Source organism: Fusarium venenatum (assembly GCF_020744135.1).
Source record: "Fusarium venenatum strain MPI-CAGE-CH-0201 chromosome Unknown EDB82scaffold_1, whole genome shotgun sequence".
NCBI lineage: Eukaryota > Fungi > Ascomycota > Sordariomycetes > Hypocreales > Nectriaceae > Fusarium > Fusarium venenatum.
The window spans coordinates 1,538,992-2,569,037 of record NW_027072129.1 but is presented as its reverse complement, the minus strand read 5'-3'; the positions used below and the strand labels follow the sequence as shown (position 1 = coordinate 2,569,037).

General features: G+C 48.5%; 320 protein-coding genes and 5 non-coding genes across 325 annotated transcripts in view; 158 read left to right on the top strand and 167 right to left on the bottom strand.

Moving 5' to 3' along the window:
* The window catches only part of EDB82DRAFT_23482 (Oxysterol-binding protein-domain-containing protein), a 3,366-nt gene extending 2,927 nt beyond the window's left edge, over positions 1–439 (bottom strand). Inside the window, exons 1-2 of the mRNA XM_065607278.1 lie at positions 242–439; positions 76–152 (exon numbers count right to left, since the gene is read on the bottom strand). Coding sequence (XP_065465403.1) covers positions 76–152; positions 242–277 — 113 coding nt within the window. The 5' untranslated portion in view covers positions 278–439. The remainder of the gene's footprint in view (positions 1–75; positions 153–241) is intronic.
* A 2,521-nt stretch (positions 440–2,960) lies between these two features.
* Positions 2,961–5,313, top strand: EDB82DRAFT_519627 (uncharacterized protein; the record flags this gene model as incomplete). Its single annotated transcript, XM_025731585.1, has 4 exons — positions 2,961–3,075; positions 3,159–3,175; positions 3,228–3,338; positions 3,403–5,313. 4 exons carry the CDS (start codon positions 2,961–2,963, stop codon positions 5,311–5,313), a joined length of 2,154 nt encoding a protein of 717 aa, XP_025590596.1.
* Positions 5,314–7,530: 2,217 nt separating this feature from the next.
* Positions 7,531–8,826, top strand: EDB82DRAFT_531995 (ornithine decarboxylase antizyme-domain-containing protein; the record flags this gene model as incomplete). The annotated part of the gene is made up of 3 exons (XM_065609245.1): positions 7,531–7,671; positions 7,736–8,220; positions 8,277–8,826. The coding sequence occupies 3 exons, from the start codon at positions 7,531–7,533 to the stop codon at positions 8,482–8,484; spliced, it is 834 nt and encodes a 277-aa protein (XP_065465402.1). The 3' UTR covers positions 8,485–8,826.
* Positions 8,477–10,711, bottom strand: EDB82DRAFT_23215 (uncharacterized protein). The gene is made up of 3 exons (XM_025731588.2): positions 10,429–10,711; positions 8,712–10,376; positions 8,477–8,575 (listed from the first exon to the last, which is right to left on the bottom strand). The coding sequence occupies exons 1-2, from the start codon at positions 10,549–10,551 to the stop codon at positions 8,850–8,852; spliced, it is 1,650 nt and encodes a 549-aa protein (XP_025590598.1). The 5' UTR covers positions 10,552–10,711; the 3' UTR covers positions 8,477–8,575; positions 8,712–8,849.
* Positions 10,712–10,751: 40 nt separating this feature from the next.
* Positions 10,752–12,808, top strand: EDB82DRAFT_23289 (uncharacterized protein). Its single transcript, XM_025731589.2, has 3 exons — positions 10,752–10,856; positions 10,920–11,188; positions 11,246–12,808. The coding sequence occupies exons 2-3, from the start codon at positions 11,069–11,071 to the stop codon at positions 12,317–12,319; spliced, it is 1,194 nt and encodes a 397-aa protein (XP_025590599.1). The 5' UTR covers positions 10,752–10,856; positions 10,920–11,068; the 3' UTR covers positions 12,320–12,808.
* A 602-nt stretch (positions 12,809–13,410) lies between these two features.
* On the top strand, positions 13,411–15,950 carry EDB82DRAFT_550009 (uncharacterized protein; the record flags this gene model as incomplete). The annotated part of the gene is made up of 4 exons (XM_025731590.2): positions 13,411–13,426; positions 13,637–13,692; positions 13,730–13,757; positions 14,187–15,950. 4 exons carry the CDS (start codon positions 13,411–13,413, stop codon positions 15,650–15,652), a joined length of 1,566 nt encoding a protein of 521 aa, XP_025590600.2. The 3' UTR covers positions 15,653–15,950.
* A 4,638-nt stretch (positions 15,951–20,588) lies between these two features.
* On the top strand, positions 20,589–22,129 carry EDB82DRAFT_23119 (guanine nucleotide binding protein, alpha subunit). The gene is made up of 5 exons (XM_025731591.2): positions 20,589–20,800; positions 20,864–21,048; positions 21,156–21,313; positions 21,378–21,636; positions 21,691–22,129. The coding sequence occupies exons 1-5, from the start codon at positions 20,683–20,685 to the stop codon at positions 22,033–22,035; spliced, it is 1,065 nt and encodes a 354-aa protein (XP_025590601.1). The 5' UTR covers positions 20,589–20,682; the 3' UTR covers positions 22,036–22,129.
* A 1,820-nt stretch (positions 22,130–23,949) lies between these two features.
* Positions 23,950–25,626, top strand: EDB82DRAFT_484246 (metal-dependent protein hydrolase). The gene has a single exon (XM_025731592.2). The coding sequence runs from the start codon at positions 24,077–24,079 to the stop codon at positions 25,148–25,150; it is 1,074 nt and encodes a 357-aa protein (XP_025590602.2). The 5' UTR covers positions 23,950–24,076; the 3' UTR covers positions 25,151–25,626.
* Positions 25,627–25,636: 10 nt separating this feature from the next.
* On the bottom strand, positions 25,637–26,281 carry EDB82DRAFT_519620 (camp-regulated phosphoprotein/endosulfine conserved region-domain-containing protein; the record flags this gene model as incomplete). The annotated part of the gene is made up of 2 exons (XM_025731593.1): positions 25,637–26,059; positions 26,246–26,281. The coding sequence occupies 2 exons, from the start codon at positions 26,279–26,281 to the stop codon at positions 25,637–25,639; spliced, it is 459 nt and encodes a 152-aa protein (XP_025590603.1).
* A 1,982-nt stretch (positions 26,282–28,263) lies between these two features.
* On the bottom strand, positions 28,264–28,902 carry EDB82DRAFT_23087 (uncharacterized protein). The gene is made up of 3 exons (XM_065607262.1): positions 28,871–28,902; positions 28,411–28,819; positions 28,264–28,357 (listed from the first exon to the last, which is right to left on the bottom strand). The coding sequence occupies exons 2-3, from the start codon at positions 28,649–28,651 to the stop codon at positions 28,323–28,325; spliced, it is 276 nt and encodes a 91-aa protein (XP_065465401.1). The 5' UTR covers positions 28,652–28,819; positions 28,871–28,902; the 3' UTR covers positions 28,264–28,322.
* A 1,670-nt stretch (positions 28,903–30,572) lies between these two features.
* On the top strand, positions 30,573–33,532 carry EDB82DRAFT_22983 (glutamate-cysteine ligase-domain-containing protein). Its single transcript, XM_025731594.2, has 6 exons — positions 30,573–30,819; positions 30,891–30,963; positions 31,071–31,136; positions 31,189–31,349; positions 31,406–32,114; positions 32,170–33,532. The coding sequence occupies exons 1-6, from the start codon at positions 30,809–30,811 to the stop codon at positions 33,301–33,303; spliced, it is 2,154 nt and encodes a 717-aa protein (XP_025590604.1). The 5' UTR covers positions 30,573–30,808; the 3' UTR covers positions 33,304–33,532.
* A 5,980-nt stretch (positions 33,533–39,512) lies between these two features.
* Positions 39,513–41,142, bottom strand: EDB82DRAFT_470369 (uncharacterized protein; the record flags this gene model as incomplete). Its single annotated transcript, XM_025731595.1, has 4 exons — positions 39,513–39,698; positions 39,750–40,064; positions 40,117–41,029; positions 41,111–41,142. 4 exons carry the CDS (start codon positions 41,140–41,142, stop codon positions 39,513–39,515), a joined length of 1,446 nt encoding a protein of 481 aa, XP_025590605.1.
* Positions 41,143–51,977: 10,835 nt separating this feature from the next.
* Positions 51,978–52,416, top strand: EDB82DRAFT_22437 (uncharacterized protein). The gene has a single exon (XM_065607256.1). The coding sequence runs from the start codon at positions 52,064–52,066 to the stop codon at positions 52,283–52,285; it is 222 nt and encodes a 73-aa protein (XP_065465400.1). The 5' UTR covers positions 51,978–52,063; the 3' UTR covers positions 52,286–52,416.
* A 1,422-nt stretch (positions 52,417–53,838) lies between these two features.
* EDB82DRAFT_22390 (uncharacterized protein) lies at positions 53,839–54,431 on the top strand. Its single transcript, XM_065607255.1, has 2 exons — positions 53,839–54,083; positions 54,135–54,431. The coding sequence occupies exons 1-2, from the start codon at positions 53,923–53,925 to the stop codon at positions 54,268–54,270; spliced, it is 297 nt and encodes a 98-aa protein (XP_065465399.1). The 5' UTR covers positions 53,839–53,922; the 3' UTR covers positions 54,271–54,431.
* Positions 54,432–57,617: 3,186 nt separating this feature from the next.
* On the bottom strand, positions 57,618–58,303 carry EDB82DRAFT_484175 (uncharacterized protein). Its single transcript, XM_065608222.1, has 2 exons — positions 58,140–58,303; positions 57,618–58,076 (listed from the first exon to the last, which is right to left on the bottom strand). The coding sequence occupies exon 2, from the start codon at positions 58,061–58,063 to the stop codon at positions 57,815–57,817; it is 249 nt and encodes an 82-aa protein (XP_065465398.1). The 5' UTR covers positions 58,064–58,076; positions 58,140–58,303; the 3' UTR covers positions 57,618–57,814.
* A 535-nt stretch (positions 58,304–58,838) lies between these two features.
* EDB82DRAFT_422050 (uncharacterized protein) lies at positions 58,839–65,139 on the bottom strand (the record flags this gene model as incomplete). Its single annotated transcript, XM_065607608.1, has 9 exons — positions 58,839–59,069; positions 59,133–59,597; positions 59,694–59,987; positions 60,041–60,223; positions 60,277–60,443; positions 60,572–60,612; positions 61,132–61,238; positions 61,457–61,965; positions 62,019–65,139. 9 exons carry the CDS (start codon positions 65,137–65,139, stop codon positions 58,839–58,841), a joined length of 5,118 nt encoding a protein of 1,705 aa, XP_065465397.1.
* A 1,383-nt stretch (positions 65,140–66,522) lies between these two features.
* EDB82DRAFT_542983 (uncharacterized protein) lies at positions 66,523–69,206 on the bottom strand (the record flags this gene model as incomplete). Its single annotated transcript, XM_065609367.1, has 3 exons — positions 66,523–68,009; positions 68,061–69,051; positions 69,165–69,206. 3 exons carry the CDS (start codon positions 69,204–69,206, stop codon positions 66,523–66,525), a joined length of 2,520 nt encoding a protein of 839 aa, XP_065465396.1.
* Positions 69,207–72,796: 3,590 nt separating this feature from the next.
* EDB82DRAFT_22173 (CASC3/Barentsz eIF4AIII binding-domain-containing protein) lies at positions 72,797–75,267 on the bottom strand. The gene is made up of 2 exons (XM_025731603.2): positions 74,506–75,267; positions 72,797–74,455 (listed from the first exon to the last, which is right to left on the bottom strand). Exons 1-2 carry the CDS (start codon positions 75,153–75,155, stop codon positions 72,937–72,939), a joined length of 2,169 nt encoding a protein of 722 aa, XP_025590611.1. The 5' UTR covers positions 75,156–75,267; the 3' UTR covers positions 72,797–72,936.
* Positions 75,268–78,337: 3,070 nt separating this feature from the next.
* On the bottom strand, positions 78,338–78,932 carry EDB82DRAFT_22080 (uncharacterized protein). Its single transcript, XM_065607245.1, has one exon. It carries the CDS (start codon positions 78,781–78,783, stop codon positions 78,463–78,465), a length of 321 nt encoding a protein of 106 aa, XP_065465395.1. The 5' UTR covers positions 78,784–78,932; the 3' UTR covers positions 78,338–78,462.
* EDB82DRAFT_22144 (uncharacterized protein) lies at positions 78,675–79,756 on the top strand. The gene has a single exon (XM_025731605.2). It carries the CDS (start codon positions 79,083–79,085, stop codon positions 79,629–79,631), a length of 549 nt encoding a protein of 182 aa, XP_025590613.1. The 5' UTR covers positions 78,675–79,082; the 3' UTR covers positions 79,632–79,756.
* A 280-nt stretch (positions 79,757–80,036) lies between these two features.
* On the bottom strand, positions 80,037–82,973 carry EDB82DRAFT_484152 (Transketolase, thiamine diphosphate binding domain-containing protein). The gene is made up of 6 exons (XM_065608221.1): positions 82,721–82,973; positions 82,391–82,437; positions 82,236–82,331; positions 82,094–82,178; positions 80,382–82,040; positions 80,037–80,322 (listed from the first exon to the last, which is right to left on the bottom strand). Exons 1-6 carry the CDS (start codon positions 82,772–82,774, stop codon positions 80,206–80,208), a joined length of 2,058 nt encoding a protein of 685 aa, XP_065465394.1. The 5' UTR covers positions 82,775–82,973; the 3' UTR covers positions 80,037–80,205.
* A 1,856-nt stretch (positions 82,974–84,829) lies between these two features.
* EDB82DRAFT_22060 (uncharacterized protein) lies at positions 84,830–86,262 on the top strand. Its single transcript, XM_025731607.2, has one exon. It carries the CDS (start codon positions 84,993–84,995, stop codon positions 86,154–86,156), a length of 1,164 nt encoding a protein of 387 aa, XP_025590615.1. The 5' UTR covers positions 84,830–84,992; the 3' UTR covers positions 86,157–86,262.
* EDB82DRAFT_426045 (SacI homology domain-containing protein) lies at positions 86,261–89,231 on the bottom strand (the record flags this gene model as incomplete). The annotated part of the gene is made up of 3 exons (XM_025731608.1): positions 86,261–87,134; positions 87,190–88,954; positions 89,033–89,231. 3 exons carry the CDS (start codon positions 89,229–89,231, stop codon positions 86,261–86,263), a joined length of 2,838 nt encoding a protein of 945 aa, XP_025590616.1.
* Positions 89,232–89,409: 178 nt separating this feature from the next.
* EDB82DRAFT_484144 (50S ribosomal protein L30e-like protein) lies at positions 89,410–90,642 on the bottom strand. Its single transcript, XM_025731609.2, has 6 exons — positions 90,478–90,642; positions 90,346–90,400; positions 90,227–90,289; positions 90,143–90,168; positions 89,974–90,088; positions 89,410–89,918 (listed from the first exon to the last, which is right to left on the bottom strand). The coding sequence occupies exons 2-6, from the start codon at positions 90,359–90,361 to the stop codon at positions 89,764–89,766; spliced, it is 375 nt and encodes a 124-aa protein (XP_025590617.1). The 5' UTR covers positions 90,362–90,400; positions 90,478–90,642; the 3' UTR covers positions 89,410–89,763.
* A 160-nt stretch (positions 90,643–90,802) lies between these two features.
* Positions 90,803–92,316, top strand: EDB82DRAFT_484141 (vacuolar ATP synthase 16 kDa proteolipid subunit). The gene is made up of 5 exons (XM_025731611.2): positions 90,803–91,040; positions 91,195–91,207; positions 91,322–91,451; positions 91,507–91,767; positions 91,823–92,316. Exons 1-5 carry the CDS (start codon positions 91,024–91,026, stop codon positions 91,885–91,887), a joined length of 486 nt encoding a protein of 161 aa, XP_025590618.1. The 5' UTR covers positions 90,803–91,023; the 3' UTR covers positions 91,888–92,316.
* Positions 92,317–92,448: 132 nt separating this feature from the next.
* EDB82DRAFT_484140 (ergosterol biosynthesis ERG4/ERG24 family-domain-containing protein) lies at positions 92,449–95,155 on the bottom strand. Its single transcript, XM_025731612.2, has 3 exons — positions 94,638–95,155; positions 92,856–94,578; positions 92,449–92,803 (listed from the first exon to the last, which is right to left on the bottom strand). The coding sequence occupies exons 1-3, from the start codon at positions 94,670–94,672 to the stop codon at positions 92,792–92,794; spliced, it is 1,770 nt and encodes a 589-aa protein (XP_025590619.2). The 5' UTR covers positions 94,673–95,155; the 3' UTR covers positions 92,449–92,791.
* A 2,279-nt stretch (positions 95,156–97,434) lies between these two features.
* On the bottom strand, positions 97,435–98,660 carry EDB82DRAFT_519606 (pectate lyase-domain-containing protein; the record flags this gene model as incomplete). The annotated part of the gene is made up of 4 exons (XM_025731613.1): positions 97,435–97,601; positions 97,652–98,056; positions 98,147–98,483; positions 98,535–98,660. The coding sequence occupies 4 exons, from the start codon at positions 98,658–98,660 to the stop codon at positions 97,435–97,437; spliced, it is 1,035 nt and encodes a 344-aa protein (XP_025590620.1).
* A 1,788-nt stretch (positions 98,661–100,448) lies between these two features.
* Positions 100,449–102,707, top strand: EDB82DRAFT_484130 (uncharacterized protein). The gene is made up of 4 exons (XM_025731614.2): positions 100,449–101,400; positions 101,465–101,815; positions 101,865–102,207; positions 102,264–102,707. The coding sequence occupies exons 1-4, from the start codon at positions 100,934–100,936 to the stop codon at positions 102,399–102,401; spliced, it is 1,299 nt and encodes a 432-aa protein (XP_025590621.1). The 5' UTR covers positions 100,449–100,933; the 3' UTR covers positions 102,402–102,707.
* Positions 102,708–106,468: 3,761 nt separating this feature from the next.
* Positions 106,469–109,705, top strand: EDB82DRAFT_470355 (uncharacterized protein; the record flags this gene model as incomplete). The annotated part of the gene is made up of 5 exons (XM_065607944.1): positions 106,469–106,912; positions 107,047–107,141; positions 107,192–108,263; positions 108,341–108,454; positions 108,635–109,705. The coding sequence occupies 5 exons, from the start codon at positions 106,469–106,471 to the stop codon at positions 109,703–109,705; spliced, it is 2,796 nt and encodes a 931-aa protein (XP_065465393.1).
* Positions 109,706–113,033: 3,328 nt separating this feature from the next.
* On the top strand, positions 113,034–117,056 carry EDB82DRAFT_549980 (phosphatidylserine decarboxylase-domain-containing protein; the record flags this gene model as incomplete). Its single annotated transcript, XM_025731616.2, has 5 exons — positions 113,034–113,228; positions 113,405–113,449; positions 113,516–115,694; positions 115,757–116,508; positions 116,564–117,056. 5 exons carry the CDS (start codon positions 113,034–113,036, stop codon positions 116,786–116,788), a joined length of 3,396 nt encoding a protein of 1,131 aa, XP_025590623.1. The 3' UTR covers positions 116,789–117,056.
* Positions 117,057–120,003: 2,947 nt separating this feature from the next.
* Positions 120,004–122,169, bottom strand: EDB82DRAFT_470353 (uncharacterized protein; the record flags this gene model as incomplete). The annotated part of the gene is made up of 3 exons (XM_025731618.1): positions 120,004–121,114; positions 121,170–122,027; positions 122,084–122,169. 3 exons carry the CDS (start codon positions 122,167–122,169, stop codon positions 120,004–120,006), a joined length of 2,055 nt encoding a protein of 684 aa, XP_025590625.1.
* A 2,203-nt stretch (positions 122,170–124,372) lies between these two features.
* On the bottom strand, positions 124,373–128,082 carry EDB82DRAFT_470352 (uncharacterized protein; the record flags this gene model as incomplete). The annotated part of the gene is made up of 3 exons (XM_025731619.1): positions 124,373–125,759; positions 125,816–127,919; positions 128,028–128,082. The coding sequence occupies 3 exons, from the start codon at positions 128,080–128,082 to the stop codon at positions 124,373–124,375; spliced, it is 3,546 nt and encodes a 1,181-aa protein (XP_025590626.1).
* Positions 128,083–130,699: 2,617 nt separating this feature from the next.
* EDB82DRAFT_21294 (60S ribosomal protein L5) lies at positions 130,700–132,170 on the bottom strand. Its single transcript, XM_065607229.1, has 3 exons — positions 132,002–132,170; positions 131,801–131,838; positions 130,700–131,739 (listed from the first exon to the last, which is right to left on the bottom strand). The coding sequence occupies exons 1-3, from the start codon at positions 132,002–132,004 to the stop codon at positions 130,872–130,874; spliced, it is 909 nt and encodes a 302-aa protein (XP_065465392.1). The 5' UTR covers positions 132,005–132,170; the 3' UTR covers positions 130,700–130,871.
* A 1-nt stretch (position 132,171) lies between these two features.
* EDB82DRAFT_21313 (HAD-like domain-containing protein) lies at positions 132,172–133,410 on the top strand. Its single transcript, XM_025731622.2, has 2 exons — positions 132,172–132,463; positions 132,584–133,410. Exons 1-2 carry the CDS (start codon positions 132,413–132,415, stop codon positions 133,385–133,387), a joined length of 855 nt encoding a protein of 284 aa, XP_025590628.1. The 5' UTR covers positions 132,172–132,412; the 3' UTR covers positions 133,388–133,410.
* A 22-nt stretch (positions 133,411–133,432) lies between these two features.
* Positions 133,433–134,272, bottom strand: EDB82DRAFT_519598 (S-adenosyl-L-methionine-dependent methyltransferase; the record flags this gene model as incomplete). Its single annotated transcript, XM_025731623.1, has 1 exon — positions 133,433–134,272. One exon carries the CDS (start codon positions 134,270–134,272, stop codon positions 133,433–133,435), a length of 840 nt encoding a protein of 279 aa, XP_025590629.1.
* A 1,087-nt stretch (positions 134,273–135,359) lies between these two features.
* EDB82DRAFT_470348 (meiotically up-regulated gene 113-domain-containing protein) lies at positions 135,360–136,631 on the top strand (the record flags this gene model as incomplete). Its single annotated transcript, XM_025731624.1, has 1 exon — positions 135,360–136,631. One exon carries the CDS (start codon positions 135,360–135,362, stop codon positions 136,629–136,631), a length of 1,272 nt encoding a protein of 423 aa, XP_025590630.1.
* A 91-nt stretch (positions 136,632–136,722) lies between these two features.
* EDB82DRAFT_21290 (uncharacterized protein) lies at positions 136,723–138,936 on the bottom strand. The gene is made up of 6 exons (XM_065607228.1): positions 138,686–138,936; positions 138,543–138,623; positions 138,448–138,488; positions 138,022–138,400; positions 137,753–137,971; positions 136,723–137,703 (listed from the first exon to the last, which is right to left on the bottom strand). The coding sequence occupies exons 1-6, from the start codon at positions 138,799–138,801 to the stop codon at positions 136,815–136,817; spliced, it is 1,725 nt and encodes a 574-aa protein (XP_065465391.1). The 5' UTR covers positions 138,802–138,936; the 3' UTR covers positions 136,723–136,814.
* Positions 138,937–139,077: 141 nt separating this feature from the next.
* Positions 139,078–142,831, bottom strand: EDB82DRAFT_484083 (uncharacterized protein). Its single transcript, XM_065608220.1, has 2 exons — positions 141,443–142,831; positions 139,078–141,386 (listed from the first exon to the last, which is right to left on the bottom strand). The coding sequence occupies exons 1-2, from the start codon at positions 142,497–142,499 to the stop codon at positions 139,438–139,440; spliced, it is 3,006 nt and encodes a 1,001-aa protein (XP_065465390.1). The 5' UTR covers positions 142,500–142,831; the 3' UTR covers positions 139,078–139,437.
* Positions 142,832–145,434: 2,603 nt separating this feature from the next.
* Positions 145,435–148,357, top strand: EDB82DRAFT_422084 (uncharacterized protein; the record flags this gene model as incomplete). The annotated part of the gene is made up of 3 exons (XM_025731627.1): positions 145,435–145,501; positions 145,573–145,716; positions 145,773–148,357. 3 exons carry the CDS (start codon positions 145,435–145,437, stop codon positions 148,355–148,357), a joined length of 2,796 nt encoding a protein of 931 aa, XP_025590633.1.
* Positions 148,358–149,394: 1,037 nt separating this feature from the next.
* EDB82DRAFT_455660 (uncharacterized protein) lies at positions 149,395–153,722 on the bottom strand (the record flags this gene model as incomplete). Its single annotated transcript, XM_065607850.1, has 2 exons — positions 151,377–153,722; positions 149,395–151,268 (listed from the first exon to the last, which is right to left on the bottom strand). Exons 1-2 carry the CDS (start codon positions 153,472–153,474, stop codon positions 149,395–149,397), a joined length of 3,972 nt encoding a protein of 1,323 aa, XP_065465389.1. The 5' UTR covers positions 153,475–153,722.
* A 704-nt stretch (positions 153,723–154,426) lies between these two features.
* On the bottom strand, positions 154,427–156,281 carry EDB82DRAFT_20712 (uncharacterized protein). Its single transcript, XM_025731629.2, has 2 exons — positions 155,714–156,281; positions 154,427–155,652 (listed from the first exon to the last, which is right to left on the bottom strand). Exons 1-2 carry the CDS (start codon positions 155,954–155,956, stop codon positions 154,573–154,575), a joined length of 1,323 nt encoding a protein of 440 aa, XP_025590635.1. The 5' UTR covers positions 155,957–156,281; the 3' UTR covers positions 154,427–154,572.
* A 4,763-nt stretch (positions 156,282–161,044) lies between these two features.
* EDB82DRAFT_20989 (uncharacterized protein) lies at positions 161,045–161,611 on the top strand. The gene is made up of 2 exons (XM_025731630.2): positions 161,045–161,240; positions 161,297–161,611. Exons 1-2 carry the CDS (start codon positions 161,123–161,125, stop codon positions 161,371–161,373), a joined length of 195 nt encoding a protein of 64 aa, XP_025590636.2. The 5' UTR covers positions 161,045–161,122; the 3' UTR covers positions 161,374–161,611.
* A 136-nt stretch (positions 161,612–161,747) lies between these two features.
* Positions 161,748–163,457, bottom strand: EDB82DRAFT_484066 (Alpha/Beta hydrolase protein). The gene is made up of 2 exons (XM_025731631.2): positions 162,792–163,457; positions 161,748–162,730 (listed from the first exon to the last, which is right to left on the bottom strand). The coding sequence occupies exons 1-2, from the start codon at positions 162,982–162,984 to the stop codon at positions 161,919–161,921; spliced, it is 1,005 nt and encodes a 334-aa protein (XP_025590637.1). The 5' UTR covers positions 162,985–163,457; the 3' UTR covers positions 161,748–161,918.
* A 500-nt stretch (positions 163,458–163,957) lies between these two features.
* EDB82DRAFT_20541 (uncharacterized protein) lies at positions 163,958–166,077 on the bottom strand. Its single transcript, XM_025731633.2, has one exon. It carries the CDS (start codon positions 165,631–165,633, stop codon positions 163,975–163,977), a length of 1,659 nt encoding a protein of 552 aa, XP_025590638.1. The 5' UTR covers positions 165,634–166,077; the 3' UTR covers positions 163,958–163,974.
* Positions 166,078–167,994: 1,917 nt separating this feature from the next.
* EDB82DRAFT_470340 (RTA1 like protein-domain-containing protein) lies at positions 167,995–169,282 on the top strand (the record flags this gene model as incomplete). Its single annotated transcript, XM_025731634.1, has 3 exons — positions 167,995–168,453; positions 168,502–168,676; positions 168,726–169,282. 3 exons carry the CDS (start codon positions 167,995–167,997, stop codon positions 169,280–169,282), a joined length of 1,191 nt encoding a protein of 396 aa, XP_025590639.1.
* A 1,346-nt stretch (positions 169,283–170,628) lies between these two features.
* Positions 170,629–172,365, top strand: EDB82DRAFT_549952 (uncharacterized protein; the record flags this gene model as incomplete). The annotated part of the gene is made up of 6 exons (XM_025731635.2): positions 170,629–171,098; positions 171,174–171,278; positions 171,343–171,433; positions 171,487–171,583; positions 171,634–171,894; positions 171,945–172,365. Exons 1-6 carry the CDS (start codon positions 170,904–170,906, stop codon positions 172,363–172,365), a joined length of 1,170 nt encoding a protein of 389 aa, XP_025590640.1. The 5' UTR covers positions 170,629–170,903.
* Positions 172,366–172,705: 340 nt separating this feature from the next.
* Positions 172,706–175,307, top strand: EDB82DRAFT_549950 (uncharacterized protein; the record flags this gene model as incomplete). Its single annotated transcript, XM_065609562.1, has 4 exons — positions 172,706–172,804; positions 173,167–173,239; positions 173,269–174,115; positions 174,159–175,307. The coding sequence occupies 4 exons, from the start codon at positions 172,706–172,708 to the stop codon at positions 175,258–175,260; spliced, it is 2,121 nt and encodes a 706-aa protein (XP_065465388.1). The 3' UTR covers positions 175,261–175,307.
* A 1-nt stretch (position 175,308) lies between these two features.
* EDB82DRAFT_20471 (uncharacterized protein) lies at positions 175,309–176,864 on the bottom strand. The gene is made up of 3 exons (XM_025731637.2): positions 176,158–176,864; positions 175,583–176,099; positions 175,309–175,532 (listed from the first exon to the last, which is right to left on the bottom strand). The coding sequence occupies exons 1-3, from the start codon at positions 176,408–176,410 to the stop codon at positions 175,418–175,420; spliced, it is 885 nt and encodes a 294-aa protein (XP_025590642.1). The 5' UTR covers positions 176,411–176,864; the 3' UTR covers positions 175,309–175,417.
* Positions 176,865–177,269: 405 nt separating this feature from the next.
* Positions 177,270–178,505, top strand: EDB82DRAFT_20460 (uncharacterized protein). Its single transcript, XM_025731638.2, has 2 exons — positions 177,270–177,441; positions 177,504–178,505. Exons 1-2 carry the CDS (start codon positions 177,384–177,386, stop codon positions 178,355–178,357), a joined length of 912 nt encoding a protein of 303 aa, XP_025590643.1. The 5' UTR covers positions 177,270–177,383; the 3' UTR covers positions 178,358–178,505.
* A 2,123-nt stretch (positions 178,506–180,628) lies between these two features.
* Positions 180,629–183,088, top strand: EDB82DRAFT_484055 (ferric reductase NAD binding domain-containing protein). Its single transcript, XM_025731640.2, has 4 exons — positions 180,629–181,252; positions 181,305–181,466; positions 181,517–182,391; positions 182,444–183,088. The coding sequence occupies exons 1-4, from the start codon at positions 181,050–181,052 to the stop codon at positions 182,923–182,925; spliced, it is 1,722 nt and encodes a 573-aa protein (XP_025590645.1). The 5' UTR covers positions 180,629–181,049; the 3' UTR covers positions 182,926–183,088.
* A 267-nt stretch (positions 183,089–183,355) lies between these two features.
* On the bottom strand, positions 183,356–186,226 carry EDB82DRAFT_542965 (major facilitator superfamily domain-containing protein; the record flags this gene model as incomplete). Its single annotated transcript, XM_025731641.1, has 1 exon — positions 183,356–186,226. The coding sequence occupies one exon, from the start codon at positions 186,224–186,226 to the stop codon at positions 183,356–183,358; it is 2,871 nt and encodes a 956-aa protein (XP_025590646.1).
* Positions 186,227–189,269: 3,043 nt separating this feature from the next.
* EDB82DRAFT_484047 (major facilitator superfamily domain-containing protein) lies at positions 189,270–191,840 on the top strand. The gene is made up of 5 exons (XM_025731644.2): positions 189,270–189,682; positions 189,751–190,169; positions 190,226–190,375; positions 190,435–191,538; positions 191,589–191,840. The coding sequence occupies exons 1-4, from the start codon at positions 189,421–189,423 to the stop codon at positions 191,392–191,394; spliced, it is 1,791 nt and encodes a 596-aa protein (XP_025590648.1). The 5' UTR covers positions 189,270–189,420; the 3' UTR covers positions 191,395–191,538; positions 191,589–191,840.
* A 1,039-nt stretch (positions 191,841–192,879) lies between these two features.
* On the bottom strand, positions 192,880–195,859 carry EDB82DRAFT_542964 (fungal-specific transcription factor domain-containing protein; the record flags this gene model as incomplete). The annotated part of the gene is made up of 6 exons (XM_065609366.1): positions 192,880–194,732; positions 194,787–194,965; positions 195,014–195,181; positions 195,237–195,480; positions 195,577–195,654; positions 195,712–195,859. 6 exons carry the CDS (start codon positions 195,857–195,859, stop codon positions 192,880–192,882), a joined length of 2,670 nt encoding a protein of 889 aa, XP_065465387.1.
* A 7,569-nt stretch (positions 195,860–203,428) lies between these two features.
* Positions 203,429–205,708, bottom strand: EDB82DRAFT_421285 (uncharacterized protein; the record flags this gene model as incomplete). Its single annotated transcript, XM_065607594.1, has 2 exons — positions 203,429–205,191; positions 205,333–205,708. The coding sequence occupies 2 exons, from the start codon at positions 205,706–205,708 to the stop codon at positions 203,429–203,431; spliced, it is 2,139 nt and encodes a 712-aa protein (XP_065465386.1).
* A 4,851-nt stretch (positions 205,709–210,559) lies between these two features.
* EDB82DRAFT_484028 (uncharacterized protein) lies at positions 210,560–212,864 on the top strand. The gene is made up of 4 exons (XM_025731647.2): positions 210,560–211,396; positions 211,455–211,693; positions 211,750–212,098; positions 212,157–212,864. The coding sequence occupies exons 1-4, from the start codon at positions 210,755–210,757 to the stop codon at positions 212,451–212,453; spliced, it is 1,527 nt and encodes a 508-aa protein (XP_025590651.1). The 5' UTR covers positions 210,560–210,754; the 3' UTR covers positions 212,454–212,864.
* Positions 212,865–212,930: 66 nt separating this feature from the next.
* EDB82DRAFT_484027 (U3 small nucleolar ribonucleoprotein complex, subunit Mpp10) lies at positions 212,931–215,510 on the bottom strand. The gene has a single exon (XM_025731648.2). The coding sequence runs from the start codon at positions 215,384–215,386 to the stop codon at positions 213,227–213,229; it is 2,160 nt and encodes a 719-aa protein (XP_025590652.2). The 5' UTR covers positions 215,387–215,510; the 3' UTR covers positions 212,931–213,226.
* Positions 215,511–218,828: 3,318 nt separating this feature from the next.
* On the bottom strand, positions 218,829–220,217 carry EDB82DRAFT_19728 (Maf1 regulator-domain-containing protein). Its single transcript, XM_025731650.2, has one exon. It carries the CDS (start codon positions 219,979–219,981, stop codon positions 218,983–218,985), a length of 999 nt encoding a protein of 332 aa, XP_025590654.1. The 5' UTR covers positions 219,982–220,217; the 3' UTR covers positions 218,829–218,982.
* Positions 220,218–221,969: 1,752 nt separating this feature from the next.
* On the bottom strand, positions 221,970–223,182 carry EDB82DRAFT_19823 (clathrin adaptor complex small chain-domain-containing protein). Its single transcript, XM_065607188.1, has 5 exons — positions 222,884–223,182; positions 222,790–222,823; positions 222,616–222,733; positions 222,279–222,553; positions 221,970–222,155 (listed from the first exon to the last, which is right to left on the bottom strand). Exons 1-5 carry the CDS (start codon positions 222,892–222,894, stop codon positions 222,006–222,008), a joined length of 588 nt encoding a protein of 195 aa, XP_065465385.1. The 5' UTR covers positions 222,895–223,182; the 3' UTR covers positions 221,970–222,005.
* A 717-nt stretch (positions 223,183–223,899) lies between these two features.
* On the top strand, positions 223,900–224,965 carry EDB82DRAFT_484016 (uncharacterized protein). The gene has a single exon (XM_025731652.2). The coding sequence runs from the start codon at positions 223,907–223,909 to the stop codon at positions 224,810–224,812; it is 906 nt and encodes a 301-aa protein (XP_025590656.2). The 5' UTR covers positions 223,900–223,906; the 3' UTR covers positions 224,813–224,965.
* Positions 224,966–225,048: 83 nt separating this feature from the next.
* Positions 225,049–225,837, bottom strand: EDB82DRAFT_519572 (Serine/threonine-protein kinase BUD32; the record flags this gene model as incomplete). The annotated part of the gene is made up of 1 exon (XM_025731653.1): positions 225,049–225,837. One exon carries the CDS (start codon positions 225,835–225,837, stop codon positions 225,049–225,051), a length of 789 nt encoding a protein of 262 aa, XP_025590657.1.
* A 1,107-nt stretch (positions 225,838–226,944) lies between these two features.
* On the top strand, positions 226,945–228,341 carry EDB82DRAFT_19736 (uncharacterized protein). Its single transcript, XM_025731655.2, has one exon. It carries the CDS (start codon positions 227,274–227,276, stop codon positions 228,045–228,047), a length of 774 nt encoding a protein of 257 aa, XP_025590658.1. The 5' UTR covers positions 226,945–227,273; the 3' UTR covers positions 228,048–228,341.
* Positions 228,295–229,468, bottom strand: EDB82DRAFT_19684 (AhpD-like protein). The gene is made up of 3 exons (XM_025731656.2): positions 228,737–229,468; positions 228,639–228,684; positions 228,295–228,588 (listed from the first exon to the last, which is right to left on the bottom strand). Exons 1-3 carry the CDS (start codon positions 229,214–229,216, stop codon positions 228,542–228,544), a joined length of 573 nt encoding a protein of 190 aa, XP_025590659.1. The 5' UTR covers positions 229,217–229,468; the 3' UTR covers positions 228,295–228,541.
* Positions 229,469–230,249: 781 nt separating this feature from the next.
* On the top strand, positions 230,250–233,572 carry EDB82DRAFT_423695 (FACT complex subunit SPT16; the record flags this gene model as incomplete). The annotated part of the gene is made up of 5 exons (XM_025731657.1): positions 230,250–230,426; positions 230,490–230,574; positions 230,627–230,748; positions 230,801–232,409; positions 232,461–233,572. The coding sequence occupies 5 exons, from the start codon at positions 230,250–230,252 to the stop codon at positions 233,570–233,572; spliced, it is 3,105 nt and encodes a 1,034-aa protein (XP_025590660.1).
* Positions 233,573–234,382: 810 nt separating this feature from the next.
* On the bottom strand, positions 234,383–236,252 carry EDB82DRAFT_19752 (ligand-effect modulator 3 family). The gene is made up of 6 exons (XM_025731658.2): positions 235,985–236,252; positions 235,852–235,888; positions 235,690–235,786; positions 234,853–235,630; positions 234,640–234,802; positions 234,383–234,589 (listed from the first exon to the last, which is right to left on the bottom strand). Exons 1-6 carry the CDS (start codon positions 236,082–236,084, stop codon positions 234,481–234,483), a joined length of 1,284 nt encoding a protein of 427 aa, XP_025590661.1. The 5' UTR covers positions 236,085–236,252; the 3' UTR covers positions 234,383–234,480.
* A 450-nt stretch (positions 236,253–236,702) lies between these two features.
* EDB82DRAFT_t11 lies at positions 236,703–236,784 on the bottom strand. The gene has a single exon. It is a non-coding gene; the product is annotated as a tRNA-Ser (tRNA).
* Positions 236,785–237,446: 662 nt separating this feature from the next.
* On the bottom strand, positions 237,447–241,310 carry EDB82DRAFT_19654 (uncharacterized protein). Its single transcript, XM_065607182.1, has 2 exons — positions 238,398–241,310; positions 237,447–238,345 (listed from the first exon to the last, which is right to left on the bottom strand). Exons 1-2 carry the CDS (start codon positions 241,091–241,093, stop codon positions 237,598–237,600), a joined length of 3,444 nt encoding a protein of 1,147 aa, XP_065465384.1. The 5' UTR covers positions 241,094–241,310; the 3' UTR covers positions 237,447–237,597.
* A 2,294-nt stretch (positions 241,311–243,604) lies between these two features.
* On the bottom strand, positions 243,605–246,785 carry EDB82DRAFT_19632 (uncharacterized protein). Its single transcript, XM_025731661.2, has one exon. It carries the CDS (start codon positions 246,491–246,493, stop codon positions 243,905–243,907), a length of 2,589 nt encoding a protein of 862 aa, XP_025590664.1. The 5' UTR covers positions 246,494–246,785; the 3' UTR covers positions 243,605–243,904.
* Positions 246,786–247,330: 545 nt separating this feature from the next.
* EDB82DRAFT_470317 (uncharacterized protein) lies at positions 247,331–248,600 on the bottom strand (the record flags this gene model as incomplete). The annotated part of the gene is made up of 2 exons (XM_025731662.2): positions 247,331–248,378; positions 248,434–248,600. The coding sequence occupies 2 exons, from the start codon at positions 248,598–248,600 to the stop codon at positions 247,331–247,333; spliced, it is 1,215 nt and encodes a 404-aa protein (XP_025590665.1).
* Positions 248,601–249,850: 1,250 nt separating this feature from the next.
* On the top strand, positions 249,851–250,278 carry EDB82DRAFT_531936 (uncharacterized protein; the record flags this gene model as incomplete). The annotated part of the gene is made up of 2 exons (XM_025731663.2): positions 249,851–250,155; positions 250,208–250,278. Exons 1-2 carry the CDS (start codon positions 249,987–249,989, stop codon positions 250,276–250,278), a joined length of 240 nt encoding a protein of 79 aa, XP_025590666.1. The 5' UTR covers positions 249,851–249,986.
* Positions 250,279–254,333: 4,055 nt separating this feature from the next.
* Positions 254,334–258,263, top strand: EDB82DRAFT_19323 (uncharacterized protein). Its single transcript, XM_025731664.2, has 2 exons — positions 254,334–256,865; positions 256,917–258,263. The coding sequence occupies exons 1-2, from the start codon at positions 254,472–254,474 to the stop codon at positions 258,216–258,218; spliced, it is 3,696 nt and encodes a 1,231-aa protein (XP_025590667.1). The 5' UTR covers positions 254,334–254,471; the 3' UTR covers positions 258,219–258,263.
* An 867-nt stretch (positions 258,264–259,130) lies between these two features.
* Positions 259,131–261,495, bottom strand: EDB82DRAFT_19375 (uncharacterized protein). Its single transcript, XM_025731666.2, has 2 exons — positions 261,108–261,495; positions 259,131–261,043 (listed from the first exon to the last, which is right to left on the bottom strand). Exons 1-2 carry the CDS (start codon positions 261,249–261,251, stop codon positions 259,307–259,309), a joined length of 1,881 nt encoding a protein of 626 aa, XP_025590668.1. The 5' UTR covers positions 261,252–261,495; the 3' UTR covers positions 259,131–259,306.
* A 1,059-nt stretch (positions 261,496–262,554) lies between these two features.
* Positions 262,555–264,071, bottom strand: EDB82DRAFT_470314 (BAR domain-containing protein; the record flags this gene model as incomplete). The annotated part of the gene is made up of 3 exons (XM_025731667.1): positions 262,555–262,580; positions 262,632–263,874; positions 264,036–264,071. The coding sequence occupies 3 exons, from the start codon at positions 264,069–264,071 to the stop codon at positions 262,555–262,557; spliced, it is 1,305 nt and encodes a 434-aa protein (XP_025590669.1).
* Positions 264,072–265,308: 1,237 nt separating this feature from the next.
* Positions 265,309–267,080, top strand: EDB82DRAFT_470313 (pyridoxal phosphate-dependent transferase; the record flags this gene model as incomplete). The annotated part of the gene is made up of 3 exons (XM_025731668.1): positions 265,309–265,570; positions 265,641–266,464; positions 266,658–267,080. 3 exons carry the CDS (start codon positions 265,309–265,311, stop codon positions 267,078–267,080), a joined length of 1,509 nt encoding a protein of 502 aa, XP_025590670.1.
* A 1,236-nt stretch (positions 267,081–268,316) lies between these two features.
* Positions 268,317–268,912, top strand: EDB82DRAFT_519559 (uncharacterized protein; the record flags this gene model as incomplete). The annotated part of the gene is made up of 2 exons (XM_025731669.1): positions 268,317–268,613; positions 268,664–268,912. The coding sequence occupies 2 exons, from the start codon at positions 268,317–268,319 to the stop codon at positions 268,910–268,912; spliced, it is 546 nt and encodes a 181-aa protein (XP_025590671.1).
* Positions 268,913–270,055: 1,143 nt separating this feature from the next.
* On the bottom strand, positions 270,056–271,326 carry EDB82DRAFT_519558 (uncharacterized protein; the record flags this gene model as incomplete). Its single annotated transcript, XM_025731670.2, has 2 exons — positions 270,056–270,215; positions 270,275–271,326. 2 exons carry the CDS (start codon positions 271,324–271,326, stop codon positions 270,056–270,058), a joined length of 1,212 nt encoding a protein of 403 aa, XP_025590672.2.
* Positions 271,327–273,264: 1,938 nt separating this feature from the next.
* EDB82DRAFT_19177 (membrane-associating domain-containing protein) lies at positions 273,265–274,372 on the bottom strand. Its single transcript, XM_025731671.2, has 2 exons — positions 273,736–274,372; positions 273,265–273,679 (listed from the first exon to the last, which is right to left on the bottom strand). Exons 1-2 carry the CDS (start codon positions 274,006–274,008, stop codon positions 273,443–273,445), a joined length of 510 nt encoding a protein of 169 aa, XP_025590673.1. The 5' UTR covers positions 274,009–274,372; the 3' UTR covers positions 273,265–273,442.
* Positions 274,373–275,163: 791 nt separating this feature from the next.
* On the top strand, positions 275,164–276,356 carry EDB82DRAFT_19289 (autophagy protein Apg5-domain-containing protein). The gene is made up of 2 exons (XM_025731672.2): positions 275,164–275,701; positions 275,802–276,356. The coding sequence occupies exons 1-2, from the start codon at positions 275,393–275,395 to the stop codon at positions 276,255–276,257; spliced, it is 765 nt and encodes a 254-aa protein (XP_025590674.1). The 5' UTR covers positions 275,164–275,392; the 3' UTR covers positions 276,258–276,356.
* A 45-nt stretch (positions 276,357–276,401) lies between these two features.
* EDB82DRAFT_483959 (WD40-repeat-containing domain protein) lies at positions 276,402–278,011 on the bottom strand. The gene has a single exon (XM_025731673.2). It carries the CDS (start codon positions 277,895–277,897, stop codon positions 276,455–276,457), a length of 1,443 nt encoding a protein of 480 aa, XP_025590675.1. The 5' UTR covers positions 277,898–278,011; the 3' UTR covers positions 276,402–276,454.
* A 310-nt stretch (positions 278,012–278,321) lies between these two features.
* Positions 278,322–279,061, top strand: EDB82DRAFT_470307 (uncharacterized protein; the record flags this gene model as incomplete). The annotated part of the gene is made up of 2 exons (XM_025731674.1): positions 278,322–278,463; positions 278,517–279,061. 2 exons carry the CDS (start codon positions 278,322–278,324, stop codon positions 279,059–279,061), a joined length of 687 nt encoding a protein of 228 aa, XP_025590676.1.
* A 279-nt stretch (positions 279,062–279,340) lies between these two features.
* EDB82DRAFT_19000 (uncharacterized protein) lies at positions 279,341–280,558 on the top strand. Its single transcript, XM_065607177.1, has 3 exons — positions 279,341–279,364; positions 279,418–280,329; positions 280,374–280,558. Exon 2 carries the CDS (start codon positions 279,673–279,675, stop codon positions 280,300–280,302), a length of 630 nt encoding a protein of 209 aa, XP_065465383.1. The 5' UTR covers positions 279,341–279,364; positions 279,418–279,672; the 3' UTR covers positions 280,303–280,329; positions 280,374–280,558.
* Positions 280,559–289,205: 8,647 nt separating this feature from the next.
* On the top strand, positions 289,206–293,217 carry EDB82DRAFT_18883 (uncharacterized protein). The gene is made up of 5 exons (XM_065607172.1): positions 289,206–290,212; positions 290,262–290,371; positions 290,426–291,901; positions 291,955–292,686; positions 292,740–293,217. Exons 1-5 carry the CDS (start codon positions 289,421–289,423, stop codon positions 293,098–293,100), a joined length of 3,471 nt encoding a protein of 1,156 aa, XP_065465382.1. The 5' UTR covers positions 289,206–289,420; the 3' UTR covers positions 293,101–293,217.
* A 528-nt stretch (positions 293,218–293,745) lies between these two features.
* On the bottom strand, positions 293,746–294,205 carry EDB82DRAFT_18885 (uncharacterized protein). Its single transcript, XM_065607173.1, has one exon. It carries the CDS (start codon positions 294,136–294,138, stop codon positions 293,842–293,844), a length of 297 nt encoding a protein of 98 aa, XP_065465381.1. The 5' UTR covers positions 294,139–294,205; the 3' UTR covers positions 293,746–293,841.
* Positions 294,206–294,765: 560 nt separating this feature from the next.
* On the bottom strand, positions 294,766–296,064 carry EDB82DRAFT_519551 (uncharacterized protein; the record flags this gene model as incomplete). Its single annotated transcript, XM_025731680.2, has 1 exon — positions 294,766–296,064. The coding sequence occupies one exon, from the start codon at positions 296,062–296,064 to the stop codon at positions 294,766–294,768; it is 1,299 nt and encodes a 432-aa protein (XP_025590681.2).
* Positions 296,065–297,182: 1,118 nt separating this feature from the next.
* Positions 297,183–298,356, bottom strand: EDB82DRAFT_18871 (P-loop containing nucleoside triphosphate hydrolase protein). Its single transcript, XM_065607171.1, has 2 exons — positions 298,312–298,356; positions 297,183–298,261 (listed from the first exon to the last, which is right to left on the bottom strand). The coding sequence occupies exon 2, from the start codon at positions 298,014–298,016 to the stop codon at positions 297,225–297,227; it is 792 nt and encodes a 263-aa protein (XP_065465380.1). The 5' UTR covers positions 298,017–298,261; positions 298,312–298,356; the 3' UTR covers positions 297,183–297,224.
* Positions 298,357–300,200: 1,844 nt separating this feature from the next.
* EDB82DRAFT_483940 (WD40-repeat-containing domain protein) lies at positions 300,201–302,114 on the bottom strand. Its single transcript, XM_025731681.2, has one exon. The coding sequence runs from the start codon at positions 302,021–302,023 to the stop codon at positions 300,437–300,439; it is 1,587 nt and encodes a 528-aa protein (XP_025590682.1). The 5' UTR covers positions 302,024–302,114; the 3' UTR covers positions 300,201–300,436.
* A 149-nt stretch (positions 302,115–302,263) lies between these two features.
* Positions 302,264–305,833, bottom strand: EDB82DRAFT_18863 (uncharacterized protein). The gene is made up of 2 exons (XM_065607170.1): positions 305,329–305,833; positions 302,264–305,270 (listed from the first exon to the last, which is right to left on the bottom strand). Exons 1-2 carry the CDS (start codon positions 305,556–305,558, stop codon positions 302,681–302,683), a joined length of 2,820 nt encoding a protein of 939 aa, XP_065465379.1. The 5' UTR covers positions 305,559–305,833; the 3' UTR covers positions 302,264–302,680.
* Positions 305,834–307,818: 1,985 nt separating this feature from the next.
* On the bottom strand, positions 307,819–309,082 carry EDB82DRAFT_483932 (GAF domain-like protein). Its single transcript, XM_065608219.1, has 5 exons — positions 308,856–309,082; positions 308,668–308,772; positions 308,598–308,602; positions 308,467–308,546; positions 307,819–308,405 (listed from the first exon to the last, which is right to left on the bottom strand). Exons 1-5 carry the CDS (start codon positions 308,856–308,858, stop codon positions 308,053–308,055), a joined length of 546 nt encoding a protein of 181 aa, XP_065465378.1. The 5' UTR covers positions 308,859–309,082; the 3' UTR covers positions 307,819–308,052.
* Positions 309,083–309,883: 801 nt separating this feature from the next.
* On the top strand, positions 309,884–311,690 carry EDB82DRAFT_483927 (uncharacterized protein). The gene is made up of 2 exons (XM_025731684.2): positions 309,884–311,077; positions 311,137–311,690. The coding sequence occupies exons 1-2, from the start codon at positions 310,104–310,106 to the stop codon at positions 311,189–311,191; spliced, it is 1,029 nt and encodes a 342-aa protein (XP_025590685.1). The 5' UTR covers positions 309,884–310,103; the 3' UTR covers positions 311,192–311,690.
* A 91-nt stretch (positions 311,691–311,781) lies between these two features.
* EDB82DRAFT_18739 (SCP2 sterol-binding domain-containing protein) lies at positions 311,782–312,726 on the top strand. The gene is made up of 3 exons (XM_025731685.2): positions 311,782–311,833; positions 311,936–312,136; positions 312,205–312,726. Exons 1-3 carry the CDS (start codon positions 311,818–311,820, stop codon positions 312,366–312,368), a joined length of 381 nt encoding a protein of 126 aa, XP_025590686.1. The 5' UTR covers positions 311,782–311,817; the 3' UTR covers positions 312,369–312,726.
* A 114-nt stretch (positions 312,727–312,840) lies between these two features.
* On the bottom strand, positions 312,841–314,178 carry EDB82DRAFT_519543 (2-nitropropane dioxygenase; the record flags this gene model as incomplete). The annotated part of the gene is made up of 6 exons (XM_025731686.1): positions 312,841–312,949; positions 313,002–313,181; positions 313,231–313,316; positions 313,371–313,399; positions 313,454–313,990; positions 314,055–314,178. The coding sequence occupies 6 exons, from the start codon at positions 314,176–314,178 to the stop codon at positions 312,841–312,843; spliced, it is 1,065 nt and encodes a 354-aa protein (XP_025590687.1).
* Positions 314,179–320,369: 6,191 nt separating this feature from the next.
* Positions 320,370–322,312, top strand: EDB82DRAFT_542948 (kinase-like domain-containing protein; the record flags this gene model as incomplete). The annotated part of the gene is made up of 5 exons (XM_025731688.2): positions 320,370–320,498; positions 320,565–320,634; positions 320,690–321,844; positions 322,031–322,034; positions 322,192–322,312. 5 exons carry the CDS (start codon positions 320,370–320,372, stop codon positions 322,310–322,312), a joined length of 1,479 nt encoding a protein of 492 aa, XP_025590688.2.
* A 317-nt stretch (positions 322,313–322,629) lies between these two features.
* Positions 322,630–323,901, bottom strand: EDB82DRAFT_483910 (emp24/gp25L/p24 family/GOLD-domain-containing protein). Its single transcript, XM_025731690.2, has 3 exons — positions 323,463–323,901; positions 323,102–323,407; positions 322,630–323,038 (listed from the first exon to the last, which is right to left on the bottom strand). The coding sequence occupies exons 1-3, from the start codon at positions 323,664–323,666 to the stop codon at positions 322,889–322,891; spliced, it is 660 nt and encodes a 219-aa protein (XP_025590690.1). The 5' UTR covers positions 323,667–323,901; the 3' UTR covers positions 322,630–322,888.
* A 232-nt stretch (positions 323,902–324,133) lies between these two features.
* EDB82DRAFT_549924 (SWR1-complex protein 4) lies at positions 324,134–326,498 on the top strand (the record flags this gene model as incomplete). Its single annotated transcript, XM_065609561.1, has 2 exons — positions 324,134–325,692; positions 326,009–326,498. The coding sequence occupies 2 exons, from the start codon at positions 324,134–324,136 to the stop codon at positions 326,154–326,156; spliced, it is 1,707 nt and encodes a 568-aa protein (XP_065465377.1). The 3' UTR covers positions 326,157–326,498.
* A 4,065-nt stretch (positions 326,499–330,563) lies between these two features.
* Positions 330,564–331,148, bottom strand: EDB82DRAFT_18579 (uncharacterized protein). The gene is made up of 2 exons (XM_065607165.1): positions 330,831–331,148; positions 330,564–330,776 (listed from the first exon to the last, which is right to left on the bottom strand). The coding sequence occupies exons 1-2, from the start codon at positions 330,949–330,951 to the stop codon at positions 330,625–330,627; spliced, it is 273 nt and encodes a 90-aa protein (XP_065465376.1). The 5' UTR covers positions 330,952–331,148; the 3' UTR covers positions 330,564–330,624.
* A 4,439-nt stretch (positions 331,149–335,587) lies between these two features.
* Positions 335,588–336,927, top strand: EDB82DRAFT_18550 (trimeric LpxA-like protein). The gene has a single exon (XM_065607164.1). It carries the CDS (start codon positions 335,682–335,684, stop codon positions 336,747–336,749), a length of 1,068 nt encoding a protein of 355 aa, XP_065465375.1. The 5' UTR covers positions 335,588–335,681; the 3' UTR covers positions 336,750–336,927.
* Positions 336,928–337,371: 444 nt separating this feature from the next.
* EDB82DRAFT_424774 (uncharacterized protein) lies at positions 337,372–339,700 on the bottom strand (the record flags this gene model as incomplete). Its single annotated transcript, XM_065607641.1, has 3 exons — positions 337,372–337,445; positions 337,666–337,985; positions 338,034–339,700. 3 exons carry the CDS (start codon positions 339,698–339,700, stop codon positions 337,372–337,374), a joined length of 2,061 nt encoding a protein of 686 aa, XP_065465374.1.
* Positions 339,701–340,140: 440 nt separating this feature from the next.
* On the bottom strand, positions 340,141–342,989 carry EDB82DRAFT_483898 (uncharacterized protein). Its single transcript, XM_025731695.2, has one exon. It carries the CDS (start codon positions 342,825–342,827, stop codon positions 340,374–340,376), a length of 2,454 nt encoding a protein of 817 aa, XP_025590695.1. The 5' UTR covers positions 342,828–342,989; the 3' UTR covers positions 340,141–340,373.
* Positions 342,988–344,134, top strand: EDB82DRAFT_483896 (pre-mRNA splicing factor Pcg1). Its single transcript, XM_025731696.2, has one exon. It carries the CDS (start codon positions 343,259–343,261, stop codon positions 343,883–343,885), a length of 627 nt encoding a protein of 208 aa, XP_025590696.1. The 5' UTR covers positions 342,988–343,258; the 3' UTR covers positions 343,886–344,134.
* EDB82DRAFT_519535 (uncharacterized protein) lies at positions 344,003–344,968 on the bottom strand (the record flags this gene model as incomplete). The annotated part of the gene is made up of 3 exons (XM_065609060.1): positions 344,003–344,702; positions 344,751–344,889; positions 344,962–344,968. The coding sequence occupies 3 exons, from the start codon at positions 344,966–344,968 to the stop codon at positions 344,003–344,005; spliced, it is 846 nt and encodes a 281-aa protein (XP_065465373.1).
* A 1,646-nt stretch (positions 344,969–346,614) lies between these two features.
* On the top strand, positions 346,615–349,727 carry EDB82DRAFT_18448 (uncharacterized protein). The gene is made up of 6 exons (XM_025731699.2): positions 346,615–346,937; positions 347,035–347,864; positions 347,914–348,243; positions 348,296–348,375; positions 348,427–348,764; positions 348,817–349,727. Exons 1-6 carry the CDS (start codon positions 346,887–346,889, stop codon positions 349,513–349,515), a joined length of 2,328 nt encoding a protein of 775 aa, XP_025590698.1. The 5' UTR covers positions 346,615–346,886; the 3' UTR covers positions 349,516–349,727.
* Positions 349,728–349,735: 8 nt separating this feature from the next.
* EDB82DRAFT_483886 (JAB1/Mov34/MPN/PAD-1 ubiquitin protease-domain-containing protein) lies at positions 349,736–351,280 on the bottom strand. The gene is made up of 2 exons (XM_025731700.2): positions 351,024–351,280; positions 349,736–350,914 (listed from the first exon to the last, which is right to left on the bottom strand). The coding sequence occupies exons 1-2, from the start codon at positions 351,132–351,134 to the stop codon at positions 349,940–349,942; spliced, it is 1,086 nt and encodes a 361-aa protein (XP_025590699.1). The 5' UTR covers positions 351,135–351,280; the 3' UTR covers positions 349,736–349,939.
* On the top strand, positions 351,281–353,878 carry EDB82DRAFT_531905 (uncharacterized protein). Its single transcript, XM_025731701.2, has 3 exons — positions 351,281–351,642; positions 351,709–352,428; positions 352,490–353,878. Exons 1-3 carry the CDS (start codon positions 351,503–351,505, stop codon positions 353,787–353,789), a joined length of 2,160 nt encoding a protein of 719 aa, XP_025590700.1. The 5' UTR covers positions 351,281–351,502; the 3' UTR covers positions 353,790–353,878.
* EDB82DRAFT_483884 (mitochondrial 54S ribosomal protein bL17m) lies at positions 353,879–354,856 on the bottom strand. The gene is made up of 2 exons (XM_025731702.2): positions 354,484–354,856; positions 353,879–354,430 (listed from the first exon to the last, which is right to left on the bottom strand). The coding sequence occupies exons 1-2, from the start codon at positions 354,697–354,699 to the stop codon at positions 353,978–353,980; spliced, it is 669 nt and encodes a 222-aa protein (XP_025590701.1). The 5' UTR covers positions 354,700–354,856; the 3' UTR covers positions 353,879–353,977.
* Positions 354,857–354,925: 69 nt separating this feature from the next.
* On the top strand, positions 354,926–356,156 carry EDB82DRAFT_483882 (uncharacterized protein). Its single transcript, XM_025731703.2, has 2 exons — positions 354,926–355,167; positions 355,232–356,156. Exons 1-2 carry the CDS (start codon positions 355,147–355,149, stop codon positions 355,931–355,933), a joined length of 723 nt encoding a protein of 240 aa, XP_025590702.1. The 5' UTR covers positions 354,926–355,146; the 3' UTR covers positions 355,934–356,156.
* Positions 356,157–356,258: 102 nt separating this feature from the next.
* Positions 356,259–356,747, top strand: EDB82DRAFT_470286 (uncharacterized protein; the record flags this gene model as incomplete). The annotated part of the gene is made up of 1 exon (XM_025731704.1): positions 356,259–356,747. One exon carries the CDS (start codon positions 356,259–356,261, stop codon positions 356,745–356,747), a length of 489 nt encoding a protein of 162 aa, XP_025590703.1.
* A 156-nt stretch (positions 356,748–356,903) lies between these two features.
* Positions 356,904–357,815, top strand: EDB82DRAFT_18420 (uncharacterized protein). The gene is made up of 3 exons (XM_065607155.1): positions 356,904–357,217; positions 357,289–357,397; positions 357,461–357,815. The coding sequence occupies exons 1-3, from the start codon at positions 357,115–357,117 to the stop codon at positions 357,651–357,653; spliced, it is 405 nt and encodes a 134-aa protein (XP_065465372.1). The 5' UTR covers positions 356,904–357,114; the 3' UTR covers positions 357,654–357,815.
* A 1,396-nt stretch (positions 357,816–359,211) lies between these two features.
* EDB82DRAFT_470285 (uncharacterized protein) lies at positions 359,212–360,425 on the top strand (the record flags this gene model as incomplete). The annotated part of the gene is made up of 2 exons (XM_025731705.1): positions 359,212–359,463; positions 359,517–360,425. 2 exons carry the CDS (start codon positions 359,212–359,214, stop codon positions 360,423–360,425), a joined length of 1,161 nt encoding a protein of 386 aa, XP_025590704.1.
* Positions 360,426–363,324: 2,899 nt separating this feature from the next.
* On the top strand, positions 363,325–364,932 carry EDB82DRAFT_470284 (acyltransferase family-domain-containing protein; the record flags this gene model as incomplete). Its single annotated transcript, XM_025731707.1, has 2 exons — positions 363,325–364,123; positions 364,172–364,932. 2 exons carry the CDS (start codon positions 363,325–363,327, stop codon positions 364,930–364,932), a joined length of 1,560 nt encoding a protein of 519 aa, XP_025590706.1.
* Positions 364,933–365,214: 282 nt separating this feature from the next.
* Positions 365,215–367,396, bottom strand: EDB82DRAFT_483876 (amidohydrolase 3). Its single transcript, XM_025731708.2, has 3 exons — positions 366,818–367,396; positions 366,297–366,768; positions 365,215–366,249 (listed from the first exon to the last, which is right to left on the bottom strand). The coding sequence occupies exons 1-3, from the start codon at positions 367,274–367,276 to the stop codon at positions 365,393–365,395; spliced, it is 1,788 nt and encodes a 595-aa protein (XP_025590707.1). The 5' UTR covers positions 367,277–367,396; the 3' UTR covers positions 365,215–365,392.
* A 179-nt stretch (positions 367,397–367,575) lies between these two features.
* Positions 367,576–369,793, bottom strand: EDB82DRAFT_531900 (uncharacterized protein). The gene has a single exon (XM_025731711.2). The coding sequence runs from the start codon at positions 369,614–369,616 to the stop codon at positions 367,685–367,687; it is 1,932 nt and encodes a 643-aa protein (XP_025590708.2). The 5' UTR covers positions 369,617–369,793; the 3' UTR covers positions 367,576–367,684.
* Positions 369,794–369,921: 128 nt separating this feature from the next.
* Positions 369,922–382,511, bottom strand: EDB82DRAFT_549916 (uncharacterized protein). Its single transcript, XM_025731712.2, has 2 exons — positions 382,162–382,511; positions 369,922–382,100 (listed from the first exon to the last, which is right to left on the bottom strand). The coding sequence occupies exons 1-2, from the start codon at positions 382,316–382,318 to the stop codon at positions 370,264–370,266; spliced, it is 11,994 nt and encodes a 3,997-aa protein (XP_025590709.2). The 5' UTR covers positions 382,319–382,511; the 3' UTR covers positions 369,922–370,263.
* Positions 382,512–384,377: 1,866 nt separating this feature from the next.
* On the bottom strand, positions 384,378–386,215 carry EDB82DRAFT_483865 (uncharacterized protein). The gene is made up of 5 exons (XM_025731713.2): positions 385,697–386,215; positions 385,605–385,641; positions 385,109–385,553; positions 384,983–385,047; positions 384,378–384,934 (listed from the first exon to the last, which is right to left on the bottom strand). Exons 1-5 carry the CDS (start codon positions 385,865–385,867, stop codon positions 384,573–384,575), a joined length of 1,080 nt encoding a protein of 359 aa, XP_025590710.1. The 5' UTR covers positions 385,868–386,215; the 3' UTR covers positions 384,378–384,572.
* Positions 386,216–387,968: 1,753 nt separating this feature from the next.
* On the top strand, positions 387,969–388,783 carry EDB82DRAFT_549907 (Alpha/beta hydrolase fold-1; the record flags this gene model as incomplete). The annotated part of the gene is made up of 2 exons (XM_025731714.2): positions 387,969–388,379; positions 388,439–388,783. The coding sequence occupies 2 exons, from the start codon at positions 387,969–387,971 to the stop codon at positions 388,781–388,783; spliced, it is 756 nt and encodes a 251-aa protein (XP_025590711.1).
* Positions 388,784–389,455: 672 nt separating this feature from the next.
* EDB82DRAFT_483861 (ATP-dependent RNA helicase DBP5) lies at positions 389,456–391,710 on the bottom strand. The gene is made up of 4 exons (XM_025731715.2): positions 391,160–391,710; positions 390,623–391,108; positions 390,332–390,569; positions 389,456–390,281 (listed from the first exon to the last, which is right to left on the bottom strand). The coding sequence occupies exons 1-4, from the start codon at positions 391,405–391,407 to the stop codon at positions 389,784–389,786; spliced, it is 1,470 nt and encodes a 489-aa protein (XP_025590712.1). The 5' UTR covers positions 391,408–391,710; the 3' UTR covers positions 389,456–389,783.
* A 408-nt stretch (positions 391,711–392,118) lies between these two features.
* Positions 392,119–393,729, top strand: EDB82DRAFT_519521 (uncharacterized protein; the record flags this gene model as incomplete). Its single annotated transcript, XM_025731716.1, has 4 exons — positions 392,119–392,725; positions 392,774–393,444; positions 393,497–393,580; positions 393,634–393,729. 4 exons carry the CDS (start codon positions 392,119–392,121, stop codon positions 393,727–393,729), a joined length of 1,458 nt encoding a protein of 485 aa, XP_025590713.1.
* A 635-nt stretch (positions 393,730–394,364) lies between these two features.
* EDB82DRAFT_519520 (uncharacterized protein) lies at positions 394,365–395,673 on the bottom strand (the record flags this gene model as incomplete). Its single annotated transcript, XM_025731717.1, has 3 exons — positions 394,365–394,662; positions 394,718–395,558; positions 395,616–395,673. The coding sequence occupies 3 exons, from the start codon at positions 395,671–395,673 to the stop codon at positions 394,365–394,367; spliced, it is 1,197 nt and encodes a 398-aa protein (XP_025590714.1).
* A 3,422-nt stretch (positions 395,674–399,095) lies between these two features.
* EDB82DRAFT_18087 (uncharacterized protein) lies at positions 399,096–399,612 on the top strand. The gene has a single exon (XM_065607147.1). It carries the CDS (start codon positions 399,230–399,232, stop codon positions 399,488–399,490), a length of 261 nt encoding a protein of 86 aa, XP_065465371.1. The 5' UTR covers positions 399,096–399,229; the 3' UTR covers positions 399,491–399,612.
* A 159-nt stretch (positions 399,613–399,771) lies between these two features.
* EDB82DRAFT_519519 (DNA glycosylase) lies at positions 399,772–400,851 on the bottom strand (the record flags this gene model as incomplete). The annotated part of the gene is made up of 1 exon (XM_025731718.1): positions 399,772–400,851. One exon carries the CDS (start codon positions 400,849–400,851, stop codon positions 399,772–399,774), a length of 1,080 nt encoding a protein of 359 aa, XP_025590715.1.
* A 1,217-nt stretch (positions 400,852–402,068) lies between these two features.
* Positions 402,069–403,726, top strand: EDB82DRAFT_18054 (Anp1-domain-containing protein). Its single transcript, XM_025731720.2, has 5 exons — positions 402,069–402,390; positions 402,445–403,073; positions 403,124–403,171; positions 403,229–403,444; positions 403,499–403,726. Exons 1-5 carry the CDS (start codon positions 402,221–402,223, stop codon positions 403,645–403,647), a joined length of 1,212 nt encoding a protein of 403 aa, XP_025590717.1. The 5' UTR covers positions 402,069–402,220; the 3' UTR covers positions 403,648–403,726.
* Positions 403,727–404,332: 606 nt separating this feature from the next.
* EDB82DRAFT_483844 (Snf7-domain-containing protein) lies at positions 404,333–405,979 on the top strand. Its single transcript, XM_025731722.2, has 4 exons — positions 404,333–404,900; positions 404,960–405,164; positions 405,232–405,440; positions 405,491–405,979. Exons 1-4 carry the CDS (start codon positions 404,726–404,728, stop codon positions 405,571–405,573), a joined length of 672 nt encoding a protein of 223 aa, XP_025590718.1. The 5' UTR covers positions 404,333–404,725; the 3' UTR covers positions 405,574–405,979.
* A 1,351-nt stretch (positions 405,980–407,330) lies between these two features.
* EDB82DRAFT_470272 (uncharacterized protein) lies at positions 407,331–410,407 on the top strand (the record flags this gene model as incomplete). Its single annotated transcript, XM_025731723.1, has 2 exons — positions 407,331–407,625; positions 407,679–410,407. 2 exons carry the CDS (start codon positions 407,331–407,333, stop codon positions 410,405–410,407), a joined length of 3,024 nt encoding a protein of 1,007 aa, XP_025590719.1.
* A 256-nt stretch (positions 410,408–410,663) lies between these two features.
* EDB82DRAFT_455558 (uncharacterized protein) lies at positions 410,664–414,824 on the bottom strand (the record flags this gene model as incomplete). Its single annotated transcript, XM_065607849.1, has 2 exons — positions 410,664–414,133; positions 414,350–414,824. 2 exons carry the CDS (start codon positions 414,822–414,824, stop codon positions 410,664–410,666), a joined length of 3,945 nt encoding a protein of 1,314 aa, XP_065465370.1.
* Positions 414,825–417,101: 2,277 nt separating this feature from the next.
* EDB82DRAFT_17852 (uncharacterized protein) lies at positions 417,102–417,708 on the bottom strand. The gene has a single exon (XM_065607137.1). It carries the CDS (start codon positions 417,585–417,587, stop codon positions 417,198–417,200), a length of 390 nt encoding a protein of 129 aa, XP_065465369.1. The 5' UTR covers positions 417,588–417,708; the 3' UTR covers positions 417,102–417,197.
* A 6,260-nt stretch (positions 417,709–423,968) lies between these two features.
* On the bottom strand, positions 423,969–428,361 carry EDB82DRAFT_470270 (uncharacterized protein; the record flags this gene model as incomplete). The annotated part of the gene is made up of 3 exons (XM_025731726.1): positions 423,969–425,051; positions 425,104–428,158; positions 428,300–428,361. The coding sequence occupies 3 exons, from the start codon at positions 428,359–428,361 to the stop codon at positions 423,969–423,971; spliced, it is 4,200 nt and encodes a 1,399-aa protein (XP_025590722.1).
* Positions 428,362–430,817: 2,456 nt separating this feature from the next.
* On the top strand, positions 430,818–432,840 carry EDB82DRAFT_483777 (integral peroxisomal membrane peroxin-domain-containing protein). Its single transcript, XM_025731728.2, has 2 exons — positions 430,818–431,367; positions 431,423–432,840. Exons 1-2 carry the CDS (start codon positions 431,129–431,131, stop codon positions 432,687–432,689), a joined length of 1,506 nt encoding a protein of 501 aa, XP_025590724.2. The 5' UTR covers positions 430,818–431,128; the 3' UTR covers positions 432,690–432,840.
* A 262-nt stretch (positions 432,841–433,102) lies between these two features.
* On the bottom strand, positions 433,103–434,353 carry EDB82DRAFT_542933 (geranylgeranyl pyrophosphate synthetase; the record flags this gene model as incomplete). Its single annotated transcript, XM_025731729.1, has 1 exon — positions 433,103–434,353. One exon carries the CDS (start codon positions 434,351–434,353, stop codon positions 433,103–433,105), a length of 1,251 nt encoding a protein of 416 aa, XP_025590725.1.
* A 2,223-nt stretch (positions 434,354–436,576) lies between these two features.
* EDB82DRAFT_422073 (major facilitator superfamily domain-containing protein) lies at positions 436,577–438,325 on the top strand (the record flags this gene model as incomplete). The annotated part of the gene is made up of 3 exons (XM_025731730.2): positions 436,577–437,573; positions 437,627–437,795; positions 437,881–438,325. 3 exons carry the CDS (start codon positions 436,577–436,579, stop codon positions 438,323–438,325), a joined length of 1,611 nt encoding a protein of 536 aa, XP_025590726.2.
* Positions 438,326–438,450: 125 nt separating this feature from the next.
* EDB82DRAFT_483767 (HAD-like domain-containing protein) lies at positions 438,451–439,411 on the top strand. Its single transcript, XM_065608218.1, has 2 exons — positions 438,451–438,681; positions 438,731–439,411. Exons 1-2 carry the CDS (start codon positions 438,519–438,521, stop codon positions 439,300–439,302), a joined length of 735 nt encoding a protein of 244 aa, XP_065465368.1. The 5' UTR covers positions 438,451–438,518; the 3' UTR covers positions 439,303–439,411.
* A 984-nt stretch (positions 439,412–440,395) lies between these two features.
* Positions 440,396–441,621, top strand: EDB82DRAFT_17713 (cell division protein Cdc14). The gene is made up of 2 exons (XM_025731731.2): positions 440,396–440,929; positions 441,002–441,621. The coding sequence occupies exons 1-2, from the start codon at positions 440,483–440,485 to the stop codon at positions 441,464–441,466; spliced, it is 912 nt and encodes a 303-aa protein (XP_025590727.1). The 5' UTR covers positions 440,396–440,482; the 3' UTR covers positions 441,467–441,621.
* A 154-nt stretch (positions 441,622–441,775) lies between these two features.
* On the bottom strand, positions 441,776–443,041 carry EDB82DRAFT_519508 (uncharacterized protein; the record flags this gene model as incomplete). Its single annotated transcript, XM_025731733.1, has 2 exons — positions 441,776–442,815; positions 442,873–443,041. 2 exons carry the CDS (start codon positions 443,039–443,041, stop codon positions 441,776–441,778), a joined length of 1,209 nt encoding a protein of 402 aa, XP_025590728.1.
* Positions 443,042–444,333: 1,292 nt separating this feature from the next.
* Positions 444,334–445,860, top strand: EDB82DRAFT_549901 (Asparaginase/glutaminase; the record flags this gene model as incomplete). Its single annotated transcript, XM_025731734.2, has 6 exons — positions 444,334–444,467; positions 444,518–444,827; positions 444,882–445,257; positions 445,309–445,357; positions 445,410–445,559; positions 445,613–445,860. The coding sequence occupies 6 exons, from the start codon at positions 444,334–444,336 to the stop codon at positions 445,773–445,775; spliced, it is 1,182 nt and encodes a 393-aa protein (XP_025590729.2). The 3' UTR covers positions 445,776–445,860.
* EDB82DRAFT_17676 (uncharacterized protein) lies at positions 445,860–448,180 on the bottom strand. Its single transcript, XM_065607130.1, has 2 exons — positions 446,246–448,180; positions 445,860–446,194 (listed from the first exon to the last, which is right to left on the bottom strand). Exons 1-2 carry the CDS (start codon positions 447,957–447,959, stop codon positions 445,932–445,934), a joined length of 1,977 nt encoding a protein of 658 aa, XP_065465367.1. The 5' UTR covers positions 447,960–448,180; the 3' UTR covers positions 445,860–445,931.
* A 1,523-nt stretch (positions 448,181–449,703) lies between these two features.
* On the top strand, positions 449,704–450,920 carry EDB82DRAFT_16882 (INO80 complex, subunit Ies4). Its single transcript, XM_025731737.2, has 2 exons — positions 449,704–450,357; positions 450,413–450,920. The coding sequence occupies exons 1-2, from the start codon at positions 449,939–449,941 to the stop codon at positions 450,819–450,821; spliced, it is 828 nt and encodes a 275-aa protein (XP_025590732.1). The 5' UTR covers positions 449,704–449,938; the 3' UTR covers positions 450,822–450,920.
* A 1,957-nt stretch (positions 450,921–452,877) lies between these two features.
* On the top strand, positions 452,878–455,559 carry EDB82DRAFT_17609 (uncharacterized protein). Its single transcript, XM_025731738.2, has 6 exons — positions 452,878–454,012; positions 454,073–454,296; positions 454,348–454,481; positions 454,535–454,784; positions 454,836–455,315; positions 455,365–455,559. The coding sequence occupies exons 1-6, from the start codon at positions 453,219–453,221 to the stop codon at positions 455,514–455,516; spliced, it is 2,034 nt and encodes a 677-aa protein (XP_025590733.1). The 5' UTR covers positions 452,878–453,218; the 3' UTR covers positions 455,517–455,559.
* Positions 455,560–455,768: 209 nt separating this feature from the next.
* On the bottom strand, positions 455,769–457,248 carry EDB82DRAFT_17239 (uncharacterized protein). Its single transcript, XM_025731739.2, has 3 exons — positions 456,813–457,248; positions 456,516–456,752; positions 455,769–456,467 (listed from the first exon to the last, which is right to left on the bottom strand). Exons 1-3 carry the CDS (start codon positions 457,035–457,037, stop codon positions 456,060–456,062), a joined length of 870 nt encoding a protein of 289 aa, XP_025590734.1. The 5' UTR covers positions 457,038–457,248; the 3' UTR covers positions 455,769–456,059.
* A 2,713-nt stretch (positions 457,249–459,961) lies between these two features.
* On the top strand, positions 459,962–461,474 carry EDB82DRAFT_519502 (uncharacterized protein; the record flags this gene model as incomplete). The annotated part of the gene is made up of 2 exons (XM_025731740.2): positions 459,962–460,152; positions 461,417–461,474. The coding sequence occupies 2 exons, from the start codon at positions 459,962–459,964 to the stop codon at positions 461,472–461,474; spliced, it is 249 nt and encodes an 82-aa protein (XP_025590735.2).
* Positions 461,475–462,248: 774 nt separating this feature from the next.
* Positions 462,249–464,488, top strand: EDB82DRAFT_16914 (uncharacterized protein). Its single transcript, XM_025731742.2, has one exon. The coding sequence runs from the start codon at positions 462,360–462,362 to the stop codon at positions 464,199–464,201; it is 1,842 nt and encodes a 613-aa protein (XP_025590737.1). The 5' UTR covers positions 462,249–462,359; the 3' UTR covers positions 464,202–464,488.
* Positions 464,489–465,158: 670 nt separating this feature from the next.
* Positions 465,159–466,085, top strand: EDB82DRAFT_470258 (S-adenosyl-L-methionine-dependent methyltransferase; the record flags this gene model as incomplete). Its single annotated transcript, XM_025731744.1, has 2 exons — positions 465,159–465,656; positions 465,738–466,085. The coding sequence occupies 2 exons, from the start codon at positions 465,159–465,161 to the stop codon at positions 466,083–466,085; spliced, it is 846 nt and encodes a 281-aa protein (XP_025590738.1).
* Positions 465,966–467,536, bottom strand: EDB82DRAFT_16925 (uncharacterized protein). The gene has a single exon (XM_025731745.2). It carries the CDS (start codon positions 467,125–467,127, stop codon positions 466,207–466,209), a length of 921 nt encoding a protein of 306 aa, XP_025590739.1. The 5' UTR covers positions 467,128–467,536; the 3' UTR covers positions 465,966–466,206.
* Positions 467,537–467,845: 309 nt separating this feature from the next.
* EDB82DRAFT_17292 (uncharacterized protein) lies at positions 467,846–472,178 on the bottom strand. Its single transcript, XM_025731746.2, has 2 exons — positions 468,995–472,178; positions 467,846–468,947 (listed from the first exon to the last, which is right to left on the bottom strand). The coding sequence occupies exons 1-2, from the start codon at positions 472,059–472,061 to the stop codon at positions 467,947–467,949; spliced, it is 4,068 nt and encodes a 1,355-aa protein (XP_025590740.1). The 5' UTR covers positions 472,062–472,178; the 3' UTR covers positions 467,846–467,946.
* Positions 472,179–478,953: 6,775 nt separating this feature from the next.
* EDB82DRAFT_519496 (HAD-like domain-containing protein) lies at positions 478,954–479,757 on the top strand (the record flags this gene model as incomplete). The annotated part of the gene is made up of 1 exon (XM_025731748.1): positions 478,954–479,757. The coding sequence occupies one exon, from the start codon at positions 478,954–478,956 to the stop codon at positions 479,755–479,757; it is 804 nt and encodes a 267-aa protein (XP_025590742.1).
* Positions 479,758–485,668: 5,911 nt separating this feature from the next.
* On the top strand, positions 485,669–486,454 carry EDB82DRAFT_470254 (ras family-domain-containing protein; the record flags this gene model as incomplete). Its single annotated transcript, XM_025731750.1, has 2 exons — positions 485,669–485,773; positions 485,852–486,454. The coding sequence occupies 2 exons, from the start codon at positions 485,669–485,671 to the stop codon at positions 486,452–486,454; spliced, it is 708 nt and encodes a 235-aa protein (XP_025590744.1).
* Positions 486,455–490,999: 4,545 nt separating this feature from the next.
* On the bottom strand, positions 491,000–492,608 carry EDB82DRAFT_16762 (uncharacterized protein). The gene is made up of 2 exons (XM_025731751.2): positions 492,308–492,608; positions 491,000–492,249 (listed from the first exon to the last, which is right to left on the bottom strand). The coding sequence occupies exons 1-2, from the start codon at positions 492,360–492,362 to the stop codon at positions 491,012–491,014; spliced, it is 1,293 nt and encodes a 430-aa protein (XP_025590745.1). The 5' UTR covers positions 492,363–492,608; the 3' UTR covers positions 491,000–491,011.
* A 4,446-nt stretch (positions 492,609–497,054) lies between these two features.
* EDB82DRAFT_16681 (chitin synthase 1) lies at positions 497,055–500,209 on the top strand. Its single transcript, XM_025731752.2, has 3 exons — positions 497,055–497,317; positions 497,393–499,903; positions 499,956–500,209. The coding sequence occupies exons 1-3, from the start codon at positions 497,249–497,251 to the stop codon at positions 500,091–500,093; spliced, it is 2,718 nt and encodes a 905-aa protein (XP_025590746.1). The 5' UTR covers positions 497,055–497,248; the 3' UTR covers positions 500,094–500,209.
* Positions 500,210–500,565: 356 nt separating this feature from the next.
* EDB82DRAFT_16648 (ubiquitin-conjugating enzyme/RWD-like protein) lies at positions 500,566–501,750 on the top strand. The gene is made up of 4 exons (XM_025731753.2): positions 500,566–500,811; positions 500,870–500,963; positions 501,023–501,312; positions 501,416–501,750. Exons 1-4 carry the CDS (start codon positions 500,791–500,793, stop codon positions 501,566–501,568), a joined length of 558 nt encoding a protein of 185 aa, XP_025590747.1. The 5' UTR covers positions 500,566–500,790; the 3' UTR covers positions 501,569–501,750.
* A 1,099-nt stretch (positions 501,751–502,849) lies between these two features.
* Positions 502,850–504,648, top strand: EDB82DRAFT_531869 (ketol-acid reductoisomerase). The gene is made up of 3 exons (XM_025731755.2): positions 502,850–503,303; positions 503,382–503,692; positions 503,755–504,648. Exons 1-3 carry the CDS (start codon positions 503,096–503,098, stop codon positions 504,448–504,450), a joined length of 1,215 nt encoding a protein of 404 aa, XP_025590748.1. The 5' UTR covers positions 502,850–503,095; the 3' UTR covers positions 504,451–504,648.
* A 282-nt stretch (positions 504,649–504,930) lies between these two features.
* On the top strand, positions 504,931–506,384 carry EDB82DRAFT_483706 (tryptophan synthase beta subunit-like PLP-dependent enzyme). Its single transcript, XM_025731756.2, has 2 exons — positions 504,931–505,423; positions 505,475–506,384. The coding sequence occupies exons 1-2, from the start codon at positions 505,084–505,086 to the stop codon at positions 506,329–506,331; spliced, it is 1,197 nt and encodes a 398-aa protein (XP_025590749.1). The 5' UTR covers positions 504,931–505,083; the 3' UTR covers positions 506,332–506,384.
* On the bottom strand, positions 506,385–508,730 carry EDB82DRAFT_483704 (major facilitator superfamily domain-containing protein). Its single transcript, XM_025731757.2, has 3 exons — positions 507,856–508,730; positions 506,770–507,809; positions 506,385–506,718 (listed from the first exon to the last, which is right to left on the bottom strand). Exons 1-3 carry the CDS (start codon positions 508,271–508,273, stop codon positions 506,461–506,463), a joined length of 1,716 nt encoding a protein of 571 aa, XP_025590750.2. The 5' UTR covers positions 508,274–508,730; the 3' UTR covers positions 506,385–506,460.
* Positions 508,731–509,383: 653 nt separating this feature from the next.
* EDB82DRAFT_t10 lies at positions 509,384–509,455 on the bottom strand. Its single transcript has one exon. It is a non-coding gene; the product is annotated as a tRNA-Gln (tRNA).
* Positions 509,456–509,824: 369 nt separating this feature from the next.
* Positions 509,825–511,491, top strand: EDB82DRAFT_531866 (Aldehyde/histidinol dehydrogenase). The gene is made up of 3 exons (XM_025731758.2): positions 509,825–510,249; positions 510,313–510,474; positions 510,527–511,491. Exons 1-3 carry the CDS (start codon positions 509,949–509,951, stop codon positions 511,399–511,401), a joined length of 1,338 nt encoding a protein of 445 aa, XP_025590751.1. The 5' UTR covers positions 509,825–509,948; the 3' UTR covers positions 511,402–511,491.
* Positions 511,492–513,803, bottom strand: EDB82DRAFT_483699 (uncharacterized protein). The gene is made up of 4 exons (XM_025731759.2): positions 513,598–513,803; positions 513,290–513,541; positions 511,809–513,242; positions 511,492–511,757 (listed from the first exon to the last, which is right to left on the bottom strand). The coding sequence occupies exons 1-4, from the start codon at positions 513,633–513,635 to the stop codon at positions 511,658–511,660; spliced, it is 1,824 nt and encodes a 607-aa protein (XP_025590752.1). The 5' UTR covers positions 513,636–513,803; the 3' UTR covers positions 511,492–511,657.
* A 550-nt stretch (positions 513,804–514,353) lies between these two features.
* Positions 514,354–515,825, top strand: EDB82DRAFT_570561 (Alpha/Beta hydrolase protein). The gene is made up of 4 exons (XM_025731760.2): positions 514,354–514,656; positions 514,705–514,754; positions 514,813–515,482; positions 515,536–515,825. Exons 1-4 carry the CDS (start codon positions 514,521–514,523, stop codon positions 515,628–515,630), a joined length of 951 nt encoding a protein of 316 aa, XP_025590753.1. The 5' UTR covers positions 514,354–514,520; the 3' UTR covers positions 515,631–515,825.
* Positions 515,826–515,827: 2 nt separating this feature from the next.
* EDB82DRAFT_483695 (uncharacterized protein) lies at positions 515,828–517,156 on the bottom strand. The gene is made up of 3 exons (XM_065608217.1): positions 517,105–517,156; positions 516,935–517,031; positions 515,828–516,879 (listed from the first exon to the last, which is right to left on the bottom strand). The coding sequence occupies exons 2-3, from the start codon at positions 516,956–516,958 to the stop codon at positions 515,896–515,898; spliced, it is 1,008 nt and encodes a 335-aa protein (XP_065465366.1). The 5' UTR covers positions 516,959–517,031; positions 517,105–517,156; the 3' UTR covers positions 515,828–515,895.
* A 4,610-nt stretch (positions 517,157–521,766) lies between these two features.
* EDB82DRAFT_16472 (uncharacterized protein) lies at positions 521,767–522,686 on the top strand. The gene is made up of 2 exons (XM_025731762.2): positions 521,767–522,218; positions 522,273–522,686. Exons 1-2 carry the CDS (start codon positions 521,983–521,985, stop codon positions 522,523–522,525), a joined length of 489 nt encoding a protein of 162 aa, XP_025590755.1. The 5' UTR covers positions 521,767–521,982; the 3' UTR covers positions 522,526–522,686.
* A 1,884-nt stretch (positions 522,687–524,570) lies between these two features.
* On the top strand, positions 524,571–526,780 carry EDB82DRAFT_470242 (uncharacterized protein; the record flags this gene model as incomplete). Its single annotated transcript, XM_025731763.1, has 3 exons — positions 524,571–524,964; positions 525,018–526,286; positions 526,335–526,780. The coding sequence occupies 3 exons, from the start codon at positions 524,571–524,573 to the stop codon at positions 526,778–526,780; spliced, it is 2,109 nt and encodes a 702-aa protein (XP_025590756.1).
* Positions 526,781–527,244: 464 nt separating this feature from the next.
* EDB82DRAFT_519482 (uncharacterized protein) lies at positions 527,245–528,102 on the bottom strand (the record flags this gene model as incomplete). Its single annotated transcript, XM_025731764.1, has 2 exons — positions 527,245–527,380; positions 527,435–528,102. 2 exons carry the CDS (start codon positions 528,100–528,102, stop codon positions 527,245–527,247), a joined length of 804 nt encoding a protein of 267 aa, XP_025590757.1.
* Positions 528,103–534,742: 6,640 nt separating this feature from the next.
* On the bottom strand, positions 534,743–535,144 carry EDB82DRAFT_470240 (uncharacterized protein; the record flags this gene model as incomplete). The annotated part of the gene is made up of 1 exon (XM_025731768.1): positions 534,743–535,144. One exon carries the CDS (start codon positions 535,142–535,144, stop codon positions 534,743–534,745), a length of 402 nt encoding a protein of 133 aa, XP_025590760.1.
* Positions 535,145–540,863: 5,719 nt separating this feature from the next.
* On the top strand, positions 540,864–543,343 carry EDB82DRAFT_519480 (uncharacterized protein; the record flags this gene model as incomplete). Its single annotated transcript, XM_025731770.1, has 4 exons — positions 540,864–541,143; positions 541,392–541,895; positions 541,954–542,086; positions 542,137–543,343. The coding sequence occupies 4 exons, from the start codon at positions 540,864–540,866 to the stop codon at positions 543,341–543,343; spliced, it is 2,124 nt and encodes a 707-aa protein (XP_025590762.1).
* A 1,065-nt stretch (positions 543,344–544,408) lies between these two features.
* Positions 544,409–546,981, top strand: EDB82DRAFT_16198 (central kinetochore-associated-domain-containing protein). Its single transcript, XM_025731771.2, has one exon. It carries the CDS (start codon positions 544,559–544,561, stop codon positions 546,656–546,658), a length of 2,100 nt encoding a protein of 699 aa, XP_025590763.1. The 5' UTR covers positions 544,409–544,558; the 3' UTR covers positions 546,659–546,981.
* Position 546,982: 1 nt separating this feature from the next.
* Positions 546,983–548,390, bottom strand: EDB82DRAFT_16197 (uncharacterized protein). Its single transcript, XM_025731772.2, has 2 exons — positions 547,662–548,390; positions 546,983–547,606 (listed from the first exon to the last, which is right to left on the bottom strand). The coding sequence occupies exons 1-2, from the start codon at positions 548,308–548,310 to the stop codon at positions 547,215–547,217; spliced, it is 1,041 nt and encodes a 346-aa protein (XP_025590764.1). The 5' UTR covers positions 548,311–548,390; the 3' UTR covers positions 546,983–547,214.
* A 669-nt stretch (positions 548,391–549,059) lies between these two features.
* On the bottom strand, positions 549,060–550,463 carry EDB82DRAFT_16170 (uncharacterized protein). The gene is made up of 2 exons (XM_065607092.1): positions 549,974–550,463; positions 549,060–549,895 (listed from the first exon to the last, which is right to left on the bottom strand). The coding sequence occupies exons 1-2, from the start codon at positions 550,318–550,320 to the stop codon at positions 549,355–549,357; spliced, it is 888 nt and encodes a 295-aa protein (XP_065465365.1). The 5' UTR covers positions 550,321–550,463; the 3' UTR covers positions 549,060–549,354.
* Positions 550,464–553,453: 2,990 nt separating this feature from the next.
* On the top strand, positions 553,454–554,074 carry EDB82DRAFT_519476 (uncharacterized protein; the record flags this gene model as incomplete). The annotated part of the gene is made up of 1 exon (XM_025731775.1): positions 553,454–554,074. The coding sequence occupies one exon, from the start codon at positions 553,454–553,456 to the stop codon at positions 554,072–554,074; it is 621 nt and encodes a 206-aa protein (XP_025590767.1).
* A 94-nt stretch (positions 554,075–554,168) lies between these two features.
* Positions 554,169–555,250, top strand: EDB82DRAFT_483669 (uncharacterized protein). The gene has a single exon (XM_025731777.2). It carries the CDS (start codon positions 554,645–554,647, stop codon positions 555,146–555,148), a length of 504 nt encoding a protein of 167 aa, XP_025590768.1. The 5' UTR covers positions 554,169–554,644; the 3' UTR covers positions 555,149–555,250.
* A 140-nt stretch (positions 555,251–555,390) lies between these two features.
* On the bottom strand, positions 555,391–556,635 carry EDB82DRAFT_15764 (uncharacterized protein). The gene is made up of 2 exons (XM_025731778.2): positions 556,431–556,635; positions 555,391–556,371 (listed from the first exon to the last, which is right to left on the bottom strand). The coding sequence occupies exons 1-2, from the start codon at positions 556,491–556,493 to the stop codon at positions 555,634–555,636; spliced, it is 801 nt and encodes a 266-aa protein (XP_025590769.1). The 5' UTR covers positions 556,494–556,635; the 3' UTR covers positions 555,391–555,633.
* Positions 556,636–557,790: 1,155 nt separating this feature from the next.
* EDB82DRAFT_15874 (uncharacterized protein) lies at positions 557,791–558,516 on the top strand. Its single transcript, XM_065607087.1, has 2 exons — positions 557,791–558,383; positions 558,509–558,516. Exon 1 carries the CDS (start codon positions 557,915–557,917, stop codon positions 558,296–558,298), a length of 384 nt encoding a protein of 127 aa, XP_065465364.1. The 5' UTR covers positions 557,791–557,914; the 3' UTR covers positions 558,299–558,383; positions 558,509–558,516.
* A 3,894-nt stretch (positions 558,517–562,410) lies between these two features.
* On the top strand, positions 562,411–565,761 carry EDB82DRAFT_439684 (uncharacterized protein; the record flags this gene model as incomplete). Its single annotated transcript, XM_065607786.1, has 2 exons — positions 562,411–564,536; positions 564,645–565,761. 2 exons carry the CDS (start codon positions 562,411–562,413, stop codon positions 565,465–565,467), a joined length of 2,949 nt encoding a protein of 982 aa, XP_065465363.1. The 3' UTR covers positions 565,468–565,761.
* Positions 565,762–566,948, bottom strand: EDB82DRAFT_483657 (U1 zinc finger-domain-containing protein). Its single transcript, XM_065608216.1, has 6 exons — positions 566,871–566,948; positions 566,804–566,809; positions 566,641–566,742; positions 566,444–566,587; positions 566,342–566,395; positions 565,762–566,289 (listed from the first exon to the last, which is right to left on the bottom strand). Exons 1-6 carry the CDS (start codon positions 566,878–566,880, stop codon positions 566,024–566,026), a joined length of 582 nt encoding a protein of 193 aa, XP_065465362.1. The 5' UTR covers positions 566,881–566,948; the 3' UTR covers positions 565,762–566,023.
* A 141-nt stretch (positions 566,949–567,089) lies between these two features.
* On the top strand, positions 567,090–568,199 carry EDB82DRAFT_15471 (endoplasmic reticulum vesicle protein 25). The gene is made up of 3 exons (XM_025731782.2): positions 567,090–567,449; positions 567,518–567,641; positions 567,725–568,199. Exons 1-3 carry the CDS (start codon positions 567,252–567,254, stop codon positions 568,045–568,047), a joined length of 645 nt encoding a protein of 214 aa, XP_025590773.1. The 5' UTR covers positions 567,090–567,251; the 3' UTR covers positions 568,048–568,199.
* A 387-nt stretch (positions 568,200–568,586) lies between these two features.
* On the top strand, positions 568,587–570,108 carry EDB82DRAFT_426050 (uncharacterized protein; the record flags this gene model as incomplete). Its single annotated transcript, XM_025731783.2, has 4 exons — positions 568,587–568,708; positions 568,774–569,271; positions 569,319–569,643; positions 569,698–570,108. 4 exons carry the CDS (start codon positions 568,587–568,589, stop codon positions 570,106–570,108), a joined length of 1,356 nt encoding a protein of 451 aa, XP_025590774.2.
* A 162-nt stretch (positions 570,109–570,270) lies between these two features.
* Positions 570,271–571,359, top strand: EDB82DRAFT_15474 (Flavinator of succinate dehydrogenase-domain-containing protein). Its single transcript, XM_065607078.1, has 3 exons — positions 570,271–570,427; positions 570,482–570,709; positions 570,764–571,359. The coding sequence occupies exons 2-3, from the start codon at positions 570,487–570,489 to the stop codon at positions 571,201–571,203; spliced, it is 663 nt and encodes a 220-aa protein (XP_065465361.1). The 5' UTR covers positions 570,271–570,427; positions 570,482–570,486; the 3' UTR covers positions 571,204–571,359.
* A 376-nt stretch (positions 571,360–571,735) lies between these two features.
* Positions 571,736–573,480, bottom strand: EDB82DRAFT_470227 (Mis12-Mtw1 protein family-domain-containing protein; the record flags this gene model as incomplete). Its single annotated transcript, XM_025731784.1, has 3 exons — positions 571,736–572,171; positions 572,222–572,393; positions 572,451–573,480. The coding sequence occupies 3 exons, from the start codon at positions 573,478–573,480 to the stop codon at positions 571,736–571,738; spliced, it is 1,638 nt and encodes a 545-aa protein (XP_025590775.1).
* Positions 573,481–574,900: 1,420 nt separating this feature from the next.
* EDB82DRAFT_421691 (Aft1 HRA domain-containing protein) lies at positions 574,901–576,794 on the bottom strand (the record flags this gene model as incomplete). The annotated part of the gene is made up of 3 exons (XM_025731785.1): positions 574,901–575,216; positions 575,271–576,459; positions 576,719–576,794. The coding sequence occupies 3 exons, from the start codon at positions 576,792–576,794 to the stop codon at positions 574,901–574,903; spliced, it is 1,581 nt and encodes a 526-aa protein (XP_025590776.1).
* A 1,196-nt stretch (positions 576,795–577,990) lies between these two features.
* EDB82DRAFT_483642 (uncharacterized protein) lies at positions 577,991–578,567 on the top strand. Its single transcript, XM_065608215.1, has one exon. The coding sequence runs from the start codon at positions 578,216–578,218 to the stop codon at positions 578,444–578,446; it is 231 nt and encodes a 76-aa protein (XP_065465360.1). The 5' UTR covers positions 577,991–578,215; the 3' UTR covers positions 578,447–578,567.
* Positions 578,568–586,216: 7,649 nt separating this feature from the next.
* Positions 586,217–587,638, top strand: EDB82DRAFT_483632 (cytokine-induced anti-apoptosis inhibitor 1, Fe-S biogenesis-domain-containing protein). Its single transcript, XM_025731788.2, has 2 exons — positions 586,217–587,037; positions 587,093–587,638. Exons 1-2 carry the CDS (start codon positions 586,350–586,352, stop codon positions 587,398–587,400), a joined length of 996 nt encoding a protein of 331 aa, XP_025590778.1. The 5' UTR covers positions 586,217–586,349; the 3' UTR covers positions 587,401–587,638.
* Positions 587,639–590,006, bottom strand: EDB82DRAFT_483631 (Alpha/Beta hydrolase protein). Its single transcript, XM_025731789.2, has 3 exons — positions 589,568–590,006; positions 589,152–589,512; positions 587,639–589,101 (listed from the first exon to the last, which is right to left on the bottom strand). The coding sequence occupies exons 1-3, from the start codon at positions 589,750–589,752 to the stop codon at positions 587,788–587,790; spliced, it is 1,860 nt and encodes a 619-aa protein (XP_025590779.1). The 5' UTR covers positions 589,753–590,006; the 3' UTR covers positions 587,639–587,787.
* Positions 590,007–590,858: 852 nt separating this feature from the next.
* On the top strand, positions 590,859–591,722 carry EDB82DRAFT_519463 (SAM-dependent RNA methyltransferase; the record flags this gene model as incomplete). Its single annotated transcript, XM_025731790.1, has 5 exons — positions 590,859–591,177; positions 591,248–591,265; positions 591,321–591,431; positions 591,484–591,602; positions 591,666–591,722. 5 exons carry the CDS (start codon positions 590,859–590,861, stop codon positions 591,720–591,722), a joined length of 624 nt encoding a protein of 207 aa, XP_025590780.1.
* Positions 591,723–592,374: 652 nt separating this feature from the next.
* Positions 592,375–593,730, top strand: EDB82DRAFT_483624 (formyl transferase). The gene is made up of 4 exons (XM_025731791.2): positions 592,375–592,693; positions 592,748–592,818; positions 592,874–592,989; positions 593,037–593,730. Exons 1-4 carry the CDS (start codon positions 592,435–592,437, stop codon positions 593,695–593,697), a joined length of 1,107 nt encoding a protein of 368 aa, XP_025590781.2. The 5' UTR covers positions 592,375–592,434; the 3' UTR covers positions 593,698–593,730.
* On the bottom strand, positions 593,731–596,126 carry EDB82DRAFT_531842 (mediator of RNA polymerase II transcription subunit 1-domain-containing protein). The gene is made up of 2 exons (XM_025731792.2): positions 595,592–596,126; positions 593,731–595,541 (listed from the first exon to the last, which is right to left on the bottom strand). Exons 1-2 carry the CDS (start codon positions 595,964–595,966, stop codon positions 593,892–593,894), a joined length of 2,025 nt encoding a protein of 674 aa, XP_025590782.1. The 5' UTR covers positions 595,967–596,126; the 3' UTR covers positions 593,731–593,891.
* A 168-nt stretch (positions 596,127–596,294) lies between these two features.
* EDB82DRAFT_519460 (uncharacterized protein) lies at positions 596,295–597,359 on the top strand (the record flags this gene model as incomplete). The annotated part of the gene is made up of 2 exons (XM_025731793.1): positions 596,295–596,516; positions 596,580–597,359. The coding sequence occupies 2 exons, from the start codon at positions 596,295–596,297 to the stop codon at positions 597,357–597,359; spliced, it is 1,002 nt and encodes a 333-aa protein (XP_025590783.1).
* Positions 597,360–598,414: 1,055 nt separating this feature from the next.
* EDB82DRAFT_519459 (actin cortical patch SUR7/pH-response regulator pali) lies at positions 598,415–599,111 on the top strand (the record flags this gene model as incomplete). Its single annotated transcript, XM_025731794.1, has 2 exons — positions 598,415–598,599; positions 598,652–599,111. 2 exons carry the CDS (start codon positions 598,415–598,417, stop codon positions 599,109–599,111), a joined length of 645 nt encoding a protein of 214 aa, XP_025590784.1.
* Positions 599,112–599,361: 250 nt separating this feature from the next.
* EDB82DRAFT_483617 (S-adenosyl-L-methionine-dependent methyltransferase) lies at positions 599,362–600,398 on the bottom strand. Its single transcript, XM_025731795.2, has 3 exons — positions 600,054–600,398; positions 599,806–599,983; positions 599,362–599,751 (listed from the first exon to the last, which is right to left on the bottom strand). Exons 1-3 carry the CDS (start codon positions 600,262–600,264, stop codon positions 599,412–599,414), a joined length of 729 nt encoding a protein of 242 aa, XP_025590785.1. The 5' UTR covers positions 600,265–600,398; the 3' UTR covers positions 599,362–599,411.
* A 192-nt stretch (positions 600,399–600,590) lies between these two features.
* Positions 600,591–602,627, bottom strand: EDB82DRAFT_549867 (uncharacterized protein). The gene has a single exon (XM_025731796.2). It carries the CDS (start codon positions 602,242–602,244, stop codon positions 600,799–600,801), a length of 1,446 nt encoding a protein of 481 aa, XP_025590786.1. The 5' UTR covers positions 602,245–602,627; the 3' UTR covers positions 600,591–600,798.
* Positions 602,628–602,648: 21 nt separating this feature from the next.
* EDB82DRAFT_15162 (ORMDL family-domain-containing protein) lies at positions 602,649–603,899 on the bottom strand. Its single transcript, XM_065607073.1, has 2 exons — positions 603,607–603,899; positions 602,649–603,521 (listed from the first exon to the last, which is right to left on the bottom strand). The coding sequence occupies exons 1-2, from the start codon at positions 603,761–603,763 to the stop codon at positions 603,001–603,003; spliced, it is 678 nt and encodes a 225-aa protein (XP_065465359.1). The 5' UTR covers positions 603,764–603,899; the 3' UTR covers positions 602,649–603,000.
* Positions 603,900–605,966: 2,067 nt separating this feature from the next.
* Positions 605,967–607,817, top strand: EDB82DRAFT_423140 (uncharacterized protein; the record flags this gene model as incomplete). The annotated part of the gene is made up of 1 exon (XM_025731799.1): positions 605,967–607,817. One exon carries the CDS (start codon positions 605,967–605,969, stop codon positions 607,815–607,817), a length of 1,851 nt encoding a protein of 616 aa, XP_025590788.1.
* A 2,190-nt stretch (positions 607,818–610,007) lies between these two features.
* On the top strand, positions 610,008–611,981 carry EDB82DRAFT_425347 (uncharacterized protein; the record flags this gene model as incomplete). The annotated part of the gene is made up of 1 exon (XM_025731800.1): positions 610,008–611,981. One exon carries the CDS (start codon positions 610,008–610,010, stop codon positions 611,979–611,981), a length of 1,974 nt encoding a protein of 657 aa, XP_025590789.1.
* Positions 611,982–612,112: 131 nt separating this feature from the next.
* On the bottom strand, positions 612,113–613,001 carry EDB82DRAFT_483604 (thioredoxin-like protein). Its single transcript, XM_025731801.2, has 3 exons — positions 612,912–613,001; positions 612,837–612,857; positions 612,113–612,779 (listed from the first exon to the last, which is right to left on the bottom strand). Exons 1-3 carry the CDS (start codon positions 612,956–612,958, stop codon positions 612,170–612,172), a joined length of 678 nt encoding a protein of 225 aa, XP_025590790.1. The 5' UTR covers positions 612,959–613,001; the 3' UTR covers positions 612,113–612,169.
* Positions 612,981–614,886, bottom strand: EDB82DRAFT_483587 (uncharacterized protein). Its single transcript, XM_025731802.2, has one exon. It carries the CDS (start codon positions 614,488–614,490, stop codon positions 613,216–613,218), a length of 1,275 nt encoding a protein of 424 aa, XP_025590791.1. The 5' UTR covers positions 614,491–614,886; the 3' UTR covers positions 612,981–613,215.
* A 1,665-nt stretch (positions 614,887–616,551) lies between these two features.
* EDB82DRAFT_519451 (Cut8 six-helix bundle-domain-containing protein) lies at positions 616,552–617,542 on the top strand (the record flags this gene model as incomplete). The annotated part of the gene is made up of 2 exons (XM_025731803.1): positions 616,552–616,630; positions 616,719–617,542. The coding sequence occupies 2 exons, from the start codon at positions 616,552–616,554 to the stop codon at positions 617,540–617,542; spliced, it is 903 nt and encodes a 300-aa protein (XP_025590792.1).
* Positions 617,543–618,717: 1,175 nt separating this feature from the next.
* On the top strand, positions 618,718–620,367 carry EDB82DRAFT_519450 (uncharacterized protein; the record flags this gene model as incomplete). Its single annotated transcript, XM_025731804.1, has 3 exons — positions 618,718–618,725; positions 618,778–619,469; positions 619,520–620,367. 3 exons carry the CDS (start codon positions 618,718–618,720, stop codon positions 620,365–620,367), a joined length of 1,548 nt encoding a protein of 515 aa, XP_025590793.1.
* A 220-nt stretch (positions 620,368–620,587) lies between these two features.
* On the bottom strand, positions 620,588–622,503 carry EDB82DRAFT_15068 (uncharacterized protein). Its single transcript, XM_025731805.2, has one exon. It carries the CDS (start codon positions 622,370–622,372, stop codon positions 620,807–620,809), a length of 1,566 nt encoding a protein of 521 aa, XP_025590794.1. The 5' UTR covers positions 622,373–622,503; the 3' UTR covers positions 620,588–620,806.
* A 63-nt stretch (positions 622,504–622,566) lies between these two features.
* On the top strand, positions 622,567–623,621 carry EDB82DRAFT_14976 (cytochrome b5-like heme/steroid binding domain-containing protein). The gene is made up of 4 exons (XM_025731806.2): positions 622,567–622,891; positions 622,997–623,034; positions 623,125–623,182; positions 623,250–623,621. Exons 1-4 carry the CDS (start codon positions 622,801–622,803, stop codon positions 623,429–623,431), a joined length of 369 nt encoding a protein of 122 aa, XP_025590795.1. The 5' UTR covers positions 622,567–622,800; the 3' UTR covers positions 623,432–623,621.
* A 3,428-nt stretch (positions 623,622–627,049) lies between these two features.
* Positions 627,050–629,888, top strand: EDB82DRAFT_549857 (uncharacterized protein; the record flags this gene model as incomplete). The annotated part of the gene is made up of 4 exons (XM_065609560.1): positions 627,050–627,810; positions 627,866–628,138; positions 628,194–628,931; positions 628,984–629,888. 4 exons carry the CDS (start codon positions 627,050–627,052, stop codon positions 629,609–629,611), a joined length of 2,400 nt encoding a protein of 799 aa, XP_065465358.1. The 3' UTR covers positions 629,612–629,888.
* Positions 629,889–633,687: 3,799 nt separating this feature from the next.
* On the top strand, positions 633,688–635,805 carry EDB82DRAFT_14892 (uncharacterized protein). Its single transcript, XM_025731811.2, has one exon. The coding sequence runs from the start codon at positions 633,886–633,888 to the stop codon at positions 635,614–635,616; it is 1,731 nt and encodes a 576-aa protein (XP_025590799.1). The 5' UTR covers positions 633,688–633,885; the 3' UTR covers positions 635,617–635,805.
* Positions 635,806–636,593: 788 nt separating this feature from the next.
* On the bottom strand, positions 636,594–639,065 carry EDB82DRAFT_542908 (uncharacterized protein; the record flags this gene model as incomplete). The annotated part of the gene is made up of 7 exons (XM_065609365.1): positions 636,594–636,660; positions 636,710–636,752; positions 636,803–636,848; positions 637,017–638,757; positions 638,791–638,890; positions 638,924–638,948; positions 638,985–639,065. 7 exons carry the CDS (start codon positions 639,063–639,065, stop codon positions 636,594–636,596), a joined length of 2,103 nt encoding a protein of 700 aa, XP_065465357.1.
* Positions 639,066–639,922: 857 nt separating this feature from the next.
* EDB82DRAFT_483554 (tryptophan RNA-binding attenuator protein-like domain-containing protein) lies at positions 639,923–641,991 on the bottom strand. Its single transcript, XM_025731813.2, has 5 exons — positions 641,710–641,991; positions 641,620–641,649; positions 640,440–641,554; positions 640,214–640,387; positions 639,923–640,160 (listed from the first exon to the last, which is right to left on the bottom strand). Exons 1-5 carry the CDS (start codon positions 641,729–641,731, stop codon positions 640,116–640,118), a joined length of 1,386 nt encoding a protein of 461 aa, XP_025590801.1. The 5' UTR covers positions 641,732–641,991; the 3' UTR covers positions 639,923–640,115.
* Positions 641,992–648,400: 6,409 nt separating this feature from the next.
* EDB82DRAFT_14810 (uncharacterized protein) lies at positions 648,401–649,358 on the top strand. The gene has a single exon (XM_065607067.1). The coding sequence runs from the start codon at positions 648,528–648,530 to the stop codon at positions 649,347–649,349; it is 822 nt and encodes a 273-aa protein (XP_065465356.1). The 5' UTR covers positions 648,401–648,527; the 3' UTR covers positions 649,350–649,358.
* A 2,611-nt stretch (positions 649,359–651,969) lies between these two features.
* EDB82DRAFT_14788 (uncharacterized protein) lies at positions 651,970–654,243 on the top strand. The gene has a single exon (XM_025731817.2). The coding sequence runs from the start codon at positions 652,376–652,378 to the stop codon at positions 654,158–654,160; it is 1,785 nt and encodes a 594-aa protein (XP_025590805.1). The 5' UTR covers positions 651,970–652,375; the 3' UTR covers positions 654,161–654,243.
* A 1,547-nt stretch (positions 654,244–655,790) lies between these two features.
* EDB82DRAFT_470200 (uncharacterized protein) lies at positions 655,791–658,109 on the bottom strand (the record flags this gene model as incomplete). The annotated part of the gene is made up of 2 exons (XM_025731818.2): positions 655,791–655,824; positions 655,879–658,109. 2 exons carry the CDS (start codon positions 658,107–658,109, stop codon positions 655,791–655,793), a joined length of 2,265 nt encoding a protein of 754 aa, XP_025590806.2.
* A 3,480-nt stretch (positions 658,110–661,589) lies between these two features.
* On the bottom strand, positions 661,590–664,531 carry EDB82DRAFT_14779 (uncharacterized protein). Its single transcript, XM_025731819.2, has one exon. It carries the CDS (start codon positions 664,443–664,445, stop codon positions 661,803–661,805), a length of 2,643 nt encoding a protein of 880 aa, XP_025590807.1. The 5' UTR covers positions 664,446–664,531; the 3' UTR covers positions 661,590–661,802.
* A 1,801-nt stretch (positions 664,532–666,332) lies between these two features.
* On the bottom strand, positions 666,333–668,242 carry EDB82DRAFT_14737 (PLC-like phosphodiesterase). The gene has a single exon (XM_025731822.2). It carries the CDS (start codon positions 667,982–667,984, stop codon positions 666,650–666,652), a length of 1,335 nt encoding a protein of 444 aa, XP_025590808.1. The 5' UTR covers positions 667,985–668,242; the 3' UTR covers positions 666,333–666,649.
* A 1,744-nt stretch (positions 668,243–669,986) lies between these two features.
* On the top strand, positions 669,987–671,449 carry EDB82DRAFT_14744 (SUR7/PalI family-domain-containing protein). Its single transcript, XM_025731823.2, has 2 exons — positions 669,987–670,478; positions 670,531–671,449. Exons 1-2 carry the CDS (start codon positions 670,213–670,215, stop codon positions 671,099–671,101), a joined length of 837 nt encoding a protein of 278 aa, XP_025590809.1. The 5' UTR covers positions 669,987–670,212; the 3' UTR covers positions 671,102–671,449.
* EDB82DRAFT_14731 (uncharacterized protein) lies at positions 671,450–672,491 on the bottom strand. The gene has a single exon (XM_025731824.2). The coding sequence runs from the start codon at positions 672,377–672,379 to the stop codon at positions 671,798–671,800; it is 582 nt and encodes a 193-aa protein (XP_025590810.1). The 5' UTR covers positions 672,380–672,491; the 3' UTR covers positions 671,450–671,797.
* Positions 672,492–672,656: 165 nt separating this feature from the next.
* Positions 672,657–674,801, bottom strand: EDB82DRAFT_483533 (uncharacterized protein). The gene is made up of 3 exons (XM_025731825.2): positions 674,371–674,801; positions 674,111–674,320; positions 672,657–674,050 (listed from the first exon to the last, which is right to left on the bottom strand). Exons 1-3 carry the CDS (start codon positions 674,533–674,535, stop codon positions 672,953–672,955), a joined length of 1,473 nt encoding a protein of 490 aa, XP_025590811.1. The 5' UTR covers positions 674,536–674,801; the 3' UTR covers positions 672,657–672,952.
* A 761-nt stretch (positions 674,802–675,562) lies between these two features.
* On the bottom strand, positions 675,563–676,872 carry EDB82DRAFT_470194 (uncharacterized protein; the record flags this gene model as incomplete). The annotated part of the gene is made up of 4 exons (XM_065607943.1): positions 675,563–676,087; positions 676,163–676,183; positions 676,234–676,593; positions 676,633–676,872. The coding sequence occupies 4 exons, from the start codon at positions 676,870–676,872 to the stop codon at positions 675,563–675,565; spliced, it is 1,146 nt and encodes a 381-aa protein (XP_065465355.1).
* Positions 676,873–677,190: 318 nt separating this feature from the next.
* Positions 677,191–682,601, bottom strand: EDB82DRAFT_483529 (PHD/FYVE-zinc-finger like domain-containing protein). Its single transcript, XM_025731827.2, has 5 exons — positions 682,523–682,601; positions 680,158–682,200; positions 678,490–680,103; positions 678,303–678,438; positions 677,191–678,201 (listed from the first exon to the last, which is right to left on the bottom strand). The coding sequence occupies exons 2-5, from the start codon at positions 682,108–682,110 to the stop codon at positions 677,648–677,650; spliced, it is 4,257 nt and encodes a 1,418-aa protein (XP_025590813.2). The 5' UTR covers positions 682,111–682,200; positions 682,523–682,601; the 3' UTR covers positions 677,191–677,647.
* A 798-nt stretch (positions 682,602–683,399) lies between these two features.
* On the top strand, positions 683,400–685,701 carry EDB82DRAFT_483527 (uncharacterized protein). Its single transcript, XM_025731828.2, has one exon. It carries the CDS (start codon positions 683,436–683,438, stop codon positions 685,449–685,451), a length of 2,016 nt encoding a protein of 671 aa, XP_025590814.2. The 5' UTR covers positions 683,400–683,435; the 3' UTR covers positions 685,452–685,701.
* Positions 685,702–685,800: 99 nt separating this feature from the next.
* Positions 685,801–687,712, top strand: EDB82DRAFT_483524 (uncharacterized protein). Its single transcript, XM_025731829.2, has 2 exons — positions 685,801–686,800; positions 686,855–687,712. The coding sequence occupies exons 1-2, from the start codon at positions 686,227–686,229 to the stop codon at positions 687,538–687,540; spliced, it is 1,260 nt and encodes a 419-aa protein (XP_025590815.1). The 5' UTR covers positions 685,801–686,226; the 3' UTR covers positions 687,541–687,712.
* Positions 687,713–687,715: 3 nt separating this feature from the next.
* On the bottom strand, positions 687,716–688,650 carry EDB82DRAFT_14574 (Mss4-like protein). The gene is made up of 3 exons (XM_025731830.2): positions 688,321–688,650; positions 688,046–688,257; positions 687,716–687,994 (listed from the first exon to the last, which is right to left on the bottom strand). The coding sequence occupies exons 1-3, from the start codon at positions 688,436–688,438 to the stop codon at positions 687,914–687,916; spliced, it is 411 nt and encodes a 136-aa protein (XP_025590816.1). The 5' UTR covers positions 688,439–688,650; the 3' UTR covers positions 687,716–687,913.
* A 551-nt stretch (positions 688,651–689,201) lies between these two features.
* EDB82DRAFT_14556 (uncharacterized protein) lies at positions 689,202–690,880 on the bottom strand. Its single transcript, XM_025731831.2, has one exon. It carries the CDS (start codon positions 690,711–690,713, stop codon positions 689,559–689,561), a length of 1,155 nt encoding a protein of 384 aa, XP_025590817.2. The 5' UTR covers positions 690,714–690,880; the 3' UTR covers positions 689,202–689,558.
* Positions 690,881–692,172: 1,292 nt separating this feature from the next.
* EDB82DRAFT_483515 (multi protein bridging factor 1-domain-containing protein) lies at positions 692,173–693,395 on the top strand. The gene is made up of 2 exons (XM_025731833.2): positions 692,173–692,557; positions 692,610–693,395. The coding sequence occupies exons 1-2, from the start codon at positions 692,402–692,404 to the stop codon at positions 692,910–692,912; spliced, it is 459 nt and encodes a 152-aa protein (XP_025590818.1). The 5' UTR covers positions 692,173–692,401; the 3' UTR covers positions 692,913–693,395.
* On the bottom strand, positions 693,396–694,777 carry EDB82DRAFT_483512 (coatomer epsilon subunit-domain-containing protein). Its single transcript, XM_025731834.2, has 4 exons — positions 694,259–694,777; positions 694,060–694,202; positions 693,773–694,011; positions 693,396–693,725 (listed from the first exon to the last, which is right to left on the bottom strand). Exons 1-4 carry the CDS (start codon positions 694,650–694,652, stop codon positions 693,617–693,619), a joined length of 885 nt encoding a protein of 294 aa, XP_025590819.1. The 5' UTR covers positions 694,653–694,777; the 3' UTR covers positions 693,396–693,616.
* Positions 694,778–694,937: 160 nt separating this feature from the next.
* Positions 694,938–696,119, top strand: EDB82DRAFT_483511 (60S ribosomal protein L44). The gene is made up of 2 exons (XM_065608214.1): positions 694,938–695,672; positions 695,726–696,119. Exons 1-2 carry the CDS (start codon positions 695,362–695,364, stop codon positions 695,763–695,765), a joined length of 351 nt encoding a protein of 116 aa, XP_065465354.1. The 5' UTR covers positions 694,938–695,361; the 3' UTR covers positions 695,766–696,119.
* EDB82DRAFT_470185 (ureidoglycolate hydrolase-domain-containing protein) lies at positions 696,116–698,320 on the bottom strand (the record flags this gene model as incomplete). Its single annotated transcript, XM_025731836.2, has 4 exons — positions 696,116–696,723; positions 696,774–697,017; positions 697,066–697,245; positions 697,619–698,320. 4 exons carry the CDS (start codon positions 698,318–698,320, stop codon positions 696,116–696,118), a joined length of 1,734 nt encoding a protein of 577 aa, XP_025590821.2.
* A 417-nt stretch (positions 698,321–698,737) lies between these two features.
* Positions 698,738–700,579, bottom strand: EDB82DRAFT_14499 (uncharacterized protein). Its single transcript, XM_025731838.2, has 4 exons — positions 700,314–700,579; positions 699,420–700,231; positions 699,179–699,366; positions 698,738–699,127 (listed from the first exon to the last, which is right to left on the bottom strand). The coding sequence occupies exons 1-4, from the start codon at positions 700,354–700,356 to the stop codon at positions 698,773–698,775; spliced, it is 1,398 nt and encodes a 465-aa protein (XP_025590823.1). The 5' UTR covers positions 700,357–700,579; the 3' UTR covers positions 698,738–698,772.
* Positions 700,580–701,281: 702 nt separating this feature from the next.
* On the bottom strand, positions 701,282–701,378 carry EDB82DRAFT_t9. Its single transcript has one exon. It is a non-coding gene; the product is annotated as a tRNA-Gly (tRNA).
* Positions 701,379–701,680: 302 nt separating this feature from the next.
* On the bottom strand, positions 701,681–702,641 carry EDB82DRAFT_470183 (PLC-like phosphodiesterase; the record flags this gene model as incomplete). Its single annotated transcript, XM_065607942.1, has 3 exons — positions 701,681–701,740; positions 701,789–702,065; positions 702,127–702,641. 3 exons carry the CDS (start codon positions 702,639–702,641, stop codon positions 701,681–701,683), a joined length of 852 nt encoding a protein of 283 aa, XP_065465353.1.
* A 687-nt stretch (positions 702,642–703,328) lies between these two features.
* Positions 703,329–704,659, top strand: EDB82DRAFT_570502 (uncharacterized protein; the record flags this gene model as incomplete). The annotated part of the gene is made up of 2 exons (XM_025731840.2): positions 703,329–703,570; positions 703,625–704,659. The coding sequence occupies exons 1-2, from the start codon at positions 703,526–703,528 to the stop codon at positions 704,657–704,659; spliced, it is 1,080 nt and encodes a 359-aa protein (XP_025590825.1). The 5' UTR covers positions 703,329–703,525.
* EDB82DRAFT_483497 (major facilitator superfamily domain-containing protein) lies at positions 704,624–707,097 on the bottom strand. Its single transcript, XM_025731841.2, has 2 exons — positions 706,431–707,097; positions 704,624–706,378 (listed from the first exon to the last, which is right to left on the bottom strand). The coding sequence occupies exons 1-2, from the start codon at positions 706,705–706,707 to the stop codon at positions 704,907–704,909; spliced, it is 1,749 nt and encodes a 582-aa protein (XP_025590826.1). The 5' UTR covers positions 706,708–707,097; the 3' UTR covers positions 704,624–704,906.
* A 1,229-nt stretch (positions 707,098–708,326) lies between these two features.
* Positions 708,327–709,337, bottom strand: EDB82DRAFT_483493 (transcriptional Coactivator p15-domain-containing protein). Its single transcript, XM_025731842.2, has 3 exons — positions 709,084–709,337; positions 708,923–709,027; positions 708,327–708,872 (listed from the first exon to the last, which is right to left on the bottom strand). The coding sequence occupies exons 1-3, from the start codon at positions 709,216–709,218 to the stop codon at positions 708,657–708,659; spliced, it is 456 nt and encodes a 151-aa protein (XP_025590827.1). The 5' UTR covers positions 709,219–709,337; the 3' UTR covers positions 708,327–708,656.
* Positions 709,338–709,498: 161 nt separating this feature from the next.
* Positions 709,499–713,707, top strand: EDB82DRAFT_483491 (PXA domain-containing protein). Its single transcript, XM_025731844.2, has 2 exons — positions 709,499–710,189; positions 710,258–713,707. Exons 1-2 carry the CDS (start codon positions 709,833–709,835, stop codon positions 713,510–713,512), a joined length of 3,612 nt encoding a protein of 1,203 aa, XP_025590828.2. The 5' UTR covers positions 709,499–709,832; the 3' UTR covers positions 713,513–713,707.
* Positions 713,708–715,308: 1,601 nt separating this feature from the next.
* EDB82DRAFT_549839 (Up-regulated during septation-domain-containing protein) lies at positions 715,309–717,894 on the bottom strand (the record flags this gene model as incomplete). Its single annotated transcript, XM_025731845.2, has 3 exons — positions 717,440–717,894; positions 717,067–717,373; positions 715,309–717,008 (listed from the first exon to the last, which is right to left on the bottom strand). The coding sequence occupies exons 1-3, from the start codon at positions 717,518–717,520 to the stop codon at positions 715,309–715,311; spliced, it is 2,088 nt and encodes a 695-aa protein (XP_025590829.1). The 5' UTR covers positions 717,521–717,894.
* Positions 717,895–723,562: 5,668 nt separating this feature from the next.
* EDB82DRAFT_483478 (peptidase family M1-domain-containing protein) lies at positions 723,563–725,891 on the top strand. Its single transcript, XM_025731847.2, has 5 exons — positions 723,563–724,588; positions 724,639–724,774; positions 724,826–724,932; positions 724,981–725,375; positions 725,428–725,891. Exons 1-5 carry the CDS (start codon positions 723,685–723,687, stop codon positions 725,803–725,805), a joined length of 1,920 nt encoding a protein of 639 aa, XP_025590831.1. The 5' UTR covers positions 723,563–723,684; the 3' UTR covers positions 725,806–725,891.
* On the bottom strand, positions 725,886–726,660 carry EDB82DRAFT_531798 (uncharacterized protein; the record flags this gene model as incomplete). The annotated part of the gene is made up of 2 exons (XM_025731848.2): positions 726,161–726,660; positions 725,886–726,104 (listed from the first exon to the last, which is right to left on the bottom strand). The coding sequence occupies exons 1-2, from the start codon at positions 726,293–726,295 to the stop codon at positions 725,886–725,888; spliced, it is 354 nt and encodes a 117-aa protein (XP_025590832.1). The 5' UTR covers positions 726,296–726,660.
* Positions 726,661–726,969: 309 nt separating this feature from the next.
* EDB82DRAFT_14197 (CST complex subunit Ten1) lies at positions 726,970–727,772 on the top strand. The gene is made up of 2 exons (XM_065607060.1): positions 726,970–727,202; positions 727,307–727,772. The coding sequence occupies exons 1-2, from the start codon at positions 727,114–727,116 to the stop codon at positions 727,632–727,634; spliced, it is 417 nt and encodes a 138-aa protein (XP_065465352.1). The 5' UTR covers positions 726,970–727,113; the 3' UTR covers positions 727,635–727,772.
* Positions 727,773–728,255: 483 nt separating this feature from the next.
* Positions 728,256–728,701, bottom strand: EDB82DRAFT_519415 (uncharacterized protein; the record flags this gene model as incomplete). Its single annotated transcript, XM_025731849.1, has 3 exons — positions 728,256–728,420; positions 728,477–728,524; positions 728,582–728,701. 3 exons carry the CDS (start codon positions 728,699–728,701, stop codon positions 728,256–728,258), a joined length of 333 nt encoding a protein of 110 aa, XP_025590833.1.
* A 2,252-nt stretch (positions 728,702–730,953) lies between these two features.
* Positions 730,954–736,754, top strand: EDB82DRAFT_14127 (uncharacterized protein). The gene is made up of 2 exons (XM_025731850.2): positions 730,954–731,203; positions 731,262–736,754. Exons 1-2 carry the CDS (start codon positions 731,140–731,142, stop codon positions 736,538–736,540), a joined length of 5,343 nt encoding a protein of 1,780 aa, XP_025590834.1. The 5' UTR covers positions 730,954–731,139; the 3' UTR covers positions 736,541–736,754.
* Positions 736,755–740,507: 3,753 nt separating this feature from the next.
* On the top strand, positions 740,508–742,548 carry EDB82DRAFT_14105 (S-adenosyl-L-methionine-dependent methyltransferase). The gene is made up of 6 exons (XM_065607056.1): positions 740,508–741,081; positions 741,138–741,154; positions 741,216–741,295; positions 741,346–741,613; positions 741,675–742,137; positions 742,195–742,548. Exons 1-6 carry the CDS (start codon positions 740,932–740,934, stop codon positions 742,321–742,323), a joined length of 1,107 nt encoding a protein of 368 aa, XP_065465351.1. The 5' UTR covers positions 740,508–740,931; the 3' UTR covers positions 742,324–742,548.
* A 13-nt stretch (positions 742,549–742,561) lies between these two features.
* Positions 742,562–743,835, bottom strand: EDB82DRAFT_14110 (RmlC-like cupin domain-containing protein). Its single transcript, XM_025731852.2, has 2 exons — positions 743,609–743,835; positions 742,562–743,460 (listed from the first exon to the last, which is right to left on the bottom strand). The coding sequence occupies exon 2, from the start codon at positions 743,443–743,445 to the stop codon at positions 742,774–742,776; it is 672 nt and encodes a 223-aa protein (XP_025590836.1). The 5' UTR covers positions 743,446–743,460; positions 743,609–743,835; the 3' UTR covers positions 742,562–742,773.
* A 455-nt stretch (positions 743,836–744,290) lies between these two features.
* Positions 744,291–746,050, top strand: EDB82DRAFT_483455 (peptidase family M48-domain-containing protein). The gene is made up of 3 exons (XM_065608213.1): positions 744,291–745,137; positions 745,196–745,638; positions 745,690–746,050. The coding sequence occupies exons 1-3, from the start codon at positions 744,630–744,632 to the stop codon at positions 745,831–745,833; spliced, it is 1,095 nt and encodes a 364-aa protein (XP_065465350.1). The 5' UTR covers positions 744,291–744,629; the 3' UTR covers positions 745,834–746,050.
* A 133-nt stretch (positions 746,051–746,183) lies between these two features.
* EDB82DRAFT_483452 (cytochrome b5-like heme/steroid binding domain-containing protein) lies at positions 746,184–746,976 on the top strand. The gene is made up of 2 exons (XM_065608212.1): positions 746,184–746,488; positions 746,545–746,976. The coding sequence occupies exons 1-2, from the start codon at positions 746,392–746,394 to the stop codon at positions 746,700–746,702; spliced, it is 255 nt and encodes an 84-aa protein (XP_065465349.1). The 5' UTR covers positions 746,184–746,391; the 3' UTR covers positions 746,703–746,976.
* EDB82DRAFT_483449 (pyridoxal phosphate-dependent transferase) lies at positions 746,965–748,928 on the top strand. The gene is made up of 4 exons (XM_025731855.2): positions 746,965–747,187; positions 747,252–748,097; positions 748,148–748,269; positions 748,323–748,928. Exons 2-4 carry the CDS (start codon positions 747,257–747,259, stop codon positions 748,857–748,859), a joined length of 1,500 nt encoding a protein of 499 aa, XP_025590838.1. The 5' UTR covers positions 746,965–747,187; positions 747,252–747,256; the 3' UTR covers positions 748,860–748,928.
* A 1,143-nt stretch (positions 748,929–750,071) lies between these two features.
* Positions 750,072–750,646, bottom strand: EDB82DRAFT_531790 (uncharacterized protein; the record flags this gene model as incomplete). The annotated part of the gene is made up of 2 exons (XM_025731856.2): positions 750,210–750,646; positions 750,072–750,091 (listed from the first exon to the last, which is right to left on the bottom strand). The coding sequence occupies exons 1-2, from the start codon at positions 750,481–750,483 to the stop codon at positions 750,072–750,074; spliced, it is 294 nt and encodes a 97-aa protein (XP_025590839.2). The 5' UTR covers positions 750,484–750,646.
* Positions 750,647–750,723: 77 nt separating this feature from the next.
* Positions 750,724–753,725, bottom strand: EDB82DRAFT_483446 (armadillo-type protein). The gene is made up of 7 exons (XM_025731857.2): positions 753,479–753,725; positions 753,283–753,420; positions 753,118–753,228; positions 752,921–753,067; positions 752,494–752,867; positions 752,149–752,443; positions 750,724–752,102 (listed from the first exon to the last, which is right to left on the bottom strand). The coding sequence occupies exons 1-7, from the start codon at positions 753,599–753,601 to the stop codon at positions 750,987–750,989; spliced, it is 2,304 nt and encodes a 767-aa protein (XP_025590840.1). The 5' UTR covers positions 753,602–753,725; the 3' UTR covers positions 750,724–750,986.
* Positions 753,726–754,807: 1,082 nt separating this feature from the next.
* EDB82DRAFT_13989 (uncharacterized protein) lies at positions 754,808–757,085 on the top strand. The gene has a single exon (XM_025731858.2). The coding sequence runs from the start codon at positions 755,181–755,183 to the stop codon at positions 756,837–756,839; it is 1,659 nt and encodes a 552-aa protein (XP_025590841.1). The 5' UTR covers positions 754,808–755,180; the 3' UTR covers positions 756,840–757,085.
* Positions 757,086–757,582: 497 nt separating this feature from the next.
* EDB82DRAFT_542888 (aconitate hydratase) lies at positions 757,583–763,852 on the bottom strand (the record flags this gene model as incomplete). Its single annotated transcript, XM_025731860.2, has 4 exons — positions 757,583–759,110; positions 759,166–759,965; positions 760,605–761,486; positions 761,534–763,852. The coding sequence occupies 4 exons, from the start codon at positions 763,850–763,852 to the stop codon at positions 757,583–757,585; spliced, it is 5,529 nt and encodes a 1,842-aa protein (XP_025590843.2).
* Positions 763,853–765,249: 1,397 nt separating this feature from the next.
* Positions 765,250–766,697, top strand: EDB82DRAFT_542887 (chaperonin 10-like protein; the record flags this gene model as incomplete). The annotated part of the gene is made up of 5 exons (XM_025731861.1): positions 765,250–765,267; positions 765,368–765,497; positions 765,579–765,714; positions 765,771–766,408; positions 766,465–766,697. 5 exons carry the CDS (start codon positions 765,250–765,252, stop codon positions 766,695–766,697), a joined length of 1,155 nt encoding a protein of 384 aa, XP_025590844.1.
* A 529-nt stretch (positions 766,698–767,226) lies between these two features.
* EDB82DRAFT_13883 (DNA glycosylase) lies at positions 767,227–768,839 on the top strand. Its single transcript, XM_025731862.2, has 2 exons — positions 767,227–768,215; positions 768,275–768,839. Exons 1-2 carry the CDS (start codon positions 767,524–767,526, stop codon positions 768,771–768,773), a joined length of 1,191 nt encoding a protein of 396 aa, XP_025590845.1. The 5' UTR covers positions 767,227–767,523; the 3' UTR covers positions 768,774–768,839.
* Positions 768,840–769,340: 501 nt separating this feature from the next.
* On the bottom strand, positions 769,341–770,072 carry EDB82DRAFT_483433 (uncharacterized protein). The gene is made up of 2 exons (XM_065608211.1): positions 769,767–770,072; positions 769,341–769,716 (listed from the first exon to the last, which is right to left on the bottom strand). The coding sequence occupies exons 1-2, from the start codon at positions 769,908–769,910 to the stop codon at positions 769,642–769,644; spliced, it is 219 nt and encodes a 72-aa protein (XP_065465348.1). The 5' UTR covers positions 769,911–770,072; the 3' UTR covers positions 769,341–769,641.
* A 2,961-nt stretch (positions 770,073–773,033) lies between these two features.
* Positions 773,034–773,116, top strand: EDB82DRAFT_t65. Its single transcript has one exon. It is a non-coding gene; the product is annotated as a tRNA-His (tRNA).
* A 342-nt stretch (positions 773,117–773,458) lies between these two features.
* On the top strand, positions 773,459–778,054 carry EDB82DRAFT_483426 (Hydantoinase B/oxoprolinase-domain-containing protein). The gene is made up of 3 exons (XM_025731864.2): positions 773,459–774,686; positions 774,738–775,996; positions 776,047–778,054. Exons 1-3 carry the CDS (start codon positions 773,652–773,654, stop codon positions 777,833–777,835), a joined length of 4,083 nt encoding a protein of 1,360 aa, XP_025590847.1. The 5' UTR covers positions 773,459–773,651; the 3' UTR covers positions 777,836–778,054.
* Positions 778,055–779,763: 1,709 nt separating this feature from the next.
* Positions 779,764–781,528, top strand: EDB82DRAFT_549829 (uncharacterized protein). Its single transcript, XM_025731866.2, has 3 exons — positions 779,764–780,302; positions 780,345–780,957; positions 781,005–781,528. The coding sequence occupies exons 1-3, from the start codon at positions 780,198–780,200 to the stop codon at positions 781,229–781,231; spliced, it is 945 nt and encodes a 314-aa protein (XP_025590848.1). The 5' UTR covers positions 779,764–780,197; the 3' UTR covers positions 781,232–781,528.
* A 269-nt stretch (positions 781,529–781,797) lies between these two features.
* EDB82DRAFT_13797 (uncharacterized protein) lies at positions 781,798–783,807 on the bottom strand. The gene is made up of 2 exons (XM_025731867.2): positions 782,889–783,807; positions 781,798–782,842 (listed from the first exon to the last, which is right to left on the bottom strand). Exons 1-2 carry the CDS (start codon positions 783,713–783,715, stop codon positions 781,900–781,902), a joined length of 1,770 nt encoding a protein of 589 aa, XP_025590849.1. The 5' UTR covers positions 783,716–783,807; the 3' UTR covers positions 781,798–781,899.
* Positions 783,808–785,022: 1,215 nt separating this feature from the next.
* On the top strand, positions 785,023–785,511 carry EDB82DRAFT_470161 (uncharacterized protein; the record flags this gene model as incomplete). Its single annotated transcript, XM_025731868.1, has 1 exon — positions 785,023–785,511. The coding sequence occupies one exon, from the start codon at positions 785,023–785,025 to the stop codon at positions 785,509–785,511; it is 489 nt and encodes a 162-aa protein (XP_025590850.1).
* Positions 785,512–785,633: 122 nt separating this feature from the next.
* Positions 785,634–787,841, bottom strand: EDB82DRAFT_455424 (acyl-CoA dehydrogenase/oxidase). Its single transcript, XM_025731869.2, has 3 exons — positions 787,652–787,841; positions 787,382–787,598; positions 785,634–787,332 (listed from the first exon to the last, which is right to left on the bottom strand). The coding sequence occupies exons 1-3, from the start codon at positions 787,746–787,748 to the stop codon at positions 785,736–785,738; spliced, it is 1,911 nt and encodes a 636-aa protein (XP_025590851.1). The 5' UTR covers positions 787,749–787,841; the 3' UTR covers positions 785,634–785,735.
* Positions 787,842–789,895: 2,054 nt separating this feature from the next.
* EDB82DRAFT_13755 (uncharacterized protein) lies at positions 789,896–791,250 on the bottom strand. The gene is made up of 2 exons (XM_025731871.2): positions 790,850–791,250; positions 789,896–790,796 (listed from the first exon to the last, which is right to left on the bottom strand). The coding sequence occupies exons 1-2, from the start codon at positions 791,057–791,059 to the stop codon at positions 789,969–789,971; spliced, it is 1,038 nt and encodes a 345-aa protein (XP_025590853.1). The 5' UTR covers positions 791,060–791,250; the 3' UTR covers positions 789,896–789,968.
* A 514-nt stretch (positions 791,251–791,764) lies between these two features.
* Positions 791,765–791,854, bottom strand: EDB82DRAFT_t8. Its single transcript has one exon. It is a non-coding gene; the product is annotated as a tRNA-Ala (tRNA).
* EDB82DRAFT_483412 (uncharacterized protein) lies at positions 791,771–793,455 on the bottom strand. The gene is made up of 3 exons (XM_025731872.2): positions 792,558–793,455; positions 791,982–792,507; positions 791,771–791,930 (listed from the first exon to the last, which is right to left on the bottom strand). The coding sequence occupies exons 1-3, from the start codon at positions 793,007–793,009 to the stop codon at positions 791,832–791,834; spliced, it is 1,077 nt and encodes a 358-aa protein (XP_025590854.2). The 5' UTR covers positions 793,010–793,455; the 3' UTR covers positions 791,771–791,831.
* A 195-nt stretch (positions 793,456–793,650) lies between these two features.
* Positions 793,651–795,389, bottom strand: EDB82DRAFT_483409 (GHMP kinase). Its single transcript, XM_025731873.2, has 3 exons — positions 794,612–795,389; positions 794,260–794,558; positions 793,651–794,205 (listed from the first exon to the last, which is right to left on the bottom strand). The coding sequence occupies exons 1-3, from the start codon at positions 795,027–795,029 to the stop codon at positions 793,852–793,854; spliced, it is 1,071 nt and encodes a 356-aa protein (XP_025590855.1). The 5' UTR covers positions 795,030–795,389; the 3' UTR covers positions 793,651–793,851.
* Positions 795,390–797,687: 2,298 nt separating this feature from the next.
* On the top strand, positions 797,688–798,165 carry EDB82DRAFT_470155 (snodprot-FS; the record flags this gene model as incomplete). Its single annotated transcript, XM_025731874.1, has 2 exons — positions 797,688–797,748; positions 797,807–798,165. 2 exons carry the CDS (start codon positions 797,688–797,690, stop codon positions 798,163–798,165), a joined length of 420 nt encoding a protein of 139 aa, XP_025590856.1.
* A 300-nt stretch (positions 798,166–798,465) lies between these two features.
* On the bottom strand, positions 798,466–799,712 carry EDB82DRAFT_483401 (uncharacterized protein). Its single transcript, XM_065608210.1, has 2 exons — positions 799,088–799,712; positions 798,466–799,029 (listed from the first exon to the last, which is right to left on the bottom strand). Exons 1-2 carry the CDS (start codon positions 799,605–799,607, stop codon positions 798,719–798,721), a joined length of 831 nt encoding a protein of 276 aa, XP_065465347.1. The 5' UTR covers positions 799,608–799,712; the 3' UTR covers positions 798,466–798,718.
* Positions 799,713–800,487: 775 nt separating this feature from the next.
* EDB82DRAFT_483400 (uncharacterized protein) lies at positions 800,488–802,006 on the top strand. Its single transcript, XM_025731877.2, has one exon. The coding sequence runs from the start codon at positions 800,552–800,554 to the stop codon at positions 801,917–801,919; it is 1,368 nt and encodes a 455-aa protein (XP_025590858.2). The 5' UTR covers positions 800,488–800,551; the 3' UTR covers positions 801,920–802,006.
* Positions 802,007–802,794: 788 nt separating this feature from the next.
* On the bottom strand, positions 802,795–806,440 carry EDB82DRAFT_542883 (NADP-dependent oxidoreductase domain-containing protein; the record flags this gene model as incomplete). The annotated part of the gene is made up of 6 exons (XM_025731879.2): positions 802,795–804,475; positions 804,751–804,823; positions 805,036–805,068; positions 805,138–805,220; positions 805,332–806,044; positions 806,096–806,440. The coding sequence occupies 6 exons, from the start codon at positions 806,438–806,440 to the stop codon at positions 802,795–802,797; spliced, it is 2,928 nt and encodes a 975-aa protein (XP_025590860.2).
* An 864-nt stretch (positions 806,441–807,304) lies between these two features.
* Positions 807,305–809,924, top strand: EDB82DRAFT_483394 (uncharacterized protein). The gene is made up of 3 exons (XM_025731880.2): positions 807,305–807,374; positions 807,428–809,664; positions 809,718–809,924. The coding sequence occupies exons 2-3, from the start codon at positions 807,455–807,457 to the stop codon at positions 809,884–809,886; spliced, it is 2,379 nt and encodes a 792-aa protein (XP_025590861.1). The 5' UTR covers positions 807,305–807,374; positions 807,428–807,454; the 3' UTR covers positions 809,887–809,924.
* On the bottom strand, positions 809,925–810,847 carry EDB82DRAFT_483391 (ribosomal protein S18). Its single transcript, XM_025731881.2, has 2 exons — positions 810,330–810,847; positions 809,925–810,276 (listed from the first exon to the last, which is right to left on the bottom strand). Exons 1-2 carry the CDS (start codon positions 810,786–810,788, stop codon positions 810,085–810,087), a joined length of 651 nt encoding a protein of 216 aa, XP_025590862.1. The 5' UTR covers positions 810,789–810,847; the 3' UTR covers positions 809,925–810,084.
* A 123-nt stretch (positions 810,848–810,970) lies between these two features.
* Positions 810,971–812,176, top strand: EDB82DRAFT_483390 (uncharacterized protein). The gene is made up of 2 exons (XM_025731882.2): positions 810,971–811,234; positions 811,282–812,176. The coding sequence occupies exons 1-2, from the start codon at positions 811,079–811,081 to the stop codon at positions 811,675–811,677; spliced, it is 552 nt and encodes a 183-aa protein (XP_025590863.1). The 5' UTR covers positions 810,971–811,078; the 3' UTR covers positions 811,678–812,176.
* EDB82DRAFT_13563 (S-adenosyl-L-methionine-dependent methyltransferase) lies at positions 812,167–813,437 on the top strand. The gene is made up of 2 exons (XM_025731883.2): positions 812,167–813,163; positions 813,214–813,437. Exons 1-2 carry the CDS (start codon positions 812,422–812,424, stop codon positions 813,381–813,383), a joined length of 912 nt encoding a protein of 303 aa, XP_025590864.1. The 5' UTR covers positions 812,167–812,421; the 3' UTR covers positions 813,384–813,437.
* EDB82DRAFT_13390 (P-loop containing nucleoside triphosphate hydrolase protein) lies at positions 813,389–816,728 on the bottom strand. Its single transcript, XM_025731884.2, has one exon. The coding sequence runs from the start codon at positions 816,561–816,563 to the stop codon at positions 813,492–813,494; it is 3,072 nt and encodes a 1,023-aa protein (XP_025590865.1). The 5' UTR covers positions 816,564–816,728; the 3' UTR covers positions 813,389–813,491.
* Positions 816,729–817,650: 922 nt separating this feature from the next.
* On the bottom strand, positions 817,651–817,933 carry EDB82DRAFT_420991 (uncharacterized protein; the record flags this gene model as incomplete). Its single annotated transcript, XM_025731885.2, has 2 exons — positions 817,651–817,700; positions 817,816–817,933. Coding segments are annotated over 2 exons (168 nt in total), but the record flags the coding sequence as incomplete, so codon positions are not given.
* Positions 817,934–822,609: 4,676 nt separating this feature from the next.
* EDB82DRAFT_519380 (glycosylphosphatidylinositol anchor biosynthesis protein 11) lies at positions 822,610–823,412 on the bottom strand (the record flags this gene model as incomplete). Its single annotated transcript, XM_025731886.1, has 2 exons — positions 822,610–823,029; positions 823,083–823,412. The coding sequence occupies 2 exons, from the start codon at positions 823,410–823,412 to the stop codon at positions 822,610–822,612; spliced, it is 750 nt and encodes a 249-aa protein (XP_025590867.1).
* A 953-nt stretch (positions 823,413–824,365) lies between these two features.
* EDB82DRAFT_13159 (uncharacterized protein) lies at positions 824,366–825,350 on the top strand. The gene is made up of 2 exons (XM_065607039.1): positions 824,366–824,940; positions 825,003–825,350. The coding sequence occupies exons 1-2, from the start codon at positions 824,753–824,755 to the stop codon at positions 825,073–825,075; spliced, it is 261 nt and encodes an 86-aa protein (XP_065465346.1). The 5' UTR covers positions 824,366–824,752; the 3' UTR covers positions 825,076–825,350.
* Position 825,351: 1 nt separating this feature from the next.
* On the bottom strand, positions 825,352–826,622 carry EDB82DRAFT_13180 (uncharacterized protein). Its single transcript, XM_025731889.2, has 2 exons — positions 826,067–826,622; positions 825,352–826,004 (listed from the first exon to the last, which is right to left on the bottom strand). The coding sequence occupies exons 1-2, from the start codon at positions 826,413–826,415 to the stop codon at positions 825,547–825,549; spliced, it is 807 nt and encodes a 268-aa protein (XP_025590869.1). The 5' UTR covers positions 826,416–826,622; the 3' UTR covers positions 825,352–825,546.
* Positions 826,623–827,206: 584 nt separating this feature from the next.
* EDB82DRAFT_483368 (uncharacterized protein) lies at positions 827,207–829,918 on the top strand. The gene is made up of 4 exons (XM_025731890.2): positions 827,207–827,700; positions 827,748–827,871; positions 827,922–829,214; positions 829,262–829,918. The coding sequence occupies exons 1-4, from the start codon at positions 827,501–827,503 to the stop codon at positions 829,730–829,732; spliced, it is 2,088 nt and encodes a 695-aa protein (XP_025590870.1). The 5' UTR covers positions 827,207–827,500; the 3' UTR covers positions 829,733–829,918.
* Positions 829,919–830,594: 676 nt separating this feature from the next.
* On the top strand, positions 830,595–832,031 carry EDB82DRAFT_483364 (cytidine deaminase-like protein). Its single transcript, XM_065608209.1, has 3 exons — positions 830,595–830,711; positions 830,769–831,951; positions 832,009–832,031. The coding sequence occupies exons 1-2, from the start codon at positions 830,690–830,692 to the stop codon at positions 831,902–831,904; spliced, it is 1,158 nt and encodes a 385-aa protein (XP_065465345.1). The 5' UTR covers positions 830,595–830,689; the 3' UTR covers positions 831,905–831,951; positions 832,009–832,031.
* A 4,930-nt stretch (positions 832,032–836,961) lies between these two features.
* Positions 836,962–841,063, top strand: EDB82DRAFT_13010 (uncharacterized protein). The gene is made up of 3 exons (XM_025731893.2): positions 836,962–839,187; positions 839,422–840,044; positions 840,097–841,063. The coding sequence occupies exons 1-3, from the start codon at positions 837,165–837,167 to the stop codon at positions 840,811–840,813; spliced, it is 3,363 nt and encodes a 1,120-aa protein (XP_025590873.1). The 5' UTR covers positions 836,962–837,164; the 3' UTR covers positions 840,814–841,063.
* A 607-nt stretch (positions 841,064–841,670) lies between these two features.
* On the top strand, positions 841,671–843,376 carry EDB82DRAFT_13049 (FAD dependent oxidoreductase). The gene is made up of 2 exons (XM_025731894.2): positions 841,671–842,184; positions 842,241–843,376. The coding sequence occupies exons 1-2, from the start codon at positions 841,930–841,932 to the stop codon at positions 843,357–843,359; spliced, it is 1,374 nt and encodes a 457-aa protein (XP_025590874.1). The 5' UTR covers positions 841,671–841,929; the 3' UTR covers positions 843,360–843,376.
* A 142-nt stretch (positions 843,377–843,518) lies between these two features.
* On the bottom strand, positions 843,519–845,607 carry EDB82DRAFT_13023 (uncharacterized protein). Its single transcript, XM_025731895.2, has 3 exons — positions 844,902–845,607; positions 843,825–844,844; positions 843,519–843,762 (listed from the first exon to the last, which is right to left on the bottom strand). Exons 1-3 carry the CDS (start codon positions 845,502–845,504, stop codon positions 843,679–843,681), a joined length of 1,707 nt encoding a protein of 568 aa, XP_025590875.1. The 5' UTR covers positions 845,505–845,607; the 3' UTR covers positions 843,519–843,678.
* A 1,871-nt stretch (positions 845,608–847,478) lies between these two features.
* Positions 847,479–848,508, top strand: EDB82DRAFT_519372 (thioredoxin-like [2Fe-2S] ferredoxin-domain-containing protein; the record flags this gene model as incomplete). Its single annotated transcript, XM_025731896.1, has 3 exons — positions 847,479–847,601; positions 847,718–848,008; positions 848,140–848,508. 3 exons carry the CDS (start codon positions 847,479–847,481, stop codon positions 848,506–848,508), a joined length of 783 nt encoding a protein of 260 aa, XP_025590876.1.
* A 38-nt stretch (positions 848,509–848,546) lies between these two features.
* On the bottom strand, positions 848,547–850,623 carry EDB82DRAFT_12964 (uncharacterized protein). Its single transcript, XM_025731897.2, has one exon. The coding sequence runs from the start codon at positions 850,512–850,514 to the stop codon at positions 848,805–848,807; it is 1,710 nt and encodes a 569-aa protein (XP_025590877.1). The 5' UTR covers positions 850,515–850,623; the 3' UTR covers positions 848,547–848,804.
* A 1,138-nt stretch (positions 850,624–851,761) lies between these two features.
* On the top strand, positions 851,762–853,259 carry EDB82DRAFT_470136 (uncharacterized protein; the record flags this gene model as incomplete). Its single annotated transcript, XM_025731899.2, has 2 exons — positions 851,762–852,721; positions 852,774–853,259. The coding sequence occupies 2 exons, from the start codon at positions 851,762–851,764 to the stop codon at positions 853,257–853,259; spliced, it is 1,446 nt and encodes a 481-aa protein (XP_025590878.2).
* An 805-nt stretch (positions 853,260–854,064) lies between these two features.
* On the top strand, positions 854,065–856,974 carry EDB82DRAFT_12944 (uncharacterized protein). Its single transcript, XM_025731900.2, has 2 exons — positions 854,065–854,522; positions 854,574–856,974. Exons 1-2 carry the CDS (start codon positions 854,175–854,177, stop codon positions 856,563–856,565), a joined length of 2,340 nt encoding a protein of 779 aa, XP_025590879.1. The 5' UTR covers positions 854,065–854,174; the 3' UTR covers positions 856,566–856,974.
* A 440-nt stretch (positions 856,975–857,414) lies between these two features.
* On the bottom strand, positions 857,415–858,931 carry EDB82DRAFT_483349 (RlpA-like double-psi beta-barrel-protein domain-containing protein-containing protein). Its single transcript, XM_025731901.2, has one exon. The coding sequence runs from the start codon at positions 858,668–858,670 to the stop codon at positions 857,759–857,761; it is 912 nt and encodes a 303-aa protein (XP_025590880.1). The 5' UTR covers positions 858,671–858,931; the 3' UTR covers positions 857,415–857,758.
* A 1,970-nt stretch (positions 858,932–860,901) lies between these two features.
* Positions 860,902–862,388, bottom strand: EDB82DRAFT_12862 (putative methyltransferase-domain-containing protein). The gene is made up of 3 exons (XM_025731902.2): positions 861,920–862,388; positions 861,619–861,786; positions 860,902–861,522 (listed from the first exon to the last, which is right to left on the bottom strand). Exons 1-3 carry the CDS (start codon positions 862,159–862,161, stop codon positions 861,183–861,185), a joined length of 750 nt encoding a protein of 249 aa, XP_025590881.1. The 5' UTR covers positions 862,162–862,388; the 3' UTR covers positions 860,902–861,182.
* On the top strand, positions 862,265–862,859 carry EDB82DRAFT_12898 (uncharacterized protein). The gene is made up of 2 exons (XM_065607036.1): positions 862,265–862,424; positions 862,485–862,859. The coding sequence occupies exons 1-2, from the start codon at positions 862,368–862,370 to the stop codon at positions 862,779–862,781; spliced, it is 354 nt and encodes a 117-aa protein (XP_065465344.1). The 5' UTR covers positions 862,265–862,367; the 3' UTR covers positions 862,782–862,859.
* Positions 862,860–864,312: 1,453 nt separating this feature from the next.
* On the top strand, positions 864,313–866,484 carry EDB82DRAFT_483283 (uncharacterized protein). The gene has a single exon (XM_025731903.2). The coding sequence runs from the start codon at positions 864,379–864,381 to the stop codon at positions 866,362–866,364; it is 1,986 nt and encodes a 661-aa protein (XP_025590882.2). The 5' UTR covers positions 864,313–864,378; the 3' UTR covers positions 866,365–866,484.
* An 824-nt stretch (positions 866,485–867,308) lies between these two features.
* EDB82DRAFT_483281 (uncharacterized protein) lies at positions 867,309–867,726 on the bottom strand. The gene has a single exon (XM_065608208.1). It carries the CDS (start codon positions 867,652–867,654, stop codon positions 867,472–867,474), a length of 183 nt encoding a protein of 60 aa, XP_065465343.1. The 5' UTR covers positions 867,655–867,726; the 3' UTR covers positions 867,309–867,471.
* Positions 867,727–867,875: 149 nt separating this feature from the next.
* On the top strand, positions 867,876–870,755 carry EDB82DRAFT_483279 (phosphatase 2C-domain-containing protein). The gene is made up of 7 exons (XM_025731904.2): positions 867,876–868,411; positions 868,776–869,070; positions 869,174–869,247; positions 869,348–869,432; positions 869,504–869,710; positions 869,763–870,023; positions 870,095–870,755. Exons 1-7 carry the CDS (start codon positions 868,376–868,378, stop codon positions 870,436–870,438), a joined length of 1,302 nt encoding a protein of 433 aa, XP_025590883.1. The 5' UTR covers positions 867,876–868,375; the 3' UTR covers positions 870,439–870,755.
* EDB82DRAFT_12756 (uncharacterized protein) lies at positions 870,412–870,941 on the bottom strand. Its single transcript, XM_065607035.1, has 2 exons — positions 870,654–870,941; positions 870,412–870,581 (listed from the first exon to the last, which is right to left on the bottom strand). The coding sequence occupies exons 1-2, from the start codon at positions 870,787–870,789 to the stop codon at positions 870,475–870,477; spliced, it is 243 nt and encodes an 80-aa protein (XP_065465342.1). The 5' UTR covers positions 870,790–870,941; the 3' UTR covers positions 870,412–870,474.
* A 580-nt stretch (positions 870,942–871,521) lies between these two features.
* Positions 871,522–875,968, bottom strand: EDB82DRAFT_421433 (uncharacterized protein; the record flags this gene model as incomplete). Its single annotated transcript, XM_065607597.1, has 4 exons — positions 871,522–873,875; positions 874,460–875,305; positions 875,365–875,538; positions 875,590–875,968. 4 exons carry the CDS (start codon positions 875,966–875,968, stop codon positions 871,522–871,524), a joined length of 3,753 nt encoding a protein of 1,250 aa, XP_065465341.1.
* A 1,233-nt stretch (positions 875,969–877,201) lies between these two features.
* Positions 877,202–878,091, top strand: EDB82DRAFT_483264 (uncharacterized protein). Its single transcript, XM_025731907.2, has 3 exons — positions 877,202–877,453; positions 877,513–877,628; positions 877,686–878,091. Exons 1-3 carry the CDS (start codon positions 877,342–877,344, stop codon positions 877,851–877,853), a joined length of 396 nt encoding a protein of 131 aa, XP_025590886.1. The 5' UTR covers positions 877,202–877,341; the 3' UTR covers positions 877,854–878,091.
* On the bottom strand, positions 878,092–881,391 carry EDB82DRAFT_483263 (PRP1 splicing factor, N-terminal-domain-containing protein). The gene has a single exon (XM_025731908.2). The coding sequence runs from the start codon at positions 881,047–881,049 to the stop codon at positions 878,263–878,265; it is 2,787 nt and encodes a 928-aa protein (XP_025590887.1). The 5' UTR covers positions 881,050–881,391; the 3' UTR covers positions 878,092–878,262.
* Positions 881,392–882,033: 642 nt separating this feature from the next.
* On the bottom strand, positions 882,034–884,849 carry EDB82DRAFT_12553 (vacuolar segregation subunit 7-domain-containing protein). Its single transcript, XM_025731910.2, has 2 exons — positions 883,594–884,849; positions 882,034–883,541 (listed from the first exon to the last, which is right to left on the bottom strand). The coding sequence occupies exons 1-2, from the start codon at positions 884,705–884,707 to the stop codon at positions 882,142–882,144; spliced, it is 2,514 nt and encodes an 837-aa protein (XP_025590888.1). The 5' UTR covers positions 884,708–884,849; the 3' UTR covers positions 882,034–882,141.
* A 5,547-nt stretch (positions 884,850–890,396) lies between these two features.
* EDB82DRAFT_470125 (uncharacterized protein) lies at positions 890,397–892,325 on the bottom strand (the record flags this gene model as incomplete). Its single annotated transcript, XM_025731911.1, has 2 exons — positions 890,397–891,664; positions 891,722–892,325. The coding sequence occupies 2 exons, from the start codon at positions 892,323–892,325 to the stop codon at positions 890,397–890,399; spliced, it is 1,872 nt and encodes a 623-aa protein (XP_025590889.1).
* A 1,822-nt stretch (positions 892,326–894,147) lies between these two features.
* Positions 894,148–894,717, bottom strand: EDB82DRAFT_470124 (60S ribosomal protein eL30; the record flags this gene model as incomplete). Its single annotated transcript, XM_025731912.1, has 3 exons — positions 894,148–894,246; positions 894,425–894,579; positions 894,639–894,717. 3 exons carry the CDS (start codon positions 894,715–894,717, stop codon positions 894,148–894,150), a joined length of 333 nt encoding a protein of 110 aa, XP_025590890.1.
* Positions 894,718–894,993: 276 nt separating this feature from the next.
* EDB82DRAFT_549805 (60S ribosomal protein uL16) lies at positions 894,994–896,116 on the top strand (the record flags this gene model as incomplete). Its single annotated transcript, XM_025731913.2, has 3 exons — positions 894,994–895,038; positions 895,202–895,586; positions 895,644–896,116. The coding sequence occupies 3 exons, from the start codon at positions 894,994–894,996 to the stop codon at positions 895,877–895,879; spliced, it is 666 nt and encodes a 221-aa protein (XP_025590891.1). The 3' UTR covers positions 895,880–896,116.
* A 1,898-nt stretch (positions 896,117–898,014) lies between these two features.
* EDB82DRAFT_425702 (uncharacterized protein) lies at positions 898,015–899,721 on the top strand (the record flags this gene model as incomplete). Its single annotated transcript, XM_025731914.1, has 1 exon — positions 898,015–899,721. One exon carries the CDS (start codon positions 898,015–898,017, stop codon positions 899,719–899,721), a length of 1,707 nt encoding a protein of 568 aa, XP_025590892.1.
* A 1,797-nt stretch (positions 899,722–901,518) lies between these two features.
* On the top strand, positions 901,519–904,783 carry EDB82DRAFT_12032 (uncharacterized protein). Its single transcript, XM_025731915.2, has one exon. The coding sequence runs from the start codon at positions 901,736–901,738 to the stop codon at positions 904,556–904,558; it is 2,823 nt and encodes a 940-aa protein (XP_025590893.1). The 5' UTR covers positions 901,519–901,735; the 3' UTR covers positions 904,559–904,783.
* Positions 904,784–905,897: 1,114 nt separating this feature from the next.
* Positions 905,898–907,353, top strand: EDB82DRAFT_470120 (spermidine synthase; the record flags this gene model as incomplete). The annotated part of the gene is made up of 4 exons (XM_025731916.1): positions 905,898–905,934; positions 906,114–906,149; positions 906,206–906,739; positions 907,076–907,353. The coding sequence occupies 4 exons, from the start codon at positions 905,898–905,900 to the stop codon at positions 907,351–907,353; spliced, it is 885 nt and encodes a 294-aa protein (XP_025590894.1).
* Positions 907,354–907,484: 131 nt separating this feature from the next.
* Positions 907,485–908,722, bottom strand: EDB82DRAFT_483227 (carbon-nitrogen hydrolase). The gene has a single exon (XM_025731917.2). The coding sequence runs from the start codon at positions 908,640–908,642 to the stop codon at positions 907,641–907,643; it is 1,002 nt and encodes a 333-aa protein (XP_025590895.1). The 5' UTR covers positions 908,643–908,722; the 3' UTR covers positions 907,485–907,640.
* A 696-nt stretch (positions 908,723–909,418) lies between these two features.
* On the bottom strand, positions 909,419–909,750 carry EDB82DRAFT_519352 (uncharacterized protein; the record flags this gene model as incomplete). Its single annotated transcript, XM_025731918.1, has 2 exons — positions 909,419–909,611; positions 909,659–909,750. The coding sequence occupies 2 exons, from the start codon at positions 909,748–909,750 to the stop codon at positions 909,419–909,421; spliced, it is 285 nt and encodes a 94-aa protein (XP_025590896.1).
* Positions 909,751–913,044: 3,294 nt separating this feature from the next.
* Positions 913,045–914,566, top strand: EDB82DRAFT_483216 (WD40-repeat-containing domain protein). The gene is made up of 4 exons (XM_025731919.2): positions 913,045–913,191; positions 913,245–913,266; positions 913,326–913,821; positions 913,871–914,566. The coding sequence occupies exons 1-4, from the start codon at positions 913,170–913,172 to the stop codon at positions 914,282–914,284; spliced, it is 954 nt and encodes a 317-aa protein (XP_025590897.1). The 5' UTR covers positions 913,045–913,169; the 3' UTR covers positions 914,285–914,566.
* Positions 914,567–914,569: 3 nt separating this feature from the next.
* Positions 914,570–915,440, bottom strand: EDB82DRAFT_483211 (Conidiation protein 6-domain-containing protein). Its single transcript, XM_025731921.2, has 3 exons — positions 914,894–915,440; positions 914,782–914,842; positions 914,570–914,732 (listed from the first exon to the last, which is right to left on the bottom strand). The coding sequence occupies exons 1-3, from the start codon at positions 915,009–915,011 to the stop codon at positions 914,657–914,659; spliced, it is 255 nt and encodes an 84-aa protein (XP_025590898.1). The 5' UTR covers positions 915,012–915,440; the 3' UTR covers positions 914,570–914,656.
* Positions 915,441–917,188: 1,748 nt separating this feature from the next.
* Positions 917,189–918,287, top strand: EDB82DRAFT_483209 (uncharacterized protein). Its single transcript, XM_025731923.2, has 3 exons — positions 917,189–917,863; positions 917,991–918,083; positions 918,133–918,287. The coding sequence occupies exons 1-3, from the start codon at positions 917,572–917,574 to the stop codon at positions 918,195–918,197; spliced, it is 450 nt and encodes a 149-aa protein (XP_025590900.1). The 5' UTR covers positions 917,189–917,571; the 3' UTR covers positions 918,198–918,287.
* Positions 918,288–918,706: 419 nt separating this feature from the next.
* EDB82DRAFT_11854 (uncharacterized protein) lies at positions 918,707–919,726 on the bottom strand. Its single transcript, XM_025731924.2, has 4 exons — positions 919,619–919,726; positions 919,262–919,499; positions 919,040–919,205; positions 918,707–918,982 (listed from the first exon to the last, which is right to left on the bottom strand). The coding sequence occupies exons 1-4, from the start codon at positions 919,626–919,628 to the stop codon at positions 918,854–918,856; spliced, it is 543 nt and encodes a 180-aa protein (XP_025590901.2). The 5' UTR covers positions 919,629–919,726; the 3' UTR covers positions 918,707–918,853.
* Positions 919,727–922,469: 2,743 nt separating this feature from the next.
* On the bottom strand, positions 922,470–923,838 carry EDB82DRAFT_11554 (nucleophile aminohydrolase). The gene is made up of 5 exons (XM_025731925.2): positions 923,736–923,838; positions 923,613–923,672; positions 923,416–923,510; positions 923,151–923,363; positions 922,470–923,094 (listed from the first exon to the last, which is right to left on the bottom strand). The coding sequence occupies exons 1-5, from the start codon at positions 923,740–923,742 to the stop codon at positions 922,708–922,710; spliced, it is 762 nt and encodes a 253-aa protein (XP_025590902.1). The 5' UTR covers positions 923,743–923,838; the 3' UTR covers positions 922,470–922,707.
* Positions 923,839–924,392: 554 nt separating this feature from the next.
* On the top strand, positions 924,393–925,872 carry EDB82DRAFT_11552 (uncharacterized protein). The gene has a single exon (XM_025731926.2). It carries the CDS (start codon positions 924,644–924,646, stop codon positions 925,760–925,762), a length of 1,119 nt encoding a protein of 372 aa, XP_025590903.1. The 5' UTR covers positions 924,393–924,643; the 3' UTR covers positions 925,763–925,872.
* A 111-nt stretch (positions 925,873–925,983) lies between these two features.
* Positions 925,984–926,954, bottom strand: EDB82DRAFT_470113 (uncharacterized protein; the record flags this gene model as incomplete). The annotated part of the gene is made up of 2 exons (XM_025731927.1): positions 925,984–926,418; positions 926,469–926,954. 2 exons carry the CDS (start codon positions 926,952–926,954, stop codon positions 925,984–925,986), a joined length of 921 nt encoding a protein of 306 aa, XP_025590904.1.
* A 349-nt stretch (positions 926,955–927,303) lies between these two features.
* EDB82DRAFT_483196 (uncharacterized protein) lies at positions 927,304–928,568 on the bottom strand. The gene is made up of 3 exons (XM_065608207.1): positions 928,293–928,568; positions 927,835–928,199; positions 927,304–927,783 (listed from the first exon to the last, which is right to left on the bottom strand). Exons 1-3 carry the CDS (start codon positions 928,339–928,341, stop codon positions 927,601–927,603), a joined length of 597 nt encoding a protein of 198 aa, XP_065465340.1. The 5' UTR covers positions 928,342–928,568; the 3' UTR covers positions 927,304–927,600.
* Positions 928,569–929,124: 556 nt separating this feature from the next.
* Positions 929,125–930,462, bottom strand: EDB82DRAFT_470111 (interferon-related developmental regulator-domain-containing protein; the record flags this gene model as incomplete). Its single annotated transcript, XM_025731929.1, has 1 exon — positions 929,125–930,462. The coding sequence occupies one exon, from the start codon at positions 930,460–930,462 to the stop codon at positions 929,125–929,127; it is 1,338 nt and encodes a 445-aa protein (XP_025590906.1).
* Positions 930,463–932,990: 2,528 nt separating this feature from the next.
* EDB82DRAFT_11607 (uncharacterized protein) lies at positions 932,991–935,518 on the top strand. The gene is made up of 5 exons (XM_065606989.1): positions 932,991–933,143; positions 933,193–933,401; positions 933,451–933,635; positions 933,687–934,189; positions 934,238–935,518. Exons 1-5 carry the CDS (start codon positions 933,116–933,118, stop codon positions 935,338–935,340), a joined length of 2,028 nt encoding a protein of 675 aa, XP_065465339.1. The 5' UTR covers positions 932,991–933,115; the 3' UTR covers positions 935,341–935,518.
* Positions 935,519–935,570: 52 nt separating this feature from the next.
* On the bottom strand, positions 935,571–937,942 carry EDB82DRAFT_455350 (Afadin and alpha-actinin-binding-domain-containing protein). Its single transcript, XM_025731933.2, has 2 exons — positions 937,618–937,942; positions 935,571–937,571 (listed from the first exon to the last, which is right to left on the bottom strand). Exons 1-2 carry the CDS (start codon positions 937,798–937,800, stop codon positions 935,697–935,699), a joined length of 2,058 nt encoding a protein of 685 aa, XP_025590908.1. The 5' UTR covers positions 937,801–937,942; the 3' UTR covers positions 935,571–935,696.
* Positions 937,943–938,581: 639 nt separating this feature from the next.
* EDB82DRAFT_11533 (ribosomal RNA-processing protein 7-domain-containing protein) lies at positions 938,582–940,396 on the bottom strand. Its single transcript, XM_025731934.2, has 2 exons — positions 940,199–940,396; positions 938,582–940,101 (listed from the first exon to the last, which is right to left on the bottom strand). The coding sequence occupies exon 2, from the start codon at positions 940,077–940,079 to the stop codon at positions 939,066–939,068; it is 1,014 nt and encodes a 337-aa protein (XP_025590909.2). The 5' UTR covers positions 940,080–940,101; positions 940,199–940,396; the 3' UTR covers positions 938,582–939,065.
* EDB82DRAFT_519339 (uncharacterized protein) lies at positions 940,267–940,821 on the bottom strand (the record flags this gene model as incomplete). Its single annotated transcript, XM_025731935.1, has 3 exons — positions 940,267–940,431; positions 940,489–940,620; positions 940,675–940,821. 3 exons carry the CDS (start codon positions 940,819–940,821, stop codon positions 940,267–940,269), a joined length of 444 nt encoding a protein of 147 aa, XP_025590910.1.
* A 4,626-nt stretch (positions 940,822–945,447) lies between these two features.
* Positions 945,448–946,585, bottom strand: EDB82DRAFT_11498 (uncharacterized protein). The gene is made up of 4 exons (XM_025731937.2): positions 946,398–946,585; positions 946,118–946,292; positions 945,712–946,026; positions 945,448–945,657 (listed from the first exon to the last, which is right to left on the bottom strand). The coding sequence occupies exons 1-4, from the start codon at positions 946,438–946,440 to the stop codon at positions 945,522–945,524; spliced, it is 669 nt and encodes a 222-aa protein (XP_025590912.1). The 5' UTR covers positions 946,441–946,585; the 3' UTR covers positions 945,448–945,521.
* A 2,808-nt stretch (positions 946,586–949,393) lies between these two features.
* EDB82DRAFT_11451 (uncharacterized protein) lies at positions 949,394–951,674 on the top strand. The gene has a single exon (XM_025731938.2). The coding sequence runs from the start codon at positions 949,620–949,622 to the stop codon at positions 951,474–951,476; it is 1,857 nt and encodes a 618-aa protein (XP_025590913.1). The 5' UTR covers positions 949,394–949,619; the 3' UTR covers positions 951,477–951,674.
* A 180-nt stretch (positions 951,675–951,854) lies between these two features.
* On the bottom strand, positions 951,855–954,417 carry EDB82DRAFT_483173 (rab-GTPase-TBC domain-containing protein). Its single transcript, XM_065608206.1, has 7 exons — positions 954,249–954,417; positions 954,142–954,163; positions 954,064–954,073; positions 953,852–953,998; positions 953,345–953,793; positions 952,405–953,288; positions 951,855–952,351 (listed from the first exon to the last, which is right to left on the bottom strand). Exons 1-7 carry the CDS (start codon positions 954,288–954,290, stop codon positions 952,094–952,096), a joined length of 1,812 nt encoding a protein of 603 aa, XP_065465338.1. The 5' UTR covers positions 954,291–954,417; the 3' UTR covers positions 951,855–952,093.
* An 896-nt stretch (positions 954,418–955,313) lies between these two features.
* EDB82DRAFT_519334 (uncharacterized protein) lies at positions 955,314–958,240 on the top strand (the record flags this gene model as incomplete). Its single annotated transcript, XM_025731941.2, has 5 exons — positions 955,314–955,357; positions 955,428–955,736; positions 956,882–956,922; positions 956,975–957,138; positions 957,191–958,240. 5 exons carry the CDS (start codon positions 955,314–955,316, stop codon positions 958,238–958,240), a joined length of 1,608 nt encoding a protein of 535 aa, XP_025590916.2.
* A 936-nt stretch (positions 958,241–959,176) lies between these two features.
* EDB82DRAFT_425778 (uncharacterized protein) lies at positions 959,177–961,534 on the bottom strand (the record flags this gene model as incomplete). The annotated part of the gene is made up of 3 exons (XM_025731942.2): positions 959,177–959,276; positions 959,325–961,329; positions 961,396–961,534. Coding segments are annotated over 3 exons (2,244 nt in total), but the record flags the coding sequence as incomplete, so codon positions are not given.
* A 3,060-nt stretch (positions 961,535–964,594) lies between these two features.
* EDB82DRAFT_11216 (uncharacterized protein) lies at positions 964,595–965,584 on the bottom strand. Its single transcript, XM_025731944.2, has 3 exons — positions 965,348–965,584; positions 965,034–965,290; positions 964,595–964,977 (listed from the first exon to the last, which is right to left on the bottom strand). Exons 1-3 carry the CDS (start codon positions 965,465–965,467, stop codon positions 964,728–964,730), a joined length of 627 nt encoding a protein of 208 aa, XP_025590918.1. The 5' UTR covers positions 965,468–965,584; the 3' UTR covers positions 964,595–964,727.
* A 417-nt stretch (positions 965,585–966,001) lies between these two features.
* On the bottom strand, positions 966,002–967,273 carry EDB82DRAFT_11153 (uncharacterized protein). The gene has a single exon (XM_025731945.2). The coding sequence runs from the start codon at positions 967,189–967,191 to the stop codon at positions 966,460–966,462; it is 732 nt and encodes a 243-aa protein (XP_025590919.1). The 5' UTR covers positions 967,192–967,273; the 3' UTR covers positions 966,002–966,459.
* A 641-nt stretch (positions 967,274–967,914) lies between these two features.
* Positions 967,915–971,854, top strand: EDB82DRAFT_11139 (SNF2 family N-terminal domain-containing protein). Its single transcript, XM_025731946.2, has 5 exons — positions 967,915–968,134; positions 968,209–968,373; positions 968,429–969,109; positions 969,159–971,438; positions 971,493–971,854. Exons 1-5 carry the CDS (start codon positions 968,051–968,053, stop codon positions 971,625–971,627), a joined length of 3,345 nt encoding a protein of 1,114 aa, XP_025590920.1. The 5' UTR covers positions 967,915–968,050; the 3' UTR covers positions 971,628–971,854.
* Positions 971,855–972,057: 203 nt separating this feature from the next.
* EDB82DRAFT_11160 (WD40-repeat-containing domain protein) lies at positions 972,058–973,499 on the bottom strand. The gene is made up of 3 exons (XM_025731947.2): positions 973,340–973,499; positions 972,603–973,200; positions 972,058–972,552 (listed from the first exon to the last, which is right to left on the bottom strand). The coding sequence occupies exons 1-3, from the start codon at positions 973,387–973,389 to the stop codon at positions 972,187–972,189; spliced, it is 1,014 nt and encodes a 337-aa protein (XP_025590921.1). The 5' UTR covers positions 973,390–973,499; the 3' UTR covers positions 972,058–972,186.
* Positions 973,500–974,914: 1,415 nt separating this feature from the next.
* On the top strand, positions 974,915–979,426 carry EDB82DRAFT_422081 (formate--tetrahydrofolate ligase-domain-containing protein; the record flags this gene model as incomplete). The annotated part of the gene is made up of 8 exons (XM_065607609.1): positions 974,915–975,038; positions 975,176–975,213; positions 975,267–977,794; positions 977,844–977,941; positions 978,367–978,415; positions 978,918–979,005; positions 979,205–979,241; positions 979,332–979,426. 8 exons carry the CDS (start codon positions 974,915–974,917, stop codon positions 979,424–979,426), a joined length of 3,057 nt encoding a protein of 1,018 aa, XP_065465337.1.
* Positions 979,427–980,339: 913 nt separating this feature from the next.
* Positions 980,340–982,666, top strand: EDB82DRAFT_425125 (uncharacterized protein; the record flags this gene model as incomplete). Its single annotated transcript, XM_065607644.1, has 2 exons — positions 980,340–982,503; positions 982,560–982,666. The coding sequence occupies 2 exons, from the start codon at positions 980,340–980,342 to the stop codon at positions 982,664–982,666; spliced, it is 2,271 nt and encodes a 756-aa protein (XP_065465336.1).
* A 1,354-nt stretch (positions 982,667–984,020) lies between these two features.
* Positions 984,021–985,251, top strand: EDB82DRAFT_470094 (integral membrane protein DUF92-domain-containing protein; the record flags this gene model as incomplete). The annotated part of the gene is made up of 3 exons (XM_025731950.1): positions 984,021–984,206; positions 984,259–984,340; positions 984,392–985,251. 3 exons carry the CDS (start codon positions 984,021–984,023, stop codon positions 985,249–985,251), a joined length of 1,128 nt encoding a protein of 375 aa, XP_025590924.1.
* Positions 985,252–989,350: 4,099 nt separating this feature from the next.
* EDB82DRAFT_542849 (glutamine synthetase) lies at positions 989,351–990,934 on the top strand (the record flags this gene model as incomplete). The annotated part of the gene is made up of 6 exons (XM_025731951.1): positions 989,351–989,353; positions 989,412–989,534; positions 989,741–990,075; positions 990,126–990,208; positions 990,333–990,541; positions 990,623–990,934. 6 exons carry the CDS (start codon positions 989,351–989,353, stop codon positions 990,932–990,934), a joined length of 1,065 nt encoding a protein of 354 aa, XP_025590925.1.
* Positions 990,935–994,500: 3,566 nt separating this feature from the next.
* Positions 994,501–995,452, bottom strand: EDB82DRAFT_483084 (uncharacterized protein). The gene has a single exon (XM_065608205.1). The coding sequence runs from the start codon at positions 995,163–995,165 to the stop codon at positions 994,776–994,778; it is 390 nt and encodes a 129-aa protein (XP_065465335.1). The 5' UTR covers positions 995,166–995,452; the 3' UTR covers positions 994,501–994,775.
* A 1,256-nt stretch (positions 995,453–996,708) lies between these two features.
* On the bottom strand, positions 996,709–998,790 carry EDB82DRAFT_470091 (uncharacterized protein; the record flags this gene model as incomplete). The annotated part of the gene is made up of 6 exons (XM_065607941.1): positions 996,709–997,112; positions 997,276–997,322; positions 997,352–997,549; positions 997,634–997,717; positions 997,827–998,401; positions 998,527–998,790. The coding sequence occupies 6 exons, from the start codon at positions 998,788–998,790 to the stop codon at positions 996,709–996,711; spliced, it is 1,572 nt and encodes a 523-aa protein (XP_065465334.1).
* A 2,596-nt stretch (positions 998,791–1,001,386) lies between these two features.
* EDB82DRAFT_470090 (uncharacterized protein) lies at positions 1,001,387–1,002,093 on the top strand (the record flags this gene model as incomplete). The annotated part of the gene is made up of 3 exons (XM_025731957.1): positions 1,001,387–1,001,389; positions 1,001,437–1,001,646; positions 1,001,818–1,002,093. The coding sequence occupies 3 exons, from the start codon at positions 1,001,387–1,001,389 to the stop codon at positions 1,002,091–1,002,093; spliced, it is 489 nt and encodes a 162-aa protein (XP_025590930.1).
* Positions 1,002,094–1,004,056: 1,963 nt separating this feature from the next.
* EDB82DRAFT_549756 (uncharacterized protein) lies at positions 1,004,057–1,004,855 on the top strand (the record flags this gene model as incomplete). Its single annotated transcript, XM_065609558.1, has 2 exons — positions 1,004,057–1,004,324; positions 1,004,393–1,004,855. 2 exons carry the CDS (start codon positions 1,004,057–1,004,059, stop codon positions 1,004,788–1,004,790), a joined length of 666 nt encoding a protein of 221 aa, XP_065465333.1. The 3' UTR covers positions 1,004,791–1,004,855.
* Positions 1,004,856–1,007,601: 2,746 nt separating this feature from the next.
* On the top strand, positions 1,007,602–1,008,867 carry EDB82DRAFT_10705 (WD40-repeat-containing domain protein). Its single transcript, XM_025731960.2, has 3 exons — positions 1,007,602–1,007,942; positions 1,007,995–1,008,446; positions 1,008,497–1,008,867. The coding sequence occupies exons 1-3, from the start codon at positions 1,007,682–1,007,684 to the stop codon at positions 1,008,852–1,008,854; spliced, it is 1,071 nt and encodes a 356-aa protein (XP_025590933.1). The 5' UTR covers positions 1,007,602–1,007,681; the 3' UTR covers positions 1,008,855–1,008,867.
* A 364-nt stretch (positions 1,008,868–1,009,231) lies between these two features.
* On the bottom strand, positions 1,009,232–1,010,363 carry EDB82DRAFT_10698 (uncharacterized protein). Its single transcript, XM_025731961.2, has 2 exons — positions 1,010,092–1,010,363; positions 1,009,232–1,010,037 (listed from the first exon to the last, which is right to left on the bottom strand). The coding sequence occupies exons 1-2, from the start codon at positions 1,010,224–1,010,226 to the stop codon at positions 1,009,549–1,009,551; spliced, it is 624 nt and encodes a 207-aa protein (XP_025590934.1). The 5' UTR covers positions 1,010,227–1,010,363; the 3' UTR covers positions 1,009,232–1,009,548.
* A 3,861-nt stretch (positions 1,010,364–1,014,224) lies between these two features.
* On the top strand, positions 1,014,225–1,015,539 carry EDB82DRAFT_10591 (nucleotide-diphospho-sugar transferase). Its single transcript, XM_025731962.2, has 2 exons — positions 1,014,225–1,014,416; positions 1,014,470–1,015,539. The coding sequence occupies exons 1-2, from the start codon at positions 1,014,371–1,014,373 to the stop codon at positions 1,015,390–1,015,392; spliced, it is 969 nt and encodes a 322-aa protein (XP_025590935.1). The 5' UTR covers positions 1,014,225–1,014,370; the 3' UTR covers positions 1,015,393–1,015,539.
* On the bottom strand, positions 1,015,466–1,023,088 carry EDB82DRAFT_483063 (uncharacterized protein). Its single transcript, XM_025731963.2, has 3 exons — positions 1,022,432–1,023,088; positions 1,015,932–1,022,375; positions 1,015,466–1,015,884 (listed from the first exon to the last, which is right to left on the bottom strand). The coding sequence occupies exons 1-3, from the start codon at positions 1,022,603–1,022,605 to the stop codon at positions 1,015,867–1,015,869; spliced, it is 6,636 nt and encodes a 2,211-aa protein (XP_025590936.1). The 5' UTR covers positions 1,022,606–1,023,088; the 3' UTR covers positions 1,015,466–1,015,866.
* A 663-nt stretch (positions 1,023,089–1,023,751) lies between these two features.
* On the bottom strand, positions 1,023,752–1,025,270 carry EDB82DRAFT_519314 (uncharacterized protein; the record flags this gene model as incomplete). The annotated part of the gene is made up of 2 exons (XM_025731964.1): positions 1,023,752–1,024,629; positions 1,024,676–1,025,270. The coding sequence occupies 2 exons, from the start codon at positions 1,025,268–1,025,270 to the stop codon at positions 1,023,752–1,023,754; spliced, it is 1,473 nt and encodes a 490-aa protein (XP_025590937.1).
* A 1,829-nt stretch (positions 1,025,271–1,027,099) lies between these two features.
* EDB82DRAFT_483053 (acyl-CoA dehydrogenase/oxidase) lies at positions 1,027,100–1,029,103 on the top strand. Its single transcript, XM_025731966.2, has 4 exons — positions 1,027,100–1,028,103; positions 1,028,157–1,028,433; positions 1,028,490–1,028,598; positions 1,028,648–1,029,103. Exons 1-4 carry the CDS (start codon positions 1,027,282–1,027,284, stop codon positions 1,028,982–1,028,984), a joined length of 1,545 nt encoding a protein of 514 aa, XP_025590938.1. The 5' UTR covers positions 1,027,100–1,027,281; the 3' UTR covers positions 1,028,985–1,029,103.
* The last annotated feature ends 943 nt before the right edge of the window (positions 1,029,104–1,030,046 follow it).

The following is a 1,030,046-nucleotide window of genomic DNA, read 5'->3' as shown; positions in this document are numbered from 1 at the left end:
GCTGCGTTAGTACAGAGCTTCGTTTCTGCGCCTGGGTAGAGCCGATATTAGAGGCACAGGAGAGAGCTTGCGTACATGGACTTTTTGTGAGGCTGTACGCTCCATGATAACGTGTTCCCTTCGTCGACTTTCACCCAGCGAACGATATACGACTATTGAGTATTAGTTGAGAGTTCGAATCTTTTTCTTTGTCCGTCGCTTGTCATAGCGTCTGTTATACGAAGGAGGGCCGGTGACATGCCTTGCTGTGAACTTCAAGCTGCTCAATGCCTGCCATTGTGTGCGATGTTGGGACACCGTGTCTCTGGCACAGTCGTTGGAGGGTTTCGCGTTAGAAGGGTGTTGTACCAATCACTTTGAAGAGCTATGGGGGAGGTCTTGGATCAATTCGGCGACTGGATTTCGGTCTTTAGATATTGACCATGCCGGGTCTTTCGGTACTTGGTTTGGGTTTTCGGGTCTTCGGAATCTGCGGCTGGATTGTGAGATGGCTCCTGCTGTTGATAAAGACAAGTTTCGAGAGTTGAGGTGAGATTTTGTGTGTGCAGGGGGTGGCTGACAGCTCCTCTTTAGGTACTATACGTCTGACTCTGCTCACATGTGTAGAAGCCAAGAGTTTCGCCTCGAATCCAGGAGGAGCTCAGGAGTATCGGTATACGTGCGCTGTAGCTCGAGCACGAGGCAGCAGCTACCTAACTTAACGACCAAGCTAGTGCTGTAGTCGTGGTGCTGGGCTCTGTATTGGGTCCGACAGGGGTCCAGGTGGAGGGGTAGTTGACGGTAAAGCGAGGTTCGCCTTGCTGCTGACGTTGGGAACGTGGGTTTACAGCCACCACAGCCACAAAACCAGTCCTTTTTGGGGCAATTCGGCGATGTACGCGAAACTGTTGCGAGGATGTTGTCAGTTTCAAGTGGTCAATTTGAGGGTTGAGTGGTTGGGAATACCAACAAGGTGGGCGGAGGTTGGGAATAAGAGCCCTGTCAAAAAGGTGATGAAGGTGGCTGGAGGCTGGAATAATTGACGAGATTCTTTGCAAATGGATGATGATCAAATATCGATCAAAGGAATGCTGTTAGAGGTGGAATTTATCTAATACGAGAAACAAAAGCCTATTCTCGAAGTACTTTGCATCTTCGACATGTACCTCGTCAATCAATTGGTTTTTTATGCAAGTACAGCAAGCTTATTGCGGCATGATATGACGTTGCTTTCCACTTTAAGTGATGTAACCATCAACGGTACGCGCGAGTGTACAGCAATGTGTAGGCGAGCATACAACCATTGCTATCAAAAACTTTACTGTCGTCTATATGGCTTTGACTACAATCTCGAGTTACGGTAACACCAATCACGATAGTGATGAACATTTTGCTAGCAGATTGTCCACTGTCTCGGGAATTCCCATGTCAACCAAGGACGATCCTAATGAATATAAATAAAACTCCCCAACCCTACTATAGTCTGTCACCCCACAGATAATTCCCATTTCATACGTTGCCAATAGGTCTAGGTTACAGTGAGTTAGGAATTGAAATGAGTGCAGCACAAATGCAAAGTGGCCAGCTACCCTAATGCTTACTCTAAAACTCACACTGGACGTCGACGGGTAACAATACAAGCAACTGGGCGTGACTACCATGTACTTCGAGGTTAAATACTATCTAGCAACTCTGTAATTTTGAGCTTATAGGATACCGATACAAACGGTTGTGGGTTACATCCCACTTACGAGACCATCCGTAAATACCTTGTTATGCAATCAGAAGTCTTGTATGTGGTTGCAGTTGAATAGATGTATAAATGTTTAACTTCCAGGACTGGACATAGGATGAGTTATTTACGAAATATTTCTAATTTAACACGCACTTAACGATGTACCACTACAGGAACAAGTCTTGCAACGTAGAATGGAGGCAACATTTGATCTTCACTGTAATGCAAACACCTATATCCATTATAATGACCGAAAACCACTGCTACAACACAAAGCAATGGCGTACTATATGGATCTGCGACTCCCGCTAGATACCCTGGAGGTTCTGGACAATGAATCTCGGTCTTCACCTAAACCCTGTCTCACCCACGAGACTTGCCCCTGACGCCGTCGTCAAAATCCAACCAGCCAAGGCCGTCAATTCGCTTTCAACCGGTGGATGGACCAGGCGAGTCCATGTCTAGAACGAGTTGGGATAGTCAGACGGAACCTGACCTTACCTTACCTTAAGTGACTGGTGGATCTAAGCGGGCGGGCAACAAGATGGAACTCCACTGTGGCTTTAGGGGACGACAAACCTATCCCTGGGCGGGTTTCTAACTGCTAAAGGTTCAGGCCAGGGGCTTTTTTCTGAGTACGAGATCATATTTTGGCTGACTTTTAATTAATCCTTTTTCTGCAAATTTCTTTACATTTGGTTCTGGAAACTTGATAATCAATTCCAACAAGCTCTCCAATCTTACTTTTTTACCCGCACAAGGTAGTTGATTGATTGTTGGTTTCTACGCCGTGTCAGAGCCTAAGAAGCCCGCGCTCTTCCCGCACCCGCACCCACTTGGACCTGAATCGCACGGCGCAACAAGTAGCACCTCCTTCGTCAACCTTCATCCTCTTTCCTCCTTCTTTTCAGACCCATCAGCATTGCATGGTAACGTATCGCATCGCATTATATCGCATATCATTGCGTTACATATTACTTGCATCTGTTTCACATGCATTGCCGCCATAATTGCTTTTCCCGGCCATCCATTACATCAATCTCGACAACTTGCTTCTTCCCGTTGACGATCACCCCCATTCCGGCCTCCAGTCTCTGTACAGAGAGCATTCGAGTTTCCGACCGCCGAATTCGTACTACGCGAGCTCTACGAACGATCCAAGGCTGTTACATTGCAAGATATATCGCGTTATTACCGCTTTTCTTTTAGAGGTCATCGAAATCTTTGTCCATTCGACACGCCAACAATGTCTGGTCTAATGAGCAAGCGCCAGCAGGCGCGGAATGAAAAGGCTCTGCAAGATCTTGTGCAGAATGTTCCGGGAAATAATATGTGTGCAGACTGTCATGCGCGTAATCCAGGTACACCCAGACATACAATGAAGCTCATCATGGGGCCGCCTGTAGAACGTTCGGAATTTGCTAACGTGAACTGTCATCTTTAGCATGGGCATCATGGAGTGTAAGCATTTCTATGGCGTACCGAAATCGACTCTGACTAACTTCGTTATTAGCTCGGCGTTTTCTTATGTATGAGATGTGCTGCAATCCACCGAAAGCTTGGTACGCACATTTCCAAAGTCAAGTCCTTGAGTATGGACAGCTGGACCAACGAGCAAGTCGATGTGAGTAACGAGAATAATACCAGATTTGCGTACGTGAGTATCTCTCAGCTTACACAACCAACAGAACATGAGGAAGGTTGGAAATATTACATCGAACAACTTATACAACCCTGAACATGGCAAGCCGCCTGTGCCCGTTGACGTTGACGAAGCCGATTCCGCGATGGAACGATTCATTCGACAGAAGTATATGAACAATACTGTTAATGGAACGGGAAAATCCAAGTCTCCGCATATGGGCGAGGGAAAACCTCCACCGTTGCCGCCTAAGAACTCGAAGTTCGGATTCCGATCTGCCTCGTCCATCTTTCCTCTGTCTTCCAAATCGAAGAAGGATGCCAAAACAATAGCGGCTGCTCAAGCTAGTCGTACCGAATCTCCAAGGCCGCCCAACAAGCCTTCCAAGGTTTTCGGCGCAACACTGGATCTCGACCAACCTGATGAGCTGGACCAGAAAATGGCCAGGCTACAGGACATGGGCTTCCAGGATGCTAAGAGGAATGCCTTGGTGTTGAAAGGTGTTAACGGCAACCTTGAAAGGGCGATCGAAACTCTTGTGCGATTAGGCGAGGGAAGTGGCCGTCCCTCTCCTCTTCCTACACCTTCACCTCGAGAACAGACTCTGCGTACATCAAGGTCCTTGACGCCTCTTACACCAAATTCCGGAGGGCTAGGACTCGGCGCAGGTCTCAGCGTACCTTCCCGTTCAGCCACAGACCGTCCGACTACTCCATCGAGTGCTTCAACAAATCCATTTGATAACTTAGGCACAGCTCCACCACAGACAGCTCAATCGACAGGAAGTCTCCAAAACCGGAACCCATACGGCCAGACAAATCCGTTTGGCGCACCCGTTGCACAGGAGCAACAGCCGACCGATGCCTTCAGCCAGGCATTTCAAAATATGTCACTCTCCCCACAGCAGCCTTTGTTTCCTCACCATACTGGAGGACCGGTCCCGCAACCTGTCCAGCAGCTTACAGGATACCAGCAAGTGGCCCCTTCGGCACCTACGACTCCTGGTGGTTTCTCGAGCTTGGGTTTTAGTAACAACATGACATACCCCCAGCCACTCCAAGCGCAGTCGACAGGATACAACCCTTTCTTCACAAACCAGACTGTCGCGGTCCAACAGCAGCCTCAACAGTCAAATAATCCTTTCCCCCAAGTCAACACCAACCAAGCGTCCGCAGGATACAATCCATTCACCCGATCTCCAACTCGGATAGCATCGCCCAGTCTTGGCCAGATCCCAGAGCAAACACAGAGCTCTTTCCAAAACCCGGCCGTATATCAGGCCTCTGCAGCATATCAAAGCTCTGCCGTATATCAGAGCCCGGCACCTCTGAGCCCCCCTGAAACTACTACGAACCCTTTCTTCGCGAATGCTGGCCAGTCCACAGCACAAACAGGACAGCAGGTATTTGGTCAGCAGCCTGTTATGCAGCCGATGCAGAATCAGGCCCAAGCGAGCAACAATCCATTCGCCCAACAACAGACAGGGCAGCAGTTCTATGGGCAGCAGCAGATGCCACACATGCAACAACAGCAAATGCCACAGCAGCAACAGCAACCGCAGTTCTACCAGCCCCAGAGACCCGACAAAGCCTCGATTATGGCGCTCTTCAACAATTACCCGCAAGCAACTCCCCAACAACCAAGTGTCGATTCAACACAGTCTTCTTACCAGACAGCACAAGCTCATCAACCACAACAGCCAACCATACCCGAGAACCAACCAATGGCTCCCGTGCAGCAGAACCATAGTGTTCACCCGCCAATGTCATCTGGAACAAATCCGTTCATGACAAACGCACCTGCTGCCAATTCCATTGCGGGCCCAAACGCTACGGCTACTTCGGATCCTTTTGCTGTTCGGAGCCGGGAGAGTATGAACCTTGGTATGGACCTCGCATGGACAAATGGTCGACACAGCCCGGATGCATTTGCAAGCCTCAGTGCCCGTCACGGATAATAGTACCGTAATAGAAGGTGCATTTGAATACAAATTTGTCCAGCATAGTACATATATGACACAGGAGATGTGGGAACACTGTATGATAGTATAATAATGTCTCTTTTGGCTAGTTGCGTTGAGGATCTTGGTTCAGGTTGCACTAGACTCGTATTTTCGTGTAACTGAATGGGATTACAGGATGTATTGGTTAAATTGGACCTGACCGAGTAATAGAGGCCAAGAATACAGCATAGCCATAACGGTGAATGGTGATGAGCATGTCCCCGGCGTGATAAAGTCGCGGAAACACTCTTCCGATCAGGGACTTTTCTCGGTAGACTATTTGCTGATAAGAGGACACGAGACAGAGATTGGCCCCTTTGCTATGGTTTATACTGAATAAAACCTTGTTTAGCTTCCAAATTCTCTGCCATACTTTGGGTATCGCGAGGGATTAGTTGGCATCTAAAGTAATGCAATTGAGCCGGGCCGATATAGCAGGTGCGTGAAACTAGCAAGGAGGGAAGGATGTGGCTGTGGAGGCCAAGGTCGAACTGAGTGTTTAGCATGTTGGTCATGCTTCATCTCTGCTGCAGCTAGAATGGGTATTTTGATAGTCTCGGTCCGGATGCATTCCCGAAGAGAACCAAAACGCGGGGTTGGGCACGGCGCCATCATGTCGGGACCACAGCGTGCCCACCAATCAACTTACACGACGGGGGCATTTAGTCCGGAGATAGATAGACATTGCTATGAGTTGGGTCGGGTTGGGTTGGGTTGAGTTGAGTTGAGTTTAGTTGGCAGAGAATGCCGCCTTTAATTGTCACCATTGCGTGCGTTCGCTGGCATTGTAGACAGGGAAGATCATGAAAATTGCATAAAACTGTCAATTGGATCCATATCGATCATGATAAAACTGATCATGTGATTGATTACTGTGGAGGACGCCCCAGATAATTGCAGTCTTTTTACACTGTAGAGACTTGTGTATCATGCAATTCTGGACAAGACCTCTCCAGATTCCCGTCACACAATGCAGAAGTGGCACAGCACAACTCAGCGGTATAAAGGACTGAATACAGTAATTGCTGTACAATGCATCCGTAGCGTGTAACTTTGCTGTTCGCTACTAATACAGTATGTAAGCGAGGAAGAGCATCATCTTACAGAGACGCTCGCAGAGAATTCTAGACTCTTCCGGGTTGGGTGGTAGCAATTGCGTGAGACAGTCTTGGAAGTATTGAGTTGCAACGGTGATGTGCAACCAAAAAAAAAAAAAGACATACATGGACAGTCTGGACTGCCCTTAACAAGAAGCCTGCGTTCATTCGTGAAACACTTTTAGACTCTGTATGACCATCAAGTTGTTTATCGTTCGTTACTCTGTTGCCAGCTGGCGACTAATATTCTCAGCCCTTGACCAGTAGACCTTACCATGTGCTGCGGAGGCGTTCGCGTTAGTGCGAAAGCGTGCGCTAGGTTTAGAAGAATGCTTGGCTAACAAGGTAGGTATTGTGATTCATTTTGATGAGAAATAAGTTGGAATTTCACTGATAATCACTGGGAAACGAGATTGTTGCAAATTGCAAGATGCTCATCAAGTTTGTGACGAGATGACGATATCTTGGCTGTGATCAACAACAACTCATCCAAGGATTTCTTTCCATTTCGCTCGGCTCAACTCACATCAGCGTTTGCCAAGATAAGAAAGTCGCACTGTACAACGCCTGTCCATCCACTGGAACTGCTAAGCTGTTACCCCGGCTCCAATGGATGCCACCCGACGTAGGTGGGTGTGGTAAGCGTTACCTCCACTGTGGTGCACAAAATTCCAGAGCCTCAGGTGAGGGGTCCACACAAATCGCTGTTCCTCCTGCCCCGAGCGTCAGATTCATGGGCTTTTGTCGCTCCCCCTTCAAGGCCTGACACACTCAATTCTCAGTATTTATCCTCGTCTTCGCCCTTCACACCGCTGCCACAATCTTGACTTCTACTCTACCCCAAGTTGAAGACATTCTCCACACGTTTACCAAGACACGAAACTAAACGTCGCCGCACGTATCCACACTTTTGCCTCCAAATAAACAACACAAATCTTGAAAAAGGATTTCCAACCCGTTTATTTCGAGTCACCTCAATCAAACGTTACCAGTCAACCTCTCTCCGTCGATCAACAACCTCGGCCCTTTCCCAACTATCACCACTTTAGTCGACACCCAGGAAACATCAACAGCAATGGCACCAATGAATAATCAGAATTTGAATTACAGTAGTAATTACGGCGAGGCCACTGCCCAGAAGGTCAATGTCCTTGCCTCTTGCTACCTCGTCGACTCTGCCGCCAACCTCAAGGGCCTCCACTACTGCACTACCGGGGTTGCAGGTACGTTATCTCTATAAAACACCACATCTGCGTCATGATCCTAACTCTGTGCTACAGGGGCCGAGTGGTATTCCTGAGGTCCCTTCCTCAGGATTACCCTCCCCTCCAACAAGCCCCCCCCTCGCCGCATTAACCTCGTCTAACGAGCTCGCTCTCTTGCCCAAGAACAAGAAGCGAGAAATCCCAGGCCGGCGCCTGGGCCGACGAGGGGGGGCAGCACTTTCGATCAGGGAAGAATGTGAGAGATTCTTTTGCGAGTCCATGAAGGCGACGTTCCACGGTGAGAGGAATTCGTCCATGAATGGCTCCGGCCTGTCTGGTGCTTTTTTACCAACGCCGCCGTCCGATGACCGGCTTCCCGAACACTTCAAGCCTGTTTCCGATGACAAGCTATCTGCCTACGACATTACCGCTTGGCTGGAGGTTTGGGACTATGCCGGCGGTGCGAGCTTCCGTGCCTTTGTTGCTGATGATGGAGAGGAGAAATCTCTCTTTGTCTTCTTCGACGTTGAAGGCGTCCTCGGCCGAGACCTGAAAAAGGCGTATGTTTCCTCCCTTTGATCCTGATCTGTCGCATCTCGCTAACACAATATCACAGTCTCATGGCCCTTATCGAATTGGCCGACGGTCCTTTGGACTGTGCCCACATTGTTACCTGCATTGACAGGCGTATCCCCGCGGATGACGTTCACTCTCTGTCAAAGAGCCTTCAGTGGGTTGGCTTCGACATGGTTACCTTGGATCACTGGGCCCATGATCTTGATGTTACGAGCAAGAAGTGGATGTTGATGGGCATGGAGCTATAGACAATGAGTTGCTTCCTTTATGGAGTTTGGGAGTGGTTGTGTTCTTTGTCTCATGTCATTTTACTTTCGTTGGTGTTTTCCAAAATTTAGCCTGGAGGCTCGCTCGGCGACTTGCTCAGCTATGCTCGAAGAGTCTGTTAGCATTGGCGTTGAGTCGCAAGTTCAACACACCCATTTTGGCGCATCTTTCCTGTTAAAGGATTTCTCAGGTGTTGGAGCGTATTGGTGTCTCTGTGTTATACCGAAGCTCTTATGGTTATGACTCTTTATCCAGTACATGCCTTCTAGTTAAAATTATACCAAAACGATATTTACCGAATTCAAGAATTTGTCTAAACTTATTCTTTGTTCTATTTCAAAAAGCCCTAAAAGCCCTCTTCGAACTGTCTCACTTTGAGACCCTTTTGTTGTAGGTAATCCTTCACTTGCTTGACTGTGTACTCGCCGCGGTGAAACATTCCAGCACCCAAAGCGGCATCTGTTGAAGTCTTTTGGAATACATCCTCAAAGTGAGCCGGGTTGCCAGCACCACTTGAGGCGATGACGGGGATCTTGACAGCTCCCTTGACCTGGTTGATGAGCTCGAAGTCGAACCCACTGTTGGTGCCGTCCTTGTCAATGCAGTTGAGGAGAATCTCTCCGGTTCCCATCGCCTCGACGGCTTGCACAAGCTCGACTACATCCATATCCCGAGTTTCACGGCCACCCTTGATTGTGCAGGCGTACCAACAGTACTCCTCGCCCTTAGGACCGGGAAACTGCGTCTTGACAATGTTGTGTCGGGTAGCATCTGGCTTGGGAACATAGACACGCTTGGGATCGACGCTCACAACAACGGCCTGGTTACCATAGGCCCGGGAAATCTGCTCAATGGCAGTGTTGCCAAAGAGTTTACGGCCGAGAGAGTAGTACTCTTCGGCAGCAAGAACAGCGTCAGACCCGATCGAGACCTTATCGGCTCCAGACTTGAAGTACATGGTGGCAATCTCAAGCGCTGAAACCTTTGTGCCGTCAGTGTCCACGGTGTCACGGATTCCACCACCAATGGTCAGGGGCACAAAAACAGTGCGAGACGTCTGACGAACGACCTCAAGCATGGGGAGATCGGCAACTGGGCAGTCTCGGAAAGAAGTGATGTTAAGGAACGTGACCTCGTCCGCCCCAGATTCGTAGTATCGCTTAGCCATCTCGACAGGCTTGCCCAGGTTGCGCACGTTGCGATCGTCACCCTTTTCGCGGACATCGTACTGATCGCCCTTTGTAACGACAAGATCACCTTGGTCATTTGTGCGCACATCCAAGCATGCAATGACTCGTCGTGTCAGGCTGTCCTCAAACTTGACGGGAGCATTGGCGACAGCTTCGTCGACTACATTGCCGAGGGTTTTCAGACCTTCACCTGTGAGAAAGGCCCGGAGAGTCCTTAGACCAGCAGCGCCAGACTTCTCTGGGTGGAATTGGGTTGCGTAGATATTGCCCTTGGCGATGGCACCTACGAAAGTCTCGGTGCCGTAGGTGCCAGTCGCAACAGCCCACCCTTGCGACTCGAGCTCTCCTGGCTTGTACGGGCACTTGTAGGAGTGAACATAGTAATACTTTGAGTCGGGTTGAAGGTCGTACATGGCCTTACCAGCAGTGAAGGCATTGTTCCAACCAATGTGAGGCACCGATTTACTTGAGTCGTCGAATCTATCCAAAGCAGCTGGTACGACTCCGAGACCGGGGATGTCAGGATCCTCGACAGAACCCTGGAAGAGAGCCTGTAGGCCAACGCAAACACCGAAAAAGGGCTTCCCATCGGCAATGTGCTTCTTGATAGGCTCTAGGTAGCCGGCTTGAGAAAGCTGGGAAAGACAATGGCCGAAGTGGCCGACACCGGGGAGGATGAGTTTCTGAAGCGCATCAGTCATGATGGACACATAAAAGGGAAGAGTCTCGCCGAACCTCTGCATTGGGAACGTCCTCTGGAGATCGAACCCATTCGACCTCGTAGCCACACTTTTCAATGGCATTCACCAGACTCCTGATGTTGCCGGCAACATAATCTAATAGGTGCACGGTGGGCATCTTGCTCTTGAATATATGTAAAGAAGATTGGAGAATGGAGGCTTGAGATTCGTCTTAGTAGAAAGAAACTATGACTGTTAAATACAATATAAAAAGAGAAGCGTTGGATGACTCAAGGGCGTGTTTTTGAAAACGTCAAGAAAGATATGGCCAAGTTCAAAATCCAACAAGACTCATCAAATGCTGTAACCCAGCCTGATAGCGATAGCGGGGCAGGGATGGACAGAAGCTGCCCCGCCTGATCCCTGCAATTATCAACTTTTCCTCCAAAGTGCCATCTTTGACCGACTTTGAGGCCCCAATTGGTAAGTACCTTGGCTATGAGCTTTAAGTTTCGCGACCAAACCTCTGCCTTTTGTCAACAACAGCATTATAGACTTTCAAGCACCGTCACTTTCAAAGCTACATACGCGCCGATGCCAATACAAATCGTTCATACACACCTAAATCCTACCGGGCCATTTATTCTATACAATTCACCATCCTAACAGTATTTGAGCGACCCGACGCATACAGCATGGCCACACCAGACGCGGCGAGGTCGGCCGAGACGGCGGCAATCCTCAAGGTTGAAGAACAATTAGAAAAAGATGACCAAGAAGAATGGGAATACGAATATTCGACCACTGAAACAGAGGTACTACTCAATTGAGAACTACACACTCACCTTAAACAACCAGCTGACTGTTACAAGACCTACTATTTAACACTCGATCTCTCATATCCCGAATTCAAAGACAGACAACCACGAACACCGCACCATAGTCGAGGTGGATATTACAAAACTTGGCTGGACCATAATCCTAGCTGGAGAGGCCTTCGCGCTGCAGAGGATAATGAGGATGATAACGACATCGACAACGACCCTTTGCCGGAACCAGAGGCTGACGACGACGAACCCGAAATCGACCCGGCCCTGAGCAACGACAAAGGCAAAGGAGTTGATCGTGGCGACACAGTGGACGATACAAAGGAGAATGGGAACAAGACTCGTAATGAGACTGAGGATATTCAGATATTGGAACTGCATTCGCCGCACCCGATTATATCGTACAAAGGTCGAACTTTTGAGGGCTCATGGGCCGAGGTTGTTGGTACTGAAGGAATCTTTACATCACGCGATAGCGAGAACCCCCTTCCTGCTCTACGCAGTCTAGAAGGAAACGTTGACTTTCTGGGCGCTTGCGCTTCGAGGATTGCGACCAAGGAGACCATTGGTAAGCCTAATATTATTCGGGAGGATCCGCTAGCTGCCATCAGAGAGGAATGGAACATTAGAATTCCCGTCGGAAAGGACAGGTCGGGCGAGCGAGCTCAGCAGACGCGATTCTTGGAAAATCTGATGGCGCTCAAGAAGAGGAAGGGCGAGACGGATCAAGTCACCGTATGGGCAAAAGATGGCGAAGGACAAGATTTCAAGGACAATCGAGACCCTGAATACAAACCTAGGCGGAGGAGGAGACTGCTGAACGAAGACGGAGAGGAAGTCATTCCCAAACGAGAGAGGCGGCGTGCAAGTGGACGTAGGGGTGGACGGCCGAGACTTCGAGCCGGCCAGGGTCGCGGTCGCGGATCAGAGGCCGGTTCGACGACCTTGACGCCATCCACAGGAAGAGACCTAGAGGGTCCCTATCCCGAAGGCCACCTATCGACTCCCACTCCGAGCAGATGGAATGACCTGCATGGAGGGGAATACGACGAAATGGACCAGTATGATGAGAGCGAGACTACTGATGATGAAGACGAAGACATGTCAAACGCTGAATAATTATTGGCCAGGTAGTTGCGGGCCAAGACCTTTCAGGATGTCTGAGTCTGGCGCAGTTGGGTCTAAGAAGCCATAGATGGATGGAGGTATGAGTTTATGATACCCGTGGTGCATCATCGCCCACATTGAATGATATGTTTTATATTACCATGCTTCCATTCGTCACTCGATGTGATCCCGTTTCTCTCGAGGGCTATTAAGAGCGCTCTTCTGATACAAGAAAGATCATGGGCACTTTTAGCCTGACTACTGCTGGCCAACAGTTATGCGGTCAACGTTAAGCGTTAGCTGTTAGGCTCAAGTCGCTTCTTGTTCACCGACAAGAACATGCGCTCCAGCTCGCAAGTACCATATGGCGTGATAGAAGTACCAAGGTCTTGGAATCAATTTGTTCTGATTACGTTGGCTTTTTGCGATGTCCCAATTCAAATTGGAATAAGCCCTCAAGCTGGATCAGCAAGGGATTTCGGACTGTAGAATCAAGACTTTCCTGTTTACTACTGCAGCTCGTATGTGGCATTATGATAACTCGGCCAGTATGAGACGGTCGCAGCCAGTGATATGAGCTCGTGGGGAGGTCTCGTGAGCCGAGTGACTACAAGTATCCGTGTTTCTGGTGTCTTTAACCGCTCTGTAAGACTGCAGCCCAAGACCTTTTTGGTATCAGTAATTCACTTCGTTATAAAGCAGCAAAGTGTGTCGTGACTCGCAGACATAGAATGATCATGTCACTCAGCATAATTCCCCCGCCTTTCTCGTGCGTTCATCCATCCATCCTAATTCTGCTGAAGATCATTTGTTTGGAACGAAAACTGACGGTGAACAGGTAAATACACCTGATTCTCTTAGAGGAATAGAAGCATCGTACTCGGGATCGCAAGCTCAGCGTTATTAAACCCCTGCATGTCCTTTTGAATGGGGTTTAATACGGATTTGCGCGTATTTCTGGCAAGATGGTCTCCAGGTACGCTAAAACATTTTCCACAGGAAGCAAGCACATGGGCATGGGGTTCGAGGTCTTTGGTTGCATTTGAAAAGGTACTATTTTATGTACCTGTCCATGTAACGCTGCTTCTAAAACTTGGCAAATAATGTCTGAATCCGGAAGTGAGTTTGACCTGTGGCTTGCTATTGTTTGGATGTTTGAGTATACCAAACTTTGAGGAGAACCCCATCAAGTATGGATGTTTGAGGAAGTCATTCATCGGCACTTGGGGGAGCAAGGAACCTCCACATGGAACGTCCATGGATGTCATTACCCCAGATTCAATGGGCATATTTTCTACGTATTCGTACTCGACACCTGTAAAGACTTAGTCTTGGTATCTGGTGATTGGCGTCTTATGGGCAACAAAGAAACAAGAAACAGTCCTGTCAGGTACACACCCAAGACCTGTTCTGGGCTGTAAGTTTGCAGTTTCATTGCCAAAAAGGTCAGGTATCTGCATTACTCCTCTCCCTCCACTCACTGCACTTCATGGGTCACCGCCGACTCCGCCAATCTATCCATACCCTTGTCGATCAACGGCCATGACTATTGCGCACGCTTCTTTTCTTCCATCGACTTAGTCAAAGGCTTTTTCTTCTTTCTTTCATTCCTTTATTTCTCCATAACATTCAACGACATGCCGACAGTGGTACCGACTCTCTTCGCTCCCCTTCATTCGTGATGCCTGTATAGCCGGCCTATCCTGACTTAGACCCTTCTTCCTGACTGTGTGATCGATACTCCGACCGCTTCCGCCCTGTCGCTATCGCTATCGAAAACTCGATACTCTATCTTGCTCAATTCCTACAAATCCCACATCATATGAGTTTGTCGTCGCAATAACCATGATTTGGTTACGCCGCTTCTCCATATTGCTAGCTTTTGTGCTGCTTGTCTCGTTTGGCGCATGGCTGCTCCCTCGAGTACTAGACCCAACGGATAAAGGCCCAGAGAGACGAGAAAGAGACCGACGCTGGGTTAATAGCAGCCCATACTTTCTGGATCGTCAAGCCTGTCGCTGGATGAGCTTGTGCGGACTGCACCACTTGCGCAGTGACCCTGCTACTCGTGGGAGCAATGGCGACGAGGAGCCCGAATGGGGGGATTTGAAGCGCCGTTCTCTAGCTTGGGAGCCAGAGGAACTTCCACGTCAAGATCATAAGCGCAACACAAATCAGCGTCGCCGGATTCTTCGCGACATCCCCGATTATGTTACCAAGCATGCGCCTTTGGTCCATCTGTATTCTGGAGAGGAGTTTTGGCCTTCAGATATCCGTCAGCATGTCGAACACATGACCGCATATGCTGGCGATGAGCTTATCAACTCTACTGAGAAATGGACCCTTCACAATTTGCACCAACTAAACAAATACTCCGGCAACATTACTCTCCGAAGCGACAATGATGTTGAGTCTAGACCCGATTGGCTACACAGTCATTACAACATTCCCAAACCGTTCCCGGATGATCACGACGGAGAGCAGGACACCAAAATACCGATAGGAAATCCTCAAGGGCAACCGGAGTCTCGAGAACCCAGCACTTGGTATGATGTCGGCAATGACCGTCCTGTACACAAGATTTCGGATCCCAGACATCGCAAATTCCAAAATGGTCGTCGCTCAGAATCTTATGGCCACAAGCCAGACGAAAATGGCTATTCGGCCGCTCCAGCCGTACTGGTAGTTGTTGATAAAGGATCCGGTATTGTGGACGCTTTCTGGTTCTTTTTCTATTCGTACAATCTTGGCCAAACCGTCTTGGGGATTCGTTTTGGCAACCATGTGGGTGACTGGGAGCATTGCATGGTGCGCTTCGAGCACGGCATTCCCCGAGGTGTGTTCTTTTCAGAACATGAGGGTGGGCAAGCATACGCCTTTGAGGCTGTTGAGAAGCGCGGAGAACGACCCGTCATTTATTCCGCCGTTGGATCGCACGCGATGTACGCTCTACCAGGCAAGCATCCTTACATTCTTCCCTTCAAACTCCTCAAGGATGTTACAGATAAGGGGCCATTGTGGGATCCGTCTCTTCACAACTACGCATATCATTACGATTACATAAAGGAAGGCGGCCACGAACCGGACGATACGGAGGAACCTCTGAGTCTCGTTCCCGCAGCCTCAAATCCCCATGCACCGACCTCCTGGTTCCATTACCGCGGACATTGGGGTGACGAAGTATATTCCCTCGCTGACCCTCGTCAATGGCGCTTCTTTGGACAGTATCACTACGTCACTGGCCCTGACGGACCCGTGTTCAAGACGCTTGATCGTGGGAAGATGTGCCAAAAGCAGAGTTGCAAAATTCTCTACAACCTTGACCCCAAAAACACTTGGTATTAGACAAGATACTGCCAGCTCGGTTTTATGTTGCTTCATTAGCGTTGACACAAGGCTTCAGTAGAAACCTTGATGATATCATTGATTTAGACGAATGCATCGAGATAGCGGATCCAGCCATGGATCCCAAGATGCCCTCCAGAGCGGGAATTACTTTTGGGATAGAACGGCATGACTGCGGCGTTGAACTTTTGGGAATTCCATTTTTAGATAGAGTTCTGATTTGGCTTGCTTGATGCAAAGACTCAAGCCAAGGAGGTGGGTTGGTTCCTTTGATGATGGGTATTTGATACCTGGATACTACTTGATCATGCTTCAACCTTAGACACGTTGTGATTCTTACTTATGATTGCCCAGTATATAAATAAAAGAGTCACTGAATTTATGTCTGCGGCATTGAATGCTTCCAACACCGTAGACAGAATGCGCTACAGCTGTCAAACCTGTACTAGTATACAAGATTCTCATCGCTTAACCCAACGGTTGTAAGATGGACCAGCGAATTCAAGCTTTAATGCACATGCCGCAATATACGCGAAGTCACCATGGCCTGATATCAATGCATGACACCGGGTCGGATGATGCGGCTGATGATCAGGTCCCTGTCATTAGCCATAAGGCTAACAATACAATGCTTGTTTCAACCTGTTTTATGGATAGTGTCGGGCGGTCATAACGTGTACACATCATTGTCTGCAAAGAAGCTTCCTTTCGGATACGGAGCTTTTTCATGCAGTGACCCCAATCGAGGCAGTCCATGGTTTGATGAAGCGCCTCTGCATTTAACCAAGTCTGGAATTCCAATCATGTGCTAACTTATTAGCCGCTTTTGAAAAGAGACGGTGATAGTTTCAGAATTTAACTAAGTGGCACCAAACCTCTCTAAGTTTTGTACTATCCAAACGTCAAGTTTAGTGCGTTAGGAGCATTGCATACGTTCCCTGATTGTTCTAGAACAGTGGGTTAGAAGTATGATCGATCTAAGGGATATGTGCAGCAAGTATGCGGAAACCCACGTGTGACCAATACTTGAACTCTGATATACCTACATAATAGCTTTGCTGGTATGCCCATGGGTTATTCTAATTGGGCATATCCTTCGTACTCCATCCCACTCGACAAACCTCTTTGTTCAGACTGGTATGTGATGACAAGAATCGTGTTTCATCATGATCCAACAGCCAATCAGTAGTAGCTGTTATACGACGAACCCAACAGCATGCAGCAACTTGTATAGGTGTTTGCTCCCCTTACGATTTTCCAACCGTTGGTTACTTGAACTCTATCTGTACAAGAACTCGTGTGAGTTGGATACTACCAAGCCAGGAATAGTATTAGACTGTGAGAGCTGAGCTTTTGGATGCTCAATTAGCGTAGATGCATTCACTATTGACGTCTAATGGTCAGTATTGATAACCCTAGTCTAGTCAATCAGCCACCGGGAGCGGGAGATCTGTCCTTGCTATTGATAACATCGTCGAATTATGTAGATCGAGGGCGGACGCTAGAGGCAACCCTTTCTATATCCGTCCATACGTTATATCTATACTACCATAGTTCAGCTGAAGCAGAAATTCACTATGCAGGAGGTTCCAACAGTTGATTCATAAAGTATGCTTTTCGGGATGTCTTGGATCCGAGAGCAATCCTTGCTCGCGACTCCTTCCCCTATCAGAGATTAAACGACAAGTCAAATATTTACAGGGCACAAAGTGCGTGCCCCTATTTTTCTGTCGTCCACCCATATTCATCGATCAATAGAAACGTTGCTGATCTTTGTTGCGGCTAAGAACTTGTATGTAACATGGTCAGAGCTTTGGAGAAGACGGGAGCTTTTTCCCCTTCCCGCTCGACTCGTCTGCGCCAAGAGCCGGTGTTTTACGACCGATTTAAATGTCTGTTTTCCTCTTCATCACCTGAGAAAATATCCGTGCTAACAGCCAAGCTGTTCTCAGGTGTAGTGGACTCGGAAATATGCTATTCCCTCTTCGAACATTGTTTCCGAACTTCCATGTTTTAGCGCGATCAATTCATCACCTATGGGTTTGGGCACGCTAATGCAGTTTTTTGGTACTGTCGGTGGTGGTTGAGATGATGTATCGTAGGTAGTGGGTGGTTTGGGCATAATGTTGAGGACACTCTTGGAATATCTTGACAAGTCACAAGCTAAACGCCCAGTTATTGCTTATTCTATGTGCCTAGCCTAGCTGGAGGTGGTGGTTTCGCTAGTAAAGTTTGAGGTTATGAAAACAATACTCCAGGATGAACGTCGGATATGTGAATTGTTACAGAACTAGTTCCCCTATCATCGTGTGGTGTGTGGTATGATGTGATATGATGTTGAGTGGTCCCTCAGTCCCTGCAACCGTCAACGGAAATGAGTGGGTTAACCAGGGTGGAAGAGAAGAACTCCTGGAGGCTAAGCAAGGGTCATTGTCCAGGTTTCCACGTTCTGAGAAGTGGAAGCCAATGAGAAGAATAACGCTGTGAGATGAGCACGAGCAGGCTCTGCTAGGGAATGGGGATAGTTCTTTGGTGTTTTTGTTTGAGACTCAGGTGCAATGGACAAATACTGATGGTCCCGGTAATGCAATAGCGTCTCTAGGACTCACGTACCGAGTTGAGAAATAGTCAGGTTTTCCAACGTCCAATGGACAAGACGACAGACGCAGGTTAGGTGATCGAAGAACTTTATCAATGGTCTTTGTTCATTGAATAAGACCCACCGTTTGCCACAATTACCAGACACCTAATGGAGCCAAGATGTTCTGTAGTCTGTGGATGTTTCACTATAATTTTTCTTCGGGAATTTCGGAAGTAGTTTGTTGCCTTGCTTCAGGTTCTGCTTCTTGATCTTCTTTAACATCACGAGCCCGTGCGTTGTGTTGTTTGGACGAGTAAGAAATTAGGGGTCGCCAAAATGAGCACTGAGTTGAAGTTGTAAGCAAATGAGCAATGAGTTGAAGTTGTAAGCACGGCCTTGTACAGTAAGAACTGACACATGTCGATCACTGATTCTACGAGGTTTAGCCAGCTCGATTCGAGTCAGTGGACGAGCGCCGTGTAGCCAATTTCAGCCCAGCCAGGCAAGCTGCGTACATACCATCAATGTCTGAGCCTGACATCCAGTGTTCAGAGCAGCCCGACCTTAAACCACCACATGGCGATCGGAGCACGGACTGTTAGTATGGAAGTCTATTTACAATCAAAGAGATGGAAGGCAATTCACCGGCTTTGGGTGGTGACTACCACTTAGTTTATACAAACACGGTTGGAGTCATCAAGAGAGTTGTGTCGTACTACTTGTAGAGTATACTATACATCAGTTGGTTGTGAGTTGTAACTGCTGATGACAAGCCTCATCTCATGCACGGCACTTACTGTACCGCTCTTCAGGTTCACTACTACGCTACAATTACCAGCATCGGTATCCGCAGCTAGCATCCACCCACACCTCGTGGTATTAAATGGGGCCTTGTTGGCTACTGACTGTAATCGTTAGCAATGTTTCTTCCGCAATATGTAGCTGAGTGGAGATCGTTTAAGCGCGGATGACCTTCCAGAGTCGCATTGCATCGAAGGATGGAGTCGAAAAAAGAAAAATAAGAAGAAAAATAAGAAAGTAAACAGAACCCTTGTGTAAGTGCTGAGCCACTGATTGACATAATTGACCCATTGACGGTTCCGAATAGCGAGTACATTGCCTACCCGCCGTCGGCCCCCTCGAGGGTTCGTGTTTCAAGGGGCTTTTAGGTAACTTAGTCCGATGATGGAGACGGGGATGAACCTTGGAAGAAAATGCTTGAACGGCATGAAGGACGAACTATGATGGTGCATTGAATGTGAAGGTATTCAGTATATCTCCTGACACGATTTGATTCTCTTACCTTAGTAGTAGGAGGTAAGTATCTATAGTTCATTACCTCGGCGCTTACCGAGGCAGGTGCGATGGGGACGGACCCAAGATGGAAGTTTTTCTTTTTAACATCCATAGTATCGCCGGGAACGGACGTGGTTTAGGTAGGAACGCCACGGCACGCGGTACTTCAATTGGTGCAGTAGCTTCCTTCCGCCTGTCAAAAGATCCACTCTCACCTTAATGAGTTCAGTAGACATACCTAGACAGGTACGCTCTAAGGGGCGACTCCACTGCTATAAACCTTAGCTTGCAGGGCCCTGTGCAGGCCCAAGGGAAAAGAAAGAAAGCGAGGATACCTAGAGGCAAGTATACGAAGAACAAAAGGTTAGCATCGCGAGTGGCCCTGCAGTGCATCTAATCTGATACTGTGAGAGAAGAAAAAGCTGCCAGCTACGTATATCTGTTGCACTGTGCCGTTACCATGCTTGCCGTCCCTGTCTTAGACCTGATTTATGACGGGATGATGTGGAAAGTGAGGTAACTTCTCTATTCTTGCCTAGGCGGGCTAGTTTAGGATGTGATCCATGGATGCTAGATGAATGTCAATACACAATTAATAAACGACCCGTCTCTAGTTCCCTGTCTCAAACCCGCTTGTGCTCGCTTTTATCCTATCCCATCCCAACACATCCCGTCCAGTGCCGTTCTTGTCTGCCATCGTTTCTTTTGCCCCCACACCCTCTTTATATTTACTTTACTTGAACCAACACGCCTGGCAAGAGCAAGCTCCTCTTCTCCTTCTGTTCTTGTTTGCTATTCAACGGGAATAGGCCTTATCTTGCGTCACCCAACTAGCCTTGCTGGTTTTGCCGATCCGTCAAGACATTGTCTCAAACGCCATCTTAATCGAACCCTCGATCGAATACGTGACTCGACCGGGTATCCCGCTGTTTTCGCGACCTCGTCTTGCAACTCCGTCCCCTAATCGTTCGATACACAGCTTGAGGCATTGGCTTTGATCAGTCTTGATCCTCGCATCGCAGCTTCAACTCTACTACCATATATACATAACATTACGCGCTTGCGACCACGATTTGCGTTCCCGTTCAGCCGACACCATCTTTTCTGCTGTCTCGCATTCGCTGCAGCCAAACCAGTCGCTTAACAACACACAATGTGCTTCGGAAACCGAGACAAAGGCGATCGCGGTCTTGCAAGATCCCGCGAGATCGAGAAGCAACTCCGTCAGGATGAAAAGAGACTATCAAAGGAGGTCAAGCTTCTCCTACTAGGTAGGAACTATCACATCGCGCTCTGAGATGAACCGAGACTGACACGCTGCGTGCGCTTAACAGGTGCTGGAGAATCTGGAAAGTCTACTGTCCTCAAGCAGATGAAGCTCATCTACTCCCAAGGCTTCACCAAAAACGAGAAGCTGGAATGGAAGCCCGTAATTTTCAACAACATTGTTCAATCTTTCAAGGTTATTGCCGAGGCAATGGGCGAACATGACCTTCATTTCGATAGTCCCGACAATGAGGTAAGCCGATTCTGCTTGGTTTTGGTTGTGATCGCTAGAACACCACCACTTCTGCTGGCGACCAAACCGCTCCATTTGACATCTACAGCGACTGACAATTGCTACAGAAATACATGGCTCATATCCTTGTCGACCACGAGATTAGCCCACACGATCCAATGCCCGCTGATTATCTTGCGCCCGTTAAGGCGTTATGGGTCGATAGCGGTGTCCGAGCGGCCATTGGAATGGGAAATGAATATGCGCTACACGACAACCTCACCTAGTACGTATTACACCACCACAGCTGAACTTAAACTTGTGTAACAATGCGCTGACATGCTCGAAAGCTTTATTGAGGATATTGACAGACTCTGGGGAGAAGACTATGTCCCAGATGATCAAGATCTTCTCCGATCTCGATTACGTACAACTGGTATCACAGAGACCATTTTCGACCTCGGCCAGTTGACCTACCGTATGTTCGACGTTGGTGGTCAGCGATCAGAGCGAAAGAAGTGGATTCACTGTTTCGAGAACGTTAACTGCCTGCTGTTCTTGGTCGCAATTAGTGGTTACGACCAGTGCTTGGTTGAGGACAAGGATGGGGTCAGTACTTCACAAACTTGGGATATCACGGATCACATGTTAACAGCGATGCAGAACCAAATGAACGAGGCGCTCATGCTCTGGGAATCGATTGCCAATTCCCATTGGTTTGCCCGATCCGCACTTATCCTGTTTCTCAACAAGATGGACCTCTTCAAGGAAAAGCTTCCCAAGAGCCCAATCTCAAATCACGGTTTCACCGATTACCATGGCCCCAAGGACGATTACAAGGCAGCCAGCAAATACTTCCTCGACAAGTTCAAAGCCCTAAACCGAAACACCGAAAAGGAAATCTACGGCCATTTCACCAACGCTACCGATACTAATCTGCTCAAGATCACTATGGCCTCTGTCCAGGACATGATTATTCAGCGTAATCTCAAGCAACTCATCTTATAATGAATTCTGGTCTTTGAATTGCAAGTTTATATGCACAAGCATTCGACATTTCTCAAAATATATACGGATATATGGCGTTAGGATATTCCCGGGGGCGATGTCAGGTCACTTATACTTCCACAGGATAACAGCAGCACTCTGGCAAAGGTGGACCAGCATGATCGGCGCAGGCCTGTTCCACCATTATCTATTCTGGATCACATTTCAGCTCCCTCTTGAGCCCGGGCGCTCCTGCAGTTGACACGTTTGCGCATACTGCGTTTGCCCTTTCACAGCCCACTTGCGTATCTGTCCAAGTCGCTTGAACCCCTACTCGGTTGCTGCAAGACTGGAAAGTCGCCTGCAGGCGGGGCTGAAAACCTGTCGGGAAAGCTCCGCGGCCACCAGTGCACAAAAAGTAATCGTGACGAGTCATGTTCTCAAGTCACAAGGCGCATTGGAGCAGAAGTGGAACAAGATAGGACCGAGCGGCAGACTGATTTTTTTTTTTTAATGCATTGCATTGCATGATACCTAAGGCGTACCAGTGTGTTGTTTTAGTTTCTTTTTAGCTGCTTGCTAAAAAGAAGGGAAAAGAGGGAACGGCGGCTGGCCTTTCGGTTTTCTTTTCTTTTCTTTTTAGTGCTCACAATGAGACACGATGTAAAACAACGAGGGACTGGTTATGTAAATATATAGAGTAAGATACATAATATGACACTCGGGATTGAACCGTCCATGTATGCCATCATTGTATACGTAATGGTTGTTACGCATTATCAGCCAGCGGCCAAAGTGGAATAATTAGGCCCATGCTTCGGTTCGGTTCGCCTCTCTTCGCTCGCTTCCGTTGTAGAGACAGAGCTTTGACAATGAATGCAGCCCAGTGGCCACATGGCTGCTTGGGCCATGTGTTGTATGAGGACGGGATGGTAGGCATCGGGTTCGCTCGCTTGCAAGCTTAGTAGAAGTCTTGTACTCACCAGGTTAATGCATCATGAACATACAACGAAACTGCAAAAGCGTACATAGTATAAAAGAGAACGGACTATTATCTGCTATGAAGCTTTGATCTACAGAGCTTAGTTATCGGTCATCTCGGCAGTTGAACCTGTTTCAAATATAGTGTCCGTAATCCCTTCGTTCATCATAGTGGAAGATTCACATGTGCTCATGTTGAATTCCTGTTAGTTTAGCAAGACCGTGTTAATCAATGGGTACCTAATAATAGTAACGGTTAGTAAATAATAGAACAGTCGGTAACAGTTTAATCTCCTAGCTCCTGAGGAAAAGCCAAGCTTTGCTAATAGACGTACTTTCTTGGAACTTACAGGACTAGGGATTCGGTGGCTACCTCGCACTATAGGTACTACCTATATGATCATCAATAAGTAGTCATCATAAACTATACCGATAGATCAAGTATAGTTTTTGAGATCGAGCAACCAGGAATAATAGAACGTTACTAATGGCGTAAATTATATCTGTATCAGATCGGATAATATTTATACCAAATTTCTGAAGCGGGTCTGGACTGTGTAATTCATTCACAATGATTGGCTCACCTTAGATCCAGTATATCAGGGTCCTACAGTTTAATATAATACTCTTATTAGACTGCTAATACTCTGCCCAAGCAGAAATATAGGACGAGATATATCTTAAAGGCAGTATACCAAGGAATTCTTCGTAGCTTGAAAGGTGCACATCTTCTATACCAATTATCTGCATATTTACTCCCACCTATATTGAGTGTATGCGGCACAGATAAAGCTACAGCAAGAGAAGTAGGGAATCCGGGTCTTGAACAGCAATTATTTTCATTACAGATCAATCGAAAAGTGTAAAGAAAGGAATGAAATACACAAAAAAAACTCAATCGATGCCATCTGTTCTGCACATTATTCGTATTGGCTACAGGCAGTTTCGATACAGTGCCATTATGTACCGTTTATTTTGTCCCCCCGCGTTTTTACGACTTCATTAGCAACGACTTTTTTATCTGCCCCCACCTTAACTCTTACTCCCTCTCTCCCCCATACAACCACAAGACGCAGAGTACATGTACCGTCGTCTCTTTGTTACAATGGCCGAATCAGCAGCTAAGCGCGTCAAGACCTCGGGCAACGGCCCCCTCATCGGCACTCACAGCGGCCACTTCCACGCTGATGAGGCCCTCGCCGTCCACATGCTCCGTCGGCTTCCTGCCTACCGCGACGCCGACCTCGTCCGTACCCGCGACCCTGCTGTCCTAGCTACCTGTCACACCGTTGTCGACGTTGGTGGAGAGTACGATGCTGAGAAGCGCCGCTTCGATCACCACCAGCGAGGCTTTGCCACCACCTTCCCTGGCCGCCCAACAAAGCTTTCCAGTGCTGGTCTGGTCTTCCTGCACTTTGGCCGTGCCATCGTTGCTGAACGCCTTGGGCTGCCTGAGGATTCTCCCGATGTCGAGTTGATCTACAAGAAGTTGTACGAGAACTTCGTTGAGGCCCTCGATGCCCACGACAATGGTATCTCTGTCTTCGACCCCGCTGGCATTGCCGCTGCCGGCCTTGAGAAGCGTTTCAGTGAGGGCGCCTTCGGTCTCGGTGCCATGGTCGGACGTCTGAACCCCAAGTGGAACGACCCTGCCCCCTCCGACCCTGCTGAGGCTCAGGCCGCTGAAGATGCCAAGTTCAACGAGGCCAGCAACCGCATTGGTCAGGAGTTCGACCGCGATCTCGACGGCTACGCTGCTTCGTGGCTACCTGCCCGCACCATTGTCCAGGAGGCATTCAACAAGCGCACACAATACGATGAGCAAGGCCGCATTCTCGTCCTCGAAGGCCAGTCTGTCCCCTGGAAGGACCACCTGTACACTCTTGAGGATGGCACCCCCTCTGTTCTCTACGTTCTATACGCCGAGAAGCCTGAGCCTGGTGCCAAGTGGCGCATCCAGTGCGTGCCCGAGAGCAAGGACTCCTTTGTGAGCCGAAAGCCACTCCCTGAGGCTTGGAGAGGTTTCCGGGATGCTGAGCTTGATGGAATCAGTGGTGTTCCTGGCTGCGTGTTTGTCCACGCAGCTGGTTTCATTGGCGGAAACAAGACCTTTGAGGGTGCCAAGGAGATGGCAATCAAGGCCCTTGAGGGTTAAATTACGAGCTACGCAGTCGAGATAGCATTTGTGTATTTGATCACCCCCACAAAGCCATAAACGGATGACGAAGTCTGGGGATTACTGCATGTGAACATGAAGAAGAAAAGAAATAGAAAGGCTGCTTCGGAAAACGAAGCAGGTAGCTAAAATACCAAATGAACATGGTGACTCTGCGCGGGGAAGGTGATGTTTCTCTCGTCTCCCGCTATCAAACAACCTAGCCTATCTGATGGTTTCAGACTGAGATATGTCCCCTTTCTGCGTGCAAACCAGATTGTCTGCCCATTCCCAAACGCCAACTGTGCGATCCTCGTAAGTCGTCAAAACTAATATCGCAGTCCACTGTAAGCCCACGCACGAGACTTCGTACAAACCACCATTTCGTGTTGTGCATGATAAAAAAAAACAATGATAAAAAAAGATCATGTGGTTGTTCCTATTGCAGCCGCTTGTGTTTTTCCCGCATGTTATTACGACTGTTCTCTATCTTCGGATGGGGATGCCCTCGCCGCCGGCGGCAACGGGCTCAGGTGCAGCAGCAGTGTCTGTACCCTGGGGTTTGTCGACGTCGTCTCCCTGAGACTCATCGACGCTGGTCTCACTCTTGAGGAAGCTGCTCTCTTTGATAGGGCTGCCTGCCTGAATGCCGGGGACGGAGCCGTGGTGCTTGGGGGCGTTGGTTCCGGAGCCGTTCACTGGGGAGGAGAGGTGGGGAATGTTCTCCGGGACGGGGTGCTGAGAGCCGACGGCACCAGCATCAACGCCGTCGCCCTTGCCAGCCTTGGACATGGCATAGTCACCCGAGTCGAAATACTTGCGGTCCTTGAGATGCTTGGCGAAGTGGTCGGATCGGGAGGGCAGCTTGCCGTAGAGACGGAAGAGACGCTGTTCCTCGGGAGTGAGTGACTGTAACGCAAGGGAGCATGTCGTTAGCAAAAGAGTCGAAGAATGCTTATAAGTGATATCGGTGTAGAAGTTGTAGTGAGCGAGCGGCATTGACGGACGGGTCTTTGGTGTATGCTATCGCGGGCCTCGAGTCATGAATAGAGGGGAGCTTGAGTCTTCTGAGGTTGCTTTCTGGGGGCAGCTTACCTTGACGTCGACCTTGTTCTTCTGGTGAGGGTTCATGGCGAAGGTGATTTTATACTGGAACGCTGACGTTGTAGTTGAAGGACAAGGAAATGCCGTGCTTCTCTCTTTTGTCGATATGGTGCAGTGCTGTGCAAAGCGGTACGGGTACAGTCAAGCGTCGTTTTGAAGGAATCAAGTCTGAGACTGGCGGGGGGGATTTGTTGGAGGAGCCACAGGATCGCAGGCCGTGGTAGGGGATCGTGCCTGATTGGGGGGCTGAAGAGCAGTTGGGTATGATGTAGCTGAGAGCCTGAGAGGTCTATCTTGTAGTGGGGGTTACATGGATATACCTTAGCAGCTAAGGTGGTTGGCTGGCTGGCTGCTGGTCGCTGGTCGCTGGCAGATCCAGGGTTGGCGCTGGTCACTGTATGAGGATAGCGGGGTTAGGCTTAGGTGAATAACACGTCATAAGTACATTGGCTGAAACTCAGGGATGGCGTGGTATCTTCTATCTCTCTCCGTATATCGTTCTATATCCACTGAATGACAGCGAATTCTATCTGAGCAACAGTATGCTATGCAGAGCTTCGTATCCAATTGTTACTAACTGACTAATTCATCTTGCCGTTTTCACGTGTGCATTGAATATTGTGAGCTGGTCTTACTGGACCTTAACGTCACTTATTGCAACGCCCAGTATCAGCGTCTGATATGCTGCCACGGTGCATCGTACATGAACTGTATGAATGACAACAACGCTGAATCATCGGCTTTAACTATACTGTGCCAAGCATCACGCACCAGGGGAGAGCAATAGAAATGTAGACACAGTCGTTGCATAGATTATTTCTGTTACCCGAGACTTGTGCTGATCTGTGCTGTATTTTTTTTTTTGTCAAAGCACCACAGAGGCACCGAATCAACAAAAAAAATGGAAGCCGAGAAGAGTCTGACCACAAGACCCTGTATCTACTTTACTAAGATATTATCCATACAGTGTTCAACAAGATCGTCAGGGACTGGCTTTGTCCCCTGATGGGATGCATTGAAGTCAACATCCATTGCTACCCAGCGCATTGTCGTCAAGTACCAGGGTCCCTCGAGAGAGCCACAATTGGGCATCCGGACCCGACATAGCGGGACTAACAGGCCTGCCGTCCGTACACATGAAGCTATCTCTCATCCATGGATAGAGCTGATAATGCTGAGCAAGCTCGGATGACATTAAGGGCATCAGTGGAGTTTGCCGATGCTCTGGGTAAGAGGGTGTCTTGACTGTGAGCTTGATGGGATTCTGACGTTTGTCAGAGTGTAATAGCTTTACACACCTCTCTTCTCATTGCTTATCTCTTTTCTCTTCCTTGGCACTGGAGCGGCAACCAGGAGATTGTTGTAAGGGAGTGTGTGGTTGACTGGCTGGCTTGGTTCACCTCGATAAGCACATGAAATGCGGCTTGGGCTAGGGGTACATCGCTCACATGGCATCCTAGTGTCATGGACGATCCCATCAAGCTAGGAACGGAAGCCAACACACTGCAATACCACAAACATCATCGCCGGCATTCTGTCTCCGGTCATACAACACAATGTTACGCTGTGTCTCCGTGTTCTCTTTGGGGTCTATTTTCTATATCGCCCATCCATACCGTCATGCTGTATTCAATATCGTCAACTACACCTTTTCCCTGAGATACGTACCGAGATATCGTGTCATGGCGGCCAGTACCACAACGTCGATCCCTCGATCTAAGGGGGAATCAATGAGGCACGCGGCACGCCTCTTGAATCCTGAGCTCTGAAATCCGCACGGATGCCAGCTAATAATGGCCTTCTATGCAATAGAGTTCGGCTTGCTGGCTCGGCCGGAAGCTTGATGGCCCCCGCAGCCGAAGCGGCTGCTAATGCAGAGATGCGGTACAGTCCTGTAAGAGCACAGCAAGCTCGCGGTGGCTTGTGGCAGACTGTCCTAACTACGACTTGAAAGTTTGGAGGGGCAGCAATGTCAGTGCCAGTGTACTATTTCATCGGCAGTTGATAAGAGTGACCTTAGAGGACCACATACCCGCCGAACTTGAGGAGAAACCAGGCCGTCTCTGGTTCACCCTGAACACCGATAGCAGAGTATTGCGCCGACTGAGAGTGGTGTTTTGCAACACTAAACATTTAGCATGGGGGCTAACTTTTACCAGCTATGCTAGAGACAGCGCTCCATTCCTTGATGTTGGTGCAGTAAGTCTGGAAGATGAGAATTCGCATAGTTGTCAAATATGCAGAATCAGGAGACCGATGGTTTGGTAAGTCAGCCACCTCGTGGTGAGATATGAGATAAATCGATGGTGTTGGGTGATATAACACATTTGTTGCATGATGCAGAATCGTACTGTCGAGTACCATACCAATCAAACACATTACCCACGCTTTCCGCATACCAGTTACACCTTGTTGGCTACATACAGCTAGGTAGTGCCGCGTGACTCGTAAAATAGCTCTAGCTGGTTGGCTCTCTGGTAGTACCACATCTCAAAGAGGAGAGATCCAGACCTCAGTTGGAAGAAACGATCACCAATGAAATATCTTGGACTTGCATGATCCGGGGTAAAGTATTTCCCAATACCAGACCTGGTGACCCAGCTGACTTTGCATAATTAACGTTGATCTTGTGCGAGTTGAAACAAGCTCACATTGGATTTGAGTAAGGAATCGGCCAAGTGTAATGGAGTATTTCAACACAACGGACATAACTCGGATATGTTTATTCTGGAATGAATCAATGGATGGATGACGGCATGAAATTGGAGTTTGGCAAAATCCAATCAGCTACTATAAGTGGGATGTGGCGGCGGTAAGATAAGAATTCTGGGGAAACGAGATGTATGTTTCATATGATTCTTCTTCTGTTCTGGAATATACGATGGAACAACAACGGGGTTAATCCGTGCATGCATAGTGTCGGCGGCACATTGAAGCTTCCTTTGGGCTCTGTATCAGTGTCTTTGCCGTTTCTATAACCGGTTCCTTGGAGTTCCTGGATCTTTTGCTGTATGTACAACTGTCTTGGCTGTTTACAACTGCAGAATTGCCGACAGTCTAACGTCATGGCTTGTGGGTTTACGTACGATCGTCTACATGCAGGAATCGGGTGCTTAGCAATTCGGAGACGCTATTGTAAGCATAACGGCCTTCGGTTACACTGAGTTGTTTTGGTGTCGAACTAGAACGAGTGACAGGGCTGACTTGTGTCCAATACCGATATGAGACTTACAACTTGATGCTGTATAGCCAGACTACGCCTCAGCAGTGAATTAGTTTAGTTGATTGTTATAACATAATGGTGATATATTGAAAAGGTGGACAAATCCCATTACATGTCCGATGGACATTCGCCTACCCTGGACCTTTAAACCGCTCAAAATTGCCGGCTTTGGTCCGGTCCCTTGCCCCCATTGCAGGTTAGCGTGCGATGGCATCATCTAGCCCTTGTCCGATTTGATATTTTTCAGTCGATTTCTAAGCAGAAAATGCTCTCCGCTTGCGATGCGATGCGATGCAACAGCCATAACAAGTCAAGAGGAAAGAGAGGGTTTGACAATGTAGAAAGTGAAATCAGTTGATAAGAACATAAACTAAAACTAAAACTACTTGTCTAATTGTTTCCACATGAAGATCCACCATCGAGTCCAAAGATAGGACTGGAACTGTTCTTCTTCGGCGCTTTTCTTTACTTTGACAACGGACAACCCCGCGGAATTGGACTTGATCTCGACTCTGGCAAACATAAAAGAAGAAATAGTACGATAAAGTACAATACGGGGACATTATTAAGCCTTTCCTTCCTAAAGTAAGTACTAAGGTACTCTTCTTTTTTATTTTATTTTGCGGAGGCAGTCACTCTTCCATTATCTCCTTCCCTACTGATCGACACGGACCGTTACTCCTTTGCGTCTGACGTTCGACGTTCAAGGCTTTCTTTTCTTTCTTTTTTTTGTCAACACCTTCGGGTCGTCGCTCGACTTTATTACTATTGTCGACGATTGATCAACCCGCTTTTGGTCTTTGGTCTTTGGTCTTTGCCTTTTTTCTTCTTCTTCTTGTCCTGCGAGAAGAAAAACCTCAGAATACTACTAACTGATAAGAATACTCCTCTCTGGTTATCTTAAAGTTCCCAATCAAAACAAAGCAAAAAAAGTTATTGTTCTTTACAACAAACCCCGAGACTCCGACATCCATCGTGGGGAAGCATATCTCTGGTCAAGGGGAAAAAAAAAGACGACTTTTATTTATTACGCCTATTTAGCGCCCACCTCCCGATTTCGCTTTAACTAAAAGATTTGTTATATGCCTCGGAACCGAATTGTCATACATTATAATTCGTCGAGGCACCGTCTTTGACCCAGGCCAAAGACTCTCATCGCTTTACCCGAATCTCATCTCGTCTCATTAACCGGATTTCGTCATTTTGAGCAAATCTTTCCAACTACTTACCTGCCGATTAAACCAAGGTCGCCGCGTTTAAGCGACTCTCTAGGCCCTGAGCCCGAAAATTCCATCTTCATCCTCCTCGCAAACCTCACTCTTTCTCTCACTATGGGTCTCTTGTAAGTCATGATCACATGCACAGTTGCAGTGCTCATAAGAGAACATATACACTGACATGACCTGTCCTCAGAGCTTTGGGAACGGCCCTCGACTGGCCCGACGCCAAAAAGCGTGCCCCTCAAGTTAGGGAATGGGGTATCAAGGTAAGTCACTCGCTCACTCTCTTGAACTCTTATGCACTATGCGCGAATAGTTGTATGGGCAGTAATGAATCATGTCACAGATTGCTGACTTTCCCTTGTACGTTTAGCAACTGTTGGAGATATGGAACAAAGCCAAGGGTAAAGAGCGCGATGCTCTTCTCTGGGGTGATGAGGTTGGTCATGAACGTAAAGATTTTGAGCCCGCTTGACTAACAACTTCGACAGGTCGAATATCTTGTTGTGGTTTACTCCGAAGACAACAAGCGAGTGCTACTGTCCCTCCGCCAAGCACAGATTCTTGAAGCATTAGCCGCCGATAAAGATCTCAAGAAGCAAGGTGGTTGTGTCCCGGAACTTCAAGAGCCGAGCACATCTGAAAAGAAGACGTAGGTCGAGGTCCCTTTCATCCCTAGGATATTCGCGCTGAACATCTGTTATTCAGGGAAAGAACCATTCCTGTTTTCCATCCCGAATTTGGTCGCTTCATGTTGGAAGCCACTCCCGGCAAGCCCTGGGGTATCGGCTTCAAGGAACTTCTTGATGTGGAACCTGACATGAAGCTGCGGAGGAAGATTGCCAAGGAGCACATGCTCTCCACAGAATATCCCATTACACTGACTACTTACCCTCAAATCGGCGTTCCTGGACAGTTCACCGACCCCTACTTTCCACCTTCAGGATCCCGTCTCCGTTCTCAGTTTGTCCCGGATGAGATCGCCAACCCACATATCAGATTTCCAACTCTAGCAGCCAACATTCGCTCTCGGCGAGGCCGAAAGGTCCAGGTAAATGTTCCCATTTTTCACGACAAGAACACACCGAAACCCTGGAAAGATCCCACTGTCAACTTTGACAAGCATGACTGGCCCGAAGACGACGATGTGCGGAATGGAGCCGCCCCTGACGACTTCATCCATATGGACGCCATGGCTTTTGGAATGGGCAGCTGTTGTCTCCAGATCACCTTCCAGGCTAAGAACATCACCGAAGGACGAATGCTCTACGACCAACTGAGCCCTCTTGGTCCCATTATGCTGGCCTTGACTGCTGCGACACCCGTGTACAAAGGCTTTCTTGCCAACACAGATGTACGATGGAACCAGATTAGCCGCGCTGTTGATTGTAGAACACCAGAAGAGTTGGGAGAAAAGGTATGTGTTTATCCTGCACTTGCGAATTCGGGGAATGTTGCTCACACTGAAATAGCCTCTCACGGAAGGCGTTAGAAGGATACCAAAGTCGCGGTATGCATCCAATTCGACATACATCGCTATAGATCCACGATTGAGAAACGAGTACCTCGATCCTGATCTTGTATATGACTCAGATATCAAACGTCAACTCCTTGAGGGTGGCATGGACGACCGCTTGGCCACCCATTTCGCTCATCTCTTTATCCGTGACCCTATTGTCGTCTTTGAAGAGGATCTCCAAGAATTAGATCTCAACAAGACGGACCATTTCGAAAACATCCAGTCAACTAACTGGCAGCATATGCGTTTTAAGCCGCCACCCGCTGACAACAGCATCGGCTGGCGAGTCGAGTTCCGCTCTATGGAGATCCAAATTACAGACTTTGAGAATGCCGCCTTTTCGGTGTTTATGGTCCTAGTCACGCGTGCCATTCTGTCATTTGACCTGAACTTTTACATCCCCATTAAGAAGGTTGACGAGAACATGGAGCGCGCACACGAGGTGGATGCCGTCTTGAAGGAGAAGTTTTACTTCCGACGCAACCCTTTCCCTAGCCGCCCGTCTAGGGCAAACACTACGTTCGGCGACGACAGCCGACCCGGATCAGCTCATCCTAGCCGACCTCCAACCCCCGGTGGTCCTGTGGAGCACGAGTTTGAGGAGATGACCGTCAACGATATCATCAACGGCTCAGAGTCGGGCGAGTTTCCTGGCCTGATCCCCATCGTCGAGAGCTACCTCGACAGCGTGAATGTCGATGTTTCAACCAGATGCCACCTGTCCACATACCTCGACCTGATCTCCAAGCGAGCAAGCGGAGAGCTTGATACCACAGCCCGATGGATCCGCAACTTTATTGATGTACATCCCAAATACAACCATGACAGTGTCGTCAATGACGAAATCAACCACGACCTTATCGGCGCTGTAATTGCCATCGGTGAGCGAGAGACGGCCGGTCGCAACTTTGCGGGGCTCGGAATTCACGGCCTCGAACGGTTGCTCAACGGTTTCCGAGGAGGTTGCGGCGGCGGATCAAGTAACGGCTCAAACGGGAACTCACACGCGGCAGAGACAGAGGCTATCAACGGCTCCCTCAAGCGGAAGAGCGAGTGGATTGATGGCCAGGAAATGGTGGCATCATGAAACAATACAAAGCAAAACTGCACTTGGTCGGAGTTTTCGGTCCTACTTTTTGTTATATGTTTTCTCTCCTTGATCGTAATGAATGTACTTAGACAGATATGGCGAGAAGCTCGACGATAGGTCTCAGGATATGCCAATGCTGTAGTATCTTGGCCTTTTGGCGGGCTCGGTTGAGACACGGCACAGGTGTTGCTGCTCAAGGCTATCTGATAACTGGTCGAGCCTATCACTGCCCCAAAAAGAATATATTTACTTGGATCTGATTTACCGTTGTCAGTGTTGTGTCTCAATCTCAATAGCATGACTCGTATGGTTTGTTTGAGCGTAGAATCAAGTTCACTCATAGTTGAAACCCCTATTAGGCCCTGAACAGTCAACGGGCATCTCGCAGATGGAACCTCATAGTGGGTTTGGATAATCATTCTCGGATCCTGGTCTGTCAGGACTTCAACCAAATCATGCTGCACAAAACATCGAGCGTGACCTGTCAGGGGTCTCAAGGGTTAGGACTTATCTCGATAAGTGTCAGTCAACATCTGTGCGCTCGGAGCTTTTCCCAACTTCCTAGCGAGGTATTGCTACGTAAGGACCTGCGAATTCCATGCAGGAGTAAAAAGTCAAGATCAAACAAAGCCCGAGCGTTGGGGGTCTAGTAAAGTGCTCTGGTATTGAGTAGGTATGAAAGGGGAACTCAACCCAAACTCTTAGGAACTCTCAGCCGTGTTGATCGTGCCGTGCCGTAGACTAAAAATGCATCCCACGGCCCCTTCTAGAAACAAATGACATGGTTCTAGGTTTATTAGATACTCGTTTCTCTGTTTGATAGAGACAATTTTTCTTGAGTTGTGGCTTTTCCGTTTTACTTTTTTTAGGCCCCCCGCTCTTGCCCCTCGCTTTGCCTTGCTTGGCTACCCCCTTTTCAGCTGGAATTCTGGTAAAGACTAAATAAACGGACTTGGAAACCAAAATCAGGTCATGGATATTTGACATGTCCCATGAGAGTACAACAGTTGTGACGAAACAAGAGAAGGGTCCTCTGACCGGTCATGACGAAAGGGCCTAGCGTGGACCGGTGAGATTAAATGTGTTCGCCCTACATCTTGACATGATACTCGATAATGAGACTTGTCATTATCGACAGAGGCTTAGTCTCAGTTTTTGAGGCTGTTATTGTCTTTGCTTTTCCCGCTTAACGAGGCTGGGGGTGTTGATGATCTGTAACATGGTACGCACGGATAATATTAGAATTTCTTTTCCTTCTTTTCAGGTATGTAAGAATGTGTCATGCTGGGGGGGGGGGGGGAGTTCAACAACAAGGGGTTGGTCTAGGCGGCCGCAGTAGTTGAATATCTTCAGAAGCAGGGAAAACAAGATTAGCCTGTCAAAACGGCGACGTGATCATGTGAGTGGAAGCGCTAAAGCATAAGTAAGACATTGTGCTAGAGACAGACATTGGAAGAAGGACCGAGACATGGCATGATGCAGCTTAACAACGTTCGGTGGCCATCCGATGCCGATGCCGATCTGGGGCTAATCTCGGGGCCGACACGGCTTGGACATGTCAAGACTTAAGCGCCGGGTCCGGAAGTCCGGAAGCCGGAGGACTTGCTGATATTGCTATGGATATAGGCCAGGGTATTTCATTGTCACTACTGATGTTGCTGTGGTGCTCATCTCAACTGAGCTCCAGCAGTGATCAGTACTTCAAGATACATAGGGGGTAATGTGTGATTGATTAGAAGTGCTGTGCTGTGCTGATCTTGACTCAATATCCTTGGACCCTGTCTCGAAACTAACGGATGTAATCAACAACAGATGCTGACCGGAATGATATTGGTTCTTACAACATAGAAAGGATGTCTGTTTGCTTACTGCGCTTAGGCACTTTACCCTACCGCTATGGGGCGACATTCTAGACCCAAGGATGGCTAAACTAGACTTCAGGAATCGGCGATATACCCGCATATCTTGACAGATCATGTAGATACAGCCGAGGTAACATCGCTTCTTCTCTTTATCCGTAGTAAAGTGACATATATTCTGCACAAATTCACTTGGTTCCCGGGCACAAATGAAAGGGAACTCCAGGAGATATACTGCCCAATCATAGAGGCGGCTTCTGTCTCACAACTAGGACATAGTAAGCCCAGCCCAGGTTTTATAGACCAACATCTCACTTCTCTTGTTTCTCATCGCACGCCCTTGGGTCTGACTGCTGTGCAATTGCCGAGGCGAGGCACACGCCGCCATTCCAAAGTGGGCATCAAGTCTCAGACATGGCGGTTCGATCTTCAAACAGATCTTGTGGTGGCCTGATCGAAGAAACTGGGCGTCCAAACTAAAGCTGAACTAACTCAAGCCAGATTCACACAAGAAAAATAAGAAACGGCCCCGGCCCAATGCAGCAAGGCCTCTTTTTCTCCCGCTACCCGCTATCACAATGTTCATCCTTTCGGTGTTGTGGATCGTATCAGTTAGTTAGCTTGTCTTTGACTAGCAGCGCAACATATCCGTTGTTATTCTATGTCGCCAACTACTATTAGTTAGATCCTACATCAATCTCGATCAGGAACATGTTATTCCAAGTAATGAATGACATGAGAGAGTCATGTCGACATGTGCCAGTAGTCAACACGGCACATATAGTATGCTCTGCACGGCTTCAGTCTAGCTTTTTAGCTATCTTGTCTAAAATTGGCAGCTGTGTTTTGAATTTTAACAAAACGGGTTTCCGGAAAGGAAGAAGAACTCGGTATGACGTCGCAGGTGGAAAGAAGCAGCTCGGCAGTTTTGTTTATACTTGGTATCCTCGTTGACTGACATTCCACGCACTATCAAGGATTCAACAACTAATGCCGCAGTCTAAGAATGCACGTCAGACAAATCCCAATACTTGAAACAAATAAAAGAAGAAAGAAAAAAACAAAACAAATAAAACCACATGCCCTAATTTCTTCTTCCGACTATAAGACCTTGGGCTGAGTCAAACCCGCTGCCATGCAACGTCAAAATGCAGGAGGATAGTACGATTCAACCCAACCGAGTGACTTTAAACTAGACCATGAACTTCTGTAACCGAGAAACTCCAGTACGTAGCCACCACCTGAAGGGATCTCCTGTCAAGAGACCACGAAGGGAATAAATGTAGTTTGTGATAACCATGTCAACCAGTCACATTCCTCAAGTAATCTATCCCTGTCTCGAACTACCCTTAGACTTTTGGTCTCACCAAACTCTTGCCTAGTAAATCTCTCCTCAGCGGGCGTCTAATTTGTCTGCCCTTGCATTCATCTACTACCCTCTTTCTCCATGGTTCAGCACCTCGTGCTGCATACGCCTAGTGACAACCTCTGAGCCAAATATACACACACTCTCTTTCGTTGGCCAGAGTGAAGAAGGGAGGATGGCTGAGGCAAAGACAGTCTAAAAAAAAACAAGTTAGACCAAAAGACCCTTGCTCCTCGGGTGTAGAATACCACGTGGCTGTGAAGGGCCCGATCCCCTTGGCTTTTGGCTGGAATGACGACTGTTGAAGGGTCCATAGAATGAAACAAGGGTGACTGACGACGGCTGGGAAATAAACGGTTGAATTCCATACTGAGCCTGTCAAAAAATGATCCTGGTTGCAGTGCAGTAAGTCAATGAGTGAGTGGGCGAGTGCCCTGGTTGTTGTTGATTTGTAGTTGTACAATTACGACACCTCTCAAAGGCGACGATCCCCAATCCAAGCCTGAATCCTGAGAATCTAGACCTTATAGCCATTCGTTCACCTGCCATGTTTCAGTCAAAAGCAGACCTTGAACACTTTGTGGAGGGGGTTGCTTAGTTGAGGCCATCCATATACCCAACCGAATATCCAGTTATCAGAATCAAACCAGTCGATACATCACATTACAAGAAAGCCAAACGTTTTATGAGTCTCACGGTAATGCACAATACACATGGTTCGAATGCCGCCTGCCAGAGCCTCATAAAATCAAAACACACGCACACACAAAAACAGCGAGCTGTTCTGGTTCTACCAGCCTGACTCTCAAACTAGCTTAGATCCCTTATACAGACGGACCAAGCCACATGGATGGATACTTACATATAGACTCCGTACATGTAATGCCATGTAACGCAACCGAGGAGAAACCAGCCAAGCACTTGCAGACACGCGGCACAGGAGCAACTTTATCTTGTTCTTGTTCTCGCTGACCTTGCTCTGTGCTACCATTGCACAGAGTAATGGGGTGGTGTTGGGGGGTTCGTGCCATGAGGTGAGATGAAATAATATGATCTGATAGTTTATATACTCATTTTTCTGTGCTACTGTGCTACAGGAAAGAACCTCATCCATCACATCACATCACATAACATAACATAAGAGGAGGAGGACCAGGGAAGATCTTGGAAAGACGTGCAGATCGCGTGCTTGCAGCCATGTCTCTGATCAAGTGGTACAAGAAACAGCGCATACGAGCTCTCGTGCTGCTTCCCCATTGTTGATGGTGCGGGTTGGCTTTCTTTTGGGGTAGTTCAGGCATCAAGACATGTCTGTTCAGGTCTGGCGATGGCTTCACATTCACAATCGCTCGTTGATCATTTCTGCCGTGTCTCTTTTATGCATACATGCATCGCAGCTCACTCACTCACTCACTCGCTCGCTTATATAGCTGAACACATGAGTTGACAGAATACTCACATATATATCTGATGTATGTAGTGCATGATATTGGCAGTAGCAATGCTCTCAAATAGGAATGTGAAAAGCATATCCGACTAACAACAATCTATGTACACCTCTTACAGCTTAGACCTTGTACTACAGTAGTCTATCCAGAACAACTCCAACACCACAACTCAGCAATGCCTTCTGTACACATGCACATGCACGCACGTTCCCGTGTTCGATGAGCTCAAGCAGGCTACCCGTCGTTAGATCTCCCGCTCGTGCCTTGATTAGCCTCCTTTCCCGTCCTTGTCTCCCATGTGCGACCCCATTGCTTCTGTCCAACTGTCACTGTCGAACCATTGTATTCGACCTGTTCATCCTGGATTGTTTTATAGGTTGTCTCCCGTAGTCATGAGTTGGCACTCGCTACCTATTTCCGTCGTCACCTTGTTATCTGAGGAACTATTCCATGCCTCTTGCTCAGTACATATTCTACTTCAGTTTCTTCTATCTATACAGATATACTTATATGTACATTGAAATACATTGCCAATGCAACATAGATCGATACTATGTACGTACATATATATGTACACTGTGACTGTACTGTAGATCATATCAGCCTTCTTGCACGGCAAGGTTATTGATTGACCTTGCATTTCTCGAGTGGCCAATCAACACTCCCAAATCCTTTAATAGGCTCTCTGTCGATGCCCAAGTGGCAAACATCTAAATCTCAACATGTCACATCTGGGCTCGGACTCTTTGTCTCAGCAACCATCGTCTCGGCATCGGACCGCATGCCACACACTTGTCGCTAGTTCTGCAGGGACGTTCAAGGGTGCATGTATGTGCGGATGCATGTAGGCATGAGTGAGTGATTATCCAGTCTTGATATGGTCAGTCACTTTGTGATTTCTTCAGCCGTCACTAATCTCAAAAGTCGTTATTGCCGAATCTCCTGTCTGAGTTTGCATCGCTTCAAACGAAACCACTTCTTTGAACCCTTCAATTTGCTTCGCTTCGTGCCAAGACTATCCATCTTGGGGTACATGCCATAATTCTGTAGTGATTTTCTTCTCGATTGTCAATCCCGTGTAAATAGCATTTCCTTCCATTGACCATAACCAACACCTCAATTTGGTAAGTTCTACCATGATTGCTCTGCGCTACGCCCCCTATCATCCTAAAGACTTCTCCACCGTTTGTGTGGCCCATGAAAACTCTTTTGTCTAGAAATTCAAACTTCATCTCTCCCTCCGTAAAAAACTTCCCAAGACCACACCCACTAACATCGTTGGTTGGGGTGTGTATAATAAGACAAACGCCTGATATGCCGCGAATCCTTGCTGAGAAGCCTGATGTATCCGAGTTGTAAAAACGTATATACAAAGAACGACGCAAAGTCGTCGCTCCGAAATATGGGTATTATTAAACGTAAAATGTTGCGTATATGTATCCGTCGAGTGTGAGTATGTCTGCCATTGGCTAGGAGCAGCCCCATGTCGTATTCGAATTATCTCTTGTCGATATCTCCAGCATGTGACGTGGCTCATTGTCGGTGGGCCTCTTCAGGTTTGGGACGGATAGATCTTGCCTCAAGTTGCCGTTTTCTCTCAAGCTTGGCGTAATGCAGTCCACATGCGTTGCACAGTGTCCTGGCGCCGTCGGGTCCACGTCGCCATTCCGGAGTATCGATTCGGTTGCAGCTATGGCATCTTCCTGGGGGAGCAGCGCGCTGCATTTTGTCAGCTTCTGTTATATCGCGTTTTGGATCAATCTGACTTACTCCTCGTCTCTTTTTAACTTCTGTAATGCCGTATTGTGGCTTCATTCCATCGCCATACATGTTAACATCGTGTTCTTCCTCGTAAGGACCCTTCATCTTGGCTCCTTCTCGAGCTCGCTCGTTCTGAATTGAGGTTTGTACCAGGTCTCGCACTTGTTCCAAAGAGCGTTTGACAAGTTCAATGTTACTAAGCATATCGCTGACTTCGCGTTCTGTAGGTAGTCGAGCTGGAATAGGGTGAGCGCCGTGCTGCTCTTGAGCGATTCTGCTATACGCTTCGGCAAAATTGAAGATGGTACGAGATGACGAGCCAATCTAGACAAAGTCAGTAATGACCAGCATTGGTTCAAAGTGGATAAGTACTCACTCGGCTCAACGAGTCTTGATAGCTCCAGCTCTCAAAGTGCCTGTCAACTGTAGCTTCATACCTAGCTCGAGCATATTCAGACTCCTCTGCGTGTGGTGGAGGTGCTCGGGGGTCGTATGGCCCAGAGGCGGGCGGTGGCATTGCGTGTCTTGGGGAAATAGGATACGCAGGGAGAGGCATCTGCCCAGGAGGCAATTGACCAGGCTGGTATGCGACAGGGGCCGGAGGAGGCGGTGGCGGCGGAGGATGCGAATAGACGCCATTCAGAGGGTGATGAGGTTCCGGATGCTTTTGCTCGAGGTGGTGATGCTGGGGAGGCAGATCAGGCTTGATCGGAGGGCTCTGACGACGATCAGAGACGGGAGGAAGTGATGGACGACTGCTGAAGTGTGGGCGGGGTGAGTCCGAGAACGCAGGCAGGCCATCTTGTCGAGGAAAAGCTGAGGTCGGGTGAAGAGGCTGAGGAGAGGAACGTTTCTCAGTTTCGGGGAAAGATCGAGGAGCCGGGGCAAAGGGCGATGGCAGAGTCGGGGTAGACTGGAGACCAGGTGCGTGTGCGACAGGATATGGTCCAGGCTTGGTGCCCTGAATGACTTCCGAGATAGACGGAAGCGATTGACGGTTTGGCGGCTCTTGATCGTCTGCTTGTTTTCGAGGTTCAACGGAAGAAATCATGTTGGATATGCTGGCGGCACCCGAGTTCGATTGAGAATAGCTTGGGAAAGGCGGTTGAGCTGGATAATGGGCTGACGGAGCGATGAGCGTTGCCGTTGCCATGGCGGGAGGTTCTCGGTATGACGACCTGTCGAGAATATCCCGCGAGTAGGAATGATGACGACGATGATCTGAATATGGCTGATCGGGTTGAGATGGACGGTGGAGTTGATGTTCTGAATTGGTAGCAGAGTGACGGCTGTAAGAGTAAAAAAAAGGTGTTAGTTAATATGGGAGGGGCAGACAGAAATATAATATTGAAGTTGGGATTCAAACGGACCTTTGCCTGGCTCCAGAGTCAGCCGCTTCCATAGCGGATCTGGTAATTACTAACAATGACTTGGGACAGTTTTAAGGCCGTAGATGCATCTGACCTGGCTAGATCCGGCTGGGGGGTGGTTTGATGGGCGAAAGAAAACAGTAGCACTGAATAACGGGGAGGGGGTGGTAAAGAACGAGCTGCTGGTGCTAGGGGAAGTAAAAAAGCTAGGAATGGGGTCGACACGGGACTAGGATAACAGATGTGACAATGGGCTCAGGTGAGGATTGGCAATGGGGTGTCAAAACGGGGAGGGGGGACCGATGAGGCGAAATGAACAGAAGCGAAGAAGAAAAGAAACAAATAATACTAGACCAGACCAGGTCAGGGGGGGTGAGTAGATCTGGCGTGCGATGGACAAGCGACAAGGTCCCTCGTGGTGGCGCTGAGCGGGACAGTGGCAGGGGGGTTCCGCCTACTTAGGTCCTGTCCTGGTCGGGATTGGATTTGTTCTGGCGGACACACAGGGGCCGCAAGACTGGGGCTTGCTTGGGTTGGGTTATTCGAAGGCTGGCTGCTGACAGAGCGCCAAATACCAAGAACTCTCAAGATGGAAGAACCAGTTTGATTGATTGATCGATCAATTGCTGCTGTTCGTCTTTTGGGACACAAGGCAAGTGTGAAGAGTAGCGCAAACTCAACAGGCGAGCGACTGCCGCGGAATTGGTCCAATGCCCGGGGTCTGGGGACGTAGCACGTAGGTTAGCCCAAGACAGCTCAGAGCAGCCAACGAAAGAATCGGGCGGGTGGAGCTCAGAATCGCGGCACTGGATTGCACCTGTCGGCAACAAAGTCGGAGCTAGCAAATGTGACTGCTGGAAATCCTGAGGTAGATGATGCCTTTGGTGGTGGAGGGATTTGCTCGGCAAGACGTGGACAACACCTGGCGCGCGCGGCGCGAAGCTGAGGGTCGGAATGTTACAAGGTCGGTTGACCAGAACCTGTACCGACGATGACTCGAGTGCTGGCGCTATTGTTGATTGACGACGTCGGTATTTCGAATTGACTTTTGGTGATCACTTTGCTGTTTCCCTCTCCTTCTCTCTGGTCTCTCACAAGTTGCGCAGGATTCTAGTCGAGTAAAGACTAGACTGGGATGGGTTGACCAGCAAGGGATAGTGCAATTATAACGTATTGCACACAGACACGGAGCCGGGCAGCGCGGCCACTAGAATGGCGGGCAAGGACAAATCCTGCTGCTGCTGCGGACGGCGGTGTCTCTGCAGGCGCTTGAGTCAGCGCGGGGGGTCACTGAAAGGAAGGTACGGGACAAATCGACCAAGGTGGATAAATAAAAAGGTTGAAAGATGAGAGAGAGATTCGAAGATCGAGGTCAGGGGAAAGAAGTCGGTTATCTCTTTGTTGCTGCGGAAATGTGGAGGTGCGAGAAAGACAGATAGAAAGAGGGAGAGAACAGAAGAGAAGGGCAGCGGAAAGAGGAAGGAAGGAATATTGCGCAGTTACAAGCTACGAGGCAGGCCTGGTAGGTAGGCAAGGCAAAGCAAGGTGAATCAAGGTATAGTTAGAACGGAAGGACCTGCGATGTGACAGAAGCAACCCAAGCAGTACAACCACCTAAAAATCACCAACTGAGTTACAGTGCATCACGCTACGAGGAACCAGATGTGAGATCAACACCTCAATTAGTCGTCCTTTCTATTATGCCCACTAATTAATACACATACATACGTGCATGCTATCGAGATACTGTAGCAGACAGACAGACAAGCAAACAAGTCATAATAACCTACAACCAGTATCTAACTGTCTTGGTAAGTACCTACCAATGCAGTCCTCTTCAACGTCTCTTTGTTTCAACACCTATTGAAGCAAAGCATAGGCATGTTGAAAAAGCGCAACCTCCAGCGTGGACACTAACAAAAGGATCGTCCGGTACATGCTGAACCACCGACGCGGTTGTTTGTCAGTGATCCATCCAGATTAATCAGTCTAACGCGACTATAGTTCCATTTATCGAGTCAGCAATATTCCTCATGAATTGATCGATGCCCTTTTACCGTCGAACACACAAAGCCTTCTGATAAAGAACTGTTTGAAGGGTCGGATACTGGCAATCTTATCCCAAAAACGATAACCTTTACGAGACATCCAACGTCACAGACAAGTCAATCAGCAAGCGCGACTTTTAGCAAGTATTCTTGACCCCGTCCATACGGCGTTAGGTCGCGACGCCTGGGGGAAACGGTCACGGATAGAGATACCGCCCGTGCTACAAGGATTTCAAGGTTCGCTCCCACTGGCTAGGGGACACGACTGCAGGACGGTCTACGATACGGTATAAGTGGAGAAGGGGGACGGTAGGGATCCGAAGAAAATCGATCATGGATGGGTGGGCCATCTGGGAGCAAACAAGGATGAGTGGCCTTGAGGTTGACCAGGGGAAAAGACTGAGAACCCCATGTTGCTCTAGGGCTGTGGCATCTCATCTCTGGCAAGCAAGATCTTAGGGGACGCGCATCTCTATGCTATTCGTCATTAGTGTAAAAGCATGCCTTGGAACCTGATGCGTATCCGCAGTCTTTTACCCTAACATTCCTCCCTAGGTATTTTGGTGCCAGAAAAATACTAGAGGAGGAGAAGCCGGAGAAAAAGCGAGACAATGATGCACTCTTCACTACCGTTGCTTCAAACACCGACCTTGTCATGTTCTGCACCAATGGCTGGGGCATGACGATGGTCTGGCTCAGTAGCGGTTAGGCTTTGGAGATCTCCAATCTCAACTTTTGGAAAATGGTACGACTTCTGGGGGGCCCTGCTCCATGGGGTCAGCAGCGGTCTGGCTTGAGTACCTAGTCGACAAGTAGTACGTCCCGAAAGGCACCCCTGAACCACCCCCAATACTTGACTGGGAACTGACGGGTTTTTCTGATGCTGCCGCAAGAGCACGAGCCACCTTAACTCGGTTCCGTTGTTGTTGGCAAGCACATGTACATAGTGATACGCGGTGGTAAGCGCAACACAGTGGATGGGTGCTTTATGAGTGTCGAGCTAACGTTGTAGTAAGGGCCGGGCGGAACATGGGGCAGTATTCCAATATAATATCGTTGGTTTTGGATGTTGACGTTGCAGCACTTCTCACTGGTGTTGGACATGAACAATTTGGGTAGCAAAATGGTCTCTCATCGACATGTCGCATTTCGATCCGGTACAGGTCGGGTTCCCTGTCGACTGTCTCTGTAGGTATTGAACAGTGCAGTTGCATCGCTTGTCTAGCTTGTCCCCTGTAATGGAACAGAGGGCATGAGGGCCAGGAGTGCATGCTAGCTCAAGGCGAATAGGGGCAAAATGACGGGAAACATTACTTATGACGGCTCACAAGGGAGATGAATGAGATTGACGCGAAAAGAGGTGGGAACACAGGTTTCCAAGGCTGGAGCTAATAAAACTCCAGAAATCAGGATCCGGCACTTATTACGTTGAGCAAACCCACGGATCAAGATGAACATCCTGACCACAAATGGCTTGCCTATTGTGAGCCACAACAACGAACAAAGAGTTTTAGGAGAGATGGGCTGCTTTCCAGATGCAGAATACAGATTGGGTCGGTCCCGATGGATGTGCGGCACCGCAGCCAGGTACGTCAGTGGGCAAGGACCAGGCTACAAGCAGTTACAAGCCCACCTCTCTGCGAAGGTACAGACGGGCATTCAACTTGCCATAAAGTACTTAGCTTTCTGGAGCTGCCTAGCAGTTGACACTCTATTTGAGCTTCAGCACGTGTGGCCCGCAGGTCCCTGGGTAAGAAACCCAATTCGAACGGTCCCCCGCGGCTCCCTTCCCGCAGGGATGGTTCATCAGCCACCACGCGAAATCGTTGACTGGCGCCGCGCTGGCGGGTTGTCCATTCACATCGGCAGCAGTGCAGAGATGACCCGCGGACCTAATCTCTCGAGATCAGACACGCCCTTGCTTAGTGCGCCGCCATGGACGTGTGTGGTGCACAAGTTCGCCACTCTGTTCATACTGACGAGCCAAAAATGAGATGAGATGAGATGAGATGAGATGAAGATGCGTAGATAAGATACGTAGCGCTATACGGGTTCCAGTAGGTTACGTCTCGTTTGACTGGTCAATGTATGTTGGGTAAAGACAGTCAATTGTTTGGTTCCTTGGTCTAGGTTGTTTTAGCCGATGGTCAATCGTAGATGGTTTTTGACCAGCCAAGGATGTTCCATGACATGGATATCTCGCCGGCGAAACAAGCCAAGCCAAGCCAAAGCAGATGTTGATAGGTTATTGCTCGAGCTGTGGGCGAATGATCTGGTGATGGCTTCCATCGATCGACCTTCCTCCCTTGGGGTTTGACATGGCGAAAACCACCTGGCTGACAATAAGGCCTCGTCGGCCCATGCGTCGAAGGAAGCGATACACGGTATGCCAAGTACAATATCTACAGTGTTATCCCAGTGGTCCGATTGATTTGGCATCACCAGCATTATCCTGGCGTGTAATCGCCCAATTTCAGTTGTTAGAACAAGGTTTCCCATTCCCACTGGGCTTCCAGAACGATGCATGAAGGAGGCAAGGGCATGCACATCCTTGGTCACTCTATCTTTCACATTCTACTGCGATAGGCGACGATTCCATTTCGACGTGCTTCTCCTGTTCTGATACAGTTCATCTCGTAATCGGGACATTAACGATCAGCATAAGGTTGGGTGGTTCGCATAGCCAGTAAATTAATTACTACGTGCATGTCTCAGAATAACATGGATAGGGTGTCAAATAGCTCTTGCAGTTTTACGCTAGAAGCCCTGACTGGTGCACCGGCATTTTCTAGACGTGGATGGGTTTTTCGATGCAATCTTGTCCGTCAGGGTGCGTCACATGGAAGAGCAGATGATTCTCGTAGTGGCATGGGTCTCCCTGGTTGCTGGCTGGATCTCCTTCATCTGGCCTTTTGTTTGAATCTCGTTTGAAGATATTAATTACTGTTTCCAGTCGGTTGGGATGGAACATCCATCGGCTGTGCCGCCAGTGAGAGAGACATGTCAAGTCATGACATGAGCTTAGCTAACAAGGACCAGGGCTCCGTGCTTTGATGAAGGCTTCTCCCTTCCTGGACAGTTCTTTGCCTTTAACCCTAGCGAAAACGGTCATGCTGTGCAACTTGATGTTGTGTGACCATGCAGTGGCAGAGGAGTTTTGTTTGTTTTTGAACTAATTACCTGTCGATCTTGGGAAAGGTATCGTTTGGTCATGATTTTGTCTAACCATTATTGTGCCTTGGTGAGACATGGACTGGACTGGACTGAACTGGTTACTGTATCCCGTCTGTCTCCTTCGAGAAAGAAGTGACACACAACGTTACGTTGTTCAATTACGGGGACAGTACAAGTCGGAGAATTCTGCCAATGCAATCGTCCTTGTGCTTGTGCAAGTACGTAACAATCACGTTTCTACCCGATCAAATTGGACTTTTTTCAGGGATAAGAAATCTATCTAGCAACCAAATGGAGACAGAACAAAAAAGTCTGTTGTCCTGGATCGGGCGCGGGCTGACCTACGGATGGATGGAAATATTTAGCATGCTTCTAGTGCCTACAAGGTCAGGGTCTATCTAATCCAGCCCGTAGGAATAGAGCACACGGTGAGTGACCTGAGTAAGTGGGGTCTCCACTTATTTACCTTAGCACTTGCCATGCATGCTGTACAGTACCGGTGGAAGCCCAGGAAGCCCCAGTTTGCTTCCATTCCATCGTAGACGGTAGCCAGGTCCTAAAATGTCCCATCTGGCTTAGTTCCATGGCCTATCAACATTAAACACTCCGCAACTATTATTAAGAGGCGCCATGTAAGCTAGGTAAGCGAGGTTCCCTGCAGGAGGATCTAAGATTTTTCTTCTTTCTTTTCCTCCTTCTCTTCTTTCCCCTCTAGATTTACTAACTTAGTTCGTTAGTTGCTTTTGCTGCGGTATCTCTGTACCTTGATCTGGTCGGCATTTACTCTTCAGGTTCGGCAGATTCCTCCATGTGCTGATCGAGGATGCAGGTCATACGTTTTTCAGCACCACCTCTCGAAGCCAACTCGGTCTTAACCAGGATACAAAAAAGCAAATAGCAAAAGAACCTTGTCAAGTAGTGCCTGTCCTATTTCTCATCTGTCAATCGTGGTCTGCCCCCGATGTGCAAACACTGCTTGTTCACATGTGTGCTCTTCGCCTAATGTACTAAGGTATATCTGTACCCAGGTATGTATGTATGTACGTACCTACATATAGCGTATCCCCGATGCTAAACCCACACACAATGCATGTCAGCCCCAGATACAGCGAATAGAGCAAGAGAGATTTCCTCGAAATCGGATTCGGGTCAGAGATGGGCGATCTAAATGACAAGCATCGGATCTTGACATTCGTTTTGCTTGCCAGCTGCATGAGTTTGGCCTGATCTTGTGCGCAAACGAGAATTACTCGGCTTGACTGAGCTGTTGCACCGGTCCAAAGGACATGTACATGGAGCTAGATATGAAGTATCCTCTCTTCTCATCTCATCTCATCTCATCTCATGTGATGTGACAAGTGATGACTTTGTACTTCCGCTGTGCTGTGTTGTCTGTAGTGTACGAAGCTGTCATCAGTAGTCGTCTCCTCGTTTATTAAGCAGTTGCATAGCCCCACAAGTATTCCTTCAACGTTGTTTTATGTTTGCTTCTTCAATTGTCAATTTGATTTACCTTGTTGTTCGGTTCTGCACCTCGCAAGTCCACGGCTGATTCGGATTGTTTTGCTCAAGTAACAATCTAAGCCGAGGCTATCGACAACCCCTGTTTAATATCGAGTCAGGTTCGGGAATAGATGGGAGGCACAAGTGGAAACAGGGGACCCTCAGGAAAAAGAAACCCGTATGTCGTCCTGTAAAGGCAGAACGTTTGGACCTTGGATATTGTTCAATAATTAGAAACCTGTTGACACAGCCTAGTCCAGCCTGGCCCAGCTCAAACCATCCCGAATGCAGTTACATAGCCCTCCTTCGCTTCGAATCCGTGCCGTCAAAACCAACAGGAAAAAAAGTTCCAACGGTCGGGATCTAACGTTGGAGATATTAATCGTCGATTCAGTGCGCTAGGATTGGGATTGAGAATGCTACATGATGGGGTGGTCAGCCAATTACCAATGTTAAATGTCAAGCAACTGCCTGTTGTCTATTGGTGCAGGGCTTACTAGGCCCGATTACCGTACATGGACGCTGAAAGATGCTGTGACACAGACGGCAGAAACGTCCAATGTCGTCAGGGGTCAGATCTCGAACGCTGGAGGACAGAATCCCAGCGGACACGATCATGAGATCTCCACGATGCGGCGTAGCGTACGGCTGGAGCGAGAGACCAACCGGAACCATTGACAGTAAGCCCTCGCCCACCATCAGCCTCAAGTCGTGTGTCTCTTGCCAGAGCTAAGCCTTCCCCGGCAAGCTCATCACACACACTAAACAGCGACCATCGGGTTAGGCTTTAATGGCCCGGACTGGAAGATCTTAGGGTCAGGGCGTGCCAGACCAGAAGCCTAGAACATCCTTCGACTGCGACGAGGGCTTGCGAGGTGGCCTGATATCGATCGCACTATGAAACTTATTACACGGTACTTGGACTTGTCTACATGCAATGTAGTTCATACCTACCCAGACATGTAGTCAAGCTTGCTCCTTGACCACCAACAGGTAATAATAACGTAGCCACTCAGCCTCCGCGATAACGCCTCCCGGCTCGTTGCCTCTGTCTTGCAATTGCTTGCATCTGGGCTGTACCCAAACCGTACATTGCATCGTCAGCATGTATGTAATGAATGAATGAATGTGTGAGGTGCACTGAGCAAAGGAAAGGGGGTGCACGACTGATCGAGTTGAGTGCGATATTTGCATATCAGCTTTCACGGTTACACGGCCAACTCATCAGACATTCGTGGATCCCTACATATCCGTGATCCTAAGCGGTGGTGCAGTCTCCCATCAGGGATTGGGGTTTCATCAGCGTCTAACGACAAGAACGATAGCTTTGAGACTCGCAGTGTACAAGTCCGCGCTTTGCTCCAATGATGGTGGCATATGGAGTGAGAGACGGGCGGGTTTCCGCACACTGCATCAGACAGATCAGATGCGCCCGTCTCAGCTGGCTTCTTCCCTACAGCTACGTACAGATTACACACATGTCGGTCATGACCTGGGCTGCGCTGCAAGATCCAGGTACTTCGATCCACAATACCCCAAAGTACTATATCGTATCGACCGATGTTATCCTTTATCCCTACCGACCGACCAGCATTGATCTATTTCCCGTCGTTTCCAGGTCCGCCCGCAAGTCTGACACCAAGAGAAAACTAGATCGAATGGATGACTCCAACCATGTTGCATCGTTCCCTGCAGGCTACCATTTAGGTTACCTATCGTACTGGAGCCATTGTGGTCTCTGTTCGGGTTGGATTGTATTTTCCGGAGCGTTTTATCAACCACTGGTATCCAATAGCGATGTGTTTCACTTACAATGTGGATATATACTGTCGTTCAATGGGGGGCCTCAGAAGAGGACAAGCAAATTTGAGTCGAATGAGGACTGTACTAGGAATGGAACACATGGTGAGCATTGAATGCAGGGCGGACGAACTGTGTTTGAATCCTACCAACTAGCAATATCTCTTGATAAGAAAAGCATACATGATAGAGTTTCCTGCTTTTAAAAAGGAATATTCTGACGTAGTAAGGAGCGCATGGACATTCGGGATCGCCTTTCAAGTGAGATTGTTCATGTGGAGTTGGGCTAGCAAAAGACGGGGCAAGCAGAGGATTAAAAGACAATGCATGAGATGATGAAAATGGCACACAATCCTACCTACTGTCCTTTCATGTGCTGCGTAAAGTCGAGCCCTGTATGCTGATGCTTGGCCGTTGGTCAAATCAGTAAATTCCACTGTAACAAGGTTATGTGTGCTCCTCTCTTGACCCCTGGAAATACAGATCTACAAAATTTGCTCTGCTCATGCTAACTTATAAATGAGCGCATCGTTATCCTCTCAGGGCACTACGTACCTCTAATTTACTGAACACAGGGTTTATAGATGATACAGGTGCATTATAATTGATCACCTATCAAGCATTCCCCTCGGTGAACACGCCATTTAAACGTCTTGATGATTCGCACTTGATGCAAAAACAAATCCCAGACTGTTTATGTTTATGCAGCAGTTCTCTAGAGCGGCAGAGGCAGGTGGTCACCAAGGTTGCTCTTGACCCTCAAGTTCTGGTGGATCTTGTTAGAAAACTGGAGCAGTCACAGGCTGGGGTTTCCATGTCTTTTTTCGCTATTAGCACCCTGTCAGTCCCAACAGCTTCATCTGTTTCTAAGTATCCTCAATAATAAAAGTCTATGCCGCAAGAAGAAGTAAAAGGGACAAAGAGAAAGAACTCCGAATTATCACAGTGGGTCATAACCGAAGTGTTCGCGTGCCTGCCTACTGATACATTGCCTGAAAGTGATGTCAGGGAAAGAAAAAGAGGGTCAACCTGATGTCCATGGACCTCCTTCCTTCCATCGCTTCTCAATAACCCTTCTCAAACACCATTTCAAACCCCTTGGCAAATCGTGTTCGGAAAATTCCTACAAAATCAAACGCCTTTACGACGTGCAGATCATCAGATGATACATGATTTGCTAATATTAATGCCTGCCTGTTGAGATGCATCCAACAATCACCCACTGAGTGGCCTTGGACTTGGACTTGGACGTGGACTCGGACTCGGAGACAAGCAGCAGTTTCCTGCTTGGTCATAATATTCAAATAATATGACCCCCGGCTGGCCTTACTTCTGCGCCAGCTCAACAGCCGCTGATCATCGCAAATATCGGAAACGATAAAACTGGTTGCCGGCATGGCTACCTAAAATGCCATTTTGGAGATTCATCACCGATGGATCTCATGCAAGCGCTGTCACCCTGTTTGATGGTTTCAACCCCCGGCTTCACCACCTTTGCCCCAGCCTTTGCCCGACCTCCTTTGGATCTTCGCAAATCGATCTTTCATTCACCATGATTCCTCAACAAGAACAACCGTCAATGCGACAGCATCCCGGCCTGAGGAGCATTGCGTTATTATCTGTCCGCACCCTCCTACTATCTGTCCCCACAGATACAGTGCAGTGCTTCAACACAGTGATTGCTCCTCATTCAGTGGTTGCTCTGACATATCTTCAAGACAGGCTCTCGCGTAATATTCGCCGAGAGTCTACCCACATGCGCACTCCGATGCATATATTGCACAGTCTGTCACCAAGTGAGCCTAAAATGTAACGGGTGTTGGTGAGATCCAGTTGGCGGCCACCTACCCACCGTACATAATTAACGCAAACATGTCCAATAACACCCACCGGTGCTTGGTTAACGGCACATCCCGACCATGGATGTTGACCGCGCACACCCAACCCCATGGTCCAAATGCGTCCGCCCTGCAGCTTCTCGATTCAACGGTCTCGATGATGCACAACGCTCGAAAAAGCAACACATAAACAATGCTTGTCAAGACTCAGCTAGATGCAAGTTTATTATTCTCGACATCTCATTCGTCTTATTCATTTCTTCAGACGTCGACAAGCTTAGCAGCAACAACACATAGTGAGTCGTTTGGTAATCGTTTTTTCTCCTGCACCATGTTGCAAACCTCAGACTCGATCCGAGATACCACGTCAAAGGGGGTTATTGGTCACATCCTTGCTTGGATAGGCACTTCGTGTTAGGAGCGAGCATATGAGGCCTTCATGGTTCAAGCGCACGATCCCTAATGTGACAGTACATGCGAACTGGCGGACTTTTTGCTCTTCGTCCCTTCGAGGGCCATCAACTGCCGAGGTCTCATTACAGGACGTAACATCCTCACAAATTGAAGCCTCATAGTAGTTGTGGCCACACATGCTGTTACAACTGGTAAGTGGCCTGTTAATTTACACTCACGGTCGTTTTTGTCGTTCCATTACGAGCACTTTTGAGCATAAGAAGATCCAGGTAGGAAGGAATACAGTAATACGGCCCCAAAGCAAGGTCAGCATTTCAGCCAACCCCAGCCGATCGGGGTCGCGATACAATGACATGGCTATACTTCTTCGGACAACTTACGAAGTACTGTACCTTTAACAGTAGATCGATTTCTTGTTCTTGAGTCTGCTTTGTACGGGGTGGGCGATCCAATGACCAGACCATGACCCCGGGATACTGCCAACATACACACATGTCTACGGTACTGACAACTTCAACGTACAAATCCTATCGTAGACAGTCTATGCTGCTTCTCATGTCAAGGGTGGGTTGCGCCCGAAGCGATCGGTGAGGGCTTGCTCTTCCGAGTGCTAGGTCCCCGCTCGGTCAGGGCTCATCAACAACTCATCATATTGAACACTCAGTTGTCACAAAAGAATTCGCGACTAGTTTGCCACTGGTGAGGGAAGGATGTATACGTACATCGACACATCTTGCAGGCATAGACGCGTTTAGCCTGAAAAACAGCGACTGAACAGCTGACAGGAAGGCAGAAGACTAAGGAGCAGCAATTCTTATTGAACAGCTCAGGAGAAACAAGGACAAGGATCCATTTGTCCATCAACACCAGGACGGAATGGCGGGAACCCTGGGATCTGGCTAGATGTGGGGCAGGCTCGACAGCACGATCGTCTGATCCCAGGGCGCCGTGCACTAGTGAGATCCTGCCCGTCCCGCGAACACACCACACCGCTTTCAGCGTTTCCACACCCCTTTTCACCTCTTGGTCGTGATGGAGTTGATAGTAACGCCAACGCTCTTCTCACGAATACTACTACCACTTTGGGTCAACAACAACACGGACACCTCCTGCATCCATTTCCATTCACCGACTATGTTTTGTGACTTGATTTTGTTTTGGGGGGATACAGTGAGCTAGTGAGCCAAATCTTATATCGGGCCCACAGGCGGATGGATCGATCGAAGTGCTGCTGCCATTAGCTCAGCGTGCGTGTCAAACATGCAGCAAGACCCTTGGGACACATTGAGCTTCCTGTCTTGGTAAACGTCGAGCCTGCAACCAGACTGATAGTGTGTACCGACCTCGCCCACCACCGTGGCAAGCCTGTGTCCATTGCGCCTTATCCGCCGATAATATGAGGACTATAGTTGGCCATGAGAACAAACAACTGCACGCCTTTAGTGTTTGACTGTAACTGCCTTCATCTGCCTATGCGTGAGCCATAGTTGCGCTCTGTTGTGAAACTACAATGCTTGCTCAATAGGTACGTTACGGCTGTGGTGAATCGATCGGTAATAATGCTGACAGTCTTGACATGGTTCGGCCAGACAGTCCGCCTCTTCTGATTGGTGAAAATTCAAAATCCTTATGGCCACACTAGGTCAGATAACGACTCCATCAATGCTGGCGATTGTCTTTTTCAAACTTGGCACTACCGAGTCGCCTGATATCAAAGAATGTGCTATTGGCCGATATAGTATTTACAGTGACACCTTATTGTTCGTTCAGGCCCCGGGGCCAATGACAAAAGAGGACCTTAGTCGATCTGGACATCAGCCTCATGAATACTTATCCGTTCAATCGATGATTATGCTATGTCCGTGATTGATCCGAAAGCATATAAACGAGATAAATCTCGAGCAACCGCCACTTATTCAATAACTTGAGGGTTTGCCAACCGAGCTGGCAGCAACTTTCAACCGAGGTCTTAGGGTGCGCCACTGAAGACACCTGACAGTAGTCATGGCTTGGGCCTTTTGGCGGCTCTACATTTATGTTTTGGCGTCAAGGGCTTCGGACTAAATTCCGCACCAGAATTCTCAATGTTGCTGTCAGCGTATTGTTGCGATGTTCTCAAACTAAGAACTGGTCTACAAATTTAGTCGATAACCGCTTCCGCGGATGCGAGACGAGATATCCCATATCATTCTTCTGGTACCGAGTCGTCGTCTCAGCCTTGCCAGCTTTGGCTAACAAGAAGACAAGCTTAGCCAAGCGCACGAATGACTTGCCCGTTTTGGGTCAATTGAGGCTTGTTTGCCCCTTCTTTGACCCAAACTGGCGTGATTCATCATACGATGTGATGGAAAGCTTGTTCGCTTGCTACCCGATGCCCTCTTAGTGTTTTCGGAGCGGGTGATGATGGATAACCAGTCATAAAGATAACGAACAACTATCGATCTTGACTACACAAGTCTGGGCAGCCACGCACTGAAAATTCGCATGGAGCCTCGGCGGGAATTTTGAACAGGTCACTACCGGTCCAATGAAATGGCTTCAACTGTGTTTCAACTCTCCTCACATCGTATCTCATCTCGTGTTGTAGGCCGGCAGCACATCGAACCGCATCGCATCGCATCGTATCGTATCTCATCCCCCATATCGGGGCGGGGGTCCTAGAAGCTGACGATTTCCAGACCCCTGCTTCTGGACCAAAGCGCGACTCATTAAGCCACATGACAAGCCTTGGTGCCGAAAGGCTGAGATGAAGTCAATATGTCTTTGCTATTTACAGCCTTCTTACGAACTTGGTTAGCAAGACATTTGTCCTATATTGCTCACATAGGCATCCACTTCAAACCAAGTACAGTCTTGATGCATCAACAAGGCAATCGCTATAGCATGAATGAGAAAGTCAAGAGGATGACATTTTGCACGCCCATGGACAAGCATTATATAAAAGTCATGCGAACTTACCAACCAAAACTAGCATAGACAGGGCTTGAGGGGTCTATCTACATTTTAAGCATGATCATGAGTCAAGTCGAGCTACGCATTGAAGCCCCCACCAAATCAATCTTCGAGAAGGTGTCCAAGCGGCGATCTTGACGAGCTAGAAACGCCAATTTGGTGTCTCTCTTTTTATCACCACGGCAGTTGTTTCTGACCGCCGTCAAATATTTCATTCGGATGCCGGAGAGTTGAGTTCTAGTCGCGGTTTGATCAGCTCGTACGCATCCTCTCGCAGTCAAAGTTCCTTGTCCACGTACCTTGTCTAGGTGAATCGTCCCGGATATTACACAAGCGTGTGGGATTGAACGTGGTTCGTTCGTGATTCACTTCTTTCTCTTATCCACTGGAGGGATGTGATATGGCAAGTAGACCCCCCTTTTTACTTTTGCGCATACCTTCCAAATCTGCTGTAGGCCAATTCAAACGATGACTCGCCTTGCCAGTACTTCATCTTTGGCCTTTAACCAACCGTGGAGCCTCTGGTAGGGGTCAAAAAGGCCCAAGACGGGCCTCTCAAGGGTCTTCTGGGTCTTGCCTGACAACGCATTCAATATCCGAGATCGTGGGCCATGTTGGACCCTGACTTGGCCATTATTGACCGATATGAAGATGTGGGCGATGTCTATCTGGCTACGGCATGTGACACCTGTGGAGATTCCATAGTATATGCATGATCGTTCTAGAGGATGGCATTGCAACCATGTTGAATCTATATCTAGGGGGTGAAACTGAAGTTTGCGTCGTAAGAGTTCGTGCCACAATGTGGTTATGGACAGAAGACTCACTTCATGCAACTCGATCTCAGACTTTACAGCTTCTGCCCTGTGCAAGAACCCTTAATGGGGCCTATTTAATGAGACAATGCTGTGTTAAATACAAATGGCCTGGGGCTATTGACGATCCGGCTCACAAGCTGGGGTTTGGCACTGGCCATGGCGTCGATAAGATCAAACCCCCAGGACCCTGAAATCACTTTTCTCGGGTAGTTGCGTCGATCATCAGGTCTGAAATACCGCGGTTGGTTAGTTCCAGCTCAATGACGAGTTCGGCCATTGTCCAAGACTCATGCGCCATCTCACATCCCTATCAGGTGGTTTGGCGACAAGGGCTGGAGCATCTGTAGATGTTGCTCACCGCTGGCCTTACTGCCAGGAAATGGAGTAGTCACAGCGCTAGAAGGCATGTTAGCCGGACCAAGAAGAGATGATGTGGGAATATGAGACAGCGGCTCCGTGACCGATCCAGGGTCCTCTGATTTAGTTAGCAGTCATGCCAGGTGAGTTCCTGAGTTCCTGACTCTGCTCCGAAAGTTAAAGCACGCCCCTATTGCCTGTCTGCCTGTGCAGCATCGGGACCATCAAAGCGCATTGGCTTGGAGTTGATGTTAGGGCGAACGCCAGCCGCTTTATGGGGCAGCACTATACTGTATCGGTGATGGTTTGCGAGCTGAGTGCCATATCTGCCCTGCAATTAATTACGCAGATGCGTTCTTGGCTGCGAAACAAGTTGAGGCAAAGACAAACATAGGGTGAATTTTATCACAAGTTGACTGTTAGCTGCCAAGTTTGGTTGCAGAAACTAGCCATGGGGCTGTGGAATGCCTCCCCGCTGAGATTCTTTATCCTTGAACTAACTCAACTAATTACCTTGACGTGCGCCCAAGCGTTCCTGGTGCTTTACAATGCGAGTCATGGTATAGTTCGTTCTGGTGTCGCTACCAAACACTCTGCTGTGTGCTCGAGCACATCTCAAACAAAACAGCGCATGTTGGTTCTGCAAAATCTAAAAGAGCAAACTTTACAGACTTATTGGTGATACAAATAATGTCAGATCATTTCTTGTCATATCATCATATCATATCTCGCTGGCACATCTTTTCTTTCTTTCCTTTCAGTCTAGCTCCATTTATTGAATCGCGATTGTCAAATCTGTCATCTAACAATGTTACTCTGCACTGCCTACAAGATAGAGATGGGCGTGAGATTTTCACCTGTGTCTCTGATCTCCCAGGCAGCATTAAAGAAATCTTGCATGCGGCACAGCACAGGCCCCAGAAATCCTTCTCTCATCACTGGGCGTGTTGGTACATTTGGTTGTGAATATGTAATGGTTGTTGAGGTCGGCTAAATATGATTTGCTGGTCCAGACAAAGGTATCAGCGAGAGACAGTTGAATTGATATCACAAGTTGCTTGTTTGTTCAGTTGATGTTTGTTATTAATCCCCTGCATGGGTTTGATTCAATTGGTTGAGATTTGCCAGGCAATGTGATGCTACGATACAGGGTAAGTCGATAGCCACGAGTGTAGGTTCTCTAATACTACTACTACCTTTCGTACATCTGGCCAGTATACATTGTGAACTTGTTTCATCTGTATTGCATTGGGACTTGTATCAATACATGGAAGTGACTTTGATGTAACTGTAGGGTAATTTTGTATGATCCCTGGTACTAACTGGAGAGATTTCTTTGATGCGCACAACCAGATATCGTGATGGAGGTCACTGACAGGGGTAAGTATACTGTTAAAGTACTGCTTCATATATGTATCGTATATGGAGTGAATGTACTGTGTTGCAATGCAGCCAAATTAGACATTCAGAAAATGATGCATGATGTGCCCAGCGGCCAGATGATACACAAAATGCAACGTTACAACGATCCTCTCAACGGTACGAACAAGTGAATATTCAAGGCTAACAGTCAAGTATCATCCAATGGAAACAAGACTGTGCTGTTGTTATGAAATCACAGGGGTAGTTAGGCGGACTGAAAGAGACAAATCACAAAGGATGATGCATAAACATGGGATAGCGTTCAATGCTTATAGTTCGCTTCATTGATTATACGTAGGTATCATTAACCTCCTCGAATCTCGCTCTCCGTCCCTTTCCTTTTCATTTCTCTCAACATCGTACAGACAGGCACAGCACTTATTGCTGGTTCTTCTCAACACCCTCGCGGCCGACATTGCTCAAGTCGACCTCCTCGCCCTTGGTAGCGGGCTCACGGAGACCAGACTGGGCATGGGCATCAGTGCCAACTGAGCCCTCGACCTTGCCGGCGCCAACGTTGACGTTACGGGCGTCAGCGGACTGCCAGTCAGAGGCAGTGGGGGGCTGGTCGGGGAGAGGAAGGTTGGCCTGAGTCTCGGCAATCTTCTGGTCGTTGGATTGAGTCATCTTGATTGATTTGCTGGATGATTTGTTAGAACATTGTATTGTTTTAAAAGTGTGAATGTTGAGTGACTTTACTTACTGGTTTGAAGGTTGTAGTTTTGGTGGTGTAGAAGTCTTGTGATGATGTGGGTGAAGAGTTGATAATGATGATGATGAGTTACAACGCTTCTCAAAGGCCTTTTTAATATTCTCTTGTCAGCGCCCAGAGAACTAATCTTCTCCATAATTCGCATCTCTTCTCCTCCAAACAAACAATGAAAATTGACATCACGATGCGGTTTACACTTGTGACGTCAGTGACGTCACTTTAGCCTCATCCGCACGTAAAGCTCCGGGTTATTCCCCACAAGCATCATCATATTTCACGTTCCACGATGTTTCTGATAGATTCTGTACCGCATTTTCTTACTCGAATCATACTAAATCGGATCGCGGATCGACCCGTTTCTTATTAAAGAGGAGTACTGCAGGGATTTCTACCAAGGCCATCGTCAGGTACCAAGTCAGTGCCTTGGTTGAAGCTGACTCGAGGCGGGGAGCACGCGACATATCAACTTTGATCAAGGCAATCCACCACAATCATATGTAGACAAATAATATGCTGTCCACTAGGATAGATCTCATAAGGCCAGCCCCGTGCATACCTGCAAAGCCGAAACAAAACCGAGCCCGGCCCCCAAAACGCCTCTACTCTAATACGCCTACAAGCAATGTCAACAACATCCAACCCGCCGTGACGTCTCAGCCTCCACTATCTCAAACGTGGTCCCCTCCCCCCTTACGCTACTCGTCGATCTGTCTCTATAGACGTAGGCTTCTCCCCTGCGTCTGGGTTGAGGTAGTCTGCATCCTCAGCGGCTTCGTATTCGCCAATTAAGTCTGCAACCACTTGCCGTGCCTCGTCAAATTCGTTGAGATTCTCAGAGAATGGTGCTGTCTTCTTGTAACCTTCCATGAAAGCATTGCGCTTGCGCATCCCGTCGTATTGTCTTAAGATTCTCTTGAAAAGCTGTAGATGCATGTGTCAGTACGTGTGTAGCATATCGCTGTAAAAGGGAAGGGTGTTGCGTACTGTTGCGATGCTTGTATGGTTGGCGAGCATGAGACCGCTTACACGATGACTCATGGGAATATATGGACTTCTCTTCGTCAAAGCTACCTGAATACTCGCAGGTCCCCAAGGGATAAATGTAGCCAAACGACGTTCACGAATACGAAGCAGACTCTTGTGAACATCCGTTGGGTCAACCTCACCCTGAATGACATTGAGAATAGAGATGTAACAGCTCTTCTTGCCAGGAACCGTCGACACCATGCGGTTCTTTGGCTGAAGCAGCCGTCGCATCACGTCGAGCACTGTGGTCTTGCGGACCGTCTTGGCTTGCTCAACCTGATCACCAGTAAATGGTGTGTAGGCAGTCATAAGGAAATGACATCTGGGGGTTGGGATAAGAGATGCTAGAATGCTAACAAGATCGTTGTGCATGTAGCCAGGGTATCGCAGAGTTGTTGTACTGGCCGACATTACAGTAGCAACCTGACAGTTGTTAGCTCTTTTGTCTTCAACCACACAGCTACAGAGGGATTCTAGTGTTTGGATTTGTTGATAATAAAAAGTATTGCGATTACTTACCAGTTGGTTCGTTTGTTGGAAAGACGGCTCCTGGACATGCAATCTATCAGCAGCAATGTGAGACAGAGCACCGTTATCCAGCACAACGACTGAATCAGCATTTTGGACCAATCTGCGCATAGATAGGATACTGTTGTAAGGATGTACAACGACATCGCCTGCGTTCGTCGTGTCCGGAAAGACTGAGTATGTTTGTATAATCTTTTTGGGGAATCGATCGTTGAGCCTCTCAAGGAGGAATGAACCAAGACCTGATCCTGTTCCGCCAGCAATTGAGTGCAGCATCATGAACCCCTGGCACATCGAGAGTCAGTAAACGAGTACCGCCCAAATTGGAGATTACTTACCTCGAGAGAGTCACTACCATCAGCTTCCCGGTCAATCATCTCCATGATGTCCTCATACACGGCCTCACCACTCTGGTAACCATCACCCCAGTTGTTGGCAGCACCCACACCATCTTTGCCAACGTAGAAATTCTCGGGGTTGTAAATGTTTTTGTATGGCCCTGTTTGAATACCGTTGATGACCTGCAAAAGCTTCTTAGCATTCGGCTGCATTACCACTATCGAAGGAGGCGCACCCTAGGTTCCAGATCTATAAGGATAGCTCGAGGAATGTACCGCGTGTCGTCACTCTGGTAGTAGAATACATCTTTTCGATCACCACCCTCGGTCGCAAAGTCTTCGAGGTTTCCGTCTTGGCTGATGCCGTGTTCCTGGCAAAGCTGCTGCCAGAATTGACTTCCAACTGTGCACGTGAAGAGAGTCAGCCATGGCCACTAGACGCATGCATATTCGATTGTGAACGCATTGTAGAGGTTGGTAGATGTGGTCTGTAGCTGATGGGGACGGTAGCGGGGGAGGGATTGAACTGACTGCTGTTGCCGCACTGCCCGGCCTGGATCGTAATAATCTCCCTGTCGAGTACACGTGAGTATCGGAATTGAGTTTATCTCCCGCAGAGAGAGTTAAATTACCTGGGCATATTGTCAAGGGTCAATCAGGGACTGAGAAGTTGTTGTTTTAGAGCCAAATCTTTTCCGTTCATGCATCGTCTTGGGGAAACCTGACGCGACGCGTGCCGCACCTGCCCTGAGCTTCCCGGGCCTAATTGATCCCCGCCCCCGCGTTTCACAGAGGACTTCCATCGTCAGCTCAAGTGTTGCCTTTCGCTTATCGCAAATTTCCATGAACAATTTATAGGATGAATTCCATCTCATTGAAGACATGCTTCAAAATAGATCGGACTAGGTTTGCTATCTGCTTGGCTCTTGGTTGTTCGTATATAGCTAAAGAATTTAGGTGTTCTTGACTCCCTCATTTCATCTGGCAATCTTACCTAGGTACTCATAGGTTACAAAAGAACATTACCGCAACACAATTCAGATTATCGAATATATTTTCTCTCAATTACCTGTCTAGTGCTTCGATTATACACAATCACTTCATTGCACAACAACCAGCCACAAATCCTATCACTGCCAACTCCAATAATAAAAAGCACCAAAAAATATTTTCCTATAAAGCAACTTTTGTTGTATTTCTGGTAGTAGCTAGTCAAGTCAATCTTTGTCTGCTTGAGCTCCTCCCACGATGTTCTAAAAGATAAATCCACCCGGCAAAAAAAAGTATAAACTTCGAATGCTTGACAACGCCCGCAATGCTGCTCCTTGGACCTTACCTTTTCTACGTAAGCACGCTATAGTGTGCTTCTAATATACTATCCCCGAATTTCCTTCCGCATTACTTCTTATTATGGACCTTGTTCTTCTCCAATGCCTCTGCTAGTTCCTTAGCCATATCCGCAGTCTTGACCTGAATCATCCATGTCTCAAGCCCATCTCCCTTCTCATTCGATGTAGTCATCTTGACATACTTCTTGTCTGCCTTGTATGACATATCGGCGAGAACAGCTCGGTTCATGGCAATGTGCCCACGAGGCTCTGCTCGCAACAAAAGACGAACAACGTTGGTCTCCTTGTGCTTGAGCAATCGAAGAGCGCCCACACCCTGTGTGGACCATGGACTCTGCGACTTGGGCTTCTTATCGTCCGACTTCTCCCCAGCCGGCACAAACTTCAGCACCTTTGCTCGTACATCATGCATAACATCTTCGTCCTGCTCCAGGTTCTCGGCCAAGTTGACCTGCTCATGGTTCTCGCCTTCGTCATCGCCTCCGGCGGTTCCTTCGGCCTGGGTGGATGGTTCCGGGGTCCCAGCAGCTGGTGTAGTGGCCAGGCTAGAGCCTCCCCCAAGACTAAACGGTGTGTCTACACCCGTCGCTTTAGTGGGGCGATTTTCCGATGCGGAAAAGGAGACTTACTGGTCCCGGTGGTAGAACCACCAGCAGGCGGTTGAAGGTTGCCGTTGCCAAAGGCCGGAGCAGACTGGTTGGATCCAAATGTCGGTGTCGAGTTTTGTGCCGGTGAGGCTCCTGTAAAGCTGAACCCTGGTGCTCCAGACGATCCAGGCGCGCCTCCAAAAGCGGGAGCGCTGCTGTTTGCTCCAAAAGCCGCGGTGTTACTTGATCCGCCAAACTGGAAAGGTGTGGCACCACCGGAAGGCGCAGAAGGCGCAGAAGGCGCGGAAGGCGTAGAAGAAGCTCCGAAGTTGAACATGCCTCCGCCTGATGATGGGGCAGCGCCCGAGTCACCTCCGTTGTTACCAGACGCGAAAGGGTTGTTAAATGAAGAAGTAGCCGAGCCGCCTCCAAACTGGAAACCGAAGCTTCCAGAGGCAGACGAGTTGGAGCCGAAAGACGCGCCTACGTCATTAGCAGCAGGAGTCGTGGAGGCACCACCAAACAAAGGTGTAGAGGTGCCTGAAGCACCAGCGCCAAAAGAGGGAGGGGCAGCAGCAGGTGTAGTTGAGCTACCAAAGCTGAAGATGGGTGCAGACGCGCCCGACGCAGTTCCTCCGCTAAAGGCCCTCTTAGCCGGCGATGGCTCATCCTGCTTCATGGGACTACCATCAAGCCCGGCTGCTCCAGAAGACGGCTTGGGAGATTGGGGTGCACCAAACAGAGGCTTTACGGCACCGTTGAGTTTGTCGGCACCATTGGAAGCGGCACCAAAGCTGAAAATGGGGGCTGCGGCAGGTTTGTCTGCGGCAGGACTATCCTTCTTTGCCGCAGTCGCATCGCTGGAACTAGGAGTACCGAACAAAGTCGTAGCAGCAGGCGTTGAATTATTGCCGAACAGATTGCTAGCGGTAGTCGTGGACTTTGCGCCAAACAGTGAGGAAGCAGTAGTTGATTCGCCACTTGCCGCCGAGGTGCTGGGAGCGCCAAATAGCGAAGTCTTGGGAGCTTCAGTGGCAGTAGGCTTATCACCATCAGAGGACTTGGCTCCAAACAGTGTCGAAGATTGCATCACAGGTCCGCTTGATTCAGCAGGCTTGCTTACAGCACCAAAGAGGTTGGTAGTGGGCGCGGGAGCGCTTGCCTTATCATCAGGTTTAGCTCCAAACAAGTTGGTAACAGGCTTGTCAGGCTCCGAAGCCTTGGTCGCCTCAGTAGCTGGTTTGGAGAACATGGAACCGAAACTTGGCTGTGCAGTGGATGCCTTGGACTCAAACATCGACTTCTTGGGTGCTTCATCGTTCTCCTTGTCGGATTCGTCGCCTCCCGTCTTACCAGCTTGGTCTGAGGGTGTTGACGCCTTCTCGGCAGGCTTGGCAACACCAAACAGGTTGGAAGTGGTGGTGGGCTTGTTGGCAAACAAAGAGCTTGTAGGCGCCGAAGTCGCCTTTCCGAACAGAGAGGTAGCCTGGCTTGTAGAAGCAGGGGCAGACGGAGCAAATTTGATGGGGGTAGTGCTGGGGTTCCAGGTTTGGTCAGCAAGTTTCGGGAAAGGCTTCTCAGCCGGTGCCTCAGCCTTATCCTCAACACGCACGGGTTGCCCATCAGTATCTTTGGTGACTCGGTCAAACAGACTTCGGCCAGGGGTGCTCTCTCTAGTACCAGGGGCACTAGATCCAGCGGTCAGGCCACTGGAAGGAGCAGTCTTTTGTCCGAACAAACCATTGCCGGCCTGAGAAGCGGTTTCGGCACCACTAGCTGCCGCACTTGGCTCATCGCCCTGGCTATCGTCTTCTGCATCAGAATCGGCCTCGCTCTCGGCATCAGCATCAACACCGCTGTTCTTGGCTGAGCTGGCATCAGAAAGGTAACCAAAGATGTTGCCGCCAGAGGCACCGGTAGTGCTGGTGGGCTTGGGGTTTTGGAAAATACTGCGAGCAAGAGAGCTGCCAGATCCATTGGTCTTGTTGAAGGCGAAGGGATTAGGTTTGGCAGCAGCATTATCGTCGGCAGGCTTGGCAGAGGGCTTAAGGGGAGAGCTGACAGGAGTAGTAGATGACTTGTTGGCGATCTTCTCGAAAAGGGATTTGGCAGCGGATGCTTGACCCTTCTGCATCTTGGATGGCTGGCCATCAGCTTCATCACCGATAGATGACCTTCGCTTGTTCTTGCCCAGGGTAGATGCAGGGACAGGGACAGGAGTTGGCGCCGGCGCTTGTTGCTCCTGGACATCCTCCTCACGCTCGGGAGCACGTCGCTTGCCGTTGGTGGAAGAGTCCTTCATATCGGTATCCTCATCATCCGCCTTACGCTTCTTGGCTGCTGAGACCTTGGTGGGAGTGGGCTCGTCATTGTCTTCCTCTGGCTCGGGAAGACCATGTTCACGGCGCCATCTCTTGAGGACATCTTTTGAGGGCTTGACGTTCTGGAATTCGTAGAGACCGTATCGCAGAAGAATAATGCTCCTGCTTTTCTCAAACTCCTTTGCGAAGTTAATGACGTTTAGCTTCCAATCTTTGTTGGAGAAGATCTCGTTGGCTGCGTATTTAAGTCGTCGAAGATCGAGGATGCAGAAAAATTGCCGTCGCTGCTCGTCATCAAACTCAGGAGGGCATAGATGGGAGAGGAATTGGTCGGCGTAGATGGAGCCCTTGTTGTTCCAATCTTGTGGGATCTTCCTTGTAAGAACCTCTCCAGACAGCTCAGGATCGGGGTCCGCGATACGCATGTGAAAGAGATCTTTGGAAGTAGTCTTGGCTGCCATGCCCCGGGGGGTAGCCTGCGCGGTCGACTCTCGAAAGACACGGTTCGGCTCGGGGGTGGCGCCGGGAGCGAACACCTTCTTTGGAGTGTTTTGAGGAATGCTCGGAGAGAAAGGAGTTATGGAAGGACTGTCGGTTGTGGATGCCCGGAAGATATTCCGGGCGGTAGAGATTGTTGATCTGTTGAGGCTGCTTGCTGGCTGTTCATCGCGAGTCGTCAACATCCTCCGCGACGGCGCACTCTGAGGAACGCCGAGACGGCTGCTCTTTAATGGTGTTGAGACGTAGCCGCGCCTTGCAAAAGGCAGCGCAGGACGCGGTCGAGGCGTGCTCTTGCCGGCCTCGGCGAGCTCGTTGTCGCCGGGGATAGAGAAGGTGACCATTTTGCGTGACGGTGGATGAAAGGAGGTAGAGGTAAAAAATAAATAAAAAAGGTTGTAAGGGGAGGGAGTGATGATAAACCACGATCGGGGGCCAAGACCAGAAGGTCGCGTTTTTATTTTATTAAAAACTCGACTGAGTGCGCGAGGTCAGGCAGGTGACGTGACCTGAGGACAAAAAAGGGGATATAAAATAAAGGGCAGATGGAAAGAATTGATGAGAAACAATCAAGATGCAGCTACAGAAGCTGTTCTTGTCGATAAGCGATGCGGCGTTGATGACAGCGCAGTCGCATAGGTTATAAGCCCAGGGTCGCCCTGGGAAACCGTCACGAAAATATGAGAGGAGTTGTACGAATGGATGTTTTGACCGTGCGTTGAGCTGGGGGGACGACTGCTAAATGAGCTGCTGCTGACCCTCCTTCGAAAAAATAATTATGGGTCCACCCAACTCAGCTGCCTACTGGGTACCAGAAAAAATGGCCTCCCGAGCCTTAGAGTATAAAAATAAGTAGTCAAAGAACTACACTCTAAGGGACATAAAGTGACCTACTAGTTTCGTCTCTTATGTTCCTAGCAGTCAATTTTTCTGCTACCCTGAGGACTGCTCACAGCAAAAGTTACAAGGTACCTCAGCATAGTAGATTCTCGTCTCAGGCACCAAAAAAAAACCGGTTGCAACCACTTCAGCTTCCACTTTGACCAAACCAAAGACATCATGCTACGTCTTTTCAGTGGAGGTCGGCGGCAAACAGTCCCCGTGACTGGACTACATCATGGATTTCTTCAAGGTACAAAGGGACCGTGAACTTAGTTTGGCCTACATGAAGGGTGATGAATGTCTTGTATGCAAATGGACTCTTACCCACTAGATGTGATATTTTAGAATTGCTAGTCGTTATCTTTTGAACTTCCTCATTCCACTAATACTATTTCACTCATCCTAGAAGCTGATTGTGCATCAGCGTCGGGCCTCAAACCTGAGACTGCGAACGCTGTGACTGCTTATGCACGCCTCACATGTACTTTACAAAGAATCCATCACCTCACCTCACTACACCTCACACACTTCACTTCCAGCCAAAAAGAAAATTATTTAAATATCAAGTTCCATTGTTTCTTTCCTTACTGACTACTGGCTACAAAAGGAGCGTGGGTCTCTACGGACCAATTTCGAATGGCACCAGATTCGTGGATGACTGGTGACAATTCATTCCCAGCCATACTGCATGGTTTTTCGTAGATTTTGTCGTTGCTGATGACATTTGGGACAAGAAGAAATAATACAGAGTAAAGAGGGGAAATCAACAAAAAGCTTGACCGACACGAAAAAAAAAACATCAAATCCGTAACCCCATATCCGTTCCCAATAAATCAGTTTCGCGCTTATTTGGTGGCAAGTCTCTTCTTTTGCTCCTCCAGATACTCTTCGTCAGACGCATCCAGAATGTCGTACTCCTCGTCTGTCATGAAACCCTCCTCAGAGCAGTCCCACTCGTCATCGATGTTAACGGACTCCTTGGGCTCCTCGACAGGCACAGGAACAGCAGCCTCGTGGATGCTGGCCATAGGTGACTCCTTCTCCAGCTTGGGGAAGATCATTTGGCTAGAGGCTTGGCTCTCATCTTCCTGCTTGGCCTCCTCGACGGGTGTGGTATCCTCCTCCTTAACCTCGGGCTCAGGCTTGGCCTTGGGTTCCTCCTTAACAACACGGACGTTGACATCGCACCACAGTCGGTGGCCGAACTTCTCACCACTGGGGGTTGTCAGGCGCCAGTAAGAGATGACCTTACCAGGGCGAGCGGGTGTTCGGAGCAGAACAGTGAAGGGGAACTCTTGGCCGGGACCAAGAGGAGCATAGCATACAGTAGATTCCGAAGCCGACATGAGCTCGGAGATGCCAGCGGGATGGTTGGAGTCTACATGTCCCATGTAGTCACCACTGACAAACCTGACAGAGCAGCCAGCGGGCCAGTTTTCATTACCCTCATTGCGAAGGGTCCATGTCTGCTGAAAGTTGTGATTGGGAGGTAGGATAGTGCCATCGGGAATGGTCTCACGGACGAAAACACCCTTCAGTTCAGGCCCAGGGGGTGGGGTGGGAGAAGCTTCCTTCTTAATCTCCGGCTCAGGCTTCTTAACCGTCACCTTGGCAGGAGCAGGCTCGGAAGGCTTAACATCAACAATAGTGCGGACAGCGTTGATAGAGTTGCTGCGAACCGCAGGCATAGTCTCGGTAGCCTTAGAAATAGTCTGACGATCACCCATTTCAGGCATGCGCATACCCTCAGGTGTCTCGCCAGTGCTCGTGACACTGACAGCACGGACAGGAGTCTTGAACTGAATCAAGGGGTGAGTCTTGTTGTGCTTGTTATCAGGGCTAGCCTCGCAGTTGGCGCAGAAATCCAAGTCGTTGCAGATCGCGCACTTGTATCGGGTGCCACGAATGTAGGAAGGATAAGCGTTGCGTCCATTGCAAAGAGGTCCATCACAGCAGATGCCAACATGAACGGCTGCTGGAGCGCGGAAGCGAACATCCGTGAGAGACTCGTAGATGGGCGCAAATCGGTGGCCAGGGTGGCTGATCCTGACAGTCTTGATGCAGTTGGCACAGTAGTCCCAATCAGGGCAATCGAGACACTTGTGGCGAACGCCAAAGATGTTCTGGTCACAGCCATCGCAAATAGCGTGATGCATGTGGTTGCGTCCAGGGCTCATCTTGACTTCGATGTGGCCAGGCATCTTGGTTCCCTTCACAGCAGTGGCGAAACTATGCTTGGGGTGGTGGCCATGAGAGTCCTTAGCAAAGCATGACTGGCAAAGATCAAAGTCCTCACACACACAGCAATGGAGGAACTCGGCCTCGGGGTGTTCTGATACTATGTTAGCTTCGGATTGCCGATGATGTTTGTTTAGATACATACCTTGTACACAGCAGTTGCATGTTCGCATAATGCCAGGCAATGCGGAAGAAGCAGGGAGTGGCTCGGAGAGAGCTTTGGGGAGTGGCACATGTTGAGTCTTGGGCTCAATCTTGGTCTCCACGATAGTCTCGACCTTGACCTCGGGCTTGGGCTTGGGCGCGATTGTCTCAGTGGTGCTCTGAACCAGCAGTCCGTCGACAGTTGATCGCTTAATCAACCAGTGGTCTCGGCCATGGCAGGTAATACCTTGGTCTACGCAAGACTGACAGAGATCAAAGTCCCCGTCGTCGCAGGTGGAGCAATGATAATGAACATTGGGAATGTTCTTCTCGCAGCTGTTACAGCAGACAGCAAAGCTAGTGCCAGTTGTAGGGCATAGGATGGGACAAGGGAAGGCCGGCGGCGCAGGAGGCCTGGGAAGATAGCAGGTTTGTTGCTGCTCCTTGGTAAGGTTGAAGGATGAGGGCGAAGTCAGTGGCGTTGATGTCCGGTCCATCAAGCTAGCAAGTCGGCTCTCAAACTCCTTGCGGAAGTCTTGTCGTTCTCCGATATATCTTGCCGCGCCGTTGAGGTCAGCCGCGTTGTAGGTGCGGGACAAAGAGTTGATGCGGACGGGAAGAGTCGTCTCAGGCGGCGTGAAATCTGATGCTGGAGTTGGCGCAGGGGCCTCAGCGGCGGGTGTAGGAGCCGGGCTAGCCTCCTCTGCGGCCTCAACAATCTCTCGGGGAGGCTCATCTAGATTGACAGGAGCTGGAGCCGATGCGGAAGACTCGGGCTCATCCTCGACACTAACAGGTTTGGGTACTGTAGTCTTAGGCTGCTCCTTTACAGTAACGCGGATCTTGAGCTTGGACTTCGCCTTGGCAGCGCGGTAGAGCTGCTTGTAAATGGGAATGTTTCCTAGTTCTAGAAGAACAAAAGAAGCTGCAGAGTCTGAGTATCGCTCAAATGCGACCTCGGCGTCTGCAGGGATATGCAAGAAATTACGGATCTGACATTATGTTAGTCGTTATCCAGAGAAGAAAATAACCATCATCCTTCTGCTGCAAAGCAGATTATGCTAGCGTATCGCTCGAAAGCGATGCGAACAGCTTGTTGACGTACGTTAGCTTCAAGAGGTCCTGGGATCATATCTCGAAGGGGCATCTTGGTGCGGCGGGTGATGCCCTCGAACATCACCTTTACGGTGATGTTGTGGTCGAGACTTGAGGCATGCGCTGCGGACGCCATGTTCGCAATGGTCCGGTGCGGCTACTGTAGAAGAGAAATAGTCAGAGGTAAATCCTCGTCGTGTCCCAACCCGCAATAGATGGAAATGATAAAATGAAGAAATGACGATTGCGGATGGCGGATTCGGAGTCTTACAGGTAATCTACAATTGAGTCTGGGGCGGTGACGACCTGAGATACTGATGGTGTTATCAGTGGCCGAGATAAGCAATCAGCGGTGACGAAGCGACCGACGACCGTTGTAAAGTCGCCAATAATAATACTCTCTGTTAAGAAGACGATGCGGAGAATTAATGGGGAAATGATTTCAAGGTTAAAAGGAAATGACTTTTTGATGGTGGAAAGACGAGTTATGTAGATGGAGGAGAAGGAAAGAGAAGGAGGATGAGGATGAGGCGGGAGAGGAAGAAGTAGTAATACAATGGAAGCTTCCGCTGTACACAGGCCTGAGCTGCCTGTAGTCTGCCTGGGCTGGCTTGGACGCGCTGTGCTGCAAGTAACCCAGCAGTGATGCCCGGTATCTCAGGTTAGATTGGAGAGCCGAGACTGTCCTGTACTGTGAATCCGCGGCTCCGTGTCACGTCAGGGAGGGAAAGGTACCTGGGGACTACAAGCTTAAGCCACACATAGCCATACAAGTGTCCGCTTAAGCCAAGGTAGCGTGGTAGTACACGCGGCGGCTTGAATTAACACTCCAACTGTAACCTGTAGCGGCTGGAACAGAAATCTCCCTGCACCAGGTGATGGCCGGGGGGATGGTCCGGGCTGGGGACTTGGCCTGGGCTGCCTTCGATACTGAGGGGGGTTGGTCGATCAGGGCACTTTTTCGGCCTTAGCGCGGGACTAGAGTCACCTATCAAGGATGATGTGAGCTCCCGTATTGACAGACGAGCTTCGTCAATGGACGGATGGCGATAAACGCAACCATGGGGCAAAAGGTAAAAAAGATGCAGGCAATACTGATGATGACGAGTTCTGGTCCGGCTGGGTCGCACCATGGCACCTCTAACATTGAGTTTTATAGCGAGGTCGAGCTTGTTCCAGTCAATGATCAATACTGGAAACTGGATCGTTTCTCTACCTGACCATGGGGGCTCAATTTCGTCTTTTACTGTGCTACCACAAATCTGTAAGCAATTGGATAATCCGGCAAACGACAAATTAATACATAGAAAAACAGACGTAGGTAGGTAACCGTAAGTGACTTCTGCTTACAGTAAGTACCTGGTTATCCTGTGACCTGTGAACATGGTGGAGCTGGCTGATTTGATCCAGAACATAAGGTTCTCTATTGGGTAGAAGGAAAGAGAGCACAACTAATGTATCGAACAACGTCGTTCGACTACTAAACTTTGACTCCTCATAGGGTTCCGCTGAGAGGTTGACTAACGGTACAATTGACACGAGCCTCTTCAACCCGACAAAAAGTTAACTCTATGGCATTTAGTTTTACATGTGAGCTCACATGGATAAAAGAAACAGTTGAACCATCATTCACCGTCTGTAACGAATATTCCGTCAGGTCAAGTCTAATTTAGTTACTTGGCTGGGCCTTCAAAACTCCCCCGGATTGAAAATAGTGGAGAGTGGAGTTGAGTGGCTTGAAAGCGAAGAAGCGGAGAACTACATCAGCTCGACTTGACCTGCAATAGGACGAGAGCCTCTTGGATGCCCTGTCGCGACCCCAGACACTTATCTGCGGTCAGGTACCACATGACGACCAAACACCACACGCAACGCGGTGCCCGCCTTCAGCTCACCGACGCCGCCCTCCACGGAACTATTGGATGCACAAAAGGTCACAAACTCGGGGTCATGGTTATGGTCACCATGGCCCCAGAGTCCTGGACTTTGGAGAGCAAGAGCCATCTTCCCCGCTTTCAAGCCAACTCTGTCTGGGTCTGGCCGCATATAGCTTAACCTGAGGTTGTCGATCGGTCTTCTCTCGGCTTATGTACCTATTCTTGTTTTGTTTCAGCACTACGATGCGAGGACCATAAGAGAACCACAAGCCCGGGTCGGTCAATACACACTCCGACACTCGATAAGGGCTCACGTCGACTGTAGATCAGTGGCCAGATCAACTTGGTCAGCTTGTCTTGGGTTCGAGATCAAACATGTTATTAGAGTAGTAACACATTGACCCAGTCCAATTGCTGTCCTAGGCAGAGAGGGTGCATCATTGTGTCTGGCTGGTCTCAGAGTAACAGTACGCGTGCTCCCTGTCGCCTAACATATCCGTCACTCTCGTCGATGCCTGGAGAAGTAGCTGACTTAATGTCTGATATTTCTTTGTTTGAAATAGCCAACGAATGAAGCCAAACCATTACCAGAAAGACTGATGACATGAGAACGATATCATCTGAGAATACAGCAATACCCCTGACTGACATTTGCAGTTTGCATGTTTAAACACTTGTACTTGACCCACTTAAAGGCCGAGTTGTCTAGGACTTTATGTGTATCACAAACTTTGATCAAGGTTTTTTGTCCGTTTGACTCTCAGGCAGGTTCCCGTTGAGGTCCAAGATGTAGAAAGCTCCAACGTTTCCTTTCCTCTTATCCCCCCCACCTCCAGCCAGTTGTCTTACGCGGATGTCGTAACCCTGAGCCGAGTGAGCTCAAGCTTAGCCGACGGCAGCAGGTAGGCACTTTACATCGAGTCCTGTAGGCCGAGTATACTATTGCACTCTAATCCCAGTTTATACACGAGACTCGTGGACGAATCGTCTGTACAGTACTCAGGATCGGGTAGTCTTTCCGTTCGTAGCAGCTTGTCCAGGCTTGCCAAGGTATTGCTAATGTCTATCAAGATGCAACTATGCACGTATTGTTAACTCGTGACCTCGTTACTCCATCTTTGTCCCCTGGTTTTATCAAACTTATTTCCACTTCATCCCCGCACACCATGCCCCAACACCGACTCACTTCCTCGGCTGGAATCATACGAAAGCATAGGATATACAATGAAGTGACCTCGGTCATAGACTAACTCATTGTTCCTGATCGCTCAGACACACTCACAAAAGCATAAAGCGCCTCTTACTGTTAAGCAATTATATCGTTTCATCAGGACTACCCGCACATGGAAACAGGTATACTATATGCCCCGGACACCAAAGCGCCATTGCCATGAAAGCACAACACAGAAATTAAGAGGGTAGAAAAGATGGATTGCTAAGGCAGAAATGATAATCCGTAGCAATTCAACGCCCTCTCAACACTGGCTTCCCACCAACCCCCTCTCTGATATTCCTAACCAAGGAAAACACCGTCTCCCACCAATGATAACAATACCAGTCAGGATACTCCTTCCCGCTCAACTCCCATCTGTCAATCCATTCCAAGTAATGATGTCGAGTCCGTAGTTATAAAGATAAGAATGCGTCAACCTGACCAATCCAAGTGCATATTAAACCCATTCCTGAAAGGCATGAGTAGCCTAACCAAAGAATGGCTTCACATGAAACGGTAATTTTCCATCCTCCTCTTCCCTCATGTTTGCCCACGTGGGGCTTTTGTGTTAAAAGTAGCAGGCGCTTTTGTGTTTTTTTGTAGGTATGAAGTCGTAATTGTAGTTATTAAATCGAATACGAGTAGAAGGCATCGGGATAAGTGAAAGTGGGATAATCAGACATGTCCCAGTTCTACTGCGGATAGTAGACCATGCCAGGTGCCTGTTGGGGATAATAGAAGCCGTCAGGGCTAGGTGTAACCATGCCACCCATACCCATCACACTAGGCTGGTAGTTTTGAGGTGCAGAGTATGTAGAATAGTTGTTGACCGGCGGCAACTGGGACGCGTCGTAGTAGTAAACCATTCCATTGACCTCTTGTGCTACCAGATTGGACCCTGCACCAGGGGGCGGTCCATTGTTGGGCATGACAGGCTGTTCCGGCTGGTTCTGGGGGGTAAAACTGCCGGGAGGTCCTGGCTGACCGGGCGCGAAAGCAGGTGCCGCATTTGACGGTCCCATGCCAGGATTGTTATAGTTGGGCGGGTAGTAATAACCCTGCTGAGGCTGTGCCTGATAAGGCTGTTGATTATAGTATGATTGCTGGCTGTATGTATTGGGTTGAAATGGTGCAGCATGGATGGCCCTTTCCGGGATTTGAGAGAGTGGTGTACCGGTGGAGTGATGAGACGGGTAAGAAGGCTGACGGTTATGTGACTCTTGAGATAGGCCATTAGCCATTTGAATGGGCACTTGTTGGTGGAAAGCTTGCTGATAAGCCTGAGGACCTTGTGTGAAGGTTGGTGACTCTATATCCGCAACCGATATGTTCTTCTGCGGCCGGGGTTGATGCATGGGCAGCGCTGACGTGGGCCGGTTCTCCTGGAAAGTGGGCTTCTGGGGAAGGGCATGTGTCTGAGGTGGTGGTAGGTCGTTGATCGATGCATCTGGGATGGGTGGTCTTTCGGCGGTATAAGCTGGGTCGATTGAGCCGTACGCGGGTCCTTGGGGAGCCATAGGAGGAGCCATTGCATTCAAAGGCATATCCATTCGAGGGGCAGGAGGCAGTCGAACAACGGGCCGGGCATTCTCGGCCGGAATCGGTGGTCGTGAGATGACAGAACCTGTAGGAGAGAACATATAATCACGTTCCACGATAGAAGACCGCCTGCTCATAGCCACGCTGGGGGAGTAAACACTGCCGTAATAGCTGCCACCAAACACACTTGTTCGTCTCGAGAATCCACCCATGGACCCAAAGCCAGAGCGAGGTTTTCCTCGCATGCGCTGCTGGTTAGGCCGCATTGCCCTGGGGATGAAGATGAAGGATCTATCAGCGGCAGGATAGATATATCGAGGGTTATTGTTGGGGAGCGAGATGCGGACAGGCTTGTCACGACGCAGAGGTGGTCGATGGTCGGGCAGCTTGGTGTACTGCTTCACAGCAAGACGTGGGATAATGATCGGTGCTTTCATGTCCGGAAGTGATACTCGGACCTGGGCATTCCCAATGTGCTTCTCGGTGGAAAGCGTCCGATTGATAGGTGTTGGGTTCGGGTCGCAAGTTGGAATAAATCCATTTCCGTTGGCTGGGCCCTCTTCTTCTACCATGTGACGGGGACGTACTGGCGGTGGTTGCTCTACCACTGTCTCGTGCATGTCGTGTGTCCATGGAGAATTGGTAGTAGGATCTCCCGGTTGATGCAATTGACTGGCAATATCAGCACATAGAAGTAGAGAAAGTGACGAATGACGACTTACTTGATGGGAGCAAATGGCCCCCCGATACCACCACGGCCGCCTCTACCTCTGCCTCGTCCAAAGGGGCGAAAGCCGTTTGCTGCAGGTCCGGCGTGCCGGTGATCATGCATAAAAAAGGCACCTCGGTTAGGCACAAATGCCGGATCCTCGTCTCTCTTCTTCTTGTAGTCCTCATGCTCTTGTCGACGTCGGTTCGCGGGGGCGGCGGGAGGTCTGGCGGAGGCTGAGCTAACAACTATGGGAGCAGCGGGGGATCTGCTGGGCGATGGAGCAACAACCTCATCAAAGTGCATCTCTTGAACGGGAGGTGACTCATCCGTAATGGACAACCCGTGTAGCATCATGTCCGTATCCGTCACAGGCTTGCCGTTCTGGCCGGAGCCGGAGCCGGACCCCGACTTATGGCCATGGCCAGCATGCTTAATAGCGCCATTGGGCTTCCTTCTCGCATTCGGGGATGTGGGGGAGGCCTCGTCGATGTTGCTAGTGTCGCTGTCGTCGGCAGGATCATTGTCGTCGGTTAATGAGCCATCGGTGATTGAGTCGTCATCGTGATCCAAGCCCTCCAGACCACCCTCGTCTTCGCCCTCGTCCTCAACACGGCGACGTTGACCGATAAGCTTTCTACGGCGAGGAGCAGCAGAAGCCATGATTGCGTGATGGTAAAAGATATATAGGAAACGACAGACAGAGCTTCGGGGATTCGATGGCTGAGATGCGACGGGGTTTGCGGGTCATACGGCGGCGGAGGCCGGAGAATGAAAGCGTTTGGAATCGATGAGATGACGAAACGATGTGTGGACAGTTGGAGAGCCGATGGGAACCAGAACCGGCCGGCGGTAGAAGATGATAATCAACCAAAAGACAGATAATCAATGGAAATATGTCGCAAAGCCAAAAGTGCAACCAACAAACAGCCGCTAGAAGATAAATTCGATCGAAGCAAGAGTGGGAAGTGGAAAGGGAGGATATTCGTTGTCAGCTCTCAGCCCGCGAATAGATGCAGTTGGGGGAAAAAAACTGCAGCACTGGACTGGTTGAGGAGCAAGGCGAGGCGAGGCGAGATAGACGAGGTGGGCGAGGAGGAAGAGGCGGATTGTGGAGGTGAAGGAAGGAGAAGGAAGAGGGAGAGGAAGAGGAGAAGTGGGAAGAGGAAGGAGAAGCGGAAGTGGAATCTAGAAGATGGATAAGTGAGTAAGTAGTAGGTATGGATAACTTAGAGGTGGTTCGGTGGTGATGGTGTCGAGTCCTGTTCTCTTTCAAGATGGAGAAGATTTGCTACCTGCCCGTGCTAGGTAAGCTTTGCTCTACTGTTCTAACACTGCTGGACTGTAAATCGGATCGCCAGAAAACTGCTGGGTCCCCGGTCGATGAGGCCCAGCCCCATGTGCGTTGGACGCTATAGGATGTAACTGAGCTTGGAAGGACATTGAAAAGCCAAAGTACCACACAAGCAGATATGTGGTGTGTGGTGACTTGTCAGACCAAGACCCGTTCTCATCAACCCCACCAACAGCTAGCAGACGAATAATAATAAGAGAGACATTGGGAATCGTCCATCCAACGATGATGGGATGAGCTTGATTCACATCAATCAGCCCTCAGCCCAGCCCAGCCCAGCCATCAGACCTTGCTTGGGGTTATCTGAATGCAGCTTCTTCCCATTCCGACCTCCATCTCGACAGTTGCTTTAGGTTGCGCTGCGCAACACAACACACCACCACCTACACATACCTTAGTAGCATGTACCTTAGTTAACTTCACAACACACTGCACTGACTTGACTGCTTGTCCCGCTTTATTAACGCGACTCACGACACGAACCTAACCTAGGCACTGATGCACCACAACAAACCAAACACGAATAACGTATGATGACAGTAAACATGCAGACATACATTTTCTTTTAGCCTCTGATAACCCAGTTCAACGCATTACGGTTAGCTGCCTTATTTAACCTCGACTACCAATCTAGTCTTGTAGACTACATACAGGTAGGCGATTATTTACTGGCCACATTGCCTCATGAGACATACATACCTCCCTCCAATTCACCATATTGTGCCTACAGTAGTTTGAGATCATTGCCCCACGCTAGCTCTTAGGATGAGGCGGACATTCCCTAGCTTGGCTGTAGATATAAGTCCCAGCTCCTCACCTCTGTAGCCATTAGAGCAAAGCAATCACGCGAATTGTCATTACACGTGTTAAAACAAACAAGTTGACAACGTGGTTAAAACGGCTATCCGACAAACTTTAAAGTACACTTCAGATTAAAGTTGAGTCTGTGCATTTGCAACCCCATCTAACAGAACTATTCCTTCTCCTTCTCGAGTGTATGTAACATCTTGTCTTTAGTAATATGATTCCGGTGTTACGAACAGGCTGACCTGGTAAAACTACTGGTTTGCTGTTTACGACTGAGATGACATGTGAAGCAGGTGACATATTAAACCTGAACACAAGCGTAGCTGGGTGTGTGGTCATGCAAGGAGAACCTTCAACTGAGATAGTTCTACGTTAATCGATATCTCTTTTGAACTATATTGAGTTTTAACAACTTGCGTTCGGTCTGTGCTAAGCAATGATGAGAATATATCATTTTTTATTTTCATATACTATCATGCGTCCTTTGATAAGAGCATTTCAGGAGTCATCAATATATCCTATACTTAAGTTGAACATATATCTGCCTAGACAAATCTGCCTTGTTCTTGTTATTATCTTTCTCTGATTTGAATTGTAATATGGAAAGATAGGAAATAGGAAGCTACCTGTTCCATGTTAGGGTTGCGTCCTAGTCTCTGGAATGGAATTGGATTCAAGTGGTGGTCAAGCATAGTCCCCGGAGTATAGATGATAGCTTTGCCAACTTGACATTGCTTGTTGGACTGAGAAAGAGCCTCTGAACTTGATAGAAACGAGAAGTTACCCAACTACCGAAAACCGCATTATTATGTTGTTACGACTAGAAAGACTATTCTCAGGTGACTACAAACCCAAGAATATAGTTTCATCGAATCAACACTTATACGTAGAAATGCACTACTGAGTTTCTTCCATCCATGGATTTAATATTGACAATAATATGGATTGCTGAGTGTATCCATGCCTCTGGAGAATATTTGTCGTGAGTTCAGATGGTTTGATTCGCATGCAAAGCCAGACGTGTAGTATCAAGCAGTGCACTAGAGACAAGACATGTACAAACTTACTCAGTCTTCTTGCTAAGTAAATTTGCGTTAATTCAACCCTAACATATATATGTTTGTGTCTCAATGGATAACTAATCCCTGTTGTTTACCATTTTGTTGACCGCTTCAATACATGTACGTCGTTCAAGATCCGAGGTTCGTCAACCCACAACAATGTCCAGCCACACCTTATCGACATGTCTATTGTCGATAACATGTTCAAGCACGAAAAATGGCATTTCAATCACGTAAGTGAGGCATATGTTGCTTTTCCTCAACAAACAACCCACAATGGGTCGGCTCCCCTATCTCTTCGAAGGTCATCGAAAACCCATGCTAGGTATTACAGCCAAGCAAACCGTCGTCAAATATCCTGGTAATCAATCCTGTACCCCACGATATATCCAGCCCTCTTACTGCACCAATTACAACTCAACTTTTTCTGACACCAGTCCCCCTCCTACGGTACTTGGGTCTCGACCTGGGGAGAAGAGAGGAGAAAATGGAAGGTAATAAAGAAGTCCAAAATAAACCACAACTTGTTAGAATCAACATAACGAACGAAGTTGCAATCGCAATTGGAAGCCATCCACGCTATCCCCCCCCCGCAAAACTTGATATAGCTCTCCGACTTAGTTAGCTTCTTCCTATCTGGATCTGGTCTAGGTACTACGATAGCTGGTGGAAAACGGCGGCTCAATCACTAGAGCTTTCATGACCTCGGCCGTTTGAATGATTTCACTATCACTGTCAGTGGGGAAATTTAAAGGCGGGGGAATGGGAAGTTCCTATGCACTCTTAATAAGTTGCTGATACAGTATCCATTTAATGTTTTCCTTTTATTAATAGCTTGCTCTTTGCCGATAACGCTCTCAACATTGTTTGTTGGCAACGAATTACCGCAGAGCTCCGAGATTGCTAGGATTTCAAGATAACCATGAAGGACTAACCGAACAGATATGATGCGAATTCTTACCCAGCAAGCTCCCCCCTCTTTGTAGGTAGCAATTCTGGATTTATCATATGGTGGAACCCACTGCAACATAAACGCAGTAACAGCGCAAAGAGGGAGTGACAGAGCCATGCTCTCTCAGCGAGGTTCAACCTAACCAGCCAAGCCCCAAGCGAAGGCGCCAAAAAGCTACCCTGTCTGTCGGTCCAGTTTGGGCGGTTATCTGTCGCTGTCTCTCCAACACCAGATCATCCATCCATTCACCAATACCCTCGATCCATGACCTAATTATCAACCCCCCTCCTCCACTCACCTTACCTCCGCCATAATATTTTATTCTTTTCAACTGCGCCAGAAGCCCTTTAGCTACGGCATAACTCTCCAATTTTTACAGACATCATAGCCATTCTGAGGCTTTCGCCATCTTCATCATGGCCAGCCTCCCCTCGCAACACCCCACCCTCTCCCTCCACCTCTCCGACAGTACCCTCACCCCGCTCATCACCTCGGCCTCGTCGCAATCGCATCTCGAATCCCTCACAGCCCTAACCTCCAGCGCACTATCCTCACAGACTGCCGCTCAAAGACTTGGCCTTGGCCGCCCTCAGCGCCTCATGGTCGAGTACCCAGACCGCGGGCCTGTCGTACTGTATTCATATCTTGATCCTCGCGATACCGTTGACACAACCACCAACAACCCTGCGGCGGCGACCTCAAGCCGTCCTGGTTCGGCGCCTGGGTCAAGTCATGGTGTTGACCAAAGAGCACCTCGGTCTGAACCAGCGCCGGCGTCCTACAGCGACCCGCGCTCTGAAGATGCGGCCCCGCCGCTCGTGGGCGTCGTTGTGGCCGGTTCCGCAGATGAAGCAAGAGAGGCCCGCCGCGCATCCGCTAGAATGGAGCGCGTAGGAAGAGAGATTCAAAAGGAATGGGCTGCTGAAAGCAGTCAGGACCGCGCAAACGAGAATGGACCAGAGTGATCAGACAAAGGGGACATTTGACATCCGAACAATGCTTGTCGTTTTCATGACATGACGAACTACGTTTACGAAGCGATGTAATACGAAGCGATACCATAAAGGGATTACGCGAAACCGACATGAAGTACACGAGGAAACTAGGATAAAAGCTTTGGTGTATTTCGTCATTTAGGCTCGTGCACCATCTATAATGCGACAAGCTGCAAGATAAGATGCGACAAGAGAAGAAAATCGACCAGCATATGGATTCATGAGGAATTTGCGTGTCTTTAACCATGACACGTTGGAGGCGCACATACAAATTCAAGTTATTCAACCCAATCACGACTATATAGATCATAGAATCGTGTGGCAGAAAATTGCCACACCAAGACACGGCACGACACGGCACGGCACAGCATATGAATTCTTTGTTCTAAAAGATTTAATTTCATCTCGTAGTACGTCTAAGTTGCTCGAAATCCACAAAACCTTGCTCCAAAGTCCATCATCATAATCATTCTGGCCGGTTTCATTTTGTACCGGTATTTTTACTATTTTCCTTCGTTTCTTTTTACTCGTTATTATTTTAGATCTAGATGATCTGCTGGAAGGCGCGGTTGATGGGAGATCGGATGTTGGGAACATCCTTCCAGAAATCGACGGTGGCAACCGCACGCTTGGCGATACCCTCGGGGGTGAACTCGAACTTCTATTGTAGGGGTCAGCAACATGTTCGATCGGGTTTAGAATGAGAACAGAGGAACTTGCCTTGTAGACGTCCTTGTAGGCACCAGAAGCACCGAATCGGTTGATACCGAACTGCTCGTGAGTGTAGCGCTCCCAGCCCATGGTGCTCATCACCTCAATGGACAGAGAGGGGATGCCGTCGGGAAGGACAGAGAGGCGGTACTCCTTGTCCTGGAGGTCGAAAGCCTCAAAGCAGGGCATGGAGACAATGCGAGCCTTGATGTTCTTCTGCTCCTCGAGGTACTTGGCGGCGTCGACGGCGATAGAAACCTCAGAACCGGTGGAAACCAGGGTAATGTCGGCACCCTCAACCTCGCGCAGGACGTAACCACCCTTGGCAGCCTTCTCAATGGTAGAGCCCTCGAGCTGGGGAAGGTTCTGACGAGACAGAGCAATGATGCTAGGGGTGTGCTTGGCAGTCAAGCAGACGTAGTAAGCACCGCTGGTCTCGTTACCGTCAGCAGGTCGCCAGACCATGTTGTTGGGGAGAGCGCGGAAGTGAGCAAGAGTCTCAATAGGCTGGTGAGTAGGACCATCCTCGCCGAGACCGATGGAGTCGTGAGTGGCGACCCAGATGGTGCGGACGCGAGAAAGAGCAGATAGACGGACGGATCCAGCAGCGTAAGAAACGAAGTTCAGGAAGGTACCAGAGTAGGGAAGGATGGTACCGTAAGCAGCCAGACCGTTCATGATAGCACCCATACCGTGCTCGCGGACACCGTATCGGACGTATCGGCCAGAGTAGTCACCGAGACCAGTGGCCTTGGGCTGGAAGTCGACAGCCTCCTTCCAGCGGGTCAGGTTGGAGCCAGTCAAATCGGCGGAACCACCGAAGAGCTCGGGGATAACGCTCTCGACCTTGCTGAGGACGGTCTCGGACAGCTTTCGCGAGGCAATGGCGGGGTCGGAGGGGGTGTAAACGGGGAGGCTCTTCTCCCAACCCTCGGGAAGCTCGCCAGTCAATCGGCGGACGAGGTCGGCGTGCTCCTTGGGGTACTGCTCCTTGTACTTGGCGAGGAGCTGGTTCCACTCCTGCTCACGGGCGGCGCCCTCAGAGGATCGCTTGCCGTAGAAGTCGTAGACCTCCTGGGGGACGGCGAAGCTCTCGTCGGGGTTGAAACCCCACTTCTCCTTCAGCTGCTTGATGTCGTCAGCCTTGAGAGGAGAACCGTGGACACCGTGGGTGCCCTGGTTGAGGGAACCGAAACCAATGGTGGTCTTGAGCTGGATGAGAGTAGGCTTGTCAGTGACAGACTTGGCCTCCTTGATGGCAGCCTCGATGGCAGCAAGGTCGTTGTCACCATCCTCGACCTTGATGACTTGCCAGCCGTAAGCCTCGTATCGCTTGGGAACGTTCTCGGTGAAGGCAACAGCGGTGTCACCGTCAATGGTGATCTGGTTGTCATCCCAGATGGCAATGAGGTTGCCAAGCTGGAGGTGACCAGCCAGAGAGCAAGCCTCGCTGGAGACACCCTCCATCAAGCAACCATCGCCAAGGAAGGAGTAGGTGTAGTTGTTGACAAGGTCAAAACCGTCCTTGTTGAAGGTAGCGGCAGTGTGGGCCTGAGCGATGGCCAGACCGACAGCGTTGGAGATACCCTGGCCAAGAGGACCAGTGGTGACCTCGATTCCGGGAGTGTCGTGAGCCTCGGGGTGACCGGGGGTGCGGCTGTCAACGGACTGTGGGATTTGTTAGCACACATAGGTGGAAACACGAGATTCAGACCACATACTCGGAAAGCCTTCAGGTCATCGATGCTGAGGTCGTAACCGAAGAGGTGGAGGATAGCATACTGAAGCATGCAGCCGTGTCCGTTGCTAAAAGGCAAAATGGTTAGTAGATGGGCGCAGTCCAACGGCTTCAATTAAACTTACGAGAGAACGAAACGGTCACGGTTCAACCAGTCGGGGTTCTTGGGGTTGAAGTTCATGAACTTGTTGAACAGAACGTGAGCAACTGGGGCCATTCCCCTGTAACAGCAATGTCAGTGTATATTCTCATCGTGTAGAAGTATGTTGGGTGAACTCACATGGGAGCACCAGGGTGTCCCGAGTTGCTGTGAGCGGTCGCATCGGCCTGTTCAGCTCGTTAGTTTTCATGGTTCTTTCTCGCAATTGATTCTCAAGGTCCCGCGGAGCTATCGGATTCAGAGCGAAAACGTCGAATAAACCCCAAGCTACCAGAAACCCAGCTATGATGTCCTCTGCGATTGATACTCTCACCACAATGTTGCTTGTTGCCCATTCCCCATGGTAAGAAATGGCGGGGCAGCCGTGGCGGGGTAAAAACCAATTCAGTGAGCTCGAGGGGGCAGACGACAGCAGAGCAGTAGGGAGGAAGAGAGGAGAGTCGAGCTTACCGCAAGGACACGGATGGTGTTGATAGCCTTCTGATCGATTTCGCCGTAACCCATTTTGACTGATTTATGAGTATTTGGATATATGAAGAAGAAGAAAGAGAGAAGGAGGAGAAGGAGGAGAGAAAAAAGAGAGAGGAAGTAGAAGGGAGTGGAAGGTACTTGAGTGAAGGTACCTACCTCCCAGAATGACGGGGAGATAAATCGGAGCACGTCTGACGTCTACCTGCCACCTACCACGCTCCAACTACAGCTCAAAACAAGGGTGGAGGGGTACAGGACAGGTGCGGTAGTGTCATGAAATGTTAGTGGTCTCCAGTTTTCCCAGTCTGGTAGAATAATTCGGCCGGGTGATATCCCGCTGCTATACGCGTTGACATGGTGATATTTTGTATGCTATGGACGGCTCAGCATGTCTAGGGAGAGACTTGGGCTGCAACCTGGGCGATGCTTTACCCAATTCATTGTTTGGGGGCGCGTGAAGCTGTTGATGTTGGTGTTGTCTGTGGCCGCCATGCCTTTGAGTTCTAAAGTATAAGAATGATGCCCTTGGCAAGTACAATACATCCAATGCTGGGCAGGTAATTACAGTAGGAATGTACATGTACCAGCCACCTCAAAAAGGGTAGATCGACATCTTCACTCGTCAAATCGAATTCTCACTCAAACTCAGATTTCAGTATAACATGTTCCTCAACCGCCGCCGTCGCCGCCGAACGAGGTCAAATCTGGCCGGCGACACGCCGAGTGGATCTTCCGGTGGGGGGGGACAGAATCAGAATAGATGGGGGGTATCATCAGTGACGCCAAAGTTGAACAGGGTGCCCCTCCTTAACCCAAGTATGTTTATCCTTTCTCATGACAGCTGTTATCATTAAGGCTTGCTTGTTAATGCAATTCGTTCGGCTGAGTAAAAGTATCACTCTCAAGTCCAGCCACAAGCTATGGATTCAACGCGTGCTCAAATAGACCCATTGATCTGGTTAGGCTCAGGGTCTTGTCTCACCTTTCAGAGAGGTACATACATACAGGACATCGCCAGCTCGCCCAAGGATATGGACCCTCTTTAATCAGCATGAATATCCATGGATCTCCATAACGGCGGCACTTCTTGCAACAAATTCTCGCTGCTGTGACGTCGAGTGGCCACTTCGTCATTGCATTGCAATGCATTACTTGTGTCTCTATTCTGCTACTCTATCCAACATGTGAACCGTGCATAGGTAGCCATGCTTTGCTGGCGATTCTTGGCCTCGATAATGAAATTTTTCTTGGAGGTTGTGTAAAAACATCAGATATTACTAAACGCGCTTAGCTAGATGACTACTACCATACCATACTTTTATTTCCCTCAATTCTAAAGCTGCGGCTGAGTATCGCGCACTGGTTAAATTTAACCGGCAATTAATAGGCAAAAGCGTTTCAATGGGCCATATGGAAACTCCAACGAGTTTCGAATTGGTACGCCTAAAAGCATTGAAATGAGACCCCCAAACAAGGGGTTCAAAACGACACAAGAGGGGCAGCAGCCCAAGTCCGATTGCTCCTATTGAGTCGGATACAATGCCGTTTTCAAATTCTGCTCCTGCCAGAGGTGCGGCTAATGGTGTTCCAGTGTCACAGCCGCAACTGGTTGAGTAAGCTAACGACTTTATCAACCTTGAAATTTGATGGGGAGCGATACCGGTCTGTAGTCGTAAAATAAAACAAAAGTGATAAGACGAGTTGACAAGTAGAACAAGGCAGCCAAGAGATTGAGGTGTGGTAGCTACATGCAGCACTTTTCACCCCAACACGGTAAAGGATAAACTATGTCAGTGTTTATCAATGATGCCGTAACTGCTGATGAATGATATGACATTACTACCTAAGAGCTTCGACTCTTCCGGTCTCAAAGTTTCGCGGCCGCCCAGCACTCATGACAAACTTTTGACAAGAACCAAAATGTGATGTGATAATATTCACGAGATTGATTGCTAATAATACGAATCTCTCCCATAATGAATTGTTAACTCATTTACACTCACCGTTGGTTTCGCTGTCTCTCACCGAAGAACCGCCAGCTCACTTACTCGCAGCCTCCGATGGAAGTGGGGGTTTTCGATTTCATCGGTCAAACATGTCCGAGATTTCCCCCCTCCAGTATCAAATTACTAAACCAACAACCGCTGTGACGTTGCCGACGACAACCTCAAGTTTGTTTACTCGCTAATATAATCCAGCCAATGAGCTGAGAATCCCAGAAAATTCAGTATAGAGAGAGAGAAGAAGGAAAATGGTCAAGAAAACTGGTCCTTCCAAGAAGGCTGCTTCCCCATCGAAGCAGAGCAGCAACAAAAAATCAAATGCCCAGCCAGAAACCTCTCCACCAGCTCTTCAGAGCGAAGAGGAGCAGCAGCGTCTTCTAAATATCTTCTCGAGCGCTTTCAACGAGACGCTCACTTCAGATGACTTCACAACGACGCTTCAAGAGATAAAGCAGGCATTGTTCAACAGAGAATTTGCTACCGCATTCGGGAGGGAGGATTATCTTGAAGCCTATGCTGCTCGATGGAGCCCCACACGAGCCCTTTGCTATGCTACGGTGCTGCTAAGTATCAAGCGTCACCTTGAAACGATTTTGATTCCCAACGAGGAGACACCGCGCGAGGAGTCTGATGTTGGCCAGACTCAGGGAGAAACGACTAATGACGAAAACGATGGGCCGGAACAGGATGTCGCTGCCGGAATAGAATCTATCAAGCTTGACAGCACTTCTCCTTCACGGAATGCCTCTCTACATATGTTGTCCGTCGGGGGTTGTGCGGCCGAGCATATCGCTTTTGCATCCTACGTCCAAACCACTTCTACATTTGGCCATCTGACGCTTCTCGATTCAGGTCCATGGGCAAAGGTCGTGTCTCTCCTGGAATCAAGTACTATCAACCCCCCACCAATCTCAAAGTATGCTTCTGCAGCTCGTCAAGCAGCAAACCGTCCAATGCTAGGAAAAGATCAGCTTTCCCTCTCATTTGTCCAGAAAGATGTTTTGAGCCTTGACGTCGATTCTCTTTCTGTTCAGTGCGCTGGTGGCGAGACACCTATCCTCTTGACCTTACTCTTCACGCTCAATGAACTGTACACCACGGCAGGGATCGGGAAAACAACCAAGTTCCTTAAGAACCTAGGACAAGTCCTTGCTCCGGACAGCCTGGTCCTTGTGGTAGATAGTCCAGGTAGCTACTCTGAAGCAGCCCTGGGCAAAGAAAAGAAGAAGTATCCTATGCAATGGCTACTAGACCACACCCTTATGGAAACTGAAACTCCTGGGTACTCATGGGAGAAGCTGCAGTCGGACGAATCCACATGGTTTCGTCTTCCAGAAGACTTGTCGTATCCGATAGCTTTGGAGGATATGCGTTACCAGATGCACTTGTACCGCCTGCAAAAACCAATATAATCAAAAATTGCCATTTTGAGCAATACTTTGGTATTATGTCTTATATTATCTATGCCATTATTACGTATGCGTCGATCCTTTACGTCGTTTCTTGGATGGGTCAATCAAGCCCACACCATCTTCTTGAGCGAGTGCCCCAGCTGTTCTAGCAATCCCGTATTCTTCTTCGCCTCCTCAAGAGAAATGATAGGACCCGTCTCTATGAGAGCTTCATGGTCCTCGCCTGGTTGTCGTGGTTGTTTTTCCAGTGCCAGTCGTTCAATTTCACCACATATTGTGGACACCTGCTGGGTTTCTGTTTGTTTCGGGCCATCGTCACCCAAAACAGCGACGGAGGAGTCTGCATTGGTTGCTTTGAAGACAAGACGGCGAACGCTTGGCGGTGATGCTGACGAACTCTTGCTTGTAAGCAAGTTCGCCAGACTGGCCGGTAAACTCGCGTCCTTCTGCTCGACTGGGCTGTCCTTTCCTGCCATTGTACCGTGGCTTGATAGGGTTCGTGTATTGGTACGACGAATGTCACTTTTGCCGGGACTGTAAGTCACCACGAAGCCGGCGTTCTTGACCTCATCGATGTGAGACAAAGAGATTGTCGAGGTGATGTAAGTTCCATACTTGATACCTGTGACACTGTCGAGTTCAACACGCTCGAAGGATGATACTTTGTCGGACATCCAGTCAAAACGGCATGAATAAAGAGCCGCATCTGTCAGCAAGAGAACAACTTCTTCCAGGGGCCAAGACCTAATGGCGTCGGGTGTCGTTGGGCTCAGAAGTACCCACCCGCCATGGAATTCTTCCTTTTCATCGGCTATCACTCGCTTCTGACACAGTTCAACGGCCAGTTCTCTCATCTTGGTGACAGACACCGCTGGGTCCTTTGTCATCATATCGCTTTCAAACTCTTCAAAGATCTTCGCCGTTACGTTTCCAAGGAGGAAATCGATAGCTGCTTGGCTGAAGTAGTCATTGACCATGCTATTTTGGTTAGAAAGAAATTAATAAATAAAGCGCTTGTGGTTGATAAACATACCCGCTGTAATATCGAGCAAGCCCGAGGCCCAAATCGTTCAAAGCCCCACGGTAATCCCTCTTTCGCGTTCTCGTATAGTCACCCTTCATCGCTGCTGTTGACGCATACTGTTTCGACACTGCATCGCCGTTGTCTGCCCAAAGAGTATTGAACCAAGCAGTTACCTGGTCCGTCTGTGCGCTCATGTCAAATCCTTCCTCCTTGAGCTGGACTTCAAGCATATGCTTTGCGAACGAGCTTTGGCAGACGTTGGTGCGATCAAGGCAGTCCATGCAGTTGGTTCGGAAGACGCCTTGCTGCCGGGACACCTGATTACCATCCCTTTGTACGGTACTGCCAAAGCTCTCAATCTTATCTCTGAGTTGATCCAAAAGTATGCTGACGTTTTCAAATTTCATGCCTTTGCAAGCCGCGTGAAAGTCAAACCACTCGAAGGGTATCTTGTTATCTTGGCTTCCTTCCTTGTTAACTTCTTCTATTGCTTTCTCGTACGCACCACCAATAATTGACTCAACCCCGTGCTTTTCCACAAGATTGATGATTTGAAGTTGGCCATAATTCCTAGATAGACTTTCAAAATGTCTACGACACGCAACTTGGTTGGCCTTCTGAGAGTGTTGTTGTATGGGCGTGGGCTTGAAAGCATATGGGGACTGTTTGAAGAAAAGAGGGATACTGCCTCTTACTTGCAAAAAGGAGTAGACATTCGAAGACGGGTCCCAAGTAGGCGTGGAGAGTAGCTGTTCAGTCTCTACCATGTTCGCAACGAAACCGTCCTGATCAATGCCACGGCGTAGATATCGCAGACCAGCTCTTTTTGTGGAGCGTCGCGAAATCACAGTAATAACATATTTTCTCTCTGATGAACGAAGGTCAATGGACGCTCTGGAGCTTCCGAATCCCGGGAACTCTGAGTGCTCTTTCGTGGGCGAAAGGTCGGAAAGTTCGACAGAATCCTTTCCCTTGTCATCGCTTTGCGGAGGCTGGTTATCAACGATAAATGTTTTCTGTCCCACGAAACCCTGTATCAAAGGTAACGCTAGACAATCTTGCCCACTAGATGTAAATGGCTGTAGGAGATTGCGGTTCCAAAAGAATACCTCATCGACTTGGTTATGCAAGGGGGTCTCGGTATTCTGAGGCCCGAATCTTTCATCGAGGGAGCGGGTGAGGTCAAAGTCATAAGAGAAGTAGAAACTTCGAGATGAGCCAAAGAGAACGTGGGCAGTCCGCAATAGCTTGGGCAACAATTCAGGCTCACTAGGCGCAACATTGCCGGGACCCTCCTGCGCCTCGTCTGAGGAGGACTCAACTACAGTAGAAGCAGCTTCAGACACCTTTGGAGCATTGCTTAGTCCCATGTTTCTCTTCTGGTCCAGAGTCCAGCCACTCCGACTAAACCAACGTTGCGCAAATCGACCATAGCTGCCTCTTCTGCGAATTACATCTTCAGCAACGCGACTCCTGGCAGAACCTGGCCTTGCATCGTCGTCATCGATGATAGCATCTTCAACTTCGTCTGATGCTCTGGAAGGAAATTCGACATCTTCTTCTTCGCTGCTATCGCTATCGTTTCCTGAGTCTCTTGCTTGGCGTGACAGATGGTCCGAGGTTCTCTTTATGGCCTCCTCGGCGCCTGTTTTCGATACGCATGGTGTGATGGCGACTTCGGTTACGACGTATATGGGATGGCCACATATCTGTGCGACTTGCTGGCGCCGGGTAATAGTAACAAGATAGCTCAACTTGGACACAGTGATAAGACCTAGAATAGTAAAGCAATTAGCCTCGATTTTATATGACATAGGACGGGTCAGTAAGCATGGGCCATGAGATCTCGTACCAATCACTCCAAAAGCTTCAAATGACGAGTCTGGTTTTGAATCGTCTGATACATATTCGCGTTGGACACGAGAAATTGACGCGTCGCCGTATTTAATTCGCACCGGTTGGAAAGGTCGTTGACCCTTGGAAGACAGAGGCTGTATCACAAGCCCATCTATCGCTGCGCAGATGAGGAGCTTGCGAGCGATGGCTGGCATTGTGCGGGGCACGCAACTTTTTGTTGGCGATGATGTACGGGCATTCAGAGGCAACGACAGGGGAGTGATAACAGAGCGATTGACGATCAAGCAACAACAAGAGATGCAAAGTTGAGTTACAATCCAGCTGCAGGAAGAGCCAGGGAAAGCTGCAGTTCACTTAACAGAAATCAGATATGACCGCATCAACTTAATAGATTTTGGTAGTGGAGACGTCATAACTTGGCAGTGCTGTAACCACTGTATATCTATAGCGCCAAAAAGCCGCCGAAACCGCATTCGCATTAGAAAATAGTTCGACATATCCACTTTGGCTCGTTTTCGTATTGGGCTTTCGTCAAGACAGTTGATGATATTACTATTCTACCCAAGGGCCTAATTTCATACACCAATTATTGCACCATATGATTGGGACCGAATCATCAAAGTTCGGCGACAGATCTCAGCAGCAACAAACAGACTTTTGAAGCCGGCTGCCCACAGACGAAAAAGGTTTCCATCTTTTGCTTTCCTCCTCGGTTCGTTGGGTATCTTAGATGGCGAGACGCTCGACCTTGTCGCGCATGGCTCGGATCTGGCCGGCAAGCTCGCTGGCGTCGTTGCTGGTGATGCTAGCAGCAATGACAGCACGGCTGACACCACAGGCACGGCCGAGGTGCATCTTGCTGCTGACGTAAACGTAGGGAACTGGTGGGCAGAAGTTAGCAAAATGCGAACATCTTGGTTTACCGATGGTGCTTACCGTTCTTGTCCTCGCACAGAAGAGGGAGGTGGAGGAGAATGGCAAGAGGCTGAGTGTCGGCAGCGAGGATGACAAGCTCAGAAACACCACGGTTCAGGGTCTTGGTGGCCTCGTTCTACAGCATTGTTAGTAAGGATGAAGGGAAAGTTGCAAATCAGGTAACACTTACGGCACCCTTCTTCAGCTGGCGGGCATCTGTATAACAGCGCGTTAGCGACAATCTCTCAAACAGACCAGCTCAGAAAGAACTTACGCTGAGAAGACTGAACAAGATCGAGAAGCTCCTGCTCGAGCTTCTGATCGGCAAGGGGCCAGGCTATCATATAGGTTAGCACACCACATATTGTAGCTTCGAGAGAGGGCAGACTGTACCAGCGCTTTCAGACATATTGGAGATTAAAACCGAGGTTTGTGTTTAGGAAAGATTCTGGTGGGCGGTCAGTAACTGATTCTGGACGTAGCGGTCGAGATTGGTTGAGCGGTGGTAGCTGTATTAAAACATACAAGATGGTAATTCAGGGTTCCTTGCGTTGGCTCGCCCTGAGGACTAAGATTAACTTGATGAAACGTGGTTGGCGATGTATCGACAGAGTCAAGAGGGAAGGAAGAGAGGGAAAAAAAAAAAGTTAGAAGTATATGCGCCGAGGCGGAAAATTTCAGATGTGGCGGCGAGCCTTGTGTGGCTTCAGCATGCGAGGCTGTGGAAGTTAGACCCACCTAGATCCTCGATCCACCAGCCAGGGACTAGCGCGTCTGGTCTATCTTTAATCCGAAACAGTAGGAATCCCCGTGGCGTCTTAGGTAATGCTCCCCCGTGCTCCCTCCTACCACAGTACAGCAAAACTTGCCGCCAACCAGACGCCAACCTGGAATGAGACCTTAACCAGCACACCTTACCTCGACATCTTCGTCTTAAGCAACCGAACCGTTAATCAACGACTTCATCTCCCGACAATTCAGCTCGCCTGTCGTTCCCACGTACACTTCGTATCCTTCAACACGACCTTTTTCGATTGATATCTGTACCGTTTTCGCGTCACAATAGTCAAGATGGTTAGCGAACTTTGGTATGTGCTTGCGCGCCTCCTTGCCCCCATCATCATCAAGCTCCCTCTGCATCACAAGGAGCTTCAGGCATCATCATTCAACCTGAAAACCTGTCGGAATGGCCTCGCATTACATTATCATTAATAGTTGAAGCTAACATGCGCGCCTTTGCAGCCCCGTTTACTCGGTTAGTCCTCCACGTCATCCGTACCGTCGACGTCACCTCGCGACGGCCATCCATCGTGAGGCGGTCGACGATATCGGTTTACCATCAAGATGCATATAACTAATCTTCATTTAGCCCTTCTTCGGTGCTATGGGCTGCACCTGCGCCATTGTCTTCACCTGTCTCGGTGCCTCTTATGGTACCGCCAAGTCTGGTGTCGGTATCGCCGCTATGGGTGTCCTCCGCCCTGACCTGATCGTCAAGAGTACGCGGCCCTTCTGAAACAACGTTTGGTATTCGTCCAGTGCTAACTTGTACAGACATTGTTCCCGTCATTATGGCTGGTATCATTGGTATCTACGGTCTCGTCGTTTCAGTCCTTATCTCCGATGGTCTCAAGCAGGACTTGCCTCTGTTCACCAGCTTCATTCAGTTCGGTGCTGGTCTTTCCGTCGGTCTTGCTGGTCTCGCTGCCGGTTTCGCCATTGGTATTGTCGGTGATGCTGGTGTCCGAGGCACTGCCCAACAGCCTCGTCTCTTCGTCGGAATGATTCTGATTCTCATTTTCGCTGAAGTCCTCGGTATGTTTTGTCGCGTTTGTTCGGAAACCTCCAATTGCCTAACACTCTGTCCCAGGTCTTTACGGTCTTATTGTTGCTCTGCTCATGAACTCCAAGGCCACTGTCGACGCTGTCTGCTAGAGGACCAACTCGACAGAGCCTGTCCCGAAACCCAGCTTGACAACAACGTACTAAAAACACACGGGCGGTTCGGGGTCATGGTAAAAATGAATGAGATCATATATGGCGTTACAACTTTCCCTACTTCACATTCCGGACGTGGATTCGGAGTAGGGGATTGGAGACGTGGGCGCATGGTCAGGTCCGACCTTGCATCTGCCCTTTTGTGCACGGAAATGGGATAATGGATTCGAGCTCTTGTTATGCTTTTACTAGTCGGAAGAGGGGGGTGCTGTCATGCAATGAGAGAATGGTTTCTGTAAAATACTGTCAATGCGCGTGTTTTTGTCCGGGAGGCTTCTCATCATAGACGGTGAAGGGAACTCGATTAACCAGTGTATGCTATTGCTAATTGTTCCTCACACTGAATCTGATATTGTTTTCACAAACTGTGACTTGGTAGTCAACACAATGTCTTCTATGTAACGTGAGCGCTAAGGAAACACGAAATACTTCTTGTCCAAGCAGTTGTTACAAGAGTAACAATAATGTCATGGGCTGCTGTTACTTTGTTCAACCACGCAATTGAAACAATATTCTTTAAGCCGATAACCAATAGTAACTATGTGCAAACAAGTAAAATAATTACAAAGTCTAATAACATCCAAGAAGTCTAATCATTTCGACAATTATTGGAGACTCGTATTCAACCCTCCTAGAAACCTCCCCATATTACGTTTCTTCGTCTCTTCATGCGCAAATCACTCCTTTGTTTATCATGTGACATCTGGTGCATGTTGTTCTTGCACACTTGCCTCCTCGACAGAACAACTTCAATAATAACTATAACCATTGAATAGAGAAAGTTCTGTCTCTCAAAAATGAACTTCAACAGCCCTAAAAGGTTGTTTCAGATGGGGATCGTTTAGATAACGTACTGGCAAATATTAGCGACAATTCAACAGGGTCGGTTTTGTGAGCAGACTTACAGGAATAAAGAGATAAGGAACGCGTCGCTCATACTCGAGCCAGGCGTCACCGTACTTGCGACGGCAGCGGTGGATGTCACGGGCGGCTCGGTGGGCGATCATGCAGCAGAAGAAGACCGGGTAGAACCAGGGGAAGGGGCTCTCGAATCCGGTAATCAGACCCCAAGAAACAGCAAACCACACATCGGCGGTGTAGTGAATCTTGCGAGCAAGGCCGTACCAACCATCAACAAGGATGGTTCCTTGGGGAGAGACGATGGTCTTGGGGTTGTGGATGGTTTGCCAGGGAACCTGAGGGAAGGTGTTGCGCAGAACCAACTTGCCCTTCTCCATGGCACGGAAACGGTTCTTTTGGCTGTTGCAGCTGTCCCACACCCAGTACCAGAAGAGGTAGCCAACGAACATAGCGGCCAGAATACCACGGTTCCAGCGGTAAACATCAGGGTGGTGGTTGGCCAGGTAGATGGTGCAATGACAGTAAGAAAGAGGAACACCAGCCAGGTTCCAGAAGATGAGCATGAAACCCCACTTCTCGTAGTACATATCCCAAGTTGTGATGATGAGCTCCTCGCCCTTGGCACAGGCGTTGGCGTAGAGGAAGTGAGCCATGACGAGGAACCAAACCTCGCCAGAGACGTAGCCGTACTGCTCATGTTGGCGAGCGGCGGTACCAAGACTGAGGATGAGGAGAATGTACCAAGGCATGCGAACCTCGAAGAACATCTTGAAGTCAAGAATGCCAAACATACGGGGGTTCAGCTCAGCACCCATGAAGAAATCATAGATGGGGTAGCCAGTCATGCGGTGCTGCTTGCCACGCCAGAGAGCAGAGAAGTAGGCGACAATACTAACGAGGAAGCCGCTCAGAATGGCAACAGACAGAAGAGGACCAAATTCATCAATGGCAGTGTACAGAGGCCAGATGCCAGAGAAGTGCAGACCAGCAAGGCATGCAAGGGTGGTGTAGAGACTCCAGTAGGCGTTGCAGTAGTAGGGAAGCTGCTTGCCGCCCTCGTGAGGAAGAGGCTTACCGTAGCCCCAAACACCAGGAAGGAGGCAGTAGAAAGCACCCTCAACAATGAGGTAAGACCAGTACCAGACCCAGACCTGGAGACGGGGGAATGCACCGGTGTAAACAAGGTTGACGAGATGGGCGCCAAATTCGCTCCAAGACTGGCCCTCTGTTCGGTGGGGGAACTTTCCATCGTAGTAGGTAGCACCAATCCACATGTACCACATGAGGACGGGGAAGAGGGTCATCATAGCAGCAGTACCAAAGGAGCCACCAAACTCGACCTCGCCCGAGTAGTCGACCTTGGGGTCCTGGCCAGGTCTCCAGCCATCAACGACGTGCGGGTCGTGGGAAACGCCCTCAGTCTTCTCCATGACAGTCTGGGTGGGGGCAGCACCGTTGGATATGGCATGGCCATTGGTCACGTCTCCATTGCCGTTGGCGTGGCCATTGGTGCAACCATTACCATTGCCATTAACATAACCGTTGGTCTTGCCGTTGGCAGCCCTGTTAACAGCTCCCATGTTGTCAGAGTCTGTCTCCTCGTCGAGCTCCTCTTTGAATCTGGCAGTTCGTCGACGTGTAGGTTGGGGAATAACTTCAGCAGCAGGGTCGGTTTCGACGTCTGAAAGAGGTTGAGAAGTCTGGCGGCGTGCTGAACGTGAACGACGAATAGGGGTTTCTACCATGCCCTCGAAGAGTTCCTTCTTCCTTGAGGCGCAATGTTAGCATGTGCCTGATGAAAGTGATGAGAACAAAGGTAAACAAACCTGGGAGTTTGGCGTAGAGAATATCTTGACGACATGTTGAACGAAGGGTTCAAGCGAAGCCTTATATATGTGTATTGTATCCGTAGAGGCGACCAAGAAACCAGACCAAGCGGTTCGAGCCCAAGTAACAATCAGGCTTTGATGGTAGACAATACTTGTCCTTGTCTCACAGTGCATGCATAAAACAGAGACAGAGGGAGGGTCTTGTCAATGCAAAGAGAAGTAATTGGGCGCCTCAATTGCACTTTTGGTTGACGAAAGATGCAGACGTGGTACGTCGCCCGGAAACAAACAAAACCACAATAAATTAGTGGTAGTTGGGCTACAGGGGGGAGGGACCACAAAGAGGAGCGAGCGGTGACGGTGACCTCCAATCGAGGACTAGGGCATAGAGAGAAAGGTGCCTAAAGAGGTATTCAGTATCCGCTGATATACCAAGATGTTCTCTTCTGAAAGATCAGGGGAAGGATTGAATCAGTAAGAATGAAGGGGAAAAAATCAATTAGAAGTTGACAGGGTCATAGAAAGGAAAAATGTTAAGTGGAGGGGCGTGCGGCCAACACAACATGGAAGTTTGCGTGGGCATGTTAGAGGCAAAGACAAACAATTCTCGCGATGGAGAGACCAGACCAAAACAGAACCCGAATAAGAGAAAAACGTGTTGTACTATTGGCGCGCTCGTTCCCTCTACACTTCCGAGTCAATCTCCCTCAGGGGACACAGCCAATCAATGTTAGGCTTTGACAGGCAAAGCAGTCGATCCATGCAGATGGAAATTGAGGTACCTCAAACTTTGGTGAGCTCTCATAAGATTATCAGGTACTTTTTCTCATTTGCCCCAGATAATCCTACGCACCAATCATGCATCTTGACACTAATGCACGATTCGTATAGCGATTTGACAAGGATCATGTTGATGTTGACGACAAACATCCCCAGATGATGAGATCAATTTTTACTTTCATTTTTGAGCCTCATCGCTCGCTTGCATCCGCTTCCATCTCTTACACTGACAAGGGTCTGCTATACGAATCGTGCATGAAGCTAAGCCTCGACTTGGTCAACGACATTCCATCCTTCGACCTTGAAACCTCAACTTCCTCCACAAGTAGCATCTACTTTTCGACTCGGCATCGTGATGTTGCCCGTCTTTCCGACTGAAATCTTTTTATTGAGAGCTTTATCTAGTCTTAACACACTGTTCTATACCCTAGTTGTCTTGTACTGCAGTGTACGCAACCAAGTTTGAATTTCCGTGGCCAAGTTCCTACATGCTAGACGAAACGTGCATCTTGCCCGATACTAATGGTGTCTAAAATTGCCAAATATTTCTTACAAGAACAGTTTATGATTGACAAAGTGTCAATTACACTGTAACAGTGTGAGTTTCGGTCCGTATAGACGAGTGTTGCTTTGATTCTTCCTCGGCCAACTTGATATTGGCTACATGAAGTCTACCCACGAACCTGCTATGAGCCCAACCCGAGGTCTTTGGAAAGACTCAAATGCCGTTGTAAATTGCCGTCTCCTTTTCGAAACTTACAAATCATCATTTACTTGTTTGGCCAGTCTGCTTTGTTCGTCAGCTCTATGCTGTGCCCCTCTATTTGATCACCATAACCATCCTTGAGAGTGTATCTCTTGACAGACGCAACCGTGATTACATGCGACTAAAAACTTGAATCAACCAGTCCCCACCTTTTACTCAATAGCCATGCATTCAGTCACTTCGCATCAATTCCTAGAGTGAAGCCTTCGTGCAGTTGGACATGGACAGGGTCAGCGCCAGCGTCCTTGTGTCGCCGGGTTCAATGACCCATGCTAGTCTCGCAGTTCAAGGTCAAGAATATGCAGGTTGTAGCATGCCCGAGACGCTCCAACAGTTGTAATCCAGTTCCTTTCTTGTCTACTCATTAGTGAGATTAATAATTGCGAATCGGTTCATAAGCTTACAAGATGGCACTTCAGCCAACCTTGTTCCAGGAGCTAAATATCCTGCCACGTAATCTGAACATAAAGACCAATGTAAAGTTACAGTAGCAAACTCAACTTTTAGTTAACACGGGAGATTGTTCATGTTCAGGTGCAGTTGGATAACGGTGTTGTAACATTGGGGTTGTGAGCACTGGGCCTTTTTCCGACTTGTACCCTTGCAGTGTACCTAAGTAAAAGGGAGGCAATGTGGAAGGACAACAAGACTGGATATCAACTGTCAGTTCCGTTTAATTGCACTGATAAACCGCAGTGCGGTCACTGATGATGATAACAGTCTGTCACTATGCTGGAGTACCGAGGTCCTGTATAGACATGCATCCACCTTGCCATCCGAGTATGAGAGGCCGTAGCGATCGTTCAATGTCATGTAAGTGGGAGAGTGCTATACTTCAATTACAACACATACAATTCAATGATTCGCATAGACAGGTAGGCCAATCAGTTCGGCTCGATTGAAAATAATGAGGATATGTGACCGTGCTGCTGAGCAAGACTCACTTTCTCGACTGACTTCAACCTGTCAAATGTCGATCCAAAGCTGGGGAACTCCTGAACAAAAATTTTGGAGACAAGAAATGGAACAGTAAATCCGAACTCGACCCTAAGGCTGTAGGGTTTATGCTCAGATACCTCCATAGCAGCCTCTTATGGTCTGCTGCCTTTACTGAAGGCCATCTTGGACCTGCAATATGTTAAACCAATAAACTTCCCCTGTTAAAAGGTAATACAAGATCTGGGTTCTACTGTAGTCGTACGCGTTTGATTCATCTAATCTACTCTACTCGATTTTGAAGAAGCCCATTCAGCAGGTCTCGGCAAAACTGTCGGCCTTACAAGAAGTACCATCAAGACCGCTGGACAGTTTCGTTGGCTCACTACCATCAGAATTACCTTCGAAGAGATCGCAATTCTTGCCCTCGTCTTGGCAAGCATTGGAGATGGTGCACGTATCGCCATAGTTGGTGTTGACTAGGACATCTGTCAGTTGTGGGGTAACAAAAAACAAGGGCATGACTTACTGCCGCAGAGAACGCCACCGTTGACGGCAGCGATATTCTCAATAACAACGTTTCGAGGACCACCGTTGTCCTTACAGTTGCCACAGGATCGGACAGGCTTACCATAGTCCTCAACATAAAAGTCGGAAATCTCAACTGTGCCGCGGTCGTTGAACTGGATGACCTTGTCGGCAGCATGGAAAGCGCCCCCGCCACGGATGATTGAAGTACCTGACCTTTGCTTCAAGCTAATGGCATCTTCACAGACATCCTCGAACCAAACGTTCTCGAGGGTGCATGTGCCCTTGCAGTGAACACCCTCGGCCTGGCCAGAGCAAATTATGACGTTGTGAAGAGTAGCGCCGTCTTCGAGGATGAACATGGCATCGGCCTCACTAGTTTTTTCTTGACCCCTACAGACGGCAACTTGCTGCTGTTAGTAGGATAGACAGAAAACCTTCACATCAAGGAACTTACGGGATCGATCGTACTAAGTCATGCCACCATCGAGCTCACCAGAGACAGGAATAGCAGTAGCAACGGCGGTGGCACCACTGGAGGCTGGAATGGGTCGCATGATACCTCCAGATCCAGACCCAGACCCAGACCCAGACCCAAACCCAGGCCCAGAACCGGTCTCAAGGGGCGCACTGGTAGGAGCCACAGTCGGGTCAGCGATGACAGTCTCGACAGGCTCTTCGGGAGCAGGGACAGTGGGAGGGAATGGAGTTGACACATCGTCACCGCTCTGGTTGTTGTCGCCCTCGATGGAAGGAGCTTGAGGAGGTGCAGGAAATCCTGGGAACCTGAAGGCGGGAAAGTCGAAATCAGTCTTCTCAACTGAGGCAACCTTCTTGGATGAGGAGTCAGGAATACATTAGCTATACCACTTGCTGGCCTCGACACAGGTTGATCCAGAAGGGCACTCCTTGTCCCCAGAATAGGCGCTGCCACCGCACTGGTTGTACACTTGCACTGCGGCAAACGCTGTGCCGAAGTTGGCAATCGTCAAAACAGTAGAGGTTCGCATATTGAAAGGTGTAAGTTGAACGAGAGTATAAGAATAAAAACTAGTGAATTTTGGGCCTGCCCGTAACTACCAGAGGGTAATGTGAAAGAAAATGCAAATGTCAAGAGAAGTTAAATCATGATGACCTCGACCACTATATTCCTTATATAAATGTGCCCAACATGCGATGTTCCTATCCCTCAACCTCCAGGTACAAGCATATTAACCCTGGGCAAGAGGCTAATGGCAGGAACCGAAGAAGTGACCATCAAAACGATGGCATGTCTGTTGCTGAAACCTGGGCTTGGGTGCTTCTGGCCGCATATAGTGAAGCCTTGGCCCAAGTCTATTTGAAGGGTCTGATAACCGAGATGCTTGGATTGGCGGTGCTTGCGAAAACGTATAGGTGATAGATTGCTAGGGATGATTGACATCCAGTTCCCTTTGAGGCCAACTGCATAATGGGAACAAGTGACCGGGAGGTCGCTTGTAAGATGGAAGAAGGCGCAGAAGCCAAGCAACAGTGTTAGTGGTTTCATCTGAAATGGGGAAACGGAGATGAGGATCAAGTAGTAATCTCCTTTATGCGTGACTGGATCCTTGAGTGAACGTAATAGATGAAGAACTTTTGGAAATCCTGCAGACTTGGACAGTAAAGGATCAGAGTCTGTTTATGATACCTTCGATTATCTACTAAGATAAATAGGTACTACCTGAAGTATTGCTAGTAAATGATTGCCTCAGTCCCTTAGTCAGTAGACGGGTGGTTATATTCAGTGACCCACCAATCAAAGCTAAGAATTGAAGCAATGACTCGCCCTTTCTGATGAAGAGATCAGGCCAGTATGGCAGGAGTAAGGAGCCATGGCCTAAGACATGAAATGTTTTAGACCTTAGAGGTAAAGAATTCAGCCGGAAGAGGTCAGTAACGGCAAGGTGAACGAAGCAGAGCCAGTTCATCGAATCGCATTTGCATACTCAAACTTGTATTCCTGGCTGCGATCTCAAGGGTTTGCTAATCTGGGGAAGACTTGGGTCTGAGATGGATTAGTGCAACAGTAAAAGCATCGACCAAGTCGAATAGGAGTCATAAAGGCCTGTACGAGTTGGGGTATTAGAGAAAATGCTAGAGATTTGTGCGTTTTGCCAAGATGTCAACTACTCGGAATCACATCAGAGTTGGTGATAGCATCACGTATCCACTTTTTGTTCAATCATTGTGTGAAGCTTATTTGAAGATCATTCAACTTGACACAGCTTACATGGTGAAGACGCTGTGAATGTATTGGAACTTTGACGTGTAACATCATGTGACTTGCAGCTCACAATTTCGAGGTTGCTCCTTCCATGAGTTTCTCCTCCTCCTTCCCCTTTTCCTGGAATTCAAAGAGAGAGAGAGAGAGGACAGATGAAAGGGGGGGTTGCAATGATGACGCCACGGGTCTTCGAAAACTGGGGAAATCGAGCAGTTGAAGCAACGAATTCTGGCCAAAAAACCAACATTGAGATGCTCAAAATTCATGTTGAACACAATTACGAAAGAGACAAGCATATGGATTGTCACGAGAGCAATTGCCCAATATACAGAAGTCTGATGGGTTACACTACGATACGATGCGGCTGCGCTATTAACTCTTTTGAGATTGCTCTCCTTTTGGACACGAAGAGTTGGACCACTTTTTTAATTTAGATTGTGTCTGTCATTTCGAGAAAAGGTTATTCGTGGCAGGCAATAACTAAGGGGTTGTACAGTACAGATGGCTTCAAGACCAATTCCTACTTATCTTTCTGGTTGACTACATTTTGCTGCATTCCTTGTTTCTGGTCTCTTATCAATCATCATATCTCGCCTCCCGATGACGGTATCCCCAACCGTATCCCTCGTCCCGTATAAAAAAGCTACATGCTCTACTGTAAGGCGAGCCAAGTTTTAGAACCCCCCCAGATTTTTGCAGGGATCATCACCTCCCCAAGCCCAATCAGCTCTGGCATAAGGTCGAGACTCAAATCCTAGACCCGGTTTTTTTCGCGTCAACGTGGGACTGCTTCGGTAGCCGTAACCGTTTCTCCAGGTTAATAAGTTGCTGTACAAGACTCGACTGACTTCCATCCCCCGTCTTGTTTCCCAGCACGTACCTAAGGACAGACCTTACCTACCTACCTAGACACACTGGGGGCATCGCTTCTTGTTAATAAAGGCCTCTCTTCCCTCTTTCTCTCCCACAACCCGACAGTCCCACCCCCAACCAAGCCCGAAACCGCGTCATTCCCATTCATCTTCGTCAGCCGTAGCCATGTCGTCGCCCTCCGGATCATCTCAAGGCGGCAAGCGCAAGAGAAACTCTCTTCGCGTCGAATCCACAAACGACTTTGGTGAGAATGGCATTCAGACATCCTCGCGTGATGCTTCAGGCGAGGAGGGTGATACTACTGCTGCCGAGTCGGGACGTCTTCACGCCCGCGGCTCAGCTCCAATTCCTAAGAGGCAGCGCTCTAGCTCGAACCGTGATCACACCATTGACCCTGGTGAGCCTAGCGACACCACCGAAGCCAGCGTCGACATTGCTGAGCGAGTTGGTCGCAAAGGACGTCAAGCTTTGAAGGAGCTCGATGAAGAGGAGCAACGCAGAATCGAGGCTATGCCCCCTCCTCCCATTGGCAACCTACAAGATCCTGCTGGTGGCTACAAGACCAACCCTCCCCCTGTTGGACGACCTGTCCGTGTCTACGCTGATGGTGTCTTTGATCTCTTCCACTTGGGGTATGTTTTCTTTTTGAGTAGTCTGAATTGCGCAATCGAATCATGTGTGCTAACAGCTTCCTAGTCATATGCGACAACTCGAGCAGGCCAAGAAGGCTTTCCCCGACACAACGCTGGTCGTCGGCGTCACAGGCGATCATGAAACACACAAGCGCAAGGGTTTGACTGTCATGTCTGCCGCTGAGCGTGCCGAGACCCTCCGTCACTGCAAATGGGTTGATGAGGTTATCGAAGACTGCCCATGGGTCGTCACTCCCGAGTTCCTCGACGCGAACAAGCTCGATTACGTTGCCCACGACGATCTCCCCTACGGTGCTGACGAAGGCGACGATATTTACCAGCCCATCAAGGCCGCTGGCAAGTTCCTTGTTACTCAGCGTACAGAGGGCGTCAGCACGACTGGCCTCATTACAAGGTAAGCCGACATTCCACCCTCGCTCCGATGGTTGTTCTAATATTTGTAGAATCGTGCGTGACTACGAGAAGTACATTGCTAGACAGTTCAAGCGCGGTACATCCCGTCAGGAACTTAACGTCAGCTGGTTGAAGAAGAACGAACTGGACCTCAAGCGTCACGTCCAGGACCTGCGAGAGAACATCACAAACAACTGGTCCACTACTGGCCAAGAACTCGGCCGCGAGCTGAAGCAGTTCTGGCCTGTCAGCCGTCCTCAAAGCCCTGCCCGGTTTAACAGCTCGGGTACCGCCGAGGGACTTCGTTCACCTACGACCCCGGGTACTTCTGGTACACCCAAGGAGTTTATCACTGGATACGCCCTCGGCCTTGTTGGTGGTGTTCGAGGATGGGTGAGTAACAAGAAAACCATGCCATCTTTGGTTCGGGTCGACTAACAACTATATAGATGACCAAGAGCCGAGTGAATGTCGCCGATAGCAGCCGAGGTCCCAGCGACGATGAGTCTGAAGAGAGCGATGCCCACGCCAAGTCGCCAAAGGAATCATCAGACACCCCTACTGCAGCGGCTTCCTCCAAGCTATAAACGGAGCCGTGTACATTTAACTACAAATGTGAGAGATAGGATAAAAACATGTCCCGATGGCAAAGGAGGCAGGGCCACCGTAAAAGAGACGGCAGGTGTTTTGTGCAATGGGCTTTGGATCATTACTTTAATCAGTATTCGGCTATGTCTTTAATAAAGGGCCGGTATACAAGGCGTTCCGGCTTCTGTTTATGTATCGAATGCTCTTGCGGCTACGGAGACGTGTTAGCACGCTACTGAGCCAGAGTTCTCTGTCCAGTACTACGTGTACGGCAGCGGGCAAAATAATGGAAGAGATTATGTCTTATTTGAACTCGATGATGTCCACATTGCGTTTCGTGTACTGATGTACTAGGCTGGCTGCCAATGTTTTGGAAGTCAACAGCAAAAACAAAAAAAAACACTTTGGGAAAACTTGACCTCAGATTCGATTAACGTCTCATCGTACGGTAACCTAGCTGGAGGCTCTGATGAGTGCGATCCCGAGCCCGAATCAGATTTCTCCAGGGTACTCAAGTTTCCGAAGGGCGCAAGCGCAGCATGTCACGATATGGGGGCGATCGCGCTTAGTTTGCGTTTAACTGAGCGGCTATGTCACATGTATAAGCATTAAAAGTATCTGGTATGGAAGTGAATGCTTATCTGAAGTAACGTTTCGTTGAAACAGCACCCCTCATACTCTATATGATAATCATGCCCGATTTGCAATAACAAGAGGACATCTAAATTTGGCGACCAAACAGTCAACAGGAGAATGTGACGGTGCATCGACAGCAAATACAGAAATCACCGAGAAAGAGAAAGGGACAGCAGATTAGAAGGAGTAAAGATGCAAATTGCATGGGCCATTGTATTCGTGGACTCTGATGTTTGAGTTTCTGGTCATAAAACAGAATTGTCGCGACAGGCTGAGATTCGAAGACACTACATCATATTCGTATATGTGTCCGAAAGAGGACGCAAGCTCCGGTAGATCTCATTGAAAATAAACTCAAATAAAAAATGGAAATAGATGATTCGTTGCTTGAGTAAAGTTGCGGTGTATGGAGGAATTGCAATAACAAAAGGTGAGTGGTACGCAATGGTAGCCAGATTGTAAGCAACTCCCGACGTGCAGATCTGCTACCCTTCCCAGAAAAGAACACATGCGAATCAGACCAGAGGTGCATTGGTGCTGGAAAGCTAGTCGTAAAAATGCCAATGTTGGTGACGATGTAAGTTCACGCATGGGGACGGGATACTAGCGAAGAGCTTGGCATCTGGAACCAAGACAAACATTCAACCAAGATTTGCATTTGGAAAAGCCGCTTCTTGTTGATGTTGCATTGGTCAGAAAGAGCCTCCAACGACAAAAATAGTCGGATCCCAAGCGCCGGAGGCTTTCCACTCTTGCACGCGATATGTGGTTACAGTGCTTTCGCAGGTCGCGTGGAGGGCATGAAAGAAGGAATATTCTCCGTGCGGGCCGAATCTTACAACATAGATAGTATCTTGGGTCTCATGAAGGCGAGGGTGAGGAGGAGGATCATTATCATGATCTACTAGATCCAATGCGATGGACAACACACAAAGAATATGCAGGCCTAATTTAGAAAGACTTGCACACGTCTATCGTGATGGTGTTGGCCTGATGCCATGTCCATTTCCAGCCAAAAGGCGGGGAGACGGTGGAACAACCAAAGGGAACGGTCCGACCCCGCATATTTTATTTTGAACGGCTTCCGACATGAAATCTTTAGAGAAGCGAAGCACTGACCTTTGTTGATTCAGATACTCATCTTCCAAAGGATCGTTGAACATAAAACACAAGGCATTATTGGAATCGTATGACTAAGTTGTGTATCAAAGAATGCCTCGTCTGAAATAAATTAATTCAGTAAGCTGTCGATCATTCAAGACTCGCCTGCTCAATACAGACACTTCCCTGGCTCTCATCGCACTGCAAGCGAACAGAGTTATGGACAAGGGTTTGACAGGCGCAGCTCCTGTATACCATATATAAAAATAGGTCATGTCAGGTCATCATGAAATACTAACCAATAAGCCTTCACGTGGCTGAGTCCTGGTGTGTCCCCTAAGGGATTTCTACTTGGTTGCTCTAGCGCCCGACAGGGCTGGGCTAATAACACCCCTGTACAAGCAAGACAGGGATTCAAATTGGCGCTACCAGGAGAACGGATCCAGTATAGATTCCAATTAACTATGAACAAGGAAGAAGGGAGCCAATTGCCTGAGAAAGCAGCACATTCTGTAAACTGTGCCATTGCTCATAGTTGAGATGATTCTCGGGCCAAGATATTGACCCATACCCTCAGGCTTCATGGTGGGTTAGAGCTAATTGCCAGTAACCCACTGGATAAGCACTTGTAAGATTGGACAAGGGAGCCTGGGAATAAACGTGGTTCAGCAAGGAGGAAGAAAATCCAAGTCATAACCGAACAAGACAGCATTATACATACCAAGACTACTCAATAATCAATTTTATTTCAGCTTAACAATACATTGCATGGCCTGCTTATTCAGTCAGCATATTATGTCCACCTATCACTATTGATAGCAGGTACTATCATGTCAGCTTCAGGGAGGGCTAGCATGTACAACATGGCAGGTACTATGAGTTGGTACCTGTCAGCGATGCAAGTTGCAAGTGCAAGTACAAAGCAGGCAAGGGGGACAGCCCAGTCGGCCGCCGTTCCTGCCCTCTAGGTACTTGGGTACAATCCAAGTTTAACACTCAGCCTCTTTGTATTGGATCTATTCCACTTCTATATCATCAATCCCTGTCGAGTATTGTGATGGGCCGTTGTCACGATCGCTTCTAAAACAGCCACCAACAGGCGCCTTGACGCCTTACCCGCACACGCTCATACTCGTGCCCACAATGTCTCAGTGCCCCTTGCAACAAACAAACCTCCACCCGATCAAGCTCCAAAATCCTACTCTATGGTACATACAGGACGAGAAATACATAGACACCCTAGCTCCGAGGTATGTAAAGATGTTTCAGTAGCTACGCCCCTTAGTTGCTTCCCTGCTTATAAGGCTTGCTTGAGCTTTAGTTGCAACTTTGTTGCCGGCACAGCTCTCTTTCTTACTGATCGTCGCCGCCATTGTGTCTTTCTTCACAAGGCATTGGGCAGCTGTATAAGCGCGACTTGTCTGGCCGTAGAACATCGGATCGGTCGGGAATGTTTTATGTAGCTGACATTGATACTCTCGTTTGGTACCGCACTGCACCAAACCTGGGCGCTAGTCGCTTGATCAGGTACCGTTCCTTGAAGGCTTAGATGGCGCTTGCGGCCCCGTCCCGCCACTTGTCGCATCACATCTCGACGAACAGGGAGCGGCAAGCATGCGACAAGGGTCAATGTGAAAGGGTGGCACATGGGCAGATAAACCAAACCAAACTAAACAATGGACGGACTGCATGGCCATTCGGGTTTGGTCTCGAGGCCATTCCATCCATGCTTGCTACAGCATCCCCAGACCCTCGAGTGCCTTGCATCATCCATCGTTGACTTGATGACTTCACAGAACACCTAATCTTGTCCACCTATGCATCAGGGCCCTGCGCCCCATGCTCAGCTCGCAGGGTTGTCCTCAATCTTGGGTCAATCACTTGAACCCTCCCCTGCAACCCCATCTCTATCCTTTTCTCAACTAACCATGCTCAGATCCAACTAGCAATGCCTCTCTTGGTTTCTATCTTAGCATCAGAGTAAATATCTCACTTACACCAAGCCCCGTCCTCGCATCCACATACATCCCTGCTCATCACTCGAGGCTAGCATCGCCTACGCTGTGTCCCCAGCCTTAGCCGTCCATACCCTTCCTTCATCTACTGATCTTGATAAAATTCTACGTCAACTCCCCCACTAATACTCCCACCTGCTGCTCTATACCCTCATCGCCCACCTTTATTACATGAGCCTAAAGCCTTCTGTCTGCCGGGAACTGCTCATCCGCATCTTGGGGGGCTGTGTCTTACTAAGTTTGGCTTGACCTACAACAATTCTCCGGACTCATTGCCTTTTTTAATTCGTGCTTCTATTTATCAACTACATGTCATGGCCAGTCTCAAGAATATCATGAATACCGAGGACGAGCCCGTCGATCCACGATCTGAGAGCCGTTCCGCTGACCTGACTTCAAGTTCACCCTCTGTCCACAGCTATGTTACATCCTTAAATTATCAGACACACTCCTCTTCTCATAACAACCCTCATGACCCATCAGGATCATCCAAGTCGTCTTCTGTTATTGATCACTCATCACCGACAACAACAACCGATCTCAACATGAACAACCGACGCCGCCGCAGCAACATGAGCATTGACTCTAATGAAACACCTTATGCTTCAGCCCAGCATGCTTCATCGTCAAACAGCCCTATGAGGCCCTTTCCCGCTACAGCGAGCGGCGAGTCGCATGTCAGGTTGACCCCAATTACCAGAAAGATTAGCAAGGCAAAGAAAGGTGTACTGGTTCATAATTGCGACCAGTGTCCCAAGGTAAATATCCTTTCCCAGTCTACAACCACGGCTTCCTAATCCAGCCAGACGTTCTCTAGAGCAGAACACTTGAGGTTCGTTCCTCCTCCGATCTTTATGGACATTTCTAACAGTTATGACCCAGACGGCATCAGCTCAGCCATTCACCTCCCGATTTGTATTGCCCCATCCGTGGTTGTAACAAGACCTTCCACCGCAAAGACCTTCTTGACCGACATGTTCAGAGACAGTAGGTTGAGCATATTGCATTACAACTTTTTCAATACTAACAAAGAACAGTGATCAAGATACCATGGATATTGCTGAACCAGAACGCCCTTCTATACAAGGCAGTTCAAGGACACATGCACTGTCCCCTGCGGAAGCTACACGACCTAAACCTATCGAAGCTTACAACGACCATCGAACATTGGCTCCTGTTAACAACAACTCCAATGTCCCTGGAGCTTGGCCATCAATGGTTTCTCCCCCCAACTTAAACCACAACTTCAAGACAGAGCCTAGTATAAACAGACAAGGTAGTTACACAGACAACTACGTGTTAGGCCCTGATCTATCAACATCATATAATAGTTTCATGCCGAACAATCCTGAGCAACCAAGAAGCATACCGGATATGCCGATATTGCCGACTCTACCAGAGAGTGCAACTCCGGACCTACACTGGCAAGATAGTTCCGCAACAACAAGCGCCTTCTCAACTCCTCCGAATAACACGAGAACTCACCAGTATCCTGCACCGGCTACGAACGGACCTTGGATAGACCCAGTGTCGGCTTACCAGAGCACTCCGAACGGTATACCAAGTATGGACCATGCCACATATCCTGGCTCATACACGTACACTCCGCCACAGGTCTACACTCCTGTTTTTAGCATGGGTCTCCCTTTACCTGGATATTCCGAAGACACTACTTTCAGTACTGTCGATCAAATTCCTACTTCTACAGTTCGTAGCGTGTCCCCTTTATTGGCTGTTCCTCAATCTGAGACCTTGTTAGCTGTTCCATCGCTACCAACTTCAAGCGGGGCTTTCGATCTGGCCAGCTGCAGCTCTGGGACTTCAGGAGGAAACGGCTTGCTAAGCACCCAAGACCTGATGCCACTTTCCCTTTCGTCTGCTGCTAGTGAAGCAATTCCAAGGTATCTCGAGGTCTATTGGGATCAAGTTCACCCCAGAAAGCCTATCATTCATAAGCACACATTCCAAGACGTCCCTGAAGAGGAGACAGAGCATAAACATGTGCTACAATGTGCTATGGCTGCATTGGCAACACAATTTATCCCCAACGCAGATGACCGCATGAAGGGGGCGGAGCTTCATGCCTATGCCTGGCAAAAGTCCAAAGTGGTGAGTTGAGAGAACAAAGACTCGCCCAGGCAACAATTGGCCGGTGCTGATACACTTAGTTTACACACTTTGAAAAGTGGTCAATACCAGTCCAGCAAACGATTGCACTATGCGAGTACTACGCACGCTTCCGCGGTAGAAAGTCACATTCGCACCAACCCTCTGCTCGGTTCACTTCACTCTATAACAGGGTTAGTTCTTCTTAAGTTTCTCCTTCTTTAAATCTTTCTTTCTATATTCTCTTATGATACCACTTTCTCTACTTTTCTGCATGTTTTTGTCCTTCTTTTTATATATCTGTCTTCTTCATACCTTTCGCTGTCTTTCATATCAACTACCTACATGCGAATACTCAGCTCAACTTCCGATAGGTCATTAGTGATCAACTCACTTCGGCTTCTCGTCCCTCCATCAGAGATGGGCACCAAGCTTGGATAGCATGGATTGCCACAGAATCAAGACGACGGTTATTGGCAGCCTGCTTCCTGCTCGATGTACATAGCTCTTGGTATCACGAACGCCAATACAGTTCTGTCATCGGTTTGGATTACTCTTCCCCGAGCACTCTCCCAATTCCGCTTACAGCTACAACGATAAAGGCTTGGGAAGCCCAAGATCTTCAATCATGGTCAAAATTACAGACGATAAGAGCTCCCAAAACCATTTCTAGCACGAACCTGGGGGTACTATCTGCTTCTGATATAGCATCTGGCCCAGATTTTGATGCGGCAGTTTTACTTGCCGTATACTCATTGTTCCTTCCACGGCGCCAGAGCCCACCACATATTAGTCTCGTGGAAGATGCAGCAAAGTTTCAGTTAAATATGTTTCCCATTTCAAAAATATCCCCTGAGTCGGCCATTGCCAGCACCTATCTGGCATTGCACCATACACCCCTATATTATCTGCTATCAGTATCTGGCAAGAGCTGGGTGTTTAACAAAAAGGTGACTGACTCGGACTTGTTTACGGAACATCAGAAGCTTGTTGAAAAATGGAGAATTTCAGGCACGGCTTCAATAGCAACAGTATTTGCTGCGCGGGCGTTGAAGATCTTCTTTAACATGCAGTGCTCGCCCAGCCAAGCAGAATGTAACAGAGGGGAGGGTTGTCAGACAAAGACAACACCCTTGTCCGACATATCAGATTATTGGGGCATATATGTCTGCGCTTTAATCTGTTGGGCTTTCGGTACAGCAGAGGAGCAAGACAAACCTAGAAAAGGCGTGACACAAAAAGCTACGAAGGAATGGATTCTAAGGGTTGCGTCTCAAGAGCCATCTGAGGTACAAACGCAAAGTGGCCGCAACGGGGCTCGAGGAGTTGTCGGTCTTGTTAGGCAAATGCTGTCGACCGAGTGTTTAGGAGGAGGGAACATTCTTTTTGCCGATGCCATAAACGTGTTGATACGACTAGAGGAGGAAATTGCTGGGAACTGTTGAGCTGGCTTGCGAAGATGGGGTATTGTTTGCGGCCGAATTTGGCTGGGCGCATCGCATTGCATTGCAACATTGGCGTGATAGAGATCGCATAGCGACTGGAGTTTGGCGGTCAAAACAACAGTGAAAACAGAGCGGACGCACATGTCATGGAGTAAGGTGTTGATTCTAGAGGACTGTATTTTGCCTCGGTTGCAGGCATTAGTCTATTGGTAGCATAACATCGTAAAGCGTTGTATACACGAATGCGTTGGTTGTTGTTTATGTTACTTATACCCACATTTTGATAAGATCTTGCATAGATGTAAAATAAAACTGTTGAATGTCTCAGAGAAAGACAAGATGAGACATGAAATTGCTGATATCAAATTGAACTATTAACCCAGTAACAATATTTTGCCAATGTGGTTTCGGAAGTCTCGGGTGTTTAATGCGGATCCAACTGGAGACGAATGTCTATCTATTCTTGTTTCTGTTCGTTTTGGTCAGAGATCAGACCAGACCATATCAGCTCCTCTGGAAAGAAGAGCTCGGATGGGGAAATAGGGGATGGCAAGAGAGTTAAAGTTAAGTGGCTTGTGGCTTGTGGCTTGTGGCTTGTGGCTTCTGGCTTCTGGCTTGTGGCTTGTGGCTTGTGGCTTGTGGCTTCTGGCTTGTGGCTTGTGGCTTGTGGCTTCTGACTTCTGACTTCTGACTTCTGACTTCTGACTTCTGGCTTCGTCTCAGCTCGAGACAGGGCCGGAGGAAGAAGAAAAAAACAGAGACAAGGGTCCGGTCAGTCTTAAATGAATATTATTTTTGGGCGCATTCCAGTGACGTCGAAATGAGCTGTCATACTTTTGTTGATACAGCAAGCAGAATGCCGGTTAAAAGACTAATTCGACTTGGAGAATAGATATACGTGTCAATTGCGGAGGTTAAAGTAGAGTAGAGCTTCGTACAGAAGAGAGTTAGTTAGTATGTTCAAGTGAGTGAGCGTATTGCAGGGTTCATAAGGATGTAGTTTTGATCACATGCAAAAGGCATCATGATATAGCCAAAAGAAGAAGCGGTGACAGAAAAACAACAGAAAATTAGCCATCGGTCTACTAACTAATATAGACATTAACCACCATGTCATTGTTGCATGCCCGTGTTGGAACGGTGATGGAAAATCATGCTTCTTCCATCGCTGGCTTACCTAGTCTTACTTGAGAGTCAGAAGTACTGTACTTGTACAGTACATGAGCCAAAGTTCCTTTTGTTAGCTTCTCGTACTTTTTCACACTCGCTCCAATAAACCTCAGTCTGAATCGACGATTTCAACACTGGATGCCTCTCGTCAGATAGTCCTAGATAAACAGATTATATATACCAAGACTTCCGATCTGGCAGGTTCCCGGACAATCGGCACCATGGGGGCCAAAAGAACAGGGCCAAGAAGTCAAGGGTCAGGAGGAGTTGCCTGTTGTGGAGGGGACGATCCAGTAGAGGGGAACGGACTTGAGTCCAGTGTAATACGATGAACTTCAAGACGAGGCATATATGTAGCCCTAGGGCGAGGTACTGGGCAAAAAGTGACTAGACTGGAAGCCAACAAATACTTGATAGTCGGTCTAACGTGCTATGAGGCTAAACAAGAACGGAAGAAGCGAATTCAATTCCATTCCGCCAGGCTAAATAAAAGTAAAAAACACGAGAGGTATTTTCTCCTTCTTCTGAATAAGAGGACAAAGAAAGAATGAAAGGTACAGCACCTGCTGGAACGGCTTTACGGCCTGTCCAGTTAGGTAGGTATAGCTGTCTCGGTAGACGGACGGATCCATAGTCCAGAATACGTGTCCAGTGACAGTCCCCTAGTCAGTCACGGCCAAATCGGCACGGGAAGATATGCCCCAACAAGCTATTCACGGGCTCTAAGTTAGTCTGGTCTGGGTCTGGTCTCGCCTGTGTTGGGCTGAAGTATAGGCAGAGGTAGAGGAGGTCAAGGCAAAGGAAGAAGCAAGAAGGAACAAGCGCCATGTCCGGGATTGGGAGTAAGATCATTGTATCTCTCCCTACCTACCTAATAATAAATGTTGTTACTTACTACCTTGTCTTATACTCGTAAATAAAACAAGGGCGGTTTCCTTTTTGCTCTTGACGTTCCGTCTTGTTTCTTTTTTTCTCTCCCTTGACCTTACCTAGATATTATTATCATTATTATGCGAGACATAAAGACGAGATTAACCCATTTGTTTACTCCATAGCCTGTTGCTCAAATTAGTATCATGGTTACTCCTGAGTCTCTAGGCCCCCCATTTTTGTTTAATTCAACCTCTTGTCTCGTCTCGTCTCGCCTATAACCGAGTTGGATTTAATTTGAATCGCAATTCTGTTACTACATTTTTATACTCTTTATTCCTCTTGCGAACGAGCTTGATCTCACCACTATTGATACCTTCCTAGTCAATACCTCCCTCATATTTGACTACCTGAACGATCGACCATTATACTTTTAACGACGACTTGTGTCAGCTCCTTCAAGGAACTTTACGCGTTCCTCGTCCCACCCACGCGCGCTGACATCGATAACGAGGCTTGGCCGTGGCTTGGCTTTTCGTCGCTCGTCAAAGGAACAAACCAATTTGGTATACGGTTCGATACGGGCAGTGCAATCACAATATATCATCGGGAAGCAAAGGGAAACAAAAGTACGAGCGAGAGTGCATATCGCATTTCAATATTCAACCAAGGGACCACGAGTACGACACGGCCACTTATACAGCCGCATTGAAAAAGGGGCCGAAAAAGGAGTTTCATCCATGCGAACAATCTAGAGCTGGATTACGCTTTTCCCGGAACGAATAAGACGACGCGAATAATAAGCCCAGTTTGAACCAACACAAACACAAACACATGCGACAATAACTTTGGGTCTGAGTTTATTACTGAGGGAATATTCTTTTGCATACTTCCCAAGATAGAAACTTTAACTGGACTCGCAGATATTAGGTGCTTGGGTATTTATTTATAATCTGTGCCTGGCCTGGTATTGATTGCTACGTCACTTCCCACCAATCCCATCACTCGATTCTGGGTACCGCCTTGGAGGAACGATATCTTCTGCAACGCAACAGATTACAGGGCATTTGGTGAACGTCATCACCTGGAAAGGAAATCAGCCTGAGCTGAGGCCGAGCCTGAGACACCACACCCACTCACCTGCAAGCCCGACGGGGATTGCTTTCAGGGCCACCAGCGCAGTAACCCCGCTGTCGATCGATCTATTACCTGTAACCCGACGGGGGAAGCTCCAGCTGTCCATCCACTACTGTACGCTGCAGGCCCAGCCAAGGCCTTTTCTGCCGTCATGGTGCGCATCATCCCAACAAGACTCAAATCCTCTTCTCGATCTTCTTCCTCCTCCTCCGCAACAATCTCCGTCAGCAACGGAAACACGAAAAAAAATCGCAGCAAAAGTCCCCCCATGAGATCAAAGAATGACAGCACGAGCCCCTCTAGGGATGCTGGAAATGGTTTGGCTTTGAGAGTTTGGATTATAAGAGTATGTAACTGTGCTTATGCCATGTCGCCGCCGCCGCAACACGCGAAACCCAACCCAAATCTTGGTCCTTGTTTGGCTTCGTTGCCAGTCGAGGTTGCCGTCATGCATTGTCCAGGACACAAAGCTGACTTCCAGAACAAAACTCAAATCGTGAATAATTACTAACTTTCCACCAGGGAAAAGACCTTGCGGCCAAAGATCGCAGCGGCACATCCGATCCTGTGAGCTCCCCTCTTTCAATGTCGTCTTCAAAATGCTTCACAAAATGCTGACAGTAGCTTCCTTAGTATATCATTGTTTCTTCCGGCGAATCTCGAATCGTAACCAACGATGTTCCCAAAACACTCAACCCAGAATGGAACGTTTCCGAAGAAATCCCTCTTACTTCCGTCCAAAACCTTCTCCTAAGTGTTATTTGCTGGGACAAGGATCGATTCGGAAAAGACTACATGGGCGAATTCGATCTCGCTCTCGAAGAGATATTCAACAACGGCAAGGTGGAGCAAGAGCCGACCTGGTATCGCCTCAAGAGCAAGCGTCCCGGTAAAAAGACGAGTGTTGTCTCTGGAGAGGTCCAGCTGCAGTTCTCCCTCTTCGACTCGGCAAACCCATCGGCCACGCAACAGGAGATCCTTGAAAAATTTCAAGCCCTCGTGGGCACTGCTCCCGCTGGTTCTCGCAACGTTACACCCTCAATGACGCCTAACCTGGGCCCCAATGCGGCTCCCCAGTCCGCCGCCAATGCCCAAGACAGTCCCAGTGACGACGAATTTGATGAGGATGATTCTGATTCGAGCGACTCAGAATCGGGAGACGACCAAGACCAAGATCCCACCAAGCGAAAGCGCCGACTTAGAATCCGAGGGCTAAAGAAGAGGAGGCGCAACAATCCTTACGCATTTGCCAGCAACGGTTTCGACACGGTCGGCGTCATCTACCTTGAAGTAGTCAAGATTACAGACCTGCCTCCCGAATCTAATCTCACACGCACAAGCTTCGACATGGATCCATTTGTTGTTGCATCCCTCGGCAAGAAGACCTATCGCACTCGCCGCATTCGTCACAACCTCAACCCTGTCTTTAATGAGAAGATGCTGTTCCAAATTCAGAGCCATGAGCAGAAATACTCGTTCTCTTTCACCGTCATCGACCATGACAAGTACTCCGGAAACGACTTTATTGCTTCTTGCAATTTACCCCTACATGAATTGCTTGAGAGATCCCCCAAAGCCAACCCTGAAACTGGACTATACGATCTCAAGGTGCCTGCGCAGGCTGAAGCCCTTCCTTCTCGATCACGATTCAAGAAGCTCGCCATGTCGCGTTCCAACTCTTCCTCAAGCATCAGCAAGATGATCCGCCCACCACTGAGCAAGCATGCATCTAGTGGCAGCACAACAACTGCAGTTCCGGCCCCAGCGCCCACGTCCACGCCCAACCCTAACATGCTGGCGCCATCAGATGCCCTTGCCAACACAGGCGCTGATCCGGACTCGATCGGTCAGGATAGCGGGGATGGCGACTTTCACGAATACACAGTGCCCCTCAAACTGAAGGATCTTGAAAAGTGGGAGAAGAAGCACAACCCTATTCTGTACCTTCGCGCCAAGTACATGCCATACGATGCTCTGCGACAACAATTCTGGAGGGCCATGCTTCGGCAATATGATGCCGATGAAAGCGGCCGAATCAGCAGAATTGAACTCACGACAATGCTTGAGGCTTTGGGCTCCACACTTACTGAGAATACCATCGACACCTTCTTTTCGAGATTCCCCCATCGGGATGCTGACAATGAGGAGAATTGGGAGCTCACTATGGACGAAGCTGTCATTTGTTTGGAAGACCAGTTGGAGGGTCGGAGACGACCTTCAGCCACTGCGGCAGACAAATTGAAGCATCTTGTACCGGACATGAAGAACCTCCTTCATGTGTCTCGTCCAGGCAACAATAATAACAATGGCGGCTCGGAGAATCCTAGCGTTTTAGACCTAAGCACAACGTCAGGAACCCAAACACCAGCCTCCAACGTCCCCACGTTGAAGACACCTGCAGATGAAGAGGGTGATCCTCTCGACAAATCCGACAGCAGTGATGACCGTGGTGAGGAACATGTCGTCGAGATCCGGGAATGCCCCATCTGCCATCAACCACGACTCAACAAGCGCAAGGATGCTGACATCATCACTCATATCGCGACTTGCGCGAGCCAGGATTGGAGACAGGTCAACAGCGTCCTGGTAGGTGGATTCGTAACCGCCAGCCAGGCTCAGCGCAAGTGGTATTCCAAAGTCATCACCAAGATTTCTTACGGTGGATACAAGCTGGGTGCAAACTCGGCCAATATCCTTGTCCAAGACCGTCTCACAGGACAGATTAACGAGGAAAAGATGAGTGTCTATGTCAGATTAGGAATCCGTCTTCTCTACAAGGGTCTCAAATCTCGAGACATGGAGAACAAGCGAAGTAAGTGTAGAATGCTAAACGTCGAAAGGCAGCTTCGGAACGAACGCTAACATGGTCACCAGTTCGAAAGCTGCTTAAAAACCTCAGCGTTAAGCAGGGCAAGAAGTTTGATGACCCTGCGTCCAAGGATGAGATTGAGAAGTTCATTGCTTTCCATGGCCTTGATATGTCAGAGGTTCTGCTGCCACTGGAAGAGTTCAACAACTTTAATGAATTCTTCTACCGTGCTCTGAAACCCGATGCTCGTCCTTGCTCAGCACCTCACAATCCCCATATCATCGTATCACCAGCCGATTGCCGCAGTGTTGTCTTTAACTCCATCTCAATCGCTACTAAGATTTGGGTCAAGGGTCGTGAGTTCAACATGAAGAGACTCCTAGGAGACGCCTATCCCGAAGACGTATCTCGATTTGAAGGTGGAGCGCTGGGTATATTCCGACTGGCTCCACAGGACTACCATCGCTTCCATATCCCCGTTGATGGTGTCATGGGCAAGCCTAAGACGATCGAGGGTGAGTATTACACAGTTAATCCTATGGCTATTCGATCAGCTCTCGATGTGTATGGAGAGAACGTGAGAGTTCTTGTGCCCATTGACAGTGAGTGCCACGGCCGTGTCATGGTCATCTGCGTGGGTGCTATGATGGTGGGCAGCACTGTTATCACTCGCAACGAGGGCGACAGGGTTCAACGTGCAGAGGAGCTTGGATACTTCAAGTTTGGCGGCAGCACCATTTTGCTGTTGTTTGAGCCTGGAAGAATGGTCTTTGATGATGATCTTGTCGACAATGGTAACGATGCACTTGAAACTCTGGTAAGTCACGAACATAGCATAAGGTGAAGTACTCAGTGGTTAACGCATCAAACAGGTCCGAGTAGGCATGTCTGTTGGCCACACGCCTAGTGAGCCACAGTGGACTCCCGACATGCGAAAGAACGCAGAGAACATCACGGAAGCCGAGAAGAGAACTGCCAAGCGACGTATCCAAGGCAACGTGGCGCTGCAAGATTCACCAGACGGCAGCGGAGAGGAAGAGCAGGCGTCACGATTGGCCAAGCCAACCATCGACACTATGGCTGCGTCGGCGATGTAGAGATGCCGGCCCAGCAAACGGGAGCGATGCAAGCGGCATAGACGGCGTTGGAGGTGGAAACGGCGGATAGTATATTCAACATTACGGAGGGCATGTAGAAGATGGATAAATAGCCTTCGCAGACGTGTAGACATGGCCATTGAATTGGTCGTGGGGGGATTTGTATGAGGGCAAAGGGAAGCATATTCACTGTCATTGGACTAAGACAACATGAGTAAGACTGGGAGGAACCTAGGATTTTAACTTGGGCTGATGAGAAACGAATCGACGGAAACGAAAAAGCGACATCGGAAGTAACTGGACAGTAACACATAACAATGGTTTTGTTTATCTGGTAAATCTGTAGTGAGCAATTCATCATGATACTGGTTGCAACATCCGTTCTTGTGGTTCCCATGACTTTAAGACTAAGTTGGCTGGAGTTGAGATACGTCAGCGCTATTAATAGACTCTGGGCAAAGCAAGGAAGTTGAGTTGGCTGGCTGGCATGGCTAAGGTGTAGTGTAAGTTTCGATAGTTCGGTTCGGAAGAGGCTATGGTATGTACGATACGAGTTTGGAAAGCCGATCCGATCCGAGGAAAAGTAACATTTTTGCTTTCCTACTTGACGACATGCAACTCAGGGCTGAAGTCTGGGGTAAGCTTGAATGCGTCGGGGGGGGGGGGAACCATTAAGCCTTTTATTGTTGGCCATGTCCTTAGGTTCGAGTGAGTTCTACAAAGTGGTATGTGTATGTATGTATATACAGCGCTAATCCGCTGTCTCATAGAATGTCAATCATGGGCTTGACTGAGTTTTCTTTCAACTCAGTAGGACCTGAGAAGAGTTTTCAAAATGGGAATTTCGAAGGGGCTTTAAATTCTCTTGAGCTATACTGGCCTTCTCAAGAAGAGAAATAAGAACTCATGTCTTCCAAACCAGTCCTTGGTCTCGTTGAAAGATTTACAGCCACAGCTGTCTCCATGTCAACACCCCGCAAAGTAAGGCAGCTAGCGGCGGGCCCCGACTGCAGGGGACATGTGGTGTGGGCAGATGGTCATGCCACTGTTTTCCAATTTGAGTCATGCGTTGCCAGGGGTCGAAGAATGGGATTGACGGTGCTTAGCACGGTAGATTCGATAAAGTAGGATGAGGTTCAAAGTATGGATTTCATTTCGGGTATCTATGTAAGAGAAAGGAGGTTGTGTTTTTCAACCACTGAACAATGAAGATGATAAATAAAAGGAAAAATAACATTTGCTTCTGAACAAAGCCTCGCCCTTGCCCGTCTGCAGCCGGAGGCCTCGGTGCCCAAAGACCCAAAGGGAATAACAAAAACGCATACCAGGTAAGGCTTTCGTCTTTCATTGACCAAAGATCCAAGTCGTGCAGTACTACGTAAGTACTACGTACATGTGCCTACTACATTGTACCATTCTAGCACGAAATGCCGTGATTGACAATTTGTGGTCCCGGAAGGTCACGAATGGGACCCACCCTTTCTGGGCTGTTTTTGCTGCATCTCATCTGAGGACATTCTTTGGGTGGTTTGTTTGTTGGGGTTTTGCAGGGTGAGAAATTTCGGTGTCGGAAAACGTCGTCAGAAGGTAGGTGCCGGCGTCTTTCAGAAAGTCGTAGACAATGTATGTTGTAAAGGGAGAACTCCGTCAGGTGTAAACAAGTTATATGCGCCAGATGCCGTGACCGTGTCCCAAATGCAATGAGTCGACTCATCTCATAAGTCGTGAGTAAGAAAACAATTATTCGCGAGTCTTTGTTGTCTAGTGACGTCTGTTCGGGGCCCAGTCCGAGTCTGAAGCGTTCGATGGACGTCGCTCAGAGCGTTGGGCGGGAGGTGAAGGAGATCGAGAGGCAGGGCGCATCAAAGATGAGGGAGTCTGGTTTGGGAGGGCCAGTTCGGGAGAAGGCTGTCGGGTCTGGCGCCATGAAGCGTAGAGCTGCTTGCAGAGGTGGGCAGTCATTGTGTAAGTCATTTTGACGGTATTGCAAGTCTGAATGCGAAGACTTGAGTGTGAGTGTGAGTGTGGTTTGTAGGTGAGCAAGTGGTGAATGCAGGGGATAAGATGGTATTTATTGGATTGTGTAAAGTCAAAGTCGAAGACAAAGAAAAGGGAAGGAAAGGTTAGCCAAAGGAGAAGGGCTTGTGTTTAAGTACAAATGAGGTTGGTTCACTTTGAAAGGAGGTCCTTTCTGCTTTCTTATTCATTGGTACCTGGATTAAACCTGCATTGTCTGCAATGCTCTAACTCTACCGCAAGTACCCTTGTGGGGACTCTCCAACAAAAGGGAGCTCCGCAGGTACCTGCCTAAACTTGGACTTTCCTGGACATACGTGGGAGGGACACAGACGCTACTACCCGCCAACTCAAATGCTTTTCCGAACCGAAGTGAACTAGGGCAGGCAGGAGATCCCGAATGGGAAGGAAATGTGCTACCTGACCAATCATGAATCACCTAATTGTAAGAAACGCCCGACCTTTGGGCTGATGTGGTACTGAATCGTATGACCAACCCATGGGAAGAATTAGCTGTGGCTTGTATCTACGAAATTATCCCTGTCTTAGTAACCGAACCTTTTTCTTCCAGCTTCTAGACTTTGATCCAGCAAGGTCGAGAACAAAGAGTTTTTGTTTCTTGTCAAAGTTGAGATGAATCTGAAGCACTTTCTTCCTTGATGTTTCTTGGTTATAAGCAAGGATTGGTAATCTGCTACTTCAGTCAACTATTACCAATAATTCATCATTCGCAAGACTAGATTAGGCATGTGGGGGGTTGGCTCGAATCGTCTGTTGCTGACACCATCGTACACCGTTTTTCCTCATCGCTTCTAAGTCAACCTCTAGATGATTCGTTTCGTCTTCGTTGTTGATCTTGATGAGCCCATGACCCATCTTTGATTATCTAGGTCGGCGATCGTCCGTTTCCATTCTAGGGACTAATCATTTTATATCACGAGATCCCTGACTATCAACATTTCTCATTTCTGTTGGGACATTCTGGCGCTCTGCGTGGACTACGAGCCTCTTGGGCAAAGCTGCAATCAATCACACCGACACAAAAAAGGCAAGGTTACAGTAACAAAGAGTGTCAAGCATTTCAATACTTTACTACCTAAACTTTTCTCATTAAACCTTTCCCAATAAACAGACGCCAGGTATATCATCCATGTAGACATTAGCAACCGTATAATCCAACACCTCCAAATCAAATTAACTCATGCGTAAGATCTTCCGACCATGATATCTCCCACAGGACGTCCAGAAAACGTTGCGTGTCCTGCATTCATTCCCACGCCTTCTCGCACCACACCCCATCGAACCTCGAGCGTTTCAACACCGCTCTCTCTCGGCACGCGATGGCATCGTGCGCTCAAGACTGCCGAACATGTTCCGCCCACCAAGGCGAGTGGGTTACCGGCCGGCGCTCCGCTCTCTACAGTACCCCGGGGATCCACCTTTCGGAGAGATAGGGTAGCAACTCCGGATGCCAATACCAGAAGCAGCACAAGGAGTATGAGCAGTGGCAGCGAGCTAAACCCGATGCCTGTAATCGAGCCTTCACTACCGTCTACAGACACGAGCAGGACACCCTGGCTTAGAAGAAAAGCCATGGCTGTAATCAGGAAGAAGAGCATCCAAGATACAGGTCGAGGCAGGGTAAGGTATAGAGAGGTTGTCTGTGCACCCAGAGGTTCACCGGAAGATACGCGGAAAGACAAAAGGTCTGATGAGAACTGCGAGAACTCATGAGATAGGTAGAACAATGTCAGCAGCGCGTTGCTTGAGAGGTAAAGAAGACCCAAAAGAAGCTGAGGCAGTGCAGCAACTATGGCTAAGCCAGGCCGCGACATTCCTGTGGGTAGCTCATATACCACTGTCGCCTTGCCAAACGTCGAAAACGCCTTCTTTGGGTCTTCCATGGCCCCGAGGGCTAGAGCAGCCGCCGTCAAGCCTACAGGCGTGATCCATGTCAAGATCCAAACAGCCCATCGGCTGGGAGAAGGGATATTGTACCAGCAGCTAGACTGGGAATACCAGTATTTGCCCTCCCGATCACCCCATAACCCCTTCTTGACCTCCTCCTTGGTAATGAGGCATGAATCCTGGGTGCTATAGTCGGGGTCCGCAAGGAATGAGGTAAGAGCATCGCCGAGCGTGACCAGCGGGTTGAAAGATTGTCGAGTAAGAGCCAGAGCGATAGCGATAGCGTACGTGAAGATGAGAACAAGATTAACGAGTGTGATAGCAGCAAGTAGCGGCCCGTTGACATTGAGTGATGAGTTGGACTTGTCGGACTGTTCGGTTGTAATAATTATGGCATTATATCTAAAAGTTGTCAGCAATGATTTTCGGGTTGGCCTGCATATGGTTCCTTGCTTACATTACTTGAGAGACAAGGGCGAACGCCATCATGATTCCGGATAGCGTAGCCCTGGTCGACGAAATGGATGACAGGTTTCGCAATGAAGGAATTCCGATGTCGAGCCACTCAAAGTTCTGGTGGGCGTTGTCCAATTCAGCGCGGGTCGGGCTGTTGAGAATTTGAACTACGTAGTTGGCTCCAGCAATCAGGACAATGGCGAGAATGTTGACGCCTGCCATGATTCCACGAGAGATACCCTCAACTGTGGCCGAGTTGCCTTGCATCAACGTCGATTCCCAGGTCGCCATATGTCCCTTGGCAGAGGCGAGGGCGAGGCAAGTTACAGAGGCCACAAGAACGAGAAAGGCTAGAAACATGTTCATAGCAACTCCAGCTCTCCATCCTGTCATAAGAGACCTAGTCCGCACTGGTCGCTCATCAACGAGCATCTTCTCATGTTCGGCCTTTGGAGTACATGGTCTCGAGTTGTCTGGCGAGAAATCGAGCTGAGAGGGCTGGGTACGATGAAACTGGCCCGGCTCAGGGCTGTCTGGAATACGGTGCCTTTGAGCGAGACTCTCAGGTGTCTCGCCCCGCATGAAGTTTATCACATAATCGGGGATAATGTCGCTGCCGAGGAAGCTGGATACAGAACGGCTGATGCTGCCGGCAGCACGGCGAGGAAGTGACCCTGAGCTTTGCGGAATAGATCTTGAGTTGGAAGGGCGACGAGCGTAGTTGGGGATGGAAGATCGGGAATTGCTGAAACTGTGAAAGGGCCATTTGACGGTTTGCCGTCCTGAAGAAGAAGTGAAGCCTCGAGTCCGGCTAGTCGGGGGTCGTGTGTTTGTCGACGAGCCAGGCTCTTCCGAAATACTATATCGAATTAGTTCACTATCGTGAATAGACATGGCTGCCGTTGCTTAGTTTACCTTTCGAAATTCATAACCGAGCCTGGTTTGGCCCAAACCCATGGGAGAGTCGACCGAGTCGATGGAGGTCCTTCTATTGGACTCATGGCTTATGAGATGACGGAATGTGATGTATGATTTGTTCAAAGGGCTGTCACACAATGTGGCAAAGTTGATCCAGGACGCGGATCAAGGCAGATCGAATGCAACACTCGTTGGTTAATGATGGTCAAAGTGTATAAGATGCGTTGGTCACTGAGAACATTCAAGATTGAGTGAGTAATGGTCAGAAAGAGTGAAAATGGCTACAGTGATGAGCGCAGCTCGCCTCGAGAAAGTAAAAGATGAGAAGGAAACGACAGACTAAACGTTAAACGTAAACGAGCGTAAGAAGCGAATCGCCAAAGCCAGTCAACAGGCTGCACAAGGTGAAAAGAAAGACCGTGAAGAAGAGGGGGAAAATGCAAGCATGAGAAGTAAGTCGTGGACCAAAGAGATAAGAGAGGACAACCCGGATTCTCGTCACCAGATGTCGAGGGATCCTGGCTCATGGGCAAGGATCTCCCGTCTCCCCTGGGATCCCTGTACATGCTTTGCAAGCATTTGCATGAATTAAACGGACAAGCTAAGGCCAATCAACTCGGCGGGATGGCTGCGGGAAATCCGCTGATGGGGGACGTGCTTCTGTTTCGACATCAGCTTATATTACAGAAGAAAGTCCTTGCTCTTGCTAGAGCTAGACTGCCCAGAGTCGTAAATAGAATCAGGAGCGTGGGAGATGGAGTCGAGTATCAACCATGAATCCACACTTAAACGTGCACACTCTAGGTCGTTTTGTCGCTTCGACACAGACCAGGCGAGGAATTGCACGAGTATTGATCAGCACAAGGTCTTGAGAGGTACAATCAATAAATGTTCGGGGAAAGAATAGGATCGATCGGGTTCAGGTTCGGGTGGTTTGCTGTCCTCGCATTGCCAGCTCAGCAACCATCTTCGTATTGGACGGTATATAACTCCTGTATTAAGATGCAGATCAAACAGCTCAATGACGATGACAGTCCTAGGCAAAAACCCAACAGTGAGGAAAGGTGAAGTTTCTGGAATAAGCGCCGCATCTGGCGAGGCTCACATGTTGGGCCTGAGTTGAGAGCGCATCATCACCATGACTCTCAATCCTTCCTTCCTTTTCAGCCTCAGCTTCCCCGTCTCCTCGACCCAGAAAAGAAGCATTGAAATCAGACGGTGCGTCCGAGACGGGAATAAAAGGTGGATTTCATATCTCCTCTGTCGAATGAAAAGACCCAACAGACTAGCTGTGAAACGTCCAAAAAGAAAGAAACGTGCACAGAGACTAAAGATTAATTAATCAAGGTGAAGGAAGTCATGTCATAGAGAAAGAGGCTTCGCTTCCGCTTCCTGCCTTACCGAGACCCAGGCTTAGAGAGAAGTCGCCAAGCCTCCCATGTTACCCAATAAGGCATAGCTCGTGTTTCAGAGTCACATCAGTACGGGATCGCGCGTGTTGCAGGTCAGATTAAGGGCCACAAATCACGGACCAACCAAACAGCATGATTTTGGACCAAATAGACCAACTGGGAAGACCTTGTTCTTTTTCACTTTCTTCTTTTCTCAAGGCCTAATCAAGGACAAAGAAACAAACAACAGAATCCCATCTCATCTCAACTTCAGCTCATAATCGCTAAGACCACATCTCTGGAAACATCTAATGACTTGCATCATCCTATCCCCATGCTCACCTATGTCGTACTGTACTCATCCCGGCAATGCCGTATAACCCATACCCAGCTAGCACTACCCACGGAGTACTACCTTTCCTACCCACTCCTTAGGTTACATAGGTCCAAAGGAAATTCGAATGTCGATGAACAATCAAATTAACAAGCTTTGTGGTCCAGATGTACGAGATTAACACTTCGCAAGAAACCTCACTGGACAGTTATCGAGCTACCCAATCAACCAATCCCCCTTATCCAAAAAGCAACGTCCTCATGTTGTCAGAGATGCTTACTACTGTTCAAAAGTTTACCAGCCCATCGTCTCATCCACGCAAAATTGGTAACAAATATAACCAGTTCTCTCCTGGAAGAGATTGTACGTAGTATTCATAACTCCCCGCTCAAAGCAGAAAAAGAGGAAATGGGAATCAACGAGTGCGCAGGCGTCCATGCGCAAGTTATGTCCTTCTGTCCACCTCAAACATGTATGTCTGCCCTCAATGGCCAGCAAATCATTGCCATGCAACCACCAAACAAGCTTCTACTACACAACCGTCCCAACGGTGATACTACTCTAATCGGCAATTGCACTCTCGTCCGCCGCATCCCCCTGCTTTGCTGCTGGTGGAATGCTAATGTTGGCACGGGACTTGTTCTGAGCATCGACAAATCGCTCCCAATGCTCTGGGTCACTTTCGGCCATGCACTTAAGTGCAACGTCTCTGTCTTCTTTGAAGGCCCTAACAGCACCCTTCGTCTTGACGAGTTCCAACAGCTCCCCACCAATATCCTCGGCCATCTCGGTTAGCATTCCCACGTGCATAGGATCGGAACCAATGTCGTCAATCGTGCTGAGCAGATCGATCTGCTCCTGTTTGAAGAAACCAGCACGGAACCGGTGACCAGCACGAAGAATTCGACCTTCTTCCTCGACCAGAATCTTGGCCATAGAATTTGATCTTGAGAGTGGCTTGCCTGCATGGATTTCGCCCTCGTCTTCGTTGTCTGACAGAGCCATTGCAGAATCATCCAGAGGTAGGGTTGTAGGTAGTTCCTCGATGCCCTTGGTCCCAGCACGTGGACGTCTCGGAGGTGTCACATCCTCGCGTGTATCTGGATACTCATCCTCGAACCGTTTGATGATACCTTGTAGAGTGTCGTCCAAGAAAATCAGCCTACGCAGGTTGTGCTCATCGTCAGAATGGGCCCTCGCCTTGATCAGTGCTGGCTGGAGGCGTAATCGAATCTTGCGGGCGCCCATCAACAAGTGTTTCGACATGTCCTTGGCCTTTCCTCCCGTTGACAGGTTCGCTGATGGTGTCGCTGCTGGGCTCGTTGCACCGTTCTCGATGTCACGGATGAACTCGCCGGACTGTCTCCTTGACTCATCGCCTCGGTTCTTCAAACAGCAAGCAAGTGCCTTGACCACGCCGGTGCCTCCAATGACATAATCTTCATCGGGCGCCGAGCTGTTGTCGTCGTCGCTTTCGTCCTGGTCAAGCACATCGTGTCCGACAAGATGTGCGAGGACATCAGGATAGAGTGGGAGCTTACTATCACCAGCCTCAAGATTGTTCTCCGCAAGTGTCGACGCCATGACTGCGCCAGCGTCGGCATCGGGAAGTCGCTCCATGTTACGCAAGCAATAGGCAACAACTTGCTTGGCCATGGCCTTGACAATCTCACCTGAATGTTCACTGGGTACTTCGACATCCACACAGATGAGACTCTTAGACACTCGGGCTGCAGCAAGCAGAGAGGCGTAAAGGGCGCAAGCTTCCTCCTGCGCTTCTTCCGTTCTCGCATCAGCAAGCTTGACAATCTCGGCATTGTTGGTGATGTTGATGTGTGCTAGCGTTTGCACTTCGGGGAGCACTTCCACAATTGCAATCGCTTGTTCTGGCGTCATTGCAGCATCTTCCAAATGCATACGCTTCAAGACCTTCATTTTTGGTAGATATCTGGGTGTAGTCAGTATATATGCGTCAACAGTATATCAAGTAAATCGAGTGCATACCTCCTTAGCAGACCAACGGCACTGGGAGTTGACTGAAATAAGGCTGGGTTTTGCGACAGGTCAAAAAACCGCAGGTTAGGTAGCTTGACCATCACAGGTAAGATCTTGCAAAGCGCCGAAGGTGTCAAGTTGCAGCCAGCCATACCCAGACCCCACAAAGTTGTGTCGTTTTCGATTGCTGTGGCCAGAGCTTCAGTATGTTGACTGAGGTCATTGCCACCCAAGTCTAGACCCTCGCAATGGCCCTCGCTGAGAAACCTGACGACGTGTTTCATACCATCTGCATCTATTTCGTTGTGTGACAAGCCAAGTCGTTTTACACCGCATTGTATTAGACCATCGACAACCGAACCGAGTTGCTCCATTGTCAAGCCTGCTTGGCCAAGGTTAATCAACTCGAGTGTTGATCCTCCAAGACGCTCGCCCAAAGCCTTAGAAAAGATGTTCGATATACTTCGGGGTACTTGCACTCCGCTGTTGGGCGATCCATTCGGTGGAGTTTGGGGCTGACGCGGGAACTGGATTTGGGAGAGGTCAAGAAATTTGAGTGACCGGCACAAATAGATGAAAAGCGAAAGATACTTCCATCCATCGGGGCCAATCTTGTTGTTTTTCAAAACTAGACGCTCCACCACTCCTCCTTGCTCTTCTTCTTCTTCGTCATGCTTGTGTTTCCGTCGTCTTAGGGCAGGTCGCCTGGCCGCGAGGAGACCGGCCAGAATAACTCGCAAACCCTCATCGCCCAAGCCACTGTTTTCTAGCAGTACCTCCCTGACAGGAACAATTGCCAGATAGTCGCCCAATGTGACTAGATCAGGCAGTTGCAGCCAGTAATCAGTGAGATCAAGCTTGTTAACTGTGCCAGTCGAGGCTGTATAGTTGTTTGTATCAGTGAGTTGCTCGGTGATCTTCTTAAGAATCGGCGTTTCGCGCAGCTGACAACATCTGCGGTATACTCTGACAGGGTTTGTTGTAGGTGCTGTCTGAGTCTTAGCAGTCTGAGTAGCATTAGGAGCCTTGGTGGTATTGGGGGGCGATCCCGCCGTGTCAGAATCATCGCTACTGTCGTAATGAATTTCCATAGGGATAGATCCGTTTGCTTCTGCAAGTTTTCGTTTCTTCTCCTTTCTGGCCTTTCGTTCTTCCTCGCTCTTCTTCTTTTTATCTTTTTTCTTAGTATTCTCTTCCTTTTTCTCTGGGAGGGGAGTCGCGTTGCCGTTTGTCGTGTCTTCAGTCTGCTGAGGAGCCTCGGTCCCTTCCATTTGGGGTTCCTGAGGTAGCGTCTCGCCTGTCTTCTTTACTTCTCCGTTGGTTTCTTTCTGTTCTTCAACAGCCTTTGGGTTCTTGAGCGCCTCGCCCTCGCCCTTCTCGGCCAACTTCTTTTTCTGCGTCTTATCAGTCGTTTTGGGCAATTGCAAGTCGCCTTCGGCGTATCTGGGTTGTGGCGCAATCTCAACATCTACACAGAACGCAACTCTTCTTAATTTTGCACAAGAGAGCTCTTGTATAGGACATCTTTCACGATTCTGATCAACATTCAAAACCACCCTGTCGACAAGACCATGGCCGAGCTTTCCGCTTTGCGTAAGTGCACCACCGTTGGAAGACGAGAGCCGGCGGAACATGCCCAAGAAGCCGGGTTGGCCACTCTTGGGTGGGGCAGGTATATAAGGGCCATCACCCTCTGGCTTCGCGGCATGCGGTAGAACGGCATTTTTCGTATGTGTCAGTTTTGGTGGGAGGGGATCTTGCGATGGCGCTGGTGATGATTCTGGTATGGGAGCTGGTGAAGGAGGACCGGCGGCTGGCGGTGTGCCGGAGGAAGAGAATTTGGCTGATATATTGGAGAACCATGAATTGCGACGGTGAGGTGAAGTGCCAGGAAGAGTTTGTTTGTCTATAGAATTCGAGCGCGATACCCGTTTAGGGGCGGTAGAACCGTTTGAACCGTTTGTCGTCGTGGCCTGGCCGTTGTGTGAGGTGTTTGAGTCTACGGAAGCATTATCTGAAGCCGGTGGCTTCGGTCTCGAGTTTGCGCCTGGGATCTGTCGTGGAAGAGCTGCTGAGGGAGTTTTGGTCGGAGGCGAATTTCTAGTTATTTTATCTGTATGCTGTATTAGTTCTGGATCTTGGTCTACCGCATCAAAACAATGGACGCGGTGTGCATCTCATGGTGAAGCGATTGAGCACGAGTGGCGATTAGGGAACATACCTTTGGAAGCACCATGGGTCATCCAGCTGACATCAACGCCATGAACCTGCTCCATACTGGGCGGGGAGCCGCGACGGCAGATAGAGACTCGAGCGATATAATGTTGAAAACGATAATATTATTGTATACAGATTAAACAGTGTTGTAGTCGGTCAGAGGAGAAGGAGGAAGTGAGTAAAGAAAGAGGAGAGAAACAGCCAGAAAGATAATGATTAGTGAGGTGGTGTTGGGATGTGGATGGCTAGCGAATCCTGGAGACGAGCTTGGTGGGCTGGATGAGGTATAGTCGACAATAAGATAGAGAGCTAGACAAGGCTAAGGTACCTGGTAGTCAAATATGCGCAATACCGAGAACGGATTTCAAAGTACAGGTACTTGGAGTGGGCTTGATCTGGACTATGCGCGAGCGGTCTCGGCCTTGTATGGAACAATGACGATGGGAGATGAAAGAGGACGAGGTACAGTAAAGATGTGGAATTGGGAGGATGGATCACTTAGTTAGTGGATGGGGGCAATCATGACATATTTACTGCAATATCCAATAGCGGGGTAGAGGTTTGTCACAAGCGGTCGAGTAAAGGCACAGTCGACCACATCATGATACAGAAGTCCTATAGGAGGGCGTTAAGGATTTCAACTATTTGGTGCAAATGTGATTGATTAGGAGGCGGGAGTGACCGACCAACTGGAAGGCAAGTAATAAGTAATTACTGTACTATGCTGCTGACCAAGAACTAAAAAAGCCAAACCTTCCATGCCTGCTAATCAATGACAGCCCTGACAAATAAAGTCAGTGTCGAATTCAGGGTCCGACAAAGATCTTGGTTGTTACACATGCATACAATTATATAGTGCAAGCAGTACTTCGTTTCTCGAGGCGAATCTCGGGTCTAATTCGTGATGCAATAACGAGACGAGACGAGATTGTATATGTCTGTAGTACCTACCAAACGGATAAAAGAGGCTTTTGAGATCTGAGGGGAAGAAACAGCCGCCCGTCGCGTAGCCGGTCGGATATGTCCCATGCATCATGTACCTGTACTTGACCATGTACCGAACCGACTGGAGCTTGTCGAGCACCCCCGGTTTTATCGGGGCCCGCCCGCCCTGGAACCCGGGCACGGAAGTTGAGCCATCAAAATGAACGTCAGTGCAGAGACGGGATAGGACATTGTGTTAAAACAGAATACGCAAATATGCGCAAGCGAGAATGAATGAATGAATGAACCCAGTTCATGGAAAGTTTCCCCTATTCTCTTTACTCTAGAAATTGATGCATGTACAGTATCAGCAGTGATCAGGTTTAATATGCATCGCACAAACTAGAGATCAACAATAGTCGGTGCAACCTCCGATGATGCAAATCCCCTCGGCTCAGTCCATGATGAGCAAAGCACAAACAAACGACGTTACGTCACAGCACTCTTATAAACTAACAGGTACGTTACTCGACTGTAAAATGATGCGCTTTGTTCTCGAGAAAGAAGTCTAAAACTACCAAAGTCAATCACTGTAAATCTAATAAAAGAGGGCCCTGATTGATATAATTCTTGGCAGACGATGTCATCGCACAACAATTTTTTAGGGGGCAGCACAAGCACAACAGAGTATCCATCGATGCCGAGATTAACCCCTGGTCTGCGCCGAGACATACAATAAGAACCCTTATTATTTATTGTTAACAAACGTGGGTCTTTTTTTCTTCGGTTCATCAAGTCTCCAAAGCAGGGTCCATTTCGTAGGATGTATCCGATCTTCATTTTACTCGATTGCATCATTCGCTCTCGCTCAAAATACCCACCGGGTCCATCCGACTCGGAGAGACAGCTAGCTGGACGGTTCAATAACGTTACGTCGGGTCCCCTTTCTCTTTTGGCACGCGCCACCTGATTTTGTCCGAAATCATCACCAGCCGCATCATAATAACTGACTGGGTCCTCGGCCGCGGGCTCAACACATTGTCCGGTGAGGCGAGGTGACCGAACACTACTAAAATTCTAGGTTCCGCGGAATCGACTAGTTATGGGTTTTCTCGAAATACCCATTAGCCCGCTGTTGTTGTTTTTTTCTTTCCATCTTGACTCTTGTCAGACTCAGGGTCCTACTTACTCCATTATACCATATGCACAGTTCACCATTTTCCGAAGAAAGGAATGTCTGATATCCGGGCTACCGGATTTTCAAGTCCGATCATGGTGAACAGTTAAAACGGTTCCCGCGATCGAGTTCCTCCAACACTAGATGCATTAGCTGATATGCCCTGTACATTGGTAGATTGATGGGCAATCCGGAACAAACCTAATGCACCATTGTGTGTAGGTTTGCCGCCACAGAAGCCTCAGAAATCGGGTTTCAACCGTTTCCACGATTACAAGGTACGTTCTTGGTTCATTCTTTACATAACTTGCTATTGTTATTGGTAACAAAGTCTCAGTACCTGTCAACAATTCAGGGAAATTCACAGTATTGTAGTATTGTATTGCTTGTCCAGACCATGACATTTGACGTAAGAGTTTAGTTCTAGTGAACCTACCCTATACTGATCGCTAGGTAAAAGGGGAAGATGTACGAGATCACGTGACATCGCACGTGATGCCCTTCACGCTCGATGCGACCACACAGAGCTATTTTTTGTTTTCACGTACACACGCACAAATGGCAAGAAACATTGGAGTAATGAGATGCCCGTTTCACCAGAACTATGGAATTTGGCTGGAAGGTATCTTTTTGTTAATTCATTCATATGGTCCTTTTCATAGACCTTGCCTTTCCTCGGAACTCCAAACCCAATGCAAAGGTTAACAATCCTCAAATGCCCGTGACCCAATGAGATAAAGCAACTTTTTAATCCTGCTGCATGATCTCCTGGATGCGCTCCTGGACACGCTTCTCCTTCTCCTCCTTGGTGAGCTTCTTGCTCCTGTACTTCTTGGAGATCTCCTTCCACTCCTCCTTGGTCTTCTTGGGAGCGTCGCTCTCGGCCTTCTTGTAAGGGTCCTCACGGATGGCGGCATGGGCCTCGGTGTAAAGGTCCTCAAGACCCTCAGCCTCAACGTCGTCGTCGACATACTTCTGGAACTGACTGCGGAAACGCTCCTCATCGTCATCGGCGAGGGTCTCCATGTACTCAGCGACGTGGCCACCGAAGATGTAGTTTCGGAGGGTGTCGGCGTCGAGCTCCTTGGTCTCCATATCGTAGCCAGGGAAACGCTTCTCGGAGTGGGGGACGAGGATACCACCGTCAGAGGCACCCTTCATGGCACCGAAGACACGGGCACCGGTGGAGGTTCGCTTCAGACCGACATCAAGGAAGACCTTGAAGGGGCGGCGCTCACCATCGTCGGTCTCGGCGGCCTCAGTGAGCTTGTACTCACCATCAGCCTCCTCAACACCAGCAAAGTCCTCATCGAGGCCGAGCTTCTTGAGGGCACGGCGGGCGACGAGGAGACCGGTAGCGTAAGCAGCGGCCCAGTTGGTGAGACCGTGCTCGATACCGTAAGCCTTGAGCTCGTGAGCGTAGGCAGAGACGAAGACCTTGTCGCCAGTGATCTCAGAGGTGACGATCTGGCAGATGATGTCCTTGTTGGTGAAGCGGACGACCAGGCGGTACTTGGGGGCGTTGTACTTGTTCTTGGCCTGGGTGATAAGGCGCTTTCGGGCGTAGTAATCGGTCTTGCCCTGCTGGCGGCGCTTGTACTTAGTCTGGTAGCGACTGAAAAATTGTTAGCATTCCTTCTCAAGATAACCAAAGCAGGAAAACAGTAAAACCTCACCTGTAGTACGCGCTGTTCTTGACCAACTTGTGGAAAGGCTGTCAAAATCCCCGAGTCAGCAATTTGCGCTTCAGATTTGCTCTTCTTCCGAAGCATCTTGCGTTGACTCTTCCAAGAGCAATTGGCATTTCTGCCGTAGAATGGAAAACATCAAGGAAGCTCCTTTGCAAGGAAACCCCCCTTCGATAGGCCTCAACTTACCATCTTGACGGTATTGGCTCAACGACGACTTGGGTGTTGAAGTTTACGAGTTGATGCGAGAGGAATAATCCGTAAAAGTCTGGCTTTGGTGGGGGATTCATATAGCCCTAATCGCCCAAAAGGGTTTAGCATGTGTTTTCGCCTTTCGAGTATCTGCACCTGGGTTGGGGACGAGGGACAATCGAATCACGTGGTCACTGTTTATCTTATCACCCCAGAGTCAAGTCAAATGGGGATCTACCGAGGCTCATCTGATGCCCCAGGCCTCGGTGGAGTCATCTTGGATGTATATTTCGAGGACATTTTGGGAGTTGTTGAATGGTTTAGTTTATACAATATTCAGTCTCAATCCTGTAATCTGATTACTTACTTGTTTGATTTCTTCTCACTTTAAACCCGTATAAGACCATAATGTCTGAGAGCAAGCCAAAGGTTCTTTTGTTTGATATTGGTGGTGTTTGTGTAAGTGATTCAAGAGACTCGCGACGACTTCAACTCGTGCCATTCAATATTAGCTTTTGTTACTCGTTGATGTTGAAAATCGATAGAAAAATACCGTATTGATATCGCTAACATCCCTAGGTCGTGTCGCCTTTCCAAGCCATCCTAGATTATGAGTTGAGTCTGGGTATCCCTCCAGGATGGGTCAACTACTCGATATCCCGAACAGCCCCCAACGGTTTCTGGCACCGATTGGAGAAGGGTGAAATACCCATGAACGAACCTTTCTTCAAGGGGTTCAGTCAAGACCTTCATGACCCAACTAGATGGGAAGCCTTCTACAAAAGAGAGCAAAACAAGGACCCCAGTCTTCCAAAGGAAACACCACCAGTCCCCACTATCGATGCAGAATGGCTATTCAATGAGATGATGACTGTATCCAACAGCCCTGATCCCTGGATGTACCCGGCACTGAAGAAGCTCAAGGAGAACGGTCAGTTCATCCTAGCAGCTTTAAGCAACACTGTTATATTCCCACCTGGCCACAAGCTCCATTTCGATCATTTCTTCGACGAACCTGTACGACAAACATTTGATGTTTTCGTTTCATCCGCCCATGTGGGAATCCGCAAACCTGATCCGGCCATGTATCAGCTTGCCCTTGCTAGAGTAGACGAGTTCGCAAAGGCCAATGCACAGTCACTTCGTGGCAAGGATCGAAACTGGAACACTGGTGTTAAGCCAGATGAAGTTGCATTTCTTGATGATATTGGAGAGAACCTGAAAGAAGCTCGCAAACAAGGACTAAGAACGATCAAGGTGAATCTTGGGAGGGCGTTCGAGGCCGTTGATGAGCTTGAGCGCGTTACTGGACTGAAGCTTGCTGGTAATCACCCAAGGATACCTGTCGAGGCCAAAATTAGGAAAGTTAAGGCCAAGATGTGAACGACATGGCAGAATCAAGTATGTTGATATTGGATTGCAATACTATCAAGCCTTTCTGGCAATATAAACGTAGACAGTATCAGAAACCTCAACCTTGCCATCTACAGCAGCGTTGTTCCATTCTTCTTTAAAATACTCTCTGCCCTTGAATCTTAATTCGTCCGTGACAATGGAGGCAGTAAGAGGCCCGTTGACGACAAAGTCAAACTGCTCATCAGCTTGATCCACGCTGATGTACGTCGAGCCGAGGCCCACAATCTTCTCCAATTCTTGGGCTTTCTCAATTATGAAACCCCGGTTCTTGAGTATATCGCTGAATGAGTCTTTTGACTTGATCCAGCTTCGGTTTGCGGGGAACGACATGCCCAAACGTTGAGCTACTGTCTCCAGCAGAAGGCCTGCGCGGAGATTATACTCATGGGTAATGTCGATGGCGACCCTCCCACCAGGTTTGAGGTATTTATGCCAATGCCCAATAACCTTTTCGGGCTCGTCAAAGAGAACAAACGCACTTGAGCAGATAACAAGGTCGAAGCTGCCCTCAGTCACATGCGGACAGCCAGTCAGATCGGTGACATTGTACTGAACTAGCTTGACACGGCGAGCCAAACGCCCATCGTGGTTCAGTTTATTGCGTGCCATAGCAAGCATTGCATCAGTGATGTCGACGCCGACGACAATTCCATCATCACCAACTCGATCCGCTGCAATGATAGCCTCTAGACCAGTTCCGCAGGCAAGATCGAGAACAAGATCGCCTTGACGAATGGGAACAAGTTCCATGAAGCGTCTGCTATAGTCAGGATGCCATGAATCTTCATAGTTATGGGCACGCTCAGTGTACATGCGCTGAGCAGCAGCAGTTTGACTTTCAGCTGAGGACATGATGATGAGGCGATTACGGCAGCACACAAATGATAGTGAACAGCCTGTGTTTAGATGTGATGAAAGTAACGAGTTGATTGATACTTATGTAGCTAGTGAAACACGCCAATTGAACTCTATGGATTCCGTCAGTCGGCTTGTTGTTCAACCGAGGACAGTTGATCAGCTGCCTTGTCCTGCTTCATTGGCTCGTCTTCCCTCATAGCCTGGATAAGTCATCTATGGCTGTTGACACTAAAATAATGAACCTCTACCATATCCAAGAATAAAAAACATAAACGTTTTAAATTACATATTCAAGGGAAATTAAAAGAGCCCTGCTAAATATCTCAGAAAAGGCGAGACCATCAAAGCGTAGGTAAATATCCGTCCACTGCTCGCGGCGGCCCGCGAACACGGCTGTGATGATGTGACACCTCTAGCGAACCTGCTGAAGACTACGTAAGTGAATCTGCCAACGATAGTAGATAAATCTTCGAGGCTAACTCAAGACTGAATATGAGAAGCGCTTTGAGGTCTCTCATGACTCAAATGATGCGGCCAAGAGGGGCGCAGAGGTTTCGAGACCAGGGTGTACCAACACATCTTGGGATGCCACACTAACAGAAGTCCAAAGTCCCATGTCCAGACGAGTCCTGACTCAATCTCAATTGGCTATTGATCTCTGAATAGGTGGACAGGATAGGGAATCGCAAATGCTCCTGTCATGTCTGCATCAGGATCATATTTAGGAACATAAGGTAGCTGAAAGGAAGGCATTCAGCATGGATTCATCAGACTATCAGAGACGGAGGGGTATACCTATATATTCCCATGTTGGGCCATTTTATCGTCTCTGTAAATAACACATCATACCATCTCTTCCTGTACAGACTCCACCCAGCTGAAGTCCTACGACCCGGTTCATGACCATAGCCTCAAGACGGACATGTAGGAGGCCTTCCAAGACAACACTGCCTCTCCTGGCGCTTAACAATACGTTCATCTGGCTATATATCGTCCTGAACTACGTCTCTAGTATCAGGTTGGCATAGAAACCATTCATTATCTCTTCTATCTACGATATATCGATATCTTGGCTGTCAGGATGATTCCTACCGCTGTCACTACCACCTCCAAGATAGTTTGGCCAACCACTGCATCTGCTCTCCGGGAGTTGCTCAATATTGACGATGGCGACAAATTAAAATGCCATGGCCAGTCTACAAAGACTGGCGAGCGATGCAGAAGCCCCATTAGCCAACCCAACTCCAAGAAGATTGCCCGTTTACTAGATCAGATCGTTGATCATGGTAGCTTCTGCGCTTCCGAGTCTTTACTTATGGAAATGGCCCCATTGATCATGTGCCAGAGAAACCACCAAAACCAAGCATCTCAACGGATATCATTATGGGTGACAATCTTGAAGCCGCTTAAAATAGTGGCGTTCAAGAAGGAAGACGAAAATGACCCCCCTATGACTTGTAAAGAGGATGGCTCAGAGTCTCTAGATACAGATATAGTGGCAGTCAAGCATCAAGTTCTTTCCCAGAGCAAGAAACCGATGTCGAAAATCACAAATGACCACACATCTCAACCGATCCCATCTACACCAACCAAAACTTCAATCAGTTCCGCGTCCACCACCTCCAAGCAACCATCTCCCAAGGTCACCACCCTTAAACATGAGTTTGAAGACTTTGGAGATGCTTGGACAGTCATCGAGATAAACAAACGCATAAGGAGACTCCTTCTACGCTCCTTGTTAGATACCGAGAAAAAGTCAGACGGGTTCATCTATGCTTACATTCTCCCCGAGACATACCGCGATGTCAATCCCTTTATAAAGATTGGATATGCACAAAATGTTGAAAAGCGTATGAAGGATTGGAAAACCCAATGCGGATACGGCTCCAAAGTTATTTGCCAGTTCACCGCTGAGCACTACGTCAAAGTCGAGAAGCTCGTACACCACCAGCTACGAAATCAGCGAAAGCGGGAGAAAGGGTGCCCAACTTGCCATGTTTCGCATCAAGAGTGGTTCAAAATCAGATCTCCAACTGCATCCAAGAATATTATGATGTGGACAAGCTGGATGAGGCAAAAGCCATATAACGACGACGGAACCCTTCAAGAGAAGTGGCGTAAGAGGATTGAGGGCCTTGATATGACCGACCCAAGTTGCTGGGAGTTGCTTACTGAGGGAGTATTTGATGAAGATGAAGATGAGCCAGAGTTTTCTGAAGAAGGCGATAGCTTCGCCTGGTCGAATGATGACCAGTCCGAGTTTTCTGAAGATGACAGCCTTGAAGATTTAGACGACGACATACCTGAAATTTCTCTCACTGATGATGGATATAGCCGCAAAGAGTCACTGTGATAATAAGATGGTGGGGGAGAGATGATTTCTTGATGATGGGCGCGACGATGTTTGGCGTTTTCATGGGTCGTTTTTGACATATTTCTTCATTTGTTCTCGAGATTACATGACACCCTACAATTGCATTTGATTGAATCGAATTGCTTCTTTCTGTTGATTCTCTATATACTTGACATGGAACCTTCAAGACGTAAGATTCCATGGCATCTCCTCTAAGAGACCTACAAGCCATCTCGGTTTCATTTCGTGTTCGGATATATCTCTACCTTGCTCATCTGATGATACATCCTCCATTTGACGCCCTTGAGTCTTGGCCTCGAACCAGTATTTCAACCACTGCACCTCTTTCGCGGTCCTCGTGATACTGCTAACATTCTCTTCACTCCCGTCTTCGAGTACATTGTTAACAAAATTCCTTATGTCCCTCTTACGTAGTTCTTCAGCTTCTTCAAAACGTGCAATCATTCGATCCAGTACAGCACTGAAGCCCAGTGTCTGTCGAGCGAACTCGACATCCCACTCAGGAGTTTCAATGAGAAGCAGTCGTGATGCTTGCAGTATGACATAGAGAGCTTGGTCGACGGTAAGTATTGAACAGCGCAGGACCATTTCGACAGGCAATCCCAGGAAAAGTTCGAAAAAGGACTGCATAGCCTCAAGGCAATTACGCAGACATATCAAAAGGTAATAAAACTGAGCTACACCCTCGTCTGGATGACATGCCACTATAATTGCAGGCTCATATAGCCGCACAAGGAGATATAAGCGATGTAGCTCAAATATCTGGCTATGGCTTGCGAGATTGGGATATGCGACTGATTCTGACAAGCGACTTAGATCAGAGTGGAAGCGTCTTCCAGTCCCTTCGAGAAGGAAAGCGAATGGTCTGGAGAGCGTACGTTCATACGGCTCACCAAACCCTTCTGAAAGTCTCTCGCTCATTTGGATTAGACGGACCATGTGCTCTGCTATAGAATCAGATGGCGAGTCTTGGGTCTCGGTGAATGTTTTGAGGCAGCTGTTTATATAAGGTGTCTGTAGGGGATTTTTGCATGATTGTCTCATTGAGAGACTGTACTGTATTAGTTACCCACCCAGTAGTGATCGAGTCAAATACTTACGTTGATAACACACAGTAGATTCCAAGAAGAGCGCGTTTCGTCACCATTGGATGTGCATCTTGTTTTGGATCCATTGCTGCTGTACTTGAATCGTGGGTGTTGTCGTGAGAACCAGAAGACGGCGAAGCATCTTGTGTGATTCCTAGATTATGCGCATATCCTAACCCAAGGTACGCCAAGTTGACGGCTTGACTGTTATCAATATGGCATTTATGTGCCCTATACACTATTTTAGTATTGGTTTAGTAGCGATGGACGTAAAAGATCACCAAGCAACAATCACTAGTATACCTTGAAGTATATCTAGAGTCTTGTCTTCTTCGACAAGTGTTCTATAGCCCAAGTAGGCAAGCACATTGCGCTTCATCTTAATGATTTTAGATTCGGATAGTGGCGCTGCAACTAACATGATGGCTCGGAATAGGAATGGGTTTCCTTTATAAAGACGCTCCGCTGTGTCATCGCTACGGATTAGCACAAAGGGAAATTGAGAAATGTATTCTTGATGGAAGAGATTTAGAATCTGGGTTGCTTGTAACCACGAGAGCCCAAATGGAGGCCGAGGAGTATCTGGAGTTTTTAGGGTTGAGTTTTGAGCGTATTCAGCGATTCGCCTAGGTTCTAGCGTTTGTTGGTTCTCATTCGGATCTACTTAGGATCAGTAAAAGTTCATATTCTCGATACAGATGCTGCACCATCTGAAGTTGTCGCCACGCCTGGTTGTTTCGCAATAAATCTATAGTCTCAGTGTCAACCAGGTATATGGCGCGTGAAGTAACCACGGTCTTACTCTCTACTCTGATGGATCCTTCGTGATTTTCTCAGATTATTCGTTGTCTGTGGTAGACACTCTCTCTTCAAAGCCTCGCACCTTGACCAAGTTACTCTCATATCCAGTACAGGAAACAACCCTTGATTTTGGTGCTGTAATACCTATCGCAAATGTGCCTTCTCTGGTTGTCTTGTCGGAAATGACACTTGGCTTTGGCTCTGACACAAGAAGCGCAAGCTCGTAAGCGACGCGGCGGGCTGGGTTCTCTCCCTGTCATATCGGCAGCAACAGAACTTTAATCGGACGTAACGTCGAGACGACAAATTCATATCGTTCAAATGAGTACACGTGTTATTGCTTGTTGGATGTGATATCGGAGTAAGTAACCCAACATGTCTGACGCGTCTGGTTGATACTACTAATTTACCCTAACATTAACCCTCGAAGCCCTTTTGGATGGATCTTGTTACATTCATGTACACTGCATTCCCGTAATTTAACTTCTCAAAATAGGTATGATAAACATAGATATCATTTAATATGGCTGTCAGGATAAAAATTAGAACAGTTCATCATTGATGTGTTGGTAGAGCCAACACATTAGACATGTACATGTCTGTACTATAGTTTAGGTGGTTTATAAACATCCACGATCCCCCATACCCTCTTCTTTTTCCTTTTATCTTGGAACACGGAATAGAAAATCTCACGTGTTCTATGAAGCATGCCGTCCAAGTTACCTGCCCCAAAACGCCGGATCTTGTGTCATATAAGTGGTATCTAATTGTAAAACGCATTCTTGCGAAGCTCGAGTAGCACTCCGTCTCCAAAACGCCTTGCGTAACCATAAAATACTAGAAAACTTTGTCTCTCGACAGAACAACAACAATCAAGGCCTACGCCAAAAAAAGGTTTAGTCGTCATCATCATCATCCAGGATCTCAATAACAGTCGGTGCTGTTGTAACGGATGGTCTTGGCTGCTTCACAGCATTGCCGTTGACTGTATTTCTGGGTTGTGGCGCAGGCGTGTTTTCATCATCTGTGTCGTCCGCGGCCAACACCGGAGCCCATCTGCCATTAGCGGTCACACTGATACTCTTTGTCCGCATATCACCGATGCCGATTAAGGATCGACGTACTCCTGCGAAATACCCATCAATCCAGAGGCTGCTAGGACGCGCATCAAGAGAGCATATCGGACATCTCCAAACATCCACCATCGAGGGCTCGCCCCCTTGCTGTTTCGGACCGCCTCCGATCTGTTCTGGTTTCGGAGGTCGGGTCTGAAGCCATGTTTCCAAATCAAAGCATTCGAGGTGTTTGCATTGGCTACCTCTCACAGGATCCTTAAACCTTGTCGCGCTGAAAGGGTCAGCCAAGGAAATTGTCAAGGTCTCGTCCTCGATAATGATGTCGTCCGAGTCTGACGGTTGCAAGCGACGCTTGATTCGCGCCATCGTTTGGTCTGGGGAGCAGCGCCGTATTGATTTGATCATATTACAGACGGCATCATGGCTGATCGTCTCTACTATTTCGATGGCAATAAAATACTTAAAACCCGATGTGTTGTTCTGGTTGACCGGAGGATAACTGATCCTAAGATGGTTCTCACCCTTGAGCAAGAAATCAGTCAATTCCACCGGCTGATCCTTGCCGAAGTGCTGTTTGCGGCGCAGTTCTAATTGTTTATTATTCAAAACAAAGAAGATGTAGCTCGGCCAGGATGTCGCCGTTACCACCCAGTCGTGTTCCTTAGGATCTGGTTGCGCCTCGGGCAGCATACACATACGCAGTCGACAGCGGTAGGACCCTTCAGAATAGTAGCAAAACGGAAGGCCAGTCCCCTCGATTTTTCTCGTGAGTTGTCGCATATAGTCTTCTGGCACGGTGAAAGGTAAACGCCGTAGGCTTCTTGCGGGCTCTAAGTGTACAGGCTCGTACACAAGCTGTTTGACAAATTGGTAAAATCGACCTGTTCCTGGATGTGACGGGACGCGGCGAGGACTGCGTACCTCAATCTGATAAAGACCAATTTGGAGCGAACTATCCGCATGTGGACTCGGAGGGTATTCCGCCGAAGGTATTTGCTGTACTGGAAGCATTTGGTGAGAGCTATTGGCTGTGACTGGAACTTGGTATGGTACGGTTGGGGGGTTGGTTGTTTGCACCGCGTAGTTCAGGTTTTGTGACACAGATACCCTGCGCGGCGGGCTCGTTGCTGGATAGACTGGTGGATGCTGCGGAGACTGTACTGTCTGAGTATGATGAGGAGACGTCATCTGCGCCGGACCCCTGGCTTGTTGGAATCCTGGTGAATGAGGATGTACTGACGGATTATGGGTGTTTGTGTTTTGAGCGCCGGGAGGCCCTGGAGATGGAAAAGCGAAGGAATTGGCTCGTCTTTGTGGCAGCAAGCTATTTGAAGGCAGAACGGGAGTTCGCACCTGGCCATTTGATTGCAACGCCTGGTTTTGTTGCAACATCACTGGCGACCCAGCGTTTGACGACCTTGGTAGAGTGAGAGGCTGCGCGAGAGGAGACTGACTAGTATGAGCGGTAAATGGTGGAACTGCTGGGGTTTCCGTCTGAATATGGAGATGGTTTGGTCGTCGCGCGCCTTGGAGACCTCTGCTGCCTTGCGAAAAGGCCTGGTTGATAGGCATCGGGTTTGTCGCCGCAGGGCCACCTATAGAAGCTCTAGCAGCCACGGCATCGAAGTTGGGTAAAGGAACAGGTGGAGCCGCTACGTTTGTGGCATGAGATGAAACGTTTGTTGCAAGCGGTGGCCGGGCTACTGGCTGTTGCCTGTTTCGCTCTATCACGGGAGGATTTTGACCGACAACAGGGGACACTGTCGTATCTATCCACCGTAACGGTCAGTACATTATCGATATATAATGAGTTAGTTGAACATACTGGAAGAGACACTTGGCCGTGATGACATAACTCGTTTGTATTTCATTACCACAGCTTCTCGTTGAATCCTCATAACTTCAGGGTGCTCGCCACGCGCCTCAAAGGTGTTTTCATCACACCGATCCTGTCGAAAGATTTCGTTCAGCGCATTTGCCGTAAGCCCGTCGTTCACATTAAGCACCCTGCGACTCATAGTAAACAGCATAGACTGTAGCCCGTAGAACCGACATTGTAGGATACCTATCACTTCATATGCAATCAATGGGTAATTTCGAGCCTGAACATTTCGCAAGAGCGTGTGCCAATGTGTTGCCATCCGGATGAGAAAGGCAGATATTTCTTTGGCCGCAGCTGAACCTGGAAACGCCCGAGAGAAATCAGAAATGGGAGTGGGGAAATTGGCAAACCACTGAAGATGAGGAACTGACATGAGTTCGTTTCTCCTTACAATGGTTTGCATTATCTCGAAAGCACGATCTAGGGTGTCAGGATCCACCAAGCCGTTGAAGACAACATGAATAGGCTCTTTGTTCAAGGTCCAAGCGCAAAGCGCCTGGTGAAAAGCAATGAAGATGAAATCCTCACTCTGACATGCGTCCCTCAAAATGGCATACCTAGGTCCTTCAACATTGTTATTGTTGTTATTGTTGTTGTTGAAGAGCTTATCATTCTGGAGCTGCTCTATGCGACTCTGAATTACTTGTGACCAATACTGACATACTTCTTGATCTGCTATTAACTCTGAAGTCGATCCTCCTTGTACACGAGGACGCTTGGCCCTGCGCTCGCTGTCGATAGATGATGGCCTTGGATGAACTCTCGGGCTTGATGTTGATAGCTCAGTTGAACCGTACTGTATGTTGTCGACGCCGAACGACACGTTCGATCTTTGAAGGGGCTGCACAGTCGTTGTCGGGTTGGTGACTGCAGATAGAGTTGTTATCTCTGCGCCATGGGCTTGTCGAGGAAATGAGCTCTCGGCTTGCGCAAAGGTGGTGGGTGCATGGTTCAGTTGGTTGGTGTTGATCGCGACGTGTACGAAGTCGCCTCGTCTCATGTTACTATCAGAAACTGGCCGCCCAGGCCCTACAGTCTCTACGTGAGCGCTTGAATCGGGATTGATGTGGTCAACTTGATTCGAGCCATTCGGGCTCGGTGCATCGGTCAGGGCCGGAGAGGGTAGGACGGTCGGGGCTCTGTTTTGCAAAGTTAGCGACGTTGGTAAACGATGCGCAAGGTCAGTGGCAATGTTGCCTCAAGCTAGCAACCGAAGACTACGGATCACGCGGCCGACACTCTGTTGCTTGGTTCGAGGCGAATTGCGTATTAAAGAACAAGACGCTCAGAAATGACAGATATAACGTACATGGTGGTTTCTCTGGCACCCGGTGGTTGTTCAGATGATTGAACAGGTGAAACGTTGTCGCGTTCTATGTCATTGTCGTTATGGGTCGGGGGAGCCGTGTCAGACGCCTTTCTCTTTTTGTTCCGCTTCCGGGAATTACTAGACGCTACTGGAGCTGGCCTAGGGTTGGTGACTACGGCTGACCCCCCGGTCATCCATGACCAAGTGTGACCACCGAGAAAGGTATTGAGAGTTGCGTTAGATGAAGCAATCTGAAGAGAATCAGGAGGGGACACAGTCTTTGACTGATTTTGTTTTGAGCTTTTTGGCATTTCACAAGTTGATGACGTGTGTTTTGGTAAATGAGTTGGTGATCACAATACATACCTAGGACCACTTGGATCATATGTATCCTACTTATGAACCATTCTTAACGTCGTCGCTTCCTGAAGTCGAGAGCTACAAATTTGAGCATAATTCAGTGAAGCAGATAAGCAGTGCCAAAGGAGCGAGTCGTCGTATCAGTCACAGTTTATGAAAACTAATCAGTGAGTGAACGAAGGGGTTGTGTCAGAGATGGGCGACGAGAGGCAAGAATCACCGTGTTGTACAATTCAAAGAAGCAGTTTAGCCAAAAGATTGAGTTGATGAATCAACACACGATGTGTAAGTTCGTTGTTTGTTGATGCGAACGGAGAAACTCTAGAGCAGTGATCCAGTCAGGTACCAAGTCAAAACCTAAAAGTGCAGTTGCGCCTCAGCTCAAGAGACAAAGAAGCAAACAAAGAAGAGGAAGAAGCAAACTCTGGCTTGCCTGCCTGCCTGTTTGCTCTGCAGTCAGCCGATGACTTGCAAGGTACCTACCTAACTACCCAAATTGGTGGCTGGGATGGATATTGGATATCTGATCTTTAGTCTAGCTATTGCTGTGTGCTTTTGGATGTCTCAGTTGACTGGTCCAGGTTAGTTACGCACTTCGTTTACCCACTTCACAACATGTATGTTGCCCTAGTAGATCAGATATAAAGTGCAGAGGAAGAAGGGAACATACACATTAACACACACCCAGTTTCACAAAGTAGAGCGACCATGGCCAAATGCTTTGATAAACCAGACAAAGAGCTCATATGCCATGACTACTAGATATACTATATATAACCTATATGATGCGTATAGTACTTGAATATTGTATGTGAGCAACTCGCACATATAATTCAATCGAGCATACTTTTCTGATACAAGAAGGCACTAAGGTAGGCTGCATGCGCTAATAAGAGTCGGTCCGGCCAAATATTGCCAAAAGCCTGTAATTGCGAGCAAGGGTAAGATAGGATCGCAGCCTTAAAACTGACTTAGTATGTAATTGTTTACTCTGTGTACCAAGTTAATAGGTTAGGTATTATTACTGAATCACTTTGGGTGGTCGTTGTGCGACTGTAGTACAAGCGACTAAAATTTGAGAGTTTATTCGGATAACCAATGGTTTACCATATATGATAGTATCCATATCGATAAACACCCATGAATGTCCGGCATCTCGTATCCCACCTGTCTTGTAGTAGTACTCGAACATCTCTCAACGCCTTTAAACCAGCATTGTCAAACTCAACACTGATTGAGCAAGGATTGCCTTTCTTGTACGACATCATCTAGTTAGCCTTGGCCTTTGCCTTGCATTACCATAGGCTTCCTACATCACTACCACCGCTTCTTGTTCAACCTGTGATTGATCCTATTAAATGAGCCTGGTGACGTCGGTCCCGACAATAATTTTCCGTAGGTATAAAGGCATTAGGTGCTGCGTCCCAGTTATAGTATCATAGTAGGTGTCCATATGTATACCTCGTATCACATCGAATTTCTCACTCCATTAAGCCCACTCCATTAAGCCCACTGCGCTGGCATAACATCCTAAAATAGCATCAAAGATTTGACTGTTCGGCTATCCAATCCCAGACATCCCTGGACTGGAGGGGGTCAACCTGGAATGCACCACTTCTTCTGGAGGCTCATCAACAAGCCCTACCTGCAACTACAAGACGTGCTTCACACTACCAAAGACAAAAGACAGCACTGCCGTCGGACCTGCTTCGAATTAATTAAGCCTGGTACGGCCGTCGATTAAAGCCATAAATGGCCCGGGTCTTACCAATCACCAATCGCCGTCTTCCGCGCTAGGCATTTCGCTCTGTGCTGTCCAGGAACCACGCACTTCTCCCGCCTCCCCAACCGCAACCGCCGCTCCACCCCAGCAAAACATTCGTACCTTAGCGCACCACCACTGCCACGGGTCTTTCCTCAAGCTCAGACTGCACTGCAGCAGCTTTGTACCCAACTTATACATCATTTCCAGCCCTCTCGCTGCAGAGAGTTGAACCAACCGAGCCCAGCTCTGGCAACACGGCTACGGAGTATTGGTTCGGTCGACGGCAGCTGGATCTGAACCAGAACAACAGAAACATTCTGGCCTCTCTTGAGTCGACCGATTCCATTCTTCACTACCCGCTCGGTCCCGCGCCACCGTCAGGTTCCGCAGACTTTACGACTGCCCTTAAACTGCCGCTCCATTCCTCCCTCTACGAATCCCAACCGTCAACTATCAACGCAATCGCCTCAAGTCATCTCCAGCGCATCGTTTCATCACATCATGGCCTCACGAGGCCCTAGCGAAGGGGCACCGAGGCCTGACGTTGGCGACACCTTGGTCGTAATACGTGAGTCTCCTGGCTTTATTGCTCTTTGTCTATAGCATTAGCTGACCCTCATGCTCTCTTGCTCGTTGCAGATGATTTTCAGGCCCGAAGCTCCGACGAACTCAGCCTTGCAAAGGGAGATCGAGTTGAACTAATAGAACGAGATGACGAGTTTGGCGACGGATGGTTTCTCGGTCGCCATCTGGTCAACAATAACAATGGACTCTTTCCTGAAGGTCTGCTCACCCATTTTATATGCTCCGTTTCTTGAATCACAATTGACTTTTTGCAGTTTACACCAGACTGGCCCCCAGAAATGCCCCTACGAGCACTTTCAGCAGCTCCAAAACCCAGGCCCCTCATCAAGAACAAACTCATGATTCGACCCCCGACGCAAAAGAAGAACCTGCGCCGCAGCCCCAGACCCGAAGCCCTGTGACACTCCCTCTCAACAGTGTCAAATCCGAGCCCGCTTTGGTAGCCAGCGACCCTCCCGTCCTGCCCGGATTGAGCCAACTGACTACCCAGAACCAAGACAGTCACGTCTTGCACGAAACACTTACTGTCATTGATGAGCACATAACCGATTTGAGATCTCCAGCCAGCAATGGCGGGCTTCGAGCGGCAGCGAACGATTCCGGTAGCGAGTATAGCAGCATCCACCCTGGCCAACGAGCGTCGTACATTCAAGGCGAAGAGACAGACGAAGAAGAAGGGGAGTTCCATACACGAGAAGAAGTCGAGGCGTGGTCACCTGATGATGTTGCCGAATACCTCTTCACTTCAGGAGTTGAAAAGCACCACTGCGAAGTCTTCCGAGACCAAGAAATATCCGGCGAGGTTATTCTTGGTATGGATCAAAGCTCGCTGTTTATCAAAGCCTTCGACCTTGGCTCAGTTGGCCGGCGACTGAAGACTTGGCACAAGATCAAGGCCCTTCAGGATGAAGTTAACAATCAGGGATTGGAGACACGCCGGACGACGCAGACATACGGAAATGATAGCTCAGATGACATCCGGAGGCCGAGAAGTCGAGCAAACACTCTAACAAACCGGCCTACTTCTATTCAAACGAGACGGATGTCTCTATCGCAGAACACTCCTAAACCATCTCCAACGTTCGCAGGATCTCATACACAAGACAGTTCTAATCGCGCCAGTCATATCAAGAGGCCATCTGCGGCATCGATCAGGGAATTAAACCATTCACGCCGACATTCTTCATCGACAGATTTTCGCCAAGCTGGCCTAGCAGTAGCACCTGGACCTGCCCCTGTTCCCAAAATCTCAACACCGGGTACCCTCCCTGTAACCGAGGGTGTTCATAAGAAGCAGCCCTCATTTGACCGAAACTGGACCCTTGGCAGCGCTTATTCGCAACCCCCGCAACGACCCCTTTCTTCGACCGGCCTTCATGACCTACTTAGCCCGCCCGGGGCCGACGCCCAAGATTCTAATGTTGACGCTGATCGAGGCTATTTTTCCGGAACAGAAGTCGACGGAAGAAAGCGGAATCTATTGCGAAAGCGTGACAGCAATGCCGAGTCGAGAAAATCCAGTTATGCAGATGAGCAAAGGGTACGAAGCGCTACAGCCATGGCACGACAGTCAAGATTTGGAAGCGTGGGGTCGATGGCAGAGGGAGGTATTTCCTCAGCAGCTCAGAAGTACTACGGTATTCAGTCTGGCGCTCACAGGAGAACTGCGTCAGCTGCTTCAGAGTCAACGATGAACGTACCGGTATCTAACAACGACGTTCCGTCACCCACTGTCACTAAACTAGACACCACAGTCGGATCAGGCCGTTCGACAGCATCACCTGTCTCCACTCGGCACCAAGGTTTTAATTCGGATTGGCTGTCGTCAATGGTGAACAAACCGATCGCACTGGCTGGAAGCAAGGGTATGCGAGCCATATCTGATAACTTGAGCTTTGACAGGTCCAAAGCGTCGACTCCGACCGATTCGTCAAACAAGGACTTCTTAGTGGACTCACCTGCGCGGACCGGTTCGACGACACCATCGGGAGGAGCTAGTTTTGATCTTGAATCTCCTGATACCGCCAAGAGTCCCGGTACTCCTGTGAATCAAGTTAGCAAGAAAGCCGGGAAGAAGGGCAAAAAGGAAACGAGCGCCTACACCCGAGGATTACTCAAGATCTCACCCAAGGAGGCAAGCAAAGATGCCGACTACAGTGGCTGGATGAGGAAAAAGAGTTCCAATCTAATGACAACATGGAAGCCCCGTTTCTTTGTTCTTAAGGGTCGAAGATTGGCATACTACTATTCAGAAGATGATGAACAAGAAAAGGGACTTATTGATATTTCATTCCACCGAGTCCTGCCTGCAGACAATGAAAAGCTCACAGGTCTTCATGCCACAATCACGAGTCTAGGAGGTCAATCAATGCCTGGGAGCCAAGCTGACACCGAGGATCTTGAAAAAGGAGACGACTCGATATTCATTTTCAAGCTGGTTCCTCCCCGGGCCGGTCTGTCGAGAGCTGTGAACTTTACAAAGCCAACTGTCCATTACTTTGCTGTTCCGAATTTGAAGCAAGGACGATTGTGGATGGCTGCTCTCATGAAAGCGACTATTGATCGAGACGATTCCAAGCCCATTACCACAACCTATCAGCAAAAGACGATATCCCTCACCAAGGCCAAACAGATGCGTTCTCGTCCACCAGCTCTGATGAACCTCGAAGAGGGGGCCGAAGAGGAGACAGGCGCAGGCCGAAAGGAAGCCAATGGATTGGGGATCTCGTACGATGAAGCAGATAGTGGCGTTTCTGGCGTCGACAAGCTGGCCGGCCAAAAGGCCGAAGAAGCCAAGTCAAGTCTCGACTCTGAGCAAGGGGCTCCACACGCGTCTTGATAGAACGTATTCGCAACTTCACAATCCCTTCGCTATTCCAACTGGTCTGGGGCGTTTCTGGTCATTCCCTGACGTTGATTTCCTTTCTTATCTTTTTACCTTCTTCTCCAATAGAAGCTTAATCCTTTTTATTTTGATACCTAGGGCGCAGGAAAAAACCAGAAATCTTGAAGATATGTTGATGAAACAGGCGGGACGTGGATTAAAAGGTAGGAGGTGGAGGATAAGATATCAGTTGCTGCGGAGATGATGCATCAGAGGCAACCTTCGAAAGAGACGAACAAGAATGTCATGTTAAAAGAGACAATGATGATGAGGTCAGCTTTTGTTGTTGGGTCTTTTCCCAACCTTGAAGGTTGAGTGACTTGCTGAGATGGGGGAACGGCAATTTCTTCATGAAGGGGTACATATTGGCGGCTCAAATCTTCTTTCTTATGGTGATAATATCAAGAAGGCTTTGTTGCCTTGTTGACACAGACCATTTCTAAACGTTCCAGCTGGCTGTTTTCAAGTACTTCCTGTCGAGCAGAGAATACATTAGCAGACGATGCACTGAGTGAGTGAGGCCAGACTCATTAGATAGAACGGTCAAAGTTATACGGAACGAATGCAAAGAATTTTTTATGACAAATATTGAATTGGATAAGACGATCGCTTGCTCTAGAGGTATATGAGACAAGTTGAAGTAGAAAAGGGGATCATGACCCCGACGAGAAACTCCATATCCCTTTTGATCAAGCTTTGACTTGATATGTAACCCCCTATCATGATAGATGAAAAAAAGGCCCCCTGAGATAATGATTATACCTCGGAATGGCAACTCTGATAATAACAGCATACCCAGCGCCCCCTAGGTCGTATCCGTCGTTAGACCCTCCAGAACGCCTTGTAAAGCATTGTACCCTTAATCTAATCGTCCCCTGACTTTTTAACCTTGCCGCTGAAATGGACCATCACTTCGACCAAAAGACGGATAGAGCAACCTGGTAAGCTAGTGCAACCGAGGATGCAAAATCGACGTAAAATCAGCCCCCCTCCTACACCTTTTGATTCATCCCCGTCAAGAGTTGCCGTATAGACTTCATGAGATGCTGCTCAATGCCTTCAAAGTTTCCGACAGCTTCACCTTCTCCCGGCGGTGGAACAATGCTAGCATCAGCTATGCCCAGTACCCGGTCAATAGCAGATAATGTAACAGCTTCCGCTTTGGCTTCGCCGAGCTTGGGGCTGAGAGCTTTGACTGAAACATCCTTGAAGCCATTGAGTGATGCGAGGACTTTGGAATCAAGAAAGAGGGGTATCTCGGTAGCCGACGGTGAAGCAGCAGAAGAAGCTGGACCAGGCGTGGGACTCTTCGACTTGTAACCGTCAATAACTTGACGAATGCCCTTCATACAGATCGCCTCCATCTTGTCGTTCTCTGTTGCCTCCTTCTTGAGGCCAATACAGCGATTCAGTGCTGACATGACGATTCCTGCGGCTTTGGGATTCTTGGCTTTCTTGAGGTTTTCAATCAGGCCATTCTTGAGGTTGACAACTGCAGTGAGTAGCTTGGGCTCGATAGCGGGTCGCGCTGGAGCGGGAGCTGCAGGCACTGAAGGAGTTCTGTTTACAGGGGTGGCAGATTGCTGCTGTACCGACGCGGGTCCAGTTCCAGGGACGGTTTTGGCGCCCACCGTTGGCGGGGGTGGCGGAGGAAGATGATGCTGCTGTTGCTGCTGCTGGGCAACGCTTGCACTAGCAGACGTGACGGTATTGGCATGTCCTTCTTCACTCTTGACCGCAGGATTTGCTGGAGGCGGTGGTCGTGGCGCATATGGCGAGCTGTAAGTACCTTGTTGGGGCACTCCGAGTTGCGGGTGAGCAGGGGCTGGCGGTGGTCCATAACCTTGAGGTAGTTGTGCTGGCGCCGGCGGCTGCGATGCAGCAGTTGTAGCGGTTGGCTGGCCTGGTGCCGGTGCCGGTGGTGATGCAGACGCTCCATACTGCTGCACTGGCCGCCCTGGCTGGCTTTGTTGTGCTGTGTATGCTGGCATTTGATAGCCAGGAGGCGCCTGTCCAGCGGTATAACCGGGCGTACCAGCTGCCAAATGCTGGGCATTGTAGGCGTATGGGTATTGACCATAAGCTTGAGCTGCCGCACGGTCTGGAGACGAGGCCTTCCTCTTCTTACCAGCGTCGAGTTCGACGCCCGGAACACGAGACCAAAGGTTAGTCGTGTCATCTTTTCTGAATGCGTCATTACCAATAAGGTTATGGCGTACACTACTTTCCCAGCCTTTGGTCTCCGTATGAAAGTGAAACCAAGGGTATCTCAGGCAAATTCGTTTGTAAATCTGCTTGAGGGTAAGCCCGTCGGGCCCAGCTGCTGTGAGTGTCTCATCGATGAGCACGCCGTAATTTTTGTTTGGCTTCTGGAGCTGTTCTTCGGTATAGTCTGACATATTGAGTTCCAGGGGAGGAGATTTCGGCCGGGCTTTCTTCTCCTTCTTTTCTTTCGCGCGCCTCTCTGCATCTGAGCCTTCAGCACCATCTTCTCTAGGCTTGCGAGGTTTGTACTTGCGTTTCTCCGGTCGCTCTGAGGATCCTTCAGGTAGAGGATGTTTCCTGGGTCGTCCCACCTTGCGTTTGATAGGGGGCTCCACTGGAGGTGCCTGTGGCAGAGTCTTTTTGGCAATCTCTTGTTGATGTTTCTTGAGCAACCGCTGCTCTCGTTTCGACATGATGCCGTTCTTTGGTGGCCTACCAGGCCCTCGTTTTCTAGGCATCTGGAGCATTAGATGTTCCTGGTTCGGATCAAGCATACCCTCCTGCTTATATCCTGGCTCCCCACCTATCATTGACATGTCCATGTCCCCGTCCCCGTCCATATCCATGTCCATGTCCATGTCCATATCCACGTCGGCTTCAGCTTCTGCATCAGCATCACCATCACCATCACCATCACCATCACCATCACCATCACCATCACCATCACCATCACCATCACCATCACCATCACCATCACCATCACCATCACCATCACCATCACCATCACCATCACCATCACCATCACCATCACCATCAGCATCTGCTTCCGCCTCTGCTTCTGCCTCCGCCTCAGTCACTGTCTCTGCTTCCGCTTCCACCGTTTTAACGGCCGCTGGCTCCTCCATTCTAGCATCCTCATCATCGCTAAAATCAGGCGATTCGGGTGGACTTGCCACGTCGGATAACTCATCACTCGTGTCTTGTATCTCTGCATTGCCATGTGCGGATTCGAAATCGAAACTCATCTCCTTTCCGCCCTGTGCATGCCTTTTCTTGAGAGCTACCGCAGGTTCTTCTTCCACGTATTCCTCAGCTCCCGTTCGTCCCCGCTCGACGCCATTTATATGAAATCGAAAGTCGATATCTTTAATTTGCAATCGATCACCACTTCGCAACACAACCTTGTCGCTTTTGTAGTGCACATCTTCGCAAAAGAAACCGTTTTTATGCAGGGGAATGGCTTCAAATACACCCAGCTCTTGATTGTATGCAATCTTTAGGTGCTCTCTGGAAATTGCCTTGGTTTTGGATGCAATATTGGGACCTGGCGAATGGATACCGATGAAAGGAACATGGTATGGTGATGGGCGCAAGGAGGTCAAATCTACCGCGGCAGCACCCGGCGTGTGGGAAACATATTGTCGGTTAGAAATCATGTTCTCCTGCGCTTGTGCTACTGCTTCATCGTGATCGTGTTGCGAAGACCCTTGTGTACTGGTCTTGCGCCGCTTTGTTGGTCGCGGGTTCTCTCCAGTATCTGATTCAGGACCCAACATTCCTCCCTCTTCACTGACATAGGACTTGCTAAACTTGTTCCGATCGGGCTGAATGGGCGAGGGTGGTGGAATTCCCAGATGGGCATTTTCCTCAGCACGGCGGCGGTATTCTTCAAGGCGCTTCTCGTCACGGCGGGCTTGTTCCAGTGCGCGCTGATCACGTCCAATAACAATAGCGTAGGTCGTCATCTGGAAAAGACTGTCGGCAAATTCTACACGTGCGAAAGATTCGAGGGCCTTGTGGGTTTCTGATTGGCGTGCTGAGTTAGGTTGTGCAAGGGTTTGAAATGAATCATCTAGAGTGTTGGGCAAAGTAACCTGGGCTGGTGTGACCGTTGGAGGGGGTGACATGACTGAGGGAGCTCCCGACATTGTCGCCAAAGCCATCATCATGTAGGCATGCTGGTTTATGGTAGGCATTGTGGTCGAAGTATATGGAGTAGAAGGCGCAAATGACTCCCCCATATTATCAGCTGGCATCTGCAATTGCAAAGGGGTGGATTGTTGAGCCTGATCAGCGCTCGCCGGTACAACCGCGTCGCTTGTAGCAGGAGCATCAGGCATCGTATGGTCACTAGGTTCATCTTTCACCGAAGTTGAAGCCTCATTATTCGAAGGCGCTTCAGATTGCTGATGCTCTACTGACGTCTTAATATCAGCTTCGGATGAAGGACCGCTCAGGACGGTACGAGACGGCGGCGGAGTTGATGGCTGAGGCTGAGAGGCTGAAGCTGTCGTTGGAGAAACTGCAGAAGCTAAATCTGCACGAGGGTCTGAAGACTCTGGCAATGTTGCGGTCGAAGTTGCCGCCTGCGACGAGTTAGATGGCATTGTTGAAGTAGCTGCTGTCGCTGCTGCTGTTTCTGGCGCTGAATTGACAGCGACAGCAGCAGTAGCTGTGGCTGTACTTGCTGAGGCAGGTGCAGGAGGTGATGTTGATGTTTGTACTGACGAATCAGCAGATGCAGCCGCAGCCGATAGAGGAGGAGCATCAGCAGCATTTGGGTTTGAGACTGAATTTGACTCTGGAACTGATAAAAAAGATGTTGGGACCGGGGCCGAGACTGAGGCCGGAGTAGGGTCAGTAACTTTTTGGTCGCGCTTATCGTCGTTGTCTACCGGCGAATTTGGTATCGCGTTTGGTGTTTGTGTCGCCGTCGCAGTCGCAGTCGATGGCATCGCAGCTGGAGGAGATGCTGCTGCCTTTGCTGTGGTTGTGGCTGTCGGTTTTCTGTTTGCGACGACCTGATGGTCCCGGTCGGTTCCCAGGCTATCGGGCAGGCCATTGCGGCCAGCAATGGACGAAGTCATCGCTGTTCGTGCGACCAGCTCCTTCGTCACTCACCCTCACCTCACGAGGGGTTGGCACAAACGACGAGGGGTCTCGGCGGAGGGCGCGCCGGGGGCCGGGTGTATATCTGAAGGAATGGCCGTTGGCAGTAAAGACGGGGAAAATAAAAGGTTCAAGACGGACGAGGCTTTCGCCTGGGTCCTCAAAGCCGCGATGTCTGAGAGGGTCAGAGGGGAAGGCTGCGCGCCTTGATTGGTCAACTGCTCCGAGTCTCCTCTCACTTCATACTAAATTGGCCGGCGATGGTTCGCGCCGCTAGTACTCTTTAGGTAATAGGAAAGGATCGATCAACCGCAACGGATAGACAGTGGTTGTTGATCTTGCTTAATGGGATCGCTTACCCGGTAACAAAAGTTGAGTGTTAGAGAAGAGAATAATCAAGTTGGAAATAATAGGTAGCCAGCTACTAAGGTTTACAATCAAAGAGATAATCTGTGGTACAAACTCTCAGAGGTGGTACAAGAAAGGTATAAGCTCCAAGTCGCGCTTTCCCCACGCGTTGTCAGCCATTTGTTTATTTTTCTTATCGTTCAGGAACCAAACCCGCTGAGCAGCACATTACAGAGCCTCAAACATGGATGGAGCATTGCAATCAAAGGTATCATCCTCCACTGTAAACATTATTAAATTAACCCGATGTTGGGATCCAAATATGCCCCCAAACATTTTACAATATTTGCAAAATCACTCAAAATATGGATATTACAAGAGCAAAAACGAGTCCAACCCCAGCCCCGCTAAATACTCTGCCTGTCTTTCTAAGTGAGTCACAACTTCGGTGAAGAACAGACAAAACCCAGGAGTCTCGATGGGGTATGATGCAGCCCTATATCTGATCATATGAGCTCTATTAGTGTGTTGGGTATCACTGCAGACTTCGTGCTTCTCTTTAGATAGCTATCTCATGATACTAGGCCCACCAGATGTAATGTCTTGTAGGTACAACAGAACAAACACCAAAACCAACATTGCGGATGAAAGCAGTGCAATCAAAGACAAAGCGTCGCGAATAAGACAAATTCTATTAACTCAATGCACACCGATAGGACGGTGAATACCTAACGAAGCAGGGCCTCACGCTCGACTAGAGAAGTGCGATATGAGTACCTCTCTGTCAATTGTTCCGAGAGGCGATACGCTCCATGACAAAGCATACCCGCAAAGAATCCTACGGCATCGTTTCTGAAGGCAAGAATACCAGCAGTTGTCATGAGCATAACTGTCCACCTCTCCAAACGCTCGTCCTCGGAAAGATCGCGTTGGCGACGAGGCCCCTGCCCAGAAGCTGTATCCCACAAGTCAGAAGCACCTTCGTTGAGACTGTTTCCCACCTTTGCAAGTTCAAGACCAGCTGCTATAACCATGATACCAAGGAGACTCTTTGGGTAGTCCTTCAGGAGGTCCACGAGGGTCTCACCAAAGAAAAGTCCCAAAACTAGCTTAAACATGCCCAGCATGATGATGCTGGAGCCACTACGTGCCCCGAAGCGATACTGAGCAGCCAATCCTCCAGCGCCGTGGCACACGGGCATGCCCCCAAACCAGGTGCTAGTTAGGTTCATCATGGCGACACTGATCCCGATAGAGGTTACTGAAGGAGTGGGAAGCTCAGGCAGTAAATCATGGGATAGCGCAGTGACAGCGATAATAGAGTTGAGTGTTGTCAAAGGTAACTGTCCAATGGCCATCCACAGAGCAGGCGAGTCTCCATTCCCAATCCAATGCGGCATGTTGAAGCGAGGACGCCAAGCATAGAACCACGGAAGACTTTCGTGGGAAGCGGTAACGTTGACAAAGGCCAGGATCAGAGCGAGAATAAAAAAATGCAATGCGTATGGAAAGCGAGGTAGCTTCTGTGTGCCAACGAGGACAAGGAAAGCTACTAAGGCCCATATACGATTATCAAGAGCCGGGTGAGCCCAGTGCAGAGGCTGAAGCAGCGATGAGCCTGCCCCGAGAATTAACGATAGACCAGCTCCAAGCTGAATGCCCTTTACTACTGGAAGAGGCACAATTCGAACGACCCATCGCAAGAGACCTGTGACACTCATGATGAGTACAGTAGCAGCAACCCATTGGCCAGCAGCTGTAACGACGCCCATAGAAGAGTGATTCTGGATAGCTGCCGATGCAATAGCCTGCATTGAGTGTCTGAGTTAGTTCTACTGAATATTGATGATAGCATGAGACCTCACAAACCTTCATCGGCTGAACTGGCAGAGGAATCCCGTAGAATGCCCCAGTGAGAATGTTGAACACACCTGTAAAGACAAGTGTGCTCCCGAGATCGATAGACCCTTGTGCCGTGAGGGCAATCATGAGCGGCAGCAAAGTTCCCAGATCACCTAGTGACCCGGAAAGTTCAGCCCATGGTGTTGCACGCAAAGTCGCGAGGTTATTTCGGTTGATGCGACGGACATCGTTCAACCATGAGGGTGCCATGGCTTGTGCAACTGATGTGAAACCTGGCAGGCCTCACTGCTTCAAAGACCAGGCGAGTCGGTAGTAGCGCAAAGCCTCGGTTTATGCAAACAGCCGACGGGAATTCACAGAGATACTGAAAGTTGGTAGCAATCAAAGGAAGGCGGTGGAAGATAGATGTTCAGTGATTATGGTGTTTGAGAAGGCGCAACTGGCCCTTTGATGAGAAGAGAAAGTGATAGACGAAGCCCAGGTGGGGAGTTGAGATAGACGAGGGGAAAAGGCCGCAGTAAGTGATAAGATTATGTCGTTAACATCATTTCTGCAGTTACCCAGTTTGGTCGTGTTTCTATCATCAATAGTTTAAAAATTCTTACACAAAGTAATAAAGCAAAGTATTAAACGAGTTGAACCTCTTGGGTGCATTGTAGTCAGCTGCTTCGTCTCACGTTACAGTCGTACCTAGTAGCTTTTGTTATCCGCAGTCGGACCAATAACTAAGACCCATTGTAGCAGTTGAATGAATCCTTCACTTCTTTTTCTCACTCATTTATTTGAACCTTGAGTATTCGAAGAGATCACATATAATACTGCTACTGCTAACTGGAGCCGAGAAAACGCAATATCAGAGTTTCGGGACGTTAACGGTCTTGAAGAGGAACCACCCGTGTATGCGCTTGGGGTCCGATCGCGGGGCATGGACAAACCGTGGCTGTAGACTGGCATCACGGTGTGTTAGAGAATTGATCATGGCAATGTCAGCAAAAAAAAGAAAGAGAGAAGTGCAGTGTCTAGGTTACAGTCTGCTTGAAAAAGCAGAAGATGAACTGCAAAAACATACAACAGCGGGGATTCGCTGGTCGTCACCGACCCAACTACTAATCCGCCCCTTACCAGCTTATCTATGGGAGAGCGGACGGGATCCCGAGTTCTCTGATAGGTATGGTCGTATGTGAAAGACATTATTGAAGTTTGTGTATATATTCATCACCTTGAGAGTGCTTCCGACACGAGTTGTTGGTTCCAAACGGGCCAATCTGTGCCAGATCCTTACCCGGCACTAAACACATTCTTGAGGCTCTAGACAACATAATGAATTATTCTCCAGCTCCAAACATAGTGCACTCGACGCTCATACAGGCCAAAGTTGAGCTCAGCACTCTCGATTCACCCAAATGAGAAGAACCACCACGGCATGGTTCACTGGGCCTTGTGTATGTACGTACCACTGTATGTTTCAACACCAGAGGATGTTGTCGATCCTTCAGCAAGAGAGCAAACCGCCTCCAAAAGATAGCCTAGTAGCCTACCCCGGGTATCCTTAATCGCGGAGCCGTCCTTCAATTAATGAAGCGTACTCTGTACTGAGGTCCATTGGCGATGGCTTGTGCGACCAACTATCTACCCCATATTCTGTGCTTTCACAGGTAACTTGGCATTATCGGGTCTCGGTGACTGTAGATCTTGCCTTCGCGATGAGAAAACCTGGCTATTGTGAACATGAGAGATGAAATAAGCAAGTCAGTTATGTCAACCGCTTTCAGGTTATTTATTTCTACAACCACAATTCAATTGCCGACTCTTCAGTTTCTTGCTAATCTGCAAGCCTCATTATTGTGCTGTTGGGAAAATCATGGCATAATGTATATCCTTCTCCAGCAGCCGGTAGCCAAGCTTGCCAAGCATAGATCTAACTGCATGCAAGGTCACATGTTGTTGCCGTTTTTAACAATAGCGCGGGAGGTTGGTAAAATCCATTGGGGTTTTCGGTTCGAGACATAAACTTTAAGTCCCTGTTGCTAGGCAAGACTGTACTTAATCACAAGCGCCGTTCTTTTTGACGAGGCTTTTCTTAGAGCCTTGCTAGAGCTTGGACAGTAATCGTCGATGACCTCATAGTAGTAAACGGTTGTCGTGCCGGTAGCTTAACCCCCGGCGATAGCGAGGTGTCCCGGCGACAAGTCGGCAACCAGGTAAAGCGAGAAACCTTGTAAACCGTATGGCTGTTTTATCCCTCGTCTTCCGGTACTTCCAGGCGAGGTTTTCAGCGGGAACGGCCCGGAGTGTGAGCTTCTGAGTCAAACTATTGTTCAGCAGGACACAGCTCACACCTTGTACCTGTCTGTGAGATAGAGGGCATCAAAGTATGAAATACGGACAATAGTAGAGAGTTGTATTCATAAAGGAGGGCATAAAGCTCTGTATATGAATTGATGCATACAGACGCCTTCAATATCCAGCGATGAGATATCGACGCTTCACTCCACGTACCCAAGCTGGGAAGTTTTTCTTCTTTTATGGCCCCCAGTCCAGGCCTCACAAGCGTTCTCATGATAATCAGATTCGTGTCGTGTTATGGGTTAGTAGTTGATGGCCGTTTTGCACTTAGGGACAATATAGTGTGTATCAAGACAAACTCTTTCATAATATTCCTCTTCTGAGGACTTCTCCGACAACCATTCCTGTCGTGTTGTAAATATTGAGGTAGACAGTCGGCGACAACCTACAAAAGCATCGGGAACAAAGGATGCAGGCTTCTTCCCGGCATTGAACTGGGTCGATAAGGCTTGATTCTGCTCAATCCTTGTAAATGTCACGTCAAGCCTGCACAGTGCCATGCGCAACTGTGGAGATCGGGGAAAACATGTGGAGCCAAGCTGTTGAGGATTTTCCTTTCGGATGGAACCTACCAGCGAATGGGAATAAGAGTTTGACGAGAGTCGCATGTATAGTAAGCAATGATGCGAAATAGGCGGCTTCCCTGAGGCTGCTACCCATTCATCAGATTTGATGTTGTCTCATACTTCAAGTCAATGGGTAAGGTGTTGTCTTTGATCGAGCTTGATGATAACTTGAAGTCAATGGACATTCTGATATAAGTAAGCAACGGCCATGCACCTGCACCTAAGCTTTTGCGGCAGCTATCTGATTGGCGTTTCAAGGGCTGCCGAGGCACCAATGTTGATCCAGGTCAGGTTGATCCAGAGACTCATCTCCCATTACGAATGTACCGTATTTTAAAAAGATGAGAATAAACTCACGATAGAAACAACGAACGTAAGAGAGAGGGGAGAATTGGGGACCAACTGTTCAGGAACAGAACTGTACGACGATGGAGATGTCTTCATTTCGGAGCCTTTGGGCAATCTCTCTCGTGAGTTTTGATTTATGTCCGTCATCCTACCAACGAGAGGGTATCCGTTATATCAACTCCGTCATAGCCGGACCCAATAATGGTACGGAGCTGTTAACCAAGAGGGAGGGAAATTCGCGCAGCTCATCTTGTCAGTCGCGAGGGCGAGCCTCTGCTGTGTGCTGAGAAGTGAAGCCGCATGTACCGTATGGATATATCATCACACTGTAATTCTCTGTATCATGAGCTTTGCTGTTGTACGCATTTTGCTGTTGTTGGTATCCCTTGCGGGTAGTGGAACCACTGATGGAAGTGGCATAGAGCTTCAACGCCCTCCACTTGGATAATCTCACCGTACCGTTCTTCAGTTGCCGTGTTCCGAGTTACTGAACGCATTGATCAAGCAGACCCAGGCAAGAGCTCTTTTTTTCGTACCATTTTCCCACGGCACAATACCGTCCGGGCGATTGTATTCGTAGGTATCTTTCGTGTATCTCCGCTCGTTCCTTACACTGGGACTAGTGCTCATGTACAAGCGGCCCGTTCGTGGAGCGCGGAATTGACCAAGCATGTAAACAGAATCGAATGGTATGGGTCTTGAGTCTTGGTAATTTGGTAACATTGGAGTTACCTTGGGCTTCAAGTATCGCGATGTCTGTTGCATCCATCCATCCTGAAATGCGTATTCATTTTCGGTGAGCGATTATTGTGAGACCAGTCGTTTACTATCTTTGCAACTCAAAGAGTAGGATCTTGATATGGTGCATGAAATATTATCCCTCGTTCTCCAGGCATGCCATGTCAGTCAGGATGTTGCTGATCTGAATCCTCACCTACAGTACCTGCCTGCACTACCACGGAGGTACTCCCTCCTCACATCAACGAAGCTTCCCTTACTCAGTTGTCTTACCTGCTTTTATTAAGATCACACAATCTTTCATCAACCTCTCTACAGTTTCTCATAACCTCACAAATTCCTTTCCTATAACCTCTCAGACAAGTACATAACAGTCAAATTCCAATCAGCCAATTTCTGCCAGCAGTGACAATCACTGTGTTTTTGTTTTGTTTCTGTGAGTTCCACTTTGTATCCCAGGCCTGCCCAGTCTTTTCCTCCCTCGGTCCATGGACTGGAACATCATCATCACTCTGGAAATCGGAAATCCACATCGTCCGGGGCACTCGGGCGTCATGTTTTTGGCTGTACAGTGCACGAAAAAAACACCGCAGGATAGGCCTGACCTACCTTAGTAGGTAGCGCCTAGGTATCCAGCCTCTGTCACACCACACACAAAGAGAGAGACACACACTCGCTCTCTTTCTCTCTCATCAATCTCATACGTGCCCATGCCCATACCCATGCTCACACCCCCAGAAGACCCAAGCAACCACTAAAAGCGACCCCGGCTTGCTCGCCCTGGTCTCTTCTTAGCTGCTGTTACCGGGCTTAGGACCCATTTTACCCAGGGAATTCTAGGCCTCGTTTGGTTCAAGACTGTTTGTCATCGGGTCGTGACGATGTTTTCTCCACTTTTCGCAACTCTTGGGTGATTCTTGGTGTCGATAGCTGATCAACAAAACCATAGCAAAGCCCGCCTTCGCGACCATTCTTACTTGCTGCTTCTCCATCACCCTTCAAAGCTCGCAAAGGTAAGCCGTTCCCTTGCTGTTATGCTGCTCTCGTCACTCGTCTCATCCGCCTCGACGTCCATTGTTTGTCGCGATGATCACAACAATTCTTCACCCATGACCGTCGTCTCTCAGTTCAGCTCTGGTCACGCATGTTGTCACAATCCTGGTACAACTGCCGGTACCAGCGCTCGGCAGACCCTCGTCCACACCAGACCTTCTTGGGACAAATCTGTTTTATCAATTCGTCTCGACTCGACTCAATTGAGCAACGATATGGCCATGGTTGTGATATTGTTGCGACATCAGCGCTCAATGGACGCGAATGAGAACTTCTCATAACCTCGATTTTTCATGTCGCAAAGCGAAAATTGTTCAATCTTTGTTCTAACATATCATTTAGTAACCTCTCCGCTCCCAACACAATGGCCGCCATCAAGTCTCTCATGACCCGCGACTCGGTCGCCCACCAGCTCGTCAAGCGCCAGAACTGGGCTTCTAAGGAGGCTGGTGTTATCGTTGTCTTCTGCATCGTTGGTGTTGGTATGTCAATTTAAGCCCTGGAGTCACTTTGCGACGCATGCTAACATCGTCAACAGTCGCCATTGGTCTTCTCAGCCTCTTCCTTTACAAGAAGGCCGCTGCCCGCAAGGCCAACAAGGCCTCCGCCGTCTAAACCGAATGTTCGGAGAAGACCGAGGTTAGGGGAGAATGGAGGGTGACCTGAGGCATAGTCATGAGCGTCTTTGGACTATTGGCCTCAGGTAGACGCGGTGTTACGTCAAAGTGCCTCCTGCGACACTTCGGGTGACCGACAGTGACCCCGTATTCCAGTCATACATCGGCTACGTCCCTCATCAATTCCTCGCTTGCCGGTTGCCAGTCGAACCCCAACGATCAGCAGTCTTGGCTTGCATTTCATCGTACATATCAACATACCACCGGATCTCGTGGGACAAACGTGCTGGAGGACGGGTTCTCGTCGAGTGTTCGCGGCTAGGTGGCTGTGTTCTATATTCTAATGCTACTGATACCTACCTGTTTGAAGCAAACAATAATGATTCTTTACATGACTATTTACGACTCCTGAATCGCGCAAGTGACCAAAACAACTGTGTATAAACCGTGACTTTTCTCATCTAATTTTCACATCCCGTGATATGTCTACATAATCTAATGCTAGTGATACAATAATCAAACACCGTAAGAAGAAAGCGCATATTAGAAACCCTCCTTGGCTAACATGTCTGCTATGTCAAGGTAGAAGGCAATGGCATTGAAATTCTTCTTGATCCCCATCCACTCCCGAACTGTCCACCCTACACGATTAGACCAGTTGATGAGATCCAAGTGGCTCACGCCGAGCAGTGTGCCTTTATATGTACCCCAAGAACTACTCTCCACGCTCACAAGCCCGTCGTTAGGACCCTCCGCTTGAGTCATGACGGCGTGTGGATGCCGGAATGGACTCAACAGCGCCGGCCGCTCCACTGCCGCTCCGTAAGAAAAGTACCGTACATCAGGTTGGTCCGGCGTGCTCGGATTGAACTCCTCCGCCATGTACCGTCTTGTCAGCTGCGAAAAGGCCGCTGTGCCTAGACCCGCCCTCTCAAGAGTCTTGTACAACTGGGGCAAGTAATGATGTACTGGCGAGACCTCCTCGTCAAGAAGATAGTCCGCAAAGGCACTGCCTCGGTGCGGGGTGGCAACGGTGACGAGTGCTGCGACACGAACGGGGAGAGGCTCAAGGTGCGATAGCATATATCGGGCGTCAAGACCGCCCATGCTGTGTGCGACGATGGTGACAGCCTCTGGGACTGGAGCGTGCGCTTCTAGCGCGGAGCGTAAAGCGGCGGCGCGATCGGCAATGGAAGACGATGGAGGAACGGCGGGAGTCAAAACGGTGACGCCTTGCGCGGTGAGGGCATCGCGAATCCCATGCCAGTATTCTACTGATGGGAAGTAGGGAGAGAGGCTTAGTTCAGCGAAGCCAAACAGGCCATGTGCGAGGACAATGGGGTATTTTGGGGTATCTGTTTCGTGATTATCAGTGAGATGTTCCCTGGGGCGAAGATCCGGGATTGTAAAATTTACCGTATTTCTCTCGTATTAGAGCATAATCATCGGATATCGCCCTACCTACGGCTTTTATCCTTGGGTCATATTCACGGCCAACATAGCGACTATAAGTGAAGCTCCGACATTGGACTATGGGATGTTGCTTGCGGCATGCGTATCTGACCAGAGTTGAAGCGGGCGCTTTGCGCCATATTGTAGATCTGTTCATGAATTTTTGGATCGCATGGATGGAAGACACGAAGAAGTGTTGTGGTCACATGGAATTGAAGGGTCGCAATATGAGAAAGATGAGTGTTAAACAGGTGACGTCACCGTTTAGGGTGATGCGATTTTATAGCGGTTTGAAGTACTGCCGAGGTTGTAAGAAGCGACAAGGGAGTGCTATCATCATAAATGTTCCAAAGATTCTAGAGTTGCTCATGCTTTTATTATAAGATAACATGAAATTTAGAGCCAAGAGGAAGAAAGAAATGCTATGTCGAGTTGCGAGAAATACATGACCAAAATGACCATCACTTAAACAGAACGAAGGCTTCATCGATGGGGGTTAACTGCCAGCTGTTACCGAATAATATTTATTGATTCGAGAAGAATTATAGTCACAAAGTCATAGTGTATGTGAATTATGGCACTATTTGTATATATATATAAAATAAAAAATAAAGAGTTTCTACCGTATTTTGTCCTTACCAAAGTGGTTATCTGAGCTGAATATACACCTTATGCAAGTTTCTACCACTATAAGGAGCTCAGGAACAGCCTCAATGGCCATGTTTGCAGATGAGAGATCTTCCATTTTGGTGCCGGTCGAGAGAAGAGAGTGCCTTGCTTAATGTTTAATAAAGTCCAAGTAAAATGAATTTATAAGTATACTCATTTAATCCAGACCTTCTGCCCAAAGTATATGCTTATGAACCTGGAGGCGCATCGAAGTCTGGGTCTACGATGGGGTTTGCGCCAACTGTTGAGTTATATCCTTTTCGCACTACACATCGTCCTCAACCCCATCACAGTGATATCTACCCCGACCAGGAAGAAACAAGCGTATGGCACTAGTGAGTACGGTCGAATAGGGTATCTACCTGCAAACACCACTCCCTTCCCTCTCATAAAATTAACTGACTGCCATATTAAACCCTTCGTTGTCATAATCGCCGGCGCGTAAAATGAACCTGCCACAAAAAGCGATTTGTCCAATTTAGTTCTTCTCAGGAGGCAACTGGCTAGGTGCATTCTCGTTGGTAACACCGCTGTAAGCTGGTCGGGATTGCATCCCATCAAAGGGGCCAGCCAAGTTCTCGGCAACAGCCTCGTCGTAACTGGGCGGAGCATCGTCATACGGAGGTGCGTCCTGTCCTGGGGCCAATTGCGGTGGATAAAGAGGATCGTGAGGAGGCTGAGCGGGAGCTTGGTTGAACGCTTGAGAAGGCCGTTGTTGTTGCTGCTGTGGAGGTGATACATGGACGGAATTCTGCCTGGGCGGCAGACGAGGAGGAGTGTTGTTTGTAAAGGTTGCGCGCCCAGGACGTGTTGACCTTGCTGTCTCAACCAGCTCGGCCGGAGGAGTGATACCGGAATAAACCTCCACTTGCGCAAAGTGCAAAGGTAGGATAATGACTGGTGGGCTTTTGGTGGTCAGTCCCTTCTTGGGCTGACCCCACGCCAGACCAAGCTTGATTTCAAGCTCATATTTCCTCGAAAGATTACATGTGGCGAACGACGGCGCCACGGTGTTGGGTAGAGCTATGCTCTTCCACACATGATCTGGAATCACCAACTCCTTTCCAACCTCGTCATCGGGACCCGTGGTCAACGGGATATTGATAGTGGGGTTAGAAACAACGACCCATCGGTTGATCTTTTGGTTATGAAGCTCAAGTGCGCGGACATCAGTGCGCCCAATGAGCTCCATCTGGAACGAGACCAAGTATACTTGTTCTGGATTGTTGTTGAGCTTCTTGGCGATAAGTCGCAGGGGAATTGGCTTATTGCAAGTCAAGATGCTGGGGTGAGGTAGACGAGCCGATATCTCAATTGCAGGCGCCGGAGCAATATCCGCAGAAGGATCCGGATTAGAGGCAGACTTGGATTCAGAACTGCTACCAAAGTTGAAAAGGGAAGAGCGCTTCTTTTCTGGCTGAGGGGACTGCGGTCGGAACGTAAAAGGACGACGCGCAAAAGCTTCTTGAGTTGTCGGTTTTGGCCTGGGGGGCTCAATAGGCAAGAACTTCAATCCTATTTGATACCTCCAGTTTTCCTTCAGCAGTCCTGGCCGTTGTATTGTAACTTTGATATAGTAGCGGATCTCTGCCTCTCCGGGATAACCCGTCAATGAGGGGGGTAACGTCCGAGTAACATGACGAAGGTAGAGTTGCTTGCTACCGTCCATGACTCTCACACCACCAATACCAAACATGCCTCCACCCCCAAACCCTCCGACGTTGGCCATGCCGCCGATTTTGGACATGGCCATTGGGTCGCTGCATGCATTGTTGATGGGGAGTTTGAACTTGAAGGGGAACTCGTGCTCGCCGGCCTGGAGCGGATATGCGCCATATGGATTCGAGGAGCTGGCATAATAGTCGTCCGGAAAGACCTGCTGTAGCTTGTATAGGATTTTGTGGTTCTCTGTTGCTATGCTGCCAGGAGGTCGTTGAGGGCCAGCTTGAATCCTGCCCATGTTTTGGGGATCAAAGGCATGGGGGGCTTGTAAGGCAGTCCCGGACTCTCCTTCAAGCTTGACAACAATACTGCCGATCTGTTCGTTGCGATTAATGCCAAGAATGACTCGACCTTGAATAAAATCGAGGTTCGTGTAGAACTCGGGCTGGTTGTCCAGCGCTATTCGGATAGACATGATGGGCGAAGATGAAGTGTTAGCAAACAGCAATATCGGTTGTACGACGCGGCCGTTCTATCTTAGGCTTGTTTGGGCCTAACGGTCTAATGGCTGGTATCGTGGCGGATGGATGGTTGGGCTGTTTGGGCGTAAGATGACCCTAAGACTGCTGGAAGTCGAGACTCGACTCGACTCGTTTGTTGAATCAGTAGCCTACGAGTTGACGTATCCTTCAAAAGGCTCCAAAGAGCTGTCAACTTTGCATTGCGTATATAGAAAACAATTGGAAGTATTCTTCACTGATTCAAGGTGACGGATGCGCGGGAATCTAGGTCGGTTGTACGTCACCAAGGCTGCTCAGCCTGAGCCAAGCCCCGCGATAGACCAAGGCCTCACCGCACCGCACCTGACATGACATGACGGAGGGGTGATTTGTGGCGGTCATCTCTGACTGTGGCGCGCAATAATGTGGCTGTTAAGTCGGTGCTCTTTAGCGCCGGCAGACCGATCTAGGCGTTTGACAGATCTTGGAATTTGTTGATCACCGATGAAGTGGTTCTTCAACCTTGTTCCTCTGGCAGTCTGACAAAAGTCCCTCAAGCAGGGGTGGCCGCTATCGAAGAAATCTTCACACGACCACATATCTCGCTGTGCCGCTTTACGATGGTACTTGTTTGGTGGAGAAGGCTCTAGGATCCCCCGGCACGAGTTGGTTAGAAACAGAGAAAACATCACATCCAAGCTCCAAGTGCTTGACGATGCAGAAGTTGCATGAATTTTGTTGGTGACGACAAATTCAATGAACATCACCTGCTTGTTCAAGCCCTGGAGCCTGTTGCATTCTCCACTGCACCCGTAGGAGAAATCACCAACACAATAATTTCAACACATCAGTGGCTTTCATGTGGATGCGAACCTTATTACACCAATACGTGCCGGCAAATGTCCCTGCCAGGGGAGTAGAGGTGGGCGATCGACAACACCAAAAACATTCCTCGAGGTGTTTCGATGCCCACAATTCTTTGGCATGAAATGTGCTGCATCTTGGACCAACTGCATATTCAGGGTCCCTCTGTTCAGTACGACTCTTTCCAGCTGGTCCGAGGTTCACCAGGAATTGGCTGGTGGCAGGGTCTGCCTGCATTGTTCGCGCGGCCAGCGCTTCGTATGCAATCCCAGGAGCCCTCAGACTCCGGAATCACTCCGCGGCTCTGCAAATTAATTACTCAATTCCAATATCGGATCATGCCATAATCCCAAACATTCACGCCTGTCACATATCTCGAGATGCCTCTGGACATCATTCAGTGCACAGGTCAAGTCCTGATCACCGCTCGCGTTAGAGTAGCTCGCGTTAGAGTAGCTCGCGTTAGAGTAGCTCGCGTAATGGCATGATGCGGCCCGTTTGCCGCCCAAGATCATGGCAGGTTCCGTCTCGCGCTCGTCCACCAACCATGATCAAGACTGGCCGCTTGGATGGCCTTGCACCGGTCGCCCGCTGCGTCTGTGCCGTGCGGGCTGCCGCCGTTTCCCCGCTTGATCCCTTGGATGATTGGCAAGCTTAGCCCCCATCCTAAGCCAGCACAACGACAAGAGATTGTCTCTTGCAGGCAGAGATTGTCATGATCCTGGATATGCATCCCTGTCAGGCTCCGGATAAGTTACACGTCTGCTTTACTTTGTCATGTTTTTGAGTTACAAAGGCAATTGTCTGCAGCTGTCCTAGTCATGTCAACCCATCACGCATATTGTCAAACCAATTTGCGAATGTCATCCTGGTCAAACATGACAAGGATGGAATATCCAGTGACCACACGCTGTTTATGATTTGCAAAGTACCACTCTATCAACATCATGATCCCTGGTCTAGGACTACAAGGATGCAACGACCAACAGCCACATGTTTATTCTCTAATGCTTCATGGCCTTCCGTTCAAGTCCCGCACGTCACGTACAGACTGGGTGCTATGCAAGTTGGTGCCCTCGACCGTCGATCATAACTAAGATTGTTGGTGTAGTTTGCCCGTGGGCTGTCATGGTTCGAGCTTGCGGTAGTTGTTCATGCCTGTTATTGGTCCAACCGAGAGATATCGAATAAAGGCTGAATACCCGTCTTACCCGTCAAGTCCTTGTCTAGTCTGTCCCTATGTTGCACTACATTCATGATCCTCCCAACAGCTCTCCCCTCTCTGCAGTGCCTCCAGGGTACAGAGCCTCACATGCAGGGTTCCGCCCAGGCAAGTAGGCAGATGGCAGAATCTGGTCTGTCTATATGTAGGGGGCCAAGCCATCCCGTCTTATTCTCCGATTCTTTTTACTTCTGACCCAGATGTCAGCCTGCCATGACCATTAGCCAAACTTGTTGGTCGACACTCGACAATGCCAGGCGATTGTGGATCGACCTGTCCGGCCTCTGATGGCTTCTACGCTTATAGCCCGAGTGTAGGTGGTAACGCCGTGTTACTCACTGTCTTTGCTCTGCTTTCTCTTGCTGCACTATACTTTGGAATTCGATCCAAGACCTACCTCTTCTCCCTCGTACTCACAACCGGACTCTTTCTCGAAGTGCTGGGATTTATTGGCCGAATTCTGCTTCACTCAAAACGGGATGATCAGGGTCACTTTTTTCTCGTTATGTTTGGAACAGTTCTGGGCCCATCGCTAATGAGCCTCGCCATATTCATTGTCCTTCCTCACATCCTTAGCATATATGGAAGGCCAATTTGTCCCTTTAGACCGCTAGTGGCTGGTCTGATCTTCTGGGGACTCGCTGCTGTCACTATTGTATTCGAGCTTGTCGGCGTCATTTTCACAGCGTACGAGACGAAGAGCTTTAGCGTATGTCACTCCTAGTATCTGTAACCTTTACTTACTGAATTCAACCAGCGAAAGCAGGGAGCAGCCATCGCTGCCACAGGATTAGCTATACAAGCTTTATCCTTGATAGCATGCACTGGGCTGCACTTTTGGTTCACCCTCACCTTAAGTACTCGACGAGGAAGTCTCGATGCCCGCCATTCACAAATTTACTCGTCATCGCAATTCAAGAAATTCCTTATGGGTAAGATGACCTTATCATACTGTCGTCTTCCTGGCTAACACAGACTCAGCAATGGAGATGGCATCTGCTCTCCTGATTGTCTATTCCTTCTATCGACTTGTCGAGTTTGCAGATGGCGTGTCCGGAGATGTGTTCCAGAACCAAGCTGCCTTTATGGTTATTGGAGGAGTGTTGCCCTTCTTGGCCGCATCTCTCTTGACTGTTATTCATCCCGGGGATGCCTTTGCTGAGGCCTGGGATCCGACGTCACCTAAAAGTCTTAAACGCCAAAGCCGACCTGATCCTGTGCAGTCTCCTAGCGGCCACCTTGTCCACCACTTATACGATCCCGACATACGCAAACAAGTCTCACCGACCACCCCAAAACACCAACGGAATTCCGGCGGACCGCCTGAGCTGCCCGAGGGCTCCATGGGGCTACCTTCGCATCCCAAGCCTGCACCAAAACCACCAAGCCCTCGACAACCTAGGGAACCCGGTGCCCCTCGCAAAGGACCACCCCTGCCTTTAAATCTTTCGGCTGTTCGAGCATCACGAAATAGTTACAGAACCGAACAGAGGGGTATAGTACCTAAGGATATGGTACCCGATGGAGAATTGTGGTGATGAGGTTATCTAAGAATTGAAGTTTTGAGGCGAAGGACTATGATTTCTTTATCAGGAGCAGTGTTTATGGCCACAGGGAGTACTGCTGGTTGGTTACCCACTGTCATATATTATACCAAGGGGGTGTTCGTTCATTCATTGCTGTGGAAGGAAAGAAAGCGCGTGGTGCCTCTGACACTGTCTGATACACCACGAGCATGGGTTGGTTCTTATACCGATAGAGTTTTTGGACTTAGGTCGATACTAATTGGGGCGGTATTTTCGAATTGTTTAGATATGGCGTGTCTATAGGCCTTAGTTCGGATTAATGTGAATTTACCAACTAAGTATGATATGTCTTGTTCTATCTAGGCCTCGGGAAACTCCGCTTTATTGCTACGAATGTTCTCGAACAAACTTGCGACTACTCGGCCCCTATGACTCCAGTCTCTCTAGCTCACTATCACAACTTTAGTTGCTTGGCTCTTGGGATGACGAAGTCTTCGGAATGATTGATTCGTGTATTTATTGGCAACCTCCTGACACCTATGTCAATGCATCTGCCACTTAACTTTGATTGATCGAATTACAGCGAATCATGTCCCATAAAATGTTGTAAAGTTCGATTTGTCATGCCAAAATAGTCTACTCAACGGGCGGTTGCTATTGAATGGAATGCGAGGGGATCTATGTCATCCAATGCAAGGCACAAAAGCATTCGTGGACGCTAGTTTAGCGTGTCTTTGCCAGGAACGGGAAGAAAACAAGGACTGGACTAAAGACTAGATCGACCGGATATGGCCTTGTCTTAGATGATGTGTTTTGTCATTGAATGTGATAGATCACCCGTTGTTATTCCCAAGGCCGGCATCAACCTCTAGGAAGCGACTTTGTCTTGTCTCAGCGTGAGCAAACCCGTATTAATAATAATTGAGCTGAATGACTGTATCGCTACTCTGTCTGTAACGGATTTCCGCCTACTTCTTCAATTTTCTGTATTCAAACGTCTCTGACCTTGGATTGAGAGTTGGGGGCGTCGACTTTCAGCAAAGAAGATACTCCCGTTGACGATCAACTGAATAAAATCTCCTAAGCAGTCTGATCACATACTAAACATGGTTCACATTCAAATAGAATCCTGTTATAGATCAACCACGCTTAGCCAGGTCCGGCCAAATAAGGCCCCCAGTGCTTCTACCAACGTGCCTGGCTTCAAAGTTAGATCTGATCTTGGCAACCAGCTGGTTCAAAGACAATTGCCATGGCCTATTGTGTTTCTACTCGTACGTTGAATGACCTAAGAAAGTCCAGATTCGTCTTAAAACCTACGCCATGGCTTGCCGTCTCCTCTAAAGAAAGGAACAGCACCCCCGATACGAACATCCCACTTCTTGCTCCGTTGACTCGCTCCATGGATGAAAGGCCACACAATCCTCTTATGTCATAAACACCGTAACCTTCGAGACAGATCCCCAATGTCTTGTGCATTTGCACGGATCTCGGATATTATCAACCGTAAGCTCGGAAGAGGCCGGTATTCCGAGTGCGACGACGACGAGAAGCCGCGGGCTATATCCATCACCACCACTATCACTATCACGACAACTGCGACGGAATCGATAGCATAGAGAAGAGGAATAAAATGGAAGAGAGCGAGGGGATTGTGCTGTTGACGAGAGCAAAGGTCGACCCCAACGACAGCGACGGTCATGTCATTTCGGATCTCAACATCGCACTTATTGTCATCACAAGTGTCTTGGTGATTGTGCGGCTATACGTAAGAGGCATAGTTGTCAGGGGTCTTGGATGGGATGATTTATTTGCTATTCTGGCCTGGGTGAGTTGAGTTGCTTGTATTCCAACTTTCAACACTAGCAACTGGACAGCTTCAACTAACCATGGTACGTTTCAGGGTAACGTCACCGCCCTGTCATGCGTAGAAGTCATTCTAGTGACGAAAGGAGTTGGAACGCATATGGATAAAGTGCCTAAAGAGGCATTGGCTGAAATGTTTTCAGTAGGTGCTTTACTATGGTATTTCTTAACAGACTGATCAAGTTACTGACACCTCGTGTTTATAGTTAATGCCTGTTGACAAAATGCTTTTCATATCGTCGGGTTGTTTTGTCAGACTATCGATTGTGCTTTGCCTTCCTCGAATTTACAGAGCTAGTAAGAAGTTCCCTTATTTGCCACCTTGAACTACTAACGAGAAACATTAACAGGGTCTTTTATGACATTCATTTATGGTGCTTCTATGGCAACTATCATCATCTCTGCAACTTCTCTTCTCTTCCTTGTCTTCTCGTGCAGTCCTCCAGCGTGAGTGTTATACATCAGACCAATAAAGATCCCTACTGAACTTTTGGCAGTGATGTCTTTAATGCCGGAAAGACAGACAGGCAATGTGTCTCTAACTTTACTCTGGGTCGTATGAGACAGGCGCACTCTATTGTGGCAACGATTATCAATATTGTCATAATGGGCCTCACGATCAAGGCCGTATCTACGACTCAAAGAACACGCGCCAAAACCATCAAACGGATATTTATTCTTATTCTCGGTGTGTTCGTTATTGTTTCAACCTTTGTTAGAGTCGTGATGTTGTTGACAACCGACTTGAGCATCGACACGTCAGTTGTTCCACCTTTTTAAACCGTACATAATGCTGACATGACTACAGAACTTATAAAATGCTTCGCACACAAGCTTGGTTCCCTATAGAAGTCCATATCGGACTCTGGTGCAGCAGCTTGCTTGCTTTGGAGCCACTAGTTGACCCAAGCAGCAACCCCAGGAACTACAACCATTACAACATGAGAAAGCTTTCTAAAAGCAGCGCCTGGGATCCACAGGACGATGTGTGGCAGAGAGATCTGATGACGGCAAATCCCAAAGTCTTGATCCACGGTATACCAAGAGATCCGAAAGGGAAGAGAAAGGCGTCAAACGCGGAATCAGAAGCTGATATTGAGATGCTGGAAAACGAAAGGGGTATCAAATTGACTACCGAGTTCTCTGTACACGTGGAAAGCAGTGACCGTCCCAACAGGGAAGGGTTAGAGGAGAGAGTGGCCAAGACACCAGCATGGAGTAACTTTTGAAATTACATAACAAAGTAAATAGTGCTTAATACCTTGAAAACTTGGATTCTATAGTTCTTCCAAAACTGTGGGGCTTAGCTCAACTTATAATGCCATCAGTTCAGCGAAGAAAGAATGATCCCTGAGAGATAGATGCCACTTGAATATGACAATCTTTGTTATCGTAAACAAAGAAGTAGTTGGTATACCTCGATGTCGAGCACACCCACTCGGCCTTCTAAGAATAGTCTGTTTGCAAATCCAAGTTTCTTTGTTCCTTTAATTTTAATAAGGGGGATAATGTGCGACACACGGATCAGATCATGCGCTGGTTGTTCGCTTCCATGGTTACCGGTTAAGGATGGTCAACAAAGAACTTGACTTCAATCAATTCAGCCTCATAAGATCTGATCAGTTAACAATGCTAATTCGAAAAAGAGGTCTGGCTGCAACATATATGGTAAGAATTCTAGGAACTATGGTTCGGTGTATCATTCAAAAGTCGTAAGAAGAGCTTGTATAGGTAGGGAAAACAAAATTTTACTATGAAGTTATACATGATTCATTATTGTTCTTAGAGAGACTGATTGATACGTTAACTCCATTGCCCCCAGTTGAAAGAAACGACCTTGATCCACGGCCCGGTCTCAAAGAACTGCCAAGTCTGGATTTACAATGAAGGGTGGTCTGTCCTTGAACTCGGGATTCTTTGTTCACATAAGCTGAGTCGCGGGAATAGCGTAATATTCCTGGATACAAAGCCCGTTCATGCCCAGCTGTGATTCTGTTCAAGAAACTCTTAGTATTGTTTGATTTCTTTAGGTTGTGCAGAGTATCCTCGAACACTCAGCATCCAGTACACAACTGGTCTCGATTGTTTCTTCTATCTCCGTTAGTCAGTCAGCACTCGACTCGACAATTCAGAAAACAAAGTCCAGCCAGCGCAGAATCCACGAACTATGGAGGAATACGAAGCCAATCGTCAGGCTCGTCTTGAGCATGACAAAGAATGGTGGGGGGATAGGCATGCTGAACCTGAAAAAGGAGACCCAGATCGCCAACATATATACGCCCACAACCCTCCAATCTCCAACCAAGAGGTTCAAGAGGCATTAAAGGCGTACAGAGAATCGATCAAAAACCCCGAGACAGGGGTGCATGATACCCAATCAGTCCACTTGCGGCCCAGCACTCCTCCCATAGAGAAGGCCAAGAGGCAGCTACGAGTTCTGAAAGAGCAGGGCGTGAACGTCACATTAGATTTGGCCAAGGAGGTTATCAGTCATTACACGACGAACAACGGGATGGTCGCCGCCTTGACAGAGTGGTGCCAAAACGAACTACACGTCCCTGTTGAATACGCCAATGAGCTGCTGAAAGGGTCGGACCGATTGAAGCTCGAAATGGCCACGCAGCAGCGCGACCTACAATACGAGTTGGACCAAACAAAGGAATATCTCAAAGATGTCAGAGAAGACGCCCAAAAGATGACAGTATTTCACGATACAGCTTTCGGAAAGGTAAAGAAGCACAAGGTAGCGTGGTTCAGGAACAAGGGTATTTATGATGGGCTCTCAGGGGACGATGAACGGGCAAGTGCACAACTCCAAACCCTTCTCAACGAGACAACCGAGTACTGGAGGGAACTGGACCGCATGTACGATACAGATTGGCCACCTACGATGGAAGCTCTAGAGCAAGGGGGCAATACTGGTGATATGGGTCTACTGAGCGCACTCGAGCAGAGAGGAAGGGAATTGAAAGACAGTAAGTGATATCTTATCCCATGCAGGCGATGAAACTGTATTCACCAGTTCGACAGAAGGAAACGAGATCGAGGAACTAAAAAGAAAACTCGAGGAAAAAGAACAGGTTGTCGAGAAACTAAAACTCAAACTCCACGAGACCTCTTCCTTGTCTTCATCCGAAGTGTCTGGAGAAGATACCTCAGAGCATCGCCGAGTATCTTCAGTAACTTCAATGGCACCATCTTTTAATTCGATTCAGATGGAAGAAGAGATGAAGAGACTCAAACAGGAGAACTCCGACCTCCAACAAAAGTTGGCAGACACCTCCAAGCAGAATGAGAGCAAACTCCAGGAAGCCTCCGAGGAGACTAGGAATCTCCGAGCCCGAGTGCAAACGCAGAAGGAAGACATCAAACAGCTCAACAACAGGATCCGTGAGAAGGATAGAGAGTTCACAAAGAACTCCAACAATATCAGACAAGAGGGCAATCTTTACCGGAATCGCCTAAAAGTATTTGAGGTTGTCCAATTCAGGACGGCTGACAGTTTGATCGCGGCAATTGGAAAGAATGATACGCCCTCCTATATTCAGCAGAAGATCAGCCTCAAGGATCGGATCAACTACCTCCACCTGCTTTTCTTCATCCGCATCCAAAACAGCATTAAGCTTGCTCTCCTACTGAACGAAAAAAGAATGTTCGAGTCTCTCTTGAAAGATATGAAAGACTGGGCCGAGTTCTGTCACAAGGATTTTGAAACGATGGATCCAAGCGTCAACATTCAAATCGGAACCTCGATTCGCGTCGTCGACGCCATAACGATTGTATTGACTAAAAAGACAGAAGAGGAAGTAAAAGAGGCCCTAGAAATTATCCGAGATGGGCTCGATGTCTTCGAACAATACAACATTGAGTTGGCATTTTCCCAACTTTATCTTCATGCTCAAGAAATCTGGGAAAGGTCCGAAGGTGGAGAAGGCATCAATTCGTACACGAAAAGGCTACGCATCAGTATCCCTGGAAAACGTCACCTGGTGGAGATAGCAAGAACTCCCTCCAAGACTCAAATCAGGGCTACTTTGGGCAAGAATCTAGATCGGAAAAGAGGACGGGGAAAGAATTTTAAAGACAAGGACCAGGACGAAAGTCAGGATGAAGGTCAAATATGATTTGGTGCATGTATGGAGTTTTGTTTTCTTCTTTTCATTTCTCACATTATCTTAGGAACCCACTTTGGTATCATATCCTTATTTCATTGCAATAGTATAATTCGAGTCTTAATATCATCTAGGAGGTATATATGGTCTTTGGATCTCATTATTGTATTCAAGGAGCGCTGTAACCACCGTCGATAACAAAATTGGCACCAGTGGCATACGTGGAAGCGTCTGATGCCAGGAACAAATATGCGCCTTGAAGCTCATGGGGCTCGCCTTCACGACTATTTTCTTGTTAGCACTGCAGACGACACAATAGAAACAACATACGTACCCCACAGGGATCTTATCTTTCCACATGTCTTTGGTCTCTTGGTCCACAAAGTTGGAGATCTCAGTAATGATGTAGCCGGGAGAGATGGCGTTGGCACGAGCAAACCGAGCCCATTCAACAGCCAAACTCTTGATGAGGTGAATAACACCTGCTTTGGCAGCATTGTAAGCAGCTTGGAGTTGCGGGATATTCACGATACCTCCGCTCATGGAAGCGGTAGCGATGAAACTACCTGAGGTGTAGTTGTTCAGAGGATGGCTATTGATATCAGTACCCTCAAGCTTCTGACGACGCCAGTGCTTCGCAGCAGCCTTTGCACAGTAGTAGGTTCCATCCAGATTGGTCTGAACAACATCACGATAGTGGTCAATGGGGCCATCTACCATGGGACCTTTAGTCCAAGGAATACCGGCATTAGCAACGAAAATATCTAGCCGACCATTGAGATCTTTGACTGATTGGTCGACAGCCTGCTCGACGGCTTGGGCGTCTCGCATGTCAACCTGATACGCCTTGACTGAGAGATTTTCGGTCAGCAAGGAAACACTGCAACTTGATTTCGGGGGTATAGCTACCAGTGACATTGTACTTGTTGGCAAGCTCTTCAGCACGCTCCTGGGCCTTGTTGCTGGTACGGTACCAAATAGCAATATTGGCACCAGTCTCGGCATATGCTTCAGCAATAGAGAAGCCAATGCCGGCAGCGGCGCCAGTGATGATTGCGGTCTTGCCTGAGAGAGAGAACCGCTTGAGAATAGAACCGCCACCAACTACGCGGTTGTTATCATGGACGAAGTTGCCTCCGTTGAGAGGGTGAAGATCAGACATGGTGAAGATTGTTTTATTGAGCTGAAAAGAAAGGCAGGAAAACTCAGGTGAATATGAACTCGAAATGACTCAATTCATGAGTTTTATACCCAGGATGAACAGACAGATGTCTCGTCAACTTCTCCCCACTGGCTCCGCCCCTGGAGCACTTCGCTCTCAACTGCTTATCTATATGATGGTGTTAATAAGTCCATTGAGAGAGGATTCATCTTCTATTTCAGGTAGTTCCGCCAGTATCAACACAAAAGCCATGCCCGCTTGTTCCACAAGATGATCTGGCATGTCTCCATCGTGAAGTGGCCGGAATTACCCAAATGAGACAACAGAAAGAGCAGCAGAGTAGCGGTCGAAGCGTTTAACGGGAACAATGGGCAACTAAACATGTAAGTTGTATGGAATGAGAAAGGTTTAGTGGAGAAACTTGTTCAGCTGTCTGGTGAGCAGCTTGTTAGTCTCATTAGATTGAGTCTCTAATTGGTTAAGACCCTTGTCGCGGGGGATGGATATATGTAGAGGCTGGACCAAAGAGAGCCACTCTATAGCAACAAACTCTCCAGTGCTTGACATTACCCCGCATCGATTCCCCTCGGGGTAGCAAGAGCTTCCCATGATGTTCTTGTCAACAGGAAGGCTCGTCTGTCAAGATACTCACTTTGAAAAGGTGGTAGGAACTGTGGGGTTCTTGTCTGTTTATGAGCAACCTGCCGAGGAAGTTCGTGTGCTCAGGGAAGGAGCGTCTATCCATACCTACCTACTAAAGTAGCTGTAAACCCGTTCGTACCTTCTGTTGAAGCTGAGCGGTCGACGTCACCATGCCCCCACCATCATGATACGGCTCTAGGTCAGTTGGTGGGGAGCTCACCCCCAAACGTAGCTTCCTGTCGAGTCAACATATCAAACACCCTTCTTCTTTGTCAATTCCTTCTTCAAGTCGTCATTACCACAAGTCTGCAATACCTCAAGCCTTTCCATCATGGCTACTCATCGACCGTACGACTCAAAACTTGGAATAGTGACTGGAGGTTCACGAGGTTTGTAGTCGCTCTTCTTAATACAAGACCACCCATTTCATGACATTCTGACTGTGTTCAAGGTATTGGTGCAGCAGTTGCTGCAAGATTGGCCGCTAAAGGATGTAATCTCCTCCTCGTCTACACTTCCGAGTCATCCACAGAACCGACAAAGAAGCTATGCAGTGAGCTCTCGTCCTCACACAACATTCAATGCTCTTCAGTGCAGGCCGACCTAGGCAGTCCTTCTGAGGCCGAACCTAAGATTATCGACGCTGCAAAGTCGTTCCATGCTTCGTATAGCTCAAACAAACCCTTCCAAATCGATATTCTGATCAACAATGCTGGCGTCTCTTCTAATCAGCATATGAATGACACTAAGCAAGGGGCTATCGACGAACTCGAATTTCATCGCGTCTACAACGTCAACGTTTTGGCTCCTCTCCTCTTAACTCAAGCAGTTGCCCCGCATCTTCCCACCAACCGCAGCGGACGTATCGTAAACGTCTCTAGTGTTTCTTCGTCTATCGGGTACCAGGGCCAATCGGTCTATGCCGGAAGTAAAGCAGCTTTGGAAGCCATGACACGGACCTGGAGTCGTGAGCTAGCTACTCGTGCTACCGTCAACGCTGTAAATCCTGGACCGGCCTGGGGCGACATGTACGCAGCCGCCGGACAAGCTTTCTGGGATATCAACCAGCCTTATGTTGATGTAGCTCCCTTGGCTCAGTATGACGGTGAACCAGAGATATTGGCCAAGGCAGGGTCCGACGCCGAGCGATTCGATCGGATAGTACGCGAGTCAATGGGTGGGCGAAGGCCAGGATTTACGTCTGAAATCGCTGGCACAATTGACATGCTATGTTCGGAAGAGAGTGGCTGGACGACTGGTAGCGTCATCTGTGCTAATGGTGGAATGAAAATGTCAATCTCTTAGAGACTTTGTCGAGTGATGATAAAGACCCGGACAGGCAAACACATTTAAAGCGTCACTACAATTTTGATATGCGAATACTACGCTTCATCTTGGGGACCCGAGTACGAATGTCGGACATTTTTCTCATAGCAAGCAAAACAAAGTCTGGTGTCGTTCTACGGCGATTCCCACATATGAAGGAAACAGAACTCGAGGAAATATACATACAGGCATTTTGACCATTGCAGCGTGGTGGCCGTGATGATTTGTGATCGAGTCGCCACTTGTTGTAACCTGCTCGTACAGCAATCTTCACTATGCACAATGCCGACTACCCTGAAACGGGACACCCTACGATAATTAATAGCTCACGCCATATCATAGTCGAAAGGAGTTTCACGCCTCATGCTGTGAGATATCGTTTACAAATGCAACATATCTGTCAGCTTGATAAAACATATCTGTACGACCTGGTAGTGTCACATCTGGGGTAGAAGCCGATGGTACACAACAGCCATGTTACAAGATAAAAGCAAAGCATTTTCGGTGTCTTTGGCTGGTCGATAAAGCGATGGGGCAAACAGTACATCATGCGTCATCAGGGTACCAGAAAAGTTGGCTGCTAGAAGCATAAGAGATGAAATCAGTAGGCCAACTTATGCTACTTAGGACTATGTTTCTTAGACTATTTATTTATGTAGCCTAAAGCTTGAAAGTTAACTTTTCTGCTACCTACTACTAGTGTATACAAACATAAGCTGAGCGAAAAGATAACACACTCTTTTCTCGAGTCCCTCGAGGTCAACCCAAGACTCTGGAAGAAGTGCAAGCTTGTCATTAACTGCTGTTAGTTCTTCATCGACTCTGATTCGGATGGTTAATTGCGATACATGTTTATATCTAAATAACCTTTGTCTCAGGGGTTAACATTAAAATTATCATTGCTCGCATTTACCTCTCAATGCTGCTTCTATTAAGCCATACAGACAGCAGTAACTTCTTCCTCTTCCAACCTCAATCAACTAGCAAGTCCGCTATTATCTCTTAAATACTACCTATTCTTCAGTAACCATCATGTATAAGAATACCCCCTATTCCATTGAACCACTCAAAAAACATATAATCCTGTTAGAAAGTAAACCTAGTTCGTATTAGTATCAAGTTCCATATAGTAAAGGGAAAGGAATACTTACACCTCATCCATCATCTTAGCTCATTCAAAAGTTAAGTATCTCTAATTCTTCTTCCGCAAATATATAGTGTAATACCTCGCTGATTCATAGCCTCCTCATGAAACTGTATATATCACCGTTGCTTCCAGGCAGTAGCATAGGCAAAGAGTGAAGATTAGCAACCCTTCCGTGTTCTAGTATCCAAAGTATGCCAACTGAGTCAATACAGCTAAGTGTCTGAAGGCGAGGTATGGTAGTAAAGAAGCCTTCCATAAGCACCTCTAGGTTGTCTGGGACTCCGCCGTAGTCATTAAATATCACAATAAAGAATCCATGGAGCATGACAGCATTGCGGGACTCTTGGCAGATATGAGTAGAAATATGATATAGAGGGCGATTTTGAAAATTGAAGCACCATGTATCTAAATGTGCGCTTTGTCGTGAGGCGCTTCGAACAATGAAGATGCGACGATCGGGGAGGGTTGAGGTCTAGATGAGATCTTATATTTTAGGCGGGAGATGTGGAAAATCCTTATGAAAGTCCTTAGGGAAGTCTTTAGGGGAATCCTAAGGAAGAGCAGGAGAAGGTATGAGATGGACGCTGGGGAACACTTTCCTACTTTCACATCCGCTTAACGAACCCGGTGTTAGACAGTAGCTCCTACCACGATTAAAGTCTTAATCGGTATACAGCAACTTCATTTCTATCAGAGAGCTTGAGCTGTTCCAAATTGCATTCGTCAATTTTATAGTATCAGAGGACAAACATCAGAGCCAAGTGATTCCTGGGCCAGGTTTTTGGATGGAAGTACACAGTCTCAGATTCAAACACTTGAGTACCTACCTTATATGCCGACGGAAGACTGGGCCGTGATTGCCTCTCAAATAGTGACAGTTATTCCGCTCTGTGGCTGCCTACAGTGATTCACTCCAGCAGTTTTGTGTCTCTGTTCAGATGCTGTCAACCGATTTATTAGCTAGGATCCCTTTGGCACATGACCACACATGACCTTTTGCTTCCATCACGCAATCTTTGTTTCCAAATCGGAAACTCTTGGGACGTAGTGGCCGAATAGACGTATAAATAAAGCATTGCAGCCACATATAGAGTGCTCAGTCAGAAGTCTTAACGCTCCCCACCAACTTGTGCCAGAACGACTCGGAGGTTATCTGCATTTTTGTTCTCGACAACACTTATGAAGTTCTGTGCTTCTACGCCCTGAGGCATCAAAACGTCGCTTCAGAGCTTAGATTATTCAAATTAGTAAATAAAAAGACCACCGGCCTTACTCTCTTCTCAAACAACTACCACCACACTCGGTCATTACCGTACTACTCCGGAAGTTGTTTCTCTGATACATCAATACATTCACTCCTTGATATCTTTTTTCACACTCATTTCTTCTTGTGCCACTTGGTACAGGATCGAGTCAACGGCAGTTCTTTCAGCCCAGCATACCCCCCGCTTTCTTCTTTTCCATCGCCGGGGGGCTTTGACTAGGTAGTCGATTTTTGAACTTCCCGCGCATGATAATCCAGCCATGGCGAGCCACTCTTCCCATTCAGATCCGGCATTTCTCGCCAGACTTGCTCGTCGTCAGCAAATGGACTGCTATGCTTTGACTTTCTTTGCCGGGGCCATGGCCAGCTTTTATCTTGCCATCTACATATCCCTTCTTCTTAGGAGACTTTGTGTTGAAGTGGGCGCCTCGCGCAAACCAGGCATCGTCACGGCGATCTTTAGGTGAGACCCTGCTTTATATTCTCGCGGATGTTTAATATTGACAATTGGACAGGTACATGAGAGCTGCTGCTCTCGGAAACATCCCAGGATTGCCATCGGGAGGATATACTTTCGTTATTCTCGGGTACCTCGTCATCAACGCCGTCGTCACTTTTACGTACTTGGACAATGAGAACATGCCATTCCTTTCCAATATAGCTTCTCGGACTGGATGGTACGTGATCTGATTATGTGACTTTATCCTGCACTGACACTTCGGTACAGGATGGCTATCGCCAATTTGCTTATTGTCATTCTCTTTTCTCTCAAGAACACGCCGGTCGCTATTCTATTAGCCTCGTCTTATGAGCGCCTGAATGTCCTCCATCGCATTGCCGGTTATACCACCCTCGTATTTGCGACAGTACACGCGAGTACTTACACTGCCGTCTTCGGGGCCCAAAATTTTCTCCAACACTTGCTTGTAAAGGAAGAAATCTTTGGCATGGTTGCGCTCGGCTCTTTCATCACACTTTCGTTCGCGGGCGCTGTACTTCGGGTCTGGTGGTACGAGCTGTTCTACTATATCCACATCAGCTTCTGGATCCTCGCCATTATAATGACTGGCCTCCACCAGCCAGAGCCGGGTAAGAAGGTCCTATATATCGTGTGCGTTTCTGCTGGGATCTGGGCTGTTTGCCGCATTGTTCGCTTTGGCCGCCTGGCCAGCAACAGCATTAACAACACTGTCACACTCACGCCTCTTCCCAACGGCGGGACTCGTGTAACTCTTGCAAAAGCTCCTTTGGGCTCTACATCCGGAAAACACGGCTTCCTTTGGGTTCCTGCTGTGCGCGCCCTTGAGACTCATCCGTTCACTATGGTTGCAGTCGACCCCCTGGAATTTGTCGTCTCAGCATATGATGGCTTCACCCAAAAGTTGCACGACTGTGCGCTTCAAAATCCCGGCATCAAGCTAAAGGCATCAGTTGAAGGTCCTTACGGCACTTTGCCTGATATCAGGGGGTACGACAAGGTTATATTCGTAGCTGGAGGCAGCGGTGCCAGTTTCACAGTTGGTGCGGCTCTTAATATGCTCAAGAAGCTGAACAGAAACGAAGAGATCGTCATTGAGTTCATCTGGATGATTAGAAACCAAGGTGGGTTCTGTATCAAGAATTTAGAGGCTCAATGATTCTAACATGGCTACAGCATACCTCTCTTGGTTTGCCCATCATCTCGAGACCCTACACCGAGATCATCGCGTATCTACAAGAGTCTATGTAACACGCGCTTCAGCAAGCGAAAGCGCCCCCCATAGACAACCTTCCACGTCTTCCAATACGTCTTCTAGCAGCACTTTCGTCAATCCTAATCCAGATAAAGAGATCATCACACAGCCTAGTACCGCTGTAATTGCTAGGTCATCACCTGACCTCGAGAAAGATGGTATCTCATCGCCCACATCGATCACGACCCATTCATCTCAAGGTGACACCGTCGTTTTTTCCGGGAGGCCAGACGTTGCTTCTCTGGTTAAGGAAAGTACAGAAAGCACGCCTTCGTACAAACGTGTGCTGGTCATGGGCTGCGGGCCAAAGACACTCATGTCGGCCGTTCAAAATGCTGCTGCTGATGCTATCATGGACAATGGGGCGGGTGTTGAGTTGCATCTGGAGAAATTTGGGTGGTGATGGTTTTTTTGTTCCTCTTCTTTTTCGAAAAAGCCCTCCTGATGTTATTACGACTCTTTTATGACCAAATTTCATGCGTATGATGACAAGGCGGCACTACGATTCACTTGGACCATCAAAACATAGGTAGGCAGCAGATACTTCATTAAAGATATTTAAAATTTTGTGTCATTGCGCTTCTCTGAAGCATCAACTATCACAACAGGAATCGTTATACAATATACTGTTGCGAAGACTAAAACTATGTAAAAATATGTACCAATGTCCCTCCGTTATAAGGACGTGTTGGGTATATAGCATCCGAAAAACAATTCATTCGTCATTGATCCCACCCGACGCCTCCCTTTTTCGCTGTTTGAGACCAAAAGTCCCAAAACTTATCAAGTATAAAAACAAATAGGGATGAAGTTATAAAAGTCATCAACATTAATTAAAGTGGTGCGTTATCGCGACTGTCCTCGCATTGCTGTATCGACGGTTGTGAGGAGCGACGACGAGAGCTGAGGAACTTGGCACCTATGACTCTAGTGCCTTGGGACACCTTTTCCAAGAATCTTGGAGATTTGGCCCTGACTGTACTGTGTCGACGTGCTCGGTCCGCCATTGCCGTCTCCATGGGTGATGGCATCTCTTCGTCAGGCTGTCCGAGAGCATCTCGAACTGCAGGGCAAGGATCTACCATTCGCTTTACGTCGCGGACAGACTGGAGGAAGATTGAGTATGACATGGAAACGGCCTGAAGGACGATGACCACAATAAAAGCCATTTTAACAGTTCCTCCGTGCTTAATAATGCCGTACATGACAAATGGCAAGAACCCTGGGCCGGAGCTACCCATGGTGATAAAGGCAGCAGCACGCTTGGTGCGTCGACCCTGGCCGCGAAGACCAATAGCGAAAATAAGGGGGTATATAGGTCCCTCGAAGAAGTAGAAGAGGACAATCGGGATAACAAGAAGGTTGGGGTTGGGTGGACGGACAACCACGGGGAGAAGGGCGAAGAGGAAACACCCAGCGATGCAGGCGGTGAGAATAGTGCGAGGCCGGGGGAAGCGGGAGCGGTATACAGAGAGATATGTGAGGCCTGCTGCCATAAAGCGAGATACCGTAAAGGCGGTATGCGCAATAAGTAGGTAGTCGGGTATAGAGAGGCTGATGCCAGGTGGCTTGTCGGGATTAGGAATGTCGCTAGCGCCTTGTGCGGCTTTCTCGCCACTGTTAGGTTGATTGGGAAGTATGGAGATCATGAGACTGCGGAAATAAATACTGAAACACTCCTGGGAAGCTACGTAGGCGTATTGCGCAAGAACAGCCAAAATCAGGCTCCAGGTGCGTAGTTGCAGGTCGCTGCTCTTCTTTTGAGGATCCATGGGAAGATGCGTCGCGGATTGCTCCAGCTCGCGATCGCTGACTTCCGGAAGAGGCATGTAATAAAAGAAGAGACCGAGGGCAACGCAAAGCAGCGTGATTCCCAGATAGGTCCATTGAACGTTGATGAGTGTCATGCTGGTGGCGTTGTTTTGCTCAACGATGCCTTTGAAAAAGACTTTCTGCGCCAGGAGGCCACTGAGGACACTCCCAATGCCTTGAACACCCTGGGCCATGAGTACACGAGTTTCCCCATACTCAGGAGGTCCGCAGAGTATCAAAAACGCATTTGCGCCGACTTCTAGGATTGAGAGACCAAAGCCAACGACAAAGTTGCTGAGCATGAATCCTGCATACGATTGGGTGACTGCCGAGGGCCAGAAAATGACGGTTCCGATGCCGTAGAAGCAAAGTCCCACGATAAAAGTAACTTTAAAGCCACCAACACTGTCGTGGCCGTTACCCTTGTGCCGTTTCGATCGGTTGTGTTCGTCGCGCCGGAGGATCCATTCACCCACTAGCAGGGGTCCGAAAAAGTAACCACCACCAAAGTAGACGGACGTCATGCCAAGTGTTTCGGGGGTGGTCATGTTGTCAACGGTTGCAATGACGTTGTTTAACGTATTCAACAAACCATAGGATATGCCCCATAGCAAAAACAAGATAGATACAATCGTACAATACTTGAAAGACTCCTTCTTGTTACATTTAAGCATACTCTTCGGTTTCGTCATGTTTACAAAGCCAAAGTAGACGCCCTCAACAGTTCCGGTAGAAGATGTCATGGTTGTCGATGTCTGGTACGTCCCGTTGCTTTGAGCAGCACGTTGCACAGGACGAGTTGGGCCTGGGCCATCGAACGGCGTTGTTAGAAATTCCATAGCGCTCATGGGAGCATTGGCATTGAGTGGGGATTGCGCATTGGGTTGCGCGACCGGAGGCGGCTGCTGGATACTTGCGCGATGACCTGTCGAGGGTGAATCCGAGTCATTGGGTCCCTTGGGTGTACTGGCTCTGGTTCCATTGGGGTCGTAGAGCATAGCTGGAAGAAGCTTGAGGACTAGAGGCTTTAGAGTTGGTACGCACGCGCACATCATTCCAACATTGACTTCGACGGCGCTCCACATGAGCGATCTTGATGCGTTCCATGCAAAGTCAGTTTGTCCGCCAAAGCGCGATTGAGGGTCGGAGGTCGTGCTGGTGGGTGCGGTAATGGCTTGCTGCAGGTAGTAAATTCTTACTACATCGACAACCGTAACAAAAATACCAACAGTAAAGGTCAGAACCAGAATCGTCTTTTGTCGAGAAGGTAGGCGCATGCCAGTAAGGACGGGTATAGGGAGAGCGAGAATGGCCAGATCCGTAACGATATTAACGGGAGAGGAGCAAATAAACTCGGTCAGTAGAGGGATACATTTCGCACTCGGGCGATCGTCGTATTTTACATCCCAGGCGGCTTGGGTCGGGCGGCATTGAAACACATTCATAAAAGTGAGTATAACACCAGCAATATTGACAATGGCCAGAGTCAACCAAGAAGCAAATCGAAGTACTCGTTGGGTGTGCTTAGCCAATCGCAGGTAGAATATGAGCACAGAGGTCTTGGTGGCCATCAATGCGGGATTGTATAATATGGAGAAGACGTATTCGCAACGACGGAGGGCGGGTAATCGTTGAGGGTCGATATTTTCGTCGTGTCGTCCAAGGCCATTGTGAACGCCGAAGCAGATGGTGAAGGAGAGGAAGAAGGCGAATAGCCATGCAAGGATCATGACGCGGTCATCCCAGGTGACATTTCTAACAATAAAGGTGCGTGAGACAATTCGTGCGGCGACGAAGACGGTAGCGAGGACGAGGGTGGCCGTCGTGACCGCAAAGACGGCGGGACCACGATCGGGAATGCCTCCATCGTCGGTGGAGGCCGAGTCGGACATGTCGAGGTCGAAGCTTGAAGAGACATGGACTCGTCACTCGTCAGATGGAGAGTGAGGTGTTGGTTGGCTTGAGAAAGTTGGAGCCGTTGCTACCTGGACGAGCGTGCCATGTCTTCGAGGAATTGCGACTTTCGAATACCTTGGTTCGACAAGTTGGCTGTCAGTGGAGGATGAGGCAATTGGAGAGGAAGAAAATGGTCGAGTCCCGGCTGATATGGTCTGAGTAAGTTTGTTTGTTCTTGTCTCTCGTCAGATGGCGTACTGCGGTGGCGTAGTCTTGTCACTATACGAGAATTGCCGATTTGAAGATGGGATGACAGAGCAAGCGAAAAAAACAAAACCAAGAAAGGGTGAAGGGGAGATTTAGCGAGGTTCGGGGTTCCAGGATCAGCGGAACCAAAAAGCAAAATCAAGACAAGCAAAAGCTAAGCAAAAGCCTCCCGGCCCGTTAGATTCGTCTTCAGCACAAGCAAAAAGTAAAGTAACCATAACCCGCCTGGATGGTCGTCGTGGTGGTGGGAAAGGAATGCGGCGCAAAAAACGGGGAGAGGTTTTTCTTAGCGGATTTAGCGGCAGTTTCTCAGCCACCGGCCATCCATGAGTGTCCAGTCAGGCCCATCGCTACAGTTCAATGCCCCGCCAGGATTCGGGCGGGAGGCTAAATAAGAGAACGCCTAATAACTTAGTACCCCCAGTGATGTGGATGCGATGGGTACTTTACTGTCAAACGGCATTCCTCCGTGGCAGTTCAGTTCTAACGGTGAGAGAGAGCTGAGATGAAGTTTTGGTAGAGTTTTGACCATCCAAGTACAATGGTCGGTATCTTTTCGCCAGTCACATGTTCCTTTTTAGTTATGCAGTGTTACATGAACGGTTACTACGTTAGTAGTAGTAATTACCAGTTCATCGGTTGAGGGTCAGGTGATTCGAATTGAGTCAGTCAGGTACCTGCCTACTGCAAAAAATCCTGGGGTTATGAGCTTAGTTAGTACTTATTGATTCATGACCTAAACACGACTAGGAACGTGGCTAACAGAGTCCAATGATAATGAGGGGTTGAGTTTGTTATTCGTTGATTGGGTTGGGTACTGAGAAAAAAAAACTCTTCAAAATCAAAGATGATCTTTTGATAACCGCAGGGTCCTACTCTACTACCAATAGGTAGGTAAGGTTCTTTGGGCAAGCAGTTCAGCTCGGCTGAGGATTGGGTTCGGTCGCCCAAAGAGGGGAATGATGAGCTAGAGTCAATGGATTGTGCGCACTGAAATTGAGGGGAAAGATGCCACTGACGCGTGGTGAGTGGTTGATTGTCCACCTTAGACTGCGTAGCTTCATTTATTGGGTGGATTGAATCGTCATCATCACCGTCGTGGTATCTTTGTTTGTTGCAATTCAATTCATGGATATTAACCATTCTGATTCCTTCTTTACATCACCATCTCCGTTTCGGTCCTTTTGCTCTCGAGTTTTAACCCTCTTTGTTGAATGTACCACGTTACAGCCAATTCCGACTCGACTATTTAGACCAGACCATGCAATACAACACACAGTAACAACAACTTACTGCCCCAATGGCAGAGTGACAACACGTACTAATCGAATAGCCCAACGATCTTGATAATCTCGGTGCCTGTTTAGTTTCCCCATATTGATTGCCGCGGCTCCGCTGTCTTTTGATGTTCAATCACACCATTATCCCTCCAAGCCTCCAACTCATTTACATATGAGCTGCTGTCCTGACAAGTCATCAAATCTAAGCCACATGATCGATACTTGTTGTTCCGCGCCGTCGTGCCGCCGCCCCTCAGTATCTACTACGTTGTATGAGTTATTTCTCGCATTTCTTCCGCCTTTGATCCTCTCAGCTTATACTACCTACGGATAGTTTATCCTCATTTAGAACTCGTAAATGTTTGACCTCATACGTCATGTCTCACTTCTGGCCTTGACAGGGGTTGTTAAGCTTTCACCAAGCTCTGATCGCCGGTCCGCTCTCGACGGATGCCGCGTGTCAATTGGGAATGATTTACTGCATGTCAAAATTGCTTTTTTCTTCGGTTATGGTACTGCTAGTGACCAAGCCAATTCGACTTTTCACCGCAAAAAGAAAAGACAGCGAATAGTATAAATCACACATTATCTGCAGCTAATATGCATGTCTGTCACGGCCCTAACCGATAATTCCCGCGTGGCACGGCCTAGACTTGTCTTTTTTACTTTTTTCTTTATTTGCAGGGTACGCACGATATGATATGGTGTGTATTGATATTGTTCATTTGTATCTATTATACGAATAGCCACAATTGAATGAGCACGTCTTACTCTTCCACTGCAAAAAATCTGCATTAGAAGCACATGATGCCATGTTAGCGGTCAATATTGCAGCTGCCACGTCGATGATCTGCTTGATACATAAACTCTAGATGCTTCATGGTCTGTGTTTGGTCTGCAATCCAGACTCCCCGACCTACTTTTGTTCCATCTCCTGCAGTGGCACGGGGCGCTTGTAACCGAGACAAATGCAGGGTCTCTTCCGCTATAGGTTGTACCTTAGTAGCCTATCAGTGGGCACTTGGATGGCTGAATCCGATGGACATCTTAGAATACTGCGGATACTGAGCCAACGTTAAATTCTTCTCACAAAGTCTCATGCGGTGAGCGACCCTGTAGTGTAGCCTTATGCACTATAATATAATCATCCTGCTGTTAAAACTGACACTATTCCTTAACAGCACAATAACAAACATATAATGGATCTCGAATAAATAGCATTCATTATTGACCGCACTTTCAGCCCATGTTCTCAACAAAACATCCAACAATAGGAAGTCCAGACAGATTTGTCACACCGGTGTAAAATATTCTCTTCGGAGCAAACTGTGGCATTAACCTTTTGATCTCGGCGTAAAAACTGCCGAAGTCGAACGGATCCCGGTCAAGTTGTTGGCGTTTTTGCAGTTGAGCCTCCGGAGCTTCGGAGCTCCACACTCCGTGCTTCTTATCGTGATAAGCATCACAAACGTCATCGCGACTCATGGCAACAACATGGACCTCACACACGTCATTTCCACGACTCCGTCCATAGACATCCGCAGGCATCTAGATTGCTTTCCTCGTTTGACAATGAGATTAGATTGATATTTTGGCGTTACTCATTTACTCGCTCCTAGACAATACCACATCTTGATTAGGTCATGACTTCTCCAGTGCAACCTTCCGGGCCCGGCTCCGGCAGCGCCACGCCCGGTCCGTCCTCTAATGTCCGTAACGACCCGTCGACTACGACGGAAGAGACTCCTTTGCTCAGCAGGTCTAGCTCCAGCTCGTCCCTCCAATCGGGTACGCAGAAGGATAGCAATTCTTGCCATGTCGAGGATGCTCAATCCAAAGTACACATCCCGCTCGCCAGAGGAATCGCCATAGGCTTGAGCTTATGGCTTCTCATCTTCCTGACAGGTATACGGCCGCTCATCTCAGATGTTCTCTTCATAGTTCTCGTTGCCACCATACTAACACGCCCTCAGCATGCAACATGTCTGGCATGACCTTGATTCAAGGCGCTATCGCTGCTCAATTTGACACCGATTCATCCGCTATGTGGTTCACCGGCGCCTATCTCATCCCAATGTCCTCTCTGGCACCTGTAACAGGTCGTCTAGCTACCATCTTTCCGCCCAGAACTCTCATTCTCCCTATTGCGGCTCTCATAGCAACAGGCGGTTTTGTCTGTACAGTCTCGACTTCCTTCGGAGCATTTGTTGCTGGAAGAGTCATTGCAGGCACAGGTGCTGCTGGTGTCTTGTCCCTTGCTATCATAATTGCAATCGAATTGGCGAGTGAGAAATCAAGAGGTCTTGTTCTGGGCTTGATAAACGCGGGTTTCACTGCCGGGGTTTCCTTTGGGGCGATTGTGTTTGGGGGCCTGATGCCGGTCATCGGATGGGTAAGAAACAGCCTTGGATTCTTCTTCAAAGAAAACGTGTTAACAAAATTATTTAGAGACCATTGTTTTGGGGACAGATCCCCTTCGCCTTCGCCACAGGTTTGGGAGTGTTCATCAGCATACCTGCCGCCGCAGAACCACACGACAACAAGACTCCCCTCAGACAGAAACTTGCCCGAATAGACTATCTAGGGGCTACACTTTTGGTAAGCTTTTTGTCCTTCACGTACACAATATAGCAAGACTCACTAACTCGCGTGTCAAGACTACATCAATTGTCCTCTTCCTCTATGCAATTGCAGATGAGATACAGATCTTACCTCTTTGTCTTGCACCCATCATGCTTTTGCTCTTCCTCTCAGTGGAGATCTATATAGCCACAGACCCCATCATCCCTATCAAGGTACTCTCCTCGCCAGGTATCCTCTTTTCGTGTTTTGCTCAGCTAGGCCTCATGATCGCCCGCTGGAGCGTCCTCTTCTACGCGCCTATTTTCATGCTCGCAGTCCGCGGCTCGTCTCCTGCTGCTGCAGGTTCTATCTTGATACCAACAAACATTGGTTTCGGCCTGGGAGGCATCCTCGTCGGTTTGCTTCACGTTCGCCGCAATGGTGCATTCTGGCTACCATCCATCTCTGCTCTGGTCATCTTCACAATTAGCACGTATACACTGTCACTCATCAGTACTACCAGCCTTCCTCTGGCCCTGTTCGTCGTCGTCGTGTTAATCAACGGCCTCGCGACTGGCGGGGGAGTCAACTACACTCTTGCACATATTCTGCATCTGAGTTACGACGATACCCGCTATATTGCTACGAGCCTGCTTGGCACGTTCCGCGGTTCTGGGTCGAGCTTTGGAACAGCCGTGGCAGGCGGAATATTCTACCGTTTCCTTAGAGGCAGTCTAGAGGCAGGGTTCCTCCAGCTAGACGGCGGTGAACGGTTGAGCGATGATCGACGGCGTTTAGTCTCCAGCCTTGTTAATACCCCGGGACTGGTTCATGGCGGTGATTTAAGTCGCGCTGAGCAAGACATAGCGATCGAAGGCTATGCTGGTGCTACCAAGGGCGTCTGGCAGTCCATGGCTGCGCTCGGTATCGTTGTGATTCTGTTTCAAGCTTTGACAGGCAAGAAGGCGCCCGATGACAAGCGGGAGGCTGATCATGTCGATGAAGAAGCTGCAAGGGTGGTTGTGACGGAAAACGAGGGGGTCGGCGAAGCATGAGAGCTGAGGCCCAGGGTGTCTGAAGTAACATTTTAGAGTTTGACGTGGTGTTTCTAGCGGTTTGAAGAGTGGTCTATTCTTGGTATTGTAGCTCGGCTGCCTGTCTTGATCATTGACATGACTCGGCTGTGAACAAAGCATGGGCCTAGCGTCATTATAGAGTTTGCATCGGTAGCTGTTACAGGCGTAACTGACAATGATTCAAACATTGTTTTCAAACAATGTTTGCTGCACAGCACTGGCCTTTTCCATGATGATAGAATCTGTGTGTTTCTGGAAACATGTCGCGAGCGTGGTAAAACAGTATGTGCCGGAACTTCGGCCTGCACCGAACGATCCACCATCACCATGCACTGATCAGAGATATGCCATGAAACGTGAGCGTGTCAAAAGTGTCAGGATCGATTTATGCTGTTGGAAGCTTTGCATAGACAGAAACATAACTCAGGTACTAGCTATGTCTAGGCACATGAAAATACATAGTGTTTTGCATAAATACGGCACAGGAACCCAGCCGATCCAATCACAGGATCAAGAGAAAGCACTATTCCAATACAAGCTAGACAAGCTACTTGGCCGAGGTTACACTCCCTGTCAAATCTCGCTTTCTTCTCCCTTTCTAGACGAACCCTTGATTCGCGACGCAGCGGGCCGTCAGCCCCAATATGAGCCAATGTCTAAGCTTATTTGGTCTTTCACTTACCACCTTTGATATTCACACGCACCAGCATCAATGCACAATCAATCATCCTGAGTTCAAGGCCCCACACGTACATCACTCCTGGATCCTGGCAATGCAACGCCGTTAGACAGATCTCGCCTGTCCACACTAGTGAGAAAGCTTCTCTAAGATTCGTCACCTTCTGTAACACTAACTTGACTTAGACATGGCAGCACGATCTATGTTGTATTCTGCGCTACCACCTGAGATGCTAGCACTGCTACGGCACCATCATCTGTGCCTTCTCGCTGCCCAAATTAGGTGTGATCTTCAATAACAAGCGCTCCAATACTAACCCTGAAATCTTTTTTCTGAGTTTACCACGCCATCACCATCTCATCTTTGACGTCGACTGTTTCTAACAATGTTGAAGACCACGAATATGAGTTGAGGACAGGACTCGCTCGGTGTTTTGTTTCCATTTTGTTTTGTATTCGTATCCCATCATGTCGGAGCTAATATACAGTGGCTATGCTTTTCCCAAGTGTTTCATCAAGTGCTCATTGTTTTCTGCTGGGGATCCTGCCCTCATGATACAATCCTTTGTCTCGCCCATGTGCGTGCGCCTGTAAATGCTGCAAATATCCGTTGCGCCCCAATGCTGGAAAAAGCTATGCTAAATCTAAAACAACCCTCGCTGCATGAAAAGAAGGAGGGGAAAGAGAGAAGAAGAAGAAGAAGAAGAAGAAGAAGAGAAAAAGTAACTGAAACATCTTTGGCAATCGAAACACAAACGTGCTCCCATCGCTCAACCTTGTACTCAATCAAACATTCGTGCCGGAATTTCCAAGGAAAAAGTCAATATCGCCCCCATGACCGTTTTGAGCTCGGTGCTCATTCTCGGCGAGCTGTTCCAGGAGGGCCAAGAATGGATCCTTCTCTTCCCCTTGGCCCGTTCCAGTACTGCCATTGTTGCTCCGGGCTCCGGGGCTTCCTGCTACCGCTCTGGTCTGCGTAAGGTGCATCTTGCCATGGCTGTCGTCGGCTTGCCAGACAGCAGGACTGCCAAAGGCATTCGTTGGCACTGTTCCAAACATTGCATCATAACCTCCGTTGGCCTCGTTGATCATACCCGGGCCAGAATTGGTAATGCTCGATCCAGAGCCATAGCTATATGGTGGGCTAAAAGGTGCACCTCCGATCTGGTGCATGTGGTGAGACGAAACGCCGTGTGACGTAGGCGACATGTTGAAACCCGCAGCGGCGGCAGCAGCAACTGCAGCGTTGTTCGAGGATGCATCGTTCATGTGTTCATGCATAGTATACATCTCATGGTTTTCATGATGACCTGGAAGTGATGTGGGGGTTGCAAGGAGACCCGGTGATGAATGGGGCATCCCTCCGGGTGCGTATGAAAACGATCGACGGGCAGTGCCTGGAGTAGGAAGGCCCGTGGCAGAGGGTGCGAGGCTTGAGATCACCTTCACATCAGGTCGCCTGCGGTTGATAGGACCGGGCGGTGCTGTGTTCTTGCGTTTGAGGTTGGGACGCTGTGGCCTATCGATGCTTCGCAGCGTGCCCTCGGTCGCCGGTCCAGCAACCATGTCAACTCCGATGTCTGAAAGACGAAGATTGGCTGCATCAAAGCTGAAAGATGGACCACCAGGCCCCCCTATGTTTGAGTAACGATCAAAGAAGTCTTCGCTGTGGAACCCCGGCGTGTACCGCATTGAGCTGCGTGCTAGCGCCTTCACCAATTCTCCATGAGCGTGGCTGATGTCTTGCAGTGTTTCGCGCTGATGCTGTACTGTGGCCCAGGCGTATCGAAGCTCGTTAAGGAACTGCATCTCACTAGAGAGGAACTCTGCTGCAGAGCTAAAGACGTTAACCTCGCCTTGACTTCCTTGCTGGCTGTAGTGAGCGCCGTGAACATGAACTGTGCCTGCCGTACAGACACAGTATCCCACAAATGCAGGCCAGTCAACAATTGCTGACTGCTTCCCTAGTTGAATCAACTCCATAATTGCATTGGCATGAAGAAAACACATGTTGGTAGCTTCAATCTGCCATGACTGATGTTGTCCTGTTTCAGCCAGCTCTGCTAGATCGATAGGAAGGAATGGCCTGTAGATCAGGCAGTGTATGAGATGGTAAATGAGCTTGCTAAGCAATAATATGGTTCCGTCGGCCTGTCTGAACAGTGTGCCGAGGTTCGAGAATGCGTCTTCGGTTCCAGAAGCCCAAACATCGAGATCCTGGCGAATCTTGGAAATGGTTGACAACGTGTGCCAAGGAAAGTGGGAATCGGCTTTGACGCCACCAGCGGCCAAATACCGATTTGTGTTTCCGAGAACGCGTGTGATATCAATGAGCATACCCATGCTTCCTTGAGGCTTCTTGTCGCTACCTTGGAAATACTGCAGGTTCGACCCAGTCTGGAAGAATTCCCCTTCGACAGGGAGGGAAGCCGAGTTAGGGGACCAAGATGGAAGGCGTAGCATGATGGTGTTGTCGCTGATCAGGCTCGGTCGCTTGGAGCCAGTTGCTTGGAATCGGTCAAGTAGATAACAAGTCCAGAACAATCGACGTCGCATCTCTCGTTCGACTGGCGTCATGCGTGCTTGGCCGTCGGTTTCCTTATGTATTTCAAGTGCCATGGCCATACCGGTGGCACTCGCTTGAACTGGTTAGCATACATCCTTATTTACTTCGGAATAGTATCGGCTCTTACTCATGAGCATGTAAGCTTTCTTCCCTTTGCCGGTTGCCGTAAAGGCACTAACCAGCAGTAAAAGTGCCTGTAGTCCATCTATCGAAGGTTCGTCGGTATTGATTTCCCGCCTAGCCCGTGCTGCGAAGTCTTCACTCAGATTAGCAGCCGCTTGATATCCACTGGCGTCGGTGGTATGTCTAAGAAGAGTCAGTTTGGGGGGTCCGTGCTATTGAGGGGAAACGCACCTCGCCGCCACCGCCGAAATAGCAAAAGACAAGAATCTCGGGAGTTGGTTGAGCTGGTGTCTTTGTCGAATGGAAGACTCGTCGACAATGTAATATGGTTTGCCATGAAATCTTGAAAAATAAGTGTCCAGAAGAACCTCAGCTTGGGCAGGAGGTGGTGATAGATCCCTAGAGTAGTGAATTAGTTATGCGGCCAACGTGATGATAGACATGGGGAACGAACCGAGCTACTGGAGAAAGCGAGCCAGTATCTACTGAAGAGGCACGTTTTGCGGCTGACTTTACAGCCCCGATAGCTTGAGAACCAGATTCGGTAGCTTCAACATCCCCCACTTCAGGCAGATTTGAGGTCGCAAGCGACACATCGTCCTCGCCCTTTTCTCTTAATTTTGCCTCAAGTCCATCTACCCTTTTCAAAAGGGCTTCCAGGACGTCTGTCTTTGGTCCACGTTTCTTAGGCACAGCATCTGTGTCTGAATTAGCATACTTTGATGGGCTAAGAGACTGAACAGAGCAGTGGGAAGAACGCTAATCGCGACGGCATCGTTTTGGGATAATCTTACCATAAACACAGGGACATTGGAAAACCTGGCAAGCCTCGCAAGATGGCCGAAGTCGATTGCACTTGATCTGTTGCATTACTAGTTAGAATCAGGACAGTTGGGATTCGATGGGTTGTCTTGCCTTGCGCTTTCGACATGACTTGCAGTTCATAGATTCCCGCGGTTCATTGCTCATGCGTCGAGTAGGAAGGCGTTCAATCCCAACTTGGGGTCTAGAAATAGCCACAGGGTGGACTCCAGTCATATGAGGAACGTTCATTGCGTCGTACATGGAAGTGGTCATGCCTGAGCTGACGAAAACGAGTGTGGTGGTCGGGGTGGTGATTTGATGGGTCGTGTGTGCAACTTGTTACCGTTTTAATGAAAGTCGCTGTCGTAAATAGGAAAGATTGGAAGGAATAAGAGACAAAGATATGTTGAAATGATGTGCGAAGTCAAACGTCGTTGATCATTCCAAGCACCGTCACGTTCAAGCACTATTCAGAGCGTGTGCCTGCAGAGCTCAGTTCGTTGGTATAGATTGTTTGCGAGTGAACAACGATATTGAAGATGGTGTAAACAAGGCTGTGTTCTGCCAAAATTCCCAGTGACATAAACAGAAATGAAGACGGAAATGGAAGGAGGAAATCGAGCCTTGAAGTAAGGTGAGTGTCGCTGAAGCAGATGGGCGCCAGCACGGTAGTATAATAACTTCGGAGACCCAGAATTGAACGACTGACCCGACCCGACCCCAGTCGCCGGTCTCATTCTGGTCGTTGCCAATGTGGAGGTGGCTAGTGACAGGACCGGGGTGTAGGCATGAATGATGAGATGGTGGTGTCGATGTTGGGATTGAACAAGGTGGGGAAACGGAGGTCAAGATTGAATCCCTTTGTGGACGCCGTTTTCAAATGCTGGCTCTACCATAGTAGCCCGACAGACATGGTTCCGGCGAATTTGAAGCCAGGACCAGTACAACCCTCTAAAAGGCAGAAAGCACGTTTTGCTGCAGTATCGCAGCGCACCTAGAAGACAAGCCGACAGTGGTGAAGAGAACGTAGTCACCCCCAACAGAGACAGACTAGTCACCCCCAAATAACAGTAGTAACCTAATACCCCCCCAAAGCACCAAACCGGGGAACTGCATGCCCTGACGCCGTCCATCTTCAATATTTTCGCAAGTGTAGCATTGGCCGGAGGTTTCTGTCGATCCTGTCTGCTTTCTCCTGCATTTACTGTTTGATGCTGGACAGGTATGGGATACGCCGACTTGATCGAGCCATGGGCCCCGTGCTCGGTCTCATTCCAAACGTTCGCTCATCGTCGCTCCTTTTTTTCGTTTTTTCACGTAGCGGCCCTGAAAACCAGACTCCTTGTATGGATTGTACCAGATTAGACGTCTCGTTGCCACCAGATTGACAAGGACCAGTACCTACGACAAGTACGTGTGTATTCATTTGTGCCAGGGACACATGGCCATGCGGGTCCAAAGGGAGTTCCGTAACCAGAAACTCGGGCTCTCATTAGCGAAAGTAGCAGGGACAAGGTTGGCAATGATTGGAAGTAATTGGAAGCACTTCATCTCACGATTTGTGATAGCGGCTTGCCTGACTGCTGGATTCTGTAACAGCCAGAGCTCCATCTGAGATACGCCCTATCGCGGCTTTTGTCTTCGGGATTCCGACGAAAAAGCACTGTTGCTTGTAGAGCATGAGCAGCTACTCTGTTGCTCTTTGTTAACTTCACAAGCTGAGACTACCTTAACCAGGGGCTTTCATGAAAGGTTAAGACCAATGCCGGACCCAGACTGATGGGTCTCCGCGGAAGGCACGATGCATCGGTAGGGACCAAGCCTTTTGGGATAGTACGTGTGAACCATGGAAGTCAGGCGAGTCGTGAGAAAGCTTCGCTCTGTCGATGTTCCAATGTGGGCGGAGACTGGAGTTGCTGGGAGCTTAGGTAGACTAGGTGAGGGATGTCAAGCATCAGGGCGAAAAATGGAAGGGCAGGGGCGGTCCAAGCTTGTTCTTGCCTACTATCTATCAGTTACTTGTACTTGCCATTTCGTGGCTAGGTAGGTAGGTACCTACCGTCCAAGCTTTGCTTCTATCCTATCTGCACATAGCGGCTTCCAATGACACATGGCTAATCGAATGAAGGAAAGTAGGGCCTAACAGCCGGTGCAAATGGAAGTTGCAATCTAGGAAGGGGGCGTTCTAGGTTGTTCCTAGTTTAGCGGACACTTCGCTTAAGCATAGCGGGAACCATGTTGTTTGGGGCTCCCATAACTGGGGCGGCAGGGGCATCTCTAACAGCTAGGAAAGAACGGGGCCGAAGGAGCGGACGATGAGCTGGAAAGATGCGATAGGCAGGTTTAGATCTGTTCGTGCCTTTTCGGTGAGCCTGAAACTCCCGAGGCAGGATCTAAGAGAATCTGTCACAACCTAAAGTTGATATCATAGTCGAACAACTTGAGCTTCACGTCGTACAGCATTCATCGCATTGAGATTTTCTACCCACCACGCGCTCGTACCTGCATACACTGTTTCAAACATGCAAGGCAAGTAGAAATAGAACAGAACAAAACAAACACAGTAGACTATGTCGTCACTCCTCTCGCAACTAGAGAGAGGCCTTATTTAACAACTGAGATGACTCTACAGCATCCAATCCGGCTTCTTTCCCCTCGCCTCCGCTTACAATGACAGACCGCTCATCGAGATCCTGGTCATCACGTCTCATCCTGACTTTCAACATCTGATGAGTAGATCCATCACTTACGTGCATCATCCTGGGATCCCTATCAATAGTATGCTCTCCTAAGTTACAGTGCGTTTGTTCCCGTACGGGCTACTACCTCAACACTGTCAATCCTGGCATGCTACTTGGGTCATCGGTCCCTTCCACCGATAGACTGGTTTTTCTATTGAGCCTTCACACGGATATGCAAATCTCAACTACTATGTACGTATCTCATTCGCTCTGAAGTGAGTCGATGGAGACGAGATCTTCCCACATAACCACGCCCCTGACTTTGGATCACCAACTCTCCTGTGCCCCTTGAGGCTGTTCTTGTTGCGGGTCTTCAACGGGAACTACCTAGGTAGTGTACATTACTTCCGGAATTACGGACGGCTTACACGATCTAAGCTTTTAAGACTCGGTCGAAGGAATAGCGGGTCAATAACCATTCGATTGCCTATCCCAAGCGCCACGAGTTCTTCGAATACACGATAGCCACTACCGCAACGGCTTTCCTAGAATTCCTTTTTCGGATACCTTGCTACAGTAAGGATACTTCTGCGGTTCCCGGAGAACCCTTTAGCGCTGTTTACATGACATCGAGCTCCGAACGAGACGCAATAACGTGAAGACGCTCCACTTGAGGATGTGCCCACAGAGTAGAGTGGCTCACTGGAGCCGAGAAGGGTTCCCAGCAGTTTGAAAACAATCGAGCCCATTCTACAGAGTAAAAAACTATCCAATACCACATGTGCTCATCATATGCATTGGCATTGTGGCTCGGATAGCACCGTTAGACTTCCCTGTGGCTCACAGATCGGCACTGTTCATTATTATGATCTGATTAGGGCAGCAAGGCTGTACAATCAAGTCTGAACAGACAAAAGCAAAATAACGTTAACCTACACAGCGAGTAATCGGACCTGCATATGTGGAGCTGACGGGCATTTCTTGCGTACTCTGTACAGAGTAGGGGCAGCCCTGCATTACATGAACAAGTTGATGTGACCCATCAATCTCCATCTTACTCCCTATGATTAGGCTGACAATCCTTAGCGTGAACCAGATCATCATCTACTCCATTGCTATACTGGCACTTTTGAGTATGAGCTTGAAGTTATCATGAGGCTAACGACCTGGTTAGTATCGGCGCTTGGTATGTGCCTTTTTCATAGGCCTCAGCATCGGATTTGTTACCCAAATTTGGTCTCCAGTCCGTTTCACGCCCCTGGAGTTAGTCGTGAACCTGCCAGGGTCCTTGTCAATCCACGTTCAAGTGGCTTTAGCTGTCACACTAGGCCTCGCCTCGATTCTATACCCTGTCGTCTGTCGAGGTCAATACAGAGTACCACATATGATATTACGACGCCATGCAAACTGATATTCACAGTTAAGGCTGGCCAATGCATCACGGCGTTGCATATCGAATGCTGAGCCAACGTTTTACATAGTCAAGATAGAAAAATAGGCTAAGCCCAACAAGTTCCCGGCTTGCGAAGTACCCACAGCTGTCAGTTTGGCGAATGACCAAGCTTGGCGCTATTATCGTCTTCCAGAAGTGCAAGGCACAAGTCTACCAGGTCTCTCAATGCCGGCCTCTTTGCCCTTCTTCGACTCCAGTGGGCGGTCCTCCGTTTTACCCCAGGAGCCCGATTCCCACACGGTACGTATTATCGAACCATTTTCACTCAGTGGCTACTGGATCTGGCAGAACATGAACTCATCGAGCTAGCGGCTTAAACACTCAAAGAAAATGTCAAGCGATTCACCTAAACATGAAACCAGTCGTCTCTGGTTCATCGTCTGAGACTCAAACACACAGCCTATCATCTTCACAAGAATTGATGACAGGAAGCTGGTTACCAGTCGTGTTCTGACTAGTCCATACATCTTGTTGTTTGCCCTTGTTCAACCTGAAGAGCCAACTCCGATGGCAGTCTGAATTGCTGTCGGCAACAAGTTTCGGGATACAAAGGTAAGAGGCGAAAGTATGCGTGACACCAGCCAGACAGATAAAAGTGTTTGCATCACATCCTGCCTTTTTGTGTAGCGTGTATGGGTTCTCGACCAGCGGCAACTCACCTTTACTCGGCATTGTCCTTCCCTTTCTTGCCACGCTTCTACAAATCGCCTAATAACTGCCCCAGCAGCTTATCCATATGGGCCAAGACCACAAACAAAATGGGACGAAATATCCTGGCACATCGGATTCAGGATGTTCCCTGTCAACAGCCGCCTTACGCTCATAGTCCATCTTTGCTTTTATAGTCCTTCAAGACATTTGGATTAGCTTGGCACCGGCTCGGACGCATCTTCCGGATCCAGGCCAAGCTCACTACTCTTTTGTATCGACCTACATATGTAACGATGGGTATCGGTCCCAGGACGCATACGGGTCGAAAGCTCATACCGAGTGGTCTTGTTCTCCACCGACATGTGGAGGTTCTCCAGCTTACCTCTGACAAAGTTCAGGTACCTATTGTCAGGATCGTTCAACACGGCAGTTGGGATTACAGTCGCTGAATTGTAGCGAGCGTTGGATTCTGGAGAAAACGTTGAGAATGGACCCAGAAGGCGATCCTGCAACCTGCCTGATGTCCCAGAACCGTGGCCTCTCTTGTTTGTTGAGTGGCATAGCTGCCTTTCTCTGTTGTCGGGCAATGTTATGTGGCTGCATTTGGCCGGCGATGCCATCTGCGGTACTATATAACTAACTGTGATTGAGGCAGGTCAATCATGTTGCGCCCTGGAGCCTATAGGGCCAAGTGTAACTCTTGGCCTGAATTGCGTTTCTGATCCGTATCCCCCATGCGGACGCATATTACGTTCATCATGACTAGTTTGACTCGAAAGCTAAGAAAAACTGACGAGTCGAAGCCATACATACTCGTGGGGACATAAACAGCGGCGTTTGCATGCATCTTCCAAGCTCCCGATCATTATTGAGAAGGCGCTTATGCTTGTTTTGCGCCTTTATGTGTACTGTATCGCTATCATCACATCCCCACTCCCCCCTTAAATCACCTTAATTTGATCTCTTGACTTTGAGAACTTGACATGTTGATTCGCCTACAGGTTTTCGTCATGATGGCCTTTGCAGCAAAACGGGTCTTTAATCTTTGGATTCGGCCTGATACATTTCGACGGTGGGCTTGTTTTCAAACGGATCGCTTACCTAGTTTCCATAGCGGAGATATTTACTTCTGCAAGCAAGCCCACATGCGTCCGGCTTTCTTGCCATGCAGCGTTAGAACACTTCCCTGTTCCAGGAGAGCTGCAGAGTGGCTCACGTTGAGAGAGAAAGTCTTTGGCCGCTATCTGCTGTGGCAAACAATCTAGTGTTGGCCACGCGTGAGGTGTTATGGCTTGAATGGTGCCCCTGTTAAGACGCACGGGAGGGTCCTCTAGAAATCATCTGAACTTGCTAAACGTGGGGGAGCATGGTATTGTTTCGCTCATCCCATCTTCCACTACTTCTACATACCTAGGATTGCACACTTAGTCTAGTGCTTTGTACATACACTCACATAATGACATACGTGAACACTCTTCGTACTCCCATGCTTTAGCATCGAATCCTGTTCAAGTTGTTTTGCGATTACCGCAACTACATCTTTTCCCCCAACACACAGTACAAAGTGTCTCTGTATGCATAGCAATCTTGGCTTTGGTTGCTTGGCTGCTTGGCTGCTACTGTTAAGCATTCGGCCTTCGAGTGCGCTCTGCAAACCAGTCGATATATGGAAAAGCCATTTCTTGGCTTCAGCGTCGAGTTCTACTCATCTCTATGGTTTACAGGGTGTCCCGAAACGAGAAAAAGTAATTCGGTTGACCCCTGGTCACCAGCAGGTGTCCTTTTATCTCTCCAACGTCAGACATGTTGTGCGAACTTGGCAGCTCTTACCCTTTAATTCGTTATGTTGTCTCATGTAAGGCACCTTCAAACTCGGTTACTGCTCTGCCCCCTAATACAGTGATCGATACCCCGTCTCTTACCGCCAAAAGAAACAAGCTGCTCATGTCTTAGATAATCGGGGAAGTTGGATACATAAAATGTTCAGATGTTTACGAATGCCGACGGCGCCGCTGGCGGCTACAGTCATTGACCAGGGTGAAGGCATCCCAACCAAGCGCCCTGATCCTCACACAGCGACTAACCCTATCTCATCGGGGGTCTGGACAGTTCTCTGCAGAGGGGTGCCGTGGCTGTCTACAAGGGTTTGGGGGATCTTACGCAGCTGCTGCTCTGGGCCTTGTTGAGATCAAATGGTGGCAACGGAATGACACTCTTGAGTGAACCCACACGGAACTAATAAGGCATCGGCGTCACAAAAAAAGAAACAAAGCTTGAATATCATCATCAATTCAAGCTTCGGTTGAATTTACCAGAAGCGTCTAAGTAATATTCCGTTGTCATATAGGGGACTTCCAACCCACTGGTTCTCGTATACACCCGTAATGATCATATCAAAGTAATCGTACAAGGGCCTGTCTATACTTAGATGCTTATAGCCCACAGTAAGGTAGGAACCACAGATCTGGCAGGTCCATAACGGGAAAATGAAACTGCAAGCTTCTACCTATGGATGCTAGCAGGGCTAAATTGGGTGACGAGGCGTCACGCCGTAACCGTTACAATAACAAGCCCACTCTGTGTCGGCCCTGTGCCTGTCCACCAGGGTCCTTTGTGCACCAGATCGACGTACGTCTGGATGTCACTGTAACCTTCGCTCAGAATGATCGCCTTAGTTGGTTCGGTTCACTTTGAGTTCCCTCTCGCTGGAGCGCAAGTCGCGATGAGCCTGATATCGCCAAGATTCTCCGTGTTGGAAAACTGCCACAAGGGCTTCTCGAGTGGCCTCGGTGGTAGTTGGCGCTTGGCGCCAGGGTAGATTGTCGTGGGTATGCCGGGGAAGGTTCCTTGTTTCTCAGCCGGCTGGTTCAGGGTTTCGTGGATATCGTTTGCCCCTTAGACTCGGGGCGAATCGGGTATCCGGCCTATTCTCGTAGATGCTCCTATTTTGAGAATACCAACGGTAGATAGGCCAGTTTGGGGGTTGCGAGCTGTTCTCTGGGGCAGAGAAAGGGCGCAATACCTTGTCGGTGGTCTTTACGAATTGCCTAAACTGATTCAAGCTCCATATCGGTGGCTTCCACTTGCCAGTCTGACAAAACTGTAAGGCACGTTTTGCCCAACGAGTAACCGCAGACTTTCAACTGTTGTGAAAGCAGCAACATCATCAGCCCCGTAGGCGGCAAACCCATTCTTCTCAGCAATCAGTCCCGGATCCGAGCTCTTTCTTCCAGCTCCATCAGCCAGGTCGAGAAAAACTTTTTTGGTATTTGTGATTCCCTTGGGCCCAACCCCTCCGAATGCTCGCAGTAACATGCCAACTAGGTGGCTCTTATCCGAACCAAGCGCCGACACGATGACAAAGGGAGCGCTGTCGTTCTCCACGGATCGGGCACGCTGGAGACTCTCGAGACTGATGAAAGGTTCAATAGGAGGTGCGTTTCGGGCGAGGCTGATTGGTGTGCGGAACCCGACCGTATAGATCTTGGATATCTTGAGTGCTCTCATGGCGAAGAAAACAGGGGCTGCATCGTCCGATGACGAAGCCATAACAACAGCTGAGCGGCCGAAATACGCAGATGGCGCCAGATCGCGTGTGAGCGTACTAAGTATACCCTTCCAACCAGCATTGTCGAACACAAGAGAGGTTGTTGATCCCAGGCAAGACTGGCTATTGAACTCAACCGAATCGCTCTGTCGGTGACGCGGACTTGATGGCATTGAACCGGGTGAAGATGATCTGGACGATGTTCCAGACTGAACCACAATAGTATCTACAACTCCAATAACACGAGCAGCCTCAGTCAGTACTGGACCATTACCTCCGTTTAGACTAGCGAAGAACGGGCTGGTCTTGGTCAACGTATGATGTGGCAGGCCAGGATTGAGATATGCGCCTCCGAAGTGCTTCTGGTTGCACCATGCTTCGATGCTCCTCGGGTTGTTGGGATGCCTTTCAACTACTGCAAATTGATGCGGGAGGCCCAATTCGTTGATACACTTCTCATAAAACGGGGCTTGTGGCGTAGCGCTCCGAGACAATACACTCGTGATTCCATAGATACGCTTCCTTGGTAGCTGACCTAGTAGAGATAGCGCTGCATTGATCTCGGCGGCACTCAACTGTCCAGGAGCCGCGATGAGAGGAAGCAGTGGGTGAGTAATGGGCGTGAAGACAGGGTTCAGAGTCCTCGAGAACTGGCCGACCTCACCCATGTTGACAGCAGAAAAGGGCGGTGCGTTGGGATATTCAGCACGCATTTTGGAGCGAAAATACTCAAGTTCGAAGTTCTCATTGTGTTCATTGATGATAGCAATCATTTTGATGATATCAGCATAAGGTATAGACCTTTCAAATACCTCCTGAGCGTACGCCGATGGCCATCGGAAGGATCCTGAGAAGTCATGGAATGCCGACATGATGCGAGAGTTGCCTCGTTGGTCATACAGCTTCTTGCGTATTTCTTCCGGAAGCCACAGCTCTACATCGATGTACTCTACACCCCACTGAATCGCGCGATATAGGTATTCGTAGTATAGTTCGGGCCTATCCATGGGAAACCTTCCGTTCTCTCTGACACATCGGGTGGTGAAGATGATGGGAAGTTCTGTTCGCTGACGAAGCAGCATGAGTTGCTCAGCAACGTAACTAAGGCTAGGAACTTCTGAGAAACCGCCTTCGCTTAGCGGTTCTCTCAACAGGTCGACCCGAATCTCAACGGCATCAGCACCGACAGTCAGAATATCGATATTGGGCAGAGCGGCGTGGACGTCTGGGAAAGTTGTAGAAATGAAATATGTTCTTGGCTTTGCCATAAGAGCTTCATGACAGTCGATCTGGCCCAGAGTAAAGGAGATAAACCTGGCCAGGTCGCGACGCAGGTAGGACGATTCGGTGTAGAGGAATTCGTAGTCGCAATTGGCAGAGAGGTGCGTGTCGGGGGGCATCCCTAGATTCACACAGTGAGTATTTATGGCAACGACGAGGTCTTGATTCCTTGCAACGACATCTCCTTTTGCTTCGCCTGCTGCGACTCCTACGACAAAGCCAGAATCGTCGGCCGAGACTTTGTCAAAGCCATTCCGTATCCGACATGGCGTTCCAAGCACCTCTGCAAATACCGAAACAATATTGTCTTGGCCTGGTCCAAAGACGATAACCACAATCCTGCTATCTCCTCTCGTTGGAGTGCATCCAAAGGTGCTATCACTAATGGTAGCCGGGCTCGAACTGGCTTCATCGATTTGCATGGCGGTGGGATCGGTAGAGCCGTTCAAGGCAATAGTGGGTGTTGGTGCGGGAAGCGATTCCGCTATCATCGATTGGACGGCAGCCATTTTATGCGATTTCTTTTCTGTGCGACTGTCCTATTCCTTGTTGTCGGTCGGTCGCTAATTCAAATGCACTACCATTTAGAGCATGCGCCTTCGGTGCGCTAATGAAATTCGATTTCTATCGTAGCCTCTGTGTCGTTTTGCGGCATGTAGCCGAGTTCGTCGTCGTCGGCGAAGGAGATTTTATATCTGGCGCAAATAGTTCCAGCCCGTCGTTGCGTGAGATGCGAATATCAGTTGCGTAATTGTTGAAAATTAAAATAGTTCCAATTCTGTATTCAATTCTGAGGAGGAAGAGCAGCGGTGGTCTCTAAATTAATGTTAGGGTCGAAGTACACAACAAATCCGATATTAATGTTGTAGTTGGTGGTAATAAAGCGAGGTGAAGTGCGCGCATGTATTGATTGCGGATCCTGTGGGGATGTTCCGAAGTATGGGGTAAAGTCGAGGTTGGATATGGATAAGAGAAGGAGAAAGGTAGAGGTGAGGGTCTTTTTGGGGGATGTATGAGAATATCGGCCAGGTGAGGCAGATCAAGCAAGTACTACCGACCTATGAAGGGAAAGGGAAATAAGTAGGCAGGTACACACCCCGTGCCTCCCGTATTAAGGCGAGGCGCAGCACAGCGGAAGGAATGGTTCATAAAAGAAAAATCGAGGAAAGAAGAGCAAAACAAAACAGAGCAAAGAGTAGGAAACTGCCAAGTGATGAATATTTGATCAGATGGGATAACGGGTAACTATTGTCTGAGCAGGCCAGACCAGCCCCAGGTCAGAGCGAAACAAGGGACGAGATCCCTGACGATACCCGATGGGGCTGATGGAGCTGACGAACTGACCTATACCAGGAAGATCAATGAGACTAGCTATGACCGGGATGTGGAAAGAAGGAGACTCTTGTCGTTGGTGGAAGGGGGGAATCAAGGCGGACGGCGGAAGCTAGGGAGTATTTCCACCACCAGATGAACGAGTAGAATTCTGGTCTGTTAATCCTCTAACAAGACAGATAGGTTAGGGAAGAGAGCGAGCAGGTGACATATCTTATCTCGGCATGTTATATGCAGTGTTGTATTGATCAGATATAGGTCTATAGAGAGATCAGCAAACAAAGAGATTGCGTTAAAGAAACTTTTTTACGGTGTTATAGCATCTCCTATCATATTGACCGCAGCTAATACCAGGATGGTGGGTTATCTTTGGATTGGATGTTTATCGTGGGGGTTCTGGGGTCAACGTCAACCACCAACGGTCAATCACGAGCCGGTAACATAGCTGTTTTACCTTGCCTGATATCCGTACAGATACCGGATCAGGCTCTGCTAAACTCAAACTGCCTGGGTAACTACATCTCCCTTTCTTTCGTCTTTACTTACTGTTTGCATCATCATCCCAAGTAGCAACGTGTCCATCATTCTGTTACAGATTGTCTCATCTCGAGTCATTCCACGACCATCAATCATCATGATATTCAGCTCTAAAAGCGGTCGACCCACGCAAGTTGCCAAAAAGACACTACTGTAGCGAACAAATGGGTATCCACGAGTATGCATTGGACGGATGATTTGGTTTGATTTGGGGGCACAGAGGATCCTGTCTATGAACGGGCGTCCTCATTAGTCAGTTAGTGACAGTTGCACACAAACATGCTCACTCAACAGTCCCTTACTTACAAGAAAGAAGAAACGCCACGCCAAATGCAGGTTGGGTCCGGTTGAATGGGGGTGGGGGGGAAGAGGATCTCAAGGGTCCAAGTTCCGGACTTATGAAACTCCACGGTTTCTTATAGACGGAAATGAGATATTCTCAATTATCCTCCAATCAAATATTCTTATCAGTATCCCCGCATGTATGCTTTAACTCTTGTGAATTCGGGTCGCGGTTGTTTCGAGTCCATCCTAAATATTCCCTGTCCATGTTGTTCTTATGTTTCAAGGCCATGCCCGTGGAAATTCCAACATGACACCTATTGAACCATGTTTGGCTGCTTGGGAATTTATGGTTGCAGTTACAATTGCAGTTGCAGTTAGTTACAGTTGCACCCGGCGGAGCAATCTTTATCTAATCAAGCTTAGGTCTCGGGGGGGTTAAATACAAGGCGAGCATCAATATGAACCGAACCATTTGCCCACCTTACCTTTCTTTTTCCGCTCGCGTGTTACATATCACCTGGTCAAAGGTTCCCAGTATCCTGGAATCTTCATCAGGTTTATTAGCATGCAAGCATTCTTGGGAACAACAAGCAACAGTTTATGGAATATTCCTATTCGTTAGTTTGGGTCCTCTCTGTGGATAACCTCTACTTCAAATCGGTACACGACTTGCGAGGCCGCTTCGTGTCGTGATATGTTACGTATTCGTCTCATACGTAATCTCCGCAATATGTCACATCCCGCGGGTTATGTTTGATCTTCCCAGCCTTTCACAAATTATAGCAAATGTTTGTTCTATTTTACCGCTTTTCTCCCATTAGTTGAATAGGTATCACCAATGTCGCTTCGTACTACTCAATGCGGCAATTTCCGAATTTGGCCAATGTTCCGTAGTATTGGGACAGCCGCATGTAAGGTAGGTAGATACGTCGTATCACCAACAAACCAACCATTCAAACAATTGCCGATTACATCTTCCGTGGTCAGAATCTTATTCATATCAATGCCGTCATCTTAGCAGTCAGTGATTCTATGTCTCCGTGTCGTATTGTATCTGCTGCTCGGTAGGCCTCCAGCTGTAACAAGATACCTGATGTCTAAACATTCTCCAACGTTGTTGATCGATCCTCGATCTCAGTTCAGTATCGGAAGTCAAAGTACCCGGGGAAATTTGTTACAGATACATTACTTGACATATTTTCCATGCTCCATCGTGTTTCGTCGTTCGGAAAGCTCTGCGAAACCCCATATCTTAGCATGGTCCCCTTAAGCGAATTGCTTGTCAACCAGTTTGTCCACGAATGAGCTACCGCCAAAATTAAAATCCTACACGTCTGGGCAAAACTCGGTCCTCTACAAGGCAGACCTTATTACGGTTCGGTTGCTAATTGGCATCTGATACGAGCTTCCCGTCGAGTGTCAGCCCAATTCCATCCAATGATTGACTGGGCAGTGACAGGACAAGCAAGACTTGGCTTTTCTTGGCTTTTCGCTATGTGTAACATGATAATGGTCAGCGACCAACAGTTTCGCCGAAGAAGCAATTGGGTTCTTTCCTCTGTGATAAAATTTTTCCACCGTTCGGATGTCAAAAGTAATATTCCATGTCATTGTTGTTGTCAAGTCGACATTGGTTGCCAATGTAGAGAACGGAATAGCATCATGATTCCCCTCTATCGCGATGGCATCATCCTACTCAATCCAGCCACAATCATTCACTAACTGGGCCAGAGACCGATCATATTACCTTCGGTATTAACGACCCGATCGAAACACTAATACCACCTTGAACAATTCCTATCTATCTTGGGACTTGGCCTGCTGTCAGATCTTGTTCAGTTCTTGTGATTTTCTTATCTCGTGACAAGAACGACGCACACTTACATGACAATCTTACCACCAATCGCATTGGCTCTTTTCAAGGTCTCTTGGCACTTCATAACACGAGCAGATAGTTGGCAGAAGAGGCGGTGCAACTAACTGGCCGGTCAAGGTCATGGTTGATAACATGACATGCTTCGTTTTGTTCAAAAACGGCTCCGTGTATCCTCTTTCCCTGTTTGAATAGGCGCAAACTCTTGACACAATCGTCCGGGGTTTTATGAGGTTCTGGATAAGTCTCATCCAGAGAACTCGGTGCACATGGTAGAAGTTCTTGGCTCAGAGTATAATGCGGACTGGCACCACAACAAACTACATACGTATCTGACCAAGAGCTTCATTATAAAAGGTCAACTAGAGTGTTTTGCTAGTTTCGATTTTTTGATAATACCCACGTGCGTTCTCACGTTGTGCAGTTTCGTTTTCTTGGATATGTAAATACTGTGTCGCTTTCAGTGTTTTCCTATACTACAAGTTTCTCTCTTCCCTTTCACGAGCTACCAAGCCCATTCCATTTATACTTTACGCTTTATGTCACTGACATATCGAACTCTCTATTTTTTTTTTCATGACATTTAATTCGATGGTACTTCATCAAAGGCTGTTGTTACCTGACGATACCTTGGCGATAAGTCAATAATGCGAAGTCCAAAAACACATGACTTAGCGCTTAAGTCGTGCCAGAAACTCACGATGCCACGCGCCAAGTCAATTAGATGCGGGGTCTTCCTTCAATCTGAGACAGGTGCTCGAAGGTTAGGGCTGTATAGAGTATACGGCAACTCAATTAATTTTTCTCATTAACGCATTTTTTGGATTCCGTTTTAGTATCTCGCTCGTACTATATCTAATTTCGAATTGCTTCATTTCATAAGTTGACTAAGATACATTGTTCTATCACAGCGCCAATGAGAGGAGGTTGGAGATTTGGAACTTTCAAGGACTTATCGTCACAACAATACTCATGGAATTTAATCACAATACGGTAACGTATACTTTGATTATTTTTCTCAGCAGAACATACGTTAGTTAGTCTATACTTTTTCAAAAGGCTAGAGACGTTGACAAGATACAGCTTGCCAAACGGCTGGCTACAGGGTAGCTTTAGCTGACCTAACGGGTACTACTCAACGTATAGTAACCACTAATATGCGTAACGTTAGTGGTCTCTCCCCTCCTCCATAAGGTACCCCAAGCTTGGAGCTTGGGGCTTTTGCTCGCTGAAACGAACTGCCTGACGCCACTAATAACCAATCAGACGCGTCAGCATAACCCCGTCCCTCAGCACCTCAGCTTGGCGCGTCATACCTTGGCTTGATATCACCAGGTCGTCGTTGCTGGGTCGCCCATCTTGTCTTTTGACTGTCGCAAACTCTCCACCTGAGATCGCATCATTTTTCTTCGACAACCATCAATTTCATCCCATATTCATCAATCTCGTAACCTCCCATCAACTCTGTTCACCTATTCGCCCGCTCACTCACTCACTCACCCATTCAATTGACTTTAACCAAGCCGCAATGTCCGACGTTACAGAGCAGACTGCGCCTGTCGTGGATGAGGCCGCTGCTACATCCAACGAGTCGCTCGCATCCCCTGCTGACGATGTCGCAAACGTTACTGAAAAAGTAGAGTCTGCTACTATCACACCTGCTATCGGAACTCCTAGCGTCGGCACCCCCAACACCGACTTCCTCATTGCGAACGACCAAGACCCCAACAGCAAGAAGGTTACTCTTGCTGACCTGTCCGCAAAAGGCGCTGCTTTGTACGCCCACAGGAACTACGAGGAGGCCGCCGAAGTATTCTCCAGAGCCAGCATCCTCCAAGCCGAGCTCAATGGTGAGACATCACCCGACAATGCCGAGATCCTCTTCCACTACGGCCGCAGCTTGTTCAAGGTCGGTCAAAGTAAAAGCGATGTTCTCGGAGGCACTGCCGCCCCCGAGAAGAAGAAGAAGAAGAAGAAGAAGAGTGCCGAGACCAAGCACAAGAAGCCTGCCGAAGCCGAAGCCGAAGCCGAGAAGGCGACACAAGAAGGCGTTGACATTGTCGCCGAGCAAAAAGAAGGACAGAAGAATTCAGAAGACATCAAGGGAGATAAGAAGGCCCTGTTCCAGTTCACTGGCGACGAGAACTTTGATGAGTCCGACGAGGAAGAGGTACGTGCCAATCATCGAACACTGATCTTCCTTGGTTATGCTAACTGTTTCCCCCAAGGATGCTGAGGGTGAGGAGGACGAAGAAGAAGACGACGACTTGGCTACTGCTTTCGAGATTCTCGACCTTGCTCGAGTATGCTACCTCAAACGACTTGAAGCGCTCGAGAAAGAGGAGCAGGATGAGAGTGGCAAAGGCAAGGAGGTCGCAGATGGCGATTCGCCCGTTATGCGACATGTGAAGGAGCGCCTCGCTGACACCCATGATGCCCTCTCTGAGATCTCCCTTGAGAATGAACGGTATGCGCAACCTCTTGTACGAAACTGGCCTGGCTCTTACCCTAACACCACAATAGCTACCCCAATGCCATTGAAGACGGCCGAACATCACTCAAGTACAAGCTTGAACTATACCCCGAAGAGTCTGAGATTATCGCCGAAGCCCACTACAAGCTTTCCTTGGCTCTGGAGTTTGCTTCAGTAACCACACCTGGCGATGATGGTACGAACGCTAAACGCGAGGAAATGGACCAAGGCCTGCGCGACGAAGCTGTCAAGGAGATGGAACTGGCCATCAAGAGTTCCAAGCTCAAGCTCCAAAATAAGGAGGTGGAGCTTGCTACCATGGCATCTCCTGAGGACAACGAATTGGCGCGAAAGTCTATTCAGGAAATGAAGGAAGTTATTAGCGACATGGAGCAACGTGTGAGTACAACTCGGCCCCCCTTGGATCTATAAAAGTCCATCTGCTAACACTGAGCAGCTTGTCGACCTGCGCAACGACCCTGTCGATACCAAGGACATTCTTGGCGCCGATGCATCCATCGGTGGTATTCTCGGTGCTGCCATTGGCGAGTCCGCTGCTGAGACCAAGGCCCGAGTCGAGGAGGCTAAAAAGACCGCTACTGACCTCAGCGGATTGGTCCGCAAGAAGAACAAGGAGGAAACTACTACAGAAGCTGCCCCCGAGCCCGCACCCGAAGCTGATGCTAACGGTAAGCGAAAGGCCGAGGAGCCGGCTGAAGATGCTGAGGCGAAGAAGACCAAGGTGGAAGCCTAGATACAACAACGAACAGCACTACTAAGCTGTCGATTGAGAGGAAAAAATCATGAGCGGAGTTAGGGTTAACAGCATTCCCCTTGGTGAATGAGGGACAGGAAGAACATGCATGTACGATTAGTTAAAAAGGATGTATCGGTAATAATGGGTTATATGTTTTGTGAAACGAGGGACAGGTCCTCGTAACTTGACATTGGATTCTTTATGCTTTACAGTGCACTCGAGCCTTTTATACATTTACATATAAACACAGGCATAAAAAAGTCAAGCGTCAACTGCAATGGCTCGAGGTTCATATGTCCCTGTTTTGTAACTAACTGCCGCATTCGATATCAAGAAAGGCTTAGAGCAACGTAACCTGATTCTCACAGAGAACATTGTGCTGTTTAGAACAAGAAGACTTCCAGAACGAATTGCTTTTTTATTTTTTTTATTTTTTTTATTTTTATTTTTATAAATTTTTTTATTTAATTTTTTTTGCATATATAAGCAGAAAACGTCGTCAAGATTAAACACAATATTAACTGTTTGTTGGGAAGAGACCTCTCATACTATCTATCGTCACAAGATTGAGATTTGGAAAAAAGAAACATCTCTCAGTTACCACGAAGGAAAATAGTAAAGATGGATATATATCGACATGCGTCAAACATGAAAGTGCGTTTCTATTATGAATCGCTCGCAAGCCATGCAAACACCCCTTCGTTACTTTTGACACCCTACCCCTTACCCAAACAGAAAAAAGAAACAACTTCTCTCCTTCACAGTTACTACTACAGCTTGTAGTTTCCACCTGAAGCAATCTTGACGTTCTTCGCCTTGTTGCCATCCACATCGGTAATCTCTCCCTTGCGGTTGATAACCTTGACACCGCCCTTCTTGAGGTCGGCAACGGCGTCGCGTTGCATCTTGGCCCGCTTGCTGACAGCCTTGCCGCCGTCGACACCACCCGCCTTGCGCACACGCTCCTTCTCGCGACGGCGACGGCGAGCCTTGTCTTCGCGTGACATCTCTTGGCGCGCAACAGGTAGACCGGCCTTGGTGACGACTTCACCGTTGGCAGCCTTCTCGGTGGAACCAGCCTTGTAGACTTCCTGGGGAGCCATACGGCTACTCTCGCCAGTGACACCCTGTGCCGTTGTGGGCTGAGCGTCCTCCATGGCGATGGTCGCGACATCGGTGACGACTGATAGTGAGGGAGCTGTGGGCTTGGGCTTGTAGTGCCATGAGCTGAGCGAATCAAGACGAGCGCAGACATCCTTCCACATTGCCTCAACCTCCTTCTCTTCTCTCTGTAGCTTCTCGTCCGACTGACTGACGTAGCTATCGGGGTCTTGGTTCTTGACGTGCTCTTCCTCGTAAATTTCTGCCAGACCCTTTGTAGCCTTGCTATCGTCAAGCTCAATAAGACCACGGCGTGTGCCCGCAGCTGCGCCCTCAGTATCGGGTCGTCGACGGATAACCTCATCAAACTCTTGTGCTAGAATACGGCGCTTAATGAGGTCCTCGATACTCTCGCTAACTTCGGGGGTAATGACAGGGACAGGCTTGCCAACGTGCTCAAAGTCAAGATCCTCCTCGAGCAACGAGTTCACAGGACGATCAACAGCAGCGGCTTCACCAGATAGTGCCCACTCTCGCTTGGCAACAGATGCAGCCTCAAGCTTGCGAATTTCCTCAGCAAGCTTAGCTTGTCTGCGCTCGTGAGCTGAGCGTCGTGACTTGGGGTCTCCGGCGGAGACATCAGATAGCGCATCTTCAGAGTCCTCCTGTTCTGACTCGTCATCGAAGAGATCCCTTTTAACATCGGCCATGGCCCTCTCAACGTCGGCGTCGTCGGGCTTTTCATTTTGGAACTTGGCAGACTTTTTAGGCTTGCCACCCTGATACTTCCTGCGTGGTGGTGCAAAGAAGTCCTTGTAGTAGACCTCGTTGGCGTTCATATCGTTTTCCTCATCGTCCAAATCATCCACGTCCATACCCTCGTCCTCGCTGTCGCCTTCTGGAGCATTGAGATCCATATTGCCAAACGTGGGACCACCCTCGTCGTCACTGTCCTCTTCATCTTCGGCTGGCTGTGCCTTCTGAGACTTTGAGTTAGGCTTGTCGGCAGATAGAGGATCGGCATCCCAGTTGATTTCATCATCGTCGCTTGCTTGATCTGTGTAAGGGTCTCCCTTGGCGTCCTGCTCCTCGAAGTATTGTGATTGTCGGTTGAAGTCGTCGAGAGAGAAGAAGCCATCGTTGAGACCATCAGGATCCGCCTCATACTCCTCCGCTTCCTCATCGTCCTCTTGGTAGTCATCTTTTCCTTCCTCGAACTCCTCTTCTTCTTCATCTTCCCAATCGTTTTCTTGACCGTCCTCGAGCGCTTCGTCTCCTGATATTTGCTCTTCGTCCTCTTCTCCAGACACTTCTTCGTCGCTCTCATCCTCGTCATCAGAGTCCACCTCGAAGCCGTCCTCTCCAAATTCAATTGTCTTGGAGTCAGCGCCGTTAACAGCAATCTCTTTACGCTCCTCCAGCTCAGCAAGGGCCTCCTCAGAGTACTTTAGGACTCCTCCGATAATTCTCTTAGCCTGTTGCCAAACTTGGCCCGTTTCGAAGCCATCGACGTAAACCTTGCGCATCTTGAGAACATCTTCGCTTCCGACAGCGCCTCTCTTGCGCTTGCGGTTCTCTTTTAGCCTTTCCTGCTGTTCATCGCCGACTTGCGAAGCAAATCCTTCGAGGGTTTGTTTGACGAGGTTAAGAGAATCGGTCGGAATAGAAGCACTAGGCTGGAGGAATTTGTGTCGCTTGCCATCGGCCAGAGTTTCTAGAAGCGCCAGAACATGGCTGTTTGTGAGGGAATCAGGAGCGGCCATGGTGAGCGGCGCGGCAGTCAAGGTATGTGAGGTAGAAGTGAGCGATGGCGACGTCTGAGCAGCCATGCTCTGGTGTAAGCGGGTTGAGCAGAGCGGATTTGCACTGCTTCAATGTTATAAAAGCCTATGTCAAAAGGAAGGCGTCGTGCGATTTTGCTGTGATGACTTCGGTTGAGTTGAAGCTGAAGACGAGACAAGATAATTGATAGCAGGAAAAAATTTGGGAGAGTCGACCAGGCCCCGCGACGAGTAAAGTTTGGGCATTATGATTGGCCAATCATCCTTTGCCAAGATAATTGATAAGAGATAAGAGACGAATTCTTTATACTTGAGCCACTCCTTCCTCGTTTAAGAGACATGGAACAAGAAATAACAAGGGCTATTATCATCAAATTGCTATAAAACTATAGATTTAAATTGTAAGTATATTTTGTTTTTATTGACCATTTGATAACGTAAATGGGGGTTGAGCACTTGAGTACTCTTGAGCTTCTGCTTTGGAAGTAGGTGCTATCTGGTAGTATTTGCTTATAATGCCTCCATTGCGATTTCTAAACTCTGCATTCTACTTTATGCTTAAACTTGTATGTGTATTCATAACATCTCGAAGCCTTTGGCTTATAAACCCTGTAGGAAAGCTAGATCCATAAGAGCCCAGAACTAGTAGACCCAGCTTGACAACACGACTATTGCTTGAATAGCAGCCCGTTATGCCATTTCAAGGCTATTTAATTACACTATTGGTAGCCCAGCCGAGACTTTTCCAATCTCCCCTGAAGCTAGACATTTAAACTAACATCAATTTGTTCTATATGTCGACCCGAGAAAACTTATTTACCAGTACCTTATTGGTTTAGGAATGACGCAAAAATCAGCAGCAATATCTGTGCACTGCTTTATTTGTAGAAGCGAACCCCAAAGCTCGAGTAAAAAGGGACTCAGTTCCCACGTAGAAATGATGCTGTCTGCATATCCCGTAAATTTACGTTAGTATGGTGTCCTCGAAACTGTTTACTGTTGTGGTAACTGCGTCGAGCCTGTGGGCTGTTGATGCCGGGAAGTGCAGACCACACACATCGTTTTTGACCTTAACATCAGGGGTTTCAACTACCACGTCGTCTTCATCCCGCTACTTTACATCACCTGATGATGGAACAAATGTCTCATCTTCAACTGATTATTCGACTTCTACAGATTCTGTCAAGAGTATATCCTCTGGTATGAGTGATTCTTCAGCGACGACCTTGGACCGGACAACAACCTCAGGCTCAAGTCTTTCAGAGTCTATAGCTACAACCCACTCGACAGTCTCTTCTAATACTGATGTGATTGAAGTGTCGAGCGTCTCGAGCAGTTTTGCTACTGAAATTTTGGTCGAGGCCACAACATTTAGCGATCCAACTACGACAATTGACACTATCATGATCCCTACTGACGCATCTACATCGATTGACACTTCCTTATCGACCGGCATTACTGTGTTGACTGGTACTACTGATATCACTGCGTCAACTGGTAGTGATGCTCCCTACGAAACTATAGCCTCTACTAAACTTACCACGTCTATTGAACAAACGACAACCACTGATGCAGTTATATCTGCCCAATTAACTTCTGCTGAGATTGCCGATACCACTGAAACACCTGCGATAACCGAAATTACCACGACGGATGTTACCACTGCAGAGTTTATCACAGTTTCTGCACTCGAGAGTGCAAGCATAACGGAAAGCCTCTGGACTTCTACCACTGCAGTCTCATGCCCCGTCTATTCAAACGTCGTTGATGACTCCAGCTTTGAGGGAGAAAACAACGCTCCTAATAGATGGGAATCAATGGGGCAATTCGCAGGCACGGCCGTGACCTACCAGAAGCAAAGAAGCACCTCTCAAGAAGTGCCGCGGGCTCATAGTGGTGACCAGTTTGCGTAAGTTGAGCAGCTATCCACCCCGGCCCCAACGCCTAGCTAACTTCTCGCAAGGCTCCTCGGTACGGGCGTTGGAACTGACATGCGGAGAGTCGTTTCTCTGGATAACAAAAAGTATCAAATCTGGATTACGTATGCTGCCATCTCTGATCCTGACCAAGATTGGTCTTTCAATTTTGTTGTCGCCACAAGTTCCGGCCACGCGACGAGGCAAACGATCAATGTCCCGAGAGGCTCCCCTTTTGCGTATAAGCAGGAAAGCACAATATTTCAAGGCCGGAAAGACGACTTCATCAGTGTTTTGGCGAGACCCTTGGCGGATTCAAAACCTCGCTTCGTTGCTATTGACGACATTTACGTGGCTGAGTATGTGCCCTCTTGTGTTACACCTACAGTTAAAACCGAACTGTGTGGCGGCATACAAGGTAATCCCAGTAATGCTGGACAGCCGTATCGAACAGTCAATCTCAACCAAAGAAATGAAGAAATATGCGCACAGCTGTGTGCCAAGGATGAGAGCTGTGTGACATTCGGCTGGTTGGTGGAACAGTATTTCAAAGCCTGTAATCTTTTCAAAGACACCAAAGACAAACTAGGAATTTCTGTTAGAGAGGGACGCGGAACGGTATTCTACGACCGATCTTGTTGGCAATGCACCGGTCTTGATTGCTCGCCGTCCTGATATCGCTAGAACGCAAAGGCAGCTACAAACAGAGACTTCAAGGTCGAAATAGCAGGTTCGGTGTGGAAGTGGTATTAAAGATAGGTGCCCCAGCCTGACGACGTCCAGACCAAACTTGCTATCAATACCGGCCTTTATTTAGAACACAATTTACCAGAAACCTGCTTACACAGACGAATTGTGTGTTGGTTATTGGAAGACGTACACAGAGCCCAGACTAAACTCAACGATGAAATGGATCCTTAAACAGTATTAATTTTGGCGGTCAACTGGGGCCAAGATCCAAGCCGCAGGAAACTGAAATCATAAACTTGCATTATCGTGTCAAAGCAAAGACCAGCCTGCCTAGCCCACCGTACCCCCTACTTGTCATATACGTCGTCACCATAAGAGTCGTCCTATCCGAGATTCCCATGGCTTCAACGCCGTCTAGACTCTCACACCATCCCCAACCGAAATCCTAGCCCCAAAGAGCATTTATGTACCGGGGCATAGCTATATCAGGCGATAGTCCAAGCAAACAGCAGTATGGCCAAACCCGATACAAAGGATATTGATAAACAGGATACGAAAAAGAAAAACGCCCCAAAAAAGTCACTAATGCGTGCCTTCATCGCCAGGAAAAAAAAAGCAGGCCGAAATGCGATACCCGGAAACGCCTCATGTCGCGGATCTCACCCGCTCTCACTGACCAGAAGCCTACCCGGGCCCCACGCTTTCGTTATGAACAAACCAATGTGCTGAAAGAGAAAACATAATGCAAGAGCGTCCATAAAACAGAGAGTTGAAAGAAAAGTGGTGTGTTGCTTAGCCTCTTTCGTCTCGATTTGCTGCGATCGAGTAACCGATTTGAGGTGACAGTGTTGAATGTCGAAAAAGCGTAACGAAAGTAATTTCGAAGGAACGTGGTGAAAGCTGGGTTTGACAAGACCGCAACTAGTGGATAGCAGAAGACGCCCGAAGTCTTAGGGTATGAAAATAAAGAACCTCCAGTCTTGGCTAAGTCGCATAAGCTGACCTAATGATTTCGTCCCTTATGCCTCCAGTGACGCTTCAGATCTCCATACGGCCTGCGATGTCCTCACTCATGAACCTGTCGGGACTTCTGTCGAGCATATCGATATCATCTTCGAATTCGTCTTCGAATTCATCGTCCGAGTAGGCGACCAGGTCACCGTTTTCTCCGCGATTCCAGAAGAGGCCGTCGTCGTTAAGATTTTCGTCGCCTTCATTATAAGGCACCAATTCCGCATTCTCGCCAAGCCAGTAGTTGGCTCGTTTTTGTGCGCCAGCTGACTCGAGTTGCTGATTGCTGTGGTTTCTTGCAAGATTGGCGGGACGCAGGGTTGGGCTGTGTGATGAGATGACTGGTACAACACGAACATACAGGTAGGCGACTCGCTTCAATGCGCGGTTGAAAAAGAAGTAGTGCGAGGCCCAGATCGCACTCTCGTCTTCCTCGAAAGGGTCACTATCGGGGTTGTAGCTGAAAATGGTACATTCGTTAAGGTGCATTTCCTTATCGATCAACGACCAACATTGGGGTCCCCAGATTGATGAAGTCGCCTCGCTGCCTAGCGAAGACCCCAAAGACTTAGGCTCGAAATTAGGCCTTACGTTTTGTAGGATGGAATCGAGGTTGATCATAACGCGACGCAAATTCCGCTCACGTTTGAAGTCGTTGGGTCGAAGCACATGAGAAAAGTCGTAGTGTGGGTGACTTGCATTGAGTGTCGCAATAAGGTACGCAAACGTCTTGCGGCTTGAAAGCTCGGAAAGAGGACCAAAAGCGCTCGAATGCGAGAACATTTGCATGCTTGGTGATGTGGCTAGCATGTGAGCGCGTTCAGGTGGTGAGAGGCTAGCGCCAAGCTTCAGGAGAGCCTCGTGTTGCGAATTTAGGTCATTGTCGATGTTTTTGTACAGTTTCTTATCGGTGCCTGATGCTTTCGTTGTGTAAAGATCGCACCCGCCCGTAACGTTGCAGTCGGGAGTGTTGAAGTTGAGCGTGCTTGTCACCGCTTCGAAGTCTTGTACTGGTAAATACTTCATATTGAGGCCGAAAAAGGAACAGGTCTCTTAGGGTATAAAAATAAATAGCCTAAGGAGTCTGGTTTAAAGAACATAAGCTGATCGCCTAATTTCGTCTCTTATGCTTGAAGTCAAGGGAACAGATTGCGTCAGCGTGGAGTTTTGGTGGGCCGCAGTCGGAAGGTGATAGTCGTCGCGACAAGGAGAGCAATGCGACGCGACAGTCGAGTAGTTAGGCGTCCAAACGGTAGGGATGTATTGGAGTTGGTCGCGATAGGTCTTGGAATCTGATGATGAAGGGGAAAGGTTGAGGATGGGCGATAGGGTTTGGACGGATGGAAGTCGGTGATTGAAGCCGAAGCCTGCCGTTTTGGAGAGGGGCGCGATCAGTAACTTAGAACACGGCCTTGATGCAATGCAGTCGGCAGAACCCTGAGCCCTAAGATAAAAAAAGATTTTGGATGCTGATGATGATGACGACAAGTACCTAGTCTAGTAGGTATGTACGCAGGGACTGTTGATCAAGATTGGGCGGGAGATTGCCGAGTGTATGTACCTGGTCGGTGTAGGGAACTGTTGATGAAAAGGGGAAGTAATGGTTGTTGAGATAAGCAAGTGACAGGTCGAAGAAGAAGATTTCACTTGGCTAAAATCGTAAGCAAAACCAAGGCCAACAAAGAAACATAAGAGCAAGAAAAGGAAATGATGACTGATAAGGTGAGGGGCCAAAATCGAATGAATTGATTGATTGACTGATTGAGAGGATGGATGGGAGTGACCGGCTTCGGGATACGGTGGAATGGGATGGGACGGGGTGGAGGGGATGATGGTCAGCGGATGATAATGGGCTGCAACTTTGTCTTGCATTTGCGTTTGCGTGGCATCGGTAGTATGTAATAGCGCAGCGCTGCGTTGTGTTGTGTTGTGTTGCGCTGTTCTGTGTCACATCTTGTCCAACAACGACGTGGAAACCCACTCAAACCTGATGTGATTAATGTTGCGGCGGACCACGGGATCCTGATACTAAGCTCATGATGCGAGTTGAGCTGAGCTTAACCCGGTCTCGGTCTCAGCCATTGTTGGGAATTCCGGGGATCCAGATTGCGCCAGCTGGTTTCGGCACTGCCAGGGTCAGGGTCAATCTAGGCTAGAGCCTTAGTAGCCAAGGCAAATCAAGGGGTCCTCCCCTGTCATGACAGCTCATGCTTCATCCTTTGGCTCTCATGAGACAAACTTAAAATCCCTAATTGATGGGCGATTTCTTTGCTGTCAACTTACAATCCAATCGATCCGCCCATGTTCTCCATGGCAATCTCGTGGTTCTGATGAAGATCTGAATGCGTAGGTTTGTGGCACTGCAATGAGGGGGCCCCACGAGTGACCAGTGTTGGCGAATAGGACTCTGTCCCGTAACCACGCGCTTCATCGCATGGTGCATCGTCTTTCGAACAATGAAACGGATCCATTACTCAAGCCATGATCTAATGTCAGTTCAACGATGGAGATAGAAATGCAAATGGAAAACAGGAAAAAATAATGTCAATCGCTTTCTCTTGATTTTGGTTCTGGGTGGAGGTGTTTGCGACGGAGCAATGCGGCTGAAAACGGGTTCGTTGAGCACATGGAGGAAGCAAACGTGTCAGGATCGAGCATTCTCAATGGCATATAGCATCTGACGATGGCCATCGTAGCAGTTCTTCTGCTTTACGCTCAAGACTCGGTATCCTTCCAGTGTTCCGTCAATGCTCGACGCAAATGGCCTGAGCGCATCTGCACCGATTGCCGCAAGCTGCCGTAACCACCACCACCCAGAGGCCTCATCTCTTGATATGAAAGAAGGTGGTTTTCCACCGTCAAAGATCTACAAAACAAGGCCTTGTTGGCCTGAGACTCCCAAACACCACCTGCGCCGGTTCCCACGATGCAAACATGCGTGTCCTCTCTTCCCATCGAAGAGATGCTCGGTCGCCTGAGTCTTTCACATTACAAAACTCCCGTCTCCTTGAGCGACCCAATTATTTGTTCGTCGACCTGTTGATCCAAAGTCAACCCTTAGCCAGTGATAATGCTGTAGCTCGTATGAAAGCGTTTGTTATGAAATTGGACGGGTCGATCTGATGTTTCGTGAGGCGAGGTCGAACTAGTGCCGGACAGCAATTACAAGATCGTCGAGGAATTTTACATAATCTTTGTAACTTCGTCCTCGACCTTGTGGAAAAGGTTGGCGTCAGCTGGCTTGCGACGATGTTGGGTAATTTGGGTGTAGGTTGCCGGGCTATTACAAAACTTCACAGTTTATCAAGCTGGACGTCACTCACCTCCATATCTTCAAGAGAGTCTTGCTGACCGATGCAGCGAAGAATGTTCTTTTTGCTCGTCTCTTGCAGCTCGCCCGCGAGAAGGATTTCGTCGAGAATATAGTATGCTTTGGTGAAGGAGAAGATAATATCAAGCTCGCACACATTGCCATAGTATTTATCCATCTGTTCGACGTATCGGTGAATAATCTCGAGGGTGATCAGCTCGTTGTCATCGGAGGAGCAGCCGGCGATGAAGAAAAGCGATGCATATCGGCGGTAGACGATCTTGGTATCTGTTCAGAGGTTAACATGAGCCAGTCCAAACAAATAACAAAAGGGGCGGAGGGAAGTTGACCCTTGTATTCGAGGAAGTTGCACATGCGCGTTCTACGAGCGAGCACAAGCTGGGAAACATCCTTGACGATCTTGGCCTTATCCTTGGGTGAGAGGGTTGAGAACCATTTGGCAAGGCGCTGTTGTGACTAGTCAGTGATGATGTTAAGCGGTGCATGTGAGCAACTGTACGCACCACTTTGCCTTGGCGAGATAGGAGAATAAGGTAGCTGTCAAATTAACTCTTGATTAGCGGGCGGTATAAATTGATCAGCCGTGGAAAATCATACTGGATCGCCATGATGATTTATCAAGCCTGCGTCGAGGCGGCAGGTCAAAGTCAGGGACAGGTTTCGAAAGATGACGGAGGATACAATTCTGGCTTTGAGGTGGACACGGAAGCAATTCAGGCGGGTTGGCGACGAGCTGGGTAGAGGTCCAATGATGAAGTGGCCCAGCCTCCAGCCAATCCACCAAGGCCCAGACCCTCCAGTACTGATTGCCTGAACCGACAAGTCAGGCAACGAGACATGTATCTCAGTGGCTGCAGGTACAAAACTGAGTTAAGCTTCTAGAATAAACAATTTAATAGAATTCTAATATTTGGACTATTCCCAAGTCGCTGACTGATAGGTAATTTCTATGTAAAAAATATTTACCGTATCCTGCCAAAGAGCTTTAATCTCGATGCGAAAGATACCAAGGGACATATCCAGTCTGATGAGATAGGCCATCTCTGGGCGGTATCATTAAGCACGCGACTGCGCTATTGTTGATGTCAGAATTACTGTAGTTTTACCTACCTAGGTTCAGTGTCTCGGGATAGCAAAACGGGTAGCTAAATGCAAAGCCAACCATCCACCCATATATGCACATGCTTGTTCAGTCACTTCTGACCTTCGCTTATAATATATGCTGCACTCTGACGGGTGCAAACATCAAATATCGGCCGTGATTTCAAATCGTTTTACCTTTAACAAATAGACATTACTAAGCTATCCGCTTTACCCCACGTATTCGATAGCACTGGCACGCCTTTGGATAGACCAATTTGGTCCGTCTGTAGCTTGACGGTCCTTCTCCGAATTTACGCCTCGAAGACCCCGACAGGAAAAATTTCCCTCTTATTTTAGTTCAAGTCTCGACTCGAACTATTTCTCACTTCTTTCTTCCAGTCTCATATTTTGAAAGCGACCTTCCATTGTTTTGTTATAAGGTTTTCAACATGACGAGACTTATTCTATCCACGGCGTAAGTTATAGCTGACTTCTGTGCGGGTTTATGCTTACAAAACCCCTCTTGGCAGCAATGTCATGTTGGCAGGCCCCTCCGTTATTCGCAAGCCCGGTAACGCCAGATCCAACCTTGAACTTGTCAATTCTCTGCGAGATAATATCGCTGAAGCCCAGCGCGACTATGCGATCGATGCCGAAGGAACAGACGGCTTCACGAACGGCAATGCGCTCAACGGCAACCACACGGCTGTAGACCTATGGACCGAGAAGCAGGACGATGCGCTCTATGTTCCTCGCATTAATTGGAATGCCGCAGGCCTACGAGAAGAACCCAGCCAATACGAGATCACTGTCAAGTTTTTTGTCCTCCCGGGCATGTCTGACAATGCTCGGGAGCAACACGTGAAGGAAGCTCTGGATTTGGTCCGGAGAGAACTCGGCATCACCACAATCGATTTACTGATTGTGTCCTTCCCCGGAATTTCATTCGAGGGTAGCTGCGAATGGGAGGCAGACAAGACCAATGCCCACCAAGGAAACCTTGAAGAGGAACTCGCAACTTGGAATGTATTCGAGAGTCTACACAAGCAGGGCCTCGTGAAGCGTCTGGCTGTAGCCGAATTTGGTAGTGAGAAACTCAGCGCCTTTATCAAGCGTACGACTGTCCGACCCGTTATTGACCAAATCAACCTACGCAACTGCTGCGATGTCCCACCTCCGCTGAAGAAGCTCGCGGAAGATGAAGGCGTTGAACTACACGTCCACAACGATTGTACTGATATCCTTCCTCATGGCACTCTACGAGAGCTCCTCAGCCACGGTCCAAAGGGTGCAGGCCTACTTGCCGACATAAACAGCAACGGCGCTGGCTTGACGGGAGAGCTTGCTCCTGAATGGGTCGTGCGATACACAGCTTTCGTACAGGATCGAGGCGTCATAGAGAACAAGGGGTATTTTGCAGGCGCAGAGCTGGTGAGATCATAGCTGAGCATTCCTGCAACGGTCGAAAACGAAGAAGATTAAACAGCGAGGTTTCTTGGTATGTTTGGATCTGGAACCGCATATGATGAAATGTGGTGGCATCATTCGTCCATTTGTTCTTTTTTTTTTTTTTTTTTTTTTTTTTTTTTTTTTTTTGCAAAACAGCGAGCATCATATACACGGAGTTTAGACACTATGGTAGGGAAATTGGCTGCAAGACGGCTTTTCTGTTTTTTGTTTCATCCGAGCATGCTTCGTTTGCGGCCTCTCATCCGCACGTCTTCCAACTTTTTAAGTACAACCTTGGCCTGTTTAAAGGTTTGGCCGTAAGCATCAAGCACCTCTGAGAAGACACATTCCGCCCGAGGATGTGTACTGCCAAAAGCCCTTTCCAAAACATAGAGATCTACCGCACGGTCCTCATCTGATATACTTCCACTTGCAAGACCCAGGTCAATGATAACTAACTCTCCGTGTAAAGGATTGGCGTCTTGCGGGCTAGCCAGAGGCTCCAACATCATGTTGCTTGTAGTCAAGTCGCCGTGAACAATGCCAACTTTGTGCATACTACCAATAGCGGTGCCGATTCTGCGCATGAGATCCTTCAACTCTGTATCGTTCTCGATGCCCTCCGTCCTGTTTCCCAGTCTCTCGTTGATGTTCTTACGGACAGGTCCTCCAGATATCCATTCCAGCATCAGCCAGCCGGCAGCTTCATCTACAGCGTAGACCGCTGGGACGCGGACACCATCGCGGCGGCACTTTGCAAGAATGCGAGCCTCTGAGAGAATGCGGTGTTTCGTAAGGCGCTGGTCAAGAACTGGGTGTCGCCAGGGCTTAGGAGGTCGATACTTTAGAGCGCAGGGAATATCCGGCAACAGATAAGTGCTTTTGTAGAGACGACCCTCGGCACCTTGTGTGATGAGGATTGGCGGGGTTGACGCGGGGTACTCGAGGATTTTAGGGAGGGGAAACTGGTGCGCTTGCGCCGCGGGGTCGACGGTCGCCGTAGCCGTGGCTGTCGTCATGAGAGAAGTATCGACTTGATTATTGTTGAGAGAGGGAGAGAGGGGTTGATGCTGGCAAGGGGGAAATGTTTAGACGATGGCAGTGGAGCCTGCGAGATCTGATGATTCTGACAAGCTGCAAGACTGGTGCAGGTACAGGGAGGGATGGTATTGATGAAGTCAGTGGAATGCGAGGAGGGGAACAGAATTGGCACCACTCACGCCCTTCCTTCAACGGCCCGCGAGGTTTTGACTGGGCGCCAACTGACTGCGGCGTTTTTAACCTGCCTGCAGCACTTCTACAGGGCTTTAGTATCTAAACGAATCAAGTTTATTCCATGGAAGAAATCCTTGCCCGGCTTTCCACGCCAGCCGACTTCCTTTCTCTTTACTCCTCCATTTCTGTCGAGCTGCAAGGTTAAATTACACAGGTTATTTCAAAGTAATGCAGTCTGTTTCCCAACCTTGTTCTCAACAAAACCAATGTCTAAGACTCCCTTTCCAGCCCTAGAACCGACCCACTGGCAGTTCTGGTAACCCTAATTCCAGACCTTGAACCCATGCATCGACGGGCTTTGTAGCCCTGGGCTGGCACTAGTGATGGCGTCCTGCAAGAATTGGTCACATCCAACCGATGGATGGCGATACTCAACCTGCAGATAAACCCACTTGGAATTCCATGTGGAAATCCACTGCATAGCAGTACAGCATTAGTTCTTGGGAGACTACCAATCTTGAGCAGGCTTGTGGTGCATCCTCTTAAACTATGACAGCAACGACTCGTGATGGCTACCTATCTACTACATACGTAGGTGTAGGCGCCTACAAGACAGATATGTAGGTCTGTTTTTATTGTTTGACACGGGTGATGCATTTCTTGCAAACCACCATCATCAGTCAGCATCATCAGATAATTCAACCATCTTGGCCATTTCCTCCACCCGGCACTTCCGCGCTCATAGTCTATCTTACGGCGAATCCGCCGCTTACCCGATCTAAGGGACCATGCACAGTATCAGTCAGACAATTGTAACGCCGTCAAATCGTGCGTACCGACTGACCATGTGATGACTCTTCTGCCCTGTCTTGTCTCATGGACCGTCATTAGTTACGGTTCATCTGCAGCTGCAGGGGGCTTCTTTTATCCCCAGCCATCTGCATCAGGTGGCCTAGCACCATCACTTGTTGAGCACGAATCTGGAAGCCGGGCTTGTATGAGTCTAGAAACTAGGTGCTTAATTGGAGCGCACACAAACGCGGGTTGTGTTTGCAGTAATTGGCTGTTGTTTGCGCTTGCGCCTGTTCCCTCGTCATCGCTCCCGTCACCTTGCTTGCATCTTGTGCGCCTCTCTCTCCCCATCTCTCCCTTTTCCCTCTCACAAACACTTAGCCCCAAGGACCATGCGTGATAGCTTCACCCACCACCTTGACTTGCCATCTAGACGCTCTGCTCAACCATGGCCGAGTTCAATCTGCTCCAGTGGACCATTATCCTCATTCTGATCGCCGTTGTCCTGTCCCTCATTGTCCTTGTCCAGATCATCTCCAATTTTACGGCTGCATACCAAGCGGCGCCGCTCGAGATCGCAACCTTCGTTGATACAGCCAACTTTTCTGTCCAGGAGAACGAGAGCTATGATCGCGATGTAGCAAAAGTGCAGCGTCTTGATGACAAGATTCGCTTGACGCGCCTTCTAAGGGAGATCCAGAAGACGGGCGATGATTTGCGTGAGGACATCAATGGCATGGTGCTCGAGGAAGATACCACCAAGTTGAAGACTGGCGCCAGACTACTATGGGCATCGAAACGAGCGAGGCTGGAGGATCGTGTTCGTAGGCTTGACATGCTGCGCATGCGCTTTCTTGTTGTTTATATGGGCGTTGTCGCATCACATACGAACACCACAAATACCACAATACATGAGAAGCCCTCTTCAAGAGCGCCACCACCACCGCCCCTTCCTACATTACGAGATTTAGAAAAGTCACCTGTTTTCAAGACTCCTACACGGCCTGCTCTTCCCAGAGGCTTGTCGGAGAGTATCGTCAATCGTCCTCCATTGCGCAGGTTGACCACCCAGGCTCTTATTAATCACCCCGAGCCCATTCCCAAACCTAGTCGCAAGGGCTGGGCGGGAGTCGTCCACGAGCTGCAGACATCGCCTAAGATGCAACAACGCCATGCCTCAATTGAGCGCGCAATGTCGAAATCATACTCACGGTCACCATGATCAAGCTTCCATCTGGGGTTCTTTACACTTTGGGTTCCGGTTACAGCGAAAAGACACGACCATTACATATTGTATAACGCGATTATATCGGCTGGCGTTACACACTGCACGTTACATACTACACACTACACATTACACGGCGTTCTTGGTGTGGCCTGGTGGCCAGCAAAATATTAACGATAAAGCATAGTCCGGTCTGACTACGGGCATTTCACCAATCACAGGAGGCATGGTTGAATGAGTGATGATTAACGATGGGTTTATTTGGCAATGACACAGGTTGGAGGAGTTTGGTTCACTGATTTTATTTTACTTCTATAGATGGGATGATACCCTTTTCCCGTGGTCTCAAGACACGATGTTTTTGTTGTATGTTTGTTCTTAGTTTTCACCTTTATATCTATACTTGTCTATGTTGCCATGCTTGATCATAAACCAAGGATCTGATGAGCTATAGTACTGATATTGATGGGTACGGAAGTTACAGTCCTCGCTCAGTAACCAGTCACAGCTTCAGGGCCGGTACCATTCCTTTCTCCGACTACAGGATTGTCAGTTATAGAACTTATTTGATTGAGCTTGTTGACTTACCATCGAGTGCCACCAAGAAACGGCTTACACAGTTGTAACATGCCACCTGTTGCTGGTGTTAGGTGAAATTTGGAAATCACTGAAGAAGTTTGACTTACTGTCGCTGTGATCTCGACAATTTCCTGCTCGTTGAAGAACTCTCGTAGACGGTTAAACGTCTCATCCTTGACTTGAACATTCCTCGTCATCTCATCCGTGAAGAGAATTACAACCCACTGCTTCTCTGACAACTCAGCAGGTCGCTCGCCAAGGGTGTCTTGCTTAATAGCCTCAAGACCAGCCTCAGAAACACCACCCTTGACTGCCAGTGGTGCATGGTGCTTCCATTCGTACCATGCCTTGTTGCACACAGCAACTCGGGAAATGGCAAGCTCCCGCAAGTCATCACTTAGCGACGTTTTGGTGCGGACTGCGCCGAGGAACGAGTTCCAACCATCAGCAACATGAGGGGAGTGAAGGAGAGCCAAATCCAAAGATTGGAGAGGTCGGGGAGCACGGCGCTCCTCTATGCGTTTCACAATAGCAGCATGCTCCTCAGTCTTAGTCTCAGGAGGGTTAGATACGTAGGGGATTCTCATGATGGAGGTTTGTTCCGAGTATCGACTTGGTGTAAGTGATATGGTCCGAGGGTTTAGCTCGAATACTGTTAATTTGGAAGGATAAGAATGAAGGATTGGATATTGAGTAAGTGAGGTTTTAAGATCGAAAAGAAATAAGGCATACAAAAGTGATGCGGTATTCGCATTTGGTTATATATTCACCCGGCATAGCGCGGGGTCGGCTTTCAACTGCCAACTCCCGACTCCACTTCCCGAGAATCGGCGCCGAGAGACGGAGCTGGACTACGGCAATAAGCTAATAATACCCGACAAGACAATACCAGTCAAACGGTATAGTCACCATAACTACAACATTCATCTTGAGTTTTTATTCATGACTTGCACAACTCGAGCCAGCTACCTAACTAGGTAGTTGTGGCAGGTTAAAATCTCAAAAGAAAGAAGACATACCTATTAGCAGCTGATGAACAATAACTAAACCTTGGCACATATGGTTGTGTTACCTAACTTTAGGATAGCCGTTGAAAGAGTGATAGAGCCTGAGACGATAAGCGCATGCCTATACATCCGAATAATAGATTTGCATGATTCAATAGATCAGTATCGAGCGCACCCCAAAAGCTAAATCTATAAATCTATAAATGCCTGTCGACTTGGTTGCTCCACCAACTCCAACTACGGTTCTGTCCACATACACTTTTCGCCCTGGAAGTTATACACTTCTAGTTTTCTTCACACGGCGTCTTTAGAAACAAAAGAAAAGTAATCGAGACGAAGCGAAATAAAGGAACGAACAAATCATCAAACGACCGACAAGTACAAGGCCTAGATTCTCCATACCTTTCTTTCCATGAAACCTATAGCTTGACTCGAGCTTGGATCATCGCCCAAGAAACAAGAAACGCGCTGCGTAAGAATCACGTGACAGGGAGCTTCCACTTGGATCATTAACGCGACCTCACTTTTTCTCGCGTCGTCGCAACCTCCTGTCATCAGTTCCTCGTTATTTTCGCTTCTTTCGTCAGTCTAGATCGCGCATCCATCAACCAAGATGGCCGAGATCAAGATTGACAGTAAACTCTTCCAGGAGCGCATTTCGCACTTCGCCACAGCCTGGAAGAATGACCTACGCTCCAAGGATGGCCTGTTCAACGGCGCCCAGTCTCTGGTGGTGATGATGGGCAAGGTTGAGGAGGTCCCCGAATTTCACAAGAACAATGCGATTCACGTATGCGACTACGAAACAACCCCGAACTTTGGATGCGATCAATTTGCTGACACAATACTATAGTTCTGGCTTCTTGGATACGAATTTCCAACAACCCTGATGTTGTTCACGCTTGACACTCTATACATTCTCACAACAGCAAAGAAAGGTTAGACACATTGATCATTCCACTAAATCGGATTGCACTGACCGTGACTCAGCCAAACATCTCGAACAGCTTAAAGGCGGCCGATTCCCAATCGAAGTGCTCGTGCGAGGCAAGGACGCCGCGGAGAACGAGAAGCTCTTTATTAAGCTTACCGATAAGATTAAGGAGGCAGGAGTAAGTCGGTCGCCATTCAGAGTTTGAATATTTCTAACGACTGTGTTTATAGAACAAGGTTGGCACAATCGCCAAAGACACCTCCCGAGGACCCTTCGTCGACGAGTGGAAGAAGGTGCTCGCCGAACACTGCAAGGAGGTTTCCCAGGTCGACATCTCTGCGGCCCTTTCCACATACGCCTTTGCCGTCAAGGATGAGAGTGAACTCCGAGCGATGCGAACTGCCTCCAAGGCCTGTGTTGCCTTGATGACCCCCTACTTCCTCGACGAGATGTCCAACATTCTTGACGCCGAAAAGAAAGTCAAGCATTCCACGTTGGCCGACAAGGTCGACAAGAAGCTGGACGACACCCAGTTCTGGAAGACCGTGCAGCTTCCTAGCAAGGGCAAGCTTCCATCTGACCTGGATCCCGCTCAGCTAGACTGGATTCTGGGGCCAGCGATCCAGAGTGGTGGCAAGTACGATCTTAGGTTCGCGGGCGAGTCCAACGACGACAATCTCCATGCAGGCATCATCATCGCAGCTATGGGTCTCCGATATAAGTCTTACTGCTCAACTATTGCACGAACGTACCTAGTCGACCCCAACAAAGCTCAAGAGAGCAGCTACAAACTCCTCACCCTAATTCACAACACCATCATCAAGGAGATTCGTGATGGCATGACGGCAAAGGAGGTGTACGGAAGGGCTGTTGGTATCATCAAGAGCAAGAAGCCAGAAATGGAGAAGCATTTCCTCAAGAACGTTGGTTGGGGTGTCGGATTGGAGAACAAGGACCCCACCCTCGTTCTCAACGCAAAGAACCAGAGAGTTCTCAAGGACGGCATGACCCTTATCATCAACACAGGTTTCCAAGATATTGAGAACCCACACCCCCAGGACAAGAACAGCAAAGTGTACGCGCTGGTCCTGACTGATACCATCAGAGTTACTTCGTCGGAGCCTGTGGTTTTCACTGCCGAGGCGCCTACAAGTGCCGATGCCAACTCTTTCTTCTTCAAGGATGACGAGGAAGCCGAGCCTGCCCCCAAGAAAGAGAAGAAGGACTCACGTGTTGGTGCTGTTGCTACGAAGAACATTACAACCACGAGACTTCGCTCAGAGCGCACAACTCAAGTCGCTAATGACGATATCGAGAAGAAGCGACGCGAGCATCAAAAAGAACTTGCAGCCAAGAAGCAAAGGGAAGGTCTCGCTAGATTCTCCGAATCCACAAATGACCAAAACGGAGGCGAGGTCAAGAAGTTCAAGCGTTTCGAGTCTTACAAGAGAGACAATCAGTTTCCCCCAAAAATCAAGAATCTCGAGGTTGTTGTTGACAGCAAGAATAACACAGTCGTTTTGCCTATCATGGGACGACCTGTGCCTTTCCATATCAACACCATCAAGAACGCCAGTAAGAGCGACGAAGGCGAATGGTCTTTCCTGCGTATCAACTTCCTGTCCCCTGGTCAGGGCGTAGGTAGAAAGGATGACCAACCTTTTGAGGATGCTTCGGCGCACTTTGTCCGAAGTTTGACCTTCCGATCGTCCGATGGTGAGAGATACAATGAAATAGCAACTCAGATCTCCAACATGAAGCGCGATGTGGTTAAGAAGGAGCAGGAGAAGAAGGATATGGAGGACGTCGTTGAGCAGGATAAACTTGTCGAAATAAGAAGTGAGTCAGCCTTGAAATGTTTGTGATCAGACGATACTAACTAATACCTAGACCGACGTCCGGCTGTATTGGACAACGTCTATATCCGTCCTGCTATGGAGGGCAAGCGAGTTCCAGGAAAGGTTGAGATCCATCAGAACGGTATCCGATACATCTCACCCCTGAACGCTCAGCACAGAGTAGATGTGCTGTTCTCAAACGTCAAGCACCTTTTCTTCCAGCCTTGCCAGCATGAGCTGATTGTCATCATCCACATTCACCTCAAGGATCCTATTATTGTCGGTAACAAGAAGAAGACAAAGGATGTTCAATTCTACCGAGAAGCGACAGACATCCAGTTCGACGAAACGGGTAACCGTAAGCGCAAGTACCGATATGGTGACGAGGATGAGTTTGAGGCAGAGCAGGAGGAACGCCGCCGAAGAGCCGAGTTGGACCGCTTGTTCCAGGGCTTTGCGCAAAAGATTGCCGAGGCTGGCCGAAACGAAGGTATCGAGGTTGACATGCCTATCCGCGAACTTGGATTCCACGGTGTGCCATTCCGAAGCAACGTCTTTGTTCAGCCCACCACCGACTGTCTTATTCAGGTTGTTGAGCCTCCCTTCATGGTCATCACCATTGAGGAAGTTGAAATCGCCCATCTGGAACGTGTTCAGTTTGGTTTGAAGAACTTTGATATGGTCTTCGTCTTCAAGGACTTTACACGGCCCCCATACCACGTCAACACTATTCCTGTCGAGTTTCTCGACCAAGTCAAGGACTACCTTGACTCTTCAGATATCGCCTACACAGAAGGTCCTCTTAACCTCAACTGGCCAACCATCATGAAGACCGTCACAGCAGACACCCACCAGTTCTTTGCCGACGGTGGGTGGTCCTTCCTACAGGCTGATTCAGATGATGATGGCGGTGACCCGTCTGACGAGGAGTCTGCTTTCGAGATGGATGAGGACGAGTTTGATGAGGAGTCCGAATCCAGCGACGAAGGCTCCGACTTTGGCAGCAATGCCAGTGACGACGAAGATGAGGATGCTGAGCTTGACAGCGACGATGAGGGTGAAGATTGGGATGAGCTAGAGCGCAAGGCCAAGAAGCGAGACCGTGAAAGCGCCCTGGAAGAGGAAGACCGCGGTGCTAACAAGAAGAAGCAGCGCAAGCGCTAAACGGTAGACCGGCGTGAACTTGGGACTACGGGGTTCTGGTTTATTTGCTTCCCAATATTTGTACTAAAACACGCAATCTTTTTGATTTTTACTTTATGTGTGGGCTCTCGCGGTCTTTTGATGGGACAATATGGAGCAGCATGCCTAAAATAGCTATTGTTGGTGAGAGGATGGTGCTCTTTCCAGTGTATGTCGAGATGACCAGGATCGGTCAAGGACAGTTGTATCAAGCAGATTAAGATAAGGTAATTTTATGATTTTAAAGCAATCTTGGACAAAATTCTTTCACAGGTTATTTCGAGTATAATTTGAAAAGCATGTATGTCAGTGACTGCTTGAACTTCAAATGTTGTGGTTATCTTCACATCCTTTTCAAGACAGCATTCGTAAACAGTTGAATTCATTCTATCCTTGATTCCGAGTCGCAGCGCGCCAAACTCCCTACCCATATAAATACGTACGAATCATACAATCCACACTCTTTCTCCGTCCCATTTTTTCTCAAGCTTTTTTGAAAGCATGGGTAGGCAAGACGCCGCTATGCCACGAGGGAATCTTGTTGGAGTCAGGCGTTTGCTACCCTTCCAATGCCCAAAAAAGAAAACAGAAGAGTCGGAGACTGCAGCAATGACTAGTCGCACAGTAAAAGTAAAAGACAAAGGGCCACATGAGCAATGAAAACAAATGGCGATATCCAAAAAAACCAAAAACATGATTCAGAGCACCATCTCTTGGTACCCAGCAGTCAACGCCGAGTGCTTGTTTCGCGTATCCGACTACACGCCTGACCTGGACGAGGACGACATAGGTAGGAGAATCCCACCTGTTGCGTTAGGCGGGGACTTGAGAGATGCAGAGGCTGGACTTGAAGGATCTTCGAGAAGAGCGCGAGCATCGTCACGAGCTGACTAGGCCTCGCCAGGACGGAGATCGCGACCGGAAGCGACAGCCGTACTGGGACCAGACTTGGCGCCAGGGGCGTTGTTCCACGAGAGATAAGTGTGATCACCCAATTTTCTATTGCCAGGTTAGTAAGAAGAATGCTCACGGCCACGCAGAAGACAAACCTGGGTCGGATAAGATGAGTGACTGTGAAGACAGTACCGAGAAGGATGCAAACACCACCGACGACAACATAAGCGATGCCGAGGAAGGGGTTGCGTCCTCCAATAACGGTTCGGGTAGAGATAATGATGGACTTGGAACCCTTGTACTCTCGAGTCGGGAAATCTGGTCTGGGGTTAGACGAAATGTCCTAGCAACGCTAGCAACTGACTTACGGTCATCGATGATAAGATCATAGGTTCCTGGCCACATAGCCTGGGTGTTGTTACGCTGGTAAAGCTTGCTAAAGGTGGGAAGACCCGCTGTACGCATCCAGACCTGGAAAGCTTCCCATTCTTTGAGGTTAGGAGGAGGAGTATCTTTGGTGTATCCATCGGGGTAGCGCTTTTGCCAGTTGGGAGGCGGCACAATTTCATCGTAGCTATACTCGGTCTCTTTGTAAAGATCTTTGTCACTGTCCCATGAGATACCCGAGTTGTTGCTCATCTGGTAGATCCATGTCTCGTTGCCACTGACCCCTGGGGGGTTTGTAAGCTTGGGGCTAGTGAAGGTGTCGTTGAACATGGAGTTGGCGATGAGACCACAAGGGTAGTAAGGCTTGTCTCCCTCTCCATATAGGGGAGTGCAATCGGAGTTACGAATATCGCTGATGGATCGCTTTGAACCCTTGAGCTGGTCCGTGTCGAAGGAGAGAACGTATCGACGATGATTCTGGTAGAAATTGGTAAGGTGGTAGTAGAAAAGAACCGGAGGACCCATCTCTTCTGGGATGGTAAACTTGAGATGGCATCGAGGGTTGAAAGTTTTAACACCGTTGTCAAGCGTGGTGCTGACGTTGACCTCGCGCGCCCATTGAGCATTCACAGAACTGTTAGAACTCTTGAATGCAGTGCTGACGGCGCTGCCAGGTATTGCTGTAAAGTTGCTTCCACCTCTACTACGAATGGGAGCATCGACAATGCAGTTGGTATAGTCGAGTCGAATCTCTTGGACCTGGGTTTGCGCATTAGAATGAAGTGGTAAAGGTGGTTGGAGTTTCAGGGAAATTGTACCTGAGAGCTCGCGTACAACAGCAGACCTCCGATGGGAGCGAATATAATTCCAATGGCGAAGAAGAGAGGCAGGACAGTCTTTGGTGTGAGGATAGGCCTGTCGCATTGTATCAGCATCGAAGGGGCGATTGAGCAGATGGGATAAGGGTAGCAATGACATACTGCCAGGCCTTTAGACGTTGCTGTCGAAAGGCAGTATCTGAGATGCATCAATTAGCATTTATTGTTCTCCTTGTATGTATTCATTCGTGCATGGCTTGTTTATATGAAGCGCATTATTTTGAGGCGCACTCACTCGCAGGGCGGCGACTCTTCTTCTTGTCCGGCTGCTTCGGGCCATCATTTGAGTCGATGGAATCAGTGTGGTCGATGCCACGGGGTTGTTCGTCGGCCATTGTATCGTCGGCAGAATCGATCTATCGGTCTCGTTCGATGCGCGCGATGTAATATAATATCGTTGATAAAAGACTCGGAGTTGCGAGGGGAGGAAAAATATGCGACCCTCTTGTGAAGCTGACGGGGATAGAATGGAACGGTCGCGCTGTGGCTCGTGAAGCCTTACGTGTGTATTGGAGGAGTACGTACCCTTCCTTCATCCGAGCCTCCTTATGCAAATGAATGTAGCTAAAGGGCAGGTGGAGTAGGCTGTGCCCCCCATGAAAGAGTCGCAGGAATCCAGTGGTTGGCGGGGAGTAACTAACGCCCCAGTGGAAAAGTCCCCTGAAATATACCCTGCCGTTAGAGAGGTTGAACACTGTAAATTAGCTTTAACAACGGAAATCCCATGCAGAGCTTTATTTTTGTGATACGCTTAATGCTACTGATTTAATGAAAGTTACAGATCTTGACTGTTGGAGTATGTTCTCGATGGTTAATTGTTCATGTTATCAATCAAGTTACAGTAGGTATCCTTGGAACAATGCATTCATTACTCGATCAATTTCAAATCAGTAACAGTTGCACAAACCAATCAGCAAAAGACACCGAGTACAACAATCACAAAAAGAAAACACCGACGCAGGCCTGATTCGAACAGACGCCTCCGAAGAGAATAGATTTCTAGTCTATCGCATTAGACCACTCTGCCACTGCGCCTTTTGTGTGAAAAATAAATGTGTGTCACGGAAAATGAACCCTGATTTCGTGGAAGTCTGGTCAAGAATGCTGAAAACAATTCATAGCAACGTGCCTATCTAGAATCACAAGCACCGTGGTATTAACTGAGTTGGCCTAATATGTTTTAAGGAGCTTCCTATAAGTCATAAATGGATACCTAGGCTACAATCATGTATGCAATGCGTCCAAGTGACGAGTTTCTGTTCTTCCTTCATCACAATATTATGCGTATATATATAATTACATGAGTATGTATATACGCCTCTTTCTCCTTCTCTCACTCTCCTCCGATTCCTCTTCTCTCTATCTCCTCTTTGAGTGCCGTATCCAAGCCGCCCCCCTTTCCGCGCAGACTCTTTCCAGCAACAGTCAATGCCTCAATAACTGGGGGGATAAAAACTAAATAAAATAGGTCAAAACGTGTACGCTTATGTGTATGTACGGGCCTGTCGACTGTAATGCGATAGCTGAAAAATAAAAGAGAAAGCATCCATCCCAAAAGGTGAAGGGTTAACAATAGTTCTGGACGCGCATAAGAAGAACCCCAAGAACCCAGAAAGTATCAGGCCGTCATTTTCCTGACCCACCTCCTGCTGTTAAATGAACAAAGAAAAATGCTAAACTCCGGAAAAAGAGATATCCTCCCGCTAAACTTTTGCAACTTGAAACAAATAAAGGATGTATGTGGAATAAGGTAGTGTTGTGAGATGGGTATGTCGTTAGGTGTGCGATACGTCGTTTTGCTGATGTTCTCAAGATGGGTCTCGGCATAAATATCGATTAAAGGTGTCATCAGTGTTTCTCCTTAGGTGCACCATTTTCTCCCTCCCTATGTGGCTGAACAGCATGACCATTTACTCTCGCTTTTGGCTTGAGCGAAGACGAGCGCTTCTCGTTCTCTGGCTCCTCGGGGATTGTCGCAAACTTTTTGAGAACTTGCTTAAGAGCCGGTCGTCGGATAGGTTTAGCAAGAAACTCATCCATACCAGAGTCAATGCATTCCTTGACATTGCTCTCTTCGGAAAAGGCTGTCAGGGCAACAATGGGGGATTTGTAACCCATCTCTCGAATAAGTCGGGTACTTTGTAGTCCGTCAACATTCGGCATTTGGACATCCATAAAGATCACGTCAAAAGACTGGTTTTTCTCCATTGTCGCCTTGACAAGATCGTATGCTTCCTGGCCATCTTTTGCAATGGTCACATCGTAAACGTCCTCAAGTTTCAGCATGCGGCTGACAACTTCAATGTTGGTCGAGTTGTCATCTGCAACCAAAACACGTACTCTTTGACCATTCTTGTTCGCCATGGCACGGTCAATTTCAGCCATCTTTTGCTGTGTACTCTTGACAGCTGGAGGGTTTGCAGCAAAATAAGGTTGGCTCAGGCCGACTAAACGAGGTTGAGGGTTGAGAGCCCCCGCCGACTTCGTCTCGGCGGCAGGCTTGGGAGTGCTAGGGGCAGTGCGCTGCAGTTCCAAATCGCCAGCATCTACGCTTGTTGGGCGGGATTTGACACTGCTTGAAGCAGTGCTCGAAGTTCTAGATCTAAATATTAGTACAGACACACGCATCATTGGCGGTAAGAGCTTACCGGTCTTTTACATATTTCAGTGGAATATGCATAGTGAAGGTTGTGCCCACGCCCACAGTACTCCGTAACTTGATAGAACCTCCCATAAGGCCTGCAAGCTGGTGGCAGATACTCAAGCCAAGACCAGTACCACCAAACTTCTTACTCAAACCGAGATCTCCTTGGACGAAAGGCTCAAACACCTTTTGCTGCATGTGCTCTGGGATACCCGGGCCAGTATCTTGAACCTCAAACTCGAAGACGTATGATTTGGCACCTGGAGGAGGCGGCGTCGGTGATCGCTCGCGGACTTGCACATGAGGCGTCGCCTTCGGGTCCCTAGGGTTGATAGAGAGTGCGGTTCCTGTACTGCTGAATTTCTGTGTCGAGTTTCGGCCTGAGCCTCCTGAATTCGCTGAGCTGGCGCTCCCACGCTGTCGAGGGCGTCCCGTCCGCGAGTTGTTTCGTGAGTTCTTGGATATTGACGATGCTCGACTATCATTCTCGGCAAGTGCCTCTGCTTCTCCAAGACACTTGATGCGAACCGAAACACTTCCATTGTGAGGCGTAAACTTTAGACTGTTGCTCACCAAGTTGATGATGACCTGGAGTATACGGTGCTGGTCACCCCACAAGCACATATCCTTGAGTCTTCCAGTTCCGTGGGGGCCCAGTGCTGGCAATCTCGTCTCGCCATTTGTTCGATCTGGACTCGCACTGAAATCGACGTTATCGGAGCTAATGAAATCTACCGAGAAATTGATCTTTCCTTCTCGAACCTGTTTGTCAAAAATGGTCAAGATTTGTGATCGGATATCAGCCAGGCGAAACTCTCTCAACTCGAGGCTGAGTTGTTGGCCAATCTGGTTCTTGGAGAAACTCAACAAATCCTCCAAAAGATGAAGTAGTAGGTCGCCCGATTTGTAAAGTGTCTTCAACGACTGCTTGATCCTCACAATGTCATTCTCCTCCATGCACACGGCGCACATGCCAAGAATGCCATTTAAAGGGGTCTTGAGCTCATGAGAAATGTTGGCGATGAACAACGTCTTGCTTTCGTTGGCTGCCTCTGCAGCTTTCTTGCTCTCCTCCAATTCTCTGGTGCGCTCGGCAACCTTGACTTCGAGAGATAGATACTGCTTCACTAATTCGTCGCTCATGTCGTTGAAGGTCCGTGTCAATTCGGTAAGCTCATCTGTGACAAAGTGTTTTCGATCATCGACCTTGGCAGGGATCTTGAACATCCGACGGGCCACATCTCGATTCGAGCTGGGTCCATTCGATTTGCCCTGAAGTCGTCGGATAAATTTGGCTATAGGTCCCTTCTTTTTCGATCGTCGTGATTGGCCTCCAGAGCTTGGAATTTCGTCATCAAATTCAGAGTCGGAGTCGATAAACGAGTCTTCGTATCCTGGGGGGTTGATCGACTTTTCTGTGGCAGCCTTGAGTTTTCGAATAGGCAAAACACTGACGTGAGCACAGGGAATGATAATTAATGCTATCAAACCGACAGTGCCAAAGACAGTGCCAAGAAGGATATTCCGCAAAGTGTTTATCGGCTTATACGCCTCCCATTTGGCTTTCTCGACAATGACTGTCCAGTTTGCTAGGGGGGTCTGAGTTCGAGCAAAGCCAACAGCGACACGGGAGTTTTGTTCATTGTGAGTATTTATTAGAGAACTGGCGTTGCTGACTGTGTCGTAATGCTTGGTGAATGAATCGAATGCTGCTGGATAATTCTTTACCGGAAATGCCCTGTTGCCATACTCGCTGACAAACTTATGAATGTCGTGAAGATCCTTGTGCCCCTCTGGGCTCTTTGGGGGAAGGACAAATTTGACAAGGACATTGCCAAATTTATCACGGTCAGGGGTGTATGTGGCATTGCTTGCTGGCTGTGTCTTGTTGAAGCGGTTGGATCGGTCCGTTGGGCCAATAAGTAGAACTGTACCTGTCTCGCCCAGTCCTTCACGGGACTCCTGAATCGCAGTGAGGGATTGAGCAAGAGTGACAACGCTCATATAGCCCAGAATAAAAGTATCGTTATTGTCGCGAACAGGAATGGTCACGGACAAGAGAGAAGCCGATTCGTTAAGAACCAGAGGACCAAGTAATAAACCTCCATCGCGAGCAATTCGAACATCATCGAAAGCCTCGGCTGCATATGCGGTAGTGTTATTCCGCACATTGTTCGGCCGCTCGAGATCAATATATGTAAGATTAGGGAACAGGCTTGGGGGGTAACCCAGGCCAGTGTCACCAAGGAAAACATTAGATCCTGCCGAATCCTTGTAGGGGAGTTCAATCTCTGGTACCGAAAGAGATGTCACATTGAGCAAAACGCCGCCTTTGGTTTTTGTGTTGTTTCTCGAATACAGTCTTATCTGCAGCAAGCCCGATGTCGTGCTGACAGAAAGTGCGCTTTCGAGATCCGCACGGGCATCTGCCCACTCATTCCTGCCAGTGTTGTAGTAGTTGGTGAGTGCATTCTGGACGAGAATTCGAGAGGAAATGGTCATGGCGATGGTTTCAATAAGATCAAGCTCTGCCGAAATCCGGGACGCCTTGAGAGAAGCTGTAAGTTGCAGGCCATCGCGCTCGATATCGACGACAAAGCGGTTGACATAAATCCATGTTGGTATAGAGACAATTGCGAGGGAGACGAGGACGGCGAGAAGGACGAGGGCCGCAAGCTGCTCACGAATGGCGATGCGCATGATAGGCAGGCTAAAAGAAAGGATGCGAGGGTCGAGCGCGACGACGCGGCATCGTCAACTTTGTTGGAAAGTAGTCAGTTCAAGGCGCAGACGATGGGATAATGGTCGAAGAAGTCGTGCTCGAAAGGTCCGATGAAGCCAAAGGGCAGTTGCACGGGGCGAAGATTAGGCTCGTCTCGGCGCCTGCGATCTTGGATAGAATTGGGTGGATGCCAAGCTTCAACGTGGTCCCCTCTTGTCGTCGCTATCGCCGTCGTCCAGAATAACTCAAACTACTCGTCGCAAAGAGAGGTTGTGATTGTGGACCGATGATCGACAGCACAGCCAAAGGAGGCGAAAGCTTTCTGAGCGTGGGTGTGCTGACTCGGTGTTTCCGGGGATAGCAACCGTTTCAATAGCGACCGAAAGAAGCTGAAGAGTATACCAGGACTGAAAATGCGCGTATCGTCCTTGCTGCTGTTGCTGTCTGTGCCCGTAAGTGCTCGACTCAATATTGCACAGGTTTGCTCTAAAGGAGCGAGTCGTACGAAGTCGCAACTGCAGCTGACGGGACACAAAAGACTGTCCGGGATTTGGGATGTAAGAGCTGGGGAGGAAGGATGGGGATTGGGAGGAGAGTGCTGTGATCAGCGGAGGCTTTTTGGGGTGTGCCGTTTGGTTGGATGGCAGGTACTGTAGCAGTAGAGCAATAAAGCTTGGCCCTTTAGAGAAGCTACCCGACGCGTGGAGGTGCAGGCAAGGAGGTAGTCAGTGACTGGTTTCAGTAGGTATCATTCAGTTTCTGCGATTGATTGTACAGCAATTCTGTCAAGGCTGATGTTCTTTGCAGTCAAACTCTGCCAAGTCAAGATGAATATCAGGCATTCGTTTTCAAATGGAAATGGGACATATCAGAAATACCATCCCCGTCGTTACCGGACTTAGCCCAGTTACAAACAGACATGAAGCGGATTGCGCGGAGATGGGTAAAGCCAATTGAGTCTGGCGCCATGGGGCGGGGAGTTAGAATGGGTAAGCTGCAGGTGGACTATAGTGGACTGTACTGGAAGACAGGTGCATACCTCTATAGAGACCGGAGTAACCCATTGAGTAGTGGTTTGACTTTAAGTTGACATGAATTGAATAGTAGAGACTGTTTTATCATAGTATTCGTTATCCAATTCTTTCCATCAATATCTACTCTTTGAATGCAAGCAGCAATTATCGAATATCTAGTGCTTATTCATTCACTGATCAACATTGAAAGAAAACAAACTCCAAACTAGATTGACTTCGGCTACGGGTGATAAACATTGATGCAAGGATGAAAAGGGTAACGATCGTCTACAGCCTGGCCGATCGCGTGCATCGATTAACACAAACGAGAACGAGAGAGCCCTGTGAGGAGAGAAACAGAGGGAAAGAGAAGAGAATAGCGCGCAGACAGAAAAAGAAACAGATAGGCGGAATTAAGCGGATCTGGATGAATGCGACATGAGACGGTGGTCTCTTCTCCGCTACTGAGAGCCAAAGGTTAAATATTCAAGACCTAAAGAGCTGAAAGACGGATTAGGCCACTACATGAAGTTTAAATGTATACATTAGTACCCAGGAAGCAGAGTATGTATAAAATGTTTGGATTGATTTATTACCTCGAAGAAGACAGTTACTGTATCTCTCTCTCTCTCTCTTTTGTAGACTGGTTTATTATCAATAATGCGGATACTGTTGAAACGGGTTCGATCCACCTCATTTCCAGTGGCAAAGTCGTTGAACTGTCAAATGTGCCTGGACTGTTGCCCAGGAGGACCCTTATGCTTTAGACTGGTTTTTTAGTCAGGGCACTTTTCCGTAGAGGGAATTAGTTGTTTGGTTGGTAAACTCTGATATTATTGAACGGGTTATTTTGCTCTCAGACTGTTTAAACGTTGATAAAGAATAAACTCTGTGTACTTCGTATACTGGTATCCATGGAATAAATATTGATTGGTTTGCGGACATTACGCCCCGGGTAGGTGTTTTGCTCCGTTTATTTTAATTTCCCCATCCAAGCAAAAAGCCAAAAAGCAAGCACCAAACACGCCCCCGGGTAAAAGGCGACAAATTAGCGAACTTTTTTATCCCCTCGCCAAGCCTTTTCTATTTCTCGATCTGACTTTCATCAACAGATCGACAACAACTTTTCTTTCCTTTACTTGGGGAGGCTCCACATTCAAAGACACCTTTAAATAACATGATACGATCCTTGGCGGACGAGGTTCTAGACTCTCGAGTAAGAACCACCACAACCTATCAAAAAGATTATGTATTCAAAAGCCTGTATACAACAATTCTTATTCGAGATGTCTCAGTCTTGTCTTGACAGTTACCGGTGAAGTGGCTGTCTCTGAATATATACATACACATTCCAGTTATAGGCCGTATGGAATGAGGCAATGGAATCACCCGCCATTTTAACAAAGCTCAACCCTCCATCTCCAGTTCTCCCATTCCAACCAAGAAACAATCCCCTTCTCTCTTCATGCCCAACCAAACTGACCCAGCGGTCAGTATCGTCTATTTATCGCATCTTGAATTGTCATCATCCTTGCTTGCCCAGTTCTGCGGATCTCGCGAAAGCCCTGTCCATGTAAATAGGTAGTAGCTTCGCTTCGTCTGTCTCTAGTCACGAATCACCACATAAATGCTGTTCAGCTGACAGGGAACATGACATTTGGAAATTCTTGTTCAAGATGCCAAGTTTTTGTTTCGACTCTTCACACACTAATTAGTCCAACTACCGAGTACAGATCAAAGTCTCCGCTGTAGATACACGAGATCATTACTACCACCTCAGTATCGCTCCATAATCCACTGTCTTCGCTCATCGATATTCAGCTCCTCCAGGACATCCGTCTCAGACTTCTTGATCTCGATGTATCTTTGCACCGCTTCTGCCCCGAGCAACCCTACCAACTCTGTATCTTGCTGCAGAGCCTGGAGCGCCTCTTGTATACTCCGGGGTAACCTTACGCTTATCTTGAGTTCTTCTCTTTCAGACGAAGACAGTAATGCGGGATCCTTTGTGCAATCTCCCAAGACAAGCCCCTCATTGTCGGCGAGTCCCTGCACGCCTGCTAGTATGATCGCTGCCAGCGACAGGTAAGGATTGGCGATCCCGTCGATGCACTTGATTTCCCAGTGACTACCCTCGACCTTGCGCAGGGGCACCTCGCGGTTCTGAGTGCCCCAGGCAACCCAAGTACCACCGGCCCAGCAGCCATCCACGACCCTGTCATAACTAACCTTGCTGCTGTATGTAAATGCCGCGATGGCCCGAAGGTGCTTCAGAATACCGGCGTAGAACGGTTCGTAAACGTCCTTCTCTGATCCAATGGGCGTTGAGATGGAGATATGCATGTGCGCTGCTGTCCCACACTCCGTCTCATATGGCTTGGGATGGAGCGTCATGCGGAATCCTTTTGCTGTAGCACATCCACTGATAACATCTCTTGTGAAAAGAAGATTGTCCACGGCCTCCAGCGCCGGTGCTCTGGGCATGACGAATTCATATTGTCCATTGGAGCTTTCGGGGTGCATCATCTCGATGTATATACCAGCAGCATCAAGTTTCTCGACGGCATCTTCAAGGACTTCAGTCGCCGCTTCATGGTCCATAGCTCGGGTCACCGACCAAGCGTGCCCGTCCGTTTCGAGAGGTTCGTACCCGGCCGTCCCACAGCGACGGAAGAGGACGAGCTCGATCTCGAATCCAAGTGTGAACTCGAGCCCTTGCTTAGCTGCTTGGTCAAGCGTCCTCTTCAAGAGAGTGCGTGTGCAGAGAGACGCAGCAGCTCCGTTCTTCTCCTTGAAGTCACCCATGACTGTGATATATCCCTTTCGGGGGCCAAGGCGAAGAGTGCTTAGATCTGGATGCAGCCTATACTCCCCTGTCGGTGTAACGCTGGGTACTGGACAGTCTCTCTGATCAATGCCAAGGCCAGCCTTAGTTACGCCAAAAGCAAAATCCTCCCCGCTTCGCAATAAAGACCATACACGACGCATGGGAATTGCTCGCACCCTCGACATGGCGGTGTAGTCGGTCCAAGTCACCTGCAAGAACCTTGGTTCCTCCTTATTCTTGAGAAATCGTGAGAGCGTTGCAACATTATTCTGCTCCGAGCATTCAAGCCCATGACTAGAGTTTGTGAGGAGTGGCTTGAATTCCAAGCCTAGGTCGTAGAGCTTGTTTGCGTTATTGAAGAGCATGTCTCGTGTCATCTGGGCTGCTTGTGTCCAAGAAAAGTCTCCCTTGTTGACATAATCAACCAGGACAGTCTGCAATACTTCTCGGAGCTGATCCACGGCTACGATGTAAGTCTCCGGGAAGAAATGCCCATCGGTACTCCAAAGGATCTTTGATGTCGGACAAAGCTCCAGAATTTGTCGGACAACCCCTTCTTGTCCTTCACGACTGATGAAGGGGAACACTTCTCCGATATCAGCGTAAACGTTTGCGTAAACGGTGGCCAGATATCCCAGCTCACGGGTAAATGGATAACTGGCGTGGAGCAAAACAATCGGTACATCTGGGTATGTCTTGATGAACTCCTGTAGATGAGCGGGCGATGACTTGGACAAGGTAATGTCGTTGTCACCCAGACCAGTGTGGAACTGAATTGGCTTTTTATGCTCGTCTTCGCTGTTTTGAACCAGACCGGCCAGGATGTGAAGAAAGTAGTCGTTGAGAGGTTCATGGTCAAGTCTCTCAAATATCTGAGCACCATCCTCTTTTCTGGCGTCAAAGATGAGCTGGAATTTTTGCATGATAATCTCAAGGTCGGTAACTTGAGTGACGGCAAGGCCTGTTCGGTAGCAGATGACCGACTTGAAACCGACGATTTCTGGATCATCAAGAGCATCGTATATGGCATTCATAAAGTTCTCGACAGATCCAGAGAATGCCTCGGAAGGGTGCGAAAATTGTCCACAGGCCTTTTCGATACAATCTGCCGCGACTTCCTCGATACGAAGAATACGCTTGTTGGGGCTTCTCGTGTAGGCATCAAGCGTGTGATAGGGCTCGACATCAGCTGGATCACCCAAGAGATCATCGACCAATATGTTTTCGATTCCTGAGAGACATGTCTTTATCCACTCGTCATAGTTGCCCTTTTGCTTCCTTATCACAGCAGCTTCGACGGCATCCCAGGTCGGCTCAGTGCCGAGGTGACGAGAGAGGAGCGTCACAACGCGGAGATGAGCCAAACTAGTCTTTGAGTCCTCGATGGCATCTCCGCTGGCCTCAGTAGCGATTGATAGAAGAGGGTGTTTTCTTATCGCGCTGAGTTTGAGAAGAGGATGGGCGTGATGGTCAATTATGGGTGTAGTGTTAATGACTCGACGAAGAGCCTCTTCTGTATTGATCATTGGAGCAGTCATTTCTATCGAATACCTTTCAAATGTTGTCGTGAGCCACCGTCTTTGAGTGAGATGCTGTCGATGTCTCTAAATTGCTCAACACAGAGGGTGGACTGACTGGCCCCTCGTGAAATGACGTGATAATGTATTATTGCTTTTTAGAGGCTGGGTTTTGCTGATTAGAAATAAATCAAGGCAAAATAAGTATTTTTGAACGAGACAAATCGATATAAAAGAGATGCCACAGTAAACAGCTTTGTAGTTGCATCAGGTTGGGTGTTGCTGCGTACTAAGTCTCCTTGGGTAGTATTTAGGCCAAGATATTTTATTTATACCCTGGCTTCTCCTCGTTTCACTCATCTTTCGATTTCGAGAACGGCATCTTCAACTGAGACAAACGTGGCGGGATCGAATCAATTAAGCTTTGACCAAAGTTCACCGTGATGGGGTCTCACGTAAACTAAATATATATCGACGAAAAGAAGCCGAGACTTGCAGCTGTTACAGCCTTTGACTATTCTATTACTGGCCCATCTTGCATCGGCATTGCGACGATCAAGTGATGCTAATGCAGCGCGTACATAGTAAAGCTGGCCTTTAGTCTTTATTATTCACTCATAGTAAGCACAAATTTAAACCTATAATCTTTACGTGATACCATGGTTTAGTTTACCTTAGTTTGTAACAAAGGATCTGGTCATTCTGGATGGTTACCTACCTATTCACACATCAACAACCTGATCTGCAGAACAAGCATTGTGTAATCAACACCACGACATGGTTCAACCAACATTACATTTTAAAATACACCAACTATCTTAAAAAAAAACTCGTATTACGAACTGCTGCCCTAGATATTCAGCAACAGGACAAGACGCATGTGAATGTTGTGTTGTGAGACGTTCCAGGGTAACCACATGTGCAGTGTTGGGAATTCTTGTGGCTTTTGAATTTATTCTTGTACACTGATATAAGCACGATTTCACTCCACACCATGCATATTTGTGTATCACCAGCCGTCAGCAACCTCGCCGGGGCCAGTGAAGCTGTCAGAGCTATCAAGAAAGCGGCGGCTATTGCCAGACAAAACGGCAGCCCAATCCACGACCTCAAGCCAAGCCCAAACAATGCCCCCATGCTTGTCTCAAAGATGAGGAACCACAAGATCTCTCCAACTGCCAGCATTCTAAATAGAGTCCCAGTACGTCCTTTGTCTACCATTCCAACTAGCATTGCGCGGCACAGCGTAGGTAGACCAGAGCCGAGAGCCGCGATGGTCAGACCGGCAATAACAAAAGATTCATCTGTGACCATCATCATGCAGAGACAGCCGGCGAAAAACAAAAGGGAACTTGAACGAGCCAGGATGAAGTACCGGAAATGAGCTGACGAGCGAGAGAATCTGGTCCATGTGTAAGTGATGACAGGTAGTAATATGCACAGGGTGAGCAGCGTGACAAGGCTTTGTAGAGACGCAATAAGTACAGATCGATGGAGGGGCCAGTCGAACTGTATCGGCATCAAGCGGATGATGATTTCTGTTTGTGTGGTAGCCAGTGGCATCGTCATGACAGCACCTGGTAGAAGCCAGAAAAGAGGCCTGGAAAATATCGACTTGGCTGTGGCCAGTGCTGACGCTTTCTCGGGCAGCTCAAAGTTGAGGTTGTCCAACTCGATACCGTAGGTATACGGATCAATGCTTGTGATACAATCGACCCAAGGCTGTGTTTGCTTCAATGCCTCCGGTGTAAATACGATGAGAATAAAACCACCAGCAGATATCAAACTCAAGGATAAGAAGAGCGGCACCCATATAGATGAGGACTGGACAAGCTTTCCTGATAGCACAGGCCCAACAAGCTGGGCGCCGAGAACAGATGCGACAACCCACTGAAGCCACGTTGATCTGACTGAATGGTCAGCAAACCGTACTCGTAGTCCCAAAAACAAGTATGACCTACCGCTTGTCTCCGGGTACAATATCCGCGATGATGGCAAATACCATAGCTTTAGCAACACTCCTGCCTCCGCCAAATAGCAAGGGAACACCGATGCCCCAAATGGCTTCGAGTGGGATATTGCCTGATTGCCAGCACAAAAACATGGCGTAGCCTTGGGAGAGAAGCATGCTGGATATGCTTGCACCGAGTACAGGAAGACGGCCGATTCGATCTGCGAGAAGCCCCAACGGGAAAGCTACCAAAGTGGCTGTAAAAAAAGTCTGCACGAGTACCTCAAAAAGTGTCTTAAATCGATGTTTGTACCAGAAATAGTGCCAGAGATTTGCATCCCTGTAACGATAAAGTTGAGCCTGTACTGCACTGGCTCATCTCGACACGATTCTTCGGGGAGGAGCTCGGGGCTATCGATGTGATAAAACTGTCTGCATACTATATTCTACATAAGTTTGATGGATGGAAGATCGCTTATAGAGAGGCCGAGCTGTATAATAAAGAGACATGTCGATAGAAATGGGAGCAGGTAAGCCTGTGGTATGGTGAATGGACGAGACCACATCATGGCATTTGTGGTGATTTGGTAGAGAGTTTCACATGTGCATATCCAGAGAAAGGACCAAAGAGACAAGAAAAGATTTGCTACTAGAAAAAATATTATACGGGTTATATTTCCCATTGTTTGATTGAAAATATCGATTTCAATAGAAACAATAGAGGCTACCTGGGAAAAAACGTAAACGCATCAGCACATCTTGACACTGGCAGGCAACTACAAACCTGCCTCTACAATGCGCTTGAATTTCTAACCAAGACTAATCAAAACTATTTGAAAAAATAAACTACCTTGATTGATGGGTCATAAATTGAATTGGTTGATATTCAACTTGGTGAACTGTTTTCCTAGGTGACTACAATTTCTAAAGTCAAAACTATCCAACAACTCAAACGTATCTAAATCAAGTGCGCGAAGATACATATCAAGATCCCCTGAGACTAAGTTTTAGCGCTGCTTTGTTTCTAATTCTGGTGTTCGAGGCGGACGAAATGGTTGTTCTTGTGAACAAAGAAGTTTGGCGAGAGCAATACAGTAGCTCACCAACAAAACAAATACAGCTAACAACTGAAACAAGATCAAAATAGCAACTTGGGACAATGCAGGCAGAGCAAGTATTTTGATGGTGTTTCTATGGGTATATTAACTCACATGTGGTCCACAGTACTGTTGTGCCTAGAACACACAATTTGTTTCCATCTTTTCATTCTTCACAGAGCAGGCCTCAGTACGACGAACATTTCATGTATAGAACACTGGTTGTTCAAATGGTGAATTCTACAGAACAATAGTATTAGAAAAATTTCATGTTACCTTTGGAAGGGACATTCATTCAATCATTTCTTCTACTATATTAATCGTATCTTGCCTGGCTGCAAGAGTCATTCTACTTTCTATTCTATAACCGCAACAAGCCTACACTACGACCGCCTTCTACCATCCAGTAAGTCCAGCAACACTTCAAACTCCAAGAAAGATAATAACCCATTCTTCAGTAGTAGCCATGTGTCGAGGCGAGAACGTCCAGTGCAAAGGGTGCTCACGACTGAGCACTCGCATCGTCCAACTCTGCATCCGCGGCGAGTTGATGGTGAACTGTCCCGAAATCATCATCGAGGGTGTCAGCCTGGAAAAGGAACAATGCCGTCTGTGTAGATACGGAAATACGAAAGGTAAGATCATCATGCCCCCCTCAGTACTTGCAAATGCTAACAACTATGACAGGAAATCTTGGAGGGCTTTTAAAGATCAACCCATGCCAGGGTCAGGGCCAGTTCGTCGGCCTCAAGGCCTGAAGTCTCGAGACAGTTCTAGTAACTGTTTGAGTAACGATGGTCAGAGCGAAGCACCATCTTGGGCACCGCCCCCCGAAGAACCGCAACCACGCTGCAGTATTTCGATTGCACAACAACAGTCAGATCTAAACCAAGAGATGAATCCTCTGGTGGCTGCAACTCAGGCCTAGAGCTCCAGAGGTCGATTAGAATCATCCAGACAAGGTACTGTGGGATCCGAGTTTCTTTTGTTGAGAAGCCCGCAATGAGTTGCAATTGTGGTTTGGAGATAGGTGGTGCAGTATGCTAGACTGATCTTTCCCCCCTATGAGATAGACACATGCATATCTTCGGCCACACAACACAACAGCATGGTATAGCCATCAAGACTTGAGAACTAGTATGTAGCAATTAAAACCTCATTCATTTTGCGCCGTGCCAATGTGTAAGCCACTTCCAGATATATTTACTAGGACCATCACAAAATTAGCCATTTCCAATATTCTCAACACCATCAGTCACGAATATGTAATTCTTACTGCTGATCCTAATTATACATATTTTTCATGTAGACCAAGGCAGCCTGCATAAGAGGCGTCATGACCTCTTGTTGCTATCCTTATTATCCAATAAAGGGCTGATAATTCAAACAAACATTGACGCAAGGGTCTGTCCCGATGGCAGGTAGGCTATTGGCTTTACTATAAACGCCATCAGGAATGATTAAACATCGGGCCGAGCCAGATTTATATGTCTTTGGAGTCCTCGCTCAGCCATGGCTTGGGTGGCATCCTAAATGTTGTTGGCAGAAAGCGATGCATCAATATTGATCATATTTGACAGCCTCAGCCCCAGCCCGTATTTTTAAGCTGCATATGCACGCAATATCCAAGGCACACCAATTAGCAGCCTGGACGGTCATCCCCACTAACTTGACACTTGAGATGATGCAAACTACAGCCGCGTTATGCCAGAAATGGTTGGCTGAAGGGATTGAACAGAGCTGAGCTGACAGGGGATGAGACTAAAGCTAGTGCAGAGTTGATAAGGACATCTCTCTCAGTAACGACACGATATAAATATTGGGTGAGTCCCGTGGACGAGAAAAGGTGAGACTCGAAATAACGTCTCAGACAGTTCCGAGACACAGTAGCCACTAATAACCCTTTTCTTTGTCGATCCCTTTTTCTCTTTGTCCTACCTCGATCCTGATCTTGATCGTGAGCCTGATCTTGTTCCGTGGAGCTGGGAGCCATCAAATCGCCCAGTACTGGAGAGAAAATTCCCGACTGTGACAGTGGCAAAGACACTGTTTATCGCCATAGCCACAGGATTTCCGTCTCAGTATTTGTGTTTACTGTAGGATTGGAGATTGAGTAGAAAATAGGAGGCTGCCGAGGGGCGCAAAATAACCGTCAACCAACACATGTTAGTTGATATATTTTAGTTTATGAGTCGGGGCCTGTTTTTGAGTTTCCACACGCAGCCACAGAAGGCTTAGAAAGTGAGTGAGCTTCTAGTTCATTTATGTGATCTCGGGAGGGCTGCAGGTTGCCGGTCAGTACAAAGTGTTGGTGCAACGTGAGCGACGGGAATGAGCATGAAATGTCCTTGTCATTCGTGTTGCTATAGGTACTGATGATTGAGATCCGTGCCATTATCAATTATGCCATAGTTTTGTAGGACTGTTGGTAGTTTAATTATTCTCCATTGTTTGATGAACCCTGGCTATAAGTTTGGAGAGATAAACGGGAGCAAAGGCCCGAAGAGTCACTAATGCACCACCCTGATGCTACCTACTGTAATTGCAGTGCACACAACACGTGGAAAGCTCAGACTGTTGATCATTGTACCCGTTTAGCATGTATCCAGGTGTACCTATGCATGTACAAACGCGCGTATTGCCGCTATGGACACTGCTTTCTTGTTAGTGAAATCGGGATTGTGATCGTCACCATCTTGCATTTTCCAAAGATACCTACCTATCGAAACTCGGATCCTATATTCCAGGCTCCGTTGTGACACCATTTGTATGAAATACTAGGAGCAGCCAACATTCCATTGATCCACGTGGCTTGTGGAGCAATTCAGTTGAGAGGAAGGTACCTTAAGTACCATGAGTAAAGTTCAGTTCTTGGTGTCTAGCGGGCTACTGTAGCGTGAGCATTGACCTGTGGTGGCTGGCAGCACAGGGGCCGGTATCTGATACTGGACGGTGCGGAACCGTAAAGTCTAAGCTAATGAGCTTGAGCAGCATTGTGAGCCTACGATCCGTCTGTGTGAGAATCGTATTAAGCAATAGAGACAGACCTGCTGTGAATTGTGCAGCAAGGAGTTACCCAGTTGCAGTGCGAAACAGGAGAATATCTGAGACAAAGAGAATGATACGTTTCAACTCCCAAGAGAAACCACGTTTCACAAGGAGTAAGGAACAACTTAAAATTCTACTCGGCAATCAAAAGTGCACAAGACTAGAAACATCTCCGCCGCACAGGCCTACTAATGTCAGTTAGTTTATGTCAAGACCACAATATGGAATCTGCATACTACGCAATGACGTTTATCGTTAGTCATGGACGATGGGAACCGTAGGGACGGTCTTGCCGAGGAAGCCATAAGGAGGCTTGAAGACTAACTTGGTAGCGAACATGACGGAGTAACTGTCCGACTAGGCTAGATGGGACATGCTAAAAGTCAATTAATTTGCCGTGCAGTAACTACAGAATCTAGGCGAGACTGTAATAGCTACGGAGAAAAGCCATTATTACCCAAAGCATTTGGCATGCTGCATTGCATGTACCTACTGTAACAGGAACCGTGCATGCTCAAATTACAGAAGCGAGAAACCTTCTCTTCCATCCTTTGACGCAACGTTAATCAATTAGATGCACAACACCGACACCACCAAAACTCCTGAATACTGGAGTCCCCCCTTATTACTCCAATTAAGAGAAAAAGAGTCCCTGACTCAAACCCTGCGATACTGCCTGGCCCTTGTCCAGGAACGGTGGGTGCTGTGGATCTGCTTCAGATCATGAGCCCAATCATGGCATCGTCTATCATCGCATCTTATCCCCAGCTGGGTTCGTGGAAACATCGAATCCATCCACCATCATCCCATCCCTGTCCTCAGCCTAGACCTCTTCTAGGCCTCGTCGCAAATCCCATCACTTAACAACCCTTCAGTGGGCGATGCGCTGATAGTGCCCGCGTTATGGTGTCGATTCTGTCCTCCTTTGAGCCATGTACCGACCTGTACCTCATGGCTTACAGACAGGGATGGACCCCTCCCCGGACAACCAGAACAGAACACTTCCAGTCCTTACTTTACTAAGTCTTAGCGTAGTCTCGTCTGGTCCAGGGGCTTGCATACATACGATCCGCCGCCCGAACGAGACCCTTAGCAGCAGCCGAGCCCGCAAGCTTGGACAAACAAGGAGACCTGATCGACAACGCTCACGCCTCTTCCTCAAACTGTTATCCTCTTCTGCCTTTATTCGTACCTCGCTCGGCCTCTTTCTTTTCCCCTCCTCTACTTTTGTCCTTATCACAGGTTGACTGTTTGTCCTGGTTGCCTATCTATCGCCTTTGCTTTTGCGATACTGCAACAATCTATCTAGGTATTATTTGGCGTCCTTGATCGTCTCTTGTTGCCCCAAAGTACGTCTATTCCCATTACTTCCCTTCCAGCTCGTACATTTCTTTTGCTTTCCCACCAAGCAAACACGGTCAATGTATGTAGCCAAACTGCTTCTGCTGCTGACCTGCAGTCACATTGGTCCCGCCAGCTTGCAGCGTTTGGCGCTTCCGTGTCCGTCAGCTATTGTCCCGCACAATGGTTGATTTGTCGTACATCTGGACTTGTGGTTACGCAAAAGCAACTCTCCGTTCCCTGCGCTCCGCTCTACTCCTGTGCTTCAAACTACGCCTCATGCGACTTTCGACTAACAAAAATCAGCATTGACCTGTCGGCCAATATCGTTGCCGTCTACCCACGGTGAATCATACTCATTCCCCCCATCATTTCGCAAGCCGGCAGGATAAGAGTTGGGGCCCCAATTCTAATCCTGTGCCTGCCCGATCCCGATTGCGCCTCACATCGCACAAGGCAATCGAAAGCCTACAGCGACCAGACCCTGTCCCCGACTTTATTTTTTCTTCTTTCTAGTGGTGACCTTTGCAGGTCTGCCCGCCAACAGATATAGACTGCAGCCATGGCGACCTCAAATGGCGACCCGAATGTGTCGCGGCCAACCTCTGGCATCATCTCTCCTCGCGACGTGAGATCTAGGACACAAAGTTTCTCCAGCGACCGACCTTCAACCATCGCCCACAGTCTCATGTTGTCACCGTCGTCTGTATCACCTACAGCGGCCTTCATTGCCGCGTCGGCCGCTTCCCAAATAATTACAAACGACCATGATAGCCACGCCGACACTTGGTATGATCAGCATGGGATTGAGCCAGCCAGCGAGCCCGCGCTTGTTACGATAGAGGCACTTCAACTTGTCAATAACTTTCTGGATCAATTACTTTTTAACTTTCTATCCAAGTCGCACGCTACCACACTCGCCAACCTGCGACCGGCCGTTTCTGAGGTACTGAAACCCAAACTAGCGAAAGACGCTGTCAACAACGCTGATGAGGAGCTGCGTGAATACCTTGGTGAAGGCGATGAGGAGGACTACGTTGCGCCCCAAGGCGACAAGGCGCGCGACTGGGACCTGGAACTGGTTTGGAAGCGCACCCGCCTTCGATGTATGGTCTACTCTTCTCTGGGTGACATGGAAGAGGAAGATGAAGACCTTTACATGGAACAGGAAAACCTTGAGCTTGGTGCCAATGAGCAGGCTAGCGAGATTATCTCACCTGCTGTCGCAATTTTCCTCACCTCTGTTTTAGAGTATATGGGTGAGCTGACCCTCACTGTTGCGGGTCAAGCCGCATACCACAGATTGCGGACGAAATGCCAGAAGGAGATCAGCGAAGGAACCCGAAACCCTTCCGATGTCGCTGACCGCATTGTTGTGGAAGAGCAAGACATGGAGAGAGTAGCACTCGACCGAACACTGGGTCGATTGTGGAGGGGCTGGAAGAAGCGGATCCGATCGCCTGTCATTGACCTAAATGGCCGCCCCTTTTCAAGGGCGTCCGATGGACACCCGAGACAAGACAGCGTAATTAGTGACTCTCCTGCCCTCAGCGGGGCGGCCACCCGCGATGTTGAAGAACTCAAAGCTGAAGTCAAGCCATCTCAGATTGCACTTCCCATGGGAGACAAGGATGTGGATGAGATTGAGGTTCCGGGTCTGACATACTACAGTGACGAAGAGGAGGAGGAAGATGCTACAGAGGAAACCAGTGGTCGTCGACCGAAGAGTTTGTTCATTATGCCACTAGGAATCTTCCAGGGCCTTCCTACGCCAACTCTGACGCAACCCAACACACCCGACGTTACTGGTCGTAAGCGTTCGAACTCACTCCCAACGCCCGGCTCTTCTCCATATCGTGCCGTCGTCAAACGCTCAAAGGAAGCTGTTCCCATCTTGACGAGCACCGACGAAGACACGAAAAAGCTGTCTGAGGATGACAAGGCCGAGCAAAGCGGCACCGATCAGCCAAAGGAGACCGAAGAGGATAAGTCAAAAAACGAGCTGGTCCCAGAGCCCGCTGTGAAAAAGAACCAACGACTGTCGAAGATCATTACAAGCCGCATCCAGTCGCGACAGGAAACTGCTGAGGAAGACCCAAGCTACGAGAAAGCAGAGATATTGACTTCGGCTCGTGTGTCAATGGCTGGAAGCTCCTCGCCAGCACTCTCTGACACTGGCGGCCCTTTCCCGCTCAAGAGGTCCTCAAGTGTGCACTCGGCTCGCCTGATTGATGTGGCCGGTCCTAAGAGCCCCGGCGGTTCTCGTTCACCCTCAGCTGATGCGGCAGATCGCATCCGCCGTGCAAGTCTGACGATACCCTCCAGTGGCAGCCTTACCAATGTTGCCAGTGCAGCTGATGCGCAGGCGCCGAACACCCTTACGGCTGCACAGCGTCCAGTTGTCACAGTTCCTAAGAGCCGATCCCCTGTCGATGCTATGCGAGGCTCAGTACCTAGTGCTGCAACCATTTCTGAGTCGGACGAGGAGAGTGACCGAAATCGAATTCGGGAACAGAGGCCTCACAAGTATTTGGCTTACCAGCCATCTACTCCAACCGTCCCTGAAGCCGCTTCACCCACTGAGACTAAACGGCCTCAAGGTATTGTTGGAGCGCCACAATCACCAGTCCTTCCGCAGCCATCTTCTGCCCAATCAACCCGTAACGCTTCACGTAATGAAAAGGTTCCCACATCCCCTACGCACAGCATTGGTATGGTCTCGATAGAGCGCTCAAAGACAAGAGATTCGGACGAAGAAGGTGGAAGCGCGCAGACACCACGACCAACTCACACTTCCGGCTCATCAGCCTCATCCGGTATCAGTCGTCTGAAGGCTGTTAGAACCTCTGAAGACAACGGTAGCCGCTCTAATATGGCTCGCAATTTTGAGGAGTTGATACAAAGTAACCAAACCATCACATATACGTTGACACCCGAGAACATGCGCAACATGGATGTAAGTAAAGCGGCATTGTTCAAAGCATCATTGGGCTAACAAGGATGACAGCACAACCAGCCTCTTGATGCCTCGACTTTCAAGGGGTCAAGGAAAGGCGAGGATAGTCTTTCGCACCACCGATCCAAGTCTTCATCGGCGACAAATGATATAAAGCGGTCATCTCCACACACCCGGCTTGCGGATGACAGGTCAAAGCCTTTCCCTGCACCTAACACAGGAAGACCGCGCATGTCAGCTGCGCCCAGGGACGCTCGAGTCCCTAGCGAATCTACCGCAGATTTTGCAGACTTTATCAAATCTACTGGTCCTGCGGGAGACAGCCGTCCAATCCAACGAAATGTGAGCAACCCATATACCCTTGGCAAGTCCAGCCTCGATAGTCGCCGAGTTTCGTCGGCAAGCAATCGGAATCGCTATACACCGCGTGAGGCTGTGACGCAGTCTCGTAGTGGCAGTTCGGATCTAATCGACTTTATCCGACAGGGACCCCCAGGCGCAAACAGCAACCGTATTCCTCAGAACATCGCACCTTGGGACACTACCGGTGCCGCAGAACCGTCAGGCGGCAAGGCCGTTGATGCTAATATCCCCGATATTCGATACAGCCAAGCCTCAACCCATGGCACCGAGTCATCGATGCCTTCCATTCACTCATCTATCAACTCCAACACAGCTCTTTTGAAAAACAAGGGCCAATCTGCTCCCGCTAACAAGATGTTTGATGATGATGACATGATGCCAAAGCGCAAAACTCGACGTGTCAAGGACCCTTACGCCATCGACTTTAGTGATGAGGATGAGGAGGATGACGATGTCTTGCTCGCGACTCCCAAACCTCCTGTTAAGAAAGAGGAGAGTTTGGCAGAGTTTCTCATGAACTGCGAACCTCCACCGGAGCCAGTCTCAGTTCCCATCTCTGAAAAGATGCCAAAGAAGAAGGCCAGTGCACCGAGCCTCATGGGAAGGTTCACTCGCAAGGAAAGTCAATCTAATACCGCCCCTGCGTCACCTAAAGCCAACGACACCCGATCACTCAGCAGTCGCGCTGGTCTCAGGAATTACATTCCCATCCAGGTCAACATCCCATCTGGTTATGACAAATATGGAATGCCCATTGGCGAGAACCAATCTCGACCGCCGCCTGTCTCTTCAGCCTCCTCTGGACGTCGTGTGCCCATGAAGAAGTTTGAACCCCGAGATGCAACCTCCAATGTTTCTCGAACATCAGACCTCGCAGCGTTCCTTCGAACCTCGGAACCGCCGCCTGAGCCCATAGCTGCCCCTTCCCCTCCCGTCAAAGAAGAGAGCGGTAGCAGTCTGTCTAAGATGTTTGGTCGTCGAAGAAAGTAATTAGCGATTAAACCTGCTATTTTTATGCTTTGATTCGATTGACTGTCAGAGAAAAATGGGTTGAGACGAATATTTATATGCTCACGAGCTCATGTACTTTTAATTTCTATTACTGGGTGTTTACCTGTGCTTTCAGGTGTCTCAGGACTTGCATTCAAATACTGTACTGCCGACACCGCCACAGGGCGAAGTTCACTGCCTGGCTTATCTGCGTTTTCATTGAATACTGGCCTTGTTGCACTTCTGGGTATCTTGAAGAGCGGCTTTTTTTTATTATCATGTCTTGTCATGTGTGCGACATTACATAGCGTGGATTATGGAAGGGAAAGGCGGACATTTGAAATGGACATAAGCATAAAAAATAAATGTGTTCATTCTTGTACTTATGAATGGATGGTACATTATCCGCTTACAGAGTTTTGCATTTTTACTGAGAAGTACTATATATAGGTAATTTCCTTTCTTAGAAATCCTTTAGTGATTGGATACTGGGAATACTTGCGCAAGTTCGCTTACTCTGGTTTACCATCACCTGCTTGGCCCCCACCTAATAACTGAGGCACTCCCAAGACATGCATTTTTTTTTGTTGCGCTTTATGCTTTGAATCAGCTTTGGGTCTGTACGATGCGTTGCTTAACCTGGTCTGTATATGAGCGGGCGTTGCTGTTGCAACTAGCCCAATGGTAGCGGCATTTGCACATGTGACACAACATTGGGATTTGAATTTACAATGCATCCAATGCCTTGCATATAGAGATGGTAGGCTCCTCTTGCTCACGGCGCGGTCACCCCACTATGACTAGGAATATTGGCATTGATATCTTCTGATCTTTGCCCGAATTTGGTATTCAATGTTGTGTGACGCAGCCTGACTCGACACCGAGTGAGATCAAATGTGTAGAACCTCGACTATCACTTGCATGTATTAGAGATACTCGTCGGGTACTACTCGCAGCCAAGGGTACACGGTGAAAGGAACATTCAGTTGCAATATTTATTGATCATTGTCTATCTCTCCAGTATTTGCAGTTTGATGATGAGGAGTGGCACACTGCCCCTTCAATCTTACTAGTGAAGGCCTCGTTACTTAAAATCGAGGCCAGGTCACGGAATTCAAGGCCGAGGGGGTATAATATGACATATTGAACCCATGTGCATTCCCACTGCCCATATTCATCGTTCGGTAAAGCGAAGGCTGCACTTTAATGAAGTTAGAATCTGCCTTCTTATCCTCTCCACTCGCTGGTGAACACTCGTCAACTCCTTGACTTGACGGCGACAGTATTTCATTTGGTGGACCAATAGCAGTCTCTTGCATATGAGAGGGGCTATTAGGCTGGTATTCCACCTCCCCGCTGCAACATCGGTAGTTTGGAAAGTCTGGAAGAAGAAAGCCTGGGTCAAGCGAGATGAGGACAATAGGCCTCAAGTGACCAGAAGCCATGTGGGTTGGCGAATAAACCAATACCCGCTCATCCATACTCCATTCGACTCCTTTGATCGGCTGTATTGGGTTGACAACACCATGCAGCTGAGCCAATACACCATCGTGGTGGTACGGGTGCTGATCTCGTGGCCAAAGTTTGACTGGCGATCCCTGTTCCTTGGATTGTACTCTAAGTTGCATTGACGAGCCTTGGTTGCAGACTTCAGAAACAAGATCAATGAATGAGTTGCATGATGGATTGTATGAACGGACAAAGCACTCTTGAAGGGTGTATGCCTTGGTATCCTTCGGACCATCACCGACATGAAAATCCTTACATGCTCGTTCTTCGATGTGAGCATTACTGTCCCATTCCTCTTCGATAGGGCCTCCTTCCATAGAGCCCGGCGTCGTTGGAAGAAGAGGCTCTTGTAAATGATCGGCCTCTTGTGGGCCAAACTGAAGCTCTCTGTTATAGCAAGTCCTCTGACTGCCCGCATTTCCTGGACACCACTCCTTGCGTATCTCAATGATGGATACTCTGCCAGTTTTCTCGCTTTTGCTGAGTTGTAAAGATGTCCAACGCTCATCTACCATGCCCTCGGAATCATGGCGGCGCCAGAGATTGCGCATCAGAGGCTTCTCGCACCTTGCTTGCACAGCATCATGCACGGGAAATCGTACAACCTGGTAGAAATTGTTGCATGTGTCATTTTCGGTCCGTGTTTTCAACACATTCGAAACACAATAGAACTGGCCATCGATGATCTCAAAACAGATATCTGACCCTATATTTGCCCCGTGAAAGTTCCATAAGATCAGTTGTGAATCTGACCATTGACGTGTTTGGAGATTAAGGCAATGGAGGCCCCATCGGTAGGAACCTTCGAGTGTCGAATGTGATCTTGAGCCCCAGAATAGATAGTTCTTGTCGTTACGTACAAAGATGGGATGCGTCGAGCATGGTCGCTGTACAACAACCCAGCTGGGTTTCTCTCTCAGCTCAAATATGATGAGCCAGCTGCATGTGGTCAAATCTTCGAGCACCTGAGTGGCGAGGCATGACAAAACGCCCTCAGCGCAATACAGAGGCTCAATTGTATGTGGTCTGAGATGATCATAGTCACGGACTGCAAGCTTAAGAAGCAGCGGCACGTCAACCGTCAGTTCAGTCGTGGGTGTCTGTTGTAGGGTGTTTAGAACACGCAGCTGCTTGTTCTCAATGGTGTAGCACAAGTGGCCATTGGTATAGATGAAGTGATCGGCCATGGCCACTATAGCAACCGTCCAAGGCTCAGCGGCGCGAACGGACAGTCGCCGTTTAGCCAGCTTACGAAACGCCTTTGGGTAATCGTCGCTTGTCTGAACCTGCTGAGCCTCTGCCGAGTATGGGGCTTTCTAAGCTCTCGTCAGCGAACTAGCTCAGAGAGTAAGACAAGATATGGATGGTGATATGACGAACCGTGAGTGCAAGCCGGCACATCCGTCTGTCATAGAGAATGCAGCTGAGAAACCGACAGCTCAATGCCATATTGAAGACATCCTCAACTTCGAGTAGCTCGACGAGGAGGGAGACAATTTCGACAGGTATTTTCAAAAGGCTCATGGCGATACTGCAAGAGGGAAAGGGAGACGAGAACTTGTAGAACGGTATAAGGTCATATTCACCAAAGCGCTGAATACTGGCTCGCGTACAAATATGATGCTATTCCGAATGGCCAAGGGCACTCTTAAGTCTCTTCAAGAGGGGGAGCAGAGCCTCAACTCGAACAGCCTTGTTTTCTAATGGCACCCCATTTGGAGCACGCCATCAAAGGCCGCCCCATGTCTATGTCCGGTTTGAACCGGTCAAAAAAAAAAAGGACAATCAAAGTTTGATAACTAGAGTTGCTGGTTTGTTAGGCAGGCATCAGGTTTTAATGAGGCTCTTCGGTGATAAGAAAGATCACATGGAGCTTGATAGCGTATACGCTCGTGGTGTAAGACAGGCATTGAGAGTAGGATCATTATTCTTATAACTCGTTGTGCAAAATCTCTCGATCATGGATGAGTACGTCGAGTTGGTGTAGGGGTCAAACTGATCTAGGGGGTTATGCAGGTTTGCAGGCTACACATGCCTATTCGCGTCGTTGGGTCAGTTGTAGGCGCAGCCAATATGGGAAACCTTTGCGGCGATTGTATTAAACACCCTGACCGTAATCCCTGGCCCTAGCCTAGGTATCATCAACCGACTATTTGTGTTCGGCACATGTCTGCATCAGGATACGGTACCTGCTGATTCCATCTTTCAAACAAATTGATTAATTGGCCAATGCAAATTCAGAAACTTGCAGTAGGTGGTCATACAGATCCCCGCATTTTAAGCCGCAACCTATGTCCCCAAGGTTTACAACGCCTGTTCTTGGAATCAGGCTCCGAGCCTGATCGCTTCACTATCGTCACATAGCCCGATGAATGTGTGCGCGTGTTGGAAACCTTGTATTTCTCATAGCAACAATCTTCCATTACGACCGAAATTACTCACGCCTTCACCAATAGAAGTTGGTTTAAAATACAATACTAATTGTGTTATCTGCTTCTACAGACAAGCAGGAATCATATCCATAACGCCAGAAATGCCCCATCTCTTTGGCCACGTAGGCCCCTTGTATCTCCAGAATTGGAAGAATCTACGTTCTTGTTTCCAGGACCTCGAGCAAGCACAAAGACCTGTTGCTCCGTCTACTCCACTCGGACTCATGTGCTTCGCTTCACATGATGCGCCATAGCCCCCTTAAGATCCATCCCTAGTGATGTTACTATCCGAAATTATGAGCGTCTATTGCGAGCGGATTGTAATGAAACGGGTTCTCTTCATGTCATAGTATCGAGGTGGTGAAAGTGTTATCGCGATTTCAATGGTTATCCCTTCAGCCGTTGAGTTGAACATAATTGCCTATCACCCGTTAGTTCAGCGACAAAAATCTTGAGACACTTAAACACGTACCTGGGAACTGGCCCTCTTTGCCTTGCAGTCGTCCAACCCACCACTCATTGTCATTCTGCGTTCTTGTAACAATCTCAATAACATCGCCAGTTCGGAAGCTTAGATCTCCCTCGGCTTGCGCAGCGTAGTCGTAGAGGGCCGTGACGGTCTCTACCCCTGGAGCTGTCAAGCGCATAGGCTTAGGCTTAGGCTTAGGTGGCGGGGGCTTCTTCTTGCCAGCAGCAATGGCTGCTAGGCCTGCATTGGCTCCCGTTGGGGGTGTGTAAGGAGGAGGAGCCGCCGCGTCGTTGGCAGTCGAGGCCGGCCGCTGCCAGCCACCAATCTTTGGGCTGGTGACTGTACTGCTTGAAGGCTTGGAGTCTTCGCCGCCTTGTGTGAGGAGTGCGGGCTGCTTAGGACCTTCGAGGGCAGGTTTGGCTCCGTATCGTACAGGTCGTGGACGGCCGGTTGTCTTGAATCTACAGATGGACAAAGCCTCTGTTTGTTCTTGAATTTCGCCCCGCTTCTCGTGGAAAGCGTCCTCAATATCGAGTGTCAAATCGAAGTATCCAATGTCGCAGTTCTGCATCTTCTCGTGTAGGGTGTAGAAAATATTGAGCTGCATGTAGTAGAACGACTGGAACAGGGGCTGGATGAACTCGCGCTCGAGCTGGAACAGCTTTGGAAGCTCATCCTTGAGGAGATCGTTGAAATAGTTAAACTCCTGCGTAGCTAACTCAACATCTCCCTCGGCCTTCCACATTGCCTTTTCGTCCTTGGCAGTGCGCTCTTTCTTGTCCTGCAGCTTCTTGAGAGCCGTACGATGTCGGTCATAGTCAAGTCGCTTGTGTTCACGCTTCAGGGCGCTCTTGCGTATCACCTTGATTACGTCGAGCAACTCGTTGGCAGGACGGATAATCCTAGATTCTATCATTTCCAACTCGGGTGCCAACGTTTCTTGCAGGTCCTTGACAACGGCTTCGTATTCTTCGCAGGCACGGATGCCTTCGGGATTTCCTTCAAACTTGATCGAGTCAGGGTCCGACATGCGACCTGAGATTGGCTTATAGACTTCGGTCATGGCTTGGCTGAACTCAATCTGGTGGGAGAGCATGCCATTGATGGACTCGAAGTACTTTTTGGATTCATCGTGTAGTTTTTTGGTCTCGGTTTCGAGTTCCTGGAAACGTCGTTCGGCGTCGATATAAACAGCATCTTTGGTGTGCTCGCCGATGTTGAACTTTTGCTTGAATTGTTGCGGAGCCTGCAAGGGGGAAAAGGTATCAGTATCTCTGCTTCGTCTTACTCGGTGTTGATCGATAGTCCTGACGTGTCTCGGCTATTCGGTCGCGCGCAAACATGCCGTTTCGCGCGCGCCAGACGAGTTGGAAACCCGAGGACAAGCAAATGAGGGGCAAGGCTTACCCGGGTGAGGCTCTTTTGGAAGCCTTTGAAGCTCATGGTGAGAGCAAAGCAATAGTTGTGGTGCTATAGATGCAAGACTAAGAGCGGAGCTGGTGGAAGAGGAGTCTTAATCGCGAAAAACCTCAGTCGCGAGGCCACCAAAGTTGGACAAGAAGGTAACTTATCCAGCACAATTAAAGACAATGACTTGGAGTTGAGTCGTGGAACGGATGGTGACGTCCACTTGTGTGGCTGTGTTTTAGCTCCAAGGTCGTCCTTTTTTTGCTGCCCAGCCTGTACTGTAGCCTACGCCTTGTTGCCAAGCCTGCCGAATGCCGTCTTGTCTTGTGGCTATCAGGTTGGTGAACAAATAATCAAAACACCCAAGCAGAGGAAAGAAAGAGGCCTGAAGCTTAACAATGTGAGCAGGGATTAGGGTTTCTTATTAGAAATTGGGTATTTTCTTTAACCGATGTTACTACTCAAGTAAGTGAACCCAAAATGCCCATCTCACTACAGACTGGACCAATGATGATTGTTGCAATGGAAGCTTCCATTTAACTGATGCCTTGAGGTTTGGAGGTTAGGCCACCCAAGCTGCCTATTCTGCTACGGTAATAAGTATGGTAGCCAGCCACAACTGCGTCATGGTAGTCGGGTTGCGTCACTGAACAGCTTTCAGGGATCAGTCTCACTCAAGCCGTTCACTCACTGCCACCATGGACATCTGTCTATAATCCCTTCGGAAAATGCGGGCGGGCATATTGTACTCATAAAACCCGAGATACAAAGCACCGAAATTACAATTTGAAGAAAGTACGTAAGATAAAGTCAATAATCACTGCCTTTACCCATGCGAAGCAGAATTACAAGCCCTAAAAGGGTCTTTGTGAAGCTCAAGATGCAGAACATGCTTTCTGCTTACTGGGTATGCCCACAGGCTCGACAAAACAATGCAAAGACATGAATTTCCATCTCTAGACTTGAGTATTCGAAAAATTACTTGCCACGACAAATTGATGACATTTCCATCTCTTTCTCCTCACGGCTTGGTTTGCCGTCCGCTACAACCTAAGGCCTAAAAAGAGCGCTCCCCGGCTTTTTAGACCAATCACTGTGCCGGAATCCACGGAACCTTATCACCGAGTGCCCGAGCCGACCAAGCTAATGACAAATTCTCGATATGGAGCTCAACGTCTCCACTGGAATTTGCGTCTTGTCTACTTCTCCCACTGGCTTCGCTCGACGTTTTTTCTTCGTCCTTGCAACTGCCAGGAATTAAATTCCATCCATCATGTCTTCCAAAATCGCATCCTGCGCCCTGCGCTCGGCAGGCCGAGTCAGCTTGAGCTCGGGCTCTCGCGTTACTGTGGCCCCTCTCCGGGGCATGGCTCGCGCAGCTGCTGTGGCGAGGCGAACATCACGAAGAGGATACGTTACCGAGACCAAGAGGGATAATGCCCAGGTCGAGACAGCTATCAAGCTTGACAAGTCAGCTTTTGCAGACATTCCTCCCCCTGGGACTCCCTCCAATGCCAAGGTTAGCCCAATGGCTGGTATGTGCATAATCTAAGCTGTCGCAGCAGAGCGATATTTCTTAGGGTTGAGGCTAATTTTCCCATCAAGAGGTCTTGAAGTCAGCAGCAGTCATGGAAGAGGGCCAGCGTCCTATTTACCTCGATATGCAGGCTACCACACCTGTCGATCCTCGAGTCCTCGATGCTATGATGCCTTTCTACGTCGGCGTCTATGGTAACCCTCATTCGCGGACACATGCCTACGGCTGGGAAAGCGAGAAGGCCGTGGAGGATGCGCGTGAGCACGTTGCAAAGCTTATCGGAGCTGATCCTAAGGAAATCATTTTTACCAGTGGTGCTACCGAAAGTAACAACATGAGCATCAAGGGTGTTGCTCGCTTCTTTGGCCGTTCCGGCAAGAAGAAGCACATTATCACAACACAGACAGAGCACAAGTGTGTACTTGATAGCTGTCGTCACCTTCAGGATGAGGGTTTCGAGGTCACCTATCTGCCTGTTCAGAATGATGGACTCATCAAGATGGAAGATCTTGAAGCTGCCATCCGGCCCGAGACTGCTCTTGTCAGTGTCATGACTGTCAATAACGAGATTGGTGTCATCCAGCCTATTGAAGAGATCGGCAAGCTGTGTCGATCAAAGAAGATCTTCTTCCACACTGATGCTGCTCAGGCTGTGGGCAAGATCCCTCTCGACGTTAATGCCATGAACATTGACTTGATGTCGATTTCGTCACACAAGATTTACGGCCCCAAGGGTATTGGTGCCTGCTATGTCCGAAGACGTCCCCGAGTTAGATTGGATCCCCTCATCACCGGTGGTGGTCAGGAGAGAGGTCTTCGAAGCGGAACTCTTGCTCCATCACTTATTGCTGGCTTTGGTGAAGCTTGTAGAATCGCCTATGAGGAAATGCCCGTGAGTAATACCTACCCCATTTCTTTGATATCCTCCTCTGTTTTAAGTGATGAGTTGCTCTACACATGCATGGCTTTCTGAATGGCCTGTGACAAGGCCGGCCGTGTTGATCGAAGCTTCTGTCTGATTTACAATGATTCTCCATTCTTTGTTTTCATCGATATTTTGTATGCAAGACACTGACCGATGATAGTACGACACAAACCGTATCAAGTACCTCTCAGACCGCCTACTTAAGGGCCTTTTGAGCATGGAACACACAACACAGAATGGTGCCCCCGAGTCCTTCTATCCCGGCTGTGTCAACGTCTCCTTTGCTTACGTCGAGGGAGAGTCGCTCCTGATGGCTCTTAAGGATATTGCTTTGTCTTCTGGCAGTGCTTGTACTTCTGCCTCTCTGGAGCCCAGCTACGTCTTGCGCGCGCTTGGCAACAGTGACGAAAGCGCTCATAGTAGTATTCGATTTGGCATCGGTCGCTTTACCACTGAGGCAGAGATTGATTACGTCCTCAAGGCAGTCCAAGAGCGTGTTAGTTTCTTGCGCGATCTGAGTCCCCTGTGGGAGCTCGTACAGGAGGGTATCGACCTCGACACTATTCAGTGGAGCCAACATTAGGCTGTCCTGTAATGAATACGACGACTATCACACTTACCCCGACTTCTCTGACTAGTGTCAGGCACGGGATGTATATCAAGGACGTTAATGACAAAATGGCCGGCTGGAGCGAGGCTCAGCTGTGCCTGTATAGCATACTGTAATATCAGAGATACCTCTTTCTTTAAATTCTGGAGATGAAAACAGGGAGTCATTGGTTCAAGGAGCTTGCAATTATCGGGGTATCTGGTCCAAAGGCGAACAAACAGGCGCCTCTTTCAAATGTCGCAAGAGTTAGGAATAGTCTTTACCTATTGGAAACGAATGATCAGAGCAAATCAAAGGTCATAGTCGCACAAAATGAGACACGACAATTCACTATGGTACAAATTCGACCACGATTTATGTTATGAAAATGGTGCCATACTTGACGCAAGAGTTAGTGATTCTTCCACCTTTGCGGTTGGCTGCTGTTGGTGGTGTAACCATCCATGTTTGCCTGTCATAAATGTCTCACGTAGCCTACGAGGATCACATGCATGGAAACCCCTTGGAAATTGTCGATGGGATTTGCCTCCAATCTCGATCTTCCCGTCAGGTGTCCTGCAATGTTGATCCAAAGCCATTACGTTGCTCATCCACTTTTAGAACACCTCAGTATCAGTATCCAAGATCATGTAGTGAGTTATACATGGTGCGATGAAGAGACTGTCAACCAAGGACTTCTATTGTCTGTACGTTCTATCAACCGTTAGAAATCACCTCTCTGTAGCCTTGCAAGTACGTATGATAGACTAGTACGTACCTACCTGATGTTAATACCTTCTTACATCGATATTTGATTGTCTATGGAAGCTGCATAGTTAGATATTTTAATGGAAACCCTCAACACAAACGCGGCTTCCAGCGCTTGTTTCGTGGCACTGGTACAGGTCGTTTGTTTGGTATCAAGTGGCGTTGACGTCATACACAAATGTCCACTTTCAGGTGTCACTGAGAGTGCTGGAGATTATGACATCACTTACATGTATCACGACTGCCTGGCAGCCGCCTTGTAAGTGAAGCCTTCCTTCCTGTCGTGATGGACTTCCATTCAACGATTATAAAGTCTCCTCACTGCCCCCTCCTCGGCTCATTTTCATCCCTCCATCAACAACCATCCTTGAATCCAAACACCAAAGCACTATCAACACTTTGAACACATTCATTCTACACACAAACCAAACACACAAACCAAACACACAAAACACCTTCAACATGTCTGACCAGCCCCAGCCTTCCACTCTGAAGTCCGTCATCGACTCTACCACTGGTGCTGTCCAGAATGCTATTGGCAGCTTGACTGGCAACACAAGCGACCAGGCTGCTGGCGACCTCAAGAAGCAGAAGGCCGAGGCCGAGCACGATGCTTCCCACGCTACCGCTAAGCTCCCCGGTGTCACTCTCTCTGGCTCTGGTGCTGCTGCCAAGGACGACCCCAACCGCACTGAGGGTTCTTGGAATCAGACTGCTGGATCCGCCAAGGAGACCATCGGAGGTCTTATCGGCAACGAGGTGAGTCAACTACGACTATTTTACGTCTGATCATTGCTAACATTTGCCAGTCCTTGAAGCAGCAAGGTCGTGAGCAGAACCTCGAGGGACGCAACCAAGAGGCCAAGGGTCAGCTCAGTGACCTCGGGTCTGGCCTCAGCGAACGTGTTCAGGGTACTGTTGGAGGTGCCGTCTCCAACCTTACCGGTGACAAGGAGAAGGAAGCTCACTATGACGAGCTACGTGCCGAGGGCAAGACCCGTCAGCGTGGCGTAGAGCATGATGTCCAGAAGCAAGCTGAGGCTGAGCACCGCGGTTAAAGCATGATACGCCACTGCCTACCATGAACATCAGGCTAGGACGAACATGAGAGACGATGAAGCATGATACCCACAGTTGACCTGAGCGGATCAAGGAGATCCAGTTGATAATAGTCCTAATAAACACTATGAATCTTTATTTTCTGCCTCATTACTGTTGATTATTCCGACATAGAGTCCATCATACGAAAGGATAGTGTACTTTGATTCTGACAATACTGGTTGTCAGTGTGACATTACTGTACAGCAGACTAATTGTGTCTATATCGAGATATGTTGGCGCCGCCAAATGTACTCACTTTCCAGTGCAGAAGTTGTACATACCATGTTCGCCTAGCTTTCTCGGAACAGTGCTTTTGTAGAGGACATGACCTTGCCGTCATGGCCCAGAAGTTATTATGCATATTTTATACACGCCATTTTGAACTGCGTAACACACATCAGCCTAAGCGACTCGTTCTTGATACCAAATACGCTCGCAATAACTTTTTACGTCTTATAGGAGCCCGCATCGTGGAGCCAACGGGCAAGGCCGTTTAGCTTCTTTGTAAAACCGAGCATGAATACCTGCTCTTGGAATTTGACACTCCAACTCCACAAGATGATAGCAAGTGGCTTATAGCCTAAAGAGACATCGTAGCACCTGTATTATCTCGGAGTCCATGATATCTGATCTCTACAATTGCCCCAATGAACAGGGCGGTCCCCGGTATCCTTCCGCCCAAATTTGAATCATGAAGAATCTTGCTATGTCTACTACAGGCAAGCTGTCATATTTCCTCAGCAACTTATACACGCTTACGTATTTCGATAAAGGGAAGAACAATCTCTTATATTCAAGGACTCCTTTCTAGATTGAAAGTATGTTCTGGTTCAACTTACAAGATTCCTCGCCGTTCAGCTACCAAGGTACAGTGTGTACAACATACTTTTCTTTCATCGATCATACTAATAAGATATTCTCAAATCAATAGTTGTTTCCTCTTTTTAGCATTCATAATTTCGACACTTTGGGAAAGTAAATCCAGTATCAAGATGTCACATGAGGAGAAATTGTTTAAATAAAAAATAGTTCATTAATATTCATTAAAGAAATGTTGCTATACATATCCATTAACAGTCATTAGTTCCATTTCCCTCCATTTACAGGCCACGGTGGTGTTCCTTGTCAACGCTGCTGTGTCGGCGGCTGTGATCCGACTCAAGGTTGTCGTGAGCGATCTCAGTAGGGACATGCTTCTGCATGATGGAAGGGGGAACCTGAGTAGCGTCGGTAGGGTCACGGCCGGCAAAGTTGGGTTCGCTGTAAAAGTACCAATGGTGAGAAACAGTTGACGATCGAGTTTGTCGAGGGAGACTTACGAAGTCTCAAAGGTCTTCTCCTTTCCAAGAGTCTTGCTGCCGTCAAGGTTGGAGTCGACGCGAGGGTCGGCCTTGTTGAGCATGTCAGACTTGTGAGGACCAGCAGTCTTGGGGGCAGGTCCGGGGTTGGTGCTGTCATAGGCGGTGTTGCCGGTCATGTGAGAACCAGAGTGAGTACCGCTCAGGCCAGAGCTGTGAGTACCGGTAGGACCGTGAGCACCGGTACCGTGGCTGGAGAAGCCAGAAGTGCCAGTAGTGGTCTGGTCGTAGGTGTTACCACCGAGACCTCCAGAGCGGCGAGAGCTGTCAAGGTCGGAGTCAACGCGGGGGTCAGCAGCGTTGGCAGCACGGCTGCTGTGGGGGCCGACACTGCCCTCAGGAAGGCCAGAAGAGTGGCCGGTAGAGCCGAGTCCGGTGGAGTGGCCGGGCATGTTCTCGGAGTGGCGGCCAGTTCCGGTCATACCAGTTCCAGTCATACCGGTGTTGCCAGTCATGCCAGTAGTACGTCCGGGCATGTTCTCGGAGTGAGAGCCGATGCCGCCAGCGGTGTGACCAGCAGTGCCGGTGGTAGAGCCTAGTCCACCAGTGGTGTGTCCAGCTCCGGTGCGTCGGGAGCTGTCGAGGTCGGAGTCAACGCGGGGGTCAGCAGCGTTGGCAGCACGGCTGCTGTGGGGGCCGACACTGCCCTCAGGAAGGCCAGAAGAACGGCCCATGTTCTCGGAGTGAGATCCAATTCCGCCGGTAGTGTGGCCAGTAGTGCCAGTTGTAGAGCCTAGTCCACCAGTGGTGTGGCCAGCAGTGCCGGTGGTAGAGCCTAGTCCACCAGTGGTGTGTCCAGCTCCGGTGCGTCGGGAGCTGTCCAAGTCAGAGTCGACTCGGGGGTCAGCGGCGTTAGCAGCACGGCTGCTGTGGGGGCCGACACTGCCCTCAGGAAGGCCAGAAGAGGTGTTGTGAGTGTTGTGAGTGCCGTGGGTGTCGGTGGTGGTAGAGTCGTGCTTCTTATCCTTATCGGAGTGAATAGCTTCCTTAACCTTGTTGATGAGACCAGACATGATGATTGTTGTTTGTGGTGTAGTTGTTAAAAGTGTTTGAGTATCTTGTAGATGAGTTGTGATTGAGCTGAAGTTCAGATGCTTTTGGGTATCCTAAGAGTTGTTGTTGTTTATGATAATGAGGAAAAGATAATTCCGAGGAGGGATGCCCTGATTCTTATATAGTTGAGAATAGTCATCCTGGCGGCTTGCATCTCGATGGCTTCATCATCAACAAGTCACAAACTGGGCAGAGGACCTGACACACAAAGCCAAACACAAACTCTTGGGATTCTCACCTTCCTGGCTACCTCAGTTTGCGTCATAGCATTTACCCCGATCGTTGGAGAACTCCATGTCTCCCGCTTCAAGCTTCTCAGCATGGACTGCAATTGGTGGCGGAAGATGGCATATCAGCCAGGGACAATCTAGCGTCATGCCACGCGAGATATGACGTTGACGACTTGTAGGGCAGAAAGTATCAAGAGCTAGGCTCGAGCACTGGGAAGGGGAATTCTTGTTGTTCCAACAACGCCAAGAGTGCTGTTGTGGAGTAAGAGACGGGATTGTAAGAGAGATGACGAGGAGGCTCCGTGGCTGAAAGAGAGATCAACAGGTTGGTGTGATGCATGCCGTAAGCTAGCGGAGTCAAGCTGTGGCGAGTGACGGACCGTTGTGTGTTGTGGCCCAGGTGGCGTCAGCTACCCCGAAAGTGGACCAAAAATGCAAGATTCAGAAGCTCTTTAGCGCCGATTATAGTGAGACCTAGGCCCCCAAAGGTCCATGTTTTCTGCCATTACAGGGCTGCCCCCCGCTAATTTCTGGGTTTGAAACCAAGCTACCCCGCGGTTGAAGTCTTCAAAGAAGTTGGCAACAGCGTGTCGTGTCCAGGTCCACCAGCCACTTGAGAGCAAACCAAGGCAGAAGACGGGCAGGCACAGCACAGTGGAAATGACGCCAGGATAGTGGCCGTTTTTTCCGGACCCAGCCTAATCTAACCTAACTTGATGGAGAAGACAAAGACAAGACAGTACCTAGCAGCTTATGACAGCATGCCTCATTACATCCGGCGGGCCAAGACCTGCTGAGACGGTTCTAGATTCTTGTAGCACGGGTGAAAAGCAAGGTCACAAGGTATTACAGAAAAAACCGAGGCGGAGAATATCGTACTTGCCCCCTGTAAAAGATGCGCAAGCAGATAGGTACTAAGGTACTGACTGGCTTCCGTTCCTGTTTGCTAGGTGCTCTATGCCTACTAACAGTAACGCGTAAGACTGCCTGCCCCTGCGCCGGGAGACGGAACGAGGATTATTTTGGTCGTAGATCTCGATGATCATGGAAACAAGACGGAAGTCTTTGTTGGAGGCTGATCAGAACGAATCAGGCCAGGTTCGAGAAAGCTCGTGATCAAAATCCCAGGCATTTTAGTACAGTGTGTATGAATACTAGTTCATCTTCATCATTAGCACGACATGCAATTCCTGATGATCAGGTTCTGGCGAATAGTTGGTATGAAAGGATGGGGATTTGAAAAGACCGGATTAGATTTCGGTTCTATTGGTCTGCTAATTGCAGATCGTGACATTGAGCCCCCGTTGTTTCATGTTTGAAATATGCTTTGGATTCGTAAATATGACGTCGCATAGATAATAAAGCAAGACAGGATGAGATGAGAAAAGACAAGACATGAATGAAGCACAGAAAACAAGGGAGTACCCACGTTGATCGATTGGCGAGATAAATATAGTATACAGTGAGTAAGAAAAATACATTATATTGCATCGATTAGTAGGCAAAAGGCTAATAAGTCATATCCATTATTCGTAACAATCCAACCACTCCTTGGCATAGTATGTATCCGTCCGTATATCCTACCTAATCCGCGTTATACAACGCCAAGTTCCAACCCAAAAAAGACATCGACAAGAAAAACAAGGAAATCCTCCATCAAATTATGCATTAGTTCCCACATAGGCACGGTAACTCGGAATGTTTCACGTAATCCAATCACCGCCAAAGACCAACAGTCAGTTAGTCAACTTAGAATTAGATCACCGCCTAGCGCTTTTGGAAAAGTCTTCAGCGGACACGGAAAGCTTCAGGCTAATTGCTGCTGCAGACGGGCATGAGTTTAGACTCAAACTCTGCTGCGGAACCAAGGGCCTCGGCGACGGTTATGGTGGGCATCTTCGGCTCTTCGTGCAGTGCGCTCTCTCTTCCTGACCCAGAAGAAGCCGATAAGGGCAGAGACGAGCCAAAGGAGAGCTGAGAGGAAGCTGAATGCGATGACAGCCTTGGTCTTTCCGCACTGGTCTCCATGCACTGGGTGAACGTTGTCCCAGTCAAAGACACGACCGCAAGAGGTGCCGACAAGCTGTTGAATACCGTTAGTTCATGTTACCACTGCCGAGAATACTGTAAGCGACTCACATCGACGAGAAGACCGAATGCGATCCACCAGTTGATGGACATGAAAATGTCCAGAGGCCAGTGGACAAAGGTGCTCGAGAAGGGGATCAGAAGAAGTAGAGAAAAGAGTATGCCCAACGCGGCAACGACCTCGGTGTAGATAAAACGACCGAGTTGCCATGAGCTTGCACCGCGGGCATTGTGAAGGTATTCGCCGTTGACGCCAGCGACGATGGCCGCAAAGACAAGCTCTGCCGCTCGGAGGACCAAGCTGACAACACGATCGAGAGCCATAGCTAGCGATGCAGCTTATGATTTGCTGTGATAAAGTAGAGTTTCGGTGTGGTTCTTTTGGCTGAGGTTTCTGGGGATACTGCTACTCTTTTCTTAATCAATATCCCCGGGAACCACGCTGGTTATTTATTTGATCAACTCTTCAATACAACTCCTACATCTCTTGGCCACATGATAATGAATGACGACCTCCCTCAACAAACTCCTAAATTGAAGCCGGTTTGAGACAGTGTCTTGGCTCTGAAGCTCTTTGACACGTCTATCGTGGCTCATGACAGGTCATCAGTGCAACAAATTGCCAGATGAGGTCATGTGGACCAGGCCTCGGTGAGAGGTGTGGTGAGTAAAAACAACTACCATTCGGCAGATTCACTATGCATTGCCGTCCGTCCTAGAACAACAACCCTTTGTCTCTGGGCTGAAACACAAATGATGTCGCAAGCCAAGAACCATGATTCAAACGACTGGACAATCCATGCCTTCTTTTTTCTTGCACTCAGATGCCGTGATGCCGATGCCGATGCCACGCGCTTTTGCCAAGTAGGCTACCCTTGAGCCTCTTACATCGTCCAAGGCGCTTGATTTACAGCACATATCTTGGATAGAGCCAGAACTTTGACCTTTATTAGAATCACTCCAAAGTCGTAGACGGACGAAATGATCATGGTTATCAGGGAGTTTGCAGTCAATCGGTTAAAACTGCCAGCGCACAGTCGTTCATACTGCCATCAGATATAGTGAATGATGTAACAGTCTGCTAAATCACAGAAAGCCTGCTTCTTCTTACATACCAGACAAACGGTTTCCCTTTCATGACGATGTGACAACAGATGGAAAGTTCCCTTTTCCTTGTCTGATTGGATGTTGTTGTCGTAACCTTGAGTATCAAAGCAACTCTTGGATGCGACGCTGAAAGCGCAAAACATGAGTTCAAGCGCATTCAGAAGCCTGTTTTCGGCAAATACTCTGAATAAAATTTTATTAAAAAAACATCATTGTGTTTTTGTAGTACAAATTGTCCAGCCAACTAAATGGTAGTTGTTTGACTATCTCTATTGCCGTAGCAGTGAATACACTCAAACTTCACACGCTATATCACAGAAAGACAAACTTAAGATCGCAAACACATTTTAAGAAATTAAATATTATTAAAATTCATTTCTATTGATCACATCACTTAGCATAATAATATAAGCAAAGTCTATGCTATGCATACTTATAAGCATATCTGTACAATGCTTATTAATCACATGAACAAATCCTACCCTAAACACTCCAAACTCAAGATTGCAGCCTTACCAGGTATTACGCCGTGCCTCACTCAGTCGACATCTTTGACAACCCGTAACGGCCAACTCACAAACTCCACCATGCCCTCGTAATAATGTCTTCAACCATCCCGCAGGCTCTTTGGAGCGCCCAAATTCCGCTGCACATTACACATCCTGCCTCACCGACAACGCCTTTCATCACCAGTATTCCACGCTTCAGCTACCTGGCTCTTCTTATACCCAGACTATCGACTTTCTTCAACTCTCCTTGCTCGAGCTTTCACTTTGAAGATGTTCAGCTAAGGAATCTGGCAGTTGGTTTGCTGGTTGACCTATATCAACCCGGTCTGCCATGGAGATTGACTGTGAATGATGGAGTGGGCTGGGACATCGCAGATACGTTTCTCAACTGTGTAAAAGAAGTGAGTATTGGGAATATAGAAATAGGGAGCTAGGTTATGGTTTATATGGATAACCCGGTGGACGTGATATATGCTTTAGACAAGACGCTAACTCGCATAGGCGGACTTTATTCGAAATGGTAACGCAAACCAAATCATGAAGATGTCGAAAGAGAATACCACTCAACTATGGAACGCAGTCATAGACAATGATCAAACTTCTTTCAACCGCATCAACAGTCGTCTCCTCAACGCACCTACAGCACTCAAGCACGTCCCTATCCGCATTTATGTTCCCACCAGCGGACCAGACTCATCAGCAACACACCCAGAGCACGCCACATTCAAAGTCATCCAATCTCTCATGGCCGTGACAAGTTCAGACCGTCGCCCCAAACTTCTAGGACAAGCGCTAAAGGAGGTACTGCCTGGCCTTTTCCTAAGCAGTCGTGATCCCATTCTCGCAAAGGTGGTGATGCACGGCGCTGGTGTGCCGTTTAATGCACCTCTGGAAGAACTGATGCGTGAAGCTGCGTACCCGGATGGCTGGTTGTGCCTAGTCGTTGTTGTTTTGTGATGGAACCGGGATCGTTATATCACAGGGCGTGTATGGCGTTTGGGCGGAGTTCTGTCACTTCATCAACGACGTGTAGACTACTGGTGTCACGGAAGCGTCGTTGCCGCATTATACCATGAATTTGAAGCCACTTGGCGATTAACATTTTGTAATTTATTGGCTTGACAATGCTCGAGAACAAAAATCCATGCTCTATACTACGTAAAGGTGATCTTTTTGCCCATGAGACTCTTGTAGGCGTCGTCAACGGCCTTTCTCTTCCGCTGCTTCACTTCTTCATCCTCTTGTATTTCCTCCTCCTCATCCACATCTTCGGGACCTGGCATTTGAGGTGCCCAGGCCCGAATCTGCCCATCCATATGAGAACTGTACACAGCTCCAATAGAGTTCCCGCCGCCCATAACAGGCCCAGCAGGACGTCCTGACCCGCCGGATGAGCGCCAGGCTATGCCTGTTATTTTATTCCGCCCCATTTCACTACCTTGTGGCCCTACAGGGTTTGTCACGCCCGGACTTCGGAGTCGCTTTACAATATTGCCATCATGGAGATCAAGGATGAGAATCTCCTGATCATTTGGCCAAAACAGAAAGTTGTTTCCGGTCGAGAGGTGAGACGGAGTTACCAAGATACTTGCTGTCTTTGCGTGTTGGTTCTGAATCAAGGAGCCAAAGCTTGCAAGAGTGTTCGCCCCTGTAGCAGCGTCCCATACACGAATGCGACGGTCAAGGCCCGCTGATATGATATACCTCCCATCGTCTGTCCACTGTAGACCATTTACTGCATCGTCATGTGCCTGGGAAGAGGCGCGGAAATGCGGGATCTGGCTCGAGTCTACGCCTACCGCACTTAGATGCTTCATCTTATGAACAATGCCCAACGAATCCTCTTGATCCAGTAATGCGACGACGCCACCAGCACGCCTGATATCCCATATTCGAGCTTTACCGTCTGCATGTCCACTAACAAGGATGTGCTCGTGACGCGGACTCCACGCTGTTGACAGTACAGGGCCGCCGTGGGCCACAAGAGCTTGTATTGCAGACCCAGACTTCAAGTCTACCAGTCGGACTGCCGAGTTCTGCGTGGCGCATGCAACAACTAGATGGTCCGCGATGGGACTTGTTGAGTGGGAGTATATTGTTGCATTAAGATCAAATGTTGCCGATAGGGTGCAGCGTTGCGTGGCCCATAGCTTCAGCTTTTTATCATAAGAACTTGAGAGGAAAGCATCCGGGTCGAAAGGGTAAAATGCGATGTGTGTGATGCCGTGGCTATGCCCTGGAGAATTCTCTTCCCTTGTAGACCTTGCTATACTGCTCACGGGGCGAAAGTTGTGCACCTTGTGAGGGTTTCCACCAGCTTCGAGATCCCATACCTTGATACCTCCCTCGGCACCACCTGATAGAAGGATCCGGCCATCGAATTTCTCTAGAGCAATACTGTTGACGCCCGCTCCGTGAGCTTTGATGTTGTGAGCACGTTCATCTACGCCTGCGGGATCAGGTCTCGCTGTTCTCTCGCCATTAAAGCGATACTGAGGCGCTGGCGCAAACGAACGAAGTAGTTCAGAAGTTATAGAGCGGCTGAAGTCCTGAGGGGCAAAATCGCCCACTTCACGAGCAAGGAGACTGGACTGCATTCATTTGGGTTGTACGAGAAACAAAGTTGTAGATAGGATGTTATAGTACCCAAAATTACTATAGACTTAATGACTGTACCTGTTGGAGGTTGAATTGACGATGCTAGCTGATGATGTCAGCTGGAAGGAGGGTCGGGCGGAGGACTAACTAACTCACTGATGACTCCACAATTTACAACCTAAACTTTGCTTCTTCAAAAGCCTTAACTCAACAACATCAATAAAATTAGAACCATAATTGGTCATATACGTCTTCCTGCCAGGCGTTTTATCCTTTTGTGCTGGAACTATATACTCGCAACAGGATTGTCCCACAAACAATGCACATCCGTGGATACAATGAGTACCTGAAAACCACAATCTTTTCTTCACCTTGAAACAAACACTGGCCTGCGGAACAGCCTCATACTACATTGTCATCGCTATGGATATCTCCAAGGGTCGCACGCGGATAGTACCCGTACATGAAAGAGATTTGTCCTCCGAAAGAGGTAGCCTAACCGCCGAAGAACATCTTAACAGAGGAACGAAACGCAGACATGCGACTGTCTACGACGCTGTAGCAGGTAATCTTTATGTTCCTTTCCTATGCCTATAGCATTAAGCTCACATAAACCAGGTAAAGTTTCACATGATCAAGGCCCCGGTACAGAGGCGGAGGAAGCTCAGTACACACCTCGCCATCCAAAGTCCATCAGATACTCCACGAAGGACGTTCCTTTGGCCCCCGATGAAGTCCTCTTCAGACGAAAAGACGCACCCGAGCGTTATCTGGAGCACGACATATACTATTCTCATGAGCGCGATCTTCCCCGCGGTGGTCAGGGTGTTCTACCAGAAAGTGATCTTCTGAAAGCTATTCATGCATATACCAGCTCATTCTACAGCGCGAGAAACCGCGACCGTCAGGCCATAGATGACAGGAACGTCACTGACCGAAGCATGGATGAAACGGCCCTTTTGGCGTTTGGTATCCTGCTTGAGGAAGCTGGGAAAGAGGTCCTTGGGCGACGAGGTGACCTTGTCTTTACTGAGGGCGCAGATGACGCTCCTGAAAATGGACCCGAGCCAGCCCGTGACACCACCCAATTCGTTGGACACCACGACATCTCTCTGCGAGGACGACCAAAACGAAGAAAGGTGGCCAATAGCGATATGGAGTGACGCAAATCGTTGCTTCGATTGGATGGCCTTTCCAACTTCCGTCGTCTTGACTACGGACCTATCCAAACTCTCATAATGGAAGGTGGTTGAACTTCAAAAACCCTGCTTGGTCGTTGAAACAGCTGGCTACAGCCGATAATATGATATATCGCTGGGCTTTATAAGTCAGAGCTTGATGTTTGGCTCATTTTGAAACACTATGGTGCGATGCGAAGCCTTGGAAAAGCACTGACTGGACTTGTTCTTGCTTAGTGGTGGAATATCAGCTACTGGCATGAATTCACCAGCTGTTAATAACCCAAGGTACGAAACATGTGACCGGATCTGCGGCGTGACTTATGAAAGTTGTTTATCAGAATGTACCTGCCTGCTCTGTGCAACTTATTAGCCACCCAGGCCTATATCAAGACAGCAGCGTTGCAGTCAGCTTGGTTACACAAAAAGAACGTCAGCAGTCCCGTTCCGGCAGCAGATTATCAACATCGGATCGCTTGGTCGCGCCGGATTACCGTACGGTGCCACAGTAACCCGTTTGCAGAGACTTCGGCAAAGCGTTTTGAGGAATTATATGGAATATCGACCAAGTGACGATACAGGGTACCTTTGTTTACATGCTCACTCCGGGAAGGGATTGGTTAACTACCGAAATGCTAAATAATACCAAACGAATTGATTCGGTGTATCAAATGTCCCACTTTCAGAACGGACTACAAAAAACCCTGAAATTGACAATTCTGCCTACCCTGGTTTTTACGAAGAAGGATGATGGCCGTGACATCCCAGCCCGACTGAGCGTGGGTGTGCCATTTTGGACCCGACGTTTGGGTAACGCAAATATACCTTCAAGGTTTCTTCTGGCTTGCTACTTGTTCTCAGAAGCTGCCTCTTTGATGGAAGATCCTCAGGATTCTATTATCGGCCTATCCTCAGGGTGTCTAGTTCAGCCTGAAGCCGGCAGAAACAGCTCGGCATCCATCATAATGGGAAAACCGGAGTCTCGTTTCGCAAATGGAAGTCGGTCAATCTCCATCAGGGCATGCTGTCGATCGGTCTATGAAATTTCAATCTTCTTCAACCAAGTATCCTTGCCCTCGGGTCTGATGTACACACCACATAACTACCCTGAGCCTTTTCATCTCATCATATCCTTTGTCATCATTTTCTCGCGCCCAGGAACGTCGACCAGCGTGGCGAAGCATACAAAGTTTGAACAACTGTTTGTGACGTACAATGTACTTTGACTGATATCCAATGACCGTTACCTCTGGGTAAGTACAGGCATTTACGTCGGGACCAAGAAACTAAGAAACAGGCCACTTTGATCTAGGTGTTAAACCTTGTCTCATCTACGGAAGAAGCAATGAATGGGCTTTTCGTTCAATGCCAAACGGTATATGGAGCCAGTGTACAGAGTACCAATCAACGCAATATCACTTTTGCACCTCGGCAGGCTCAGCTCTTGAATATCACGACACGGACCTCTCCTCAGCTACAATGGCGTAGGATCGACCTCTGAGCATCACAAGGCTGTCGAGTTTGCAGGCACGTCTCCGAGATTTTGCGTGAGGCTGCAGCGAAACCAGCCCTTGTTGTTCTAGAGCCAACGTTGACTCGTGTACAGAAGTTGACCCGTCTCCAAAAGCCGTTACAGAGCCTGATTGCGCCTTCATACATGCATACTTACATACATACACACACATGCATCACCCTCCAGCCGTTGATTGACATAATATTTGCCATTTCTGGACATCAAATGCGGCGTTTAGCCTCAATCCCACTGTATCAGCGATGGAAACAACAATCCTGTATACCGGTGCAGCCTTACTGCTACGTTCTGCCTTCGAGAAAAATACGGAGCAAGTTATTTGCATACAAGACATAATTGGTTGTCACATCATCACGGTTGTAATAGTGATTCAGCAATTTCGGTTGATGGTACTAAAAAGATCAGCAGACTGGAGCCGTGGGTTCAGAAATGGGGAAACGTCCGCTTTAAACGCGTCGCGCGACTCAACCCCGAGATCCTAGACCATGTTATGAACACGAGAACTCAAGGAACCATGACGCTGTAGCAATCACAAATCGAGGTGTGCCCGAACGTTGTCATCATGTCCCGACCTCGTCGCATGTTGGTGACGAGACGAATGAACAAACGTAGCAAACAAAGTCAGCCAAGCAAGAGGGTGCACTACACAACAGTCATGGGATCGGTCTCTTCAGCTGCATTGCATTGCATTGCATCGTACTCGATTAGCTGCCGATTAACTTAGAGAAACTTGGACTTGTCGGCCACGTACTTGTTGCATTCGTTCGGGACTTGAACTTATCTCTTTGCCGCAGTATTAGAGCTTCCGCTTAGGCCTGGTGAGATGATGTGATATCAACAAATCATATCATGGCGTGGCGTTTCTAATGCAATATCGGTTGCACGTGTTGAACATAGTACCCAGGTCATGTGGTTGTGTTGATCAATCAGCAACTCGACAAGCACAAAGTTTGTATCGCAATCCCCGCTCGTAATAGTATTCGGTGACTGGTGCCAATAACATCTCATTATTCCCCGCATCGGTGTGCAAATTGTCTCTCGTGACTCGGATGGCACAGTGATGATAACAGCAACATGTTTGTTGTTGACCGTGAAGTTTGGAGATTGATACGATCAAGATCCGAGTTCAAATCTAAACCTGATGAGTCTCAGTCTCAGTATCAGTTGGACCGACTTCTCTCGTGCGTGTGGCTTCGGGTACCTGGGCTGGTATCGTGCCAAGTACACACACACCAGTATGCTAACGACAAGGTTTGTCTTATTAGAACTGAGACATGGTACTGTTAGTGCTGTTGCGTTGGATTTCAGGTTACGGACAGAAGCCATGACTCTGCCAAGCAGATCAATCAGAGGCACGGAATTCCTATACGTGCTATTCGGTTTAACACGGTGATTTGACAGTATGTACCGTGCGGTAGTCGCCCCTTGAATTTAGCCTGAGGGATCATCATACATCCATAATTCAACCACAATGGTAAGCGTGATGCTTGTCTTGCTGCCTTGGCTGATGCATATCTCTCTATACGTGGTGATTCTATTGCCAAGTTTGACAATCGAATCCGTAATACATCCCAGAGATTGGGGCTTCGGTCTGAGCAGGGTTATGTCAGTTGCAGTTGTGGATGGGTTTCAGGATCCATGGAGTTTTATAGATATCGCACCTATCTACAGAGAATACCCTATACCTCTCCAGTAGTTAGTTAGGTGTCATCACCACCACCTTTATCTTACAGTAGGCAATGATGCGAAATTAAAGAATTGGGTAGAACGAGCTTTGCATGGCATATGGATATCAATTGACCATACCTTATATCATTCAAACCCAACTTGATACCTTTGTGAAGCAATTTGGTTTCAGTATAAATGAAGTGATATGTAGTTCTTATGTTATCTTCTGGAATAACGTCGCAAGCATGGGTGTCATGCACGAGACAGTATTTACAACGCTTGTGTATTTTCGCGTACTCGATAGGATACGCATAGGCAGGCAGTTCCCAATACGAACATGTTTGTTTACTCGCTTAAAAGAGAGACCTGCTGTAATTTGCTGCAATTTGTCATACCCATCCCGGTGTTCGAGCAAGGGAAGGCCATGACATGCTGAAGCGACGGTTTATTATCACTAACATGGACACGGCACCTCCAATGTCTCAGCTCCCAAACGAGTGTTAATACGTGCAGATGGACAAAACGTTGTAGTGCATCGAGTATGCCAGCAAGTTGTCAGAAGAAAAATAAATAAATAAATAGTGTCTATACCTGCCAACAACTTGGCGATTTGCTACCGATTGTTGAAATAAACTTCTTTTTTTAGTCCTTCCTCAAATATTATCGACATGCTTTGGGACAAAATATGGAAATCGGTCGTAGATCGCTCTTATTCATTCACCTTGGCGGTATTCCGGCGTGCCGCTTAGTCACGGCGATTCTTTCACTCACCATTCAGCTAAAATAGCGAATGTACAATAGGTAGTGAAATGAGTTTCCGACCAAAGATCGTATCGTTCCGTACAGTAGCGTACGGAACTCAAAGAAACCGATTCCGGGTTCGCACCGGCCCGCAGGCGGCTCCCTTCTGTTGGGTCTCGAGGATCCTTTTGCGAGACAGTCAAGACTCTCACATCCATCTCTAGCCGGAACGAGAACTGACTCGTTGCTGTGGTTTTGCTTTTCCCTGCAGTCGTTTCCTCCCCCCTTGCTTCTGCTGCCATGCCTGCAAGTCGGACTCGACTCTGAGAGGTCAACTTGACCCAGTTCCACGTCGTCGGTGCCCCTCCTGTTTCTGTCGGTGTGTGGCTTGCTCATTCCAGCTACCGTTACTGTACATTGCGTCGCAGTACTGCACTGCACTGTATTGGATGTACAGCACAAGCCACCCGAGTGGAAATCATGCCTAACATTCAGCACGTCTTTCTGGCCAGAGCCCCCCCCCCCCCCTGCTTCGTGTGCGCATGACGTCGCATTTAACGACGCCAACCTCCCAGACTTCATTTTTAGCGGCGTCCCAGAGATCTGGAAAGCTCAAAAGACAGGCGCTCACCGTTCCCAGCCAGGGTCTAATACCGGACCTCCCGTTGAGGGCTTCAACAAAGTAAATGCACAGCAGCAGATTAATGACATGTATCTACGTATCTCACACCTTCGTCACGTCACAGACGTGTAAACACTCAGAATGACATTCCACAATGTCCTGGCTCATGGGCTGTGATCCCAGGATGCAGTATGCGCTAGAAGGATCATCTCGACCAATGGTTTGAACAGGACCCGATGTGCTGTTCTCTAAGAATCTGGGCTATCTTATGACAGTACCTGAGCCCTAGACGGACAATATGCCTAAGCAAGGCGAGGAGCCGGTGTGACATTTTGCAAATACTAATAGTGCCAGGGCAGACATTATACGTGCATCATCGTGTTTCTGATACTGATGGAGCTTCCTGCCTCTGATTTTATCAAGGATACGGCAATACTGCAAAGTTTACTATGAGTCCCTTCTCCCGTTTGGCAAAACGTTGAGATTGTGATTCACAACCCTGGCCAGAGGCGAAAGTTGGGCACGAATGCCAGTTCGTACCGACGGGTTGAAGAAGTACACACCTACGGATACTGTATAATGTAGTCTGATGAATGTTAGCGAGTGACCTTACGATAAGGCCCCTTGGGTACGGGATCGATCATGCCAGGTACAGGTACACTGATACTTCTAGGGGCGATTTTCTTTAACTGGGCGGCGATGTCTAGGTGTGTGCACGCTCCTCTCGGCCGATTCGACAGCCAAGCTGAGGCTATTAGCCTGGGTACCTGGGGCTGCTCGGCGAGTCAGATTGAGCGCGTCTTTGAGCCCCGCGGAGGGTTTATCTTTTTCTCTCTCACGCGGGATGTCTTGAATCAATGTGTCTATGTGCGGAGTATAATCACCAGAGATCCTAAAAGGATGTTTTGATGGATCTCCAAGCGACGATTTCATGCACTCCCCATGCAAGAAATGTATGCTGTGACAAAATGACTGCCAGTCCCAGTAAACTCAAACCGACGGCACGGTGTCTAAAATGATCTGTATCCATAAATCCAAGACACCGACCGGGCCTAAGAGTAGCAGATGAGGCCATGTCACGTTCCAGAAGCCTTTTTGAGCAAGGGCACCGTTGTTGGTGACTTGGCGAACCGATATGAGCATGGCCGGGATCCCCGCCTTCCAGACGTTTGAAGGGAACGTTAGGAACGTTGGAAAACAGGAAGCTACCCTAGCACGCATATAATTCCAAAAGAGACCTGCAGCAAATGGTGCATGAGTTGATATCATCCTCCATGCGGTGAATCAATGAGATCCACTGGCAGAGAATTGTTGGAGATTCACCGTATCTGCTTGTAAAGAGATCAAGGAGCGGTGACGGCCATTGCCTCATCGTGACTTGCTGGCAACTCAATGTAGGTGGTGGTGAGCAGTCAAGTCTTGCTAGTTGCGCATTAGCTAGCAACTTAGGTGATACCGGGCCTGCTATCTCACTTTGTCGGTCAGAGTAAGAGCATAAAGAGCTAGGAGTTGTGCTATGCCTTCCGTTCGTGGTCTGGCTTCCTCGAAGACAACATTAGTTAAGTACTTAGATTGAGAGTTGCTGTGAACTGAAAATCTCATCGGATGAACGCTGAGACAGGTCAAAGCGTTGGCTGGGACCGGGCCATTCAGATAATCACTGCCAGGGTTTTCTCTGTGATTGTGAGCAATCTCGTTGGTTTTGCACGGCACGGATATGGTTTTTCACCCAGCGACAATGTCATTGAGTAAATGAATAAGTCCTCTCTCATGACGGCCATCTCTCCCTGCAAGCACTGGGCGAGAGAGCCCGAAGATTATTGAAAGATACTACAGTTCCATCCATGGTGATCAAATTAGAGTGGAGCATGCCCCCATCTTAATGGCGTTTTTTTGTCGATGCGTCGAATATTGGAAGGATGCATGGAAGAAGAAAAGGTAGGCCGAGTCCAAGTCCGCCTAGCCCGTTCAGCTCGCTTGAATTTTGACAACTGCGGTATTGCACGATCCACAACCTGCATTGTCAAGCATATTGCCATTTTGACCATGTAGAATAAAAGAACGATGGCAGTCTGTCGGTAGCACTACGTGCAAGATGGTTTGGACAGAAAATCCGGGGAGGAGGATACCGACTAAAATCCAGTGCTGAACCGCAAGAGATCATCGCATTGTGAAACAAGAGCAAACAGAATCCATCATGATGTGCTGTTGAGTCAGGAGAGGATTCGGCAACCGAGCTTTGACCTGAATTGCTGTATGCACGTATGTACTCGTGCTCAACGCTCGAGCAACTCAAGGTGGTGGTAATATCCACTGACCCATGGGAGCAAGATGATCGACAAGGTCTTTCCAGGGGGCGGTTACTGGACAGCTGCTGTTGGCTCAGAAGTCCCGTCTGAATGGATACTCTGTGTCCTAGAAGTGAGCTAGGTATTGTCCTGCTTGTCCCCGTACATTTTTCTTATTAAAGACTCGGCAAGTGGTTTCTGCATGACACAAAGTTCAGCAGCGCTTTTGGGTGTCGGCACCCCAATAGACATTGCAACATGTTGAGATGGCGGTGCTGCTTGGGTATATCAATGTGCAACGGGCCGTAGGCAGACCGAAGCTAACGATTCAGAGCCTCATTGATCGTGTTTATTGATTGCAAATTGCGTTGTAGGCAGTCATGACGTCTTTGCCAAAATAAGAAGTGAGGTTGGGAGAGCACAGCTCGAGTAATGGTCTTTGCTTGAAATGTGAATGATTTCCATTCGGCCCCAAGTTGATTGTTGATGACGATAACCAATATGTTGGACATGTCCTTCGTACCTGCCCAGACACTAACTAAAATACTGCCAAGATAATTTGCGAGATACCTGAGGTAGGAGGGAAGGCCAAGAGCGGAACCCAGCCGCATGGGAGGAAGGAGCAATCTGGCGCAAGCTCACACCGAGGAAGAGGTTGAGGGAAAAAGAAAAGCAACTGCCTACTACCTACTTACTACGTACCTAATGATCCCCTGGTATGTATATGCTTACTTCCGCTTCAAGAGTCACCTGCAACATTTCACGTGGTTCCGTCCGTCTCGGAGAAACCGCACCGCACCGCACCGCATTGCAGAGCAGCGCTGCATTGCACTGTACAGGTGCTGGGGCCGGGCAAGGAATCGCCGAGCCAGGGAGATACAGACCTTTTGTCAATGATTGATTGTGATTGTACACCCACCGTGATGATCAGTGTCTGTGCTATCAAGTACAGGACAAATTGAGGCAGTGGAGGATGCTCCATGTCGGTACTGAACGGACTCAAGAACTAATCACAGAAGCGATCTTATGAGAGGGGGAAGAATGTAAGACCTGTCGGATCTGAATGTACCGAGAATATGGATGCACCATGCTCAAGGGTCTTTGTGAACGATACATTACCTAGACTAGCGACTTGGGCCCCTCACATATACGTATTTTACGTATTGCATGGATACGTACAGTACATTGGAGTTATTGTATGGATAAAACAGCATGGCCAAGTAACTCATGCATTCACTTACACAGCAGCGCCGGTCGACGTTGGGTATCAAGATCCGTTATCTTTCACCTCTTTTCAACGGCCCGTAATAGACCGGTAAACCTTGTTCTCCATGATCTGCAACTCCAGTGTCCGTAGTGGTGGTAAATGTATACATACATATATACAAAGCTTTTAGACTGGACATGAGAGGAGTCATTGTATGTGTCTGTCCGTCTCCTTCTCGCGCTCCGAGTTTCACCAAACTTTACTAATGAATGGATTTTAAGCTCACCCCACGAATGATAAATCCAAGCTCTCGTTTGACCTACTGTAACGTTGGATACTCTTGTTACTGTCCCCAAGTGAGTGAGGAAATACTGGGCATGGTAACGGTAGTATTACTGTGTTTATCACATGGATTATAGCGAGTAGATTACACAGAGATGAATTCGAGTTACGTACAGCATGATTTGCGCTTGCTGGTGCATCATATCGCGCGGCATAAGCTAAGTATCGGTGGTAGGTAGTAGGTAAATTTCTAACACCAAAGTTTGCCCACCAAGATATCCACTACAGTTTCAGGAAGAAAGGAAAAAAAAAACTCTGCGAGACAACTGCGCTAGGCCTGAGAGACATATCCGTTGTGCGCTACACGACGCCTTCCAGGAGTTGGGCTCCACGCCGCGACCACGAGGCCTCCACTGTAACTCAGCGCACCACCATAATCTCCCTCGTTTACCACTTTACCTTTACTGACCTCCACCCAGCCATCATCTCCGTCTGGAGCTTGTACCTTTTGGTTCGAACGGTCCGTCGCATGGCCTCTCGTGAGCATCCATCCATCCATTTCAAAGTTGCGGTGTTGACCAAGTTCCATCGCATGTCGCGCTTGATTGCATTTACATATGTAGGTATGCGCAGCACTATCTATCCAGTAGGTAGTGATTGAGTGGGCTTTCGCTTGCTTACATGCTTATCTGCTTACCTGCTCTAGTACAGTCAGTCGGTGCCCTTCTTTGTTCATGTACATACATACTTTGTATCCTACCACGACGTTTTTACCCGCTTCGTTGACCGTATGCGGCAACCATCGACCGACCTAAACCCCAATTATTCACTCAGCTACAGACTACGGCACCGTACCGTACAGTGCATACCAGCCTAAAGCAAAGGGTATAGTTTACGCAAGGGCAACAAAAGAAAACACTAGACCGCACCAGCGGGTAGCGACGTCTGTCTGTCTACCTACTACAGCGACCAGAAAAGCTGCAGGCCACTGTGTTGTACAGCTCGCGGTTCCAGGTACAGTTACTTTCATCTCCCTGCTGGAAACTCTTCCTCCACTTGGTTTGCGGTGCATGGGGTGGCAGAAAAAAACGGGCAGCAGGGGTCCGCCAAAGGAAAAAAAAAAAAAAAGAGTCTTCGCCGACATCATCCCCCAGTCACAGCCAGGCATCTAGGTTCCTTGACCCCCTGGTCTTGTTTAGCCTCCTCCGACTGTCAACTCGGCAGGGTCGGTTCGTCAACTGGCTCAAAATCTACCTGCGTCTGGCCCGCCCAAGCCCGCCCACCCCCGGCAGACCGTCTTTTGTGCCTTGGGGTTTGAGGCTGTCGGTCCCAGATTTGCGCTCGACTTGAAGTCGACATCATACTTGTCCAAGAATCGATCCGTTCGCTCACCAAATTTGCGCCTTTCTTCCCTCAATCCCCAGCTCTCCCACAGTCCCGAGCGCGTACCTTTGCATCGCTCACGCTGCCCTTGCTTCTCACTGTGCAATACAATTCGTTTCGACCAGCGTCGCGTCTGTGCTCCCCCACCGCTGTCCGTCTCCCAGGTACCGAAAGAGCTTGTCGAATCTCCATCTCGTCTCTGCCCAACTGCTGATCCTACCGCGTCACCGGGGCCCGGGCTGGCTGGAAGAGTCTACTCGACATCTCGTTTCTCTCTTCCTGTCTCTCTACCTCTCTCAAACCTCACTCACTTCTCACTGACGGGTACGGTACTTCGTACACATACATGTCATCATACCCAGTCGTTTCAGACACGCCCACCCCCATGCTTTCCTGGTCTCTCAACCTCTCTTGCTGAAGGGCCCAATTATCACCCGCCCCTCCAGCTTCCAAAGCAATTGGAAGCTTCACTTCACTCCCCGGGGCTTTCTTTTTGTTTCGCCTCTGCCATTATCCTCTCGTACCTATCCATGGCCACCGCCTCTACGTGGTCCCTGCTTTTCTCTTCGCCTTGTTCCTGATTATGTGTGCAAGTACTACAATACATATATAGTACTCAAGCATGGATCCAGCACCTCCCGATAGTAAACGTCCGCGCCTCTCTTCGTGGCCTGTCGGTACACCTCAACAAGGAGTATCACTACCACATCCTCACGCTCATCAACTTCCACCACCGCCTCCGCCTCCGCCCGGCGCTCTACATCACCCTCATCCTCCCCCGAGCCCGTATCAGCATTATCCTCCACGACCTATCGAGCATTCTTCAGCTCCACCGACGCCTTCTCACGCTGCGCCAGCGCAACCGCATCACGAATCCGATCGTCGCCATCATGAGCCAGAGCCTTATCCTCCTGTTCAAGAATACCACCGGCAGCAACACCCACATCAACATCCACCGCAACATCCACACCAGCACCCGCAGCAACATCCGCATCCGCAACAGCACCCGTCTCTGCCTCCATCGCCGGCGCATCCAGCGCATCACCCGTACCCGCCCTACGGCCCAAGAGATCCTCCGATAAAACGAGACCCTGCCAAGGATCAACGCCGACCTAATTCGACGGGCCATGCGCCCGAGGGGATGTCGTCCACACCACATCTCCCGCCGACTTCACTTCCACCACCACCGCCTCCTGGCGCATACTCGGATAACTCGCGACACATGAATTACGATAGCGCGCCTTCCATGCCCCCGACTCCGGGTGGCTATCGTGCGCCCAGCTACCCTCCACCCACCCCTGTACCTCATCAAGCATCTTACGAGCAACATGGATATTCCTCAGGCCACGAGCCATTCTATAGTGTGTATTCGTCGTCTGTACCCGCCAAGAAGAAGAACACGCGAGCTTCCCAGGTACTATTCCCTCTAGCCGTCAAACCGTTTAAATGTTAACAAGGAGCAGGCGTGTGATAGCTGTCGGCAGTTGAAGGCTAAGTGTGATGAGACAAAGCCATGCAAAACTTGTAAAGAAAAGGGCGTGGAGTGCAAATACCGTGACCCCGTTCCTAAAGCGTAGGTTTAATAACTTCATTTCTCACGGATGTCATAACTAAATACGGGAAATAGCACGGATAAGGCTCAAGCCGACATTCTAGATGGTCTCAGCACCGTCCAGACCACACTCAATTCGATCATTTCTCATTTGGGACGGGTTGATCAAAGGATGATCAAGATGGAGTCGGTTCTGCCAAAACATCTTCTGGCATCAACGCTCAAAACCGAACCAACCGTTGAAGAAGAGTTCAAACGAGCGCCAGCATCGCCTTATGTGGCCAACGGCGCTTCTGCCGACCCCTACTATGCCGATGCTCACCGCGATCACCCCTCATCGGAATCTATGCCACTTCGTATGATGGCTGAAGATGAGATGGAGGTGGAGCCCGGTCCGCCCGTACCTCCTGGAGAGCCTGCTATTCCTATTAATCACACGACATTGGCCGGACTACTTTTAGAATGGCCGTCTGTTCGTGAGCTGACAAAACATCACATCGAGCGAGAGGGTATTCGATATATCAGCGAGTATCCCATCAGCCAGGAGCAAAACCGCGGAGTCCTGATTGTTTATGGACGAGGCGAAGATTCTCACCCTTCGCGACACGTCCGGGAACCGACCGACCATGGCAACCTGGATATGGCTGACGATTCATCCGATATGGCATCTCCTTCACCGGCGGCCGATTGGGGTCAACTAGGTGGACTCAGTCCTCCCGATCAAGTGGAATACAAGGGCGGCGTCCTGGCATTTGACGGAAACCCTGACTTCTCAGAGTCGAAAGTGTGGGCGTATGTCGAGAGTTTCAAAGAAAACATCCTTAACATGCACCCTATCATACAGCCCAAGCTACTAGATTACTGGGTCAGGCACTTTCTTGATAATCTCCCAGCCTCACACCCACGATCCGCAAAGCCACAAGCATCCAAGCCTACGTTTGCTGTTGGGGGAGGTTCACAGACGCCAGAAGCTGCAGGCTCAAAAAGGAAACGATCGCCAGGGCCGGATGGTTCCGAGCCACCCACACCCGCGCCACAACGTGCTGGCCGACCAGATCGGTCCATCCACAGCGCTCTAGTCCTCACCGTTCTGGCCTTGGGTAAGGTTTGCCTTCACCGTGAGAACGTACCTGATGTCGTCCACCCTACCGAACAGCTTCCCCATGGTAGCCCGGCCATTCGCAACGGAGCCATCCCGCCTTCACCCAACCAAGGCTCTCCTCCGGGATACTCATCCCACTCGCACTCTTCAGGCCTGCCATCCCCTAAGGAGCAAGAAAGAAACGTACACAGTCGTCGATCATCCATTCATGGCGTGGGCGGCTTCCGCTCCGGCTTTAGCTTGAAAAAGAACTATGAGGTGATACCGGGTTTAGAGTATTTTGCATATGCCACTGATATTCTTGGAAACCATCTTGGCGCGTATAACAACATGAAGAATGTTTATGCCAACATCTTCGCTGGGTTATATCACGGTCAGCTGGGCAGACCGATGGAAAGTTTTGCCTTCATTCACAAAGCCAGCCACAAGCTGCAGGTCATCATGAGACCGTAAGTTTTGGGAAACCTAATTAAAAGGCTATCGACGACTAATCAGATCACAGGAGCTTAGATAAGATGAGACGAATTAAGCGGAACAGCGAATTCATCCAGGAGACTAAGTACAACCAGCTTGCTCTGACTTTCTGGACCTGTCTGCAGCTTGAGAGTGATCTCATTGCTGAAATGCAACTTCCACCATCTGGACTGCTATCTTATGAAGACGACATGCCGCACCCCAACATGAGTCTCTTGGAAGGCTTCAACCAACGCATTCTAGACAGCTACCCAGGCCAATTGTATCTGAGAACCCACTTGAACAGCATACATCGGATGTTCTATGCACCCGAAGACCCCGGAAAAGGAGGCAAGGATAAGTTCAGAAATGTGGGTGTCGTATCTGACGCTGTTTCTGGCATGCACTGGGTCGCACCAAGCTTCGCATTTCGAGAGGATGACCCACCAGCCGACGATATCTTGGCTGCAAGATTGCGGGCGAAGTACTGGGGCGCTCAGGTTATTACCTATCGCCCCTTTATCCGACAGATTCTCCAGTTCTCGCACTCGATCAAAAATCATGCTTCGAGTCCTAACTTCCCTAGCGTCAGCTCGGAATTTCGACAAGACGTCACTGCGCCTGTCATTCACCCTAAGGCCAGGACGATTGGAGACATTGATCCCCAAGTGGTTGAGCTGGCTAAGAAAGGCATTAAGGCACTTATTGAGAGTACCCGCGCCTTCCATGGCTTAGGAGACAAGAGGCCGATCATCACCAATATCTTCGGCACTGCCCATGCGTGAGTTACCCTCCTTCAAACCGTGTATGACAAACCATGCTGACCAATTCCAGTCAATGGGGCAACCTCTTGGTTCTTTCGGCTGCTTTCCGCGACCCTGTGCTTCACAGCTATGTGGACGAGGAATTGCTGCGAACTTTGTTCCATAAAACAATCCAGTTCTTGCGACAGTCGGCAACAGCAACGAGTGCACTCCGAACAGACATGCACATTCTTGAGGGCCTTCAGAGAGATCTGTTCAGCTATGATCCCAGGACTAACTCGAGCTTCTCGAGCGGCACAAGCGCGCCTGGTTATCACACCCCAAGACCCGTTGCCATGGCTGCACCTCCCCAGATGCCTCATTCGATGAGCGATCAAGGACACCCACGTTCCATGCCTCATCATCTCCAGATGACATCGCATGGGCAGTAGTCGGATCAATATAATTCTCACACTCAATCCCACACTGATGACTTTCTTATCAACTTTTCATCATGAAATGGCGTTTTGGGAACTGATTCAAACGCGCCGCAAGAGATCATGGAAGCGTGCCAAAGTATGGTAGTGCGTTTCAAGACGCCTCGCCAACCAAGATGTACTTGACGGATAACGCAACAATACCCCTTTGCGCACGGATTGCGCACATTTGGATATGACCAGGATGGATGGATGGATGGCGCATCGCACCGCACCATTATGTCGAGTACAGGTATCTTGAGGTTGGTTCTAGCCTACCCAGTGTCTTCTCGACTTGTTACAATGTACCATCAGCAGTGACGTACAGCAAAAGAATACCCCCTTGGGGTGCAAACCCCAATTCGAACACATGCGATTGTATATACATTCATGTATGTATTTTCCTTTAGGCCTTGCCAGTCATTTGCTTGATTTTGCTTATAGAGAGGCACATCTGTTATTTGTTTTGATTTATTTACAAGAATTGCATTGCATGGCTACTTGGTATGGCAAATGGTTTTCTGAACATCATGGATCTCGATTTTCCTTTTTAACGTGGAGGGATTCGGAGGAGATACCACTCATGGTTGCTGAGCATTATATACCTAGTACATACACATATTGGATTGAGGGAGAGGAGGAAAATACTTGCAAGCTCACTGTCATTTTGTTTATTTGGATATTTAGAGGCGACTCGATTTTAAAAAGAGGCCAAAATTATACATAGCCAACGAAGCAAATACTCAAATCTTGGTTAATGAACTGTGAATAAAAAAGTGAAGAAACGTACAAGCCCGTGTTTCCTGTATGTTCCATGACGCCATTGAGGCCCTCGTCCTTTAATCCTGGCACTCTTCCTGCATCCCATTCATTACATGCAGCATCTCGATAGTGGCTAGCAAACGCCAACAGCCCAGAACAGACCAGGTCAGGCAGTCCCCTGCCCCTGAAGATGCATAGCACTAGTAGTGCGTTAAATGCGTGGGGGAGGCACTGTTCCATTGCTTGTAGCATGAAGGTACGTACATATTGCCCTGCCCGCCTCTGATCTGAGCGTCCCCCACCAAAGAAAAGCTCCCCCAGAAGGGTTTGTAGCCTTCTTCGGCGTTTCCGTTGGTACTTCTAGAACTTGAGGGTTGTGAGGGCTAGAAAAAGGGGCAGAACAGTAACCTGTATAGGTACCTATGTTGCAACTTGACTCATTTGGAATGATTAATCGATTTATCTCTACACACCGACTCCTAGATTTGTTGCCTTTTACGGTCTCAAACGAGTCATACTAACAACCAGCTTTGGGTGAAAATCACAGGGATTCAGGTTTGGCGTCAACAAGGAAAAAGCAATTCGTTTTACCTGTCATAAAGATTCGCAGCAGGGGTAGCGAAACACGAGAATCAGATAAACAGGCATTGGCCACGAGCATTGCGAGAACCACTCTATACTACATAAGATAATGAATGTACTTGTATCAGTCCCTCACAGCGAGGCGCTCAATCAAATTCACGCCGAGACTGTATGTATGTGACCGTGGACTTTGCGAAATCTGTTCGGTATTGGTACTTGGTATAGGACTAGCGATGGATGAAATCTCAACGGCCATGAATCAATGTATGTGTCCTGTAACGACTGGTAATGTTGTGTCTAGGCCCCAATCTTGTAAAACTTCTTTGAGAACTCCTCCTCCAATAACTTGAAAGCCTTCAGCACCAAGATCAATCCACCCTTTCTGTTCGTGTTCGATTGTGACGTCCCAGTAGTCGATCCGGTGTTCTCAGGGTCTGACTCTTCTTCACTATCGTCATCCCAGCTCTCTTGAACTTTGGCCTTTTTGGGACGTTTGACGATCTTCTTGACAACCTCTTCTGGTTTCTGTGTCTCGGCTTCCTCAATTAGGACTTCTGATTCCTCCATGTAGGTGTCATCTTCGTCAAGATCGTCAGGATCGTAGTCTCCTTCAGCACCCATGACGCCCTTTAGACTGGTCACGATGGTCTTGAGCACGAGTGAAAAATCTTTGAGGTGAAACCAGACATCTCCCTGTTTGATGTGGTTATCACGTACGAGTACCTTCAAACTCCCGTGTTTAAAAAAGTCGTAGATATAAGCGTTGAATTCAGTGTCAGTGTCATGAGGCCAGATGGGGATGTATGGTATGGCAGACCCCTCCAAGAAAATACCACCTCTCACGTCTGAGCACAAATCATTGATGGTCGTGAAATCATCACCAAATCCAGACAGGGCTGCGAACGGTGACCGAATGACTGTTGGGTTTCCACCCATAAACGAGGACTCGCAAGGCTTCCTGGGCCCAACCAACACCTTGATTAGGGGTGGTTCGCGGTCTGGTTCATCCCCTAGGTGCTGGTTGATGTATGAATTAACATAATCTTTGAAGATTGACAACACATCCTGATTGTGGCCAATAAGGAGCTTCTCTGCAGGCTCTGGTAGCCGCCTCAAAAAGATTTCTGATGAAGACTGGGCTGCTATGGCGGCAACCTTTGGTGTTCGCTTGATGGGAATGCGGTTAAAAAGATGACTGAGTACCAGCATCAATTCACAAAGAACCCGTTCCTGAGCATCTTCAATATCTTCACACAATTTGTGAAAATAGCCTCCCCGAAGCAAAGAGTGATATGCAAAAACGGCATTCTCAGTGAAATACAAATGGCCGACTAGCCCAGCAAAGTTCACAGGTGCTCCTTTTGCCGACAAAAGATTCTGACGTCGCGAGTACTCGATCGAGAACCATAGATGATGCTTGACTGGCATTTCGGCATCTGGTCCTCCGAGGTACAATCGGGTTTGTGACAAAAGCGCATTGACTGCATTAAGTGCAAAAGGGGAGTTACCAGTGCCACCAAGAAGGATAAACAATTGAAGAATCAGAATAGCCGAAACAAGAAACTGGCCTCTCAGGGCCGGTAGGCGCGAAGACATGACTTCATGAACTCGCTCTTGGGAGATACCATTGGAAACAATATTACCCAGAAGATCAAAGCCTCTTCAGCCAGCACAACCAGAGGCTTGTCGATAGCTCTGAGGCAATAAGAAAACAGAATCGCCACTGAAAACAACAACTTTGCAGGGCATATTGATACCAAGTGCGAGCGTCCCAGTGGCGACAACTACCCTGAGGTAGCCCCGGCGAAAAAGCATTTCCACGCTGGACTCTGTTAGCTGGAATAGTACGACATAAACTGTGAGGGGGTTGTGAAAGATATCGAGCGGCTTGGGGCACGTCTTGAAAGGAGAGCACTTACATCTGACGATAGCGTCGGTTCATACCAGCGTGATGAACGCCCAACCCACGACGAAGAGCATCGATTAACCATGATTCGACCTTGTCTCTGCCCATACTGTACACCAAATCGTCGAAATCACGTTGCTGCATCTTTGTCATGTCTGCAAAACTGAATTGATCCAAAGGTGCCTCCGGTTCGAAGCTTTCCCATCTACTGATCTCCTCACCCGATTCCTCACGAACCAGGTCAAGCTTGGAAATATTATCACCTGCATCTTTAGACCGATTGGGAAAGAATCTTTCCATAATATTAGATCGATCGATATCACGGTCACTGTCCTTCTGTTTCTTCCATTGCTCGAACTTTTGGACCCTTTGTCGCCATGCCTGGCCTGTTTCCCTGAACTTCCTCTCTGCAGTTTAGAGTTCGATGAGGATATGTTGGACGCATTGTTCGTATTTTGAGCGGTCGTAGTTGAACACAAGAGCTGGTAGCGAATCTAGTCTGTGGAGATCACAGACCAAAGGGAAAGGCTTCTGAAAATGTCGCTCAAGAGGAACAACGGGTTGGTCTCTCCGGTAGGTCAGGAAATGGCGAGCTCTCCATTTTCATCACTCTCCTGAGCACAACTTTCAGGTCCTTTTCCCATCCAATAACATGTTGCTTTTCGGTCCATTCAGGTAAGACATTAACGGGATCTAGTTTAGCTGTCTCGGGCAAAAGTGTCTCAGGAAATGTTTTTCTCATGTGCTTCCACAGTGTGAGACAGTCTTGAGCCTCCAGGTTCACGTCGTCCAACACAGATCTGTTTCTATACGATGTCAGTAACGTCCATCAAATTTGGCAAAGAACAACCTACCTATCCTTCAGTGCAACCACTGGATGCACAAACCTGAAGTTGTGACTGATGCTGTCGCCTTCATCTAAACCAGGAACAGGAAGCTGCGACGAGTTTGAGAGGACCTCGAAGGCAAAATCCTTCGGCGGATCATATGTAAACTTACGGAGATCTGAATATCTCACCCCGTGAACAACTATCTTCATATCATAACCCTTTTGCGCCTGTGCAGTCGACAGCCAGTCTCTGAGCTCGTTAGGGTTGCCTACCATGACCGAAAGGGCAATGATTGGGCAAGGTGCCAGGAGAAGCAGCTGTTCCCATACAACACCATCATCCGCCTGTCCTATGTAATGGACCTCGTCGAAGATTATCCTCTTCACTCGGCAAGACCACGCATTTGTGCCGACCGCATTTGTGGGAGACAGTAACATGATTGGTAGCATATGAGGCACAGTGACCAAGATCTGGTACTGAGGCAGGTTATTGATGCGGTAGTCCCGAGTATGAACTGCCCATATCGATTTGCCTGTTTGCTTCTGGTATAACTTGGAGAATCGTGCTTCTATTTCCGCAGCAATCTGATTCACCAAAGCTTTTGTTGGCGCCACGTAGACCAAAACCCCGTCGTCACTCTCTTCAAGTACTTTCTTCATTGCGTAGAAAGAAATGAATGTTTTGCCGGCAGATGTTGGAGCTACTACCAAAACGCTTTCATTCGCATCTATACAATTGATAACATCGCGTTGCCAGGCATCGGGCTCAAACTGCACGCTGGTATCATGCCGAGAGTCGAATTGTCTGTCCATGTAGGGGCCGCCATGTTCAAGTTGCAGAAGTCGAGTATTCTTCACTAACTTGGGAGCCTTCTTCAAAACTATTGATCTGATGTAGAACGGGAGTGTTCGAGAAGTCTCGAGAGTGGCGATAGGCAACGGAGTCGCCGTTAGTGCCTTGAGGACCTCTTAAACAGCGTTGGCGATGTCTGGTGTACAATGAGCCGACTTGGATATTCTCCCAAGCCAGCTCCAGATCATCGAAACTAGATATAGCCCTAACGCACACTGTTATCAGTATCAATACCAGAACGAGACCGTCACTTACCTTCAAGTGAATCCTCACGAGTTTTCTTACGCACCTGGATCCATATCTCCATCAATATATGACATAAACACAGCTGGACCTCTGGCTTTACGGCATCATGGCTGCCGCTAGATCCTATGGATTGGAAATCCAAAGCCCTGGGGTAGCAATCGATTGGGCTATTGACCTTCTCAAATTCGTACTTGTCGCGCCAGTGGTTCAGGATGTCCATTAGTTTGACCTTTTCTTTCTCATCGTTGCGTTTTTGTGCTTCCAACAAGGCGTTATGCTTGCCTCCTTTTCCGGGTTTTTGTTTGTGATGTTTGGGCTTGGCAACCTTGCTGCCAGTAACAATGCTTTTTCTCGGTTGAGGGCCTACCACGATAGTTTCTCGATTGAACGTCTTGCCAGTTGAACTAGTAAGACTGGCCGCATAGGAAATGACTTCAGCCATTCGTCGCTGCATTTTCTTCTGTCGAGCCCTTTCAAACCAAACGGGAAGTGTCTCACGGCCCTTGAGCTGGGTGACAAGTTTGTAGGCATGTCAATGTCTGAGATCTTCGAACACAAGCTCGGCGTTAGAATCCTGAATCTCTTCTGACTCTCCAATCTCGACGTCTCTCAGAAAGCTTTCCAGTGCGAGATGACTAAAAGGCAATGCAGTCAAGTTCTTTTCAGCTTTTGGTGGGGGGCGTGAACCCTTGGATGACTTGAGTGTAGCAAAGGGCTGCTTGACTTCTCGGTCCCATCCTCTGAAAGTCTCGTTATAGAGAACACGGGCTTGCTCTAGAATTCTGGAGGGGATCTCTCCTTCGCTTCTAATCGCCCGAAGGAGATAGAAAAATACTCGCCCATCGACAATGTCAAAAAGTTCCCACCATTCCTGTTCATTCAGTCCAGATGGCATCTCTATCAAACCTTGGGTTGCTGTGCAGAACATGTGGAGAAATTCGTGGTCCTGACTTTCGATCATTTCGTCTTCATTGCAAAATTCCACACAGGATCTCTCCTGAAGAGAGCAATACTTGAGGGCTGCGACTTGGAGAAGGAAAGCTCCCACCCGATTCAGGTCAGCTTCAGTGATTTCGTTTGTATAAGCGTAATGCTCGATATAGGCACGACAGAAAGCCATAGCATTCTTTTCTCTTGCAGGATAATCCACATCCCCGAATGGATGCTGAGTTATTTGTTGAAGCACTGCTTCCGAAAGCGATAAAAGTTCCTTCGCCTCCAGCATCGGCAACTTGAGAGATGAGCCACGCATGTCTTTCTTTCCACTCAACAATTGCATAAAGACCTATGGGGGTTTAGTAGGTTCTGCATGGTGGCTTAGAAAGAGTCTGACCTTTGAACTCCTCCAAATGATAGAGTTAATGATAGCGGCGTGTCTTCCACTCGCTGTGACTTTCTATATCAGGTATCGCAGGTGATTAGCCTGGTCGGGATCTTCAGGAGGCATGATGAGAACTTTGTCGCTTGGGCTGTTTCATGAGAACGATAAGACAGTGTCAAAGGGAATCCGAGAAGAGAAGATGAGAATGACTCTGGAGTTGAAATGTTGAAAAGTTGAGGAGGGGGAAGAGAAGGAGAAGGGAGAAGGCAGGTGCTTTAACAAAATGGAAGGAGCACTTGCTTGCCAGTACCTGCAACCTGCCACTTGCCACTTCGCCAGAGTGTCACAAGCAGCAAGTTGCCAAACCAAGCATTTAGTTAGAGCGAAAAAGGTTTGTCGAAAAACAATACAGAAGTCGTTGATTGTCCGGCTGCCTGACACTGTTGGATCGTGTTCGGAGCAACAATAGCACAACTTCTCACCTAAACAACTGGCTTCCAACTTTTCGTGCATACCCGCAGATTTACACAAAACTTGATGAATCACTGTATAAGGCAATCATGCAAGAGACCCAGAATGTAAAAAGGACGTTAAATATCTAGACAATCTGCACCAAGACCTTGTATGGCACCGCCTTAGCAGTCGTACAACTACCCGCCTCACTCCTCTATTTCTCCGACTTCTAGGTGCGTACAAGCCTTATACAAAGTCCGTATTCCAATACTCCCATTTTAGTCCGCCGTAACGCCACGCGCAATGCAAATTGAGCTTAACAACATCGGGATATGTAACCACGCTTATCGTGACAATGTATTAAAGGACCCCGGCCATCAAGCTCTCTAGCATACCTCCTGTCTGGCATGCTGATTGTGCTCTTTCCACCTCGGCCTTAACTCGGCGGTATAGAGTCCTGAATCCCTCTTGTAGTTCTGCTGAGCCGCCTGCAAACTCGGCGTAAAGCTCTATAAGATGAAGGCCGACCTCGACGCATACGCTCACATAACGGGGGTCGCAAATATGGCCACAGACCCACTTCAGAATGGGCTGGACAGTGTGTTCGTCCCGGGACTCTAGGGCATCTCGAAGGGCGCTTCGGTGGCGGAGAGCAAGGAGGAGGGTGAGGACATTGAGAGGAGAGTGATCAGGAGAGTGCTTATCAAGGACCAGGTCCAAAGCACGCGCATATCGGGCGTGTCGTAGATCATTTTGCCAGGTGCGCTCCTTTTTCTTGTGCGCGCGAGGCTCGTTTGCGATGACAACATCAGCCCCTTCACCAATCATGTCCAGCTTCTTAGCAGCAGTGACACGACGCTTGCGCTTCTTTCGCTTGGCATCATGGGCGTCTATTGTGCCAGCAACAAGGGCAGCCATTTCCTTCTCACGCTCGGCTTCCCTGTTTGCTTCGGGTGCAGTAAGGCGTGTTCGCACACTGAGGACACCCGACTGCATACCAACAGCGAGGTGGCGGTCGCTTGAATCGGAATCGTCGCCAGAAGAAATGACCTTGACAGACAAGACGGGAGACTGGTACTTGGTGCTTGAGACGACGTTCCATCCAGTCGTCTCAAAGACCTTGACGTGACCCTCAAGACCACCACTAACCAGCCGTCGGCCATTGGATGCCAAGCTGAGAGATGTGACAGTCTTTTGGTGGTTGGTGATCATGTGTAGAGGGCGCGCGCCGACCAGGTCGAGAACGCTGATTGATTCACCGGCGGCAGCAAGAACGGTGGTTCCAGTTGGCATGGACAGGACGTCCTCGACAGGTGCTGCATGCTTGAAAGTCATAACGGCGCTGTTGCTTCCTGTTCGGGGATCCCAAATCTTGACGGTCGAATCGTAACTTCCAGAGACAATCATGTTGGACATGGTGCCAGGCATGAAGTTGGCGCATCGAACGTAATCGGAGTGGCCAACAAAGGTAGTGGTTGGGTCATTGCTAGGAAGATCCCAAAGTCGGACGGTCTTGTCGTCGCTTGCACTCAAAAGAGTAGTCAACTCGGTCGGCGAGAACTTGGTGGTCCAGACGGGCTGCTTGTGATGCGTCCATGTCTTGAGGATGGCCCTGGAGCTAATATCAAAGACCTGGATCTTTCCAGTGTCATCACCTGCAGTCAAGACCCTTCCATCCTTTCTGATTTCACCACTACGCGCAACATCTCCGAATCGAGTGACCGTCTTGAGAAGTTTGCGCGTTCTGTTCGAGAATATTTGTATGCGCGTGCCTGTCGTAATTGCGAAAGACTCGCTGTTGGACGAAATGTGAACGATGGGATAATTCGTAGGCGACGGAATCAGAATCTGATTCTTGAAGGTTTTCCAGTATCGCTGCTCTGCGGTGATGGGCGTAGGGCCCGAAGGCAGCTTGAGCTGCGGGAGAGGTCCCACCTGAGCTGCCATTGTGTCGATTTGCGATGACGGACTTATGTTGTGGTGGTAGAAGTTGAGCTGTTGGCCTGCCTCTTGTTGCTTCCAAACCGTGATTTTTTTTCTGCGATAAGGATAAGATATGAAATTTAGATGGCTGAGAGAACTCGGCGGGGCGTTTGCATGATCTAGCCGTTTTGGGTTAGATCATTCTTTCTCCAAAAGCTACTACTAACCTTCACAGCTTATCCGTAGTTCGCATCAACTTCCTCATGGAATTCAACATTAAAAGAGTCGACAGCACAAATGAAGGGGTAATGGAAGTGAAACATTGAAACAATTGCTTTACACACAGTTCTTGTGATACAGACAAACCTTTATCTACAAATAAGTATCCATGTGTTGCTAGAATTCAGTTTCATGTTAAGGCACTAATAACCTTTCCTAAACAGTAAATAAAACAGCATTCTCTGCACTCACAAGCAAAGCATTGGATCATATCATTTAGGTTGTTATAGTATAAGTATATATGATTGTTTTGTCCAATTCTGTCAATTGGACATCTAAAAGAAAACTTCAACATTGCCTTGCATATCCTTCCAAACCTTGCTTTACTCAACGCCAAAATCATTACTCCAGTGACTATGATAGTATACATTCCCTCTAGGTCTCGTTACCTTGTTTGCTCAACTAATATCCTCCCCTTCTTCGGGACCTGCCTGTCCCAATATCAATACGTTGCATCTCGTGCACCAGTGCCAATTCTTGGCCAGTTCCGTTTGCCCCGCTCATCGTTGGCATAGGAATCTTGGCTGGAATCGGTGGTCCTCCATAGACACCACGGTTCTCATCCTCAAAATCCCATGTGCCCGCACGAGGCAATCCGCGAAGCGAAGCGTTACCATACGGTGTCCTCTCTTGGTAATTGTCCTTAGAAATTGGTGCCAGTGGGCTTGAAGCCGCTGGAGAGTTGTCCGCTGATATTCGGTTCGTTCGCTTCTGGAGGCGAGTGCGGCCAGCTTGAGGAGGTGTGCGAGCTTCATCACCGAACGAATATGGCGTGTTCACAGCAGACATCGAGTGACGTCCACTGCGTGGGGCCCGCCGGTTGCTGGGAGGCATTGGCTTAACTCCTGACAATTGAGGTCTTGAACGTGTTTCGCTGCCAGACATTGGCTTCTTTGTCTCTGGTTCAGGTGCCCACGTCTCCATAGGAAGATGATCGGAGGGGTCGATCTCTCGCCCATCATATGTGATGATCTTCTTTGGTTCATCGTCCATAAAAACCGGCGAAGGGCTTTTTCCGCTTTTCGATGAGACAAGACTGGGGTTGAGGGCGTCATATGAATCAGGTCCAAAAGGAATATCTGACTTCCTCCTCTGGTCTTCAAGTGGAGGAGGCGCAGGACTGACTGACTTGCGCTTAATTCTGTGGTGCGGGTTCGGGCTAGTACGCGGGTCAGGAGAGACGCCCCGGTGCTTCACAATTTGTTGTTCCGGTGGGTTGTAAGTGATGGCGCGTCGGTTGTAAGGCTGGACTGCATACGCATGCTCAGGTGGTGGCTGCCCATACCCTTGGTCAGGTGGTGGCTGGTTGTATCCTTGCAAGGACTCATTCCTAGGACGTCCTCGAGGAGGTATGCTAGACATGCTCTGAGAGTGTTGCCTTCGGTCGTGCCGACGGTCCTCGTAGATAAGGTTTGTCAGTTCTTGTGACTGACTTGCGTCCAATCCTGGCACAAGAGCCGCCGGGGGTGCTGGAGCCGCATAATTGTGCGGACTCTGCATATGCGAAGAGTTCATATCAGCTGGATGGCCTGCATAATTGCCTTGCCCATTGTGTGAGTAGTAACCGTTATCAACAGGGCTCCTAGAGTAGCTTCGACCATGAGACGATGGCAAAGCAACTTGCCAGTCCTCAGGATTCTGGTACCCTCTTGGAGAATGAGTTGGTGAATAATCGTCTTGGTATTGAGCTGGGGCAGGCGACCGTCGTAAAACCAGAGGCGCAGGGCTTGGGTTTTCGTCGAAACAAAGCTCATCAGAACGTTGGAACTGTGAGCCATTCTGAGCATACTTTTGCGCTGATACACCAGAAGCATCAGGCACATCCTCAACTGTGGGCTGCATAGATCGATAGTGAGGGTCATAGCTCGCATCGTAAGAGCTGTGTCTCGGCATACCATCATAGGCGTTCGAGTTTGGAGAAGAGGCTTGGTTAGTAGCGGGGGCTGAATCATAACCCCGGAAAGCTGGACGTCCGGGGTAAGGCACCATCTGCTGTCTCTGGGCCTCGTGTCTCAGAACGTCATGTCTCATCTGTGGAAGCTTATTTGGCGACGTCTCCATGCTTCTTCTTGGCACAAGCTCTTGCCCTGAACTGTTCCCTCTGATCCGGTGTGCGGGTGGTGGCGGAGGTCGCTCATTCTCTACTGGAGAGTACTGCCTTGGGTCATCTAATAATGCAGGTGATTGCTCATAGAAGTCTTGCTGGGGGGTGTAATGGCCGCGGGGATCCATTTGCTCCTGTTGAGAAGCGTATCTGGGGCTATACTCTCGGTCATCGTACTGTCGAGGTTCCTCATAAGCGATCATTGACCTTCGAGACGGACGAGTCGCCTCTCCGCGGGTCGGGGTTGTGTATTCCTGCGGCATATGCGCATGTGGGGATGTGGAATACTGTTCTGTTTGATGACGGGAAGAGAGTGAAGGCGGAGTATTATACTCGACAACTTGTAGAGGTGATTGACTTGGGACAAAACTGCCCGAGTGGGATATCTGTTTGGCATGTGTTCGTGGAGGTGTGCGGTTGTCAGAACCGGCTGGGATTTCCATAGGTACTGCTGCTGGTACTGGCAATGGTGCAGGTACAGGTGCAGGGGCTGGTGCCGGAGCCGTCGCTGGAGCTGGGGGCGACACAGATGGAGCTTCACCAGTGACAGGATCTGATGGCAAAGGACGTCTTTTCACAGGATTTCTTTGTTTCACAGATCCTTGATCTGGTTCAGCTGCTGCAATTTGCTTTGGTTTCGCTACCGGCTTGTCGGGCTTTGGTCGAGAGTCGTAGAAGGTGATTTCAACTCTGATTTCGCCAGCGTATTTGCCTTTGCAGGTCAATGTTTGCCAAAAATCGTTCTGTCCACCGCCAGGAACAATAATCGATCTCAAATCGATCCATGACTCGCCAATCAAGTCTGTTCGTTTATCATCTGTGAAAATAGATAGCTTGAGTTGATAGTAATCTGGACAGTCATGAACCGCAAATCGTAGCTCTTGATCCCTAATGTTTGCGTTAGTCTCAGCTGATCTTGACAGTCCCCCGAGATTGAAAATCTTACCATTTTGGTGTTTGTCCACCACGAACATCGGTTGTTGTCTTCCTGGCTTCCTTTCCCAACCTGGCTGCGCAATAGGGATCTTGCTTTCCGATCGTCTTGCGATTCGGCAGATTTTTGGCTCGATCGACGATAGCGACCAGGGTTCCGATTTCTGGGCCGTCCACTGCAATATCGGCAAAGATGCCTGCAGTGTGCGCCGCACTCATAAGATTCTTGACCTTGGCTGACATTGCAGATGTGCGCGCAAAGGCCGAAGTGACAGTGCAGTGAAGAAATATGAAGTGAGTGAGGGGTTTCGATAACCAGTGCGATCGGTTTGTTTACATGAACAATGGTTGCTGTTTGACTAAAAGATAGCTCGGTTTTGGTAGATCCAAAGTCGGACTGGTGTTAGGAACGATGATGACTAGCGCGAAAGCAAAGACGACGCCTGGCAAGAAGAATTCGAATCCAGAACAATAAAATAACCGATAAATGAAAGCCCGGGGAATGAACAGTCAAGAAGGTAAAGTTTAAAACGAACCAGCTGGGCGTTGTTTGACAGAACCGGGGCTAGGAGGATTTTGGGTATAAAGTGGAATTAAGTTTTTGATAGAGCGAACGTTCCGGAGTGCTTGGATTGAAAGGACAGAAAGTGATCGGTCGGTTCGGGATAAAAAGAGAACAAGCTGAGTGAGTTGAAGAGAGGGCGATGACGGAATGACTGGCACAGCTTGCAACGAGGAAGCGAAGCGGAACGAGGCGGGCGGGCGTGATAGATAACGTTAGAGATGAGCAGGCTTCAAATTAGTAGACCAGCCGCGAAGGATAAACCAACTATACTCTCTGAGTATTGAACAAGAGAGAGTGAGTTGTCAAGTGAAGAGAGCATTCGATCAGCTCTCTGTTACAAATGAATCGATGCGATGGAGCAGGATATCGAGACGTTGTATACGGCTGGGCTTGCGTGTGGTTGGGGGCTGAAAGCGGTAATCGGGTGGGTCTCAGTGGAACACCAGCAGTGGAGCCTCTGATGGGAGGCTGGGCTTGGGCGGGCTGGCTGGCTGGAAACAAGGAGGCTGGTGCACCTACTGCAGGGGCTGAAGTAACCCCTAGAGCCGCCTATTCGTCGAGTAGTTCTGGGGGATTTACAGGGAATACTTGCCCAGATTAAACAGGGGGAAGTACCTAAAGTTTGTGCGGGCCTTGGCAGCATCGAAAATTACCTCGATAGAAATAGTCGCGTCACATTCACACGATTAGACAGATTCAATAGGGCAAAACCATGTGAAAGATCAAAAGGCCTTGTTTCTTCCGACCTCCCGCTCTCGTCCGAATCAGGGGATCATTCAGGGACTGGAAAAGGAATCCACCTCAGCCTGGTTCGGCATTTCAGGAACGAAGAAAAAGCAGACCCCCATCAGTGGATTGATGGACGGTTTCATCCAGATCATGGCTTTAATTCTGAGGCGAAAGAAGGACCTGAGAATGAGAACCAGATATGTACTTTAACTCATTGCACCAGTCATGACTCTTCATTACCCGCACTGCCATCCTCCTACATCACACCACATTCGGGAATAGAAGAGGTACTGCATGTCGACATATTGTACGCGCGTGTTTGGCGAAGTTATGCTCACAGCCACACAGCCATTGCGTATATGCTTAGATACAGATTCGGACTCACGATTGCCAAGCTACTGGCTGACGTTGACAGTTCCACCTCGAGCGATTCATTATTCTCAACTTGGAATCATGACTTGTTCTGAATTAGGACCGTGAATCGTATCAATCCATTCACGAGATCAATCGTGGTCAGTGCTGGCTGTACCATGTCAAGAGTCTCTTTACCGCCTTGGATGGCTGGAGTTATATTGAAGTTGGGCAATGGCGGGAAACGAAAAGCACCAATTTCCAAGCCTGACAACGTGATCGTGCACCCAAGGGCCCATCTAGATTGTGGAACTTACTCCAACGCAAATCGCTGAGGCGCTCTCCAAACCCAAAAGCAGAGCCGGGATAACGGGCCCTGGGCGTTGAGAGACCCCTGCTTTGAATGTCACTTATTATCAGTTGGTCCGCCTTTTGGAGAAATAACGGCTCTCAACCTTTCCGGGTCTGATTGGGAGATGTCCTGTCCTCTGTCGAGATCCCCAATTACACGACCCACTGACTGGATTGTTCCCTGGCTGGCTGAACGCCAGGAACAACCTTCTTCAAAACTTTCATCATCGTGATATTGAATCCGGTTTGATGTCACAACATGTTTGCGGCGGTAAAGGGCACTCGGTTGCCATGGGAAACAACTAAACAATGACACGCCCCTCTATTCTCTAGACTCCAGAACATGAACTCTCGAGCTATTGACTTCCCCTCTCGGCTTACGTCGATTACGGTGTAAGCCGGTTTCACACAACGGCCGTACAAACCCCATTGCTAATATGTCAGTCTATACCGCTCCAGGATCAAGGGTTTCATCATCGAAAAATCGTTTCTGATATAAGTGGGTAGAAGGAAGCGAACGGAAATCAACAAGGAACGTGCAGTATTATTCGATGTCAACAAGACTCAATGTTTTTTGCAAATCTCGACTGCATCGAGACTATGACGGCATAATTATCATGGCCAGGCCAACGCAAAATATTCAATCTCAAGCGCATTAAGGAAAGAGATGTGCAAAAGTTTGCTCGGAGGAATGCTGGCAATCCTTGTTGGTCATATTGTGTCATTGCATACGCTATCCAACTACCAGTCACAGCTCGTGGCGAGCAGAGCCGCAAGCTGCTCTAGATTTGTCTTGTCAATCTCATCGAAGCCGTTCAGCTCAGCACAATCGATGTCAATGATGGCCACCAGCTTCTTGGAACCGTCGTCCTGAGCAACGAGAATAGGCACAACGACCTCGCTCTTACTGTCTCCATCGCAGGCGATGTGTCCAGGGAACTCCTCCACATCTCGAACCAGTTGTGTCTCATGAGTTGCTGCCGCTGTACCGCAGACACCTTTGCCGAACTTGATGGTCTGGCAAGCCACCTTGCCCTGAAAGGGGCCGAGAATAAGTTGCGGGTCCTTGGATGACTTGTCGAGGACATAGAATCCTTCAGTTGGGGACAATGTCATTACCAGTTATCATGTGAGTTTGAGAGGGTTGTGACCTACCAGCCCAGTTCACGTCCTTACTTGGTGAGCCCAGAGACTTATATGCGTGCCATAGCAGAGAGGCGGCATTTGAAAGATTGCTATGGAATTATCAGTCATGTGCGCGTATGGGAAGATCTTGATTTGCTCACCAAACCTAGAAATGATAATGGGTTAAAAAGTGAGTCAAGTACATCCAATACACAAGGTAATTTGACGAACCCAGTTACGCTGGTCTGTGACTAGGCCTTCGGCCTGCCAGAGCACTTGCTCATAGGCATCCTCCTTGGTGACGCCCTCGGCAAAGTTTGACGCATCAGCATGAACCTATAGACGAGTTTAAGTAAGTCATTTCAGATGTGCAGGGTCTGGATATAAAATGGAAAGGAGTGGAGGTAGGACGGACATACCATCTTGACTTGTTTAGGGGGATATAGGATTTTTCAGTGGTTTAAAGTAGCACTGATAGGATTGACGATATGCTTCAACCCGTTCTAGAAGAAATTTCGAAGTCGGTAACGAGGAACCTGGTGGAGTTGACGTGACTTGATCGTCGGTACAATGCGTGTGAATTTGCTTCCTCCCCGCAAAAAAAAAGTGCGCCTACTGATAGACTAATTGATGTCATTTTAGTGCCAATTGGAAATGTCTGCACTGGATATTAAGTAGTTGTAACCTCAATTACAGCGGCTCATGCATCTGCTCATATTCATTATAACCATGCCCCGATATTGATCAATAATTGCTTCCTATTCTGTAGTATTTCAACACGAGCTGCATATCAATAGCGGCCCACCCTAGGGTTTGACATGAGTTGCCAAGAGAACCTCAGCTGAGACCCATGAAGGCGGCGATTGACGACCCCATGAAATTGACCACTACTGTAACTAACATGCAGATCTCGGACAGTAACCGTCTCCATTCAGAGCCTAATGGGAAGCCTAAGACTTTGTTTACTGGAGGTTGGTAAAGTATGAAGCTGGATTTGGTGACCCAATGGTAGTGGAAGAAATCCCCGAGATACTTTAATACAAGGCACTCGCCGATCTTTTCTTTCACCGAGAAACGATCCCCTGGAGCTCTACCTGGGTTATACAAGGGGCCATGCTCGCCAAGTACGGATACTTGCATTACCAGTTGTCTCTCAACACAAGGTGGCCTTTTGCATTTAGGGTAACTCAAATTCTACTGTGATAAAGGGCGTTTGTTGTATTTTATTCTACCACGTGTCAATGGAATGAACGAATGGCAATCCTTTAGGAAACAGATTCACTGGAATATTACTATATTAATGGACAATTTATGTTGTGATTTCCATCTATTGCAGCAAGCTGGGCCATTTTGACTGAGCTTATCAAATACTGAACTAAGACGTCCATTGAGCCACACGTGCCTTGATTAATCAAAAGCAAGAAAAGACTAACAAATATTCATAAATTTCCATTTCTAGAATTTCATCCAATAGCATATCATGGCTGAAACGTTCAATTGACGTTTTTGTGACGGTACCTGAAGATCAGCACCTTCAAAGTCCGCTGATGTCAACGAACGAACAGCCTGGCCAATGACGCATCGAGTTTTGGGATTTCGAACTCTTGGTCTCCAAAGCTCATCTCCAAAACTTAGAAACAACCTCACCTGGAGCTCACTTGATCACCATGAGCTTTCGAATTCCAGGGCGATTCTGCCAGAGCAGTCGGACTTTGCACCATTGGCCTCTTCTCACCGCTACTTTGTTATCACAGTCGCTAATCCCGCTGCGAGTAGCATCCCGTTCCATCCATAATGATGGCCCAAAGAGCTTGAACCCGCTCGTCAACCCTCCCGACGTCACTCGACCGCCACCACTCACACTTCCTCGACGAAGAGATTTCGAATCGGCGCCCAAATACTACTTCGAGCTGGGAAAAGGGTACCTGAAGTTCTACAAACAGGGCCTCAAGAACGTATGGACAAGTCGACGTCTCCTTCGCGAAAAGCTACAGCGGACGCCGGTCAACGACCGACCATCGATATTCAAGCCTCATTATGTGCCCAAAACATTTTCTAGGGCGGACTGGGTCCTCCTCTGGCGAGTGCGACATGATATGATACGGCTGCCTCTATTCGGGCTTATGTTGATTGTCATTGGGGAATTCACAGTTTTGGTCGTTGCCTACGTCGACAGCGTAGTACCGTATCCGTGTAGAATACCAACGCAAATATTCACAGCTCTGGAGAAGGCAGAGCAGCGTCGCAAGGCTTCCTTTGATGAGCTAGAAGCCAAATACCCCCACGGCGTCCTTAGCCCGCGCGTTACACAATCCGTCGCTCGCGCTCACGTTCTCAAGACTCTGCACCTCAGTGGTGCTATCTGGGATCGCCTAGGTTTTCTCCCGCCTGGCATGTGGCAAGCCAAGGGACGATATCGCATGGCTTATCTCGAGGGCGATGACAGAAACATCATCGAGGATGGCGGGCCTATGGGACTCCACTACGAAGAGCTACGGATTACGTGCGCCGAACGAGGTATCGATACACTTGGCAAGAGCGAGACCGAGCTGAGGGGATGGCTCGGCGACTGGCTGCGCTTGACGGCCTCTGAGGATCTTGATGAGAGGAGACGGCGCATGGCCGTTTTGTTTCTAACTAGGTATGCCACGCTTTGAGTTTGTGTTAGTTGTTTGACATTGCTAATTCCCGATGAACCAGACCGGAAAACTGGCCCCAGCAACGAGATTTTGCTGTGCCTGAATGGCAACTCTAGGATGTTGGGTATGGCATATGGGAAGCCGGATACCTACCTAGGCAGTGAAAAAAAGATAGATACATGATGATCAGCAAAGTCGGCATTCTCACGTGCAAATTGCCAGCAAGCTATGATCCATCACCAGGGAGTTGACGGAAACAAACACTACTTGGTATAGTAGTTGGTTGGATGATCTGTAAGCTGACTAGACCTTTGAACTGATGGAATGGAATTGCCGGCACTTGCCAGTAGGTCTGATGGCTTGGAAATGGCAAAAAGCACGTGGCCGCCATATTTTGTGTGCCCGAGTCAGTCTTCCTTTCCAGAGGTAGCAGTAGAAGGAATCTTCCCCCGCGTGGTCGTAGTCTTTTACCCGATTTATGATGCATTTTGTGGGGGAGAAAACATGTGGGATGAATGGATGATCTCATCCCCGTCTTCCCCAGATCCGCCGAGGTTCGCATCACATGCAATCAATAAAGACCCCAAATTGAGACACCCCAGATTCTATGAAACCCCAAAGATCAACGACCATCTGTCGCATTTAAAACCTCGGTTGCTTCTCCCCAGGTTTTCTTAACCTTTTCATTATCGTATACTCTTAATTTGATTTTACACATTAATCTCAACTCGTATCAGCAGCCATGCCTCTCAAGAACGGTATGTCGCAAGAAAGTATCCATGTCCATGATTGTTCTCTGTGACATGGAATACCGTCTCTACCTTCCCAGAACTATCTCTGAGACTGATTCCTATCAATAGACAAGTTCCCCGCCTCGGCCGCCTTCGACGCCATTCAAGAGGCTATCAACGCCAGCGATGCCGATCGCAAGGACGCCATCAAGCAGGGTAACGGTGTCTACGCCTTTACCCTCAAGAACGCGAGCGGCGACGAGGCCAGCTGGCATATTGACCTCAAGGAGACCGGAAAGGTTGCGACTGGCACCGGCGAAAAGCCCGACGGTATGTCGCGACTCTGACACGCGCACGCATGCTTGGCGCAATCCTAAACTAACATCCCTGTTTTCCAGTCACCCTCATCCTCTCCGAAGAGAACTTTGGCAAGCTCGTCGCTGGCAAGGCCAATGCCCAGCGTCTCTTTATGGGCGGCAAGCTCAAGATCAAGGGCAACGTCATGAAGGCGACCAAGCTTGACCCTGTGCTGAAGAAGGCCCAGACCAAGGCCAAGCTGTAGTTGAAGCGTGTTTTTATATAGCATTGTGCATTATTTTGTTGTTTCTTTCTGTACGATATCCACTTGCTGGTTGTCAATCACTCCATGCTTCCTGGATGCGAATACATATAGGAGTATACGCGTCAATATCAATTTTGATACCTTTTTAACATGATAGAAGAGGAAGATTGTCCATAATTATTAGTGGGTAGGTGGATTGTCGTGTCTCGACGACCACTCTGCCACTCTATGTACTGTATGTGTAACTATGTTTTGCCCAGCACAGCACAAGTTTGACCAGTCTGTCTGTATCCATTGTAGCCCATATCTATTTTTGTAATTGCTAGACGGCATGGATTCTTATTGCGTTCCTAAACACGATGCCCAAGTCCCTGAACAATGACCTGTTGTTCTTTGGTGCTTGTTAAAGAGAGAGCTATGTATTGATTTATCCAATAGAACAGCCATCAGTACTCACGATCTGTATCGCATCTTAGACTAAGCCAGCCGCTCTCTGTATCTCACGTTTAGCCTCCTCGCGAACCTCGCGAACAATTTCGCCTGCAGGTTGTACTTTGTTAATAAGCCCAACTCCAGTTCCACTATTCCTGTCAGCAGGTGTGTATATATATATCAGACAATGACAGTACTCACGCCCAAGTATTGATGATATAACGAGCTTCTTCCTCATCATAGTCTTCCTTGAGACTTCGCTGACATTCTTCTAGACTCGCTCCTGCGATAAACTTCTCATGGATAGGACCGACGATGGCACGTCCGTCATAAAGAGGTCCCCAGAGCGTGCTGTTGGTTATTCTGTCGTTAAAGGTAGATCTGTAACATGTAAGTATTAAGTCTTCGTGAAGTAGGGAGGAACATATACTTGAACGTGGATACACCTCCGTCTACAGCCTCGACGACCTTTTGCTTTCGAATCTCCGGATAGTTTGACTCGGGCGCGATAGTGAACTGGGTGCCGTTTTTTAGTAGGTTATTGTGAATCGAGTCTTGTCCGTTACTTACCTTGGTTCCCATCACGACTCCCTCGGCGCCTAGACATTGTCAGTCTCTAGTGTGTGACAAAAGTTGTTGATTTGTACACGTACCCAGAGCCAAAGCACCAGCAACACCTCTCCCATCGGCAATACCTCCTGCAGCCACAATACTTATGCCTCTACTCGGAAACTCTCTGTTCAGCATATCCCTCACTTCCGGGACCAGGCTCACGATACCCGAGCCTTGACGAAATTGATGGCCGCCAGCATCAACACCCTGTGTTACCAGTACATCTGCACCATCTTCCACTGCCTCTCGCGCTCCGGCCACGTTTCCAACCTGCACAAAAATAACAGGAGGATGCTCGAGTCTTTTGAGGCTGGGGATAATCTTGCTGTGAGGCTTGAGATCACCATCCGGAGCAAAAAGCCATACCGCTGCTGGGCGGTTCTTGGCTATAAGCGGCAGCGCCGTCTCCTCAAAGTAGCTTATAGAGCTATGGCTGGTTATGAAGCTTGCTCCAACTAGGAGTGTGCTATCAGATGAGTGATCAGCCCCAAGGAGGGCCCGCACCTCGTCAAAGTGATCCGCAAGCCTATTGACATGCTCCGAGTCGGGTTCAATGAAGGCCACACAAGGGAGAAAACCTGGTATTGAATGTTGGTTAACTCGGAAATATATTGCAAGTTAAGTTCCCAAAGTGGGTGTTACCGAGACCACCAGCCTTAGTGACTTCGGCAGCCATGCGAGGTGTGGCTATTCCGAGCATCGGTGCATTGCTAATGAGGGGACTTGTCGCCCAAGGAAACCGGCTAAGTAACTGTGAAGGACTCATTGTGGTAGAAGATAGATACGTTTATGATGCTGATCCAAGAAGAAGTTGATTTTTGCTCAATATTTAATGTTCGCCTACTTGATGGAAGTGGAAATGCGATATAAGCTGACCTTGCTGAGATTTGTCGTATCTCAAGATCGACGGGATATCTATCGTCCCGCGATCTTCAATATTCCTCCGTAATTATGTCAACCCTTCCATTATCAATTATTCTCAACGCGCCTTAAAAATACATACTACCTCAAGGTCAATTTCCTATAAACGTTGCTTCACTTCAAAACTCAAAATTGTTGTTAACCTGTGGTTGTAAATCACACACGTCTCTACCAAATTCGACATAGTCACAAATCTATTAAGAACGTGTACGCCCGCCTATATATATAGAATGGTCCTTTTTAGAGCTAGGATTTCAACTAATGGTGAGCATCTTCAGCTTGGCATTGAGTTCCTCTACAATAGATTCCAGCTTGTTGGCCTGCTCAAGACTGCAGATTCATACGTCTTCCCTATGCACCTCGAGGATATGAGCCTACTAAATATTGATATGTGGACTTTGCCGCTCTACTATACTGTACTTGCATCCAATAACGTTTCAATTTATAAGCGGAAGCACATTCAGACCCAGCTCACGATACGAGTGGGATCCTTTGTCGTTGAACTAACACGATTGGATGTGCTACGAACCGGATGTCCGATGACTGTATCCATCAGACCAGGCTTGTCAATATGTCTCCGTGGCTATGTATTCTCGCATACACCTCACATTGAGCTTCCCATATGGAACGCCTGCCGAGTCAGTCTCGAAGTTTTGAATCAGCTACAGGCTTGGGTAGCGCTTGGTCTATCCCTGAGCAGTCAGTTGAACGTATAAATATTTTTCTCCGTGAGCGGTTGACGATCAGGTCGGTAAGTGTATATGAGATCGACATAATGGAAGTCTAAACCTACCTTCGAGGGTAACGTCGATCCGCTCAACAATATGGACCCTTATTAATGTTGATCAGGCTACCGCCGGGCGCCTCTCAACAATTAGCTTCTGTTTTATACATGTTGAAACGCGATACTTGACATTGGCAAGGTAAGGGCATTGTTTCATTTCCACTATGCTCTTGAGACTTCATCCGTAGCATCTTCAGTCTAACAACGAAAAATTAGCCAGCGGAATGGAACGGAACTTCATAGCTACGTGTCGTCCGACTAAAGTTGTATGAAGCTGTATTGTTAGTTGATATAACTTGGTATCGTTGATTTGATACCAGGCATGTAATGCATAATCAAATAACTAGAAGCTATACGACTAGTAAATGTAACTTTGAAGGACTTTTGTTGTAATTCCTATTGGTATCGATTTATGTCTATCTCTAATACAATTTGATTCACATGCTGCCCTCCAATATCGCTACCCTATACGATCACATAACATGCCTGTTTGCCCGTGGCTAGAACATATACCATGATGTACTATGGTATTTATGTTTTGCAGCTACAGAGCGAGGCTAGTCTCTTCAAGCTACTTTATAATAACAAGCGGTCGAATTTAACCCCATCCACCATGGCATTGATTTCTTCCTCGCCTAATCGCGACAGGGGAACTTTCATTCGCCCATCAAGATTGTGTTAACCATCCGAAATACAATGAGATTGCCCCTTGTTCTCATTCGGATATCCGATGTTCTGGAAGGGGTTGATAAATTGTATGTTTGTTCTTGAACCAGGGAGGGATTTACAGCCAGTCGCCCGCAAGCCTCATGATATGAAACCATGCTCTTACACAACGGCTTAAGAGTTCGAGACCATACTCATTGTAGCTTAATACTCACGAGTATTAAACGGCAGGAAACGGAACGAAAGACAGCCGGTACACATCATTTACCTTTGCCATGGTTCAACTCGGCAAGGCTTGGTACCGGGCTGACCATACCATGCCATGACAACGGTAATGAAGGGTCCAAGTTCAGATGAAGCCAAACGTTGAATGACGAGTAAGCACGTAATAATATTTATACGATTATCATTGAATATTGCAGCGTCTCAGTGTCAATTAGAAACGATCGATCGCAATTGCAATTGGTCGATCCCAGGTTGAAAAGCTAAAATGAGCTTTGACATGGAGAATGTAATTGGCCTACATATTACAAGTTTATGCGATAAATGTCTGATCTGACCTACTGAGCGCTAGAAATTAGTATTTCGGAAATTTCAACAGGGAAGAAGAATGTCAAATCTCCGAGAGTGACGTGCACTTGAGTGCTTTCCTTCCCGAGGGAACAATAGCAAGTAGTACATTGCAGTATAGTATATTGTTAGAAACAGGGAAAGCAAATAAGGAATATGCGATGACGAGGACTAGCAGAGTGTGGTTGGCCATACACAAACGGGTACGTATTGCATTGCACTCAGACTTGATAAACCCGGCCCGGCAACGAATGAGGAGGAATGGCACTCAGTCTCAACCACGTAGCACAAATATATAATTTATGCGAGGCATTGCTATGATCGTAGATATGAAGAGGCTTAGTGGAATAGATTAATCTACAAGGTCATAGCATGAGAGTGGGATGAAACATGACGATAGATTGAGAGGCGCATCACTCTATTCGTAAGCTTGAACCAAAAAAAGCTGCGACTGAACAACACTGATTGGTGTGGCAAGTGTATGTGCGTGTACAAAGGCTATGTGTGTTGGCAATTGTGGCGAGTAACTGACAAGAAAGCAATTGTGTTGTACGAGTGACTGGTAGAACCAAGGGACCTGCATCTGCAGGGTCTAGGCCTACACCTGATTAACCTACCGGTCAGTACATGACCTAATAATAAGGGGACACGCGATACAGGCAAAAAAAAAAAGGGAGGTGGAAGTTGATGTGACGAGAATCGAGTTTAACAAGGGCCAGCCGAGACTGAGAGCCGCTTCAAGCGGGGGACCCCCCCTGGTCAAGATATCTCTTCTGGATCAGTTGCTGTTGTTAGGGCCGGGGTAGCTTCAGCAAAAATATCTAAAAGGCGGATTGTTTGTTGGTGAGCTAAATTGCTGGATAATTTCACGATCAAGACACAGACATATGGCGAACACGATCAGTTCACGAGGGCGGGGACACGAATCGTAAGTCATAAAGAGTAAGAGTCCTGCATATGAATATGAGAGGATTCGCAGGAATTTAGATTGTATGAACGGGCAACGGAAATGATTCCATCGTGGCCAAGACACCAAAGAGTGTGATAGGTACATATGCACTGCACTGCACTGCACTGTAGACGGGCGCTAGTAACGTCTTGTTTCTTTTGGTGTGATGCAGCGACTTTATGGATGCATCCAATACGTTGATCAAGGCACCTATTCACACTAATGTCATTGGAGTCTGGAGAAATAGAGTGAATGAATGAATCGCTAGCAGACCCAACGGCAATAGGAAGAGAAAAGAACCCGATATCCACCACGGTAGGTAGGTACGTATGTCTGTTGTTGGATCATGTTGCGGTCAAGACAGGAGGAGGATCACGACAAGAAGCGAGGCATTTTAGTGAAGCGAGGTAGATCGTTTGCACTACGAACTGCTCTGCTCTGTCATGTTGTACCCTAATTACTAACTTTATATGTCAGTATTAGGTGGTTAGACGAAATATCTAATAGTGCCAAGCGAATGCACAACAAACTCAAGCTTCAAGAAGCTCCCCCTGCACACACAGCACACAGCTCGTAGATCCATCGCTCATTCCCCTCTCCCAATGGATGGGAGGCCAGCGTCGAAATTGGTCACTCTTTGTGTGTGCGCGTGTGTGTTCTGACCGGCTGCAGGCCCAAGGGTCGGTCTCACTCTTCTGTGCCAGAGTGAAGAGCCAGAAACAGATTCTCGCCGACAAGAACCTTGAATCTCAACCATCTAACCCATGTCGATAGCATCACAGACCAGATGACAGACGGTGAATATTAAGGTATGGGGCCCAGTACCGGTACCTGACGAGAGGCTGGGAGATTGCGCGCTGGCCAAGGTAGAGTTTTGTACCCTGGCTCTGCCGTTGGGGCCATGGATTGTTCTGTATCCATACGGATACATGTACGTTACCTACGTTAGGGTACTCCACTGAATTAGCGGACAGCGCCGAGTCAAGTCAAGTCGTTCGTTGAATCCATTGGGGAAATGCTGCGAGGGCACAGACGGAGTTTGTAGGTATGCGGATCAACCAGTGACCAGTTTGACGAGAGAGATGAACATCGAGATATATCTGTCATGCGAGGATTCATCTGTTAGAGATTCTGCAATAACTACACTGATTTGGGCTCACCGATAGGTTTACATACGTCAATGGCTACTATGTGCTGCATGTGTCAAGTGTTTTTTTCTTTCACATTGTCCAGGTGATGGCACCGAGGCAATAAACTTTTTATACATCACGTCTCTTTTGACCCACGACTCGAGCGGTAACCAGGATTGGACACGATAATTGCTGTCGCTTTTTCATAAAAATTAAAGAAAGGATAAAACGTCTGGGACTCGCAGGGGCTCAAGGGGAAAAAGAGAAACCATCAGACCTAAAGTTACAAGAGAGATTCATGGGATACGGATATCCGTACATGATACTCTTTACTCAAGTAGACTTGGACTACATAAAGTCTAAACTATGCACAGTGTATCGAAGGTCTTGGCACAACTTTTATCACCTTTAAGTCTTGACAGATGACAGGTGCTTCACCAAAATGCTGTACAGTACATAACTCCAAAGGTGGCTGAACTGGTTTACGGATACTCCTATTCGAGGTACCTTGCTAGCCTCAAGTGAATGTACCTCCTACTGCATCCGGCTGGTCATCTCCCTAGAAGCGGACTGGCCTAGACCCTCTGGAAGCCCAGGTCGAATGTCGGTTGCTGGTTGGCGTACGGGCGTTGTTAGTGCTAGGCCCTGGCCCCTTGGAGCGGGCGCCCAGGGTAGGCTCGCTTGTTCCATTCTGTAGCGCTATCATCCATGCTTAGTACCTCCTTGGAGGTACCTAGGTTACCTGCCCGCCTTGTGGCCGGGGACCGGGGCTGTTCCCTAGCAGTCTAGTGGAGTTGGGACCGCTGATTTGATTTCTGAGGTGCGTCCATGGCCTGGCATGGCCTGGGCTTTTTTCTCTCCCCATTGCTGGGTATGCTAATGCTGTGCTAATAGTAATGCTATGCTGTGCTGTGCTGTACTCTACTTTGCTTTGGCTGTGCTGAGAACTGAGGTGAGGTGCAGCCAGCCCATGGAACAGTGCTGCAGGTGAAGTGGGCTCTCCATTCTCTCACCCACTCCCACTCCCGTCCTGGTCGGGTCTTCTCTTCCACTGCTTCTCTTTCCCCTTTCCAAACTTGATCTCCCCATCAACGTTACCGACATCGTCTTGCTTGCTCTCGCTCTCTCTTGGGGCGTCCCCCTTCGATCGACTCTCCCTCCGAATCGACTCGACTTTAATCGATAGCCCTATGAGCTGCCTTTTCCCTATTGCTTTTTGGCATCTCTTCTGTTAATTCTGGTGAGTGAAATTGGCTTTTTTGCGTTTACTCGACCCGGTTCCGACCACGGCACTGTGTAGTGGTGGTCTGCCTGTTCAGCTGTGTGTTGTGGTTCGGTCGTCTCTCCCCGACAAGAAGGGAGCTCCCCAAGCGTGGATATCCAGCAACCTGACCTGATCTGATCTGATCTACTTCGGAATCCTGCTCTCGATCAATACACTCAAATCTTCTTCAACTTCGCAAATCCTACCGGCGACAATACAACGTTCGACTGCTGGATTGACTCGTTGCGACGCGTGAAATCGACCTCTTTCCCTTCGCAAACAGGGGGCTGCCATACTGAAGCTGCGGCTGGCGGCTGCGTCCTCGGGTTAGAACTGTCTCTTTTGCCGCGCCTCCAATCAAGACCCCAGCACCTAGAAAAGCGACCCAACTTGGCCAATCTGTCCGTCGCCTCATCTTGTGGTCTTGTCCAACCGCGAACAGCGCCACTTCTTTTGTTTCTCATCTACCTAATTTCTTGCCTTTTATGCCTGCAGTACCAAACATTTCATCAAGTCTCGTCAATACTGACGCTTTGTGCACACTTACAGGCATCGATTTGTTTAAACCGTTTCGATTCCAAACACGACATACGCCTTCATCGCGACGACCATACTTCCCGTATTTGTCTAAATATTTTGTAACGGTGGTCCTCAGTCCGCCTACGCCGCCGAAATGGCTTCATCATCATCCAACGTCGTAGGCGTTCACTACCGAGTTGGTAAGAAGATCGGAGAGGGTTCTTTTGGTGTCATCTTTGAGGGTACCAATCTACTCAACAACCAGCAAGTTGCTATCAAATTCGTTAGTTTCCGAATTGCCCAATATTTCTCCCTAGCTATTCGACTGGCCATACTAACATCCGACCAGGAACCTCGCAAGAGTGATGCTCCTCAATTGCGCGACGAGTACCGAACATACAAGATCCTTGTCGGCTGCCGTAAGATATCCGTATTCAAACAACGTGTGCGGCTTTGTGTTAACAAGCAATTTAGCTGGTATTCCCAATGTTTACTACTTTGGCCAGGAAGGACTTCACAACATCCTGGTGATCGACCTCCTTGGCCCTTCACTGGAGGATCTTTTCGATCACTGTGGCAGAAGATTTTCCATCAAGACAGTTGTCATGGTCGCCAAGCAGATGCTCTCAAGGGTCCAGACCATCCACGAGAAGAACCTGATCTATCGCGACATCAAGCCCGATAACTTCTTGATCGGCCGTCCAGGCACCAAAGCCTCTAGTGTAATCCATGTTGTCGACTTCGGCATGGCCAAGCAGTATCGTGACCCGAAGACGAAGCAACATATTCCTTACCGCGAGCGGAAATCACTTTCTGGAACCGCCCGATATATGAGTATCAACACTCACTTGGGTCGTGAGCAGTCCCGCCGAGATGATCTCGAAGCTCTGGGTCACGTTTTCTTGTATTTCCTTCGTGGTGGTCTCCCCTGGCAAGGCTTGAAGGCTGCTACCAACAAGCAGAAGTATGAGAAGATCGGCGAGAAGAAGCAGACCACTATCATCAAGGACCTGTGCGAGGGCTTCCCCGAGGAGTTCTCCAAGTACTTGACTTACGTCCGAAACCTTGGCTTCGAGGACACTCCCGACTACGACTACCTTCGCGAGCTTTTCACACAGGCCCTCAAGAATACCGGCGAGGTCGAGGATGGCGAGTACGACTGGATGAAGATCTCCAAGGATTCGGGAAAGGGATGGGACTCGAAGAACCACAGCAACGCCTACCTCCACAACCCAAATGTTCGCCCTGGGCCTTCCCAGATGGAGCTGCACAGCGGCCACCGTCCCGGGAATACCACCTCTCACCAACAAGCACAAAACCTTACTGTCGGCCGTTTAAACGCCGCGCAACCCCCTCCTCCCTCTCCGATCAAGCAGATGGGCAAGCAGAGAGATCGGCCAAGCGCCCCCGGCGCATTGTCAGCACAGAGGGGGAGCGGGGTTGGGGGTCTCCGGGACATGGCCACGCCCACTGGCTCGACTCAGGCCCAGTTCCAGAACAGCGCCCAGAACCTGCCCCAGCAGCCGAGGACCTCCCAGCAAGGCCCGGCGACCCAGCCTACCCAAGCTAGCGGTCAACAGGCTAACCCTCAGCCTAGTGGTTTCCAGAAGCTCATGAAGACCCTGTGCTGTGGTTAAACTCATCTCGACCAATGGTTAAGACTTTTCTTTGTTTCTTCATTGCTGCGGCGTTGTGCTTCAGGATCTGTATACGACGACAGACCAATTTTTGAGGAGGGTCGCCCCCATTTGTTCAAAACGGGAGATCGATGGGGATTGATACGCCTAGCGGATGCTTGGGCTATCTCGCAAATAGATGTGTTTGCGGATGGCTGGGTATAGCCTACCTCAGCGGAGTTGTTCGGGCCACAAACCTGTTCTTGAGCTGCTCGCTTTAGCGTCTTGCTCACCGGAAAAAAAACAACCATGTTTAACCTCGATCCCCATCATCTCGGTACTTTAGACCCCTTCCGCTAGTCATCCCTTTACCAGTCGATATTTTTGCATGACCGCCCGAGAGGGGAAGCAGATTTGGTTTGGGATTACGGCAAAGGGCTTTCCTTTCTCATGTCTGACAACCATCACGAAATTATACTAAAGCCTCGTTTAATCTTCACCGCAGCGCAGCACGGCGCAAGGAGACGGTGTAGGGCAGCATTTTGGGTCTGGTTGGGTGTTTCTTTTTTCTATTTCTTATGACGCTGTCCATAATATCTGTGTAATCACTGAGCAAGACCAACGCTATTATTGGGCTACCTGAAAATGCCCAGTCTTGCCTGGTGTTGATGGAGCGAGCCGTTAGCGTGGGGATGAAGTTTGCAAGTTTGGTGATTTGTTGTGAATGAAGATAGAGCACTATAGGGAGTTCTCGTTTTGGCAATTTTTAATGGGAAAAGAAAACGGCGTTGCCATTTTTATCATAGTCGTCCTCCCCGTTCCATCTTTGCATGCATATATATATATAGGTCCATCGATATGAAATAAACATCGTCATGTATTTGTAATATTACACGGCTCCTAATCAACGACAGAGTGATTCGGTCTTAAACCTACTGCCAAACAAATCCCTTTTTACTCTTTTCTTGGTACGCAATTCCATCAACACCCGGCTCAATGGATAACTTCATGACTGTACTTGTATCGTTAAAAAACAAACGATTGATTCATGGATTATCTAGGTCAGCTTCTGCTTGATGAAGAATGATCGGAGATGCGAAAGTTGCCAAGTGCAAGTGATGCCAAGCACAATGAGCTGAATAACGATCCATCGAATAACACGGGCGTTGGTAGACTCAGACTGATCTCGGAACTCGGCCTCTCGCTCCTACATATCTTGTGGTTAGTCTAAAGTTCTTTTCAGTCATGCTGGGGTACGTATAGCACTTACACGCTGGAAAACCTGCTCTCTTCGGATATCAGCCAGGCGGGCGTTGAGGTCCTTAACACGGGAAGTAATATCCTGAATCTTGCCCTTGTCGCTGCTCTCAATCTGGTTGGTCTCGCCGATCACGAGGTCGAGTGTGAGCTTGATGCCGCCATTGGGGTTCTTGGCAGAGAGCCATGAGGTACGGCCGGAGCTAGATGATGGGGTGAAGCAGATCTTGTGGTCGCCAGCATCGGCAGCGGAGAAGGTGAAACGGCCGGAGGATAGACCGCGCTGAGAGACAACACGGTGGTCATTGTCGAAGATTTCCTACTACTTGTTAGCGAAGGGTTCACTTGTGGACAGCTGTTCAAGCCAAACTTACGTCGACGTTGATGTAGATGCTGATTCCGTCGTGCTTGACCCAGGCTGATACTCGTTCGTCCCACTCCTCGGCAGTGTAGTGTCCGACAACAAGCGTATCCTTGGGAAGCTCCTCGTAGAAACACTTGGGAGTTGTGCCGTCAATGAAGAAGTGCAGCGCATTGACAGCAGCGCTGAACGATAGAACGGGAAGGAGGAATTTCATGATGGCGATTGTTTTTGCGCAAACCAAATTGGCGCAATTGGACGATTCGGCTTATTTTCGAAGAGGAGAAACCTTTGTCGTTGTATAAAAACAAAGTCGTATATGTGTAGTCAACGGTAGCTGTCCCCCTTTGGCTCTGGCTTTGGCGTTGGCGCCGGCGAAGCTGCCACGTTCAAAGATCGGCTTGTCAGGGGGTTCAGAAGTGTCACGTGGAGATAACGATTTCTAAATCCTGGAGAAGCGGCGCATCTTTAGTTACTTCATCCAAAACCATCCTCCCAGATTTTGACGCGTCAAACGAGACCACCGGTTCGAATACGACGAGAAAGAACGATGAGCGAAATAGTGACTGTTTGAATATAAATAGAACAGCAAGTGCCCAATTTTGATGGGTTTGGTGATGAAATCTCGGATTTAAAGGTTCCTTGGACCAAACAACCTCACCTCACCAACGACACACACCAACCATGACTTCTTCCGACGTTCGCGATGTTCTCAACTTGGGGGATGGAACTGCTGGCCCCCGGCCAAGCAAGAAGCAAAAACTTGCCGCGCCTAGACCAAATTTGAAGGGTCTGGCGCGTGAAGTACAAAACCTTGGCGGCGACAACCCTATTGCCATAGTCCCTGAAGTCACACATTTCAAGAAGCGACGATTTACGAGCCGGAAACCTGCTGCGAAATGGGAAATGCGACCTTTCAAAATCTCGGCGCGCGCCGACTCGAACTTGACTTTGCGACACTGGAGGAGAAAGGATGAGAAGCTAGAGGGAAACTACGAATCACAAGAACAAACGAGTCAAGGAGACCAACCACAACCACCAAAGGAGCTTGAGGATTCCGCCTTTGCAAAATACAATGTGCAGGTTTCGGTACCACAGTACAGCGAGGGACAGTATCAACAGTCGCTACAACATGCTGACTGGACTAAGGAGGAGACGGATTATTTGCTGGAGCTAGCACAAGATTTTGACCTTCGATGGCCTTTGATATGGGATCGCTACGAATGGAACCCTCCAGCCACCAACGGGGAGGCTGATGATGACGGCGACGAGAGTAAGGCTATCGTGCCTGCAACAAGGTCGCGGACCCTGGAAGATCTCAAAGCACGGTATTATGAAGTCGCATCCAAAATGATGGCAGCGCAGAAGCCTGTGCAGTACATGACACAACCGGAGTTCTCTCTACATGAGCTCATGGCACACTTCAACCCTCAACAGGAGAAGTTGAGAAAGGAGTTTGCACTGAACGCATTGACACGATCACGCGAGGAAGCACGCGAAGAAGAGTCGCTCTTGCTCGAGATTAAGCGCATCCTAGCACGCAGCGAACGATTCAACGACGAGCGTCGTGAGTTGTACAACCGTCTTGACTATCCTCGATCGGACACGGACATCAATGCCTTCAAATCCTCTGCCGGTCTACAGAATCTCTTGCAGAACCTGATGACTGCTGACAAGACCAAGAAGCGTAAATCGCTAATGCCTGGCGATGCCAATAGTCCTGCTGGTACGGTGCCCCCGCAAACTGCAGCCGCTGCTTCTGCTGCTGCTACAGCCGCCGCCGCCCAAGAGGCTGGAAGACGTGAAAGCACAGCTGCATCTACTGGCCCCCGTGAATCTACTGGGCCTGCTCCTACTCCGGCAGCTGCAAACAATAAGAAAGGCCAACAACAGCAACAAGAGCGACGTAAGCTTACAACGCAAGAGGAGTTGTTATATGGTGTCACCCATCACGACCGACTGGGCTCTGGACCAACTTTCCGGACCGAGAAAATCAACAAGTTGTTCTCGCACAAGTCGAACCAGCAGCAGATGCGCATCACGAATGTTCTCAACGAACTGGACGTACCTAATAAACTCATTATGCCTACTGCAGCGACTACGCATCAATACGAACAGCTTCTTGCCGCAGTTAACAGTTTGCTTGATGCCCGTAAGGTCTCGGACAAGCTTGATCAGGAGATCAAGACGGAACAGGCAAAGAAGGCCGAACGACAAAAAGCTATGGTACCCCCTGAATCCGAGTCAACAGCAGAAAATGACAAGACCGACCAAGAAAAGAAGGAAGGGGATGACGCAGAAGCTCCCGCCGCCGCTGCTACTGTTGAAACAAGCAAGGAGGAAACAAACGGTGGCGCCACATCGGCGGCCGAAGATGCGAGCAAGGGTGCTTCGGAAACACCAGGCCTCACCTCTGAGGCCCTGGACGCCTCAACTGAGGAAGCCGAACAGAACACTGTCGACAAAGACGAACGCCCCGGCAGCAGCGGTGCACCACACAAGCGAAGTGCAAGTGTTCTAAGCAGTGTCAGTGACAAGAACAATAAACGACAGAAGAAGTAGGATTTTGGATGGTACCCTTCAAGTACCACAGTACATCGCTCTACGCGCCAGTGTCTTGCTGCACGTAACTAACTTTAGTAACGTTCCTGCAGGAACACAGGGATCTTTGAACCAGCATGGTGACAAGATCTGCCAGGCCCGGTAGTTGTTGGTTCGAGATCTGCTATACGCATGGACCGGGCTTTGGCGAGACAGGGTATCTCATGAGCTTGATGTGTGGTCAAGATATATATGGCTGTTGGGAGTGGGAGATCATACATATAACGTCTTCTGAAACATATCATAACGTGTTGAAGCGCCGTTAGTGGGGACCTCTGTGTGACTGTTCAAAGCTTTGCATTAGTAGCAGCTAAGACTTCCAACCCCCTGGGAAGTGGAGTAGGGTGTTGAAGGACATGGGCGTTTCGAACCCGCGGGGCAAAGAAGGAAAAGGGAATTCCCTCATCTTTGAGCGTGCAGCAGTGTTGTCATTGAGTGAGCGCCGTTGATGCAACCGGGGATGCCGGCGAACAGAGCACCCAACGAGGGATGCAGTGGGCGCTAGGAAGCGTCTTGGATACAAGGGATGACGTTGCGTTAAAGAACCTGCAGCTCATCAGCGGCTGCAGCGAGGCTATCTCTTATTATAGCAACATGTTCCTAAAATTATAAACGCATCTCCCCTGAGGACGATCCATACCCCCTAGTTCATGAAGACCCCTAGATGCCAACGTTGCTGGGAACAAGCAAGGGGTGTAGGTCATCCAACACCTCGGGCCCGTTCGACCTACATCCAACGTGCTTATTACCAACCCTCGAATTGCCTAAACCGGCCCTGGGGCGCCAATCGAGTGGTTCGGATCGGTCGAGATAGCGCTGCCACTCCTTCGGAACTTGCATCTTTGGCGCCTGAGAGCTTCAAGACGGGGCGTGGCTCTTGTAATGGAGAGTGCGCATGGTGCCCAGATCACAGGAAACTTAGAGAGAACCGGCGCTTCGGGAGGGAGATGAAGTCATATCGAAGTCTGTTCTGAGCGAGACGCCCAGTGACATAGCTGCACGATGACAAGCGAAGGGTATGGATGCATGTCGTAGTCGGCGTCTATGAGTTAACAATAGAACAAACCCACTGCTCTCCAACCTGCAAGAAAGATGATATGCATCAATATACCTGAACCCAAAATAGAGATTCACCCTTGTTAAGCGCCAAGATCATGGCCATTCTGGAATAGCTATGCGATGAGGACATGCGATGCAAGGCCGGCGCTTAGCTGGCGGCTAGATGTAAACATCGGAAGCATCATTGGACATAGGCCCTACAGATCTAGCATCAGTATCTTTGATGTATTTTTAGATGAAACAACAGTGGTATATTTAGAAACATGTTTTTCAAAATATATTATAACGTCCCCACGAGAGATATCCTTGTAGTGTTGAGGCTCTTCGATGTGACGTTTGTTGCATCTGGTAGAGCGCCTTATGATTGGCTGACCGTCGCAACTTCGCGAATCGACCATATCAATACCCATGGTGCAACATGCTTTGATGATGGGATTTCTGTTAAATAACAGGAGCCCTCCGAATACGAACTTATAGTTGCGGTATATTATAGGTCTAATATGTACGTTCACAATTGTGATTATACCCATGCATGATCGGACATGAAGTCGAGATTCGACATGTACGCCGCAAAGACACCAGTAACAGTCTAACAGCATTAGACTAACCAGTACGAAGTGGCGAGACCAGCTTCAGTATTACCCAAACTGTTGTCTCTTCTCTCCAGCCAGGTTTCACAGCGAATGGATTGATGCTTTCGGGCATAAGGCGACAACAACAGTGTGCACCCTCTCACTACGCCAGCAACCAACGCAATGCCTAAATGCATCTTATTTCACATGCGCCGCCGCGGCGTACAATATAAGGACGGCAATGGCGATGGGTATCTGATGCATGATCCTGACAGGGTGGGGGGGGGGGGGGGGGGGGGTAACAAGCAAGGAGTCAATACGAAGGAGCACAACTCGACCAACAACTGGCCACCAACAACCCATTCGAGGCTGTTTACAACCATGCCATTGCAATACTACTTGCCAGGTTCGGTTTCGATGGTTTCTTGAACCCTCAGAATATGGTACAAGCTATCGGTGGTCGCCATGCGACGTTCGATAAAGCTATATCCTTCAATGACACTTGGCGTTGTACGCTGACGGTGTTCTGGAAGTGTTTGCCCCAGAACAACGAAGCAATTTGAATTTATGGTCACGACCTGTTGGGACTAACAAGGTCAAGCTGCGTAGAAGTTGACTTGAAGGAACCTTTGGGCACGCTGGAACTTGGCGAGCCAGGATCCACCTCGACAGTCTCATGGACTTGGACAAAATTTAACAGGTAGTTATGTCAAGCACAAACTTACCGTTGCTTGTCATGTTCTGTGTCAGTGAGCATGAGGGATGCGACTGCCATGTAATGTGCAATGATCGCCAGCCATGCTATTTTTGCAGTCACAGGTTGAGTGCTTTATCCACAGGGGTAGTATTCGGACCCGCAACACGGAATAATTCTTCCAATCCAAACTTTGTTTCTAATTTATCATGTTGATCAGATACTGTTCGGGTTATTGAGAAGAAGTGTCTCGTTAGGTTTGAATCTTGCGCGTGCTTGCGACTTCGAAGAGGATTTGCACAATAAGACCTAGAACGACACCCTTGTCGAGTTTGACAAAAACCCCTAGTCAGTGGAATGAGGTGAGTGATATCCACCATTTGAATTGACTCTCCGCTTCCCCGCGCTTTTGCGTGCGTTAGAAGCTGCAGAGCCATTATCGCGAGGTTGTAGTCAATGCAGCGGTGTGCCTTTGGGTCCGAAAGTGCAGTAATATAGACCGGACTATTACCTGCGCGGCCATGGATTTGCGAATGGAGGCGCTGGAACCATATCAGTATTGTCTTAGGCTTTCAGCTATCTGATGTGATAGCTGTGAATCACGGCGAACAAAGCCCCCTGTCCCAGCAAATAGCCAATCGCGGTTGGTAACTCGACAGCCCTCATCACAACTTGACAAAGACCGCTAACAGCGGTGTCTGGAGGAAAAAAGACGGCACGAAAGTTGAGACGCCCAACAGACCAAGTGATGAAGGTACATAGTAGCAAGTCAAAGAATGTCGAGGACAGCTCAAGTCTAACTCGGAAGCGATGAGCTTGCAACAAACATAGACAAGGAATGTTTTTGATAACATTGCCCAATAATGTTCCACTAGAGGAGTCGAAGGACGAAAATAGGAACACCAGCGATAAATCAGCCAATGACTTCTATTATAACTTAGACGTCATGCCCGTTGCTGTGAAAAAGCGAAATTCTCTTAAGTGGACTGAACGAGCCCCTTATTACCAAGACCAGGCTGTTTCGTAATTGAACCTGTAGGTGTTATGTGCTTGAATGCACGTTGGGGATGATCTTCCGCACATAAATTATTTTGAGTAGGCCACTCAGCCTCGGCAGAAGCTAGGCTTGGAGGATCAAGCTGAACAACCTGAAATGGTCCTCATGATCAGTGCCTTCCTGAGTAATAGAGTGTTGAATGAGGCCGCCAATTCAGGGATGCTTCAGACCTCCCCACACGAGCGCAACACAAGAGATTCGGGCGAGACGCGCGCCAGCCTCAAGTCTTATGCCAGTGATAACCAGGGATATCGAGGCCGACAGTCAATGACTGTGTATGCTCGACTTGGTCTATTGCGTGTCTCGCTAGATTTTTTTTTTAGCTCTAGCATTTGCTCAAGCGCTACGATATTCTAAACGCCCCAAGTGGAGGGAAAGTATCTGAACTCGAGTCAAAGTCCAATATTGGGCTCTGAGTCCAGACTAGTGTCTAGACACAGCCGCGGACAACAGGCGAGTAACACGAGACAGTGGTCTTAGCGTGTTAGACGCGGCGTCAATGGATTCTGTCTCGTCTGAGGTGCCTGAACATCCACATCCTGGTGGAGGTCCTAAAGTACAGATTTTGATTGGTTGTTGGGGCGAGAAGGGCACACAGTACCACACCCGCTGACATGCGGTGGACGGTAGATGAACGGCCTGTGGTTGGCTGCTGGAGTACCGGTCGCTTTTTGGAGCCGGTGTCGTTTAGAAGTGCAGCCCTGTACCGTGTTGTGACAAGAAGTCCAACGAATTTCTCACTTGGACATGATGAGATCTGACTACTAAGTCTAAGATTTGATGTAGTATACTTGAAGTGAAAACTGCGATAAGATGGATAAGACATGGACGCGATGATGAGCTGATGATTCAAAGTTGACAAGTGGGTACAACAGCAAGAGCAAGTCTAGGCTCAATTTCAATGAGGAAAGGTGCATTGGTGCACGGGTGCAGCGCCGCGGCAAGAGCGAGTGGGGCGCCTATATTCTCCACCCAATCGTACCGCAGGGAAGGGGCCGACGAAGGCTCAAAGCTAACCTTGAAAACACTAGTGCAATTTCCAAGTTAGGTTGGCAGTTCGTCGTTGTTTGAGACGGTACTGCACAAGAAAAGCAGGTGCGAACACTCCCAGCAACTCACAATATTGTTGATTGTCAGAAGGCGAGTTGGAAGTTAGAGAAGATGCGTGGGATAAGGTTGTTGTTACTAAGCCTTATGTAATAGATCCAGGTAAACAAGAGACGCTCCTAATGGCCGGGCTGGTTTCAACCACAATGAAGAAAGAATAATGGCCATCCAGATAGCCTACGTCTTTTCTTTGCACCATCTCTATAATAATATGCGGTATAGCGATGCTGTGGAGACCTCAATCGATGTCAACTGTTTAGTTTGCAGGCTCCGAGTGAAAGAGGCACAAACAGACAATCTCATGTAGTAGCCAGATACTTGGTTGACAAAAAGACATCATTTTGAAGTAACAAATGGAGCGTGGTTCCAATAAAATTTGACAGACGGCTACCCAGACTAGGTAGGTTGTCATCAATAGAGATTGCGACCCTGAAGAAGAAACGAGATGCGCCAAGCTGATTGATTGAACGACAGCTATTGTGGCCTATGAAGGATCCAGACGAAGGATTAGTAGCCTTCGGTTAAGGTTGTTTAGAGAGTCGCGCGACTGGGCAGGCGTCAGTTACAGGTGTCTAACACGGAGACGGAGGTTCATCCTGCGCCGGTTTTTCTTTTCTGATACATAACTTGAAGACATGCAAGGATTGCTCATTGGATCCGGGATTGTTGGCTCCAAGGACGATCATGCTGCGGGTACTGTACACGTTGGAGGTTACAGGTTATTACCGCGCGAGGATGAAGATGTATGGTCATGTGTCATAAATCGTACGTATGTGAGGTCAGGTCAAGTCAAGTGCTGTCGGTGATTAACCGGCTGCAGCTGTCATTCCTTGATTCGAACAGGACAGATAAGTTTTGGTAGCATCAACGGTGGTGGTGATGAAGTAGAAGCGAAGGCTTGTGAAAGGTATATCTTCAGTTTGCGCCAAGAGGCAGAAATACATAGAGTACTCTATAACCACATTCCTCCTAGGGGTGTTGCTTTCGCGGCACAGCTTCGTAAATGTCATTGTCGCGGGTGAGATAGACGAGATGACTCAGACAGTTGAAACAACAACTACATACAGGCTGGTATGGTGCATTTAAAATACTTGGGTGGTAGTTACGTGTCGTTCAGATCTCAACGTTAAAGTCAATCGACACAATATTGAGGCAGAGTTAGTTGGTTTTGACGAGATGCTTGTGCCTTGAATCTCACACGAAGCGGCTCATGCAATCGCCATCAAAAGGTGCTGTACTGACTGATTGTTACTTGAGCTCCAGCCTGAAGACCGCGGCAGAGCAGCGGTCCGTGATCCGCACATCACTCAAAGAGGGCTGGTTAAAATGACACCCATCTTTTCAACAACCCTTCCCCTGTCAGTTCTCGACTCGAGAATCCCGCGTCGAAAGAGGTACCATTGTCAAGCTAGGGACCGCTCCTTATGGGCCGCGCGACTGGCTGCAAGCAAAGACGCCCAGTGAAGGTTGGCCGCGCCAGAGTGACCAAGAATGTGGGAGAGCGCAAGGCAGCGCCAGAGCAGAATCTTTTAATGAGGGGGAGACTCCTAAGCGAAACGCCAGCGTCAGCACCAGAGCCAGTTACAGTAAAGAACAGAGAGCATTGAGGTAGTGACGGAGGGTTTCCGTCCCTTTTTAATGCCTGGGTACCAATTTTTAGCAGTTGCTTTATGGGCCTACTCCAGTTATTAATTACAGTATGGACGTTTTATCCATCGATGGGATCCGTTATATACCATTCATCTTGACCGCACTTTACAATAGGCCCCAATCATTCACTGTCAGAGTATGTGGTTTATCTATCTGGACGTGCAATCGCAGCCGGGCAATGACGTGATATAATCGATCACAGGTAGCGGTTGTCGTCTGCCTGTGTCACCGACTTGTTATGCAGAGTCTTCAACCTGGCGTTGTAATGTTGTTGAGGTTGATGAGAGTTTGTTCAATCCCGTAAGAGCAGGGACAGGGGCATGCTCTGCAACCTTGGGTATGCACTTTACTTGAACTGTAATTCCAGCACAGGTACCTTGAGGTTGCGCAAAGGTACTTGTCGGCTCGGAGGTACCGCACCTCGTAGCCGAGTGACGCCGTGTGAAGCGCCACGCCGCCGCGAGTTTGGAGGACTGAGAGTAGATAGGCAGTAGGTCAGAAAGGCATGCAGGTTGTTAATATTTAGAGTTGGTATTATCGGAGGCATTATTGGTTCACCATCATTCCGCAAGAGCGCTATTGACCATCTAGACAGCCTGTCTACTTCTCCGTTCGTTTCCAACTACTGCATCGTCCGGAACCGAGATGCGAAAATATCTGCGTATCACGATATGGAATTGGAGCTACAACACTGGTCCACTCCGTCATCTCACGCGCATACCTAACGATGGGAAAGCTACCTAGCTTAGCTTCATCTCCAAGGCGCTGTTGGGATTGAGATCATGGCTATACGACCGCCATAGCCATGGATGGATGTCTATCATCGCAACTTGCAGGGACACACCAGAAACAGAAACGGAACCAACAACACCAACCGCGCGCCCCGTCCGCTCGCCTACACCTGCAGTACAGCACCCACCTTTCTTGGATCAGTTTCCAAGTTCAAGGGTCCCCTGGCCCCCAAGCTCTTGATTAATACATTCACCCCTAGAGAATATGCAGGCGAGGATGGATTACCTTACAGTACAACGCTGTTCTGTTTCGAAGTCTCTGAGACTCATATCGAATTGATTTGCCTACTGTACTGCATCCGTCGTCCGTACATCGCTCACATCATTCCCTTGATGAATGGATGGGTCGGACTCCCGCAGCTCTGCTTGATTGTTGAACTGATTTGGGTGGTCTACACGAGCTGAAACAACTTGAGCGCTTCTGGTGTTACTAAATCGTCTGCCTGACGGGTAGAGATAGTTGGAGGTGGACTAAGGAACTGCTTGTTAGCTTGTACTCGTCTAGTACCTTACCTTATCTGGGTGTTTCTAGCTGTTGTTCCTTCCATGTCATTCACTGCCGCCGCTGTCTCTCTCTTAGCTCTTTCTTAGCTTGTTGTTGACTTGATCTCACTTGATCCTTGGTGAGCCTCGTGGGTTCCTTCCTCGTACAGTACCTCTGGACCCTTACTGGGGCTCTCTTTCATATCCATTCTCTCCTTCCTCGGGCTCTTCTCTCCCGTTCCTTTCCTGCATTGCATATTGTTCCTTCCCGGCACACCCTCACTTCATCTTGGATCTCGCTCTAATCTCGATCCTTGGTTTTTCCTTCCTCTCCATCCTCTTCCTACCTACCCAGTCTCTACCCTCCCACCAGGAAGGACCCCCTCCCACTCTCCCTGTCCCGTCAGGCCTGACTGATCTGAGCTCCCCGCCACGAACACCCCTAGCCAATATTTTTTTCGCCCATTACAGACGCACTTTGACTTAATCGCGCGTCAAAACCTACCGACGCCCCAAGCGCGGCGACTTTCATCATTTCCAAACCACAACCACCCGACTTTTCGCTACTCGGAGGGCAATCGCGCCCCCAATTGAACTCCTTTACCTTCATCTTTTATATGCGAGCTCGCATCTCATAGAGGTTTTCGGGGTATTTGTTTAGTCGACTTGCATTCGTTTTTATCTTGGCTACAGGTGCCAGGTGGGATTTCAACCTCACTCAGTCTAATTCTCAGAGACGAATCGCGAGAGACATTGCAGTCTAGTTACTGTTTCACATTCTCACAGCGAGCATCGTATCACCTCATCTCATCTCGTTGCACCGGAGCTCACGTCCTTTGGCTTTGAATTCCATCATCATTCAATCATATCAAAACCTTCTGCCACCGACGCCTTGGATCATTGATTCAATCATAGCGATAAGCATCAACTTTCGTTGATTATCTAGCATCGTGGACGTCAATTTGGCTGGGCTCTGCTCATTTTCATTGCGTTGCTTGTTCTACTGCGCCACAGATTCTTGCTACCTGGGTAAAGCTCGATATTCCTTACGTTCTCACCCTAACGGCATCATCAACTCGAGTTCAGAGCATCTTGTTACGTGATTCATACACATCTACTCAATCGCACACCCCTAATCGTTTATCGCGACTGTTCGCGGAATACCCGGAGTGAGCTCGACTGTGCTTCGCTTGAGCGACTCTGGGAGTTGCTCTGAGCCCGCCCGGTTCAAGGCTTGACTGCGCGATTCCTTGACGTTTCTCCCGACTCACCCAACTCTCATCTTGTGTGCCATCACTCGCTATCTTAGTCGGGCCAATATGTCAAGTTTTACGGCCCTCAACGGGGGCTCACCCCGGACTTCAGATCCGCCTGCTGTGACCATCGAGAAAACTTCGGCCATAGACGAACGCGCACACAGCACAACTACGTCTCAACCTCCACCTACACCAGAAGTGCCGTCAAATCAAGTTCCAGCACAAAGTACGGAGCGTCCATCCTTTCAGTCACCTGGCTATCCTGATGCAGAGGGCTCTCATAAGAGAAAGCGGTCTGATTCCGTCGAGATACGACGGGAACAGGTCATACACGTCCATACACCGGAATCCGCTCACCCGCAACATGATTCGCGTGAGGTTTATGGAACACCCTCGAGAGATTACCGCTCATATGGCGATGAGCACCGGGACAAGGAAGCTTGGTATCCGCATCGCGAAGAACGTAGCTATGACTCCCAGCAGAATTCTGCAACTACCCCGCATGGTCAAACAGAAGAGCAGATTGGTGATGCACTTCGCAGAGCTACTGGCCAGATGGACCACGGGGACTACTCTAACGCCAGTCCTGATGGCGATGATCATTCCATTATATGTGGTGGCCAGTACTCGTCTGACCCGAGGCGCGACGCTTTTATGCAACACGATTCTAAGAAACGCAAGAGAAATTTCAGCAACCGGACCAAGACAGGATGCCTCACTTGTCGCAGGCGTAAGAAGAAGTGTGATGAACAAAAGCCTGAGTGTAAGCCACATTCAGATTATGTTAACTGTCTACGCATGTCACTAATATTTCCTCAGGTGGAAACTGTCTTCGTGGCAGTTTTATCTGCACAGGCTATCCACCTCAGCGTGGACCAGGATGGCAGAAGCCCGACAATAAAGCTGCAGCAGTTCCTCTCGAGTCCAAAGACCCGACATATGTTCCACCAGGAGCTTACGGGATGCCTCAGCAAAGCCCTTACGGTAACCAACCGGTGAAGCGCGAACCCCTGCCGCCTTATCGTGGCCAGGCCCTTCGAATTGACCCCCCACAAGGCCGCCCTTTGGTGACCGATGACGACCGGCCAACCGCATCAACAATACCCAGCGCGTCTGTTGCGAGCCCCGAGAATAAACTCTCTGCTTTACCTTACACTCCAGCAAACGTGTTTCCAACTCCTGTCAGCGCAAACCCTCAACCGCCGCCACCACCGTTTGGAGACAGAATGGCCAAGGAATACCAACGCGTGCCTCCGCTGCATGACCTTAGCAGGACAGAACCCGATTCTACTCATCTTGGGAACCAGCTCCCGCAGATCAACATTCTTCATCCTACAAGAACAAACAGTCCTGCACCTCCTCCGCCTGCACCAACATCCAATGCTCAAGTAGCCGCCCAGTTGGCTTTGTCTCATTCACAGTTCCCCCAGAGACGGACCCAAAAGGAGGAGATGCTTTCAGGGCGTCACTTCTATCCTTTCGATAAGGAACTTTGTCTGGAGCGTGAGCGTTGCTCAGCTGCTGTCTGGAGATTCAACAACCTCAACGGCATATCTCCTGAAGAACGTGCTCGTTTATTCCGTGAAATCTTACAGCCTCGTGACCCCGTTCGAGTTTCTCCTACCGAAGCCTCTCCGATCACCAATGTCGGCCGTGTGGGCAGAAGTGTCGCTGTCGAAACACCTTTTGCTTGTGATTACGGCTATAACATCACAATTGGCCACCAGGTTACTATCGGGCGCAACTGTACAATCAACGACGTGTGCGAGGTAAAGGTTGGTGACAACTGTGTGATTGGTCCAAATGTCAGCATTTTCACGGCAGGGCTACCCGTCGATCCCAAGAAACGCCAGGGTACCCAAGGTCCCCCCCAAGCAGGCAAACCTGTTATCATTGAACAAGATTGCTGGATCGGCGGAGGTGCCATCATTCTGCCTGGAAGAACAATTGGCAAAGGCAGCACTGTCGGTGCTGGATCAATTGTCACGAAGGTATTTTGCGTAAAACTTTTGCTGAAGAACCTATACTAATTCATGGCTCAGGATGTTCCTCCTTTTACGATTGTAGCAGGAAATCCTGCAAGGGTTTTGCGCGGCATCGCCTCTTAATTTTGCTACATGGCATTGCATTTTCCTCGTCTTCTGAACACGATACTTGGAAGTATTAATGTGTTTAAGTCTTCACTTTTGAGTGGCTAATCGGCCATACGAGTTCACAAAAATGCTCAACGATTATGAAAAGGATCTAAGCGTCACGAAAGCCTCAGCGATGTATCTTGTCGGTTGAATTTATTTTGATTTTGGTTTTGTTTGATTTGATTCTAAGGGTCGTTCTATACCGAGAGGGTTACTATTGGCATCTAATAAGAGGGCGGTGAAAAGCAATTCTAATGGGAGGCGCTAGAAGACTTATTGTGTGGGTTTACCGGCCGTCTTGGGAGGCAGAAAGCCTCATAGGAGACGAATTGACAGGTGAATATGACGAACTGGGATGGTGGTATTGCTTGTTGTTGTTGTTGTTGTTGTTGTTGTTGTTGTTGTTGTTGTTGTTTTCTTGTGTTGCATGCGCTACGATTTATGAGAGATAAACAAAGCCAGGTCGAGGCCTGCAGGAAGATATCCATTCATGTTATCAATTATTATTATTAGCGTGTCACATTCTGTTCAAGCCTGTGTACTTCTTAATACCCATCAGTTCGTTTTGCGGTAATTTTTGGTGGATGAGTCCTTTTTTGCTTGCGGTTGTGATGATGCGACCCCTTATTTGACCAGTCGCGTCGACAACAAATACACAACCTGCAGTCATCCTTAGCCTGGCCGCCCGGTCGCTAGAGTAATGTTAAGGATGTCCGCATCTGCGGCCTCGTATGCAGCCCTAGAGTTGACCGATTGACATCTTACTGCGTGTTAGTGGGCTGTTGAAGGAACGGGCCTACACCGATAAAACTGACCCAGTCGAAGCCCTCGGTCGGGCCAAAGATGGTATTCAGAGGAAGAAACTCCTCATAATCTCCAGAGTAATTCATATCTGGCATAGTGAAGTCTGTAATCTCATCACATATAGTCGGTTCGATGTAGGGATATGCCGTATTGACTAGCTCCTGAGCTCCCGAGTCGGACATATAGCTCAGTGACGTAGCAACTCGGTCGAGTGTTGCACGAATAACCCTCGATCCATATAGTGCGTCCTTGGAGTGAGCTCCACGCTCTTTCCAGACTTTGTGAGCACACTCTAGTATCCGGGCGTGTTGTAGATGCACCTGCGGGCTAGAGGATTTTAGTAATACACATAAGAAGCACAACCGTGAAGCCTACGTTATGTCGGTCGACCCCAACAGATCCAGGCAAAGGACCATGGCTGCAACTAAAAAGTCATGCAGTGTAAGGCTCGAGAGTAAAAAGCGATCCTCGTGCATGCGGCCACCGTCTCGGGTCTCATGTTCGAACTCGAGGTGGAGTTCAATAACTCGAAGAGCTGTGGCGCGGCAGAGTTCTCGGGATGCTCGATAGCGTTCCTGGTTCTTTTCGGAGCGAAGATAGGGGCGATGGAGCACACAAATAGTCTTAAGGTATGATATCTCTATGATGAGTCGATGCATGATGGTGTAGCCTGGGACATCCAATGGAGTGGAGGCAATGGGGCGGATACGGAAGCATTCAGGCACGGTGTTGTGGTATGATTCTAACTCAGCCTGAAGTGCCATCGTCTCTTCATATAGTGGCGACTCGATCCGGAGAACGTGCCGTAGGGCACGGCGTAGAAGACGGCAGAGGTGGGATTTGGTCTGCCAAGCCAGCATAGGAGTAGGCTCTGTGGGAGGACGAGACTCAGGTACCTCAGTGTCTTCATCGAAGTCATCGTCTGATAGATTTCTCGGATGCCCAGCGTCACAAACTTCTTGATACACCATAGGGGGCATGCCCAGTTGGAATGAGAAAAGTAAATCAGAAGTCTGAACCATAAACCACGTCCGCCGACGCATCTCAGCCTCAAACTGTGTAATTGTAGGTGACACTCTGGCTGCGTCGAGATGGTAGCCTCTGCGCTGTGCAAGACGGACGGTAAGCGAGTACAGAGACCATATTGTAGCGTCTGAATCTTTTTTGGTAACATTGCGCGAATGAGCGTACATCATGAGTGCCTCGACAGAATACGGTTTGGCCTTAAGGTACTCCCCTGTGACAAGACATTGAGCTGACCGTTGTATGTAAAACTTTGGTTCCTGAACAGATTCTAGACAAGGGCTTTGTGCTTTTGAGATCATAGCGCCAAGACCCAACACAGAGAATAAGATACTTAACCATAGGAAGTTAGGGTTGTGAGAGTCGGACCAGAGAAGCTCGTAACGTCTCCAGAAATGTCTCTCGTGAATGAAAGGAATAGCGATAAATTTGGAGTTGAAATATGTCCTGACAAGAGCATCGGCATCTTGACGAGGCGGTAAGCTGTTGCGAACTTCAGTGATCGTGATGGGTAATATTCCTCCAATTACGATGTCTGGAGTAGGAGGTAGAACCTCAGACTCGTCGCCATGATCAGACTCATCTTCAGTGTGAAGAACATTCTGAATATCGTGGATACCCTTGAAGACGGCCTCCCATGATGTCTCTCCATGATACATGGCATCTGACCCTTCTTCTATTCCTCGAGGAGAAAGCCCACTTGTGCTCATTCCTGTACTAGCGCTGGTAAAAGCACCCGAAGATTCTGACGCTGCTGCGAGGCGCATCACGATTTCTTCAAGCTTGGCCACTTTGAGTTGCATCTCTTGCTTTCCTCCAGAAGCACTCACATCGCCGTAGACACAAGTGTTCGGGTCGCCTCGCTTGTGACAGGCACTGCAAGAGGGCTTTGACCGATCACATTTCGACTTGCGTTTCTGGCATATCGTGCAAGAGACAGGCTTTCGATTGCGGGTAACTTTGTGAGTGTCGGTGGCTCGGAAGACACCAGTAAGATGCTTTATGCCAGGGCCAGGCATGATCCATTGACCGATTGGCGCAACGATTGTCCGAAGAGTAGAGTCAGAGTCCTGGACCCTGTTGGAACTGTCGGTGGTTGCTGCTGGTGACAATAATAAGTTGCTGGTCTTTATTTCGTGGGGTTTAGTTGATGAGCGATGCAAGTCTCTTCAAGCGAAATTGATTTGTTCTGAGAATGAGATGAAGGAGAAGCTAAAAAGTGAGTGAGCGTAGGTTCTCATGAGGATGTCAAATTGACCGAGTTAACCTAGACCGAACCCTCAACCTGATGTGAAGCCACAACGAGCCTCGTCGGATTCGCCTGTTCCTTGGTGCGAAATGAGAGTGAGTGTGAGCCCTTGACCAATAAAAAGATAATAATGAAAAATAGCCCCGATAAGTCCGGCGTGGGGAAGTTAACCGGACTTTTGGATCATTTGAATTGTCTCAGCTATGAAAGCTCATCTTGAACCACTTGCATACGTAAATATTCATGTACGAATCATTTAAATGCTTTATAATACATAGGCGATTCCTAACTCCTCATTCACTGTCATACATGACCCAATTTTCATGTTTATCCAAAACCCCAGACACAATATCCAATTCTATAATATGCGTTGGTGATACACGCAGCGATCGTTTCCGCTGCCAAAGCCCATACATATCTTGTCTGTTCCTACCATGCTACATTTACTGGGGCTGGTGCTCTTCCAGCCTCTTCCTGTTTTCATCAATGATCTTTTCCATCGTTTCCAATGCCCGAGTCTGATCTTTCAGCTTGGCAAATGCCTTGAATGTGTGCATGTCTGGCTTGTATCCAGCTGCCTCGAGGTCCTGTAGTGTGCCAACTGTCTGAGACAGGTCTTGCATCGCAGCGTAGCCCTTAACAAGTGTGTTCCAAGTGACGATATTGGGTTCCAGGTTGTGTTCCTGCAAAGCTTGTCGAACTTGCTCTGCCAGTATTACTTCCCTTCGCATGAGAAGCCCATGAAGAAGAATGCTGAAAGTGAATAAATTCGGTGGCGGGTGAACAGGAAAGTTTTCACCCAAGACTTCCTCTTGCGTGCCGTCTTCAGGCGTCTTGGCGATTAGCGAATCGCGAAGCATATCTCCAAATACTTGCAGCGCTGGGCGAAGAAGAACCTTTCGCTCAAGCATGACCAGAATTAGTGTATCGTGAATGATGCTTCCCTGTTCCTTGACCAGCTGTTGAGCCAAATTCCTCTCAGTCCCACGCTCCTCTAAGCGTGATTTGAACCAAGTGTAGAAAGACATCAAGTCGTAAGGTCGGTGCAGGGTCTTGATGTATCCTCGCATCATAATTGCTAGTGTCTGCATGTTGGGTTTCTGTAGAGGGCCAGCACTGCTGTCAAAGAATTCGTTCGCAACAGGAAGAATGGTGCTCCTGAATTCCCATTGTATCTGCGGGTTGAACATGAACTTTTCACTGGTGTCCATGTTTTCTTGACCGAGAAGCAGGGGTAAAGTGTCGGGCAAAAGCCATTGTAGAGGCTCTAGGTCGAATTTCTTGGCGTAGATACGAAGCAAAGGCCCAAAGATGGGGACAACATATGGTGCTGGAAACCTCTTGTCTCGGCTTTCCATCTCTGCAAAGTAGAAGATGGAATGCAGCGTGTTATTAAGCACGTCCACGTGCGGTACTTTTGCAGCTCGAGCAACATCCAGAGCTCGCCGTACATTAGACGCTTTGAGGCTGCTTTTGGCCCCCCTGAACACAGTAGTATAACATCGACTGTCAAGCTCAGCGCCGTTCTCCGCCAGCAATAATGGAAGCCGAACAGCTTCTTCAATATCACCTTGCAGGCAAAGAGACGAGATTAGAGCTGTGAAACTGACCAAGTTGGGGGAAAATCCGTGTTCTAGGAAATACTCCATAGCACGTTGAGGTGAAAAGGCACCCTGCGAGTCGGACCATGAGTGTGCTGTTGGTTGAATATGTAATAATGTAGTGATGACACTCGCGATGGACGGCGAGTTCAAGTCATGGCCTTCATCTGCGATGTTCCGTAGAATCTGGAAAGCTTGTTCTTTGTGCTCATGGCTACGCGCAAGCTTGTCGGCAAACTTCAAAAGCGTATTCCGGTGCAACCTGGTTCCCGACCGCTGTAAGATTTGAAAGATCTCTGTCGTTTGCTCAATCGGCAACTTTGCAGCAAGAAGGCCTAGGGTGCTTTGACGGAATGGCACATGACCAGATGGGATGTCCTCGATCAGTTTGGCAAAGAGTTCTAGCACCTCGTCGGCTTTTGTAACACGATCGCGCATTACTTTGATACCTTTAAGATCCAGAGCCGAGATGCAAAATTGAGCAACGCCGGCCATTGCGTAACCAGGCGGTAAAGGATCCAAGGTAGCCTCGAGAACTTGGATCGCCTTATCCGGGCGTGAGGAAAGTGTCGACAGCATTACACGAGGCCATCTCTTCTCCCGAGATTCAACGTCAAGTTCGTGCCAGGCATTCCCCATATCCGAGGGGCTTTCCAGTTCGAAAAGGAATTTCCCGTCGTCCAGCCATGATGATGATTTTGGTTTAGTCCGAGCTACAATTGAATCCAAGTTTGTATGCCAGAAGTTGAATTGCTTTTTTACAGCGACCAGTTCATCGCCGGAGTATTGATGACGCAGATATCCCCATTGATCGTATCTTTCCCTCCGTTTCTTCTCTTTTTCTTTTTCCTTTTGACGATATTCAGCAGCTTTTCGAATAGATTCTGGATCGCGAGGCGATCTATTCTGGTAGAAGCGTGCGCCTGGTGAATCATTCGAGGGGCTTGTGCTTCTTGTCTTTGTCTCTTGTTCATAATTGCGTCCATGAGAACTGCGATCGCCTTGTTCATGCCTTCGTTGCGAGCCAGACCATGTCTGAGAACCCTGCGTATCTTCGACTATAGTGGTATTGGAGGGGTTCGGAGCTGCTTTACGTAGCCGCAATTGTGATAATATCTGAGTGCCTTCTTCTGGGTATGACGAGTGTGCTTCAAGATGATATGATCGAGTGAATATGGTTCGGTTCCTCGTTGTATTCTGTCGTAATGCGAGAAATGCTGCTCTTCGTGTCCATGTCTGCGCCGTCACAGAGGACTCGAGCCTCGTGCAGGCTCGCAGCATGAGAGCCACTGGCATATCCTCCGGGTCGGCGTTAACTTGAGGTCAGCCACCTGCATAATGATCGCTAAGTGAATAGCGGTCGTTTCGCCGTCTCTCGTTGGAGTTGAAAGTTAATGAATGTAAAAATTCCAAATCTCCATTTGCCGAAGTCGCTCATGTCGACTCTATAATTTTAGCCCACCTCAATTCTTGCGCTTAACCTCAAGGCAGGCTCTAACTTCACTACAGCCCGACCCCTGCCGGCGGGTTGTTTTTAGTGGCTCTCGCATCAATTAGGTGTGCCTACCTGTACATCGGAGGTGACGCGCTAGCTTCTAGAACTCCATCTCGAATTTACATTTTACACCCCTCCAGTGTTGAAGCTTCATCATATCGCAATTGGTTCAGTCCTGTACCAACCTCGCACTCTTTACGCGCTTGTATCGTACTTTTAATATTCCCTCATCATGTCTTCATCGCACGCTAGCCTTAGCGCTGCTTCGGACGACCGAAAAGCCAGACTCGCAAAGCTCAAGAACCTCAAGCGCAAACAGCCAGCAGATGAAATCGTTGCGCCTGAATCAGAGCGAGCCGCATCCCCTCCCACAGAACCAGATGTATCACGGTTACATTTGTCTGGCCGCAACTACGATCCCGAGACAAGAGGTCCCAAACTAGGCTTCGAACAAGATCCAAGCCTCAACCTTGAAGCCCCAACCCTTGAAGAGCAGGCTGCCGAAGTCGAGGCCGAGATAAAGAAAAAGGCGGCAGAGGAAGCTCAGGACGACAAGGGTGTCGATCTATTCAAACTACAACCGAAGAAGCCAAACTGGGATCTGAAGAGGGAACTCGATAAGAAGATGGAAGTCCTCAACGTCCGAACAGACAATGCCATCGCGCGTTTGGTACGCGATCGCATTACTGGTGCGCAAAAAGCGGCCAAAAAGGACAAGGCAGTTGACGACGCCCAAGGCACTGGTGAAGCGACTGGTATGGATGGCGTGGCACTGGTGGAAGGCCTGAGGGTCAGGGAAAAGGAGGATGAGGAAGAGGAGCGTCGCGAAAGGGAGGAGGAAGCTGCACTCGGCGCATAAAACAGTCCAGCATTTTTGCTGTACGTTGGATCTTTTTTTCATCGTCCTATGTATTACGTTTTCGGGGTTTCCGGCGCCCTGGGCTGTCATGATAACTATTACAATTATACCCAACAATCATCTCCCACCCTGCTTCATAGCCTTGGTCATGGCTAATCGTTGGCTGAAAGGGCTCAAACTTCGCTCTCGGGCATTCTCGTGATGACGGCCTCCGTGGCCGTTTTTCTTTCCATCAAATCCTCCGCGTGGTGCTGGCCTCTCACGGTCATGTCGAGTATCGGACGGACCAGGCCTCTCACCATATCTTCCTCCGGGCCCCGGCGACCTTGAACCTTGGGCACGCTGGCCTTTGTATCCATCTGGACTCCGTGACCCTGACAAGTCTCTTCTCGATTGCTTCGTAGACGTAGTTTCTCGACCTGCAGGCAGAGGATCGCGAGATCGATAGTGATTACGGTGATCATAGTCTTCTGGAGAACGATCATCGCCAGACATAGATTGCCTGCGTTTAGACTCGACACGGGGGCTTCGGCTGCGATCCGAGCTAAAACTTCGACTTCGGCTTCGAATGTCACCTCGGCCTCGTGAGTTGTCAGAATGAGAACTTCTTCCTCGTGCACGAGGTGATCCAACTCTATCTCTACCAGGCGACGGAGACCTCGAAGCACTAGTAGAAATAGTAGACACAGAATGGGAAGAAACAGATCTATGCCGCTTTGCAGTTGACTTGATCAGCTCATCATCTCTCTCCTCCCGCTCGCGCTTGCGTGCGCGTTCAGCATCTACCTTAGCCAGCTCTGCATCAGCAACACCTTCCCTAGAACAACATTAGCAAAAGCAAACCATCAATCTCGATTCAACGTACTTCTTTTCCAGAGGGTTCAGGGTCTCGTTTGTAAGCTTGGGCACGAGCTTGGGATTTCGCAACTGCTGAGATCGTGATGGGCGCGACACATACGGACGCTCCTGTGCCGTTGCTTTACATTCATAAGAGTAGTGACGTTCTAAGAAAGTCAGTATTGGTGCGACTGGAAGAAAAGATGGAAAACATATCTCGTTTTAGACATTTCTGACACTGGACATTGGCAGGCGTTGACCGCGATGGACCGCCACGGCCTCTGTAATTAAACATCGAGAACTGAAGGAGCCTATCTGTTCAAGCTCAATTCTGGTTTATCCGTAACAAGGATGTGAAAATAGAGAGACTATTTGGCTCGGCCTGATGATTGAGCAGAGTTTGGTAAAGATTATCGTGAGAATCCTTTGATAATACCTGCAGGTACCTTAGTAGTCTTAACTCAAGAGTTACAGGATGATTCTTGGCTTTGGTCTGTTCACGTGACTACAGGATAACCTACAGGACCGAGTACGTACCACATCTGATATTCAACTGCTGTTTTCCATTTTGGATGAGCAATGTGTTGGGCCGCGTGTATGTCAATCTACTTAGACATAATACTACGAGAACAAATGCTGAGTTCGGGTTTGAAATATATGGTAAACACTTATGGTCGAGTTGTGCTTGGTACAACGGAGATGTATGGGTCACTGACAAGATGAAGGGAACTTTCCGTGTACAAAATCTCACAACTGTCGTTTGAAACCAACAGTACCGTTTATTAATGCATTGAATATGTTTAAAACGATTAATACAGAGCAAGGATAGGTAGTAATGATCCAATCTCGGCTGTGTTTGAATACTTAAATAAAGGTAAGGAGAAGGAGAAAACGATGTAGAGACCAGATTTGGTCCTATTCTATATGTACTCTACTACCTACTTGTATGTATATATGGCAGCAAGGTAAAGTTGAGATTGAGATTGATCCTCCAAATAAATGTCTTACCATGTTTCAACAGGTTACTGGCAGAAAACAGGGTGCTGCACAGTGCTGCGCAGCATCTGAAAGTAGCTGTGACTGGATCATTAAATCAACAATAGGTAAAGATAGAAATAGATCATCGTAAGAAATTCTTCCATGTCCTGTCACGGAATGCTTTAGCCACCTTTTGTCTTGTGCTTTTGAAATTGCCTTTTTCTGTATAAGTAAGACAATCAGCAATGATATTTCGCTAGGTACATGATACTAAAAGCATACAGATACCCGACGACTTCTTTTAGGTAGTGACCTTCAATTTGAGTCCCTATCCGTACCTTTTTCGCTTTGAGGTGACCGCCTGCCGTTTTTTCTTTATGATCTTTTTGATTTTGGGTACCTAGGCCTAGTCTCCTGCAATTTTAGTGGCTCGGGCGACCCCCCCCACTGTGTGCCCTGCCGTGCCGCTCGCTCCACAGGGCCCAAGTAAAGTACCAGACAGTAAAGTGAAGTGATAACCCAGGGCAGGCGGGTAGGCAAAGTGATGGTGCACGTCCTTGTGACAACCTCCTCCTGGTTCCCCTCCAAAACCTTGACTAACCAACTACGTCCATCCCGCCCATCAGCAACATTACATCGCATCGCCTTGTTCTCTGCTTTGCTGAGCTGAGCTGTGCGCCTTGGGGTCGTCTTTTCGTCAAGAATCAGCTGCTGTTGTTTCTTCTTGTCTTTCGCCCTCTAAACATACGCCTGACCTCCGACCTGGGCGTTACCTGAGGTTCATTCTCAACTTCCACCCCCGATTTCGACACCGTCTCACTTTGACCAAAAAAAAAAAGAGGCCGCCTCTCTGTGTTGGAGATTGGGTAGCAACAGGACCTTGGACAATTCGATCAGATTCATCTGGTGAACAATGTATCTTACGACACGACGATGAGCACCGAGACTCCGTTTTCCTTCTGCTGGTCCGCTTCCATCGAATTCGCTTCTTGATTTTGCTCGATACTGTCCTTTCTGTTCCCGCCATCACAGCTGCAGTCTCAGCCGCAGCCTCAATTCCAGCTTGAAGCTGCAGCCTCATACCGTACTGGTCAACCGCCGCCCTCACCCTCCTGTCTCAAACATCATTAAAATACCCACCACTTACGGTATTGTATTGGCTTCGTAGCCTTAATCGGAATCCATCATGGCTCCTGCCCAGGTGTCTCCTGATCTTCCTAAACCCTCGTTCGCCAAGGTAAAATTTACCCCGTATTCATCCCCTCTATAAGTGGTTCTTTGTCGAAGGAACCATGTCCATTTATCGACTGGCGCTAACTCACGCTGTTTGACAGGTCGCTGCCTCTGTTTCCAAGGATTCTGCATCATCTGCAAATCGACAGATAGCCATTCCGCCTGAAGAAGTATCCATGGGCTCGAAAACACCTATATCTACGGGTCCTGTAATTGCGAATGGGCGATCTGCCAAAGCACCGGCTATAAACACACCTTCGCCGCAACCTGGAACCACTGCCAGTCCGGCCGAGCATAGAAGCGGTGTAGACGACTTTGCAGGATCCCTGAATGATTTGAGCCTCCGAGAGAAAACACCTAGTCTTGTCGTCAATGGCAGCGGACCCTTGGCGCCCGAACGACCTGCGGTTATCGTTGGTAGAGATAGCGGGTCTGACGATTCTCAGAGGGCTGATTCAAGCTCCGAACTCGGCACCAAGCCTCCCAGTCTGGATGGAAAGAGCATCACATCAGGCACAACATTTGCGCTTGACGAGAAAGAATCGCTAAGACCTGACGATAGCGCGAGTGTTAAAGCCGCCGCAGAAGATGATGATGCTTTTTCTATTCGTGGTTCACTTGTTGCTGGCTCTCGCATCGGGTCCGAGGTAGCTGCTCGCGCCCGAGGCATTCCCCTGGGCGATATTCCAGAGCGCAGGTTACCACAACAAACTCCAGGTGTTGCAGCTCAAGGGGTCTTAACTCCACAAAGTTCTTCGTCCGAACAACCCGCTAGTGCCCCTCTAGGTGCAACTGGTTCCTCAGATGCGCTTGGTGTCATTTATAGGCAGGCACCAGATGAAAAGCTTCTTGAGGCCATGGCATCGCCCAAAGATAGGTTGTTTCTTCTCAGACTGGAGAAACAAGTGATTGATTTTGTCCAGGATTCCAAGTATGTCTGTCTGCTTCGTTTGCTATCACTTATACTGACTATCTCTTAGGGAACCGTATATGGACCTCCCGCCGTCCAACTCATTCTGTAGGATGCTCACGCACAAGCTGGCTGATTACTACCACATGACACACTCTTTTGAGCCTCATGTAGGATCTGTACGCATTTTCAGGACACCCTTTTGTCGGGTCCCTACCTCGCTGGCACTCATCAACCCGAGTCCTAGTGCACCGAGCAGCAGCACTCCTCCTCCTGCCGTTCTGCCCAAGAAGATCATGCGACGTGGTCAAGATAGTGAGGGCGGCCCAAGCGCAGGTCCCTCTAAACCAGCCTCCGAGAATGGTAGCGACGCCAAGGATAAGCCCGCAGCCAACCAGAAGTATGTCTATCTTCACAAACTGCCGTCAATTCGCTGTACTGACCATCACAAGGTTGACCAGAGAGGAGCGAGAGGAGCTTTACAAGCTAGCTCGAGAGCGCATTTTCGGCAGCTCAGAAGAGAGTATCGCAGGTATGTGATTCTAAGGCCTCAGCCTTGAAAGCTATCTGACTAGGATTGTAGAAGATGGCGATAACGGAATTTCGAGAGCCAGTTCGGTATCAGCAAAGGATAAATCAAATGCTGGAAAGAGAGGCAAACCTAGCAAGCAGCGACGTGATGATTCCGATAGCTTTGATTCGCGACACCACTACACCCCATACTGGGGACCTCAGCAGCAGACTTGGGTGCCTCAACCACAGTATATGCCACCCCCAAACCCTCAATATGGTGCTCAAGCGCCACCAGGCGCAGCATATCAGGGCCAGATGGGCCCAGTCTATACCCAACAAGGCCCTGGCTATCCCTCAATGCCCGGAATGCCTCCAAGCCAGCCATATCCTCAGTACTCTGTGCCTCCGGTATGTTTCATTCAACGGTAGTTTATTGACCATAGCTAACTTGCAATGCCAGTACCCCCCTCAAGCCAGCCAGCAACGATACCCGCCCGGTGGAAGTCCTATGACAAACTATGGTGCTCCAGTACCCCCAGCAGGATCGCAGCAACCGGTATGGCAACCAGGTTTTGCCCCTCCTGCGCAATTACAGCAGAGAGGAGGAACTCCGACTGGCCCTCAAGGGCATATGGGTATTCCTTACGCTTTTGGACAGCTCCCAGCAAACATTAATCCTCATGACCCTAAGAGTCAACACCCAATTCCTGGGAGCTACAACCGCAACCACGCCTTCAACCCTAAGACACAGTCGTTTGTGCCTGGTAGTGGTATGGCTCCCGTCCCGCCACCCCAGCCGCCATTCACCGCCCCTGGATCGCATCACGGTAGCCCTCAGGTTGGATCACCGCATCTAGCTTATCCTGGCGCGTACCAACAGCCGATACCTCAGCCTTATGGGGGTGGATACGGCATGGCGAGGCAGGGGTCCAGCAGCTCTATGCCTGCGTATCACTCTCCTCGCGTTGCTCATGTCGCGCCACCTGTGATGCCACAAAACCCCCAACACATGGCTCCTCAAGCTCACCCTCATCACCTCCCAGCTTACAATATCCCCAACCGACCTAACATCCCACAAGGGCCTAGCCAACCTTACTCGCATCTGCCAACATACGGCAACCCGGCAACTTTACCCCAGAAGCCGGATACTGGAATTTAACGTTAAAAAAGGAGGGAAGCATGATATGGTGTTCACAGATTGGGAGACCCATTAAGGCGTACACGGCATGTTTAACATCTTGGCGTTATCGGTGGATAGGATGGACGACATGAATTTGTAGGCCACGGCCCAATTTACTAGACGAGTTCAATACCACTTTGACATAATTCTTCTCGGTAGGTGTAAATTAAGCCAGGGGTTAGGAGACAAAGAAAAAAGAAAGACAGTTTATGACGATTGAATTCAATTCTATGGCCGGGAGTGCCGGAATTTTCATGCCTACCACAACGCCATGTTTTTATTGAAACAATAACCCATGCTTCATCTCACATGCATGCCAGGGGGAATATCCTATCGGGACGTGACCTTCTTGTAACCTGGACTCCAATATCTAGTTCTCAGCTCTTGTTTTCATCGTACTTCCTTACTCAGTGGGCTCGCGAGGTTCCCTTGGCTCACGAGGCTCACGGGGCTCACGCTGTTGACCACCACCTCGGCCGCCGCCTCGTCCACCACGCTTGCCTCCCCGTCCGCCACCCTTCTCCTCTGACTTGCCCTCACCCTCCTTCTCGCCACCGCCCAAGTTGGCTGTCGCCAATCGCTGAGACAGATCGATCTGAGTGCGGATAGTGTTGGCCAAGTAGCTGACCATGAGGACATCCTGGATGTGGTTGTTGAAGTCGTGCTCGATTTGTGAAGGGTCGACCTTGGGAGCCAAGGACAGAGCGTTGAGAAGGTATTGGCCGACAATGTTGTTGGGCTCCTCGTCTTCATCAAGAACACCGTTGATCCACTCACTTGCTCGGTCAAGAAGGCCAATAGTCTGCTCGACAGATCGTCCAAGGCCCTCGATATCGGAGACGAGAGGGGCTGTTCGGGACTCGGAATCCTTTGCGCTGGCGATGGCCTCGAGAGCACTTCGGTCGGCGTCGCCGTAGAGGATCTTGTGAGGGACTTGGATGAAGAGGCAGCTGTCGGCAGCACGCTCAGCGTTGACAGCAACGGGAGCGCTGATGTAGCATCGAGACTGAATATCCTCGCCAGGCTCGGTAGAGATGGTCATGTGAATGGCGGGGTGGGGGAAAGTGCCGGTGTCAGGGCTGCCGAAGAAGTTCTGGATGAGGGCGCTGAAGCTGTTAAGCTCGTGAGAGGTGGTGTACCAGCCGAGGAGGGACTCGCCGCGGTTGGCCTTGAGAGTCAAAGCAAGCATGTTCTTCTGGTACTCAACATCGACCTCGACCTGGTCCTCCTCCTCGGTGTGGGGGATGGCAAAGCATGAGCGGACCTCGACTTCGGTGCCATCTTCAGATCGGGTGCCAACAAGAGCGCCGATGACTCGGGTGGATTGGGTATCTCGGATGTCTCGTCGGACGGCGTGGTCGAGGATGGAAAGGACAGCCTATGGGGAAAAAGAGAAAAATGTTAGTCAAAAAAGTTTCTTTGACGAAGCCCTCGAAAATCAAAACACCATGACAGTCGAGGTGAGAGGGGTCTCGCAGTAACCGTACCTGAGGCTGGATGTTGACAGTGAGCGGGGCAAGGTTAGTCTGGAGGCCGACGGTATTGGGCGCCAAAGGCCTCGCCAGGTGGATGAAGCTCTCAGAAGCAGCAGCGGCCATACTGGGCAACTTGGAGCTGGATATATTAAGAGAAGATGTAGATGATGTATGCGGAGAAATGGGTGAGGCCGGGCCGGGTCTTCTGATCTTTCTCGCGAAGCCGTTCTAAATTTCGCCGATTTTGAAGAATTGCAGGTTTGGCGGGACGGCTGGGGTTGTGCGCGCTAAGATTAGAGAGATAAGACTCCATTTTGTGGCGCACTGGTGGAATACCCCACCATGCTGTGGCTTCCCTACACAAGGCTGAAGGTAGCCTTATAACTTTTTTTTTACAACTTTTTGACGGCGAGAACCATTTTGAAACAACCAATACCACAGATTCGTTGTGGACTTACTATACGCTATACTTCTCTAATCGAATCGAAGCAATGCCGCCACGTGGAAGAGGAGGAAATTTCAGAGGTCGAGGCGGTCGTGGTAGGGGAAGAGGTGGCCGAGGAGGCAAAGCGACAAGCCGATTTGGACCTAATCGACGATTTGACGGCGCTCGACTTGCAGACAACGCTGGGTAAGTTAGAATGTAGCAATAGCTAATTGTGCGATGTGAGCTGTTCACTGACTATGTATTATTCAGATCAGAAAGCTCTGGTTCAGAATCAGAATCTGCGCCCGAAGACGCAGTGATGGAGGACATCGAGTCCGAGTCCGAGGACGACGACGAACAGACAGCATCTTCAAAGCCATATATGACTCTATTACAAAGTTTCAATGAAGAAAAAAGCACCCCCAGTTCCAAGCGACGAAAGCTGGATCACAAGGAACCGACTCAATCTCAATCTGATGAAGATTCCTCTTCCGACGAGGAAGGCCAAGAAGGCCAAGACAACGAAGAAAAGGACATTGACCGTGCTGAAGATGAACCTGAGGACCAAGTTGAGGAGCAAGTCGACGACGATGACGATTCAGAGGATGAGGAAAACCCAACTGATCCTTTTGATGTGCACTTCGCGCACCCCGACGACGACATTATCGCAAAGAGAGTCAAGTCAGTACAAGAGGGAAATTGGGCAACAAAGCGAGCGATACTACAAACCTTGAGGGCGACTGCCACGTATCCAGCTTCTGATGCAGGATCTGAAGTACCGAAACCTATTGCTGGGCTCGATGGATTGCAGCTCAAGCAGAAGCTCAAGGAGATTTCTTCTCGCAAAATCGGTGAGCTCAGCGCTGTTCAGCGCAATATGAGCCCGCTTCTTTTTAACTATAACGATGTCTTATTTTGTGATCGTACAGTAAAGAACTCGGACTCGTTGCGAGAATTGACGTGCCTTCATGCGCTCAACCACGTCTTCAAGTGAGTTTCCGCACCCATACTTCGGCTATTGAGAACCACCTGCTAATAAAAAAAAAATAAGGACTCGAGACCGCGTAATCAAGAACAACTACAAGCTGGCCAAGGAAGGCCAAGACACCGATTTGGAACTTCGAGATCAAGGTTTCACTCGACCAAAGGTTCTCTTCCTTCTGCCCACACGCAACTCTTGTCTTCGCATGGTCAACATGATCCGTGATTTGTGCGAGCCAGATCAGCAGGAAAACCGAAAGCGGTTTGACGATGGGTACGTGGATAAGGAGGCCAGGTTTGGCGCAGACAGACCAGCCGACTTTAAGGACCTCTTTGAGGGAAGCGACGATGACATGTTCCGTCTTGGCATGAAGTTTACTCGCAAGACGATCAAGTACTTTTCGCAATTCTACAACTCAGATATCCTCTTCGCCAGTCCTCTAGGCCTGCGAATGGCCATTGGTTCCGAGGAGGACAAGAAGCTCGATTTTGACTTCCTAAGCTCAATCGAGATGGTTGTTGTAGATCAAGCCGACGCTCTTCTCATGCAAAATTGGGAACATGTTGAGTTTATCTTTGAGCACCTGAACATCCAGCCTAAGGACGCTCATGGCTGTGATTTCAGCCGTGTACGAAATTGGTATCTGGAAGATTGGGCAAAGTTCTTCAGGCAAACAATCATTTTGTCTGCCTTTAACACTCCCGAGCTGTCCGAGCTGCTTCGGTTACATTGTCACAACTGGGCTGGAAAGGTTCGACTGCAACCTGAGTATCCTGGCACGTTATCACAACTCGGGGTCAAGGCAAAACAGACTTTTTCACGGTTCCAGTCCAAGTCGGTTGACAAAGACCCTGAGGCTAGGTTCGAGTATTTCACTTCTGCTATCATCCCTTCGCTTGCCAAACGAGCAAAGGATGCCACAGGTACTCTTATTTTCGTCCCCTCATATCTCGACTTTGTCCGCGTGCGCAACTACTTTGCGACATCAAGTGCTGTGGAGAACGTCACCTTTGGTGCGATCTCTGAGTACACGGATGTCCCAGAGGCATCTCGGGCGCGCTCACATTTCCTCAGCGGTCGTCACCGAGTGCTACTCTACACAGAGCGAGCACACCACTTCCGACGATACCAATTCCGTGGCGTGCAGCGGGTCATCTTCTACGGCTTACCCGACAATCCCATATTTTATACTGAGATTGCAGGCGGATATTTAAGCAAGAGTGAGCAGGATCTAAGGCTCGAGCCTGGCCAGGGAACCGCCAAGGTTGTGTTCTCCAAGTACGATGTGATGAAGTTGGAGCGAATCGTGGGCTCCAAGAGAGTTGGCAAGATGATCCAGGATCGCGGCGATACCTTTGAGTTTCTTTAGATGCGTCTTACTTCAGGAGTATATCGGAAAAGTTGGTATATAGCTTGAGCAAAAGGTTCAAGATTTAATTCAAAGATCAAAAGATTAGATGAAACCCGTCATGCCATGATACAGTAATTGATACAGTTTTTGTGCAGAGCTTGGCCCTCCTCATAATATGGTACACCTCGTTTCAATGACGAGTTCTTTTATTGCGACCTCTTCTTCACTGACTCTGGGACAATCCCTGCGGCCATCTCCCTTGCCTTCTCAGAGTTCTGGTCAGCCGTCTGTTCAGCCTCAGCCTCAGCTAAACTGCTCTCGTCCTTTTGTGGCACGGTCTCATCATTAGCCTTGAGAACCATAAACCTTCGCACCATCTCTTCGAAGGGTTCTTCGCCGCGGAACTGGGTGACCTTCTTGATGTTCGTCCTTGTGACGGGTGTGTGGTTCATTCCGAGCATACGGTCACGGGCAACGGTCTTGGCTGTCATCATAAAGCGCGAGTCTTTGGGGCCGTCGACGAATTCGAGGATAGCGCTCTCGCCCTGGTCGTAGGTGTTCTTGGACTCGGTGCGGACGACACGAGTGTAGCCGCCCTCTCGATCCAAATATCGTGTTTTTAGCTCGCCTAGTAGCTTGGGTAGAAGTGTGTGCGGTGTCTGCAAGGAACTGTTAACACAGTGGTCTTTTATGAATTGTTGATTTGACATACGTATAGGATACCCTGTGCTGATCTTCGGGCAGGTTCATTGTCCCTCTTGGCCAATGTGATGAGCTTCTCCGCCATGCGCTGGGCTTCCTTGGCCTTGGCATAGGTTGTGTGTATTTGTTCGTGTTGGACGAGTTGAGTTACGAGACCGCGCAGCAGCGCCATACGGGCTGCTGAGTTACGGCTCAGATGCCGATATTTGACAGTACCACCAGCCATTATGTCGGAGTTTTAAAATCGTATCAATTGAGGGAGCGATATAGAGGTTTCGAAGGCGGCAGTCGGTTTGGGGAAGGCGGATTTGTTTGTATTTCCTGTCGTTATCGTGCACGTGGGCGCCTCCGATCCGCAAGTCTGCTGTCTTGATCCGACAATTTTTGGTGGAGGGAAATTTTTGGCTCGAGTTTTCGGAGCCGGCTTGTCTTGTCTGCCGAGAGAGCCTCTGCGCTACGTCAACCCACCACCAACAGAACCTATCCAACAGCTTCCTAAAGGGAAAACGATACGCGATACCGGGGCAATTGAGCTCGCGCACGCTATGATACGTTGTATTTGAGCTTCAATCGACCGTCACTCTCAATTTGGTCGTGTTCCCAGACGTCAAGAACCCGGCAAATTACCGCATCGATATCGGCCTACTGGACAAAGCTTTAACAGCATTAAATCATGGGCTTTGCCACCGGCTTTGTACGCAACTCTAAGAGCAAAAATAATTTCCTTGCATGAATTGACGTGCTAACTGGTTTGCCAGACCGGCGGTGTCACGCTCACCCTCTCCCTCGCCTACCTCTCAGTGCTCGCTCACCAGCGCACTCGTGAGCAACAAGGCTCAGCACTTCGCGCCCAAGCTCTCGCTCTCCAAGGCTTGATCGACCCTCTGCCACCGCTGCCGCCACCTACGCGGTCCGAAGTCGCTGCAGCTCAAAGGGCTAAGACTGTTGAGATCGCTAAAGACCGATGGAACACCGAAGTCGAGAACGCAACACGATGGGTGCAGCACACCGATTGGGTCCAAGTACGTGAAGGTCTTGAGGAGACTGCATCACAACTCTGGGCTCGAGCCGTTGGTGCCAGCCCTTCAGAAGTTGCCGACCAGGCTGGACAAAAAGCAAAGGAGGCCAAGCGACGAGCTAAGCCTTTCGTGAAGGAAGAGGCTGCCAAGCTCGGTGACGCCAGTGGAACGGTCGCGGCGGCGGCCAAGAGCGCTTACAAAAAGGCAAAGGCTGAAACCAAGGAGTTTGCCAGCGTTATTCTTGATCACAGCAAGGATAAGGAGAATGTCGATATTGCTCAAGAGGATGGAACTCTTTCCGCACTGACCCCTGTGGAGCGAGCCCTCCAGCAACGATTTAACAAGCCTGAGGACAAGGTGAACAAGACAGTGGAGGACGCACTGAACGAGAGATACAAGCCTATGGACTCTAGGGATAACACACAACTGAGGGGAGTCTAAGGGTATCTAACAAAAATGGATTGGATGATTGGCGATGCGTGAATGGAGAGATGCGAGTTATTTGCTGTACACTGCTACTGTACCACTAGTTCTTTGAGCCATTCAAATAGAAACCAAGCTTGGGAATGCTTGATATGATCAACTGAGCTGCTGTTCAAAGTGAGTTCATATGATAACGGAGCTTATAATCACTCTTAAAAATGAATATATATACGGTAGTTTGATCCTGTCTTGGAATTGTTTTTCTTCGTTATAGCTCATACTCCGAATTATAGTATACCTTGATATATCATACAAACGCCAGTATTAGATAGTCATGACCACCATGTCCGGCGAAGGCTCACAGGCGAGGAGCAGCAGGCACCACAAAAGCGAGCATAGTAAGAGCCGACATAGCAAAAGCCATCACAGCAAGAGTCATGGCAACAGAAGTAGGAGGAGCCGCCATAGTGCTAATGACAGATATCGTCCTCAGAAACCACCTTCGTTTCTTATGCTTCTATGTTGCGCTGATTCTTGGCCTCGCCATAGGAAGATGTCCAGTGGGAAGTCGAGATCGCACGGGCATAAGCACAAGCATAAGCACAAGCATAAGCATAGGAGTTCAAAAAAGCGTTCTCACGGAGTGACTGGATCACAGGTGGCACATTGGGTTGAGTCAGTGCCAACAGATGCACCACCAGTAGATGAGGCGCCGACTGAGGCGCCACCGGCCGAAGAGTCACCAGCTGAGGAACCGCCAGCTCAACCTACAGAAGAAAGGTCACCATCGCCTGTAAAGCCACCTTCAACTAAATCTCACCAAAAGGAATAAATTTATTATTCAAGCAAACAGTGTTTGCATTCAGATAGCTTAGGTAAATGAGTGAGCAATGAACCTCGCACGAGCTGAAGGTATCCACGGAGTGTAGTGATGTGAACCACACCCCTAATATGTATAACCGTGTACCAAATAGATATAAAGGAAGGCACTTTTGAATGCCTCAACAGACTAGGTAGTTGTCAATATATTGATGCACAAGTTCCACTAGGGCCTTGGAAGTGGCTGCCTGAACTATCTATATGCAGCTCACATTCCTTCCAATGAATACCAGATTTCGCTTCATTATTCATCTTGATATATTATCCGGCAAGCAAAAGAGAGCACTAGAATCTTGGCTCGACCGTTGGTGCCCTTCAAAATGGCAAAAATTCTGGTTCCGTCTATGCACTTTTCGAGCAAACTACATCTACACGCTTCGCCGCATCACCCACTGTCAGACTCCAACAACCCCCGCCACGGTGGTATGCATATCAGATACGTATAACTCATAGCTGGAGTTGCCCCCCTGGGAATGTACTCATTCATGTTGAAGATCTTAGACATTCAGGCTCACTGAAAGACCTCCAAATAACGGCTGAGCTGCTCAACTCTCAACCGCATCCGCACAAGATCGTCGTTGCAGGGAATCATGATACTGGTCGATAAGAGCTGATCGTGAGGACAAGGCAGAAAGCGAACAGGCAGAACTGAAATAGGGCAATTACCTTTGTCTCGAACGATGCCGTAACTACCACACGCGCCAATGGTCGGGGATGGAATACATGCGACAGTCCTTTGTCACCCCACCATAGAAATTGGATATTTCAGTATCTTCGGAGCCAAGACGATTGGCCCGGTGCTGCGCCGGAGGATATCGATATTCTTGTCACGGACCGACTTTTGGACATTTCGATCTGATGGGACTTGGCTGCGTCCATTTGCTGAATCAATTATGTCGCATACGCCCTTCTCTGTATGTCTTTGGGTATGTACATGAGGGATATGGCCAGGAATGGGTGGTGTTGGATAAATTACAAGCGGCATATGAACGGACTTTCTCGGAAGGTGGGGTGTTGAATTTGCAGTCTTGAAGGAGATGCTAGTCTCGTTTTGCAGGGCTGAGAGAGTGGTGGGTTTACAACTTGTCAATGCTTCAATTGGGAGGTCTACCGAATGACGAGAGAATGCGGCCTGTGATTGTACTTATATAACGTGTGATTTTTCTCATTCAGGCATGTTTTTATGGTTGATCCTATGTCTTGGGTGAGCCTGCAGTCGAATATTGACTTTAAAATATCCCGTGTCCTGATTGAGGTATCAAGTCCTCTGCCGTCCCCAGAACGTTTCACCACCAAAATATTCAAGGTTGGAACATGGCGGCCAGGAGGGTGTCTTGAATGTGCCGTCATGCGAATACGAACGATGGGAAAGTCAATCCAAGTCCAATCGCAATTGAGCAAAGGACGGGATCTGAACCAGTCCGAGGAGATGCAAAGTTTAATATGGAAGGCCTTAACTTGGTCGACCAAGTCTTCACCGTGGCTTTGGTTCTACAGCAACTTCTCCGGAGGCATTGCCCCCCACTTGGTCCCCGTCTTCGGGACTGGGGACCGGTAGTGGCTGGATAGGCGATGGAAATACTGGCAGGCGAACGAGTAATTAGCAAAGCCGGGGCCGTTATTGGCTTGCGGGGTTGATAGTCTTCCGAGGCTTCTAGTCGATGTCTTACAAACCAATAGGATATAAAAGTGAGAACGAGTTTCAGGGGTTTTTACGAAAAATGCCTCCAGTCCATTATTGTGTTCAGTACCCTGAGATTTGTTTGTTCCAAGGTTCTCTAAGGGTCGCTTAGACCTGGTTCGATGGATGCGATTGCGAGACCGGTAGTCGCCGGCGTTGGCGCAGGGCAACTCCATACTATAGCACCTACAGTCAGTAACGGATACGACTAAGACCGTTGAGGAAATTTTTCAGTGGCGAGCGAAAGCGATTGGCAGTTTCGATGGAGTCGGTTGGCGATTGGGCTTCTAGGATTGGCTGAGCCGCGGACTCTCCGAACATGACCGATTATGCCGTCTGCACATGAGCGGAAAAGAAGTCGCTGACGGGCTCGGGTAGAATATAGCGGCACTCTCATTGGCAATTGCCATTCTTACACTCGATCAAACACCAAATATTTATCATCTTTTACCCTCCCACTCTTAGTCTCCCATCTTCTCTTTCTTCATTCTCCTTCCTCCATCTCATCCGATACCCCCGTTCATTGCCTTGTTGGGTTGTGTTTTGTCTTGTTTCATCTTCCTCGTTCAAAACACTCGCCATTCATCCGACTCATCCCGCTATCGCAAGGGCCCCCCAGTTGAGTTTTTGGCCACCTTAACATTCGCCATATTCGTCGCACCTTGAAACCTTCGCTTCTCGACTTTTCAAAACAAACATTCACGCCTTCGAAACAATTGTAAACACTTCTACCATCATGTCTTTCTCCAGCCTTGTTCAAGACTTGAGCCTCCGCGACGCCAATGGTGCTCGCCGCCCTCAGATTTCCGGTCCCCGCTCGTCCGCTTCTACTCTTGACGACAGAGCTTCGCACGTCTCGAGGGCCATGTCCTATGCCAGTACCGCTGCCACCAGCGTCAGTATCTCCGGCGACATTTCGAGCCAGCTCCATGGTGGATACTTCCACCCTCTGGCCCGCTCATGGCAGGCTGAGCGTCAGCTTACCAAGGTATGCGATACAATTGAACATGAAAGTCAATGGCTCTGACAATATGGATATAGTCTATGCTTATCTACCCCCTCTTCGTCACCGACGGTGAGGGTGATATGATCCTCGTCCCTTCTCTCCCTGGTCAGCACCAGCTCAGCTGCGACAAGCTGATCCCCTTCCTCGAGCCTCTCGTCCACAAGGGTCTCCGTTCCGTCATGCTCTTTGGTGTTCCCATGCAAGCTGGCACCAAGGATGCTCTTGGCACTGCCGCCGACGACCCCGAAGGTCCCGTTATCCGAGCCATTCAGATAATCCGCCGCCGATTTCCACAACTTTTCATTTGCTGTGACGTCTGTCTTTGCGAGTACACATCGCACGGCCACTGCGGTATCCTCCGCGACGATGGCAGTCTCAACAACCAGCTGTCCGTTGACCGCATCTCCGATGTTGCAATTGCTTACGCCAAGGCCGGTGCCCAATGTGTTGCTCCCTCAGATATGAACGATGGCCGTATTCGCGCTATCAAGCTGAAGCTGATTGAAGAGGGAATTGCCCACAAGACCGTTCTCATGTCATACTCTGCCAAGTTCTCTGGCTGTCTGTACGGTCCCTTCCGAGATGCTGCTGGCTCAGCGCCTTCATTTGGTGACCGCAAGTGCTACCAGCTTCCTCCTGGTGGTCGCGGTCTTGCCCGACGTGCTATTGTTCGAGATATCAACGAGGGAGCTGATATCATTATGGTGAAGCCTGCTAGCCAGTACCTCGACATCATCAGTGACGCTAAGGATTTGGGCAAAGATTTACCAGTGGCTGCATACCAGGTCAGCGGCGAGTACGCCATGATCCACGCTGGAGCCAAGGCTGGTGTCTTTGACCTAAAGGCAATGGCCTTTGAGTCGACAGAGGGTATCCTTCGGGCTGGTGCTACCATTGTAGTCAGCTACTTCACCCCTGACTTCCTTGACTGGCTTGAGAACTAAGCATGATAAGGATTACGTATAGAAAATGGTTGATATTAGAGGCGTTTTGGGTGTTTAGGTCAAAAGGGGCGTTTCTATATAGCCGAGAAGCAAGGCACTTGATTACGTTTATTCATTTAATGGAAAACATTACACATATGGTTCATAACGCTGCTTGCCCAACATGACTGGAGTTATTTCAAGGGGAAAAGCAAACGTACGAACATACTCAACTCAATGGCAATTGCATACCGATTGATACTCATGGCGATTTTGATAAGTGCAAACGGTTATAATATATGCCAGACGCTAATAAAGCAGCATGACTCTACCTGTTATGGTAGGATGAACATGAGCCTTGAGTAGCAACTTGACGAATCATCTACAACACTGTCCAGAAGTTACCACACAAAGATTGTTGTACACTTTCGGGCAATGTGTATTCTGAAGGTGTTCTCGGACTGTCAGATCATTTCGAATCGATTCCTCTCAGTGCATGTTTCACGATCTTGGTTGATTGTAGTTGAACGTTGGACAAGCGCAAGGCCTCGGCGACGATGAGAGGAATGCATGTGTAGGCCATCGTACACAAGACACAGCACATGTGCATGTGAAGTTAACCAAGAATGAAAACACGGTGAATACGCGAGTCACACAGCACGGGGCTGGGCGGATTTATACCATACATAGTATGGCATAGTGTGCTTACTGTACTGAAGCACCCACTACCTATGTATAGAAACACTGTATGTGATTCAACCCGCCTGAAAACTTAGGGCTTTGCTAATGGCTTGTTGTCAGCCATGGACCTTTGATGCGCCGTGTTATTATGCATCTATGTGGAGATGGCCGTGCTCCCGAGGGATCTGTGAAGTTGTGGTTGAAGAAACACAGATGAAAAGATGGACTAAGCTTGCTAGTTGTTTCATGTTGATGAAGGCATCGATAGATCGGAGTTCGGATGGGAACCAACAGATACGCCAAGTCTTGTTCAACTACCGTATGCGAATATGTATTTCAAGGTTTGTTGAGGGCTTTGGATTGAGTTTCGATTCATCATGGCTCAACATACGGCTTGTATAAGCAGACATGATTTGTAGGCAGCAGAGAACGGCATTCACTCTGCTGAGTTACGCTTCACCGGGAGTTTTGTCGAGTTTGTAACACCGGGAATACTACCTTAAAAGTCTTGCCGAGTAGCCGTGTTCTACAATGCATCTAACACCCGTAGCATTGCAGATGGATGTAATCTTCAGGGTGATGCTCCCGTCGCGTGTAACTGAAGCTGTTTCCTAATGGGCGTCGTAAAGGTGATGGTAGCCGCTTAGCCGGTCTGAATGTGATCGACCGACCTGAAGCTGTGATACTGTATAGTACTGTATGGGGGTGAATAACTTACTATGTACTTGTGGAGAGTCTGAGTGCTCTGTACGCGCGTTTTCAAGTTATTATCCTAGCATTGGTACGCTTGGTTTGGGAATAATTGGGCCTGGCGGCATCGTTTCGAGGTGACTTTGACTGTGGGGTGGGTCAGTGTGTGAAAATCGACGTCAGGAGAAGATCTCTCTCTGTATGTGTATGAGAGTGTCATTGATTTTAGACAAGTATAGATGACTTCTTTCAAGATAATAGGAATTGGTTGGTAATAGAGATAAGATAATAAAGAACAACAATGATGATGCTGCTACTGCTGTTAGAAGTTCATATAAAGTAAGTAGGTAGTTGAATAGAAATAACCAAATACCAGATCTGTCGTAGACAGGGGTAAGCACCTTAGCTTCTCTTGGCCAAGGCTTGTTTCTTGTTCTCCTCCTGGTACCTGAGACCCCTGTTTTAAGTTGGTTAGAGTCTTAGGATTGGATACAGAAAACAAGGCATGTCATTGTTTTTGACGCGCCGTGACTTAGTAATATATGTAGGTATTTATAGCAGGTCAAGCAAGCTGCCTCTACTATAATTCATGCTTGGCGTTTAACTTTGATTTCTTGAACCCTTTCATGGATTACCTAGCAGAATAGATAGAGGTAATTTATTTTATTCAACGTTTGTGTGCAAAAGTCGGTTATCTGCATCATCATCATCATCATCATCATTTCAAACTTTGAAGTGACGACTACTTTTGTCTCTTTGATAACAAAAGCTGCAGATCGCTATCCATTAGATATCCTGCTATGTCTGAATTGACAAAGATCTGTAGGCGGGTGGGTAACAGTGGTGTTCGTATATGCTTGAAATGGGGCGTCTTGGAGCAAAGCAAAGCAAGCCATCGGGTGCATTGAAACGCAGCACGTCTCCAGTGATTGTCGTTTTAACTTATGAGACGGCGTGAGTTTATAGGTCGCTTACGCCATCCCCCATCCATGCTACTACAAAGATACCTGTACAGTGCAGTAGGTATCTTTGTTGAATGTATGTAATCGGAAGCCCGTCGGCACCTCTTCCATGGCAGTGGCCAACACTGACACTGTATAACCTTTACTATCATATGTATAATGGAGCTTCTCTCCACGTTTCCTCTTTTCTTTCTTTCCCTGGTTCTCAGGATCTACGTTTGTGTTTCCCAAGTATCAAAAGCAGCAGATATTCCCTGGTGGTTATCTCTCTTGGCACCTCGGCGTTTCTCTTCATTTCTGTATTCTCTCCGCAGACAATATCTCGACAACGGTCCCTTGGCTCGCCTCCAATATTCTGATTTGCACAATTCTTTGTTTTCTTTTGTTCGGTCCGCGTATTGAATACCTGACAAAATTGTGACGATTGCTGCCTTCCTTTTGTTTCCTGTTTTCATTTTGGTCTGCTCCTTCCCCAATCTCTCCCATTGAGCTCCTTCCTCTGCACCGACCTATCAGACGGACTCACTCCTACCAATCTTTTTATTCTATTTTAAACGACGCCTTCACTGGCCTCGTCTCATACAACAATGAGCCGTCGTTCTCCAAGCATATACTCCTTCTCTGAAGAAGAGAATATGGGTTTGCTCGACAACAGATCCGTCTCCGACGCTGACAGCGACAGTGGGAGAGATGACCAAGATCATCGACCTCACTATGACAAATGGGCCGGTCCCATTCTTGCCCCTGTCGACTACATTCGTTCAACTCCTTGGAGGGTTTGTCTTATTCGTTTCGCCTGGTTCTTCGTTCCCAGCTATCTTCAGGGACGACATGCCCGGGATCAAATTCGACCTGCCAAGCTCGCTCCTACTGCATACCTCGACGGCATGAGAGGCGTCGCCGCCTTGGTTGTCTTGTTCTGTCATTTCTTCTACCAGGCTTTCGTCATTGCCAAAGGCTGGGGCTGCGATGATGCCCACTACAACATTTTGAAGCTGCCAATCCTCCGACTTTGGTATCAAGGACCTCCAGCTGTCTGTCTCTTCTTCGTCATTTCTGGATACGCCCTCTCCTATAGACCCCTCAAGCTTATCCGGAGTCACAACACCCAGGACTTTTCGACCACCATGAGCTCTCTCGTTTTCCGTCGAGGTGTTCGTCTCTATCTACCAACTGCCATCTCAACCTTGATGATAGTTTCCTTCATTCGCCTAGGTATTTACGAGAAAACTCGAGAATTTGCTATGGACACCACTTATATGAGGAATGTCAGAGAGCCTCACCCACCGCGTCTTGCAACAAACTATGCTCAATTCACCGACTGGGCCAAGGACATGTTCAAGTTTGTTCATGTCTTTAGCTGGAAGACGCACGGTGGAAGTACCAGTAAGTCTAAGAGCTCATACATACGAACGTAACTAACTATTCATAAAGACTACGACCAGCACCTGTGGACCATCCCCGTCGAGTTCCGATGCTCGTTGTACCTGTTCCTCACTCTGGTGGCCACTGCTCGTCTTCGCACCCAGTACCGATTGATCACTGTCTTCAGTATCATGCTATTCACCTACCGAAACTCGCGTTGGGAGCTCCTCATGTTCCTCTGTGGCATGGTGCTCGCCGAGATTGATCTTGTTCGTGGCGCTCACGTCTCATCTCCTGCCTTGCCAATGGAAGAGAAGACCTTACCTGCTCGCCCCCATTGGTACCAGCGGATCTTCTGGGCAATTGTCAGCATTGTAGGCCTTTACCTTATGAGTCAACCCGACCAGGGAGGCGAGAGAACACCTGGGTGGGTTTACCTCACGTCGTTGATCCCTAAGTGGTGGGATGCCGAGAAGTATCGATACTGGCAATGCGCGGGTGCCGTCGTGTTCGTCCTCGCAGTGAGCCGCTCGGCTAGCTGGCAACGTGTCTTCAACTCGCCCTTCGTGCAATACCTAGGGAAGATCTCCTACGCCCTCTACCTGATGCATGGACCCGTCATCCACGCATTCGGATACCACTTCGAGAAATGGGCCTACAGCGTGACTGGAGTCGAAGGACACCGGTTCACTGCAGGCTTTATCTTGAGTTCATTCTTTGTGATCCCGACCGTCTTCTGGTGGGCTGATGTTTTTTGGCGAGCTGTTGACATTCCCACGGTTAAGTTCGCCAAGTGGTGGGAGAACAAACTCATAGCTAAGGCGGATTAGAATTCACCAAACGAAACAAACTTATCATGATATTTGGCGTTCTCGGGGTTGAGTCTTTCAGGGAGGTTGTCCATCGCAACCAAGTCCCATTGCATGGCGTCCAGGCGGTTGATTTTCATCATACAGATGGCGATACAGTTAGACGAAGTAGAGGTTCCATCTTGTTTCTGGGAGACTGAGAAGTTTTCTAATCCTATATGGCAAGAATTCTAGCTTCATACTGAGTTACAAAACAGCCAAATTATACGAATAACTGTTAAGTCATGCTGGAGTTTAATTTGTGGTTGCAGCTAGATAGCTACCCAGTCGAGCTTGACACTGGTAGACGTTCAAATTGTAGCCAATAGTGCCGAGAAAAGTACATAAATAAATCGCATCTTTTTTTGTCTAGCATCCATCCGTATACCTCTATGTGATACCATGAACTCCTTGCTGCCGTGTATACTAAAGATCACCCTGTTCAGTCTTCATCAGATCGGTTATACACTCTCTTTCCAGCTACCCAAGTCTCTTTGACTCTCAATGTCCGCAGCTCTTCTATGTCATAAGATTCTATGGGTTTATCAAGAACAACCCAGTCAGCCAAAGCGCCCTCACGAATCACGCCAGCCCGACCATCGAGAAAGGCGCCATAAGCAGGAGCTCCAGTGAACCCCCAAACGGCTTCATCCAAGCTCAACGCTTCGTCTGTGTGCCAGCCATCGGGACTGTCGTCGGTTCCACGACCGGTATGGGGACTACGACGTGCTACGGCGGCATAAATGCCCTGAAATGGATTCGGGGGTTCGACAGGGAAATCACTGCCCAGGACAGGACGGGCAGCAAGAAGAGAATGCATGCGGTAGGCGGAGGATAAGATCCGGTCTTTGCCCAGACGAGATTGCGCGTACTTCATATCCGATGTTGCATGCGTGGGTTGGATAGAGGGGATGATTCCAAGGGAGAGAATACGTTTTTGGTCATCCGGGTGGATGATCTGTGCATGCTCAATACGGAAGCGATGCCGGGACTGGCAAGCTGCACGAGCTTCAATCTGATCCTGAGAGTCATACGAAGATTGGCCAGGTGTTGAAGGAGAGGCGCCTTGGGCAGTGGCCTCATTGAGACACTGTTGAACAAGGGCTGCCTCGAGAGCGTCAACGGCATTGCGGTTTGCAAGGTCGCCGATAGCATGGATGTTGACCTGGTAGCCATCCGCAGCCCAGCGTTGAGTCACGTCGGTGAGGGCAGAGGCATTGATAAGGAGCGAACCTGACGTCCAGGGATGATCCGAGTAGGGGTCAAGAAGTGCACTTCCCCAGCTACCCAAAGCCCCGTCTTCTGAAGTTAGTTATCTTGTCGACTATGTTGTCAAAATTACGCACCTGCAAACAATTTGACGCTTTGAACAGCAAAACGGTCATCATCCCGGGCAAACTTGACAGCCTCGTCTGGGCAGTATGAGTTACGCTGGGGGCATTCCAACATGGCGTATACACGAAGAGTCCAGTCTTCACTCGACGATAGTTCGTTGTACATAGTCAGAGTTTCAGGCGTCGATCCAGCATCGTGCATACCCACGAGACCAACCTCGTTGAGCTTTTTCATAGCAGTTCTAATCGTGCGAGCTTTGAAGTCCCGATCTGGTTGGGGCCAGATTGATATCACTAAGTCCATGGCATTGTCACAGAAGACGCCAAGTCCAGGTTCTCGGATGATCTCGCCTCCTGGGATTACCTCTGGGAGGTCTGCTGGGAGGAGGTCCAGGACAAGCTGCGAGACCCAGGTGCAGTGGACATCGATGCGGTCGAGCATGATGTAGACGTTGCTCAGCTCTGGGTCTTGAGTAATATCGGCCTGCAGTAACTGTTCAGCAGGAATTCGAGATGCTTTCATTTTTACTCACAGCAGTTGGCATCCGACCAAAGAATGTTTGGTCCCATCCAACACCACGAACCCAATTATCCTTGGAACCAGCTCCTGGGTTTTCGGAGATATAGCTCCTGATCCTAGTACGCACTTCCTCCAGAGACTGGGCCCCGAACAAATCAACAGAGTGTAGAAACTCTCCGTACTGAAGCAAGTGGCCATGGCCATCCCAAAGCCCTGGAATAACATGGCCATCCACCGTTGTATGATCAGCATCACTTGGCCCGACAGCAATAAAAACTCCATTAGTGACAGTGAAGCATTGGGCCTCGGTCTTCTCGGGATCATGAGTTCGGATAGACTTGTAGCAGTATGTAACCGGATTTTCGTTTTCTGAAGCTGTGAGTGGCTGTTGAAGGCGGTATGCGACTGCAAAGGCGACGACTACGAGGGGGAGGATGAGACCCCATCGGATGAAGGAGCCTGCAGCAGTCATTATTGACAATTTTGCCCTTTAATTGACGCCAGATTGTAGCATTGATCTAATTTCGGGTAGTTACAGTATCTAGAAGCACTGAAACTTGTAAAGAAAAGAAAATTTGATGAGTGCGAGAGTGACAATTATTGGATGCAGTCAATGATAATGAGGTGCATGTTATCGATAAGACATTTGGCATATGGTGGAGGACAGTCACTCAACAAGGAGCTATACTCAATTATCACCACCAAGCCTTTACTGTATGAACATATAAAACATCTCGTACATTTCTCAAATAATTCACCTTTTTTTTTAGAGGCATTTAAGTACAAAAACGAAATCCACTCTTCATTACTGTCTTGTAGGGTTACTTCTCACTTCCAAAGAAGCCTACTTACCCCAGACATTGAGCAAACTAACTACATACTAATAATATGCCCAGAGGATAGGATCAAGATCCTTTTGCCACTTAGGAATAAGCATGTGGCGATAGTCCATGTAGAGTCTGCCCAGTCTCTCTCGCTGCTCCCTCTCGTTACCCTCCTGGTACTGGGACGCCATCTCCTTGTCCTCCTGGTACTGGGACGCCATCTCCTTGTCCTCCTGGTACTTGGAGTTATAGAGGACAGGATCGAGATCTTTCTGAATAGGTTTGACGAGCATGCCTCGGTATTGCATGTAGAGAGCTGAGATACGCTCGTACTGCTTCTCTTCGTCTCCATCAGCGAGTAAAGGACTTCCCTTGTCATCTTGTTCCTTTGCATCTTCCTTCTCCTCCACATTTTTCTCTGCGTCTTCCTTCTCTTCCTTTACACTTTTCTCCTTTTCAGACCTCTTTCTCTCAATTATCGGTGTTGTTGTTCGCTGCTGTGTCTTGAACTCCCTGATTCTATCATTGATATCCTTGATGCTGTCCTTGGCATTTTTCTCGTAGTCCTCCTTGTAGTACTCCTTGGCTTCAGGCAGCCTGTCCTTGTACCTCATCATGTCCTTGTGTTGATATTTGCCTCTGTGTTTGTCATCGCCAACCTTGTGGATATTGTAGAGTTTGCATCCAGTGGGTTTCAGACACTTGTAAACCTTGAATTTCCCGGTGATCAAGTAGACGGGTTTATACTCGTCGTCTTCCTTGTCACCGAATTCCAGTTGCTTCCCGATACCAGCATAGAGCTCGTCTTCCTGCTTCTCATGCTCGAGATCTGGATCAATCTGTTCCTGACGTTTCCCGTTCTTCTTCCCCCATCCGCAACAATTGTTCTTATCGCGTCTTTTAACTTTCTTTCCGCATCCGTGACCATCGTCCTCATCGCGTTTGTTAACTTTGTTCGTTTTGGCCTTCGTTTTCTTCTCCTTGCTCTCCGTCTCTCCGTCTTCTTCTTCTTTGTCTTCAAGTGCCTTGGTGTCTTCCTGGACCTCTTTGGCAAACTCAACAGCAGCCTTTACCCCGCGTTCGACTTCCACCTCAGCCTTTCGTAAATCCTTTCTCAGCCTATCATGTTCCTCTTGAGCTTCTCCCCACTTAAGTACAGCGATATCGAACAGCTCCTGTAGTTCGTACGCCTCCTGGAGCTTAACGATTGCCTGTCGAGTCCTTGTTTCCAGAGTTTCATCTCTATCGGTCTGTTCTTCGGTTTTATCGGTGTTTTTATCCCGGCGGTCTAGGTCTGAATCCTCTTCCGTGTCCTTGTCGGCAGAAGTACTGGCTGTTGATGTAGTATTAGAAGCTGAAGCTTTAACAAAACCCAAAGCCGTATTGGAGACCAAAGGAGCCTTGGAGACCAAAGCATTATTAGAGATCGAAGCATCGTTAGAGACTGAGGAAGTATCGGAGACCGAGGCAACACCAAAGGCCGATGTAGTATCAGAGGCTGAAGTAGTATCAGAGACTGAAGCAGTATCAGAGGCCGATGCAGTATCAGAGGCCGATGCAGTGTCAATAACTGTGGGAGTTATGGTGATGGTTGTGGTAGTCCTCGTGACTGACACATCCTCAGTCGATGAAGTACTGGAATCAGATGTGCTATCTCCAGAAGCAACAGAAGGAGGCGCTGAAGTTACAGAAGAACCCGGTGTCTCGTACGATGATATCTTGTCACTGCCAACAGTGGCTGACGAGGTCGCAGCAGACTTGTTTCCAGTGCCAGCGGTAGTGGTAGTGGCTTGGGCAGCGGCAGCGGCAGCATTAGGAGGAGCTGTTAATCCTCCAGGATACAAGGTAGGCATAGCAGCAAGAAGCTTGTCCAATCTGGTAGAAGCCGAGATCCATGAGGAGCGACTGTCAACCATCCACTTGGGTGGGCAAGGGATGGCAGCGGCATGCCCAACAAGGGCAGCCACAAGAACAAAACTATAATGCATCGTAACGATCAAGATGAATTAGGAAAACCGATTCAGAGATCGAAAAAACTAGTCTCGCAGTTGAGGAGAGCAAGGCATTATATACACCAAAGAGTGGCAAGATCCGAGTTCTCGAGTGATGCTATCTGCTCTATGCACAAAGTATATAAATACAACACACCAATAATATTATACAAGTTGACACCATCACGATGATTGTCTGGCTCGATTTGTTGAGTGGCCGAGCGAGTTCAAATAGGAACACATTTAACTAGTTAAAATTCAGCACCATCCGTGAGAGGTTGGGTAAATAATATCACATGAAGGTCAGATGGCTGTGCTAGGACCAATATATTCGCATATTATCGAGAACCCAAAAGCAAACCAGGGAGGCAAAGTATTTACACAAGCCTCGAAAACTTCACGCAGATAAAACCGAGACGGAAAGCATGTTCATCCGAGTAAATCGTCAATTGTCGTCAATTGTCGTCAATCTATATGGCAATTGTGGCGTAAAACATGTCGGTCATAATATCGGAATAAAATCATCATGCCAACAAACCCAAAGTAAACCCAAACCCCCTCCCTCATTATCGTTACAGTAGCAATTCTTATCAATACACAAAACCAATCAAGGGTAATATGTCTTCTGATTATTCCCCTCACGTTCAAGACTTGCTGAAAAGTTTCTTGAACGCACCCTTGATGCCCGATGGCTTCCTGTCGTCATCCCTTGTTTGTGCCCTGCGTCGCTCTTCGTGTCGCGCTTTGCGGCGGGTGTCCTCCGTGTCCATTCTGACATGCTTGACGGGCCGGGGCTCTTTCTCTCCATCTCTCGTTCTCTCCTTGTCTCTCGTCCTCTCTCGGTCCCTATCCTTCTCCCGCGCTGGTTCAGGGGCAGGGTCATCACGTGGACGGCGTGATGATCGAGGACGTGGCTCTTCGGCGGAAGGCTGAGTACTACGTCTATGTCGTGTCGAGGAACGTTTAGGCGAGTCCTCTGGCGGGGCATCTCTTGTGCGTTCTCTGACCGGCTCTGCAACAGGGACCTCCTCGTGAGGTGGGGGAGTAGCATCCAATACGCGTTCAGAGTTCTTGGCGGTAAATAGCTTCTTGTCAGGTGAAACTGATTCTTCGCGTGTGCGTTCCCTGTGCTCTTCGTGCCGAGGCCTACCGGAATGGCTTTGTCGACGTGACCGGTGGTGTCGTTCTCCCTCGGGCTCTGGCTGGGGCTCTAGCTCTGGGAATGGCTCACGTTCGGGTTCTGGCTCACGTGCGGGCTCTTTGCCCTTGCTTCGCCTTTCCCTCTCCCTCTCTTTATCCTTTTCTTCTTGTCGTGACTCACGGTAGCGTGGGGGCTCACGTCTTCGGCTGGTTTCCTCCCGTGTTCGTCGTTCTGACTTTTCTGCTTTGCGTCTATCGTGGGCGGCCTGCTCATCTGCGGTTCGACGTTTGTGACCAGAACTGCCAGAACTTCCAGAATTGTTATCTGCAGAGAAACCACTGTCTCGTCTGGGTGTTCTGGGAGACGTGTCGGGCAACCCTGACTCAGCCGTGTCGGCTCGATGGCGACGGTGAGCATAAGAAGATCGCTTTCTGCGCTCTCGGCCCTCGTCTTCTTGAGGGAGGCTACGTGAAGCAGGCTCTTCAACCTTGCGGGATTCGCGTGGTCGCAAGTCTTCGTCGCGACGATAGCCCTTGATTTTCGATTCTTCAGATCCACGGGAACTTCTAGACTTGGCATCGGCCTCGCCACGCGAGTCACGAGGTGGCATTTCTTCTTCGTCACGGTGACGATGATACCGAGATTCATCATCGCGATAAGAATGTCGGCGACGGCGGCTCTCATCTTCGTCTCGAGATCGATGAGCTCGCCTCTCTTCATCGGTGCGATGTCTTCGCTCTCGTTCTTCTTCACCTCGGCTGCCGTCAGAGCGTTGTGACGCATGTGAGTGCCGGCGCCTGCGGTGTCTGTCTCTGTCTCTATCGCTGCGCGACGAGTCAGATTCTCTGCTCCTGTCGTCTGCAAACAAGTCAGCATTAGACTTGTGAAACTCATCGAGTTCATCCTCAAAGCTTCCCCGTGGTGTAGAAACGACTGGGAAGTTGTAGTCATTAGGTTCTGTATTCATTTGATGTTCCAGATTAGGTACATCTCTGCCCCTGAAGTGATCGAAAGGCGATGGGCTGCCAGGAGGACTCAACGCCTCAGCGGTGGCATAAATGACTACAGCTGCAGCCAGTGTATCCTCAGCCTGCTGAATCGACTTCTTTCGGGTCCGCCTCAAGGTGCGAGATCGCTGTAGATCAATCATCTCTGCATCAGGAATCACGATGCCAGGACTGGGTGGTCTTTGGACTTCAGACTCTGCAGTTGAACCAGCTGGAATGGGCGCCCGAAATGCGGCATCTCGGAGCCCCTCATCAACAGTGACCGTCGGGTGTCTGAGGTCGTGTTTCAAAGGAGCTCTAGACGGCTCGCCGTCGGCCTGGAAAGAATGGGGCCTGGCGACGACCTCTGTCTGCGCTGCCATTCTTGAGGATTCGCCCTGTGTCTCCAAAGAAGGGCGACCGAGCGGAGGACGCACTGGAACTTTGACTGGCTCACTTTCAGTACGTGGTGGCTGAGGTCGTTGTGTATACTTTGCATCGGAAGGCCGGCTCACAGCAGGGACGAAGATGGGGTCTTTGGTGTAGACTTCTGTCACGGGACGAACTCTTAATGATCTTCGTGGTCGTTGCTGTTGGGTCAAGAATGTCCGAGGAGGCTCATTGCGGGACGAAGAACGGGTACGTGACTTAGAACCAGATCGCTTCGGGGTCTCCGGCATGGCAGCAACTGCCTTGCCTTTACCACGGGAAGGGATATCGACAACCTTGACGGCCACATTTTCAGGCCGGCTAAGCCCCACAGACTTCATCTCAGCCGCTTGAGCAGGCTTTGGCTCTGAGTGCTGAGTGTCATCTGTGTCTGGAGTCTTGACCTCATAGAGCCTGTTATCGAGCGCTTCCTGCTGGGGCAGCCATTCATCGACAACATGCGCCTCGTTCCCAATGGCTCTGGTTACCTCTGTGGGCGTGTCTGGAAGTTGAACATCCGACAGTCCTCCGCCCTTTTTTTCGTGTACTGTTTGATCTTCCTCGGTGTCCTCGGTTGACCCAGGAACTTGAGTGACTTGCCCGAGGTTACGCGATGCACCGATCCTGTCTATACCAATAGGAGAGATATCCCTAGAAACATGGGTATCGTCGTCACTATCATCATCGGTAACAGTTCCCGCTGGGGGTTCCTGGTCCATCTCGTCTTTGGTGATACTGGTGATATGTTCGCTCTCTGCATCCACCTCAGAGTCGGACACTTCTGGGTCTCGGTCTTCCAACTCATTTTGCAAAGGTTCATCATCATTCAGGGCTGCAAGGTTTTGGGCGGCACCAGGGGACATTATCAGTCTTTCAGATGAAAGTTTAGCATCAGTTGACAGGATTTCCGGCAGTACAGAAGGTGTTGGCTCGTCGTGTTCAGATTCATCATCAGCATCAGAATCCGAATCCGAATCGTTTTCTTGATTGAGGACAATTGAATGTGAAGAAGGATCTCGCGCCTGGGGTGCATTCTCCTCCTCGTCATCTTCGGACTCGGTGCCTGCCTCGGAGAGCTCTTGCAATGCATCGGGAACTGGAACCTCGTTGGTTTGTTTCTCAACTACTGACTCAGGTGATGGAGATCTTGGTATAGCAGCAGACTCATCGAGTTTCGTAGTGGCTTCATCTTGGGCAGGAGCTGAAGGTTCTAGGAGAATATTCTTGGGTGTAGATTGTAGAAGATCGGGGTTCGGGGAATGCGAGCGAGAATGGTGATCTAAAACCTCTTTCCCTATTGTGTCTGGTTCTGTGGGCACCGAGGAAGCTGAGTCAGAAAGATCTTGTTCCTCATCTTCGACTGCGGCATGATCCAATGATTCTGAGGGCTTTGTTTGATGTGCGGCCGGTGAAGCTGGTGCGAGAGGTTCAAGTGGAGCTTCATCGCCTGGTTGAGATTGATGCTCGGCGATTGTTGGATTTGAAACGAAAGTTGGTTCCGGTGTGGGCGAATTACCTCTGTCAATGATTTGACTTCCTTGGTCTGAATCGGACTCATCATCGTCGTCGTCATCATCTCCATCAAGATTTACCTCGACTGTTTCGACTTGTGAGCCATCCAAAGCCATTTCAGTGTCCCAGCGTCCAGAACTGGGTGGAGCATGTTCGGGATCTTCATCGTCATCTTCATCTGACGTAGAATCATCGTCCTCTTTGACAGCGGCCGATACAGCATCGACTGATGGATCATGATCGATGGCGAGAGCAGGTCTGTCCAGCTCCGGACCCAAGCCACGTTCTTCGGTAGGATCTCTTGTTTGCTCAAGTTCGTTGCTAACTTCAGATTTCTCGGCTTCAGAAGCTTCAGAACCATCATCAGAACCATCGTCAGAATCATCATCAGAGTCGGTATCGTTGTTCTTGAGCGCCATGGTCTCTCCAACGGTTTCATCTTGCTCCGAAGCTGGCCCACGTAGTTCATAGGAAACGTCGTTATCCTGAACCTCGAGGTCCCGCTTGATAACAGGATCAGATGACAGATCAATTGAGGAGCGTCGAAAAGTAGCACTCTGTCGGTCAACATTGCTGACGTTATCGTCTGTATCGTCATCTGAGTCGACATCTTGGTGAGAATCCTTGTAATGAACATCGACGGAACTGGCGGGTACAGGAGAGGATCGTCCATTGATAGACCTGGACGCTTCATGGTCGTCATCTTCAGACTCATCTAGTGAGCTGACATTAGATGCAACGTCACTCGCCTGTCTTTCAATGGCTGTTTCTGTTCTTGAACCAAGCCCGTCATGTTTGGGGCCATCTTGCGGGACTGTGTCGTCTTCTCGACTTTCGGCTGGCTCAGTCACCTGTGGCTGCTCCGGGATTCGGTTATGGATCGCGAGCGGCTCCTCTAATTCTGACTCGTCATCCTCAATGGATTCATTCTCCGATAGACCAGAGTCTGAGTCTTGCTCATCGGGTTCTGCAACGCTCGCCTCAGGCTCCTGGGATAGTCCTCGGGATGTCTGCAGTACATGGCCGAAGTCGGTTTCCAGAATTTTGGGTTGGTGAGTAAGATCCAGTGTATTGGTAGGCTGCAATAGCCCTGATGGTGAGTTGTTCGCGTCTGGTTCGGCATGGCCGATACTGTCTTTGCTGTCGAGAGGATGTATTTGAGACTTTTCGGCCGCTGTGCGCGAAGACGCCGAAATTTCTGAATCTTGATCAGAAACTACCGAAGCCGATACTGATGATGCGCTGCGAGCAATTGTGACTGGAAAATATGAATCCATTCTCTCAGACTTCTCATTGCCATCATGAGTATTGTAAGATGGCTCTGAGTCTGATTCCCCAGTAAGTGTCTCAGTCGTCTCGGGCTGCAGAGGCAGAGGCTGGGGAGTCGCGGTAGCAATTGAGTCGACGTTTACAGGGTCAATTTCCTTGACAGCGTCTTCCGATTGGCCTGAAATACCCTGCTCGTGTGGAGCGCCAGGTGTGGGCTCTCTAGCGTTGCTGGTGGCTGGGTGGCTCTCAACCAGATCGCCATCCTGGAGATCAAGATCCAGAGTCTTATTCAAGACTCGATCTTGTGGGTCTTCGTCCACCGCTAATTGAGTTTCTTGTAGTCCTGGCATCGTGATTCCTGTGGCAGTTTGGTTATTCTGGTCGCCCGGCGCTTCAGTCATTGATGACCGGCTCTTGAGTTTGTAGCGTTGACTTTCTGGAAGTTCCTGGGTATCATTTGAAAGCAACTCTAAAGCGCCGTGATCCATCTCTTCATTCAACTCCGTAGAATTTCCATAGTTTTGTGCAAAATCAAAAGGGGTATTTTGTAATGAACCATTTTCCTCACCTTTTTTGATCGGTCTCTTGGTCCTTGGAATTGGTCCGAGAGTGTCCTTGCTCTCTTCATCTTCTTTCGCCCTCGTATCTTCTTTGGTGGCGGCTTTCACTAGCTCGTCTTCCTTCTTTTCTGCTTCGGCAGGAGGTACATCAGCAGAGTCATCAACAGGTTTGACGATGGTATCCTCGGGCTCCGGAGCTGGTGCTTCTTCTGCAAGTTTTGCTTCACCCTCTCCTTCTGGTGGACAAGGTTCCTGTGCTGCTGCTGTCGCTATTTCGTCGGTGTTTTGGGGATCAGCGACTGCTTTGTCATCAGTAGAGACTATGTCACCGGCCGGGGGCTCTTCAGAAGCAGGCACAGGTTCTGCTATTAGAGTCTCTTCCGTAACTTCGTCAGCCGTAGCAATCTCCTTGGATTCTTCCTGGGCAGCGATGGGCAGTGGCTGATTGAGCTCGTCTTCAGCTACAGGTGCGGATGCAGGTGGTTCTTCTGCTGGCTTGGCATCGTCGCCTGCCTTGTCGTCAGAGGTTGCAGGAGCTTCGGTATGCTCCTCTTCGGCAGGTTTGTTTTCTTCCTCTAGTGTCTCGTCAGCTGGTGCGGAGCCTTCCTGTGGCTCTTCTTGAGCTGGAGCCGTCTGTTCTTCCTCGGCCAGTTTCTCTTCGGACACCGATGCATCTTTCACGGGTTCGGCCTCTGCCTCTGCTTCTGGCTCTTTGTCTCGCTCGGGAGCCTCAACAACAGGCTCAGCCTCAGCCTCAGAGACCTCAAGTTCCTTCGAACTATCACCAGCTACCGTAGGCTCCTCTGCTGGCTCGGCCTCAGGGGCACCTGATTCCTTTGGCTCATCGCTAGGGGCTGCCAGTGGCTCTGAATTATCATCAGATGCTTGAGCTGTTTCTTCTGGCCTCTCATCTATCGCTGGTGACTCTGCAGCTGGCTCTTGTTCAGCAGTCTTGTCCGCCTCCTTAGCTTCGCCATCTTCAGGTGCAGGAGCAGGGGCATCCAGTTCCTTATCAGAAAGCTCGGTCACTATTTGTTCTGTCACGCCATCGGGGTGAGTTGCGCCTTCGGGTGTGGCACCTGGTGCTTCGCTTTCTCCTAAATCAACACCCACTGCAGGCGTTTCCTCTGGTTTTTTGCTAGTCGAAGGTGTGACTTCTGGTGCTGTCGGCTTCTCACCGGAAGTTTCAGCTACATCCTGTATGTTTTCGGTATCTACAGGTGTTTCGGCAGCTGGCTTCTCCTCCGAGGTCGCATCATCTACTTCTTCTGGCTTGCTCGCTACAGAACCATCCGGTGTCTCTTGCTTGTCGTCAACTACGGGGACTTCATCTGCGGGATCCTTGTCGGAAAGTCCAGCATCTTCAGCTGTCTGCTGTGCAGACTGTGTCGCTCCCAAGTCCTTGTTGTCCGAAGTAAGTTCATCGTCAGTCGGCTTGCAATCCAAAGGCGGCAATTCAGTTTTAGGTTTCTCGTCCTGTCCTGTCGCCTCGTCAATTGGCTGCTTGGCTTCCTCCTCAGCGACAGGTTCGACTAGCTCTGTTGTTTCTTTCGTAGAAGCGAGTGGACTTTCCTCCGGTTTGCTTTCGTCTGCGCCAGAGGCTACTGGTTCTTGGGTTTCCTCAGCATCGGTGTGGGGTGTAGGTACGTCGTTGCTTTCAGGCTCCTTGGACACTTCGTTGTCGATCACGGATTTGTCTTGTACAACCTCATCGAGTGGTTCCTGTACAGCAACCTTTGCTTCAACAACTGAATCCTTGCTATTTTCGCTATCGACCTGGGTGTTTGCCGCATCTGTGTCTGAAGCATCAGGAATGTGTGAGGTCTTGTCGTTTAATGGTGAATCATCTTCCAGCTTGACAGACATTTGCGATGTTTCTGCATCGACGGCTTTGTCTGCAGTAGACACAATAGTATCGTCGTCATCACTGTCCTCAGAAGCAGAATCACCAGAAGTATCGCCCTCAGCGGGATCAATATCTGCTGCTCCTTCCTTAACAGTAGGCTCTGGCTTCGCATGAGGTGCATCAGACTTTTCTGCTGTGGACTCTGGGTCCTTCTCGTCAACAGTATCAGCTGATTCCACTACTTCGGTATCATCTACTGATTTTGTTGGCAATATCTCAGCTGTTTCTTCATTGGAAGGAGCAGCAGATGTATCGACTTTCTCTGCAGAGATCTCAGGAGGCGAAGGCTCATCCTTCTTATCATCAGTTGATTCCGTGATCAGAGACTCAGAGTCATCTTCTATCACCGGGTCTAGTGCGTCGTTCTCTGCAAGAGCTGGTTCTTGTTCTGTAATCTTGACAGGGGACGTGTCTGTGGCTTTGTCACTTTCTTCTGGTTGATGTTCAGAATCGGAATCCTCATCTTCATCATCTTCACTCTCAGATGTTGTTTCCGAATCACTCGGGTTTGCCACAGCAGCACTGTCTTTATCTTCGGTGGCTGCAGCTTTCGGTTTCGAAACCTCGACATCATCCTTCTCGGGCTCGGCGGCCGAAATGGATACTTCGGCCTCTGCCGGGGCCTTCTGAGATTCGCCCTTCTTTTCCAATGGTGGTAGCTCCTCCTCGGTTTCTTTGGGCATTTCTTCTGTAGATGGTTTGGCGGAATCCACTTCACTATCAGCACTTGTAGCAAGTTCAGTCGATTTGCCTCCGAGGCTCTCTGTGTCCGAATCGTCAACGTCTTTGTTGTTGACAACCTCCACAGGCGCGGCTTTATCTGGCTCGACACCCGACTCTGCCTCGGACGAGTCCTCATCTTCAGAAGAATCATCTTTAGGCGCATCCACTTGTTCAGGTTCCACGTCGATTTGTGACTTAGCAATAGCCTCGACAGTCTCTTTTACTGATTCAGCAGTAAATTCCGATTCTGTAGAAGACTCAGACTTAGGAGCTGGTTCGGATTTGGAGGCAGGTTCGGCCGCTGATTCAGTGGTCGGCACAGGCTCGACTGCTGATTGCTTGTCAGAGGCGGACTTGGTCTCGGAGGCGGAAGGCGGCTCGTCTAAGGCAGTGTTCTCGGCAGCTTTGGGCTCAGCAGTTGGCTTGAGTTCCGTAGAAGGCGCATCAGGTGCTAGTTCAGTAGCTTGCTTATCGGAGTCTGCCTCGGTCTCGACAGTAGGTTCAGCGGCAGGTTCAGCGGCAGGTTCAGCGGCAGGTTCAGCGGCAGGTTCAGCGGCAGGTTCAGCGGCAGGTTCAGTTACTGGCTGGTCAGATGCAGTCTCGGGAGCGGAAGGTGGTTCGTCTGAGGCGGCGTTCTCAACAACTTCAGGTTCAGAAACTGGCTCAACGGCCTTGTCGGCAACCTCAGGCTCGGTAGTAGGTTCGGTGGGAGGCTTGTCCAAAGCAGGCTCAGGGTTGACAGGGGCTTTAACCTCAGCAACGGTCTCAATCTTAGGCTCTGGAGCTGGTTCGTCTACGACTGCCTTTTCCGTAACTTCGGGCTCAGCGGTGGGTTCAGCAATGGGGTTGTCAGATTCAAACTTAGCAGCCTCTGGCTCAGAAACTGGTTTAACGGTGGCCTTCTCGACTACTTCAGGATCAGCAGCAGTCTCGGGCTTAGCAGCAGTCTCAACAATCTTCTCAACTACTTCAGGTTCAGTAGCAGGTTTGACAGTAGATTTATCGGAAGGAGCTTCAGGATCAGCAGTAGTCTCGGGCTCCGGCCCCGGAGTTGATTCGTTGGGGAGAGCCTTTTCGGCAGTTTCGGGTTTGGTAGCAGATTCAGTAGCTGGGTTATCAAACTTGATCTCGGTAGAAGTCTCAGGCTCAGAAGTTGATTCATCAGGAGGGGCCTTTTCAGAAACTACAGGTTCAACAGTAGCTTCTGGCTCGACAGTAGGCTCAGTCGTGACTTCGGCAGCTGCTTCATCAGGAGGGGCAACTGCTGGCTCAGTTGTGACTGGTATCTCAATACCACTCTTGCTGCCCTTCTTCTTCTTTTTCTTCTTGTTCTTCTTTGAAGTTGAAGCAGTTATATCTTCTGTCTGGGCGACGTCCGTGGAAGGGGCCTCTTCCTTGGGGGCCTCTTCCTTGGCAGACTCTGCCCCCGGCACCTGTTCTACGACTGTCTCGTCGCCAGCCGCCTTGCCCGCCTCCGAATGTACAACATCAGGGATTGGCGTCTCCTTCTCAACCGGCACGTTGTCTGTGTCTTCAGCATTATCCTTCTCAGATGGAGCAGCGATAGTGTCGTCGTCCTTTTCGGCTTCTTCTGCAGGAGAAGATTCTTTACTGTCGGTAGAAACAGCTGGCTTCTCGTCCTCTACGTCCTTTTTATCTTCCGTAGGCACCTGAGCGTCGTCCTTGTCGCTAGATTCTGTCTTCTCTGGATCACTAGATTGCTCAGCTTCGGTAGGTTTTTTATCGGCCTTGTCATCTGAAGAAGGGGCTTCTTCTGGCGCTGACAGTGCCTCGTCACTCTCGACTAGCTTGCCTTTGGGCTCGTCTTCTGTGTCCTTAACGGATACTTCCTCAGAGGCATTGTCGATTTCGGTCGTAGCAGGGGCTTTCTCAGGCTCTGGAGGCGCTTCAGAGGTGGTAACTTCACCTGGGTCCACTGGTTTGTCTTCCTCAGGCTTGGGATTATCTGCCGTTTCAGGCTCTTGCGCAGCTTCAAGTGTCTTAGCGTCATTCTCTGCTCCAACAGCCTCAGGAGATACCTCTTCCACGGCAGACGCAGACGAGGGCTCTTCTGCTGATTTATCTTCAGTTGGGGATTCATCTACAGGATCTGACTCTTCGGCTAGAGCTGGGGCTTTTGATGAAAGTGGCACTTCGTCTGTAGGCTTGGGCCCAGGTTCGGCTTCGTCAGACTTGTTCACTGCTGAAGCCTCACTCGCAGTCTTTGGCTCTTCTACGGCATTGTCTTCCTTTGTCGAGGGTTCCTCCACTTTTGGTTCCTCAGCAGGCGTTGGCTCGTCGACAGGTGCTGGATCCTCAGCAGGTTTTGGCTCTTTTGCAGAATCGCCTTCTTTTGTTGAGGGTCCCTCTATAGTTTTTGATTCCTCGGCCGACTCTGGTTGCTCAGCAGGCGTTGACTCTTCAGCAGGTGCTGGCTCCTCGGAAGGCTTGGGCTCTTCGGTAGGCGCTAACTCTTCCACAGTTTTTGGTTCTTCGGCAGGTTTTGATTCTTCAACTGGCTTTGCCTCTTCGGCAGGTGCTGACTCCTCAGTAGACGTTGGCTCTTTTGAAGACTCTGGTTCCTCGACAGGCGTTGGCTCTTCGGCAGGCTCTGGTTGCTCATCGGCCTTTGGCTCTTCTGAAGGCTTTGGTTCCTCAGGTGCTGATTCTTCCACAGTTTTTGGTTCCTCGACAGGCGTTGATTCCTCGACAGGCGTTGGCTCTTCAGTGGACTCTGGTTCCTCGACAGGCGCTGGTTCTTCTGAAGGGGCTTCGTCCTTCGGGGGTTCTAAAGGAGTTAATGTCTCTTCCACTGGCTGGGCCTCCGCTTCGGGCTCGAAAGTTTTAGTTTCCTCTGCCTTTGGCTCAGCCGGCGCAGTTACCTCATCTTGCTTGTCCTTAGCAGCAGGCTGTGAGTCGGAGGCTTTGTCTTTGGAAGAGCCAACCTCCTTTGACGAAGAGTGTGAGTGTTTTGACTTGTGATGATGGGATTTCTCAGACTTTGCAGCTGCTTTCTTCTTGTCTTTTTCCTCTTTCTCCTTTTTCTCCTTCTTTTCCTTCTCTTTCTTCTCCTTTTCCTTCTTCTTCTTCTTCTGGCTCTTGCTTGGGGATTTAGGTTCATCAGCCATTGAAGGTTCATCATCATCGTTGTCGCTACCCTTTTCCGGAATGTCAACTGCCTCGGGCTCAGTTGCCTTTTCTTCCTTTGGGGGAGCCTCTTCGCTGGTGGGGGCTTCAGCTGCTGGTGTCTCTGCCGTGGGAACTTCGTCTGTAGGCTTCTCGTCTTCTTTGACAGTGTTTTCCTGAGATGCATCCTCCTTGCCGACTGTGTCGTTCTGAGCTGGAGCTGGAGCTTGAGCAGCCTCCTCAGAGGCCGGTGTCTCGTCCGAAGCTGCATCTTCCTTTACGGGTGGCTCTCCAGCGGGTGCTTCCTCCTTGTGAGCTTCATCGTCTTTGGTGTCTTTGGCTGGTTCGTCCTCTTTGGACGCCGCCTCTGGTATGGGTGCCTCCTCATCAGCAGCCTCGTCCTCTGCAACTAATTCACCCTTGGTATCGGCGCTGTCCTGTGTTCCGGCCGTTTCAGGTTCGTCAGTCTTTGCCTCTGCCTCCTTCTCCTCCTCTACCTTCTCCGGCTCCTTGCTCTCCTCGGCAATCGGAGATGGGGTAATTGGTATAGGGGGAGCTTCTGGTAGCGACTTTGAGTCTTTTCTCTTACTCTTCTTGCTCTTCTTCCTACTTGATGAGGCTGCTGACGGCTCATCTTGTGCAGGAGGTTCTTGTGATGGGGGTGGAGGTGGAGGTGGAGGTGGGGTTGGCATGAAAGCTGCTTGTTCAGCGGCTGCTGCTGCTGCCTTGTCTTTCTGCTTCTTCAGTTTCTTTTTATCCTTCTTTGATAATGTTGGTGATGAGGGTGCCACTGGCACTCTTGGAAGTCCTTGTGAGTACGCATCCCCACCTACATGTATACGTCTCAGTATAAAAGACAGACGACAAACACTAAATCAAGTTCAACTCACCTTGGTATGGATTCTCGACATCATCCTCCGCGTCTGATATTTCGGGTTGTGAATACTGAATGTTTGAGAAATTGGAAAACTGTACATTGCCCCAATTAATTTGTGTCCTACCACTAGGGACAGGGTAATTATAGTTGTAGCCGTAGCCGTAACTCATACTTTCTCTTCTTTATCCGCTTCTGACATTATGAAAAAGGGATCTCAACAGGGGAAAAAACCCTGGGGAACAAGTCTATTATCTTGCTTCTTCTTGCAGCACGCCAGTTAGGCAATCGGGTGGCTGCAGTAGGGCACCGAGTGTTAGATCTTCAGGTCCTGAAGCCGCATGTATATCAAGCCTCCTACCTACCTGGGAAGTACCCGTAAAAATTGTAGCGTATACAGATAGTCTGTGTGTGTCGCAATTGGGGGTGTATAATGTCTAGATGTCGGGTTGGGGTATCATGCGGCGTACTGCAGAGGGCGATAGACAGCACAGCAAATAAAAAAAAATCAATAAAAAAGTCTATTGGACGGTAAGACAAAAGAAGAATGGTTGTAAGATCAGTAACGTTGATTTGCAAGATGCAAGGCTCGGATCATAACGGGCGAATGGGTGGGAGGTCCGGAGAGGTCATTCACGAGCGGTATTCTTGAGGCGAACGGACGTTGGATGGGTCCGGTTTCGATTTCTCTTTCGCTCTCTGCGTCTGAGGGTTGCTGGCTGGGTAAAGACAGAAAAAAAAAGCATGCAGGCCTGACAAAGCCCAGTCCCCCTGCTTGCGATGGGCCACAGGCGCCCAAAAAACCCATGGATGATAGCGACTGCTGCATCGTGCCTAATGCGCAATTGGCCCATGCAGGACCGACGTTGGCTGGCGCCACGTCGCTGGGGCGGTAGAGGTTGGGTTCCATATAGAGTACAGTAAGGCGAGCCTGACCAAATGGGGCGAGCGATCAAGAATCAACGAGGTTGAAAAATGATGCATTGAATCATCAAGACGAGCCAAGTGTCGATGAGGCCTAGTTCTAGTTATTGCGGCCCAATAAAATCTACTCTTTTTTTTTTTCTTACTTGATACTGTAACAGAATCAATACTGTACTCTAGGTATGGATGGACGGACCTGCATGAGACGGCCCGCTGCCAGCATGACAATTAAGCGATTTTGAACCAAGCACATATACGTAGTGACCATGATCATGGGTGTTACGATAAGGCGGACACAGATAGAGAGGGGAGGTTTTGACCGATAAAATCCAAATGACTTGTTCAATATGCCGGTGATTGAGCCTCAAGCCATGCTAGACATGCTAACATGGTCATTATACCGCACTTGGTCCACCGCTCTCTGCAGAGTTATCCGACTTGGACTTCAATATCGATGGCTGAGCAAGTCAACTAGTCCCGCCATCTCCACGCCAAACACCGCTCCTTGCAGGCGGATCCCGGTACGGGCCTCGCTAGGGCGTCCTGGGTGGAGGACGAGGACGACATATCTCAAAAACCTTGGACGACTTGGCAGGTCGATCGGTTGTGGATAGCTGCAACTGAGCGGTTTAGTTGCTCCAGATGTGCAACGTGGCTCGCCTCTGAAGCTTCTTCTGGCCCGACCCATTATGCATCTCGATATGTACATGTATCAGAATCAGAGGCACTCTCGGGCCTCAGATTAGGTAGGTAGGCCGTTTCCCCTCGGTGGGGGTAGGGGCATCATAATCATGACAATCAATGTCAATATACATGCATAGATAGGTACCTGCCTATGAATGGGAAGCTATGTAGTACTTGACTCTGCATAGCATGGCCAATCGCGCAATCTGGGGGAGACATGTGAGTTGCATGTCTAAAGGTACGGACGGGTGTTTGCTCTGTGATAACGTCTTGGGAGCAAGAGCTGATGGTGTAATGTTCGGGCTGTCGAGCCGACTTGCGACCCACAGCCAACACGAGACTTTATTCTGCCTCTCTGTTAGTCGAGATTTGCCTGGCAAAGCACTGAGATGGTATCCAAGTCTCTAAACTATATCTGGCACGTTGCAGGTAGAATAGGTTTGAGCTGGTGATGATTTGATTAAAGGCGCAAAAGTATCTTGGTATTATTTTTGCCCACAGAACGAGGGATCGAACTCATGGCTTTTGGGTAGACCGCGGGTGCATTCAAAAGATGGCAAGCTTAAATTCTAACCTGGGAGGCTACCCTATGCCTACCTCCTAGCGTCAACGAACTGCCCAACTCTGATGCAATTGGAGATATTGGAGATATTTTACCGCTAGATATGTTCTAAATTAATTAATTATATTTTATCATGTACTCCTAGATATCCTGATATCCAAGCAGCACTCCGTGTTATGTATCGCCAATATTCGTACAGAATATCTCCCGTAATAAACCAACATTCGCTATGCTACAGACAATGCCCCAAAAGGCTATCATATTCTCGAGCTTCCCTTCCCGTCTTTGTGCAGCGGTAGCTCGTCTCCTGATCCTCTTTCGCTCATGTTGTAATGCGGGAGGCTCCCATGGCCAGTACCAAGCTCAAGATCGCTTTCGTTGGACTGTCGATCATCCTCTATACGCTGAAACTGTCTTGTGTCTGTCTTTCCGGTTCCACCGATGGTGACGAGTTCGGTCGGCCTGTTGCTGCGAGTTGCGGCCGTCTTCTTGGAACGTGACGCACTTTCGAATTGTGATGATATCTTGAGCATGAGTGGTCTCAGAGTTGGGAGACAGAGGGCGATGGTTCCACAGGCCGCTTCGACGACACACCAGGTGCATGCTGTGGCAAGGGTCCCTGTTGAGGTCAGTCGAGGTCACTTGTACGTAGCTCGTGATATCCTACATGTAGTGTCTTCCATTGTGAACTGCATAATGGTTGTAAATCGGTATATACTGGCGAATAAAACACTGAAAGACGAATGGTCAGCTGCTTATGACGAGAAAAATTGAAAAATTGAATGAGACTTACAAACCACCGAGCAGGAAGATGATTAATAGGGAGATCTTCTGAGCAATGTTGACTTGCAACTTGACAATCTGCGTCACTGGCAAACATAAAATGGCAATATCAGTTGCAATGTTGGGAATTGCATTACCGATAAAGGAAGCTTTAAGATCAATGCATGTGCCCTCCGTAAGCCACGGCATCCAGCCCCTTCTGATCGGACGGCATTGGAAGATGCACACAGCGCAGATGGCTATCCACCAGGCAACAACTGTACCAGCGATGATGGCTGAGGCCAATTTGAAGCCGCGGGATGTAAAGATGCGCAGGTACATCTGTATCAAAGCAAGTTTGACCATCATTACTGCAGTGACGTAGATGCATTCGAAGGCGAGGAGGATCTTGAAGAAGATGGCTAGGTCTTCGGGTGACACTTTTCCAGCGTGTTTGCCAAGACCATGAGAAATCACTATGAAGAATAATTAGAGACATTTGTGAGATGAGAGCATATCTTACTTACTGCCATAGTTGAGCGCTCCAGTGATAAAGACGAAGACCTAGTTAACCTATTGTTAGTTGTATGAATCTTGGCATGAAGCGAGATGCACGAACCAACGCTACCACGGTCAACCAGTCATCAAGTCCATAGCCAATTCGAACATATCGGGCCCAGAAGCGCAAGGCGACAAAGACGGCCGATAGGACTAGTACAATAGTTGTCGTGGTATTGAGCTCGCTGCTGCGGTCGGCCAGTGAGTCGTAACGCGCATGAAGCCCATCCATCGCGCCTCAAGATAGAAAAAGAAATGGGAATGAAGATTGAAAGAAGGAGGGACTAGTTTTAGACCCCGTGGAGAGAAAGGGCTAAGTTCAAAGTAATTAATCATTTGGTTACTCGGTAGACTAATGCTAGTCGTAGGGTGACATGCCAAACCACGGATACTATCTAATAAAATAGTTGCTCTACATAATGAAGAAGAAAAACATGTTCGCAGCAGAACCACCCGCGTTGAGCAGGGCTGGCGGCGATGGGAGGCTACATAGAGGATAGGTTGTGTAGATCAGGCGTCAAGTTGGCTTGAATCTCGAATTAGTTCAAGACTAGACAAGGTTCTAGGCTTATTCTCCGTGGCCCGCGACCCTCGGTTTGGGAAAACACTGTTTCGATTTTTATGAACTTCTAGCGGCCGTTATTTCCATTCGCCCTATGAGCCTATAAGGAATCGTAACATTCCACACGATTGAAAGCCCCAATGTCTTGGCCTTACAGTCCGGGCTGAGCCGCAGCCATGTTGAAGTCAAAGCGACACCAAAATCTGACAGGTAATACTCATGATTGACATGCTGCCAGGGGATCGAGTCAGTGCATGATGTATGTACGTATAGATATATAGAGGTAGAGTCTTGCCAGCCGGCCGGTACAATGATATCTATGTTTTCATGCTAATGTATTTTATCCCTGGTTAACACGGCTAAGGCGGAATGATAGAAACGTCCTGGACATGGTAAAAAACCGGGGCATTCCCAAACGACGGTACGAACTTTGAATGATGCCAGGGCCAGATTGCGTACATACAATTGTATAAGCCTTGCTGCTAGCTCATAAGCCAGGTACATAGACATGGAGCATTGTTCCTCAGTCGAGTCACTAGGTAAGTATCTTTAAGACTACCGAGAATACATACTCAGAACCCTGCGCAATCGGTCCACTTGCGGCTCCCAAAGATTGCTAGTGACATGCATTACTCAGGAGTTAGGCACATTGGCTCACAATTGTGCTTTTTTGATCTTCATATTATCTTGGTCGACGGACGGCTGGACGCGGATCTTCATCTGCATTGAAGCCCCTATCGGATACATGAAGAAATTGGAAGAATATCTTTTGATTTCCAACAACTGATACTATCTAGGTTAGTAGTCTCATATTTGACGCCCGCGTCTGGAAAAGAAATCTCTTGCCTTCGTAACTAGTTATTTCGTATAATAATGCGGATATTACACCCTGACAATCCACCACTATTTACGTGCTAACATAGTTAAATGCAACATCGTACCGCAATCCACTCCACAAGCTCAGGTCGTTTCTCGGTCCCTTCAGATTTGACAGGCGTCTCTCGCGTCCCTTAATTTTATTACCCCCGGAATGGACCTGTGAACCAAGTGGGCGGGACACTTTGTATCGAGAAGGTTATGGCGTTCGTTACAGAAACCTAAGTCTAAAACCTTTCAGCCTCTAGGTTGCTAATTCGGAGATATATACTTGACGACAACTGCCAAAGATGATGTCAGTTTCTATATTCAGTCATCCAGGCGTCAAACGCTACCTATCGAGTTTCAACCAACATACCTAGAATCGAGATGCTCAAACTCAGAGCCTTGAGAGGCACTAGTCAATTTTGCCATAACAATCAAGAAACCGGCAAAAGTACACTATTCTATCAGTCTACTACTAATACAGTATCCAGTTAATGGCCTGTCTACCCGTTAGATCCACAGCATGATCAGCAATGAATTCTTATTCATTAAGATTTAGCGAAGCAACATGTCAGAACCTAGGGGTTGATACTACACTATCAATACGTTCGGGCCTGATCTAACGACATTTGTTGGCCCACACTAGACTAGTACGACTCCATCCAACGGCCTCATCAGCTCCTGGGCTCTGAAGAACACTCACGAGCCAAGGGTGCAAACAAAAGCAAGCCAACCCCGGAGTGACATCGTTCTTCTGCAGCGTAGTGGGACTAGGAGACGGACAAACCCCTCAAGGGACCAGGCGGTATGAGATATGCTTCTTATATCGTGTCCTTCCTCCAAACTTTGAATCTATTCTAGATAGTTAATAGTACGTTTAAGCTTAATTGAATATCTTCAGTACACGACCATGTCTACCAATCCCACTATTGTCTTCGCTCCTGGTGCCTGGCACACTGCTGACTGCTACGATGTCGTGCGAAATGATCTTCACTCCCGAGGCTGGTCTACCGAAGCTGTTGACTACCCCTCTGTTGGCGCTGAGCCACCTACCAAGGGACTGAGCGAGGACGTCAGTGCCGTTCGTGCTGCTGTAGAGAGACTGGTTGAGGAGGGCAAGAAGGTTATGGTCGTCGTCCACTCATACGGTGGACTTGTTGGCGCTGAGGCAGTCAAGGGACTGGGCTATAGGCAGCGTGCTCAGGAGGGCAAGACTGGCGGTGTGATCCAGCTTGTTTACTTGAGTGCTTTCGTTATGCCCAAGGGAAACAGTATTCTGGGACTTCTTGGTGGACAGTATCTGCCATGGATGCGAGTCGAGGTAGGTCACCAGCTACAATTTCTAACCTCAAAGCAACCGGTTATTGACATATATGATAGGACGACTACGTCTACGCTGACACGCCTGAGAACGTCTTCTACCACGATGTGGACGCTGAGACTCAGAGCAAAGCTATCGCTGCCTTGAAGCACCAGTCTCGCCGAGTGTACGTTGATACCGTTGAGTACGAGCCCTGGCACGACGTTCCCTGCTTCTTCATCTTCTGCGATGAGGACCGTGCTATTCCTTTGGCCATTCAGCAAAACTTAGCCTCAATGCTGGGCCCTAATACAGGAACCTTCCATATTGCGGCTTCTCACTCACCGTTCCTCTCGCTACCTAAGGAGACTATTGAGGGATTGGAACTCGCCGCCAAGGATGGTTTGGAGAAGTCTGCCAACTAAGTATATTATTAAAGAAATAATGCGTCTTTGAATTAGTAAATCAAATAATCCAAGGGTATCGAGTCTTGATAATTTAGGTCTCTTGATGAATAGTTGCGAGTTTCCTGTACTGCATCCACTTGAATATTAATGATATGTTGCTTCAAATTCATCTTTATCTTCCTGAAATCTACTCACAGTACTTCTTTAGCTGGTGATGAATCAAAGGTTTGCTGCATGACATGAGTTTGAGTCCTCTGTATGGGAAGGTAGGAGTTCTGATGAACGCATGGATTTTCAGCCTCATATTGGCACACTCCTTCTGTTTACTATTTTGAGCTTTTCATTCCAATCTGGAATCATAAACCTGCTACTACCAGTGGCCGGTCCTGCATAGAGACGCATCGATTTCAACACAGACCATGGGGCTGTTGCGACCAACAGCTTGAGAGATTCGGGAATAGCACGCAATGCATATCCATCCATGCAAGATACCTAGTGCTCTTAGAGTTTCGTTTGATCGACCATTCCATCAGGATCATCGCATCACCGTTGCAACGTCTAAACAAGGTTCATAGTTCGGAAATCCTTCCATTCAATCGGTGGATTTCTAGAACTACGTAGATCTCAATGCGACGACATTCGATCTATTATGTAACACGTCACATAACAAAAGGAGAACAACAAATGAATGTTTAGACAATGGGAACTTTTTTCTGTCTTTGGTATCTAACAGCCTGCAATACTACAGGGAGAGAAGGTGGCTAAATTCAGTCCGCCATCCTGCTTCATCTCAACGCTGCGTCAGCCCAACGAATAAGAGTTGGCTGGTCTAATAACAACAACATAGTAGCCTCAACTGCATCCAGCAGTAAATCCTTTCAACTCATTCTATGTGGCCTTAATAGGACATGGCGTTAGAGGTCATCCCGTTGTGATTCATGTCGCCAAAGGCCGTGCCATTAAAGTGCGGTACGTTGTTCGCGAAGCCATTATCAAGTCCATGTGTCGCAGGCGCATACTAAGCACTCGCGGCAGGCTTGGGCTCAGTCGCACTAGGGGCGTACGAAGCTTGAGCTCTGTTCTTCTTGATGACCTCCTTCACGCGCTCCTCAGCCTCATCCCAGTCTTCAGTGTCTAGTTTGACCAAGTCAATACCGTACATTTCGGCAATCTTGCTCAATGCATCGAAACTTTTCTTATCGTAAACGAAGCTGATGCTGACACCGACACGGCCAAATCTGCCAGTTCGGCCAATACGGTGAAGGTAGGTCTCGGCATCAGGTTCGGCGTCGCCTCGTCCCTTCATGGGAATATCATAGTTGATAACCATGGATACACTGGAAACGTCGATACCACGAGCCAGGACGTTGGTGGTAATGAGAACCTTGTTCTCGCCTTGACGGAACTTGGTCAAGAGGTTATCTCGCTCAGCTCCATCAAAAGCGGCGTGAAGGGCAGAGACCTTGTGGCCATCTGCAACCATTCGTCTCTCGATCTCGTTGGCACTTTCTCGGGTCTATGGCCAAATTAGCATTCCGCAGCTCGACGATTGTAACTGATACGTACCTTGACAAAGATGACAGACTGGCCGATCGTCATCAAACCGTAAAGCTTGCAAAGAATGTCATACTTGATGTTGTCGTCAGGGCAGTCAATGAACATTTGAGAGATGCCCTTGACAGTAAGTTCACTGCGCTGCAACTTGAGGCTGTGCGCGTTGGGTGCAAACTTGCCGGCATACTTCATGACGTTCTCAGGGAAGGTGGCGGAGAAAAGAAGCACTTGGATATCTTTGGGGAGCATGCTATCGAGTTCGTTAGTATCTTGTTGGTTAAGTTCATTTTTACAATTCCTTACTTCTTGACCTTCAGGCACTGGTCACCTAGACCTTGCTGGTCGAGCATGTTGTCGGCCTCATCCAGGACGAGAACACGGAGCTGAGAGATGTCCAACTGTCGGCGTCGGATGATGTCCATCACTGTACCTGGGGTACCGACAATGACACTAGCTCTGACGGGTTCTCCGCGGGGCAGAACGCCAGGGATTGCAGCAGCAACCTTCTTGTTCTCAACGAAACGTCCAATGGCGTTGATGACTCCTTCAATCTGTCGGGCAAGCTCTCGACTAGGCGCAAGAGCCAGTGCTTGGGGCTGATCAGGCTTGCTGAAGTCGACACGCGACAATATCGCGGTGACAAAGGCAGCGGTTTTGCCAGTACCAGACTGTGACTGTGCCAGCATGTTTCGTGGAGGATCGCTGAGCATCAGAGGTAGGGACTTGCCCTGGACCTTGGAGGGCTTCAGGAAGTTGAGAGAGAGGAGACCCTTCAGAAGGTCATCACGGCTGTGATATGATTGTAAGTGCGGTTCGAACAGAGCGCAGACGTGTGCTTACAGGCCCAGGTCTTGCCAGGTGGTGGCAGAATGGAATGGTGTAGCTTCATTGTTCTGGAGTTCGCTGAGGGAGACTTCAACATCCCATTCAGGTTCCTGGAGGCCGGAGCCACCCAAGTCTTCGATGTTGCCGTCGGCCTGGCCAAGCTCACCAGAAGCAGCGGGGGCGTTTTCGGCGGGAGGATCGACAGCAGGAGTGTCGGCGGCGACCTCATCGGGTTTCGTAATGCGGCTCGCAAGATCGGCCATAATGGGCAATGTGTGGTGTTGTGGAAGAATGATGAAGAAGAAAGGTCGGTATGGTGGGGGAGGCGGTGGTAAACGGTGACGATTTTCACCTTGACGTTCAAATTTAGAGTGCTTCTGTTCCCGACGCTAAGAAACAAACAAAGGCCGGCTGCTTGGTGAAGCTGCAGTGACTTAGTATGATGCAATGACGCTTGCAAAAATATTGCAAATACAAATGAAGAGTTGAAAGGACCTTAAAAGCGAGAAGTAAAGGTTTATCAGGCATAAACAAGTACCTCCTCAGTAAGGTTGAGTTGATGGGAGCTTCCTCAAAGTTTTGGCGGGGTCTGTCTGAATCATTCTATGGAGGGGCATTCACAGGTCTAGCTGGAAAGGTACCTACCTAGGCAGGTGCATGCCAGTGTCAGCTTCCCTAAATTTAGCTGCTGCCCGGGCTTAGGCGTCCAATCCATTCGCTGCAGGTATTTGTTGGCACCCGCTATTTACCCGGCGCATTTGCTCTGTCGCAAGCTCACACTTCCCTTCTCAGTCTCGAAATACTTGAACACTGAATAACATACTCACTCCGAGCTTTAATTTCCCGACATTCAACGAAGACTGCCATCATACAGAATGTTTTATTAAACTGGAGATACAAAACAGGACAGCGCGATCGAATCGAATTTTATCCAGCTCTGCACACTACTTCATAATTGCCTTTGGTCAACAGCAATGGCAGCTAATCCTCCGCCGCCGCCGCCGCCTCCCCATGGAGGGCTCTCACTCTACGAAAACCTCCTCGATCCCAACGATAAATCTTCAAATTCGGCCACAATATCTTCTGCGCCTGTTCTTTATAACCAGACGGACAATACTCTAGCAGTAACCACTGTCAAGAAGGCCATTGATCCCGCCCTTCGCTTTCAACCTATACGTCGTCCACAAGTGAAACAGACAAAACCAAAGCCAACGTTTCCCAAAGCCGCTGCCCCCAAGCAGACCCCTACTGTTGCGCCTCCAGCTCCTGCACAAGCAAAGACCACGCTTGCCGACTGGGCTGCTGCTGAGGAAGATGAGTGGATGTACAGTATGGGCGAGAAACGCCAAAGAGGCGGCCGTAAGAAGAAGAAAAAGAGGCAGAACGAAGATATGGAAACCAACTGGGACGACATATATGACCCTGCAAGGCCGACCAACGTGGAGGAGTATCTACACAGCGATGAGAAGGTTCAAGAGGTCAGAGATTGGAAAGCCTTGCTCTACGGGCATCGACGAAAACGCGTTGAAAGCGACCTTTCGGATGAGGATGAGGAAGAGAACGCTCGACCTGTACCTTCGAGTAAGTTTAATCACCACTATATATATGTTCTAGTTCTGACCTTATTAGATCAATTCGCTCCACCCCCCTCTTACTCCTTTGTGCCCCCACCGCCTCAATCACCTCCAGCAACAGTCCCAGCACCTCCGCCAGACGATGCGACTGGCGATGATGCCTTTGCTCGCCGCCAAGCTCTTTCCCATAACCAACCAGCTCCACCACCGTCACCCCCTCAAACCTCTAACTCAGCTATGATATCACGCGCTCCTGTGAGATATATCCAAACTCAAGATGAAAATGATGCAACAGGGGGTGTAGAAGATGACGGGTATTCTCCACCTCCGGCCCTCGGTGCTGGTTCCCCTTCACAACGTGGTAACGATGATTCCCAAACTCGGTCTAGCCGCCCAGGACAGTCCGGTTTCGCTCAACGACTGATGAGCAAGTACGGATGGACCAAAGGTAGCGGCTTAGGCGCTGATGAATCGGGAATTGTCAATCCTCTGCATGTACAAGTTGAGAAAAGACGGAAGAAGGCCGATGCCGATGGCGGAGGTTGGGCTGAGCCAGGCAGCAAGGGTAAAATTATGGGAGGAAAGCGCAAGAATGAGAGCACGGGCAAGTTTGGTACTATGAGTGATGTAATAGTACTCAAGAACATGCTGGAGAACATGCCCAATCTACAGGAAGAGATTGCAGGAGGTCTGGGACAAGAAATAGGAGAAGAGTGTGGAGAGAAGGTATGTTGGAGTGAGTTGTCTAGGCTCTGCTTTGAAACTAACAATGATGCAGTACGGACGCGTAGAGAGATTGTACATCGACCAAGAGAGCCGCAAGGTCTTTATCAAGTTCACAAACCAGGTTTCGGCACTCAGGGTGAGTATTTCAGAACCCTTACTGGTGTTCAATCAACTAATCACATCTTGCAGGCTGTGAATGAATTAGACGGTCGTGTTTTTAATGGCAATACGATCTTGCCAGAATTTTATGATACGGAGAAATTTGAACAAGGGGTATACAACTAGACAGTTCTCATGACCAAAAGAAAGACAATCTGTTGTCAATATCCTCAATATAAGGATACTCAGTGATCAAAGTTGGAAAAGTAACTATACTATAGACACAAAAGAAGTGAAAGGTGGGTTGACTTCCCTATGTTGATGTGTTGTAAAATTCTGATCAAACTCGAGCTTTCGTCCACGACATCAAGAGTGCTTCAGACACGGATAGCTCACGACGGGACGTATTACGAATATTCTTGTCATACCTAACCCATGCATAATGAGTTTGATTCTCACATCTTGAAAGCTACCCGAGAGTGACAAACGACGGCTCGATACAGATTTGGCAGACCTCATGCTTCGCAAGAAACAATAATTAAACTAACAAGATATTATACATTACTTGGAATATTTGTAGTTTGTCAACGTTTTAAACACATATAGGCAATTTCAAGAGACAGTTAAAAGTCCAAATACAATCGATTATTAAGCTCTAACGGGTTATCCTTTACACGCAGTTACCGCCCCCATGAAAAGCAATTTGTGCCTCATGAAGAATGACCAAGCACAAGATGTCGTAAAGAAAAGTCAGGAAACATGATGACGACAGAGAACGACGCCTTTAAAGAGAAAAGCTAGTAGTCTTGCCTCATCTATGTTTAGAAGATCTGAGCGAGGGCAGCAACACCAGCGAGGGCGAGGACAGCCATGTTGATGCTGACACTGCCGGCGGCGCTGTCGTCGTCCTCGTTACTTTGGGAAGAACCAGAGCCATCGCTCTCCTCACCGCCGTCACCACCCTCGTTGGCCTTCTTGTTGTTGAAAGTGCAGCTCTCCTTGCCGTCAATCTTGCCATCGCTCTTCAGGTCGTCAAAGTATTTGCAGAACTCCTCAATATCGGTAGTTGATGAAACGACGACACTGCCGCTGACTTGGTCGAGCTTGGGGAGTTTGACCCTGTGAGATTATTTGTTAGCAAGGGAATCGGTGTATCGATAGAATTTGTACTCACTTCTCGAAGCTACCACGGAGAGCAACACCACCGGTAACCTTCTCCAGCTTGGGGAAGTCGTCAATGGCCAGAAGCTTGGTGTTGTTCTGGATAGTGAAACCACCACCAATCTCCTCGAGTAGAGGGAAAGAGATATTGGTGAGCTTCTTCATGTCAATGAGAGAGAGGGTTTCCTCGATGATAGTCAGGTTGGGGGCGCTGAAGAACTCAAGCGAGGGGTTGGCGCTCAGCTTCAAGCTCTTGGTGACCTCCTTGAGAAGGGGAACTGAGAAGTTCTTGGCGCTAGAGATCTGAATCTCAGCAGCCAACTCAAGCTTGTCCATGATGATCTCCATAGCATCGTTGCCGTTGTCGAAGATCTTGAGCTCGGAGGTGATGTTGACGAGGTCAGATCGGAAAGCGTTCATTTTTCGGTTGTTGTCGATCTGGAAGCTCTCGACGGTGGCAACGCTAAGACCGCTCAGGTCGCTGATGAAGGTATCGGTAATTCGAATGCTCTTGATCTTAGTGACACCTTCGGTACCGAAGTTCAGCTCTCCGAGACGAGGAAGCTTGATGAAGCTGAGGCCGCTAAGGCTCTTGAGGGTGGAGAACTCGAGGTTGCTGAGAGCCTCGAGGTTCTCAAGCTGGAAGTTGCCATCGATAGACTCAATAGAAGTACTGGAGATAGAGATGATGTCGCCACCGTTCTTGGCAACGAAGTTACCCTCGATCTGCTCGGGGCCGTTGATAACAACAGCGCCGGCGACCTTCTTGTCGATGATGATGTCTCCCTTGACAACTGTGCAGTCGATTGTGGGGGTGGGCTCGGTAACCTTGACGTCGCTGGTGCAGGTAGCGGCTGAACGAGAATTGTCAGTAATGTACTATAGCTAGAGTATTTGTGAATTCAACTTACCGGAGACCGCAGAGACACCGAGTGCCGCAATGGCGGAAAGAACCTTAACGGAATGCATTATGACCTGAATAACTAGATTAGATATTGTTGACTCTGAGCGATCGAGCGAAGTAGCGGTTGCTTATATGAATGCCGTGACCCAAAAAGTAGGATAGCTTCGCAAGATGTGATGCCGACACTGCTGTGGGAGATTGCAAGGCAGGTTTGTGAAGATGTTGTTTTGAGATACCCCTTTTTGAGGAAAGGAGTGTTTGAAGGTTACTAACCTATTAGGAGGAGTGAGATGGGTGAAGAAGGAAGGAGGGAGAGGAAGCGTAGAAGTCAAGTTCAAAGGATTGAAATGACTCAAGACGCTGGAGAATATGGAGAAAGAAGGTTGAGGTTGTCTGAGGCAGGTCAAGGAAGGATGAAAGAAAACAAAAGGCAGGATGGAAGGCGAGACGGGACGGATCGGTTGAAACCAATCAAGCATAGAAGCACAAGCCAAGTAAATTCGCGTCTCGGCGCGCAGCTGGAGAAGGCAGTCGACCGAGGGATTCTGAAGATCCGATGCGTACGTACCTAGTTTGTAATTGGAAAGGATCCTGTGATTGATTTTGTGGATGGTGTTTGTTTAAGAAAAAAAAACTTGATGGTTTCTCGGCGAACGATGGAGATATGCAACAGGGAATAGTATAGATTGATATTCCTGGAATTAGGTGTAAAAAGTCTGGCGTATGGACGAAAAGTCACAATGAAGCCTGACAGGAAACGAGTGGCGTGAAGAGAAAAAGGGACGAGAATATTACCAACAATGAGAGGAAGTAAGAGTTCGACGAAGGGGAAGAAAAAGAGGAGGAAGAAGACGGGGAGGGAGGAGATGAAAGTATGGTCTGGCTCTGGTCAGGCCAGTCGACCGAGATGAGTGCACGGTGGGAATTTCGGCGTCGCCTACTTACAGGGGGTGGTTGGCTACCTACTACGGCACAAGCTAGGGTAGCTGGGTGGGTTCGAATTGGATGGCAATGGCAAAGTGACAAAAACAGGGCACCAACAGGTCAGTTTCGGCTCCATCATCCAGGGGCTCTCAGACAAGACGACCAAAAAGGAACCAGTACCGACCCAGGAAGATGCCAGGGCGAGGTCCAAGATGCGAACGGGTGTAGCGGCCCATGAGCCTGGTGTGAGAAATATTATAAATATCCCACAATTTTGAGCGGCATGCACTAATTTCCTGCTAAATGGTTGAGAGACAGTAGGCATCACCAATTTCATTTTCCATCTCCATTGACCATACTATTGAGTGATCACCGACTACTAGTAGATCCATTGAGTTTGGATCTTCCCTGTTGCCGCTCAATTAGTGACATGAACATGAAGAGGGGGGGTTAGAGTACAAGATTGATGCTTCTTTGCTGGAGCCAAGGTTTGATATACACCCGTTGGACAAGATAAAATCTTATGCTTAATGGCCGCGTCAGCATGTCGAGATGCAACAACAATGACAACACTTGCTACGTGCTTTGGCCAGTATCAATTCAGACCGAAACAATTAACAAACCCAGTCCAACATAGGAATGGCGGCGGGTGCCCTCTTTGACTTTAACTACGGGCGTTACAGCTGCATTAGCGGAGTCTATCAGGTACTGCATCTCTGGTGGCCATAGCACCCATATCGTCGGTATATACTAAGCATTGCCTTTACTCTCAAATACACCTCTAATTCCCAACCTTCCTTTATGGGACATACCAGCTTAAGCGTGTGTGTTTTACAGCTTCTCTTGTCGATACAGACCATCTCTAAGAGATATTCCCAAGTTATCCCGTCCCCTAATTTAGGTACAAGCTCAACTGATGAATTTGGGCTTCTAATTCCAGCACATCGCATGCAGGCGAGATTTGCACCCCATTCTCAGCTATGGATGCTGCCTCATGTATCCGCTTTACACATGTACTAGCAGGGATTTTCAACCCCATGTCCCCAGAAGGTAAATCGAGTCACGATAGCGAGAAACTTCCAAGACAGAAGTCTTTGCTGTTTTGTCGCATCAATGCCAACCATGGCCTCAAGTATCTACTAACAGACGGAGACGATTCACCGCATTCCCGGCCGCTCAAACTCGTCCTGTTCCATTTGCCTCTATTGTTTCGCCCGTATCCGTTTACGATCAAGCCTAGACCTAGATTCTCAAGCTTCAATTCCCCTTCTTCAACCGAAACGTCATCAATTATACAAAACAATAGCTCAGCCTGGATTCATCATCATGTTACCTGTTTGTGGCAACTGTTACACGGCGGATCTGTCAAGACCGAGCGAGTTGCACGGCATATAGTTACAGTACTGACACGAAATGCCGTCCAACCACATTGCCAACAAAGGTCGGTATATCCGGAAAGTAATATTTCAGTGATTCATTAATTGATTGATCGATCTGCCTAATCTTCATGAGGAATTGACAGCGCTAAGCATAAAAGACACTGAAATTTGATATTGCCAATACGATACGAAATATGGATGTAGCAAGGCCGGCAACAGGGCTCCCGAAAGCCCCAGGGATACGAATCAAGGAAGCCCAAAGCTTCTTCTCCCTTTCTTCCAGCTCCCATTCCACGTCTTGGTCCAATCCCACATGACTGATAGTATATTGGCTTTCATTTCCCTTGCTAGCTCTCCTATATCATGCGGCTCGAACAAAAGATATTGCCTGGTTGACTACGCCGAACCCACGTGCTTTGGGGATTCAAGATGAGTCTCAGATAATAATCCTGGCCACTCCTATGTATGTGGCTGTGGATAAGAGGCACATAATCGCCGGGGCATGCCACGGATAGATCCAGTGTTGCGATTTTAGGTAAAAAGCACTTTTATTCTCGCACCACCCTCTAGCCCAAATCCGCCCCTGATTTGTTTTGTCGCGAGGCTCCGAGAGCTTGTTATCATTTGGTTTCACCCTCAGTTAAAAGCCTTGCTTCCATTGATGATCATGATGATTATAATCATCCAAGTAATTAAACCCAGAGCAAAGCAAATCTTCTCTCGTAGAGCACTTTCTACCTCAGACAATGGCTTTCTAGGGTTCGTCGTCTCGTATCAACCCCTAAGAATGTCGTCTCGCAAGACTGTCTGAGAAAAACCATCAACCTGTTGTACCCGTACGGTACTCCATACTCTGATCGCAGACAACGCTAGATGCGTGACTTTGCTCCCGTTGGCTGTTCGATTGGATATTCCCGCTGTCCAGTCTGCCAACGACTGTACCAAGAGCCTCCAGTCTGCGCCTCCATTCCATTGTGGCGTGTAAATCCGACGACGTTCGCCTCCCTCGACGCGTTGCACTCACAACTCTCCACACGCAGCCAAGACTAACTGCGGCTTCGTGTGGGATGTGGGTAGCAAGGATTATTTCTTTCTATCTTTTGCTCCTAACCAGTCATGACAATTAGCCAAGCCAGTTCCCACATCCCGCATCCATACGCCAAGGTATCCAAGCAGCTTACAGTGAGTTCGATTTACAAAGTGATCGCAAAAGGTTGATCAAGGTTTTCTTTCCGGAAGCTAAACGCATTTTGACTTCTGGGTTGAGCCATTGAACTGGCACGATGGATGAGCTAGAGCCAACCCTGAACACGTATTCATGCGTCTGATCTGTTGCAAAACCCTTCTTTTTTTTCTTTGTCTCTCACAACCTTTACATTGGAGATGCATCGAGGCCCGCTGCAGGCCGGCAAGGGCGTCCTTGGTCCGATTCGTGGCGCAACCGTCTTCACGCCGTTGGAAGAGCCAGTCTAGCCAGTCCACAAAAGAAGGCCTCCCCTGGAGCCGATCGCCGATAACGAATCAGGTCTTGCCTCGAATTAAGCTAATGAGTGGTGACTGTCTGCTGTTGATACTTTGATACCAAAACGGCCATGCACTTTTGTAGGGGAGCTAGCGTAGGGAGACAACAATCAACCGAGTCCATGCGTTTGAACGAAGAAAATATTATCCATCATTGAATGTATCGGGTTCTTTTCGCCGGGTCTGGACCAGTCGTTGAGAGTAGCACCTCACGAACATCGAATGGAGCCTATGTCATGACATCACCACTCATTGTTGCAGCGCTTGTGGGCGCATATCCGATCAACACCATGTGAATAGCATGATAATAAACATATACGCCGACCAGGCAACGGAACCTTATTGCTCCATAATGCACATGTCTGTCTCCTCAACTCGCCACATGTACCACATGAACAGACTTCGATACGGCGAAAACTTGTTCGAAAGTTCAATCATATCTTGTTCTGACATGTACTTCCATTTGCCGCCGCCTTTGGCCTTGAGCTTGGCAACATCACGCCCAACAAATGCAGCCATTCCTCTCTGAACGCCCAGATCGCCGAGCGAAAAGACGTCCATCCTTTTGAGGGCGAAGCAGGCAAACATTTCAACGGACCATTTTCCAAGACCCCTAACCGCGATCAGCTTTTCCATGACTTCCTCGTCCGAGGCATCATGAAGCATCTGGGCGCTCAGTTCTCCACTGCCAAACCTCTCCGCGAGCCCTTTGATATACTCGGCTTTGCGTTGCGATAGTCCCGCTGTCCGAAGCTCCTCAATGGTTTTGGTAGCCACTTGAGATGGATGCGGGAATCGTGAACCAGGTTGGAGCTCAAATAGCGTGAGGAACTTGCCCTTTATTGACTTTGCCGCTGCCCCCGATACTTGCTGTCCAATAATTGAACTCGAAAGACTCTCAAATGGGTCAATATTCTCTGCTAGACCCTCTGGCGAAAACGCTCTACAGTGGTGATTCTCAATTAGGGGTTTCATGCGAGCATCAACTTTGATCAGATAATCGCATGCCTCTTTCAGCAAATTATCGGTGGTCGTTTTGATCTGAGGTGCCTTGCTGGGCGAGATGGTTTCGAGATCTCGCGAGGCGACCAGTCTCGACGTCTCTGGCGAGAGGAGTGCCGCATTTGTCAGCTTGGGGTTTGCAAGTCGTGCAACCGCCGCACTACGAGGTTTCTTGCTCGAACTTGTAGTCTCAGCAAAAGCTCTTGCAGCAGCTGGCGTTGGTGTTACTGGTGGCGGAGCTGCTGGAGTTGCAGGCTTGCCTTGTGCACGCTTTCTTGGGGGCGTTGAAGGTGCCTGGGTCTCATCCTGAGTAGCTTTGCGCTTCCGGGTATTATTATTCGATTTTGCTTTGGCCAGTGGTTCAGACTTGGTCCCAGACGTGGTGCTGATGCTTGAAGAGCTCCTTGTCACAGCCATTATGTGTGCTGAAATTGGCCTTATCTTGGTCTTGAGTGCCTGTGGTGGTAGTGTGAACAATTGTATGAGCAGAGAGTGATGATGCCGTAAAAGTGCAGTGTGCATAAGGAACTCCAGTTGGTAATTAATAACCTGCTAGATGTCCTCAACACAGTTTGGTTTGTTTGCTTAAATTTGTCGAGTATCCTTGGAGGTGAATGAGATCGTCTCTTTCTGCTTCACGTTGTTGTTGGAAGAAGCATGCCTTCTGTGGCAAGTGCGCCCTGCCGATGTCATTGGACGATCTTGTAGGCGCTTCTGTGGCATAGATAATACGTCAGCGGTCTAAGATCCTGTCAACCATGCGGATGTTTGTTTGTAGGTAAACTGTCGTACTAGTCGAGAGATAGGTAGCAACATAGACATGGCTTTCCGTGTACGTATGTGATAGTTTATCAACTTATCATTTTATGTGCAGTTGATATCTCCATTCACTTTAATGCCATGATCTTTAGCAGACATGGCCGCAACTTGTTGCCATCACACAATTGGTTCCACACTGGAATTTGATATCAAGGGGCTCATGATGAACATATCCTAGCAGGTATTTCCACAATATGAGCTGAAAGTCGATAAAATTTATTTAACACATTATATTCCATCGTGGTTGATTATCTATGTTCTATGGAAGAATACCCATCTAAAGTATAAGTTGTGAAGTCATCTCATGCTACCGGGTAAGTACATATCCGTTGACACTCTCCGGGAAGTGGGCAAGCACGCACTGGAGTATGGCTCGATGCGCCCTAGAATGCTCTAAGAATGAACCCTGTTCCAGTGCGACATACCCACCCTGTTGAGCTAACGAGAGCCAAAGTGCTTCCATGGTGCTGAGCTGTCGCAACATGGATAATGTCATCAACTGGTTTGTTTTATTTACCTGACCCGGCTCATTCACATCCTGCATCAGTTCACCTACATACATTATTTACCGCGAACCGCTACACACTCGTTTCCAGTCATACTATCGACGCTCGATCAATGCGAATGTTTGCGATTCTTCAGCGACTACTTTGGATACGCTAGACCCCTTGCGTAGACACCAACAACTTTCAAAGAGCCAGCAACAACCCCTGTACGAAGCATATCAGGGTCTCGTTTGCTCTCGACAAAACAAGGGCCGATCCGATTTGTACCTACCGGAGCTCGGTGCTGCACAAGATCGAAAGCCTATAGTGCAATTGGCGAGTTTAGACTTACCAAAACCTTTGCACTATCTGGGTGCCAACAACGTGTGAAGGGCTGCAACCACAGCTTTGATATTGAGCTTGCGACGAACGATTCGACCTGGACGATATAGTGGTCAGGACGGCCACACGACGAATTCGCCATGCTTTCCAACGGTGGAATTAGCTGGAAGGCTGCAAAGGCACACATGCCACAGAGTAGAGCATTGCGCAGCAACTTGACACGATCTCGATTGCTCCTTATACTGGGTTTAACTGGCATTGTGATGCTATTATACCGTAGTCTTCGAGCAACGCCTCCTGGGCCACAGAAGTACTTACCTTCATAGCTAGACTTCAGACGGTACATTGACTGACGACTATACAGCGTTCGATGCTGGGGCCCAAATAAGTCACCTATGGAAATGACACCGAACGAACATGCCCTATGGAACGCGCACATGCAAACGCCCGTCCTCTTCAACCACCACAAGCCTCTCAAAGTCGATTCCCCCTCGATTCAGCATATCGATCTGAACCCCATTACCTCTAGCCCCAAGGCTGTTGTTCGAAACGAGCGAATATTGATCCTTACGCCTCTGAAGGACGCTGCTCCCTTTCTGAAGAACTACTTCAAGCTCATCGCCGAGCTCACATACCCACATCGCCTGATCGATCTTGCCTTTTTGGTATCCGATTCGAGAGATGATACGCTTGCCGTACTTGCTTCTGAGTTGGATCATCTGCAAAAACGAAAGGACGAGGTTCCATTCAATAGCATCACTATTATTGAGAAGAACTTTCATTTCCACCTTAGCCAAAATGCGGAACAGAGGCATGGGTTCGAGGTACAAGCGCCGCGTCGCAAAGCTATGGCTAAAGCAAGAAACTATTTGTTGGCCACAGCCTTGAAGCCGGAGCATTCGTGGGTGTACTGGCGTGATGTTGATATCGAAGAGGCGCCCAGACGTATTTTGGAAGACTTCATTGCTCATGACCGAGACATTCTTGTGCCCAGTAAGTCGAACGAAACCAAATTTCCGAAAAATGGTACTGACATCCCCAAGACATTTGGTTCCATAGATTTGAGAAGGGGGTCGACATTGAGGGTCGATGTAAGTGAACGATTCGCTGGTAATACTATTGAAAAGGTTGCTAATACTAGGCTGCAGTCGACTACAACTCGTGGATCGAGTCAGAAAAAGGTCGAAAACTCGCCAATAGCCTGCCAAAAGACACAATCATTGTGGAGGGCTACAAGGAGTTTGACACAGGACGTGAATACATGTGCAGGATGGGCGACTGGCGTGAAAACAAGGATGTTGAACTTCAGCTTGATGGTATTGGCGGCGTCAACATCCTCGTCAAGGCAGACGTGCATCGATCAGGTGTGTGATTGAAAACGACATGGGCCATGAGCTCGCAACTGACACTATCTACAGGCATCAACTTCCCACCCTACGCTTTCGAGAACCAGGCGGAGACAGAGGGTTTTGCCAAAATGGCCAAACGAGCCGGCTACCAAGTCATTGGCCTTCCCAACTACATCGTTTGGCACTACGATACACAAGAAAAGGGCGGTAACCTATGAAGGCTGCGGGCTTAAAGCTTGGTTTCTGAGCTGGCTTATTACGAAGCAGCCTCAGCTTGTCCTGTCTTTCTGGGACTACTTCAACTATATACGCAGACCCATGACGTTACGCCTGTTGATGTTTCCAACATTCGTGGAAGTGCTTTGATGCCAGCTCTCAGTTTGAGCACTGTACACAACAAAGCAACACCATCTTCAATGCTGTTATCAAGTTGCGCTCGATTCCGTCACGATCTATTACATTTCTACTACAATCTGCGTTGACGCTATTGGGATTTAATGGGATGGGTTGGAAAAAAAGCGACGCAGATTTTACGGCAATATTTGAACACTGAGTTCTAGTTACTCGTCTGGAGATACAATGTGGCATGAGCTTAATTTGGGTATAAAGAGCGAGGGAACACTGCCTTTAAACAAAGTGGTGGAGTTTAGGACATGATGTTTGTATGCTGAAGCATTAATTGCTCATGGGAAGTGAGCAATTGATAATTGTCAATCCAATATATTCAAAAAATCTGCGAATAACCTCATGTTGAATGGATTCCTGTCATGGGTGTTGAGTCAGTACGAAGCCAACTTTCCGCTTCAGCGATTGGCCATGTGAATATTGCGTCACATGGAACCCCCATGTGCACCATGACCATGAGCGAAGGCCCTCGTTCTGACAAGATGGTGGATACCCCCCGCATTATGCAATTAAGAAGAAATAGCGGACAAGGTAGCGTGCCGTCATCACACAGGCAACGATAAGAGTTCAGCAGGCTACCTTTTAACATAATACTACCTAGGACGACAACACTGACGACGACGATTTTAAACGAAACATACCGAGTACCTAAACTTTCTCTCCTTTATCAAACCCAAAAGCCCTGGATACTGTATAGGTGACGCTGTGAACCGTAACCCTCTTTCAGCCTGACCCCACTACCCGACACTGAGTCGAGACTCGCTACGCTATTTTCCTGCTTCAACAACATCAGACGAGACCGACTCTACAAGAGGAACAGGACGGTTACTCCTCATCCTCATTTATTTTAATCTTTCCCCTCATCAACCTTAGCGATCAACAACCGTAGACATGTGGGGTTGGTTCGGTGGCGCCGCGGCCCAGAAGCGCAAGGATACTCCCAAGAATGCGATCCTCGGTCTGCGAGCGCAGCTTGATATGCTGCAGAAGCGCGAGAGGCATCTCCAGAATCAGATTGATGAGCAGGATGGCATCGCGCGCAAGAACGTGAGCACAAACAAGAATGGTATGCGTCTATCTCAGCGGGCAGATAATGCGGGGCAGGGATGCTGATCTAGATGATAGCGGCCAAGGCGGCCTTGAGGCGCAAGAAGACACACGAGCATTCGCTCGACCAAACCGTTTCGCAAATTGGTACTTTGGAGCAGCAGATCAACGCCATCGAGTCGGCCAACATCAACAAGGAGACATTGGCCGCCATGAGCGACGCCAACGCGGCAATGAAACATATCCACAAGGGTCTTACAGCGGATAAGGTGGACGCGATAATGTACGTGCTCGCTTTGCGTCTTTACACTTATTTGGAGGTTGTGCATCTTACTAATACTGCGTTACAGGGACGAGTTGCGAGAACAAAACGCCATGAGCGACGAGATTGTCAACGCTATTACCCAAACCCCAATGGGCGACGCCATCGATGACGATGAGTTGGAGAATGAGCTGGACGAGCTACAACAGGAGCAGCTTGATGAGCAAATGCTCAAGACAGGAACCGTCCCTGTGTCGGATGCCGTGCACAAGCTGCCCACGCCAGCTTCTGCAGAGCGTATGTACCCCGGTCATGTTGTATTCCTTCGAGAGACTAATATGTTTTAGCTGTACCAAGCAAGAAGCAGGCTGTGGAGGAGGATGACGAGGAAGCTGAGCTTCGGAAACTACAGGCTGAGATGGCCATGTGAGGCCACCATTAGAGGAACGTGATGATTGCATAGCATTTAGTTGGTTGAAACCAAGGGTGGAACTACACTATCGGCGGCGTCTTTTGTCCTAGACAAGAGACGGCTGCTCGGTAGTATTCTGAGTTCCCATGCCCTGTCGGATTTGTTGTTCTATTGGGTGTTATGTCGGCGTCGGCGTCTGCGGCTGTTGTTGACCCTTTGCGTTTAAGAAACCGTTTCCATCTTTTGCCTAGGAATTTGGCTTTAGCATTGCTGTTGAACTTACGGAAGACGTTATTCATGACATACGATCGAGACGTATGCATCAAGAGCTTTGTCTATGTCGTGGTTAATAAGCCTGGTTTAAGGGAGAGTTTAGATCTTCAGTGTGAATATATCCAGTAAAGTTTGAAAGCAAAGTGTCTCAAAACACCTCTTTGTCAAACGTTTTTGTGTCTTTCTCATAAACCCCATTCATCTCTTTTAAGGGAAGATAGGCCATTGACCATCTCCAACAGAGTCAATGAACGCTGCACCGACCGACCTAAAAGCAAGTCTTTAGCATCGGAAATGAGAATGATGGTTGAATTCTTTGGTCAGTAAGACCTGGAGCAGACCAAGATGGGTGGGTCGAATCACTTAGAAGCTGAATGACTGAAACAAGGGCGGATTCTTTGGTCAGCCTCAACCCTGGTCTTGATCCCTCGCAACGAACCGAGATGTACAACTATATTGAACACGAAGTGACGCTAAATAGGCGTGTGTCTCTCTTCAGCCGACCTGTATGTGATCGTTTCAAAAAGAATTCGATGAGAGAAGTTCAGAAAGACCGGCTAACTGATTCCGAAACTAGCCAAGACCGGGATTGCTGTATAAAGAGTAGAGTAATCACATCCGCCGATAACATTAACGTTAAACTGATCAATAAAGGTTGTAGATCTGCAATACATGGCCTATACTACGTACTAGACTAGGTGTGTATGTAGGTCTGGCCTTGATCGAGGCTATATTCAGATTGTAATTGGACAGATATGATCTCACGTGATCAATCACTGTGTTTCCAGTTGGCTGGTTGGCTGTCTGTTGCTGACACCCAAAAGGACCCTCCCGCGTCTATCGGCGGTTCGGGCAACATCAACCAGTCATGTCACCACCTCTAACCGCCGCAACAAACATTATGGCCGTGGGGTCGAGTTTCGTATTGACCGATATGTCTCTGCGGTCAAAAAATAGCTCCTCGTGCAGCTTCTTTCGGATCCAGCCTCTTCCCTAATGACGCAGAGAGGATTCAAGAGGCCCGCTCCGGCGGCTCCACGACATCTGAGGAGCCCCGGAGCTGAATAGAAGGCTTGATCTTGCAGAACTTACAGCGTCCCAACTTGGCTAGCAAGCGCTGGCCTTCCTTCGCTGGTCTCGCTATCTCTGTCTAGGCCATGATGAGCTCTCGTGCTGTAGCAAAAAAAGACGGCGGCTGCTGAGAATGCAGTCTTCATATGCCCCCTTGTTTCCTACCTTATCTGTTCGATGTGACTGTGTTTCGCATTTCCCTTTTCTCTTTTCCTCTGTCATCTGTGATAGTTCGTACCAATTCACGCCTAATATCTCTTTGGTCTTTTCCTTTTCTTTGTTCTATCATCACGACTGCTCATGAATACATTTCGTTGAGATGCTGGTCATCTCCTTTAATAGATACCCTTCTTTATAGGTGAGTACCTTATTCAAGTCGTGTAGTCCCGGCCCAGGACTGACATTTGAATCTTCAGATGTTTCGTTGTAGAATGGCCAGCCGGCCATTTTCCTTCGTGCCTTCATGGTTGATATTTTGTGTTACCGCTGTACTGGCGGCAACTAATATTCCAAACGAATTCTCCAGCTTCGTCCCCAGCTGTGCTGCCGACTGTTTCGCTTCTTTCTTAAACATCAACTATGTCCTCGATACCTGCATAGGGAGGCCCCTTTTGGACTGTCTATGTCCTCGAAGGGGCGCATTGGGCTTCACTTTGGGTGAAGGTGCAATGCAATGTATATCAGCTGAACGATCCATTGGATTCTGTTCGACAGTTGAAGCGAGTGGTATGTCTTCTTTATCGCTTAGAACTCTGCGAGAGTCACTTACGCAAACCCAGAACGAGTCGTTGAGCGCGCGTATGCTATCTGTAATGGGAGGCCGAATGCAGCCCACCCAACACATCTCACAATCACAGCAACGTTGGTTTTGGATCCTTCAGGAAGAGGAGTTGTAACTTTTCCCCCTGTGATCGCATCGAGTACTACATTGAGCCTGGAAACCTCGAGCACTACCCAGTCGTTACCCACAACCTTAGTAATTGATACATCGTCGCCTCCTGTCATTCCAAGACCATCGACGAGAACAAGAATAAGATCGACAACAAAGGAAGATTTCTCTACTGATTCACCAGACGAAACTACTTCTGCTTCGGAAATTATCTCGATTAGCGAACCGCCGTTCACCAGATCTACAACTTTCGAAACCACAAAGTCTACTTCCACTTTCACGTTAGAGACCGAGACCACCACAGAGGTATCTGGCGGCGCTGGCGGTACGAGCAAAGACGACGAGAATGACGATTCTGGCAAACTCTCGACAGAGCAGATCGCTGGTATATCAGTAGGAGTTCTAGCCGCTGTTGGAGTAGCAGTGGGAGCTATTGTTCTGGCAAGGTACTGTCGGCGAAGAAAGTATCCTCATATCAAGACTGGTTTTCTTCCTATGAGGGATACCTGGGGTTACAAAGCAGATCGATCTGACAATGGCGGACACAACTCTTGGATGGTTCACCAACTTCGTCCCGACTTGGATCCTGGAACTCAAGCACCACCACCTCCTGTGTACAACAGAGCGAATTCCAGACCCGAGAATATTGGTGTTGCGTTATCCCCCCCTTCTTCGAACCGAAACACGGTAAATTCTTCTCCCCTCAGAAGACTGTCGAAGCTACTCCCTGCAAAGCCAACCTTACCACACACATCGTCTGAACCCACTAGCGAAAAGCCCTTGCCTCCTATCAAGCCAGAACTGGAAGAGAATGGACAGCCAGATCGAGGCGCGAGCCCCCAACTTCCGCAGCCAACACTAACTGCTGCCACTGTTGCTGCTTCATCACCCAGATCTCGACCCATGCCACCAAAGCTGCATATTCCTCCGGTTGAGATACCTGTAGGAGGAGCGTTGGGAACAAACAACCGTGAAAGCAATGTAACTGAGTTCGAAGAAGACCGTACGTCGATGTCTCCTAACAATGTCAACACACAGGTCTGGAGACCCCCACCTACGACTCCTCTGTCAGCCACCACCTACTATGTTGCTGATCAGTACGGTAACTGGATTCTTGGCAATCCAAAACGTGCTTCTGTAATAGCTAGAGGGTCACAGGACTCCAATGGATCTCAAGGAGGCGCCCCAAAGCCACCGTCAAAAGATGACAACGGCGCTCTTGGTAACATGGGACAAGCCAATGCTCGAACACTTGCTCCCCCAGCAGAGATTGTCCCTGCAGGTGCCCAGAACAAACCCTACGGACCGCGCCCACAGTACCCTTCGCCCTTCTTCTCATCACAATCTCACCCGCGACGCAGTGCTTCTTCTCGACGCTCGCTGACCAGGCCATTGGCTCGCCCACGCGAAGACTCCAATAGTAGTAGTGCCACAACCATTACTACATCGACTGAGTCTTCCACGAGCATACCTTCTGTGACACTTGAGCAACAAGTCAGCCTTTCTCCTGTTGCCGAGTCTCCTCAATCTGTGCGAGTTCGCCAACAGCAGCAACAACAGCCGCAGATACCGCCCCGAGATCCTCGACGGGCGAGCCAGGTGGGCAACCTGTGTGATAATGTCAACGCAAGATTGGCCCCTCCTTCGCGGCAGATATTCTACAGTCCTCCTGGCCAGCCAAGTCCGACATTGGGTATGATGCAGCCTCCTTCTGCATACAACTCAGCACGACAGCAGCCAGGCCCTCAGAACACTCAAACTATCCCGAATGCAGAACTCGAGACAACTTCTCCGACAATGCGTATTGTTGAACCGTCCCCCGAACCAGAGGACACCACTGAAGAGCCACCCGCTGTCAACCCAGATCAGATTCGGGCCTCTCCCTTTTATTTTAACCCGCCGTATCCTCAACCTCTCCAAGCCCGTCAACAGCCACAATCGCAACACCGTCGCTCTGCTTCAGGGTCTCAACCTCAAACCTATCGACCTTATCAAAGGCCCCCCTCTTTTCAGCCATCTCCCCGCGAGCAACAAGTAGCTTGGCAGCCTATCCAGCGCCTGCACTCTCATCACCATTCGCAACAACGCCATCAACCTCATCAACCTCAGCAGGAGCAGCATGGGCAGCATAACGTGTGGCATCCCACACACCGAACTTCGCAATCGTACCAATCTTTTCAACATCAACCTCCTTTGCAACCCTACCAGCGTCCACCGCAATCAAACATCTACCAACAACAACCTCATATGTACCAATCATTCCAAGCACGGCAAAACCAACAGCCCCAGCCTCACAGCCAGGGAGGATACCAATCATTTCAACTATATTCTGCACCACAACAGACCCAAATCCATCCCTCACAGTATCAAAACTATCGCCCTCCCCAACCAATGACCACACCACTTGCACACTCTGGGAGTCAGGATTCACTTCTTTCCAAGCGTGTAGGTTTGGATCGTGCTGCTGATATGACTATTGGCATCGATCCCGCCAGTAAATCAAAGTGGAATCGTGATGATCAAAACAAGACACCTCCAAGTTATCCTTTGTCACCTCATTGGAAACCAACATTAACCCCTACACGACGAGGAGACGACCTGGTTCTGAATGTGCAGTAAGAAAGGAATCTTTCGCATATACCAACACATGACTTACCATTTCCTTTGTCTTATGAGACTAAAATCAATTCCCTCTTGTATAATAGTATTGAGATTTCGGAGACATAATGAGCATTAGCCATAGACTGGGAGAAAAAGGCATCAAGACTGCACACAGGTTATTAGGGCAGACATACTTGTATACACTACACTACCTTAGACGTTCATTCTAATTTTCAAGGTTATGCTCTACCAACTTCTGTGTTCTCAATTTGCCTCAGACATTCTTCCGGGAGCTGCTTGCCCCGGCTTGATTCTCGCCTTTGTCCTCCTCCTTGATTGCTTGACCCATCACGCAGTCTCTCTTAGCAAACCGTCGTGACTGCTGGGATGACTCGCCCGGTGTTCCGACAGAATCAAACGTATCCAGCTCTAGGTCATGGAAAGTTTGTTCACTGCTTCTACTTTGATTGCTGCGTCGCAGGCGGCTTCCATGTCTTCTCAAACTTCCTCGCCTGAAAAATCCCTGGGCATTCTGTCGCATATCGTCAACATGGGTCTCTAGAGCAGCATCCAAAGCCTCCAGCCCATGATTCAGTGTTTCGCGGTTGATATGTATACCTGAATCTATGAGCCTGTTTCTCCTTCGAATGTCTTCCCATCTTGTCAAGTTCCCCATTTCGAGCACATTCATTCGACGATTTTTGCCCATTGGGTTGCCCGTCATTGCAGGTCGCCAAGCGTGATCCTCCTCCATTAAAGCACGTATGTCGTTGGGCATAGTGGCCCGGCGTTTGGAAGATTGTCGTCGAGCCTGGGTCAGCTTCTCCATCTCTTCAGATTTTGATCGAGGTATAATGAGTACATTCTTGAACCTGATGAGTACGAGTAGTAATAAGACCGTCAACAAGAAGAGGATGCCCGCAACAACGGTTGTTGCGACTTGTTGCCCAAGCTTCCGGGTCACATGGCCGCCTAGAGCAGTCGAGCCTGCTGCTAGGGTATATGAGAGGGAGTGAATTACAGCAAAACCCGCAGTTATTCTTGGAAAAGACGAGTAGTTGGTCCTCCGATGGTCTTGACCCGATAGATCACGGTGGTGGCCAATCATGCCGGGAGATAGGTCTGACGTATCGAACGTTTCCATGATGAGGCCATTGCATTCAGAAATTGCAAGACACGACAAGAAGCCCATACACAGAGCAAAGAAAGCTGGTACAATAGAACTGATCGGCGGACCAGAAGAGACTGCAGCATAACAGGCAGCACCGATGGGTAAAGATATCGTGAAGATGGCTCGTCGGATGAGATGCGATGACCATGCAACCTTTTTACCTATAGTCTCTCGATTTGACTTGCCTTCTCGACGGCGAGACCGTGAGAAGATACTGGCCTTTTGAAAAGGGATCGCAAGCAGAGCGCCGACAGCCACGGCGGCGACGTGGAGACCGACGTATGGTGATCGTAGGCGGTAGAACCGAGAAACAAGTGAGCCCATCAAGATGATGACAAGGACGATCTGTGCATATATCCATGAGACGTAAATCGCTATAACGGCAAAACCAGGTTGCTCGAGCATCTCCAGGGATAAGCGAACCCCATGATATGCCTCCTGACCCCACCACTTGGGACCTGTCTTGACTCGATGCATCATGACTTCTCCTCGGGCTAAACGGCGCGAGATGCTCCCTCCGGTTCGTACTTCTGCAATAGATCGACGGAATGCAGACCTTCGTACTTCGGGACATATTACATTGAGGATCAATACCACTGCAATCAATATGATGCTGACATAGAATCCCCAGGCTGGGGGATGTCTGTCAATAATGGAGGCACCGATGAGAAATCCAAGACCGAGGGATCCGATCCAGCACCAGGTCCAGATTCCAAGCCAGATACCCATACCACCTCCATGTCTCCTTGCGTCAAACTGATCAACGACCTCTTGATGGGGGTGTCTACACATCAGGGATGCACCAAACAGGTCTGTTAGAACTGAGTGAAAGTTCATGCTGGCAAACCCTAACGAGCCACCCATCAGCGTACGACAGGTCAAAAGCATGGCCCGCCAGTAGGTAGTATTTGTCAATCTTTGATTACTGACAGCGATCGCTTGGGGGAAAATTAACGGCATTGCAATAATGAGGCTGGACATGATGTATGGTTTTCGACCGTGAAGTAGAGGCAATGGCCAAAAAACGAACGAAGGCAAAGCGAGAGCTAGGAAACAACCGGTGTTGCCATGAACGGTAACATGCGATTGATCCACGATATAGTACTGGATTGAAGGTACCATGCCCGTATAGATTCCAAGGAGTACTCCAATGAGGGCTGTACTCAAGCAAGCGACAGAAGCAACAGAACGTTTCCGAACAGGTGACCAGTCTCTCGCAATGGGTTGCCTTATGTGTGATTTCGGAAGGTTGAATCCACGCGTATCACGTAGACTGACATGTGATCTCTTTCGTAGGTTAATCCCATGCTCATAGTGTAACCTCCTATCAGAAAGGCCGTGATCTGGCAGGGCATCTTGTCCGGTTCCACTTCCAATGCCCGATGGGAGGCTGATAGATGAAGCACACTTTTGAATTTTGGCTTCAGTATCTTGCCTCTTGAAATCAGACTTGAGAGAAGTAACAGTGCTGATGAGGTCCTCCAGTGTAACAGATTTGCGTTTAGGTTCCGCCGTTGCTGCGTTACTGGGCGATCGAGACAAAACACCATGCAGTGCTTGTCTTGAGGAGCTTTCCTGGCGCGTACGGTCGATGTGGGTTCTTGTTCGAAGCTCCTGATACGTTCTCGAATAACTCTCGACAATATCAGCTAAGCGTGGATGTGTTGGCACGGTAGTGTAAGTGGCAGCACATCTATATTGTGGCTTCCCATGACGGATTTTACCGTCTTCGGCTTCTGTAACCACTTCGTCGTTTTCTTGGGTGTCAGGCGATGTGTTTGGCTTAGCAAGTAGATTAGGATCCCCTACTTCAGGAAGAGGATCTTGGTTATCGTGCATCGCAATCTCTGAACGGCCGGCTGTCTCTAACGCAAGCGAGAGGGCCTCGTCAACAAGTCTTTCGAGATCACTGAAAGTACGCTTGAACAAGAGGCCATCAACACGATGATCCGGCTCACCAGGTAAGGGCGACCAAGATGATAGCTTATTCAGAACTTGACTGCTCGGCAGTACGGGCTCTGATGGGCGTCTATCGTCAGCTCTAACCGATTTCGTTCGGAATGATATCTCTGGAAGTATGGGATCGAGCGATCCGCTTAGTTGTGACAAACGTTTTAGCCAGTGGCTTTTCCACAAATAATTCATCATTGACCCCAAAGATCGGCTTCGACCTGATAATTGCGCATATGCGATCGGCGGTTCACAGGTTTTACCTGGTGAGGATAGTTGCGTATTCGAATCGTGGAGATTATTGTGGCAGTCAGGCAGCTTGTCCAACTGGGCCTTTGGTATTCCGGCAACGCCTAATGGGGTATCAGTGCATACGCCTGTTTTAGCCTCCTGACTACTAGGGCTTATGGAGGCTAGATGAGTGTTGGAATTTAAGCAAGATGCATTTCCAGCATGGTCAGAGAAGTAATCCAACTGACTAGATTGTCTGTGGTGTCGAGTCGCATCATCCTTATGAGAATGTCGAGAAAGAACGGGTCGAAAGTTCCAAGACGGGAGCGCGTCAGTATGACTTTGAGTGTCCGTGTGAGGGACTGGTCGTTCTTGATCCTCTTGGTTCAAGTCTTCCACCTGAAGAGTGCCAGATTTCTAATCCTCGTCTGAGTTGACATTGCTCAAGTCAAGTGGTGTTTGGTTTGGCAATGGCTGGATCCATGTCTTATCCCGTAATCTTATATGCACACTATCTGTGGCAGTTTTATTTTGAGATAAAGAGGGCTTGTGGTATGTAAGACCGGATAAAGGACTGAACACCTTGATCGATGTCGTACTCGACGTACCCAAGAGAGGTTTCGAGATGGTCGAAGTTGATTGATCTTTAACAGTAAGATTGCCAATCCGGGATGGCTTGTGAAGCAGTTGTTGAGATGTGATGCCTTCTCCCTTATCCTCCTTTTTTGGAATGTCGACGGATGGACGTCCACTGGGCGGAGGGGTGTGATCGAAATCTCCGACTCTAACTACGTCTTGTCCTTGAGACTCCCTCCGGGGGAGAAGACCCCGAGTGTGGCCAATAATTGTGGAAAACATTGTAGAAGCTCGGATGTTCTTCCCGGATGAAGGAAATGACGATCGCGAGCTGTGTGTAGTAGAAGCAAGATTGCCCGTCGATGACGGATGAGACCCGCCGTTCTGGAGATCTTGTTTCAACAAGGGTTGCGGCGTAGGGGGATTATTGACAGAAACAGTTTCGGCTAAAGCTTGAATGGCCTGGGTTGATGAAGTGCTAGATCGAGACAAACGAGCATCGGACATGAGGGTGTTCCTAATAGTAGGTGCACGAGAAACAGTATGAATATTGTTTATTGTAGTAAAAAAGGGGAATGCTAGGTAGGATGTAGGCTGGGCGGGAAGAGGAGAAGGAATGGAAGCCCGACGAAGAGTATTGTGATGGCGATGAAGGGTTACGAAATACGAATGTTGCGGTAACGTCCTCAACCGTTTTGTTAATCCCAAAATGACAATTGGTAGTAGGCAAGTACTTTCCCTGATACAATTTCCATTTTCTCTGAGTCCGTGTGACATCATCACACTTGCTCCTTCAATTGTCCTCGCCTGGAAGTCACGGTCATAGTTCACTTAGCAGGAGCGAGCAGGTCTACCAACCGGGTAACATTTTAGTCTAGAGTCATGATCAACATGACAATGTGGAAACCTCGTCTATACTGGAACCTGACTCGCAAGGCAGAAGATGACATGAACTCAATAATACAACGTTGATCACTACCATGAAACCTAGATCCTGAGTTTCAATACTGAGCCGTCGGAATGTCTATTTGTCGCTTATTCACACCCTGACCTCAGGGTATCAGAAAAATCGACCGCTATAAGCATAAGAGACGAAATTAGTAGGTTGCTTTATGCTCCTTAGACTATAGTTCTTAGACTACTTATTTTTATACCCTAAGACTGAGGAGTACATCTTTTCTGCTACCCACTAGCCTGAGCCCTTACCCACAGCATAAGCGCAGCCGCGCTCGTTACTCCTGACGTAGACATCCCTGTCGGTTCGGTACAAAAACGCCTTGAGTTCTCCACTACACGTCATGCCCCTGCATACAAACTGTCCGACACAGCATCTACATGGATCGTCGAGCCTAATTCCTGGAGAGTTCGCCACTGCCCAACCTACATACCTCCATACCTGCCCACAGGATCCTGTCAGCACGGGACCCAGTGGAAACTCGGTCCATTATCTGGCATTCCGAGTGCCGCATCCCATCACTGTAACATCGAGCAAATTGCCGTTACGTAGTTAGGCCTTTCGGTATGCTCACCTCAGCTGTGCGGACGAATCAGTTTCTCAAATCGCCGGACGCAAGCTTCAGGCAACGGTTCTCTTATGTCAGCTTGATGAATTCAGAGGGGTGAGCTGATGTTAGACCGGCCAATTATAGTGATGAATTCGAGTTCCCCTTGGACACTACATATCCTGTCAAACGTCGTAAAATGTTGTTGTTTTTGGATTGTTACATCCGAGAACTTGGGTAGCGAACAACTCCCTCCCATGCTGTACAACAACATTACAAGAGTGATGTTACGAAGTTCTATTCTGATTCCGTGATTCGACTCCCGCTGTCGTTGCACACTCATACACTGCATATCATCCTACACATCTAGACTAAATTAACCCCCTCGATGTTCTTAACGGCTCGACGGATTATCTCACGCCATCGAATAGTTCCTTGTAGCGCGCCAGTGCGCCTAATCGCGCCCCGTCCACTAATCATAGCAGCTTCCAGCCATCCTTGTTAGCTGCGCCAAAAAGTTTCCTAAGTAAAACAACCGAAATCCTTTTCAGCAAGGTTTCACACCATATGATATGATTGGCCTTGCTTACGCCCAGGACACCCAACTCTTTCGCGTGGCTCGATCTGGTAATTTGCTAGGATGTAGAGCCTAATAATAGGTCATCGACGCTATCTCGCCTAGCCATTGGCTTAGACAATGCTGGAGCTGATTGTTGCTACTGCAAGGCTGTAAACCAAACTAGTTCTATCTTGTAAGTGTTTTTAGACTTGTCTGCCTTGTGGCTGCGATACTCGAATTTGGTTGTTTAACGAGGCCTCCGTGCGATTATCCCAATAATGAAAGCTATCCAAAGGTTCAACGTTTTACAGGTTTTCAAAACCGTAGTAGGAGGAAGAAATATTTCTCGAGCATATGTTAGTTTCCCCGGGCTTTTTGATACCTACCTAGGTACCCACCTGCAACCCCCTTGCATCTTGGACTGTGCGATTAGGACTATAATGATCTTGGACTTGATCAGTTCTGCTGTATATTATCACGGAAATAGAGTGAAATGGGGATAGTGTGATAACTTGAGGAGAATGAGAAGAGTGTTGATTCTATTTGCTATATCATGATGAACGCTCTGCGTTTCCAATTGTATTGTCTGCCATATGATCAGGAATCCAGTCCCCAGGTAGACACATAACAGTTGTTACTGTTACAGCTGATGTGTTGTGATAGAATAAGAGTTTGATCAGCATCGAGCTCATCCTAAAATAAGACAGAATAATGGCCAGCCATCCATTGTCTATATCAAACGCTAAGCTCGTACAGGCCCGCTATTTCAAATGCAGTCCGTCATAAAACCCCTGAGACCCTAGAGTGGACCGTCCTTTATCAAAAACGACGTCCAAGAAGAAGAGAAAGTTGACAAAGGTGGGTAGAAGAAACATAAGCAAAAAAAGAAACAAACAAGATTGCAGTCCAAGGGCAGAGGGCCATTACCTGTAATGCCACTGCTTTTCCACGCCCAAGAATAAAACCATCGCCATCTAAAAGTGCCGTGAGGCTCTCAGCAACTGCTGCTCCAGAAATGTAACCCCGTGTTGTATATCCCGACTGGTTCCCAGCCAAATGAAAATGAAGTGGTACCAAAACAAACCCCCCGCTATGAAAAAAAATACAATAATTAGACGCCATCAAAAATGTGAGATGAGGTGTGTTTTTTTCTGGTTGTCGACGAATGCCCGATCCGACGAGCAAATAGCGAACGTTTGAGATGCTCATGGAAAAGGCCGTGAGGAAGAATCATGTCTCATTCTCAAGTCTTTAGCAACGTTTTGGTATCCTCGTAATGTAATGAGTGGTCGATAAGACAGTCTAGTGAACACCGTAGATGCAGCGAAAATGCTCTGCCAACAGAGAGGAGAGCTGTGATGGGTTGAACGAGATCAGGTAGGTGACCCAATCATCGAATTTGAACAGAACCAGTTGTGGAGAGTGACAACTTATTGCTGTAGACACAATTGTTCATCGATAGCTCCTTGAGCTTGAGTAGCCACTGTGGTAGCCGCTGTCGGAGTAGCTGTGCGGTGATGCGTACTGGGCGCCATGGTTCGCGTGTGCTGAGCAGAGATAACCGACAAGTATCGTTCGCTGCTGGATAGAATGGCCGGGGCGGCCATATGATGCGCAGCGGTCGATAGCGTGTGTGTAGTAGGGGCATTTGCATCCCGAATACAGTTCGACAAGTTGATAACACATGGTTGCAGTGTTGGGCCGGAAGTTGTTGGCCAGGTGTCGATACAAGGATGTAAGAGGTTGTAATGGCTCAGTCAAAGGTCTGTCAAAGTGTTTGGGCCAACCGATTTGTAGGTTCGTCAAGATGAGCAGGCTGTTGGTCGCAACGAAAGTAGAGAGTAAGGCACAAGAAGGATGAAGTTTGTGAACGAGACAGCCGGTATCAATGAAGAAGTGCTTGCTTTATGAATTTCGTGAATAAAGAGATGGGAAGTGAGAATAAGAACATTGACTTCAAAAGAGGCATCGCAGCCTTATAGGCCTGCTTGTAGCCTGGAGGAGAGCGTCGAAGCTCATAGCGACACTCCCCGATATGAAGGGCCACCCCAAAGAAGCACTCCCTCACAAAACTCCAGCAGGATGTGCGGCAAGGCACCAGTGACGCCAGAGACGCCAGTCAGAGTGCGTGAGAGCGATAGCCGCAAGTTCAGTCAGACTGTCTTAACAGGTGACAAAGGCTGAGGCGCGTCTATTGCAGGCATGGAATAACTAGTGCAGACCCACAACCACCAAAGATGCCTTGGGCCTGGAGGGGGTAGGGGGGTTGGATGGATCTTTGAGATTGGGGGCTTTCTTGTCTCGGAGGCTATGGCTCTTTAGGACTTTGTGTGTCAGTTTCCCTGTGCCCTGGTTTATTTTGCGCCATCGGGTGTTGCTTGTCCCGAAAGATCAAGCATCGTAAACATATACTATTTTTTCCTTCTTTCTTTTAAGTGAGACTCACTGCAGGAGAACGCACGGGCTTGTTCTCAAGGCGCAGCGCAACCTGTGTAGGATCAATGAGCCTGGGTACCCGTACCGCACCGTACCGTGTCGACAGGGCAAGGGTCCAATTGAGACCGGTGGCAGGGGTAGAATAGAGTCCTGTAGGTACAGACACCATGTGTAAGAAAAAGGCGGCGACCGATTCTCAGTCCTTCCATAGGAAACTGTTCCGCTCCCGTTCAAGATGAGCGGGCTCGGCGTGAAGAGTCATCCCACCCATTGGTCTGAGACAGGGAGGTTGAATTGACCTGCAGCAGGGCTGAAGGGGAGGGTTACAGGGCCTGGAAGTGATGTGATGCAATAGCAACAGTTGAAATTCATCAGATTCCACTGTATTTCACTGTAGAGTAGGTATAGTATGGCACACTACCATCATGTCAATATGCATGTAAGAAACAATATGGGACTTGTTCTTCTTCTTTTGGTGGCAGCCCGGAGTGGCCAAGAACTTGTCCGTGCCAGTATAGAAACAAAACACCATTGATCAGCTTTGGTACGAGAAGGCAGATTTATGACGTCAATTCGATATAGTGAGAAGGAATTGAATATGCAAGCGATTGAAGTTCTAGAACTTGAGTAGTGAGGGGCGCACAAGGCGTGCTAGAGTTGTCATTGATGGTGTTGTAAGTGTACTGAGGCCGGCATCATAGAAAGAACTCAATAATAGCTACAACCTGCATCATGGAGAAAATGAAAATAGCGTCAAAAATAAATAAATAGGGACTTTGGAAAGTTAGTCATTCAAGGCAATGGTTCGCCCGGCTCCTGCCCGTTGTAAATCGAGCGCTAGTGACACCTGCCGAGTTGCAGGAACGAAACCTTGCACACGTGCCTCCACTGAGGCAGGCAGATCAGGCAGAGCTCAACTCTTTTCTCGCATTGCAGCTCTTGAATGAGTAACAATCTCCATTCTTCTCCCTTCCTTTTCTCCATCGTGCGCAATACGATGGGACTTTGAAACAGAGTGACTGACTAACTGATCAGCGACAAGCCAAGGACTGATGCCTGGATCGCCTTACCAGTACGAGAGATCAGCTGGACAGGTAGGTGTTTGCTTATTTCACCAAAGATTCTTTGAATTAAAGAGAAAAAACACCACATCGGGATATCAAAATCTCACAGTACCAACATGTTTCAACGTCACTCTCAGCGCCGTTTCTCTGCGCCGACCCTAGTCGCTCGGCACTTATGGTGGTGGTGGGTGAACCACGATGGAGGAATTGGAGATGTTTGGGTGGCCTTTCTGCGGCCAGACGTCCCGGTGCTAGGGCACTGGAGTAGCTTGAATCTACTAAGACTCTGTAGGGGTTACCTACCCCCTGGAATCTGATTCGGTTTCTTGTTTCTTGTTTCCTGTTTCACGCCCAGCCAATTCTGCAGTTAGACATGCCACGACCCGAATTTAGAGTCATGAAGCTACCGGCAAGCGAGCCTAGAATCACAGGGGTCAATCATCTCAACTCTTGCTCCCATTATCTATCAATCACACTACAGCATGGTGAATTCTGTGATATCAGAGCGGCGATCATGTATCCTTTGACCATGGCAGACAATCGAGTCGGTTCAACACTGAATTATCGACATACCGAATTCATGTTTACATACCTCTCAAAGATGAGGTATACCAGCCATTCTACACATACAACTCTTCAAGTGCTGCCTGCCAACTGCAAAATACCGGAAACAGACCAATTCGGGGACCACATTTCATAAGCGTCTCCCACAAACACCCCAGCGCCATGCTGACACTCTTAGCAACTGGATCCCCTGTCAATCGTAAGGCTGTGTCTGCATCAACCCCCAGTCTTGGCAATGCTTGCTCTTTCACCTTGCTTGCTCGCCGACTTCACTGTTCTTGCTAAACAGCGGGTGTGTTTTTATGTGTTCGTGCTTTATCCGCCATCCAGATTGGTCGCTTAATACGTCAAGGTTTAGGAAGTTTATTTGCAGTTTGCTCTCATTTGAGCCCGCGTGAAAGGACCAGCTAACAGATCTGAACAGATTCGTTCCCGGAAAGAGGGTTTGCTTTTTGTAACCTGCCACAGATGTGCCCAATTGTACCAGGTCTCTTGTAGCTTCCGTCCACGACCGGGACGGTGGAAATTGGCAGTACACCAATCAGGCTTGTCGCACGGCGTCCCGGTGCAACTGATATGCAGCACTACCTCAGCCCTGGAATATTCTCGAGCATCATACCAGGGCTATCAGTCCGTACTGGGAAATAATTCCATATCCTGGGGTGCGAAACTACGCGGTCTTGCATGCCGAATACTCTAAGGGGGGGAAACAAAACTTCGGACGTCCGACGCCCAAATTCGCCCAACCAGCGTCCGGCGTCTTATTCCCCCTTGAGGATACTCCATCCAGCATGTCTTCTTTTGTTTCACACACGGTATTCTGACATACCTAAGTGAGATTACTGGAAAGCTACCGAGACTTTTCCTACTCCTTGCATTATATCTTATTCGAGAAGACATTCCTATTGGAACGGGGCACAGAGTTATCCGCCGCTGCAAATAGGAAGTCTGACACCTGACTGCCTGAAAAGGGCGTATGCCTCACGTGAGCTTTGACAATCAATTTGCTGACAACGAGGCCTCACACGAGAAGAACAAGCCTTCTAAATTGAGATCCCAGCGATACTCAAAGCTACCAGAACTATCACATCGAGAGGAAGGGAAAACACATGTTGCAAAGTCACACAACGTTTTGCATCAGGTTGATTTCAATATACGTACACTTCTGCTGTGCATGGAAATACTTACTGCTGCAAATTGCTTGTTGCGCTTTTGAGTACTGTCAACATATGATCGAATGTCTCACTGTACCCCCACACTGACAGACAGCTGCCGTTCACATGTCTTGCCATAGGTACCACCTTCTAACGACAGATATCCAATTGGTTTACACATAGCCAATTGCCCCTGATTGGGAATCATGTCTCAGGTACGTTTCGATCCTGCTTGTCGTCTATCTGGTGTCCCTTGTCTGTTGTTAGTATCATGGGCCGATGGTTCGGTAAAGTAGCAAAAATAGCAATGTCATTCATCAGCTAAGTCGTTATGAGCTAATGCACGCAACAGTAAGAAGTTTTTATGAGATTGAAACAAAGAGTCATATCTGAACAGGCATCAAGAAACCCCCTGTTGAAGTCAGTATGCAGGTAGGGAAAGTTAGTGACTGGTTGGCCAAGGTCCAGTAAACGTCGATACCGAAGGCTCGGAGAAATCACGCGAGAGCACAAACGAACGTTGGATACCCCCATTAGTTCACAGCAATAGTCATTTGTGCCTTTTCTGCCTAAAGAATGACATTGCTGTATAGGCCATCAACTTATTGGAAAGCTTTCCGTCTCGTCTGGTGATCAAGTGTTACTACACTATTGTCGTCACATCGTACTTCCTCGCCCACCTTTACCAAATTACATTACAATTGCTCATAATAGCCCCGACAACTTACTACTGCCATGATGGAGGGTTCAATGACCTCACATATCTGTTGCACAATGATAATGACCCTTCAGCCTTGCGCAGAACCTATTGAACAACCCTGTCGTCTACGGGGAACGGGTCAGTGCCCCTGCTCATCCGGCGGCGGCGCCCAATAATCGGAGCCCGGAGAGAGGAGCCACTGCATGCCCCACTGGCTGCGCCTCCCGCCGTGGCTTGCACCCCGGAGTCGCCGGCGGACAAACTTGACTTACATGATGCTTTTCCGGCCATATCATGACAACTTCTAATCCTCATCTGTGCTATTGCAGAAGTTATCCTACACCCAAATAATTTCATCCTGTACTTGTTGCAGGCGGATGCAAGGCGTCCAGATGCTCCACCTTCGTGCTTCTCTTCCTATTCTTATTCTGGACACTCGTCCTGGGCATCAGTCTGCCTTGGATCAATAGACCAAACCATGCCAGGTACACATGCAGTCGTCTGGACGTATTACACACGGATGTAAGGTCCCATATTCGGACAGATCCCGTTGCTAATCTTGTCATTAGCAGGCTCCTACACGTCACATTTACCAATCATGATGCCTCCCGCTCTTTCTGACTGTCATATTTCCCACTTTCCGGGACTCAGAGCCCCGGGTCGAGAAACCTAGTTCCCTGCACCATCATCTGAATTGTTTGACGCCGCGGCTGTCTATCGATGCGGTCACAACCTCTCCCCACTGCCTCTGTCACCGTCTAAAGAAAGATGTTACCACTTACAGTTAGTATAGGATCAACCGTTACAGAAACTCCCTACCACAGCATTACCGCCGAGTTTCATGTCTCTCAGTCTGACTCTTGGTGCTGCCATGAGCCTCGACGCGGTCCATGATCTACCCGACATCATGGGGCGTAAGGCTGATCCATATTCACGGCGATGTTTCTCGAAATTGCACCATCCTTCGAGCATCTGGACTTCAGCTCTATGAAGATCGTATAAGCATCTGACGTCGTTCAAGTTCGCGGCTTCTAGTTCTCGTCGTCATAGGGGAGGCCTCGGCCAAGAATCAAGAGCGGATGGCGAGTCTAATCTCGAATGTTCCATTATGTGTATGTAAAGCTGTTTGGATGCCTAAACGGCTCGCTGGTGCAGAGTCGTACTTGCAATGACCGCTCGTTCTTGTCAGCCCCTATACTTCTATAACCCTCCGATTCAATACGGACAACGACATCTATCGAGTTGAGTTGAAACAATCGTCAAATCTCGTGATATACACGCTTCACTAGGTCACATCCCCAATTCCAAGCTATCTTGGCTTGCTTGCTGTTGTCTTCTGTGACACGACTTATCCCCCATGTAACCCCATCGCAAGATAACCACAAAGTGAATGTCACCAGTCACTGCGCGTGTTTGATCACGAGTTTCGAAATAAATAAATGAGATGAATCACCATGCCACAAATGAGTCTTTCTCCTTCTGCGCCCCTTCCATAACCGTAGTTGTAGTGATGCAATCATGTTGTTGAAGGAAAAGTTTTTGTCGTCACAGGTAGCGCCGCAGCGCAGTGTATGGTTTACCCAATGGCACACAAGTTTGAAAACGGAAAAAAGAAATGCTCGACACAACCTGAACTCCAATCGTCATGAAAAGGCATTCTCTGAAATAGAAACTATGATCGTCGACTCATAGCAGCCGTTGCACCAGCAGCGGCTAGATCTTGCTTTCCGCTCACGCTCCTGCCAGCAGCTCGAGGTAAGCTGCTCGCCCCTTGCGCAAGCCCAGTCGTACCGGCGCTGGTTCGTTTAGATGGCATGGAACTGACGGGCCCCATTTGTCCTGAGGCTTTGCGAACAGGGCCAGAAACAGGTTTGTGGGGGCTAGCTCCAGATCGCAAGGATCCGAGAGGCTTGGCAGCACTACCTGGGGGGTCGGGGAGAGGTCGTGGAGTAGAGATAGTGTTGTGTCGCTTCATAGGTGAAGATTCACGGGTTGGCGGCATACGAGGAAGAGGCATCTTACGCCCAGTAATAAACTCGTGCCGAATCGCGTCCTCGGGTTTGAGTCGTCGTTCTGGATCCCAGCGTAAACAGCGTTGCAAAAAGTCCAAGAAAACCTCATCGTCGCACTTGAGTACTTGTGACAAAGTCTTAGAAGAAGGACGACGTCTGCGACCCTTGGAAGATACCGTGAGGCGAGGTTTACCCATTGAATCAAAGAAAAGCTTCTTTCGGGTGCTCTTCTCGATCAGGTGCTTCTCAGGAGGTCCAAATACCTCCATGATGCATGCAAGCTGTTCTTGCTCATTTTCTCCGGGAAAGATAGGAACCCCAGTGTATAGCTCTGCCAAAATGCAGCCAACACTCCACATATCAATGGGCATGCCATACGTCATGCCGAGAATGACCTCGGGGGATCGATAGAATCGAGACTGAATATATGTATACACCTTCTCATTTTCAAAACAGCTGGAACCAAAGTCGATGACCTTGATCTCTGCATGAAGAGGATGTCGCAGGAGGATATTTTCGGGCTTGAGATCGCAATGGATGACTTTATGTTGCTTGAGAAGATTGAGTGAGCTGAGGATCTGCTTGGTAAAACGCCGAATGATCTTGATAGAGAAACCTCTGAACGCGTGTGCCTTGATAAGTTCGTAGAGGTTCATGTCCAACAGCTCGGTAGATATACAGAGATGGCCGCGAAAATAGAAACTCTGCGTGAAGTTGACCATGCTATGCTTGTTCTTTGGGTCCTAGTACGAGTTAATACGATATATCACAGGATCAGTAAAGGAGCTTGCCTACCCATTCGCGAAGCTTCTGCAAGATGTTGACCTCGACAAGAGCTTGCTGGTGAAATCTCTTCTTATTTCTGATGATCTTGATAGCGACCAGTCCGCCCGTCTTGTGATCAATACAACGGACGACTTGTCCAAAACTACCTTTTCCGAGAACATCAATGATCTCATATCGATATGCAAGGTGATCTCCGGGCACAATGGTATAATCTCCACGCTCATCATCGTAGCCAAAATTGGGCGCGTCGGATTGAAGATCACCAATCACTTTGTGTGCATTCTGTGTTCCACAGAAGAAGACGTCGGTGTAATCAACAATCTCGCCTCGCTCATAAATGTTGAGCATGGCGATACGGATGGCTTCGTGAGCACCGACTCGTTCCTTTGGTGTCGCTCGCTTTTTGAGAGCATCCAACGTTCTAGCAGCAACTTCTGTTTCCTTTCGTCGAGAACCCAGCTTGGCCATTTCATCTTCGGCTGCTTGATCATCCTTGTCAAGATCAGCAGAATATGAGTCGGGACCTTTCGCCAGACCGGAAGAATTCCTGGGGCGAAGAATCTTTTGCATGACAGAGGTGTTTCGGCCAACAGGCATTGTCGAAGGATCAGGAGCAGGCTTCTTCGCAGTCCAGGAATCACTCTTGTTCTTGTCATGCGTAATGAGTCCATTGAGACTACCACCTGAACTCTTACGTCTCCTTGTATCCAGATAACCGGCAGGGCCTTGCTTCAGATTCGGTGACGGACTGGCCTGTTTGACGTTGGATAGGTTGTTGAGAGTAGCTGAAATCGGGATCCTAGGAGGCGGCATAGGTTCCTCATGCTGTTTTGCATGTGCCTTATCAGGAACATCTCCAGGGGCGGTAACGTTACTCTTGGAATTCCCACGCTTCCAGGAGAGGCTGAGCTTTCGTCGAATAGAGCTCATAGAGGATGGAGTTTGTGGTTCTTCTGGTGTAGGCTCGGGGGGAGGGGATTTGGAGCTGGTGGATTCGGCGTCTTTCGGTGCCCGAGGGCCTGCTGGCTTATGGTGAGCTTGATCTTGGAAGATGTTCGCGTCCGATGTCGTAAAATCAGCACCCGTTTTTGATCGCTTCAGGAAACTGTGGTCTGCACCCCCCTTGGGCAGAGAGGATGATAAGAAAGGCGACATGCTTTGCTTGTGGTCAAGCTCCTTGAAAGCCAACGAGGAGTCGGTCGAACTAACATCGGGAGGCGTAGGAGTAAAGTGAGCATGATGGACAGAGCTGCTGCTCCTCAGAGATGGGAGCTCGGGAGTATCCCCACGACGAGTCTTGGCAAAGAAGGAGCTCTTGGAAGCTGTCATTGGGGTAGTTGGTGTCTTTGGTAAGTGTCGAGGCGGTGGAGGAGTTTCATGTCTGTCCACACTATTGTGATCCTGCAAGGCTGCGATTTTGTTAGTTGTTGGCGTGCTCAAGGGTCCCAGATTCATTGGAGGCAGTCGTAATGGTTGAAGGTGTCGCTTATTAGGTGGAGTGGCCTTGTTGTCTGGTTCGGCGGCCACCATTGGTACATAGCTCCGTTGACCACTTGGCTTTCTACGCAACTTTGTAGGCTCAGGAAAGACAGGCATCGATATAACGCCAGTTGGGTTCGAATTCGCACCCATGGCATCCATGTTACTGAGTGCAGTCTTCTTCTTTTCCACAAAGTAGGTATCCGCAGGCGAGTCTTTCGGGGACTCGTATGCCTTTGGTATAGCGGGGACAGGGGGCACATATTCATCGTCATCGGTTGGTATAGGGTTGTGTACTGTAGTGTGTTTCGGTGCAGGCAGGCGTGAAGTAGATGACGAGGTAGATATACGATTCAAGGAGCCAGTTGACGTCCTTGCAGAATTTATGCTCAAGCAAGAAGTGGCTGACAAGACAGAGTTGTATGATTTGCGATGCATATCCGGGGTAGTTCGTGAGGATGACGGGGTGCCAGAAGTCCTCCTCGGTATCATCGAAGGTGATTTTGATTCGGCCCTCTCAACCTGGTTGTTCATCGACACTGGTGGTGGCGGAGGAGGAGTTGACACCTGACTAAGGCTCACGGATTGTGGCATCGTGGACATACGCTTCATTCGTCTTGTATCAGTGGGACTAATTGTCCTTGCCCCGAGGCCTGTCGCGTGCGACGAGTGGTGGGCACCAGGCATCATGGAGACTCTTTTGTTGGTGGACGACGGTGTACTCAGTCGACCTCCTACACGAGGCGATCGCGGGGCAAGGGTTGAGTGTCTGTTTTGCTCCGGGGTAAGAGTATTACCGAAACCCAAGTTTGCTTGATTCGAACGCGGTGGCGGCTGTACTGATTTAGCCTTGGTGGCCCTCGAAGTGGAAAAGTTTCTTGTAGTGTTTTCCAGCCATGTCGTGTTAGCATCCATCGAAGCCCTGGCCGAGCTAGGTGCTCCTTCAGAATACAGACTGGGTCGCCTCTTTTGGGCAGGACGAGATCCATAGTCTGCATCGCCAATGATTCCAGGGCCGATTGATTTTCGAGGAGGCTTGGCCGCGGTAGTGCCAGACACGGGAGGGTATTGGCTCTGCCGACGAGAGCGTGCAGTGCCTGGACCGGTTGCAACTTCAGTTTGAACAAACCCGCCGGTGGTGTTGGTAGGCTGTCTGATAGAGTTACTGGGTCGGCGCAGGATCGAACTTGATCGGGCGGGTCGAGTGGTGGATTGGGCGACAGGGCGAGTTGCGGCACCGTTCGAAGGCGGAGCTATTTGGGAACGGGAAGACATGCTGCTGCTGTCATCTGCTCCGTGGGCATCGAGACTGTCTCCTTCACCGGTGGAGGACGGGAATTGGGTGAGCTTGAAGTCTGTTGAAGCGGTCTCGATACTGCTCTGCAGATCGTCAAAACTGACCGACGGCAAAAAGTCGAAAGAAGCAGTCGAATCGTTTAATTGATTTTGTTCCCCATCCCTACTGAAAGAAGAAAAAAGAGAATGGTTGCTGGAAGGAGTTGCGCTGAGCATTGGATCGTCAGAGGCGAAGCCGGGATTCGTCGAGGGTAGAGGTGGTCGAGGCTGAGCGTTTGTGGTTTTGCCCCTGTCACAAAGGGATCAAGGTCAGCTTGGCCATGTGCAAGGAAATGCAAGGCGACAAAGATTTGGATGATGATAGACCATAACAAGCATGGACCATCAAGTCAAATGTAGAAACACAAACAAGAAAGATGAAAATGCTCACAGTCGCGTTGGAGAAAAGTTGGCTGGTCGAGGCCCAGCAGGTGCCTTGTGCTCGCGGCTCATAGGGTCCGGTCGAGGGGTGGCTGGCAATGCGACGACGGAGGTGGATTTCACGGGGTCGGTCGCTAGCACAGACTCAGTCCGGTCAGGGAGCTGAGCGCATTCGAACGGCTACCTCATTCCGGAACGGACAAGATTGTTGAGATGCAGGAGAGCAAACAGTGCAGTGAGTGAGTGAGAGCGGTCGGTGACAAACTGGAGAAACAAAATGCAGTCGACAGGATTGAACCCAGAGTGATTGATTGATTGATTGATTGCGGTGGGCGCGCCCCAAGAAAGGGATGGTACAGTAAGATGCGAGATGGAGATGGATAAAAAAGATGGAGTCGTTAAGACAGGTTCCAATAGTGGAGGCAGGTTAGGTAAGGCAAGGTTGTTGGTCGTCTTTTTTTTTTTACCCTAGCCTAGGTCTTTGCAAGACAAGATGGAAAGATGGCGAGGATGGTCTTTCCTCACTCGTTGTCAGAGGGTGGTCACAGGCAGTTTCCGGAAGGGGGCAGCAAGCATGGGGGATAGAAGACTTCTATGAATGCTAAAGCTAGGGTGCCCTTGGTCAGTGTCCTTTAAGAGCCACCTTGGCGGGCATCTTTCAATTTAGTGTGAGAATCAAGACGCCTGAGAGGCTGATATTGGCGAACAGGATCTTATGAAGAAGGTACTTTAGTAGGTTAGCAGTAGACAGTTAAGCTGTGGACCTTGACACGGGAAAAAGATGGCATGATTGGATGTTAGAGCTGGGAGATTGGTCCCTGAATTAGTTACTGGTACGAATAGAGTGGGTGTTCCATACCTGTAGAGACGGTTTGATGTCTTTTACCGCCATTTTAGCTGCTGCGAGGTACATATCTACACGGACTTTTTCTGCGGGCATCAACAGGTATCCACAAACTAACACACGGTACCTACCTTAACAGCAATTCATTCCCCTTGCCTTATTAGCCTCCCTCGAATCCGCGATGCAGATATTAAGGAACGTCAATCATGACCATTTTTCCATTTAGAGAGATGAGGCATTCTTCCACTCGGATGTTGTGGAATGTCAGCCCGATTCCGCATTAATAAGGCCGCAATTATACTCCTAGATTGGGCTACACTCTGCCCGTCAGTGTCGTGGTTCATCGTCATCACATTTCGCTCGGTTCACAGCTACCCTGTCTCCCAAGCACGTCTAGCCGATAGCGAGTGGCGCCGTCGGTGATTCTAGGTGGAAGATTTGCACAGAACGGTGGATACGACAGTGGCATCGTGATGCTACTAACCATAGCACATGGTGCCGAATGGTGTATACGCGTGAACCGGTTGACGCATCAACGGGTACGGACAGAAACTGTTTACTGCCGCTGGCTGTCAATTTGAGTTTGGTTATATAGGCTGTATTTGGATATTGTTGACATGGGAGATATCCAACTTGAGATAAGGTCGGGTAACTGGGTGTCTCGAAACGACAGTTCTACCAATGTAACGCTGTTTCGCAACCAGGCTGCCAAGTTTTAAGACTCCCCTTTGATAAATTGACCGATGTCATCTTCATCAAGCCTCCCGCTCAGACCAGCCTCTTCCAAGTGAATACAAGGATTGAGTCGTGTCTTGGATTTGGAGGACCTAGAGGGATCCATAACCCTTTCTCGGGCATCCCCAGCCGATAGGGCCATAGCCCATACGGATGCATCGTTCTTGGACAGCACACAAAGCTGTAACTATTTCGAACAGCGCATTGTTTCTAGTCTGATGAACCTGGTCTATCCTATCGAGACCGCTATTGGTACCTTACCTTATGCATTGTTGTCCTGCCAAACACCAAGGATCTGATCGTGCATCTCAAGTCGCGTTTTGTTGTTTTCTTGTTGTCTGCAGACCCTGACCGCCCCGCAGCCGAGCGCGGCTGATTGATGCAGAAGAAAGGATAGTCTAGACTGTCTGGGTATGTAGGAAATGATATGTGAGTAAGTGACTCTCGTCACAGGATACAGTTAATAATTGAGCATGCAAGGTGCTTTACGAGATGAATTGCGCACATCAATCGGGTGATTGCTTAGTATTGTTAGACATATGAACAGGGCACTTAAATTGGGTTTCACATAAGTTAGGGAATTAATTAACCTACACTATACTGCACCCTTGATCTTCAAATCTGTCACAATGCCTGAACACGCTAATAAGCATGAATCTGAAATAACGAGGGTTCTGTCTACCGGGTTGGTGTGGGGTAAATAAACATGGGCACAGAAACGATGAAAAACTGTCGCATAGTAATTTGAATCGGAAATATCACTATCATAAAATACCATTGTTGTTTATATTTCCCGTCTTGGGTTGTGGTACAATCTCCTTAACCCAGTCAGACCAAATGACCATCGCCAGGTGCTAATAAAAGGAGACGATTAGTACTTTGTGCGTGTTCTTTCACAGGCGACTTCAAAGCGTCACGGGCCGCTCAACGCTTTACCACATTGAATACTGTCATGAACATGGAGGGTCACTAACTTAGTAAAATAGGGATTTCCTGTAAATCTAACGTGCCGTTCTCTACTTGGACTAGTTTCTGTGTACCTTTCCCTCTCTCTCAAATGTCAGCACATGACTAAAGTTTGGTGTGTTCCAGCTGTTTGGCTTAAGGTGATGTCACTTAGTGTCACATGCCCGCGATCATGCCGTGACACCTCCACGCGGGACGGGCATCACTTCCTAGGTACCTGTTACTAACCAACCAACCCTCTGAAACCTCCACAAACCGATGTTGTAGGTTCGAATTATGGTTTGAAACATCCTCATGGACGACTTCACCGCAGAGATACTCGCCGCAGGGCGGGGCCTTGACTCTACCGAGGACTCTCGTCGGCGTCGCGGCCATGGTGATGATGATGACAAGACACCTGCTGCTGGTGCCGACTCGAACTCTCCTTCGAATACACCTTCAGGGTCAGAGACGCCGTCTCAGAAAACAGGCCTACGTGGAGGCTTTGCGGCTATTCGTCAAAAAGCCAACATACAGGATCGATTGGTAGAGAAGTATTGGCATCCTGAGTTACTAAAATGCCAGAATCTCCGACTAACGGCACAATAGACTTTTACAGCAAGTTATACCTACCGATGATGATGACCAGAATGACGTCCAATTTGTGGGTGACGAGCAAACACCCACTCAAACCGAAAGACCAAACTTCAATATCACCACTATGTCCTTCAACTTTCGCCGTTTCAATGCCCGAATAGGCGTGGTCTTCAAGTTTCAGGCGCGCGTCGAGCGCATCCTGTCCTGGAAACAGGCGTCACATACCATCTCCCTCCTCGCCGTCTACAGCTTTGTCTGTTTAGATCCGTATCTCATCTTCGTGTTACCTATCGCCATACTTCTACTAGGGGTGTTCATCCCCTCCTTCATGGCAAGACACCCTGCGCCGCCGAAAGGTACGCTGTCAAGTGAGCAAAATGTTGGATATTCACCCCAAGGGCCGCCTCTGGCGCCTGCGGCAACGGTAAAGCCGGTCAAGGAGCTCAGTAAGGATTTCTTCAGAAACATGCGTGATCTACAGAATTGCATGGATGACTTCAGTCGCGGGCATGATCAAGTCGTCTCTCTACTGGTACCAGTAACAAATTTCAGTAATGAAGCACTGAGTTCTACGCTTTTTTTATTTCTCACAGTGAGCGGCATAGCCATGACTGTTTCAGCTCACCTTCTGCCTTGGCGGATCATCTTTCTTGTGGGCGGTTGGGCCATCGTTGGTATGGGTCATCCTTATGTTGCCCGCCTCCTTGCAGCTGCTCATCGCGAGCACCTACAACCGCAAGGGGCAAAAGCACAATATTGGCTGGAAAACTGGACCAACTCGGATATCATACTCGATACGAGTCCTGAAACACGCGAAGTCGAAATCTTCGAACTGCAGCGTAAAACCTCTGGCGGTGGCGAGTGGGAGCCCTGGTTGTTCTGCCCTTCTCCCTACGATCCCCTCTCGCAACCTCGCATCGCTGGTGAACGACCTCGAGGTTCCCGCTTTTTTGAGGACGTCATGCCTCCCGAGGCATGGGAGTGGAGTGAGAAGAAATGGGCTCTGGATCTCTGGAGTCGCGAGTGGGTTGAAGAGCGCATCATCACAGGTGTCGAAGTTGAAACAGAAGGTGAGCGTTGGGTGTATGATATCTGGGACGAACGAGATGAGCGCACTGGCGTCGTAGACCTTCCTGTCAACGACAAGGGAAAGCAGAAAGCGACACCTATGCCAAGCTGGGAAGAGAATGAAGATGGGAGTGGCAGGAGAGGAAACTGGAGACGGCGACGATGGGTCAGGCTGGTGAAGCGTAAAGCAATTCCGGTGCAGCCGAATTGATTTCCTGTTATCTTTTGTAATAAAAGACTATAGCGTTTGGTTATTCGTATAAGGCGTCGGTGATTGGTTTGTAATGAGATAGGCTGTATGACTGAGGCTGAGGACGAATATCATGATTTCACACGTTTCAAAACCAAAGCACGAGTTTTAAGTATTAATTAATGGATGCTCTTTCAATTGGCTGGGTCAAAGACTATATACCAAATCCAAAGCTGATTGCAAGATCATCTCTCCAGAACCCAAGTGGTATCATGCTCAACAGACCTCTGCTGTAATGGCAAAATCGGGGATCGTCAGATATTGCTGGCTCCTGCCAGATCATTCTATGTGCACTCCGCTCATAATACATCAAACCGGTATCCATAATGTGACAAAGGAAAAAAAGAGAAAAGAGTAGGCAAAATCGCATAGGTTTACATGACGGCCATCTTGTCGAGGATCTTTTGGATGCCTTTTGTGCTGCCGCGGCCCTCATCAAGCTCCTCGGCCATCTTGCGAGCTCGCTCAATGAGAACGTTGACGACTTTTCGAGTGTACTCGAAACTGCCGGTGGACTCCATGTAGGAAACGGCATATCGCTTAACCTGAATGTCGGAGGTCTTTTGTTTGAGAATATTGATGAGTTGGAGATTTGTGGGGTTGGAGCGGATGCTGTGGATAACAGGGAACGAGAACTTGCCCTCAGTCAGATCTTCGCACATTCCCTTATTATGGCTGTACTCTTTGGATGACAGGTTCATGTAGTCGTCGCGAATTTGGAAGATGAGGCCAATTAAGTTGACCAGAGGCACACAGTCGGTAGGACCGTTGGCCTCTGCTGCCATGAGCTTGATACCAAGACGGAAAAGACCGCCCGTCTTGTTACCGACCATTTCGAGGTAGTCCTCCTCAGTAGGACAGGTCAAGGTGTCTCGCCAGAATAGGTCCATTCCTTGACCCCGGTGAAGGTTGACGAGCTCATCGGAAAATATGGTAATCAGCTCTGGGTTGTTGAGCTTGTGAAGCTCTTGCAAAGCAACAAAGTAGATGTAGTTGGCCGAGTTGATAGTCTGGGCGACACCAAAGATGTTGTGTGCGACGGGAAAACCACGGCGCAGCTCGGACGAATCTTGTACATCGTCAATGAGAAGCGAAGACTCGTGTAGCATACCGACAACACGGGTAATGACTTCGAGACTCGGGGCGGGCACGTCGAGCCATGCATTGAAGGCGGCGATCAACTGGGCGCGAAAGTCTTTACCAGGATGGCTAATGACATAGTCGTAAGGACCACGGACAACGCTTTCCTTGTCGCCGTTCCAGGAGCGCTTGGCCGTGAACTCGAGATCCTCGTGAGCGTAGCGCTCGGGGTCGGGAGGTGGGTTGGGAGCTGCCATGACACCGTAGCCAGGGTTTGAGGGCTGTGTCCTTGCAGAAGCCTGCTTCTGGCTCAACCAGTCGCCTTCTGGGACGGGGCGCAGAACGGATTTTGTAGGAGTCGGGCTGAGAGGGGTTGGGACGCCGTTGCTCGAGGTGCGAGGGGGGATGGCGTTTGGAGAGACAAGTGGGTTGGAGATGGCGGACATCTTATGCATTGCCTTGGGCGACAGCGATAGCATGTGCAAAGCCGACGGGGGCAAGGTCTCAGGGTTGAGAGAGAGGATGGGGTCGGCCGTGGGGATCATATGTGTTATTTTTTTGGGGTAGTCGGAGTCGGAGGAGGGGTCTGTCCGTGTGTCGGAGAGTGAAGATATTTAGATTAGAGTTGTAGTAGAGTTAGAGTAGAGTAGAGGAAGAATTGAAGAAATGTTTGACATTAAGAATGAGGACAGCCACGTAATAATAAACAAATGCTTTCCGTTGTGCGCGCGACGCCGTGTCTCGTCCTGTCTCGTCTTGGCGCAACAATAGCGAATGGTATCTGTCGGGTAGTTCGGGTGAATGTATAAAGTGGTCGACGTCATTGAGTTTCCAAATGATAGTGTCTAAGCCTGCCGAATGAGACGATGGAGGGATCATAGAGTTGAGCCCTGCGGTTGTAATGTGGATAAAAGCTACGAGTATACCGCGCACGCGCCCAATGCGCATGCGCTGAAGAACAGGGGTCGAAAAGTCCTGCAGCTCCTTTACTTTAAAAACTGGAAGAAAAAGAGTCCTTGAAGATTGTATGTCCTGTACCTTGAGAGGTAAGAGGTACGTGTCCGTCCTACGCAAGACACATGGGTGCAGCTAGAAAATGCATATCTGTGTAGGTACCTAGGTACCTTTCACAAGCTTTTCCACGGACACTTACTTCCACAGGCTAATGCAGAAGTGAAGGGAGCTTAGGACCTGGAGCTTGGCTACCTAGAGCTGAAGCTTCTATTGCTTCGTGTCCGTTGGGTCAGTTTGTTCTGTTCCCTTTGTTGTCGAGAGGGGAACGAATGGATGGAGGGGTTATTGTAGCTCTAGCGGAGACTGTCAGGGGTGAAGAAGCCTAGATCGATGTAGGATTGTGGGGAAGCGTCCAGTTGGCAACCAAAAGCAGAGCAGACAATCCGATCATTCCATCAATTGACTGCAGGTGAGAAGCACGTTGACGTGATGTTACATTACTTCGTACATATATACGTGTGTTCGTTGATTCGTATGCATTGACTGAAGCTCGTGATGATCTGAGTTTAGTAGTTGGTTGTCTGACAATTCAACCAGTACGTATCTAAGTAAACAGGAGAAGAGCAAAGACAATAGTATTCTTTACTACATCAACACTCATATCTCAAGTTAACGAACTACTCACTCAATCTGTTGGGACAAAACATACCACATCTCGGCCCATGATAAGGTCAGAGCTTGCGACAATTGTCTGCCTATTATAAGTCGTTGAGTTGATATCCCTGGTTGTCAAGTTGTCATGGGCCACGTTTCCACCATATTTGCTAGTGAGATGTCGCCATTTACGGGCCCAGATATCAGACTTAACTTTAGATTTCACATGCAAATCTAAAGTCAGTCAAGGCAAAAGCTGATCAATGGGGCCATCTCACGTTGGACCCTGTAGTCCGAATTTGGTTATCGGTGGACATATGTCTACCCTGTACCGTCATCATTCCATCTGGTGGGAATCTGTAAAGTCAAGTGTTCTCCCTTCAAAATTTCTATTCTCATTTCCACCATGTTTTATTTCATCTTGGTCTAAGGTTTGGCTTGTGATTACCAGCCGGAAAGTCGGAGGTTATTCGTTGCGATATATCAAAAACTCCGGAGTGTTCGGCTTCAATGTAAATTATTCCTGCAAATCATGTACCGCAATCAAACCTCTGTCATCATCTGGCCGCGGACTGCAACTTGTCCACGGAGTTAAGATACACATTTAGAAGTAAAGAGCGATAATGTTAACACTATTTCTATGCCTTCACACCAACACCAACTGATCACTTCCCTACCAGGTTGCATCAAACTTACCATAGCCAACGTTAACAGTCTCTTGTTCATGTTGCTTTTAACTGCCGACCTAATAAACATTTACAACACGGCAACGAGATCCGAACCGCGAAGGGCGAACTCCCCTTTAGCTCTTAAACCGAGTCGCTAGTCAAGAGCCGTCTTTGGGATTCCAGCCTATAGTGTAATAAGAACGCCCAAGATATGACGACAACAGTGGAGCGGAAGTAATGATGCCAGACAATGATCATGGAAACGACCCTGGATCTGATTAATAACCTATTTTTTTGAGCCCGCGAGTATCGGGCTGTTAGGAGAGAGGAAGAGTGTCATCGATTTACCGAGATGTATCTTCTACGTAGTGTTGTATGTAAATCGTTGGACCCTTAATTCCGAAGGGAGATATAAGTTGAGTCTTGGCTCTCTCTCATATCTTTCTTGGCTATGCAATTGAATCCAAGCCAATAGCATTCTAAAGCGCAGCAATGGCGCCCATACATCGAATCTTCTCATCGGCCACCAGTAAGCCCTACCGAACTACAAAACTCCAGGATGAAAACCCTCCATACTTGAATGAGAATGGTTACGTTGACTTTGCGCCTGACGATATAAGAAATCCCCAAAATTGGTCTACGCCTCGAAGATGGGCCGTCACATTGTCTGCCGTGTTGCTCGTCCTTAATGCCACTTTTGCCTCGAGTTCGCCGAGTGGTTGCTTTCCATCCCTGGCAAAGCATTTTCATGTGTCTGAGCTGGTCGCAGGTCTAACCATTACCCTATTCCTTTTGGGATATTGCGCCGGACCACTCATCTTTGCGCCTCTGAGTGAAGTGTACGGACGAAGATGGATCTTTTACATCACCTTCTCGTTATACCTCATTTTCAACTTCCTATGTGCTTGGGCACCCAACTTCGGCGCACTTCTTGTTGGTCGTTTCCTCACAGGAACTTTTGTCTCTGCACCCCTTAGCAACTCACCAGGCGTCCTTGCTGATCTTTGGTCTCCTATCGAGCGCGGCAATGCCATGGCTGGATTCGCTGCTATGGTATGGGTTGGTCCGGCTCTGGGCCCCGTCATTGCAGGCTTTCTCGAGCTCAAGAAAGATTGGCGCTGGAGTTTCTATGTCTTGCTCTGGCTTGGTGGTGCGACAGCTATCGTCATGCTAACCATCCCCGAGACGCATGCTCCGACGCTTCTTCTCAAAAAGGCGCGAAGAATTCGCAAAGCCAAGATCCCTGGCTATGAGAATGTCAAGGCCCAGTCTGAAGACACTGATCGGTCATTGAAAGCGGTGTACAAGGTTGCACTGACTCGACCATTCATCATACTCTTCGATACCATCTCCTTCCTGTGTGCCATCTACATGTCCGTTGTTTACACTTTGTTGTATATGCTTTTCAGCATTTATCCTATCGTCTTTCAGCAACGACGAGGTTGGAACAGTGGTGTAGGAGAGCTACCTCTGATTGGAACCGTGATTGGTAGGTCTTTTCCGGGGGCCTTGACTTCTATGCAGGTTTTAATATGACGATAGGTGCATGCATTGGAGGGTTTATCGTGTTGATCGATTCACACATTCGAAAGAAGAAGATCGAAAAGGGCGGGAAGAAGATAGAACCAGAAGACAGATTGCCATTAGCCATGATTGGTGGTGTTGGTTTTGCTGTGACAATGTTCTGGTTTGCATGGACGGCTGAATATACGTGAGTAACCCACCTCGTGTTAATGAGTTCAGCAGTCCATGTCTCTTGTGGACTGGGTCAGGGCATACACTAACATGTTTACCAGTTCTATCCATTGGATTGTACCGACAATGGCAGGCACATTGCTTGCTACGTCCCTGATGCTCATCTTTGTTGCCTACTTGACATATCTTGTTGATGTGTACCTCATGTACGCCGCATCAGCTATTGCAGCAAACACCATCGCGCGATCAGCATGTGGCGCCGCAGCACCTCTCTTTACAAACCAAATGTTCAGCGCTCTTGGCATAGGCGGTGGCGGCAGTCTTATTGGCGGCGTTGCTACTGTTCTGGCTATTATACCGTTTTGGTTTTATAAATACGGAAAACAAATTCGTATCAAAAGTAAGTTTGCCCCTACAAGGGACAAGGAGGAAGCCAAAGAGAAGGACGAGGAACGGGGTGTTGGTAACGGTAACGGTAATAGACAGAACAGTGTCCTGTCAAACGATGGAACGGATGGCTCAGATTCGACCGTGGCAGCGAGATAGGATAGATATGATCGCTAGAACTGTGTTTTGCTGTAGTCGAAGATATATTATACAAGATCGTCATTGAGCAGATGTCGAAGTTGGGTATCCAATCAAAATATGACTCAGCTTATGCATCATTCATTCATCACTTGTCCAAACAACTCACCCCTCATCGTTCTTTGATACACTCAAATATCACACGAACAGCAAAATGGGACGAACAGTCATTGCATTTGACCTTTACGGTACCATCCTCTCCACTGAGTCAATAGCAGGAGAGTTGGCAAAACTATACGGGCAAGATAAAGCTCAATCTATCGCATCGCTCGCTAGGCGGTACCAGCTCGAGTATACATGGCGTGCCAATAGCATGGGTAAGTTAAACATGATTCAAGACATGACTGTAGCTGATAACATTCAAAGGCACTTATCGCTCGTTTAGCGATTTTACAAGATGGTCATTTCGACAGGCTACAAAGGAAATTGGCGTCGAGCTCACTTCCGAGCAGGAAGAACGCGTGATGGATGCGTACAATGGTCTTGATACCTTTCCGGATGTTGACGATGCGCTTAAGAGGCTGGCAGAGAGTCCATCTATTGACCCTTACATCTTCTCTAACGGCACCGTAGACATGCTCGCCTCATCAATCAAGACGTCACCTTCCCTATCACAGGCTAGCAACGTATTTCCTCAGGAGAAGCTTGTGAGCATCGACTCAATTCAAGTGTTCAAGCCGGATCCTCGTACGTACAAGTTCATGGCCAAGACAGCAGGGCTGGAATCGCAGCTTGAAAAGGTTTGGCTCGTGAGTTCGAATCCGTTTGATGTGACGGGTGCGACGGCGGTTGGACTCAAGAGTGTGTGGATTGATCGTAATGGAATGGGGTGGAGTGATGGTCTTGCTGGTTCTTTGGATATTAAGCCTACAGTCATCGCCGCTACTGTGGATGAAGCCGTGCAGACGATTTTGTGGCAGTCTGAGAGTGGCGAGTAGAGCGGATGATGTAATGAGTAATTAGAATGCCAAGTTATATGTCTAGGGGGCTCCATAATACGTCATATATGAGATCCATCATCAAAATACCCATGTTTCAAAATATTAATCTGCCTATGCGTTGGTGTTGAAGCACGAACCTGACAAGGGGCCTTGAAGTTGTGTCTGAGCCTGACATTTGATATCAGCCCAAATATCATAACGGGCAACACGGAAAGACAGGTCAGGCAGAATTAGACAAGCCAAGAGTTGAGCCGACACTAAAAATAACAGCTGCCATCCTTGATGTTCATTACATTCTTTCGCCAATCGGTTCTCCATCGACGATGAGATTATGCAGTTTAATGAGTATCGGCCGAGTACCCACCTTCGGCCGAAAAGATGAAGGTAATTGAAGAAGAATGAAGATGAAGATAGGATTGTATTGGTGATTGAGTCTGCATTGGGAGAACAGTGAAAGAAGCCCAGGCAAGTAATTGTATTTGTGTCGTATTGTTTGTATCTTTGCCGAGACCATCAGTTGCTAGGTAGTACACTGCGGATGTAAATAAACATACTTACGGTGCTGGGCAGCTCGCCAAGTAAACCAGCAGTCTCCGTTGGACCAAACGTCAAACTCTCATTTAAGCCGAGTCTTTGCTTTTAGTAACTAGTCTACCTATTCCATACCTCATCTTCTTTAAATCCAACTATCAACGTCTTATCTACCAGGACATTCCTTTCTCCCAACAGTCTGGATGACAGGGTGACAGGTAGTTCTCTTAGCGCTCTGGCAGTTCTAGGCGCCGCATGGCCCCTGTAACCCCGGAACGTGACACTCTTAACCTTGGAATTTCGGTCGCCCGTTGCCGTGCCGATGCTCCACCCAACCTCAATTGTTTGGTTTTAGTCCACCTTCAACGGTCGATCCTAAGCTTGAGCTCGGTCCCTCGTCACCGTCATTTTTCAATCGTCAGTCACTTTTTCCATTCTTGTGCTCGTCGTCCGGTCCGGATCGTACGTTGAACACATTCTTTCTCTTCTTTTATTCTAGAAACACAAATAACGAACGAGCTCAGAGCTTCGGTTCTGTGTTTCTATTTTTCTTTATCAATTCAACCTTATCTTCTTGGCAGACCTAATAGCTGCCCGCCACTTTTGTCTTTCCCACTTAGACAGCTGTCAACAAAACAACATCGTAATGGAGTCACTATTATCCCTCGCCTTCGACAACCTCTCGTCCTACGACGGACCCAAAGTACGAAAAGGCCTTCGCCAGGTCGAAGGTCTTCTCGCTCAAATCTGCCTCTCAAACGCAAAAGCAAAAGCAAATGCAACCTCTCGAAACGACCGCTCCCATCGAAGAGGTGATTCAGACAACGATGGAAGCGACACCTCGTCAACACCACCTCAGAAGGAACTCTCTCAGCTATCCCGAGACCCGGCTTTCAGAGAATTCTTCAAGTTGCAGGAGGGTTTCGAATGGAACGTTGCTATGCGCCTGATCAGCACCCTCGATAGGCTTATGGCCAAGGGCGGTGATGGTGGAAACGACTTATTGATCTTGAGCTCCCTCGATCTCATCCAGGGACTTTTGCTGCTTCATCCTCCCAGCAAATCTCTATTCGCTCGAGAACAAAACATGAACGTATGTAGCGCATTGGCCTGCTCCGCCACCGCCTTTTTCTTTAAAAAAGCACAGACTAACAAAAAGACATAGCTTCTTCTCGACCTTCTTGAGCCTTACAACTGCCCCGCCATCCAATCCGCAACTCTACTCACCCTGGTAACCGCTCTTATTGACACTCCCATCAACACACGCACTTTTGAAAGCCTTGATGGCCTTCTTACAGTCACGTCACTCTTCAAGTCTCGATCCACAGCTCGTGAGGTCAAGCTCAAGCTTGTCGAGTTCCTTTACTTCTATCTCATGCCCGAGATACCATCTATTCCCCGAGCAGACCAGCGCGATAGCGTCCCCGTCATGTTCCAGCGTAGCCCCAGCAAGCTCGCCGGCGCCTTTAATGCCGATTCCCGACGCAAGCGCTCTGGGTCGGATCCTGAAGGGGACATCTACCTTACCACAGAGGAGAAGCAAGAGCTGCTCAGCCAACACCTGAGCAGTGTAGAGGAACTTGTCAAGGACCTACGAACCTGCGCACCATTTGGTGGCGTTGTCTGTTGAATACAGACGGAATGAGAAAAATTGTTACGGACAATGATTGCCTTTTGTGTTTTCTTTTATTTACACTTCATTCAACAGTGGCGTTGATGGGACTCATAGGCGGCGCCCTTGACGTCCCCCCTTATTGGCATGGAGTTCTGAGCATCAACTTCGATACACATAATTGTTTATTTCTTTTCTCTCCATTCGGATATGCAATGCACTCAAGAATTGGATGGCTCTCTTCGTATTTACGAACTGGTTGGGCGTTTCTAAGTAACCAAAAATAAATAAATGAATAGACCGAAATGAATCTCTCTCCTTACACTATTAATCCTGCCTTGGGCGTTTGTCCCCCATTATACTCTGTGGTGGTGTTGGAACGATGGACAGCGGACGGTCAGGGGCTATCGATGAATCGTTACCGTATAACTCGAATCGACCGTCTATTGTTTCGGAAAGAGGTGTCTGGTACAGACTCGGACTGGACATGGGCGATAATAGATCACTGCCTTCTCTTCTCGTTGAATCGATCTCGACTGGCGCCGCAATATCACCAGGACTTTGTGCATGCATGGGTACTGCAGCGTCTCTGCCAGGTGAAGTAACTCGTGAGCTGGCCGGCTCTGTGTATGGACCAGCTGCAGGATCTGGTCCAAAGTAATCTTGGGTCGGACCTGACCGGACATGACTCCCTGATATATCTGTCATGCCGTCACGAGCAGGGTCGTTGACGTGCCCGGGTGCAGATGGCCCTGACGCACTTCGCTGGCGTCTTCGTTTCCGCAGACACATCCAAGTAAGGCCGCCGATGATGAGGCTCCCTCCTACAACAACACCAACGCCTATGCCCGCCTTTGCGCCATCCGACAATTTGCTATCGCTATCATCGTCGTCAACGACTGTGGCGTCGCTTTCTGTAGGTACAGCCTGGGCACAGTATCCCTCACCACTGACTTGAGTGCACACTTGGTCGTTGTCGCAACATCCTTCTCCGATGGTGCAACTATGTTGGGATGTCGTACAGCCTGAAGGTATAGGTGAAAGTAGACCTGTTCTTGAAGCAGGTCTCGTCGAGGCACAAGCACCACCAACACGGCATTCAGAGTTGTAACCGCAGCAGTTCCCGCCGAGACTGCTGGGACAGAGATAAAGACTCGTCGTAGGACATTTGCGATCACAGCAACCCCGTTGCTCAGTGGTAGTCCCGCTGATAATAGCGGTGCGGGTGCAGTAGTAAGCAGTTGAGTTGCACGGCGAGTCGGACGAGCAGTTTGAGCCTATAGGACAACATTTCGGATCACCTTGTCGGTTGACGTAGCAATAAGAGTCATTGTCGCAACAGTCATCAGGGAAGCCGATTTCGAGGCCTATAACAAATAAGTTTGAGTTGAGAGATGATAGAGTTTGAGGGATGCAAGACTTACAGTTGTGTTTGTCTGAACCACAGTCTCCAGCACGCTTGGCTAGAGGAAAAGATCGATCGATAAAGAACCGTGGCATAAGATCGCCTGGTGCAGCCTGGAGTGCTTCATAGCGTCGCGTGTGAGCGATGGTGAGGGGCACAAAGGCGATATATATGGTGAAGAACCTCATGGTGTGTGGCATGAGAGAGGGAGTTATTAATTGAGTCTTCCAGGGCTCATCTTAGCATCTCGTCGTTTATTTTTCGATATCCCCTCTCACGATTTAAAAAATGATTGACCGAACGTGTTGAAGGAGCGCAAAATCGAACAAAGAAAAAAAAAAACAGAATGAGATGAGATGACGAGCCAAGACTCGAGAGAGGTCTATGCAGGTAAGACTGAGAACCAACGCAGCCGAGGCGCAAGACCCTGCGCCTGCAATCCATTGTCAGGTGCATTGTCCATCATTTTGGACAGATGCTATTGGCTAGTAAATGAATGTCAGCATTTATTTCCCATCATTTAGGGATCAATTTCTCATTCAATGTTTGCTTAAAGTGGTCGAACAACGTGGCAGAGAGAACGATGGTTCCATTTTGATGGGGCCTTTTGAGGATGCAACAACAAGTGCTTACATGTCACCACCTAACTCGGTATAAAGCCCGCAAAATTAGTAGCCAGCGTTGATCACGGACATGTACAAAATATGATAGCCTATATCCAATGTGGCTGTTGGTTAACAAGAATCACTTGTAGCCTACTCTGAGTCAGGGTGGAAGAATAAGATTGACCTGCATTTATAGTGGAAAATGCCAGTCAAAAAGACAAGATATCTCAGACTGTAACAATTGGCTACAATACCCAATATGACCTCTTCCTATCATATAACAATTCTTATGCACAACTCGGTTAATTCTCCGATATCAACATCTACAGATCGATTTAACCCAAGGTTATTTTCACTCAATCTGGCTTCCCCACAGATAACATTATCTCCAGAATTTCAATGACCTGCATGAAATCCTTGGATTTCTGTCCTTCTTGATTGGATCCTGTCTTTATGATAAGAACCTACCAGCCCAAGCTCCTGTTTAAGTTGTTTATAGCCTGTTAGGTGATGATCGTTAGGAGAATTCATCCTGGCCGCCTTGGCTTTATCAACCGTAATGGGCAAACCAGACCGATCTCTGATCCTTCAACCACTGGATCTCATGTTCGTACGGCGGATTGCCTTTAACGCTTGGGTTTGTACGTAATGAGAATCTTTTATACCAACTTATCTTGTTATCATGTTCTAGAGATCGTCGAGATATGTTTTAGTATCTTGAGAGTTTTCATCCTGATGTAGTCTCAACAAGCTACTATGCAGTAGAGCTTATAGCTAGGTAGGTTTCAACACGAGTATATAGCAAAAGGTCTCTCTCTCATGGTGAACATCAATATTATTTCTCGCCCTCTGTACCTTTTTTGATACTTGAAAATATGCTTCAATCCCTTACGGCATTGTCTCTTTTAGTTTCTGCCTCGATAGCTTCGCCAACGAGGATCCATAAACGCGATGACCACAACACAGGCTTGACCTGGATCTCCAAAGATTCTGGTCTACCCAAGATCATGTCACATTCCCTCCACTGATTCCATTACCTGGTTACTGACTTATGGGTAGGCTTTATAATACTGGTGATGGAACAATCCTCTCTGGTTCAACCAACGGTAGACTGGACACCAACAACTACGGTGGTCCCATCGGCCGTCTAACTCCCGAGACACTTATCGAGACCGTCGGCGAAGTTCTAGATATCGCTCAGATCGCTGTCGTCAACTTTACGGGGGGAAGAAATGGCGCAGGAAGTGCGAATGCTGATTCAGATCGCTTCTTGAATATCTCCATAGACGCTCACAAGCGTCTTTGTAGTCCCGATTCGGACATTGTTGGAGCTGTCATGATCCATGGCACCAATACCTTGGCTGACACAGTAAGATGCATAGCCGGAAGTGCTTCTGGGAAGAAATCACTTATAATTTGCTAGGTCTTTGGCGTTGACCTTACTCTCAACTGCTCCAAACCTTTCGTCGCCACAGGATCGATGCGCCCCAACTCTGCGCTCTCAGCTGATGGACCGTCCAACTTTTACGACGCTGTTCGAACTGCCATACACCCTGAGACTCGAGATCGTGGAGCACTCATTGCAATGAACGATCATCTTGTCTCGGCGTTTTATGCTACAAAGACCAATGGTAACACTGTATCAACTCTCTTGGCACCTGATCAGGGGTACATCGCACAGTTCATGTCTGGACAGCCGTACTTCTTCTACTCTCCATCTTTACCCAAGGCCAGGAACTATTTTAATCCATTTGAGCTGAGCTCACCTTTACCAAAGGTTGATGTTCTTTATGGTCATCGTCAGTGATGATACGCCCTTGATAATGGTAATTGGACTAATATCGTCACAGAGGGCTTCGACGCTGATCTTCTCTATTCCGCGGCCAAAAACGGCGCCAAGTGAGTGCACTATTATGGTTCGGTTCTCTTCCGCCTGATTAACATATTCAAGGGGTATTGTAATTATGGGTGTTGGCCCTGGTGCCCTCAGTACTGCTGCTTCACTTGCAGCCGAGGACCTCTACAGTCAAGGTGTTATCACTGTGGCTTCATTCCGTCCTTATTTTGGACTCTCAGTTCCCAGCCCTGAGACGGAAAAGATGTAAGCTGAACTTTGATTCTCTAGACTAAGGCTGCAAATTAACATGCTAGCAGTATCAGCTCTGGAGTTCTACGCGGAGAGAATGCTCGCATTCAACTTCAGCTTGCTCTCGGTGCAGGTTACGACTTCGAGGGCATCCAGAAACTTTTTGAGGGCGAAGTTAGAAATGCCGTGTACAATGATGCCACTGCTTTCTTCAATGGCACAATTTTGTGAACAAGTTAAATAAAGCATATTGATATCGTGTACGCTCTACGAGTATCACCACATGACAAGTTGTTGCAACCATCCAAAAAAATTCATTAGTCATACTAAACATCCCATATCCAAACACCATCGAATCATAAATCCCAAAAAATAAGTCATGTGCGTCTAAATCAGTGCCCTCTCTGCCATACTGGCTGTCGACCTGATGGTCTTGAACCCGCTGGTAGGTGTCGTATCGTATGTCCCATTACCACGTATGATAGCGGATGGTACCAAAGCAGGCATAAGGTTCTGAGTGGCCTCTGGAGTCGGCATGGTGCTTCGATAACTCAAACTAATTGTCGTTGTCATAGCCATTGTCGTGGTACTGAGGGATGTGATCTCTGGCGCGATTTCGGTATTGAGGGAAGTTCCTTGAAGGGGTGCTTCTGCAAAATGATCAGCATTCGTTCTTCTTGTACTATCTATTGTGTTAATACCTGGCGTATCTTCGTCGTCACTGTCCTCCGCAGCAAGCTTTCCATCTTTGTTGAAAGCTGCACCTGCATCTTCGTCCTCCTTGAAAACATGGCCAGGGGCCTTGAAAGACCGAGTGGGCTCGTTTGCGTCGACGAACTCCGTGCGAGTGGTAGTTATTTTGATAGTTGAGGATCTTGTAATCACGGAAGTAAACACCAAAGTTCTCAGGCTCGGAGATGTCTGCTCTACTGAAAGCTGCGCCGCGGTCGACGGCTCAGGGTTGGAAGCGGTAGGGGGGCTAGCTATCAAGGTAGGTGCAGCAAGTTGTTCCAAGTCTACAGCATTGATAGTTGGCGTCGATGTGGCTTCCGTTTCCAGTGCCGGGGCTGGCCCTTTGGCTTTGGTAGCCACGGGGGAGTCTCCTTTTGTCGGTTCTAGAGTCGCAAGTTCAGAGGCTGCAACAGCTACCTGAGCCAGGCTTGTCTCTGCGGTAGCGACTAGAGTCGGGTTTGCTGAAGCGTCTTGCGTAGGGTCGTTCGCGGATGGCCTATTACCTGGTGTGCAGTTAGGGTTTCTAATTGTGCCGGGGAGACCACTTACTTCTTCATCTTCAACACACTCGTCATCTGGCGGCGACGATTCCTGGTTTTCCTCATATGCTAGATCACCAGTCTGTTCCGCAGATGCAACATCGCTGGAAAGTGTCTGAAGTATACCATCAGGACTCTCAACGAATGCGCCTCCGGGCAAAGCACTGGGCTCTTCTGTATCGGCGTCGCTAGAATCAGAACTGGAGTCTTCATCTTGGGGCTCTTCGGTAGGTCTGACGTCTTGTGCCGTGTTGGTTTGTATCCCAGTCGGATTCTGAGCATTGCCTGTGGGTTGGGCTACAGCATTGTTGGGCAGGTTGTCAGACTGAAGAGTACCCCCGTTTCCAGAGGCATCTACAGACTCTGTCAAAGCCACAGCTTCACCGTCACCAGGCGACTCTTCGGGTTCGGCCTCGCTAGGGGGATTGGTAAGTTTGTCGTTCGCTGCCTGAGTAGGATTTACAGCTGTTGGGGCCAGTGCCGAGCCAGCCTGTCTATCAAGCCCCTTTGTCTGTGACTGGCCAGGTACGCTTGGTTGATCCGGTGCACCTGGAGGTGGCTCGCGAACAGTACCACCTTCATCTGTTGGTTCAGGCAACTCCGGTCGCAGAGAGGGCTCAGAGACTACAGGAACTTCAGACGGACCAGGAACATCCGCGGCGTCAGGAACTTCAGCTTTAGGTGACTGCTCAGGTAGCTGTTCGGGCTGACCATCACTGGAAGATCCATCAGAAGAACCCGCAGGTAACTGGCCCGGCTGACCGTTTGATGAGGCACCTGTTTCACGAGAAGACTGGCTATCCGGCGCACCTGAAGGCATCATGCCGTTGACTTGGTCATGAAGCCTGTTGATCTGTTCCAGCAGCTCCTCCAGAGCTTCCTCAGTAACTTCAACCATATCGCCCTGGTCTTCGACCAGTCGCTTCACCAGACTGAGAGTATGATGAAGTCGATGGCCATGATGAGATTTCCCAGGAAGCTCTTTGAACGGGACTACTTTGAGAGATCTGGTTTCAGGCTCAGTAAAGATGGCACCTGGTAGCTTGAATGAAGTTTTGAGGCGGGGCAAGAGGGCAGCATGAGCAAACGGAGCGGTTAGGAGGAGGCATGGTAAGAGGCAAAGAAGTATGTATAAGCGTATCATTTTGTCGACTTGGATTTGTTAAAAAGTTGAGTAAACAATGTAATGTGTGTGTGTTCTAATTCTGAATGAGGCTCGATGGGTTGCCATGATATACCTTTGCCATGGACTTCGGGTTGCAGAGGAGCAACGCATTCCAACTATTGTGATGGCAACATTCATATCACGATGTCTCAGTCTCGGGCGGGCATACAATGAATTGACCAACACTCGTTGTTTCACGTCGGACAAAGGACGCGTTCTTCATTCCTTCTGCTGAATGAAGAATGAGGGAAGACTCACTCGAGTTTTCCTGTCAGGACCCTTTATGACTCAGATAAATGGTTTTGCGGCATGGTGATATGCCTAAGCTGGTATTCCGACGTGGTTGCCTTGGGCAGCTCATTCGTCATACTGATCTTTTCTCGGGGTTGAAATAGAATGCCCAGCTGTCGAATGGCGTACAATGATGACGGTATTAAGACCCGGTAGTCACCGTGTTGGACAACATCACCTAAGATTTGGCGGAGCCATGACGAAAGTTAAGATCCGCTTGATGAATGAGATGGTCCTTGGTGGTTGTTTGGCAAGGACATTGTTCGTTTTTCTATGTATTTTGTTAGAATGAAAGCTTTGGTATTGGGTTTGTATCATGATGGTTGATGAGTTATTTGCACTCAACCCATAGATAACCTCTGCCAAGAGCTGTGATGCTAGGCTTGAGAGTTCTGAATTAACGCCAAGTTATTCTGCGGGCAGTGGATTGTCTTGAACTGTAGAGTTCCGCCACCCTGATTATTGTAGTGGCTTGGCTCGCTGAGTGACATTGAGTGCCCCCATCTTGCTGTTTTTACCCCGTCATCGTCAGCTTGACTAAGGGAGGGGAGAGAGAGCTAAAAATGAGAACAAGGTAACGGAATGAGGTAGACAAAAGGGAGATAATTATGTTTGTTTCTTTGTCTCGATTTGATTTTTCTTTGTTGCGTAGGTTTGTTATGTGTGATAATTTTCATGCGTGTCATGGTGGCCATTTTGAAGCATCACGAAATGAAGCTGAAAATAGAATTGTATATATTTTGTATCTAAATGACTGTTTGAAGTGTCGGGCATTGTAAAATGTACTTTTTGAGGGGTTAAACTGTGCTTGCATCATGAAAGATACATCGTAGGGACATTTCGGGGGCTGAAGGGTGATCGAGGGCCCGTGGGAGCTTGAATTGAAAAGGCTTTTGCTGGCTGAATCGCTCACTCGGCTGGGAGGAGTGGAATAACAATGGATAGAATTCATTCGAGGCATTGCTTTTTGGAGAGATTAAGAACATGCAAGGGTTATTATTGGCTGGAAGTAAGCGTACCCTTACGCTGCGGAAGAGAGTGGCACTAAACCGATTACAGTAAGAACTCAAGTCAGACCTGGACCTGGACCCGGACCTGACTGAACCTGGACCTGAAATCCCCAAGTTTGTGAGAGAGCGAGAGTGCGAGAGTGCAAAGAAACACGGGAAACCAAACCAAACCCAACCAATTTTTTAACACTCCTTGTGCACCGCCTTCGGCCCCAAGCACCAGAATCAAAAATGTCAACAGAACCAAGACTTAAAATGCTACTATTCAAGACAAGGCTTTTGCCCTTGAATCTTTTACTTTCTCCTTCATATTTAACCACCAACCCATCTCCATCGCCATTATCACCACTCTAGCTGACATCCTCCCTCTTAATAAAAACCACCACTACTAATCGCTCCACGCAAGCCCCAAAAGCCCACCACCCCTGACCACCACGGGATCACCACCGCACCGGGTCTTTGGTTTGGTTATTTGCCGCCTCTCCCGTAGCAAGCCTATTCCGCAAAACCTGCTCCTTTCCCATTCTTCTTTCATCATCACCTATTGCTGTTTCTACCATCGCAACACACCACAACATCTCGACTTGTCATCAACAAACCATTCCTAGATCATCACCAACAACTTTTTCTCTCCCTCACCTCGATCATCAACCTATAATGGCTCCTCCAGCCAAATCCGCCGACGCGCGACGCAAGTCAAGCACCAAAGCCACTTTAATCGTCACTCGCAAAGTCTCCCCCGACAGGCTGCGTGCCCTGATCGCGCCCGACTCCATCAAAGAGGAATCTCCCGTCAAAGACATCACATCCAAGGCCGGCTCACCTGCCGCGTCCGTTTCTGGCTCTCAACCAGCAGCCAGCGTCACAAATGGCGACAATGCTTCAGATTCAAACGCTGCTACTCCTGTCCCTGATGCAACTACTGCCGATGGAACACCCGCCCCTTCAGCCATGGGGCCGCCTACCGAAGGTCCAAAGAAGAAGGGTGTCAAGCGATCAGCCGCCACTGCCAACGGAACAAATGATGGTATTCCCAAGCCTCGAGGGAAGCCTGGCCCCAAGAAGAAGCCTCGCCTGTAAGTTCTAACAATATGCGTTCCAATTTTATGCTTTGTATTAATTATATTCTAGGGAGGACGGTACGATCGATCATTCCGGCACCAAGCCCGCTGGAGGCCACAAGCTAGGACCCAAGGCAAACCAAGGAGCCATCAATGCTGGCCTTCGCGCTCTCGATCGCTCTGGCAAGCCTTGTCGCCGATGGGCCAAGGGAGGCTTCCAGCTCAAGAGCTTTACAGGCGTCGCATGGGAGATTCCTCGCTGGGTTGCTCCCCAGAAGAAGGCTCCAGAATCTGGTGCTGAAGATTCGACCGCTGCCTCCGCCGCGTCCGCCGAGGGCAGTACCAAGGAAAATAAGGAGAGCGGCCAAGAGGCCAATAGTGCCAGCAACAGCAACAGTGGCAACGACGTCGAGATGCAGAGTGCTCCCAGCAACCACGCTTCATCACCCGTACCTTTGGCTATCACAGCCGCCTCATAGTAATCAGTGGCTGCATAGCTCTACTTTCCCTATGTATTCTGCTCTGCTATCAGAGTTTGTTTTCACTATCCTACGACATTTGCCGGCGTTTTGGGTTTACATACAACTGACGCTCGTTGGTCTGTCAGTCACTCAGGTAACATGTTTTGAGATTGAGCGAGGTCATGGATCCAGACTCGACCACGGATTTTTCTTATATCAAGAATGCGACGCTGGTGTCGCTGGCGTTACGGAACAGCGAGGAGGAAGCGCTGTGGAAAAGGAATTGGTATTGAACTTTTGGCGATGCTCAAGGCAATGTACAATTACAAGCAAGACGAGGAAAATGTTAGGCAGGTTTGGAGGGCCGTCCAGACCAAACTCTGCATTATTTAATCCAAAATGAAGCATATTCTTTTTGTTGTGTGATTTTGACATGAATTCATTCTTCCGTCGGTAAACTACGAGGTGGGCGCTGATCTGACTGACAGTATTTGACACGTCGTTTTGTCGCAGCCTGGGTATTATCGCTGATTTCAGTTTTTCCTGCTTGGCAGTCTGAAATTACGCAGTCGGCAGGTCTTAAGATAGCTGACGCAATTTGCATCCCTCAAGAAACCTAAATATATGGTGGTTGGGTGTTGCTCGTCTTGGTCACGCCGTAAAGTCGCTCAGCGTCAAGATGCGAAGAGTGGCATGCAAAGCGCCAAATTTAGTTTCATTCACATTTTGGCTTCTTGTGGTGAGAAAACATCTCGAATGTGAGGGAATTCTTTGACTTGAGCGGTTGGCGAAGAGTTTTCGGGTGACGAGATGCCCCAATGGCCAGACAGTGGATACATTTTGCGTTTGTCTTTCTCATCGGGGTCATGTCTTGATGTCGTGGTGTGGTTGCAGGGAGCACCGAGGCTTAGTCATCACGACGAAACTGAGTTTAGACAGTTTGAGCTTTAATACAGCAGATGAGCGTGTATAATGCTACATTGCAATCTCGTTTTTTCTTTTGTTACTTTGGCTCAAGCAACATTATTCAAAGCTTATAATGCGCAACAAGTCTCGTCTGGAGATGAGCGATGGTGGCTGGATAATGCTGCGAGGGGGCTAATAAACAGCAACCAGATTTGAAACCATAAAACCAATATTGGAAATCGGGGCGCTCATTGGAGGTTTGGGAATAAGTCAGCAAATAACCTCGCCTGACCTACGTACCTAACTAGATAGGTAGCAGCGAATAAAACTCATATTTCTTTCGCGTTCATGTATTATTCTAGGCACATTGACCACGTTTCCGTCTGACTTGCATTCATATTCGACTTGGTACCCAAAGAAAGGCTATTCCTCCCCAAAGAGCGTAATAATACCGTGTTATCACGTCTCAGTTTGATGGACTGTCCTTGAGGTTACAAAAAACTGGGCTAGTAAGAGCGGGTAAGACAAAATTACCAAGTCAGACTGTGCCACATCAGATCAACCTCTTAGGTCATTTATTTTATGCAGCCCAAAACTCCCAATCGGCTTTTCTGTTGCCCCCTAGACTGTGTCGTGTTGGGGCGTGTTGCATAGCGGATCATGGAGCAATGCAGGTTAGAGAGGGTCCGGCTTGGTTAGCGGGGAAGCTGATTGCCTCCACTGTTAAGTTGATGCTGCTTTTTGTTAAGCGCTGGCTTAACAGACAAGGTAGAGAAAGTACTGAAAGACTAAACCCGCTGGGGGAGCAAAGTGACCCTCGTGATTGATAGCGATAGTGATAGCGCAAGTTGCGTTGCCATGATACGTACCTCTCATGTGTTGATGAGGAGAGAACGGAGAACGTTGGATGATGATCCAACCATGACTCGGTTTCTAGCTTTGTCAACAGACAGTCATTTAACAACGGATGTTTCCTTCTTTGATAATCAAGAAATAGATCCTTTACATTGATACTCTGTTGGTTTTGTATTGTCAATCTTCTGGGCCATCAACTGGTGACGGTGACGCTTCTTACGGGAGCCACCTCCACTCTATCCGTCTCGTCCACTGCTCTCCGCCATCCACCATCCGCCCGCCTTCTCCTCCAACTTAGCACCATTCACTGCTGTACTGTACTGTACTTATTGGCTGCAAGCCACTTTTCAATAGATTGGCATCACTGGGACTTGTTATTGTGTTTCCTCTTTCACTTTTTCTTCTTTAACGACTTTGCTTCTCGCCTTATCGGTTAACTCTCGACCTATCCGAAGCTCGTGCTCACGTCCACCCTCGTGGCGCCTGCGTACCTTAGCTAGACAACTGATCCGACTTCAACGCTACACCCCACTACAAACAAACATATTAGTACTGCACTGGGACTCGACCTTCCCAGCAATTCTCCTCTTGCCTCTGCTGTTGGGTGGTTGATTGGGTGACGACTGCACTGTATTTGCTTCTGTCTTCGTGGACATGGCAAGTCCCCTATATCAAGCTTCAAGCTCCTCTGCTCTTCCCGAATCGACATCGCCATCCATCGCGCCTTCACCATCCACTCGAAACGCCCGCTTCTCTTCCCCGAACAACCCGTCCATCGCTAATATCCCCAACTTTTATACCCATCCCGCCCGTACCTCGATATTCAACGCATCCGGCGAACTCAACTTCCCCGGCTCCGAACCGGCCAACACTATCGATATGGACACTTCTGGGCTCGAGACTGGTGTGAGCACCAGAAGGACTGGTCTCCCATCTTTCTCTCGAGCTTTCAGCATGCTCGTGGCCTCGGAGGCGGCGGCTTCTACCGACAGTAGCTTAAACAACGACGATGACAACTTCTTTATTCCATCATACCTCGAGAACTCAACATATGTTCAGAAGCTCCAAGAAGCTCACAAATCCAAGATCCAGACACGCGAAGCAACACGTGCTTCCGCCAATGGCATTTCACATGGTTTGACTACATCATACAATCAGCATCCTTTGCCTCCTGGTGCACACCGAGGCATGTCGCATACTGTGATAGAGCGTCCCCCAGTCGTGGAAGAGAGTGATGAACTGGCACCTCTACCAACCAGATGGAACAAGGAAGATCAGATGACAGGCATAGAGATCCAACAAGACGGCCTCAGCGTGAAACACGTTGGGCCTAAGAACCAGCACGATAGGGATCATGAGGCTTGTGCAGTCCGTGCTGACCATTACATGCCCCCTCAATGCGGAATCTACTATTTCGAGGTGCAGATACTTTCAGCCAAACGAGACGAGTAAGTGACAAAGCTGCCTGGGGTCTTTGTACTTAGATACACTACTGACAAATGAAATAGCGCCACAGTGAGTATCGGATTTAGCGCAAAGACAGCTGCGTTGTCACGACCAGTTGGCTGGGAACCCGAGTCTTGGGGGTATCATGGTGATGATGGCAGATGTTTTACGGGACAGAACATTGGCAGGCATTTTGGCCCCGGTTACAATGTCAACGACGTGGTTGGGTGTGGCGTCAACTTTAAAGAAAGCAGCGCCTTCTTCACTAAGAACGGCGTGAAATTAGGTAAGTTTGTGCTCATCATTGTTCTCTCCAATGCAATTAACCAGATCGCAGGATGGGCTTTCCATGACATTTCTGCTGCTAGGGGCAAGCTTTACCCAACAGTCGGCCTCAAGAAGCCTGGCGAGTTCGTCCGTGTCAACTTTGGACAGACTCCTTTTGTCTACAATATCGACGACATGATGCGAGTAAGCTTGTGTAACCCATCTCTCTGCACAATGCATAATTAATGCAGTCATAGGAAGAGCGTGATAAAGTGCGCAAAGCCATCCAAGCTACTGATGGATCAGCGATTCTACCAGAGCAGTCCGAAACCGAGCTCATCCAGCACTTGGTTCTTCAATTCCTCCAGCACGATGGCTATGTGGAAACAGCTCGAGCTTTTGCAGAAGATATGAGAATCCAAAAAGAAGCTCTGAATGTTAATCCAAACGTTTCAGGAGCCGAGTATCAGAGCGAAAGGGAAGACGAAGATGCTAACAACCGCCAACGTAAGTTGACTGCAGATTTTTTATATGGGTTGCTCGCTGACAACAACACAGGTATAAGGAGAGCAATACTTGAAGGAGACATCGACAGGGCGCTTAAATACACCAATGCGTATTACCCTCATGTGCTAGAAGACAATGAACATGTCTATTTTAAGCTACGGTGTCGCAAATTCATCGAGCTAGTGCGTAAGGCGGCGCAGCTCAATATGCGAAACGAGGCAAAGGGAATTAAGCACGCCAGCAACCAAATCATGGATATTGACCTTAACGGAAGTGAGAATGCTTCGTGGGAAACCGACGGAGGCGAAAACGCGACCGAACTTGCTGAGCTTGAACGCAGCATGTTGGAATATGGCCAAAAGCTGCAAGAAGAATATGCCAACGACCAACGGGCAGAAGTGAACAAAGCTCTAAATGAGATCTGGGCTTTGCCAGCATATCAGAACCCCCTGAAAGAGCCTCAAGTGAGCCATCTCTTGGATAGAAATGGACGAGTTACCGTGGCGGAAGAACTCAACTCAGCCATTTTGCGTAAGTGTATTGATTTGCCTCAAGCTACCATGCTCTAACTTTTAAGCAGTTTCTCTTGGGAAATCGTCCCGGGCAGCTTTAGAGTTGATTTATGCTCAGAACAGTGTGCTACTTGAGGAACTTCGTCAAGATGGTGGTGAAGGAGCCTTTGCTTCAGTCAGCGATGTTTTGGAGGGCATCCCTCAACCACACCAGAACTAGACGCCATCAGGCAATTTCTATTTTTACGTCATGAATTCCTTGCATCGTTGGGGTTCAGGTTCTATTCGGCGTTCTGAAGGTATTACTATCGCATGGGATTTTCTCGCGTCGCGTTTCTTATTCCTAGTCGCACTTGTCGAACTAGAAGCTCACATAAGGCCGAGCTTATTTGGGAGTGTCGCCAAGTTGTAAATAACCAACATGTGGTATGAAGGTTACGGGTTTTCTGGAGCGCTGTTATAGACGGGTTAGGGGACTTGGGGCGAGATGATGGCAGGGGATTAGACATGTCAACTCCCCTCTTGCAGGTAAAGAAACATGGATTTCAAGGTGCCCATCACATCGCTGAGATCTGCTGATGATCAGCGAACAAATCGAAACTCATTCTAATCATGCTGTGAATCTGTGCCATCCACGCCCATTCTTATCTTAATTTCCGGAACTCCTCATGATACATATGATACATTGATGTTTACAGTCATGTTCGAACTTGTAGTACATTACAAGACGGGTCAATCGTCTAAAGGTGATGTCCGGTTCTTCTTAGGACTTTTCTACTCCCCAACACCGCTTGTAGAGGCGTTCTCTGTGCCTCCTCAAGTTTTGTAAACCCTCCAAGCACTCGCTCAGTGAGTTGTCCTCCCAGGCAAGCGCATCACCATCTATCAAATATGTGTATGCGAATACATCCGCATCGAACAAGCCTGGCCCCTCGGCACCGAAGAACCATTTATCGTCGCCTAGTAGAGCGGAAAGAGCCTTCAGCGCATTGGTCGCATCGGTGAAAAGCTGAGAGGGTGTGATAGTTGCGCGACGTGTCGTCTTGAGAATCTCAGCAGTTGCGGCGGCGTGGAGGGTTTGGTGGAGAGGTGCCCGGAGGAGGATCGAGGATGGGAGGTAGAGACTCTTGAGGAGGGAGGCATTGGCCGGAAGGAGGTAAATGGCGTATAACTATCGTGATATTAGCAGGTGTTGTTTAACATGGCGTGATTTACTTACCCAGGCTGGTCGGATGTTTTGTGTTAGAAGAGCTTGGTAGGCTTCGAGGCGGGGCGACGGGATGTTGGGGAACGTATAAGCGGCATGTTCACGAGCATATTTGTGGATCTTCTGGCCAGTGAGAGGTTTCGATGATTGCGACGAAGATGGTAACAGAAAAGGTAATGCGCCTGAGGGTGAAGCGTGGTTATTTGAGGGTACGATGTCAAACTCGATACCCGCGATCTTCAACACAGTCTATCAAAACAGACATTAGGAATTGGAAATTCTCTATTATTGGAAAGAAGAAAAACACACCTGCCATTTCAAACATGAAGGGTTGTAGCTCGGTTTTCCCAACAAGGCATCTTGGTCTGCCACGAAGACGTATAGTGTAGGTCGTTGGCGCACGGTAGCGGGGGATCGCACGGGAAGCTCTTCAGGGCCGTAGACGTGGAGGGGGAAATGGTTGAAGAGATTTCTAATAGGGCGAGGGACGGCGAACCAGCGATTGGACTGGGCAGGTTCGACTGCGGACGTCATCGCGTTCGTGGGTCGAGGATCTTGCTTTGCTTTGTTGTCCTTCGAGTCGATCGTGGGAGGATTTGTTGTTGGACGTCGTCGTCAAAGCTGGAGCTAGAGCTGGAGGAGGGGCGGCCGGAGGACGGATCGGCGCGGGGGGCAAAACCCCGGATCGGGGGTACGTATCTTATTTTTCGGAGGACGGCATCATGAGAGCCGGGAGTTCGGGGAGCTTATGATAGAACATTGAGATTTCCATATTGGGAACAGACGTCTTTAATTTCTATAGTAAGATGGGGAATCTATTAGGGGAGCAATATTGAATGGGAATTCCATACCAGCAGCATGGTTTACAGTGTATCCGAGTATGTTATGTCATAGGGGTCATTTCTTGGCAAGGTGGAAGGAAAATTACTAAACTACAGTAGAGATGACCGCACGATTCATGACTCGGCATATATTTTAAAATGAAGGTCTTTCGGTTCGAATATCCCTTTGCCGACCCGAGTAGGCTCACAGAAGCGCCCCAACCTCAAGTCTCCGCAACAAAAGAGACATGGGAATTTTGAGGAACCCACTTCATCTCCAACGGCTTCCGATTCTGGGCTGACGTTCCTGGGGGTGGCGAATAATTTATGCAAACAAGAAAGACATGTTTGACGGATCAGAGGCCCGAAAAGCAAGGCAGAGAGACAAACATGCATAATCGGTGACCAATGTCCAAAAGAGCCGCACGAACAATAACAAAGAGAATGGGCAGATTCTCTCTAATCTCCATGTCGTGATGTTTTTATTTGCTTTTTTCTAACAAGGGGGATAGCTCGGGATCCCCACTGGAGGAAAAGTAAAGCGCACCAACTCGGTTGCTTGGAAAAAGGAATTCCGAAAGAACCCGGGCATGAACTAGTTTCATGACGAGGGTCATTTTTTTGTTGCTGGGATGAGTAAGGGACCCTTATCTTTTAGTAAAGTGAGGCTCACTAATAAAGTACTGTAGGCATGCATGGTGGTGAGTAAACAAAAGATAGGGAAAACGGACCGGCTAAGTTTGAGTTAAGAATAAAGACGATTGATGGATATTGTGGTGATCATGCTGTTTATTCGTGATCTAGAACGTTATGATCTGTTGATTTGGATATATCTATGTAGGGACACATACATATATGCACGGCCAAATACCTGCATCTCAATCTGCAACAGGCACCAATTAAGACTGCCGATCACTCCTTTCCCCTCGACACAATATACGGGGTTCTCGTACTATAAAAGTCTTTTTTTCTCATAACATGACTTTTTATTCATGACGATCCTGCTCATCACTGGGGAAGGTTGCTTGGGGTCAGAGAAGAAATAACCCCGCAGGGTCCAATGATTGGGGGGCGCTTCTACGAATAATCTAAAACCCCCAATAACATTAAAAATACGCGACGGATAAAGGGAAAGGATAAGAAAGAATCTGTCACTAGTGAATATCCGTAAATGATGAGACGAGCGGTGAAGAAAAGAGAAGAGATAGAATGAAACATCTTGCGTATAGTCGAGCGGAGTAAAGTGCCCGAAGTCCCGGTAGGGCTCATCTGTACAGCAATAGTCTTTAACTCTAGACTTAGTTCTCGGTCTTTTTCAGGGTCTTTTTTTTCTCTTCATTGTTCCCATAATTCTCTTTTGAACAAGTCAGAGGCCAGAAAAAAGAAAAAGAACGGGAAAAACCTAGAAGAGCTAAAGAGATGTGATGGGCCAACGCTTCCAAGATCGGTTTCCACCCCAGATCCACAGCTTTAAGTAACCCCAGTTGTTAGGCATAAGGCCGAGTGATGATTTAGAAGGGGAAAAAAGGATGTTCTATTTGTTTTCGTTGGCGCTTCTTTTTTATGCTTGGACCCGCCCGAGGGATTATTGTCGTGTAATAAGCTACTCATGGATACTTCATGCTACAGTACAGTAGAGTGCAACATGAGTCTGTAACAGTAAAGAAGCAGACATCTAGAAGTGGTAATGAATATGTAGGAACATTTGTTCTGCATGCAACATCGGGGGTTTACTTTGTCTGCGGATAAAAGTAATATGATAGATGGATCAATGGTGGCATGATATCTCGGCCTCATTCTTCAAACCAAAACTCGGCATCCTCCACTTTTATAAATTAACGTCAGTTCAACTTGACTCTTGTCCTCCTCCTCCACACTCTCGGCGTTTCCGTCTTACTCCATCCGTCTACTACTACTACTACTACTACTACTACTACTACTACTACTACTACTACTACTACTACTACTACTACTACTACCCGTGATCAACTGAGACCGCTGTCTTGTAACCCGTCCCCAGGCACTCGGCCCTTTATCTATAGCGCAGATGCAAAAGACGGGGAAAAAACAAAAAGTCTAGCCTATGTATATATCGCCTTGGTTGCGGCATCAGCCTAAAGCCGAATTCGTCCACACCAACAACAACACCAACAAGGAAATAGAAGGATTCTAGATGGTTTGATCGTCAAACAACGTCACCATCTTTATGCCAACTTATACCTAGAAACGTCACTCTGCAGACTTCACTTCAGCTTTGTGTGTGTGGCAGATTATTCTTCCTGGACCAAACCAAAAGAAAGGAAACCAAAAAGAGTGACATCCCCCGTCATTTTACCCCACGCGCTCAGACTAATTATAAGCCTACCATCATACACATAATACCTTGCACCAAAGTTGCATGCGCATATCCATCCATACCTTACACACATACAACACTGTGCTTTGCTTTGCTGTGCTGTCACTGTTTCTTGGCTGCCTAATAACCTAGCCTCTCCCGAATACATATTCCCTCCCACTCCCACAACTTTCCTCCCACTTCTTTTTTCTTTTCTCTATTCTACTCTACTCTCAAATCTATCACTCGCTTTCATATACGTCCGTCACTATCTATCCATCACTACCAACAAACTCTTAACAATGGATGCCCCTTCAACCTCCAACTCTTCGGCTCAGCAGTCTCCTTCTGTTCAGATGGTCCCTCAGCCAGCTCCCACCCAAGGCAGCAACCCATCAACCGCTCCTTTCCTCCAGGACTTTACACTCATTGCCGAGGCTGCCAAGCGAGCCCAGATGGCCATCATGATTCGCGATTTTGAAGACTGTGGCCTGTAAATTCACAACAGGCTATGCAATCCAACAAGAGAAAGAAAGGGAAAAGATGATCAAACCCATACCTATCTCGACCAAAAGTCAACTCGACGAATCACTTGAGAGACCTTGATTGGGGGGGGGGAGATGTGCAGCAGTGGCATGTTTGGCTTATCCCACCTCACCAATCACGACGTCCATGGGCCATATTCACATTCTTTGTCTCTCTCATATCACTCACCTCCAACCACCACTTTCTTATGCATCATCATCATTGCTATCATGGTTATGGTAGGAAAGTGGCCCCATCAAGAAAAAAAAGACATGGATATGGGCATCTTTTCTCGGCTCTATTCCGACTACGACTACGACTACTGCACAACCACGCACGCATCTCATGTGGGCCATGCCTTTCTATCCCCATTCGGCTCTTCATCCGACCGATAAAAGGCTCGGTTCGTTTCTTTCTTGAGCTTCTCTTTAATCTTGTCGGGCCGGGAATGTTTGGATATCGACATTATATTCCCGGAATGAACCGCCGCCATCTTGGCCCGATTCTCGGCTTTTTCTCCGCAAGCAACCAAACCAACAACGACGCATCCGGACGTTGTCGTCATACCAAGACATTTTGGTTCATCTTCTATCTTGATATCCTGCTTTTTTTGACATTCTTCGGGTCTTGCTTTCTTCTTTTCCTTCTCATTTCGGTATCAATAGCGGATATCCGGTGTTTCGGCGTTTTGGCACAAAAATGGAAGGCACATGAATGATCCCCATACATTAGTTTAGTTCGTTTCTTGTTTTCTCTCCCTCCCCCATTACACACTCCACTTTCTGCAACGACATGAGATATGCATGTGTGTCCATGTATTCATACTGCTAGTACATATATGAATGACTGGATGGGCAAACGTTTTTTATACCACGGGGGTGGATCATGTTTTATTAGTTATGAGGCCGAAAATGCCACGGCCAGGATGAGCTGAGCTGCTTAGATAGATACTTTGCAGTACTATAATGAGATAAACAGTCACACACAAACATGAATTCCTTGATTGTGATGAGTCGTGCTTCCGAGGTAAATGATACTACTTTCGGCACTTGAAGTAGATTCCAGGTGCCTCATGCACGTGGCCATTCCCAGCATCTTGGGTACTTAAGAACAATACACTCCACTGTTTAAACGCATTCAGCTGTCAGCCAACTGCCGCGGTTGAAACAGTTTGATAACCGATAAATATTTCGATAAAATAACAACGACTACCAAATCACTAACTGTTACAGTACAAGCACTACTTCGTATGCAGTCCTCCGGGTATCAAAAAAGTTGGCCGCAGGATAAAGAACACATTAGCAAGTCGGTTCATTCGTATATAGGATGTAGCTAGCTGCTTACTTTTTTGCCCTAAAGCTGAGAAGTCAACATTTCTGTTTCCGACGTCTGCTACAACCAAATAGCATAAAAGTCCAAGTCTCCCCTCCATCACAACTCTTCAAAGTCATGAGATAACAAACTAAACGAGAAAACATCGAGATCTATCACAAAAGTTCCTTATCGGATTCCCCCCAAATCAAGCCTAAGCCTAACCCTGCTCGACATGAGGCCCCCCGCACGCACTCCCAAAAGCTCATCGACGGCACAGCAAAACCATTCAGCAAGGCTCAGTGCTACGTATCGGTCAACTCCGTGTCTATCTGGATCTTGCAACTCACTGTAACCCTACTTCTGACAACAAGGTGGTGTTGAGAAACGTGGGTTGTCACACACACTATCTTACATAAACTGAAACCTTTGACCACAAGAACCATCCTCAAGGAAAACGATAGCCCTGTGAGACGTAGACTTTGACGTGAGTTCAGACTCAAGACTCGGCCGTAAATATACTTGGCACTGGCCCCCTGGCGTTTCAACGCTCTTCAGCTCTCGACAGTTTATTTCCTCTTTTGATCCGGGGAAATCCTTCCGTCTGCAAAGCACAACCAACTGCATATCATCCATCACCATACCCTTGCTGCGAATACTCAAATTGTCGAACCAACACCACGTTCCTCTGGGTATCCTCGAGGCTGAGTTTCGAGTCCCATGCGATCCTTTCTCAACACCCCTGAGAGATGGAATTATCAGCCACCCGATTTACAATGATTAATAGACCGTAGAGACAGGCTCGTCTTCTCGTCAAGTCGAGTTGGCTGTATCAATCTTGTTTTCACTGTTGTCTCTTTCAATATGGCCACTCCTCAAGCCTCTGAGCATTTTCTTTTCACATGGCTGAGAGAGCTCATCGTCTTCTTTCCGAAATCCGAAGAAAATTCTGATTTCGAGAAATGTCGATGGCGAACAAAAAGCAATAACCGCTGTCGTCGTGAGCGGACGGGCGTGGTAGACGAAGCCATAGCCCTTTGGTTGGATATTGAGAAGACGAAGACATGCCCAGATATTGCCATTTTCTACCCAAAGGTTGAGCAATTGCTTCAACTCGTTTATTGTGGTCAGCACTTCAAATTCGCTCTGCCCTTATTTCAAGAGTGGAAAGAGAAGCACGGCATGGATGCCAACTTGACCCAGGCTCCATCTGGGGCCCAAGAGCCCAACAGGGTTTTGATAGAGGATTCAGACGATACATCACAGCCGGGGACACCAGAGCCAGAGGTATTCGATCTTTCTTGCCTCAGCGACACCTCACCCTTTCCTACTCCTCTTACTGAAGCCGATTCAGTCAGAACTCCAATCGAGGGTCCGGCTCGCATCCTTGACAGTTCTATACCAGACACTTCATCCGGGGCGGTTAGCAAGACCCCCTCGTCTGTGGCAAACAACAACTCCAACATCAATACCATCACGAAAGATATTTCGACCTTGTCTCTTGGCCATACCTACTCAACCTCAGACAGGTCACCCGTTAATGACAAGCAAGCCTATGCAGAAAGCATCTCAAAGGACGATGAGCTTTCTTTTCAGGGAATATCAGAGAGGCTCTCCGTCATCCCTGATAGAAAGCCTGTTGCCGAACAGACGGCTTCTGATGTTATAGCACGCCAAGAAAATACCCTCGAGGTTGAAGATGACCCTCTCGATCATCCAATCAATCTTGAGGGTATCGGCATAGGTCGACTGTATCGACAGGGGACTTTGAAGAGAGGCTCGCCCATCCTAAAAGCTCTCACCACTCCCCCTACTCTGAGGCTGCGGAAACATGGCGTTGTATATGTCTTGCAGCACACCAAAAACGAAAAAGTCTTCAAAATCGGATACACTGGACATAATGCCGTCAATAGACAAAATCAGCCCGGAAATTGCTATGGAAAAAACACCAAGGTCATCTATGAATCCGAGACTGACTTTGTTGGCGCTGAGAAAGCCGAACATCTAGCGCATATATTCCTTGGAAATCACAACCTCAAAGTTCCCGAATGCGCATCTTGTGGCGGAGGTCATAAAGAATGGTATTATGATCAAACAGGTGATGTTCTCATTGCCACGCTCAAAGTGATGGAAGATTTTGTTCAGCTGCCTGCTTATGAGTTGAAGGCTGGTCAGAAAGAGGACGGAGAAATGGTGGTGTCGCAAGAGGCAGAAAAGAGAATCAAAAGCATGTTCGACATTTCTATCCAAGGGCTCCAAGGCTCTGTGGGTACACAAAACGGGCCCGCCAGCATTCAAATGGATTCGACTATCGCACAGACTGCTGTCCCTCAAGCAATGGATGATGTCCCTATCAAGTCGACAGAGGCAGAGCCTTTGAAGACCTCGGAATCATCTGCTGGCGCAACTGTGGGTCGGTTCATGGGAAGTGCGAAGGAAAAAGTTGGAAAATGGAGGAATATTCGAGATTCATTTTCCAGAGAGGGTACGCCTGAGTCAAGCGATTCTCGAGAGCCGCCAGGCGAGGGTGAGAAGTTCTTTGCCACATTTCTCTGGACACTTGGAGGTGGCAGGCATGGTGGTGCTTCAAAGGGAGGTGAAAGTCCTCGAGGATGGAGCGCGCTCATCCAAGCTATGACACTCAGAAAGAACAAGTTCAAGGAGGGTTTTGCTACGGGTAAACGAGAGGCTGAAATGGCGAGCTGATGGTAGGACGCATGTTGGTTCGTGTATTTGAGTATGTGTATGCGTATGTATCTGTATCTGTTAGTTGTATGTTTATTTTAGTGTTCCAACTGCTTCTGCACAGTTTCGATGAGCTATGCTGGTGTTTAGTTGGTGTCGTGAGCAGATCTTGCTGTACAAGGTGCGTTGTGTTGTGGCACAGCATGTGCATATGATGCAGGTCAGACCTGACTCTTTGCGTCTCTCTCGATCTGTACTTTATTGAATCATGTAGTGATCTGATTATGTGATCATGATTTTGGTCATCGGCATGTCAAGCCAGCAGAGTTAAGACTGACACATTAGGTACGACCGTTTGCAAGCCCCACCATCTACTTCACATGTCAAACCGGCAACCGTTTTATCAGTTTCAACAGCGTATTACAGAGCATAGTTCCTTCCTTATAAACGTTTGATAGTAAACGGAAGTCGCTCTCGAATATCAACCCCCGTTTATGCCTGCCAATTTATCTTAGCGTATACGCTAGATAAGCACTCCGGATGCTCGTACGAAGGAGAGCGTGTCACTCTTTCCGAAGGCTGAACAAAAAAAGCACGCGACCAGAACAAATTTATTTCTTTTCTTCTCCTTCGTCTTTTCTAACATTTCGACTCCAGTACATGTAGACTACTTCTTGATCTCTCTTCAGATTGATTATATCAAGTCTAACAAAATATCAAACAATATCTACGGTATATACGGTATATACCGACTTATAACCCCCACAAACATCTTTATTTCGTCATTACAACCCCACCATTGGATCAGAACTGATCGATCCATCCGTAGGTCCATCGCCCGACCCGGAGAGACCCTCCCCCTCACCTCCATAACGTGCGCTATCTCAACATTCGAATTCGTGTCCCGGGTCGAGCAATTTTAATTCCTACACCTTTTCACCGCCCTACAATCCCGGCATACCGTTCACCCAGACACCAATGGCTACCGAAAACCCCTTGGAGGATCGCATCTCCTCTGTTCCCTTCGCGGAACAAGGTCCCAAATGGGATAGCTGTTGGCAAGATGCCTTGACACCTTGGGATCGCGGTACCGCCTCCATCGCCCTTCACGACCTCCTCGCCCAAAGACCGGACCTTGTGCCGCCCTCTCAGCACCAAGACCATCGCGGACATCCTCTCCGGGACTCTGCGGGTGCTATCCAGAAGAAAACCGCTCTAGTGCCCGGCTGCGGCCGTGGTCATGACGTTCTGCTCTTGAGCTCGTGGGGCTACGACGTTTGGGGTCTCGACTATAGCGCTGCTGCGAAAGAGGAAGCCATCAAGAACCAAAAACAAGCCGAATCAGAAGGTCTTTACAAGCCTGTCGACGGCTTGGATAAGGGCAAGATTCACTGGATCACCGGCGATTTCTTCAAGCAAGATTGGTCCAAGAGTGTCGGTGATGACGGCAAGTTTGATCTCATCTACGATTATACGGTAATTCTGCATCCTTTGACCCCGGAACTTCTAGATTCTGGGCGCTGCCGCTCTTCTCTGGTAAGCTAACTAACTCTATAGTTCCTGTGCGCGCTGCCCCCAGACGCAAGACCAAAATGGGCCAAGCGCATGACAGAGCTGCTTTCCCATGATGGCCGTCTCATCTGCCTCGAGTTCCCTTCGACGAAACCCATGTCCGCCAACGGTCCCCCTTGGGGCGTCTCTCCGGAGCTCTACGAAGCCCTTTTGGCAGCTCCGGGCGAAGAAATTGCATACAACGACGACGGTACCGTCCACGAGGATCCCTGCTCAAAACCTTGGGCCGACGCCCTACATCGACTGAGTCTTCTCAAACCAACAAGGACGCACAAGGCCGGCACAAATCCAGAAGGCGTAGTGATGGACTTCCTCTCTGTGTGGAGCCGATAGCCAAACTGAGTGCTCTCGGTGACCGAAGCTTCTTTTACGTCTCGATACCAAACAGCCGTCGCATATGATTTGTCGCCGTTGTACACAAAAGAAAAAAAGCGATCTTCTGTTTTCCTTCCCATCATGATGCTTTTCGAAGAGAGTTATAATGCTCTCCCAATCCGTAGCCGTGCCTGTAGTATGCCAGCCATAGTGTCTTTCCCGACTTGGTCCCTTCTTCCTCGCCAATGCGTTCCATGCGTCCATCTTGCACCACTCGAATCTCTGCCTTGTACTGTCGTGCCAGTGCCATGAGCTCGAGCTGTCCTCCCCATTCAGCAGTATCCTTCATCTTGCGAGCATAGCCTTCGAGATCTTCTTCAAGGAACGGAGCAAAATCGTCTCCGTGCTCCAGCATGTAATTCGAAGCAACCCGTCGTACTGTCTTATAAGCCGGCTCTTGTGTAGTTCCATCACTAAGCGGAATTTCGTTTTGTCCCAATTGATCAGCAACCGCGGAAAACAGACAATGTCCATCCGGTGCAATGTCCTGCTCTACCAGGCCGTGCTTTTCAAACATCGTCTTCATATATTCGCTCTCTTTTGCCCGGTAATTCGTCATGCTGGATGCTTCATCCTCTGCGCGCTGTGCCTCGGCTTCTTGCTCAGCAGCCCGTCGAGCCATTCTCTCCTTCTGGCGATTGCGTTTCTTCCCAGGTTGCTGTTGATGTTCTACTGGTTGCGAAAGGCTAGGTTTTTGAGCCTCTTTGACAAGCCTATCCTCCTCTGGCTTGTCCTCCACCTGGGGAACGGCATCGTCTTCCTTGTTGTCGTTGTCGTTGTCATTGTTCGTGCTCTCGCTCGGGTTCAAGGCAGCGATCTCAGCGGCTTGCTTGTCTCTCAGCTGACGTTCCATCTCTGCACACTCATCATTGACGCCCTTCCGAGTCTTTTTGGTAGCGTTCTTCTTCTTTCCTGTTATGCGACCCTGCAGATCCTTTAGCTCACGGCGGTGCCGCGTCTGGATCTGCTCAAGGGTTTCTATGGGTGCGGGGTTGTCCATGATGGGCTCGTGATATCGTCAGAGGTAGTACAAGCCTCGGTGAAATTTAAGACTTTAATAGGGTAAATCGTGGAGACCTGGAAAGAATTGGCCCGGTCGTCAGGAAGCCAAAGAGGAAGAACTTTGTTCAGAAAGCATTGAAGCTTGGAGAGCTGTGCAGCAAACCGCGGGGTAGTGGGAAAACTCATCAGTGGGGCATTTATTAAATTAAAGATGACGTTGATTCTACTGACAGCTTTACTTCATACAATACACCATATGTGGTGGGACTCAGCCATGTACATATCAGAGAAATCCAACTTACATACAAGGTACAGGATACTTTGACATCAAGTCCTATGGCTCAGTCTGTGAGCGGCGTCTACAGCAATGGACAGGAGTGTTTGTATTGAAACAGGCCATGCCTGGTCTTCATTTATATTTTTACTATCTAATTCTTCAAGTCCAACTGTACCTGGCCTTCGGGGCAGGATCGAACTTATGTGTGGCCTTGCAGCAACTTTCGCTGTAGGCAAAAATCTTCTTCGCCAGGGTTGTGACAAACCTCTGACCAGAGCAATGACGGAAGGGCCTATGTATCCTTCCAACTTTTTGATGACTGTAACATCATTTCAGTAAAAGAAAGAAACCTAAACTCCATAGCGAGTGCCGGCCAGCTCTGAGGCCGCCCTCAACCCATCCCAAAATTGTTATATAGAAAAGGGTATAATATCCGCCTGTGACTCTTCCTTATCCAAGGTGATTGAGAAAGAAAACAAAGAAAAATAATGAAAGTAATGATTGCCGTCGTGGCTACTGTGAAATCATGTAATGTATATACTAGAATCCCTTGAAAGGGTCATCGCGGAAGAAGTCTTCCTCTCCAGCTGTTCTACTTCCGTAATAGTAGTCGTCGTTTGTTGTACGGGTGCTGCGAGAATTGTAGCTATCTCGGTGTCGGCTTCGACTTCTTCGTCTTCGTTGTTCCTTGCTTCGCCTTCGAAGTGAGTGCCGGAATTGGTCTTGTTCGTTAGGATAGTTGTTGATTTGAGAGAATGCCAATGGGCTAATGAAAGCCTCCATTCGCACGGTACCGATAGCATCAAAGAAGTTGCCTGCATGAGATGAAGCTTCTGATGCTTGGTGTGAGCCCGTTTGGCTCATTGCCCATGCTCCGTTACTTGATGTGTGTGACTGGTAGATATCAGAATCTGCCGTCCCAATACTCTGATCGGTGGTGCTGTTGGTCGACTGGTGACCCGTGATAGGACCAGAGAACCCTCGGAAAGAAAGTGGTGGTGGTACATGGCCACCTGTGTTGCTCCGCTTGCGACCATGAGCCGCGGCTTGGTTGCGATCATGGAAGCGTGGTATCAATGGGGGTTGTGCTGCATCTATCGAATCATCTCGACTTGTGAATCCTCCAGCAGGTTCAATCGTTGGGAAGTTCGTCATGTCCCCCACCTGTGAAGATGGCACACTTGGAATGCTGGGGATACTGGGAACACTGGGTGGTACAGCACGACCAACCGTGCGTCCCTTGGCAAGGCGGATTGAGTCTCTTATACCACCACGCTTCAACTTTGGTTGGGGTGCTTCAAACTCAGGCATCGGTGTATTTTGGACTGCTGGCGGCGCTAAGATGTTTTCAGGAACGGCTTGAGACGAGTGTGCGAGGAAAGATAAGGCTGTTAACCAGATGTAATGTCGTTCAGCAGAGTCGGCTGTGAACTTCAAAGCCCTTTGCGGTGTCAAAATTAAAATGGATCGGTTGAAAATTGATGCCACCCCCTTTGGTGGAGGGTTGTCATCCTTAACATCGAGTACGGATTGGATTGTCACTGTATTCGTTAGCGGTATTCTCATGAACAGAACTAAAGTCACTTACATTTTCGACCAGCCTTGCCCATGAGGGCGCTTCCGGAGGCTGGCTGCTTGCTGCTCCACAGAATAGCTCGCTCATAAGGGGCGAGCCAAACCCATCTTTTGTGGCGATCGTTGCCAGTATCATCCTTGCCGTTGTTTTCGGGCATACCAAAAGACTTTCTTCTGCGAACATACTTGAACATCCACTCGCCAACCATGGTCTGAGCAATAGCGTCCACTACACTCGTGTTTTGGGCAGCGCTCTGCGTGGAAGGTGGGTCGGTACTGGATGTATTGAGTGTGTTTCCAGTATTGTAGGTATTGAAGGTGTTGTCCGTATTAGTGGAGAGCTTGTGCTGGTGCCTGTACTGACCACTATGGTGAGCACGAGCGCGAGGAGTTGTAATGTCGTTCTTAGGCAGGGGAGGAAGGCCCGGACTCTCAGGGGCTTCGGTGGAAGGGGACAATGGAGCAGTTGACCGGCTATCTTGCTTGCGATGTCGTTGATGGCGGGGTAATGCAGCGGCAGAACGGACTTTTCGAACACTGCCAGCCCGATGGATGCGGCCTGATCCACGACGCTGGAAGAAATCGCCCCGCGTTGGACTTCTCTGGCCATCACTAGGAGCACTCGTGCTTGTTGGAACGTTTCTAGAGCTAGCTCTGGTAGGAATAGGGAATGGGGGAGGAGTTTTGGTGTCGGTCAGGCTGGGGCTCCTTGGCCGGCCCTGGTGACTAGCAATACCACTTTGTATCATGGCTGCTTTGCGCATGACGCTGGCTCGATTGGGTGGCATGGCAACAGGGCTCTTCTCCAAACCTTTTCCAGATTTGACCGTGAAGGGTTGGTGAAACTCTGTGGTAACTCGAGGTCCTTGACGCACCATAATCTGCTCAGGAGATGTTGGGATGGTACCGATGGTGGTTGTGGTTCCAGTTGAGCTACGCTTGCCAAAACGACTCGAAATGGACTTGGGTCGAGGCGCAGATAATGCCGTTCGATACTCCAAATCACTCAAATCGGCATCGCCAAACTCATCCGCTTCGTCAGAGCTTCCACCATCAAACCCAGCGAAAAGACTACTAAAACGAGGTGGTCGTCTCATTGGAGCTCTTTGGCTAGAAAGGGGGCCATCATCGTTGCCTCCTGGATATATATCATGAAACGAGTCCTCCTCAGGTAAGGATATCGGGGATGAGGGTTGGTCGCTGAAGCTCTGCCTACCCAATCGACGCGGGTTTCGTGGCGGCACGTTGCCGGGGACCGGTGTAAAGTTCTTTGTTACGTCAATGCCAGACGGGTTGGGCGAAGAAGGCCGCGAGGAAATAGCAGATGGCTGAAGATGAGCGGGAAGTAAAGCCATTCGCTTGTCTGTCTGAATGCCTTCTGTTTGTACGGCTACTTCAGCTGTTGATTTTGATGTTGGCTCAGATAACTTGACTTGGCAGCCAAAGTCTTTATGAAGAACAGGTAACCGAGGTTCTCTGGGTGTGCTGGGGCGACTGCTTGGGGGGTGAACGCTAATACTTGGAATTGCAAGTGGGGGAGGGGATGGCAAGCGACTGGGTGCTGCAGGAGATGGGTGAGTAGGTGGACTATCAGTCTGCGTAAAGGACGCAACCATAAGAGGCTTTTCTACCACGGGAGGCTGTACTGGAGGTGGTGGAGGTGGGCGAGTAGGCGATTTGGGCGTCATGGGGGGTATTAATGGCTCTTCGCTCGTTTGAACAGCAGTTGAGACCATAACCTCACGAGTCGCTAAAGGTTCGAAACTGAATGGGCGAACACGCTTGCGGCGCTGGTTGGCTTCAATCTCGCCATCTCTAGGTGAACACTCAACTTCTGAGGGTTTGGTACGATTCAGACGCTCGGGTGTCGCAGGTTTCACAGGAGACAGCTTAGGCGAAGGTGGTGGCGAGTATTGAATCCCACTGTCGACGTACGAAACTTTGGGCGCTGTGACAACAGAAAGAGTCGCATTCTCATTCTCCTCATCCTCCAAAGCTTCTGGTACGGGATCGTTCATAAAAAGTCGGCCGCGAGTTACGCTTCCTGTCCTCTTGATACTCTCCAAGCTCTGATTTCGAGCATGGAATCGCTTTACTGGGCTGTCTCGGCTGAGATTTCGTGCATGGAAAGACGGTGCGTAGTTTGACATGGCGCTTTCCCGGCCATTGTCGAAGTCACTTTGCTCGTCCTCATCGTCAAAGTTCAGTTCATCAGCCAAGGTGTTCCCATTCATTCTCAACACTCCAATGCCACTTGTCACGGAAAACCGAACACTATTGGTCATGCTCATAGTTCTGATGCTTGCACCATCGTTCTCGCGACCACTTTCCTCAGCTTCGCTATCATGACCAGGAATCGCCCCAGCATGTGTGTTCTTCGACTGGGTTTGTTGGTATGCGGCGACTTCGTTGAGAACAATTTGTAGGCGATTTTCCGCGACGTGAAGCCGATGTTCGAACTTCCGTCGTTCGTTCTCCCAACCTTCCTTCTCTTGAGCCCATAGATTGTGGACTCTGACCGAATCCTCTTCTTGGACTCGAAGCTTCTTTTGAAGAGTTTCCAGTCGCTTTCTTGTATCAGCGACAGATTCAACAGCATCTTCCTTCTCGCGGGCCAACTCTCTTAGTGCTGAGGAAGATCCACCTTCCAGGAGAGAAAGTTGTCGCTTGAGAGATCTGCTTTCCTTGCCTGTTTCGGTGAGGTTCTGTTTCAGCGAGTCCTTCTCCTCTTTTATCGCGTGCAGAGATGCTTCGAGTGCTTCAATCTGTCGAGTTTTCTCGTCCTGATCTCGACGAAGGTTCAAAATCTCGGATACTAAGTTGGCATGCAAGGTGGGAGTAAATCGTCGAGGGTCCAGTATGCTGATCGTTTCATCGGTTGTGACATTCCTGGATGATCTTTTGGAGCCCATATCATTCGGTAGTTGAGGAGGAGAAGAATCTGGTCCTGGTGGTGTGACAGAGCGCCGTGACTTTTTTGATGTCCTTGAAGGTGTTCGGTAGGGAGTATCCAAAGGGGTCGGCAGCGAAGTAGCAGCCGGCCCGCTCAGATACTCATCATCTGTCTCCCAAACGCCCATGGTGAAGATCTAAGATACTGCCGTGGAAGAAAAAAATTGCTGTTCACTTGCGTAACTCGACGCAGGTCCAGTGCTGTGCCCTGCTCAAGATAACCCGTGTCGGCGCAGTATTGTGTTCTAGAGTATGTGATCAGTTATTGCAAATGTTTCCAGGGATGTAGAATGAGAACAAACCTATAGATAGAACTATACTGGATAGAATATCAAAGATCTCAAAAGTTCACAAAAGTTGGTGGCTCGAAGAGAATAGTCTCAATGCCACTAAGCTTGCCGTTTTGTTCATGGATCGTATCATGGCTACGCATAAATTTATTAGCTCTCTAACTTTGCAGAAACAACAATGCGATTGGGCCAGGCGCAATGCATATTCAACTCATGGTAGAATGTAGTATATGTGTCAACGGGAGTGATTTGAAACCGGCATTGACTTACAACTTGAGGGAACGCAGACAACTGGCGTTTTGAATTAACCTCACTGCTCACATGTAGAGCTAACGAAATGCCATGACACCTACTACAGTGAGGACTGACTGTCAAAAAGGTTGGAGACAAAGTAAAAGTGCAATGAGTGACCCGATACAAAGAAGAGAATGCCGATATGAAAGCCAGTACCAGCACTAGCAGTGGCAAGGCAGAAACAATGGAAGACAAAGACCAACACAAAAGTGAGGAGCTTGATGGCGAGAAAGGAGAGATAAGGAATGATGAAGGTATGCTCAAGAATCTCGAGGGTTCAAGAGGTAGGTAGTAGTGACGCGGGCTGTTCCTAGGACCAAGTGTGATTAGAGCCCACGCGGCGCAGACGACCATGTCCCTGTTGAGTTATATCCACTTATGAGGCGTTCAGTTGAACAGTCCAATTGCTAATGACAATAGAGCAGAGCCTTGTCGACACCAACGGATGAGGGATGTCTCTCTAGCGAAAACAACCTAGCACATGCCTGGAGCGATGACATGGGCCCTCGCAAACTTTGAGCAAAAAGGGAATGGTGATCTTGTTAGACGGCGGGAGGTGGAGCCAGGCCAGGGACCTGGTTGTCTTTGATTAAGGGTTGACGAGGCTTACTCACTCGACTGGTGAGCTAAATGAGGGACAACAGCGTCGGTACCGAAGATGTCCATCATTTCCAAAATTGTTGGTGCTCATGAGTGTTCTATCAGAGGAGAGCTAACATTGGGCATACTTACAAGATGTCTTCATTGGGCTTGGAGCAATGTCAACCAACAGTTCTTGTTGTCGTTTTCTTTCAGCTTTGAACTAACTTGAATAGCTTTATTATCGCCTGTAGCCGGCTTTGCGCCATTCCGTGCGGTCCTCTCTGTAGAATAGTGACCGTCGACGCCTCTTTCGATTCGACCCGTCCCTACCAAGGATATCCAATCGAGTTTAGCCGCTCTGTGGGAGTTCCACCCTGGTAATCTGGCCAGGCACGTCGCATTCAATCAATTGTGGAAGTGACGAGTGATTAGGATTAGGTAGACCGGGGCCTGTAATTGACGGCACATAGTAATTCCATTTGGCCATCCTGGTCGATGAAATGGGTCCTTGGAAAAACAACAAGAAGAAAAGGCAAATGATTTGTCAAAGGATGTGCTTAAAGTGTGGTAGATGCAGATGATGTTGATGTTGATGGGGTCATTGAGGGGTTTGATGACTGAGGCCTTCCATGAGTTCACATTTTGACAGGTCCTCCTGCCTGACCTGACTGCTAACTCAATTTGTACCGAGACGAGGGCAGGAGTGATGGTTCAACATGTTCCGTTCAATGGAGCGTTGGTGCCTGAGGCCAAAGTCGATCAAGGTAATCGAACAAAAACCAGGAAATCTCTGCAGTCGCCTGATGATAATCTTTATCGATGCCTCTCAAAGAGTCTAGAGACAACAACGTCTGTCCCCCTTTTGGAATGCGCTAAAGAACGCTCCCCGGGAAGGCTAATGCATAAGCCAGGGGCCCTTGTGGTTCCGCAATATCGGTCCTGCATATTCCCAAGGATTGGTTAATGAGCCGTCGAATAGGAAGTTCCAGGCTTCTCGTGTTGGTCTCGCCGGAGGCGCAATTTCCTCTCCTCTCATTCATCATGACAATAATGATGATGCTGATGCTGATGCTGATGAACTTATGGTTTGAGATGCAATCCCCGACAATCACACCCAGATTATCTCAAAGCCCAGAACGGCACAATGGAGCCGTTAATCATCGGTAGCATAACAACATGGGGCTCCTCTCCGGATTGATCATTCTTCTTGACCTTCCACATTTCTGGATAAAGTTGATTTTCCCAACAGCTTCCTACATGCCAGTATGTCGATACACAAGTGTATGGATAATGCTTCGTCTATTGCCATGCGACAGCTGGATCTGCTTACACAAAGACATGGGCGCTGCTCTGTACAAAATCTGCTCCGAAGCTAGCTCTATTTTTGTTATTAGCGAATCTAACGCCTGGTCCAGCGTTCTGGTACCGGTACTTCAGCCTCCAGGACAAGCAGTGCACGAACCACTTTTCTAGAGGCAAACTGGCAAGCAAGGCTACGATCTCGGGGATGCAACTCCATGCGTATGCCACAATTAGCCTAGGCCCTGTCACAGTCAGGGTTACTCTCTCAGCTGTCAAAGACGTGCGCATGCAAACGAGGCAAGCGATCATTTTGCCCCTGAACACAACCAACCAACCCCATGCAATGATAACATTGCCGAGATGTAAGAAAGAAAAGACAATCTTGCTGTTCGATGGCTGTCACGAAAGCAAGGGCTCCTCAATCAGCTCCATTGAAACACGGTGAGAAGACTTCCGGTATCGCGATTAGCAGTTTCACTCCCCGCATACATCCCTTTAACACAAAACAAGACGCATCTCGACCTGCGTTTTGTTGCGTTTACCTGCACCTCGGTCATCCCATTATGCATGCACAGCATTCGACTATTCACATGCATGTGCACCAATCTCTTACCGAGCTGTACCCCAGACGCTGTTCAGGGCCCTACCTCGCTCCCGCTCCACTTCGTATGCACTCAATTTGATTATCACCGCTCCTAAGTCAAGTTTGTTTCTTACTAAATTACCGTCGGCCATCCTAAGGACACCGACCACGAAACAATCGATACCAACAGGTTCATAAGCAGGATTCGCATGCATTTATCCCAGTCGCCCGTTCATTTCTACCGGTCTAGTGCCTTCCTTGGATCGGTCTCCCTCTCAATTCGTTGGGCATCGACGCTACGTTGCCAACGTTGAGGCTAGCTGTGAGAAACATGCAGTTCCTATGAAAGCAAAGATCGTCCAGTAATCCAAACTACCGAGCTCCCCGGTCGTCATTCGGCCGCCGGTGTTCCAAACAAGGCGCTTGTTCCCTCATAAGAATGGTTCAAATGCAAGGACCGAACCGGAAGCACAATCCACGTTTATAGGACGATCTGATCTTCTCTCAATGCCCAAACACTGGCGTCTGATGCTAACAGCAAACAAGCATGACTAGCTTACAGCGCGATCGATGGGCTATGAGTTATGGAAACAACCGGTACGGTGGTTCGAACAAATTTCCACTCTCGGGAGTCGGGAAGCACCACATTCATCAAACATGCCCCATTCGCCGTTTACTAGTTGAGGCGCGGCCCGTTTGGGCCTCAATGAATAATCCTTAGTTGACGAGCCACCAGCACTGTTCCCGCGAAGAGTTCTGTCATCTCCGTTATTAGCTCCACGCGGTTTATAGCCAACAAAGGTGTATGTCCTGTCAAAGGAGCGGCAGTGACACCTGAATGTCAAGACATGAATCCTCCAAGATTTCCTATGGGGTTGGTTCATGACGCCGATAGGATGGTTCGTGCATGTAAATCCCCCTCGTGGCCCATGCACTACTAAGGTGCCACATGAAACACTCGGCTTTATCATCGCCTCATGGAGAGTTTGACTAACAGCATCGGCCAAAAACGCTATACATTCTGTCGCTCTATATCCGTAGTTTGTCTCTTTTACTCTTCTACTCTCTTCGTTGTCTTCAGTAAGGATGAGAGGAAGTGGTTTCTTCGTGCCTGCAGCTAATAGTTGCGCACAGGTACATAAGCAAGATATTGTCTCTTGGCTGGATCGGAAGAACAGAAAAGCAACATTGCGCTACTTGTTGAACACTACGTGTTGGTTTAACCTTCTTTCTATTCGTACTTTCATATAACTTGACTTGGCTTGTGCAAGTCAACAAGCCACGTCGCAAAAAAAGCAAAGTGCATGCAGGGCCGTTAGATGTTGACACGAATACCGTGCTGGACAGTACCGAAGATCTCAATTGTAACGCACGTCGCGGAGCAAACGATCATGAAGAAATGCCAAAAATACGGTCAGATTGGATCCGTCTCTCTTGATATGTGACAATCTATACGGCCTCATTACTACTGAACATCACCGTCCCCAACACCAAAAACGAACAGCATGCAGACACTATAACAAAATAGGAGACTAATCTAAGACTTCGAACTTCTTAGGAAGATTAGTCCTCTCGCAATCCCCTTGTTTCTTTCATTGTGACTTTGGCCGAGAGTGTAGCAACTGACTGGCAAACGGTATTGCATTTGCAGCGCATAGGTGTTGGAATAAAAAGCAGCTTGCAGGAAGATGACACGAGGATGACTTTTCGAATCTTTCGGATATATGATACAGACGGCTTTCCAAAGTCATAGCCTACATTTTCTTGGTCAAGCTGCTTTTGCTGACTCTAAAGGCCAAGGAGTTCTCATATATCGAAACTCATAAAGCTAATGTGGTAGTTCAGTATATATGAAACGACGCACGGCCGCCGTTGCCCAAACTACATGGCTAACGCATGGGCATGCTCGAATTTAAGTTTGTTGACTGCACTCATATAAGTCAAAGCACTCTGACAACCCACTCTGATCTGATTGATATGGGCCAGTATTGCATGATGCCTCGATAGTTGAAATCACAGTGGATGCGCTGGTTCCTCATATTGCGCGTAGGTGACTCCAAAACTGTTTCGAATTGAAAGTAGTTATAACTCAATATCTCGATTAACTTCTTAGCAATCAGGTCATAATAGGGAGAGCGAGCATGCATGAGTGCCTGGCCTCTCAATATTGTCACTAAATTGAGCTTGGCCTTGAGAACTACATGGGGTTTGTTGTCTCCCAGAAGTGATTCTTTCGTGGGGCTCGGTCAAGCGGGATATTGTTTTTTCTTCTTCTCAAACTATCGGACAACCGTGTCACTTATTGATAATTGTGCAAAATCACAGACCTCTTTTCCCGCCTCGTCCTCCAGATCAAGTTGCATGAGTCTTGCAGGGTCCTCATACGAGATGGACGTATTAGTAGAGGCACTGGGTCAATTGGGTGTGTAAACATAGCTACAGCCGAATACAGTGCCATCCGGAACATTCCCCGATGGCTGCATATGCAGGCGGGAAACGACGAGTCGTGGTCTGCAAACTATTTATATGGTACTTTAAACATTTCCATTTCGAGGCCATTCAAATGGCGGTTGTATCCATACTCATTTCCGGAGCTCTTTTGGGGCTGTTAGATCTTCAGTTGCAGGACAGGGACTGTTCATATCACACGACGTTGTACAAACTATCTAAGAAAAATTGAACAGACTGAGGCTTGCCAACTTCGAAGTGATGGCTGCCTTGGAGCCCCTTTCTCTGTTCTTATGGGCTGATGCTCGTCGACAAGGCATTGAATGTCAACGACTCATACTGAGACCTCGTAGACACAATGTCTAGGATTCTCTTCGGTAACAGCCACAAGTTACGTTGATCATATGGCGCAGGCATGATGCTTGAAAGACATCAACATCGTGTTTTTAATGGCTCGTGCTGCGTAGCGCCTGAGTATGCAGCTCGGAGTTGTCATGGGGCTGAGTACCATTGCGTTGTGATAGTGTTATGAAACCTATCCTGCACGATACTGTGATACTACGTATAGATACATAGCAGTCACATACAGAGTATGATCTCAATCATAATTGATTATCTAGTTTTAATAGACTGGTCATGTGGCGTTTCCGGACTGCCTGTTTCTTAGATTCGGTCACATAGCGAAAGTAGCCCTGGCTCTTATTGATGTTTGTCCGATTCACCGAGAAAACCAGGCAGAAGTCTTGTCTTTTAGCGTTCAACGAGTTTGTCTTTTTCACGTAATTCCAAGGTACTTGCGGTGGAAACATGTATTTCTAAGACGGTGGTCACTGAATACATATTCAAAACTAAATGCAGGTTATGGTAAAGTTGTACTATAGAGAGCTTTCCAAGTTGAGATCCTACATCATTCTTGGGCATACATAAATACAATGCATTTTTCTACTAAGTCGACATAGTACAATCTCCTTTATCTTCTGTTTCTTATCATGTCCGTTGTAGATATCTCGTTGTGTGGCGTTTGCTTGATCTACCTATGTTGGAACAAATTGGGTTGCTTTTGGTACGATGTAATAACTTGGTCTTTTCTCTAACATGACCGTCTCATTTCTTGTCATCTTTTAGAGGAATTGTGTGTTAAATCCATCACTTAAAGACTAACTTTGAGTAACAATCGAACAGATGGCATTGGTCGTCAGAACTTGAGCGGAAATACCCTACACTTTCTTGCAATAACCTCGGTCACTCATCGCCAACTTGATCGAACAAGTGAATCGCGCATCATTGTTTGTCAGTATTAAATCACTGTTATACGATGCTTTTCAAATGTAGTTATTTTCCGCAAACTCCTCTTATTCTCTTGTCACCCCAAGGGCGGACGGTATCATGTGACACTGAATAGGTAGTGTTCAATCAATACCGAGGATACAGTCATCGTTCACACAACTCAATGTTGATCGGCACAACGAAAAAAAGACAACGAACTTTCTCAACGATATTCATTACCAATAAAAGTCCAGTATGTCTCCAGGAGAAATTTCGCCGCTGGTCAAGGTCAAAGGCCTCACTTGTGACGTTTTCGGCACTACCGTCAACTGGCGCTCAACCGTAACCGAGGAACTCACACTGCGAGCGTTCCGCAAAACCTCTTCCGATCTCGACCAAGATCTCAAGACCAGAATCCAGAACCTCACTGAAGAAGACTGGGGTCGCTTCGCTCAAGAGTGGAGAAAATCATATGGCAAGTTTACTCATGGCTTTGATCCTGAGAAGCATACATGGAAGACCATCGACCAACACCACCATGACAGCCTGATCGAGCTCCTAGAAGCCTGGGATCTGTCCGAGCTTTACAGCCCTTCTGAGATTAAGTCGCTGAGTCTAGTCTGGCATCGCTTGACCCCGTGGGATGACTCCTCGGATGGCCTTGAGAAGCTCGGCAAGACGTACAAGACTAGCACGCTCTCCAACGGCAACATCGCACTACTCAGAGATCTGAACGACTTTGGAAACTTGGGCTTCCAGTACCTCCTCTCAGCTGAGAAGTTTGGAGCTTACAAGCCAAACCCAAGAGTGTACACTGGCGCTGCGCGGGAGTTGGGATTGGAGCCTGATCAAGTGGCTATGGTTGCCGCACATCTGAGCGATCTTGCTGCTGCGAGATCATGTGGTCTGAGGACAATATATATCGAGCGGCCACGGGAAGAGGATTGGGAAGCAGACGACGAAAGATACCAGCAAGCCAAGGAATGGGTCGATCTCTGGATCACAGCGGATGATGAAGGATTTTTGACTCTAGCTCAGAAGCTCAAAGAGCTGGCGTAGTGCGGCCATGAACCAAGCGTCTGCTTACATATAGATTAAATACTAATGTTAAGCTTGCACCTCCTTCGGGATTGTCGGCAAGTCATCATTCATAGACTAAATACATGCACGAATCTGCGAGGTGCTTATTGCCATAGGTTTAGAGTTAGCATAACGATGCGTTCTCGGCCAACAGTTGATTTGACATGTGCTCGACTCTTAGTCTTTAGAGAAACTACTGTAACTATCTTCCAAGGCAGAGACTTATGATAGCACTTACTATTTGTGCTCTCACAATACCATCCCGTGAGTTCAGACTGAAAGCAACAAAGGAAGCAAACCATGAGCCCTACAAGGGTCTCTCCGATCATCGAAAGTGTCCTCATAAGCACTCGAGTCTCACTGTCATTCTCGGTTGTACGACTGGTAAGCGATAAGTGCTTGACTCTTTGGTCCTTACTCTCCAAAAAGAGTGCGAGAAGCGAAGATCATGTGATTGGCAACATACTGTCGAAGCGAAATGACAGAAAAGGATGGTTTGCGGCTCTGACAGACGCATGTGTCAGCAGTCAGTTACACAAATTTACATCCTTCAACGGCCTCAACCCTGTCAATATGCTATTATATCCGCAAATCTGGCAACCCTCTATTTGGCCGTTGGTCTGGGGATGATAAATATTCTTCACCCCGCATATTGAACGAGCTTGGGACAAGATAATCACAAAGCCCTGACTGGCTGGCCTGCCGGGTCATGCATCCGTCAGCCCAGGATCTCATTCCACGATATTAAAGAAGACAGAAAGAAGGGAAGAGTCCGGCGGCAAAGCATAGAACGGGCCGACAGGTAAGTGACAGTCGGGTTTTGTCCAATAAAGATGCTAGGTTGGCAGCGAACTCACCTAACAAGCATTTAACCATGTGTTGAGAATTGGGAAGGCCAAGCTATACAAAGTCCGGGGAAGTGACTACACTACCCCATGGGATAGACAATGTGTCCCTGCAGTCCGAAAAACATACGACAAGGTCTTTCTTACCAAGTCTAGATAGACCATTAAACTAATCAAGTGACTGCCAGGACTATTTCCTGGCGTTGCTAGATCTCGATAGACACTGGCCAGCCACAAATCGATCCATACCACCGGATAATAATACCCATGCCCCGAATGTGCAATCGGTCCTATACGATTAGGGCGTATCGGGTCCACGATAGCTTTTCAAAATACTCTGGGTACTAACTGAGGCTAGGGTAGAGGCGAGAGCCAAAGAAGCTAACAAAGCGAGAGACGACAATACTGACTGTGCATTGTCGAGCCGCGCCGTCGTTCCGTAGCCGAAGTACGATATCTGACTTGTTATATGTATAACATCCATGTTAGAGCACTGTTCTTGAGGGACTAGGTCAGCTTGTGACAATCAGCTGTCGAGACGTTGGCAGAAGGTTTTTGACTTGGACGTTTTTAGGTGTGGGGTAATCTAAGCTGGCAGTGAACAGTAGCAGTTCTCTAGTACTGGAAGATGGAGCTTATTAGCGGAGCCAAGTCAATAAACAGGTGATAAACAACAAGTCATGCCACTTTCTCAACGTGAATTGATAGCCAAGCCATCAAGATACTTACTTACCCACTTGCCGCATTATATGTCTGTGCAACATTGGCAACTCTCCCCAAAGCGATATCTTACCTGACCGGTCAGATTGACGATTGATGTTATGCGGCGAGTGCAGATATCACTTCGTACAAGCAGGCGGATTCAACCCGAGCCAACGAGAACAGCCATCAGGCACGCAGTCTATGTGTCCCAGGGTCATCTTTGAGGCTCGTCGTCCGTACTCAATTCTGAGTGTCTTTAACTCAGTTACCATTGGACATGATGAAGGGAGAATGTAGGACAGGTTTAAGTTATTACATCACTGACATGACGACGTGAAGCAATGGCCGTTCCTTGATGCCAGCTCAGCTTTCCAAGTCGATGTTGCTTGCCCAGATTTTCTAATTCTGATACATTCAGCATCTGTCGCCAACCTGCTCTTTTCGGCTAGGAATGATCCTGATGCTTACTGGCCACACTCCACTTGGATTATTTTGCATTACTACATCCGATTTCCCCTGGCTGGTATCCCCAGTCCGAAGCTTGTCTTTGACCGTCTCAAGCATCTGGTAAAAAAGAGCAGGGCCTCTATGGAGTGCCGAGGCTGACGAAATTATGTATAGCTAACCGTGTCGTAGCTCAGAGCGGGCAGTTGTGCTTCGGAAGATTACCAAGGTCACTGGTGGTGGACTGGCCAAGAATGCCAAGATAACGTATCGGGACTACCTTATTTGTACGTACAGCAGCGTCGAGCCTGTACCAGGGAAGTGGAAGAGAGCTTAACGGAACCGAAAGCGAATTCAATGGCTCTTACATACCGTGTCTTGAAAAATCTTGATTGTTCCAGGAACGGAATCAAATCATCAACAAGACGGATGTCATCCTTGGCCTACCTACTCACCAGCCTCCCCACGCGGCAGAGAATCTTTTCCAGGATTTGGTGCCATTTAAAGTTGTCATTAGACCAGTCTCTGTTGACTGACCCAATCCTGATGGTCAAGAGACCATCCTTAGGAGCAAAAGAAGAAGAGAAGAGAAGGAGAAAAGTAAAATAAAAATAAAAATAAAAATAAAAACCAAACGTTATGAAGGAATTCATAGACTCTTCACTGATCCGCCAGCAACAAATCTTTCCCGTGTGCCCCTCCCGTCTTCCCGTCTTCTGCCTCCAACGTTGAATTTTTGGTGGAGAACCAAGCTCGCCCATGAGTAAGATCAACGACAGACAGGGGTCGAGATTCTCCCAGTAGCTAGACTTGCTAGAGCATCTCTAGCACCGCCTGTAGGCAATTTCGAAATAGCAGAGTTGCTGTGCCATGGAGGAGCAGAAGAGCTTCTCTAAACAGGTAAGGCCGAGTCCCTTAACTAAAAGTTACCCGAAAGGAAAGGATTCAAGACGATCCATCAGTGCCGGTCAATGGAGCTCGACAAACGCGGCTCCGATGTTAACTGCTGGGGTCATACCGTTGACAAGCAGAAGCTATTGCATCCATTTGTTGTGTATGTAATTATTCCGATTGCGTGATCCCCTGTGGTTTGAGGGTATCACGCATAGGCCCTAAGTCGAGGTATTTTGTGCCATGATAGACTATCGCACTAAAGAAAAGCACTTGCCAGTTGTTGGTGATGGTGTCCATGAGTCGAAGTAAAGACGGCTCCTAGGTACAGTTCTTCCAACGTTAGAGAGCTACCTAGAGAGCTCTCCTGCTGGTGTTAGCTTTTCTCAAAGGCTGGAGAGTGAGGCTATTCCCTTTTAGGTTGGACTTCCCGGGGAGGCTTTTTAGTGTGTGTACCGACGACCCCAAAGCGCAAAGCCACACACACACAATTAGTGACCAGGCACACCACTTGCTCATCCTGCGACCGCTTGGCCTGTGTGTTGGGCTGCAGAATGCAGACTGCAGAAGTGCGGCATCACAAGGATTCTGATCAAACTTGGGATGAGACTGAGAAAAATGCAGATTGATAAGAAGAATAATGAGGTGAGTTAAATCGGGATGTTGAAGAAAGAAAGAACTGAGACGCCACAATTGAAAAAGATAGAAGGTGGTCCAGGAAAACAATCCTTCCTTCTTTGCATTGCATGCACTCTCTAATTCTCTCTCGAAGTAAGAGGTACTTAGTTAGGTGGTAGCTACCCGTACCTTTTGATCAATCATAATACGATGATGCTTCAGACCTCAGACCTCATCACTATGGGCATCAAAAAAGAAATTGATCAATCGATTTACATCACCACCACCAACAAGACACACAATACAATATCGTCCGCCCAACCCGCTAAAATAAAAAAAAAACACCTGTTTTCGACTTGGTCGAGTTGGTTCTTCAGCTGTTATCACAACCGACCAACCCCACTAAATAGCAACACCAAAGCATGGGAAGGTCTTCGAGTTCACTCCATTTATATAGCATGACCTATGGATCAAAGCTAATGTTTGTGGAAACTAGACCTAGGACCGGTCGAGTCGCCCGCCTGCCGCGACACAACCGAGCCGTGACCCGGGCTCCCGGGTGCTCGCCGATGAGCAACCACAAGAGACAAAATGTGGCATTCGGATCCTGTCCCTGTCAGAAGCTCCTGTCCAGTGTGGCAGAGATGAGCATGCTCCTCATACAACCTAAAACGGCCTGGATTGATCCTGAAGCAATCCGACAATGCCCAACTGGGTTTGGATTCCGATACAGAACATGGTCAAGGAAACATAACACAACACAACAGCGACGGTAAATGATATCACGCACAAGTATCCGTACAAGCACAAGCTGGGAATCTACGGCCCTATCTACTGTACACACACAGACACGCAATGTACGGGTACGCTGGGGTATAAACAAAGGTGAAGAGAAATGGAGTCGCTCAACCGCTACTTTTGTGACCAGGGAGTACCCCTCGTCCACCGCTTCACCATTCCGGCTTCATTCCTCGCCTATCAGAAGCCTAACACCCTCGCTCTCCCATTTCTCGGGGCACCAACTGAGCCGATGTCCTATCCCATGGATGAACGACCAGGGCAGCACCGTTCCTTGGGTACATACGACTCTACTCTACCTCGTTTATTCGCTAAGTTGCTTGTCCTTCCTTGCCTGCGAGTGAATTCCCTGTTGGTTCCCCTTCTCAATTCATAGACATCCCCTTTTTTCATTTTTTTTTTTTTTTTTTTTTAACTGTCGAAGCGCATTTTGCCCTCAGCAGGTATGAACATTATTGCAGGTCAAGATATGTGATCCAGGTGTCTTGGGTGTGCTTCTGCATTCCCTCCACTTTATGCCCAACCTAAAGGGTACCTCTTGCAGAGGTAAATCATACACGCAAGGTACGAAGCAGTCTGCATGGTGAAGTGGCTCGTATGGCTGTTGGTGCCCCCTAAAGAACCCCTCCAAGGGCCTCTAGCCTCCCCTCTGGGTCCGAGGAAGAGAGTACCGCTGCCGCGTCTCCATTACATGGATACCTCTCACCCAGGTATTTGGTAGAACCTGGCGCCCCGCTCCAATGGCAACCTGGGAGCCCAGGGCGCCCACCTCAGAGGCCTGCTAGCACTGGGGTGAAAGTACCGCTACGGTGCAAACCTCAACCTCCTTCAAGCATTTAGGTAAGGTTGGGAAAAAGAGAAGAAAAGAGAAGAGAGAAAAAAAAGGGTTCTCCACCTAAGCTGGACTGGCCTGGGCTGCTCGTCTTTTCCATCTTTCTCAAAGCTCAAATCAAACTCAAAACCAAACCCAACCTACTACTAACTTTGCCTCCCGTCCGGTAACAGCTCTGTAGCTCCACGTCGACGCCTACTACTACGCCTGGACTTGGACCTGGACCTAGACCTGGACCTGGACCTAGACCAGCATTCTCCTGTCCCCAACTCTTTTTTCTCGGACATTCAATCACAACAACTGTCTATTATTGCCAGCCCTTCCTTTTTTGCCACTGGCGCTTGTTCGCCGACGTCTATTGCTGCCTTGCCGCGCCCTGCCTCGTGTGCTTTTGAGCCTTGCATCCGTCGCTTTGCATTGATTTGCCTTGCACTGCCCTGCCTCGCTTTGCTTGACGCCTTGACGCCCACAGTACAGGTCACAGCTCGAGTTGCTCATCAAGCCACCCCCTCCTCCGTTCCTCACCTTCGCCTCTCCTCTGCCCGTGACGACAACCTCTGCCTCACAACCTCCAACCACCTTTGGATATATCGACACTCGCATCTCGTGAGCCTCAACACCGACCACCCCCTCTTTTCTCCACCCTCCCCTCTCCGGTCCGTTGGTTGCTTGGGTCATTTTCTCTCCTACGAGACCCCATCTTTCTCCTCCTTATTGACTCCTTAACCTTTTTGTCGATTTCCTCGCCGTTGCCATCATCATGGCCGGCCGAATGGTACTATACAAGCTGGTGGTGTTGGGAGACGGTGGTGTGGGAAAGACAGCTCTTACCATCCAGCTATGTTTGCAACACTTTGTTGAAACTGTAAGTTTGACTGGTGGCATGCAACGCATGCATTTGCTTCCACTCTCATAACAATGATGAATTAACACTTTGCAACAGTACGACCCTACGATTGAAGACTCATACCGAAAGCAAGTCGTTATCGATGGCCAGCCCTGCATGCTCGAAGTACTGGACACCGCTGGACAGGAAGAGTACACGGCACTGCGAGATCAATGGATTCGTGATGGCGAGGGGTTCGTTCTAGTCTACAGCATCTCGTCACGATCTTCCTTTACTCGCATTAAACGATTTCATCATCAAATCCAACGAGTTAAGGAGTCGTGCGCGTCGTCCCCATCGTATCCTGGCTCTCCTATCTCTTCGGCAAACCCGCAGTTGCCTGTACCTATTATGCTAGTTGGCAACAAGAGCGATCGAGTCACCGAGAGAGAGGTTTCTACACAAGAAGGTCACGCCCTCGCCCGCGAACTCGGCTGCGAGTTTGTGGAAGCTTCAGCGAAGAACTGCATCAACGTCGAAAAGGCGTTCTACGACGTCGTTAGGATTCTACGCCGGCAGCGACAACAAGCCTCTCGTCCTTCGGAAAGATCAAGTGGACGGACACGAACAGGCAATGGCGATGCACGGGGCGGCGATCGAGACGAAAGACACAGAAATAGGAACAAGGACCGAAACAAGTCCAAATGCGTGGTATTATGAGTGGATACATACCATCATGGATTAAAGGGATCCATATGTTAAGAGGAGGAAAAATAAGGCGGACGAGCAAATCGAGACGCCAACAACGACAACAGGCCAGCGTCAAGGACCACATATAAGGTGATGCCTTTGGCGAACAGGATATGCCCAATGATTTTAAAAATGATTGGCAAGATACCGTGGGAAGTACAGAGAGATGGGATGAGATAAGAAGGGCTTTATTACTTTTCTGCAATTTCTAGATGGCCAACTGCCCAACGAACAGGGCGACATGACGACGCAGCATCGAATAACGAACGAAAGCAGAAGCAGTTCCGCACCGGCGCAAGGCGTACGAACAAAAAGAGGCATATTCTTGGGGCGCTAGGTTATCTGTTGACATTTATAATTATCGTTTTGCAACATTTACGACAAAAATTTGAATGGCATTCATAATTCAAGCGGCCAATTTCTTACTTGTTTCGTCCGTCCTACTTATGCGGGAATATCTCGACTTTTAGATTGAGACTTCCTTTTGTGTGATTGCAGATTTACCAATGTCTAACTCATAAAACATTTCGCAGGTCAATGTCAGCATTGCTTTGTACTGATTATATCCAGATTGATCATCGCATATACCGTCCTCGCCTGTTGGTCGGCCACTTATCTTACTATTGTTCCTCGAAACGCTACGCTCGGCAGATCTCGAGTCATACCCATGCCAATGCGTCAAACAAGCAGGTTGTCATTTGTTGTTAGTGACTTGCTTAGAGGTGCCCGGACAAAGGACTACTTGGACCAGCAACATTGCTATCTATCTTGAAGGCAGGTGTTCGGGTCGAGGTCCACATGTGATAAAGAATGGGATGTTATTTATTTTTTATTTATTTTTTTGCTTTTCTTTTGACTAAGATAGCCACTGAGCGAGGACCTCAGGGACAGAAGCCCTCCCATCTATTTGGTGCTTTGTGTCCTTGAGGGCATAAACATGATGTTGGCCCCGTTCATATGGGCGGACCTTGGCATACATATGTCGGGCAGGACTCTGAACCATGTTCCCTGTTAGTGGACTCAGGACATGAGCCGTTGAACTGCTTACTATCCTGATCTTAAAAGTGCAAAACTGAAAAAAGATGATATGTGAGCATCAAGGTTACAGTGATGATGGTATGTACATGGTCAAATATTCCAAGCTTCACCATGCTCCGGTAGATAAGAAGAAGAAGCATATGACTTAGCCTTGTGGGAACTTGGGCACACAGAAGCTCAACAGAGAAGGGGTCAAGAGGTTTTGGCGGGGTTTGCTAAGCTAGTGTACCGATGTGGGTGTTGATGAAGATGGAGGAGTTCGCGCTACACTGCAAGCAGATGCTCGAGCACAAATGTTCCCCATAGGATATGGAGACGTGGCAGAGTACCTGTGTCTACTCTGTGCAATGCCATACCATTCTATCAACCAGCCTACGCACCGTGTCACCAGATTGACGCTGAATGCGTGCTCCCACGCTTTGCGTATATGCAAAGAGGTGCAACCCCCACGTAGTAGTAACAAGGCATTACTCTCAACACGGCATGGGAAAAGGGGAATGAATGGGAGGAAACAAGGCCTTTTGCATGCAGCTAACTACCTAGCTAGATACATACATGTTAATTTTAGATAAGCAATGTCAGAGCAATTGAAACATTGACTTGATACCACACTAGGTTATTTAACCGCGATTAATTTTGATGGCATCCACATTTTAATTCTCGATGCCTCCAGTATGGAAATGTAATAGATCTCTGCTCATGACATCAAAATGGCATCAAGCTTTTTTAAGATTAATAAACATCGACTGCACCTTTATTTCCATTGTGGCATTTAACTAAGTTTATCATTCCGCTATGACTTGAGAAAGCCAATCTCAGTCAGGAGACTGGGCTGGCTACAACACACACCACTCGGGGTTTTCTAATTGCGATGGTGACAGCACAAGTGCCGAACAAAGTTTCTATGCGGCTTTAAACCTATGCCGATACTACCGGTCTGCTCCTTGTCTCGTTTTCTCGAACGTTGCGTCGGATTGATTACGCAGGGCAGGGGCTTGTTGGGTTGGGTTGGGATTGAGATCCATAACCAGAACCAGAACGGTACGTAACATTCGGCCTACTCTGACTCTTGTACTCTGTATGTACTCTGCACCTACAGGAAGGAGCTAGGAGAAGCCATGAACATCCCTCATCTTGTTTCCTGTGTTTAGTGTAGTCGATAGGTAAGTAGCTAACTATCTACAGTAAACACATCGGGACGGAACACTTTTATATCCGAGGCATTTTGAATTGTGTCCTTTGTTGACAACCTACGTTGCTTGCTGCTGACTACGTTATTACTTATAACCGCTGCCCACACTTCGGGTCTTGAGACAGAGATTGAGACGGCGTTGAGACGGACGAGAACCGGACGATGGACGGCGTGATTAACGAGGACTAGCAGCGGGCGTTTAACAAGATGGTTGACCCTGAAAGAGGAATCAGCGACCACTGCATTCAAAAATGCGTAGGTCTAGGTATAAGCTACTAATTACCTTGGTTTCGTCGCCCCGATAACCTTGCCGAATCAGTTTACCTGCTGAGTCGCATTTACACGAATCGAGACTTGTTGATAACAAAATGATAGGTTTCTTTTTTTCTTTAAACAAAAAAAAATGAACAAAATAGTCAGTTTATCGTACGGAATAAGTTAAACCGCACAATGGAGATATGCACAGAAGGGGAAGGTCAATGATATCTACCACCTACCTAAGAGTCGAAGGAATTGACCTAGTAGCAGAGGAGGAAGGAAGAAAGGAAAGAATTGTATCAATGGCTACCACATACTACCTAACGCTTTGCTTGCTATTCCAACATGAGGTTGTACTGTACTGTACTGTAAACACTCGGGGAACAGGGGACTGGAAATCCCGGTGCTAGCTGGGGTCTTGGTCAAAGAGAGGAGGGGAGAAAAGGCTCTAGAAAAGTAAGTGGCGGTCTCTCGATTGAATTACGCATTCAAAATAAAGAGAGAGCTACAGTGTAAGCTGATGAGCGTCTATTTTCTTTGGTTAGTCGGTTATCCAAGTCATGTTTTTGCATTGTCGGGTCTAGATTTACCCGCAGTCTTCGGCCAACTTTACCAGCTAACTTGCCACTATCCTCGGGCAAAAGAGAATCCATCACTCATCATCAACTTCGTATAGAAACTATATTGGAACATGTTCTAGTGTTGCTTATAAGGCCTCCCAGATGTGTGGGTATCACGGATGAGCCCGCTGCGTCTATCTCACTCAACCTATTCTGGGTAGGGCACAGCCTTAGGATAATTAATAGACTCTACTCAGACTTGGTCAGAACTTGATAATCAACAATTCAATGCCTTGTCTGCTTTTAAACGCATTACGTATCGTGGACTCGATGAAAATACGTAATGACTCTCAGACCCCATCGCATTGTCTGGCCTTATATCCACCAAGTGACACTTAACAGGCATGCATGGAAGAACATTGGATCACAATGGAACAACGGCGTCGAAGATCACCCCAGACTAAAATGTTAGTTAGCATCTTGTCATCTTTCTCCAGATAAACCGTATTCAAGCCCTGCCCTGCCCTGCTTCCCTGATGAGCTTGTCAGCATCATCGAGTTATATTCGAAACAGGCTATGGGATACTGAGTTCCGTCGTTATTAACATGAAACCCCTCCCTTTCTTCTAGCACGTTTCAGCACCTTCCAACCGTTTCCCTTGAATGACATGACCAGACCCTGATACCCCAAGCACCCTGAGAATGTCAACGTGTCATGGTGTTCTCCTGAGCTACAATGCATTATCCAAGGAACCAGGAGTGGACAGCCACAAACTGTCACGTAGCAGACGAATGGGGTCACGCCTGCCTATATCGGCCGAGTCGTGGTGATAACCTCACAGGATCGACAATCTAGACCCCGACGATCGTTCATGCTAACAGCCGCTACGTAAATGAGGGGTAGTGGTGGAATACATACGCACACATGCTGTAGCACAGTCGATAATTCCCTCGGGTATTCCCAACACGAGATAAAGGGTCTGCTGTCGATATCAAGATATCAGGAGCACTTGAACTTACATCATGCCCTACAGCCAAGTTGACACATGTGGCCTCTTTGATGACAACCGCAGTGTAGGGACGTCTCCTTAACCACAAATAGGTTCAGCATATTGCATTTATATATCACATAACGACACAAAACTTATTGGATCATCTCTATTCAATATTCACATAGAGACCGCCATGACTTCCTGGCATCCATGAGCCCTTGCCGAGGCTCCTTATCCAAGACGCCGTAGTTGATATCTCAAGTCCCTCCCCGCTATCCTGAATGTAAACATAAAAAATGGGTGCCATATCCCGTGACAATTCGGTGTTTGTCTGTCCAAATAATTTGACGTGGAGTGAATATAAGATAAGGAAAATAAAAAAGACAGATTCTGGAGCGTGTCCCTTGACTAACATTTGGCTAGATTTCGTGACATCTCTTCATAAAGAAAATCGCAGTATATAAAACGGAGTGGCGATATCATATCATTACTCTTTTGTGGCGTGCTTGTCCCCGAAAGGACAGCTGTCACGCCTTAGGAGGGTAGGAGAATGTTTGTCATTCTCGCTTGCTGGGTCCTCCATAACGGCACCAAGACTGGTCTTGTTTGCGCGCAGAGGACTCCTGTCCGGAGGATCAGAGAATGGACCTTGGTCCGCAGAGGGTGACTCTTCGATAACGGTGATACTCGAGTCTCGAGTAACGTTGCCGCTAGGTGTTCTAGGCGGCGATGGTGCCATCGTTGATGATGATGACATTGTGTCCGACTCAGCCTTGCTTCCCATATCGACCTTCTTCAACGTTCCAACCTTGACCACCTGTGCACGAGCCTGCGTTGCAGTGTTGGCGCTGTTGAGGAACGTTGAGCCGACACTGAAAGCACTCGCAGTGCTCTTAGGTCGACTGTTACCGAACTTCTGAAAGTCGATTGACGGGACTGGTGGTGCCATCAACTCATTACCGTTGGTACCGATAGACTTGACGCTGACCATGGTAGGTTTGGCACGCATTCCAGTTTGCGCGGGTGTGAGAACCTGAGCCTGCTTGCCATAGATTGTTGAAGCAACACTGGATCGAGGAGCGTAAGATGTGCGAGCGTATGATGTTCGATCCGAGTATCCTGACAGGCCGGAATAGGTAGAATCTCTCAGGTCGCCAGGAACAAAGAAGTGCTGATCGTCGTTTCCTAGGCTCCTGTTGGCCTCGGCGTGGTGCATGGGAATTGGAGGTACGGGAGGAACAAGAACATTTGGCGATGTCGGGGTCGCTCGGTTTGTAACACCGGGGATGTATGCGATCTGGATGATGTTGGATGCGCGTGTGAGGACGGTTGAGGCGATTGAGTGAACGGTATGTGTGGAAGGTGGGCGGATTCCCCTAGGGCCAGCATCCTTCTCGTGGATGGCGTCTGTGTCTTCAACGTAGATGGATGCAGGGACGTGTGATCGTTTCGGCTTGATGCAGAATCTCCATACGACATATGTGACGATAGCAATGGCAGCAATACCGCCCAGAACACCACCAACAATGGCACCGACGTTTGGCCCCTTGCTGCCGCTGTCACTGGATGAACTAGAGTCCTTCTCACAGATCGATGTAGCGCACATGGTGCAATCTAGTGGAACGGTAAACTGACAGACTTCATCGTCTGCACACTTTGGACACTCGAGCTGGGTGGCATCATCACACTTGACACAACTCTTGCTTCGGGGGACAAGTTGGAAAGCTGAAGGAAGTGTTAGTATCCATGGTTATGAGAAGACGCGGCTGTCTCGTCGACTTACCATGGCTCAACTCATCCAGATCCCTAGCGATGAGGTATCCAGCTCTTTCCTTCATTGTGATGGCTTGACAATAAGACAATGTTAAAAGGTTGTGATAATTTTTGATGGTTGACCGTTGAGAAGTGTCGATCGCTTTAGTTTAAGGTGTGGATTATCGGCAAATGCTTGGCAATAATACAAGTCGGATAGCGATCTACGAAAAGAAAGAACGATATGATGTAGTTGTCGAACTTCTTTGGTGCAGAAAATATAAGAGAAAAATGTTGGTTTGTTGAATAGAATATCCAAAAAGTTGAAGTCGTAGGAAGCGATGTTATTGAGAAACGAGTGTGGGTTCAGAGGCTAGCTCGGAGGAAAAAGAAGGTTGGTTAGGAGGCGCAACGAGACATAATCGACCAGGCGATTGAATCGAATGGAACAAGCAAATACGAGAAAAGCAAAGTCGTTGATATGCTGTACTCGTGTCGTGTCGTTTCGGTTCAAGTCGAGGGAGGGCGTTAAATGGCGAAAAGTATTGATGCGATCAATCGTTTGAAGGTTGAAGAACGATGAATGAAATGAAAGAACGAGCGGGAAAGCGGCGGGAGGTGGGAGGTCAAAGAATGACTGGACCTGGGCTAAATCTGGGCGCTCACACACACTCTTTCAGGCTCTCTCGACTTTGTTGGTGGGAGCAGGAAGGCGATTGGAGCACGGAGAGATGGTGCAACAGGGGTATTAATGCTTGACTCTACCTCTTTCAGTGATAGCGAAACCGTAGATACACTCGCACTGTACATTCTCCCCTGATAATGTGGTTCTGCTTTGGAGAGCTGGCTTATGAGAAGGCTTGATTCATCCCTGCTTGATATCCACTCAGCAGTGTCTAAAGCCCCTGCTGATCCTGGCTAGACACTGTCTTGGCCACTGGTACCTGCTGTTTTGAGACCATCACACTTTGGTTGCAGGTACCAAGCCATTCACTTCTTAATTCATAGCTCAGGTATCGCAAACCATCAGCCTGCTTCAGGTGAACACGAGCAAGCGGCTACGTGTAGATTCAACTACTAACAGACTGCTCTGATTAAACAGATCAAATGATTAACTCTAGACCCTGGATCTGCACCATTCCGATAATATCTCATATAACACAGCAACTATACCACCAGGTACTTACGGATAAGTACCTACTCTAGAATAAGAAGCGACCCTACCTAAACCTGATTCTAGAGTTGCAGCAGGCCCCTTCAAATCTAGCCACTCACGACACAGTCCTGACAGTGGCACGAGTTTACTTACATACCAAACCTGGGCCGGCGGGCTGCTTTTGTGAGAACGCTTTGTCGACATCAGACGCGCGTCCCTAAATCCGAAACAACAAACTCCCGATGCAAAGAGTGAGAAGAAGAAAAGAAAGTAAAAAACTTTTACCGACACACGACGCCCTGCGGATGGAATTTACGAACCCAGCTAGGTAGTCTAATTAACCATCCATCAACGGTTCTCGGCAACGCCAACAAGACCGTTGTATCGCTGCTATCGTCCAGGGCTTCAAAGTGGCTAATATCAAATATCACACCCAATGAATTATAACTCATGCATGCTATGCAGGTATCGGCCTGCTTCTTTTCTTGGCTGAGGTTTGTTACCATACTTTGTCCTAATTGGCATGGAGACTTATAGGAGCAGACATATTACTCCATTGGACCGTTATGGTACGATCATATCATATCAACTGTCAATGCTCTCGACTGCTACGGAAACATTGTGTTTCTCGCTTATCATTTTTCTCTACAAGCGATGCTTCAGTTGCTGGTTTCAATTAATAATACGGCTCGCCAGTGTTGCGTCTCCAGGTGATGTCCTCATGGTGATTTACCAAGCGACAAGGTTATCCGTTTTCAACCTTTGACGCTGGCTATAGCAATCTTCTCCACGACCTGGGGTTGCTTTCGGAAATCCGGACTTGGAACATCAAGATTGGCAACCCATGTCTTTTTTATGCGTTTGATATGTCGATCGTTGGTGTTTAGTGATTTGTGGACTCAAAGTACGACTTTTTGGAATTGAAAACATGAATATAATTGTGATGAACAGAACAAACGAAAGACCACCTGTATCGTGTTTTAACTACCATCATATGTAAAATCACATGTTCGCTTATCCAATGACAGTAACACCACCCGAGTATTTGAACTCAGACATTTTATGACCCCTTGCATCAAATGTGGTAGGCCTCTTTAGGGTAGCACCCGTCCTGATCTTAAAATCTGGGACATGATTTTTACAGCTCCTCACATCAACAATCCAGAGCGGCCGGTGTCTCGGAAAAGCAACCGAGGACGGGGATCACGGAAAGTTCAATGCCAAGGGATTGTGCTAGGCCAACGAGTCTGTGGATGTGTGACTCTTGCTCGATGTTCATACAATTGCTGAATAACTACTCACTATCAGCAAAAGTTGACAAGCTATTCTACAACAGTGAGATTCTATGACAACCTTGCATATTGCCAAAATGAACTTGAGAAAGTCGAGGCACGATAAAATTAGCAGTGGCTATTGAGATCATATATCAATAGCCCACAGCCCTCTTGCTTAGATAACTGCACCAAGCAACTGCATGTCTAGCTCAAGAATGATAGGGCTGGAAGCCAAGAGTTATCGCAAGCTGACGTGAGGACGAACAAAGGATTCAAATTCCAGGGCCTCGGCTGATATGCAAACTCGATTGTAAAGCCCGCCTCTTTTAGTGGCCTCATTCGTGCAGTTCACACACAGCAAGATGCAGTAGATAGTGAGGCTACAGAATCTCACGCTTGGTTTGGGGTTGGATCAAGAGTGGAGGGATTCCGAACAAAAATGAGAGAGGCGGCCTGCCTGCGCCCCATTGTCACTGTCGTAATTCAGTGGCTAACCGGCACCCCCAGCTGTCAGTTCGTCCCAGCTAATTTAACTTGCCAAGACAGGATCATCTATTTTTGGATCAGAGTCTTTTTGTGGCAGATTTCTTGATGTTTCGGACAAAGAACTAACTGATCCTGTTGGCTGGTTGCTTCAGCCAATTGCTTGTCAACAAAGGGAGAAATACTAGATGATCCTCATAGTAACCGCTTAATTGAATTCTTGTCGCTGTCACTTCTGGGGTTAGTTGGAGGGGAACAAGGTTGGTAACACGAGCACATGCTTCTTTCTGTACCCGATGGGTTGTGTTGGCGGTCAGCACCAAGCACAAAAGTTGGCAGTTCACGACATGGTTAAATCTGACTGCTGACTGAACATGAACTACCGTACATATTACTACGGCCCAACTCGTGCAAGTGAGCGGGCTTGCACAAGGCGTCCCAGCGGCTGAGATCAAAGGAAAGGATCGTAAGCCAACAGGGCTGGCGTTGGGTGCAGGCGGGTACTCCCAAAGCAAAGGAGATGGCTGACTGGCTTTCCTGACATGACGAACGGGACTAAATTCTGTGAAGCCCGGGCCTGGTGAGGGGAAATTAGGGACCATTATCTGTGCCGTAGTCTACCGGACTGGCTGGTCTGGTCTGAACTGTACAACGCATAGGCGCTGGACTTTGGGAGAAAGGGGAATGTCGATCTTTTGGCAACTCGGCGTTTGAAATAGGGGAGCGAGTCGCTGTTATTTAACTTCGCTTCTGGAAGTTCGCGCTTGTTCCCCCACAGAAGTCGTCAAGCGGCAGACTGAAACCGTCAAGTACTGTGCAGCACAGTTAGCAGGCAAAGTGAGTTGGCGGTAAGTCCGAGGAGGGATGAATCCAACTCGCTGAGCGCAGAGCTTAGGCACCGCCCAGTGCCATTGTATGGAGATTTGAGAGCAATTCAATGCAAGTTGTCAGGGGCCCCTTAACAGCGTCTCCATCTTCTCTGGCACTCTGATTGACTCCGTTCGTATCTAGACCCAGTGTCAGTGTAAGACGGAGTGGAAGAATGAGAGGCCGCGTTGACGGTGAGCAATTGAATGTGTTATTTGCGGTGGCTGAAGCCCTTAATTGGGAGAGGATGGCTATGGATCAAGCCTTCTTCAGCCCTGACACTGGGCCTAATGCTGACAAGCAGATCCAACGGTACTGTATTGAATTATTGTACTTACTGTACGTACAGTAGAGGTACATGGAGAGTTTGATGGTTGACAAGCTGCAAGCCGCTTTCTTTTTGACTCTATCTGCGGCGGACACGCTCTTAACGTGCAGAAAGCTAAAGTTTGGCGGCATGACCGTCTCAACGTTCAGCTAACATAACGGATATCTGCGACGGCATCATAGAAAATCGTCACCAACAAGTTTGTGCTGCAGAAATGCAGTGCAGTCAGATTCTCGCTTTTGTTTTAGCGGACAGGGATAGCAGCTGGAGATGGGATGGATCCTCACCCCCAAAGTACCCAAGTTATGGCGGAGTGGAGTGGCTCAGCAGGCTTAGCGCGACACCAGTCCCCTATCTTTTCTTACCTCTCTTTCTCACGGGAAGCTCTGAGCCCAGTGCGTGGAGCAAAACGAGATTCGCTCCCAGGGCCCTTCATCAAAACATTTCCTCAGGGCAAGACGACGAAAAAAAATAGACCAAACCCCTGCCACTGGCCTTTCTTCTTTGCATTCATTAACTTATCCTTCTTTCCCTCTAACCTCAACTTCATCTTCTTTACCCCTTCCCCCCCGCTCCCCAACTATCACCATTCTTTTGAGGCTGGCGCCTCAAGTTCCTCTACTTACCGTACCTGTTTGTTGCTGGGGCCAAGTCAAGGTACACACACTACTAAGCAGCTACTGCATACAATAGGCGGCTGCCCGTGACCACCATTCGCATTTCCTCCTCCTGTTTCAGCTCGCTCGCTCGTCGTAAAAACTCAAAACACCAATCTTCACTTCGCATCGTTATCAACATTCACCCACCGAGTCTTGATTAAGATCCCGACAGTGCTGAGCACCTACGGGAGCATAATTATTCATCATGGCGTACAATGGCCGTGATCAGGAGTATGGAGGCCATGCTCTCCAGGACCTTCCTGCTGGCAGTAGCGTAAGTACCTATTCACACATGCTTTGCTTTGTTCGCTGCACCAACACCAATGACAAAATCTAACTCCTTCTTCAGCAGTACCATCTTCCCCCTCAAGAGAACGAAGAGGAGCAGGGCCGTGGCCTCTTGAACTCGGGCTACGAACAAGATCGACTCGGCGCCCGAACTCCCCCCGACCGCCCTGTCTCTGCTTACAGTCTTACTGAGTCCTATGCCCCTGGTGCTTCGTCCACCATGCCCGGCCAGGGACCTGCTGGATATGGCGATTCTGGTGGCAGCTTTGGTCAGTTTGGCAACCTCGATGCCGCTGCTCCTTTCCCTCGCCCCGACTCTGCCTTTGATCCCGAGGACAGCTGGGTTGAGCGTCAGCAGCAACCCCAGATGGGTGGCGGTGGTGGCCTTGGCCGTTCAAAGACCCGAAAGATCAAGCTGGTTCAGGGTTCAGTTCTGAGCATTGATTACCCCGTTCCCAGTGCCATCAAGAACGCTGTTCAGCCTCAATACCGCGATGCCGAGAGTGGCACTGAGGAGTTCCATCAGATGCGATACACCGCTGCCACATGTGATCCCAACGACTTCACCCTCAAGAACGGTTACGATTTGCGACCTCGCATGTACAACCGACACACTGAGTTGCTTATTGCCATTACATACTATAACGAAGACAAGGTTCTGCTTGCCCGAACCCTGCATCACACTATGCAGAACATCCGCGATATCGTCAACCTGAAGAAGTCGACTTTCTGGAACAAGGGTGGCCCCGCTTGGCAGAAGATCGTTGTCTGCTTGGTTTTCGACGGTATCGACAAGGCGGACAAGAACACCCTCGATGTTCTTGCCACTGTAGGTGTTTACCAGGATGGTGTTATCAAGAAGGATGTCGACGGCAAGGAGACCGTCGCACACATCTTCGAATATACCACCCAGCTTTCCGTCACCCCCAACCAGCAGCTCATCCGACCTACAAACGAGGGTTCCCAGAACCTGCCACCAGTTCAGATGATGTTCTGTTTGAAGCAGAAGAACACCAAGAAGATCAACTCTCATCGATGGCTCTTCAACGCCTTCGGTCGTATCCTGAACCCCGAGGTGTGTATTCTGCTTGATGCGGGTACCAAGCCCAGTCCCCGATCTCTCCTCGCTCTTTGGGAGGGTTTCTACAACGACAAGGATCTTGGTGGTGCTTGTGGTGAAATTCACGCCATGTTGGGTAAGGGCGGCAAGAAGCTGTTCAACCCCCTCGTTGCTGTCCAGAACTTCGAGTACAAGATCTCCAACATTCTCGACAAGCCTCTCGAGTCATCTTTCGGTTACGTTAGTGTGTTGCCCGGTGCTTTCTCTGCGTATCGATTTCGTGCCATCATGGGCCGTCCTTTGGAACAGTATTTCCATGGTGATCATACCTTGTCTAAGATGCTTGGTAAGAAGGGTATCGACGGTATGAACATTTTCAAGAAGAACATGTTCTTGGCCGAGGATCGTATTCTGTGTTTCGAGCTGGTCGCCAAGGCTGGCCAGAAGTGGCATTTGTCTTATATCAAGGCTGCCAAGGGTGAAACTGATGTACCCGAAGGTGCTGCTGAATTCATCAGTCAGCGTCGTCGTTGGCTCAACGGTTCATTCGCTGCTACTCTGTACTCGCTGATGCACTTCGGTCGAATGTACAAGTCGGGTCATAACATCATCCGCATGTTCTTCCTCCACATTCAGCTCATCTACACGACTCTCAACACTATGTTCGCTTGGTTCTCTCTCGGCTCTTACTGGCTTACAACATCCGTCATCATGGACCTTGTGGGTACTCCCAATGCTACCTCTGGAGTCCACGCCTGGCCATTTGGTGACACCGGTACTCCTGTTGTCAACGCTCTGCTTCAATACCTCTATCTGGCCTTTGTTATGCTTCAGTTCATTCTGGCTCTGGGTAACAGACCCAAGGGTTCCAAGTTTACTTACATTGCTTCGTTCATGGTCTTTGCTCTTATTCAGGGTTACATCCTGGTTCTGTCCGGTTACCTGGTTGTTCGCGCCTTTGACACACCTATTGGAGACCAGATCTCGTTTGCTTCGACTGACGCTTTCTTGGACAGTTTCTTCGGCGGTTCAAGCGCTGGTGGTGTTATTTTGGTCGCTCTTATTACCATTTACGGACTGAACTTTATTGCTTCGTTCATGTACCTCGACCCTTGGCACATGTTCCACTCCTTCCCTTACTACCTGGTTCTCATGTCAACTTACATCAACATTCTTATGGTTTACGCATTCAACAACTGGCACGATGTTTCCTGGGGTACCAAGGGTTCGGACAAGGCTGAGGCTCTTCCCTCTGCCCACGTTACCAAGGGTGAGAAGAACGAGGTTGTTGTTGAAGAAGTTGAGAAGGAGCAGGAGGATATTGACAGTCAGTTTGAGCAAACTGTCCGCCGTGCTCTCGCTCCTTTCAAGGAGGAGGAGGAGGTCGAGGCGGCCGATGTTGAGGATGGATACAAGTCTTTCCGAACCGGTCTCGTCGTCTGCTGGTTGTTTGGAAACATTCTTCTCATTGTTTGCATTACCAGCACCAACTTTGACAACCTCGGATGGGGTGTAAGTTTTCCATTCTTATCGAGTTATTCACCGAATACTAACAACGTTACAGGAACCTGCCACAGAACGAAAGGCGCATTACTTCCAGTTCCTTCTGTACGCTACTGCCGTGCTCTCGCTTGTTCGTTTTGCCGGTTTCTTGTGGTTCCTCGGCAGGACTGGTATCATGTGCTGTTTCTCAAGAAATTAAGCGGCGTCCGTATCTGCGCATGTTGCATTCGACACTGTCTCCTATTCTGGAGAGGCCAACTACGAAAAAGTATTGGCACTTGTCACATTAGACAAGCTGGATTTTTGTATCAGATACCTTTGTTATGTAACGTACGCTGGGTTTTGAGTATTTAATGGAGGCACATCAACAAAAGAGCACATTTGGAGTGAAGGTATTCGGGGGCGGTCCTAGATATGCGCAGGTGTATTCTCTATTTAGTCTTTTTCAGATTGGCATCTGCCCCTGAGGGTTTATGACGCATTTGAATGATATGATTTTTTGTAAACATCAAGAAATGAACTTTATCCTGAAAGAAGTTTGGCTTTGTCCTCCCATGATTGAACTGCTCATAGAGGCTGATGCGTTATTCAATTGGTACCGCCTAAACCTCGGTGGGGTTCGAGAATCTTTAGGCACTCTGGCTGCCTTACGCTGTGCTATCTTATCAAGCATCATCACCTTTTCTACTAAGCACGTCTAGACCCTTCTTTGAACTCCGACCAACGCTCTCACGACCAACCTTTTAGACTTCCGCCGCGCAACCTTTTTCGAGTTAACCTTTCTTTCGACTTGCTAAATATATAAGAAGGACTACAGCTTGCCTTCTGTTGTCTTGTCCAAGATCTCCTCTTAGCAGCGCATACGACACAGCCCACCTTGGGCCCCCACGTTCATAATGTTGAAGATATGGTCGATGGTAAGCAGCCAGCCGGTAGTAATTCCTATCACGGTTGGGCACTGACACTTGTGTATAGAAAAAGGAGCAGAAAGATGCAGAGAACGCTGAAGGTCAAGCTTCTGGCGGTAAGAAGAAGAAGGTGACCGCAGCCCAGTTGCGCGTGCAAAAGGGTATGGCTCAATGTTTCCTGACCCTGAGACCGAGAAACAGCTGACACAGACTATTGCAGATCTTTCAGAACTTTCCCTCGGCTCGACGATGAAGACAGAGTTCCCTGATCCTGACGATATTCTCAACTTTGTCCTTACCATCGACCCTGATGAGGGCATGTACCGAAACGGTCGGTTCACATTCGACTTTACCATTAACCAGAACTTCCCACACGAGCCTCCCAAAGTTCGATGCCGAGAAAAGATTTACCATCCCAACATCGATCTTGAGGGCAAGGTGTGCCTGAATATTCTGCGAGAGGACTGGAAGCCTGTGTTGAACTTGAACGCAGTGATTGTTGGCCTACAGGTATAGGAACCCCTAGAAACAAAAGCCCCGCACGCCATACGTCGGCAAGGGGAAAAGGCCAAGTACATACAAAGTCTGGGGTAGCATGACTAACAGGTCGCAGTTCCTTTTCCTCGAACCCAACGCATCGGACCCGCTGAATAAGGAGGCCGCTGAGGATCTACGAAACAACCGGGAAGGCTTCAAGCGCAATGTGAGGACTGCTATGGGAGGTGGAGTGGTTAAAGGCACGAATTACGACAGGGTCCTCAAATAGAGAGCGTGCCGAAGAACGAATACCAACACGATTTTGGGATGAACAACTACGGAGGCAAAGAGCCCAATCGGGGATCTTGAGATGATAGAACGACTTCAATGAGCGTTTTGATACGACGAACGACAATCATCGGAGACGAAAGAGCATCACGTGGCGTCCTATGGGTCTATAATCCGGAGCAGGCTTTGCTTATTATCCCCAAGGCGTTCTATGTATGGCTTGATGAGGGGTGTGTCTGCTGAGAATCGGACGGAGGCGGGGTAGAATTGGAGATATATATACACATAAATCTGACGGTCTCAAGCTACGGAGATTATACGGTTCTACACGTGCTGGCGAGTTTGTCAAGGTTGAGGGTTGCTTCTACATCTCTCTATTGGTTACTGGGATGAATAATTGCCGCGGTTCAATAATGGGAAGGGACCTGAATGGCTTGTCATGGCATCTCGCCAAGGGACGTGGAGTAGAACGTAGTTGAGCCTCAACCATTGATGTGACAGAAAGTTTAATGACTGATGACATGGGAGACGATATTATTCAACCGTTCTACGGGATTCTTGGCAAGCCGCTTGCTTGTTTATTTTCTTTGCTTGTAACTTGGAGTCCCAAGCTTTCTGGCATACCCTCGATCATCGAGGTGCTAAGAGTCCGTAACCCGGAGTAAGTGGAGTTTCAAAGAGTCAAACTTGAGGCAGATCTAGACTCTGTCTGACGTGCTATCCTAACCGGAGTACGAGATGAGGCCCCGATATGCAGTTTGATCAAGGGGCAGGACCCCGACTACGGTGCTCTGCCGTTGCCTCCCGTGGGTATGGTTGAATTCTAAAGTCTCTCATTGGATAAGGCGCCTGTATCGGCCGTGAGGTTTTGCCTGTCGGACGATGTGCGGCTTATTCGGGGACGCTAGAGGTTCTCCGGGAAGATGAAGGGGTCCGCTTTTATGTTACCCCGTCTACTGCAGCTGGGATAGCTTGAGATAGTGCGGGCAAGAGTCGTGCTTCATTTTGCCACGCAATTACTTCTGATTTAGGGTTTGTGCGTATTGTGAGGAATTGTTGATATGCAGACTTGTGTGAGACGAGCCAATTGAGTCAATTGAGACTCTACTCATCTCTGGCGGTCAAACAGAATGAAAACGGCCGCTGACGAGAGAAAAGTCAGCTTTGTGTGGTTGAACAGATATTATGTCACTGCTAATTGGCCGAAACCAACCTCTCATCACTAAATCAATGTGAAATCGTTCATTTCTCCAAGTTCTAGGTATCAAAGGTACCCACAAACCCCCCAGACCAAGACACCAAATCCCCGCTGTTCAGCGTACGAAGCCCCACTTGACTTCACCTACGTACAAGCCGAAATCGGTCATAGCCCTTTCCCCTCCAAAAATTACCTACAGCTTGACCAACCTATTCACTACTTAACCTTTGGTCTCGCCATTGCAATTGAGTCTTTTCTCCTTCTCTTCATCCTTCTTCTCAGACACTCTCCCCTCAATCTCAGAGCCCTCCCTCCCTCCACATCATCACAATGGCTTCTCGCAATATCTCAAAGGCCCTCCGTGGCCCTGCCCGCCAGCTTGCTTCCGCTCCCCGTGTTCAGCAGCGAACTTTCGTCTCTGCTGCTCGCGCTGCTGTCCGTGCTGGTGCTGTTGCCCGACCTGTTGCTGCTCCTATCCAGCAGCAGGTTCGTGGTGTCAAGACCATGGACTTTGCCGGCCACAAGGAGGACGTCTATGGTAAGTTCCAACTTTAATTCCAACCTAACCCCTCAGTTTATGGGGTATTGGATGCACATACTGACTCGTGCACAACAGAGCGTGCCGACTGGCCCCAAGAGAAGCTCCTTGAGTACTTCAAGAACGACACTCTGGCCCTCATTGGTTACGGATCTCAGGGTCACGGCCAGGGTCTTAACCTCCGTGACAACGGCCTTAACGTCATTGTTGGTGTCCGAAAGAACGGAAAGTCCTGGAAGGACGCTGAGCAGGATGGCTGGGTTGCCGGCAAGAACCTGTTCGATGTCGACGAGGCCATCTCCCGTGGTACCATTGTCATGAACCTTCTCTCTGATGCCGCCCAGTCTGAGACTTGGCCCGCCATCAAGCCCCAGCTCGTTGAGGGCAAGGTACGTACAACCCCTCACTTTTTGATCAACGAAGACATCTCTCTAACAGATCTTCCTCACAGACCCTTTACTTCTCCCACGGTTTCTCCCCCGTCTTCAAGGACCTTACCAAGGTCGAGGTCCCCACCAACATCGACGTCATCCTCTGTGCCCCCAAGGGCTCTGGCCGAACCGTCCGATCCCTCTTCCGTGAGGGCCGTGGTATCAACTCCTCTTTCGCTGTCTTCCAGGACGTCACTGGCAAGGCCCAGGAGAAGGCTATCGCTCTCGGTGTCGCCATCGGCTCCGGTTACCTCTACCAGACCACCTTTGAGAAGGAGGTCTACTCTGACCTCTACGGTGAGCGTGGCTGTCTCATGGGCGGTATCCACGGTATGTTCCTTGCTCAGTACGAGGTCCTCCGTGAGCGTGGCCACTCCCCCAGCGAGGCCTTCAACGAGACCGTTGAGGAGGCTACCCAGTCTCTCTACCCTCTCATCGGTGCCAACGGTATGGACTGGATGTACGAGGCTTGCTCCACCACCGCCCGCCGTGGTGCCATCGACTGGAGCCCCAAGTTCAAGGATGCTCTGAAGCCCGTCTTCAACTCCCTCTACGACGCCGTCAAGGATGGTTCCGAGACCAAGCGATCTCTCGAGTACAACAGCCAGCCTGACTACCGTGAGAAGTACGAGGCCGAGATGAAGGAGATTCGCGAGCTCGAGATCTGGCGCGCCGGCAAGGCTGTCCGCAGCCTCCGACCCGAGAACCAGAAGTAAACCAGTTAATGATGTTGATATGATGAATTTGTGAGCGGGAAAGGATATGTCTGGGAAACGGCTTTTTTCTTATTATGAACCATGAGCTTTTTGTACTTTTTAAAAAATTCCTGGGCTCTGGAGGGGGATCTGGATTGATCCAAAAGTTGATATGAGGCTGGCAGCCAAACGAATACCATTTTTATTTGAAAGTTAAATATTGTTTCTCTGAATTAAAAGTGAACTGAATAAACAATAAACAGTACGAAAGAAGGAAAACGCCTGCCAATATATTGCACAATGTATTACACTATATCTTCCTAGCATTCTGGCATTCTGGCATTCTGGGCGTTAAAGACACTTGTTTGATGAAATGCCTAATCGATTCTTCACTGTTCCATTGGTACCGATTGAGTCTTTTGATGCTGTCTTGTCGCGCCTTTAACATGACAAGCACCACAAATTATTCTCGGCGGCAAGACTTGCATACCGAAATAGGAAGTCTGGACTACAATTGCCGACAGCGGGCCGGAGATCGCTGATTATAAGAACATTGGAGATTCTTCATATCGTCTCATACTCTTTCTTTAGTGTAAGAAAACACGCATTCATCACTTATACCTATCATCATTGCATTGCGAAATCTACTGCATCATGACCGACATCTCTACAACTCCTCCTCTGACTCGTGACTCAGTCATTGAAGCTCACAAACTCATCGGCCAATACGTCCACTATACGCCAGTTCTCACCAACCGGACCATCACTAAACTTGCCTCAACCCCTCGCACAGCGGAGGAACTTGAGGGAACTCGCTATGCTGGAAGGACACCGGCCCGCCCGGTGTTGAGACTCTGGTTTAAATGTGAGAATATGCAGCGCATAGGAGCTTTCAAAGCTAGAGGCGCCTTTCATGCGGTTGAGAGATTAAAGCAAGAGCCTGGATGGTTGGAGGGAGGGGGTAAAGAGAAGGGAGTTGTCACGCATAGTTCCGGTAAGATATCTCATTTATTTGACGGTCAAGTATACTGATTGACTATTGTAGGAAATCATGCTCAGGCGCTGGCCCTTGCTGCTCGTGAGAGTGGTATCAAGGCCCATATTGTTATGCCCGAGATCTCTAACCCCAAGAAGATTGCCGGTACAAAAGGCTATGGTGCTCGCGTTATTTTTAGCGGGAGCACATCAACTGAGCGTGAAGCCATGGCTGCAAAGGTCATTGCCGAAACAGGTGCTCGCCTCATCCCACCTTATGACCACCCAGATATCATGCTCGGCCAGGGAACCATGGGATTGGAGTTTCAGCAGCAAGTCGCTGAGTTGATGACAACTGACGCTGTGGTTGACGGTCAAAGAAAACTGTTTCGGGCGCCTTCGACTGGAAGGGATAACGAGGCACCACGTACAAAGAAGGAGGAGCCAGGTCTGGATGCTATCATGACACCGCTAGGTGGTGGCGGTATGCTCTCAGGCGTAGCTCTCAGCTGCGAAGGCACTGGAATCCGCGTCTTTGGCTCAGAGCCATCCTTTGAAGGAGCCGACGATGGCAAGCGTGGATATGAGTCAGGCTCTCGCATCGAAGCCGTCAAGACTCTCACCGTTGCCGACGGACTGCGCACTCCTGTTGGAGTGCATCCTTGGTCGGTAATCTACGAACGCCGCCTAGTGTCAGGCATATATAGTGTCACTGAGGATGAGATTTTGTCAGCCATGAAGCTGGTATTTGAGCGATTCAAGCTCGTCGTTGAGCCCAGTGCTTGCGTTCCGCTGGCCGTGGCGCTGTACGATGAAGACTTTAGATCAACGGTTGAGAAGGAGGCTGGAGAAGAGGGATGGGATCTCGGATTGGTGTTTAGTGGTGGTAATGTTGGCCTTGATACAGTCGGCAAGCTATTTGCGTAGATTTAGAAGAGCAACGATTTGTGACAAATAGGTTTTGAATGTATTATGATCATGTGTTATTTATGAGTTTATAAAAAATCATCTTCTGTAAAATATTGCCAATATGAGTTTCTCCTCTGATATTGTGCTTTACTGATCCAGTGCCTTATCCATGGTCTTCCTCCACTTGGTGGCATTCTTTCTTAGCAGAATGATACTGATATAACTAATAATCAGACAACATATGCAAAGAATCGTGAATACCCACCCAGTACCAATGGAATTGATCCATGGAGCAGCAACAATGGCTCCGATACAACTGAGTGTATTGCGAACAAAGTTGTTAACTGCGACACCTGAAGAACTTCGTTTGCGGATAAGCTCTGTAAGCATAGTTGTAGCAACAGACTAGAAATGTATGTTAGTAAGAGTAGTAGAATAAAGAAAGGGGAAACTTACAAAAACAAGCATAGAGGAAATTCCGAATAGGAAAAGGGCAACACTTGGCACCACAGGATGTAAACCGTATCGAAGAACCCAACCAAACATCAGCAGCGCGAGTGGGTACATGGTTGTCATAACCCAAGCGTTCTCCCTCATGCGATCTTCAGGAAGATATATCAGCTTCCCGTTCTCATCGTAGCGACCAGCTTTCCGAGCCTCTCTAGCCATAATCTTGTCAATCCAACGCCCCCCAGACAAGGAGCCAACGATGTAGCCCATTCCTCCAGGGATATACATGAGACCGATAGAAAGCTGACCAAAGTTGTACGGTTCGCGGGAGAATTTCTGCTGGATGGCGATGTTGACAACGTAGAGGGATCCGAAAGCAATGGCGGCAAGGAGCACTGTGATGAGAACAGGTGGAAAGCGAAGATAGAGAAGAACTCCAAGAGGATCGACGAGGAATCTTTGCGCAGACTTGGCAAGATGTTTGGTCTTGACTTTTGCAGAATCCATGGTACGCATCCGACTAAGCTCTTGAGTGCCTGCAGTCGGCAAGACAGCCTCAGGCTTGCGCTTCAACGTCTCTGGTAGAAAGAAGAGAATCATGAGAAGCACGACAAGTCCGTAGATGGCAAGGAACCACATGGTCGCCTGCCACCCGATCTCCTGTGTCAGTGCACCACCAATGACTGGAGCTATCATGGGTCCCAGAAGAGGACCAAGGTAGAAGATACTCATGGCTCTTCCGCGCTCATGTACCTCGAACAGGTCGGCTATGGAACCTGCACCTGTGGTGTGGGCGCTTGCAGAGGCGCCACCGGCGCACATGCGGAAGATGATGAGCATGGTGATGTTCTTGCTGATGGCTGAGAGGATGGAAAAGATGACGAAGAGACTGAAAGAGATGAGGTAGATAGACCTACGGCCAAATTCTTCAGAGAAGGAGGACCACCATAGTGGAAATATGGCCATGGAGATCATGTAGAGGGCGACTGAAAGATTGGTGATTGTCTCGGTAGTGTTGAACTCGTCAACTAGGACAGGAAGAGCAGCTTTCTCGTTAGTCTTTTGTGTATTTGGGGGCAAGGTAAGACTTACGATATACAACAGTAGATCCTAGAGGTGCAGCAGCAGTAGCCAATGCAACAATGGCAGTCAAACACCATTTTGTCGAATTTTTGTAATTAGGAGGATACTCAATCTCTGGAACGAAGGTAAATCTTGCAAGTAGACCACGTCTTTGTGATCTGGGAACAACAGAACGAGCTTTTGATCGTGCAGACGAGGCTCTGGATTGGGCACGCTTAACAGACGGTCGAGTATCTATATGACCCAGGGGTTCGCCTAGCATAATAGGTTCGATGGTGTCTTGTTGAACATGGTGCTCTGATTTACTAGAGGTTGATCCAGAGGTAGGAGGGCGTTGAGATTCTTCATCTCTTCCGAGGCTAATCTTTTCATCTTGATTATCAACCTCTTCCTCCCGCTTTTTCTCTTGTTCGGATTCAGACTTCATGATTTCGGATGCAGGGTATCGGCCGACTCCGAAGATGTAGAGACACTTCGGAGGCCGTTTTCGGGATGGAAAGAAAACGATTACAAGTTTATGGATTTCTTTATATTTTAAAAGAGAAGAAAACAAAGAGAAACCCGATTTGTAATTAATGTTTTCTGACCCTTGACAGAATGGAGGCCAAGAGTCAATCCCTTAAACGAGACTGGACCGGGGTGTTTGTTATATGCGGAAGAATGAACCCGCTGCAGGACAAACTGCAACATATTTCGGTCTTAAAAGTGCCTTTGGAAGATGCCGACTTTTGCGAAAAAAGATGGGACTAAACTAGACTCAGATTCCCCCGCCCTGGAGATGACCAATAACTAGTAATTGTTCTCGGTTGTAGGAGGGTGCCGAAGAAGATAAGTATGGGGTTTACGACAGGACTTAGCACGGAGATAGCGCCATAGTCTTGACATGACATGACTGTTTTAAGACTGATCTGCTAATGAAAGTCAACTACCAAGATTCTCAACTGTTAATGAAAAGACTAGCTGAAAGATTCAATTATATAGGTTTGCTGATGCTGGAGTTGAAGTGTTGCTCCTTGATTTGTGTATTGGAGTCATGACAACACTAACTTGTCTTCCTCAATTGATTCCACATGTGAACCTAGTTAACCACGGCAACTTTTATCATCAATTCACAGAGCAAGGATTCTGACTCGAGCAAGTACTTGGTATAGTTATTCGTATAATCTTTGTAGTATTAAAGGTTCAACTAACCAGTTACACAACTACAACCTCATGATTATACGACTGTTCTAGTCACACCGATATCGCAACTCCAATACCAAATCAAACAAGATGACAATAAGAGAACCGTATCAATTCATGGAATTCGGTAGCGCCTATGGAGTCAAATCACCTGGCAAATCAGCTTGTGATTGGCTCAGTAGGATATGATGCGGCGATAGAGAGGTGTGTTGCTGACTTAGCATGCGACCCGCTTTTCCACACTCTTGCATCAACCTTTTAAGTGGACCCCAGATACCCACAACGCTACCGAATTTCGCGAGTATTTATACTCAAAGCAAAAGGAAAAAGAAGTCGTCAACTCCATCAAAAGTAAAGGTCTCGGAGGGAGTCGAACCCTCGCTGGCGGAATCAGAATCCGCAGTCATAACCGTTAGACCACGAAACCTGCCTAATTGGGATATTTCAGTGATAACCGTGATCTTTAGCCTGAGTCATATTGGTTATAACTATTTAGTAGAATGCTATAGTCATGTCACGTGCCAACAACAGCCGATAGGACAGCCACCAGTTATAACCGTAAGTTTTAATTTGCTGTACACGCTTCAATTCAGGAGTAAAAGCCTACCGGGTGTAATGCGAGCCATAGCCGTGAATTTGAGTATCGACAAATCTTGCTGTGCTGCGACAATTGTAAAGTGATTGTAGAGAGAGCAAGCTGTTTCTATATCTTTCAATTAGTAGAAATATAGGGATTGCAGTTACCCAATGGCTCATAATGGCGGGGTGCATAATCTCCAAGACATGTCAGGCGGGGCAAACAGAACCACCACCAAAAGCTACAGACTTATTAGCCAAGCCCAAGTTAAACCTCATCTGAGTCACTTTCATATTACGACCACCAAAGAATCCCTCTCCATATCTTATTCAATTGACATAAAATGTCTCTTACAAATGCCTCCCCAGAGGCTGCTGCCAGCGCCGCAAAGACAGCATCCTTCACTCTCGCCACTCTCCCGGCATCGGAGCGTAACAATGCCCTCGAAGCTATCCATGCTGCTCTGACTGCCTCAAAAGATGACATTCTTGCTGCCAACGCAAAGGATCTTGAGCTTGCAAAAAAAGCTGCTGCCGAGGGTGGTCTTAGCCAAGCTCTTGTATCACGATTGGATTTGGGGAAGAAGGGAAAATGGGAGGATATGCTCAAGGGAATCTTGGATGTGAGGGATCTAGATGACCCTGGTATGTTGAACCCTGAATGGGATTTTACAACAATTGTAAAGCTAACAGCAATTCCTTTTTCAGTTGGTCAAATTCAGATGAGGACAAAGCTTGATGATGATCTCATGATGGAGCGTGTCTCATGCCCCATCGGTGTTCTTCTCATCATCTTTGAGGCTCGTCCCGAGGTCATCGCCAACATTGCTTCTCTTGCTATCAAGTCTGGCAACGCTGCCATTCTCAAGGGTAGAACCAGCCCTCTCACTCATATTATGCATCAGACACTGACTTCCATCAGGTGGAAAGGAATCCACAGAATCCTTTGTCGCCATCTCAAAGGTCATCTCATCAGCTCTTGAGACCACAAAGGTCCCCAACTCAGCTATCCAGCTTGTCACAACCCGCGATGCCATCGCCGAGCTTCTCGCCCAGGACCGCTATATTGACCTCGTCATTCCTCGTGGCTCAAACGAGCTGGTCCGCTACATTAAAGACTCCACCAAGATTCCTGTTCTCGGCCACGCTGATGGTCTCTGCCACATTTACCTGACTGCTTCGGCCGACAAGGACAAGGCTATCACTGCCATCGTTGACTCCAAGACTAGTTACCCCGCCGCCTGTAACGCGGTCGAGACTCTTCTTGTGCAGGAGTCCGCCCTGAACTCAGTTTTCCCTGGCGTGGCTTCTGCTCTTACTGCCAAGGGCGTCTCTCTCCGCGTTGATGAAGCCAGCAAGGCTGCCATCGCCTCTCTATCATTAGAGGGTGTCCAGGATTCCACTCCCCAAGACTATGATACCGAGCATCTCTCTCTTACCATCGGTGTTAAGACTGTCTCCTCTATTGACGAGGCCATCACTCACATCAACACCCACGGCTCACACCATACCGATGCCATCATGACCTCAGACTCTGCCGAGGCTGAGCGTTTCATGAACGAGGTTGATTCTGCTGGCGTTTACTGGAACGCTGCTACCCGTCTTGCCGATGGTATGCGGTATGGCTTTGGTACTGAGGTCGGTATTAGCACAAACAAGATTCACTCTCGTGGCCCTGTCGGTCTTGATGGTCTTACCATCTACAAGTACAAGATCAGGGGCGATTACCAGGCGACCGCTGACTATGGTGACGGCGAGGGAAAGAAGCCTTGGAAGCATGAGAAGCTGTCCCTCTAAACAAGCATTTGCAAAAGGATGGACAATACAAGTCAAGGCGTTGGTATAAAAGTTTAGCAGATGTCTCAATAGTAGGCCGCCGAGGTCAGAGTTCCAATATATTTCTACCGTAGGAAGGTCCGTTTTGTTCCACTATTTGTTTCATTATTCTATGTCATACCAACGGCCCAATAACTCTTGATCCGGTCTCGCAAGAGTATAAAGATGCACTGTTTTAGCCGACACGCCCCATCACTCCATGTCGCGCTTTTCAACATTACAGCGAGCTATTCTCGTACTGCTTGATCAGCTCGTCAAGCTTAGTGCCTTCAGTCTTGAAGTCCAATGGCGCCACCGACATCACAGAGTATCGTATCCTAGAAACCAATGTTAGTTTATGTCAATAAAACAAATCTTGTGCTGTGTACCTTTGAGCATCGCCAAAGTTATCCATCTTTGCCCTGCATCGGAAGGTGAACTTCTTGCAGTTGGCTTCCTCAAAAGCTGCCGTGAACTTGGTGTCGTCGTTTTCCTTGAGCTCCATCATCTCGTCAGCTGATCGGCCCATAACTTGTCGGCCAACATCATCGAAGCAGCTGAGCCATTGATGGCTGGTGTGGTCGGCAACGTTCAATGACAGAATGTATCGGTACTCAGGCTTCTCGTGAGAAACGTTGCACTTTTCGCATTGCCATGTGCCATCAGGCATCTGTGTGACCTTCTTGTTGCAACCCTGAGACAGGCAAGCAGGATAGCAAAAGCTCTCCTGCTTAACAAAGACAATGGTGGCCTTGATTGTGTAGTAAGCCTGGTCGTCCATGCCAAGATTCTCATCCTTGACTTGTGTAATGGTCTTCAAGTCTTCCTTTCGTCCAGTAGCATTACCCAGAGATGCCATGTTCTGGTGAGTAGCAAACGTGTCTGTTCGGCCAGCAGAGTCGTACCAGCCCTTCAGTCTGTGAGCATCGGGAATATCAGGATCAACACTCATTGTGCCGGAAGAAAGAAGACTGAGACTCTTGCCACCAAAATCAGATACCTTGGTACCCTTAAAAGCCACCACAGACTCGGGAGCGGCATCGAAAGAGTTGGCGTTCTTGCCCCAGATGGTGACGCGGACTGAAAAGCCGGTGTCATCCACAAGGGTCAGTTCTCGCTTTTGGAATGGTCGTCCGTCCTTCTTGGATATGATATCTCCAACCTCGCCGACCTCCTTCAGTACACCAATAACATCGACAGTGTTGTCCTTCTCCACGCTTTGCAGTTCTTGAATCGAACAGAAATTGAACCTTACTTGAGGAACATTGGCCTGATCCTCTGCCTTTTCAACGACGGTATCGCGTTCGAATGTGAGCTCGTAATCGTTGGGGAGGTTGGAAAATTGCTTCTTGGCTAATTGTACTCGGCAAGGAGTAGAGATGTAATACACAGAGCCCTCCTGTAGGCGGTCGTAGAGAGCATCGCACTGATCGTTGAAACCGGTCGCTTTGATCTCACCGCTCTCATCGAGCAGGTTGACACTGAAAAGTTTACCCTCTCCAGTGGACTTGTGCCATGTCTTGATGTCGGATTTAGCGGTGACCCGGGCCTTGATGGTCCATTTGTGTGCAAAAGGCGACAGACCCTCGATCGGGTAGATGTTGCTGCCAGCGTGCATGGCGGGTCTCGAGGGCATTGATTGCTGCTGTTGTTGGAATTGCTGAGGTTGTGTCTTTGATTCCTCCTTCTTGACACCGTAGAAATCGCCACCAGCAATGGTGCCTTCCTGGCCAGCTGGCTTTGCGTCAAAGGCAGACGGCTCACCAATCTTCTCTTGGATACCTAGAGATTCGATGACTTCGATGTCAAGGATGACGAGAATGCTAATTGTGGTTAGAAACGATCGAGAACAGGTCAGATAGATACATACTTCTTGCCCTTCAGGTTGTTGGGTGTATATTGCTTGATTCGGGCAAAGCAGCCACGGACCAGTTTGTTATCGTGAACGACGTGGTTGGCCTGGGTAGCAAGCATAGTCTGAACGTAGTGCTGTCCATCGCTCATGACAAGTCGATATCTATCTCCTCCTTGGGCCGAAGGAGCCATCTGCTTGACTTGAAGACATTGCAGGACTGGTACGGGGAAGAGCTTGGTGGCTTTGTCGGGATCGTTGAAGATCACGCTGTACAAGAATTAGCAAGTGACGCGACAAGACGGAACAAAAGGATGAGGACATACTCAAGGGCGCCTTGTGATAGCGCTTCTGCTGCGGACATTTTTGCTGTAGTTTTGCTTCGTTCTTGTGAGATGGTGAGTGTGATTGAAGCGGATACTTTCTTTAGGCAGTTCTGTTGGAGAGGTGATGAGAGAGTGAACTAGACGCGTTCAGCGCGTTGAGTGGAACGCGCTTGTGGCAAGAAATCGCGGGGTCACTTACGTAAAGGTGTGGGCAGTGGATGGAAGGTCTCCCAGTAGGGTCCTTCCAGGCAGAAATGGACTATGAATTTAAAATCACGGTCGTCGTAAGATCATGCTTTGAATTATGCGGCACCCTCAAGATAATGAATGTTTTTTGTTCAATTAACACGGCTACTACTACAGCATAGCAAAGGTTCTTGTATCCTACAGAGCAAATTTTGTACCAAAACTGTTAATAGATATTATTTACTCGTAATTACTTTAACCTGAATATATACTGCTTTAATTGATTTTCATGAGTATGCCCCCAAAGTGCTATGAGACAGCTATCTCTTGTAGGTATGGTATGTAAAGGTACTTGCCCCAACAGAACTCGCTACGGATTGCTGGGAGAAGATTGAGAACTGAAGATAACCCAAGGGTTCATTCAGATGAGAGACAAATCATCCTAATTAAATACGTTGGTTTGTTGGCATTTCCTGTCTTGTCCTATCGTGTCAAAATTACAACAATATAGAAGCCTAGCTGCTGTTCCTGGGCTGAGAGTTACCCCTCCAACATGACATGACGTCGAGTGTTGAATTCCAGCTTACCTACGGCCAAGTTCCAACCAACTGCGTTACCTGCGCACTTCAAGCTGCCCCTCCACGTGCAACAGCAACTTCATCCTCCATTGTCTCCCAACTCACCAACATCTCCGCACCAGACAAGAAACGTAACAAATCATCCACAAGCTTCGCGAAATGGCTGACGCTGAAAATGCTACCCGCGCGCCTGAGAGCGACGCCCAGGAAACTCTTGCGGCCAGCGACAATATCCAAGCTCCAGCTCCAGCTCCAGCTGTTGTAGGCGAGCATTGTGTATCTGACAGACCAACTCGTACGCAACTTCTTTGGCAATAAAGATTCCTTCCACTAACGGTCGTAGCTTCTGGTCAGTCATCTACTGGAGAAATCATCAAGCTCAACGATGTTGATGTATGTATACGGACAAGCTCGAAACTCCCAAGCTCCAAGCTGATCCTCCCTTGCTTAGGTCTACATCTCAAAACCAACCGACTACCCCCATGCGCCATCACGACTCCTACTCCTCCTGACAGGCGGCACTGGTATCAAGTCTATAAACAACCAAATCCAAGCCGATAGATTCGCCTCAGAGGGCTACCTTGTCCTCATGCCCGACCTCTTTGGTGGTGACACGGCTCCTGGCTCTCAGGCTATCGCAGACGACTCTACATCCATCCTCGAGCAATTCAAGCTAAAGGCCGTCGAGGTTACAAAGTCATTCCTTATCGACATGTGGCTCGCTCGTGTGACGGACGAAAAGGTCATGCCCATCCTGCACAAGGTCATTGATGTTGCCAAGGAGCAATACGCCGACGCGATCAAGCAGGGCGATGGTATTTACGCAGCTGGATACTGCGTTGGTGCTCGATTCGTGCTCCTGCTTGCAAAAAAGACAACCGCTACTACGGGCGATGCCGAGAGTGGCGACGTCAAGAACGGGCCATACATCAAGGCCGGCGCTTTGGCGCATGCTGCTTCAGTTGTCCCAGATGACTTTAAGGACATCAGCGCTCCCATCAGTCTAGTTTGCGTAGAGAACGACCCTCTCTTCCCTGAAGAGGTGCGGATAGGCGGAGAAGACAGTTTGTCCGATGCCAACGTCGAGCACGAAGTTCAAGTTTATCCTGGAGTTCCTCATGGTGAGTTAATCCATGTTATGCATACCATTACAACAAACTAATAATTGTTACAGGATTCGCTGTTGTCGGCGAGTACCAAGATCAGTCCATCAAGGATGCGCAAGCCACTGCCTACGACCAGATGCTCAACTGGCTCAAGGCTCACTAAACATTTCATGATACCTTAACTTTGGAAATATGCAAGCGTTCAGATCGCTTAGGTGCGGTTTCTTTTTGCCTCTTTTAGTGCAGCTCCAGTGATGGAATATGTAGTCGGTATGATCCATTCGTCGTTCAGTCTTCAACTTGGCATCAAATAGTGAATGGTCACTTTCATTCTTTGTTCACATGCTTCACAACAGTGAAGTTGATTTAAATTTCATCATTGCCATTCATCAAATTTAGAATTTGCGACTTGGTCTCAGAAGTCATATCTAGGGAATAGTGCAAATGATTTTACCCAAGTTCTTGGCGTCTTCCATATGCTTATGAGCTTCCTGGATCTGCTCCCAAGGGAAGACCTCGTCCACAAAGATCTTGAGTTGGCCGTTCTCAAAGTCTGGGATGTACTTCTCCAATCGATCTCGCAGCTCGCCCTGATACTCCTCATCACGACTCCTGAGAGTGCTACCTTCGATACGGAGTCGCTTGAACAGGATCTGGGAGATATCTGCATCAGGAACCTTGGCACCGCTAAGCGTTCCTAGGAGAACCATGCGTCCATCACGCGCGGCAACGTCCAGGTTCTTCTGGAAGTAGTCTCCACCAACAAAATCGACAATGTAGTCAACACCCTTGCCTCCCGTAGCCTTCTTGATCTCCTCAACCCAATCCTGAGTCTTGTAGTTGAAAGCAGCTGTTGCTCCGAGTTTGGAAGTGATAAAGTCGAGCTTGTCCTGAGATCCAGCTGTGGCATAAACCGCAGAGGCTCCGGCAACGCGCGACAGCTGGATACCAGCAACCGACACCCCAGAAGCACCAGCATGCCACAGAATAGATTTGCCCTTGGTGAAGGCGAGGACAAGATGCAAAGCCTGGGTTGCTGTGATCCAAGCCTCTGGCACGCCAGCACAAGTGGTAAAGTCGATGGAGGAAGGCTTGTGGAGCAACATACGGGTGCTGACCGCAATGTACTCGGCATAGGCGCCACCGTAGGCTAGACCAAAGACCTCATCACCCTCTCTAAAAGCTCCATGATCACCAGGTCCAAAGGACTCGATGATGCCGCTGAATTCGACACCCAGTGTCTTAGGTGCTTGAGGAGGAAGCGGGTAGAAACCTCGACGCTGGATTATGTCCATGCGGTTAATTCCAAAGGCTTTGATCTTGACAATAGCTTGCCCTTCGGCAGCAGTAGGCTTGGGCGTCTTGTCATTGATGAAGAGGGCATCACGCTCACCAGTGCCGCCTCGGATATCTGTAAGGTGGGGTATGGTTAGATATAGCGACGGATGGATGTGGTATCTTCATACCAACTGCTTTGATGTAATCAGTCATTTTTGCTTTGGATATGGATTTAAACTGTTCGAAATACAGGTATTGTCGTTAATGAAAATGAGCGTATATTGAGGTCAGAAATTCCTTTTTAAGAGTTGCATTGCTATGAGGCAATGACGTACATTACTAATACAGCAGCCTCACAGACGTCAATGGAAGCACTAGAGACAGACGTCGCAAGATATCTATTCTCAACCGAGGTTCCGTCGAAGATATCCCCATAAAAAGAGACGGGTCGATCTCTCATGAGCAAGGCATGACCAATATTCATACAATATTCATAGCCAGATATGAGCGATACAGTTATTGTAGTTGAATCAAGTCAACAATGTAATTCGAGGTGAGATGAACGGGTACAGCTGCATACAAAACCGGATTGATACTTATCCAGAAAACCAAAGATTGTGAGAAGGAATCGGTTTTCGACTAGAGTCCAATAGAATAAATATTCTAGTTGTGTCAAGTGGTAATCACTTGGGCAAACTCGAATGAGACATGTTGATGCCGACCACCAGGCAGCAGAAAGACTGGAATATTCGCATGCTCAGCACATCAGACCTAAAGGATATTTAGGAGCAAACAAAATATAGATGATGAATATCAAATTCGGGACTTCACGTCACGAGCGAGGATCTGGCGGCGGCGAGGCATAGCTTGTACTAAACAACCAAGAAGAGTGATGCCAGGTTTGAGAGTCATCGAGGATGACAAACAACGAAATCGACTTGAATTGATAACTAAGATGAACGAATATGAAGTCGACGTCTAGCATGATAACTGTAGGTAATATTCAACAACGCCTTTCAAATCAACTCTTTTCTTATCAGCCGACTGTCGAATCAGACTATCCGGAGAACTAGCAATGATCAGCAACCACTACACTCCAGTACCTCAAGGATTGGAGATTAACTATGGCGTTGGCTCAAGATCTAGTTCCATGCTGGTAAATTGAGTAGCCCAAATATAGATCGGTGATCGAATTGGAGTTAGAATCACTAGACTCTAGTAAAAGCACCGGCTCGAGATAATGAGTGGGCCTAGTAAATGAGACTTCTTGGTGGTTGTCTGGTCGCTGAATAAACAGTTCAAACAAAACAACCTCGCGTCAATACAGGTAAACAACTCAACCTCGAGAAATTGTTCACTTGCAGAACCAGTCAGAATGTTTGACATGCAAGGGTGTTAATGCAGCCAAGGTAGGTGTGAAACGGTCAGAACGATGTGTATGCACTTGCATGGATGATCTAGCAACCATCACCATGGTGGAAATGAAGTCCGGGGACGGTGCCGTAGTCAGACCTTTGCGAAGAACCATAAACCGCGCACAATCGAGTGGCTAAAAGGTTTATCGCAAACCTTCGGGGATAAATTAACAATTTTGAGTTGACCCTATTGTCTTGAACAGACTTGATAAGCTTCAACGCCTAGCAAGTGAGCGGAACGGGAACTTTGCATATTGAAATGATGCACGAAGAATCAGGCTAGAAGATAAACAGTAGACCATTGGGTTAAATTTGCAGCGGGTAAAAGTGCCTGTCGACGTCGGTTTGGGATAAAGCACTTCATATATGAATATATTCAGAACGCCACCGTTTGCCAAGCATTCGCTACCTCCACGATAATCCCCTCGGATCGCATCGATCAAAACCCTTGGCATGGTCGGACAGGCAGGAAGGAAGCGGCCAAAAGCTTGTCAGCGACCATTTAAAGAACTAATACGCTATTCGAAGACCCCCGGCAATTGTAGTAATCACTTTGTGTGGACTTTGAAACTGGAGATGGATCAATTCTGCTAGAACCGTGGGTCAACAATAGCGCCGGATGATGAGAGCTAAAACGGGACAAGAAGTTAAAAAAAAAAAAAAAAATTGAGAGAGCCCCGCGCCCCATAGTGAAGAATCAACAATATGGGGAAGATACGAGGTGTGATAACGTCTGTCACTGGTCGATTGTAGATATGGCCTGGTTCGAGGTCGAAGTGCTGGGTTTGAACGTAGATGCGCACACGCCAAGAACTGACCATGAATCAGCACATTGGAGAGATAAGGCTGTGGTAGTCGTAGATCCTTCAATTGCCTTATAGGTAAAGTACTTGTGTCCAAGCGGCCGTGGAGGAAATTATGGAGGGTAGCATCCAGCGACCCAAACTGTCGAGTTGCGTTATCAACGAGTTTGTAAATAAACTTTTCAAAGAGTAATGGGCCTGGCCTCTTCATTGAAACAGTATTTGACAAGGGAACCGGCCCGGGTAAGCATTAGAACCATGAGTCTTAGCCGTAAGTCAGATGCGACCGTTCTGAAGCATTTGAACTCGATACCACCACGGAAGACCCTGGAAAAGGAAAGTCAACAGACATTCATCTCCATCTGCCAACTCAGAAACTGCTCCACCTTGAAACAGCGTTGAGAAGAAGCAAAGTTGCTGCTGGTAGCCGATATGACCCTTTGCTCGCCTTATTTTTCTATCAAGCCCTGCGTGACTCAAATGAAGTGCTTTGTCGGGCTGTCGGTGTGGCGTTGGCCCACGCCATGTGTTGCATGTTGGATTGCATCCATGTTTGTGTTGATACAGTGACTGACGGCTCTGTTTAGTAGCGAACTGTTCCGCTTTTTCAGTTTAGCAGACCGCCTCTAGCTCGCTCCCCTATCCCCTGCTTCCTATGCATGCCGCGATGGATCGATTCGGGGCATTGAGTACCGTAGACAAAGGCCCGCCAATCACCGGTCAAGGCTGCACGGTTCCTTTCGGATTATATCCAATGACTGCCGGGAGAGCAATCAAAGAGTCAGCTATTTGTTGCCTGCCCAGTGAGGTTGCTATGATACTGAGCATAGTGGTTTTCAGACTCGCTAGGTAGTTCGGGCCTGGTCAGATCATGGTTAGCATGACTGTTTGCTTAACCAGAAAAAGGCAGACAGCTGGTTGATTGTCCGTGGTAATCAGCACCAGGGTTAGTGATCATCCATGCTTATCCTGTCACCAACGGACATCAAGAGTAAGAGTTATAGCTGTTGATGGGCACAAGATAAAAGACATAAAGACTGCGATTGGCGGGAGAAGCAGGTTGTCTGGAACCACCAAAAAATAAGGGATTGGCGGGCAGACAGCGGGAAGAGATTTGTTCCTGCATTAGCGTTACATTCTGCCAGGGCAGCGCCTGCCACCCACCAGTCAACGGGACCCAGAAAAGGAAGCTGCGACACCACCTAAATTTTTGGGTGGTTTGGTCGTACCTTCCATTTCATTCATTGGATAATGCCCGCTGTAGAGGAACCGGGTGGCTGCCTCGCATCCACGCGACAAGCCGTCGTTCTTAGTCTTTCATTTGGTCTCGTCTCTGTAGAACGACATTAGCCTTAGCTTCGAGATCGTCCAAAGACGCGCAATCATACTCGAAGGATTATCGATCGATCACCAAAGTCCTTTGAAAGATCTTGGCTTTGGCTGGTATCAGTTCTGTTGCCAATCGCTTTGGTCGCATCGCTGTACCGTCGTATTATAGGCAATTAATATGGCCCAGAATTTGGAAACATGTCTTTGCTGAATGGACTCACTAATGCGAGTGCTACTCTAGATTTTTCTCTTATAATCTTCCTGGGTAGACTATCATATTCATATCCCGTTACTTCGGTATCTGTCTCCCTGGTTATGGGACCAAGTCCCAGCTCTGAATCAGATCCCACATGGAACGTCGGTCCGCCTCGGTTCGTCCGATAGATACCAATTTTAGTATCATCAAATCTCTCTCCTTGGATGTTCATCCAACAGCATTTGCCTTCTCACTCGCAATATCGCCCGTTATTATGCATTTATCTTCCGCGTAATACAGGTGAGAGCAATCTCGGCCCTGGAGATTGAAAGGCAAATATGTACCAGCGGCTAGATAGCTGTGCATGTAACACACAATACGGCACGGTACCTGTATCAGCTATTCCATTCGAATCAACTGATGTTACATTCAAGTCATTCTAGTTCCTCTTTTTTTTTTTTTAGTCCTATCTCGGTTTTAACACCGTTCAGAGTCTAAGATTCTTCTTCCACCCCACCACAGGACGAAGCAAAGTGGAAGGGTTTCCTCCCCACACACACGCTGAGGCTAGCACTAGCATCCCCTTTTCCCATTTCGCTCATCCAATATCAGCATCTGGTCTACTTACAACACAGGGGTTGTGACCACTGCTAATTCGGGATTGATGCAATGTTGATAAGCAGTTTGCACTGACTGAACTGGCTGCTGTACATGTCTTAAGAAGCATGACGTGAAGACATGTTCAGTAGAGATGTCTATACTTCGAGCTTAACATTAACCATGGCCTTCCATGATGCCGATTATCTTTGGTAGATGCAATTTCTAAACTATTGAATTTAATAATAGAGTGAACAACAGCTTCTTGAAAATCATATCAGTGATTTAACCCTGTAAAAGTCGCCGCTCATTTGCCCCCGTCCTAGCAGAATGAATGGTAAGTGGACGACAAGAGAAAGCGAATCGTCCAATTAGAGACTCTACTCAGTTAAATTGAACCCTGTCAATCTCATTCTGGGAGAACGCCACCGGGCCATGAAGCCTATCTCTGTTTCTGCCTCTCACAAGACTGACTCTAGAATTGTCTACTCTATTATGTTGTGCTTGTACCTTTTTAATTAACACCCATCTGTTGTCAACTTCAAGGCTCGAGCACTCCACAATCCCTGTCTTTATCCCTGTCCTCCCATCTCCATGGAAGTCTCCACACCTCCATGAGGCCCTGTGGGGCCTGTCAACCCCTGGCTCATAATGCTCCCATCCACAATCTCCAGTAGAGCAGTCGACCTCAAGGTCTCTCATCTCAGTATAAAGCTCCAGTCCTCCAGACACTCAAGATTCCTTTCTTTCTTTCTTTCCTCCTCACCCACACACTCACTTTCGTTACTACTATACCTTGACTTTTAGTCAATTTCATTCTTTAAAGTACATCATCAACCACTAAACTTTCGAGTTACCAATAATCTAATACCCAACCCCCAAAACCCAACCATCAAAATGAAGTTCGCTACTGCTCTCGCTTTCGCTGCCGGCGTTGCTGCCCACGCCAAGAACGTTACCTACACCACTGAGGTCGTTACTGCTTACACCACCTACTGCCCCGGTCCCACTGAGATCGTCCACGGCGACAAGACCTACACCATCACTGAGGCCACCACCCTGACCATCACTGACTGCCCTTGCACCGTCACCAAGCCCGTCATCATGACCTCCGCCGTTGTCTGCCACGACTGGTAAGTTGTTTTGATATCTAAACCACATGAGCATTATGCTAACTGAATCTCTAGCCCCACTGGTGAGAAGCCTAGCAAGCCCAGCCAGCCCGGCCACCCTGGCCACCCCGGCCAGGGTCACAACTCTACCATGGTCCCCGTCTACCCTACTGGCAAGCCCAGCAACGGTGGTGACCACCCCGCCGGCCCCGGTGCTACTCCTACCGCTGGTGTCCCCGAGGAGGTCCCCACTGCCGGTGCCGGCAAGGTCGCCGCTCTCTCCGGTGCCGGTCTCGCCGCCGTCGTCGGTCTCGCTGCTTTCCTGTAAATCAGCTGCTAGCAAACAATGCCTGCGATGTCTTACGCCCGGTAGATACCCAATTCATGCTGGGGGTGCGAAGTGGGAAAGTTAGCGATGGTTTCGATTCGATTTGGGATACGCAAGCGATCTTTCAGGGAACTGTATAGGAACTTCTTTTTTATATCTTTTTTGGGTTTACGAACATACGATACGGGAGAACCGGTATACCACTGCACCGCTCTATGGAGTCTTGTCTAATGATGGCCACGCTTTGCAGGGGTTTTGGAGACAAATTCTTGTACATATATAAGTTTTGTCTCGGTGTTCGGAAGGAGCTCGCATATTCCCTGTGTGTGAGATATCTTCTTTCGAGGATGGGAATATAATGTGTTTATCTTGCCTTTATGGCTACAAAAATAGGACGATCTTGTCTTACCTTGGCTCGCGAGTTTTGTTCCTGTTTCTGCTCATCAATTTCCCAACCTCGAATCCCGTTTCCTATTCTTGATACATACTTTTTCTTTGGTAAATTACCTCCAGCATCTTTAATGTTTTCCTTTTGTGGACGCTGGAGCATATATATCCTTAGAGCTGGGCGTGTTTATGGTCTCTTGTCAATTATCAATGTTGCTGCGAGCTTGAGGGAATTATGTATCATAGTCAAAAGCAAAGCAAACATTGCTGGGAGGCCAGTTTTGGCCTGGCACACTTCAGAGTTCTTTTTATGTTCGTGTGACTTAGTTGTGAAGATGACTTGCCTTGACTATGTTTCAGGCGTTTTATCCCGAGACAAAGACTAAATCCCCACGTGTAGTTACTTAGCTGTTTCCTGGTATTGTGCGGAATCAAACGCCATGGCGGTCAGCCCCATAGGACGAGCGCTGGGAGAGGCGTTGGAGGCGTTCAGAGAGCGCTTGCCAACAGTCAATTGAGATTGCGTAGCTGTTAAACTAATATTGAACTCTGAGCCATTATTTTGAATTCGTGACGTTTGTATTGTATGGCTTGCCTTGTACAAAAGAACAGCAGTAGACGAGTTTAGTTGTAACGATCGGCTGGGACTAGTCTACCGCCTAGCCAAAAAGTCAATCAATGCTAGGGTTGGCTGAGTGATGTTCGTTCCCCTTTTCAAGTGTTGCTCTCACTTCCTAAAAGTTCGGTGAGTCCCCGGGCACGGCTGCAGTACCGTGGCAGGGATAGATTCCTTCAAGTGCTCACCGACAAGACATTATTACCCAGGTCACAATGAACCGTCAAAACGTGGAGTTCACTACAGCAACTACCGGCAGTAAATAAGAGCTAATTAGTCCAATGCTTCAGCTCAACTCCGAATGCCCGGGGTATCACCGCCAGGATGATCCACCAAATAAGCCTCATGTTCTCACTAACACATCCATTGTTACGGTTCGGAACGGTACCGGCCCGTCGGTTACCGGAAGAGTCTACCGGGCAAAGGGACAAACGGTAAAGCTGGGTGTGAGGTAGGCACCATCCTGTATCTTACTTGGCATAAGGCAGGTAGGAATGCGGGGGAGCTCTGATATGGAAAGAAGGAAGGAAGCGAACCAGTCACACTTGCTCTGACAGCCAAGAAAATGGAGGCTGATGATGAAATTGAGGAGAGATGCAGGTTGAGGAAAGAGCTCCTCCCAACAGTTCTTGCGTCAGTCCAAGCATTGTTAGATTCAGTATTCATGCCACAGACTCAAATTATCTCGCCTGGACTCTTCTCCTCGGAACCACAGCTGAAGGGTTTAATGGTACTCGAGGAGATCATCGTCTAGGTATAACCATTTATGCATCGCCAAATATGTCTCGGAGCTGTTCGGTGTCGCAGCCCGATGCCGTTGAAACTAATTCAAACTATCCGCTATATCATACACGCTCGCCCCCATAACATCTCGGTCTCTGTTCCGACATGTCCCTATCATACTACTCGTTGTTATTCCTTGTCGTCAATACCACTAGTATCAAAACCGGGTGTTCCTCCAAAGCCACTAAGATATTCTTCGCTCTCTCAACAGAAACCAAACAAACAAATCGGTGTGCCAATTGGGAAAACACTGCCAAGTATGCCTGACAACATAGAAGATTACCATGTTCAAGATGAAGTGCTACGACATAGTCTGGAAGAACCTGAAGAGTTCTGGAGACACCAGGCTGAGCAACTTCACTGGCACAAACCATTCTCTTCCACTATCCAGTTGACACAAAAGACATTGAAGAATGGTGTCACACATGACAGCTGGGAGTGGTTTCCAGACGGCGAGATATCTACTTGCTACAACTGCGTCGATCGACACGTGCTCGATGGTCATGGTGACTCTGTCGCCATCTACTTTGATAGCCCTGTGACAAATACCAAGGAGAGATACACCTACCGCCAGCTACTTCATGAAGTCGAAACACTCGCTGGCACTTTAAGGGAGCAAGGGATAAATAAGGGAGATGTGGTAATGTTGTATAGTAAGTGAACCCGGATTCCTCTGTTGACAGGTACATACTAACGTATACAACAGTGCCAACAATTCCTGCTGCAGTTATAGGCATTCTTGCTGCCAACCGTCTTGGTGCTATTCACTCTATTGTCTTTGGAGGCTTTGCCCCTTTTGCACTTGCCCAGCGCATCGATTCATGCCATCCAGTTGCCATCCTGACAGCTTCTTGTGGCATTGACGGCAACAAGCCCCCGATTGCATACAAGCCTTTGGTGGAAGAAGCTATCCGACTGGCTACTCATAAACCAAAAGACATTATTGTTTGGCAAAGGGATCAGCTCAAATGGGATATCGACACCAGTGCTAGTCAGTTGGACTGGAAGGCATTAACTGAAAAGGCCCGGTCTCGAGGAATCAAGGCAGACTGTGTCCCTGTTAAGAGTACCGATCCTGTCTACATCATTCACACTTCAGGCACAACTGGAACTCCCAAAGGCGTGCTACGCGATGCAGGCGGCCATGCAGTCGGTCTACATCTTTCCATCAGTTACCTGTTCCATATCACTGGACCTGGTTGTGTTTCTTTTACTGCCTCCGATATTGGTTGGATTGTCGGTCATTCGTACATTATCTATGGCCCTCTTCTCACCGGTGCTGCAACCGTCTTATATGAGGGGAAACCTGTCGGTACTCCCGATGCGTCTGCGTTCTGGAGGATAGTCGATGAGTACAAGGTCAATACTATGTTCACTGCACCGACAGCTCTTCGTGCCATCAGACGCGATGACCCATATAGCCAGATGTTTATTGACTATGGTAAACGAGGGGCTCTCAAGAGTCTAAGAGGTCTTTTCCTCGCTGGAGAACGTTCTGAACCTACTCTTATCGAGAGTTACCAGAAGCTTATGACGCAGTATTGTGCTCAAAATGCTCAAGTAGTCGATAATTGGTGGTCGACTGAAGTCGGTTCCCCTATCACAGGGCGAGCACTCGTCCCCCACGCTGGAAAGGATCGAAGAACAGATGTCCGAGGACACCAACCTCCTTGTTTGAGAGCTGGTAGTGCTGGGAAAGCGATGCCGGGCTTTGACGTTCGCATTGTTGACGATGAAGGTGTCGAAGTAGAAAGGGAATCGATGGGGAATATCGTTCTAGCGATGCCGCTTGCTCCAACAGGTTTTCGTACTTTATGGCAAGATGAAGAGCGCTTTTGGAAAGGTTATCTGAAGAGATTCGAGGGTAAATGGCTTGATACTGGCGATTCAGGCTGGATCGATCGACAAGGCTATATCCATGTGATGGCGCGCAATGACGATGTGTTAAATGTCAGCGCACATCGTCTTTCCAGCGGTATGTTTATGCCTTGCCTTAAATTATACATGAGCTAATCATTTCTAGGGTCCATTGAGCAAGCCATTGCCACGCATCCACGCGTTGTGGAGGTTTGCATTATCGGTATACCCGACTCACTCAAAGGACAACTGCCCTTCGCCTTTGTGACGCTCTCGGGGCAGGCCGCCTCAGATCCAGCAGTTCCAGACCAGGAGATCATCAAAGAAATTCAGCAGTTAGTACGTGGCCAAGTCGGTGCCATAGCTTCCTTAGGTGGCATCATTCAAGGCAAGTGTATGATTCCGAAAACACGTTCCGGCAAAATGCTCCGGCGTGTGCTTAAGGAGATAGCGGAAAACGCAATTCGTGGCGAGTTTGATAAAGAGGTGATGGTACCCAGCACAATAGAGGACTTGGCCACCTTGGATGTTGCTCGTGCCAAGATCAGTGAGTACTTTGGACAGGCGGAAGCTAATGATGCTGGGGATTCCATGGTCAAGGCTCGTTTATAGGATGGAGCGGTCTGAAAGGTTATCCTAGCTAGGGCGAACATCACGGACTTCGCGGTGGCTTCATATGAAAAAAGACGTTAATGGCCTTTCTATTACAGAGAGTTGGGTCTGTAACCCATGACTTGTCACAATGAGTCGCTTGGTGCTGAGAAGGCACACAATAATACAACGATATAATGAACCAACAAGACTCATTTCCGGCCGTTAAAAACGTGATTCATACAAAACAAGCCTATGTTTTACGCAAGGATATACCATATAATGCAAAGCCTATGCTTGACCATGCCTAGTCATGCAGCTCGTGTTCCATGCAGCCTACCGCGTACCCAAAAGCAGAATACCCCCTATGCCCGTTCATTTGCCAACCTGAATGCAGTGCCGTGAAATGCTTTTCATCCGGTGAGTTATCCACCCAAACTCCAGTATATTATACCAATAACGTGTCTTGTTTGGAGGTTCGAGGTTCACTCCTTGGACGACTGTCCACTCGATTGCTTCGAGAAGAGGCTATAGACACTCCCTTGTGCCTTGGGCGCTATCTTGGTATTCAAAAATCGTGCCTCAGGAAGCCTCTTTCCAGCTTTAAGGCTTTCCAAGATCCTGCAGAGCTGGTATTAGTCATGATCATCAACATATAAGGGGTTGGGGAATTACCATTCAGCGCCAACAAATTTAACTGCGCACCCAGCAGTTCGGCGTATCTCCTTTTCCAGTTTTCCTCCAGCGAGACCTCCTCCAGCGCCTACATGTGCTCCGGCTGGCTTCCCAAGGATAACGTGTGTGACTTTCCGACATCCCAGGTGCAGTGACACTTGGCCTCCGTGCTCGGTGACGATCTGCTTCAGCTTGAGATCTGATATGAGAGGAAATGTACTCCCGTTGGCATAGATGACAGCTCCGTCAAATATGCCCTTCTTCGAAAGCGCTGCCTCCCGCGCTTCGTCTTCCTTCCGTCTTGCTTCCATGAGTGCCTCCTCACCTCGTCCCTGAATAACATCCTTCAAGCCCAAACTCTCCCGCATGTTGCCCGGCGGGACAAGCATATCCCTCACGCTCCGCTGCGCTCTCTCTTTTTCTACCTTTGGGACAAGCACCTTGCGCTCCTCACCATAGTCCTCCGACCCAGCGCCATATGTGTCACTGAGACGTTCGCCGCCTGATGAACCGCTGCGAAACTGGCTGTTGAGCTTCCGGTTGCGGGACTCACGCCAGCCAGTGCCAGGACGTGACTCGGACCGTTGATGGCCGGTTGAAGATGAGTTCCACGGGTCAGAGGTTGCAGCGTGCTGGGGCTGAGCGGCTTTTTTGGTGGGAGAAGTCATTATGTTATTTGTGCTTCAGACTTGAGAGTGTATCATGATCGTTTAGCATCATCCAGCCCATGAATTTCTTCGTTTGAGACTGAGGCCCTTATTTACCTCTCGCCAGGTGGATTAGTTGACTTTGAGTTTATCCTTTGTCATTGTGTGTCCGCTTTTGGCGATGGCGCGTGCGTTTATCTTGACAAACACGTCTCATCATTGACTCGTGCAAAAGCTAGGCGCGTGGTCACATGAGTCTGTCTTGGTTTTGAGGCTACCCTAGACCATACATATTGAAGCTGTTGTCTACATATCTCGAGATGGTGTACTGAATTCTACGAAAACATATATATCACTGTGTTTTACTCATTCATTAGTGTGTGACTAAGTGTTAATTCAGTTCAATACTTCCATGTTAATGTTATATAATTACTTTTGATATATCATTGGATATCCTCAATTAATACTCCGGTATGGCTTCACTAATGCCATGCGAAATACATCAACCCAAGAGTTATTACGAGACTTGGGATAAATCTGAATTAAGATATAATTAAATGGTCTGTGACACCGATGTCGAACTGCCCCAGCGAGCACAACAGGAGATCTCCCTTTACTTGCTTCCCCGTCGCAAACCCTTTCAATGAACTATTGCTTCAGTGGAGCCAGCTATTAAGCAAGTGTGGAATTCAATGCAAAGCAAAGCAAAGCGGCTGCAAACATGATGTGCATTGGATCTGGTAACAACCGATGGCTGAGAGCCGAGCTGAGCTGAGCTTGGCTGGGGGCAGTGCAGTTGCGGTATCCGAATTCTTGGGGTACATATACATACATGATGTAACTAATTACTTGGTAAACTAGTGATGGGTATATACATGAAACGGTCAATAACCTGCTGCAACGTATCGATTATACATGCGTCGACTGATTAACGAATGTCATATACATAGCTTACCTTGGCTAGTACACAGGGACGTTAGAATACACTGTATCTTACAGCCCAGTCCCAAATAGAGTGCATCACATCTATTCAATCCTATCCTACAGCGGCTTGCAACCTGTCTCACTGCAGCGGGCGGGTAGAGCCGCGCGCCCACCTCAAACCGACGCTCACATCATGCAAGGCTCAGGCTGAAGCCTGTAAGTTGAGAGATGCTTTTCTCATCCATATTGAGAACATGCTCCCAACATAATCTCTGATACCCTGTTACCCGAGCTGACCGGTTGGTAGAATGTCAATCACAGCTCAGCTCAGGTATCCCTGTCGGTATCATATGCCATAGGGAACCCTGGTCCAAAGAGGCACGTCGTTCCTCGCAACTTCGGCTTCAAACATGTCCCCGGTGAACGGCCCGTCTCGCTCCTCATTCATCTTCCTTTGCAGGCATCACGAGCAACCCAACCAGGTAGCTCGATTCCTCTTTTCTCCCCCTTCACAACTTGTCATTTGATTATCCAGCCCCTCCTTCACCCACCCACTACCCTTGAGCCTTGGCCTCTGAGCCTCGACCCTTATCCTCCGTGTCAAAGACGGTAAGTACTTACTTTGTTGTCCCCTGCTTGACTCGAATACAAACCAAGGAGAGGCGAGGCGCGGCGAGTCGAGACGTTCGTGGAATCCTTTTCTGAGTATGGCTAGACAAAAGTATTTGCCACCAATAAACCAACTAACCTTCCTCAGCACATCAAGCACCACCTCCAATCACTTGCACGCACATTACAGTGTAATATGCAGGACATACCTGCAGCACCCTCCTCTGGGCACAAAGAGAAATGTCATAATCTGCCGCATCGCACAAAGGTGTCCTGTAAGCTTGAGCTGTCACTATGACGGATAACAGCATCTTTGACCAGGGCTCTGAGGATCATTGTGAAGCCATCTTCTGCGATGCCACTTGCTCAAACGTCACTTTCGTTCATTTTCTTCTTGACTGGTATGGTATGGTTGCTCCGGTGAATGTACACACAGATCAAGATGCGGTCCGCTGCTTCATCGAGCCCTCTTTCGTCTGCTCATCGCAAGCCACCTCCGCCATGGCCAACTGTCCACCAGGGATATACTTCTTGGATTTGTTGTTGGCAATGGTTGCCATTGTTGGGAGATGAAGTCCTACCAACCTAATATTCTTTAGTAGGTAAGCCTTTATTGTATGACGGGTCAAGGGCCTTTCTTGTGTTCCGTCAACACACATGTTCGTACATATGGAATAAAGAATAGTCATCCTGTCTGCATGCATGTACGCGTGCATGCATGAAGGCTTCCCGTACCGTACATTAGCTGCCAGGTGGGTAAACATCATGTCTCCATCCCCTCCAACACCCCGCTGCGTGACGAGCGGGAAGGCTAATGTAGTGGGCAGTAAATCAACGGTTACCCTCATTGCAGCACATCCATACTTTCAGGTACAATGCAATCAATGCCTTCGCATAACTAGGATCCAAGTCATTCTTTGGACATTTTGATCTGGTCCACTGAGGCTGAGACCTTTCCCCTAATCCGCGACACCCCTTCTCACCTCGCCATGATCATGATGCGATCCTGCAATATCTCAATGAGAACAGCCTGGGTGACACAAACGTTTTTGGCCCGTTTCTTCACTGAGGCCCTTGTGGACTACCACTACATATGCGGAGTACATGCTGTCCCGTCCACCTCCAACCAGCATGATGCTGACAAGGAACGACGCACTCGCCGATGAGCTATGTATCATGGCTTGGCTCCTCTCAAGATCTGTTTGGTTATGTGTCCGGGTGGGGCTTTCGAGTGAGTTGGCAATCAAGTCGTGCCGTTAACAGGCCACCCCTGTCGAAGACTGAGAATACCCATCACAAAAGGGCGTTGCTTTATGATCGGTACATCTCACACACTGGAAAGTACAATTGGGTCAGAGAATAGCGGTGAGGGTTGCACTAGGCTCTAACAAGCCATTATCGGGGCGCGAAAACCCGTGGGCATCTTATCATTTTGGCAGCTCAGCTCAGGTGTCATTCATGGTAGAACTCATAGATCATGTAAGTTCTGTTGCCATAAACTCAGTTGATATGCTGGAGAACAGGCGTAGCATGAAATTTGATGCGTATGCAAGCACAAGTCAGATCTCCCAGCAGGGTCCGCTACAAGGCAGAGCACAGGAGCGCACTAGGTGCTGCGAGATCGCATCTGGGGATTTAAGAGCGCAGCGGCAGCATGTGGACAAAGCCCCGAGCCCCGGAGGCCGGGATTAACATCCATGGTCTTGGGCGAAACATGCCAGCGCGACACCGTGCCGTGGCTGTTGAAGGTCGTTTCTCTCCAAACCACGTAGCCTCGATTCGGCCGATGCATTCTTCAGTGTGGTTATTCCCGGAGGTGGCTAGCAATCGATAATCGCCTCTTGCATACAGGCGCATTGCCGTCAAGGTACAGTACCCTCTATCCTCATCAGACTGGAAAGAGACAACAACAGACAAAGGGCGACTTAGTTATCTCAGGAACTCATCTGATGACCCTGGAGGCTATCAGGGTTGCGTGCTTGTCGTTGGGGTTGCTGGTGGCGGCGGTGGTGGTGTGTTAGAGACGTGGTGAACGTTCATTGGATTGAGATATAGCGACAGGCCCAGACCCGAATACTATCATAACTCTCAGTCCGGAGGCTACGAGAGAAGGCCGCAGATCGGCTTCGGTCGTACATGGCTTTTGGTCCTGCAATTATCTACTCTCCTTGTCGTCAGTCCGAAATTGGGATTTGCTTACAGCATCTACTACCAAGACCATGACCTTCAACCCTGTCTTGGAGAAGAAAGAGTCAACCGAAAATCGCTTCACTTCTTTCTGTACTGCCAGCCTCAGTGGGGCACTTTTGTCAGCACTCTTCGGCTCCAGCGACGTTGTTCTTGGCTACTGACTAGGGACTTTTCCTACTCTGCCATCTGCATCTGACAGCGAGACGAACGGGTAGACTAAGGCAAGCACACCCCCACCAAGAGCTGGCTAACGGGCACCGGTGTGCCAGGTAGTCGATGCCCTAAGGCCCTAGAAGGTAAACGTGGCGACTCAACGCGCTCTTCAAGTCTTGGCAACTGGGCTCCCCCACGATGTTCGCTAATCCGTAAAAGGTTGGTATGCAGGCCTAAGGACGGCTGGTGTTTTTCGAAACGCCCCAACAGGGACCCATGCTCGTTCTTCCCGATGATACTGCAGCGGTTATTGGTCAAGTTTTAGACATGCACCTACATAGCCGCTGTGCAGAACATGCGAGTGCTCAAGCCAGCATGTCTACCTTGCCATCCTTGTCAGCCGGGAGCAAGGGCAGCTGCAGGGACTGAAGCTTTTGGGCAGGCGGGCAAGTTGAATCGATGCAAAGCAAAGCAAGCCAAGCCCTTCTGCGTCTTGTCGAAGCATGGGTGTAATATGTAATGATTGCGGATAATGACGGAGAGCATTACCAACGATCACACCACGATGCCACCTGGACTCACGCAAGCTGATGCTAGCAACCCGACAAAGTATTTGCGAGAATTGCTTCGTGCCGACAACCAGACAACAAGATTAAGGCCGCATAATCGTTGTTGTTATAGACGTACGCACGCCAGTACATGTGTACTATACGTTGGTCGATGAAGTCTCGAACCAATCATATCACGTGCTGGATAGGAGAGACAGAACTGATAAAATGCTGTCGAAACATGGGTTGTCACGCCGCGATTGGTTCCGCAGTGTTGAGATTCGAATCTCGACATGTTCGACGACTCAACTTCTCAATCCGTCTTCAGTCAACCCCGCTCTACTCTCTGACCGATATGCAATATGGCCTGATTCAACCGATAACTCACCAATGAACTGGCTTGTGTTCCTTAGACCGATTGATTTAGCAGACAGCTCCTCTTAGAGTCAAAGACAAACGTAGAATTGCGCCGTGTAATCTAGTGGATGCTGGTGTGGTTAAGAATAGAAACCATGCAGTTGAAATGACATGGACAACCGTGGAAGGAGTGCGTTGGACGGCAGAATGTCTCAGGGTTCATATCGCTAGTGCTTAGAGAGGCCGATCAACAGATCGTCCAGGCAAATAAGCACTCGGTATAATGTTCGAATGCATAGTGAATGGAGCTTGTTATCTCCAGTCCGTCTAACGGGCATGCGAGGCATGGTTGAGGATCGTCAACAAGTATCGCCACTTCCGAGCTCTCAAGTATTCGACTTATTTATGTGAACATCAATCTCTAGTTCAAAACAGAAGATACATAGAGCCGCAATGGTACGATAAATCTCAGAAAAAGCAAAAATGGACTCTCACCATGTTGGATTTGAGAGATTGCAATAAGATAGCTGGGTGGGCATATCCGACCTCTAAGAGTCAAGGAATTGGGGAAGAGACCGAAAAGGCCTCAAACTGGCCATGCGGGGTGATTGATGTCTATCGATTGATCATGAAATTAAGAAACTGGCAAGACGGTTGGGCTGCCTTGTTGAATGCTGTGTTGTTGCGGTTGCTTCTGATGGCCTGTCTTGAACCAACAGACGCCCCATCCAAAGCGTGCTCTGTAGATGCGGGCTTGTGCCTTCAAGTAAGACACGGTTGAGGGCTTCTTGATAAATCCGGGCCATGCATGGCTGGACATGTGTCTTCCATTGAAACGTGCTGGACGACGTGGGGTAGCCAGTTGGGCGAAGCCAGCTGTCATGGTCTCCAGACACGCAAACATGGCCGCTCCATCTGGTCAACAAGACGACTGTTTCGGTGTTTGATGGCAACGATTATCCTAAACTGGTGGCCAGACTGAGAGAAATTGTGGTGAATCGCACGAGAATAGCGAGGATACCACAGCCAGTGGAGAGGTCAACCAATCACGTCAGTGAAAGAAAGCTCTTTGGTGTCCTTGTATAAACGCTCTTACTGAAGATCCCTGCTAGTGCAAGTAACGGATAATAGCCAACATCCATGATTAACCCAAGACTTCCCTACAGCTGGCTGCTACCTTGCGCAGGGACAACGATAGAGAAGAGAAGGGATTGGGACAATCAATTGTTCTAGATCCGACCATGTATAGAGGTCGACTCTAGGAGGAAGAAAGACATCAACCACCTGCATTATCTTACCTCTTTTTCGTTTGATAATCAGATGAGTGGGATTTGCAACTATAATAGTTGGTGTTGGTTTTGGTGGAGGTTAGAGGCGGGAAGAGATCGTGGGTTCCATTCATTTTGAGGGTAAGGGCGTCTGGCGGAAGTATCGGTACTTCCCTCCCAGATGCCTGTCACAGTGCGCCGTCTGTTCCTTCCCGTTTCAACATGTACGTACTTGGATGCTAACCCTCGGCTCCAGACTCGAGGAAGAACGGGACGAGGGCACAATTCGGGTACAGACTTGCGAGATTCGACAATTGTGATCGATTGAGAGCAGGGTCCATACTGTAGGGTGCTTGTAAATCGGAGGGAGGTCGAATTTGCTTGTTTTGACCTTCACTTGCTTTTTCTTCTTCTCCTCCTTGTCAAGGACGGAACTTGGAGACCTGGTCAACTGAGGAAGAAAAAGTATAAGATCCTAGCCCAGACAGGAGATGCCACCATAATATGCAAGTATCCAAGCCTGACAGCGCAAGGGCAAGGTCTTTAAATTGAGGTAGGATTCGTAAGTATAGCATCTGACGACACTGAACTGTACAGAGTAACTACCTCATGTCAAATGTGTTTGATGTGAAACCATATCAATAGCGGCTCAAGGGCCGAGTTTGCAATTTCGCGTGTCATGTTCGAACCGACTCCTCGGGCAATCATCGTTATGCACCTCGTGGTACCTGCATCCGCAAGGTCTGTCCATGCCTTCTGGTAGAACTTGCTTCCCGCTTGCCAATCCCTTCGGTATGGCCAGGATTGCATCTGTTCCATCATGAGTTCGTCTTGGTTGACGGCCACTGGTTTGTTGCCAGCCTCTCTTAACAAGGAACAACCCGCTAGGTGATCTGCCTCGGGCCCGCCATCGTCCGCCTGTGTCAAGTCCTCTCCTACCCCAGCCTCCTGCTTTCTTCGGCCGCAGGAACCGATGGATAACATCTCACCAGTCTCGGTTGGAAAATCTTGCATGGGGCTGCAGCCAACATGCTGGCTATCCGTAGGTACATTAGGCGCTTTCAAATGTGTTGTGCAACGGAACCGACATACGCCGTCGTTTGTAGCGTATTTCTAGAAATGCAATAGACGTTCTAAACCGTCTTTGTGCATTGGAAGATACTCCAATGAATTCTGATTCGACTTGAGCCAGAAAAACATCCATATTTTGTCGTGAATCTGACGAATTGCGTCTCCATTATGAGGGCTCTGGACTTGGGGCCGGGCAAGAAGACTCAGTTAAGACGTTGCGAAACCCTGGTGATCTATGGACACGAGTAGGTAGATTAGACTCAAGGAATCCAATTTCGCGAGCATCACACATACAAAACTTGAGAGGTCGAATGCATTGCCTTGGGCGTAGCTGAAAAAAAGGAATCCTGTGCCCCTGTGGACTGGCTGATTTGGTAGGAAGGTGCTGAGCCACTAACTACCTAGGTAGGGAGCATGAGCCGAGACTTAAGCTTCTGCGATATACCCCTTCAGGCAACTTGATAATTAAAAACTTTTAGGCTCAAGGAATAAGCAAGAGTTCCATATCAAAAAATGAGTCGGCTGAAGTTTTAGGAAATAATGGAGTCACGATGACCAGGTTTGTCCAGTACGGGCTGTAGGCAATACGGGTAGGTACATTCAACAAGTGGGGAAGGAGCCATGTCATTGACTGCAAGTGATGATTATTGTTAAGTGGGGCAGACATGAAATGGTAGTTTCCTGCTTGCTGAGAGAGAGAAGAGAGATTGAACCCCTTTGTGCGTCAGTCTTTTCAACGCTCTCAAACAATTATCGAAGAAGAGTGAGAAACAGAACTACTCAGCCTTGTGGCTCTACGATATGCGAATCATATAGCCTATGCATCGAAACATACCAACGTACATCCACTTATGCATATTTCCTGGAACCGGCTTCTTCTGTGTGTGCATCAGATATGCACCCCAGCTTAGGAGGGAGGTGATAGCCTGTCCCTGCCCTGCCCTGTCACATCACATCACATCACATCAACTTACACTGGCCTAGGTTGCACGAGCTTGTTGTGCATCTTGCATAAGACCCGATGAACGGTGCAACGCGCGAGGAGGGTATCACTCACTCTCTGCATTACCATTTGACGACGCCAGATGGGCTTGGTGGGCAGCATATGATCTACACTACAGACTCGCCAAGGCTTGCATATCTTTAAGCCATGTGCCTGCCGACCTCAGCAAGGAATTTTAACATCAGGTATCATTTTCTTGTCGTTGCTTTTCCCGTTTCCATCGTCACAACCATGGCTGTAATGGAAATACAAAATAGGCAGTTGCGTCATATCGATCGGGAATCATCAACGAAAACCCAGAGGTCAACTGTTGAGCTGTTTTCTCTAACCGCAAATCTCACTTGTCAGTAAACGAAACCCTAGTCAGCATGGCACCAAAGTTGAGAATCAGCCCCCCTCGTGAAGCCTCGGCAGGCCAAGAGCTTTGCATTATGGGTCCTGAGGGACTTTTTTGATGCGATTTCTTCTTCTTGAGTTTAAAGGTCAAATTTATATCCGTAGTAAGGCCCTTGCACTGCAATGTCTCTTGTGGGAAAGGGTGACTCCTGAGATAATAATAGCTTGATTGATAGAATATTCGAGTTGGATTCATGGTTGAGCAGGAAAGTCAATTCGTCTGCCCGGTTTCATAGTCATGCGCAAAACGGAGTTGACGTGAGAGGCGACCAATTAATAGCATGATAGATGCAGGGAATGTAAGCCTCCAAGGAAGCAAACATCAACTAACGTTCCCTGGGCGTTTGTCAAGTTGCTTCTACTGTGCAGAAAGTCACATGTCTTGGACAGGGAAACTCGGGTGGCTGTCCCGGCTCCCGACTTTTCATTGATGAGTGGACATCAGAACTAAGACTATCAGAACTTTGAATCAAGCTGAAGCAGCCGGTACATTGTCTGTTGTCTGGGACTGGACTCAACAAAAGGCGGGAAATTCTGGGTCTGTGAGGAGCTTGTTCTTATCCCCTTGTGTCTGGGCGTTGATGATCCTCGCATGGCTTGCGGGAGGCTACGGCTACCTTACCGCACTTGACCGCCGAGTCTTTTTGAAGGGAGACATGACAACAGCAGAGACAAACTGACATTATCCAGGTGAGACACAATATCTAGCGAATGGCTCATCGAGACCGCCACAGCGCAACTTACAGACCCAAGGACGAGCGGCCATAGGTTGGCCTTGGTCAGAAATAGAATTACAGTAGGAAGAGGCTCTTGAAAATACTCGGGCCACCGCATTGGCACTGTGTTGGGCCGGGCCCTTGGTGTTTTCATGTTTCCATCACTAGTGGGTCATGATGCCCAGCCACGACGAAGTTGTTATTAGATCCAAGTCTAAAAAAAAAAAAAATTAATAAAAAAAAGATGAGGAGCAACTCCACTCAACACCTAACAAAACCAGAACATACTGAGAAACATCAACGAATCAAGCAGGCCGATGTCAGCACCAGCGGCGGGTGTTGGTTGTTCTCACATCCCGGACCAAGAGGGGAAATCCGGCCTGTTCGGAGAACCGCGACCTAGCCTTGAGCCGGCAACCAAGCTTGAGCCAACTCCGCACGAGCGGGCGTGGGCTTAATACAATACAGTACGGTTACGCGATTATGTCCAATGATCCAATGACTGGGGGGTCGTAATGTGGTCATTGTTATAAGTATTTCACTCGGTCCCAAGATCGCTTAATTGCGCTTTTGCTAGGCCAGGGTTGAGAAGAGACCAGTTATCCCAACTTAGTAGTTGGAACCCAAGTTGCTCGCTGCGCCTCTGGGAGCTCAGTCCTGACCTTGACCAAGCATCCTGTACATACAGGAATAATGAGTTTGTTTGAAAGATGCCCTTTATCAGAGGCGGTTCCTGCGCAAGCGAATCCTGTAGTCAGAAGTTAGTGAGCCTAGTCTGCATGAGATCCCCATTGTTGAGTTTTGTCTCTCGGCGCTATCTCGAGATAGTGGGTGACGCACTCTTTTCGCTGGTAGTCTTTGGTTCCTCAACTTTTTTCAATACGAGTTGTCTGTAGTTGCACATGGAATTGGTGGTGCACAAGCTGTTCCGGTACTTGAGGCAACAGAGGTAACGCAAAGTAACGGTCCCATAGTAGTTTGGCGCGCCGTTGAGAACTATGAGTTAAAGATGGATCAATTGGAGTGAAGAAGCAAACGATTAGAAGCGCCGAAAAATTGGAAGCGCGAAACTCTGATGCCGTTCATTTTGCCCTTCTGTTAGTCTAGATCTATTCTAGTTGAAGTTCGGGGAGGCTCTGATTGGCGATTCGGAGCTTATCGAGAGAACTCTCTCTTTGGTATCTCGCAACTCGCTTCGTAAAGTACCCGGTACAGGAGAGTTGATTTGCACAGTGCTGTGCCGCAACTAATAGCTACAAGGAAGGAGAGCGCGAAAGAGTTGACTGACAGTCAATCAACGAATGAGGTTGAAGGGACAAGACCACACGCAATAACAAGACAGCACAACAGCGCAACACACAACTAACACACGACACGACAATGACACGACAAAAGCAATAACAATGGCGGGATAGACAAATAGGAATCCGCCCTGCTCATAACAGAACAACGCGACACAAAATCAACTTGGACCACAGGGTAGCAATGACTGCTCAACGGTGACTATTGTAAACATTCTACCGTCGTCACAAAATCTGAAGCTATTGTGGGCAAGATATCTTAAAAGCCCTATCACTTTGAAACTTCCGAATTAGCCAGATAATGCCTGCAACTAAGAGCATGGCTGGCAATAATTCCATTGTGTTGACAGACTAGGGACTCAAATGTGATTGGGATCGATTGTAATAACAAGGCCTGTTCGGTAAGAAAACGCCCGAGGTAGCCTGACATCTCAACTCTCACTTGATCCTTGTATGATCTACGTAGTCAATCTGACAACCTACAACGAGAATACGAATAGGTATCAGTATATGTACGTACTGTGAAGATAGCATTCGCAGTACTATGCCCGATGCTAAAATTGACTAGCCAATGGTGAGACTGTCCCATTTATATATCAATATGATAGCCATGATTCCATCAATCTTGGGTTGAATCTCGGAATCGACCTTGTGTGCGTTCTTTTCCCCCGTCGCATCAAGCGGATGTTGCGGTGCGTTGCCCTGTGGGTACACAACAAGAACATACTGCTGGAGCATGGCACCGAGCAATCGCTCCCGCCTGCCTAGGTGCCCTCCCCGGGATCCTTCATCCTTGCACGTAGTGTCAGTGACAGTGGTCCAGGTAGCCCTGGCAAGCGCCGTGGCTCCCTGTAATGTACAGTAATGAGAGACCGATCACTCTGTCCAGGGAGGACCCCAGGCGCAGCCCCAGTTCCAACCCAGTTCAGTCCGAGTTGCGATGCCCAAGTTGACGTACTGAAGATACATACGAGCATTCGCTCAGAACGGAGAGAGTGAAAGAAAGATCCATGATCAACCTCCTCCCTCAACGCACTTGAGGTGGTCTGGTACGACGCTGCTTTGCATACCCCTCAAGGATGTCCCCTGTGTGCCGCACCCCCTCGCACCACCCGTCACTATACTGTACTGTACAGCAACGTACAATACTGCTGTTCTTTTGGCCCTACAGAGAATCCCACATCCACCGAGTTTGCGTACTGGCTGCGAGCTTGATTGATAGCCCCCCTGGTTCTGCTGTGCGTTGATATAAAAGTGACCGGTGCTTATCCGACTGTGGAGTGCATCTGGTTATTTCGCTATTAACAAACCCTAAGCAACTCGGCTTCGCCTAATGATTCAGATATCCATGGAAAGACATCAGAGACTGAAGGGGCAAGATCCAGCCTCCAACCTCCAACCTCCAACCTCCAACCTCCGACCTCCAGCCCCTCCAGGCCTACTAGCCAAAGTACCAAGGTACTCGGTCTCAGCTTGATCCAGAGCATAGCACAGTATGGTACCGTGCACTGCCAGAATTGGTTTAGTTTATTTACTTCATGATCCACGCCGCCAGCACACACCTCCCTCAGATTCAACAGACAAGGGCGATGTCGGCTACGCTCGTACGGTGAGTGCTCGCTTTGTAAGGATTTTTTATTTGCGCGGATTTTTGTAAAGAATTTGATAATCGATATCAGATGAGAGATGGATTGCGAATCTAAAGTGTTGAATATTGTAAATGCTAGGTAAGCATGTGATTTATTCTAGCTCTGTATCCGTTCAAAGAATTAGACTGGCTCGTTGACAAACAAACTCTGCTTCTACCTACCATCCATGCATTAAGTTCGCGTGTTTTAATGTAGGTACGGATACGTAGAGAGCCCTGGTCCACTCAAGAGTGCGTAGGTGTACAGTACCTAAATATCTGCATGGTTCTACGGCCGTGCTTAAACTTTGAAGCTCTATTTTACAACGGACACAACTGCCTCTCGAAATAATCAATAACGAATATTATTGCAGAAGTCATAATTGGATAGGTAACATGGGCAAAACAAGAGAACATGACGATACTGCCTCAGTACCTAGTTGTACATACATATTTCCTACCACAGAATAGCAGTCCTTAACCCTTGTCGACTGCTGCTTGATATTTTCTCTCCTCTCGTCAACCAGACTAAGAATTTACGGACTTACCCCTCTTCACCCTCGACTAAATTCTCTACAGTACTCACTGTACATACAGCGCCTGTAAACAGTATTCATCCATGGATGGCACACCCTCCTCGGTTCCGCCCAGGGTGGAAACCCCCCACTTACTGGTACCATTACAGACACACTCCCAGCTCGTGGCTCTCACTCCCCAGTCCAAATCCCAGCAATCCCAATCCCAGTCGCAGTCGCAGTCGCAGTCCCAGTATCCATCCCTCATCAACCCCGACTCCTACTCCTCCTCTTCCTCCCCGTACCGACTTGACTGTGGGGCGGGTATTGGACAAGGTATTGAGGATGAGGGTGAGGATTATGATCAAGAAGAAAGCAATTGCGGTACGTACCTCACCTGCCTCCTCTGCTCCTTCCATCTGTTCGTTCTGCCTCTCACCACCAAGATCCTGACCTTCTTGGGTTTTTCTTCCTCTCTTTCCCTCCTCTATTTCTTTTTTTCTTCCTCTTCTTTTTCTTTTCCTTGCCGGTCTTTCCTTCCCTTTGCCGTCCACCTCTTTTCCTTCGAGTTCGCAGCCATCTTCATTTATCACGACTGCTTTCTTCCCCTCCATTAACGTAACCGGCCCTAGTCATAAATCTTGAACCTCAACCTCAGCCAGAATATCAGCATCAATATCTTCCCCAATTGCAAGACCTGGTTGCAGACGATCTCGAGCAGGCACTGATTGTCCCTCAAATCCACCACCACCCTCAATCCAGTAACAGCAATCCCCCCGAAACTTTCCACATGATGAACCAAAGTCATCACCAGCAATCAGAAATGTATTACCCTCAGTATCCGACGCAACAGTACAATCCGTATCCTTATCCTACGAATGGTGCCCATACTCCCTCTGTCTCCACTCCCATGTCCGGGCCTCAGAATGTACTGCCCGTACCTTCGGCTCTGAGCAATCAGGGAGCCATGCCCCAGGCAGCTTATAGCAACAATGCCCCCGCTGGCAACTTCGACACAACTGGACAGCACAACCCTCCAGGCATGAAGCCTAGAGTCACAGCAACCTTGTGGGAAGACGAAGGCAGCTTGTGTTTTCAGGTTGAAGCCAGAGGTATCTGTGTCGCACGGAGAGAAGGTAAGCAATTGCGTTTCTAAGCGCCAAATGTACTTGCCAAACTAACTCGATTTAAAAGACAACCATATGATCAATGGTACCAAGCTATTGAATGTCGCTGGTATGACCCGAGGTCGTCGGGATGGTATTCTGAAGAGTGAAAAGGTCCGACATGTTGTCAAGATTGGTCCTATGCACCTGAAGGGTGTTTGGTAAGTTCGGTTCATCTAAACCCTAAATTGCATGACTAACCAAGAAACAGGATCCCTTACGACCGCGCCCTGGATTTCGCGAACAAGGAGAAGATCACCGAACTTCTGTACCCTTTGTTCGTTCACAACATTGGCGCTCTTCTATACCACCCTTCAAACTCAAACAGGACAAGCCAAGTGATGGCTGCCGCTGAACGAAAGAAGAATGAAGCAATCGTCGGTAACCGATCATTACCCTCGCTTGTTCAGTCGCATCACCAAATGATGCCTGCAATGCCTACTGGATACACTTCTCAGCAGCCCCTCGCGAACGGACACCAATCTATGGCAAACACACCTCAGCCTCTTACGAATGGTTCCCAGCCTCCCATGAATGGTTCTCAGACTCCCATGAATGGCTCTCAGCCTCCCATGCAAAACGGAGGTGGAATGCTCAAGCGAGTGCGCGAAGACGATGATGACTTGCATCGTTCTGGCCCCAATGGACATGATCACATGAACAATATGCATGGAATGCCCAACGGATATCCCCACCAGTCGTCCCTCGGAAGCGTCCACCAGCCCCCCATGCAGAATGGAAATGATGGTGGACTCAAGCGAGGCCGAGAAGAGCACGACGACATCCACAGGACAGGCCCCAATGGGCATGATCCAATGAACAACATGCCTGGTGGCATGCCTAACCTCCCAACTTATGCCCCACCACCTCTCCAGAATCTTCACCAGCCTCTTTCCAACGGTGACAGCGGCATGCTTAAGCGTAGCCGAGACGACGACGACGATGTCCACCGGTCAAGTCCCAACGGTCATGACGCCAACGGCAATTTCGAGCTTAAGAGACGCAAGACCGAGACCTCTACCTCGAATGATATGCTCCCTCAATCCCCATACTACACCCTGTCCAATGGAGCATACCAGGGTCCTATGATGAACGGCATGAACCCCTATAAGCGACGGGACGATGAAGCCGAGACACCTCGACCAGGCCCAAACATGAATGATCTAAACAACTTTGACCTGAAGCAGCGACACAAGACGATGGAGTCGAGCGTCCCTGCTCCTCAGTATGACGCGATGAACCGACCCCACTCCAGTATTGGAAACTCACCTGCTTATGCTTCTGCCCCTACTGGCTACGATCATCTTACCCGACCTGCCTCCACCGTCGCGGTATCTCCCTCATATCCTGCTGCTCCTGGTTATGAACTGGCTCGACCTCCGACCAATGTCCCTAGAAGGCAACAGTCCTTTAGTTAATCTTGCCCATGATCATGAGTATCCATTTCACCCCCAGGCTGATCTTGTTTCATGATTTCAACAAAGCTATGATATCAAGATCAAGCCAAGTGCTTACTTGATAGACGGCAGTGGAGAAGAAACTACCTCCTGTAACATGGGGGCGTAACGAAACGTTCTTTCGGATTTCTTTTTTTTCTTTATCTTTTTTCCTTTTAAGACTTTTGCATGCTTTACGTCGGGTACTCGCAGAAGAAATCCCATCGAAAACCCTTGGATCAAAAGACGATGCTGACGAGTTCACGAACGACTTCCGATTCTATGTCAACCAGCATGCTCTGTCACGGATATACATGACTAATGAGTCACGTTTTGCATGGAGGCTTAATTTCCGGGAAGAATCACTGCATCAACTTTTTTCTTTCTGATTGATTTCTCCGGAATGCGATATGATCGCACGGTATGGGGACAGCACTGCCTGTAATGAGCCCAGGCGGGATGATGAGTTCGGAACAGTTTCAGGTATAACCTCTTGCTCTGGCAGACTGCCAGTGAGTTGGGACGTTGGAGTACGAGGACAAGCCTGAACCTGGATCTTGATGACGATTTACGACTTAAATTTCTCTCTTCACTTCTTTCTACTCGTGTAAGTCTCTGCGTGAGCGGAAAACGCCCGAGCGGGGTGTGTGTTTTTGGGAATGTTGCTTTACTAGGTAACGAATTATGAGGGAACAATAAAAGTATCTTTTTTCGAGATTACATACAATTAGAGTGTTTGATCTAATGGAACGATATGCATGTGGATTTGTGATCTATGGCAACGAAATTGTTTGTATGAGCGTCTGGAGTAAAAGTACTGCACAGAAGGCATGGGCAAATTATGACTGCAAGTCGGTAAATCATGCAAAAACCACAACATGTCAGCATGTACCCATTATTCGACCAGGCTATGCTTGCGAAATTGTAGATCATGCCATGCCGTTTCCCAAGGCTACAGTGGTCGTTGGTTGGATTAAGGTCGTTGTAGCATCACGTGAACGGACCCACAGTGTTGCCCAGGCGACTACTGTCAATAGAGACTGGTGTTAGTTCTTGACCATTGAGCTTTACTTTCTAAACAACTGCAACAATAAAAAGTACCTTGGTTCAGCCAGAAGATCAAGTCAGTAGCATACTCTTCCTCTTGTGCTTTGTTTCTTCGATTGCATTTCGTTCTTGCTTTCAGCGCGCATCACAATGGATACACCGTTATCATCCGTTCAAGATTCCAGTCTTAACATTCAATCGTCAGCCACCTCTGAGCAGTACGACAACTTCGACGTACAAGCAGTTTCCGTCAATACTGAAACACAAAGCGAACTCCATCGAGGGTCCTCTCCATTTGTATCAGCTATCAGCGACTCTGCCCTTTCCGACCAGGAGAACCGTTCTCCTTCAAAGTCACGACACTCTAGAATTCTTTCAGGGGCGACTCTGTCACCGCTCAGGATCCTTACCGACCAGCAAGACGGGAGGGACGGAAGAACGACCGACAGAGGTCACGGTCCTCGCAGCCCTCGAAAGGTGTCTCCCGAGAAACGTTTTCCTGTTAAGATCAGTAACTCCCTCGACACACCGCGCACCTCCCGTGAGAGCACAATGAGCTTGGAGGACGCTGTGCGACAGAACTCAGGCATCAAGCAAGCAATTGATATATTTGAAGACGAACAGAGTGTGCTGGAAGACGGTCGCGACACCATGGACGTTTCTTCTGGCAATGTCAACATGAACCCTGAAGGGGAGATGGAGGTCGACGAGTCCTTATGCCCAGATGAATCAATGGTCAGCACATTTAGCACATTCTCAGCTGTTCCAAACTTGACCATGTTCGCCAAACTGGGACAGAGCCCTACCAAGCTGTCCGACATGGGCAGTCTCACACCTCGAGCCAAAACAAAAGCTGATCCTTTACCATCAAGAACACCACAAGCCAGAACAAAACATGACTCAGGAAATACAACAAGCCTGTTGGACTTTACAGAGCAGCTCCGTTTCCCTCAAAAGACTCCCTCAAGGGGGGGTCTATCTCCATCCCGGACGGCTCCCAACGTGGCCGCGACCCCCTCTCGTGGCTTTTCCAACCTCATTGACTTTGATATCCCTCCTATGCCCACACCCCGCAGCGTCCCTAGCATTACTGCTCGGGAACTCGAGTCCCTCAAGTCAAACTTCTTGTCCGAGATCAGTTCACTCAAGGCCTCATTGAGTGGAAAAGAGGCCGAGGTGCAATCACTCAAGGCTGCGGTTGGTGATGCAGAGAAGCGTGTCGGTGAGTCTCAGGAGCAGCTTCGCGAGGAACAGACCATCAAGGAGCAGCTCACGGCTGAAAAAGAAGGATGGGAGAACCGTGGACGCGAAATGGAGAGTGTATTGCGCAAGGTCAGGGAAGAGATCGTGGAGAGTCAAAAAGAGCAAGAAGAACTAGAACAGAAGCTGGAGGAGAGCGAGAAAAGGCGTGAGGCAGCCGAGATGCTGCACCAAGAAGCGGAGAGCAAGATCGCTGGAATGCGTGCTGGAAAGGACACAGAAAAGTCTTCGCCTGAAAAGCCCAAGAACACAACGGACACCAACCATGAAGTTGAGATCGCTGTTGAGCGTGTAGCTCGTGAGCTCCATGCGCTGTACAAGAGCAAGCACGAGTCTAAGGTCACTGCTCTGAAGAAGTCATACGAGACCCGATGGGAGAAGCGTGTGCAAGGACTCCAAAGCAAGATGGAGGAGCTTACTGAGGAGAATGAGCGTCTACGGGCTAGCCAGGATGCTAACATGACCAAGGTTGACAGTGCTGAAGCCGAAGCTGAAGCTGAAGAACGCAGAGCACAAGCAGTACGGGACAGTGCGGCGATCAAGGAGCTCACCGCCGATATTCAACGGCTTGAGGCTGTTGTAAACACTGTGCAGCTCGACAACGAGTCGCTTCGCAGCATGCTTGGGCGGGAACGTGTGGAAAAGGGCGAGCTCGTTCAGCTCGCAGAGGAGATGATGAGTATGCAGAGCTTTGTTGCTCAGACGCCCAAGCCTCAGCAACAGCTACAGCGCCCTCAATCTGTGTCCCGCCACCCACACGAGAAGCAACATGAAAGAGAGCCAGAGGCTAAGACGCCCAAGCGAAGCGCGGATCACTTCAGGAGTAGTGTCAGCCGCGTTTCTGGACTTCGTGCACCTGGCTCAGCACTCCGAGCACCTCATGAGCGAACCAAGAGCACAGGTGGATTGCCTCGTCCTGGTGGTGCCCGCAGCGGCATTATGAGCTCCATCGAAAAGATGGGCAACTATCGGGGACGTGGAGGCGAGTAAATGGTTATGTGACGCAAGAGATATGACGAGCCTCAAAAGGGCAGATGAACGACACAACTCATGACACGCAAATTGTATGACGGCAAATTTGTTTTTCTGCTTTTTCTGCTTTTTCTGCTTTTTCTGCTTTTTCTGCTTTTTCTGCGAGGCATTGACTGCTCGAGGGATGCTGGGAGCTCCCTCTGTAGCTTGGCGTGGTACTTGTTACTTTTGATGTTTGTGATATAGATGTCACTGGCGTCGGGGCACTTTTAGATATATGAACGGTAATTGAATTGGGTTAATACTTATGACAAGGCTTCTCTTTTTAAATGTGACAACTCATCCATCATTAACCCGTTAAAAGCTATGTATGGTTTCAAGGGTATTTTCATTCATTATATGTATAATTGAACCTCGACTCTATTTCATCATCTCATCAAAAGAGTTTGTGCTTCAAATTTTGGGTATTGACTATCAGTTCAACCTGACATTCATTCATCTCCTCATATACTAGTCTTCTCAAGGATTGGGAACCATCTGTACGTTGCTTGTTCTCACAATACCTCTGTTTCTTCTAGAGGTTATAAGCCTTCTTGGCTGTTCCACCAAAGATCATGGCACGCTCCTCGTCACCTAGGGTCGCCATCCAGCACATGCGCTCGACAACGCTGCGCCATCTAGGCCAGCCATTTTCGTTGTCGACAGTGCATACAGGCCAGTCGCTGCCAAACATGATGCGGCTAGGACCGAATGTAGCAAGGGTGATGCCGAGCCAGCCAAGAGTGGCCTCGAAGATATGGTTGGGGTCCTGCTTTCGTAGAGAATCGGGCATCTCAGAGAAGCCGCCCGAGAGCTTCATGTAGACATGAGAATCTTTGCTAAGAGCATAGACGGCGGTGCGCCAGGCATGGAATCCTGGATCGGATGTGACGTTGATGACGCTAAAGTCTGGTTTACAGAGATGGTCTGAGAGTAGTTTGTTAGTTCATAATCAAGATAAAGGATAGTAGTGTTGACGAACTTAGCACCAACGTGACCTTTTCCTCCTCTGGGACACCGTCGTGGACACGTTCGACGAATGCGACCACCTCTTCGAGCTGCTTCTTTCCTCGGCGGTGCTGATCAACACCAACATCAAAGGTGAATCCACGACGGCCAAGCAGCTTTACACCCTCGATGAACTTGTCGTCCAACATGGTGCCATGAGGCTTGTCCTGTAGCAGATAGCGGAAACCCTTGATCTTAGGCCAAGCATCGCCAGCTTCCTCCTTGACACGGTCGAGATAACGCTTCAACACCTCAGGACCGCTGACCACAGGCGCCCAAGGAACAATACCCAAGCACAGCTTTGCATCCTCGGCCGTGTGTCCCTCGCCCTCACGCGGTTGGCCGAGGGCAATACGCTTGAGCCAAGAGACCTCAGCTAGGGGAGCCTCCCAGCCAGATCCATCTGCGGCGCCGGCTTCGACATCGTTCTTGCGGTCTGTCTCAACAAAGACAAAGCCTAGGAGAGATGGAGCTGAAGAGGTAGCTTCGCGGTATTCTTCGAGGGAGTGCTGGCCGGCGAGAGGGTTCTCAGGGGTGTACCAGGAGAGCGAGTCGAGTTCGGAGGCTGGGTAGAGGTGGATATGGGAATCGATGATGGGAAGGATGAGCTGGTCGTCGGACATGTTTGCGGTTAGGTGAAGCTGCTGTTGGATATAAAGATTGGAGCTACAAGAGCTGAGCTTTGAGAAGAAGGAAGGGTTGTGATATTCCTTCTAAGTATAATCAATTCGAATTGGGGGAAATGATTGATGACTTCTAGTCTGATTGATCATTAGCTAGAGGATCAATGTGTTGGTTGTATGTAGAAACAATGTTCCAAGTAACTACGGTGAGACAAGAGTTGACTTATGCTACAGCCATATCCAATCGATAGTAGGGAGTTACCCCGCCATGGATAAGATCCCCTCCCCTGAAGGGTCCTGTTGAGGTCCCATACAACGTTCAGACAGGACAGACAACGTTAGTGGAGATTCCCGTTCTTAACATGGAATTGATCTCGCAACGGCTACAAACTTACAAAGACACTTTTAACATTATATCACTTGAGGACCAAAAGAGAGTTTGTTTCATTTCATGAATAGATTCAATCGTCATCTATCCTAGACAGCTAAGCTATTTCATTCATTATTCATCCATTGCTCATTACTGTCCTTGATCATCCACCTCATTCATACTTCGTAATGGCTAGTCCAGACCTTCATCCATCGCCAGGTCATGAACCACATCCAGATATTAATTGTCAAGAGAGGGCTCCTCATCATCAAGGCAGATGAGATTTCTCATGATTTGACAGAATTTGTTCTGAGACGACCTCTTTCAAGGTCTCCCAGCTCACTCGAGAAAGAAACAGAGTGAGGAAGAAGAATTACGCTCGCGCAGCCACGATATGTACCCATCGTGGACTGCGTCAAACGGTCGCAGCATCGACCTAACTGACGATCAACGTACCGGCGCGGCTGATACATTCCGAGACCAGCTCGGCGTGCCATCCGCGTCAGAAATACGTGACGCAGGTCGGAACGAAAAATGATTGCTGATATTACCACAACAACATAAGTCGAGTCATCCCAGCGCTGGTGTGCTGCCATAGGATGCCCGATACAAGGAGTGAACGGCTAAGGGTTCTCTCAACCTCTTGCCAAAGTCTTCGCATTACACCAATGCATTTATGCAACGACGCCGTGGCGGCGGGAGCTGGCGGGAGAGACAGGCTCGTACTCATCCTCGTCCTCGCTGTCGCTGGAGCAGGAGTCGCTGTCATCAAAGCCACATCGAGATCCGCCGCAGTCGAGCTTGACACGGTCGCCCTTGCGAGTGATACCGTAGCGCTCGCAAGTGCAAGAGCTGACGTCGGATCCGGGTGTGCTGTAGCCAGAGAGGGACGAGTTGGGAGAAGAGCTGTCGGAGCGGTAGGACAGGGAAGAACCGCTGGAGGAGACTGGTGAGGTGCTGAAGTCGGTGATGAACTCGTCCTCAATGTTGGCGCTGCCGAGACGATCGGCAAGCTCGTCAAGTTCGCCATTGTCGTAGTAGGAAGCATCCAAAATGTGCTTGGTCGCGTGGGGAGACATGGGCTTGGGGGCCTGGATCTGGGAGATTGACAGGGGGCGGCCCTTGGGGATGTCTACGGAGAGCTTGGAGCTGTGGCGCGAGGATCGCGAGGATCGAGACTCCTTGTCCTTGGAGGAGTGAGAAGAGCTCTTGCTGCTGGAAGAAGACTTGGATGAGGATGACTTGTGCGAGGAAGAAGACTTGGACGAGGACTTTGAGGAGGAAGAAGAAGACTTGGAGGAAGACTTGGAAGAGGATGAGCGAGATGAAGACTTGTGAGAGTCGGTGGGAACGTCGAGAATGTTCAGCTCACGGCCGGTGGTGGGCTCAACAGTTGAGGTGACGCTGGGGTTGTGGGCAACGTGGTAACCGTCGATGATGTAGTAGTACCAGTATCGTTGGCCAGCCTCAAGAGTTGAGTTCTGGAATCGAAAGGTGCCCTTCCAGGAGCCGGACTTTGAAGAGGACTTGTCCTTGGAGAGAGGGAGCTGGCCGGCATAACCGTCCCAGGAGCCGAGAAGGTGGACAGTCTTGACGCCAGAGGAGACGCGGAGAGAGAAAGAAAGTTGAATAGCCGACATGCTGACTTGACTTGATTATTTTATATGAAGTTGTTTGGGTAGCAGGGTGCTGAAAAGAGTGCAAATGTTGATTTGATAGTTGGCACGAGCAAGTGAAATCCGTGAATTTCTGTAATTAGACTATTATAGCGGGCGTGATTGGATAACAAAAAACAAAAAATGTCGTTAAAAGGGATGTTGTCTCTAAGCTGACCAGCAACTTGATTGAATTGAGTTTCGAGATTGTTGATGCGGGTGATTTCTTGGGATTAGAGACAACAAAAATTAGAAGTATAAGAGACCTGCTCTATGAGGGGGACAAAGAAACACAAAGGGGGAAAAGGGTAAGAGACCCAAAAACAGAAACCGGACTTGCGATTGAAAAGGACTTGCTGAAGAAGAAAGAGAGAAAAGGAAAATAGTTGTTTGGGGTGTTGGTCCTGTTTATAAGAAGCGGCCGTGTATGGCGGCCATAGTGTGAGAGTCGGCTCCCCGTCCGGTTGCCTTGTTGAATTCGATAGACCACACAAAGCAAGGAACATAGAATAATACAATTTACAAGATGCAGCCAATGGGAGGCTGCAGACAAGGAGATGGCGAGTTCATGTCGACTATCATCACTCAGCATCACACTTGGTTGTGGGTGAAGGTAGAGGAGGGTTCCCGGGTCTAGCGTGGGCGGTTAAGCAGAGAGTGCGTGCATCAAAGAGTGGGTCAACGATGCGATATTTAGAAGCAGCCCACTGAGTCCCAGGGAGGTCCCAGGGAGCGGGGGTCCCGGCATAGAAACACTGCGCCAATCACATCCACAGCACCGCTAAACAAGCCCAAAGGTGATCCCCCGTTGAGCGTCTATATCTCCCCCGCCATTGGCCCGTGACACCGCTAAAAGCCATCTCTCGTCACGCTGCAGGCCATCCAATCATATCTTGTTATTCAACGTCGTCAACCACTCCAGCCCCATGCAGAGGCCTCAACATTGCATTTGTTCTTCACCAATACTAACAAATAACAATCTATGGATCATGCAATTCCTCCTCCTACGTACTTGTCTTCATCTCACATCGCATAGCATGGCATAGCATTGCATCGCATCACATCTAATCTGCCGTAATAATGTCCTGCCTTTGCTTTTGATATCTCCCTCCATTATTGGGCCGCTCTTCAATCGGGCGAGACGTAGTGCAACCCTCGAGTTCATGCGGCCGTACTCAAGTATGTATGTACATATGACTTACTCTGTAATTCGACAAGTCAAGAATTGGCTCACTTGACCGGCCGACTAGTTTGACTTTCTCTCAGCTTCAGCGGAATGATATGCTCCGTCATCATCGCATTGGTGGTAGTATATTCTACCACGGCATATCTTATTCACGCTAAATACTATCACAGAGTATCCATACCTGCGCTATTGAATTAAAACAGAGACATGTGGATTGGTGGTGGTCCATATACAGGCCGCTATACAAGGTACATACATATCAAGGCCTCGTTTGTATTCCCATGTCCAACCACCTCCCTTGACCATCCCTGGCAAGCTCCTCATTCCTATGCACACAGAAATCTCTGATAGAAAGCCCAGTCCAAAAGTTATGGATACCGCTGAGTACAATTCGCATCTTCAGGTACCTTATTCGATACGTACAATGGGTCTAGGCATACCATCCCCATATTCCCCTCTACGGCCCGTCCGCGAGTGCCCGGCACAAACCTCCAAAACTTTACCATTATCCTTCTAGGTCTAGCATCGGTGGCATCGGTCCTCCGTCATCCGACTACCTACATAGTACATGCATGCTATGACTTTTTAGCTCCGGCGGGTATGTGAGGTCCGTCACACAACTAAAGAGTGCACCCACCGCCCTCTTTCTACCTACAAGGTCTATGCTTGTGATAGTTGCTTGCTTTCAAGTAAGTGAGCGGGGGAATTTTTCCACTTTGTAAAAATCCAAAGGCGAGGTAAGGATCATCAACAAGGAACTTTGGCTTAGAACGTGACGCCTTCGTATGCTGCATGTCCAAGTAGGTGGAGGAGGGATAACTATTGACGAGTGAGGTTGGAGTTGTTATCGCCGGGACCTATGCGACAAGGTAATGATATACGACGTTTCCACAGATGATCCGAATCACTTGACAAAGGTTGCACGCAAAATGGTCCTCTATACTGCGAGCTTTTCTCTACGAGGACTCATATGACCTTTTTCATGCTGTAAGCCGACGCTTTTGTGTTGAGATGCATGAAGAGTTGCCGCTGGCAATCTGCCTTTGCAGAATTTGCGGCCCTGAGTGTAATCATGGTGGATTTCATGCTTTAGCTCTGGGCCGCAACTGGTTCTGGTCAAGTAGGTTGTTGAAAGGCTGAATCATGTCTTGGCCAGTTAATAAGTTTGTATTTGTTTATAGTCGGTCAACCGATCACCCATCTTATGCCAAACAAAACGTAATGCTTATAGGCTTATAACAATGTGTGAAATATATTTTGACAATTCTTCAAGAAACATTGACAATACAAGGAAACTAGTGACTACAAGCCTGTATCGTTGAATGTGTATGCATACGAGTTCAATATATGGTATGTAGCATGTCCGAATCATATAAGCCACCTGGGTAAGATCGACACAAGACAATTGTTACGACATTGATCCAAGAGAAACAAACCGACTGCTTACTCTGCCTCATGCTAGTTCATTATAAAAGCTCTGACATATTTGATTATATCTAGAGTTGCATATTGCGAGTTTGAGAGGTCACGTGGTCACCCGTCGTGATCTCACAATGGCCTCGTTTCAACGCGTTACTCGTCGCGTCTGATATCCGCTGAATCAACATCAATTGGACTTGACCTTCCTATTTGAGTTGTACGGCTGCCTAGAAATTAGACTATGCAGTTTAGTTTTTTATCGCTCTACGGAAGAGTCGCAAAGCCTTTGATTACAAACCAAACATCGTGAATGGGGCTAATTTTTTTATCCCGAGTTTCTGTACTAGTTTTCATCTTAGACTTGACTGTCACTCACTCTCAAATCATCTCTCCTTTGACAGAATTTGCTTTTTCATGCGATATCTCTTGACAAAGGCATTCGCTTCATCTTATCGACAAACTTGCCGTCCTCTCACAAAGTCATCTATACTCGGCTACCGACTTCATCACAAAATGACGGCCAACTTTTCAGTTGACGATGCCCTCGTTGGAAAAGTGACGTCCTACGTTGAGAAGTACATGTCCAACTACGACGCATCTCACGACTTCAATCACATCAAGCGTGTTCTCCGCCTCTCTCACCACATTCAATCTCACACTCCTTCGACATGCCGGTCTCTTGTCACTCTAGCCGCACTACTTCACGATGTCGGCGACAAGAAGTATCTCCGTCTCGGTGAAGATCCCTCACGAATGGTAGCATCGGTACTTGTATCCTTTGGCGCACCGCAGGATCTTGCCGACACTGTTCAAGCCATCTGTCTCGGCGTCAGCTACTCCTCCGAAGTCAAGGACCCGGCGCACACTCGGGCCCTGGTGGAGACGTATCCGGAGCTGGCGGTTGTGCAAGACGCCGACCGGCTGGACGCCATTGGTGCAGTTGGCATCGCAAGAACGTTTGCGTTTGGAGGAGCAAAGAGCCGCACGCTGGAGAACACTATGGAGCACTTTGACGATAAGCTGCTGTTACTTGAGGGAATGATGAAGACAGATGAGGGGAGGAGGATGGCCAAGGAGAGGACGGAGAGGTTACGGTTGATGAAGCAATGGTGGCAAGAGGAGACAGCCGAGTAGATGTAGCTCTCCAGAAATTTGATTCATTAAAATCCAAAACATAATCAATTACAGACTCAAACAATTTTATCTCGGTTATCCAATCTGTCTTACAACAGAGGAAGGTTGATAACTACCACCAATTGAATCTCGCTCACTGTTCGATTCTCCATAAGGCTAAAAGCACAGTCAGGGCCCCCGCAAACCTTACGAGGAGTAAGAAGAACCCTTACGGGCGACCTTACGAGAAAGGACAACACCAAAGGCTAGAAAAGTCGGGGATTCGGTCCAATTGACACCCTTTATTCTCACCTGACTCAACCAACATGGCTGATCTGCGTTGGCTTCTTGTCTTACATGAGAACCTGTATGGACTAGATTAGTCCAGGGGCTATGACAAGAAGGAAGGACAAGACATCAGCTCGGGTCATTATTCGCAACGTAACCAAATAGGGGATATGAGGTCGAATATAAGGCCCGTGATAGTAATTGCCGCTTACTTCTCTTTGTGCTTCTCACTCATCAATATACTGTCTCTCACATATCGCTTACAGTACGACCTGCTTGACTTAGACATTCACAACGCCTACAATGGATACGCTCCCCACAGAAATTGTCATCCAGATCCTGGACAACCTTCCAACCCCAGCCATCAAGCAAGCCCGTCTTACATCCCGAACATTCAACTCGATTCTCGCAAAACGCACATTTGAGGTTCTCGTCTCGTTTCTAGACCCGAAAGTGGCGCAAGACACAATCGTCGCTGTCGCACAAGATCCTGTGCGACGGCATCGACGACCCTCGATTTGGTCGCCAAGATGCAGCGTACCTCGGAATTTACCCGTCGACGACTCATTCCTCATGGCCCTCTGGATCGGTTTGCGCGGAGATTCATGGGTCGCAGGTGTTGAGGGAGACAAGTTGGACGTTGGCAAGTGGAAGAATGGGGTGGGAAAGGACATGAGTGAAGATGAGTTGAGAGGAGTCTTGTTTCGATATGCACTTTATCTGAGTTATATGAGTGAGTGCGAAAAGGAGCAGGACATACCACAGGCTTGGGTTCTCAACTTGATGTGCGGAAAAACAGGATGTTGAGATTTTGTGCATCAACATACATGGATCAACATGCCATTTTGCAGGGATATATACATGGCAACTTAATAAACGTATCACAATGGTTGAGAATGGTACATGAATATTTGCGACCGTCTATATTTTATAAGTCCAACCTTTGACAGGTGCAGCGGAAATCAAAATCTAGTCTAAATGAATGGTCGCTAGTATGAAGTATTAAATGTAAAAATTAGCATATCTATAAAGTCGTTTTGCATATCGCGTTCGGATCTCATATAATGCATTCCCCCAATCCCGTCATCGCTCGGCCCAATCACATTGGTGTCCAAAGCGGAATAAAAACAACCCCCTATATACTAACGCCGTTCGCTTTCACGAACAAAAATCAAATCATGCCCAAGTGTTATGCTTTTCATGCATCATGTAAGGATCGTAAGAAGTTTTGAAGAAAGAAGTAAGGTGTAGTTGATCAATCAGTTAATCGATCAACCAGAAGAAGGTCCAATTTAGATGAGGTAGGCAGCGGCGAAACCGACAATGGCCAAGAGACCAGTGACGGTGTTCATGCCAGCACCGGCAGTCACAGGCTCGGGAACATCAGAGGTGGAAGGCTCGTGGTCCTCGTTAGAGTCGGAGCCGGAGCCGGAGCCGGAGCCGGAGGAGCTGTCACCACCGTTGCTACCCTTGCTTCCACTGTCGCTACCCTCGCTGCCACTGTCGGTGCCGTCGTCATTGCTGGGTTGCTCGCCCTGAGGAGTCTTTCCACCCTCGGAACCGGAGTGAGGAGGAGGAGGAGCGACACCGGTAGGGTGAGCACCGCCAGAAGGAACGGGGTGGTAGGTGTGGGGAGGGTAAACAGCGGTACCGTTGTGGGCGTGATCGACAGGAACGGTGTAAGTGATGGTCTTGGTCACACTCTGGCCGTGGTTGGTGGGGTGAGGGTAGGCGTAGGTCTGAGTCTTGGTGATAACGTCCTGGCCAGGGTGAGTAGGCTCATGAGGCTTGCTAGGCTCGGTAGGGTTGTGGTGAGCAGGCTCGGTTGGGTTGTGGACCTCAGTGACAGGGCAGATAGTTGTGGAAACAGCAATAGTCTCGGTTGTGACATGACCAACAGGGCAGTTGACGACGGTGGGAGGGCACTGAGTGACGGTGTATGTCTTGGTGCTGTAAACAGTGCTGGTAGTGTACTGAGTAGGCTCAGTGACGGTGCCGTTCTTGTAGACAGTGGTGAATCCGACGTGAGTCTAGGGTCATGTAAGTCAGTATGTTTTCAAGTCCGGTAGTGCTTATGAATAACACTCACATCGTCGTAGTGAGCGTTGGCAACAGCGGCCGCAGCAGCAAGGATGATAGTGGAAGTCTTCATGATAGTGTTTGGTGCTTGGTATGTATGTTTGTGTTAACGAATGTACTTTGTCAGTGTATGTAAGTTGACAGAGTGGATCTTTGAACGAAAGACGATGGTGTATTAGATTGTATGAAGGAAGGGGCTGTAGACGAGGCAGAGCATTTCTTATATCTCATCAACATGGTGGCCCAGTTTGTTGGGTATGTAAGCGAGATAGGGCGGAGCCGACTAACTCATGGTTAATTCGATTCTATTCCAGGCGAATGGCGGCCGACTAGTTCGGCGGTGTTACTAGCAGGGCTGATGATAAGCCATGCCGAAGTAGTGGCTGTTGAAAATGCTAACGATGGATACGAGGTGTGGGTAGGGTGGACTTGTCCGGTGCCAATACCCTGGATCTTTCCGTATTGTTGTCAGATGTTAGTGACCACTCACGGCATTCCTCCCAGTCCCGAATAGGCATACATGGCCCAAAAGAGCCGTGATGTTTGTCTTGGCCCTGTTATCGACAACTTGCAGCGGGCCGTAGTAGCCATGTAGCCATGCTACCATGTCGCTCAACTGCACCTAGCAAAGTCTAGAGCAAAGCTTTGCAGACGTGCCCCACGGTGATAGCTCCCAAGCTCACCGAGCTTTACAATTTCAAATTTTCTCTCCATCGCCCCAGCAATAGTGACCCAAACCTTGGCAGGCAACATTATATGCAGTATGTCCACTCTGCTCTGCACAATTAAAACGGGAGGGTCCGGGGACTGATGGACAATCCAGATCGGAACCCTACGCGCATCGCATGGTGTGGCTATGTCAGCATGCAACGATTCGATCTTGTGAGAAAGCTTAAACCACAAGTTAATTGGGAATGGCAGACGTAACGTCAGTCTGCCATGAGTGGTGTAAGGCTGCCACCAAGAATTGAAAGGTGGCTATTCTTGGAATATGGCGTTCTTCGCCCACGGAAAGCTAGCCCAGTCCTGTCCCATGGGCTTTTGTGCCCAGCGCCGGGCCTGCCGGTCAGCCACATTTGCCATTATCCAGGGCATGCTCCGAGATGGAGCCGTCCCTCTAGGCCAGAGCCTCAACAAGGTAGATCGCCGAAGCTGGTAAAAACCAACGATGGAAATAACTGGAACGTTTCGTTTCAACGGCCTCCAGTTCAACCGATGACTTCATACGAGGCCTCGTGGCTTTAATCCCAGTTTTGGGTTCTCGATCTCCAAATAGATCGTAACTTAGAATAGAATAATGTGTAGTTGGGGACTGGAGACTGAAGACTGGAGACAAGGGTCTGGAGATCTCGGATTGTGCTATCGCGCAAAATAATAAGCCTCGAGCACCGTATCCTCTTGACCCGCTGGGTGAGTCAGTCAGTTGGCAAGTGACTTTGACCAACACCCTTCTTTGTTCATTTGCTGTGCCCTTCGCTTGCAAAGCATGGCCATATGGAACATTCCCATTCGCACAGCGACTCGTTATCTATTTTGCTCTTCGTATTGACCACACCCTTTTCATGTGGCTCGTGGTATCTTCCAAAGTGTCAACCTGTCACTGGTTCGAGAATACCTACCCTAAAAATGACAGGGTGGGGGGATCGTGGTAAAAACTTTCGTGGTAACGTTGCCAGGTTGCACGAGAAACTTTACCATCTACCACCCGTCAGTTACGTAGTTGATGTAGGCCCTGTGGCTTGTTTTAGTACCATAGCCACAGCCTCCGATTCTAGCGTCGGCGATCGTCATCCAGTAAGCTTACAAGAAGCCGTGTCAGCGGCTTTGATAAATATATCATCCAGCCGTTTCGTTCGGATTCGCAAGTTGTTGTTTTGATCGTTTCATCCAAGTTACGCCATGGAGATATCCGTGGTAAAAATTTGAGTTCAGACTCAGCTTCAGTCTTCCAACACTGCACAATGTGAGTGAGTCTTCCAGCCAGCCCTCGTCTAGGTGACATCGGTCAGTCGAACATTCTGCGGGTACAGCCAGACTTGGTTTGGACAGGGGATAAGGCGCGATACCTAACTTGAGGGAATTAACAAGGCTGCCTGCCATACGAATTCGACAGCGGGTCGTATCTCTGTTCGTCCATCCATATCACTTTCTCCCCGCATCGTCCAGTCCCAGCAGCGATGATGATTGCTTCATTCCCTTCGTTTCTCGTACGATGACCTCTTTGTTACGAAGTCCAGTGACCAGAGGCGCAAGTGACCATCAAGGGATCTTCCGAGTCTTGAGATCTGGATGGAGGCTAAACCTTTTCTTCTCTTTCCCACCACAGAAACTTGTTGCGGGGACTTGGTGATGGTCGGATAGCTTTGTATGTTCATCCTCTCTGCGCTATAAGCTTATCAAACCGCCCCTGTTCGATTTTTTGTTTAAACTGCACCAGTAGTGGGGATCATCAGCTCGAGTAACCGGCTCGGCATGGTGCCGTACGCTCGAGCCCTCAAAATAGCGGATGCCATGAGGGTCAGAAGCAAGGGGTAAGTTCAATTGGGAAAAGTCGATTTTATGAAGGAACTTTGAGTAATCGGCGTGATGTTGTTTGGACAACAGTGGAATTTATCACATCAAGGAATCATCACAGGCAAACATGATCAGTGTTTTTTCTAATGACACGTGACATATGCGCCGGGCAGTCGAGGTAGGAGCAGAATTGAAGTCGAGTTACACATACAGAACGTCGCATGATGAGTAGCATTTGTTCATAAAATACATATTTACTACCACCTACTCCAAGGGGCAATGGAAAGTTCCTCTGAGCTTTATTAGCCTTGCAGGTTAAATGGGTGAGCTAAGGGTGTACTGTAGTGTAAAATGACATAAACTGATCCACTGATTCCATCTCTGAAGTTCTCAGAAGACAAAAGCCAAGCTTTCTAATTTCCTGAGGCCTGCTTACTTACCTGTGTACCTAGCCTTGCATCTCACTGTTTTCTTATCTTCATATTGCTGATCACACCATATCAGCAAGTGTTTATGCCGCTTGTGGAAAGCCCTTATAGTTCGTTTTCCCTGTCCCACGCGATGTCACTCTACTAAGTGTGTTCTTGTTAGGTTCCTTGTTGTTCTCTTCTACTTTCATGCATCCTGTACCCCCATGTCTACTTGTCATTACTATGTTAGCGATGCTGTGTGGTTGTTGACCACGACTTGATCATGTTGGTGATACCCTCATCTGATAACGAGTTAACCCCCCCCCCCTCCCCACAATCATGGTGTAGAATAACTTGATGACATATGTGTCGATCGTCAACTCACACACTTAAACACAACGAAAAGTGGTACAGTTAGCTATAGGGTAACCGAGTAGCAGCTGGAGTTAGAGCTATGACGTAGATACTACCAATCTACCTATATGAAGCTTAGTCCTTGCTTTTGGAAATCGCTGATGATGGATGTATGGTATGCTTTGATACTGCTACATCAGTATGAGATTTCAATATGAAAAATGAGAAAATATTATCGTATACCTTCGTTGGCCGAAGCGTTCGAGTATATGACAACATGCAACTATCACGGGTTGATCAAATGTCAAATTTCAGGAACACCACCTTCATCCGAGATGCAGGGACTCAGGGACTTCCAAGTAGTCAGGAACTGAGAGTCTTCGTGATATAGCACACTAATCAGCGGGCTAAGCGTCCGTCTGCAGGGCTGAATCTGAGACGTGTGAGGCCATTGCCTTCAGCATTGTCTCAGAGCGTAGCATTCATGCTCATATTCTTGTTAAGTGTCGATTCGCGACAAATGAACAAGGTCAGGAAGGTATAACGATGTAAACCAGCATTAAATGGGACCGTTGGCGGTTCATGAGCTGCAGTCGATTGACAGCATCAGTCGATACCTGCCTATCTCAGCCCCGACGAGGACAATGTACAGAAAGAGAAAGGCTGGTCTTCGCTCCGCTCTGCAAGACCTGCAGAAAAAGGATTCTGATTCGGTTTACGAGCATGCAATGGCAGGAGAAAAGAGGGACGTGAGGGCTGTGAGCGAATTCAGTTGGAGAGGTGCTCTGGGAGGTGAGTGGCTGATCAAGACAGTACCTATGCTGGCTTGCAGAAGCTCAAGGTTGCCGTTTATTCTTTTTAGATCTAGTGGTCTTGTTCTAAAGTCGGTAGGGTTACGCCTCCGACGCAGCGGATTCGTCCCCGCGACATGGAAACTTGGTGGTGTTGCGAAGCGGGTAGCATTCAAGAGATGTGATTCATCCAAGTGCTATGGTGAGAAGGATGAATAGAAGAGTCAGGGACAAAGATATGGGCGGACGCGGGGGCTACTGTCCAAAGAAGGATGCACGAACAAAGAGAGAGGGCTTTTCAGAACTCATGCGCGTCGGTGTATGTAGAGAGGCATATTCAGCCAGCCATCAATTTGCTTGATAACTGCAACTGCTATTGGTACTACTGTCTTGCATCATCGCCGTACATCGATTAGGGGCGGGGCAGTTTGTTTCTTCTTTCTATGCTTCAAAGACAGGTTATGATCCTTGCGTTTTTTTCTACTTCAGTTCCTCTCGACAATGAAGGTTGAATAAAAGAAATAGCAATTAACCAGGATTGTCTCCCCCAACCCCAACACCCACGAGTCTGGCCTCCAATGCTGCATATCGTATCCACCAAGTTTGAAGCGATTCTCCCTCCTCTTCTCTTCGCACACACACACGCGCACGCACTGTCTCACAGTACGAGGAAACAACGTGAGTTTTAGCCTTAATTGAGACGTCTGGCTTTGCCCAATAGAATGCTCAAAGCAGCATACAGCAAACTGTCTAGACTAAGCTGCCAAGCTACTTCACCGTCAAAGAAACTTTATGTCCCTTGCGCCCATGGGAAGCGCCCTTCGGACCGTCCCAGCAATCGCTTGTTCACTTGTCGCTCACAAGACTCGCTTGGCCTCTTTGTGTCACGGCGGTTCAGCCGTGGTATTCGTCCACCATTGCATTGCATTCTAACCCCGAACGCATGTAAGTGGGCTGGCCAGTGACTCGACAGTTACTGCAAGAGTTCTAGATTTGACACCTTTATTCTCTTTGTCTTGGTCGGTTGATGAATGGCCTAGATTGACTCAGTCGTAGCTGAGTCCCCGTTGTTGTTTAATCCAAACCCCCAATCTAAACGGGGAACGGACACTGTGATGGACTCGACGAGTCGCTCCTGCACTTTGCGACTCGAGCCCGTCGGACCACTGCAGCTCGTGAAATGCACACTGGGACCACTGAAACAAGTCTCCCAAGACCACTGAGGACTGCTGGAAACTTGCCTCTCTTTAGCGCGTCCCACTACTGCCCCCTCCCTTTTGACCCTTGATGGGACTTGCTTCTTCTGGGCTTCCATGGTATGGTCGGGTCCTCCACACCCCCGTCATCCATCTATCTCCTACTCTACTCTACTGGCTGGCTCTATACCTCGCTCAAGACGCCTCTTCATCTTCTCTCTCGTCATCTTACCTCACCCGTTTTTTTCGTCTTTGTTCTATGCCAGCCTCTTCACCCGTGGTTGTTTTAACCACAGCCCGCTGGTAATCAATATAACTCATCATACATATACCAATTTTGACGCGATTATAATTCGGACTCTTTCATCCCAGCATGCGCTTTCGACTGTCGCGCTCGACCTTGGACGCAACTATTTAAGCCAGGTTTGCGATTGTGTTCGGCGTGCCGGTTCACGTCCGTAGCCGCGTTCAACTGTCGCTTTCTGATTGAGACCTGCCATTACCCTTGAGGCGCGTCGCCTACTTGCTTGCATGTCTCGGACTACCGTCTAACTTGTTCATGTTGTGTTCCGCAACTGTTCTAAAACCCTGCTTCTGTCCGATGGCTGCCAGCATGCCAATACTAAACCGTCCCAACATTGTTGTCGCGAAGCAAAAGTTTTAAAGATCTCTAATAAACCAAAGTCATGCTCTCGGGTGCACATTCCATCTCATCGCCAGTCATGATGGCACCATCCGCCGATTATCCCTCCAAAGCACCCTTCGAGGCCAGCCCAACAGGTCAGCTGCAATTCAAAAGACACAAAACCCTGCCGCGACCACGCTCCGAAAGAGCATCTGAGTTGCCTATACGAGTAGCAAGTCCTTCAACTAGATATGGTCTGGTTGTTGATACCTCTCGTTCCAGCAATGGCAAACAGCCATCAAGTCCACGAACTCTTAAACATCAGTCACGGAGGATAAGCAGCGGCCCGGATCTGCCACCAACTCCACCGAGACATTCGCGCCAGCCTTCTGACAAATCCTCCGGCAAGACTAGTAGCCCCGCTGCAACCGATATTGCGTTACGGACTCCCCAGCCATCCCATCTACGTTCGCCTTCGACGCCTCCTAACCAGAAGAGCCCGCCTACGCCTGATGTGACGCCGCCTCACCATTCCACAAGCCGCCCAAAACTATTGAGGCCTGTTGCTGGCGACCGTGCTGGTTCAAATACTACCATCGGAGAATCTCAATCTGGCTCCTTTACGACTGCCCGGGAGGACCCTATATCATCAGAGGATGAGGGCAAATCTGCAAACACCAAGAACTCGCGACCGAATGTTCGTCACGTTTCCGACACAAGTAACCGCATTCCTAGACCTGACGCACTGGCCTCGGCTTTGGCCAATTTTGCGCCTCGATCAGAGGGGAGCAGCGTATCCAGGTCACTTGGAGGGGACTGGGGCCACAACGATAGTGACTGGGGCTCCGTGAGCGAGGTAGAGCAGGAATGGGACCACAATCTGCAAAGAATGGTCACTGTCAAGAAGCGCCCTGAACCACTGGAAGTTATGCGTTCAAGTCCAGCCAGGAGGGCAAAGCTCATCGAGTCAAACACGGTCACATCAACACAAGCCGCTAAAGCTGTGCGGGGAATGCCTTTACACCAGAGAGCCGAAGTGCTTTCCACAAGAGCCCTTTCGACTCGTGATGCTCCTTCATCAGTTGCATCAAGTACCATCACAAGTTCTGACCCACGCAGAATGTCTGTCGCCTCAAACAAATCTACTGTCTCAACTGTTGTAGAGGCATATCTTTTGGATACGACCCCAAAGAGACAGAGAACTCTGCGCCATGTGCGGAAACAAACCCTTTTACGAGAACCTACCAATGCGTCATCTGTGTCAACAACAGATTCTCTCAAGTCGGAGAGATTGCAAAATGATGCACGGATGCGAACACGACCAAGTGCTCCTAAATCTGAGAGCCAGTCTTCAAACGTGACGACCAATTCTATCTCGAGTAGCAGAGCTCGACGCGAGATCCGGAAAACCGGTGCTATACCAGTGGTTGTTGTGCCTGATCGGTTGTCGTCCCACAAGACTAAATCGAGAGAACCGTCGTTGAGGTCTCGTTCTAGCCGACGGTCAAGCCAGACGACGACTGTGACCAGTGTCAGCTCCACAGTAAACGATTCTTCCTCTAGAAGGAGTGAGCCACCTATTGTTCGGCGCCCGGTTCGTGGTCGTTCGTACTCTGCATCCGAAAGCTCGGATGAGAGAACCATGGATTACCCCCCTGTTATACCTGCCCGCTCGTCCTCTCTTTCTGCTCCTACCAGCCGCAATGGCTCAAGGGCCAGTTCATTGACGGCCGAAAGCATGAAACTTCACAATGCTTTGCAGGAATATCTCAATAAGAAGAAGGATACGCAGGAAGTGCCCGACATTCGATTTTCACAGGCAGCTCAGACAACGCAGACGCTCTCAAGCCCTTCTCAAAGCCGTCGGCTGTCAAGCTCGGAACACCACGATGAGTTTTTGAACACGAAAGGATATGGCTCACGAAACACGCCATTTTCGCAGGCTTCTGTTGACACAAACGGAACAAATCCAGTGGTCTCGGAAGCTCAGGCGGTGCAGATGTATCCTCACCAGAACTCATCTCTGTTGATGGTTGACCATTCCGTAAAGCCCTCCGAGTCAACAGATCAGACACAGTCGGAGGCCGAGGAAGACTTGGACGTTCAACTATCAACAGACTCATCAGAAGAAATTCCCAACACACCTCAGCCAAATCTTTCTCTCGCAGATGTTGACTCACCACTCCGAAACCCTCGAGCGCCCCCAGAGCCACCGAGCCATCCGCCGTTCATCAATTTTATCCCCGCGACACCGTCAGGAACGACTCCTGCTCACGAGAAGATGGCGCTAATGGGCAACTACTTTGAGGCAATGAACGAGAAGCCACCCCGCAGACCTTCTGTGGTCCGTCGAGCTTTCAACCGTACACGACGCCACTCAGTTGATTATACACCACCTTCACGAAGACCCTCGAGCTTCCTTTCACGGACTCTATCGCTTTCGCGAACTGGCCGTATCAAAGGCATGCCAACCATGGAAATTGAGCCCGAATATCCTAGTCCCGACGATAGTCCTGTGGAGGAGGACAAGCTGCATCCTTTTTGGCGCCCCCAATGGTCTAGCGATGATTTGTACGAATGTGACGGAGACTGCGACGATGATTGCGATATTCATTGGCCGGCTGAACCAGCTGATGAGGTCTATCGATATCCTCCAGTGGACAACCGACCCAAGGGACCACAGAGAAGTTTCAGCTCCAGAGTGAAGCGCACATTTGCCGTCCTTCCGTCTCGAGAGGATTCCCATTATACGAGCTACGATTGGCCTACTACTGAACGCCGCACTATTGGACGAACCGCGAGCGGAAACCTACGAGTTATGAGGCACCGCTCGAGTTTTGATTCGTTGCGACGAAACTACAACGACGATGAGAGACCACACTCTGCGGACGGTGATGTTAAGAAATCGTTTTGGCGAGCCAACAGTGTTCACAGGCGAGCCGCCAAGGAAAAGAGACGGCTTTCTCTTGGAAGTAAGCTAGAGGAGCTGCAGAATCTTCCGCGTAGATTCAGCGAGAAGAGACGCGAAAAGCGTTCGCAGGAGCTCCGCAAGAAAATTAGCGGGCCGAAAGAAGTTCGTGATGGGGTCGGAGAAGTGATTCGATCGAGCACTGCCCGCGACCATTACCAATCATATGAAAGTATCGTATCCCGTTGAGCTGGTGCCTAGTTTGGCTGTGTTATCAGCAAAAGGGGTTATTCTCGGGGAAATTATGAGAGGTAGACAGCTATTGCTACTCAGAAGATATAAAGACAAAAGGTTCACGACAGAGATGATTCACGCTTTACGAATGATGGGGGATTACGAAAACGGTTATGTTTATGCTTGCCATCTGGAATTTTGTTACGAAATGGTCTATATGGAATGATATTTGGAGGACATTTGCACGTTGCTACTGGGCAGGAGTGGCTGTTCATGTAAGATAACTAATGCATATATATATATCAATCAATTTGCTTGTGTCTGAAGAGGCAGTAGATAAGAGGCGATCGACTGTTGACACCATTTACATACACTGAAAAGAGTTGTGATTGATGTAATCAAAATTGTAGCCATTTGGAAGAAGGATAAAAAAGTTCTTCGATTCTAACCCTGTAGTATCTCAGGCTGGCGATACTTTCCATTTTCCCAGATACTGCCTTAACGCCTAATTCGCCAACAATGCTATGGGCAAAACCAGCCCCAAACTCGTCCCTAGCCACTCAGTAGAAGCTTATCGCTTCTCGTGTCCAGGAGGGGGTCCTGCGCCAGGAGGGGCAAATCCAGGTGGTGGAATACCACCGGGAGGGAAACCCTGACCAGGCGGAGGCATACCGGGCATACCGGGGAACGCGGCACCGGGAGCGCCAGGAGCTCCTGGAGGAGGGAATGGGAAGCCACCAGGAGGAGGGAAAGGAAAACCGTTAGGAGGAATGCCCATGCCATTGGCCCCTGGGAATGGAGGCATAGGAGGCATACCTCGACCGCCGCCAGGAGGTGCTGTTTGGAGTTAGGTTCGTTCTCATACGCGAAGATCGTAAGGAGGACTTACGAGGAAATTGTCCAGGAGGTGCGCCGGGCATTCCGGGGAATGGAGGAGGAATACCTGAAGCATGTTAGTCTTGTGTTTCCTCATGACGATTTCAGTACTTACCACCTGGGAAGCCGAAGGGAGGCGGGGGAAAGCCGTGGCCAGGCTGATTCTGAGGAAGCATAGGGTTCGCGTGGGCTTGGCCCTCGGCAGCATAAGAAGATGTGATTGAGTCAATGACAGACTGGGCCTTCTCGTGGCCAATTTCTACCGATGTTGTTAGTTGCAAGATCGCATCGCGCGTTGGAGAAGTAGCGTACGTTCGTAGTAATCGACTACATTTCGTAGATGGTTTCGGCCGCTGTTATGAGCCTTGCGCACGCTCATGGAGTCGTGCGTGAGGTAAACATCGCAGTAGTCGCCTGGTAATAAGATGTCAGTCGGAGGGGTCTTTGTTGATTCGCGCGTATTGGAGGAGCTTACAGAAGACTGTGATAAGAGTTAGCAGGAGTTTTTAGATGTTTATTAGACGATTCGAGGTCAAACTTACATTTGGGCATCTTGAAAGCAATGCGCGATCGCTATTATGTGAATAATTGATGAGCAATGATATAGTTATACGTTCAGTTTAAAGCTCAGGCGCGAAAACATCTGGAAGTTGACGAGGCTGCCCCACACGTGATGGCGGCGACAAGGCCAATGCCAAGGCTACATATAATTGGCTAACTCAGGGGCACCCTCTTTCCGCTTGTGGGGCACAGCTTCGACTGGGACACCTTTCAGTTTAGACTCCAGTGCAAGCCCCTTGTGTAACTGTAGTAGAACTATCCTACGTAGCCTTTCCTCTCCAACCTACCATCCACGATACGATTCAACACTGGGAGAGGAAGACCGAATTCTCGATTACCTGACACAGCGTCCGACCACGACAATGGCTCTCCAAAAATCATTGCTGCAGTATTTCTGCAGCGTTCTGCTGCTCGTTAGCTCCGTTAGCGCTCTCAAGTTCGACCTTATCGCAGGATCCAAGGAGCGCTGTGTTCGCAACTTTGTCGGAAAGGACACCCTTGTTGTGGTGACAGCGACTGTCGATGGCTACAAGGGCGATGGCATGGTGGTGAACCTCTACGTACGTTGCGCCAGATTGAGGACAGATTGGTCTGAATTGGAAAATTAGTCTAACATGCATGATTGCAGATTCGTGATGCCGTTGGCAACGAGTACGGTCGTCCCAGGGACGTTGTTGGAGAGTCAAGAACTGTCTTTACTTCTCACGCCGACGCTGCTTTCGATGTTTGCTTTGAGAACATTGCCTCCGGCTGTACGTCTACTCGGATCCAAGCATGTCATGGATCACATGCCAAGCTCCTGTTCCTACCTAACAACATACTGACAATTCTTTAGCTCAACGACTTAACAGCCCTACCCGTCACATTGAACTCGATATCGATATCGGTGCCGATGCTAAGGATTGGTCCGCCATCCAGGCCACCGAGAAGCTTAAGCCTGTCGAGGCTGAGCTCCGCCGTATTGAGGAAATCACCAGCGAGCTTGTTACCGAGATGGAGTACCTCCGCTCCCGAGAGCAGAAGCTCCGGGATACCAATGAGAGCACCAACAACCGTGTCAAGTGGTTCGGTATTGCTACCACCTGGCTCCTCGTTGGCCTCTGGGCTTGGCAGATCATGTACCTCCGCGCATACTTCCGATCCAAGCATCTTATCTAAAAGAGTGTTTTTACATGCGCATTGTCTACGACGAAGCTCATTGGTATCATAAAGAGTCGGACATCATCTAAAGACCATGAATGAATCTTATTGTGCAGTCCTTGATCTGTAGATGTGGCTGTGTAAGTGGACCAAGTTCTTCAACATGTTGGCGTTGGAATTCGTGGCAGGTATATGATTGGGATTAGAAGCAGGCTTGGTACTTGCCAGACCTAGAATCTGTTTGGAAGGGTCGAGTGTAACAAAAGTCATGAAAGAGAATAATTTAACGTCTATACATATCAATGCTAAGTAGTACTGGTTGATGTTGAAAGTGCAGAGGAGAGTTCTAACTGTGGCGCGTGCTTGGCAATATCAATTGTGGCGGAAGGTCAATTTTGGTTGGTGCGCTGCCACTCATTCCGTGACTCAACTTGGGAAGGTGCTGAAGCCTGAGCTGCCCCTCCATACCCACCACCTCTTAGAAGAAAGACCCCGCGATACTTGGACAGAACAAAGAAGACCTCTACAACGTTCACCACCAAGGCCAAATCGAAATCATGGCCGATCTCAACCCTCCCGCGACTGCTGTTCAGGACCAGGATATTAACCCCTGGTCCGTTGAGGGAGCTCAAGGCGAGAATGGCGAAGTTGCTGCCATTGACTACGATGCCATTTGCTCGTGAGCGCCACACCCCAAACCAAACGTACCAGAGTTGCACATTGAAGCTGACAGTATATAACAAGGAAGTGGAAGACCTCAAAGATTGACCATGCGCTTCTCGAGCGATTCGAGCAAGTGACAGGCAAGAAGCCCCATCGCTGGCTCCGACGCGGCCTCTTTTTCAGCCATCGCGACTTCGACAAGATCCTCACCAAGTACGAGCACGGCGAGCCCTTCTTCCTCTACACTGGTCGCGGTCCCAGCACCGGTAGTCTTCATCTTGGCCACACAATCCCTCTCGAGTTCACAAAGTGGCTGCAAGATGTCTTTGATGTGCCCCTGGTTTTCATGTTGACGGATGATGAGAAGGCGCTATTCAAGGACAATTTGACATTTGAGGAGACTCTGGCATATGCCATGGAGAATGCTCGAGATATTATTGCGCTTGGTTTCGACCAGAAGAAGACTTTCCTCTACAGCGATCTCAAGTACTTGAGCAACCATTTCCTCATGAACGCCTGGGAGTTCTCCAAGCTGGTCACCTTTAACCAGGTCCGTGGAGCGTTTGGCTTCGATGGGAGGTAGGTTGATGAATTGCACGCTCGACTCCAATACTGACTTGATATAGCTCCAACATCGGCAAGATTTTCTTCCCCTCGGTGCAGTGTGTCGCTGCTTTTGCGACATCATACCCCGAGATTTGGTCTGACGAGCCCGCTACTGTCCGAACAAAGGCGCTTGGCAAGATCCAGTGCTTGATTCCCATGGGTATCGACCAGGACCCTTACTTCCGACTCGTCCGAGATAACGCCCACCGCATGAAGAACCCTTCACCAAAGCCTGCTTTGATCCACTCCAAGTTCCTCACTGCCCTCCAGGGCGCCGGTGGCAAGATGTCATCTTCGAACCCCAACTCGGCCATTTTCATGACCGATACTGCTAAGCAAATTAAGGTGCGCAGAAAATTAGTGATCCTGGAGAGCGAATACTGACAAAAGAACTTCCAGAACAAAATCAACAAGTTTGCCTTCAGCGGTGGCCGAGAGACACTCGAGGAGCACCGTGAGAAGGGAGGAAACCCTGATGTCGATGTGTCTTACATCTACCTCACCTACTTTGAGGATGATGATGAGAAGCTCCAGAAGGTTTATGACGACTACAAGAGCGGATCCCTTCTCACGGGTGAGTTGAAGAAGATGGCCATTGAGGCTCTCCAGCCTGTTGTCCAGAGCTTCCAGGAGCGACGAGCTGCTGTTACAGACGAGGTTCTCGAGTCATTCATGAAGCCCAGAAGACTACAGTGGGCCGGAAATCCCAACCCTAAGCCCAAGGAGGATAAGAAGAAAGAGAAGGCTGAAAAGAAGCCCGAGGAAAAGAAGACTGAGCTGCCTGACCGTACGGTTGAGAAGTCTGCTTAGACATGGAGACAACAGGATATGGATTCGTTCGTATGTACGAGAAGGGAGATATAAAAAATATTTACAAACAAAAATGGTGTTATTGTGTCTATGAAGTGAATCTTCTCAGCGATATGATGCTTTCTACAGTATCGATGGTGTAAGTCATCTGCCGAACCCTGAGTGATAGATAGAGATCCTTCCCCGGACCCACCCGCGCCGACATCGAAATTATTATTCGGCCTCGGTTCTTAAGTTTCGGAATCTCGACGTCAACGACCGACGCCGCATTTATTTTGTTTGCCACTATTTTCCCGATTCACTTACAAACACCATCAAAGTAACCTATCGTTTAACATACCGACGACATCACATAATTGTAACATAAACATAGCAGTCATGGCTTCTTTCATCTCGCGCTCGCTGCGCCCGGTCGCCGCCCGCCGCTTTGTCTCCATCCCCGTTCGACCCGTCCGACCCCTCTCTACAACCGTTTCACTGCGATCCGACAACGTTTCTTCTCAGGAGTTTGAGGTTGGCGAACTTCAGGGCGCAAAGTTCAGAGTCGAGCCTCTGCGTCGAGTCGGCGAAGACGATGCCACTAAGCGAGCTCGCCTCGTCTGTACGTCGCAATCCAGCATCCAAACGAAGTATTACTAACACCAGACTCAAATAGACCAGTCACGAAAGCGCGGAACCCTCGAGTCTGATCTTCTCCTCTCCACCTTTGCAGCCGCACACCTTTCTTCCCTGTCTCCCGAGCTTCTTGACCAGTACGACCGTATTCTTGACGAGAACGATTGGGACATTTACTACTGGGCCACACAGAAGGAGGAGCTTTCTTCGACGAACCCTTCATCCGCCGACTCTCCATCTACCAACAACATCGACGCCAAGCCAACAGCCGACCAGGTTACCCGCCAGCCTCCTTCGGGCGAGTGGGCGCAGACCGTGGGTAACTTCAAGGCTGCTTACAGACCTGTGCCCTCGCGCTGGAAGGACAGTGAGATCCTCGAGAAGTTGAGGGCTCACGTGCGAAGCCGTAGCGTTGACGGTGGTGAAGGCGGTGGCATGGGCTTCATGCCTCCTCTGGGACCTGCCGAGGTCAAGAATTAAACCCTTACTATTCGAATGAGGGATATGTCGACGATTGTTTTGTAGAAGATAACGAAGTCATTGTACTATACGTCAAACACCATGTATCATCACGGCCATAGGGCCTAGAATTTTAAATCTCAAGATAGAGCATGCACAGCATTGTAAGATGCGTTGGTTAATTATCAAGAAAGAACAAGAAGGATATATATAAGTATGAGTCTTTGTGCTTTCAAAACAAAACACAGCGCTTCCTCTCTCATGCTTCCAAGGTCAAGAGAACTATACCAACGTTGTAAGATGCCAACTGCCACTCTCATCCCATTCCTTTTCTAATGGCACAAAAGACACAAGAACTACACATCTAAAAGAGCCTTCCAAAACCTCAAAGAGAGTAGAACCAGAAATGAACAAGTAGGCGTTGAGTGAGAAGAAAAAGGCGCATCATCTTGTCTCGTTTCGTCATCAATATCATAGGCTGTAGGATAAATAAAGCAAAAAAGCAGAGGGTATCAAGCCGATTCGTTCCATTCCATTCCAATAATTTCATCCTTCACCCGCCCCCTTCTGGTAGAATACTCCCTAGGCTCCTCAGAACCTCAATAACTGGCATATCCCTTGTTCCTGCGCTTGCCTTCTCCCTCTCCTCACGTTGTCGAAGACGCAGAGCGCTGACACTGAGGACCTTATCCGCTTCCTTGCCTGCAATCAGAACCCGCTGCTCAAGCTTATGGACGTTATCAGCGAGTTGGTCGACCTGGAACTCAAGCTTCGATTGTATGGTCCGTAGTCGTGATTCTGTTTGTGAACGGGCTGCTTCAAACGACGCTTTATCGTCTGCTAGGAACCCTCGAATTTTCCCTTCCTCGGGATCTAAAAGATCAAAGTCGGGCAACACAATAGGTCCAGTCTCTTGTGGAGTGAAAAGGGGCGGTTGTTCAGGCAGCGGTTTTCGTATTGCTTGCCATGACTTCTTTTCCTCTTGTAGTCTACAAAAGTCAGTGTAAATTCAGATTTTTCTGTGATAACTATAGCGAACCTTTTTATGTTTATCTCAAGCTGTGCCATCTTCTCATCAAGCTCCACGTTCCTGGGGTTGGGTTTTGATACTACAGGGGCCTTGGGAGGAGCATCGTCCTCTCTAGTAAACCAGTCTGAAAACTCGGACCGGGCCGCAAAGTCTTTTAGCAGTTGGTCTTGGATGGCACGAGCTGTTCAGGTCAGTGTTTGCACTTACGACGAATAATACCCAAAAGGGGTCAACTTACCACCAAGAATAGCATTAGAATTCGGTGTGCCATGACGAGGCTTCCCTGCCAATGCGCGCTCGCCACACCAGGTCAATAGTTGTTTCATACGCCGAGGTTCCGTCAAACCCTCGGCTTCAATGTGTTTGTAAAAGTCTGATGGGTTGACTTCCCGGTGGGGTATCGCTGTTGAGCCACCCTCGATTAATGAGCTCGCTCTACGTCCTCGGTTACCCAAGCTGCTTCGTCTGTTGGAGTTACCACCCTTTTTCCGCATTTCTTTGTTTCTATTGATGATGGGTGTGTCGCTCATGGGCAGCGCAATTGTGGCGGATTGAACAGGCGCTTCTCGCTGGGGCGACTTGTCCCAGTCTGGGGGTGGTTTGGTGGAGTTGGTGACACGGTTTCCGCGTTTCTTAGACGCTCCATTGGTACGAGAAGTTGTCGCTGCTGGTTGTGGTGCTGTTTCTGGTTGAGTATCGGGTGTAGGTACAGGTACAGGTGTAGGTTCTGGTTCTGGTATTGTCTCCGGTTGAGGGGCGTCATCCTCTGGCTTTTCCGATCGTCGCGTGCTCCTCCTGGTCGGTTGCTTCTTGGCGGTCTTCGTCGGTGGTTCTTCTGACGCGTCCGCACTCGCTTTTTGTCTACTACTCTTCCTTGTTGTGGGCTTTGTAATCGCGATCGGTTCCTTCTCTGTTGGTTCCTCTTCCAATATCGTCCCATTCGTTTTTGAGCTCCTAACACCGCGTTGCTTTGTTGCAGGACGTCCCTTCGAAGATTTCTTGACTGGTTCGGGCTGCGGTTCCGGTTCTAATTCAGGTTCCTGGTCCGTCTTTCTCCTCTTGGATTTTCGCACAAATGCGAAATCGTCATCATGCTCGAAATCCGTCACCGCCGCTGGATTTCCCTCGTCAGCGCGTCGTCCTTCTCGAAAGCTTTTACCGTCGTCATCAATCCACTTACCAGCGAGACGCTTGCTTAACCGTCGCTCGCGCTCGTTGCCCATGCTAATAACTTGAAGCGGCCGCCGAGTCGTCACCAAAGTCGTCATGGGTGGCACATTCGGGACTGTTGGTGATGCGATTTGAAATTCCCAGGGTCGCGATGGTGGGAAATTGTTGGTATGGTGGAGGTACTGAAACTGTCGGCCAGGGTCGAAGAGGCGCGTCACGTCGCGATATATATGTTTCGTGTAATTAAAACTGCTGCGCAAAACGCTCAGATGCTATGTAAATGTAATTCACGATGGCTCGGTTCGGCAAGAATTTAGTCGACAGAGGATTGCAGTCCGCGACGTGGTTGTGATTGTTTAAAGCACATTGCCTTGTTTACATGAGGGATGATTTACCCATACAGCGCTAAGCCTATTTAAACCGCTTCAAGCTATCGCCCCACCTCGAAACTCCTCCCGTTCTCACCAAGAACCAGGCCCTGCAAATATCGTCAATGCCGACCCTGACAGAGTCTAAGACAAATCCTAGCAAGCCATTGAAAAACTACCTACTAAGCATTTGAATAGCAGCAGAAACAAATTTACTTTAGCGTTTTATAAACGCCTTTTGGTGGGGTTCATGCAAGATTTAAGCCGCGGTGAGGATAACTGTCAGCAAATACCGAAACTTAGGATATAGAAAATACAGCCTAATAAGACTAGGCCAAGACAGCATAAAATGGCTTAGAGAATCTTTGCAACGTCAAGATGACCATCTTCGGTTTTGATTACAGTACGTTAAGTGATACTAAGGCTGGCTTCAACGGGCTCGCTCTTGGTATCAATCTTATCCCCTCTGTTAGATAAACATTCACTCAAACAATCAAAACAAAACATCTCACGAGTGCTACCTTTCTGTAGTGTGTACTTATCGTATTTCATAGTTCAACTATCGTCCATTTAAACCAAGTAACTTCTTGTTGCCTGTAGCTACTTAACAAAAAAGCGCAAAACCAATAACACCAAAGACGTTCATCTCCTAGGATCGATCCGGATGCTCAAAACGCCCCCCAGGCACAAAAACAGTTCGCCTGGCCAAACACCTTTTTGAAGTGCGCGTTCCGTGTGCCTTGCCAGAATAAATACTTACGTACAAGTTAAAAATTGTAACGGCGCCACCTCTAGTAAGAAACGCCAACAGAAAGGCGTCCCTGCTCAAACAAGAGTGACAGGTTGGCTCCAAACGACCCAACAAGCTAAGCTCTTGGTTTCAGACATCGTCCCCGTCTGAACGCTATGTTGCCTCTGATCAAATGTTGTACAGCCCAAATGTGAAGTGAAGATAGGAGCTGGCAGGCCCCGGAACGGCAAACCCTGCAACCCTGTGTATATGCTTATAATGATAACTGCCTCGGAAAGGCTAATCGCCTTGTGATTGAGGAAAATAGGGATCATCAAGTCCCTCTATCATGCGACTTGGTGAAGACATGTCTGCTTGCTCCACCTTGATTTGTTGACTTGGCTGGGGCTTTGTCTCGTTCTATGAGAATCGCCTCTGGACACCTTGCCCAGCCATGACTTGCTGGTTGGACATGGGTGCTGCCATGCCATAAGGATTCATTTGGGGGTTGTAAGGCTCCACAACCTGTGACATAAAAGCGCCGTGTATCCCTTGTTGCTGGGTTACAGGGCAGTCCTTATGAGCAAGAAGGAGGGTTTTCAGGTTGACGACTTCCTCCCTTAGCTGGGTAATCTGTGCCGTCAGAGCATCGTTCTCAGTGCTGAACATCTCGACCTTGGTCTGGAGATTAGCCAGCCACTGCTTCTTCCTTTGGCGACATTTGAGAGCCGCAACGCTGAAATTAATTAGTAATAGTTCTCAGATGATGCAAGGGCTGAAGGATACATACCGGTTGCGCTCAAGGAAGTTCTTTCGCTTCTCCTCATCAGTCATCTTTGACTTTCCGCTACCATCTTCATACTTCATCTTAGATTCGTCATCAGACATCATATCCATGTCCATGTCCATAGAATTCGTCTTTGACTTCTTGTGGGCAGGTGTCTTTGATGGAGGTTCGTCGGCCTTCCTTCGACCATTGGTCGCGGGAGGGTTCTTCTTGCCACGACCTCGAGTGTTGGGACGAGCTTGCTCACTCTCATCCGACATCATGCTGCCCTCGCTCATACCGCGACCGGAGCCGACAGAGCCGCCGTTGATACTTGACATTTGTGGTGAAGTGTTCATGTTCTGAGGCGCAACAGGGGCAGGGTGTGCGTGACCAGAAGCACCTGACGTCACAGCGAATTGGTTTCCGTTCTGAGCACCGTTTCTACCCTGGGCCAGCATGAAGAGGCCGTTTGCAGCGTCGTTATCGTGAGGGTCGAAGGGGCCCGACGCAGGCTTCGCTTCGGTTTTGATGTTGGAAGCACCGTTTGGCATTTCCTGGGGTTGAGAAGTGACAGAAGGTTGCTGAGGAGGTTGCTGGGGTTGGGAGGCTGATTGTGCTTGGGATCGCGGAACAGCACCGTTCTGATCGCGTTTAGCGGCGGCACTGATAGCAGTTCTGTGGAAATCAAGAGTGCTAGGTGTGGCTCCTCCACTGGCAAGTTGGGCAAAAAGTGCTTGAGAATTAGGACTTGGGGCAGGGAACATAGAACCACTGCCACCTGGTGTTAACCCTGTCCTCAACGAGGACTCGTTGGGAGTAGGAAATCCGCCACGTAGATGATGTGTATCGCCAAAGTAATCGTTCGCTGGACCGGAAAGCATTGCAGGGCTTAGAGGACCAGTACGCAATGAGCCACCTCCCCAGTTGAATGGTGTCGCGTTGCTTCCGGGTAGTAGTGAAGATGGTGATGTCAATGCAGCAACTGAAGGCAGCTTTGTTCCTCCTGGTGTCTCTGGAGCGCCCCCGAAGGACTGCTCGAATGGATTGGGCTCCAGACTGAGAGATCCGCCGGCCTGGACCGCGAAGTAGTCAGGAGTGTTGCCTTGTTGTTGGCCGGGTCGAGGAGGAGGCGCAAGGGGTTTGGCTTGTTCGGCATTGGCAGCCTCTGTCTTGACGGGTGGATCGGCTGCCCTGGCGTCGGTCGTGGTATCTGCAGCGAGGCAAGATGTGAGCAAGTGTCACAACAAATTGACGTAGAAGGAGTAGGATAGACGATGACGGAGGACGAGGAACGGAGAAGGAAAGCGATGACGAAAGAGGATGAAGAAGAAGGGATATGGATAATCAAGAACGATGACGAGTATACGTCATGGCAGCGGAAGCGGATAAAGTAAAAAGCAGATATGTATGTGTGCAGTCGAAGAGAGGAATGGGAATTGGAGTACAAGAGGAATATTCAAAGAACATACCAGGTCGAGGAGAGCTGTTGGACTGCTTGGGGGACTTCGACTCACCTCCAGCAGAGGCTTCAGTTGTAGTCCCCATGATGACGATGATGTATTATATTCTGGGGCGGGCGGCAAGGTTGAGAACTGTATTGGACTGGACTGGAAGTGTGGGGTGGGTGGCAGTAAGAGCAACGAGGATAGAGGAAGACAAAAAAGTCAAATGAGGTCAGAGGCAAAGAAGAAACAGAAAAGCAGCGCGGCAGCCGTCTGCGACTCTTACTACAGGACGGGACGGTTTAAAAGATAGACCGGGGGCGAAGACTGTTTTTCGACAAGTCAACAGCGCGAACAGCTCAAAGCAATATGCTCCGAAACCTTTCCAACCAAGAGAAAAAAACGCTCCAAGCCTTGATGCTCGAGCGTGGGTGTATGAGAGAAAATTGCTTGAGACTCGACAATACTCGGTGGGCAGACGTGGTCAAGAGGCGCGCGTCTCTCAAGACAATCAAGAGACAAAACTAAGCGAAAGATGGGTTGAGAATTAGGGGATATGGAAAAACAGACGCGAAAAGCGTTTGCAGTGGAGTTGAGGCTCGTGCCTATCGAAAATAAAATGATACGATAGACTCAGATAGAGATTCGCGCTCCGTTTCGAATGTCGACAAAGCGGGCGCTGCTTTGCTTGCGGGATTGCGTCGATGGACGAGGATTGTGAAAGGATTAGATTGAGAAAAAGACGTCAGAGATGACGTTGTGGGCAGCGAGAGAAAAAGTAGGCGCAGAAAAAAAAGGCGGCGGCGGCTGGGCTCCTGAAAGTAGTCAAAGCCTAGGGGGCGAAAATAAAGGAAAGGACTGCCCGTACAGAGGGGACGCTAAACCGGCTGACAAAACCCACTGCACCTTGCCTTCACCTTCACACCCAGTCTAGTCGGTATACTGTGTGCACTGTATTCCGGATTGCATCGTTCGATCCTAACCATCCAAAAGGGTCCGGGGAACCAACCAGACGCCTCAGTTTGGTGCGAATCACTCTTGTCACTCTAGTTGACTTTCAAAAGGTAGAGGCTAAGGAGGGGAACAGTGCTTTACTGATTGAAGAACCTTGTAAGAAACAGAAGAGCCATGGAAGAGCACCAGAAGCAGAGTCGATCGTGATTCTCGGATAGCATCCTTCGAATCGGTTTCCAGTCACGCCGAACACTGACCGTATCGCACACAAGTGGATGATGCAAATCGTATACAACAGACCTCGGTTGCAATTGATATCATGTTTGGCTTGAAGTTAACAAGAAACAATCTCCGAATGAGAACCGGTCGCAATTACCTTGAACAGATCCATGGGCCCAATTATCAGGAAACTTTGAAATGAGATATCAGACGTTTGACACTGTGCGGACACAAGAGTTTTCCTTGACTCCACACCCCATTTCCAGCAGCAGCAGGAGCCATTTGGAGTGAGTGGGCCCTTCCACCGTCATTTCCACTGTTCAAAAGCCAATTGGCTTGCTTCACGTCGCGATGACGCAAGGAGGTGCCTTGTTCGACCTCATTCTGAGAACGACAACATTTCCTTCCACCCTCGCTCAGTCTTGGAAGGCATTCACAACCAGCCTGGCCTGGCCTGGCCTGGTCGTGGATCGCACCGTTTCCCTCCAGATCAGTTCCCTGATTAATCCCGACTATTCCACTGTTTCAGTCGTGATCCAGATCCAGATTGCAACACAATTAAGTACTGCTAACCTACTATAGCTATGCAGCAATCAAGCTATCAGACTTTGAGGAACACCCCCATCAACAAATAGCTATGCAGCAATAACAAGCTCTTGGCTCATGCAACCAATGCTTAAAAGCTGGTGCAAAAGCTCCGTGCTGCTGGAACTTTATGATGAGGCTGGAAGCATGCACCCCCGCTTCTTGTTTGACATCTACAATACGGTCAATTACCTGCCTTTACCTATGGCAACGAAATCAATCAGAAGTCCCATTTTTGTATCAATCTCTTTGCTTTTTGTTGGATATCCTCAATAAGACCTGTCTGTAACCCATCTACCATTCATCCGCACAAGTAGGTCGACTCACGGTCCCCCTCGGCAATGGGTTTATAATTCGAAGTGTTGTTGAGGGATCGTCGTCGGTTGCAACACCCCAGCACGTACACGCATTTCGCTTCATACTGTAGAAAGCAAAAAAACGGGCTTCATTCAACGTCGTCTCGCTGCTGCAAGCCCTTTTTGGTACAAACACAGCTTTGACCGACTCTCTTACCCATGCGACCATGCCTCCCCTGGCTGGTGCCCATACACAAGTACTGTTTTCGAAAGTCTCGATACGGGGGGCTTTTCTCTCCTGCCAGTCTTGAATCTTGATGACCGACCCGACCCCTTTGTTAGTGGCGACCTGGCAAGAAACCTCCGTCTTCTTCACTCCATCAATTTGATACTGGCTCTTGACTGGATCTATCCTCGTTTTTTTACAAATCGAGGCTTTACGCTAAAAGCCAACCCCCTGAATTGTATCCTCAATTCAATCTGGCCATTCACAAACGATTGCATGTGTTCACGCACGAGTGTGCGTTGTCTCGTGATTATATGTCTTCGGCTTTACTCAATATCGATCGCCGTCTTAATCTTTGATGGTGTCTACGGCACTCAAGATCCATCCCAGGAGAGATCTGACAAATATCTTTTGTCGCTGGCGTGGGGATGAGCTTGTATCAACTCAACCAAAGAGAAACCAGAAACAAGACAAGCTTGGTAATATCAGGGAAAACTTGGTCCGTCCGACACGGAGCAAGCACAGTGTCACCTTGGATGTACAGACACGCTTCGAGCCAGGCACTGTGTCAACACTCGATAATACAAAGAAAGCACAACATGACTTGCTTATGACGTCAGATTTACCATTCGCAGGATAGAGATAGGCAATCTTTATTGTTGAATGTCTTCCCTCTGCTCAGCAGTTGCCAGTTGTTTCAAGAGGAATGTAGGACATCAGAAACTGATATTGAGTGCGCCATGCATAGACTAGAAGAACAGGCACCGATTCCCTTGTTCAAGCATTCAACAGACGCACTCATTAGTTGCTCTCACACTGACTTCTTATCTATTCATCTGAAATGCCGGCCGTCACTGGCCGTCTATGTTACCGTTTGCTGGGGCACAGCTTACAAGGCACAAACGATTGCTACCTTGGTCTCTGTCTCGAACCTGTAGTCCAGTTACCTCTGATCCCCGGATCAGATCAGATCCAAGTCGGCAAGCTAGCCTAGCTTGGGCCACCGTTCCGTTCAAGCCGTGCCTTGTCGTGCATTTCTAAGCGTGCATTTCCATGCTTTTCCATCTTATTAAAGCACCAGGCTAAACTAACTGGTGTCGATCGATGCATGTACATTGGTACTTAGAAGGGGGGCGAACGGTGCTGTGGTAAAGTGACCATCCCGCTTGTTCCTCCGGCCAATATAACCGTCAGTAGAAGCTCAACAAAACACAGACTTGGTATCGCATTTCATGGGCAATTGGGATCCTCTTCTGGTATCCATGCTGTGAATTGCTTCCCCCCGCAAGCACCAGGAACAAGACCCGCCTAGTCTTGGATTATGACGCAAGACCAGCCAGCACAGACAACATAACTCAGACAGTCAATTAATCTAGACTAAACTGACAGCTCTAGAAACTTGGAAACTTAAACTCGAAGCCAAGTTTAATATCACGAGATGGGTCCAAGACCTTGGGCTGAGGTGCTTGTCTCCGCCCCAATTCAGATTATCTTGCTTGGTCCGAGTCGGAAACAATCTTGAAGCATCGTAGCAGAGCCGCGCTTCACCAAACTTTAATGCCCCATGTCATTTACATGACGTTTAAGTGGACTCGGCCGAGCGACATACCATTCCAGCAATTCGACAACACCACATCTTGTGTACCTCAAGCATCTGGTATCATCAATTTGGTCTACCAATTTCTAAATTCCGGTGGTAGACTCCAAAATACCCGCAAGGCAGTCTGGTCGCTGGCGCGTCGGTCCGTCTTGTCACCTAGATCCGCCCTTGTAGTTCTTCCGTCTCACAAGGAGATCGGTTGTTCAATGGTAATCGAGATCTAAATGGCATATGATCGAGATTCGGTGTACAACCCGTCTTGGACAAGAAAAGGAGGGTGGTGTGCAGTGTCTGGTCGCGCCAAGCCTTAAACGGCTTTGCATATTGGGTTGTCATCGTGGCCTCACATTGAATACGTCTATATGTAGTAATATTGCTGTGATTCTGACGCACCAAAGCATAGTGAGATAATACGAGACGTGCAATCTAATTAGCTCACGTTGTTTAATTTGACTCAGAGCTACGGGTGAGCTGTTACACCTGCCTGTGAGATTACCCTGGACCAGCCGCGGTGATAACTGTTGAGTACTATTCGTAATGACTGACTGGGAACATGTCGAAGTATAACATATTGGATCAAACTAAATAAACGAACATTACCTAGGGAACTTGAGCGTGGTTTATCACACATGGCTGTTCTACAGTTCCATTATCCGTGACTTTAGCCAATACAGTAGCCAAATCGGCCGAGAAGTCGTATTCATTGAAACAATAGGGATTAATTTCAGGGACACTCGAATACTACTACTACTACCAAACTAGAAGTATAGTAAACAATTGGATGTACGGACAAATTAAGGTCTCCTCGTGCAACATATGAACGGTTGTTCGTACGTATAATTCCTCACGATGATCGACTTGGTAGGGCTGAGAAAGCATCGTGTTTATTCTCGTCTTATTCCCTAAAACCTCACTATCCGATTCGCCACCCATCTCCATTGTCATGAAACTGTAACTCAACAACAAAGATCAAGAGCTCGCAAATGGTGCCTGTTTTAACACCACCAAGATAAATACATATCCACCATCAGACTTTCACCGCGTATGGCGAACTGGTACAGAAAATGAACCGGACTTTGATTTGACATACAGTTCGAGAGCCCAGCACGTAAAGCGACACCGATATGGGCTATGCAGGACTGTGTTGGATTCGAAGTCGGGGACATATCAACAATACCAGATCGCTAAAGACCGAGGATAACGCCCAGAATTTGTTGCGATATTCTCAGAACCATACACAATTTGCAAGGACTCTAAAACAGATACCCAACATAAAAAAAGCTGCGTAGCGAAACAGTCTAAGGAGATCAGAGTTTCATAGCTGATGTAGCCAGGAAAGGTTGATACCAGCCCAATGAATACCAAAATTGTGTAAGCCGGTTCTTTGGGGCATAATGCTAGTCATATCGCTTCTTATTCAGACGCCAAACCTCTATCAAGCAAAGCATCAGAATCGTCGCGTGAGAAAAAAGCGCCGTTCAGATAACCACCTGCCTACATACCAAACATAAGTCACTTAATATCACGCCATCTTCAGATCTCAATCTTCGACAATCGTCTGATAGATGCACGGAGAGACAAATTCTCAATGGCATTGAGATTTCACCGAGCTCAGCTTCCTATCTGGCTACCTAGGTGTTTCAATTACCCCCAACGGCTAAACCTGGACGAAATCATTTCCTATATCGATCACCGTTTTCATTACTAGCCCGTCCGTTATATGCCATTTGTCGATAACACCCGCCGGAATATCATGCAGAGATACTATTCTCCGAATAACAACATCGCACCACGATGGCATTTACCAGCCTCCATCGTCACCGCCAACGGTCTGAACAGCAGCGCTGTCATTAGCTCCCCATCCGTCGCCACCGCCATCGGCCTCTTCAGCCGGGGGAGCCTTGCACCGGACCTTGGTATGCCCGTACTCCTGGCAGTTGGAGCACTGGACCTTGCTCCCTACATGCTAGTTAGCTACGAGAATTGACAACTTGAACCAAGAATGACTTAAAATCTCTTGGCAGAGGGCACTCCTTGCTGAAGTGACCGACCTGGTCACAGTTGCGGCAGGTCACAGTTGACATGTCTCGGGGCTGGTCACATTCCTTGGAGATGTGTCCCTCTTGGCCACAGTTTCGGCAGGCACGACCACCACCCTGAGGGCAGTCCTTGGCGAAGTGTCCAACTACAACAGTTAGGAGCCGACTGATGAATGTATACAAGATGAACATACCTTCGTTGCACTTGCGGCATTCGACGTTCGCCGGGTTGGGAGGCTCCTCGCAGTCAGCGACCTTGTGGCTGGATTGACTATGGAAATCAGCTGCTGTCGGATATCAGATCAGTTGCTAGAAATACTTACCCGCAGTTCTTGCAAGCATTCTTGTCAACGCGAGGCTCGGGACCTGAGAAGTCAGCATCAAACCAGTCGGTCAGGGGACTATAGGCCCAACTTACAGTCTCGGACACGGTGACCATCAGCGCCGCAGTTGTAGCACGCGATCTTGGGTGCGTCGGTGCGTTCCATCTTCTCCTGAGTGCAATACTTTGAGATGTGACCCAGCTCCTTGCAGTTGGAGCAAAGAGGGAGACCTCGGTCCACAATCTCACCAGCGTCGTCCAGGCGCTCGAGGATTTCCTCCCGGTTCTTGGGCCACCCCTCAATCTCCCGGGGACGGTCGGCCTGTTCGGTGAAACGGTAGGAAACAGTGTACTTCTTGTCGACATTACCCTGAAGATCCATGTTGGTGAAGACCTGAACAAGGGTTCGCTCAGTGGAAATGAGCCAGAGACCAATGGCATTGTCGATGAAAGCCTCCTGAAGCTGGCGGTAGGTGATTTCGCCATGCATAGACTTGATGTATTCGTTCACAGCTTCTTTGGCGTCGTCGACATCTCGATTGGCAACTGCCGCCTTGATCTTCTGCCAAGCAGTCTCGGGGTCCACGTCGGCAATGTGATCACGGTTGATCTTGCGAGGCTTCTCGCAGTTCTTGCGGAAGTGGCCTAGATATGTGAGCTCAGAATCATAAAGGTATCAGTGAAACAAACCTTCTTCACCACAGTTCTCGCAGACCATGACTGGAGCCTCGGGGCAATCCTTGCGCATGTGACCTTCCTTCTTGCAATAGCGGCAGGTCATCTCCTGGGGGTTAGGACACTCGGCACGACGGTGACTGTAATGCATTAGATGGTTTATTTTCTGTGATGGATTGATTCCTTACTTAGTCTCGCCGCAGCTAAAACACTTGTCGTCGCCACCAGGCTGGCCGTCTCCGAGGCCTTCGGCACCATCAAACCCAGTACTGCCAAATCCAGCATCGTTGGTGAAATCGTTGCTAGTAAGGTTAACTGGGATGCTCAAGACCACCACGTCTTACAAGAGATATACATACTTGTTGTGGCCATCATCACCATAGCCGTTGGTAGAGCCACCTTGATCGTTACCCCAATCAGCCATGATGGTTTCGTTGGGATGAAAGGTACTCGTGCGAAAGGAGTCAGACTGCGCATGCGTTAGAAAGATCAAAGGAGCCGCCCAATTTGCAAAACAAAAAGTGATGAAGCGACACAGTATAGGAAAATAGAAGGAAATATAGAAAGAAAAAGAGTGTATGTGATCGAGGGATCAGGGCCTGTCTGGCCTGAAAGAAAGGTCGTGAAGTAAAGACAACCTCCACAGGCTCGAGAATGGTAGGTACCACAACCCCAAACAGCAGTACCAACTTCAAAGTGCTGGTCTTCTGAATGTGCAATAGGGAGAAAGAAGAGGAAAAAGAGTTAGTGTGCACATACGTTGAGAATTGAGGATCAGGTTGATCGAGCTGCTTGGGACCCAGATAGGTAATTGCAGCGGATGCCTGCAGTGGTTGGTGCGAAATGCGGGAACGAATGACGATAGGCAAGAAAGAAAGAATAACCTCTGCTCAAGTTTCGCTCAACAATGGCAACAAGGCACGATAAATCTGTGCTTGATGCAGAGTGTTGACGGAAAAAAGTGTGCGGTTGAGGAAGGGAAGAGAAGAAGAAGGGAAAAGGGGGAGATGAGAGGTAGGAAATATAACCTAAGGAAGGAAGGAAAAACAGTGAATCACTGTTGCCTGGAGTGATCGCGTTTGGAAAAGAGCACGCGTTTGATTTTGGGAGAAGGTGAAGCCAAGGCAGGAAGAAGTGACGGCTGCCGGGAGCTCCCAGCTGGCAGTCACTTTACCGCAGTGCAGGCACGGTATGTAAGAGCAACTGCCTGTTATTCAAAGCACAGACTTCAAGCAAATGATAAAACAAAGAAAGTTTAGTTATCGTCAAAGGAACAAGTTGAATCACAAAGGCATACTTGCATTTGGTTTACAGGAGGTTATACTGGCTTGGCCAAGCTAGTTCAATCAATCTAAGACTATGTTAATAGACATACTTAACATACTTCCTTTATAGATAAATAAATCATTAGACTAATACTATAAATATATAGTATATTAATACCAGAATTATACTTAGAGATACTTAAGCATTAAGCAATAGGCTATACAAGGAAGTCTTATTATCCCTTTATCATATATCTCATATTTCAGATGCACATATCCGGCATGTCGAACTGCGAAGAGAGGAAAGTTACTCTATCCGAGACATACATTTAATTAAAGAACCATTAAGCAAAGATGCTCCAATAGACTACCTATTGGCTGAAGCACCAAGTTGTCTTAAAGTTCTAGTGTGACACCAGAACACAGATCATCACCAGGCAAACGGTAAACCTGAGAAGTTTCAGACACAATCAACCAACCACAAAACAGCATCGGCATTCACTCCCGACCCCGGAAAGCGCATCTCCACAAACGCACATAGAAGGCAGTCCAGAATTTTAGAACCAGGATTGCGGTCCTGTCGGCGGACATTTCCGCTCACGAGACCACAAAGCCCAGAAGCCAGGAGTAACAAAGGTCAACCTATCGCAACCATGCATATTAGAGCCCAACGAGCAATCGTCCTTTGTCGGATTGGCCCGATGTCGCCCGCTGTCCGTTTTCGACCCGTACAGTACCTAGAGTACAGACCTGAGCCGTGGGTAGAGGTCGCAACCCGTTCCCCCACCGTTGGTTAGGTAGATTACCAATGATCATATGTCAGCCGAAACCAAAGTGTTGGTAGAGGACAAAAGAGAGAAAAAAAGTAGAGACGTGAAATTATAGAATGACCGGAAGGGCCGAGTCATACGGTTGACATGCAATATGGTCAATCTGAGATTATGAATTTCTTGCATCTCCGGGGAGCGTAATTACTAGCCAGGAGATAGTAATTCTTAGAGGTTGCTTTGTTATCAACTTATCAGCAACTGCACCACATCTTTGTTACCACTGCAGCATCCATGAGGAAACGCAATGCTGCGGGTGTGCTCCGCGCCTCCGCAGTCGGAATAAGGGCCCTTGAAATCCATGGACTGGAAACCCCCGCCGTGGAAAAGCAAAAGGCGACCCCGCAATACTGATATCAGATGTAATACCGTTCATCTGATAGTCATACCACACGGTACGATTGCTGGTGTATCAGCGTGGATCGTACAGTTAAAAAAGGATCTCACACGGAGCCGCTGTTTGCATTTGACTAATAGGATCCGGTACATACTACCAACGGCATCTGAGTCAAAAGTCAGGGCCTAACGTTACCATCATATCTTAAAAACGTCCAGTCCATCCTCGTACAACCTTTTTTACTTTTTTCTTCTTTTTCGCTCCCTAAGATCTCATTCATTTTATTGTCTATTGTCTGCGATACTATACCACAATGGCGCCCGCGACCATCACGATCGATAACAGCGACGACTTCGTCATGCCTGTCACAAAGTCTGCTCAGTCTACATCGCCACCCAAGCGAACACTTCTTCTGGCACCTCCCTCTCTCGCTGCCAACGCGGACGCCCTGTCAACCGTCCTCGCGGATTATGACCGCTCCATTACCGACCTCCAGATGTTAGACCGTCTATCCGTGGGATTGGTCACCCTGCCTTCCTCCACCTACGACCTTGTCCTTGTCCTCTCCGATGCGTCTTCCAAGCTGGACGAGTCCCTCACACTGATGAAACGAACCGTTCTGGGCCCGGTTGCTGAATCTTTGAAGCCCAGCGGCCGCCTACAGTCTCAAAATGGCATCAATTTGGAGGAGCCAACTTTGTCAAAGGAAGCAGTCCTGGCTGGCCTTGTGTCGTCGCATGGCGGCTTCGAGAAGCCCGATTATGGCGACAATGATGGAGCCGTCACATTGAAGTTCGGCAAGAAGAAGACTCAGCCTGCTCCTTTGGCAGATGGCTCTGTTCCGCTCAACCTCAAGAGGAAGCCTGTGGAGGCCGCTCCCAAGCCCGTGATTCCCGCTGGTGTTGGTTTCATCGATTTGGAAGACGACCTCGATGATGATGACTTGATTGATGAGGATACTCTTATGACTGAGGAGGATCTTGCCCGCCCTATTGATATCCGTGAGTTCCTCTGCAAACTTGTGCACAAGAAGACTTGATTCTAACATCTCAATAGCTGCTGAATGTCTACCAAAGGTTGGCAAGCGTCGCCGTGCATGCAAGGACTGCAGTTGCGGTCTTGCCGAGCGCCTTGCCGCTGAAGACGCCGACAAGCGTGCCACAGCCGACAAGCAGCTCGAGAGCATCAAGCTCGCAACCGACGACCTGGCCGAGATCGACTTCACAGTGCAGGGCAAGGTTGGCTCGTGTGGCAACTGCTCACTTGGCGATGCTTTCCGATGTGATGGATGTCCTTATATCGGCCTTCCACCCTTCAAGCCAGGTGAAGAGGTCCGGTTGCTCAACAACGATGTGCAACTATAAATTGGTACACTTTCTTTTTCAGGGACGAAGGCGCAGCACTGCAGGCGTATACACAAAATTTACTTGATGGATTGGTTGTTTTGGGGGCATTGGGCAGTATAACAAAGGCTTCAACATCACAAAGCCAGGAAGCAAATGGGAGGGTTTACACGGAGCGCTCTTGATCTAGACACGGAGTTGTTGGCGTAGTATTGGACCAACTTAGATGATGGCAAAGAAATGATTTTATTGAACGATAAACCAAAACAAACGCCCAACTTCCCAAGTGTGACATGGCGGAACCACCCTATGCAAAACGAACAGAAACCTAAACGCCAGTCAAGTATACATAGCTGTGGTGAAGTGTTCTAGCAGCAAGACAATGTGCATGTTATATCTCGATCGTATCTATTCGGCGTACTTGGTGACAAACTTCTCGCTACCATCTTGGTTCCTTGGGAACCTCGCGCTTGTGCTGGTGCCTGGTGTTGTCACATGCAAGTCATCAAGTTCGCTTTCATCGAAAGCGGCAGACTCGAGATCGCCGGGCTGCGACTTTGCTCGGTGTCCAGTAGAGCGCCGGGAAAGATCGTGGTCAGCGAGAACAGAGTACGCAGCACCCTTGCGACGTTCGCGCCAGATCCAGTATCCCCAGGCGATGGCGCCAATGACGACAATGACCAAAACAATCTCGCCAGACTTGTAATAAGCTGCCCACTTGGCTTCATCCAGTTGCTTCTGATGTTCTTGTTCAGCAGCGTTCTGAGTGCTGTTCTTAGCACTGCCAACAGTGGTTTTGGGCCCCTTTTCGCCATCAATGAGGCTATCAGCAGGATCACCACCAACACTGCTGATATCCACACCCATGAAGCGGTCCAACATATCCCGGCTTCGGCGCGGGAGGTCAAAAGGAACCATGTGTGAAGAGTTGTAGACCAGAACGTAGGTCAGGTTTCGGGCCTCTTGCCAGAAACCAGCCGTCTCACCCTCGAAATCCCAATCACGGCGGGGAGCCCAATTGCCGGGTGTGACCTCAAAGCCCTTTCCACCATTCCATTCCATCTTGTTAATCATGTTTTCGGTTCCAATGTGGTTGCAGATGAGATCCTCAGCTCCAGAAAAGAGCATGATAGGAACTTCCTTGAGAAGATTGGGCAGGAGCTCGACGGAGGGCTTCGAATTCTTTGCATTGAAGGCGCCTCCAACAGCACCATTGCACTCAGTCCATCCAACAGATTTCTTAATAGTATCGACGTGAAGAGCGCTAGTCACCTCGGGTTTCCTCAAGTAGGGGGTCAAGTGCACCAGATCCGGGGGCCAGTTCATGCCACAGCTGGGGTAGGAGTCCTTGAGTCGTACGTCGTACATGTTGACGCATGCGTCGTCGCCGTCACCCTTCTTGGTCAACTTGAGCATGTTGGAGAGGATGCCTTCGCACTCTCCATAATCTACATGACCAGCGTCCGAGGCCATCATCTTTTCGCAGCTGCGCAGATCGGCTTGGAGTTTCTTGTGGTCGTCGGAGTTTTTCTCGATGAGGCCCTTCTCAATGCCGTATGTGATGTAAGCGGGATACTGCTCTGCTGGAGAAATCCAGCCATTGCCGATCAACAGTCCTTTCAGGTTCCATGCGGTTTTGGGGTCCTTCTTGTTCCGGTCGAGGATAGCCCTGGCGATGTAAGGGATGTGCTGTCCAGCATAGGACTCGCCTGCGATGTAGATCTAGATTATATCAGCAAGTTGATGTTCACATGGAGTCAAGTTCTACTCACGTCATCGGTGTCGTATTGAGGAAAGAGGGCAAACCACTTCTCGAGGAAGATGACGAATTGGTCGGCCATCTCCTTAAGTTCATGAATATAACTGTTGGTATCAACGGAGCTGAAACCCGTGCCGACGGGGTTGTCGACGAAAAGAAGGTTGGCGAATTCGTTCCAGGAACCATTGTTATATACCAAGTTGTCCTGATCCTTAAGTCGATAAGGACCGATTTCCATCATGGAACCATCTTCGGAACTGCAGCCTGGCCCACCGTTGATCCAAATCACGGTTCGCTGTTTATCGGCAATGTGCTGGTTCTCGAAATGCCAGAAGAATAAATTTCCATGCGATTCAGGGGTGACTTCGATATGGCTAATGCGAACAGACGCGTCAGCAGAGAGCACAGGGAGGAAACGTAATAACTTACCCAGCATGCATGTTGACCTTGGGCCCATCAGCGGGCAGGCCGGGAAGGTTGCGAACATAATAGTCGGCGGCGGCAGCTTTTGTTGAGGTTGCTGGATTCACGGCAGCGACCAGAGTCGGTGCAAGGGTTAAGGAGAGTAGAGCGGCCCATCGTCTCGGAGACGGGATTATCGATATGAGAGCCATGATGTATAAAGTTGCGGACGAAAGACGCCGCGGGCGATGGTGGAGGAAACAGAGGAAGCAAAATATCCTGTTGCCAACCAATAAATAAATAAAAACAGGAAAGAATTTCAGGAAACGGATGCCCTGCCTGGCGACGAAGACATGAGCAAGCAGAGTTGCGACTGGAATGGACGGTCTTGAAAGATAAAGGGACAGTTGCAGGAGAGATGAGGTGGCCTTGGGACTTGGGACCTGGGACCCCGGGTTCTAGTGGGGGCCATGCTGTAGCTTCCGCTGTAGTATTAGTGGCGGTAGAGCTTTGATGCTGGTCGCAGTTGCCCACCTATCCGAGCTTGGCGGTGCGCCCTGGTTGCGGTTCGCTGCTATCCTTCCGCAAGAAGCAGTCTCAGGGGTCCGTATCCACTAACAGCAGCCTCCAATTTTGGGTTCCATGTTTCTCGGAGCTGATGAACCCGAGCATTTGAGAAGGTTTCGAACCGAGTATCACGTATACGTACCTCAAACATGGAAGTGCATATCTTGTTGTTTCGTTGTTTGTTATTCAGTACATCACTTGAGATATGATTAAATGTTTGTTTTGGTTGTATTGAAGTTAATGTGGCGCTGTGAAAGACACTATTGGGTTGTCAATAGGAGCGGCTTCTTTGCTGTGGTTACACAAAACCATGCATTACTCACGGCTACTACCGGAGAATTCAATGTTTATTTCCTCTGGTCATGTTCAATTAATCAATCTTTCCAGTGTTAACACTCATTATAGTCAATCACTTACCATAGTCTTGAATCACACATTCAGTCTACTCACATTGCATAACTGTTGAAGCGGGACACACAAGAAACTGTGCCTCCACTGACGATCACTAGATTCCTTCCATGCTTCAAGCTATCGGTTGGAATTTTCAAAACCCTCTCTTACCAGCCAATCAACGCCATCACACTCTTTTGTGAAGCCTCACATAGGTAGACAACCAAAAGAGAACTTGTTCTCTCTCAATAACTATCAAAGAAAGAAATCGATACTTTGATATTCACCACCAAAATTTGCCTAGTGCATTCACCGCATTGATACAAACTCAACGTTGCCCCTCATTGCAGAACAAAGAAAAATGGCAGCTCCCGGCAAGACTTTTATTGTCGAGCATCTCGACCCTGAACTAGGCCCTTGGTCAGAGCTTGAGTATCTCGCCATTGCTCGTGAGACTCAGGATACCAACGGCTCTTTTATCCTTTCCAGTTTGCCTCCTACTTTCAAGGTTCCAGCAGACCTCGCCAGCAACCCTGCCTTCACTGCCGAGCAGCGTGGCGTTGAGGAGCTTTATGCTGCCAACAAGTCCAAGGTTTGCCTGCTTGATCCATCTGCCGCTAAGGACCTTTCTCCTGAAGATGGTGACACCTTTGATGCCTTTTTGTTTGGTGGAATCCTCGGTATGTTCTGAAGCCGGACTCAGAAAGCAATGGAGAGAGCTGTTGCTAACATTTCATGTTCAATTGACAGGCGATGATCCCCCACGAGGTATGTGTTTCTTACAACACAGCACTTACTCATGCCAACTAACCGGAAACTCTAGACCGTACTTCAGAGCTCCGAAAGAAGGGCTTTGAGGGTCGCAGACTTGGCCCCAAGCAAATGACGACAGATACTGCTGTTCGAGTTACCCGTATCGTTGTTCAAGACAAGGGTTTGTTATACTCATGCTTACCCCTGTAACTCACAAGCTCACCATATATCAGTGCCTGTTGACCAGGTCCCTTACCTGGACTTCCCCGAGCTCAAGTTCAATGAGCACGAGAGCACCGAGATGCCCTTCCGCTATGTCAAGGGTGAAGATGGCAAGCCTATTATGCCTAAGGTTTGTGAACTCGAATGGTTGGACAACGTTGCCAATCATAAGCTAATACTCTGACTTCTGTAGGGCATGGTTGAGCTGATCCAGAAGGATTCCGATAAGGCAGTGAATGACCTTTTCTAAGTACAAAAATAGTCTGGTGAATATATTGTCAAGTCAGAAGAAACTTGGCTGTCGGTTGATACACAAACCTTGCTCAGCACATGCCAACCCCATATGGAGTGGTGAATCACGAGTGAAGCTCCAACCATGGGCAATAAATCCAGCGATTTACTTTCTGCGTGATGAAAATGCGATCATCATAAAACCGTCTAGTCAATTCACGAGTCGCTTGGACATTATCATGTATTCTCATACACACAACGCCTCATGTCTCCAAATTCTAGTTCAGCGCCATATATGTTTCAAATAAGTCTGCTATCAAATATCATAAGTCAGCAGAGCTGGAGAATACCCGAAACGTCTAACAATTGTTGTCCTTACACAATATTCTGACATTCTCAGACCTTAAAATTCACCCTACATCAAAGTAAATATCGAAAACATATACTTAGGCACTTGATGATATAAGACTAAACAAACAAGTAAATTCTCCCGTTCAAGTTTTTAAGATGAATCAAGCTATATTTTATTACTAAATTTGTATGAAATTCTCCCAAAGCATCTGACGGTTCTGAGGCATGATGAAATGCAGATAGACGGACAGAGATGCAACAAACGAGGGTTTTCTACAACAGTAGCCAATCGATTGGCCTGTACACTAACACAGCAACAAGCCAAATCGTGAACAACCCTACTTCACGTTCTCATGATAGATCGTGAGTAGAGAAATTTTATGATGCTTTCATATCTTACAAAGTCCAGGTCATTGCTTGGCCGAAAGATTTCCCAATGGCCTCGATGCTACTCCCAAGGCACATCACGCGCATTAGATCCTCTGCGCATTCTCTTCTGCGGCTCGGATGAGTTTAGCTGCGCTTCTCTGAAAGCTGTCTATGAAGAGCATAGCCAAAACAAGGGATTGATTGAATCGCTAGAGGTTATGGCTCTGCCGCCAAAACGTTCAGGAAGAGGGTTTTCGTCTCTGAAACAAGGTAAGTCAAAAGATTGACAAAGTTTAATGACATGAGACTCATGATACAATATAGTGCCTTGTAATTTACTAGCAGAAGAGTTGGGATTGAAAATACACCAGCAAGCAACGTTCAAAGGGTGGAATGTAAGCCTTAAACCCCCGTGGACTGAGTTACGAATCAGTTACTAAACCCTTCTAGCTACCTGAAGGAACAGATCTAGTGATTGCTGTGTCGTTTGGACTTTTTGTACCGCCAAGAATATTGGGATCAGCCAAGTACGGTGGTCTTAATGTGCATCCTTCTCTCCTCCCCGAGTAAGTCTTGTGTCATGCTCACCAAACCGAGAACCTAACACTGGCAGCCTCCGTGGACCTGCTCCAATCCACCATGCGATACTAAGGGGAGACAGTCATGTCGGTGTTTCATTACAAACACTGGACGACAAATCCTTTGATCACGGAACCGTGCTATCCCAAACTCCGCGCCCTGGGATACCAGTGCCATCAGACTGCACAGTTCAAGAACTCACAGATCTCCTTGCTCCAGTCGGAGCCCAGATGCTGGTACAAGGCCTACGAGACGGCGTATACGTACCGCCACACCAGAATAGAGGATGGAAAGGCGAGGAGCTTGACCAAGGGCAGCTCATTCATGCGCCAAAGATTAGCAAAGCTGATGGACATATCAGGTGGTCCAGCTGGACGGCGGATAACATCGTGCGAGCGATAAGAGTCCTAGGGTCCGTTTGGACAGAAGCCGTCAGTAAGAAGGGAGAGAAGAAGCGTCTGATTTTCCAAGACGCCGAAACCGTGTCCCCTGACAATGTTAAGATCGATGGTACTACAGTTCGTTTTATAGGTCATGGGCCAGGTTCATTCAGCGCTCTCGTGTCAGACCAGGGTGACGGTAGCTATGTTATTAGGACTTCAGACGATAAAATGATTCGGGTGAAGAAGATCAAAGTAGAGGGAAAGCCGGAGCGACCGGCTGACGTGGCACTGAAGCCCTACATCGAAGTTTAAAATAAAATATCTAGATTTATACATAAATACGTGGTTCATTTACATTTCTATTAGATTCGAGCAACATATCATGGTCTCAAAAAGAAAATGGCGGCGCGGTTCATCAAGTTCATTTTCATATATTGCAACATGAAATCACTCCTGGGGTATCATTCGAGTCCATCCTCCATCTGAGTACGTCAAGTCTCAACATCTCATGCGAGTCTTGTACGAATCCATTCTGCCCATTTGCACAGGTCCTCCATGTGTTCCAGCACCTTACCCAGGTCCGCCCGTGTAAGTTCCTTACCCTGTCTCTTTTCACTTTCGACACGAGGAAGAACGTTTTCTTCAGCAATCTCGACAACTCCATCCTCCAGGATCTTCAGAGAGATATTGGCGATCGAGTTCTTGAAGGGAAAGACAACCTGTAGGTGAGGCATTGGATGAACCCATAGAGTGACGTCGAATTTCAGCTCCGGGGAGGAGGGAGATGCATTGTTGTCAGAAACAGAGGCTGATTTCATAAAGTCTGCCAGCTCGTCCCGGGTAGTGATGTTAGACTTGGGTGGACGTACCGCGGCATTCCCTGGCTTAGGTAGCGGCCCAACCTCTTTAGTCTCCGACCCAAAGCTGTTCTCAAGCAAAGTTGAAAGGAAAGCATACTGTCGAAGAAGTGGGAGCATATAGATAAGCTGTTGGGGATGAGAGAAGGGGATCTCAGTAACCCTGTGCGAGTATACCTGCTTATAAATATACAGCGTGTTGCGATGGGGTTTGACAGCCAATTTCTGATCTTTGTCGTAGATACGGACGTCGCGTTTACGGGAGATTGCGCGGAGCTCACTAGGGTCCTGACTGCTGCCTGAAGGTATGGGAAAGAGCAGACTGTCAAAGGTTGGCAAGTATCCGTAAAGTTGCGGTGCCTTGATGTTGATAATGTTGTATAAGTGCGACCAATCGTTGTGAGACATAATGATTGGCGGGTCAAACGTAGCAGTGAACATGACTTGCGGTACCCTTGCTGTGGAGAGGTCAGGCTGAAGCACTTCCATTCCTGCATTCTTGTTCTCTTCTGTGGATGGGAGCACAACGTTGCCGGGCTGTTGCCAATCCAGATTGGGCCGCTTGGGATCCATTGAGGGTTCTGCCTTTACAATGTCCTTGGAAATCCAGTCCTCGGAGACTCGCACAGGCATCACCTCATCCACTATCGGAGCACATCCGATAAGGAGCGACCAGACTTGTTCTTGAGATGCAGTGAACAAAGCCATCTGCTCATTTGTTGGCTCGATGTGGCGAAGAACCTTCCAATATTGCAGTGCTACTCCCACTCTATCTTTTGAGTGCATGACGGGGCAGCCATGTCGTGCGCACATTGCTGCTGTGGATAAGGCGCTGTTGGACTTGTTGCTCATTCCTGGCTCTTCGCGAAGCTTAGCCACATCCCACTGATGAAGTTTTTCCAGGCTCGCATATATGCCCGTTATTGCTTCATGGCAATCGAGTCCGGGAATGATACTGAGCTTATCCAGAACAGCTAAACGCTCAAGGTTAACTGCGAACTCATCGAGGGTTTTCGTCAATGGACTCTGATTCGGGAGCAGTTGCAAGTCTTTTAGAAGAATTTCACTTGCTCGGCTGACGTGCTTCGTAACCGATGCAGCAGATTCTGGAAATGCAAGAGAAATATTTTCGACGATATTGTTGTCCAGAATGATGTCCAGCTGAATAGCCGAACCTGCTATAACGAGAGTTCTTTGTTTTCGGCCGTCAGGTGCTGTGGTGTCTTCCGAGAGGCAGTCGAGCCCTATGCGCTGGGCCAGACGTTCCAGACCAGCCTCGCTTACGAGTCCCTTCTTTTTCTTGGTCGAGTTAGTAGAGCAAAAGAGCATAAAGAATAGGACACGCATACATCCAAGGTTGCGATAATCGCTTCCAACCGCTTGAGCTTGTCGTCCTCGTTTACGAGAGATGGCAATCCACTCAGATTTCCAACATCGACATTGTTCAGGTTCACGTCAAGGCCGCCTGCAATTCCAAGAGCGCCCATAGCAGCAGCCGTGGAAGGGCTATCGAAGTTCAGGGGGACATTAGACATGTGCGCCATGAGTGATGATGCGGCAGGCGACTTCTTGAACTGCTGAGGCGAAGATTTCGGCCCTCGAGGGGAGAAAGCAGCGTGAGCGGGGTTCGAGAAAGGTGTCGACACGGGAGGAGTTGCGGCGGCGAGTTGCGAGGGGGTGCGGCCTTGTTGTGAAGCGTGCTTCACAGCTGTTGGTGTCGCCATTGTGAAGATACCAGGGCCCTCTTTGTGAGGGCTCGAATCGCGCGATGTTTGCTAGAGGAATGGCAGGAATGAATTGAAGAAGAATATGCGTTTTATATGAGTAATTTATACTGGAAACTATCAGTGAAGCACTTGCGATGAAGAAGTTGAAGGATGGAGGTTGGAAAGTCAAACATGGAGTAGCTCTACTTGCACAGCTCGGCCCCACCAAAGCCGACAGTGGAGGACCCCTGGTCCATCATCTCAGGACCTACAGGGCCTTATCGTTAGTAGAACTCAAAGATTTGGGCGGAGCCTTTCTTCAACACTGAATTTCCATCTCACAGTGATGGCTTCCTCTGGAAATCTTTCCCGCACAGTAGCTCGTGCTGCTGCTCAAGTATCAGAGTCTTCAATTCGTACTTCTGCAACAAGATCCAATAGATATGAGCTCCAAGAGCGATCTCTATATCTTTGGGTTTGGCCTGCACCCGTCAACTCTACAGAGAGGCGCTCAATCTTAAAGGCACTTCAACAACATGGGCCAGTCGAGTATTTTAAATGGCTACCAGTATGACTATTCCGAGTTGTTGTCTACATATGGGACAAAACAGCTGACCACATTGTTCTGCAGGGCCAGGGTTCTAGTAAAGTCTTGGGTTCCATCTACATATCTTTGATGAAAGAGAGCCAAGATGCTGCCAAAGCTATTTCTTCCAGTCCAATCAGCATTACGGTTCCCAAGTCTAGCACAGAGACAATATCTGTTGTCAAAATAAATGGTCGCAAAGCAGAGTTCCAGAAGCAAGACTCTTCAAAAACAGGGAGTTCCGAATTTGTCGTCGAAATTTCCGAGACTCTCACATATAGACATGAACAAAGCGCCAAAAACTCACCTTTGACCAGACCGTGGCCTGAGTTTGTTGTAAAGTCTCCAACGCTCGCATCCAAAACTCTACAGCACTCTCTTCCAGACAGCATCGCGGCCGTTGGCTTGAGGCACTGGGATGTGGACTTGGGTGTGCAAGAAGTGGCAGACAACAAACGATTTGAAAGAGAGCAAATGCGCAATTGGCTCCCAAGCAAGATAGCAGATCTTCCCCCGAAAGCGAAAGCAGAACACGGTCAAAACGAAACAACACCCATGGATGGTTCGCCAGGGGCTTCGATACAGACTTTGCCCGGGATTTCCATTGGCAGCTTGATAGAAAAGACGGCAGAGGAGTCAACGGAGGAGTCAACAGAGGTTTCTGCTAATGAGATCGCAGAGACTTCAACGGAGACATCCGCAGAGATCTCGGTAGAGGAGTCAACAGCGTCGTCGACACAGGACTCCACTGAGGTTACAACAGAAAATTCGACGCAGAGTGTGGCAGAGAAGTCACCTGAAGGTCAAAGAGACAACAATCAATAGTCTTGGGCCTTCAACAGCATCTGAACACTCAGAGAGGGAGCCACGTAATACCACTTATGAGAGCCAAGACTGAGATATCAACATCGGGCCCATGGCTTAGGCGGCACTTGCGCAACACGTTACTAGTGTTCCCACCATATTAACTCAGCCATGTTGAGACAATCACTTTTTTTTTTTTGGGAACACAACGCAGATCATGGCCGTTTTGTTACAGAACGCAGCGCAAAACGAAAATGGGAATAACCACACTTACACATCTTTCCTACTCTGAATATTATACAGTACATGGTGAAATAAGCAAGGTTTAACTAACAAAGATGGTTCGTGTTGGAATAAACTAGAGATTCCAAGCAGCTTCCGAGGAACCGTTAGTCTTGGTGTACTACTCGCTCTTCAAGTTCTCTAAATCATTCAATTCAATTGCCAAGATGGGAAGTGACGTTGGCATCGGAAAACGGGAGAGCTTCCTACATACGTACACGCAGCAAAAACGCTGGAGCAAGGATCCCAAGTCTGGTTTGGTGTGGTTTCACCTGGTCCGAAATGCAGGGTCATGATCGAGAGAGAGACAAGACCCCCCAAAACAAGAAATTTGGAGCGGCCCACAACTTGGCATGATGAGCCACGATTCGACCAAAGCCACTTGACTCTACGTCACTTAAACTAGGTTCTGGAATCGGCATCTTGCGAAGAGGAAGCTATACCGCGAATTAGCAGGGCTTGGCTCTGATCATGGCGGATTTCGGCACACACGACCGCTGGAACAAGGCTTGGTGATGACGTCTCACGTAACAGTCACTGCAACTTGCTGCAGTTATGCTGTGTTGGTTGAAGGTTCCTGGCATGGCATCATGACCCGAAACGAGGGTGTTCTCACACAACCTGTATAGCTATAATATCTCGGCCTTCCTCCTCGGTTTGTTGTTTGGAATTTTCGTATCAGAACAACCAATATACCCATTTCGCTATTGATATCAAGAGATTCTTGACTTGAGCGCAAGCCATCCCACCGCCATCACTACCACATATCACTTACACCACCACACCACTTCAAAATGGGTTTCGGAAGATTCATCCACTATATTGGCGCCTTCTTTCTTTTGGCAGCAACAGTGATGCTCGTCGTCGTGAGCATCACAGCTCCTGTGGTTGACCACATTGCTCTTCTCAAGGTCCGATATGGAGGAGATGGCGTCAATTATGGTACATTTGGTTATTGTCAAATGCGAAGCGCCGGCAGGTAAATATTTTATCATCCAAATAAACATGTTCGCCAACTAACAAACTCATAGTAATAGTTGCTCAAAGGCTCGCATCGGCTATGACCCTACCGACGCTTTCAACGGCCTCGATCTGTCCGAGATTGGCTCTGGCACTGCAAAGGCCTTGACTTATGTCATGGTTCTGCACCCCATCGGTGCTGGACTTTGCTTCATTTCTTTCCTTTTGGCTATTGGCGCTGGCATCTTTGGCTCGCTCATGTCGACTCTTATTTCCATCGCTGCCTTCCTTGTCACCATCATCGCTTTGGCTTGTGACTTTGCTGGCCTCTCCATCATCCGACGACGAATCAACCGCGACACCTCTGCCACTGCTAGCTGGTCTGTCGGTATCTGGCTTGTCCTTGCCGCCGCTATTCTCTGCCTCATTGGCACAATTGCCGTCTTCATCACCTGCTGCTCTGGCCGTCGCCGCAAGAGCCGTGAGCAGAAGAAGATGGCCGCTTACAGCACTTCTCCCACTCGTTACTAAACAACCTGTTCCCATCGGCAGCAACGCCGATTACACCACCAAATATTTCACTTTTCATCAAAAAGAGATGGACTAATTACAATGTTTGGAACACGCCAATACCCCAAAGTTTTCATTAACTGGAATATGAGATCACGAATTGTCTATTTATACGGAGTCTTTGTAGAGACGATACCAGTGTGGCGCATGTCACATTGACGATTTACTTTTGTTATTTATTTAAACTTAATACATATACCTCAAACATTACTCGACATCACCTTCATCGTGACACAAGTGACATGTCTGACATGTAACTAACTAATCAACCAGACGGGAGATATTAACACCGTCCCACAAGGGCAGAACAAACGTCTCAAGCCGAGAGCTCTTCAGCGCCATGTCGTTGAACTCTCGAATAGCCAAGATGCTTTCCACCTGGTCTCCCGGAAGCTCATCGTCACCGAGTGCCTTGTCATCGGCAACCAAGCCTCGACGCAGGACATTATCCGAGACAATGAGCGTTCCTGGGCGAAGAAGCCTGCTGGAACTACCGGGCTTCGATAGTTCGAGAAGTTGTTTCAGGTATCCAGGATAGCCAGTCTTGTCCGCGTCTATAAAGACAAGGTCATAAGGCTCAGAGGGGTTGAGCTTGGGGAGACTGGCCAAACACATTAGCATCGGTCGTATGAAACATGTTCTTGGAGCAACTTACGATTCAGAAGCGGAACCGATAATGATCTCTGCATTCTTGACGCCGTTTGCCTCAAAGACTTTCTTGGACAATTCAGCATACTCAGGCTCAAATTCCAACCCGGTAACAAGCCCATCGGGACCGACAGCATCAGCCCAGACAAGGGCGGAGAACCCAACATAGACGCCAATTTCAAGGACTGTTTACAAGCTTTAGTCGTTGTTCTCTTGTTCACTTAGACGAGTCGAGATATAATATTATTGGCTTACCCCTCTTGGCACCAGTGGACTTGACCAGAAATGTATTGTACTGAGATTGGAACACAGAGCTCATGTAGTTTGAGTCATCACGGTTAGCAGAGATGTCTGCATGATAATCGGTGATATACTTGGGCAACGCTGTTGAGTGTTGTTCCGCATAGTTTGTCACCGTCTGGCCCAATTGGGGCGAAGTGTAAAGAGGAACGCTATTGTCCTTCATTTTGAAAGTGTATATGAGTAATTATCTGGTTGATAACGAGAGAAAACATGGCAAAGAGTCTTTATATACACAAATGTGTTGTTGATCTCGCCATCTTCCCCTCTTGGGCCCACCAATAGAGCGATCCTATACGGTACGTTCGGCAACGCCCTCGGATTTAAGATACATTAGTACTTATAACAAAGGTCCGCTGAAGTCAGATCGACCTTCAAAGATCAGGTCGGCGATATTCACCGTGTATCCGATGCTTATTCCGAAGAATTTACCACTTTGTAGTGACCTTTTGTCATTATTCACATGAGTAACGAATGAGTGTACATATCAAGTAAAACTAAACGAGTGGACAATCAATTGAAGAACTGTACAGCTGTCTACATACACAATTCAAGATAGTGAGAACGGCCATCCTCCAATGATCTTATGACAAGAAAAGAACAGAAAAAAAAAGACATGACAGACCAAGATCCTTCTCTCTACCGAACCATTATGTCTTGTCTCAACATTCAACTTCCCTCACAAGTCTGAGGTTGGAGCTCAAAGGAGCATAACACCAACAATGCCGACAACAATGGTGCCGGCAATGGAGACTGTGTTGAAGTTGGCTCCGGACTTGGAGACAGTCAAGGGGACTCGGGGAGCCTCCTCAAAGCCATTGCCCTTGGGCGAAACCTGCTCAGGGTTCACAGGAACGGGAGCAGGGACGGGAACTGGCTTGATCTCCTCCAGCTTGGGCTGAGGAGCTGGGGCTGGGACAGGCTCGACCTTAGGATAGTAAGGCTGAGGAGCAGGAATAGGAACAGGCTCGACCTTGGGGTAATGAAGTTGAGGAGCGGGAGCGGGAGCAGGGCAGCCCTTGATCTTGTCGCAAATGTCCTCCTTCTTGGGCTCAACATAGTTCTTCTTGGGGTGCTCCTCCTTCTGGTACTTGACCCTGTCACAAATAGTCTCCTCATGCTTGTGCTGTCCATGACCCTTAGTGACCTTTCGGCAGATATCCTCATACTTCTCCTCCTTGGGCTCAACATAGACCTTGGGATATTCTTTCTGGTGCTTGACCCTATCACAAATGGTCTCTTCGTACTTGTGCTCTCCGTGACCCTTGGTGACCTTGCGGCAGATGTCCTCGTACTTCTCCTCCTTCTTAGGCTGCTCCTTGGGCTTCTCGATCTTGGGAGCTTCAGGAGCCTTGGTCTCCTTGGGGACGATGACAGTTACACCTTTGTGTGTGTAGGTCTTGGCACCATGATACTTATCATCAGTCTTCTCAGGAGCATACTTGGTGGTCTTGGTCTCAACCACCTCGCCCTCGTGGTTCTTACAGTGCCAGCAGCCGGGTTGAGCCCAGTCATCACCACACTTGTTGCAGGGCTTGTGGTCACACTTATCACCATAGCATCCGGGCTTGACCACGGGCTCATGGATCTTGGTGTAGGTATGATGCTTTGTGATAGGCTCGTGAACGTAATCGTACTTCTTACCATCAACAATGATGGGTTTCTTGTAGTCGTACACATCATAGTGATCGCCATGGTGCTTGTGATGTCCTGTGATAGTAGGCTTGTAGTAATCATAGGTCTTGTGTGTTTTGGGATCAGCGTTATAGTCGTGATGTTCCTTGTTGTACCCATGGTCGTAATGCTTGTTCTTGTCGTGCTCGTGCTCGTACTCCTTCTTCTTCTCCTTGACCTCGGGTTCCTCCTCCTCCTTCTCCTCCTCCTCCTCCTCCTCCTCTTCTTCTTCTTCATTCTTCAACTTTTTCTTCAAAAGCTTGAGCTTCTCGTAGTCTGCCTCGGATTGCATCTTCTCTTCCTCATTCTTATCATCATCCCAATCAAAGAGGGAACCGACGTCCTGAAAGCTTTGATCATGGTCCTGACCATGCTTGCCAACATCGGTCTCAGCCTCGCTCTGCCAGGAGAAGCGGTTGGCCTGGGCAAGACCGTTGACAATGGCCATGACGGCCAAAGCGTTGCGCATCATGATGAATGACTGAAAGATAATGTTGTGTACAAAACGATTGACTTGATGCAGATGAAGAACTATGTCTGAACTTTATTGCAAGTCAGAAGAAGCTGAAAAGAAAGTCTTAAGCACAGACAAACATCTGGTGAACGCGGTTGATTTATACTTGCGGCTTTGCATTATTGATGGCTGATGGAAGAGAATCCATTACGTTGCTCGCTCACATGCAAATGTTGCCCTCAGTTGAGGCAATAGGAGACACCGATTGCCTCAGACACATGAAGCCAACTCACCATAAATTCCTTTGCATTATGATATCGCATGATTAAACGACTTAATAATGAGACGATGGCACAGTTAGGCTTCAGAGGCGACCTCTCTCCATATTCATGAATATATCATGCGCATCACCGCCGGACAAAACGCCCAACAAGGTTTGTCAGCACCCATGACAACGGTGCGGGCAGGTCAGGTATTCGCAGGCAATAGGAGAGTGGCTCACACGAGAATGGCAGTGTTGAGGAAATGCTGGTACCTTTAATCCAATTGATGTTTCGATGCTACCGCTGAAAGACCGAGCATTACGTCCACCAGCTGCGCGACCCACAATGCTCGCTATTACCTTGCACAATCTCAACCCCTTCTTTTATTTTGCAATACCTCCCATTCTCTTTTATGCCGAAAATTGCCTTATCCGAACGCCCCTGATATCAGCCGAGCAAGTCAGGCCCGCGGTAGTTATTCCGTCTCTGCTTCTCCAACCATAGCTTATTCCTATTCCTCTGGAATGCCTGAGAATAGACCGAAACGCATTCGGTGGCTCTGCGGAAAGTCAGTACTAAGTTCCATGTGAAAACATATCGATTGCGTAATAGAGGAGAAGCGCTTTGGATTCAAGGCGGGACCCAATAGAAACACAAGGGAGTGGTAACGCACAAATGGTAGCTTAGGGATAACGACTCCCAAGACAGCCAGCAAGTTAATGGTAAAGTATGTCAAGTCGTAATGTGTGTAGTGGGTGCTAACAAGGAAAAGGCCGATCGGGACACTGAGAAGGAACTTCTTGGTTGGTGTGTATTGTGCCCCGTTATCAATCTGCTCCCACATGTTGAGGTTGTCGAAAGCGCCACTGTTGAAATCGAAAGGAACACCACGGACATGATGGAACATAATGTAGGAGCCAAACATGTAGGACATGTTGGTAAGGGTCCATGAAGTCTCCTGTGAGACACCAGGGATCGCGTCGAAGATAATTTTGGCAGCGAGAATCAAGACAATGTGGATTGTCCAGGCACCTGTATGATTGGCAGTTTGGGTCAGCATGCGACTTTTTGAGGGTTGGTTGGTGCAATTTGCACTGCGATAAGAGAAGTGATGTACCTTTGGCGTTTGTCCAGTTGGCGTTGAGATTAGGCAGGGCAGCCTGATCACTGATTTGCTCGAGAGTCTCAGGAGGCTCATGGTAGACTTGGAGGATACTGCTAGATCTCCTCCTTCGAGCTCCAGCAGCTCCTTCTCCTGTGTTTCGCTCGGGCATGTTGAGATAGATGCTACCCCGGCGCGGAGGTTTGTTCGCCGCGTCGTAGGAGACGGTGCGCTGAAGTAGAATTGGGGAAGACAGCTTGGCGGTATTGACGGGGTGAAGATGAAAAATAAGCGTCAGTCGAACGGATGGAAGGGGATGATCGACGGGTTTGAGGCTGAGGCCAACGGACGCTCAGGGTTCGAGCGTTGTTGGTGGATGATAGTATTTCTTTTTGAATTGGGACTAAAAGAAGAGTCGTAGTTGGATGTTTCCCCCTAATGATGTCACGGGATGGCGTCTGGGGGCGAATGCAAGGGCAAAGAGAGTGGCTTTGTTTGTATGTTTGATGCTGTATAATGAGAACAGAAGTTAAGTCAGTCAGACGTGGTAACGGCGCAAGCCAGTATCAGTTAATGAAGATGGGTTTGATGTGATGTAACTGGAAAAGGTATCAAGAAAGGAATCAATGTGGAAGGACTGTACGAGATGAGAGGGGATGGGAAGCCGAACCGGAATATTCAATGTCCCTCGTGAGATGGTGAAGGAGCCACTCTCATGAGAAAGGAGCCGATAGAAGGATGGAACAGCCAATCGACAGAAAGGGACACGCAATGCAACCTGGACAAGCAACGGGGATTAGGCGGAAGATGTGGAGCCTGCTGCTGAAATTAGCGACTATAGCGGGTGAGCTTGCAGCGGTAGTTTGCTGGAAGCATGGTTAGTCCGGGGATTATTCAGGGGACCTTCAAGGGATAGATTGGTAGTGTAGGGTATTTGTTCAGGGGCATTTGACTTTGGTCCGTTCCATATTATTAGGGGACCTGACCTAAGCAGGCATCAGACTTACCTGACTTTTTATGGTATTACCAACTATAGAAATCTGTGTCTCGTGATGTTTGGAAATGAAGCCAGAACTCGATCTGAGCAGGGATTCACGTGTAGTATTGAGATCCGGAGATGGTAGAAGAGGCCGAGAATTGGCCAGAACGAGGCTAGTTGTAGTCGGGGAGTTGCTTGCAATACACGACTGCAACGCCAAGGTCATCCAGAACAATCTTGACGTTTTGCTTCAGCTACACGTGATCGGCAATTTGAACGAACAGCAAACGTTGTATTGCAAGTAATGATGGTTTGCAGTTTTGTCTCGGTTTGAGTCAAACAATAACAACTGATACTAAAATAATCAATCGTGCTCTGTTGTAAAATGATTGTTGTGATTGGACAAGTAATAAGAAGCGAGATCTGTAAAAAGATTGGGCGGGGATATCGCAACGAGATTGCTATCCGATATATGTATCTCTGTCCTACCCGAAATGAGAAAGCAAAAGACCCATGACAATCTCAAGATGGCGTGGAATGACATGTCAAAGCTAGACCGACTTATCTTCAGCCACCTTTTACCATTCATTGTCCACGAGTATGAAGACGAAATAGAAAGACAAGACGTCTGATGTAGACCCACGATATCTTGACCAACGCGTGGAATCGACCTGTAAAACGACTGACATGAGATGTTGCTCCGACAGCAGCTGTTGTTTGGATTAGTCAGCAGTAAATCAATACGGGCTAATCTTCGGCTTGTCAACTGATACCTACCAACCTTTCCCCTGCAGTGAACTCTCCCTGATTGGCTAGCAGAGGAATTTTCTCCCAAGCCTGGTCTTTGAACTTATCGATATCATCACAGCTTTCATTTCGCGTCTCCTTGATACGAACGAGAAGCATCGTCGCATCTCGCTTCAGCAAGAAAGCTTGACTTTTTACTGTTGAGTACTGAATCAGTCAGAGAACCCTGAGTTGCCTTTGTAGCACTATTGAATGCTGCTTTTTTGCTTTTCAATCTCCTGCCTGAATTTTACTCAAATGACTTCATAGGTACGTTTGTTCATGTACGTATTTTTTCCCGTCCTCGAAGAGATCAAGCCAACGCAGGTGAGACCTTGACTGGATAAATGCACGTGCTCACTAGAAAACTACTTCTGGTGGACATTGTTGATTGAGATCTTTGACTAGGATACTTAATCACGGACGAGTATTATTGAGATAGCCAAGTGGTTTTGAATCGAAAAACTCCAGATCTTGCTTTGTTGATCAAGAGTACTCGGTATTCTACAAAGAAAATAAGTTACCCTGCGGCTTCATCACCTCGCGTTCCTGAAAACATAAGGAAACTACCATCGCTTCTACAAGTTTCATCCATTGCCGTTCTCCCAAGATGGCAACTGAAGACCCAGGAGACGTCATCTATTTGTCCAGCGACGATGAAGCAGAGGCTGCAGCCGTAACTACAGGGACCAAAAAGAGGTCTCTCGAGGATGCATCCGAAGCGAAGGAAGCTTCTTCAGCACCCGAGTCTAAGCGCTCGAGGAAGAATGGTCCCGTCACACGCTCCTCCGCGACCAAAAGCTCACAAGATGAAGACCAGAAATCTTCGAATGGCTCATTGAACACGAGTGAATCTTCCGCCGGAGATTCCGCACCTGGAGGTACGGATGATATTCCTGACTTTAAGCATTCGGAATGGAGCTTCAAGTTGCCCGACACTTCCGAGAGCAAAAGCGGCTCCTGGCTCAAAAGATTCAAGGTCTGGGTCAAAGCATTTGTGCAAATGAATTCAGCCATTAGCAAAGGCATCGATGTCCATGTAGCTGAGTCTGCTTACGCTTGGTACATTGATCACCTGAGGGGAATGAAGCCGAAGAAGAAAAAGAGTGCCAAGCAAGTCGCGAAAGAGTTTGAAAGTACTGGCGAACTTGGTGCTTTCCTCCAAAGTCTCCTACCCAAGGGGCCTGGACCTAATCAGTCAACCCTAGACAGTTTGGTGACAAAGCAACCCAGCAAGGAACCCGTCCACAAAGGCAAACGCTCTCGCGGTTCTAGTGTAAGCGAGGGAGAGATCGATGAAGACGAGTCTGAGAGCGAAGCTGAGTACGAACCAACACTTAGCACAAGTGAAAGAAAGGGAGGAGGGGCCAACGAAACCAATGGCGACTCGGCACCCAAAGTTTCAAATCACCAGAGTTTGCCGATAATCGAGACGCACAGAAAAGTTCCTACCGGAAACGATGCGTTGGAACAACAACAGAGATACTTCCCATCAGCCAGTAACCCTGCTCAAATGTGTCTTCTCTGCGGCTTGAACACACACTTGGCGCCGAGCTGCCCGACGCTTGTCTGCTCATCATGTGGAAGTCTGGACCACTCGATTGTATGCTGCCCTGAGAAAGAAAGGTGCAGGAAATGTCGTCAGGTTGGCCATCAAACAAGCGGCTGCACTGAGAAGCTGGCGTTGACCAAAGAGGAAGGACTTGCTTGTGTGTTCTGCAATTCAACAGATCACCTTGAGGAGGAGTGCACAGAAGTGTGGCGATCGTTTCACCCAGATGTATCTACGGTCAAAAAGGTCGCGTTCATTCCTGCATCGTGTTCTGTGTGTGGAAGTGATGGGCACTTTTCCTCGGATTGCAGAACTCAGCGTACCGAGCTGTCTAACCCTACCTGGTCTGTGAAGAACCGTGACCAGTACATCGACCCTAATTGTGGTATGGCAACGATCGAGGAGGCAACAGGAGGAAATACAACCGGCAGATCCGCAAGGGCTCCTGAGCTCAGAATCCGCGGCCACGCTGCGCGGACGACAAACGTACACTACTCTGATAGCGACTCGGAGGTCGAATTCTTAGGGAATAAACGCGTTCAGAAACCAGCCGTCGGACAAATTCGAATGGCCAGCAACATTCAGATGCCAAACACGCAAAACAACCGGCCACGAAGGAACCCCAGACAGAATGGACCAGCCCAGCCTCCCCTCCCTCCTGGGCCCCCTCCTCCTGGGCCACCACCATCTATGCGAGGGTTGGGTTCATTCTCGTCACTCCCACGAAAGCCTCCTCCGCGAGACTTTAGAAATGTCCCCCCACCATCTCCCCCTCGAGGCTCGCAGGGACAGGGGAGATCGTACGGCAATAACGCACCTCCGTCTTCTAAGCTAAGAGGGGGTGGGCGTGGCGGCCGAGGTGGACGGGGAGGAGGAGGCCGTGGACGGGGAAGGGGCAGGGGCAAATAGAGAGCTCCTGTTTGGTTAGTACATTAAGAAAGTACACAGCATTGGTTGGCGCAGGGCTAGAGTTTATGGTGCATTGATATACTCTCGGAGCTGAGTGGCTCTGGGAACTGGTTGGCGCATGAAAGCCGAGCTGTCTGCCCTGAGCGGGACTCATCCAGACTTGGCGAAAGGGATCGTAGACTTTGATACCCACCACTTGTTGCTATATTCAATTTAGTTGATATGAGCCGTTTGAAACGAAACACAGGGTGACAAGATTGAAACACTGTGGACGATGGAGTCAAGTGTCTTTGAGACATGGGTGACTCTTGTAATGAGTGACGATTTCGCCTGTACCAGGGCTCGAGGCAGCTCGAGTGGACGAACGAGTCGTAGAGAAGGTCCATATCTATTGGTCTAAGCTAGACGCACACTCCTGCACAAAGACTTGCTTGCAAGGGTCACGCGTGGATTGAGACAAACTATACAACGGTCGCTAGGCACATATGTCAGATTTGCTACGACTCTAGAGTTAGATTATGAACGAACATCTTTCCCATCACGCAATATTTACGACATAATGGAAGGCAAATCATCTTATTGGTGTCTCTTGACAGAGAAGGCGAGATTTACTAGATGAAAACGACCAGTTGACAATGAGTGACATTTACGAGTATGTAGTAGACAAGTGACAAGGGTCTTGGTGTGACAAAGTCTCGCGACAATGCAGCGTCACATCCAAGAAAGAAGCAAGATGCATTAATAACCAGTGCCCTATACTCTAGCGTGAGCACGGATGGATCCATCGCCACGAGTTTGGACGCGGCAGAAGCGTCTTGCAGCCATAGAGTCATAGATGCAAAGGGCCGGATGAGAACGAGCTAACTACCTAGGCTATGTTGCGTTGTAGGGGTGGGGAAATAAGAAGCTTAATAGGGATGCATGTTTTAGGGTTGAGGCTTTTACGTCCTCTTGATTATGACAGGACCTTTTTCAGAGCAAGGTTGTACCAACAGGGATATGATGGGTTGGATGGATGGTTGGCATTAAATGGCAGAGACTAGTATAGTTTGTGACTCTTCGCAACGTCCAGTTGGCAAGTGGAACGTGGATGAGCCTGTTGAAAGAGTCCAAGTTTCAATGAGGGTCGTTTGATAACCTATAGAGCCATTGTTTATACTGACGAAGTCGAGTACAACAATATTAGACTCTCATAGAGTGTAGTATTCTTTCCGTCCCGTCCCATCTAACTCTGACTCTTAGTTGTCGTTGACTAACACGACGGTTTAGAAGTTGGAATATAGTAAGACACAGCCTATCACAGCGCGACAAGTGCCGTTGAAACAACGCGTCTGCCGCGTTGTTGGACACAACAATGATTGGATAGAAACTATATGCATGTTTCCTGGGCGCGGGACCATGGATGGAGAAGCGCTATCGATAGACATCCGATGGAAGAGGTACTTGGATAGTACCTGAGAAGGAGATCCGGGAGGCCTGAACCGAATGGGTCAAGAAGGGTCGACACATGTGGCGAGGCTGGAAATAGAAAGCATCTGCATTGAAAGAGTTTGCAGTCGGCCTCTTGAGTGGTTGTAGATCTTGAGGCCATTCAAGTACCAGTCAAGTTCACCGCCACGATGCCCCTCGCGGCAGATCTGCATTGACAAGGATATATAAACCAAGACAACCAATCAAGATACGAGCGCAACGCGTCTTTAGTCTTTCTTCCAACGCGCACAAAAAGTCTCCACGATCTTAGTTAGACAAGACAGGGTCTTTGAAACTCTGAGTCACTGACAGCCAGTCGTTGTTAGTCGAGGGTGACCATCTCACGATAGCACCTGCAGCCGACCTACCTTAGGGTCAGGAGTTAGAAAGAGGTACAGCATGAGAAGAAATGGGGCGGGGGAAGGAAAAAAAAGCGAATTTTCACTTTTCTCGGTCTGATTTATTACTGAATTAGACAAAAGAGCGAGGCTGATCTTGGAGATTATAGTCAAAGTAGATATATCTCGACCGCCCGGGCCTGGCGCTCGTGGCCTGTCTCAAACCCTTTGTCTTTCTTGATACTACCTATAATTGAACAATCTATCTGAATACCACATTGACTTACATCAACTACTTGACTTTGTATCAGACATATCATACACATCTCAAAACAAGCATCAAACACTCAGAGGCCAAAGCCCTCCCCGACATGAGATTACAATGGCATCCTCAACAGAACAACTCTTTCTTGCCATCTTAAGAAGCGATCATATCAAAGACTCTCTCTTCCCTCACCTCTCAACCACAGACCTCTGCAACATTCGCCAGTCCTCATCAGCTTGCTGTAATCTTCTCACCAAGCGTCTATTCACTCGCATCCACGTCTCCTTCTCCGCCTCAACCTTTACCAAGTCAGCACGAGTTGCTGCTCTCGCTCGTATTGGACATCACATCGAGCATCTCACTTTCTACTTCCCTCACTCAGATGCTACTTTCCTTCCTCCTCTGGTTCACCCCGTCTCTGGTAATGAGATATGTTTTCTATACACTCCTCACACGAGCATGGGCTCTGTGCTTTCACGACCCAAGTACGCCAACGCTGAACTCGGCGATATCCTTACACAGCAGTATCCCCCTCTATTTCATGCTGCCACCAATGTCCCTAGCTTTATCAATGCCATGCGCCACTTCACTAAGATGCGTCATCTCACTATCAGATGTCCTGGACAAGACCCTAGAGAGAGATATCGTCGTGATATCGTCGACTATGCTCTGATCAGCTTGCGTATCTCTCTTGAGCGTGCTCCCTTAGACAAACTTCACAAGCTATCACTCTCCCAATTACATCCCGCTGCCTTTAACTATCTCCGTCATGTGAATGGCTTTGGAACTGTCCCCTCTGCTGGACGTCGATGGCGACAGATCAACAAGCTCTCCGTCTCAGTAGACGCTTGGGACTTTTACGGCACATCGCCTGGCCGTGATCATCTTAAAGTCATGGATGAATACATTCGCGCCTTCGCCCCCAATCTTGAAAAGTTCGCCTTTACATGGCTTGGCCGCAAGGGCCCTTGTCCAGTTGCCCTGGCTGCTGATCCCATCTTCGCACCACCCCGTGCCTCGAGGAAACTCTTCCACGAGGTCACCTCCCCCATGTCCCCCCTGCCTGAAACACCTGGAAAAGGTGCTATTTACTTCCCTAAGCTGCGATACCTTCAAGTTCGCAACGCTACTATGAACGCGCCCCAGCTCAGTAACTTGATCAACTCTCATCGCCCAACGGTCAAGGAATTTGACTTTGAGAGCGTTGCTCTCACTGATAATGGAAACTGGGACGACGTTCTTGCTCCTATCGATACTGACGATTCGTGGTCCCGGAGCAACAGCATGGCCGCCCAGTCAGAGTACAGTCTGGTCACAAGCCCCAGCTCTGAGCATCTCCCCAGTCCAAGTGCCGCCGTCACTGCCGCTAGTCGCGAGCTCTTGGATTTCGACCTTGGTGGTTTCCCCTTTGATGACATTGAGAATGAAGTCATTGACGATTTTCAACCTCACGACGTTCTCATCAACGACGATGTCTTTGCCCCTGTATATGAATCAGATGCGGGCTTTAGTACAAAACTGCGAAAGAAGCGCTCTCGCCGTCGCAGAAGAAAGCATCGCAGCAGCGATCATGATACCCCAGAAACCCCATCCCCCTCACCCAAGTCCTCTCTACGCTCTCTATCGCACCGCCATAAATCCAAACGCCAACCTTCAGTGGAAGAGGAGAGTCTCCGCCCCTGTACTCCCGTTCCCAACATCACTGCACCCCTCTTAATCAATGATCCTCAACCTGTCCTCCTCCAACCCACTACCTACGACCCAACCGCAAGGAGGAGTAATAGTCGGGATCCTAACGAGGGTATATCTCCTGTCCAGCGTAACATAGAACAAGAAGAGGCGCACCGTCTTCTCGCCGAGGACGCCGCCGCAAGAGTGAGCGCACTACAAAAAGCCAAAGCAGCTGTCCTGTCCAAGTTGAGCCGCGAATTCTGCCAAAGCAAGAAGCCTCGTGTTGGTGAGGCGAACGCGTGCCGGTTCCTGGCAGGCCGGGATCTCGGCACAGCCTTTGGACCTAATATGGTCATGGAGGACCGACGAGCGCTGGAGAGTCGGAGTGTGCTTGTTCCTCTGATGTTTAGTCGCTCATGAGAACAACGATGTATGATGGGATGAGAAATGTATGAAAATCAAGAGGCTCTTGGAGAGAGTGCTGCTACGACTTTGTAATGAGATATGATATCATGTCCTTTGTTCTTCATGTATTTACTAGCAACATTTCTTCACGGAAGTAAGAATGTAACATTATGACCCCTAACAAAGCTATTCGTTCTTGGTGATTATGTACTTTCCTTCTTGATTGTCTCCATTGCTTTGACATATTCCGATACTTCTTTCAATCCTGTGAGCGTCAAGTCTCGTCTTCGTCCTTCAATGATGACAGTAGGGACCGAGTCGATGTCCATGCCGATACTTCTAATGTCCTCTTTTGTTTTCCTCTCACCCTTTGTTTTGTCCCCGACTAAGTCATTTGCCTCCTTCTCAACTAGGCCAGCTTCGACACAAGCCTCGACCAACATATCGTCTTCACCAGGATGTCTTCCTTCAGCGAAGTACAGTCTGAACAATGCATCCACAAGCTTGTTGGTTACTTCTGCCCCATGCGTCTCCTGGACTTGCTGAATGATCCGGTGAGCTGGGAATGAATTACCGGTTGGTCCTGTGAAGGCGATTGGGATGTTCAGCGGCTTTGCAAGCGAGATCATGTGTTCCTCGAAAAGCTTCTGCGCCTCTTCGTTGTTATTATGCTTCTCATGGAGAGCATGTACGGCGCGGTCTGGGATGGTTTCAGGACGGCTGGGACTGGGCTGGTAGGATGAGAATTGGAGATCAAAAGAGATTGAGGATGATGAGGGAGAGGAGCGGAACTGAGTAAGGGCCTCATCAAGCCTGAGATGTCAGTTTAAGCATCAGTTCGTTAGAGTAGAGTTGGTCAAGGATATGTACCTCTTCTTTCCCAGGTATGTCCTAATATGAGATTAGTGACAAGTCATTCTATCAGTGCATACAAAGAGTTCATACCAAGGACATACGGTGTCCATTACCAAGGTGATCTGCGATTCGTACATGTTGATTTGCTCGTCTTGTGTATGAAAAAGAAAAGTTCTATTATTCGAAACACCACTGGCATTGATATATATATTAATGCGGGGAAGTCAAGGCTCCGCATCGGACCCCAGGAGCGATAGAGTGGCAGTTTGGCGACCGAACATTCAAAGAAGTATCATGCCAGGAATCACATCACGAGTATATACATTTTTACACCAGATGCTAAAGAGCGTTGAAACTGGGGGTATCTCGAAACGTGAATTATATCTCGCTGTACTTAATCAAACGTCATCTTGGAACCCGTGTGCTTCACCACCGCACCCGTCAATCTAGCAACAGCAATATCTTCAGACTCCTTGAGAGGCTTTGTTGTGCCCTCACCAGCGCCCTTGTTTTCGCCAGCTCTGTTGTCACCCCGGTCGTTTCTGCGTGGTGGAGGACGGCCTCGTGGGTTGCTATCATTGTCGGCTGCCTTTCTGTCCTTGCCAAATCGCTTCTTGTATCGCGCTTGGTCGTCCTCGGCCAGCTCGATCTTGAGCTCACGGCCCATCAATCGGTTCACCCACCACTTGCGCGTCTTGAACTGCTTCTGTTGGGACTTGTCCTTCTCTTCATCGTCCTTGAAATCCTCTTCTGTCTCAATCTCTTCCTTGATCTTGACAAAGCCCTTGACAGCCCACGCCGCAGCCTCGGGCTCCTTGAACTTGACCCAGCCAAAACCCTTGCACTTTCCGGTGTCCTCAAACGTGGCAACCTTGATCCATTCGATCTCGCCACATTTTTCAAAGTTTCTGGACAGGTCCTCATCGGTTGTCTTGAAACCCATGTTGCCTACAAAGATCTTGCGGCTGGCATTTTCGTCCTGCTTCTGCTCTGTGGCGGTTTTGCCGTCGGCCGCATCCTCAGTGGCCTCAGCCTCCTTCTTGGGTCGACCCTCGAAGGATGTCGCATCCTTGATGAGAAGTTTTCGGCCGCCGAGGTCACTCTCAGTGAGCGAAATAGCAGAGACCTTGGGTCCAATGTCTGAGAAATCGACGTAGGCGAATCCCTTGTTTGTAGGTTTGGCGCTCTTGTCTCGGCCGGGCTCCTTGTTGGTTGGTAGCTTGATGCGAGTGATCATCTCGTCAGTGATGACACCTCCAGAGTTATCCACGAGCCACTTGCGCATCTCGACAGGCGTGATGTAGAAAGGTAGGTTACCAATCCAGACACTGTGCTCCGACCGGGTCTTCTTGTCCTTGCCCTCCTCTTTCTTCTCGTCGTCGCTGCCTTGCTTCGCGGGCAATCCCTTGCCCTTCTTGAGCGCACGCTTTGCGCGCTTGGATGGAGGCTCGGGGGCGTCTACGTTGACTTCGATTTCCTCAAGCTCGATCTTGCGCTTGGACGAGGACGCGGGTTCAGACTCTGCCATGTCGACATCTTCTGCTTCTGCTTCTGCTTCTGTGGTTTCAGTCTCAATCTTTTCGACCTTGACGACCTTCTCAGGCTTCTCAGCCTTTGATTCTGATCGGGAAGACTTGGATTTCTTCTCCTTCTTTTCTTTTGTCGCCATTTTGTGTTGTGTCGATGGATCGTGATTTGGTGGACGATCTAGAACTCAACTCAGATCAGATGCATCCAAAGTTGCCAGAAATTTTCTGCGAATTTGGTTGCGATAAGCGATAAGAGACTCGGAGGAGTGGGTCGTCGTCGGCCGAAGCTGGACCCTGCAGATACTTCCGATAGTGGGTCTTTTGGACGCCGACTTGGTGAGCTGTCGGCCGTGTTGAGGAGCCCAGCCTCCCGGAATCTCGGAGAAGTTTAGAGATCATGATGACGGTGAAATCGTGAGTCATCAATTGAAGGTGTGTTGTGATTTTCTATGGATATTACGTGTCATCTTGTTCACATATTGTTACGAAAGATTTATACTGGAATTTCCTTGGCGCTGACATTATGCAACGAACAACAGTAAGACGTTTTATCGCTACTAGTTTTACAAACATGGAGACGGAAGTTAATTTATATTCCCATGCGTATATCCAAAGTCTAATAAGTCCTTGACGTAGTATTGAGGGCATTATGGTGTCAGTGCAGTATCGGAGAGTAATTCCCTTGTTTTCGAGTTTCACATTAATCGGTAATACCTCAATGTCCATGGCTATATCCACTCTAAGAGAAGAAAGACTCAATTCTAGTCGAATTGTTATTCCTTGCAAATATCGACACAATTAAGCTGATCTCACTTTTCACCGCCTATCTCATTTAAATCTCATTTAAATCTCAATAGACAGGGGCTTCGTTGTCTCGGCTGTGACCTAGATGTCCAATGAATGAGACATTAAAAAACAAAGCATTGAGGTCCGTGTATCCTCCGCTTCCAGAATGAAGCTTACCATGGAATAGCCCTGTAATCAGCTTCTCATCGAGCATGGTCTACCCAGTTTGCTTCATGCTATTGAATTGATCGACCATCTGGCAATCTTCCTGAGAGGAATTTAAACACCACGTAACAAACTACACCGTTCAATGCTTTGGAAACCAGCAGAACTGCACCGACACTCCACGCCGAGGCAGAACGGCGGATGAGCCGCAACGGACTACGAATTGGGGAAAGATCCCGATCCGGCCCCGTTATGACGGCCCGGGCTTAGTTAAGTAATCTCAATAATTCCGTGCCCAATTCAAGGCAATGTTACCATAACTAGAGCCGGTAATTTGACCGACCTTATGCCACGTGTGCTTGCCGAGTCGTAAAGGTTAGACTGTTTGTTGATATTGGATGAAATTTGCGTCGAAGACAAGAGTCATGACAAGCAGCTGAAAGACCAAGCCGGGCTACGGTGGAGTCTGGCTCAGTTGAAACCACCTTCGGGCATGCTTGGAATCAGCAGCCACCAATGGTAACACGCCCGTAAAGTTGCTAATAATTAACGCTGTTATGGAGGGTGAATATGCCCCTCTACGGGCCCTGTTCACGTGTGGCTTCAACACTGGCCCCGGGCGGTAGATTGGCTGTGCGGGCCTCAAGTGTGGCCCAAGCCGATGGATTATAGCGAATAAGGTACTTGTGACCCACCGACTTGCCTTGGCCTAGGCCTAGCAGGCAAAATTCACTAGCCCCAGACAACCAAAAACTGGAACCTTGGAAGGTCTCCCTCATTCATTCAAAGCCTAGTCCAACCCCAAACAAAGGCATTCCGTCCCGTCCACTTCTTCACTTCCCTCCACCTTTTCAAAACCATCTTTTCTCTCCACGCCATCATCAATCAGTCTCCCTTTTTATCGCACTTGAACAGCTCTCCTTAACGCATCGCAACTTATTGCGCGACGATTCTGCCATCTCAGGACTGCCTTCTCAGTCGTACATATTACCTATCGACCGATCATATTGCCGCTCATCATCCGTTGCCGACGCAGGCTGGACATTTAGGCTCGGGAAGACTCGATACTCGACACTAGGGAACTACCGTCGACTGTGATTGCTAAACAAAAAGCGATTTTCTTTCGACAATCCTTTTTTTATCGATTTTGATTACGCCGATATATCGTCTTTGAGTGGTTTGTTTCATTCATCGACTATAAACAAAATACCGCTGCCCACCGTTAACCACCTTAACAATCTTCAATCAACATGAACGTTTTACTCTCGCCACAACCTCCTGTCTTCCCTCACCAGCACGAAAATCCTCGTCTCTCCCCCCAACGGTCTCGTAAGTCATTGCTTCCCCCTTTGTTCGGTTCTCCGATGTTCTCTTAACCCTTTTCACCCCTTGTCGTGCTTGCCGCTAACCGACTCAGTGTCTCCATTTCACAACATGAACCCCCGTAAGCGAAAGGCTGACGAGGATGGCGACGAGACAATGTCACCCAGGAGCTCTCCTACCATCTCTGCTCGAGCTCTTGCTCGGCCCTCCAAGAAAGTCCGTGCAAATGAAATTATTGGACGACCTCTCGCACTCCCCCGACTTCTCGAGACCCTCGACACTTCGCAACTAAGAACTGTTCTCGAGCGCATCTGCGAAACACACCCTGATATTGGCCACGAAGTTGTCACTCAGGCTCCCCGCCCCTCAGTCTCGTCTGCTGTCGAAGTCTTGCAAGGGTACGAGCAGAAAATGAAGGATGCCATTCCTTATGGCGAGTCCAGCCCCGAATACACTTATTATCGGGTCAAGGAGCCGTTAATTGCTTTCATCGACGCTCTATCCGATTTCACTCCTCAATTCCTCCCACCCAATGAGACCCAGCCTACCAAGTCTCTCGAATTCTTGAACGAGGCTACCGATTTTATCCATAGGCTGCCTAACTGGGAACCTCAAGCATATCGACATCACAAGGAGACCGCATATGAAGAGATATCCAAGGCCTGGGCGCTCGTTATCAACGAGGCAGGCAAGAAAGCTGGGGGCCTCAACCTGCACTCTGGAGGATGGGACCAGATTCTGTCTCGACACAATGAACAATCTGGCGGCCGTCTCTCCACTGCTATCCACGCCATGTCCATGAGTGTTGGATGGATGGGTTCTAACGCAAATACTGGGTCTGGCAGTGCCTCAGACTCCATATTAAACCAATTGATGTCAGGTTCATATGGAGCTCCAGTTAGAGTTGGACCCTGGTAAGGCACGGGCTGTTCACTGAAGCCTTTTCGAGATTATGATTGCATACTGCGGCGCACCGGACGAGTCAACTTCGCACATATAACGACCGTATCATCATGACGACTTTCATTTGGTAGCATAGGTGGCATAGACTTGAGGCGCCCTTTTTTTCTTCTTGTGTGGCAGGGTGGTTGGCGTTTTGCGTGTCATTTGATATCCCTTTCCTTCATTTATGAACCAGTAGGGATTATTGTTATGTGGGTTGATAGCCTTTGAGTGGTATTCTTAACCTGACGGACAGGACATATTCTGTTTTCCGTAGCTAGATTTCTGATATACTTTTCTTTGTCATCTTAAAATTTACCTCGATGACATGTGAGTGATGCAAACTGTATTTGTACTTCGACAGTGGTAAGTGTAACAAGGAAGCCTTCCGGCATTACCCCCTTTCCGATATAACTCCATGTGACTGGTTCCCCGTCATCGCATTACGACCCCGTTACGTATTTCTACTAGTATCTTCAATAGACCCGAACCCGTCAAATACGTGGCACTACTGATGATGGGTCTCTTTACGTAGTGGACAATGCTTTCTGTCATGACGCAAAAGGACATCAAGGTCAAGCTGAGTTACCTCGATGTCTTAGGAGTTCATAAAAAAACTCGAATTTTTCGAATTTCTCGATGTGTGAGTTTGTATTCATATTCGACTTAGCCAAAACCCAGGCCATCTCTATATACTTGGGGCATGTCCCTCTTAAGCAATTAAAGGCTTTGAATAAAAGGATTGTTTCCCACACTCAAGTCAGGAGTCACAAGATCGATACTCGTGTGACCGATTACCCATAGCCTATATCAAGGACCGTCGAATTTAGCGTTGAGACAGCTGAGAAGATGGTGGGGCAATCGCGGGACGATCTGAAAACTTCGGTGGACCCTTCTGTCCTTCTATAGTTTCCACCAACTAGGCAGAGTCACGTGCTCTCCCGTCATGTCGAATGGGGGGCGCGACTGCCTGGACCGTTAACGCGGTCGTCCATTAATCAACACCCAGTCCGCCACCACTGAACAAATTTCCTATTCACTATAATACTCATCTCCGTCCCTCGCCCCATCGTGCTGCCTCGGGAAAATCTTAAAATTTGCTTAATCCTACATGTTTGCTCAATTCTACGTCGAGTGTTGAATCATTCATCATGCCTGCGTATGTTTCAAGATGCGTCGCGTTATAGGTCTATCACTAACTGATCTTCCAGTCCAGGTGATCAACATTCGGTGGTGACGAACCCTTACGAGGAACCACGTCCACGAATTGCTGAATGGGCTGCAAAGGACATTGCTACGATAGCGGCGAAGCTCGACAAACAACTCGGTCCCGAATACATCTCTGCACGCGCAGGCCCTGGTGGTACGAAAGTCCACTATCTGACTGCTGAGAAATGTATCACCTTGGCGAATGAAGTTTTCGGTTTCAACGGATGGTCATCTTCCATTCAGAACATTCAAGTCGACTTTGCCGATGAAAACCCCCAGACACAACGCTTCAGTGTTGGCCTGTCTGTCATTGTCCGAATTACATTAAGGGATGGAACGTACCATGAGGACGTTGGCTACGGCTCCATCGAGAACGCAAAAGGCAAGGCAATGGCTTTCGAGAAGGCCAAGAAGGAGGGCACTACTGACGGAATGAAACGTGCACTAAGAAACTTTGGCAATGTCCTGGGTAACTGCATCTACGACAAAGATTACGTGAAGCAAGTAACCAAGATCAAAGCCGAGCCTGTCAAGAAGTTTGATCAAGATAACTTACACCGACATTCCGACTTCATCAAACGTGATATTGCGAGAGCAGGACCCGCGGCCCCGGCGCCTCCCGTTGCTCCTGTAGTCAAAACCGAACCTGTACCGCCGCTCCCCGTTGCAGAGTCATTTGATGACTATCTTGGAGGTATTTTGTCCTCCGATGGATTTGAGGAGATCGAGGCTGAATATCTGTAGAGCTCGACGAAGCCGACTTTTGTGTGCCAGAAGATGGCCACCCAGACGAAATCATGCTTTCAACAACAATCCTGGGCCCATCTGCCAACGAAAAGCCCACCACCAACCCTCAAGCTCAACAAAACCAGCAACAACCTAACAGATCGAACTCTACTGGGCCCTCAAATCGAGCGCCGCAAACACCGATACAGGAGCAACAACGATTCAATTCTTCTAACGGTCCAAACGCCCTTGCAAATCGCCCACAAGGCGGAACCTCAGGACGTACAACTCCAAATCAAACTGGGAACCCACGCCCACCACCGAATGCTCCCCAAAACATACCCGAGACTGTAGGCTTCTTTTCTGCAAAGGCGGTTAGTCAGTTGCCCGAGTCCACTCTAGAAGGTTCAGGCAATGGTGCCATTGCCTTGCCACAAGGGCAGCAAGCCTTTAACCCAAAGGCAGAGAGCCCATCGATTCGAAAAACACCTGGCATTGACCACAATTCATCTAAGCCTGTTGCGAGGAATGGTCAGCATGTTGCTCCGACCAACAGTCAGGCAAATGCTGGTCCGACTACGCGATCCAATTCGAATAGCTTTACCCCGGTGCGGCCGTCCATGACCAGCTCGCAGAGCCGGGGAAATGTAATAAACCCATCACTCGACCAAACTCGTCGGATCGGTGCGCCATCTGGTCCAGGTAGTCCCCTGGCGAACAGAGGCAGTTACCGACCACCCGCGATGAAACGACCACCACCTACCGATGGACGAACCGCTCTGGCCGATCTTCCTGCCAACGGGAACGGAGGGGCAACGTCTGCTGTCGCAACTGGGTTGGATGCGAAGAGACAGAAGATGGCGTAGATTTCTTGAAATTCTGTTAGCTTTCAGGGGTGTACGGACGACATGAAACCCAGGCGTACCGGTTTTTCAGGGATTTGTGAATTGCAAGGAGCTTAGGTGTGGGATATTTCTTACGGAACAAAGCGAAGGGTTGTGATGATTGGAGTCTAGAATCAACCGAAAGAGAACCGGTATCCTATCTAGATCACGACATGTATTATATATTTTCCAACCAACCGTGTGTCAATGTTGGGTCACGATGTTGACAAATGGCGCTGTGATTGAAAGTGGTTGCTCTAGGTAACTAGACAGGCTACAAGAGAGATGGGTTATCCAAGGACTTATTTGCTTTATTTTCCCTTCCTTCTATTTGTACATGGCAGATTCTAGCCTGGTCGTTATACATGTTCTCCCGGAGTGGGAGGACTTTTCTTTTGCACATAAATACTTGCTTTTCACTTCAAGGCAGCTTTGCAAGCCCTGAATGGGCCTGCTTTACTGCATCCGGGAATCCAAGCTTGCCTGCCATCTCGATACACTGCTTGTACTTCTTGCGAGCCAGGTCATTGTTTCCGAGCATGGCGGCGACATCGCCCCAGTTACACAGGGCAACAGCACATGCCTCGTCACACTCGGCTGTGCGTTCGTCGCCAGTAACATCCTTGGCGTGCTTGTAGGCGTTCTTGGCCCAGTTTTGCGCAGCCTCCAGGCATTCCTTTCGGGTAGCAGGCATAGCAGGGTCATGCAACTCCTTGATCATGTCGGAGGGCTCGCTGTTGGCTGGGACAAAGATAGGGTGCTGAGCAAAGCTGGCGGCGAGGTTGTTCATGATAATAGGGCGGTGGCAAGGCGTTTCGCAAAGGCGAAGAGCCTGGAAGAACAGGGGGATGGCGAGGTGGAATTGGTTCTTGCGCTCATAATCGCGACCCAATGACTCCATAGCGCCGCCCATTTGTCCAGGGCTCAACCAGTCGCCCTCACCAGGCTTGACACCTTCAGCTTTGCGGCGACGAGCCTCCTTCAATGCAGTTTCAACAGCCCAGATGAGGTGTTTTTGAGAATTGTCAGGGTCGAGAACATGTTCATCAGCGTACAGCTCTCCAAGCTTGATAGCGATTCCAACAGTCTTGGCGAGAATGCGCTGCCTCTTGTGCCATAGGCTCTCAGGTACCTCATTTTCATCTGAATTTCCTTGCTCTGTTGTCGCAGCGCTGGTGGTGACTTGATTTGAAGGTGCCTCGGGAGTTTCTGACTTAGACTTAATAAGTCTGCCATCATCACTGACTTGGCCGTCTTTCACGGACTGCTCCATGACACTGATCCACCTGTTGCAATCGGCGAGGATGCCCTCCAAAACCTGGAGGCATCCGTTATAGTTCGTGATCTTCTCAAGCCAGTAAGAGGTCTGAATTCGAATACCCAGAACCTCGTCGGAGTATGGATCCAATCCATGCTCAGCGCATTGATCCATAGCACGCTTGTAGTACTTCAGAGCTAGTTCGGCATCGGGTTTGATGTTGGTGTAGTATAGAGCACGTCGCAAAGAGTTTGCGATAGGCTTGGGGTATCTTGTGAATTGGTAATGGTAGAAGTAGTTGAAGTAGAGGTAAACGGTGTATGCGCCGATGATAGATACCACGCCAAGAACAAAGATTCCTAGTGTTGTGGTACCTGGATTTTGCTTATATGCTGTCTTGATACCAGTTGGGCTCATGGCTACTGTAAGACTGCGAAGGCCGGCAGCGAGGGCTCGGCCAGCAAATTGACGAAAGGTAATCTGGGGTTGCGCCGAGGGTTGATTCTTCTGTGGTAACTGGTCCCTCTTGGCTTGTAGGTCTTTATCATGGTGTCCATTGGATGAATTGGTTGTCTTGAATCGATGTTGGTCTAATCGGAGATGGATAACGGTGCGGAAGTTGAGAGTGGTGGTTCGCGATTGGAGTTGGATGGAGAGAAGGCTGGCGTTTGTATTCTGCCAGCACCTCCCACGAAGGGGCTTCAGCGAAGCAATCGCTGAAACCGACATGGCAGGCCAACTAATGAAGTAATTGGCGAGCGATGTTAGTTGGTGATGATGACGAACATAGAAATTAAAAAGCTGCAAGTCAAATGCTTGTCGGTTAGTTCCATCATAGTTACTCGCGCACAGACCAATTCCGTTTTTGACGAATACAGGCCCGTGCGTTTCCAATCAAACGGGAATCTTCAGTGAGCTTCGGAACCTTGGAACCCGCTAAGAAGCTGACTTTGACCGAGGGTAGTGGGTAGGTTCAGGGTCTTGTTTGGCTTTGTCCTTGGCTTTGGTGGGGGAGGGGAGATTCTAGCATATGACGGAGGGGACGGACGGACATTCATAACATTTAAAGGTCCCACCACCCTCTATCAACTTAATTCAATCTTTGGTAATCTCTCATCGACCTCTACAATACTACAAATACAGATACCCTTGCAACAATGGCTGGAAAGTTTGAGCCCAAGACCGCCGTCACTCTCGACCCTCCAAAGGACGACATCATCTCCAAGGAGGAGCTCGCCAAGGCCAACGGTACGACCTCACCTCCTCAAGATGCTCAGCAAGGCATGAGGATATTGTCTCAACAACTTCGTCTGATCTCAAGCTTGGAGAAGAACGTAACTAATTGATCGACAGGCGCTACTGAAGGGGGCAAGTGCTACGTGGCTATCAAGGTAAGTCAAAGCACTCCTGCGAGTCAATATGCACCTTGACTGCGCAACTCATCTCATCCAAACAACACGACTGATCATTTTTCAACATAGGGCAAGGTTTATGATGTGACTGGCAACAAGGCTTACCTCCCTGGAGCTTCCTACAATGGTAATAACTCGTCTTAAACACTCTACTAGCAATGCCAACATACAGAATAACTAACCAACGTTTCTAGTCTTTGCCGGCAAGGACGCCTCAAGAGCCCTAGCCAAGTCCTCGACAAAACAGGAAGATGCGCTTCCAGAGTGGCAAGACTTGGATGATAAGGAAAAAAGCGTTCTTAACGACTGGATCACCTTCTTCTCCAAGAGGTACAACATCGTTGGTGTTGTGGAGGGTGCCACAAACACAGAGTGACTAGCCGCGTTGCCTCCAAGTACTCACGTCAAGTTATGAATTCACCGTTTCCAGTCTCAAATCCCGTGTGCTTGTGAAGGGTCTTGTGTATTCTGTCTCAATATTCTCCGCTGTCGTGAGTTTGTGGAAGCTCCAGCCATGATACGACGTCTTACTAAATGATGGATATGTGTTTCACATCGACAGGTACTTCCACTACATATCTACAATGTAGGCACTCAATCTCTAACAAGCTACATAACATTCTGGGATTGTGTGCCAAGAAAGGCCTGAGAACTAGCTACAGGCAGAAAATCGATCGCCACGTAGTCGTACGCCATTACAGAACCAGAACGTATTTTTTCCAGCGTAGCTCTCCCCCCATACATATTAAACAAGGTTACACAAAACGGGCCGCATCATAACCGCTCCATATGATATTCTTGCGTTCCGACTCTTTGTCTGTGGCGCCATTGAAGGTTACAGTGTACATGCTCGTAACCGCAAGGCAGCAGGGGTTCATACCCAGGCTTAACAGCTTCGTTTCACGAAGACGTTGCATATTGGTAAAATGAACTGTTAACTAGTAGCTCTGGGTGCCATTGTGTGTAACGGATGAGATCTTTGATGTCAGAATGGGGGTTCATGCATGCAGTAACTTTGCTCTATGCCACGGCTTGATTGGTACTTGTGCTACATCGCAAGACAACTTCAGTTCTGATTTTCAGCTGCCTATATATATATATATAATAAGAGATAAACCGGGATGAAGATACAGTGCATTCCATAATCTTGTAGCCAGACGAAAAGAGAAACGATTTGGAACAGTGGATCATAGCCCTTGGCCAACTCTCTTCTTATCAAGCATCGCTGCCACCCAGAACGGCAGACTTTTGCGTGTTTTGCCCTTATTGCATAGATTGGGCATCCCGGCAGTTGTGTTGAGCCTGTATTTCCGTCGCTCGCCAAGCAATTTCGCAGTTCTCACAGGGAACACATTGCCTCCAGGATTTGCGAAGCACTTTGACACCAAAACATTGATGGTTAGGGTCGTTGCGGGCAAAGTGGCAGTACGATTTGAGGCGGAGAGTTGAGTGGTTGCAAGCAAAGAGGAACTCTTCCCAGTCGCACATTTTGGAATATTGAATGGGATGTTTCAGTCTGGTCAAGTGCTGATGAGGTTGAGTTAGTCAAAGTCCTCCTTAAAGCAGGAAACAGCTGCTCACATAGACAGTGATCTTGATGGCCGCGGTGGCAAGGACTTGATATATGATGTTTGTAACAGGACTGAAGCTGAGTGAAAGCGAGTATATAATATTCAGAATCCACAGCAGAAATCGAGTCTCTTATAGTAAGAGAATACACCCCGGCGTTATAGTTTCTTCATTGACGTATCTTCTTTTCTCTTTTTCCTTACCCCTAGGCCGTATGGCTGTCTGAGGATGAGTACCGGAACCAGGATAATTCTTTAACATCCAATTGTCACTCGTTCATGCAAGAAATCTGTTTGATCTGCATAGATAATTTGATGAATCATTTTGGATCGAAAAAGAATCGATTGGCACGGATAAAGACCCAGTATACCGTTTCTGAAAGAAGACGGCTGCATATGAATCAAAGCAGATAGCCGAAGGACGCGTGGGGTCGAGAAGAAGTCTTGAGTCTTTGGTGATACAGTGGAGTTCATGGTAACTGGCGGATAGTTTCTTTTCTTTCCGTGAGGCCAAGAGCCTGTTTTGGCGATAGCTGGGATGCTGTGCAAGTAATCAAGTACATAAGGAACGAAGAGATTGAGACTACATCCTACTTGAGACACATGTCATATGATAAACTGAGGATACCAAGAGGCTCAACTACGAGCAAGCGAGGTAGTACATGAACGATCAATGCCATTCAATCCTGAGGCTTTGATGCATGTAGAAGCATGGCTAACAGCTCTCGTATACCATGCATGTACCGAGACCAGCATAGGGAAAAGAAACTAACGAAAGCCTCGTAGCAAATACTCTGGACGAATACCGTTCAGCCAGCCAGCATCAAGGTCGATGATCTATACCAAGGATAAAATGTCTTGTTCTCGGGAGGATGCAGATTACCCAAGTCAATTGAGGACCCAGTACATGCAGGCAACCGAATTGAGTTGGATCGGTTCAAGAGTAAACGATTGAGAAAAGAGAAAACGAAAAGAGAAATTGTAAGGCGCATGGATAGCTGCACGGAGTTGCAAAATCGTCAAGGAGAAGTTCCGTACAAGTTAATGAGGGATCGAAGTCCGAGGGATGATTCTAAGAACATCTAGGGTAAGCACTGGTTTTTGCCTACATGACGTCGAACCAGCGGATAACAAATCATTATATTGAGGGACTGGAATGGAAAATGAGGATATGCTGTGTCTATTCACGTTGAGAGGTAGCTGGTTTGGTAGTCGCATGTCTGTTGAGGTTGTGCTTGCGCCTCAATATCCTCGAGTGCCAAGATTGATTGCAGGTGTAAGTGCTGCAGGTCGATAAGTAAGCAGAGCATTCTTAATTTAATTCAACTGAAGAGTAACAAATAGAGAGTTTGCTTTATAAAGCGGTATGTATATGGTGAGAATGAGACAGTGACGTATTTATTAAGGCCATTAAAATGTATGATGGATTTGTTGTTTGTTGAGCCGCATCAATTGTGACTGATTAAAATGGTTCGCAAAATAACCATTCACTCCAATTTCTTCAGTAGGCGAACACTGGTTGCCTCGCCGGATGCCTAGCAGCTTGGGGGTTGAAACAAGAGCTCTGGTTGGCTGAAAACCATCGCAATGCCCCAAAGTGAGGCGGTTCGGGAGGCAGACAAGGAAAGAACGGGCGGTAGCCCCCTCAAATGATCAATCTTTCCCAGGTACACCAAAATCCAAAGTACCTTCTGTTTTATCGCGACACTACCTCTGCCGCTGCCTACGCTTCTTTTCTCTCCTCTTCTCTCCTCTATTTCCTCCCCCTTTCCCCGCTGCTCGCGACAGTTGTGCTTCCTGCTCTATTTGCCTCGTCGCCTGTCTCTTGTTCCTCCTCTTTTGGATTATCTGTGCTTGCCTTGTTTTATACTTGACTCTGTGGCTCGCCCATTCATCCATCGCATAGATCTATGATAGCCTAGCACTGAGCAAGCACAACACCGCATTCATAGCGTACCTCGATTGCAACTCGCTCAAGTCCCCCGACGTCGCGTTTGGCTTGTCTTATCGATCTTGTCAAGCTTGGGACTGCTCATAGCGCTAGCAACTGCCAGTCTGTGATCTGCCTGGGATCCCTTGTTCGGAGGGATTCGCACCAGCGAGGGACGACCCTTGCTGTTGATCTAACAATCAATGTATGCGCTTTCTCCTCTGTCTCTATCTCGTAACCTCTGTTGGGATGGCATGACAACCTCTTTTTATACTTCTTTATCTCTTGGCTTACTGCCTTGCACCACTTTGGCTGCACCAACTTTCAATATATATCCAAACTTGTCAAAGTTGTCTATCCGTCATATGTTTGAATGCCCTGTTTATCTTTACACCTTGTGTCACCAAATTTCCCATACAGTTCACAACCACTTTGTCAACAGGTTTTCTTTCTCTATTGTACTAGATCACTCATCAGCCTCTTCAATATACACAATATGATTCACAAACTATTCCTAGCCACCGAGTGTTTTACTTCAAACTCGAATACTGATCATGAAGTAGCGGCAGCTTGCAACACTTCCCGACTCCGTACTACCACTGGCATTGACGACACGGCTCGACCTTGCATATATCGTTCTTCTGACGAGAAAACTGTCATCATCACCATGAACTCGTTCAATTCTTTACAAGACCGGCGAAACAGCTCAACTATGCCCCCCCAGATAGCTCAACAAGATGCTAATCTGGCGGGCCTGGGCCAGCCAAGGTCCCAGACCACAAATTCCCTCTATCCGAACTGGTCAGGTGCAGGCGACGACCCTTGGACTCCCCTCTCCTTTGATTCCTCAAGTACTCGCTCGCAAATTTTTGGGGCTGCCAACTTTCAAACTTCATACCAAGAATACCAAAATTATAGGAGCAAACCCCTGCTGTCTGAATGTGATACCAACCCGGAAGACTCAGCTTACGGAAGTCGTCTTACTCACAGCATCGGCAATCCTTCTACATATGGCGAAGACCTTGATCCTGATATCCAAACGTTGGATTCGCAAAACGCCGATACGCAACTTGTCAATAGCGATCTCGAATCGCTTCAACTCCAATGCCAGTCTGCTACCAGTGACTCTCAACAGTATCCAGATCAATGGACTCGTCCTCGCCCGCCTGCCAGCGTGGCCACAGCGCCTGTTGGCGGAGAAAGACGATGGTACTGCAGAGAGTGCTCGAAGACGTGTCGTACTCGATCGGAGCTGAGGTGAGTTTCGAGTCATTTACCGTATTGAAATAACAATTGTACTGACTCGCCGCAGAAAACATGAATTGAAACACTCTCTTCCCTGGTGCTGCAATGTCTCAGGCTGCTCACGCAGTAAAGGATTTACTTCAAAGAATGATCTTGACAGACATAAGAAGACTGTACACAATGATCGAACAGTTTCTGGCCGTACCTTCGTATGCAACATCGGCGGTTGTGCGAAAAAGACCAAAATCTGGCCCAGAGCAGATAACTTCCGCTCCCATCTGGAGAGGATGCATCATAAAACATATTCAGCTAACGATGATCTGACGGAATATGTTTATCGGTAGGTTACTCAGCTCTGTACTTCCATCTACCTGCTTTTGACTAATATGACAAAGTCCTGTCCTGTCACAAGGTCTCGAGGGTGTTGGAGGAAGTGCTATGGCATACCTCCAAGCCCAGGAGCAATCACCTGGCTTGGCCCATCCTTCTACAATCTTATTATTCCGCGGACATGGTGGAGACAGGCGAGCTTCACAGCCTCAACTTGGCATCAGCGGCCTGTCCCGAGGCACGGCCCCTATTTCGATTGACCGAGATATACCGGGTCTTGCTCCCGTACGAGAAAGTGACGAAAATTTTATTCGACCCGATATACTTAGTGGGCCTGTTCCTATATCTCTACATCGGTGGTCAGGGCCTCCTACCTCTGAAGAGGATGCACCAGGTGATGATATTACGACTTCTGAGTCTGGACAACATGACGATGCCGCCCCAGATGACATGGACGGCGTGCAAAAAAGCGGAACCTTAGAAACGGGGACATCCAGCATCAGCGACAATTCGAGCTCCCAGCGACCCGATATTGGAATGATAGATGTCGACGAAGCTCAGCAAACCCCAAGGGCGGTTATGTTGCCAGACCAGACCAGCCTTGACTCTCCCAACATCAGTCTAGTGTCGTATGAAATTCTCGACAAAATCCCGAAAGAAGTGATTGCAAGCTATATGAAGAAACACTCGACTGAAATTAGGGATGAGACCCCGAAACCGGATATGTCTGGTGGCAAGAGCCAAGGTCACTTGCACAAGTGCCAGGACTGCGATAAGTCGTTTCCACGCCTGTGTGAGCTTAAGTAGGTCGGATCCAACTACAACACTCTGGTACATTGCTCACAATTTACTTAGGAAACATCAAAAGAGGCACTCAAAACCTTACGGGTGTACTTTCTTGAACTGCAATAAGACATTTGGGAGCAAGAACGACTGGAAGCGACATGAGAGCATACAGCACTACCAGCTCGAGGTATGGGTATGCAATTGCACCAACTCTAGCACCGGTGAGCTTTGTGGCAAAGTCTGCCACCGCCGTGAGAGCTTCAGAAACCATCTTACGAAAGAGCACAAAGTCTCTGACCAACGTGAACTGGAAGAAAAGGTCGACACATGTAGAAGAGGCCGTCATTGTGATGCCCATTTCTGGTGCGGCTTTTGCCAGGAAACTATTGAGATCAAAGAAGCAGACAACACCTGGACCAAACGCTGTGATCATATTGATGATCACTTCTCTGGTCGCGATGTACCTCAAAGGGACATCAGCGAATGGGTACACGAGAAAGATCTCAGCACTTCAATCAACACTCCCCTGAAAGATACATCTGAATCTTCATCTGTTTCATCTGTTCCTGATCCCAAAGCCTCTCAAACCTTAGGATCACAGGGTAATAGCAGCGAAGATCGTCGAGACTGGAAGGACACATACATGTGGATATGCGTAAGTGCACCGCCAAACTCCCTTCGGATCAGAACAAACTAACAGAAGACGAACAGTGCTATTGTAGTAATGAGAACAGCTTCGGTCATAACAAGGTGTGCTTTGATTGCAATCGAAGGAAGTGTGATAATTGCACTGTGCATACACTGCCTCCCTGTACTGAAGTATGTGAATAGAACCAGCTTGCAGGACATGGTTGATGTCTGGTAATGATGTATAACGATGGAACATATACCCATATAGCGGAAATGATTAGACTTTGTGATTTGGCACGTCAGAAGAAGTATTGATGGACTATGTTGGGCGTACTTAGGAGCCCTTTCTTGTAGTTATTACATATTTACGACTTTTGGAAGCATGGAGCATTAATGGCGGTGCACTCTCAATCTTTTAAGAAGAAAGAGCAATGACCACAACAGTATATGCCCAGAGCACAACAGAGAAGCATAGAGCATGACTGACTGACAGCAAATGAACTCCTGTTGTGTTCGAGTCATTCAAGTTTGAGGCGTCACGGATTACAACTCCATGTCGAAATTAACCATCAAGTTTCGGGCGAATTTACTCAGTCACAACATCCCCAAATACCAATAATTCACATAGTTGTCCATAGATTCTGCGGATACTCGGCTACACGATTGCGCAGCCCCTGGGGATCGACAAAAGTGTAAATGACAGGGGCATTAGCTTGAAGAGCCATGACCATGCTGTCCGCACAACTTGCATGTTGAATGTTTCGTTGGCATGCGTCAATTTTCCACTTTGGTCAACGACTGACAGAAAGACTATGGCGCGGGCTATTGTCTCAGTCAAAGCCACCTGGCCACGTCCTCGGCGCGTAGTAGAGCCCGTTGATAGCTGGTACTCCTTGCTCAAGTGGGACTACGACTCCCCGCTAAGCAGTTCTGTGTAACACGAGGCTTGTTCAGATTCTTAGGAAGGAATACATAGACGCGACCCAAAGAACGGGCAACGATTCCGGCCTCTGTCATTTGTCACGTTGTACGAAAAGTCACTATTGCCAAGGCATATACAAGTAGGAGCTGGAGCTGAAGAGGTTGGAGGCAAGGGCTGAGATAGGCAAACGTATGATGTGATCTTGAAACCAGGGTATGGCAGTGCTGAATAGGCTATCTCGCAGAATTTACAACACTTTCACAAGAGATGAGATCTGCGCCTTGTTGCAACGACAGCTTGGCCTAACCAGCACGGGGAAGCAGACCAGCAGCCGCCCGAACGATACATGCAACGTGATTGAGAGACACAAGGATACTAGGTATCACAGTAGACTTTTACAGGTGTATCTGTATCCAGCAATCACATCGTGTAAACGCTGCAGACAGGGACTTTTATCACACAAATGCGATCTCGGGACAAGTCCCGCCTCCACGGTACTGGATCGATGAACATGTATTTTTGAGGTTCAAGTTCTCTTGTGTTTGTATCCAAACGTTATTCTTTAGTACTTGCTTTGTTTTGAGGGAAATATACTGGCATAATTCAAGTACAGGTCGATGACCCGTGTTGGCGGGTTGGTGCGTCACTACTCTACGGATATCATGTACCTTAATCATCCCACGGGGAACGGCTAAAGACAGTGGGCCTCCTGCAGTTGCAAGGAATCAGGGGTAAGAATAGTTACTGGATTTGGAAGACATTGAGTAGGGGACGACATATTGGTAATTCACCATTGGCTCCCATCCATATGAGATGGAAACGTCAGTGTTGCGTTCGTGTCTGACAGATACAGTCTGAATTTCCGGCTTGTGAATGGCTCTGATACGGCTGCAGGGCTGAGTTTAAAGGCCATAGCCACATAGAGGTGCACACACAGATATCTACAGTACGATGGGGGCCAGTGTCACAAAAGTTATGTAAAAGAATTGCATTATTGATAGCCCCCAAACCCGGGGCCCATGTGCCGTCCCGTCTTCATGTAAGTGCTACGTAGTTAAACTTCAGCTGGGCTGGGCGTTTATGCTGGGAGTATGGTTTGATACGACTGTAAATTCGCATCAAGGATCTCGATCTCTTGATGTGGTTGGGTGAACCAAGCGCATGGATTCGTGAGTGTAAATATTTACGATGTCTTGGTGAATGCCTGTCAAAGTTAACAAGGTATCAAGGGTTATGCGATGAACCATGACCTTACCCTGGCTACTTGTTGTTAGAGTACGGTAAACGCAATAGTACGAGTATCCATTGTATGGATGGACGGTCAAGTTTCGAGTGTTGGTTATTGTAATCAATCAAACTAAAAACGGCGCTGGTGTCATTCAGCACAGCGGCAGACAAGGGTCTATAGACCAATGAAACAAAGTCATGCAAGCCAAAAGGAGAAAAGCAAACCATGCGTAATCTGCAGTTCAGAATCTAGAAAGTAGTATAATATGAGTGTGGTCTAACAAGTGAGTCAAGTGTTCATTGCCTGTACAGTCAGTCGGGTATGTATTGATGAGATTTAGACCGGGTGAACCCTGCCAGACCGGGCGAGTTGATGCTTGTAAGACTGTTGGCTCTAGCAATGTAGTTAAGCCTACTTAAGCTTAGTTCTTGGGATGCGATTGGCTGAAAGTGGGTCAATGTGCCTGCTTCAGTGATAGCTCTGGAGGACAAGGGCTGCGGGGATAAGGGATTAAGGCCTCGCTTATACCAAGGCTAGACTCGGCGCCTGTAGATCCATCATGGGCCCTTCCTCCTCCAACTCCTCCACAAAAACAAACCGGAGTTGGCTTCTTCAACAATGGATGGATACTTCTTGTACGTATTTGTACAGCTACAGCACACAGGATTGCATCACTTATTATATCTTTTATCACCAATACACATTTACGACATACCGCATCCAGAATCCCTGATTAAACCCGGATACCATGGTCCTTATCCAGTACCACCAAACTGCACGCACCTTACTCTGCACTCCATACATTGTGGGTTGTCATCGAGCAGCGGCTACTCCGTACTGTAACTCAATTACCATCTGTTAGCCGCTAATGCGGTTATTACAGGATTTAAAGACATTGTCTATACTTTACAAACCCACACCAGTCCAAATGAATGCCATGGCCTTGACTCAAGCAAGACTCACTGACAGCTGGAGTCGTCACGTATCGGCTTGTCTCAGGCTCTCTGCAATTAGCTAGTCCAGACTCCAGGGTTCTTGTTCGTCTATTACGTCTTGTTCATTCTACGCATACCCGGACACACAGACACCCGCCGTTTCCCCTACGCCTCCAACACCAACAACATCACATGGCATCCCCTCAAACCTGCGTCAATGAATAAATGGATGGATCCGGCCAAGGCTAGTTTCTCCATTGGCACTACTAGGGCGGATGGACGGGCCATACCGTGCTATTAGTGGCGTCAAGGTGTTCCGGGTGCCTTGAACTAGTGCCATGCGTGCCTATGATTCAACAACAAGATAAGGCAAACTGCTTCTATCTAACGGTACCAATCTGTTGCTGGGTCTCAAAATCTTTATCGAGGGCTGTGTGCATTCACAACTGGCTAGAGCAGGTTCCGCATGGCTTCTGCAGTGCCAGAAGACTGGACAATTCTAAGTCACAGAATTTTGAATGACAACCACAACTTGGGACGCAACCTACTTCTGCTAGCTCAGCCCATGGCCTCTCTGTTCACCATTTCGGTGCGCACACCATCTTTTCAAGGCAAAAGACAGACCTGGGATAGCAAGGGTCAGGGCCAGGTCTTGAGTTTCCAGGGTATCCTGCAGGTCTGTCCTGAAATGTAATCCAGGAGGGGATCAGCGTATGGGCCCATGATTCCCATCGCCTCCACAATCTCAATACCTCTCTAAAAAAAGATACGTATTGCGGCTCTGCTTGACAAAGTTGGGGAGGAAGCTGTGCCCTCGCTGTAGAATGCTCCCAGACAGGCCCGCGAGACCATCTGCCCATACAATTCTTGAAATCTCTATCAGCCTTTAAGATGACCCCCTTCGCCCTCCACCAAAACACTTCTTCTACATTTCTGTCAACGACTCAGATGTTATCTCATTTTGCGTCTTTCAACCCAGGTTTTGTCTTTTTTTTTTTTTTTATCCTTTGACTTTCCGTCTTGAATTGACCTGATCCCTCATACTGTTTGGTTCTCCAAACTTGCGCCACCTGACTTACACGCCTTCCGTCTTGCGTTACAAAGAATCAGACTTCGATATCTGCAACACAGGTGGTTATATTTGTTTGTTAGTTCGACATATCTTCGAGTTTGCACTAAGAGAACTCTCTTTCGAATTCGAAGTCTCGCTTTCCATAGCCAATCACTAGTAGCAACGCTGCTTGATCACCAACATTATGGACTTCCATCACTGCCACGAAGAGATCAATGGAGCTGGTTATGCTCCTAGCACTCACTACCTGTCCCAGCACGAGTCTGAATGCATCAAACACCAAGACCTCACCGATCGAATTGACCCTCTTCTCCAATATCATGCACCTTGTTCTGGTGGCATCGATGGTACCATTAGCATGCAGAGATACCTTCAAGGTCCACCGAGTAGTTTCTTTGCTACACCGCACCATCTCCCTGTACAACAAAACGCTTACTACAATGGAGTCTATCCCAATATGAGCTCTTCTCTTCATCATAACTCGCATCTCCGACATGGCTCCCCAGTATCCTACCAATATTCTTCAGCAGCCAGCGGGCCCCAAAGCCCCCCCTTGACAGACAACGATGGGTATGTTGACAGCACCCAAGGCCCATCTACTCCATCCGACACTGCTGTCCTGTCCCCTCACATTGCTTCCCTCGGCTCGGCGTCACCCAGTGTTTCGCTGTACGGAGTCTCAGGTGTATCTCAAGGATACGTAAATCCAGCAGTGATCCAGCCAACCCACCCCCAATACAATAACAACCACGTGGAAGAAGAATTGCCTGAATCCACCCTTGATTTGAACATGGACCTTGGTGTCACTTCATCTACTTCTATCTGTCCCACTAGCGGCTTGAGTAACGCATTGTCTGCACATTCGCTGGAATTTACTGAGGAGTTTGAAGGCCATGCTGGCGCCTCCTACCCTGAGATTGAAGGCATGGATATCGATACCAAAGTTGAAGACGAAACCACCGTCGATACTTCGTCCACTATGGCTGATGACGATGACGACGAGTATAAACCCGGTCGAAAAGCCAAATCATCCCGGACTTCCAGAGTCAAAACTCGCCGTGGCCGCACAACACGATCAAGCCCTGACAGAGTTTCTAGCACATCAAGTGTTACCAAGTCACAGCGCTCCCCCCGTACTTCGACAAATCGAAGCCTACTCTCAACATCTTCTAGTAGAAGTTCGAAGTGCATATCCTGCGGCCTGACCTTTTCCGATGCGGTGCTACTCCAGAAACATATCACCGCTGTGCACAACCGTCCTTTTACTTGTGTCTTCCATTTCGCGGGATGTACTCAGGTATTTGCAAACAAGAATGAATGGAAACGACATGTCTCGGCTCAACACCTCAATCTCAATTACTGGCTCTGCACCTCTGGCAGCTGTGGGAACTCTGCAAGCATCTCCAAGGGAGCCTCTGACAGTCCTACACACTGTAGGGTTTTCAGAAGAAAGGATCTCTACACTCAGCACATTCGCCGGATGCACGCACCCCCAGAAGTTGCCCAAGCAGATAAGAGGGACAAGGCCTTTTCTCTCGATTGGATGGTCCAAGAGAAGGATTTGCAGGGTAACGCGTTGAGACAACGGTGTACACTGCCGACGTTTTTGCGCTGTCCAGCTGAAGGCTGTACGACGGTCTTCGATAACGGCCCCAGGACTTGGGATAGCCGTATGGAGCATGTTGCGATTCACCTTGAGCGTGCCGCCAACAATAAAGAACCACCGGTCACCTTCGGCGGTGACAACGACGAAGCCCTTACGCAATGGGCGTCACAGCCTGACGTCCGAGTCATTGCGGCTACTGCCACAGGCTGGGCAACATGCCAACCACTCAGAGCAGCTAGAATGGAGATTTCGAAGCTTTTTGATCCCGATGAAGGCCTTGATGAAGATGCAGAAGGCGAGGAATGTTGAAAAACTCCATGTCGCCATCGGCCATCACGTTCAAACCATAATTGTCATTTTTATTATGTAGTTGGAGACTGCCACACGATGGCAAGCATGCGGTTCACTTGCGGGAAAATGGATCTACTGGGGTTTCTTACGGCGTTTCTTTTTCCATGAAGATACCACCATCGCATATACAGGTTTTCATTTGCGATAACATTTTAATGTTTGGTCGTACTTGCGGATATTTGGCATTGGATCAGGTCTAATCTGGGCTCTTCTCCCGTTTAGGATACCATGTACAAATATTTCATGAGAGAATAAACGAATACGTCAATATACATCTTTTCCTTCAATAGTCGCTGTCAATCTCCCCACAGCCACCGCCGTTACGTCCCACTACATATGCAAACACTCGTTTCCGCAGAGCCTCAACGTCAACTTCCATGTACACTCGTGCCGTCAGCTCAGCGTTGCACCATAGCCCCCATTGGCATCGCCTCGTGCACCCACATGGCTTTGTTCCCTCTAGTTCCTTTTATTTGTGGTTCACCCACCGTCCTTTACGAGAAAGGGGGTGACTCAGGGAGGTTCTATAAATACCATCATACCTGGGGACCAAAGGCGCCCTTCAACCTTTGAGCTTAGCACGTTCAGGCTGAAGAGTGACGATGGGAAGTGGTGTACATCTTTGTGGTGTAGGATACCGTCACAGCCGCAGCCGTCCATCCAAGAAACGTATAGTCAATTCCATGTTTGTAGAACACGAAAGATGGGATCAAAAGCTGACGGGGATTCAAACTTCTATTACATCATAACCTCAGCTGTTCCTTGTTTTGTTCCAGGGTCAAACGATGACAGCTCGTCACAACACGAACATGTCAGTGCAGATTCATTGCGTATTGGTGTTACACACCCTTGGATTCATTACACCTATGAGTTATTTATTCTCCAAGGTGACCCCAAACTATTGTTTGATCATAACTGTGCCTATTTGTAATCTCTCAATAAACGTGACTTCCTTCGCCAAGTATCACTGCTTGATAAACCTCGTGGAGCTTCTCTCCATTGCTTTTGATAGACTCAGTCGTTGAACTAAGCAATCAAAAGTCCGTATCACCAACCATGTTCCCGACTATGTAATAAGTACAATTGACACGAATCTGCAATCTCAAAGTCAGTCGGCATTCATCGGTAGTTGAAAGATACATACATCCTCGTCGGAACCCATTGGTTTTTGAATCCATCAATAAAGCAGCCTACAAGAACATACTGAGCCGTATTTGATGGCTAAGGTATAAATTGTCCGTATGGACGGATAAGAGAACGGTTAACGCAAAACGAAGGGACACACGATGGTGGCCTCCACAAAGACTGTTTACTCTCTTCCAAGGAAAATCACCCATATTGAGCGTCGGTACTCACACAGGTTGGACCTCGTTATGTGGCAACGTTGGATTCAGTGGGTTTGAACCACGCTGGGCCCGACGTTGTTGTCGGCTTTTGCATGCAAGCGCGTATCCTGGTTCATTAGCTTTTCGCCATTCGATGTACGCTTCATATTTCTGTTGCTGGATTGGGTCAGGAAACATCGGTTTTGAAACGGGAGGTGGACAAGCTGAATATTCACTGCTTCCCAGTGTTGGATTGTAAGGCAATTGAGGAGTTGCATTGATACCCATCAAAGGGTTAGGTGCAACCGCGCATGACTGAAAAGGAAGATTTGCTGTAGGCAGATTGAGTTGGTTTCCGAAACTGGTGATTGGCAGCCGTTTACCAATTGGTGTTACCAATCCAAGGCTAGATAGCAATCCAGGGGGAGCGGTATTCTGTATTGGGTTCTGATATGCGCCGAATGAAAAAGGGTCATTCGAAAATGGCAACATGTTTGAGGTGAGGTCAAACCCCACTGGGCCTTGCACTCCGAAAGGAATCCAACTAGCCTCTGGGCTTAGGTTTCCTTTCTGACTTGTGTCGAGGCAGTCTGGCTTCATGGGGGGCATATGATGATTCAAACTTGTCGAGACCACCTCAACAGGCTGGTTGACGAGGCATTCACTTTCCTCGCTGCTATTTTCCAAGCCTATCTGCTGGAAGAATTCCTGGCCCGATGTGCCGTACTTTTCTGAGCTCGTTGATTCCCTTGCGAAGCTTTTGAACGATAGAAACTCTCTTGCTCTAGGGTTCAACCCAGAGTTGAGAGAGTCTCTATCCATACAAACCCCAGAGTCTTGAGACCACTCTTTCTTTTTGGGATAGGTAGTGTAAGCCGAGACGATTTCGGGATCTTGACTGACATCTTTGCGCTGTTGTGGCACTTTGTACGGCTTCTCTGAGAGCTCTGGCTGAAAATGACGTTCTTCTGCGGGAGTTGCGCCTGAAGGTCGAGTTTCTAGCCCGCGATCTTGCCGAAGTTTTTTAAGAAGCCTTTTGAACTCCTCGTTTCGCCGTTCAGTTTCTTTTTTCAATCTTTTTGTGTCCAACGTTTCGTTTTTGTTGGTCGTGGTTCCATTGAGCTTCTGTAAAATCTTCTTCCAAGCCTCATGTTTACGGTTAAGCTGATATTTTGTCCCTGAGTTACCAGATACAAAATATGGAAGTGCTGTAGTCTTCTCTTGTGATTCGTCGATCCTGTTACCAACATTGGCGACTGCTGGGTCTTGAAAAACGGCCTCTCTGGCTTTCTCAATGTTATCGGCTCCAGAGCTTCTCAGCGCCTGGTACTTCGCTTCGCTTGATTCATGATGAGAATAGTTGGATTCTGTTCGGTATCCTTCATCTGTTGTCTCGTCAGATGTTTTCCATCGCGGTAGTCTTCCACGCGTGGGCTGTATGCGAGCAACAGGGTAGGCTTTCCCATCCTCCATGACGACTTGACCAGCACCAGCTTGTGAAAAATCTTCCCCGGGGACCAGTGGAGTCAATTTCAGCATCCTGATGTTTTCGGGGGCATTGAAAAGTTCAGAGTCCCTCAGCAGGATGCATAATCCATGGGCGCCGTATCCCGGGTTCTTATTCACGACCGTATGCATGTTATGTCGATCCATGCTTGGTTGATCTTTGCCGGTACGTGGCATATTTCTGCTGCCAACTTCGGAGCTGTCAAGAATGGATTGCAAGTGACTGCCACTGTCGATAAAGTTCCAAGAACTGGGTCTTCCAATTTTGCTGTGTGTGCCAGCATCATTGTCTGTATGGGACTGAAAGCCTTCACCACTGCCTGTTGTGTACCAATCCGTGCTGGTTCCTGTCGTAGCCACCGAGTCGTAGGAGCTATAATTGTCACGACGGCGACGCCAATCTGGGTTGTTCATCGCCTCAGCAAACTTCGAACCCGTATTGTGTTCCCCTGAATGCTCCTTGCGTGACAAAGGTGGTGCAGAGTGTATTTCAACGTATGATCCATCCGTGCTTGTTAGATCGGTGGAGAAGGCACTACGGGCCATTCGACTTTGGGCCCTCTTGTCGGAATTCATGGCGGGAATCTCAGCTCGTGCGAACCAATGCGAGATGTGAAATGCAGTACACGCCTGATCGGATGCCGTTGCAGATAAACGATTGGTGTATCCTTTCGATACACGGCTGTGATCTCGGATTGATCTTGTTAAGTAAAGTAGCTTGGCTTACTCTTGTATGAGCTGTGTGAATATGAAGTAAGGTCTCTTGATTGTCTGTGGTATGGCCGAGCTGCTTCGTATCGTCACTTCGATACAGCACGCCAAGGGTACGTAACTCTCAATCACGGGTAGAGAGAGCCCAAATAGATAGTCGCAATGAGATTTGCTTAAGTCACAAGTAAGTACTACGATGCAGCAAGGTAGTTAGACAGCCCACCTCGATGGTGATAGGCTGGACTATGAGCTACCCCAGGGAAGACTTACTCGAGGCGGATACCAACCATGCAGCCAAAACGTGGAAAAAGTCAAAAGGCCAAGAGGTCGTGGGCGCTTGGAAGAGAAAAGTTGGAACGACCGGAAGGAGGCCGTGCAAAGTTTGGATGATGATCGCTGACAAGTGAACTCGCTTCTATAAAGGCAGTGTTGCTCTAGACGAGATGCCTTAATGCTGCGTGTAGCGGGATAGATAGTCCAAAAAAGAAGCAATCTGTTGCTAACGAAGGCCAAGATGTGATGGTGTTGATAGAAAAGGACAGACGAGAGACAACCTCAGTTGGTGGTAGTGATCATCTGGAGTGAGCGGGAAAGTGCGCGTGGGGGCAAGGTTGGGAGTTGGGAAGGAGCTGTGCGAGTGAACCACGATGCCTAGGAGTCTCATTCCTTCCCTAGAGCACTGCATTAGGGAATAGACTCGAAGAAGGTGCAATTAATGAAGAACTGGAATCATATGATTTAGGCAGAGGAACAGAAACTGAGATCACAAATAACATAAGGCTAAACAGGTATCCAATCAATACGAATACAAAAAGACTCCAAGCCAAGGTATTAAAAAGAACATGAAAGGCGACTGCTTCAGAAATGACTGATTTCCAGATATCAACTTGTATGTCATTCTCATCAGATATGATTTTATCCCTGGTACTGCTGTCCGCCCATAAAGGCAGCAAACGCCCTCTAGTATATTGTCAGTAACGAAAAACAGAGCGAATAGGGACAGAAGTACTTACAGAGTTTCTAGTCTGTATATAAACAGTTCCAGGACCCGTGAACTTGCAGACCAAACCTTCTGCAGCGGCAATTCCCGAGATGATACCTCCCGAGGCAACACGCTCCATGACGTACTTGCAATTCCATGCGATCAAATGGCCGTTATCTACAATATATTTTTCGTTTTCGACAAGCTGTTGAGTGTCAGTATATAATACAGCAGCGCTACGGTGATAGAAACCCTACCGTCTTCTTGATGATGGCACCAAAACTCGATACCCAGAGCAGTCCTGTGCCGCTGATCTTGTAAACCCACAGGCCTTCGCCACTGAACATAGCTTTTCCAAGTCCTTGTCGCTTGAAATCCTTGACAACGCCCTGTGTCGAAGCAAGGAATGCATCTTGGCCTACTGACCAGGTCTCATTGCCTGCGAGACGCATAGTAGTGATATCGCCAAGACTGTGTGGCGCGAGAAGTATCTCGCCAGGACCAACATACGTTGAACTTGTCAAGTCGGCACCAGTGATCATCTTCTTCATGCTGAATTTCAGCTGTCCCTTCAGCGTGACGGTAGGAGACATGGCGATCAATGCGCCTGGCTTGCCGGACATTGGGCAGCCCATCGCTAACTGTATGGTGAGGATAGTGTTGGTGTCGCGATGGCTGATACGGTAGCTGCCTCCATTGAATGTTCCGATGTCATCAGACGTGGCCTCGGCACCAACAAAGTGACCCGATTGAGGTGCACCAGAAACAGTCATCGCTACCGCACCCCCAGCAGCTTGTTGCTGTGGCTGCTGCTGCTGCTCCAACTCCTGCTTTGGCTTCTCAATTGGGTACGAATCATTGTGTTGAGGAGACACTGGCGCTGGAGGTGGTGCAAAATGTTGTTGAGTAGACTGAGGTGTAGCTACCGGAGGCGTCGACACAGGGGGTGTTGGTGCGGGGGGAGTTGCTGCAGGCCTCATGGCCAAGTTGTTCTGTTGACCGGGCACAGGATACTGAGTCTGTGCAGGCGGTGGGGTTGCTTGAGGCTGGTTGAACTGGAAGTGTTGCTGGTACGCTGGTGCCGACATGGGAGGAGGAGGGTAGTTTCCTTGAGATGAACTATGAGAATGGTTCCTAATCTGAGGAGAAGGAGTCGCCTGCTGCTGGGGAGGCGCCGGATAGTGAACCGGCGTAGGCTGGTGAGGAACCTGAGGAGATGGTGTATGCTGAGGAGGAGGAGGATAGTTCATGGCCTGTCCAGCCTGTGGTGGAGATTGAGGTTGAGGCGGAGGAGGATAGAATTGTGTTTGGTTCGCTGGAGGAGAGGTCGGCGGCGGCGCATATTGGCGATGTTGCTGTTGCTGTTGAGGAGCTGCCCAGACATATGATGGTTAGAGGTCATGATAAGACGAAAGTTGTATGAGAGGTTTTGCGAACCTGGTGAGCTTTGTGCCGCGCCGGGCGGAGCTATTGAGGTGTCATGATCAGTTTGGTTGTCATGATGAACAAGCAGATGGTGGAACTTACGAGGATAATAGTGGCTCGCCATGACTTTGCAACAACTTCTGTTTAGAGATTCGACAAAAGAGGAATTTCGGTTATTCGAGACAAAGATGAAGATGAAAAAGGAGAAATAAAAAAAGATGAGACCCTGAAGGAGCTCTCTCCAGGATAGCTCCAAGCTGCTGCTACTCTACCTCTTTAGCCGCCCGTAACATGTGCCAAGCTAAGAACAGCCCCGCACAAGATGCTGCGTTTTCACTGCCACGATACTTGAACTAAGAAGTTTTATATTGGAGATTTAAAGACGAGGAAAATTGCACATAATTCGCCAAAATTACAAAGAGCTACAGTTGCCGCTGCTCATACTCTTCCGCGTCATCTCGGCATTTCCTTTGTCTCATCAAACAACAGCGAAACTGGCCGCATCACCAGAGACCAAGTTCCCGTCCTTGCCGAATAGCTGCAACACAAGCTGCAGAACAAGCATTGGATAGTTTATCCAATTCTACCTCATGCCCAATCAGTGAACACATTCAAGTCATCGAACCCTGCTCATTGAGTTCTTTGGTTGGGTTGACAGTTGTAAGCGCCCACGCGGGGCATCGTCGTGGGCGCTTAACTGCCATCTCGGCGAGCTTATTGGCCTGTTGGGATTCGAAGGAGGCAAATTAATCCACGTCTTTCTCCCCAATTAGTGAACAGAATCAATTGTTACGAATTGATAGGCACATAGTAGTCAAAGTCCTTCATGTGTCTAGCTCAAGACAAATAACCTGGAGGCCTGAGGCTCTGAGCTTTTGGATGCCACCCCGTGCAAAGATGTCCTGTCTTTCGTGGCTTGGTATGAATGGTGATCATCTGTTTACCTCTCTCAACGCCAACTCGCGTTACCCAAGGTACCTTCATTCCATTCCACCGCCAATGTCTTGGCATTACTCAAGCTATGGTCATGGTCATTCCCAATGTCAAGGATACGGCGGTTTCAGCTCCTGTACATCTTAAAGTTTATATAGATAATCAGGTATTCCCAGCTGTAAAGCCGCTCTTATTCGTACACCCTTCGCCATTACAACATGTGTAACTACGTGGCAATTTAGATTCGGCCTCGGGCTGAGAGGTGTCTATCTTGTCACCAATGATTCAAGATCCGTCCCTCAAGAACGCTGGTCCCAAGCCATGGAAGTTGTCTGGTCGTACGTGCTGCAGGCTGCAGCATAACGGGGGCCACTTACATAAGAGAGAGATTTGCTGATCATGGCACCCTCTCCATCTTGATATGTAATCTGACAAGGCTGGGAAGCTCATGAAGTCATCCTGAACTTAATCGTGGATATACTGACCCGCTTGCTAGATCTGACAAAGCACCCATGTTGAAATGCCCTCAGATCGGCGTCGTGAAAGCGCATACACCAGCGGTGCCAAGGCGATGTGCATGCTTCTGACGTTGATGTGCGGCTTCGTTATCCGGGAATACCACCAGCCGGTGGTGGTATCTTCGTTTAAGATCTATAATACGACAATACATATGGATCTAGTTATCAAGGTTTGACTTTCAACTCACCCACAACGGTCTGTCTTTGAGGGGCGATTGACTTTCACGATGGGTCGAACAAATTCACGGGTCCATATTGAGATTATCCTGCATGAATGCCACTGTAGATTTTCTGGTCGTTCCGGTCCGCGCGGCTTTGATCCCCGGGACAGCCTCCCTGTTTTTTTTTTTTTTTAAGTTGAAGAAAGCCACCGGAAGATCTATCCGTTGTGGCAGGTGATTCGGAAAACTCGAAGGGTCTTTCTTTTCCAGGCCGAGTCACAGGAGCTGGTCAGACGTTTCCCAAGAGCCAGGTTCTCATGTTGAGCAAAAGAGTTCGTCGTTTGGCCGTTAACCCTTGTACGCTTCTTGACCTTCCAACCGTTGGATTTCATAGACATGGTTGTAACATTTTCATGAAAGACGAATACGGCATTTCTTGGACTTACGAAATGCCAAATACAGATTCGAGGCGTGCTTGGCGCTTATTTAGAGTTCAACCAACTTATTACTGTGAACACAAGTATAGGGTCAGCAAGGCAAGCCCTCTGGGGAGACACTGTCCCTTGTCAGCCCAACTGGCAGTTTGATAACCGAAGACAAGACGCCACTTGTTTGAGAGCCTGATATAGAGTATGGTAGCAGCTGAATATGCAGGTTCGCCCGAGTGGCACGCGGACGCCTCGTGGGCTGAAATACCTTGTGCCAGGGTAGATATGTAATTGCTAACTTAGAATGTCAGTAGAATGTCGTAAGTAAACCAACTGGAGCAGAGCGACTAACTACAGACTAATAAGATCGCCCGACCACATTACGGATCTGTCAATGTATTTACAACTAGCCCCTAGCTTCATAGGAGCATCACACCAAGCATAATCTAAGCGCAGAAGCCATGCAACTTCTATGAGATAGGTAATGTGAGGTCTAGCAGGTATAGTGCTTTACTATATCGATTTGATATGCTTGTCTCCATAGACTAGCCATAACTCCTTTTGACAGTAGCCGTTGTCCATATTGCAGAGGGGTATGATTCAATGCTTAAGAAATTATACGTCAGAGGCAGCATTGTGCTTCAGAGCAATGGCAATCAGTCGAGCGTGACGTTGCGGTCACACTTGACTCGGCTGGACCACAAGCTCCGAATTGTCTTAATAAAGCAATGTGGCTCTCTCGCATAGCAAGCGACAATATGACATGTCACACTAGCGGGTAGCCGGTGAGGCTCACCCAGAAACACCAGTCTCTCAAGGTAGTGCGTCTGGACCAAAGAAACCTGGGGGCTTGGGGGCCTGCCCTACGAATAGAGCATCACTGTGCTAGTCCGAGGATGCTGTACAATAACCGTTGGCATCCTGGCCCGTGCTAGGTCGAGAGGCATCTGGCTTGATCGAGATGCTGTGTTGGAGCAGGCGCTTTTTGATAAAAGCCACGCTTGCCACGATCCCAGTGATGGTTTTCATTGTCTGTAATTTCAAGCTGGCCTAATAAAACCTGGCTAGTGGTTCGCCCGTTGCACCTCTCATGGCGTACTTGCGCCCGCCATAGGCTAAAGGTTGCACGCCTTGTAGCGTTTACGTCGATTGAGTGGAATACTGTTGGGACACGGTAGGGCAGACAAGACATCAAGCAGTGGTGATCAGCGGGTTAACAGTGGATCGTATCTCTACAAGGAGAGTTTTAAAAAGGAGATTAGCTCAAGCAGACAATACCAAAGCTCGATCTTAACTCTTGGCTGTCATTCCCGGCACCCTTGTTGGCCTAGTTCGAATATGTTGAGTTGTAGCTCTCAAGCTAGAGTCGGGTACGATCTGTAAGGGATTAAAAACGAAACAAGACCTCTGGATAACCAGGTAGTTGTTGATTTTGGGTTTATTTGGTGGTAGTTTGCTCATCAGAGTGGAGTCATGTTATGTTGTAAAAGATTGTACCTGATCCTTCTTCAAGGAACAAATGTTTTGTTAGCCTTCACATGCCTTTTATCCAATGGGAATGCTGAAGGCATGGCAGTGTGAGTAGCTTTTGCCAACAATAAACCTCGACCTCGAGGCACGTGTATTGACTCTGGTCAGGAACGATGTAAGCCGGGTACTTACTGTACCTGCCCTGGTTAAGCGTACCTGCACCTGCACCTGCACCTGCACCTGCACCTGCACCTGCACCTGCACCAGCACCTGGAACGAGGCCTAGGCCCTCATAATCCGGAGACATATCAGCACAAAGAAAATGGCATAAAACTAGCCTTTTGCGGATTCCCTTTAAGCATACTTTGCATCCAACACAAAGAAGGCCACGCTATGGTGCAGGATACCTTGTTGGCCAATGGCCAATTCTTCAAGTCGTTGCCATCCCGCAACCCGACACCTTGGGTCGGAAACTGACCATCTCGATCTTGGAATCGTCTACTAATAAAGGGTCATCCGAAGTGAGGCTTACGTGTTGGCTACAATAAAATGCATTGCACAACGTGCACTCCGATACCAGAATCGTGTCTCTGGGCCCTCTTTGTAGACCGTTCCAGGCGTTGAAGCCGTGGTGTTGGTTTACACAAAAGACGGGTCTCTGGGTCCAAACGATACGCTCTAGACCTTTCAGTTGCAAAAAGATAGCATGCAGGGGATTCTCCATAGAAATGAGAAATCTCTTGCTTGATCAGTAATTAATCACTATTACTGGTAGATGTTGTTCCGAGTGTCAGATATAGGAGACAAAGGGGACAGAGCAAAAGTTCTAGTCAGCATGGAGACAGTCGACATGGACTTGATTTCGAACCAAGTGGCGCAATGATATGCATCAAGGCAGCCATATTGGACTCACAATGCAATGCCATGATGTCGTTGAGAGGGCTCGCTCGCTGCAATCGTAGCTGGCTGCCAAGATCAGTACAGATCCAAACCAGTCGGAGCTCCGTCATAGAATTATGATATGTCGCCTTGTAGGGGTAGGCGAACCGGATATTATGGGATTTAGTTTCAATGATACTCTGTACTTGTCGGCGTACTGGGAAAGTCCTGGCAGGCAAAGATTACGAGCGAGGCCAAGCCTTCCACGACTCGATAACCATGGCTCAAACTTTCAAGATTTGCAAAGAAAATCCCACGAGTAGTTGTGCTGGAGCTCCTCATAAACCTCCTGACTCGTTAATCAATCGTGGAACCAATCTTTGTTACCGAGACATGGAGGTTTGGGGACTTCGGACGAGCAACTTACAAGAGTTTAGCGCTCCATGTTAGACCCGGAGACAGGCCAGGCTACCCCTAGAAGTCCGACGCCCAGTGACGCGAAGGAGTTAGAGTGGCCGTACTACAGTAGTTTCAGGTATCAAATTAACTGTAAGTGCACCGAACACAAGTAGTCAGTGATTGGGGATCTAGGTTAGCTGACCATAGGATGGGGATCCTCCAAAGTTTTGAGGCTATTTTGGCTTTAAACAAGAGGCGTGTCGAACGAAGGGCGGAAGTCTGCAGATCCGATCTTCTGTGGAGGTATAGCCGACACAGAGAAAAGATGCGATTGGACGTAAACACAAGATTTAGCACCTGTCCACGGCTCACTGCCCTACGGGGGTGATCTAGGGGATCTAGCGGGGGCTTCGTTGCTAGTGTCTGACAGGCAGTCAGAGACCTACGGAGTAGAGATGGTTTCTTTCGTTTGAATACTTTCCTGCCTTGGACTCAGTACAAGTTTTTGGTCATGGCAGGCATCGAAGCAAAGCATTCCAAAAGAGATGACTGGGGTCCATGCAAACGGGACCTTGCATCGGATCACGGGCTTGTACCTAAAGAGGATGCATTATTATTTCAAGACAAGAAACATGATTTGAACGTGTACGATTGAATTGCCAGAATCAATCAATCATCCCAACACCACAAGACAAGACAAGACAGGGGGCCTGTCTACATGTGCAGATGTGGCACTATGATTCGAATATGAGCGAAACACCGACCCTTTGAAGGTGAAGGGGTCTCATTGTCAGTGTGGCTTACGTAGATACATACATACTTTGCTTCGTCTGCTTATTCACGAAACGTAGAGTAATATTAACTAGGAACAATAAGAGACGGGATTTAAATCTCCCCCAAGGTCGTTTCCCGCGTGGTAGTGTAGACGCTGATGCCAGTCAGTGGTCTATCCTTGAGCCGAGAAATGTCGAGTCATCGGTAATTATCCAAGTTTAACTAATAACGGCCAGCTGAACTTGAGTTCAGGGGGGTTCAAATTGAAGGGGACCTCGAGGAAGCTGAAATGGTTCAACAAAGATGAGATCTGCAGTGGAAAGGCAAAGTCCACTACTACTGACTGACATCCCGACAGACTGGGCTGTGGTATTACCGAAGCGACGATTCCTCTGTGATGCAAGGGCTGTTTTGATTTGATTTGAGTCAAGAGGCGTGTGTGGAAATAAGAAAGAAATAAAAAGAGTTAGCTTAGACTAGACTCAAGTCACCCTTGCAAACCTGGGATGGAAGCGACATGGGCTGATGTGCATTGCATTCATCCATGTAACCTGCCAAGGAGCTACACATTCGTAGATGAACCAATAAACAAGCATCAACAGGACACAGTTCCACTTGCACCACAACTTTGGACCACCCTTGGACACGCTGTCGGGTTTAGAGACCCGGCTCTCGGTACAAACACTGCATCCAAAAGGCCCCAGAAGGGGGCTTGATTGCTCCGGCAGGACGGGACGCCTTCAGAGGAGAAAGCATCAGCATCAGCATCAGAGACAAGACCCAGTCTAGCCCAGCCCAGCCCAGCCCAGCCCAGCCCAGCTCAGGCCATAGTAAAACAGAAACAAAGAAATACCAGCCCTTGCTTCTTCTCTTTATGGGCGGTGTAAAAAAGCAAGGAACGGTAACACTACTCTATACTACGTTAGCAGAAAAAATAAAGGCCTACCATCCTGTCGGATTATCAAGCTCGATATGTCCTAGATAGCCTATAGCACCAAAACTACCTGTTACTATTACTACTCGGCGTTCCTCTTACCACTAAACCTAACGATGCTAGTGCCTACCACCACCAGACTCTACCTGCCTCCTACTCCACCCCAGTAATGAAGCGGCGTCAACGCCTGGTTCTTCTTCCACCTTAGTTAGCGCAACGCGGATGCCTTCATATTACTTAGGTCGACCTGTTCGCCCCTGCTCTTTCCTGATTGTTTCTATCTTTGCTTCTACCTCTATTCCCATCTCTACCAACCATTCATCATTCACCGTCTCCATTTTTCTTCAATCAATCATTCAACCACTCTATCTCTATCTCTTTCAACCTTGATGGGGCAGGTCATCTCCAGCCTTTAGCTCGAGCCATGTGCGAGCCTCACACAGCACGTCACCAGAGAGATACAGAGGCAACACCACAACAAGATATCACTGCGTCCACTTCCATCACAGACACAACCATGTCCGAAAAAGCGACATCGACCCATTCGCCATTATCACCACCAGGCTCACCCTCAACCAAGACAATCCAGCCTCAATCAATTGATGTCCTTGCATCTCAACTCGGCAGCTCATCTTTAAGTCAATACAACCACGACAATCATACTCTTTCAACAGTAAACATACCGGAATCTGCTCTCTCCCCTATCTCGTTGCCTGACGGCGATGTCGTCAACGTCTCCTCAATGCTCTCTCAGTACCCCAGGTCAATGGAGATTGATGTCGACCGTGACAGCAACATGGCGGCATTACAAAACAACTCCACCCCAGAGAAACAGACAATCCCCGCGACCTCTATAAATACGCCTTTCACTCCCCTTCCGCCTATCGCCGTCGATCCCACTGCGCTTGCCGAAGTCCCAGCAAATACCGTAACTTCAATGTACACACCCAATGCTTTTGGTGGCTTCGAAGTAGATGAAGGATACTGCGAAGATGATGACGACTTCTCGTGGCTTCCATCAGTAGCGTCGCTAAGAGCGGCTAGTACGCCAGATGGGGTTAAGAAGCGTTATGACTTGGGTTATAGGAGATCAGTTGATGCTGCAAGTCGCTGCCGCAACACCATACACAGTGTCCCACGGATGCGACGGCGTGATAAGAAGAGGAGCAAACATTCTCAATCGGCCGCAGGGTCTTTGCGGTCACGCTCCGATTCCCAAGCATCGTCAATGGTTGCGGCACAATAGAGCATTTCTGCATTGCCTTAGTCACTGGCGTTTTTGGTGCACGCTGGCGGCATGGCCGATACTCTCGACCCGCTTAGAAGGGCTGGTCTACGACACGGCGGCGTTAACATTCTATGAGCATTTACATGAGCGAGGCATCCGCCCTTTCGGGACATAACCATGGATGATCGGGCTGCGGCGTTTTTTTTTCCTTCCATATTTTCTTCAAATGTATTGAGATTTAGACTGGTTGGTTTGGTCGTTTGTTTATTACTTTTTGGGAGTTTCACAGCTTGGCGTATGGGAATCACGACAAGGAGCATATTTTGTTTTATCAAGGATCATGTACAAAGGCGTTTGAACTCGGGTATGCTTGGAAGACAGAACTAGCATGAGGGCGTCTCACGACAGGAGAATCCCTGGTCAGGGTTCAAGGGTTCAAGGGTCTCGGCTAGGAAGCCGGGATGACCACACATTACACTGCATCGATTGTGCGACCGAAGGTCAGTGTGTTAGTATTAGTATCATCTCGTATTTTAGCAGAGCATCACACAACGTTGAGTCTTGATGATGGACACTGGCGACATCTCCAGAATGGCAATGGAATGAATACAACAAAGATACGGAAAGTCACGCAAAACATCAAGCAAGTATCATGTGAAAGAGTTCAATCCCAAGTGGCGACGGCATAGAAGCAGTATATTTTTACTCTGTCAAGTCAAGAATGACGGTTGTATAGAGAAGAGAAAATAGGTGTAGACGGCTCGATTTTACTAAGTCCCTTTTTCGGGGTGACTCGTAAACTTTATCGGGACACACGGCTGGTTGATTTGAAGCCATCACGAACCGGGCCGGGCGGGTTATCCATTGACAAATCAATCAAGTGATCATGTCCAACATTCTTGAGATAAAAAGCCGGCAATGGCGCCTTGATTTCATCCAAAATCCTGTTTACTCTCGTCCTCTTTTTTTATGTCATCACACCATACCCACATATCCCGTCAGTCCATCCACCATCACATCGTACGACCCGTCCATAGATGAATAGGCTAGCTATTATGATGTGTAGTATTTATCAATTTCCAGTAAAGCCTAGTCAATAGCGAAAAGCTTCAGACTCGAAAAAGAAAGGTTTCATCGGCCAAGATGGTCTGGGCACGTAAAGAGCAAAAGAGAGAAAAAACGATGTGGATAACGGCGAATACCAAATTCAAATTCAGGTAATTTAATGAGGCCTCATGACAAAGTGAATCTGGACGGGATAACAAAGTGAAGAGATTTTCATTGTTTACTATGAGTCGTTGATGAGGCGATGAGAATAAGACATTTAAATGGTGAAGAAACAGAACAAGAACATTCTTGATATGAGACAAGTTTACTATTTCAATTGTTTTTAATTGAGTACCTAGATACAGTTTGTATGCGGGTCGATCGGAGTATACGGGATCTCAGTTAGTTACTGTCGCAATGTGACTTTCTTTTCCCAAGTGGAGAGATATGGAGATGGAGATGGGGGGCCGGGACTGTCAGATCTGGATGATCTTTCCCCCAGTCTAGGCCCCTGTATAAGCATGCAATGCAACCATTTTGGCTGCCGGCTGCAAGGTACAGGACAGGGTCCCTAAGATCCAGGGCAGGCACAGGGCATTTGAATGAGGTCAGGGCCCGATGCAACTGTAAGTAGGTACCCGTCGTCCACTCAGTAAAAACCTTGAGCTCCATCTATCATCTGTGATGGGATCATTCACGGTTGTGATGCGCAAAGTGATGCAATACCAACAACCAAGATCTTCACTTAGACGTCATCATGTCAATCATTTACTCATCAATCTCTCCTGTCAATCACTGCAAGCTCTGTGAGATCTTCAGGCAAACGCTCGCTCTTCACCAACCAGGCCCAACTCAAAGCCCCTCCCCTCCCTCCTTTCAAGCCATATCTCTCAACTCAACTCAACTCTCGGCTGCTCATCAAATCAAACGCTCCCATACAAAGTGCAAACTTCCAAGAGAAAACTACCCACCCTGGGCTAACGTAGGTACACCCGTAAACTCTACCTTAGCCCGCCCCCAGCGCCTCTGCCTCTCTACCTCTAGTCCCAAGTGGCTTCGGCCATCTAGAGCATCACCACCTGTCCGATGTCAGGGGGTGTCCAGGTCCAGGTCCAGGTCCAAGTCCAATGCCCAGTGTTGCTTGATACATAACTCTTTGTTCAAAGTTGTCAAAAATAACCACTGAAAACCCTGTCATATTCTCCATCTTCATCTTCTAGATATAGAACCATTTGCTTGTAATCAATCAGCATTTGTCGCACAAAGGGATCGTCCTTTTTTTATTCCTATCTAGAATGGACAAAGGGAGGGGGGTCAAATCATCGGTTCATGACACGAGAGCCATTCTCAATGGAATGCTCCTTCATAGCGCCGTGCATTCCTCCCGTTGTCGCACTCAAACTGCTTCGCCCAAGTCACAACGCAACGCAACGCAGGTTAGAACAGATCAGAACAGCGCAACGGTCTCGTTGCTGAGCCAGAATGAATTTGTAGTCCTCTCAACTCGCCAATCTTGCTTCATGTTGCCGTCGTGTCCGTCAAATTCGCTGTTAGTAAAGTCATCAAAGACCAGACCGTCCTTGTTTTCACCCTCGTCGTGTCTCGCCCGTTCCTCTGGTGCCCGTTACTGGCTTGTCCGTTGCTCCATTGACTTGACTTTGACCATCTCCACGCCTTGCCAGGTCTCGTTCGCTTACCGGCCGAGTCTCTTGTTGCTCGTCTTGAACTTTGTTTTGCTGCCTCTGACTGGCTCCAGCCTATCGCCTCTCTTCTCGCTATCACTCAAAGGCCCAAGGCTCCTTCATCTTGTTCCCTCCGCTGCCATTCTTTTGGCTCTCATTTCATTCATGCCATCAACTTCCACTTCAACTTCGACATCTTCGTCGCCTTCATTAACATTCTCAGCAAGCCCACGGTGACTCGCTTGGCTGACCACGCCTCCATTGCCACCTTACTCAACTTCACCCAGTGTAGCCGAACAACAGTGCAATATACCAATGGCATCCTGGACGTTGCCCTATCGGGTCGAGGCTGTCGACCGCGACCCGGGCTTCTACTGGCAGGAAATCGAAGACGGACAGCATAACGATGGATCAGCCGACTTCTTTGGCCAGTTTATCAACTTTGACAGCGAAATCTCATCCTCCATGGCCGATGGACTCATACTTGGCCACCCTTCCGAGTCTACCGCGTCTGCCTCGTCGGGCGTTTCGACAACTGAAGACGAGTTTGACTTATTTTCTTGTAGCTCTCAAGTCGACACGACAGTCCCCTCTCAGCCTGGATCATCAGTCGCACCCGGCGCAATGCATGATGTTGACCCGCGTAGTCTCGCACTCGCGAACAGCAGTGGGCTGATTGTAGAGAAGCATTCCATGGCACCCCGGGTCTCTATGTCGGACCCAGAACTGCCTCGAGTTGATGGTATCTCACTTCAGTCTTCTCCTGGCAGACGGGTACCTGTTTCGCAACCATCATCACCGACACCTCCCAACACCATGACTAGGAAATCCAACAAATTCGTCGAAGCACTCTCATCAACGATTCGAAAAGCCAGTAAACTCCGAAAGCCCAGAAAGCCCATCGCTATAGACCGTCCGGGATCTCCGACCATGGATAACCCCCCTCGTGCGTTGAGACTTCAGCATCACGAGTATAATGGAAACGACGCATTCCCTCCGTCGCCAACATGCGGACCGGATAGCACTAACTTTGTTCACGGGTTTTGCGACGATCCCTTTGATGAAATCCCTCAGCAGCATCCTAACAACAACCTCCGTTTCTTAAACACCAACGGTATTCACACACCAGCAGAGTCTCCGGGAGTTAAGGTTGAGCCTGGCATGTACCAACCTGAGATGGCAGGACAAGTCCCTCAACCAGCTTGGCAGCATCAGCAACACCCGCACGCACACCCGCATTCCCATCCTCACCACTCACAAACACATGCCCACCCTCACCCTCATCCCTATCAACAAGCAGTTGCTGGTCATCCTCACCAACAGCCTGTCGCGGTTGTGGGTTCGGCACCCGAAACTTGGCCAGGACATGAGTACATGGCTCAGAATGCTCACCAAAGTGGATGGTGGGATCTGAATCTCCTTAATCAGAATGGCGAGTATGTTGTCGTTGACCCCCAACAACAAAAGAACGCCAACCTCAACCTTGCCATGCATGCCCAGCACGCCGAGTTGCCATACGAATATCAAGTTCACGATCCCAACACGGCAGGCCTCATGATTCACATGCCACAACCGCGCAACGCTTCTGCGCCTGCTCATGACCTCGCGCTCAACGCTCAAACCTACCTTCCGCCGCCACCCATCCCACCAACCACGGAGCGACACCGCCCGCCACGAGCGCCGTCGTCTGGAGCTCGACACTTGTCGTGCTCTCCAATCCGAAAGACTCGGCAGCCATCAATTCCGCCAACGCCTACCACGGCGCACTCACGCCACAGCTCCAACGGGTCTGTTGCATCGGCCCGCAGCGCCTCGGGTCGGGGTATGGTACCTGGGACTCCCACTGCCATGCGCAAACAACGACGATCCCGGGACTCCAGCGGCGGCAGCGTAGGCGACATCGGCTTCGTCAACTTCACTCCTAGTGATGGAGGTCTCCTCATGACAGGTGTTGCGCCGAGCGGTAGTTCCAAGACCAAGGCGCGACGAGAACGTGAGGCGATGGAACGAAGGCGACGATTGAGCGAAGCAGCCATGAAAGCGGTACAAGCAGCAGGGGGCGACGTCGACAAGCTAATGGAACAGGGTTTTGCCTTTTAACCCTTCAATCTTTTCTTACTTTCGGTTCCTGGTTCCTGCATAAGAAGACGTATGTGGCTACCGGGACTTCCCGCCATGATTTTCAATCTGCGACTTCGCATTTCATATGGAAAATCAGCAACAAAGATTCAATGATGCAAGATGAAGTTCAAATGAGGGGAAAGAAATGTGCAGTACTCGAGTGGCACGTGGAAAACTCCAAAGTGGCAGGCGCAAAGGTTCAGGTGGTGGTGAAGTGAGACAATCTCCAACCGAGCTAAGAATCGACGGCGTTGAAAAGGGGACCACACTTACACCACATCTCACCTCACCACACACCACATCACGACAACAAACATATCACCAATTGGGCGACAAATTTTCTTTTTCCTCCTCTGTCAAATTCCTATTATTGCAAGACGACGACGGCGTTTACAAAAATATTCTTTTCACTCTCTTTCTCTCTTAACCTTATTTTTCGGAGCCTTTGTGCGCTACCTCTCTTCTTTCAAAACCAACCCTTCCCTCAATCTATTTATTCCCTTTGTTCCCATCTTTTTCCATTTCCCAACTACTACGGCAAACTGCCCAGAGACATCATTGGTCTCTTGACTTTCTCAATGTTCATCTCTCTATCTCTGTCTGTTCCCTATATACCATTCTTGCTGTATCATTAGTCATACCACAAGACCCATCACACGGTCTTGATTTTTTCTTCATCTTTATATCTCAAAGCCTCTCGTTTCAAAACACAAAGCCTTGTTGTTTTCCTGAGTCATGGAGTAATCGTTGTGTTTGTCAAGGAAGGATGGGAGTGGACGGCGGCTGGGTATTCGGTGTTTCCCCTCTCAAGATCCCGGCTGTTGCGAAGAGGATGTCAATAGGAATGGGTGGCGGGTATCCTATTGCTGCAAAGGCTGGTTTGGCAACGCAGCCAAGTAGGTAGATTCAGGCTTCAAAAGTGAATTATTCTCCATGGCCGACCTGGAGATCACAATCGCTTAAAGACCTTTTCCATAGACACAATAAACAAACTTACACACAAGAAACTATCCCTCGTAGCCACCAGATCTCATAAACAAACACCATCATTCAAGAAATATTTCCAATAGAGTATGCATGTAGTTATTTTAATCTTGTTTTTTATTTGGGTAACAACGGTGAGAGACAACATGTCCCATTGCCACGACTTGTTCAAGTTGTAGCATGATTCCCGGATATCGGATATAAACTGGTCGCTGAGTCACCTCAGTTCAGTAAAAAAAGAAAAAGCACATTCCTCATCCCTTCCCAATACTGTTTATATATACAAAGCAAACACTCGTAAGAGTACTAGGATTTCGATAATCGCCAACGCCAAGTCTCGTTGCAGACACCATCGTCATGCTTCCGACAAAAGAACCATCCAAGAAAAAGGGAAAACAAACAAAGAAATAAAGCACGATCTTAGCGTGGGTAATGTTAATTACTGGCTGCGAGCCCAGAGCTCACTCGCGTCATCCACAGCAGAAATCCTGAGGGCTTTGTCTGCTGGGCCAGCCTCGCATAGACCAAGCTGCGTGAAATGCAAAGTCTACCCCCTTAAGAATAGTCTAGGTATAAGCTCTCATGAGATAAAATAAAAAGGTAAATTCCTCTAGAGTTAAATCAATTAGTGCTCGTAACCAGCACCTCGCTGCCAAGGACTGAAGAAGAGTTAGTCAGAGTCATGTAGTGTAGAATGATTTGCAAAAGCTTACCTGGCATTGTTTTGTGACCTGTAACCGCCAGGGCTATTGTTGTCTGCCGACCTTTGTTGAGACAGGTTTGAGTTTGACTGCTGATAAGGATTTGGTGATGCGGTACGGAAGGGGCTTGATGGTCGCCCATCAGCGGGGAAGAGTGGCATGGCCGGGTTCACAGGAGAGCGAGGAGGTGCGTCGCCCCTTTGGAACGATGCTTGAGACTGGTTGTTAGCCTCAGCTCGTCTCGCCAAGCTCTCGGATGAAACTGAGTCCTCTTCGTCCAGGTCGAGATGCTTGTTGTAGCCAGACTTGTCACCTCGAGCAGTGGCTGCAAGAGCATCGAGCTCGGTGGTAGCGTTGACCTGAGTCTGTGACTTCATGAAAGACGCACGGTCGTCGGCCATAAACTGGTATCGAGCATCGGGGTTCTTGCGGAAGAACACCAAAGCGGTCGAGACAATAAGCATAAGAAGCAGGATAAGAGCAAATGAGGCGTTCAAAACGAACAGAACCACACCGACAACACCAACAACAATCTTAGGTAGGCCAAAGACATTAGAGAAGATAAGAAGGAAAATAGCGTTTATGAAGTTGATGGCAGCAATGGCGATGTTGAATGAGTTGGTGGGCTTGTCCATCCAAGGTCGGAGAACAGAAGCGGCGATCAAGAAACCGACTTCAATAATGATAAAGCCAACAGCCTGTGTGATATCGCTCTTCTGAGCCAAACCTACAAACATGGCCTTGACCAAAGTGTAGATAAGGACAGGAACGATGAAGTAGTAGGCAGAGGCTCGGAACTGAACGTAGAGGAAACCCCACTTGTTAAGAGCTTGAGGATCAGAGAACAGAATGTAAGCAGGGTTTCGGTGCATGGCAACAGAGCGGCGAGCGATGCGGATGACCTTGCTGGCGCCCCAGCCGAGGGTGAATGCCATTCCGAGGATGAAAAAAACAGCAAGGACAACCTCAGCAGGTGAATCCTGCTGAGTAAACTCCCACAAGCAAAGGATGGCCATCTGAGGGAAACCGATGAGGGTCAAACGGAAGAGGATACCCTTAAGGACGGTAAGCCAGCCGTTGCGGAACTCGAGGAACTTGTCCTGGGCCATCCACCTCTGACGGGCGCAGAGCTCGCAGATACCCTTGAATAAGAGAATGGCTAGGCAGGTGATAACTACAAAAATGCAGAAGAAAGTAAGGCCTGTCATGAACAAGTTGGTGGTTTCGATTCTGGACTTGAAGGCAACTCGCTGAATACCGTACACAACATAAGTTCCGTCCTCGGTCTGGATGTTGGCACGCTTGGCAAGAGCACCTGCGGCATTGCCGATAGGCTCAGTGATACCTCGGGGCATCATTGCAGCACTGCGCTTGAAGAGGTCGATGCTGGTGGAAGCAAGATCCAAGCTTCGCTTCTGTACTTGCACTGAGACCTGGCGGACATTGTAAAGAATTGACTCGGGTGTACCACCAGTTGCTCGCTGGTACCAGGTGAAAATGTCCTGCATAAAGCCAACGCGAATAATACCCATAGACCACTGGAAATCTTGTGTCCACGACGAGACAATTGGGGGAAGTCCGACACTGGTGAGTCCGAGAATAGCTTGAGCCTGGAAGTAACCAAACAGGGAGAGCGAGTTAGAAGCAACATGGGCAGCCGTGTTCGCGTGGCCAACGCCGGAAACGATGGCAGAAGAAATCAGACCAAGACCAGCAATGATGGCGGTAGCCCACTTGACACCCTTGAGATCAACTGTCTTTCCGTTGGAGAAATCGGCCTCGACACATGCAACACTCTCACCAGTATCCGACATGTTGACGTAAACACGAACAGTGGCATCAAGATCGGGAATGTTGTAGGCGATTCCAGGCACTTGAGCCAGATTATCTTTGCCTACAGGCAGATTAAATTTGAAGGGAATCTTTCCAGAAACCATAGGACATAGACCAGCAAGGTTAATTGAGCATGGATCGACAGTCTGCTGGAGGAACTGGTATCCATAAGCCGAGAGTCGAATGTCGAATTTGACTTTGCCTTGGATAGACGACGTTGCCACGGCCTTGACGTAGGCGGAACCGTTGTTTGGTGTCAAAGCGACGTTGAAAAGTGTGGCTTTGAATCCGTTGTCCTTTTGGCAACTGTTGAGGGAGTTGGAGTAGAGAATCTTCTCACCCGAGACGGGCGATGCCAGAGCAGCCACCGAGGCGATGACCGCCAATGGCTTCATGATGCAAGACCACATCGTGACGACCACTATTTCCAGGAGTTGCGATTATTATGGCCAGCGATCGAGTCGGAACGTTCGGTCGGAAGATGGTTGTCGTTGTTTGTGCGAACCAGCCAGTTCTTAAACAGTCGAAACTATGCGAATCCGAAGGCGGTTAATCAACTAACAGTCGGCGAAAGCGGTAGCCGTTGGCTTTTAGAGTGCGTGAGGTTATTCTTTGAATAGACTTTTGGTTTGATGGCAAGCGAGTGAGACCACGGAAATTGGCGAATTACGAACGGAATAAGGCGAAAGAAGAGACAAAGAAAGAAGTAAAAAATGTTTAATAGCGAAAGGTCGAGGCGAGAATCGTCTCAGCGACGAGGCGTGACTGGTATAAGCAGCTTTGGTCGTCTCGTCGTCGTCAAATGAGTTTGGCTTCTGCCGTTGTCGCGGATGATGAATGAAATGGGTTTGTTGTGTGGGGGGGAGTCGGGAGGGAAAAGGAAGACCAGCGGCTGCAGACTAAGGGAGGGAAGGAGTGGAAAGAAGTCTAAGGTAAGGGAAGGTTAGAAGGAAGGCAAGGGAAGGAGCCAAAGGGAGGGATGGGGAACCTGAACCTGGTAACAGTGGAGGAAGCAGGTACAACTTAAAATGGTGGAGGGGCCATATTAACAGTAAGTACCTAGGTGAGTAGTAAATTGATCCAATGCACGCGCGGTTCGGTGCCAGCCCAGCCCAGCCCAAGCCCACGGTGGGTTTGTCGCTGTCCACTCACTGAACTTGGAGGGAAACAAGGGGGCGGGTGGTCACTCTCACGGGTGCGAACGCGGTGAAGCGGGGACTAGAGTGACAATAATAGGTTTAGTTTAGACTTGGGTTTGCGTGTGATAGGGGAGTCATGAATTATGCGGACGTGCTTTGTCTCTTGCCTTTCAAGACATTTCTTTCTAATGTTTCTGAGAGACAGAGAAAGAGTTCTTTTTTTTTTTTTTTTGCTTCTAGTGAGTACAGAATGCTGCAACCACAAGGGTAACAATTCAAGGCAATGCGAGGCACAGTAAGCGCAAATACGGTGCTGATGGAGTTTTATCGCCTACACAATTCGCTATTTCGTATATCATGGATGTACCGTGGGTAGCCTGTGCTTCCGTAGATTAAAACCTGGAGGCTGTGCAGGTACCTGGAATGTAGCCAAGTTCTGGGCCAAGTGCAAGTCAATGACACGGATGCTTGGCCAGACATGGGGTGACGATCTCGTATCGACTCTAACAGCATGTACTTTGTGGGCACCTCAGCGGCGACAACCCCTGGACGACGATGTCCTAATTTTGCTACCCTTCCGTGTATATCGCATACAGAGTACGAAGGCCTGGAAGGATGGGACATGGGAAAGGATGTCTCGGGCTGTTCACAACACACATCATCTAGTGAGTCGAAATCCGAGGATTACGATTTACGTTGCAAGAGTCCCATTGTTTACTGTAGATCTTGGCACAAGCTTGTACAACAGTTCTGGAGTGCCGATGCAGATCAGCAAAGAGGCTGGCTGTTGGCAAGTCTGCAGAGTGACAGCGACATAGAAAAAAAAACGAAAAGAAAAAAAAAACAAGGAAGGCCGGGACTTTTCAAGGCATCATTCACACATTGATTGATCTGAGGCACAAATAGACGATTTTGGCGGTGGGAAACAACAACATTCCCGGTTTTGGTGGTTTTACCTGCAGTAGTGTTGCCAGACTTTATGTCAACGACTTAATAAAGAGGTCGCGTGGTTGGTCCATACAGTATTTGCATGATGGCGCCAATCAAGCCGGCCAAAAGCCAAGACCTGGGCAACAACAGACGGTACTTTGATTATATTGCAACAATACCAAGGGAAACAAATAACAAACTCTATTTACAACGAAAGGCAGACAAGTGTTGTGCATCACGATGCTGTCCGGATGTTACGTCCCGTTGCCATCTCGCATTGTCACGTCACAGGTCGTGACTTGTTTAATTTAATTAATCGAGGCTTGCACTGCCCCCTTCTCCTTCTCTGACCTCCTCTAGTTATCACTTAGACTCTCTGGGCTTTATTTGGCTGCTGACTCTGTAACGCTGCCGAAGTCCGAATCCAAAAGGGGTGGCCCTTGCTTAGGTCCATCCATTTCAGGTCTGTCGAGCTTATTAGACTAGACTACCGTCAGGCCACCAAAAGACGAGACGACGATGGATTCTCTCAAAGCAACAACACGTAGGAATGAATTGCGATAGGCAAAGAAAAGAGGCTGTGTTACCAAAGTACTCTCACATCGTGTCTTGGTTATTCTTGGACAATTTCTTGGACGTCCTTGGTATCTCAAAGCAAACGCAATACGAAGTCACCGGCTGTGCTACTCTCGGCATGCCCGCTAGGTTCAACAAGACGAAAAATCTTGCATGAATCTAGTAATGTGCTCACTATAACACAATGGGGAATGTTATCAATAGACACTTTGAAACAGAAAAGAGTTGTTGTACTTGGTTTGCTTTACATGAATCGCTCACTACCAAGCTCAAGATGAATCAATCAATCAACACAAGCTAAGTACAGCATTTTGAGTTGTCGATAGACTTTGAGAGATCTAATCTCCATGATGATGCCAAGACTCGCGTTCTTCTCTTCGTCCACTTCACACTCCGCTACTATGGAGTACCCAAGCTCACTTGCATCGGTGATTCGACATTGACAGCCAACATCCCTGGCGGCGAGTAACAGAGACAAAGAAATGGTTCTTCATTACAATAATTCGCTTCGGATGATATTATACTATAACTATGGCTTGATGTTTGCCGGAATATACCTCGAAAAAGTAAAGCTGCCGCGACTCCCGTTCTATTTCTAGCCCCAAAACAACAATTGAGTTTCAACTCCAACTGTCACCGCCGCACATCGACCAACTCTTATTAACTAACCCGTCGTAGGAAGTTTCACAAACAATATTCATCCTCCTCCTCCCATTGGACATCTCTCTCGATCTCTTGACATTCCTGATCTCCAACATCCCCGACCCCTCACAGCCTCGATATTCAGGGGCATGCATTCCAACAGCCAATAGCACTTCACTTTGCATCGTAAGCGCGTAAGGACACGCGCACACAGAGAGATTAAAGCACATCAAGGGGGGGCTGATCTCACCTCTAGAAGTGAAAAAAAAGGCGGATGTAGTCCACTAGAGAAAAATGTCAGAGGCATTGTGACTGGACAATTGATACACATCTCAAACATAAGCGTCAAATGCCATCGAGCGGAGTATGGACGCGTCAACTCGAAACCCACCAAGTAGAAACTTTACTGAGTATGATCGACGGGTCCCTTCTCCATCCACATTCATGGCTTTTGTTGCTAGCACGTGTCAGAGACGAGAGCAAGCGAACTGTTTGAAATCGTTGCCATTCCGGTTCATCATCTTCCGAGTCTCATTTCACGTTTCGCTCGTCGCATACCTCACAAGAGGCCGACTCCCTCACGTTTCAGAATCGTATCTCTATAACTGCAAAGAAATTCCAGAAGCATCAAAACTAAAGCATAGAATTTATTTGTCAATGTCAGACATCTAATTTACTGAACGCCAATCCTAAACCCATCTGAATGCTGTCTGATGTCAAAATCTGCCTATAAATCGTCATGCGCAGATCTGTTACCCATAGTCATTAAAAAAAAAACCATACAAGTGCCGACCGATGCATTGCGCAACGTCTGGACTACAGCACGTCCCATTGCGCGTTCCACGGATTGTTCATCGTCGTGTAATCAACGCCGTGCTTGTATGAACTCGTCAACTCCTCTTGATCCACTCCGCAATGTGTCTGTCCATCTCTTCCTGTAAACCAACCCAATCCGTATGTCTTTCCATCATCCAACTTCTTCGCCATATCCGTGTTGCTGAGCTTGGAGGTGCCCACGAAATTATACAACATCTTGCTCTGGTGAATAAAGGCCAAAATCGACGCAATCGTGTTGGGCTGTCGCGGCAGAAAAGGGTGCCGTCGTCGAAAAAAAACCATGTTTGCAACGACAAACATGTATAACAATATGAATAGCGTGGAGCCAAGGGTGATGTAAAACGAGCGCACCGTCTCTTGTCCAGAATTAAACATCTTCTTGTCTTCATCGTCTTTGTCTTTCCATCCCTTGCCAAGATGCAGGCCATATCCCACGATAAAGTCTTGTCCGTCTACTGTGGCAAGACTGGTCACGAGAATCGTAAGGAACTCGGCCATGACAGAGCCGAATCCCACCAAAAACACCACAAAGTGTCCGTTCAAAAGCGCCCGTAAAGGCATATAAGCGAAAGGCAACGCTGTGTAATCAAGGGTAAGAGTCTTCGAGTGCGCGTGTCGCTTGGAAAGGATATAGTAAGGCTCCATCATGCGCACCGATGTCTCCATGGCTCCCCAACACAGCTTGAGAATGACAGCTAACGCCGTGACAACCCAAGCAGCCTTATCTGTAATAACTTGGGCGGGCGTGAAGAGGAGGATCGGAATCAAGGCTGCGAAAAGAATCAACCCAATTATAAAAGGGATACATCCCATCGGTCGCAGCATCAGGGGATGTGGGTGCTCTGAGAGATGAGCTGCGTCATCCTGCTCTTTATCTGTTTCGACTTTCGCACTTGTGCCCTCATAGGGTGCGAGAGAAGAGTTTCTCAGCATATACCGCCGACGCTTTAGCTTCTGGTGAATGTCCTTATGTTTGGCCGTATCCATGTCTTTGAAATCCATCAAAACATGGCTTACAACGGCCATGCTTGCAAGGCCAGCGATACCTCTCACATCAGCAAGCAGACCAGACCGTCGTGTCTGCAGTACGTAAAGGAGACCACAGCCCATGAGCGCGCAAAATGATAGGACCACAGTCAAAAGTCGAGACCACATCGCTGCCACAAAGATTTCCTTCACGTCATCGGGCTTTTCCATACGCTCCTTGCGAGTCGGTGTCAGTACAATAGACGCAGCTGCACACGTAGGCACGAGCGAGACAGCCATAATCGATGCAAACGAAGACAAAGCCACCGCATAGTGGCCTAGCTTGATTGCGCGGAAAGGCCGCCAGAAGCTGAAGCTTGTAACATAGTCGGCGTTGATAGATTTTGAGGCCAATGCGCCTTGTTGCTTGGATAGTTGGTAGAAGGCCTCCAAGCGACGGACTTCAAAATCAGTAAACTGCCAGAAAACACCAAAGATGACCGCAACAACTGTTGGCAGAAACTTGACTGCAAAGTAAACAAACGCGTCTATGTTCTTGGGCTCCTTGAATGAGATAATAGGCTCCTTGTGGAATCTTTGGAACAAGTATTCCTGTACAACAGCCAGAACAACAGATATGATAATCAACAGTGTCAAGTATGGCCATCGCATTGTAGGCGGTTTCCAGTTCGGTTGAGGGTAAAATACCTCTGTCTTGCCCTCCTTGACTGGAAATGTTGATCGGCGGAAATCATTGGATGCGACGGTGCTGAGTCCTTCGATACTGCTCAAGTCTGCGCCTGGATTCTCTTCCAATATTACTTCAATCACTTCTCCTTTCCGGTTAGCTTCATCCTGGCCCCTCTGTCGAATTGTCTCGGCTCGGCCCATACGTGAGGGCTGGTTGCGCCGGGAGAAGGATCGCGAAAGACTGCGCTGGACAGTTACGGGGTTTGCTGACAGAAGCTCGTCGTCCCTCATCGTAACATCCGCATGGAAGCCTTGACCCAATCCTCCTGTTAACATCCCATTGGCCTCCTTTTCCTGTAGCTTCTTGATAAAATCCTCATCGTGGGAGGTCATTGGTCCTAGCGCAGCACTAACATCGAAACCAGGAGAAACATCGTCGTCCTCGTCCTCGTCCTCTTTTATTCGGTTGTAGCTACTGGAGTAACCCATTGAGGCTACGCCTCCGAGTAATGACAAGTCGTATGCTTCTCCATTGTCGCCTTCCTCGGGAATTGTTCGTCCAAGTGATGAACCATAGGCAGACATGCGCTTAGCCCTAGATGGGAGCCGTGAAGGTGGTGGTCCTGCTGCCGATACAGGCGCGTAAGATCCTCCAGCGCCATTGTAGCCAAACGACGCAGACCATCCAGAACCAGGAGAATATGTGTGCCCATCATTTTCGGTTTGGGGCGGACTTTGGTGACCAGCATGAGAGGCGAGCGAGACCATGGATTCGCGACCGTGGAGTGGAGGGTGTACCGCAGGATCGTATGGATTGTCGTCGGGATAAAGTGACATTGCAGAGACGCGATGGCTCAAAGGCGCCTGGCTTGTCGCGGGTCTTTGCGATACAGCGGCAGAGCCAGAGGGATGATATGGCTCATAAGGGTGGAAGGGCTCTTCAGCCCGGTCATCTCGATATGCCATGTTGTTGCGCAACTCTTGACATTTTCAAGCAGTTGTATGATATTATTCAAGGTACTAAGAATGAGCTCTGGGCCAGCGCAAGATAACCGTTTCAACTTTGCCGAGGTGGATTGCTCATAGAAGGGTAGGTAAGTGTTCGGTAGCAACGGGTAGTGGGCGCCTGGGGCACCGAATTAGGTACGCTGAAGGCGGGCCGAGGCGAGGTGTTCTAGGGATGGTCGATCGAAGGATTTGAAAAGGATTTCGGTTATCGGGCGAGAATAAAAGAGCGATATATCGATGCAAGCGAATGATGAAAAGAGACGCAAGGCAGACAGACAAGATGAAGAGAAGAGAGAAGGAATGGAAGAAGCCAAATGACCCTTGAGTGAAATGGGTTGGAAAGAAAGCTTCAGCCGTTCAGCCATGAACCAGCGAATGCTTCCGATAACAACCTACCATGGAAGGTAAGCATGAGCTAACGCTCGCTAGGCTCCAGCTCCAAGCCTCAGAGGGGCCAAATGCCTAGACTAGCATCTTCATAGGGCTGGAGGCCTGGTCTGTTCCTAGGAGACTGGGGTCTTCCCCATGCCGTGCATTGCAAGTTTAGACTTAGACTTTATTCAACTGCCGTCTTCACGCTTCTGAATACAAGATTCACACTTTCATGCAATCTGGTAGCAAATGGTCTGTCCTACAAAGAGTATTAAACTCCCACTTAAGCGCCTCAAACGCCTAGCGGCTATCTTCTTTGAGATACCATTGCGACGATGGATGTCTTTTTTTGATCCAGCTGCAGCTGCGCTCTGGTTTGCATGCGAGAGCCAAGGTTCCAGGACACTCATCCAATCAGCCTTCACAGGCGGCCTCCTTGACTCACTCTCCCCAAATAGTCAGGTAGTCAACTATTTGGTATGGGCACTGTATACGAGAGACATGTAAGGGCAGCTAGGGCTTCAGCTTCAAGCCTCGCATGTTGGGACTGAGTCTAGAGGAACGCCTTATTCTTAGCCACCGGAAAACTCCACAAGAGGTCTGTCCTTTTCAACAAAACTCAAGCACTTGTTAGTTTTTGGCTTTTCTATTGTGTCCCTTACTGAAGACGGGAACAGGCGAAAGGGGGCACGGTGCCTTTCACGGTCATGTGCAGTGAATCCTCCAGAGATGGGTTATTGCTGCAGTGCAACCCTACAACATCGTACCCCATGGGAACCAAACACTCCCACTACTGTGGTAAACTGGAACGGCACGTAACCACACTCACATCCGGTTGAGGCCTGCCCTGAATTTGTTCCGTCTTTTCCCTGCCATGAGCTGAAAATGGCAGGATTTCCAAAGTGCATGCATACAGTACTGTTGGCTGTGGGTGGTTTACAAATAAAGCTTACACTTGTTCGTGTTACTGAATTTAGATACATATAGCTTTATAGGTACTAAACTTAGGCCGTACTAGACCAATTAAATGTTTCATTGTATGCCCTGTCGATCAACCGAACATTGACAGATCAAAGTTGTGTAATATAGTGCGAGACGTTGCCGTCAATACCTCTATGGAAACAGTTTCACTATACAACGCGACATGTTTGGCTCTCCATAAGAATATAATGACATCAGTAGTAAGGTAGGTTACACACTAGTTTGACTGATCGTATCTACGTTTTCAATCATCCATATAATTGTGTTTGTGAAATCTTATTGTGTTCGCTGGTACGCTACCTACCCTGCAGATTCCTGCATCATGATATGCAGGATTCAACGCATGATAGCCCCCAATCTCAGGTCAAACATCATTCGCAATCTGAGTTTGGTGAATTTACGAACAGATTACTGAACACAGGACCTGATTTTACGTGCGATGTCTCTACAAGCTCAGGTAAACCTTGATTCCCCGTGATACATCTACTTGTAGTAATTTGCTGTGCTAGCAATCCCCCCTGCTGAGTGAAGTCACAGTCGCACACAAAACACGAAATTTCGACAGGAAAGACAGCATTGCTATAATTTTATGTATCTATGTGCAAAACTAACACATAATTCAATCCATAAACAACAACACCGTGTTCAATTGCCGGATTGAACATTTCTATGCCAAATGCTCAATCTATCCATCTAATGCATTGGATTGAACCCTCCAGTCTATGCCTGAAACTTAAAAATCAATTCGCTCGTTTTGTTTGTGAACCATGCAATTAGCAATTGCTGCCGCGTACCGAAGGGGTACATGTCTAAAACAGGAGGTATGCTGACATCAAGACAGTGAAAAGAGCTGTCATGGACGCAGCCTGATACGTTCGGGGAGCCAAGCTTGCTACCAAGCCACAGCACTTGCGATCGTACGTAACGTTGTTCATCTGCGCAGCTACTTCAAAAACAGAGCCTGGAAAGCCGCCGTAGTTATAGTAATCCACGTTGAGAATGTTGGGAGCCCGTCCCCAATCAGAGCGGCAGTTGTTGGCCGCAAGACCCAAGCTGCCGTAGCCCGTGTCATTATTAGTCTCGTTGAGCAGCGCAACAGCCGGGACCAAGATCTCAGCACCAAACACATTGAATTCAGCGTTGAGGTTGTGATTCATGAGGTACAGGCGGTTTTTGGCCGACTTTTCGCTCAGGTCCGGAGGTCGCTGCACACTGCAGGGGAAATCGCGGTCCAGAGGGTCAAAAGGAGTCTCCCACATCTGGGTGAACTCGTCCAGAAGCCATGGGTACTTCTTCTGGTCTGACACGTAGTCGATAAACATGATGACTCGCTTGCCGCGAACGATCATGCTTTCCAGAGTAGGCCAGTCTTCCAGGGACATGGGGAGGTATGGAGCTTGGTAAACGTACTTAAGAATACCGCTCTCCTGGATGTAAGGGACGTAAAGGTCGGGGTGGGAGTAGTTTCCGTTTCCAAGGAGAATGGTGACAACATCATATGGATGGCTGTCGACCCATTTTCGCACCCTGGTTAGCCAGTCGGTGATGGGACCAGCGTCGAGGAGATCGCAGGTTGAATGACAGAAGTGTGGAACAGATGAGTTGGCGGGGAATTGGATCTGAGCCTGGAGGAAACGAACACCGTCGTTAAGCTGTGTCTCAACCTCGAGCTCCTGGTTGGAGCCCGAGTTACCAGGTCTCACGAAGGGGGAGTTGTGGCAGCCAACCATAGTAATGTTGCTGTACTTGCGCTTGCACAGCTCGACATAGTTGTTGCAGGGCTGAGTGTTTGTGGGCTTCGCCTTGGTGGTGGTGGTCGAAGTGCCGTTTGTCGTTCCCGTAGCAGTAGCAGTCTCAGTGAGGTTGGTCGTGATGGTGGTGCTGTCTGTGTAGTCGGTAGGGAAGAGACCCGTGAGAGTGCTTGTAAACTCGTCCGACTCGGTATCGCTAGAGAGCGATAGTGTGATTTTGGAAGCGTAGGAGGAATAGGCGCCTGTGGGAGGACCGGTTTGGCGGGTTACTCTCTGCGTCCTTGTACCTTCAAAGAATGTGAGCTCTGATGTGGCCGATATTTCGACTGTCTGGGCTGCTACGCGACCAGACGTCAGTGCCAGAGCGGCAAAGACTGAGGTGTAGAACTTCATGACGGGTATGTGATCCCGTGCAAGTTGGTGAAAGGCGAAGTTTCTGGTAAAATAAAGTATTGGGTCAACAAAGCGATAGGAGTCGAGTCGCTTAGTATGAACAAGCTTTCACAGCTCAGGTCCGCGCACTGATTGGGTTCCACCTCGTGAAGCAGGCCCTCGTTTGGTATAAGTGGTACAGGACCAAAGCGAATGTACAAATCCAGAAGAAGACCAGGCCAGGTCAGATCAAAGACGGAGAAAAAGTAATTAGATAGAAGGCAAGCTAAAATCGAGTATGGGTGAAACACAATACAAGATCTAGTGTGATCTGCGGTGTATGGTCGCCCTGCTTGTGATCCCTGCTGCAGAAACACCAGACCAATGTTGAGGAGCCACCTTTTGTAGCTATCGACAGATCGACAAGATGGAAGTGGGTAAAGTAAAGGATGGCAATGTCAAAGTCACCGTAGAGACGTATGATGAATGGAACGGTGGGATGAAATGAATTGTGAGACAAGCAAGGAAAACCTTCCTCATGCACAGCCTGGCTTGGCTTTTTAGTCAAGAGTTTGATGGTCCCAGACGAGATTACGGCAATGAAAATAGAAGAAGTGAGGAGACAGACCGATACAAGGGATTAAGAAGAAGGAATAAAAGGGGGATAGCGATCTACCGCTTAGCTTTGATTCTGGATAATGTTCAAAAACCAACGAGGAATAAAAAAGAAACTATAGTAAAAAAAAAACTTGGCTTGCTTGTTAGCTCTGCATTTGATGATGCGGCCTCACCCGCCATGACATAATGGCATGTGGCTATCGTTAATGGCTGTTGCTAAGGAATAGGCTTTGTCAAAGCGGTAATAACGGCAAGAATTGACCGAAGCAATTGGCTGTGTGGTGTTGAGCCGCAAATAGATACAAAAAAGTCATTGATTGATTATTCCGGACAGCGCTAATAAAGTCTAGAATCGGTAATTGTAACGACCAACAACTTACGCAGGAACTGCAAACATGTAGAGACAGCAGCGCTTGTTGCTACGCTCATGTCTCTTTGCTTTGTGGTGTTGAAACGCGTCATCATATTGGGCTGCAGCCAAGACCCAGTCCGGTACTATCGGCATCCATTTTTATTTTATCTTAGCCCTTTGCTCTGTAGCTACCTGAAGCTCGGTACTCTGGGCCTGGAGGCTCTAGGGATTGATTGGACGAATAAGGAATTGAACATAAACTTGGAATACGACACGACGGGCAAGAAGCCAAGAGTCAAGCGTCAATAGTTTTTGATAGTACATGGTTTGGCGTGGCGGAGGCATTGAATGTTTTGGTTGAGATATCTCGACTCTGCTAGCCACTTTCTTAGCCGCGCATGTCCTTGGGTTTTTCTTACATGTATTTTTAAAAACTGTAATAGACCTAGATACCTTGTTCAATGGCCCAACAACAGTATCAGAATACGGGCGGTTCGCTATTCTCGCCAGCGTTAACAGCTGAGCGGAGGGAACCTAGAAAATCCATTCGTTCAGCTCATCAGATACCCCCTTAACTATTACCCACAAGCAAGCATAAGCCTTACCCTTTTACCGCTGAAGCCCAGGTTTCCTTCTAGCTTCTCCAGGGGTTTGGTGTAGAGACCCCACTGATACAATCTTCTTTCGGATTAGTCCCATCATGCTCAGCGGCTTCGGCAAGGACCCACGACCCTTTCCTTTTTCGCTTGTGCCTGCCTCGCGTCTCTGCTAGGTGGCGTGGAAAAGGAAAGCTCGATCCTTGGAATTGGGATGTTCCCTTTATCATGACGATTTGTGTTGTTGGCGTCGTTGATCTTTTAGGCTGGCCCACCCAGAACACGCAACGCAATAACACTTCTCATATGTACTTTGTCACTCGTTTTCTTGGTTCACTTCACTCCAGTCTTGTCTTGAGAGACTGAAACTTTTTGGTTTCGCCTCTGTATTTGTTTCTCTTTGTCTGTATTGATTGATTGTATTGACGACTCCTCAATCTTATCATCTACAGTAATTTTTGTTCACGCTCTTCTTCTTTGTTTGACTCTATCTGTTTGTTTCATTAATTTTCTTCCTTTCGTATTCGGTCTCCAATAAACGGCGCGCAAAGCTGAAGCCATCACCAAAAAACGAACGAGCCCCCAGGTGGCTCCTCGCCCGCCTCATCAACCCGCCGACAGACAACATAACCGACTCAAATCGCCTCTGATCCGCCGTTCGATATATCCTCTCAGTTTTAATCATGGTCAACGTTCACCGCCGTAACACGGCCATCGCTGCCAGTGTCTTCTATTTCCTTACGATTCCTTTCCTCATTCTTGTCATTATCGGAAACACACACATCAACTCAACCCTAAACGACATCTACTTCTTCCAGCTCGATGTGTCGCAAGTCATTCCTATATCGGTCGAGAATTCGAGACTCCTCAACTCCGTCGCCCGAAGTCTAGGTCTTCACGATTTCTACCAAGTTGGACTATGGAATTTCTGCGAGGGTTACAATGATGAGTACGTTTCTCTGTTCCATATACCGCGTATTGTGGCTAATTGAATCTTCCAGAGGTGTTACATACTGCTCCGACCCTAAGCAGTGGTACTGGTTTAACCCCGTCGAAATCCTCGTCAGCGAACTACTTGCGGGAGCCCAGATCGCTCTCCCTGCAGAGGCTGTCACCGTCCTTAACCTCCTCAAGATTGGTTCCAGGATCATGTATGGTTGCTTCATGGCTGGCATTGTCGTCAACTTTGTCCTCATTCCCCTGAGCTTGCTTGTCATTCGCACTCGTTGGTGGAGTCTGCTCCTTTCGCTCCTCTCGGCCATCACAGCAGTCCTCGTTACTCTTGCTGCGGTCATTGCAACAGTCATCAGCATCGCAGCAAAAGTCGCCCTTACTGCGCAGGATCAGCTTAACATCAGGGCAAACATTGGTGTCAAGATGTTTGCCTTTATGTGGATCGCTGCCATTTTTACTGATTTGGCTTTCCTCTTGCATGCTGCCATGGGCTGTTGCTGCAAGCCAGACCGTCAAGCGCAGAGTTCATCACAGCAATCCATGTCCGAAACCAAGAGCAACAGGGTGTCCTTGCCAGCATTCGTCCGCCATCGAAAGAGTCACACGTCTTCGTCATAGATTCCCAAAATCTTGTGTGATTCTACGGTGATACAAGATTGAACCTCGTAAGGGGGCTTATAGGATTGGCTTTAAGTCTTATCATATGCCAAGACTAACTGGCGCGGCAACTGGCCCAAATTAAAAGTTCAAGTTGAACCAAAAATAAGATCTGGATAAAGGAGCATTGTCGGTGGAAGTGCCAGTCCTATCTAGAGGCCTGGTAATTCTGCCAATACCGGAGTTTGGAAGAGCGATTTGATTATTGGGCATGAAACTTAATCGTTCTATAGAAGATACAAATAGAGATCCGAAATGTCATTCCATTGCCGCAAAATTTCTACAAAACCCAGTCTGAAGACATGTCTGGCGCCAACAGCATACCTAGGTAGCCAAGGGGACGAAGGTACCCAATCTATCTAACCACTTGCTTGTGATGTTGATATGCATATCATATCAATTGTTATGGATGTGAAAGAGATGCCCATGGCAACTGTCGTCATTGCATTGTTACCTATTGATACTGTAAGCTAGTATGAGAACCAACTCAAGAAAACTTGTTCTCTTCCAACAGGAACCATTATTTGTCAAGGTTATAGTCGATTGACTTTGGTATTCCATCTCTTGTTTCATATCTTTTTTCGTCCTGTCTTTGTAGTAAGCATATAAGTATCCACGTCCGACCTCCCCCCTTAATACTCCATCGACCCGTTGTGCCTAATCTTGTTTCGACCCAGCCTTCTCTGTTTGAGGTACATCTTTGTGTGTCTTGTCCTCGCGAAGAAGTGTAGGACGTTGAGTATACAGTTCCATCCTGTTATATCGAGGCTCGTTGGCAATAGTCGTCTCGTTCGTGTCTAAAATCTTGTGGTGGACAGTTTCGTATGCACCATTGGACGCTGTTTCATCCACCATAACACCGTCGTCAATACTACGCTTGGATTTATCTCCAGACTTGGTTTCGCTGTCCCTCGACTCGTCATCATCGTCCAGAAGGTGGTATTCTTCGCTGTTGAGGTCGACTCGGCCCCATGGGAAGTAGTTGAGGTTGGAAGCTATGATTGCCTCTCGAGAAACTGAAGGCTTCTCCTCCTTGTCTTTCTTCATGACATCAATGATCTGGTTGATACCATCTGTTCTGGGGATAGAAGGCTCGAGGAGATAGTCTGTGGCGGGGATGCGGGTTTCCGACTCGACTTCCTTGCTCTTGCCGATGGGGATGGCTGGTACTGCTTGGATGACGAAGGGGAGGGTGATGACCATCAAGGCTAAAGCCTTCAGCGCATGTATCGCTACCATTTTATTGGGCGCGATGCTGTTGAGATGGGTAGATGCTATGTGTTGTGCGAGTCTGGTTTGATAAGTTCGAGGAGGGGGTGATGGTGTAGAATTGAGATGAAGTACAGATAATAATCGTGTTGGGAGAAATGGGGGGCAGGGACTGTTCCACTGTGGCATCACTCTCTTATATATGGTTCTTGAGACGGCGATTCTCAGTACTGAGTTTCACCTAGAAGTATAAGTATCATCACGGCTAATAACCCTATGAGCTTCAACCAATGTGCGCACTCAACTTCAGCGTGCATGTGTCAATTTTCACATATTAAAGTTTCACCTCAGGGGCTCTATTTGAACTGAATCAAGTTTTTGATTAAAGCTGACGCTTCTACTGCAACACGACGTAACTTTTTTTTTCATTATTCATATGTGAAGTAGCACCAAGATCCCTTTCTCGATGGGAGGTCATGTATTGCAGTGCAACTACAGTGAATCTGCTTATAAGCGGATACTGTTCCTCCACTGATGCCCATAGTAAACTTCTCACATATAACGTGGAGTGTAAGGCTTGAAACGGAATGGCAACTGGGTTTTCTAGCCATGTGCCATGATGCCTGTCATGAGGTCTTCTTCTTCTATCTGGGAATCGAAGCCAACTCCAGGGTCACCAGGGTCCTTGTCGGCCCGCTTCTGCTCCTTGACAACGTGCTTAACGTATTCCTTGCTGCTGGTTAGTCGTTCATTGGCTGCCTGATATTGTTTTCCTAGGCTCTCAATGTTGTGGTAACGCTGGGCAATCTCCTGAGCAAACTCCGCCTCTGTCATCGTCTCGCTATCGTCGTGGAAATGTAGAAAGAGCTCGTTCCCGTCGTCAGACGACTCTAGGTCGCCCTTTAACAAGCCAGAATCAATCATTCCTCGTACTATGTGTATCGCTGTGTCATCTGTTGGGAGAACCTCGCCTGTCTCTGCAGAGAGGGTGGACTGGCGCAATTGTGAGATGGATACTCGCTTGTAAATGTCCCGAAGGTTGATGATTTGCCACTTTTGGTACGTTGCAATGACCTCTGCAATCAGAGACGAGGTGCCGTCCTCCTCCCAAACATGACTATTCGCATCAGCATCAGCCTTGAGCTGGCCTGCGTTTGTAGTCGCAAACTGCGTGGCAATGTTCTTGTATGGTGTTCCCAGCGTGGAGTAGGTATTCTTAGCCTGGGCGGAAGTATATGATGGCAAGTTTGGCTCCTTTCCATCCTTGAGTAGACCGACTAGTAACCATCGCTTGTACGCTTCATCCATGATCTTAGCAACCCCCTTATCCTTGGAAGGGTACGTGATCACGTTCTCGAGGGCTCGATGGGCTTTCGTCCAATCTCGTTGCGACATGTAGCAAAGCGCACTTAGATGGTAGTACTCCAAGACATGAGAGTTTTTCACTGACTCGGTGAGACCCGTTTCGACCGAGATGAAGGCGGCAGGATGCAGGCTGCTATCGCAAAGCAGCTTCGAGTCTTTTTGGCCGGCAATGCCAGGGAAGAAGGTGGCGCCGCAATCCAGAACCTTTAACGCAGGCTCGATCCAGGCGGTCTGGTAGGCGGCCTTCACCAACGCCAAGTGAGTAGATGTGAACATACTTCCAGTGGGATCGAGTCGCAATAATGCACTAGCTACGGCCTCAATAGAAACTGCCGGCTGACCCAGCAAGTTAGCTATGTGTCATGTTAAAAAATCAGGTAGATACAGGGCACATACTGTAAATAGCTTTCCTTCGGCGACATGTTCGAGAAGCTTTCGGAATACTACTCCAACATATCGAACCTGAAGAGGGTTGAAATTGAGAAGGAATCGCAAGGTCTCGTCAAGAAGCGTGCGTTGGTCGATGCCTGGTGGGGGAGTTGGGCTTGAGAGTGCGGAATGGAGGATAGCTAGAAATGCGATGGAGTCGATTGACGGATCGATGCCCTGAAGGAGTTAATTAGACCATATAATAGCTACGGAAGCACGAAATATACCTGTAGAATTTGACTTGTATTCTCATTGATGGGCTGGCGCTGGTTCGCTAATAGTGACTTGACAGCCCCGATGTAATCCTTTATGACCGAGTCGTACTTTCTGACAGATTCTGTCGCAGCCTCAGTTGGTGAGAAGGCAGCCAAAACTGCCACTACAGAGTCCATTCTGAAATAATCGTGGATCGTCAAGTTTATTCTTTGGCTGGCGATTGCGGATGTTGATAATGAGTGAGGTGAGATGATGCGATATGGAGGTAAAGGCTGATAGTGATGATGAATTTACAGTGGATATGTCCAGCTCATGCTCTATGGGATAATAAGAGCCACCGGTCGGAGTTCTTCTTCACTTTTCAAACTTTGAGATACAAAAATTAAAGCTCAGAAAGTCGAGCTTTGGTGTTACTCGTCGACCTCAAGGCAACACTCATGAGCATAGCTTCCGTGTTGGTGGGGTGGTGACGTTTGGGGAAAGAGCCGCGAATTAGCCGGAGAAACTTGGCTTATCGATAAGAACACCAGACAATTGGAAGGAGCTGCCCCACTAAAGGCAGGTCTATTCCATTTTCACGTGAGAATCAAGCTTCCATCTATCAATAGTACCAAGATACTGACTGACCAAACCTCCTGACACTCACAAAAAGAACAAACATTTCTCTTTCAAACCATCATACTCACACTTTCTTTAAGCTTGGTTTCCCCAAACTTTTAGTTTTTATCATACAAAACGACAACTGACCACACGTAGCAATGTACAACATTATCCGAGCCCATCTCAATAACAAAGCATGCAGCCATCTCGAGTTACACAAATGTCTTGCCTGTAAAATCCTGTGGTCAATTCGCTACTATTTAAAGCTCATATAACCCCAAACCTAAAGAGTGACTTTTCGCTGCCGAAATTGAAAGCCTGACAAAGCAAGTAACCCCCAAACACTCTAAACCTCGACCAATGAGTTGCATAGTCCATCGATGGGGGTTTCGTATCTAATAGGGCCTACCCAAAACAAAAACAAAAAAGAGAATGATATCTAGTTTATGCCATATAAAAGACAGTAGACAAGCGCTTTGACTAGCTACAGGACAAGATGGCCAGATGTATTGAACAGACTGCAATAGTTTGTTATGCTTGTCTCATGGCTTGACAAGTCGCCTAATTGTGATGCCCCTCTCCTATTATTCGAACATCAAGTCACTAACGACTATAACCCTGATCAAATGAGCCAGCAGAGGATTGACGCGACGATCCAGGCCAACCTTGGACCGTCGAAGGACTGACGGCCCAGTCTGTTTCCGACCCGGTTCGCGGGCGCTTTGCAACAACAATGGCCATATCCTCACGGGTTTGAGGGAAATGGCTGGCATTGAAAGGTGGCTGGAGCCTCTCCGCGCCAATAGGAGCTTGAACCATGGCGGCTTTCGCGGTATCCTCGTTACTGCCACCACGCCAATCCGCTTGGGGGACGGCTTGGTTGCGCGGAGTCGACGAGTTCTTCTTGTGCTGCTTCTTCAGCTCTTCCTGATGATCTCTCCACCACTTGGGAAACCCATGGAAGAGTCCGAGAGACTGCTGGGTAGGCGTGTCAAACGGCATCTCGTGCTTGTACTTGCACCCTTGCTGTGTAAAAGCGCATGTTCCCTCGTGAACCCATTTGTCGCAGTAGATCTTGGTTTTGCGCTGCTGTGTAGGCAAGGTCGCGACGATACGATCGATTTTATTCTAGGCAGCCAAGTCAGCACTTCCGGAGCATAAACAACAGTTAGGAGTGATATGGAACAAGAAATATCTGATTACCTGGACATCAGATGCTCGAGCCTACACACTCAGTTTTCTTGGTCTGTGTTGATTGTGCTTGACTTACGTACCTTGACAGTTACAGGTTGGTTCATTCCAAATACTCCCTGAGGCGGCCTCATGTTCAGGTCTGGCAGAAGGACCATGCCCTGAGCACTAGACTGAGTTGCCGGGAGCTCGTTGAGACTCGGAAGCATATCTGCTGGGATGAGTCTGGTGTATCGACCATTAGGTCGCTTCAAGCAATAGGCAAAGCCATTAAGGCAGTCGGAGATGCTGACTGGCCCACCGTCATTGCTGAGTGTCGGAGGAGGAGGTGGATATGCCATGATGGGGTAGGTGTTGTTTCCGGAACGATGGGGATTTATCACCTCGACAGGCGGCTGGGAGCCTCGCCAGTTGCCTGATGTTATGTTTCGTGGCGCCGGAGGCTGGTAAAGGTGATTCTGTTGCCAATCACCATAACTTACTTGAACCGGATGCCCGCTCGTGATAAGACCCTGCGGATAGTTGTTGGAGGACGTAGGTGGAAACTGAGTCTGATTTGGACGATTCATAGCGTCAAAGGATATTGGATTATTAAGTTGCTTGGTAGGAGAATGAGTCCGGCGATGAACACTTAGAGCCTTTGAGGGGTAATGAGGAACAAGGTTGCTTCTTTGCCAATGTACTGGTGAAGAGGTCTGTCTTTGGGCTTGATACTGCCTCATGCTGTCGGGCTTCCAAGTCAAGAGTAATAGCGTCAAAACGAACAAAGAAATGCAGGATATAATGAGTATAAGAATTACTGCCCCTGGGTCCGTTTCAAATCCACCATGCGGATAGTAGCTTGGACACGGGTAACGGAAGACGGGACATAGCTTCGAGACGTGCGTTGGCAAACAACAAACGAAGGACAGCATGTGCTTTTTAAACATTCTGTGAGGACTCCAGAACCTACTCGAGTGCTGATATCGGAAGGTATCTACTGGAAAGGTCAGAAGTGGCTGTACGCAAGAAAGTAATTCTGGGCCATCTGATCAATGACTATGTTCTGTACTTGGAATCACGGACATTATCACGCTCTTGGGTTTGTTTTTGCTTTGAGGCTTGCTTTTTGAAAGGCACATACAAACTATCTGCGGTTACTTGCAGCTGGTATTTGTTTCCTTACGCCACCTACACATTCAGGCATTTTACCTACGTGAATCACGAAATCAAGGTTTGGGCTCATTTTATTTGCTTATGTTTTATTTCAAAGTATCTAGCAAATAACCTGTGTTGTGGTATGATGATTATCATTTACACTCCCTATCCTCTGACAGGGAGTTGAGCTGCTCGTGATCTACCTCCACTACCATAGGTTTCATCCATGTGCATGTTGCCTTCTGGCATGCAGATGATCAGAGATCAAATTTCAGAAAAGCTAAGGATTTGTCCGGTTTTCATCCGTCGGCTGCTTGCTTGCGCAGGGCAGTCCGGGTTTCTCTATCTCTAAAATCATAATTATGTATGCTGTGGTGCATTCTCTGGGGTTAATGTCCTTAGTCGGTTCAGTAGAAGGGCCTTTTGAATTTCTTTAGTGCCCATATCAGAATTCGAATGATGAACAAAGTCAAGCGCTAGCCTGACTTCGGCCTCTGACTTAAGGCCGTCACTTCTAAAGTTGATTATTTGATGGTTAGGAGGGGGAGGATGGCTTTGCGTGACAAGCACGCGTTGCTGTGGTACAGGAGGTGCATTGTTGCCCTGATAAACGTGGTTACCCATTATGTATCTCGCCAAATCGATCGAGCCTCCGGGAATCATTTGGCCACCTGCTTTTTGGTAGGTGTTTGGCGTGGGGATGGCAATGTGGTTTTTTTGGCCGTGGCCTTGCTGGTTGGTGTTTTGGGCACCGCCGTTTTCCCACGTTTGCCAGTGCTTTTGCTGTTGTTGTTTGACTGTCGGTTTTTGGCTGGGCTGGCTGCCGTTTTCGACTTGTTGGCTGTAGAGTTGCTGCCCTTTCTTGCCGCGGGCTTTGGGGTTGTGGAGTTCGAGGATAGCGTCCGCTTCGGCGCCTGTGTTGCATTTTTGTTAATTCTGTCTTTCGAGGTTGAGTTCTTGACTGGTGTTGTAGAGGGAGTTGCCTGCTGGACAGAAGAACTCCTCTGGCGTTTACCTTTTGGCACTGATGGATCGTCCTCAGATTCGTCCCCAGAGTCACCTCCAGCAAAGTCGTCGGACGAATCTGCAGAGTCCGCTTCGGGATCACCAGGCACGGGGTTGTTTACGGCTTCGGTCTTGTAGTTGATAGCCTATCCCATGTTAGTTAATGATATCAAACAGGTTACTTTTCGACGACTTACTTGACGACGTCTACCACCGCGACCGAGGACCTCCCGATTTGCTTCGGCTTGCCGCTGTGCCTCTGCCTCTCGTTGAGCCAGAATACGATCCCATACGCTTGAGTTGATGGCCTCTGGTTCGGCCATCTCTTCTGTAGCAAGACCAGCCTCAAAGCCAGACTTATCGTTGGACCATACCTTGGCATAAGAAAACGAGGTCCCGTCATCGGCTTTGGTTTCGGGTTCGTCTGTTCGATCTAGAAGTGCATCAACAGCAGCAGAGTCATAATGAATAGACTTCTTCTCGTAATCATCATTGAAGAGAGCTTGGGCGCCGTGTTTCAGGATTGACTCGAGATCATCGCCAGCCAGATCATCGTCGTCCATGCTCTCGATCAGAGCATGATCCAAAGCCATCTTCTTCTTACCAATCTGCATGATTCTTTCTTCCACTGAATCTGTTGTCATGAACTGAAAGCAAAGAACCTTTTTCTTCTGTCCGATACGATGCGCACGGGACAAGGCCTGGATATCTTGGTGCGGGTTGAAGTCAGGATCAAGGATGATGACTGTGTCTGCAGTAGCAAGGTTAATACCGACGCCACCGGCTCTTGTAGATAGCAGGAAGGCAAAGATGGGCGACTCAGGGGCATTAAAGGCATCGATTCGTCGTTGCTTCTCCAGACTGCTAATACTACCATCAAGACGACGGTAATCATAGCCCAGCCCGCTGAGGAAATCCTCAATAATGTCCAGCTGCTGTAGGAACTGGCTGAAGATCAAAACACGACGGCCTCTTTCCTGAAGTTTCGGAAGCATGACTTGCAAGAGAAGGAGCTTGGCCGACGCCTCCACGAGGTTGCGTTGGAGCACTGTGGGATCATGGTGACGTTCCTCAATAGCCTCGGAGTACATGAAAGGATGACAAAGACACTTTCTCAATTGCATCAAGATATTATTGAGAGACCCACGCTCTTTTTTGTTCATCTTGCTGTTGGAGAACATGGCCTTGATCAGCTCTGGGTTCTTGGCCATGATACTCTTGGAGAGCTTCTCCTGGATCACAGTCATTGTGACTGGCAAGATGATTTGAGTCATGGGTGGCAAGAACTTTAGCACGCCAGCTTTGGTTCGGCGCAGAAAATAAGGTCGAATCTTGTTGTGTAGTTTGGGAAGCGTCTCCTTGTCGAGTACTTCATACTCCTCATCAAGCTCCGCAGCATTCTGCTTGTCATCGATAAACTGTAGCAAGTTGAACAGCTCTCGCTTGTTGTTCTGCAATGGTGTGCCAGTGAGAAGGAGTCTAAAGGGGATGCGCATGGAGCGCAAAGCACCATATAGTAGATTTTCGTCGTTCTTCAGGCGTTGGCCCTCATCAACCACAAGACCTGTCCAGTTTATAGACTTGAATAGGTTTTTGGTTGCGGGGTCTTGAGCCGAATCGTATGACATGATGACAACATGAGCCTTCATGTCTGTGAACCCGTTGGGAAATAGCTCATACTTGTAGGCCAGTGCCTGTGGTTCTCGTCCACCATGATAGGCAACAACTCGTAGCTCTGGTGCCCATTGCTTGAACTCTCGGCGCCAGTTGGGGCATGTGGCGTTAGGGACGACGATTAGGAAAGGCCAGCACTATCGTCATGTCAGTATATTAATCACCATGGCCTCCAGATAGCTGTGATTTACCTTTGGGCTGTCTTGGACAAGTGAAGTCACAAGACCTACCACTTGGACCGTCTTTCCAAGTCCCATTTCGTCGGCGAGGACAACGCTGCGCCCTGAGTGGTAATTACCGAGCAGCCAATTGACTCCTTTAATCTGATAGCCCATGAGATTACCCCGAGTCAGACCAGCAGGTTGGGTATTAATCTCCTTGAACGGTGCAGCCTTGTAAGTCTTAACTCGTTCTTTGATCTTGGACTGACTTTCACTCTTCAAATACTTGCTCTCGACGTATTCGTAGTATGCTTCAGCAAAAGAAGCATATATCTCGCCGTCGTCTTCTGTTGGTGGTGAGTCCCATACAACATCATCGTAACCTAGACCCTGGAACTTGACAAAGATCTTTGTGACGTGTGCCAGGTTGTTCATCTCTTGTTCTCTTGTTGATTTTGGCACAGATAGGTCCGTTTTGACGTTGAATATAATGTCGGCCATAAGAAACTCATCTGGGATGGCATCTTGTTCGTCTAGCTTCAGAAGATCCTCGGCAGCATCTCTCTTGCCGAATGATATACGCATCGTAGAAGCTGCCACGCCATATACCCAAGCACCAGGCTTCCAAACACAGTGGGCATACGATCGGCTATCCCATTTGATCAAGTACTCCTTGTCGTCCTCTCGAACCTCAGCACACGTAGGTCGAGGAACCTGTTTCGCAAGATCCTTTTGTGTGGGTCGCCATGCGACAAGCCGGTGTATCTTGTGGCGAGTAGTAGCGCATTCTTTACAATGCCAATCAACCGAATGATCTTTGAGGCGCTCAGACTTGAGATCTGTCCCAATGGTACCGCTTCTAGCGCCAGGGAGATGCTCAACATGCCACCCTCTGCGGCATGCAACACATCGAAAAAGGACGTTGCCAGCATTGTTGATAAGCTTTGGAGAGACAGGAGTGACTGGGTCAACGCCACCATTCTCCTCGCGAAGCTTCTCTTCCTGCCGGGATGTCTTCTTCTCGGAAAAGGAAGCACAGCTGCCACCAGGAGCTTTACATGTCTGGCACATGTCGTGCTTGGGAGCCTTGTCGTCCTTTTTACCGGGGACACCAATGCAAAATCTGCATTGCAAGACAAAGCTATCCTCGCCAACCTTTGTCACCATGTGTTCACGACCACTGCGGTAACCGATGCAAGACTTGTGGTAGGACAGTGTGCAGCCTTGACAGTGGATTATTTGGCCCCGTTGGCGTGAGCCACCGCACGTATAGCAAGTGTCCATGTGCATCGTAGCGAATTCTGATTCGGTGGGCAGCGGCTGAAAGATTTCTCTTACGGAAATGATTTTTGGGGCGCCAGGAGTTCTGTCATCGGCAACATAGAACGAATCCTCGTCCATCAAAGCGTCGTCTTGCATGTTCAAAGTATTTCGCGTCGCTCTAGAAGAACGCCGAGGAGCTTCGAATTCAATGTCAGAGTCATCAGACTTGTGGCGTGAGGGTCTCTGCGATAGAGCCTTCTGTCGCATACTCATTGTTTGTAGGCGTTTCATCCGTTGACGTGCCTTGTTAGGTCGCCCCTTTTTCGGATTAATGTCAGAGACGACAATCGGCATGAAATCATCATCTTCTTCCTCTGATGGGGGAACATCTCCATGTAGCTCATCCTGATCTTGACCGCCAAATCCGTTCTTAAAAGACGTGTTGGTCGACTGTCTGGGCTGACGAACTCTGAGAGATCTAGTGGGGCGTGACGGCTCTGGTTGAAGATCATCGAGCTCATCGTCGGTCATTCTAGAAGGACTGCGAGAGAGCTGCTTTGTGGCCTCCCTCGAGCGAAGGCGTGAGCTGCGCATGCGTTTTGTTTGAACGGGTTCTTCATCTTCTTCATCGTCGATATCCATGTGATCTGAGATGATAGACTCGTGTTCAGAATCCCAGTCGTCTTCGTCCTCATACTTTCGCTTCCGTGTGCTGGCCATGTTCTCGAAATCTAGCGGCCCTAGGCCTTGGTTAAACCGGGCCAGGGCAGCTCTTCCGTTTTCGAGAGTGACAAGTTGTGTGAAAGATTTCTTTGAAGGGGGGTCAGTGGTCTGTAGCTAATATCAAGTGCGTGTGCAAGGAATCAAAAGAAATGGCGATCTGTGCAGGAGAAGGCCTTGATATGAAGAGAAGCGGTGCGGGGCTGTTAAATAGAGGAGTATATATTTGCGAGCTCTGCAGTGAATAAGGTAGGCTGTGGACAATAGCTGCGGTATTCAACCCTCCGCAACGAAACCTGACACTGCAAGACAATAGCAACAAGTGACTATTAGGTAAAATGGCAATAAAGGTTCGTGAGAGCCGCCCATGAGCAAATAAAACTGCACTAAGAATAAAAGAATATCCACCTACCAGCTCTTTTCTTCCATCTGTGAACTCGACCTGGTAATCGACAGTTTTCTTATCGTGAACTTCGCCCAAAACGGATTCAACAATATCACTGTGCACAAACGAGTATTGGGCGCGCTCTTCCAAAGGGATCTCTGGAACCACAACCTGGACTCGATAGCTTGTTGATACAGTAGGCTTGGGCTTGGGCTTGGGCGTGGGTTTGACCTCATCCACTATATCTCCTTCGACCCGAAGTATATCGTCCTCTTTTTCGTCTGGTTGATCCTCCTCTCGTGCATGGTTGCCTTGATTCGGTGACGTGTGTTCCACTTCCTGATCCATGGCTGTGTCGACAGGAGGTTGTTGTTCTGATTCGAGAAGGTCTGCTCGTAATAACTCTAACGATCGCCCAATAGCGTTTTCATCCTGGTCCACGAGGCCTTCGAAGGGATCGTGGTCCATGCTCTCAATCTCCATCATGCCGGTACTCGATTCAGTCGTATAATTCGTAAAAGGCAGCGTACATATCGTCGTCGAGGAGGTTGGCGGGGTTTATTACACTCTCGAGTATGCTGTAAAATACCACCAACGAAAACTAGAGATACAAATTATTACAATTTTTAGTGAAGAAGAACATAAGCGGTTAGTTGATGCGACCAGAGCGCCATAGCGGGAGTTTTGTTGTCGAGCCTACAAGGTATAAGGTTCGCTTTTCGGGAAACGCGACCGTCGCATTCACACGCGTTAAGTTACAGCCCATTAAGCACAAGCCCACCATGATATGCGCTAAAAATGGCACATCGAGTCTCACCGCCCGCTGAACCCTTGTGAGGTACTCGGCAGAAAAAAAGATTTAGTGGGGCAATCTATTGAAGTCTTGAATCGAAATGGAGTATCTTCCTACTTCTCTATCAAACTGTAACCGCGTTATGCAATGATATATCCTACTCAATTAAGAGTTTCTGCTCTTTCTCAGCCATTGGCAAGGCTTCATATTGCTCAAAAAAGTTTTGCTCCCGTTTTTGTTCGTGGGAAAGGACTCTCAGCCATTCACCGGGGTATTCGTATGGAATTTGGTAGATCAGATTCTGATGTATCCATCTCTCCATTGCCCAGGCGTTCACTGCGGTCTCTCCAACCAGATCCCTTTGCAGACAAATTCAAGGCGAGAGCCGTCGACGATGGTGGTCAAAAGTCAGGCAGAGACTGGCGCACAAACCAAAATATGAGGAAGAAAATGAGAAAGGCAAAAGAGAAAGAGAGGGAACAGGAGGAGAGAGAAGCAGATGGTACCGCCCGTCGAACAAGGAGGAAGCGATTTGCGGATCCTGAAAACGAATTTGGGAATCAAAGTTTGGTGCATCGAATGAAGTATGGCGACCTCAAAGAGGTGGCTGATAGTCTGCAAGTGAAACAACCCGTTCAGCCACGGTCTTTCAGGCAAGCTGGGAGAGATCGTGCCCTCGATTTTGGAGCCCGGGACGAAACCTCACGAAACGAACAACGACCTGAGCGATCACAGCAGCAGTTTGATCGTCCAGGCCGTCAGTCCAATCATTCCGATCGTCAATCTGATCGTTCAGATCGTCAGTTTGACCGTTCAGATAGACGACCTGGCCGACGGTCTGACAACCCGCCCCAAAGGTTCGATAACTCGGACCGCAGCGCCCCTCGTCGGGACAATGCTCGGAACGATCGATGGAATAGCCAGGACGAAGATCCTAGCGATGTATATGCTGTTGAGCGTGCACAGAGAAATGGAATGATGGCCATGACTATCAAATACACGACCGCCGCCTCTCAGTTTCTTTATGGTCGATCGGTAGTCAAGGCAGCCTTGGAGCAGAACCGACGAAAACTATACAACCTCTACATCTATGGTGGCGAAAACAGGGCGGACAACAAGGACAACACAATTATGACCCGAATGGCAGAGAAGCATGGAGTGCCTATCACCATCGTACCCACTCACGAGCAACGAATTATGGATAAGATGAGCATGGGACGACCTCATAACGGCTTCGTTCTTGAAGCTTCCCCTCTACCTCAGTTGCCTGTCAAGTCGCTCGGCAAGTTAGAGGAGAGCACTGGACGTCTTGGGTTCCATGTCGACCTAGACTATCAAACTAGAGAGGAGGCAGCAGTCAACGGTACAGACACGTTCATCCGACGGTCCAACGACGTAGCACCTAAGCCATTCGTCCTTTTACTGAATGAGATCATGGACCCGGGTAACTTGGGAGGCATCATCCGCACTGCTAGTTATCTTGGTGTAGACGCTGTCTGCATCACCAGCCGAGGTTCATCTACACTCACCCCAGTGGTTCTCAAATCTGCTGTCGGTGCAGTAGAGGAAATTTCATTATTTACGGTTGACGACCCCGTGAAATTCGTCGAAGAATCTAGCAAAGCCGGTTGGAAGACTTATGCCGCAGTGGCACCGCCTGACCGAAAGTTGGTTCGAAGACATGGTGGCAAGTTCATCTCTTTGGATTCCATTGAATCCAGTAGTCCGCTTAACGAGCACCCTTGCTTGCTGGTTCTTGGTAATGAGGGTCACGGTCTATCAAAGCCTGTCAAGGTCGCTTCTGACTACGAACTGTCGGTTCCTCGCTTTATTCAGGGAAGCTGTGTCGACAGTTTGAACGTTAGCGTCGCAGCTGGGCTCTTATGCCATGCTTTTGTCAAAGAACCAGTAGTTGAGGTCAAGCATGAGCCAATCGTGCAAAAGACTGAAACTCAGACTGTCGAGTCTACAGAAGTAGAAAGCATAAGCGTTGCTGCAGAGACCGAGATGCAGCCCACTGAACAAGCCCAGATTGAGTCCGTTGCTATCTCAGAGCAAACTGAGACGAAAACAGAAGAGATCGAAGTTACCAATGAGGAAAAAGAGTCAGATTCCGAAGGAAAGGAGAAGAAGGTTGAGAAATCTAACGAAGCGATGTTTTAAGAAGCTTCACAGTCATGGGGCACATTCTATTGTAACAACCTATGTATACCACGATGCATTTGGCCGGCGCTTTGGGTAGAGGATGAAGCATGTAATATATGTACGATTACGATTTAAAAAAGGGTTGAGAATAAATGAGAGAAAAAGAAATACTTCCTCATTTACGTTCATTCTTTGATACTAATTATTCCGAGGTTGCGGAGTTTGGGCGTTCTAACGTTGGTACATTAGCCTCCATGTAAGAAAGACCCTGCATGACGTTGCACGCCATCCCGCCCAGCCATCATGACTTCAACTTTAATCGCGGGAGTCTTCCAGGCTTTTCATGGCTATTATTAGTTCATTACTATAACAGTATTTTTATAGTATGAGGCAAATTCCAAGGTAATTTTTCAAGGTTTGCCTCTCAATTTGACAATCATCTTTAGCTCGTCATATCTTCACTTAGCCATCTCCCAGCCACCGAATTTGTTTACAAGTTACCCAACTGGGAATAAGTCCAAGTTGTCATACCCCAGGCAAGCCTGGATAGCGGCCTCACTTCCTCTCTTCCCCTCACATTTTCAACTTGTCAACTCATTCAGCATTCATTCAACTTGACTCGTTATCTCTGTATAGGCGACATTTCGCCTAATAACGGGTCATTGGGTATTGTGTGGCGGTGTAAGAGCCTCATATTTTATATTTCACCGCTAACACTTCAGCCAAGATACAGCTGTGACAACTCACTGAGTTCTTGGATTATTCTTCAACTTCAGTCACTCAGTATACGAAGATGCGGCCCATATCAACAATGTTGTTTTCTCTCGCCGCTTTCTTGCCTCCACAAGCTGTCGCCGAATCGAGTTCGCCAACAGCTATCAAGAAGCTCGCTCCCGGTTCCAACGATAAACTCCTCCGTGAGCATCTTGCATTTGCGCCGTTGCAAATCCTTTCTCCCCGCGATGCTGCCGCCGCTGCGATATCGTTCCTAGATAACCAGGATGATGAACTCCTAACACTCAACGGCACGGAACGGTTCTATCGTCCGGCATTTGCCCCTCATAGCGAAGAATCTCGGGATAGCATGTTACGGCGTGCCGCAGAGGCATTGGCGTTGCTGCAGAGAAGAACGTCTTGTCCTAAGGGGATGAACATCTGCTCCAACATTGACCCAGAGGTCAAATGCTGTCAGGAAGGAACATACTGTGTAGATGTCGGAGACAGTGTGGCTGGAGGCGTCGCATGCTGTCCTGATGGGGCTTCATGTGATGGAGGTGTTGGGTCATGTCCATCTGAAGCCGCAAGTTGCCCGGAAGAGCTTGGCGGTGGATGCTGTATCCCAGGGTATGTATGTCAAGGGCTTGGATGTAAGTGAAGATACACTCGCACTCTGCTCCTAGGTCGGTACTGACTGCAAGCAGGTGTTCCAAGTGCTGCTGCGACCCCGACAAGCACAACCCAAGCGTCGACTACAGTCGCACAAGAGACAACTGAAGAGCCTACAGTGGAACCCACTACCGAGACAGAAGCTGAGACAACGGCAGAGGAAGAGCCTACGACAGTCTCCGAAGCTGAGTCAGAAACGGAGACGGAGACGGAAGGCACAACTGCACCTACGACAGCTACGGGCTCCGTCACTGGCATTGCGCCTTATCGTCCAACCGGCACTTCTGTAACCACCTCGTCTAAAGACGAAGATACACAAACAGGATGCCCCACTGGCTTCTATGGCTGTCTTGCAACTCACGGCGGTGGTTGCTGCCGAACCGATCGAAACTGTGATACGCACAATTGCCCGGCTCCTTCAACGACCATCGTCACCGACGGCGCGACAATCGTCGTTCTCGCCACTGATGCGCCGCCTGCTCCCGGCCCCGCATCGACATGCGCAGATGGGTGGTTTCTCTGTGGTAGAAACGCCGGTTCTGTGGCTGGATGCTGCCCTGACGGTTATGAGTGCGGTACAGCAAGTTGTTTTACAGAGGTTGCCAGCGAAACTGGTCGTTTGCAGAAGGCATTCCCTGAAGCTGCTGCCGCTGGGCATGTGAATCCCACTGTCATGATGGCTACGGCTGTCATGATGTTTGTGGGCATTGTGCTTGCGTAAGCTTAATGGCTACGGTTGGCATTGAAATGGTGTCTGGGAAAAGGAAAGGAGTATGAGTTTGATGAGATAGATTCAACGTTTTTATGATAGTAAGATACACTAGTTAGATACCCTTGTAATACAGTGGCAGAATTACATTGCCTGTATGGCTTTTCATTATTATAGCAACAAGATATGGAGATGCAAATATGATTATTTACTGTGCAATTGCTTTGCTCACACAATAATTAAGATTGTGGTTTAGTCACTTATCTCGATGGCAAGTATGGAATGTTTGTGAGATAATTTTTATCTTTTACTGTATTATTTTCAGGCACTGGGCCTCCTCTTAACGACTCATCATCATTATCATCATATCCTGACGCTTCGTTCCTTACTCGGGCATGTGCTTGAAGGGCTTGGCGAGGTGCTCCTGGCAGAAAGGCAGCTTTCCGACGGTCCAGATCTCGGTATCCTGTAGTAAATGTTAGTTATTTCCAGTTGGTCATACATCGATGGTACTCACAGGCTTGAGGTTCTTCTTGATCTCGGTATCAAGAGTACCAGCCTTCAGAGCGATGATTTCAGGGGCGGCATCGGGGTCGTGGGCAATGGGAGAACCGCACTCAGAGCAGAAGAGACGGTGGACGATGTTGCCAGAAGAGCCCTTGGTGCCGGAGTAGGTCTTGACGGGGCCGTTGATGGTGAGCTTGTCCTTCTTGACAACAGCAACGAGAGCTGAAGACGATGTTAGCTTTGTTTAATTGTTCGGGTCGTGTATCCAGAAAAAGGGAGTCTTACAGTAGGTGGAACCGCTCTGACGCTGGCAGTCGTCACAGTGGTCGTAGCCAACAACGAGAGGCTCATCGTCGACCTTGTAGGTGACGGCTTTGCAGAGGCAGTGTCCGGAGAGAGGCATTGTGAAAGATTTGGAATATAGAGTGGTAGGCTGGTGTATTGTTCAAAGTCGGCGATGAATGTCTGGACTAACACCACTTTCAAGTCTGGGAGAGGACGGGCTTTTTAAAGCTTATAAGGAGCTCTCGAAAGCTCTATGAGGGGTCGTAGCGGGGTAAAGGCAAGTCCCGAACTCCTGTTAGCAAATGTTAAGGGTGACGGTATGATGAACAGGGAAAGCCTTTGTTGGTGGGGCGGTGATTGGATGACGTTGGACAAGATCTTCAACTTAGGGGTGTGTTGTCTTTCTAAACTGGAGCTGCATATTCGAGTACGACTGTACGAGACAGTATTTGTTTACAATGCCTGGATAGGTATGTTATGCGTTGACGGGACCAGAGTAGAGCTTAACCAAAAGCCAACATAGCCTAAATTCCCTTGACGATATCATGAAGTGCTTGACAAGCCATGAAACCAAAAGCATCGATCAATTCCAGATACTCGGACGGTCGGGACATTATCGACATGTAGCGTTGTCCCATTGGCGTATCTGCGTATCATTATCTCAAATCGTCAGCCTTAGCTCGTTGGGCGCCCCTTGTAAACAAAGTACCGTGTGACGTTGACTGAGGAATTTGTAATTCTTCGGGGACCAGCCTGCAGGTTGACCAAGCGGGGCTTATGCGGACAGTATTTGGAATTAGAATAGTTCGATATTCGCGGATTGAGCTTTTCCATGAGTGTCGTGGTATCGTTCGGTTGCAGTAAGACCCATTCTGACAATTACTGGAGGAATTCCTAGTGTAGCCATTGACTTCTGTTCAGACAAAGGACACAAGCTTGACCAAGCTCTCTCAGAGCTTAGTCAAAATGATGATGAAAGTCGCGGGGCAGTGGAGAGCTCACCACTGGGGCTTCAAAGTTCGTGATGCTGATTGGCTGACGTGAAGGATCTCGAAACGCCAGTTTAGCCTGTTCCTATGGTCGTATCAAGCGTATCTCGCGTCGGTCAAAGCGCAGTTCTTTGCAGGCAAAGCATGAAAGAGTGAATACGTATCAGTGCTGATGAAGCACAGGTTTCACCTCTCTCCCATTATGAAGTGTTGAGTCCCCGGGGACTTTCACCAACAACTATACGCTCATCATGAGAAGCCATGAGTGATAAGAGACGCTAAAGCCCATGAGATGCCCGCTCTTCCTACAAGCTCCATCATGCCAAGCAGGGTCGTGCTACCAAGAGTGATACGATCGGCCACGAATACTCGAAGGACTGCCGTTCTGTACGCTTTCTTCACTCTGGCATCTTCTTGCCCAAGTACAAATGCGTCCATAGATGAGATGCGAAAGCCTCGAATGTCGATGCCGGAAGTCGGGGATGACGATTTGTCTGCAGATGTCAAAGGTCTTTCAATTTTTCGGGGTCGGCGTCTCATAGACTTGATAAGTTGAAACCAAACATATTCGACGAGGCTCAAGGCATGAAGCGATGGCGATCGCTTCTTCAAGAATATATTTGTCAATTGCTCAGGCTTGTCAGTCCAAAATGTGCAGCTCTCAGCAAGCTCACAGAAAACAGCCTCTGAATCATGCGCATAATGAACAAACCGAGAATAAAAGGTTGGTGTCAGAATCTCGATATTGATCTCTTTTGCGCATTCGCTTGAATCGGTTGCCGAAGGTGATCTCAAGATCTCTTCAGAAACTTCAGCATCTCCGCTAGGTGTGTATCGAACAACAACTGGTATACGCGATTGCTCAACAAGACTCCGGAGATATGCGCGAAACACTCTTTCAAGAACCTTCTCGACATCGCTACTTAACCGCCCTATGCTATTTTTGCGAGGCTCGGGTCGGTACCAAAAGTGAAGGTTATGTCTGAACAAGAGAACGGCAGACTCCTTGATAAATCGAGGGAAGGTAGCAACTGCTGACCAAAACCAAGTCAAAATGAAGCCGACCTTCTGGGTGACACTCATCTCGTGTGGATCAATTGCCTGGTTTTCGGAAACCAATTTTGCCACAAGCTTTTTATAGCCTTTGGACGAGAAGAGATTGATAGTGATGTCGAGTCCATGAAACCCGTACATCTCAGGTCCAAGAGGATCGCTCGCAAGTATCGAGTAGGACCCTTCGCGAGAATTGAAGGGCGAAACATGGAATTCCTTTTGCGCCGTTGCATTTACTTGGGCACGTTTAAGCTCTTGATTATCCATGTTTCCATCCTGGATATGCTCGGCCTCGGCCTCGAAGTTTCGAGCGGCGAAATAGGAATGTCTCTCCCCAAAAATATTGTGCATCTCGACGATAGTTGCCGAAAACACCTTATCTTGAGAGTACAAGAACCAAAACGATACTGGGCTGTAGCCAAAACCGAGGTGCCGCGGTGGGGTCACAAGGTAAGCATGAGGATATTGCGATGGGTCAACATGCTGTTGCTGTCAGTTCGGAGCCAGTCGCGTTGCCATATAGCCACAAACCTCGGATTGTAGATAAGAATCCAGTTTGCCACGCAGCCCCGTGTATGAAGATTGTCGTTGAAAATGATCAGCAGCATCTATGCTGAACCAAACTTTTGGTCTGAGTAAACCCGACAACCAGGTTGATATAGGCCTATCGATTGATATCATACTATCAACATTCCCCGTAGAGTCTACTGGAACGCCAATAGTAAGATATTGGTAAGAAAACGAATGCTGTTTGGGAAACAGCCGAGAGTGTGTTATTCGGCCAGGTATTAACATTGGTCGCGGATCGCCAGTTCGGCCACTGGTGGTCCCGGGTACCAGCCATTTCAGGATAAAATATCCAAAGAAGCATGTTGCCGCAGCGATTATTGTGATAAGAGATAGTTGATTCAGGCCGATATATCGCGAGATGACGGTGACCGCCGAGTGCTTCCAAGCTATGAAGCCTAGGGTAAGCCAGCCCGTCAGAGAATGGTACAGCCATATGATCGAGGCAATGGTAGAGAAATACAACCATCTTTCGACGACTCGGTCAATAAAGTCAGCGATAAGGATGACTGACAGAAGAGTCGAGTCCTCAGACAAGCCGTCCATAAACAAGGTCAAGGGTAGGGCATGTCTGTTAATGAAGTGAATGGAAAACTCCCAGCCTACAAAGACGAGAGTATACACAAGAGAGGGGAGAGGGGAATGAAGATTTGAATATCTAAAATGATTTCAGTAGAATAATTAGCTACACAGGACGTGCCGAGGTTCTGATGTTGTCCATCAAGGTAGATTGCCTGTAATGGACACTGAATCTACATGACAACCAGTGAGCGTCGCAGCTGCAATATCGAAAAGGCTGGTTAGTCATCAACCATGGAATCAATGGACAACACAAATATCTATGCATAAAATTATGGACGGAAGATGCGCATCATTGGGCATGAGCGTGTCATTTTCTGATAGTCCCGCTTTGTCGTCATTGATTAAATCTTTCTCTCTAACTAACAGTCATACCGGCCTGAGCAGATCCCAAACTCCCAACCCGGCCGGACAAGCCGTCTTTAAGATCAAACCCTGCAGAAAAATGGAAGGGGTCCCGTCCCGGCAGACGTCTAGCACCTTCCATGAACTGAAGAGGCGAGCGAATAAGCCACCAGTGGCGGTGCGAAACAAAGTTCACACCTACCTGAGTCTGCCGCTGTCGCACTGTCATTTCCAGGGCAAAACAGCCTTATCGTCGTGTCGCGATGGGCGCAGCATGTAGTAAGCCCCAGGGGGCAGCCCGAGAAGAGGCCACCGATGCACGGTGCCAATTATAACCCCCCGCCGATTGACTCAGTGCCCCCTCGAGCCCCTCCACCCATTCCATCACCTTCTCCATAAATTCTTTGTCGCCCGGAACCCAGCTCGATCGATATTACATTCTCACTCACGCAACAAACAACACTTCTTTCTCATACTCAATCCTTTCGACTTACAAACCACTTTCGGCCACATATCTACATTTTATAAACAACAACATAAACTTCAAAATGGATGACTGGGACACCGCAACCAAGATCGGCAGCCGCGCTCGTGGCCCCGGCAATGCTCAGCGAGAGACCGTCGTCCGAGGAAAGGCTGCTCTCAACGCTGCCCAACGAGCTGGTGGTCTCAGCACCGAGAAGAAGTTCTCTTCTGCCAACGCTGTATGTACAACCAATCCATCTATACTACATTCGTCACTGAAACTTTACAAAGGGTTCCGCACCAGAGGGTCAGCGTATGACCAAGGTTGACCGATCCGACGACATCATCAAGCCCAACACCATCGGCAAGACTGTTGGCGACGTCATCGCAAAGGCTCGACAGCAGATCGAGCCCAAGATGACCCAGAAGGATCTCGCTACCCGCTGCAACACCACCCAGGCTATCGTCGCTGATTTCGAGCGAGGTAGCGCCGCCCCCGACCAGAAGGTGCTCGGCGCCATGGAGCGCGTACTCAATGTCAAGCTGCGAGGCACCGACATTGGTGCTCCCAAGTTCCCTAACAAGAAGAAATGATCAATTCATGCCTGATTAGAGGGAAATATTTGTAACAAGGCTTCAGAGCCGAGTCGAGCGTTAGCGAATGATGATATCTTGGCTGGGAAATATGGGAGTTTCGTGTGGGCCGTCACGATGCGTTTATGACAATGGGTACATGAACTTCTTTTTTTATGATGGGTCTTCGGGATTCACGGCGATAGAAAGAATGGACTCCTCAGATTATGGGTGTTCTGGTTTCTTAACTCATGAGCGAGGTAAATTAGCCCGCTCAACCGAATAAAATATCCTCATGCATCATGACCTTGCGGCCTGTTTCGTTCTTATTCGCATGACCATTTCGGTGCGCGCATAGGTCTCACAACCTGTGGTCGTTTTGCTCCATACTAATGATATCATATAAAGTTGCCGTTGGCAGCTGAACAAGTGGAGGCATATATATATATAGTCAGAGCCACCAATAAGAACCAAATCACGGGATAGGTTGACAGTATCGGATTTTGAGAAGTCAGCCTGTAGTAAAAATGAATTTTTGTTCTATTTCCATCACCGTGACCCTTCCCCGACTTTTTATAAAGGTAGAGACACTACATACGCCATTTGCCAGCTGTTACGGCGCAACACATACACAAGATCTCGATACTCGTCGCTAAGGGATACAATTCTTCTATCAACCATGTGCCCATCATTAAATCTAGCAATTCATACACCCAATTTCAAAATTATGCTGAAACCTTGGGGCTGTACTTTGTAGCGGCTCTGTCAAACAGGGCACTCTTCTCTTCCAAGTCGGCCAGGAACTGGTGGTCAGGTTTGGCGCTCTGGAGTTTCCTGCGAGACGTAAGTATCAAACCACTATGTATTAGAGTAAAACTTACTGCGTAAACTCATCGGACTTGCTGCCAGTGATGACGTTGAGAACGAGCAAGTTGGCAATGGCATCGGCGTTGTTGGCGTCCTTCTCCAAAGCCTGATCCAGGGCAGCCTGTGCCTCTTCTGTTCGGCCAAGGTGCAATTCGCAGACAGCTTGCGAAACAAGGCTGCGTACTGATGAAGTTGAGGGAGCTTGGGCAAGCTCCTCATAGACGTAGAAAGCCTGCTGGTACTTCTCACCACCCTATATCGTCTTAGTAAAAGGCGTCATTAGCAGTTGTGCCATGCTTACCACTCTCAATCCAACCCAAGACTCGGCCAAGTTGACCAAAAGGCTGTCCTGAGCCCATCGTCGCGCAGCGGAGACTTCCTTCAGGGCGAGGTCGGTTCGGTTTTGTTGCAAGTGAATCTGAACGATAAGGGAGACGGCGTCGACTGGATAATAGCGGTCAGCATAATCCTGAGCATAGCTAAACTTGAGGTTTCCATACGGCTTCCCTGATGTTGGGTAAGGAGAGCAAGGGCCTCCTCAGACTTTCCAGCAGCTTGAAGAACTGTTCCTCCAATAACCTGCACCGTTGTGTTGTCGGCGGCTGAGGACGCAAGCGTCTCGATCGTCTGAACTGCGGAATCGGTCTTGCCCAAGTTTAGCTCAGCAAGAGCACCAAGAGCCTGAAGCTCGGGCTCGGATTCACCCTTCACTTCGTCGAGGACATCTTCTGCTTGGCCAAGAGCCAGTCGAGCTCGGAGAACTAGGACGCGAACGGGCACGGCGTTATCAGGGGAGAAGGACGAGGTATCGAAGTCGACAACTTCCTGGTACTGCCCCTGATGGAAGTGGCTGTGGATATTGATCAATTCGCCTTCGGTAGAGTAAGGGTCCATTTTGACGGTTATTGCTTGTATAATTCTTTACAATTGCATATAAGTGTTGTCCCTGAAAACGTCCCTTGAGAACACCTTGGTGATGCGCCTGAGATTCAATCCAAGGTGGGGCCGTTGTCTGTCCTTTCGTGGAGTGAGCTTCAAAAGTACGTACTTCCCCTTAGCCTCACGAAGATGAGGCGCTGATCATGAAAGCCTTATATATCAGGCCTCAAATGTGGCTGTTGCAAGCGAGTGCCCGCCCGAATGGGGCAGGTAGGGTCGACTGCCCACAAAGTTCGAAATAACCAAAACCCCCCAATTTTAGTCAGTCTTTGGAACTTGCATCACCAAACACACCCAACGAACGGCACCGCACATCGTCGTCAAAATGGTACGTCGCATCAGTCTAAAGCCTTTGATCAGAGTCGGCAATAGCATCAGCACTCTTATCAAAAGATGCAATGCCATTGTCTCCCGCCATGCGCCCGTCGACCGCCCGCACGATGACAGTAATATTGGAGAAAGTGGGATGAAATTTTGAAAAGCGAGGGGACACGATTTTCGAAAACACAAGCAACGCCTCATCTTCGATCGCCGACGACAACTCAGCTGTCATGCTATTGCGCCATTTCGAAACATTTACGACGATTCAACCCTTTCTTCCAAAACTGTCTCGGGCGACGGACGACGGCATGGCGAGATCTAATAGAGGTCTTGACACTCGATCATGACCAGATGGCTAACACACTGGATCCCACAGGTCAACATTCCCAAGACCCGTAACACCTACTGCAAGGGCAAGGAGTGCCGCAAGCACACCCAGCACAAGGTCACCCAGTACAAGGCTGGAAAGGCCTCCCTGTTCGCCCAGGGAAAGCGTCGATATGACCGCAAGCAGTCCGGTTATGGTGGTCAGACCAAGCCCGTCTTCCACAAGAAGGCCAAGACCACCAAGAAGGTTGTCCTTCGATTGGAGTGTGTCAAGTGCAAGACCAAGCTCCAGTTGGCGCTGAAGCGATGCAAGCACTTCGAGCTTGGGTACGTGAACTACTGGGACTTATGGATTGCGACAATGCTAACAATGACTACAGTGGTGACAAGAAGACAAAGGGTGCTGCTCTCGTTTTCTAAGTGCTTTGTGTTTGGGGTCTCAGGGTCACCATTTCTATGCTTACCTCGGCGGCATTTGGGCATCATGGATGGACACAGGCGAAAGGAGGTACACGCCCTCGGTTTGAGGCATGTTTCATAGGGAATGAATGAAAAGAAAAAATCTCTGTGTTGCACCAACACAACTTTCAAAAGCACAGCGCAAGAATATGCCTACCCGGTGATGAGCAAGATTTATTCGTTGAGTCATTACCCCTCAGCATCGCTCAGGATGGGTGAGGGGAGGGGCGGCTTATGAGTCATGGTTATGGTTCAGCAAGCTTCAAAACAGCAACGGTGTATAGGTCTATAGGTCTAATACGCGATATACTCTAAAATCCCTCTCCCAGCATGATGGTCTTGCCGCCTCCGTACCACAGTGTACCGTTTCGCGCGTCAAGTCCTCGCTCATGACCGACAAGCCATTCGCCGTTGTACTCGGAGTCCGGGTTATCCCAGACCTCCTTCTCGAGCCATGCATTGATCTCGTCGATGGCCTTGACCCAGTTCGCCCTCTTCTCCGGTGTGTTATAATCATCATGGTTCAAGTATCGTCCGAGCGTGATGTGTGCACTAGGAACTTGATACCTTGAAGCAACGACAACACCGCCCTCCTGGACCTTATCATAGACATCCCGACGAAGGTGGTGGTAAGTGTAGCTGTCTCCCTGCGTGATACCTTCTGTTTCGACAGGCTCAGTAAGAGGTGGCGAGAGCGATGGTTCACCTGAGGCAGGGAGGAATGAGAGAGCAAAAGCAGACAAATCGTAGGACACCATAGGCTTAACAAGACGAGATCTGTGTGAGTACGGGTAGTTGACGATCTCAGGAATAGATGGCCTCAGGGTGTGAACATAGGCAGCGATTTCCTGAGGAGTCTTTGAGAAGGCAACCTCAAGAGCCGTCAAGTGCATTCTATGGGAAGGCATAAGCCAGACACCTTTTGAATTGTTAGCACCATACAAGCAGTTTAAGTTAAAATACTCTTACTTGGTGCGGCCTTCTTCAACATCTCGTTCACCTTGGCAGCCAATCGAATGATATGATCCGGAGGGCGGGCCCAGAATACCAAGCAATTCCTACTATCAAGGAACCCTGGCTCTACCGTTGGGTTTTCAAGCCTGAGGAGGGTCTGATCAATGATGAGCTCTTCAAAGCCAGCAGCTAAGAACTTCTCTGCCTGTTGAGCATTTCGCTTGGTCCTGTGCACTGAGTAGAGGGTTTGAATCTCAGCCTGATCTGGTAAGTTTACGACAGTCATTCAGCAGAAAATGCCACTTACAACGTCGTCGTTGCATGCCTTGATAAGTGCATTGTATGGGTTCTCGCCTGACTTGAGCTGGATTCCGGAGAGATCCTCCAGCTTGTTGCGGGCCTCGACCAATTCGAATTGAGCTACCATCTTGGCTCTAGGTAGAAGACTGTTGATGACCTTTTGTGTTATCAATTCTGGGTTGAGTTTCTGGACCGAATCTCAAAGGGCCAACCAGCAGCTATAAGAACAGTTTCTTGTCTATCGTGGCATGTCTGGAATATACGATGACTAAGCTCATGTTTGCCTATTAATGAGAGAACTATTCTTATCCCCTTGTATCTTGTCATAGGGTCACGCCTAAATTTCAGCTCGATTATTTCGAGATTAGTGAAACAGCCTTGACAGGGCATCAATATCAGAGGCAAGTCAGTTGTTGGTAAATGTGGTCTATGTTTTAAATTACATGTCAAATATATGTACTCAGCCACCATTAAATTACGCAGTTACTAGCCCTCGAATATCGCCAGTCTTCTTTCAGCTATAGCTTCGCGACAATATTTCCGCTTCGCGGAAGGCGCACCTTAATATCAGCATCCTTGGAGTCATGCCCCTCAAAAGTGACAATTTGACAATCTTGAATATCAACTCCACTGGAGAATTGAACAACCAAGAAATCCAATGTGGTTTCTTTTCTTCCCAAAGCCACCATCGGGGCATGCCACGTGCCAGCAGCATAGGTTACAGCCTGTTTATCCGTTGCTATGAAAGCGCGCAGACCCTTGAGGTCAGGCAGTCCTCTACCAGGTAGGCCCTCACCGCTTGGCACGGGGAGACCCTCATCTTGGGGAGACGGGGGCAAAGTGGGAGCCACGATGACTAGGTAGCTCGAAGCGGTGGAAGCCAGGGGAGCAAAGGTCTGAGAAGTGAAAGGGTGGCGCTCGAGAATGTTGACGGCGAACTCGTCCTGGGTTGTGTCATCCTTTGCAGGTGCCATGCTTCGTGCTTCGCAAACGAATTGACTCATGATCAATTGACCATCTTTGCTGGGGGCTTGCGAGAGAAGATCCTGAGGCTTGCTGACATCGGCATAACGAATTGCTGTTCCTTGGTTGGCCGACGTGCCGCTGTATGGGAGATGTCCGCCTTGTGATGCGTATTGAGAAGGAAGAAGACTGGGTCGAGGATTGTAGACCACGTCTCCAAAAGGCGCGAATTCTTCTTGTGTGAGAGGAATAGTCTTGATCCTGAGGCTCAGGTTTCCAACGTTGACTTTGACTGACATGATGGTGGTTCGAGATTCCTGCTTTTGTGTAATGTAATTGATGAATGTTGTGAGAGGAGTTGCTGGTAAGGCACTTATAGTTTGAGCCAATTTTTGGTACATGTCCGACGTCGGCTATCAATTCCGAAAACAACACAATGCTGCAACTACTCGACAAAGATATCCAGATACAACTGAAAACATATAAAAACATAAACAGCAACCACAATATAATTTTAAGGGACTAGATGGATTCCTGACTGTTATACAAGTCAATGCCGGCCTTGTAAAAATTGCCTCTTGCCTACCCTGAACCATCAGACACTGGTTCTCATTTCACGTCACCAAGCAGAAGTCAAACTATGTTAGGATATCACTTGCTTTTTCTTAGGTATAACGAGTAAAAACAGCTAATTTCTTCATGTTCATGTCATACAGGGCCTGAACGCCAAAACTGCTCACAGACAAAACTCCTAAGAAAACTCCCTCGGTCTCTGCTCACGTCCCAGATTCATATCGTCCTCATCTTTGTGCGACTGCCATGGTGAAGGTGATCGCATCGCGGGTGACACATCACCAAGACCTTGGTTTGATGGTGGCTGATATCCTGGCGGAGGATCGGATGGGTAGCCAGTGTTCTGAGGAGGTTGTCTCCATGGGGGCGGGGCGTATTGCTGAGGACCTGCCAGACCGGGACCTCGAGGACCCAGACGACGCTTGTCCAGATATCGACGACCATAAATCAAGATTAGGCTGGTAATGCAGATGAAGATGATGAGGAGAGCGAGAAGCATGCCGAATCTTCGGTTCAGAGCGAATGTGAAGCCCCTAACAGTGTATTAGTGATGCGCCAAAAGAAGTGGATTGTCAAATACTCACATGAATGCGTTCAGTGTACCGAAGAACAGGATGATACGGCCTACCCAGAGATGGATCCTGCCGTACCGAGTAGGGCTCTGGGTCTTTTTGTATTGAGTGTGATGCATCACTCCCAGGCCAAATTGCCCAAGCAATAAACCAGTGACAACGAATCCAATTATTTGGTGAGGATCATCAAAGCTTCGAGACTAATTTCATATTAGTTAGAGGCACAGACAAATGTGCGGATGACACAACATACCCTTTGATAGTAGAAACTGTTTGCAACGCCAATCCCAAAGCCCGCGAAAACGCCAAGAGTCGCAATGACCTGGTTGAGAGCATGCCACTTCACCCAGCCACCAGATCTCAGCAGAACAACACCAACTGGCATGAGGAACACAATCGACAGGACCATGAAAACTCCGTGAAGCGGCGATGCCCAGTTTGGCCTCGCCTTTTTACCGTAGATGAACTTGGTCCCGACATCCTTTGTTGAATCGCTGATGTATGGCATCTCAGATTTGCCATGCGTTCTGTCGATGTTGATGGAAAAACTGCCATATCCTGCATGGTATTTAAGAGGTGCAGCTTCGTTCTTGCTGTAGAAATCTTCCTTGGGACCAAAAGCAAAGATGGCCTTGCTGTCGTCTGAGTAAACATCAAGATATCCTCTGTTTCCACCATGCGAAGGCCAGCTGCGACATCCGCTCTTGCAACGGCCTGTCACCACCATATAATCGTCGATGATTCCGGTATTATTGTTGAGGATTTCGACATCCATCCCGTCCCAGAAATATGGTTCGTAATGACCGTAGGCAAGTCGTGGGGAAAATGTAACATTGCCGCTGTCACTGCTCTTGTACACCATGAGATACAGAGCTCCAGGCATATCGTCGCTTCCGAGACCAACAGCACCCCATGATCGGCTCTTCTTGACACGAAGGCTGAAGTAGACTTCGGTGTCGCGATTCTCGCCAATGTCAATGGCAAAAGCTACATCGCCGTCTGGGGAAACGAATGTGGATTGACCGCCATCATCTTTGTCTTTGGCGAAGGCGAACGGGAGGATAGCTATGAGGAGAGTAATGATTAGTAACAGCAATGGCATCAAGAATTGCGATGCTTGTGACGAGAGTTCATCTGTTTAACTCACCTGCTGTCACTGCCAAGGCTTGCCTGAGCTTGCGAAGCAACATTTCTGGGGATCGGTCTGGAGAATGTGGGGGAATTAGATGATGGAGAAGAGATGACCCAGATTAAGAAAAGAAAAGTAGGAGAAGAAAACCAGAGCGGAAACTAGGGAAAAAGGCAACCGCAAATGAGAGAGGCTCAATTGAGGATTTTGCCCCGTGGTTTATTTACGAGGAAATCAGGGAGACAATGCCGAAAAAGGAGGCGCGCCGCTAGCCAGTTGTTTGAAGTCTGGTCGAGAAGAGATGGGACGGCAATTGGTGATGGCGGCCTCATTCTACATGTACACATATGCAACCCATTGAACCCAATTTGGATAAATGTCACAAGAGGGTCATGGTTTAATAAAAGCGGAAATGTGCGTGGCACATTACAGGCTCAATGGGGCAGTTCATACTTGTTGCAAATTGTCTAGCCAAGAGCTTGGTTGTTCAGCATCACAAGCAAAACTTCAGTGATTGACTGTACTTTCATTCCAATTAAAGAAAGGGGTTTCTTGGAGGAACTTGGCAGGTCTCAAACATACATGTACTACTATTGGCATTGATGCACGTGGATTTTCTTCAGATGATGTGTTGGTGATACAGAAATAATAGATTGCTCGTATTCTCTGTCTTTGTTGTCACCGTTAATTTGCGATTAATCCATAAGCCGTGAGTGATCAATAAGATGTCGGTATGTGAATAGAGTTTATTTAGCGTCTCCTGTTGCTGCGCAGGGGATCAGTTTAGTGGACAACCCTGCAGTAGCCAGGCACCTTCCCCCTGATCAACTTTTGGGTTTACGTCACAGCCAATCAAAGGCCAGTGTTTACATACCGCACAACATGGCATCACAACACCAACACACCACCATGACTATCAACCAACAAAAACATCACCAGTACGTAGCAAAAAGGACGTCTTATAACCTCAAAATGCAAAAGAACAATGCGTAATCTGGGAATCGAACCCAGGGCTCCCCGAACTTACTGGTTTCGTTGGAAACCGGATGGCAACGGAGAATTTTACCACTAAACCAATTACGCTGATTGAGTATTTGATGCTACTCGGATTGTTGAAAAACGGAGCACTGAATCATCTCAAGACGTTCATGTGGCAGGTAGTTAGGTAAAGCCAGTCCTAAGCTTAGGACTGTAAAGGTAAATAACCATAAAAATAGCCTAAACTTTGATGCAATGGTTCATAGTTTGGCCGTTGTGCTGCTGGCATTTACAAGCTTTCTGATGCAATGAAGGTTAGTGTATGATGTTGAATCACAACGGACGGGTAAGACGATATGGCAAGTATTTGAAACGACCACTAGCGGAACTATACTGTTCGACGTTGTTCACAATCCGTTCAACAACAGCTGAACTTCCATAGCATCTCCAACGTTGACCCAGTCCAACTGTAAAGGTTAGCCTGCAACTCAACTACACGATTGGCGAATACTCACAAGTATAACACTTGGCTTTGCACTCCACTCGCTTTTGCAAAGGTCTACCTGACTTTGAATTGACTTTGCAGAATTCGTCTGTTTTGCACGAAGCCGACTCGGAATGATGATACCAAGAACATCATCATTGAGCATGTGGTTCATGATTCCCATAAGTTTTGCAGGATCTCCGTTCTCAGGCCGATCAACTTCGCAAGTAGGGAACGAGTGGTCAAGTTCACCAAAAAGGTGTTTCCCAAAAGTAGTCGAATTGATTGACGATGTAGTCAATCTTGCTCTCGTCCATGTTATAGTCTAAAGCGATTAGCTGGATCATATATGTTCGATACCGCGCATACATACCCATGAATACAAGGAGACGTGTTCCAGCATCAATCAGTTCCTGAAGAGTTGGCCACTCATTCAAAGCCAGTTTCTTCTCTGGCCGAAAAACAAACTCTTTGAGTCCCGTACTGTTGAACGCAGCATCGAACTTCTCGATAGGCAAAGCGTCACGGTTGGTCAAAAGCAATGTCACAACCTGATCCGGATTATTCGCCATCCAACTTGATATATCTTTCAGGTAGTCTTCTATTGGACCTTCGTCCAACAACCAACAGTGAGTATGGCACATCTGTATATCGCCGTTCTTGTCTTGCGTTTGAGCTTGCAAGAACCGTACGCCGAAGTTGAGCTGCTCTGTTACTGGAAGGTATTGGTTTTGGGATGGCTGTTTACCGACAAAAGCACTGTTGTGAGCTCCGATAAAGGTGGTTTCCGAGTACTTGCGCTTGCATAACTTATCATGGCCGTTGCATGCAGCCCAGACTGCCACAGCAAAGAACGAAAAGACGATGAAGTGCAGCGGAAACATTGCAACGGGCGAGAAGATATGAGTCTGAAGAGGGGAAGATGGTGAACTATAAAGTAAAACTGTCGAGAGGAACTCAAAATTGAGATAAAGCCTACCTGTATTTAACCTTGAGTTGACTCCATGTTCTATGGTCAACGTGATAAACTCATCTGCCAGCAATATGTTTCAAGCGGTTGCAACAACGAATCATGTTTGTATATATCACCACAACTTATAGCAATAGGTCAATGATATGCCGGTGGAAGCATCCCAATTCAGCATGTCTCTCATGCAACAGGGCTTTGTAAGGGGTGGTGTTTGAATGCAACAACTGAATGGTTGGCCCATGATCCCCGTCACCTGGTTGTTACATATAACTTGTGATCTACAAAGCGACCCAAAGTCAGGGATCCGGGAATAGGTGTGAATGCGATAAGCATAATTGCCATGGTGGAGTTCTGGCATATAATTTGTTGTGCCCTGAACATGGTAGATATTCTTTTGTATTAGCGATCCAGGCTGAGTCGAGTATTGAACTAGATAGCGGAGTTGGTCATCTTTGGTGAGGGCTATGCAGAATTCTTCATTAATTCTGTATGAAATCTTGACTGATGTTGGATTTGATAGAGTCAGACATTTGATATGAGTGATGCGGAAGTCTATAAGGACATAAAAGCCGAGACCCACTCTGACGCACTGGTGCTCTAACAAAACATCAACGAACACCTGGGCTGTAACTGCCAGCGCAATCTTTAGACTTAGTACGAACTACAACCTGGCCACTTCGCACAAAGGCCAACTTGTATTACACACCCGACTCGACACACTATTCTTGGTTTATTTAACACATGTACACACACTTTTGCAAGAACATAGAGCATCAATAAGTGCTCCCGTTGCCCATCATGTCTGGCTATCTGTCCATGATAGGCTGGGCCTTTCTCCCAGGTGTATGCACTTCCTTGAACGATTCCTCTCATATCTATTTACTAACGTCTTCACAGCTCGCAACAGGCTGGCTTCAGACTATTTACTATGGCCTTACCATTCGCGCCGGCGATCCCAAGCCTGCTCCTGGATCAGCCCGTTACAACTCGCATCGACGCAACATTCACATCCTCGTCGTCGCTGCCTACCTCTGCTACACCATCTTCGAAGCCGACTACGAACAGCGTCGCATATCCTCCTACTATGCCGACCTCGGCGTGCCTCTCGATGCAGCCGACCGCGAGATCAAAACGCGCTTCCGTCGGCTGGCTGCTATGCACCATCCCGACAAGGCAGGCAAGGATGCTGGCGACTCGGCCGCCTTCTTTATGCACCTAAAGGTTGCCAGTGATACACTGCAGGATTCTGCTAGGAGATTTGCCTACGAGCGCTTTGGACCTGAAATCGCGCGCTGGCAAAAGTGTGTTACTATCAGGGATTTTGTCACTCGTGGCGTTATCTCGGGCATTCTGCCTCACTACGCTGTTGCTGCTGCATCCATCTATATTCTGGGCCTGTTTGGTTATATGGACTTTGGCAAATACTATCGATGGCTTGTACTTATCGCCCTGTGCGTATTCGAGCTCCAAGCAGTAACGCGCCCCGACTTTCCGCCGTTCGTCAACGCTGTCAACGCTGTGCTCGCTCGAGTTACATCTCTACCGCCATACCTCCCATTCCAAGTCATCTCACTTGCCCGAAGACTGACAATCACTTTCTATATTGCTTTGAACCAGATAGGCCCACTCGTGGCAGTGATGATCACTGGACCGGAAAAGTCCGAGGAGCAGGATGAAAAGGCACTTCGCCAAAGCTTGGGTCGACTTGAGATGTTGGCCAAGCAGCTTGACAGCGATGCTTTACGATTATTGGATATGGAAATGGCCCCCTTCAAAGGCGACACCGAAGCAACGTCCAACTTGCAAGGCAAGATGAGAGAGTGGCTTGTGCAAAACACCATTAGAGCGGACCCCATGGTAAGAGATGCTATGGGAACATCGCTGAGGAAGAGGAGAGTCGATGCACCAGCAGGCGCTAAAGGAAACCGATAGGCAACGCTTATCGATTCGTTATTGTACAATTTAAATAGACCTAGACTGTTCTAAACAGGCACCTATATGAATAACACCAAAGTTGAATGCACAACCAAACCCCCATTTGTAAATGACACGATAAAATGCAAGCCACACCCAAGACCACTCTTTGACTCCAGGTCGTTAGTATGCGCATGTTGATTTCATGCAGCGCCTTGGACTTTGCCAGGAGCTGCGCTTGATGATTAAATAAAATGTTGATGACCTATAGGCGCGAAGCACCTCTTGTTTCGATAGGGATGAGACAAATTCCAACAAATGCCGAAAGAATGAGAACGGCAGACATGATAATAGGAGTGGTAGCGCCATCACCGGGAACAGTGGCGGCAATGATGGGCGCCATGAGGCCAGTAATTCGGTTGAGGAAGCTGGCTACACCAGTACCAGCACCTCGAACAGGTGCTGGGAAAATCTCGGGTGTGAAAGCGTAGAGAACACCGTACATAATGTTCTGAGCAAAAGCTTCAACACAAGACATGAGGAGCTGGGCTGTTGAGGTCGTGCCATAAATGACAAAGAGGAAAAGAAATATGGCAGAAAGGAGCGTAGAGCTAGCCAGTGTTCCGCGGCGACCAAGGAAGGGTGAGGGATGATCGACCAGATAAGCGGCCAGCAGAGAACCAGGAACACCCATGACGGAGGCGATGGCGTAGTTGCGGTATGTGTCTGAAGAAATGGTGTCTGTTTCGGACTGCACGCTGTCTGAAGCCTCGTTGTGTGCACGAGCAAAGTACTGGGGAAGGAAGGCGTTGAAAAGAGGATAACCCATGCCGATGGTGGCCCAGCAGAACCAGACGAGACCTGTGGCCATGCCTAGAGTCTTGTTCTGGAAAAGAGGTCGCAGTCGTTCTCCGGAGAAGGACCTGAGCTTCTCCTGGATAACGGCAATGGTCGATAGGGCCGGGATCTTCTTTTCGGCAACATGAGCCATATCCTCGCCGTCCTCACATGCAACCAGGTCGAGCAGTTCTGAAGTAAGCCAGGTCCTTGTGCCGTTGCGGTAAGCCAGTCCGTGGATGACAGCGACTGCCTCGTGTTGGCGGCCTTTGTTGAGGAGGAATTTAGGAGACTCGAAAAGGTGGAAGATGAAGAATCGAACGACGAACATGGCAAAGGTGACGATGCCAATAGTGACGATAAAGTACCTCCAACCCTGCTCGACGGGCCAGTTGCCGATAAAGAACCATGCGATCAGAGATGAGACGAGCTGTCCGAAGGGCCACCAGACGGACAAGAGTGTGAGCAGAGCGCTGGAAGCATCAGGAAGAAACTCGAGGAACAAAGCTCCATCAACAGGAAGGTTACCGCCCACTCCGAAGCCAAGGGCAGCGAAGAAGAAACAGACGCTACCCCAGCTCTGGGCATAGGCGGACATGATGCCGAAAACACTGGTGATAAGTAGGGTCGTGTTGAAGGCGATGCGACGACCCAGGAAATCCGAGCCAATGCCCCAGAAGAAACTTCCGATTGATAGACCGATAAAAAGAGCACTGGTCGTGTATCGAACTGTTTTCTCATCAACCCCAAATTCGCCTGATAATGATGGCAGACAGAGCGATACCCCCTGCATCCAGAGGTTATCGGCAAACCATCCACAGCCACAGAGGACGAAGAGTTGCCAGTTATAACTGCCCATGCCAATATCTCCAACTGCCTTGTTCATGAGCTTTGATTTGACTATAGTTTTATCAGTTTCCGTTTCGCAGTGCTTTTCCAATTGTCGACTCACTCTCATATGTCGTCCATTGCCCTCGTCGCCCTTCTCTCATCTCTTTTCGCAGTCCTTCGACGGTGTACTCAGCCGCATCACCCCCAAGCATACCCTCACGCTCTTCCTTCATTTCCAGATCATCCAACTCGCCTTCTTCCCGTTTCTCTCCATGGCTCGCACGCTTTGCCTTTGCCGCTTGGCTGTAAAGATGAGCCTCCTCTAGAGGCACTAACACGCCGATATAGTCATCCACCGACTCGACGTAACCCGAACCCAGACGCCATGAGATGCGCATTTCCAAGGTTGATGGCAAAATGTGAAATTTGTTATGTTCTTGATAACAATAATATGAACATCAGATAAAAAGAGAAGCCAGGTGCACGTGATATTGCTGTTCAAGTTTGTGAGATGTTCCTTCAGAATGAGATCGAGATTGATGGTTGAATCAGCCTGACTGGAAAGGATTATGGGATGCTCTTGGCGAGACTGCGTCACTGAACGGAAGAGCCGATGGTGAATCCCGACACGAACGAAATAATGCAGCGAAAAAGAAACTATGCGTACAACGAATACAACAGTTAATGAGTGACGGGAGTATGAAGCGAGAATCAATAAAAAAAAGCAAGTGATTTCAATTGTAAGATGCGAGAGGTGAAACAAGGCATTGAGAGGACAAGTCAGAAGTTAAGGTGCTTGAAAGAACCAGTAATAATAATATCCATCCCAGAATAGGAGACCCCGTATCCAATTTTCTACTGGGTCCAGGGGCTTGGTAGGCGCCAACGCCGGGAATTCATCATCCCTCCATCCATCATCTCCTATAATTGGAGGCTTGGCTTCTTTTTTGTTGACTACTTTACCGCTATTACTACGAACTACAAATTGTGATAGCACTGTATTATGGGCGGCGCATATAATCTTCCTGATCATAAGGCATTTCATATAGTTGCTGCCTGTCAACGCAACTCAGCCTCCAGGGGCTGTAACTGATAATAGATCCAATCCAATGCATGCAAACGCCGAGGGAGACCAATGGCAATAGTCTTGTTCAAAAGTGGCTGGCGACTAGATCACTACCGGCAGTCCGCAGCCGATATTGCCATGCTCCAAAGTTGCTGATCAAGTTCATGATCTTTGAACCCTATCAAATCTCAGTGAAGTAGGGGGCGAAGCGAATTCCCCAAGATCGACAAACATGATGTTTCTTAACTGAATCAGATCAATGGAATTGTTCGAGACTTTAGAGTCTTGACGTCTGGAATGACAGCAGATAATAAGTTAGCAATAGTACAGTGAATAGACTATGATGGTGAGGTCTGGTCGAGCCTTAGCTTATCGGGAATAAGGCTTGCGCGTCTACCCGCCCCTTGGCGGAGATGTGAAACTCGAGTTACGACGTTGCAGATGACAGGTGTTTGATCTGCAGAAAATGATAGATTTTTGCCAAGCTTCCACAACCGCCCAGTTGGTTCTTTAACCAATAAACCTTTATCTTGCAGTTGTTCCAATTCTTTCATAACGTTTATATATCAGAGGTTCTTTCTTAATATAATATACTCTTCTAGGCCTGAGGAAAGAATATCATTGGTCTGGCAATTCGAATAACAGACAAGTAAATGATGACCAGGCGAAGCATGGATCAGGATGTCACATCGATGGAAAAGATGGTAAAAACTACGATTCCGTGCCTGCTTAGCTGCTATCATGATATAAATAGGAAGTTGACTTGTGTATCGTTGTTGTATACATTGACTATTAAGCTTTGCTGATCTACAAATGTCTTCGTATTTTCCTTCACAGGCATGTTTCAGGTCGTCAAAACAGTGCTGCAGATAAAGAGGCCCATAACTATCACCGTATCATAAAGACAACCCCATTACGCTCAGTTCCGTGCACTGGTTCCTGAAATAAAGATGTAAAGTTAAAATAGACTAAATTTGAAACCGTGCTGTTTGCTTCTTATTTCTTATTTGCTGTACTGTTTGTCACCACACTTTCTGAGCCTCTGGCCCACAACTTCGACACCTATCATTGACCCCAACAAATCTCATAAGAGATAAAAATCCATTTCGTATTTTTCATTCATTGATCCCAGAGATATTACATCTAGAATCTTGATATTCATCTCAAAGATGGTACCATTAACACAATTCAATATTTTCCAGGGGTTTTAACCCATGACTCCTGACTCCATGCTCGAATCGAAACCGTCGAGCGTGCCATGAAAGAATAACGCATGCATCTTTAGTCCTCCTCCTCGCTGGTAGTCTCAATGTTGGCCTTTGGTGACTTCTTTTGTTCCCTCTTGACCTTGGAGTCCTTGACCTTGGTGTCGACCTCCATAGCAGTGTCAAGTTCCTCATCACCTTCAACAACGAGACCCTTGGCGCGTAACGCAGCATTGATACGCGGTACGGCCTTCAGGAAAGCGTTGTACTGCTCAATGCTGAGCGAGATACCCTATTTGAAACCATCAATAAGATGTACGGCATGATTAGATATCGACGCACCTTTTTGCCGGGCAAAGCCTTGCCATCCTTCTCATAGTACTCTCGGATGTTGACAAACGTCTTGTTACTGAATTCTGACACTCCAACACGGCGCTTGTTGGATAGCTAATAAACATAACTTAGCACGTGGACCAGATGAATAGTTAATCTCAGTCGCGTACCTCCCAGAAAGGGTTTCCATCGTCATCTTTGCCATCGGATGCGACAGGCACCGCATTCTTGACTCTCTTAGTCGCGACCTCAGGCTCACTATCAGAGTCGGCGGCGCGTTTCTTGGCAGAAGCGTATCGAGCCATGGTGGTGAATCGAAAATTTAGTGATGTGAACGAATATATGTACAAATTGAATAGGAATCAAAAAGTTATCAAAACATTGGCTTATTCAGTTTAGGTTCAAGTTGACAACCATTAAACCCTGCTGTAGTGAGACGCGTGTGATAGGGAAGGTACGCGGGAACGATTGAATGTGACACCAAGGCACGTGATGCATCACGTCAGATTCGTTGAATTCGTATCCAGCCAATGGAATGACTTGGAGTCCTTTTACACGAATAGTTTCATGTTTCGTTCCTTCAATAGATCTTGTACTAGGTAATTTCTCGCTCCCTTGTTCCATCTACAGTTCACTACAGAGTACTAGTGCTAGCTGCCTCATTTGCAGATTTGTTTCACTCAGCGGGTCTACATCTTGACTTCTCAACAGACTTTATGGAGATCGAACGATCGCGTCAAGGCTACCTAGGGTATTTAAACCTGGCAGGGCTAATCAAACGAAACAAGACAACCAGCAATAAGGATTGGATGCCGTGTTTCCTGGTGGAGTTTAATCAGGGGCTAACAACGATATCGATGCCGTTTTTAGTTCATCATGGCAGACGAAGCCCACTATTTGTGACGCGGACAGCGCCAGCATGAAAAAGCCTGGGGCAGTTGGCCTTGTTGACCTCTGGGGTTTAGGGGTTGCACCCCTGAAGTTTGACAGACAAGCAATTCCAGCGGTCGCTAATTTAGAGCCAAGTCCCCACGACACACGCGACACCAAGTGTAATACCTGTACTTGCACCTGCGGCTGTTCGGCGACATCCATTTCCCACCAGCGTTCCAGACAAATTTCAAACCTTCCACGGTTTCTGCATTTAATTCTTTTTTCAGCCCGCCTCATTTCTCCTATTCATTCTCTTTGTCCCCTCTCGCCCGCAACTTTGTTCTTGTCTTTCTCCTCATTTTTACATTGCTATGCTTACAAGAAACCTCTTTGCTTTCGCTTCCTTCATTCGTTAGGGAGTCAGCTCCAGCCGTTGATTAATATTTGGTTTGCGTACCAAGGAAAACTTACCGAGAAAGCTCGCCATTCCCGATGAGTTCAACAGCATTCCAAGACCAAGATGCGCCTCAATCAGGTGCCTCCCTTACGACACCGCCCAAACCAAAGGCTATAGAGCTCAATGGCGCTCCGATACCTGCACTTTCACACCCACAAGACCAGGAGCCGCCTTCAACAGATACGCTACCGAACATAAATGGTCTTGCTGACAGCTCCACCACGGCAACAACAACAAACGACAAAATGACACTCGATAAACCCCTTACGAATTCTACAGATAATCACACAACCAAGACGAAGACGACGGTCGAAGATGAAACCCCAATCACAAAGGTCATCCATTTCTTCGCTACGGCGACCCCCGGCTCCCTTGCTGGAGTCGCCGTCGGGTTTGCTGCCTTCACATATATTACTATGGGACGTTTAGGACTCGTACTCATTGGCGCATTCGGCGGAGTGGCCGGGTTCATATCATGGGAAGCTAGGAATCCCGAACTTGCCAAGATGGTACGAGGAGAGCGAGGCATCGACGTTATAGACCGACTATTGGAGGCCAAGAACAACCAAGTTGCCGAGAAGCGAGAGGACAGCAGTGATGATGATGAGCCTACCATGAAGAACTTTGATGAATTTCGACCAGAGACCCGCGAGGCTCTCGGAGGACTCATCGATGCCATCATCAAGGATTATGTGAAATGGTGGTACAACCCGATTGTTCCTGCGGACCATTCTTTTCCTTTGGCTTGCCGTAAGACGCTCACATCTTACGTCCTGTCCGTCTCGAACCACCTCAGCCGAAAACGCCCCGCCGATACATTCCTCGATCTTCTTACCAACTCATCCTCTATTATAATCGTCTTCATGTCTGAGCTTGCGTCCGCCTTTTCCGAGCTCCCTCCGGACAGTAGCATGACCGCTGCAGATGCCATTTACAATTATCTGGCAGCGAACCCCGACTGCCACTTGGCCAATCTTGTGAACCAACGTCAACAGGCCTCGAAATTCAAAATGGTTGCCGAGGACCTTCTAGGGTTTCTGGATCGAAACTCGTATAATTGTGACCCTGCCCGTGTCTTCCTGCGGGAAATCCTCGCAAACTCAGTCCTTGAGAACACGCTGCACACTTGCAGTCAAGCTGACTGGATCAATGGATGGATTGTATATCTGCTGGAGGCCGGTGAACCCGACCTCAACCAGGCAATTGATGTTGGCATGAAACGCGCACCTGAGCCGAGTATAGCAGCAACCAATGTTTTTGCTGACCTGGATGGCAACGTGGGAAATATTGGTATTGCTAAGCCTGGACGTAGTTCACTAGAGAATGAACGGGCTCGGCGCAAAGAACCCCTTGGCCACAAGAAAAAGTTAAGTAAGGCAGAGGAAGAGATGGATGAAGCGATGCAAGAAATGAAGCGCATGAACGAGTTGATTGCTCAAGAAGAAGTCCGACAAAAGCGCGCCTCGATGGCTTCTATGCAAGAGTCAAACACACATATCACCAAAGACGAGAAGAGATTGTCAGGTGCCTCAGAAGTTGCATCGCCAGAAGGGTTCTCTTCCCAGACTCCCCTTACTCCTCGATCACCAATGGACTCTTCAAGTCCCGAGTCGTCTCCCCGCCGGTCGGATGGCACTCGCTTCACCAGTTTCGACCAAATTGTGCCTCCTGGGCAAGTGGTAGACGAAGGAGAGGAGGAGGCTCCTAGGAAAGCACCGCTGACTCTCCACAACGCGGCCCTCACCCTTCACGATGACACTCCTGGTGAAGCAACCCGCATTCGCAACAAGCCTAACTGGGACTACTGGGTACAGGTTGAGCCTTCTGTGACTGCGTACCCCGGGTGGATGATTGTCAGGCGATATGCTGATTTTGAGACACTGCATGAGATTCTTAGGCGAATTGCCACGATCTCTGGGGCAACTGCTTTCACTGAACTTCACAAGGACTTGCCCGACTGGAAGCTTCATACTCGCGAGTCTCTTCGCGGTGAGCTAGAGAGGTATCTTCGGGACGCTTGTTGGTATCAGAGCTTGGCCGAAAGCGAGGGAATGAAGCGATTCTTGGAAAAGTCAAAGGGACACACGCATAGTGAATCTAAAGCAGGCTTTGGCTGGGAGTCAATGGGTAAAGGCATGCTGGACGCGCTTACCACGGCGCCCAAGGGTGCTGTCGAGGGCGGCAAGAGTTTCGTTGGAGGCGTTACAGGAGTTTTTGGCAACACATTTTCTGGCCTCAGCAGAAAGTCTACTCAGTCAGTAGATCTGACGGCCAACTCAAGTCGTCTTTCCATCTCAACCCCTCCTACTCAGCTTAGCGGCGCGCGATCTCCCGTTCGCTCAGCTCGAGATAGCATGGACAGCCAGCGCTCGTCTATTGTATCGCTACAGCCAGGGAAGATGCCTCCTATGGAACGTCGCCCAAGCTACCAGTCACAGAGCGAGTCAGATGCAGACGGTCGAACAAGTCGCTCTGAACGTAAGGAGTCGGGCTCAGCATCGGCGAGTGCTCTTCCTAGTCGGGAACACAGTCGTGCGCCCAGCCTTGCGCAACTACGATCTCCTTCCGCATTGAGCCTCGATTTTAGTAAGCTCCCGCCTCCACCCGATCAGATCGCCGACGACTACGGTCTGCCCGAAAACCACACCGACACGCAGTGTAGTAGTGCCAAGGGTCAGCCACAGGAGCGTAAAACATCTCAAGAGATTCCCACGCCTCCTCCTTCGGTCACAAGCGGCAAGAGGGCGTCTCTAAAGCCTGCTAAGCAATTCACCGCACTTTCAGAGCCTGAAACTCGTGTGGCAGTAGAGCTTCTATTTGCTGTGATCAACGAGATGTACACGCTTTCTTCGGCGTGGAACATCCGTCGTACTTTGTTAACTGCTGCCAAATCATTTCTCCTCCGTCCAGGTAACCCGTCACTTTTGACAGTGCAGTCACTGATCCAAAAGTCCGTCATCGACGCCAATACGTCCGATTCGGGTATTGCGGGGCAACTGCGCAAGGTCCGCGAGAACATGATGCCAACAGAGCAGGAACTTGCTGCTTGGCCAGCCGAGCCAACTGCCGATGAGAAGGAACAGCTTCGCATCAAGGCTCGTCGACTCCTCATCCAGAGCGGTCTCCCAGCTGCTTTGATGGGTGTGATGGGCCAAGCCGCGACAGGTGAAGCACTTGGCAGAGTTTTTGATTGTCTTCAAATCGAGGAAGTCGCAAGAGGACTCCTCTTTGGTCTGATTCTTCAAGTTGTCCGAATCGTGACACACTAAAAGAATCGGTACGATTATACATAATGTGATGGATGGTATGAATTTGGTGTTTGGTGTATTCGCGGGGGCTGGCTTATCTCACGAAGCGCAAGGGAATTTCTGGTACGAGTATTTTTTTTTTTTTTTTTTTTGAAGGAAACGACCTATGGCAACGCCAACGGACTGGAGCAAAGGGAATTTTCAAGGTGCAGCTGTGGTTTGGTGGTATATCATGCATAGTAGATGGATACGATACGTCAAGAAGACCTCGATGGTCTCTATCATTATCATTAATTAATATTGAACACTATAACACGAACAAGCAAGCATGCCGGGCCAACTTTGGGTCACGCACGATCTGTCATTTCGTCCCATCTCAACCCCGAGCAACTACAAGGCTGGGGTAAAATCAGGCCCCTCATCAGAGCGTCGTCAATGCATTCAAAGAAAGAAAACCTGAAAATAAAAAGTAAGTTACCGCGGAGAATTCGGCTTCCAGGAATCACGTCAACTACTACCAGGGTCCACATATGTATGACTTACACGATAGACCAAAGTCCTTGTTTTTCTGGCCTCGCATACATGCATACATAGTGGTCCTTTTCTAATTTCCGAATTGCATTTCTCCACTGCAGTCCTGGACGCGAGAACGACGAGGGCACTCATGTTAGGTAATGCAGAGTACAGATGAAAAGTCACGTAGTATTGACCGATTTGGTGCATGCATACATATGATGAAAAAGGTAGGTGGCAGGATCAGCGGTGTCGTATGATTATTATTCTGAACACTTGACCACTACCTTCGGCTGCACGTGGGAAAAGAGAGGGGACTTCAACAGGGAATTAGGGTTCGGATGAACGACATGCACGGGAGAGGGGCGATGTAACAAGAATGCATCGACTGCAAAGTAGTCTTCAACGTAGTGTAACACAAGGTTGTAATGCTCTGGCGGGGACTGCGATTAGAAAACGAACTACAAGCCATTGATCCGAAATGGCAGGATCCGAGATGGTAGGAGATCTCAAAACCAGATCTCCTGTGTTCCGGTATACTTGGTGTGGTTAATTTTACTTTGTCATATTCATTGCTTTTGGAGCTTGCTTATACGAATCCCACCAGTTGGTCATGTTTGATATGTTCCTCATCACATCTCATTTCAGACGAGTATGCGATCCTGCAGGTTGAGGCCCTAAACTCGGCACTTTGTCAGCAAGGAGAGCATCAATCGACGCATGGCAGGAGAATATGAATATGCAGACATGGGCATGACCCCTCAAGTTTTGAGTCCCTGTCCGTATCTCCATCCAGTGGCATCGCCAACTTGATTACTCGCCAAGACGTTACATGCCTTGTGGTAACCTCAGCAACTTGAAACGTCACGATATGCAAGGCAAATTCATGTTGGAATAGTGCGCTTTTGAAATGGTGGCTTGGTTGACCGAAAGCATACCAAGATGAATATTATTATGAAAAGAAAGGCTCTAGGCTAAGTAACAAAAGATGACCATCATCTAGATGCCGAAGGCGAAGAAGAGTATGCAGTATGCAGTAGTGAATCCAGTCAGAAGAAAAAGAACAAATAAAAATTGACAAAAGGACCTCCCAAATGATGATACATGATATAATAAGGAAATGTTAATGCTGTGGCAGCCGTGAACTGTCATGAGTAGACGCTGAAAAGCGCAAATATGCAGATACAGATAGAAAATGCCGTGTGGGTATCAAGAGATTGTAAAGTATTGGCCGTGAATCGTTGGAAATGCGATACAGTTTTTGGCGGGCCCGTTGTAACAGTTATGAGATAAGTTAAAATTCATCAGGGGCGATAGACAACATTTGCGAGCAGAGGCAGGCCATCTGCTGGTGGTACATTCTGCTCGGCGCTGGTAGTAGTGGTAGTAGTGGTAGTCGTGTTCGTCGTTGTTACAGGCGTGGGTGAAGTTGCAAGGGGAGATACTGCTCTGCCCTCAGAGACATCCCGCCTTTTCGTCGAATGATTTTCTGTAGACAATCCGTTCAGAAGCTCGTGACTCCTTTGACGGTGGACTGCGATGCGGTTCGTTTCTTTGGCATCGGTAGGAGGGGTGGGTTCGCGCACCACTTGCTTGCTCATTTTGGTGATTTCGTCTTCAACATCAGCCAACAGAGAGTACACATCGTCGCCAGCATAGATGCGGATGCTTTCCACATCACTTCGCTTCAAAGATGTAGGACTCATAGCCCGATCGTCACTCTCCTTCATAGCCTGTTCTTCAATGACGGGCTGTTCCACAATCGTGCTAGGTACTTGAGCCATAGCGCGATGGGGGGAGGGTGAGCTACTCGTATTGTGAGGCGAGATGGGCGACTCCTTAGAAGGGCTTCGGGGAGGTGTCGAGATGTAATTGATGCCAGAAGCAGAAGTTCCAGTCATCTGAGGCTCTTGTATCAGAGTTGATCCCCAGATAGGAAGGCAAGCAGCTGCAGCAAGATGCTCGAGCAGCTTCTGCCGAACGCGAGTACGTCGGTTCTCGGCTTGTTCCAGCTTGTTCACCCAGTCGTCGATCGAAGCATCCAGTTCAGTGAGTGCCTCTTCTTGCTTCAACATTGACTCGTTGCTGAACTTGGCAACACGTGGTGAACGCAGGTACTGGCAGATACGAGAGTGGAGGTTTTTGCGGCCTGATCGAAGAGCTGTATAAGTACGGCGGAGGTATTCCGTCTTTTCATCCAGATGGCGAAGCTCCTTGGAGAGTGCCTCGACGTCCTCTGCCCTCAGGACCTCGAACCGGCTCACTTGTTCATATGCCTGCTTCTGGAGTAAAGCAAGCTCAGGCTGTCTAAGTTCCCTTGAAGCATCTGTGTGTTTTACACCAACAGGAAGCTGTTCAAAGGCCGTCTTCTCTGTGCTTTGACCCCTCTTCGACTCGGGTCTTTGGATAATCTGTCCGTTGGTAGTGCGCGGGTCACGCCTCTTACGAGGGCGGCCTCTATCCATCATGACTGATGATTCAGAGCCACCCCTTCGATGACCCCCACGAACGGATTCGTTGGAAGCGATGGGGGGTGTATAACGTCCATCAGAAAGTTGCGGGGATTCGGTTCGAGTCTCGGTAAGTGGTGCAGAGACTGGAGTGGGTGTTATGGAACCTGTGGTTGCTGACCTGGGCGTTGTAAGGTCAGGCATAGAGGAAGTTGGGGTGAAAGCGCAGCGGCTTTGAGGTGACGATCCGTTACTGCGACCCTGTCGAATAGGCTCGTTTCCTACTGGGAAGCAGTTGAGAGACTGTTGACGGCGAAGTAAAGGTGACTGTCCTCCATGTCTAGGGATGACCAGGGGAGCCAGGTGCCTTGGTGAAGTAGGGGTTGCGGTTCGTGAAATCGGCTCAGCTTTCACCTTCTTGGACAATTGGGGATCAGGGCCTTCATCATCACTTGAAGCAAAAAGAAACGTGTCTGTGAAGCTGTAGTCTCTGCAGGAGTTACCAGGCGCGCTGATTGAACGCTCGTGGAAAGGTGGGCGGCCAGGAATTGTTGCTGCAAAATTGTTAATTTGATACAGGCAATCAAGTAAATCCTAGACAATGATACTTACGAGAGTCCATGGGCATTTCCTGAACTGTCGTCATGGGTCCAACCTCAGGCACACTGATCTTGCGTCGTCGAGCCAGACTGTGTTGATTGAGTCGCTTCTTCAAGCCATTGAGTCCTGTTTGAAAGTCCGTCTTTTCGTTTGACGACGCTGCAGGTGCCATGGTAGCTTTCTCGGAGTCTATGCCTTTGTTGCTGTTGAGGACTGGCAGTCTCTTCTCCTTCGGAAAAAGCTGATACTTCTTCGAAGAATCTGATTGTTGCATTCTCCAGGTGAATGGCTTCTCGTTCTGGGGGTTTGGGGATGTTTTCTGAGAAAACAGCTTTGGTAAGTTTCTTGAAACAAGGTATTGGAATTGAAAAGAATATATACATACCAAATCACTGAATAGATGCGAGGTCTTGTTGGTTATATAGGTGGTGTCGATATCGACGAGGCACTTGGCAATATGGGCCATTGGATCGAAACAATACTGCAGCCAGGCAGCTCCAAAGGGAAATAGGTTGGTGTCAGAAATAAATTGCCACGGCTGATGATACCACTAACGTCAAAATCGAAGCGGCATAGCATGAAATTAACGAATATTGGACCGGTTTAAGTGTTTCGGATTCCTGGGATCGATGGTATATAACCATTAGTTGTGAAGGGGATCCCCGTCGTTGCTTTTTGCGCCAAGATGTGAGCTCTCCGGTTAGCTCTACCCGTTTGTACATAGTTGGACATGGCTACCGGACAGCCTCAGTCGGGGCCCTTGTCTATGACCCATGACGGAATGTCAGGCCCTGAGCCCTGGCCTCGCATCCTAGTAAAGAACAGGCCCTGACGCCCCGCTTGAACGGTATGTTGTCACGCCCCAAGACTTAAGATCATGGAGAACTTTGATATGGACCCGAGATAAGCGTGGTCACGAAGAGTTCTCAGGCACGGCACAGATGTCAAGGCGAGGTTGATGACAAGTCAAAGTACACATATGTGCGACCCGTGGTCCAAGCTCCATGCGAGGAACAGACGGTCCAAACGTCGTGCACCAGGGTCGAGGGTCGGGGTGGGATCAAAAAGGAGGATACATCACCCTGGCCAGTGCAAGCTAGTAGACGTTTTGTATAGCAAATCACAACTGGTGTGTCTGAAAACATTTTTCAGTCGACGCCTCATCGGGGGGTTTTGCTCTTGGTTGCCATCCCTCTTGGTTCCCCCTTGACGAACCCTTGGCATCGAAATTCGCGAACTTGGTGAAGCTGCCCCCTGGACCCAACCTCGGCTGCGACTTTGGTAGAGCCGGGACAGGGACAGGGGGTTGAGCTATGTACGGAAGCATCTCCACCATGACGGACACAGAGATGAGGGACCCTAGACAGACCCGCGAATAGGTGAGTCGTGGGTACTTGGCGAACCGCTTCTAGAGCATGTCGAACTTTCCCATCAATCATGGTCGTTAGGGATGTGGCTCGTGCGACGACTGATGATGTTTTCCAGAACGGCGAAAAAATTACCGACGGTGGAGGATGGAGAAGAAAAGAATTAAACAAAAAGGAGATAATAATAGGTACAGAGATAGTGGGCAGGTACCGGCCGGCCGACTTACTGCAGCAAGTGCAGGTAGTACACAGGTGATAGATGAAAAGTGGAAGGGGAAAACAATGCACCCCAGGCCTTCCAAATTGGGACGTATCGTTGACAAACAGAGCCTCTCCCTTGTGAAAGCCATGTTTCAGTTCCCAAGACGTATCAAATTTGGGAAGGAGTGAACGGGATAACGCAGGAGAGAGGCGCGCCACACCAAACACATCAGTTCCAGTGGGTTACCTCACATTACTTCAGTCAGTATCAAAAGGGAGACTGCATTGCAGGAAAGTAAAGTGATTGAGGCAGATCCTGCAGATTGAGTATTAGAGTAGTAATCTACCTATTCAACAACCTGGATAGAGTTTTTTTTTTAATCTCGCAGAATATACCGAACATTGACCAATAGTAATGCCTCCATGCTTAAGCACAACTCTAAATAACCTCAACTGCAACTCAAGCTCCATAATCTATGCCTCACGTGCAATGTGTGTTACAGAGCATCTGGTATAGATCAACAATATCTACGGGTAGATGCGTGAGATTAGAACGAATACCACGGTGAGAGTTTTGCAGTGACTCGCGTTCTCGCCAAGAACTTATGCCAAAGTACTCCATACTGCCACTCTATTAGCCACATATATGCCTCTAGTACTGTACTGCTACACTACTACTCGTATTGAAGGACCTGGTTAGTTATCTGCGCCTCTAACTAACTCGAAGTATAGGTATAGCCAAGGGACCGTTATCTGTCATATTAGACTTGACTTTGCTAGACCGGATATCACAATTCCATTGTTAGCTCGACATGAGAAATTTGTTATTTGCTTTTTTCCTCCATCGTACCGTTTTTCTCCTTACTTCTTTTTTGCTTTAACAAGGGCTGCTAACGGCGGTTTATTTTATCCCCGTCGGGAGACGTCCACTATCGCTGATCAACTTCAGGGGAAACCCGAGTGCAACGCAATGTGCCCGGCACTAACGACCAAGAAAAAGAAAAGAAAAAGAGAGAAAAGTAACTAAAAAGTTTACGCTTGATCTGCGAAACTAAGAAACGTAGATCTACAAGACTTTGTATACAAGAATAAAACTGTGCCACATGCAGTTGGGTAGAAGGGCCTCAGTGGCTTACAGTCCACTCAATGTCTAGAATTCTTCATGCTTATCACCTGTATAGGGATCTAATGTTGGAAATTTCCCCGACAAGTCTCGAAACAATGGACTCTTACAAGCTGTAGGCATGGATGTTTCTCCGACGTCATTTGAATCACAACCGTTTTTTTATTTGCTTCTACCGTCTCGTTTCCCATCCCACCTGAACTTTACATACAACCCCAGTCGATGACAATAGAATAGGCAAATAACCTTACCTATAACACATGGCTATACTTCCCTTTCCATTTGAAACATAAGCGCACCCAGTGCTAGTCGGGGGTTTCTCTCGTATCCGTTGTTTTCTCGACGGTTTTTGGATCAAACCAGACACAGTGTTGCCTGCTACGCAGCAAGTGGCTAACCATATCAGACAGTAGGACCTAACGTTACAACTAATATTTCTTGGCTGTTTGATGGCACAGCTTTCCTTCCCACTCGAGATTGATCTAGAAACAACTCATCATTTCCGAACTGCATCTTTAGCATACCTTTTTTGGCCTGATAATTACCATTATGGGCAAGCTCATCGCTCTTGGATAAGCCCTGTGATTTGAACCACGGAATTATATCCACTACTCTGTAACGTGCTGCTGCAGTAACATCGTCTCCTCACCATCACGATGAAGAACAGAATGGCGACAGCACGTCCTCTACTGGATCTGCAAGACTGTCCCTTTTTCAGTCTGTGTAGCTCAGCTCGCTTGTGTGAGAACTCGTACAGGGGGGGCCTTGCACTATCCCGTGCTTGCTGTCGGTCCGGGCTGTGCACCCGGCCAAGGATCATTTAGAATGTGTGGTTTTAGGAAGTCTCAGATCTAGACTGACATCTCCTCGACGCCAGCGTTTCCAGTGGAGGCACCTGCTGCTGTAGATGTGAAGTTTGCCCACTACACTACTACCTACCTATTATTGATACAGATTCGATGATGCTTTTCGACACGGCACACAATCAGCATTGGTCAGAGCGCAAACGCGTGCATGGGTTTCAGTTGTCGCATGCCGGCAATCACCTGCCATCACGTTATGATGGAGATAACTAGTCAAGATCTTTGATTTGTGTCTCGCTCGGATACCCAATGTTGCAGATCGAAATACTACTTGGAAATGACCAGCACAGTTCTCATATGAAGAAACAAGAGTTCATATTATCGTTGCCCAGAAAACAGCTCAACGACGTCGTCCAGGTCCTTGTTACATTCGCCCTTGGATTTAACTCACCCTTGGTAATAAAATCTACGAGATCCTGTATGTCTCACCCGGCTTGCTAGTGATATAAGCCAAGCAAAGAGGCAAATGAGAAAACAAAGAGCCGTCCAGACACTCTACATGAAACAAAGGTTCAAATGACATATGGTGCATAGTATGGGGAATGGAGGACCCAAAGGGTTGGGAATTTTGACAACCGGATGCAGGGAATATGACGTCCGGACGATATACCTTGAAGAGTTGGTTTAGAAGGACGCCACTTGCTTGTTCCCACTGGCTTAGACCTCAAATGAGAGGGAATACTCTGGGGATGTTACTCTGTGGCGTCGTCCATGTATGTGTAGGTGCCTGACTTGGTACCTTGGCGTATTGGATGCACAGTAGGTTTGGTTGGGAGCTACAAACACGTGGAACATACATGCGGTGCAGCCCTACATACCAGCCTAGATAATGCGGATCATTAACCGTATTGTAGTTAGAGACTATCTAGCCCGTAGATAGTGAGTTTCATTTTTCTGTCTAAGACCTCGGTTGCAGATATGGTGGCCAGTGCACTCTAGACGACTTAGCTAATACGGCATTTGATCTGACATGGCCGAGCGGCGCAAACATCGTGAGGAGAGAAGATGATGGCGAGATTACCGAAACACGCACCTGCAACTGTCCTGTGTGATCACGCAAATAATGCACATCACTTCCTCGAGAATAAACATGGCCAATGACAGGAAAGTGGTCCTCAAGATAGCACAGAGTGTTTCAAACGAAACATGAGGCTTTGATGCTGTGTTTTAGTCAAGATCTACCAGGATAAAACAACAACATTGACATTGCAACGCATACGGAAATGCTTGGCAGCGTGGCGACCCTACGACCCTAACCTGCCTCTCTCTCTCATACTCTTTCTAAGACCGCTTCACGAGGAGGCCGGTTTCGGGTCTGACAGAGCTGGAACGTGGAAGACGTTTCGATAACGTTGGCGTGCTAAGACCAGGGATTGTCTGCAAGCCTCCACCGGATGGCCCCTGCATTAAATCAACGGCTGGATTCCCCCTTGTACCCAAAATGTCTGTTCTACCGTTGTCACCGCAGGCCTGGTCCAGGCTCGCTTGCGCTCTGGTGGTTTCGTGGGGTGATATTTGCTCCCTCACCATCAAGCCTCCTGCAGCAACGCCAAGATCTCTTACAGGGAGCACCACGGGATGGTTTCTTCACTACCAGCAAGTGAGTGCTAATTAGTCAATGCCTCTACGGGAATACATCCGCACTTTGGTCTCGTTCATGATGGGTTGTACGCGGAATGTCCGCTATCGAGGAGAGTCTTTTTTTGCCCAGTCTTGCTGAAACAATAATGCGTTTGTGTGACTCGAAGTTCTCAAAGAAGAAATCTCAAGGGTCGATTTGGTTTCTCTAGATCTGTGTCTCAAGACAGAGGCGATACAGAAACGATACAGAATGCAACTGCTGCTAGGGTAATCACGTTCCCTCTATTTCGATTACACGGCTGTGAGAAGATCCGAAAGCCTCAGTTTTACTATGTCATGGTATTAGAAAGCGAGGAAGAAAACTAGTCAGCCCTCGGAGATGACAATATCTGAATGAACTATGACCTCGTCTACTAGATAATATTTCACGTTCCATAGCCATAGTAGTTCCTGTCAGTTCCTGTCAGTGACTGGTCTAACCCCATTGGCCATTCAAGTTGCATTGATCACTCGGTTCAGGGGAAACGAACTGACGTTCCGATCTAGTTCGTTGAGCTAGCAATAGCCCATGGGCAACAAAGACGATCCTCACTCACGCTCGGTTCTCAGTAATTGCTTCTGTGCGCATTCCCCTTGAAGCCCTGCTCCGGCCGTTAGCGCCAAGGACATCGCCGAGTCCAAATTGGACCCTTATGCCGTTGCTGAATATTTAGCCCGGGGCTGGGAAGAGCTATACTGGTACATACCCTGAAGTAAAGATAATAAACAGTGACAACATATGATCATGGAGCGGGAAGTGAACACCATCATGGGCATGCGAAATTAAACCACCGACTAAGCGACGGAACTGAAGAATGAGCCATGACCGCCCCTGAGATTTTTCTCTCTTTTTTCTCTCTCACGACATGACGTGAAAACATCGTTAATTATTGCGGATATCTCAGATACTCGATAGGACTATTTCATCCGCCTTCAACTAGTCTTGGTATGCATGCATATGCACTCCATTTAACTAACCTGCAAGTTTAATGAAAAGTGTATATATGACCGAAGAGCCATGTGCTCTGTTGTAATTGCTCCATCTACGAGCCTTAACTATCTATTTTCCGGTAATGGCAGGTCTTGATGATCTAGTGGAGTTTTCTTCGCGATGTAATGCAATACAACTTCACGAGAGCGCTTTAGCAGCAAATGCGACTGCACGTGACTAAATATGGACGCAAATGCAATGCAATTACAGCACAAACTACTGGGCAAGATTTGTTTCGATTCCATGTCATATGCCGTCGATAACAAAAGTTCCTGTTCAATATGCCGCTATTTTCATATTTAATACGGCTTTGGAAGGTGGTGAAACTACATGGACGGGTCCCCTCACGTGATGTCATTGCGAAGAATCTCAATGGATGTAGCCCAGTTACAATGCGGGCAGGTGCAGGTCGTGTCGTGTCGTGTGTGCTGTATTTTGCTGTGAGCTTTTACTGGACGACCCTCAATGTCGTGGTTTTCATCACTCAAGAAACCCTCCATTTTGCGAACCTGTCAAGTCACAATCACACACAACCTTAGACGCACATTTGCTACTGTCAACCCAATCATGACGGCCAATCGGGATCCCAGCACTCTCTCAAACTATAGCGCTTGGCGCACCCGTCATACCACCGCCAACTTCAAGATCGACTTTGACGAGAAGGCGCTCAAGGGCTCTGTTGTTCTGCAGCTTGAGTCACAGACTGACAAAGAGAGCAAGGAGATTATTCTCGATACTCGTTATGTCGACATTTCTAGCATCAGTATCAACTCCAAAGAGTCCAAGTGGGAGCTCAAGAGCTTCAATGCCCCTCTCGGTGCCCCTCTTCACATTGCTGTGCCTGATGGTGTTGCCAAAGGCGAGCTAATTGACCTTGCCATTGACCTCCAAACAACAAGCAAATGTACTGCTCTGCAGTGGCTCACTCCCGCTCAGACCTCCAACAAGAAGCACCCGTACATGTTTTCTCAATGTCAGGCCATCAACGCTCGTTCCATCTTTCCTTGCCAGGATACTCCTGATGTCAAGTCTACTTTCACCTTTAAGCTGACTTCATCTCTCCCTGTTGTTGCCAGTGGTGTTCCTGTTGGAGACCACGAAGCAACTCCCGGCAAGGAGAAGCTCTACGAGTTTGAGCAAAAGGTCCCTATTCCCTCTTATCTTTTTGCTGTGGCCTCCGGTGATATTGCAACTGCTCCTATCGGCCCTCGAAGCGTTGTTGCCACAGGCCCTAACGAGTTAGAAGGATGCAAGTGGGAACTTGAGCGTGATATGGAGAAGTTCATGGAGGTGGCAGAGAAGCTTGTCTTCCCTTACAAATGGGGAGCTTACAACGTTCTTGTCCTGCCCCCAAGCTTTCCGTACGGAGGTAGGTTGTTTTCTTGCTCACTACTCTGCAAATTGCTGATATACCTGTAGGTATGGAGAACCCCATCTACACGTTTGCTACACCCACAATCATCAGTGGTGATCGCCAAAATGTGGATGTTATCGCCCACGAACTGAGCCATAGCTGGAGTGGTAACTTGGTCTCCAACGCCAGCTGGGAGCACTTGTAAGTTCGCATCTATTGAAACATCGAGATTGTGGTATTGATGGCTTTTAGCTGGCTGAACGAAGGTTGGACAATGTACCTTGAGCGTCGCATTCAAGCCACTATCCACGGTGATGCCGAGTTTGACTTTTCTGCTATCATTGGATGGAAGGCCCTTGGTACGTAACACCACATTGCTGTCAAAACTTGAACTGACCATGTTATAGAGGATGCCGTAGAGCTCTTTGGCAAGGACCACGAATACACCAAGCTCATCATCAAGCATGACGGTGTTGATCCTGAGGACGTCTACAGCACTGTTGCTTACGAGAAGGGCTTCCACTTCCTCTACTATTTGGAGGGCGTTGTTGGCCGAGAGAACTTTGACAAGTTCATCCCATTTTACTTCACCAAGTGGTCCGGAAAGTCCCTTGATTCATTTGAATTCAAACAGACCTTCCTCGACTTCTTCAACGGCCTCGGAAATGAGGAAGTTGCCAAGAAGATCACCGAGATCGATTGGGACGAAAAATTCTACACACCCGGTCTCCCCCCCAAGCCTGAGTTTGATACTACATTGGCAAACCAGTGCTATGACCTTGCAAACAAGTGGAAGGATGCTGTAAGTTAAATTTCTTGGAATGTTTTGCTTGTGCCCACTAACGTGTAAATAGAAATTTGAGCCCAGCGCTAAGGACCTTGAGAACTTTACTGCAAACCAGAAGCTTGTCTTCCTGGCTGAAGTACAACAGTCCGGTGATCTAACTGCAGACCGAGCTCAGCTCATGGGCAAGACGTACGATTTCCTGTCATCGCAGAACGTGGAAATCCTCTCGGCGTACTACCTGATTGCTCTACAGGCAAAGGATTCTGCCATTTACCAAGATGCCGCCACTCTACTCGGAGGGGTTGGTCGTATGAAGTTTGTGCGACCTCTGTTCCGCGCCCTTAACAAAGTGGACCGACAGCTTGCCCTGGACACCTTTGAGAAGAACAAGGACTTCTATCATCCCATTTGCAAGGGTATGGTAGAGAAGGATCTAGGTCTTTAAAGCTTGAGTCGCATAAGAACGACAAATTGGCATGTAGATAGACCTATTCTAAAAACAAGAAGTAAAAGAAAAAGACACATTTACTCTAGCCAGCCTGATGTTTCCATAACTTGACCCCATGTTTGATCTTGTCCTCGAACAAACTTCTCAATAGAATCGACATTATCCGCACCAAAGTTGCCATACAAGTGGGGGAAGCCACCCTCCCATTTCATTGACTCAGCAAACTGGGCATATTCCAGCTTGATAACCCAGAGCGAAGACGTCTTGGTGAAAAACAAGTCTGCAGTCTTGGGCACCTGGTTAATTATGTTAGTGACATGGTATATCCCTCAGCCAAAGTAAATTGTTTCACCTGAGATGATGTGCTCAAATGAACGAAGCCATCATTGCGGTCCAACTCGGACAAGGGATACTCTTTTGGAAACGGATCCTCAGGCGCCGAAGGGATAATTTTGTAAATGTACTTTGGAGGAGATTCAGAAGACATTGTGAATAGCTAATTAAAATGTGAACTGTGCAAGTGAAAGACTGAACCCCACTAGAAGAAATGGTGATGTTTACAGAATTACGGGGCCGAAAAAGCTGACCTCTCAGTGTCAGGATGCAGAAAATAAGCAGCCTAATTTCTGATCTTGGCTGGAATTAGCTGGCTGACTTATTTCGTCTCTTGTGCTCTCAATCAGTACACAGTAGTTTTGTAATGTCCGAGGCTGGCGTCGTTTACCCACCCTATACCCTCTCGCGACTTGAGGCTGATATGTAATTAATTAGTGGTACTGTATTCGTATTGATCAACTGTCCCAATGCGATGTGTTAAACAGTCACTTGTTTTATGATAAGGAACTCTTTCGTAAGATAGGCGATGTCGAGAAACTCTCATGCGTTCCTGTCATCGCGAGTGTACATTTTACGCTTTTACAATAAAGTTGAAAAATATTTACTCACCACCCATGCAGGCCTCGTTTCGAGGAAGAAAGAATATTGACTTGATGGCAGAATACTGAGCATTGCGTAACGAACATCGAGTTGGGAAAGAAGTTGATGGCTTTGTGGTACCTACCCTGAGTGCGAGCTCACACTGTAGACGCGATAGATATCATAGTAAATAAGCAATCACTAACGACCGCACTGTGCTTCAGTAACTTTAACGTTTCACGTGAAGCTCATTCTTCAACCTCCATTCAACTCTTCAGCCTCTAGATATTCTATGCCACTGGCACACCTAATATTGCGGGATTTTTTCTAAAGCTGCAACATAATCACACCTTTCAGGCCTCAAAATTTCCTGACACTGACAGAGCTGACATGTCGCGGGGCCCAGTTCCCTCTCAGCTTTACTTGCTGTCTGATCTGCCCGCTGTACCTGTCGGTGACAAGGTCAGGTTTCTGGGATGGTAGGACCAGTGAGCCCCTTTACAATCCTAAATGTGTTGCGATGTGCTTGATCGCTTGATTGCACTTTCACACACGGCAGAAACTGTTGGCTAATAGCTTCCAGTGTCACCTCTTATTCAACCTCTTCGGCCCGTTTGGCTCTTGGTCACCTTTATCCGAAGGATAGTACTGTCACTGCTTCAGTGGATGTAAGCCTGCTTCTGCAATCACTCACAGATGAGAAAACACGTGTTGGCGAGTACGTCAATGCAATAGGGTACATTACAGAACAGAACACTACCCGTCATGAGAAACCACCATACCGAGAGTCGAAGCAGGTGTGTGTTCAAGCGATAGTCCTCTGGTCAACTGGTCCGATGGATCTTCAAAAATACGAAAAGCTTCTTAGTCCCCAAAAATATGTCCCTAAAGCTGCAGTCGACAGATCATAGAAGCATCAGATCAAAACCCGATTCTTCGTCATGTATTTCCAGAAGGCGGTGATAATGACTGACAGGACATGATCGAACCCGTAGACCTGCACTAGGCGATATCGACACGAAACACAATGTAAATTCCGATTGGATCACTAGTGCTGCCGGGAACCGAATTTATCAATTTGACAACTGGACTTTCGTGCAATCAGGCAACTCCGTCTGCACTGCATGCCTAAACCGAATATATTTGGGCAGTGTTGATACTCGTCTGGGCATGTTGGGTCGGGACTATGCCAGATGGCACCGTGTCTGTGGATAGACATGGCACCCATCAAAGCACTTGCTTAATTCGGAACAGCTGGGTATCTTATCCTCCACATGTCTATCTTGGGCAACATACAGCATTTGCTCCACAATTGGCCTCTTACCTTACGGCCTTTTGCTTCACCGCACCCCAGAATCCTTGTCCTCAAAACGCCTTATGGGCCTCAATACCTGGGGTGACGGCTGTTGGTCACAACGTTTGGCATGCAGACAACCCCCTACAATTGACTGCCAGAGTCTTGGCATCCACCACGAGGTAGCATGATCATGACAGCTGAGTCATATCGGAGCTCAATGATCATCATGCCGGGGTCAATCATAGTAACGTCGATGAGGTTCTCTGGACGACCCTCTCGAAACAATGACAGGCTGGTGTAACGGTCGTTTCAACAGTTTCTCGGGATTTTGTTGGACCTTGGCTGCGGCCTGTCGATCCCAAAGATCTTTCGATTTTCGGCAGATATCATCGATTTGTTCCTGTCAATTGTGTCAATCAAACTGGGAAGCTCTTTTGCAAGATTGCAGTGACCAACGTCTGTAAGGCAGGAGCCTGGAGTGCTGATGAGGAAACCATCCTCTCCCTACGTTCGAACACATGAGCACAGGATAGCCGCTGGGCTGGCTTGACAAAGAGATACCTCCAACGTATATGGTCGAACTGTTGCCTGAGGTCCCAGATAGAACTGGAGCTCCTGGGTTATAACCTTTCTGTGGATGTCTTGATGGGGAATCCAGTATTTGTTCATTGAAGAGGACATGGTCGCACAGTCGATTCTCATGGAGAATCTACGATTATTCAAGATAGACGGGAAAAATGAATAGATATTGAGTCAAGGAGAGGTATTTATTTATATAAGGTACGGTATGGTACAGCCTGCCACAAGATATGGTTACGATGTGCCTGATGGAAAGAGGGTGCATTCCATGCTAATGTATGTAAACCCAAAGTATGTTGGTCCATTGCGTGTGACTTATGCTCACCGCTTTACAGGCTGGTATCTCAACACGAATCTGGAACTGCTCAAGGGATAGCTGAATTTCATTCGCTGCATTTACTTTGACCATTCCTTGTTGACAAAATTAATATCGCAGGAAACCCCTGCCATACGCCGTGAGAGTTGAAAGTGAGGCGAATCAGGTGTGGTTGGCCATTGGTGGGCGGTGTCCAGCATCCGCCCTGCCAGCGTGGCAAATATCGAACGGGTGCATCTGATGCCAGTAATATAGCGAGAAAGGTAAATCGAGAGAAAGTTTAGCTGATTTGAGACTCAATTATTGCTCCTGCTCAAACACCTGAGCGTTTTAGCACGTAATGTGGGGGTTTCGCGCGCATATCGACAAGGCTGTCTCTCCCAACAACCCTACGGTCATTTTTTACTTGGATGAACCCAGATCTGCGCTTATCACCCGCTCAAGCTTTCATAATTGGAGAGCTTTATTGGGCGGGCTAAGCGCCATGTGCATCTCTTGACCTAGGGTCTCGGCACATAAAGTCACTCTGACGATAAGGTCTACGGGTTGCCGATCTTGCAAGCGACACAGGGATTCCTTCGCTTTCTCCACGATGCCGAAAGCCAAGCGATTCTGTTATTCTAGTTCATACTAGCATGCTCTATCTGTCGGGTGGGAATGACTTGCCCCAAGGCAAATCCAGGGCCACCAAAGCCGGCAGAAGTGCAACCAATTTTGGCCGTTGTACTTGTGATTGTAGGCTGATTTGTTCGTTTTGGGAACAGCTACAGCCATGAACCTTGGAAGCTTAAAGGATTGGCGATGATTCGCGTTACAGGAGACGCCCGTAGAGCCAACAACCCACAGTGCAGCCTCAAATCGGAGAACGATTGTCGAAGCGGGAGTACTGCTGGGGCAGGCTTTGTGAATGACACGCCCTGCTTCGGAAGAACCAGTGAAGGACAATTGTGGCTGCACTGGCCTGTATGTCTCGAGTTTATTCCCTCCAACCTCGTCATGCAGATTGCGAGTTCTTCTCGGTGAGTGTATTGAGCAAGTAGCTCACGGCAACCAGAGAGGTTTGTGGAATCTTGTAAGTGAGGCAGATTTCAACTTTCATCCACAGCCCGTGAGCTGTAGTCTCGAAAAGTTAACCAATGCGGGCAGGTTTCACAACTTGGAATATCTGGAGCCACCTGCCAGCTATTAAGACAGCTGCAAGACATAAGTTCAACCCTTTCGCTCGGGTAGATCGTTCGAATAGTACAGGGGCACGTGTAAAGGGCCCAGTTGCTAGTGCCCTGCAGGCATGACTCTGCAATTTTCAATACTCTTCTCACTTTACCAGACGTTGCACATTATTTGTAAATAAGCTGGAATTATTTAAACAAATTTGTGGTGATAGGCAGTCAGTGTAAAGCCAACGGTTCTGATTATTGAAAGCTTGAGTTTTTAATATTTCAACGACTTTGTTGAAACTGTTGCACAGGAAGCACAGGAATAGAAACGGGAAGGTAATGCCACATAATGGCGTCCTTGTTAATTTGACAGTTAGCCGTTAAACATTTGGAGTTTGTGAGAAGTTGGCTTATGCTGATACGTTGTTTTAGACATTAATTTGCGTTGAAGTTAATGGCATGAATGATCGGATTGCGGTTAATATTCGGCAAAGAGTCAATTAACGGTTATTTGCACGTGAACTCTACTCCAGGCTTCCCATCGACCCCAGATCCCCTGCTCCAGAATCACCTGCCAATCAAAGCACGGGACTCAAGCCAACTGCAGGAAGGAGGATGCGCGATCGCGCCCACCAAATTTGTTGACAAGGAACCATTTGGACAATCGTTGAGGATTCTTGTAGCTCATCTTTAATACGACGACTTCACCGTCAACTACCTACAAAGCGAACCTCTGTCGGAACCCTTGATCAACCAGCGACCTACCCGATACCGACACTGTGTCGTCATTTCTGGATACGTACCACCTTTGAGCCGTGCTCCAAGGGCCGGTCGGTCGGTCAACCCCCCCTTACAAACGATCCCAACGAGCGACGAGACAATGCGCTGAGCCTCCGGACGGAGACTACGTCGTGGATACGCATGCCGTTTCGATAAATCATACGCTTCCGATATATCTGTCTCTCCATTGAGAGTAGCTCCGATCCCCTCCGAACCCCGCGCATCTTCAACAAACAAGCTCTTGTCTAGAGGGGACCGGCTCGGGTCCCCTGGACAAATCTGCAATCATGCCGCCCGCCGGTGGAGGAAATATTAAGGTGGTAGTGAGATGTCGACCCTTTAACAGCAGAGGTAAGCGTTTTGCGCATGATTAGAAGCGACAACCAAGAGCGATACTGAAGTAGCGCAGAAATCGAGAGAAATGCACAATGTATTGTCGAAATGAAAGGGAACCAGACGGTGATTACCGCACCTGAAGGAAAAGGAGTGAAAGATTCAGGACCAAAGGCTTTTGCTTTTGATCGTTCCTACTGGTCATTCAACAAAGACGATCCAAATTATGCCGGCCAATCCAACCTGTTCGACGATCTGGGACAACCTCTTCTCGACAATGCCTTTGAGGGATACAACAACTGTATCTTTGCCTATGGTCAGACAGGTTCTGGAAAATCTTACTCTATGATGGGTTATGGAAAGGAAATTGGCATCGTCCCTATGATTTGTCAGGAAATTTTCAAGAGGATCGATGAGATTCAAAAGGATGGCAAAACCAAGTGCACAGTTGAAGTGTCCTACCTGGAGATCTATAACGAACGTGTACGCGATCTGCTTAACCCGTCAACCAAAGGTAACCTTAAGGTCCGAGAGCACCCTTCTACTGGTCCTTACGTCGAAGATCTCGCCAAGCTTGCAGTCAATGGATTCCAGGAGATCGAACATCTCATGGATGAAGGAAACAAGGCCCGAACAGTTGCCGCGACCAACATGAACCAGACCTCGAGTCGAAGTCACGCTGTCTTCACTCTAATGTTGACACAGAAGAAGATCGACACCGACACAAAAATGGCATTGGAAAAGGTCGCAAAAATCAGTCTGGTCGATTTGGCAGGCTCTGAACGAGCGAACTCTACTGGTGCGACTGGTGCGCGATTGAAGGAAGGTGCCGAAATTAACCGATCGCTGTCAACACTGGGTCGTGTTATTGCAGCATTGGCCGACCTGTCTACGCCTGGCAAGAAGAAAAAGGGCTCCGGACAAGTCCCGTACCGAGACAGTGTCTTGACGTGGTTGCTAAAGGACTCCTTGGGTGGTAACAGTCTGACGGCAATGATTGCTGCCGTTAGTCCTGCCGATATTAATTTTGACGAAACACTCAGTACTCTTCGATACGCCGATTCTGCGAAGCGAATCAAGAACCACGCTGTGGTCAACGAAGATGCCAACGCCCGTATGATCAGAGAATTGAAGGAGGAGCTGTCGTTATTACGAGGCAAACTCGGAGGAGGTGGAGGAGCTGTGGTCGCGGGGGAGACATACGCCGAAGGCACGCCTCTGGATCAACAGATGGTCAGCATCACTGGCCCCGACGGTGTTCTGAAGAAGGTCTCGAAGGCAGAGATCGCAGAACAGTTGAGCCAGAGTGAGAAGCTGTTGACAGACTTGAACCAGACATGGGAGGAGAAGCTGCTGAAGACTGAAGAAATCCACAAGGAACGTGAAGCAGCCCTCGAGGAACTCGGTGTCAGTATTGAGAAGGGTTTCGTGGGGTTGCACACTCCAAAGAAAATGCCCCATTTGGTCAACTTGTCAGACGATCCGCTTCTCGCAGAATGTTTGGTCTACAACCTCAAACCTGGTACCACAACAGTTGGTAATGTTGACACAAACGCCGATCATCAAGCGAACATCCGACTCAACGGTTCCAGAATCCTGCACGATCATTGTTCTTTTGAGAATGCACCGGATGGAACGGTGACCCTTACACCAAGCGAGGGCGCTTCAGTCATGATCAACGGAAAGCGCATCACTGAGCCATCACAACTACACTCTGGTTACCGTGTCATTCTTGGTGATTTCCATATCTTCCGATTCAACCATCCTATGGAAGCAAGGGCTGAACGGGCTGAGGGACCAGAGAGACCACAGAGCTTGCTTCGCCACTCAATCACTGCCAGCCAACTCCAAGCGCTTGATCGAGGCTCGCCTTCACCGAGTCCTCGTCCAGGCCACGAAAGATCGTTCAGCAGGGTATCCGAATTCGGCGACATCTCTAGACCAGAAACTCCTTCGATATTCCAAAGAAACAGCCGTGAGTCAGATTGGTCGCTTGCAAGGCGTGAGGCAGCTGGAGCAATCCTGGGCTCTGACCAGAACTTGACCAGCCTGAGCGATGAAGAGCTAAATGCTCTGTTCGAGGACGTGCAAAAGGCTAGAGCTGAACGAGTGAACGTCCGTGAAGACGGAGACGATTCAGACTCCTCTTATCCGATAAGGGAAAAGTATCTGTCGAACGGAACAATGGATAACTTCTCATTGGATACAGCCTTGACTATGCCCTCAACACCAAAGCAAGGTGAACCTGATGACAGGCTAAGAGAGGTCCGAGAAGAGCTTCAAAACAAGTTGGAGAAGCAGAAAGAGGAATATCAAGAACAGCTCAAGAGTGCCGAGGCTGCCAACGTTGAGATCGAAGAGATTAAACAAGAAAAGGTTAAAATGGAGGCTGCGTTGCAAGAGTTAAAGGAGGATATGCAGAAACAGCTTAACCAGCAGCGGAAGCAATTCGAAGAAAAGATGGAGAAGATGGATCCTTTGAAAATGCCCAAGAAGAGCCCAACTCTTTCTGATGAAGAAATCGAGACGGCCAAGAGGGTTATCAAGGCCTGGAGAGGTCGGCACTTTGTCAAGATGGCTGAAGCGGTGTTGCAAAACGCACCCATTCTCAAGGAAGCCCAAGTGATGAGTCACGAACTTGATGAGCATGTTGTTTTCCAGTTCGCAGCTGTAGATGTTGGCCACATCTTGTGTTCCTCTTATGATATGGTCCTCAACGGTCTTACCGGCGAGGGTGATGATGTTGCGCTGGAGGAAGCCCACAAGCCGTGTCTTGGCGTACGAGTTGTTGATTTCAAGCATAGCGTGGTTCATCTATGGAGTTTGGAAAAACTGCACGACCGCGTGCGGCAGATGCGACAAATGCACCAATATCTCGATCAACCAGAATATGCACAGCACCTTAGCCTCGACAACCCGTTCATCGAGAACTGCATGCCATCCTATACGCTTGTGGGCGAGGTCGATGTGCCGCTGAAGGCTGTCTTTGAGTGTCGGGTTCAGGATTCCACATTGGATGTCCTCTCACCCTATACATCCCATGTCGTTGGCATCATCAAGCTTTCGCTTGAGCCATCTCATGCTCGGGCACCGACCAACACCGTCAAGTTCAATGTTGTCATGCACGAACTTGTGGGTTTTGCTGAACGAGAAGGCACTGAGGTCCATGCACAACTCTTCATTCCTGGCATTTCTGAAGAGGATGGCATCACCACAACTCAAATGATCAAAGACTTTGACGAGGGGCCAATACGATTTGAGAGTGTTCATAGTATGAGCATTCCTTTGTTCGCCCCCAAAGACGTCACGTTGAGAGTCGCCATCTTCGCAAAGGTATCGACGATGCATCTCGATAAGCTGCTTAGTTGGGACGATATGAGAGATGCTGTGCCTATCAGGGAAGACAAAGCCAAAGCGTCACGGATCAATGAATCGCAGTTCTTCACCCAAGAAAAACACGATTTACTTTCTCGGATCCAGATCATGGAGCTTAATGAGAATGGCGAGTACGGTCCAGTGGAGGTTACACAGACTAGCGAGCTCGATACGGGAACCTACCAGCTTCACCAAGGCCTGCAAAGAAGGATCGGCATCAATATCTCTCACAGCTCTGGCGATGCTCTTCCGTGGGATGGCGTTACTGCCGTTCGCGTAGGCAAGGTCAGACTCGTTGACTCTGCGGGCAAAACACCTGACATGGGAGCTACCGAGCCTGATATCTCCTTGAAGCTGTCACAAAGCCCAATTTTCCGTGATAATGCTAACGGCACTAAAAGCCTGACGATATATTCCCAGTGGGACTCTAGTTTACATAACTCGCTACTCCTTGACCGAGTGACGCAGGACAAGTATCGAGTCCAAATGACTATCTCCTGGGAAATTAGTTCTGAGAAATTGGCCGAGCCGATGAAGTTCTCGCAAAAGGTTTGTGTGCAAATTTTATCAAGATCATATGTGCGCCAGACCTCGATGTTCTCGGCATTGTGGCAAAACGTCCGTTTCGTGCGGTCTTCAACTGGTATTTTCACTCTTGCCATGCGCCCTGCTCCTGTCAAGAAGGTTGGGGACTTGTGGCGACTGAACAGTCAGCACGATTATGTGAAGGGAGAAGAGAACCTGACAAGTTGGACACCACGCGGCGTGTCTTTGGTCAGTGATTTCCTGATGGCCCGCAAGAAGAAAAAGCGTGCTGCGGCCATGGAAGTCACCGAAGCTGTTCTGGCCAAACTGGGCTTGGATGCAGCCAGTACGACGTCTGAAAAGAAGGAACCTTCGCCCGAACCCTCTCCAGAGCTGAAGCCAATTATTCCCAGTGATGACGATCTGCTCAATGACACGCCAGAAAACTCGCAAACTCTGCTTGACGACGACGAACGGCCCGCAACAGACGCGCCTCAAGCTGGGCGTTCTGAAGAAACGCTACAGCTTGAGGCGGGTGGGTCTGAAACCGAAACAGAGCAACAGGAAGAAGCACAAACTGAGATCGATACTGTTGAGCGGGACGAGTCAGATGTGCCAGAGACGGAAGGGCTGGAGAAACAGCCCGAGGAAAATGGCGCAGAAGAAGTGGCACCAGAGAAATCAGATGCCACAAATGCCGAAGAGGGTGAAATTATTCAGGTCGAGGAACTGCCGTCACCACCACCAAAGCCGGAATATGACGAAGAACAAACAGATCTTTTGACAAAGTGCCTCAAACTTTGGAAGAAGTACCCTGATCCTTCGGACAAGATCCTCAGCTTGACGAACATGGCGCCGCCCGAAGATGGACTGACGACTGATGCCCCAGCGCAGCCTACACTTGTCGCAACAGTCATTAGGGTACCCAAGAACCCCAAGGTTCTGAAAGGCGGATATTTGATGATTCCCAACAGTGACTCGACCCGGTGGGTCAAGCGATTTGTCGAGTTAAGACGACCATATCTTCATCTGCATTCTGCTACAGATGGCGATGAGGTTGGACTGATAAGTTTGCGAAACTCTCGCATTGATAGCCAACCTGGGGTAATGGGCTTGCTCCAAGGGCCTGCTGACTCTGGGGCCCAGAACGGTCAAGAAGGACCCGACTTTACACCAGGACATCGACGAACTGGATCGGGTCGCGTTATATCTACCATCTGGACAGGCAGTGGGGGTAATGCCTCGTCAGGAGGTTCCGGCCTTCAGCGTCTTCCAGACCGTATGCAATCGGCAGTATTTGCCATTTACGGAACAGACAATACCTGGCTCTTCGCGGCAAGGAGCGAAAGGGATAAGATGGACTGGATCTTCCGGATCGACCAGACCTATCTCTCAGGCAATGACAGCATCCCTGGAAGCGGGATAGCCAGCCCGTATCCGGGTAGCGATTTCTAAAAGAGGATGGGCCTGTTATGAGAGTAATGACTTGCGATTTCCTCTCTTGGGGAATATGATTTTCTTTGTAACTATTTAATGGTGAATTAGATGAGATGACTTATACCCCCTGCAGGAGTAAGAGGGCACATCGACTATGTAGATTTATTTGCTTAGTTTGAAGTTTGGATATATCTTAGATAAAAGAGTCAATGAGAATCAATGGAGTATTTGTGCGCACTCTTTCCCCTCAGCATTGGTCAAACAGGGTTCTTTTCCGAGACTATATCGCTTAACAATTATCTTATAAGGTCTACGGATATGTTGTTCCTCACTCCAAAGAACAAGTATTCGGTTGGGTCACAAGCACATGCTTCTCAGCTGCAAGTCGCAGAGCTTGTGTGACACTGCAATACAGCATGATAGCACCGCGTAGCATGTAGTGAAACATGCATATCACAAAAGTTCAGAGCTGCGCAAGCGATGTTGTTTTTTGGGGACGGAGATGCCTTTTTTCAGTAGCACTGCTGCAGCTGCTAGTGTCTGTTGGTCACTCAGTCGCAGAACTGCATAAACTGGCCCAAGTGTCTCGCATGAATTGGAACAGAACATATCAGCCGAGCCCCCTGCATCCAATAAGGCTCTGCAAAGGTCTTGACTTGGCATGATGCCCAGGGATGGAAAAAGCACGGAAATGTTGGATTACTTTTTTGAAGTCTTTTGGTAGGCTCGCCCCGGAGATGGGGGGACTTTTGAGGTCAGACAATGTCAGGTTGTGTACCAGGTTTTGCAGAATGGGGTTTAGATGCTAAGACTGGGAGTAATTAAAATCACATGGAAAGAATGGATGAAGCAAATGAGGGGTTTCTGTTTGACCGGATGGATCTCATGTTTATCAGTTGACGTATGAAGCTGCAGCAATGACTGGGCTGTGACTATGGACAAAGTACGATACCAACTGCTTCGGTGCTTCATCAACATCGAGTTTTCACTTGTCTCCGAGCACTCGGATCCGTAGAATATGGAGACATGTCCTGTGATTGGAGTGCAGGTGAGAGGCACGAATACGGATATTGTAGAGCCGAAATCTTGTTCACGGTGAGAGATGAATGTGACGTGTCCCTTGGCTTCGGTGAAGTTTCAAAGACTTGCCGACTTGCCAGTTTTTGCTTTTTGATCAAGACCTCGCTAGCAGCAGCTAATAACAAGCCCAATGTGGCGGTTTGGTCATTGGCGTTGTTGAGGATAATGCAGAGTGACAGACCGAATTCCCGGAACCGATCAACGCCATGGAAGTTTAGTTGACTGTTACGATGGCACCGACTATTTAAGATCTAGCTAGACCGGTTGATACACCATACTATTCCCTTTATCGGCCTACCTTTTTTGACTTTTTACTCTGGAGTCTCGACCGGGTAAATCAAAGTTGCAAAGCGCACGAATTAACATACAGCCTGTTATTCACCGTCGTCCGTTTTCTGGTGCTGTTACAATGAGGCCCAGCACAGTGGGACATACAGACCCGGGGGACTCTGCCGGTTCGGTCAACAGAGGGCATACGGATACTGTAGAAAGCAGGCCCCGAGGGATCGGCAGAAGCGCATCTCCCGTGCTAGTCTACCTGTCAAGGACCAGGAAGGTTTGGCATGACAGGAATGAAGGGGGACTAATTTAAACTGCGGTAGGTGACCGACGGATGCGGTGAAAGCCAATTCAGTGTCTTGTGAAATTACGTCGAAACATGCATTGAGTTTGCTTTGAGGCTTATAGGCTTGACGTCGAATGCTGCAGCTAGAGTTGGTATGAAACGTGGCGATTTTGATAGTATATGTAGCTGAAGCCCTAGGAGACCGAGGTGCGTCAGTAGTTTTCTTATTATTATTTGCATTGCTAATGGATTTAATGTTAGTCTATACATATGTATGTATGCATTACTACGGCAGAAAAAGATTGAGTTTGTCTGTGTTTCAGATTTAAAGACAACTTTAATTACATGACTCGGAGTTGGGGGCGTGAGAGCAAGACAAGACTCAAGGGCTGAGGGATTGTATTGTCTGTACGTAACATTTTAGTCCAGATAGACGTGAATAACAATTACAAATGCTTTACTCTCTAGTTACGATGATAGTAAGAATTGACTTTAACTGGGCGTGTTTCAGAACATAGTAGCCTATCCGCAGACTCTATTTATTGGTGTCTCTGATCACCATCATCATTGTTACAACAAGTTGTCATCTTGACTTTTTAGTTTGACACTTTAGTATTTTTAGGAACTGAACAATCAGTCTAATGTTTAGATTTTACCGTATGTCGGATATTACACGCAAACAATGTCAAGGTGTATGCCTGTTCGACTGCCTGCCTATTTGCCTAGGTACCTGCCTCAGTTGGTGGATTCACCGTGTCGTGTTGTACCTTCCCTTCAATACAGGTTGAAAGGAGGGAAAGGCCGAAGGCTTGCATCTCCATTACTAATCTCCTCCTATTCAACATCTCTCCCTCTCCCTTACATATTCATCCCCATTGACGCGCTGTCATGTCATGCCCGGTCCTAATAACGTCACATGGTGCCTGCAAATGCAAGTCAGTTCTTCGGCGTTGACGTGGCCAAAGCCTCACGGCGCAATCTCCCGGGAGCCACCACATTAGGCGCCGGTTACCAAGGATAGTGCCTCCAAAACGCCTTTGCTTTGTTTTGTCAATTCCGCTTACCACACGGCCGAAATAACAAAACGACCAACAAAAGTTCTCTCAGGGAAGGGAGGGCAACTGCCGGGATATTCACACACTTTCCCATGAGCACGGATCATCGTTCCCAAGCCGTCGGAAAGTCGGTTGGGTTGGATTGGACTTCTACCGGTTGGTTGCACGCACTTGAACTTTGTCCGACCCAGGCCACCGGTTTTTGATCCCAGTTGTCAGGTTTGGTTCTTTAGCCCACCCACGCAACCGGGACCATTCGAAGGCCCCCCGTTGAATGAACGGGAATTATCTCCAACCCTATGCATCTCAAAAGGAACTGCCGTGTCCAATGACCTGCCAGTTTGCATAATTCGATACAGCACCAACACAAAGAAAGGTATAGTAACCGCCAGACAGACGTCGTTTTGTCCTTCGCTGCTCTGCTTTGCGTCGCATTGTATTGTTTACTCAGAATTGCTCCCTCGCTATAGTAAATCGCCAAGCGGGACAGACTATCTAGTCGGGCTCTATTCAGAGAATCGTGTATGCGTGTTTGTCTCTAGCTAGTGGAAAGCCACAGCATCTCCCTGGTGCCTCGACCTCGACATCTACTTTGACCTTGCAGCTCAACATATGCCACTGTATGTGTAGCATGTACCTACATCTGTTGACAAATGCTTTGACGTCGAGGCACAGACTCCCGGAATTCCTTTTTATGGTGGGGGTGTGAAACCCTTATTGCTAATTTGGTGCCGTCGTGCTACTCCAGGGTCCCAGCATCACAGCTATTCCCGACTGAATGGGTCGCCTCTTGTTCCGGCCGCTCTAGACTGGGGTAGTCGACACACCCAACACCCCCCCGTACCAATCTAATGCCACATCACTCACCAACAAGCGCCTGTTCCACTTACAGTTCTCTTTTGGTAGGGCTTTGTGGCTTTGCCAAGTAGCCCGAGAGCTAGATACCCGTCCCAAGCTGCTGGGTCCCTTTGCTCCTCGTCTCTTTGCTTTGGGCCAGCCAAGCTGCTGCTCTCGTCCTGTCCTTGGCCTTCAATCCTGACCGCATCCACTTCTCGAGCCTTGGTCGCACCAGGTGTCTGGGTCCCTTTCCTTTTCCTTCCTGCCGTATTCTGGGTCTTGCTCCCTTTCTGGTGGTGTTTCCAAAAGTGAGCGGGGATTCTATTCAAGCTTCTTGTCCTTCTCCATTTTCATATCTAGCTTGTATTTTCCCGTCTTCCATTCTAGCTTCTGTTTTACTCTCTACCTCGCTACTACTAAACTATCCTGGATGCCGCTTTAGGCGATCCTGCCAAAGACGTTTAAATCTCCATATTCCCCTCATTGTATTTGCATTCGCAACGACACCACCAACAACATTGCCTTCTTTTATTCCGTCTGTTCAAAACACTACACCCAAGCCCATTTCAACCTGTTATACTCGAATCTTACCATTGTATAACAAACAAATCCTTCTGATCCTAGACTCTTACTTATAATTTACAAAGCCTCTCGAGTTCCTTTCGACTCAAGTCAGTGTGTGGGTCGTTCGCCACCATCGTCGTCTCAGCATTCTCTCTCTGGTCTTAGTTCGACAGGTACCATTACTCGCTCCAGTGTGAGATTGTGTTACTTTATACAATTCCGGCGCAGAACCGCTTCCTGCGGTTGTCTGATGCTTCAGTCTTTTTTGTCGCATCGTCTCCGTTCACGTTTATAACAATCACCGTCTCATGGCTCATACCATTATGAGTAGACAAACTACCCAGTCACATAACAAAGAGAGCATGCCGGCCTCATCGCCTCCCAGCATCAACCACTTTCAATTCACTTTCAACTGTTCAGCTTCCAATTCCGGAGGAAATAGTTTCATCGAGCCAGACGTATGTTACTCTGTTTTCACTGTTTTTTAAGAGGGACTTGCTAACAGTTCACGTAGCCTGATGCACAGAACATGTAAGCTATAGACTTCTATCTGGCGATTCTCGCATCAAATCCAGCTAATAACGACAAAAAGAGACTCAGAGTCTCTGACAGACAGCGTACAGAATTTTCCCGAAGAATTCGGTCGCACCTATCACGCCTACCGGGCTGGTTGTAAGCTCAAGCAACCCATACTTCAGCATCGGTGCACTGACGCTTTACAGCATACGCATTTCCCAACGATGAACTAGAACGCGAACGTCTAGAACTGCAAAATGAGGCCCTGGTGAAGCTGTTCGGCGGACGTCTTTTCTTTGCGCCGCTGTCAGAAAGGGCCCCGCCTATGAATATACTGGATATAGCGACTGGAACCGGCGACTGGGCTATCAAGATGGGAGACTTATTTCCGCATTCAGAAGTTATTGCCACCGACCTTTCACCAATACAGCCTCGAAACGTACCACCGAATGTCAACTTTTTCGTCGAAGACTCGTACGTGCTTTCCACTCCAAACTGCCACTCCCGGTATCATTACTGACTATTCACCTTCTAGCTCCGAACCCTGGGACTACTCGCAACCTTTCGATTACATCCATACACGAGTTACCTCTGGGTGCTGGTCTAACTTTAAGGAGCAGATTGCGGACCAGGCCTTTGAAACTCTGAGACCAGGTGGCTGGTTCGAGTCTCAAGAGTATGATGCTAATGCCATGTGTGATGACGGAACTCTCATCCCAGACGGTCACTTTGCAACATGGTTTCGAGAAATCAACGAAGCTGCGGGATTGATGGGTCGACCAACAAATGTGGCTGCGACTCTTCGTGATTCATACGTCGAGGCGGGCTTTGTTGATGTCCAAGTGCGCATTTTCAAAATGCCCATGAACGGCTGGCCCAAAGATGAGCGTCTTAAAGAGCTTGGTCGAATGTGGGAAAGAAACTTCCTAATGGGGCTCAGTGGTTTCTCTTTTGCCCTCTTCAACCGTGTCTATGAGAGGACACCGGCGCAGATCGAGGTAAGTTCGTAACGGTGCACCCTAGTCCATACCCATAACTCACAGGCTATCTCGCAGGTTTCGCTGGTTGATGTCAGGCGGGAACTTATTGACACCCGAATCCACGCCTATATACCAATACACGTTGTAATCGGACGAAAGCCATTCCCCGGTGAAATATACACCCCAAGGGTGCCGTTCACATGAAGGACAAAGGAATTCGGAATCATACATACCTCCCGCTTGGATGAGATTAGCATGTCAAGGAAGCGGGACTAACCGACAACTGGGGCACATCAAGCTCATCATCGACCCGGCTGAAAGAATGAGATGCGAAGAGTTTCTCAACGGGCATTGGAGTTTGACTTGGCGATTACATACCCATGATACCCAAATAATGTGGAAACGATGCACATGACTAGAATAATATATTGTGTTCGCATTTATATACATGAAACCAGCTGGAAGCCAATCGATAGCTCTGGCTGTTGTGAACAGTTTTGTCGGACATGTTACAATGAACCTCAAGGCTTTCATGCAGCATCAGTGACCAAGACCAGCAAATGTTCACCATTCACTATGGTGTTCGAATGTCGTGCACTCCCTCAGTTTCGTAGAGAAGATGCGGTGGACATGATAGCCAGTCCACTGCTGATCTTACTCGGATCTTCTCACGAGCCACCCCAGTTCCCGGGCTTGTTCATCCTTTAACAACTCCTTGATACCTTGATGGGTCAGAAACGCGTGGTCTTCGTACTCGAAGCCAGGGACCACCGTCTCTGATATTAGAAGGCCATCGGTCTCTGGTCCATCCGTTTCATGACTCGGGTTCGATTCATTGGGTAGCAGATAGCTTGCCTTCCAGATGTCACCTTCGACAATCCATTGTAAGCGCTCCCCTCGCTCAACTGCGTTTCCAACAATAAATGACTCGATACGGCCGTCGGGATGAATGAGAACATAGCGACCCCTTCCACGATGCAGAGTGTGGATGACTCGGCTACGGTTGCGATGAAAGTTCCCCTGTGACTGGCGTGGTGTGAGAAGGTAGAAGATTGTGGTTGAGAGACGTCGTGTATTGATATTATATCCCTCACGAGTACCGCCAGTAAGAGCAACTGTCTGATCTGAAAGTGGTTTGGACGAGTAGGTCGACGGGATGGTCGTAGGGTCTGCGTCCGTCTGGCGGAAGTACCCTCCTTCGATGTGAAGCTCTAGTGAAAGTGCTTCGATAAGAGACTTGGATCGAGGATTCTCGGGCTCGGATGATGGTGAGAATGAGGGTTTTATGGTGCTCAAATCGAGCGTGCTGTCGATAAAGTCACCCATATTGACATTGATCGTCTTGCTACCGGATGAGAAGCCTTTGGAATACCAGCGAGAGAAGAGTTATCTGAGCTTGAAACAGATGAAGATGGTGTGGGATGCTTATATACCCATGGGTGGACGTGTTTAGGAGTGATTGATAAGCGCAGCACTAACATGAACTTACGTATTTGAGGGCGTGCAGTGAATAATACAATGCTCTTGCGAGAGGAGTGATTAAGTGAAGTGTTTGATAAGAATTCTCATGAAACGATACCCTTTTGGTGGTGAAGGGTCTTAGGGTGCTCAAAGAAGCTAGTATTGTGTTTGACAAGCAAGGATAGTGTAAGCTAGAGTCTGACCTCCAGCTTGGCGATAGTCGAATGAAAAGAGGATTAGATGGATGAGGAATTAGATGTGATAAATATTATCCGAGTTTGATTACGACGACTACTATTAGATGATGTAAGATATGCTCTAGGGCGAGCTATCGGCGTTGAAGGTGATCGATCCATCGCTTGGTGGTCAGGTCAGGTCCGCAGGTTCCGAGCCATACAGAATAAAAGAAGAATGAAAATATGATATCGCGTGATGAGCAAGCAGTTCATCCATAGCCAACTATTAGATCTCGTACTGGGAAAACGGCACGTGAAGGAGTCAAGTTGGTGATACTATCACGGAATCAACCGAAAGAACTAGTGGCACAACTCGACGACAAATCATTGCCGAATCGTAAGATATTTCAAAGGTAAAAGAGAAGCAAATAGCCATGTATATCGAGCTTAAGTTAATAGGCTTAATATTTGTCATTGTTGGTTTAATGATAGCTGGTTTCAATAGAGTGGAGGTTGAGTTCGTTGAAGTAGGTAGTCTGTATTGCATGAATACGGGTACGTAGGTACCTATCTATCCAGTGCTGTAGCCTGTAGCCCACTAAGCCTCAGCGGGTAAAACTGTCTCATGGTCCCCTGACAGTTCCCGATAGCGGGGGAGAGGCCCCGAGCATGACGCAAACGATGGAGCTTCAGTTCCATTCTAGCCACAACACCAAAAAGCATCACCAGACATAAGTAACTGCCCAATTGTCGAATTCCTGACCCTGTTTGCTTTTCAGCAGGCCTGCGCAGCAACTTGCTTTCCCCACCAAACATTGCGTCTCAACCGACCCTCTAAATCGACGGAAATCGTTCCGATCACCGACGCAGACAATGTCTGCCCCTCGCCTGTTCCGCCGTCCCGCCATTCTCCTCCTACCGTGCACTGTGACACTCTCTATACCTCGCCAAAGACTCTTCTCGCAATGCCGCTCTCGCCTTCAGCAGAATTCAGGAAGGGATATAGAAGAACGTCTACAAGCTGCGCGACCGCTCGTCTCTCACAATGCTGCGCGCAGGTTCACACAAGCAGGCAGTAGTCGCAATTCACGTATCACGGTCATCGCGACTGTTGTCGCAGCCATTGGCTTTTACTTTTACAACTCTCAGACGGTGCCTGTGACGGGGCGACGACGGTTTAACTTTCTTTCCGATTCTATGGTTGCTCGCGCGCATTCAAAGGCAGCTGCGCAGATCATTGAGCAAGTCAGGGCGCAGGGTGGGCATTTCTTGTCGGATTGGGATCCGAGGACGATTTTGGTCAAGAGGGTTATGAAAAGGCTGATTCCTGTGAGCGGAATGACGGATCTCAATTGGGAGATTTTCGTGATAGCCGATAGTCGTATGCTGCCCTTCATTATGACTAACTATTGACGAAATGCTGACAATTTTGGGATTAGGTACAGCTAATGCTTTTGTTCTTCCTGGTGGTAAGGTGTTTGTGCATAGTGGCATCATCAATGTCTGCCGAAGCGAAGATGCCCTTGCTGCGGTGCTTGGTCATGAGATAGCACACAACACAGCCTCGCATGCTTCAGAACGTCTTTCAGCTGCGTGGGTAGGAAACTTGACAGCGGGCAGTTTATTCTTTCTTGCTGGAGCACTTCCTGGTCTTGCGCTATTTGGACTATGGAATGTTGTAGGGGGATACTACTTGCAAGATCTGCTCTTCTACCTTCCCATGGGACGCAAGCAGGAGAGCGAGGCTGATTACATCGGATTGATGATGATGGCCGAAGCGTGTTATGATCCTAGGGCAGCTCTGGGCTTCTGGCAACGTATGGATGCTCTTCAGCACGCTAGTGGACAAGAGGCGCCAGAGATGCTGAGTACTCACCCCTCTGTAAGTATCCCTCATGATGATGGGAAGATCAATCAAACTGACGGAAGATAGAATGAGAACCGCATCACAAAGATTAGCGAGTGGTTACCACAGGCCATGGAGAAGCGGGAAGAAAGCGATTGCCGAGGAACAGCAGCATTTGCGGATCGTTTCCGTGATGCAATTCGAAGACGATCTACTACCGTCGTGGTATAATGAGATATAGTGGTCACGTATAAAGTAAACCAAACTTCCAGTGAAGATATATAGAACCTAGCTTGGCATCATAAGAACTACGCGTTTTGGGTAGAAGATGACGACGGCGTCATTCGAAAGAGTTTGATTTTGTTTGAGTAAGTATTTTACCAGACTTCATGTGCATAAATGATTTACTAGTTCATATTTTAACTTATAAAAGAATTATTGATATCAATGCCCATTCCTGATGACGCCGAGGTTCTTCTTACAATTACCTTGATTTGATAGGCTTGAGCTCCCCCGCCTAGCGGCTCTCTAGTGGATTTCCCCAGGCTCTCCCCCAGCCCCAAGTCTTCTGTAATAGATAAAAGTGCTGCTCGTGACCGTGAACCGAGGCAAAGTCCCCCCCACTTGCCGGGGAGCGTCTCCGGGAAGAACTCCTTGTTTTCTTTCCCAGCTTTCCTTGTCTCTATCTTTTCAGACTTATCAAACTCATATTTACGATACGCTTTCTTCATCTTCTCTCACAAGTTACTAAACTATATCCTCAAGACCAATCTCATCTACTTCATCATCATGGGCGAGACATACACTACCGCCGAGGTCCAAAAGCACAAGGACGAGGCCAACGGCTTCTGGCTTATTGTTGAGAATGACGTTTACGACGTTACAAGTACGACAATCCTCTAACCCATAGCTAAGAGTTATCTCATATTAATTCATCTGCAGACTTCATCGATGAACACCCCGGCGGCGCCAAGATCCTGAAGCGTTGGTCTGGAAAGAATGCCACAAAGGCTTTCTGGAAGTATCACAATGAGGGCGTCCTGAAGAAGTACGGAAAAGACCTCAAGATTGGTGCTGTTGGCGAGAGTGCCAAGCTATAAGTCCTTCTCTCTGCTGGCCTCTTGGGTTTCATTTGACATCTGAATCGGCTGCAATGCTTTGTTAATTTTGGCTGTATTTATTCTGATTTGTTTGTACGGCATGGCGTATACCATATATTGGATAGGGAAACTTGACAGGTGGATTTGCAATAGATTGGAAGAGCATCTTGACCTGGAGCCAGTGATGGGTGACTCAATACACTTTCTATAGACCGAATCTTGACAAAGAAATATTGTGTTTGTAAACTACAAACAATATGCATTTATCTAAACCTTTTGATGTTCGCATCTTCGTACCAGGTTCTTATCGCAGCGTGGACACCTTCCAAAACGGTACCCTTGGAGATGGACACGATTGTGACAAATCAGCACTATTAAATCCTTCGCTCCCGACTACATCAACTAACGTTAGGACACCGCGATTTGCGGCTTAAGCGGCAATTTCAAGCGGGGAGTTATAAAGGGAAGTCTTAGATTAAATGTCAGTCAGTATTGCCAAGAATACATATAAAAAGGAGAGTTTCAATAACATCGCAACTATCCTCCAAGCAAAAATGAGTGACTTATTCAATCTTGAAGTTCAAAAGGCTCGTCTGTCCCGTCGACAGGGCCCTGAGCCTGGTTCCGCTCCAGCTCCCACTCTACCAAAGGCTTCTGCCATTCAAACAGCTGAAGCCAAACTCCCGCGTCCAGACTCGGAAGGTTATCTTCAAGGCATCTCACAGGAAGACGTTGTGCGCCATATTACTGAGGACATTGCTCCTGCTTGCAACGGCCAAGGCAGCTCATCTCGATACTATGGCTTCGTCACAGGAGGTACTCTGCCTATTGCTGAATGGGCAGACAACGTAGTCACTCGAATGGACCAGAACGTGCAGGTTCATCTGCCAGCGCAGACTATTGCTACGACACTGGAGGATTCGGCGCTTGAGATGCTTGTTTCCCTCCTCAACCTCGGCGATTGGAAGGGTCGGACTTTCACAACCGGAGCTACCGGCAGCAATGTCCTAGGACTTGCATGCGGCCGGGAGGCCATCTTGGAAAAGCGAGGACAAAGCGTCGGCGAAGTTGGCTTGCTTGCGGCATGTCTTTCAGCTGGTGTCAAGGAGCTCCGGATCCTCACAAGTGCAGGCCACAGCTCTTTGTCCAAGGCTGCCAGTATCATCGGTTTCGGTCGGGGTTCCGTAAAGGAACTGAGACTTAGTGAGAGTGAGCCATGGAGGCTAGATCTTGAAGCTTTGGAGAAGGAGCTTCAGAAGAGCGACGTGGCTAGTGTGATTGCCCTGAGTGCTGGCGAAGTCAACACGGGTCGTTATGCCTTGACAGGCGTTGAGGAGATGCGCAAAGTGAGGGAATTGGCGGATAAGTATGGAGCTTGGATCCATGTTGATGGAGGTAAGACTCTTTCAGTTGCTTCTTGATATGGCCAATACTGATATGCTTAGCTTTTGGCATCTTTGCTCGTGTTCTTCCCGAGCATGACGATTACAAGACTCTTCACAAGCGTGTAGAGGGTATTGAGCTGGCGGATAGCATCACTGTTGATGGCCACAAGATTCTCAATGTCGTAAGTACTCCACACCCTTGAACTATCCGCCTTCGGTCTGACATGATATGCAGCCCTACGATTGTGGCATGTTCTTCACTCGATCACCCGCCATTCTCCAGTCCGTCTTCACAAACCCCAACGCAGCATACCTTTCAGGCGGCGCATCCACCATCCCCTCGCCTCTCAACATCGGCCTTGAAAACTCACGCCGATTCCGTGCTCTTCCAGCCTATGCCGTTCTTCTCAGCGAAGGCCGCCCAGGAATGGCAAAACTAATTGGCAACATGATCGCTCTGTCCCGTCAAGTTTCCGCTTTCCTCCGGGATTCAGAACACTACGAGCTACTCCCTAATGATGGAGCTGGCTTGGATGAGATTTTCATGATTGTTTTATTCCGTGCTAAGGATCCCAAATTGAACGAAATCTTGGTGCAGAAAATTAATGAGACGAGACAGATGTATGTGAGCGGCACGAGTTGGAAGGGCGAGAAGGCAGTGCGTGTGGCTATATCCAACTGGATGGTGGATGTGGACAATGACTTCAAGGTGGTGAGTTCTATTTTGACTCACGTGGCTGAGGGTAAAGAGTTCAACATCGAGGATTGTTAGGATAGGGGCGCGAGTGGAAAACGGAGCGCAACATCATTGTAGCCTTTGTAGGCCAGCAGAAATGCGATGCTGCAGAGATTCGAAGTGCTTTATTTAGGCCGACAGGGCCATATCTATGTGTTTGTATTAAGTTGACAAGTCACAGTGTTGTAACAAAGACAAGTTTCCTCTATGTGAAACTTTCAGGGGCCCTTCTCGTTGGATCCAACATGCATATCCGAATCGGATTAGCAATATCTTGCTCGGAAATCTTCGCCCAACATATGATCCTTGACTTGATGCCTTCTGCAGATACCTTCATACTACCAACACATCCAGTGCAAATGCAGTGTAAAAACCAGTGCCGTACGCGGCAGATACCCATGTTGACGGTACCCCATTCTCCTACATCTTATAAGGCGATGATAGACGAGGTCTCCATGTCTCCAGGCATCATCAGGTGGGCTGACAAGTCTGGAATCGCGGCGCAACAGTTAGCCAGACCTTCTCAGTTTATGATCGCCTGACAAATCCGAAAAGCAGTTACGATCGATTTAAAGAATCAAGAGGATCGGATTCTCAAAAATTTGGGACAGGTAGTTGGAACAAAACCCAACTTGAAGGCTGCGGATCGAGTGCGATGAAATAAAATTGGTATTTATGGCTTGGAACTGTGACTTCCAGATCGCACAGCACTGGTTTTCGAACTTGCAAAATGCAAAAACGAAGAGTGGCCGAGGGAGAGAGGTTTTTTTTAGGTTTTTTTTAGGTTTTTTTAGGAGCGGATTTTAGAGAGGTTTGTAGGTTTGTAGGTAGGTACCGCTCGGCCACTCTTCGTTAAAGGTATGACAGCAATTCCGATATATATGTGCCATGCCGGAAAGTGCACTGTCGACGTTTTGAAAAGAGAGCGCGCAACAACCATGGCAATACGTCCCCAGCAGTGCAACAGCAACTCTCTGACATGGACATAAGTTGCCTGATTACTGTTGCATTGCTGGGGCCGTACTGCATTGCACAGCCAGATATTAATGCGTTACATGGGGTTCATCGCGACTGCAAAAAGAGACGGACGATGTTGTCTGGTTCCGAACTTGAAAATGGCAAAAGACTAGGAGCGGTCGAATGGGGAGAGAGGTTTTAGGTTCGGATTGTTTGAGAGTTTTTAGGATATTGGGTAGCGGATCCCACTCGACCACTCCTTATCGAAAGTAAAGAGAGCAAATTCGGTATTTAAGCCCCAGCTGCGAGGGCTATGGTCGGCGCGTATTCGTGGTGAAGAATAAGTGAAGTGACAAAAAATCCAGCGCTCCCGGTAAAAATTCGATCGTCGTCGTCCGCTCCCTATAATCCTCCAACATCCAATTTAACCAAACTTCTTTGAACCACCCTTTGTTGTTGTCCTCTTATCCTTCTTCTTGTTTTCTTCCTTCTTCTTCTTCTGTCCGAGCAACTCGAGATGTCCCGCGCGCTCACTTAGGAGCTTTTCGGTTTGCGCTGTCATGCCGCTTGTGAACTTCCTGTGGACCTTATCGACGTTCTTCTTTGTCTGCTTGGGCTTGTGCACCTTGGATGCTTGGCGCTTAGAGTGTACGATCTTGGCGGGGGCCACCCGGCCAAGGTTTTTGACTGTGCCTTGGGCCATTTTGGCGACGAGTTGTTGATCGTGGATGTGTATGTGGTGGGTGGTGAGGAAAGATTGGAGGAGTGAAGTTTAGGATGGGAAGGGTTGGTGGGGAAAAATAAAAATCAAGGTGAGTTTAGCGGGGCTTTCGTTCACCGAGCCTCCACCACGGTAAGGACCCTGGGATCCTCAAGTGAATGTATGACTGGCCAGGCTTTTGTAGTGTAGAACAGTTAGGTTTAGTGACAAGATGCGAAATAACTTAGCTTTTCATTGCTCCATGCCAAACTAGATCTTGAAGCTGCGATTTCCCGATAAAACCGCTTATATCTCTTGATTACCTGCAAATCAAGCCAAATGGATTGTCTCGTGAATCCAACAGACAGTAAATTATATAAGTTTCTATCAACATGCTATTGAAGCCCTTGGGTGGTATCCTGGGGTTTTCTCAAATTAATTATGTGAACAACTATGGGGAAAGTATGTTTTATTATAAGCTCAAGCTTGACAACACGAGCCACGCCTTACCAGCCATCGCCCCAACCATCATCGTCATCCGCCTCCTTTGGCTTCATATCAATCTTCTTCGCTACGACTGGTTTTGCAGCAGGCTTGGTTATAGGCTTCTTGGCCGCCGAAGACTTTGATAAACCCTTCGGTAAGGGTTTGGCGTTACCTGACTTCTTTTGTGACTGTGCAGCCAACCAGCCCGCAAAATCAGGCTCTCCGTCTTCGAAAGGGGTGGCAGATGCAGTTGTGGCTGCGGGCTGCTTTGAAGACTGCTCAGGAGTACCGAAACTGTCAAAGTCATCGTTCATGTCGCCCCAAGAATCCCCGGCATCATCACCGTCATCTGCAGGCAAGAAAGAATCGGCTACCACGCTTGCTGTATGTGACGAGTTGCGCGATAGGGGTGCTGGGGGCGACTTCACGGCTTGGCGGTGCAGTGACGAGGCAGTGCCAGTCGTTGGCTTCTTGGGCTCGGAGCCAGCTGAAGTAGTTGGCCCTGGTGAAGCAGTACGGGATTCCGACTCTGCATGAATTTCACCTGCAGCCGCAGATATCTTGTTCGTAAAAGAGGAGATTGCCCACCCTGCCCAGCCACCCGCGCTGTTTTCGTTTGGCTGAGGCGTGCCCATTCGCGGGGCCGCACCATCAGCAGTCTGCGGAGGAGGCAGGACTGTGTCAGGCATGGACGAAGCCGCTTTCTTGATCTTCTGAAGATACACCTCCATAGTGCGGACCGCCGAATCACGGATAATTTTCTCCTTGTCAATCAATACAGGAGAGATCACAGGCAAAATTCTGCAAGCCGCATCCTCGTCCGTAAAGTACTCTGCAGTGGCCCCCAAAGCCATCAAGGAGGCATTCCTGGCATGTACGAAGGGATCTCTTAGTGACCTCGTGAAAGCAGCTATAAGAACCTTAGACCGTGATGAAGTACCGAGGTGCTTGGCGATCTTTCCCAAGCAGATAGTTGTGTTGGTACGAATACCAGGCTGCTCGTCATTCGCTGTTCTCGCTAGCTGTTTGAGGAGGTCGCCATTGATTGTGCGGTCAGAGAGTTTTGTGATAATAACAAGCACCGACTTAAGAGTCTGCTCCCTTACTACAGGTGTTACGTCGGTGAAACCGGTAATCTTTAGTTGTCAGCTTTGCTTCTTGAACCAACGACGAAGGACATACTAATTGTGGGAAGATCTTGTCGTTGACGATCTTTTGTGAAAGCTGATCAATCATCAAAGGAAGGCTGTCTAGCAAACACACCCGGATGGCTCGATCAGGGTTTCCAAATAGGCGGATGATGAAGGGCGTTATCTTGGAGTCAAAGTCTTCCTTAGAAAGCTTGGACGCAATCTTTAGAACTACAGAGACAGCTCTAGGACCACCACCACCAAATTCGGCCGACTTCATCAACTCTGGCATTACCTTGAGTTTGAAGAATTCTTCTGGGAAGTCATCACTGATTTCGTCTAGACCTCTATTGAGCACATTAGTAACTGGACTGAATCTTGCATGTCGAGGACGTACGCAAGAAACTCTTCTCGTTCATCTGGTGTCTTGATATCCAGGTTATCGATACCCTCGGTTAATTTGATTAGAGAACTGTCGAAGAAAGATCCGCTTCTATTTCCTTGGTCGAGAAAAGCGCCCACGCTGATTCGAGCCTTGGGGTTGGTGTTACACAGGCGCTTGTAACTGGATTGCATTGAAGGAGGAACATTCTTGGTCTGGCCAGCCTGGTCAGCTGCGATGTACTCTCCGTTGAAAACCTCGAATATCAAGGTTCCAAGGTTGAATGCGTCGACTGCTGTATGAGGATTCTTCTTGATAACGTCCCATCCACCCTTGGCCAACTCAGGGGGAGTATATCTTGCAGCATCGGGGACCAAGCTTCCGTATGTCTGGTATATCGATTAGCCCCAGTATTACACTGCAAATTGGGACAGCTTCTTACGTATATGATGGATTCGTCATCCTTGAGGCTGCTGAAAACGTCGAATCCGCCCAACTTCCACTCGCCACTCTCTGAAGTATAGATCGATCCGACCTTGATGCTTCCGTGAATAGAAGAAGCGTCGTCGTTGATGAATTTTAATGTGCGCTGCGTATAATTAGCACTTGTTTGGTGATTCGGCATATGGGTAGCCATACTGCAACGCTATGAAGACCCCATTTTATCGTCTCAGGGCTGAGACTCTTTCTTCGAACGTCCCATCGTAAGGGCACCACCCGTTCGGTCGCGATATAGATGTATGTTTCCGTCTAGCAAGTATTGTCAGCGCGATGCGCCAAGTATGGTTATGTTCGCGAGTATACCTCAACAGCGTCTAGGACTTTGATTACGCCCGGGTGTCGTAATGTTCGGAGCTTCTTTAGAGCATTCTTGGCTAGGGGGAGTTGGGATCGATTGGTAGTGATATCGAACGAAAAGATGCTGCAGTTCGACCCGTCTTCCTATTCATCAGGTGTCAGTAAGGGTATACCACGTAGTGCGATGCGCTGTTAAGCTTACTCTCTTGGTACCGTTGTACAATGTCCAAATGGACTCGTCGATATCGACCTTGTCGCCAAAATTGTAGGGGAATGGAGGACCTTGTGCGATGGCCGATGCCACAGCAGACTTGAGAAAGTTCATCCCAGGATCGCAAGTATTGAGTAAGGGTATATGGAAGTAGTTGGTTAAGCTTGTTGCAGGTTGACTTATATACAAACAAAAACGCTAGGTGTAGACGATTATATTGGGTGTGAGTCGCAACGTGGTTATTGGCGTTCGACGTCAGGGAGTTAACGTCCCCGCGCTAGCGCCCAATAAGTTTAGGAGCTGTCTGGCTATCTACAGGCGGAACAGCCCGAATGGAGGGGCATTCAGCTTTACCTAATCCTACATTTAGTACATTGAAGATACACAGTCACTCATGTCCATTATAAAGTTTAAACGGTAGTCAATTTAGTAGTAAGTTAGTCAATGCATGCCTAGGATGAAAAAATACCATGATATGGGTAGTAGTTAGTGAGTTGTCTTTTGAAGAAGGGCTCCATATCTACTCATATGCTATATCAACAATACTGGGTATCTAAAGACCCACGTTAATCGGGCTACTACAGTGGTGGCTCCGAGGCGGAATAATTAGTGTTCCAGGCGAGTTACTAAAGATAATTTGCAGTGACCGTGGGGGGGTTCATGCCACTACCAGCACTCAATCCACCATTCACGAGCTTGGACCAGCCGCCTTCAATGTCAACGCGGTTGGTCCCTTGCTTGAATCACCGTCATTTGAAGCCTACCTCTTTTTACTACTAATTTCTTTGTCTTCTATTGTTCATCTTCAAGATGCCTATTTCGACTTAGTCGGTGATAGAGGCAGAAAGAGAATCGCACATTTTTCAACACGGACCTGAAAGGACAGGAGCCTATCCGTAGTCTGAGCGCGTTTTCTAGCGCTCATTCGACTCCTAACTTTTTCGCAAACTAACTTGGCCTTTGATTACCTCTACTATTTCTCCTCCTTTAATATCGAATTATACACACCTACCAACCTACATGCTGTGCCACGACACGCGCATATTTTGTTCGCGCGCACAGCATAGCTCTTAACGCGGGTGCAATAAACTTCCTTGATCACACGGAGTAGATGCTCATAGACTTAGGTATGTCATAGCCATTCCTCATGCCCTCACCTCCTCCTACCCCATGTCGAATGATGCCCATGGTAAAAGGTCTGACTGAACGGAACCCTTCTGGTCGCACTAACTCTTCTCTGAACTCGTTCATGACACTGTTGTCTTAATCAACCTTGTCATTATATATCGCGCCCCAAGCTCAAAAGCTCTCTTGCATTCCACCCTTGTTCGTAGAGTGCTGGGGCCGTTAACATTAGAGCTTCTTCAGTCGCAACATGGAGTCCTCTTCCTCGTCTCTGCCACGGATCTTGACCAAAGGCCGCGACTGACAGCAGGTATCCTGCAATGACACGGTTCAGAGAAGAGATGGTAGCAGCCGCTGGGTGCCTAGCTTGACGGCCATTCAAAACTGAAAAGATCTGACTCGACTCTCGATTCAACATTTACTTTGCTTGCGCATCGCAATACACAAATCTAACTTGCACAACTCACAGAAAATATCAATATATGAATCTCGTGACTCAAGCGAGTCGCAAAACCTTGCGCATGGTGAAATATACCTAATACGGCTCGATCCATCAAAGTGATACTCGATGAATCCTACTCCCCGTATAGGCGGCACCTGCGCAGCTCCCGACTGTTATAATACTGTCTTATTCAGCTCAACGACATTCTGCACACAACATCAACTAGCTGCACAGGCGACTTTAACTGATAAAGGACACCATGCAGCAAGTCGATTGGAGAAATCTCGACCATCAGGCAGGGTTTTGGCCGCGAGAAGGGGCCGCCAACCCTGGAGCGCTGTTTCGCGGAACCCAGTCAGACGCCAAGAACCTCCTCGCGAATCTTCTCGTAAATCCCCCAGTACCAGAGGCGATACCCAAGCTAGACAGCCAAACGTTACGCGATCGGAGAATATAGAGACCTCTACACAGTTGTCGCCAGGGCGTTCAGATGACAAACGGGAGAAGGATCACTCAACCCGAGGGCGGAAGGTGGACAATGCAGACAATAACCGGTTGAGTGAAAAGAGTATCCTGAAAGACCGGTCCACAATCGAAAGTTCAGCAAGGACTGCGAAGAAAGCCGCCCCTACTATAATAATTTTGTCGGATCCCTCGAGTTCACCAGCACTCCCCAGCCCTACAATAGAAAAAACAGCCAACACACCACGCGAACATGCTGTCGCTGAAAAGGCAAGGCTGTCGGCAACATATATGGAACCGCGTGTTCAGTCTCCACGGAAACCAAAGCTGGATACGAAGAGTAGTGGGCATGTCCCCTTGTCACCCTATTCTGAAATTTCAATTCCAATTCCGACAGAAAAGGAGTCACTGGAGCATCTACTGAAAAAGTTGAAACCTGCAATCGCTAGTGAGCTAAAGCGTTCGCTGGAGCTCAGCTCGCCAACAAAAAAATTGTCCCAAGTCTCCACGAGGACAAGCAGGCCACGAGAAGTGACCTCAGGATCAAAACATCTGGAGAAGGCACTGCCAAAGAAGGCATCGTCTAGAAAGGCCACACCAGAAAAGGAACGCCCTTCACCAGATATGCTACTGCCTAAAATGCACGCCAAAATTGACAATGAAGTAAACATGGCTGGTACAAGTGATGTTTCGGATGGAGCAGTGGCTCAGTCGATACAAGAAGCATTGTCGTCATTGAGGACCAAACGAGGTATGGATAGGAAGAACTCGCTGGCCACTTTTGACTCAGTCGCATTTGACTCGATCATCTACCGACAATCTCGCTTGCGTCCACCTCCTGGCGTCAGCTTGTCTACTCGCATTGTCAAGGGCGGTTCAATGTCACGTAATGGTGACTACGTCTATCTCCCCGTGAACCCAGCAATCCACGGAATGCACAAGAGGTCTCAGCGTTGGTATAAGGAGAAATCCGAAGAGATCAAAAGATGTCCCAGTCGAAAGGCCTGGTTCGGTAAAGTCGAGGCAAGGCAACGTTGGTTACGTGCTGAGGAAGAAAAGTTGGAAAGAAGCCGCCAACAAGCTCAGCATGACGGAACCATGCCTCCTTTCGAACCGCCCAAACCACGATCTGTCAGGCAGATCCTTGACTTTGGAGATGTGCCCGAAGACGAGCTACCCGAGCATGTTCGTAGTAACCCCGCATGGTTAAAAACCTGCGCTTGGTTCCGAATGTGCGAGGAACAAGTGGCTCAATACCAGCGTAAAATTGATAAATCTAAAGAGGAAGCTGAGCTCTTTAAGAACAATTGCAACGCAGGTTAATGATAATGCTTGATGAGCTTATATGAAAAGGGTCCATTCCGACGAAAACTTCCAAATCTGGAAGAGTTTCTCGGGCGTACAACAGAAGCGAATGGCCATACTGTATATATACATCCCTTGTTGATAACATAGTTGATACCATAGTTGATAATATAGTGTGTGAATCTCATGAGAGGAGGCAATGAATTTGAAGGTCACATGACCGCATTCATACCGAGCCTTTGGTTTCGGGCCTCTACTTTTCTTGTGGGAGGAACATTAATGAAATATTTTTCTTCAACATTCAATATGCGCGGACAGATTAACCTGACTGTTGGGAATGTCGAGAGAATTGAAAAAGCTCGGGCTTTAACTGAGGGTTAAAAAATATATATAATACACGCAAAGAGAAATTCGTCACATATAAACGATTTACAAGTAAGTGGTTCAATCAACATAAACATATCAACTTTCGTTGCCGAGTTTCAACTAGGGAGGTCACATCGAACACAGCCGGATAAACGTATCGTTCATTTGAATCATTACGAAATAGCTGGAAAACAAGAATGACTACTGGTATTGCTTGTTGGTATATACAATCTATCGCTTGGACATTTTTCACCCATCCAATAAACGCCCCTTTTTCTCTTTGCCCTGACCTCCCTAAAGGCCATTAAATACTTCACGTGTCAAATCAGAATATGAACAGATTTTTTACAGTGACAGCATGTATACATAATCAAGTTTGGTGATCGGTGCTCAACTTAGATGCCCTTGGACAGCAAGTTAAGGGCACTGCCAGCGAGAATGAAGCCAGCCTGGTCCTTGGTGACGGCGTGCTTGGTGGGGATGAAGACCTCCTCGCCAGAAGACTTGGTGACACGGAGTTTAACATCACCCTTGCCGCCGTTTTGAAGCATCTCGTAGAGACCGACAGTGGCAACCTCGTCACCAGCGGCGATCTTGTCGTAGTCAGCCTCGTTCGCGAAAGTCAGAGGGACAACACCCTGCTTCTTGAGGTTGGTCTCGTGAATACGGGCAAAGGACTTGGTCAGAACAACACGGGCACCGAGGTAGCGAGGCTGCAGAGCAGCGTGCTCACGGGCAGAACCCTCGCCGTAGTTGTGCTCGGCGACAACCAGCCACTCCTGGCCGCGATCCTTCCAGACCTGACCAAGTTCGGGAATGGTGTGCTTGGAGCCATCAAGATCGTAAGCGGTATTGACTTCGCCAGTCTCCTTGTTGATGGCGGTGTTGAGAGTGTTGGTACTGATGTTGGGCAGATGACCCTTGTACTTAAGCCAGGGGCCGGCGGCAGAGATGGTATCAGTGGTGCACTTTCCGGTGACCTTGACGAGGACGCGGAGGCCTGAAAGGTCGGATGAGGGGAAAGGAGGGAAAGGTTCAAGGAAGGCCAGACGCTCAGAGGTAGGAGAGATGGCGATCTTGGTGTTAGGGTCAGGCTCCTGAGACAGGACGCCCAACTCAGCGTTGCCAGACTCGAAGGGGGTCTGAGGACCCTCAAGGCCGTGAGGTGGGGAGAACTTGAAGTCCTTGCCATCAGGCGTCTTGATGCTGTCGGTCACAGGGTTGAAGGTAGTAGATCCAGCGAAAGCCATGGCAGTAACGATCTCGGGGGAGGCGAGGAAGTTCATGGTATCGGGGTTACCATCGTTACGACCACGGAAGTTTCGGTTGTACGAGGTCAAGATAGCGTTGCTGGTGCCCTTCTCAACACCATCCTGTCGCTTCCACTGACCGATACAGGGGCCACAAGCGTTGGAAAGAACAATACCACCGGCCTTCTGGAAAGTCTCAAGGGTACCGTCACGCTCGAGAGTGGCGCGAATCTGCTCACTTCCAGGGGTGATATAGAAGTCAGCAGCAGGCTTGAGGCCTGCATCCTGGGCCTCCTTGAGCAAACTCTCGACTCGGGTCATATCCTCATAGGAACTGTTGGTGCAGCTACCAATGAGACCGGCAGAGAGGACTTGAGGCCACTCCTGCTCCTTAACAACCTCCTTGAACTTGGACAGGGGTGTAGCCAGATCAGGAGTGAAAGGTCCGTTGATGTGAGGCTCGAGAGTAGAGAGATCAATGACGATGTGGTCGTCGTACTCGGCACCCTCATCGGCCTTGAATTGCCATCGGGAATCAGGGTCAAGGCTGTTGCCGGCAAAGCTCTCGAGAGCCTCGATGTTCTTGTTGGCCTGCGATCGTCGAGTCGAGTCAAGGTATCTTGCTGAGGCCTTGGTGTACGGGAAGATTGAAGTAGTGGCACCGACTTCGGCTCTAAATAACAAGTTAGCATACGAAACAAGATTCAAACATTCAACGTTGAACTTACCCCATGTTACAGATGGTAGCCATACCAGTGGCGCTGAGGCTGTCAACACCCTCGCCAAAGTACTCAATGATGGAACCTGTACCACCACGGACAGTAAGATGACCAGCAAGGCGGAGAATGACATCCTTGGGAGAAGCCCAGTTGCTCAGCTTGCCAACAAGGTGCACACCGAGAACCTTGGGAGCTTTGAGTTCCCAAGGAGCACCAACAAGAGCCTCAACAGCATCAGCACCGCCGACACCGATAGTGATTGTAGAAAGACCACCGGCGTTGGGGCTGTGAGAGTCGGTTCCGAGCATCATCAATCCAGGAAGAGCGTAGTTCTCGAGGACAGTCTGATGAATGATACCAGCGCCAGGAGGCCAAAAGTCCATTCCGTACTTGCGAGCAGCAGACTCGAGGAAGTCAAACACCTCCTTGTTAGTCTGAATACCGGCAGACAAATCGTCCTCAGCACCCTTGGATCCGACAATCAAGTGGTCACAGTGAATGCTTGCGGGAATAGCAGGCTTGGCGAGGTTGCAAGACATGAACTGGAGGATAGCCATCTGAGCAGAGGCGTCCTGCATGTTCACCCGGTCGGGGTTGAGACGCAGGTTAGCCTTGCCACGAATGTCTCGTCCATTTCTGGTACCACTAAGCAGCGACTCCTCGGGGTTGTCAAGATGGCTGTAAAGGATCTTCTCAGCAAGTGTAAGGCGCTGCTTACCGAGCACACGACGAACATCAGTGTACTTGGTGTAAAGCTTCTCGTAGGTGGGAGGAAGAGACTTGGCGGTAGAGAAGTTTCTCCTTGAGTTCTTGTTGGAAGAGAGAGCAGCAGTCGATCGAATAGTGTTGGGACCAGAGCGTCGCAAGAGTTGCTGTACAAGTCAAGGGTCAGTCATGGTGGTTCCTCGTCGATGGCTATTACACAGAAGTGTCCAATTGAGGTAGAAATTGTGATTGAGATTACAACTTACTGTCATGGCACCGCCTGAGCGGCTGACAACCTCCGTTGAAACCATGATGGGCGATACACGGTGATTGAAGAATAACTGTTCGGGTTCTCCTTCCAATGTCGAGATTGTGGTTCCCTTGCAATCGGTGGAGGCGAAATCGGGGCGGAAATTTTAACAATTGTAAATTCCCGGGACCGGATTGGAGATTGATTTTGGATCCGGGGGATGTGGGGCATCCTGGTCCGAACACCGGCGGGGAAGCGTCTAAGTTATCCGCTAACTCATTTCAATAGTGAAGATAGGATATGAAATGCAGTAAAAGGCCGAGGAAAATATGAATTATCTATCATACACATATAGTGTTCATCTTTAGAGCATTAATTACAGCTTGCTCATTCTTCCATTACCAAAAGGCGCCGTCCATTCGCCTAACCAGAGTCGTCGGCCAAAGCAACCGATCATCATTCTTGTTCAAATACATGCCTTCTAGTACGAGACAACTCCATCTGCGTCTTCTAGCCAAAGCGCTGCCAGGTCCTTTGCCAATCCCAATCGCAATTTTCGTAGGACGTCCTCGCCCTTGCTTGATGCAAGCCAACCCTTCCTCCAATCCCATCCCCTGTTCACCTTTGCGCCAGCAGAGATTGACTTGTGCAGGTGGTTTACCAGCACAGAGCTTCCGGTCATCATAAAACTTCCGCCAAGACCGCCCGTCGATTTGGCCATCAAGTCTTGAGGCGTGGAACCCTTCAGCCCTTGCGCAGATGACAACACAAGGTTGAAAAAGTCATCACACGCTGAGTAAACTCTGTCACCGACTGTCTGAATATCTTCAATAGCCTTCAGTAGAATGTCGATTTGCGGGAGTGTAATAACAGCCGGCGACTGGTTGATAAAGACTGTGGCCTCGCCCAGGAGAGCCAGTAGGAAGTCTTCGCTTACTACTGAGTCCCTAGTGTCATCGTAAAGTCCGCCACGGATATTGTCGTCGGAGCTGGAGATGACAGCCACCAGCGCGGATGCAGCTTGCTTCTTCAGCTTCAAGGCTTTAGTGGGTGAAATATTATCAAAGTCTTCGGTATCTCGTAGTTCGTAAAACTTGCGTAGCGTAGCGTAACCACTAAGCATTCGACCAAGCAGTTGAGCAGCTTCCAAATCTTGCTTGGCTCGCTTTTCTAAAGTCTCGGTTCGCTTTCGCAGCAAGTCCTTCAATTCCTGGTCGAGTTCCTTCTCTGAGGGATAGACCGTAGACTGAACGAGAGAGTAAGACATGAGGAGGTTCAGCACCTCACGAACCTTGTCTGATCGATGAGACAGGGCATAGTACCAGAGAGCTTCTCCATATCGGTGAGACTGCTTGGAAAGAATCTCTGCAAAGGTCTATTTCAAGTTAGTTAGGATCGGTGCTGCGATTATATTATTCTCACCTCTGCTGTTTCCTCGGCGTAGTTGATCATGCCGAGATCGTTCAGTATCGCCCAAATCTTGTCCACAGTAGGACCGGAGTTCTCATTAAGCGTGTCAAGAAGGTCTCGAAGAAGGTCGCCGACGGTTTCCTCTGATTTCTCGGGCGAGTCCATTCGACCCAAGACTTGAATGGCCATTTCCCATCCGTCGCGCTCTGGTGACAGTTCATCTATTCCTGCCAGCTCCTTGGCGTACAGGACAAGAGTCGTGTCTTTGATGCCTTCAAGCTCATCAGGTCCTGGTTGTGTTAATCCTAATAGCGCAAGGTCATCCATATCGAGGCTATCGGTAGGGAATAGACTGGGGACCTCAGGGGCGGGTAACCATTCACCAAGTGATGCAACTTCTGCTACAGTGCATGCCAAAGGCAGTGACCATACCCTCAAGAAACCCAGCACGGCATTAACGTTGCCTTCAAAGGCAGAGGCCACCGCAACCTCGACAGAGTTCATGACATTGGGGTTGAGGTCTGATGCGGTCACCATATGGAAGGCGGTTGCCAATCGGTCAAAGTAGTCTTCGGAGCCGGCGAAGCGCGACGACGCTCGCAATTGCAATTGCGAGAATCTAAGTGCTTTGTGGCGTTGGTTTCCGTCGTCCCACCATCCAAAAAGGCCTATCGTCGCCTCGCACCAGTCTTGGGCAACTTCCATAATATCTTCATGGTTACCCAAGATGATACCATAAACGGTCTGCAGGTTCTCGTATATATCCCAGGGGATCTGGCTTGATGCCTTTCGAGCCATTGTCGATAAGGATTGTGGCTGAGGGTCATCCATCAGATCTTGCACATCCTGCTCCTTTCCTTCCGCAAACAATGTCATTCGATTCAGAGCACCACGAGCCTGAATTCGGAAAAGAGTCCAGTTGCTGTTCCAGATATCCCATTCCGATCTCGCAGCCGGGGACTGGTCCAGAACATCGGCAGTAGCAGCAGCGAATCGTCTAACATTCTCGAGTGATTTACCAATGTATGCGTAATCACCTCGGGGGCCTCGTCGAACATGTTCCCAGCCAGCCTCCCTCAACAGATGCGACGCACTTCTAACATCCCCACGGAGAAGTGAGCATCGCACAGTCTGCCAAAACAGGCTATGGCATGCAGGACTAGGGTTGTGGCGGCTGATGTCACGGACTTGATCAGGATAGAGGTTGTGGCTCTTCTGCATCCAATCGAACATGATCTCGGGCAGAGGTGGAGTCTTCTCTTCGTCGGTATCATTGTCAAATCGAGTGTGGTGCATACGAAGTATTAGTTCAGCAATGTAGGCAGCCTTCTCGAATATCTCGGCGTTCATTCCAGGGCCGACTGAAGCAAAATCCTCTCCCTCTGGTTGGGGAAGACCGTCCACGCATTTGTTCCATAGTTGAGTGAGACGGAATGTGATGTTTGATAGAGAGTTGTCCATCTTTTCAAAGTCTTCTTCCGTTCCAACTCCTTCCTCGTACAGCCGGCATACGAGTTCTTCGGTATCGAGAATCATGTCTGTAGGCTCGACAATGTGGGCGGGTTCATACTGGTTGTAAAGGTTCTTGGCGATGGATGCAAATTGGAAGCCCTCCGGACGACTGGACATTCCAAGATGAGTCGAGGTTTGCCTGAAAATGCTTTCTGCTTCTCTGCGCACTCGGGTTGTCGCTGCCGGCGTATTGAGCACCATAAGGTCGGACTCGTCTCCAATCATGGGTTGACCGTAAGCCCGGTCGTCATGTCTCATATTCAGGAACATGTCGGCTTCTTCAGAGCTTTCTCGTTCGAAAACACGCTCTTCCTCCTCGTATTCTGCATCTTCCCCATCGTCACCAGCAATATCTTGGGCGATCAATCGTTCGATCTCGGCATCGACCTCACGCGGGCGCTCTTCTGGCGCAGCGGACATACGGAAAAGACTGCCCCGATGCGGCGGGAGTTCCATCTCTTCTTCAACATCCTGGTCTTGATCTTCCTCTTCCTCTTCGGTGACGCTGAATTGGCGGCTCAATCCTGAAGGTTGTCGTCCTCTTATGGACCTTCCAAGTTGGCTGCCTGTTGTGCTGTTGCGCCCGAAAAGATTTCTCCCGGACCCAGTGTTGGTTGAAGTCCCAAAGTTGATAGAGCTTCCCATGAACGACGGTGCGCCAGCGGGTGTGGTAGAAGCAACTGAAGATGGCGGTGGTCCACCAGGGGTTGTCGTAGGCTGTTCGGGGAGGAACGAGAGATCTGTGTTGCGCCCAAACTTTGGTGTCGCCGGCATAGGACTGTTGGGAGGACTGCTGTCCACCATAAATCTATGAGCCATGATGCAAAGAAGCTGTATTACAAGAGCTCTTCAAGCTTCAGGTTTAGGTCGGCCGACTCGGCGTGTCGGAAGCAGCTAGTCTTCTCACTATCGAGGATGGATTTGCGTTATTCTCGCATACGGTGATGGTGTTCGGCGATGCAATGGATAGTATTTGGATGCGATGTTGAGTTACAGCCTCTGTTTGCTGAAGCTGAACGCGCTTGGGATATTTTTTGGAGCTATCGCGATGGGTAACACGCGCCGTGGTTTATCCGGCGCCGCAATCCCTGTCTTATGACATTGGTCTCTCTTTGTTCCTCGTAACAGTTTGAGGTCTTTCAAACAGGAGTCTTCATTCGATTTAAATCATTGTTGTTTTCACTTCCTAAGTTGACGGTGTTGAAATTCATTTCTTGTGTTTCTCTAAAGTTTGCCAACTTTTGCAATTGAAGATTGGCATACGTGAAGCCGATTCGGCTTGTTGATGATTGTCATGTAACTAATAGGAAATGGTCAACGTTCATGATAGACTGAGTAACAGTCGGTTTGATTATCCGTCCATTGGCGCATTCAATGCCGTGATCTTTCTTGGATATAGGTCGAGAGAGGCTGAGTTAGAATGTTTTGCGAAAACCTCTACAGACAGTGGAGTGGACGGTCTGTCATGGTGCAAGAGAAGTGCTTTAGGTTGTTCTTGTGACATTCTGGAAAGGTCTTGCGATAATCTCTTATCTTGTTCTCCCGAAGATTCGGCTCTAGTTCCGCTTTAACCTCAGCTCAATGATAATTAAAGTGATCTCGAACAACATCAGGCTGTGGGCACGGCATTATACGGAAGGTCTTCCGACCCCGTGAAGAAACAAAGACCTCTCATCTTGACTCACTGACCGGCGTCGTATGTACCACCGACGGCCGAGTCGGTCTCATCTGCCGAAAGAAGTGTAGGCAGACCCCGCTTTTGTCTCTCATCAGTGTCTTGTCTGTGAGGTTATTTGGCTATCTTTACCAATTACCTCGACCTAGACACCAATGGCGTATAACCTTGGCACGCCCAGACAGGCTCCCCGCGCCATATCCTCACGTAAACAAATACAAACGGAGTGTCATGCCCAATGAGCGATAATAATATGTCCGAAGCCGCCTGAGATTTCCTATCTTAATGCGTGGTGTGGATTTTGAGCTCCAATTGCGGGGTACGCAACGTAGGTACGCACCCGGAGTTGCTCGGTGATCGGGATCTTGATGCGGGCGGTTTCCTACCGATTCTATGCCTACATAAACAGTTTCCTTGAAACGGCCGACCTACCATTTAATCATCTAAGCCCCATCGTCCCCTTTAAATTGATTGTCTCTCTGTTTTCCATACTACTTCCTTTCTTCCTCGACATTCCATTTCATCACATAAAATCGAAATAATGTCTACCGTTGGCAAGGTATGTTCCATTGGCAAGCTCCCTCTTGCTACCTACCCCTCATCGTCACAGACGCCCCGCTGTTGATGATATGAGAATACAATATTGATGCCATTGCCAGCCCATTACCTGTAAGGCCGCTGTCGCCTGGGAGGCCGGCAAGCCTCTCACCATTGAGGACATTGAGGTTGCTCCTCCCAGGGCCAACGAGGTCCGAATTCAGATCTACTACACTGGTGTTTGCCACACAGGTACGCTTTTTCTGCTCGCGTCATCGTGCTCTCAGAGCTCCACAGACGCGAGAAACACAACAGACAGCTAATGTTTACCAGATGCCTACACACTCTCTGGCAAGGACCCCGAGGGTGCTTTCCCCATTGTCCTCGGACACGAGGGTGCCGGTATCGTTGAGTCCATTGGCGAGGGCGTCACCAACGTCAAGCCCGGCGACCACGTCGTCGCTCTCTAGTATGTCTTTCTCTTACCTTGTCCATTACCATACAATCTAATCGTTTCCCCAACAGCACCCCCGAATGTAAGGAGTGCAAGTTCTGCAAGTCCGGAAAGACCAACCTTTGCGGTAAGATCCGAGCCACCCAGGGCAAGGGTCTGATGCCCGATGGCACCTCTCGATTCAAGTGCAAGGGCAAGGATCTGCTTCACTTCATGGGCACTTCCACCTTCTCCCAGTACACCGTCGTCGCCGATATCTCTGTCGTTGCCATTGAGCACGATGCTCCTATGGACCGAACCTGTCTGCTCGGCTGCGGTATCACCACCGGTTACGGTGCTGCCACCATCACCGCCAACGTCCAGGCTGGCGACAACGTTGCCATCTTCGGTGCTGGCTGTGTCGGTCTCTCAGTTGTCCAGGGTGCCGCTGCTCGCAAGGCTGGCAAGATTATCGTTGTTGATGTCAACCCCTCCAAGAAGGAGTGGGGTGACAAGTTCGGTGCTACTGACTTCGTGAACCCCACCGAGCTCGGTGACCAGTCCATCCAGGACAAGCTTATCGAGATGACCGACGGTGGTTGTGACTACACTTTCGACTGCACTGGCAATGTCGGTGTCATGCGTGCTGCCCTCGAGGCCTGCCACAAGGGTTGGGGTGAGTCCATCGTTATCGGTGTTGCCGCCGCTGGCCAAGAGATTTCCACACGACGTAAGTTAAACCCCAACAACTCATACACCGCTCAGAGATACTGACTGTCTGTATAGCATTCCAGCTTGTTACTGGCCGAGTGTGGCGAGGATGTGCTTTCGGTGGTGTCAAGGGCCGTTCTCAGCTGAACGACCTCGTTGCCGACTACAAGAAGGGTGACCTCAAGGTCGACGAGTTCATCACCCACCGCAAGACTCTCGGCGAGATCAACAACGCTTTCGAGACAATGAAGCAGGGTGACTGCATCCGTGCTGTCGTCGACATGCAAAAGCTCGAGCCCAAGATTTAATGACCCAAAATGTAGTATAAACAAATGATAATCAAAATTTTATGTTGAATGACAAAACTGGGGTCCTGATTGGGATGGGTTGCTACTCTTAATATATGCCATGACTGAGTACCTTGATAGACATATCGGTACAAAATGCCCTAGACCCTTGATACAGTATTGGATATAATGCGTAGTATGACTCCACTTACCTTTATTGGAGGGTCTATGTGAGGTTACAATGTTGAGTTTATGTATAGGCCGCCTTTGCACAGAACTGTACAATGCAAGTCGAAATGAAACAGTAAACAGCGAGTTATATAAAAGACAAGGCAACGCCCATTCACTCTCTAAATTATGTTGAGATATGAATAGTTAGAGGCCAGTCGCTTAGATAGCATATGGTTATGTTGGTATTTTGTACTGCACCTTGATGGCTACGATACCTACCTATCTAGAGGTAGCCAATGATACTTCACGGAACTTGGGATCCAACCCAATGATTATCTCAACAATTTGAAACAACTTCTCACGTATTTTCAAAAAATTTCACAAGGTAAAGTAAGCTATTCTCATTTGACTACAAGGTCCTCTTATAACAAACATAAACGATGTTATGATTAACCAATCAACTTAACTAGCATATCTTAGTCTTGCATAATAGCTTGCACAGCTGCACAGTCTACTCGAAATCCGGGGTATCTCCACTACCTGTGTCCGATTCAACAGAGTGGAGCCTTTGCAATCCACTCGATGTCATTTGCCTAAGGGGTTCCATGACGAGTCGCGACTGACATACAATTTGCAATAACCCTATTCAACAACACGATATCAGATTTTCGACAAGATGCGCTCATCGAGGACATCAAAAGATGCTTCGAAACTATTCGATCGCGCGAAAGAGTCTACTTCGCCACCGAGAAGAGTGACAAGATCTGCCTTGGCCAAATTCGCCTTTATCGCGACAGAAGAAACCAAACCTGCCGTCGGCGACATCGAAGATATTGGGGAGCCTGCACGAAAACGAAAACGGGTGGCGACGATAAAGACAGAAACTTCAACATCCCCTCTAGCAGTAAAGACCGAAATCCTCGACGAAGCCCTCGATGAAATTCCATCACCACCTCCAAAGGCGAAACGCGTTCGCAAGCCCGCTCGCAAAGCTATCGATGCGACGACCGGCGTAACAAAGATAGAGCCACCATCAGATTGGGAGGCCATCTATGATACTGTGAGGAAGATGAGGGCGCCAGGTGGTCGAGCGCACGGTGCGGCCGTTGACACGATGGGGTGCGAACGTTTGGCAGATGAAAAGGCATCTCCAAAAGACCAAAGGTTTCATACATTGGTGGCGCTCATGCTTTCGAGTCAAACCAAAGATACGGTGAACGCCGTTGTCATGAGGAAACTCCAAACTGAGCTGCCACCGTTTGAGCCAGGGGCACCTCCGGGGCTAAACCTAAATAACGTCCTGGCGATCGATCCCAAGATTCTCAATGAGTTTATCTGGGCAGTTGGCTTTCACAATAACAAGACAAAGTTTGTGCTCCCGCCATCGGCATGCTCGGGTACATCGAAGTTGGCTGACTTTTATTTAGGTATATTAAGCAGACGGCCGAGATACTCCGTGATCAATGGAATGGCGACATCCCCGACACGATCGAGGGCCTCGTATCACTACCAGGCGTCGGGCCCAAGATGGGCTACCTGTGCTTGTCAGTGGCATGGGGAAAGCACGAGGGGATTGGTGTTGATGTGCATGTACACCGTATCACGAACCTCTGGGGTTGGCACAAAACCAAGAACCCAGAGGAGACTCGTACGACACTTCAATCATGGCTGCCACAGGACCGATGGCACGAAATCAATCATCTTCTTGTAGGATTGGGTCAGTCGGTATGCCTGCCTGTTGGACGCAAGTGCGGCGAATGCGATCTTGGTCTCCAAGGTCTATGCAAGGCTGCCGATCGAGCCAAGGTATCCGCAGGGCGTAAGCTCAAAGCGGAGGAAATAAAGCTGGAGGCTCAAAATGGCGCAGTAGTTAAGACGGAGGTTTCACAAAACATTGTGAAAGAAGAGGAGGGTGCCATTGTATGATGAGAGGTCCTTTCATTGACACTGACACGATTGACCCCCATTCTCGGCCCCGCCCCCGGAACCAGCCACCCCATAATAAATCCCCAGGATCGAGTTGGCTACATAAGTTGCTGGCAGGAGACGATTTGACCACGTGTATGAGGCCTTGTGAAAGTTAGTGCAGAAAGGTGACAACTGAAAAGGGCGTCTTTGGGGTGCGTTGATACCCCATTGATACCCTATTGTTCATTGTTAAAGTGATGAGTCTTTTCGAAAATCACTCTCGTGGTCTAGCCCAGATGGCGCTATCAAAGGTGCGGTCCAGACGGGTGCTCACGAGATCAACCATGCGGACTCGATACGATATCGGAGATAAGCCGGCAAAAAATAGCAGGGTCCTAGAGGCTCCTCGCTAAATGCAAAGTCGCATCCAAGTCCAGGCGCAAGTAACACGTAATCGAGCCAAGACAACTGATCGTCAGTCCATTCTGAGTCAAGCAATGTCACCGCTTCCGCACCTGTCGCTGTGTCGAGTTCATTCGATGATCTTTGTTCCAAGCACTCGCACGACTCAATCAATGACGAACACATTTGATGAATAGTAAGTAATGATTTGTGATGAATTGATTTAATGCAGACCCCGCTAGAATGGGGAATTATGCCCCCTCAAAACATATCCAGTACGCCGTCGCATCCTCAACTGTTGAAATAGAAATATACAATGGCGAATAACGCCCTGCATCTCTTCTCATGCAGATACTGTGTCGAAACCCAATCCCATCGTTACGTCGTGGCCGTCAGAGTCGCGCATCGTGTACGTGAGGAGTGACGCCAGTCTCCAGTCCGTGACACATCTGTTATGAGAGTATGTGTGATCTCTTTGGTCGGTTTACACGCCCCGGATAACCTGGGTTCGCTCCGACTCGAGTTGTACAGCGTTACGCTCGTAGGACTGCTTTTTACACTAGGAGCTTTGTTAGAGAGGGTTGACAAGATCTCAAGTGCTCAACTTACATCCTCAAGACCAGTACACTTGTGGTCTTCTAGTAGACGGTGCTTGCCACAGAAGTGACCTTGGCAAAAGGTACAGTCGCCGACGATGCGCTGGGCAGGCTCGCGGCAAGTAGCGGCGGTGCAACGGATTCGCTTAGGAGGCATGATGTCGGTTGTTTGTGGTAAAAAAAAAAAAAAAAAAGTAGTAAGAATTGATGGAAACCCAAGGGTTTATATGTTCGCAGGGAACGGTAAAAATATGAGATGACGGTGAGAGGCGAGAGAGCGGTAAGAAGTTGGCTGAACCAAGCGAGTTGTAGTAGTGGATGATGAGTTGGTTTAGTAAAGAATTGGATGCAAGTGACAGTGTCTTTCGAAAACTGCGGAAATCTAGCAGATTGAACCAAAGGATTCACGCAACGACCTGGACTAAGAAATGGATTAACTGTTCAAATCAAAGCAAGGGAGCAACTGCTGTTGGGAAAGGGGACCGAGACAGGTCTTTATACAGGAGACGAAGCAAGGCGGCTGATGAATGAATCATGCCTTGGTGGAGCCTGGTCGGTTCGCCTCCAGCTCGTTCTTACTCTCACCACATTCACAGCCATGACCATGGTCCATGGTCCATGGCCATGGGACAGGGGGGGGGGGGGGGGGCGTGTAGCGAAAATGTTTACCTTGCATTGCATTGCATTGTATCCGTGGTTTGGGGCGATAGTCACACAGTGTATTTAATTATGGGAAATGCAATGCTCAGATACAGGCAAGAAAGCAAGCTTACAACAACGTTGAGCAGCCACCCGTTTACACATGCACATGCACTGCATATGCATAAGAAGGTACGATATATCATTGTATTGGCACGTCTCAAGAACAGTTCAGAGGTATGGGCGTTGGATAGATGTTGTCTCATTAGAGACATGTTTTGAACAATTCGTATTCCCAACGAGGCGAACAGCAGGAGATACTACTAATCCATGATGAATGACAAAGACAACAACATGGCAGAAACTCGTGGAATCAGGATCTCACACCCCCTCCCCTTCCCATGTGTCTCTGTCTCTGTCCCGTCTTTTTGGCTTGGGCATGGCTGGAGCCTGGCGGTTCCAACGGGCCACTTTTACCCGTAGAGGGATTGGAATGGATGGTCCTTGAAGACCGGAATCAATAAAGAGGCGAAGGCGAACTAGAAGAAGGGTTCACCGCGAGGCTCCGAAAGCGGTGACTGAATGAATCTACGAATTGAACAGGCGGGGCGGGTCCTGTAACTCCAATTGTAGGTGCTGCTGTACAGTGCTGTTACAGGTACTACGGTGGTGGGTACTGGAAGAAGGGTCCCCGGGGGCGTGACGTAGATCAGGCGGGCGAATAAACTTGCATTTTTCTCCCACTGAACCCGAGGAAGAGAGAAATGGTTACATTTACAATTGAGGCCGACGATGACGGCAGAAGGGGGGTCCATCTCTTGTTGTCTACAATTCAGACTCATGGTCTTGCAGGCCGTTAATCAATCAACCTCTTTCAGTCTGTGCATCCTTGTAAGCATTATTCATCAATGGACTTCTATTCATTATTGTTGCCCAGCCTGGCCTGTTACATAGCTGAGACATGCTAACAAAGCGTCAATTGCTTCTTCATCACCAAAAGCATCATCAACATTACCTGTGCTCATGACTTCAGCTCATCCCATCAACCTAGCCTTGTCTAAACACTTATCACAGCGGCTAATGGGACGGACCACAACGTGACTGGTCCCCTGCCTTTCTCAAACTGAATTTCGTATCCACGAGGTCCAGGCCTACAACGGGCCTACGTAATGTACTGTCAACCTACAGCCCGTCTACAGTACCGCCTAACTGCGAGCTTCACTGTTTTGACGAATCTTGTAAAAAGGGACCCGAGAAATCCCTGGGTTCCGTGTCGTAGGACATTTTTCTTTTTTAGCGATGGACCGAGACTAGGATAAGGGTGCTACCCTGCATTCAGCAGGTGTCTCAATCGCCAATCGTTTAGAGGCGGAGGAATCAGAAAAACATGGCTCTCATGCATGGGGATCGACCACCCCCAACAAGCAGAAGCAAAGCAAAAGCACGAGCCGAGCAAGCATGGAGGTTTGCGCTGAGCCGAACTGAACTGAACCTACAGCCATGAGCCACTAGCCACAGCATCATTGGTAGCCAAAACGCTCTTCCTCTTCCCAGCTGGAACTGGGGGGGGCGGGACGGACGAGTCAGGTCTAGCCTAGGCGCATCTGGCACCATGAATCGGCTGGATACAGCAGTACAGCGCATACTGATAAAGTCGGGTTCAGGCGGTTACAAGAATAGGCGGTGGGAGGAGTTGTGGTGTTCATCAGGCTATTGCTTGTTAATCGACGAGAACCAACAACGACAACAACACATGACTATTCATCCTAGCAATTCCAATCTCGCGACATTGGGGGATGAGATGAGACCAGTAGTACGCCTCACTAATCAATAAGATTTCAAGTCTTTATGCTGATCCCGCATTGTGGAGACTACTAACCTATGTCTATGTACAGTTGAAAGGAATGACGCCAAAGTCATGGATCTATACGTCAATACTGTTCACTACGTAGATGCAGAGATTTTGAAGTGCAGCACTTAGATTGATTATTACGACGACCATGAAATTAAAGTCTCGGTCGATGTGAGCTCGGCCAACGTTGGCCAACTATCCGATTCATCAGCAGATAAAACGATCGACATCATGACACTCACTGTACATGCTCTGTGGTCAGTCTCACACTTTCTCCCCATTCCGTGACATGTTCGAGCCCATCCGGCGTCGTCCGCGTCCCTTGTCTCCGGTAATGTTGATAAAAAAGGGTAAAACAGCCCCCGTGCATATTCCGGGGACGCCGGGCCCGGATCTCCGACTAGAATCGCTCTTGCATACCGATCAGGCTATAGTAAAAGACATTCTCAACTGTCGATTATACTCACAATTTGCCATACTGTGCTGCCAGTCTCTGGAGCTTCCCGACAGCTTGGAAATCTTGGATCTTGTTAGTGTATCTCTGCTAGATATCCGCCACTCCCGATAACTGGGGTTTTAGTGTATTTCTTGACTCTTTTAAGTTCTGGTGATCCGGATATGGTTGATCTTTTGGCCAATTTCTTGGTCTGTGCAAAATTTCCATGGCTTTTTTGTGTTTCCAACTTGTTGGCATATTGGAAGATTGGGTCAGTTTTCCGATAACCTGAGGTGGACTAGTGGTATAGGTCATAGATCGAAATTGCTGCAAGGATTATCAACAAGTTAAAAGCCGTCATCGTATAGGGGTCAGTACATCAGTTTGTGGCTCATTCGAAGCACTGAAAACGCAAGTTCGAGTCTTGCTGACGGCAAAATAATTATTTTTTGCATTTTTTGCTATTCACTATCTCGCACGTAGTCTATCATGCGAACTTGTTTGTATCATGATTTCTTTTTATAAGTGACTAATTGACATTGACATCAATTGACATTCAACTTTGCTGTTGTAGTATCATACAACTCGAGGCCTGGCTTTCTTTCTCTTACTTGAACAATTTCTTTTTGAATAGTATCTAATCTCTCGATATTTATCTCATGAAAGATATGAATGTCCCTCAATTTCCTTTTCAAGTGAGGAAAGCTATCAATTACCAATCATGGAACGTGGGGTTGGCCGTGACGACATTAAAGCCGCTTCTCTCACCCTGTAGCGATATCAACTTGCATACTCTTGTGTAATTGTTCCGTGTTAGAGTCTCTTCGCTACGAAATACTTCCTCTTCATTTATTATATTGCCTGAGCAATACCACCCTCTCATTCATACCGGGTACTCAAACTTGGTGATCCCCTCAACCTTATTATAGTAACCCCTCATCACATCACCAATATCCCGAAAGATCCCCGCCATGGCAGCAACATCTCAACCACGAGGCATCAGAATTGCCATTGATAGAGGAGGCACTTTCACCGACTGTGTAGGAGAGCATAATGGAAAAGAAATCATTATCAAGCTTCTGTCCGAAGATCCGGCCAACTACAAGGATGCCCCGCTTGAAGGCATTCGGCGCATCATGAGCCACTTCCTTGGCCGAGATATCCCCCGAGGTGAAGCTCTGGATACCTCCAAGATTGACTCCATCAGAATGGGAACAACCGTCGCTACAAATGCCTTGCTTGAACGAAAGGGCGAAAAGATCGCCATGGTCGTAACCAAGGGTTTCAAGGACTGCTTGACCATTGGAAATCAGTCAAGACCAAAGATTTTCGATCTTGCCATTCGAAAGCCTGATGTGTTGTACGAAAAGGTGGTTGAGATTGATGAGCGAGTTACCCTCGAAGACTATGCCGAGGATCCTGAAAGGACGCGAACCGAGGCAGAGGCTCAAGTCGGCACCAAAGAAGCAGAAGGCAAGACTTTGGTCCGGGGATTGTCAGGCGAGACAGTGAGAATCCTCAAAAGAGCTGAAGAAGACGATATTCGATCAAAACTCAAGGACGTTTATGACCAAGGTATCCGCAGTATCGCTGTGTGTCTTATGCATGGCTATACTTACCCCGACCATGAGGCCTTGATTGGCCGCGTAGCTAAGGATGTCGGCTTTCAGCACATCTCTCTTAGCCACGAGCTTATGCCTATGATAAAGTTAGTATCTCGAGTTACTTCTGTATGTGCCGATGCATATCTCACCCCAGCTATTCGTAAATACATCGACGGCTTTCAGGCTGGATTTGAAGGTGGACTTGGAACTCGCAGCGTAAAGGAGGAAACCGGCGCAAAGGGAGCGAGGTGCGAGTTTATGCAGAGCGATGGTGGCCTAGTCGACGTGGAAAAGTTTACTGGATTAAAGGCAATCCTGTCTGGTCCTGCTGGAGGTGTGGTAGGGTACGCGATAACATCATATGATGAGGAAACCAAGACTCCTGTCATCGGTTTCGATATGGTAAGTTTGACAGGATAGAATTGCAAGGAAATTAGAATCTGACTTTCGTAGGGCGGTACCAGCACCGATGTTTCGAGGTATGGCGAGGGGCGATATGAGCATGTTTTTGAAACGACAACTGCTGGTGTGACCATCCAGTCCCCCCAACTGGACATCAACACCGTCGCAGCAGGAGGCGGATCTCGTCTCTTTTTCAGAAACGGACTGTTCGTTGTCGGACCCGAGTCTGCAGGCGCTCACCCAGGTCCTGCATGCTATCGAAAGGGAGGACCCGCTACGGTTACTGATGCCAACCTGGTCCTTGGTCGCCTGCTTCCCGAGTTTTTCCCCAAAATCTTTGGAGAAAACGAAGACGAGGGCTTGGATGTTGAAGCTAGCAGAAAGGTTCTTCAAGAACTGGCTGACCAAGTCAACCGGGAAAGCGATAAGAATCTGACAGCTGATGAAGTAGCGTATGGATTCTTGACTGTTGCCAATGAAACAATGACTCGGCCCATTCGATCTATTACCGAAGCCAAGGGTCACGATTCTTCGAAACATCGACTCGCTACCTTTGGAGGCGCAGGTGGTCAGCATGCTGTTGCAATTGCAGAGTCCTTGGGCATTCAACAGATTCTGGTCCATCGATATTCCTCCGTTCTTTCGGCATATGGTATGGCTCTTGCAGATGTTGTCGATGAGCGACAGGAGCCCGATTCGTTGGTATGGAAGAACGATGACAAGACAGTTAACGAACTGAAGAAGAAAATGGAGAAGCTCAAGGATCAGTCACGAAAATCTCTCAGCGACCAAGGATTCCAAGAAGATGAGATTGCCTTTGAGGAATATCTCAACATGAGATATCGCGGTACTGAATCAGCCCTTATGATTGTTAGACCGACAGCAGAAGAGGCCAAAGAACACTTTGACGGAAAAGAATGGGATTTTGGCCAAGCTTTCGTTAAGCAGCACAGATATGAGTTCGGCTTCACACTTGACGAACGAGACATTATCATTGACGATGTTCGTGTCCGTGGTATCGGCAAGAGTTTCCGACACCAGGATGATACAGTGGACAAGCAGCTCAAAGACTTGAAGCAACAAGAGGTTTCCGACAAGAAGAAGCTCAACAGTCAACGAGTTTACTTTGAAGGAGGTAGGAACGAAACTCCCATCTTTAAGCTCGAGGATCTTGAAGTGGGCGACTCTATTCCTGGACCTGCCATGCTTGCAGACGGTACACAGACAATTGTCGTGACGCCCAAAGCAACAGCGATTATCCTCAAGACTCATGTAGTCATCAACCTAGAGAAACAGGGAGCAAAGACCGAGTAAATCCTTCATTGTTATTGAGGTGTAGATGGAGCTAACACGTAACTAGGTCTGCCATGGCATCGGAGAATCGAGAGGTTGACCCCATCATGCTTAGCATCTTCGGTCATCGTTTCATGGCCATTGCTGAGCAGATGGGACGTGCCCTACAAAAGACCAGTGTCAGCACAAATGTCAAGGAGAGACTCGACTTCTCCTGTGCTATCTTTGACGCAACAGGCGGTCTTGTGGCCAATGCTCCCCATCTTCCCGTACATCTTGGGTCGATGTCCACATGCGTGCGGCGCCAGGCTGAGATTTGGAAAGGAAAGTTGGAAAAGGGCGACGTCATTATCTCTAACCATCCTTCATACGGTGGAACTCATCTTCCCGATGTGACCCTTTTGATGCCGGCTTTTGACGAGAAGGGGGAGAACATTCTCTTTTACGCCGCGTCGCGAGCTCATCATGCTGATATTGGTGGCATCAGCGCAGGCAGTATGCCTCCTCACTCGCGAGAGCTATACCAAGAAGGTGCTTCTATCAGAAGCGAAAAGCTTGTGAGCGGTGGCAAGTTCAACGAGAAGCGAGTGGTGGAGCTATTCTATGAAGAACCTGCCAAATATCCTGGCTGCAGCGGAACACGCTGTTTGGCTGACAACATTAATGACTTGAGAGCACAGGTATCAGCCAACCAGAAGGGAATCTCGTTGATCGAGACCCTGATTGCTGAGTATGGCGAAGAGACGGTGCAGTTTTACATGGTCCATATCCAAAACAATGCTGAGCAATGCGTGCGTCGACTACTCAAGGACGTCTACAAACGATTCGAAGGCAAGGATCTGTCCGCAGTCGACTTTATGGATGATGGTTCCCCTATACGCCTAAAAATTCGGATCGATGCTGAAAAGGGAGAGGCCGAATTCGATTTCTCTGGCACTGGCCCCGAGGTTTACGGTAACATCAACGCACCACAAGCTATCACGTTTAGTGCTATCATCTACTGCCTGCGATGTCTTATCTCAGAAGATATTCCTCTGAATCAGGGATGCCTGAAGCCAATTCACGTCAAGATCCCTCCCAAGTCTATCTTATCACCCTCACCTGGCGCGGCTGTTGTCGGAGGAAACGTCCTCACCAGTCAGCGCATCACGGACGTCATTTTCAAGGCATTCCAAGCCTGCGCTGCCAGCCAAGGCTGCTGCAATAACTTGACCTTTGGATTTGGCGGCAACCAAGATGGAGCTGAAGCGGTCAAGGGATTTGGCTATTATGAGACCATCGCTGGTGGGAGCGGTGCGGGTTCTGACTGGGAGGGTACAAGCGGTGTTCACTGCCACATGACAAACACTCGCATCACAGACTCAGAAATATTCGAAAGACGATACCCTGTTCTCCTCCGCGAATTTTCTATCCGCTCTGGATCAGGAGGACAAGGTCAGCACCGCGGCGGTGATGGTGTCATCCGCGACATCGAGTTTCGCATTCCTCTTCAAGTATCCATCCTCAGCGAGCGTCGCGTCTATCGTCCCTATGGCTTGAACGGCGGAGGTGACGGAGAATGTGGTCTCAACCTTTGGGTCCGAAAGGTTGAAAAGGCAAACTGGGAGGCATCCCTGAAGCAGTTTCACACCAGGGATGACGCGGGCGAGGTAGAGTATGAGGAGAGACATGTCAACATGGGAGCCAAGAACACGGCTGCGATGAAGGCTGGAGATCGCATCATCATCTGCACACCTGGAGGAGGTGCGTGGGGAGCCGAGGGAGCCGAGAGTGTAGCCAAAAAGAAGGTCGATCATACTGAAGCGTGGAGGAAGGGAAGTGGTAGTGCGAGGGATGAAACTGCGCTTCAGGCTTAGACAAGGTGATGGGATTATTTACAAGACTAAGTGATGAGTTTATCTAAGATTGACTTAGTATCTTTGGCTCTTCTTCAAACCCCTTACAGTAATTTGAGACTCATGAATACTGAACAAAGCCACTTTCAAAGGCCTGGTATTGGTGTTATTTTGTGGGACATGGAAGCCTAGAATGTGTCTGATTTAGCGCCAGCCCTATAAACTCAGGTCTAAACATTATCGAGACATGAGCGTGAATTTCGACTATGGTTGTGTCACTCTGAAACAATGACAGCAGGTAAAGTACATTTCTGCTGATCCTAACGTGAAGCCTTATTGTTTAGGTACTCTTTGATGCCTGTCATGATTTAGTTTGAGCTTATCCAAAACAAGCTATAGGAAGTTGCTATAGTTTAGTTACGCTTGAGGAAGTCAGACCCGTCTTGGAAGTTCCCCCCTGTTCAATGATTGAAATAAGTAAGGGAGGAAGGGTTCGGCCTAGAACATTTCGATGAGAGACAATGCCCATGTTGGGAAGGAAAGAAGAAAAACCCCGCAGAAGGGGCATCGAAACCTATCCATGAGGGTGCAAAGAGGAAGGAGTTGGCTCCCTCTATAGGGAGGTGCTTGAAAATTCTGGTCAAACGTTACTTATCAACTTACAACTTGATCTTCAACACCAACACCAATACTGATATCAACTGCTGATCACTACCTTGAATGATCCCGGCAATCTGAATAATTGGCGGCCAATTCCGATCAAACTTTCCCCTGATCGCCGCTGTTCTTTCACTGCAAAGGAAGTCATGTGCCAGTCTTCTCTGGCCGTGCTGTGCCATATGCAAGTCAATACGCCACATCGATGTCAAAAAGACGTTGGAACAAGAATCGTTTACCTCCCGAATCGATACTCAAGCAGCCAACCAATGGATATGCCCAATTGCTCGCCACTCATATAAGTCCCAGTCAGCCCTACGGAGCTCAAGCATGGGTTGCTGCATTAGCTTAACCACTGATGGGCCAGGGCTTTTGGCCCCCAACCACCATGCTGGACCCTTTGTGTAGGTGATCTACAATTCTACAATCGCCTCCCAATGATTGAGAGCCTCGTTCGAATACCTTTCCAAATTCAGGCTACAGTCTCTTCTGCCTTGCCCGGGAACAGGGGAGCCTGGAATTGTGCGTCTTGAAAAGCCAATGACGGCTTGTCCGATGCAATGCAGTTCAAGGTTGAGCTGTTGGGCTTCCTGTTCGCATCTATACACCTATGAATCTACGTCTCATTTGAGTTCACGATGCATTATGTGTATTGGTGCATGCTTAGTAGGCCCGTAATAAATGTCTCATACTTGAGTACCTTCATCTAATATGAAGCAGCTCAAGACTTAGTTCACTATATTGATGCCATGATGGATGCCTGACGCCGAGTTATGCATCACAACTGTGGCGTAAAATTCGAGAACAAGGATAACAGTCGGAATCAGAGTCAGGTGGTTGGTTCTTGAACGACACATCACTTTGTTGTTGTTGAGAATTCCATGGTTATGCATCGAGTTTCCTCACGAACTAGTCGTTCATATTCACCGGAATTAAAAGCACAGCCTTACCGCAACTACCATACGGATTTGTTCCTTTCGAGGACATCTTAAGGCGTCTCAACACACTTGCATGTGATCAGAACCAGTTCGTGATTTTGCACTGCCTTTGTGCGTCGTGAGCTTCGACCAAACAAACTTTGAGAGGTCCTAGATATCCCGTTGCTATAGCTCCAGCTAGCCAATCTGAGACGCGAGAGTTCATGTTATATCGAGTCACTGATCACACCCCTTGTCCCCTGACCTTGTTAGGCATCCCTTTTCACGGAATCCTTGGCTTCACATGGTGCTTGAACACTAAGCCGGGTCTGTTACCTGAAGAAGAAACTCCACTACATTCCACCTTTGCGATGAATAGGAGATTCGAGACAACAATGGGACCGGTCCGTAAGTATCATGTGTGAGACTACGTGCATGCATTCGCTAATCAACAACTTCACGGCAATTTATCAAGAGCCACTTACGGCTCTTAGCCTGAGATTCTCACCGGAGTTTCCTGCCTGTGACTGAGGCCTCACCGATGAGCAAAGTTTGAGGTTGGCTAGACTTGACGGCAGACTCCAAGCATACCAAACACGGGTTGTTTGTCCAAGATTTGCGGCTCTGCGCACGTTCTAGGGATACTACGTTCCAGTTGCTGAAGAGATATTAAGGAGCCGTCAAGTTCTTCGATCTAGACCTCAACTATCACTTGCTATTCACTGTCTCAAAGCATTCTCCGCACAATCATTTCGTGTACCAAAAGTATCTCCTTGTCAAATTCTATTCTTCCAGCCAAATCCAACAGTATGATGCGCATAGCTATTGCCGGAGGTACTGGTCTTGGGTACCTCCTGGCGAGCCAACTTTCCCAAGCAGCCTACGCTTATCAAGTTGTCGTTCTATCACGTTCTGTAAGTACTGTCCTTGGAGACCCAATCTTTCTAACTGAATAGGAACACCCTGAGTATGCAGGACTTGATGTTCAAGTCACAGCTGTAGACTACGATAATGAAGATGACCTCTCATTCGCACTTCAAGGAGTGAATCTTGTTATATGCACATTCTCGGGGAATGAACAACTCAACCTAATCAACGCAGCCGCCCAGAATGGCGTGCAGTTCTTTGTCCCTTCCGAATTCGAAGGCTCGATTGACAAACGTCCCGACAATGATCAACTCTACCCCTATTCCTACTCGACCGAAGCGAGACAACTTTTGAGACGCTGGGCAAGGTCATCCCAGATGAAGTGGACCGTATTCTCCTGCGGTATCTTCATGGAGAGATTTCTTCCCGGCGGACTCGGAAGTATGTTTATTGGCTACCGTTCCGAGTTGGCCATGGCTGGATCTTACCTAGTTAACACAAGCGCGTACACTGCCGAGTGCGTAGAGAAAAACGCCCGAGGACATACAGTTAGAGTATGCATGACATCTGTCTACGACGTGGCTCAGTTCGTGGTCGCAGCTATTGTCCTGGGGCCGGCGAGCTGGCCTCGAGAATTGTCCATGCGAGGAGACCGATTGTCGGTTCGCGATGTCGTTGGACAATGCTCGAGGGCTTTGAATGGTAATCCCAGCAAACTACTCATGGTATATCCTAAGCTAACTCGTCAGCCCCTTTTCAGCTTTCCCAGTGGCAGGCCGCAGATCCTGATCGACTTGCTACTTCGTCTTACCAGGAGGGCGATTATGCAAAATACCTATTCTATCGACAGCTCCAGGCGACTGTCGAAGGAAGATATGATTTTAGTCAGGCATCTCTAAACGATCTTGTCAATGCAAGTTCGCGAGTCAATGTTCAGCCCCAAAGTTTTCGCCAGTGGTTGAGTGCCAACTTTTAAGAGTAAACAGGACTTAGATAGACCTTCTTTTCATTTTCCCATTTCTTTTTCGGCCCAGAATACGCGTTAGTCTTTTTCTTTTACCGGACTTTCATTATATCTTAGATGGGCTGTGTACTTTCATTTGTATTTGTGCGGCTGTGCTGGATTCACACGAGTTGGTGCTGGCAACAACAAGGCAACAGATGCGGGTCATGTCGCGATATTTCTTTTTTGTTCATATGTATTCTTAGAAACAAAATCCACTCCATTCTTTTTAAATGCTCGGTCACACTGCATAGTGAATTTGTGTTTGGCTTTGTGGCTTTATCGATCAATGGCCATGGTTGGCGGTTACATATACAAACACTAGAGGTGTTGCTGTAGGATAAATCAACGAATCAGTCATCTTCAATAAGAAGAACTATGGTTTCTCAAATCCTTTCTAGATTTATCTTCCTTAGCACCAAAGTTCTTGTCCTTTAGGGAAAATTAAGTACAAAGTGATCTCTAATCTAGTGGCCTTATGAAACAGGCACTTTTCTAAAATCGCAAAGACAGTGAGTGGTTGAATCCTTTTAACCCGTCCGTGTTGAACATGCCTCAAATCTCAGTATGCAACGCCTTTATGCACCCCTTCACCTTTTCCGAAATCTCAGTCTATCGTCTTGTTGTAAATAATCATGTCTCTAGGCATCGTTGGCCTTTCCCTTTGACTCGGCATCTTTATTTGCCTCATCACCGAAGTCGTCTCCAAACTCCTCGACAATCCAGAGACAAAACTTCTCCCACTCAATCTGCCACTGCTGCATACGCTTGGCCTTGAGAGTGCTGCCCAGGCTGGCTTGCTTGATGCCCTCAATCCAATCGGCCTGGCTCTGATCCTCAAAGGCAGCCCATCTGACACTGTTTTCGGCGAGACTGCCGAGGCCTGCGAGACCAAGGTTCTTCCATCCTTGGACGGCCTGGAAGAAGTCGTGCGACATGCCGGCTGTGTCTTGCCCAAGCATAGCGGGATCATCGTTACACAGACTGCAAGCAACACCACGAGCCAGAAGGGCTGGCAGGGGATGGGCTGTTACAGAGCCACAGAGACGGAGGACTTCGTTGGAGATGGGGCAGGACTCAATGAGGATGCGCTTCTCCTTGACCATATCGATGAGGAGAGGGTGCTTGAAGAGACTGAATCCGTGACCTATGCGTCGAGTTCCTAGCAGGATTGCATCAAATATGTTGGAATCGGTGTCTGTGCCGTCGCCGAGGGTCTCTCCGGCGTGGAAAAAGAAAGGAATGTTAACGCCCTCCTCAGAGCACTGCTTGCGGAACCAAAACAGCTCGGGGAGAAGATCGGATAGGGGCCGACCCAAGTCTTCAGGGCCCACGAGATCGTATCCCGCAATGAGATCGGGAAAGCTCATCTTGGTGGCGATGCAAAAGTCCATGTTCTCGACAATCATACGAGTTGGCCAGCTGCGTAGAGATGTCCAGATGGTAGTGAGACCCCAGAAACCCTCTCCTTCGGGCGACTTCTTGAAGTTGTCGATTTCCTCGCGAATGACCTCAAACAGGTGGTTATAGTCCTTCTCAGGCTCTTCTTGCTGGTCGCGGCAGTAGTTAAGTGACCACGTCATGCTATTATTGTCAGAGGATGTTTGGAATCATATGGTTCGTCACTTACCGAAGCTCGGCCCAGTTCACACCATCATCTTTGAGGTTCTTCATGAGTTCACGAAGGAAGACTCGGAGCATGGGTTCGTAGTGAATGATGGTGGCGCAAACCATGAAACACTTTGCGAACTTGACCCAGATTGCATCGATGCCGTGGTGTTGCTCGTGGCTGTCAGTGACGGAGAGGGTACATCTTCCCTTGAGCCACTTGAAGAAACCTGTTCTTCCGCCATGAGGGAACTCATCGGCCGCCTTTGTCAATGGCACAAAGGTACCAGCCTTGTAGCTCTCATCCCAAATGGAGACCTCGGCGTCAGCCTGCTTTCTGTATCGAAAGTTGGGAGTAGCCTCTTCTCTGGACTCATAGGTGTTGAGGGGCAGGTCACTGCTTATGTGCATGCCTGGCATTTTGAGAAGCTGATCAAAGAGGAAATCAAAGTTGACCATAGCATCCATGTGGGCGTGCAGCAGAGCACCCTTTGGCATACGACGAACAATCTTCCAGAGATTGGTCTTTTCCATTCGGTCCTTTGCGAGCATGAACATCATTCCTGGGAAGATGCACTCATTTCCAGCCTGGGCGAGGTCCTCCTCGACTTGAGGGGTCCAGACGGTGTCTTTCTCTTGATCACGAATGCGTTCGACAATGTCACTGGCGCGCTTGGCAATAGGCGAAAGAGAAGCCTTGAAAGAAGCATCGGAGCGAGACTTTTTTTCTTGGGTTATGAGGTTTGCCCGGCCTGTGAGATACTGCTGCAGGAAAGGGTCGGAGAGAGACGGGATGTCCTGAGACACCTCCTCCCACTCCTCGTTGGACATGGTATGTTCATCAGCCATGTTTGCTTTGCTGAACTTTTAGAAGAAAATGATGGCAAAGCAGAGTCAAAACTGATGGTGAAGTGTTGGTCTTGTGAGTAGGATGTTTAAAAAACGGTGGATATACAGTAGTCTGAATAGGCAGGTCGGGGGAAAACGTAGGGGGAGCTAGAGTGAGGGCCTAGAGAATTGTTCAAGTCAGATAAGACTGCTTATGACAGCATGAAAAGTACTAACGTAGATTCTAGGCCAATATGAGTATCACACGTCAGATAATTGACATGTAGTAATATTGTCAAGAAAAAGAAGGATCAAAAAGAATACATCATATCTAGAGTGACGGAATGTAGCGGTAGAGACGGGTAGAGAGTGCCTAAGTGTGAGAGTAAGCAAAACGGTTGCGCTTCGAGGTAAACGTAACAAACGGTGACTCGAGCTGGAGGTCTTCGCCGATAACCGACGTACTCCGTCTCACGTGATCAGTTGGGTGCTGCACCAAAGTGATGGACCCTTCCTCAACCCCTCGTTGGGTACTTGAGAATCATGCACTATCATCACATTTGATTGTTGGCCAATCTCTTACCCTAAACATGCTCGCATTCTAACCAGTGGCTTTATTCAATGAAGCTATATCCTCGCCCTTTTCTGCTCCCAATTCTGCGGTGTACGACACAGAGAAAGGATACCCTGGTCTGTCACCTACATGTGACTGTGCCTTGCAGCATCAAGCCCATAGCATGAACGGCAATCACAACCAACTGCATTATTGGATGTCACTCTGCTAACTAGCTCGCGGCTGTTCCTGAGAGGCTATTCGCTCCCGCAAATCCCCCTAGAAGGGCCCTAGCTATCCTCGCCCTATAGCGCGAAACCTCGCGACTCCCAATGGCAATCGTCACGTCCATCACTTGGAATCACACTGCACGACCCATCACAGCTTTGAGAAAACTCGAGACCGACTCTTCATTTTTTCACTCATAACAAATGTTACTCTCCCCCGCTTACTTTGGGGCTTGATATCGTGACTTAATCCTTCGGGTCCAACATGCATTCACACGCTTCGGTTGGATGCCTGTGAATGGGCTTATTTGTGCTGATCGCGAGTAGTCTCACCTTGATCAGCGAGTGAATTGATGTCCTGGGCCATTATAAAAGGTAGGTTATATCCTTTGTCGCAGTCATTGATATCAATCAGATCCTCCACGACCATCTTTGAACACTTTGAGCTGGCCTCAATCGCATCACTCCAAGCCTTTTACTCTATTTAATCACTCAAGATACCCAATACCCACAGTATACATCATACTGCACTATTCAATCACTTCAAGATGAAGTCTTTCTCTGTGATCACACTCCTCTGCACTCTTGCCACCGCTGCAGTTATCCCTCGAGATACTGTCTTTGACGGCCACTGCTGCTTCACACTACATGACGTAGCCAGCGGTGCTGCAGTGCAAGAAAACAGCAATGGAAACTTGCTTCTCAACGCTGGCGCCACCAACGGCTTCTTCTGCATTGACCTGTCCAATTCGCAAAACATTCTGCGAGACCGCGCTTTCAATGCCTGTTTCCTGAACCCCAGCGGCGAGGTCAAATGCATCGACCCAACACCCGGCTTCGAGTCTTGGACATTGAAGAAGAGCGGCAGCAATACTGTCCTTCATCGTGACGGTGCAACCGCTTTCAACTCATGCTCCAAGACTTCAACAAGTTCAAAGGGAACGGTGCTCTTTGGCGATAAGCATGATGGTGCTTCGACGTGCAAGAAGACCACGCTGAAGGTGAAGAATTTGAAGGGGGCATGCAAGAACCTTTGAGTTGGCGAAAAGATGGACTAATTGACTGAGCTTTTCTGTATTTTGGTATTTCAATTCTCGACTAGCAAGTCCTACTTTAGCAGTGTATTCTTAATAGATAAATTCAAGTACAGAAGCTCGGACTGTTGTAATGCCCGTGTTTGCGATCGCCGTGAACTGCTTGTGCGCATGCATACATGTATGTACGTTCGTGGGTCTTGCTGGGATCAGCCGTGGTGAGGATGTCAAAGCTTGGGTGACATGTCACTCTCAGCACTCCCATACACAACCCCAATATCCCTCATAAGCTGCTCCTTAGCCGACACCTTTTGTCGCGTCGTAATAACGTTCTTTGCCTCTAGGAAGCGTAAAAAGATATCCAGTGCAATCTGGTCACCATCACTGCCCGCATCGACGAAAAGCAGGATAGATACCAGTATGTCTGCAACGCCCCAGAGGATTTCCCTGGCGTCGCCCATCAAATCTGTCAGGGACTCACTTTCAAGACGTTGCCTCAATGTCTTCCAAGCTTCCAATGGGCCCCAGCCTTGAGGTCGAGAAATCCTTCCTTGAAAAGCAATACCTCTCCTCACGGAATCTTCAAGAGCGTCGAGGGCCTCTTGACCGCCCTTGGGATGCTTTAATGCACGTAGAAAATCGGTGCTTAGAACATCTGTCGTGCCCTCCCAGATGGGCAGCACGGTGCAGTCGCGGTGCAGGCGGGCGATATTGAGATATTCTTGTTCTTCGTTGGCGAGGTATCCGACACCACCAAGCGATTCCATACATGAGAAGAGCAGTTGAACGGATGCTTTGCAGACATAGGCTTTGGTGAGTTGTGTGAGAACTCGTACCAGCGGTGCAGCATGCTGTTTCGACGGTGTAAGTGTCTCTAGTGCTGATGATAGACTTGAAGTCGAGGAAACGCCATGTTCAGAGACGCCAAGAACATAAGATGTGAACATGGAAAGAAGCATGAGTCCCCTGTACTCGCAAGATGTCTTTGACATAGTTCTCATGTGCAACGAGCTTTCTGTAAGCTTCATCCGAGTACCCCTTCCTGCACCCACTTCTCGCACCTGAGCATAAGCCCTCGCGATGGCCAGTCCCCTTCCTAGGTATCCAACAGCCGCGATTGAAGAATGAACTCGAGTCAGTGTCAAGACGTTTGCAATCTCTTGAATGCCACGGCCCTCCTGGCCTACAAGCCAGGCCCGCATGTCTTCAAGAACGAGTTCGGCGGTAGGAAGGGATTGCGTGCCCGATTTATTCTTGAGTCGTTGAATGCGCACACCATTTAGTTTCTCTCCATTTTCTTTTGATAGTCCTGTGACTGTAGTGGCATGGGGATCATGCTTGTACATTGGCGCGATGAAAGTTGAGAGTCCACCTTTGGATGTACGGGCCAGAAGGACAGTCATTCTTGAGTCGGTCGCTGAGGAGAACCACTTGAAGCCGCTAATACTCCAGGGTCCTAGGGGAATATCCTCAATCTTTGAGGCCAGTCCAATATCAGAGGCAGTTATTGCTGTGGTTTCGGTTAGTGATACATCACTGCCCCCTGTTCTTTCTGTCATCCACTGCCCGCTCGTCCAGGCATAGGAAGAATCTCTCGAAATTAGATGTTGGAATGCATTCTCAAAAACTCTTCTCTGTGTATCCGTTAAATACTTTGAGAGCTCGGGGCTTTTTAGGTGTGTCTGCAAAAGTCGAGCAGCACCGTCTTGCATAGCAGAAGGACAGCCAACATTAGCACATGACGGCGTCCAAAGTTGTATACGCAAGAATTGGTACGCTCGTGCGAATGGGCCGTGTTCAGTATCATATCCGGCTGCGACGAAGCTGAGATAAGTTAGTGATAATGACTTGATGTGAAGATTTCGGCTCTTACCCTCGAGACAGACCGAAGTTCTGAAGGCCACGCCATCCCTCACCAGTGACTAGGTCGCCTTTCCACTGACCGAATACATCGCGGCCTGACCCCGTGAGATATGGCTTGTTTCGCTCGGCATCTGTTATCCAAGTAAAGACCTCGTCGGAGAGGACATCATCTCCAAGAGCAGCCACTTCAGCTTCAACTTGGCGGATGATGTGTTTTGGAAGGAACACTGATCAAGTCAGCACATGATAGTTGACAAGATTGGTATTAGCGTGAACCTACGCTTGAAGCATCTCTGGAACGCCACATCGTCGTAGAACTGATTATTCAGAACGGGCGGTTTCTGGAAGAAGCCCCTGTCTGCGCCTGAAGCCTCCATGCTGGGTTATCAGAGGAGGAGAGGGGGGAACGTTCTGGATATGTTGAATTTAGGAATAGCTGGGGCATCATTGTTGGGTATATGGACTGTGTTGCATACCAGGGTATTCCTTTGACCGGGCTTAAAGGAAGCATCAATCACAAGCCATCAACTACATGCCCATGGGTAGTCTCTTGTGGGGTCACACCTCCAACTCGACCCATGTTCCGCCCATTTTAGGTAGGTATAACGGAAGTAATTCCGATGAATCGCGGAAATAAAGTGATTTGGACGGAATGTTGGACCATGTTTGTCATGCAAAGTTGGTGACACTTCCTTTCAACGACCAACCATGTCCTCTCAGCATTTTGTTCAACAAGGATCTTGGCTTGGCCCGAGGCTTTCTATCGTTTTACTCCGCAAATCAACTACTAGGCATGATCGGTCTTCCGTTGCCGGTATTTGGACGTTTTCTGTCGATCTGATCAAGGCACCTCACGCTTGTTTTATGAACAGTTCTCCGGATATTACTAAAGTTGGCTACTCGAGGCTCATCCTTCATTTTGGGTAGGATATATTGTATTCTTTACCTCTATATTCAAGCCTGTAGGTCTCCCTTATGGCCACTTCCGGTCTTCAGCTCTCGGTTATCCTGAAGGTCTCTCATCTCAGTCGCCCTGGTGAATCTGTATAAGATCAACATATGAAGAGAGACCTAGTCGAGCTAAAGTCTAGATACCTCAGCCATGTACGCTGGATCAACGGGTCAGAGTATTCTTTGAGGAAATGGACGTTGCTTTGAGTAGTATTCTCGTGTACTGCATATCTTGTTTGACGTCGCAAAGCGTCTGGTACGTCTTTTCCATCTCACTTCTCATGGCAATCGCACGCTCAAGCATCTCCATCTACTTTTGAAGCTTCTGCGAGGCTTTGCCCTCGCTTTCCAGAGATACCATCTCATCACGGAGCTTACGGATTTTGCCTGCTCCGCCATTAATAGGATCCAAAAGGCCTACCACGTTGTCGACAACGCTTGACGTGTAATCCTGCATAAAGAGTTAGGGAACACTCTGACAGATAGTGCATATTATCAGGAAGGTATACCTTGATCGTATTGGCCATTATTTGGCACTCATCAAGGTCTTTGAGAAATTTCTCCACGGCTACTTCTATCATTAGTCATATTCGAGCTGAATTGCTGAGCTTCATACCTCTGGACGAGGTGTTGTCTGCAGACATGTTCAAACCGCCGATGTCAGGGGCTTGGACTTGGGGTCCTTCTGAATGTTGTTGCTCCATTGTGGTTTGTGTTTGAGGTTGTTGTGGTCTTTTTTGGACTTGATGTCTGAGAAGATTGGTTCGAGTAAGGTCTTGACAAGATTGTTGCGGTTAAGGTATAAAGAAGGAAGAAAGATAGAAAGAAGAAACAGCTTTTGTGTATACAGTCGAGTATTATATATGCATTTTGGTCAGAAAAGTTAGTTACCTATCATAAAATAGCTTTCTGGTTGTGATTCATGCCTTGGGGTGAGTCAATGTTATAGTTAAGGATACTAAGTGGAACAAGAAGGTTTGGACCTGGCAGAAAGCAAGAAAACATATATCAAACAATAGGAGATAGTAGCTACCTACATAGGTAGGTGACAGCTATTTCTGCCTCCTTCAACGGTCAACCACAATAAGCTGGCCACTCACATTCAACAAGACACCAAGTTCCAAGTTAGACAAGTCAGTTATTGTACTATCCAGTTTTTAGTCCACGCTGATAGGTTAGTCTTGCGGTTGAATACTCGAAGTATACTAGGGGGGATTAAGTTATGCTAGAAACTAGGAACATGGTCATTCTCCTTCCCCGTGACTCTAAACGGGAACCTTGGGCGGCACTTACTTTGTAAGTACTACCTAGTTTCACGCATTCAAATTCTATTTCAGCGGCGAAGCAAGCTCAGCAGAGATGTACCGTCAAATAACTGATCTCAAATAACAGAGTGGCTCAGATAAGGCTGCGGGTTCACTACTTTTCTGCCATGTCTAAGCTGGATCGCTATAACAAACGTTCGCAAGTCTCATTATCATGTTATCTTCTTTCTTCTTAAGGCGGTTGACCTTTGTAAGCTCCTGTGACGTAAACTCACAAAGCGTTCATATGTAACTCTAACTATGGACAAATCATTAATCCAGATCATCTATAAACCTTTTTTCTAGCTTTCATCTCCCGTTTCGGCCCTAATCCGACGGCGTCTAAGGGGCAAACTTGCCCAGAGCACCTTCATTACCTCCATCAAACAGATCATGTAGCGTGTCAAGCTCTTGGAAGTGCTTTGCATACTCCACACCCCTACGTCGCTGCGCCTCGACACGTCGCCAGTCCCATTCTCCTGGTTCATCCAGGTCGATATCCGAAAGGTCGACAGACATATCACCAAGCTGCTCCGGTCCAGTAGTCCAGCCGCCGGGACGCTCGGGTAGAAGTCCAGAAGCGCCACCCAACAAAATAGCCGGGTTCACAGTGAAGCGTCCCAGCTTGAAGACATACTTGCTGATGGCGGTCGCATAGATCCTCCTATGCCATCCACTGGAAGCATCTTCAGGACCTCGGGCAGAAGCGTCTTTGAACGTAGGGTCGAGCCATGATGTGGGTTTGGCAGCTCCCTTGGGAATGTAATGCGTAACGATGTACAGCCACTTGCGATCCCAGCACAGAATGCGACTCCACATCTCAAAGTTCTTAAAGGCGGGGATCTCGCGCTTGAAACTACAAGCGACAGAGCCCAGGATGATGCTCACATTTCCCTTGATTGGCTTATCGGTCTTTGGGTCCAGAACAAGCTTGGTCTTTGCGTTATTGGCGAGGGTCATGTAAGAAGCGCGGCAGAGGTAGGTGACGAGATGCGATCGCGAGACATCGAGGTCTGCAAAGTATGTCGAATTTGATTTGTGCAAATTGTAGTCTATCTCGAGAATGGGCGCGTGCGTGGTGGAAATCATGGGCTTGAAAAGAGCGTCGGGGCCGAGGGTTGGCGATTTGCGCCAGTAGCCGTGGAGGAAGATGGTGTAAAATACGCGGTACTACAATATTGTTAGTAGAGTCGCTAAGTACCGGAGAATAGATCAAGGCTCACAGTCCAAGCAAAGGGCATGCTCTTCCAGTTAAACACGATAAAGAACAACAGCAGGATCCGCGATGTCCGGCCAGGCCCTGTAAGGAATTCCCTAATTAGAGGACCCCAGTTGACTCGGTAGGCAGCATATCCAGCCGAGCCTGCGATAAGAGGCATAACAATAGGCACTACTTGCGAGAGGCCGAACATTTTCTTCGCGGCGCCAGCCATGATGGTTGATTGTTGGTGTTTTGCGACTAAAGTGTTGGAGGACGATAAGCAGGGGTAAGGGGTGAAAAGGCGGTCTTTTGCTGCATGTGTCTATGCAACGCCCAGATCCAAAAAGACGCGCAAGATCCCGCGACAGAATATCGGTCAGCTACTCTTACAAGAGCTTCTTAGTCGCCGAAGATGCCGTTGATTCGCTCTTGGGTACGAAGTAAAAAAATTCAATATAATTTCGCATTCACTCAATCAATGCCACTAAATTGAGTGAGCTATCAAAAGGAACCGAGGCACGGAGTTTTGGTGGGGACTCGGCCGAGTGATAACAACGTTGGGGAAGTTGAATGTACTCAATTAAACAAGCATTAATTATCAAACGTCGATTTGTTCATGAGGAATAGAGTAGAGACAAACATGAAGAGACGAAATGAGAGTTGAGATGTCTATCCGTCCCATAATCCCGCAAAACGGCCCCTGTACTGGCTAAATTGCAGTCTATACCCAAACTGCTAACAAACAGTGATATTGTAAGACTTGCAATCTCACTCTCTCTAGCGATCATCACACGTAAGCGCGTCATATGCCAAAAAAAAAATATAGCTGATTGTAGTTGAACCAAAAAAAAAATTGATATCTACTTGTGATACACGCAGCTAGTAATTGTGTTATGGTGCAAAAAGAGGATTAATGGTGGAATTTAACCACCTGCAATGGACGAACAGGGAATCGAACCCTGGACCACTCCCAGATTATTCGGTCGAATTATGCTAAGGGAGTATTATACCACTAAACCATTCGCCCGGTTCTTATTGAAAGTGGTGTCACTATTGTTCATTCTGTAGCCCAACATCATCGACATAGGTGAACACTCTTCACGGTAATGATGTTCATGATTCCTTCTATATTCATCTTTCTGATATGCTTATAGAGACTTCTCAACCTCATCCACAGCTTCAATTACTTCCTTCCAGTTAGCCCATTCGGCATCACCACCTGGAATGCCTCCCACAAGCGGCAATCTCGTTCCATCACTATCTCCAAAGCCTCTAAGCCTGCTAATAGCTTCCTTGATACCTACAGTACCAAACTTGACCACCAACTCCTCCATTGAGCTCACCTTGAACTGCAGAACCCTTCGCTCTTGGATCTCGGCATCTGTGGGCTGTGTCTTTGTGGACAACTCGTATAGCCGCACCAGAGACTTGGGGAAGAAGCCAGCTGAGCCATCAATGGCACCTGCAAACCCTACCGAGACAACGGGAAGCAATTGCTGGCCGAGACCTGTGTAAGCGTGGAAGTGGCTGTGGTCGATGGATGGGTTGGAGGCAATTTGTGTGGCTACTGAGACGTCGCCATGGGACAGCTTGCATCCCACGATGTTGGGGTGCTTGGCGAGTGTAACATAGGTAGATACGGCGATCTTGACATTGTTGGATACTCCGGGGTAGTGGTAACTAAACGACAGTCAGTTTGTGGTTTTAGTGCTACTCACATGACGACTTACATCATGATAGGAATGGGACTTTGGTCAGCTACGGCAGTGAACCACTGGACGAGACCCTCCTGTGTAACCGCAGCAGCATTGTATCCAGGTACAAGAGTCAGACCCCATTGAGCACCAGACTTTTGAGCATCCTTGAGTTGCTCGACAGTCTCCTCGACACTATTCATAGCTGTGCCTGCAACAATAGGGTAGTCCTTGAAGCCCTCCTTCTCCAAACCGGCCTTGACACCACTGAGGATAGCATGGCGATCCCTGGGATGAATATGCACAGCTTCGCCTGTGGTACCGAGAATAACAACACCCTTGATACCATTCTTGGCCAGGTAAACAGCGTGAGCAACCTGTGTCTCGACATCGACAGGTGAGGCGATGGCGTTGTAGTTGGCAGCCTTTTTGGAAGCGAAGAACGTGGGGACGGGCACGTAGATGCCCTTTGGCGGAGGAGAAGACATGTTTGGTGTTGATAGTATCTTAATCACACAAATAATATGAGGAATAAAGAGAAACAACAAAAGCGTGAGGGGTTTGCTGTGCACATCATGTATTATAAACACTCTCCAACCCAAACCTCGGTCTTCGGGATAGTGCAAAGCGACACTGCATGTCGCAATTGGAGAAAGCCGACGGTTCGGTTCGTCAATGAGACTTGGAAATGGCAGCTCAACCCGAAACCAGTGGGATCTTTCCCCTCATTACCAACACAATTCCGTTTATACTCGACCAGTTATCGGTAAACTGAGGCTGTCGGATAGCCTATGAATATGTTTAAGGACAGCCGGTAGGCCTTGATGACCTCAGATAACTTTCTCGGTAAATCTACCCTACAGACGTTCGATGATTTATGCTTTCCCTTCGCCAATCCACTACCACAACGACGATATCTGTTTTAGAAAATGCTATAATCATAAAACTATTTTAAGTATTTGTTTAGAAATTCCGATCCTGATTATGGTGTATGAGGCTGTCTTGGCATGTAGCCATAACCGCTTCGTTATAATCTCTCATTCATATAAGCGACGAACTCCGACATCGGAAAGACTTGAGATAATGTTACCAAACTTCAACAGTTTCCATTCTCACAGAATATTCAATGGATGAATTGGTATTTGTATTTTATTGCGCTATTTTCGTTTCTTCGTTCTGGATGGCTTTGTTTATAGATATGACCCTCTATGCCCAGTTTTCTCCCATAAGTTATCTATACCTAGACAGGAATTTGCGATCTACAAGTAAATGTGACCATGTACAATTCTATCCCGTTTCTCCATGATATCTTTTTTTACAGCTAGGGATATTATGATCGAACAACATGAGTGCCCTCGGCAGGCTCGAGTACCAGCCACTGGCAGGGCAGATCCTTCTTCTCGTTATTTTCCCGTAGCTTGGCAATAATCTTGCCGGCGATGGCCTCGAAGTTGTGCGTCGCCAGAGCCAAGATCGTGGGACCAGCGCCAGAAAGGCATACGCCGAGGAAACCATCATCGGTCTTAGGGGACATTGTCTCGACGATCTCGGTAAGGCCGGGGATCAGGGTCTGTCGGTAAGGTTGGTGGATCTTGTCTTGCATGGCGAGGTGGATAAGCTCGGGGTCGGGAGGGGACTGGCCAAGGGCGACGGGCAAAAGGGCAATTCGTTGCAAGTTGAAGACCTATGTTCACAAATTAGCTTTGGGTTGGAAGGTTGGTTTAGATGTTGGACGTACCACATCGGGGCGAGTGTAGTTTGCGGGTAGCACTCCTCGCGCAGCATGTGTAGCAACCTGAAAATCAGGGATGATGGCAACAGCCTTGATCTCCTTGGCCCAAGGGAACTTGATATGGTGACCGATTCCGTGAGGAGGGTTCGGGGGCTTCTTTCCGGTGTCCTCTCCTCCGGCTGGCGCGGGAAGAACCTCGCTGAGAGGAATTTCTGTACGAGCAACGTCTTCGGGGGTCAAGGGCTTGAGGTAGGTTCCGACGAAGCCGCCGTAGAGGGCAGCACCGACATTGTCAGGATGTCTCTCTGGAATTGAAGTTAGTTTGTGATTGATACTCTATGGTGGGAACGGTCTTTACCAATCATGAGACAGTAGTCGAATAGCCGGTCATTATCAAGGTGCTTGAGACCTCCGACTTCCTTGCCCAGAGCAACACCAGCAACGACAGCAGCACCAGAGCTACCTAGACCACGGCCTAGAGGAATGGGGTTCTTGACGTGTACATGGGTCTCGACGGGGAACGACCTCTGGTCATTGCATCGCAAGACGTAGAGGGCGACGCGGGTAATGAGGTTGACCTGGGGGTCGAGGTCGATCTCATCCGCTCCCTCTCCCTCGTAAGTGATTTTGCAGTTGAGCGGGTGCTCGGATTTTGTCTTTGACCGGTCGATGGTGACGTGAAGCTCGAGGTAGACGGAGAGGGCCAGACCGATGACATCGAAGCCGGGTCCAATGTTTGCGCTGGAGCAGGGGGTCTTGATGATGAACGATTCCATGGCTGCGTCTGTCTGTTTTTGTTTTTATTTGCCGAAGTTCGGAACTGAATCTGTAGCTGTACGGTTCTAGAGGGAGATGAAAGTTTTGAGACAATCACCCAACATGCAAAGAGAGGGTCCAATGGCGCGATGCAAATTGGGGCTAGTTTGAACTTGAAGATTGTTTTGTTACTTTTCTGCTCTCACGAAGGAACTCAAGAATCACAAAAAGTCACATCAAGAAAGAATTGAATAATTGAAACGGCGTGGATCAGCCGATAGTGGAATTTGATTATTACTGTGACTGACTGATACTGACGAGTGAAGGCCGATGACGGAGCTCACCGTCGCAGGCGCAACAAAAAAAAAACCAAAAAAAAAAAAAACCGTTCGGCTTTGTATCGCATGTTGTGGAAAATTTGCTATGGTACGTTAATATGAGCAGCGCAGTTGGCGGGGTAAAATATCGTCTTCAACAAGTCCAGACCAGATCAGAGCAATTGCAGCGGGGTAGATAATTTATCTGTATGGGCCGATAACAGAAGAGTGAGGCTGCCATGAGTGCTTGACTGACTCTATGAACCGAGCCGGACCAGTAGAGTGAGAGCATAAGTTAAACAAGGAATTAGCCTTGTAATGATAGTCGAAAGGCTTAAAAACGGTGTTATAATCTTATCTGGGACTGTTCATGCATATCAGATATCATTATAGGTTAATACGAACCGAACCACTCTATCCTTGATTGACATTGCAGAGCTCAGCCCATGTGTGAGCTACGAGTGCAGATCAGCTCGCTTGTGTCTATGGAATTATCCTGATATTCAACCTGGTATAACAGTATCAATGTAACAATACTTGGCTGCTATTCTATTTCAAAAGATTTAGTTATGTAGAACCGGTAGTCTCTCCAACGGACGAGAAAAAACAATAGGCCGTGCTACCCCAGCCGGTTATGCCGACAGCTAACAAGAGTCTTCCAGAAGCTCCACCTCCCAAAAATAGCACCTAAAAAAAGAGCATGGGCCATGTCTCTCAACATTCTCCAATTCCATCTCACCACCATGATGTCAATGCTCATAGTGCATAACGGGTTCCCACGTAGGACTCAATTTCATTTTTAGCAAAGATAGCATTATGTCTCTTGGGATCTTGCATCTCGTATACTATCAAACATTGCCGGGCTTTCCGGCACTTGGATCCTTGCCTTTTTGGACTTCAGTGAGGTCTTTTTTGTCGACAATTCAAGACCATGACGTTGGTGAATTCTCGTATCGTTTGTTCTCCATGGGGCATTATCCATGTTGCAAAAAACTCCCATTCGCGGAGTTTTGCTGATCGCAAAGATAGGCCAAGACATTCAACAAACCTGCCATTTTTATTTTTGTATCATCCGAGGCTGCCGTTAGAGTAGCAAGGACGGGCCTTTGATCTACAAGGTAGTATATTCATGCTGTTCATGGTTCATGATCTGGATAGGACAAATACGACGTGAAAAGCTCAGACCACTGCCATGTTGCTCTCGTTGATGCCAATGATTTCCTGTTGAGGCTCCAATTTTACCACGATACATTGCAGCATATCCATTGACAACGCAAGGAGGAATACGAGAGGTCTCGCCCCAGCTAAGCTTAACGGGCAGGACCAGGACCCTTACATTGAGATCAAAAGACCGCGACCATACGGGAATAGGAAATGTCGCTGTTGAGCGGTGAGATCATCAGATCAACAGTCTGATCTCTATCACGATCGAACGACGATGTTTTTGGTTTGCAAGCGATTGCATTGACACAGCATTGAAATAATGTGTCTTCAAGTCAACGTGTAGTTGGAGCCTCACGGACACTCCGTATATCGTGAATAAATCCATAGATTTCTATAGTGCTGGAAATTCGATTTACTAGCAACATAGCGAATGCGAGAGCCAGCAAAAGGCACGTTACCTCGAATTGTTCACGGGACGACACTAGCTTGGAAGCCGAGCAGAAATACGAGATGGTTCTCCCCCAAAAGCTACCTAACGTTACCCCACAATGCCTCAAAATGGGGGCCATGACCGGCAGAAAGCCACAGGCTAACCCTGGTCCCCTGTAATGTAGGACGGGAAATAACAAGTCAGTTATTCTGGACCATAGTCTGGATCCCGTTGACTTTTGCTATCCGCTCCCCAAAATAGCATTGCGGACTATCGGCAAGCCCTAGCCTCTTTGTGCCATGTCCTGTATCAGCCAGAATACGGGCACTAAGCTGAGCTGACAGCAAACACAGAGTTGTCTAGAGAGAGTCTACTAAGCTTGCAACGGTAGCTATGACGATGTATGGAGCAGAAACTAAGCTTGTCCTGCCTCCAGCCTCCCGGTCATTTTCTCGATTTGGATGTGGAGATGGACGATCGTCCGAGGCTCGTGTCGTGATGATGGACAAGGCAGGGTAGCTTAGCTAGGTAGCTAGCCAGATGCATGATGGCATGGCATAGCATGGCATGGTCCATTTTCCTATGCGAAGCTTGGAGGATCTATGAAAGAAGTTAGGTATAAGAAGACTCTTGAATCTCCTCCAAATATCGTTTCTTCTCATCATCACTCACATCAACAATCAACCACTCTCATCTCTCAAACAACTCTCACCACCACCAACACCACTCACCTCTTCAACTTACACACAAAACCCACAACCGCCAACATGAAGTTCACTGGTATCCTCTCTGCTCTCGCTCTCACCTCCGCCGTCTCGGCCACCACTGGTAAGTTCATCCAGAACTCTCTGATGCATCCTTCACTCAACTAACACACTATCTTCAGTCTCTTACGACACTGGCTACGATGACAAGTCTCGCCCCATGACCTCCGTCGCCTGCTCTGACGGCTCCAACGGTCTCATCACCAAGTACGGCTGGAAGACCCAGGGCAACATCCCCACTCCCTACGTTGGTGGTGTCAACATCATTGCTGGCTGGAACTCCCCCAACTGTGGTGGCTGCTACCGCCTCGAGTTCAAGGGCCGCAAGATCAACGTCCTTGCCATCGACCACGCCGCCTCCGGCTTCAACATTGGCCTTGATGCCATGAACGCCCTCACCGGTGGCCAGGCCACTCAGCTCGGCCGCATCAACGCTCAGGTCTACCACGCCGACGCTTCCGCTTGTGGCCTCAAGAAGTAAACGGCGCAACTCTACGACTTTTTATGAGATGCATTACGGACGGGGGTTTTGGACAGCGGACATTTTATGATTCTTCCTCTCCTTAGAACTATGGGTTTAATACTTGGCATTGGATGGCGTTTAGACTATGATTTTACCACCACATAATCTAACTAGATACTTACACTTACATATGAATGAACATAGAGCTTAATTGCTTATACTCAATCACTACTGAATTGGAAATTGTGACATGTTGCATTTTATTGGATTGCATAATCTCAAAGAAGTTTCTTGAGGATGCCTTTTCAAACATTATACCACTAGATCGTCATTACCTATTAAGCTTTGGTTGTATAGAAAGACATGGATTTCATTCCGCTCGATTAATCAGTATATACGCCCTTATTCTGGAAGTACAATCCCATTTCGTTTTACTGCCAACCACAAGTAATATCCCTTGCCATAACACCGCCGATTGAGCCGTTCACGAAACAAAGCATTTTGGGGGTGAGTATCGGCTCTTTCGTCTCAACGAAGAGTGCCATAAGATGACATCTTCTGGCAACATGGGCTATTCATCGATATTTCTAAGCCATGGTGGTGTGTAGATGACCGCTGGTGGGTCAGATAGTTCACTCGAATCGTGCGAAGAATCTGAACCTGAATCTTCGAGAAGAGGAGGTGTAGATATAGATGATCCACAGGAAGACAAAGGACTGTCGCTGTCACTTAAGCTCCGGGTAGGCACATCTTGGTCTTCGAGACTGGCCTTGAATGCCATGAGAGCATCGGGTGACTCTGGTACATATTCAGGAGTACTGGGCGGGGGAGTTCGTGAATCTATGGCGATTTCGACAAAGCTTTTACCTCCCTTTTCTTGTTCTTCAGTGATAGTCAGTACGGGATGAACGGTCGGTTAGGGATGAGAGATATGACATACCACTTGGTGAAGTTCTAATCCACATAGCGCACTGGAGCACTTCAACACGATCGACAAACTCTTCATATTTGAGTCCATATTCCAGACCCCCAAAAGGAATGCGAATCTGATCAGGAGCCTTCAAGACAGCTGTTGTGTTGTTGATTTCAAGCTTCGCGGCAGCTGACTCGACAACGTCTAAGAAATTGTCAAGGAGTCCCGCCTCGCCTTTGAATATCACACATTTATATTCTTCACAGTAGCCCATGAAGTTGTCGTCAAGTGCATCCGACTTTCTGGTGATGGCCAAGTCGGTCGCGGCCCCTGACTTTTTGCAGCGCGACAGTTGGACCGCGATGTCGGAGGACGCAACGAGCTGCAAAAGAGATGGCGGAGGTGCATTTTCGCGAAGGTTGACAGATTTGAGGTATGAATCAAAGGCAGGTTCAAGCACTTCGGCGCGGGCTTTGGAGATCTCTGATATTTCTCCTCCTGTCAGTTTGTCCAATCGATCGAGTTGATCTTCGAAAATAATAGTCATGTTGAGAGTTGATTTTGTCGCACAGACGAAGAGATAAAGAAAGCTTTCGATAGAATATTAGTAGTAAACAAACTAATTGCTGTAAGTTTTGTTTTAGTTGATAGGTGCTCCTTGTTCAGGCGCATTCACATGATGCTCAAGGCAGCCGTGGTAACTGGACCTGCGGCGCACCTGCCAGCGGCTGGCTCTGATAATTCTTGAGGAATGGCAGAACGGAACGCACTTGATAAATGAAAAAAAGAATTAAAATAAATTGAACGTTAAAGGATGTGAGGTTTTAGAGCCGGTCACATATGTATCCAACTTTGTGGTCTTTTTCCTCCCAAACATAATAACTCCAAATAAACCACTGAACAGCAAGGATTGAAACATATTGAATGTACTACAGTCATCAACTCTACATATACTATTCAATAGAAGATTCTTTTTACTTCACATTGGTAGCTAAACCGCAGATAGATATCTGAACATCATCGTTGTAAGGAACTTGAACAGTACCTAGGCAGTGCAACAATCCTGCCAACCTGTCAACACAAGGGCAACAGTTCCTCGAAACCAGAACTAGCTAAAACCACGGGCAGATTTATCATCTGCAATTCGAAGCTGGTTTGATCGTGTACAGCTATTTCACAATCAAACTGTTTATATTCGAGAAACCTCGAGCCTGCTGCCCTGCATTCAGATGAGTGTTTACATGGCTTCTCTACAAGAACTCACAACAATCTGCCCAATAACAAGTATGTAAACATTCTGAAATAGATCAAAGAGAACATCCAATAAAACTTCCTTTCATGCATCTCATGGCCAGGATAGGAAGCGAATGCCGAGTCAGTGACGTGCCTGACGTGGGGTAGTTCTGGTTCGTCATCAACGCGTCGTCAGTCAACTCACACTTTACATCAATCTCCCACAACGTTTCTCTCTGAAACCAAAACCTGAATTCAATGGATCATGTTCACGGAAATTTGACGATGCATAACCTTCCCGTCGAGCTCGTCACTCACATTCTTACATTCATCGACCCCAAAGCCGATCTACAAAGTCGCATCTACCAAGACCCTACAAAACTCTCGAGACCCGTGCCATCTAGGTCAAATACACCCTTAAAGAATGCTTCGCTAGTCTGTCGTCTCTGGAGAACTTCTCTGTTAAAACCTCTCTTTCGACATGTCGTCTGGTCTTTTTGGCGCTTCTACAAGCCAACTACACAAGACATCGTGTCCGAAATCGAGGTCTTGAGTTTCATACGTCGCAACAACTTGTCATCCACTGTCGAAAGTTTCACTATTCTGGTTGATGTTCCTCTGAAGTCTGGTCAAATTCAAAATGCCGATGATCAGTTCTGGGGAGTTTTGCCCCCTGCACAGCTTCAACCAGAGACACGTCCCTCCATGCACTGGTTCCAGTCTGTGCCAGACAATGAGGGCGACGGCGACCACGAAGAAATCAGACATGAAGAAATCAGACACAATGAAGACAGCGTGCAGGTCCATTGGGACAACAACTGGCTTTGGCACACCATATTCAACGTTGTAGATCCTTTGCGCATCACATTAATCAGCCCAATAGAAACCCTCGCCTCTTTTCTCAGCCGATCTGTTGATCTGTCGAGCAACTGGGCTTTCGATAGCACATACCATGTTCTATCGCTATCACGACCATCTCGTAGTCCCGGGAGCAAGAGAGGATCAGATCTGCTACCGTCACAGCAACCTGGACTGCGGGATCGTATCCCTTGCGACTTATTCCACATCAGGGACTGGCCCTCACTTCTCATCAACGAAGGATCCTTCGCACCTGTCTACTCCACCTACGAATTTTTTCACTACTCAGCACCAACTATTCTCCCTGCTATCTTTAACGATTCAGACCTTTCGTTCAGCGTCATGCGCGAAAACCTCAAATCGCTATCATACATTGCTACGTTCCCCCTTTCCCACCAGATCTCAGACTTTCTCATTCCTCACTGTCCACCCGTTGAGCACCTCTTTGTGCAGCTCATGCCCAAGGACCGCGACTTTTGGGAAAGCAGTAGTCTTGCAAAGGTCAATCTTTCCGATCTGTGGCTCGAGTGTGATACATCGTACGCCCTCCTCGTGCGTCAGTTGCTGCAACCTGTTCCCCAGCAGGGTTGGGAGAATTTGAGAGTATTTGAGTCGGGCGACAAGCCAGCAGAAGGTGTCTGGAGGATGAACACGTATGATGCTCAGATCAATGGCGTAAACGGGTGGAAGGAAGAGAGCGAGGGTGTTTTCGTCAAGAATGTTGCCCAAGACGACAGCCAAGAACAAGCTGCAGAAGATGAATTTTAAGGTTCCAAATCACCGCAAGAGGAATTTTGTTAACAATGATATTAGGGGCGCATCTCTCTTTCTTTTCTTTTCTTTTCTTTTCTTTTCTTTTCTTTCTTTGCTTCAGGCTATTTTTGCTTAACGTTATGTTGAATTTAGAATGATATGAACATGGATGATTACGATGACACGACTTTCTATTTGGATTGGCTAAAATCTAAATCTGATATGTTCTAATATCTGGGAGCTCTCGTATGAAATTTGTTTTTGATGATCTATTTATTGTGCCTTGCTGCCAATCATAAAGAGATGCAAGCTGAACAACGGTGCAACAGTGAGAATAGTAGTTAGAGCAGCAATGCCATAGGGCTTACCATCGATATTAAACCTGTATTTGTTTTGTAGCAGCCGACACTCCGAAAGAGCTGCACGCTTAATAGTAGATTCTAATAACTTAAAAGTAGTGTTAAGCGTGCAGCTCTTTCGGAGTGTCGGCTGCTACAAAACAAATACAAATAATAAAGATAAATTGATCCTTTAGCTGACAATCGAGAACACACTGAGGATTTACCAAGTTCAAGTAAATCCTTAGCCTGATCTTGGCTGCCAGCTAACCCAAGGATAAATTTCTCTTTATTATCATACAGGTTTTTGTATGTGATGTCTATCACTCGACATCCATCCGTCCAATACAGACTCCTGGTGGTGCTTCAGCCATAATAAACTGGCTGTACATGAAACCTAACCCAAAAATAAACGCCTCTACATGTGCCATGTAGTCTATATATATATCTGATCCAACAGGCAGTATATGGTGGCACGACACGAATCAACTGCCGTTACCTCTGCCATAACCGTTCCTTCAAACCTAAAACGCCGTGTAAACGCACTAAAACTTAGTCATCATCGCTATCAATGTCGCCGTCCTTGTCGCTGTCGGTGAAATCGGCAACGGGCTCCCTCGCCGCATGCTCCTTCATCTCACGGTAGGTGCTCCAAGTCAAGCCTAAGAAGGCTATGATAATCATCGCGCCTCCAACAATGGCGGCAAAACTCAACGGTTCCCCTGTTATCATCCAATCAACGATGGCGACAAGGAAAATGGTAAGGAGCGCAGCCACCGATGACAGGACAGGCGATGTCAGGGAAATAAGAACGAGGAATGAACCGCTGAAAGTAGCGTTGGAAAGAACAGCAAGAAGAATGAGCCAGCAGGTCGAAGCTTCGGGTATCTCGAACTTTTCGATGTTAAAGAAATCAAGGAGTGGAAGAGGAATCCAAAGGACCGTGAGTGTGAAAAGACCAATCAAGGATCCGAATGTGTTGGCAAAAATCATGCCTCGACCAGGAGAGCAGCCCTCAGGCGGACAAGCGTATCTCTTGTACAGGACCTCATAGAGGCCATAAAGAACGGAACCGATACCAATGACAAGGTTACCAAAGAACCTGTTACTGGCTTCGACGCTCTCGGCTCCCTCCTTAGTATCACCATAAGCAACGACGAGGACACCGCCGATAGCGATAAGAACAGCAACCGATTTATCGAGACGCAGTGGCTCGTGAAGTATCGGAACAGAGAAAACGTATGCGAAGAAGGCGGAGCAGTTGTAGATCGCCGTCAGATCCGAAGGCGTCGTTAAACTAACAGCAATGTACCAACTTAGCCCAGCGACGGTCAGGGCGCAGGTAATGATAGCGGTAAAGCGAACAAAATAACGAACGGGTCGGGCGCGGTGCTGGATCGATATGTGGAATACATCGAGAGTCTGCTTCTCAATCATGATGGCAGTAGTGCGCAATTGCTGCTTGTGTCTTTTCCAGAAGACGGGCCATGGCACATCACGCTTCTGGAAGCGCAGAATAAGGAGCTGAACTGGCCATAGTACAACCCAAGAACCGTGGGTGAAATACATCATACAATATGCTTTGTCCCAACCAAGGTCATGCTGGATATATGCGCTCAGTTCTGTCTGGACGCAAAATGCGACCAAACTGACAATGAGGAAGAACCCTGCGTACGTGTACCTCTGCTTGGTCGAATCTGCGGCAGCTTCGGCAACGGTTTGAGGGCTTCGGCTGCGCATTGTGGATCGTCGGCTCATACTTGGACGTCCCATCATCTCATTTGGATGATAGGGGAGATCATCCTCGCTGGACGCCCTTGATCCCTGGCTGGGTCGTCTCCCGGTATCGCTGGTAGGCGAATAGCCAGCGCGACCGCGCTCAGGGTCATCCTCCTTGAAAAGAAGGGGTTCACCAGACTTACCATCGCCGTGGCGATGGTAGTTTGGGCGACGAACGTCATTGGGATTCATATCGTCCAACTCCAACCCTTCACTGCCAATCTTTGATTTTGTCTTGGTGTTCTTGTTGCGATTGTGGCGTTTCGTGTCAAGATCGGAAGCGTCGCTCGGATGGTCGGCGGTGCCACGGGCGCCAACAGTTCTTGGTCTGGCAGTAGAGGATGAAGCTGGTTCGCATGTGGTGTCGTCACTGGATGAGGTGGAAGAATCCGAATCCGAATCTGAATCTAGGGATACTCGATCGCGACCTTGAAGGAGACTGGCCTCTTGTTCTCTGTTATTGCGGCGAGACATCGAGGATAAAAAGGGAGGGACCAGGGAAGTACAAGTATATAAATACAATAAAAGACAAAAGAGTGAAACGGTTTAGCTGGGATCAGCGACTGGACCGGGTGTTTCTGGATATGGGTTACCTGTCGAATCGAAGCTGTCGTATTGGATCTGTGGTATGTAAAGGTGGTGTTGAAAAGCAGCCATGGCTAGTCCAGGGCGGAGACAAGCGGGTCCCAAGACCCCATTTTACAGGGGCCAAACTCGCAAGGGACCAACAGCGCGGGGAATTGGATGGCACGGGGGAGACTAGGGGTGCCGCCATAGTTCAGTTGGTCTGCATGGGGGTTATCTTGACTTTTTATAGGCATTCATGGTGGTGAATAGAAATCACTAGAGAGGTTATCGCGGTTAGGATATCCTAGAAACCATGACTCGACCGTTGGAAATATTAACTTATAAACACTCATTTTAGAGATAAAATACTTTACAGAGGCTGAGGCTTATTTTGCATCAGATACTCACTACAAAAGTACTTTACTAGGAACCCATATATGCATGCACAATAACAGGTTTTGACATGTCTCTTAGATCTAACTAAGATCTGATTGCGTGCTACACTATCACCGAGATAACAATGCCTAATGCCAAGGGCGTCACACCAACGAAATGACGCCTTAAAAGTCATGTGCCATCTTACATTCTTCCCACGCGCCCCCAATCCCAAGACATACTCATATGCAGTATCACTGTCAGATTAGATAGTACCTACGGTACATGATAATACTGGAACTCATCAAGAATAGCACGTGAGTCTCGGTCAGACGATAGATATTACTGTCTACCTGCTCGCAATTTACTTGGCCGATGCCCCAAACAGAGCCTCGTGCACATCATAAGTATACTCCAACTCCCCGTGCCAGTAATTAGTCGTGTCTGCCTTGGAGTACAGCCAGGCCTGGTCAAGTGCCTCAACCACTTCGTCAGGAAGAGGGCCCTTCTCAAGGATCTCCAGGTTCTCCTCCAGCTGCTCCACCCTGGACATGCCGAGAATAATGCCATCGTTGCCGTCCTTGATCTTCAGCTTGGAGTGGTGAACCATCCATCGCAGCGCTGTCTCAAGCATACTCAATCCGTTCTTCTCCACGGCCTGCTCGATAACGTTAAGAGCCTTGAATGTGCTCTCTCTAAAGTAACGCTGTCGGTATGTGTTGCCGATACCAGACTGGTCAGAGAAGCGACCGCTTTCAGGCTCGATGTCCATCGACTTGATCTTGCCGGACAAAAGACCGCCAGCAATGGGGTTGTAAACAACAATATCAAGACCGTACCTTCTGCAGGCCACAAAGAGTTCTGCCTCGATAGAACGAGTGAGGCAGTTGTACATGCCCTGGTAAACTGTAGGTCGGACCCAGTTATTGTACTTGCAGGTCATGACAACCTCAGCAACCTCGTACGCGGTGAAGTTACTAATACCAAAGTTTACAAACTTTCCATCCTTGTGCAGCTTGTTGATAGCCTCAAGGGTCTCAGCAAAAGGAACACCACGATCAGGACGGTGGAGGTAGAGCAGCTATTTGTATCATGTTAGTGCTTGCTAGCTTATTATGGGTTTACAACTTACATCAATGCAGTCGGTTCCAAGCTCCTTCAGACTGGTATCAACTGACTCGATGACCTTGTCGTAGGTGTTTTCGCGAGGTTCCTTGGGATACTTGACCTTGGTATCGAGAGTGAGTCCCCTCTCTTTCCATTTGGTCTCTTTACCAGTCCATCCCTCTTGGTTTCCACCGACATACACACGTGCGGTGTCAATCTCACTGTAACCCTTGCTCTGGAAGACGTCAAGCGCCTTGTTGAAGGTCTCCGAGTCAAAGATACGAGCGTCGAGCTTCTCACTACCGGGAGGTCCAAAGGTCATAAGACCAAGGATAACGCGGGGCTTTACGCTTTGAGGTAGGAGAGGCATTGTGACAGTTGATGGTATTATTGATAATAATAGTTATCGGGAACTAGAGCTTAAAGGAGGACGCCAGGTTCTTTATAGTCACTCGAGAAAGGGTGTAGCATCGGAGATGTGACTCTAAACTCCAGCTCCCCCATTCATCATCGCGCCTTTTGGTCGACCCTCAAACTCACCCCACCAACAATTGCGGTTTCGGGCGGGGTACAGCACGTTTCGGTTGAAGTCAAACGAGCGTCACTACAAAGGATGGCTGAGGCACCTAGGATGTTTGTTTACTGGCTAGCAAGGATTGGTGGATTAATGCCATTGGATCATTGGTGAACGAGTGAAGTGAGTGAAAGAGGATCGGAAACTCAAGTGAGCTATCGGATAGCTTCATGACGTAGGCATTTCTCTATCGCTAAGCTACAGATATCTCGGGATGCAAAGCCGCATGGAAATGTACCACTTGAACCGATAAGAAGATATCGCGTCTCTTAAGATATCCGAACCAAAAAATAAGAACAGCTGCTATAACGCTCAATACCTATATGTCTATTCCTTTGTCCTGGCATCTACTCTCTAGATGGGTCTCACTGAGAGCTGTGGGGATTATCCAAGCATTTATTACCAGATATTAGTAAACATGAAATTCTTCTCATTTACCATTGAATGGTAATCTCTCACTCGAATTTATCATACATAATGGTTGAAATGTATCATATGTACTAAGGTTGTTAAACCAAGATTCTAACCCAGATTTCCTTCTTCCAAGTGGGATGGAAGACGTAATTGATAGTCCCCGATAGCGGGTTAAGCACAATCGGTTAATTATCGGCCAACATCCCGCAATTCAAACTCCAAAATCACAGCTTCGCGATTGGAGATTTCAAGATTCCGAATTGCCGTGTCGACATCCCACTTCCACCTGTGAATGCGACGTTTCAAACATGCTTTTGTAAGTATGAGCCACAAATCTTTAATACTTCGAATGTCAGCTAATCCTTCCAGTTCCTTCTTCACATAGACTAATCCATCATGAGGGCGCAATTGGCCCGCCATGCTCGACGGGTCCTCATCCAGCAAGTCCGATCCCCGTCTTGCGCCATCTATTCCACTCCCCTCCGCCGAACACGATTACCTAGAACAATAAACAATGGCTACTCACGGCGATACTTCCTCGAAGCCCTGTTCTCCAAAGCACCTCGAGAGATTCGCCAACCTGAATTCGAGCCAGGATGGCAGCAAATTATGATTTGGAGGAGTCGCATGCTCGACAACTTACGTCCCCCACCACCACAAGAGCTTGTTCAGGCCTGGAGGTCTTTTTTTGAAGGAAAACTCTCCAGTCGAAGGCCATTGAACGGTACTCAGGCAATGCAATGTAGTCGACTGCTTCCTTACCTCGTGGCACAACGTCAATTTCCATTTTCAGCAAAAATTGAGATCGCCGATGTTATCAATGCCCTCAACGTCCTCTGCAGACTTCGACCTCGCGAACGAACTACCGAACATCTTAACTTGGCCAACGCTCTTTGGACTGCCGTTGAAGATCCCCGGATGCACGAAAAACCCGGCTGGACGACTCGTGGCGGACTATGGTGCACATTTATCGAAGTGCTGTGTCTCTACGGTGGATCAAAAGAGGCTCTCCAAATGATATACGATAAAAAGGACGAGGTAATGCAGTACTGCGATAAGAAAACGAAAAACCCCATATTATGGATGTGTCAGGGATTGGCTCGAGAAGGTCACGAAGAGGATCTTGTCAACTTTGTCAATTGGGCGCAAGAAAATGGTTATCCTTTCGAAAAACATATTCAGCGTGTACTTGTCAACTTCTTTGCTGAGAGGGATCGGGTCGAGGAGACGAAGTACTGGTTTGAGAAGCCCATTCCATCTAGAACTCGCTCCAACCTCGTCATACCACTCGTCGCTCACTTCGCCGCCCGCAACAACCTGGAGGATTGGGCGGTTCCGTATTTCCTTGAAATCGGCGAAATGCTCAACAAAAAGCCAGAAAAGCATTACTGGGATAGCTTACTGCAGGCAATCCTTATCATCGGAAAAGGCCTGCCCGAAGTGGAAAAGATGATGTCCAGAATGGAAAGCTCGCACGAGTCCTTCAAGTCTAATACGGCCACCATCAACAGCCTTCTTCGAGCTGGACTTGAGTTGAAAGACATGTTGTTGGTCGAAGAGATTCTTTCGATTGCTGCAGACAAGGGTATTCCAATTGATGGTGAATCTCACCTCATTCTCATGGAGATGCGACTTGAAGCAGGCTACATACCTGGAGTTCATGCGGCGTACAAGAAAGTTACACATCATGAGCCCTGGCATGTTAAGCCTGATTTATGGTGGGACTTTGGCCGACTGGTAAACAATTTCATGATGACTCTCACTACCCAGACGACACCAAATTTCAAGCTCATTGGTGAAATAGTCGAAATGTGCGAGGAGAATCAAGTGCTCCTCGAGCCTAGCACGGTGGCTTCTCTATGCATTCGACTCTTGGAGAATGAGAAACATTATGAAGTGATGGACATTCTATCTGTTCACGCCTTCCAGTTCAGTGCTGCCGAGCGAGAAACTATCCAGGAGGCATTCACCAACTTCTGTACGGATCTTAAAACAAGCACGTCAAGAGCATGGAATGGATACCAGATCTTGCGACAATTCTTTCAGGATCTTAACTTTGACCATCGTGTCCAACTCATGGAGTCATTCTTTGACCGCAAGCGTCCAGACATGGCATCTCATGTTTTCGGTCATATGCGACAACATCGAAATAACGACTACCATCCCAACCGGGAGACATACATCACTTTCTTTGAGAGATTCTCAAGGTGTCCTGATGACGAGTCCTTAGAAATCGTTCATAACATGCTGAAAATGGATACGACAGTGGTACCCAACACTAAGCTCTACACTTCTCTCATGTTAGCCTACGCATCTTGCGGTAAGTCCAGTCAGGCAATGGACTTTTGGCAGTCAATCACAGCCTCTGCCGAAGGACCATCTTATGCCAGTCTGGAAGCAGTCTTTTGGGCACTTGAGCGCACACCCAGGGGTTCAATTCATTCCCATCTCATTTGGAAGCGAATTGAAAGCATGGAGGTAGACGTTCCTGGGTCGGTATATAATGCCTATGTCGGCGCTGTTGCTGGTAGCGGAGAGCTAGAAAAGGTTCAGGACATGCTCATAAGGATGAGCGTGGTGACAGGACATGAACCAGATGCAATGACGTGAGTTATCAACTACCGTTTTCCGTGATGACGAGACAGCTAACACCAAGTAGATTGGGCATTGCATTTAATGCTCTTCCAGGACAACAGCTACAAGCGGATTTGAAGGCGTGGGCTCAGGGGCGATATTCTGAGGCGTGGGCCGCTCTCGAGTCAAAAGGCAAGCGACTTAACCAGGATTCGCTGTGCCAATACAAGCTCAATAGAATATTAAGAGCTTGAAATGTACCAAAAATATGTCACATTAAAAGAAAGAGATGTGTTGGATGTTGACAATTGTATCAATATGTTACATAGAGGTTTGAGGCTGTTATACATAAGACCACAAAAATAATGATCATGACATCATCCCATTCAACAGAACGCCAGTGCAGGAACAACTCGTTTCCCGTTTGCTTTTTTCCTGTATATACGACTGGTCTACTTTCGGTGCGTGAAGAAATCCTCACGGAGCATTTCGGGATGGGCGTGCACGCTGGGGTAGATACCCATTCCCTGAACTCGGCGGACCATCTTGGCCACCTTGCGCTGGTTGACTGGTCGAAGGCGGGTGAGGTTGGAGTGGTTGATCATTCCAGATGATGATGTGAAATATTCGATGAGAGAGAAGTTCTTAGGGTCAATTAGCATCAGTGTATCATGTGTACATGCTGATATAAACGCACCTTGTACATGTCAAGAGGGTTGATGCCGAGCGCATCGATAACGTCGTTGTTCTTTACCGACTTCTTCCTCCACTTTTGCATCTCGATAGGGCTCAGATCATGAGGCGAGTAGACATCTCCTGCCTGCCATCGTCGAGGCATTTGCCTGAGGAAGTCGCCGGACATCTTCTGGTTCTTGAGGAAATCCATCTGGGCCGTCTTCTCCATTGTGTACGAGTTGTTCCGCGTCTTGTATCGCTCTATAAGTCTAGCAGCAGCATCTCCGCCACGCGATGGCTTGTACCCGTGCCCGCCACCACGGTTATTACTGCTACCGAGACTAGCAAGTCGGTGGTTATGACCTCCTGCAGAGGGGATGGCCTCGCGGGGAGCAGCAGCAGGGGCTGTTGTGGAAAAGGGTCGAATGACAGTTCGCACAATAGCCGAAGCTGTCGAGAGGGTTGGTAGTCTAGGAGGCATCGTGGACTGTTGTAATTGAAACCTGGGGATTCAACTTGGCGGTTACGAGGCTCTAGAGGCTAATTTTGGTGATGTTCAATCGTTGGAGGTTTTTTGACGGGGCGGAATGCGGCGGGGTGAATTCCGCGTCTCCACTCAGATTTTATCGTTGCAAATCCAACCTTTGAACTTTTGATAGTGGGACAGTAACTATTTACTCTACCAACAACGGCGACGACGCAAGCAAAAAAGGGCAACCAAGCGTCTAATAATAATTCATCTATAGCGAGTAGCGTCGAGAAACCGCAATCATGGTTCGAAAACTCAAGCATCACGAGTCGAAGCTTCTGCGAAAGACAGACTTCATCACATACAAAGGCGACAATGGCCATCGCGACAAGGCCGTCATGCGACGGTACATGATCCAGAAGCCCGAGGACTACCATAAGTATAACCGTCTCTGTGGTGTATGTGTTCCCATCTCAAGCGCATCAATTCTTGCTAACAATCGCAGTCTCTGCGCCAACTCGCCCATCGTCTATCCCTCCTTCCTCCCGAGAACGCAACCCGCCGCAAGCACGAGGAGCTTCTCCTCAACAAGCTCTACGATATGGGAGTTCTTTCATCCTCTTCAAAGCTTTCCGCCGTCGAGAACAGCGTCACCGTCAGCGCCTTTGCGCGCCGCCGACTTCCCGTCCTGATGACCAGGCTGCGCATGGCCGAGACTGTGCAGGCTGCGACCAAGATGATTGAGCAGGGACATGTGCGCGTGGGAACCGAGACGGTCACTGACCCGGCCTACCTGGTTACGAGAGGCATGGAGGACTTTGTGACATGGACTGTGGGCAGCAAGATCAAGAGGAACATCATGAAATACCGAGACCAACTTGATGATTTCGAGCTGCTGTAATTGAAGTGTCTTTGGGCATTGGCTGTTGAAAGGGTGAAAAGATGGGGAGGAAAATGCATTGGACGATCGGAGTTTGGGCGTCTTTGTATTGCGATCTTCTAAGGGCAACTACTATGATGAAGCTCAGAGTTTGAAGTAATGCTTCAATATTCGACAAAAGTTTGTCAAAGCTATGCATTTTATTTGTCTGTCTATAGTCAGAGCATAGTGGATGATAATAGTAGTTCAGCTTCAAGTACTGCGTTGCGTCTAAAGCTCTACCCCTAATGTTTCTCAATGTCATGCCTCATTACCAACGGAAAATCTCACGCAAATGGCGCCATTGAGGGGACGATATAAAAAATCTCCTGAGTCATATCGAACATATTGCCTTTGAAGAAAGAACAAGGCTCATAGGAGGCCATGTGTGATAATAAATACTGTTCTTGTTATAGAAGAGTCTACATCTAGAAAACGCATGGGGAAAGATGTTTAATAGCTCAGACAATCATATCAGATCTATTCTTATCTCTCTACCCTACCAATCATCTTTATATTACTATATGAATGAGTGTTAGCAACGAGACCTGACAATGTGACTGCCGGCCCCGCTCGGCTCCGTCTCCGGAACGCGGAAACCTTACAAAACGAGCCGAGTTCCGTGTGGGTGATCATGTTCAAAAGTCCCTTATATAAAGCAGCCCTCCTTCTTTTTCACATGTACGTTCGTATCTGAGTGTCTTATCTTCAAGATCAGTACCTATCATGGCAGTCCTTTCAACCCTCAAAGAGCTCGCTGAGCAGCTCATTGACCCTTATTTGTTTATGAGCATAGCCATACGTTTCCTCCCTGACACAATTCTTGAAGTTATCAGGAATAAAGATTTCCGTACGCTGTTCTCGCCATCTCGGTTCAAGGAGGCTTGGTTTGGGAACTTCTGGGCCTTTATAGGTCCTCAGGTGAAGGCCAACGCGGAGGCCAAAGTTATTCCACTACTCGAAGGACGTGTAAAGAATGGCCGCTGGGGGGATGAGGTTGTCGAGAGGCCCATCAACGGAGTTGTTCTTGAGATTGGTGCGGGGACCGGAATGTGGGCGGATGTGTTTGCCAAAGTCAACGTCGGCGTGAACACCGAGGAGGGCGATGATGGGGAACTCAGACGGAGAAAGGGAGAAGAGAGCGGTTTGACTCGTGTATACGGCATCGAACCCAACCCCAAGTCTGCGGCTACTCTACGACGACGGGTGAAGGAGATTGGGCTTGATGGCGTCTATGAGGTTGTCCCAGTGGGCATCGAGTCCATCAATGACCCCAAAGCGTGGGATGGCAGAATCGAGCCTGAAAGTGTTGACTGCATCGTCACTATTCTGTGCCTCTGCAGTATCCCTGAGCCTGAGAAGAACATCAAGCTTCTTTACCAAAGTCTCAAGAAAGGTGGTCGATGGTATGCGTATGAGCATGTGCGCATCGATGAGAGCAGGAGCTTCTTTTTGCGTGCCTATCAATGTGAGTCAATTATTTCCATTCTCGCCCGAGCAATTGCTGACATTGATCAGGGGTCACTGGACTCGTGTGGTCGCAAGTCATGGGTTCATGCCGAATCTGCCGGTCGACCGGCAAAACGTTGAGAGAAGCTGGGCCATGGGAGAAGATCGATCTAGCGCCACCAGTGGGAGAGGCAAGATTCCGTCTTCTTCCCCATGTCCTGGGAACACTGACAAAGTAGACATGCGAGAGTTTTGAGCTTTTGGGGGCTGAGCAACATGAAAAGAAAGAAAAAAAATGAGCTATGCATTATGAATATGAAGGGTATCAAATCGAAAGCATTAATGCCTTACAACTCATCATCGTCGTCGTCGTCTGACAGGAATATCGACATTCGTATACTGGATCCTGCGCCTTCCGTCTTGACTTTCTTCTCTTCTTCAACTTTTGTGCTGAAAATTTCAGTCTTGATGCTTTCCGTCTTCCAAATGTTCTCCTTGTTGTCCTTGACATCTTCGTCTTTGAAGGCAGAGCTGATATCCATTTTCTCGTCCTTGACTTCTTCCTTTGTACCTGGATTGCGCGCCTCATCCTTGGCAACATCTTTCACGTCCTCTTCCTTGATAATCCCCTCTTTGATGAGCTTGGCTTCTCTCTTCTTGTAGAACAGATCCAGACAATTCCGCCTTGCCTCCTGCGTCCAGCTTTCCACTACGAGTGCAAATTCTGTCGCGTTTGCGAAACCAAATTCCTTGGCCATCTCGCAAAATTGTCGCAACTTCGCCTCTTCGGGTGGGTTGTATATGCCGAATAGACCTTCACCACGCTCGTTACCAGGATCAGCAAAGAGGGCACTCTGTCCCTCTTGTGTAGAATACGAAGTCATGGCTGCCCGCCGCGAGAGTTGCTCTTCGATTTTGGACGATCCAATTACCTCACTGTTGTCGTGTGTATACTCGACACCGGCAGAAGTGAGGATGGCTTGTATCGCATCGCTCTTGGGCTTTTTGGCCTTTTTAGAATCCAGCATCCGCTGCTGGTTCTCCACCGTCAGAAGCGAGGCAAGTTGACTCATGCCACCGTCTTCGGCATCCGGCGCTTCGTTCTTGATAACACCAAGGTCCTCTTCATCCTTGGCTGCCTTCTCCATATCGACGTCAACAAGATGCACGCCCGCTTTGGCCTCGGCAATATTGGTTTTATTGACGATGTCTTGGAGTAGGCCACTATCGTTGTGATATGTAAAGATGTTGGCAAGCCCAAAAATCTCACCCTTGCGGTCTGTGTCCTGCTGAACACCCTTGAAGTAACGGCGCTCGGATGATGCAGTGTAGCCAATGTTCGCTTGCTGTTGCTTGTAAATTTGCCGCGCGTAGACAATTTCTTCAACTGTGCCGAGCGAGATAAGACGAAAGACTTCGACGTCGCGAGTCTGACCAATACGGTAGGCTCGATCTTGTGCTTGAAGATCGTAAGACGGGTTCCAGTGAGGGTCGATGATAACGACCTTGTTCGCAGATGTGATATTGAGACCAACGCCTCCGGCTTTGGTCGATATGAGAAAAACAAATTGTGTTGGGTCAGAGTTGAATGTGTCAACAACCTCCTGGCGTGCTTCGTAACTCAATGAGCCATCCAAATAACTGACAGTGTAGCTCGTATTGGTGAAGAGATGCTGCAGAATACGCAGAAGCCGCACGCTGTGAGAAAATACCAACACTTTATCACCATTGGTATGCCAGAACTTGAGCAGTTTCTTCAAAACCTTCCATTTTCCACAGAATTCGGGGTTCACCAGGTTCTTGATCCGGTCCCTGTTGTCGTAAATGTATTTCCAGGTATCTGGCAAACAAGTTCGAAGTGTTTTCATATCTGTGTCGTGTTTTGCTTCTAGGTCAGTCGTCTGAGGCACGAGAAGAGTCAGATGGTTGGCAAGCTTTTGCAGAACCATCATGTTGGGAAAGACTATGTTCTGCCATCGCCTGCCGTCAGAAAGAAAGCTATTACAACACCATCCTTTCTTCTTGCCTCCACAGCATGGCTCTGAAAGAGTTCGAATGAGTTCGATATCTGCACTGTTGAGGAACTTCTCGTAAGCGTCCCGTTGAAAATCCGTCAAGGGGCAAAAGACGACTCGATCTGTCTTCTTGGGTAATTGATGTGCTATGATAGTTTTCATTCGCCGAAGGAAGTATTGAGGTAGAAGATTGTGGACCAGTTTGTCGGCTGTTGTCCTCGCCAGACTGAGTTGGGCTCCGGTTGCATCATGAGACTGTCCAACTGTCAGTGGCTTAGTTACCGTCTGCGTCCATTCAGGAAGGGTCCCAAAGTGGCCAGGGTTGGTCCAGTCTAGGAGCGTCCAGAGTTCTTCGTATCGGTTCTGGATTGCCGTGCCAGTCAAACCGATACGACAAAGTGCATTGATCTCATTCAGAGCCTTGGTAGTCTCTGAGGACCTGTCTTTCAACCTATGGCATTCGTCGGCGATCACTGCGTCCCATTGGACCAAGTTGATGGAACTCCGACTGTTCTTGTATGTGTCATAAGTGGTGATCATAATCTCGACTCGACCCGCACGAGCAGTACTCAGAGCATCCTCTTTGTTGGCTCCATGAAACAGGTCGGTATGCCACCAGCCCCACCGATCCAACTCATTCTTCCAATTCATAATCAGAGATCCAGGGCATATAATCAGTACTCTCGGGTACCATCGATCAGGGTACTGACGAATCTGCCGTAGTCGTTTGGCGTCACGTTCGTCACCAGTCTTACCAAATGCAACAGTCAAAAAAGCCGCCACTTGCACTGTTTTGCCAAGACCCATGTCATCTCCCAGTATACCACCTTCTTGGTAGACAAATTTCCTGTGAAGGAATGATGCACCAGCAACTTGGTAGTCTCGAAGGTACTGCGCGATAGATGCCGGGATGAGGCCTGCGGATTGAGGCAGTTCAATGTCCTTGTACGGTCGTGAAGGCTTGATACCACTACTCTCGGAGAATTTTGGTCGCTCTTCTAATTCTCTGAGTCGTCCTGTCTCTTCAAAATGAATATCAGAGTAGTCTGGTGGTACCATCAAAGCAGCGTCATGGTGGAGTTTCCTCTTATTGTCAAACTGCTGCCTGCGCTCGATGAGATATTCAGGTATGTCTACCAATTCAAAATTCTCCTCAGGAACTTCGCTTTTTGCATCAGCATTTTTTTCTCCTTTCTTCCGTGTAGACTTTCGTTTGGCACGGCGCTTTTTTTGCTTAGTAGGTAGATCATCCTCATCGCCTGTCCACCCAACCTTCTCTTCGATTTCGGTTTCATGTTTCCTTTTCTGTGCCGATTTTGAAGGAGTAGGGCTGTTCAAGCCGGGCTCCGAAGCCGTGTCATCATCGTCAAGTATTTCTATTACTTCTGGCTGTGTTAGAGGCATGTCGGAGGGTGAGAGTGATGGTTTAAGTGCATGGTTCGTGAAACGCGTAGTGACGCGGTCCAATGGTGATGTAGGGAGCGAAAGCACGTGATTATCTATTAAACTCTCATGAGGCTTTAACAAAGGGAATTTAGTTATGCAACAAAAGTTAATTCACGTTTAAAAATAAGTACATGAACATCTTCTTTCCATCTCGAATATTTAGTACTAATGTATTTCGTACGTACTTAATAACATGCATAAAGAAAGACTCCACATTCGCATTAATCTGAAATCAAACAACAAACTGCACCGCCACAAGATCCGCTGCAAGCAAGTGCTACGCTGGCAAATTCAAATGATCCTATCGCCAATCGAAAACTTTGAATCCTTCAGAGATGTCTCAATCATTGAAGTACCAACGAAAGATTGATTGCGATTTTGTAGCTAGAAGCCCTCAAATGCATGCACTTTGGCGTCCTAACCCTTTGCATCAGTACAAGGTTTAAGTTGACAGGACCTTAATTCCTGATAGTGATCAATGGAAAAGGTTATCCGTCTACATGAAGACACCCATGTCGCTCATCTGCCGATAGTTACGAGGCGGGTCTGCCAAGAAGCCTGGGTCACATCAGTCAGACAGAAATACAATCACCGTGTTGCAAACAACAAAAGACAATAAAATTTAGATGTCAAGGAAACGTTGGATTGACGGGTATCGAATTAATTACTAAAAAGCCCAATGCATTATGCCTTGAGAGCCAATCCAGCATGCGCCTCCATCCGCAAATAAACAAAGAAAATAAGGAACTGGTATCGCATCGCGTCCATGCCTGTCATAAAATCGGCGTCCAAACTCGTAAGCGCGGATCACCGGCGTAAGGTATCAAAGCGAAGCCAAGGTTGCGCAAACAGAAACACAAAACTTCCGGGCGAATGCGCGTACCCGGTTGACACGGCAGTCATTGGTGTCTTGGCTGTCAGACAGAATGTCGCTTGGTCCAGGACAACCGATGGCTGACCAGTTGTTGTCGGTTGTTGGGAAGCGGGGTACTCATTAAGCCATTTGGGATGCGCTGTAGCCCTGAGAAGTCAAGTGCGGTAAGGCTTAGTACTTCAGGATGATGTATAGAGCGTGGATAATACCGGGAATGTAACCTGAGGGCGAGTTAGTCAACTGCTGAGCAACACGTGTATATAGATAGTTTTGAGTGCCAGCGTGGGCCTGCGCCGGAGGGATCGGGTGCAAGGGTTGAATTGATAAGTGACTTACCCAGAATGGTGAGGAGGATGTTGATGAAGAAGTCGGCACCACAACCGCGCTCGAGGAAGACACCAACGGGAGGAAGGATGATGGCAAGGATGATCTTGCAGATGTCGCTGGAGGAGATGTTAGTATATGTTGTGATGCTTCCAGTTTCTGTGCCTGTGTTCTGAACAGCTCGAGAAGACCATCCTGCGATATCTTGCGACAGCGTTGACTGCGGATCGCTCGGGATGACGTCGTCGTTCAGTCGAGAATACTGCAAGAAGTCGGCTTACCTAGCGGTGAAAGGCATGTTGTCGGTTGTGAAGACGAGGAATTACTCGAAAATGTGTGATTTGGTAGTAGTTGGAAAGTTGTTTAGGAACTTTGTTAGGCTTTGGGTTGTTATAGGATGGGAGAAAAGGTTTGGTAAGTTGGAGGGAACCAGAGTCTTTTATACAGACTCGGTCATCGACGGACCAAGCATGGCATAACATCACATCACATCACACACCCAAACCTAAGGAAGGTACGGTAGGTACTGTACCTGCTAATCACAGTTTCCAACTTTCCTTGACCAAGCAACGGCAAGAGTGTCCGCGCAACCTCAACCGCATCTGCACTCTGGGCACTGCGTCATCGACCTAGCAAGGATGTGGCAAGCCACAGGGACAACATCTCGCTACGAGCCAGTCGTAGGCCAAGCAAACGCTGCCCTGCTTGGTCAATTTTAACCGCCTGACCTGAAGTAGGTACAGAAGCTAGAAGGTACAGCAAGCTCGAGTGAGGTCGGGCTAGCCCGGCCCCCCCAGTCATGTTGTATTAGTCGCAGATTTGACAGGGGATGTTAGGACTACGTCATGAGGCGCATGTCTTGATGTGGCTGGGGCAAACTATTCACCAACGATAACAAGGTCGAACCACCACCAAAGCATGCGATAAACGAAAGGATTCGTCAATCGATATTCGTTGATCTTTGTGGCTGGGTTTTCGGAAATTTTGGTCTTCTGACGCCAATTTAGACCTCGAGTCTTGATATTCATCTCAATTAACCATTCTCGCATTCAATTACAGTCTTTGCATGAGCCTCAGCCTCTTAGACATCGTAAGCGATGTGTCAAGTCGTTGCAGATTGTTGAGATATGCAGTGTGCCTGATAACAAGATTACCTGACACACTATTGTCGTAATGAGTACGTTACTGGGTAAACTGGCTTTGAGTACCACCACAAGATCAAAGATGCCGAGACTACCGACACCCAAGACTTAGCGGCAAGGTCAATTCAACATGCCCTGCCAAAAAAGGAAACATGATTGCTACTGGACTTCTCTCTTGCCATGCTTCTTTCAGCCTTCCTTGCTGTCGGTGCCCACTGAAAATTCTTCCTGATTTTTTTTAGGCGTGGCTTGTCAAGTCTTTCACTAATTTCAGCTTGGCTCTTGGCTCTTGGCTCGGTTAATGCTGAATTGTTCAGTCTTTTGCATGTTTCAAAAACACTTGAGGCTACGAATACGCGTCAGTGCCAAGCATCTACTCAAGTCCCAAGTCCTTGCATCGCGGCCTCACCGGCACTCAAGTGGAGGGCCAAGAGGGAACAGCTCGGCAGCCCCCTTTTAGCAAGTCTAGATTCGTCTTTGCATCTGCTAGAGGAATACACTAAGCATAGAGGCAAGTTGTTCGTTGTAAACGACGTGATAGAAATGATCCCATCTCAAAGCCTAAACTTGACGTTATGATATCAGCAGAGAGAAGGATGATATCAGCGTCAGCACATGGAATCTGGGGTCATAAAGTTTGGAACCAACCCTAGATGCAGGGCTACGGAGCGTAGGTACGGTTCGCCCAATAAAGATTAGTCCTGCTCTTGATCTTATCCAGGCAAGGATCATTCTACTGTAAAATTCTACGCTAAGCAGCCACAGCCATATTACAGCACGGGCGAATGCGAACTTCATAAAGCATCAACCACATAGTATCTAGCTGCTGCTTGAAGAATCATGCCTTTGGCATCCGCGTATAGTCTAGTTATTAAACGAAGTCACACTTTGTTACTTTTCCTTCGTCCAGTAGTGCGGTGAACCTTTCAACTAATTATAATGCTCTTTGCAACTTATACTTAAGCTACTTTCCCCTCTTAGGGCTGGATAATAACTCCAGCTTTAGTCTCTTTGCTCTTTCTTCACTTTCGGGGTCAACACCAACCCGGTCTGGGCGCCATCGCCACAAGTCTCGCAAATTCCATCTAGCTTCCCTTCTATCATCAGGACGACATACCTGTCTACGTTGACAAAATTCTCGAAAGAATGTCTGGAGCCAGCTGTGGAATTGAAAAGTGATTCGGGGCTGCCTGGATGAGGACTGATGATCCAATTATAGCCATGCACTGTAATATAAGCTTAATTCACGCGTCGTCGCGCACATTCGATTCCTATGGCCCTACCTTCAGCATCCCAGCAGAGCCTCATTAACACTGATCAGCTCTTAAATATAGCATCAACCGTTGATAGGGACTGACCTATCGGGAAGAGTGAATTTCCCCCGTGGCAAGCTCCGGAAGGATGTACCTGAGAAACTCTTATGTTGCATGATGCCCCTGGCTAGTCTGTGTGTCTGTAGGGTTATATGCTGGATCTCGTTGAATAGTTCTCGAACCCCAGCTGCCTGTTCTTCACTCCGAGGTTTTTGAGTTCATACATGAAGTGTCGGGATAGTCAGTGTCTTTCAAATGGATTGAAGGAGCTTGATATGATATCTCACTTGCATACTTTGAAAATCGGTCCTCCTTGGGCGGGAAGCTTCAACAAATATGATGTGTGGGCCTACAGGAATGGCGAATGGCACAACAGTCACTTACAGGTATACTCTTCTAGATCTAATTAACGTTTTCTTAGCTCTTTATTACTTACCACTGCGAAACGCAGTTATGTTGTACAAGTTCATCAGTAGAGCATATCAGGCGACTACTAACTAACCTGCGTATTATCTGTTTCGCAACAAACCCTCTCTCCTTGAACAGAACTCTCTAGAAAGTGTACGTCCCCAAAAGATTGTACTGCTTTGGAATATGAGGTTCAGTCGATCGTCGCAGGTTTGTTACATAACGCGCCAAACCACTGCTTCTCGCGAGGGCAATTGCTCAGTATGTCCTGATCTCATTAGAATGGGATTCAGAATATGGCCAACACCAATGCAAAAATTACCTAGGCGTATCCCTTATCTTGCTGATCTTGGATCTGGGTACACACTCCATTCTCATCAGCTTGAGCTGCCCAGTCGGATCGATAAGGCCCCTGGTGGAGGAAAGGTCCCAAGCAAAAGCAGGGACTCTCACTGCTATCTGTGTTTAGGTTTTAATATCACCAACATGACGCCGGTTGACTGCACGTCCTTTTTAAAGCGATTGTGTAAGCAGTTTGCACAGCGATCGATACCTTTGATTGACCACCGTTTTTGTCATGACGCAGAGCAAAACCTGGACCGGCCCAAGGAGTTCGGGCGAAGAGCGGGCAGCAAATTATAATCGAGGATGTAAAACCTTGTTGCACTGGAAATACCATGATGAATGCCTACCAACCGTGTATTCTCAGCGAGTGACTAATTCTGCGGCCACAAATCATAACAAACCGATGTCGCAAGGAAAGGGGGAACACACTCATGCGTACGCAGAAGGCCTCAAGACTCTATAAATTCGATAAGAAAAACATGTACTTCAATTTCTTTGCTCTCCCTCAACTCACACCATCCGTCTTACTCAGCCAACTCTTTTGTAACAAGCACTCCAACGTGTAATAACGATCATGGCCGGAAAAAAGATTCTGATCCTTGGAAGCGGTATGGTTGCAAAGCCATGCGTCGACTACCTGCTCCGGAGTCCAAACAACACCCTCACAGTTGGTTAGTATTCCTCTTGTCGCCATATTTAGTCTGCTGTGCTTACAATCTGTACACCAGCCTGCCGCACTCTTTCCTCTGCCCAGAAAGTTGTCGCAGTACATTAAGAGATATCTTGTACCGGCCAATTAGATGTTAGACTGTGATATTGCAACTCTAGGTTTCAGCTACAGTCTGTGTAAATGCCTAGCTTACTCGAAGAGTGGGCTTGCTTAGCGACGTGGTTAGTCGGCATTGTAGCAGCTTGTACTATGTAGGTAGTTGAAGGTTATATTTTTGTGAACAGCGCACTATCCGCCAAGCCATGATCATATGAAGCTCATCGTCTTCCAGAACCTATGTACAGTACCTAAGATACGAATGTCACGAAGAGGTATGACGGTCCAGCCATCGGAGAAGGACACCGAGTGTAGTTCCAGGCACGACGGGGATGAATCCCCTTGGCACACGACAACGACTTGACTTGTCATACGTAATGGGAGGGTGACCCGGGTAGATCCCGGATCGTGAATCTGCAGGGCATCTAGCATCCTTCATCTCTCGTATAGATTGAGGGTTGACGGGATCAGTGACTGGTTGCCGATGACGAGAAAAGCTCATCCCTACAGCATTCTCACACGTCGATACGACAGACTGTGATCCAATGAGTCTCGGAGAACATAATTGCAAAGATGAAGTAGGTGTCGATCTAGTTCACATATAGTAGGGCGGAATAATCTCGAACCTGACGCTCGATAGAGAAATCTCAGGCATTCATAAGGTCTAGCATTATATATTTTAATCCCTGTGATGACAGGCGATATTGTTATGTCAAGGACTTTATCTCATAATTATTCAGCACATCTGCAACCCTGAACGTGGATCCAAACCTAACCCAGCTATTATGCAGACGTAGGGTAGGCTTAGTGGCAACTCTAATGAACCAATATCTCATTCCTCCTTAAGCTCAGGAGTAACGGCCCAGCGCCTTCCATAAAAGACAGTGCCCAGAAGCTGAGAGCCAACGATGTATCCAAGGTAGGCTCCAACAACAATCGTAACGGGCCACTTCTGCCACTCACGATCCCAGTCGAGAGGGATAGGAACGGCTCCAAGCCACGCTCCAACCACTGTTCCGAGAAAGCCGCCAAATGTCTGATCGAAAGGAGCAGACACGCCAACAACAGCCTGTAGGGGAACGGGATCGGATCCGCGAACGTAGAAGACTGGGTATATCGCGAGGACGGCAATGTGAGCGCAGCACAAGAATGTGTGGGGAGCGTGAGTAAGGAACGGCGCGCCGAAAAGGACGAGTAGAATATGGAGGGCGGGCGTCAGGATGAGTGCCAGAAGCAAAGAAATAACAGCGGTCTAAGCCAATGATGTTAGTTTTGCAAATTGTATACATATATTCAATCACTCACAGGGAAAGACTTTGCTTCCCTCCCGTCAGACTTCTTCTTTTCACCGGGACGCGGCTTCTTAGATGACAATGAAGATCCCGCTGGAGGAAGACTCAGCATCAAGTAGACTGCCTGAACAGCAGCAACTACGGGAAGACCAGTCTGAAGGGTCGTGACAGGGTCGGCCACCAGGGCATCGAACCGCCAGTAGAACAAGCCAGCTAGGAGTACCGAATGGGCAATTGATGCTGGCAGAGCGATGGGAGAATTGACGAGAGGAATCGCGGGAACATCGGCCTTGGGCGCGGGCTGCTGCTGGGCGGGCCCGCTCTTGATGAGAGTCGTGGACATGGTGACAGGATCGACAAGAGGCATTGACTGATTTGTAAAGGAGTGTCTTGAGCAATTGCTCGTTCGTTCGGGCGTGCGTGGTTGCTCGTCTCGTCTTGTCGCGATCACCGATTGACTGGGGGTTTATCTCTAACAGGGTGCTTTAGCTTAGCTGGACTTGACAGCTTGAACTTGCTGGGGTCGAGACTGTCACTGTCACGTTTTGAGTCACATGATTTAGAGTCCGTCCTTCGGCCCCGAGATCCACTTTGCTCCGTGATTGTACTCCGGCTGTCTCTTGAACTGGGTCCAAGAACCGACCCCCGTGTTACCACTTTTAGACATTTAATCCTCCGATAGGGACCACAGATTCAGCACAGAATGAGAAGGAAGAATGATAGCACTATTGCTGTTTTGGTTTTTCGGCATCGGCGAGAACCACGGCAGTCATATCATGGATATCATCAACCGCATCTCATGCAACCACAAATCTGGACTGTCAATCTGGAACAACTCAGCCATGCAATGTCAGAAAGATTGGCTAGAATTTGATTAGAAGAGACAGGGCTGTTGGTCTTGGGGTACGTAGGAGAGCGCCGTGAGTGGCCAGACAGCTATCATATCATCATATCATGGTGAACGTTGGTGTTTCTCACGGCCGAGACCTGCACGGTTGACCTCTTGTGACCATTCCGGGGAGCGGCGAAGCGAAAGTCATTGCTTCATTTAGGGATCCAGAATTTCATTTAAGGCAGTCATCAACATCAGTCGATAAATTGAGGTGTTGACGGAATAAACAGGGTGGTAGCCAGCATGTCCTCATTGACCAATCGCCAGCGTCGCCGGTCCCCGCCGGCTCGATCAGAATGGCACCACAACCGCCCAAATCGTGCCATGCACCACTGGACTGTTTGAGCCTGTGCTGCTGACTCATTATAAACCACAATTCTGATTGGTTCTTTGGTTCTACGCCCTTTAATTCCCCAGGATCGGGAACCCAAGCAGTGGTATGATGATATTCAAACCAGATGAAATCTGACCACTATGGATGTGTCCGGCTACGTGGGTGCTGGGAGCTCGCCGTTTGAAGGAATCAAGCTAGCTACCAAGTTGGTACCGGTATAGAAAATTTGATCTGCATTTTTGCTTGTATAAGAAGATGGCAGTTACCGTTCCCAAAGTAGTCTTCTCCTCTCATCACAATCATCAACCATCAACAGCTTCATCAAAGCAGTAACAACTTCTCCACTCCAACCAAATCGCCACTCAATTCTTCGAGTCTATCACTTTATTAAGTCTTTGACTTAATCAACTCAACTACAACTTTCCACCAAAAAAACAAATCAACCCAATCAATCAACATGTCTTCCATCGTTGTTCGATCTGCCGCCCGCGCTGTTCAGACTCGCCAGTTTTCTCTCCTGACTGCGATGCGAAATGCCGGCCGAGCTATGGAATCTCACCCCTTCGAGCGTCTTCCCCGAACTCAGAAGCCCGCTTCTCCTGATTACGCCAAGATGTTCAAGAGAGTTGGCAGCCAAGCCCTCTTGTAAGTTGACAATTCCATACACTCACACTTCTCTATTGGCATGTAACTAACTAGTTCCTCAGCTTCTTCCCTGGCTTCGCTGTCATCCTTGGCTGGCCTTTGGCTGCCCAGTATGCCTTTGACGGTAGACTGTAAAGGATATACCAACAACATTCTGATCTTTTCGATCAACTTCGAACGAGCAAGACCTGACGGTACCGCTTCTCGATAACAGCATTTATACATGGTTACTTGAATATTGGGACCGATTTGAACAATGCACAGTTACTTGTATATAGCATTGGAAGGCGTTGGGGTGCATTTCGAATGGGATGATGCTTAGAGCATCCTACCTACGACTACATATGATAAATTTCTTAGACATACCATAATTCCATATGTTCAACAACTATTCAATTTATTCACTTTTCTTGTGTGAAAACTTCTCTATTCTTATATACTATTTCCTGAAGTTCATATATACCCCGCTTAACACACGGTGATATTGCATTAGACACATCATCGATCACTTCATTCATGCATGAACAACATGGGGTAATAACCGATCAATATCCCTGACAACTTTATCGACAGCATCGTACATATGAAACACCTTCTCGGCAATCTTCATTGACCACCAAGATACGCCGAGTTATACCCCGAATGATACGATTCAACAGACTTGTAGCCCGATATCTTCTTGACCCTCTTCCGACCCGTAAACCTACCCAAGACAAAGGCAGCAGCAAGAAGAAATGGTACACCAACACCAACACCGAGAACGACACCATTGTGCCACTTGACGTCCTCCTTTTGCTTATACATCATGCGTTGCGTTTCGAGATATGGTACCACGTCGTCGTCTATGACTATGAAATGCTGAGACTTGTCCATCCAGGGGCTACCGTGGACTCGAGCATCGTTATCATAAGGTCTATCGGGTTGTGAGACGGCCCAGACATTCATGAGGTTACTGGCGGCGGCTTTGACTTGTTCTGCGTCGATATCGTCGTGTTCTTTATTGGGAAAGTCGCTGGCCAAGTCGCTGAACTTGAAAGTATATGACTTTTCTTTATTTTTGAGCTCTACTCATGCGTTAGCCTGTCTTATTTGTAAGGAATGGTAATGTTTCGAGTCGTACTCTTACTCCATGTCAAATTACTCGAGTTGCTTGGCCGATCCGTGTCTCTCACAAAGTGCCACTCAATAAGAGTGGTATAGTTGTCATCTGTCCCCTTCCAGCTAATCGTATACTCGTGATCCCACAAAACCAGTGCTGGGTTCTTTCCAAAGTTGTTGGGAGACTCTGGCCAGGTGTTCTCAGGATATGAACAGCCTTTCGCTGTATCTTCACCAATGGTTGAGCACCATACAAACGAGGTGATGCAGATAGCATCCTTTTGTTGACAAAGCCACCGATCTTTAGCGGGATTGAAGGCATTGGCCGAGGGAATCATCGATGCCATAGTGGCAGCAATCAAAAGTTTTTTGACCATTGTAACTGAGTTGAAGAGTACCGTGGTAATTGAGACGCCTAGCTCGTTGTAAGTCTCGACTCAAATAAATAATAGTGACCAGCATCTTTGTTGACGACGATCACGGGTACGATTAACAATTTGAGCCAAACAAATAACTAAAGACGGCATAGTGTTTAAAGACGCCTTCAGTAGCAGTACTTCATAAACTCTATGGTGTTGACCCACCGTTAATCTGTTTGCGGACAGTTGCCAAGACAGCGACATGATCACCTCGTCTTTGTTTCCCCGGTAGAAGTAAATGGACTACCTATTGGGCAGCGGGAACGTTGGCTTCTTAAGTCTTAGGGCGTAAAAATAAGTAGATAGATAAAATCTCGACTTGTTTGCATACGGATAAGTCTGACTATGTATAATTCGAGATGCAGTGATTGAATGACAGTCGAGGCACGTATTGATGCTTCCAGTCTAGACATCTTCTTATGGAACAAACCTTCCACACAACGCACTCTAAAACCCCCATCAGTACTCTGTAGGTATGTAATGATTATCTTTAGTAGTCATCAGGGTACCAGAAAAGTTGGTGGCTGGAAAGCGTTTTCAGAGGTTGTTATTGATTTGAATCAGCGGCGGGTGAGAATAAGCTCTGGGAGAATCAAAGTAAATGTTCTTGCATGGCTAACACGGTGAGGCCATCACTTGATGAGCAGGTCACTCATCACAAGACACAGGCAGGTGCCGTTCCAGGCACTTGCCATGGATGGTACCCCAGCCGGTGCCCCACGGCGGGGTTCGCTTTTCAAGTCTTATCAGTTATCGCTCGTCCGTCGGGCAGGTACGTGCCCCACGACTCTTTGGTGTGACTTCATTAGGTCAGCAGTCTCAGCTGTCTCATGTTTCGTTGAGTTGAACCTTTATCTGTAAGTCTATGGCAATAATAAATACGTGCTCTTGTTGCTTGCACAAAGAAACCCTACACGATATATATATTTACCGGCCTGCTATCAGGCTGTTGGCATATTAACAAGAGTTCTCTTCTATAAAATCTCGGCTACCACCCCGCCTCAGCCTTACGTTGCGTTGCGTCTTGGTCAGCTTCATACAACATGGCGAAGCCCTTGCAGTTTGCTCCGTTCATTTCGGAGATCGAGTTGCCTTTCTATTCTGCGCTTTTCGCTTCAAAGCTTGATCATGACAAGCTCGACGACTCAGCGCGAAGTGTCCTTGGACTCTATGAACCGCGTTCTGAAGAGCCCGAGTCCAGTTGCCGTTTACAAATACTAGGAAATGCTCTCACGAGCAGCAAGTAGGTATCTTGTTTGCCTTCGCGCATTTCTTCTCTGACCACAACAGAACTAATGAGCCCAGTTCACCCCTTGCGGCAATGCGAGCCGAGGGCATCATCAGAAATGTGAACACGCTCGAGGATTTCAAAAATACAGATAAGCCCGCCATGCTGAGGACCGCTGGTCGACAGGTATTTCTTCCCCACCTCATCAAGGATATGGGTTTAACTAACACTATCAGGTATGGGATGCGATCAAAGATGGTAGTATCTACTCTGTTCCATCCCTCCTGTCCTCCTTTATTATACTCTCCTATGCCGACCTCAAAAAGTACAAGTTCACATACTGGTTTGCTTTTCCAGCCCTGCATTCCGATCCTGTATGGAAACGGTCAGGCCCAATCGAACGCTTAACCTCACAGGAAACCACAGCTCTAGTCGACAGAGTTGGGACTTGGAGATACAGTGTCGATACTCGTGAGCGTGGTTTCTTCCTGGCAAAGAAGGTCTCCGGAAGACGGGAGACCGATGATCCCGACACTCCCCAGGAGCTCCCTTTCTATTGGGAAGTTGGCTCACTGCGCGATTTTGAAACTGGTTTCTTTGACCAGGTGCCTGAAGAAGATCGCTATGTGGCATTCACCGACCCTTCTACATACCCAGAGGCGCCCGGATGGCCTTTACGAAACTTCTTGATTCTCATCCGACATCGCTTCCGCCTGACCAAGACCAAAGTTATATGTTACCGTGATACTTGGGCAAAGAGACATGAGGCGAAGAGCTTGATTCTCCCAATCGAGATGGACCCTGTCGAGAACTTGGATATTACCGAAATGCCCAAAGTTACTGGCTGGGCTCGGTCAAGCAATGGCAAGCTCCAGGCGCAACAAGTGAACCTGGGAGAGTACATGGATCCAGCACGACTAGCCGATAGTTCAGTTGATCTGAATTTGAAGCTCATGAAATGGAGAATTGCTCCTAACCTGAATCTAGAAACCATCAAGAATACAAAGTGCCTGCTCCTGGGCGCCGGCACCTTGGGAAGTTACGTATCGAGGAATCTGATGGGCTGGGGCGTTCGGAAGATTACGTTTGTGGATTACGGCCGAGTGTCATTTTCCAATCCTGTGCGCCAGCCGCTGTTTAACTTTAACGATTGTCTTGAAGGAGGAAAACCCAAGGCACTTCGAGCGGCTGAGGCGCTGAAGGAAATCTATCCTGGCGTCCACAGTGAGGGACACGCGCTATCCGTTCCCATGCTTGGACATCCTTTCACAGACGAAGGCAAGACAAAAGAAGACTACCAGAAGCTAGAGAAGCTTATCAACGAGCACGACGCCATATTCCTACTTATGGATTCTAGAGAATCACGATGGCTACCAACTGTTATGGGCAAGGCCGCAGGCAAGATTGTCATGAATGCTGCGCTAGGATTTGATTCATACGTTGTTATGCGACATGGTACCGAGAGCAGTCCTGAAGGACAGACACCTCTGGGTTGCTACTTCTGCAATGATGTTGTTGCGCCAGCAGATGTGAGTTTTGATCTGTACTTTCACTTTCACGACTGACATTCTTTTAGTCACAAAAGGATCAGACTCTGGACCAACAATGTACCGTTACCCGTCCTGGAGTTGCACCCATCGCCTCTGCTCTTCTGGTAGAACTTCTGACAAGCTTGTTGCAACACCCCCTTGGTAAAGACGCGCCTGCTCCACAGCCAACTTCAGGAGTAGTTCCAGAGAGAGACCCTCCCGATCATGCCTTGGGACTTGTTCCTCATCAGGTTAGAGGCTATACTTCGACGTTTCAGCAAATTGTCATTCGTGGCCAGTCTTACGACTGCTGTAGCGCATGTAGCCCCAAGATCCTCAATGCCTATCGCCATGACGGTTGGGGATTCGTGAAGAGGGCATTGCAAGAGAAAGAATATGTGGCAGAGCTCTCGGGCTTGGCAGAAGTCCAGCGAAAAGCAGAGGAAATGGCAGGTCGTGTTGATTGGGAAGAGGACGATGATGACCTTGTGGACGACGGCGAAGGAGAACTTATCTAGACGATTGTAAATGATTAGACTAAGGACGCATAACAGGTATTCTAAGAAGTGTGGCCTAAGTAGCATAAACTGACCCACTAATTTCATCTCTTACGTTCCCAACGGCAATATTAAACCTTGTCAACTCAAGGGTAACAAATTTAGCAATTAAACTCTTTTCAACTGTTTAAGTACTTTTATAAGAGCATATTAAGACATTAGTTAAGGGTCATATTTATAATGGCTTTAGTGGAGGTTTATAATGGTTTATATCTTTTAGTTTAGCTTTAGGCTTGTACCTTTCTTCCTACCACGATGACAAGGAACTGCAAGTCATATGAGTTGGCATACAAGTGATACCCTCACAACACAAATACTGCAGCAACGATCGAATTGTTAAAATCCCATTCTTAAAGTCAAGCATAAACAAAGACCCCTTGACGGACAATTTGCCATCACCCCGAGCTACAAGTGATGCAATCTCATTGCAACCACACTCTTAGTAGATTCACGGTTTACACCTTTTTCAGATTTATTTCCACCGTTCACCACAAGAATGTGACAATCTCTCCATCTTATTACTAAAGAGATTTGTGTCTGATATAATTTCGGCAACATCCTTTACTCGGGACAGCTGGAACGCAGATATAGTGCCTATATATATACCGTTACGCTAGATCGAGATCATGGACTGAGACAAAACGATAAAATCGTAAGATGGACTGATGCAAAGACAGACGTCTTCTGTCGGCCGCTTGCAAGGTAGAGAGATACCGTTTTCGAAGTTCGGCCGACCTTCTAGAAGAACAGAGCTGAAAACGGTTGCCACAAGCTACCCCACACTCATAGGATGAGACGCGCTTATAGAACTTGCCCACGCGTTAAATGGCCATGCAGAAATCTCAAGGTGGGAAATCGTCTATTTGTTCTTAATTTTTTAAACAACGGACATCAAATAAACTCATCAAACCTCACAAAATGCTCATCGGCGTTTGCGGAAGTAAAATTACCTCAAAGTCCATATAACAAAGCTCATAAACTTACATTACAAACCCAGGTATCTGCTCCGGCAAAAAGACGGTGGCCCAATATCTGGTTGAGCACCATGGCTTCAAACACCTCTATCTTCAGCCATCATCGCAGACAGCGCCTTCCAATTCCTCGCTTGGTCCAGAATCAGCTTCTTCTGACGGTCACGGCACTGAATCTCTGTCGCAGTCCCAATCAAACGACTCAGAAGCCTTCAAAGGCGCTCTAACTTCCGCTGCGCTCACCACCAATAATGGCTACAATTCATCCTCTGAAACCACACTGACCCTCCGGGCTGGTCCGCAGCATGTCTTTTCCACACCTGAGGAACTTCTCGACTTTGTTACCAAGCAATGGCGCAGCCGCTATGTCACCACCGACATTCCCACAGAGGCTGCTCTCGATGTTTTCCTCCGTCGTCCCTTCTTCCTGCTCCTCTCGGTTGACGCACCATTGACGGTCCGCTGGCGCCGGTTTCAAGAGCGCGCAAGACAGAGGCGCGCGGGACAGCCTGACATGAGCCTGGAAGACTTTGTCGCAGAGAGTGATACCCACTTATACGATGCTCAGAAGGGCTTGTCTCCCCTCATCTCGCGTGCTGTCGTGAGACTTCTCAACACCTCATCATCCTTAGCGCACCTCTACGCGACCCTTGGAAAGCTGGATATTCCGAACCCTGATCGTCTACGTCCGTGCTGGGATACCTACTTTATGGAATTGGCGTCCCTGGCTTCTCAGCGCTCTAACTGCATGAAGCGTAGAGTTGGATGCGTGCTCGTGGGAAAAGAGCGTAGGGTCATCAGCACTGGTTATAACGGAACTCCGAGAGGACTACAGAACTGTGCTGACGGAGGCTGCCCACGATGCAATGATGGCAACAGCTCAGGAGTGGGTTTGTCGACTTGTCTATGCATTCATGCCGAAGAAAATGCCCTTTTGGAAGCCGGCCGGGAGAGGATACGGGAGGGTTCGGTTCTTTACTGCGACACGTGTCCCTGCCTCACATGCAGTATCAAGATTTGTCAAGTGGGCATCAGTGAGGTTGTCTACGCCCACACATACAGCATGGACACTGCTACAGCTCGGGTGTTCAGGGAGGCGGGCGTGAAGCTGAGACAGTTCATACCAGTAAGTACATGGAACCCCTTTCTACAACAAGCCTGAATGATAATCACAAATTATCATGGCGTGGCGCCTGGGGAACTCTATCACTGACTTAAGTTTAGCCACCGAATGGCCTCATTCATCTCGAGAAGATGGAACTTTACTAGATCGTCGGTATCTCAGCCGTCTCACTCTTGTTCCCTGCTATGTCTTTGCCGAGAACTTCGGGCAAGATAAGCTGGTTAATGTCCGCGGATTGTGGCTTGGTGAAGTCCAACGTGATGACTGAGATGCTTCAATGGGATGCAGTGATGATGATGCGCTTGCTGAAGATCGTCAGCTGCAATGGCATGCAAAATATCGCTCATCTCGATCCTCCCTTCACGAGGAGGTGCATATGAGATGAGACTTCACCTGAAGACTACACTACAGCTGGTGTTGAAGCTACCCCTCGCCTTCTCCCTTGCGAACGTGATGTCCAATTGTCCAATCAAATACTTTGGCCTATGCTCATGCAGTGCCAGTTCTGTACCGAGTCCACTTGAAGCAATGCTACGTCGAGTTTACACGATAGTAACCAACCAAAGAGTCGAATGGGATGCGTTTGCATTGCCAGCGTGGCCCGTTATTGAGGCCAGCCGGTTTTTGTCTGAATCCCCATCCCAAGACCCCCAAATGACAGCAAATCACAGAATTTGGCATGTAGGGTAATCCAAGTCTACTTGGCCGTAGTGAAAGGCCCCGGCAAGATCAAGCCACTTTGCGTCATGGTGTTTTTTGTGCGTTTTCGGTTTCGGAAAACGGTGCGCTTGGGTGTCAGGCTGGCTCAGTTCTTGACGGTTTCTATGCACGGCCGACGGACGGTCTGGCACATAGATACACGTTATGCCCGCATCTTAGCGTCTTCTACTATATGAAATTGTGCAGGCTGTAACTAATTGTTGGTTCGTTTCATGTTGGATAACAACCGTTGTTGACTGCATCGCAACAACATGACAACGGTTACGCCCTGCAGGAATCAGCCCGTAGATAGGGGCTGAAGACATTCTGAAGATAGGACAGACGCCGTGTAAGCGGCCTCTGCTCTGGCTGCAGCGGCCCTTTGTAATATGAATTGCATAGGGGTTCCCTTTTATAGAGCCGGAGACTTGTGTGCGGTGTGCTTCAACAGCCTCCTAGTTGCAGCCGATGTCCCATAAAAATATGCAACCAAGTCAAGCGGTCAACAATCTGGCCTATTTAGTTTAGATGCTGCACAGCCTGTTAATAACCCTGCCTAGTGCAAAATATGCGAGCGCGGGGCATGTGCAGCATAGTGTTAGTATACATATATATGTACGTGCGATGCATGGTTAGTTGTGTAGATAGATGAAGGATAAGAAGTGACTTGTATCTCATGCTCAGTGTAAGTCCGATTTAGACGTTCGATCGAGAAGCACGGAGCATCTCCAAGAGTAGCCATGACAGCCGTCATGTGCTGAACGAGGGCATTGATTGGTAGACGGTTTTTCAAAGTAAATACAACAGTAGCAAACTAACTCACTTGGTTGGGTGTCCAGACTTAACTAGGGGACGCTGCTAAACATCCCAAGTTCTATATGTGACTCTGATACGATAACACACCAGAACGGTCCCAGTTCATGAGCAGGGCTTTTTTGCTGTTCTCGTCCACACGCAGGCCAACAAACTCGCAAACGCACACACGAGTGAATTGTTTAGCGTGAATTACTATGTACTTATCGCATATGGCAGGGGGCCACCCCAGACTCTCGCACAAGAAGCGAAATGACACGAGAGGGCTGGCATAAAGAGCACAATTTAAAGACCCAAATTAACACAGCTAGACTCAGCGGGTACGGTAGGAGTGCACAAGAGGGAATAGTGAAAATAGGGGGGGCCCGTGGCCGTTCATCCACCGTTTTTGTTTGTTTTGATCGAGGAGATTTGCTGCGCGTCATGGGTAGGCCCGGCGTATCGGGAGGCTGATACACTTGACCTGGAACTGGGGATCCCCATGAGATGGGATGGATAGACGGGATGCTGCTGCTGGTGTGTGTGTGTGTCTGTGTACCTGAAGAGGTGCCCTAGCTTCTGGTTAAGGCCACTGAGCGGTTATCTTTGGGACTGACTGGCATGGAAAATTTGCTGTGATCAAGACCAAGGCTTCTCATGCCCTTTCAGTAGATGCCTTATTTGGCCAGGCTGACGCTGTCTCGGGTTGTACACGCTGTGTTGTACAACACAACACATCTACACTGTACTCCATCGCTCGCCTCGTACAGTACTGCCTCGAGTACAGACATCCAGGATGGAGCATGCCCATCAACAAGTGACGGCGACGATCATGACGCTGAGTGGTCTGAAGAAGACGGGAACCAGCGAACGAGTGGACATCAGACACGGACCAGGCAAGCCCAGCCAGTCCCCTAACACTACCCAAACCCCATCCAAGCCTAACCCCATCGCATCGTATCTTGCTTGCTTCCTGCAAGCTTCCATCTGGACTTGGGGGCCGTTCCAGCGTCTTCTGTAGGTACATTCGATGCCTTAGACAGTTAGATACATGCTCTATCTGCGACCGCATGACAGACCAGCAGAAGCGCTCGATTCTTTGGCTTGAGTACAATAAATCTCATGCTATTTCATCACGATCTTGTCCTATCTCGTCGAAATCCCATACCATGCCATGCTCTACTTGTATGCGACCTTTTAAACGGGCGTCAGCCCCTGGCGGCTGGCTGGAAAGTAACAAAAAAGAGTCCCCTGGGTCTGTCAAAAGGTCGTAAAGAGTGGCTTACAATGGCTTGACAAGAGTCTGAAGGCCACCAGCCGCCTCATGGACGGGAGTACCCCTGAGCGAGCGCTGGCGCTGGGATGCGCCCAGTGGAGCACCTGGGAGAAGCGAGGACAGGGCTTTGGACGTCTCGACTTATATGTCAGTCTCTGAAAGAAGATTTTCTCACTTCAACTGTGCTGGTAGTCTGAAAGAGCCAGACGGTCAGTAATAGGTAGTTAGCACCTGTTGTCAGCCTCTCCCGGCAAGACTATGCACGGCATTGTCCATGATTAATGTTCAGCCCTTTGTTACAGACTTAGATGAGATGCTTCTTAGTTGAGATGGAATCCAGGAACCACCGACTAGCTATCGTAGAACTCACTTACAGAGAGAGTCCTAGCGCAACCCAAGCTTGTGCACGGGAATGTCTCGTCGTAGAAAAACAACGTGCTGTTCCCTGACGATCGCTGATCGTCGTTATGTATCGGAGAAGCTTTTTGACCTAACTACAGTACTGTATGTAGAGTATAGTGCTGTATAGCACCTACGTAAGACTATGACGAGGAGAAAGTGTTTGGGTTGAAGAGTTCAAGAGGACGTAATATCTACGTTGGATATGATGAACGGAATGTGATTGTCTTGACGGATGTGCCATCATCGATGAGACAGAGAGATCAGGGCTATTACACTCCTAAATTTTGGAGATACCGAGCAGAGGTGCACGTTGTAGAGTAGTTTTGTAAGTAGAAGAGGCTTGAAATGGAACATGGGCGGACGGGGATCAGCTCCCGACGCTATCCTTGTTAAGAAGCCTTGAACTGACAAGGGGTGAAGGGTGTGATAGTGTCAGTGTCTGTTATTCTCGTACCCCTTGTTTAGACAAAACGCGTCTTTTAGTGACGCGATATTTCCCATTTGGGTAACCGTGTAAACAAATGCGTCACTTGTAGCGCGCCTCTGCCCTAGTTTGTTGTTTTTCCGCATCTGAAGATGACGGAGATATCTGTTACGAGGGTACATAGTATTAAAAACTTGCCTCCCACGTAATGACGCGTGTTGACCCTTTTTATTGCGTAGATGATGATAGTTTGCTGATTATTTCGCCCTTTTGTTTGATTTATTGATATCATCAAAGGGACGTTGTTGTGTATTGACTGAAGGAGGAGTAGATATGGAGATGTTCAGCGTTTACACGGGCAAAAAACTCCCCACTGCAGAGGGCCTTACCACTAACACACACTGCGCTACTGCAGTTTTTACGGGGGCGTGCACCAAGATCCGCCAACTGCCAGCCTGCGCCAACCTTTTCTTTAACACGCGCCATCCCTAACCTAGGTCATGCCATACCCCAACAAGGACCCTCCCTCTGCACTTTCAGCCATCTGTCTCTCGCCCTTCAGGTCCCCTCTGGTCCCTCCCCCTCCTCTCTACCCGCTCTAGAGCCTATCCCACGCCCTCCTTGAGGTCTCTCACTCCTCGAGTTCAATCAATTCTGCACCAACTTTTAGACAAGTGCATACCAGCCTGACCTGTCCACAACCACTCGTTGTCATTTCGACCTTGTCATCTGAGTCACAAGACTAGACCCCCGTTGTGAATATCCACGTTCCCTGGAAAGGGTTCTTTTCTTTCTTTCTTTTGGTTTTAACGAGGGGTCTTTTCTGTACTTACACTATTACAACCCACAAAACAAAGACAGAAAAGAAAGGCAGGAGAGACAAGCGAGAAACGATTTGCTTTTTAGTCTGGTCTTTTACAGCTTCTTTAGTCTGTGTCAGGACCCATCCATACACATACCCATGCTCAAGCCCGCCAGCGCCATGGCCCCAACTGCCACCCACTCATACTAAAGGTACTTTACTTTACGTCTCTTGAACCCGCCCACCCCCAAATCAATTCAACTTGCACGAAACACGACACTGCTGCACACTACTACAACTACAACTACTATACTTCTACAACTGCATAGTAGTTCCAACTTTCTACCAACCTCTCTTCTCTATAAACCTCACCTTTTTTTTTTTGTTTTTTTTGTCGACAAACAAATCGTATTTAATTAATTCGCGATAACGCACGACACTTATACCCGGCCCGCGATTATCTTGCTGCCTTGTCGATTCATCACCGTTCGGAACCATCTCGATTGCAGCCTGCGCTTTACACGTCTGCCTATCTCATTTAGCGTCTTGATTTCACAAATCTAGTAGTCGAGTCATGATATGACCTTTGACGTCCGAGTGAGACTGGCATAGCTATTTGCGATTTGTAGGGTATCGCGTCGAGCTGCTTCTCACATCTTCGATTTCGCCGTTTGATGCAGCACCTACCGTTTCGTTTCGTCGCATCCCACTTTCACCACCAACAATCGGGGACCGTGACCTTTACTTTTTCCCTACCGCATTGTTCAACGAATATTTCTATTCACCTCGCACCGGCATTAGACAACAATAAGGCCTGATATCTTTCACTATTTACATCGCATCGGCCTTGCTCCACTTACCGGCTCGCGACAATCACGGGCGCGCATCATCTCGCAACCTCACAATGTCCTTCTCGAACAGCAGTGGTGGCACAATCGCCCTACCATCGCCAACACACGCTCACCACATCGACGTCACATCGGCAGTTCGCACATTACGACGATCTATTTCGCGATCACCTTCAAAGTTCTTGACGCGCTCCAGTCCGCAATCGCTGAGCCCCGAGAGCCCCCACCAAACATCACCTCAATCGCCCTCCCAATCGCCTTGCCGTCGATTTGGCGCGACGCCTCAAAACCAACACACTCTACCGTCACATACGCGGTCGGCACCACCTAACAACGGTATCCTTCACCCCGCCTTCACGCCTTTCCGCCCCAACGTCCGACTTTCCTTAAGGTCCGCCAAAGCCGGAAAGACCTCTCCCTTGAGACAGTTGACAAGAACCCGCACGTCGCCAAGGAGTCCTCTGAAGCGGGCTCTGAACACCGCACCCGACAGTGGCAATTCTTTACCCGCCATGCCCGCGCCCTCTGTTATCGACGTTACAGGACAAGAGAACAACGCGCTCGGAGCCACAAGCCCTCTGACTGTGAGTCCCGAGAAGCGAAGTAACCTTCACCTCGAAGCACCTGGATCTTCGCCAACGGCATTTATCAAGTCCCTTGACGGGCACTACGAATTCCAAATGGTTCCCAATAATGGATCGTTGAAGCGCAGCGATGCGACTATGAATCTGGACCAGCCGAGCCAGGAAAGCCCAGTGGCTAAGCGTCGTAGCTTGCATGGAATCTCGGTGCTGGGCCAGAACGAGGACCAGAACGTCTTTGGTTCCAACACAACATCGTCGCAGAGCTTCTTTATCCACGAGGATGCATCTACAGAGTATGAGATTGCGGGCACTACTGGGTCGCCATTCCGGGACCCGGTCCCTTCCCCAACACCTACAAACAGCAATGTACCCAAGAGGTCATCGTCTTTGCGGAAGTCGACCCTGCAACAAAGATACGGGGAGCGGGGTTCTTGGGGCAGAAGGTCTGGCGAGCGACAGCTAGCTCAGATGAGCGCCGAATACTCCCCTGTCCGAAGTCGCCCACGCCTCTCTCAGGACCAGTTTGTCCCTCCTGCTGTACCTCAAGAGAGTCCTTTTGCGTCCACAACACCAGCTTCGAAACCACCTACTTTTATCACCGATGTTGACTATGAGTCTAATCCACTATCTACTACACCCACCTCGCAACCGCCTGGCTTCGCAGGTGCTGATATGGGCTACGAGCACACACCTGTATCAACTACGCCTATTTCGAAGCCCCCTATCTTCGCGGTCGACAAGGGACATCAACCCCATCCGTTGTCCAAGACCTTGACGACATCATCTTCAGGCAATAGCCTCACTGAGGAGACGCCCATGTATGCTCCTGTTGCCAGGGTGCCAGCTAAATCTCACATCTTTTCACGCTCCCTGCCCCTCAATGCAACAAGGCCAACCCGTCCCAATGATATGGCCAGGGCTATGGCGACGCCTAGCCAGAACCATCTGTGGGTCGGTGCTTTCAACTCTACTGGTTTGATTTCCAAGGTCAACCGAAATCCCGAGGAGGATGCAGACAAGAAGATGGCACCTCCTGATACACCGTGCAAGAAGCACTCTAACCCTTTCGCCACTTTCCCTCCACCAGCCGGGAGTGCCATGAAGAAGAGGGTTAACAACCGAAATTCTTTTGGCGGAATTCCCTCAACACCGTTCAGCAATGGCGGCGTCCAGGGTACCAACTCTAACCCCTTCAGTAGGCCTGGTAAGGGCATGTCTATCTTCCAACGCAGTGCTTCTAGGGGTGCACGCCGCGGTAGCGTCCTTAGTCTCGATGGCGACGAGAACAATCTTTTTAATGACACGCTTGACTTCTCCACCCCAATGGAGGGCGACGCTCCTCCAACCCCGACCAAGAATACTCTTACTCCCAGCCTTAGCAAGGTTAGCGAGCACTCTTTCGAAAGCCCTCAGGACAACCACAGCCCAACCGCGAATCGTATCCTCCACGCCCCTACGCCCATCTTCGGTAACCCAATTCCTCGAGAAGCAACTTGTAAGTCGGACTCGGCAGCACCGAACGTTTCAGCAGGATCAATCGACAATTCAAGTCGACCGCTCCGCGCTGGGTGTTTGTATTCACCATCATCGCACCTCCCTCTGTCTTCGCTTAGCCGTTCCAGGGCTCGTCGAGGTCTACACTCTCCTTCTCCACTCAACACAGTTTCTTTGCGTCATTCCATAAGCTCTCCTACTCAAACATTTACTAAATCGAAACTTTCTGTATCAGCGAGCCCTCTTGATGGACGAAGAACACCGCAAACACCTCGTGAGAGTTTGCTTCCCCTCGATACCAGCCGACTGTCAATTTCGCAGGCTGGCGACTCCTTTTCTGACAACATGGCGCCTCCCGTAACCCCAACAGCAGGCCGAGATTTGAGGTCCTCAACTAGCCTCCTTGTTACCCCCGTGAATATCCGCACCAGCAACGTTGATCTTGACGTGAGCTTGTCATCACGGTTTGAAAAGGTTGAGCAGATTGGAAAGGGAGAATTCTCGCTTGTCTACCGAGTCACTCAAGTGGACCAACAGCAGATGACCTTCGATGACCTCATCGCAACTCCCTCAAAGAGCCCCGCAAAGGGAAAGGTATTTGCCGTGAAGAAGAGTAAGCAACCTTTCCAAGGACCCAGGGATCGGGAAACCAAGCTCCGAGAGGCGGAGATTCTCAAGGCCTTGAGCCACTCCCAGCATGTGGTACAGTATTTTGACAACTGGGAGCACAACTATCATCTGTACATCCAGACTGAGTACTGCGAGGAGGGCACCCTCGACAAGTTCTTGGGCAATGTTGGACGGGGAGGTCGATTGGATGACTTCCGCATCTATAAGATCCTTCAGGACCTTTGCCTGGTAAGTTACTTTGACTCACGTTGCATTCTGTACAAAGCTAACTGGATCATAGGGTCTCAAGGACATCCACGACGCTGGCTTCATGCACTTGGACTTGAAGCCGGCAAACATCCTTGTCACCTTTGAAGGCGTTCTCAAGATCGCTGACTTTGGTCTGGCTCAATCATGCTCATCTGCTGAGGGTGTTGACGTTGAGGGTGATCGTGAGTACATGGCTCCCGAGATGCTCAAGGGCAAATCCTGCCAATCCGCCGACGTCTTTTCTCTGGGCCTCATCATCCTCGAGACCGCAGCAAATGTAGTCCTCCCTGACAACGGACCTACTTGGATTGCTCTGCGTTCCGGTGATCTCTCCGAAGTACCCAGTCTAACCTGGAACCCTTCAATCGAGGTTCAACGAGATGCGACTGGTAACCCTACCGAGGGAATGGTCAGCGACGGGTTCGCTAGTGACAAGACCCATGACCCAAGCAACCTGTTTGGCTCCTACAAGCGATCGGAACTACAGCAACCTCCCGACTTCATGGTCAATCCCATGCACGTTAGCTCGCTTGATTCTATTGTGCGATGGATGACAGCGCAGGAGCCCAGCGAACGGCCAACTGTGCACCAAGTCCTTCAACTAGAGGGTATGCAGTGGATCAGCCACCAGCGCGCCGCACCGGCTACTGTTTACGAAGGAAACTGGGGACCAGCCGACATGTTCCCCATCTCCGAAATATCAATCGCAGAGGGCGGCGACAGCGACACAGAGATGACGGATGTCTAAGGAGGATATACCCACCGCGTGTGACTCTGGATACCACTGGAGTTCTGCAAACGAGAAACTTTTTGTTACAAAATTATGCGCTTTTGATGTTGTCCACATCAATTGTTACTATGATACGATACGAATACCATGAGGAATGGATGTCGTTAGCGGGAGTTGTTTACCTGGCGTTTTTATTGAGTCGGATATACAACATTCGAACCGGGAGCCTGTCGTTTTCTAAGCGCAACACGACACCATCCTGAACCCACACTCTTTTTATCTACCAACTTTTCATTTGTCCGCCACTTGAGAGCGAGAACACATAGTTGCTCCTCTCATCAACGTGGCTTGAATATTTTGCCGTCTCCGAAGCGAGACCGCGTGTACGAAATACCCCGGATGGAACTAGACCATGCTATGATTACAGCGCATATTGGGGGGGAGTAATAATTAAAGGTTTCGACATATCTCTGCATGGTTTTCAGTAGAGAAAGGGGAGACACAGCACAGAACAAAGCATGTGGAAGGGCCACAAGAGACGATTTGTCTCAGCGAACGCATTATACCAGGTTGCAAAGATTTGCTGCATTGGAGAGGAAGGATGGAATATTGTAAATTATAGTAATGGCTCCCGTGAGCACGCATGGGAGGGGAACGATACTTTAAGCCCAACTGCCGACGCAGGGGTTTTATGGATTGAAAGGGCTACTGGATGGAGGAAGCCGATCTGATAGTTGTTGATGATTCTAACGACGAAATGGCATGAATATCATATGATCAATTCACAACAAAACTATCAATTGCTGCTGCTGTACTTGACATGAACGCATGTATGTATCCGGACCTAAACTAGTAAGCTGATAGCGTTACAACGTCCTATCGGCCTATCTATCATGCTGTTTCTCCATCTAGCTTCTCCATCTATCTAGTCTACATATCTGATAGGAAAAGTTGGAGGGGAGATCTACGTAATCTGAACAGCGCCCTCCGATTATTAATTACCGTTCAAGGCGGGGTTATGTCCCTTTGAGTTGACTTATATCAACCAGTCTTGGAGCACAACAACAAAATAAAGTGACTGTACCTCCTCAATACATTTCTATTCTTGAAAGCAATTACCTACTCAAAACAAAAATGATGATCCCTAAGCTCCTCCAAGGTCAGGCCGAGTTACCCAGTGTCGACAGCACAAAATCGTACTGGCACAAAGAGCCATCAGAGAAGCTCTTGGGTCATCGTAGTACGGCAGACCTGCCTCCAACTGCTGAAGTCGTGGTTGTGGGAAGTGGTATCACTGGTACATTCGCGGTGAGAGAGCTTGTGAAAGAAGGGCGCAAGAATATCGTGCTTCTTGAAGCAAGAGAAGCATGTTGGGGAGCCACAGGAAGGGTGAGTTTCATCTGACAACGGGCATATACTACAAGATTACTGATTCAACTTGTTAGAACGGTGGTCATTGTCAACCTTTCATCTACGCTGCTAAACCACCAGTAGCCCAATTCGAACTGGACACGTTCAACTTTCTGAAGGACCTTGTTTCTGAGAATAACATTTCCTGTGACTGGGAAACAGTCGGAGGCGTGCACCGTATCTCTGAGGAGATCCTGGAAGTTGTGGCCAAGCACCTGGAGCGTTTGAGAACCTCCCACCCTAATTTGGTCGACAAGATTAAGATCGTGACAGACAAGGAGGAGCTAAAGAAACTACGTGTCTCGGGGGCGTATGCTGCAATGTACCAACCGAACGCAGCCAAGCTGTGGCCATACAAGCTTATCTGCTGGGTTCTTGAGCAACTTCTCGAAGCGAATGACCCTAGTGTTTTCAACCTTCAGACAAAGACGCCCGTGGACCACATCCAACGTACAGGCGACTCCTGGACTCTAAACACACCTCGTGGTCAGATAGCAACCAAGAATGTTATCCTAGCAACCAACGCCTACACTTCACACCTCCTCCCCAAGCTATCTGGCCTCATCGTCCCTGTTCGTGGACAAATTGCTGCTCTCACCCCCTCAAGCGGAAGCTCACCACTTGAACATAGCCACGTTTGGTGGACGCCGGTGGGAGGAGACAACTATCTCGTCCAGCGACCTTCGGGTGAACTTATCTGTGGCGGTGAGAGGCTAGGCTCATCTGATGGCCAAGTTGGTCTCTCTCGTGATGACGCGATCGATCCAGTCATCGCTGAACGCTTGCGTGCTTCGCTTCATGCCGCTGTCAAGCTAAAGACACCGGGAGAGGTGGAAGACGCTACTCTTGAAGCTACATATGAGTGGACTGGCATCATGGGGTATTCAAGAGATGGTTATCCTTGGGTTGGCCAACTACCCGCAGCTCTAGGCGGTGAAGATAGTGGCATTTATGTTAGCGTCGGATATACAGGCCATGGCATGCCCGTAGCGGCAAGATGTGGAATCGCAGTTGCCCAGGAGATACTGGGGATCAATAATGGTGTGGATTTGCCGGCTCAGTATCGGATTGATGAAGGAAGAGCTGACAGAGCCAAAAGCATGGAGATTCCCTCGACACTACTGGATGAGGTTATGATGATGATTGGTGACTGAACTTGGCATATGAATCTCGCTGTAGAGAAACAGGTTAACATATGATGATGGTTGTATAAAGAAATGCTACAACTTGTACAATAGGATGTCTAGTTCGAAATAAGTATGTCTCGTCGTTGACGGAAATCCATGCAAATTTGTTGTTGATGTATGTCAATTCCCTTCCAACTTCTTCATAGCAAATGACCTTGAACAAATGAGTAAAAGAGCGACCTCTGCTCTTCATCGAATTATCGGACACCGTAAAGTTCTCAGGCGTGTTGAAATTGAGAATCGTGATCGATAAAGATTAGCATGCGCACCCATCGCCGCCGCTGTCCTATAGCTTGGCGCGCACCTCAAGGCCGTTGCTAACTTCGCGCTTTGCTCGCTCACGAAGTACTTTTCTTAGAATCTTGCCTGACTATTCGTATGTGAGCTTCAAAGATGCATCGTCTGACCAAAAAGGGGATCGAAATAACTTACAGGAACTTTGGGGATGGAATCAACAAAGACTACGCCACCCATAAGTTGCTTGTACTTGACAACGCGACTCGCTAGCCAGTCTGCAATATCCTGTTTGGATGTATCCTTTCCGTGTGGCGTTTTGACGATATAGGCGCGTGGAAGCTCTTCACCATCGATAACGACCCCTATAACAGCGGCATCGGCGACATCTTCTCTTTCAAGAAGAAGGGACTCGAGTTCAGCGGGAGCAACCTGCATGCCCTTGACCTTGATCAGTTCTTTGACACGATCCACAATATGAAAAAGAGTTCCCTTTGCATATTCCTCCACATAAGCGACGTCTCCAGTGCGAAGCCATTGAGTACCATCCGAGTCGACAACAAAGGCTTCTTGTGTCGCAGCAGGATTACGCCAGTAGCCGCGGGTCACCGTGGGCCCCGTGATCCATAACTCTCCAGGAGTGTTGGCAGTGTTGATTTCGTCTCCAGTCTCGATATCGACCAGTCTAGCTTGAGAATCCGGCGTCAGTTCGCCGGCCGCAGAGCTCGGGGCCTTATTAGGGTCCCACGACAGTGCAGTACAAGTTGCTTCGGTCATTCCCCAGCCTTGCCGAACAACGGCTTCACCCAGGGGTATCATGCCGGCTATCTCACGTTGTGTATCTCTCGCCAGGGGCGCAGCACCAGATGCAATCATATCGATGCTACTGAGGTCCGCACTGCGTGCAAGTGGATGTTTTGAGATGAGAACTAGGATAGGCGGAACGGCTAACAGTTTTGTAATTCGGAATGTTTCGATGTGGGTGAGGATTTTGGGGAACTCAAAAGAAGGCATGATGTAGACAGGAACTCGCTCACAAGGGAAGCTGGTGATGAAGTAGCCCTGACTAAAGGCATGATACATCGGGAGGAAACATAGAGCAGCGGCATGATCTCGTCGAGCCTCAAATTCTGGGTGAAGCTGGTGGAAGAGTGTAACACCACGACTATTGGCGACATGGTTGTAGTGCGAGATCTCCACGCCTTTGGGTATTCCAGTCTATGGCCAGGTTAGACAGTTCTATGGCTCTGAGTTGGATGGTGAGTTACAACGTACAGTACCTGAGCTGTAATTGATACTGCATATTGAATCCTTGGAGTCTTCTGGCTCAGTCCATTCGAAACTCTCACCCCTTGACTTGGCTGCGATGAGTTCTGTCCAGTGTCTGCTTCCTTTAGAGGGTTGTATCTCGATAGAAGTATCTGGCCATGTTGAATCCAGCACAAAGACTTGAGAAGGCTTCATGTTGACTTGGGAGGATGCGTCCAATGCCACCCCTAAAGCACCATGGGCAGAAATGATAAACGTAGCCTGGCTATCCTTCAGTTGATGAACCAGTTCACGAGCGACATAACCAGGATTCGCTCCAGTGAAGATGCCTCCAGCCATCCAGATACCCATTACAATGATGGGGAAGAAGATACTGTTGTGAGCAAAGAGAAGCACACGGTCCCCTGATTTCAGGCCATTGTCAATTAGACCAACAGCAATACGCTTCGCAAGCAACCGAGCTTGGTTGTAAGTAAAGTAGCGATCTTGAGGATGATCAGCATCGATAAAGGCTTTCTTGTCCGGTAATGGACTTGATGATGAACCAAAGATCCATTGTTGCATTGAGCAGTTGGGAACTTGGACAGAGAATCGTGATTCAATTGGCATGTTGTAATCGTTTGGCAACTTGGTCAAAGACCAAATCAAATAGCGAGTATTGTAGAAGTAGGCAGCTGTTGAAGATATAGAATAAGCCTTTGGGGAATAATCGAGTGTTTTCTTTCTCTCCTTTGTTAGGAGAATGGAAGTCGAGACCAACTCAAAGGAGTCTATTAAGCCAAGCCAAGCTGAAAGAAAGCCCCATGAAGGAGGGGCGCCATCCACCTACCTCCTTCGGTAGTTCATTTAAAGATATGAGCACTTCTTCCGGTGGCTACCTTTTAAAAGGGAGCTAAGATGAATGGGCTGAGGTTGATACTAGCTCCAAGTTAACGACAAGGATCTCTTAAGATTCAATGTTTGAGATGAGTAAACCGGATGCGTTTAACTCACGAAGGAGGAAAGATGAAACCAATTCGATTTAGACCACGGCTGAATTGTCAATGAAATGGGCTTGATATTATATATACAACTGAACAGTCTGTACTCCAATTCTCAGCCTTTATAAATCCGCGCTTGACTAAATTTAGGCCCTCATTTTAGTAGATGGACAACTCAGCAATCACAACACCGGCTTCCTACCTTTTCAGCTTCGCCTCCACCATGGAACGAATAATATCAGCATCGTTGTTCGTTGTCCGTATGCGCCAGATCCCGTCAAGTATCAACCACAGGGCAACTCATTGGCCGTCCCGTGCTGTGAGCATATAGAGCCACGACATGACCGTCTGTGAAACTTGGGCGCCCAATCCATTGTCCATGTCTTAGAACAGGAGACAAGCCTCTAGCCGAATTATGCAATTGTGCCTCCCGAGATAGAAAGCGGGAAGTTCTGTTTCCATGCGCCGTCGCCGCAGGGTTACCTTGACTCGGGCTCGTATCTTGCCGCATTGAAGCTTTAATATCATGCCCTTTTAAGCTTGTATTGACTACGTACGCCGTCGTCTAGCTCTGGTACGTGAGGAAGCGAGTGTCAAGCAACACTTGGAGCAGTATCGGTATTGCGTTGTGGAGCACGATGCATTGCCTCGCTTGTCCTACGTGAAGGATCATGTACAAAGATGATTTCAGTAATAGTAAGCTTTCGCGTAGGTTTCTCGACGAGTAGATATCGAGCAGATCGACGTGTTGGATCCCGCCTGTGTTATCGAAAAGAGTGCTTCTAATTGGTTTCCTGCTACGAATGTTTGCCAATATCTCTTACATGCATACTGATCATCCAGCCGCCGGGCATCATCTTGCTGCAAGTTGGACCCGGCCAACTTGGTACGCTAGGCTATTGAAACTATATCGAGCCACAACATCGCTGATGATCAGGTGTACCAAGAGGTATGAGATGAGAGATCGCGCACAAGAACAGAGGAAGATGCGGTGGCACCAACTTCGCTTGGCTCCATAGCGTGTTATGATATTGTTGGTGTAAGAAACGAAATGTTATGTGTTAATAAAGTATACGTTCGATTGATGAGGATGACTGCAGAGCTTTCGTTACTCAAGTCTGTCGATTTTCACGGCGCTTAGCTATAATGGTAAGCATCTTGATATGTTCAAGGCTGGTAGCAATAGTGCATTCTGATGGTAGTCCAAGCCAGATCTACCATTCTTGATAAGCCTCTGAGATACAATTTAAGCATTCAGAACAGACATGACGATTGATAGTTGAAAATAGAAAATAGCAATATGAATTTAATATAATAAACATAATGAGGAACACACTCACTCCTCCACATTCAAGTTGATACGTATCTTTCCTAGCTTCACTTTGACCCCACCCCCCGATCGGCTAAACCTAGGGTCAGCTACACCAATCATCAATCTTGATTTGGCAAGCAGTTCCAAGTCGAATTGTAATGCTCGCTACGACGGCGACATTTTGACAAGATCCGGAACCGACGACCTCACGATCGCCTCACAAGCACTCCCAACCCCGCGACGACGCCCACCTCGCTCGCTCTCAAAACAACCACAAAAATAATTCACACAATGGCGAGCAAGTTCACTCCTCTCATCCGCTCCGTCATCCGGCCGGCGTGCCGGGTTGCCCGCCCTCAGTCTCGCGCCGCCTTCTCCCTCACAGCCAGCCGACGAAGCGACACTCTCATGGTGGTAAGTAGTCCTCAATTGGCGCTGCCAATTGCGCCTACTGGGAAAATATGGCTCTCGCTTCTTCCCCAGGGCGCAATTGCTTCATGTCCCCCAGTCTGACATATGGCGTGTGACAGCATCGAAACACCGAGGACAACAACCCCAACATCCCCTTCAAGTTCAGCGAAGAGAACCAGACCGTCATTGCCGAGATCCTTAAGCGATACCCTCCCCAGTACAAGAAGGCTGCTGTCATGCCTCTGCTTGACCTCGGCCAGCGCCAGCACGGCTTTACCAGCATTAGCGTTATGAACGAGGTTGCTCGTCTTCTTGAGATGCCTCCCATGCGAGTGTACGAGGTCGCTTCTTTCTACACCATGTACAACCGAACTCCTGTGGGCAAGTACTTTGTCCAGATTTGCACTACGGTATGTTTAATTTCGAACCTGGACATATCTTCTTTGGCGACAATTGCTCGAATGGATTGTGGCAATGTTGGATAGACGTCATTGAAAATTGTCAAAAATCGAAGTTACAGTTCAGACTAACAACGGTATAGACCCCTTGCCAACTTGGAGGCTGTGGCTCTGATGTTATCGTCAAGGCCATCAAGGAGGAGCTCGGCATTGAGCAGGGCCAGACCACCGCCGACGGTCTCTTCACCATCCTCGAGGTCGAATGCCTCGGCGCCTGCGTCAACGCCCCCATGATCCAGATTAACGACGACTACTACGAGGACCTTACCCCCGCCTCCGTCAAGGACCTTCTCAAGGCCCTCCGATCCAAGGCTACTGCTGCCGATCCTTCCACTATTAATGTCCCCAAGCCTGGTCCTCTCAGTGGTCGAAAAGACTGCGAGAACAGTGCTGGCCTGACAAGCCTTACCTCGGAGCCCTGGTCAACCGAGACCACAAGGAAGGATCTGTAGAATTATCACGTTATTATCTCTCTTTTTTAGTTATAAGGCAAGAAATGCTTTGGGGTGAATGAGGCAAAAAGTGCTAGGTGGGAAGAAGCCACAATTGTACATAACACCATGTCAAATGCTATATCTGGTATAGAAATGTGTGGTTCTCGTTAACGGTAATGCCCATACTACACGAGGTATCGGTTCTGCACAAGGGTCTCGTTTTCTTTTTCATTCGTCCATTTGTGGTGATCGCCAAAAACATGTTGCGCCAAAAAGTACTATATCCAACCCAGAATTCTCCTTAATTCTTTCACCTAGGTGTCGCCTACTCGCAAGATCCAACCATCGCCAAGTCTTTCGTTGTCCTCACCGAGGCCACCCCAAATCAAAATGCCACTCTCTTCAAGTTCGCCCATGGGCGCAGTGGCAAGCCAACCTCTTGGCTCAGGCATATCGTCGTCGTTATCATCATCATATGGTGCGAGATCAAGCTGAGTCCACTTGCCCTCGCCTGTCTTGCGACCGACAGCTTGCCACATGGCAGCAGTAACACTGGCAGCAGTCATGCCCAGAGGGGGCACTTGGTACACCCAAACATCACTCAGGAACTTGCCTGCAGCCTCATGGCCTTCTGGGCTCGGGTCACGCTCGCCCATGGTCAGAACGAGGTATTCATATCCAGCACCTGAGGTGATGGCCTCCAGAGATGCAACGCTTCGAGGCTCAGGCCAAACCTGGTTTGGTTCGGCGTGGATCTCGGTAGAATCTGTCTTAGGGTCGCTTTCAAGGACGATTTGCCAGCCGCCACGTGCGCGAACTGCGATCTCGCCCTTGGTGCCCTGATCGTCAAAACTCTCAACTTCCAGATGTAGGAAGTCAAGCTGGCCTCCAATCTCGTTCTGGCCATCGAAGCCACCAAAGCGATACAGCCGGGTCTTGCTTACGCAGATGGCACTGCCACCTCGAGCAGGTCCAGGAGCAGCGGGAAGCTCAGTCCAAGTTCGATCACGAACATTGAAAGCCCAAGTATCATTGGTTCGTTCACCACTGGCAAGGCATCCTGCATGGATGAAGAAGGTGCCGTAACCATCTGACTCTTCGTCTCTAGCCTCTTCAGCTACATTGCCAACGATAGGAGCCTGAGGGATGCCCGTCTTGGAGGTATCACCTAGAGCCCATTGTCCCCAAGTCGCAGCTTCTTTAGGTCGCGCAGGAGCAAAGTCTCGGGGTCGCTCGATAGAAGTGGCTGAATGGAAGCTTCGAGGGGCGGGCTGAGGTACAATGTTACCACCTGGGATAGCTGGTGCAGGGTCCAGGTATGTCCATGTATTAGAGCGGGTGTCGAAGACCCAAACGCGACCAGCCTCGTCAAGAGGCTTCATGTCAGGACCTCCTCGGCCACCAAATAAGAAGATTCGAGTACCAATGACAGCGGTAGCATGGCCGACTCGTGGGGATGGGACATTGCCCAATTCCGGGCGCTCCGGGCCAGCGGGTTCCTTGCCCTTCGACTTGCTCTCGACTGGCTCATCATCATCTTCTTCTTCTTCGTCCGAGGAATCGGAGTCTTCTTCGAGGGAAACTTCATCCAGCTTCTTTTCGATGTCCTCTTCGTCAGACTTTGCGACAGGTTCGGCTGGTTCTTTGGCTTCTGGCTGAGCGGGTGGCTGAGTCTCTCCCTTCGGCTGCTCGTCTGGTTTGACAGGAACTGCCTTGATCTTGAAGTAATCGGCGCCTGCGCTGGACCAGGGAAGGGTCACGACATGCATATCATTGTCGACGGGCTCTCGTGGCCTGATTTCTCCGCCAAAGATGTAAGCGGTACCGTGAACGATGTTGAGAGAGTGAGAAGAGCGAGGGACGCTGGGAGCATCAATGCGCTCCCATGTTCCTTTGATGGAAGCCTTTTTCTGAGGAGAAGGCGCCGAGGGGATGGAAGGTACGGTAGGCATAGCGGGGAGGTTTTGCTGCACATTTTGCAAGAGGTCGGTGGTACGACGCTTCAGAAAACCGAAGGATTCCATGATGGTGGTTCTGGGCCAAAGGGCCTGGGTAGATAGGATATGGATGGATTTGGTGTTGAAATTGTTGATCTACAATGCGACAGGGCTGAACGATTGTGATGATGCAGGAAGAGAGAATGGAAGAAGTCTGGTCAGCGGCGGGGGAGCTGACATACAAGGTGAGATGATGCTAGGTTGTGAACAACCATGACGCCTGGGGATGACGTAGACACCTAAATATGAGTCTATTTACAAGGGTCTTCTTGGATAATTATAGCTCTGAAGGATGCCGAAAGACACGGTCAACTATCTACAAGGCTCATCCTAGCATGGTCTTGACGGTTGATTTATCACAATCTTCTCATGTCAATTCGTCTGATGTACTTTATTAATTAATGCATGTGATTCTGAGCTTCATCTGCATTCGGCAGTGGAGGCTGGGCATGAGCTGGCGGTGGCACATTGAGACAAGCGCTGAAGAGGGGACCTGCGGGGTAAATTCTACCGCATAGCTCAGGCGGTTCTAGCGGCCCGGGCGGATTGAACCTGAAGCTGGAGCTTGGGGAACTCCAAACCCACAATGAAGATTTAAGGGTCTGTACCGTTAGAAATGTAGTCATTAAATGCGATTGGCTTCCACAACGTTCATTGCCTTTTACCAACACAGAGTCTTTTGATCTCATGAATCATGGTTATCAATCCTCGAAGCAGAATGCAGTGCTTTGTGACACTCCTTACTTGGGCCTAAGACAGCCAGTGGCAGTGAACACGAAGCTGACATTCAAGCTGTGTGCAGATTAGTGCTTCAACTCCGTATTACAGCGGTGCTTTTAGCTTGTACCAAAATAATCGAACTGAAAGTTGTTTTTGTCTCAGAAGCGATGAAAATGATACATAAAGTAATCCAACGAAATGCCCGTTATTATAATTGTATTGACTCATGATGTGATATCTCAGTTCCAGTCAAGCAAGGGTTCGTCTCGGGCGGTTATGGTTGGCCCAAACAGTAGGTTGGTTACCTCTCGGAAGTTGGGAATGGGCAGCTGAGGCGGCGTCAGTCAATTTGGTTCGCCATTGCAATTCCAATAAATAAATGTCTTCAGCCTCAGCTTGTCCTTCTCATGATCATGTCTTCATAGTATAACGTATTCAGGTTAAAAACCGCATTGAAACCATCTATACAGTACACATACCACCGCTGCTATCTAGCCTTACAGCTTTCTTTCAAACGCCGAGCCGCTAGCCTGCGACGCGAACGCTCTGCGCCCATGGATGAGATATACCACAAGATCGCCGAGTTCAACACTCGACGTCTTAAACACTCTCACGACATCCTATCCATTAAGTACAGTGAGCTCTGGTGCAATGATGCCACCGGAATCGTCGACTACCATGAAGGGATCGTCACTATACCTGAAGTCGCGTTATGGCTGGCCACAGAAACGAGAAAAAGAACAACGGGCCCAGAGTCACTGATTCTTCGATTTGTCTGGCCCAAATTCATTCTTGACGATAACCGCGTTGAGTTACCAGAAGATACCAAGGACCAAGTACTAGAAAAGTTTGGCCTTGGACTCGCATACAGCTACTTCTCGAGTTGTGTCGCTGGTGTGGTTGCATTTCCCGAAGTCGTCAAACCCGATATCAACCAGCAAGCCTACAGTTTCTGTTACGCGCCCAAGCTTGCGTCTATATGGTCGCATACCTACTTCAGACCACCGTCTTCACGCCCCAGTGTCACTTATGGTATGATCTTAGCTGGCGATAAAGAGCAGGAAGGCCTGAAGACGCTTCTCAAGAGCAAGAGCAAATGGCAGCTCAACACTGCAAGTCATGCACTATTCCCTGCGTTCTTGTTTGCATTTATGTTTCATGGAGAAATCGAGATAACGCAGAATAATATGAAGCCGGGCATTCAGGAGATAGAGGCACGGACAGGATACTCTGATTTCAAGACAAAGCGAAAACATATCGCAGCAGGTGAGCTGGGCCCGCTCAGTGCGAAGATGAGTGGCTTTGCAGTCCGCTTGGCGAGTACAGAAAGGAAAGACAAGACGGTGCAGAAACTGCTCGAACTTGCCCAGGAACAATTGCGTCTGGGAAGAAGTACAACGTCTGTGGCAGATGGACTTATGGGACACCATGTCGGGGTTCTCCAGAGACGGCTCGCTATGCAGGCTATGGACCGCGAATACACGCTGAAGAGAGTTCAAATCCAGATTGATGTGGTATGTTAGCCATGATAACTGGGAGACAAACAAGCTAACAAAATATGATCAGCTGAACAACTTGATATCGGAAAACTACAGTCTATCCAACTCCATCATCTCAATATCTACTCTTCGCGATGCTGCTTCCATGAAGACGTTGGCTTTTGTTACCATGTTCTTCCTGCCAGGCAGTTTCATCTCTGCGCTTTTCTCGACTGACCTGTTCGACTGGGACAACGCCGAGGGACACGGCATTGGGATTCCGGCTACACCACAGTTTAGGTTATACTGGGCTATCACGATTCCATTGACACTTGTCACATTTATTCTCTATTTTATATGGGCCGAGTTTTCGAGCTTTGATCGTAGCCAGAGGAGGGAGCGCAAGAGATGGGGGTTTCCCAGGACTGATAGCATGGAAGCTGAAGAACAAACAAGGTCACCGTTGCAAGTTTTAAAAGATCAGCGAGAGCGCATGAGCGAGGCGTATGCCATGGCCAAGAAAAGACAGTTTGTTTTTGGGCGAGGCGGAAAAGACGAATCGATGGAAAGATAATGGGTCTAGGCTGAGGATGAAGGATGAAGGATGAATTGTGTTTTTGGAGTTGGCTGATTGGTTGGTTGATCGCTTAGTTACAAATGAATCCGGGGACAGCATGGTGTTAAAAAGATGGTCTAATTCATGGGTATTGTTCTAGCACTATGGCATTGTCGAAAGAATAGGGTAAATCTGGAACATGGCATACAAGAAAACAGGGAATTCTGCACGTTGATCCCAGGTTCGAGAATTGGCGGGGCGATGTTTCTGCACAATTGAATCGAGATCAACTACAAGTGCATGCCAATCCTTGCGCTATAAACTGCCTAGACTTTTGACTCAACCAGTCGAGTTGCTGGCTTGGGTGTCCTTGTACCAAATTTTCGGATCAGCCGAATGGAAATTGAGATGGGATTTTGAATCTCGATCGTTGTGATCTCACTTTCCCTCAGCTCCAGTTCCACTTCCACACGTTGAACTTGCCCAATGGCTGTCATAGCGGGGGTTTTCCTCCGATAGTGAACAGACAACAAAACAAACAACCTACATACCTGTAGGCTATCTGCATCTATTAGAGGTCTAGGCTTAACTCTCTCCATCTCTCTCTTTACCTGTCTACGTACAAAAAGAAAAGACAACATCTCCTCTCTTCTTCCCCTCATTCCCTGAATTCTTCCCACTTCTCTCTTACATTTTACATTCTCATGTATCATTGTCCGCGCCCGTTATTTTGAGGCGCTGGGACCTTATTGGGAACTTCATTGGAGGTAGTCCGTTACGTTGCGATCGCCGATCAACGTCAGGATTATTTGACAGTGACGAAACTAGTCGTTTAAGAGCCCGGCGCAACCCAAAACTCCAACAACCCAAGGCCTCCAGGTCATCACAAACCAACGGAACGACAGTACACGAGACGTTCCAAAGCTTTCAAGAATGGCTGCTCCTTCAGCACCAGGGACAGTTGTGCCCGCTCAGCTCGGCTTTCTTGCCATCTTCAACCCCACACTGGGCAACACTGACGAGACCATCGAAGACCAAATTGTTTACTATGCCTCTGTTACCACCCAGGCTTCGCATAACAAGCGACGGCGTACTCGTGGTCAACTCACCCAGAATATTTCCCCCGAGGAACGCAATGAGCGTTTGCGACAGATTGGTCTTGCCCAGGGCATGGCCAGCTTCAGTCGCGGTTTCGCCAGCGGTTCGACGGTAGACACTATCGACACTGAAAAGTCAAGAGTTGTGCTTCATGAACTCGAACCTGGATGGTGGATTCTTGCAGTAAGAGATGCGAACCCCCTAATCCGACACTCTGCTTACCAAAATTACTAGAGCATCGACTTGACCAAGCTACCACTCCCTCCTCGGCTCGCTACGAAGAAGGGCGAGCCCGCCCAAGAACGATACGAATACTCTAGTCGCGAGATGAAATCCGCGAGTCTTTTGTTGCGCGATCTCCTACGGGCCCATAGCATTTTTCTCATGCATCATGACTCTTCGCTGAGCGCCCTCTTTGTTCGTAACAGACGAACCAAGTTTATAACAATACTGAGCCGTTACTGGGACCTATACCTTTCCACATGGAATGTCATGATGCATGGAAATCCGGCCCGCGACATTTTTGGCGGCATCCCTATCGCATCCTCTGGTGAACTGGGAGTTGGTGTAGGAGAAGAAGATCGCGGCAGTGGTGAGCGAGCAGTACTCGAGGGACTAGTCGGGAATATGGAAGGGCTCGTTGATCTTGTTGTCTCCAAATTCGGCGACTACAACCCCGAATCGCCTCCTCCCAACGACCTTTACGGTGACCCTGAGCAGTGGCTCGGAACAGGGAGAGAACCGGGCCCTGACGACGGTGCTATCTTCTTAGGAACGGGTGCTTTATCGAGAAAATCATTGAGAGATGTGACACACTGGATGGAGGACCTGTATACTTGGGGAGATCACGCTTACGGAATTATCGAGAGCCCAACATCTGTTCGGCGCGCAAAGAGAAGAAGGGCGGCTGATCGTGCATCATATCAAGCTACCCAAGATCAAACAGAAGCAACAATAGCTAGTGAACCCGCCAAGACTCCGCCAGAGCAGACGACCGCAGATGACTCTGCTAGCAAAGACCAGCCACAAGAACAAACACCTGAAGATGGCAGACTGGATAGGATGGTCAGCTATCTCAAATTGGGATATGGTACTTATTGGTCTTTGCCTGGAGGTGCTGGTGCTAGTGGTGATACTTCTCCTAATCAACCAGAGAGCACCAAGCAGGATGACAAGCCTGCTCAAGATACCTCCAAAACCACTCGGCCGAACTTGATAGAGCGCACACCCTCGTATGAGGCTGCTGGCCATTATCTTATTGGGCTCAAAGGTGAAATAGGCCAGGAGTACAGCGGATCTGATAGTGCAAGCTCCGACGATGCCGGTGACGGAGAACGCAATTCCCGGACTGTCTTGCGAACCGTCAATATTGAGCTTGAGAGTGAGGCCTTGGATAGACCAGAGGCCATAACAGTGCGTGACTTTGAGCATCCCGCCAGTGCTCTTGTTCAATCCCAGGTGGTTGGGAACATGATACCTGGCTACGATTCGCACGACCTAAACAAGTCTATGAAGCTGCGGGTCGTTGTTTATGTCAACCGGCCGTTTATGTTTACTTTTTTGTTCAACCTACGAACCGACTCCTTGGCCATGGAATCTTTATATCGCTCCCTACATCATCAACTGGCTCCTCTTCGCAAACCTCTTCTCCTCTCCACAAGATATCGTCCCGAGCGACCTGGCCTCGACAATGGCTCTAGCAGCAGTAACTTGACCAACAGTATCTATGATTTGGTCTGGGACCCCGTTTCATTGACTGTTCACACATCTATACCCAACATTCCCGACACATATGATGATTCGGATCCTTGGACTCGTGCCGATGCCCTCAGCACTCATCTCCACCTTGTAAATCTCTATGTTAATACTCGATCCCGTTCAACTGCTCTTGAGCGCACTGAAAAGTCTAGTCGTGGATGGTGGATCGTCTGGACACGCCTGCTCGATCGCTTGGAGGACGGCTCGACAAGTAACAATCTCTCAACCATCCAAGAAGGCGGTGCCGATGCAGATACGGAACACGACGCAGCTCTTGAAGAGGATGAGAGAAAGTATTCTGGTCCTGACTCACGTCACCCGGATGTTGTCAAGGAGATATTCCTCATCCGCCGTGCAAGTGACCACGTCGGCTTCCGTACTGATCCCACCGAGGGCGCAGGCAAGCTCGCTCAGGGTATCGGTGTTGATACACGCCGCTATGTAGAGGAGTTGCTGAACCTACTATAATGGCTCGAGAGCACACACTACATACCGCTAATTTCATGACTAAAGACTAGGAGTTACCGATGGGATCTGTGCTTTTGCTTGTGCTTTGATCGTCGCTCTGAAAGAGGAGATGGGGGAATACGTGAACACTGCTGTAACATAGATGCACATGCAATGCCTCAAGCATGGGTTTTGCAGGGAGTTAACGAGTTTGCCAAGGCCGTCTATTATTTGTATCCGTATTCATAGTTCGTATTCAAAACGCCGCTGTCGGGCACAGAATTATCGACTAGCCATATGCACCCTTTTCAATCACTTGATCCTTTTCAGGGACAAATCACGATTATTCGTTCGCCCTACGCTATATGTCTCTCACTTATTGATTGCGCTGTCCCTTGAATTAGCGCTTGGAATAATTAATAGTCCTAGCTGAAAGGGAGTGGCTTTGTCCAACTTCAAAGCCTAGCCTAACATCTTATTGTTATTACCCCTGGAAACTTGTCTGTGTCGCTAGGCCCTGGAACTCTAGCTAATCGGAATCCCATGTAATTGACGTCTCGCTCTCCATTAAAGGGCCCTTGCTTTATTATTGAATATGTCATTTTATTGTCCGAGGGATATTCATTAGGAGCATCAAGGTCTCCATTTTTGTTGGTTGGTCGTTAATTGGTTCAAGTTTCACCTTCTGAATAAGGCTCATTTAAAGTCGAAGCCGCAATGGGGACAACACCCACATGAGTATAGCGACAATGTGATTCAGCGCCAACAACCAGGATTCTAAATTAAACATTCGCTTCCTTCATCTGTCTCTAAGATTAGACAGTAAGCTCGGACAATGCGGCATCACGACATGTGGGGGAGCAATTTAAAACGCCAAGTAGTGTGTATCCAAAATGTGAAAGTCCCTGTTCAAGGGTTTCATAGTTGTTTGTCTATCCGAACGGCATATCAAAATTTATGTACAATATAGAAGTCAACGAATGTCAACCGTAGCTGATTCCGCCTCGAGAAACCAAAAAAACACCCCCAACCAGAATCTCCGGGACCAGGTTCCTTAAGATACCAAAGTCCCTTTTTTGATGTAGTACACCCCAGCGCCTTCTAGGAGTGGTAAGAGATTCCCGCTTCATGAAAAGAACAAGTCATAAGAAAGGGTATCTATCCTTCGTAGTGTTTTCATGATCCAAGAAATCATGGCATGCTTGTCATAGCGCTTAGTTGTTGAACCACCACTCGACCTCACTGCGGCCAGAGTCGAGGCTGCCCCAGATCTCGTTGTAGACCTTGCGGCTGACATCGATATCGTTCATGGCACAGCCCATGCACTTGTCCTTGACGGTAGCCTGAGCAGTCTTGCCGTTGGCCTTGATGGTGATGGTCTTGCCACACATGGGGTTGTCGTTGGAGGAGGGACCCATCAGAAGGTGAGAGAGAGCGACAATGTTGATGGAGTCATCCTTGCCAGAGTCGTCCTCACCGCAAGCACCTTGACCAATGTCGTAGTAGGTGAATTCTCCGGACTTGGCAGCACCGCCGCCGTTGGAAGCGGGCTTAGCAACCTTCTCCTGCTGAACGGGCTTAGCGACGGGCTCTTCCTCGACCTCAGGCTCTTCCTCGACCTCAGGCTCAGCCTCAACAGAGGGCTCAGGAGCAGCCTCAGTGGTGACCTTCTTGGGGGCCTTGACGACGGGGGCCTTGATAATGGGAGCAGGGGCCTGGGTAGTCTCGACAGGAGCAGGGACCTCAGAGGTAGGCTCGGGAGCAACCTCAGCCTCGGTGGTGGGAGGGGGAGGAGGGGGAGTGTAGACGCTGGTGACCAAGGTAGTGGTAGGAGCGGGAGCAGGCTTCTTCTCCTCCTTCTGGGGAGCAGCAGAGGTAGGCTCAGACTCGGGGGTCTCCTCTACAACGGGAGCAGAGGTGGCGACCTCAGGACGAACCCAGACGGTGGTGGTGGCATCGACCATCTTGGTAACGTACTCGATCTCAGTAACCCACTCAACCTCGGTGACGACATCACGCTTGTCGTTCTGGTGGTGACGGCGGTGGTGGTTTCCGTGGGGGCTGCCATGAGGCTGGGCAACGGCCGCAGCGGCGAGGAAGGCAGAAGCAAGAGTGAAAGACTTCATTTTGTATGTTTGTTTTTGTTTCGAGTTCTGTATATCAACCAAGGAGTGGTTGTAACTGTGGTACGTCTGTTGTGTAGACGAATGGGTATCTCAACGCGATTGGTTAAGGAAGGCTAGGAGATTCTTTCCACAGGAATGAATCTGCTCAAAAAAGAGTAGCTGGATAAATGGACGTTGAACGTCTTGTGAGGGAGTGTATGTGCGTTGAGAGAGAGTCCGGCTCAGTGCTCAGGTGGGAAGGAATGATGTTTGAACTCGAAGAGATCTTGTGTGAAAGAAACGAAACATGGGGAGGAATTGGGCCTTCTTTTAATACCTGCTACGCCTCGCCGTAAAAGGCAGGGCCGGATTCTCATGCTAGTTCATAGAAGACTTGGCTTTAGACTAGCAGCCTGTACCTTGCACTTAGCCAGGTACCCAGACTAAAGGTGTGCCAGCCTTTACCAACGATGCATGCATCCACAAGCAACCAACCACGAGTAAGTCCAGGGTACCTCAAATGTCAGCAACACCAGTGCAGACGGCGTACCGGATTCATCCCCGGTAAGGTACCGTAACAGCAGCTGAGAAAGATCCGCTTTTGGGGGGCCTGGCCACGCGTGGTTTTTTTTCTCTTCCTCTTCCAAAGTGCCAAAGAGAAACCCACCGCCCACACACTCCCGATGATTGCCCACCTAGCCACCCGCCTAATTCCAAACCAACAGGCTAGTCGACCATCCTCACAGTGCCCCTTGTCTTTCAATTTTCTCGTGCCTGGTCTTGTTCCGAAGTGGTGGGCGGATACGAAACGGGCCACCAGCACGGACGTGGCAACCTGCCAGCACTCAGACTCTTCCATTAGGATCTGCCGGAGCCAGCCATAAAACACTTCCCTGTACCATGCAAGCAGCCTGCCCTAACAGCTACGTAAGAAAAAGCCATACGCTACACGGTCAAAACCAGAGGGAGGCCTGCGGAGAGGGCAGGGGGTAGAAGCAATTGAGCTTTGTCGCTCACCAGGGATGCTGTGGCACCTTCAAGGGGCATTTTATCGTATTGTGACGAAGACTTCATTGCCAGCCTGCCGACAGACCAGCCTCTGCGGTCAAAGCCTATTTTCTAGTCGACGACTGCATCTGTGAGCATCTTAGGTGGATGACGACTCAGAACCGAGCATGTAAAACTGAGCCGCGCGTCAACTATGTACAGTGCAGTAAACATGGTGCTTGTATGTCAACTTCTACTACAGTAGAGTCATGTTGTTAAAGTAGTATCAAATGCTAACTTGATTTTATAACCCTCACAACCTCTCGTACCCGATGGTTCGACTCAAGACATGCTTCTTCGCAAGGCTATTGCGATTGGTCAACCTGCAAGGGGCCGCAATGTTCGTCAGCTTCCGAATGAGATCTTGTCAGGCTAAAATAAGAGGCAACCAATGACAGTCTTGATGTACCTGGAGCAAAGCGGGAGTCCTGCGGAGTGTGAAAACAAGGAGTAAGAATCTGACAGTGACACTTCTTTCCTGGGAGGGGGAAAATTCAATGTCTGAGTTGTCCTCTCAGTTGGCGCCCTGTGTCTGGCCGAAACGCAGAGGCTTAAGAGGCTTGAAAGCACTTAACGAGCAAACGAGTCAACATGCATCATGGAGGTGTGGAGGCAACCATACGCCAAGTTGAAACAAGACCCGTTTCTTCCCAAGTTCAGAACAACGGTAAGCTTGAGTGCCACTTCATCCACTAATAAACCACTCAACGGTTCATGGCTTGTAGCAGCGGAAGCAGTAAGAGCAGTAGGAAAAAGAAACACCAAAGAACCATGGTGTGAGGGAAAAACTCTTCTTCTCTGCCTTCTCTCGTTGGTCCTTCGGCATAATATTTGGCGCCAATGCATGCGTGACGTGAACACTTCGCGACTCAGGCGTCAATTGCTTTCTTCTCTTCGCTTCGTTGTTAATATACTTTCATTCTAATGCGATGTGATTCAAAGTATTGCGGTGTGCTTGAAATTTTCCAGCGTTCATAAATTTTTAGCCCGCCTCTACAAGCGCTCTGTTCGCTCCCACTGTTGCTTGTCGGGGCCTTGTTTGCACTTGCTTCGTCGACAAAGCAAAATCGTCGGTCAAGCCGACCACAGTGTGTTTTGTCTAACAAAGACAATAGGTAGGTAGAGGTCCCGCAAAGGCAAAGAACAAGCACGCCCCGAGTGGGCACTCTGTATCCCTCCCTGTCTTTCCAACTCTCAATCTCAACCTCGGTGGAATATAATAGTCAACACTTATGGGGAACCGATGTAGCTTTCCCACATATAGGCAACATTTGCCCCAGAAAGACAAATGGTTTGAGACGTCGAGGAACCCCAGCACCACTGTCTCGTCGTTTTTTAGTACCCTCCCAGTAGCATTGTATTCTTATGTCCAGGGAACCAACCAATCGGGTTTGCATACTAAGACTCAACATGTGCGAACAGTTTCTAAGTGCATGCCAACAAAGCGTCATGCTGTCAGAACAAAGCACTCTTTGACACACCATCATCATTCGACAGACCGAGGTTCACTTTGACTTTTGACGGCTTTAGGTTGACTTGGGCGGCTTGTGAATGAGAAAAGGAAAAGACCCTGGCGCTGAAAGACAGGTCGGTCCTCGTCGAATATCTCTTCCACCTTGAAGGCTTTCTTAGCCATCTTGACAAAGTTCATATCAGCTCGTCTCCTCTTCTTGAAACAGAAATATACGACAGCGTTAGGGTTGAGCTCCAGTAAAGCCTTGAGTGTAGACATCAGGAGCGGAAATGCTGGTTCAAAGTAGACGCATTCGCCAGCCAGGATCACATCTGGTTTTTGCTTCAGTACAGCTGCTGGCAAATCCTCTCCCCTACACAGTCAGGCCCATTGTCAGCAAATCGATCCGCCATTCCCTGTTTCCGTCGAATGGGAAGCCATGCATAACAGTATGTTGGGTAATACGCACCAGTTGAGCACCATGGCTTTTGCCTTGTCTTGTAAATTGTTTAGCTCGATGTTATGCTGCATCAGCTCGTACATCTCCAGCTGGTCTGTCACCAGCAGCGGATTTCGAAGCGAGCATTCCAGGGCAATGGCAAGACCTATGAGACCACCTCCAGCTCCAAGTTCCAATCTGCGACCGACGAGTCAGCAAGCTCGCTCTATCCTTGATGATGATCATGCGCTATCTGTGTAAACAGAGATCAAGGTATCTGTTACAAGTCACGTGTACGAGGCACTGTCGGGGAAGGAAAGTTAAAACTCACATTTGAGCATCAACAAGTCGGTCTTTGTGGTAGCGCAGCATATGCTTGCCGAGAAGCATTCCTGCTGGCCACGTTTGACCACCACAACCAGATCGGACATCTTCGTGCACCTTGAGAGGTTTAGAAAGAACACCATCGAAATCGACATCCGCAACGCCACTGGCCTTGTAAGATGGCAATGGGGCGATATCCTCGCTCATGGCGACGGGATCCATCGAGGGAGATAATGGTGGACTACTCATGATGGATGTCTTTTTGTTGCCTCCTGTTTGTGTCTTTTGGTGATGGGTAGGAAGAAAACCGACGATTATACAATATTTGGTGCTATCACGACTAGCACTTCCACAAGCTAAGTAAGGGAGGGGTGGTTCTCGAGGGGTGCAGCGGAGTGTGAGAAGCGCTGCCCTGAAAATGAGTTGAGGTGAAGTGAAGTCGGGTGGAAGTGAAAATGGAAGGAGTAACGGATAACGTTCTATGGATGGCTTCGCTCCTGCCCTCTGCCCTTATTGAAAGCACTTGCCTTACCTTTCTGCCTGCTTGCGCCTGCCTGCTAACCTAGATTGACAGGCTTTCATTAACTTTCCATCATCCTCTTTCTCTTCACTGTTTTCCTTTTCCACCTATTGTATCACTTCTTCTTTGGTCACTCCTCTTTTACTTGGGCCGATTACTCGTGTGTTTGTGTTTTTTACTTGCATGCGTGTGCGATCCAGACTCAAATGGACCCGACCCTGTTTTTTTTTTTTTTTTTTTTTTTTTACCGCCGTCGATCAAAGTGCGCCTTATCCTCCGTTTCGAAGAGTCATTGAGACATTTGAGCGATTGGCTTGTCAAATCATGTGGGACTTATAGTGACAACTAACTCGGACAGAATACTAAGCACTATATCTCGATAAGGGCCTCCACACAGTAGTTGCCTATCCTGCCCTTGCGCAAATAGGATCGACTTATTATTGGTTCACTTATACCCTTCACTCAAGTGAGTCCACTGGGCAAAAGAGTATCGAGTAGTCTTCAACTATCTCAACCCCATAGGCAATTTTTGGATCTCAACGCCCTTGCTGAATTTCACGGAATTTAAGGGGTCATCAACGATTTTATAGACAATATATGTATTTACAGCAACACTACCATTGCCGACTATTGGTTCTCCCTCTCAACTATGATACTTTGATATGTATTTCGATATATCATCCCTCAAGATGACCCTATTGAATGAATCGTGATAGGTTAGGTGGTCTCAAATGTCTCACCTACGCCTCTGTATCTGCAGGCCTTGCAAGGGAATGCGTCTACGGCTTTACCAGCCTATGACAGGAACACTCCTACTATTCTAATGACGCTCGCCACATGTCGATGTCTCGTCTTCGCGGATAGCTTCAAGCTGAGACTTCTTGCCTCTTCTTGCAATGGACAAACGGACTTATGAATAGTTCCCTAGTTTGACTAACACCACCAATTTCCTCCCGTGGCCCAGAATGGCCCAGTGGGAAAGCTATACAGGAATGAAGGGTGCAGTATTCCTTGAATTCAAGTCTTGATTCTGCCAGCCATCAAAATGTCACTACCAATATGCCTTCGCGCGACGGATCAATGTCCCGACCTTCCTAATTCCTACTCTTCTTCTCTCATCCTTCCGCCCATATCCAGCTCGTCTCTTTTCTCCTGGATGGCGTTACATACTGACTGTATTCATGATCTGGCACTGAAAGTTGCATTATCATGTCACGATGATATTCACAATTCCTATGCTTCTTCTCAGCTTTGTTTGTTTCACAAACTCCCAACCAACGATTAACTACCCGATCAATTCCCAGTTACCTCCTGCAGCTCGAGTAGACGAGCCTTTCTCTTACACTTTTTCTCAATATACATTTGGCTCAGACTCCAATATCTCATACTCACTCGGCAATGCGCCAGAATGGCTCTCTGTCGACAGTGAGCGTCGCCGGCTTTACGGTATACCAACCAACGACAGCATCCCGAGCGGCGATGTGGTGGGCCAAACGATTGAATTAATTGCTAGAGACGATTCTGGTTCGACGACTCTCAGTTCAACTCTGGTCATCTCGAGAAACAAAAGCCCGTCGATCAGAATACCACTATTAGAACAGATCGAGGGCTTTGGTGATTACTCACCCCCATCATCACTAACGTCTTATCCTTCCACCGACATCAGCTTCACTTTCGACTCCGACACGTTTGACCATCAGCCCAACATAATCAACTACTATGCAACGTCGGGTGACGGTAGTCCCCTGCCGGCCTGGATGAGGTTTGATGCCAATTCCTTGACATTCAGCGGGCAGACACCTTCTTTCGAGTCACTTATACAACCTCCTCAAACTTTTGACTTCAAACTTGTCGCGTCGGATATTGTGGGATTCTCGGCAGTATCAATTGCATTCTCTGTCGTTGTGGGTAGGCATAGACTCAGCTCAGACGACCCGATCATCACTATGAACACCACACGAGGACGGAAGCTTGTATATCGTGGACTGGCAGACAAGATAAAATTCGACGATAAACCAGTCAATACAGAAAATATTGACATTTCGACAGACGGTTTACCCAAGTGGTTATCTCTGGATAAGAATACGTGGGATATTGAGGGTACGCCAGGCAAGAGCGACCATTCAACCAATTTTACCATCACATTGCGTGACCAATACCAGGACACGCTCAACATATACGCCACTATCAATGTTTCCACCGCCTTGTTTCGCTCAACTTTCGACAGTATCGAGATTGAGGGTGGGCAAGATGTCAATATCGATTTGGAGCCTTATTTTTGGGACCCAGAAGATATCGGTCTTGATATTTCAATCACACCAAACAAAGACTGGCTCAAGCTCGATGGGTTCAATATCACTGGCAAAGCCCCTGTTTCTGCATCACAAGATTTCAGCATTTCCGTGACAGCCTCGTCGAAGACTTCTGATGATTCAGAGACCGAGATTCTGGAAGTGAACGTACTTCAATTTGAACCTACATCCTCGTCGACAACTGCATCGCGCACTTTATCAACATCCCCGAGCACGTCTACGTCTGTCGCTCCTACCGAGACTTCTTCCAGTCCTGGTACAGAGCTGGCAGATTCTGATGGGGTGCTGACGACGGGTACTCTCCTCCTCGCAATTCTTCTCCCTCTTTTGGTCGTGGTATTTCTTTCCATGCTTCTCATCTGCTGCCTTCTCCGTCGCCGCCGAAAACAACAGACGTATCTTGCCTCCAAATTCCGCACCAAAATCTCAGGGCCCGTTCTTGAAAGCCTTCGTGTGAATGGGGGCGCAGCTGGCATGCAGGAAACCAACAAGGTTTCGAGTATAGGAGGTGCAGGTCAGCAACCGCGCCGGCCATTACGTACTCCACATTCCGAGGTAGACTCGGAGACTCTTGTCATGACCTCTCTAACACTGGGATTCATGGTAACGCCGCAGGTTCCTCCAATGTTCGTTGCAGAAGACACCAGCACCAGCTTCTCCCGGTCCAACAGCACGTCGAATAGTGATGATGGTAGACGATCTTGGGTAACAGTTGAAGGGCCGGCGATGGCAGCAGGAAGACAGGGCCGTACATCATTCAGAAGTCAACGGTCAAACTCAACTTTATCAGAGTCAGCTCATCAGTTAATACCGCCACCGGTGCTTCTATCCGACGTAAGAGCAAGGTCGTTCAGGGGAAACGTCGATCCAACAGTTCCGTCTCTCAATGGCTATCCCAGCATCCACTCGCAAAGAGCAGTCTTCCAACAGGGATCCGAACACTACACAAGTGCCAATGACAGCTCTTTAGCATTTGCATCGTCCCATCAATCAAGCCCGAGGCTTTTGACTGGTGGGTTCTCAACACATACACCAGGTGCAAGACTCAATACTGTGACCACTAATGGTGAAGGTCCATCAATAGAGGCCACTCAAAGTATGCCGGTACTAAGAAGGCCGGAATTAGTGCGTCTATCGAGTCAGCAACTTCTCGGTGAAGATAGTCGACCAAATAGCAAAGCGTGGTACGACTTGGATATTCCAAGGGGACTTTTTGCGGACCCCTCGTTTGGGTCAAGGGAGAATTGGCGAGTGTATGATTCACAAGGCGACGCGGCAAACATGTCATATCATCAGCTTGTAGATGAATCACCATTCCATCCACTTCGACCAAGCACAGCAATGAGCTCAACCCGCGATGGTGCGCAGCCTGGACAGCGGGCAAGCTCAGAGCTGATATCTCCAAGTCAATGGGGTGATGGATCAAATAGCATCAGGGATTCATTAGCATCGCTACGTCAAGGTTTAGGACATTCCATGAGCAAAATGTCTCGTATGAGCGTCGACCCGCTCGTTGTACCAGGCAGTCGGGATACCAGGCCAGTTGGGGGTTCATCAACGACTTGGAAGCGAGAAGATTCAGGGAGGAAATCAGATGGAGGGAGTTACGCCTTTCTTTGAGAGGGTGGATTGAATCGTTGATTGAGGAGCGAATTAAAGCATCAGATACCCAGCCCTCAGTACTTTTTTATCGGTCGGTAGACAAGGTGGAAGGCGTTTTCTTGGACATGTTTGTTGTAAAGGAGGATTAATAATAATACCATATACAATAGAGTGCCAGTCAGTTACCCGGCCACATTAAACACTACTTTTCGCTGCATTTGTAAACAACAGAACTTGATACCTCTGTACCAGGATACATTATTTTGAATTACATCTCGGGTAGATGTCTTTCTGGAATACATGGTTCCTCCGTTGTAGAGGTTGACTTGTTTGACAGTCAGTTATCAGTGTTGTGTCTATAGGGTAAAAGTGGTTCAAGCGGAACTGTGATGCCTTGATTGCTGAGAGTATCGGGTCTACCATGTATTTATTTAATTTTAAGGATCGTCTCCTGGTAAACTATTTAGTTTTTCTGTCTTCATCCAAGAAGGTTTGTTCGAAATGTATGTTTAGTGAGATGCTTGTATGTGTGTTTCCAAGGAAGGACATGCAGAATAGCATCATGGGCCTCGGGTCAATGGATGCTGGGTAAATATTACCCAACAGCCACAACCGCAGCCACAGAATTTGTTTCTGTTTCTGTTTTATCTACCTTGGTACGGAGTAATAAGGCACGCACGGATGGGGGATTGAATATCTTGGAGACGGACCGGACCGTCATCGCAAGGGCACTCACGCGACCTGAGGCTTTTGTGTCGTATCGGGCAAATTAGATAGGTCCTTAACAGGCAAAACTCAGTACACAACCAGCAGGCAGGCAGTGTGGCACAGTAATAAAGATCAAACCTAGGTAACCTAGCACGCGGCTAGAGGTGGCAAGAACGATAAGTAAATTTTTCACGCGTGACGATGAAAAAAAAGAAAGCTTCCAGACTGGTCACTTTTTAGGCGCCAGCCGCTGACTTTTTTCTTTGTCTTGTGGGTAAAACTGAACAGATACAGCTCAATTTACCTCCAGCTGTTAAGTGTCGCTGGAGTGATGATTTAGTGCCGTCATAGCCACTGACGTGAGGTCATGGACCGTATCACCCCAAATTGAAAGGACTGCTGCAGCAAAACAATACCTTAGTACGTCGTTGCCAGTGAATTCTCATTCCTGTGGTTACAGGGGTTAGACAGTAGAAGGATGATGTATGAAAAATGGTGCCTATATTTGCCCCTGCCTTGGATTAGAACGCTGCTAGGACCAAAATAGCCGGGCTCTTTGATAAACAAGACATGATGTTCAAAACACCATGATTGGCACATACCAATTAATAACTATCGTTTGAGTTATAAAGGGTTCAGTATGATAGTTTAGTAGAGATTGATTAGTTATTGAATCCTGTCAGAAAATCGAGGTTTACGTTTTCAGTTCATAATTGGATAAATCGTCCCGATTAGCCCCGCTTTTAGGTAGTTGACTTCAGTGCTCAAAGGCTTCACTGTTAGGTTGGTAACTGCCCGGAGAGTTTGTGAGGTCGAGGACAAACATCACTAAAGCTTAGCAGGCTTACAGCTAGCTATAGCACTAGCACCCCGCCGTAAGCAGCTGAGGACTCGGAGCACATCATCTAGACTCTCGCACGCCGAAATCTCCCTCTTCTGCTATCCATCAACAGAACAGGCAAAGGCAACGTGAATCCACATTCGACCACGCTCCCCTGGTGCCGAGATCGTTTCCCCGACTCTATTTCTGTCTACCTGAACTTTACTCTACTACTGCCTGTTATTAAACTTCATCTTTACCTACTCATTCTCGATATTTGAACTTGTTAACCAAAAATCCTCTGTCGAGATCTTATCTCGTCATCTCCCCCCTCCTCTCCAGCTATCGACCCTCTTCCCCCCACCAACCCCTCGTCGGTCGATCTCTCTCCTCTCCTCTCATCTCTCTCTTCCGCTTGAACGTTCGCTCGCTCTCGTCTTGTCTCGTCCCAGCAACACTAGGCTTTTTCTCGATCGAACCGGCCACAACAAATTTACAACCATGGGTCAGACACTGTCAGAGCCCGTTGTCGAGAAGGTGCGTTTTTGTGCCTCAATTTTTCCTGCGCTTTCTCCTCGTGTCTTCTTGCTCTGCTTTTGGCCGTCGAAATTGGTACTTGGACCTGGCGCGAGAGGGGCATTGCTTGCTCAGGCATGAGCCCCTCACGCAGCGCTGGATCTGGGTTCGGATCCCACGCAAGATCGGACCCTAAGCCCACCAGCCGCGCTTCTGTCGCCAGCCTTGTCGGGCGCAGGAATCGATCACCAGATGCCTCCGTTGCGTTTCATTTCTCGTTCCCCTAACTACCATTTTACTGCGACACTGTTTCTATCCTGTTTTCCGATAATTCCGCATGACAGCCGTCAGATCTTGTTATGCTAACGCTTATTTCTTTTCACAGACTTCGGAGAAGGGTGAGGATGAGCGCCTCATCTACGGTGTATCGGCTATGCAGGGCTGGCGTATCAGCATGGAGGATGCCCACACTACAGTCCTCGACCTCGACACGGCTAAAACTCACGATAGCAAGCTGTCATTCTTTGGTGTCTTCGACGGCCACGGTGGTGACAAGGTGGCGTTGTTTACCGGACAAAACATTCACAACATCATCTTCAAGCAGGACACCTTCAAGTCGGGCGACTATGCTCAGGGCTTGAAGGATGGTTTCCTTGCGACAGACCGCGCCATTCTTAACGGTATGCGCCAGCCTCCGTCCCTACTCGGTGCTCGATTATGATCAATTTGACTTCGTGTTCCTGGAACCACAAACGCTAACGAGTTATGCTTCACTGACGTCAGACCCCAAGTACGAAGAAGAAGTTTCTGGCTGCACAGCCTGTGTTAGTTTGATTGCAGGCAACAAGCTCTATGTTGTCAGTTCGCCCTTTGACTTATTTTGCTCGCGTCGACCCCCCAACCTCATTGATGGAGGGGTATGCGATATCTCGACATAAAGCTGACTTAAGGACACAGGCCAACGCTGGTGACTCAAGAGGTGTACTTGGTATCAAGGGCCGTGCCAAGCCTTTGTCACAGGACCACAAGCCCCAACTCGAGAGTCAGTTATATCATTCACGAAAGCCGGCGCTCCGGCGCGAGCCGAACGGCAATACTGACATCTCACACCAGACGAGAAGAACCGAATCACAGCCGCTGGTGGTTTCGTCGACTTTGGCCGAGTGAACGGCAACCTTGCTCTTTCACGAGCTATTGGTGATTTTGAATTCAAGAAGAGCGCTGAACTATCTCCTGAGAACCAGATTGTCACTGCCTACCCCGATGTAGAGCAACATGATCTCACAGACGAGGACGAGTTCCTTGTCCTTGCTTGCGACGGTAAGAAAAGCCAACTCGGGTGGTAAAAGAATAACGATACTCACTAGCGTAGGTATCTGGGATTGCCAATCCTCCCAAGCCGTGGTTGAGTTCGTTCGACGGGGTATTGCTGCCAAGCAGGAACTCGAAAAGATTTGCGAGAACATGATGGACAACTGTCTGGCCTCCAACTCTGAGACCGGTGGCGTTGGTTGCGACAACATGACCATGTGCATCATTGGCTTCCTCAACGGCAAGACCAAGGAGGAGTGGTACGAGGAGATTGCCCGCCGAGTCGCCAACGGCGACGGCCCATGTGCTCCCCCTGAGTACGGTACGAACGATCCTAATCCTATAAGTTTAAATTGAAAGTTTGAGGCAAAGACTGACATAATGCCTCAACAGCCGAATTTCGAGGACCTGGTGTCCACCATAATTTCGAAGATAGCGACAGTGGCTATGAGATGGATCCTGAAAACAAGGGAAGAAGTTTTGGAGTTGGTGGGTACCGAGGCCGGATCATTTTCCTCGGCGATGGCACTGAGGTTCTTACGGATTCAGATGATACAGAAATGTTTGACAACGCCGACGAAGATAAAGACCTCGCCAGCCAGGTCTCCAAGAACCCGACGTCCGCCGAGAAGGACACTGCTCCTGTAGCCGCCCCCGGTGCGGCCGAGAACGCTTCCGCCGACACGAAATCCGCCGATACCGATAAGGACGTAAAGACCGAGGTGAAGAAGGAATAGGTGGTTATCTGGGCACAAGGGGCTACGGATCCGAATTCAACCCAGGCGTCTGTCACTCATGCACCTCCGATCGGACCTCGATATAGGGAAGTTCAAGGGCAAGAATGTGTCAATTGCGCGGGATGAAGGGTGTTGTTGGTATTCTCATGTCAGGTCGTGCATCTTAACTTGTCGGTGTATTGGTGTCAAATCTGGACCGTGCGTTCTTCGTCGACCTGACCAGGCGCATAACAAGAATTGTGAAAGTTGGGGGAGGATGCCATGGCAGAGTGGGAGGTGGATATAAGCAAGCAAGAAAGAAAGAAAGAAAGAAAGAAGAGCGAGAAATGCCCTTTTTGATGTTTTACGCATTGGGATTCCCAATTTTCTTCACGTCGTCCACCTGCTTATGAGATCATCTTTCTCATTCCGATACTCCGTTGAAATGTCAGCTTTTCTTTGTCCACAGCACAGGGAAAATATGCTCGAGTGCGGTTGGATCGTCTTAGAGGGTTTCACCAGGCAGTGAGTGTAGCATATACAGGAGACTAACTGACGGCTCATTCATTCATTAAACTAACTGATCTGGGGGATTTTTGTGAAAGGGAAAGGTGTTCGTTTTCATGTGGCACTCACGGTAAGTCTTTTTTTTTTTTTGAGCTCTTTGCTAAGGTTCTCACGTAAACATCAGGTGAGGATATACACCAACATAACTTGGCTTCGTGAATTTCGTCATTGCATGAGTTTGAGTTATAGAGTGAGGAACGAAGTCAGTGTTATACTTTGAAAATTGCATACAACCACCAAATATCAACACAACTAAGATGAGCCACGCTCCAGGTTCCATCAGTAAATACTCTCGGCTCTTTGAAATAACTTGTTTTTAAATTGTCAAGTGCTCATGCGTCATGGCCTCATGCGTCATGGCCTCTATAATGCTTATTTGCTATTGTACATGATATCCCTGCTGCTGTGAATTTTGATAGTGCCAATGTGACGAGTTATACCCTAGAGGTAGAAGTGGTATACAGATATTTGATACATGCATTGTATGTGCGAGAGCCAGATGCCCCTGTACTCTGCAATAATTGTAGTTGGTGAAATTTATGTCTTGTCCTTCTCTCTATCTTCTGCAGCTTTCGAGGGAGAATCTGCATCTTCAACCCCTGAAAGGCCCTCCTGCCCTCGCTCAAGGTCTTCTTCGTGGCCTTCCAGCAAGTTCTTTGGTGTTTCAATATCAGGCCAACTGTCAGGCTCCTCTGGGTCAATGTTTTGATCGACTTCTTGCGACGCTGCCTCAGACGCCCTCCAGTTCTCAATCATGCGCGGAGGGTCAAAACGACCCTTGAGACGCACATTGATATTGCCTGGTTGCCCATCTACCCTGCGAAGCTTGACAATGAGGTCCTGTACTTGGATCGACTGGCCTCTGGCGATCTGGGTGTGCATGGGCTGATCGTTGGAGCAATAGGCGAGTTCGAGGGAACGCTCAAGAGATTTGACTGGTACATAGCCAGCCCACTTATCTAAAATGACACGCTCAACGCGGGACATGACGGATCGGATATTGGAAATCTTCCTGTAATGAAGCTCAGGGATAGCTTGCCTGGGGAAAATACCTGGCTGGTGCTGAGGCTTTTTCCAAAAATGGTCGGGATGTGTACGAAGGAGTATTCTACTAAGCATCTGCCGCGAAGCTTTCTTGAGTTTGCGGTGGAGGACTCCGTAGAAGTAGACGGTTCCGAGGGCATGTGGTGAGCGCGTCTGAATGGAGAGAGACATGAGGCCAGCGTAGGTTTCCTGATCAGGCTCACAGCTCGCATCTTTGAATAAGCTTAGCGCCCAGAAAGCAGTATCCCAATCTCGAGTCAGAGCAGCATGTCTGATAAAGATGTTGATAGTCTTCAACTCAAGTCGTTGACCTGAGTTGATGTGCATATCTAACAAAGTCTTGCAATCTTCAATTCGAGGATCCTCCGGACGGTGAAAGCGGAGAAACTCTGTGATGATACCGTTGAGACCATCGATGGCCAGCCAGCCCTTAAGATAGCGTTCGTTCTGTTCGGCCAAGAAGGTCTTCAAGGGAGTTCCAGCTTTCAGGGCAGCGTATGCGTCCATAGGAGCCATGACATCGGCAATACCACGGCGCGTAGCCGCATGGTTGAACATCCCTAGCTGGTACATGGCTACAATAACCTGTCTCCGTTCGTCCTCTCCCTTAACAAGTTGAAGGAAGAGCAACCATGTCCGGATGTTAGGGTGATGATACCGTGCCTGCATTCTTCGAAGAAACCCGTAGAAGAAGCCAACATCACGCTTGTGAACGTAACCTTCGAGCATGATGTTGTAGATATCAGTATCCATTGGCGTACCCCATTCCTCACCCAACTGCACAAGGTGGCTGGCCGAAGCACGATGGCCGCCTCGGAAGGTCATCATTGATATAGCCATCTTTAGAACAGGGGCTGTGACGAACGGTCTAGCTGTGGGATCTTGGAAAGCATCAACAACGAGTTTGATCCTTATACCATCGGTATCAATGAACCTTCCATTTGTCCGCCGCTCGCCATAAAAGGGGATTGCTAGATGTGAAGGTATTTTACCGTAGCATAACGTGGCGATGTATTGCTCGAAATTGTCTTGTGTCCACACCGCAGGCCGTAGGATCTTTTCATATGGCACCGTAATAAAGTGCTGCTGATACTCCTTGTGCACCCAGATTTCGTTGAGATGATCTTCGGGAAGCGAGGCGCCTCCGTTGGGTGCATTCTCAATAGTTGGCCACAATTGTCTTGTCCTGTAATCCGATGTCGCAACTTCACCCAATTCGTAGATTTCAGCTTCTTTGCAATGCCGAACAATTTCATCAGCTACTTTGACCAGGATCTTGCTCTGTCCACGTAGCACAATCGCAGAAGGGTTCCTATCCACTGCTGATCGTAGCTTTCGAAGAACACCTGTCGCAGAGTCGACATATTCCAGATTCTGGTTGTTGACCTCGATGTCCCAGGATTTCGGCAGGACAATTCTTACAGCCGACATGTTGGCTCTCTCACTCCATGGAGGGGTTACACGCTTCATGAGGTTGAAGCACTCCGTCCAGTCCCGAATCTTCTTGTTGAAGTGACTCCAAACAATACTAAGACCAGCTTGGCGTCGTTTGTCTCGCAAATGCTCCTCCAAACTCGCCTTTGTCGCTAATTCGTTCGGGTACTGAAGAGGTTTTGCGATGAGAGCTTTGAAGGCTCTCATGGCATCCTTGTCTTCTGCCAATTTTGGCGCATCGATTTTAAAGGCATCTTTGAAGATTCGGTTTCGGGAATCGGGGGGATTGTCGAGGCTGGCGATAACTTGCTCAGGTTGCTGGTTCCTCACTTCCATGCTCATGTGAGGTCGATCTGACACCGAAATGAGAGCTGTCTCCGAGGACCCGGTCGAGCTCGTGCCTTCTGTTTGCGCTGTAGTCGATTCAAATCGAATTGCTGTATATGGATTCAGGACCCGGGAGGGCATAAGGGCCCTGGAAATCAGGAAAGGTCCTGTAAAGGCCGAGCATCGCGACCGAGCCCTCCATACTGATTTGATCCCCAGGGACATTGATCATAAGTCACGCATGGTCGAAGGCGCTATGAGGTTACAAAGGCCCGCAGTATGTCGTTTGTGCTGGGTCCTTGAGGGTCGAACATTTAAGTCCCAAGGTGGCATGGCGGAAAAAAGATTGGCGCGGGCGGATGTTATCGCGATAAAGAGACCCGCGATGTCGGACGGGTCACGTGTGTCCCCAAAGACTGTCATGAGTGTTTCTATATCACCGACCTTCTCAAGAGTCGTATACGTATATTATAAACGAACAGGACATACTACAAAAACCAATTATACCGCTTGTGATCAATTATAGAATTGCCCGACAAGTCCATGCCAAATAACGCCTTGTCTCTCGCTTCCGACGCCTGTATTTCCTCCCATGTTTTTATATCATCCATTAACGCAAACCCATTCCCGGCAAAACTCTTCGCTCATGTATCCGCTGTCGGTTTTGTACCGTTGACCGTGGCTTTGTCTCGTAACGGGTGGGCCCCGCCACTCTGATCCACGCCCTCCCAGCTTTCATCCCATCCCTTGTTCCCCTTGACGGCCTCTTTTGCCTCGCCGTTCTCGGCCATTTGTTTGACATCACTCCAGTAGGCCAACTTTCTAACTTCTTCATCGGCGTGATGTATGGCATCTTTCAAAGCTTGGTTCCGTTCTCGAAGTTCAGTGGTGTTAGTCTTCTTGACTTGCGCTGTGGTTTCGTCATGGATCTCCATCAATCTACTGAGCAATATTCGGCGTGATTGCTGGAAGACGAAGAGAGACATAATCTCATGCATCTCATGCTGGAGATTATGGAGGTCCTCTGCATGTTCCATATAGCTGTCGACAGCGTCAAGCTTTTCGCGGTCTATCCTTGCTTGTCGAAGGGCGTGTATAAGGTCCTCCACGTTATCGATCTCGGGAGGTTTCTCGTCTCCGTCGCCAGCGGTCATTTGGCTCATACTAGACTGGCTAAGTCGGCTGCTAGTGACGCTCGCATGTGATAACCGCGACTTGTGTGACGCAGACTGAATCGTAAAGTAGCCAGTGTTGAGCATGTGTGGATCGGCCGAAACGTCCTCATCTCTCTTTCGTATCCTCTTTCTGGTCCAGGCACGTCTCCTTACGAATGAGTTCCACCACTTTCCGCTATGCCACGAGAACTTTTTTGAGAAGTAAAATGAGTATTCCCAGCCGTGTTCATCAACACCCTCCTGGTGGTTGATGCGCCACTCTGGCCACGCCCATTCCCAGGAAGGGTCTGGTACTTGCGCATTGTGTATATTGCTTGGCGATGCTTTATGATAGCCATTGGCTAGGGACAAGAAGGTTAGCCAGTTGTCCATATGATGGGTTGTGGGTTGGACAGCTTACTCCAAGCAGGCGGGTCAAGGCCACCCAAAGCTTGTGAAGAGAACAAAGGAATGCCACAAAGAAAGCCTCCTCGTTCGTTCTCGTACAGAATATCGATAGCAGTCTCGCGCTTGACGCGAGGTTTTCTCGGTATCACCTGCGGATGGTCTCCATGGAAAGCATCAGGTGTAGGCTCTATCACTATGTTAGGAGAGTTTGTAATATGGTGGGTCTGTTCTTACTGACCTTGAATCTCAATTGACGGCCTGGCTTGTGGCGGCAAGCCTTGTTCGCCTTCGATCTGATTTGATGATGGATGGACCTCGTTGCCGTCCTCGGTGTGCGAGTCGTCATGCCCGTTGGCTGGAGCATCGTCGGGCTTCTTATTTGAGTTGTCCTGATGCTCTCCATTTTGTCCATTGCGATCTTGTTCTTGGTTCTCTTCTCTTTCTTCTTCTACGCCCAATAATCTTGATGTTGTTGAGTATCTCGCTATATCATTGGGCTCCGGTGTAACTGACCCTGTTGGAGTCGCAGCGGCATCGTGATCGACCAAGTCAATCTCATGGTCGTAATCGGTAGGCTTGAGTACCGCGGGACGGCGCGAGCTTTTGACTCTCAGCATTGTAGCTGCGTATGGCTTTTGATAGCCAAGGGCTGATTGCCCTGTGACGGAGGAACGTTCTCTTTATGAGGGTGGTCAATGATGGCGCGAAAACACGATACGTATGATGTCTGAAACAAGGGAGGGTGAGCAAGAGGCTCACTATAGAGACAAGGCACGACACTACAAGATCAACAATGTCACCTCGACTATAGGTAGGATGTTAAATCAATGGATAGAAGATAGAAAAAATGAAGGGTCAAAAAGTAGGCAATGTTTTGGAGGGCTGGCGTCGTGAGCTTGATCTTGGGGTAGGCGCTACTGTTAGGGGCTCCAACTTGATTTGGGCGATGCCTATTGTGGCGGGGCGTTCAGCTGAAGCAGGCTTATTCCGCAACAAATATTGACGGACGCTTTGATGATCACAATGATGGGAGTTTTCACATTGGAGGCTGCATGGTAGATTAATTGCGCTAAGTTGTTAGTAGGTAGATTTTGATGTTGCGAATAAGGGTAAACGGCTGCTAGTGAAGTTCATTCTAGTTCGCACTCAATCGAAGAAAAGTTTCATGATCTTCATCGATCAAATAAAGATGACAAGCTTGAACCATGCTTGCCATGGAGGGAGGCCGAGTTCAATGATGTAATGCCGCTTTTCAGCGGGTACTTGGCTTTTCCAAGTGGGGGCGTTCCCTGGAGCAAATCGTGAGCTGCAGCGCGGCTCATTCAGTGTTAGTCAAGGTACATTAGTGCTAGTAGGAGATAAATCTAGATCCAGTTCTTTTATGACAGTTTGAATCATATTACGACATTGAGGAATTGTGAGATGGTCTGTTATGATTCGATTACTTGTTGTGGTTATTCGCTTTGGACTGTATTGTATAAACCATATACTCTTGGTTACCTGGAGGTGATTATAGCACATGAGAATCATGATAACAAACATATCTCCTTACAGTGATTACCATTCGCCAATTCAAGTTCTCATAGACCTTTCTAGATTGTCGTAGTACCTTAGTAGTCTACAGCAGTAGTATCCGCATTCAGTGCCATCATGATCCAAGCTGCTGGTCTCGTCTCCCCCGCCTTGTTACGTCATGTACTTGCAACCAAAGTCGTTCGCATGAGCACATGGAATTCAATTTCTGGCCAAACAAGAGGGGCGTGACGGGATGACAACCGGGATAAAACAAGGCCAATTATGCTTTAGGGGAAGGAAACCTCCTATGAGGTAGCTCCGACCGCAGAAGCAGAAAGAGCCTGTCATAATAAATACCCCCAACCATCATCTCTCCAACTGTCATTCCATACTCAACTCTTTCCACACCTTTCTCTACCAAACACAAACACAAACACAAATACCCTACACAACAACACAACATAACACAATCAAAATGTCCAAGTCTCGCATGCCTCTCATCCTCGGTGGTGCCGCCGCTACTGGTGTTGGATACTACCTTTACGCCGCTGGAGGCAACCCCCGAGCTGCCGAGAAGAAGGCTGAGAGTAAGCGCAAACCACCACTCAATTTTGATAGTTAATCATCTTACTGACATTCACATTAGGTGACGCCCACAGCGCTGCTGCCGACATCAAGAGCCACCTCCCTGGCCGCACCGGCAACGTCGAGGGCGAGCTGAAGGGAGCTGGTGCCGCCGCCGGTCAAAAGATTGACCAGGTTGTAAGTCTCCCTACCAAGCATAACCTACTCCAACTTGATCACTAACCTGTATAATAGACCGCCGCAGCCGATCGTCAGGTTGGTGTCCTCAAGAGCAACGTCGAGGCTGTTGCCAAGGATGCAAAGGCCGAGGCCATGAGAGTCGTCGACAAGTTTGACAACCGCGTCGAGGCCGAAGCTGCCAAGGCTAAGGGTGGTGTCTCAAGCTGGTTCGGTGGCAAATAAACGATTTGCGGACAAAGAAAAAAACACATCAAAGCAACTGTATTATTTATCTAATCAAGGTCGGAGCCTACGGTACCGTTTTGGGTTTGAGCGGGCGAATAGTAATTAATGCATGGCTCAGCAGCATGAGACTGGCCGTGTGATAGCTCTGGGTCTCTCTGCATACAATGTAATTCAATAGTATAAGAGCAATGAAATCACGGTCAACAAATAATCAAACCGAGTCTCTCTACAATGATGTTCTTGTAAAAAACTAGGATATAATGATTGATGATGTTTGGTAGCTAAGCCTCCATCGTCTTAAATACCGTCTAAAGCTCATTAGTTTCATATAGCCAAGCACCCAAACTCCGGACAGTTTAACAATACATGTTCTGGATACCACCAATTGCTGCTAACCTTGGCAAGCCTATTGATCCAACTCTTCGACAACCAACTTCAGAATCTCTTCACAGCTCTTCCCAGCATTCGCAGGCTTCTTGGCGACTGCTGGCCACACGTCGCCATGTCGAGGCTCATTGAGAACGCACTTGGTCACGACATCAGCTTTCGTCTCCTCTGTGCCGTACTGGAGCAGGAACTTGTAGTACCAAGCCCATGAGTCTCCATTGTCGTTATCCAGCACAATAGCCTTCTCGAACCACTTCTGCGCCTGTTCCTTCTTACGTTCACCCCAGAAAATGCGCGCCGCGACAACGAAGATGTCAGGACTACCGTCCACCGCCTTGATAGCCTCGAGAATGCGAGCTTTGCGCTGTGTGCGTGCTTCCAAATACCAAACCTGTTCTGCCCAGAGGAGACCATTCTTGGGAACTTCTCGTTGCGCTCTGGCCATCATCGCCTTGGCCTGGACCATGTTGCCTGCTCGTCGTTCAAGTCGCACTGACTCACGCCACAATAGCGCATCATTTGGCACTGCCAGTCGAGCACGGTCAAGCACAGATCGTGCCTTGACGGTGGCACCGGCTTCCTCCTCCAGCCTGGTATATAGAAGCCACAAGGGTACGGACTTGGGTACAGCCTTGACACCGGTGCCGTAGGCCTCTCTTGCCGGGCCAATCTTACCCATATCCTGGTAGATCTGACCTTTGAGCATCCAGAGTTTTGGCGTTGCAGGAAACAATTGGAGTGCCTGCAGGACAAGGTCAAGCGCTGCCTCGGCATTGCCCAGCGCTCGTTCGAATACAACACTCTTCATCCATACACGATCTGTGGGGGCCTGTTCACGGGCAATTTCCAGAAGCTTGCGCGCCTGCTCTTCGTTGCCACTCTCTGACTCCAGCTTGACAGCCGAAAGCCAGATGTCTTCGTTATTGGGGTTTTGGTTAAAGGCTCGCTTGAGAACGAGACGAGCAGCATCCAACTCTCCGGCCCGCCACTTCTCCTTGGCCAGCATCATCCACAGATCCTCACTCTTGGGGCATGCCTCGACGGCCTTCTCCAATACCTGCCAGAGCGATTCTCGGTTGCCGTGGTTTCTCTCCAGGTCTGCTGCTGCCATCCACATCGTCCTGCTGTTGACAAAGACCCGCAGGGCGTAGGCGTAAATAGCCCTTGCTGTCTCGTATTTGCCTCGGTTGATACTAGACTTTGCGTCCTCCATCCAAATGTCCTTGCGATCGTCGTCCTCGTCCAAGCTCCAACCCAGAGTTTCGCGGATGATGTTCTGGCAAGTGATGACAGCGCCTTCATCTTCGCATCGTTCAGCTTCGGTGATCCATTCTTCACGCTTGGGCATGGCGGATTCCTTAGCCAGAACCTGGACAGCACGCTTCATAACGTTGACCTTGCTTCCTTGTCCAAGCTGCTCCTGTAGACGTGCGGCTGCGATCCAAATATCGTGAGAAGTAGGGCAAGCCTTTCGTGCCCTGTTGAGAACCTTTTGGGCGTTCTCTGGTGTCTCTAGGCGTGCCAATGCCAGCCATAAATCGATAGAAAGAGGAATAAGCTCCGTAGCCTTGGCCAAAAGAAGTCTCGCATCATCGACGTTCTCCTCCAGACTCACAGCCTCCTTCCACAAAGCTTCCGACTCCGGAATGTGATCAAGTGCCTGTCGAATAACTCGCTTCTTGTTGCTTGGGATTAGCTCTAGCTTCATGGCCTCTATCCATAGTCTGACCGAGGTGTTGTTGGCCTCAATGGCTCTTCGCGCGACGATCTTGGCATTAGCGGGTACGTCTTCGTTGAGTCGAATGTTCTCCAGCCACGCATCTTCACTTTTTGGACACTGCGCACAACCCTTTTCAATAGTCTTTCGTGCTGTCACAGACTTGCCTGCCAACTCCTCCAGTCGTGCCGCTGCGATCCAACCTAGAGCATTTGAAGGGTTTGTCTTGACAACCGACTGCAAGAGTTGGCGCACACGGTTGACATCTCCGACGCTGTCTGCTGGATTACCCGTAGCTGCTTTGTTGAGGCTCGTCAAATAGCCTTGTGGATCGATACTGGTTGAGGTGCCTGGAGCAACGGAATCGCTGCCGGCCTGTTCCAGCCTGGACTTGAGCACCTTGTCGCGAGCCGCTCCAATCTTGGCGAAGTTGGTCATTGTGCCGTCCGCTGCATCGCCGCCGGCACTCGGTGCCATATCGTCATCCACAATAGTTGTTCCCATCTGACCCGCATCGCGCGCTGCCGCAAGAGCGCTGTCAGGAACAGCATACGCTCTCTCCCGCATTGCCTTCTTGGTACGTCGGTTCTTTCCTGTCAGATCTCCGACTTCAGGCAAGTTTGCCCATTCGTCGTCCGTAACAGTGGCAAGCGCTCGCTTCAAGTCGGAAAACTGCTGTTGAATCTTGGGGTTGTTTCGTTCGTATTCGTCCTTCTCGGCCTGTTCTCGTGCTTCTCGCTGCTTTTTTCTTCGGTCCATTCTCTCATCCACCCATTCCCAAATCTTGTCGGCTTCCTCATCGTCCTTGTCGTAGACACCGCCGGCAAAAAGTCCGACTTCGTTATCGGGATCTTGGTATCGCTCTTCATCTTTTTCTTCCTCCTCCTCCTTTTCCTTGCCCTTCTTGTCTGGCGCGAGACCAAGCTGAGCAGCTCGTTTCGCGAGCGCCTCCTTGATCTGATCCTCACTGGGTCCATCTCTAGCGGGACCAAGATCGGATCTTGTCGTGAAACCTGTCGCGCCACGACCGAGACCAGCGACGTAGTTCTCGGGCGCTGCCTGGTTGAGGAAGTCGCGTCGCCCGGACATGTTGACGGCGAGCCAGTATGCGCTCTATATCGTGTTGTTGAAGTGAGTGGATGATTTCGTCTTGTCAATTCCTGTATATGCGTAAAAGAAAGATTTGTCTTGAAGGAAAAAGAAGTTGTAGCTAGCTGCTGAGGTATCGCTTTTATATTTGTGAGAATAAATGAGGTTGCGACGTGAGCTTTATCGTACTATGACTCTCAGCTACAGAGTGAGGTACGAAGTCAGTATCGGGCTTTGAGAGTCACGCCAAAACAAAATAAAAGAAAGATTAAGAGTGCACAAAGCTCTAACGAAAAGACGCCAGGCAGTCATGGAACTCTAGAGCTACGAGCAAAACATAAAAGCGGACCAAAAGCTTGAGGCTCCACACCCGCCACTTTCCGCCTGTCATTAAATCTGCTGACAAAGACTATAGAGCCATGGTCTCAAACGGCCATGTTAGAATATAGGCACCTAAAGTAGCATTCAACTTTCTCACAGAAGGCAGCACATTCCTAGTTACATCTCACAGGTTAATCTCTTTACGACAATAATAGATTTTGTGTTGAAGCTATGGTTCAACATAAATGTACCTCTCTTCTACCCGCCCTAACTATCGGAGTGTTTGATATGCTCCCAACTACATCTTCCTCTTCAAGTCGATCTGATCTGACTTGCTCCTTTTCTTCTTGGGGGTTGTCATAAGCCGTTACAATTACAACGAATAGTTGCCGCTTTTCCTTCTATAGGTTTTGAGAAACAAAATGAAAGCAATAACTCCGTCCCTAACCTTGCTCCGAACCCTCTTAACAAGCAGGCATGTACCGAGGTACAAGATGTGCGAGAATAATCAGGTTGGTGTGAAAAAATAACCCACGAAACACCTGACAGGAGCATGGGTGTTAAACCTGTCTAAAACCAATAAGCCAAACACAAAATCTTGCAGCTCCATTTCCTTATGATGATCAACCATAATGCGGATGGAGATTTACATCCAACGCCTGCTGCTCCCTAATGCGTCATGCTATGCGCGCTCAAAATACATAAGACAATCGGATAGTTGACAAAAGAAAGGCGAGAAGGACTTCTGCCTATCTTGAGGCAGTTCCTTGTCTAAGTTGAAAAATCAACATTGGTGCTGTTCGATGGATCGTTCGAAGAGTTTGGGCTGACTGCCTTCCTCCCAGATACCGTGGCGCTGCGAATGCGGGCGCTCATGGGAAGAGTGTACTTGACCACGCCCTTAACGATCAAATCAAACTCATTCTGATAAATTCGTTCCCATCGTCTTGCTCCCCCTACTGTGCTGTTAAGGGGATATTGTAATTGCATCTGCCCAGTCGAGGAAGACGTTCCCTGATGAAACAGGGACCCCTCAAACGTCAGTGGACTGTCGAATTCAAAAATACGACCCAGAAGAACGTTAGGTCGGAGGTCATCGTCGGGATCGGGATCTTCTAATGGAGGATCGTTCTCCGGGTCATCGTTTATTCGAATATCATCTGGGCCATGAGGGAACGGCCGAGCCCACCAATCTGAATCGGTCCCTGTATAATCCGATTTCGCAAATACCTCCAAGTTCGCGTGGTCAATCGTAACGACAACGATGTTTGGGTTGTGTGCTTTGACAGTCAAATCGAACATCAAGACTTGGTCACTGGTCACCACGTTGTGTATGGCAATGATTTCGATGCCCGTCATTGGCTGTGAAGTCGCAAACATGAAGCCGATCGCGCCGGTGATCACAAGCATGAACATCATGGTGAGAACCAAGCATGCTGCGAACCGATTCAGGTATGACGACCGCCTTGCGAATGTCTGTGATTCAGCCTGTCGGAGGTTGTGTGGTCCACGGCGATTTCGGCCTGAACGACCCGAGCGGACCGAGCCGATAAGAGGTGTACGCTCATCGTCGGCACCTGTTGTGTCATCCATATCGTAACTAGACGACATCTGCATAGCGGAGCGTTTATGACCGAAGTTGCGGTTGGAGTGAGCTTGACGGGGACTTGGTGGTCCTGAAGAATGGCGTGAGTTGTTGCTGGCAAGCTTCGATCTTGCGGCATTCGGGAATGGGGATTCGTTGTCAAAGAGCGAGGCGTGGCCGTTGCCAGGCTGCCGACCCCAGCGACCAATATGATGATGGTGTCTCGCAGTACCTCGTGTCGAGCCACTGCCGCCACTACGATTAGAACCCTTACCGTCCTCGGCCTCGACTGTCAAGGTTTCATTTCCGTTCGGGTTGAAGGTGTTGACGAATTTCATCGTCTTCTTAGGCCCATGTGAAGGACCACCGTTCTCCATGATACCGTATATGGATCGCAAGTTTTGGCGATCAGCCTGGCTAGCCATCGATGTGGCGCTAGGAGTTCGCGAATGGAAACGTCGTCCAGCTCGATCGTTGTTGTCAGGAGGGTTGGAATCATAAACAAAGGTCTCTTCAGAATCCGATGTATTAGCCTCATCAACAGCACTTGCGATAGTTGCCTCGAAGACATCAGCTTTGGAAGATGCTGCAGTAGTGTTAGCAGGCGTATCCAGTAAGCCACAATTTTCCTAGCTTACCATTCCCTGCGTTAACAGCAGGCTGTTTACGTGAGGTCTTTTTCTTATCCTTCTTGGGCTTGATTGTCTCGGTACTCTGTTTGGTCTTGAGGGTTCCAGTAGATGCTTCAGCCTTCTGGGTGGTAGTGAGCGCAACCTGTGGTACGCTTGGGACAGTCTCGGTCTCTACTGTCATGGTCTGTATAGAACCATCCTGCTTAGACTTCATTTGCTTATTCGACAAAGCACTAGATTGTCGAGTAATCATGGGCGGAGGGACAGATGTTGGTCTTCGCGCCTCATTCTTGTTGTTATCGCTGCCACTCTCCTGGCCTATTAAGCTGGTCCTGGCCCGCAAAGTCCTTCCATCAACAAGCGCGGTATCGGAATAATTCTCCGGGTTTGATAGCTTCTCTTTCAACTTTTCCACCAGAGCACTACCACTGGGAGGATTGGGCGAGTTTGGCAAGCTGACCTCTTGGACAGTCTCCAACGGCCCTCTGGCAGGAGTGCGCATGCCAGAGGGATATGCTTCCTCCATTTCACTCTCCGATGCTGTCTGGTTCTCCATGGGCGGCTGCGGTGACGGCGTAGGTCGCTGCACGCTGATAGAAGGGAGCTCCTGGTCGCTGTGACGAGCAGGCACTGATGGCCTAGTACTAAACTGGGGAGGTGGCGATCGCAAACGGGGCGATATAGGCCATCGCGGGCTATCCTTGAGGTCTGCGTTGAAGTTTGGCTTCAGAGGTGTCGGAGCTTGGATTTGTTGCTGTTGTTGTTCCTGGGAAAGCAGGAGTGTGGGTGTGGCTGTCGAAGACAGTGAGCGTAATGGTGTGGCAGCTGATGGGTTGGGTCGTTTCTGGCGCGAAGGACTGTTATCGGTCTGACTGTTTTTTCGAGATCGAGTACCAGTCAACCGGTTTGCCGAGACGGTTCTTCGAGGGCGCCGCGTGGGGGAAGAATCTCTCGAGGCCAAGGGCGACGGGCCTATGGAATTGTTGGCGGAAGACTGCTTCGATGCGCTTGAGGACGTTGCAGAAGGGTCGGGTGTGTTGGAACGCCGTCTGTCAGCCATGTTATGGGCAGCACGACCGACGCCGGAGGGGCCGTCTGTGACGGCAGATGACTTGTCCATGATGACGATGGCCTGTGGTATTGGTGGAGTGAATGCCGAGCGAGCATACCACCGGGACGGGCCTTAGCAGGGACAATGAATTGCAGAGCAGATTTCAATATGAATCATTGTGGTTGGCTCGTCATTGAAACAGAATGGGCGTGTGGCCGAAACCGAAGGCCTCGAGACAATAGGGACAGCTCGCGAAGCTAACCAACCTATTCCGGACGGCTACTTGCACCTGTCTGTTGAGAATGGCAGACGGGATATGGCTAGAAAGGATGTCACGTCGATGTAGGGTGACTATCAAGTAATCGGAAGCGAAATAATCGAATGGCACGGTACGTTACGGTGGGCTGGGCTAAACTGGACTGGATTGGAAAGAGTGAAAACGGTGCGATGACGAGATACAGCAAATCGGTTGTTGTTGTCGTAAAAATAAAAATAAAAAGGTGGTGTTGAGGTCAAGAGTGAGTGATGGTATGGAGGTAAGTGGGAATACCTAAAGTAAGTTACGGAGGTAGAGGTAGCAATGATGGTTGGTGGGAGTGACGGTGGGTGTATGGAAGGCCAAACCAGTGACGGGTGGATGTAGCGTTGTTGCGATTGTGCTGTAACTGTAGGCAAGTTAGTGGGAAAAGGCAGAAAAAAGGTGACGCTGATGTTGTACCCGACCGTATCTATATCCGTTGCCCGTTGAGTGACGGTCCGGTTCTTGGACTTGTAGGTGCTGTATGTAATACGCAGGTACCTACCTATGCTTGATACCGGGGAATGGAAAGAAAATGAATCAATCTAATGCAGTTTGTACATATATGAAAATATTTTCCCCCTCTTTCTCTCTTTTTTTCTCTGTCTTTTTCTCACTCACTCGTTGACTGACTGCGACGTCCGGAACAGAGATACACCCCCCAAAAAATCAGAATGACAGGGGTTGAGATGGGCCCGGACCTGGAAAAGGAACCTGAAAAAGGAATCACGTAGGGGCGGTTTTGGGCTGGGGTAACTCAATTGGATTGGTCGGTTTAACTTAGCGTAGAAGCATGACACAATCTGTCGGGTCGACTTTGACCTGGTACCTAGAGTAGGTATGGAGGCTGCTAGGTAAAGCCCTGCTCTGTTTGATGTGAGACCAGACTTCTTTCTTGTTGAGCTGGATAAGTCGAGGGTAGCGTAGGTGTCAATATTGGCACATTTATTGGTTATCGATTCAGAGGCTGAAGTTGGGCATTAAGAATCAAAATAAATATTGACAAAAAGTAAACATAATAAGCCACGAGGGGTATGTTAGAGTTGACACCAAAACAATGTCGTAATGCTCTACAGTCTATCAATGAATCCTTGACTACAAATGGATGCTTCTCCTCACTGATTGACGACAAAGTGGGTGTAGGCTGGGTTGCTGGTCAACTGTAAGTGACGGAGACAATCATACACAACAGGTTGAACTTTGTTATATGTTTTAATTGAAAAATAAACATTGACTGCCTACATGTCTACAGCATCTGTCCATCAAGATACAATCGTTGGGTCATCCCACTGCCTCAATGTGCTCCAAGCTGAGTACGTACTGAAAGACAAAGACATCAATCAAGGACGAGACAATTGTCCTTGTGACTATGAATATGTAACAGTATGCAAGCAAGGCGAGCGAGATTCGTACAGTACTGTCAGTACTGGAAGTTTCGGATAGTATACCTGGTAAGCCGAACAAGCAAGCACCAAGCCCAGGCCCAGGCCCAAGCTAGGTCTGGGCATCGAGCGATGTGATGTTGAGAAACATCCAACGGAAAATGAATGACGAAAGCAGTTTATAATTAAAAGGACTAACAGTACGTTTGTGGTCTGTGTCGTATCGTGCTATATGTGAATGAATCCTTTTGTCAGTTCATGATCGATCGAGACCTAACCAACAGTATCTGCTCCTTTACTCACTCAGCCTTCAGACTTGAGCCATTCACAACGAAATTCGTACTCGCAACTCCCCCTGCAACCGGTTCCTGGCACCGGGCGCGACATCAAGGATCCAATCGTGGGCGGAGCGGAGAGGCCCTGGTTTGGCGTTTGGCGGATGATACCCCTGTAGCCGGTACCTGATTGCTCCCACACACAGAATCATCTGGGCTCAGATCAAGCACTTGGGTTCGACTTCCATTTCGCTTCTTTGTTAAGCTAGACGAATAGCTAACTCAATGTAGCTACACTCCTCCATTATAACCACAATTCATCAGGTTTGTTACGCCGGATGAGAAGAGACAAAAATGGATGAAAAGAAGCCCTTTTTCTTTTAATGCCCCTCTTTTCAATCTCTGTCGGCAATGCTAAGTCCAAAGTCAAAGTCGCTATACTATTACAGACGAATCAATGTTGGTGGGGAGCAAAGAAGCTCACGAACCAGTCCCCGCTGCGTATCAAGACGACTGAGAAGAGAGCCCTGATGGGCCTCGCAAAGACGGTCAGAAGGGGGGAAAATTCGATCTGTAATCGACTTGGATACACACAGCCCTGCCCCTCCACCATACGGCTGAGCACATTATTGGGAGGTACATATACAATGCAGTCTTCCTACTCCGTAGTGAGGGTTATCTTGTTATTGACTGAGCCTACAGCCCACTGTAAAAAGATACTCGCAGCCACGTTGACAACGGCTCCTAGTGGCTCAAGGTCTACTTGTGCTCTACGGCTCAGCAATTAATACTCATCACACATCATGTGGACATTGAAAACCTACTTCAACATCCTCTTTTAATATTCATTCGCAACGCAGAATTACGAATCTGACAGTCACAATTTACAGGCTGCACGTCATGGAACTTGTGGGCTTCCGTGGTAGGAGTAGGAATAGGAAGAGGAACACTCTACAGGCATCAGACAGACAGGCCCCCAATAGCCGGTCCTCCCTCTTCCTTCTCTGCCCCTACTCCCCTGACAGACCTTTCTGACCAGGGCATTTCACTAGCAAGAAAATGCCCCGTTTGACAAGCAGACAGGCCAGCCGGAAACAACATCACAGTCCCGGAAACCACTCCATCAACAATTAGTCTGGGCACTTCGTTTGCTCAAAGTCCCAGGAACCACACGGCACTAGCCCTAGAGTATGATACACTGACACTACGACATCTCACCGACTCTTACATACCATAATCGTATGTATCCTTTCGGTATTCGCGTCACTGTCAGGAAAAAATGAAGAAAAAAACTTGTGACTCCCTTTGACCGCACATTCTGTTGACAATGCTTTCCTATCTCGGTGGCCGGGGACCGGAAAGGACAGTCCGGGCACATGTGAGACGTTGGAGTTGTGAATGGGAAAGATCCTGGTTGATTGACTTGATTTGTTGCTCAGCTTTTATAGCACTTAGGCAGAGCTACGGAATTAAACACCGTTATCATGTTGCGTATGCGTATGCCTGGGGCTGGTTCGACTCCCCCAGAAAGACGAATATGCAGGCAGGCTTGTTATGCTGATCATTGTCAACGCTGCTACATATCGTCACAAGGTTCATGGCTATTAGTCCTGGTTACTGGGATTTCATGACAACAATGCTGCCTCGGCTGCTGAGCTGCCATATTTCAGCAGCCGAGTTTGGCACGAAATAGCAATAGACAAATCGAAAGAAGCGACAGAGTCGCATGACTATACACAGCAAGCGAGGCCTTGTTTCTGCACTGTCAATCCCGCCCCAGGTTTCGCTCTCTGCTCCAAGCGTTGTACTTGCGCTTCAAGTTGAAACCCCAGCAGCTACCCTGAATCGATTTGATGACCCACGGTCTCGGACCAGACGGAAACATGTATGGGCATCGTTTGAACACCATTCGCATGATGCAGGCTTTCCCCTCGTCCTATGCATACTCAATAACGGAGGGGTATCAACGTCCGCTCGTCCTTCCGAGGCCTGTAACTCGAATTATGTCGGGTCCTAGATTCGGCTTCCGTTCACGACAGATGCCTGATGCAAAGTATTGAACTCTGGGGTACATCGGCTCCCTGCTTAATGCAACAGGAACGGCAGTGTCCGACCAAAGCAAGCACTCAGCTTCGTCTAGATCGAAGCCACTCTTATGTCCCCTTCAGCCTCTCACAGTTTGACACGAGTATCTGTCTCCACCACAGGTTTCGAGTGTGGCACATGTTCAAAGGCACAGACGGCGACAGAGTGAGGGATTCGAGTAAGACCCAAGCCACAATTTCAATAAATGTCTCTGTGAGATCAGGCTCAATTACGGAGGACAAGATCGATACGGCCAAGGCCGAGCGGGTGACTGACCTTTGACCTGCCATAGAGTCCCCCATTCTTGGGTTGTGTAACACCAAAGGTTCATGCAGGTGAACAAGACAAGTTTCGAGATGCAACAACAAGAACACCAGAATCTCGATTCGTCAGCCCTAACCGAGCTGTATTTACTCAATCACCGATTCTGAAAGCTCAGCCACTTGAACTGTCCTGGTCCTTTGAATCATTCAACGAAGATGGTTCTGATAATAGAGTCAGAGTCAGAGTCAGAGTCAGCTGCCAAATTCTGAACCCCTGCTATGACAGCAACAATAAACTCAATCACCACCAGTACCAACCAGTAGATCATCATCATACTTACAGTCACAGTCCTGATTGTGCCCCCTCAAATCACCATGTACCTAAATGTACACCTCATCCTTTACCAGCCTATCTAATCCTCAAAACCCACGCGCCATTTCCTGTGTTTCTTTATCTTGCTACCTCACCCTTCCGAGGCTGACATGTCATGATCCGGCCTATCGCCGTCTCGGGTTCCTGCGCAGATGATCATCCCGCGTCGTGCCGTCTGAGCTGTCAACGGGATGTTTTTTGTGCCACAGACCACTTACCTTTTGAGAGATGTGTGTTGTGTTGGCATGTCTTGATCTATGCGCGCGCTTACGAATCATCGATTTACACATCATTATGTCTGAGTGATTTATTGTACATATAGACTCATTGGTTTGGTTCCTCGGCTAAGCAGCATCACAGAGTCCTATTGATTTTGCACATGCTGCATGTAGGGTCTGGTATAGACGTCATACTCCTTGATTTGAACGGTGACATCTGTTCGTAAACTGATCAATTGACTGGGAGCAGCCTAATCTAAATCAGTAGACTCACATTGCATTTGAGGCCAGCAACGGTTGGTCAGATGGGGGAAAACGGTTTGATGAGATTGTGCAACCTGTACAGTAACGGTCATGCCAAAGAGTCAAACTGCGCCGCGACTTATTACACGTTTCATTCAAGACAAAACACTAAATTACATTTGTAGAGCAAGCCACAGTCGAGGCTCTCCCGGAACTGATAAACTTCACTATACGACACAAATTAACAAGTCAAATCATCAAATATGTCATGATTGTAAACTCGCTAAACGAGTGCTTTTCATAAATCTATATCTAGAAAACATCATGCCTCCATTCACAATTCGTCGTCAACAGTCATGTGCACCCGTAATAACCTGGCACTGCCCATAACTTATCCCAAGGATAACCAGGACAATCCCCCAAAAACCACCCATTGCTTGCGAGACGGCATCGATAAAGCCAACGATAATCCATGAACCAAACGCCGCTATATCTAATGACGTGAACCGTACATGACCAGTCATCAGTCCCTATGGATGCCCCATGAACGTATATATCCAACCATTGCGTCCCATTAACAATCTCTTGAAGCTCAGGTCCTTCCTACAGCCCTTTCCCACACTACTCTGGAATGGGGTTGCCTGAAGGCACCTGCTGCTCTTCCTTCTTGGCGCCCCAGGTGAATGGCGAGTACCAACTGGCTCTCTTGTTCTCCTTGACGGCATCAGGGTTCTCCTGGACCAGTCGAAGTGGCCGTGGCTTGCCTCCCGCGAACGACGTTGTGTGCCTATCAGAATGGGCTCGGGGTGGCGACTGCGACGGCGGTGTCGACATGGACAATTCACCAGACTCTCCGCTCAAGCTTGACGTCTCACTCCGCATCCCAGGAAAGTTGCCGCTGGTGGCCACCGATGCTCCGGAAGGCACCCGGGCGGCCGCGTTAGGGTTACCCGAGTTGTTGGGGGGCGAGAAGAAGGTTTGGGAATGCCGTGGAGTCCCAAGTGGTGGAGAGACGGGGCCGTCTGGCCCCCGATACATCTGGCTGACCAGGCTGGCAGCCCCGGTAAATTGGTCTGAGTGTGGCCGTGGACTCCGCCGCGTGCTTGTTGATCTGGATAAGCCGATGGGAATGCTAGGCGCCTTGTCGGGATCGGTGTGGTCTGAGGAGGTGGAGGGCTGCATGACGGAAATTGGCCTAGGCCTTGGTTTGGTAGGACCGGGGGCCATAGACTTGGCTCGCTGGAGAATAGTTCCAGATGGCTGCTGCTTGTCGACAGGGGCAGGCGGAAGTTCCTTATTGGTATCTGGGAGACTTTTCAAATCGCCGGACGTGTCAAGGATCGACTCAAAGTCCTGGTGCTGAAGAAGACGCTCAATAATCTTGTTAATATATAGTGTGAGCGCCTTGTTCTGCTCCTTCATAGACCTGACTTCGGATTCGAGACGGCGGTCGCCATCGGAGACCGACTCGCCCTCAGTTGCTTCGGACAACTCATCAGCAAGACTAGAGCCTCCTGCCTTGCCTTCCAGGGCAGCCAAGGCGTCCTGGTTAGAGTTGCTGCCCATATAACTGAAGTCGTTCTGTCCAAAGTCTCCCTTGAGGGTACGCTCTTGTAGAAGAAGCTGGTAGCTCTCGTTGTCCTCCATAAGTCGAGCGTTGGCCATGCGAGCTTCCATGAGGAGTCGCTCGACCTCATGTAGTCGACCGCCACCCTGGTTCTCCGTCTCCACCAACTTGATCTGAGCCTCGGCGAGTTCCAGTCGTAGCGATTCGATAAGCTTGTCTTTCTGAAGGATAAGTTTTGAGCTATTTCGGGAGTCGCTGCGCTGTATGGAGGAGGGGGGCGCGAAGCTGCCATTCTCAAGGGATGGTGATGAATTACCAGAGTCTAAACAATTGTGAGCGGGGGAAATGATGGGTAGATGGGAGTAATAAATGCACTCACGTTGTCTGGAAGGACGAGGGTCCTCAACAATGTTGTTTCGTTGGGCTAGACTTTCCTTGAGTCGCTGGATCATGGCCTGCATCTCCTCCTCTCGGTTTGACATCTCCTCTTTCTCCTTAAGAATAGAGCTGCGTTCCGACTCATAAATGGATTCCATCTCACGCATCTGACGAGTCACCTCTCTCTTCTCATTACTCAGAGTTTCGATCTGTTCTTCATATTCGTGTGCCTTCTCTTCCAACTTGGCCGACTCCTTGACCGCCTCGTCAAGCTTGGACTGGAGAACCTCCGCCTGGCGCTTGTATTGAAGCGAAGACTTCTCTTCATTTTCTAAACGCTTCTGAAGGTCCTCTACGGCAGCAGCAGCTTCGGCTCGCGCATCTGAATCAGAGGCACTGAGAGTATCTCTCCGGGCAATAGCGGCACGAGCAGACACAGGTGCGTTGGTTCGTAGCGATCGAGTTCGGGAATGGCCGTTGCTAGTAGGAGTAGTTGATCGGGAGCCAGGACGCGGTGAAGGAGAAGGGCTTGCTGAGGAAGAAGAATCGGTTTGAGATACTCGGCCAACACCACCCGCTGGGGGCTTCTTTGTAGCGGCAGACATGCTAAATATGAATTTGGGGTTGGTTGGGTTGTGTTGGGTCGTATGGTTTTAGCGACGGAGCGTAGGAACAGTTGGCGGTGTCTCAAGAATATGAGAACAACACCAGGACATTCGCCGTCGGGGTATAGATAATGTGTGGTAAAAAGTTGTTGTAACGTCTGCTTCTTGGGTTATGTTGTGTTGCACGTTCGCCCGGTGATCTGGAACGTGGATAATGCACCCAACAAGAAGGGTCGGCACTGAAATAGGAGTGTCCTGTCTCTACCGTTACCAAATACGGTACAGTAACAACAGTCCGTCTGCGCCTCAGAAGGGACGTTGCTAAGGTACGGGGTAGGGGCCTGCCTCTCTAGCGTGTGGCGTTGGCGTCCAGAAGGTCGATATTTCTGGGGCAGCCTAGCCTGGATGCTGTTGAAACAAGCTATGCCTGCCCAGGAAATACTGTATTGTACTGTATTGGCGGTGAAGTCGATATTTTGGAGGAGAGAAATTTCAGAGATGAGAGTCTGTAGAGATTAAAGAAGGAAGAAAAATTCATATTTGGGTTGCAGCCGGTAGATGAGGACAAAGAAATTAAGAATAAACTGAAGTTATGCAGGGACTCAAACTCAAACCGTTGTTAAGACTCGATCACAGCGCCCAAGCCACCTCTTGCAACTATGCTGTACAGTTAATATGGACATTTCACTCATACTGTAACAGCCAATCTAAATCCGTGACACTGCTGACGTGTAGTGTCGAACAGGTAACGAGTGGCTGTTAAAATGGAACGGTTCTCTCAGGGGGACATTCTTGTGGATTTCACGGATCTTTCCCCAGAAGCTGCTGTCACATTTGCTTTGCTTGAACCTTGTGCCCACCTAGGTTTGTCTCCCGCTGAAGACAAGACCAGTCATTGATCAATGCATACTGTGCATGACCTCGGTTTTATATGTCCCATGAGGTCTGGAAATTGCGGTTCAAGCTTTGTTATGCTGGGATGAGAATTTTAAATGGGTATCTTGTTGTTTTGATAGACTAGTAAACTGACTGGCAAATGAATCATATTGCTTTAGCAGCTTAAGAACAAAGGCCACAATAAAGAAAGGCTGCTTATATTCGATGTGTAAGTATAACCATGGAGAATCTTGATGTATTCACTGCTGATCGCCGTTGAAGTGTCTATGGGGAATTAGAGAATATGAATCCACTAATCTAAGAACGGATGGTCAAGGTTGAAACAAAACAAAGCTTGGTAGTCTCGCACTATGCCTGGAAGATTTGCTATTGCCTTTGTTGTCATGCCAGTCAACATTTTATTGTTTCTTTAATAGTGAGTGATATTGTTGGCTGTTGAAGGTAACTGATGTTTTCCTGATATGTTGCTGTTTTGTTCTAAGAAAATCAGTCATCCCAGAACACTTCAACCTGGAAAGGGAGAAGTAGCCTAACAGAATGGCAGCGCCATGACCTGTACCTATCTACAGCCTTGGCACGAAAAGCACATACGACTGCTTAGATATGAACCATGCATGTGTACTGGACTCGGAAGTATTTACATTGAATTGAACACACTCGATCACAGCGAATAGGCCAATCGTTTTCGGGGAACAATGTTCATGAGCTTTATTTCTTTCATTGACTTGAACCGGTATACAGTACCAGGCCCAATTAAGCCCAAGACACATAGGTCATGGGGAGAACTGCTATGCTTTGCATTGCACTACATGTTCTCACTAAGAGTCGTCGCTTTTCATCACCCTTGTTTGGTATATCCTCGAATGCCCTAGACCCATTTTTACCCCGAAACGCCTTAAAAAAACATTCTCTATCAACGAGACATTTAAGCCTGCTGGTCGCTGAGGATGTCGGAGTCACCAGCGTCGAGAATGGCCATGGTGGAGCATCGGAAGAGCTTACCGCAGGCGGTACCGAGCTCGATCTGTGGATTTACGAGTAAGCTTATGAACCCTCCAAAGTCGAGATGACTTCTTCTCTGGGTAGGCCGCAAGGACTAGAGAGTCCTTGAAGCCAAAGAAATGTTGTCAAGCAAGCATTTCCGAGAAGTGTCATCTTGCAGGCAGCTGCAAGATGACAGTATAAAGAAAATTGTGACTTACGTTGTTGCCGGAGAAGTGGTGGATGGGGGCCTTGGACAACATGCTGTAGTACTCGAGCTCAGACTTGCGGAGAGGAGGAGTGTTGCCAGCAATGATGATGAGCTTGGCCTTGCCGGATCGGAGGCTCTTGAGGGTAGACTTGTAACCAAGAGTGACTGAAAATACCAATTAGCCAAAAGTTCCTATCATAAATCTTGAGATTTTCCAAGCGTACCCTTTCCGGACTTCATAACAAGCGCCAACTTGGAGTTGATGCTGTTGGCATCCTTCTTGCTCTTCTTGACGGGGGCCATTTTGACTGATTGGGCGACTGGTTGGCGGCGACTTGTCGTTTGGTGATGGATTGCTGGAGTTGAATAAAAAAAAGATCCAAGTCAAAATGATTTTGAGGAAAGTGTGCACCTCGGAGGACCCACTTTCCTTGTGAGCCCTAATCGGGTGGGGCGGGTGGCGACTCCGGATTTCTAAGCGTTCACAGTTCAGAGATAGGCAGGCATTTGGGATCCCTCGCGAAACTCATCTTCCCTCCCACAACCAACTCCGCCCAGATCAATCAACAATCCGACAAAATGGCGCGCCGTCCCGCTCGTTGCTACCGATACTGCAAGAACAAGGTCCGTTTTATCGCATTCGACGTTTATGAGAAATATTGGAGGATTTGGGGTCTCTGGAAATTCCATGACGAAACTCTCCATGCTGCTCCTTTGCGGGGGCAGTTTCTCTGACTGCGACGAAATTTCCCTTTGGCGATAACTTCAATACTGACTTTATCTTTAGCCGTATCCCAAGTCTCGGTTCAACCGTGGTGTCCCCGACCCCAAGATCCGAATCTTCGATCTCGGCCGAAAGCGCGCCAACGTCGATGACTTCCCTCTCTGCATTCACCTCGTTTCCAACGAGTATGAGCAGCTGAGCTCTGAGGCTCTTGAGGCCGCCCGTATTTGCGCCAACAAGTACCTGGTCAAGAACACCGGTAAGGAGGGTTTCCACCTCCGAGTCCGTGCTCACCCTTTCCACGTCGTCCGTATCAACAAGATGTTGTCTTGTGCCGGTGCCGATAGACTGCAGACCGGTATGCGTGGTGCCTGGGGTAAGCCCAACGGCACTGTCGCCCGTGTCAACATTGGCCAGATTCTCATGAGCGTCCGCACTCGTGATGCTAGTATGTCAAAATCCGATTATAAATCAGTATTGAGTCATCTCACTAATCCACTACCAGACCGTGCCATCGCTCTCGAGGCCCTCCGCCGATCTCAGTACAAGTTCCCTGGCCGACAAAAGATCATTGTCTCCAAGAACTGGGGCTTCACTCCTCTCCGACGTGAGGAGTACCTTGACAAGAAGGCTGCCGGCCGCGTCAAGGTCGACGGTGCTTACGTCCAGTTCCTCTCCAACCACGGTTCTCTTGAGCGCAACATCCGTCGTTTCCCCGACGCTTTCAAGTCTGAGGCTTAAAGGAATGATTGATAGGATGGAATATGGGTTTTCTGGCGTCAAAATGGCTTGTCAAATAAGGACCTCTTAAAACTCGCTAGTTACAGGGCGTCGATTAGGCAAATTGAAATCTTACATTCAGAACTGGACTTTACTTTTACGCTGTACAATTTTGCTGATCAACATCATGATATTATGGGCATTTTCCTGATTGAAAAAGGCGACAGCTATCTCAGCAAGTAACCTCCGAGTGATCCGGCTTATTGGAATATTGACATAACGTTATGTGCTTCTTAACTGCGGCGCTGTAGTCTACACGACTTATGACGACTCTTGCTTAGTTCATCAGCTCCAGTCTAGCATTCCTCCGTTCTCGAAATGGTGATTGGCGGAGCATGTCGTCCGTCCATCCACTCGTGTCAATGCCGGATTATGGTGTGCTCATGCTCACCTTGTAACATGATTTAATGCAGGAGAAATACTACCGTTCCACCGTCATTCTGTGATTCCAACTTGGCACAAAATGCATACATCTACGAGACGAAAATCTGATAAACAACTATTGATAGAGCATAAAAGCGAGACATTGTCTTGTTGGGGATATTTTAGAAACAAAGCCACTCCCTCTGTCTCGGTAGGCCACATGACTTCACTGGGATGATTTGTGACGCCATTCAGGTCACAGGTAGCGCACATCTTTTACCTCCCAACGTCTGGCCAGTCATCAGGGATTGCCGTTGGCAAGACAGGATTGTCCCGCATTATTAGTGAGCATGGATCGCTGTTCTATGAAAAATGGTTTAGTAGATTACCACGTAGGGGTTCGCTTGTTTTTGCAAATTCTTCTATTTTATGTGTTAAATACCGTGAACGATAATATCACATCATATTCAGATCAGCTTGGGCATGCACACATTAGATTTGTGACATTGCCGCTTATAGAGATACTAAAACTGTATGGATAACATCTACTAACACAGTCAGATCAGATGCAGCGGGAATGAGATGAGAAGGTGGCTGGGTGGTGGACACTAAAGCAACAAGATGGAGGGCCAGAGGGCCATTGGACCACCTGCGGTTGTGTCAGGTCGCGGGAACCAGCAAGGTACAGAGAGTACTGAAGGGCAACTCATCAGCCTGCATATGCTCTTGGCTTGACCACGGACCCTTTTATTCTCGAAGGATGTAACGATATCTTAGCCGTCCGATGCCTGATAGGTAAATCAAATATCGGTCAGCACAACACAGCAAAGCAAAGCAGAGCAGAGCGCAGCATGAAGCATGTAATAAGCAGGCCCGAAATGCCATGCTGTGCCCATCCACGTCAGACGTATAATACTGTCCTGTACATAATAGCAGAAGCAGAGGGCTGCACGGTCTAGTTAATGCGGTCTATCAATCCACGCTGGCGACTCATGCGGGTGGACTCTGTTGAGTGGAACGCATAGTCTAGGACATTAGAAAGTCTTCAGACCCTTGATATGATAGTGTCCGCATACCCGGATGCTTGCGTTGAAGTACTATTGACTATGTATATATGATAAGCATCAACCCGAAACAATAACTGGAAACAAAACAACATACCCAGGTAACCAGCTGAGCTTTATTGAGCTGGTTGTTGCGGATGGATGGACAGCAACTGAACACGCGAGCGTCTCTCCCCCCCACCCGCCGATCAACCCCCGACTACAGCACAGCGTAGAGCGTCTAGATGACGCCTGGTATGAGAGTAGCATCCTATTGAGCCTTAAGGTACGGATACAGGCCTAGCTTGGGTTGCATGCTTGGGTCAATCTTGTCATCCTTCCCGCCTCTTTTTCTTCCTATCTTTCTTTAGTGAGACTACCCAACTCGGAATCCCTCTTTCTCCCCAACATCCTTGTTCTTGAATCTTCTCTTCTTTATACTACCTCTTTTGTATCTTCATCTTTCGGGTTTGACCCTGCTCGATATTTTGACTACAAGCTATCAAGCTTCTGCAACTCATTGTCCTATTCTCCATACTTACTCGCATATTGTCTCTGCAAAAAAGCCCCCGACATAGGCGGGCATATCTGGAGGGTCCACTTCCATCATCGACGCATCTTATCTTGCCCGCCACTTCCTTATCGGTATCAACCTCACGACATCGCGACGACTGAACGAGTGCGACAATCATGGCATTTCATCAACCGACTCGACAGTCGGTTCAACGCGTAGTACGGCCTCCTGCCGACGAACAGGAACTCCCAAGAAGGGAAGCGCCTATCACTCAAGAGCGTCAACCAGAAGAATCGCAGGCATGGGTGCTGTTCGCGCCAACTGATGTGACGACAACATCATATCTTACCGAAACAGACCATTCATTACAAACCCCTGGAAGGTCAAGGGTGGGCGATTTAGGAAGTTTGAAACCGGCTGCGAAATCGGAGGATGCATCACGGCAATCCGCCCCAGCATCTACTCTCGATGATGAGGACGATGCTGAGTTGGACAGTCTTGACGGCCATTTACCTGGCTTCCAGTCTATACCCGGAGTGAATTATCAACCACAACATGAGGATAACCAAGCATCTGGACCCGTATTTCCTGCCCATGATGGGCTGGGATCTTTTCATCTTGACCAACCGACGTTGGGCGCCGCGGCCCAAGACCATATTTACCAATTTGAGCGTTTCAACCCCAGAAGGCAGTTTCAACGAAAAGAAAGCTTTGACTTGAGGCAACTTGATGTGGAGCATGATCAAGTGCACGATACAGAGAAGCGCCAACGGATCGAAGAGTGGCGCTTGGAACATAGTCGAGTGTTACTTGGCGAGATTCAGCGCGAGACAAGGCGGCGGCGGTTTTCACAAGCATCGATTCCCAAGCGCCCATCATCCAATGTTCCTTCTGTACCATCAGCTCTGGCATATGATGGAGAATCAGATAACATGACATGGCACGATGAGGACGCTGTGCAGACACCTGCTGATTCAGAAGGCATGTTCTCCAAGATTACCAGGAAATTTCTACGAGATATTGTTGGAATGGACGAACACTCAATCTCAGTCATGTTGGGAGAAATCGTGCCTGAAGATAACGAAGATTTATCTTCAACACCACGCGCCTCTCAGCACCTGGCATGGGACTCACAGCAATTCACCAACAAGGAGGAGTGGCAATTGAACATGCTCGAGAAGATGTCAAAAGAACTTGGTTCAATTGTGGGCCATATCTCGCACCATCCTGGCGCATTTTCAACATTTACCCGAGTTCAGCAGATGCCACTTCCCTATGCTGGTCTCCCAATTATCCCGGAAACCAACTCCTCTCATTCCGCCACAGAAAACATCCGCCCTACCGAGCCTGAACACTCATCATTCCCTCAATTCAAACCAACCATGCAGCCTTCAAATCATATCGATATTCTTGGCAGATTAGCTGAGCCATCAACCGAGACGGAACATACCTCACAACAAGATACACCTATGAGCAATGCCTTTACGCAAGATGAGTGGGAGAAAGACCTGGACATGAAACTGGTATTCCGCTATTTACGTTCTCGGTTTATGCCACGAACCAGCAATCCGCCCCCTCCCACTCCAGCTCACCTGGCCACATCGAGCAGTCAGGACATAGCGGCCAAATTGGCTCGCGTGCGACAACACCACCCGCTGGTCTCACGCATGAGGCCTGCAGCCGAGCGTCGAACGTTCAAAGCTACGACGCCAGGCAGTCCAGTAGCGATCCGGCATCCCAGTAGTTGCGCGAGTCAGAGTACAAGACGATCAGCTCGACGAAGTAGCGTCTCATCACGGCATTACTGGGACATTGGTGGGTCTCTGGGCACAGGTTCTGTGATTGCGTCCAACGGCCCGATGGGCAGTTGGGGCGAAGTATGATGATGATGACTGTGAAGGTATGACATGTGTTGACTTATGAAGCCGAGCCACAAAGGTTACACTATAACGACAGCATAAAGGGGTGTTGTGTGCAATATCTTGTTGAGATATTTATTTTGTGAACATTTAAAAGTTGGGGATTACTGTTACAGGAAACCATCTAAAGACGAGACATGGCGTTTTTACTCATCACGATAGAGTTTCATTGTTTCTTGAATTTAAGGTGCTTGCAGGGCAAGCTGGACCAATTTCACCTCAAAGCCATACATATGGTTGCATTATTGTGATGTCTCCTTGCACTTGTGAAGACCGAAGGAAAGCCTTACCGTGAAAATTCTTAATTTTCTGATCCGCGAGACGAAGAATCATCCCTTTTCGCAGAACCAGCCATTGCTCGAGGCGGAAGACCCAACTGTCGCCTCACTGAACGAGTCGAGATCGCAACGCTTCTTAAACGGACAATCACATCGAATCTGGAAGCGAAATGCAAGAATAAGAGAAGATACTGGCCAATGGCGCATTCAGCCTCAAGTGGTGATTACACAATATTCACAAGAGATGAGCGAACCATGCAAGGGTTGAAACGATCATCATTGAGGCAGTGATGTACCTTTTTAGACATGTTATCTTGCAAGTGATGCAAGTCTTATGAGAGCATTTATTCACTCGTATGAACTGAGGTGATTATAATTGATATTCTTGATGCCAACTGTGACTGTGACTATTTAGGAATTAAGAACCTCTTATTCTAGGGTCTGCCCAATACTCAGTTGTTGAGTTAGGTTTGAGACAACTTAGATGGACTGGGACGCGAGGGAGGCGCCGTTCCCTCCCGTCAATTACCACAGATGAGCGGAGACGAAAACTGGGACTGTAGAAAGTATCTTATTGGTTGAATAATCGTTATCTCGAAGCGCTTCCTTGTTCTCTTGTATCTTTTGGTGAGCGTGCACTGGCTTAAGCACTTAAACTGGCGTGCTTTAGCATAACCAGGCGGGGTAAATGAGAGAAGCAGCTCTGAAAGTGACCTGAAGAGGAGCCAAGTTCCAAGACATCTGGTGCCGCTTTAACAAGTTTCGTGCCTCCCTACATACACTATAATTAAGCGTCGTTATGGTGGAAATTTGCGGCTTCATTGTCTAACAGTAACCGTTGAAAGGATGCCGTTAAAACGGTTGATTTATGAATTTGAACTGCTTAAATAGATGTTAGAATACCAAAACCAGAAATTCATATGAATATGTAGAATTTTATTCAATTCAAAATCACAACTCTTCTCTCTGATACCCACGTTAAAGGCAGCGTTGATGTCTTGCCATAAATGGCCATAGTGCGTCAACAAGGTGCGCGTATCGACACCGTCGAGGCGTGTCTTGTCTCTGCTGTGGGGGGGGAATGCACTTCCATTTCCACATCTACCTAACCACCACCACTTCCAACCCCATACTCATCCTAGTCCCAGTCTCAGTTCCATTCTCGCGAGCCACTCGAAAAGTCATCGCCTTGTTCGCCTTGCTTGCACATCGCATCTTTCATAGGCAGGCAAAAATTCTAGCATCCCTCCATCACGTTGCGACATTACTTTTTGTCCACTCTCTTCTGTCCGCCTGCGATTCTCTCATCTCCTGAGCTTTCCGTATAAATAGTGCTGTTCCCTCGATCCACGACTACCTACCTGCTTCTCTTTCGCGCCGTGGTTAGTCTCCTCCATTTTCCTCGGACCCATACCCGCCTTCCTCGCCAGGCCTTTCATGGATTGCGACCAGATTTTTCGACCTTGGTAGCTAGTATAGCGATTCTAATTGACCTATAGTGCGATGAACTGAAATAGGCGGCCGCTTTGCGCGACCCTCTGGGCCTGGTTGAGGAGCACCCGTGACCCATTCACCACGGCCTCCACTGCTTTCAACCATTCGCGACATTATACACGGACTTATATCCCTCTCGAAGGCGCCGAGCCTGCTTTATTTGCTTTGCGACTTTGGCCTCGCGACATGAGCGCGCGCAACTTCCAATGGCAATGACACCATTCGACCCGTCCCACTTCAACCCAAATGCCTTCGATATATATACAGACGCTGTCGCGGTCAGGACGCCGACCCCCAGCCTGCCAGGAGGATCTTGTGGTTTCGTGGATTTAAACCCAGGTGCTAATGGAGCTCGTTGTGGGTGCCGGAGGTTCTGGAGTCGATGTCCGACAGGCAATCCTACACCGGATCAATCCCAATGGTGTATGTGCAATCACCACGCCTGCTATCACGATGAGGGATCTCGTGATATTCAGCAGCCTGAAGTGAGTATACCAGGCCAAGAAAATGAGAGACCCAGGACTGCACGCGAACCTCTTAGCCCCGTTATGGACATAACCCTCAAGACACCTCCAGTGATCCCTGGAATGGATTTTTCGAATTTTAACCCAGGAGCCTTATCTTTTATCCCACGGACGTCAGACCCAAGATTACCGGACCAAAGGATGCCATTGGATATCGGACCACATCCTAGGATGACAGACACTCAAAACAATGGAACCTCTGCCTCAATACCGGATACTATGAGTTGGGGAGGATTAATACAGTCGCAGCCATGTCCTTCTTCTATACCACCAATACCATCACAATGTCTAATGGCATCTCAAACAGCATCTACGACGTCATCGATCCAAGCCAAGTATATACGGCCTTTTGCTGGAAAGGGTCTTCACACGCTCAATAGTGTTCCAGAAAACAGGCCTTCATCTCTGACCCAGCCCAGGACCCAGGATTCACAACCACCTGCTATATTTAAGGAACCGGTACCACAAGGCGGATCTTTTACATGGACCTCGCAGGATCACAGGCCAGCTGATACTCCCGGACCTGGTACGCCGACCCAGTCTGAACCTCGAGCTCCAGCTTTCAATGCGGCCGTTTCACGGCGCGCTTTCAAGAACCTATCTGACACCGTCAGTGGTCACGACCAACGGCTTGACCGACTAGAGACGGTTTCCTTTACAGTCGCAGGACACGAAGATTGCCAGGAAAAGCATGATCATGTTGATATCCGGATGACTGATTTAGAAAGTCGGGTCGAAGAGGTGGAAAAAATCGTTAATGATAACAAGAGCGTGCTTAACGACAACAACAGCAATGCATCTCGACGAGGCGACGATGCTAGCGTATTATCCGTTTCAACCAGTATTACAAGTCGTCCAAGCCACTCTCAAGAGCTTTGGAGTCAGGTCCAATCTCTTCAGGCACAAGTGGTTCAGCTACAGTCGCTAATGCCTTCTCCTACTCATCCGTTCGAGATCGAAGTAATCTTCCTGCCATTTCCCCTTAAGAAGGTATGGCAGGAGGCTCAGCAGTTCAAGAACGAGCCACAAATCTCCAACGACGATTGGACACAACTACCCATGACACACAGTGCAACCACCATGCGCTCTGAAATGTCTCTATATCCTGACTGGATAACCTCGGATCAAGAAACCAAATGGCTCTTGCCCAAAGCTTGTCCTGATAAGGGTATCGTCGATCGACGGCTGCGCAGCCGTGGTTTGATCAAGACAATATCGGTCAAGGGCTCAGATGCTCGCAGCGTTACCATGGCCATGAACGGGGCCTTTGGACACCTCTTTCGCGAGATGAACATCTTCTCCCGCCCACAGACTACTGATCCGCGCTCATCCACATACCTAGGACTTCAGTCCACTTGGGTCCCTCTGCGCAAGATTCATAAAGATTCGCGACTACGTTTCCTCAGCCCTGCTGAGATGATGACACCTGCAGTGTGGGACGTTCAGTTTCTGAGCCAGGTCATGATGCGAGCTTCTGAACCTAGGTTGTTCATCACTCACCCTGACGCCTATCTCCAAGACTTTCAAGCATACGAGATGGGCTGGACATGGCAAATGCTCAGAGAGATGAGCCCAGTCGTCCCTAACCCATCAAACTCGTTGGATGATAGCAAGGCTTTCGAAGAGTGTTGGACTTGGACCGAACAACTTGACGAGCCACCTAGCGCTGATATCTCCACGAGCATGCGCAATGAAAAGGCCCGAGTTTCAAACTCGCCGTCGCAGACATTCTATCCGGCTCTCTCAAGGATGAAATCTTCGAGCCCGTCTCTAGTGCGAGCCCAGTCGCCCCGGCTTGGTAGCCGGCGAGGTTCCCATCCACCTCACATCCGAACTTCCTCAACGCCCATGGCTGCTCCGATACAAGCTTCGCCTGCGCTTAACAGACGCCGTGTTTCGTCCTACGTACAAAGTCGTCGTCAATCTCCTGCATTGCTTGTCAACTCCCAATCGGCAATCATGAAGCGTCGTCGTACAAGGTCCCCGAGCCATCGCTTTACACCAAGATGGACTGCATCGCCGAGCCCTATGCCCATGGGCCTCGGCGATCGCCAACAAGCACGCGGAACTACACCCTTCGCATATGCCACACCGTTCAGTAACGCTCCTCTCCAAGAACGGCCTCTGCGTTCTGGAAGTGTGGCGCCCACCGCTGCTCAAGACGAATTCGATGATGACTCGGATTTCAACATCGATATTTACGAGAGTGGTTCTGACGATATGGAAGATAACGAGAGTGTGGACGGTATGGAAGTAGTCACACATGAGCAGGCTTTACCAGGTCGACGATCACAGGGTTGGCAACTCCCTGAAGATGAGCCATGGCCCGGAATTGAGGACCAACGTGCTGCTGAGGACAACGAAAACGTCGACCCTCACCATAGTGATCCTGCTAGTAACGTCAGCAGCCAACCTTCCGAGTATCCCAGTCACCAAAATGTTTGGCCCAACAACAACTCGACCGAATTTCACATTCACGAAGACGATGACAACAACAGGTCATGAAGTGTTTAAAATACGTTACACATGATCGATGCCATATGAAATGACGGCAACACCAATTTCTATTACATGTACACACACTTCTCATCTCCATCAACAGTTGGCTATCTCATTGTTTTCTCTCTTTGCATTTGCACGTTTGGCGTTTATAGGTACGGAAAGGTTCTGGTTTACAAGGCGTTCCTGCAACCAGGGTTTCTTAGGGTTGAATGAAACTGGGCAATGGTCCGGAGGCGTTTGGAACATGAGGTAGCATGGGTTGGGGTGTTATAGCTGGACTGGGCACTATCTCATTGGATGGGAAGGGATTGCCTTGATTCTGCGGGAAAAGTCTGTAAACCTAAGATGGATCTTTTGTATCTCGATATTAGCTCCTTACTTCCCTTTGTTGGAGCTTGTTTCTGCTTATACCAAGCAGACAAGCTGTAGTTTTTTATCTGAAACCATTTGTTCATGTCTCGAGTACAAGAAGTGAGGAGTAAATTGCTGGTTCAGCTTTTTACAAGGCAGCCGATCCCTACCTACTTGTTTTTATTCATTATCCGAGGCTCACTCGACAAAGGAACAACCGAGGGTTTGTATGTCTTAATGCTAATGTCTATACCTCAACGTCGTCAAGCCATTGGCTGGGTCGCTTCATTCACTTGGTGAATATTCCGATTTGGAACCAGACTAGATACACCATATACTGGGGCAAAGATAAAATTACCAGATATGGAAATATCTGGAGAGAAAGTAAATCAACCTCTTCACGTTGAACAGAGTGTTCCACCACCCCACGTTGTGCTGAGCATGAGCTCTTCTACCACTGACGTGTTGGTTGAAGATTAGACCCAAAGCGGAAGCAATTAGACAAACTTTGACAAGATTAGCTTTTGAACAAGCATGAACTGACAACGGCCAATGTACCTTTTTACTGTTATTTTACCTGATAACTTCTTGGTCTAGGGTACCTTGGCTTGTGGACCAGGTACATGACTTGATCACCGCCTGATATCGTCTGGGGCTCCAAAAGAGATCGATGCCCAAAGTGAAAATGACGGTACCATCACCAGTTTCTGTTGCTGGGGTCGTGTCAAAAATTTTACCCGCTATTTCGTCTCCACCAATTGTAATTGGAAGATGTAGCAGCTTGAATTTCAGTTGTAGGCGCGGGTACAACGCTTTAGCGGGAGGCTGCACTGCTGCTGCGCGACATGTCCAGCAGCCGCACCTTGTTGATAAAAAGTCAAGACTCCTCCAGCTCCCGCATTTTTCTTCACCTCCACGAAACTTCACCACCACAACTACATCGTCACTTGCCTTTACTTCGAGTCGTCGACTTTCTTCTATTACTCTCAAAATGTCTAACGAGGAGATCACCCACCCCACCATCGTCGGTATGTTTTTATTCCTTTTATTTTCATTGCCCCGCGCTGTGCTGCCCCTCTCTCATGATGATCATATGCATGGCTTGCTTTTTCGCTCTCGCGAATTGCTGCGAAAAACCAAAACCAGTGCATTAATCACTGAGCTCACAACAATTCAATTGATCAAAATTAACTAACATATCCTCTAGATGGCTGGTTCCGAGAGATCTCGGACATGTGGCCCGGTAAGCAAACTCAATTCACCCAAGCCCACCAACTCAATTCTTACCCAACCGTCCAGGCCATGCCATGACCCTCCGAGTTGAGAAGGTCCTCGTCCACGAGAAGAGCAAGTACCAGGACGTCCTCATCTTCAAGTCCACCGACTTTGGCAACGTTCTCGTCCTCGACAACGTCATCCAGTGCACCGAGCGCGATGAGTTCTCCTATCAGGAGATGATTGCTCACCTTGCCCTCAACTCCCACCCCAACCCCAAGAAGGTTCTTGTCATTGGTGGTGGTGACGGTGGTGTTCTCCGTGAGATTGTCAAGCACGACTGTGTCGAGGAGGCTACCCTCTGCGACATTGACGAGGCTGTCATCCGTCTCTCCAAGGAGCACCTCCCCTCCATGGCCTGTGGTTTCGATCACCCCAAATCCAAGACCCACGTTGGCGATGGCTTCAAGTTCCTCAACGACTACAAGAACGAGTTCGACGTCATCATCACCGACTCCTCTGACCCCGATGGTCCCGCCGAGGCTCTCTTCCAGAAGAGCTACTTCCAGCTCCTCCACGACGCTCTTCGTGAGGGCGGTGTCATTACTACTCAAGGTTGTATGTTCCCTATTTTCTTGAGGAAAGCAAATGGCGTCCCTAGGAACGGCAGAATCAGGGAACCCTGCATGGTCAAAGTTTGGTCGGTGCACTAGGGCTCTCCCTCGATGGGTACATCACCGTACCGCTTCCCTCCTAGGGTCTTCCAGAAGCTAGTGCTGCTTTCCCAGCTCTGCTTCCGGTAGTCCCGCGAAAGCATGTGTTATGTTTAAACGTTTATGTCAGCCGCTGCTCTGCTCGGCCACGTTGTATTCTGCTGTTCCTGAACCGCCATGGTCTTGTTATATTGCATCCATAACTTTATGAACCCTTGCTGACTCGTTAACCTGCTTACAGCCGAGAGCCCCTGGCTTCACCTCCCCCTCATCACTCGTCTCAAGAAGGACTGCGGTGCCATCTTCCCCGTCGCCGAGTACGCTTACACCACCATCCCCACCTACCCCTCCGGCCAGATCGGCTTCATGGTCTGCTCCAAGGACCCCAAGGCCGATGTCAAGAACCCCCTCCGATCCTGGACCAAGGAGGAGGAGGATGCTAAGCTCCGATACTACTCTTCTGAGATCCACAAGGCCGCCTTCGTCCTTCCCAAGTTCGCTGCCAAGGCTCTTGAGTAAAGTCGTCTACACACAAAGGATTGATGCAGATTGGTTTAGGTGGCTACGTTTATGAGTTTACGCAGAAAAGGGATCAATGGGGACAAAAAAGGCCATGGCCACATAGATTCATCCGGACGCAAAGGTATATATGCTCCGAGTTGGAAAATATATTGGTTTTACTGCCAGTTATGAAATAGAGAATTTTGGTCTCTATCATGATATTTCTCTCCCTTCCGTGATATGATTTTGATTATATATGCTCTTTTTGGGGGGCGAGATTGGCCTTGGATACTCAGTTTGGTCTCTCAAGACTCCTCAAACTGGATCTTACCCTCGCTCACGTCTGGGTACACATCAAATCTTCGCTGTGTGTTCAACGGGATGGCCTTTCTCGCCTCTGTGATCTTTTCAGGGTCAAGCTCCCAGTCAACAGTGGTCTCCTTTTCATCTGCCTCAACCTGGACCTGCGCCATGGGGTCTGCGACGAGACTGTGACCATAGGCAGGATAACCTGTCTCGGCGCGGGCGGGACTGCATAGAGCCACGTAGAGCTGGTTATCAGCAGCACGGGATCTTCCCAGCAGTTGCCAATGCAAAGGACCAGTTGTAGTGTTGAAAGCGCCAGGGTAGATAAGTGCGAAAGCACCTTTTCGAGCCGCGATGGTGGCTAGCTCGGGGAAGCGTACGTCGTAGCAAATGGCGACGCCAATCTTTCCGTATTCGGGAAGGTCGACGAGCGTCACCTTGTTTCCAGGGCTGAGAATGTCGGATTCGCGGAATGTGATCTTGCCGGGGATATCGATATCGAAAAGATGCACCTTGCGATGCGTTCCCAAAAGAGAACCATCCGGTCCGAAGATGAGGGTTGTGTTGTAGTACTTTTTCGTATCAGGGCTGTACTCAGGGATAGAACCTCCAACAAGGTAGACCTTGTTATCAGCAGCCATGGAAGAGAGAGCGTGATAAGAGGGCGCATCATCCTTGGACGGCGGGCTGGGCAGCAGAGTCTCTGCATACTGAGGGAAGTGGTCTGTTCCATAAGGCGAGTTGAAGCATTCTGGCAAAACAACAATCTTTGCACCTGATGAAGCTGCACGAGCGACGTGTGATGCCGCACTGTCAAGATTGGCTTTCTTGTCTGATCCAGAAGCAAGCTGGATGAGAGAGAGCTTGACGCGCTGCTTAAGAACGGGAGTTGTGGTGGACGACATGTTGCGTACTGTGCGCTGCAGCAATGAGAGTGGAGTTGGTGATGATGATGTGAAAGTTCGGGCTGTTAGTGCAATTCGGCGAAAGGCAGTTCGCATTGTATTAAGAGATGACAAGTGGGTGAAGATGGCGAAATGCTATGGAGATGCGATGGGAAAGTTGGTGGAGGCCGGCATCGGGATTCGGGTTTGGTGATGCAAGGTGGGGGTGGGGTTTATTACGCGATCCTCTTAATAGACGCGGGGCAATCCCAGGCCGTGTAATTCGTTGATGGTTTACATGATATATCGAACATGAGAAATGTCTGATAATAGATACCTGCAATGGCTACATCTGTATCGGATCAAGAAAACTCCTTGACTTGCAAGCTACCTGTACAGAATTCAAGTAGAAGGTATCATATGTGAATTCGAGGTGTCGAATCTTCAGTTACCTTGATAACCATCAGAAGATACTCGTGTTTACCAAGTGGCCATGCCGATGGTTCTTGTCGCTGGCGATATTGTGATCCAGATCTGTGCCCATATATATCATTGTTGGTGTTATCAATGGAACATGTTGGAACATCTTGTTCCTAATGATATCCAACTAAAAGAGAGAGATTGGCTGCTGGTTATTGCTCCCTGGCAGCGAAACATCATCCTCCCATATAACTAATTCGAATTGAGACTCAAACGAGTGGCTCTTCACAAAAGACCGCCATAATCAGAATACCTGCCCAGGTATACTGCCGTCGCTATAAATAAAAACCCAAGCTATCTCGAACTAATGATTGTGCACACTTGTAGCCATATCTGGCTGGCCCCCTCTAATACATGTACTGAGATACATTTGTAGGCAAGACTGGCTTTAGTCTCGCCAGAAGTCAAGCTCATTAGGCGCGACGAGTATAGACGCTGAAACCACCTGAGCCTCCGCGTGAGTGATCAGGTTTGTCATCCTTTGAAGAAGGAGGTGGTGGTGGAGCAGTGCCTCCTTGTACTCGAGAGGGTGTTGCTCCTGTAGCGAGATAGGTATATGATACTCTGCGGAGTTTGGTCCCATAACACCCCTGACATGTCCCATCACTGTTTAGTTAGCCAGGCTGAATAGGTAGCGAGGCATAATAACTAACGCTCCACGCTGAAAAGAGCCTGCGCATAGATCACAGGTGATCCAGGTCATGTTTTGATCGTCGAAGACGTAGGAGGAAATAGGTGAAGACATAGTGATGGAGATCAGGGATGACTTGGGTTCGTGATTTTCAAGCTTGCTGTGGCTCTGGTTTCTTGTTCGAACATTCCCGTTGCAATTCCAGGAAAGATTGATGGTGATGATGATGATGATGATGATGATGATGATACACATATATATAGCCACTTAAGGGTATCGGTCAGAACTGCCCCGACAAACGTCTAAATGGCATCATACCACCGTCTATCCTGACAATAACAACTAACACACCGCCTCTGTAAATGACATGAAGTTGCGGTTCGATACAAAGGCGTCATATTATCACGCCTGTCAGAGTCTGGAGCCACTGTCATGATGCCGGCTGCAACCGGGCCTTGTGGTGACGATCAAGTCAAGGATGTTTGGTTGCCTTAATTAGGCTCGAATCTCTAGGCAAAAGAGTCGAATTGGCTTTGTGCCCGAACTCAAAACCGTTCAAATGAGCCGAGATAGTAATTATCACATCTGCCGTCCCGAATTGGGGCCTCATTCCTGGTTGCATATCCCCACACCAAATCTGTCGGCTATGCGCTGCAGCACATGGTTGACCGAATTGCAGCGTTTTGTGGCTTCGACAGTGCATGCAGCTTCCCCCCTTCGGTCTACACCAGAAACGCCTCCTGAACCGTGTTGTCGGTGATGTATATGGGGAATAAATCCCTCTAAATCTTGACCGGTTGCTAAACCGTTCGGCAAATCAGTGTCCAGGCTGACCAAGACCAACGGCTTGCTGCATGATCGCAAGGTTGTGCCTCATACCCCAAGTTTTTGCGACAGACTAGGGCTTTGTAAAAGTAATTTTGACTCATTTCACGCAGCTTCGCGGGTAGTGATAGGATGCCAGTTCTTAAATAGAATCTCTATTGCGTGCATGCCTAATTAGGTGCAGCAGCCATAGGATGAGACTGCCTACCTAACACCCCTTCTGGAGGATATTCTGGAAATTATCGATCGGGTGGGTGGGACATGCCGTTGTTGAGAAATAGATGGGCATTTGCCGTTAAATATCAGCTCAAGCCTTGTCTGCAATGGCAATGAGGCGTCGAATGACGAAAATATCTTGCGCAGAACTGTTTCTATTAAAGCCTTGATGCGGTGATAATTGTTAGCAAAGCTCTCTTACTGATCTGTAGCTTCAAGGTGAAAGCGTCCGTAGAGAGGAACACGGTCTTGGCTGTTATGCAACGTCTGCCCCGTCTCTTACCTGGTGTAACCTTCCGATGATCGTCGGGCCTGTTCAGCCGGCGCTGTTGGCAAGTTGACCGACTTTCCTTATTCTGACCACGCCCATGGTTACTTACTGCATCAGACGGTTCTCAAAAGCCATCCCGTAATAAGACCAAATATATGAGGCCACGGCATTGTTATTCAACATACCACTCTTGTACACCCATCGATAATCTGACCGGTCAAAAAACAATTGTTGCCCTCTGGTCAAGCCAGCACCAAAAATAATGAGAGATGGACGGTAATTTTGCTGTAGTTTTTGATACGCAGAGCCATGCACCTTGTCTCTAGCTTTGCCCTTTTGTGCTACCCTCTACTTCTTCAAAACGGCCATGACAAGCAGTCTTTTGCACACCAACAGGCTGTCATAGATGAAGTCAAGGTCCAAGTAATGTTGACCAATCTCAGCCCTTTGATTGATCGATACCGAGTCTGGCCTCTGCTCGGCTTAAAATCTCGGCAATAAGAAAAGACTACTCAGTCTGACCACCACACTTGGTGATTCTGGCTATTTCAGGGTGTGATAAGGGGTACGATATCCGCTAGAAGGGCGGAGTGATCAAAGATAACAAGCTCGAGATGTAGATCCTGGGAGATGTTGCACGAATGTTGTTGCAGGCTCTTTTGCCGACGTGACATGATGTTATCTGTCTCGATGTTCGAGGCCATGCGTAGCCAACCCTCAACCCATGAGATGCAGCCGATGACGTCGAAGCTCATTAAAAGCGTGTCAGATGACCTTGACAAAAGATAGGGCGTGTCTATTACCAATTAAACGCGATATGATGTTCGTGTTGCTATCTCCGTGCAAGCCAAGTCGGCTTTAGGCAATAGAAATTGGCAATAAGAAAGCAGCGCAGATACCCTGCTCAGCTTGTGGCATAAATCGTTGGTCTCTCGAATATGTTGCGATACCTGGCTCGGTGAGCTAGGATAGACCGAGTACCAACCTATGGTAGTAGACTTGAAGAAAAGATCATTGGTGCCTTCTGTCGTCCACGGCGATAGCACAACGCCAAAGAAGGAAGAAAAGACAGCATTCTGAGTCCTCAAATATGACATGTTGAAATGTCTCAAAACTTCCGAAAGACCAGGGTCAAGATGTCGTATTGAAGTTTACAACGGCGTTGCACGACATTTGGACCTGCGTTTGTAATATCGTCATTGGATGATCTGATAATCTGGTTCGGGACAGTTTGAAATTGGCAAACTTGGCGTATGCCTTTCTTCAAAAATGATGTAGAGTGATGACTCCTGCCTGCCGACTCTCTTCACATAGCTCACCAAGAAAATGTAAGCCATAATCGATCGTGAATGTTGACCTTCTTGATGAGATGACCACGCTTGTGGCTAGATGGGACTGTGAATACCGGTCTTTTCTCTTTTGTTAATGAAGACGAAAGGGTCTCGAGTAGCTGTGAGTGAGTCGGGCACTGATAAGATCATTTATCGTCATTGCAAAGGCATATCATCAACAGTACCTAACGATAACGATAGCAGCATGCACGTTCGGGATGAACGACATACTCGGCGCGGTGTTGCTGAACTGTAGAGACGGGTGATGGCATGGACGAAACTTCGATGGGCCGTATGACTGGTTACACAACGCATGCCTTTGACACAATGACGATTTTTGTGCACGAGAATGCCTCTATTTCGTTTGATAGAACCCTGCGCATCGTTATCTATTTTCGTGTCGCATGACTGTCTGGGGTCAATTTACGGATTTTCGTTCACGACATGTTGCATTTGCACTTGCACCGAGGTGGACAAGTGCATAGAATAGCATCTGACGACGGAAAATGATGTAGCATTTGTATGTAACTTTGAAGATATTTGTTTTCTGAATCAGTACCCGAATATGTAAGAAAGAAAGAAATTTCTTGTTTTCAAAAAGGGAGCTGACGATGGTTGCAGTTCATGTCATAGCAGGAGGTAGGAGGTAGGGCAGGAACAGCTGGTCGTTGGGACCGTACCCGATAAATGCATAACCCTTTTACTGCATTCCACTCCGCGTCCTCGTGCTGCGCTTTCGCGGTGGAGAGTTGGGGAGTTAGGAATTAGGAATTGGGCAGATCAAACTGTATTTTGTTTTATTTTTTTAGCCAGCTCTTCTAATAAAAGGTCCCTTGCGGACTTGTTCTACCATGAGCTGAGCTCGAAGCGACTGATTTCCCATCTTCAAAATGTCTGTCATTCTCTGTACAGGTAAATGCGACATCTCCATCATATCTATTCATTCAAGCTAACCCATGTCGCAGCTGGATACGATCATACTATTAGGTTCGAATGCGACGCGCCTATCTGATTCAACTCACAATTGACTGACGCTTTAATTCAAGATTCTGGGAAGCTTTATCGGGTATCTGTTCACGAACAATCCAGCATCCCGACTCCCAGGTCAATCGCCTTTGTATCTCCCCCGACAAGCGGTACCTTGCCGCCGCTGGCCACCACACCGTCAAGCTCTACGATATCAAATCGACGAACCCGAACCCGCTTTTGACCTTCGAGGGACACACCGGCAACATCACAGGCGTAGCCTTTCACTGCGAGGGAAAATGGATGGTTACTAGTTCCGAAGATGGTACTGTTAAGATCTGGGAGACGAGGACTGGATCAATTCAGCGAAGCTATAACCATGGTTGCCCAGCAAACGATGTCGTAATCCACCCCAACCAGGGTGAGATTATCAGTTGCGACAGGTCGGGAAGTGTCAGAGTGTGGGATCTGGCCGAGAACAATTGTTCCCATGAGCTCATCCCAGAGGAAGACGTCTCAGTCTCTAGCGTCACCGTAGCCAGCGATGGATCTCTGCTATGCGCCGCCAATAATGCTGTAAGTGACAGCGAGGATACCCAGGCTCCAACTCTAACCATTTTGCTAGGGAAATGTTTTCGTATGGAATCTCATCCAAAGTTTCGACCGCACACAGCTTGTGCCTGTCACTCACTTCAACGCCCACAAGGAATACATCACTCGCATTTTGTTGTCCCCGGATGTTAAGAAGCTCGCGACCTGTAGCGCAGACCACACAGCCAAGATTTGGGAAGTTAAGAACATCGAGCCCACCCCGGACCAAGAGCCCAAGCCTTATCCTTTGGAGGCCACCCTCACCGGACACCAACGCTGGGTATGGGACTGCGCTTTCAGCGCCGACTCGGCGTACCTGGTAACTGCCTGCTCTGATCACTATGCGAGACTGTGGGAGTTGCATAGTCAGCAAATCATTCGACAATATAACGGACACCACAGAGGTGCCGTCTGTGTTGCTCTCAACGATTACTCGGAAACACGATAATGTGGTTACATGGGGGTGATAAAGGACTGTATTCAAGCCTATGGCTGGCGGGAGAATGGCGTTGGATCGATATTTGCATTCTAGTTCGGATGTCATTTTGAGATTTGTAAACTTCATAGACAGGCGTATGTCCTAAACCGCGAAGTGAATGAATTAGTGTACCAACTTGGCCCCGCCCTAAGTATATCACCAGAGTGACAACAAGACAGTGGATTGGGGCGTTTTCAGATGTTTCAAGTGTTTATTACACGAGGACAAACTTTAGATCAAAAGTGAGTTGACATTGTTACGCTACTTCCAGGTACTCTTGACTTTCCACCAATCCGTGTAAGTATTAAAATAATTCGCTAGACACGGAAAATGCCAAACTTCTTAAAAGTCCTTCTTGTCGAGGCGCTCCTGGGCGTTCTCCTTGGCTTCATCAGAGACATTGGGGTTGTTCAGAGTGCTAGCACGTTGTCAGTTGCCGATCAATCATAGAATACAATGCAACTCACGCCTTGAGACCACCAGCAACGTTGTTGGGGTTCTTCTCCTTATTCTCATCGGCACCAGCGACTATACATGTTAGGCAAAGTTCTCATCAATGCCATGAAGGGTGAAGCTCACCATCGCCGCCGTTGAACTCGTTCTCAAGGACCTTGCGAGAGTTCTCCTTAGCCTCCTCGGAAGCATTGGGGTTGTTGACAGTAGCCTTGTGGCCGCCGGCAATCTGAGCATCAGACATTTTGAAGGTGTTGAGTGTCAAGTTGATAAAGAGGTAGAGATGTGTTGTGGTAGCTGTTGCTTGAGAGTTGTAGATGTGTTGATGATGAGAATAGATGAGTTGAGGGACGACAAGAGGACCTTCTTATAGTCGTTTATTTACACAAGTTTACTCTCTGATCGCCGATTTCGCATCAAACTAACAACTACAAGACATCAGACGTCACCTCATTGACGCGATTGATGATCTTCTCGATGGGCCAGCCTCTCTGGTGCATTGTTGCCGTTGGCAAGCTGCTTCCCCGGAGCTAGCTTGCATGGTTGGTCAACATATCTGGTGATACAGAGTGCTTCCAGCAAACGGGTTGGACGGGTATTACTTCTCAAGTGGTGACGTGTAGGCTGTCCGTTGTAAGACTTATACGGGGGTTTGACACGGGCATCTGCTTGATCCTGGTGTTGAAGCATGATGAACAATCAGTCTCTACGATTGCAACATCTGCTACTGGCAGGGGCGAAGGCTCGGAGCAAATCTTCCAGACGATATCGGCTCGATCGATGCAGAAGGCCGATCTGGTTAGGTGCAAGTATCAGCCCTACATCAATTTCCCCTGTAGATCATTCACGATGATGCAAGATGAAGCAGATGGCTTCAATAAGTGCCATAGAGTAACGGCGAGGCCAACGAAGAAATGCATTTGCCTATATATCGGCTTTGTAAATGTCCAGTTCAGAGGTTTAGATTGTCCTTGAGATAAAAAGTCATGACGCATCAACTCTATGCTTGCCAGACAATTATTCCTAGAATACCAGCAAGCACCCGCTGAGTCTAGGCTAACAGCTTCATGTCGTAACTCTGGAATCAAAAGCAAACAAAGGGAGAGGACGGTCTGTGCTAGCTTGATGAATCATTGACGCGAATCATGACATCAAGACGTGTCAAATGATTCAAGGTCAATCGCGAAAGCAGCGCGAGGTCCCGTGAAAGAAGGGAATTGGCAGGCGTATAGCAATCGCTCCGTCAAACTACTGTATCTGACAGTGTGTTGATTTGAAGCCATGGTTGGTTCTTACTCTTTGATCTTGGGTTGCCCCCAAGATGTCAGAAAAGTCGGTCGCTGCAGGCACAAGAGACGACACTAGCAAACCAGCTTATGCTGCTTAGAATATACCTTGCGTTATTTATTTTTATATCATAAGGCTTGGAAGTAATGTTTATGTTACCCGCCAGATTGCTCTTGTCCATATAGGCAACCGGCTTGTTGAGTATGGAAAGCCAATGTCGCAGACTTTGACGAGTAACAACTGTGAAAGGCGATGGTAAGAATTTGAGTAGATCAATCGGTGTTTTGACAAACTCGGGTGCTTTCAACAATTCGGCCGACCCTCGATCTTTGTGCCAGCCTCATGGTTGGTCAAGGGTAAGTTGGTCAGCAATCGACTTGCATGATCGACACAATAGCTGACAATGTGCATTTCGGACAAATCCGTGAAAAAAAAGTAAAGAGGATCATCACGAATATCAAATTCAATCGATGCCAGCCGATTTGTTTGCAAATATGGGGTTTTGAAGCTGAGACATCGAATCGATCACCAAACAGTACTGCATTTGTGTCGTTGAACCCGCAGATGATTCTGAAACCTGCAAACCAATTAAAATGCGTACCAGCTATACGCATCGATCCGAAACTTTGACGAAACCATCGGTAGCGATACTAACTGGCCACACTCTATCTGCACTGCAGTAGCGGACCCGGTTGTCGTAGTGCAGCAAGACATTCTGTGACAATCCATCTTGAAGTATCGGCGTGTCCGCGTTAAAGTAGACGAATCATGCTACAACGACGACATTTCAGCGGCTCTTGGTATTGCGTCTATTGGGATGTTCTCCATCTTGAACTGGGTCCCTCCTTTCAGGGTTCATGATGATCAAGGGAGATAGGAGGCCAACGACAGTCGTCTATGGCTGGCCTGCAAATGACGTCGCATCAGAACCTAATTCGAGTCTCCATACCCAGCTGGACAGGGATCATCGCCAAGAAGCACCGAGTGGCCGGGTCGACATGTGGATTATCTTTTTAACTCCGTAGCGGTGACGGTCAATAATTAATGGATGGGTGATAAGAGAAGTTGAATAATAGCCCGAGTGTCGCTTGTCAGCGCGGGAGTGCGGCTAAAAGCACTGACCATGCGGGGAGGTGCACTAAGCGAAGCGACCTAAGCCACCCACCTACCTGGCCCTAGTGGAAGCCCCCCTGTAAATATAGCGTCCTCAGTGGATAGAAATCCCCTAGGGCGAGGCTGAGTTGACGAACCCCGCCAGCCACGTTGACGCCTTCGCCTCCAGTAATATTTTTAGAAAGCACTTCTTCTGCCAGATTCTGCCCTTGGTCTCAATCTAAACCTCCACATAACCATCGTATCCGACTTTTCATAGGCTTCGCAGGGCTGATCTGTGAGATCTTTTTTGTTAGACAAACGCACGAGCCTCGTGTTCACTGCTTTACATCCACTCCCTTTGTGGTCCAACAGTCCAGAGTCTAGAACGCAGGGGGAAACCTACGTGCATCACCATTGTCACCATGGAATCTGCAGATGAGAAGCCGCCAGTTTTTAATTACATCCTCAGCTTCGTTCTAGTAGGCCTCGCATGGGGTTTCACTACTCCTTTCATCCGACGCGCCGCGCAATCGCACAATCCACCTGCTCATCCGGTACTCGAGAGCCCATCTGTCCAATCTAGCTGGCTCAAGTCCAAGGTCTACGGTGCTTTCTTTGCAGTCGTTGACTTGTTAAAGAACCCCCAATATGCAATCCCGTTGGTTCTTAACCTTACGGGGAGTGTGTGGTTCTTTCTGCTCATTGGACAAGCTGGTAAGTTTAATGCTTTTTGGTCTCACTTGTCGAAGAGTGCTTGTCAGGGGGTGTCAATCCTCCGGATAGACTACCATTGACACTTCGCCACGCCGAGGACTTAAGTGCTAATGACGACAAACTCTAGAACTAAGCTTGACGGTTCCTATTGTAAATACATTGGCGTTTGTCTTTACCGTTCTTGGTGATTGGTATGTCGATGGTAAAGTTATCAGCAAAGGTATGTTTCTCGTGTTGAATCCGTGATATCAAACTAATGGCCATTCAAGATACTGCTGCTGGGATGGCTCTAATGTTGGTCGGAATTGGCTTGTGTGTTCAAAGCAAGCGTTAGTACAGTAACACTATAGATCCTACGTAACCTAATGTAGTTAAACATATATGATTCTATAGGTTCATCAAGTTGCACCATTCGGATTGGTTACCAGTAATTGTAACAATGCACAAGAGACTCCACTTCTGTAGGAACCTCCAGTCATATAGACAATTCTTGCTAGTGAACAAAGACAAATTGTAGAATTCAAGATGAGAGAAACATGTTGTAATAATAGTCAATTGTATCATCTGCTCCAGGCAGTTCAAAGGAGCACAGCCCCATCAACCTCAAATCCATAGGTCCTGTCCTAACAAGGAGGATACTCTCCCTCTACCTAAAAATTGTGCTTATGCTAGAAGCTTCATGCTGTACCGTTTATAACAGACATGTGATGTAAACCATGACTCGTAAGGTCATGAAAGTAAAAGAAACAGAATGGTTTATCCTTTACGCAAAAATCATACCCCAAGCCGTAACTCTCCCCCTTGAATAGTTCGGTCGTCAAAAAAGGTTCGTCAAGAATCGTAGAAGTAGTAAGGGAAAGAATCTCATGATTAGCGCAGTAGACGTGGGCGTTTTCGTTGGTTTTGTTTTCCGTCTCTCGTTCGTCGCAACTGTTGCTCATGGGGTATCGTAGATCGTAGTCGCTTTTTGTCGTCTCCGTTGTTCTCAGTTCACCGGCGTGCTCGGAGCCAGCGTAGCACACCCCGGAGACTGGGGTCTTCGGCCGTCCAGCGGCCCATCTGATCATCAGAGGCTTTGAGCTCATTGTAGATTACTTCGTCGACGACTGCTGCGAGCTCCTATAGTGACAGTTAGTAAGGGGTTACTATAAACACAAGTAGAAAGGGGTATCATACTGCTCGTAGCTGCTGGTCGCACGCTTGGAGTTGAGACTGGTTTCTAGAGTTGGGTGCGCCGCCCTGCAGCACCTGGTTTCTGTATTGGACCCATCTTTGTGCCGCTGCCTGTCGGAGATAGATCTTTTGGCCCTCGTGCCGTCTCGAGTACGCGTCCAGGAGTACCCTTTCAGAATGTTAGTACTTATTCACGTTGGTGTTCATGTTGTCGAGGAAACATACTGCTTAAGCTCGGCCTTCATCTGCTCTTCCTCGCCTCCAGGGGGATTAGGTACACTGGTGTCCGCACCACATTCAAGAATGTGTTGCCCATCCAGTGCACATTGTCGAAGAGCAGCCCAGCCCTCGGTGTAGTAGTCCGCCATGTCCACGGGATCGACTGGTGCAGCAGCTATGTAGTATTGAAGTGTTCGGAAATCAGAGAGAACTTCAGCAACTCGCATGGTGCGGTATTCGTTTACTGTAAAGAGACGAAGGACTCGCGTGTCAGTTTCCAAAGTTTGGTCGTGGTGACAAGTTGACGCGGAGATGCCAATTGGCATCTCTTGGTAGCTGTCAAGGTGGCCAGATTTAACTTACATCCGTCCATAATTTCCCGTGTTATTTTATTACAGGATACGTTTGTAAAGTCAAGAAGTGACCAGGCTAGCTGAGACACAGTCGGTGATGGGATCGAAAGTAGTAGAGACACTGACGTGTAGAATCGTCAAGCTTTTATGGAAAGCAAATTTGATTCGAGCCGGAATGGAATTGGTGACGGGAAAGTTTGATAGGAGAAATAGGCAATGAAATATTATAGAGAAGTTGTCATGTCGATCACTTGTAGAACAGTTGAGAGAAGCCGGCCTTTCAATGCTTGGTTGACTGAACAAACAATCAACCATCCGCTAGAACTGGGCATCCTTTTTGTATATCGTGATGGTCTTCGAAGGCCTCCCAATTTCTCCATCAAGAGACAACAGGAAGAGTTGAAAGAAGCTCTTGCTCCAGAAAAGTCTCCATCTTCCTTAGCCTACCTAACTGACACCGTACAGTAGCTCAAGCTTGCCAAATGTAATGTCGTGCTCCACCAACGGGAGCGAACGGCTACTAGATCCAAGGGGGGATACCACCCGAACGTCAAGCACCACCCCTCTCTCGTCCCAGTCAAAGGCCGCTATGGCACACATGAGAGGCTCGGCATTTAGAACCAGCCTTCTGAGACAGAAGCCGTAGGCCACCAGTGGGCGTGCCATGATGAGCCTCCACCCTATCCTTATCCCAAGCTCAACATGAACGACCCTAGGCCAGCTGGTGGCAAAGACTAGTGTCGTCGAATCGAACTCAAGTTCGAAGCTTTACCCTCAGCCCTACCCCTACAGTACCCCTGGGCGCATGTATGCAGACAGCGATGCACCATGCAGGACCAGGACCCGGAGAATGAAGAGCCCCATGTATGTGGCACGTCATGAGCATGGTACAGGAGATATGGGATGGATGATGTTGAGGGATAGAGAGGGTGGTGGCTGTCAACAGAGGGTGTGAATCTTTTCCAGCCACACCCGGTTGTATCCCCTGATATGGATGGGCATCCGATGTCAAAGAGGCTTCTGTTAGACTCGGCTGGCACCAAGATATTCTCTATCAAAGTGAACAACGTGGGTCACGCATTTTTTTCCGAAGCGTACCTTGTCAGTAATTGGTCAGCGGACTAAAACAACCTAAAAAGCATCTTGTCCGAGCGAGCAAAGTAAAAAAACATGCTGGGCTATACGCTAAGAAACTTCCCAGAAGAAGAAGGCGTAGAGACTTTTTCCTGCAGGGGGTTTAGGTTGTTGTCCAAAAAAAGAGACACCCGCAAAAAACAAGACTGGGTACACGGCGTAGCAAGTCAAGTAAAACAAAGAGACGGTCAGACTCTGTTTGGTATGGATTGTGGACTCTGGATTGATAGAGAAATGTGTATGGAAGTAAGTAGTCAGAAGGAAAAAGGTGGATTTCCTAGGATAGGTCGGCTCAGCTATCCATGAGCCACCCACTAGTCTCTCCAAAATAGGAAAGGCTGTGTAGTTCTATCGGGCCAGTGAGGCCAATAGGCGCGCGGATACTGCTCTAGCAACCGTCCGGGGCGAGCTGATGGCTGGATACGGTCAAGTTTATCAGCATGAGGCCGTCTGAAATGCAACCCAAAGAATGCCATGAACGAATTACTCAGGTACTCACTTGTCCTGTATATTACAAATTTCCAGGCTGAGTCAAACACGGAAAAGCCGATAGACATTTAGCAATCAAGGAAACAATTATTCATGTGCATACCAAAATGACCTCAACCATGGAAGTAATACTAAGTCGGCGACTGACATGCCAGATTAGGTGGGTAGGATAATACCCGATGCTGATATCCAAGTCAGATCTGAAACTAGGATATGGTATGACATGCAATCATGCTTACTTGGGATTGATTGTCCAGCTCGTCCAGGTTTATCTTATCCCAACAAGGCTTATTACAGCCATTGCAGAAACATCGTATGTATGATGTATCTCTATCGGGTCGAGAACCAGGAAATCGTCAGTTGACTGCAGTGAACCTTTTGTAAAAACAAAAAACAAAAAAAAAACAAAAAAGCACAGGCGTTATGTGGCGTCACACTCTCTCTATTCTCTGCATGACGCCGTTCCAAGGCTGCTGAACTTGACTCTCAAGTCCCAACCAACGTGATTTCTGATGCTGTTCAACTGTCGCTAACGTTAGTCTGCGAACTTGTTATCGTTCGCCTTCTCAACGTTCGCCTCCCCCATCGTCTTTAACACGAACTCATCCGCTTCCCGCTCCCGCTCCTACTCCCAAAATGACCCCATTTACACTTGGTCCTGTTGCTGGATTGGTCCTTGCATGTATTTTCAGTCATCCCCTTGGAGGCTCAAATGGGAGCTTATCATAGGCAGCCAGCCATCTAAAATTCAAGGTCATTCTCCATCGTGCCAGGGACACCCCTGCATAGATCCGATCGACTGGAAGGATGGTTTTCAGATGAAGTCTATCAAGCCTCTTTTCTCATACGATGTCAAAAATCTATGACAACATCCTTGAAATGCTAATTGAGAATACTTTGAACAAGCTTGTCTTCGAATTCGAACCAAATTTAGAACTAAGCTACCTATGGTAACATACCTGGCATAGTTGAGTTGAGGAGTCATAGCTGCAAGCCTCATTCTTATTTGCGCCTGGTTCTAATTAGTCTCACAATGGAGAAATATTGAGAAAATATTGGTGTTAACAGCCTACTGGGACGGCACAGCATGACCCACCACCAGGTCTAGCCCCATCGTGGGCTTTTGTCTTGGTTATTAGTCGCTTGGCGCGAGGCATACTCGTCCTCAATTGGGTCATCAGGCGCGCAGGTTTCAGTTGGCCAGATAGAAGAGATTCATCATTTCTATTGCACATGGTTAGGACGGCTAGTGACACACTGGATAGGACCCGCGGCCACGACGGCATCCAAGTTCCTGATCTTGATAATCCATCCCCCTGCATTGGCCTTGTGATCCATGCTCTTGGGAGCAGCACGCCGTCCCTGCTGCAGCCCGCGAATCAAACCTCTAATCCCTCGCGACAAAGAGCACCGACCTTTCCACTGTCGCAAACTGGGAATGTTTCATGCATGTTCCATATCTTTCTCTCCACTTGTTCAGTCCTTCTCTGCAATAGCTTGTAATCGGTCGTCAATCTCGTCCTCGGTCAACGTTCTGAAGCCCGAGTAGGTTCCCTCTTCACCATCAGGTCGGGGGCCACCCACGATACCAATCTCAATTTCTCCCTTCTTAAAATCCATGCTCAGAACTGTGCTCAATGTTGTAATCGCCAGCTCAACAACCTCCTCCCAAGAACCCTCCGCGTGGTCCTTGTTGCGGAGCTTCTTCTCAAGGTGGTTCAGCGCCTCCTGTTGCTTCGGGCCAGCTGCAGTTCCCTTGTAACCAATGTAGTATCCAGCAGGGTCGCATTTGAAGAGTTGGGGGCCGTATTCCGAGTCGAGCGAAATCAGTGTGGTCGCAACGCCGTAAGGTCGCATATAAGCCTGGGATGGAATTAGTCTCTGGTTGGCCATAATTTCTATGACTACATTATGCTTACCCGCTGAGTGTAGACTTGGCTGATGTTGGCAAGACGCTTGGCCAGGGCATCAGCTGGCATCTCGTAGCCGTACTTGTATCGAAACTCGGCAGCCTCGCCCTGAGCTCTTTGAGCAAAAGCTCGGGCATCCGCGATGGATCCTGTGATGACGCAACCAACTGAAGGAGAGAGCTGGAAGATGTGGGTGACAGAATCAGGGTCCATAAGCTTGTCCTGTGATATTGATCAGCATCCATCATGAAGACTCCGACGCTCTTATACATACGGGAACCTTCTTCTGCGACAAGACGACAGCACAGTCCTTGCCCCTCACACCGACAGACATGATGTTGGCCGCTGTGATCGCCTTGAAGGCGTACTCTGTACAGTATCTTGTCAGTCACAATTCCAGGTGTCCGTCAACGTCATCGGTCAAGGGAGTATCGTGGGGTATAGCGGTTTAAAGGTTCGAGGTTCGCATACCAACTTGGTAAAGCCGACCATTGTCAGCAAAGATGGTAATGTGTCGATCGTATGCGCCGGCTATTGAATTACATGTTAGCTTGAATACAGCAGATGGATTGTACATCAGCATGAGGTACGTACCCGACATTGTGAATGATTCGTGGTGTTGATGTTCGAAATCGGATTAAATTAGAAAGCGAAGCTCAGAAAGAACTTGTCCTGTTTCAAATGAGGAGATTCGAGGTGATGGTTGATGTTGTGGAGGTCGAGGGAAGCTATGGCGGGTTGAGATAGTCGACGCGTTGGCAGGAGCTTGCCTAGAGCATGAGGCAACGGAAGCTCAATGAAGACTGAGTTGGTGCCTCGTTGGTGTTATGTAATCCTCAGGCAGGTGTAAGGTGACACAAAAGCCGGTCACTGCAGAGACGACCGAAAAGCAGTGATTCGCTGGCGATTGAAAATCCGAATTGACTCGAGAAGCTTTCAAGTTCCCGAAGAGCTTATACAGATCTCCTAACAGTTTTACTTCTACAGAAATAATCATCATTCGCTGCTGAGTACAAATTAATGCATCTTCTTGAGCTTTGTGTAATTATGTCCCCCCAAAGCTCCCCACTCTTATCGTTATCTACCAGAATCGTCATGATAAGATCCACTCTCGATAATTCTCAAGATCCATTCAGAAAAAAAGTTACTGCCAACATCCAATCCAGACGATCCGGCCCGCAACAACACGACTTTGCATATCTTCTTTTGCACTTGCGCTACGCTAAGAAGAGGATCCTGCAGCCATTGACAACTCACAGTCCATCTGTATTCTTTACGTCGCTGCCATTGGCTCCTTCAAAATCAACAGAGAGTCCACCGCTCACCCAGCAGCTAGAAGAAAATTCAAGGACCTGGCAACCGCAGTAAAGATTTGGGAAAGTTTGAGAAAATAGAAGAGACAGTTTGAAGGTTTCAAATTTGAGATTGGAATTGCGCATTATTCTCATCTCTTTCTCATATTACTTCCATCATCTTCATCTCTTCAAAAACAACATCTCACAATGTCTGGCCAAACTCCCGCCTGGAAGAAATTGGGCTTGAAGCTCAAGCAACCTTCTGATGCGCCTGAACCCAGCTTTGGGCACCCAACTGGCAGCTCAAGCACACCCATAAAGAGGAAGTTCGACGCCCCGCCACCTTCCAGTTCTTCTCAGGATGCCAAGCGACGAAAGTCTGTATCCTTTGCTGATGCGCCATCCAACAACAACTATCCCAAATTCTCCAGGACACCAGCAAAGGTCGTCAAGCAGAGCAAGTCTAAGAGCAAAGGACCCGCAAAGAAGCCTAAGCCACAGGTCTCCGCTGACCTCAAGCCTGCACTCGAATACTTGAGTCTCTGGAAGAGTTCTCGCGACAGCTGGAAGTTCAACAAAAACCATCAGTCAAACCTTATCAAGCACGTTTTCGATGCCGATGGAATTCCTGCTTCTGACATTGAAACCTTTTATGACTACATCCAAGACCTGAAGGGTTTCGTGAGAATGCGCCTTCGAGAGAGTGCTTATGAGGTCAGGGATCAGGATCAATCCGATGGCGCAAAGGCATTCCCTGAAGGAACCAAGGATTTGGAGGCTACTCAGCAACGATACGAAGAGGTCCTTGCCAAGTACCTGAGCCAGCCTGTGGGGTCTAAGAGGAAGGGTTTTACTGAGGTAGACTACCTCTCAGACTCAGAAGAGGACGAGATCATTGTCCAACGACTTGTCAAGCGCATGAGAGCTGAGCTTGTCATTGACGAGTTGTCTGATGGCAATGAAACAGAGGCCACCACCACATCATCGCAGACATTTACCTCTACCGACAGCAATGCCACAGCCACTAAGAACACCGAGAAGAGTGTGAAGCCTGCTGATGGCATGCCTGCAAAGCGTCGAAGAAAGCTCCGCGTGAACGTGGAAGAGAGCGACTCCAGCAGTTCTGAGTCTGAGTCTGACTCAGATGACGATGACACCAGCAGCAGCGGAAGCTCATCTTCAGAAGACGAGTCAGAGAAGAAAACACCCGCAACTGCGCGGTCTTACCGAAAACCTGGCGAGGAAGATTCAAGCGATTCTTCGTCTTCTTCAGACGACGCTAGCTCGGATGACGACTCAAGCGACAACGATTCAGACTCTGAATGAGTATAATGATACCCGGCTGTTCAGTACATAGGAATGAGGGTTGTGAGATTGGATAGATTGTAAGAATCATAGGTACTGTTTCTATGTGAGATACCTTCGACACACTACTTAGTGTCTGAGCTTAGCTATTTCAAACAAAAAATGGGGACCTAGATAGATGCGCTGGCGAGCAATTAATGCAACTGTATATGCGTTGAAGCACGAAATCCACTGTTTTCAATCTAGGCGTACAGTTTGGTGAATCCTCCCTCAGGTGGTTGAAGCCAGTTCTTCGCATCATAATCCCTATCCTGTCCTTCGATGATATGGAAAGTATAAATGATTCTTCCCTTTTGGCTAGTGTTTTTCTCACTCTTGTGCAATAAGTTGCCGTGAATAAGAACCAAGTCACCGGCCTTGACTTCTCCAGGGACATAATCATGCTTGTCTTCTGGCTCATCCTTTCCGTAGCCATCTGTCGCGGGGAACCTTGGTCCATCATTGTCCACCATCTCTGTACCAGCATTGCCCGCCTTACGAACAAGTCTCGTCTCTACCGGTGCCCAGCGATGTGAGCCTGGCAAGAAACTAAGGCATCCGTTCTCCAGCGTGGCATCTTCAAGAGCATACCAGAAGCCCACAGCGGAAGGAGGGTTAGTATACAGGAACGTAGAGTCCTGGTTATTGTAAGCTCATGTTACAGTAGTTCAATAAAAAATCGACTCACCTGATGAGGTGGCACGGCACCACCGATTTCTGGCTGTTTACAGATGACCATGCTCTGTAGACATCGCGGATCCTTGAAGCTAAGACTGCGTGCCACGGCAGGTGGGCTGACCTTGCTAGTATCGTGGTCTAGCAGACGTGCAAAAGGAGGCGACAAAGCGTGAAGATAATGGCCAATCTTGTTTACAGCTCGAGCTTTGGGCTTGATGAGTTTTCCTTCATCATCGAAGGCGTCTTCCTCGAAGAAGAATCGAACCTTGTCGCCTGAGGTCAGAAAGTAGTCGTCGCCAACATGATCGCGCTTCTCGCCTGTTGAGAAACGTGTAAGGGGATGATCATCTAGAGAGAAGTTCTCCAAAAGGTTGTGTGTTTCGTCTAGAAGAGACTTGACGGTTGAGCTGGAGAGGGCACCGGGGAGGATAAGGTAGCCATCCCGGTTGAAAGCTTCCAGCTGCTCTGGTGATAGACCTGTTGTATCGGTGGTCATTATGGAGGTTGAACTAGTATTTTGGGTATCAAGGCGAGAGCTTTTTGGTATGAGAAACTGCCCTTAAATACTCGTGTCGTACTTCTTTATCTGAAAGCCGAGGTTGAATGATGATGAATGGAAGTTGATAAGAGTTATACAAGGTGGGGTGGATATACCCCGCCTACATCACCAGATGCCTCATATAGCAACCAACTGTCAGCATGAATAGAAGGTGTCTTTTGTACTTTGGAATACATATTATTTTTTATGGTATAGTTCTTATTAATGTCAAACACTGGGGATAACTGATTGTGTGGACTTTGGTACTTTCGGCGAAACAAAGTATATAATCCAGCAGATTGATTTAAGCTAGTATAAGTGGGTAATTGTACGGGAGTAGTTTTAGTATTTAACACGGCAGAGAAAGTTCCTAGAATTTATAGACAGAATCGAAAAGAGAGTATATAATTCTAAGCGATTTCCAACATCTATACCGAGGCGACTGCTGCAGAGCCCCTCTACATTAGTCTAGTCCAGCCTCTCTTATAATGCATTACCAGGCAAAACATCTGGACTCCTGTCCCAAGATACACCTATCATGAGGATGATAAAGTAGAAAACATATGCGTTTGAAGACCAGGGCATCAATCACGAATAGCATCGCCTAAGCATCAAGCGGGTCCGAGAGGAAATCGTAACCTTCCTCAGGAGGTAGCAGGTATGCTGAGAAAGCAATACCAGCAGCAGTCAGAAGACTAATGACGGCACCGACGGTGCTGAGGTAAAAAGAGGTATCCAGATGCCAACCCGGGATAGTAAACTGGTCATCGTGATCATAAAGATAGGCCTGTCCGATTAGCTGCTGTACCATGATGACTTTTGTACTAGTGATACTTACCACAATAGAAATGGATACAAACTCGACCACAGCTACAAGCGTCAAGAATGCGGCGGCAAAAGGCCATCCTGTCTCACGCTTGTATTTGCCTCCACTCATAATGACAACAAAAGTCACCAGGCCACCCAAACACAACAGAGTTGTGAGAGAAGCCAAGAAACCGACAGTCCTCCACATAGAACAGAAGTATCGCTCTCCCCCTTCACATAGATCCTTGGGAGGAAAGTCTCGACAGTACGGGTCATCCAACGTCGAACAGCTCTTGTGTAGACCGATGTGCTTCTCGATAGTTTCGCCAGTAACCGAAGTAACGGAGTAGGTCAACCAGTTTGGCAGCCATATCGGAACCACGATCATAACAGTCGCTATCGTGTGTTAGTTTGGTCTGAAGCATCTCCATACACCTACGTCATTGAAGGCGCGCTGCGACTACAGAGGACGGAAATAATTAAACGTACCAGCTACAAAAGCCGCCAGGGCCGTTGTGTAGACTGAGACTCGCGTCATGGCGTATGAGGTGCTATTACTTCCAAAGACTTTGAAGTGACAGATAATAGGTTACAGAAATGTGTGGGATAGATAAAGGAAGAAATGTCGGTGCCTGTCGTTCTGCCTTTGGTTGCCTTGAAAGCAAGTCTAGGTCCAGGATAGTGCTGCAGCATGTGAGTGGTTGATGCCAAGTTTCATTAATGGATTTGACGGGGATCCAATTGTGGCTTAGTTTCCGGTAAGCAGGGAATTCTCGAGTTGACCAATGATGGTGATCCTCTCGGTATCGTACCACGATTAATTGACAAAGTAGAGCAATATTGCGAATCTCACGAATAAGTGGTAGCATAATTGACGGCGTGGTTATTGATCGTGATATTTTTATATTACTTGAGAGATTTACTAGGTATATTGATATAGAAACATTGGCAGTACGTTGCCTGACCGAGGAACATAGGGTGAGATAGCACTGCAGCTTTATCTCTAAGAAATTCAGATATCAGCCCTAAAGAATAAGACAAAAGGAAACAATGTTCAAGACACTTTATTGACAATCGCAGACAGACTCTAGTCTCAAGCCTAAAATAAACAAGACAGCAGGTCTCGAATTAGCCGACTGTTCTCGCTTCTAATTCTCTGTATTTACCAAACAGGATGCTGCACAATTTGGGACAACATGTTGCGACCAAACCGTCCAAGTCAACGCACCAAAAACACAACCAGGTATTGATCTTTGTAACAAAACGCCCCAACAAACACCTATAAACATGAAAAGCACAGAATGCAATGTGTACTTGAGCTTTATTTCCTCAAACCCTGTTCGGTAAAGTCGGCGTCGCTGAGACACTCGGCCACGACAGGGTTCTCGAAAATGTGTTTTTGCAAGTGACCTCCAAAAAGAAGTCTCATCATGTCGATTCGGGAAGAGAGTGACCACGAATCGATAACAGCTACATAATTGCCGAGGCGTAGCTTGTGACGGTACCCGAACTCAACGACACCATCCTCATTGGGTTTGGCGGTAAGATGTTCGCCCTTTTGGGGAGTGTACCCGGCGGATGAATATCCTGGGCCTACACCCTTTTCAAGTGAAGTGATGGCGCTGATCAGACTGTCTCGAAGGTCGCGACGATCCTTCTTGGACACGGACTTGGAACTCTGCTTAGCAAGCTCTGACATGCGGCCTGTAAGCTTCTCTGGGTTGACAGGGAGATCCCATGACTCTCCAGTCTCCTCCTCGTGAGTTCGCGCTGACTCAAAGATCAATGCGATGCAGGCGGAAGCGTTGGTCTGAACTCCAACATCAACGCTGTCGAGTTGTTCGTAGAATCCGTCCAAAGCCATGGTAGCCGCATATGAAAAGTCATCAACATGGCTAGCAACAAAAGCCCAACCTCGCAGAGCAGCTGCGACGATGAATCCATTATCAAAGGAGTCAATGTTATCGCCATCAGACTCGATAATGGCGTATAAGTAGTCAAGAAACTCAAGAGCTTCTGTCTCACCACCACCACCGTAGAGGACAGTGAAGCACAGCGCGTAGATACCAAACGCCTTGCACTCTTCATCATCATCGTCGGCTATAATCTGCTTGAGAGTTACTTGGGCATGCTCATAAACGTCAACTTCCTCAGAAGAACTGAGGGTCAGAAGATATGCCTGTAGGTAGAGAAGTCGCTCTCTAGCTTCCATACCACGGTTGGCGCCACGAACAAATAGTTCGGCAAGCTCGTTGGCAGACTCATCAAGCCACTCATGAGTAGCCGGCGCAAACCGATGACGTATAACCTTGATGTAAAGTTCCAGTAGCTGCGTTCGGGCATCGCTGTTGTTGTGCTTGCGATCCTGGAGTTCCTCCATAAACTTCTTGGCGTCGAAAGTGTTGGTACCGTCGTCGTTCGTATCGACCAGAGAGCTTGCAGATGCAATGCTCATGGTATCGTCGTAATCAAACTCATCCTCGCTCTCGTCTGAAGCTGCCCTACTGGGGGCTGCGGAATGCGCCGGTGACGTAAGAAGCGAAGCAAAAGGAGAGCCACGAGGGGTTAGGTTGGCGGAAGCGCGACCTGACTTGATGGCTTTTTTGGATACGGTTTTGCCGTCAGCCTTGAGGGCCTTGACTCGAGCGTGGTTCATCATTTTGCCGAAGGTGTTGGTCAATCAACTGGGAAGCCCGAGAATGGAGTGTCGGTTATGTGAACGCAAATGCGCTCAGGTTCGTATAAGTTGACGAGGAAAACTCGCAAAGTTGTGTGCAAGTTTTGTGATAATCAGGAAATATCAAGAGCTATTCAGCAAGTGATCCTCGTCGAGGTGAAAATTCTGTCACTCGGGTATGATTTTGGACCTGGATCGATTGGTATAAGTGTAATAGACGGCTGTTTCTGTTGTATTATAGGCGTATCGAGGCATAAAGTCCATGTGGAATTCCGAGGGGCGAGTTTAGTAAGAAATCGGAGATAGGTGTTAGTGGAATGGTAGCACCTTGTGATAGTTATAAGCAAAAAAGCGAAGGAAAGGAAAGGAAAGGAATGATGTGGATGGCGATGAATATTTGTTTAAATCCAGAGAGAACCGGGTTGTGGCGTGGCGGAAGTGCATGAGCTGCCCGGTGGAACAGTGGATCAGGCGCCGCTGAAAAATTCCAGGGCTTTTAGTGGCGACCTGAGATGCTTAGGCGCAAAGCTTACTTGACCAAGTACCTTATGCAGGTGCAAGTACAACGGCTAAGGGGAAGGTGACTCATGTGCCTGGTTTTTTGGGTACCTCTGAACACTCCTGACTCTACACATTTTGTCATCTACCAGAGTCTCATGAGGTTTTTGAAATCATATCACATGTGGTTCCTTAATCTTGACACCATATGACAGCATCTGTGGGCATCCCCAGGAAAGGGACAAGGGATGTTAGTGCTTCGTCCCGCTTTTTGTTCCACTCACCCGCTTCTCTCCACCTAATGACCCTTGTCTCGAACATCGTCATCGATCATCACTTAACGCGTTTAGTCCCTCGCTGATAAGATGGCTTAAATCAGCGCGTTGACTTATAAATACCTGAGCAAGTGTCGATTTGATCTGATTTGCGTCGTATGTTTCGTCTACCTGTCAGTAATCTGAATTCAAAAATGTTGGGATTGATGATCTCAAGTCGAGGTTCAACAAGGTTACCCATGAAAGGTAGACGGACAGCTGATGTGAAACCCGAATAGGAGGGAGACAGCAGCGGAAGAACTTATATGGAACGAGTACAAACTGCGACCCAACTCCGAGGACTACGAGTCCAATAATATCTGTGCCGTTGTTCATTGCCCTGTTAGGTAGGGGTACTTGTTGTGGCAGATCATAAGAACAATAAAGTTGAGCCAAGTTTCGGATAGACCGAGGTGCCGAGAAATTGTGTGAATGTGTGTGAATTCCTGAGATGAGTTACACCATGGAGAGAATTGAAGGCGTGCAAATCAGAACGCAACTCGAATAAGCGAGTGACCGTGATGATGAGATGGATGCTTTGTTGGGAACGCATTGACGGTAACACTGCATCCTCTTAGCTGACTCACAATACACTCCGGAAACCGTAATCTTCCAACATTGTAGAGGTTGTTTGCCTCATGTAGGCAGGTGGGCGTATTTGAGTGATATGATATGCCCTGTCTTTACAGTGCATATTGAATTCCATCAAAAGTGTAGACAGGCAACCCCTCATTCAAGGACAAGCATGATAACGCAAAGGGGATTGAAAACCCGAGCTTACGACATACAGTACTTTGCAGCCGAAACACTTCACCATAGGACTTATCGCCGGTATCCATCTAACCATGATGCAGTGGTTGAAATGATTGTAGGCGCGGGGTTTGTAACGGAGCACGCTCCATTAATAGTCATGTGGTCATTTTTGGCATTATTTCAGGGTTAACAGTGGTCGAGGCATTCGCCAGCCGCTCCAAGCCATAATTAATAACGATTCAACTTTGATGTCTATCTATGACCATTTGACATAGTTTTAGTCTTCGAAGTATGGGGACGTTGACAAATGAAATCCATCAGCCATGATCAGGCCGAATGATATATTGTCAAGGCAAGTACTCGTCGTGATGTTGCTGCCGTCTTGTAGTCCAGAATCAGCCCAAGATGTCTCGATAGTATGGACACAGTGCGACCCACTCACTTAAAGGGAGACTTCCGTTTAGACCCTTAGACCCTGAAACCAAAGGAGTCAGTGATGCTCCTGCATCTTTAACCTCGAGCACTAACTTATCTTTTGATACTTTAAATCTGCAATCTTCTGTTTTTGCCTTTATCTTATTGCAATTTCAAATCCCGAGTTCCTTTTCACTCTAGTCGAGCAACCTGAACATCAAAGTCACCATACCTGGCGGGGTTACTTTCGCCCCGCTATTACCATCAACTTTAGCTCCGATAAGCCGCTTATCTGCCTCCTGGCTGTCACCTGTCTGCCTGATACGGCAGTGACCTTACACCATTGCCCCACTTCTATTTCACCTTCCCTAGGCCTTCCTGCCAGCACCTCTCGGATTACCTTCATGCTGCTTGCCTTGCACCTTTCTTCTTCTGCTGTTTCTTCTTTCTAATCCTCCTTTATTCCGCAAACATCGACTCTTTTCCTTCTTTTCTTTCTCTTCTTTACGTCTGCGACTCGATACGTTGTACATCATCGATACCGAACCCACTTCCGCCTGCATATCGTCAGGTGTAAGACGCCCTGCATTACGCAAACAAGATACTATACACAAAGTCTACATATTCGACAAAGTTTGGCTGGTTACTTGGTCGGTATGGCGGTCCCAGAGTATCGCGATGAAGGTAAAGTTTAACTTATGCTTTTCCGACTCTCATGTTAATTTGTTCGCAGTCTTGATCATACTTTCGAGCGTGAACCCCCCTCCGAACTTTGCGTTCAAAAAACGTCACATTTTCCTCAGCAAGAAAAGCCCTACGATTCAAATCGGCAGAACAAGTAAGAGGAAGACGTCTCTTGAAGCAGGCAAGTCCAACGCATGGTTCGACTCGGCAGTCATGTCCCGCAAGCATGCCCTTCTTACATTCGACCCCGAAACCCAAGTAAGCTTTCTATCACAGCCTGAACTTTTTATACACTGACTCTTTTTAGAAAGTCTATATCAAGGACACAGACTCTCTCCACGGTACATATAAGAACGACGTCCGCCTCAACATAAACGAGGACACAGAAATTTCGACCGGAGACAAAATCATGCTTGGCACTTCTATTGACAGAGGCATGGAGAAATACCCACCCACAACAATCGAGGCCACTCTTAGGTTCGGCCCTTTGAGGTATGCTTATCTGTTTTATTTGAAGCACCACGCAACTGACAGATATTATAGCCCTGAAACCCGCGGAAACTCTTTCCGGGTACCCGACGACACTGACTGCGAAGACATCAGCAGTGACGAGGATCAGGTACAAAACAGCTGCGAGATGCTTTACGCGAGACAGTTCCGCCCTGCCCATAGAACATCAGCACTGAACAATGCTCCGATCGACTTGACGGGTGACGAAGACCGATCTTTACCCTCCAACCTGTGCGTTGATGCACCTCGGCTTCAGCCTGTATTGACACTTCCAAGACTGGAAAAGCATCTCTCCCAGCCAGAGCATCTATCTCAGCCGGTCTCTGACGATGACGGCATAATCCTTTATGACTATTCAGAGGATGAAGATGAGGAGATGGGAGAAGACCCTCAAGTGGATCAGTCTGCATTTAAGGAGACAGACAATGTCTTCTCAGTGCCTCACTCTGATTCTTCATCTGTTAGTGACGTTGAAGATAACCGAGATTCTGCGTCGGTAGATGATGGCTTTGACGAGCACGATGAGTTTGAAGAAGGTATGTTGGCAGAATCCGACTTCATGACCTGTTTTGACCGTTTAGAAGAGGACCTTGCCGATTTCACCCCTTCAGTGAACAATGACGAAAAAGTAACCGGCGATAACCCAGCACAAGCCTCGAGTGCAAACAACGATACTCCTAAACAGCAAAAGATCAATGTCATTGAAGACCAAACTACAAATGTCTTCAGCCCGCCCGACTTTTCCCACAGGGCTGCACCTGGCAAAGCTTCCTTCAACAGGATGGACGAGCTTTATCCTCTGTCTCCTATGCCAAATACCGCTCCCGCTTCCTCTCAGATGCTGCCTCCAATCTCCGATTGGGCTAACAAGTCGTTCACCTTTGAATCCTACCCACCTAAAGTTGCAGTCGAGGCTATGGCCAGAAAGACAGGCAAACCCGAGTTCTTTGAGGCAAGGGAAATCAACAAGGCTAATGTCGGAATCAATTATGGACCATGGTCACCCCCCTTGGATCACTTCCCAACTGCTGCTCCTTGCCACATGCAATCGCTGAAAGCCACTGATCGACTCACTCAGATCCCACAGATCCCACAGATCGACCGAGTTGATCAATTGTCACTTTCTGATTTGACAGCTTCGGGCGCTCGATTCATTAACTCCCCTGAAGGTCCTTTCCACCAAGTTAAGCCAGAGATCACCACTCAAGAGCCCGTTTTGGATGAGACGTCTGCATTTAGCTTTGAGCAGAGTAAGAAGCCTTGTGATGTTGACGGGCCCATCGCCGATGCGTTGGCCGAGGCGTTGGCTCCCCAGAAGAAACACCAGGAAGATGTCACTCTGGAAGGTGAAGCGCAAATACTCACCGCAGCAGAGAACAAAGACGAAGCAGCTAAGGAAACAAAGGAGCTTTCTGAAACTCCCAACTCCTCAAAGAGAAATGCTGAGGAAATCTCTGAGCTCACTGCCGAGGAAGAGATTATCGAGTCTGACGAACCCCTGATCCCTCAACAGGCCACATGCCGACCATCCAAACGAACCGCAGGTTCTATCCGTCGGGAGGAACATGCGGCAGTCGCACCTCCACCACCCAAGCGTCTTCGCCGCATGGCCGAAGTCGTGGGATACGCTACGCTTGGTGGTTTTGCTGTCATGTCAGCACTCATTGCCACAGCGCCTGCCCTTTAACGACAGAATGGATTACCACTAAGAGATCACGACATGCTTTGTATTTTGATTTGGGAGTTCGGGTTAAGGAAGGGTGGGTTTGAAGGTTGCCATGCATGCTATGCTTACGGTCTGATTTAACGGTCTACAATGGTTGCTCGCCACGAGGAACGGTATTTTATGAGGCCGCATTTTAAGTGTACTTATATATGAATTCGCTAGTAGTTTCCGAAACTTGCTGTTTTCCACGTAAAGTCCTTGAATGGTATTCGTTAAGCTAAATGAAAATAGTGAACTTGGCCCCAGGATTCCTTCTCTGCACCAAACGCCAGGCCTTTGCCATAAGCTTTCCAGGTTTCAACATATTAGACAATTTATTACTGTACGTTTCCATTCATCAAGCTTTCAAGTTCCCACGGACTTAGCGTACTCCTTCGCCGTGATGTTTTCTTACTCGTTCGGCGAGCACGGCGGCGCTTCTCTGGCTTCAACTGGTCATCAGCTGGCACTGGGTCCCTCTTTACAGGGTCTACATTCTCAACGTCGCTTCTTTTCAGCTCTGGTTCCTTGGCTGGTGGATCAGCGGTTTGGGGTTCAGGCTGGGATGAACCGATTTTGGGTTTTTGAACACCGCGGGTGCTTCTCGCGGCACGGAGTTTGGCTCGAACACGAGCAGCATCTGCTTCTCGCTCTGAAGCAGCCAGCTTGGCGGCGATGGTTGCCATTGTGAGAGGACTTTGTTGAGGAGCGGGTTCGGCGTTCCTTGGGAGAGGAAGACGAGACGCAGTCCGGCGAGGTGAACGATTGGGCGAGCCTTGGTTTACGTCGTTTTGGTCGCTGCGCTGGGAGCTTTGTCGACTGGGCGTAGTAGGCTTTGCTTCAGGGGCAGCATTGGAAGATCTGAGAAGAGCTTCTTCAAGGGATGAGCTTGACGAGACACGGTCTCGAGGCTCGAATTGTATAGGAATTGGATTTGTCTCCAGAGGGAGATCCCAGTTATCCTCTTCGGCTATCGTGGTAAAGTCCCTCTTTTCTGGTTGCTTGGATCGGTGAGAGCCTCTGTTTCCTGCAGAGGCGGAATCCTTCAGGGGACTTAGTTGAGGGGGTTCAGGGAGTGGTGAGGAGTCTTGCTCCCGGTGGTAAAGGGGCGCGGCGGTGGATTGTTGGAGGATTTGCACGTTAGGCTCGTCAACATCATAATCGTCGATTGGTACGTCGTAATCAGATTCAGCGTCGCTTTCATGGGCGTTATCGTCGTCTTCTGGCTCTGACTCTGGAACAAGTTGCACACTTGGGGGGCAGCGAGATGGGCATGGAGAGTTCATATGCACATCTTCATCTTCCTCTTCAGCGACTGCTGAAAGCCTTAGACCAGAGGCATGTCTTGTTTCCTCCACGTCTCTCACCCTCACAGGACTAAGACGCAGTCCCATTTGGAGCTCTTCGTCACATATTGGCCGCCCGTTGGCAGCCATGCGTTTTCGCCAGCCGTCAATAAGATGAACTGCTTCTGTCCAGCGACTCTCCATCTTGACCCATCCATCCTTGAGACGACTAATCTCTTCTTCTCGGATCATGACCTCTTCAATCGGCACGAAAGAGGGATTTGTTAGGATGGTTCGCATGTGATCTAATACAGAGTCCAGCTCTGCAGCCATGTCTTGCCATCCTTGTTGTTGGGTGACAAGGGTATCCTGGTTGCCATTACTCCAACCGCTCATATCTCGGAGTTTTTGCATCGTCTTTCGCATCACCATGAGAATGGCTTCGTTCTCCTCACTAAGATTCTGCGCCAGGTTTGCCAGGAATGCATTCGTCTCGTTGTGTAGATCGTAATCTTCTGACGTCCTGGCGCTTCGCGTTGACTTCTCATCGCCGATATCGCCTGTAATGGTAATGGTTGTTACGCCGGGGTTGCCTCGAGCTCCTCGCGCGCGTCCAGCTTCGTTGAGCTGCTTCTTTAGGGTATCAATTTGACGATCTCTTCTGCGTACGTCTGTCGCACATGCAGCGCGTGTTTGGGCGACGAGTCCCTTTGTACGGGTGACTTCTTCTTTCAGCCCGCGAATGGTGGCGTCGGCGGATTTCATTTGGGTTTTGAGTGCGGCTTCGGAAGCTTCTGCAATATCGAGCTTCCTCTTTGCCTCGTTGTGTTTCTCTGTAAGTCGCGCAATGTCGTTTGTATGCTTGAGGTTATCGGCGCGAAGAGTGCGCATGGTCGTCGATAGGGATTCGCGATGCTCTGCATCACGCTGTGGTATGTTAGTTGGATACCAAGACTAATAGGGGACAACGAACATCTCTTCTCAGTATTAAATCGTTTAGAACGCTCACAATGCGTCCCATTGTAGCTGCGACATCATGGCCATCAAAGGCCACACCGGCGAACTCGATGCTCTGGCCATCGCGAAGTAAACCTCTGGACAAAAGTTGGTTATTGATATACAGCGAAGCTGTACGGAGGTTGTCGGTATCGATCATTGTGGTGTGAGACTGGCTGAGGAGAAAATGATACACATAGCCTCCCTGACTGCCCCTTTAAAGTTGAAGGTTGAATGATGACTTTTTGTCACCAATCTCTGCGCATCGGTAATTAATTAAGCTGTACTGCCTAGGATGTCCGAGTAAGGTAAGGTATACAAGCTCTGCTTTAATTGTTGTGGTGGGGAGAGCTGGTTGCTATGTGGGGGAAAAAGTAAACAATGCCCGAACCAATGGGAGGTCTGGAAAAGTGAGGCGGGCCTGAGCGACCGCGGCCAGCCAGGGTCATCCTTTTGACAGGTAGACAAGACAACGCTCGACAAGTGGCAATGCAGGTGCAAGTTTTTCTTATTACAAGACGTTATTGATTCTGGTTCTTTTCAGGGTCATCGCCTGGGCCGAAAGTTCCACCCGTGAGACTAGAACGCCTTCTCGAAGGGTGGTGATGGGGTCGAAACCAAACAAACATCCATGTTTACACAACGGTTGACGATAGTAACAAGGTCAAAGAAACGACCATGATGTAGTGATAATGTACTTGGCCAAGTTGTTGATTGTTTACGTAGTACGACATGGCACAAAAAGTATCATACAAACCAAAGTATGACACAATGGACGCTCACTTAGAACAAATCTCAAACACAGTGGACCCTGATCGAGTTTTGAAGCCTGAATCTATATTTTCATCTCTCCCCTTGTCTTGACAGGGTACACCCCGCACTGCCCGCCTTGATATCATCTTGGCCCGAGAGTGTTACAAAGAAAAACATTGGGTAGAAACCAAAGGCCCGAAAGCCTCGCGCTTATTGCCCAACGTATCCGTACCTGTCTCGAGGACCCCTAAGATTCGACACAACCGTTAGTGTTGTGCCCATCGTTGATCTAAGCGACGGATAGAAAACCCTGCGTCGGGTTGATGGCGTAATCAGCACGAGTGACTTGGCATATTGACTCGCAAGTGGTCGATTTCGGTGTCAATACGGAGATGGCTTGAATCCATCCTATAAATAGTGGATACTCGTTTTATATGTAACAGACAACTAATCTCATCAGCGGTAATTCGCAAGTAGACTCAATAACGAAAAGTAAAGTGTGCGTTTCAGACAAAATTGAGAAGATTATTACGCGGTCGTTTTCGGCACCCAGATGGGAGGCCATAGACCTCGCTACCCCATCATGCTTCGATGGCCCCGCGACGTCATCATGAAGGGAAAAGTAAAACAGTTGATTGTGACTTACATTAATAGCCTTCATATTAATACACTTCAGGTTTCAGGCCGGAATTTGCCTCTCTTTTCCCGCATTGCATCCACCTTTCTCCTGTCGTCCTGGAATCTCTTCAACAAAGCCATCTGCTCCGCCTTGCGTCGCTCTCTCATCTGGAAGCGGTAGAAGTCCTTGAGCTCTGACTTCTTCTTGGTTTCCCTCTCGATCATCCTGCGCTTGGCTTCCTCGGCCTCGTTTCGGCTAGCGGGGGCAGATCGCCCGCCGCGAGTGACTGTAACGAAACCATCCTCGTCGGGCTCGTTGCGGAGTCTCTTGGCAAGCTCGACAGCTTCCTTCTCCTTGCGGTTGAATGAGGTAAAGAAGGCGTGGACAGCCTTTTGTGTCGCGGTCTTGTCAACGCGTGATAGTTGTAGATGTGATGCGATCCATGTAGAGCCAAGATCAGGGACGTCGTCTGATAAATCGCTACCCCATGTAGGATACTTTTTGCTCTTTTGTAGTTTCGAAATAGCCTTGAGTACCAACTGCACACTCTTTTCGTCTGCTAGAAGCACAACTGCTGTACTGCTGCTGCGCTGCACACGTCGCAACCAGATCAGCGGTAATTGCGCAGCTTCCTCCTCGCGCTCCCTCTCTTCGGCCTCGACGTCTCCGCGCTTTCTCTTCTTTGCGAAACCTGCGACTTTTGTGGCTTGCTCGGGATCAATGGCCAGCGTTGTTCGCGACTCGCTCTCGAAGATGATGGTCTCGAATCGACCGGCTCCTACGAGCTGCGTAAAGATTGAGCGAAAGTGAGGCTCTGTGCTGTCCGCCGGAATGTTCTTGAGGAATAGACTTCGCGAATCGTTGGCGGTCGGGATCTTGGGCGCATTTTTCCGTATGCGAATCTCATGAATGGCAGTCTCTGGGTATGATGATGTCACGGGGATCTTGACTGGGAGTATGGAGAACTGTTCTCCAGCTTCTTCCAGAGGAGCCATTGCGCTTGACGTTTGGGGTATCAAAATAATGTTGGAGTTGATCGTGCAAGATTGAGAGAGGTCCTGCTGCATCAAGAAAAAAAGTAAGTCTCCACTGTAGATAAGCTCAGTTATCTCTACATATTCGCACGGCCCACTTACACCAAGTTCAGGTGTATGGAAACCTCTTGCGCATGTCGGACAACACTTACCTTGAGTTCAGAGTTGGAAAAATCAAGAAAGAAAAAGAAAAAAAGAAACAAAACAGAAAGAAGACTGCCTACTCGGTGGTAAGCCGGGCGGGAAGCTTCCTAAGAAAGTATTCGATGTAGGCGATTTTCTCGCCCTGTTCCTTGACCTTCTTCTCGGCCTTCTCGGCCCTCTTCTCAGCATCCTTGGTCTTCTTCTGCTCGGCTGCTAGACCCAAATCTAACGCGTCAAGACACTAGAAACTAATATTAGAAATGACTCAAAGAATATTAAATAGTAATTGAAGAGTCACAGGGTTGATTGTCACATAGGCCAAGTTGAAGCCGTCTACACGGTCAGCTTGACGCTGATTTTCTCGCTCATAGCACTCATGGGCCTTGTGCCCTATGCGCTGACAATGGTAACATTTGACGGCATCACGGCCCTAACAACTTATATCAGCATGGATATTCTCAATAGTACCTAGGTAAGTACTTACGCCCTGGTCCTTGGGCTTGCGCTTCTTGTCCTCCTCCTCCTCCTCCTCCTCCTCCTCTTTCTTGATCTTCTTGGCCTCCTCGCGAGCAGCCATAAACTGCGCGAATTCTTCGTCGAAGCTGACGCTGCCGCTGATTCTTTGTGCCATTGCTGCTGCTGCTGGTGTTGTTGCTGCTGGTATTGTTGCTGCTGCTGATGATGTTGTTGTTGCTTCTGCTGTTGCTACTGTTGAGTTTGCTGCTGTTGCTGTTGAGTTTAGGTGCTGCTAGATCTGAGAGAGAAAGTAGAATCACTTGCAACCATTTACCTAATTACAACCAATCAAAAATTCGACTTTCGGATTTCTGAAACGCATCAGCTCAATTTGCCGTTTATGCATATGGATGCCTAACCCAACTCAAGACCGCATCATTCATCAATCAGTACAATCAATAAGACAAATGACCTAATGATGGGCCTTAGGTTTCATAAGATAACTAAAGTATCTTATCTTTTAGTCAAATAATTATGATTTTAGGAAGGCTTAGTCCAAGATACTGCAGCGATCAATAGGACATGAGTAGGCATAAAACGATACAAGAACGACAAGGGAGTCTCAGCCATTTGTTGTGCTTGACGAAACTGCCGCGTTATTCCCGATACAATGGGGTTACGCCAAGCTGTCAACGTTATCTGAATGCACTGATTGGTCTGCCTCTTAAACTAACCGGGTGCCTTGCAGATCAATCAAAGTCTAAAAAATAACGTCGATGAGATTCAACGACATGTCGTAATGACACTCTCACGCCGACGCCCCAACTACTTCAAAAAAGCAAACAGGCATGACTTTTCTCGGATTTTTGAACCAAACTTCCACTTTTACAAACTCGACCTGATTTGTAACAAAGTAAAAATAAAAATATTGATTGTTGTATGGGTTTCCACATGAATGCCAAACACACAATCAGTCAGTTAGGTAGCCAGTCAGCCAGCCAGGTGACTCTAGTTTTTTCTATTTCTATCTTATAAACAGAGGCACTGGTCTATCATCCTTCTACTTCTCTCTCAAACTCAGGCTTTTCTTCTGTCCTTTTCTTCTGCATACTATTTTAGTACATATATATATACGCAGGATTTAGTCACTGTGTCGGTAGTAGACTTTCCTGTGTGGCTTGTGTGAAGCGCCTTTACTCTTCCGGTAAATCGAAGCTGTGTGAAATTGGTAATGGCAGGTCATGTACAAACTGTTGCAAGAGTTGCCGAGGTTGTGACTAGGGGTCCAACCTCTATTCCCAACGACCGGCCTTACGGCGCCAACTCAGGGAACTTTGTTATCAGATGATAACGACCAGATGTGCTCATAAGTATTTATTCTGAGTGATTGTCTAGCAGTTACTTTCCAGATGCTAATTATCTATAAACTGCCAAGTTTTCAGGTGAATCGGCCCTTCGAACTCATTACCGCAACGCACACGATATCATCCTAGACGAATGCCACCCAGGGCGGCTTAATCGTAAACACAGGATGATATGATCCGATGGTATTCAGCACTAGGGATGAACCTCGAACACAACTGGACGCCGAGGAAAGCAAATATCTGTAGGCGCTCTCCTCAACCCGAGGCAGCTCCAAGCCTCATGACTATTACTTGGGTTGGGGAGCCCGCTGCTATCTTCGACCCAGGAGCCCAGGTGGTAGGAAACAACTCTCTGGTGTTTTGAAAAGAGGTATACCTGAATACCTCAGTCCTCACTGAGTAACATTAAAGCCAACCTAAGCATTAGGATATAAGAATAAATGGCCTAAGACTATGGTTTAAATAACATAAACTGGCATGCCGACGGTGTACCCGGCCACCGCTATAGAAATAGACCGGCTAGACAGCCAAATTACCTCTGTCATTCTCAATATCAATATATTGAGCGCTCGTCCTGTACAGGAACAGAGGCACTCGAAGACGCCGGCAGCGATGGATATGGCTATGCGGTAAATGCTTTGAGACCCACGGCTTGCCGAGGCTTGTTTTTGCTTACTCTAGTTTCTTGTAGCAGCTCTCACGATCCCACGGAGGCTGCCGACCTCTTCACTGTGCCTGTCCAGGATGCTCCCCTTGGCTCTGAGGAGGTTGCCCACCCTGGCGATGACCTTGAGCGGGTGAATCAACGACTACTATAACAACAGCAGACCCAGCACATTTTCCCAGTCTGTCTGCCCTGCCTGACCTACCATTATATCTTTTCTAAGCCTAGCTCCCCCAAGCCTACTGATGGTGACTCGACCATGGTCGATGCCCCCAAGTCCCCTACCCCTGTTCAAGTTCGACGCTGCACTCGCTGAGTTCATGGCCCAGGAGATGCCTCTCACTGGTTCCCCCAAGCAAGAGAACAATCCTCCTCCCAACCTAGATCCCTCGCAAGCGCGGTGCTAGCGATGACATTGCTGGATCCAGCAAACGATCCCGAAACCCCAAGTCGGAGAAGATCTGCAGTCACTGCCACGAGAAAGGGCACATCAAGACCGACTGCCCCCAGAAGGTAGCTGGTGGACAACGCATGCACGCATACTCTCTCTCTATCTCTCAACGGATAGACTACGGTCAGGCTTATAAGATTAAACTAAACAGGCTAAGAACTTTAGAGTATTTAGTTTAGTATAGCATAAATTGACCCACTGTTTTCGACCCTTATCCTTCCTTTTGACAGTTGAGCCCTTCTTCGCATCACAGTCCACGAAAGGCACCTTGTGCAGGTGCTGTCTCTGCAAGGAGACTTTTAAACGAAGGCACCCTGAGTGGATCAACAACCCGGCTCGTACTCGAAAGAGGCAGCTGGACGAAGGAATGGGTATCTCATGCAAGCCGTGAGATCGGGGGCGATGTATATGCAGCATAAACGATCAGAAATAGTAATGGTGGAGGAAGTCTGCCATAAGTTGGCTTGCAGCGCAGATAGTATGCCTCAAGCATCGGCGTGTTATTCAGCGAGTTAACAGTCGGAGTTCTATATTGCTCGTGTCGGTGGCAGACATTCTGTTGATAATAGGGGTACCTCCCATCGCCGTTTGATATGAGACAGGGAGGGGTCAACTACCCGAAGAGCAACGGAGTTCTCTAACATATAGCTTTGCAGATAGTGGCAAGGACAACGCGGATGTTGTTTTCATCGGTAGCAGCTACATTGTCGTTCGTCGACCTTTTGCTTCATTCAAGGTGAGATAATCTACTACCTCGCCTTTTCCAAGCACAAGGCGTCTTCGCCGAATGTCGAGACTGACTACTAGATAAGTAGCTCCTCCCTGGCGCATCGGTCGCCAAATGTATGGGTTCCCTCTTCTGATAACTCTCGTATCCTTCCATGGAGCAATACTAATCCCAACGTGTCGAGAAAAGCCTTGTCGTACAGATTTGTATCGCCAATATCACGGTGCTGGATTATATTCAGGGTGTTGTACTCCATCTTCAGGTAGGCGCCCAGGTCGATGCAGATATTTGTTTTAGATGAGTGAAAAATGGCAGCTCGGAAGGTTTCTATGATAGGTTTTGAGATGGTAAGAAGTCCTCATGAAATCAGGGAGATTGGCCTCTAGGAGCATAAGAGATGACAGTAGGAGGATAGTTTATGCTATTTAGACTAGACTTCCTAGACTATTTATTATTAGACCCCAAAACTAAGGAGATCAACTTCTCTGTTGCGGGGACCCTATGCCCTATAGCTTGTGCCTTCGTTGGCTGAATAATATCAATGGAGAAGGTTAGATGGTATTGGCAGAGATGGTTCCCTACTTTGGGGGCCATTCTCTTTGACATCATCACCAGCGCAAAGTAACAATAAACTGTCACATCATGTTGTAGAATAATACCAATTGTGTATAAATTGGCCATGAACGTGGGAGAATGCGCCAATATCACATGGCACTGAAGCAGGCAGTGAGAGAGGATGTTTCCATAAAAGGGTCAACCGGGCCGGGCTCAGGGACGGGAAGATATGGCAATCAGGATTCCTCCTTGTCTGATAGCCGAACCAATCCAGGTTTGAGTGAGTATAATCATATTTCTCATTCAGTTGATGTTAATAGCTAGCTAGGCTCATGTAGCCAACATTGTCAGAATGGCCATGGTGATGAGAGGCAGTCCACTTTCAACATGTCTGTCGCATGTAACCAATTTAATTCATTAAACCTAGTTGCAACTAATGTATTGACTTGCTGTTAGTCACATTGCCATATCATATGGGGAAAATAGTGTAGCCTTGTGGTCTTGTTACACTATATCTACTCTACTGTTTTGACTTCCTTTACACCTCTGGGGTAACACTGCTGGGGTCACTGCTTATTTTCTCTTATGAATATCAATAGTGCATCGCCAGATATGATTCCTCTAACTCATGTGAATTCTGTGGTATCACCCATCCAAGTCACCTGTCGACAGTAAGTTCACTGTTCACGCAACAAATGCTGCAACTCATCATGTATACTCACAGTACAGTAGCGTAACACATAATCTCAATCATTTTGGAGAGCTCATGTCAATCACAAAACTCGTTTGGGTCTGTGCATTGTGAATTAGAGACTACCATGAGCTCGTAATGCCCAGCCCCTATTCGGACAGCCCAACTACAAAGGTCAACAGAACGACGAAGACCTGCAAATATAATTATGCACAAGGTTTCTTTGCTTCTTTTTTTATGTCGTTTGAGAAAAGAAAACTAATTTATAAATCTTAACAAAGGTGATATATCTACCTTATCAGTTCGTCAATGAACCTTGTTTCTCCCCATAACTTCCTTTCCAACCATTGTAACCCGTTTCCTACATGATTTGAATGCCTGTATTTCAACTGTAGGCTCTCATCGTGTTCTTTGGCCTATTCCTTACTTCCGGATCCACTGTCTCGCGATGCGAGTTTGTCGCATCTTTCGCTGAAGTTGGAAGATTCCATACATGAGAGCCTCACTTGTAGGAGGGCAGCCCGGTACGTACACGTCCACTGGAACCACTCTATCACATCTCCGGGGGGGGTCAGTTGAGGTCTATAAGATGGCAGGATGATAGGGAACTTACCCTCGGACGACGGCGTAGCTGTAGTGGTAGTAACCACCACCGTTAGCACAAGAACCCATGGAAATAACCCATCGAGGCTCAGGCATTTGATCGTAGACCTGTCGGAGAGCAGGAGCCATCTTGTTGGTAAGAGTGCCTGCAACAATCATAACATCGGACTGTCGGGGCGAGGCACGGAAAATGATACCGAGACGATCCTGATCGTAACGTGGTGTGGAGAGATGCATCATTTCGACGGCACAGCAGGCCAGACCGAAGGTCATAGGCCAGAGGGAGGACTGACGAGCCCAGTTGGTAACAGCATCAAGTGTGGTACTATGAGTGTATGAGTTAGCCTCATCATGAACCGGTACCGGACGGCGGTTTTTGTCGAGCTGCGCCCAGGATTTTTGGCGTATGTACATACAGAGCGTATTGAAGAGCGCCCTTGGGAGGAATCTCGCTGGGCAGAGGAACCTCTCGGCGAACGTTGCCTACACCAGTGGTTGATTGGGTCTGGAGGGCGCTCGCATCGCGGCGAGAGTTGGTCGTGAAGGCGGCAACAGCGGTTCGGAAGGGAATGATGGCAGTCGTAGGCTTAGCTAGAGTATCGAGCATCGTTAGCGAGGCATGTTGACATTGCGATGGCCATATTCGAAGTTCGAGTTATAAAAACCCGCCTGGCCGGAGCTGTCGAGAGCACCCACCTCGGAGGGCCATTGAGGCCGCGGATCGCGTAGAGGAAAGCATCTTGGGTGATAGAATGATTCGGCAGACGAGATTTCCTCGATCGCACGATATCAGAGGTGACGAGAAGGGGAGATTGGCGCGGGCGTAGTCGACAGCGTTGGCGGAGCGAAGCTTTCTTGGTTGACGTTTTGGATGATTCGCCTCTTTGCTTGCCGAAGAGGAATAAGGCGATTCTGATTGGCTAGTGGTGCTTGGATAGAGGCCCGTGGATTAGCCGGGGTGTGGGGATGGTTTTGGTGATAACCTCGACTTTAAGAGAATGAATCCCAAGATAAATGATCAGGAGGAAGTCTTGAATTGTAAAGGATTAAAAATTCGAGAACAATTGGATTGAGAATTTTCTTTTTTGAGCCTCCTAAAGAGTGATTCACCTTACACTAAATCATCACGGGGTTCAAAAGTCTCTACTCTCAAAATCCATGACGTTCATATTGCCTTTAGACAGTGAGTCTGCCAGTAGACAACAAATTTCCAATTGGAGGGTTTTCCTAGCTTCAAATCATTTGAATCTAGTGGCGAATATCTTCTAGATCCAAACTTCATGGATCAGGGTCCTCAATTGCAGATGTAGTAGTGTAGATTAGTCCGGAATAGATGCTCAGTCCGCAAGAAATAGGTAAACAGCATAAGGCCTGGTCTAAATGGCATAAAATATATCATTCTAGTGCTCTTGAACATTGTTCTCCAATGGCCTGGGGACTGTGCAATATGCAATTCTACATACTTTCTCATAACCAATCAAATTCTTGGAATGTCATGTTTCTCAACATCCATTTCGGTATCGAAAAGAGTTTACAGACAGGGTTAATAACCGGGCTAACAGAACTATCGTGACTGTTAATATTGAAGCGTGGTTAAGCAATTGGAAAAAAATAAAGAGGCTTCTCACACTAATTTGCCCTTATTCGACAATTAACCCAATCTCAGACGTCTTATTTCGCATTAAAGATGTTCAGGTTGAGTATCGAATCTAATTGAAAGCTCACCTACTAGGACAGGGTATCAAGCACACATCACTTCACAACAGTCTGGTGTATTCCGGCGGCAGGTGCTTCGCGCTTGGCTTTATGGTTATCTCTACAAACACGTTTATTCCCAGAACGACACGTTAACTAACGTGATCTTGTAGATCTTCCCCAGAGTTCACGGCCCCTTACAGAAAAGGGGCAGTTAATTGACTAGCTTCATTTGAAGCCGTTAAAGTCAAAGCCTGGTTGGCTCTGATCCCCCTGCAAGAAACACATACGATATGCTTTGTTAGTGTTTGTAAATGAGTTGATTTAGGTTACTGACAGGGCGACAGGTACAAACTACTAGGCTGCAGGGTTTTGGCGGTGGTTCACTTCGGAACCGGGGATAATTAGCTGCAGCTTCAATCACAGGTCGGTTATACACAGATATTTTCGTAGGGTCGCTGTTGGTTAAGAAATCGCCAATTGAATGATTATGTTTGACCAGGCCTTGGGGGTTCGCTGATCTTGCTCTAACTCGGTTTCATACTGTAAAATGCTTGTAGTCTCGGTTGTCTCTCGCTTTGGCCATTGATCAAGGATTCAATGAACGGGGATGTGGTAAGCGACTCTGTGCTATTCGCGGTCGACCGTAATGACCGCGGATGGTTTATATCGATATTAATTAAAAATCAAATGCCTTGACCCCTGGATGAGGACTTCAAGTCACGCTTTCGGATTTAATAACCGGTTTATGCAGGGATCGTGGTTGTTTCTATCAAAAATGAAAGACATTTGTGGTTACCTTCACAAACTGTCAGTAATGTCATGTCACTTTCTGTAGCAAATGGATAAAAGTCAGCCACGGGGCGCCAACGCGAGGCTAGACGCAGCTAGTTTTTGATATGCATACAGAGCCCTGCAGTCTTTAAAATGCCGAGTTTAAGATGATGTTATTCGAGAACCAAACAATTGTTTGACTGACAACTAAAACTACGGCATTAAAAGAATCAGAGTTGTCAAGGACAGATAGTCTCTAGTGACATAAATAGCATTCCAACCCCATCAGATCGGTGGACCAACTCAGCTTATAATCACTAACAAGATGCCAAGCCACCCCGCTAAGGTCTGGATGCGGGCAGAGCAGTAGTTGCCGTTCTGAGACCTGTTCCCCCTTTCTAGCTGCATTTTGCTGCTTCGTAACCTCCAACGGCAAGTGGGTGGTTTTTGGGGATGGGTGGTGCAACCTTGGAACACACTCAGATGCAGCAAATCAAACAAGTTTACAGAAAATAAACCACATATCATATATAATGCCGAATTAAAATCCAACTACCCATAAAAACAAGTTCTAACTCCGAGTCCTTCTCAGCACGACTCCCCTGAAGTAAGCCGTACCCCAGCATAATACATCTCCATAAGACCGAACCTCACAAGGTAACCAACCAAAGGATTTCAAGCTAATCTTTAGCTTCCAGACTTCAGGTAGTCTTTCCGCGAATGGCCTGGATATTTCTGCTACTCCATTAGAATGGATGCTGATTACGTATCTTCACTTGGTGCAACTGCTGTCGCGAGTTATGAATTCCTTCTTTTAAAATAGATGTCTCATTCGAATTCAGTCAAGAGCGCCTTCTTGTTAGTAAAATCTGTCTGCTCCTTCCCCTTGCAAGTTCATACACTCGCATGTGGCCCGCAAATTCAATCTTCAAGTGTGACTTCTCCACGCTACAACGCCTCCTCCCCTCCACTAAAGGGCCAGAGAGCCAGGTCTTGACTTCCCGGCCATTTCCACTTCCCACCTCGACTCGACAGGGCAGGGCAGGTACTCGTCAAGGAACTCCTTCCTGTTCCACTTGACTGTTCTCAACACCACAATCTCATCTCAACTTTGTCGCTTTTCACTTTACTTTAGTAATCATACCATTTTCTTGTTTTTCTCTTCTTTGTCTTCTATCTAAAAATTTCTCTGCCCTATCCTACTCCGGCCTTTCTTTGCGTCGCTGCTACGATATCCACTACGACCCGCCGAATCCCTACCGAGACCAACCTCGAACGTCTCCTCTCCGGCGCATATCCAAGGAATATCTCGCTCAATAATGCCCTTTTACATTGCTCTTTGAGCTTACGGTCATTCATCGATGCTTCGTTCGCCCACTCTCCCGAGGCGCGCATAAATCTCCGACTCCTCCGCCGCCTTCGTCACCTTCCATCATCATAACCGTGACCATGATGTGGCCTGGGTTCAAACAATGGCTATCGAATTGGCCTTCTCGATTAGTCTTCCGCTATCTCAGTACCCTATTTCTTATATGTTTCGCGATCACCAATTACATATTATGGACCAGCAGTCAAGGCTGGGATGTCACCGAACCGAAAGGCCCCGTCACTTTGGGCCCAAAACATCCAATTAAGAAGCTCATGGCCGATGCCCGCGCTCGTCATGAGAACCTTCTCTCAAAACGAAGCTACGATCTATATGACGCCGCTGAGCGCTATCGCTCTCGCCGAGGACGGCACCCCCCACCGGGTTTCGATAAATGGGTCGAGGCTGCTATTGCTTCAAAGAGCATTATTGTGGAGGACTATTTCGATCGCATATACAAGGACTTGGCTCCTTACTGGGCGCTCGACGCTCATACGCTTGCTAGGCGCGCATCTGCTTGGCACTGGGTTGTCAAAGTTCGCAACGGCGAGGCTACCGGCGTTGGTGACACAACGGAGCGTGTGCCATGGCTAACGTTATGGACCGATCTTGTCAAGGAGTTCGCAGAGGATTTACCTGACGTCGACATGCCAATCAACTATATGGACGAACCCCGGCTCCTGGTCCCCTTCGAAGACTTGTCGAAGCTCGTCGAACAAGAGCGCGACAACCGACGCATAGCTCCTATGAGGGAAGTTTTTACAAAGTTCAAAAGCCTTTCCAAACTCGACGATGAAAAACCTCAGCCGTACGACCCTTACTGGTACAATAGTTCAGCAAACTACTGGGAGCTTGCGCGTGTGACGTGTGACCCTAACGCTCCGTCGCGCAATGTCCAACAAGTCTCAGACTTTAAAGCTCCTGTCGAGTACCCATCGAACTGGAGCCCCGAATATGCGTACAGAGGGTATATCAAGAATTGGACCGCCTCCCAAGATCCTTGCCAACAGCCACATCTGCGTCAGATGCACGGGAGTTTTGTTGCACCCCTTAGCTTGTCAACTTCTACCGAATTGATCCCATTGTTCGGCGGATCCAAGCTCCCAATGAACAACGAGATTTTGATTCCTGGTGCCATGTATCTCACGGCTGATGAGTTTTACTCTGGAGGAGACAAGATGGGCCCAGCATGGCATGCCAAGAAGACAGGTATCGTGTGGAGGGGCGATGCGTCTGGTGGTGAGCCGAGGGCTGACGTTTGGCACCGCTTCCATCGTCACCGTCTTATGCAGATGCTAAACGGTTCATATGTCGACAGTGTCGAGCATGAAGGCGTGAAACCGAAAACTTTCCAACTACCAGACCCAGACCACTACAACAGCACTCATCGCACTACCAATACCCTTGGCAAGTGGTTGAAGGAGATATCTGACTGCGGCTTCAAGCGACTTCTATGCGAAAAGGTTGGCTGCGAGCAGTTTGCTCCTTACTATCGCGAACTCAAGCATATGCCTATGAAAGAGCAGTACGCATTCAAGTTTCTCCCCGATACCGATGGCAACTCATTCAGCGCCCGCTTCCGAGGGTTTCTGCGCTCTTCGAGTATGCCTCTTAAAGCTACGATCTATGCCGAATGGCATGACGATCGTCTTACTCCATGGGTTCATTTTGTGCCCTTTGACAATACTTTCCAGGACCTCTACCCTATCCTCGAATTCTTTACCGATGAAGAAGCTGGTGGAGATACCGCAGCCCGATTCATTGCAGAGAAGGGTAGAGACTGGGCGAGCCAAGTCCTGCGTCGTGAAGACATGCGCCTCTATACTTGGCGTTTGTTGCTCGAGTGGGCTCGTGTGTGTGATGAAGACCGCGAGAAACTAGGGTTTATAAGAGATCTTGTGGAACCTAGGAAGGACTCTATACGGCGGTACTCATACTAAGATCAACAGTACTTGTTTACTACACCACCTGGTCCTCTGCAGGATAGGATGGTCCCTGGTGCGAATGTATATAACTAATATTCACGGCCTGGCGTTCCGGATTTGGATTATTTGCCTATAGAAGAGCGGATGTTTGACATAATGTGGAGGGCATATAATACGCTCAAGCACTTCATCGATAAGAGGCATACGTGTGTCGGGAGATAAAAGTCACATAACTAAGGATACCTCGAAACCAACAAGATTGGTCCATCGAAAGAAAATGAAAAAGAGACAAAACAGAAGGGATCCTCTCGTTTTTGGTTCTCGAATGTAAAATGTTAGGCTAATTCGCCATGATAATAAATAAAACACAATACCAAGTCTTGTCACGATTAACATGTCTTTAAGCTATGGATGGATGCACGGAGAACGCCATACAAAGTAAGAACCAGAATCGCGGCAGCTTGTCGGTCGTCATTTCATCCACATTACTGTATATATAATATATATGCTCGGTCATTACATTGTACCAAGAACACTTCATCGCGCCACGCCCATGATGAACCAACGCCGAACAGTATTGCAATATGCATATTCAAGCTTCCATGCCATGGTCAAGATTTCACCTTTTCTTCTCATAGCTGTAAATTCGTCACTGGTTCTCGAGCAGGTTGACCCTTCAGGTGCGCTGCCGATCCTTTGAAAAGGCTTTGCCAAATGAAGGCTTCGCTCAAGAGCAGCTCAATGTCCTTTTCCGTCCAGCCCTTGGTGGGAAGGCTCTGAAGAAACATCATGATCTCCTGGAAATCCATGTCGAGGAGCTTATCGGACCATTTCACAAGAAAGGCCGCACACACGTACAAATGGAATTCGGAAAAGCCCTGTTCTTCGGCCTGGTAGATTGATTAGTTTTCTCAAGTCTTTGTTAACAAAGGGGGTGACAAACCAAATAAGTGTCCCACATCCGAATGGTGTTTTTGACACTGAATTCTCGCATCAAGAGACAGTTCATCCAACGGAAACTGAACTGAATGAACTCGATGCCCTCTTGCTCCAAATGCTTGGACAAGTTGGCATCTATGCGCGCTGTCAAGTCGCGCAGCGCAGTAACCTGTCGTTGAATACCTGGTTGCGCCACGATGTAGTGGTCCTGAATGCCATCGAGCAGCTTTGTAAGACACCAGAAAGAATCGGCTTCGACTGCGTCCAATACAGACTTGGGAAGTTGTCCCGGGTCCATTCCTGATTCAATATCAGGATCTCCGATATAAATGCCAAGAAACACTTGCCAGAACGGCGTTACAAGGTCGTTGATACCCTGAACATAGCCGCTTGCTGGGTGTCGCACAGCCCACAGATATAGAATGCGCTCAAGTGACCGTTGTGTTGCTTCGTAGCTGTACAGCTCAATATGTGGGTTGGTACGAGGTACGTCGATGCTGATTTGGTGCCAGATGGCCTCATCCAGGCCTCGGGTTCGGCCTGTGGAGGCTGTATTTGCTGATGTGGTTGTAGGGCCTCCTCCTCTTTCGAATGCCTGGCGAACACCGTCCAAATATTCTTTGCGTTTCCTTTCCAAAGTAGCAACCCGGCGCTCGCTATTCGCCGGAAGATAACTCAGCAGTAGTTGCCAGGTGATGGCGCGAACCTCCTGCGGCACACCAGACCAGGCGAGTTGTCTCAAGTCGGGCAACGAGATTGTCGAAGCTTGCAGGAGCTTTTTGAACTTATTTATACGCGTGATTCGAGAATTGATGGCATCGGTTTCTTTAGGTGTGGCGTTGGCTGGTACAGTAGGGTAGTTGATGAGGTGTAGAGCATTGGCGGGGTCTTTTTGTCCATTGTCAGTACCATGCGAGAAGCGCGTTGAAGTGCGGCGGGCAAACCTTTGAGAATTTCCTTGTATTGCGGTCGAAGTATCTTGCCTTCGCTCTTCTTGGGCATGGGGTAAGTGGGCGCAGGTCGCTCGATAGCGATATCAGCGCTATTAGAATATCGTCTTGTCAGGAGGGCATTGGAAGAGGGCCCCTCAGTTGATGGCGATAATGTACTCGACTCGGCCCTGTTCTGTGTAGCAATGCGCCGCGTCCTTCTCTTCGTATTAGACAGGCTAGGCAAACCGAAGTCATCACCATCATCGTCCTCATAACCCATCATCTCGTCTTCGTCCGCTTTCCAGTCATCGTTCGTGTTGGATAGGAAGTTGATGTAGCTCTTGTAGGGAGGGGAACCGCTCTTGCCTGGGGTCGCCCTTGACGGGGGAGAGGCTTCTTGGATTCGAATCTTAGCTGAAGAGGAGGAGGGAGGTGTTCTAGGGCGAGAGGAGTTGGAGTTCCTAGTAAATCGACGTCAGCGACTATTGTCCCTCTCATGATCACAACAATCCCACTTACAAAGAGTCGAATTTCAGCATATCAGCATGGGAATATGCAGCGCCAACAATGAGACCAGATCCATGGCCTGCAGGTGACGTGACATTTCTCTTTGATGTCGAGCTAAGACTGTCTCGTGGTGGCGGTCTCCAGAAAGGTGATGCGGAACTAGTTGGACAAGCTTCAGCAGGCGAACTCATATAATGCGAAAGGCCAGGACAAATAATACATACTCTGACCGATCTATTCAACAGCAATTGAGCTTGTATTAGCAAAAAGTCGTCATATTTTAAGCTCCCTTCTGAACATACCAACTTGGACCATCTCCTGCGGCAGTGGGGCTGTTAGCAAAGGCGGGTGGCCATTACGTCGAGTCTCGTGAGCCATGAGAGCTTCGACGGTGATAGTCAGTACTTACAGATTGCGCGGGCTTCTTGCCGCTTCCAGAAGATGACCACATGGTTCGATGACGAGAAGCGAGGCCGTTAACAAGAGGCCTGGGACTTCTTTTACATGCTGCGATGCAACGCGACGCTATGATGTTGTAAAGTGCAGGAAAGTCAGTAGGTTGGTTGGATTGACATAGGTAGTCGATGGATCGATGAACAATAAGGAACGGGCTTAATTAGGCTGCCCTGGCTCGACCACGAGATCACCCCGCAAACAGCGCTACCACAGCTTGAACAACAGCGGGTGCATAGTGGGGTTGTCCGCTAAATCACCCATAACCCTGCCCGCGTCCGGCGGGCTACTTGCCAGCGCCAGCCCGTCCGTGGCCTCAATACTACAGATCCAGGATAGATCTGCGCTTAATTCTTTGATAACAACATCAGCACTGCATAATGGTAGTTGGAGCCAGATCAACAACATAAGCTACATTTACAAATTTGAAAGGCGTTTAATTCGGAAAAGAAAAGGGGCCTCAATAATAATGCTAAATTATGTGAATGATTGCGCTGTGTCCACTTTCATGGGCCTTGCTTATAACATGAACTATAGGATGGGAATTTCAGGAGAGTTGTAATCAATTATTAAATCACGCCCAACGATTATAGATTGTCATGATGAGAAATGATGTAGTGACACAATGTCAATTACTGTAAAAAATGAGTATCTCTTTAATTATTCAGAGGTCCAAGTGTTTTTACTCTGGCACCGGTCGTTTGCTTGCTCGATGCGCCCGCATCTGATTGGTCGTCGTTGTGCTTAGTCAAAAATGTAGTTTACCTTTAGCTCCGCCAGTCGACGAAGTTACCTTCATGGTTCATTCAGTCGCCTCCTCTTCCATCTTTCTCGTTGAATCCTCTTTTTTTGATCAATCAATTTCTATTCCCAATCTCGTGCATCACGTCTTGTTCCCTCTCTTTTTCTTCCCACACGACAGTGACTCATTTCGATCTACACTTAACACGCAGCGCGCATCTTTTGCGCATCTTCCCGTTCTCTGTTTCTCAGGACCACGCGACGCATCTCAACCATCACCATGACCGAGCCAGAGAACTTTGAGGACGATCTCTTCGCCGACCTGTAAGCTTTGGCTACATATGACGCTACAAAATGCGCCCAGCAAATCTCAAAGATGCTGACTCTTCAATAGCTACGACGATAACGATGCCCCAAAGCCTGCGCCTGCCCCTGTTGCAGCTCCTGCAGCTCCCCCTGCCCCAGAGGTGCAACCTCCTACTAACACCCACGACAACGACGACCACAATTCTACATATCAACCTCAAGACGCAGGGGGTGATGAACATATGACTCAAGATCAAGATGACGATGATGATGATGTTGATTTCAATCTTGGCGGAGGGGGAGGCTATGGCAGTCACACAGGCCAGTCTGGCATGCATGACGATGCTCAAACACCTCCCTATGGAACGGTTCACAAGGCAAGTGCCAAAGAAGATGGGTAAGTCTATGCCATTCCTGCACTTCGTGATTTCTATCCCTTAAGCATGCCCTGGGACAAATTTTGCACTTCGCTGTGTTTCCACCGCCTTGAATCGTGATGGCAACATGGTTGCCATGTAATAGTGGCTCTCGATTTAGCTTTGCATGCATCTCGGACGGTGGCTGGCTAGAGAGGGTCGCGGTCAAATTGAGAGAAGAAGGTTCTGCCATCAGAGACATTATACTGCAAAGATTCAAAACGGAGGATTTGCTATAATCTCAGCCAAGAGTAATGGGGACCAAGAGCTATGACCAGTTAAGACGAGTTTTTCGGCTGCTCTCTAGAGCAATGAGAGGAAGAGGAGGCTGTCGATATCAGTATGGGATTCGCCCTGTGGATACTCCCAAGAAGAATCATCCGGCACTAGACCAGACGAAAGACACTACTACTTGAGTCTTCCATAGCCCTCAGTCGCAGAAATCTTTGAGCCAACGGGAGTGGTAAACACTCCCGGATGCTATAGCGAGATTCGCAGCGAATAGCGCTCGAGGCCAGTACCTAGCATGAGACAGAGGACAGTCAAGACGATAGCACAAGACGAAAAAATATTCGACCAAGCTGATCTGGCATCTCTCGTTGCAATGTCTGCGCCGTTCCTTCGACCATCTTTGGCGGTCCATGATCAACTTTTTGTCAACAATCGCCCTTGTTAAGTTGGCCCATTCTGCATCCACAAACAGGGATCTTGCAGTTCTCTGCCGCCAACTACAACAAACCGACCAGGCGACTCTCTTCTACTGGGACTTAACATTCTCTGCATGCACCCGTATTGCCCTGCAAACTTCCACAGATTGTTTGTTGCGGATGCAAAGTATTTGCCAGATTTCAACGATGAAAGCCAGGGTCACCAGGTTTTTTGTCGTTGTATCGGGTACTGGACTTAGACCTGTCAGCTTTGTTAAACTCGAGGTCACAATCCCAACTCAGCAAGACCCTTGATTATTCGCCAATTTCCGGATATGTCTAAGCAAGCCACTTCGCCTTCAGCTTGGATACACCCCTGTGCCAGGCCCAGCACGATTGTGTTAAACAGCTGCCTTGATGTCTTGCAATGCATAAACTTTGTACTTGAAAATCGCAGAGATACTGACATGTTTGTTTAGTAAAATGTTCATTGGTGGTCTTAACTGGGAAACTACCGACCGTAAGTCATGCAGATACAACGCAACAAGTCTTGTACTAATGACGACCAACAGAATCTCTAAGAGACTACTTCTCTCAATTCGGCGAGGTAGTTGAATGCACTGTCATGAGAGACAGCAGCACAGGACGATCGCGAGGATTCGGTTTTCTCACATTCAAAGATGCCAAGACCGTCAACATCGTGATGGTCAAGGAGCATTTCCTCGATGGCAAGATTGTGAGTAGAGCTTCAGCTTATCCTTCCGTTCTGGCAGCTAACAACGTCGCAGATCGATCCCAAGCGGGCCATTCCCCGAGATGAACAAGAAAAGACAAGCAAGATTTTTGTTGGTGGTGTCAGCCAGGAAACGACCGACCAGGAGTTCAAGGAATACTTTGCCCAGTTCGGCCGTGTCGTGGACGCGACCCTTATGATGGATAAAGATACCGGCCGGCCACGAGGGTTCGGCTTTGTCACGTTTGAGAATGAAGCTGGTGTCGATGCCTGCATCAACGTGCCACTGGAGATCCACGGAAAGCCTATCGAGGTTAAGAAGGCACAGCCAAGAGGCAACCTCCGAGAAGAAGAGGAGGCCTCGCGACGCGGCAAGTTCAGAAAGGATGGCGACCAGTCGAACCAAGGCTCTATGGGCCAACAGATGGGCAACAACAATGGCATGACACCTCAAGTCATGGCCCAGTACTTCCAACGCATGCAGCAGTACTTCACCATGATGCAGTCCCAGATGGCCATGAGCCGAGGAATGCCCATGAACCCAGCCGTGTGGCAGAACATGATGCAGATGCAACAAATGCAGCAACAAATGATGGGCGGCCGGGGAGGCGGCGCCAACGGTCAAAACATGATGCAGAACATGAATCCTCAAATGGCGCAGCAGATGCAACAGCAGATGCAACAGATGATGCAGCAACAGGGTCAGCAAGGCGGTCAAGACGCTGGCTCCGGCAGTGCCAGCCCCACTGCATCAGCCAACGGTGGTGCCGGCCGAGGATATGACAACGGCAACTTTAACCAATACCAACAGCAACAGCCTCAAGGAGGTCGCCGTGGAGGTCGCGGAGGTTACGGCGGCGGCCATGGAGGACATGGAGGCTACAACATGGGAGGCGGCGGCGGAGCTCCAACTTCATGGGAGGGCATGTATGACGATGTCCCCCAGCCCAACAACCGCGCTGGCAGCGTTGGTGGAAGCTCTGACCCTCAACATGCACCACCAGCCAATGCACCCACCGGCCCCAAGAACGCTGGTAAACCAGGCGCCAACTACCGTGGTGGCGGACGAGGTGGAAACCGCGGATTTCACCCCTACTCGCGATAGACTTCAGGACGGAGTCGGTTTACAGGACTGGAGCCATCAAGGCTATAGGATCCTTGACGCTGTCAGGATTGCCTCGAGGTTATCAGATATTCTCAGCCATGTATACCATGGCGGAATGGCCTCACATTTGCACTATACTCTTTTTGTTCCTCGTTTGATTTAATCATGGGCGGCTTTCCGATGGTACGGCTGATATAAGGAGTAGATGGGGAGGTCGTTTATCCAGCTTTAGCATTACATTAATCAGGAGTCAAACCAGCTAAAGAACTCTCGCTGTGAACGCGTGTGATCTATGACCACCATTTATATATATATATACATCAACATATACACATATCAATATGGCCATGCCTGAAAGTCTCATGTCAAGTGTCCGGAATGTTAGGTAGTGAGAGTGCTATATATGTAATAAATAGTTGAAATGAAGCGCTGTTACCCTGTCCTTCTTAACTTCCAGCTCAAACACGCTGGCTTCGCCTCTGCTGACAACGCACGTAATACATGGCTAAGTACAGTTTCTTTTTCCATCGCTCGTCAAGCAACATCGCAGCCAAGGACCCGTCTGTCCCGGCGCATGCCTAGTAGTTCCACAATGTTTGCGAAAGCTTCTTCTTCTCCACGAAACAGGTCGGGCGAGATGCACTTGTATTGGCAGGCCCGTTTAAAATCTCGTCCATTTTCTCTCGAGGAGCCAGGAGAAGAATCAGATGATGCATCGCATGTTGAAGGCGAATTAATTTCACCAGCGCCATATGACCCAAGTCTGTCCCTCTTTGGGACCAAAGCAAATACCCAAATGTTGTTGCATGTATATGAGAGAGGAATGGGGCAGACCAGAGAAGGTCGCTCTTGTGTGGTGAATACAGGGCAGTGCAATTGACTGTAGTTTAAACCTTTCCAGTTCAGTGTCCCTGCTGAAGGTAATGTCGTTATTGTCTACTCTTGACCGAAACCCATAGTCTCTTCGACGGCAATCGTGAGCTTCTGCTGAAGCATCTCTAGGCTCTTGTAAGGTGGCAAATCGAGTCGGTTGAAACTGTTGACCGTCAGTTTTGCATCATAACAAAAGAACATATTGACTTACCAAGTGTGTGCCTTTGGCAAATTAGTGATTTCTCCCGCCTTTTCAATAGTAAATCGTCTAGGACCATCACTGCCCTGAAGATCTTTGAATCCGTTGACGGGAATTCGTGAGGTTCCAGTAGTGAATTGCAACAGTCGTGATTTCTGTTCACCGTCCCAGGATCGCACTGTCGCCCAGAAGTTCTGCACGACCTCGTCGGATTCGGTGTATCCTCTGTAATCGGTGTGCTTCTTCCAGTCGTCGACATCGATCTCGGCGATACCTCCGATAAGGAGCTCGAGCTCACGTTCATCGAAGACGTTGATGAGATCCTGAGGAATAAGCTCTTGGAAACCTTCCTTAAAAGCCTGAAATTGCTCGGCGATACGTTTCTCAATTCGCCATTTGACCATTAGATCAACATACTCCTTCTTGTTCTCGTTGGTGACTTCAATGTCGCGACCGCCAGGAATGAGATCCTCGGTGGTGAGAACTCCGAACCTTTCATCTTCAGTAGAGAAGGTCTGTTCCAAGATACCTCCGGAAATGTCGTTGTCCAACATCCACTGCAATGATCGGTGGAAGTCTGCGTCGACACCCTCCATGTCTGCCAAGGCTACTGCCTTGCCGAGCATCATCTTGTATAGAGCACCGATAAAGAAGGCATCCAAAAAGCGTCTGTGGAAGATCGCCAGGCCGACAACACGACCAATGAACTTGAAGTAGTTGAGATGCTCCGGGTTGATGCCGGAGTGGGGGTTAATCTGAAGGGTGTAATTATCGTGGGCGGAGTATTCGAAAAGACAATAAAAGGGGTTGAACATTTCATGTGAGAGGAGGAAGAAGAATTCTCGAGAGAGACCACCATAGTCCAGACCGTCTTCGCCATCAAACTTGATCATAAGTCGTTTCTTCAGGTCGGTGGCAGACTGTCGTGTAATCTCGGCGAACGAGTCCTCAAAAATGTGAGAGCGTCGCACCTTGATGTGACACTGACCACTAAGGATTCGCATGGCTGGTTGTGAGCGGAAGTAAATGAGCTTTCGCCTGAAGTCTCGCTTGTACTGAGGAACGTTCTGGTCCAGGGATGAGGGTAGTCGAGGATCGTCCCATGTGGTGGTCTTGGTATTGTGATCAACAAAGTAGACCCGAGCAGTGTTGGTCAGTCGCATTTCCCAACCACTAGGTAGAGGACCAAGTTGTGACACAGGCTGCTGTTGGATTTGGCCGTTGGCATTGTTTTGGCCGCCATACATACGGATGTACTGTTGGCGACGTGGATCGACCCAGGTGGTCGTTCTTGTGTTGTGGTCAACAAAGTAGGGTCGGCCTTCGGGTGTCCATCGCTGCTCCCAACCTGGAGGTAATTCTCCTGTGCCGGGGCTTGTTGCTCCAGTGTGCATCACCGCGCCGCCGTTAGTTGCTGGTGCTGCCGCTGGTGGCGGCTGTTGCGCGTGCAGTGTGGGCGAATTGGAACCAGTTCGCTCCTCGGGTAAGGTACGGTTCTGATGTCTCTGTCGCTCAACCTGAGTAGCGGCCTCTCGGTCGTTCCTCTGCTCCTGGGCACCAGATGCAGTGGGTCGGTTCCAACTCGTTGTTCGGGTGTTGTGATCGACATAATAGGTGCGACCTAGGTTATCCTCACGACGCTCCCAGCCTGCGGGTAGACGTCCTTGAGCATCTTCGAATGGGCTGAGTTGATTGGTTTGGCGAGTTTGTCCGGAAGCATTTGGTCCAGAGGCGCTAGCACCGCCAACAGAGTTAATGCTAGATGGGCGATGTGCCAAGTTGACCTGCGAGCCACCGGCGCCGTTTGGTCCTGACATTGAAGATCCCGGTCGGTTCTCTGGCGGGGGGGCGGAGAGGTTGGAAGCGTTCGAAGGGCCGGTGCCCAAAGATGGTCGAGCTGTCGATGTCTGGCCGCCGCGGGCTGGTGCACTGAGGTTGCAAGACAGGTTAATAATGAGCTTCCCATGGACGACAAGGTTATCGGTTGATTTCTTCAGGTCTCGTGTGAGCATCTGGTCTAGGCGCGCGTGTAAATGTCAGCAGGGCTATTCACATTCCTTTTTTGGGTATCAAGTCAACTGACCATCGGCGTCTGCACTGAGCTCAGGTATGACATCTCCGACGCGAATATTGATAACTCCCAAGAATCCCTGGTCCTTCTTCTTAAACTTCTTCTGGTCAAAAACTTGTACTGCGAGGATGCCATCTTCGTTGGTGCGACTGATAGATGTGAGCTGAATGTCAACTTTATTCACGGTGGCGGGGCACCTTACAAGTCAAAGCTCTCGTTCCAGTACGGGTTTAGAGTCCTTTTGCTGACAGTCGTTGTTTTGGTTTGCTCGCCATTTATGGTCGCAACAGCAAAAGGGTCGGGGAAGCCTGAGGGAAATTAGCCTTGGAGTTGTGTATTGTTTCAAGAGCGGCACATACGGAAAACATCCCTCTTATATAGACCGTCGGCCGCGATAACTTGGATGATGTCAATATTGAAAGTCGAACGGAGGGGTAGATTAACGGTGGTAACTTACTGGTAACCCGAAGGTTAGGCCTGCTGTGATAGACGTCAGTATGAGTATTATGGAGAAGTCAAAGGCACAATGTAATTTTCCGTCAAGCTGAAGCTGGACGCGATGCGATGTGGAAACGGCTGGGAGGGAACTTACTTAGAATCGGTGCGACTGGTCATGGTGTCACCTCTTGCACTGCGCAGCGAGGGACTAAGTCACAACGACGACAACGATAATGTAGGGTGTTTATGAGGTGAAGGTGAAGTTAAGGGTCACACAGCGAAGCCTTGTCGAGAAAGGGGAAGGCGCTTGATGTAGGTAGATCGGGTGGTTCAGGTCGAAGGGTTCAACTGAAAGAAAGTTGACGACGCTTGGAGTTGGGACAACGGGGGGAGGTTGAGGCTGTGCACGGGGCGGCGGGCGCGGGCCTAAAAGATGGGAAAGACTGGACACGGACTCCCCGCTTCTAGGTACAGCACCTTTCAGACCTTGGGTACAAAGAAGGTACAGAGAACGGCCGGAACGGGAAGATCTGTTACCTTGGTAGCTGCTATGTTGGGTAAGTACCGACCGCTCAATTAGCAATAAATAGTCTGTCCCTTTATGATGCAGCAATGGTCTGAGACGGACGGGTTGGTGAATCATCCAGAATAAACAAGAGAGAAAATATGCATATGCCACAGTGGGCGCACGGTCAATCGATTGATTGGATTCTATTACCACGATCTGAGTGGGTTCAGGCACAATCGTTACCTGTCCTGTGGTTGGTTTGTTGGTGTTGATAACACAAATCAATCGACCCGACTTGACGGCCTAAGGAGGATCTTTTGGGCCTTGTAAATGGGGGGCTTGGGTGCAGTTTCATGGACTGGGATAGTTTCTTAGCGGATGCATGTGGTGGAGAAGAACCAAAGTCACTCTTCTCGAGGAAGAACGAACTTCCCGGTAGCCTATAATCTCGCTGTGAGTAACACGGCTGAGGTATTTCTGTTGAAAGTTTCCTTGGTCTTATAAGTACACCTCTTGTACTCCTGCTGAATAACTGCAAGCAGCCTCAGCACTTTGACACCTCCTGTTGCTTCGCCAAGTAATACACAGCTTGCACCTCCATACCTGCCCAGACCCTAGGATCCTGGCGCCTCTCATGCCAACTTATCCTAACATTCGATAAGTCGATATGGATGCCTTGTGTCCTATATCCGGGCCTTTGAGTGTACCAAGACATTAAACTAGACATCCCGAGATTAAGTTAGTGGTTGGCAAACAGAGGTTCTTTTGCCTCCGCTCCTTGGTGAAGATCGTTCCAATGAAACATGCCATCATAATGAATATTCCAGAACCGACATGAGTATCCGCAAATTCATTTGAAATGTCTTATTAATTTTATATCATCTTCTATGCAAAAATCTGCTTTGAGGCTGGAACCCCATAACTATCTTGTCGCCACTTTGATTTGTGGTTGATGAGAAATCATACCTCTACTAATAATCATTCACAATCAACACTGCCTCGGCAGTAAAGCTTAGAACCATGTCACGGTAGTGTACGTTATGGAATCATAAGTACCTCTCAAATCCTCATCATGACCTATTAGGTAGATATTCCAAGACTAACTGCGGCGTACGGATCATCGGCACAACTTTCAGTGGACGCCTAGTCAAATCAAGCATCATCTGGCGCTTAAAAGCACCTACTGCCAGGTCCCATGGCCAAGTTTGGGCTCCTTGCTATGTTTTGACAACCAGCTCATAATGCCTAATACCCATGGTCTGTAGGATCAATATGAAACCAATTACCTACAAGCTTCTAATACAGAGACGGATATCATTTCTCCCTGCAGCGTTATTACAGCTTATCCGTACCATAATAAGAATACGGAGTAGATGTCTGGATTCGTAGTGGCTTGCTTGTCTGCAAATAGCATCCGCTGAGCCACCAGACGGACGTCAACAACAACAAATTAATTGCGTCGACGGCAGATGTTATGAGGTCAGTATAACTAGCCAATAGGGATGTTTTCGTTGTGGTCTGCCCGTCAAGTAATTGTCGTTGCATAATTACAGTTTCATGATTGTGAAAGTACAACAGTAGAGCGCAACGGAAACATTCTCGTCCGTTTATATGAAGTCACAATGATCGAAACTACTTTATAGGCAAATGGCCAACTATGTGCTGTCGCGCGATGTTCGAGTAAATTCATTGTTGTCTTGATTACATGTTATCTGGTTGCTGGCGAGTCGAGTTGCGCATTTGCTATAGGGTAAGGTCTCTGCCTGATCTTGACTATTGGTTGTCGCATATCAACCAGATTTTCTACTTGACATACTCCGTGATACCGGATGTGTCTCACTGCATTAAAGTCTTCATTACAGTTACCAATCTGCGCCCTGGCACAAACTATTGTGGGGGCACGATATGGGCGGCCTCTTGAGCAGTCCGAACTTCGATGCGAACGCGTGGCATCATGTCATTAAATGTTCTAATTGAAAGCATGCTTCCTTAGGTGTCATCATAGACATTTGGACTGCAGAAGTGGGAAGGTGACTAAAGACGTCGGTAACATTATGAACCGCTTTGTTGTAATTTTGATGATGAAATAAAAGTAAGTAAAGACCTAAAACTCCGGTTCCTTTCCTTGGCATCGCTGAGGGTTATGTTTCCCCATCTGATATGATTGATGGACGACATGCATCATCTTGTCCCTGCTAAATGCACCCTTCTCCTTACAACTATAACCCTGAATAGAGGATAAGAAATATTCAACACAGAAACCGCACAATTAGTGATCCATAGACCCGGGATAGTAGGGGGTGTCATCAAGCCCAGGAGATTCCTCGACCTTAATCTCGAAAGGTCTGGGCTGATCGGGTCGTTGATCATATCCAAAAGGCAATGCGCGGTCCTGCTCCTAGTAGGGGGCAAAGCCTCGTCCACGACCACGGTAGCCACCACGATAACCGCCTCCTCGAGGGAAGCCGCCTCGGCCCTGGAAGCTGCCTCGGCCGCCGCGGAATCCACCACGACCACGACCACGGCTCATGCCGGGAACATTGGTGCGCTTTGGTGTAACCTTAATGCTGCGGCCCTTGAACATGCTCTCGTTAAGAACGAGGGCCTGGGCGACAAGGCTAGGCTCGGTGAACTCGACGTAGGCGTAGCTAGAAATATAGTGTTAGCAGTATTCCGTGATGGAAAAAAGTCAACTGGAGCATACCCTTTTGGTTGTCCAGTAAATTTATCAAGAAGAATGGTGACTCGGTTGATGGAGCCGCAGCTTTGGAAGTGAGCCTGGATATCCTCCGGAGAGGCGGAGTAGTCGACGTTGCCAACAAAGATGCTGCGCGCGTCGATTGACTCCTTGTCATCCGCAAGCTCTGCAGACTGCTGCTCCAAAGTCGCCTGCATCTCACGAAGCTTCTTGGCCTCCTCTTCCATCTCTGCCACGCGGCGCTTCATGGCAGTGATTTCTTCCTAAGGGTGCGGCGTCAGTTTCCATGTTAAGTCCACCTCTTTGCGCGCCTAACACACCTCCTCAGTCGCTGACATCTCAGTTCCGGGCTCCTGCTCCTCGTCATGCTCGCGGTCATGATCAATCTCGACCTGGTTCTCAACCATGGGCCTGTCTTCTTGTTTACCCGAATCCGACATGTTGACTAGTTCGCGTACGATCTAATATGGAGTTTCGTATGTGGTGCTTCTATGTGAACTGGATTAGTAAAAGTTGGATGATAGTTGGAAAAAGACCAAGCAAAAATCACGTAGTGTCTAATGCGTCCTTGACATCATTATCAAATGATGTAAAGCGTAGCGCATTTCAAGAACTGGAAAAAACATACCTCTGACAGAAGTGCTTGATGTTGTCCGGATGATTGAAGAGAATGAATCAGAAAAAAAAATATGGCACACGAAAAAGCGCGAAACAAGTTGAGTGAGTGATCGCGAAGAAAGAAATAATGCACGATGAACGAGGCGAAAGCCAGGGTGCAGTAGTTGTATGTACCTTGCACTGGGCTGCATGTACAATAGCAACATTCCCTGCAAGTTTGTTTGTTAACTCGAGCTTACAACGGTGAGCATGTGGATACGAGCCTACCCGAAGATGAGCCGGCACATCATGACTGAATGGATGAATAGAAAATACCGACATATTGAAACGTTTGTATAACAAATTATTAATTATATTTCTAAGTGTTTAAATCCAGACGATTGATTGTGTGAGATTGTGATTCCAACAATGCTATAATGTCTTTAATAAATTCGAACTTGGTGTACCACTCTTAACTTGGGCAGCACTCACATATCGTTGTGATCAGCGTGCCAGCTCTACATACGAATACCATAAGCAAATAGTTGAAACCGAACAGAAAAGGGGGATTCATCATCGTCAAGTTCATCGTGCTACCGTAAAAAAGGAAGGGGGTCAATCGCTAGGTCAAAATGAGTAAAAACCTTCAGAGACACCCTTCAAATGCAATCGTTACGTCCTCCAAACGCCGCCCATGCTCTTCGCTAGTCAATGCGTCCGTCTGTAAACATGCCTCATCCCATCCCATCCCATTCCATCTAGTACCCAGTGCTCCGAGACATATGTTGTGTAAAAGACAAGAACAAAAAGAAAGTATCGCCACCTCATCAAACGCTCAAGCATGTCGGCTACGCTTGCCCCCATTACCAAATGTATCCTTTCCACTGAGACTGCCGAGATCAAAGATTTCATCAAAGTTCAGCTTGCGCTTAGACCCTGCTCTTTGTACCAAATGTCCTGGACCCCTGGGACAAGCCCGGCTTGAGCCGCCGGTGAGTCTGGATTTCGATGGTCGTGTAAGAGTAGGTGTGTCATCATGGGACCTCGAGTCCGACAGGTCGAGAGTGGCGATGTTGGGGTAAGGATGCGATGACTGGAAGTTGAAGTTGTCCTGAGTGGGGACAACAATCGGCGTTGGCTCTTCGTGGACAGGAGGAATGCTCGGGGGTGCAGAGTCGGTTCGCATTTGGCTTGGCTGCTGAGGAGGAACACTTTGACGGCTCAGTTCAGGCGATGAAGCCGTCTCCGTCTTCTCCGCTTCATCCTCACTCTCCGTGTTCAGAGAGCTGCTCTCACGGCCGTCGAGCCTTTCGGTCGCCCATTTACGAATCTTCCATCCTTCTCCATCGCCGAGGCCCAATCCCTCCTTGTCCAAGAACTGCAAAAGATCATCGAGACAATCCTGATATCCATCGGCTCGTGCCTTTGACTGTCCGGCAGCAGAGATCTTGTAGAGCTTGGTCACCGAGAGAGCAGCTGCCTTGAAGACGTCGAGAAGCTGTTCAGGGCTTTCTTGTTGAGCTGGCTGCTTGCCCATACCACCAGAGACGCCCCTCATAGGCTCCATTCTGATTAAGCGACGAAGAGTAGCGGAGATGCTGGAAATGAAAGAGTCAGCGATGGCTTATGGAAGTCAAGGGGATGATCGCCTCACCTGTTTGTTGTCTGGGGTAAAGTCGTAGAATTTCTGTCTGATAATGCTCCTAGAAAAGAAAGAGAGGAGAAGAATATCAAACAATACAAAAGAGTCGAGCAAATTTGGTTGTGTTGCTCCTGAAGAGCTGCTTCCCAAGTCTGAACTGTTGGCAGGGAACAAAGGTTGGGGTCACTGAAGCCTTCGACCAGTCATCCACTTCAACACCGCAACAGAGCCTGATGGACGGCACTAAACCGAGGGGTCGGCAGGTGGAGTGGGGGAGATTAGCCACGTGACTTGACACGGACGACGCTTCAAAGTATCGTACTCGTGATGTCGAGAGTTCAACCGGGTAAGGAGAAGTTATGCTTGGTGTTACAGTTTGGAAAGCTTTTATCGTATCAAATCTTTTCTGGAAACATGCATTTGTAGTCGAAACTCGATCGAATGCTGTGACGTCGCTGTCCTGTCCGGAATATTCTTTCTTCCTCACGGCATTGTGGGGCCGGGAAACCATGACAGGGACCTTTGCAGCAATGCGCTAGCCTTGCCTGGCCCTTTCAAGGTGACCGTTTAGATTCTACTCGCCAACACCTTAGCAAACGCATCTACAATTTCAAAGCCTTCAAACGACAATTGCCACATAGGATCGCTTTGCGAACAACGTCCTAGAAGATAAAGAATCGAACCGTCGAAGTATTCGCATTGATCTTCATTCCGCTTCATAACCTCTTTGAACGCGTCTTCTCGACGCCAGTCGCGTAAAGAGGTTTATTAAACTCGACTCGTAATGGCGCCTCGCTCTCGAGCCAACGCTGTTGATACTGACGCGTCCATGTCTGACGCGCAGGAACACCGCCAGGCGGAGGATATGGTAAGTTTATTTGTTTACTCAAATTTATTTGCGACTCGCGATGCAAAAGCCATGTACTAATCAGATATCTTTAGGAAGTCGACGAGACCCCCGATTACACCGATACCGAGAACCCCAGCACTACTGCTAGCAGTGTCGCCGGAGAGCCTACCGGAGATGGACGAAGGCGCCGTACAGAAGTCAACCAACTCCGTCGCAGTATTTTCGGAAAGAAACATGATCGACTAGGTGAATCGAAGGTTTGTCGCCCTTTAGATCCAGGCCGCCATTAAAAGACACTGACGATATCCTCAGGAAGATGACACAATCCGAAGATTTAGATATCTGCTCGGCCTCACCGATCTATTCCGACATTTCATTGAGACGAACCCAGACCCCAAGATCCGCGACATCATGACCGAAATCGATCGACAGAACGCCGAAGCAGCCCGTGCGAAGAAGGGGGCCGGAAGACAAGGAGGTGCTACGAGCGAGCGACGTCGACGCACAGAAGCTGAAGAAGACGCTGAATTGCTGAAAGATGAGAAACAGGGAGGCTCTGCTGAGACGGTATTCCGCGAATCCCCTTCTTTCATCCATGGTACCATGAGAGACTATCAGGTTGCTGGACTCAATTGGCTTATTTCGCTACATGAAAACGGTATCTCGGGCATTCTCGCGGACGAAATGGGTCTCGGAAAGACTCTGCAAACGATATCTTTTCTCGGTTACCTACGCCACATCCTGGACATCAACGGACCACACCTGGTCATCGTCCCCAAATCCACACTGGACAACTGGAAGCGCGAGTTTGCGAAATGGACACCTGAAGTGGACGTTTTGGTGCTACAAGGTGCCAAAGATGAGAGACAGGCTCTCATTAACGACAGACTCGTCGATGAGAAATTTGATGTTTGCATCACTAGTTACGAGATGGTGCTTCGAGAGAAGTCGCACTTGAAGAAATTTGCCTGGGAGTACATTATTATTGATGAGGTGCGTTCATTTTAGACTGATTGAGTGGGATTTGCTGACAAAAATTCAGGCGCATCGTATCAAGAACGAAGAATCATCACTTTCGCAGGTTATCCGATTGTTCGACTCGCGAAACCGACTGCTCATCACTGGTACACCTCTGCAGAACAACTTGCACGAACTCTGGGCTCTCCTCAACTTCTTGCTTCCCGATGTTTTTGGTGACTCGGAGGCTTTCGACCAATGGTTTTCTGGTCAAGACCGTGACCAAGATACAGTTGTTCAACAACTTCACAAAGTTCTCCGCCCTTTCTTGTTGCGTCGTGTGAAGAGCGATGTGGAGAAGAGCTTGCTGCCCAAGAAGGAAGTCAACGTCTATCTGGGCATGTCAGAAATGCAGGTCAAGTGGTATCAAAAGATCTTGGAAAAGGATATCGACGCTGTCAACGGTGCAGGTGGTAAGCGTGAGTCGAAGACTCGACTGCTCAACATTGTCATGCAGCTTCGGAAGTGTTGTAACCACCCTTATCTGTTCGAAGGTGCTGAGCCAGGCCCTCCGTACACGACCGACGAGCATCTTGTTTACAATGCGGGCAAGATGGCTGTTCTTGACAAACTACTCAAGAGACTCAAGAAGCAAGGCAGCCGTGTTCTCATCTTCTCCCAGATGAGTCGATTACTGGACATCCTTGAAGATTACTGTGTTTTCCGAGAGTACAAGTACTGTCGAATTGATGGTGGAACCGCTCACGAGGACCGAATCGCTGCTATTGATGAGTACAACAAACCTGGGTCGGAGAAGTTTGTCTTCCTCCTAACAACACGTGCTGGTGGTCTGGGTATTAACCTGACGACTGCCGACATTGTCGTTCTCTATGATAGTGATTGGAACCCCCAGGCTGATTTGCAGGCCATGGATCGAGCCCATCGTATCGGCCAGACCAAGCAAGTTGTCGTGTACAGATTTGTCACGGAAAATGCTATTGAAGAAAAGGTTTTGGAAAGAGCTGCTCAAAAGCTGCGACTGGATCAGCTTGTTATTCAGCAAGGTCGCGCACAACAAGCCGCCAAGGCCGCAGCAAACAAGGACGAACTTCTGTCAATGATTCAACATGGCGCCGAAAAGGTCTTCCAGTCCAAGGGGGCTGCAGGTACCATGGGATCCAAGGATGGAGAGATTGATGATGATGACATCGATGCTATCCTTGCCAAAGGTGAAGACCGAACAAAAGAGCTTAATGCCAAGTATGAGAAGCTAGGAATCGACGATTTGCAAAAGTTCACCTCAGAATCTGCCTACGAGTGGAATGGCGAGAACTTTGCCAACACGAAGAAGAATATCAACATGACTTGGATCAACCCAGCCAAACGAGAGCGAAAAGAACAGTCGTACTCGATGGACAAATACTTCCGACAGACCATGTATCCCAATCCTAAGGCGGATGCGAAGCCCAAGGCACCCCGAGCTCCCAAGCAGGTTCCTGTCCACGACTACCAGTTCTACCCGCCGCGTCTTCGCGATCTCCAAGATAGGGAAACTGCTTACTACCGCAAGGAAATCGGGTATAAGGTTCCTCTTGCTGACGGTGAAGAAGACACCCTTGAAGAGCGAGAGGCCGAGAGAGCTCTTGACCAACAGGAGATCGATAATGCTACACCTTTGACTGAGGAGGAGAGAGAAGAGAAAGAGAAGCTTTCGCTGCAAGGATTCGGGGACTGGAATAAGCGAGACTTCCAACAGTTTGTTAATGGATCTGGCAAATATGGGCGAAACGATTACGAAGGCATCTCCCAGGAGATTGACAGCAAGTCACCCCCCGAAATCAAGGCTTATGCCAAGGTCTTCTGGCAGAGATACACCGAAATTGCCGACTATCCCAAGTACATCAAAACCATTGAGGACGGCGAGGAGCGTACACGCCGCATCGAACATCACCAGAAGCTATTAAAAAAGAAGATGGGCCAGTACCGAGTTCCTCTGCAGCAGCTCAAGATCAACTACTCTGTTTCCACTACGAACAAGAAGGTGTACACTGAGGAGGAGGATCGATTTTTGCTGGTTCTACTGGACCGCTACGGTATTGACTCAGATGGTCTCTACGAGAAGATGCGAGATGACATTCGAGAATCGCCTCTCTTCCGATTTGACTGGTTCTTCCTCAGTCGAACGCCTATTGAGCTGTCGCGTCGTTGCACTACTCTGATCACTACTATTGTTAAAGAGTTTGAAGATGTTCCTGCTCGCAATGGTGTTAATGGAAAGTCCAAGCGAGAGCCTGACGACGAGAACGACGAGGATAGCATTCTTGGAATGGCACCAGCAAAGAAGAAGGCTAAGAACGGGGTCAAGGTGAGTCACTGATTGATTATTCTAGTCTAATGTTTGTTGCTAACGAACTTGTAGAACAAGGCGCTTGACAATGTCAAATCTGTCAAATCTAGCAAGAACAGCTCGGCAACTCCGTCTAGAGCATCCAGTGTTGCGTCTACCGCATCCGCGGGTGGTTCTGCCAAGAGCAAGAAGGGTAGAAAGAAGTGAGCGGAGAAAAAGAGGGCTCCAGTATGTTGGTTGGTAAATAGACTTTTGGCGTTTGGTTGCTTTGAGGGCTTATAAGAGAAGTCATCGTGTAGTACTTTATTAATCTGGCTTGGCAGTTTGTGACAAGGGGCCAGAACATGCATCACACGATGCCGCACCGGTCGGAAGGGTACAGGCGCGAGGACGGCTGATGGCACAGTAAAAAGAGTTGTTTGAGAGCAGAAGAACCATGCATAGCTTTGTACCGCCTCATGTTGAACTTGACGTGGTGAACTAGCGAATTTTGACTGCCGCAATCGCATCAAGAGGGTGATTTGTATCAGATTCAAAGTCGTAGAAACGTGATCAATCGTGCAATTTTCGACCTTTCCTTAAACCCTGGAGAGATGGTAAGAATTACAAGCCCATTTGTCTTCCTCTTATATCTCCCCTTACACACTCCCAGTCTTTCCATCACCTCCAGCTTCCGTTTATTTTTTGCCCCATTTGAACAAAAAAAGATTTATTTGTTTGTCCCCCGAAACGCCGTACTATGCAAGCACACAGGAAAAGAACGCATCTACTGCATTCGGTTGATTCGTTCCCTCTCGACCTCGTAGTTGAAGTCGAAGTAGCCCTTGTCGAAGTGGTGAACTCGCACGTATCCGTCCTCTCCGCCGCTGGCGTAGCTCTTGCCTGTAGGGTCGGCGGCGACAGTGTTGAGGGGACCGAAGTGACCTCGCACACGGCCGATCTCGTCCTCGAAAACCTTGTGGTAGAAACGGGCCTCGAACTTACCCTGACGGGCAGAGGTTCGTGTGACATCCATGGCGGCTTGACCACCACCGAGGATGACAAAGTCCTTCTTGGGGGTGATGGTGGCACTGTTGAGGGGTGTGTCGGCAACGTAAGTCTTGAGGACCTCGAGGTCACGGGCAGAGATGAGCTGTGTATTGTCAGTATTGAATAGAATTGTGAGAGCTTAGCTCGACGTACCTTGGAAGTCTTATCCTTGCAAGCAGTGATGAAGTAGGTGCGGTCAGGAGACCACTGGAGATCGACGATAGGCTGGTTGAGCTCGTGGACGGGGACGTTGTCGAGCAGGTCGCCAGTCTTGGCGTCGTATCGGCTTACGCTGCCATCCTCGTGGCCGGCGATGATGTATTTGCTAAGGGCGCTCCAGCCAGCAACGGTGGCCTTGCTTTCGTCGCAAACGATGGTAAGGCTCTTCTCGTCGTTCTGCTCGGCGTTGAGGTCGGGGTTGATATCGATAACAACAATGTTGGAAAGGTAACCCATTCGCTTCTCAGTAACTCCCAGTAGCTTGGTTCCGTCCTCGTTGAACTCGACTCGCTTGACGGCGGTAGGGAACTCCCAGGTCTTGATGAGGCGACCAGTCTTGACCTCCCAGAGACGGATAGTGTTGTCGGCAGAACCGGAGGCGATCATGGTTGAGGTGGGGTTGACATCGACAGTCCAGATAGCACCGACGTGGCCGTGGTAGGTTCCAAGACGCTCGCCGTTGTGGGAGAACCAGGCGCAGATCTGCTGGTCCTTTGCGACAGAGAAGATGAGATCGCCATCTTTGTTGAACCTGGATGTGTGTTAGTACAGTTGCGGGTGAAGTTGAAGGTCCCCAAGTCTGATAACGAATAGAGGCTCTCAGACCAATATTCCCCCCTCTTTGCAACTCTTTCTCGTTGTATACAGACAGGACGCAAAGATTCACATACTTAATTTGGGTGAGCGCACGCTCGTGCCCGGCAAGAAGAATGGGCCTCATGATTTCGGTTTCTGGGGTCAGGCACTAGGAGGGGTTGACGGAAGCAGGTTCGGAGCGGCTGATTATATGGCGAGGGCTTTCGCGATGAATTTTTGGCGGTTGTGTGCGTTTTGGACCTTTTGGTGGGGCAAGAAATGAGTCCCCCGCCTCACAGCTAGAATAGTGACACAGGGCTGATGCCTGATGAGGATCAGATTGTGTGTTAAAGTTGAGCTTAGCCATGTCTGGATACTTGACTGCCTGGAGGGATGCTACTAAGTTAAGGTTGTACAAAAATAAATTTTCAGTACCTGATTTAAGGCGCCTCGGAGTGATTGATCAATTTTGTCGCTTATTTTGTAAATGACTGTTTGATATTCCAGCCTATCACGAATCAAGTCATATAGAACAGTTAGAGTCATAAAAGAATTAAAGAGTCATCAGAATGAGTAACTCACTTAGTAGGAGTGCCTGGAGATGATTCATTGCATGATCCTTCCTTAACTGAATATGACCTCACCTTTATCACACAATCCTGAGGCATCAAGAACTCGAATATTCGTAATTTTTACAACTTCAACCTCACCTTGGTGTAAAACAAAGCAAGGCTGAGGGCATATCTACAATTGCAGCCAATCCTGCCAATCTTACTGGCCATACATACGAGTCACAACCAGACTCATCCCGGTCGATTCTACCTTTCTTTCGAGAATTGTGTCAGCCTCGGGGCATAGTCCCACGACCGACTACTGCCAAGAGTGGACTTCCTGTTCGAATATGGAAAAGTTATAGTGAGCTCACAATATTCACACGAAGGCTACCGGTGTCAGAGTGTGTGTCGAGCGATACCGTGCTGTGTTATTGCTGTCTATTGTATCGATCATCTTGTTTCGATGGTCTAATATTATTGTCTTTCTCTTTGTTTAACTTTGATCTAGAACTTCTTTACGGAAAGACTTGCATTGCATCAACTTGGATGCACACGTTGTCGGACGTCTGGAGATCGTTCGGCATCTAATACATATTTGCAACTTGAAATATAATTATATTCGAGTTGATCATGTACGGCGAGCTCTTCCGTTGCGCCGTGTTGACGAGAACGAATAGTTCCCGAAATGTGCCGAGACAGCGACGGCATTTGAGGTTTCTATCATCAGCGTTATCGATACCATCAAGGCTCAATTGCAAGCATCAACGGTCGCGAAGCCGATCATATACGCCCCAAGCCGAACCCGCAGTAGGCGGGTCCCAGCAAAGTCAGATTCTCACCCACACGCAGGTGTCTTTATACCCAAAGTCGCACAGGCAAAGCCTCTTTCACACGTGTTCGGACGTTCCTTCCGTGTTCACCGGAGTTCCCCCAGACGCCGCTATTCGGACTGCCCCTCTCAAATCGACTGCCCAAGCCCACTCTATATACAGCGAATGCTTCCCTGTCAATAATCGACGCAACAACTTGGCTTCAATCTTTTCTCCAGCCTCTGTTGTCGAGTCTTTGTCTTTTTCCAATAGTTTACAGCAGAAAAGACTCTTTTCCTCGACCACAATGGTTGCTACAAAGCTCGACGGCAATGCCATTGCCAAGTCGATCAGGGAGAAACTCTGTGCTGAGGTGAATGAGAAGCAGAGGATTAACCCCAGGTTCAAGCCCTGCCTCAAGATCATCCAAGGTAAACTTGTTACTCACAATACTTTACTGGTTCAACGCTGACTCAATTGTCCTACAGTTGGTGATCGCTCAGACTCTTGTTCGTAAAATGCTGCCCCGCCATCATGAGATCATCTCACCACTAACCCCGCCATGTAGCTACTTATGTTCGCATGAAGCTCAAGGCTGCCGCTGAGGTCAGTTAGAGGATCTCGCGACCCAAGACTCAGTCACTGACTCTTTATCGCAGGCTGGTATTGACAGCCAATTGCTGCACTACCCTGAATCTATCTCTGAGGCAGAGCTTCTTGACCATATTCGTCAGCACAACAACGACCCTGCCGTTCATGGTATTTTGGTTCAATTGCCTCTCCCCAAGCACATTTCTGAGTATACCGTCACATCTTTCGTGGCAGATGAGAAGGATGTCGACGGCTTCGGCACCAAGAACATTGGAGAGCTCGCCAAGAGGGGTGGCAAGCCTCTTTTCATTCCTTGCACACCCAAGGGTTGCATGATCCTCCTCCAGGAGTCTGGTATCGACCTGAAGGGCAAGAACGCCGTTGTCCTCGGAAGAAGTGACATTGTCGGCAGTCCCGTCAGTTATCTTTTGCGAAACGCCGACGCCACTGTTACTGTTGTGCACTCCAAGACACAAAACATTGAGGAGCATGTTCGAAACGCAGATGTTCTCGTCGCCGCTATTGGCCAGCCTCTCTTTGTTCCGGGCAGCTGGATCAAGCCTGGCGCCGTTGTCATTGATGTTGGAACCAACTTCCTGCCCGATGCTACTAAGAAATCCGGACAGCGACTTGTTGGTGATGTGGACTACGCCTCTGCAGTTGAGGTTGCCTCTGCCATTACTCCGGTTCCTGGCGGTGTCGGCCCCATGACTGTTGCCATGTTGATGCAGAACGTTGTCGATGCGACAACCTGGTACTTTGAGTCTCAGAAGCTTCGCAAGACCATCCCCCTACCCCTAAAGCTGGAGGACCCCGTCCCCTCAGATATCGCCGTTTCTCGAGCTCAAACACCCAAGGATATCACACGAATTGCCGCTGAGATTGGCATTGCACCCCACGAGCTGGAACCCTACGGCGCATACAAGGCCAAGGTTGACCTTGGTCTCATGCAACGACTGGAGCACCGAAGAAACGGCCGTTATGTCGTTGTCACCGGTATCACTCCTACTCCTCTTGGTGAAGGTAAGTCCACAACAACTATGGGTCTGGCTCAGGCTCTGGGAGCTCATGTCGGACGCATGACATTCGCCAACGTACGACAGCCCAGCCAGGGCCCTACCTTTGGTATCAAGGGAGGTGCTGCTGGAGGAGGCTACAGTCAGGTCATCCCTATGGACGAGTTCAACATGCACTTGACTGGAGATATCCACGCCATTGGTGCTGCCAACAACCTGCTAGCGGCTGCTATTGAGACTCGCATTTTCCACGAGAACACTCAGAAGGACGGCCCCTTGTACAAGCGACTAGTCCCTGTCAAGAATGGCGAGAGGAAGTTTGCTCCTGTTATGTTCCGTCGTTTGAGGAAGCTCGGAATTGACAAGACAAACCCCGACGAGTTGACAGAAGACGAGATCCACCGATTTGCTCGATTGGACATCGACCCAGAGACCATCACTTGGAGGCGAGTTCTCGACGTGAATGACCGTCACCTGCGAGGCATTACAGTGGGCACCGCCCCTACTGAGAAGGGTCAGACGCGAGAGACTGGATTCGACATCACCGTCGCTAGTGAGTGTATGGCTATCCTCGCCCTCAGCAACAACCTGGCTGAGATGCGCGAGCGTCTGGGATCAATGGTCGTAGCCACATCACGAGGTGGTGACCCTGTCACAGCTGACGATCTTGGTGCTGGTGGTGCCCTCACTGCTCTCATGAAGGATGCTATCAAGCCCAACCTCATGCAGACTCTCGAGGGTACTCCCGTCTTTGTCCATGCTGGTCCCTTTGCCAACATTAGCATTGGACAGAGCTCTATCCTCGCCGACAAGCTTGCACTGAAGCTTGCCGGTACCGAGGCTGATGAAGACCACAAGGAGAAGGCCGGTTTCGTCGTTACTGAGGCTGGATTTGACTTTACCATGGGAGGTGAGCGATTCTTCAACATCAAGTGTCGTACCTCTGGACTTGTTCCCGACGTTGTTGTCATCGTTGCCACTGTCCGGGCTCTCAAGGTCCACGGCGGTGCCCCTCCTATCGCTCCCGGTGCTGCCCTCAGCCCTGTTTACAAGGAGGAGAATGTCGATATTCTGCGTGCTGGCTGCGTGAACCTCAAGAAGCAAATTGCCAATGCCAAGTCTTTTGGTATTCCTGTCGTCGTCGCAATCAACAAGTTTGCGACCGACACAGATGCTGAAATCGCTGTCATCCGCGAGGAGGCTGTCTCGGCTGGTGCTGAGGATGCTATCCTGTCTAACCACTGGGCTGAGGGTGGCAAGGGTGCCGTTGACCTGGCCCACGGTGTCATTGCGGCAGCTGATAAGCCCAAGGACCTCAAGTTCACCTACAACCTCGAGGGAACCGTCCAAGAGCGTCTCGAGGCCATCGGAAAGAAGATGTATGGTGCCGAGAAGGTCGAGCTTAGCGAGCTTGCCCAGAAGAAGGTTGATACATACACTCGCCAAGGATTTGGTCACTTGCCCATTTGCGTGGCCAAGACGCAATACTCTCTTTCTCACGATCCCGACCTGAAGGGCGCTCCTACTGGCTTCACGGTTCCCATTCGCGACGTCAGGCTGGCTGCCGGAGCAGGATATTTGTAAGTTTATTCCCTACTGTTCAACGCAACGTAACTAATATATGCCTAGCTATGCCCTTGCTGCTGACATCCAAACGATCCCAGGTCTGCCAACAGCACCTGGTTATCTCAACGTTGACGTCAACGTGGAGACAGGCGAGATCGAAGGTCTGTTTTAATGATACCAAAACTCTCATGCATAATGGATAAGTAGCTGGAAGCAAGGCATACGGGACTGTGCTCCCTCAACTCAACGTGGGAGTCACGAATGGCAAGGCGAAACATTGGACGTGACATTTCAACACATGGTGCGGGACTGGTTTAGCGGAATCACATATCATCTGCCGTTTTAGGGCAATATTTAGAATCAAAATTTATTTGGATAAAGCCGGAGTCACTTGTGATGAGATGGTGATTAATTGAACGAGAGCTGGAGGATCCCGACATTAGGGGTGCTGAATCCAGATCTGCCAATAGTCTAGTCACAGCTGAACACCCTGGATTCTGCCTTGGCTGGAAATGCAACCGCACTATGCATATACGTACCACGTAATAGGCGTTAACGGGATTTGCCGTTGTATGTGTTACGCTAGAGTGTAGTACCGCAGCCACAGAGTCGCATGCCTACGATGCTGGGAACATGTAGGTCCCGTGTTATGTCCTCAGGACATCAGAAAAATTGACCGCTGGAAGCATAAGAGACGAAATTAGTAGGTCACTTTATGCCCCTTAGGCTATAGTTTTTAGACTACTAATCTTTATACCCTAAGACTTACGAGGCCATGTTTTCTGCTACCCAGTAGTATGTAACCTGGGATTGTTGTGTATGTAGTTGGCTAGGAAGTTTACCACCACAACAAGCCTTGTACTAGAGAATGTGACAGGGTCGGAATTCCCCGTTGATAACTAATTGCTGTGCTGAGTCTAGAACAGTTGGAAAGAGGCGCTTCGTGTGGAGTATAGATCAACCTTATTTGAGCTGTCAACAAAGACGCTCTAGGAGAGTTGCAAGTGGTATCATCTTTTTACTATTAGATCAAAGTTCTGTTAGATCTAGGGAGATGGAGCAGGGAATACTCGAACTGGAATGATCGCAGGCATGGTTAACTGCAGTTACTAGGTATTACCTTGATTGCCTAAATAGGCCTGTCGTTCAGCTCAGTTTTCACTGTATGGGAGCTACAGTTTCAAAGCTTGTTATTGGCCACGACAAGATAGCCACGAGAAGCCATGTAAGACTCAGCCCGACTCGACTAGCAAGGTAGGAACCAATGGCTCGGCGCCTGCATAAGGGAGCGGTACCGTTTGATCCTTACCGCCCATTGAGATCATTGCATTTTTAAACTCTGTACGAGTTTGTTCAAAGTTGAAGGGGTGACGTGCGTCCAAGGTACCTGAAGAACAAGTGCTGCTCTTCTAGGGCGATAATAGATCATGGGTAGACTGTTGATCAATAGAAATACCTACTGTATGTCTCGAGACCTAATTATACAGCATTGCTTACTTATGATCAACAACCTTGGTTTGACAAGCATTAGTCTCAATGTTACGAAAAAAGCTTTCAGACTTGTCGCACACCCAACAAGCAAGACAGTCACTGCCGAAGGATTTAACCCCACCGACGGTTCTGCCCTGTCGGTACGGTACGGCTGATCACAGAAGAGGTTAGAATCTGAGGCCCTTGACGCCATCTTCTGTACAGTGTTTGTGATAAACTGCGTACATCTCCGGAGATGTCCTGGATAAAGTTGCTTCTGCGAGACATCTGACTTTTCCAGGTGTGCCGTATTGGGAAGGGAATGCGAAGAGTCTAGTATGATTGTTGCATTGTTGTGGCTTGTACGTTTATGTTATTTTCCGTCTCCGATAATGCAGCTTGGTCAGTACGCACACGAGCAAGACAACTCACCAAGCTTCGTGTCAGCGACATATAGATAGATGATTTTCGTATATAGACGTGGACTAAGCGGTGACCATAACGGGTATGCCGGTGACTGCCTTGCCAAGAGCCTGATCTAAAGCATGGATCGTGCCTGTCTACTCTGATACTACCTACAAGCTAAGAATAAGCATCTGACACTGCCTTGGACCGATGTCATGTCAACCTCATATTCATACCATCCAATACATTGGCTCATTCGCTAGCATCATGCCAGAACTCTCTCTCCACGTTACCAGCACAATGGTGCGCCATCACCCAACACAACATGACACTGCCACTTGAAGCTATCAGCCCTAAATGATGCAGGCCTTTGACATGGAGAGCTAAACAAGCTTTCGGTTGCTTCCAAGATTACCTGCCAATAATATAGGCTACCAGGATCTGAGAGGCCCTGGTACTGATCTGAGCCCTACAGTGTGGGCTTGCCTAGCTTCTGTCGAGACCAATCTATTTCGAAGCCAAATCAAGGCAGCCAACGCCATTTCAACATCATACAAAGACCGGCTTTTTTATTCTTCCTCCGAGCCCCTGTTTCAATCCCTTCAAGTACTACTCCAAAAGCTTTCAGGTCTCTTTGACCCCCATGTACAACAATCCATGATTACCAAACCCTTGAGCAACAGCATGTCTTCAAAACATCCCTTGAGACGATCGTGTGCTTTTTGTCGAGCGAGGAAGATCAAGTGCTCTAACGAGACAATCTGCGAAGCTTGTCGCAAGCAAGGCGTCGACTGCATCTACGACTTTGAATCTCCACGAGCCAAAGGACGCAATCTCAGCTTCGATGGCACCAAAGGCAACAACCTACTGCAGGTACGAAGCGAACATGACTTACCCGAAAGCAAGAGGAGACGGTCATGCTCGTCCAACTCTGCTTCTTCCATGTCCCCTAGAAGAGCACATGAAGATGTTGTGTCGCTGGGGGATGGCGTCGAAAGCCTTGCTGCCTCCCTTGAGCAGGCGTTTCATGACAGGTTTTCCCCAATGATTTTTGGAGAAGCAAACCATGTTGAGCTGCAGGCGAGCTGCAACAAAGCTCGATGCATTGGACTCCTTCCCCTGGTAGCCTGTGACCTTGTCGGTTCTGTTGGCCAGGGATATAGCATCTTGGGATCCTGCCAACCTAATGATTCCAACAGTCAATTGATTCGGTCTGGTTTATCCAGCGACAAAGCTTCCAGCATGTTTGACAACAATGCATCATATTGCAGCAGCCCCATCTCCACCTTTAGCCATCGACAAAGAAACCAGCTGATAGATGTTTGGTTCTCGGCACATCCTTTGACCTTCCTTATCTCGAAGACGTTGCTCCTCCGGGAAATGCGCGAAGATACTTGCGACGAGATCCTCATAGCTGTTATGCTCGCAGATGCCAGTTTTGTCATCAGTGAGGGACCTATGGTAACACGCGGGCACGAACTCTTGCAGTGGGCAAAGGCCCAGCTGCAGATGCGATCTAACCACCCCTCCGAAGAAAACGACGCTGTGTACTCTGGAGTGCCAACAAGAGTCTACAAAGATGTTACCACTGCACAGACACTGGTGTTGCTAGCCTGGAATGCCCTCTCGGCAAACGAATACCGCCGAGCCGTTTGCTATGTACAAGTTGCGAGCAAAATGGTAACCCGAATCAAGGACTGCATGTCAAAGGATGCCTCTCCACCCAGCTCGAGTCGTATCAACGGGGTCGATGTTCTCGATGTTGAGAAAGAGATTGTCTCTAATCTCTGGTGGACGACCTTTTCGCTCAATCTTTGGATGTCCATTCAGGCAGGAGTTCCACCCGATGCCAGCCTGTCGACCTTCACGCATGATTCTCTTCCCGCAACAGAAAACTCGTCCGTCTCTATACAACTCGACCTTGTTTCCGAAAACTTCAACACATTGCAGAAACAGAAACGAAACATCCAAGAGATGCGACCCCTTGCCCATATTGTCAACACGGTTGCCTACCTTTTTTCACAATCAGACCAAGCTGCATCCAAACATGGTCTTGATGTCTGCAGGGAGACTGTGCGTGAAGTTGAAGGCTCAAATACTAAACGCTCTAATCGAGGTGACCAACCAGATGAATCGCAGCACTTGATCGTTGCATTCCACCAGACAATGATCATCCAACTCCTCTTCCCCAAGAATGGGTCATTCTACGACCAAGTCATCCTCCCTACAGAAACTTTGCATCAGTTCTGCTCGTCGTTGGAACATATTATCCGATCCCTTTCGGCCCCTGCCGGCCAGCTCCACCAACATACAACTCCTGCTTCCCCCATCCAAGAACATCTGTCCAAGGCCCTTTGCAATCTTTTGGATGCATGTTCTCGAGCTTTCAGCCTTGTTAGCCAAAATCTAGGGCTTGGTCTTGACCCTGGCTACTTCCGTCCTGATTGGGACAGTCGGCTGCGTTCTTTAGCAAGCTCTTTGTATACAATCAGTAAGACCAGACATTTCTACCAGACTACATCTTTGCGAAATGTGAGGAAGCAACTGAAAGCTTGTATCCGAGCTTTTAGTGATCAAGGCTCCTCAAATACATTAGGGTTGCTAGACCCGAGGATGAGCAACATTCGATCCTTGTCCCACTCCCCTAACAATGAGGCATCGAATACTTTCATTGTTACAGATGACTCTTCGGCCGATATCCCTTCGCCATTCCGCTATGCAGAGGGTGGCCCGAGAATGTCTTCATCCATGCCATCCTCATCAGCGTCGTCGACCAGTGTCTCGACCCAATCATTCACTCCCTTTGAGGAAATGACTAAGTGGCATGTCGACGAGAACTACTCTCCAAGTGTTCTGACCACAGGCAATCTGAGTTCTCCTACAGTAGTTCAGTCGGGATTGCAGAATGGGACTCCAATGCAGAACGTGTGGTACTCACAGCCGGCCCATGTGTTGAACTTCCAGGCTGCTGGCCCAGCCTCTGTGCAGAACACCCAATGGGTTTGGCCTAGTTCAGGTGCCGAAGATGCGACGTATATGTCTTTCCAAGCTCTGGATATGGAAGATGCATAGGGTTTCTGAACATGATGATTTATAAGTTAGCGCGAGACTGTGGTTGGAGTTACTGCAGCGGAAAGATCAAAATGAACTACCCAGATAGTGGGAACTGGTTTGAATTCTGTAATAAGGTATCGGCTATTGACGGTATCGAGACCTGGACACTGTTTGTGTTTCCACGGCATCCTAAGTATGTACCTTATCAACATTTATCCCCCGAGATAGTGGTAATATCACAATGTCTGTGGCAACAGAAAACCTGGAGCTTAGATACGTGACATGTAAAGAAGCGTCTAATCTGAAGTCTGACGAGTTTATCATCCTTTTGGATTTAGTGTTATCAGAGCAAAGTATTCTGTATCTCATAGTGATATGCCACATTGTGTAATCGTATCTAGCTTTCGTCCATAGAAGCCACAGAAGTGACTGTGTTGAAAGTGACTAGATATTGGTAGTGTCGCCTAATCAAACTTGATAAGAAGATAAAAGCCAACCAGGAATTAGAGGCCACAGACTTAGCAATCCTATATCGCACCTGGTATGAGTCTTGACTACAGAGTGAAGGACGAAGTCAGTATTAAACTTTAGAAATCACGTACATCCACCGAATATCGCACTTGGTTACTCATCATTTCCCTCTGTCGTCTATAGACTTGCCATCGAAACATGATTCGCCTGGTTTTGCGTTCTTTATCCCTCGCATGTGTATCGGTAGTAAGCTACTGTGATTAGTATCGACATTTGCAAGATTGGCACTCAGGTTTAATCATCACAGCGTCAAGACAGAAGATGCGATAAGATAACGAACAGAAGTGACAATTGCATCATGCACAAAGTTGGATAAGGAAAGAACTGATAGAAAGGAAAGACATCTTTGATACCTAGAGAAAGTACGTATGGTATCAAGATCAGGCACGTTTTGTCATTGATGATGATGCAAGCCGGAGTTTAGGGTAGGTACGCCTCAAATAATCTGCAATGCTGGAAGGTCAATGAGTGATTGTCACAGATACCGCTTTATCCTGGCGTCTTAAATGGTTACTATTGAGTCATCCCTTCCAATCCATCATCTTCTCATGCTTCTTCTTGGTGTTGCTGGCTCCCTCCCAACATCGCCCACGTGGCTGCGTTGCTGTCTCTAGGTCGCTGACGTCAGCTGACCAGGGAAGCTCTTACTCGACGACTAATCCGCTAACGTGAGCTTGTGAAAGTAGCAGGAGCATTGATTTAACTACAAGGGAGCTTGACAACCCCAGCTTGCTTTGCGCCCTGCACTTTCCAATATTCTAAGCGCTTGAGGAATCAGTCATGAGATTGCTGTACGCATTCCCCGCGACTTGCGCGCTCATTTACCGCGCCAAGAGCAGAAACTCTTTGACGCCCGCTGGCATATTCGCTGCGACTCTGACAGCTATCGCCCACGCATATCACCCATGGAACCTACCATTCGCACTCCTATGCGTTTTCTTCCTTGCTGGGACGCGTGTGACACACGTGAGTTGCGCCCGCTATTTCACAAAATGCCCCTATTCTGACAAAACTTCAGATCAAAGAAGGAATCAAGGCCAATTATACTGTTCGTTCTAAGGGTACCTCTGGAGGAGAAGGGCCTAGAACACATGTTCAAGGTAAGCGCTTGGATATAGTTATCCCTTCACAAATAGCTGACACTTCTGCAGTCCTCGCCAACAGTTTGATGGCCTCTGTCCTCTCCCTCCTCCACGCAAACCAGCTACGCAAACGAGAAGCCGCATTCGCCGATCCCAATACCCCGGATCCTACGGGATCGTTATGTTTCTCATGGGGCGGTGACCTCCTGGTCGTTGGAATCATCGCTAACTATGCGGCCGTTGCGGCCGATACCTTCAGCTCCGAACTTGGCATTCTCTCCTCAGGACAACCCCGCCTCATCACATCACCAACTCTACGAAAGGTCCCCCGCGGAACGAACGGTGGTGTTACTCTACTGGGACTGGGTGCAGGTCTGCTAGGGTCCATGATTATTGTCACTGCCTCTATGCTGTTTCTGCCATCGTGCACAGAAGAGTCAGCTCAAACGCCCGCAGGTGGTGGTGCACCATGGACAATGCTGGAGCGCCGCAAATTCATGGGGTTCATGGTGCTCTGGGGTGCTCTTGGCAGTGTCTTGGACAGTTTCTTGGGAGGTCTGTTTCAACGTTCAGTTCGTGACGTACGTTCTGGTAAAATCGTTGAGGGTGAAGGTGGCAACCGGGTGCTGGTCGCCGAGTCTACTGAGGGTCCTGCAGCGCATTTGAAAAAGGAAGACGTCAAAGAGAAGTCGGATGGCTCCGCCATTGCAGATGATCACGATGCTCACGCCGAGGTTTACGACCCCAAGGACAAGCACCGCAAGTCAAGTTTTGGAGATCAACAACCATCGCGGACCATTGAGAACGGGTGGGATCTTCTGGATAACAATGATGTCAATTTCCTCATGGCAGCTATGATGAGCGTCGGCGGCATGGCGGCTGCAAGTTGGTACTGGGACGTACCCATTCAGAGCGTCATGGGTGTGTAGTGACACAAGTAACGACGTCATTTTGAGGGTCAAGAACAAAAAATTGAACTTGGCCCTTTTTTGCCAAGATAAATGAGAATAAAGTGATGTAAAAAAGAACCCGCCGCTCAATCTGGTAGGTCTTGATCCATCACGAGATTTAAACCACCGTTACCCGTTGCCACTGAATGGTGTTGAACTGCGTCAAGACACAGAAATTTTGAACGATTCCAGCTTGGCACGGTCAAGCCCCGGTGAAGGTCCGTCACACCCCGTTAATCCCCCCGCCGGGTCTCGGCGTGAGTCGCAACGTATCGGGACATCAGACCCGGAGTTGATTCCGAGGCCCCAGGTGCCTGAATTCTTCACCAATGCGACACTCAATGCGGAACCGGCAGATTCAGATTTAAAACCCGGAACGATATCTCCTCAACAGGTTGGTCCAACCTCATTCGCGCGTCGAATTATCTAGACGTGATTCCATCACCCAATTCCCAGATTTATGACTGGAAAAATTGGAGGGTGGGAGCGAGGAAAGCCAAACGATTTGCTTCCTTTTTCTGACGATCCAATAACCTTGAGGCCTTTAGTGATCGAGATTAATTGCTCTTTCCTACTCAGAGATAGCAAGATATCGACGGAAACCTGGGGTAAGCCCAGGACCTGACGAGTTCAAGTTGCTCATTTAAATGTGTAATAGGTTCAAGGTTGAGTCTGATTGGTTGACTGATTCTCAGCAAGTTAAATGGGGATTGCGGGGGCGGCAGATCTCCATCTCGAGTTGGGTGGGACATTGAAGTAGGAGAATTGCCTGTTTGAGTAGTTATTGCAGTTCAAGTAAAGAAGTGAAGTTATCACAAGTTTCTATGTTTTCTCGATCCAAAGTTTGAAGTCTTTCGTTTCTGTTTAGGTTGAGGGTATCGTCGATAGAAAAGCGGCAGGCACAACCGTGGCGCAGTTGCCAAACCCCGTATCGCTATCTTACTCGTCGCTCCCTCCCAAATAGAATACAACTCGACGAAGCAGGAACGATCTGCACAATACAGTTTTCAGATACGCATCAGCCCATCCCAACAACACAAAATAAAATTTATCCTTTTCATTCCTTTCAGGCTCATACGAAAGCGCCCCATCTGGATATTATTCCAGGTCTTGGCCTGCCTTATCATTACCATACATTTACTTGAGAGCTTGTCAATTAAGGGTCGGAAAATGAAGTACCCCTGCATGTCAGGGGTACTATCGTCTTTTCTGGTCTCGTGCGAGCCGGCCCCGCAAGAAAAGTCTCGAGTAATCATTATCACAATACCTCAAACTTCGCGGAAGGAGAGTCCAGGTCAAGGGTTCCTCGAAAGGAATTATCACAAGCGCATCATGCATTTGCACAAATTCAATTTCGAATAACCTTGCAAATGTTCTGTCTTTTTTTGTCCGAAGTCACAACTTTGCACCCTGACACCCAAGTTTAGTCAACCCACACACAGGAACAGTTTGTTACAGTCAGTCGGATTCAGCTCGGGAATAATTGAACCCTGGGCTGGGCACCGGCAGAATGGAGTCGTTCCTTTGATTCTAGATCGCTTTTCCAAGGAGAAATGGAAGAACAGGTGAAGAAATCGAGTGACATGACCGGACCGACGCTAATCCAATGCTCAATAATAGTTACCACCCAACTGTCGAACCTCATCGCCCATCCCGAAGCCGGAGTCCTCAGCCGCACATTCGTGTCAGGGCTGAGTTGAATGGAGAAGTGCCTGAAAATCTGGAGCGTCCCGAAAACTATGTACAAGCAATCTACGGTCTGGGGAAATGGAGGAAACTCAGTTCTGCTGAGCGATTTACAGTTCGTCGGCATTGAAAAGGCAGCCAACCAGAGGCTTTGACGTCTGAAACGGCTTCAAAGCCGTCCTACTGAAAGCCCAACGTGAGATAACAGGCATTATGCAGAGCATGCTTGGAGCCAATCAAGACTGAATGATAAGAGTCGGTGTCTCTCTCCAAGCACGCCTAGTCAACATCACCGACGCCACCCCAAAAAAAGAATACCGTACCCAAAAAGACCAAAGCCACCTACACCCGGGCAGCGCTGATGTACAGCAAGTGCTAAAAAGAAGCGGCGGTAGAAGGGCAGGACTTCCGCCTATGGCGTCGCCGCCCGTGGTTGGACAGGTCGAATAAAGAAGCAGGGCCGTCTTTCCCAGAATAGTATGGTTTAACTGGGGCCCAAGAAACGATTTGGTAACAGATCAGGGACAAACCGGAACCACCGAGGCTGTTGGGGCTTCTTGGAGAGTCACAAGCACCAGGTTTCAAGCGGCTCTCGAAATAGCTGGGCCAAGAAGTCTGGGGCTCACAACTACAGAGGGCTCAGGGCGCATGTTGGTATCTGACATGCCCTGTGTGCGCCTTTCGCTTCTTGTCTTGTCCAGCACGTACGAATGTGACCCAGAGATCCATGACAGGGCCTGAGCCGAACGTTGTCACTGGTTCCTGGGGTATACATGGGTTTAGGCTTTGTCAATACCCACCGCATAATTCCTTTCTGTTATTGATGCCGCTGGCGTGTGCGATGAAGAATGAATTAAGTTGAAGAAGGTATGTTAACAAGAACATTGAGGTCTACTAATGCGAATGTCACAGACACCGACCATTCAGGGATCTGAATAGCAGCTTTTACACATCAGAAGAGATAAACAAAATGCTTTATCATTCAGGAATCCAACAATCGCTAGGCTTTTTTCCTCCTGTCACCCACTGAGAGGCACATGTCCCACCCGACCCCAGAATCTTTGCCCACGAAGGCGCGGGCACCATTAGATAGCCTCGATCCTCAAGAGTGGGAGAAGTTTGGGGGTTCAATTTCCTGGGGATATTGGGTACGGAGGTGCGTCGGAAAGTCGTTCCTATCTATGGCTTGCAACAGATAACTCATTGACTCAACTAGTGATATGAAGACATTTCTTAATATTGCAGCAGGACAAAATAGAGGCATTTGATTTCTGGCAAAGCAACTACATTATTGTCACACGTGGCCGAAATGCGATTAGCACCCACATCACACCCGCCATTCCTTTTGTGGTACTAAGACGTGCAAGCATACACGCAATTAACTCAACCTTTAACTGTTAATGGATCAATGTCGCGATAAGACGTTGGGTCAATTATTTGCGGCTCACTGGGTCTTCAATCCCCTGATCAGAGTCAGGGCTCCGTAAGCGGAGTAAAAACACTTGATATCCGCCTACTATTGTCAGATAACTGACCGTTGAACAGCATTGAGCCGGCACTGAGCCGAATTGTCTTCAAACCACGCCGTAAAAATCACCGAGCCAACCTCTCCGGGCCGGTGTTGGTTAGATAGGACGTCGATAAAAACAGCACCGCCATATGCCGCTGGCGATCCCAGCCGAGCGGCTGTGTCAAATCGAATAGAGGCATGTACCGTACACCCACCCTACAACCACTCCCCCTCTGCTCCTGAGCAGCTCCGCCGAAGCCGCCCCCCGTTATGTCATACGCATTCAGCGCTATACACAGCACAAGACGGCTATGCCCCGAGAGTTTCGTCAATGCCGCTCAATGGGTGGATTGTCTCTAGGAAGGAACAAATCGAGATCGAAGCAACGGACGAGCGGGTTGCCCTATGGCTCTGCGTTGACAGACCTTTGTGTTTTTGAGCGACCTAGGAATTGTACATTGTAGCGAAAGTTTACTTTGAATTGATAGTGGTTGTTTCGTGACGACGACGTACTGAAGAACAGACGATCCTTGGTAGAAATCAAGTATCTTCCCTGTGAATGTAACTTGAACGCCACCCCCCTCCAAAGTCCTGCCGCGCACCAATTATAGTTTCTGATAATAGTCAACATACCCACACCTCTGGAAGCCGGTAACAGCCACGCCCCTGCATCCGGCCGCAGGGAATCCTTATCTTTGGGCGAGAGAGTCAACCTTCTTTGACGGCTCGAATCCGTAAACATAAAACCCGCCTTGCCCCAGGCTTCTAAAAGTTCATTTTCGATCATCCTACACATTTCCGTTTAATTGCTTGATACATTTGTATCTCAATACTATCTCTCTTCTTTTAGTTCCTTTTCACCAACCAAAAAACACATTCACAATGGTTCGTTCCATCTAAAACGCCTCCAGATCATTATCATGTTGACTTACACGGGTTTTAGGCTGCTCCCATCACCTCAAGGACGGAAACTCTCCAGAAGTACCTCAGACTTGATCAGAAGGGCATGATCATGGCTGAGTACGTCTGGGTTGATGCTGAGGGTGGTACCCGATCCAAGTCTCGAGTAAGTTCAAACTTTTGATGGTGAACGTTGGCGATCGCGCCTTCTTTTCCCAGGTGCCCAACATAGGTCGGGCCGCATCCACGTGCCGAAGGCGCGTGGCATTGGCCCCAGCCTATGTTATTGCGCGCTGGCAAGAAAGGAAGGAGCGAGGATGACATCGGCTCAACGTTCATCGAACATCGAATTGTTCGCTGACCATATGATAGACTCTCCCCGAGAAGGAATACAAGCCTGAGGACCTCCCTGTCTGGAACTTCGACGGTTCATCCACCAAGCAGGCCCCTGGCGAGAACTCCGATGTCTACCTCCGACCTTGCGCTGTCTACCCCGACCCTTTCCGCGGTTCTCCCAACATCATTGTGCTCGCTGAGTGTTACGACTCAGACGGTACCCCCAACAAGTTCAACTTCCGTCATGATTGTATCAAGGTTATGAAGACATATGCCGACGAGGAGCCTTGGTTCGGTCTCGAGCAAGAGTACACCCTCCTTGGAGCTGACGACAGACCTTATGGCTGGCCCACTGGTGGTTTCCCTGCTCCGTAAGTAAAGATTTAGTTGTTGTCAAAGGAGTCTTCTAACGAACTCATAGCCAGGGTGAATACTACTGCGGTGTTGGTACTGGCAAGGTTGTCCAGCGCGATATCGTTGAGGCTCACTACAAGGCCTGCTTATGTAAGTAAACTCTGAAAGGGAAAGAGGCGGCAGTGGTCAGGCGTCCGGCTCCGGCCGGTTTTCTGACTGCACCGGCGAATATTCCTAACGTACATTCCCACGCCTGGTGCTAACAAATCGATAGACGCTGGTATTCAGATTTCTGGAACAAATGCTGAGGTTATGCCTGCCCAGTGGGAGTACCAGGTCGGTCCGTGCACCGGTATCGAGATGGGTGACCAGCTCTGGGTTTCTCGATTCTTCCTTCACCGTGTCGCCGAGGAATTCGGCGCAAAGGTTTCTCTGCATCCTAAGCCAATTGCCGGAGACTGGAATGGAGCTGGAATGCATTCCGTGAGTCTTTCTGATCATTTTGAGCCAGAAATCATTCGATTTGGCCAAGTATTGATGGAGTTGTGCTAACTTTTATATCAGAACTTCTCCACCAAGGCTATGCGTGAGGAGGGCGGCATGAAAGTCATCGAGGAGGCCCTGAAGAAGCTTGAGCCTCATCATGTTGAGTGTATCGCTGAGTACGGTGAGGACAACGATCTCCGTCTCACCGGCCGACACGAGACCGGCTCGATCGACTCATTTTCATGGGGCGTTGCCAACCGTGGCACAAGTATTCGCGTTCCCCGCGAAACTGCTGCCAAGGGTTACGGTTACTTTGAGGATCGTCGTCCTGCTTCCAACGCTGACCCTTACCGGGTCACAAAGGTTCTCCTTCAGTTCTCTATGGAGTAAAGCGTGTTTTTTTATGATCCAGACGGCTTCGTCTCATGGTTAACGGCGTGACGGTTTGGGAAACTATTTGATTATATAGATAGCATGACAACGGGTCTCAAAGGGACCCCATAATGACAAGAATCTGAAATATCTCAATATCTTTTTTCTTCGACAGTGTATACATTGAACTATCTGGTTTTCTAGCGCTGATAGGATCTTACGCGTCTTCAAACAAACAAGATGTTCTTGCCCCAACCGTACAAACATCCGACCTCAGTACTTGTCGAGACACGTTTTGTTGTGTCGGGAATGTATGTCTACCATCAAGTGTTGGCGCGAGTGTAGGCATGTCGTCAAATCAAGCATGCCCACATGCATGTTGACAAAAAAAGTCAATCGGTTACCCCGCGTCGCTCATCGGAGAATTTAAGGTTATTAATGCCACGCGACGACTGCATGGTGTAGACCCACTAACCGCCTGGGCCACCAAAGTCCGGGAAGGAGGTCACGACCTCCTTCCCAACGTACTATCTATCATGGGTGTCAAAGAGTAATGGCACTTTGAAAGATAATAACGCTGCGTGGTGGTTACTCGCTTTTGGTTGGGAGACGAAAGTAGCTCGGGGATATGGGACATTGTGACTGTATGATATCGTACGCACGAGAGCGAATGTTGGACATCAATTACCAACGATGATTTGATAGTGACAAAGTATTACTACTGAAAAAAGCTAAATATAAGGAATGAAAAGATAGAGGAGGAAGGATAGACCAGCGCTGCTAAATTGAAAGCAATGACCGCAGTTTAAAGAATAATGATGTGCTAGCTGTAGGCCCAAGTGCTCAGATCCATAGGGTTTTGTCTGTAGTGGTTTTTGTTTGCAGTGATTCCGTTGATGGAGTTTAGTATTCGAAGTGTCTTTGTTTAGATGACTTCGATCTGAAATGGATATGAGCCCATCAACCGCGCTGCTGAATACTGTTGTTCAAGAGGGTTTGATACGTGAGTAGTCTGACCAGAGTCAAACGGCTAGATGCGGTACCAAGAACTGCGTGGTTTGGTTGTTGTACTGGCTTTGTTTGTGGTTGAAATTTGTAGTGGTTTAGTTGAGATAACTTTCATCTGGAATATATGTGAGTCCATCTACCATGCTTCTGAAAACTGTGATTCAAAGAACAAACAGTTTCGCGAACTGGAGTGCATTCCGAAGTATTTGTGCTTGAATAATACCGGGCGACGAATCGTGATTTGCTGGACGGTGCCGAGCTTATGTGAGGCTCTGGTGATGAAGACATCTCCGGAGTATCTGTGTGAACTTGGCGGGGAACAATAAGCTGAGTTGCCCTTGAAGTCTGATCGTCTCGTTGATTAGACTGTATCTGATTGTTTTGGTCCGGTGCAAGATGATGCTGTAGATTGGTCAGTTGATAAGCTCTGCGATAGCCTAGACGATCATACCATTCATTGATAGTATTCTCAGGCATGATCATTGTGTTGGTTGTGCGTTAGCGTCAGCTTGGTTTGTCGTGGTCTGTCATGATCATGGTCGCTTGTGTCGTTTCTGTTGGCATGGTCTGCTCCGTGCCCTGCCCTTCAATTTCCCTTGCCTCTTGAGCCCTTGTGTCCTCCGCGCGTTTCTCTTATATCTCTCATCCTCATCATCCACCCAAGCCTCCTATCCTGTTAAATCCCGGACTCTCCCCATTGGTTACCATCACCCACCCTTTGACTCACCCAGTTACCCATCTCATCTTTCCACTGTATGCCAATTGTCGACGTGACTCGCGTGTGCTGTCCTTCAGTCTAAAGAGCTGCTTGTGTCTCTAAAGGTCGTCCTCTAGCTTTCCAACCGCATCGGACTGTCCCTTCCATCAATACCAGACGTTTGACACTGATTTTCTGTTCTCCTTTTCTCTTGCTTTGTATTTTTTTGATCTTGGGCTTAAGCTTCTCGTTCTTCGATCGGAGCTTCTTGTTCCGCGATTTGAGGTCTCGTGCGCGTCGTTTGATCTCCTACTGATGCTCATCGCTGGTCTTTCAATTGTCCTGTCGACACTCTGCGTTAGCTCTTGCCACTTGCAATTGGATCATATACCTACTGATCCGCATTGCGATTGGATTGGTCAAACCTGCGACGGCGGGACCCGTCATCCTTCTTGTCATATGTCGTGTTCTCCTTTGGTATCCTCATTCTTCCTTTCTCCCTCTTCTCCCCTCTCTCTCTCTATATATTTTTTCTTTTTTTGTTTCCCCCCTTTCCCTACTATTTCTATATTATTATTCTTGCTGCTGTCGTTAATTTTTTTTTGTTGTAATCATTATTGATCTTGCAGCTGCGGCATCTGATCCATATGGCATTTCGGGTTTGTCTGTATGCATGCCAGGGTATCGCAAATGTCCTTTGACCGTCATTGTAATTGCAACCGGTATTAAGTGTTGATTTCGTATGAGAAATGCATGACTCGATCTTTGGTGATGTGACCAGCCGCAGCCTTCTTCTCTAGGAAGAGACAGGGACAAATGTTGAATAGCGAGCATGCTGCCTCGGCGGTGGCGCAAGTAAAAGAGAGGTCGAAGACCGTAAGTTGGCCAGCCTGGTTGAATTATTAGAGCAATATCTCAAGATTCAATAAGAACATACCTTGAGCTCCCAACTTTGCATTGGAAGTCTGCACAGGAACTATAAAGCTCTCCAGGGCTTCCAGATGTTACTGCAATGACATCACCTGGCCCTCTTCCAGATCCTCGACGTTGACTATTGCCTTTGCTGGTTTATATTTGTCGAGACTTTTGATCGTTGTGACTCTGTTCGAATTAGCTCCCTGATATCATCTCCTTCGCCAACCATAGTCTCACCTAGCACTGTAGCTGCACTGAGTTATCGTCATGTCTGAGCGCTTGAGCGATGAGGGAACTTGTGCTCCTCAATGTAGTGAAAGATGGAGTTATGAACAAGCGGGTTTGGCTATTGTTTATGCCTGTTTTACCATTGTATGTGTTGACGAGAGTAGTTTTTGTTGTAGGTGACGATTCGGGCCAATTCAGGATGTATTGCAGCATGGTCGCTGAAACTGTGATTTCGGAGGATACTGAAGAAATCTGTTTCTTCGGAATGTTGGCTATGTATATGTGCTGTCCAATTCCTCGTAGAGCTTCACTGTATGTAAGAACTTTTGTCCTTCTGGTGTGTCCTCAGACATCACTCTAGGTTGGTTTAAGCGATTGACTATAGCTTACCGGTTCGTTTCGGCCTCCGTGTGGTTGATGGTTGTGGGTAAAAGATGCGACTCCGACTCCAACCTACTCCAACTTATCTGGCGTGAGAAACTTGCAGTCCATGCAGATAATACTGAGATATACAAAGGGTAGCGGTTCCCCTTTGATATCTCATATCTAGGACTAAGTGCTCTGAGCCTATATCATGTTGAAGGTTAGCTTCGGGTAGCAGCATGACAATCGGGCTGCCTCAAACGCTCGCTCTCCTGCGTATACAGAAGGACCCGCAGTCGTATATAGATTTTTGATGTTGCAGGGTGTCGGTCAATCAACCTTAGCAGAGACACTAGTTTTTTCTAATTATTGACTTGTATTGAGCGACTTGGAGTCTTTGGATAAGTCAATAGAGTGAGGCTTTGGCCAAATTTCCAATACTTGATTAGCGAGCCGTAAACAATACAATTGGTTTGGTTGAAGGATTGTATTTTTGAGTATGCAGCTTGTCCTCGGCCTGTTGTTTACTTTTTTCTGGGGGTCAAAATCATATTAAGAATAAGTAGCAGGCGGTGCGTACAGCAAGATCTCAGGTCAATATTTATTGATTGGGTTTATTGGCATCGAGGCCCACACTCACACCTGCTGCTAACAGCCGTGCCTCCAGTTCTTGATGCTCCAATTCCTCCTTAGGGAGGCTAGGCATATCGCAGTCACAAAACTCCTCCGATCCAGTCTCAGGTTCTGGCGCCTGCATTGGTGCAGGACCATCCAATAGCTGGAGGCCTGCTTCGTCCAACTCAAGATCAGAAAACTCGTCCGTCGACCGAGATGGATCCCCACCGTGAAGCAGTTCACCATTCGTGCCTTCAAGATCATTTGAAGAGGGATCCCTGCCCCGAAGCAGTTCACCACTTCCCACGACACCACCCGAGCGCCGTTCAACCTCGACTGTGTCAGACACCCGTCGAGGGCCCCCAGAGCCACTTGTAGAGGGAGCCAGGACCAGGACCCGGTCCTCGCAAGTTCTATTGTCATGTTGGTACTCTCTCGTTAACGGCGGGGTAGGTAGTATCGAAAGCACTTGGAGGCGGTTGAGCGAATACAGTCATTGTTATAGTGTATTCTTTTGATCAGGTCCCCTAAGTTCAGCTGATGGGCAAAACCGAGTTGTCATCTGAGTCTCATATGTGAAGACATCTAATGAGGGTATATTGCATCTCCGTTTTCGGATTGATGTTATCCTTTTCGTCCGGCTCTAGGTAGAAGAATGACTCTATGAGACACTGCATAGCAAAACACATGAGTTTCCCATTCATTAAAGTGCGGACAATGCTGCCGCGTTATTCCCGGAACGATGGGGCTACGCCAAGCTGTCAATGTTATTTAGACGTACCGATTGACTAAATTGAGTGCTGGCCGTTCGATCCCTGTTGCAGATCGGCCCAGGGTCCAAAAAACAAAGTTGAGAGGATTCAACGACATGTCGTAATGGCTCAACGCCCAGGGATAGGCACCGCGAGGAAATCTCACGAAGGTGATGATAAGAAGGTTCAAAATAGAATATAACAAGACTCGACCTAGTGGAGCAGAAAAGTTGGCCTCCCAGGTCTTAGGGTATTTAAGTAAAAGCCTGGTCTAAATAGCATAAACTGGTCTTTCGTCCCTTATGCTTATTTCTGAGACCCAGAGGTTAAGTAAAAGCGAACTTAGATCAATACCGTCTTCCTAGTCTACACTACTACGTCAACCAAGAAGGTAACATACTGACAGCTGTGGCAGATAGTCGAAATGTGTGGGCTTTTCTATCTTGCGTTTAAAAGACGACTTGGACGCAATTATTATCTAAAAGAGGAAGACGCAAGACGGTTGGTTATGCATGATGGAGGTAGTTACATCACCTCTTGCACCGGCCTGAGCTTTTCTCACCGCCTGATGCCTGCCAATGCCTGGGTACCGTTCTGCCAATCTCGCCGTTTTCCACTGATCTGCCCCCTAAGTAGTCTTCTTTACTACTTCGTACTCTTCTTATCTCACCATTGAGAGTTTAACCTAATATTGCAAACCGTCTGCGAAACTACTTCCCTGAACACCGGCCTAACAGTCATAAATGCAGCAAAATGGCGCCCAGCATCACATCCCCGTTTCTTTCCTCCTACAATATACCCGCAATGACTATCCGAATCTGAATATGGTAAAAAACAAGGACAAGAAAGAGCCCTTACGGACGCGTGTGCTCCGGAGACAAAGCTAAGGTTCCCAGCGAAAGAGTCGAAGCCCCTGGATGAGCAAGCTATACAGGTAGCAAAGTTTAGTCAAGGAAGTGGCTTTACTGTCAGGATTGTGAATGAGGTTGTATCGGTAAGACGAACAGCCAACTGCGAGGGCTATGGTGAGTTTTGGTGGAAAGAAAATCGGTGACTATGTTTCTGACACCACATATGACACACCGATGGAATGAATGGCTGCTCGAGGACATCCGATCGTTTTTGGTAAAAAGGTTCATTTGGCGTTTGCCAGCAACTGAGAGATTTAGGGTACAGAAAACTAACCTAAGAGTCAGACCTAAATAACATAACATCTAACTAGTACGCTTTCTCTTGCGCCCACCAACATCAGTTGACTCCTCAGGCTGCTCGTCAGGCTCATCCTCCTCGACTCCCTCGCACTGAAACATGGCCATGTTTTCTTCCAATACCTTCTCCTGTTCCCTTGCGCTGGAAAGGGAGACGCGTCCCGGGGTTTCCGGATCGATGCCCGGAGGACAGTCCGGGTGTCCTGGTTCCACATGGGCGATTGTGAGTTCCGAACCAAGCTCCCATCTCGCAGCAATGCCACCAATTGTGTCGGCAGTAGTTCGATCTTGCTTTTCGGGTTCCGGAACAGAAATTGAGCAACAGCGGTGTAGAAAAAGCCCTCCAAACGGATCTTTTGCGTGTCCGTTTTGTGCCAGGCGACACGGAGGCGAGGATATCTGTTGCTTTCCTGGCCCAGGTAGCACCGCAAGATTTCGTACGCGCAAATTACACGGTACTCATCGGTAATCGAGTCGTTAATGTTACCCTCGGCGGCCAGAGTTGTTGCATACTTCTCGAGGTTCCGAGCGTCAACAAAAGCGTCGTAAGAGTCCCGCTGATGGAGGACACACCAGTGTACTTCTTTCTTCTGGTTCGTTCGCCAAAGTCAACCGATGGCCTGGATCTGAGTGTCAAGTTTTTGCGGACTCTCGACAATGATGCCATGGTGGCAGGCCAGGTGAAAGTCTACGCCAAAACTGGACAGTTGGAGGGAGGTAACCAGGGCGCTGATGGGCACAGTGGCGGAGTTGAACTTCTTCACCGCACTGTCCCGTTCGCTGGGAGTGCTTGCTCTGAATCGACAAGTTGCGAATACCAAGAGCTTCCAGCATGAGAAGGATCATCCTATGAACTGGTTAGTCGACCATGCAAAGTGAGAGAATTCCTAGCCAGAATGTAGAAATTAGAGAAAACAAATTGCAAACTTACCCGGCTGTCAGCGGGTTGCTCGATAACCTCCACGAAAGGCCTCCGGTGGGCTTCCTATCCGACCAGGGACTCCATAAAAGAGCCCTTTCTAGAGACAGCAATTGAACAAGTGAGATGGGTTTGTCAGATTCGCTCAATTGCTGCCTCTAAAAACGACTCTTTCATGAAGTCTCTTGTCAGGTAGAAGGCCCACTGGAGGCCCTTGGCAGAATCGTCGGCAGCGACCCTACTCATCTCGGCAGTTCCACCAGCGGCTTCGGGGCGCTTACGGCGCTGGAGACCCTCACGTTGCTTCTCTTGCATGGGCGTGAGTGTCTGGGAGAAGTCATCAACACTGGGAGTCAAAAGTGCGTGGGTCTTGATGTTGTGGCGGTGTTCTTTGCTGTTCTTAATCGTGTGGCCAATGATTTTTTGAATGCTAACGTTTTTGAGAAGCTTGTTCGTTCGCACAATAGGAGAGGTCATCTTGATATTGTGCACATTTGTCAACGCCAGAACCATTCTCCGCATTGCGTTGCCATTCAGTTGCACTGCTGAGCCACCAACCTTGACGCCATGCCGAGACTTGAAACTCTTGCTTCGGGGGCCTTGAGTTGTCAAGTTCGCATGAAGGCGCGTGGTGGTATCCCACAACTTGGGCCTCACCTGCTCATGGAGATTAAACTCGACTTCGTTGCATGCAAGCGCTGGGATGCCCTTCCCAGGACATGTGATCGTCCCGCCTGGCAATGTTATTATGCTCAGCATAGACCTCCGGACACAGAGAATCTGCATAATGGTGCGGATCGCATTTTGTGCGAACAACAGCGAGTGTCGGGAAGAGTTCGCAAATTCATAAAACAGTTGCGGGATCATCAGAAAAATCGGTTCCCCTGTCTCTTTGATATGCGCACAGTATTCCCCTGCATTTCGGATGGTGTTGCCGGATGCTCATCCATCTCGTCTTTAGTCGCACGATAAATCCGATCGGCATCGATATCCGGCGTGTTGAAACCCTGGACAAGTTTTTTCCATGTTGCGATGTCATACCAAGTGTCGAGTTGCCAAGGTGACGACTCCCAAGCTTCGATTCGACGTTGGACGGGTATTTTCAGGCATGCCAGCATTGTGTTCGTCTTTCCAATACCACACTCGCTGGTTAGAAACGCCGCATGCATGGTGCTCTCGAGTTTCAGGTGCAAGCCATTTGCGTCTAAACATGGTCAGCGAATTCCAAAATTAAACGTGAGGGATGTCGCATCTGTAACCAACAAGCCGTTTCGGTGGCCTGTGGGTTATTCAGTGGGTAGCAGAAAAGTTAGCCTTTGAGCTTGAGGCTACGAAAATAAATAGCCCAAGAAATATGGTCTAAGCAGCATAAACTGACCTCCTGATTTCGTCTCTTGAGCCTCTAGCGGCCACATTTTCTGGTACCATGATGGTTAAGAAGTGCTGATTAACTTACCAAAGGGTTGATCAGGTTTCAGTTTCTTGTCAGGCGCGTGTCCTCTTCCGAAATCATCAAATCCTGGGCACCGCGCTGCAGTTAAAGCTGTTTGGCAGCAAGCTGGTACCCGGAGTCGGCACCGTCACATACTGAACGTAATGTCGCTATTTCAGCGCATGGAAGGCTACTGTCGAAGATGACAAGTTCAGCTTCATCGCCTTGCGCATTGTCGATCGTTTTCAGCTTGATGCGATTGATATCGGCGGCATCTAGCTTGATTTGGCAAATATTGCCCAAGAACATTCGCGTGGGCTCAACAACTTGGTGCGGTAAAGGTCAACATCACCCAGGCAAGGCAGATCCTCAAGACGAGTTGAGTCTCGAGTCAAGGACCTATCTTGCATGGGTGATGCTGGCCTTTGCCGCAGTAAGTTGTAGGCTCAGCGAATTTTCCTGCCCTGCAAAAGGGTTTGATGACATCTTTCCGGGGCCTTGAGTCAGGAAGTTAGACAGGTTTATCGGTAGGCGGGATAGGAGCTTACATGTTGAACGGCCGACCGACAGCACCCATGTGCGGGAAGTCTGGTGTGAAGATGAGAAACCAGAGAAGAAATGGAGTAGATGTTTTATAAAATACCTAGCAAGTGGGGTGCGAGCGAAATTTTTCAAACAAACGGCATCGAGGCCTCTGCAGGTTGGGCACAATCGCGTTTTTGTTGCAGGCAGCTGTTGGCAATGCCAGTGCCACGGCAAGCAACGGCCATTAATTCAGTAATGACATTGCTTAACAGAAGTTCGGTATCGGATTGTTCTAATAAGTTAAATAAATTGTTAACAATCTTACTGGTGGCCCTGTTTTCAATGAGTGTTGGTTCCGTATTGAATTCCGGTAACAGTCCACGAGACTTGCAAACGAGGAACACTTTACTAGAATGACTCCTCTCTTTTTAGAGAGCATCCAGGATAATAAGAAAGTAATTTCCAGATGCGAACTATCATATGCAGGCGAGCAAGCATTAATAATTTTCAACTGCCCCTGATTGGGATTCTAAAGCATCTATCTGCAGTTTGTAACTGGCCCCAATGCCTAGAAGCTTTGCATAAAACATATGTTTGATAATTTCTGTTACCTATCTGCGAGTCTTTGAACCAGAGATTCCCTGTCGTAGGAATTGGCAAATATATGTTAACGCATGGCCCTGATTAGAACCTCATACACAGAGGCAGCTGACGGCGGCATCAGAGGCAACCGAAAAATCAAAGCATTATTTTAGACTAGGTTTCCTAATTTTTACATCTTTCATATCCTAAGTTTTGTCCTAAATTAGATAAAGCTGATACATCTGTTATGAACCGCCTGAGCACAGCTGAGTTATCTATAGGTTAGCCTCAGGGTCAAATAGTCGAGTAGCACTGGGTGGCACTGGAAACGGACCGTCAACAGCTGCCAGCGGCTCTCTCTACCTGACCAGTGTTTAAACTAGGTATTGTTTTTTTCTGTTTGCATTATTCTCTGTTGAGTGGGTGACCAAGTTTTTCTCGCTGCTGCCTACTTTTCAAAATCTCTTCTCTCCTCATCCGCCTCCCCACTGAGCGCCCTCTTCAAGCATGCTCCCGATGCCAGGACCTTTACCCAAGACTAAGCTCCCGAACCTGGTAGCGAATGCCTTCCATGCTGCATTGCTCGCATCGGGGACGGGGGATTTGAGGAGACCAAACTTAGGGTGGACATCTCAGCCGAAGCTCCCACGGCGCAGTCTTTTGCCATCAACTCTGAAGCACCCTGCGCCTGTCAACCCCCTCTCAACACCATCTGTGATGGCTCGTCACTTCTATTCTCGCTATCACACCTTTCACGGCCGAGTCGCTGCCGCATCACAGAAGCGATCGGGTCTTACATTACCTACCCGTCTCTCCCCGCTACCATCCTCCTTCAAGCTTAAGGCGAGGCTATAATCGTTAGGGTCTTGTCATTGCTCACCCCTAATGACTAACTAGTAGGAAACCCTATCAAGCTTTACAACACCACATCTCTTCTCGCCACTATCCTCCCTCACGCCTAAGACGAGGCTGTATCGAAATATCTCTGATCTCCCCCCTTTCCCCATTGTCTGGTAAGCGCTGCTCATATGCCAAATAATATTTTTTACTGACCTGACCCAGCAACCATTTCAGCTCGGTCCTAGCCCACAAAAAATAAATGCACACATATCCACCAAAATCCTACCCCGCACGCACCCAGTGTTTTTGTCAACCTTCACTTCACACCCAACCTTGCACTCCACAAACCAGCTTTCATACCTAGGGTACAACACCACTAAGACAATATGGTAAGCTCCTCACGATGCTTTCCGCTGTATTTTCTAACTAGTTTTAGAGTTCCGCTGAAGCACTTCGGTACCTTGTGGACTTCGACACAAGCCTTGTATCGAAAGTCAACCTGTTGGAAGAGCTTCCTAGTGTTGGCAATGTTGTTATCAACAACGCCGGACCTGCCTTCATTCAAGAAATCTTCAATAAGCTGCCGAAAGGGATGAAGAAATGTTTCACGGACATGAGCGAGTCCTACGCAAGACTGCATTTTATTGTAGGTGTCGCTGGAACCGGCAAGACATATCTCATGGAGACACTTATCCTTTTTGCAATGTTTGGCAACGGCATCAAAGATGCACCAAAGCATAAAGTTCTGTACATCTTGAAAAACAAATCTCACGTCGAAACATTCCACCAACGTTTGACTCAAACCTTCCAAGACTAGGGATTCTCGGAAGGCAACGAATCACAACCTCTACCAAACATCATACGCATGCCTCGTATGCTAAACGATGGCTATCTGGCGAATGAATTCTCTGGTATTGTGGTAACGACTCATACTGGTTGCGCCTCTCCCCTGCTACAGCAAGAACTTCAGCCTGATCTTGTTATCATCGATGATGCCTCTAACATGACTGAGGCAACGACAAATTACATCATCGCACACTTCACACCCAAGGCATGGGTTATCACAGGCGACCATACCCAAGACCACTTCTAGGAGGATGAAGTTGCCGAAGATCATATTGACTGGTTCTAAACGCTGTCTGCAATGGGTTGATCGCTGGCTATGAAGTAGGAAATGAGGTGATGAAGTATGAGCACGAAGAGCATGCGTAACATGCAAGGAAAATGGAAACGACAAACAAACATCAAAAGGGGCGACCGGTTTGGCGGGAGTGGTGGCGGAGGTTGTTTTCATTCTATCAACAGGAACTGTTAGCAGGATCAATTTCAACAACTTGACCCATCTATTGAAGCCGTGAATATTTGTGAAAGCATCATCGCTACCTATTTGCATATTGAAAAGGCTGCAATGAAGTTATAACCGACCATGGGTGAAGCTGTTCTCAATGTGAACACCGCGCGTATCTTGTACTCGAGGATTTCTTCCTCATCTTTGCACCTCCGCAGCATATGTTCCAGTGGCTCCTGTTGTGATTTCTGCACTTTTCCTCCTTCACTTGACACGTTTTCAAAGGTGATGATTGACAAACATCCTGAATCAAACTGGCGTAAATTACAGCTGAGATATCGACGATGATATCGCCTCCATGAGGTCAAACTGCAGCGTTCTACCCTTTGGTCTGAAGATCGGGTGATCACGTCGAGGCCTCTCACACACCGGCATGGAATTCTATACCAAAACAAGGCGGTACTTATACACAGTGAGAAAGTTAAGCAAGCATGGGGGTCGATGGACAAAGAGCAGAATTGGCATCGACACTGAAACTGGCACATACGCAATCCTGCATGTACATCACCGCTCTATTTGAGGGCATGAGGTATCATCTCACGCCTGGAAAACCTACTTCGCGAACTTTTTCAAAAGGGGAGCAAAAGAAGAGGAGAACTTCGAATTCCACGAAATGTACGACTTTCCTGATACCAATACATCAAGTGTCGAATGTCTCTTTCTCGATAGCCCTTACAATATTCCCATAGAATTCTATGACCTAGGCAGCGCTCTATGAGCTCATTGAATTCAAGGCCGTACTGTTTCCCCAACATGGTCTGGCAATGTAACTACCCGCAAGCAAACACAGTAGCTGGGAGGCAGCGACCCTAGCCCACAAAAAAGGGGCTCCCACAAAGCTAACAATTTAACCCCACATGCGCCCTGTATTTTTGTCAGGCTTCCAACTTCACATCCAACTTTGCACAAACCAGCTTTTGTACAGTACCACTCGGTACCAAACTAGCCAAGATGGTAAGTTTTCCGCCAAGTTTGTCTCGCTACAGCTTGTCTAACTAATCTTCAAGTTTGGCGGGAGCACTGGGACGCCCTTCTCCCAAAGCTTTAAAGCATACCGATACCTCTTAGACTTTGATCCAAGAGTGGCATCGTGTGCCAACCTGCTGAAGGAGCCTCCTGGCGTTGGTAACGTCACTTTCGATAGAGCTGGTCCCGAGTTCATGCAAGACATCTTCAACAAGCTTCCTCCACCGATGAAGACTTGCCTTAAGGGCATCGCATCCTTTGCCAGATTACATCTTATTTCGTGTGTCGCTGGCTCCGGCCTCGGGATATCAGGCGTTGGCCGCTGGAGGCATAAGAGACGAAATTAGTAAGTCAGTTTACTCTCTTTAGACCATACTATTAGGTCACTTATTTTTTTTATCCTAAAGCTTAGAGCTGACAGTTGCCCACCAGTTCGAGAAGGCGCATCTGATGGAGGCATTGGTGTGGCCGACACTCTTCGGCGACGGTCTCACGAACCCGCCCAAGGTTAAAATCCTGTGCTTATTTGTATTTTCTGACCATGAACTAAAGCTCAGGTGTTCTCTCTGAGGCCAAAATATATAAATAAGTATAGGGTCGTGAGCTTGGGTAGGTTCGCGTGTCCTCTACATCCTGAACAACAACGTTGGAACTGAGACTTTCTGCCAACACCTACGTCAAACCTTTTTTCCAGGACTAGGGTCTCTCGAAAGACAGTGACTCAATACGCGTACCTGATATCATGCATCTTCACTCTTTGGAAGGGGAGTTGCGATCTACCGAAAACTCATTCAAGCCAACCCCCCAAGAAGAGACGGAGGCCGAAAATATCGCACTCGAACTCCGCACATCCCAGTCCCTTGACGCCATCTGTACCAACATCCTCGACTGCAAGTCGGCCGCCAAGCTTGCAAAGAATGCGAACCGTGACAAGTCTTTGCACCACTTTGACGTCGGCCACATGGCGCAGAATCCAAGGCGCTTTGAATTCATGAACGAATCCATTCGCCGTGCCAGGAACTGAGAGATGCTTGACAAAGACGAGCGTGCCTGATATCATGCGTCTTTACCTCCAAAGGGAAGGCGCGTTCGACTTTGGACGCGGCCAAGCCTCAAGCCTCTATAAGAGACCGAAGTCGGCAATCTCGCAGACGAATTCACTGCGTCTCGGGTCCGAAGAACTGTGCCAACATCACCAACAATTATGCTACCGCTGAGCTTGCGAAGAACGCAAACCGCGACAAGTTTCTTCACCAATTTGCCATTGACAGCTTGTTGAACCATGAAGAACGTCACCCGTGTTTACAAGACTCGGTGGATCGCATCAGGAACGGAGATGTTCTTTCTGAGGAACAGTATGCCTTATTCAAACAACAGATCAAAACTCTGTACCGCGATACAATCAGAGAATTCTCCAGCGTCGTGGTAACAATTCCGGTTATTACCCCTCTTCGTCTACGCGAAACTCCAGCCTGACTTTGTCATCGCTGATGAGGCAGCAACTCTTGATGAAGCATCGCTACTGATTCTCATCGCCCATTTTACGCCTAAGACATGGGTATTCAGGCGATATCGCTCAAAACCCTCTGTTGCAGCGCGTCGCTGATAGTGGTACGAAAATAAATAGCCTAAGTCTAATCTAAATGTCATAAACTGACCTGCTAATTTAGTTTCTTATGTTTCCAACGGCCAATTTGAAGAGTGGGACAATCCTTCGGACGATGAGCCTCTGGCCTCAGGATACTTTGGTTGCAGAGGTTGGACAAGATCCGCAAAATCAAGCTAGATGCCGCCGATATCAATCGCATCAAGCTCAAGACTATTGATGATGCGCGATGAACGACATTGTCATCTACGACATGGCCACCACACCCACACCCGCTTTTGTTGCTGCAGAGTTCCACAACACCCTTGGACTTAGCCGATCCATGGCTTTCCCCGTCGTTCTCGCCAACCATGGCAGACGCTCTCTTGAATCTACGACAACAGTGCGCAACGTAAAGTCAACAAGCGCATCGAATCTTGCAAGAACTGCAAGACACACGGCCATGCGACTACTGAATGCAACGACCCCGACATCGACATGTCCGAGAAAACATGTGAACGAGCGTCTTGCGGTGAAGAATGCCACACTGCCGCCTTTTGTCCGAAACGATTTTGTGGCAATTGCGCACAACGCGGTCACACATCTGGCGAGTGTCTACCTGAGCGACGCTCCTAAGTCTTAGGGTACAAAATTAAGTAGTAGTCTAAGAAGCATAGCCTAAAAAACATAAACTGGCCTGCTAATCTCATCCCTTATGCTTGCAGCGGCCAATCCTTCTCTGAGGCCACGGAATCCCAGTTACAATTGGATAAGCAGTTCCGGTACAGCTTGAGACACGAGCGCCTACATAACAGTGCTTATTATACGTCACAAAATGATCTCTTATGCGAGATCACCTGTAACTGAGCCTTCAGGTGGTCTACGAAGACAGCGTTCATGGTCCACGGACAGGTGCGGAAATAACAGGTATCTAGCTATACGGGCGCAGTGGCCTGTTTAAATCCTCGCAGGTCTCAGCGATCACTGGACTATCGGTATCTAGATCACCTCGGCGAGAGTTCGCTCACGTTGCTCGCGATGAGTTGGTAACTAGCCAATCCGAGAACCAGAACAGCATCTCTGCCAGCTTGGGAAGGATGTATTGAAGAAGATTGGCAAGGGCGAAAGGGGAAAGACTTCATGTATCTGTCTGTGGTGTTGAAGGGGAAAGGGATTCCGATGAGCAGCGCACGACTCAAAACAAAAAGGCAGGGAACTCAGGATGTGAATCGGCATCCTCTCAACTTCGAGGCATGAGAAAGCCTAAATATCATAAATTCATGGCCTAAGTAGCATAAACTTACATGCCAAACTTTCATCTCTTATGCTCCTAGCGTAAAGAATCCTTGTGGCATTGATGGCTACGTCCTTCCGCCTGTGAATTCAAGAAGCATGTAGGGTAGATGCTGTTCGTATCTTGGTACTATGTCGTGGGGGCGTCCCAGCGGGCACGGAAACAATACGCCTAGGTCCGGAGACAAGTGGGAGAGCCTCAAGCAGAGCATTCAGGGCAAATGAAGATTCAGAAAGGCAGTTTGAATGCTGTCCATGAAAGCTGAGACGTATGGTGACATCATGGAATGTACTTGAAACGCATTAAGCAATGGGTCTTACAATCACGAAAACTCATCGCCAAATGCACACAATCACGAGCAGTTTGTCTAGCTATCTATACCCAAAAACAAGAAGGTTGAAGTTTTTCAGTTGACATAGTTTGGTGGTCTACAACGCCAGATTTTCTGACTCAGTGCTTGACTCTATATTGGTCATCATCATAAAAACTTCAACCCATCTCGTCCCGGGCTCAGGTCTTTGTCCCGTGAGAACTTCCAGCGAAGTTTAGAGGGTAAAAAAATGGAACAAGACCGTCACCCAAGGGTCAACGGGATACCGGCCCCTCGCATCAAGAATGAGCCCCATTGAGTAACCCAGCTTTCGCCGGGCAATCGCATACCTGTCAATCTCGACAACAAATCCAAAGCGACCCGATGCCACACACACGAGCACTGAGCGTCTGCCCACCATCCACCTGCCAGACAACCAAGTCTGTCCAGAACTCACCAACACCTCGACAGCGGACTCATATCTTCATCCAAGAGGACCGAGGGCGGCGAAGACCGTGAGACAAAGGCTGTTGAAAAGTAAATGTAGCGGAGGACAGGGCCAGCGCAGGGCGAGGGCCTGGGCGCAGAGGTAAGCCGCAGTGCTTCTATGGCGGCGCGTTTCCGCAAACTTGGTCGAAACCAAGACGTCCGGGGACTTTCTCCCAAAGCCATAGAGTGATCGAGACGCTGCGATAAATCGCAGTGTCTCTGTTTGTGAGCTTCGAATAGCGATCTATTGAGCGAGGGGCGCGGATGAAGAAAGGAAGAGAAAAGAAAAAAGAAATCGAGCTGCGATTTGAATTTTTATGTCAAAGATGGGGCTGAGGTGTGGCGCTAGTGATCCAAGCTTGGAGGTGTGGCTGTAGCTGCCTTTTTTTTCCCAGTCGCGGTTCAGCCAATACGGACCTCGCGTTGAGAAGGCTGGGTCGCTGCCTTCGTGCCTGTTTACCTATTGTCTTCTATACAAAGCTCGCGGCGCATCCAGCTTCGACGTTGTAGACAGACAACTCTCATCTAATTCGGAAAATTTGAGTTTCTGTACGATCAATTTGAATAGCCTCTACTTCTGAGTCATCGACTCTTTTTGAGTTTCTACAGCTGCACTTACTAAAGGAGCAAAAACACAAAAAAGAGCCACCGACCGGTTTTCCTTCTACCACGCATATCAATATACAACCATGTCGGGCCTCTTTGGCAGCGCCGCGGCCACAACGGCGACGAGCATCGGCGACCTCAAGCAAGATGTTGCGCTTTCCGACCCTCCCACCGACACCATCTCCGGCCTCTCTTTCTCTCCTGCGCCAAACGGTCCCGACTTTCTCGCCATCTCCAGTTGGGACAACAAGGTTCGCATCTACGAAATTGCCGGCAACGGCCAGAGCCAGGGCCGACACGCCTACGGTCACGATCAGCCTGTGTTGAGCTGTGACTTTTCCAAGGTACGAAAACAAGCTGCCGACGCGACAGCGGGATCGCTAACCCGGACTCTAGGATGGAACAAAGATCGTCTCTGCAGGCGCCGACAAGAACGTCAAGGTCTGCGATCTCAGCTCCCAGCAGGACATCGTTGTAGGCACACACGACCAGCCTGTACGAACAGCTCGATTCTTCGACAGCGGCAGCGGCCCCATGGTTGTCTCAGGATCATGGGACAAGACAGTGAAATACTGGGATCTTCGACAGCAGGGGCCCGCCGCCACAGTACAATGTCAAGAAAGAGTCTATACGATGGACGTTCGCGACAATCTGTGTGTTGTCGGCACAGCCGATCGCTACATCAACGTCATCGACCTCAAGAATCCTACTAAAATCTACAAGACTCTACAGAGTCCGTTGAAGTGGCAGACTCGGGTTGTTAGCTGCTTTACTGACTCTGCTGGATTCGCTATCGGTAGTATCGAGGGACGTTGCGCTATTCAGTACGTCGAGGACAAGAATTCTAGGTAAGCAAGCTTCAGACCACAACTCGAGGACCTGAACTAACATGTCGCAGCTCCAACTTTTCCTTCAAGTGCCACCGCGACCCCCCAGCCAACGGCGTCACCAACGTCCACGCCGTCAACGCCATCTCATTCCACCCCGTCCACGGTACATTCAGCACTGCCGGTTCCGATGGAACATTCCACTTCTGGGATAAGGATGCCAAGCATCGTCTTAAAGGTTACCCCAACGTCGGAGGCAGCATCACCTCTACTGCCTTCAACAAGAACGGTAGCATCTTTGCCTACGCCGTTGGATACGACTGGGCCAAGGGTTACCAGCACAACACTCAAACCTATCCCAACAAGGTCATGCTGCACGCCGTCAGTGGCGATGAATGCAAGCCCAGGCCATCCGCCAAGAAGCGATAAACGAAAGGACTAGCATCGATGGGATTCAGTAGGGGAGGGTTTGGATGGTGATTAATACTTGGCTGCGTTTTGCGATTATGTTATGTACTTGCGTCATTGACAAAGACTCGGAAGATTGAAATAATTCAAAACGAGAGCAAGTCGGGTCTGAACCAAGGAGTAAACATAGGTAGTGGTGTTTCACGAGAGATGATACCATAGACAAAAACATCTACACCTATCCACACATCAATTAATCGTGGTTTACGTCCTTGGGTCATCTAAGTAGTTTATTTTACGAATAGCGGGATGAAACTGGAATAGGAATATTGTTCGATTTGAATCATGTCAAGGGCCCAGTGAAGCGCATCTTTGTTTTGAGGTTGATTGTGGCCAAGTTTGTATTGTACTTCAAGCCGGTGGATGATAGTCTATAAAAATGGAAACTGTCAGGTTATAATTCACTGAACGGCATTGTAATAACAAAGGACTTGTATTTATTGAGTCTGCCACTTGGGCTTTCATTTGATCATTGTGTATCGTAGTGTAAAAATGGCTTCGAGCCATGTCAAGCCACTTTTATAAAGGGCCATTAGTTGATGCGATCGCACCCCGTACCGCGAAAACCAATTACAACGCTAGATCTGCAGCTCTCTTTGTCGAGGCTGGTACAGTAAAACTCCCGCTCTTTCTTTCTGCGCTTTTATCGGAACTCTTAGTTTTTCCTGAGCTGAGGAGCAACGCTAAGAAGGTCATCCTTCATACTGCGATACATGTCGCGCATAAATGTGCTTTGCTCAGGGTTGTACTCCTCGGCGGCGGCAGCAGTGGAGATCTGGGGCTGGTCGTGGACGAATTTGACGTCGATGCTGTCCATGTTGGTAGCATCCATGTTGGCCATGGGAGCACCGGGAACGACAATGTCAGGGTTGATAGCGAAGATGACAGGTCGGTTACTTGTCAAGTCGGTGGCATCAGACATAGAGTTGTGGTAAGAGCCGTAGTTATCGGGAAGAAGTGGCATACGAGGAAGAGGCTCGTTGAAGCTGGGAGTGCTGTAAATCTTGGGCAACACCATGGTGTCAACGTGGTTGACAGGCGCACGAGAAGATGCAGAAGAGCTGAAGGACTGCATCAGAGGCCGTGTGCGACCAGCGATGGATGGCTGAGGAGTGGGACGGTGGGTAGTCTTGAGACCACGAGCCTGAATAAATTGTTAGTACTAGTTGGAATGATTGAAAAGTATTGCGAAACTCACCTCAGAGTGCTGGGACTGCTCAGACGAAGATCCAAGGAGCTCGGCATATTTGGGCATGAGAGCGACACCGGCATGGCGATGCGACTCGGCAAGAGTGCGAGTGACCTTGGAAACGGAAGCGGTGATTCTAGGCATTGTGATGGAGATTGTGGTTGGTAATTGTTGAATGTGGTAAAGAGTCGGCGGTGTCTAGCTACTTATACACTTTGTGTAGTAAGGAGCAGAGAAGTTGGGGGTAGCGGTGACGAGTTTACAAGATCAGGCGATGTAGGTGAGAGGGGCCGACGAGACGTTATGGAGTGTAGACGGACGCAAGTGGAAATGGATGGCTCAATGGAGGGAGGGGAGGAGGGTTTATGTATTATATTGAGGGAGAGATAAGCTACCTAGAGGAGGGGGAAGGCGCAAGCTATGATAGCTGTCCCAGGGGTGTACCTACTGTTTTGGTGAGTCGAAGTGAGGCAGGCGCGGATAGTTGTCCGGGAGTCCGTGTGATCTGGGGGATGGGGATGAGATTGGAATGAGCTACTGGGAGGCAGGGACGGGGTTGAGGAGTTACTCACAGCCTCCACCGAGTCACCAAGTACGTACAGTATGTACAGGCACAGCTTGAAGCTCCCGCCCTGTTAGTTTACCTTGATTTAGCTACACCATCGTTGATCCCGTAATGTGGAGAGGTACAGAACACGACTGATACACACCCTCTCAAGGAAGCTGCCGTTTCCAATTCATCAAGGCGGTGTCAATCAACAAACTTCCGCAATCCGATTATCTAATCCACTACGATCAGTCGAACACGAAACATCATCATGCCAGAACGACAATTATAGTTTCTCTCGCTTTCTGTTGCAAACAAACAATGAAACAAGCAACAAGACCTTCATCAAGGGTAGAAACAGCAGCCCTGACTCGGCGATGAGATACCGAATGCCGCCCATGTACATGGTACTTACCCAAGCTACTCTATGCAAAAGCAACACCATCAGACATCCATGGCACAAAGTCGGTATGTTGAGGGCCCAATAAACAGCCCTGCTAGGAGCCCCGGTTACAGTGTCTACTGCACTCTACAGTGCCGCGCAGCTCTCAAGGTATCACTGCGTTGCTGCTCATCAAATTCCTCTTGTCTCGCTCGCTTCTCCAGATTTTTTAATGAGAAGCCAGGTTCCACCCCCAAGCTGGAAAAGGGGACAATTATGGGGCTCCTCATCACTAAACTCATGGCTCTGAACTTGCTCTTCAACTATCGATCTCGAACCACAGGTTGCTTGAGCCGTCAATGTCCGAAAGAACATGAGGCTAAAGTGGACAATGAGGAGATGGGAGGTGCCAATGCTAAACCAACTATGTGCTCAACTGGCTCAGATTGTTTCATACGTTACAGTAACCAGAGATAACGGTATCATCAGAAAAACAGTGGCGTCAAAAGTGTTGCAACAAACTGCCGACTGAATTGATATGGTACCATCCTTCAAACGACCTACAATCAGATACATCTGGGTGGAACTCGTTGAGCTCACCTACACAGCTACTGCAGCTGGTGAGACAAGGGTCTTAACAGTGCTACTGGAGTCAGATCAGTGCCGCCTTACCACTTGCTTGCCACCAAGAACCCAGCGCGGTCTGGTCTCCTGCTGGCGAGTCTCGGCAGGGGAATGAATCTACGAACCTAGCACACGTGGAGCGTACCTGTCGCTCGATTGCCATCAGTTTTGTCCAATTGTTGTTTGAGCATTGATAGGGCGGTCAGAGCCACGATCCAGATTATTCTTTGTTAATGCCACCCTTTTACTTACGCGTCAGTTACTATGCCACAATGCCTGGAGCGCCAGTATCACGATATAGACTTTGACAAAATCAGTCGACGCCTTTTTCAATTTGCTGTTTCTTAGTACAGGCCCACGCCGAGCTTGTAGCTTAAAGCGGCGTGATGGCCAGTAATGAGTGACAGCACGGCAGTGAGCAAGACCCGAAGACGGGAGAGGCCCGTGACACTCCAGGGCTGGTAACCAAAATCGAACGTCTCCTGGTCCACTTCTAGAAACCCGTCAACTTGGTTGTCCCCTTTGGACCGGGGAGATGATGCAGACTCCGTTCATACATTCATTTCTCGTGGTTACGCATCGTGATTGGCTTCTCTCCGGCTATAACTTGATTCCTTTCTTGCGGACGCTGCTTCTGAATGCCTCGGCTCAGAAGAAAAACGGAAAAACTCCGAGATCAGAAGCTCAATATCCAAGGTATCTCTTACAGAAGAAAGATCTGGAAGCGATCGTATCAAGACTGAGGAAGCAAACACAGGCAATCTGGGTCGCGGGTCCTGGGCTGACCTGTGCATATCCTAGCCTGTGCGAATATTAAGATTCGCGCGCGTGCGAAATTGTTGAGCTGCCCTTACAAACCCAGGACCGATAACCTAAATTCCAGAAGGAATCTTGAGCCAAATACAAATTCAAGCGAGGCAAGACAAGACTGATTCAGGGGGCTGATGGAGGGGCAATTGCTATTGTTGGAATTACGGCGGCGCCGGTCAACAAAATTGTTGAACGGGACCTGCCTTGAAAGCTCCCTCACCTTGGCCTCACCGTAAGAGCTAGGGTCTCTAGTTCGAAATGGCTGTGACACCGCCATAAGCTTGACCAAAATCAGAGGCGATCGGATACCCTCCCGCTCAAGATACACGATTATGAATTCGTCAGGAGCTGATACCAGGGCAGCATGACGAAGCTCAACATAAATAGGCATTACCATCTGGGTAGAGACATGATCAGCCAATCAAGCCGCAGCAGATTGTTTGGTGTGATACACATACTTTATCTTGAAACTTTCGATATCATGTTGGCCAATACGGCCGATCAAGATGAGATACAGTATCCGTATTCTTAATCTTGGTCACCAACAAATAATTTCACCGAAACTCTGACGAATCTAGATTCGACTACATCGGAGAGTCGTGCAGGGTATGATGCATGTCGCCCTGACTTTCGTGGGCTGGTTCACTTGGATCACCATAGCTTCACTGGCGGGCCTGATCTAGGCAGTCTGCAGCTTGGCCGGTCTAGTGGGTAGCAGATGAGCTGGCCTCCATGATTTGGGTTACGAAAATAAACAGCCTGAAGTATGAACTAAGGACGATAAGTTGGCCTAAATTTCGTCCCTTATGCTTGCAACGGCCAATCTTTCTGATACCCTGAGGCCGATGACAGGTATCGATCGGATGCATATCATACCTGTCGGTCATATGGCAATTCCTGATTTCGGCATATAAATATTGGGGCCCAAGCCTCGGCTTCCTGCCGAAGGCCCTGTAGTTGAAGTCCGGATGAACAACATGACGGACGACATGTCCGAATCGGAGGACTGAACATTTCAAATTTTGAAGTTCATGTGACATGATTTCATGCACGATGAAATAGAAATACAACCGAGGTTCAAGCAGGACATGACGGCTTGAATGGTACTCCAAGTTTTGGCTATTGCTTGGTTCGCATATCTCAAGCCTTCGAGTCTATTTTAGACGTTCCTTTATGGTTCTGTCCAATAACGTCTGCTAAAGATACCATATCGTACCCTGGAGTAGACTCCAACCACATGCACTGCACTTAACAGGAAAGATGCAGCACAATTGCCATGCCTCAGTATCAGAAAAAAATGGCCGCTGGAAGCATAAGGGACGAAATTAATAGGTCACTTTATGCTCCTTAGAGTATGTTTCTTAGATTACTTATTTTTATACCCTAAAGCTTAGGAGGCCATTTCTCCTGGTACCCAGTAGCCATGCTTCATTTGCGGGTGCTATACTCTGGAATCTTTAACTACTTACTTCATCAAGTAAACCGTACAGGCCACATGCCTTTCCTACTTCTCTCACAAACAAGCAAGTTCCATGTTGTGGACAATACTTGCAGGATCTGTGAGTGTACATATTCTTCTCCAATCGAAACTACAGGCAAGATCGCCATAGCGTCATTTGGGACCCTGAAATGACCCGCAATCCTCAGGAACCACGCCCAATTTTGGATATCGAAGACTCATGATATGCGTTTTTATGAGAATGGGAGTTTCACAATTATAGCTTCTAGGTGGAAGTGGAATCCATCAAGATATCGCTCAATAGCATATATATGAAAGCCATTTCTCGTGTTGCCTTTGTTGCTTACGATTTCTTGTTCGTTGACTTTCTCTTGACTACCCCTCCCCCGCTAAAATCCGCATCTCACCATAACACTTCGACTCTTACTCAACTACAACTCTTTGTATATATCACCAATTTACGAAAATGACCGACTCTAAGCCCAGAGAACGAGCTGTCGACTCTCCCAAAGGTAAATACTATATCCCCTTGATATCGTCCCATCTTTAACAATTGAATCTCTAGTTTGGACAACTTTGATTACAAATCTGAGTTATTTGCCTGGTCTTCTCACTCTGGACTACTCACTTCGCGTGACAAAATCTAAATATCCTCTTGTTGCTCTTTACACGGACTCATTCCCTCCTGAAGGCCATGCTGCATTGCGAGCTCGCGGTATTCCCACCCAGCACATCCCTTACCTACTCCCGACAAAGGGCAAGGACTACTCCAACGACCCACGCTTTTACGACTGCTGGAGTAAGCTTACTCCGTTCTCCCTGACTGAGTATGATCGTGTTGTTCAGCTTGACTCGGATATGCTTGTTCTGCGCAACATGGACGAACTGATGGATCTCGAGCTGGACTCTCCTTCAATTGCAGAGACGGGTGACAAGACTATTAGCAAGCGTGTCTTTGCAGCTGGCCATGCGTGTGTCTGTAATCCCCTCAAGAAGCCTCATTATCCCAAGGACTGGGTTTCTCAGAACTGCGCATTCACATCGCAGCACTCAACGCCGGATGCCGCTCAGACCGAAGCTGCGGACCCATCGGTGGGACCATTGGGTTTCATGAATGGTGGTCTGCAAGTCGTCAACCCCTCTCAGGGACTCTATGCGCAAATAGTCGCACATATGGAGGCAGATGCAGTCAACATGGATTTTGCGGATCAGTCGCTTCTCTCAGATTTGTACCGCGAGCGTTGGGTACCGCTACCGTATATCTACAACGCGCTTAAGACGCTGCGTTGGGAAGGTGTGCATGATGCTATCTGGAAAGATGAGAGCGTCAAGAACATTCACTACATCTTAAGCCCAAAGCCTTGGGATGAGATTAATGAGAAAGGCGAGTGGACGGGCAAGGATGAGAGTCACAAGTGGTGGATCGATGTAAACCGGGCAAGGAAAGAGGCGGAAAAGGAGAAGGGCATCCCTGATGATGGGTTTTAAGAACATAGACTTTGATCCGGATGATAAATGAGCAATCGGATAGTGCACGTCCATAAACTAGAATATACAGTAACTTAAGTGACAACTTCCATTCTGTGACGGTATCTATATGAAGAACGATTACCACGTAACCCAAATCCACTCAACGCAAACCACACCATAAGAAAATCCAACTCCAAACTGAGAGAAAATGTCCAACGCGTTTCTGCCTTTCCCAGGTCTATCTTGTGCATTCTGCATGCATGTTCGGTTTTTGCCGGTCTATCATAGATGACATGGATAGAAACATGGTTCTACCTCGAAAACAACAAACTTTCCGCTAAATATTCATTCATAAAGTAACATTGGGACAAAGGACAAAGAGACACGAGGCCAGAGACGCCGATGACGTTCGAGATCAATGTCTCAACACCAATACGCCATAAAATGTTTTTCGTAATCTTGCCTGCCCATCCAGTCATATTCACAGATAACTCAGTACCGTTTGTATTTCTAGTAACTGTTAGCAAGGTTCGTTTGGGGCGGAAAAAATGACTTACCTCCTCAATTCGGCGCCTGTTATTTGGATCAATCGAATTCGTCGCGCCCATCAGTGTTTGTCCGATTGCTCTTGTAACACCAACAGCAGGTCGGAAGATGATAGTTGGGGCACGTTTCAAAACAGCCTTCGCGGCGCCAGACGCTGAAGAACTTTCCATGACCTCGCCAGGAACAGCAATGATGGCATCCCGAACGAGATTCACGTCTCTAGCGAGGGAGCGGTAACCACCTCTAATACCCGAAATCACCCCAGTAGGTTGATCTGCATATAGAGAAATTTGTCTCTGCTCGTCAGGATCTACATCATCCTCATCCCATCCTTCATACACTTGTTGGGGGCCGGAAAGCATGCCTTCTGCACCCTGCAGCGCGTATTGTGTGCCGACAGCAAGTTTGGCACCTAACTTCACCAGCTCGGTACCTGTAGTGCGAGCAAAGGCAGTGGCACCCTTGGAAATGCTGCGAATGACACGTCCATCCTTCTTGTATTCGCGAATAGGTACTTCGACAAGATCTTTGAAGCCACTGCCCACGTTGACGAGTGACCGCACAGGTGCAAGACCAGCTAGAATGCCAGGAAGTTGATTTGCCTTGACATCGGGCGTCCAAATATCGTTAAGAGTTATGCCAAGCTTTTCGAATCCAGAGATGCCGTAGATGATCACATGGCGAAGGACCATTCTTGCCTCTTCCAGGACGATAAAGTTCATAAACTCGGTGGTATGTCCGGACCGAAGTCCAGCATAGTCGACTCGTTTCGGCTTGAAATCCAGCTTGACCGATATGTTGTTGATTTCGGCTCTCTGAAGGAATGGCACGTCGCTCTTGGACGTGTGAACAGGTACTTGGTCGTCCTTGAACTCGAAGAATCGTGTAATAAAGTCAAGAGCATCCTGGTCAACGTGGAGCCTCAAAGGCAGAATTGTTGCCCGCAGCACAATCTCGGACGCCTCGAGGGATGGTTGGGGCTTAACATTGAGCATTTCGAGGTGTACCATGCTTGTGCCCATCTCTCGCTCGCCCATATCTTGGTCATACGTCGCGAATTTCTTCCATGTTGAGGTTGGGACATGATCAAAGACATCAAGATTCTTGATGCGAATATCAATGCTGTTGAGTGTTTCGCCCGAGTTGGGTGGGAAAACGAACAAGTCCGCGTCGACACCTTGCAACTCAAAGGTAATCTTGTGGTGCTTGCTGCGCTTCAGTTTGAGTCGCTTTGATCGAGGACGAGCGCGTGCCGTTCTGTTGGTCGCTGAAGTAAAGGCTGTGGTAGCAACAGACTCGGTTTCGGTTGCGTTGTCATTGAACCCTTCATTGATGGCGCGAGATAGCTCTTGAGGATCGCGGTTAGCTGGGATCCCTATGTAAATCGAGTTGAAGAGAAAGTCTCCGATGGCCTCTTCATCTTCCAATTCTTCCTCATACACATGGACCTGACCGGCTCGGGCTTGTCGTTCATAAGCCTTGGCTTCAACATCTTGGACTGCCTTTGTTATGACATCTCGAGTATGAACCCAGTCGTAGCCGTCAAAGAGGTTCCATATGACATGTACGTCTCGCACCTTGACTTTCAAAATGCTTCGCCTGACTAAATCGCTTGGTGCTCCATCATAGCTGTTCTTCTTCGAGTTCCAAACCTTGGCCTTGCTATCTTTTGACACCCCCGAACCATAGTAATCGTCGTGAATGACCAAATCGTCAGAGTCTATACTCTGTTGGCTAGTCGGTTCGAAGCCTGTCAGTAAAACACCCTCGTTGGTGTCTTCCATCAGAGGGCCACCAGAACGGTGAGATCCACGAGAGATTATGGAGCTGCTTGTTGCGTCAAAAAGCTCCTCGGCGACAGGTTCATCGTAATACCGAGACTGTACTTGCAACGGGCTGTCCGTGTTGTAGTCGGCTTCTGAGCCACTGCCAGCCATCTCTTGGGCACCAGCAAAGTCTTGATCAAAATCGTACTCGCCTTCGGGCCTACCAAAGGCCTCAGCAGATATTGAAGCAAGCAGATCCTGCATAGGCACTACGTCCGTCAGATACTTATTCTCCTTACTTGGTGGGGTTGGAGGCTTCAGGGCATTTGCCAATGAAATCAGAGTCTGCATTGAATCCGCGCAAGTTTCCAAAACAAGCAGGTCATCTTTCAGCTCAACAACGAGTTGTTTTTCTCCATCCTCGAGTTCCTTGACATCAACGGTAACCTTGGCAGAGGAGATGTAGCAAATATCAACATATCCTCTGGTACACATGTCTGCTACCTGGCGAGATGTCGAAGACGCGGCTCGAGGACGCTGGGTGGCAGACAGTTCGTTCGTCTTAATTTCAGCAACATCGTTGATGAGAAGAATGGATGACTTGTTAATGGTAAAGACAGCATTTGTCTCGACATCCTCGGGCAACAGAGCCACGAGATGGGCATCTGTAAGCGCAATCACCATTTTTGAGGGCTGACCCAGCGGGTTGAGTCCCAAAAGGCAATCTCGGAACCCAATGTCTAGAGTCATAGGTTTCCCGCTCTTGGTTTTGCCTCCAGGAGATCCAGGGGAGCCGGCCAAGGCATGGTGCGCTTGATCGCCAAGATTTGCCACCGAAGCAGCAAGACTGGCTTCAAAGTCTTGTGGAGTTGCATCTTCTCCAAGCTCAAGTAGGTCCATGATGGTGGGTACACGGTACTCAATACATAGATCTTGCATCTTCAACTTGATAACTGGTTCGATCTCATCACCAATCATTCGTGCCATCAAGACCGGGCTACGAAGTGAAATGTCCTTGGCGCCGTATGGAGACGTGCTGACCAGTTCTTCCGACCTATTCCTTTGTAGCGAAATGCCGTGCAAAGCGATAGCAACGAGTGAGGGGATAGAAATGTGACTGATATGGAGATCTTGTATGTCAGTACCCAGATGGCCTAACTTGCCACCAAAGTCCAGGCTCAAGGCGACCTTTTTAACTTTGGCCAAGGTCAACAAGCCAGGGCGGTCGTCCTCAGGTAGATACTTGGCAACAGTAGAAAGCTTTGCGACCTCTTCGCCAAGATTGGGCAAAACGGAAAGCAGCGGCATATTTTGCACTCGAACACTGACTGTGTCCACGTTAACCCTCAAAACCGAGCCGTTTCTTCGCTGGCGTAGGAGGGTGTCTACCATAATCTCGTCGTTCTCCCCATCAAACTGATGTTTCGAAGGTATAATCAGCTCGAGGAGTTTTTCAAGATCGCTGTTTTTGGGAGTTGTCAAGAACTCCACCCGAACACCACCAATTTCGGCATTGATAGGGGGTTCGGCCGTCGAGTTCTTCAGGTGAGGTCCAGATACCCGTATCATACTACAAGCCACGCCAATGACTTCGTCTCGACTTATGAGCTTGATAGCACTTGTTTCGGCGATCATGCTGCAGTCTTTTCCAATGAGTTCCACCCACGAGCCTCCAATACGCAGATTGATCTTGTTCTCTGATGCCGCGGATTTGTCGTCTGGGTCGACTGGAGTGTCAAATCGAACTCCTCGGGGTTTATGTGCAACAGTGACCGGTTTTGGTGTTGGGGCAGGACTTGAGGCGATCGAAGCACTCATGTTAAGGAAACTGCTTAAACCACCAAACCAACTAAAGGTCTCGTCGAGTCGTCGTAGATCAAGCTGGAAAACAAGAGGTAATGTCTGTACATCTGTTTTGGTATTGCCGCCTGATTGAAGAATCTTGACACCAATGTCGGTCCCATCGGCAAGGAAGGTGTCCCTAACAGATGTGCTCATAGGCTTGCCACTATCGAAGGAGATGATATCGCCATTCGCATAGCCGAATCGGAACTTTTGTAAATCTATCCTGGTCAGAACAGCTGGCTGTGTCTTCAACCTTCCCTTGGTAACAGGAGCCGTTGATACTTCCGTCTGGGAGATGGAGATAGATAAGTTTTGCAAGGTTGCGTTGAGGAGAACTTCCTGGTCAAATATGAACGCGGAAGGATCCAAGTATCGTTCAGGAGTGTCCGAGATTCCGCCCAAACGATTAACAAAGTCGAGCTTGATCTCTTCAAATGTTACCTTGACGTTAGGTGGCTCTTTCGAAGGTGTCTCCTGCTTGCTCTCCTCTGTTGGAGTTGGTTTCTTATCTTTGACGGCGTCAAGCAACTTCCCAAGAACCATAGCAAGTAAAAAGCCAAGGGAGGCGTCAAAACGAAGATTAATTGGCGATAGATCGACTTCCAGGGTACTTTCGACATCTGAACTGCTTTGGCTACTGCGCTGTTGTGCATGGGCAGCTCCGTGTACAGAGAAGGCACCTGGTGCTTGAGGATAGGCTGATTGACCAAGAGACTGCGATAGCTGGGCCACGGACTCTGGAGATGCGGGTTGAACTTGTATGTGCTTATGTTGCGATGGGATATATATCGATATGGTCTTTAGGTTCAAGAGTTCCTTCACGAGGCGAGTCGGACCCTTTGGAGTAGCAACGTCTTCTTGCTGTTTGGAGCTTGATTTCTCTGGATTGATATCAGTGAGACAGGCCCTAGAAAAAGCAGGCTCAGAAGATTCACTATCAGAATTATCCGCCGGATCAGGCAAATGTGTGCTGCGATATGCTGATCGTCTCAAAGTCGTCGATGCCACATGTTCTTCTTCTGGGTCATCATACTCGTCATCCCAAGCACCTGGAATGAAACCATCGGGTTTGCGATTTTCTTTCACAGGGGGCGGCGCATCTTCTGTGATAGGGCTTGGTGCTCTGGGACTCGATGCCTTGAGACTTGCCGCTTTAGGACTCGGTGCTCTAGGACTTGGTGTTTTGGTAATTGGTGCTTCAGGGCTTGCAGGTTCCGGTTCGGGAGTCTGAGGCCGGGCTAGTTCGGGGACGCTGGCATCCAAGACTGGCGAGTCTGGTTTTTCTGGCTCAACCAACTGTTCCGTCTCTGGAGCTGGCTCATCTTGGGGCTCGAGTGATGTTAAATTGTCATGAGAAACAACAGGCGACAAGTTAACAGGCGACGGAATGGTTGCTGATTGCGCGTTGGTTTGCGAGAAAGCGCTCATATACATACTTTCCGCCTCTTCGTGTGTGTACATGTGAGACTGTGCCAATTCTTCGGTTGACGCAATTCCAAAACTCTCACTCGATGAGGTCCGACTAAGCTGCTCGTTTGGTATACTTGAGTTGGATGCTTCCATGGTGACTTGCGTTGTCGGGGTTTCAAGATTGGGAGCAGATCGAGCCTCTCGTTCTGGGGTCGCCCACATTGGTCTCTCGTTTTCTAAAGCGCTCGATTGGGAACCATGTTCAGGAAGCAAGATCGAGTGGAATAATGTTTCGTCATTAGCTGCGTTGTGGAAATCGTGATACATCGAAGCCCGGGGAGTTGCTGGGCTATCTTCGTTGTCGTCTTGGGGACTCGAAAACTCGTATGGAATTCCAAGTGCATTCTCACTATCACCCAAGGGATAATCCTGCTCTACAGGCTCTTGATCCATAAAGTAGTCGTCCTGAAGGCTTTGTTGTGAACCATCCAGGAGATCCTCGTCTTGGAGACTTGGTCGCAAAGAACTCGCAAGCCGTTGGTCGATACTATGTTGTGAAGAGATGATAGGATCGTCGTCAGGAAGACTATAGTGGGACATCGATTCCGGCTCATTAGATCGGATGCTCGCCTGGGGTGATGATACAGACTCGTCCTGGAGACTGGCTAGTGAGAGTTCCGTTGCCTGGCGTGATGGCGGATTTCGTGTCATGGCTGGGGAGGAAGCAAGAGATGGCGATGCGATTGAAGGAGATTTCGCTAGGGCGGAAAAGACGTTTGCTTCAGAAATGAGATACGCCCTTACGTTCGATAAAGAGACATGTCGTTTGCCTTCCTTGGGTACGATGGTTGGGAATCCAGCGTCGTCATAAGATCGAGTAGTGACGCCTTCAACGTCGATACCCTCCAGCGCAACCTGGAATGACACCATCTCAGTCGTAGTAGAACTTGGCTCGACAAGTACCTCGACATCGAGTTGAAAGTTGACACCCTTTATCCTAACCTGCATGCGATCAACAATACCCTGGAGGAAGTCGGCCAAGAACGCTGGTAGGGAGAGCGCTTGACCCGTCCCATATGCCAAGTCATCTTCGCTTCCATCGTCACTCATCGACACCGAAGCACCCAGGTCCTGACTTTCGGCTGCTAGCGCATCTTCAAGCTTCCGGCGCTCTGACTTTGGTTGTGTTTCGAGAAATGATTGCGCGAGATCTACGGTATTCGGTACAGCGACGGTTTCTTCCGGTGTTCTTGTCCCTGACGAACGACTCTGTTTCGATTCGGTACCTATAACTTGCAAGGCGATATCGACGCCATCGACTTCAACTATTATAGGACTTGTGTAAAAGTCCATAGGTATTGTCACTCGCAGCAACAAGACCTTTGCCTTTTTCAACTTGAATGTGTCGGGGAGCTGGAGCAGCTTATTGAGTTTCTACGAAAAGTATTAGCCATCATGGTCTCCCATGATATGTCGCTATCAAGACCTACCTTTAATTTAATCCCGACATCACGAAATTCAAAGACCGTGTTCCTTCCTATTGCCAGATCTAGGTTATCCATCTCCAGAGCATCGGCGTCGAGAAGTTCTAATCGGGACAGAGCATACCGGAGCAGCCTCTTGGGCATAGAGGAGCTCCGGAACGACTGAAAGAAGGTTGCCATGATGCCGTCGTCGGATGCGTGCGAATCGAGTTATGGGTGGCGATGACTGCCTGCGCAGCCCGGAAAGGGGGATAAGGAGAACGGCGAGTATAAAAGAACAGTCGGCTATTATACGAGTCGTTGATGAGTATCGTCGCTGTCTAGGCAGAGGTCCGCGTTTGTGTCTATCTATCGGTCGGTAGCTTGAGAACCCCGGCCAACTGCGGGGCCGAAGGGCATGTTTAGAAGAAACAGAGGGACATGAGAGTTGATGTTGGGAAAATATTTTAAGTTGAGGCCTGGACTGTGAATGCGTGGCTGCAAGGCATCACTGACAACTTAAGGTTGTTTGGTGTGAAAAGGAAAAAGATAACTAAAGTTAATCGATGTTCGAGGCATCCTTCCCAAAGAGTCGGGTCACCGTCACAGCGTCACACAGTCACGACATGGGCAGGATGATGGCTGAGGCGGCAACGCGCGGGCAAGTGGGGGGACGATTACTGCCGAATTTAGGCAAGTTATAGGTGGTAAGGGCCTGGGAAGTCTCCCCCGTTGGACCCTGGCTGCCTGCCTAGGGGTTGAAGCTATCGATGCATAAAATAAACAGCCCAAGACAGGGGTTAGTTAGGAATAAAGTGTCCAAATTCTTTTGTCTTGCAACTAGAGTCAACTCCAACCAAAGCATGCCGCCTGGTTATCGCACCCCAGGCGCTAGAGTCACTAGGAGCATGAGGCTCGTGACTTGGTTTCAAGGATAGTTTCGAGCGACGGACAGAAGCAGATGAATCTCTAAGCGCGTCAGTTGACCTAAGAATTGCGCTTTTAGTGGGTGATACGAGTCGCGCATCCCTTGCTGTACAATGAATCGACTCAACTCATTGGCAACACCATCAGAATGTACACATGTGTTAGGCGCGTCATGGATACTACAGTACCCGTTCACCTCGTTTGATGTTCTATCTGCTGCTGTGACCTGGTGAGTCAAAGCAGCAGTGACTCCAAACAATTGCATCGTCGATCTCCTTTCCGATACCCCGATAACCTGAGACAGCTTCCGTCTACAACTATCACGCGAGTATTACTGAAATCCTGGATATGTCCTTACTTGGTGCGTCATTCTTCACGACTTCAAGGATACACTGTAACATGCTTCTCTATATCTATCTCTTACTTGTTTCGTCCATAAGCCTCCGCTATACGTTTCCCAACCGCCTCACCGCTCCAATACGCCCCGGTCGCCGTGCCAAGACCAACAAACGGCGCCGTGTGTTCGCCTGCCAGCCACAAACCATGATCCGGTAAACCCTCTCGCATTGTCCGGATATCCACATCGCCTTCTTCCAAACCAACTTGAAAGTTGCTATAGCTTCCATACCCAGAAAGCTCATCACGAAGCCAGTCAGTGGCCATGAAGCCAGAAGGTTGACAGTCAGGATCGCTCTCCGAGTAGTGTGGCAATAGTGAGTAATACGGTTTGAAGAAGTTGAGGAGAAACTCATCCTTCTTCTTCGGATCCAAAATCTTGAACAACTCCCCGGTGATGTACTGTGATTGCTCGCCGTAGGTGTAGAAGAGAAGCGTAGGATGTGACACTTCTGGTCCAAGACTTGCGAGTTCCACGACCTCCTGGTTCCACCTCTTTGGATTCAGATCAGGAACATAATTTGGAGACAACCATTGTACGAATCCCTCTGCCTTTCGATCATCGCCTTGACCTCCAAGCCAAAAAGCCTTTGGGAAGTTAATGTACACCTTCTCAAGGCATCCATAACCGATAGCCCCAATTGCCTTAGTCATTCGAGCAGGCAGCGCAGGTTCAAATGCATCGAGGTTTCGTTTTAACCATCCAAGAGGTGCAGTCATGACAATCTCATCAAACTCGAGTGCTTGGCCGCTCTGTGTTCTGACCTTGGCCTTTTCCTCAGGACTCGTTCTGTACGATATCTTGTTAACCTTGGTTTCGAACTTGATCTCGGCACCTTCGAGAGCAGGCCTTGCAACTTCATCTAGAACCTTTTTGTAAGTTCCAGCGCAAAACAGGTTTTCTAGCAAAAGTCAGTCACGCCTTGTCCTGCGAGTATTTGTACTTACCGCCTTCAATGCACTCCTCGAGCCAGAAGAACTTCAAACTCTGCCGGTAAACGGGACTTCCAATAAAGGCACCCCACATCTCAGATATTTGCATCACAATGTTTCGTTTCCTCTCATGGTCGTCCTCGGTACTCGGTACCTTTTCGGTTACCTTTTGAACAAAAAAGTCATGGAGGCTCTGCTTGGAATCGATATCGTGAGAGGAGTTATTGGAATGCTTAAAGGCTTCCTGAACGATATCCCACACCATGGTGGAGTACTTCTCACCATCCTTGAGTGAAAAGAGCTCTCCATCCTCGCCAAATACGCACGAAGTCGAGTCCCAGTCACTGACAGCAGTATTTGTCTGTTTGGCTAGATCTAGCATGGGGTTGTCGTCGGTTCCATGTATCCAGTTTGGTCCAACATCAGCTAGATGTCCATTAGGGAGAATTTCCTGGTGCAGACGCCCACCAACCCGGTTGCGGGCTTCAATAATGGTCACCTGGAATCCATTCTGAAGTAGAACGTCGGCGCACCGAAGTCCCGCAAGCCCAGCGCCAACCACAGCGATGTGCGGTTTTGAGGTATGATCGATTCTCCTCAGGCCATTCATCGTGGTGACCTTCTTTGATATATTATCTGGATTAAAGCCGGCTTGGGTATGGGGACGAGTTGACCAGAGGTCCTGATATATCTTTGAAGTGTGTCTAGCAGCAGGACTAGTGCAACATATTGAGTAAGCATCCATTGGAACGGTGAGAGTATATTGACAAAGAAAAAGCGTGTGTGGCTGTGAATATTTGACAAGTGGTTAAAATAGTGAATAAACTGGACTTCCAGCAGTAGGAGGCAAAGGAGGTTATTGAGATAACTCGGTATGATAGGTGGGGTAGGAGTTGATCAACTACGCGGTAGCAAGGCCGATATAAGCCTCAAGCTGTGACAGGGAGGTCACCGGATGTCAAAGACACGGCAGGCAAACATTGGCTTTTGGCTAGGAAAGTTCCCGGAGAATAAATGACAACTCGAAATGGGGTAGATATCGTGACGACGACGATCACGAGGGAGATATCCACCACTTGGATGGATGGATGGACGGAGTTGGGCGTGTGTTAGCCCCCAGTTCAAGGAGGCAATAACCGGCCAATCATGGCAGATGCATGCTTCCGACAACTTGAGCGGTCTATAAACCTCGAGATAACGGGGAAAGCAACCAAGCGAGGGATGACAACAGGCCAGCCCAGAACCAACCGGCGCAGGCCGTTTAGAAAGTGGGCGCAGGGGAAAGACCGCCATGAACGCCTTGTTGCTTTAGCCTGAGCCTTAACTCAACCTTAGAGGCCCATGATTGGAGCAACATGACCGATAAAGAAGTCAACAATAGGCGCATAGTATTGTGAGGCGGATTATGCATTATTGTCCTATTTCTGCAGGTCCAAATAACCTGACCAATAAAGACTTTGAATCGACACTCATGGGGACATGGATTCAAGGCAATAACCGTTGCTTATAGAAACCCCTCAAAGGGCCACTCATGAAAAACAATGTACCATGCAGGATGTTGACTTGGGAAAGAATGGCTCGGGTTGCGAGTCAAACACAAGCCAGGCTATATGTAAGACAGAGGCAAGGTGAAAGATAAGAAAATATAGGGTTTCGCCAGGTTAAGTAAAAAGTGATACGTACCGTGCTATAAACCCAGGTTGTAAGTGCGGTAGAACAGAGAGAAACAAGCAATGTCGCACGCCTCCCAGAAGAGCTTCAAATAGACGAGGTAATGGGCTTTAGAAACGAGCTTTGCTTAAAGAAAAAGGTTCTTTGAGGTTATCAACAGTTTCTTTATCGGCACCTAGCGCGTGGGTCCATGACTAGGGTGATGAGTCGAGCCATACAATCAAGGCTAGGTTGTTGCCGCATTATTAGGATGTTATTTTGTTTCCTTGAGAATTTGACATTTTATCTATCTGGTTGTCAACTTGAATCCGTCGAGGCTACTCGTCAGCCTCAGGAAGCTTGTAAGATGAAAATAAGTCACTCTAGAGTGAGCTACCCTGAAACATCCTGTCACACTATTTAAAGTTGGCTGTAAGAGTAGGAAGCAGAGTAACAATGAGACACAACAACTTCCTCTAAAAGCCGATAACCAACCAGGTAGTTTGAATGAGCATATGCACAACATCGTGCATTCATTCACTGCAAATTTAACCCTCTCCAGAGGTTGAAGTTTGAGTGTAGAAACAAACTTGTCCTCTAACAATAAAACTGAAGCCTGGATGGGACTACCTGCTAGGGTCTAGGTACATGTAGTAGCTCTTTGACAACTATTCCACTAACAATATCGAACAAAGCGGCTCAAGAACAATCTCCATCATGTGCAAATGAAACTGGTCCGGCCCCGCCCCCGCAAAATGGAAGTGATGCCGTTAAAACCAATAGGAATCTTTGTATTTCATCATGAAAGGCCCACTTAGTCGGTGCCGAGGTACAGCGCCAGTCTCATCCGGGGTAATCATCGTCAAGGATATGTCTGTCAATACCAAAAGCCAGCTCTTTCTTTAACTTTTGTTTTCTACTATTTCTCTTCTTCTTTCACTTCTGTACCCAAATATCTATACTACCACAAAATGAGCACACCCACAGACACATTCTCCCGCGAGGAGGTCCGTTCGCACACCTCCGACGAGTCGCTCTGGTGCATTATCGACAGCACAGTCTACGATTTAACAGACTTCGTCGATGCTCATCCCGGTGGTGAGACTGTTCTGCGCCAAGTCGCTGGTCAAGATGCCACCACCGCCTTCTATAACCTCCACCGACACGAGGTCCTCACAAAGTACAAGGACCTTGCCGTTGGCACCATTGAGGGCGAGAAGGCCCAAGTCATCACCCCACAGCCTGGCGACCTCAGCAAGGTCCCCTATGCTGAGCCTCTATGGCTTGCTGAGCCTTTCAAATCCCCCTACTACAAGGACAGCCACAGGGAACTGCGGCGCAAGCTCAGGGAGTTTGTTGACAGCGAGCTGTACGAGGAGGCGCAAGAGTGCGAGGCGACAGGCCGCTACATTAGTCAGAAGATGATTGATCGCATGAGCGAGTTGGGTATCTTGCACATGCGTCTCGGACCTGGAAAGCATCTTCACGGAGTCAACCTCATGGGAGGCGCGGTCAAGGGCGAGGAGTTCGATTACTTCCACGACTTGATCGTGTCGCAGGAGCTCGCACGCGCCATGGCCCGTGGTTTCGCTGACGGAAACATGGCTGGTATGACCATCAGCTTGACAGCTGTTCTCAACTTTGCCCGCGACGAGGCCTGGAAGAAGAAGATTGCCGACGAGGTATTCAGCGGCAAGAAGAAGATCTGTCTCGCCATTACCGAGGCCTTTGCTGGTTCGGATGTCGCTGGACTGCGCACTACTGCCGAGAAGACTCCTGACGGCAAGCACTACGTAAGTTAAACACTGTCCCTAATGATTGAACATGTGGAGCTAACGTTTGCTAGATCATCAACGGAACTAAGAAGTGGATCACCAACGGTGTCTGGTGTGATTACTTCGTTACCGGTGCTCGTACGGACAAGGGCTTGAGTGTCTTCGTTATCGAGCGCGGTGAGGGTGTCGAGACCAAGCAGATCAAGACCTCTTACTCTACCACTGCTGGTACAGCTTTTGTGACGTTCGATAATGTCAAGGTCCCTGCTGAGAACATGCTGGGCAAGGAGAACAAGGGTATCCAGGTCATCCTCAGCAACTTTAACCACGAGCGCTGGACCATGGTTTGTAAGTTGCCTATACACCTACAAACTATAACCGAACAAATACTTACCGTTCAACAGGTGGAAGTCTTCGTCTTTCAAGAAGCATCGTCGAGGAGTGTCTCAAGTGGGCCAACCAACGTCAAGTATTTGGCAAGTCGCTAATTGACCAGCCCGTCATCCGACAAAAGTGAGAAACCCCAAGTCACCTATAACAGCCCAATACTAACATTTCCTAGACTTGCCAAGATGATCGCCCTCGTCGAAGCCAACCAGTCCTGGCTCGAAACCGTCACATATCAAATGTGCCACATGCCCTACAGCCAGCAAGCACAGCACCTTGCCGGTCCTATCGGCCTTCTCAAGATGAGCGCAACCCGTGCCGCTCACGAGGTCGCCGACGAGTCGGTGCAAATCTGGGGTGGTCGTGGAATCACCCAGACCGGTATGGGCAAGTTCATCGAGATGTTCCACAGAACCTACAAGTTTGATGCCATTCTCGGTGGTGCCGAGGAGGTCTTGGGAGATCTTGGTGTGAGACAGGCTATGAGGAACTTCCCCAACGCCAAGTTGTAAGATTATCTTGGGTTGTATATGTAGTTATCGTTTTAGGTGCTTTTTTGGAAATATCCGACAAAGCGATTTATTTTTGTTTATCAAATATGTTCAACATAATGAAACTCCAGTTGAACCAATGCTGTGTTCTGTGACCTGTCATTTACTTATATCATACGACAATTTTGCATCATCATACTTGTAACTCCTAGTCGACCTGATTATTAGATTGTATGGGCGTATAACCAAATATTCAACGTCGATGTCGTCCATCATCTCGTTCAAACATCTTTAGGAGCCCTTCCCTGGTCGGTCGTATCAAACTGCCTTGCCATATAATTAAGGCCAGTACACGGATTTTAAGGCTTTTCAAGTCATAAAGTGTTAGTCTTATAGTCGAGTGCCATGTCAGAGATGTTTGGAATGCCAGGGATAAATTGACAAGAGTTCTGCGCTTAAGTGGTTGTCAACACTCACAAACATCAGGGGTTTGCAAACTACTGGATTCAACCACACTACAGGATCAAGACAGTAAACGTAAAGTACAGCTAGCTAGTCACTGCTACGATTTGAAGAACATAAAAGCCATAATCACCCGTGACAATGGAGTCATAAACCAAATTCCTCCCACCATTGCCGGATCCCTTTCAACGGCCATGCTGACTTGGATTTCATTTGATATTCTATGTTGTCTATGTGTCTTTATCTTATGTTGAATCCCTCTGTATGATGTGAAAGGCTTTATACTTGTATTCAGGTTCAAGACTAATACCTAGGTATATATTGTAGATAGTGATAAGTTGTCTATAACTGTTCTATACCAACTGCTGATGTACTTACCACATGCATACGAAGATTCCAAACTTTGGATATGTAAACTATATTAACGCAGCATAGAAGTCAGATCTTAGTTGCAGTTTTGTTTCTAGCAACGTTTTGCTTCCTTGAATTCAACGCGAGGCTTTGATACTGCAATTTCCTTTAAGCTTTGAATTTCAAATCGACCGTCAATAATGAGACGTCGGTAGTTGTTTGTGTAACGTCATCTACCTTCTAAGAGATTCAGATAGGTTTGTCTTTGTG

Excerpts from the sequence above, each read along its gene's own strand:
- EDB82DRAFT_483493 (XM_025731842.2), bottom strand. The coding sequence starts at position 709,218 with ATGGCTCGATACGCTTCTGCCAAGAAACGCGCCGCCGACTCTGATAGT. Across the intron at positions 709,028-709,083 it reads ATGGAAACCCTTTCTGGGAG|CTATCCAACAAGCGCCGTGT; the intron begins GTACGCGACTGA and ends TATGTTTATTAG. Across the intron at positions 708,873-708,922 it reads AGGCTTTGCCCGGCAAAAAG|GGTATCTCGCTCAGCATTGA; the intron begins GTGCGTCGATAT and ends GGTTTCAAATAG.
- EDB82DRAFT_12756 (XM_065607035.1), bottom strand. The coding sequence starts at position 870,789 with ATGCGTAAAACATCAAAAAGGGCATTTCTCGCTCTTCTTTCTTTCTTT. Across the intron at positions 870,582-870,653 it reads CTTGTTATGCGCCTGGTCAG|AATACCAACAACACCCTTCA; the intron begins GTCGACGAAGAA and ends ACCTGACATGAG.
- EDB82DRAFT_549829 (XM_025731866.2), top strand. The coding sequence starts at position 780,198 with ATGATGCGCATAGCTATTGCCGGAGGTACTGGTCTTGGGTACCTCCTG. Across the intron at positions 780,303-780,344 it reads TTGTCGTTCTATCACGTTCT|GAACACCCTGAGTATGCAGG; the intron begins GTAAGTACTGTC and ends CTAACTGAATAG. Across the intron at positions 780,958-781,004 it reads ATGCTCGAGGGCTTTGAATG|CCCCTTTTCAGCTTTCCCAG; the intron begins GTAATCCCAGCA and ends CTAACTCGTCAG.
- EDB82DRAFT_483455 (XM_065608213.1), top strand. The coding sequence starts at position 744,630 with ATGTCTGCCCCTCGCCTGTTCCGCCGTCCCGCCATTCTCCTCCTACCG. Across the intron at positions 745,138-745,195 it reads TTTCGTGATAGCCGATAGTC|GTACAGCTAATGCTTTTGTT; the intron begins GTATGCTGCCCT and ends TTTTGGGATTAG. Across the intron at positions 745,639-745,689 it reads TGCTGAGTACTCACCCCTCT|AATGAGAACCGCATCACAAA; the intron begins GTAAGTATCCCT and ends GACGGAAGATAG.
- EDB82DRAFT_483446 (XM_025731857.2), bottom strand. The coding sequence starts at position 753,601 with ATGAACTTTCTCAAGTCTGCTGTGGCATCGGCCATCGCACAAGGTCCT. Across the intron at positions 753,068-753,117 it reads GGGGTCTTCATAGCGTTGCA|CGCACATTAAAATTCATCAA; the intron begins GTATGGCTACCC and ends AATTATACGCAG. Across the intron at positions 752,103-752,148 it reads ACAAGATCTTCCCACAATTA|ATTACCGGTTTCACCGACGT; the intron begins GTATGTCCTTCG and ends TGACAACTAAAG.
- EDB82DRAFT_19684 (XM_025731656.2), bottom strand. The coding sequence starts at position 229,216 with ATGAGAATCCCCTACGTATCTAACCCTCCTGAGACTAAGACTGAGGAG. Across the intron at positions 228,685-228,736 it reads TTGTCGAGATCACAGCGACA|GTGGCATGTTACAACTGTGT; the intron begins GTAAGTCAAACT and ends CACCAGCAACAG. Across the intron at positions 228,589-228,638 it reads TTTCTTGGTGGCACTCGATG|TCGGAGAAAGGAATGGTACC; the intron begins GTAAGTCAACAA and ends ACAATCCTGTAG.
- EDB82DRAFT_483642 (XM_065608215.1), top strand. The coding sequence starts at position 578,216 with ATGACGCAAGGAGGTGCCTTGTTCGACCTCATTCTGAGAACGACAACA.
- EDB82DRAFT_483063 (XM_025731963.2), bottom strand. The coding sequence starts at position 1,022,605 with ATGGCAACCTTCTTTCAGTCGTTCCGGAGCTCCTCTATGCCCAAGAGG. Across the intron at positions 1,022,376-1,022,431 it reads ATGTCGGGATTAAATTAAAG|AAACTCAATAAGCTGCTCCA; the intron begins GTAGGTCTTGAT and ends TACTTTTCGTAG.
- EDB82DRAFT_484140 (XM_025731612.2), bottom strand. The coding sequence starts at position 94,672 with ATGTCGTCAAGATATTCTCTACGCCAAACTCCCAG. Across the intron at positions 94,579-94,637 it reads TCTCTACGCCAAACTCCCAG|GAAGAAGGAACTCTTCGAGG; the intron begins GTTTGTTTACCT and ends TTGCGCCTCAAG.
- EDB82DRAFT_20471 (XM_025731637.2), bottom strand. The coding sequence starts at position 176,410 with ATGTCTGATCTTCACCCTCTCAACGGAGGCAACTTCGTCCATGATAAC. Across the intron at positions 176,100-176,157 it reads CAACAAGTACAATGTCACTG|TCAAGGCGTATCAGGTTGAC; the intron begins GTAGCTATACCC and ends AAAATCTCTCAG. Across the intron at positions 175,533-175,582 it reads AAAGATAAGATCCCTGTGGG|TCGTGAAGGCGAGCCCCATG; the intron begins GTACGTATGTTG and ends ACAAGAAAATAG.
- EDB82DRAFT_483529 (XM_025731827.2), bottom strand. The coding sequence starts at position 682,110 with ATGGCCAGCACACGGAAGCGAAAGTATGAGGACGAAGACGACTGGGAT. Across the intron at positions 680,104-680,157 it reads TTGTCCAAGACAGCCCAAAG|TGCTGGCCTTTCCTAATCGT; the intron begins GTAAATCACAGC and ends ACATGACGATAG. Across the intron at positions 678,202-678,302 it reads CGATCCATCAGTGCCAAAAG|GCGCCGAAGCGGACGCTATC; the intron begins GTAAACGCCAGA and ends AATGCAACACAG.
- EDB82DRAFT_16882 (XM_025731737.2), top strand. The coding sequence starts at position 449,939 with ATGGCTCCTCCAGCCAAATCCGCCGACGCGCGACGCAAGTCAAGCACC. Across the intron at positions 450,358-450,412 it reads CCCAAGAAGAAGCCTCGCCT|GGAGGACGGTACGATCGATC; the intron begins GTAAGTTCTAAC and ends ATTATATTCTAG.
- EDB82DRAFT_483940 (XM_025731681.2), bottom strand. The coding sequence starts at position 302,023 with ATGGCAGCTCAGGTGGGACCTCTCCCGCAGCTCAAGCTGCCTTCGGGC.
- EDB82DRAFT_483400 (XM_025731877.2), top strand. The coding sequence starts at position 800,552 with ATGGATCATGTTCACGGAAATTTGACGATGCATAACCTTCCCGTCGAG.
- EDB82DRAFT_483281 (XM_065608208.1), bottom strand. The coding sequence starts at position 867,654 with ATGTGCCAATCATGGTGTTTTGAACATCATGTCTTGTTTATCAAAGAG.
- EDB82DRAFT_15471 (XM_025731782.2), top strand. The coding sequence starts at position 567,252 with ATGGCTCTCCAAAAATCATTGCTGCAGTATTTCTGCAGCGTTCTGCTG. Across the intron at positions 567,450-567,517 it reads GCATGGTGGTGAACCTCTAC|ATTCGTGATGCCGTTGGCAA; the intron begins GTACGTTGCGCC and ends GCATGATTGCAG. Across the intron at positions 567,642-567,724 it reads TGAGAACATTGCCTCCGGCT|CTCAACGACTTAACAGCCCT; the intron begins GTACGTCTACTC and ends ACAATTCTTTAG.
- EDB82DRAFT_484047 (XM_025731644.2), top strand. The coding sequence starts at position 189,421 with ATGACTTCTCCAGTGCAACCTTCCGGGCCCGGCTCCGGCAGCGCCACG. Across the intron at positions 189,683-189,750 it reads GCTTCTCATCTTCCTGACAG|CATGCAACATGTCTGGCATG; the intron begins GTATACGGCCGC and ends ACACGCCCTCAG. Across the intron at positions 190,170-190,225 it reads TGATGCCGGTCATCGGATGG|AGACCATTGTTTTGGGGACA; the intron begins GTAAGAAACAGC and ends AAAATTATTTAG.
- EDB82DRAFT_11533 (XM_025731934.2), bottom strand. The coding sequence starts at position 940,079 with ATGCAGCAGGACCTCTCTCAATCTTGCACGATCAACTCCAACATTATT.
- EDB82DRAFT_483884 (XM_025731702.2), bottom strand. The coding sequence starts at position 354,699 with ATGGCTGGTGGTACTGTCAAATATCGGCATCTGAGCCGTAACTCAGCA. Across the intron at positions 354,431-354,483 it reads CAGCACAGGGTATCCTATAC|ACACCGCACACACTTCTACC; the intron begins GTATGTCAAATC and ends AGTTCCTTGCAG.
- EDB82DRAFT_21290 (XM_065607228.1), bottom strand. The coding sequence starts at position 138,801 with ATGACAGGGAGAGAACCCAGCCCGCCGCGTCGCTTACGAGCTTGCGCT. Across the intron at positions 138,624-138,685 it reads AGAAGGCACATTTGCGATAG|GTGCGAGGCTTTGAAGAGAG; the intron begins GTATTACAGCAC and ends AACTTGGTCAAG. Across the intron at positions 138,401-138,447 it reads CGTGGCGACAACTTCAGATG|ATCCGAATGAGAACCAACAA; the intron begins GTGCAGCATCTG and ends GATCCTAAGTAG.
- EDB82DRAFT_17292 (XM_025731746.2), bottom strand. The coding sequence starts at position 472,061 with ATGGGCGTTTGGGAGACAGATGATGAGTATCTGAGCGGGCCGGCTGCT. Across the intron at positions 468,948-468,994 it reads GGGCAAGGCTGGTCGAAAAT|TGACAATCCAATCCGTACTC; the intron begins GTAAGTGACTTT and ends TAACGAATACAG.
- EDB82DRAFT_483173 (XM_065608206.1), bottom strand. The coding sequence starts at position 954,290 with ATGTGGTCATCTTCTGGAAGCGGCAAGAAGCCCGCGCAATCT. Across the intron at positions 953,794-953,851 it reads ATGCTGAAATTCGACTCTTT|GAACTCCAACTCCTCTCGCC; the intron begins GTAAGTGGGATT and ends TCGATTTACTAG. Across the intron at positions 953,289-953,344 it reads ATACAAGGAAATTCTCAAAG|ACCCCGCCAATGCTCTACAC; the intron begins GTTTGCCCGCCG and ends ATGGACAAAAAG.
- EDB82DRAFT_483524 (XM_025731829.2), top strand. The coding sequence starts at position 686,227 with ATGCGGCCCATATCAACAATGTTGTTTTCTCTCGCCGCTTTCTTGCCT. Across the intron at positions 686,801-686,854 it reads TGTATGTCAAGGGCTTGGAT|GTGTTCCAAGTGCTGCTGCG; the intron begins GTAAGTGAAGAT and ends GACTGCAAGCAG.
- EDB82DRAFT_14737 (XM_025731822.2), bottom strand. The coding sequence starts at position 667,984 with ATGAAGTTCTACACCTCAGTCTTTGCCGCTCTGGCACTGACGTCTGGT.
- EDB82DRAFT_483624 (XM_025731791.2), top strand. The coding sequence starts at position 592,435 with ATGATGCTTTCATATCTTACAAAGTCCAGGTCATTGCTTGGCCGAAAG. Across the intron at positions 592,819-592,873 it reads CAACGTTCAAAGGGTGGAAT|CTACCTGAAGGAACAGATCT; the intron begins GTAAGCCTTAAA and ends AAACCCTTCTAG. Across the intron at positions 592,990-593,036 it reads CATCCTTCTCTCCTCCCCGA|CCTCCGTGGACCTGCTCCAA; the intron begins GTAAGTCTTGTG and ends TAACACTGGCAG.
- EDB82DRAFT_19323 (XM_025731664.2), top strand. The coding sequence starts at position 254,472 with ATGGCGACCTCAAATGGCGACCCGAATGTGTCGCGGCCAACCTCTGGC. Across the intron at positions 256,866-256,916 it reads AGAACATGCGCAACATGGAT|CACAACCAGCCTCTTGATGC; the intron begins GTAAGTAAAGCG and ends CAAGGATGACAG.
- EDB82DRAFT_483910 (XM_025731690.2), bottom strand. The coding sequence starts at position 323,666 with ATGAAATTCCTCCTTCCCGTTCTATCGTTCAGCGCTGCTGTCAATGCG. Across the intron at positions 323,408-323,462 it reads GCATCTACATCAACGTCGAC|GAAATCTTCGACAATGACCA; the intron begins GTAAGTTTGGCT and ends AACAAGTAGTAG. Across the intron at positions 323,039-323,101 it reads GAGAGCAGGTTTTCCAGCGT|GAGCGAGAGGCCGAGTTCCG; the intron begins GTAAGTGCTATA and ends CAAGATATGTAG.
- EDB82DRAFT_483844 (XM_025731722.2), top strand. The coding sequence starts at position 404,726 with ATGTGGGGTTGGTTCGGTGGCGCCGCGGCCCAGAAGCGCAAGGATACT. Across the intron at positions 404,901-404,959 it reads CGTGAGCACAAACAAGAATG|CGGCCAAGGCGGCCTTGAGG; the intron begins GTATGCGTCTAT and ends TCTAGATGATAG. Across the intron at positions 405,165-405,231 it reads GATAAGGTGGACGCGATAAT|GGACGAGTTGCGAGAACAAA; the intron begins GTACGTGCTCGC and ends ACTGCGTTACAG.
- EDB82DRAFT_549867 (XM_025731796.2), bottom strand. The coding sequence starts at position 602,244 with ATGATGCGCAACGCTTTGGCCGTCATGGCCATTGTCAACGGTCTTGCC.
- EDB82DRAFT_11139 (XM_025731946.2), top strand. The coding sequence starts at position 968,051 with ATGGCGCCTCGCTCTCGAGCCAACGCTGTTGATACTGACGCGTCCATG. Across the intron at positions 968,135-968,208 it reads ACCGCCAGGCGGAGGATATG|GAAGTCGACGAGACCCCCGA; the intron begins GTAAGTTTATTT and ends AGATATCTTTAG. Across the intron at positions 971,439-971,492 it reads AGGCTAAGAACGGGGTCAAG|AACAAGGCGCTTGACAATGT; the intron begins GTGAGTCACTGA and ends ACGAACTTGTAG.
- EDB82DRAFT_23087 (XM_065607262.1), bottom strand. The coding sequence starts at position 28,651 with ATGCGGAAAGCGTGGGTAATGTGTTTGATTGGTATGGTACTCGACAGT. Across the intron at positions 28,358-28,410 it reads CGCTGTCTCTAGCATAGCTG|TCGGCGCAATACTCTGCTAT; the intron begins GTAAAAGTTAGC and ends CACCACTCTCAG.
- EDB82DRAFT_483216 (XM_025731919.2), top strand. The coding sequence starts at position 913,170 with ATGTCTGTCATTCTCTGTACAG. Across the intron at positions 913,192-913,244 it reads GTCTGTCATTCTCTGTACAG|CTGGATACGATCATACTATT; the intron begins GTAAATGCGACA and ends CCCATGTCGCAG. Across the intron at positions 913,822-913,870 it reads TATGCGCCGCCAATAATGCT|GGAAATGTTTTCGTATGGAA; the intron begins GTAAGTGACAGC and ends CCATTTTGCTAG.
- EDB82DRAFT_18087 (XM_065607147.1), top strand. The coding sequence starts at position 399,230 with ATGCGTCTGATCTGTTGCAAAACCCTTCTTTTTTTTCTTTGTCTCTCA.
- EDB82DRAFT_483391 (XM_025731881.2), bottom strand. The coding sequence starts at position 810,788 with ATGCCTCCTAGACTACCAACCCTCTCGACAGCTTCGGCTATTGTGCGA. Across the intron at positions 810,277-810,329 it reads ACCCTCTTGACATGTACAAG|AACTTCTCTCTCATCGAATA; the intron begins GTGCGTTTATAT and ends ATTGACCCTAAG.
- EDB82DRAFT_16198 (XM_025731771.2), top strand. The coding sequence starts at position 544,559 with ATGGATACACCGTTATCATCCGTTCAAGATTCCAGTCTTAACATTCAA.
- EDB82DRAFT_17852 (XM_065607137.1), bottom strand. The coding sequence starts at position 417,587 with ATGAGCATCTCAAACGTTCGCTATTTGCTCGTCGGATCGGGCATTCGT.
- EDB82DRAFT_483401 (XM_065608210.1), bottom strand. The coding sequence starts at position 799,607 with ATGACTATTATTTTCGAAGATCAACTCGATCGATTGGACAAACTGACA. Across the intron at positions 799,030-799,087 it reads GATTAGAACTTCACCAAGTG|AACAAGAAAAGGGAGGTAAA; the intron begins GTATGTCATATC and ends CTATCACTGAAG.
- EDB82DRAFT_22437 (XM_065607256.1), top strand. The coding sequence starts at position 52,064 with ATGCTGTTACAACTGGTAAGTGGCCTGTTAATTTACACTCACGGTCGT.
- EDB82DRAFT_483886 (XM_025731700.2), bottom strand. The coding sequence starts at position 351,134 with ATGGCCGCTGCTGCTTCTGAGAGCTTCATCCACCTGGCGAGGCCTTTG. Across the intron at positions 350,915-351,023 it reads CTGTCAACATCCAGCCTCAG|GCTGTCCTTTCCATCCTCGA; the intron begins GTACGGTTACTG and ends TTTTCCCCATAG.
- EDB82DRAFT_483515 (XM_025731833.2), top strand. The coding sequence starts at position 692,402 with ATGGATGACTGGGACACCGCAACCAAGATCGGCAGCCGCGCTCGTGGC. Across the intron at positions 692,558-692,609 it reads AGTTCTCTTCTGCCAACGCT|GGTTCCGCACCAGAGGGTCA; the intron begins GTATGTACAACC and ends AACTTTACAAAG.
- EDB82DRAFT_14110 (XM_025731852.2), bottom strand. The coding sequence starts at position 743,445 with ATGGGTGACTTTATCGACAGCACGCTCGATTTGAGCACCATAAAACCC.
- EDB82DRAFT_19823 (XM_065607188.1), bottom strand. Across the intron at positions 222,554-222,615 it reads CAACTTCCTCGAATACAAGG|ATACCAAGATCGTCTACCGC; the intron begins GTCAACTTCCCT and ends ACCTCTGAACAG. Across the intron at positions 222,156-222,278 it reads ACTCTCTTGAAGATATGGAG|TTACAAAGATTATGTAAAAT; the intron begins GTGAGTGACGTC and ends TCGAGGACGAAG.
- EDB82DRAFT_14127 (XM_025731850.2), top strand. The coding sequence starts at position 731,140 with ATGCCGCCCGCCGGTGGAGGAAATATTAAGGTGGTAGTGAGATGTCGA. Across the intron at positions 731,204-731,261 it reads TCGACCCTTTAACAGCAGAG|AAATCGAGAGAAATGCACAA; the intron begins GTAAGCGTTTTG and ends GAAGTAGCGCAG.
- EDB82DRAFT_484016 (XM_025731652.2), top strand. The coding sequence starts at position 223,907 with ATGTTGGCAGGCCCCTCCGTTATTCGCAAGCCCGGTAACGCCAGATCC.
- EDB82DRAFT_14976 (XM_025731806.2), top strand. The coding sequence starts at position 622,801 with ATGGCTGGAAAGTTTGAGCCCAAGACCGCCGTCACTCTCGACCCTCCA. Across the intron at positions 622,892-622,996 it reads GGAGCTCGCCAAGGCCAACG|GCGCTACTGAAGGGGGCAAG; the intron begins GTACGACCTCAC and ends ATTGATCGACAG. Across the intron at positions 623,035-623,124 it reads AGTGCTACGTGGCTATCAAG|GGCAAGGTTTATGATGTGAC; the intron begins GTAAGTCAAAGC and ends TTTTCAACATAG.
- EDB82DRAFT_11216 (XM_025731944.2), bottom strand. The coding sequence starts at position 965,467 with ATGTCGGATTCGGGTAAACAAGAAGACAGGCCCATGGTTGAGAACCAG. Across the intron at positions 965,291-965,347 it reads AGATGTCAGCGACTGAGGAG|GAAGAAATCACTGCCATGAA; the intron begins GTGTGTTAGGCG and ends CCGCACCCTTAG. Across the intron at positions 964,978-965,033 it reads TTTACTGGACAACCAAAAGG|CTACGCCTACGTCGAGTTCA; the intron begins GTATGCTCCAGT and ends CTATATTTCTAG.
- EDB82DRAFT_13563 (XM_025731883.2), top strand. The coding sequence starts at position 812,422 with ATGGCAGTCCTTTCAACCCTCAAAGAGCTCGCTGAGCAGCTCATTGAC. Across the intron at positions 813,164-813,213 it reads CTTTTTGCGTGCCTATCAAT|GGGTCACTGGACTCGTGTGG; the intron begins GTGAGTCAATTA and ends GACATTGATCAG.
- EDB82DRAFT_484083 (XM_065608220.1), bottom strand. The coding sequence starts at position 142,499 with ATGAGACGAGGCGACTTCGTACACGTCGCGATCAACACCAACCAACTG. Across the intron at positions 141,387-141,442 it reads ACGGCCAAGTGTCTCTTCCA|ATACGACAGTGTCCCCTGTT; the intron begins GTATGTTCAACT and ends TACGGTGGATAG.
- EDB82DRAFT_16648 (XM_025731753.2), top strand. The coding sequence starts at position 500,791 with ATGTTGAAGATATGGTCGATG. Across the intron at positions 500,964-501,022 it reads CCAGTTGCGCGTGCAAAAGG|ATCTTTCAGAACTTTCCCTC; the intron begins GTATGGCTCAAT and ends AGACTATTGCAG. Across the intron at positions 501,313-501,415 it reads CAGTGATTGTTGGCCTACAG|TTCCTTTTCCTCGAACCCAA; the intron begins GTATAGGAACCC and ends AACAGGTCGCAG.
- EDB82DRAFT_20712 (XM_025731629.2), bottom strand. The coding sequence starts at position 155,956 with ATGGCACCCTCATGGTTGAACGATGTCCGTCGCATCAACCGAAATAAC. Across the intron at positions 155,653-155,713 it reads TGCCAGTTCAGCCGATGAAG|GCTATTGCATCGGCAGCTAT; the intron begins GTTTGTGAGGTC and ends CACTCAATGCAG.
- EDB82DRAFT_16170 (XM_065607092.1), bottom strand. The coding sequence starts at position 550,320 with ATGTCGGCTATTCAACTTTCTTTCTCTCTCCGCGTCTCCTCTGGCGTC. Across the intron at positions 549,896-549,973 it reads TCTTCCAAGTCTTCCTCCAA|CAGCAAGAGCTCTTCTCACT; the intron begins GTCTTCTTCTTC and ends GTCTTCTTCCAG.
- EDB82DRAFT_16472 (XM_025731762.2), top strand. The coding sequence starts at position 521,983 with ATGAAGTTCGCTACTGCTCTCGCTTTCGCTGCCGGCGTTGCTGCCCAC. Across the intron at positions 522,219-522,272 it reads GCCGTTGTCTGCCACGACTG|CCCCACTGGTGAGAAGCCTA; the intron begins GTAAGTTGTTTT and ends CTGAATCTCTAG.
- EDB82DRAFT_483882 (XM_025731703.2), top strand. The coding sequence starts at position 355,147 with ATGGGCTTTGCCACCGGCTTT. Across the intron at positions 355,168-355,231 it reads TGGGCTTTGCCACCGGCTTT|ACCGGCGGTGTCACGCTCAC; the intron begins GTACGCAACTCT and ends CTGGTTTGCCAG.
- EDB82DRAFT_16925 (XM_025731745.2), bottom strand. The coding sequence starts at position 467,127 with ATGGACAACCCCGCACCCATAGAAACCCTTGAGCAGATCCAGACGCGG.
- EDB82DRAFT_14574 (XM_025731830.2), bottom strand. The coding sequence starts at position 688,438 with ATGCCTCTCTCCGGACACTGCCTCTGCAAAGCCGTCACCTACAAGGTC. Across the intron at positions 688,258-688,320 it reads TCAGAGCGGTTCCACCTACT|CTCTCGTTGCTGTTGTCAAG; the intron begins GTAAGACTCCCT and ends CATCGTCTTCAG. Across the intron at positions 687,995-688,045 it reads TCAAGAAGAACCTCAAGCCT|GATACCGAGATCTGGACCGT; the intron begins GTGAGTACCATC and ends CATTTACTACAG.
- EDB82DRAFT_12898 (XM_065607036.1), top strand. The coding sequence starts at position 862,368 with ATGGAAGGAGTAACGGATAACGTTCTATGGATGGCTTCGCTCCTGCCC. Across the intron at positions 862,425-862,484 it reads CGCTCCTGCCCTCTGCCCTT|AGGCTTTCATTAACTTTCCA; the intron begins ATTGAAAGCACT and ends ACCTAGATTGAC.
- EDB82DRAFT_483433 (XM_065608211.1), bottom strand. The coding sequence starts at position 769,910 with ATGCCTCCTAAGCGAATCCGTTGCACCGCCGCTACTTGCCGCGAGCCT. Across the intron at positions 769,717-769,766 it reads AGTGTACTGGTCTTGAGGAT|TGTAAAAAGCAGTCCTACGA; the intron begins GTAAGTTGAGCA and ends CAAAGCTCCTAG.
- EDB82DRAFT_483511 (XM_065608214.1), top strand. The coding sequence starts at position 695,362 with ATGACCAGATGGCTAACACACTGGATCCCACAGGTCAACATTCCCAAG. Across the intron at positions 695,673-695,725 it reads TGCAAGCACTTCGAGCTTGG|TGGTGACAAGAAGACAAAGG; the intron begins GTACGTGAACTA and ends CAATGACTACAG.
- EDB82DRAFT_531842 (XM_025731792.2), bottom strand. The coding sequence starts at position 595,966 with ATGGCGACACCAACAGCTGTGAAGCACGCTTCACAACAAGGCCGCACC. Across the intron at positions 595,542-595,591 it reads CGATTATCGCAACCTTGGAT|AAAAAGAAGGGACTCGTAAG; the intron begins GTATGCGTGTCC and ends AACTCGACCAAG.
- EDB82DRAFT_483865 (XM_025731713.2), bottom strand. The coding sequence starts at position 385,867 with ATGGATGGGCTTCATGCGCGTTACGACTCACTGGCCGACCGCAGCAGC. Across the intron at positions 385,642-385,696 it reads GGTTGACCGTGGTAGCGTTG|GTCTTCGTCTTTATCACTGG; the intron begins GTTCGTGCATCT and ends TAGGTTAACTAG. Across the intron at positions 385,554-385,604 it reads TGGAGCGCTCAACTATGGCA|TGATTTCTCATGGTCTTGGC; the intron begins GTAAGTAAGATA and ends TATTCTTCATAG.
- EDB82DRAFT_483491 (XM_025731844.2), top strand. The coding sequence starts at position 709,833 with ATGAAAAAGCCTGGGGCAGTTGGCCTTGTTGACCTCTGGGGTTTAGGG. Across the intron at positions 710,190-710,257 it reads AACCTCTTTGCTTTCGCTTC|CGAGAAAGCTCGCCATTCCC; the intron begins CTTCATTCGTTA and ends AGGAAAACTTAC.
- EDB82DRAFT_20460 (XM_025731638.2), top strand. The coding sequence starts at position 177,384 with ATGGCTACTCATCGACCGTACGACTCAAAACTTGGAATAGTGACTGGA. Across the intron at positions 177,442-177,503 it reads AGTGACTGGAGGTTCACGAG|GTATTGGTGCAGCAGTTGCT; the intron begins GTTTGTAGTCGC and ends ACTGTGTTCAAG.
- EDB82DRAFT_531869 (XM_025731755.2), top strand. The coding sequence starts at position 503,096 with ATGGCTTCTCGCAATATCTCAAAGGCCCTCCGTGGCCCTGCCCGCCAG. Across the intron at positions 503,304-503,381 it reads CCACAAGGAGGACGTCTATG|AGCGTGCCGACTGGCCCCAA; the intron begins GTAAGTTCCAAC and ends CGTGCACAACAG. Across the intron at positions 503,693-503,754 it reads CCCAGCTCGTTGAGGGCAAG|ACCCTTTACTTCTCCCACGG; the intron begins GTACGTACAACC and ends TCTTCCTCACAG.
- EDB82DRAFT_11854 (XM_025731924.2), bottom strand. Across the intron at positions 919,206-919,261 it reads ATGAAGGCCGAGCTTAAGCA|GGTACTCCTGGACGCGTACT; the intron begins GTATGTTTCCTC and ends ACATTCTGAAAG. Across the intron at positions 918,983-919,039 it reads GCGACCAGCAGCTACGAGCA|GAGCTCGCAGCAGTCGTCGA; the intron begins GTATGATACCCC and ends CTGTCACTATAG.
- EDB82DRAFT_12032 (XM_025731915.2), top strand. The coding sequence starts at position 901,736 with ATGGCAATGACACCATTCGACCCGTCCCACTTCAACCCAAATGCCTTC.
- EDB82DRAFT_483767 (XM_065608218.1), top strand. The coding sequence starts at position 438,519 with ATGGGACGAACAGTCATTGCATTTGACCTTTACGGTACCATCCTCTCC. Across the intron at positions 438,682-438,730 it reads ATGGCGTGCCAATAGCATGG|GCACTTATCGCTCGTTTAGC; the intron begins GTAAGTTAAACA and ends TAACATTCAAAG.
- EDB82DRAFT_483394 (XM_025731880.2), top strand. The coding sequence starts at position 807,455 with ATGAGGGCGCAATTGGCCCGCCATGCTCGACGGGTCCTCATCCAGCAA. Across the intron at positions 809,665-809,717 it reads CATGAACCAGATGCAATGAC|ATTGGGCATTGCATTTAATG; the intron begins GTGAGTTATCAA and ends AACACCAAGTAG.
- EDB82DRAFT_16762 (XM_025731751.2), bottom strand. The coding sequence starts at position 492,362 with ATGAAGGAAAGAGCTGGATACCTCATCGCTAGGGATCTGGATGAGTTG. Across the intron at positions 492,250-492,307 it reads TCTGGATGAGTTGAGCCATG|CTTTCCAACTTGTCCCCCGA; the intron begins GTAAGTCGACGA and ends CACTTCCTTCAG.
- EDB82DRAFT_14731 (XM_025731824.2), bottom strand. The coding sequence starts at position 672,379 with ATGGTAGCGATACATGCGCTGAAGGCTTTAGCCTTGATGGTCATCACC.
- EDB82DRAFT_19752 (XM_025731658.2), bottom strand. The coding sequence starts at position 236,084 with ATGGCCGACGAACAACCCCGTGGCATCGACCACACTGATTCCATCGAC. Across the intron at positions 235,889-235,984 it reads GAAGAGTCGCCGCCCTGCGA|ATACTGCCTTTCGACAGCAA; the intron begins GTGAGTGCGCCT and ends GATGCATCTCAG. Across the intron at positions 234,590-234,639 it reads ACTCATCTTATCCGACCCAG|AAAATTGGGTGATCACACTT; the intron begins GTTTGTCTTCTG and ends ACCTGGCAATAG.
- EDB82DRAFT_484027 (XM_025731648.2), bottom strand. The coding sequence starts at position 215,386 with ATGGCTGCTCAGACGTCGCCATCGCTCACTTCTACCTCACATACCTTG.
- EDB82DRAFT_21294 (XM_065607229.1), bottom strand. Across the intron at positions 131,740-131,800 it reads AAGAACAGCGCGTACTACAG|TCGCTACCAGACTAAGTACA; the intron begins GTGAGGTTTTAC and ends ACAATTTTTCAG.
- EDB82DRAFT_13755 (XM_025731871.2), bottom strand. The coding sequence starts at position 791,059 with ATGGCTGGCGCCGCGAAGAAAATGTTCGGCCTCTCGCAAGTAGTGCCT. Across the intron at positions 790,797-790,849 it reads GCATGCCCTTTGCTTGGACT|TACCGCGTATTTTACACCAT; the intron begins GTGAGCCTTGAT and ends ACAATATTGTAG.
- EDB82DRAFT_12553 (XM_025731910.2), bottom strand. The coding sequence starts at position 884,707 with ATGGACAAGTCATCTGCCGTCACAGACGGCCCCTCCGGCGTCGGTCGT. Across the intron at positions 883,542-883,593 it reads TGCTGTTAACGCAGGGAATG|CATCTTCCAAAGCTGATGTC; the intron begins GTAAGCTAGGAA and ends ACACTACTGCAG.
- EDB82DRAFT_484028 (XM_025731647.2), top strand. The coding sequence starts at position 210,755 with ATGTCCGACGTTACAGAGCAGACTGCGCCTGTCGTGGATGAGGCCGCT. Across the intron at positions 211,397-211,454 it reads ATGAGTCCGACGAGGAAGAG|GATGCTGAGGGTGAGGAGGA; the intron begins GTACGTGCCAAT and ends GTTTCCCCCAAG. Across the intron at positions 212,099-212,156 it reads TTAGCGACATGGAGCAACGT|CTTGTCGACCTGCGCAACGA; the intron begins GTGAGTACAACT and ends AACACTGAGCAG.
- EDB82DRAFT_483587 (XM_025731802.2), bottom strand. The coding sequence starts at position 614,490 with ATGGCGACAAAAGAAAAGAAGGAGAAGAAATCCAAGTCTTCCCGATCA.
- EDB82DRAFT_483876 (XM_025731708.2), bottom strand. The coding sequence starts at position 367,276 with ATGACTGCTGCAGGCTCCTTCATCCGATGGGGTCTCATCCTCCCCCTC. Across the intron at positions 366,769-366,817 it reads TTGGTCGGATGCCAACTGCT|GCCGATATTACTCAAGACCC; the intron begins GTGAGTAAAAAT and ends CAGTTACTGCAG. Across the intron at positions 366,250-366,296 it reads AAGCGTCAAATTGTTTGCAG|ACGGGGCTTTGGGTAGCTGG; the intron begins GTGCGTAATTTT and ends TAACTTCAGAAG.
- EDB82DRAFT_10591 (XM_025731962.2), top strand. The coding sequence starts at position 1,014,371 with ATGACCGACTCTAAGCCCAGAGAACGAGCTGTCGACTCTCCCAAAG. Across the intron at positions 1,014,417-1,014,469 it reads AGCTGTCGACTCTCCCAAAG|TTTGGACAACTTTGATTACA; the intron begins GTAAATACTATA and ends TTGAATCTCTAG.
- EDB82DRAFT_483959 (XM_025731673.2), bottom strand. The coding sequence starts at position 277,897 with ATGCAGTCCAGTCTCCTTGCTCGTGAAGTGGGCGATTTTGCCCCTCAG.
- EDB82DRAFT_483861 (XM_025731715.2), bottom strand. The coding sequence starts at position 391,407 with ATGGCCGATCTTGCGAGCCGCATTACGAAACCCGATGAGGTCGCCGCC. Across the intron at positions 391,109-391,159 it reads ACCTGGCAAGACCTGGGCCT|CCGTGATGACCTTCTGAAGG; the intron begins GTAAGCACACGT and ends ATCATATCACAG. Across the intron at positions 390,570-390,622 it reads CAGTGCCTGAAGGTCAAGAA|CATGCTCCCCAAAGATATCC; the intron begins GTAAGGAATTGT and ends CGAACTCGATAG.
- EDB82DRAFT_484066 (XM_025731631.2), bottom strand. The coding sequence starts at position 162,984 with ATGAACAGATCTACAATATGGCGCAAAGCGCCCGCTTCAACTCTGGTC. Across the intron at positions 162,731-162,791 it reads TCTAATACGAGAGAAATACG|ATACCCCAAAATACCCCATT; the intron begins GTAAATTTTACA and ends ATCACGAAACAG.
- EDB82DRAFT_483896 (XM_025731696.2), top strand. The coding sequence starts at position 343,259 with ATGTCTTCATCGCACGCTAGCCTTAGCGCTGCTTCGGACGACCGAAAA.
- EDB82DRAFT_483695 (XM_065608217.1), bottom strand. The coding sequence starts at position 516,958 with ATGACTGATTACATCAAAGCAGTT. Across the intron at positions 516,880-516,934 it reads CTGATTACATCAAAGCAGTT|GATATCCGAGGCGGCACTGG; the intron begins GGTATGAAGATA and ends CCCCACCTTACA.
- EDB82DRAFT_13159 (XM_065607039.1), top strand. The coding sequence starts at position 824,753 with ATGTCTTCCATCGTTGTTCGATCTGCCGCCCGCGCTGTTCAGACTCGC. Across the intron at positions 824,941-825,002 it reads GTTGGCAGCCAAGCCCTCTT|CTTCTTCCCTGGCTTCGCTG; the intron begins GTAAGTTGACAA and ends CTAGTTCCTCAG.
- EDB82DRAFT_17239 (XM_025731739.2), bottom strand. The coding sequence starts at position 457,037 with ATGACGTCCGCAGTCGAACCTGCCCAGTCCAATCGCTGGTTCGCCGTC. Across the intron at positions 456,753-456,812 it reads CTTCATGTTTGAAATGGCAG|ACTGTGTTGAAGATCGCGGG; the intron begins GTGTGTTTTTCT and ends CTGTTTTGATAG. Across the intron at positions 456,468-456,515 it reads AAAACATCCGACCAGCCTGG|TTATACGCCATTTACCTCCT; the intron begins GTAAGTAAATCA and ends ATATCACGATAG.
- EDB82DRAFT_14744 (XM_025731823.2), top strand. The coding sequence starts at position 670,213 with ATGGTCAACGTTCACCGCCGTAACACGGCCATCGCTGCCAGTGTCTTC. Across the intron at positions 670,479-670,530 it reads TGCGAGGGTTACAATGATGA|AGGTGTTACATACTGCTCCG; the intron begins GTACGTTTCTCT and ends TGAATCTTCCAG.
- EDB82DRAFT_13010 (XM_025731893.2), top strand. The coding sequence starts at position 837,165 with ATGTCCTTCTCGAACAGCAGTGGTGGCACAATCGCCCTACCATCGCCA. Across the intron at positions 839,188-839,421 it reads AATTCCTCGAGAAGCAACTT|CGAGCCCTCTTGATGGACGA; the intron begins GTAAGTCGGACT and ends TTTCTGTATCAG. Across the intron at positions 840,045-840,096 it reads TCCTTCAGGACCTTTGCCTG|GGTCTCAAGGACATCCACGA; the intron begins GTAAGTTACTTT and ends ACTGGATCATAG.
- EDB82DRAFT_483604 (XM_025731801.2), bottom strand. The coding sequence starts at position 612,958 with ATGTACGAATCGCAGATCACCTTGGTAATGGACACCGTATGTCCTTG. Across the intron at positions 612,858-612,911 it reads ATGGACACCGTATGTCCTTG|GACATACCTGGGAAAGAAGA; the intron begins GTATGAACTCTT and ends ATCTCATATTAG. Across the intron at positions 612,780-612,836 it reads ACATACCTGGGAAAGAAGAG|GCTTGATGAGGCCCTTACTC; the intron begins GTACATATCCTT and ends CTGACATCTCAG.
- EDB82DRAFT_483449 (XM_025731855.2), top strand. The coding sequence starts at position 747,257 with ATGAGTGACTTATTCAATCTTGAAGTTCAAAAGGCTCGTCTGTCCCGT. Across the intron at positions 748,098-748,147 it reads TTGGATCCATGTTGATGGAG|CTTTTGGCATCTTTGCTCGT; the intron begins GTAAGACTCTTT and ends TGATATGCTTAG. Across the intron at positions 748,270-748,322 it reads GCCACAAGATTCTCAATGTC|CCCTACGATTGTGGCATGTT; the intron begins GTAAGTACTCCA and ends CATGATATGCAG.
- EDB82DRAFT_483084 (XM_065608205.1), bottom strand. The coding sequence starts at position 995,165 with ATGACAATAGAACTTGCGAGGACCGGGTCCTGGTCCTGGCTCCCTCTA.
- EDB82DRAFT_15068 (XM_025731805.2), bottom strand. The coding sequence starts at position 622,372 with ATGTCGGTTTCAGCGATTGCTTCGCTGAAGCCCCTTCGTGGGAGGTGC.
- EDB82DRAFT_22060 (XM_025731607.2), top strand. The coding sequence starts at position 84,993 with ATGGTCAAGAAAACTGGTCCTTCCAAGAAGGCTGCTTCCCCATCGAAG.
- EDB82DRAFT_484175 (XM_065608222.1), bottom strand. The coding sequence starts at position 58,063 with ATGACTCAATCCAACGACCAGAAGATTGCCGAGACTCAGGCCAACCTT.
- EDB82DRAFT_19736 (XM_025731655.2), top strand. The coding sequence starts at position 227,274 with ATGGCCGAGTTCAATCTGCTCCAGTGGACCATTATCCTCATTCTGATC.
- EDB82DRAFT_13883 (XM_025731862.2), top strand. The coding sequence starts at position 767,524 with ATGCGCTCATCGAGGACATCAAAAGATGCTTCGAAACTATTCGATCGC. Across the intron at positions 768,216-768,274 it reads TTTCACAATAACAAGACAAA|GTATATTAAGCAGACGGCCG; the intron begins GTTTGTGCTCCC and ends ACTTTTATTTAG.
- EDB82DRAFT_15764 (XM_025731778.2), bottom strand. The coding sequence starts at position 556,493 with ATGAAGACTTCCACTATCATCCTTGCTGCTGCGGCCGCTGTTGCCAAC. Across the intron at positions 556,372-556,430 it reads CCAACGCTCACTACGACGAT|ACTCACGTCGGATTCACCAC; the intron begins GTGAGTGTTATT and ends ACATGACCCTAG.
- EDB82DRAFT_18579 (XM_065607165.1), bottom strand. The coding sequence starts at position 330,951 with ATGACAACCTACCTAGTCTGGGTAGCCGTCTGTCAAATTTTATTGGAA. Across the intron at positions 330,777-330,830 it reads GCTACTACATGAGATTGTCT|GTCTCCACAGCATCGCTATA; the intron begins GTTTGTGCCTCT and ends ACATCGATTGAG.
- EDB82DRAFT_18863 (XM_065607170.1), bottom strand. The coding sequence starts at position 305,558 with ATGTCAGCCAAGGTCAAGAATCTTATGAGTGCGGCGCACACTGCAGGC. Across the intron at positions 305,271-305,328 it reads GGTGGACAAACACCAAAATG|GGATCAAGAGCTACGATTTG; the intron begins GTAAGATTTTCA and ends CGCAAACATTAG.
- EDB82DRAFT_19632 (XM_025731661.2), bottom strand. The coding sequence starts at position 246,493 with ATGACTGCTCCAATGATCAATACAGAAGAGGCTCTTCGTCGAGTCATT.
- EDB82DRAFT_531905 (XM_025731701.2), top strand. The coding sequence starts at position 351,503 with ATGCCGCCACGTGGAAGAGGAGGAAATTTCAGAGGTCGAGGCGGTCGT. Across the intron at positions 351,643-351,708 it reads CGACTTGCAGACAACGCTGG|ATCAGAAAGCTCTGGTTCAG; the intron begins GTAAGTTAGAAT and ends TGTATTATTCAG. Across the intron at positions 352,429-352,489 it reads GCGCTCAACCACGTCTTCAA|GACTCGAGACCGCGTAATCA; the intron begins GTGAGTTTCCGC and ends AAAAAAAATAAG.
- EDB82DRAFT_484130 (XM_025731614.2), top strand. The coding sequence starts at position 100,934 with ATGTCGTCGCCCTCCGGATCATCTCAAGGCGGCAAGCGCAAGAGAAAC. Across the intron at positions 101,816-101,864 it reads ACGACTGGCCTCATTACAAG|AATCGTGCGTGACTACGAGA; the intron begins GTAAGCCGACAT and ends TAATATTTGTAG. Across the intron at positions 102,208-102,263 it reads TTGGTGGTGTTCGAGGATGG|ATGACCAAGAGCCGAGTGAA; the intron begins GTGAGTAACAAG and ends ACAACTATATAG.
- EDB82DRAFT_17609 (XM_025731738.2), top strand. The coding sequence starts at position 453,219 with ATGGCAAGTCCCCTATATCAAGCTTCAAGCTCCTCTGCTCTTCCCGAA. Across the intron at positions 454,013-454,072 it reads CTTTCAGCCAAACGAGACGA|CGCCACAGTGAGTATCGGAT; the intron begins GTAAGTGACAAA and ends CAAATGAAATAG. Across the intron at positions 454,785-454,835 it reads AGATGCTAACAACCGCCAAC|GTATAAGGAGAGCAATACTT; the intron begins GTAAGTTGACTG and ends ACAACAACACAG.
- EDB82DRAFT_23119 (XM_025731591.2), top strand. The coding sequence starts at position 20,683 with ATGTGCTTCGGAAACCGAGACAAAGGCGATCGCGGTCTTGCAAGATCC. Across the intron at positions 20,801-20,863 it reads GGTCAAGCTTCTCCTACTAG|GTGCTGGAGAATCTGGAAAG; the intron begins GTAGGAACTATC and ends TGCGCTTAACAG. Across the intron at positions 21,049-21,155 it reads TCGATAGTCCCGACAATGAG|AAATACATGGCTCATATCCT; the intron begins GTAAGCCGATTC and ends CAATTGCTACAG.
- EDB82DRAFT_483632 (XM_025731788.2), top strand. The coding sequence starts at position 586,350 with ATGGCGCCCGCGACCATCACGATCGATAACAGCGACGACTTCGTCATG. Across the intron at positions 587,038-587,092 it reads TGCCCGCCCTATTGATATCC|CTGCTGAATGTCTACCAAAG; the intron begins GTGAGTTCCTCT and ends ACATCTCAATAG.
- EDB82DRAFT_483777 (XM_025731728.2), top strand. The coding sequence starts at position 431,129 with ATGGACGACTTCACCGCAGAGATACTCGCCGCAGGGCGGGGCCTTGAC. Across the intron at positions 431,368-431,422 it reads CAGGATCGATTGGTAGAGAA|ACTTTTACAGCAAGTTATAC; the intron begins GTATTGGCATCC and ends ACGGCACAATAG.
- EDB82DRAFT_483631 (XM_025731789.2), bottom strand. The coding sequence starts at position 589,752 with ATGGCTCTCATATCGATAATCCCGTCTCCGAGACGATGGGCCGCTCTA. Across the intron at positions 589,513-589,567 it reads AAGGTCAACATGCATGCTGG|CCATATCGAAGTCACCCCTG; the intron begins GTAAGTTATTAC and ends TGTTCGCATTAG. Across the intron at positions 589,102-589,151 it reads CTCAATACGACACCGATGAC|ATCTACATCGCAGGCGAGTC; the intron begins GTGAGTAGAACT and ends GATATAATCTAG.
- EDB82DRAFT_483279 (XM_025731904.2), top strand. The coding sequence starts at position 868,376 with ATGGGTCAGACACTGTCAGAGCCCGTTGTCGAGAAG. Across the intron at positions 869,248-869,347 it reads CAGGCAACAAGCTCTATGTT|GCCAACGCTGGTGACTCAAG; the intron begins GTCAGTTCGCCC and ends TTAAGGACACAG. Across the intron at positions 869,433-869,503 it reads CCACAAGCCCCAACTCGAGA|ACGAGAAGAACCGAATCACA; the intron begins GTCAGTTATATC and ends ATCTCACACCAG.
- EDB82DRAFT_12944 (XM_025731900.2), top strand. The coding sequence starts at position 854,175 with ATGGCTGCTCCTTCAGCACCAGGGACAGTTGTGCCCGCTCAGCTCGGC. Across the intron at positions 854,523-854,573 it reads CTGGATGGTGGATTCTTGCA|AGCATCGACTTGACCAAGCT; the intron begins GTAAGAGATGCG and ends CAAAATTACTAG.
- EDB82DRAFT_483657 (XM_065608216.1), bottom strand. Across the intron at positions 566,588-566,640 it reads TGTAGTCGATTACTACGAAC|AAATTGGCCACGAGAAGGCC; the intron begins GTACGCTACTTC and ends CAACATCGGTAG. Across the intron at positions 566,290-566,341 it reads ACCTCCTGGACAATTTCCTC|CACCTCCTGGCGGCGGTCGA; the intron begins GTAAGTCCTCCT and ends AACTCCAAACAG.
- EDB82DRAFT_18054 (XM_025731720.2), top strand. The coding sequence starts at position 402,221 with ATGCTTTCCAACGGTGGAATTAGCTGGAAGGCTGCAAAGGCACACATG. Across the intron at positions 403,172-403,228 it reads GGTCGACATTGAGGGTCGAT|TCGACTACAACTCGTGGATC; the intron begins GTAAGTGAACGA and ends ACTAGGCTGCAG. Across the intron at positions 403,445-403,498 it reads GGCAGACGTGCATCGATCAG|GCATCAACTTCCCACCCTAC; the intron begins GTGTGTGATTGA and ends CACTATCTACAG.
- EDB82DRAFT_18871 (XM_065607171.1), bottom strand. The coding sequence starts at position 298,016 with ATGGACAGACAATTCGACTCTCGGCATGATACCAGCGTGCAGTTTGAG.
- EDB82DRAFT_14810 (XM_065607067.1), top strand. The coding sequence starts at position 648,528 with ATGTGCGAGCCTCACACAGCACGTCACCAGAGAGATACAGAGGCAACA.
- EDB82DRAFT_23289 (XM_025731589.2), top strand. The coding sequence starts at position 11,069 with ATGGCCACACCAGACGCGGCGAGGTCGGCCGAGACGGCGGCAATCCTC. Across the intron at positions 11,189-11,245 it reads ATTCGACCACTGAAACAGAG|ACCTACTATTTAACACTCGA; the intron begins GTACTACTCAAT and ends GACTGTTACAAG.
- EDB82DRAFT_17713 (XM_025731731.2), top strand. The coding sequence starts at position 440,483 with ATGGAGTCACTATTATCCCTCGCCTTCGACAACCTCTCGTCCTACGAC. Across the intron at positions 440,930-441,001 it reads CTCGAGAACAAAACATGAAC|CTTCTTCTCGACCTTCTTGA; the intron begins GTATGTAGCGCA and ends AAAAAGACATAG.
- EDB82DRAFT_483497 (XM_025731841.2), bottom strand. The coding sequence starts at position 706,707 with ATGCGCATCTCATGGCGTCTGGGTTCGGGTTACGTCGAGTCGGTGGAT. Across the intron at positions 706,379-706,430 it reads GCAATGGACGACATATGAGA|TCAAATCAAAGCTCATGAAC; the intron begins GTGAGTCGACAA and ends ATAAAACTATAG.
- EDB82DRAFT_455350 (XM_025731933.2), bottom strand. The coding sequence starts at position 937,800 with ATGATCGATACCGACAACCTCCGTACAGCTTCGCTGTATATCAATAAC. Across the intron at positions 937,572-937,617 it reads ATTTAATACTGAGAAGAGAT|CGTGATGCAGAGCATCGCGA; the intron begins GTTCGTTGTCCC and ends AACATACCACAG.
- EDB82DRAFT_483283 (XM_025731903.2), top strand. The coding sequence starts at position 864,379 with ATGAACACCACACGAGGACGGAAGCTTGTATATCGTGGACTGGCAGAC.
- EDB82DRAFT_549916 (XM_025731712.2), bottom strand. The coding sequence starts at position 382,318 with ATGAGTTACGGCTACGGCTACAACTATAATTACCCTGTCCCTAGTGGT. Across the intron at positions 382,101-382,161 it reads TGTCGAGAATCCATACCAAG|GTGGGGATGCGTACTCACAA; the intron begins GTGAGTTGAACT and ends GTATACATGTAG.
- EDB82DRAFT_11552 (XM_025731926.2), top strand. The coding sequence starts at position 924,644 with ATGTCTGGCCAAACTCCCGCCTGGAAGAAATTGGGCTTGAAGCTCAAG.
- EDB82DRAFT_21313 (XM_025731622.2), top strand. The coding sequence starts at position 132,413 with ATGTCTGAGAGCAAGCCAAAGGTTCTTTTGTTTGATATTGGTGGTGTT. Across the intron at positions 132,464-132,583 it reads TTGATATTGGTGGTGTTTGT|GTCGTGTCGCCTTTCCAAGC; the intron begins GTAAGTGATTCA and ends TAACATCCCTAG.
- EDB82DRAFT_16914 (XM_025731742.2), top strand. The coding sequence starts at position 462,360 with ATGGCCACTCCTCAAGCCTCTGAGCATTTTCTTTTCACATGGCTGAGA.
- EDB82DRAFT_483263 (XM_025731908.2), bottom strand. The coding sequence starts at position 881,049 with ATGTCCGGGCGACGCGACTTCCTCAACCAGGCAGCGCCCGAGAACTAC.
- EDB82DRAFT_483554 (XM_025731813.2), bottom strand. The coding sequence starts at position 641,731 with ATGGCGAGCCACTATTATCCTC. Across the intron at positions 641,650-641,709 it reads GGCGAGCCACTATTATCCTC|CTCCGCCCGGCGCGGCACAA; the intron begins GTAAGTTCCACC and ends ACACCTCAATAG. Across the intron at positions 641,555-641,619 it reads CGCGGCACAAAGCTCACCAG|CTCCTCAACAGCAACAGCAA; the intron begins GTTCGCAAAACC and ends ATGTCTGGGCAG.
- EDB82DRAFT_15162 (XM_065607073.1), bottom strand. The coding sequence starts at position 603,763 with ATGCCCGAGCGAAACACAGGAGAAGGAGCTGCTGGAGCTCGAAGGAGG. Across the intron at positions 603,522-603,606 it reads CAACTGGACAAACGCCAAAG|GTGCCTGGACAATCCACATT; the intron begins GTACATCACTTC and ends CCAATCATACAG.
- EDB82DRAFT_483364 (XM_065608209.1), top strand. The coding sequence starts at position 830,690 with ATGCTCATCGGCGTTTGCGGAA. Across the intron at positions 830,712-830,768 it reads GCTCATCGGCGTTTGCGGAA|GTATCTGCTCCGGCAAAAAG; the intron begins GTAAAATTACCT and ends TTACAAACCCAG.
- EDB82DRAFT_483512 (XM_025731834.2), bottom strand. The coding sequence starts at position 694,652 with ATGGACCCTTACTCTACCGAAGGCGAATTGATCAATATCCACAGCCAC. Across the intron at positions 694,203-694,258 it reads TACCCAACATCAGGGAAGCC|TCGACGCCGTCTCCCTTATC; the intron begins GTATGGAAACCT and ends GCTATTATCCAG. Across the intron at positions 693,726-693,772 it reads AAGTCCGATGAGTTTACGCA|GAAACTCCAGAGCGCCAAAC; the intron begins GTAAGTTTTACT and ends TACGTCTCGCAG.
- EDB82DRAFT_531900 (XM_025731711.2), bottom strand. The coding sequence starts at position 369,616 with ATGCATTATAGTTTTGTTCTTGTGGCTGCCCTTGTTGGGCATGCCGCT.
- EDB82DRAFT_13797 (XM_025731867.2), bottom strand. The coding sequence starts at position 783,715 with ATGGCTGATGAACATACCATGTCCAACGAGGAGTGGGAGGAGGTGTCT. Across the intron at positions 782,843-782,888 it reads GTGAACTGGGCCGAGCTTCG|CATGACGTGGTCACTTAACT; the intron begins GTAAGTGACGAA and ends TGACAATAATAG.
- EDB82DRAFT_19000 (XM_065607177.1), top strand. The coding sequence starts at position 279,673 with ATGCTCACTCCGGGAAGGGATTGGTTAACTACCGAAATGCTAAATAAT.
- EDB82DRAFT_19728 (XM_025731650.2), bottom strand. The coding sequence starts at position 219,981 with ATGAAGTATTTACCAGTACAAGACTTCGAAGCGGTGACAAGCACGCTC.
- EDB82DRAFT_17676 (XM_065607130.1), bottom strand. The coding sequence starts at position 447,959 with ATGATACGCTTATACATACTTCTTTGCCTCTTACCATGCCTCCTCCTA. Across the intron at positions 446,195-446,245 it reads TGACGACGAAGATACGCCAG|AAGCACCCCTTCAAGGAACT; the intron begins GTATTAACACAA and ends ATCATTTTGCAG.
- EDB82DRAFT_483706 (XM_025731756.2), top strand. The coding sequence starts at position 505,084 with ATGACCGACATCTCTACAACTCCTCCTCTGACTCGTGACTCAGTCATT. Across the intron at positions 505,424-505,474 it reads AGTTGTCACGCATAGTTCCG|GAAATCATGCTCAGGCGCTG; the intron begins GTAAGATATCTC and ends TGACTATTGTAG.
- EDB82DRAFT_19289 (XM_025731672.2), top strand. The coding sequence starts at position 275,393 with ATGTCTTCAACCATCCCGCAGGCTCTTTGGAGCGCCCAAATTCCGCTG. Across the intron at positions 275,702-275,801 it reads TTCTCAACTGTGTAAAAGAA|GCGGACTTTATTCGAAATGG; the intron begins GTGAGTATTGGG and ends TAACTCGCATAG.
- EDB82DRAFT_483927 (XM_025731684.2), top strand. The coding sequence starts at position 310,104 with ATGAGCTTTCGAATTCCAGGGCGATTCTGCCAGAGCAGTCGGACTTTG. Across the intron at positions 311,078-311,136 it reads GCCGTTTTGTTTCTAACTAG|ACCGGAAAACTGGCCCCAGC; the intron begins GTATGCCACGCT and ends CCGATGAACCAG.
- EDB82DRAFT_483227 (XM_025731917.2), bottom strand. The coding sequence starts at position 908,642 with ATGCGAACTGCCTTTCGCCGAATTGCACTAACAGCCCGAACTTTCACA.
- EDB82DRAFT_483349 (XM_025731901.2), bottom strand. The coding sequence starts at position 858,670 with ATGAAGTCTTTCACTCTTGCTTCTGCCTTCCTCGCCGCTGCGGCCGTT.
- EDB82DRAFT_455424 (XM_025731869.2), bottom strand. The coding sequence starts at position 787,748 with ATGGAGGCTTCAGGCGCAGACAGGGGCTTCTTCCAGAAACCGCCCGTT. Across the intron at positions 787,599-787,651 it reads GTTCCAGAGATGCTTCAAGC|TGTTCCTTCCAAAACACATC; the intron begins GTAGGTTCACGC and ends TGACTTGATCAG. Across the intron at positions 787,333-787,381 it reads AACTTCGGTCTGTCTCGAGG|CTTCGTCGCAGCCGGATATG; the intron begins GTAAGAGCCGAA and ends AACTTATCTCAG.
- EDB82DRAFT_15874 (XM_065607087.1), top strand. The coding sequence starts at position 557,915 with ATGGAACATTCCCATTCGCACAGCGACTCGTTATCTATTTTGCTCTTC.
- EDB82DRAFT_483196 (XM_065608207.1), bottom strand. The coding sequence starts at position 928,341 with ATGACGCGAGTCTCAGTCTACACAACGGCCCTGGCGGCTTTTGTAGCT. Across the intron at positions 928,200-928,292 it reads CCTGGCGGCTTTTGTAGCTG|CGACTGTTATGATCGTGGTT; the intron begins GTACGTTTAATT and ends AACACACGATAG. Across the intron at positions 927,784-927,834 it reads TTGTATCCATTTCTATTGTG|GCCTATCTTTATGATCACGA; the intron begins GTAAGTATCACT and ends CTAATCGGACAG.
- EDB82DRAFT_483704 (XM_025731757.2), bottom strand. The coding sequence starts at position 508,273 with ATGAAGTCTGAATCCGAACAAGAGAAAAAGCGGGAGGAAGAGGTTGAT. Across the intron at positions 507,810-507,855 it reads AGGATCTACTGTTGTATATC|CTGCTCTTCCTGTCCTAGTT; the intron begins GTAAGTCTTACC and ends CTAACGAGAAAG. Across the intron at positions 506,719-506,769 it reads TTTCCTCTATGCTTGTTTTT|TCTGTTGCTACAACTATGCT; the intron begins GTAAGTTTCCCC and ends ATACATTTCTAG.
- EDB82DRAFT_483527 (XM_025731828.2), top strand. The coding sequence starts at position 683,436 with ATGATATATCCTACTCAATTAAGAGTTTCTGCTCTTTCTCAGCCATTG.
- EDB82DRAFT_13989 (XM_025731858.2), top strand. The coding sequence starts at position 755,181 with ATGAATCCTACTCCCCGTATAGGCGGCACCTGCGCAGCTCCCGACTGT.
- EDB82DRAFT_22390 (XM_065607255.1), top strand. The coding sequence starts at position 53,923 with ATGTTTTGGCGTCAAGGGCTTCGGACTAAATTCCGCACCAGAATTCTC. Across the intron at positions 54,084-54,134 it reads TATCCCATATCATTCTTCTG|CTTAGCCAAGCGCACGAATG; the intron begins GTACCGAGTCGT and ends CAAGAAGACAAG.
- EDB82DRAFT_531866 (XM_025731758.2), top strand. The coding sequence starts at position 509,949 with ATGTCTCTTACAAATGCCTCCCCAGAGGCTGCTGCCAGCGCCGCAAAG. Across the intron at positions 510,250-510,312 it reads GAGGGATCTAGATGACCCTG|TTGGTCAAATTCAGATGAGG; the intron begins GTATGTTGAACC and ends TTCCTTTTTCAG. Across the intron at positions 510,475-510,526 it reads CAACGCTGCCATTCTCAAGG|GTGGAAAGGAATCCACAGAA; the intron begins GTAGAACCAGCC and ends GACTTCCATCAG.
- EDB82DRAFT_11554 (XM_025731925.2), bottom strand. Across the intron at positions 923,511-923,612 it reads TGGTCGGCTTTACCAAGTTG|AGTACGCCTTCAAGGCGATC; the intron begins GTATGCGAACCT and ends GATACTGTACAG. Across the intron at positions 923,095-923,150 it reads GCCAAGTCTACACTCAGCGG|GCTTATATGCGACCTTACGG; the intron begins GTAAGCATAATG and ends ATTCCATCCCAG.
- EDB82DRAFT_18448 (XM_025731699.2), top strand. The coding sequence starts at position 346,887 with ATGGCTCCTGCCCAGGTGTCTCCTGATCTTCCTAAACCCTCGTTCGCC. Across the intron at positions 347,865-347,913 it reads GATTTTGTCCAGGATTCCAA|GGAACCGTATATGGACCTCC; the intron begins GTATGTCTGTCT and ends ACTATCTCTTAG. Across the intron at positions 348,765-348,816 it reads CTCAGTACTCTGTGCCTCCG|TACCCCCCTCAAGCCAGCCA; the intron begins GTATGTTTCATT and ends TTGCAATGCCAG.
- EDB82DRAFT_13390 (XM_025731884.2), bottom strand. The coding sequence starts at position 816,563 with ATGCCTCTAACACAGCCAGAAGTAATAGAAATACTTGACGATGATGAC.
- EDB82DRAFT_14892 (XM_025731811.2), top strand. The coding sequence starts at position 633,886 with ATGGACTTCCATCACTGCCACGAAGAGATCAATGGAGCTGGTTATGCT.
- EDB82DRAFT_483932 (XM_065608219.1), bottom strand. Across the intron at positions 308,406-308,466 it reads TAAGGACGTGAACTGGGCTG|GATTCTATGTCCTCGACAAG; the intron begins GTAGGTCACAAC and ends CCCCAACTGAAG.
- EDB82DRAFT_483264 (XM_025731907.2), top strand. The coding sequence starts at position 877,342 with ATGTCCAAGTCTCGCATGCCTCTCATCCTCGGTGGTGCCGCCGCTACT. Across the intron at positions 877,454-877,512 it reads TGCCGAGAAGAAGGCTGAGA|GTGACGCCCACAGCGCTGCT; the intron begins GTAAGCGCAAAC and ends CATTCACATTAG. Across the intron at positions 877,629-877,685 it reads GTCAAAAGATTGACCAGGTT|ACCGCCGCAGCCGATCGTCA; the intron begins GTAAGTCTCCCT and ends CCTGTATAATAG.
- EDB82DRAFT_18883 (XM_065607172.1), top strand. The coding sequence starts at position 289,421 with ATGGATCCAGCACCTCCCGATAGTAAACGTCCGCGCCTCTCTTCGTGG. Across the intron at positions 290,213-290,261 it reads AGAACACGCGAGCTTCCCAG|GCGTGTGATAGCTGTCGGCA; the intron begins GTACTATTCCCT and ends AACAAGGAGCAG. Across the intron at positions 290,372-290,425 it reads CGTGACCCCGTTCCTAAAGC|CACGGATAAGGCTCAAGCCG; the intron begins GTAGGTTTAATA and ends TACGGGAAATAG.
- EDB82DRAFT_18420 (XM_065607155.1), top strand. The coding sequence starts at position 357,115 with ATGGCAAAAATTCTGGTTCCGTCTATGCACTTTTCGAGCAAACTACAT. Across the intron at positions 357,218-357,288 it reads CAACAACCCCCGCCACGGTG|ATCTTAGACATTCAGGCTCA; the intron begins GTATGCATATCA and ends TTCATGTTGAAG. Across the intron at positions 357,398-357,460 it reads GGGAATCATGATACTGGTCG|CTTTGTCTCGAACGATGCCG; the intron begins ATAAGAGCTGAT and ends TAGGGCAATTAC.
- EDB82DRAFT_483211 (XM_025731921.2), bottom strand. The coding sequence starts at position 915,011 with ATGTCTGATGCTCAGATTGCCGGCGGCCACAAGGCTACTGTCAACAAC. Across the intron at positions 914,843-914,893 it reads CGAGTTCAACGGCGGCGATG|TCGCTGGTGCCGATGAGAAT; the intron begins GTGAGCTTCACC and ends TAACATGTATAG. Across the intron at positions 914,733-914,781 it reads GTTGCTGGTGGTCTCAAGGC|CACTCTGAACAACCCCAATG; the intron begins GTGAGTTGCATT and ends ACAACGTGCTAG.
- EDB82DRAFT_19375 (XM_025731666.2), bottom strand. The coding sequence starts at position 261,251 with ATGAGCCTTTTGAAAATACCTGTCGAAATTGTCTCCCTCCTCGTCGAG. Across the intron at positions 261,044-261,107 it reads TGTGCCGGCTTGCACTCACG|AAAGCCCCATACTCGGCAGA; the intron begins GTTCGTCATATC and ends ACGAGAGCTTAG.
- EDB82DRAFT_13180 (XM_025731889.2), bottom strand. The coding sequence starts at position 826,415 with ATGGTCAAAAAACTTTTGATTGCTGCCACTATGGCATCGATGATTCCC. Across the intron at positions 826,005-826,066 it reads CTCGAGTAATTTGACATGGA|AGCTCAAAAATAAAGAAAAG; the intron begins GTAAGAGTACGA and ends ACGCATGAGTAG.
- EDB82DRAFT_14499 (XM_025731838.2), bottom strand. The coding sequence starts at position 700,356 with ATGTTGCTTCGCAAGCTCAGGCAAGCCTTGGCAGTGACAGCAG. Across the intron at positions 700,232-700,313 it reads AGCCTTGGCAGTGACAGCAG|CTATCCTCCCGTTCGCCTTC; the intron begins GTGAGTTAAACA and ends CTCTCCTCATAG. Across the intron at positions 699,128-699,178 it reads GGTACACTGAACGCATTCAT|GGGCTTCACATTCGCTCTGA; the intron begins GTGAGTATTTGA and ends ATACACTGTTAG.
- EDB82DRAFT_22080 (XM_065607245.1), bottom strand. The coding sequence starts at position 78,783 with ATGGCTCTGTCACTCCCTCTTTGCGCTGTTACTGCGTTTATGTTGCAG.
- EDB82DRAFT_483368 (XM_025731890.2), top strand. The coding sequence starts at position 827,501 with ATGGCGAAGCCCTTGCAGTTTGCTCCGTTCATTTCGGAGATCGAGTTG. Across the intron at positions 827,872-827,921 it reads TGAGGACCGCTGGTCGACAG|GTATGGGATGCGATCAAAGA; the intron begins GTATTTCTTCCC and ends TAACACTATCAG. Across the intron at positions 829,215-829,261 it reads ATGTTGTTGCGCCAGCAGAT|TCACAAAAGGATCAGACTCT; the intron begins GTGAGTTTTGAT and ends ACATTCTTTTAG.
- EDB82DRAFT_16681 (XM_025731752.2), top strand. The coding sequence starts at position 497,249 with ATGGCGTACAATGGCCGTGATCAGGAGTATGGAGGCCATGCTCTCCAG. Across the intron at positions 497,318-497,392 it reads ACCTTCCTGCTGGCAGTAGC|CAGTACCATCTTCCCCCTCA; the intron begins GTAAGTACCTAT and ends CTCCTTCTTCAG. Across the intron at positions 499,904-499,955 it reads TTGACAACCTCGGATGGGGT|GAACCTGCCACAGAACGAAA; the intron begins GTAAGTTTTCCA and ends ACAACGTTACAG.
- EDB82DRAFT_18550 (XM_065607164.1), top strand. The coding sequence starts at position 335,682 with ATGCCTCAGCAAAGCCCTTACGGTAACCAACCGGTGAAGCGCGAACCC.
- EDB82DRAFT_11498 (XM_025731937.2), bottom strand. The coding sequence starts at position 946,440 with ATGCTTTCCTCTACGCGATCCGCGGCCTCAATGGCCCTCCGAG. Across the intron at positions 946,027-946,117 it reads GGCGCTCTTCAATACGCTCT|TACCACACTTGATGCTGTTA; the intron begins GTATGTACATAC and ends ATACACTCATAG. Across the intron at positions 945,658-945,711 it reads AGCTACGCCGTCGTCCGAGG|ATGTGATAGAGTGGTTCCAG; the intron begins GTAAGTTCCCTA and ends CCCCCCCCGGAG.
- EDB82DRAFT_16197 (XM_025731772.2), bottom strand. The coding sequence starts at position 548,310 with ATGTCCGACGACCAGCTCATCCTTCCCATCATCGATTCCCATATCCAC. Across the intron at positions 547,607-547,661 it reads AAAGGTCACGTTGGTGCTAA|ACCATCTCTGTAAACCAGAC; the intron begins GTTCGTCAACAC and ends AACTACTCTCAG.
- EDB82DRAFT_14788 (XM_025731817.2), top strand. The coding sequence starts at position 652,376 with ATGGCATCCTGGACGTTGCCCTATCGGGTCGAGGCTGTCGACCGCGAC.
- EDB82DRAFT_13023 (XM_025731895.2), bottom strand. The coding sequence starts at position 845,504 with ATGCCAATTGAATCACGATTCTCTGTCCAAGTTCCCAACTGCTCAATG. Across the intron at positions 844,845-844,901 it reads TCAATTACAGCTCAGGTACT|ACTGGAATACCCAAAGGCGT; the intron begins GTACGTTGTAAC and ends ACCTGGCCATAG. Across the intron at positions 843,763-843,824 it reads ATTCCATCCCCAAAGTTCCT|TCAGGCAAGATTCTAAGAAA; the intron begins GTAAGTTATTTC and ends ACATACGAATAG.
- EDB82DRAFT_483669 (XM_025731777.2), top strand. The coding sequence starts at position 554,645 with ATGGATACGCTCCCCACAGAAATTGTCATCCAGATCCTGGACAACCTT.
- EDB82DRAFT_18885 (XM_065607173.1), bottom strand. The coding sequence starts at position 294,138 with ATGCTACAAGCAATGGAACAGTGCCTCCCCCACGCATTTAACGCACTA.
- EDB82DRAFT_484144 (XM_025731609.2), bottom strand. Across the intron at positions 90,169-90,226 it reads TCTTGTTCAGTCTTCTCAGC|ATGCCCGCCAGCTGAAGAAG; the intron begins GTAAGTTCTTTC and ends GCTGTTATACAG. Across the intron at positions 89,919-89,973 it reads TCTGTGCGAGGACAAGAACG|TTCCCTACGTTTACGTCAGC; the intron begins GTAAGCACCATC and ends TCTGCCCACCAG.
- EDB82DRAFT_11451 (XM_025731938.2), top strand. The coding sequence starts at position 949,620 with ATGATGTGGCCTGGGTTCAAACAATGGCTATCGAATTGGCCTTCTCGA.
- EDB82DRAFT_483617 (XM_025731795.2), bottom strand. The coding sequence starts at position 600,264 with ATGAAGGACAATAGCGTTCCTCTTTACACTTCGCCCCAATTGGGCCAG. Across the intron at positions 599,984-600,053 it reads GTCCACTGGTGCCAAGAGGG|TCCTTGAAATTGGCGTCTAT; the intron begins GTAAGCCAATAA and ends GCTTGTAAACAG. Across the intron at positions 599,752-599,805 it reads ATCGGTTCCGCTTCTGAATC|TCTCCCCAAGCTCAACCCCT; the intron begins GTAAGTTGCTCC and ends GTGTTTGGCCAG.
- EDB82DRAFT_20989 (XM_025731630.2), top strand. The coding sequence starts at position 161,123 with ATGGCCGCCATCAAGTCTCTCATGACCCGCGACTCGGTCGCCCACCAG. Across the intron at positions 161,241-161,296 it reads CTTCTGCATCGTTGGTGTTG|TCGCCATTGGTCTTCTCAGC; the intron begins GTATGTCAATTT and ends CATCGTCAACAG.
- EDB82DRAFT_483478 (XM_025731847.2), top strand. The coding sequence starts at position 723,685 with ATGTCGTGGTTTTCATCACTCAAGAAACCCTCCATTTTGCGAACCTGT. Across the intron at positions 724,589-724,638 it reads CCCAAGCTTTCCGTACGGAG|GTATGGAGAACCCCATCTAC; the intron begins GTAGGTTGTTTT and ends ATATACCTGTAG. Across the intron at positions 724,775-724,825 it reads AACGCCAGCTGGGAGCACTT|CTGGCTGAACGAAGGTTGGA; the intron begins GTAAGTTCGCAT and ends GATGGCTTTTAG.
- EDB82DRAFT_10698 (XM_025731961.2), bottom strand. The coding sequence starts at position 1,010,226 with ATGCCTAGAATCACCGCTTCCGTTTCCAAGGTCACTCGCACTCTTGCC. Across the intron at positions 1,010,038-1,010,091 it reads AGCAGTCCCAGCACTCTGAG|GCTCGTGGTCTCAAGACTAC; the intron begins GTGAGTTTCGCA and ends CAATTTATTCAG.
- EDB82DRAFT_14197 (XM_065607060.1), top strand. The coding sequence starts at position 727,114 with ATGTCGCGGGGCCCAGTTCCCTCTCAGCTTTACTTGCTGTCTGATCTG. Across the intron at positions 727,203-727,306 it reads AAGGTCAGGTTTCTGGGATG|TGTCACCTCTTATTCAACCT; the intron begins GTAGGACCAGTG and ends AATAGCTTCCAG.
- EDB82DRAFT_14105 (XM_065607056.1), top strand. The coding sequence starts at position 740,932 with ATGGCTCATACCATTATGAGTAGACAAACTACCCAGTCACATAACAAA. Across the intron at positions 741,614-741,674 it reads AACTTTTTCGTCGAAGACTC|CTCCGAACCCTGGGACTACT; the intron begins GTACGTGCTTTC and ends TTCACCTTCTAG. Across the intron at positions 742,138-742,194 it reads GGACACCGGCGCAGATCGAG|GTTTCGCTGGTTGATGTCAG; the intron begins GTAAGTTCGTAA and ends GCTATCTCGCAG.
- EDB82DRAFT_483898 (XM_025731695.2), bottom strand. The coding sequence starts at position 342,827 with ATGCCAGTGGCTCTCATGCTGCGAGCCTGCACGAGGCTCGAGTCCTCT.
- EDB82DRAFT_22144 (XM_025731605.2), top strand. The coding sequence starts at position 79,083 with ATGGCCAGCCTCCCCTCGCAACACCCCACCCTCTCCCTCCACCTCTCC.
- EDB82DRAFT_12964 (XM_025731897.2), bottom strand. The coding sequence starts at position 850,514 with ATGGAATCCTTCGGTTTTCTGAAGCGTCGTACCACCGACCTCTTGCAA.
- EDB82DRAFT_483699 (XM_025731759.2), bottom strand. The coding sequence starts at position 513,635 with ATGTCCGCAGCAGAAGCGCTATCACAAGGCGCCCTTGA. Across the intron at positions 513,542-513,597 it reads CTATCACAAGGCGCCCTTGA|CGTGATCTTCAACGATCCCG; the intron begins GTATGTCCTCAT and ends ATTCTTGTACAG. Across the intron at positions 511,758-511,808 it reads AACTTTGGCGATGCTCAAAG|GATACGATACTCTGTGATGT; the intron begins GTACACAGCACA and ends ATTGGTTTCTAG.
- EDB82DRAFT_570561 (XM_025731760.2), top strand. The coding sequence starts at position 514,521 with ATGGCTGACGCTGAAAATGCTACCCGCGCGCCTGAGAGCGACGCCCAG. Across the intron at positions 514,755-514,812 it reads TCAAGCTCAACGATGTTGAT|GTCTACATCTCAAAACCAAC; the intron begins GTATGTATACGG and ends TCCCTTGCTTAG. Across the intron at positions 515,483-515,535 it reads TTATCCTGGAGTTCCTCATG|GATTCGCTGTTGTCGGCGAG; the intron begins GTGAGTTAATCC and ends TAATTGTTACAG.
- EDB82DRAFT_483426 (XM_025731864.2), top strand. The coding sequence starts at position 773,652 with ATGGCAGCAACATCTCAACCACGAGGCATCAGAATTGCCATTGATAGA. Across the intron at positions 774,687-774,737 it reads CTGTCATCGGTTTCGATATG|GGCGGTACCAGCACCGATGT; the intron begins GTAAGTTTGACA and ends TGACTTTCGTAG. Across the intron at positions 775,997-776,046 it reads AAACAGGGAGCAAAGACCGA|GTCTGCCATGGCATCGGAGA; the intron begins GTAAATCCTTCA and ends ACACGTAACTAG.
- EDB82DRAFT_483390 (XM_025731882.2), top strand. The coding sequence starts at position 811,079 with ATGGTTCGAAAACTCAAGCATCACGAGTCGAAGCTTCTGCGAAAGACA. Across the intron at positions 811,235-811,281 it reads AGTATAACCGTCTCTGTGGT|TCTCTGCGCCAACTCGCCCA; the intron begins GTATGTGTTCCC and ends TAACAATCGCAG.
- EDB82DRAFT_483412 (XM_025731872.2), bottom strand. The coding sequence starts at position 793,009 with ATGTCTTCTCCTCCGCCAAAGGGCATCTACGTGCCCGTCCCCACGTTC. Across the intron at positions 792,508-792,557 it reads AGTCCCATTCCTATCATGAT|TTACCACTACCCCGGAGTAT; the intron begins GTAAGTCGTCAT and ends ACTGTCGTTTAG. Across the intron at positions 791,931-791,981 it reads TGGATGAGGTTGAGAAGTCT|CGTGAAGAGTGTTCACCTAT; the intron begins CTATAAGCATAT and ends GAACATCATTAC.
- EDB82DRAFT_11153 (XM_025731945.2), bottom strand. The coding sequence starts at position 967,191 with ATGGAGCCTATGAGGGGCGTCTCTGGTGGTATGGGCAAGCAGCCAGCT.
- EDB82DRAFT_483409 (XM_025731873.2), bottom strand. The coding sequence starts at position 795,029 with ATGGAATCGTTCATCATCAAGACCCCCTGCTCCAGCGCAAACATTGGA. Across the intron at positions 794,559-794,611 it reads CGACTACTGTCTCATGATTG|AGAGACATCCTGACAATGTC; the intron begins GTAAAGACCGTT and ends CTTCAATTCCAG. Across the intron at positions 794,206-794,259 it reads ACTACACTCGCCCCGATGTG|GTCTTCAACTTGCAACGAAT; the intron begins GTACGTCCAACA and ends TTGTGAACATAG.
- EDB82DRAFT_483053 (XM_025731966.2), top strand. The coding sequence starts at position 1,027,282 with ATGAGCACACCCACAGACACATTCTCCCGCGAGGAGGTCCGTTCGCAC. Across the intron at positions 1,028,104-1,028,156 it reads CTCCTGACGGCAAGCACTAC|ATCATCAACGGAACTAAGAA; the intron begins GTAAGTTAAACA and ends AACGTTTGCTAG. Across the intron at positions 1,028,599-1,028,647 it reads CAGCCCGTCATCCGACAAAA|ACTTGCCAAGATGATCGCCC; the intron begins GTGAGAAACCCC and ends AACATTTCCTAG.
- EDB82DRAFT_484246 (XM_025731592.2), top strand. The coding sequence starts at position 24,077 with ATGTACCGTCGTCTCTTTGTTACAATGGCCGAATCAGCAGCTAAGCGC.
- EDB82DRAFT_14556 (XM_025731831.2), bottom strand. The coding sequence starts at position 690,713 with ATGCACAATATTTTTGGGGAGAGACATTCCTATTTCGCCGCTCGAAAC.
- EDB82DRAFT_484152 (XM_065608221.1), bottom strand. The coding sequence starts at position 82,774 with ATGGGTTACGGCGAAATCGATCAGAAGGCTATCAACACCATCCGTGTC. Across the intron at positions 82,179-82,235 it reads CGTGACCGTTTCGTTCTCTC|CAACGGACACGGCTGCATGC; the intron begins GTAAGTTTAATT and ends TTTGCCTTTTAG. Across the intron at positions 82,041-82,093 it reads ATGACCTGAAGGCTTTCCGA|TCCGTTGACAGCCGCACCCC; the intron begins GTATGTGGTCTG and ends CAAATCCCACAG.
- EDB82DRAFT_10705 (XM_025731960.2), top strand. The coding sequence starts at position 1,007,682 with ATGTCGGGCCTCTTTGGCAGCGCCGCGGCCACAACGGCGACGAGCATC. Across the intron at positions 1,007,943-1,007,994 it reads TGAGCTGTGACTTTTCCAAG|GATGGAACAAAGATCGTCTC; the intron begins GTACGAAAACAA and ends CCCGGACTCTAG. Across the intron at positions 1,008,447-1,008,496 it reads GTCGAGGACAAGAATTCTAG|CTCCAACTTTTCCTTCAAGT; the intron begins GTAAGCAAGCTT and ends AACATGTCGCAG.
- EDB82DRAFT_19654 (XM_065607182.1), bottom strand. The coding sequence starts at position 241,093 with ATGCGCATCGCCATTCGTGAGCAGCTTGCGGCCCTCGTCCTTCTCGCC. Across the intron at positions 238,346-238,397 it reads CTGAAATATGTAAAAGACCG|AACTTCGAGCACTGCTTCAA; the intron begins GTAAGCTCTTAC and ends ATTTAGATCTAG.
- EDB82DRAFT_22173 (XM_025731603.2), bottom strand. The coding sequence starts at position 75,155 with ATGGCTTCTGCTGCTCCTCGCCGTAGAAAGCTTATCGGTCAACGTCGC. Across the intron at positions 74,456-74,505 it reads GGGCCATTTGCTCCCATCAA|TCAATTGCATCAACCGGGAG; the intron begins GTAAGTCGTCAT and ends TGATATTGCCAG.
- EDB82DRAFT_22983 (XM_025731594.2), top strand. Across the intron at positions 30,964-31,070 it reads TTAGGGAATGGGGTATCAAG|CAACTGTTGGAGATATGGAA; the intron begins GTAAGTCACTCG and ends TTGTACGTTTAG. Across the intron at positions 31,137-31,188 it reads CTCTTCTCTGGGGTGATGAG|GTCGAATATCTTGTTGTGGT; the intron begins GTTGGTCATGAA and ends CAACTTCGACAG.
- EDB82DRAFT_11160 (XM_025731947.2), bottom strand. The coding sequence starts at position 973,389 with ATGAGGCCCATTCTTCTTGCCGGGCACGAGCGTGCGCTCACCCAAATT. Across the intron at positions 973,201-973,339 it reads CGTGCGCTCACCCAAATTAA|GTTCAACAAAGATGGCGATC; the intron begins GTATGTGAATCT and ends ACACACATCCAG. Across the intron at positions 972,553-972,602 it reads GCAAGGATAAGACTTCCAAG|CTCATCTCTGCCCGTGACCT; the intron begins GTACGTCGAGCT and ends GACAATACACAG.
- EDB82DRAFT_484141 (XM_025731611.2), top strand. Across the intron at positions 91,452-91,506 it reads CCCTGACCTGATCGTCAAGA|ACATTGTTCCCGTCATTATG; the intron begins GTACGCGGCCCT and ends TAACTTGTACAG. Across the intron at positions 91,768-91,822 it reads CATTTTCGCTGAAGTCCTCG|GTCTTTACGGTCTTATTGTT; the intron begins GTATGTTTTGTC and ends ACTCTGTCCCAG.
- EDB82DRAFT_14779 (XM_025731819.2), bottom strand. The coding sequence starts at position 664,445 with ATGGCATATCGAGATGACCGGGCTGAAGAGCCCTTCCACCCTTATGAG.
- EDB82DRAFT_18739 (XM_025731685.2), top strand. Across the intron at positions 312,137-312,204 it reads CACCGGCGAAAAGCCCGACG|TCACCCTCATCCTCTCCGAA; the intron begins GTATGTCGCGAC and ends CCTGTTTTCCAG.
- EDB82DRAFT_19177 (XM_025731671.2), bottom strand. The coding sequence starts at position 274,008 with ATGGCTCTCGATCGTGTTGTCAGCTTGGTCCTCCGAGCGGCAGAGCTT. Across the intron at positions 273,680-273,735 it reads CATTCGGTCTTCTCGTCGAT|CTTGTCGGCACCTCTTGCGG; the intron begins GTGAGTCGCTTA and ends GGTATTCAACAG.
- EDB82DRAFT_20541 (XM_025731633.2), bottom strand. The coding sequence starts at position 165,633 with ATGTCTATCCGAATAGCGCTGGACAACCAGCCCGAGTTCTACACGAAC.
- EDB82DRAFT_11607 (XM_065606989.1), top strand. The coding sequence starts at position 933,116 with ATGGCGGTCCCAGAGTATCGCGATGAAG. Across the intron at positions 933,144-933,192 it reads CCCAGAGTATCGCGATGAAG|TCTTGATCATACTTTCGAGC; the intron begins GTAAAGTTTAAC and ends ATTTGTTCGCAG. Across the intron at positions 934,190-934,237 it reads GCACGATGAGTTTGAAGAAG|AGGACCTTGCCGATTTCACC; the intron begins GTATGTTGGCAG and ends ACCGTTTAGAAG.
- EDB82DRAFT_23215 (XM_025731588.2), bottom strand. The coding sequence starts at position 10,551 with ATGCCCACCGTGCACCTATTAGATTATGTTGCCGGCAACATCAGGAGT. Across the intron at positions 10,377-10,428 it reads AGGACGTTCCCAATGCAGAG|AAACTCATCCTCCCCGGTGT; the intron begins GTTCGGCGAGAC and ends GATGCGCTTCAG.
- EDB82DRAFT_13049 (XM_025731894.2), top strand. The coding sequence starts at position 841,930 with ATGATGATCCCTAAGCTCCTCCAAGGTCAGGCCGAGTTACCCAGTGTC. Across the intron at positions 842,185-842,240 it reads GTTGGGGAGCCACAGGAAGG|AACGGTGGTCATTGTCAACC; the intron begins GTGAGTTTCATC and ends TCAACTTGTTAG.
- EDB82DRAFT_483209 (XM_025731923.2), top strand. The coding sequence starts at position 917,572 with ATGGAATCTGCAGATGAGAAGCCGCCAGTTTTTAATTACATCCTCAGC. Across the intron at positions 917,864-917,990 it reads TCTGCTCATTGGACAAGCTG|AACTAAGCTTGACGGTTCCT; the intron begins GTAAGTTTAATG and ends GACAAACTCTAG. Across the intron at positions 918,084-918,132 it reads TGGTAAAGTTATCAGCAAAG|ATACTGCTGCTGGGATGGCT; the intron begins GTATGTTTCTCG and ends TGGCCATTCAAG.
- EDB82DRAFT_484055 (XM_025731640.2), top strand. The coding sequence starts at position 181,050 with ATGGCGAGCCACTCTTCCCATTCAGATCCGGCATTTCTCGCCAGACTT. Across the intron at positions 181,467-181,516 it reads ATAGCTTCTCGGACTGGATG|GATGGCTATCGCCAATTTGC; the intron begins GTACGTGATCTG and ends ACTTCGGTACAG. Across the intron at positions 182,392-182,443 it reads CTGGATGATTAGAAACCAAG|CATACCTCTCTTGGTTTGCC; the intron begins GTGGGTTCTGTA and ends ACATGGCTACAG.
- EDB82DRAFT_12862 (XM_025731902.2), bottom strand. The coding sequence starts at position 862,161 with ATGAGTAGTCCACCATTATCTCCCTCGATGGATCCCGTCGCCATGAGC. Across the intron at positions 861,787-861,919 it reads CGACTTGTTGATGCTCAAAT|ATTGGAACTTGGAGCTGGAG; the intron begins GTGAGTTTTAAC and ends CGTCGGTCGCAG. Across the intron at positions 861,523-861,618 it reads AAAGCCATGGTGCTCAACTG|GGGAGAGGATTTGCCAGCAG; the intron begins GTGCGTATTACC and ends CTGACTGTGTAG.
- EDB82DRAFT_483533 (XM_025731825.2), bottom strand. The coding sequence starts at position 674,535 with ATGGACTCTGTAGTGGCAGTTTTGGCTGCCTTCTCACCAACTGAGGCT. Across the intron at positions 674,321-674,370 it reads ATACAAGTCAAATTCTACAG|GGCATCGATCCGTCAATCGA; the intron begins GTATATTTCGTG and ends TAACTCCTTCAG. Across the intron at positions 674,051-674,110 it reads CCGAAGGAAAGCTATTTACA|CCGGCAGTTTCTATTGAGGC; the intron begins GTATGTGCCCTG and ends TTGCTGGGTCAG.
- EDB82DRAFT_483452 (XM_065608212.1), top strand. The coding sequence starts at position 746,392 with ATGGGCGAGACATACACTACCGCCGAGGTCCAAAAGCACAAGGACGAG. Across the intron at positions 746,489-746,544 it reads TGACGTTTACGACGTTACAA|ACTTCATCGATGAACACCCC; the intron begins GTACGACAATCC and ends ATTCATCTGCAG.
- EDB82DRAFT_15474 (XM_065607078.1), top strand. The coding sequence starts at position 570,487 with ATGGCTTCTTTCATCTCGCGCTCGCTGCGCCCGGTCGCCGCCCGCCGC. Across the intron at positions 570,710-570,763 it reads TAAGCGAGCTCGCCTCGTCT|ACCAGTCACGAAAGCGCGGA; the intron begins GTACGTCGCAAT and ends AGACTCAAATAG.